This window comes from Puma concolor, chromosome A2 (genome assembly GCF_028749965.1).
Source record: "Puma concolor isolate L17-30 chromosome A2, mPumCon1.1.hap2, whole genome shotgun sequence".
NCBI lineage: Eukaryota > Metazoa > Chordata > Mammalia > Carnivora > Felidae > Puma > Puma concolor.
The window spans coordinates 117530302-118636901 of NC_141668.1; the positions used below are offsets into that span (position 1 = coordinate 117530302).

The 1106600-nt window shown below is 42.7% G+C and overlaps 7 protein-coding genes, 5 long non-coding RNA genes and 1 pseudogene across 31 annotated transcripts; 7 read left to right on the top strand and 6 right to left on the bottom strand.

Moving 5' to 3' along the window:
* Nucleotides 1-30614: 30614 nt before the first annotated feature.
* Nucleotides 30615-233346, bottom strand: SYN2 (synapsin II). Its single transcript, XM_086697399.1, has 13 exons — nt 232766-233346; nt 82425-82482; nt 81038-81129; nt 78687-78843; nt 74316-74405; nt 63225-63287; nt 62698-62840; nt 55310-55384; nt 54743-54845; nt 53283-53432; nt 38341-38401; nt 34045-34264; nt 30615-31535 (listed from the first exon to the last, which is right to left on the bottom strand). The coding sequence occupies exons 1-13, from the start codon at nt 233155-233157 to the stop codon at nt 31400-31402; spliced, it is 1740 nt and encodes a 579-aa protein (XP_086553525.1). The 5' UTR covers nt 233158-233346; the 3' UTR covers nt 30615-31399.
* Nucleotides 65800-76954, top strand: TIMP4 (TIMP metallopeptidase inhibitor 4). Of its 2 annotated transcripts, XR_015248243.1 has the most exons (6): nt 65800-66478; nt 67664-67761; nt 68151-68265; nt 70885-71009; nt 71882-76163; nt 76339-76954. XR_015248243.1 is itself a non-coding variant. In XM_025921573.2 (5 exons), the coding sequence occupies exons 1-5, from the start codon at nt 66340-66342 to the stop codon at nt 72077-72079; spliced, it is 675 nt and encodes a 224-aa protein (XP_025777358.1). In that variant the 5' UTR covers nt 65800-66339; the 3' UTR covers nt 72080-76954. The 2 variants fall into 2 exon arrangements, 1 of the variants encoding a protein (XP_025777358.1); XM_025921573.2 differs by having other exon boundaries at nt 71882-76954.
* Nucleotides 233347-319406: 86060 nt separating the features above from the next.
* Nucleotides 319407-369493, top strand: TAMM41 (TAM41 mitochondrial translocator assembly and maintenance homolog). Of its 7 annotated transcripts, XR_015248245.1 has the most exons (9): nt 319407-319869; nt 322319-322501; nt 325349-325441; nt 333105-333255; nt 346655-346800; nt 356615-356780; nt 358053-358115; nt 361606-361714; nt 369360-369493. XR_015248245.1 is itself a non-coding variant. In XM_086697408.1 (8 exons), exons 1-8 carry the CDS (start codon nt 319681-319683, stop codon nt 369434-369436), a joined length of 1068 nt encoding a protein of 355 aa, XP_086553534.1. In that variant the 5' UTR covers nt 319407-319680; the 3' UTR covers nt 369437-369493. The 7 variants fall into 7 exon arrangements, 6 of the variants coding, with proteins under 6 accessions (XP_086553534.1, XP_086553535.1, XP_086553536.1 ...); XM_086697408.1 differs by lacking the exon at nt 361606-361714; XM_086697409.1 differs by lacking the exon at nt 361606-361714 and having other exon boundaries at nt 319407-319815.
* Nucleotides 369494-377543: 8050 nt separating this feature from the next.
* On the top strand, nt 377544-379110 carry LOC147583474 (uncharacterized). Its single transcript, XR_015243131.1, has 2 exons — nt 377544-377881; nt 378004-379110. It is a non-coding gene; the product is annotated as an uncharacterized LOC147583474 (long non-coding RNA).
* A 38997-nt stretch (nt 379111-418107) lies between these two features.
* Nucleotides 418108-587075, top strand: VGLL4 (vestigial like family member 4). 5 transcript variants are annotated; one of them, XM_086697418.1, is made up of 6 exons: nt 418108-418432; nt 433956-434032; nt 544795-544984; nt 578486-578708; nt 583720-583843; nt 584260-587075. In XM_086697418.1, exons 2-6 carry the CDS (start codon nt 433969-433971, stop codon nt 584529-584531), a joined length of 873 nt encoding a protein of 290 aa, XP_086553544.1. In that variant the 5' UTR covers nt 418108-418432; nt 433956-433968; the 3' UTR covers nt 584532-587075. The 5 variants fall into 5 exon arrangements, with proteins under 5 accessions (XP_086553544.1, XP_086553543.1, XP_025777908.1 ...); XM_086697417.1 differs by lacking the exon at nt 418108-418432 and adding an exon at nt 419338-419508; XM_025922123.2 differs by lacking the exons at nt 418108-418432; nt 433956-434032 and adding an exon at nt 504995-505589.
* On the bottom strand, nt 570789-578491 carry LOC147583475 (uncharacterized). Of its 2 annotated transcripts, XR_015248248.1 has the most exons (4): nt 577303-578491; nt 576937-577103; nt 574100-574393; nt 570789-571014 (listed from the first exon to the last, which is right to left on the bottom strand). It is a non-coding gene; the product is annotated as an uncharacterized LOC147583475 (long non-coding RNA). The 2 variants fall into 2 exon arrangements; XR_015248247.1 differs by lacking the exon at nt 570789-571014 and having other exon boundaries at nt 574057-574393; nt 576937-578491.
* A 921-nt stretch (nt 587076-587996) lies between the features above and the next one.
* Nucleotides 587997-836697, bottom strand: ATG7 (autophagy related 7). Of its 3 annotated transcripts, none has more exons than XM_086697414.1 (19): nt 836567-836697; nt 819937-820109; nt 819122-819176; nt 811183-811300; nt 809230-809307; nt 804731-804847; nt 803199-803348; nt 793264-793352; nt 791525-791646; nt 787711-787801; nt 786859-787003; nt 783427-783585; nt 776222-776416; nt 774345-774548; nt 772073-772188; nt 767383-767458; nt 753331-753411; nt 715654-715776; nt 587997-588119 (listed from the first exon to the last, which is right to left on the bottom strand). In XM_086697414.1, exons 2-19 carry the CDS (start codon nt 820094-820096, stop codon nt 588087-588089), a joined length of 2112 nt encoding a protein of 703 aa, XP_086553540.1. In that variant the 5' UTR covers nt 820097-820109; nt 836567-836697; the 3' UTR covers nt 587997-588086. The 3 variants fall into 3 exon arrangements, with proteins under 3 accessions (XP_086553540.1, XP_025777050.2, XP_086553542.1); XM_025921265.2 differs by having other exon boundaries at nt 819937-820106; nt 836567-836616; XM_086697416.1 differs by lacking the exon at nt 836567-836697 and adding an exon at nt 836049-836530.
* LOC147583476 (pancreatic progenitor cell differentiation and proliferation factor pseudogene) lies at nt 641540-642627 on the bottom strand (annotated as a pseudogene).
* On the top strand, nt 749876-753431 carry LOC147583477 (uncharacterized). Its single transcript, XR_015248249.1, has 2 exons — nt 749876-750007; nt 752933-753431. It is a non-coding gene; the product is annotated as an uncharacterized LOC147583477 (long non-coding RNA).
* A 7374-nt stretch (nt 836698-844071) lies between the features above and the next one.
* Nucleotides 844072-929334, bottom strand: HRH1 (histamine receptor H1). Of its 4 annotated transcripts, XM_086697421.1 has the most exons (3): nt 929249-929322; nt 875433-875549; nt 844072-846993 (listed from the first exon to the last, which is right to left on the bottom strand). In XM_086697421.1, the coding sequence occupies exons 2-3, from the start codon at nt 875476-875478 to the stop codon at nt 845495-845497; spliced, it is 1545 nt and encodes a 514-aa protein (XP_086553547.1). In that variant the 5' UTR covers nt 875479-875549; nt 929249-929322; the 3' UTR covers nt 844072-845494. The 4 variants fall into 4 exon arrangements, with proteins under 4 accessions (XP_086553547.1, XP_086553550.1, XP_086553549.1 ...); XM_086697424.1 differs by lacking the exon at nt 875433-875549 and having other exon boundaries at nt 929249-929334; XM_086697423.1 differs by lacking the exons at nt 875433-875549; nt 929249-929322 and adding an exon at nt 905298-912455.
* Nucleotides 929323-945299, top strand: LOC147583478 (uncharacterized). Of its 3 annotated transcripts, XR_015248251.1 has the most exons (5): nt 929323-929664; nt 936125-936332; nt 937727-937939; nt 942814-943785; nt 944637-945299. It is a non-coding gene; the product is annotated as an uncharacterized LOC147583478 (long non-coding RNA). The 3 variants fall into 3 exon arrangements; XR_015248252.1 differs by lacking the exon at nt 944637-945299 and having other exon boundaries at nt 929346-929664; nt 942814-944219; XR_015248250.1 differs by lacking the exons at nt 942814-943785; nt 944637-945299 and having other exon boundaries at nt 929351-929664; nt 937727-939125.
* An 82206-nt stretch (nt 945300-1027505) lies between these two features.
* SLC6A1 (solute carrier family 6 member 1) lies at nt 1027506-1070660 on the bottom strand. The gene is made up of 16 exons (XM_086697426.1): nt 1070486-1070660; nt 1047972-1048034; nt 1046041-1046370; nt 1045504-1045635; nt 1044627-1044727; nt 1043650-1043759; nt 1041826-1041958; nt 1038872-1039006; nt 1038549-1038652; nt 1038103-1038227; nt 1036621-1036733; nt 1036074-1036205; nt 1034497-1034599; nt 1032800-1032900; nt 1031789-1031956; nt 1027506-1029892 (listed from the first exon to the last, which is right to left on the bottom strand). The coding sequence occupies exons 3-16, from the start codon at nt 1046276-1046278 to the stop codon at nt 1029788-1029790; spliced, it is 1800 nt and encodes a 599-aa protein (XP_086553552.1). The 5' UTR covers nt 1046279-1046370; nt 1047972-1048034; nt 1070486-1070660; the 3' UTR covers nt 1027506-1029787.
* On the top strand, nt 1050244-1051722 carry LOC147583479 (uncharacterized). The gene is made up of 2 exons (XR_015248253.1): nt 1050244-1050382; nt 1051357-1051722. It is a non-coding gene; the product is annotated as an uncharacterized LOC147583479 (long non-coding RNA).
* Nucleotides 1070661-1106600: the final 35940 nt, after the last annotated feature.

Here is a 1106600-nt window from a genome sequence, read left to right on the forward strand (position 1 = left end):
CACTTTGGAAAACTATTTGGCAGTCTCTTATAAAGTTAATACAGTCTTACCATCTGACCTAGAAATTTCACTCTTAAATACTCCTCAAGAAAAATAAAATCATGTCCACACAAAGACTTATAAATGGATGTTTATGGCACTTTCATTTATAATAGTCCCAAACTGTAAACAACTCAAACGTCCATCAAGAGACGAACAGATAAACCAATTGTGATATACATGGACTACCAGTCAGCAATAGGAAGGGATGAACTACTGCTATAGGCAACAAGAATTATTCTCAAAAATAATATGCTGAGCAAAAGAAGTCAGATACAAAAGAGTACCCTCTTTGTGATTTCATTTAAGTGAAATTCTAGCCCAGGTAAAACTAGTGTTTGAAATCAGATCAATGGTTACCTTCAGCCCAGGGCTGGCTGGCTGGTAGAGAAGGACAGGGATTGACTACAAAGGGCACAAGGGGACTTTTGGGGGTGATAGAAATGGTCTATATCCTGATGGGTGGGTGATTACACGGGTATAATCATTTTTTAAAGCTCATCAAACTATGTATGTTTTAAAAATGAGTATATGTTGGGGCTCCTGGGTGGCTCAGTAGGTTAAGCATCCGACTTCAGCTCAGGTCATGATCTCACGGTCCGTGAGTTCGAGCCCCGCATTGGGCTCTGTGCTGACAGCTCAGAGCCTGGAGTCTGCTTTGGATTCTGTGTCTCCCTCTCTCTCTGACCCTCCCCCATTCATGCTCTGTCTCTCTCTGTCTCAAAAAGAAATAAACATTAAAAAAATTTTTTTTTAAACGAGGATATGTTATTGTGTATAAAATATGCCTCAAAGAAGTTTATTTTTTAAAGTTTTTAAAATACAGATTATGGTAACATTCAGTTAATAGGTTGGTTTAATGCAACACAACTTTGCACTAAATGCCAGGGAGGGGATACAAAGTTGAATTAAGACATGGCCTTGTCTCTGTATGCCTTTCTTCAGACAAGTATGTAGATAATTGTTATACATAACAAATTATAATCACATCTTTTTACAGTTTCATACTACCATAAAGGGGCAAGGCTTAGTCTAGCCTTCTAACACCTAAGAATAATGTAGATTCAGCAAGAAGGGGGGGATGGGCTTTCACCATAAAACTTACATACAACCAAGTACAACAAAGCATTAAATATGTTCATTCAAACCCTATTAATTGTACATTTGTAACAATATGCGAAGTACATTTGAGAAATTCTTGTGGGGCGCCTTGGGTGGCTCAGTCTGTTAAGCGTCTGACTTTACCTCAGGTCATGATCTCACGGTTCGAGCCCTGCATTGGGCTCTGTGCTGACAGCTCGGAGCCTGGACCCTGCTTCAGATTCTGTGTCTCCTTCTCTCTCTGACCCTCCCCGATTTGCACTCTGTCTCTCTCTCTCTCTCTCAAAAATAAATAAACATTAATAAATAAATAAATAAATAAATAAAATAAATAAAATAAATAAATAAATAAAAATATTAGAGGTAAGGTATCATTAATAAACAATAAAGAATCAACAAGCATTGCATGCGTTTTTCTTTATCACATTCTTTTATGAAAATAAATTGGCATGATGAAATAAGTGTTGGCTTTGGAGAGAAACCTAATAATAATAATGATAATAATAATAATAATAATAATAATAATAATAGCTAACATCTATGACGGTTTAGCAGGTGCCTGGCAGTGTGCTAAGTTCTTTGCATGACTTCCCTTACTGAATCTTCCCAGTGAATCAACCTGTGAAGTAGGTATTATTATTATTATTATTATTATTACCCATTTACTGGGGAATATGAAAACTGAATCTGAAAATTGGAAAGGTTAAATAACTTTGCTGAAGTGTATACGCTCATAATAGACAAAACTAGGAACTGAGCCCAGTCTACTGATCCTGGAGCTCAACTTCCCAACAATTTTACTGACTCAAATTCCAATTTGGTACTTAGCTATGTGTCCTTTGGCAGGTAACATAGGTCTTTGATCCTCAATTTTCTTATCTATTGGGCAAGAATGATTTATGAAAGGCTCTTAATTAAATGAGATGATTTAAGTTAAATTACTTAGCACAGTATTTGGAAAGGATACAATTAGTACTAGCTTTTCTTTCCTGCTTACTTTAGACTTAATTTATAACATGTATCATATAGGACTATGTGAGTGTCAAATGAGAGAATTATGTAAAAGTCTTTTGCAAATGGTAAAATACTATATAAATTCTATTATTATATTTTAAAAATTTTTAAACATTTTTATATGTTTTATTTTATTTTAGAGAGAGAGAGAAAGCATGAACTGAGGAGAAGGCCAAAGGGAAAGAGAGAGGATCTTAAGCAGGCTCCACGTTGAGTGTGGAGCCCAATGCAAGGTGCAATCTCATGACCCTGGGCCGAAATCAAGAGTTAGATACTCAACCAACTGAGCTACCAGGCACACCTTAAATTTTTTTTTAAATTTTTATATATTTTATTTTATTCTATTATTGTAAACCTACAGAGACATAAATAGAAACTTGGCTTTTTTATTTTTTATTTTATTTATATTTCATTTTTTTTAATGTTTATTTTTTGAGAGAGAGAGAAAGACAGAGTGCAAGCAGGGTAGGAGCAGAGGGAGAGGGAGACACAGAATCTGAAGCAGGCTCCAGGCTCTGAGCTGTCAGCACAGAGCCCAGCGTGGGGCTGGAACTCACAAACTGTGAGATCATGATCTGAGCCGAAGTCGGACGCTCAACCTAGTGAGCCACCCAGGCGCCTCAGCTTTTTTTTTTTTAATTCAGCATGTAAAATTAAAACTCCTAAAACTGCCCTAAAATAGTTTCCAAACCTGGTTACCTAGCAGAGTCACTGGGGGAATGCTGTAAAAACCATATTCCTTTATCACATTCTATCTACACAGAGCTACTTAATTTAAGATCTCTATGTCCCTGGAATCCAGATGATTCTAATGCACCTGTTTTGGGGATGGCTGCCTTTATAAAAACTATGCCATGTTTATCGTTCATTCAGTAAATACTTAATGCATTTCAACTATGTCAGAGCACTGTGTGAGCCCTATGACTAATGATTTATAGTTAGTGATTCCAATTACTCATAATTGGATATCTCTGAAGTATATGATAGCATTCTTTTAGTGTCTTAAATGTTCTAAGATCTGCTTTATTCTTTATCCAGAAAAGTATTTCTTGAGAAAATTCATTTTTTATTGAAATACATAAATTGAATTAAGATAGTGAAATAAATGTGAAACAAATCTATACATTCTTCCTATGCATAACTCTATATAATGACAAAAATATATGTGTGTATAAAGAATAAATAGTAAGAAAGCAAGAAAAAAACTATTGCAGATCAGAACTTTGAGCAATGTGTGAAAAATAGAAGGTTTGACCAAATCTATGGAGAAAAAAATGCAGAGGAAACCATACTCAAAGCATGTATGAGAGACAGTTGCTGAAAAAGCATAAGAAGTTCAGAGTGGTTTCAAGCATTAAATCAGGTTAAATCAGGATTTTCTGTTTTTCTTTTCAAAAGATAAGTTCTTAGTTTCATTGATCTTTTCTATTGCCTTATTGTCTTTTGTCTATTTTATTTATTTCCACTCTGTTCTTTGTTATTACCTTCTTTCTTTTTTTTTTAATTTTTTTTTAACATTTATTTATTTTTGAGAGACAGAGAGAGGAAGATCGTGAGCAGGGGAGGGGGAGAGAGAGATATATATAGAATCTGAAGCAGGCTCCAGGCTCTGAGCTGTTTGTTAGCACAGAACCTGACGCGGGGCTCAAACTCAGCAACTGCGAGACCATGACCTGAGCTGAAGTTGGACGCTCACCCAACTGAGCCATCCGGGCGCCCCACCTTCTTTCTTTTTTTAAGTTAAAAATTTTTTTTAAGTTTAAATTCCAGTTAATTAACATACAGTGTAATATTAGTTTCAGGTGTGCAATATAATATTCAACACTTCCATACAACACCCATGCTCATCACAAGTGCCCTCCTTAATACCCATCACCTATTTAACCCATCACTACCCCCGTCTTCCTTCTGGTAATCATCAGTTTGTTCTCCATGGTTAAGATTCTTTTTCTTGGTTTGTCTCCCTATTTTTTTCTCCTTTGCCCATTTATTTTGTTTGTTAAATTCCACATATGAATGAAATCATATGGTATTCGTCTTTCTCTAACATATTTTGTTTAGTATAATACTCTCTAGCTCCATCCATGTCATTGCAGATGGCAAGATTTCACTCTTTTTATGGCTGAGTAATATTCCATTGTGTGTGTGTGTGTGTGTGTGTGTGTGTGTGTGTGTGTGTGTGTATCTTCTTTATCCATTCATCAGTCAGTGGACACTGGGGATGTTTCCATAATTTGGCTATTGTTGATAATGCTGATATAAACATCAGGGTGTTTGTATTCCTTTGGATTAGTATTTTTGTATTCCTTGGGTAAATACCTAGTAGTGCAGTTGCTGGATCATAGAGTAATTCTTTTTTTAACTTTTTGAGGAATATCCACACTATTTTACAGAGTGGCTATACCAGTGTGCATTCCCACCAACAGTGCAAGAGCGTCCCCCTTTCTCCACATCTTCTCCAACACCTGTTCCTTTTTATGTTGTTGATTTTAGCCATTCTGACAGGTGTGAGGTGATATCTTATTGTAGTTTTGATTTGCATTTCCCTGATGATCAGTGATGTTGAGCATATTTTCATGTGTCTGTTTGCCATCTGCATCTCTTCTTTGAAAAAATGTCTATTCATGTCTTCTGCCCATTTTTTAATTCGATTATTCATTTTTTTGGGTGTTGAGTGTTATAAGTTCTATATATATTGTGGATATTAACCCTTTATCAGATATGTCATTTGCAAATATCTTCTCCCATTCTGTAGGTTACCCTTTAGTTTTGTTGATTGTTTCCTTCACCGTATAGAAGCTTTTTATTTTGATGAAGCCCCAATAGTTTATTTTTGCTTTTTTTCCCTTGCCTCAGGAGACATATCTAGTAGGAAGTTGCTATAGCCTATGTCAAAGAAGCTACTGCCTGTGTTCTCCTCTAGGATTTTATGGTTTCATGTCTCACATTTAGGCCTTTAATCCTTTGAATGTATTGAATTTGGGCACTAGGATAATAAAAGCAGTCCAGTGTGCCAGTAAAAGTCAACCAGGAGAGACAGGAAATCTCCACAGCCAAAACCCAGACCACTATAATATCACATTTGGAAGATGTCTGCCCTCCTTAATTTAGCATCTGATTTAGATAATGGCAAACAGAAAAAGCATTCACAGAAGGATCTCACACACAGTATAAGCATATAAAAAAGAATCACCAAATATTTGAAGGAAATCAATAGCATGATAATAGAAGCATTAAACTCAATAAAGACATTAATTCCTGAGCTAATAGCAGAAGAGTGTGAAATAGCTGGGTGGCATAGTCAGTTGAGCTTCTGACTCTTGATTTCTGCTCAGATCATGATCTCATGGTTTGTGACTTCAAGTCCCACATCAGGCTCTGTGCTGACAGTGTGGAGCCTGCTTGGTATTCTCTCTCTGCCCCTCCCTTGCTCTCTCTCTCTCAAAATAAACAAATAAACTTAAAAAAAGGATGAGTGTGAAATAAATATAGTGACTTTCCATTAATAACGCTGCAGTAAGTTCATACTTCCACATACCTTATCTGCTTCAAATATGCATAAATGACTGCAAAATATAAAAAGCAAAACCTTAAGGGGGCGGTGCCTCAGTCAGTTGAGTGTCTGACTTAGGCTCAGGTCATGATCTCATGGTTTGTGGTTTCAAGCCCTGTGTCCGGCTCTGTGCTGACAGCTCAGAGCCTGAAGCCTGCTTTGGATTCTGTGTCTCCCTCTCTCTCTGTCCCTCCCCTGCTCATGCTCTGTCTCTCTCTCAAAAATAAATAAACATTAAAAAAAAAGCAAAACCTTAAAAGGTTCTTACATTTATGGTCAATTGATTTTCAAAAAAGGTGCCAAAACAATTCAATGGAACAAAGAGTAGTTTTTTCAAGAAATGGTGTTGGATCTAATTGGATACACACATGCAAAAGAATAAAGTTGGACCCTTACCTCATACCATACACAAAACTAATTCAAAATGGATCAAATGTCTAATTGTAAGAACTAAAAATATAAAAGACCTAGAAAAAAATAGTGGTATAAACCTACATGACAACTAAAGCACATGCAACCATAGAAAAATAGATTGGAAATCAACAAAATTAAAACTTTTGTGCTTCAAAAGACAATCAACAGAATGGGAGAGAATTTTTCCACATTTTAATGGCCTAGTATCCAGAATATATAAAGAACTCTTATAATTCAACAATAAAAAGTTAAATTGCCCATTTTAAAAATAAATAAAGAATCTGAATAGACATTTATCCAAAAAAGATACATAAATGGCCAAAAAGCACATGAAAAGATGTTGAAGATGACTAGCCATTAGGAAAATGCAAAATATAACCACAGTGAAATACTACTTCTCACTCACTGGATGGCTGTCATAAAAAAGACCTATTATTACCAACATTGGCAAAGATGTGAAGAGACTGGAACCCTCATACACAGATGATAGGAATATGAAATTGTACAGTTTCTTTGGAAAAAGTCTGGCAGTTTCTCAAAAATACTAAACAGTTACCATAAGAACCAGCAATTCCTCTTTGGGGTATATATCCAAAAGAATTAAAACACATGTCCATGCAAAAGCTGGTACACAAATATTGGTATTTATAGTAGCCCAAATGTGGAGACAACCCAAATGCCCATCACTAATGAATGGATAAATAAAATGTGATATATTCATACAATGGAATATTACTCATCAATTAAGAAATGAAGCATGGATACATGCTACAAGATGTATGAACATTATGCTTAGAGAAAGAAGTCAGTCACAAAAGACCACATCTTGTATGAATCCATTTATATTGAATGTCCAGGATAGACAAATCTATAAAGACAGAAAATAGATTAGCGGTGGCCTAGGGCTGAAGGAGAGGTAGAGAGTGACAATTAATGGTACCTGGTTTCTTTATGAGGTGGTAAGAATGTTCCAAACAGGTATAGAATGGTTGGACAAACCTGTGAATATACTAAATAACACTGACATGGACCTTTCACATGGATGAATTGCTTGGTGTGTGAATTAAATCTCTTAAAATAAAGCTTTCAGTGAATACACATTGTAATCTCTAGGGGAACAATAAAAGAAAAGACAATAATTGAATAAATTCAAGCTAAGAGAAGAGGTAAAATGAAATAATAAAAGTCTCTTAGTTGATCCAAAATAAAGCATAAAATGAGTTTAAAAAGGCAAAGGATATATTGGACGAATTGAAAAAAAAATTGGATGGTAGATTTGAGCCAAATATCCTACAATTACATTAACTGCAAATAGACTAATAACTCCATTTAAAGGGCAGAGATTGTCTACATAAATTAAAGTAATCCAAATATATGTTGTCTGTCTAAATATATGCATCTGTAGTGAAGATATCCACCTTCATTATAGGACACAGAAAGATTGCAGGTAAGGGAAAAGATAGACCAGGCTAATGGAACTGTGTCCCCTTGAATTCATGTGGTGAAGTTCTAACCCTACTACCTCAGAACATGGCTGTATTTGAAAATAGAGACTTACAAGAGGTAATTAAGTTAAAAATGAGGGCATTGGGATTGGCCCTAATCCCATCTGACTGGTGTCCTTATAAGAAGAGGATGTTAGGATTACAAGAGACACTAGGGATGTTCATGCACCGAGAAAAGTCCATGCGAGGGTATAGCAAGAAGGCTGGCATTTGCAAGCCAAGGAGAGTGGTCTCAGGAGACACCAAACCTGCTGATACCTTGATCTTGGACTTTTAGCCTCCAGGCTGTGAAAAAATACATTTCTGTTGTTCAAGCCATTCAGTCTGTGGTATTTTGTTATGGTAGACTTACTAACACACAAACAATGATACAAAAACAGTTGTAGTTGTAATAATTCTAGACAAAGCAGAATTACCAATATTTGTATTAAAAAAACACATAAGTATAAGATACTACAGATATTAAAAAGATGAGATATGTCAATCAGAGAAAGACAAATATCACATGATTTCACTTATATGTGGAATTTAAGAAACAAAACAGATGAACGTATGGGAAGTGGCAGGGGGGAAGAGAAGAGAGGGAAACAAACCACAAGAGACTCTTAACAATAGAGAACAGACTGAGGGGTGATGGAGGGAGGTGTGTGGGAGATGGGCTAGACGGGTGATGGGTACTAAGGAGGGCCCTTGTTGTGATGAGCACTGGGTGTTGTATGTTTAAGTGATGAATCACTCAATTTTATTCTTGAAATCAATATTGCACTTCATGCTAACTAAAATTTAAATTAAAAAAAATTTAAGAAGATGAGATACCATGGAAAACTTTATGCCAAAGTTAAATTGAAATTTTAAGTCAATGGACAATTCCTGGAAAAACACATCCTACCAATACAGACAAAAAAAGACAGAAAATGTGAATTGTCCTCTATCTACTAAGGAAACTGAATTTTAGTTTAAAACTTTCTCATGAGGGGCGCCTGGGTGGCGCAGTCGGTTAAGCGTCCGACTTCAGCCAGGTCACGATCTCGCGGTCCGTGAGTTCGAGCCCCGCGTCGGGCTCTGGGCTGATGGCTCGGAGCCTGGAGCCTGTTTCCGATTCTGTGTCTCCCTCTCTCTCTGCCCCTCCCCCATTCATGCTCTGTCTCTCTCTGTCCCAAAAATAAATAAACGTTGAAAAAAAAAATAAAATAAAATAAAACTTTCTCATGAAGAAAATTCCAGGCTCAGATGGCTTCATCAGTGAATTTTCAAATATTTAAGTAAAAAATAATTACATTAGTCTAAAGAAAAACTTCCCAAATAAAAAAAGTGATCATTTTCTTTTTCTTTTTTTAAAAAAATTTTTTTAAACGTTTATTCATTTTTGAGACAGAGAGAGACAGAGCATGAATGGGGGAAGGTCAGAGAGAGAGGGAGACACAGAATCTGAAACAGGCTCCAGGCTCTGAGCTGTCAGCACAGAGCCCGACGCGGGGCTCAAACTCACGGACCACGAGATCATGACCTGAGTTGAAGTCAGACGCCCAACCGACTGAGCCACCCAGGTGCCCCTAAACATATATGTTATACACATATATGTATTTATAATAGAAAAAAATCATTTATCTAGGAAAAAAATCTAGCAGAAGATGTGGAAGACTCTACACAGAAAACTACAAAACATTACTTAGAGGAACTGAAGAAGACCTAAATAAATAGAAGGATATATCACATTTATGAGTTGGTAGTCTCAATATTGTAAATGTGTCAAGTCTTCCAGTTGATATTATACTAATAAAAATTTCAGAAGGCTTTTTGTGGAAACTGATAAGCTGAAGAATACTAAGATAATTCTGATGAACATTGATATTGGAGCTACTTGACAACACAATTTGCCATAAAAAACAGTAATTCAGACAATATGCTATTTACAAAATGATAGACCATTAAAACATAGTAGGGGGTTCTAAAACAGATCTGCAGAGATTTATGACAAGTTGTCACCATAATTTAGTAGGCTGTCAGTTGTCTTTTCATTTAATGTTACTGAACTGATTTGATATCCATATGGAAAAATAAATAAATCTTGACTCCTATCTCCTACTACATACACTAATCAATTCCAGATGATTTGTAGATCTAAATATAAAAGGAAAAACAATAAAGATTTCAGAACATAGAAGAATACAGAACAATTTATTAAACAGGAACAGAAAGCAATAACAAGAAGGAAAATCTTGATAACTAGGACTTAATTAAAGTTAAGAACCTCTGTTCATCAAGAGGTAGGGTAAGTAAATTGGAGAGGCTAAAGGATTGTAAAGGAGGATTGAAAATAGTCCTTCTTGGTAGACAATATGGATATCTACATGGAAAATCCAAAAATTTGTAAACATACAACTAATGAGTGAATGCTGCAAGATTCCTGGAGAAATCAGCATTTAGAAAAGCCGATAGCATTTCTATGCACCAGTAATAAGTCAATTAGAAAATATAACAAAATAAAGGATATTTATCATAATAACAAAAAACTACAGGCTATCCAGGAATAAATTTAAGAAAGATTACGCAGGATAATTATGTAAAGATAATTTAAAACACTATTAAAGAACATAAAAGAAGTCCTAAATAAATGGAGAGATATAGATCCCATTTATGGACTAAGAGACCCAGTTTGTGAAAATGGAACTTCTCCATGAAATTCATCTATACATTTAATATAATTACAATAAAAATTTCAACAGGGTTAATTTGTCAACCTGACAAACTGATCCTAAAATTCTATGGAAGGACAGAGAGCCAAGAATCACAAAGACAATTTCGAGGAGAATGTGATAAGGGACTTTTCCTATCATGTAGTAAGATTTGTTAATTATAGGAAGATAGTGCAGTATTTGTGCAAGGATAGATGAATAAATTAATGGAACACATCTGAGAAGTCACAAATACACCCAAGCATTGATGTATGATAGAAATATCACTGCAAGTGGATGAGGATTGTTCAAGAAGTGACGCTGGGATCATGGTTGTCCACATAGGAGAGAAATGAAAATATCCCTACATTGCAATACCACAAATATTAATTTCAGGTACACCAAAGGCCCAAATGGTAGTGGCAGATTTATAGAAAGAAATGTAGGAAAGTGTCTGTATGACCTTGAGATAAAGAAAGTTTTCTCAAATAAGACACAGAAAATACAAACCATAGAGAAAAATATTAATAATTTGAGTACATTAAAATTTAAAACTTTTGTGCTTCCTATTTCCTAGGAACAAAAGGAAACTTCCTTAACCTGATAAAGTCCATTTACCATATTTAATCATATGTACTAATTACTATGATGAACATCTCCTAAAAGTTAGAAACAAAACAAGGATGCTCCTTACTCATAATTTTTAACATTTTGTTGGAGGTCCCCACCAATGAAAATATAAAACAGGGGAAGATTTCAGGTATAAATATCAGAAAGGAAGAGACAATATTTGCAAATTATATGATCATTAATCTAGAAGGTCCAAGAGAATCAAGTAAGAAACTATTAAAATTTTCTAATTTCTAATCAATTAGAAAGTTAAGTGGAATAAAATTCACAATAGCAACAACATAACTGGAACAAATCTTCAAGAAATTAGCAAGTTATATATGAAGAAAACTGTAAAGTGTTATTTAAGGAATAAAAGAAGACCCAATTGTATTAATTAATTTATCAGCAAATATTTGTTGAGCACTTGTCAAGTGTCAGGTGCCATCTTAGGCATTGGGGCTATTTATAGCCACAGAGAAAACAAAGGTACTTGTCCTCATGAAACTTCTATTCTAGTAAAGGGGAGACAGATGATAAACAAAATAAAAAGTAACATATAAAATATGTTAGATGGAGACAAGTGCAATGGAGAAAAATAAAGCAGGGGAGGAAGGTAGGGAGTGTTGGGGGGATGCGATTTACAAGAGGGTGGTCAGGGAAGGCCATGCTTAGAAGAACAGCATACACTATGACATGGGAAGTCATATATTTTAGAGATGTCAATTCTCCTGGGAAATGAATATGTAAATGTAGTGCCTTTCCAATCATAATGTCAAAGGCTATTTATTTATTTATTTATTTATTTTTAAAGTTTATTTATTTATCTTGATGGGGGGAGGGGCAGAGAGAGAAAGAGAGAGAATCCTAAGCAGGCTCCCCACTGACAGTGACATGGGTCACTGACAGTGACACTCATGAACCATGAGATCATAACCTAAGCTGAAATCAAAAGTCGGATGCTTAAGCAACTGAGTCACCCTGAAGCCCCTCAAAAGGCTTTAAAAAAATTCCAGTATAGTTAAAATACAGTGTTACACTAGTTTCAGGTGTACAATATAGTGATTCAACAATTCTATGCATTATTCAGTGCTCATCATGATAAGCGTATGCCTTAATCCCCATTACCTATTTCATCCATCCCCACAATCCCCTCTGGTAACCATCAGTTTGTTCTATATATACTTTAGGTGTCTGTTTCTTGGTTTCTCTCTTTTTTTTTTTCTCTTGCTCGTGTGTTTTATTTCTTAAATTCTACATATGAGTGAAATCATATGGTATTTGTCTTTCTCTGACTGATTTCTTTCACTTAGCATTATACGCTCTAGATTCAACCATGTTGTTGTAAATGGCAAGATTTCAGCCTTTTATTTCATCCTTTTATTTCATCCTTTTTATTTCTGGGTAGTATTCCATTGTATATACATACCACATCTCCTCTATCCATTCATCAATCCATGACCACTTGGGCTGCTTCCATAAATTAGCTATCGCAAATAGTACTGCAATAAACAGAGAGGTGTATCAAAAGGCTTTTTAATGGAACTTAACCTAAGTTTCATATAGAACAGAAAGAGTACAAGAGAAAATCATCAAGACAACTCTGAAAAAGGAGAAAAGGCTAGGATTTTCCTAACAATAAAAACATATCATAAAGTTATAGTAATTAAAACTGTGTGATATTGGTCTACAAATAGAAAAAAAAACAGACTAATGGAACAAAACAGAGAATACACAGGAATATGGCATGTTAAATAAGTGTGTGGGAGGAGACCTAATTTCCTGCTTCTTAACTAAAGTCTCTAATTTGTGGTTTTCCATCAATTCTCTTGGTTTTCCCCCAAAAGATAATTTTATCCCTCTTTTCCAATTCCTATGCCTCTAATTGCTTTCACTTATAAAACAGCATTGACTTGTACCTCCAATATCAGGTTAATAATAATGGTGACTGTGGTCATCCTTGTCTTAAACCTGACTTTAGTGGGAATGCCTTTGGGGTATCCCATTAAATAAGATGCTGGTCTGGGGGGCTAAGATACCTCTTCTCTAACTCTATGTTGTCTCTATCTCTCTCTGTCTCTGTCTCTATCTCCATCTCCATATGTACATCTATATCATATATAAAATTAAAAGCAAAGCATAAAATCAGGGTATACATAAATTCATGCTAATGAAATAACATAATTTTTGTATTTTATGATTTTAAGAAAGTATCCGTTGGTTCCTATTTTATTGAGTACTTCTATCAGGACTGGGTTTTTAATTTTGTCAAATGCTTCCATCTACTAATATGATGACTTATTTGTTTGACTTATGATGACTAATGATTTCCTAATATTGAAGCATTCTTGCATTCTGGAATGAGTAAATTATATACATTTATTTTTTCTAAAGTATATTTTCCTAGAACATCAAGTGTCCAAGTCTTTCCCTCTCATTCTCTCACTAATACATAGTAGAGGTATCCAGAAGCTACAGCATGTGACAATAAACTCAGTACAGAAACAGGTGAGAATCCAGTTGTCTTTTTTTTTTTTTTTTTTTTTTTTTTTTTAATTTTAGACTGTGTGTGAGCAGGGCAGAGGGGCAGAGGGAGACACAGAGAATTTTAAGCAGGCTCCACACGGAGTTGGAGTTTAAGCAAGCTCCAACGTGGGGCTTGGTCCCATGACACTGAGATCATGAGCTGAACTGAAATCAAGAGTCAGACACTAAACCACCTGAGTCACCCAGGAACCCCCAGCTGTCTTTTATTAAGCCAGATATTAAAGAGATCTGCAAAAATGTAAAGAAGCCACTCTTCTCAGTAATTTTTCAGATTAGAAAGGAGAACAGAATTTTTATTTTTCCTAAAATTGTTATTTATGTTAACATGCAGTGGGTTTATAATTATTTAAAATTTTAATTACTACACAAATACTGTTTAAGTTGTCAAATTTAATATCAAACATGGTAAACAGTAATAGATACAACCCACATAAATGAAAGTTCTGTATTTTCAGTAATTTTCAGGAGCCCCCCAAATTTGAGAACTGCTATCCTAGCAAGTTATCTATTTAGTATACAATTTCTAATGTACTTGCTTAGAACTGTAGTTTTTAAAATTGCTTCTCTTTTGATGGTTACTCTCCTCTTGCCATTTCTTATGCTGTGTCTTTAGGCTTCCTCTCCTTTTTCAAAATCAGGTTGGCTTTGGATCATTTATATTTGTTAATTTTTTCAGTGAACCAGCTTTAAAAATTTTTTTTAAATGTTTATTTTTGAGAGCAAGAAAGAGAGCTTGTGTGTGCACACGTGGGGGAGGGGCAGAGATAGATGGGAGACACAGAATCCGAAGTAGGCTCCAGGCTCTGAGCTGTCAGCACAGAGACAGAAGCGGGGCTCGAACTTGTGAACTGCAAGATCATGACCTAAGCCGAAATCAGACTTACCCAACTGAGCCACCCAAGTGCCCCACAGGATTCAATTATTTTAAATGTACATTTACCAATTGGATTTTAAATTTCTGTTTTTAAAAAAGCAGTTGTTCCTCCCCTCAGAAAGATTTTATGACTCTCAAAGAAAAAGCAAATGCCTTCATTATGTGCCTCACACCTAGACTGACTGCAGCTAAGTAGAAAACTTACAGGAGGTGAGTTTAGAATAAAGCAAAGGTGGTAAAAGTTCAGGAGACTAAATATAATTCTGGCTATTACCAACCAGAGCCCCTTGCTCTCAGGGCCACTGCTCAGTGTCATTTCATCCCACTAAAGACATATCACACTGGGTTCTGTTGACAGCAGAAATTGCACATACTATTTATCTCCAGCAAGGGCTCCTCCAGCAAGAAGCCTAAATGATTCCTATTCATATATTAACAACATGAAACCCCTATGCCAGCACCTTGTTACTACCCTTTAAATAACACACCATCTATATTTGGAAGAATGCTACCACTCACAGCATAATTCAGAAGAAGCAAAGTGGTTAATTGGTAGGTTTATGTTGTATTTGTTTCATGGCTCTGCTTGCCTGAGTTCTATGTTCTGAGGGTTTGCCAGGTATTTTCTCAGAAACACCCTTCTCTTTTGTGCTCCCCGATATACATGCTTCCAGTAGGCACCTGGCTAGCATTTTACCCATGGGCTGGTGCACATCTACCAAAATCCAACTATGGTTGTTTTGGGTTTTTTCCCATTTCGGCTTCTAGCAGTCATACCCTTACTCACAGTAGAGTGTGGAATCTAATACTCACTTTAATATTATACTTAAATGCAGTATATTTTAAAATGAATCACTTCCTTTCATACAGAGTTGTGCCTTCCTCTCTACCTTCTATCTTATAACCCTGGCGCCTGTGAGGGTTTGTTGGAAAGCAAGAACACCTAGCTCAGGAGCAGGAGTGGGAACACTGGCTTAGCGCCAAGAGGCTCTGGACAATCTCCAGGAGGAAGTTAAGCTTCCTATTGTATTTATCCATGATTATCTGTCACATGGTACCTTTCCTCAGTCCATTTGGATGTAGAACCTGGCATGAAGAATCCTTCTTCCCACAATGCCATTTAAAAGATTATTGGTTTTTAAGAAGTTCCTTTTTCCATGAAAGGAAATATACATGTATTTTGTGATCCTGAAAGATCCCATCCATGGTCTTGGACTTCATCATGAAAGAGAGAGAGACCTGGGAGGAGTGTGAGTGAAAACATGGCAATGTGATACACATTTTTAACGTTCTCTACCCTTCGTCTTTGTAACTTTTCATCAGATTGATCCTGTCACTTAGGGTAAATGTTTTTAATAGCAATGACATTTCAAACAGCCAGCAGCCCTGAGGCTTGAAGTAATTGTGAGGAATAGAGACAGTGCCGAAGAGCCTTGTCCCACTTCCCAAGGCACACTCCATAGAACTCCTCCTGCCTGTCTTCACTGGGCTGGAGGCAGTCGGCTCTTACCCAGAGGTTGACATGAAGTCCCTTTCCTCATTGCTGTCTGAGTACTTTGGCATGAATGGCACATATTCCTATCTGTTGAAGGTTCCTGATGTGTTCATTCCAAGTGGATTTTGATTTGAGCAGCTGCTACTTCTCCTTTTTGAGAATAGTTATAATATTAGCTTATAGCTCAGATTCAGCCAAACAGGAAGTCTAAAATCTTAGATTTGAAGACAGGCTGGATGACAAATCATCAGAGATGCTTTAGACTGGATAGCAGAGTTGGACTAGACAAGTGATAAACTGTTTTTTAGACACTTGGCACTTGTGGAAGGGAAGCAGAGATCACCTTTAGATAAAGGTACAATAGGTCAACTTAGTGGTGTGCCTGACCTACTTGTCCTGATTTAATCAAAATAAGTTTGATCTGTTTTATACATTAACATTTAATGTAAAAAACCTTTTTAAAAAAAGTTTTAATGTTTATTTACTGTTGAGAGAGAGACAGACAGAGCATGAGCTGGTGAGGGGCAGAGCTAGAGAGAGAGAGAATCGGAAGCAGTCTCCAGACTCTGAGCTGTCAGTACAGAGCCTGACGCAGGGCGTGAAACTCACAGACTGAGATTATGACCTGAGCTAAAGTCAGATGCTTAACCAACTAAGCCACCCAGTGCCCCAACGTAAAACCTTTTGAAAATAATAATTATTACAAAAAAATTAAGCATGAAAACTAACAGACTACAAATAATATTTATAGTGTATAAGTTTTCTAAAGAATGCACAGATCCCCCCACCTTCAAGACTTACTCTTCTTGTACCCTAAGAACCCACAATCTTTAAGGGGTCTTCAGGTTATTAAAAGATTGCTTCAGCAGTAACCATTACTTTAAAAAGGTGATTTTGGTGTATGCATTTATCCTAAATTCCAACTAAATTGCCCACAGCAGAATCTGGCCTTATAGAATTGGCTTCTATGTGATGTTTACCTTTTTGCCTTATGGGCATGCTATTTAGCCCCTAAGAAATTATGGTAATAAATTATTGTCCTTTGACTTCACTAGGTCAGGCAATATTGGGTTCCCAAAAGCCTGTATCATCCCATGTTCCTTGTGATAGTAATAAGACCCAAGTCCCTTGTAATTATGTTGTCATGGATGGCTTCATTAGTGAAATGTGAGTGGGGGCTTGATGGGTAAGGAGTATTTGGACATGCAGAAGAGAGTGAGAGAGAGAGAGAACATATCTCTAACCTCATGAGCAGAGGTGAATAGGCAGAAAAGTACAAGTTATATTTGAGGAATAGCGAGAAGATCATTAGTCTTGAGTAGAGGATTTGTGTTGTAGGAAGCTAACACCTAATAGTGAGTTTATTTGCGGAGGGCTTTGATGGCAAGTTGTAGTTTGGCCTTCATGCTCTAGGTAGTGGAGTATGAGTCAGGTATGTGCTTTGATGAAAGTGACTTTGGGCTTTATCTGTCTTACTTTTTCAGAATGGATGGGGAAGGGGATCTGAGAGCAGCCAGAACAGTACAAGGATACAAAGTTAGAGGACTTAAATAAGAGTAATGTTTGCTTTTGAAAACAGCATCAAAGATTCCAAAATCGTGGCCCAGTTAATAAGTTAGAAATTCAGGACTTTTTAGAATGCTCTGATTTTTCATTCCTATATTAGATTTTTTTAATGTTTATTTATTTTGAGAGAGAGAAAGCATGAGCAGGGTAGGGACAGAGAACAAGAAGAGAGAAAAATCCCAAACTGGCTCCGCACTGTCAGTGCAGCACCCGACGTGGGGCTCAATCTCACCAACCGTGAGATCATGACCTGAGCTGAAATCAAGAGTTGGACGCTTACACGACTGAGCCATCCAGGCACCCCTCCTATTAGATTTCATTTATTTATTTTTTAACGTTTATTTATTTTTGAGAGAGAATGTGCATGTGCATGAGCAGGGGAGGTGCAGAGAGAGGGAGACAGAGGATCCGAAGCAGGCTTCATGCTGACAGCAGAGAGTATGGGGCTAGAACTCATGAACTGCAAGATAATGATCTAAGCCGGTCAGATGTTTAACCAACTGAGCCACCCAGGCACCCCTACTCCTATTAGATTTTAGATGGTCCTCACAAAGTTTAGTAGATCTTGTAAAAGGCATTGCTGGGCTGTACTTCTATCCATAAGAAGAGAATCTAACCATACTTTCAGATAAAAATCTACAGAGCCTGCTGATTTCTATGTCATAGATAGTTGCTTGAAAAAAAAAAAAGATTTATTTTCAAGTAGAGTGCTTGAAAGTATTTTATTAAATATTCAAATCAACCTCATTTTTCAATAATACTATTAGTCATTTTATAGGCCATGACTTTTCTGAGAGAAATCAAACTTGAAAGTTTAAGAAGGATTGTCTAGGGAGCCTACAGAGAATATAACAAACTAATGTACAGATTTTTAAATCAAGGAAATACCATTTCCTCTTCCCAATACAGGTTTGATATATCTTTCTATACTATACTTATTTACTTGAATTAGTCTCCTTTAATTTCCAAACCACCTTCCTTCAATATTGCAATAGATAGCTTAAAAAAATAACTTTTTTAAGTATCTCACCTACTCTAGGCAAACTTTGGGGAAGGGTTAGTCTCAATACACTTTTGTTGATATATATCAGTCAGCTTCGTTGTAGAAACAAACAACTCTATAACACCAATTGCTTATAACATAAACATGCTTTTATCACTTACATTATGTGTTGGCAGTCTCAAACTGGTGGTAGTTCTGTTCCACTTTTCTTTCCATTCTAGGACTCAATCTGACCATTTCTGTGGAAGTGGGAGAACAAAATGAATTGGCATTCATGGAGTAAATTCTGTTGGTTTCCATACCATTGGCCAAAATAAATCCCATAACCAAGCCCCATGTCAGTGGGACAAGGGAGATAAATCACTTGGCAATGGATGGGGACATGTCCTCAGTTAAAGAAAGGAGGAGAGTGAATAATTGGGAACAATAATCCAAAATACTCAGAGTCCTCCATGTTGATGACATGCATTCATTCCATAAGTTTTTAGGGTTATCTACAAATGGTCTACTTACCAAATGTAAATAAATAAAAAAGAAAAATTCTAAAATTTGTATGGAACCACAAAAGACCCCGAATAGCCAAGGCAATCTTGAGAAAGAAGAACACTGGAGGCATCACACTCTCTGATTTCAAACTATATTCCAAAGCTATAGTAAGCAAAAGAATATGGTTATTGGGATAAAAACACATAGACAAATGGAACAGAATGGAGAGTCCAGAAATAAACTGACATATATATGTTCAATTACTTTACAACAAAGGAGCCAAGAATATACAATGAGGAAAGGGCAGTCTCTTCAATAAATAGTGTTAAAAAAAACTGGATAGCCACATGCAAAAAAAAAAAAAAAAAAAAAAAAAAAAAAAAAACAGAAATAAAAAAGAAAAGAAAAGAAAGAAGAAAGAGAGAGAGACAGAGAGACTGGACTACTTTCTTACACCATACACAAAACCTAACTCAAAATGGATTAAAGACTTGAATGTAAGACCTGAAACCATAAAACTCCTAGAAGACAGTCAGTAAACTCCTTAACATTGATCTTGGTGATATTTTTTTGGATTTGACACCAAAAGCAAAAGGAACAAAAGCAAAAATAAGCAATTGGGATCACATCAAACTGAAAAGCTTCTGCACAGCAAAGGAAACCATCAACAAAATGAGAGGCAACCTACTGAATGGGAGAAAATATTTGTATATCTTATATCTGATAAGGGCTTAAAAGCCAAAATATATAAAGAATGCATACAACTCAATAGCAAAAACAGTCTGATTAAAAAATGGGCAGAAGATCTGAATAGACATTTTTTTTTTCAAAACAGGCATACAGATAGTCAACAGATACATGAAAACGTACCCAACATCACTTTTGCATCAGGGAAATGCAAATCAAAACCACAAGGAGGTATCACCTCATACCTGTTAGGATGACTATTATCAGAAGGACAACAGATAGTTATATGTTGATGAGGATGTGGAGAAAAGGAAACCCTCATGTACTGTTGGTGGGAATGCAAATTGGCTCAGCCACTGTGGCAAATAGTATGGAGGTACTTTGAAAAACTAAAAATAGAACTACCATATGATCTAGCAATTGCACTTCTGGGTATTTATCTGAAGAAAATGAAAACACTAACTTGACAGGTATACGCACCCCTATGTTCATTGCAGCATTATTTCTAGTAGACAAGATATAGAAGCAACATAAGTATCCACTGATGGATGAATGGATTAAAAAATGTCATATATATACATGACAGAATATTATTCAGCCATAAAAATAACAAAATCTTGCCATTTGTGACAACACAGAGGGACCATGAGGGCATTATGCTGAGTGAAATAAGACGGAGGAAAAAAAAAAACCTTATGATCTTACTTATATGTGGAATCTAAAAAACAAAAACAAAAAACTGAGCTCATAGATACAGAGAACAGACTGGTGGTTGCCAGAGGTGGGGTGGTGGGGGTTGGGCAAAATAGTTGATAGTGTAAAAAGGTACAAACCTCCAGTTATAAAATAAGTTAAGTCATGAGAATGTAATGAACAGCTTGCTGACTGTAGTAAATAATACCATATTGCATATTTGAAAGTTGCTGAGAAAGTAGATCCTAAAAGTTCTCATCACAAGAAAAGAATTTTGTAATTGTGTGGTGATGGATGTTAACTAGACTTCAGGTGGTGATAATTTTGCAATATATATAAATATCAAATCATTATGTTGTCCACCTGAAACTAATATAATGTTATATGTCAATTATACCTCAGCAAAAAAGTATTAAAAAGATTGTGAAAGAAAGAAAGAAAGAAAGAAAAGAAAGAAAGAAAGAAAGAAAAAGAGAGAAAGAAGAAAGCTACTCTCTCCAGTTGTAACAATGTTCTTTGAAAGGGCAGTCTTAGGGAAATATGCTCAATCCATGAACTTAACTTAGTGGCAAATTCTGGCTTCAGAATTCCAAAGATCAGATCTAAAGCCTTGATAAATCTTTTACCTAGTCTCGTGTCTTGAGACTAGTGATGGACCCATTTCTTTACCTTAGAACATAAAAATAGATCCAAACAGTACAAACTTGGAAGAGATACTGTAGAATCCTTAAATCACTTAATAGGAGAGAAACTATAGAAATTTCCTAACATAAAGTTATATTTCACTCACACATACTCAGTCTACTAGGAAATTACAAGTCTAAAAATAGGTACAAAGTCCAGCTGAGGAGGCCATTCTTAATGAAATCCTTGTATTTGTAATTCTTTGGTCCCACCCTAAATTGAGCTTCCTGCAAGTCTAGGGTTCCTTTTGCCTGAATTCATATGCTTCCTATAGTCTGACCTGAACATCTTTGCCCTAGCTCCTGAGAGACTGCTATTTATAAAAAGTTCACAGCTTTAACTCCTGGGCTCAGGCTAACTTCTCCATGTTCCTGAGAATCTTTTCTTCCATAGAAACTACACCTTCAACTCTGTCCTGCAGTATTTGGTCTCCTCTGGAAGAATTTGTTAAGTTTCTCTTATATTTACAACAAGAATAATTCTATACTACAGTCATTTATTCATACAGAAAAAAATAGATCATCATTATACATGAAAGTCTTTGGATATCACCAGGAGTAAGGGTCTGGAGATCAGAGCAGTAAATAGTGACTCCTTTTAGGATCCTTTTTCTAAACCACCAGATTTGTTTGGATCCCCAAGTACTTTATTATTTAACTATTTGTAATGATCTGTTCAATTACCCATCTTCTCCGTTAGGCTGTAAGCTTCATGATGGCAGAACTGTTTTGTTCATTACTATATTTGTAGGACCTGGCAGAATACCAGGGACATAGCAGGTGATCAGTATATACTTGATGATTAACCAACCAATGTTGAATTAATTGCTTAATATCTTAGGTCTTTAGTTTTTTCATCTACAAAACCAGGAGATAAAGTAGATCATCCTCAAAATCTTCACCAGATGGAGCTAATTTGTGTCGTGATTTGTGAGTGTTCTGATGTTTGCAACTTACAATGAAATGCATTAAAAATGTAAGATTGATTGTTGGATGCATAGAGGGGTGGATAGATATGGGATAAAGCAAGCATAATACAATGTGAATTGTGGAATATAGGTAGTGAGTATAAGGGTATTTCCTGTATAATTACTTCAACTATCTGTGTATCTTAAAATTTTCAAAATACAATGTTGGGAAAAATATATGGTTCAGAATAGCCTAAAACATAGACTTTGATAGATGAAAAGTGGAAGAAAATAATTCAACATAAAAAAAATCAACAAGAGTTCAAGATATGAATAGAACAAAGAGATGAAATAAATATATACATTTTAATAAAATTGTGTGAACTTGCAAAACATCTATGTAAGTAGTAGAAACAATAAGTGTATTCTAAGAGTTTAGAGGAGAGACAACAACCACAGACTACTCAGGTGGAAAAAAATGCTTCATGGAGTAGGTGATATTTCTGATGGGTATTGAAGGATATGCATGATTTGGACAAGTAATGAAGAGAAAAAAAGTAATTTTTAAGGAGCTGAAGATCGCCAAAAAACAATAAAGTGAGCATATAGAGGAAGAATGCAAAAACAAGGACAGCTACATCAGCTTAGCTACAACTAAATATGGGGAAGATATGGTGGAAAAACAATAATAATGATAAATAAAATGTGTTAGAATTTTCTTTATATGTGTGCAATACCTGCACATAGCACTTTACATGCATTATCTCATACATATCTACTATTACAACTACAATCATTTCAAGTAATGAAACTAGGATTTAGAGAGGTTTAGTCATTTTGCCCAAGGTCACACATTTAACAAGTGGTAGAACCCCCACTGAAACCAGGTTTGTCTAACCCCAAAGCCCAAATACTTAACCATAGACGTAATGCCTCCCTGCTAAATTGAGGCCAGACTCTAGGTGGGCTTAACTACCAAGATAAAGAATTAGGGTTCCACTCTCTAACTGGAAATCCACTGAAAGATTTTGATAATCACAGATCTTAAAAGAAGTGTACCTTGCAGAAATAGGCAAGAGGTTGAAACCAGGAAGACCAATTAGGAGACTGAAACAATAAGAAGTATGAATAAAGGTCTTACCCCAGAATAATAGCTATGGAGACAGAATAGAGGAAAAGTCTTTAAGAAGAAATAACCTATTGACCGCTCACTGCTTTAGTGTTAAATATTCAAACCCAAAGTGTCTTTAGATCCCAGGAGTTATAGTGTGTTAGCTCAGTGAAACTCCAAAGGCAAATGAGCAGCCCAAATGTCATTCCAGTCTACTCATCAAGCCACTCAGATCTCAGGGTTGGTTTGAAGGTCTTCAGAGTATGGATAAGTCAGGTTTGGTTGAGCCATCTATAGGGCTCCTTTGGACACAGTCTTTCAACTCTCTATCATTACCATTACCATTACCATTAGCTCTAGAGTGGATCCAAGAATCCAAACCTGTTACATCTCATCAGTAATCCAACAGAGCTAATAATGCCCCTTACTCAAGAATAGGATCTAGAACAACCAGGGTTTGTTAGGTGGTCACTGAACTTAACCTGATCCACTGGGATGGCTGTGGCTTTCTGTTGTGAAGGACTTAACTGAAGGGTGGATACTCTTATCAAAAGAGATCTATACGGATATGGAAGTGGATGAAAATGAGAAGGGTGGCATTCCCTGGGGAACATTTATTTACACATGGCATGGGTTCCTTGGAACAGCTCTTTGGTGTTCCCTCCTCCCCTTTCTCTCTCAGGTTATTTGCTTGATAAAGGTGCCAGGCTGGGGAGTATGGACTGTGAAACAAGAGAAAAAAAGATACCTGAAAATATGACCAATGGACGAGCACAAGTGTATGTGTGTGTGTGTGTGTGTGTGTGTGTGTGTGTGTGTGTGTGACTACATCAGTATCCAAGAAAGAAAGCAAGTTCTCAAAAAGTGATAGGGTGTTGAATAGGGAAGTAACATCAGACAGAATCAATAATTGCATTATTTTCCCTACATGTTTACAATCAACAGGCTTTGAAGTCCAAGGAGATTTGTAGAAGGAAGAGTACCTTTCAAGTGGGAGTCCAAAGCTCACTCAGAAATCACATGTAATGAGATAGCTTCATGGGGCTGTTGTGAGAATCTAACAAAAAGATAGAAGACTCAGTGCTTTATAAACTGTAAAGTCCCTTTAAATTGCAAGGTGCTATATAAATTGTAAAATACTATACAAATGTAAGGGATGGTGATTATGAGTATTTGAGGAGAAAAACATTATTCTGAATGTGGTCTGTGCTTGGCTTGAGAATTAGATAGTAATAAGGTTATTTTTAACAAACAATAGAATTTGCCTGTTGAAATGCATCGTCTCTCTGACAAAATCAGGAATCTTGATGAGGCTTGACATTTATTTCAAAGAGAAATAATTCCAAACATATGAGACTCCTTTAATGGGATTAGTTTTCTTCAGAACCAGTTTATAAACTACACAAATTTATCTCATTAATTTATAATTACATTTCATTTTGAACCTTATATGTGATCTACCTTAATCATGAGAGTTGACCCCAAAAGAATTTTAAATGTTTAAAAAAATTTTAACGTTTTATTTCATTTTTTTGAGAGACAGAGCACATGCAGGGAAGGGGCAGAGGGAGAGAATTCAAAGGAGGCTCCAGGCTCTGAGCTGTCAGCAGAGAGCCCAACATGGGGCTCATACTCATGAATCTCGAGATCATGACCTGAGCCAAAGTCAGGAGCTCAACTGACTGAGTCACCCAGGCACCCCTTAAGTGTTTTATTTAAATCAAAATTCACTCCCTAAAACAATGATTCTTAACTATTTTTTTGTGTGTGTTGAGGACCTGCCAAAATGTGCAATATGCAGGACAGTTTGCATGGGAATCTGTATTTTCCCAGGTAATGAACTCCTGATCTTCCAATAATCACAGAAATTCAAATTTGAGGGTTACAGATCTGAGGGGAACCATTTTCTGAGCATAAGCAACAGGATTGTTGGAATAAATGTTTAGTCTCCCAAAGGAATTGTTTGAAGGAAACCACACCACTATAGGAATGATCACATAGTATGAGTGTCTAAAATTTAGCCCATTAGAAGTCATCTGGGGTTTGTGTGGTCATTTCCATAGCTGCAGTGGTTTTGGCTGTGTGTGTGCATGTGCGTGTGTGCGTGTGCATGCTCATTGCTAGTGGGATGGATGCCTAGGGCAGCAGTATTTGCCTCCTCAGGTGTCTTCCCTCAACTCAATATAACCAACTTAATCTTTTTTTTTTTTAATTTTTTTTTTCAACGTTTATTTATTTTTGGGACAGAGAGAGAGCATGAACGGGGGAGGGGCAGAAAGAGAGGGAGACACAGAATCAGAAACAGGCTCCAGGCTCTGAGCCATCAGCCCAGAGCCTGACGCGGGGCTCGAACTCACGGACCGCGAGATCGTGACCTGGCTGAAGTCGGACGCTTAACCGACTGCGCCACCCAGGCGCCCCTAACCAACTTAATCTTAAAAAGACATAGCCCTAGGAAAAGGCATCTAATGGGCTGAAATTGCCCTAGAGGCCCACCTGGTTACAGGAGATGAAGAAAAGCATGACTGACATTTTTTTAGCTGCTTCTGGAGGAGTCCTGGCCAAGGGGGGATTCCACTGGTGTTCTCTTCATGAGGCAGAGGATTTCTTGTGATCCTCTCATACGCCAACCACTGTTAGAACAGACTTTAGATTAATTAATTCATTTAATTATTTTTTTATTCAAGTATAACTAACATACAGTGTTATATTAGTTTCAGATATGCAATATAATAATCCAACAATTGTATATATTTTTCAGTGATCATCAAGATTAGTGTACTCTTAATTTCCTTTATCTATTTCACCCATCCTCTCAGCCACATCCCCTCTGGCAACCACCAGTTTGTTCTCTGTACTTAAGAGTCTGTTTTGAGGCACCTGGGTGGCTCACTAGTTTGATCATCTGACTTCGGCTCAGATCATGATCTCACAGTTTGTGAGTTCCAGCCCCACGCTGGGCTCTGTGCTGACAGCTCAGAGCCTGGAGTCTGCTTCAGATTCTGGGTCTCCCTCTCTCTCTGCTCCTCCCTCCACTTGTGCTCTGTCTCTCTCTTAAAAATAAATAAACATTAAAAAAATTTTTTTAAAAAGCCTGGTTTTTGTTTGTTCCTTTTTCCCCTTCATTTGTTCATTTGTCTTATTTCTTAAATTCCACATATGAGTGAAATCATATGGTATTTGTCTTTCTCTGACTTTTTTTTAAAGTTTTCTTTTGAGAGAGAAAGAGAGAGAGAGAGAATGAATGAGTGGGGGAAGGGCAGAGAGAGAGGAGAGAATCCTGAGCAGGCTCCACACTATCAGCACAGAGTCTCATGCGCAGCTTGAACCCACAAATTGTGAGATCATGACCTGAGCCAATATCAAGAGTTGGATGCTTAACTGACTGAAACACCCAGGCACCCCTTTATGACTCTTATTTCACTTAGCATTATACCCTCTAGGTCCATTCATGTTGTTGCAAATGGCAAGATTTCAATCTTTTTTATGGCTGAGTGATATTCCATAGTATATATAGACCACATCTTCTTTATCCATTCATCTACTGATGGATGCTTGGGTTGCTTCCCTATCTTGGCTATTGTAAATAATGCTGTAATAAACGTAGGGGTGCATATATCTTTTTGAATTAGTGCTTTCATTTTATTTGGGTAAATACCCAGTAGTGGAATTGCTGAATCATATGGTAATTCTATTTTTAATTTTTTGAGGAAACTCTATACTGTTTTCCACCGTGGCTATACCAGTTTGCATTCCCATCAACAGTGCACGAGGTTTCCCTTTTCTCCTCATCCTTGCCGACGTTTATTTCTTGTTTTTGATTTTAGCCATTGTAACAGGTGTGAAGTGGTATTTCACTGTGGTTTTAATTTGCAATCCCCTAATGATTAGCAGTGTTGAGCATCTTTTCATGAGTTTTGGCCATTTGTATATGAAAAATGTCTATTCAGATCCTCTGCCCATTTTTTAAAAATTGGATTCTTTGTGTGTGTGTGTGTGTGTGTGTGTTGAGTTGTGTAAGTTCTTTATATACTTTGAATATTAACCCTTTATAGGATATATCACTTGCAAGTATCTTCTCCCATTCAATAGATTACCTTTCTGTTTTGTTGATGGTTCCCTTTGTTGTGCAGAAGCTTTTTATTTTGGTGCGTCTCACTTGTTTAATTTTGCTTTTGTCTCATTTCCTTTGCCAGAGGAGGCATATCTAGAAAAATGTTTCAGTAGCCAATGTTAGAGAAATTACTGCCTGCTTTCTTCTAGGAATTTTATGGTATCAGCTCTCACATTTCGGCCTTTAATCCATTTTGAGTTTATTTTGTGTACAGTGTAAGAAAGTGGTGCAGGCTCATTCTTTTGCAGGCAGCTGTCCAGTTTTCCCAGCACCATTTCCTGAAGAGACTTAGCTTATTGAATTATTAAAATAATCTCCTCAGATTATAGAAAAGCTATAATCAAAGTCAACTAGCTAACAATTAGCAAAGACACGATTTAAACCCATATTTGATTCCAGGCTCTTCCTGTGGCCCAGCATTGTCTCATCCCATTTCTTTCCTGGCCTCTGAAATGCTTTGTAAGCCTCTTCCTCCCAGGAGGGCTCCTGGAAATGAAACCCATTCATTTATCTCATGATGGACAGTGTCTCTAATGGCCCATCAGGCACCTAGGACTGAGAGTCATTATTGCTGTTACTAACTTTCTTCATGACCTTGGCCAGTTCCTTAAGTTGCCTGGGCTTCAGTTTTCTCATCTGTAAAATGAGAGGACAGAACTAGATGAAATTTCCAGTTGTACAATTCAGTGACTGCATTCTGTGTGCTCACCCCATTTTCCCAGTGGCCATGTCTCCTCATCCTGTGGGCTGCTCACAGCTCACTAGTAAGGTGCCCCGTTCTCTGAACACCCAAGCTACAGGTATGCTCCACTCCCATAACACCTACTACTTGTCCATTTTACTGTTATTTCACTCATATTTTTCATACTCCTTCTGTATCTTATCTGAACTTAACTGAATTCCTCAAATATTTTTATTTAACTTCTATATGGTATTCCAATTTATGAGTAAATCACAATTTATGTTCTAATTCCCCCATGACAGAAAGTTGGTTGTTTCTATTTTGCACAAATGGTGCTGCAGCTAATATGCTTTTACTTGCCTCCTTGAGTACATGTGCAAGAGATTCTCTAGAATGAATGTCTAGAAATTATTGAACTATAGGGTTTGTGCATTAGATATTGCCAAATTGTTCCTCAAAGTGGCAGTACCAACATATGTTCCCACTTGCAGTGTGTAAGAGTTTTGTCTCCCATATCCTCACCAATACCTATCAAGCTTAATTTTTTTCCAAACTAACATTTTGACTGCATTTGTCTTATGACATTGGCCACTTTCTTCTTTATATTTGTATATATGCTACATCCCCTACTGGATGGTAAACTTTATGAGGGCAGAATCTTTGCTTAACTCATTTTTATATTCTTCCTACAAAATGTATTGAGCTTGGTAAGTATACAATAAAGAGTTTTGAACAAATACATAAACAGAATTAATTCATCTTGACCCAAGGATATGGGGAGTTCCATGTGGTAGGGATGAGGTGTTCTATCTCTATTACTCTGGGGTAAAGATGTGGGTAGGGAATCCCCGTCAGCTGCAGAGATGGCTGTAGAGTGGTCACAATTGGCCTGCAGACTGAAGGCTTCAAGATCTATAGTGGACTATCACCAACCCTTAGGTCATTTTTTTAACCATGGTATTCATCAAATATTTATTGATTGTTGCAAGTGGCAAATTTCTTAGTCTCTGGGGCCAGCTTTATTACGTACCAAGAGGGGTGTTTCAAAATGGAACTCCCCCACCTCTGGCCCCACCCCATTACTAAGAGTTGAATAGAATCCATGTGTCCTTTGGACCAGGGTGCTACATGACCTATAGTAAATGCCTCCCCTTTTTGTCACCCTAGCAGTTCCTGGCTGACTCATTTTCTAAATAAGCCACTTGTGGTTTTTGGTCTGACATCACATGTGAAAGAATGAGTAATTTTTTAAGAACCATAACTATATTCAATCAGAATAAGATATATTGTGTGTGTTACTCATGGTTCTAGGACGAGGGGTCAACACTGATAAGTTCTCCAACCTTCTCCCACCCCTCTTCTCCCTGGGGCCAACTGATAGAAGGTAAGGGAAGGAGGAAGGTATGGGTGCAAAGAATTTTTGTGTATATTTCTTATTTTGCTTTCACATTATGTACCATTCAGTAAAACTACATCTTGTTTCCTTTGCCAGGTAAAATAAAAATAATACAGTGATACTGCTACACTATGTGGGTTCAAATCCCAGCTCCACTGCATACCAGCTGGGTGAACTTGAGCAGGTTATTGAATCTGGATGTGCCTCCATTTCTTCATTTGTAAAATAGTAACAATACCCATAATATAGGATTGTTGGAGGGAATAAATGAATTGATATATGCTAAGTACTTAGAATTGTGCCTGAAACTTAGTAAGCACTATGAAAGTGCTGGTACATATTTCTTGGCCTCCATCACAATGTTTCCGCTCATAGCAAGTGCTCAATAAATGCTTTTTGATTAATTAACACATCCTATTAAATATTTTTAGAATCAGGAGGGACATAAGTGACTACAAGTGGCAGACTTTTTGCTGGATATAGAAGTAACCCTGAAGGTCAATTCCCTGGAGTATAGGGAGTTCCCTGACCCCAACTTTTTATTTAGTTTGTTAATAGTTTGTTCCCTAGTTATGTGTGTTGTTGAGGGAGGAGGGCTGCCATGCCCCCACACTCCCAGGGGTCACTCAATGGGAAGTTCTACTTCTTGTTTTTTAAGTGTAAGAAGGTAGCATTCTGGATCCTTGAACTCTGAAATCATGGGCTGAATTAGAAAGGCGACACTAGTGTCAGACAACTTCATCTTCTGCCTTCTCAGCATCTACTGCTTGTGAGGAGGGTTAGCAAGATAGTGGCATTTGGCTGAAAGCTATTTTGCTGAGTTAGGATGGGTATGTGTAGGAAATTATATAGATATCATGTTAATATACTGATTTCCATTTATTAGTGCACATGTTGAGTTTATCTTCACAGTACTTGTGGTCTTCGGGAACCTACTCTTGTTGAAGAAGCCAGAGTGAAGTCCCTCAGAGCCCACCCTCAATCACAGGCCTCTTTCGGATGCCTGGGGCCAGGCCCGTGGGACTCCACTCATCAGAGCAGATGGGTCCAGCCTTGTTGGTACCACCATGTGGGTTTTAGCTGAGGAGCTTGATGGACCAGACAAGTAGGTCTAACTTGACTGCCCCAGGAGCAGGGTGCTATGCATATTAGAAAGGCTAAAAATTCAGTAAAACTGGTGGAAATGCTGAGTTACTGAAGAATGTTCAGTTGTCCTGCAGGAAACATTCACCGGGAGGTGTCAGGAGGCCCAGCGTAAGTGGCATCTAAAGGATAGCCATACTCTCAACCACTTGCAAACAGTCACTCACACATAAGCACATTCACAAACATACTGGCACAAACAGCTTCACTCTCCTGGACTTTTCCCTTCCCTACACTTGCAAGCACACACATATGCCTCACATACACTCTCTCAACCAAAAGGGTGGCCTAGGGGAGACCTCATGGCTGAATCAAATGCTGGTTAATGCTGCTGCTTTTATTACACCAAAGGTCTTAACATTTATTTGGAGATGAACACAAAACTTGGCATACTGCTGTTACAGTGGCATGCATTCTCTACAGTGCAGCTTCAGAGCTCAAGATCACTGCAGCACGCACATAAGAACTGCTCTCCAGAGGAGAGAAAAGGGGCGGGAGTGCTGTAGATCTGTTCTCTCCAGAATCAACAGACTAAAGGTGCTTTACCATGATAGTGGTGGAGGAATGTCTTGTGTTGGGCAGGTGTGTTTCAAACAGTGAACAGGTATGACAAAGGATCCAAGTGTGGGTAAGTGTCTAACACTTAGAGCCAAGAGCATTTTTGGGTAGGTGTATGCTCCCTAAACAGGCAGCACTGACTAAAGCGGGGGGCATGCTTAGCACTGCATCTGAGCTGGGTTAAGCTACCAAGAGTTCTCAGTGAAGGGAATTCTGGTTTCATGAAGAAGAGTAAGACATGATGGCGCTGTCACAATAAGGCCACTAAACTCACAGCGAATGATGACCTGAGAGGAAGCTGTCAGGACTACAGGAAAACAGCTCTATTCTACCTGAAGTCAGGTACCCTTTCCTGGTTAGGCACCTGCCCTGAGACTTTCACATCGTCTTTTCTAAGCTGCACAATATCACTTAGCACAACAGAGCAGAGGAAGGGGCACACACATCAAGGTCATGGGACATCACCACCAAGCATGGCTGACTATTGTCAAATGTCTCAGATGCCTTTCCCGGTGGGCTAGGTGCCCCAGTGTATCTGGAGAGCTAATCTGAAAAGAGGCTGGCAAAGGACTTCCTCAAGCTCCGGATGGTCTCCGCTTTGGCTTCATCCTCATTGGCTGAAGACCGGAAGAAGGAGGACTCAGAGAAGCTGAAGGCATTTGTCAGGGACTGCGACTTGCTTGAAGATAAAAACCAGAGAGAACATGAGAGGGGGTGTTCCCAGTGAGGCAGGGAAGGAGGGTGACATGAGGATACACAACCGAACCCCCACTCCCCCCCGAAAGGAGACCAGGGTGATGGAGGAGAAAGCCAGCAGTGGAGTGTTACCAAGACCCAGGGAGGCCCCTGTGCTATTACCCTCACCTTCAGTGCTGCTAAGACAGGAAAGGATGGGGGCAGCATGGGAGAGAGGAAGAAGGGGGAAAAAGAGAAGGGAGAGAGGGAGAAGGGGAAAAGAGAGAGAAGGGAAAGAAGGAGAAGGAGTGTGACTCATCTGTTCCTTTTATTTAATGCTGAACTAAAGGGCCCACAGGCTACATTTCAGAGTCCCTACTTGGTAAGGACTAATCTAGGAATCTCACACCTTTCCCTTCTAATGAACTATAGCAACTAGGGGACCCTAGACTCTGCACTCTCTTTCCCACCAACTGTCAAGTGGTGAAGTCATCAGAAGACCTGAGTCAAAGTCTTGGATCTGCCCTTCTTGCGCTCTTGTGCTTCTCTGGGACTTGGTTTCTCATTTGTGAGGTCTTTATACTCTGCTTTTTTCTCTCATTCCAAGTAAACTTGGAATAAACAAATGTTTCAATTTATCTGTTCTTAAAATGGACATGACCGCCCTTACGGCCTTCCTTGGAGGAGCCCTGATATGAGGTCTGTGGGGTTCAGGGAACCCAGGGGCAAAAGAGAAACATATCAGGTGGACACATACGTGTATATGTGGATACATATTGGGTTTTCTAATTACAAACCCAAATCACACATTTTAGGGAGGAATTTTTCCCTTGAGAGACTAGAGATTCAGAGAGAAAAACTGTGAAGGCAAGAAGGTCAAGGGGAGACCAAGCCCAGCATTTGAGAAGATATGAGATCTGATGACTCTAGTGGTCTATCATATCTCCTTGACTTTCACTGTGTCTCTATCCTGATGGTTTTTGGCTGCAGAACTCTTCTCCTGGTGTCTTAGAACTCTCAGTCTTTCCTGAAATTTGGGGTGCAGACCCAGAAACTCCCTTCTACAGAGTGTGAGCAGTTTTTCTCCTGCAGTGACTGTAAATAAATGGCCTGTCTTTCATTAGGGTTGGGGGTGAGCCTCCAACATGCTTGCCTCTGGGAGGGGCCCTCTTCTGCATGTACAGCCAGGGGCACCACGTATAAGCCTCCTGTCTGTTGTCAGAGGCTGGCTCTATTCGATATTTCAGCCCAAAGCCAGTGGCAACCCAAAGATCTGCCCTCAGACTGGGGCCAGAGTTGGCTAATGAGAAGGCAGGAGAGATCTTAAAAGTCAGCACGCAGAAAACAATCGTATTGAGGGGAGGTTATGGGGCAGGTGAGATGTGAAATGTGCCACCAGCTAGAGCTGGGGAGCAGGAGTGGGTGATGCCCCTCCAGTCATGAGGGCTGAAAGACCTAGAGAGAGTAGTTATCTGGATGACCTGAGCCCTAATCCTGGCTCTGCTACTAACTGACAAAGTGGTTTTGAAAAAGAAAATTAACCAAATCTCTCTGAGCAGTTTACTCATCTCTACAATGCCTAGACTATCTCTAAGTGCCTCCCTTTCCTCCCTCCCTGAAGATTCCAATCACCTCACTCTGAGAAGCACTGGTGGGTCACTCCCATCCCCACAAGGCTACAGCTGTCTCTGCTGTAGTGATGACAGGGGTCTATTTGGGGACAGTACAGAGAGGTGTCTCTGGTTCTGGGGAAGAGAGTAGAACTGACCACCATCCTCATCCAGATGCTGTCTATCCCAAGTACAGCATTACTGTTTTCTAGGGGCCCTCAGTTCTTCCTCTGAAGCAGGGCAGTGTGGTGAGGGCTTGCAGGGCAGTGTGGTGAGGGCTTCTAGGGAGTGAGGAAGCCCAAGAAGATGGAGTTCCTCGGGGTATCTATCTGGGCCCTCCTCTGACCATAACCAGAAACCAACCTCCTTCTGACAAAGCTGAAGGTAAAAAGTTGAAATGGATTTAACTACTTCCCCCTTTTCCTTCTGGGCAGGCTTGCTGATTGCACACCCTAAACTGTGAGTCAGAGGCAGGAAAGAGGATTTTTTTTTTCTTTTTAATTTTGAAAGAGAGAGAGACACACACACAGAAAAGGAATGGAAAAAAAGAGTGGGAGACAGGATTTAAAAAAAGAGAAACAACAACCCTAAGCTAATATAAGAATAGGAAAGGGGGCAGTAACTCTGCCTTGTTGGTATTCCCCAGGAAGAAAGGGGAGGGTTTGCACTTCTGGCTAGACCTTAGACTTTCACTTCCCTCTTTCCTACCCTCCCCGATCAACCCCAACCATGCCCCCAACCAAAAAAAAAAAAAAACCCAGAACCAAAACCCCAAAAAAGCCCCACAAAAATATCTGTAGAAGGAAGCCTGATTGAAGGTGCTTTCTAGCAGCTCTGAAGCCTAAGTCCTGTGAGGAGGGGCAGGAAGGGGAGAGGGGAAGGAGCTGCTGAGTCGTCTCTTACTTGAGCTGTGGGTGAGGCTGGGGCTTCTGTGGTGGAGCAGCCGGGGGTGGCTGGACCTCTGCCAGGGAGCTGCTGCTGGAGGGTGCATCTCCGTGGGTGGTGGAGGAAGAAGAGGAGGAGGAGGAAGAGGAGGAAGGTGGCAGTGATGGTCCAGGGGGAGGCCGGCGTGGAGGCAGCACCTTGCCTGGGGGTTGCATTCCTTGGGGTTGCCCAGGGCCCCCTAGGTTCAGTACAAGAAAAACTTCATAATTTAACCATATCAAAGGGTTTCCTTATTAGAATCTACATCTTATGGGGTGGGGTTAGTTAATTACCAAAAGGATAAGCTCTATTATGAGAAGCCACCCAGAGGCTCTGAAGGGCTCCAGAGCCAGTCCCTGGCTTCCCCATTCATCCAACCACCACTAGCTCCACCTCAGAGACACAGCCCCTCAGGCACAGAAGTCAGGACAGGGAAGAAACCATGACAGGAGCAGCCCTGGTCAGAGGCAAGCTCTTTTACAGAAATCCTCCCAGACCACAGGGAGCCCAACCCTCCTCTCCAGAGGTTCCTTAGGTATAGGGCAACCCACCCCATGCAGGCCTAGGAAGCCTCGAGTTCCACGCAGCAGACATAGTACAGGGCAGTGGAAAGAGCACAGGGCTGGGCGTCAGAAAAACCAAGACATAGTCTACTAGTGATTCCCTGAGCAAGTCAGCAAACTTCTCTGCACCTTGGTGTTTACAACCATAAAACTATTAAAAAGTAATCCCTAGTCTTAGTTGTCTTTCAGACAGTGTTCAGGTAGTGTTTCAAAGATGTTAATGGACCAGAAAGTTCTTCAAAAAGCATTGTGTGCTTTATGACCATTGATGATCACAGACTTGTGATGGTTTTACCCAGCTGGCCTTTGTCCGGCTCCTGACCTGCACATGTCTGATTGTCACGCCCCACCCCACCAGAGCTTCATTTTAACATTAGCCCATGCACATGACTAGGGTCAATCCTTTGTTTCCATGTGCTTTTTGCCACTTAGTACCATCCTCAGGGGGCTCCACTCCCTCCCAGGTGTATGTGGTGGAAATTTTCCAGAAACCCAAGTCCTATGCTCCCCTGGGGATGTTGTGGGCACCATCTGGCAAAGAGCCCCACCTGCCCCCCAAAGGGTAGGGATACTGTTCTCCCAGCATGAGACAGAAAACCATCTGGTGGCCTGGAGAGAAAAAAAAGGCCATCCTTCCTCTGGGGCTTGTCAGGCAGTAAGTGTGATACCTGAAGCTCAGATTTTGCTAAGGGGGTTCCTGTACTCAAAAGTCAAAAGATGTCCCCATCAGTGCATACTGACTAGTGGAAATGATGAATAATTGGTCGGAGAGATCCAATTTCTCAGTCTCATTCCCAGAGTCCACATTCATGGGCCCGCTGTAAGGAGTGGGCTTCTAGAAACTCAAGAGAAGCTAAGAGTTGTGTTGTAACTTAGTTTCCTAGAAACACCAGAATACCCATACCCTCTAGAGAGGCAGATTTATACATCTACAACACTGTGCACCCATGATCATCAGCCCATCTCCCTACCACATGGCATGGGCTCCACTTTATCAATTACCAGTAAATACCAGGGTTAGTTATACATAAATAAATACATAAAGGAATAAAGAAATGGAGTTTTGCATTGAAAACTTGAAGTTCCAAGTTCAAATCAGATAACCAGTGAAGATGAAGACGAAAGATCAGCATATTCCACGTTAACCAGTTCTGCCTCTTCCAAAGTTTGGCATCGTTTGTATTATAGCTTTTTCTTGTAAAGTACAGCAGGTTGATAGCTCAGCCTCTTGTACCAGGAACCTGAATTCTTTCCCACTTGTACAGAGATGCTTGAATAGCCAGAAACTTTACAACTTAACACTGAAGACAGATATAACTTTTCCTTTATTGCACATTAAGCTGTACAAGAGAGTCACAAAAGAGAGGTACTTAAATCACTCTTCCAGCATTGGCTGAGGTTCTCCCAGCTGGATCGGTACAAAAAAAGGGGACAACATCAGAAAAGAAATGGGTACAAAACACCTGAACAGCAATCCTATACTGTGACACGGATGTCCCCCAGGCCACAGAGTTGTTCCTTAGCATGCTGCCTGAGGGCACATAATAGTCAGGATACGCTGCCTGCTTGCATTTGGCAGTAGGAGCCCTAATCAGTTTCTCCCCCACCTGAGAGACCTTGGCTAAAGCCACCCTGGAGCCTGACTGAATTCAAATGGCAACTTTGTATTTGTGGCTCACAAATGTCACATGAAAAGCACCTAGATGTTCACACTGATAACATGCAGAGAAGCAACACCACTATCAGCTCACTGCTTGGACAAAAAATAATAATAAATAATAAGTAAAAAATAAATAAAAGGTATTCCTCCATTCTGGGAAATGTTGCTTTATTCCTTTCTACCATTTCATCAGATTGGGAGGTATTTAAGGACCTGATTCTTATGCAACCCACCTGGAAGTGCGTAAATGCATATGTGTATATATTTACAACAGATCGACCATCACCACCATCATCTAAGGGAGGGGTCACAGATGAGAACACTCACACTCAGTGCATTTCCCTGTAGCCTCAGAATTTGCCAGCAACCCAAGGAGAAACTGGGGCACGTGCCCCTGGACACATAAATCATACTATCGGCACTATTTATTCCTCCGACCTGGAATCCAGAACAGTAACATGTCAGTATAGAAGTGAGAGGAATGTGAAAGTAGAGCTAGAAGCATTTCTCTAAAATGCAAACTGCTAGCATGATCTCCCACGGACCATCATGCCAGAGGAGACCACTGAGTGCCTGTCCCAACCTGGCTAGGAGATGGCAGGAGGAGGCACTGAAGCCGAGGCCTGCTTTAAATACCTGCCTCATCACTGCCCAGGAACTGTGTGTCAGAGGAAAGAGGGCAAACTGGTAAGGTTTCTTCAAGAGCCATGGCTGTGGAGCCTCTGCCCCAAACACACACAAGCTAAAATTGGAGACAGTTCTTCCCAGGAAAAAGAAAAACCCTCATTCTCTGACTTCTGGAGGGCTCTTGTCAGAGCTGGAAATGAAAGCAGGAGTCCACCTCAGACTTCTGTAGCAGTGTACCCGCTCTGTGAAATGGGACATTTTTTATTTGGTCTCATGATGCCTAGGGAGAGGCCAAGAGCACAGTGGCTGAATTCTTCTCTGACTTTCAGTAGCTTCCTGCATCCTATGTCCAAAATCACTACAGAATCATCTCTGTACATAGGTCAAGCTTTGGGGAATAAAAAGCAGCCTCAGTTTCACAGAAGCGCATAATATGGCCAATTCAGAAACAGCAACAAAGAAGAAACAACTTAGGGGGACTGAGATCAACACACAGAAAATACTCACAAGTTCACTTTGATATTGCACATCAGCGGCCCCATTTTTTTTTTTTTTTGTCTAATCTCATAGCTAATTAGTTAATAATAAAAAAGAAGGTACACTTCGATGTAAAATACAGAACACATTCCTGGAAATAGCTTGTTCTTTATATTTCATGTCATCACTAAAAACACAAGAGCTCTACAGGCACAGCCAGCCTATTCACATAAACTCAAACTGCACCAAATTTTTAGCAAATGGAGAAAAAGGTGGATGCCTTCAGATTCAACGGATGAAGCTATGGAAATTAGACCTTGAAAATCTCTTAAACTTCTATCTATTTACCCTAGTCATGCAGAAAGGAAGCAAAAAGCACAATTCATTGAAGATCCCAAGCACACTCATGGAGGTAAGCAGGGGGTGGGGGGGTGCTTTAATCTGAGTCTGGGGGGGAGAAGGAGAGGAGTTGGGTTTTATTTTTGTGGTCTTTGTTTCTCCCCTGTCCACCCCCCTCAGTTCTATTTCACCCCACATTATGTAATACTTTAAAAAATACTATCAAACCACCCAGAAGATAGAGTCACACTGGACTTGGGAGAGGCACAATTCTTTTGTACACTGTTGACAAACAGCCCTGGAATCACAAGTTATACAGAGAAACATAAGTGAGCATTACAAGCACGAACAGGAACAGGTAAACAACCAGACAGAGGAGCTGACACTGCATAGGAAAACACAGTCCAGTCAGCATTGAAAGAACGCAGAAACGGCACCACTGGGGGGTGGGGGGAGTGTTGCTCCCCTCCCCGCTTTCCTTTCTTTCCTTGTTTGTTTTTGGCTTAAAATTTCTGCTTTGAAAAATGAACTACCAATCACTTTAAGAAGCTTGGACTTGTTTGGGCCCTACTGCAATGCCATTACAGTCGAGAATATACTGTAAACAACCTTGAGGGGCTGGCCGCTGAGGTGGGGTCTTGCTTGAGTCCGGATCCTTAAGTGTTCCACTCTGGAAGACAAAATGCAAAAGAGATAAAAACAAAACTCTGAGCAGATTCCAAAGAGAAACCCTATGGCTCCATGGCATGAGTGTAGTGGGATCTGATGGGATCCATGGGATCTGGCCTAGAGGCTTCTGCTGTTCCAGAAATGCCTCAAGGGAGATCTCAACATCTGGAGTGTTGCTGGGGCACAGGTCTAGGGGGTCTGGGCTTTAGTCCCACACTGGTAGGCAGTGCCCCCCTCCCCCCTTCTCATTTCCCTCCCTTTTAGACGTATTCTGTTCAGAAGCTTTGAATCTTCTAACAGCATCTGGTTTCTTCTCTGGTGGCTGCCTGCTGTCCAGTTTCCCCTCATACTCATGGCCCGGCTTCCTGAAGGAAAGGATCAACACCAAACTCCAGAGGGCGGGTTGCCTTAGGCAATTCCAAGGGTCCTGAGAGCAGGGGCTGGACTAGGTGACTAACCTAGACTTGCTTCACTTCTTCTGTGGAGTTAATTCTGGGGTGGGATCAGCTCTGGGCTGGCTCTGGGGTCAGATCCACTCTTTGGGCTGCACTGGAACCCCCACAGGGAAGGACTTAAAGGGGGGGGCAGTAGTCTGTTTCCCCCCACCCCAGGAACCCTTCTTACCCAGAGGGAAGCAGTAAGATGTTAATGCTAGTAAAAGTGCTCAAGGCCAGGCTGTTTTTCCTTCTCAGATAGCATAATCACATTTTACCCAACAACATGGCTCCACTCCCAAGCTCCCTCTCCTCCCAGCTAGGATTCTGATTATGCCCAGACAGGATCAAATACTCACGTGACTTCAGTTTGTCTTACATTTGAATTAGAGGCAGTGAGGACTTGGAGCTTAAATTCAGTAAAAGGGAAATGGTCTGTAAAACCTAAGGGCTGCCGAGTGTGCTGATGGTGATGTCACAGAGGGAGCTGCAAGGGCAAGGCTGTGAAATGGGCTGAGAATGTCATTAGCATTCTCCCACTTCCTCTTTCAGTGCCCCTCGGCCCTACTCCCACATGAAAACCATCTCTCCTCCTGTTCCTTATTTCCTATGGGCCTCTGATTCTCACCATCAGTCTCTTCTCCTGCCTGTTAAGGCCTGTTTTCAGCTCCACTCAAGGAGAGCCAAAGTGTTACCCTCTCCAGTGTCATGGTCTTTAACAACCTTGCTTAAAACTGTTCTACTCAGAGGATTTGGGGCAGTGGGAGGCAGGGGGCCTTTGAAATGTCCTTAGTGCCACCACATCAGAGGGTGTGTGTTCTATCTACATTCCCCACCCCCTCACAGATCACAGCAATCGCACCAATACTTTCCCTCCCCTTCTTCCAAGCCTTGTCATGGGGTCCATGCTTGTTCTGAGCTCTGGCACCAAAATACCCACACCCAACACACCAGCTAGAGACCACACCATCCAGTCAGCAGCAAGACCCATCAGCTTCTAAGATTCACCACCTTCTTCTAACCAATGCTGGTCAGGCCTGTACCATTTCTTGCTTAGACTACTAGACTCCTAGTACTAGTACTCCTACTACTTTACCACTACCAAAATAGTCTCCTCTCTCTCCAATCTATTCTCTCCATGCCTACCTGCTGTTCTCCTATACTCCTTTCCTAATTGTGTCACTTTACTGCTCTAAATAATTTATAGCTAACGCTGCATATGTGCCAGGTAACATATTGGGAACTTTCATGCAGTATTGCCAAAAACCTCATAAGACCTCTATGAGGTAGATGCTATTATTATCAACATCTCTAATTTTTAAAAATTTTTTTTTTCAACGTTTATTTATTTTTGGGACAGAGAGAGACAGAGCATGAACGGGGGAGGGGCAGAGAGAGAGGGAGACACAGAATCGGAAACAGGCTCCGGGCTCTGAGCCATCAGCCCAGAGCCTGACGCGGGGCTCGAACTCGTGGACGGCAAGATCGTGACCTGGCTGAAGTCGGACGCTTAACCGACTGCGCCACCCAGGCGCCCCACATCTCTAATTTTTAGATGAGGAAATTGAGGCCTAGCTAAGTCATGTAATTTTCACAGAGTCACACAGTAGAGGCTGATGCAGCTGGGCTGTGAGGCCAGGCAGTCTGATGCTCATATTTTCTTCCCATTACCAGCAAGATGACAACCACATCCTTCAGGCTGACATCCAAAACTTGCTTCAGCATGGTTAGAATTGACCTTCCTAGTCTTCTCTTTGCCTCATGCCCTAAACACACCTGTTCCCTCTAGGCCTGACCCCTCACTGTTTATTCTCTAGGGTAGGCCACTCCATTGTTTGTGCTGATTACTTTCCAGGAATGCCTTTTCTCCTGTTCTACCAATCCCATCCAACACATCCTAGAGGTTTAAGTCACTTTCTACCTCACCCATGAAACCTTTCGACTGTGATGTCTTCTCTGAAATCCTGAAACAGCACTTTGGAGACTCATACTACTGAAGAGAGCCTTTGTTTTTATCCTGAAGACTGGGGATGATGCCCCCAAGAAGACAGATGCTTCAGAGAACTATGTGTCTTCATCTTCTCTTGAATTTCCAACAAATACAATGCCCATTGTTTTCAAAGAAAAAGTGGGATATAAGGCCTGGTACAGGAACTATTTATTTAAAAAATTCAAACAGTTGGAATCAGGAATATTTTGGAAAATTCAAGACTATCAAAATTTTACCAACAGCGTCAAGCACAGGGCTGAGTATAATAAGATATCCTTAATAAATGCTTGTTAAATAAATGAACATGCAAACACAGTAACAGTGAAAATCCAAAAAGGACTAGAGTATAAGTATTTAGAAGACAAATGTTAAATCATAGAAGTTAAATTGTATTGAATTTGGTATCAAATCCAGTGAGCAGCTCTGGAAATGCTCAAGTTAGGGAATTAAAATTGAGGCCAGCAGAGGTATCTGCCTGTATATCAGGTACAGAAGATAAAATTAAAACAAGCCTCAAAGAATCAGAAATTGTTTCCATCAAGACCACCTAACCCAGCTGAAGTCAGGGAAACCTTAGGCCCAAGGGTTCTTTCTCACTGTGATCTCTTCTCTCACAACCTGGCTGCCAACTGGAGAAGTCTGGGGCCAGGATACAGTGTCTGGTAATGGGTACACCAGGATAGCAGGATAGCCTTTCTACCTGGGCTTCTCACATGCTCTGACTAGGTTGGGCATCAGCCCCACATCCCAACACACACACACACACACACACACACACACACACACTGCTGCCTAGGTCTCCAGCAGCAAGTCTTTAAGACTGGGCAGCAGAGTGATTGAGGAATTTAGGTTTTTGGGTTGGGAAGACCTTGGGTTCAATCCAAATCTGCCACTAACTAGCTTTGTGACCTTGGGCAAGTTATTTCACTCCTCTGCACCCATCTTTCTTCAAAAGAAGTGAGTCTATCTATCTATCTATCTATCTATCTATCTATCTATCTATAAGCATTTGACCCTGGTAGGTGCTAAGTAAATGCAACAGATGATGGTCATGGTGATGCTGATAAGGAATTTCTTCTGAAACTCTGTCTTACTCCCATGATGGAATATCCCCTGCAGTGCTCTATTCCTAGGCTTTGGAGAACTTTATTTAACTGTGATAACAAAGCCTCCTCTGGGCTCCCTGACAAGCCATCAGTGTTATGCCCTCTAATTGACTGAAAAGGATACTCAGATGAAAAACACCAAATTCATACAGTTTGTGGAACCACTAGACTGTCTCTTGCCAGTTCCCTTTCCCCAAGGCCTCACCTCATACCACTGACTGCTGCCAATCACCTCAGACATTGGTCAAGAATAGCTTAAGATGTTCTCCTCTCAGAGAATTGTTATTTTCAGATAGGGCTATGGAAGACGATATAACAAGAGAGCAGAGCCAGGGCCAATGGGCAAAAGCTCTGGAAAAGTAGACTTTCAGTTACAGGAAGAACTTTATATAGCGAAAACAGTAGAAGAGGCTATCCTGGGAGGTGGGTGTGTTCAGCAGAGGCTAGAGAATTACCTGACAAAGATATTGTAGAGATATTCTTTCACTAAACATGAGATAGATTAGGTGAACACCATGGTTCCTTGTATCCTGACAGTTTATGATTCTGGTGGCAGGGTGTGTTGGGGGGGGAGGGACTTTAAAATCCCATAGATTAAACTCTAATGGTAGAACACCAGACACTGACTGGATGACTTGACACGGGTAATCATACCAATGAAGGCTGGCCCTGGCTCTCCTCAGCCTAAGAAATATAAAAATAAGACACCCAAGGATAAACTGAGCCCAAAAGTTTCACTTCTAAAAGCTTCAGAGAAAGAGCTCCCAGAGGCGGTCCTTTGAGCTGGAGCCTGGGAATATGCTTTGGCCACCCTTGTCTGGCGCCTAGGGAGCTTCTCCCTTCCCTGGCTCCACTGAGGTTGTGGACTGAAGACTTCCCAGGGACTATGTGGGGCAGGACAAGAGTCCCCTAGGACTGTCCCTTACCAGGCTGAGACCCTCTGGCTCCGCCCACAAGCCTTCCATCTGTTGGGGCTGAGGGGTATTCCCGTGGGGTTTGGCTACCATGGGATCTGTCTCCAGTCACCAAGAACTGCCTGGGATGCTTAATTCCACAGAAGTCTGGCCACTCTGGCGTCACTGCCAAAGTCTGGCCTATAGCCAGCCCACAGCAGGAGCTCATGGCCAGACTGAGCTACAGTTTCCCTCAGGAAGTTGAGTTGACTCAAACAGGTAAGAACGTGTAGTCCAGTGCTTGTGCCCAGCTGCACTCAAAAAAGAAGGGGGAATAAATGGCCTTACAGCCCCTTAAGGGGAAAAAACAAACAAACAAACAAAACAAACAAACAACCCTGGGCTTATAGAATGACAAAAAGCTCAGAGGTTGTCCATTTACAATGCCGTTGCCAAAAAATTTTACGCTAGAGAGGCTTCAGAAAGGGAAGTCACAGGTTCACTGCTCTTTGGGCTGATAAGCCCCACAAGAGAGCACTGCAACCAATTCTGGTGCTTCTTTAAGGGTGACACCAGTGGAATTAAAATGGGTACATGGAGCACACAGGATGGTGAAAAGTGTGGAAATGACATCTTTCCTCATGCGACTTTGAGAAAGTTACTTAATCTCTGAGTCTCAGTTTTTTAAATAGGCAGATTAGAAGGACTAAGTGAGGTAACCGTGGAAACACCTAGGACTGAGTAGAAAATCAAAGTTAGTCAAATGTAAATCTGATCAAGGTCAAGGGCTAGCTTGGGTTGCAATGATCTTCCAGGCCTTAGAGGTGTTTAAACAGGGCCAGGACAAACTCTGATCAGAGATACTGTAGAGGACGTCATCAAGTTGAAGCCAGAGGTCTTCTACAGGCTTTTCTGTCTCTGGGATTCCATTAATTCTTTCATGCATTTTTCATTTCTCTAGGTGTCTGAGATAGGAGACAAGCCCTTCTTAGCTGCAGAGTCTTGAGCCCAGCAAGATGCCAGGGCTACTGGGCCTGAGCAGAGGCACAGGCTTTGAGGGCCTTGGCAAGTAGAGGGCTGCTGCTCTCCATCAAAGCTGGTTGGGCTGGTATCCCACTCTGATGAACCCATTGGGCTTTAGTAATCTGAGAAATCAGGGAGACAGGAGAGAGGCAGGTATAGCTCAGAGGCTCCTCTAGGTTGGCTAAGTTTAGCACTTGGTTGTCAGGAAAGCAAGGGTTTCCCTTACACAAGGTCACAAAGGCCCAGCTCTCTCCATTCTTACCTTCCCCTGTGCTCTGGTGGGGACATGAAAAAGGCATAGTGCCTATTATTGTAGACCACTACCTGAACTGTGGATCAGAAGATCCAGCACTCCTGTGTGACTGTGTGACTCTGGAGAAGTCACTTGCATTCTCTTTGCTGATGTATGAAACAGAGATAGAAATACCAGCCCAAACCATTTCACATAGGGTGGTGAGGCTCAAAATAGTGACTGTGCTTTGTAAACTGTACAGTGCTAGGCAAGGCATTGATATATGTGACCATCATTACTATTATTTAAATAATAATAAATATCAATCCAAAGGAATGCAGCTTTAATGAAGCTCTAGAATTTCATGTGTCAATGGAGAAAGTATTGTTGGGTGGCTTCCTTTCACCTGGTGCACAGTGGCTCAGTATGTAGGGGATTCTGGGTTAGGCTATACCATGCCCTCTGTATTATCACTAACTTGTTCCAGTGAGGCCCCTGAAGATGCAGAAAAGTCATTTCAGAAACAGTAAATATTAGCTGTTGAGGTAAATGGACAGGCAATCACAGTCTAGGAGAGAAAGCAAGCCCATGGATGAGGGTTTGTGGGGTTTTGTCAAAGGCACCTTTAACTTGCTACCCTGTGGCTTTCAGCAGACAAGCTGGGAGACAGGAGCTCCTATCTGAGGTCCCAGCAGGACGGAAAGCTGAGGAAGGAAAGACACTGAGTGACTCAACTTTTCAGAGTTGTTGGCCCGAGTCCAGCTGCCCCCACCAAGGAGGAAGGCCTGTGCTTGCTCAGCATATCTGAGACAGGAAATTGGGAAAGGGTCTCAGGGTCTGGCCCCAGGAAAGAGGCCAGGCCAAGCTCCTTGCCGGACACGCCACAGAGCTATTCTGATCAGCTCCCCCAGGCTCTGCTCCCCCGGTCTAAGACCCCAGGGGGAATGAGGCAGCGGGAAGGAATGTGGTTGGGAGGTTGTAGGTTCAGTTAGAGCAAAGGGGACAGCATGTTTTCAGGCACCTTGGGATCTTTCTGAGATCACCCCAGCAGTCACCAGTGCCCACCTTCCTTCCTCGGAAAGGTTATAAAAGGTTCCCAAGGATGAGCTCTTCTTCCTCCTCCTTTCACGAGGGAAATTGCTACTCTGAGGGCAGAGCTCATCTCCTGGATTGGGGCCCTCCCATGATCAGTGATTTCCTAAGGACATAAGAAGTGTCCCACGGGGGCAATCCATGAGACCTATGGAGGCACTGAGGGCCAGGTCACCCGAGGTCAGAATGTCAGCTTCAAGTGATTAAAGATGTCCCTTAAAAGTTAAGACAGCCTGAAAATAGTCAGTTTCCCTTAATAGTCTGCTAAAGGATCTGGTCACTAGTGACTTTATCTGAACCTGCTTCAAATCTCACATTTTCAGCTTATACTCACTGGGGAACTAATTCCCTAAAGCCAGTCCTGCTGTGGGAAGCAGGAAGACCTTTCATTTGTCCTAAATTTACTTCTTCTAAGCTATGTGAGTCCCTCTTAGTCTCATGTTTGGGATCTGAGTTGCGTCCCTTCACTAACTGCATGGCACTTTAGACCCCACTGAAACCCCTTCTCAGTCTTTGTGTCCTTGTACTCAAGAGACTTCATCTTTTTGAGCCTCTGTGGCTAGAAAGACCTGGCTGGAAATGTTTTCAGTATCTCTTTAGTCCAGAGAACCAGTAAAAAGGACTGGTAGAATGTCCCACCAGAGGCCACAGGCTGCAGGTCTGTGGGCCTCAGTCTTTCAGTTCTGAAGTCTCATCACTGCCCTTTCCAGGTCTGTGGCTAGTACACAGCATCTCAGATCTGGAAAGGGATTTTAAGCTACCTGCTCCAACAGCCCTAGCCCCCAGCCCACACTTTCACCATAGCCCTGACATGTACTCATCTTGCCCCTGCAGGAACATCAGCAGTGACGTGGCAGCCACACACACCAGTTCCCAGGGCAGCCATTTCCTCTCCTAGTGTTAGTTTACTCCTGTCTTCCAGCAGGTTTGCCTTTGAGCACCAGGCACCGGAGACCTGAAGGTACTCAGTCATGGGCTCCTTGAGAGTATTGCTATTCAACTGGATCTCCTTTAACATTAAGTCGTTGATTTGCCAAATGCCCCAACCCCCAGATTCTTTCCTCTGAGCACATTCTTAGAGTTAGAGGTTGTCCTTGTTTATACTGTGTCCTTGTTTATACTGTGACTGGAAACCACATTGCAGTTGTGGTCTGATCAGCTCAAGGTAGGGGAAGAGGCTCATTTTCCTTCCGGACACCATATGTGTACTAAATACTTCCAAAGGCTGAGTCTTAGAATCACTTCTCCTGGGTATAACCTGCAAGCCAAAGAGAAAGCCCATTGGTGTTTGAAATCCCTGCATTAGCAATTCAGCCCTTTGACTCCGGAAGACTTTACAGGAAACTTTAAAAAGTGGAAGCAGTGTGGTGGGGTATGAACAAAGATTTGCCACCTGAAGGAGAGCACCAGGATCCCACCTCTGCTGGCGTGACCTGAAGCTTTGTCTACCCGAAGTTCTCTCCTTGGTTCCCAGGAGTCTCAGGAGCAGCATACACCTCTCCAGAGCCCCAGGCTCAGCTCAGATCCCAGAAGACAGACCCCAAGGGTTGGTGAATGTGTGGAGGGGATGCGAGGGCATGGCCTATAGGAAGGTTTCAAAAGTATATAGCCTGGAGGCTTTGGCCATCACTGGCCACCAGGTGTCACTGCCACCTTGAGAACAGTCTCCCAAAAGCACTTCAGAGTCACTGCCCTGGCCAACTCTTAGGGCAGCTCCAAAGCTGGCAGTCCAGCCAGTCTGAGGCCAGGTTGTCATTAGCCAGATAAGGCTTTGCCACTCGCCTCCCTGCCCTCAGCAACATAGCCAGTGCCTTTTACAACCCTGCCCCTATCCCTTCGAACTGGGCACAGCAGCTAGCTTGAGTCCGCTCAAATGACTTTGCTCTTTGTTTTCTATAGTTAGTCTGTCTCAGGCTAGGAGGCTGGCTGACAACAAGGTAAGGTGTGCCCTCTACTCACCTCCCCCTCAGCCTCCTTTAGGTGCTCTTCTAGATTCAAAGAAATGAGAGCTGTAACAGTAGAGCTGCAGACAAGGATAGAGAGGGAGAAAGAGAAAGGTAGATAAATTGTCCTGGTCTTGACCTAGAATACTGGGCAAGAAGCAGCTCTTAGGGCTTGTGACTCAGGCCAGAAGTTCTTTCAGCCTGAGCTGCCAGAGCCATGGAAGAAAGAGGCCAGCAAGAGGGGTCTGATTGTGAGGAATGGAATGTGACTTAGTGACAGCACCTAAGGTCTCAGTATACTGTACAGAGTTCTGGCTGGGACCCAGGTAATGTCCCTTGGCTTATAGCCCTTCCATTTTCACACTACCAAAATCACTCACAGGATCCTGACACCAACTCTAATATGCTTTAAGGGCTGTTAAAGACACTTATTCCATCTGGGAACTCATTCAACAAATATGTACTGCAATACCATATCAAGGGGAGGAGAAGGAGGAGTGGTTTGCCTGGGTAGGAGGAGTATTTTAGTCACTGTCATTTGCATAGAATTGCTATCACATAATGATAATAAAAAGCAGACAGACTTAGTTTTGTTATTGTTAACTTTTCTACTGAGGACTGTCTGTATCTGGCCACATCACTCTCGCCCACTCCTCAGTATACTCATGATGTATTCAGTGGCTACAAATTACCAGCTACTCTGCAGGCCCTAAAGACACAGCAGTGAACAGACCCCTACTCTCCAGATCCTTACATGCTACTGGAAGAGTCAAAGGCATAAACAGATGAGAATGATTTTAGCTGATAGCAAGGGCTACGCAGCAAATTCAAGAAGCGGGGGTGGTAGCCGGTGGTACCTTCGGATTGGATGGTTGAGGCAATTTCAGTTGTACTGTCATGAAGGAGCCAGCCATGCAAAAAAAGGGGAAGAGCATTTCAGAGAGAGGACACAGCTGATGCGATGGCCCCTACCAGTGTGGCTGGGGCACAGTGAAGAAGAGCTAGGATGGTATGAGGGCAAAGAGGCAGGCAGGGGTCTACGTGAGTTGCTTGGGAAAAATTGGAAGGAAGACAAATTTAAGGGGAAAAAAAAGAGTTCTGTTTTGGCCTTGTTATATTTATGATGCCTTCAGACATGCAAATAAAGATGTCAAGCAAGAGTTAAAAATGTGAATCTGGAGTTCAAGGAGCGGTCAGAGCAGGAGATAGATATGGGATGGCTGAGATCGCCAAGGAATGTACACAGACCACATTCTAGGGCACCGACATTTGGTGGTTTAACACAAGTGGAGAAGCCAGCAAAGGAGGTGAGAAGGAGAAATCAATGAGGTAGAATGAAGACCAGGCAAGAACAGGGTCACTGAGGCCTGGAAAGGAAAGTGTTTCAAGAAGGAGGGAGTGTGGGCAACTGCATCAAGGCTACTGAAAAGTCATGCAAGATAAGAAGATGGGAATATCAGAACTCAGTGACTTGGAGTCACTGTGACAAGAGCAATTTCAGTGGGATGGTGGGGTTGGTTATTATTTCATTTTTCTAAATGGCAGATGTTTGTGGGTAGATGTGAAAATCTTCTAGAAAGAAGAAATTGATGATGGAGAAAATAGGGATAACTTGAAAGCCAAAAGGAGGTGGCATCCAGATCACCAGTGAAGGGTGGGCCTTAGAAGCAGATCATGTGGCTAAAGATGCAGATTAACTGGCAGATGTAATAGTGGGAATATGGAAGCAATCTGGTCTGACACTCCATGGGCCTGGAGCCAGGATGACTGAAATGTCTCCTCAATCATAACCAGTGGAAATATGCTATCATCAGGGAGAAATAGGAGGTGGAAATATGACCAGTTCAGTCATGGCTTCCAGCCCAAGTAGCAGCATTTTGCCAAGTGTGACAGACTGGTATTTCTGTCTTTAGGGGGGCTGGGGTCAAGGCACAAGGTTCAGGAGGAAACTAACAGAGAATATAAGAAGGTACCATCTGACCAATAGTGATGACCTCTGTGAATTCAGTCATGATATGAATTTAGAATATGAACATCTTTTGGACAGGAACTATATCTCATTCATCACTGTAGCCCTAAGTCTAATGACTAATTTTAAGCACATATGTTTGGCTAGGCCTGTGCTAGTCAGTGGAAACACAGATGAAAAAGGCATGTCCCTTGCCCACAGGGTCTAAAATATTCAAGAAACATTGGCTAAGCTAATTTAATCATATGTGGAGTAAAGAATTTGGCCTTGCCCAAAGAGAAATCTGGCCTTTGTCCCCCAACTCCTGGGAGGTAAGAAATCTGGCCTTTGTCCCCCTACTTTTGGAAGGAAAATTCTTGGGATTTCCTGAGCAATAGGAGTGTCCCTGTTATTTGTGGTGAGAGCCCCTCAGATCACATTTGATAATATATGCTGATGAGGTGACTCACAGTAGCCCGTGGGGCCACATGGTATTAATTTGACTTTGAGGTATGGTGATACTGGAGACCAAGTTCAAACAGGTGATCAATCAGTCGAGCATAACTGTTACATGAAAACCAATAAAAACTATGAACACCAACTCTCAGATGAGCTTCCCTGATTAGCACCATGTGTACTGTCACATAAGGATGCTGAGAGGTTAATGGGTCCTTAGGACAATGAAAGCTTCATGTTTGGAATCTCCCAGACTCTGCCCTGTGCATTCTTCCTTTGGTTCATTTTTGACCTGTATCCTTTCCTATAATACACCTGTGAGTATAACAGCTTTCAGTAAGTTATGTGAGTCCTTCCAGAGAACTCTTGGGAACTCTGAACTTTCTGTTGGTATCAGGAGTGAAGGCAGTCTTGTGGAAGACTGTACTCTCAGACTTTGCAGTTGGGCTGACTCCAGGTTTCATGTGACTTTAGAATTCAAAGGGATCTAGATATTATCTGATCCAACTTCATTCTGTAAGTGAGGAATTAGAGACCTAGAGATGGGGAAAGACTTACCCAAGGTCACATAATATCAGGATAGAGTAGGATGAACCCCTGAGTGTCCTAACTCCCAGCACAATGTGCTTCCCACAATATCTTAGTGTAGCTTTGAATGTGAGCCTGAGCAGAGAAAAGCTTATCCTTGGGCCAGTCTGGCTTTGCTACAAGGGGATTTTTGTAGGAGCTCCTATATCTAGGAAAGCTCATTCCTTACTATGTTTCTTACCTCCCATTTTTCTTTAGAATATTTAAGTTGCAATATGTAATGTTTGCAGAGTAAGGGGCTTGTACCAAAATAGAACTAATGCTTTTTGTGGGGTGGACAATATTTTTTGGTGATTTCTTTGTTACTGAACTTTTATGCTTCAGATATCATTTCTGTATAATCTAAATTTCATTGCTAGAAGACATGTTAGTGGTTTTTTTGTTCAGTCCTTCATTTTACACATGAAGATGCTGAGACACAGAAACAGAAACAGGACGATATCTATCCCAGATCACTTGGTGAGTCAGTGGCAAGGACAAGGCGCTGAACTTAGGTCTCCTCTTCATTCTAGTCCAAAATGACTTTCCTATAGAAGGCCAAGAGAGTTGTGCACACTCCTATTTATAAAAGGACTTCAGGGATCCTCAAAGAATCCCAGAACAGCCCATTTTTGTTTATCTTGCCTGGGCAGCATGAGCCTGTCCTACTCTGTATAAATTCTTTAAGCTGCAACCAGATGTTCTCTGTATTTCTCAGGAAGGAGGCTACCTGTTACTGTTCCTCCCAGGCAGGGACAAGCAACAATCTGCTGATCCATTAGCTTTACAAAATCATAAAATCTAACCACAGATCTGATATTTTTAAACCAGGAAAGTTTGTTTGTTTGTTTGTTTATTAAAATTTTTTTAAGTTTATTTATTTTTGACAGAGACAGAGTAGGAGCATGAGCTGGGGAGGGGCAGAGAGAGGGAGAGAGACACAGAATCCGAAGCAGGCTCCAGGCTCCAAGCTGTCAGCACAGAGCCTGACGCAGGGCTCGAACTCACAAACTGTGAGATCATGACCTGGGCTGAAGTCATATGCTTAACCGACTAAGCCACTTAGGTGCCCCGAAAGTTTTTTTTTATCACACCAAATTAAGTATAAATTTTAAATAATGGGATTATATCTCTAACAAGCAATTAATCTTTGTTCTGTTAATTACCCTATTGTAATTCTCTAGTGACTAACATTCCTGATGTACAGAAACAGATGCTTGCACCTGCCCAGAGGTTTGACACAGCATGAGCCTGCTACAGAAGGTATGAGACACCCGTAAGAGCTGATATATGATAGCATCCCACTGCAGGTGGCTACTCTCAACTTGGACACCAGAAGTAAATCTATTAGCCCAGAAACTCCCATTTATCCAACATCAGCCAGAATAGAAGTATTTTTACTCAAATTTTCAGAGCTCAAAAGGTATTTAGATCTATCTAATATTATAAGTGGAGAAACTGACATCCAGAGAAAGAATTGACTTACGAATGGTCACACTGTTTTAATTTAGTCATTTCTACAGAAATATTTCTCATACATTACGTTTCTAGCTTTCTTAAACAGCATGTGGAATACTGACTTACAAGTAACTGATTCTTGATGGTTCAGGTCCATTATTTTGAATATCAATCATGCTCCTATGCTATGATTCTGTGATATTCAAATGATAAGAAGAAAATGTGGGGTAATTTGCTTCTATACCAAATAATCCAAGCTGGTTTATCCTGTTTTTCCCTCCCCCACTCCTCTTCTTTCTTACTGAAGTATTTTGAGAATCCAATTACTTGGCTTCTGTTTGCAGTATAATCCCAGTGAGGCACTGATCTTTAGGAAAGGGGGTGATGATATCGAAGCCTAAGGTCGCAGGGAACCCAAGCCCAGAGGCTGCTTACTTACTTAATAATAGCAAGTAACTTGTATTGAACACTTATGATACACTATGTATGCTATATTTTAGGTTCTTTACTTCATTTAATTCTCATAATAACCCTAGGAGAGGGGTGCCATTGTCATCTCTCCTGAGCCACATATAAGTGTCTAAGGTCACAAAGCCAGTAAATAGAGGGTCCAGGATTCAAACTTGGGTAGTTCTCTCTTTAAAGCCCATACTCTGAAATCACTATTCTATTCTACCTGTCTAATTGTCTTAAGTATGATTTTGAAAGAAAGATTTCTGAGTGATTTTCATGTACAAGTAATAAAACTTGAACCCTAGAAAGGGTAGTAATTCCCACCCACCCCCCACTGCCCCAAATCACACAGCTGTTTAGGGGAACAGCTAGACTAGGATTCAGTTCTTAGATTCATTATCTCAAGTTCTTACCACTTCATTATGCAAAAATTCAGTGGGAAGAAAGTTAGGGGATATTTTTGCAAAGTGAGGTATCTCCTAGATGGGACTTAACACCCTCAGTCTTGCCTTTCTTGGCCCATTTTAGAGCCACAGGACCTGAGCCACAAAAGCTTCAGTGTGGATTTCCCACCTGAGGTTTGGATTCTGTCACTGTGAATGTGATTGGTCATGAGTCACACATGATAGTCAACTGAAGAAAGCTGTCTCTCTCCCTTAGAAAGGAAAGCAGATTTCTAGTTTGAGCTTTACCTTGTTACTCTCTTCCAGAATGAGGGAAGAGAATGACCCCCTCTTCTCTCTAGACCAACATATTTCTTTCTTTTTAAAATTTATTTATTTATTTTGAGAGAGAGAAAGACAGTACAGGGGAGGAGTAGAGAGCAAGAAAGGGAGAGAGAGAATCCCAAGCAGTCTCCATGCTGTCAAGCGCACAGCCCAACATGTGGCTCAATCTCATGAATCAAGAGATCATGAGTTGGATGCTTAATGGACTGAGTCACCCAGGCACTGCTAGACCAGCAGATTTCTGATAAACACCCTTCTTTCTCTAGAAATGCAGCAGAGCCCTCATAGACAGTAAACACCTGTTGAGAGGTCAGACCCAGCACCCCCTCAGAGACCCCTCCCATTTAAAAGTGGGAGTATCCCAAGTAAAATGGGCTATGGTTCCCCCAGAGACTTCAAGTTCAGAGAGAAGAGAGCCAATACTCCATTTCTGGACAGTTCTATAGCTGCTATTGCAGACTCCTAATGAGAAACCTCCTCCATCTTGGAGCCACCAAAGTCTAGAGCAGTGGGCTTGGGAATGGTTCTTGGTTCTCCCATGTCTCTTCCTGCTGCTTACCTGTGGCTGCTGGGTGGTTAAGGGTCTCTGAGGGGACAGGACAGGGGTCCTGGACAGCAGCTGGTTCATCTTGCTGATGACCAGTTCGGTGATAAGTTGTCTGTCTTCCACCTGGTGTTCACCAATCAGTGGCATACTACAGTCCATGACCTGGTGGAAGATGTAGCTCAGGTTAGGAAAGAGTCTGGAAACATCAAAGGCCTGGAATAGACTTTTAGAATGAGTAGGATGTAAGGCATCAGAGATAGGTTGGGGATGAAACTGGCATTCTTATCTTGAGCTGGAAGCAAGTTCTTTTGCAGAAATAGACCTGTGTCCCCTTCTCTGGCACCTTTGCCTAAGGTCCTCCCCACCAAACTTTACCCAGGCAAGGGCTCAGTGAGGTTGAAAGATTGGTAGCTGAAGAAGAGAGTATGGCTCTAGGGCTCAGAGGTTTGCAGGCAGGACACATGAAGGTCACTCCCTAACTTCTAGTTAAGAGTAGGCAGTTTTCGTCTCTGAGATTTTTCACCCATGCAGTTTCTGTCTCCACACATATTCTGCCCATTAAACAACTAGATTTCTGCTTTTGCTCATGACCTGGGATTCCTTCCCTTTCACCACCATCCTGATTCTTCCTGTACCTCAATGTCTGGATAAATGTTTTCTTCCTTTAGGAAGAGACTGCCTAACCAGGACCATAGACCCTGTAGTCCAGCTCTCATTTATGATGAGAAAACAGGCCCACCGAGAGAGGGGACGTATGATTATCCAGGACACTACATGCCAAGCAGATCATGGAGTAGATTCTGAAGCTCACTTTGGGGTCCTGACACAAATCCTCTGCAAACACCACCAACTCCTGGCAAGGAGCCTTTCCTGTTCCCAGAAAGATTGGGCAAGAAAGTGTATGAATAATTCGTACTGCTACTCACTTTCCCTTTAATATGGGAAAAGGGAGTCAGCAAAGTTGTGTTAGAGGACCAGGCTGAATAAAGTATCTCTAAGCCTCAGAGAGATGCTAAGAAGAATCTCCTGCATCCAGGAGACCTAAGCTCTAGCCCAGATTGAGACACCAATTCACTCCATGGCCTTGAGCACACGCTCATGGCATTGGGCTTTAGTTTTCTCATCTACAAAATGAGACTGAACCGAATGATTCCCAAGTCCAGCTTTCTAAGACCAAGAATGGTAAATCACTACAGTGTTCCCAGAGGAACAACATTAGACTAGAACTCCAGGAACCCAGACTTGGCATCTCTTACCCTTGATGTGGGTCAGCCTAGCTAGTTGCAAACAACAGCTTCCTACTGGTGAAGATGTTTTGCTATGCACAGCCATTGGACGTATTGTGTGGGAACCATCCCCTGGCCTCAGAGACTAAATGCGGTTTGGGCAGCCCACATAGTTCTCAAGCCAAGAGCGTGGCCTCCAGCTTTGGGGGGTGTCTCTTACTGAGATATTCCTTGGGCCAGACTTACCTCAAAAATGTAGTCTTTCCCATCTTTACCATGTACAGCTTTGACAGCACAGATATCCAGGCCACCAAACATCTCAGAGCAGGTATCCACCCACAGCTTGTACCTGGAGGTGATGGGAAGGTGTTCTGAGTCTGGGATGTTAGCTCATATCAAACCTGCTTGCTACTGCATGCTCTCCCTCCTGTCTCCAGCTCCCCCATTCCACCCCTCTCCTCCTTCCCTCCCTCTACCCCCATCAAGCACATTGCCTTCTGTAGAATGCCCTCTCACTTTGCTCTCCAGATCCCACCCATGTTTCCAGGCTCAAAGCAGGTCTCATATACTCTAGGTGGCCTTCCTTGGCTATTCCAGTACACAGTAACTGCTCCTTTCTTGGAGCTTCTACATAGTGTTCAGTCTTTATCTTCATAATTTAGCATATAACCCAGTCCTGCCTGATCTCATTACCTGGCTACTTTGGCCTTTGTGTTCTATCCTGATTAGAGGCTCCCTTTGGGCAGGAGTCACTTCTTTCACCTCTTCATCTAGGGAAGTTGGGCTGGGGGGTGGACAACTTCTCTCACTCACCTTTCTGACATGGCGATCTGCTCCAGCATTGCAGAGCCAGTGTTTGTCTTCCAGTTCCCTGAGATCGACGTCCTCCTGTAACAAGGTCCCACCAGGATAGGACAGGCAGTGAGCCGTACCAGCAAGATGGGGACATGAAACTTTCCAGAATTTTAGTTCACTGCTGCTTCCCCCACTTGCTTCTTGCCTCAGTAGCCAAGGCACCTTTCTGCTGAGCCTAGAAGCTGGCTACCTCTGCCAAACCCTGCCCTCAGTGTCCTCCTCCTCTCTATAGTCCAGCCCAGACTGCTGTGGCTCCAGGGAGGTTTCCCAGATCTTTTCCATCAGATGAACACTTACTTTCCCGAACCCCTAAAGGACGTTGCCTATACCTCACTTACAATCCTAGATCTACTTTTTACATTAGCTATTTGAGCTAAGTCTTATGTGTACAAGTCTATAAACCACTTGCAGCCTACCCACTTAGTATCTGGGCTGAGTTGGTATATACAGACTGAATTCTATTGATCTTGGGAACACTCTCAGGGTTCCGTGGCTTCCTTACTAGCTCACTTATTTATTCATTCAACAGTTAATTTCTGACAGTCTACAGTATTAACAATGCGACTCTGGGCAAGTCAGTTAACTTCTTCAGGCTTAAGTTGCCTCATCCATCAAATGCAACTGATAGAATCAAGTCACCGACCTGTGACTTCTCTGCTGTGCCCTCTGTACCCTCTCCATCCATGAGCAGGTATTAGAGTCAACTAGTCTTGGACTAAATTGGAGGTAGATGACCTGGTTTCTGTTCTGGATTTGCTCTTAACTGGCTGGGTGACCATGGGCAAGTCACTTCACTTCTCTGAGCCTCTTATCCCTGTATAAACACAGGTTTGTCATGAGGATCAATTGATACCGTTTTAAATGAATTGTGAAACACCAAAAATAGGCCTTCTTAATTATTAGTCCTCACTCATACAGAGTCAAGAGGAAGGGCATTGCCTAGGGGACAGAAAAGCCCTGCTCATACTACTGACAGAGCCATTCATGTGCTGCCCTTGTCACGTGCTACCGTTTGGAGACTGGATGCACGTGGCAGTCTCCACTCAGCAGTTCCCAGGAGTACCTTCTCCAGAGGTGGGGTCTCAGACACAGAGAAATCTAGACATATGGCTACTTTTCAGAGCCCTGAGGCAGCCTAGTTAGTTGACTGATATGGTAATACGAACCCCTCACATTTGTACAGTACTGACTACTTTCCAAGGCTCTTCCTCCACAACCCCCTCACCAGAGCCTCAGTGCAAACCCCTGTTGTGAGTAGGCTGACATCCTCACACCAACTTTACAGACAAGGAGATTAAGACTCAGAAAGGTTAAATGACTTGCTGAAGGTTATGTATCTAGTGAAATTAGACATCAGATAAAAAATCCAAGACTCTTGATTCCCTCATTGTGCTGTGCTCCCCCCATACCCCACGGACTAGTTCAGAAAAAAACAAACAACTAACAGCTGACTGACTTGCAAAATCTGAGTAGAGACACACATAATAAAATCATAATAAAATAAGATCATAATAAAAATAGCACTGTCTTCCTAACACTGGTGGTTTACGGGTGTGTCCCTGTGACCAGGCTGAGCTCAAGGGCAGGGGCAAAGAATAACTCACTTCCAGGTCCCCAGCACAGGGCCACGGTATAAATACTGTCCTGGAAACTGTGAGTAAGTAATAATGTCCCTTACACTTCACACCTTTCTCTAACAATGAGAATACAGGGCATAGATCCATACAGGCTACCTGGGACCTGGGGGAGTGTAAGGAGCACCCAGAAGCCACTCGGTGACAGCTCAACTACCTCTCAGGACTTGAAGGTCATCTGACCTCCACAGACAGATGCACATTATCGCCTACTGAGAATAGAGAGGGAACAGCACCCTCTTTTCACCAAATATGGCTGTCTCTGGATCTCTAGGGTGAGAGCTAAGGGAGAAGGGAAGACTCTTAAACCTTATTGTGGCTATTACCAGGTCAATTCCATCTGAAAGCAAGGGGATAGCTAAAAGCTTGGGGAAGAGGAGCTGCGAGGACCTGAATATTCACCTAAATCACTGCCCCTTGCAAATCAAAAAGTAAGTAAATGTTTTCTAAAGTTTCTTTGGTTGCCCATCCTTCATAAATATTAGAGGATTCTCTTTTCTTATGCTTCAATGAAAATGCTTTTGGAAACCTGAACCTTAAAAAAGTGGCAACTCCTTTTAAAGATCAAGGTACTCTTGCTCCACTGTCATAAACATTTTGTATTTATGTATTTACTTTTAAAAGTAAAGGATAGGAAATCTGCTTTCCTAGGTGCCTACACATATTGATTTTTCTGCTTCTTTTAGCTACTTTTTTTTTTTTTTTTAATTTTTTTTCAACGTTTATTTATTTTTGGGACAGAGAGAGACAGAGCATGAACGGGGGAGGGGCAGAGAGAGAGGGAGACACAGAATCGGAAACAGGCTCCAGGCTCTGAGCCATCAGCCCAGAGCCCGACGCGGGGCTCGAACTCACGGACCGCGAGATCGTGACCTGGCTGAAGTCGGACGCTTAACCGACTGCGCCACTCAGGCGCCCCTTTAGCTACTTTTTATAATGATCTTTTAAATGATCTTGTCTTACATTGTGTACAATTTTAAAACAACCCTAAATTCCTTTCTGAAGCAGTAAGATTTTAAATAAAAAATTATAAACTTTTAAAAAGCAGTAATCTAGTCCAAACAAGTAAAAAAGATTCTGTGCTTCAGTCCTGTACAAGGGCTCTTCCCTGAGTACTTACTGGCTGCCTACTCTGTGCCTGCTGCTACACAAGCTGATGGGGTTGCAGAGATGGTTCCACTGTCCCTCCCCAGGGAGTTCAGAGGAGGGTGACAGGAATTCCTGTGTGTGAAGAGGGCTAAGCTAGAGGTGTGTGCAGCATTATGAGAAGAAGGGGGTGTAGGGAAGGGCTCCTAACTAATTCCAGGGGTGGGGAGTACAAACACTGAAGGGAGATAATGATGGAAGCACAGTGGAAATGGCTGGGCGAGGGAAAGGGAAGCTGCTCAACCTTAAAGTCTGCTCAAGTGCTGAGCGGCAAAGTCAAATCCAGGTTATAATGTTCTTGTCTGTAAAGGAAATACTATGCTATATTTATTAAAAAGTGAGAGGCTAATATTTCCAAAACTGGAATTATAATAAGCTATTTGCATTCTTATGTATATTATAGAAGATCAGGTCATCCTGAAATCTTTTCTTTCTCTAAATTCAAGTGGAGGAAACTTTTAACTTTCCATTCTGGCAAATGGACACAGTCATGTGGAGAAGTCATCTCTTCTCATAACCAATAAGCTTTTAATGCTCTGTAGTGTTTTCAGGGCTATATATTTTTATTAGGAGTGTCTTAACCTTTTCTGAGTTCTGGCAGCCTGGTGAAATCTATGGATTCCTTTCAATGTATAAAAAGGAATCCTTTATGTCTAAAGGAGCTAGAAAAGGAATAGCAAATAAAGCCTAAAAAAAGAGAGAGAGAGAGAGAGAGAGAGAGAGAGAGAGCACAGAAGAAGGGAAATAATAGAGATTAGGGCAGAAATAAATGATACAGAAACAAACAAAAAACAGATCAAATCAATGAAATTAAGAGTTGGTTCTTTGAAAGAATTAATATAATTGATAAACCCCTACCCAGACTTAAAAAGAAAAGAGAAAGCACCCAAATAAATAAAATCATGAATGAAGGAGGGAGAGATCACAACCAACACCACAAAAATACAATTATAAGAGAATATTATGAGAGGCGCCTGGGTGGCTCAATCGGTTAAGTGTCCAACTCTTGATTTTGGCTCAGGGTTCAAGCCCCGCATCAGACTCTGCACTGAGAGCATGGAGCCTACTTTGGATCCTCTCTCTCCCTCTCTTTCTGCCCCTCTCCTGCTCATGCTCTCTCGCTCAAAATAAATAAACTTCAGAAAAAAAAAGTAGAATATTATGAAAAATTATATCCCAACAAACTGGGCAATCTGGAAGAAATGGAAAAATTCCTAGAAACATACAAACTATCAAAACTGAAACAGGAAGAAATAGAAAACTTTAACAGATTCATAATAAAGTTAATCAATAATCAAAAATCTCCTAAGAAACAAAAGCCCAGGGCCAGATGGCTTCCCAGAGGAATTCTACCAGACATTTAAAGAAGAGTTAATACCTAATCTTCTCAAACTATTCCAAAAAATAGAAATGGAAGGAAAACTTCCAAATTCATTCTATGAGGACAGCATTACCTTGATTTCAAAACCAGACAAAGATCCCACTGAAAAGGAGAACTACAAGCCAATATCCCTGATGAATATGGATGCAACAATTCTCAAGAAGATACTAGCAAATCAAATCCAACAGTACATTAAAAGAATTATTCACCACAACCAAGTAGGATTTATTCCCAGGCTGTAGGGCTGGTTCAAAATTCACAAATCAATCAATATGATATGCTACATTAATAAAAGAAAGGATAAGAAACATGTGATCTCTCAATAAATGCAGAAAAAGCACTTGAGAAAATACAGCATCCATTCTTGATTAAAAAAAAAAACAAAACCCTCAACAAAGTACCTCAACATCATAAAAGCCATATAAGAAAGACCTGCAGCTAATATCATCTCAATAGGGAAAAACTGAGAGCTTTTCCTCTATGATCAGGAACAAGACAGGGATGTCCACTCTCACCATTATTATTTAACATAATACTGGAAGTCTTAGCCTCAGCAATCAGATAACAAAAAGAAATAAAAGGCCTCCAAATTGGCAAGAAAGAAGTCAAACTTTCACTATTTGTAGATGACATGATACTCTAGGTAGAAAACCTGACACAGTCCATGAAAAACTTGCTAGAACTAATACATGAATTCAGCAAAGTTGCAGAATATAAAGTCAATGTACAGAAACCTGTTGCATTTCTAAACACCAATAATGAAATAGCAGAAAAAGAAATCAAGGAATTGATCATTGCATCAAAAACAATTATATACCTAGGAATAAACCTAACCAAAGAGGTAAAAGATCTGTACTCTGAAAACTATAGAACACTTACAAAAGAAATTGAAGGTGACAAAAAGAAATGGGAAAAAATTCCATGCTTATGGATTGGAAGAACAAACATTGTTAAAATGTCTATACTGCCCAAAGCAGTCTACACATTTAATGTAATCCCTATCAAAATACCACCAGCATTTTTCACAGAATTAGAATGAACAGTCCTAAAATTTGTATGGAACAACAAAAGACCTCAAATAGCCAAAGCAATCCTGAAAAAGAAAAGCAAAGTTGAAGGCATCATGATTGTGGACTTTAAGCTATATTACAAAGCTGTAGTCATCAAGACAGTAAGTTACTGGCACAAAAACAGACACATAGATCAATGGAACAGAATAGAAAACCCAGAAATGGACCCACAGTTATATGGTTAACTAATCTTCAACAAAGCAGGAAAAAATATCCAATAGAAAAAAGACAGTGTCTTCAACAAAGGGTGCTGGGAAAAATGGATGGCAACACGTAAAAGAATGAAACTGGACCACTTTCTTACAACACACACAAAAATAAATTCAAAATGGATAAAAGATCTAAATCTGAGACAGGAAACCATCAAAATCCCAGAGGAGAACACAGAGAGCAACCTCTTTGACCTTGGCCAGGGCAACTTCTTACTAGACATGTCACCAGAGGCAAGGGAAACAAAAGCAAAAATGAACTTTTGGGACCGCATCAAAATAAAAAGCTTCTGCATGGCAAAGGAAAGAATCAACAACATTAAAAGGCAGGCTGTGGAATGAGAGAAGAAATTTGCAAATGACATATCTAATAAAGGGTTAGTATCCAAAATATATAAAGAACTTAACAAATTCAACATTCAAAAAACAAATAATCCAGTGAAGAAATGGGCAGAAGGCATTAATAGATACTTTTCTAAAGAAGACATCCAGATAGCTAATAGACACATGAAAAGATGCTCAACATCACTCACCATCGGGGAAATACAAATCAAAACCACGATGAGATACCACCTCACACCTGTCAGAATGGCTAAAATGAACAACACAAGGAACAACAAATGTTGCTAAAGATGCAGAGAAAGGGGAAGTCTCTTACATTGTTGGTGGGAATGAAAACTGATGAAGCCATTCTGGAAAAGAGTATGGAAGTTCTTCAAAAAGTTAAAGATAGAACTAACCTATGATCCAGCAACTGAACTTCTAGGTGTTTGCCCAAAGGATACAAAAATGCAGATTTGAAGGGATACATGTACCCCAATGTTTATAGCAACATAAGAGCTCAAATGTCCATCGACTGATGAATAGATAAAGAAGATGTGGTATGTACACACACACACACACACACACACACACACACACACACAGGAATATTACTCAGCCATCAAAAAGAATGAAATCTCAGGGTGCCTGGGTAGCTCAGTTGGTTAAGGGTAAGTGTCTGACTTTGGCTCAGGTCATGATCTCACGGTCCATGAGTTCGAGCCCCACATCAGGCTCTGTGCCAATAGCTCAGAGTCTGGAGCCTGCTTCGGATTCTGTGTCTCTCTCTCTCTCTGCTCCTACCCCATTCATACTGTGTCTCTCTCTCAAAATTAAAATAAAAAAAAGAAAGAATGAAATCTTGCCATTTGCAATGACATGGATGGAGCTAGAGTGTATTATACTAAGAAATAAGTCAATTAGAGAAAGACAAATACCATATAATTTCACTCCTGTGTGAAATTTAGGAAACAACATAGATGAATATATGGGAAGGGGAAAAAAAAAAGAGAGAGGGAGGCAAACCATAAAACACTCTTAACAAAAAAGAACAAATTGAGGGTTGATGGAGAGAGTTGAGTGGGAGATGGGTTATGTGGGTGATGGGTATTAAGGAGGGCACTTGTTATGATGAGTACTGGGTGTTATATGTAAGTGATGAATCACTAAATTCTGCTCCTGAAACCAACACTATACTATATGTTAATGAACTAGAATGTAAACAAAAATCTGGGGAAAAAAACCCCAAAATCTCTGTGATTACCTTTAGTGACAAGGTCACATGTGCTGTTACTACTACTGTAGCCTGTTGTCTTGGTTTATAACTGAGGAGATGCCAAATTTCACTTAGAGGCTAGTGAAAATAAATATTAATTTTATTTCTCATCTTAGTTCATGGGCCCTCCTCTGACATGAAAGGAACTCAGGCTAGGAGTCCCTGACTTGTATGGCACTCTCTTTCTGTTCTCTGCCTTTTGGGCCAGATGAGGTTAAACTGAGAGTTGACTGCTACCTGGAGCCTCAGATTTTCCACTGGGCTGAGGAGAAATTGAAGAGTATGTGCTGAGACCCCAACCCCACTCACATATAAGCCTTGTAGTTGTTGCCTATCTTCTGGACCCGGATGTCATACTTGGCATCAATAAAAGGCTCTGCTGTGGCATAGGTCTGGGTGAGAGCCACCACACTAGCAATGTCCTGGAAGTCGTAGTGGTTTTCCACTTTGACCTAATGTTGAAGCAAGGCAGAGAGGGAGAAAAGGAGACACACAAATGCAGATACTGAGAATCACAAGAACCCTGAGCTAAACCCATCAAGATGTTGCTCATCCAGATGCAAACCTGGATGCCACATCTCCAGAGGAAGCCCTTCCTCTCTAGCTTTCCCTCCTAGAACTCAGGACCCACACTTGCTACAAAGGGCCCAAGGCCCAAGCCTGTACTCTGTTTGTTAGAAAAGGTCTGTTTGGGTAACACTCATGCCTTCAGAGGGGCCAAATCACCTCCTTGGAAAGAATTCAGAGAGAAAGGAGGCAGAACAGTCCATAACCAGGCTCTCTTAAAATTACCCTTCTTGGCCTCAACCCCAAAGTGCAGCAAACCCTGGCCTTACCTTGCCCATGCCTGAGTGAGCATGGCCAATCTTCACCACCACAGGGAATGTAGGCAGTGTCAGCTGAAAGCAGAGGAGAAAGGAATGAACTGGTCAGAGTGTGCCTCACTCTCTGTGGAGTCTTACAAGTATTTTTCTTGGTAATACCCTTGGAAGGGCCCTTTAAAGTACCAGCCCAACCTACTTGGTTGACAAATTAAAAAACTGAGGCCCATAGAGTGACAGTGACTTGCCCCTCTCTGCCACTGAGTACTCTTTACATCTTTAAAATTCATTGCTTCAACCTTCTCTGCATTAGACAAACTCTGGGCAGGACCTGTCCTTAGCCAAAGAGAAGTAAAATAAATAAATAAATAAATAAATAAATAAATAAATAAATAAATAAAAAAATAATCTTTGAAAGGGTGAATTTTGCTGTATGTAAGTTGTATTTTATTTTTTTTTAAATTTTTTTTAACGTTTATTTATCTTTGAGACAGAGAAAGACAGAGCATGAATGGGGGAGGGTCAGAGAGAGGGAGACACAGAATCTGAAACAGGCTCCAGGCTCTGAGCTGTCAGCACAGAGCCCAACGTGGGGCTCGAACTCACGGACCGCGAGATCATGACCTGAGCCGAAGTCAGCCGCTTAACCGACTGAGCCACCCAGGCGCCCCTGTAAGTTGTATTTTAATAAACCTGAATTTGAAAAGAAATGTACCGGGGCTACTGGGTGGCTCAGTTAGTTAAGCGTCCAACTCCAGCTCAGGCCATGATCTCATGGTTCGTGAGTTCAAGCCCCTCATCAGTCTCTCTGCTGTCAGGACAGAGCCCACTTAGGATCATCTGTCCCCCTCTCTCTCTGCCCTTTCCCCAATTGCTCACTCTCTCTCTCAAAACTAAAAAAGTAAACATAAAAAAAAAAAAGAAAGAAATGTATCTTTGTGTTTTTTTAAAAAAATTTTTTAATGTCTATTTATTCTTGAGAGAGAGAGAGAGCACTAGCAGGAGAGAGGCACAAAGAAAGGGAGACACAGAATCTGAAGCAGGCTCCGGGCTCCAAGCTATCAGCACAGAGCCCAACGTGGGGCTCTGACTCACTAACTGGGAGATCCTGACCTGAGCTGACGCTTAACCCTCGGAGCCACCCAGGTGCCCCAAGAACAGTATCTTTGGAATCTTAATGCCCCTTTTGTCATGTACCTTTTAGTACCCTTCCCTCCCCCTTCAAACCTCCAGCTTTCCTGTACTGAACCTGGCTTTTCTCCCTCTCTTTCACACTGTCTGCGCTGCTCACCAACACCCCAAACTCACCACCAAACACAGCTTAGTATGCTAAGGTCTCTTTCTGCCCAGTTTGGAGTTCGGAAGAGAGCTGACATAAGAATTCAACATGTGTATCTTTTGAAAGACATCCTTAAACTCTATCTTGAAGTAGCCATATTTTAACAGAGGGACAACAGAAACTTAAAAGGAGAACTACCCTCCAAAGGCAGGATTTCAAGTGGTTACAAAGTGAGGACGGAGGAAGTACCATGTTGGAGGGCTCCCTGCATATATCAGGAGACTTGCATTCTAGTCCTCTTTGCTATTGGTTTCTGAAAGTCACTTTACCTCACTGAGACTCTGTCTTCACATCTGCCAAATGAAGAGACTGGAGTGGATGCTTTTTGGGGTCCGTCCAATAATAAATACGTCAGGCTCTATCTTGGTCTGGGTGTTATATGAAGAACCAACCTGGTCACCAGATCTCATCTTTCTCAGTCAGACTCAGCTCTCCTTCAATTTACTTCTTTTCAAACATCATTTCCACATCAAAATGAGAAGTCTTCAGAAAAAATTAAAGTTGACTCTGATGAAAAGTCAGATTCCCATGGGAATCCTAAGTGTGACAAGATACTGGGAGTACCTGATCTGAGGATTTCAGGGTTCCTGGATGAGGCCGGTTGAAGCTGGGGCAAAAGGGCCTTGGAAAGATGTAGTTCAAGCCAATTTTATGGAGAAGAAAGCGAGGCCCAGAGAGGCAAAGGCTGCAAAGCTACCTTGTGACACAATCGGAACCCAGCCTCCTACCTTCTAGTCCAGCACTGTGTGGAAACATCCTGCAATAATCTCATGTATCTCTTTCTATTTGGAGACTTGGAGCATTGTGCTCTGTCAAACATAGAGGGCATGGTTCTGGTTGAAGTGACCCCATGTACCTTGCTTGCTTCTTTGTTTTCTAAGCTGCTCCACCTTCTATGACAAGACACAGTCTCTCCAGCGAGTAATGACAGAATATAGCAATCAGTGTGGCCTACGGTCTGGAGAGGACTTTGAGGTCCCAGGTTTGCCCTGAGTGTTGGGATACCCTGCGCTTTGAGCCCCCACCAAGAGCACTGTCCTCAGCCATCTGCAGAGTCTGAGGCTCTGGACATGGGAAAAGGTTTCTAAAAGCACTGGCTGCTTTCTCTGACATCTCGCCCCACCCCCCAGCCGACAGAGCCAAGACACACACACACACACACCCAACTTTCTCTGTCCTATTCCATTACTGTTTGCTGTTGCTTTGGAGCCTCATAAATAGGGCATTGAAAACACTTCCTGCAGCTGAAAGAAGCCCTGAGTAGCTTGTCTCATTCCCAGTGTGCAGCTCAGCAAGGGGTCCGTCCTCTCTGTCACTGTCTCTTTTGCCTGTTGTAATTCCGTCTGCCTCTCTCTGACTCTGCCTGTCTCACTTTCTGTTTGTGCTCTCCTCACCCTTGTTCCTTCAGCTTGAATCACAGCCCCTCTGTCTTTCTGCCCTCATGCATTTGTCTTTGTTGCGCTTTCTGTCTTTCCGCCTTGACACCATCCCCTTTCCCAGTGCCTTCCCTCTACTTCTATAAGGCTTAATTGCTTAGGCAGGGAAATAGAGGCTAAGGGCCTCTCTCCTGGCTTCCCTCTTCATCTTACTGAGCCTGCCAGTCAGGAGGGCTGCGGGTCCTGCAGCCGTGGCTGGCCTACAGCCAAAGGAGGGAGGAGCCCATCCGGGCGGGATTGGCCCTAGGTCCACCTCAAAAAGCCTGGGGCAAGGGGCGCGACGCGTTCTGGATGAACCCTGGAGGGCCTGTTTGGTCCGACAGACCCCACAGGCTCAGCAGGGATTTGCGGTGTCATGCCCCGGAGCCTCCGGACCGCGCCGAGCTGGGCGCTGTTGCTGCGGCTGCTGGCACTGCTGCGGCCGCCAGGGATGAGCGAGGCGTGCAGCTGCGCCCCTGCGCACCCCCAGCAGCACGTCTGCCACTCAGCGCTCGGTGAGTCGCCGGAGGCCTGTGAGGTCCACAGCGGGGGGTGGTTGTGTGGGGTTGGTATGGGGCCAAGCTGCAAACCTGTAGTCTGCAGGGAGAGGGAGGAGATCAAATACTGCACCAGTTGCCTCCTATTGGGGCTGATGGGTGGGGCAGGGCCGGTGCCATAGCAACCTTGCAAGTTGCAAGGAAATGAAAGACAGTCTAAGGGACCCCTATAGCGACCCCCTCACCCCTGCCTACTGAAATTATGGAGTGTCGTTGAAGAACAATGACAAGAGCTATGCAGTGATTATTCTGAACTACTGGATGCAGGGAAGGGGAGCCAGGAGCCAGGGGATTGGGCTTTCATTATAAACATCCACTGTTTCCAAGCCTGTAACTGATGTTGTCTCCAGGCCGCCCCCCAAACCCCAAGACACACCTTTTGCCCTTTTTCTCTTTCCTCTGCCTGGAATGCCCTTCCCCCACACCCTTAAATTCCCGGCAAACTCCCATTTATCCTTCAAGTTCTTACTCAGGTATCTCTCCTCTGAAGACTTTTGGACTCCTTGGTGCTACCACAGTATCTCTTACATTTTTGTGTTCCCACCATGCTGTGCTGTTGTTCTTTGTAAGTGTTCTATACTAGACCAAGAGTCCTGCAGGATAGGTGATGCTTAATCATGTTTACAGACCTAGTACCTAGCGTTGGGCCAGGCACAGAGGAAGAACTTTACAGCCAGTTTTTGATTAATGCCCACATGGCAAGAGACAAACTGTGCAGGGTCAGAACATATTTATTAATTCAATAAACATTTCCTAATGTCAGCTCTGCGTGGGCTCTGTTGAGGCCTCAGGCTACATAGGTAGAAGACTGCAAACTCAAGGGGCATCTTCTCCCTCCTCTACCCTGGTACCTACCTTCAACCCACTGCAATCTGGGCTATGGAAAACTAGACTCTCAAAACTAGCAGGTAAACTCTAAAGATTGTAGGACCCAGCAGGCCTGAGGGGTTTGGAACTTTCGGTAACTGCAGAGGAATTGTTTTTGGGCCCCCACTCTTACACAAAATGGTCCCCCTCACAACCCAATGAGACCTAAACCCAGAATTCCCTTATAAAATTCTCCAGGGGCCTCAGGTCATTCAGATACCAGGTGGACTGCTCCCACAGGTTGCTGAAGGTCCCCTCTCTTCTCTTTTTATGCAGCCATACGGGCCAAAATCTCCAGTGAGAAGGTAGTTCCTGCCAGTGCAGACCCCACTGACACTCAAAAAATGATCCGGTATGAAATCAAACAGATAAAGGTACATGGGGACAGGACAGGGCATTAACCTCCTTGGGCTGCTGGGAGGAGTGGGGTCTGTCTACTGGGAGTTGGGCTGGTAGGTCAGGCAACTGGCTCATTGATCCTGGGGTATTGATGCTGGAGTGGAAGTGGTTGATGTGTTGGGAGCAGGGCCCACAGACCCTCAGTGTCCATCTAGTCCTACAGCTGTCTATCCTGGAGGTATTCTCACTGGAATAAACCAAGGTTTAGATTTTTCTTAAGAGAGAAGCTGGGCTACCAAATTCTGAACTAGACTTTTGCCTAATGTTTTTAGATTGAGAAATGAGAGGTTTTTCCTGTTAAGATATAAAGTATACTCCCTGACCCAATACTGCTTTTTTTTTTTTTTTGGTAATTGCCTTTCAGATGTTTAAAGGGTTTGAGAAAGTCAAGGATGTTCAGTATATCTATACACCTTTTGATTCCTCTCTCTGTGGTGTAAAACTAGAAGCTAACAGCCAGAAGCAATATCTCTTGACTGGTAAGTTAAAGACCAACAAGCAACCCTAACAGTCTCTGTCCTAAGGAAGGCAGCCAAGGAAGAGTCAGGGCTGTCCTTGGGCAGCAAGCTGAGCCAGGTGGCATTTTCTTGGGCATAAAACAGAGTTGTGTTACTAAGAGGCAGCCTCGCAGTTGGGAGGAGCCGTGTTAACCTTCCTTTCAATGCAAGAGTCTTCACTACACTGATCTTGGCTACTGCTTCACTATTTTAAGGACAGACTGCTCTCCCAGCCTAGGGCAGCTGGTTCTATTTTTAAGCAGTTTTAATTGGTATAAGGTTTTTGACACTTTGAGCCAAAAATCTGCCTCTTTGAAACTGCCCTTTGTGGGTTCAGCTATGCCCTCTGCTCTATGATGATCCTTTAGAGGCCGGAGGACCATGGATACAAATACTCTAGCTCCAGGCTTGCTGGCTGTGGTTCCAAGACCCCTTCCTATCCTGGACACCTTCTCAAATGGGATATAGCCTGTCCCTCCTCTAGCACAGGACCGTAAACTGGACACTGCACTACAGGTGATGTCTTGGTTTCACAGAGTAAACGAGGATTGTGCCTGTGCAACCTCACCCCCCAACACACATATGACAGTTATTACAGTAACTTTAGATAGCCATATTGGGTCATGCTCTTGGCTCATAATGTGCCTCTGTGGCTAACTCACATCACAGGCCATATTCTAGGGGTACAGTAAATCACAGGTCTTAACAGGAGCCTTGAATCTAACATGGTTATGAACTCTAGGAACTCGGGCCCAGGCAGGTCTCCATATCCAATTGGTTGGGACATAACAGTCAAGGAACCACTCAAGAATATGACTCCGTAAGTGAATGAATGCAATATTAAATTATGCTGTGAGTTCAAGGAAAATAGGTATTTGTGTGGTTGCAAACAATTAGGGAAGCTAATTGTTGGTGGGACCTAACTTTCCCCTAAAGGATGAAAAATATTTGAAAAGAAGGCAAGGAAAAGAAAAACACAGCAGTTGGGGAGAACAGGAGGACTTTACATTATCTGTCCATCCATTCAGCAATAATGACCACCTACTTGCTGCCAGGCCTTGGGCAGGAGGGCCAAGACTCAGTGATAGGTCACAGTCCCCAAAGAGTTCACAGTCCAGGCTTGGCTCTTGAGAAGTCATAGCCTCTGGAGGCCACACTGGTAGGGGCTCCCCAGATCTAAGGATGTGGAATTGTGTTAATCTGGGGGCCTCTGGATGGGAGAGACAGAGGCAGGGCATGCCACTGAGCCCTTTAGGTCCCAGGACTAGCAGATGAGGCCACCTCATTTCTTCCATGTGCCCTGCCTCTGCCAGGCACTGTGGTGCATCAAGGGGAGGAGACATGCCCTCTTCTCTCAAAAATGTCAGGTCTAACTGAGAGTGGGGATAAAAAAACCCACAAGTCTGCTGAAGAATCATCAGTGGTACCTAAGCTCTTCAGGAGAAAGCAGAAGCTCTTTTGCCTAATGTTGAAAGCCCTTATGATCAGAACACGCCGACCTCTCCAGCTTTGTCTCCTGCCGTGTGTGAGTGACAGTTCCCAGACCCTCATTTCCCCCCAGAGCTGAACTAAACTACTTGCAGTTGCAGAAGGTGTTCTTCTGGGCTGCACCCCGCCACCCTGCACAGTGTAGTCCCAATGTCCAGAAGTCCTTTCCCTTACGTGTCTTGCAAGTGAACTTCTATCCATCCCTTCAAGGCCCCACAGAAGCATCATCTCCTCTGAGACACCTTCCTTGTCCCCATCTCCTTCCACAGACAGAGATAATTATGCTTTGTTTCATTCTTGTACTGTATCTTGTATATAATCACACAGCAGTGTAATTTTTACCTACTTATCTGTCTGCCCTACTGCTTATTAAGCTCCTTGGGGGCAGAGATTCTGTCATATTTATTTCTGTATTTCTAGTACCACGTCATAGTAGTTGCTCAGTGAGTAAATGAATGACTGAAGTTCTAAGAGAGGTGTGAGTGAGCGTGGCCAGAGATGGCTAGGAGGATGAGGTGGTACTGAAAACAGTCTTTGGAAGATAGGAAAAAAGTTTGATAAGTAAAGAGGGGGAATTTTCCTATGGGGAAGGAGAAAGACTCACCAAGAAAAGCTTCAACAGGGCAGGAGATTAGGTTGTGTAGTTATTGGGAAGGGTTGGAAAGAGGAAGGGACCTATTATTTATGGAACCTTCTGTGGACCCAAGCTGTGCTGGGAACTTTACAGATATTCTCTCATTTAATCTTGACGACAAATTATTACTTTCATGTTCCAGCTGAGAAGTTATATGACTTTCTTAAGGTCATAGCTCTAAATGAGAGAAAAGAAGGGGTTTACATCAAACGTCTGACCTTAAAGCCCATGTTTTTCTCTCTGTACCATGCTAAGGAAAAAGTCTTCATCCCACAACTCTCTCTCATACAAACATAGTCTGCTAATATCTTCGATGTAAAAATTATAGAGTTTTTTTTGGTTCTTTCATTGAGTCCCAAGTCAACACTGCCATCAAAAAGCCATTGAAGAGTCTGCAATGACAGTATCTTTGAGGACCTGGGCTCCTGGTCTCCATGAATAGATTCCTCATGCTAGGTTTTCCTCCATTCCCCTTGAAGGTCAGATCCTCAGTGATGGAAAAGTCTTCATCCATCTGTGTAACTACATCGAACCTTGGGAGAACCTGTCCTTTTTGCAGAGAGAAAGTCTGAATCACCACTACCATCTGAACTGTGGCTGCCAAGTAAGGGAATGTCCATTTCCAAGGTCTTTTGGGGACGGGGGGTGGTCTGAGCCTTGCAGTCTCACTCTTCATGTATTCCTTCCTTTGTGTATGCATTTATTCACTTACCATACTATATTTGAAATCTGCCATGGATCAGTCACTGTATGAAGTTGGGGATGGGAAAGCAAGATGGTCCATAGTCCATGATCTCAAAGTACTTACATTTTGGCTAGGAAGGTAGCCATCACATAAAGTTTGAGATAATATAGCTATCATTTAATGAAAGTCTACTTTTGCCAGGCTTTATAATAGTCTATTTATTTAAAATGTTCAATTTAGTCTTTATAACAAATTTATGAAGAATTAAGATTTCCATTTTAAGGTGAAGAAATTAATGCTTTAAGAAGTGAAGTGATTTGCTCAAGGTCAGTGGTAAAGACTGTTAGGCCTGTCTGACTCCAGAAACATCATTAGACAGGAAATGCTGGGGCGCCTGCCTGGGTGGCTCAGTCGGTTAAGCATCCAACTTCAGCTCAGGTCATGACCTCATAGCTCATGAGTTCGAGCCCCGCATTGGGTTCTGTGCTGACAGCTCGGAGCCTGGAGCCTGCTTTGGATTCTGTGTCTCCCTCTCTCTCTGTTTCTCCCCCACTTGTGCTCTCTCTTTCTCTCAAAAATAAAGATTAAAAAAAAAAAAAGCCGGACAGGCAATGCTATATATTAGGAGCATAAGGGATGGGGAGCTCAGGAGGAAGGGGACTAGGGGACTAGGAAAAGCTTTATAAGTCAGGGGCATTTGAGCTGGGCTGTACAGATAATGTAGGAGTCTGAAAGGCAATAATGGAAAAAGGACGCTCTACTCACATTGATGTTATGTGGTATGACCCTAGATTACCACCTGCTATACAGTGCCCTGTACCATCTCCGCCCCCAATGAGTGCCTCTGGACAGACTGGCTGTTGGAACGGAAGCTCTATGGGTACCAGGCCCAGCATTATATCTGCATGAAGCATGTCGATGGCACCTGCAGCTGGTACCAGGGCCGCCTGCCCCTCAGGAAGGAGTTTGTTGACATCATCCAGCCCTAGTATGGGCCAATGACCACCACTTTCCTTCAAGAGTCCTGAAGCCTAAGCCAGTTCTCCTTCCCTGTGGAGCTCTGGCTGTCACCACCTGTCTCATCACTGCCAGCCAATGGGAAGTACCAAGTAGATGATGTGGCTAGTGTTAGGGCAGGGATGGGGCTTGTTACAACTTGTATCCAAACACCATCCCAGAAGATGTCAAAGGCCAGGAAAAGTCACTTGACTTTTCTAGCCTACCTTTAGCCCATCTCCCCTGCTTCCCAAACCCTTTCAGTCTAGCTAAGCTCTGCTACTGAAGTTTTGATTCTGGCTAGTTTGTTTTCTATAGCCAGAACTATCCACTTTTCTCCCTGGGAGAATGTGTTTTCTCTTACTGTAACTGATCTGATAAGGGAGAAATGGTGATTATTATACATATGAGATGATGTGGCCTTGTGATGTACAATACCAGAAGGTGGGCTGACAGAATCAGAAACAAGCTGATTTGGAGGAGTGAAAAGAACAATACACTATGGCTGTATGTCCTCTACTCATGTCCCACTCATCCTAATCCTCTCATATACTTTCATCTGTTTGGGGGAGAGACTTGAGGGGTGCAGAGTCATTCAGGGGGAGACCTGCAGTGGCCTAACCTTCCTCCACATGCTGTAATTCCCCTCTACGTCATTCCTGGCAGAGGATCTGGCCCAGTTAGCATACCTCTGTGGACAAGAATAGACTTAGGTATTACCTCTCCAGGTTAATTATCCTTAATGCCTTCAACTGATGTGCATAAAGCTTCTCCTGTTTCTTTTAGAAAGTCCTTCTCTACTCAATTACTAATGTTTTCATTCCTAATTCAGAATTTTTTTAAGCCAAAAAAAAAAAAAAAAGCCTTTCTCTTGTAGAGATGAAATTCCTCTTTAGCTCTTAACACCTCAGAGAGATCTTAGGAGGTCCTCTCTTGAGGGAAAATTTCAGGATAGAGGACAGGAGAGAAATAACACAAGGGCCCTTGGGGGAAAAAGATGGTAGATGGGGAACATACTTTGCAACTCTTACAACTGTTTTCAGTGATCAGCCCTGCTAGGTGTTATGGCAGGAAAAAGCCAGCTTTGTTCCCTGTCTGCTCCTCAGCTCAGTCCCCTCACCACTGTGTATTAGAGTCCCTGAGAACTCCAAGGCACAGACCCCTTAGGGTTCCTTAGACTGTGCAAGGCTTCCTGGCTTGCCCTGAAAGGGAAAGCCCTTATGCTCATCTCAAGAATTTATTAAGGATGAGGGCTTAAAGTTCCAGAGCCTTGCCCTGGCAAAAATGAAGGAGGTAGTTCTTTTCAAGGCTCAAGGATGCTATTCATCTTTTATGTGTGGTTTGGCCCATGCACAATATGCCAGATAATTCACAGAAATGGTTCAAATGGAGATCCCTTTTGGAGTAGGGAGTGGGAGGGGAAATAAACATGATCTCTGTCCCAGAGTACAATACTGGAATGCTATGGCAGTAAGTCTTCATTGGTGGGTTAAGCAGGATCACCAACAGACCATGCAACCCTGGGGCAGAGGATGTGGGGACAGAGAGAAAGAAGGGAGTTAAACTGGAGCTAGAAGTTGTCATGAAGGACAAACATTAGCAATAGCCTCTGTCCCAGCCAACCAAACCATCTCTCTGCTCCTTCTGATATCCTAGTATGGCCTCAGAGAAGGCATAGTGTTAATCCAGTCTGACTGTAATCTTGAGGAAGCCAAGGGAAGGGCCTGGTGAAAAATAATAGGAACAATACCTTACATCTGAGGAGTGCTTCACACTTTTCCAGAAGGCTATCACTTAAAGAATTTCATTCACATTTTGTAAGTACTATATTAGATATCCTGGTCAGGAATAATTATGTGCATTTAACATTCCGAGTGGGAAACTGACATACAGGGAATCTAACTAGTCCAGTGACCTGTGGCAGGGCCAGAGCTAGAACCCAAAACAGTGGGATCTTCTGATTGCTGATCCATAGGTTTGTTACTTCCTCAGCTTGATAAAATGCCCTTGTTTCTGCTCTTCACTATTCAGTCTCCAATAACCCCTTGGAGACAAGGGGTTATCAGCTAAAATTCAGCTGCTCTAGCCCCACAAAGCAGGTCCACAGTTCAACCCCAACAGAGTGTCTTTTGAAAATGCCGAGGCCCTCTTTTGAGCCCCATAATCACCATGAGGCTAAGCTCAGAATGTAAACAGCAGAGGGACTAGAGTCCCCACTCAATCACCTACCATCTCTTTATGGTTGGGGTAGTATGTCTGCTCAATGAGTGGGAACTTTTCTCCTCCCAATGTCTTGTAGATGGCGACCAGCTGGGCAAACTGCAAAAGAGAAGCAAATGTTTCAGCTTATCTAGACAACTGGAACAGACAAACATCAATCTATATAACAAACACTTATTGAGTATTTGCTCTGTTGGGGGCTTTGTGCAAAACACTCTGAGGATATAAAAGAGGTGCACAATTCTTATTTTTAGGGAACATATGCATTAGTTGGGGAAGGGAGAGAGAATGAAGTAACATTCATTACTGAATGAATTTTATAATTATACAATTTTAATGATATTCAGTCCTCATACCAAATTGATGAACTAGGTATTTTATCCTCTTCATTTTACGTATGAGGCTCAGAGAAAGTAGAAAAGTTGCCTAAAGTCACAGAGCTGCAAAGAGATGAAGCTGGGATTGAAATTTGGGTCTCTAACTCTAAAACACTCCAGAGATGGCAAGTGATAAAGCTGGGTAAGTAACATGGGGCCAAGTCTTGAAAGTTCAAATGCTAGGAAAGGAATGGTAGCTTTTTTCTGCAGGCAGTATGGAGTCATAAGAATTTAAGCAGCAGGTTATGAATAAAGCTGCTCTTTAGGAAGATTTTGATGCTCATGGTATGCAGGATAGACAGACCCAGTCTCTCCAGGACTTCCTATTCATCTAAGAACTCAACTCACTGGACCCTTTACCTATGAGAAACCAGAATAACTCTATGAAGAAGAGGTGAGATACACATACTTACAATGTGAGGTTTGAAAAGCCTTTGGCAAACATCTAGCACCTCCTGGAGCACCTTGCTCCCACAGTTTATAAGGAAGAAACTGAAGCCCAGTGAGGTCACTTGCCCAAAGTCATATAATACTTAAGCTGGATTCATAACCAAGGCTCCTTTATTCCTAATATATAACTCTTCCTACTCTTTCACGTAGCTACCTTTTAGACTCTGCAAAGACCATGCTCTTCCCACAGGAAACACACAGGACTTTTCTGCTCCATCCATTCATACACCCTACCCACACACCTATCCCCAGTGCCCTGGCAGTAGGGGTAATCCAGCATCTTCCTTCTAGTGCTACTAGGTTAGTTTATACTCTAAGCCACTGATACCTGGAACTGCTAGAAGGAAAAGTTGCCAGATCAAACGTGCCTTCCATTTATCAGAGAAAGAAAAGCTAGAACATCTTTCAAAAGCTCAGGTCCTATTCTGTATAAGGGATGTTGGTGTATGAGCTAGTGAGGATGGTGGGGAGGGGGGAGAGGGGAATGAGGGGAGGAGTAAAAGCTCAGAACAGGGTTTTTAGAAAACTGGAGTCTTCTGGTTCTTGTTCTGCCTTGAACTTGCTGGGTGCCCTTGAACAAATGATTTCTCCTTTCCAGGCCTCATTTTCTTCATATATAAAATGAAAGGAATGAATTTGATCAGTTCTTCAAACTTTTTACCATAAAGGAATATCATTTTATTATATTTCCTCCCAAACTCCATCATCAAACTGCAGTTTAAGTGATCATATGTTGTGGTCCTTTTGTTGGCAAAGACAGAATTTTCCTATTATTTTTGAAATGCTGGAAAATGTTGGAATTTCTGGGTCATTCCCCTTTGTGACACGGCTAGTGACTCTGGATCTTGAAGTCCTCCAGGACTGAAACTATGAGTCAGGGACTCTCAGGCCCCCAAGATTTTATTATTGAAAGACACTTCACAGAGTCTCTGGACCAGACATCTCATTTTACACATGAAGAGACTGAGGCTAGAGAAGCAAAGGAAAGCATAGGCCCCCAGATGATACCTGGAGTTGGGACAGCACCCAGGTAGGTCTCTTCCTGCCCAATGCATTCTCCACTGTATACCCTGCTGTCCTTGCCATTCTTTGGTTTGTCAACTTGCTTTGACTGTCAAGACCAACCCCTCAGACTTTTCCTGCCTTCTCTGATTCTCTCCATCACCCCATCTGACCTTTAAGTCCTGTCTACCCACCTTGGCCAGGCTGGACTCCTGTTCTGCCTCTGGATACCTTCCTGAGCTCCCAACGCTCTCCAGCATCGCCAGCAAACTGATGCCAGCTCTGCCTAACAACCTCTGTCCTGCTGCAGCCCACGCATTGGCATGGCACCAAGGCATGTGGGGTTTTATCTTTCCAGCATGTGGGAGAGTTACACAGACACCACAGCGATGCCAGGAAGGCCCACGGCAGAATCCCAGAGTCCTGGGACAGCAAGACTAAAATGGCAGCCAGTTCCCAGGCACTAGTTAGATCCCTGGGAGCTCACCCCACCCTCCTCCACTTTATCTCTGGCAGTCCCTGTCTGCTCAAGGTACTGGGTTTGGCATCTAACCCCTGCCTCCTTGGAAACTTAGATGAAGTCACAAGCACACAGTTACCAATTAAACAAATGTAATATCTGATAAGGGTTATTTCCTCTATGCATAGACAATGGATTTAGGTGCTGGGGTGATGTTGGCAATGAATAGGAAGATAATGTTCATTTTACCACTTCTTCAGAGAATTGGGAAAGATTTTTTGGAAGAAATGAGATTTCAAGATAAGTCTGAATTTAGTAAGTTATCCTTAGCACTTCTGGAAATAAATGCTTTAATTCAACTCTCGTGCTTCTGTCTCTAAAAAACTTAGATAGAGTGATAGGATTTTTAGATAAAATTGCAGCAATATGGGATGGTGGCATTCTGGCTTCTTCTGGAATGCTACCTTCATTGATAGGGCTACTTCTGTTTCCAAAATCCCAGTGTGCCTGCCTTGACCAAGCAGGTCTCTTGACCATAGCAGATATGGTCAGAGACATGGTGATGCAAGGTAGAGCCTTGACAATCCAACTGAAGCCTCACACTGAAAGCGGCCTGAGTTCGCAACGCAATAAAGAAATATAGAAAATATGAACCAAAGTCATCATTTCAGAGGGACCTTCCCTTCACAGTCACCAAATTTGTTCACTCCCATTAACAGGCAAAGAACAATATATAAAATGCCATTAGTGTGGCAGCTGCCTAATGAAAATGAAGGGAGAACTTGGTGTCTGGCCAGGGAGCCTTGCAGTTCTCATGTGATGCCAAAGGCAATGTGCTGGGATTATGAATGGGTGAGAATGTGAACCCTCACCAGATCCCAGATCCCAGGAGGGGCAAAGCCCTAGGCACAGGCTCCCTGATCCTCCCACCCTGGCCTCTGGCATAGTTTTGGAACATAAAGCAGAGGACTAGTTTCTTTAAGGGATCCCAAATACTAGGGGACAGTAACAACCAGGCTGACAAACTGGTGACAGTCACTGCTATTATTCCTACTTTACAGACAAAGAAACCAGGCACAGAGAGGTTTAGTTAGAAGAAAAAAACTAATAATAGCAGAATCACCCTGTGTGGCTAGGAGGCAGCCAAATTCTAACAGGTATTGGAAAGGTAGGGAAGGAAAGGATTAGGGCTTATTTGCAGTAGGGAAGGTTGTGTGACTGAGGAGAAAAGGGGGGTCCCCAGAGAAGAAACTTGAAGGCCTCAAATATGATCTTCTGTGATTAGCAACATATTCAAATCATATAATTCTTTTAGCCTGCTTCTGCAAAACTCTGGGATTCTTAGGTATCTCAATCCAAAGAGAAAGGCTGAATGACTGGTAACCAGGAACCCAACCTGCCCTCCTCAACCACAGCAACTCCCAGATCTTCTGACTCCTCATTCATTGGTCTTTCTCTTACATTGTCAGGTCTCCTGGGTTTGTAAGAGAACAGGAAATATTGTGAATTCAGGTGTGAGGAAGAGGTCAAGAGCAGAGGTGATGGCTCCACCTGTTAAAAAACACCCCCTCCAACTCCCTGGGTGGTGGAGAGGCTTGGGGTCGGAGAACTTCACAGTGTGTGCAGCTTGCACCCTTGGAAAGTCAGTGTGTGATAGCTGAAATGATTTTTGAAAAACAAGAGGAAGAGGATGTGATTAGGGGCAGGTGTTTCCTTCTAAGAGGGCAGGCTGGAGCAGCAGTTATAGGAGCTGGGTCCCCACAGCCTCAGGCCTTTCTAATAGCCCTTCAGAGCCAAGAAACAGGCATTTTTATTGTTGCATCTTATGGCTGAGGGCACAGCCTACCGACTCGTAAAGATTTCTTTATAGAAGCTTTGTGTGGCTTTGTTGTGAGACCAAAGGTCCACTCTGCAGCAAAGGCAGCCCAGCCCATGATGATAATGTTTTATTGTGAGAGCCTACCCTACCCCTTGTCCCATTTGAAGCTCCTCCCATATCCTCACAGCTTTGCCTAATGTGCCTTGATTATCAGTGGTCCCCCCTGGGGGACTGCGAGCTACAGGATCTGGGGAGAAGGGGATCTCACTTACCACCCATGGCTTGTCACAGAAGTTGTAAATGGATTCCAGTGAGTTGATGCTGGGGAGGCCTGCATACTGCATGCCAATAATCAGGTGGCGGAAGTCCTCATTCTCTGCCATGCCAAATGCATGCTGCCGGATAAGCACAAAGTCCGGCCGGAAGGACCTGGTAAAAATGTAGAGGCAAGTTTCCCATCAACCAGCATCTCAGGTCACACATCATCTCGTCTCCTATTTCCAAAGCCCTAGATAGAAAAGGGATATTCAGGACCACCTGGTGTGAGCCCCTCATTTTATTATTATTATTCTTTGATGGACTAGGAAGTGAGGTATTATGGTACTTCTCAGAGGAAATTTAAGGAACAGATGTATGAAGTTCCCTTATTCCTCTGGATTAAGCATTGTCTTTTTCTAAGGTACAAATTCCTCAGGAGGGAAGAAGTACTTTCAGACCCATACACCTTAAATGAACAAGCATATGGGGAAATGTGAGAGCAGAAGTTCCTTGTGGCTTCAGAGTTCGTGCTCCAAGAGGATCCCAGAAGACTCTAAGGACAACATATGTGGCTGACTTCACAACCCTGCCACGGAGATCCCTGATCTCAGTGCCCTCTTCCAACTGCTTAAAGCTAATCAGGCCCCCAGGAGAGTAAGGGTTCAGGCTGACTGAGAACAGATGCCAAGCTTCCCGATGTTATCCTTCCAAAGCGTATGCTAGGGAGGGGTGCAAATATTTCTCGAAGAACTGAGGTTGAGCAATGGCTACAGAGAGCACTAGGAGTACAGAATGTTCCCATGCATGGGAAGGCTTCCTGTGTTTCCCCTCTAGCCAGCAAAGCTCCTTGCCTCAGCTGCTCCATCTTCATGCCCTGACTCCAGAGGAACCCCATCTTTCCAGAGAGTCAGTTCTGTGGCAGCATCCACCCTCAAGGCTCTAGAGCTTGCCAGTTTCATACCGTATGCAGTGACCTACTTGGTTCTCTGCCCAGGCCACCCATACAACCCTGATCTGCAGCTCCAGTACCACCTGGCCTCAAAGACCAGTCTTTTTAATGTGGGGTTGGAAGAAGCCCTCCTCAGTCACGCAAGGGACTTAGCATCAAGTCAGTATGGCATGTGCTAGAGCTGTTCTGACTTCCTTGTGCCCAAGTTCTGGGAAACTGGCTCTGGCCTATATGCCTGAGATCAAAACTTACATATCAGTTATAGGAACTGAGCTGCAGACTTCCTACACAGGCCAGCTCTCAAGTTCCTACACTCGTACCTGGAAGGGCCTGCCTTATTCTTGCCAGATCCCTCCTGACACCCACTATGGACTTTTCTGTCACCACCTGCTTCTGTGCACGCATCCCTATGACTCATTCTACCTGCAGCTGGAGGAGCCCATCGTTTTCTTGAGCTCACTCCCTACCTGAACGGACATCTCTTTTACTGTCCTCCTCAGTCTCCAGGATAGAGGAGTTTACATTTCCCTGTTGTTAAGTTCCCGACACCTGAGTTTTGCCTTCCTTGTCACTGAGCCAGTTCCTGTTGGACACTGGAGACCTCAGTGTCAGGATGCTGCAGATGGAGGTAGGGAAGAGGATAAAGTGAAGATTCTTCCTGGAGCAAGATTCTGAAGTCTAAAAACCTGATGCCATGCTGGACCCCTCGGAAGAATGACACTGTGGGAACCATTTTTCCTAATCTGGAATTCTCATTACCTCCCCTAACAGAATTGTTGTATTAGATTTGATCACATCTATAAGTGATATGATCCAACACACCACCTGGCATGTGAGTGTCCTGTTAACTGCAAATTTTCTTCCATCCACAATGTCCCTTCCAACCTAGACTTTCCTATCAGACTTATGAATTCCCAGGACTAAGGAATATAGAAAGAATACAGGGATGGGGGTTGAAAGAATACAGGGCTAGGGGTTAAGAGAATAGAGAAACACAAGGTTCTGCCAGCAACTCACTGAGTAAATTGAAGAAAATCAATGCAAAATAGAAGGCTGAACTAGATCAGAGGTTTTCAAACCTTTTTTTTAAGCGAAGGAATCCTATTTTCCAGGGAAAATATAAAAGCACAAAATCACACTGGTGGAAGGGGTGCTGGGGTCTAGAACTCCCCTAATAGGACTCTAGTTACGTCTAAATGAGTCTTGAGTCCTTTCTCTACCAATGGACTAAGAGCTCTGCCTTAGTTTTCTCCGCCTTCCTCTACTACTTGTACATAGCACACATCATTAACTTCTGTACAATATACACAGCACTGCCTTCTCAATCCAACACTTGACTTTGAAACCACCTCTGCAAACCAGAGACAATAACTCCGAAGACTGTGACAGTGACCCTGAAGACAGAAAGGAGCTTACCGGACAACCTTTGTGCCATTCCGGAGCACCTGCATATCCACAGCATACGTCCCATCTGCATGGGCCACCAGGTTGAGCTCTGAAAATTCCGCCTGGAAAATAACAGTAGGGGATTAAGAGGGTACATTACATGTTACATGTTTTGTTTTTTTTCAACTATAGTTAAAATTGTAAAAAAAATAAAAATAAAAATAAATAAATAAAAATAACGGTAGGGAAATAAGATCACAATCCTTTGCCAAGTTCTCCCCAGAGCAGCAGCAGCTTTTCCCCTAAACATTTATTCAGTTTTCAAATATTTTCACAAACTGATCTCATCCAGCTCTCATAGCAACTCTGTGAGGCAAGAAGGACAGAGAGAATTCTCCCTATTTACCAAAGAAGCAGTTAAGTGACTTTTCTGGAAAATAAAACTTAGTGTTGGCAGAGACTGGAGCAAAGCTCAGGTGTTCTGACTCCCCTGTGCTGACTTTCTACAGAGCAGGAACACAAACTGAGGCAACATGCCCTCTGTCAGCTTCAACATAAAAACACCAGGTTTTAGTTTAGGCAACCGGGTTTTACTTCTGCTCTGCCCCCATTTAGCTCCATAAGACTTTAAGCAAGTCACTTCACCTCTCGGGGTGGGAGGCGGGGAGGGTTTCTTTCATCTATAAAATGGGAATAATTTGTAATCAACCCTGCCTATCTAACAAGTTGTTTTAAGAACTGAATGCAACAATGCATAGGAGAGTACTCTGTAAATCACAGCACTCTGTGTAAGGAATGACAAGTAACTTCTATTATTACATAGAAAATACATGCATTGTTTCAACTGGACACCCCTTCTCCACCCAAATGGACTTAATTATCTCTATCTATTACAATGCAAAGGGTAGAGGAAGATTAAAAAAAAGGGGGGGGGGTGATTTCAGGACTTTACTACATTACAAACAAGGTGTTCTTTTGAAATTCTCTCTGCAGTGTAGCCTCACACCCAGAATAGGCACCACTGGAGGCTGCACAACTGAATGCCAGATATGTGCCAACCCAGGAAAATCATGCAACCAACAATATGGAGGTATGGCCGGTGTCCCAGGAAGACATTCCCCTAAGGTTTTCCTCAGCCTGAGAACTGTGCACTGCAAGAAGTCCCTAAGAGCCACACTCCTCGCTTCTTTACAGACACCAGCACCATGAAAGAAAGTCAGGAAGTTGAAATGCAGCCTTCATAACCATATCTCATAGGCAGAAAATCCCCAGGGTGAGGGGTGAGGGAAGGAGATGGAGAGCCTAGAATCCAGTGACAGACACTGAACTCTACTCTGACGAACTAGATGGTTCACTGTGGGATGTCAAGAAAGAATAATGATGATGCAGATGTAACTCTGGGCTTCAGGGTGATTACCTGTTCCACTTTGATATCATAATCTCCAAGGACTTTTTTGCCCCGGAAGCACTTGGCCCTGGAAAAAGGGGGAAAAAAAAAAACCCACACAAATTAGTATCATAGAAGTGTTTGAGATCAGGAATTCACGATCATAAAGAAGAGGACCATAGTAGAGAGAACCCCAGAATGAGAGGGTTGGACCCTATAACTCAGCTACTGGATCATCATGAGACAGCCTCAAGCAAACAAACCACTTCCTCTCCTTTATGCTCAGCTTGCCTACACATAAAATAATCCAAAGCACTTTTTCACTCCTAGATTTTGCAATTTTTATGATAACATCCTTGGTCTTTGGGCTACAAAAGAAGTCTAGAAGTAGGGATTCCCCTAATGTTATTCCTCGTAAAGAGCAGGTCAGTCTTACACATATACTTTGCTTATCTTCCTCTATCCCACAAGTCACTCTGATTTTCTACTTGGGCTCTGCCCTTGGAGTTTTTAAAGAAACTGTTATCATTTTACCCCTTCATACCCATACTTCCAAAAAGGATTTGAGGCAATTAATAATTTAAAAGGCAAATATAACCAACAAAATAAGGATTAAAGGACAATCAATGAATGACAGAGTTAATTATACCAGAAAATAAATTTTAAAAGGGAAGAGGCTGAGGAATGCTGCTATAATTGAACACAAAACCTATCTTGTATTTCTGAATTTCAGTCAAGAAAATTAGTCAGGCTGAGTTATATAGTAATTATTATCTTCCTATCTTGTCATGGATCTAGAGGAACGTCATATTAATGCATCAGTGTCTTCAGAGCCCTCATAAGTGGACTGTGTTTATGTTTATATTTCTATCCATTCCTACTTTGCTCTTAACTCCCCATCCTCACCCCCATAAGATTTTCTTATCTGTCCATTTAGGCTACTTCTCCATATGGGAAAAGGGCCTTTCCACAGTATACCTGTTAGCTGGGTTGGTCCCACTTTCCCAGTGCTTGAAATTTCAAATTAGCATATTTCACTGGTGGGTTTCTAGAAGTCCCTCTCCAAAATAAAGGGATAAATTAACATTTATTGGACATCATGTTCCAGGAATTGTATGTACGTTGCTTTCAAGAAGATCTCTCTTAATCCTCATAACAACTTATGAGACAGAAAGGTATTCATTTCTGAGATGAGGAAACCAAGACTCAGAGGAGGAAAATGGCATATTCAAGGTCACATGGCAAGTTAGTGACAGAGCCAGTCAGTATTCACACCCACGTGTGGGTTCAGTGCCCTTGGGACTGTATAGTACTGTCTCCCTCTGCTGATTCATTCTCTCCATCTTCACTCCCACCATTACAAAAACTGACTCGTCATTTGTGCTACATTGCATGTTTTTTCCCTATTTTCCTTCTTCCGCTCAAAAGATGTTGTGAGCACTATTTCCACTACAAATACTTCCTACCCTGGTTCCTGTGAACTACCCAGGACGAGGCCAAGATATTTCCTTTCCTCTCTGGATTCTGGAACAGTCCGTTCCAGGAAGTTATCATTTGTCCTAAGTCCCTGGCCACCCTTAAATTGCTCCCCAGAGGTACTCAGCCATCCTGGAGCTGGATCACTGAAGCCTATCCCCCCAACCTTTGTTCCAATACCTTAGTGAGCTTCATCAGCTTGCTTACAGAACCCTTTTCAACATCCATAGGTCTGTAAGCCCCTCCAGCAAGGGGCCTGTACCCTATCCTGTCTCCTTGGCTACAGTTCCATCTTATTTATGAATTTAAATGATAGTCTATAGTGGCACTATCACTGCTCTGTAGATTTTTGACTCTGGAGATCTTTTCCATGACTATAAAAAGGAGAAATGGAGTAAATGACCCTAGAGGTTCCTTTCTTGTGTTGATGAGGTGTGTCTACCTTGTTATCAGCAATGCTTTTCTGATGCTTCCTTCTATCTTCCTGTCTCAAAATAGCTCTTGTTCTGTGAGGTAAGTCTCAGAGCCATTAACAATAACCTCTCATTCAGTATGATACCTTGCACTTTCAAAGCACATTCCTTGCCTTATTTGTCCCTTACAACTTGGTGAGGCAGCCAGGGCAGATAGTGCTGTCCATCTGACTGATGGAGAAATTGAAACCCAGAGCAGTTAAATAATATGCCCAAACCACAGAAAAGTTCATAGGAGTTAAGCCTAGAACTAAGAGTTTACATCTAGGTGCTTACGTGTCACCAAGTATTTTAATTCACTTGCACTTGCTTATTTTGTGAGTTTTAAACACTGATACTGGAGTATATTTATAGATTCTGGCTGGGTTTATCTGCCACTTCCTGCACCTGCCCAGTGACCAAGTCAGCTAACGATACTGTTTTCATGCCTTCTCCCCAGCCCCACCTCTCCAATGATCTTAATGCTTTTTCCTTAAGGTAATTTGTCCTGTTGAAAATCTTGGTCTGTGTTTCCTGGCTCTGGGTCACTGACCTCTCTTGGCTGAGCCAATCTTATAAAAAAGAAGCTGAGATAGCAAGTGGATGGGGCAGAGACGTTTTCTGGAGAATGAGCACATTCTCCCAGCTCTGGCCCTTGGAAATTTTGGTTCCAGATATTTTTATGAAGAATCTTGCTTGTAACTTACAAGCAAGTGACAGAAGTGACAGAAGTACCTGCTAATATTAAGAGAGCACTGTTAGGAGGCAGTGTGTTAGAATCCAGAGAAGCTGTGAATCACAATGCTCTGAAATCCTAGCCTTAACCTTTCCTGGCTCTGTGACCTTAGGCAAGTGGCTTAAATTAAACAACAACAAAAAAGGTATGTCATGTGGTGAAATCAACCAAAATCTACCTTCAAAAGCACATAAAAGAATAAGATAAAAAATAAGTTTCTCCTTTCCCATTCCTTTTTCATCACACATAATCCTCATTACCAGTTGCAAGGATATCCTTCCAGTGTGGGGAAAATGTGTGTATGTTATCTGCATACATATATGCTTCATACATACATATAGTATCATGCTACATAAACTCTTCTTTTTTGAATCTTGATTTTTATTGCACTTGATAAAACATCTTAGTGATATGCTTTCAGCACATACTGATGGACCTCTTTCTAATAGTTGCAAGAAATTCTATTTGAAAGTCATACAGTAATTTCACCAATATATATTGGTGAGTGTTTAGATTTCCAGTTTGGGGTTATTTTTGACATTATAAACAGTGCTATAATGGCTAACATTTAAGAATATATCCATAGAGGGGCACCTGGGTGGCTCAGCTGGTTAAGCATTTGCCTCTTGATTTTGGCTCAGGTCATGATCTCATGGGTTCCTGAGATTGAGCTCTGCCTCAGGCTCTGTGCTGACAGTGCAGAGCCTGCTTGGAATTCTTTCTCTCCCCTTCCCTTGCTCTGTCTCAAAATAAATAAATAAACATTAAAAAAAAAAGAGAGAATCTATCCATAGGATAAAGAACTTATTTTTCCTAGCTGTACTGAGGTAGAATTGACAAATAAAATTGTATACATTTAGTGTATATCATGATTTAATATATCCATACTTTGTGAATTGGGATTACCACATTACATGTCTATCACCTCACACAGTTACCATTTTGTGTGTGTGGTGAGGACACTTAAGATTTAATCTCTTAGAAAACTTCAAGTACACTATACAATTTTATTAACTATAGTCACCATGTTGTACATTAGAAGGATAAACAATTTATTGCAGAACTGCTGGTGCAAGGAACATACAGAGTTACAGTTTTTACTGACATTGTCACACTGTCCTCCCCACCCTCCCCTGATGCCCCAAGAAAAATACACCATTCTCCTCAGTGTTTGAAAGTTTGGGAAAGTTACTTCACCTCTCTTAGTTCCCTTCCTCCCTCCCTAACCTCATAGTCTCTTGCATAAACAGGGCACAGAGAAGGACTTTCTGACTGGCAATCTTGTCAAATCAACCCAAATTCACCTCCTTGTTCTCAACCCTAAACAGAACCCAAGATGTACATCCTTGAAGCACAGACTAAAAATATCTATGGTGCCTGTGTTGTCAATTTCCCCCTATTGTACATTTTCTTAACAAGCCTAGCAGCTGAGGATCTATGTGAGTTTAATGGCTTGCAGCTTCCTTGATGGGCCAGGCAATGAACCATCTTCCCTTATTGCTAAAATGAGTAGAGCCTTCTAGATTTAACTCTTCTTACTCAAGGCAATGAACACATTCACCAATCTCACCAATTCCTATTCAACTAGGGCTTATGAGGCTGAGGAACACAATTTCAAAACACTTCTCTGCTAAAGCCGCCTCAAAACTTGTTGGCCCAACCTATGCAAGCCCAACTTAAATTCTCCCTGTTTTATGCATGGAATAATGGAGAAAGGTCTCGAAATAGAATGGAGAAAGGTCTAGAAATAGAAGCCAGTTTTGTTGGGTTCAGGCCTAGTTCTACCACTTTTCAGGAGTCTGACTTGACAATAGTTGCCTCTCTGAGCCTTAGTTTCCTCATATATAAAACAGGGCTGATAATAATTGTAATACTCATAGCAAGCATACACTGTGTGCTAGCCACTATTCTAAGTATTTTATTTTATATATTTTACCTCATTTATTAATACCTTACTCACAGGTCATTGTGAAGACTTAATAAAGCCAGATGAGAATAATGGACATGAAAGTGTTTTGGAAACTCTGAAATGCTATGTAAATACAAACTACTATTAGCAAAATGCAACAAATATTTATGTACCAGGTATTACTGCTGTTTTATTATTACCACAGCCAACATGGCCTCTTCCTCTTCTGAACTTTCATCCCATTTATTGTCTGCTTATGATATTTAGCTCACAGCATCATCATCTGATACCACCTTTCAAACTCAGTTGTCTAATAATCTGGGATACCCCTCTCCCACCCTGAGCCTTAGAAAACTGGATTATGCTTGGTGCAAGGACCACCCACAAGTGAGCCCTGGATTTTCCAGAACATTTTGGCATTTTAATAATGATTATGTGCTGTTGTCTGCTTATATGCTCTGAGCTAAGGCCTGTACAAACATAATCATTGTGTCCATAAATTTCCAACTCCTTCACTGAGCTATGTACTTACCTAGGTTCATAATCAGGGCTTGCTTATTAACTGGAGTTAATGTTATGTTAATGTTAGGAGTGATGGTTTTGGCCAGACAAATGGAGAAAACCAGAAGGGGCCACCTTCAGGATTGACTGAACAGAGCCTGTCACTGCAGGCCCAAGTTCCTCCTTTCTTCCTGCATTGCGCATCTGAGAGCACGTGCGCGTCTATTCTTTCTTCCCCACATGAAAATCTGTTCTCAATCTCCAACCACACTGGAACTAAAGGGCCTAAAAACAGCCTTAAGTGTAAATCTTCCCTAGGTGCCTGAGGTTTATATAGGGATCAAAACCCCAATCTAGAATACGAAAACACTAACAAGCATTCTTAGAGCTCTGGAACCAGTCTAGCATTTAGTAAATACCTGGCACTGGTGTGGACACTTATCTTTAACAAGGTGCTTAGTTTCTGGCACTCACTGTCTCACTGGCCTTGTTCTTTCAGCCAAGCATCTCTAGGCATGAAGAAGTTAGAAAGTAAACTGGAAATATTAGAGGATTCCTATTTCCCACCCTACACTCAAAGGGTAAAATTAGGCCTGCTAGTCTTGCAGAGGGTTTATGAGGTCCTGCCGCCACCCACTGGCAAGATGTGTACTGCCACCAACCCCACTAGCCCAGGAATATCCCTCCAGGTGCTCATTTGCTGCCTTGACAAACCATGCCTGAAAATTCACTTTCTTCTAGAAAGTGTGTGTCCATATACCCCAAGCTACATATCTGGCTTTTTGCAATCTCTAGAAAGAAAGGCTACAATTTGTCAATAAATTCAACAACAATTTACTGAGTACCCAATAGTAGGTGCTAGAACTGTAAAAATGCATCAGCAGTTGCCAAGTAGAGAAAGCACAGTCTAGAAAAGGAGAATGATGTCCATTACCAATACAGGCAATTGCTAAGTTCCTTTTCAACTCTTAAGATTTATAACCAGTATTCACATCCCCACCTTTCAATCTTTCTTTAAAAAAATACTTGAAGTGCACAACTAAAACAACAGAAGTTTCATATAACTCAGAAACATGTAGTGAAAAGCAAGTTCCTCTACCTTTACGAAGCTTACAGATTAGTGGAGAACAGAAGCATAAATAAAAGGTATAAATATAAATTTAGGGTATAAGCTATAGCAGGAGTATAAACAAGGCATGTTAGGAACTCAAAGGAGGGAATTCTCTTTGCCTGGAGAAGTCTAGGAGGGCTCTAGAAAGGGAATCTTAAAGTCTTAAAGAATGAGTAGGAATTTGCCACATAAGAAGAAGGAAGCAGAATTGAATGGCTGAGTATAAAGGCACAGAAGCTACGTAAGCACAGAACACTGCGGTGGACCCCCTGACTGCAGGGAAGGACACTGTAAGCTGAGCAGTGAGAGCTGCAGGTACAGAGAAAGGGAAGCATCTAACCAGCAAAGGGTTCAGATGTCAGGCTGAAGAGTCGGGACTTAATGGCTAGTTTACAAAAGTTTTTAAAACTTTTCATTGTGAAAAAACTACCCTCATCAGTTATCAATATTTTGCCCATCATTTTCAACTATCACCCTCACTGTTGAGACTATTGTTTGAGTGTTTTAAAACAAATCCAAAATTTCATACCATTTCTTCTATAACACTTTAAATACTATCTCTGGCGGTGATGCATTTTTTATTGTAGCAAAATATACATAACAAAATTTGCCATTTAAACATTTTTAAGTCTAAAATTCAGTGGTGTTAAATACATTCACAACGTGCAGTCATCATCACTATTTCCAAAATTTTTCGCCATTCCAAATAGAAACTGGAGCCATGAAACAATAACTGCCCATATCCCATCCCCATCTCATCCCTGATAATCTACTTTCTGTCTATGAGTTTGGCTATCCTGGGTAATGACTTTTTAACACTTAATTTAGTATTAATAATTAATAATTTTTAACATCTTTACTGTTAAAATAAATTTTAACATCTTTAAAATTTTCCCAATTGTCTCCAAAAATACTGTCAAAGAGGGGTGCCTGGGTGGCCCAGTCGGTTAAGCATCCAACTTCAACTCAGGTCATGATCTTGTAGTTCGTGGGTTCAAGCCCTGAATTGTGCTCTGTGCTGACAGCTCAGAGCCAGGAGCCTACTTCAGATTCTGTGTCTCCCTCTCTCTGCCCCTCTCCTGCTTGTGCTCTGTTTCTTTCTCTCCCTCAAAAATAAATAAACATTAGAAAAATTTAAAAATACTGTCAAAGATGTTAAGCAGGGAGGTGACATGATCAGTTGTGCCTAAGATCTGAGAAACCACTTATCTGGAATGTGGGAGAGACTGGAGGGAACAAACCAGGGCTTGAGATCATCTGGGAAGCTGGTGCAGTAAGTAGATTTCAGGACTTGCTATCTTACCAGTACACAACCAAACCAATAGCTACTGCACAGCATTCATCTGGCAACTCAATTGATAACTTAATTGATTAGGCCTAGAAACCTAGCACCTGCCTGGAAAATGACAGTTATTTAAGAAGATATTTAAGAAGATATAAGCTAAGAGGATTTAATGAAATGATAGAAAGTGGTATATGATTCCTACTAAAGATGTTCTGGAACAGAGACATAAATCAGACCTAAAATAGTCAGGGTCTTAATATTGGTAAAGGGTTCTTAACTCAAATTTGGACTTGTTTTCTAATTCACAAACCATAAAACCCCATATGTGGAGAAATGTCTGTTACAGATAATTGGTTTAGGAATGAGAAGCAAACAACAGGAATGAGTGAACACTTTTCCGGATAAAAAGTTCTGTGGCTAGTCCTTGATGTTATTAATTCAGTGATTAAATTGTTCTATCAAATGCTCTGCAACAAGGCACTTCTTACATAGAAAGCAAGTTGCATGGTGTCTTAGTTAACATTCATATAAATGATCTGGAAGAGAGTACAAGGGGAAATTGCCAAGTTGCAGATGGCATTCAGCTCTTCCAGGGATTAAAATGCCAAGCTGATTAGGGATAAACTGAAAGAAGATGTGGACGTGGGCAGAAAAGTGGCAGAGGAGTTTTAATGTGACTAAGTGTAAGAAAACACATTCAGGGGAAATGATCTTATCACAGGATCATGAGTGTTCAACTACAATCCAGTAAAGGAACCTGAAATGACAGGGGAGGAAAAAAAAAGACATCAGTCCTGTACAATGTCACAGACAAAACACAAAAAGATCAAGAGTGAAAGATTTTAAAATGTTGGGTATCATCAGAAAGTTTACTGGAAACCCAATACAAAGAGTTTCTTACAGGGGCTCCTGGGTGGCTCAGTCAGTTGAGCATCGGACTTCGGCTCAGGCTATGATCTCACAGTCCATGAGTTTGAGCCCCATGTCAGGCTCTGTGCTGATAGCTCGGACCCTGGAGCCTGCTTCGGATCCCGCGTCTCTCTCTCTCTGCCCCTCCCCTGTTCATGCTCTGTCTGTTTCTGTCTCTCTCTCTTTCAAAAATGAATAAACATTTAAAAAAATTTTTTTAAGTAATAAAGAGTTTCTTACACTCTGACCTCATCTTGTACAAACTATAGGATGTCCATATTTTTGACTCAGCATATTAGGTCCACTTGTCTAAAAACAAATAACATAATGAAAGTAGAAATGGCTCAGGGAAAAAAGAACAAAATGTAAAGGCTCTGATGTTAGGAAAGACTTCAATAAAATCTTCAGTCTGTAAAGGTAAAGATCCAAAGAGGACAGAAGTAATATGAAGGAGGGAAAGAGAACACTGAATGACTACATACGTCATTCATCCCAGATAACCAATTAATCTCATGATACTTCATGCCTTACAGGAATGTCATCGCAATGTTACAGGTTTTATAGGAAAATGAGGCTCAGATAAATTAAGTGACTTGGTTAAAGGTAGTAGTTAGTAGGTGGCAGAGCTGGTAAAATTAAATTTCAGGACCTCTGATGATCAAATTTAGAGACTGTTTACTTTCTCAGATGGGGACTGTGCTCTATTCATTTTTGTATTCCCAATACCTGTCCTACTATTTGGCACATTTGCTCATTGTGAAAGAGTCCTGGGCTTGTAGGTCTCTGAAGATACCTACAGAGTCCATGTCTCTGGAATTTATATATTCGCTTAAGTTGTCTGTGGGACAACTTCAATAGCCTTAGATGGCAGATGAGACCCCTTAAGAAAAACAGCAAAAACTCAAAGCTCTGAAAATGACTAATTTCTAAGTAAACACCCCAGTTTGACTTCAGTTAGGAACACTAAATCACTTTTTCTGAGCAGATTTTCTGAAGATCTCTATTTTGGGGAATAATTAAATGATGCAGTATAACAAGATAAGATTATCGAATACAGAAGAAAAAAAAGAATCCTGTAATTCAGAACACATGATGGGAAGATTAGATGCATTTGTCTATAATTATAGTGGAGCTACAGAACAGAATGCTTTGGAGTCATGGGACAAATTCTCTTTCCATGACTGGCTTATAAAATTAAATCAGGCTGATTTGATTTTGGAGCAAAATGGGTCAGTTATGAAGTTTGCTTTAGAGAAACATCAAGCAAATATAATTTTCAAAAGATACAGATTTATTTTATGCTAGATAAACATGGTTCCTAGCCCTGGCAAAGCCCTAGGTTTAACTCCAGTGGAGGGTCACAAATCATACCCCCCATTACCATCAAAGCTGCACGTTTCCATCCATTTATAGCAGTCAAGATATAAAGGAACATTCTGTATAATCTGACCCCATCCTTCTTTTTCAAATTTATCTCCTACCATTTCCCTCCTGCAAGACAGCTGCAGAGTTGTTGTGTGAATTAGAAAAAAAGCACCCTTTACTCCAGGTGGACACATTCCTGTACCCAGGTACCCTGGACTGGCAAAAAGAAGGTGGGGCTGAGTTTCATCCCTCACTAGTCTCTGCACTCAAATGCACTTGTATGGTGAAAAACCTGCACCAGCATATGTAGGAGCCCTGTCCTACCACCATTCAGACACTGAATGGTACTACTACATCAATCTACCACGCAGACGCTGTTTCCCAGCTACCTCTCATCAAACTACTGCCTCTATGCTTTGGTCTGCTTAGAAATCACCACTTTCTCACAATAGCCAAGATGTGGAAACAACCTAAATGTCTAGTGATGGGCAAATGGATAAAGAAAGTGTGATGTATATGTATAATGGAATATTATTCAGCCTTTAAAAAGGTAGCTCTGTCATTTGCAATGACATGGATGAACCTGGAGGACATTATGCTAAGTAAAATAAGCCAGGTACAGATAAATACTGCATAATGCCACTTACATGTAGAATATAAAATAGCCAAACTTAGAAGCAGAGAGTAGAATGGTGGTTGTCAGGGGCTGGGGAGGCAGCAATTAGATGTTGGTCAAAGATTCCAAAGTTTCAGTTAGGCAAGATGAATGAGTTTTGAGGATCTAAAGTACATCAGGTAACAATTCTGTATTGTATTCTTGAAATTTTCTGGGAGTTCTCACCACAAAATTTACTGTGTTCGTAACACATACACACACCACAAAAGGTAATCTCAAAGGATTTTTATGCATCTATTGAGATCTTATTGTTTTTCTTATTATATTTGCTGCTGTGGTGAATTACATTGATTGATATTGAAATGTTATATGAATTTTGAGTCCCTGGGATGAACCCCATTGGGTCATCATGCATAATCCTTTGTTTTCTTTTTAAAAAATGTTCATTTATTTTTGAGAGAGAGAGAGCACAAGTACAAGTAGGGGAGGGGCAGAGAGAGAGGGAGCCAAAGATCTGAAGCCGGCTCTGCACTGACAGCAGAGATCCCGATGTGGGGCTCAAACTCTCAAACCTTAAGATCATGACCTGAGCTGAAGCTGGACGTTAACCATCCAGGTTAATTGAGCCATCCAGGCGCCCCAAAGCATGATCCTTTTTATATATCATGGGATCATCTAAAATGCTAAAGTGCTATCACTAAAATGTTATTTAGGAATTGTTGAATCTATGTTTATCGGGGATTTTGGTTTGTGAGTTTTCTTTTTTTGTGGTGTTTTTGTCTTGTTTGATGTCAGAGTAATAATGCTGGCTTCACAGAATGAGCTGGGAGTAAGAATGTTTGTGGAACTTGTATTCTCTACCATAAATGTTTAAGAGAATTCACCTGTGAAGCAATCATAGACTTTGTACTTTTCTTCCAGCTTTTGGATCCAGGAACAAGTCTTACTTTATTATACAATGTTCTTTTTGATACCTAATCAGATTCTATTAATAACATGTTACAAAGAATGACTGCATCTAAATTTGTAGGTGGAATGGGATATAAATCCTTTTCTCTTTGCTCTTATCCAAATTATTGTTAAGGCTATTGTAGCCTCAACAAAATTGGATGGAGAGTCTTATATTTTCTTTTCTGGTACAAATTTTATGAATTATCTTTGCACGTATCCTAAAACTTATTAAAGACCATTTGAAAATTAATGTTAAAAAAAAAGGAAGGAAATCACCTCTTCTCATTCTTCAAGGTCCAAAACAAGTTCCTCCTCCCTTATGAAACCTTTCCTGTCCTTCCCTCTGATAGTGGTTTTCCTTTCCTTTGAAAGCTTAGTCTGAAACCCATTCCCTTGTCACTTTAGAGAGACACAGTTTAGTATAACCCACTGATTTTTCATTTATGTGTGCCTCTTCCTACTGTATCAGAGCCTTCTGAGGGTGCAGACTCTTATATTTCCTTCCTACTGCCTCACACACACACCCTCACACTCACCACTGCCTTAAATAAAGCAAAACGGGGAGAGTTAATTTTATGTTGCAACTTGACAAGGCCACAGGGGTCCAGATATTTGCCTAATCATTATTCTGGTGAGGGTGTTTCTGGATGACATTAACATTTGAGTTAGAACTGAGTAAAGCAGATTGCCCTCCCCAATGTAAGTGCACCTAATCCAATCTATTGAAGGCCTGAAGAGAACAAAAAGATGGAGTAAGGAAGAATTCACTCTCTCTCTGACTGTCTTTGAGCTAGGTCTCAGTCTTCGCCTGCCTTTGGACTCAGACTGAAATTTACAACAACTTTCCCGGTGCTTAGGTCTTCAGACTTGGAACTATTCCATCGGCTCTCCTGGGTCTCCAGTTTGCCCACAGATCTTAGAACTTCTCAGTCTCCATAACTGTGTGAGCCAATTCTTTACAATAAATCTCCTTCTCTTTCCCTATCTATCTATCTATCTATCTATCTATCTATCTATCTATCTATCCATCTAATCTATCTATGTCTATGTCTATCTACCTACCTACCTACCTACCTATCTACCTCTCTCTACCTACAGATAAATATATAGAGAAATAATATATATTATCTATTATCTATGTATTATTTACTTATGTTGTCTATGTATAACATAGACAAAGATGTATAGATACAGATATCTATCTCCTCGGACTGCTATAGTAAAATACCATAGACTGGGTGCTTAAACAATACACATTTATTTCTCACAGTTCTAGAGGCTGGGAAGTCTAGATCAAGGTGCCAGTCTACTCAGTAAGATCCTCTTCCTGGCTTGGAAAGACCCATCTTCTTGCTGTGTTCTCACATGGTAGAGAGAGACAGAAAGAGCTCTCTGTTTTCTTTTTATAAAAACACTAATTCTATCATGGGGGCTCCACCCTCATGACCTCATCCAGACCTAACTACCTCCCAAAGGCCCCACCTCCAAATACCATCACATTGGGAGTTAGAACTTCAACACATGAATTTGGCAGTGGGTGGATTGGTGGGTGGAGGTGGGGGGGAACAGGACACACGAACATTCAGCCCCATAACAAAATCCTTAATAAAGACCTGTTGCTTGATTCCTGACAGAGGACACCCACCCGTCTGAGACTCGAGGAATGAGGAACCACAATACATAAAATAGTATCATACAAGAATACACAGTGCTATATGTTCATCCAATGCCAAAAGCAAATAGCCATTTACATCTTTTAGTTGAGGTATATACACCCTGAATCAAAATGAAGAAAGAGTACCTGGGTCACAAAGAAACAACTTATTCAAGCCAACTCAGAAATTTTGCATTTCAATCAATTGCTGAGTGGAACCAGATTAACTTGGGTTTAAGTCGCAGATCCTCAATTTACTACCTGAAATTTACTACCTTTATTTCTCTGTATCTTTATCTATAGGATAAAGATAATACCTATTTCTAAAATTTGTTAGATTTAAATTATTTTAATGTATTCCTCAAATGAGCTACACTTACCACCTCACCTCTCTTGGGCTTTGCACTTGCTGCAGGATATATCCTTCCCCTAGATCTTTGCATGTTCTGCTGCTTCTTACTATTTGAGTCTCAGTTTATACATTACCTTGTTATGTTTTTCCAGACTACCTGAGCTAAGGTAGTCCCCTCCCCTCCCAGTCATTCTATTATCTTCAAAGACATTATATTCATTTAAAAATTTTCTTTGACTATTATCTATCTCCCCAATCAAAATGTAAGTTCCACGATAACAGGGCCCTAGCTGTCATAGTAACTGCTATATCAATCCCATGTCAGCTCTATTATAATGTCTGGTACATATTAGGTGCCCAATAATATTTGCTGAACAAATATAAGTATGTACAGTATCTAGCACAGCACTCAGCCACACATTTTAGGTACCTCTCTTCCCCTTTCTACATAAAAATCCCTGGATTAAACAATGTGCTTGTGTGAGTCCTTTGAAATGCAGAGCATTTCAACCAAATGGATTCTTTGTTTGAATGTTGATCAGGTATTTACAATTAAAGACAGAAATATGGTCATTTACTCTAATATTTGATGAGACCATCCTCTGTCTTATTGTTCTATTCTAGGTACATGTCAGCATACTAGTTATTAAACTGTTATAAGACTTTACTGACATGTGAGACTTTAATAACATACTTCCTCAGCCTTCTGAGAGGGAAATTTTCGCTTAGAGGCTTTTTATTTATGAAGAAACAGAGTCCCAGAAAGGGGTAATACTTGACTAATTCAAGGTCTAACACTTAGTTAGAGGTAGACCATATTCCCTTTCCATTCCACCATGTTGCCCCTCTAGAGCAAGAAAGGCAACTCTCCCCAAATCAAGGAACACTGTAATTGAACAGAGATCTGTAAGTGACATTATAGGATGTGGAAACGGAGGGCTTGAATTGCATTCAAGGTGCTTGTGAGATCAAGTATGATAAAGAATATAAACAGCTCTGCATTACAAAAGCATTAGATAAGTTTTATTTATTTTTATCACTTTACTGATACTTTGATTCTGTTTGTGATAATTGCATCACAGTTCACATAGCAAATTGTTGGAAGGAAATAAGAGTGCTCTCTTCATTCTGGTCCAAGAGAAAATGGTCGTTACCAGCCTACTCACCACCATGGCTCAGTAGAAACATCCTTGTACCTCAAGGCAACAATACTTTGGATTTCCAAATCCAAACCCAGGTGGCACATTCCATTCTACAATTTTCCAACTGGCACCAATTCAGGGGGAGATATTACTCACAGAATAGGCACTAACAACTGAATTTTGGCAGGGTGGGAGAATAACTGGCACTGTCCTGGAAGAGACATGCCACATGTTCCCAGATGCACCCAAGTTTAGCAAAATGGAACCACACATATTCTGAATGGAAAAAATGGACCTTAGATGGTATACTCTCATTTTTTTAGGTTTTTTATTTATTTGAGAGACAGAGAGAGAGAGCGCATGTGTGCGTGTGTGAGTGGGGGTAGGGGCAGAGAAAGAAGGGGAGAGAGAGAGAATCTCAAGCAGGCTCCACACTGTCAGCATGGAGCCCCACGTGAGGCTTGAACTCATGAACCATGAGATCATGACCTGAGGCAAAATCCAGTTGGATGCTTAACTGACTGGGCCACCAGGAGCCCTGGTTTTCTCTTATTTTCACAGGCAAAGAAAGAGAGTAAAAGAGGAAAAATGGTCATCCAAGGTCATGCAGTGGGAATCCTGTGGAAAGCAGCTTTGCTCACTACTATACCACCAGTGCTCAAAAGAACCCTGTGGGAAAGCTCATCTTTTCTCAATCCAATGCTCTTCTCATTACACCAAGTTTAGTATGCAATGAATCTGGAAAGAAGTTCATGCCTTAGTATAGAAGTGCAAAGATATATGGTGGTGTTCTGGCTCTCTTCTCCTCAGTGAATTTGTCCATCATTTCAGCCATCTCTCATGATTCATTGAAATGCTCTTCACATATAACAAGCCCAAAAGACTAGTTTTAAAAATCAACCCAAACTGATTGAAAACCCAGTTCATTTTTTAGTGTTAGATATATTCCTTTGAAAAGGAGTTTGTTACTCAGTGCTATTATAATGAAATATGTTCCATAAACCTTTAAAAACATTTTCATCATTCATTCAACAAAGATTTTTTTAGATTAGGTACCTACTATTTGTCCAACAATATGCAAAGCACTGGGTAGGGGGTAGGTTAAGGAAAGACTATAGACCTCACACAGTTCTAGCACAAAGAATAAATTAGTGTTAACAGCAGTAGAGCAGATTATTTATCAGAGAGTCCAAGTACCAGAATTATATTAACTACAGTAAAATTAATAATAGCTAATATTTATTAACTACAGTAAGCACTAGTTACTATGCTGAATTTACACATCTTATTCAATTAATCCTTATGTCATATAAGGTAGACAAGATCATCTCCTAATCCAACAGATAACTAAGACACAGAGAGATTAATTAATTTGTTCAAGTCATGTAACTATTTGAGTGATGGATTCAGGGTTTGTGGTCATGATTCCAGAGCAGATCTTATTAACCACTTCACACTATTTCTGAAATGTGAAATTATTCAAAAATAATTTTTAAAGAGTATTCATTTTTGAAAATCTCACAATTTACTAACATTTTTCTAAGATATTCACTTTTATGCATGCTTTAAAATTTTTTACTTTTGATTAAATAAAATTTTGTAATAATAACAATTGAGTGTAATAATTTATATTCTTATTTACAAATGGTTTCCTAGAGGGGTGTCTGGCTGGCTCGGTTGGTTCAGCATTTGACTTTGGCTCAGGTCATGATCTCATGATTCGTGGATTTGAGCCCCACGTCAGGCTCTGGGCTGACAGTTCAGAGCCTGGAGCCTGCTTCAGATTCTGTGTCTCCCTCTCTCTGTTCCTCCTATGCTAATGTTCTGTCTCTTTCTCTCTCTCTCTCTCTCTCTCTCAAAATAAATAAACATAATAAAAAATCTTTTTTAAAAATGATTTCCTAGCAAGTATGATTTTTGTGTTTTTTTAAAATGTTTATTTACTTATTTTGATAAACAGGGAGAGGGAGTGTGATAGAGGCAGAGAGAGAGGGGGAAAGAGAATCCCAAGTAGGCTATGCACTGTCAGTGCAGAGCCTGATGTGGAGCTCAATCTCATAAATGGTGAGATCATGACCCAAAATCAAGGGTTAGACACTTAACTGACTGAGCCACCCAGTGCCCCTCAAGTATGATTTCTGTAATAAAAGTATAGCTTTAAAAATAGATACTTATACAAGACAGTAAAGACAACCAACACCTTTAGATACAATTTGGTAATTTTTCTGTAATAATCAACCATTATAACCATTAATTCTCTTCATTTTTCCCAGAGCAGATTTTAAGAGAAGTATCTTTTGTTCATCAGGCTTCTACATAATTTTCCAGCTCTTAAAGATTTCAGTTTCTTTTTAGTTAAGACAGATAAACTTTAAAAATTCCTTTATTTCTTTTATCACACTTTACATGATAAAACATCTGTGCTCTGTGGGGATTTGTTGTTTGATGGACATAGAGATTCAATTTTATAAGATGAAAGGAGATTGGTTGTACAACACTGTGAATATACTTAACGCTACTGAACTAAATGTACACTTAAAAATGGTTAAGATAGTAAATTTTATGTTATGTGTATTTTATCACAATTAAAAATAAAAATTCCTTGTGCTCTTTTAAAGTCAAGATACTTAACCTTCACAGATACTGTCAATTTAGAACAGATAAGGTCTCAAACATTCTACATGGTTTTCTGTTTGTGCTACAGTACAGAAAAAGGAGTGATAAATTCTGATCACAGGGTGAAAGGAAGAAATTTTGCATAGTTTAGAAATTCACCTGAATTACATTTTCTTTATATGTAAATGTGGAGATTTAATCACATGGTTTCTAAAGGCATTTTCAGGTTCTTACAGTATAGGAGTTAAGTAGTAGGATTTTCAATGTGTGATGCAGAAAGGCCATTTCAGGCAGAGACGTGGCTTAAACAAAAGTATTGCAGCATGAAAGTTCAATTCACAAAACCCTGCTAAGTGGTGGTACAGTTACAGTATAATATAGAATACACATATTTCAGAGAGGAAGTGATAGGGCAGTAGGAATAGGCTGAAAGGTAGGATGGAGCCAGTTCCTCGCTTCCTGGTTTGCCAATGACCAAGAGAGGGGCCTCTGAAGACCTGTGAATCCAATAATTTGGAATTTGGGGAATAAAGAAACAGTCACCTTCACAGTACTCTCTTGAAGGGAGATTTCTACGTAAGTGTTGTTTATTTCCCAGGTTCCAGATTCTGTACGTTGGGGATTTTCCTAAGATAGAGCTGAAATCCTGAGGCCAAGAGTAGTCTTCCTCTGTGTCAAAATTTCTGCTATGTGACTATGTTCACTCGAACGGCTTAAAGACTTAATAATCTGGGGCACCTGGATGGCTCAGTCTCGGTTAAGCACCCAACTTTTGATTTCAGCTCAGGCCATGATCTCACAGTTGTGAGATCAAGCCCTACACTGGGCGTGGAGCCTGCTTAAGATTCTCTCTCCCTCTGCTCCTCCCCTGCTTATCCATGCTCTCTCTCTCTCTCTCTCAAAAAAAAAAAAAAAAAAAAAAAGATTAAAGACTTAATTATCATTCATATGTAGGAAGCTTAAAACTAGGTCATCAAATCCAACTTTTACACCAATGTAAAATCTGGTCTACAATGTTCATAACAAGGGATCATCAAAAAATTACTATTTTTCGGTAAAATTAATGTTATATTTTCAGTAATAAAAATTACTATTACTTTTTGTTTTCATTTTCAGACAGTTGATTTTTACACTGAGCCAAAATCTGCCATCTTTAAGTTTGCTATTTGGTTTTGGCTTTGCCCACATAAAACCAGTCTGTTCCTTTCTTGTACGTGTCTGCCTTTCAGGACAGTGAACGGGCCTCCTTAAGACTTCACTTCTTCAAGCTACACCACCGCTATTCTCTCAAATAGCCTCAGCCTAAAGCCTCCTCCAATTTATGTTATCAGGGCATGATGAATAGAACTTAACGAAATTCTTCTGGATTGGTCAGATCAAACCTGAGTTAAGAAGTAAATATTGGAAGTTGGACAAATCTGAGATTTTATTCAGTGTTGTTCTCTCTTGGCAAACTACCACTTAGAGAAAACACGATTTTGGAAGTGATGTCTGTTTAAATTTCTGCCACCACTTTATATCAGACCTTACTGTGAAAAAAATAAACTTAACTAATTATAATCCTCAAACACCTATACACATTTCTCCAAATATAAGTTCATTAATTGTCTAAATAAAGATTTCAAGAATACAGAAATATGTGTTTATTTATTTGTTTATTTATTTGAGAGATCACATGCATGTGCACATACAAGTGGGGGAGGGGCAGAGGGAGAGAGAGAGAATCTTTTTTTTTTTTAATATGAAATTTAGTGTCAAATTGGTTTCCATACAACACCCAGTGCTCATCCCAACAGGTGCCCTCCTCAATACCCCTCACCCACCCTCCCCTCTCTCCCACCCCCCCATCAACCCTCACTTTGTTCTCTGTTTTTAAGAGTCTCTTATGCTTTGGCTCCCTCCCTCTCTTTTTTTTTTTTCCTTCCCTTCCCCCATGGTCTTGTTAAGTTTCTCAGGATCTCCATAAGAGTGAAAACATATGGTATCTGTCTTTGTATGACTTATTTCACTTAGCATAACACTCTCCAGTTCCATCCACATTGCTACAAAAGGCCATATTTCATTCTTTCTCATTGCCACATAGTATTCCATTGTGTATATAAACCACAATTTCTTTATCCATTCATCAGTTAATGGACATTTAGGCTCTTTCCATAATTTGGCTATTGTTGAAAGTGCTGCTATAAACATAGGGGTACAAGTGCCCCTATGCATCAGCACTCCTGTATCCCTTGGGTCAATTCCTAGCAGTGCTATTGCTGGGTCATACGGTAGATCTATTTTTAATTTTTTGAGGAACCCCCACACTGTCTTCCAGAGCGGCTGCACCAGTTTGCATTCCTACCAACAGTGCAAGAGGGTTCCCGTTTGACACAGAAAATCTTAAGCATGCTCCATGCCCAGTGCAGAGATCGACATATGGCTCGATCTCATGATTTAATGACTGTGAGATTATGACCTGAGCCAAAATCAAGAGTGTGATGCTTAACCAACTGAGCCACCCAGGTGCCCTAGTATATAGAAATATTTAAAGAATGACATAACAAATACCTGTTTATCCCCCAATACTAAGCTTTGTCAAATCTTAATATTTTTCTACATTTTCTTCAGATGAAAAAAAAAAAAAGAAATAGAAGTTTCACTGTTGAAACTTCTTGCACATTCCTCTTCAATTTCATTCCCCTACCTCTTCTTCCCAGGGATAACCATTCTGAATTAATGTTTATTATTTCCATATACATATTTATACAATTTTACTACTGTGTGTATTGATAAACTATATGTAGTACTCTTTTGCTTGTTTTGGGGCTTATATAAGTGGTGTTATTCTGTATTTATCTGCCTGTAAGCTGCCTTTTTCCTCTCAATGTTGTAATTTTTATGTGTATTTGTGGCAATGCATAAAACACTGATTCATTTATTTTCATTGTTTGAATATATCTAATTTAACTTTCCTCCCACTGATGCACACTTAAGTTATTCTGAATGTTTGCTATTACAAAGTATGCAGAGTTAATCTTTCTTGTATGGGGTCCCTGGTGCAAATCTTTCCCCTTTAATAGTCTGGCAATTATACATTTTATTTGTATTCATTTGTGTGGTTACCCTTAATTCTTCTTTTAACATGCATACTTTACTTTTCAGGTATAAAATTAATCAGTAGCTCTATTGTCCTCCCAAATTGTAGTGTGCTTTAAGACTGATCACTCCACTTTTCTCTTTATTCCCCTGCCATGTCACTTACTACTATTGCCCAATATTTTAATATCCCTTTTTTTAATACTCCCTAAATTAGTCATCGCTTTTGTTGTTATTCCATACAGTCAAGCTTTTTCTGTTGTTTCGTTTTGTTTTGTTTTAGATTTACTCACATGTTTACCAACTTCTCTGCTCCCTATTGCTATTTTCATGTTACTACTTCCTTTTGGATTCAATTTTCTGCTTCCTGAAGAATATCCATTTTCAGTAGTCTTTTCAGAAATGATCTCTGACATGTAAACTTGATGTCTTTATCTGTCTAAAATTATTTCCACTTGACCCTTATTCTTTTTTTTAATGTTTATTTATTTTTGAGAGAGAGAGAGACGGAGAGGGAGAGAGAGAATGAACAAGAAGGAGTAGAGAGAGAGAGAGACACAGAATCTGAAGCAGGCTCCAGGCTCTGAGCTGTCAGCACAGAGCCCAACATGGGGCTCTAACTCACAGACTGAGAGATCATGATGTGAGCCAAAGTCACACACTTAACCAACTGAGCCACCCAGCTTCCCCTACCCTTATTCTTGAATGAAGTTTTAACTAGGTGGAAAATTCTAGACTGAGTGGGTTTTGTGTCTCTCAGCTTTTGAGATCATTCCTTTGTTTATTTTGTCACTGTTTTCAATTTATGATTTCTAATAGGTTATCTCTTGTCTTTAGCTACTCTTAAGATTTAATTTTTGTCTTTGTAGTTGCACAGTTTCACTAAAATATGTCTAGAAGTGACATTATTTTAATTTATCCTTTGGAATTCAAAGACCTAATTGAGGTTTTTCATCAATTTTGGAAAAATATCAACCATTACTTCTGCATATCGCCCCTTTCCATTTTCTCCATTCTTGCCTTCTAGAACTATTAAACATATATTGGATCTTCTCATTCTATCCTCCTTGTCTCTTTGTTTTCATATTTTTTTCTTCTCTTTGACTCTTTAAGGGGTATCGTGGGTAATTTCTGCCTTAATTTCCAATTCACCAATTTTTTCTTCAGCAGCATCTAATCTCCTATTTAAATAGTACATATTTTTAATTTAGATTACTACATTTTTTGATTTCTGAAAATTCTATTTGTCATATATGCCTTATATTTTAAATTCTTTTTTATCCTTAATAATTTTAAGTATATTAATTTTATAGATCTTTTTATCATCTTGTAGTTTTAGATCTTTTTCATCTTAAGAAAAGTTCATGTTTTCTTTTGCTAAGCACCTTGGGGTATTGTTGGTTGGGCATATTTTTTGTTAATTAATCAACTTGTAGGACATCAGACTACACAGGTAGTATAAATCCAAACTCCACACCCAATTTAAGATAGACCTATGATTTTGAATTCTCAGAAAGAAACTTTTTTTTTATCCAGAGTATAGGCTGAGAATGACAACTTTGTTGTGTCCACATATTGCTGAGGTTTTTTTTCTTTTTTCTTTTAAGTTTATTTATTTTGAGAGAGAGAGAGAGAGGCAGCTGGAGAGGGGCATAGAGAGAACCACAAGCAGGCTCGGTGCTGTCAGCACTGACCCTGACATGGGGCTCAAACTCGCGAACCATGAGATCATGACTTGAGCCAAAACCAAAAGTCAGACGCTTAACCAACTGAGCCACCCAGGCACCCCAATGAGATTTTGTTTTCTATCCACCATTTTACTGAAGGTGTAAGACTCACTTGCAGGTCTCAGCTTTAATGCCTGTCTCATAAAGATTCATCTCCTGTTCTTGTATACATATTAAAATCCAAGTTCCAAGATTACCAAGACAGATATTCCAAGAGGCCTGATGCATCATCGTATAGACTTACTACACATTCTGTCTCCTTTTTGGCCTCCAAAGAGTCCCTTACTTTCTCGCAAACTTAGTTATGTATTTTAAAGAATTTATTATTTTTCATTCAGAACTGTTAGGAGTTTAGTGGGTAGAGGATTTTCAGGTTATTGAGCTCAAATTATTGCTGGACACAGAAGTAAGATTGTTCTCTTTTTCTGAGCGTCAGATAGGAAGCTCAAAAGCATGCTTCAATTCAGCAAACATTTATTGGTCACTTATTGTGATTATTAAGTTTTATGTTCCACCTTGGCTAGGTGCCCCATTATTTGGTTGAATGCTAGTCTAGGTATTGTTGTGAAGGTATTTTGTAGATACAATTAATATTCACAATTGGTTGACTTTAGGTAAAAGAGATTATCCTTGATAATTGTGTGTGGGCCTCATCCAATCAGTTAAAGGTCTTAAAAGCAAAAACTGAGGTTTCTCAGAGAAGGAATTCTGTCCCAAGACTAACGTAGAAATCCTGCCTGATGGCCTAATGGCCTCTCTTAACAGATTTCAGACTTAAGTCTGCAGTATCGATTCTTGCCTGAGTTCCTTAAAATTCCTTAAATTACATTTGAGCCAATTCCTTAGAATAAATCTATGTATCTACATATCTCCTATTGCTTCTGTTTCTCTGGAAAACCCCAGCTGTTACACCTATTATGAATAAGGCCCTATGAGGGACAAAAAGGTAAGACTCAAACCCTGTCCCTGCTGTTACAGAACTTGTAGTCTTGTGGTAGACAGGCTTTTTTCAATGTAGATATTATACTAGTATAAAAGTATTAAAATAGTATAAAATTATTTATTCACCTATCCCATGAATATTTGTTAGGCATCTACTATTAGTGAGATATTGCTAGATGCTAGCAATAGAAAATATAAGGCACATGGGGCGCCTGGGTGGCGCAGTCGATTAAGCGTCCGACTTCAGCCAGGTCACGATCTCGCGGTCCGTGAGTTCGAGCCCTGCGTCGGGCTCTGGGCTGATGGCTCAGAGCCTGGAGCCTGTTTCCAATTCTGTGTCTCCCTCTCTCTCTGCCCCTCCCCCGTTCATGCTCTGTCTCTCTCTGTCCCAAAAATAAATAAACATTGAAAAAAAAAAAAGAAAAGAAAATATAAGGCACAGATATCTCTCTTGCAACATTGTCCAGTGTGGGAGTTAGATACAAATAGATAAAATACAGTGTATAGAGACAGAGGTAGGTATATTCTATTATGGGAATAGCCTAACTCAGATGAAAGGGTCAGGGAAGCCATCCTGAAAAAAGTGATGCCTGTGCCCATCTGAAATTTAAATAGGAGTTAGCCAGGCAAAAGTGAAGTAAAAATTAGGACATGGAATTATAGGCAAATGCACAGCATAAGCAAAGACATGGAAGTGAGAAATAACATGTATGTACAAAGTTGTTGTGCATAAAGTATGAGGCAGGGAATAATGGGAGATGAGGCTATAAAAAGAAAACTACAACAGAGGGAGGTTGTATAAGGTTGGACACTGAGAAAGGCTTCTTAAAGAAGGTGGCATTTAAGCTTGATCTGGAGGGATGAATAATATTTTAACAGGTGAAGATGAGGTGGAAGGGATGAAAACACAGTGGTCTGGGAGAAAACATAGGATGCATGAAGGGGACACTGGAAAATAAGAATACAGAGGTAGATTATGGCCAGACCCAGAGAGCTTTGAATGATTGATGACTCCCAAAGTAGAGGTTTAGATGTATTCCCTCAGGTAGTGGCTAGAGGCCTTTGAAAAACAGAAGCTAGTGAGGAAATTGCGGTTACAAACACCTACCACCTCCAAGGGTTTGGAAGGCCCTGAAAGACACACCTGGCCATGGCATTCGGCTGCCTCTGAAAGACACAGCCAGACTAGCCAAGGGACAGGAAACATCTGTTCCACCATGACCTGCCTGAATCCGCTCTCTCCCTATCCTTCTTGGCACTACAAAAACTGGGAACAGAACAAAGGCTAAGGCAAGCCCCAGCCTGGGTTCTAGAGAAAAACAATAACAAGAGGGGCCAACCTGACTTAGTAGAAGGGAAGAAGAGGTGGACCCTGTCAGATCTCATCAAGCAGAGTAAAATAAAAGACTCATTGTTACTGTTTTCTCCCCTTGGGAAATGAGACTCCAAACATTCAATTGTGGTTAAAAGCACACTGACCTGGAAAAGAAACCTGGGTTCTAGTCCAGATCCTGTCACTAGCTTTCTGTGCAGATTAAGCAAGTTGTTTCGCTTCTCTAGGTCTCTGTTTACCCATTTGTACTGTGGAATAGAACTAGATTAGTGGTTCTCAAACCATGTCCTGTTTAGTCCCCGACTAGCTCTAGGAACCTCTAACCCTATTTCATTGAAGCAGCTCTATTTTCACCAGTTTTATATATAGGGTTGTGCCTAAAGCTTTGCTTAAAAAAAATTCAACTACTTTAAGGTAGGAAGACCTCTGGACGTGAACCTGTAACATTGTTTCTAACTTCAGGGTTCTATGACTGTGTGGTTTCACATTAAGTTGCTGTTAGGGAGTACCCACCTTCAGGACAACTGGGGCTGAGACTGTGTAAGATACTCACAGTGACAGGAAAGTCTGGACAGAGCACAAAGGCAGGTATGAAGATTAGAAAGTATGAAGGCAAGAAGGACAGGCAAATGAACCTGGGAGAAACGTCAAGAATCAAGCAGGCAATTAAAGAGCCAAGTGTAATAGACTCCATAGGCTTTCCCAACACAGGTAAAATCATATAACCTAAAAAGAAACTAAAGAAAAGGTTTCTGGAAAGAACTGTGGAATACGGTCTAAAATTCTGGCTATGTGTTTTCCTGCAAATAATTAAAACCACAAATAACAAGGGTGGCCTTTATGTGCCACAGCATAGCTCTGTAATAAAAAGTATCGCTACAGAGAAAAATCGCTGTACAAGAGGAAAAAGGAGCTGGAGAGGTATCCAGGAAAAGCTTGTTTATTTGTTCAATTATTAAAAACTTACCAAATTTCTGCTAAGGGCCAGAAACTGTACTACGGGGCTGAGATCAGAGAAATGAACAAAGTACTATCTTTGTCCTTAAGGAGTACAAAATTTAGTAACAGAGATAGACACAGAAGCAAAATGAGATGGAAAACTCGTTCAAAAGAGCTGAATATTTGCAGAGAAGGAAAGGCATAGTATAAGGAACAAAGCTGATTTAAAATAGTAGCTAGAAGAGAACTTTCTTATCTGACCAAAGAAGGATATCTGGCACTTAAACAGAAAAGAAGCCTAGGTTCTCTAAGGATCAAAGAAAGGGAAAATAAACAGATCTATTAAAAGAAAATAGTGAAGATAGGAATGAAGGTTAGAATGAAGGTAAGAATAGGAATGAAGGTGCCACTGAAAGGTGGGAGAAAAGAAGATTGTGGAAAGCTACATTGTCCAATAGAGGAGCCACGAGCCCCATATGACTACTGAGCACCTGAAATGTGGCTAATACAAGCTGAGATGTGCTGGGAGGAAAAGTACTCATCAGCTTCAAAGATTTAGTACGATAAAAAGAATGTAAATATCTCTTTAATGATTTTTTTAGACTGATCACATGATGGAATGAGAATATTTCATAAATATTGTGTTAAACAAAATATATTATTAATTTCATCTGTTTCCTTTTTTCTTACTGTGGCTACTAGGAAATTTAAAATTTCATACAAGGCTTACATTTGCAATTCATTTTTTATTTCTATTAGACAGTGCTGTGTTAAACCTTTGCCAAGGTAAATGAATAAGGTGACAGTATATCCCTATAACCAATATCCTTAGGATAAAATATGGACCCCTAAACTTCCTCATATTCTAAACCTAAACATACTTTATATGGTGGCAACAGCATAATGGCTACTTTACAGTCTTGGAGCAGATGAGGTCTATAAAGGAGACGAAAAATGGAAATAGGCATTCTGTTCTGTGTCTAAACTACAGGTGGCTCTTTTCATCACAAGCACACAGGACTTTCAGTAAGTTTTTTCATCTTTCTATGCATGTTTCCTCATCTGTAAAATTGGATAAGACCACTCTTCACTTGTCTGCCTGTGTTTGTATTTTAAATTGTGTTTTCCAAAGTTTCTCATACTATAATATCTCACTTGACCCTTACTATAACCTTTAGAATTAGGCAGGGTGAGGATCATTATCCCCATTTTATAGATGAGTCAGCCAAGGGAAAAAAAAGGTTTATTTGCTCATGAACATAAGACCAAGGCTTTGAACCTGGGACTTCTAACTATAAGGTCACTGCTCTTTCCATTTCTCCATGCTACCTCTTCCTGCACAAACATCACTCATCTGAAATTTCCTATTCTTGCTTTTCATTTAGCTCTTCCTATATACATCCTATCTCCCGTATCAGACTACATTTTTTAAAGCAATATCCATGCCATATTCATCTCCACAGCCACCATATCTTCTAATATCTTCCATGTAGTAGGAGCTCAGAATTAAGGCTGAGTAGAATGTGGCACGGAGGGCCAAGATAGGAAGACCTGGGAATCCCCACTTTCCAACTGGCTCCAGGAAGACTGACTCTTGCCTCTAGGGAAGATGTCACTAACTTCTGGGTAGGATGCTCTATCCCTTCCCAAAAGGGCAAAAGATAGAAAATATATAGACACAAGAGAGAGGATTTAAAACTTGACAACTCTAACTGCAACCTTAAGGCAGAATTTTTAGAAGGTTATATAACAGTTTCTGGCACTACCCACTCATATCATCCAGAGTGTTATTAGTTCCAATATTATTTGGTAGGGTGGGCTGGGATATAGTTAGTTCTCTCTCTCCCAGGGCCTTTATAAACAATGAATGATGAGATATATGAGCCAGCACTGATCAGTACAAAATCCAGAGCAGTATGTCTAAGTAATTTCCAGCATTTCTTTGTAGAATTTGAGATCAGATTTCAACAAAATAGAATATTCCTTTTTTCTAAAGATTGTACCTTGGTAAGGCACAATTTAGAGACTAAATTCATCTATCTCAACATTGAGTCTAAAGCCCCTAGCAAAGCTGTCACTCAATAAATATATGCTGAATGAATGGAATAAATTGCTTTGTAGTTTTCTCTAGGAATAAAGACTGGATCCATTGATTCTGTATTTGGAAGCTTTTGTGAGCAAGGCAAAACCAGGGTGATAGTACATCTTAAGCGAGTCTGTCTACATATCCATGAAGGTGGGAAAGGGACATGTTGTAACTAACTACACCGATTTTATGTAACTTCTAACCAATGTAATCTATAGAAAACTCTTGGGTGACACTGAAATTGTAATGTTTTTTGCTTCCCTCTGAGGTTAAACTATAATCAAGAGTGCCCTAGACTCTAAAGCTTACAGCAACATCTGTAGTCACAAGAGGGAACCTCTCTAGAATGTCTGAGACTTGATTGTGAAGGAGAGAGCTGTTATTTAAAGCCTCCTTCCCTCTTTTTCCACAAAACTTGTAAAGCTCGCTTGGCATCCCAAGGTCCCACAAGACTAGAATAGGGTTGTGAGGATGGTGACTACTAAGGTCAAACCCAGTTCAGTGGCTATTCTGGCCACTCTGAGGAAACAGTTCTCCAGCAAAAACTCATTTGCAGCCAATCATCCACCTGTCACAAAACAAGGGTGAGCTAATAACCACTATTCTCTCAGGTCCTCTATTTTTCCCCTCTGCATTCCTAGCTGCCTGTTCCTTCTCCCAACTGTGTCCCCAATCTCTTCCCCACTTCTCCCACCCTTTCTCTGCTCTCCCTTTCCATACTGCTCTCCCTTTCCATCCTCAAAAAAATCCCTAGTTTCAAGCCTAGACATCTGATTAGGGAGGAGTTTGTCATTTCCTTTTCCCAGGAACTAAGGAAAATCTACAATTTTTTTTCTGTCTGAGGCCTATGGGTTCAGTATTGCTGGCCTGTGATTTATCTAGGCCACTCCAAAAAGCCAGCTCTCCAAAATGAGCTGGCATACATATCCACAAATCAGTCCATCTTTTCTAGGCTGTTGTTAACCCTCTGATCCTAACATAATGACTTATTTAGGGGCCTGACAATCTTGGCTGAGAAATGTCTAGTTAAAATAATAGGCACTCCTCCCAAAGTGAAGTAAAATCTTTAATTCAATTAATCTTTTAAAATTCTTGAATATCTATTCTATGCTAGGAAGAACTGTACTAGGAGATGTACAAGTCCAGATCTTGCTCTGAGGAAGCCAGTAGTAACCCCAATTCATCACAAGTTCACAGAATGTCTGTGAGTGGTATTCTGGGGGAGCAAAATAGTACTTCCACAACATAATCTCTTGCCATAATGTAAAATTAGGGACACAAACATCAAAGATCCTTAGTCAGAAGTCCTCGGGATTTAAGTTTTTTAAGAAGGACCATGAACAGGCTATTACAAATGTAGAATGAATAAAGGATTAAAGAGGTCTTAAACACTAGGAATTCCTGAACCCTGGATGGTTTCATCTGATATATGGCACAAAAATTCACTCATGTTTTTCACAGCCAGTTTTCTAGGAGAGATTTTTGTAAGTAAAGTAGGAAAATAACCTAAGGATATGAAGATTGAAACTTTTTATGCTGCTACTAAGAGCTGGCTGTAAGCTTTAGTCCTCCAAAAGTTGATATACTTCCAGGGCTAGGTTCTAAAGTAGTAACTGTCCATACAGCAGAATTTAAAGGGTGAAAACTGTCCTTTGCTCTCTGAAACGCCATCACACATTCCTTTAGGTCCTAAAGAGCGACAAGGTTGCTCTTTATTGGAACAACTATATTCCTATATTGGAATTAGGCACTCCTGGGTCCAAATTCTGGCTCTACCATTTATCAATTGTTTGACCTTGCACAAGTCATTTACCTGAGTCTACTCCAGAATACAAATCTCCTGTTTCCCAATGGACTATTCTTTCTCCCCAAAAATGCCTTTGTTCAGATGAAAATTAGATGATTCTTTGGAATGACAACAGTGAAATCTTTTCAAGGCAATAAGACATTTCTCCAACAGAAACAGGTTTTGTAATTAGTAAATTAATAAAATAAATTTCATAATTAAGAAAATTGAAGACTGACAGGCAAGTTTCTCAGGAACATAAGTGGACAGACTCTGGGTAACAACAAAGAAAGAGTTCCAGACTAATAAAGGAGTCAAGGATAATAGAAAGTTGTCATGCCAGCTTGGAGCCTGGTGAGTGAACTCTTGCTACCCTCATCTTGCTTGGCATTTGCCTTTATGTAACATTATACCCATCTTATTAAGCTGAGGAGAAGGTGGGTAGGAGAGCGTGCTTGAAGAGGAACTACGTTTCCAAACTTGGTTTCCTTTCCTCCCTCAACATTTTATTATGGGGAATTTCAAACATAGAGCAAAGGTGAGATTTGAAAGAATTTTACAGAGAGCTCACCACCAAATTCTATCATTAGCACTATAATTATACAGTAGTGGGCACCAGGGTGGCTCAGTTGTTAAGCATCTGACTTCAGCTCAGGTCATTATCTCACGGTTTGTGAGTTCAAGTCCCATAGTGGGTGAGCAGGAGTCCAGCTTCAGGTGAGCTCAACCCCCGCTTCGAGTCAACACGAGCCCCACTTTGGGTAAAAACACCAGTCTTGCTTCTCTCTTTTTCTCTCCCTATCTGCCCCTCATGGGATTCTCTCTCTCTCTTTGCTCCCTGCTCACTTATCTCTCAAAAAAAACATTTTACAGTAGGTCCCCCCTTATTTGAGGCAGATACACATTCCAAAACCCTCAGTGGACACCTGAAACCATAGATAGTACTGAATCCTATATGTACTGTTTTTTCCTATACATACGTAATTATGATAAAGTTTAATTTATAAGTTAGGTACAATAAGAGATCAACAAATAATAATAAAACAGAACAATTATAATAATATACTATAATAGAAGTTATGTGAATGTGATCTCTCTCTCAAAATGTCTTATTGTGCTGTACTCACCCTTCTTCTTCTTGTGATGATAAGGGATGACAAAATGCCTATGTGATGAGATGAAGTGAGGTGAATGATGTAGGCACAGTGATAAAGTGTGAGGCTACTATTGACCTAAGGACCATACACCAGGAGGATCATCTACTTCCAGACCATGGCTGACCACAGGTAACTGAAGCTGTGAATATGGGAAAACTACTGTACCATACTTGATTTATGACATATCTGTCCAACTTTCTATACCTCTATCCATCCATTGATCCATCTTATTTTTGATCAATGTCAAAGTAAATTGCAAGCATCAATACACTTCCCCCTAAATACTTCAGAATGCATATCATTAAGTTTAATACTTGATTTTTTTCTTCTTTTGAGATAACATTTACATACAATGAAATGCTCAAATATTAAGTTCAATTGCTGAGTTTTGACAAGAGCACACCCCTATGTAATCAAACTTCTATAAGTATATAGAACATTACTATCACCCCAGACTACTTCCTCATACCCCTTTCCTATCAATCCCCACCACACCTCCAGAAGCCATCACTGATATGACTTTTTCTGTAATAGTTTTGTCTCTTCTAGTTGTTCATATAAATGAAATCATACAGTAAGGCTTTTTCACCAGCATAATCTTTTAAAGATTATTCATGTGCTCTATGCTCAGTAATTTGTTCCTTTTATTACTGAGTAGTATTCCAGTATAGAATGTAAGAATTTGTTTATTTAGTCTCCATGATGGATTCCTGGGGTATTTCTGGTTTGGAGCTATTACAAATAAAGAGCTATGAACATTCTCGTGTGCGTCTTTTTGAGAACATATGTTGGTTTCATTTTTTTATTTTACTGCATGCTGACCCTAGCCACAGGATTGGCCTCTCAAGTTTACACAAAAACTACTGTGGCCCAAGTTCTACTCACTACAGCAAATACATGAAGGAATTAGAGTTCAAGCAAAAGAATGCTAGACCTCTAGTGAGAAGACTTCAGCTCTAACTGAAGCTGTGTGAGCCTACACCTACAATAAATCATTAAACTCTGACAGCCTCAGTGTCCTTATCTGTAAAATGAGATATTATTGGCCATTTTGTTATTAAAAGAATAAAATTAGATGTAAAAGTACTTTGCAAATTGTAAAGTGAAAAGAAATAAGTCAGAATGGTTTCTCACATTGGGATATGTGTACCCTCAGTAAAGTGAAGTAGTATTATGCAACGGGTAATATTTCTTTAAAAGTGGGGAAGGAAGAATTTACACCTTATGCGTAAAACTAAAGAATACACACACACACACACACACACACACACACACACACAGACACACACACACACACACACACACACACACACACACACAAACTAGAATAAATGAATTCAGCAAACTTGAATGATAGGAGATCAACGAGCAACAATCAATTGTATTCTAGCAATTAACAATCTGAAAAGAAAATTAAGAAAACAATTCCATTTATAATAGCAACATAGATAACAAAATACTTAGGAATAAATTTAACCAGGGGAATGAAAGATATGTATAATAAAAACTACAAAACATTGCTAAAAGTAATTAAAGATGATCTAAACAAATGGAAAGAAATAATATTGTTAAGGTGGCCATATTCCCCTAAGTGCTTTATAGATTCAATGCAATCCATACCAAAAGCTTAATAGACTTTTTGCAGAAATGAAAACACTGATCCAAGTATTTATATGCAACTTCAAGGGACTGAAAACAGGTAAAACAATTTTGAAAATGAACACGATTGGAGGACTCACTCACACTCCAACTACTACAAAGTCACAGAAATCAAGATAGTGTGGTCTGGCTTAAGGATAGACATACAGATCAATGGGATAGAATGGAGAGTCCAGAAATAAACCCATATATCTATGGCTAACTGATTTTCAATAATGGTGCCAAGACTAGTCAATGAGGAAAGAATAGTCTTTTCAATAAATGGTGCTGGGACAACTGGATATCCACATGCAAAAGTGGGAATTTGGATGGACACTTACCTCACATTAGATATAAATATTAACTCAAAATGGATCATAGCCTTAAGTATAAGATATAAAACTATAAAACTGTTAAAAGAAAACATAGGAATAAATCTTAATGACTTTGGATTAGGCAATGTTTTTAAGATATACACCAAAAACACAAGTATCCAAAGAAAATATAAATTAGACTTCATAAAGAACTTTTGTGCATCATAGGACACCATTAGGAAATGAAAACACAACTCAAAGAATGGGAGAAAATATTTGCAAATCATATATCTGATAAAGGTATAGTATCCAGAATATATAAAGAACTCTTACAGTTTAACAAAAAGACAAACAACACAATTTTAAAATGGGCAAGGGACCTGAATAGACATTTTTCTAAGAATACATAAAAATAGCCAACAAGCACATGAAAAGATGCTCAACATCATTAGTCATTAGGGGAATGACCATATCAAAACCACAATAAGATACCACTTCACACCCACTAGGATGGCTGTAATAAAAAAATGGATAATAACAAGTGTTGGTGAGCTTGTGGAGAAATGGAAACTCTCATACATTGCTTGTGGTCATGTAAATTGGTGCAGCACTGCAGAAAACAATTTGGTGGTTCCTCAGAAAGTTAAACATAGAATTAACATGACTCAACAACTCCACTCCTTGGTATGTACTCCCAAATTGAAAACAAATGTTCAAACAAATCTTTTACACGAATGTTCATAGCAGCACGATTTCTAATAGGGAAAAGATAGAAACATTCATGTGCTAAATGTCTATCAACTGATGAATAAACAAAATTTAACCATAAAAGGAACAAAGTGCTGACACATACAACAAGAATGAACCTTAAAAACATGCTAAGTGAAAGAAGTCAGACACAAAAGACCACATTCTTTGATTTCATTTATAGTAAATACCCAGAAAAAGCAAATCCATAGAAACAGAAAACAGAATAGTAGTTGTCAGGGCTGTGGGATGGGGAAATGGGGCATGAATGCTTAATGAGTACAGGGTTTCCTTCTGGGTGATGAAAATGTTTTGGAATTAGACACTGGTGATGGTTGCAAAACATTGTGAATGTACTAAATGCCACTTAGTATACTAAGAATAGAATTGCATACTTCAGAACAGTTAAAATGGTGAAATTTATATTATGTTCACTATACCACAATTTTTAAAAAAGAGGGAAGGTAAATATGGCCTGTCTTCTTGAAGCATCATTTTTACTTAATTATTTTTTCTCTTTCTTTTAAAAGTTTTTACCTTAAACGATTATAAATATTATGCAGTATAAAGCAAATTTTACATATATTTAAAAATCAAAACAAGACTTAATATATTTCAAGTTAATGCCAGCAGCTGTTTGGGTTATAATACGTACTCTCTTCTCCACAGGAATGCCTTGGTGAAAAAAAAAAAAAAAAAACACTGCATGAAAATATCAACACACAGGGGCGCCTGGGTGGCGCAGTCGGTTAAGCGTCCGACTTCAGCCAGGTCACGATCTCGCGGTCCGTGAGTTCGAGCCCCGCGTCAGGCTCTGGGCTGATGGCTCCGAGCCTGGAGCCTGTTTCAGATTCTGTGTCTCCCTCTCTCTCTGCCCCTCCCCGGTTCATGCTCTGTCTCTCTCTGTCCCAAAAATAAATAAACGTTGAAAAAAAAAATTTAAAAAAAAAAAAAAAAAAGAAAATATCAACACACAAAACTAGGATGCTGATCTGGGCCACAATCATTCCTAGAGAGTGGAATAGACAGGAGGGTGAAATGCATTTTTAGGATGATAGACAGACAAAGATCACCAGCACTGAGTTTAGAACTTGCACAAAGTCCTCTGCACAAGAAAGCTTGGTCACTCAGAAGAACAGACACCAAATAACCCCTTGATAGTTCCTCCATTCATTTAAGGCCCAACTCAAATCTTACCTACTCTACAAAGCCTTCCCGAATCATTACAATCCATGATCATTCCTCTCCAGACTACCATAGAACTTACTGTTTATACCACCACAGGCACATACCAAATGCTAACTTGATGTGACTTACTTCTTAAAGTATTATATATAAATTTTTTTAAGTGCATTGCGAGATATCCATGGAGGCACTGGAGGCATAGTCAATGAGCTTTCACTTGGAGGCAGGTGAAATGGGTTCATGTTTTAGTCTACCATTCACTAGAGGTGTGCTATGACCCTGGTGGACACATTTCTTCTTCTCCAGCTTTAGAGTCTTCATCTACAAAATCTACCTAATAGTTAACAAGGATTATACAGCTCACTGTGATAACTGAAGAGAATTATGTTCAACATTTTGCAAACCTCTAAATATTATGCAAATGTGAGAGATTCAATGGGTTAACAGCCTTCTAACTTCATTGTAAAAAAATTGAAAGTATGGCCTATATGTCTATATCCTCCATAGGTACAAGCTGTGTCTGAGCACAGGAGAGAGATCCCCAAATAGAGAAATAATTAAAACCATGTCACAATTCAGTTGACAGAGGTAGTTAAACAAATCTGAATACAGGAATAAAATGAATTAACTGAATCTGACTGTGAAGCTGCCAGGAATGCCCTCAAAGACAGTGGCTTTGATCCAAGAAATAGAACAATGGGTAGGGAGATAGCAGATAGTCAACCTGCAGCTTGCACACAGGTACTGTGCTTTCAGATTCCAAGGAGAATGCTGATGTCTCTTCTCATCTAGACTCAAAGCACCTCTGTCAAACCTCCCCTTAAGTTAACACCGCTCTCATGTTTTTCAGCATTGAACACAGTCCTCCTCTTAGAGATTCTATGGAGATAAACCATACCAACAATCACTCAGGTGTCTTACCTAGGAGTTTCTCCCAATGTCCTAAGTATTTTCTAAAAATTTTCATTTCCAGAAGACTAGCTGACACAACAATGATGCCATGCCACAGATTCCATATCACTTTATCAGGCACCGAGAGTCCTTTTCCAAATCACTTAATTGCCTAGGGATCCCAAAATGATTCACCATAGTACACTGACCAAAGATCCTCTTATTCTTCAACATGGAACAGTAGTCAATATCCCCAGAGATAAATGGCCTAATGCAGTGAACTGATGGCTAAGGAGTTCCAGATTTCTCTTCTTTAAATAAAATTCAATTAACTAGGACTATCTGGTAGGCAGGAAGAGTGGGCAATATACTGACACCAAAAGGCAATTCAAAGCTTTTGAGTCAGAAGTCTCAAAAGAAGAGAAAGATCTATAAAGGACGACCTGCTAAAAAATGAAGACTACTTTCTCTGAGCCATCCTATCAAACTGTTCAGGAATTGCCAATTCTGTAAAAGTTCATTTAGGGTTGTCTAAGGATCTGAAGGGGATCTCGGTGTGATGAGATGATGATAATACTGATTATGATGATAATAACAACAACAATGGCAACTAACATTCATTGAGCAGTACAGTGTGCCAGATACTATGCTAAGTATATATATAAACCACAACTCTTCTAGATAAGTACTATAATTACCGACATTTTAAAAGGGAGAAAAAAAAAACACAAGTTTTATTGAAATAACTTGTCTTGGTTATTCAGCTGGTAAATGATAGGAGACAGGATATATTCATATCTGAATTTCTCCCAAGCTTAAGTCCTGAATCTATATACTTTATTGCCTCTGTAAGAGAGCCTAGATATGCAGAGTTTCCTCCTTTCACCCCTGTACCCCAAACCCAGGAGAGGAGATGTCTGTCTAGTTGGGTCTTACTTTCTTCCTTATGGAGGAAACAGGTGGTAGGTAAGAAAAAAATCAAGGAACTTTGGTGATGGAGAGTGTGTTGGGGAAAGAAGGAAAGGAAAGAGCACTTAATAAATGTCAGGCACTTCACAAATTTCTTTTTTATATTAAAGCAAAAATGCCTTTACTGGTTTTCCAATACTACATAAATATTTCAAAAAAAGGAGAAATTAAAAATGTTTCTCAATCTTCCCACAGGCAAGCCCTAATTGGTTGATGAATATGATAATAAATACTCATATTTTTAATTTATGTAATTCTTCATAATTCTGAAGATTAGTATCCTCATTTTAGAGATCAGATAATGAACTCAGAAAGATTAAATACCTAATCCAAGATGACAGAGCTCAAAATCAGAAAGATGTGACTTCAGAGTCCAAGTACTTTCCACTACTGTGCCTTTGGTAGCTGTGTCTCCCGTGCCTTCTTTCTGTTTCTTGCTTTACACTTCTCCATGTCCCCTGACCTCCAATTGTGTTCCTATCCTGAATCCAACTTATTTCAATTTCCTAGAAAATATTCTCCCAAAAATGATTTCTGACAATGGCACTTTCTGGCAAGAGAAAGCAAGAATGAAACATCTTCAACATGGGGGCACTTGGTTGGCTCAGTTGCAAGAGCATCCTCTTGATTTCAGGATTGTAAGTTCAAGCTCCACAATTGGGTGTAGGATTACTAAAAAAAAAAAAAAAAAACTTGAAAAAATCTTCAACACGTGAAGAAATAGATATTTAGGGATGGAATTACAAGCCGTAAGCAAGAATAAACTGCAAACTTCATTGTATCTTTATGACCACATTTTTAAAATATCAGATAGCTCAATATTAGGAACAGGTATTTGAGTTTTTTCTATACAGCTTCCCTTCCTGAAACTTTCCATCTATTTTTTTCCTCTCACCCTTAAGTGAAGGGTCAAGAAAAGCTCTGGAAAAACTGGCTGACAGAACAATTATATCTTAAACACTAACCAAACAAAAAGAAATAAAAAACAAACCAAGAAAAACATATTAAATAATTTATAAAGGATGCAGGCCCCTACTTGGAACACACATTCTAATAATATAGATGTTAGAAAAGAAGTGACTCATTTAGTTTACAGTGGAGTCTGATAACTTAATAATAGATTTTACTTCTGAAGGGGGAAAGGCAGATAAGAAAGAGGGACTCCGTATACAAAAAAAAATTGAACTGGAGTTGAAAATGGCTGTCTTGTGACATTCCTTAAACAAAAACCAGTATATGCTTTAAATCAAAGCCCTCTTTTCACTCCTATCTTCAAACTGAAGCCCAGTTGATCTTAAATGTCTGGTCATTTTCAGAAAAAAGGGCTAATGGTTCATAGAACTGAGGTGATTTTATCATTTTATTAAGAACTGCGATATAGTAAGAAAAACACAGAAGTGAGACACAAGACATCTGGATTACTTTCACTGAAGCAGTGTCACCAACTCATTATTTGGGCAACTCTCTTCAAGAGTTCAACCAGATAATGTCTAAAGCTACTTCCAATAAAAGTTCTCTATAATGTTCCTAAAGAGTTAGTCTTAGTTTCTTAGATTAGAAAAAACATCAGCCTTTCCAAAACTGTGTTCTGTGACATTTATTGGGTTCTGTGGCAGGTCTTCTGTAGGCAAATAATTTTAGGAAATGTTGGGTTAAAACTCATCCCACACTGAACCCTTTCACACTGCTTATGGGCATGCAAACTGGTGCAGCTGCTCTGGAAAATGGTATGGAGGTTCCTGAAAAAATTAAAAGTAGAACTGCCCTATGACCCAGCAATTGCACTAGGCATTTATCCAAAGGATACAGCAGTGCTGATTCGAAGAGGAACATGCACCCCAATGTTTACAGCAGCGCTATTGACAAGAGCCAAAATATGCAAACAGCCCAAATGTCCATCAACGGATGAATGGATAAAGAGTATGTGGCCTATGGGAATGCAAGCTGGTGCAAACACTCTGGAAAATAGTATGGAGGTTACTCAAAAAACTAAAAATAGAACTACCCTATGACCCAGCAATTGCACTACTAGGCATTTATCCACGGGATACAGGTGTGCTGTTCGAAGGGACACATGCACCCCCATGTTTATAGCAGCACTATCGACAATAGCCAAAGTATGGAAAGAGCCCAAATGTCCATCGATGGATGAATGGATAAAGAAGATGTGGCATACATATACAATGAGTATTACTCGGCAATCAAAAAGAATGAAATCTTGCCATTTGCAACAATGTGGATGGAACTAGAGTGTATTATGCTAAGCGAAATAAGTCAGTCAGAGAAAGGCAAATAACCTGATTTCACTCATATGTGGAATTTAAGATACAAAACAGATGAATATAAAGGAAGGGAATCAAAAATAATATAAAAACAGAGATGGAGACAAATCATAAGACACTCAAAAAAAGAGAACAAATTGAGGGTTGCTTGTGGGGTGTTGGATAGGGGGATGGGCTAAACGGGTGATGGGCACTGAGGATTGCACTTGTTGGGATGAGCACTGGATGTTATATGTAAGTGATGAATCACTAAATTCTATTCCTGAAATTATTATTACACTACATGTTAACTAACTTGGATTTAAATTAAAATAAATAAATAATTTTAAATGTATTTTAATAAAAAGAAAACGCATCCTGCACTGAAAGATGAGATATGGTAAGTCATATTGCTCCTCCTTATGTAGGATTCTTTAAAATACAGTACCATATGCCAGAAGCCTCCACTTGAGTCATCTTAAAAGGGAATGACCTCTCTGGATGACCATTAGCAACTGAGCTAAGCAGAGAATTAAATCACCCAGAATGATTACAGTGACATCATTACACAGACAAGCCCTCTGATGGGATTAGTATCTGCTAATCTATTATCTGAGCAGATAGTCAATAAGGGCTGCAACAATAACCATCACTCAAAACTGCAGGTTAAAAAGCTACTCAAGCAGGAAGGAAAACATTAGCATTAGATAGTCCCAGGGTAATAAACTTGCAATTCCAGAGATAAATTTGTCTTGGAAGCTATTGGTGGAATCCATTAATCTCTCTGAAGCCTAACTTCAAGTATTTTTTCCTTTAGTTGGAATACTTCTGCTGGGTACCTGAATGTATAAGGCACATTGTTATGTTAAATATTATGTTTGAACTCTTGAGTAGTATATGAAACAGTAGCATTGGACATTGGAATTAAAAGATTATCTAATCCAAATTGTCTTCACCCTGAAAACACACACACACACACACACACACACACACACACACACACACACCCCTCTATTTAGTTAATGGCAGAATCAAAATCTGAATCTTTCATTTCCTATTCCAGTGCTCATTACTTTATAACAGTAAAAAATAGAAAAGATATTTATGTGAATAATTTTCATAATTTTGCTTTTAAGTCATTAATTAAAAAACTAGAAGATTCATTCTGTACTGTCATTTTATTAAAACTACAAAGAAATTTCAAACTGAATTACACATTTTAGAAAAATATATCATGCTATATGATAGAATAGTGGTCATTGCCCTGAATTACATAATTACTCATTCTTTTATGTATTCATCTAAATATTGCTAAAACTATAGTATAAATCATACACTATACTAGATACTAGGGAATAAACATGAATAAGATTATAATCTCATACTTCTAATACATTATTAGTCAATGATAACATCAGTATTTACTAAGTGTTAGTATGTGCCAGACATTAACCTGCCCTAAAGACTTGTCCGATCCGGTAAATTAGATAAAACATTTACACAAATGTAGTAGGCATAACTCTAAGGTGAACCCAGATTTCCCAGTCTAACCCCAGGATTGTTAAGTATGGTGGATTTTACTCACATGAATAGGTCATTATAAGGCACAGCTGACTTTCATACAGGGAAACTATTTAGGGGGCCCTAACCCAATCACAGATGCCTTTTTAAAGCTGAGACTTTTCTCCAGCTGGTGGCTGAAGGGCAAGTTAGAGATTTGAAGCACAAGAAAGAGGTGGCATTGGTGGGTTAAAGATTGAAAAGGCCACATATTAAGGAATTCAGGCAACCTCTCCCCTGGTTGACAGCTAACAAAAAAATAGGATCTCAGTCCTATAATCACAAGGAACTGAATTCTGCCAGCATCAAGAATGAGATTTCAAGCAGATTTTTCTCCTGCATCCCCAGCAGCACAGCTGACACTTATGATACCCGAAGCAGAGAACACAGCCACACTATGTCAGACTACTGACCTACAGAACTGTGAGCTAACAAATGGGTGTTGTTAAGTAGCAATAGTGAACTGATACAACAAAACATTACCTTGGAATTGTATGTGTATTCTCTAATTTTGGAAGGATGATTTGTACATATGCCTATTAGATCATGCATATTAATTATATTGTTCAAATGTTGCACATCTTTACTGCTTTTTTTTGATGCTTGGCCTTAAAATAAGAAAGACGTATTGAAATCTCCTAGTGACATACTGCATTTGTAAATTTCTCCCTGTGGTTCTATCAGTTTTGCCCTATATATTTCAACTTTTTTTTTAATCTTCTAATTGAGTTAAACCTTTCCTCTTAAAATGCATTTTGTCTCATATTAACCTGGTCACCCAACCTTTTTTGTTTTTCTTTCTAGTTTTGTAGAGGTATTACTGCTACCTCAGCATTCTCAGAGGTTTGGTGTTTGCCTGGTATACCTTTTTGATATTTTTACTCTTATGACCTTATGTTTTGGGTGTGTTTCTAAATTTTAAATTTTAGCATTTTAAAATGCTATTTAAAAATCACTTTTACTTTTTTCCCCCCTCTCTTTTAACTGGTAAATTTTGGCCACTCACATTTACTGGAATGTCTGTTACACTTCAACTCAACTGTGCTTTCCATTTGCCCTGTATTTTTTCTCTTTTCCTGCCCCCTTCTCTTTTAATTTGTTAATTTTCCCAGTCCTGTGCTAATTTAGAAATTATATACATGTTATTTCTTTTCTTTCATTGGTTATTCTTGAAATTATATTGTTTCTCTTAATTATATTTGAAGTTAATTGGTATCATAATCCCCTTCCCAAACAATTCAAGGACCTTAGAAGAGTGCTTCTCAGTTTTAATGTTCATATGAATCACCTGCCGAGTGCTTAAAAAAGCAATTCCAATTCAGTAATTGAGAGTTGAGTGTGGTATTTTGCATTTCTAAACTCCCAACTGATGCAATGCTCCTGAGAAGCAAGGCCTTAGAATACTTCAACCATCTCCCTTTAGACTGACACACTATTGTTGTCTGGGAATTTAATTCTGTCATTTTAAATTCCATAATTATATATTATTATTTTATATACACAGTGTTCATTTAGACCTACAGAGAAAAGTTTCTTAATTTCTTCCCTCACCTTTCCTTCTTACATCTGAGACTTTACCTCTGGGATTATTTTCCTTATTACTAATATTCCTTAAACAAAGCTCTGCTAAATGGTTCACCTTCATTCTTGAAAGACAGTATTAGATTAGTGGAGTAGAGCAGATGCCTGATTTTGAATCCCTGTTCCATCCATTACTAACTGTAGACTATATGAAATTCACATCATTTCTCCGGTCCTCAGTTTTCTCATCTGATAATAACAATACCTACCTCAGAGAGCTGTTGTGAGGATTCATTGGATTAATATAAAGCTCTTATAACTGTATCTGGCACATTGCAAATTCTAAATAAGTGTTAGTAACTACAGTCACATAATTGTAAGTTGTCACTTATTTTCTCTCATCACTTTGGAAATATAATTTTAGTTCCTCTGGCTCCTATTATCATTACTGAGGATCTGTTATCTGTATCAATCAAATAAGCTATGTTATGCTTCAGTAATAAATAATTCCCTAAATCTCTGTGGTTTAACCCAACAGAAGTTTACTTCTTGCTCACACTACATTTTCTACACAAGTTGCACAAGTTTCTGTCCTTCAGGCACTCAGGGACTCAGGTTTTCAAAGGTTCTCAAAGGTTCTATCTTGACACATGCTTCCATAACAGTTTAGACAAGAAAAAGGGAAATGATAAAACCACATACAGGTCTTCCAGGAAAGGACATTCATTTTGTTCACATTTCATTGGCCAAAGAAAGTCACATTCCACACTTCACTGAATAAGGAATACAATCCTACTGCAGGCAAAAAGAAAATGAAATATTTGTAATAGCATTGCTGACTACTGTAAGGTGATCTTTTTATTCTGATTATTTTTAAGATGTTCTCTTTTTAGTATTCTAGTTTCACTACAATGTATTTAGTATAAGGTGGGATTTTTTTGCCCCCTGTATTTAAAAAAATCTTGTATGCTTCCTCTGGAGATTCAGGTTTATCAGCTCACATTCTTACCATTATCTTTTTGGATAATGACTCTCTTTTATTTCTTCATCTCTAGGACAACAGTGTAGATGTATTTCAGACCTTTTAGTTCTATTTTCTATATCACAACTTCACTTTCATATTTTCCATCTACTTGTCTCTCTGTGCTGTATTCTAGGCAATTTCTTTAGGTCAATATTCAAATTTGTTCATTTTCTCTGCAGCTATAATTGAATCTGCTATTCAATCCAATCTATTGAGTTTTTCAATAATTTTTATTTCTAAAAGTTCTAATTTGTTCTTTTCAAGTCTTGCTAATAATTTCATAATTCCTTAAACATGTCTTTCATAAAGATTTTACTTTCTTTACTTGAAACCTCTAATATCTGAAGTCCTTGGGAGTCTGAATCTGCTGTTTGTTATTTCCGATGTAGCTCACTCATGGGTGCCTTGTTTCCTCATAATTTTGGTAATCTTTGCTTGTCAACTCCTATTTGGTTGAACTTAATCTTTGGGCATCCTCAATACCTAAGTTAAGGATGTTATCCTCCAGAAAATCTTTGCATATAAATGCTTTCAGTTGAGGGTTGGATGGAGTATCACATTATCAAATTTGCTGTTTTAGACCACTTTGAGAAACAATCTTAATGCGGTCAGCAGCAAAGTTTCAGGGTCAGAACCACATTTCAGAAGACACAACGCTTGGCCTGTGGATCCCAGTGTTGATATCAGTCAGCTTTTTTCCCAAAGATAATTCAGCTTTTGGATTTGTTTATTGCTTACAGTTCTCATTTCAGTTTGCACTCACTTTATTTTTCCTTATCCTTTTTTTTATATTCATAGAGGGATGGGGGGTAGGGCAATTTGGAGATTTTCCTTCTTTTTGAGGGCCTAAAATGGTCAAAGATAAAATTTTTACTGTAGGTCATCAACAATCTAGTTATCATGGGAAGAATCTTCAAAATATCTATCCCACCATGCTGACAGTTTATTACAGTAAAATTCATCCAGTTTCCATCCCCAAAGGCAGCAAATGTCTTCAACTTCTTTGCCTCTTTCCAGAGATACTCTATGCTTATGTTAGTAATAAAATGTATAATTTTTCCTCTTTTAATGTAAAGGGTAACATATTGTATATACTCTTTGTGCTTTATCTTTTTAAAAAGATATCTTAGAAATTGTTCTGCATCAGTATATAAATAGCTTCATCATATTCCTTATGGCTTCATTTTATTCCATTTTATAAGCCATTTGAAATCTTACCTGATCCCTCAATGCTCTTTATTCCTATAGGACTATGTCTTTATTACACTTCTTCCCCCTATTCTAGCTGTTGTAGTTCAGTATAGCCTCTGTTTCTGCCTAGCTTCTAACAATGCTCTCACTCCATATCCTGAGTTTAAACTTGACAAACATTATGTTCTAGCCTCTACTTCAACTTCTCAAAATATCACGTTAAGTATAAATCCATCTGAGTTCCATGACTTTCTCATTAAAAAAAAAAAAAATCTCAAAGACAGCAATTCTCGGCCATCTACTCAAGGAAGAAGAGGCAATACATCTAAGGAATGATAGTTAATTATACCCCATTATTTCCAAGACTTTGCATTAAGATATGGTAAAGCAATGGTTCAGGGCCTAATCTGAAAAAGGAATAGAGGTTGGGAGCTAAAAATTAGTAATAAATGACAGAAACAAATATTGGTTTGAATTTGGGGCAAGAATGAACTTTATTGCCATTATTTTCTCTTTTCTTCTATTTTCTAATAAACAGTATCTGAAGCATAAACATTTTTAATCTTGAAGACATTTATCATTTATCATTTTTATTTTTATTGCTTATGCTTTTGGTGTCATATCTAAGAAACCACTGTCTAATCCAAGGTCAGAAAGACTAACATCCATAGTTCCTTCTAAGCATCTTATAGTTTCAGCTCTTATACGTAAGCCTATGATCTATACTTAGTTTTTTTATATAGTGTGAGGTAGGAATCCAATTTAATTCTTTTGCATGTAGATATTCAGTTGCTCCAGCACCATTTATTGAAAAGACTTTTTCCCCCATTGAATTGTCTTGGCACCCTTGTTGGAAATGATTGACCAAAGGTGCACCTGGGTGGCTCAGTTGGTTAAACACCAGACTCCTGATTTCAGCTCAGGTAATGATATCACAGTTATTGAGTTTGAGCACCACATCAGACTCTGCTCTGACAGTACAAAGCCTGCTTGGGATTCTCTCTCTCTCTCTCTCTCTCTCTCTCTCTCTCTCTCTCTCAAAAATAAATACATTTTAAAAAAAGAAGAAGAAAATCATTGACCATAGATAAATATGGGTTTATTTCTGGACAATCAATTCTATTTAATTCACCTATATATGTTTGACCCATATGCCAGTACCACACCGTTTTGATTACAATAGTTTTGTAATCACACTTGATCTTAGCCAAAAGACCAAGAAGCATATAGCTTTGAAATCATACTCTGTAGTAACTTTTGAAATTAGGAATTTTGAGTCCTCCAATTGTCCTTTTAAAGATTGTTTTGGTGGGGCGCCTGGGCAGCTCAGTCAATTAAGGATCTGACTTCAGCTCAGGTCATGATTTCATGGTCTGTGAGTTTGAGCCCCACATCAGGCTCTGTGCTGACAGGCTGGAGCCTGGAGCCTGCTTTGGACTCTGTGTCTCTCTTTCTGCCCCTCCCCTGCTCAAGCTCTGTCTCAAAAATAAATATTAAAAAAAAAAGTTAAAGATTGTTTTGGCTATCTGGGTCCCTCGAATTTCCACATCATATTAAAATCAGCTTGTTGGGGAGCCTGAGTGGCTCAGTCCGTTACGTGTCCGACTTCGGCTCAGGTCATGATCTCGTGGTCCGTGAGTTGGAGCCCTGCGTCGGGCTCTGTGCTGACAGCTTGGAGCCTGGAGCCTGTTTCAGATTCTGTGTCTCCCTTTCTCTCTGACCCTCCCCTGTTCGTGCTGTGTCTCTCTCTGTCTCAAAAATAAATAAACGTTAAAAAATTAAAAAATGAAATAAAATAAAATAAAATCAGTTTAATTCATGCAAAGAAAAAAAAATAGGTGGAATTTGGAAATAAACTGCCTCAAATCTGCAGATCAATTTGGAGAGTAATACCATCTTCTGATCCATGAACACATTTCTATTTATTTAGATCTTAAATTTCTTTCAACGTTTTGTACTTCCCAGTGTACAAGTCTTGCACTTTTGTTAAATTTATTCCTGAGTATTTTATTCCTTTTGATACTATTATAAATGGAATTGTTCTCTAAATTTCATTTTCAGATGATTAGTTGTTAGCATCTAGAAATGTAAATGAATTTTTCCTTTACAACCTAGAAGACTTTGATTTCTTTATCTTGCCTAATTGCCTTGGTTAGAATCTACAGTAGAAAGTCGAATAGAAATGGTAACAGTGGACATCCTTGTCACATTTCCAATCTTAGTTTTCATTCACCATTAGTATGATATTAGTCGTGGATTTTTTTGATAGAGGAAGTCCCCTTTGATTCCTAGGTAATTAAATGTTTTTATCATGAAAAGGTGCCAGATTTTGTCAAATGCTTTCTCTGTGTTTATTGAGATGATCATGTGGGTTTTTATTATATTAATATAGTGTATTATACTGATTTTCATGTGTTCAATCAACTGTACATTCCTGGGGTATATCCCACTTGTCCATGATATATAATCCTTTTAATATGGGGGCAAATTCAATTCTCTGTTATTTTATTGAGAATGTTTGCATATATGTTCACAAGGAATATTTTCTTTTTTTAATGTTTTTTTTGAGAGGAGGGAAAGGGAAAGGCAGAGAGAGACTGAGGATTCAAAGCAGGCTCTGTGCTGACAGCAGAGAACACAATGTGGGACTGGAACTCATAAACTGTGAGATCATGACCTGAGCGGGAGTCAGATGCTTAACTGACTGAGCCACTCAGGCGCCTCAAGAAATATTGTTCCATAATTTTCTTTTCTTGTAATGTGTTACCTGGTTTTGGTATCAGGGTAATACTGGCCTCATAGGATGAGTTAGAAAATGTTCCCTTCTCAACCCTCGTGCACTATTGGTGGGAATGCAAATTGGTGCAGCCACTCTGGAAAACAGTGTGGAGGTTCCTCAAAAAATTAAAAATAGACCTACCCTATGACCCAGCAATAGCACTGCTAGGAATTTACCCAAGGGATACAGGAGTACTGAGGCATAGGGGCACTTGTACCCCAATGTTTATAGCAGCACTCTCAACAACAGCCAAATTATGGAAAGAGCCTAAATGTCCATCAACTGATGAATGGATAAAGAAATTGTGGGAGAAGGGAAGATGGCGGCGTAGGAGGACGCTGGGCTCACCGCGCGTCCTGCTGATCACTTAGATTCCACCTACACCTGCCTAAATAACCCAGAAAACCACCAGAGGATTAGCAGAACGGAGTCGCCGGAGCCAAGCGCAGACCAGAGGCCCACGGAAGAGGGTAGGAAGGGCGGCGAGGCGGTGCGCGCTCCACGGACTGGCGGGAGGGAGCCGGGGCGGAGGGGCGGCTCGCCGGCCAAGCAGAGCCCCCGAGTCTGGCTTGCAAAAAGCGGAGGGGCCTGACGGACTGTGTTCCGACAGCAAGCGCGACTTAGCGTCTGGGAGGTCATAAGTTAACAGCTCTGCTCAGAAAGCGGGAAGGCTGGAGTACAAAGGGAAGGAGAGCTGCTGAGCCCCCGGACGACAGAGCTCAGTTTGGTGGGGAACAAAGGCGCTCGCCAGCGCCATCTCCCCCGCCCATCCCCAGCCAAAATCCCAAAGAGAACCAGTTCCTGCCAGGGAACTTGCTCGCTCGGCGCAAACACCCAACTCTGCGCTTCTGCGGAGCCAAACCTCCGGCAGCGGCAGCGGATCTGACTCCCTCCTGCTGCCACAGGGCCCCTCCTGAAGTGGATCACCTAAGGAGAAGCAAGCTAAGCCTGCCCCTCCTGCCCCTGTGCACCTTGCCTACCCACCCCAGCTAAGACGCCAGATCCCCAGCATCACAAGCCTGGCAGTGTGCAAGTAGCCCAGACAGGCCACCCCACCCCACAGTGAATCCCGCCCCTAGGAGAGGGGAAGAGAAGGCACACACCAGTCTGACTGTGGACACAGCAGTGGGCTGGGGGCAGACATCAGGTCTGACTGCGGCTCCACCCACCAACTCCAGTTATACACCACAGCACAGGGGAAGTGCCCTGCAGGTCCTCACCACACCAGGGACTATCCAAAATGACCAAGCGGAAGAATTCCCCTCAGAAGAATCTCCAGGAAATAACAACAGCTAATGAGCTGATCAAAAAGGATTTAAATAATATAACAGAAAGTGAATTTAGAATAATAGTCATAAAATTAATCGCTGGGCTTGAAAACAGTATAGCTGACAGCAGAGAATCTCTTGCTACAGAGATCAAGGGACTAAGGAACAGTCACGAGGAGCTGAAAAACGCTTTAAACGAAATGCATAACAAAATGGAAACCACCACGGCTCGGATTGAAGAGGCAGAGGAGAGAATAGGTGAACTAGAAGATAAAGTTATGGAAAAAGAGGAAGCTGAGAAAAAGAGAGATAAAAAAATCCAGGAGTATGAGGGGAAAATTAGAGAACTAAGTGATACACTAAAAAGAAATAATATACGCATAATTGGTATCCCAGAGGAGGAAGAGAGAGGGAAAGGTGCTGAAGGGGTACTTGAAGAAATAATAGCTGAGAACTTCCCTGAACTGGGGAAGGAAAAAGGCATTGAAATCCAAGAGGCACAGAGAACTCCCTTCACGTAACTTGAATCGATCTTCTGCATGACATATCATAGTGAAACTGGCAAAATACAAGGATAAAGAGAAAATTCTGAAAGCAGCAAGGGGTAAACGTGCCCTCACATATAAAGGGAGACCTATAAGACTCATGACTGATCTCTCTTTTGAAACTTGGCAGGCCAGAAAGAATTGGCACGAGATTTTCAGTGTGCTAGACAGAAAAAATATGCAGCTGAGAATCCTTTATCCAGCAAGTCTGTCATTTAGAATAGAAGGAGAGATAAAGGTCTTCCCAAACAAACAAAAACTGAAAGAATTTGTCACCACTAAACCAGCTCCAAGAGATCCTAAGGGGGACCCTGTGAGACAAAGTACCAGAGACATCACTACAAGCATAAAACATACAGACATCACAATGACTCTAAACCCACATCTTTCTATAATAACACTGAATGTAAATGGATTAAATGCGCCAACCAAAAGACATAGGGTATCAGAATGGATAAAAAAACAAGACCCATCTATTTGCTGTCTACAAGAGACTCATTTTAGACCTGAGGACACCTTTAGATTGAGAGTGAGGGGATGGAGAACTATTTATCATGCTACTGGAAGCCAAAAGAAAGCTGGAGTAGCCATACTTATATCAGACAAACTAGACTTTAAATTAAAGGCTGTAACAAGAGATGAAGAAGGACATTATATAATAGTGACAGGGTCTATCCATCAGGAAGAGCTAACAATTATAAATGTCTATGCGCCGAATACCGGAGCGCCCAAATATATAAAACAATTACTCATAAACATAAGCAACCTTATTGAGAAGAATGTGGTAATTGCAGGGGACTTTAACACCCCACTTACAGAAATGGATAGATCATCTAGACACACGGTCAATAAAGAAACAAGGGCCCTGAATGAGACATTGGATCAGATGGACTTGACAGATATATTTAGAACTCTGCATCCCAAAGCAACAGAATATACTTTCTTCTCGAGTGCACATGGAACATTCTCCAAGATAGATCATATACTGGGTCACAAAACAGCCCTTCATAAGTTTACAAGAATTGAAATCATACCATGCATACTTTCAGGCCACAATGCTATGAAGCTTGAAATCAACCACAGAAAAAAGTCTGGATAACCTCCAAAAGCATGGAGGTTAAAGAACACCCTACTAACGAATGAGTGGGTCAACCAGGCAATTAGAGAAGAAATTAAAAAATATATGGAAACAAACGAAAATGAAAATACAACAATCCAAACGCTTTGGGACGCAGCAAAGGCAGTCCTGAGAGGAAAATACATTGCAATCCAGGCCTATCTCAAGAAACAAGAAAAATCCCAAATACAAAATCTAACAGCACACCTAAAGGAAATAGAAGCAGAACAGCAAAGGCAGCCTAAACCCAGCAGAAGAAGAGAAATAATAAAGATCAGAGCAGAAATAAACAATATAGAATCTAAAAAAACTGTAGAGCAGATAAACGAAACCAAGAGTTGGTTTTTTGAAAAAATAAACAAAATTGACAAACCTCTAGCCAGGCTTCTCAAAAAGAAAAGGGAGATGACCTAAATAGATAAAATCATGAATGAAAATGGAATTATTACAACCAATCCCTCAGAGATACAAACAATTATCAGGGAATACTATGAAAAATTATATGCCAACAAATTGGACAACCTGGAAGAAATGGACAAATTCCTGAACACCCACACTCTTCCAAAACTCAATCAGGAGGAAATAGAAAGCTTGAACAGACCCATAACCAGCGAAGAAATTGAATCGGTTATCAAAAATCTCCCAACAAATAAGAGTCCAGGACCAGATGGCTTCCCAGGGGAGTTCTACCAGACGTTTACAGCAGAGATAATACCTATCCTTCTCAAGCTATTCCAAGAAATAGAAAGGGAAGGAAAACTTCCAGACTCATTCTATGAAGCCAGTATTACTTTGATTCCTAAACCAGACAGAGACCCAGTAAAAAAAGAGAACTACAGGCCAATATCCCTAATGAATATGGATGCAAAAATTCTCAATAAGATACTAGCAAATTGAATTCAACGGCATATAAAAAGAATTATTCACCATGATCAAGTGGGATTCATTCCTGGGATGCAGGGCTGATTCAACATTCGCAAATCAATCAACGTGATACATCACATTAACAAAAAAAAGAAAAACCATATGATCCTGTCAATCGATGCAGAAAAGGCCTTTGACAAAATCCAGCACCCTTTCTTAATAAAAACCCTTGAGAAAGTCGGGATAGAAGGAACATACTTAAAGATCATAAAAGCCATTTATGAAAAGCCCACAGCTAACATCATCCTCAACGGGGAAAAACTGAGAGCTTTTTCCCTGAGATCAGGAACACGACAGGGATGCCCACTCTCACCGCTGTTGTTTAACATAGTGCTGGAAGTTCTAGCATCAGCAATCAGACAACAAAAGGAAATCAAAGGCATCAAAATTGGCAAAGATGAAGTCAAGCTTTCGCTTTTTGCAGATGACATGATATTATACATGGAAAATCCGATAGACTCCACCAAAAGTCTGCTAGAACTGATACATGAATTCAGCAAAGTTGCAGGATACAAAATCAATGTACAGAAATCAGTTGCATTCTTATACACTAACAATGAAGCAACAGAAAGACAAATAAATAAACTGATCCCATTCACAATTGCACCAAGAAGCATAAAATACCTAGGAATAAATCTAACCAAAGATGTAAAGGCTCTGTATGCTGAAAACTATAGAAAGCTTATGAAGGTAATTGAAGAAGATTTAAAGAAATGGAAAGACATTCCCTGCTCATGGATTGGGAGAATAAATATTGTCAAAATGTCAATACTACCCAAAGCTATCTACACATTCAATGCAACCCCAATCAAAATTGCACCAGCATTCTTCTCGAAACTAGAACAAGCAATCCTAAAATTCATATGGAACCACAAAAGGCCCCGAATAGCCAAAGTAATTTTGAAAAAGAAGACCAAAGCAGGAGGCATCACAATCCCAGACTTTAGCCTCTACTACAAAGCTGTCATCATCAAGACAGCATGGTATTGGCACAAAAACAGACACATAGACCAATGGAATAGAATAGAAACCCCAGAACTAGACCCACAAATGTATGGCCAACTCATCTTTGACAAAGCAGGAAAGAACATCCAATGGAAAAAAGACAGTCTCTTTAACAAATGGTGCTGGGAGAACTGGACAGCAACATGCAGAAGGTTGAAACTAGACCACTTTCTCACACCATTCACAAAAATAAACTCAAAATGGATAAAGGACCTGAATGTGAGACAGGAAACCATCAAAACCTTAGAGGAGAAAGCAGGAAAAGACCTCTCTGACCTCAGCCGTAGCAATCTCTTACTCGACACATCCCCAAAGGCAAGGGAATTAAAAGCAAAAGTGAATTACTGGGACCTTATGAAGATAAAAAGCTTCTGCACAGCAAAGGAAACAACCAACAAAACTAAAAGGCAACCAACGGAATGGGAAAAGATATTTGCAAATGACATATCGGACAAAGGGCTAGTATCCAAAATCTATAAAGAGCTCACCAAACTCCACACCCGAAAAGCAAATAACCCAGTGAAGAAATGGGCAGAAAACATGAATAGACACTTCTCTAAAGAAGACATCCGGATGGCCAACAGGCACATGAAAAGATGTTCAGCGTCGCTCCTTATCAGGGAAATACAAATCAAAACCACACTCAGGTATCACCTCACGCCAGTCAGAGTGGCCAAAATGAACAAATCAGGAGACTATAGATGCTGGAGAGGATGTGGAGAAACGGGAACCCTCTTGCACTGTTGGTGGGAATGCAAATTGGTGCAGCTGCTCTGGAAAGCAGTGTGGAGGTTCCTCAGAAAATTAAAAATGGACCTACCCTATGACCCAGCAATAGCACTGCTAGGAATTTATCCAAGGGACACAGGAGTACTGATGCATAGGGGCACTTGTACCCCAATGTTCATAGCAGCACTCTCAACAATAGCCAAATTATGGAAAGAGCCTAAATGTCCATCAACTGATGAATGGACAAAGAAATTGTGGTTTGTATACACAATGGAATACTATGTGGCAATGAGAAAAAATGAAATATGGCCTTTTGTAGCAACGTGGATGGAACTGGAGAGTGTGATGCTAAGTGAAATAAGCCATACAGAGAAAGACAGATACCATATGGTTTCACTCTTATGTGGATCCGGAGAAACTTAACAGGAACCCATGGGGGAGGGGAAGGAAAAAAAAAAAAAAAAAGAGGTTAGAGTGGGAGAGAGCCAAAGCATAAGAGACTGTTGAGAACTGAGAACAAACTAAGGGTTGATGGGGGGTGGGAGGGAGGAGAGGGTGGGTGATGGGTATTGAGGAGGGCACCTTTTGGGATGAGCACTGGGTGTTGTATGGAAACCAATTTGACAATAAATTTCATATATAAATAAAAAAAAAAGAAATTGTGGTTTATGTACACAATGGAGTACTACGTGGCAATGAGCAAGAATGAAATATGGCCCATTGTAGCAACATGGATGGAACTGGAGAGTGTGATGCTAAGTGAAATAAGCCATACAGAGAAAGACAGATACCATATGTTTTCACTCTTATGTGGATCCTGAGAAACTTAACAGAAACGCATGGGGGAGGGGAAGGGGAAAAAAAAAAAAAAAAAGGTTAGAGTGGGAGAGAGCCAAAGCATAAGAGACTCTTAAAAACTGAGAACTGAGGGTTGATGGGGGGTGGGAGGGAGGGGAGGGTGGGTGATGGGTATTGAGGAGGGCATCTTTTGGGATGAGCATTGGGTGTTGTATGGAAACCAATTTGACAATAAACTTCATATATTGAAAAAAAAGAAGAAAATGTTCCCTTCTCTTTCATCTTTTGGAAGAGTCTGTGAAGGATCAATGTTAATTCTTCTTGAAATATCTGCTCGAAATCACCAGTGAAGCCATCTGGTCATGAGCTTTTCTGTATGGGATTATTTTAAAAATTATTAATTCAATTTCTTTTATGGGTCTCTTCAGGTTTTATATTTTTTCTTATTTTCAGCATTTTGTGTCTTTCTAGAAATTTGACATTTTAAGTAGATTATCTAATTTACTGGAGTAAGAAATCATAGTGTTCCCCTAAAATCCTTTTTAATTCTCTAAGACCAATAGTAACTTCCTTTCTTTCATTCTTGGTTTTAGTAATATGAGTCTTATATCTTTTTCTTGATCAGTCTAGCAAAAGATTTGTCAATTTTGTTGAGCTTTTCAAAGAACCAACTTTTGGTTTCATTGATTTTTCTGTATTGTTTTTCTATTCTCTATTTTATTTCTTTCCACTCTAATCTTTACTTTCTTCTTTCTTGCTTTGGAGTTATTATTTTTTTAATGTTTATTTATTTTTGAGAGACAGAGAGACAGATCACAAGCAGGAGAGGGACAGAGAGAGAGGGACAGAGACACAGAATCTGAAGCAGGCTCCAGGCTCTGAGCTGTCAGTACAGAGCCAACTGTGGGACTCAAACTCATGAGCCGTGAGATAATGACCTGAGCTGAAGTTGGATGCTTAACCAACTGAGCCACACAGGTGCCCCCTGCTTTCTTTGGATTTACTTTGCTTTTTTCTAGTTGTTTTTTTTTTTAAGGTCAAGCGTTATCTATTTAAAATCATTCTTTTTTCTTAATATAGTATAGGTATAAATTTCCATCTAAGCATTGCTTTAATCACATCCCATAAATTTTGGTAGGCTGTGGTGTTGTTTTCATTAATCTCAAAGTATGTTCTAATTTTCCCTGTGATTTCTGCTTTAACTCACTGGTTAAGAATGTGTTGTTTAATTTCCATATATTTGTGAATTTCTTAAATTTCCTTTTGTTATTGATTTATAATTGCATTTCATTGCATTTGGAGTATATACTTTGTATGATAAATTCCTTAAAATTTATTGAGACTTGCTTTATGGATTAATGTATGGCCTATTTTGAAGAATGCTCCATGTGCATTTGAGAAGAATGAGCATTCCTCCATTGTTGGGTGAAGTGCTCTATAAATGCCTCTTGGGTCTAGCAGGCTTCTAATGTCATTCTTCTATTTCCTTACTGATCATCTGTTTACATAATATTTCCATTATTCAAAGTGAAGTACTCAAGTTTTCAGCTATTATTATTGAACTGTCAATTTCTTCCTTCAATTATGTCAGTTTTTGCTTTTTTGTGTGTGACTTTGTATATTTAGATGTATGTTTGTAACTGTTATATCTTCCTGATAAGCCTTGCCAATGGATAGATTGACCTTTTATCAATATATACTGTCATTTGTTCTAGTAATAATTTTTGTCTAGTCTGTTTTGCCCAATATTAGTGTAGCCACTCCCACTCTCTTTTGATTATCTGCATGATATATATTTTTCATACTTTTGCTTTTAACCTGTGACTTTAAGTCTATTTTAAATCTATTCATTGCCAGCAATGAATTCCTTCTCTCTACCTCTCCCACTCTCTCTCAATCTGGGAATGTCTTAATTTCTCCTACATTTTTGAATGATAATGTTAGATATAGAATTCTTCATTGAAAGTTTTTGTTTTTTTTTTTTTTTTGTTTTTTTTTGGCATTTTGAATAGGTCATCCCACTGCCTTCTGGCCTCCATCATTTCTGGTGAAAAATAAGTTGTTAATCTCTTCAAGGATCCCCCTATACATGATGAGTCATTCTCTTTTATGCTGTCAAGATTGTCTTCAGGTCTGGCTTTGACAATTTGGTTATGATGACTTAAGTGTAGATCTCTTTTTAATTAGTACGACTTGGAGTTTATTGAGCTTCTTGGGTACTTCATCAAATTTGAGAAGTTTTCTACCATTATTTTGTCAAATAGTCTTTCTGCTTTTTCTCTCTCCTTTTGGGACTCCCATTATGTTTATGTTAGTATGCTTGACAATGATCTACAGGTCTCTCAGGCTCTGTTCATTTTTCTTCTTTTTTCTTCTGTTCTACAGATTATATAATCTCAATAGACCAATCTTCTAGTTCACAGATTGTTTTCTGCCTGCTAAAATCTGCTGTTGAACATCTCTAGTGAAATTTTCATTTCATTTATTGTACTTTTAACTGCAGAATGTCTTTTCTCTCTTTCTCTCTCTCTATATATATATACACACACACACATACATATGTGTGTGTGTGTGTGTGTGTGTGTGTGACATTTTTATGGTTCTATTTTATATATCCTTACATACTTTCTATCTGTTTATTGCTATTCTCTATTTGGGGATACATAATTCTCATATTTTCCTTTAATTCTTTTTTAAAACTGAGGTATAATTGACATATAACATTATATTGGTTTCAGGTATACAACGATGCAACATTTGCATATATTGTGAAAGAATAATCGCAGTAAGTCTAGTTAACATTCACCACCTTATATAATTACAATTTTTTCTTGTGATGGGACCTTTTAAGATCTACTCTCTAAGAAACTTTCAAATATACAATACAATATTCTTAATTATACTCAATATGCTGTACGTTATATCCCCATAAGTTATTTATAAGAAGAAGTGTGTACTTTTTGATTCCCATCAACCACTTCTCCCACCCATCCCTCAACTCTGGCAACTACCAATCTGTTCTCTGGTATCTAAGATTTTGGTTTGTTTTGTTTTTGTATTGTTTAAATTCCACATATAAATAAGATCACATGGGAATAAGTCAAAGAGCTACTGCTGCTGTTTGTTTGTTTAGTGACTTTGCTAGAAAAAGTCTGTATTCTTTGTGTGTAGCTAGTGAGGTCTCTGCTTGGTTAGCTTAGTGGTGTGCTAGTGACTGAACAGAGATTTCCTTAAGTGCCTGGAACCAATAAGTATAGTCTTTCCTAAAGGATCTGTGTGTGTTGGGATAGGACTTCAACACTCAGCCAGGCTGCTTACAACTCTGCTGTAGCCTACAAATCCTGCACATGCACAGAACCCTGCACATGTGCATGCCCTTCTAATTTTAAATAATATGAAGTCCTCTCTAGACATCTCATTCCTCAACTTTTCCTTTTAGGTCTCTGCCACCTAAGGAAGTCATGATGTTAAACAAGAAAAGACTTTTCTCACCAGGCAAGCTTCCAGTCAGGTTAATAAAAATAAGCCTTGCCAATGGAGTATTTCAGGGAACTATCAAACAAATCAAGAATTCTTTGGGGATGGGGCTTTGAAAGAGCTCCATCTTCATTCTCATTGAGATTCAGCCATTTTTCTTGAAAATGCTCTTTGGTTTGCTTCAGACCTTTACTTAATTTCCACAGTTCCGACAACCTACATTGGGACACGTTTTGCCCAAAAGCTCATTGCTTTTTTGAGAGTTTTTTTGCTACTGATTCATAGAGGTGATTACATAGCTTTTATGGAGAGAATTGTCAGGAGTCCTCATTCCATCATTCTCACTGACCTAACTCTGTTTCCTTCTTGACTTAGGCAATTCTTAACTTGATACACTTTTCACTTTTCCTTATTTCTGTTTCCTCAGAATCTCTATCTTCTGGTGCACAGTTTCTTTCCTCAGAATTTAAAGTCACTGTACAATTTTATGAAATATTGCCACATCATTCTCTGACGTATTTTTACACCTGTGATGTTTTATTCCAAAATATGCTCTCCCTGTTATGGCAAATTCTGATTGATCTAGTTCAAATATTAACTCCTCTGTTAGGTCTTCTTTACTCCATCTACTCAACAGCCAAATCAATCACTCCTGCATCTTCCCCTAAAACCCTCTTTACATGCATCTGTTATAGCTAATGTTTAATCTACTCTGTCTGCTTTATTACACTGTGGATTTGGAGGACATAAGATAGAAGGTATAGATGTTACTCATCTTTGTATACCTAAAATTTAACACAGAGAAGAAACTGAGGATATGTTTTTTTGAACTGATTCTCAATAAAGAAGTTATCATCCTGCTGATAGTAAGAACCAACCTCATCAAAGGCAGTGAGCCCTCAGGCATAAGCAGAAGCTGATGATCACAAATGAATTTTTTAATACATATCTAATAGCAAGAGTCTTATAATTAACAGAATAAATAGAAAATCCATGTGCTTTCTTTTTATTCAACTTGGAGAAAATGTCACTTGGAATATTAGTAAAAGTGTCCTTCTGGAGCTCTGGACTGGTTCTTCAGACACCTGGGTTCTTTTCCAAGCCACCCCCTAGCCTACTGTAGGGTTCTGAAGGAACCAAAAAGAATCTGTTTTAATGTGAAAGTGATTAATTTCACCTTTAACTCAAACATGCCCTACCAAAGTTATATTTTTAATAAATCTCTTTCCCTGCAGTATGGAAAAAGAATTATAGGAAGACAAGACTGAAAGCAGAAAAAGTAGATAGGCTAGTCTAAAGACAGTGCTTTGGGGGATATATATAACATAACATGTAAGTGGAGATATCATGCAGAAAATTAAAACTCACAGGAGAGGTCTTATTGGAAATAAACATTTGGAAGTTATAAGACCAAGATGGTCAGAAATCAATGGCAATGGTTGAGAACACCTAAGAAAAGAATTTTCAGAAAGAGAAAACAACTTGGTTCTGAGCTCTGAGGAATCCCTACATTTAGGATCATGTAGAGGGAGAATAGCTATGACAGGGTACTAAAAAAAAGGAGCCATGGAAGTAGGGGAAAGAAGGAGGGAATGGTAGACAGTGCTAAATGCTGCTAGCATAGTAAGTTCAGTGAGAATGGAGAAATGCCCACTGAATTTGTCCAACTGTGGATAATGCTTCTTTGAAAAGAGCCATTTCAGTGCAGTTGAGGGGATGGTTCAGAAGCCAGACTATACTGGGTTGAAGAGTAAATGGAAGATGAAAAAGATATTATGTGTGACAATTGTTGCTTGAAATGTTTTCTTCCCTTGGGCTCTGTGACACTATACTTTCCTGGTTTCCAACCTATCTGGCTACCTATCTAAAGTTGCCTTTGTTCTTAAAAACTGAGAACAAACTGAGGGTTGATGGGGGGTGGGAGGGAGGGGAGGGTGGGTGATGGGTATTGAGGAGGGCACCTTTTGGGATGAGCACTGGGTGTTGTATGGAAACCAATATGACAATAAACTTCATATATTGCAAAAAATTAAAAAAAATAATCCAGAGGGCTAAATAAAAAAAAAAAATTTTTAAACAACAAAAAAATAAAGTTGCCTTTGTTGGGTTATTCTCTACTCACTTTTAAATTTTGAAGTTCTTCAGAATTTAGATAATCTCACTCTGCTCTTACTCCTCTACCTGAGGGCTTTGATTACCACATGTAGGCCAACAACTCCTGTATCTTTGTCTCAGATCACTCCTTTGAGCTGTAGACTTGTATATTTAGTTACCTATTCAACATCTCAAAATTATTCAACATTTCCCTTTCACAATTGTTTTGCTTCTAGTGTTCCAGACTCTGTAAATTATATCATGATTTTCTCAGTTGTTCAATATAGACACGGGGAGTCCTGCTTCACTTTTTTCTCCTCTTGTGTACTACAACCAATCCAATAGCAAGTTCTGTCCATTTATCTTCATGTCTCATTATTAACTGTCTATGGGCAAAGCATCCAAAGGTTCCTTATTTATGTTATCTTTCTTATTAAGGTTCACAAGTACCCAATAGGTTAGATATTACCTCTATTTTGAAACTGAAGCTCAGAGAGATTAAATAACTTACTGTACTAAGGCAAAAAGAAAATGGCAGAGAAGGAGAAATATAATACTAAACATGCCTGATTCAACACTGCTTCTGACCTCCTTCCCCACAACTTCACCTCTCTGAGGTGAAGTTTCCTTGGGAGTAAAATGGACCTAATATTTCCTAACCTTAGGCTATTATAAAGTTTTAAAAATAATAAGGTATATATCCCTAGTATAAGACATAAATTCAATAAATGTTAAGTCCCCTACACTCCTTCGCTCCCTCCTCTATATTGTTTCTGGAGCCATCCCAGTGATAGGATTACGGAGATGAACAAAGATTGTTCCTTGCCTTCAAGAAGCAAATAATTTAAGGGGACAAATGACCACACATAAAATGATGAGATACCAATATGAGACAATAGAGAACTAAGCATTAAATTGCATACAGAGAGACTTTTTTTTTAATTTTTAATATTTATTTTTGAGAGAGATACAGAGCACAAGCAGAGGAGGGGCATAGAGAGATAGGGAGACACAAAATCCAAAGCAGCTCCATGCACTAAGCTGTCAGCACAGAGCCCGATGGAAGGCTGGAACTCATGGACTGCGAGATCATGACTTGAGCAGAAGTCAGACATTTACCTGACTGAGTCACCCAGGTGCCCCAGAGACTTCTTAAAACAGAATTACAGAAAAAGAGAAAGGGCAACTAGGGAGATGGGGATAGGAGTGGGCTTTTGAAAAAGACCTATTAGTACAGTTAGGATATTTAGTGATAATATCAGCGAAGAGGGGCAGGACACTCAGAAAAAAAGGATACTAAGATGGAAAGAATAACATGCCCAGGGTCAGTGATGTGAGCAACCTGATTTCAGCGAAAGATGCTTATTTTTTTCCCACATCAAAGTATTTTTACTACTAAGCTTCCTTGTTACAGTTTAAGTTCCCAATGGAACAAAGAAACATCTGAGCTCATTATTAAGACCAAATGTCCTGGTAGGCAAAACCATCATTAAACTGTCTACCCACCTTCCCAGGGAAGGGGAACAGGACCCAGACTCTGACCCATATGAGATAAAAATAATTCGATGCTGGGGTGTGCTTTGAGAATAATATCACACTGTCAAAATGGGTCTAATGACATCAATCACATTTTCTTAGCTTATATCTCTCAGTTGCAGCTAACACTGACAAATATCACCATTCCTGTGTCTGAAGTTTCCTTTGATAAAAAGCCTACAGAGACCACCAATACTAATATGCCCATTAAGTCTGGTGCTTGGATGAAGAAATTTTTATTCTCCAGAACCTGTTCAGCAGACCAATTTGGTTTCTGCAATGACAAGGAAATGTGATATATAATTTGCTTCCTCATTCAACAGAGCTTCTAGACAATGGCACCATACAATATGAGAGCTGGAAAGAAACTTAACAGTTACCTTGATCTTATTTTACTAATGATGGCACAGAGGCCCAAAGCAGGGAAGTGGTAAGTTCAAGGTCAAAGGGACGCTGCAGGAGAGGAAGGGTTATTAGGATGGCCAACAGAACCTAGAGAAGGAGAGTCATTAGGTCCCCTGCTGAGAAAAGTGATAAAAATGTGGGAAATGGAAAAATATTATAGAGCTATTCTCAGAGCGCCAATAGCTCTTTAATACTGGTCAAGAAATCTAAAATACTGGTCAAGAAATCTAAAAGATGATTTCAAAAATCACCTCAAACCCTGGCCCAATAGTCTCTTCTCTCATCTCCCAAATGTTCCACGTGGCCAATCAATAAATATTGCATTCCAACTATGTAACACATTTTGAAACACTAGAGGATTTAGAACACAATGATATATGAAATGCAGTCCCTTATCCCAAGAAACTTACTGTCTGGCTAAGGACATAATAATCTATGAGAAATGAAATAACCTGAGTGGTGAAGGGATTCCAAGTAAATGGTATATCTACTAAGTGTTCTGAATTCAGATGGGCTTAGAAACAGCTCAACAGGTAGAAATATAGTAAGAAGGCTTCATGAATGAACCAGGTTATGATGAGGACAAGGATTTGGATAGAAGAGAACAAGGTAGAGCGCCTTCAGGCCAGACTGGATCTGAGGACCTAAATTCGTAATCCTCATCACTGATGAAGAAGAGATCTACTTAGCAGAATCACAACAAAAGGTGACATTGGAAGCAACAGCAAACATTAAATAAAGCACAGAATTAACCTCAGTTTGAAGATTCAGTTCAATCAACTACAAAGCTATGTGGCTTTGAGTGTTTTGTAACCTCTTTAGAAATGAGAATAAAAATACCTTCCGCACAGAGTTATTTTAAGAATTATAAGATAACATGGATAAACACCCAGAACAGCACGAGAGATATAATAGGTAAACAATAAGTGGCTGGGTATTTTTGTTGTCGTTAATTCTGCTTTGGTTTTTGTTTGAAAGTAGGTATGTAAAGGGAAATGCCAAGTCAAGAAAATGTTAGAGCTGAAAGCAAATTTCCACTCATGAAGTGGTGGGAATTGGATAAGAAACAGAAGGATTGGTCTAGACCTGTGGTTCTTAAACACTGACCCACAGTTCTGACTGGTTATGAAAATCATCTGGAAAGCTTACTAAAAGAAAAATCAAGGATCTCAACACAGCAGATCTGATTAAAGAAATCTGAGGAAATTGGGAATCTTAATTTTTTTTAAAGTTCTACATGAATTTCTGATGCATAAGAAGACCGATAACTGCTAGACTAAATAATACTTAAGATCCCCTCCAATTCTAAGAATCTCCAATTCCAAGCCAGCAGCGAATTCTAAAAGCCTGAAGTACTATCTTTCCAGGCATTCAAAGATTCAGAAAATTGAGGACTATATGACTACTGTAGCCATACTACATGATCTTCTGAAAAGTCTATTTGATCATGTCACTCTTCGGATTTTTAAAAAATCTCTTCAAGGGGAGCCTGGGTGGCTCAGTAGGTTCAATATCCAGCTTTGGCTCAGGTCATGATCTCAGAGTTCGTGGGTTTGAGCCCCACATAGGGCTCTGTGCTGACAGCTCACAGCCTGGAGACTGCTTCAGATTCTGTGTCTCCCTCTCTCTGCCCCTTCCCAGCTTGTGCTTTCTCTCTTTCAAAATAAATAAACTTTAAAAATAATAAAATAAAAAATGTTTTCAAGTCAAACTCTGCCTGGTTTTTAAGGATCTTCACAACCTTGATCCAGCCTGATAAGTCGCTCCGGCCAAAGTCGAAGAGGTTGTTGCTTGTATTCTCCTCTAGGCTTTTGATGGTTTCCAGGTTCACATTTAGGTCTTTTATGCATTTTGAATTTATTTTGTGCATGGTGTAAGAAAGTGGTCCAATTTTATAATTTTGCATGTTGCTGTCCAGTTTTCCCAATACCATTTGTTGGAGAGACTTTTTTCCATTGGGTATTCTTTCCTGCTTTGTCAAAGATTAATTGACCATATGGTTGGGAATCCATTTTTCTGGGTTTTCAATTCTGTTCCATTGATCTATGTGTCTGTGTTTGTCCCAGTACCATACTATCTTGATAACTACACCTTTGTAATATAGTTTGAAATCCCAAATCCTGATGCCTCCAGTTTTGCTTTTCTTTTTCAGGATTGCTTTGGCTATTCAGTGTTTGTGGTTCTACACAAATTTTAAGATTGTTGCAGCTCTGTGAAAAATGTTGGTAGTATTTTGATACAGATTGCATTAAATCTGTAGATTGCTTTGGGTAGTATAGACATTTTAACAATTCTTCCAATCCATGAGCATAGAATACTTTTCCATTTCTTTGTGTCCTTTGTGATTTATTTCATAAGTGTTCTATAGTTTTCAGAGTGTAGATCTTTTATAACTTTAGTTAGATTTAGTCCTAGGTATCATACTGTTTCTGATGCAATTGTAAATGGGATGAATTTCGTGATTTCTTTTTTGCTACTTCATTATTGGTGTATAGAAATGCAAAAGATTCCTGATTTTAAATCCTATGACTTTGCTGACTTCATGTATTAGTTCTAGTAAGTTTTTGGTGGGTTCTTTCAGGTTTTCTATATAGAGTATCATGTCATCTGCAACTAGTGAAAGTTTGATTTCTTCCTTGCTAATTTGGATCCTTTTCTTTCTTTCTGTTGTCTGACTGCTGAGGCTAGGACTTCTACCATTATGTTAAACAGTAATGGTGAGAGCGGACTTCCTTGCTTTTTCCTGACCATAGGGGGAAAAAAAAACCCACCTTTAAAAAAAAAAAAAGAATTTTCCAGGTGCACCTGGGTGGCTCAGTTGGCTGAACATCCAACTTCAGCTCAGGTCATGATCTCGCACTTCATGGGTCTGAGCCCCGCATCGGGCTCTGTGCTGACAGCTCAGAGCCTGGAGCTGCTTTGGATTCTGTGTCTCCCTCTCTCTCTCTGCCCCTCTCTCTCTGTCTCTATCAAAAATGAATAAACATTAAAAAATAAAAATAAAAATAAAAAAAGAATAAAAAAAAATTTTCCAGAGGCGCCCGAGTGGCTCAGTCAAGTAAGTGTCCGACTTCGGCTCAGGTCATGATTTCGTGGTTCATGAGTTCAAGCCCCGCATTGGGCTCTGTACTGACAGCTGAGAGCTTGAAGTCTGTTCCAGATTCTGTGTCTCCCTTTCTCTATCCCTTGCCTGCTCACCCTCTCTCTCTCTCAAAAATAAATACACATTAAAAAAATGTTTTTAACAAAAAAATAAGAATTTTCCTGGGCAAAAAATAAAGAACAATCTGTAGTAATTTGCCTTAATTACCTTTACTGTGACATTTCCCTCTATCGATGGCTAATACCTGTTCTGTACAATTATTTTGTGAGTTGGCCAAAGTAGTTCTGAACCTCAATTCCAAAAGTTTTAATTAGAAGGCTTGGTATTCATTTTGCTACACCACATATGCCTCACAACTTCCAAGTAATGTCTTAAACACTTCTACATAGCCTGCTGTCTTATATTTATTTGATGGTCAAATCCTCTCTTCCAATAAATACCTGGCAGAAATGTTGAATAAGGGGCAAGATACAGAGGCTAGACCACTGTTGAGTTCCCACTAAGTCTTGAGATTTTGTTATTTTGACAGAATACCTACCATAAATAATACACACAATCCAACTTAAAGACAAAAGAAATTCCACCAAATTAAGTATGGAAAAAAGCCCTGTGGCAAATCAAAAAACCTGCCTTCAAGTCCTGGCTCTTCTGCTTATACTAAAATATAGTAACAGCACATAAGTCACTACCCCCGCCCAGTCACCTTCCCTTATTTTAAAGTAAAGATGATATCACCTGAGCTATGAGGATCAAAACAGACCTTGAATATGAAAGCTTTTTGAAAGGAATAAAGTGTTTCCTCAACAAGCAGAAAGAAGCAAGGAAAATAAAGTTCATTAAGTATCTATTATGTACCAAGTGGTATGTTCGGCACTTATGCATATATTATCTCACTTAATTTTCATAACAACCCTAAGAGGATGTAGGGATAATTTCTGAATAAAGTCATGGAAGTTCAGAGAAGTTAGATATCTTGCCAAGTTCTCATAATTCATAAATAGAACTCAACTTGTTTTGCAAATTTTGGGTTTTTTGCACAGATAAGTGCATAGATTGATAGAAGAATAAATGACTTTTTTTTTTTATTCCAAAGCCAAGTCGTTTTCCTATTACATCATGCTGCTTCTCAAAAAGACTGTAACAATCACACCTCTCCTCCCCATAGTTGGGATAACCAGGTTTGCCTACACAGATCAAAACAGTGTGGGAAACACTAACAGTAAAAGCTATCACATAGGCTATACAATGTCAAATTATTTCTAAGAAAAGATTAAGGCAAGGTTGTTATCTTCTCCTATAGCCCCATGCTCCTTAAATGGGAACAATGTATCAAAAAGTACATATCTCCATGGAATATGCACAGAGACTCTTCCTGTAGTATCAATTTCATGCAACGGTTTTTAAGGTGGATGCTATTTTATCATTTTAAAAAATGTTTATTTATTTTTGAGAGAGAGAGAGAGAGAGAGAGTGAGCCAGGGAGGGGCAGAGAAAGAGGGAGACACAGAATCCAAAGTAGGCTTCAGGCTCTGAGCTGTCAGCACAGAGCCCAATGTGGGGCTTAAACCCACCATCTGTGAGATCATGATGTGAACCGAAGTTGGTTGCTCAACTAACTGAGCCACCTGGGCACTCCAAAGGTGGGTATTTTTAAAATTCTACTTTTTCTGAGTATATACTTGCAGTACATTCAATATAAAAATAAAACTTAAATGAAAGTCCTTTTCTATTTCTCCTCTGAAAATAAACTCGTATAAACAGTTTAGTGTTTATCATTATTCCAGACTTAGGCCTTCTGTCTACTGAGATTATGAGGGGAAGAGACAGAGGAAATAGTTTTAAATTTTCTTTTCCCTAAAAATAATTTAAAGCTCTATGTTGATAGTAAAACAAAAATATATTACAGAATAGAATTTTTTATGTTTACATGAGATTGTCTTAATATAACATTTTAAATGTATCTATTGCTCAACTTGAAGTAAAGTGTTTAAAGCTATACTGTTCCCCTCTCCCACCAAAACCTTAGAGTTCACCTTCCTCTGTCATTATGGGTATCTGTGGGAAGAAAGTTAGAAAAGCACTACCTAGCCAGTCTTTCAGTGGCACAATCAGGACAAAACACAATTTCACTTAGGCCAAGGTACAGTAAGAAGTAAAGCTTCGTTACTAGGCTCTTGGCCAGGAACATCCTGCTAACCCTCCTGTCATCCCAGATGACTCTCCATTCAGGGGCTTCTAGCTCCATTCCTCTTACTTCAGAGTTGTCAGGCCTCACTCAGTTACTTGTAAGTTAACACTCTTATTTTACACCTAAAGATTCTAAGGCACAGAGAAGTAAATTCACAACTCAGGGTCTCACTAGCCAGGAAGTGGCAGAGCCAGGCCTAAACTGGAGCTTCAGACTCTCTATTTAGTATTCTTTCTACTTTATTATGTCAACTCTCTCTTTGGGCTGTTGTAACTTACATGAACTCAGTGTCTGCATTTGGTGCTTCCATGGGACCTTGAATTTGTCCTGTTTCATTTACGTGGTCATAGAGATTATCTAAAACCTGCTGAGTCCTGCCTAGCTATTCAGAGACAAGCTAAGTTTCATCATGATCTTTTTGTGGGTAGGGGGAAGACATGGTAAGACTGACATATTATTTTCGTTTCAGGTATAAAGCATAGTGATTCAACATTTGTATACACTGCAAAATGGTTACCACAATAAGTCTAGTTACATCTGCCATCTTAAAAGTTAACACAATGTTATGACTATATTTTTTTATGATGTACATTATATCCCCATGACTTATTTATTTTGTAACTGGAAGTTTGTACTTCTTAATGCCATTCACCCATTTTTGTCCTCTCCCCAATGGTACCAATGTATTCTCTGTATTTATGAGTCTGGGTTTTGTTTTGTTTCTTGGCTTGCTTGGTTTTTCACATTTCACATATAAGTGAAACCGTATGGTATTTGTCTCCATCTCACTTACTCACTTAGCATAATACCCTCAAGGTCCATCCATGGTGCTGCAAAGGCAAGATTTCATCTTTTTTAAGGCTGAATAGTATTTCATCATATATACATACCACATCTTCTCTACCCATTCATCCATTGATGGATACCTTGGTTGTTTCCATATCTTGGCTGTTGTAAACAATGCTTCAATGAACATATGGATGCATACATCCTTTCAAATTCATGTTTTCATTTTCTTCAGATAGATACCCAGTAGTGAAACTGTTAGATCATAGCTCTATTTTTAATTTTTGAAAAACATCCATATTGCTTTCCAAAGTAGCTGCACCAACTTACATTCCCACCAGTGGTGCAGGAGGATTCCTTTTTTTTTTAAAGTTTATTTTTTTTTTTTAGTGTTTATTCATTTTTGAGAGACAGACAGACAGAAAGAGAAGGAGACACAGAATCTGAAGCAGTCTCCAGGCTGTCAGCACAGAGCCCAACACAGGGCTCGAAACACAATCCCTGAGATCATGACCTGAGCTGAAGTTGGATGCTTAACCAACTGAGCCACACGGGCACCCCAGTTTATTTGATAGACAGAGACACAGAGAGAGAACATGCATGTGTGAGGGGCAGAGAAAGAGGGAGAGAGAGAATCCCAAGCAGGCTCTGCACTGTCAGTGTGGAGCCCAAGGCGGGGCTCCAACTCATGAATTGCGAGATCATGACCATGAATTGTGAGATCGAAATCAAGAGTTGGACACTTAAACGACTGAACCACCCAGATGCCCCCCTTCTTTTTAAGTTTAAGGAGGGTTCCCTTTTCTTCACATCCTTGCCAACATTTTCTATTTCTTATCTCTTTGATAATAGCCATTCTGACAGGTAAAAGGTGATAGCTCACTGTAGTTTTGATTTGCATTTCCCTGATGATTAGTGATGTTGTGGATCTTTTTACATGCTCATTGGCCATCTGTATATCCTCTTTGGAGAGATGTATATTCAGATCCTCTACCCATTTTCTTATTGGATTGTTTGCTTTTGTTTTGCTATTGAGTTTAGTTCTTTATATTTTTGGATATTTAACCCCTTATTGATATATGACTTGCAAATATTTTCTCCCATTTTTTAGGTTGCCTTTTCATTTTTTAGATGATTTCCTTCACTGTGCAGAAGTTTTCTTTTTTTTTTTATTTTTTTTTTTTATTTTTTTTTTTAAATTTTTTTTTTCCAACGTTTATTTATTTTTGGGACAGAGAGAGACAGAGCATGAACGGGCGAGGGGCAGAGAGAGAGGGAGACACAGAATCGGAAACAGGCTCCAGGCTCTGAGCCATCAGCCCAGAGCCCGACGCGGGGCTCGAACTCACGGACCGCGAGATCGTGACCTGGCTGAAGTCGGACGCTTAACCGACTGCGCCACCCAGGCGCCCCTGTGCAGAAGTTTTCTAGTTTGATATAGTCCTAATAATTTTTTTGCTTTTGTTTCCCTTGCCTTTGGAGTCAGATCTAAACCACTACCAGCACCAGCACCAGCACCAGCACCAGCACCAGCACCATGAGACCAATGTCAAGGAGCTTACAACCTATTTTCTTCTGGGAGTCTTATGGTTTCAGGTCTTACAATCAAGTTTTTAATCCATTTTTGAATTGACTTTTGTATATAGTATAAGATTGTAGTCCATTTTCATTCTTTTGCATTTAGTTGTCCAGTTTTTCAACACCATTCTTTGAAGACAAGAGTCCTTACCCTATTTTATATTCTTGCCTCCTTTGTCAGAAGTTAATTGACCACATATACATAGGTTTATTTCTGGGCTCTGTATTTTGTTCCATTGATCTATATGTCTGTTTCTATACCAATATTATACTGCTTTGATTACTATAGTTGCGGAATACATTCTGAAATCAGGGAATATGATACTTTGTTCTTTCTCAAAACTGTTTTGGCTATTTGAGGTCTTTGGGGTTCCATACAAATTTTAGAATTATTTGTTATAGCTCTGTGAGAAATGTCATTAGAACTTTGACAGGGATTGCACTGAATCTGTAGATTGCTTTGGGTAGTATGGAATTTTAATAATAACAATTCTTCTAATCCATGAGCACAGAATATCTTTCCATTTATTGGTGTCTTCTTTCTTTCCTTAATGTTTTATAGTTTTCAGTGTACAGATCTTTCACCTCCTTGGTTAAATTTATTCCTACATATTTTATTCTTTATGTTGCAATTGTAAGTAGGTTTGTTTTCTTGATTTCTCTAATAGTTCATTATTAATGTACAGAAATGCAACAGATTTCAGATTTTTGTATGTTAATTTTATATCCTGAAATTTTACTGAATTCATTTATTAGTTCTAACAGGTTTTTGGTGGAGTCTTTATGGTTTTCTCTATATAGTATCATGTTTCCTTCAATTAGTGACAGTTTTACTTTTTTCAATTTGTACGCCTTTTATCTCTTTATCTTGCCTAATTGCTAGGCTAGGACTCCCAATACTATGTTGAATAAAAGTGGGGATACTGGGTATCCTTGTATTATTTCTGATCTTATGTTGAATAAAAGTGGGGATACTGGGTATCCTTGTATTATTTCTGATCTTAGAGAAAAAGCTTTCAGTGTTTCAATACTGAGTATGATAATAGCTATGTGTTTGTTATTATGACCTTTATTATGTTGAGGTATGTTCCCTCTATACCCACTTTGTTGAGAGTTTTTATCACAAATGGATGTTGAATTTTGTCAATTTTTTCTGACTCTATTGAGATAATCATGTTTTTTATCTTTCATTTTGTTAATGTTGTGTATCACATTGAGTGATTTACAAATGTTGAAACATCCTTGCATCTGTGGAATAAATACCACTTGATCATGGTGTATGACCCTTTTAATGTATTGTTGAACTGCGTTTGCTAATACTTCTTTTTAATGTTTATTTATTTTAACAGAGAGGGAGAGCAATAGTGGGGGAGGAGCAGAGAGAAAATCCCAAGCAGGCTTTGCATTGTCAGTGCAGAGCTGACTGCAGGGCTTGATCTGATGATCCAGGAGATCATGACCTGAGTCAAAACCAAGAGTTGGAAGCTTAACCAACTGAGCCACCCAGGCACCCCAAGTTTGCTAATATTTTCTTGAGGATTTTTGCATCTATGTTCACCAGGGATATTAGCCTGTTTCTTTTCTTTCTTTCTTTCTTTTTTTTTTTTTTTTTTTTTTTTTGGTGGTATCTTTGTCTGATTTTGGTATGAGGGTATTGTCGAGTTTGCAAGCATTCTCTCCTCTTCAATTTTTTGGAAAAGTTTGAGAAGAATAGTATTAAATCTTCTTTGAATGTTTGGTAGAATTCACCAGTGAAGCAGTCTGGTAGTAGAACTTTGTTTGTTGGGAGGTTTTTGATTACTGATTCAATTTCCTTGCTAGTAATCCATCTATCTAGATTTTCATTCAGTCTCGAAAGACTATGTTTTTAGAAATTTTTTTTTCTAGATTGTCCAATTTGTTGGTGCATAATCTGTTCATAGCAGTTTCTTATCTTTTGTATTTTCATGGCATCATTTCTGATTTCATTTATTTGAGCCCTATCTCTCTTTTTTGTGGCAAGTCTAGCTACAGGTCAACTTTTTTTTTTTTTCCCCAAAGAACCAGCTCTTAGTTCCATTGATTTTTTTTTTCTATTGTCTTTTTAGTCTCTATTTCACCTATTTCTGCTCTATTTCTTTCCTTCTGCTAATGTTGGGCTTGTTCTTTTAGATGTAAAGTTTGATAGTTTATTTGAGATTTCTTTTATTTCTTGAGGTAGAACAATTTTGCTATAAACTCCCCTCTTAGAACTGCTTTTACTGCAGCTCATAAATTTTGGTTTTATTTCATTTGTCTCTAGGTATTTTTTAATTTCTCCTTTGGTTTCTTCCATGACTCAGTAGTTGTTCAGAAACATGTTTAATCTCCATGTACTTACAATTTTTCATTTTCTTGTAATTTATTTCTAGTTTCATACCATTGGGATCAATAAAAAATGCTTGATATGATTTCAGTCTTCTTGAATTTACTGAGACTTGTTTTGTGGCCTAACATGTGATCTACCCAGAGAATGTTACATGTGCACTTGAGAAGAATGTGTATTCTGCTGCTTTTGGCTGGAATGTTCTGTATATATCATTATGTCCATCTGGTCTAATGTGTTGTTTAAAGCCAATATCTCCTTATTGATATTGTGTCTGGCTTATCTATCCAGTAATGTAAGTGGGGTTTAAAAATCCCCTATTATTATTGTATCGCTGTCAATTTCTCCCTTTAGGTTAACATTTGCTTCATATTTTGGTGTTCCTATGTTGTGTGTGCAGATATTTATAAATGTTATATCTTCTTGCTGGGTTGACACCTTTATCATTATGCAGTGCCCCTTTTTGTCTTTTACTATAATCTTTGTTTTAGAGTCTATCTTGCCTGATATGAGTATAGCTACACCAGCTTTTTGTTTCCCTTTACGTGGAATATGTTTTTCTATTCCTTCACTTTCAGTCTCTGTGTGTCTTTACTTCTGAAGACAGTCTCTTGGAGGCAGTCTTGTTTTTTGGTTTTTGTTTTTAACCATTCAGCCACTCCATGTCTCTGATTGGGGAATTCAGTCCATTCACATTTAAACTTATTAGTGGTAGGTGTTACATATTGCTATTTTGTTGTTTTCTCGCTGTTTTCAGTCTTCTCTGTTCCTTTGTCTTTGTGATTTGATGACTCCTTAATGTTATGTTTAGATTCCTTTCTCATTTTCTTTTGTGTATGTACCAAAAATTTTTGCTTTGTAGTTATTGTGAGGTTCACATATATCATCATCATGTGTATATAACAGTCTATTTTAAGTTGATGCCAACTTAAATTTGGACACATTTCAAAACTCTAAATTTTACTCCTCTCCAACATTTTATGTTTTTGATGTCACTTCTGCATCTTTTAATGTATCCCTTTGCTAATTAGAAGTTTTAGTTCATTTTACTACTTGTGTTTTTAATCTTAGTAGCTTTCTTAGTAGCACTATCTTTACTGTATATTTACCTTTTTCAGTGAGATTTTTACTTTTGTAAAATGAGTACCATTTCTTTCAGCTTAAAGAAGTCCCTTTAATATTTCTTGTAAGGCCACTTTAGTAGTGATGACCTCTTCATATTTTGCTTGTCTGGAAAACTCTTTATCTCTTTTTAAAATCTGAATGATAATCTTATCAGATAGGGTATTCTTAGTTGGAAGTTTTTTTTTTTTTTCTTTCAGGACTTTGAATAGGTCATACCACTCCCTTCTGGTTTGCAAAGTTTCTGCTAAGAAATCTGCTGATAGCCTTATGGGGTTTCCCTTGTATGAAACTTGCTACTTTTATGATTTTTCTCTTGCTACTTTTATGATTCTCTCTTTAACTTTTGACATTTTATTTACAATATGTCTTGGTGTAGCTCTCTTTGGGTTCATCTTATCTGGAAATCTCTGGGTTTCCTGGACCTGGATATCTGTTTTCTTCCTTAGGTTAGGAAAGTTTTCAGCCATTATTTCTGCAAATAAGTTTTGTGCCCCCTTTTCTCTCTTTTCTCCTTCTAGGACCCCTATAATGCAAATGATATGCCACTTGATATTGTCCCAGAAGTTCCTTAGGTTATCTTCATTGTTTTAAAATTCTTTTTTCTTTGTGCTGCTCTGTCTGGTTGCATTTCATTCTTTATCTTCCAGCTCATGGATCCATTCTTATACTTCATTATATTGTGGAATCACTGTACTATATTTTTTGGTTTAGTTATTGTATTCTTCAGCTCCATGACTTCAGTTTGGTACTTTCTTCTCTTTGGTTTCTCTTTGTTGAAGTTCTCATTGTGTTCATCCATTCTTCTCCTGACTTTGGTTAGCATCTTTATGATTACTTCAAATTCTTTATCAGGTAGATTGATTATCTCCATATCACTAAGGCCTTTTTTTGAGGCTTTGCCTTATTTCTTTATTTGAAACAAATTTCTGTTTCCTCATTTTGCTTGACTCTGTGTTTGTATCTGTATATCAGGTGAAAAAGCTACCTCTATGTCTTGAAGGAGTGGCCTTGTATAGGTGATGATCCTTCTTGTTCAACCTTATCCTCTCTCTTGGTTGTTCCCCAAACCTTTTTGATTATCTAAACTGCCTGATAGGTCCTCATTGTTGAAGGTGTGCCAGGACCAGTCAGTGATCCAAGCAGAGGAATATCATTTAGCACCTAGTTTCAAGCTAACTGTAAGCTAGATCTGAAGGTGTCCCCTGGGCCACGGCTACAAAAACTGGGGCTCTAGACAAATATATAAGCTCCTCCCTGGGAAGTCTCATAGAACTGTAGTGAAGCCAAGGGTATGCAAAAGGATGGTGTCTCCCTGGGAGTGCCTACTTAGCCTCTAGATGTATGGGAAACCTGAAGCCTATTCCTTAGTCTGAAGCTCCAGGCTAAGTAAAGAGGCCTCTTTGACAGGAAAATTGGGGTTGTGTTTCAGTCTGCTGTCTGCGGAATGTCCTGGGAGTGGTGTAGTGCCAATAACTGTCTTCCTGATTGTTATAGTCCCATAGATTTCTGGAACACCAGCACTCTGGGCCACCAGGACCAGGTAATCAAGGGATGTCTCCTGTGTAGGTTGCATGGGATGGCTTTAGTAAGACAGCTGTAGATTACAGTGAGTGGGGCACAATTGCCAGCTTCAGAAAAACAACAGAGCAGGGTGGAAGGGGCATTTGTAGGAAGAGAATGTCTTAACTGCATGCATCTGTTGCCAGCCCCAGCCAGGGGGAAGGAGAGTGTCACAACTGCCTATCCTCACACACTTTTGGTAGGGAGTGGGAGAACTCTATAACCACTTGTACTCACCCAACCCAGCTAGGGAGTGGAGGCATGCTGCAACTGCCCATACTCTCCAGCTTCAGCAAGTGCTGTGACTGGTCACCCCCACACATTCCAACAAGATGGTAAGAGGGTGCCACATCCAAGCTTGCCTGCTTGTGGTAGCAGACTCTTTGGAGAGTGCAAGAATGGCATCTGCCAATCCCTCCATCTCTGGGGAGTTTCAGCTGTCCTGTGTCTCTCCAGTTGATGGCTCCAGATCATCAAGTGAAACTCTCTTGCACATAGTCTAGGGACTTCTCAAACTGCCATTTTTCACTGGGTCTCCAGGCAAGTGAGCCCACATGTGAGCCCTCCAAGAAGGGAATGTCATTTTTCTATAGCACTTCAGGAACCCCAACATAAGCCCTGTTGGTTTTCCAAGTCAGAGGTTCTGGAGGCTCATCTTTTCAGTATAGACCTCAGGGGCTGAGGTCCCCAAAGTGGGGGCAACCCCTCCTACTCCAGGAGAAGTGCCTTTCCAGTGAGACCCTCCCTATTATTTGTCCCCAGACTGGGGATGGGGTTTTGTGTGAGACTTTGTCTCTGCATCTCCTACTCCTCTGTCTCAAAATGATCTTTTTATCCTTTGTTGTAAAAAGCAGTTCATCTAGTTTTCAGATGTTTTTCAGAGGGAAATGATCCATGAGTTCAGGATCTTCCTACCCCACCATCTTGGACTCATTCCTGCCTTTCCTCATAGTCATTTAAAAATAAAAACACAGGGGCATCTGGGTGGATCAGTCAGTTAAGCATCTGACTTTGGCTCTGGTTATGATCTCACCGTTCATGAGTTTAAGTCCTGCATCAGGCTCTGTGCTGACAGCTCAGAGCCTGGAGCCTGCTTCAGATTCTTTGTCTCCCTCTCTCTCTCTCTGCCCTGGGATCCCCGCTCACATTCTATCACTCTCTCTCTCAAAAATAAATAAGCATTAAATTTTTTTTATAAAACAATAACACATTTCATGGAAGTGTTGAATCACTACACTGTACACCTGAAACTAATATTACACTGCATGTTAACTGGAATTTAAATAAAAACAAACAAAAAAAACTGTTGGTGAGAAGAATATAATAAATGTATATTATAAGCAAAAAAAAATGTTTTAAATGACAACACATTTGTAGGAAAATAGCTTAAATCTTTCTGAAGGCCACAGCCAAAGACTTACTCTCTTCATCACCTCTGGATGTAAATCTCTTAAGAAGCTACTGATTTTGTAACTCACAAGGACCAAGGAACCCATCAAAAGAAAAAAAAAATGCTTAGAAGTAAATTTGCTAGTCTTGAAGATATGTGTGTCCCTAGAGGGCAAGTTAGACATCTAGGTAGAAACTGTCTTAAAATGTAGTTAGTCTATTTCCTGGTAATCATAGTCTAGAGTGCTTTAAGGGCTACCTAGTGCCTATTACATTTTCTTACATTACAGATAAGAAAACTAGGCACTAGAAGTGACTACCCAAAATTATAGAGCCCACTGGGAGTAAAGGCAAGACTAAAACCCAGGATGCTTTTTTTTTTTTTTAATGTTTATTTCTTAGAGAGAAACAGAGCATGAGTGGGGGAGGGGCAGAGAGAGAGGGGGACACAGAATCTGAAGCAGGCTCCAGGCTCTGAGCTATCAGCACAGAGCCCGACGCGGGGCTCAAACTCACAGACTGCGAGATCATGACCTGAGCCGAAGCCGGACGCTCAACCCACTGAGCCACCCAGGCACCCCTAAAACCCAGGACTCTTAAATCCAGTCCAGGATATCCCCCTGTACTCCATTCACTCTTAGGTAACAGGGAACTGCTGGGATACTTTGTCTACCTTTCTGAGCCATCTGCCAATCTCCAACTATCTTCCCCTGACTCCCCCTAGACATCTAATGCCCTTAGGTTCCCTAGAGGCTAATATAACACTATTTACCAAGGATTGCTCAAAAGTTAATTATTCCTTCTAGATTGTCATCTGATCCACTGTCCTGACTAAATCTGAATAACTAATTTGCATATCAATTTAATGAATTGTATTTTCCAGATGCAGTGCAATAATTTGTATTATTGCAAAATACAATAATATTTTGAAAGACTCCTCAGAAAAAAACAGATCAGTCTGAAAAACACTAACAAGTATAATTAGAAAAATTAAAAATGTTTAGATGTTACAGGGAAGCAGCTTTCATGTTAACATTATAAAAAATATTCAGAGTGATCACATGGAGTATCTTAAGGTACAGAAATAAGCTCCTGCTCAATGAATGGTTTTAATTTAAACCTGGATGACCTAACAGGGATGCCAAAATAGGATTTCTGAATTACATGAGTGGGAGAAACATGTCTGGACAACAGACTGTCTTCGCATTCTCCTCTTCCCATTCCAACCTGTGAAAAACATTATGTGGCCTCTAAGGAGTTCTTGCTCCCTAGAAGTGGTCACTTTCTACTTGGTAGAGTACTGACACCTTATGAGAGTAAAATTTAGATGTCATGATAATTCTGCCAGGTAGATGGAGAGGTGAGGCTTCTTCAATTCCAGTGGACTCCTGTTTCCAGACAGATTAAAACTAGCAAATGGCTGAGCTCTGCCCCATCCTCACCATAGATCACTGGTGATGAAGGGCCAACAGCAGTCTCTTTATGCTTAGGAAGAATCACTACAGTCCACAGAGATGTAAGTTATAGGGACACAGGAGTTTAGGAACATTCAAGCACTTTGAATATTTTCTGAGTGTTTTCCTAAACCTGAAGGGTTACCAAGTCTAAGGGGGAACTGTGGTAGGAAGGCACAAACATTTCCCTTGTCTTGAGCTCTCCCTCAAGTTTCCCCTTTCCTTACTGCTCCGTTTCCATCAACCTAGGGTAAGAAGCTAAACTCAAACTTTAGTCTGCAAGATTCATTAGCATCAACACCAAGAATGGTAGAACTCTTAATCACAGGCATTCAGGTGAGAAATGGAGCAGACCTATCCAAAAGACATAATTAAGAACAAAAGGAATGGTTAGACATTAAAGATAATTAGATTTTTACCTCAGTATCATCAAGAGCTTTTTATTAATCAAAGTAATCCAGTGGAGTCCCTCAAGGACCAGAAATATGAGAGCTACACAAAACTTTGAGATCAAAAAGTTTAAGTTCTTGGGGCACCTGGGTGGTTCAGTCAGTTAAGGTCCAACTTGGTTTCAGCTCAGGTCATGATCTCACAGTTTGTGGCATCAAAACCCATGCCGGGCTTCACATGCTGACGGTGCAAAGCATGCTCTGAAATAACAAATAAATACTTTTTTTTAAGTTTAAGTACTTTATAAACAAATAAGAAAAATGAAGGAGACAAGTAAAGAGTGACAGCACTAAGTAAGAACTCAGGTTTCTTCTAATACAGTGCCATTCTCCTGTGTATTAAAGGACTAACACAAGGAAAAAAGAAACTACAAGATAATATATCTTATGGGATTTAAAAAGTCCTAGAATTTGGATAATAGCAATGGATGTATCTCCTCTAAAACTTTTTTTTCTCTAAAAGTTTTCATACAAGTTTTTAACCAACTTATTTTTAAATGTCTTCTAACACGGTAATATTTACTTCCTAAGTTAGTCTATTTCACCTTCTGTAAGCACATTAAAAAGATTCCCAATACCATAAAAAGTTAACATACCAGGCTTAAGAATGCTATTATTAGAAAGTCCTTCCAGCAAGGTTGATCCCTGGCTAGTAGCTAGGAACTTAGATTTCAGGAGGGTACCACCATTCCCAGAACTCATAAGAATAGCTCACTATGCCTAAACTATTTATACAGACAATGTGGTTTATGATGAACACCTACTTTCTTTCTAGGGGTGTGGAATTATGGCATGTGGTAAGTAGAGGGTGCCTACATGACCAGCCCCCAGTAAAAACTTTAGGCTCTGAGTGTTTGATAAGCTTCCTTGGTAGACAACATTTTACACTTGTCAAAATACTGCTGCAGGAATTAAATACTTCCTGTATGACTCTACCAAAGAAGACTCTTGGAAACTTGCACCTGGTTTCCTTCAGACTTCACCACATGCATCTTTTCCCTAAGCTGATTTTGTTTAGTATCCCTTCACTATAATAAATCATAGCTCTGAGTATGACTGTACACAGTCCTGAGAATTCTGCTAATTAACGAATCATCAAATCTAGGGATGATCTTAGAGAAACCACTGACACACTGTTTTGACACACATACTGAGCCTTATTCTGTCTTCCTTAGTTTCTACCCATTGGACCTTCCGTTCTACACCTTAGAAAAAAGGCTAAAGTTAATGACAAACCAATAATCATACAAAGAAAGAATGATGTTTTAGAAAAGCTCCCTGGAGGAAATACTACTTGACTTGGCCTTGAAGAAAGGGTGGCATATAGATAGGTGGGAAAAGATATTACAAATCAATCCATTTACTCAGAGCTAGAGATTGGTCTGGGAGGGGGCATGTGTGGTGGCAGAAAGATGGATTGGATGGTTATTGAGAAAAATACCTCTGAGATTCTGATTCTCTAGTTTTCAAGTACTGTTAGAAATCATCAATCCAATTTCAGAATGTTTTCTAATCCCAGAAGTGTACAGAACACATTCTTCAGGTCTATTATAACATGTTGATCATGATCTGAACTGCCTTCTCAAATGTTCTTTCTTTTGCAATTTGCTTTGGTAAAAATAACAAAAAAGTAAATGAAGGGAAGAAACTAAAGGCCCAAATATCTAAAATGAAAACCTAATAATATGAACTAAGCTGAGGAATGTCAAAAAAAAAAAAAAAAAGCAAATCATCTCTCAGCTACCTTTGTACTGTAGAAATGCAAAATATCTGGAACAATAGCTTATTCCCTCAGAAACTAGCAGAAAGTAGTATCACATATTCCATTTTCCTTTCAAGTAGCTCTTTTTGTGATTTGATATTATGGGCATACACCACTGTATTAGAAAAGACAATGATGTGTGCATAAGTAAAGGCAGCTTTCTACTTGTTTATTCAATGAGCACTTATAAAGCATTTATATGCTAAGCACCACCAGGATAACAGTGTAGATTAACCTTTGACCAAACTTTGTTGTTTGCTCTCTAAAAATGCTCTAATTCTAAATCCAGATGTGATAAATTCTCTCATCAGTAAAAATACATTAACAGATGATGCTATTTACTTTCTTCATACTACTTAACAATTAAATTATCTTTCCTCTAGGGGTGCCTGGGTGGCTCAGTCGGTTGAGCATCTGACTCTTGATTTCAGCTCAGGTCATGATCCTAGGGTCATGGGATCAGCCCACTTTGGGCTCTGCACTGGGCATGGAACGTGCTTGGGATTCTCTCTATCTGTCTCTTTCTCACCCTCTCTGCCCCACTTGCACTTCGTCTCTAAAATAAAAAAAAGTAAATTATCTTTCCTGTAAACTATCAGCCTTCAAATTCTTATAGTTGAACACTTCCTTCCACCACAATTAAGGCAGCAAATACCCTGAAAAATTCTACAAAGTTTAATTGAAATCTGTGGCCAGGCTTATTTTTACATGAGTTTTCCTTAGAGTGAATTCATCCCAACTGAGTCCTATCACCACACAATGGCATTACTCCGTTAGCCTCCTTTTTCCTGCCTCTAAAGGCAGCATAGCGCAATAAGAAAAGCACAAACTTTGGAGTGAAACAGGTACGTATTCTACTCCTGGCTCTACAACTAACTAGCTGTGTGACTTGAGCTTGTTCCTAAAAATCCTCATTTATAAAATGGTAATAATAATAATACCTACCTCACAAGATTGTTGTGAGGATTAAATTAATATATATTCTGAAGTATTTAGAGTAGTGCCTGACAAATAGCAACTACTCAAGAAGTGTTGACTATTATTACCACCTGTGTGCTCTTCACAGGCAGTAACTAACTCACTGTTTCAAATTTTCACACATGACCCAGTGTTGCAAATAACAGGCATTACACATGCTTTTCTTAATAAGTAAATAATTTCAAAAGGCATTTAGGGCAAGATTACATTTTTTATGGCTATTATTCCATTGTATATATATTATATATGTGTGTACATATATATGTGTGTGTGTATATATATATGTATATATACATATGTACATATATATTTAAAATATATACACAACTTTATTCATCAGTTGATGGACATTTGGGCTCTTTCCATAATTTCGCTATTATTAATAATGCGGCTATAAACATCAGAGCAAATACCTAGTAAGTAGTGCAACTGCTGGATTGTAGGGTAGTTCTATTTTTAAGTCTCTGACTTTTCCAGAGTGGCTGTACCAGTTTGCATTCCTGGGGTAAAAGGGTTCCCCTTTCTCCATACTGTGTTAAGCAAAATAAGTCAGGCAGACAAAGACAAACACCATACGATCTCACTCATATGTGGAATTTAAGAAACAAAACAAACCAACATGAGGAGGGGGTAGGAAAACCAAGAAAGACACTTACCTATAGAAAAAAAACAGATGGTTACCAGAGGGGAGGTTGATACGAGGATGGATTAAATAGGTATTGGGGATTAAGGAGGGAGTTGTGATGATCACCCAGTGTTGTATATGAGGGTTGAATCACTAAATTCTACACCCAAAACTAATGTTACACTGTATTTTAACTACCTGAAATTTAAATAAAAACTTAAATTAAAAGAAAAGCATTTATGTACTCCTAATGAGATTTCAGAAATGGAAAGCATATCTTTAAATCACTGGCCAAGAGGCACCTAGGTGGCTCAGTTGAGTAAGTGTCAGACTTTGGCTCAGATCATGATCTCATGGCTCACGCAGTTCGAGCCCTGCGCTGGGCTCTGTGCTGACAGTTCAAAGCCTGGAGACTGCTTCAGATTCTTTGTTTTCCTCTCTCTCTCTGCCCCGGGATCCCCTGCATGCATTCTCTCTCTCTGTCTCTCTCTCAAAAATAAACATTAAAAAAAATCACTGGCCAAATATAGAAGAAAATATTGTCTCAGTAATTCTTACTACATAGGAATTTGTTATCAGGGAAAGAGAAAGAATAGAGTATCTTTTCCAACAATGACCCAGAAGATTTAATTTTTAATTAAAAAAAAAACCTGCAAGGCTAAGAAAGAAACTCAGCATCAGCCACAAAAAAAGGGAACTGCATGACATTTCATTCTTCTACTATAATACAGGACATCCTTTCTTAAAAGCCTACACTTATGTTAGGCAGAGAAAAACCCATAGTACCCCAACTAATTTTTCTCCAAACAGAATAAATGTCTCATTATATTATTTAATGTGACAGTTTTCCCTGCTATCTCAATTCTTCTTCAATGGAGAAAATGAAGCTCTATGTTGTGAAAACAACCTGTGTGATGACCTCAAGCTAACTTAGAGATGGAATGATACATAGAGAATCACCACATCTATAAGGACCTAGTCAAGTCACTTCATCAGTCTTTGCCTCAGTTTCTTTATTTATCAAATTGAGAAAATACTGTCTAACCTTCATATTGTTGTGAGGAAAATGAAATAATGATAGTGTGTATTAGGAGGCTATAAAGTATTAAACAGATGTGCAATGTAATTTAAAATTAGTAAAGCTGGGAAGGAAAGAGGCATCTTTTTTTTTCTAAGTTTATTTATTTATTTTGAGAGAGAGAGAAAGCGCAAGTTGAGGAGGGTCAGAAAGAGAGAATCCCAAGCAGTCTCCACATTGGGAGCACAGAGCTCGATGAGAGGCTTGAATTCATTAACCATGAGATCATGACCTGAGCTGAAGTCAGACACTTAATTGAATGAGCCACCCAGGTACCCCAGGAAAGTGGCATCTAACATTTCTTTTGATAACAAGAAAAAAACTCACGGTAAATTACCTTAACAAAAAAGAAGAATTTATTGTAAGTGATATCTCAGAGATCTCAGTGAACTGAGCCTCGTGAGGAACTAGAATAAGAAACTGTAGTCATCAGAAACCAAAGTTTCTCTTTCTTATGCCTGGCTTTTCTTCTTTTCCAAACTAATGTCTCTCAGGCCTAATTTCCAGTTTCCAGGGATTAACCTGACTTGGTTCCATTGTCCACCGTTGGTCCAATCAACTGAGCAGAGGGGACAGGAAGAGTTCTCAGAAATGGAGAACATCATGAGCTGGACAAATACCTCATTTTTTTCCCCTGTGGGAAAATTATAAATACTGTTTAATGTTTTTATTTATTTTTAAGATGAGAGAGACAGAGCATGAGCAGGGGAGGGGCAGAGAGAGAGGGAGACACAGAATCTGAAGCAGGCTCCAGGCTATGAGCTGTCAGCACAGAGCCCGACGCGGGGCTGGAACTCACAGACTTTAAGATCATGACCTGAGCTGAAGTCGGATGCTTAAACGACTGAGCCACCCAGGCACCCCATAAATATTTTTAATATTAAGCCCTGAGGGCAAGAACCTATATACGTTTTTCTTCCAAGTTCAAGGTCACATGCTATGACCAAAGTAACAGGGAGCAGAAGAAATGTAAACATGTTTAAAAGGAAAGTACTTACATAATTAACTTAAGCCTAATGTAACTCTCGTGCATCTTGAGAACCAGAGGAGATGAATTGAGTTTTAAAACTCAGAGCTCTGAGTATTGAGCAATTCCCAGCCTTGCCTTACCTAGCTACCTGTCCTCCTTCCAACACACACGAAATATATTCCCTTCTGTTGAATGGCTTATGTTCTCCAATATGTGTGTCTTTTCATGCCCCTACAGATTTGCACATGCTGCTTCTACTTTTTCATTCAACAAATATTAGTTGAATACCTATGTCCCAAACATTATTCTAGGCACTACACAATCTCTCATGGGTTTTACATTCTAGTAGAGAAAGAGAAAAAATAAATATACAAATATACAAATAATTACTGATACTGATAAGCACTATGAAGGAAATAAGCTTTGCCAAGCATTGATGATGTAAGATTGATTATACAGAGTATAAGACAGGGCTGTTTAACCAAGTCAGGAGAGTGCCTTTCTTCCTATCTCACTTCCTATTCTCAGTCCCTTTTGCTCTTCCCCTTCCTTTTATCCAGCCCCTAAATTTAGAGTTCCTCAGAACCTGGTACTGAATAAGAATGTATATTTTGAGAAGTCTTATTTTAAATCCTGTCCTGTCCATCTAGTTCTCCAATGACCATATCTCCCACAGTTAATAATTTTTATCAGTTTCCTTCAGTGTTTCTTTTTGAAAAAATATACTCATGCACTTACTTCTTAAATAAAATTATACTATACTGTTCTGTACCTTGCTTTTTTCACTTATATCTGAAAGATAAGTTCTCATTCCTTTTTATGGTTCTATTGCATACCATTGGGTGGATGTATCTTAATAAATAAACATCTGGGTTTCCCCCCCCAACCTATCATTATTACAAATAATATGGACTTGGATGTTGATGTCCAACTGAGGGCCAGTCCTGCACAAGGCAGATGCTGGAACTGAGACTTCTATATAAAGCCAAGCTACAAAACAAAATAATAATGACTAATTTGAATAAAAGCAAGTGAAGTCTAAAAGGTAGACAATAATAACAAATAAGATGAAAAGAATAATCAGATTAAGATTGTTGAATTGTTCCAGAGAATAAAGAAATTGATTAATTTAGATTTTAAGTCAACTAAAACTTTATGATTTTAAGAGTATTCACTAAAGGAATACAAATAGAATGTATAACTTCCACACTAGTGGAGAGGGGAAAGCAGGGAGGAAAAAATATTAGCAATGTGGTAATAGGTAGGAAGGAGAAAACAATGAATAGTAAAAGCAGGGTAACGAACAAAATGCAAACAGCAGAAATTAATTCAATGTATCAGTAATATAAAAAATGAAAAATTCCAAGTTAAGAAAAAATTGTCAGATTAATTTTTGATCCATTTATATTCTGTTTACAAGAGATGCATCTAAAATATATAAATGTGGAGGGGTGCCTGGGTGGCTCAGTGGGTTGAGCGTCCAGCTTCAGCTCAGGTCATGGTTTGTGAGTTTGAGCGCTGCACCAGGCTTGCTGATGTCAGTGCAGAGCCTGCTTTGGATCCTCTGTCCCCACCTCCCCCTCTCTCTCTGCCCCTCCCCCGCTCATGCTTTCTCTCTCTCTCAAAAAGAAAACATTAAAAACATATAAATGTGGAAAGTTGAAAGATGGAAAAAATATATCAGAGTACATATCTCACAATTTTATATATCATATAAAGCAGAACCAAAGTCAAAAAGCACTGATAGAGGGATAAAAGCTTATTATATACAATTAATAGCAGCAATCTACCAAGAAGATATAACTACTTGGAAACATGTATGGCCCTAAGTGACAGTTTCCAAATACATGAAGCAAAAGTTGACAGAACTTTTGACAGTAAAGAAAAACTGAAAATTCACAACTGAAGTGGTAGACTTCATCAAACCTCTTTAACTGATAAATCAGGAAGTAAATTATTAAGTCCATGAATACGTGAATAAAAATTAACAAACTTAATCCAAGAAATGGCTTAGATACCAAGAATTATATGCCAAAGAACATATACTCATCCTTATTTAATTTCTTTTTTAACATTTACTTACTTTTGAGAGACAGAGAGAGACAGAGCACAAGTGGGGGTGGGACAGAGAGGGAGACACAGAATTAGAAGCAGGCTCCAGGCTCTGAGCTGTCAGCACAGAGCCTGAATTGGGGCTTGAGCCCATGAACTATGAGATCATGACCTGAGCTGAAGTCGGAGGCTTAACTGACTGAGCCACCCAGGTGCCCCTCCACCTCATTTTTTAAGACAAATATTTTAATCTAGTTTTCCCACTTTATACTAAATCATTAATACAGGTCACAAATTGCATTTATTTGAAGACATGTAGAAAACAATCAAAAGTGTATATAGCTCAGGGCACCTGGGTGACTCAGTCAGTTAAGCATTCGACTTTGGCTCAAGTCATGGTCTCACAGTTAATGAGTTCAGGACCCGCACTGACTTCGGATACTCTGTCCCCCTCTCTCTGCCCCTCCCTCTCTCCCTCATGCACACACATTTTCCCTCTCTTTCAAAAATAAATGAACATTTTTTTAAAAGTGTAAATATCTCTCTATATAGATCATACTAATAAATTTTATTTAGACAAGAATACTTGTGCCACAACAGTTTTAAACTGCATGATTAAAGACTGCAGTATGCCCAAGAGTGGTCACAGATACGTACAGCATGTGAAGGAAAGCTGTACCTCATGGCCAAGCACAATCAAGTTAAAACCCCTGACATACAGCACGTGCCAATAAACTCCTTGAGGTCATGACCAGCACAAAGAAAATCACGACACAGATACTCAGCCAAAGTTCTATAGTTAACACATACTCTTCTTAAACACACATGGAAAATCTATAAAAATTGATTTATTCAAGGTTCTAAACCTCAACAAATATCAAAGTTTCAATCCCTGGCTCCAATGCACTAAATCAGAAATCAATAACAAAAATACTTTTTAAAATTCTGTTGCTGGTTAAAGATGACAAAATGAACATAAATATTTAACTCTGTTATCTCCAGAAATCCAACTATAATTAATATAAAGGGTTGCCTAATTTTTGTTTTTCTTTTTAAGGTATAAACATACAAGTATAAAGAGAAAAGAAGGAATGACAGCCACAAGATTGTGGACAGTGGAAAATGGAAGAAGCAGTAACCGATAGCAGAGTTAAGAAAGCAGAGAAGCATCATGGTTGATATTATGAAATTCCCCAAAGGCCCAGATGCCTGGAAGTGGCATTACAGGTAAAAGCAATCAGATCAATTAAGTATTAAGAAGCAGTTAGGCCTCTGTATCCTCTGCTGCTACACTTAGCTCAGTAACAAATTTCTCCTGACCCCTCTTAATTCAGACAGAAAACTAGAGTTAATTCTCAAGAGAGGTTAAAAAAAAGGATTTTTTGGCATAGGGGTCACTGGGCATGTTTAAAGTTTAGGGATATTTAATTGAAAACAGAGTAGATTAAGTAAAAGTTTACTTTCTCACTGTTGAGAGACCCCAGCCCATGCCATAATGAAATTCCAGAATTCTGGAATTTATGATTATACTCTCCTAGGAAGAGGAGTGAGAGACCCTTCTGAACTATTTAAGAAATAGATTTTTTTGTTTTTAAATTCCAGTTAGTTAACATACAGTGTAATATTAAAGTGTACAATTTAGTGATTCAACACAAATACAACACCAGTGCTCAACACAAGTGCACCCCTTAATACCCATCACCTATCTAAACCATCCCCCACCAAGTTCCTCTCTGGTAACCATCAGTTTGTTCTCTCTAGTTAAGAGTCTGTTTCTTGGTTTTCCTCCTTTCCCCCCATGATCATGTGTTTTATTTCTTAAATTCCACATATGAGTGAAATCATATGGTATTTGTCTTTCTCTGACTTATTTCTCTTAGCATAATACTCTCTAGCTCCATCTACATCATTGCAAATGGCAAGATTTCATTCCTTTTTTAAAAGCAAATATTCCTCTCTCTCTGTGTGTGTGTGTGTGTGTGTGTGTGTGTGTGTGTGTGTGTGTACACATAACACATCTTCTTTATCCATTCACCAGTTGATGGACATTTGGGCTGTTTCCATAATTTGGCTACTGTCAATAATGTTTCTATAAACATCGGGGTGCACATATCCCTTCAAATTAGTATTTTTGTATCCTTTGGGTAAATACTTATAGTGCAATTGCTGGATCATAGGGTGGTTCTATTTTTAACTTTTTAAAGAACCTCCATACTGTTTTCCAGAGTAGCTGCATTAGTTTGCATTCCCACCAACAGTATAAGAGGATTCCCCTTTATCCACACCCTCGCCAGCACCTATTGTTTCTTATATTGTTAAGCTTAGCCATTTTGAGTGGTTTGAGGTCATATCTCATTGTAGTTTTGGTTTGTATTTCCCTGATGATGAGTGATGTTGAGCATTGTTTCATATGTCTGTCAGGCATCTGTATGTCTTCTGGGAAGACATTCATGTGTTCTGTCCATTTATTAATTGGATTATTTGTTTTTTGGGTGTTGAAGTTTTTAACTTCTTTATATATCTTAGATGTTATCTTCTTTATAAGATATGTCATTTGTAAATATCTTCTCCCATTCTGTAGGCTGCCTTTTAGTTTTGTTGATTGTTTCCTTTGCTCTGCAGAAGATTTTTATTTTGATGAAGTCCCAATAGTTTATTTTTGATTTTGTTTTTCTTACCCCAGGAAAAATATCTAGTAAGAAGTTGCCATGGCCCATGTCAAAGAGGTTACTGCCTATGTTCTCCTCCAGGCTTTTAATGGGTTCCTGGTCCACATTGAGGTCTTTCATCCATTTTGATTTTTGTATATGGTGTAAGGAAGTGGTCCAGTTTCATTCTTTTGCATGTTGCTGTCCAGTTGTCCCAATGCCATTTGTTGAAGAGACATTTTCCCATTGTATATTCTTGCCTCCTTTGTTAAAGATGAATTGACTACATAGCTGTGAGTTCATTTCTGGGTTTTCTATTCTCTTCCATTGATCTAGATGTCTATTTTTGTGCCAGTACCATACTGTCTTGATCACAAGAGCTTTGTAATATAACTTGAAGTCTGGAATTGTGATGCCTCCAGCTTTGCTTTTCTTTTTCAAGGTTGCTTTGGCTATTCAGGGTCTTTTGTGGTTCCATACAAATTTTAGGATTGTTTGTTATAACTCTGTGGAAAATGATATTAGATGGGGAACCCTCTTACACTGTTGGTGGGAATGTAAACTGGTGTAGCCATTCTGGAAAACAGTATGGAAGTTCTTGAAAAACTTAAAATATAGAACTACCCTATGATCCAGGAATTCCACTACTAGGTATCTACCCAAAGAATACAAAAATAGAGATTGAACGGGGTATATGCACCCCGATGTTTATAGCAGCATTATCAACAATAGCCAAATTATGGAAAGAGCCAAAGTTTCCATTGACTAATGAATGGATAAAGAAGATACTGTGTGTGTGTATATATATGTATGTATACATACACACACACAACAGAATATTACTCAGCCATCAAAAAGAATGAAATCTTGCCATTTGCAGTGATGTGGATGGAGCTAGAGTGTATTATACTAAGTGAACTAAGTCAGAGAAAAACAAATACTATATGATTTCACTCCTAGGTGGAATTTAGGAAACAAAACAGATGAACATATGGGAAGGGAAAAAAAGAGATTAACAAACCATAAGAGACTCTTAATGATGGAGAACAAACCAAGGGTTGATGGAGGGAGGTGGGTGAAGGATGAGCTAAATGGGTGATGGATATTGTGGAGGGCACCTGTTATGATGAGCATTGGGTGTTATATGTAAATGATGAATCACTAAATTCTACTCCTGAAACCAACATTACACTACATGTTAACTAGCTAGCATTTAAATAAAAATTATAAAAAAGAAAGAAAAGAAAGAAAAGAAAAATGCTGCTGGCATTTTGATAGGGATTGCATTAAATCTGTAGATTGCTTTGGGTAGTATAGACATTTTAACAATATTTGTTCTTCCAATCCATGAGCATGGAGTGTTTTTCCATTTCTTTGTGTCATGAATTTCTTTCATCAGTGTTTTAATAGTTTTCAGGATAATAACTATATGATCTTTTCAATAGACACAGAAAAAACACTTGACAACATACAACATCCATTTATAATAAAAATCCTCCACAAAGTAGGGTTAGAGGAAACATACCTCAACATAATAAAGGCCATTTATTAAAATCTCACAGCTAATATCATCTTCAATGGGGGAAAACTGAGAGCTTTTCCTCTAAGGCCAGGAACAAGACAGAGATGTCCACTCTCAACACTGTTATTTATCATAGTCCTGGAAGTCCTAGCTCTGGCAGTCAGATAATAAAAAGAAATAAAAGGCATTCAAATCAGCACAGAATAAGTCAAACTTTCATTTTTTGCATATGACATGATACTCTATCTGGAAAACCCAAAAGACTCCACCAAAAAATTGTTAGAACTCATACATGAATTTAGTAAAGTTTCAGGATAAAAAAAATCAACATACAGGAATCTATTGCATTTCTATACACCAATAATGAAGCAGCATAAAGAGAAATCAAAGAATCAATTCCATTTACAATTTTACGAAAAACCATAAGATACCTAGGAATAAACCTAACCAAAGATGTAAAAGAAAAATATTTTAACATACTGAAACATCGATCAGGTCTAGCTGGGTCACCCTACAGAGGCCCATAGTAGATAAGCTCGACCAAACCCACAGAGCTTTCAATCAGCCTTTAGTACCCATCTTTAGACTTGAGCAGGTAACTGAGAATAACACACATTTTTGTAGATATTACAAAATGAAACAGAGTCAAACCCCTGAACAGATCAAAAAGCAACCTACAGAAACAGAGACTTTGCAGAGAAGTGAAAGCTTTAAAGGCTATCATTAATATCCTCAGAAAGATAATGGCCCTATGGTAGAAACATAGGATGAAAACAGAATAATCAGAGAAAAACAATGAGTTCTTGTAAGTTAAAAATATATATAGAAGCACAGAAATAAACCCTCACATTTATGATCCAATGATTTTTGATAAGGGTAGAAAGATGAGGCAATAAAGAAGAGTATTTTCCACAAATGGTGGTGGGACAACTGTATATACATGTGTAAAAGGATGAATTTGGACTTCTATTTAATATCATATGCAGAAATTAGCTCAAAATAGATAAAAGGCCTAAATGTAAGAGCAAAATCTTAAGAAGACGACAGTAAATTTTTGTGACCTTGGATTAGACAATAGTTTCTTAGATATGATCTCAAAAGCAAAACCAACAGAAAAAAATTGAACTTCATGAAAATTAAAAACTTTGTGCTTCAAAAGATACCATTAAATAAAATGAAAAGACAACCTACAGAAAAGGAGAAGCATTTTAAAATTATATATCTGATAAGGGTCTAGTATCCACAATAAATAAAGAACTTTTACAACACAATAATAAAAAAATAACCCAAGTAAAAAATTATCAAAAGATCCAAATAGACATTTCTCCTAAGAACATATACAAATAGCAAATATCATATGAAAAAATGTCTAATATCATTAACCATCAGGAAAACATAAATCAAAACCACAATGAGGTACCAATTCATAACCCAATAGGATGACTACGATAAAAAAGAAAAGAACAAGAGTTGGTGAGGATTTGGAGAAATTGGAGCCCTCATACACAGCTAATGGGAGTGCAAAATGCTGCAGTTGCTGTGGATAACAGTTTGGCAGTTCCTCAAATGGTTAAACATACAGTCACCATTTGACCCAGCAATTCCACTACTAGGTATGTTCCCTAGATAAATGAAAAACATATCACACAAAAATTTATACATGAATGTTCATAGCAGCATTGTTTAGAATAGCCAAAAACCCAAATGTCCATCAATTGATGAGATGTCCATCAACTTATAAAAACAATGTGGCATTTCCTTGGAGTGTGACTCCTAATGGGTACAGTTTATTTCTGGAGTGAAGAAAATGTTCTAAAATCAACTGTGGTGATACTTGCACAACTCTTAGATATAATAGAAACCATTAAAGTGTACACTTTACATGGGAAAAATTTTTTAAGAGAAACAAATAATATCACTGAAAGAAAACTCAATAGGAACTTTGGAAGAAAAGTTGAGGAAATTTTCCTAAAAATACAGAAACACTCAGAGATGGAAAACAGAAGACAAAAAAATTAAGAAAATCACCTGACTAGTTCAGAAGTTTTAACATCCAAATAACAGTAGTTCTAGAAAGACAGGCCAGAAAAATATGAGTTGAAAATCAACAATGAAAAAATATAAGAAAGTGTCCCAGAACTGGGCTTGTTTTCTAGACTTAAAGAAATGGCTCCATAGAGCTTAGCATAAATTGATTCTCACTCACCAAGGTTCATCATTGTAAATTTCAGAAGAGCAAGTCAAAGAGAAAATTCTAAAAACTTTCAGAAAAAAGAGTTGATATCAGATAACATACAAAAGATTAGGAAACCAAAGTGGCTTTGAACTTCCTGGGAACAATACTACAATCCAGAAGATAACTGAGCAATGCCTTCAACATTCTAAGGGAAAATAATTTCCAACGTAAAATTCTAAAGCTAGCAAACTATTAAGTGCAAAAGTAGTATATTTTCAGACATGAAAGGTGGAACTTTAAATGTTTCCATAAAAAGAGATATCAAGCTCATGCCAAATATGTTATAATTGAGTTCATCTACATTTTAATTTTAAAAATTTAAAGAAAACTTGAGAAGTGAAGACATGGATACAGATTGTGTTTGTGAAGTTTTTCCAGGAAAGGAACCAAGGACAATGGGAGTATGGGAGTCAAGGAGATTGTTTTTTTTTTTATGCTAAGGGAGCCAGAGCTTGTGATATGTTGATGGGAATGATTTAGGACAGAGGGAGAAACTGATGCTACTTGGAATGCTTGATGAAGCTTCATTTATAGCAGCATAAATCTTCCAAAGAGCTGGGTAGATACCCACTATTTGACAATTTTCTGTCAAATGCACCAATGCAGTCAAATTCTTAGGTTGGATTTGTCTGACTTCACTTAAACCTTACTGTTATAATAGAACTGCAAAGACTATAAAGTGAAACCATCTTGGAGGTAATACTGCTGATAGTGCTTAAAGACCTAAGAGACAATCATTACAGAGGTATTATCTAGGAGAAAATATTGATTTTCTTAGTGTTCTAGGTTCAAGCTATGAATCTGGGTGTGATTCTTGATACTTTTATCACACATGAGGAACTCCAAGCAAAGCCTATCATCTTCAACCTAATACTTAAGCCACACAAATTCTCGAATGTTAGCTCTGGAAAAGACTGAAGCAATGATCTTGCCCAACTCCTCAGTGTGAAGATGAAGAATCTAAAAACCTAAAAGGTATGGTATTTTCCTATGGTTAAAAGATCAGAAATTATGTGTAGAGTGACTTCAGATCAATAATGTTGGGGTAAGGTTTTTTTTTTTTTTAAAAAAACTTTATTGTTTCAAAAGTGAAAATACAAGAAAACATTCATCATGATGAGCACTGAGTAATGTATATAATTGCTGAATCACTATACTGTATACCTGAAACTAATGTAACACTGTATGTTAACTATACTGGAATTAAATTTTTAAAAGAAAGTAAAAAATAAAAATCAGAGGCACAACCAAAACCAGAATTTGGCATTCCAAGTTCAGTTCTCTTAAATTTCCTTCTACCTGGCTTTCATCAATAACACATCAATGATCTACATTTGCTGTCTTATCCCTGAATGCCTGACAATCCTATATTACTATATCAATGGACACTACAGAGATTGTAGTAACTCAGTTGACAAATGGGACCAAACAAAACACCAATGCTTTTGGCATAAGTATAGCCACTTATTTGTGAAAGCCCTACAGAAAGCCCTAGGATATGTGCAAATAGCTAACAATGTCTGCAGCAAAGTCAGCATTTCTGAGAGTAATGTGAAATGAATGTATTTTCCCATATTTTAGTAAAAATGACAGTCTGATTTCAACTTGAAAATACCAGCAACAATGACTCCATGTACAGGAAAAAGAGCCTAGAAAAATGTTCAATTCAGCCCTGTGTACAATGCTCTGCAAGCAAGGAGACAATTTCTGCTGTTACAGAACATTCACATAGTTAGTGAGATGAGAATGACATATATATATATATATACTGACTTTATATCAGGAAATGGCCTTAGAAGTTATGTAATTCTTTCATTTTGCAAGTGGGGATGTTGAGACTAGGAAAAGTAAATGACTAATCAGTGATCCAGCTCATATGAGAACCCTAGTCGTCAGACTTCCTACTTATTGTTCTTACCAATAACAGCTTTAACCACTCACCCATGAGTAATTTTAATATTTAAATCCTTTCACAAAGGATTTAAGAGTGCTTCCCAACATACATACAATAGAGAAAAAAAATAAATTATTGATGGTGTTAAGTCAAGGAATATAGCAGCAGCAGAAATTCATTCACTTCAGTGAGGATGTTTCATACATTTCTACGTCTGTTACATTCTGTATTCATATTGGGATCACTCAACCTCCCAAATGATTTTTTTTTTAAATTTCCAAACATTACAGTTCACTCTTTGTGCTTCTGAGTTCCAAAGATTTTGACAAATGAATAGTGTCATATATCCACAATTACAGTATCACTACCCAACAAAAAATCCCCTATGTTTCACCAATTCAGGTTCCCTCCTCCCCCTTTCCTGGGTAACCACTGATCTTTTTACCTAGTTTTGCCTTTTCCAAAATGTCATATATTTGGAATCATACAGCATGTAGCCCTTTCAATTTGGCTTTTTTCACTTAGCAATATGCTTTTAAGATTCATCCATGGCTTGATAGCTCATTTCTTTTTATCATTAAGTAATATTCATTGTGTGGATTCCTTCATCTGTTGGAGGACATGGTGATTCCTTCTAGTTTCTGGCCACTATAAATAAAATTGCTATAAACATGTGCACATCAGTTTTTGTGCAGGCATATGTTTTCAAATTGGTTGGGTAAATACCTAGAAGTATGAATGCTAGATCTTATAATAAGATTATGTTTAGCTCCATAAGAAACTGCCAAACTGTGTTCCAAAGTGTACACTTCTTATTGTTGAGTCTCGGAGTTCTTTGTATATTTGGATATAAATCCTTTATCAGATACGTGTTTTCCAAATATTTTCCCCCAGTCTGTGGTGTGTTTTTTTTTTTTTTTAATTCTCTTAACAGTGTCTTTCACAGAGCAAGGTTTTAGTTTAATAAGATCCAACTTACCAATTTTTTCTTCTATGGATTGTGCTTCTGGTGCTATAGCTGAAAACTCTGCCAAAACCAAGGTCGCCTGGATTTACTCCTACGTTTTCTTCTAGAAGGTTTATAGCCTTGCATTTAGATTGTGGTCCAAAAAGATTCGTTTTGAATTAATTTTTGTCAATGATGTAAAATCTGTGTCTAGGATTTTTTTGCACAGGGATGTCCAATTTTGCCAGCATTATTTGTTGAAAAGATTATCCTTTTTCTATGTAATTGTCAAATGTCACTTGACTATATTTGTGTGGGTCCATTTCCGAACTCTCTGTTCTGTTCCATTGCTCCATTGCTCCATTTGTCTATTCTTGCACCAGTAGTATACTGCCCTGATCACTGCAGCTTAATAGTAACTCTTGCAACCAGGAAATGTGAATCTTCCAACCTTGTTCTTCCTCCTGTTGATGTTAACTATTCCAAATCTTTTGTCTCTCTACATAAACTTTAGAATCAGTTTGTTGGTATTTAACAAAATAGTTTGCTGGAATTTTTATTGGGATTTCACTGAATCCATAGATCAAGTTGGGAAGGACTGACATCCTAATAATATTGTTTTCCAACCTATGACCATAATACAACTCGCCATTTATTTAGATCTTTTATTTCCTTCATTAGTTTTGGTGGGGGTTTTTTCTATATAAATGTCCTGCACATATTTTGTTAGATTATATGTCAGTTTTTTAGTTTTTTGTAATGGTATTATAAATGGTAGATTTAGCCAATTTCAAATTCCAATTGTTCATTGCTGGTACATAGGAAAACAACTGACTTTATATATTAACTTTGTATCCTGCAACCTTGCTCTATACACTTATCAGTTCCAGGAGTTTTTTGGTCAATTCTTAGTAACATTCTACATAGACAGTCATGTCATCTGTGAACGAAGAGTTTTATCTCTTCGTTTTCAATCTACATACATTTGATTTCCTTTTCTTCTCTTATTGCACCAGCTAAGGTCATTCAGTACTGTGTTGAAAAAGAATGGTGAGAAAGGTCATGTCTGTCTTATTCCCAATCTTAGGGAGAAAGCACACAGTTTTTCATCATTAAGTATGATGTTAGCTGTAGGTTTTTGGTAAGATGTTCTTTATCAGGTTGAGGAAATTCACTTCTATTTTGTCAAAGACTGTTTCAGCATCAAATTTTGGTCATTATTATTCAAATATTTATTCTTTCTTTTGATATTCTAACTACACATATGTTAAATCTGTTGAAATTGCCCCACGATTCTTGGATGTTCTGTTTGTTTTTTTAACTCTTCTCTTCGCATTTCTGCCAGAGAAGTTTCTATTGCCATATCTTCAAGTATGCTGATAACTTCCTTGGCTATGTCCAGTCTATTGATTAGCCCACAAAAGCATTTTTCATTGCTTTTGTGTTAAAAGCATTCTTCATTGCTTTTGTGTTATTTCTCACATTTTTTTTAAATTGAATAACTTTGACATGTAATATTGTGTAAGTTTAAGGTATACAGCATGATTTATACATTGTAACTTAGTTGTGATATAGTGATATTTATCACATTACATAATTAACAGCACAAGATTATTGTCTATATTCATTATATTGTGCATTAAATCTCTATGGTTTATTTCCTACTTGTTACAGGTTTATACCCTTAAGCACCATCACTCTTATTCCGCCCCCCATCCCTAGGTAACCACTATTTTACTCTGTTTTATACAGATTTAACTTTTTTAGATTCTAATATAAGTGGTATCACATAGCACTTACCTTTCTCTAACTTATTTTGCTTAGCATAATGTGCTCAAGGGCCATCCATGTTGTTGCAAATAGAGAAATATCCTCCCCTTTCTCATGGTTGAATATTCCATCGTGTATATATACATCTTTTTTTTAATCTGTTCATCCACTGGTTGACATTTATGTTGTTTCCATATCCTGGCTTTTATAAATAATGCTGTGATAAGCAAGGGAGTGCATATATCTCACTGAAATCCTGTTCTCATTTCCTTTGAAGATATACCCAGAAGTGAAGTTGCAGGATCATAAAGGAGATCTATTTCTAAATTTTTGAGGAACCTCTATATTGTTTTCCTTAGTGTTTAGACCAATTTACATTCCCACTAGCAATGCACAAGGGTTCCCTTTTCTCCACATCCTCTCCAACACTTATTTCTTGTCTTTTTGATACTAACCATTCTGACTGTTGTGATATATTATCTCATTGTGATTTTGATTTACATTTCCTTGATGAATAGAGATGTTGAGCATCTTTTCATGTGTCTATTGGCAATCTGTATATCTTCTTTGGAAACGTCTATTCAGGTCTCTGCCCACTTTTTAATTGGATTGTTTTTTTATTTTAGTGTTGAATTATATAATTTATATATTTTGGATAGTAACCCCTTATCAGATTTGATCAGCAAATATCTTCTATATACTAGGTAGCCTTTTGTGGTTGGACGTTTTAACTTTCAGTATTTTAAACATGTCATTCCACTCTCTACTGGCTTGTAGAGTTTCTGCTGAGAAATCTGCTGATAGCCTAATAGGTGCTCCTTTGCAGGTTACTGTCTTTTCCTTGCTTGGCTGCCTTTAAAATTCTTTATCATATGGCACAAAAACAGACACATAGACCAATGGAATAGAATAGAAACCCTAGAACTAGACCCACAAACGTATGGCCAACTAATCTTTGACAAAGCAGGAAAGAACATCCAATGGAAAAAAGACAGTCTCTTTAACAAATGGTGCTGGGAGAACTGGACAGCAACATGCAGAAGGTTGAAACTAGACCACTTTCTCACACCATTCACAAAAATAAACTCAAAATGGATAAAGGACCTGAATGTGAGACAGGAAACCATCAAAACCCTAGAGGAGAAAGCAGGAAAAGACCTCTCTGACCTCAGCCGAAGCAATCTCTTACTCAACACATCCCCAAAGGCAAGGGAATTAAAAGCAAAAATGAATTACTGGGACCTTATGAAGATAAAAAGCTTCTGCACAGCAAAGGAAACAACCAACAAAACTAAAAGGCAACCAACGGAATGGGAAAAGATATTTGCAAATGACATATCGGACAAAGGGCTAGTATCCAAAATCTATAAAGAGCTCACCAAACTCCACACCTGAAAAACAAATAACCCAGTGAAGAAATGGGCAGAAAACATGAATAGACACTTCTCTAAAGAAGACATCCGGATGGCCAACAGGCACATGAAAAGATGCTCAACGTCGCTCCTTATCAGGGAAATACAAATCAAAACCACACTCCAGATATCACCTCACGCCAGTCAGAGTGGCCAAAATGAACAAATCAGGAGACTATAGATGCTGGAGAGGTTGTGGAAAAACGGGAACCCTCTTGCGCTGTTGGTGGGAATGCAAATTGGTGCAGCCACTCTGGAAAACAGTGTGGAGGTTCCTCAAAAAATTAAAAATAGACCTACCCTATGACCCAGCAATAACACTGCTAGGAATTTACCCAAGGGATACAGGAGTACTGATGCATAGGGGCACTTGTACCCCAATGTTTATGGCAGCACTCTCAACAACAGCCAAATTATGGAAAGAGCCTAAATGTCCATCAAGTGATGAATGGATAAAGAAATTGTGGTTTATATACACAATGGAGTACTACATGGCAATGAGAAAGAACAAAATATGGCCCTTTGTAGCAACGTGGATGGAACTGGAGAGTGTGATGCTAAGTGAAATAAGCCATACAGAGAAAGACAGATACCATATGTTTTCACTCTTACGTGGATCCTGAGAAACTTAACAGGAATCCATGGGTGAGGGGAAGGAAAAAAAGAAAAAAGAGGTTAGAGTGGGAGAGAGCCAAAGCATAAGAGACTCTTGAAAACTGAGAACAAACTGAGGGTTGATGGGGGGTGGGAGGGAGGGGAGGGTGGGTGATGGGTATTGAGGAGGGCACCTTTTAGGATGAGCACTGGGTGTTGTATGGAAACCAATTTGACAATAAATTTCATATATTGAAAAAAAATTCTTTATCATAGACTTTTAACAGTTTTAATATAATATGTATTTGAGATAGTCGTTTTGCACTGAGATAATAAGGTGTTCTATCAGCTTTGTGGACTTGAATAACCAGTTTCTTCTCCAGGTTTGGGAAGTTCTCAGTTATTATTTCTTTAAATAAACTCTCTGTCCCTTCACCCTCCCTTCTCCTTCTGGAATAATCTTTATACTTATGCTGGCTTTTCTAATGGAGTGTAATAACTCTCATGGGCTTTCTTCACTTTTTAAAAATCTTACTTCTCTGTCTTCTCTCCCGTGAATCATTTCTAGATTCCTATCTTTTAGCTTGCTAATTCTCTCTTTCATCTGTTCTATTTCCAATGCATTCGAATGCATTCTTCATGGTATTTTTTGAGTTCTTCAACTCCAGAATTTGTTTAGTTCTTTTTCAGAATTTATTCTCTTTAGTAAAGTACTACTTTTCATTAATTTTATTCCTGAAATCACTGCATTGTCTTTGTAATTTTTCTTGTAACTTGTTGAATTTCTTTATAATAGCTCTTTTGAATTCTTTATCAGTTAGACCACTATATTCCACACCTTTGGATTCAGTGCTGGAAAACTGTCATTTTCTTTTGGTGATACTGTACTACCATGACTTTTCAAAGGGTTAAGGGCCTCTGCCGCCACATCTGAAGTAGCAAACACCTTCCTTATTTAGGGAGGACATTGTTTATTTTAATTCCAACAGTTCAAAAGGTTGGTGATTAGGAGTCTTTCTTTTGCTTTCCAGAAGGTGGTGCTATAGCACAAGTTTTTGGTTTCTCTTACCAGAGCTGATTGGCCACTAAAATTGAAAGCACACCATGTTTTTCAAGTGCCTTCACTTTACTCCTCCTGTGTCATAAAGATTCTGCTGTCCCGCTGCTGAACCTGCCACTGATTCCTCTGCTGCCACAGGTTCCACTGCCAATTCCCTTGCTGCACAGCCTCCTCCAAGGTCCAATCAACCCACTTTCAGGTACACAGATGGGTGGATATCTTGGATGTCCTGGAATGCTGTACAGGTTTTTGGTTTTGTTTTGTTTTTTTGGTTATAAACATCCAATTAGTTGTAAATAAAAAAGAAAAAGGGAATGACTCATACCACGATGCTGATGTCACTTCCATTTCTTTTTCGTTCTTACAGTTTTCATCTCTCTGCCTATGTTATCTTTCACATTGTCTAATTTTTCATATATTCCTTAACCTGTTAATCACTGTTACTTTAAATGTCCTGTCTGATGATTCCAAAATTTGTGCCATTTGAGTCTGTTTTCATGCTTGCTTTCTCTCTTCAAACTGTGTTTTCCTATTCCTTTTAGCATGCCTTGTAATTTTTTGTTGAAAGCCAGACGTGATTTATCAGGAATCAGACCTAGGGTAAATACTCCTTTAGTGTGATGTTTTAGGTTATCCGGCTAAGAGTTTGGCTGTATAATATTTGGCATATCAGTAGGTGCCAGAGTCTTCAAATTCCTCTAGCATCCATTTGTATCTCCCCTGTTGTCATGGTTTCCCTGAGAACTACGCACCCCCTGCCCCCTCCCCCATAGAGTCTGTGTGTTGAAGCTACTTTGGCTGTAATCCAGTTATTCTATCAGAGCCCTATTGGTGTAACAGTAAGATGGGGGGGAAGCATTCTATAATCTTATGATTAAATCTCAGTCTTATGGTGGGCATGTGTCCTTCACAAGCATTTCTCAGCTTCTATCCTCTCTCCTCACTTGAGTTGAGACAGTAAGAGTGGAGACGGGTAGAGTTGAAGAAATGTCCTTTTCCCAGGTAGGATAAGCTCTGGTAAAGTCTTTTCCCCTAAAGAGGAGACCTTTATTATGAAAGCTGTAGGTATATTTTATAACGGTTCCTCTTGTTCTCTTCCTGCCAGAATCAAAACAAGATCCTTCTTGGCTCTTCACAGTGAGGTCCTGGATGTAAAACCCATGATAGTGTGGGTTTCTTTTCTAAGAAGAATCTTAGTCTTCTCTAAGATTACAAACCCAGGAGTTTTTCATTCTCAAACTAGTCCACACTCAGCTTCCAGCAATTCACCAAAATTATCAATTAAGTGCTCCTAACAGTTCATGACTCCAGCAGTTTGCTCCAATAAGCAGATCTCAACTATGATTTTCTAAATTCACCCAACTCTCCATATTTTAGGGTAGCAATCTCAAGTTCTCTGATAAGAAAACTTACTTATTACTGATTTCTTATTGTCCAAGAAGAGTTACTGATTTTCATTTTGTTTCTTGTGTAAGGGTGGAAGTGGTAATTTCTAAGTTCTTTATATGTCAAAACTGATACCCGCTGCTCACATTTTCATCCTTATGGTTTAATCAGTTGCTCTCTTGAACAACCACTTGAGCAACATATTATATGAGATGCAGGTAACCTGGCAGGCAGATTTAGATATGCCTCAGTGTTGGATTTGGCTCTTGGACAAATACTAAGGTTCCCTCGTTCCAACTGGTGGTGATGTGGGGTCACAGTGATATCATTAGGGGATGGTTTTATAAGGTGAGAAAGTAGTTTAAACTAGTATGGAACTGGAATGAGAAGGAACTCTTGGGAATGGCATGTGGTGGGGGAGAGGGATGATAAACACAAGTGTTCTTTTTAGAAACTATTCTCAGCACTGTTATGACACTCCCAACAGAATCTTTGGACTAGGTCAGGGAAAACAAAATTATCAAAGAGATTTCCAGTCCCCATGCTTCTTTCTGGGTTTCTCTCTGCCCATGCCTCTCTCCTTGTTTCAACACTGCCTTTGTATTCCCTTCCTCAGTGCTTTTATCTTGATTTATTCTCTGGGCCCACTTCGAAATGCTAGAGCTTAATTGTTACCAGAAGGGCTAATACTAGAATAAGAGATAATAATAGAGGCAACCTGTCCATCATTTCAAGGAACAGTTTGCATCAGGAGAAAATTTCCTACCACTAGCATATTTAAACAGAGAAGAAACAATTGCTTGTCAGGAAAAGAAGTAAATTACTGTTATCTTACACCACACAAACATACAAAGGTTAATGACTGGAATAACTGACACTCATTCTGGGGAAAAAAATTCTAAGTCTTGATTCCTTTTTTACTCATATATATATATATATATATATATATATATATACACACAGCATAACAACATATCTTAATTTAATGTGTTTGATAATGCAGCTGAGAATCATTCAGAAATCATTTACTATTATTAAAGGGATCATTAATTTGTTGGAAAGAAAATGTATTTATGCTGTCAAGATCTCCAACTTACATCAAACCTATTATTTCAAAAACATGCAAATGGTCTATCAAATAACCTCCAGATGGCCTATTGATATCTACATGTTCTTGTGGATATTATAGATAAGAAATTTAAATAAGTCAAATGCAAACTGGCGCAGCTGCTGTGAAAAACAGTATGGAGGTTACTCAAAAAGTTAAAAATAGAATTACGATATGATCCAGTAATTCCACTACAGGGTATTTACCCAAAGAAAATGAAAACACTAATTTGAAAAGATATATGCATCCCTATGTTTAGTGCAGCATTATTTATAACAGCCAAATTATGGAAACAACCCAAACATCCATCAATAGATGAATGGATAAAGCAGATATATAAATAATGAAATCTTCCCATTTCCAACAACATGGATAGATCTAGAGGGCACAATGCTAAGTGAAATATGTCAATCAGAGAAAGATAAAGACCACATGATTTCACTCATATGTGGAATTTAAGAAACAAAACAAACAGAAAAAAGAGACAAACCAAAAACCAGGCTCTTAACATAGAGAACAGATTGATGGCTATCAGAAGAGAGGAGGGTGAGGGGATGGGTGAAATAGTTGAAGGGGGTTAAAGAGTGCACTTATGAGGAACACTAAGTAAAAAGTCTAAAATTATCGACTTGCTATGTTGCATACCTAAAACTATTATAACACTGTATGTTAACTATACTGGAATTAAAGGTAAAAAAAAAGAAAAAAAGGTCTAAAGAAATTTAAACAGGTGAAGAAATAAATAGGGAAACTGACAAAAAGATAAAGATCAAATTCTAGGCACAGTCACTTGTTAAACAGGATGGGACCTATGGAGTATGTTCTTAAAATACTTTCCTAGGTGATTTTGATGTACGTAGTAGGACACACTTGAGAAGCTACATTCTAAAATTATCAAAATACAGAATATGTTTGAAGTATATTTATATAGTTATTTTTTAGTTTTAGCACTTTTATAGAACCAACTCAATTTATATACTTATTTTAAGTATTTGCATTATATTTTTTCATAAAATCTTCCCTGTTTGTCCTATAGTAACAAGAAATGCAAGCCAAAGGAGTGGATAAAGCAAAACACCAGAGAGAGTAGAAAAGGTCAGTCCCTGTAAAGTAAGAGTAAAAATTAAGTTATTAACAGATAAGATGCTGAGAGAACTGAATCTAAGTCAAAATTAAAGTTATAAATATAAAACCAACTTTCTGAAATCAAGCTGTAACCAAAGAAGTAATAGATTACTCTTACTCAGCCTACAGGCATGTCTAATCCAAGTTTATATTGTACAGGGCTAAAATCAATGCAACATAAAATACTGAAAATAAAGTCCCTCCCTGAACCCTATATTTCTATATTTTTAAGATTGTTCTGGTACTGCTCAGCTTCTGGACTGTATTTGACATTTATTTCAAATATCTTTGTTCATGTTTCACTAGAAAACAGAAGATTTAAAAGTATCACTGTATTTTCACATCTGATATTATCTGCTTAAAACTATCATTTTTTTTTCTGTTAGAATTTAATACACACGCTTCCATACAATTTTTAATATACACAAAGTACAAAACTTTAAGTAAGGGTGACTACCAGAGGGTAAATACTATTGCCACTTAGAGAGAAATTAATAAACCACCCACACTTCTACTTGCCAACATCACTCTAATGAGGAAAGTAAAAGGACTCTGTACTTTAGAACCAGATCATGTTTGGGCTTGAATTTTTCCTCTACTATTTGTTACCATGAGCAATTTATTTAATCTCTATGAGACTTGGTAAACAAGGATAGTTTTTGGCTTTTTTTTTTAAACCCTGTGTCAAAGGGGGTGCCTGGGTGACTCAGTCGGTTAAGCGCCCGACTTCAGCTCACATCATAATCTCACACTCCATGAGTTCGAGCCCCGCTTCGGGCTCTGTACTGACAGCTCAGAGCCTGGAGCCTGCTTCAGATTCTGTGTCTCTCCCTCTCTCTGCCCCTCCCCTGCTCACGCTCTGTGTCTGTCTCAAAAATAAATAAACACTTAAAAAAAAAAACCCTTGTATCAAAGGCTGATTTTCAACGAAACAGGGATGGTTTTGAACATGAAGATAATATCTGTGAAATGCCCTAGCACAAAGATCAGCATAGAGTGGTCAACAAAATTAATATATAAAACTCCCTTCTTTCGTCCTCTCTGCCCACTAATCCTCTTGTTCATTAGTTCAGACCACAAAATATATTCTTTTTTAATCTTTATGTCATAAAATAAAACGAAGATACAGAAAGCCACACCAAAAAATGTATTGCTTAATGAGTTTGATGAGTTGTTAGGAGGTAAACACCCATATATCCACTGTTCAGGTTAAGAAATAGAATTTTGCCTACCAGCAGCTTCCTTGGTACCCTATCACAACCTTAACCTATTCCCCTCCCGTCCCCTCCCCATAAAGTAACCTCTATCCTGAGTTTTTAGTAATCACCTTCTGATGTTTGCACCCCAGTGTACAGTCTTAGACATTATAGAGATGCCCATTTAAAAAAACGGTATATGTCTTCTAAATCCCTTTTAATCCACAGGATTCCCTCCTTCATCTGTTTCTTCCTCTTGTGGTGGATCTGTTGAAGAACATGGAGCCACTGACCCATACATACAATTTTCCACAGGGAAGATCAACATGTTTCTCAGCCCTATGTACTTCCTACAAATTGGCAGCTGGATCCAGAGGCTTGATCAGACTCATGTTAGATGCCTTTATGTTCTTTTATCAGGAGTGCATAATGTCTGCTTGTCTCTTTTTTGTGTGTGATATTAACTGCTGCTGATGTTCAATGTTTAGATACATTTTGCACTAGGAGCTGAAAAATGGAAATACTCTATTTTTGTCATTTTTATGCAAAATTTTATTTCTATATCCCAGCAACCAATAAATAAAAATAAAATCCAAAGAGTAATACCATTTATAATAACATAAAAAAAAAAAGCCACCAAGCACCCATGGATAAAGACAACAAAATATGTGAAAGACTTCCACACTGAAAAACAACAAAATGAAACTGAGGGAGGTTACAGAAGCATCAAATAAATGGTGGGATACATCATGTTTATGAACTAGAAGATTCACAATTACAAAGATGTGTGTGTACGTACACACACACACACACACACACACACACACACACACACACACACACACACCTTCTTTATCCATTCATCAGTCGATGGTCATTTGGGCTCTTTCAATATTTGGCTATTGATCATAGTGCTTCTATAAACTTTGGAGTGCACATGCCCCTTCGAATCAGCACTCTTGTATCCTCTGGATAAATACCTAGTAATGCAATTGCTGTGTCATAGGGTAGTTCTATTTTTAATTTTATGAGGAATCTGCATTCTGTTTCCCAGAGTGGCTGCACCAGTTTGTGTTCCCACCAACAGTATAAGAGGCTTCCCCTTACTCTGCATCCTCGCCAACATCTGTTGTTTCCTGAGTTGTTAATTTTAGCCTTTCTGACAGATGTGAGGTGGTATCTCATTGTGGTTTTGATTTGTATTTCCCTGATGATGACTGATGTCGACCATTTTTTCATGTGTGTGTTAGCCACTGGTATGTCTTCTTTGGAGAAGTATCTGTTCATGTCTTTTGCCCATTTCTTAACTGGATTATTTATTTTTTAGGTGTCGAGTTTGGTAAGTTCTTTATACATTTTGGATGCTAGTCCTTTATCTGATATGTCATTTACAAATATCTTCTCCCATTCTGTAAGTTGTCTTTTAGTTTTGTTTCCTTCACTGTGCAGAAGACTTTTTATCTTGATGAAGTCTCAATAGTTCACTTTTGCTTTTGTTTCCCTTGCCTCCAGAGACCTGTCTAGTAAGAAGTTGCTATGGCTAAAGTCAAAAAGGATGCTGCCTGTGTCTCCTCTAGGATTTTGATGGTTTCCTGTCTCACATTTAGGTGTTTCATCCGTTTTATATTTGTTTTTCTGTATGGTGTTATAAATTGGTCCAGTTTCATTCTTCTACATGTTACTGTCCAGTTTTTCCAGCACCATTTGTTTAAAGTCTTTTTTCCATTGGACATTCTTTCTTGATTTGTCAAAAATGAGTTGACCAAATAGTTTTCTATCCATTTCTGGGTTCTCTAATCTGTTCTATGGATCTATGTGTCTGTTTTTGTGCCAGGACAATACTGTCTTGATGATTACAGATTTGTAGGATAGCTTGAAGTCTGGAAAAGCAGACAAAGACCCCACTGAAAAAGAGAATTACAGACCAACATCCCTAATGAACATGGATGCAGAAATTCTCAACAAGATACTGGCAAATCAAATCCAACAGTACATTAAAAGAATTATTCACCATGATCAAGTGGGATTTATTCCTGGGCTGCGGGGTGGTTCAATATCCACAAATCAATCAATGTGATACACATTAATCAACAAAAGGATAAGAACCATATGATCCTCTCAATAGATGCCAAAAAAGCATTTGACAAAATACAGCATCCGTTTTTGATTAAAAAAAAAAAAAAAAAAACTCAAGAAAGTAGGGATAGAAGGAACATACCACAACATCATAAAGGCCATATATGAAAGACCCACAGCTAGTATCATCCTCATTGGGGAAAAACTGACAGCTTTTCCTCTACAGTAAGGAACATGACAGGGATGTCCTGTCACCATTGTTCAACACAGTACTGGAAGTCCTAGCCTCTGCAATCAGACAACAAAAAGAAATAAAAGACATCCAAACCAGCAAGGAAGAGGTCAAACTTTCATTCTTTGCAGACAACATGATACTCCATGTGGAAAACCTGAAAAACTCCACCAAAAAATTACTAAAATTGATCCATAAATTCTGTAAAGTTGCAGAATATAAAACCAGTGTATAGAAATCTGTTGCATTTCTGTACACCAATAATGAAACAGCAGAAAGAGAAATCAAGAAGTCGATCCCATTTACACTTGTACCAACAACCATAAGATACTTAGGAATAAACCTAACCAAAGAGGTTAAAAGATCTGTATAGTGAAAACTATAGAACACTTATGAAAGAAATTGAAGATGAAAGAAAGAAATAGAAAAATATTCCATGCTCATGGATTGGAAAGACAAATATGGCTAAAATGTCTATACTACGCAAAGCAATCTACACATTCAATGCAATCCCTGTCAAAATAATGCCAGCATTTTTCACAGAGCTAGAACAAACTATTTAAAATTTGTATGGAACAAGAAAACACCTCAAATAGCCAAAGTAATGTTGAAAAAGAAAAGCATGGTAAGAGGAATCACAATTCCAAACTTCAAGCTTTATTACAAAGCTGTAATCATTAAGGCTTTCTTATCTAATATATGTATTTTAGAAGATAAATTTTCTTCTATACTCATTTTTGTTTTATCCCTCAAATACTGTGTAATGTTTTATTATTCAATACTAGATATTTTTAAATTGCATTAACTAGTTTGTGTTTTTAATTTTTCAAAATACATGAAAATTTAAAAATTTTATCTTTTTGTATTTACTTCTAATTTCATTATGTTGTAGTCAAAGATTATTCTTTGTAATATCTATTTTTGAAATTCATTGCTATACTATGACTTGTTCATATTATTTTTGTATAAATGTTCCATGTACACTTGAGGAAAAGGTATATTCTTAAATTGCTAGATATAAAATCTGTATATCCAAAAGGTCAGGCATAATGCTTTAAAATTTTTAATTCTGGGGCCCCTGGGTGGCTCAGTCGGTTAAGCATCCGACTTTAGCTCATGATCTTGTGGTCTGTGAGTTCGAGCCCCGCGTCGGGCTCTGTGCTGACAGCTCACAGCCTGGAGCCTGTTTCAGATTCTGTGTCTCCCTCTTTCTCTGACCCTCCCCCGTACATGCTCTGTCTCTGTCTCAAAAATAAATAAACGTTCAAAAAAATTTGTTTAATTTTTAATTCTGCCTTCTTGACCTGTCAATGTTAAACTTCTCAACAGTAATACAAGATGCTAGAAGAAAGAAGTAATAATTTTCTAAATTTTGGCGAAGAATTATTTTCAACCTACAATTCTATACTCTACTACACTGTAAATCAAATGTATGAGTAGAATAACAAAATTTTTGAACATGCAATTTCTCAGAAGATTCATCTCTTAGGTACCCTTTCTTTAAAAAAAACTCCTAGAAGTTGTGCTCCTGAAGAATTAAAGTAAAGCAAAAAGGAAAAAGTGGGATCTGTCAAACAGTAGCTACTCCCTAAGACAGCAGTAAAAAGAAGCCCCTGAATACAACAGGCCTAGAAAGCAAATATACAGCTTGAAACAGAATGGAGATTTCTGGGAGGGAGATCTCCAGAGAGGGGATGGAAGAAGGGACAATTGGTAGATTTTTCAGATATTGTTAGTACTTGATTGTATTAGACACATCTCTTGCTCCTCATCAGATTCTCTTGGTTTTACTGTCTTGAGCTGCCACCATAGTGATTCTGTGGGGGCTCAGAGTTCCACTCGGGGTGTCTCTGGCTCCTCCCACAACTTCCAGATTCAGAGAAAGTATCACACTATGGATAGTAGAATGTCGCTTCCCCCCAAATTGCCAAAGACACATCTGATGGTACATACAAGAAGGGTGGGGAGAGAGTTTATTCTTCATGGGGAAAATTCACTAGTGGGAAGCAAAAAACATAGGAAAATTAAAAGATAAAATCCCTTTCCCTCTTTCTGGTAGATTATTCTAGCAATTTTCAGTACAGCCCATAAGGAAATGTCCTGAGTGGGTGAGTAATGAAATCTGCCAAACGACCAGCTGTTATCTCTTCATAGCTTGTTGCAAAGCAGTAGCCAGTGAAGTAATGCATCACCTTGCATTTGCTTCCTATTTGTCCTGCCTCACTTCCCTCTACCTTCATCATTCTTGCTGCCCTGACATTGCACCTCCCAGAATTAGCATTTAATGCTTGCTTCAAGCTGTTGTCTAAGGAACATGGAGCAAGTCACAAATATATAATGGATTCTGAGAAACCATGTAAGTTTTTAATTTGTTTGTAAAAATTATTCAAGGAAAAACATCAGAATATTGTTAGCTCCAGGGTGCAGCATGTTGGGGGAGTTGTGTATGGTAAGCATTGTAATCATGGTATATATCATCTAACTCTGCAGAAAACAGTATTTACATAATTATAATAATGTAAACACTAATCACTGATATAAGTACAAACTGTGGAGTAATTAAATTTGGTAGATGGAGAGTAGAGGATGAGTGTGAGAGCTAAAATTCTCTCTACCAGGTAATGAGAAAGAAGGACTCGGAATCCTATTCTTAGCCCTCAAGTAATTCAATGTGTGATCTTGCACAAGTTGCCTAGTTTACCTTTGTCTCAGTCTCTTCACTTGCCAAATGGAAATAATGCCTGTCATGCCTTTTGCAGCAGGGTTGTTGTAAAGGCAAAATGAAACATGTATGGAAGTATACTGAAAAAACAGAAAGAGGCATGAAAAACAGCAGCATGTTCAGAGCAGCATTTTGGGATCAAAGGAAGAAAAGTGGGCTATGAAACCAAATCCCCTACCTACCATTTCTTTGAAAGCTAAACTGAATGGGGCAAAGCTAAGAATTTTAAGAATATTATGACCCTTTGGTATTAAAAAAAAAAAAAAAAAAAAAAACCGGGGCGCCTGTGTCGGTTAGGTGGCTGACTTCGGCTCAGGTCATGATCTCACAGTCTGTGAGTTGGAGCCCCGCGTCAGGCTCTGTGCTGACTGCTCAGAGCCTGGAGCCTGTTTCAGATTCTGTGTCTCCCTCTCTCTCTGACCCTCCCCCGTTCATGCTCTCTCTCTGTCTCAAAAATAAATAAATGTTAAAAAAAAAAGTTCTTTTTAATAAAAAAAAAAACAACCAAAAACTCTTGTCTCTAGTAAGAAGGAAGATATGATCATACCTGGCTTCTACAAGTAATTTTGATTAAAATAACCTAACTTGTTTTCCTGGCTCTAATCTTTCTTCCCACCAATATCTCTATCTAGTTTACCATTCCTAACCTAACTCTTTATCTTGTTATCCACAGATCAGGGACCCAAAAAGGCTCCAGATCCCTCAATTAAGGTTCTATCTTCTCTCCATAAGCCTGTATTAATTTCTCTGGTCCACTCAGATTTGGTTTTTTCCCCTCTTCTAAGAGTCAACTTAATTTTTTTTTTCTTGGAAGTATAACCAATAGTCAACTTTTAATATTAGATTAAATTCTACCTTGTCTTTACAAATCTTGACTCCCTCAGACACCGCATAAATTTGAGAATATCAAACATGTCTATTGCTTCTCCCTAAGTGCTAACCACAGTTCTAATCAGGTGTCAGGTATTTAAAAACAAACAAACCAAACAAACAAAAAAGCCAGAAATGAGTAGAACAGAAGTTCCTTACTTAACCTCTTTAAGCTTCTAGTTTTTCTTCTGTACATGTGAACAATACCTTACTGAGATACTATGAGACTTTTAAAAATAATACACATGAGAACTTTTCTTATTTCTTGAGATAGGCCTGAAATGCAAAGTATTTTCCTCTTACAACTGCCTTCCCCGCATCCCAAAGGGTTTGGATTGTTTTGTTTTCATTTTCATTTGTTTCCATACACTTTTTAATTTCTTCTTTAATTGCCTAGTTGACCCATTCGTTCTTTAGTAAGATGTTCTTTAACCTCAATGCATTTGGAGGTTTTCCAAACTTTTCCCTGTGGTTGATTTCAAGTTTCATAGCATTGTGATCTGAAAGTGTGCATGGTATGATCTCAATTCTTTTATATTTATTAAGGGCTGTTTTATGACCCAGTTTGTGATCTATCTTAGAGAATGTTCCATGTGCACTAAAGAAGAATGTATATTCTGCTTTAGGATGAAAAGTCCTAAATATATCTGTCAAGTCCATCTGGCCCAGTGCAGGGCTGGTTGAATATTCGCAAATCAATCAATGTGATACATCACATTACTAAAAGAAAGGATAAGAACCACATGATCCTGTAAATAGATGCAGAAAAAGCATTTTACAAAATACAGCATCCTTTCCTAATAAAAACCTTCAAGAAAGTTGGGATAGAAGGAACATACTTAAGCATCATAAAAGCCATACATGAAAATCCCACAGCTAATATCATTTTCAATGGGTGGGGGAAAACTGAGAGCTTTTCCCCTGAGATCAGGAACACGACAGATGTCCACTGTCACCCCACTGTTATTTAACATTAGTTTTGGAAGTCCTGGAATCAGCAATCAGACAACAAAATGAAATAAAAGGCATCAAAATTGGCAAAGAAGTCAAACTTTCACTTTTCCCAGGTGACATGAAACTCTACATGGAAAATCTGAAATACTCCCCCAAAAGACTGCTAGAACTGATACATGAATTCAGCAAAAGTCGCAGGGTACAAAATTAATGTACAGAAATTGGTTGCATTTTTATACACCAATAATGAAGCAACAGAAAGAGAAATAAAGAAACTGATCCCACTTACAACTGCACCAAGAACCATAAAATACCTAGGAATAAACCTAACCAAAGATGTAAAAGACCTGTATGCTGAAAACTATAGAAAGCTTATTAAGGAAATTGAAGACAACACAAAGAATGGAAAAACATTCCATGCTCATGGATTGGAAAAATAAATATTGTTAAAATATCAATACTACCCAAAGCAATCTACACGTTCAATGCAAACCCAATCAAAATTGCACTGGCATTCTTCTCAAAGCTAGAACAAACAATTCTAAAATTTGAATGGAACCACAAAAGACCCCAAATAGCCAAAGTATAACTGAAGTAGAAAACCAAAGCAGAAGACAACACAATCCCAGAATTTAGCCTCTACTATAAAGCTGTAATCAACAAGACAGTATGGTATTGGCACAAAAACAGACATATAGACCAAAGGAATAGAACAGAGAACCCAGAATTGGACCTACAAATGTATGGCCAACTAATCTTTGACAAAGCAGGAAATAGTATCCAATGGAAAAAAGACAGTCTCTTTAGCAAGTGGTGCTGGGAGAACTGGACAGCAACATGTAGAAGAATGAAACTAGACCACTTGCTTACAGCATACACAAACATAAGCTCAAAATGGATGAAAGATCTGAATGTGAGACGGGAAACCATCAAAACCCTACAGGAGAAAGCAGGTGACAACCTCTTTGACCTCAGCCACAGCAATTTCTTACTCAACACAATTCCAAAGGCAAGGGAATTAACAGCAAAAATGAACTATTGGGACCTCATCACGATAAAAAGCTTCTGCACACCAAAGGAAACAATTAACAACACTAAAAGACAACATATGGAATGGGACAAGATATTTGCAAATGACCTATCAGATAAAGGGTTAGTATCCAAAGTCTATAAAGAACTCACCAGGGCGCCTGGGTGGCGCAGTCGGTTAAGCGTCCGACTTCAGCCAGGTCACGATCTTGCGGTCCGTGAGTTCGAGCCCCGCGTCGGGCTCTGGGCTGATGGCTCAGAGCCTGGAGCCTGTTTCCGATTCTGTGTCTCCCTCTCTCTCTGCCCCTCCCCTGTTCATGCTCTCTCTCTGTCCCAAAAATAAATAAACGTTGAAAAAAAAAATTAAAAAAAAAAAAAAAGAACTCACCAAACTCCACACCCAAAAAACAAATAATCCAGTGAAGGAATGGGCAGAAGACATGAATAGACACTTTTCCAAAGAAGACATCCAGATGGCCAACTGACACATGAAATGATGCTCAACGCCACTCATCGTCAGGGAAATACAAATCAGAGCCATACCGAGATACCGCCTCACACAGGCCAGAGTGGCTAAAATGAACAAATCAGGAGACTATAGATGCTGCTGAGGATGTGAAGAAATGGGAACCCTCTTGCACTGTTGGTGGGAATGCAAACTGGTGCAGCCACTCTGGAAAACAGTGTGGAGGTTCCTCAAAAAATTAAAAATAGAACTACCCTATGACCCAGCAATAGCACTACTAGAAATTTATCCAAGGGATACAGGAGTCCTGATGCATAGGGGTACACGTACCCCTATGTTTATAGCAGCGCTTTCAACAATAGCCAAATTATGGAAAGAGCGTAAATGTCCATCAACTGATAAATGGATAAAGATGTGGTTCATATATACAATGGAATACTACTTGGCAATGAGAAAGAATAAAATCATGCCATTTGCAGCCATGTGGATGGAACTGGAGGGTATTATGCTAAGTGAAGTAAGTCAGTCAAAGACAGATATCATGTTTTAATTCATATGTGGATCTTGAGAAACTTAATAGAAGACCAAGGGGGAAGGGAAGAGGAAAAAAATAGTTACAGAGAGGGAGGAAGGCAAACCATAAAAGATTCTTAAATACAGAGAACTGAGGATTGATGGCAGGGGGCCGGTGGGAAAGAGGGGAAAGTGGGTGAAGGGCATTGAGGAGAGCACTTGTTGGGATGAGCATTGGGTGTTGTATATAAGCCAATTTGACAATAAATTATATTTTTAAAAAGCCACACAGCGGGGTGCCTGGGTGGCTCAGTCGGTTAAGCATCCACCTTTGGCTCAGGTCATGATCTCACAGTTTGTGGGTTCGAGCCTCACGGTAGGCTCTGTGCTGACAGCTTGGAGCCTGGAGCCTGCTTGATTCTGTGTCTCCTCCTATCTCTGCCCCTCCCCCACTTGTGTTCTGTCTCTCAAAATTAAATAAATGTAAAAAAAAACATTTAAAAAGTCACACAGCTAATTAAATAAACATTAAACAAAAATTTTAAATCATATATATGAGACAGTCTAGCAAAATGTCTAGTGTGTAGGTAGCATTCAATAAATGTTTGCTGAATCTAGATACTAAAATGTGGATAATATTCATCTCATATGATTGGTTTGAGGATTAAATAAGGATGTGTTAACATGCTTTAAAACCAAAACACTAGTCAAAGCCAAAGAATTATCATCATTAAAAAGCACAACATAAAGAAACAGAATGGTAGAGGAAACTAGCAGGGAGCCAACTCAGAAGCAGAGGCCCCATGGGAAATATATGGTGGATTTAATAAGATTTCTGGCCTCTGAAAAGCTTCTCTCTTGGAGAAGCTAAATGAATATCTGAGAGTTTTTGCCTGAAGAGGTGAGATCCTAATACCTCAGGTACATGCAAGTCTTGAAGCAGATGCTTTCGTACAGTGTGATTCAAGAGACAGTCTTTGCAATTAACCCATTTAAGAACTATACCCTCCGGTCCAGAGAAGATCTTTGGTAAGCCATCTCCAAGTGGGATGATGCAAGAACTAGTCTAAGTATTCCATTTCAGAGCTCTAGGACTCACTTAATGTTAAAGAGTAGCTCAAAACTAAGGTAGTCCAGGGATGCCTGAGGGGCTCAGTCGGTTAAGCATCTGACTCTTGATTTCAGCTCAGGTCATGATCTCATGTTTCATTGAGTTCAAGCCCCACATCGGGCTCTGTACTGAAAGTGCAGAGACTGCTTGGGTTTCTCTTTCTCTCTGCCCCTCCTCTGCTCTCTCTCAAAATAAATGAACAAACATTTTAAAGTATTCCATAAAATAAAGGAGGTAGACCATAGGAGCTCTAAGACATTTCAGTTCTGAAATTTGGAGATTCATCTGTATTAAGAAAACTTATTGGGGCAGCAGAATTTGAGAAACAGACCGCCACTACCCAAAACTAGAAGATCAACAGTAGCTTTGGAGGAGAAATTATCAGTCTGTGTCCCTCTGTGAGAGACGTAGAACAATGTAGCAATTCATCTCTCAGCGTAGTGCCCTCTGCTTATAGTCTAATAAAAAAAATATTGTCCACTGAAAGCCACTAATGGAACCTGAATATTTCCCCTTGCCACAGTCCTATGCAATCATCTTAAATTCCTGTTCATCCAGAAAAGCTATAATTTTTTAAACATATTCTGTAGGATTTATTACTTCTTTTATCCTCATAATCTGAACTGCTTTTACTGAGAGGACACTTAAAGAGTCAAAGACAGGTAGGTCTATCATCACATACTAAGCACTGGCCTGCATGTCAGAAGACTTGGATTCTTGTCCAGACTTTTCTAACGACTTGCTAAAATCCCTTGGCAAGGCACTTATCCTTTTGCTATTCTCCCTCTGGGTCTCTGTTCTCTCTCTCTCCCTCTTTTTAAAATGAAGATCTTTTCAAGTCTACAAATGTATGAAATCATTCCAAACTGTAACCATTACTGTCAAAGAATCTACACTAAATGAAGAGAGTAACTTAAGGATCCGCAAGCATTCTGTTTCTTGCAGAGAATTACAATCATTGATAGCCTAAGAACTACTAAGAGCGGTTTGTGATGTGCAGCTCCAGCGCTCACTTGGAGCTCTCCAGGGTGCTGATTTAATCTCTGCCTGGTATCCGCCTTCTACTCTGGACTTAAATTTCCAAATCTATCAACCACACATGCAGAGGTGTGACACAAATATATGCACTGCCCAATGAATATATGAACAAACAAAAGAGAAGAATGCCATAACAGAGAACATAGGACTGCAAAACAAAATGAATTCCAAACCAGTTTTCATTCAACACGTACTAGTCATTTTACAGGAAGTACTGTACCATTTCCTTTACAAACTTGAGGTCATCTATAGCATTCCAGTACCAGATTAGAACCTAAGTCTCTCAACCTTCAATGTAATGTTCTTTCCACAATTCTTCTCTACTTCTCCTTTGATCCCCAATGTTAAACTTCCCAAAGTTATACTAAGCTGATAAGAATTTAGACTGTTTTATAATACACCTAGCACAATGGACTGATATACCCTCCCCCTAAGTGTTCACTGATACTTGTTGAATGAATGATAAAGATGAGACCATAAGCAGGGCCCCTGGGTGGCTCAGTCGGTTAAGCATCCAACTTCAGCTCAGGTCAGGTTTGTGAGTTCGAGCCGCTTTTCAGGCTCTGTGCTGACCTGCTTCAGATTCTGTGTCTTTCTCTCTGCCCCTCCTTACTCTCTCTCTCTCTCTCTCTCTCTCTCTCTCTCTCACACACACACACACACACACACACAAACACTCACTCAGTCTCTAATAAACAAACAAACAAACAAACAAAGATGGGACCATAAGCATCTCCAAACATCAAGTTTCACCATGTCTCACCTGCATATTCATGAAATTCTGATAACCCCATCTTACACAGAACTCAAAAGACTGACACATAAAGCTTCCAGAGTGTAAGTCTGCGTGATTGCAAAATTAATAAAGCAGCTGATACAATGACTAAAAGTAGGCACTACTGTGTTGACTGCTACAATTCCTGTATAGCAATTGTAAACCGAGGCTTGAAATTGGACAATCTTGGATTTGAACCCTAACTATCACTTAGTATGCCCATTACTTGGGCATATTACTTACCTTCCTTAAGTCACGCTTGGGAATATTACTTACCTATGGGCACTTACTATGCCCATTACTTGGGCATATTACTTACCTTTCTTAAGTCACGCTTGACTTATTTATAAAAAAAGGGAAAAATAGTATATGCCCTCATAAGCCTGAGAGGATTAAATTAAATACTGCATTAAAGCATTGTACTGTGTAACTGGAACAATGCCTGGCACACAATTAGTGCTCAATAAAAGTTAGCTATTGCCACCATCTTTATAATAATCACTGAACTCTATAAGTGAGACGGAGACTTTGTATGTTAAAAACCACCTCAAAAGAATTTAAAAAATTTTTGTTAAAAAAAGAATGTAATCTCATACCATCCCCTTGGGAAAGTAAAACACAGGAAATGGTGATTGCCTCATTTTATTTTAAATTTTTAAATGTTTTTTTATTTTTTAGAGAGAGATTGTGCGTGCATGAGCGGGGGAGGGGCAGAGAGAGAGGAAGACACGGCATCTGAAGCAGGCTCCAGACTCTGAGCTGTCAATAGAGCCCAATGTGGGACTCAAACTCGGGAACCATGAGATCATGACCTGAGCCGATGTCAGACGCTTAACAGACTGAGCCACCCAGGCACCCCTTGATTCCCTCATTTTAAAAACTCTTTCAACTGGGGTCACACAAAATGTTCAATCCACTAAAGACAAGTAATGGCTACTTTGCCTATAAGTCAGAGCAAAAGGTTGGAGTACACAAAGTATGTAACTTGTAGAGGGTCTCCCAATCAGGTACCAAAGGGGTGGGGGGAGCTAAAGTATTTTCACTCCAGAGTTATTTGCTAATTTATAATTTATTGAACCACCTTAAATCTGAACAGCTGAGCAAAAAGTATGTTAATAGCTCTCTTCGAATTAAAGAGAAAATTCACATGATGCCTCCCTAACATCTACAACAACCAAGTGAGAAAGACACCAGAACTTTACCTCCTATTTTATAAACGAAAGCAATCTTCACCTTAATAAATCCTCCAGATAATTCTGAATGCACACACTAAAGTTTGAGAACCACTGTCCCTGTCCCTACTCCCCTCCTATCTTCTTTTGCCTCTCTATTCAACTTGGATTCCATGACCTAGTATTTCAAGAACCTAAATTTCCTTTACCTTTCACCCTCTCCACTTGATAAAACCTCAAAACCCCTTGATAAGCTCAATTATCCACCTTCTTCAGGTATACCCCAAGTTGCTGAGGAATGAAAAAAAGAAAAGCAGGGCAGACTGGCACCTCAACAAGGCTTTTAACTGTCAATAAATCATGTGTTTGGTCAAAAGACAGTGGTAATTTTAAATCCTATTTATTCCCTTCAAATAGCACCCCTTCCTTCCTTGTTCTCAGTAGATGACCTAGCCTCCTACTTAACAGAGAAAATAGAATCCACCAGATGGATATATCCTCAACTTCCCACCATCCAATCTACACAACTTTCTGTGTCTTCGTCCATATTCTCCTCCATCCCTTCTGTTAAAATAATAAATCAAGTGGCTCTCCTCTTATCTAAGACCAAAACCACCTGTGAGCTGGACCTAATTCCCTCTTGCTGTTAAAAATAACATTATTGGGGCACCTGGGTGGCTCAGTCAGTTAAGCATCCAACTTTGGCTCAGGTCATGATCTCACACTTCGGGAGTTCGAGCCCCATGTCTGGCTCTGTGCTTACAGCTCAGAGCATGGAGCCTGCTTCAGGTTGTGTGTCTCCTTCCCCCTCTGTGTCTCCCCCACTCACACTCTGTCTCTCTCAAAAATAAACACTAAAAATATTTTTAAAATAATATTATCAATTATTCTTCTCTCTCATTATTTACCTTTTCCTTCAGTTACTTATGGCATATAATCAGTACTTTAGTATATACAATTAAACGCCATGCAGTCATGAAAAAAATGAATAAAGTAGTTCTTTCTGTCCTCATATGGAACAAAATACACCTTCCTGAAGTTCAAACCGATATACCCAACTGCTCATAATGATCCTTTAGATGGATGTGTCATAGGCACTTCAATGTAACATGTCTAAAATAACTCTCATCTCCCCCTAAAATCTCTTCCTTTAGGCTTTCTAGTACTCCTCATCTGATAAACATCACCCGCATCCACCCAAGTGCCCACCCAGAAATCTAGCAGACATATTTTGCTACATCCCTCTCCTTCATCTCCTATCTAATCAATCATCACGTCCTGATAATTGTATCTATTAAATATTTCTTATGTTATTCCACCTCTCTCCATCTCCACTGCCACTATTTTGGTGCAAGCCAATGTCATCTCTCACCTGGGCTCCTGAAATGGCCTTTTAATCATTTCCCAGCATCCACATTTCCCCTCCTCCAATTCAGTCTCCACTAGATTGCAGCCAGAGCAGTCATTTCAAAAAATATTTAATCATGGCTCTCATCTATCAAAACTGTTATAGTTTCTCATTTCTATTAGAATAAAGTACAAAATACTTAGCAAAGCTTTAAGCCTCTGCATGACCTAAACTTTGTTTATTCTCATTTTATACCTCTCTCCCTTCTCTACATTCCAGTAACATGGAAATGCATTTCTTCAAACTATGCTCTTTCCTTTTTAGAAGCTTCACAAATGTTCTTTCTCCTGGAATGTGGTTCTCCTCATTTGCCTAGCAAACTCCTATTCATCCTTCAGGTCTCAGTTGGAATGTAATATCCTCAGTGAAACCTTTTCCAAACCTTCAGATTTGGTCAAGCCAATTTTAACCCTCCCCCCAATTTACCAGACATTCATCCATGTATTCATTCAACAAATATTTACTGAGCACCTAAACTATATCAGTTGCTGTGCTAGGTGCAGAGAATGCAACTGAACAATACTAACAGTCTCTTTCCTGATTAAATATGTTTGCTAGAGGAAAATATAATCATTACACAAATAATTATTAAATTTCAGTTATATAATAAATACCACTGTCAAGAAGTACAGGGTGCTTTGACAATGAATAAATGTCTGGTAAATGGGGAAAGGAAAGAATTCCTTGGACTCCAAAGTCTAATCTTATTTTCCCCACTACACTATACTATAAATTCAACCTTCACTTTATTTCTAACCATAACTGACTTTAACTTTTTTCTTCATGACTCCAGCAGATTCAAATTCTGCATAATTCTCTCTTGTGCTTCTGGGAGGCAGGCCTAAGCTCCCCACCACTCAACATGGCAGTACTCCAACCCCACAAGGACCACAAATCAGCTGACTATGAATACTGTTCTGGGAATGGGGTTTGGGGAACTGTGGGGGGTAAATGACATAAAAAATAGTTAAAACACAATGCATGGCTATGTGCAGAGGCCTATGGAAACAGAAAAGATGGAAAAATTAATTTTGTCTGGGGCAATAACATATGAGAAAGTACTATGTAAAATACAAAAGGTTAGTCAAATGATTGTTATTAGTGGTGGTAATACCGGTAGTGGTCTAAGCAATAGAATCTTTCAAGGACAAAACAAAAAACACAATAAAAATATCTATTCAAATAGAAAAACAGTATGGCCATTTATTTGTTTAACCCAGAAAAGAAAACCTGAAATACATTTCTCTTCATTCATTGTTAGTATCTCATTTTAACTTATTTTACATTTTAACAAAACCCTTATTTGCAGCAAATGACAAATTAATTTATGTATTTTTTATTCACTCTTTTATTGTATCAGAAAAATATTAAATTCTGATAGTTCTAACTTATAATAATATCTCAATCTTAAGCAGTCACTGAGGTTAAAAAAACACACACTAAAATACTAAATGCAGTAAACTCCTTTTAAGTTCATTTTTAGCACAGATTTTGTTACACCACAGGTACAGCCCCCTGGTGGTGGCATAGTGGAATGGCTGGATTGAAAGTTCAGGGACTAAGACTCAAAATAACCACCTGGAAAGCCCAGGCTGGGAACCTCTGGATCATACAATCCTTAAGGCATACAGATTTATAATAATTCCAGCTCTGCAACTTCTTAGCTGAATGACCTGGAGTACATTTAACTTTTGTAATCTTCAATCTCTTCATGCATAAAATAGAAATAACTACAATATCTGATAGAATAATTGTAAGAATTAAATAAAATATGTAAAGAGATTAGCACAGTAGATAGCACACATCTAGTACTCAATAGTTACTATATTATTATTATTATTATTACTCTTTCAGCGCTGAAGTTCTATGAATTCTATAAACCCTATACCAAAAAGCACAATAAAATATAGAAAACCTACATTATAGGTATTGTTCTTATTCCCCACTAGAAGAAATGTGCTGTAGTTCACAATAAGAAATCATGACCAGGTAGAGTTAAGTGAAAAGGGATGCCAATGGCTGGTCTTGAGACCTCAGGGCCTCCACACTAGGTAACCATCACCCAAGATAAAAAGACTCCTATTTTGAGGGATTCTAATGTTTAAATAAATGTCTTTATAAGATTCTAAATATCTCTTATGTATTCCCCTCGTTCTTTCCTATGAAAGTATGGAAAATAGTTGCTTAGAATTATTTTGACCACAGGGCAAAATAATTTTAGAGAGTTACTAAATCGCTTCTGGAACCCTTTACTTTTCCACAAGGATCCTATTTCAAATCTTTCAATATCCTAATTACTTAGATAGTGAAAAAGACAAAATGAAACCTAATATTCCACCAGAAGTATAAAAAAGTTTGACTTACAGAAGAATTCCCATTCTTTTTTGCCTTTGCTCATACTGTTCATGTTCATGCCCTACCTCTCCTCCCCTCATCTGAATCCTATCCATCCTTTAAGGTCGAAATTATACTTTTTATCTGACCCTCTGATTTCATTCCACCATTTGATTTTGTGAGTTGAACAAAAGAGTTATCAATATCAGCATCCTAAGAAAAGAAACTAAAATTCAGAGGTTGAGACTTGGCCAAGGTTACAAATACTATACTATGATTTTATAAATCCATTGAAACATCAGACTTAACTATATGGAGATGCAGTGACAATCTAGTAGTACCAAGAATATCTATACCACATATCTGGATTATTCTGGTGAAAAAATCCAGTTTATCTCAAACATGTATCAAGACAGTAGTAAATCTACCTCTTAATGAGCCCAGTGTACTTATTTTAAAGGGAATAAAATGCTCAGAAAAGCTTAATGTCACTTTTTTAATTAGAACTCTTACATTTGCAACTGTAAACTAGGCAAATACATAATTTACTAATTCACATATTTGAAAAGTCCAGGTTTTGAGTTCAACAGATTTTAGGACGTCAAAACACCTGGTTGCTCTCCATCTGCTGTGGCTTCACTCCCAGGCAGAACTTCTCCTGAGGACCCCAAACTTAGATACTCCCAGGTTCACATCCAGTATAAAAAGAATACATATCTTCTCAAAAAAACTAATCTAAAATCAGAGCCATAGATCTAAACTGAGATTGGTGTCCATCCCTAAGTCAGTATCCATGATCAAAAGAATGTAATACTCTAATTAGCAAAACATGAACCACATGTCCATCCCTGGAGCCAGGGGTAAAGTGGGCTCTGTCCAAATCTCAAAGCCTGAATTCTGGGGAGGAGATGGCTCCTCAGAGTAAAATCTGAGTACTGATGCTAAAAGAAGGGGAAATAGACACTGGGAGGCAAAAACAAAAACAATAGTCTAATATAATCATATAACTAAATAGTGTCATATCTGGGACCAGAACTTGCACTGTGACTCCTAATTCAGTGTTCTTTCTATTATACTATGCTATCATACTATACTATTCTTCCAGGAGGAAGAAACTGTAAAACAGGATCTCAATCAGCTCTGTCTTGAATTATCTAAAGCTTAAAATGTTTTGCTTTGCTTCTTAAAAGCTATTTTCATAAAAAGACAGCTTCACAAAACTCTCCAGGAAATAATTCTGTTCCATATGGAGAGTTTCAGAATCACTTTTCAAGATGATCTTGGCCTTATGATCTACTTCCCATCTACACTTGGCAGGATCAGCCATATAAAATAGTGGGTAACCTATAATGTTGAATATTAGGGGGATCAAAAAGCTCGCAATTCAAACCTCTACCTCACTTATTAATATTTTTTTGAATTCCACCACCAAATTCAATAGGCTTTGGAAGTTCTGTTGAGCTACCAGTTTTCTTAGAAAAATACAGACATTCTAGGAAGAAAAACACCTTTAAATTACCCACTCAGCCAACATTTAATGAATGTAAAGCAAAAAGCTAGGAGGTATTTTGGGTATAAGAATAAGCAAGAAAAACCTTTCCTTTTGAGGAGTTTGCAGTTTGGGAAGAAGACATCTAACATAATTATAACACATTGTGAAAGAATTACGATAAATCTCATATAAAATGATTTTGTCCACAGCACAGCAATCACTTGAGAAGAGAATTGAGTGAGAATCAGTGGACAAGATGGCTCAGAGATGGTGTGGGGTGCATCACAAGACATAACGATGTCACTGAGAAGACAGACAGAAGAGACCAAAGACAAACTTTACCTTCCAAAGGAAAATGGTAAAGTGTGAGAAGAGGAAAACAGAAATTCACCTAATAATTAATTAGCAGATGTTACATGTAAGGATTCCTAGCAGGTAATATGGAAAATTAAAAAATGACAAGATTCCCATCTTCAAGAAACCTACAATATACGTGGGCAAGTAAGAAACAGACAGAAATTGCATAAAAAAGACTGTTTTAAGTGCAATAAAGTTCAAATAGATAAACTGCTATAGAATTTCATATGAGAAAGAGATAAAGAGAAAGAAGAATATCAGGGAGAGGAGAATCTGGGAAAGTGTCATGAAGAAGGTGTGAATATGTAGGAGGTAAGGAATAGGTAAGGATGCTGGAGGAGACAGATGTTGGACGTTAATCCCAAAAGAAAGGTCATATGAGACTTCTGGCCCTCTTTTGACTAATCCATGTTTCACATCTTTAACTAATCTAGTGGGGATGGACCATCACAATTCAGTGCCCAGTCACTCTGGGGGCTGCAAAATTAAGTTCCTCAGGCAATCTACAGAAGAAAAAAAAAGTACATAGCTGACAACAACATGATTGAAGGGTCTTAAAACACAATTTTTAATTTTATTTTTCTGAGCCTTGTTTTTCTGACCTGTAAATTATGGATAAATAACCCTTACCTACATAAAGTTGTTGGAAGACAACATAAAATAACACACTAGAGTGCCTAGAACATGTCTGGTATATAACAGACCTTTTAGTAAATACTGATTCTTCTTACCTTCTGTTTTAATTTCCTAAGGCTGCCATTACCTATCACCATACATGTAGTGGCTTAAAACATCTAAACATCTCTCACAGTTTTGGAGGCTAGAAGTCTGAAATCAAGGTGTTGGCAGGGTTATGTTCCTTCTGAAGGCTATAAGGAAGCCTGGGTTCCTTGCTTCTTCCAGCTTCTAGGGGCTATCAGCAATCTCTGTCTCCATCTTCACATGGCCTTCTTTCTGTTTCTCTCTGTATCCCCTCTTATCCTTGTAAGTACCACCAGTCGTTGGATTTAGAGCCCACCCTAAATCTAGGGTGATTTCATCTCAAGATCCTTAATAATTACATCTGCAAAAACTATTTCCAAAAAAAGGTCACATTCTAAGGTGCTGGGTGGACATGAATCTGAGTGGCCTAATCAACCTACCCAACTTCCCTTCTTCAGATTCATTTGAGTTTGAAAGATTCCCAACATGTTTTGTAACTGTCCAGTTCACAGGAAGACCTTACCTTTTCAGTGCACTCCCACAATATTTCCATGGAATTAAATAACACTATCAACAAATACCTTAAGAAAAACTGGGATTTTAAGAAGGCCTGAGGCAAGTCAACATTTTCAAAAGACCCAAAAATCTGGGCTCCAGTTCTCTCTCTACCGTAGCAACTGTGAGACCTTGGGCAAATTACATCAACTCTTCAAGATTCAATTTCTTGGGGCGCCTGGGTGGCTCAGTCGGTTGAGCATCCGACTTCGGCTCAGGTCATGATCTCACAGTCTGTGAGTTCGAGCCCCACATCAGGCTCTGTGCTGACAGCTCAGAGCCTGGAGCCTGTTTCAGATTCTGTGTCTCCCTCTCTCTCTGAACCTCCCCCGTTCATGCTCTCTCTCTGTCTCAAAAATCAATAAAGATTAAAAAAATTAAAAAAAAAAGATTCAATTTCTTTATCTTTAAATAGGAACGTAAAAAAAAAGGAGGGGAAGAATTAAGATACAAATATAGTATACAAATACTAGTTATTATTTACAAAACTTTCAATGTTTAATTATTTAACAAAATATACTGGTAAGTACCAAGCATCATCTTACACACGATGGTCCATATATAAATAGAGATTATGAAATAATTTACCCCTGAATTATCTGGAAGTTATCATATATGTTTCACAGAATTCAGATGACAATGACAAATGCTACCATGAAGGAGGAAGAAATTGAGCTAAGTCTTAGAGGGCAGGTAGGTTTTAGCTAAAGAAGAACAGAATGAATGCTGGGCAAGAAAATAAAACATGAAGGCCAGATGTAAAAAATTTCAAGGCTAGACACTATGCTTAGACTTGAAGCAGAGCAGCAGCTATGACAGATACCTGAATGAAGAGTGCCATGATGAAAGCAGGGTTTTAGGGAAAAAGGCCTGGCAGCATTTACAGTCTAGATTGGCAGGAGAGAGACTAAAGGCAAGGATATCAACTAAAAGGCTGTGGCCCTAATCCAGAACATGTTCATCTTCACTGGTTGCTAAAATCGTGACTGGCAGCAAGATCTGTAATTTCTGGAAAGCCGCTTACTTCTCAGGCAGTAACTCCAAGCCTTTCCCAGGGATTTTTCCTCTGCTGACCTCACTAAGCCAATCACTGGATTGTAGAGAAGCTTCCACTTCACATCTCATCTCCTCAGGGCAGAAAAGAAGCAAGGAGGACACATAGGCAATCCAATCCAATCCAATGCAAAAACCCTCCCTAAAGCAACACTGATGGGAGGAGTCATCCGTTGGAAGTTACAGCCTCTGCTTAAACACCACCTAAGAAATGCCCATTTCATCAAAGCCACTATCTCTGCAAATGACCAAGGTCAAATATATCATCAGATCCTTGAAGAAACACTTGGCTCCCTTGAGTCCTGGACAGTTCTTCACCTGGGAAGGTTAGAGTTAGCCACTGCTAGAGTAGAAGGAGGAATAACATGATCCTGCAGCTTTTGACAGAGATTCAAACCATGCCCAGTAGTGGCTGGCTGCAGGGAGGCAGGTCTGAGTCAGTCTGTCAGGTGATGAAATCCTCACTCCATCTGCTCTGAAGGAGTTGTCTGCCAAGTTTGATGCCTGAACACATGAGCTCCCACTCCCACACCTACCACTTTCTCCTCTGAAAAGGAGAAACAAAATCTGTTTCAAATCTTCATCTTTTTTCCTCTTCCCAAAGCCCAGCCCTAAGAAATTACCTTTTCAGTTATAGAATATGGAAGAGAATAGAGAAGCACATATTCCTCTAATGACTCCAAATAGGCAAGATGGCTATAATAAAACATACATTAAGCAAAGGCTACCTGACATTTCCATTATTAACACATTAGTTCCTTGCTGGGACTTAATTCTATTCCTCTTTCTTTTCTTTTCTTTCTTTCTTCTCCTCCTTTTTTGAAACATTAGATATATTTTAAAATGTAACATAAATAAGTTATAAAGCCTACTAATAAAAAGAACTCTCATGGACCTACCATTCACTTTAAGGAATAGAATTTGCCAACACCACTAAAGCTCTCTACCACACCCTCTGCCTTACCCTGGCTTCCATCAGAAGTAACCAATCACCATTCTTATCTCCTACTCATCAAAACTAGATTCATTTGCCAATCCAAAGACTTCCTACCTCCTATTTTTCCATTCTAAAGTCTACTTTCACTGCCATTTCTATCTGCAGCTACACACTTGCCATCTCTCATCAAATTCCAATCACCTTTGGCAAGCTGAATGCCCATACAATCCTAATTCATGATGATCAAACTGTTGAGCACTCAGAGAGCCTCTCCTCCTCAAACATGACCACAAATCTCCCAAATCACTAACCAGTATACTTCATACCTAATCACTCCATACATTATTATTATTATCATTGTCATCATCATCACCATCATCTAAGTATACAATGAATATTCCAGACTCTCCCAACACCAGTGCCCACCTTTGCTAGAGGCCTAGAATCTCACTGTACAGCTTGCATGTCATCCACAACTAGACTATTAATTACTCAAGGGCAGGAAACATGTCTTCTTTAAGCCTGAGGCTTAAAGATGGCTTTGATTTAGGCGCTACCTGATATCAAAAAGAGAGTGGCCATACAAAGAAGAAAAACGTTAGTTTCTATCTTCAATGCCTCACCTGATATAACATATCTAGTCTATGATGACACTCATGACAGGTTCAGTTCTGTTACTACATACATAAAGCTAATTTTACAACTCAGGACACACCTTCAAAAAATCCATTGTTTTATTTGGTTCCATCTCAATTTTTTCCTTGCAGCATCAAACATCATTTAAGACAGGATAAGTGCCGAATAACCAAAACAAACAAACAAACAACAACAACAACAACAAAAAAAACCTTTGCCCCTTTGTTTTCTCATCTGCAAGATAGAAGCTTAAATAAGGTAACATATGTAAGGCCTTTAGCAAGGTGGTGGCACATAGCAGTTAGTGGAATAATATGAGGCACCTTCCATTTCTCATTGCATAATATCAGAAGATCTACTAAATATCTCCCAGCTACAAACAAAATGTTAGCAAACCAAACCTAACAATATATAAAAGGGATTATATACCATGACTAAATGAAATTTATCCCAGGAATGCAAGGTTGGTTCAACATATGAGTATCAGTTAATGCAATACACCATATGAATAAAGGACAAAAACCACATGGTCACTTCAATAGGCATAGAAAAGCATTTGACAAAATCTAACACTCTTTCATCGTAAAAACAGTCAGCAATCTAGGAATCAAAGGGAACTTCCTCAACCTCATAAAGGGGATCTATTAAGAAAACAAAAACAAAAAAACCCAAAACACAGTTAACATTATGCTAATGGTGAAAGACTAAAGGCTTTCCCCCAAAGATCAGCAATAAGACAAAGATGTTTGCTCTCTCTACTTTTACTTAGCATTGTACTAGAGATTCCAGCCAAGACAATTAGGCAAGAAAAAGATATAAAAGGCATCCAAATTGGAAAGAAAGAAGAAAAACTATCTCTACTTACAGATGATAGGATCTTATATATACAAAATTCTAAGAAATATATACACACAATTAGATAATTAAATTAATAAGTGAGTTCAGCAAGTTTGCAAGAGGTAATCAATATGCAAAAGTCAGTTGTATTTCTATATATAGTAATAATTCAAAAATGAGATAAAATAAGATTTAGAAAAGAACTCCATTTATAATAGCACCAAAAATACTAAAATTATTGGGAATAAATGTTGAAAAGGAAGTAGAAGACTTATACAATGAAAACTACAAAACAGTTTTGAAAGAAATTTTAAAAAATCAAAATAAATGGAAAGACAACTATGTCCATGAATTGTAAGATTTACTAGATGTCAATAATCTTCAAAGTAATCTATAGATCAATGCAATCTGTATCAAGATTCCAGCTCTTTTTGCAGAAATTGACAAACTGATGCCAAGATCCATCAGGAAATTCAAGGAACCCAGAATAGACAAAAATCTTGGAAAAGAAAGTTGGAGGACTTACACTTTCCAGTTTCAAAACTTACAAAATTACATAATGAAGACAGCATGGTGTTGGTATTGACGTAGATAATGAACCGTTGGAATCTGCTGGATCAATAGAATAGAGCTGAGAATCCAAAAATGGACCCATAACTCTACCATTAATTGATTTTCAACAAGTGTGTCAAAACAATTCAATGGGGGAAACAAGCATTTCCAACAAATGATGCTGGGAAAAACAAATATCCACATGTATAAGAACCCAACACGTAAAAATTAATGCAAAATGATTCAAAACCCCAAATGTGAGAGATACAACTAAAAACTAGAAGAAAACATAGATCATGTAAATATTTGTGACCTTGAAATAAGAAATGGTTTCCTAGATATATGTCAAAAACACAAGAAATAAAAAATAAATTGGACTTCAACAAAATTAAAAACTTCATGCTTTAAAAAACAATATCAAACAACAACGTCAAATAAGGAAGACAAAAAAAGTGAAAAGACAACCCAGTGAATGGGAGAAAATATTAGCAAATCATATCTCTGGTAAGGTACTTTTATATCTATAACATGTAAAGAACTCTAATAACCAAAAACCCAATTAAATCAACCCAATTAACCCAATTAAAAAATGGGAAAGGATTTGAATAGACATTTCTCCAAAAAGCATACAAATAGTCAATAAGCCCATGAAAAGATGATCAGCATTCTTAATCAGTAAGGAAATGTAAGTCAAAATCACACACACTAAGATAGCCATAAAAAAAAAAAAAAAAAAAAAAGATAGTAGGTATCATCAAGGATGTAAAGAAAGTGAAGCCATCAGACATTCCTGGTAGGAATGTAAAATGGTACCAGCCACTTTGGAAAACTGTTTGGAGGTTCTCAAAAAGTTGAAAAGAGTTACTACATGACCCAGCAATTCCACTCTGGAGAAATACCTAAAAGAACTGAAAACATATGTTAATGTAACAATTTGTACATAAACACTCATAACAGTCTTATTCATAATAGCACAGAAGTGTTAAAAACTCAAATGCCCATCAACTGATAAATGGATAAAATATGGTTATCCATACAATGGAATATTGTATAGAAAGGAAAAAAGGAATAAAATCTATAATAAGGAACCAAGTACTAGGGTGCCTGGGAGGCTTAGTCAGTTAAGCGTCCAACTCTTGATTTCAGCTCAAGCCATGTCACACTGCCAGTTTGGAGCCTGCTTGGGATTCTTTTTCTCTCCCCCACGCACCCCTGCCCCACACCTCACCTGCTTACTCTCTCTCTCTCAAATAAATAAATCAACTTTTTTTAAAAAAGGAACTAAGCACTAATAGATGCTGCAATGTGGATAAACCTTGAAAACACTATGTTAAGTGAAAGAAGCTGAACACAGAAGAAAGGGTCACATATTATATAATTCCACACACATAAAATGTCTAGAATAGGCAAATCCACATAAACAAAAAGTAGATTAGCCTGGGGCTAGGGAAAGGGGATATGGGGAACGACTGCCAAAGGGTATAGGGCTTCTTTCTGGAATGATGAAGATGTTCTGGAAGTAGTGCTGATGGTTACACAACCTTGTGAATATACTAAAATCAGTGAATTGTATACTTTAAAAAGGTGATTTTTTTTGAGAGAGGGAGCGAGAGAGTATGAGTGGGGGAGGGAGGACCAAGGGAGAGAGAGAATCTCAAGCAGGTTCCATGCTCAGCAAGGAGCCTAAAGTGGGGATCAATCCTATGACCCTAGGATCATGACCTGAGCTGAAATCAAGAGTCAAACACTCAACTGACTGAGCCACCCAGGTGTCCCAAAGGTGAATTTCATGGTATTAAAATTATATCTCATTTTTTTTAAAAGAAAGCCCTAGCTACATAGCATATCAATCTCCTGCTCTGACTCATACCTGGAAATTATCTAAACTCATCACTAGCCACAACATAATCTGCTTCATTCCCAAAGTGGGGTAAATACTAGAATTGCTTATAACTTATTACTTTGTATACCTTCTACTTCTGATTAAATGTCAATTTTCCAAAACCTCTTTTCTGACCTTGATGCCTTAAATCCTTCCCCTAAGCTTTTCCCCACTCGGCTGTGAAATTTCTATGACTCTAATAGCATAATTATTCTGCCTTCAGAGTCAAGAAGTAGAAAAAAACACGGATTTTCAACTCAGACAAAAATTCAAATCTTCACCACTTTCTAGCTGTATGCAACTTTGGGGAAGTTACTTAACCATCTGCTTATATGTAAAATGGCAACAGCACCTCTCTGAAAGTGTAAGGATTCAAAGAGATAATATATGTTAAGTGCCTAGTCATAGTAACTTTTCAATGTCAGTTCAGTCCTTCTCAGTTTTGTAAAATGGATGAAGCTGACATTGGCCCCACCAAATGGGCAGATACTGTGCCCCAACATGAAATGTGTCCCCAACCGGTGGATCTAGGGACTCATGATATCTAGGGACATGAGGTCTAGGGACATCTCAAGGGCACAAATGAAAAAAATGGAGCAAATGGGTGGGACACCTTCATATGTGTTTAATTTGGAACCTGATTCCCAACCTAATACAATTCACAGGCTCATTACATCAGGTTCTGAGGCTCTCTAGGCAGGGAGACAGGTGTTTGACAGAAGAAAGAAAAGGCACGCTGCTCCAATTACCACAAATGCAATGCATTACAAATAAACACATGTTTCCAGGGGCAGAATGAGGAGATCTGAAAAGCCTGAGCCACAAGACTGACTCTAATTTTTCACACAGGAGGTAAAACTACAATCTTGCCACTTCCACCTCTGATGATGAGTTTAAATGGGAAGGACACCACTGAGTTCATTACAGTGTGGAGACTGGCTGCCCATCAACAGAGCCCCTTTTACTCCCCTAGTCTTTACCCAAGCATTACACATATATCTGATACTCTAAGCCAATTAAGAAGAAGAAATTAGGATAGATCCAAGGCTCTCTCTAATCAAAATCACTTCTTAGTGTGTGAGCTTCGCAATTGCCATAGCTATAAACACTGCTGTGCGGATCAAGGGTCCTGAATCTAAAGGAGCCCAAAATTCATCTAGCAGTGCTAATTCAAATGATATTTACAATTTTTCATTGGTCCTCATCACTATAACTATAATGTTCAAGACCCTTTAAAAAAGGGCCCATTGACCTCTCAACCCATATCATCTAGCATTCCTTTGTTCCCCTTTTCATCATACACATATCTACACCCAGAATACAATATTTCCAAAATAAGTGTCTTTTCATGCCTTCCTGCCTCATTCCTCTTCCTGAAATGCCTTATTCCCCTCAATCTCCTAATTCACCCTGTGAATTTCTATTCTTCCTTTAAATTCAGCTCCGATGCCTCCTCTTTGGTTAATCCTTCCCAATCTAGACAAAATTAAGTATACCCCCTCCATTCCCTCAGGTTCAGAGGATAGCATGAAGGCCTTGTGCATACAAAGAAAATGTTAAAGGTAAAAATTTTGCTCATCCTTGTTGTGCCATTCTTTCACAAAGTTTTCACAAGTAATACTTTCACTTGTAAGAGATCTTTTTAGTGGATTTCAAGAATATATTTGTTATATAATCCTTTGCTTTAACTAAAATCTCAGGAGAAAGGTCAATACATACGCAACAAATAAAACCAGAGTTGCTCTGGTTGTAATAATACAGAGAGGATCCAAAGTATCTCCACTTGAGTCTTCCCACAGTAAGCCCTGAGAATGGTCTGTGGAACCAGTTACCCCAATCCAACACCTTCTTTTTATAAATTATAAAACTTCAATCAGGAGAAGGGATATGTGATATTTAAGGGCATACAATAATTTAGTACTAGGGCCATGTCTCCTGTCAGCTAGCCCTATTACTTGTCATTCTTGTCTTCCTACTCTTGGGGGTAAAAAGCTACATGAAGAAAACTGATGAGAGAGAGAAATAAGAGGTTTAACTAGCCTTAAAAATGCTATGGGAGCTTCTTCCGTCAGCCTGCCAGCTGGAGCAAAAGATATGCCAGTATAATACCTACCTTGAGACAGTCTTAATGACTGGCTGCTAAGAGATTCAGTGGGGAGGCAGAAGAGACTGAGGGACTGGGGCGGGGGAGGGCATAGGGAGGGTTACCTAGTTAGGAGGCTGCTGTTTGCAGGGACAAATAAGTACTAAGTCTCAGAAGGGGGCCCATGTATATTATGGGCTTTCAGGGTCATCAAGAAGGGGGTATTACAGAAGCTTAGCAGGTATTGGTTATGTTGTGTATCTTGACTTGTGTTGTACTTTATACTTTGCAAAACCCAATGAACTATATATTTATTATTTGGCACTTTAATACTTCAATGTTTAAAAAGTTTACCAGGAAAACAGGCCTCTGGAAGAGTTAATAGACTGAAGGCCATAAGGCCCCAGAGCTCCTTTAGCCAAGGACTACACTCTCTGACATCCTTGTATCAACCCCTTCTTCACTGTCATGGTCCCACTACTATAAGCCTCCAGTATCTCATAGATGGACAACCAAAATATGCTCCTAAAGTCTCCAGGCCAACACAAGTTCTTCCTCCTCCATTTCTACACTGTCTCCAGATAAACCTTCCCAAGGAAGGCACTGATTGAATCACTCTCTTGCTCCAAAACCTTCACTATTCCCCACTGACTACATCTCTGAGCTTTGCATTCAAGGTTCTTCTTATCAGATCCCAATCTACTATTCCAGGATCAGCTCATGATTTCTTCTTATCAAATCACTGACTGCATCTGAACATGGCCCACTCTGCCATACTTGTGTTGTTTTATCTTCTTCTTGTTATTTTCATTCAACCCTAGGAAAAGGACTGAGAAAAAAACTAATCATTTGCAAAAGTAGTAAAAAGCTTAAGAAAGTCTATTCACCCCTCAAAATTACCCCCCATCACCCTCCATCCTCCCTCACTATTCCCTTGGGGGAAAATAATACTTTAGAAAGTTCTATTTCATCTTCATATGATAAAGATTGGCAGCAAAATATAAAAAATAAATCTAGCTCCTGGGAAAAAATAAAAGTAACTTTATCTCCCTATTTTTAGTTTCCTACATGAGATGGTGATGATAACAATGATTTTTTTTTTCCACATAGCACTTCAGAGTTTACAAAGCGCTGTCATAAACTACTTAATTTCAATAAAATCTCATGATAACCCTAAAAAGTAGACATTCTCATTGACATTTATACATAATGACACCAAGGCTCAGGTGACCACTAAGATTACTTTCCAATTCTCATATTCCTGGGATTCTCTGAGATAGATAAGGTTTATTTCGACAACTTCCTACTACTCTTCTGAGCATCTCTCACCCCATCTCCACTCCTCCACCACCAGGTGTCTATTCTATATTCCATTCATACGGAGTGTTGCTCTCAGTGTGGTTGTAATCTCCAATATGATGCCTGAGACCACCATAGTCATCCTCCTGTAGGTATTAATAAATTCCTAGAGGACTCCAAGATTAGAAAATCTTTAAGATCCAAAGAACAAATCTTAAATGGTGACATTTTAGGCAATTTAAGAAGAGATGAGAATAATATTTAGAGAAGGAGCTTATCCAGTGCTCCCAAGAAATTCATATTCCTTCAATAATTTTTTGAGGCCTACTATCAGCCAGCATGCTAAAAAGCTGAGGCAAATAATAAAACATAGCCTTTGCCCTAAAAGAACTCACAGCCTAGTATAGACCCCACGTGTAGTACTGATTTTAGCTCAAAGAATCCAACTCTCGACTCCACCATTACAAAAGTTTTTGCCAAGTTAGACGTAATCCCCAGGAAGACATTCTACCCACTGTCATCCATTCCTCCTCATCAACAATAAATGTCCCATTCAAAATCAAAATGTCCCAAGCAAATCAACAAGTAAACTTCCCAAGTCCAGAGAAATTGTTTCACATATTTATAAACAAACATTAGGGAAAACATTCAACTTTACCTGTATTCATAGAAATGCATGTTAAAGCACTCAAATATTGCTTTGGGGTGGCTGGCTGGCTCAGTCAGTTAAGCATCTGACTCTTGATTTCAGGTCATGATCTCACAGTTTCTGAGTTCAAGTCCCTCATGGATTCTCACTCTCCCTCTCTCTTCTGCTCCTCCCCCACTCTCAAAACAAATAAATACACATATTTTTATAAAACACTCAAATATTGCCTTTAATCCTATTAATATTTAAAAAAATAATAATGTGCTGAAAAGTGAGGTAGAAATGGTTGATGGACTACAAACAGGAAAAACTTTTTATAGGAAACAGTATAGTAATATCTATCAAAAGCTACATATTTCATAATTTTTGATCAAGTAGTTCCTTTCCCGAAAATTGAGAATGCCTATAGTCTTACCTGAAAATTGAGAATGCCTATAGTCTTACCTGAAAATTGAGAATGCCTATAGTCTTACTATGCAATAATCATGAAAAATTTGAAGTCAATACAGTTCTCTAATAGAAATATAATTGGATAAATCATGGTACAAGTGCTATGAAAAAAAAATGTAAGTAACAACATGTAAAAATTATAACTGAAAAAACAATATGAAATTATGGCTACATAAAAATCACAATTATGTAAAAAATAAGTTTGCATATAGTCAAATATTGGAAGAGAATGTGGAAAAATGTAGAAGCAGCTTCTCTATTGCTATGGCAAAATTATGAGAGAAATATGTTCTGTTTAAAACTTTCTTTAATCATGCTGACATAACTATAAATCCTACTTTATTACATTGCTTGTTTGACTATCTTTCCAAATAAATTATAAGTTTTGTGAAGATAGGACAATGTCTCTTGTGCTCAGCATTATAGTGCCAGTTCCTACAGAATAATTCATGAAAAAATGAATGAAATAACATGGGAAACTTCATAATAAATACCCTCAAGACGGAGAGGGAAAGGAGACCACTAAAAGTAAGCAAAAGGCTGATCTGTACGTGCCTTTTTTTTTTTTTTTTTTTTTTAAGCTCTATTGATGGGAAAAACCAAACCAACCATTGAAAAATCTCTGGGAAGTCTTTATTTCCTCAAGACCACTGCTGAGATGCTCCCAAAGGTGTGGAAAAAGACAGAGGGTGTTGGTATTCCCAGAATTTGGGAGGAACACATGGAATCAGAAGGGACAGGAGCTTCATATCCTTGCCCTACCCCCAAACCCACTGCCCTTTGACTCTCAGAACTTTGCATATAATTATTGCTGGAATTAAGGGGTAGGATGTAGCAAGAGGGACTGGCTACCTGAAAAAAAGAAGGCAGAAAAAAATAGATCACAAGAACAGTCTCTTTAGTAGGAACTTAAATTTGACACCATCCTAAAATCTGGCTAAGAAATAAATTTCCAGGTACAAAGGAAAATAAGAAGCTTTAAAGGAATTGAGCTCTGGAGTCAAAAATCCCCTTTCCTGACAACTTAAAATCAATCTGAAATATACCAGAAACACCAGAAGGATTCTAAATCATAAAAATATTATAAGCATTAACAAAAACACATAGGGAAAGGAGATTATCTTTAAGTTGTTTTTCAACCAACCTACGCAGCACCTGTCACAGGCCATACAGGCTCTTTCCAGCTTAAGCAATTTTTTTATCCATCCTTAGTGCTTTTAGGCAAAAGTGTCCTAATTGACTAATGGCTCAGAAAGTACTTTAGCTACATAGAGAAAAGAGGCACTGAAGTAAGGAGAAAAAAGCACAGAGAAAGAAGAATCTAGATTTTAGATGTCACTCTACCTATTTCATGTTGTAACTATATACACAAATCACAATCTACCTGAGCTTTGGTTTCATAATCAAAACAGGAAGTTATACCAAATTACATCACAAGGTTAAGGTGCCAATTAAGTGAGATGACACCTGCAAGTCAAAGTACGTAAGAAATTATCAAGTTTTACTTATATGTATGACTTTATTACAGAATCCTAAATTTCCTTCCAGGGTCAAAGTTAAGTTGAGTATATTTTTTTCAACCAAAATGACTGCATAAGTCATCTAGGAGCTAAAGGAAAATCAGCCTAATCCTACTTTGCCAAGTCAACTGACAAATTATTCTTTCAAAGAGAAGACTTTTCATGTGGGCAAGTAGCAATAAGGAAGGACTCTCCTCTGCTCCCAATCTTAGGGCTGGAATTCCACTATTCGTTATTTAGGATTAGAGAAATTGTTCTATTTTCCAACTCCTTCTATGAAAAAGCAAAAACCTGTGAAAAGGAATTGCCAATAACCATTCACAACTTCTAGCTGAGCAAAGATTAACTTAGCCTACTGAAAATTAAAGGCTAGGAGATAGGGATACCGACAATAATCTGGCCTACAATTTCCACGAAACTCCTGACTTCGAGGCGGTTCCAACCACCACTGTGTCCAGCCACTAAAATTTCCTCCAAATTCCTCATTTCAGCTCCTAAAAATCACCAGACTAATTCTTGCACTGAAAAATAAGACCTCCTGTCCCAAATTGTTTCAGAAAAATATGTTTACCTCTGGAATGAGTGCCACCCAAGTCACAGGACATATGTCCATGGACTCAGAATGAAAGGTGTCAACAGGGAGAGAAGGCACAGAAAAGTAAAACAGCAACAACAACCACAACAAAATTCACCACCTCCACAGTTCTTACTATAATCAACAGCCCTGATACTAGGAAAAATATATTTGCTCCCCTAAATTCCTACTCCTAATAACTAGAAAAACTGCCCATGACAATACTTAAGAGGAAATTGAGAATTCTTCATATCAACTCTCAATCCTACCTGTTGCAATAGCTTCAATCCATATATATTTAAATCTGTGTGTTACAGTTTGCTATTTGACCTCACAACAATCCATGAAGAAAGAAGGGCAGGCATTATTACTACAATTTTAAGGATGAAGAAACTGAGATTCAGAAAAGGATAGCAACTTGCTATACCTGAATTCACCCAGACCATCTGACTCCAAATCTCCTATGCTTTACAGAACATTATGATGCTTCTTGAGGTTTTTTGGTTCCCTTCTTTCCAAAAAGTATCAGTCTCAACCTTCCTGTCACCACCTTCCATGGCACTGTTCATTGGCTTTTTGTGTCAGAACCCAGAAGTTTCTGCAAGAGAATTTCAAGGCAGCATTAAAGAGAAATCATTAAGCTTAATATCCTTGGAAAACAAAGATGCCTGTTAAATGGCTGAAAGAACTGATATTCTTGTCCACTTAATATAAGCTTCCAACTAGATTAGCTATCCACCTAGTTCTATGACACCAGCAACTCTGTCTAGGAAGCTAGTAGAAAAATATACAAAATCCAAAGTCAAAGAAGTCTAGTCCTGGGTTCTAGTCCTGACTCTATCACTTCCTGGCTATGTGAGCTTGGCTCATCTCCCCATCTTAATTCCTTCATGCATAAAATGAGGATAACATTAATTATGCCCCACAAATACTATCATGTGGAGGATTAAATGAGACAATGAATGTGATAGCACTCAAAGAACAAAGCTATCTCAAAAATATCTTCCCCCAAGACTTTCAAAACACTAGTAATCAATGTTTTCTAAACTATATGTAACCAACTACTACAACCAAAATGAAGGAATATTCATCTAGGTTTGTCCTATTTTTTCTAAATTATTTTTAGTGTCATGGAAATCTGTCTACAAATAATTTTACTTGACTTGAAGTCTCCTACAAATACTCATATGGTATGCTGTTGTCAAAATCTGCTCATCATGGTGGAACACTTATTGAACATCTCTATGTCCCAGACTATGATTAGATGTTTTCAGTTTATTTCAATAGGTTCTCATAAGAACCCTTTGAGATATATTTTATTTCCTCTTTACAGATGAAGAAACTGAAGTTCAGACAGAATAAGAAATTGCCCAAGGTCAAATGTGTGTCTCTGTCATTGAAGATAAGAAACATCAAGGTGTTCAGGGGCAAGCAATTTGGAACACTGTTCTCTAGTGATTACACAACAAGTTGATTAAAAGCATGGACTCAGAACTAGATTACCTGGGTTCAAACCCTGGATTCACTATGAGCTTTAGTTTCCTCACTTGTAAAATTAAGTTAATAATAATAACCTATTTCATAACCTAGTAAATAAGTTAATAAATCTGTATAGAACAATGCCTGCCTGTCATATACCCAATAGATTATGTATTATGATCATCATTTCTCCCACTCTGCTTACCCAAACTTTCTCTTTTCCCTGCCCTGAAACCTGTACACTAACTAGCTTAAATCTTCTCTACACACACATTACCCATTACTGTTATGCTTTTGCTTTCTTTTCCTGTTAAGTGAAATGCATCTCTCCTTCCTCATTAATCTAAATCTCCCTCAGCCTTCAAAGGCTAGCTCAGACCTACCCCTTATGCGAAACATTTTCTGACTTCCTCAGCCCACAGCAATCTCTTCCTTCATCTGAAAAACCCTTTATGCTGTCAAACAATCTAAACTGTAGAACTCACTTGATTTCTAAAAATCACTTGATTTCTGAAGATAAATGATTTAACCCAAAATCCTAATTTTTGAAATAGAAATTGAAGCTTAAAGACTTAAATTGCCTTTGATGACACAAAAAGTTAACTGGCAGAGTAGACACTTGAATCTGGATATTTTAAAATGTCTTCAATGTTCTTTCTACCATACTCTCCTAATTTTTGTCTTCCTTGAGATTCTGCACAACTTCTCAAGGCTGAAAGCATATATTCTATAATTATCTAAGTATTTAACTGGTTTTGTGGTCTTAATGGCAACTAACACACTGAAGTTAGATGTTTGCTGATTGATTAGCAGATCAATCTTTCATTGGTGCCCTTTTGTCTAATAGGTAAAGCATTAATTAGCACTCAATAGAATTTAAATTCTCACCATCAGGGAATAATAGGGGCTGAAGAGGAAAATATATCCATATGTAACCCTAGAGTTGTGTCATAGGGTCTACCACATCCCACTACATACCATCAAATTTGGAGCCCTGCACCATGAGACTTGGGGCATAGGACACTCCAGCATGTCCCCCCCACATACAGCTCCCTCTCTGGATTATTACTGGAACCTGGAAGTATAAAAGAAACAGTATTCAATTGAGTTTTATTATGAATATTAGGGCCTTTCAAGGATTAGAGTCCGCAACAGAACAAAAGGGACTTCAGTTGCCTCCTACAAAGTCCAAGCCTCTTTTTGCAGATTACCTCAAGCTAAAGTTATTGCATAAAGTTGCTAGGTCTCTTGAACAGAGAAATAAATAAGAGGTATATATCCTGGAAAGTTATTATAGCTGTAATTAGGAGGACTGGAATGGATGAATGGTCCTAGACAGAAGGAGAAAAGAAAGAACTGACTCCAAAATTTGAGAAAGGCTCAAGTAAGCAAAGACATGTTAGTGGCTAGGCTGAAAGAGGGGAAGAAATCAAGAGTACACGGCTATTCTCCCAAGAACAAGCATGGAGTGTTTATGCCCATCAGAAAAGGGTATGTTAGAGAGTGGAAGAGCAGGTTTATCATCAAGGGAGGCTAATAACAATAATTAATGCTTTTATACCATTTTACAATTTATAAAAGTATTTTTGGGGCCCCTGGGTGGTTCAGTCGGTTAAGTGTCCGACTTCGGCTCAGGCCATGATCTTGCAGTTTGTGAGGTTCGAGCCCTGCATCGGGTTTGGTGCTGACAGCTCAGAGCCTGGAGCCTGCTTTGGATTCTGTGTCTCCCTCTCTCTGCTCTGCCCCCACTCATATACTCACACTCACTCTCTCTCTCTCTGTCTCTCAGAAATTTTTTCATAAGTCATTGACTGATACAACAAATAATTATTGAAAACCTTCTTTGTCATACCAAATGCTGGGGATACCAAAATTAAAGTTATAGTCATTGTCTTCAAGGAGATCTCAGTGTTGAAGGTGAGAAGATGAGAAGAGAGACAAGTAAAACCTGATTATAATACAACAAGTTAATTGCTATGAGACAAGCAAGTATATTATGGTTTCTAACACAAATTGAAAGAACTAAGGAAGGAGTAAATCTAGTCTTGACTCTATTAACAGTCAACAACTGAACTGAGTCTTGAAAATTATCCAGGCAAAAACACAGAAGAAGCCTCTCAGGTAGTAGGAGTAGTAAAACATAGGGGCATGGCACATTCCATTAAACCTGAGTAGTTTGTCATGACTATCAAAGTGGGTGCGGGTCAAAGACAGAACTAAAGAGGTAACCAAAGTCAGATCATGAAAAGTTTACTGTGTATGTCAACATTTTTCAGTCACAATGTTGTTTAGTTCTCCAGAATTATCCTTTGGGTAAACCAAAAGAATTTTTTCACTAAGGAGAAAGAAACAAGCATGTTGGGTGGCCCAAGATGAGTATTTCATGCTGAGGGAAGAGAAGAACTTCAGAAAAATGAGCTTCTTGAGAGCTAAGTGTCAATATAATCTATGGAGGAGAACCTCAACCCTTAATTTTATTCTATTTGCCTTTGCTCTGTTCAAAGCTCCCATGGGCTAGATAATATTTTCCAGTATTGTGGGCTGGTATGGCTCTCATTCAGAGCTAAATCTCTAAAGATTTATGATTTGGACTGTTTGAAAATTGGTAATTAAGTTAATTTGTATTTCATACAGCATAAGAGAAAAAGCATTTTAAGAGTTATATTTGGGGTGCCTGGGTGGCTCAGTCGGTTAAGCGTCCGACTTCAGCTCAGGTCATGATCTCACGGTCCGTGAGTTCGAGCCCCACGTTGGGCTCTGTGCTGACAGCTCAGAGCCTGGAGCCTGTTTCGGATTCTGTGTCTCCCTCTCTCTGACCCTCCCCTGTTCATACTCTGTCTCTCCCTGTCTCAAAAATAAACAAAACGTTAAAAAAATATATTAAAAAAAAAGAGTTATATTTGCAGTAAGATGATTTCCAACATAATAAGATATACTCTAATCCTAGAATACTTCTTCCTCACCATTGTTCCCTTCTATCCTTTTTTTCATTCTCTAGATCTCACTCTACTAGGTTCAATTTGGCAAAGATTTACTGAACTCAAACTATGTGTCAGACACTCTGCTGGATGCTAAGGATATAAAAATGAATAATACCCTAAGCCTGCTGCAAAGAACTCTATCACATAAACCAATCATTGTGTTGAGTCCAGTGATAAAGATATCCACATGACTGAAAGAGGGCATGGAGCGGACAGAGATGCCCAATATATTCCAGGAGCTAAGAGAAGGATTTCTGATAAAGGAAATATTCATCTCAGTCTCAAAAGGTGAATATGCGTTTAGTCAAGAAAAGGAAGGAAAGTAGAAGAAAAGCAATTGCAGGAGGAGTGGAAAGCATAAACAAAGGGAAGGAATGTCATAATGTGTATATGGAACTGCAAATAGTTCAATAATCCTGTAAACTGAAGTTTAGGGATGGAAATGGTTAGGAGATTGAAGAAGTAAGCAGGAGTCAAATCACAGGAGGCCATGAACTTTACATATCAGACATGGGATAGGACACGAAATGCATTAAGCAAAGGAGTCAAAGAGTCACATTTGTATTTTTTTTTTCATTTTTTTTTTCAACGTTTATTTATTTTTGGGACAGAGAGAGACAGAGCATGAACGGGGGAGGGGCAGAGAGAGAGGGAGACACAGAATCGGAAACAGGCTCCAGGCTCCGAGCCATCAGCCCAGAGCCTGACGCGGGGCTCGAACTCACGGACCGCGAGATAGTGACCTGGCTGAAGTCGGACGCTTAACCGACTGCGCCACCCAGGTGCCCCACATTTGTATTTTAAATAGCTCATTCAAGCTATTAAGTGGAAATCATGATGAGGCATGCAAAAGTTCTAGGTGAAATTAATGAGAAATTGAAACAGACAACTAATGGTGTCCTCAGTTGAAACAGAGAATATAAGAAGAGCTGGAATAGGAAGGGAAGATAAGGAATTCAATACTGAAACAAATGACCTTGAGTCACCTTTAACCACCCAAATGGAGATGTCCAGCAGGCAACTAAACATACATGTAAAGATCAGGACAATGTTCTGGTCTAAAGGTTGAGATTTGGGAACTGATTGCATTTAGGAAGTAACTGAAATCTTGAGAGTGGATGGACCAGGGAAAATATGTAGAGTGAAAAAGGAAATGGGCAGAAGATGGGGCCCTGAGGAACACCTACATTTAATGAGGTAAGCAAAGGAAAAGACCAAGAAGAGAAGGAACTTTAAAAAGACAGTATGAAAAAAAGATTGCCATATTCAGAAACCAAGGGACTTCCAAATAGAAGATAAACAGTATCAAGCCAATCATTTATTTCAACGTTTATTTATTTTTGGGACAGAGAGAGACAGAGCATGAACGGGGGAGGGGCAGAGAGAGAGGGAGACACAGAATCGGAAACAGTCAAGCCAATCATTTAAAGTATAGACTGACACCTTCCTTTGGATTTAGCAATGAGGTAACCTAGCAAGAACAATTTCAGTATTATGGAAAAGGTAAAAGCTCTCAGTGCAAGGGGGCAAATATAGGATAAGGAAGTGGGAACAAAAGTGAGATTTCTCTTTCATATCTGGAAGAGTGATTAAGAAGGCAAAGAGCAGATTTTGCTTGTTCCTTTCTTTATAAGGATGGACCAACCAGTAGAAAACAAGAGTATGAAAAGAAGGAAATAGAAGGGGTGAAATTTAGAGCAAAGACATGGAGAAGGCTGGAGGAGATGGGGCTTTTTTAAACAATAGACAATATCCTCATGCTCTGAAAATGGGATAAAGAAAATGAGCATTGAGGTAAGAGAGAGAAGCAGAACAAGAGCATTTTAAAGGAACTGTGTAATAATAGCAGAGAATACTGAAACCCAAGTTACGTGTTCAGAAAGAGTGTAATCCAGAATATAGCCAAAGTTTAGGATTGAGAGAGTAGTGACAAATGAGTCTGAAAAGATAAACTGGAGGTTGTAAATAATCCTCACAAGCAACAATGAGTTAGAGAAGAATGTTTAAAAGGAAATTAACTCTAGAAAATCAGTGAATGCTTTTGTTTTAAGAATACTCTGAAATTGGTTAAGCTTTGGGTCAAGTCATGATCTCATGATTCATGTGTTCAAGCCCAGCATCTGGCTCTGTGCTGACAGCTCAGAGCCTGGAGCCTGCTTCAGTTTCTGAGTCTGTCTCTCTCTCTGCCCCTCCCTTGCTCGTGCTCTCTCAAAAATAAGTAAATGTAAAAAAAAATTTTTTTTAAAGAATATTCTGAATGCAATATGAAAGATAGATTGAATAGGAGAAAATAATACAGGAACACCTTTTAAAGCCATTCTATGTTTCTCTCTTCCTTCATTTCTCCCTCTGTGACCACCCTTCCTTAATTAGTCACAAGTGAAACTGCAGCAGAGCTATTTTAGAATTCATTTATTAAATAAAATAAGGATTTATGTGGTCCTGTCCCTAATTGTTAATATAGTTGAGTCAAATGGGTAATGTTTCTTATTTAAAAAAACAAAAAAACAGACTAAATTATGTTTCCTTTCAAAAAATACCAAAGAAAACCTTCAAAAATTCTTGGTATGAACAGACTTCAATCCAAAAAAATTAAGATATTTCTCACCCCTGAAATGTACAAAATAGATAATAAACTGCACAATAAGATCTGGGGAACTCAACAAAAGGACCAAGATAGGTTGGGTACCTGCATGTGGAAACAAAGAAGGATGCAACAATCACTAGTATGGCTCTTTACCCTTTACAAAATGCTTCTCCAAAACCTTGTTTTATTCAATTCTCATGACATCGCTATGAGATATATATGCTATTATTCCATTTTACACATAAGGGAATTTTTGTCTGTATTATTCCAGAACCCAAAATACTGTCTGGCATATAGTGAGTGTCTAATGAAAAATGTGTCAAATAGAGGGAAAGGGGGCTCAGTGAGGTTATGTAACTCTGAGAGGGTCATATGGTTGATGGTGGAGCCAGGTCTCAACCCTAGGTCTTCTGACCCTTAGTCCTGTATGTTCATATTGTTTCATGCTGCTGAAAAGAGAAGTGTAGAGTGACTGAATATAATGACTGAATATAATCATAATCTGCTTTGTAATTTTACATGAACTGATTACAATTTCAGAAATGCCTGCTGTCAAGCAACAAACAAGGCCAGTATACTTCCTCCCATTCATAGGCACGCTGAATGAGCATCTTTAGAGTTCAGAGATCTATGGTATTTGCTCACTTTATTCTTTCTATAGGTCTCCTGCCCTATTCTAGGTTACTTCCTTCTGCTGCATTGAAGTAATGTCTGCAGAATAGAGAAACCTTTTTTATCATCCTCTCCTCTCTCTGGAAAACTATATGTAGCCTTGTGGTATTCAATTGCATCTATGTGGAAAGCTAAAACAAAGAATGACAATGCCATCCAATGAGTATGCAGAAGGTCTTACAAGATTTAGAGGGGCACATATAGCATGAGTGCCATTAAACACTAAAAACAGTATGCAACTCTACATCCTGAGGCCACTACATTTAACCATGCCCTCACTCTCTTTAAGGATATGATCCTGGGGCACCTGGGTGGCTCAGTCGGTTAAATGGCCGACTTCGGCTCAGGTCACGATCTCACGGTCCCTGAGTTTGAGCCCCGCGTCAGGCTCTGTGCTGACAGCTCAGAGCCTGGAGCCTGTTTCAGATTCTGTGTCTCCCTCTCTCTGACCCTCCCACGTTCATGCTCTGTCTCTGTCTCAAAAATAAATAAACGTTAAAAAAAAATTTAAAAAAAAAAGGATATGATTCTGAAAAAGCTGTGTGTATATAAAATTTTTGTAAATTGAGTAACTTCAAAAGCAGTGGGGTGCTTACTATTTAAGTAAATCACTGGATTCTACTCCTGAAATCATTATCGCACTATATGCTAACTCACTCAGGTGTAAATTTAAAAATATATATATATTTTTTTTTTAAATTAATGAATCATGGTAAATCCTTTTGCAAAAGAAACCTTTTTTATAATAAAAAATAATCTAATTTTTTCTGCTGGCAAGTTTGTCTTTTGTGTGTGTGTAGGAATCTGGCAATCTGGGTTCAGATCCTGAAATTTCAGCTTAACAGCTTAACTAATATTGAGCAAGTGATTACTTTTATGTTTGTTTACTCATCTATGAAATATTCTTTCTACTGTTCAGGATCACTGTGAGAATAAAGTAAGACAATGTGTATGTGTATGTTATATAAACTGCTCAGCACAGTGTATATGGCAGGGATCAAGAAATAAAGGCTTTCAGCCAATACTTCAACATACGTATACAAAAGTTCTTAGGTCTATCAGGAAGAAAGAAATTCAACCACATGTCCCCAATTCCCATCTTTGAGGAGGTAAGAAAGAGCTACTGAATGGAGAGTACTCAAAGATGAGCCTTTCATCCAAAGAGATGTTTAGTCATTTATTGACCTATGCCTCTTCTTCCAAAGATTTACAAGCATTATGCCATAGAATAAATTATAAAGTTTTTTTTAAGAAAATAGCACAAAACTGTAACATGGAAATAATATAGTGCTGTAAAGGATCTTAGAGAATGTCTGTTTCAATCCTCTCATTTGACAGATTTTACAAAATCAACCAAGGAGGCAAAATAGTTTACCTAAGGATACACAATGGCACATTTTTAACGGCCTAATCATTTCTACCCACATCTTCATTTCCCAGGACAACCCACCTCTGTGTTCTCATAGCATCGTACACATGCTAATTACCATACTATAATAAATCCTATTTAAATATCTGTCCTCTTTGGGGCACCTGGGTGGCTCAGTCAGTTAAGCATCTGACTTTGGCTCAGGTCATCATTTTATGGTTAGGGAGTTCGAGCCCCGTGTCAGGCTCTGTGTTGACAGCTCAGAGCCTGGAGCCTGCTTCAGATTCTGTGTCTCTCTCTCTCTCTGCCCTTCCCCCCACTCACACTCTGTCTCTGTATCTCTCAAAAATAAATAAACGTTAAAAAAATTTTTTTTAAATGTCTGTCTTCTTCCCTCTTGGACTGGAGGATCCTCATAAACAAGGCCTATGCCCAACTTATCATTATATCTCCAGCATCTGGCTTATGTTAGATGTTCAGCTACACTGAACAGATCCCAGTTAACTGTTTTACCAATTTTAGAGGAAGGTATACAACTCTGGAAAACTTACTGTTTGGGTCTCCACTACTTCTTGCTTAGCAAGATACTGAAAAGGCTAATGTTATTAAAGATCTGAACTTGGTACAGAAAGACAGGAAGCAATCTCAAGTAGAGACGGACACTGGTAAAAATGGGTCCCTGAAAGGAAGGTCATCATTGTACCACAGTCCGACTAACCTTATTATATTTTTGGATTTTGATTACTAGGCCTCTAAGAATCTCCTTCAACCATTTTACAATAACCTTTCCTGAAACAACAATAACACAAATAAGACAGTGAAATTGGTGTGAATATAGCATGATACTCGTGTGGCTCTTTTTAAAGTATTCATTAAAGAATTCCACAAAGAATCTTTAAAACAGACAAAAATAGTATTTTTAAGGAGAAAAAGGATTAATTTGAGGGATCTGCTTAAAGAGTGACTTAAGAGTAGAAAGACCTCTTTAAGGAAGATGCGGTCGCAGCTATAGTGGAGCCCTGGATGCCTTGCTCCTGCTCCTGACTCACCAGTGTTCACTCTTGCCCAGGAACAAGATGATCAGGAAGCCACTCCACAGCCATGGCTTTTAAAAGCACTGGGAAAACACTCAGGAACCAGAGGCAGGAATTCAACAATTCAGAATAACTCTAACCAGCCACAACCCGGTATCTTTGGAGAACGTATGCGCTGACTTGACCAGAGGTACAAAGGAAAAGAATCTCAAAGTGAAAGGACCAGTTCAGTTGCCAAGACTCTGAGAATCACTAAAGGAAAATCTCCTTGTGGTGAAGGTTCTAAGACTTGGAATCATTTTCAGATGAGGATCCACAAGCGACTTACTGATTTTCAGTCCTTCTGGGATTGTTAAACAAATTACCTCCATCAGGATTGAGCCAGGAGTGAAGGTTGAAGTCACCATTGCAGATGCTTAAATCAATCTTTTCAGTAAATTTTATCAGTTATTAAAAAAACAAAAAGAGTAGAAAGAAATTTGAGTTGGAGTCAGATGATGTAAGTTCTAGTCTCCATTCTCTAACTTCTCATTGGTGGGCAAATCATTCCATTTCTCCACAGCTAGATGATCATTCAGGTTCTTTTGAGTTCAAATGCGATAATTATAAAAGGAAAAGTCTCTATCAGTCCTTGAAAGAATCAGGGATGGAAAAAGATAAAAGTTAGAAAGGTAGAAAGATAGCAAAACAGAGGGATAGAGTGGTACTGTGGTATAGTGGGGAGAGATAGCTTAGAAGAGAGACTGAAGTTCTAGATTCTAGTTCTGGTTTTGCCATTTACTAGTTAAATAACCTTGAACAACTCACTGTCCCCTCTTCAGATCAAGATTTCTCCCATTTATAAAGTACCCAGATGATCTTCCAGCTCTAACCATCTAGAATTCTAAGCTATTGCCTACTGCTCTTACGAACAATGAAATTTTATGGAATCAGTGTGTTTTACGTTCACCAGTCAGAAACAGGACACACAGACAAAATATTTAGCAGACAGAAACTTCAAACCGCATTTGAGCTTCCTCCCAAGTTCCAATTCAAATATTTTTCTAGAGCCTCTAACAAGCACTGGTTCAGACTACTATACTTTGAATTCCCCTATTCTTAATAATATGGCCAAAGTTGGACTATAAAAGAATGAAAGTAGGTGCTGCCTAGTAATTCATCAATCCAGTCTTTTCACGGCCTTTGTCTTTTCTACCACTGTACTTTCCTTATACTATCCATTCTCTGGACTGAGCCAAACCTATCTTTTTTTATTCGAATTCTTCAAGGTTCAATTCAAATCTCTATATTTCCATGAAGCATTCCCTTCCCACTTCTAGCCCGCACCCATTTTTCATTCTTTTAAACTTCTATAGTACTACACTGCTATGGTAGAGATTCAATAATATTTGTAAAAAGCTTATTAATACAACATTTCACATAGAGCAGTTACCCAATAAATGACAGTAGTTGGTGTTGTTGCCACACCTTTAGCACTAATTACATACCGTTTAGTTCAGTGTATCTTAAATTTAATGTGCAGGTGAATCACTTAGAGATTTTATTCAAATGCAAATTATGATTCAGTAGGCATGAGGACCTGATAATCTGTAGTTTAATAAGCTCCTGGTTGATGTCAATGCTGTTAATCCAAGGACTGTTATTCTTTGAATACAAGGGGTAGTTTTTAGTAAATTAAAAAAAAAAATGTATGCTTATCTCTCCATCTCGACAGAAAGATCTTAAAAGAGAGATACTATGTCTCCTTTTTCTTAGAATATATACCTTATACAGAGAAGATGCTCCATAAACACCTGTGGATTTACCATATCTGCAGTTTCTAGAACATCTAGATAGTCTCTAGAATGCCTGTGCTACACTGATTTTCAAACCAAACATTGAGAGATGCTAAGATGAAAAATTTCACTTCATCATTGTTATTGAAATCGCTGAAAATGGAGTCAGGAAAATCTGAGAGAAAACTTACCTTTTCACCAGTGAGAGTGTAATATGCAGAAAAAACAACATATCCAAATGGACGTTTGTTCCTTGTTTAAACACAGAGATCATAAGAGTTCAGTGATTTTATTTTATTTATTTATTTTTTTAGAGAGAGAGAGCAAGAGCAGGGGAGGGGCCAGGGAGGGGGAGGGAGAGAGAGAGAGAAAAAAAAAATATCTTAAGCAGGCTCCATGCTCAGCGTGGAACCTGACTCAGGGCTCAACCCCACAACCCTGGGATCATAACCTGTGCTGAAATCAAGAGTTAGATGCCCAACTGACTGAGTCACCCACGTGCTCCTAGAGTTCAATCTTAACTGCACTTCAACCTTAGGCATGAACCTTAAAAGAAAACATGCATTGTCAGGCAATATGTATATATTTTTAAAATATTAACAATAATTACTAATAAGGGATATAATGATCTTGATTTCATTTTTTAGTGAAGCAGATACATTTTTTCAATGATTCTTCACTGTGCAATTAACCTAAAGATCTTTAGCAACCAATGAAAACACAGTTAAATCAAAAGAGACAGAAATATCCTCCCAATTTTCCCAACAACCTAGTCAGTGGCAAAGTCCCCAAATTCCATTGTTCACAATTACACTGGTAAACATTAGAAGTAATCTTAATCTATATTAAAGTTGCTCTGAAGGCTGCCTATTTAAAGCCCTTCTTTTAAATCTCCAATTATTTAAATGCTTGTTAAAACCCTCTTTATTTTAGCATTCTATAATTCAGATGAGACTGATATTCTTAAATTCTACTGGGAAGCTACACTCTGACTTCCTAGTCAAGCATCAGGAAAATAATAGGAGGCACATATGACACCTGCTCACTGAATGGTATCTAGACAGTTTAAACAATAAAACAAATTTACTAAAATTTGCCTTTAGAGCAAAAAGCACCTTGTTAAGGCACTCTGCTTGTCATAAGCAGGCACCTGCTCCCTAACTTACAGAGAACTTCCAATAAAACCATTCAACAATATTTAACTGAGATGTTTTTAACACATTTAGGCATGATATCAGACAAAATCTGCAATCCTGAGAATTGCTATTAAGCACAGAAACAGAGAAGCATCAAATGCTGTCAAGCACTAAACTCAAACTGGGTTTATGAGTTTTAATAAATCAATGTTATTACTTCAGAGAAAATCCGAAAACAGCTGGGAGTCAGCCCAAAGGAAAATGGCTTCTATTACTTCCATCAGAAGTCTAGTCTCCAGGGCAAAGCAAATTCTCTGGTTCATGCCGGGCAGGCAGTCTTCCTAGAGAATAAAATACCCAAGAAGAGTTTCAAATCTCAAGCCACTGAAACAGTTAGTGATAAACACAAATCTACAGCAGCCACATCATACACGTACAAATGAGTGTCTTCCTACCTGCAGGTACCTAACTGGTAATTAAACCCAAAACAAATGCCTTCAACAGGATAGGAGATCAGGACAAGGTACAGGAGTGTCAGATTCTTGCATAAAAAAATGAAGCACCAGTATCATTCCCATTTTTCCCCTCCTTTTCCTGGCCTTTCTTCAAGACTCATCTTTTGTGAAGTTTTCTCCTATAACTCTGGCTCTCCCATTCACTTCATTTATTGAATGCCTGAAACACTAGTCTGAAATAATTCTAGATTCTTTTCTGTTAACCATTTCATGTTTCCATTTTGTCTCCCCAAATGTGAGCTCTCTGTAAGGCCCCTACAGTGCCTACCCTATAGAGGGAGCTAATTATTAATATTGCCAATAATATAATAACAAAATAGTAAGGGAACATAGCATAGTGGAGTGGCACTACTGGAGTCAAACGGGCCTAAGTTCAAATCGTGGGTCTACTATCTGCTGGCTCTATGACTTGGAACACATTATCCATTTTTTGTAAGCCTCAGTTTTGTGGTAAGAATTTAATGAGCTATATATTAGAGCACCTAGTACAGGGTTTGACATATAACATATGTTCAGTAAAGCTTAGTTACCAACCTTTCTCACTTAATAAGCACTTGCTGATTTGAACTAAGAGTAATTACAGGGGGCTCCCTATGGTACCACCATATACTCTTAACTTTCCGCAAACACTCCTGCAAGTACCTTTGTCATTTCCTAACAAAGATCCCTTAAGATTTTTTACTCCACTGTTCTGAGAAAAGGCAACTACGCAAGTCACCCAAATGACTATTCAAAGTAGTCATATTAGGGGCCAGCCGGAGTGCATCTCCACATCTACATCTCACTTCCACCACACCCACGCCAGTACTCCCTCCCTCCAAGTCTCCCAGTGAGAAAATGATAGAGAAAAGCAGTGAAGCAAGCCAAAAGAGGAAATGGAGATAAACAGCTCTGTGGTCCCTCTGTGCCTCACTCTCGAGAGGAAGCACTTGGGTCCAGTCTGTAACCTCAACCCCTGTGAGAACGAGAAAAAAATAAAACCCTTCCCGTATTCCTGGGGCGGGGGCAACCAGGCTCTTGCCTTTCATGTCTTCAAGCCCTTCACCCATCAATTCCACCATCACCACCCACCCCATTCATCCCCTGGGCCAACTTCCTGCTACATAAAATAGAACCTCTTTAAACTGATGTGTCTTAAATGAACCTCATTCAGCTTTTACCAACTAGAGGTAACACTTCCCCCCAGCCTTCACCATTCTAAGTTGAATATCCCTTAAAAAGAAAGAAAGAAAGAAAGAAAGAAAGAAAGAAAGAAAGAAAGAAAGAAAGAAAGAAAGAAAGAAAGAAAGAAAGAAAGAAAGAAAGAAAGAATTCTTGAAGTTGCCGTCTACTGCATTAAGGTAGATCTCTGTTTGTGCCCCTTTAATGATCCAGAATATTTTACCTCAGTCATCTTTCCAGCTGGAAAAGGCCATCACTTCCACAACCCCCTCCCACACACATATTTTTTCCTAAAACAAAAACAAATGAAAAAATCCACAAATCCCCTCCCTGCTGCACAAAATACAAGAATTTTAATATTCTTAAATAGACTTAAGCCATGCTCCATGGGAACAAGTCTCTGTACACCTGGGCTTTCACATGTTTTCCTTGACCAACGTTGATGTCACTACGGATACAAGCCCTCATCCAGCCAGGTGAAATCTATCCCCACCACCCTCTCCCCGCACAACACCGATCTCCACTGCAAATTCACTCCGTGACTCACGATATAGAATTGTTGTTGGCTTTGAATGTTTCACCTGAGCTTTGATGTGTCTAAGCTGAAAGTCGGCTTCCTCTGCACCACCTCCCCTTCGAAAACAAACAAACAAAACTCTATTTTTTAAGATTTTTCCCTGTTGCAGAAAGTAGCTCTTTTTATGTGTCGTGAGGGATTTGAGAGAATCGAGGAAATATTTCACCTCAGGATTCACCTTTCCACCGCGCCCCCCCGCCATACGCACGCTCACCCGCCATCTCCCCACTGCGGGACCATGCAGACCCCCCTTCTCCCGGGTCCGAAACGTTTCCTTGGCGCCCCGGGACCGCCTTCCCCGCGGCCTCCACAGCTGCCCGGCAGGCCCCGGGAGCCCCGAGCGGCGGCGGCGGCGGCCGGGCACCTACCAGTCGGTGTGAGGCTCGTCGACGACCAGCAGCACCTTGGCCTTCCTGGCGGCGGCGGGCGCGGGCGCGGGCGCGTCCACCAGGCCGGCCGAGGCGGCTGTCTGCTTCACGGCTTGGGACAGCGAGCTAAAGAAGCTGCTGCCCACCGACGGCGCCGGGGCCGCCTGTGGCGCGGGTTGCGGCGCAGGAGCCGAGGCCGGCGGCGGCCTCCGCTCGGGGCCCGGCGAGGCGGCCGGGGGCGCCGACGAGGACGAGGCCGAGGCCGCGCCCGGACCGGGGGGCGGCGGCGGCGGCTGCTGGGGCTCGGGCCGCTGCAGGTCGGTCATGTAGCCATTGGGCAGGTTGGCGATGAAGCTGCTGTCCGACAGCCGGCGCCTCAGGAAGTTCATCATCTGGCTTGAGGGGCTGGGGGCGCGCGAGGCGGCGAGGCCGGGCGGCGCGGAGGGCGAGACTGAGGCGGCGACGGCGGCTGGAGCCTGAGGCGGCTGAGGCGGTTGAGGAGGCTGCGGCCGGGTCCGCGGCGCGCTAGCCCAGCAGACAGCCGCGGTGCACTGGGCCGGGCGGGCCGGGCGGCTGGAGGCTCCGCGCCAGGGAGCGGGCGGGGCCTGGGGCGGGGCCACTGCTCGCCCCGCCCCGCGCCGCAGAGCGGGCACCGCCCCCGACTCGCCGCCTGCGCGCCGGGCGCCTAAGCCGCTAGGTCTGGGGTCTTAACCCGTAGGGACGGCCAGGTCTCTCGCAACCTGAGCGGAGCTCTGTGGGGAGAGCGTGGGAACCAGTCATGCTCCCCGAAAACAGGGAAAAGAGGACCGAGACCCCTACCACCTATTTGGCTGGGGATGAAAGAGCCAAGTCCCATCCGATATGGAGACGAAGGAGACTGTTCCCACGCTCTTTGGAGGGAAGAGAGGTGTCAGCCGCCCCACCATGAGGTGAGGAAAAAAGCCAGTCCCGTGACGCTGGCGCGCGTGCACACACACACACACACACACACACACACACTCCCTGTAGTGAGAAAGAAAAGAACCACCTCCTTTGCCAAAGCTAGGAGAAAGGTGCCATCTACTCATCCTCCGGGTGAGGGAGGAAGGAATAATCTGCACCCACTAGCGCACGCGCGCGCGCACACACACGCACACACACACACACACACACACACACACACACACACACACTCCTATGGTGAGAAAAAAAATACCCCTTCCTCAATGCTGGGTGAGAAAGACGTCCCTTCCATCCCAAGGTGACGCAGACATGACCTAGTGGGAAAGCAAAGGGTCATCTCCTCTACTTTGGGGAAATAAGGTAATAGATCCCTCCACCGGGTCTGCGGGGTGCATTTTTGTTGCCTGCACTTTAGGGATGGCTCACTTAAGAGCTCCTACTTCTCGCCCCCTCCCCATGAACCAGAGAAAAGAAGCTATGTGTAAGGCTGGGGATCCCTTGCCTCCAAGTGGGATATCTAAGGGTCCCCCACAACTTCTGTGTTCACCTCTCTGTCAGGCAGGGCTGCAGCCTATGGAGTACCAAGAAGTTTATCTCTTCAAAATCCTTCTATTTGTTTTTTCCAGTTCATTCATTGGCTAGATCTGCCTCCACCTCCGTGAAGAACTCTGATTATCACCTTCCCATGTGCTCTCCCTAAATCTTGTATGACCTCTGGACCTTTGTTTTCACCTCTCATGAGATATACTTAATCCCTGTGTTGTATTGGCATTGGATTGGTGTTGTATTGGAACAGGACACCGCAGATATAGTACTTTATATTCAGGCCACTCTGGGTGATGTGCGACCTCAGGCAGATTAGCCTCTGAACCTCTTTTCTCTATCTGATAAAAAAGATAACACTTTAAAATTTTTTTAATTTGAGTATAGTTGACACACATCATTACATTAGCTTCAGGTGTACAAAATAATGATTCAACAAGTTTATATGTTATGCCATGGGAAGATAACACTTTTCAAAGTTGTTACATACACAGAATAAATGAGATTGTGTATATATAAAGCACCCGGCACACAGTGGGTCTTCTAGTAGTAGTGGCTAGATTCTTATTTGAGCCAGTTCTCAGTATAATAATGCATAATAATGCAGTGGTCTTCCCATCTACCATGTGCCAGGCAGTGGTAAGAGCTGGATAAACCGATATGAATGGGAAGTGACCCCTGTCTGTGGGAAGTTCATGATCTATATGGGACAGAGGAGAGTATGGGGAGGATAAACACAGGAACAATTAACCACAATAAGATGTGAGAAATGCTATAACACTGTTGGGAAAATTTAGGGGCACCAAGGCATGAGGGAAGCATGGCTTCTCAGGGGGCACCTGGGTGGCTCATTTGGTTAAGTGTGGAACTCTGATGCTGGCTCTGATCTCGAGGTTTGTGAGATTGAGCCCCACATTAGGCTCTGCCCTGACAGTGCTGAACTTGCTTGGGATTCTCTCTCTCTTTCTCTCTCAAAATAAATAAATAAACTTAAAAAAATGGCTTTCCCAGACAGAGGAGGTGACATTTGAAGTGGGTCTTGAAGCAGCTGTAAGAGTTTACCAGCAGAGAAATGGGGAAAGCACTCAGAGAAGGTATGGAGGAATGCTAGTTGATGACTCCTCCAAGAAGCCTTCCCTCAATCCTCCAAGGCAGACTAAGTGTTCATTACCTATGCTTGGTTTTGTCATAGCCCCTTAAAAATTATAATGAAATATTCTGGTGACTTGTATGTAAGATTTTCAAGGATAGGATTATGTTTTAGCCATCTTGGACCCCAATATGAAGCACAGTGCTTGGCATGCAGTAAGGACTCAGCTGTTTGAAAGTTGAACTGTAATCTTACCCAATTCAGCTCTTGTGTCTGTTGGAGAATAAAACTGATATGTCACTGATAACTAAATAAATTCAATTTAGGGTATCGCCCTTCCTGGAAGTATTTTTTAGAGTGTCAGATGAATCTTTTACAAAGGTATGAATCTCTAATGATGGGATTTCATATACTGTATCACTTCGATTTTTCAGATGTGTGATTATCTTTTTTTTAATGTTTATTTATTTTTGACAGAGAGAGAGAGAGACAGAGTGCGAGTGAGGAAGGGGCAGAAACAGAAAAGGAGACACAGAATCTGAAGCAGGCTCCAGCCTCCCAGCTGTCAGCACAGAGCCCAACGATGGGGCTTGAACCAATGAACCACGAGATCAAGACCTGAGCCAAAGTCGACGCTCAACCAACTGAGCCACCCAGGCGCCCCCCCTTTTTAAATTGGGTTATCTTTTTTATATTTCACTAAGCAGTTCCCCTTAACCATTAAGGGTGTAGTATATGTATAATATTTTTAAATCAACCAGTTAAAAAACATGTTGTGAGTACCTAATACATACAGGGTATTATGCTAAGCACTCAAAGGTAAACAAGATTCAAGAACGAATAAAACCCAAGTTATGCCCTTAAAAAGACAACTCATAAACATGTGAACACATAACCAGCAATAGCAGGGCAGTCTGTGAATGACAAGAAAGTGGAGCAGGGAGTGAGTGTTAAAAGAGCCAGAGGAAGAAGAGATCTTTGAGGTGTAAGAAGATTTCACAGAGGAAGTACGGCTCAGGCATTGTGAAATGGGTGGAATTTAGATACCCAGGACAGGGTGGAGAAGGCAACCAAGACAGAGAGGACAGGAAAAGCAGAGACAGAGAAGCTGGACTAGGCATGTGATGAAAATGTATTGATCTACTCCTCGAAGGCAAAGACCCCACCTGTGTTATCACTATATCCTTTAAGCCTTGGAATAGCACCTGGCATAAAGTATACCCTTAAATATTTGTAAGGAGGCTCTGAGAGGCTGTACTTGTATGTATGTTCATGTTGTTAGTGTCTATCCAGCTTTCTTTCTAGCTGGCAACCACCTCAAGGTGAGGGATTCTGTCTATGTTCTATGAAGCCTGATATAACACCTAACACACAATTAGTGTAATCTTGGGTGCGAGACCAGAATGTTCCCAAAGAACTACTTAGGTTGAGATTGCTTCATTGAGACAATGTAGGCCCACAAGACCATTGAAACATATTTATTAAATATTCCATGAATTTATTGTTATTTTCTGGTAGGTTTAAATAAGGATATTATTCTTATGGAAAAACAGACTATTTTCTTATAATTGGGAATGTGTGGTCATTAATCAGTTGTATATGAGCAGAAGATTTTGATTAGTTGGCACAACTATAAATCACATCTGCTTCAACCAGTATTCTCCATACTCCTCTGAGTCCTTGCCAAGAAGTGTCTGTGCAGCATGCAAAGACACGTGCTTGTAAGTGGGCTTGGGTTTTTAATGAGCTATAATGAAAATCTTTCCCTTATCCTTACCTGTGGATCCAGATTCCAGGGGCAGGAAGAATACAGCACTTTCAGTCTATCATATGTCCTGTTTTTTCTCTGGAATTGAAGGGGAAGCAGGCCTTGGAAATTCTACAAAATATACAATTCTGACACTATTTAGGCCTTTTCTCCCTATCTCCTTCTGAGACCAAGCGGCCATTCCTAGCTCTAGGCAGAAGGCATTTCTCTCAAAGCAATCAGTGGAAAGGCCTCCCCCACCTTTTTGAATCACTCAATGACCGACTAAGCCAAATGTCAGAATTTCAGAGGTCTCTACTAGTTTTAGAAGCCCAGGACTGTGTAATGCTCTTCCTTGCATAATCTTTATCTTCCCACTGAGTTGTAAACACAGGCACACATCTGGTGACTGCAGATGAAAGAATCCTGCTAAAATCAGGAACGAATTTAAATGCTTTATCGCCTCTCTGATTTCTCTCTTCCCCTGAACAACAATGCAGCAAAGAATGCTCACAGGGAGAAAGGCAGACAGAGCTCAAAAAAAGAGCTTAGGGGCGCCTGGGTGGCGCAGTCGGTTAAGCGTCCGACTTCAGCCAGGTCACGATCTCGCGGTCCATGAGTTCGAGCCCCGCGTCGGGCTCTGGGCTGATGGCTCAGAGCCTGGAGCCTGTTTCCTATTCTGTGTTTCCCTCTCTCTCTGCCCCTCGCCCGTTCATGCTCTGTCTCTCTCTGTCCCAAAAATAAATAAACGTTGAAAAAAAAAATTAAAAAAAAAAAAAAGAGCTTAAAGAAAAAGCTGACACACCAAGCCACCTGACCAAACACTTGTTGTCCAGTGTCCTCTCAAACGAGGGAATTTGCTAGAACATGCCACATTTGGCCCTTGCTCACGTCTCAGGATCAGGGACCCCATTCAGACCCCCTGCCCTAAAGAGATGTAGGAAGAATTTGAAATTCAGAAACTATAGGTCCCATCACTACTTGGCTTTGCAATTTTCAACAAGTTGCTCAGTCTCTGGGCCTCTTATGTAAACAGGGAGGGACAGGTGTGCCTTGGGTCTCTCATGAGATAATATAAGAACACTTTGAAAGTGAAAAGCTTTACCAGAAAAGGCATCAATATTGCTTTCCACATGTATGTTACCTGTCATTTGGAGAACCCAACTGAATTGACTTTGTCACCTTCACTCGGGGGACTTTCGTGACATCAGCCCTGTGGATGCCTTCCTCCTCCACCTGTGGATAGAGAAAAGCTGTGTGCCTGACACTGCATTCTCCATAGGTGGCCATGTCAGCTGGGCCAGTGTGCTGTAATTAGGAATCACACAAATAGAAGTTTAATTCTTAAATCTACCCCACGGTAACTGTGTAACTTTGAACAAATCACTTTCAGCCTCAGTTTTCTCATCTGTAAAAGAATGGTGTGATTATCATAATGACCTGGAAGGGCTACTACCAAGGCTAAATAAGATCAAGTATATGAGTGTACCTTATAAGCTGTAAAGCACTGTGCAAATGTTAGCTATTAATATTCCTGACGCCAGGGGAATCACAGAACTCACCAGAACCACAGCTAAACTACAAAAAAGGACTCTCCCCACACAGACTTATCCTAAAGCCACGCACCCAAGAGATTTCATGAAAAGCATGAGGTGGGTCCTCTGCAGCTACTCCCAGGCTTAATCACACCTGCTAAAATGAATGCAACAATCCCTTCAACTAATGGCTTCTACCTCCCTGGGTGACCTTGAACAATGCACTTCTCTCTCCAGGCTTCCATTTCCTGACCTGGAAAATGAGGGAGAGGGACCTGAGCTGGGTGATCCCCAAGGTCTAGTGTTGTGAGATTCTGTGAGCGGAGCCCCACAGGGGGAAGTAAGCATCTGATGTCACCAGGCTGAGCCAGGCAATACAGGGGCTGAGTCTGGGGAGCAAACACTGAGCATGGCTTTAGGAAGAAAGAGAGAGAAAGAGAGAGAAGTAGAGGCACCCAGGAAACTTCTAAGTCCAAGTCTTTCCCTGACTTCAAGGAGTCGGAGATGGTCCCCTTGCCAAGTCTCCATTTCTCTGACAGTATTGGGGACACAATAATGACTACAACTGATTAGATGCTGACCACATGCCAGAAACTGCTCATGTGTTATCTCATTTAATCTCCCTCGGGGAGGTGTTAAATATCCCGTTTTTGCCATTGAAGCAATTAGACTTCAAAGAGGTTATACCAACTAACATTAAATCTTAGAATTAAAAAATTGTGGAGATGGAAGGCAGGTCTGGTTGTTTGCAAGGCCCATAAGATTCCCCATTAGAATACTCTGGCAGGCCCCTTAGAAAGGTGCCATTCATCAGCAGCTTGCCGAATAAGTACATTTCATTGGAAGCCATGGAAGAAATAATGTGCCCTCCTGGGCTCTCAGCTTCCCTGTCATCTCCCTTTGCCCCAAATCCTGCAGATATAGGAGGCTTGGCATCCTGTATAAACATTCCTGCCCTCAGGAACAAGCTGGCTTCAAGCAGAAAGAATCAAGCTGGTGAAACACCCCTTCCCCCATACACCCTACTCCTACTCCCACCCAGCTTGGACCACAACTCCCCACAGAGCAGCTCTGGCCTCTTGTGGGATGCGGGTGTATTGTTTGTTGCTATGGTGATAGAGGAACATTACTGTCACGCACAGAGGAGCAGCACAGAGTGGGTCTCCCCCGCCTGAGAAACTCAGAGGATTCATCAGAGGTTGTTTTCTAGTAGCTTCCTCACACCACTTCATGGATAAGTGAAAGAGCATCCTTTCCACTTAGCATTCAACCCACCCCAGGGATAACACTGAGCTTTTTGTACTGAGTGGGTGTAGAAGACAACACCCTGTCTCTACTTGGTACAGTTCCTCTTCAAGGAGGCTCCTGCCAGGTAGTAGGAAGAGATATTTACAAGATGCCAGTGAATGAGCTGTTGTGTTTATAATCTTTTGACTACTCTTAGATTGTGAACCAATTAGATTTTTAGTGTCAACCCCCTGTGGGTTTATCCTCTGCCTCAGCTGCTTATTAGCAAAGCAATCTCATGCAATTTATTTAATGAGACTCAATTTATTTATCTGTAAAATGGGGTTAATCACTCTTTGCAGAGTTTCTGAAGAAAATTAAGTGAGATCATGTATGAACAGTGCTCAAAACAATGTCTGGCACATATTCATGACAGCAATTATTTTAAAGAGGGAAATATAATGAAACATATGTTCTGAATTGGAGACAAATATTTGAATCCCTCGTTCACCACTTAATAGCTTAATAGCTATGTAATATTCTGAAGTCAATTTCATTTTGAGTCTCAGTTTCCTCAGGTGTAAAAGGAAGAGGTCAGGAGAGATTCATAGGCTCAAAGTCTATGATATTCTTAAGTGAAGATTTATTTTGAAGGTATGGTTATAATATCTCTGCTTGGAATCTGAGGATTTGTGTGAAAAAGAAAAGAAAAAGACATCCACTTCTTTATTGGTGAAGTGGCATAAATAATCAATGGCTTTCTTTCTTTCTTTCTTTCTTTCATTTATTTATTTATTTATTTATTTTTTGAGAGAGAGAGAGCGCGTGGGACAAAGGGGCAGAGGGAGGGAGAGAGAGAGAAAAAAAAAATCTTAAGCAGGCTCCACACTCAGCACGGAGCCCTATGTAGTATTCGATCCCACCACCCTGGGATCATGTCCTGAGCTGAAATCAAGAGTCAGATGCTTAAACGAATGAGCTACCTAGGTGCCCCAGCATGACTTCTTAATGTAAGTGTCTACACATTGAGAATACATTTCTCCCATCCCCACCCTTGACACCGCATTGTATGAGTTCCTGCACAGCTGTCCCTGGGGAAAGGTTCCTTAGTGCCAGGACCAGCTCTGAGCAGATGGCCCCATTTCTTCTCTCGAAAACAGTCAGCTCCAGGGATCTGAGAAAAACAGAGTCATAGTCCAAGGTCGAATGCTTGACTGTTGTTTTAATGAGTGTGATTCAGCCTGAAAGCCCATCAGCACTTTCTCTTCGTCCCCTCCCCTAAGTCCCAGGGTCTGCAGGACTCTGCCAGGGCTGGAGGCCCTCTGGATAGCTGAAGACACCTGGCTGGCTTGCCTGTCCCTTGTTCCTGATCAGGAGTGGGTCAGTTTTCCTATTTCTTGGTTTTTATCTTCCTACACTGCCAGTGTCAAGAGAATGTCTTTTCTCATCTCCAAAATAGCATCTGGTCCATTTGAAGCAGGCTAGCAGTAGGCTTTCTGCCAGCATTCTCATTTCTTGGAGGATGGAAGGCATTCCCCCATCCAATTATCTAAAAGTCCCTCTGCCTGATGATTCAGCCAACCCCTCCTCCATCAGGAGCCAGTCCTGGGTATCCTAAAGTCACCTTGAACAGATCGATAGTAATGATTGGTTCACACATTGCCTTGAATTCTTACAGCTCTACAAGGTAGGATACATACTCTCACTTAAATAAGGAAACAGAGGCTCCGAGAGGGGAAAAGACTTCTCCAAGGTCACATAGCCTGTCACAAAAGAGCTGATATTGAAACTCTATTTCACAATTTTAAGAGAAAGACTTAAACATTTACTTGCCACTTGCTTTTCCTACAAGCCACAGTGAGCACTTTGGAAAGTGCTGGGGACTAGTGAGCATGGCAGCCAAGGGTTCCAAAAAATTACCCCATATGTCATCTCTATTGTGCTTCCAAGCCTTTGCCCAAGCTGTTCCCTCCACTTGAGACACCCTTCCCCATGCTTTGCAGCATGGTGCAATGGGACAACCACAAGCTTTGCAGAAAGTAGACAGAGCTATTTTGGAATCCTGACAGTACCATTTACAGATTTATGATCTCAGCTAATTTATCTAATATCCCTGAGGTTTTCTTCTTCTGTATAGTAGGACTATCTACCTCATAATGTTGTCATGAGGACTCGAGCTAAAAGGGCCTAGCATGGTGCCTGGTAGTTAGCAGGTGCTCATGACTATAACCAATCCTTCCAAATGCAGTTCAGGCACCACTGCCTCTGTGAAGCCTTCCCTGACTATGCCTCCCTCCTCCATGCCCTAACCCATGATCTCACAGTTGGTGGGATCAAGCCCTGTGTTGAGCTCCGCACCAACAGCATGGAGCCTGCTTGCAATTCTCTCTCTCTTCTCTCTCTGCCCTTCCCTCCCCTCTCTTTCTCTCTCTCTCTGAAAATAAATAAATAAATAAATAAACAAACAAACAAACAAACATTTAAAAATATAGTAAAGTACATAAATAACTCAATTGTAGAACTCAGAAATGGTATTGTAATTATTGGATCATGTTCTGTTTCCTTTATTAAACAGATCTTTCTGGTGGCAGAGATTTCAACTAAATCATCTCTGAATCCAGAATGCTTCATCCAAGGCCTGGCAGGAGGAAGGAAAGGCAGAAGAAAGATGAAAGAATAAAAGGCAGAAGGAAAAGAAAACAAGGCCAAAGACTGCTTATGACACCTGCTCAAAAAACAAAACAAAACAAAACAAAACAAAACACCCCTCAGTATCCAGGCAGACAGGAAAAGCACCTGGTCCTTCCCCAGCCTGTTATGCAAAAGCCTCCCAATTCCCCCATTGACAGAAGCCAACAACAGGATGAGAATATCAATGACTGAATAGGAAGCTTCAGATGAGCCCCACATGGAGAGTGGAGACAGGCAAGTGGTGAGCGCGAAAGCGCAGCTGCAGAAAGGAAAATTCAGTCTGTGCAGGCGCTGGGGATAGACAGCCGCCAGGGCCTGGCAACAGCACCGGCTGTTGAAAGAGCTCCGCCCACCTCCGGAGACAGCGGCTGCATCCCCCGCACCTCCTTGGCCTGGTCTGGCCAGTAATGAAGGCAGCAACCAATCAGTAGGAAGGCGGGAGGCACTCCCAGGTGAAGGCCTGAGCCCTATAGATAGCACTACAGAGCTGGAGCTTGGAGTCCCAAGCCTTGGCCAAAAATACTAGGAAGGAGGAGATGAAGGTCTTCAGTCTCCCTCCTCCCCAGACAGTGCCCTTACCCGCCACCAAATCATCCGAGGGACTTCTAAAAAATCCCATTCTCGGGGCGCCTGGGTGGCGCAGTCGGTTAAGCATCCGACTTCAGCCAGGTCACGATCTCGCGGTCCGTGAGTTCGAGCCCCGCGTCAGGCTCTGGGCTGATGGCTCAGAGCCTGGAGCCTGTTTCCGATTCTGTGTCTCCCTCTCTCTCTGCCCCTCCCCCGTTCATGCTCTGTCTCTGTCCCAAAAATAAATAAAAACGTTGAAAAAAAAATCCCATTCTCATCATATCGTCCTTCCTTTACAAGAGGATAAATGCCACTTGGTAGCCAGGCATTTGTGATTCTCCATGCTGCTTTTTCAGCTCATCTCCTAGCCTTCCTTGAACTGGTCTGCAACCATCTGCAACTGCTTTCTGGGCCCAAAAGAAGGCAAGTTGTCATATGTATGTGCCTTTGCTGATGTTCTTCCCTCTTCTGGTAATGCACTCTGTGCTTTGCTCTGTTGGGTCAGTTTCCCAGAAGCAGACCCTGAAACTAGGATTTGAGTGCAAATAGTTTGTTCAGAGATGATTCCCAGGAAGCCCCAGTGGGAACACGGACAAGTGAGACCAGGAAAGGAAGAAATCAGGGAAAAGCATTATCACTTTGGGTGGCTGGGGCCCAATCCTACTCAGCAACCCTGGTAGATACTGTAAAGCATATCTTGGAGTTATCCCACTCAAGGGGTGAGAAAACTAGGGCAATTATCGGTCAGATCCCATTCAAAACTGGTTGAGTACTGCTCCTGGGAGCATTAGCTCCCCCAGCAGCCTGCCTTCTACAAGAGCCAGGCATATCTCTTCACCAAAGCTAGCATTTAAATAGAGAGTTACAGGTTACTAGTACCACCTGCTACCCTTGTCAAACTAGCTAACTACTTCTTATCTTTCAAGGCCCGACTCAAAAGCCAATACTGCTAATACCAAATTAATTTCACAACCCCTTCTCTGCATTCCCAGAACATGTTGATCTTAACTCTATAGAATATTTATCTAGTGCATTATAGTGAGTTTCTACCTATTATCCCCACTTGACTGTGGACTCCTCTAGGGAAAGGAAATGTGACTTTATTCACTTCTGTGTCCAGAGCTCCTAGCACAGAATGGCACATAAATAGCAGGTGCTCATTAAATATTAATGCTGATTGAGAATGCTAATGAACATTGACAAATTCCAATGCCAGCCCAATAATCCAATTTTCTGGTAGCATACCTGACTCCCTATTGTCTTTTGTGATTTGAGGAGAAAATCATACTACATCTTTAGAAAGTGTAATACTGAATGCTACATCAATTTCCTCAAGGTGAGCAGTTACAGGACACCAAAGAAAAATCCATCTGAAGAGTCTCATCTTGAAGCAACATAAGCTTTAGTTTGCCATCTTTTGCCCTGGGATGGACAGACACCTTACAGTGCATGAAAAGGCATTCAATTCATACAGATTTGTAGTTGTTTATAACACATATAACACCATCAACCTGTTTTAGTATCCATGGCACCCACTCTAGAAGAGCTTAAGGTGTATGGACAGGGCATTCCCTGGGCCAGAACCCTCAGAGGATCTAGGTCTTGCCTGCAAGCTGGCAGCAGGAACTGGAACCCAAATCAAATCAGATATGATGTTTCTCAAGATACCATGAGGCGATACTGCCACCATGGAGATCTTAAATTGTTGCCAAAAGAACATCCAGTTAGAGCACATGGAGGAAAGAACAAATACTTATATAGCAATAAAAAGATAAGTTATCCATCAGTAAAGTTAAAAAGATGTTTTCAAATTCTGTTTGAAAAAAATTAATGTTGGGGTGCCTGGGTGGCTCAGTCGGTTGAGCGTCCGGCTTCGCCTCAGGTCATGAGCTCACCGTTCGTGAGTTTGAGCCCCGCATCGGGTTCTGCTGACAGCTCAGAGCCTGGAGCCTGCTTCAGATCCTGTGTCCCCCTCTCTCTCCGCCCCACCCCTGCTTGTGCTCTTTCTCTGTTTCAAAAATGAATAAACATAAAAAAATTAAAAAAAAGAAAAGAAAATAATGTTACTAAGGGATACCAAAGAACACTTAAAAAAAGCTATGTCTTTTTCTTGGGTAGGAAGACTCAACGTCATAAAGATGTCATTTCTCCCTAAATTTAATGCAATTCCAGTAGAAAAGATACTGACTGACAGGTTTCTTGGGGGAACTAGACAAACCAACTCTGAAATTCATATAGAAAATAATCAAGCAGAGGGGTGCCTGGCTGGCTCACTTAGGAGAGCAGGCGACTCTTGATTTCAGAGTTGTTAGTTTGGGCCCCACATTGGGTATGAGAGATTACTTAAAAATAAAATCTTTGAAAAGAAACAAGCAGAAGCTAGGTGAATTCTGAAAAGGAAGAGAAGAAAGAGAGTGGCCGGCTCTACTACATATTAAAACATGATATTGAGCTGCAGTGATTTAAACAATCAATAGGGGCGCCTGGGTGGCGCAGTCGGTTAAGCGTCCGACTTCAGCCAGGTCACGATCTCGCGGTCCGTGAGTTCGAGCCCCGCGTCGGGCTCTGGGCTGATGGCTCAGAGCCTGGAGCCTGTTTCCGATTCTGTGTCTCCCTCTCTCTCTGCCCCTCCCCCGTTCATGCTCTGTCTCTCTCTGTCCCAAAAAAAAAAAAAAAAGTTGAAAAAAAAAATAAACAATCAATAAATAGATAACTCAGAAATAAAGCTAAATATATCCAGAAATCTAGCATAGGATAAATGTGGCATTTCAAAGCAGTGGGGAACAAGATTACTCAATAAACATTGTTGGAATAACTTGAAACTTATCAAGTTAAATTGGATCCATATCTCACACATTACATCAAAAATTTTTCAGATGGATCAAAGCCAAAACAATAATAGAGGAAAACATAGGGTAATTTGTTTTATAATCTTGGACTAAGGAATAACCTAAGAATGACATATCCCAGTCATAAAATTTTTAAAAATTGATAAATTAGACTGCCAAACATTTCTCCATGGAAAAAACCTTCATATATTCAGAAGGCAAAAAGACAAACTGGGAAAAATACTGGCAATTCATACCAGAGGCATAGAACTAATTCCCTTATAATAAAAGCTTCCACATATCAGTAAGAAAAAAAAAACAATTCTATAGCAAAATAGGTAATAGACATGAAAGAAAGAAAATACAAATGACCTCTAAACCTCATGCATTTTAAACAACAAAAATTCAGCTGAGTAAATTTCAACATCAAATCGGCTTTATTCAATGATTCATGAATCAGGCAGCATCCTATTGAGCAATAGAAAGGAGATCTGCTGAACTGTAGAAAAGGAAAAGTTTTTAAAGTTTTTATTTAAATTCAATTTAGTTAATATACAGTGTAATATTAGTTTTAGGTGTACAATAGAGGGATTCAACACTTCCATACAACACCTGGTGCTCATCACAACAATGCTCTCCTTAATCCCCATTGCCTATTTAACCCACCCCACCCCACCTCCCCTCTGGTAACCATCAGTTTGTTCTCCATAGTTAAGAATCTGTTTCTTGGTTTGCGCCCTCTCCTTTTTTTGTCCCTTTGCCCATTTGTTTTGTCTCTTAAATTCCACATATGAGTGAAATCATATGGTATTTATCTTTCTCTGACCGATTTTTTCACTTAACATAATATTCTCTAGCTCCATCCATGTTGTTGCAAAAGGCAAGATTTCATTCTTTTTAAGGCTGAGTAATATTCCAGTGTATGTGTGTGTGTGTGTGTGTGTGTGTGTGTGTGTGTGTGTGTGTGTATGGCATATATCACACACACACGTGTGTGTATATATATATATATATATACATATATCACATATTCTTTATCCTTTCATCAATCAATGGGCACTTGGGCTGTTTCCATAATCTGGCTATCATAGACAATGCTGCTATAAAGATTAGGGTGCATGTATCCCTCTGAATTAGTATTTTTTTATTCTTTGGGTAAATACCTAGTAGTAAGATTGCTGGATCGTAGGGAAGGTCCTTTTTTTAACCTTTTGAGGAACTCCCATATTGTTTAAGGAACAAAACAATGCTGATGTGGGGTCTAGTACAAGTGACCCCATTTTGGACCTGCTGTCTTCTTTTTAACATGCTTAATAAGATAACTGGGTGATGGGAAAATAACCGTATGGTCTTTTGTATCTCTAAATTTTATACCATTTGCCTGTATATTACCTCGTTTTCAAAAAAATTTCAAGTTAAAAAAACAAACAAAAAGTTATGTTTTAATAATAATCAATATGACCCTGAGTACTAGCTGAAGGGGTAACTATCAGCATCAAAGGAGTACATGGAAAAACAACTAAAGTTGGTAACTAAGGGAGTTAAAAGCAGGGTGGGGGAGCTTAGTGAGGTGACCAATTACACAGTCTTTGGTGTTCAAGCTGCAGATCTACTTTCTGTTAGCTGTGTGACTTCAGCAATTGGCTTCATTCTATGACCCTCAATTTTCTCATCTGTGAAATGGGAACAATTATAGTAATTACCTCTTGGGGTTTTTCTAAGATTCAAAGAAATGATGCATGAAAAATGCTATGACAGGGGCGCCTGGTGGCTTAGTCGGTTAAGAGTCCAACTCTTGATTTCAGCTCAGGTCATGATCTCATGGTTGTGAGATCAAGCGCTGTGTCAGGTTCCATGCTCAACAGAAAGAGTGCAGAAATAAGAAAGTATTAGCAAAGAACGCGTTGTTTCCGGCAAGGTCACCCTCCTGAGGGGAATGAAAGGGGTCATTCCCTTAAAGATTCTTGCCCTCCTTCTCCCTCTGCCTCTGCCTCTTCCCCACTTGTGTGCATGCAGGCATGAGCACACGCATTTTCTCTTTTTCCCAAAAAAGAAAAAGAAAAAAAGAAAAATGCTAGGACATTGTCTGGCATATAGTAAATGCATGAAGGGCACCTTGCATATGCCTGGAAGAGAGTGCGTTTGACAGCTTAGTGGCTGTGCAGGATAAGCACAGGGTTCTAGACCTCTGATTTCCCAAGCTTAACACCTGGGGATCTATTCTGCATTTCGCTGTCACAAAGTCATCCTCTTTTATCTCAGAAGATCTATATGAAACAAATACCTCAAATCCTCTTCTGCTGTTATTCTCTTTCCCAAAGTCTCTGATACCCAGGAATTCCAGATTTCTGTTGATTTGCACAGGGCTCTCTGGCCCTGAATTCTCCTGGAAAATTCCATTAAGGCTCCAAATATACAAATCTATAATTATGGCTCAATTGGGCTCACGTTAAGGGTTCAGTGTACACATTTTGCACTGTGCCATGACTGTTCCACCGCTGGACCTTTCAATGAAACCATCCCACCCACACATCACATTCCTGCCAGACCTTAAAAGCAAGCTATAAATGGTAGTTGATACCTTAAGCAATCCTTCAAGGCCAGTCGATTTCCATTGCTATCTGATCTGCCTACCCAAACAATCTCCCTCTTGGGTCCAAACTCCTGGCTCCGTTCCCAGACTTTGATCCTTGCCTCTGGCCCCTTCTGGGTTTTTGTATCTTGTCTCTCCACTGGACTTTGGATCTTAGAGCTCCTGAACAATTTTAGTTTTGCATAACCATTATAGTAGTTAAGGACTATATGTTGTTCCTCCACTGAGGGGGACTCAGATAAGGCTGGCCCCTAACAGAATTGGTAAGAAGATACAAGTGTTCTTACTAGGAAGATACAAGTGCATTCCGACTCCCATCACAGAGTTCCTGCCCAGGCTTGATGCTGCTTCTCCCCTGGGTACTATTCATAGTGCTTTATTCTCAGTTCACCATCATTGGTACCCTCCAGACACCAGCTGATAAGGTTTAAGAATGAATCTAACTCCCCTTTTATCATGGATTTTCCAAGAAGTTCTGAAAACCTGCAATGCCTCCAAGACCCTGTGGAAAATTTTAATTGCATCTGTATTGCATCCTCTTCCCCAACCTTTTCTTGGGTCCTTTCTCCCAAACTCCATCCACATGGCTGACATGTTTCACATGATTCACTTTCTTGACTACAGTTGATTGGTTCACCTGACGCAGGCCAACCCCACTCTGGGAGGTTTTTTTTTTTTTTTTTTTTTAACAAATAGATTAAAGAATAATTACTGGTCTTGAAGGTAGTGGTAAATGTAGGGCAAAAATGCAAGACCTATTCAAATCCCTTTTTACCACCTGTGCTAGTTCAGGTCTTCTGAAAAGCAGTTAACTGGGATGGGATTAGACATGGAAGAGATTTTTTTCTTTCTTTCTTTTTTTTAATTAAAAAAAGTTTTTTAATGTTTATTTATTTTTGAGAGAGAAAGAGACAGAGAGTGAGTGGGGGAGGGAAAGAGAGAGAGGGAGACACAGAATCCCAAGCAGATTCCAGGCTCCGAGCTGTCAGCACAGAGTCCAATGCAGGGCTGGAACTCACAAGCTGTGAGATCATGACCTGAGCTTAAATCGGACGCCTAACTGACTGAGCCACCCAGATACCCCTTTTAAAATTTTTTTAAAGTTTATTTATTTATTTTGAGAGAGAGCATGAGCTTGAGTTGGGGAGGGGTAGAGAGAGAGGGAGAGAAAGAATCCCAAGCAAGCTCTGCATAATGCAGAGAATGATATGGGGTTCGAACCCCTATGTGGGGTCCTGATACAATCTCACAACAGTGAGATCGTGACCTGAGCCAAAATCAAGAATCAGATGCTTAACTAACAGCCACCTAGGCACCCCATGGAAGAGATTTCTTAAAGAAACACCTGTGAAGTATAAAAGGGAGGGAGCAGGAGTAGGGCAGGGGGAGGCTCAGACTGCAATGCAGGACTGACGCCTATGAAAGGAGAGAGGGAAGGAAGGAAGATTGGTTAGGAAGAGTCTCAGTTCTAAGCACAGTTCTAGGAAAGCTTGGCCAGGCCTATGGGGAGTTGTCAAGCCAAAATTTCCCATTAGAGACATGGACTAGCATTAGCCTGCACCCCCCTCCCCTGCCACCATGCTCATTTATTGGCTGGAAATAGTCTAGGAAAAGCGTGGCCTCAGCAAAATGCTGTTGTGCATCCACAAGAGTGAGTCAGGCTCTTCAGTCAATTCTGCTCTCATGGTAAACCCTCTTGAAGGAGTCTATTACTCCAGTACTCTGAGAAGCAGACACTAAAACAGGATTAAATGCATGCGGATTTTATTGGGTCAATCACAGTAAGAGAAAATGGAAAGGAAGCTAGGAAGGTGGAGAGAATCATTAGACTATAATGCAAGTCTGACTCCAAGTGACAGAGGAAATTAGCTTCCAAGACTACCAACCAGTCCAAGGAAGGTTTGACAGGCTGTTGGGGAGTCCTCAAGCCAAAATCAATCATCAAGGGGTTCTGGTCTTCCCAGGAGAAGCCTGACACACTCAGTTAGTCACTCCCATGGAGCAACCCAAGGAGATCATAACCTCAGGGCAAATAGAAGCAATGAATTTCAGCAGCTTGGACCTTTGGTCAGTGACCTCTCTCGAGTGTCTCAGGCTCATGCTCCTGATCACCTCAAGGAGATCTGAGTGGTGTATTTACATAGCCTCCAGCACCACCATGCAGAGAGAAAGCTGGTTAGCATTAAGAATGACATCAACACTGGGGCGCCTGGGTGGCGCAGTCGGTTAAGCGTCCGACTTCAGCCAGGTCACGATCTCGCGGTCCGTGAGTTCGAGCCCCGCGTCGGGCTCTGGGCTGATAGCTCAGAGCCTGGAGCCTGTTTCCGATTCTGTGTCTCCCTCTCTCTCTGCCCCTCCCCCGTTCATGCTATGTCTCTCTCTGTCCCAAAAAAATAAATAAACGTTGAAAAAAAAAATTAAAAAAAAAAAAAAAAAAAGAATGACATCAACACAACTGAGAAAAGGGATATAAAGATGATCCTGGTACTGAGCCTCTGATGGCACTTCTTCCTGAAATCCAGATTTCCCTGCTTTTTCACATAATTTGGCTGTTCACCTTTTCCGTGGTGAGCCAGTAAGTTCCTCTTTTGGCTTACACTAGTTTCAGTTGGGTTTCTGTCACTTGCAACCAAAAGAATCCTGACTAATACAGACCTATAGTAGACAAACTTAAATGGTGAAATTTCAGCATGGAAGCCAATCTTTAGGGGGAAATGTTTCTGGTGATAGGATTCAAATCAAGCCAACTCACAGGGCCTACAGACAAGGAATGTCCAGACAAATGAGACTGATGTGAGTATGCCCTATAACAATCATCAATTTGAATTGAATTTTATGGATAAATGACTGCTTCTTTACTAAACTATGAATTCTTTAAGGGCAGGAACGTGCATTATATCTCTGATGTCTGAGCATGTGTAGTGGTACCAGGCACAGAAGGCTTAATAAATAATCGTTGGATGAATGAGACAGAGGCCCCTGATTTCAATTAGCTCCTGCTCTAGCAGCAGGGATAGTCATATAAACATTCCAGTACAATAATTAGTATAATAGAATTATATGCAAGGTGCTATGGCATCAAAGAGCAGAGAACATTCAATTCTGCCGTGAGATATCAGGAACTATTTTACAGTGAAGCTGGATTTTAAGGGATAAATAAGACCACCAGTGAGAGAAGGAAGAAAGGTCTTGCTAGGCAGCAGAAAGGGCATCTACACAGAGATGATGACATAAAAGTATGAGAAACTTTTAGAAATAGCAAACAGACTCTAACTACACCATAAGTTCCCATGTCTTAAAAAACAGAGTTGAATTTTTGAGTGAGTATCCACACTTAGAAATGGCCTGGAATATAGTGGGAGCTCAATGCATTGGGTTTTTTTTTTTTAAGTTTTTTTTCCCTCTGCTTTATTAAGGTGTAATTGACATATGACACTGTGTGAGTTTGAGCAACATGTCGATTGGATACACTCATATATTGCAAAATTATTATCATCATAGCATTAGCTAACACCAGCATCACATCACATAATTACCATTTATTTTTTGTGGTGGAACATTTAATAATCTACTCTTTTAGAATTTGCAAGTATGTAGTACAGTATTATTAACTCTATTCGTTATACTGTTCAGTTCATTTTTTAGTGGTATTTCAAAGTGGCTGAAGCATGGTGTTGTACGAAGTATGGCTGGAGGGAAATAAGGCTGACAAGCAAGTTGAAACCAAGTGGTAATAAATAATAATAAAATTAAATTTAAAAATTAACAATATAAAATAATGATAATGATAATAAATAGTAACAACAATAGAAAACACTAATTATGTGACTGATGTGTGCCAGGTTCATGCTAAAAACTTCACATGCGTTAATTATCTCATATTATCTTTTCAACAATCTTATGAAATTGGCACTATTATAATCCCTTTTTTTTATTTTTACCACTGAAAATATTCATGTTCAGAAAGTGGAGTGACTTCACCAAAGTCAAACAGGAAGGATGGGGCAGACCTGGGATTCAAATCCAGCTAATTCCAGAGGGAGAGCCCTTTATCACAATCCTGCCTCCCTTGCCAAGGAGAATTAATTTGATTCTGAGGCAATGGGGAGCCAGTAGAGCCATTTAAGATCTGCATGATGCCCTCAATCTACACTGCATCAATGACCCCTTTCTTTACTTCTCTGGTGTGTAGAGTCTAAGAAGTGGGCTGAGGTATGACCAGAGTGACATGACCACATGGGATAGGAGAAGCTAAATTAAAATCAGGAATGAGATTGGGGGTAGATGCCAGGAAATGGTCTTAAAGCTACCCTTCACCGAAGCATGGAGATCTTATCATTCTCTAGGCCCTGTGTTTAGCACTTTCATTGCATCCTTGTGTCCCGTCCCTCTGTACACCATCCCACCAAACACAAGGCAATTCTGAAGCTCAGAGAAGTGTAGGGTCTTGCCCTGAGGTCGCTTAGCTAGTTAGCAGCAAAGCAAGGATTCTAGCCCAGGTACTTCTGACTCTTGAAGTTAAAAGTACTCATATTTTTTCATAGCAGAAGACTGTTTATCTCCAGTTTTTATTTTAATCAACTCATAGTTCTTTCCCATCATGGCCATGTAACAACAGAGGACAACTATATCCATGGTTTGAGGGATTATGTCAAACCCTAGGTTTCACAAAAACATCTACATAAATGCCTGCTAGTGGTCAGGGCCTTGCCTGCTTTATCAGGCTTTCCTTTTTGATCAGCTGTGTCCATAGGTCTGTCACGTAAGTTTATCACACAGATAGGTCTGTGCCAAGCTGAGCCACAGTCCAAGATAAGCTGCTTTATGAAGGATTTCACCTATGAGATTAATTGAGGAAATTCCCAAACATTAATATCTTTCACTAAGATTCCTCGGAGGAGGAATCACCTTCTTCCCTAAATCTGTGTCATTGGTGAAATATCTCTCATTATCTCTGTTTTAAAATCTGAAGCTCTGTTCTTTAGAGTTATGTTCTGATAAACTTAGGTCTGTAATTGAAAGCTCTCCAGCTTAAAAAAAAATTTGGTAACAACTTGTAAACTAGCTGTCAGAAAATGTGGTAATTGGAGAAAAAATTTGTTTGAAGCATCAGTGCGAACACCATTATGTAAACTGTTTCTCCTGCTTCAGTCAGAGGTGACAAAGGACTCCTCTAGGAAAAGGAATGTGCCAGAGACTTCTCTGGCCAAACAAGAATGCTAAGAAGGACAACTGAGGCTATTCCACTAATTATCCCTAACAGGAGAGGAATGTGAACCACGGAAGCTGATGGGAAGTGAGAAGTCTCTCTAAGGATGCTCAGTGTCAGCCTTATTTAAGCATGTCCTGCATAGATAGGCTCTAGGAGGATTTAATCCTAGAATAGATTCAGGGTGTTTCAAAAATATCATCTACCCAGCAGCCAAATCAATTACCAGTTATGGCCCTTCCTCTCTTGCCCCCACCTGCCAGCAACTCATGTTAAAAGTTGAAGCTGGGAGGGTCACTTGGGTGGCTCAGTTGGTTGACCATCTGACTCCTGATCTCACTCAGGTCATGATCCCAGGGTTGTGGGATCGAGCCCCACATTGGGAATATGGAGCCTGCTTGAGATTCTCCCTCTCTCTTTCTCTCTTTCTCTCTCTCTCTGCTCCTCCCCCCAGCATGCTCACACACAAACTCTATGTCTATCTATCTAATAAAACAAACAAATCATTAAGAAAAAAAAAAAAAAAAGGTGGAGCTCCTGGATGGCTCAGTTGGTTAGGCGTCTGACTTCAGCTCAGATCATGATCTCATGGTTCGTGAGTTCAAGCCCCGCATCGGGCTCTGTGCTCACAACTCAGAGCCTGGAGCCTGCTTTGGAATCTGTGTCTCCCTCTCCTCTGCCCCTCTCCCCCTCATGCTCGCTCTCTCTCTCTCTCTCTCAAAAATAAATAAATATTTTTAAATAATTTTTAAAAAAATATCTAAAGCCAGGTGGAGTGGAAAGCCTTGTTCAGGGTCAGAAAATAAGGAAGTGTCAAATTCAGGGCTTTTTCTCCAAGCTTTTTATAGCTCTGCTCCATATCTATATTGTCTTTATAGGTGATCTTAGTGAGAGAAATCAGATCTGCTTAATGCTATCTTTATTCAAAACAAACATGTATCATTAACCCTAAGAGTTCCCCCTCTTTACATCAGTTCTTCAACAAATTAATTTGAGAGATTTGTCATTCAGGTCCCCAGGCCCCCTGTTTTTCATCTTTTTCCTTATTCCTTTTCTCTTGACCCAAGACTCATCTCAGTCTGCCTCTGTTGCCCCTCTTGGTTCCCTCTCCCCAGTTAAAACATCTCTCAAGGAAGGGGTATGCACACATCCACACTGACATGCTTGAGCAGTTGCATTTTAACAAGGGTATAAGAAAGGCCTAACAGAACGCCTGGGTGGCTCAATCAGTTGAGCATCCGACTCTCAGTTTCTGCTCAGGTCATGATCTCACAGTTTGTGAGTTTGAGCCCCACCTTGGACTCTGCGCTGATAGCATGGGGTTTGCTTGGGATTCTGTCTCCCTCTCTCCCTGCCTCTCTCTCACATGAAAGTAAATAAATAAACATTAAAAAAAAATAATGGCCTAACTTAGAGGAATTAATATTTAATGTTAGAACCTCAGAGACCATCTAATGAGGGAAAGCATATCTTGGAGAAAACAGTCTTCGAGGGCTCTCAAAGTCATACCAATAGGGAACCACTTATATGCATTAGAATCAGATCCATTTCACTAACTTTATAGATTTGGTCAGTTTCAGTAAAAGGCAGTGTGGTGCATCATCAGAAACCACACTGGACCAGGAATTACCTGAACTTTGCTTTCCTCATATGTAAACCTTAGAAGATGTACCTTATATTCTCTTGCTTAACATTCTAGAATTCAGGGGTAGGTTTTTAAGGGTCATAGCTCTGCAAGCAGTCAAACCTGGATGAGGGTCTGTCGCTTACCATCTGAGAGAATTTGACAAGCCAGTGACCCTCACTAAGCCTTATTTTCTCCATCTATAGAATGGGAATTAAAAGTGCCTACCTCAGTACTATGCTAAGTGAAATAAGTCAGATGGAGAAAGACAAATACCGTATGATTTAACTTATATGTGACATTTTTAAAAACAAAACAAACAGTGCTCACTTCAGCACATATACTAAAAACAAAACAAACAAAACAAAATTCACAGTTACAGAGAGTAGCTGGTGATTGCCAGAGGGGAGGGGAGATTAGAGGAGTGAAGGGGATCAAGAGGTACAAACTTCCAGGTATAAAATAAATAAGTCATGGGAATGTAACATACACCATGATGACTATAGTCAATAACACTGTATTGCAAATTTGAAAGTTGCTAAGAAAGGAAATCTTAAAAATTCTTATCATAGGAAAAAAATTTTGTCACTTTGTATGGTGACAGACACAAACTAGACTTATTGTGGTGATCATTTCTCAGTGTATACAAATGTTCACCATTATGTTGGACACCTGCAACTAATAGAATGTTAAATGTCAATTATACTTCAATAAAAATAAAATAAAATAAAATAAATGTATGTATCTCAGGGTGCTGTGAGAAACTCAACAAGCTGTGTGGTGCATGGAAGGGCTCAGTAAGTATTAGCTATGACCATCATTGCTTCGTGTTACAGGATGATCAATTCTACCTCAGCCAGCAGCCTGTAACCAGATAGTTGGCTATTCTTTCAATAAATCTTGGGGATGAGCCTTCCTTTAGTTTTACTGAATTCTCCAACCTAACTTCACAGAGCAATTTATGTCTAAAACAATTACAAGTCTATTGAGAAGGAAAATTATTTCTTTCTTAAACAAATGTAGCTTTAATAATCTAATTTCTCACCCTAGCACTTATGAGTCACTGAAATTAATTGGGTTCAGTATTGAAAGAAGTACATTATCCCCCTTATGTTTTCATCGTCAGCTCCCTAGAAACTATTTTTAAAGAGAAATCACTATGTCACACCTGGTCAGCATTATACCATGATTAGTTCTTAAATTAACAAGGAAGAAAAAAATATCATATTTTATTAAGTCTTTGTGGGAATATTGTTGGATTCTAGCAGCTGAATAGTTTGTACCAATTCAGCATGGATCACGCCCAAGAAACTATTAGACAGAAAAGTATACATTTTATTCATCAAAAGTTAAAGATGTTTATCATATTTTAAAATACCTCCTTACTTACCTGGGCCGCTTACAGCATCATTGATTTCTTTTGTCTCCCCTCTCTTTAATGCACAAGTAAATGCAGGCTCTTTATAAGAAATGTAGATCAGAAAAAAAAAAAAATCCCCAAACGCTTTGCATAACGCCATCTAGTTATGCAAACGAGAAACTTAGAATACATCCTTGATTTTACCACATATCAGAACCTTTGCCTAATCTTGTCAATTCCATCTCCTTCAGAGGAGATGGAACCTCACCATCCCACTGCCAGTAACCTAGGTCAATCCCTCATCCTGTCTGACTTAGATCCTTGCTACTTCAAATGTCATCCTGGACTAGCAGCATTGACATCAATTGAGAACTTGTTGGAAAGGCAGAATTGCAGCTCCTCCGCCAAGACCTACAGAATCGGGATCTGCATTTCACCAAGATCCCTGGTAATTCATATATACTTCAGAGTTTGAAAAGCACTGCACTAGACCAGCTCAGGAGTGGAGGGGTATTCTGCATTTCTTTCCTTTCTTTCTTTCTTTCTTTTTTTTTTTGTTAAGTAGGCGCCATGCCCAACGTGGTACTTGAACTCCTGACCCTGAGATCAAGAGTTGCATGCTCTACTAACTGAGCCAGCCAGGCACCCCAGATTCTACATTTCTAACAAGCTCCCAAGTGATGCCTGATGTGGCTCTTCCACAGACACACTCTGAGAGGCTCCTCATTTGTTTCCCTACCCCCAGCCTGGAAGAATTGGAAGAAGTTCAAATCCTAACTACATTTAGCCAACAAAAGCATCTTTCTAACATGTATTTGATAATGCCACTTCCCTGCTTAAAACCCTTCAGTGGTCATTTGTTTTAGCAGCAGTAGTAATGATAGTAGTAGTTGTTGTTGCTGTTGATTTGGATTTGCATAGTTTGGGAGGGGCAATTTAGTTGATACCCTTCCTAGTTTGGGAAATCTCTTTCTCTCTAACAGTTGGTAGGAGACAAAAGTGCCTCCTAATGTAGAAGCTGAAAAGTGCAGATACAATCTCTGTCTCAGACTTTCTGGCAACTAGAGGACTGGGAACGTGACCTAGATTTGGCCAAGTTGATGTACCCATTTGGGATTTTGAATCTGGAGTTGGTGATGAAAAGAAACAAACACAGAATTGCATCCCCAACACCCAATTTCTAGGGGTGGAAGTGGCAGAGGTATCCAGGGCTGCAGGTGTAGGCTGTGCAACCTGGACTGTCCAATGTCCAGCAGTGAGAGTGGCAGTGTTCCCAACAGTCTGGTTCCAAGGTTGATTTTGCCTGTGATTCTGGCTATATAATTTCCTTCTGTCCTGTCCATTTCCCAATCCTGGATCCCTAGCCTTGCTGGCAATTCAGTGAACTACACCATGTCCTATCCCTACACAACTTCTTTCTTGCTTATACAATCCAGAGTCAGTTTCTGTTGTTTGCAACTAAGACCCCTGATGGTAAGGCTAACCAGTCTTGAAAGTCAAGTCTAAAGTCCTTAAACCAGCCTTCTTTATTTTTCTCTTAATTAAGGTAATGGTATCTGTTGAAACACACTAACTCTCAAATCTCAGTTTAACACAATAGATTATTTCTTGTGTACATGTACTCCAACATATATGTTCCTGATCGATAGGTGGTTCTTTAAGAACCAAGTTCTTTCTACCTTGAGAATCTGCCATCTTCAGCATGGCTTCAAGATGCTAGTCTGCATCAGGCTGGTAGAGTGGAAAATGTAGCAATCTTAAGTGGCTCAGTTGGTTAAGCATCCTACTCTTGATCTCAGCTCCAGTCTTAATCTCAGGGTGGTGAGTTCAAGTTCCACATTGGACTCCATATTGGGCATGAGGCCTACTTTTATTATTTTTTTTTTCAACGTTTATTTTATTTTTGGGACAGAGAGAGACTGAGCATGAACGGGGGAGGAGCAGAGAGAGAGGGAGACAAAGAATCGGAAACAGGCTCCAGGCTCTGAGCCATCAGCCCAGAGCCTGACGCGGGGCTCGAACTCACGGACCGCGAGATCGTGACCTGGCTGAAGTCGGACGCTTAACCGACTGCGCCACCCAGGCGCCCCTTATTATTTTTTTTAATGTTTATTTATTTTTGAGAGAGAAAGAGACAGAGCAGGGGAGGGGCAGAGATACGGGGAGACACTGAATCTGAAGCAGGCTCCAAGATCTGAGCTGTTAGCACAGATCCCAACATGGGCGTGAACCCACGGACTGTGAGATCATGACCAAAGCTGAAGTCAAATGCTTAACCAACTGAGCCATCCAGGCACCCCAACCTACTTTTAAAAAAATGTAGCAATCTTTATCTGTGATTACAATTAGGTATGAGAGCAGGTAGGACAAGACTTTGGGGCTGGTGGCTGGGTGAAGAAGGGTATTAGAAGGTAGGGCAGGATATCAGGAAGCATATGGTAGAAATCCGACTATCTTCATCAAGGGTTCTTGAAGTCACAACAGATTTCTCCTCTAAACCATTTTAAGCTGGCTAAAAGAAAGAAATTTATTATGAGAATAGAGTAACATGTGATGAACACCTATTGTATCTATTGCCCTATTTCCAGTCCCCCTTCCTCTGATGAGTGTTTCTTTGGGGAGCCACTTTTCCCTTCTCAGTCTATGTGATTTGAGTCTAAGTGACTCCAACCCCTGGAACCATATTCGGTCAATTATGCATTCCATCTCCTTGAACATAGTGTTAGCCTCAGAGATGGGCAATGCCAGCCAATGACTCAATGATGAGTCCTTTCTTAGAACTTTTGGGAAAGAGATAGTCTCTGCAAGATGAAAGTCCTGCACTAGTTCTGTGCCTGGGGCTTCTGGCAGCCATCTTTCCACCATGGAAAGAGCTTGCTTGAAGCTGACACTAACACAGAAGAAAGCAGATCAAAGAACAGAGACAGGTTCCAGACAATACTGAACATATTGAATCAAGGTATGCCTGAAGTCAGTGTTATTCTTAGAGCCAATGGATTGATTATTTTCCATTTAAACCAGTAGGAGGCAGATTTCTATCATTTACATCCTAGTCATGACTAACACAAGCAAGAAGTCTAACTGGGGAATCCAGAGAGTCTCTCTCACCTTCTCTTTCTCCACAGCCTCATTCTCCTGTTTCTGTCTTTGTGTCTGCTTCACTCTCTACAGAATTTCTGCCTTTGTGTATACCTAACCATTAATGACTACTCTGTAGCTCCCAAGTTTACATGTCTTCATTTTGAGTGACCAGCAGAGAGTATCAAGCATCTGAAATCCAATTCGTAATTTCTGGGAGAGAGAATCTAAGTGATTCAACCTGGGTCAGGTATCCAATCCTGATCCAATGAGCTGAGGCTCAGGGGCCTTTGGCAATCTACATAACTTTCTTGGACTCAGTTTCTTCATCAGTAAAATGAGGGTAACACCAGAACCTACCTCATACATTTATTGGAGAACTAAATGAGATCACACATGTAAAGTTCTAAGCATAGTACCCAGTGTGTAGTAAATACAGAATAAATGTAAGCTATGAAAATAGTACTTCATTGGTAATGATGATGCTCCTCCTCTTTCCTTGGTGTCCTTAGACTTGTAATGGTAGCATTTGAGGCATTATTTCTTGAATCCTCACTATATGCCCCTTGAGATAGGTATTAGTATTTTTCCTTTTCCATAAATGAGAACATAGGCGTTCAAAGGGGTTAAGTAGGTTGGCAGAGTTCTCAGAGAAAGTAGGGGACAGAACCATAATGTGAACCCACATCTGTTGGATTCTGATCCCCAATTCTTTCTATTGGGCCATACCTAATTCTACAGTGTCAGGATTCACCAATCAATCTCACTGGCTAAACGAAATCCATTACTTTTGTGACTGGAGCCATCAGTCTCACTTCTCAAACAACTGGTACAAGCCTCAGGTCACCTCATGGAACAGAGGGTGATTATAGGGGATTTGAGCACAGGAGTTAAATTCTGGAAAGAAGGAAGGGTCTAGATTTTTAGGAGTTGGCCTTTAGGCTTTGGTCTGAGGGAACTATTGATGCTTGGAGGGAAGTCCTGCTAAAAGATAGCTCTCCCCACTCTCATGGACTGGATTGTCCTCCCCAGATTCATATGTTGAAGCTGTAGCTTCCAATGTGATGATGTTTGGAGATGGGGCCTTTGGGAGATGATTAGGTTTAGATGAAGTCATGAAGGTCCCTCATGATGGGATGAGTTCCTTTATAAAAAGAGACACCAGAGCACTTGCTCTCTCTCCCCATCATGTGAGGACACAGTGATGAGGCTGCCATCTGCAAGCCAGGAAGAGGCTCTCACCAGAACCCAATATCACCCTAATATCAGACTTCCAGCCTCCAGAACTGTGAGAAAATAGATTTCTCTTATTTAAGCTACCTATTCTATGATATTTTGTTATGGCAGCCTGAATTAAGACAGATATTAACTTGTGATAGTTAATTTTATGTGTAAACTTTACTGGGCCATAGGGTATCCAGATATTTGGTTAAATGTTATTTCTAGGTGTGTCTCTGAGGTTATTTCTAAGATTAACATTTGGATAAGTAGAATGAATAAAGCAGATTGTCCCCCCACCCCAGTATGGGGGAGGCCCCATTCAATCCATTGAAATTCTGAATAGATTAAATTTTGAGTGAAAAAGAATTCTTTCCCTCTGCCTGACTGTCTTTGAGTTGGGACAGTGTTCTTCTCCTGCCTTCATACTTGGACATGGACTGGAATTTACACCATTGACTCTCCAGGGTCTCCAGTAGATCTTGGATTTCCAGGCTCCAGGAATGTGAGAAATAAAATTCTGTTATGTAAGCCACCCAGTCTGTGGTATTTTGTTATGGCAAAAGCTAGACATGTAACCAAGTCCAGATAAGTACCCAAGACACATACCTGAGCTATGACACTTACCAAAGTCCAGACCACCTTTGGAAGTTCCTTTTCCCCAGTTTTACTTAAATGTGTGTACAGGGAGGGGTGGGGAGATAAGAGATTTCATAGCAGCATCTCTGAGGCCATCCCTCTATCCCATCTCCATCACAGTGAGCAGGAAAGGCATAATCCAGACCCCAAGGAAACAAGTTTTATGGCCTGAAGTCCATGTGGACAATCTACCCCATGGAAGGCTAGGAAAGAACCAATTAGGGGGTTGGGGGGGGGGAAGAACCAATTACTAGGATGGGATATAGGGCCTCTTCCTCTTCTCTCCATTCATTTGTCACTGTTTTAGTCCAATCCTTCGTCAATGTCTGCCTAGGATTGTTATAATCACCTCTTAATTTGTCTATGCGCCACCTGTCTCTCCTCTCCCATCCATCCTTTACCATGCAGCTGGAAAAATCTTATCTGGTCTTGTCCCTTCATTTCTCTGGGATTAAAAACATGGGCTTTGGAGCCCAACTGCCTGGATTCACATCTCTGCTCTGCTATTTCCAGCTGTGTTGCTTTAGTAAATTACTCAGTTTTATCATCTGTAAAATGGGGTTTGTGGTGTGTTGAATGGTACCCCCCCCCCAAAAAGATATGTATGTCCACATCCTAATCCCTAGAACCTGTGAACACAATCTTATTTGGAAGAAAAAAAAAAGTCTTCATAGATATCGTTAAGTTAAGGATCTTAGGGGATAATCATCCTGGATTACCCAGTGAGCCCTAAATCCAATAACAACTGCCAAAAATCAGTTGGCTATAAAAATAAGGATTTATTTTGAGATTCCCAGTTCTGTTCCATTGATCTTTATGCCTATCCTGTGTAAATCTTTTTTTTTTTTTTAATTTTTTTTTTCAACATTTATTTATTTTTGGGACAGAGAGAGACAGAGCATGAACGGGGGAGGGGCAGAGAGAGAGGGAGACACAGAATCGGAAACAGGCTCCAGGCTCTGAGCCATCAGCCCAGAGCCCGACGCGGGGCTCGAACTCACGGACCGCGAGATCGTGACCTGGCTGAAGTCGGACGCTTAACCGACTGCGCCACCCAGGCGCCCCTGTAAATCATTTTTTAATTGAGATATAACTTACATACCATAGAATCCACCTTTTCAAAGTAAGTAATCCAGGGGTCTTTAGTATATTCATAAAATTATACAATCATCACCACTATCTACAGGCATATCTCAAAGATATTGTGGGTTTGGTTCCACACCAACACATTGAAACAAATATCACAGTAAAGTGAGTCAAATGAATTTGTTGGTTTCCCAGTGCACATAAAAGTTATGTTTACACTATACTATATTCAGTGTGCAATAGCATTATGTCTAAAAAAAATAAAGCACATAACTTTAATTAAAAATACTTTATTGCTAAAAAGTGCTAAGCACTGGGACGCCTGGGTAGCTCAGTTGATTGAGCATCCAACTTCGGCTCAGGTCATGGTCTCCCAGTTTGTGAGTTAGAGCCCTGCATCAGGCTCTGTGCTGACAGCTCAGAGCCTGGAGCCTGCTTCGGATTCTGTGTGTGTCTCTCTCTTTGCTCCTCTCCCACTTGTACTTTGTCTCTCTCTATCTCTCTCTCAAAAATAAACATTAAAAAAAATTTTTTTTTAAGTGCTAAGCATCATCAGGGCTTTCAGCAAATTGTAGTCTTTTTGCTGGTGGAGTGTCTTGCTTTGATGTTGATGGCTGCTGACTGATCAGGGTGGTAGGTGTTGAAGGTTGAGGTGGCTGTAGCAATTTCTTAAAATAAGACAACAATTAAGTTTGTTCCATCAAATGACTCTCCCTTTCATAAATGATTTCTCTGTAGCAGGCAATGCTGTTTGATAGCATTTTATATTCAGAGTAGAACTTCTTTCAAACCCTTCCAGTGCTTTATCAACAAACGTGATGTAACATTCTAAGTCCTTTGTTGTCATTTCAACAAGCTTCACAACATCTTCACCAGGAGTACATTCCATTTCACGAAACCACTTTGCTCATCCATGAGAAGAAATTCCTCACCCATTATTGTTATATCATGAGATGGCAGAATTCAAGTATAATATTAATGAAAAAGTTTGAACTATTGTGAGAAAAACCAAAATATGACACAAGACACAAAGTAAGCAAATGCTGTTGGGAAAATGGCACCAATAGTCTTGCTCTGCACAAAGTCTTGCCACAAACCTTCAATTTGTAAAAAACCCAATAAGGGCAATAAAGTAAAGTGCAATACAATGAGATACACCTGTAATTCTGGAACATTTTCATCATCTGTAAAACCTTTTTGATCCTTTCTTTCCAGACAGGAGTTTTGGGTAATGGATGGGCTTTAAAGACTTTCTCCAGGGGCACCTGGGAGGCTCAGTTGGTTAAGCATCTGACTCTTGATTTTGGCTCAGGTCATGATCTCAGGGTTGTGAGATCCAGTTCTATGTCTGGCTCTGTTCTGGGCATGGAGCCTGCTTAAAATCCACTCTCTTGGGGTGCCAGCATGGCTCAGTTGGTTAAGCATCTTACTCTTTTTTTTTTTAATGTTTTTAAATTAAATTATTTTTGAGAGAGAGGGAGACAGAATGAGAGTGGGGGAGGGACAGAGAGAGAGGGAGACACAGAATCTGAAGCAGGCTCCAGGCTCTGAGCTGTCAGCACAGAGCCCGACACAGGGCTCGGACCCACGAACTGTGAGATCATGACCTGAGCTGAAGTCAGTTGCTTAATTGACTGAGCCACCCAGGCACCCCAAGCATCCGACTCTTGATCTCAGCTCAGGTCATAATCTCAGAGTTCATGAGATGGAGTCTTACGTTGGGCTCTGCACTTTCAGTGCAGAGCCTGCTTGGGATTCTCTTTCTCCTTCTCTCTCTCTGCCCCTCCTGTCTCTCTCTCTCTCTCTCTCTCTCTCTCTCTCTCTCTCTCTCTCTCAAAAATAAATAAATAAACTTAAAAAAATTCTGTCTCCCCTTCTCCTTCTGCCCCTCCCCTGCTCACATGCAGTCTCTCGAAGAAAAAAAAAAACACTTTCTCCAAAGCCTTGCAAGCTTTCTCTGACTAGAACATCAGGATGGAGTTAAATCCTGCTCTACAAGAGCAGCTCTGATGGCAACTGGAATACCAATACCCCAGCTCTGTTCACTTCTTGGGTGGGATAACTCTGAAGATGAGAGTTTTACACTCACTTTACCATTTTTTCCCCAGCAAGATAAGCCCCATTCACCCACAATGATAGCTGGCTTGACAAAACGTGCTCTTTACTGTCTACCTTCCTTTACTGTCTCTCCCCATTCTTCAATCTTTATCTCAGGGTCTGCTTCTGGTCAGATCTAAACTAAGGCAGCCCCCATTCCCAAATCTTTGAAACAGACAACTAATGCCGTCTCAAACGTATGTAAAGTGCTGTGCAAATGAAACTTCCAATTCTTTCTTTCAACCGGATTGCTGCCCATAAACCTCTCATATAGAAATTCTGGAACTGCCACCACTTTGCTGGACAGATCTTGGTACCTCTCTTCCCCAACACACACATTTCCTTACCCAGAGCCCATCTTCAGTCTGTAAGCTTCCTCTAAGGCCCAGGGAAGGTCTACTTCAAAGCAGGAAACTTTCTAGTCATTGCTGGCTGGGCTCCATCCGATAGCCCAGAAGCAGATCAGCACTTTTTATTTCTGTTCATTGTCAATGTCAGGTCCTCTTGGCAGGCAGGATCATGCCCCTGTCTGTCAGTGGTGAGGGCTGTCTGAGCCCTCTGAGAAAAATGGATCACAACTTCCCACAGTATAAAGGGAGAGCAAAAGCAGAATTATGAATGTAGGAATTTGGAGCAAAATGACCCCAGGAGCAATGAGATCTGATTGGAGCCATACTAGAAGGAATCCCCACTGCCCAAAACTCTGTTCCCACAGACCACATTACATGTATGAAACCCCACTGATGAGGGAGCATAGGGCAAGCTGATATCCTGCAAACCACCCTCCTCCCAGGTAGGATACGTGTATATTCCTCAGGCACTCTAGGCTGCCCAAGAACAAAGGAAAGGACAGAAAACAAATGGCTAAACTGATAGAGTCTCCAACAGTTTACAATTATCTCATCAATAGCCTAATCTCCAGGAACTCCCTACTATCTTAATATTGCTTTGCTAGAGGGAAAAACAATCTTAGCCTGCCAATACCTAGGCCTCCAGTAATCTGTAAATCCTCTTTAGCGTAGGAAAATCCCTTTAAAAAACTTTCTCTTGATTTTACCTCCCCCAACTCCACAGTATATAAGCAGTCACTCTGCACAACGCTGTGCAGCTCTTTCTGCCCGTGGGTCCTGTCCCCATGCTTTAATAAGTCACCTTTTTGCACCAAAGACATCTTCAAGAATTCTTTTTTGGCCACCAGCTCCGAATCCCACCATCACCCCAAAACTCCATCCACACCATTAGAGAGTTGTGCCAGATTATGTTTTCCAAAGTCAGTTGCACTAATACATATCTGTCCCACAAGATCTTATAATATGAGATTGGCATTCCTCCTTTGAGAAGTGGGGTCCATGTTACCATCCCTTGAAACTGAGTAGACTTTTGGTACCACCTCAATCAGTGAAATGAAGAAGAAACAACACTAGGTCATAAAAGGTAATATGCATTCTATCTTGTCTCTTTTGGGATACTTGCCCTGGGAACCCAGTTATTAAATTGAGAGGACATTCAGACTGCATGGATAGGCCACAAGTAAATGTGCCAGCTGCCAACCAACACCACCCACCAGATATGTGAGTACCTGTGTCTTCAGATGATTTCTGCCCTAGACTTTGAGTCTTGCAGCTGAGGACCAACACATCATGTAACAGAGTAAAGACTTCTCTCTGCCCTGAGTTCCAGATTCACAGAAATTGTGAGAGATAACAAATGATTATTATTGTATCAAGCCACTAAGTTTTAGTGTTATTTGTTATATAGCAATAGATTACAAATATAGTTTACATTAGAGAACAACCTCTCTAAGTGCAAACACACTCAGATGGGGAAACATATGAAGCTAGGTATAGTCATTCACACATCAGTATGAATCACTCATACTTGGCACCATTCCCCCATCCCTACTGGAAAAGAGGTAAGATTGAAAATCTTAGGAAATGAGAGTTAGCATCAGGATCTAGGAAACTGAAGAAGCCAAAATAGTTATGGGATATTTTGTAGGAAGAAATCTGGACTTAAAGCCAACAGGACTGGGTTGTAGTCCTAATTATGCCCCTTTCTGACAGAATTTTTTCTTGTGTATACAATAGGCTCTGCTACTTATTAGCTATGTGACCCTGAGCACAACCTCAGTTACCTTATTTATAAAGCACCCTAAAATGAGCCTGGGTGGCTCAGTCAGTCAAGCGTCCGACTTCAGCTCAGGTCATGATCTCAAGAGTCCATGAGTTCAAGCCCCGAGTTGGGCTCTGTGCTGACAGCTTAGAGCCTGGAGCCTGCTTCGGATTCTGTGTCTCCCACTCTCTCTGCCCCTCCCCCGCTCATGCTCTGTCTCTCTCTCTCTCTCTCTCTCTGTCAAAAATAAATAAACATTAAAAAATGTTAAAAAAATAAAGCACTCCACAATAATACCTACCTATCTCCCAAGATTGCAACTGACTCTGGAAAACACAATAAGACAATTATTATGAAGGCAAATTGTCCACGTAACTTAAGAAAGCTGCAGGATGTGGTGGATCCAAGTGGGACTCAGAAGATTTGGGTTTTAGTTCAGGCTCCCCCAGTAATTCACTCTGCATCCTTGGCAAAGTCATTCCCTTCTCCGTTGTAGCCTCCACAAAGCTCATGCAAATGTAATACTCACCTCAAGACCCAAGCATCCCTGGTGCGAGGTCTTCAGCTATCAGTGCTAGCAGAGGGTTTCAGTCTCAAAGTCACCAGTCTAGTTACCAATGAAAGGTCAAGGGGCACCTGGGTGGCTCAGTCAGTTGAGCGACCAACTTCGGCTCAGGTCATGATCTCTCAGTTTGTGAGTTCGAGCCCTGTGTGGGGCTCTGTGCTAACAGCTCAGAGCATGGAGCCTTCTTCTGATTCTGTATCTCCCTCTCTTTCTGCCCCTCCCGCCCTCATGTTCTGTCTCTCTCTGTCTCAGAAATAAATAAAAACATTAAAAAAAAAAAAAAAAAAGAAAGGTCAAGGTCAAAGCAAGGTCAAGTCAGGGTCAAGTTAGCAAGGTCCGAAGCCAATTATCAGACGTGTTTAAGGGGGTTCAAAGTGAGTCCCATTGTCTAAATATTCCTTTACAGCTATGAGAGACCAGGGATACAGCTCATAACTGGTAATGGGACCATCTATACCGTTCATGTATATTTATTAGATATATTATTTAATATTATAAATATTAATACATCAATATATTATGTATATAACATATATTATAGATATACAATTTAGGAACTTAGACTTTGGAGCCAAAACACCTGAGTTCCATATCCCAGTTCTCCTACCAACTAGCTATAGCAGTCTTGGGCATTTTAGTTAACCTTTCCATGCCTCAGTTTCCTCATCTGTAAAATGGAGGTGATAATTACAGCACTCTTGGTAGGTTTATTGAGAAGATTCCATGAGCATGGGAAGTAGGAGTTCTTTCACACCTAGGAAGCTATCCTTCAGTGTGGCAATTTTGGCTGATATTCCCCAAGTGAGGAAAATGATGGTTATAGAGACAATTTTAGGAGGCAAATTCACAGGTCCTTTAACTTAAAATCACATGTCCCCACCTTTCAAAAAAAATCACTTTTCAGTGCACTTTTGCACCCTCTTCAAAGCACCCTCTTCAATGCACCCACTTCAATGCACCTTCTGTCTAGACTAAGGGGAAAGTGTCAGTTTGGTGCTATGAAGTCTTTAACACCTCTCTAGTGCTTGCTAATTTTCTAATCTTCCTCTCTAACAATGCAAAGTTCAGGGCCTAGAGCTCAGAGCCTCCCCAGGTTACAGTGTGTAGCTACAATTTAATAACAATTTGCTTTTGTTATGGTTTATTATATTTATTTTTTTATAGTTACTTTCTTTTTTATGGGAGTGATTTATAGTAGTGACTTAAAGTTTTCTTTTAAACTTCACGGGTGCCTGGGTGGCTCAGTCAGTTGAGTGCCTAACTCTTGATTTCAGCTCAGGTCATGATCCCAGTGTCATGGGATCGAGCCCCACATCAGGCTCCATGCTGAGTGTGGAGCCTGCTTAAGATTCTCTTTCTCTCTCCTTCTGCCCCTCCCCCTAATCACACATGTGCATGCACTCTCTCAAAAAATAAAACAATAAAGTTTTCTTTTAAATTTCAAATGTATTTTTTAAAGTAAATCTATTTTTAAATATTAACTATAGTATAGATGGTTCTTGGATATGGAAAATATCATGAAGGTGATACTGAAATGATTGAAGTTTGGAAAACATGGCATTACTCTGCAAAGGGCAGACATGGCGTCTCCAGGAAACTATATGGATCTACTAACAACTAAAGCACATCCTCTAGCCCCAATTTGTGTCCTCACAGTTTCCTGTTCTGTTTCCCAGGACCTCAGGGAGTCATGCTCTCTCCTATCCTTTCAAATGTTGCCAGGATATAAATTGGTACAAACTTGGGATAATTTGGCAAGTACATCCTCTATAAATCAGTGATTCCATTTCTAGGAATTTAATAAAATAACCATAGATGTGCTCAAAGATAGATGGTTGGGGATATTTGTGGCCATATTATTTATGATAGGAAAAAAATGGAAATCATCTAAAGGGCCAACAACAGGGAACCAGCTTAGCAAATTATAGTATCTTTTTTTAATGGACTGATCTAAAAACAGTCATATGACATTCTTACCAATTGCTCTCAAAGGACTTTAGATATGTTAGCTCATTTAATCCTCACTACAATTCTACAGGGTAGATGTTGTATTTATTAGCCCTGTTTTACAGGTGAGGAAACTGAAGCACAGAGATTGTCTTGCCTAAAGTCACACAAGCTAGAAGGTGGCAGAGCTGACAGTTGAACCCAGGCCATCTAGATCCAGGGTCCATGCTCTTACCCACTGTGCTCTGCTCTTTTCATTGAAGCTAATGTTATAGATTAGAATATATTAACATGGAAAAGCATTCCCAAGGTATTAGTAAGTAAAAAAGCAGGCAGAGGGGCTCCTGGGTGGCTCAGTCGGTTGAGCATCTGGCTCTTGATCTTGGCTCAGGTCATGACCTCACAGTCTGTGAGTTGGAGCCCTGCATCAGGCTCTGTGCTGACAGCCCAGAGCCTGCCTGAGACTCTCTCTCCCTCTTTCTCTGCCCCTTCTCTGCTCTTGTTCACTCTCTCTCTCTCTCTCTCTCTCTCAAATAAACATTAAAAAATTGTTTTTAAAAAAAGCAGTCAGGAAAAAAAAGATCTGGAAAAACATACCATTCATCAAAAAAGATTATTTCTGGTTGGTGAGATTATACATTTTTGTTGTTTGGGTTTTTTTTTATATGTGTTTTCCAGGTTTTCTGTTTTGAATGCGTATTACCTTTATAACAGAAATGAAATTTACAAAAAGATGACTTTCTACTGATTTCTGCCATTCCTTGCTGTTTCTAAAAACAAGGCAATTGGTCCTTCATGATGACAATAAAACTGATGATGGTGATGATAATAGCCAATATTTAATGAGCTTTTTGTATGCTAGAGAATTGGTAACCATGGTTTCATTAACTCATCCTAGCCAGGACCACTGTGTCTAGGCTGTGCACTGCACAATTCCAGGGAATAGTACTCATATATCACCTGCATGGTGGACTATGGTCTGAATGGTGCTGCTCGGAGTTATACAACATGGCCACCCTGTCAACAACATTGAGAGGTAGATATTCTGATAATTCCCATTTTGTAGAAGAGGAAATTGAGGCACCAAGAGGCTAATTAACTTCCCCCTTGTAACCCAGCTCCATGAGGGCAACCAGTATTGAAATTCAGGCAGTCTGACTTCAGGTCTATTCTCTTACTTTCAGTTACAGAGGGGAGATACACAGGGCACGATGACGAAGAAGACAAAGTAAAATCTGGACATCTAGACAAAGATTACAGAAACATCAGAGGTATTATGGCAACTTCAAAAGAGCACTGGCCTGTGTGGCAGGACATCCACGTTCTAGTCCCTGCTCTGTCCCCATCTACCTATGTGACTTTAAGTAGGTTCCATTTTTCCCCCTGTGGGCTCAGCTTCCCCATCTGTAAAATGAAGGAATTATACAAGATGATCCTTAAGATCTCTTGCAGTTCCGAGAGTCTACAATTACAGATGGCATCCCAATATGGGCCCAGAATCGTGCCCTCCCACTCAGCATGGACCATTCTCCCTCCTGCTCGCTCAAGGCAGTGTCTCTCAAGCTGACCTACTTTGTGTGTGAGGGAGAGAAGGGCAGAGAGGAGGGTTAAGAGTGGGGTGAATAACCAAAGGTTTGCCCTCCTGCGAGGGTCAGGCTCCTCTCCAGCCAGTGCCCCATCTCACCTGCTTCTGAGGCCTCTCCCCCCTGCTCCACAGAATGCAGCAGGCTGAAAATATCTGACAGGGCGGCGGTGCTGTGTTAATGCACTGCTTTTAGTTTTTAATCATGTTAGTGATTCACCAGGGTGTTTTTCTGACTTTCCAAACGTGCTTTGTTAAAGTCATTATTGCAGGATCATCAGGATGTTTATTAAACAAAAAAGCAAAGTGCAAAACAGTGTGTATAGGGTGAGAAAAATAATTTAAATATACATTTGTGGAGAGAGAACAAAAATGAATAACCAGAAGGAAACCTGAGAGGCTGGTAACCACTTGCCTCCCAGGAGGGAAAACAGGTGGGGATGGAGGTGGGGTGCAGGTAGGAGGGAGGCTTCATGCTGTTTGAATGTGCATATATTATTACCTAGGTAATTTTTTGACAATCAACAAGAGGCATTCCTCCTCTATTCTGAGTCTGCTTTTTCCAAGATATTCCTGGCTGTATTAGTTTGCTAGGCTGCCATAGCAAAGTACCAGAGACCAGGTGCCTTAAACAACAGAAATTTATTTTCTGACACTTCTAAAGGCCAGAAATCCAAGATTGAGTTGTCTGCAAGATTGGTTTCTTCTGAAGCCCCTCCACTTGGCTTGCAGATGGCCACCTTCTCTGTGTGTCCTCACGTGATCTTTCTTCTTTCCTGGGTCTTTGTATCCTAATCTCTTCTTAAAAGGACACCAGTCATATTGGATGACAGCCCACCCTAATGGTCTGATTTTAGCTTAATTACCTCTTTAAAGATTCTATCTCCAAATACAGTCACATTCTGCTGTACTGGAGAGTTAGGACTGCAATAAATGAATTGTGGAGGAAATAATTCAGCCCATAACACTGCCCTGCACCAGTGAACTCACCCCTTCAGATCAGTGGCCCTCTGAGGAACAGGTTTTTACATTCATTTAGAGTACAGGTTTTTACATTCATATAATTTTAATTGAGCATCTCTTGTGAGGGGAACACTGTTTTGGAGTTGGGGATAATATCAAATTGAGTTAGATTTCCTTCTTTCCTGAAGATAAATAGGGAGACAAGAAAGAATGCTAGATCCTGGCTACCTACCTCTTACTAGCTGAGTTAACCTGGACAAGATTTTTAGCCAACAGTTTTACCACGTGTAAAATGCAGGTCCTAATACATACCTCAAAGGGTTGTTGAGAGGACTGAAGGACAAAGGCATGTAAAGTACCTGGCCTAGAGTAAGTGTTTAGGATGTAGCATTTATAGTTTATCTCATCTCCCACCTGACCTGTGGGCTCAGGGAACGGGGCCCACAGCTTTTTCATCTTGTGGTTCTGGAGTGTAGCAGTGGACAGCTGCGAAGTTTCGCTGAAGCAATAGCCCAGACTGATTTGGGAGTCCATATGACCATACCCAAGAGGGACTTTTAGGAATATCTGAGGGGCCACGTTTACAAGCAGTTTAAAAGAAAAAAAGTAATAATGTTAATATGACCTTCTTGGGAACCACAGACTGATGTAAAAATGGGTAATTTTGGGGAGTTTTACTGACACTATCAAGAAAGAAGTGCTCTCTTTTCATCAGGGTTGCTAAACTGGAACTTCTAGTGGTTGCTTTGCCACTGAGAGGGGAAAACATACCTGGGATCCTGGTTACATTTTTAGAGTACCTGGATCCAGCCTTGCCTAAAGCCATTTGCCCTGAACATCTTGGTTATGTGAACCAATAAGCTTTCCTTCCTTCCTTCCTTCCTTCCTTCCTTCCTTCCTTCCTTCCTTTCTTTCTTTCTTTCTTTCTTTCTTTCTTTCTTTCTTTCTTTCTTTCTTTCTTTCTTTCTTTCTCTATTCATTTCCCCTCCTCCACGTCCTGGAAACCACCAGTTTACTCTTTATATTTGAGAGTCTGAGTTTGTTTGTTGTTTTTTAGATTCCACATATAGATGAAATCATATATTTGTCTTTCTCTGTCTGACTTATTTCATTTATCATAATACCCTCTAGGTTCATCCATGTTGTTGCAAATGGCAAGATCTCATTCTTTTTTTATGGTTAAGTAATATTCTATTGTGTATATATACACACATCTTCTTTATCATTCTTCAGTCGATGGTCACTTGAGTTGCTTCTAAGTCTCAGCTATTGTAAATAATACTGTAATAAAGATAGGGGCGCATATATCTTTCTGCATTAGTGATTTCATTTTCTTTGGGTAAATACCGAGCAGTGGAATTACTATTTTTTAAATCTACTTTTTATTTTTTGAGGAAGCTCCATGCTGTGTTCCACAGTGGCTGCACCAATTTATATTCCCAATAACAGTGCATGAAGGTTCCTTTTCTCCACATCCTCACCAACACTTGTTATTTCTTGTCTTTTTGATACTAACTATCCATTCTGATTGGTGTGAGGTGATATCTCGTGGTTTTAATTTGCATTTCCCTGATGATGAGTGATGTTGACTATCTTTTCATGTGTCCATTGACCATATGGATGTTTTCTTTGGAAAAATGTTTACTCAGGTTCTCTATTTTTTCATTGGATTATTTGGGAGTTTTTTTGGTGATGAGTTTTATTAGTTCTTTACATATTTTGGATATTAACCTCTTACTAGATATATCATTTGCAAATATCTCGCCCCATTCAGTAGGTTGACTTTTTGTTTTGTTGATGGTTTCTTTTGCTGTGCAAAAGTTTTTTATTGGGGCACCTGGGTGGCTCAGTCAGTTAAGCATCTGACTTGGGCTCAGGTCATGATCTCATGGTTCATGAGTTCAAGCAAATACTTTTTAAAAAAAATGTTATTTACTTATTTCTGAGAGAGAGAGCGCGCAAGGGGGAAGGGGCAGAGAGGGAGAGAGAGAGAGGGAGACACAGAATCTGAAGCAGGATCCAGGCTCCAGGCTCTGAGCTGTCAGCCCAGAGCCCCACGTGGGCCTTGAACTCATGAACCATGAGATCATGACCCAAGCCAAAGTTGGACGCTTAACTGACTGAGCCACCCAAGCACCCCTAAAAAAATTTTTTTTTAATTTTTTTATTTTGGCGTAGCCCCAATAGTTTATTTTTGCTTCTGTTTCCCTTGCCTGAGGAGACATTTCCATAAATACCTTGCTAAGTCCAATGTCCAAGGGATTACTGCCTGTGTTTTCTTTTAGGAGTTTCATGGTTTCAGTCTCACATTTATGTCTTCAATCCATATTGAGTTAATTTTTGTGTATGGTGTAAAAAAGTGGTCCAGTTTCATTCTTTTGCATATGGCTGTCCAATTTTCCTGGCACCATTTATGGAAAAAACTCTCTTTTCTCCATTGTATATTCTTATCTCCTTTGTTGTAGATGAGTTGGCCATATAGGCAGGGGAAGTTTTCCTTTCTACTTAAGTCAGTTGCAGTTGGGTTTCTGTCACTTACCAAACTGAGGAATTACATGTACAGGATTAGTTCTCAATGACTTCTCTCCTCTTGTAACTCAAATCCTTTGTTCATAGGCTTAGAACTAATCACTACTAAAAATCAGTTCATCAAACAACTTACATGAGGATAGCCCTTTGGAGTTTACAAATTCCTTTCACATATCCAGGTGTGTGTTGTGTGTATGTGTGTGTGTGTGTGTGTAGATAGACATTGGGGATGAAATGAGAAATTGAGAAATGTGTGGTAACTACTCCTGCCAGGTGTATCCACATGCTGATTCTGATTCAGCCAGGACACCTAGCTGCAAGGTGGCTGATTTTGGGCTCTGGGCCAGTGGTACACTGGAGCTGGCTTGTACCAACTAATAGGAAGATTTGTTAAATATCTGGGAATTATCTGCAAAATTTCTGCTGGTTGTTAAACTGTTGGTAGCCTGATGTTGGCCATGGTGAGAGTATTTATTCCATGAATATCACCAAACACTACAAATCAAGGGGGGAAATGTTTGGAGGGTCCATTTACTAGCAAACCACAGGCCCTGCCCTTGGTTCAACAGATCCCAAAGTGGCCAGTAAGAATGACTGCTTAACAACAAAGATACCTATATTCTACTTCATAGTACTTTCTCCTCCATAATCTCATCTGGTCCTTCTAGCAATGCTGTAAAGTAGAAATTATTATTCATATCCTACTCATAAAGAATCCAAGGGCTGTCTTTCTTGTGATCAGGTAGCAGAGCTAAGAAGTGAACTCAGTTCTTTGGACTCCATGCCTAAGGTTGTTTCCCTAACACCCCAGTAGGAGGTGAATGAAATATGGAAACAGGGTATAAACAAGTAATTTGGTCACTGGTATGGAAAAGCTGTTACTACAAAAAGAGCCTTTTAACAATGTATTTCTGAACAGAGGTGGCCAATTAGCAAGGCAGTTGCCCAGGAGTTAGCAATAATACTACATATTTGATCTACTGAGAAAACACAGCATCACTTCTAATAAATTATATACCTCACATTTGTGCAGAAGTTTTTGGTTTACAAAGCCCTTCCATATGTTGCCTCAGTAGATCAAATCCTTTAAAATTTGGGCCCCATGTGGCAGACTGATTAACCCACAGCCCACCACCAACACTCTTCTCCCTTAACTGCTTCCACTAAAAAAGTCTGGAAAAACTAAATAATCACTTTTTAAGTCTCCTTTAGAAACCTACAGTCTTGAGATCTAGTTCTGGCTATTGAGACTTATGCAGAAATCTGCTTTCCTGATGAAAAGAATCGCCTTTCCCTCTTTTTCTTGCCTGAAATAAAGACATGGTATCTGGCTCTGCAACAGCCATATTGGAACCATGAGGTGACAAGACAAAAAGCTAAGCATAGTAGAACAAAAGTATGGGTCCTTGGTGTCATTATTGAGTTGACACCTAGCTGCTACTTCTGAATCTTTTGTTATGTAAGAAAAATAAACCACTGTTATTCAGGTATTCTGTGCTTTTTTTGCAGGGCAAAGTTCCTACTACGACTAGCAATTCTGCTTCTAGAAAATTATCATAAAGATTATCTATAACAGAAAAACTAGAGTCTAACTATCCAACAATAGGTTGGTGAAATAAATGGTGGGGTGGCCATATAATGTATAACATCCAGTTATTGAAAATTGCATTGAAAACAAGGGATTTTTAATCTTGTGTTCTTAAACAGGTACCCTTAAATTATACAGAGACATTTTTGTGTGGATGCATATGTGCATTTTTCCAGGTAAATAATTCTTATCATATTCTCAAAGGTTTCCAAAAACACTTTAAGAATCACTATTACAAATTAATATTTGTAGACATAGAAAGATGCTCATAGTATATTTGAGAAACAGACATTTACAAAATAATTTCTGCAATACTCTTCCAAATGGGAAAAATTACAATTACATTATAAATATAGGTATGTATGGTAGTGAGCTAAAAGCTACAAAATACATCCTTAGGTGTCAAAAAAAATAGCCTTATTTATTTCTTTAAACTGAACTTGTCTTAGGCTCCTAGCCCACATTCCTGCTGATTGTAGAAAACTTAACCTTGCGATTCATAGCAACTCAGACACTTCCTGATTTCAGGTGGGCAGTTCAAGATCCTCCCCATTTCCTGTTCCTTCCTGTTTCTCCACTTCTTCCATGGTCAGATGCCTTGCCCTGGAGTTCAGAGGAGTGGCATCTGGTCTTGTGCTACCCTCTGCTCTTCCCTGGCCTCTGCAGTTATCTTACCTGGTCCTCGTTATCAAGTTCTCGCATCTGCTGCAAACGTCTATAGTTCTTTCCTGGCTGTTGGTTGAAAAGCCTACACACTCCTGGTCTACCTTTTCCCAATTTGTTCTCAGCCTGTTTGGTCCCATTACAGGGGGTCACTGGGGAACTCTTAGATGCTCTCCCTCATCTGAAGGGATGCTTTCGGCCCTGCCATCCCTGTTCAGCAACATCACCCCCTCAAGGTACTAGGTTTGAGATGGAGTGATTTTAATGAACTTACATCCTGGGAAGAGAGGCTCAGGTGCCTTCTGCTTTTTTATTCTCGTGAAACCCATTTAGAATTCCTAATACCCACTTCCAGTCTCAGGTGTGGGCCTGAGTTCTGAGCCCCTCCCCCAAATCCAGGTAATAGGTCAGTTCTGTTTTCATCCGTCCAATGCACCTTTTCTCCTCCAGATAGTCCAACCTATATCTTTTTTTTTTTTTTTTGCACCCTCATTCTTCTTCATTCTGGGGTTTATCCTCCAAACATTCATCTGAGGTTCCCAGGTTTGTTCTTTTATACATAAAGTCAGGCTGTTGCAAATCCAGAGGTAAACATTTTTTTTTTTATTCCTGCCAAAAAACCCTGACTCTTTTGTATCAAAGGTACTTCCACTTCCAAACTTTTGTCTCTACTATAGGTTTTTAAGTCCCCTTAGGATTGGCCAAGAATTTGGCTTTATGTTTTTCTAGAATCCTTATTTTCCCTCATGAGTAATGCCTGGAAAATGATCAAATGCTGGGCACAGAACACAGAACACAAAAGGTACAGGTAGCATGTGTTAGGAGGGAACAACCTCTAATAATTCAAAATAGTTTTCTGCTACATATACTTTGGAAAAGATCTGAAAATATGCAGACTGAGATGTTATTGGTTATGATCTCTGGATGCTAGGAGTGTATTAATGTAACAGTTATGATAGAAGTTACAGAGAATCCAACTAACAGTGGCTTAAAATAACAAGGGTTTATTCTTCTCACAAAAGAAGTCTGGTTGTAGGTGGATGCTAGCATTGTCTCAGCAACACAACATTGTCACGGGGTAGCATCTGTGCGGTTCTCTTGGCCTTTCCCTGTGGTCCCAAGATGGTTGCAACTCACACATTGCATTCCACACTCAAGGAAGAAGGGATGGCACAAACCCCATCTGTTCATCTGAGCTGGAAAAGCAAAGCCTGACACTTTCATCTCATTGGACGGAACTGGGTTGCATGCTACCTCACGTTCAAGGGAGACAGAAAAAAACGGGCGGAGGCAGCGGTGGGGGGGGCGGGGGAGGGGGACGGGGCGGGGCAGGTTGGCGTCAGGTTAGCCAGCCCATGGTGCCTACCACAAAGGATATTTATGTTGTTTCTAATTCGTGCTTCTTTCTGTCTTCCAACTTTTCCACCATTGACAAATGTGTTTATAATGAGTGCTATATTTAAATACAAATAAATAATAGTTAGAAATCAAATACACTGCCTCATTTGTTTCTTAAAAATGTTTATTTATTTTGAGAGAGAGAGAGAGAGAGAGATCGTGAGCATGAGCAGGAGAGGGACCGAGAGAGAGGAGAGTGAGGGAGAATCCCAAGCAGGCTCCACACTGTCAGTGCAGAGCCCAACATAGGGCTTCATCCCATGAATCATGAGACCGTGACCTGAGCCGAAATCAAGAATCAGACACTTAGCCAACTGAACTACCCAGGCACCCCTGCACTGCCTCGTTTGATCCTCCCAACTCCCTGTCCTAGATAATCTTACCCTTGTTTTAAGAGAACATAAAACTCGGAAGTAAAATGACTTTTCCAAGGACGTATAGCAAATTACTCATAACAGTGAACAAAGAATTCAACTACCCAGATTCCAAATACTCTGATTTTTGCTATTAAAGATCAGGAAGTTTAGGGGCACTTGGGTGGTGCAGTCAAACAACTGGCTCTTGATCTCGGCTCAAGTCATGATCTCACGGTTTGTAGGTTCAGACCCGCATTGGGCTCTGTGCTGGTGGTGTGGAGCCTGCTTGGGATTCTGTCTCTCCTTCTTTCTGCCTGTCCCCTACTTGTGTTCGTTTTTTCTCTCTCTCTCTCTCAATAAATAAATAAGTAAATAAGATCAGGGAGTTTACACATGAAACTTCACGGTTACACTAACAAAGAGGCAAGTGAAGATTAATTAAGCACAACACAAAAGCCCAATTTCCCACCTTCCAAGCAACATTTAGTGGGGTTCCCATTAAGCCTATACTGACTTCCCATGCCTCTCTACCTGCATCCTGCCTCTCCTTTCCTCTCTGCTCCCTCCTCATATTCTCTGCCCAACCTTCCCAACTGCCATCCCCAGGAAAGTATCTTCAGCTACATCTGAGTACAATTCCTGATTCTACCCCTTACAACCTATGACACCTTGAGCAATTTATTCAACTCTCTGGGCCCCAAATTCTTCATTTGTTAAATGAAAATAGTATCACTTATCTCACAGGCTAGTTTAGTAATTTTATGGAACAGCATGAGTGAAAGCTTCTCGTGTGGTATCCGATGCTTAGTACATGCTCAATTAATCACAATAATAGTCATTCTTGCCATAATACAGAAGTTCAACAACTTTTGAAATCTCAACTGTGGGTAAGCATGTGCCAAAGTAGAAGGTCATCAACTCTGCTCTTTGTCAACAGAGCAGTTACTTGTATGATGGGCACCCCTCAGGACTTTAAGCAAGTGGATTTAGGAGCAGACTTTGAGAACTCAGTCTTCTAAGTAAAGGAATTTCTTAGTAGCATATAGTTTTGAACACAAATGGTTGAAATCATGGCTTGGACATTTAGAAGCTGTAGGTAGGAGTGCCTGAGTGGCTCAGTTGGTTAAGCGTCTGGCTTCAGCTCAGGTCATGATCTCACGGTTCGTGAATTCGAGCCCCGCAAAGGGCTCTGTGCTGACAGCTCAGAGCCTGGAGCCTGCTTCGGATTCTGGGTCTCCCTCTCACTCTGCACTTCCCCTGTTCATGCTCTATCTCTCTCTGTCTCAAAAAAAAAAATTAAAAAAATAAAAATAAATAAGTTAAAAAAAAAAAAGCTGTATGTCAAGTTACCTAATGTTTCTGTGCCACAGTTTGCTTGGGATAATAGTACTTAATCTTACAGGGTTGTGGTGAGGATTCAGTGGGTTAAAATATATAAAGCACCTAGAAGGGTGCCTGACACTTTGTAGGTGTTACATAACTCTTTGCTATTTATATTATTGTCATATTGTATTGAATAGCTACTATGTGTCCGGGGTGGTGAAGCCAGAATTTACACTCAGCACTGATTCCAAATCAGCACTCCTAACCACTAACCTGCCTTTTAGGGAGGAGGGTTCAGATTAATGGCAGGCGTTTTGTTTTGCTGAATGAAGATGTAAGTTTGAACCCAGAGCTGTTTTGCTTGGACAACAGAGAGACTATAAACTGCCAAGAGGAGTATTTGTTTTCATTGTTAACACTCAACAGCATTCAGCCTCTTCTCTAAATTCCCTTTACCAAATATTTGAGGAATAACATTTTGAAGCAATGCCAAATTATTAGCCTGCCTGAGATAGACATCACTTGTGTTCACCATTATCTGGCCTTGTTTTTCTCTTTCTGAGCACCCAACACAAGTGCACTATTCAGCCGCTTTGCAACTATGCAGGGCTACATGCCTAGTTCCAGACCGCAGGCTATACGCATAGGCCACATATGTCACTTTTAGGCCAAAGCATCTACAAGTAGATGTACATTCTCCTTGGTTTTCTCTCCCCTTGCTATGACAAATGAAGAGGTCTTGTGTTGAGATAAGGGAGCCACAAAACCGAAGTGGCCCGACTCAATGAGTGTTGTCACATGGAGAACACTGCCCTAGGGGGTTGGATGGGGTCTCAGTGAACTTTGACCAACGAAGAAATAAATTTTTCAGAATAGCCCAAAAGTAAAACAACCCAAATGTCCATCAAATGATAAATGGATAAATTAAATTTGGTATATCCATGCAATCAAATATCATTCAGCCATAAAAAGAAATACCGATACATGCAACAAGGTGAAAAAATCCGGAAAACATTATGCTAAGTGAAAAAGCCAGACACAGAAGGCCACATATTGTAGGATTCCATTTATCTGAAATGTCCAAAAGAGGCAAATCCACAAAGAAAATAGATAAGTGGTTGCCAGGGGCTGGGTTGGTAGAGGGAATAAGGAGAGACTGTTAATGTGTACAGTTTCTTCTTACGGTGATAAAATGTTCTAAAATTAGATAAGGGGTCATGGTGGCACAACTCTGTAAATAGACTAAAAGCCTTTAATTGTGAGCTTTAAATGGGTGAATTTTATGATATACAAGTTTTATCTCAATATAGTTGTTAAAAAGAAATTTTGTGGGGCGCCTGGGTGGCGCAGTCGGTTAAGCGTCCGACTTCAGCCAGGTCACGATCTCGCGGTCCGTGAGTTCGAGCCCCGCGTCGGGCTCTGGGCTGATGGCTCAGAGCCTGGAGCCTGTTTCCGATTCTGTGTCTCCCTCTCTCTCTGCCCCTCCCCTGTTCATGCTCTGTCTCTCTCTGTCCCAAAAATAAATAAACGTTGAAAAAAAAAAAAAAATTAAAAAAAAAAAAAAAAAAAAAAGAAATTTTGTTATGTTCAACCACAGAGATTCCATGGCTAATTTGTTACTACTAAAGCATAATCTGGTTAATTTTAAATAAAACACTGCCCAGGGTACCCACATGTCTGTAGTCAGCTTTGGCTGTAGCAAAGTATGAATAAAGTAGTACAGGAACAGAGAGCAGGGGTCAACTAACTCTACCCGGTGGCAAGATTTGAGCTCTGCATTGAATAACAAGTAAAATAGTCCTCTCCTCCCCAAACTAGATGATGGGTAGATGGATAGACAGATAGATGCCTGGTGGGTGGGTGGGTGGATGGATGGATGGTTGGATGGATGAATGGATGGATGTGAGTCACTTATGATAAGATACAGACTCACTGAAAGAAGATATTGAGGAAAAAATATGCAGGCTGTGAGACACATGTCATCAAAGGGTCTTAAATTCCTGCCCAAGATGTTAGGACTGGATCCAATCAGAGGGGTTTTTAACAGATGGTCGGAGTGGGAATATTTGTATTTTAGATCACTCTGGCTCCAGGGAAGACACTGGATTCATGTCAGTGAAACCCTGGGTCGGAAGTTGAGAGCTTGAGTCTGTCGGTCCCATGAACACGTCTTGCTATTGGGCCTTCACACATGCTGGTACCTCTGCTGGGACACTGTCCCCTTGCCTCCTGGCCTGGTAACTCCTGCTCATCCTTCAAGCCTCAGGATCAAAGCCACTTCCTCCAGGAAGCCTGCCCTGGATCCAGAGTCTAGGGTCCCTTAGACTATGTGGGCCTTCCAGCACTTGTCCCAGTTGTAATCAATTACCATTCGTGGGATTACCTGCAGATGGTTTGTCTCCCTCACTGAACTCTAAGCTCCAATGAGCCATGCTTGCCTTGTTCATGGCTGCATCCCCACTGCCTGGCACAGTGTCTGGCCCATCTCTAGTGCTCAATAAATATCGGGTGAATAAACCAGCTGGGCAGGTACATGAACTGGTAGATGAATCTGGAATTCTAACAGCTAGCTTAAAGGTGAACTTTCTTCTTCTTGAAGCAGAAAAAAAGCATGAATTGAACGTCCATGAAAGCAGGGAGTGGTGAAGAGATTGGGCTTTGGAGATAGCCTGGCTTAGGTGTGCCTCAGCTGTGCAACTTAGAGTAAGTCACTTTCCTTCTCTGAAATTCAGTTTCTTTCTCTATAAAATGGAGACAGTATTTGTCTCATTCAATAGAGTGTTCACAAAGCAGCTAGCACTGTGTCACACAATAGTAAACCCTCAATATATGACAATAATAACAAAAATAGAGCTTAATTTTCTCAGTCCTGACAATAGTACTTTGAGGATTATAATTCAGGGTTTCCCAAACTTGCCTGGTTATATAAGAATCACCTGAAGGGAACATGGTATTCATACAGATTCACTGACTCTCACCCTGGACATTCTGATTCAGGGGGACTGATGAGGTAGGGGTGAGGTCTAATGAATCTATATTTTCATCACACACTCCAGGTGACTCTTCTTTTTTTTTTTTTTTTTTTTATTTATATATGAAATTTATTGTCAAATTGGTTTCCATACAACACCCAGTGCTCATCCCAAAACGTGCCCTCCTCAATACCCATCACCCACCCTCTCCTCCCTCCCACCCCCCATCAACCCTCAGTTTGTTCTCAGTTCTCAACAGTCTCTTATGCTTTGGCTCTCTCCCACTCTAACCTCTTTTTTTTTTTTTTTTTTTTCCTTCCCCTCCCCCATGGGTTCCTGTTAAGTTTCTCAGGATCCACATAAGAGTGAAACCATATGGTATCTGTCTTTCTCTGTATGGCTTATTTCACTTAGCATCACACTCTCCAGTTCCATCCACGTTGCTACAAAAGGCCATATTTCATTTTTTCTCATTGCCACGTAGTATTCCATTGTGTATATAAACCACAATTTCTTTATCCATTCATCAGTTGATGGACATTTAGGCTCTTTCCATAATTTGGCTATTGTTGAGAGTGCTGCTATGAACATTGGGGTACAAGTGCCCCTATGCATCAGTACTCCTGTGTCCCTTGGATAAATTCCTAGCAGTGCTATTGCTGGGTCATAGGGTAGGTCTATTTTTAATTTTCTGAGGAACCTCCACACTGCTTTCCAGAGCAGCTGCACCAATTTGCATTCCCTCCAGGTGACTCTTCTGATCAGGTAAGTTGGAGAAACACAATGGGTGCGTATAACCCCTATGTTACAGATGAGGAGAGCGAGACTTACAGGAGTGCTTCTCCCATGCACTTCAGTGCACAGGAGAATCACCTGGGGATTCTGATTCGGTAGTCTGGGGTGAGGCCTGAAGTTCCCAGGTTTTAGCAACCTTGCAAGTGATATCAACACAGCTGGTCTGAGGACCACACCAAGTGGAAGAGACTAGGCTGGAGAGTCAGCTTACCGGTCCTCAGAGAGCTGCATTGGAATTGCTAGAAATGCTCACTCCCAGGGTTCTGCCCCCACAGATTCTGATGCAATTAGTAAGCCTGGGTATTGGAATTTTCTTTTTTTTTTTAACATAAATTCTTTTATGTTTATTTATCATTTTGAGAGAGAGAGAGAGAGAGAGAGAGAGAGTGTGTGTGTGTGCACGTGGGGTAGGGGCAGAGAGAATCCCCAAACAGGCTCCATCCACACTGTCAGCACAGAGCCCGATGTGGGGCTGGAACTCAGGAACTGTAAGATCATGACCTGAGCCAAAATCAAGAGTCAGACGCTTAACCCACTGAGCCACCCAGGAGCCCCAGGCATTGGAATTTTCAGGACCTACCTAGATGATTCTACTGAATAGCAAAGTTTGAGAACCACTGATTTAGGTAAAAATCATAGTTTAAATTCATTGAGCTAATAAGTGGCCAGGGTAGGATGTGATCCCACAGCCAAGCATCTTGTGAAAAGAGTATACAAAATGGCAACTGATACTATTATCACTAATATTATCATTATTTGAGGGGGGGTTCCCAGAAATAGGGCACAAAGAGGTAGCATAGGCAGGGGCCCCAATCTTGAACTTGCAAGCAAGAAGTGGGCCAGGCCAGTAGTGCAAGCAGGGTGTAGTCTAGGAGAGAGACACCTGCTCTTACTCCACCAGCTGTTGGCAGACAAAAGCAGACAAATGTGGATGTAGCCACTTCCCTCTCCCTCTGGCAACCTTCCAAATGGCAAGAGCAGCTGAGGGCTGAACTCACCTCACACCCACACTTACAGTCTTTTGACGATGAAGACAAAAGCCAGGCTGCCCCAGCCCTGAGATGAGAGAGGCATGATTGGACAACCTTGAGAAAATTGTAGCAGCCCCTAACTCAATTTCTTGCTAATTATCCAGGCGAAATGTCTCCAAGGGACAGACGTCCTTGGCCTGATGAACTAGAATACCAGACCACCAGAGACAGACAAACATTCTAACCACAAAATTCATTTGGAAGACTCAAAGCAGAGAAGGATGTCAAAGAAAGCCAGCTATAATTTCAGAAGCCATGAGAGGTACCACCTGACACGAATGATAAAAAGAAAAGCTGTCATTTTCCGATGGCTCACTGTGTGCCGGGCCCCATGCTAAGTATTCTCCGCACGTTATCTCATTTAGTCCTCTCCACCACACTATGAAGTCGGTGCTCTTGGCCCCTCTGAACAAGTAAAGGGATTCAAGTTCACAGGCCGGGAGGTCACACAACTAGTAAGTGGCAGTGCTGGGGTTTGAACTTCATCCCAGCTCCTAGCCACTTTATATTTTCCTTCTCCTTCTTCAGAGCTGAGCTTGCTTCATAGATCACTGCCTGCTTTGGCCTTTACACAAAGAAAGACATATTCTTCCTCCAACTAAGCTGTGTAATAATTATCCCTGCTGAGTTGGGGAGACACAAAGTCCAGCTGTTCTCTGTTCTCTGTATAGAAGGATGTACCCAGAGTCACATCCATCTCTCCAAGAGTTTTTTCTCTAGTGAGGAAAGGGACAGACTTTGAGATGGCTTGAAGGCCCCAAAGAGAGAAACGAATGAATTCAGTACTCAGCTTTGAAGGGCTCCGGCACCAGAGAAAGAGAGATCCTTCAGGAGCCACTAGTCTTTGTTTTTTTATCAGAGCTTTCTACTGTTTTAATATGCCCTGGGGATCTGGAAAGACAAGCCCTCTATTCTAAAGGCTTCATGCAGAAACAATTACAGGTGTGGTCATTTAATTTCCTATCTTAGAAAAAGGAAAGAAAAAAAAAAAGACCAGGTGACTTTCTGAACCAGCTGGCAGGTTTTGGTTCTAAAGAACAGGGTTGTTACTCGTTCTTATTTTGTGCTCTCCACCGCAGGGCACGATATGGTCCTATGTCCTCTACCAAGGTGATTCCCAGGGTACAACATTATCTACCTCCTATCTGATCTCTGAAGCCTGAAAACCCTTTCACTTGAGGACAAAAGGTTTTCTTCCGTAATTAGAGACAAGGCCTTCAGGCAGATAGCCGGGAGAAAAACATGGTGAAGTCTTTCCAACCTGTCCACCAACAAAGACCTAGAATCATCACGAATCCTAAGTCTGCTTTTTAGCAACTCACAACTAAGAATGTTTTAGTAAAAGAAACTAAGCAAAAAGCTGGTAGCAGTCTTCAATTTTAGGCTGTTAGCTAGCTAACAAAATAGTGAGCAAAGACTTTGAATTGCCTTTTTTTTTTTTTTTTAACTTGCAAGCTAATGAGGAAACGTCTTCCCTCAAATTCAGAGCTAGCTAACAAACCAGTGAATAACTGGAATCCTTGGTGGATTTCAAGCTCTTTTGTTGATTCAGATGCATCTTGGTTTGGAAATTCTCCAGCTAGCAAGCATACAAGCAAATAGTTTGGGAGACCATCTTGATTCGTTGGTTTGTTGTTGTTGTTGTTGTTGTTGTTTTAGTCATTCTGGCTACAAAACCTAGATACTAAACTTTCAAGTTCCTCCCTAGTTATAAAGCTTCTTCTCACCAGCTTAGGCTGCAAATTGTCATATAATAGGAATAATAATAGCCAATCTTCATAGAATGCTTATAATTCACCAGAGATAGTTTTACGGGTTTTATATATATTAACTCATTTGCTCCTTGGGACAGTTCTATGAGGTAGGTACTATTTTCATTCCAAATTACATGTGAAGAAACTGGGACACAGGCATTAGGTTTTAACTTCTCTAAAGACACAGACAATAAGAGGCCAAGTCAGGATTTGAATCCAATCCATCCGATTCCAGAGCCCACACTCTTTTAAAAATTTAGTTGTAAATGGGGCACGTGGGTGGCTCAGTCGGTTGAGCGTCCAACTTTGGCGCAGGTCATGATCTCACTGCTCGTGAATTCGAGCCCCGCGTCAGGCTCTGTGCTGACAGCTCAGAGCCTGGAGCCTGCTTCGGATTCTGTGTCTCCCCCTCTGCCCCTCTCATGCTCTCTCTCTCTCTGTCTCTCTCAAAAATAAACATTCAAAAAATTTTAATTGTAAACATTTTATAGAAGGATAACAGAAATTAGGAAAGTGCATGAGTCATAAGTGTACAGCTTCGAGAATTTTCACCAGGTGAATATTGCCTACTACCAAAACCCAGATAAAGAAACAGCCCAGAAGTGCCCTCCAGCTCAGTTTCAGTCCCTAACACCCACCCCAGGGTAACTTCTTTTCCTAGTGCCAACTATCTAACATCCTACCATCTTTGCCCCTTTTTGAACTTTATATAAATCTAGTCGTATAATATGTACCCTTTTGTGTCTAGCCTCATTCATTCCTAATGTTTGAAGAATGTAGTTAATGTAGCTATAATGTAGTTGCCTCTCTATCCCATTCTGTTGGTATATCCTTGGGCCAATGCCACACTGTCTTAATGACTATAAGCTTTATGTTACAACTTCACATCACACTAGTAACATAAAACTCTAGTAGGTAAGACAACATTGTTCTTCAAGATTGCTTTGGCTACTCTTTTTTTTTAACAAATTTTTTTAATGTTTATTTATTTTTGAGAGAGAGAGAGAGCACAATCAGGGGAGGGACAGAGAGAGAGGGAGACACAGAATCCAAAGCAGGCTCCAGGCTCTGAGCTGTCAGCATAGAGCCCGACATGGGGTTCAAACTCACTGACTGTGAGATCATGATCTGAGCTGAAGTCGGACGCTTAACTGACTGAGCCACCCAGGCACCTCTGCTTTGGCTATTCTTAATTCTTTGCCAAGTTTGTCAATCTTCGGCAAAATACCTGTTGGAATTTTTTAAAGTTGAGATTGCACTAAAATTATGAGTAAACGTAGTGAGAATTGTCATGTTTACAATAATGAGTCTTCCTAGTGAAATATCCCTCGGGTTTTTTGTTTGTTTGTTTGTTTGTTTGTTTGCTTAGATCTTCTTTAATTTCCCTCCATAATGTTTTGGGTTTATTTTTTGTTTTTCTTTTTAAATCTTATATATCTTTCATTGAATTTATTCCTAGATAGCTGGTGCCTTTTATGCCGTTATAAATCGATTTTTAAAATTTTCATTTTCAATGTGTTGCTAGAAATAAAATTATTTTTGTATATTGATCTTGTATCCAGTGATCTTGCTAAATTCACTTATTAATTTAATCATTTTGTGTAGATTCTTTTGGATTTTTTAATGTACACAATTATAATATCTAAAAATGATGATGTATTAGTTGCTTCCTTTCCAATAACTATGCTTTCATTCTTTTTTATTAAAAAAAATTTTTTTAATGTTTATTTATTTTTGAGAGAGAGATAGAGCATGAGTGGAGGAGAGGGAAAGAGAGAGGGAGACACAGAATCTGAAGCAGGCACCAGGCTCCGAGCTGTCAGCACAGAGCCTGACGCGGGGCTTGAACTCACAAACCGCAAGATCATGACATGAGCTGGAGTCAGACACTTAACCAACTGAGCCACCCAGGTGCCCCTATGCTTTCATTCTTTATGTGTATTTATTTATCAAGTTAGGAATGCTTTCTGCCCCAAAGAACGGAAAACCTGACCTTTGTGGCATAAACAAATAGGAGGCTGTTTCATTTTGCTTTGTTTTGTATTGTTTTGTTTTGCCTGAGTCAGCTAATGGAGATTATAAATAAATGGCTGCTGCAGCCCCAGCCATCAAAGCCACATTCATGCAGGAAGAAAAAGAAAGGGATCCATGTTTATACCCTGAACACTTTCCCAGATGTCCCGGGAGCAGATTGCCCCTAAAGGCACAGTGACCAGTATTAGGTCACATGCTCATTTCAACTTCAAGGGAGCCTGGGAAAGAGGGGCCATGCAATTATTATAATTGACTTAGCCCGGATCCATAATCTGGGCCAGACACATTGCCTCTTTGAACAAGATGGCAGTTCAGTTACCAAAGAAGAGGGAATGGTATTGGGTAGACAATTAGTAGTGTCTACTATAAGTTAGATAGACTTATCTCTACCATCACAGACTTCTGCCTGCTCTCTCACACACCCACTGAGGATCTCTGAGTCCCCTCTGGACAACACCGTCTTCTGCCACAACTGAAGCGTCTAGGAGGTCAGGCTGCCCTGTAATGTAGCAGACAAGTGGAGTGAACGCTTCTCATCTCCTTTCGTGCTACCCTCTGTTAGAACTGTCGCAGAGTAATGCTGCTCATGCGCAAAACATCATAGACTTTTTAGTAAAACAGAGCAATTACAATCCTCTTCTTTGCAAGGACCTCAACACAAGTGTCTAGATCTGAACCCAGAACCAGTTGAGACCCACCACACTCTACTCATGACCCTATCGGAAGAGCGTAATTTACTAGTGAGTCAAGCTCATTATGTTAGTTGCCTCCTCTCCTTAGGATGAGCTCTTTCCCAGGAAATACTGGTATGCTAGGGAGTCAGGATTTGCATCTGAATACGCACTCAGGCTTGAGCTGGGACTTTGGCTACACACATGAGGAAGCTAAAACCTAGGAAACCATTTGGTTTTGCACACTTTTCAAACTGGATGACAAAGCAGTTTTGAATTTTTTTAGCTAGCTAGTAAGCTGAAAAAGCTGGAGTTTAGACCCAATCCCAGCACTACTTGGCATATTCAATCTGGTTTTTTTTAACTTTTTTAATGTTTATTTTTATTTTTTTGAGAGAGAGAGAGAGAGAGAAAGAGAGAATGAGTGGGGGAGGGGCAGAGAAAGAGAGACACAGAACCCAAAGCAGGTTCTGCTCTGAGCTGTCAGCAGAGCCTGATGTGGGGCTCGAACTCACAAAACATGAGATCATGACCTGAACCAAAGTCAGACACCCAACCACCTGAGCTACCCAGACACCCCAGCAAATTTAATCTTAAGCAATTTCTCTCCTCTCCCTGAGCTTCGGTTTCCACATCTGAAAACCTAAAGGAATCGGACCAGAGGACTCTCATGTTTAGCTCAGCTCAACTCTTTTTGGAGCCCACCCCACGGGAATGTGCTAAAGGAACCTGAATAACCTAGGAGGCGGCCCTAATATTATCCCCATATTAAAGATGAGGCAAACTGTGAGTCACCACAGTAAGGCAACTATCCCTTGATGGCACAGCTAGTAAGCGGCAGATCGGTATTGGAACCCAAGTTGGTCCAACTCCATCCTTACCTCTAGACCACTACAACATGCGACCTCTACCAACACTGGTCCCACACTCCCTGAGCATGGAGCCTCTGGAGTCACTGTGCAAAACCTTGGCTGCAGGAAAGACATTCTTGCTTCTGGGTGAGTTGAAACATCTCCCAGGTGAGGGGGAGGGCTGCCATCCACCTACCCATCCTTCCTTTGCATTGTCTGCCTACATGATTACAATTTTCTGCTAAGCTTTCAGCTTTCATCTGCTTTCCCCTACCATGCGCTTTTTATTTTGTGATTTCAATATAAATGATTTCCTGACAGTTGTCATTCCCTAGCTTGCTCAGCCTGCTATAGAAATCAGACTGCCCAAATCCACCGCTAAGTTGAACAGAGGAAGCATACATACCCTTAGTTCTAAGGATCCAGAACTGAGGTAGCAGGCAGTCTACCACACTTGCCACCTGTGTCATCCACTTAGTGGTGCATCTTGGGGCCTGCCACACAGGAGGCCTGTAAACATATCCACATGTGACTGTTCTCTTCCTGTAGTCTCCATTGGAGGCTATAGATACCTGCCGATAACTCCACCTTGGAAACTTTTTGTGAGAACTTAGGTCGTATTTGTTGACCTGCCTCAGTTTTCCCAAAAGCAATCAACCTTTGGGAGGACAATAAGCAGAAAAGGCAAATGGGAGTATTCAGATTACTGCCCATTCTCTGAAGCAAAGGCAGCCAGGGTCTCAAACTTGAACTCACCGACTGCTGCAGTTTCCTAAGGGAGATTCGCAGAAATGTACGCAATACCCACTCCTTACACTGTTGACTCCTGTTCTAATCAGTTTGGTAGTCCACACAGGAGCAGAAAAACCTCCTTTTGGGGCACCTTGGTGACTCAGTTGATTAAGCATCCAACTTCCGCTTAGGTCATGATCTCACGGCTCATGGGTTCGAGCCCACGTCGGGCTCTGTTGCTGATAGCTCAGACCCTGGAGCGTGCTTCGGATTCTGTGTCTCCCTCTCTCTCTGCCCCTCTCCCACTCACTCTCTGTCTCTCTCAAAAATAAATAAACATTAAAAAATTAATTAAAGGGGTGCCTGGGTGGCGCAGTCGGTTAAGCATCCGACTTCAGCCAGGTCACGATCTCGCGGTCCGTGAGTTCGAGCCCCGCGTCGGGCTCTGGGCTGATGGCTCGGAGCCTGGAGCCTGTTTCCGATTCTGTGTCTCCCTCTCTCTGCCCCTCCCCCGTTCATGCTCTGTCTCTCTCTGTCCCAAAAATAAATAAACGTTGAAAAAAAATTTTTTTTAAAAATTAATTAAAAAAAAGGAAAAAACTCCTTTTGCCCCTTTCACCTGAAGCTCTCAGCCACTGCTTCTGAAAGACTCTTTGGTGAAGAACCATTTTTTCCCTTGATATGTCACAGACTAATAATTTTATAAAATGTAATAAAAGTGAATTATCTAGAAAAAAAATAAGAAGAAATACATCCAAAATAAAAGCCTGAATGTTTTATTATTAGATTCAATAGATTCAATAAATTCAATAGATTCAATTAGATTCAATAGATTCAATAAAATTACTCTGTCAAATTGCGATGAAAAATTTTAAACACTTACTCTCAATTTCTGCTCTTACCTTGTCACAGACCAGTTTCTAGTAGCTTGCAGATGAGCTCTGGTCCATGGACCATGATTGGATAGCACTTTGTCAGATCACAGAGGGCAGATATTGGCACCAGTTCCCTATCCCACAACTGCAGCAGACATTGCTAATTGATCACAACCCTTACTCTTGAACTCAACCCCAGATTCCTTCTCAACACATTCATCTACTCCCCAAACAGATTGGGTGTGCAAAATGAGAACTGTTTGCCATCCCTGTTCTCTTTTTCCAGCCCCATGCTTTCACCCTGGCTCTTCTGACTCTGTGCAGAGCTGCTGTCCTGAGCCGTCTACTCTACCCCTATTTCCCACTATTCAGCATAGGTAGGTCTCCCAAGGGGCCAGAGCCTGCCTGTGGGACACGTGGCCCCAGCAGTGGATTCAGCAGAGGGAAGAGAGAGAAGTGCGATCCTGAAATTTCAAGGATAGGAAAAGTCCGGAGAATTCCTCCCCCATCCCCAGCTAGTTTTATTTATGATCACTTTACACCCCCCTAGCAGCATTTATTAATCATGTGCTTTGAATCTTTTACTAGAGATACCATCTGTAGAGCAATGTATCAGATGTTATTTTAGGCGGTTATTTTTGTTATCTCAATCCATCATACAAGATCACTATGAAACAGCCATTATTATATCCCCATTTTAAGAGTATGAAACTCAGAGATAGAGAGTGATGAAGTCATGCAGCTGTGACAGAGCTTAGATTCAAAGGTCTGAGGTCTGTTTTCAGATTTCCTCTATCTTTTCACCTCCATCCAGACCCTGCTTTGGAGCTGGGGAAGACCAGCTTGAGCTCCTTGTAGAGGTGACACTGTGCAGCCCACGATCTTCCCCAAGTGGTACCACAAGGCATTACAGGCAGCACTTCCCCTCCCCACCCCTAGATGACAGTGGAGGGCAGACCAAGGCAAGCTGCCTTTACCTCAAAGATCACATATTGATGTTTATTGAGGAACCACAATGTCCACTCGTATAGTACGTGAGTGTTGTTAAGGCAGTTGATTAGACATTATTCATCTGCTTCTCTGGTTCCTGGAATCTTGACATTTTAAGGTGGGAGGCTACTGAGTGTCCAGCTCCAAAAAAGTGATGGAATGACTCAGTATTTTATCAAAAGCATTGGCTGGAGAATTCACCCATCTGGCCTCAGCAATCTGGCCTCCTAGACAAATGAGGAAATAAATAAAACAAAATAAGAAAATGGGAATAACAACTGCTACTATTTATTGAGCTCCATATGCTGAGCACTGTGATAAGCATATATATATATATGTATATATATTCCTATATATATATATGTATTCCTGTATATATATATGTATTCCTGTATATATATATGTTTTCCTGTATGTGTGTATATATATATATACATTCCTAAAATCCAAACAACATTCGTTTGCATTCCTTCAGTGAAGGGGAAATTTTTGTACTTTAGTAGAGTGATTTTTCTGAAGATCCTGAAGTCATTTGGTATAGAAACAGATGAATAAGGTGAATGATAGAAGTGAATCATGGCCGTATTTGACCCAAAATGAAGTGGTAACTATGGAATAATATGATCAATTTCTTATGTGTCACAGAAACTAGCTCTTAAGACTGCTGCAGAGGGGGCCCTAGAAGATTCTGAACAGCAGCAGCCCTCCAAAAGAATATTTGTGGTCAAGGTGGCATTCTTTTCCCCTTTTAGAAAAAGCAGAATTTATTTGTTGCCCAAATTGTAAAGGCCATTTCCCTTTACTATAGAAAATAGAAAAGAAAGTCATCTGCAATTTCCTGTCATTGTTTTTGTTGTTTCCAATTTCGTTGTTACTAAAATTATGATGCAATTTTTGTATTAATATATTTTTTGCACATCCCTGATTATTTCCTTAATATAAATTTCTAGTTGTGGAATTTCTACATGAAAGAGTACATCTAGTTTTATTTTTATTTTAAAGTTCATTTATTTTGAGAGAGAGGGAGAGAGAGCACACACACAAGCAGGGGAGGGGCAGAGAGAGAGAGGGAGGGAGGGAATCCCAAGCAGGCTCCGTGCCATCAGCACAGAGCCCGATGGGGGGCTTAAACTCACAAACCTGTGAGATCTTGACCCCAGCTAAAATCCAGAGTTGGACGCTTAACCGACTGAGCCACCCAGGCACCCCAGAGTCTGTATATTTTTAAAACTTTCAAAATTCATTGCCAAGTTGGTAATTGAACAATGTTATTTTGACTATTAATATGATGGAACTTTTTATAGGTTTATTTCTTATTTGTATTTGTCCTTTTGTGAGTTGCCTATTCATAATTTTTGGTTAATTTCACATTGAAATATGTATCTCTTTCTTTTTCTTTTTGTTACACATACTTATGTACTAGGAAAACCCACCCTTTTGGTGTCCTATAGTTCACTTTGCCTAATTTGTCACTTGCCTTTCAATCTTTAATGATTTTTAAATTACATTTTTCTGATGTTTCAATTTTTTCATTTTTGAGATGGGGGCGGGGAGGGGCAGAGAGAGAGGAAGACAGAATCCAAAGCAGGCTCCAGGCTCTGAACTGTCAGCACAGAGCCCGACACAGGCTACATCAGATCTAAATGATATCTGTCTTTGCTTGCATACTCTAAGAGGCTTTTCCTATATGGAGATAAATATTCATTAAGGTGACTGCTTTGCAGGGAACATGTTTTTGGATTTATAAGCACTGGTATATTGTTTTTGAAGTCTCCATGTTTTATAGTCCCACTTTTTAACATATTCATTCAATCTTTTTTTTAAAACCGCTATCAGATCAGCACCTTTACTTGCCAGGCTCTGTGATGACTGTTGGGGCTGCTGTGATGAATGTTTTAGGAGCTTGGAAATCACCCTCACCCCACTGTACTCTGGCCAGAGTCAAACTTGACAACCCAGGAAGCAGCAGGAAGAAGAAAATGGGGTGGCTCTCCTTGGCTTCTTCTCCTTGACATCAGTGTGTCTCTTAGATTCAGTGCTTCCTGGAGCTCCAATCTAGGTCTTTTTTTCTCACTCTCATGAGGTGCCTGGAATATCATCTCCAATGACTGTGGGGGTATGAGGACCTCCATATTACCCTCCCAAGCATCAGAGCTCTATATGCTGTGTTCATCAACACCTGTGGTCCCACGGGGATCTCAGACTCAACATAGCCCAAATAGAGCTCATTACCTTACCGATGAACCTCACCTCCCTCGTTCATCTCAGTTAATGGCCCCACTATGTACCCAAGTGTCAAGCAGGAACCTGGGCCACCCCTCATTCCTAGACTCTCTATCTCCTGTTATCTGATCAATCACCAAATCCTGACAATTCTACCTCCTAACATAGTTCATCTCTGTCCCCTTCTTTCAAACCATGACCTTACTCTAAGCTCTCTCATCTCTCACCCAGGTAACTGGCCCAGCCTCCTAACCAAACTCCAAGCTTCCCATCTGGTGCCCTCCCAACCTGTCTTTCACATAGCAGCCAGAATGATCATTCCAAACAGCAACTCTGGCCATGTCATGTCCTCCTCCAGTTGGTTCTCAACAGCCTCAGGATAAAGTCCATCCCCTTAGCCTCCCCTACCAGACCTCCTCTGATGTGGCCCCTGCCAACCTCTCTAAATTCATCTGTCACATTCTTTGCCTATCCCTCCCTCCTCATTCCAACTACATAAACTGGTCCCAAATCCCTGAATGTACCAAGCAAAAGAAGGCCTCTAGGGCTTTTCAAATGCTATTTCCTCTGCTTGGATCTTTTTCTTCCCACATCTTCCCCCAGTTAACTTCCACTTTTCCACAGGGCTCAGTTTAGATATTAAGTGAAATCCACCCCCATGTCCAATGACTTGATTAAGTACCCCTCCTCTTGGCTCGCACAGTCTCCCTTCTTACTTATCTTAAATACTGTACCACAACTGCCTGTTTACTTGTTTGTCTTCCTGTCTAGACTGGGGCTGAGCAGCATGGGTTATACATTGCACAACTCATCAGACACAATGATGTAAGGAGTGACCCCTGAAGTTATGCAGTGTACATCCTATGGAACTGTATCTGGAAGACCTACATGCGACCTCATGGAGGAGCAGAACTATATGTTGTTTACTCTTGTATGACACATGTGTTCCAAAGATAATTGTTGAATTAATGGATTGATGGATGATGAATGGGTTGATGAAAAGGTGGATGGATATAGAACTTGCTCCTTGGTCTTCGTGTCTCCTGGCCAGTGAAATCCACATCCTCTATTATCCTTGTCATCTCCTATCTGCTCCACTTTCTTCTAACCAATCCACCATATCACCCTGCTTCTAAGCAAGCAAGTACCTTATTTATGGGAGTTAGTTCTTACATTGCCTAAAATCAAGACTCATTTCTCTTTATTGTTGCCCCAGGTCCTAAGAGTCTCCTGAAGGTTTAATCAGGAATGACTGATCACCTAGGTTTAAGTGGGTTTTTGTGTTTGACATTATGAAAAGTTAACCAGACTCTGTGCTGTGCTTCCTACAGCATAGACGATTTAAAGAGGAAACAACTTAAATCTTCCTTCCCCACCTCTCCCCGCCCTCCGTCCTTTTTTTTTTTTTTTTTTTTTTTTTTTTACTGTTTAAGGAGAAATTGCCTTTGGAAAATTACAGAGTTTTTTCCCTGCATCCTTGAAAAGAAAAAAACAAAGAGTTTATGAGAATTATAATCAAGAGACTGTACCTAGGAAACATTTAAAGATGCACTATACAGATATGCAAAGTGAATTAAGCCAGACTCAAAACGCCAGATATCATACAATTCCATGCATATGACATTCTTGCAATGGCAAAACTATAAGGTCAGAAAGCAGAGTAGGAGATGCCAGAGGTTGAGAGTTTGGGAAATTTGGGTGGGGGGTAGGGCTCTTCTATATCTTGATTATGGTGTAGTTACACAACTATATTTGTGACATTTGTCAACACTTAACAGAACTAAACACTACAAAGGTGAATTTTACTGCATGTAAATTATGCTTTAATCTTTTTAACTGAAGAAAGTTGTACCTTTAACAACAATGTAAATGTGAAGAAAACAGAAGGTAATGTATAGTAAATTCAGTTCTATGAGTCTCTACTTTTTACCTCTGGAAATCCACCAAGAATGTCATTCTACCTCATCCTTTTGATTATCCTCTCTCTACCCCTCCCTTTTTTCCAACTAATACAGACTTGGGTTTGCAGTTTGCACTGCCACTTGCCAGCAGATGAATCCTGGATAAATTGCTCAACCTCACTGAGCCTTGGTTTCTGGGTTTCCTTATCCGTAGACTGGGGATAATCATACCTATCTCTCAGGAAGTTTCGGTGGGTACTAAAAAAAAAAAAAAAAAAAGCCAATGTAAGCAAAAGCAGGTACCATGTCCTGGGAAAACCTGTAGTGTAGGTAGAGTGCTGCTGTATCCATCCATCCATCCACCCACCCACCCATCCTCTACTGATCACTTCCAGATGAGAAGGGAAGAATCAGTAAACTCACTTTGTTGAGGATCTACTGGTACTGTGGAAAATACTTTCATGTAAAGTTTCTCACTCAGGGGCACCTGGATGGCTCAGTTGGTTAAGTGTCCAACTTCTGCTCAGGTGAGGATCTCAGAGTTTGTGAGTTTGAGCCTGCATCAGACTCTCCACTGTCAGCGCAGAGCCCACTTCAGACAGATCCTCTGTCCCTCTGTCTCTCTGCCCCTCCCCCGCTCACACACAGGTTTTCTGTCTCTCAAAAATAAATAAACTTTGAAAAAAATATTTTTAAATAATAAAAACAGTAACGTTTCTCACTCAGTTCTCCCAACCCCATGAAGAAATTCAGATTCTGAAACATCAGATTTCACATCCAGGAAAAGGAATCAACGGGATGCAATTTTTTTGAGTCCACTCACTCCTTCAGTGGTACATCTGAAGGCCATCTCAGAAGGATTAGGAGTGTCCATGGAAAAGCTAAGAGGAGTCGTTGCCATAGTTACCCCATGCCCCGCACAATGCAGCTGGACAGGGACTGAGCAAAGTCTTGGGGGTGCAGGTAGGCATTACTCCCGCAGGGCCCCTCTGGGTGCTGTTGAAAGAGGTCCTCATTTCTCACCAGCAAGAGACAGCAGAGCCCTTAAAACAGAGGTACGGTAGCCCACAGACACTGATTCATTTCTCAAATTCTTCTGGTTGCGGGTAAGGGAGAGCATTCACGCTGGTAGAAGCTGGATGGTGAGCAGAGGCTGGCTCAACTCCTGTCCATGTGGTCCCTTCAGGTCCAAACCCACAAATTCTCCGCCTCCTCATGCCCTCTCTGTCCTTCTCCTCTCCTGGCACAGAAAATCATCCTGTAGTTTTGAGGACAAGAAGCCTTGGTCTGAATCCTCAAATTCTTCTCTCAAATGTGCTGAATATGCCCTGAGTTCTTTTCATTCTCTTGAAAGCCTAGGCTTTGGGAACTCAAAAGCCAGAAGCAGCACTCTTTCCTCTGCCAACGCATCCCTTTCCTAGGATAATTTGTCCCAGAATAATCTAGCTTGGTGGTTAGCATCAACCACATCAGCACTGTTACAAGTACAAATTCTCAAACCTTCTGAGGGGGAAGCTCTGGGAGTAGGGCTCAGCAGTGTTTTAACTAGCCCTCCAAGCCATTCTGACACAGGATGTAATTTGAAAACAATTGCTTAGCTGATGGCTGAAGGGTGAGGTAAGGTAGGTTAAGAAAGGGTAGAGTAGTCATATGCTAGGGGTTTACCCAAGGGATACAGGAGTGCTGATGCATAGGGGCACTTGTACCCCAATGTTTATAGCAGCACTTTCAACAATAGCCAAATTATGGAAAGAGCCTAAATGTCCATCAACTGATGGATGGATAAAGAAGTTGTGGTTTATATACACAATGGAATACTATGTGGCAATGAGAAAGAATGAAATATGGCCTTTTGTAGCAATGTGGATGGAACTGGAGAGTGTTATGCTAAGTGAAATAAGTCATACAGAGAAAGACAAGATACCATATGTTTTCACTCTTATGGAGATCCTGAGAAACTTAACAGAAGACCATGGTGGGAGGGGAAGGGGAAAAAATGTTACAGAGAGGGAAGGAGGCAAATCATGAGAGACTCTTAAAAACTGAGAATAAACTTAGGGTTGATGGGAGGTGGGAGGGAGTGGAAAGTAGGTGATGGGCATTGAGGAGGGCACCTGTTGGGATGAGCCCTTGGTGTTGTATGGAAACCAATTTGACAATAAATTTCATATTAAAATAATTAATTAATTAATTTAAAATTTTTTAAATGTTTTATTTATTTTTGAGACAGAGAGAGACAGAGCATGAACGGGGGTGGGTCAGAGAGAGAGGGAGACACAGAATCTGAAACAGGCTCCAGGCTCTGAGCTGTCAGCACAGAGCCCGACGCGGGGCTTGAACCCACGGACCATGAGATCATGACCTGAGCCGAAGTCGGAGGCTTAACCGACAGAGCCACCCAGGCGCCCCAATTAATTAATTAATTAAAAAAAATAAACTCAAAAGAAAAGGGTCAAGGAGGAATTGAAAATACTAATGGCAACCAAAGAAGTTACTGTATGACATAGTGAAAGGGCAGGCCTACGCAGGCTGACTCCATCTTGTTCTGTGTCCTTCACCTTGACCACACCTCCTCCCCTTGAGTAATCCCCCACTCACCTGCCTAACAGGACTCAGACCCTGCCCCAGCCAATCAGCTGAGGCCACAGCCATTACCTCACCAACTGCCCCTAGGCCCCAATAAAACCTTTGTCCTTTTGAAACTCGCTCTCTCTCTCTCTGGTATCTCACCGCTGCGTTGGTGCAGGTAGGGGATTGAGCTCGAGCTAGCTCGAATAAAGGCTCTTTTGCTTTTACATCGGACTCGGCTCCCTGGTGGTCTTTGGGGATCATGAATTCTGGGCATAACAATAGGTTCTCCTCTTCTAATAATAACTAATAATTGTATTTGGGTTTTTTTCTTTTTTTTTATGTTTATTTATTTCTGAGACAGAGAGAGGCAGAGCATGAGTGGGGGAGGGGCAGAGAGAGTGGGAGACACAGAATCGGAAGCAGGCTCCAGGCTCCGAGCTGTGAGCACAGAGCCCGACGCGGGGCTCGAACTCACAAACCGCGAGATCATGACCTGAGCCGAAGTCGGTCACTCAACTGACTGAGCCACCCAGGCGCCCCTAATAATTGTATTTGTAAGGGCAACTGTATTTGACTACTTATGATGTACCATGCACTAAAACAACAGATTTACCTACACTGCTCACAACAACATTGTGATGTAAGCACTATTATAACTTCCATTTGTCAGGTGAGGAAACTGAGGCCTGGAGAAAGGATTAGGAATTTGCCTTTGGTTATACAGGAAGTAGTGGGGACAAGATTGGGGTCTTGTGGGTGGGGGTAGGGAAAACCAGTGAAGGTGGTCAAAAGTACAGACTTCCAATTATAAGATAAATAAGTTCTGGGGATGTCATACACAGCATGGTGACTATAGTTACTAATTCCGTGTATTATATTTGAAAGTTGCAAAGAAAGTAGATTTTTTTTTATATTTATTTTTTTGAGAGAAAGAGACACAGAGAGAGCCCACAAATGGGAGAGAGGGGCAGGGGGAGAGAGAGACGAATCTTAAGCAGGCTCCATGAGCAGCACAGAGTCCGACGCGGGGCTCTATCCCACAACCCTGGGGTCATGACCTGAGCCCAAACCAAGAATCAGAGCCTCAACCAACTGAACCACTAAGGCATCCCAAGAGGGTAGATCTTAAAATCTTTATCACAACAACAAATCTGTAACTGTGTGGTAATGGATGTTAACTAAACTTATTCTGGTAAACACAACACATACGTAGAACATATCATTTACGTTGTACACCTAACACTGCTACAATGTTATATGTCGATTATATCTTAGTAAAGAAAAATTGGGATCTTGTAAATATGACTCAAGAGCTCCATTTTAGCACCAACTTAAAAAAAATTCAAGTTACAGGGGTGCCTGGGTGGCTTAGTTGGTTGAGCATCTGACTCTTGATTTCAGCTCAGGTCATGATCTCTTTGTTGTATCGGGCCCTGCATCAGGCTCTGCGCTGACAGCAGGAGCCTGCTTGGGATTCCCTCTCTCTCCTTCTCTCTCTGCCCCTTCCATGGGTGTGTTTGCTGTCTCTCTCTCAAAATAAATAAATAAATAAATAAATAAATAAATAAATAAATATTTTTAAAAGGGTCATCTGAGGGGCGCCTGGGTGGCGCAGTCGGTTAAGCGTCTGACTTCAGCCAGGTCACGATCTCGCGGTCCGTGAGTTCGAGCCCCGCGTCGGGCTCTGGGCTGATAGCTCAGAGCCTGGAGCCTGTTTCCGATTCTGTGTCTCCCTCTCTCTCTGCCCCTCGCCCGTTCATGCTCTGTCTCTCTCTGTCCCAAAAATAAATAAACGTTGAAAAAAAAAATTTTTTTTTAAAGGGTCATCTGAAATAAATAAATAAATAAATAAATAAAATATTAAAAAGTAATCTGTACATTATAGGTACCATATTGGTAAAATAAAACCTGTAAAACAGTATCTATAAATGCATATATATACTTTACATGAATATATTAGATCTATCAGTAGTTATTTATTCACAAGAGAAAAAACTAGAAGGCTCAGCATCCAAACATTAGCAAGGGTTATCTCTGTGGTGATCTAAATGATTGTAATTTTCCTCTATTTGCTGCTCAGTACTCTCATATAATACCCATAAATTACTTTTGTAATCAGAAAAAGAATTATTTTAAAAATCTGAGGCTTTCTGACTGCAACACCAGAATTCTCTCATAGCAAACTGTCAGTGCTTATTTTAAAAAGCCTTTCTTTTTTCCTAGCTTTTACCAATAAGCCAGTCTTGTTTTTCTGTCACATGTATGACTAACCACTTAGCTCATTCCACATCATCCAAGAAGGAATCAAACCTTCCAACAAGGAGCCTCCTGCAAAGCTGCCAGATGATATCTCTGATTCAGATTTTGCCTGCAATCTTGTTGTTCTAAATAAAGACTAGAAACACACTTTGCCTTTCCCTGGATAATAGTTGAGCTCTAGTTAATTATGGAATGCTCCTCTCTACATTTTTGACTATAAGTACATGAGAGGTAATGTTCCCTCCAGGCTTCTTAAAGGATTATGGAAACACACAGACCTAGGTTCAAATTCTAACTATTTCCATTTCTTACCAACCCCATTGGCCTTGGGCAAAATGCTTAACTCCCCTAGGCTTTAGTTCTGTTCTAAAATTAGAGAAAGTGGGCCACCTGTATGGCTCAGTCAGTTAAGCATCTGACCCTTGATCTCAGCTCAGGTCTTGATCTCAGGGTCTTGAGTTCAAGTTCCACGTTGGGCTCTGCATTGAGCTCCACCTTGAGCTCTGTGTGGGGCATGAAGTCTACTTAAAAAAAAATTAGAGGGGCGCCTGGGTGGCGCAGTCGGTTAAGCGTCCGACTTCAGCCAGGTCACGATCTCGCGTTCCGTGAGTTCGAGCCCCACGTCGGGCTCTGGGCTGATGGCTCAGAGCCTGGAGCCTGTTTCCGATTCTGTGTCTCCCTCTCTCTCTGCCCCTCGCCCGTTCATGCTCTGTCTCTCTCTGTCCCAAAAATAAATAAACGTTGAAAAAAAAATTAAAAAAAAAAATTAGAGACATCTGGGTGGCTCATTCGGTTGAGTGTCCGACTTTGGCTCAGGTCATGATCTCATGGTTTGTGAGTTCGAGCCCCTCGTTGGGCTCTGCACTGACAGCTTGGAGCCCAGAGCCTGCTTTGGATTCTGTGTCTCCCTCTCTCTCTTTCTGCCCCTCTCCAGCTTGTGTTCTCTCTCTCTCTCAAAAATAAACAAACATTTAAAAATTATTTAAAAAAATTAAAGAAAGTAATGAATGGCGTTCAATATTATGAGGAACCAAGAGGAAATAAATGTGAAATTTCCTAAAATGCCTCGCACAGAGTAACCCTCAATCTTAGTTTCCTTCTTTCTGGAAGATTCAGAGTTTGATTCTGCTAATTGCTATTGCAGGGCTGGTTACTTAGCCTTTTTCAGGCTCAGTTTTCTCATCTGTTAATGAGGATAAGACTTCTTTCACCTTTATGCTGAAGCAGTGAACACAGATGTGAGCTGTCCAGATGCCCCTTAAAAGAAGAACTTTTTGTCTCAGCTGACAGCTTCTGAGGGGTTGGCTTCAGGGGGTGTCCTCATCCAAAGATTAATTACAGTGGGGATTGGAGAGTGCGCTCATCTTAGCCCGCTGTGTTGTGGTCCTGGTAGGTCTGGCCAAGGCTCTCTTATGTCTGCATTACAGTTTGACTTCTCCCTCTGCTCAGTCTACCTCCTCCCTTTCCCTGCCACAGCCAGTGATCCCTATTAAATATCCTGCGTGCCAAGTCTTATCTCAGCAACCGCTTACAGAGAATCCAAACTGTGACAGTTGGGATCAGAAGGAATCTCAGAAAACAGGCAATAGATGAGGGGTTTAGACCTAAATCGCTCATCAATGAAGACCCCACCACTAATGGCAGGTGCAGTACAGACAGCCCCCAGCCCAAGGTGATAATAGCCCAATTGTTAAAACATTCACCTGTAGTGAATCGGGATGTCATGTACCACTGGCAACCACAAGCTGGTGTGATCTATCAGGTGTTCAGACGTATGGGCACGTAGTAGCTATGAAGACAATGGGATTGGGTGGGGGAGTACTTTCCTAATGCTGTCATAACAAATTACCACAAACGTGGCATTTTCAAACAACAGAAATAGATTCCTTCACAGTTCTGGAGGCCAAATGCCCAAAATTGAAGGGTTAGCAGGGTTGGTTCCTTCTGGAGGCTCTGAGGGAGAATCCGTTGCATGCCTCTCTCCTCATGGCTGCTGGCAACTCATGGGGGCTTTGCAACTCCAAACTCTACCTCCACCTTCACACTGTACCTCCATCTTCTTCCTTCTGTACCAATGCGTCTCAAATATCCCTCTCCCTTCTCTTAAAATGAGCTATTAGATGTAGGGCATACCCTAAATCCAGGATGATCTCATCTCAAGATCCTTAACTTAATTACATCTGTAAAGACCCTGTTTCCAAGTAAGGCCACATTCTGAGGTTTGGGGTACACATATCTTTTGGGAGTCACACTTCAACCTACTATAGATGGTTATTGCATAACACCATTGATGCCTTTCATAGAGATCATGAGAAGCTGCTGGATCAGTAGGCAATTGAAATCCACCTGTGAAAGCCAAGGGAACTCCTGATACCTTACAGAGGGGCTCTCATCTCCTCCCCCAGGAGGGCAGGAAGCCAAGCACCAGGCCCAAGACCGAATAGAGGCCCAAGTTCCAGGGAAGATTAACTGCTCAGTCAAGGCAGATATGTCAAGCCAAGGTCAGGGCCCAGGTTTGGAAAACATGGGCCCCTGACACTCAGGAAGGGAGTATCTGTTCTAGACCTCCTCTAGAAGCCCCAAGCCAGCATAAGTGGTCCACCCCTTCTTAGTAAGAGCACTCCCCTTGGCTCTTACTTGGAAACCATGGAGAGGCCTCTCTATAACAAGACAACAAGTACCTCCACTTAGGATCTGTCCCCACCTCCCATCCAGGCTACCAGGTCTATAGCTAGGTGACATGGTGGACCAGGTAGGGGAGGAAAAGGGCAACATCTCAAAAGAGCTGTAAGACCTAGCAAGCTTGTATTTCCAAAAGCTAGGGAAACACAGGTAGGATTGGATTCTAAGAATGTTTGATCAAGGGTGCTTATGATCAAGAACATAAGATTGGATTCCAGAGTATTTATTGATTGCCAAGCACTCTCCCCAGATACAGAAATTAACACCCTGGCAGAGAACTCCAGGAGATGGTGCAAATTCGCCCTGTAGATGGTTCCTGAAAGCATGGAAAAAGTGATGGCTCATGCTAAGTGAAGCTCCAATTGCCATGGCTGACCACAGAAGAGAATATTAAAATGCTCAGGGAAATGGATATACTATGACAGACCAAAGCCTTGCCAGAAGATTGTGTTTCATGGGAAGGCCCAGAGGATACATCATTTACCAAGACTTTAAGAATGGGTTGGTGAGGGGGACACTGGCATCACTAATAATTCAGTGATGAATGACTCTCTTCCATAAGCCAGGACTGGCAGTAGGAAGGAAGGGTAAGAACTAGGCTCATTGATAGCAGCAGAGGTAATAGGACCCCAAAATAGAGGCCAGGTGGTGGCATTTAATCGCCAGAAGCCAGGTGGATGCAATTATCACAGTGAACAGCAGGGTCGGAGTGGCAGCCAAGGGGCCTGACCCACAGAGCTGGTTAATAGTGCACAACATCCTTGGGCAAAATAGATGGGCAGCTTGTACAGAGGAGATCAAGGGGGAATGATCTTAGGCTTAGGACAGTTGTCTCAAGAAAAAGCTTGATCCTTTGCCCAGTTCCAGACCTGAGCCAGTTTTTGGTCCTTGAATTTACTGACTGAATGGGAGGCTGGGTCCTCTGGAGGAAGGACCCTTGTAACACCACGGCCTGTATGCACAGTAATGATTCCCAGTCTTTTCCTAAAGGGATCTGCAGCCATTTACTCTGGTAACTGTTCTCTGGGAAAGGTGAATACACAAATATGTTGAGGACTGTTGAACACAGGGCCTGAGCTGACATTGTTAACTGTAGCCCTGAAGCGGCATTCTCCCCGATAGAGTGGGGGCACAGGGGGACAAGAGAATAAATAGAGTCCTGTCTCCAGAAACCAGAACAATGAGTCAGTATGCTTTCAGAAGTCCTTCATGATCTGGTTTCTGCTATCTCTCCAGACTTATCACTCGGTGCTCATTCCACATAACTAAGCTACTCGCACTTCCTCAATACTTCATCTTCTATCCTCATATTTCTTTCAATCTCTGTCTCTGTGTCTCATCTCTCTTCTTTCTCTTCCACAACCCCATTAAATGTCTCCTTCTGTCCTTGTCTCTCTGTTCTTTATCTCTTTTTATGTCCCTCATCAATCAGTCTCTCTCTGTCTCTGTCTCTCTCTGTCTTTCTCAGTCTTTCAGTCTCTCTGTCTCTGTCTCTGTCTGTCTGTCTGTCTGTCTCTCTCTCTCTCTCTCACACACACACACACACACACCAGGCTCTGTACACACTTATTCACTAGTCTCAAATGCTTCTCTCTCCCCCTGCCTTTCTTCTTGCTAACTTCTCTTTGTGCTTCAAACTCTTTTCAAGGATCACCTCTGAGACTCAGGGAAGCTGACTTCCTTATTCTCTCTGTGCTTGCCTCAACCACAACATAAACTAGACTCTGGAATAATTAGGACTCCCCAAATTCATCTGCATATTCAGTGCAATCCTTATCAAAATCTAAGCTGGTTTCTTGGCAGAAATTGAAGAGTTGATCCTAAAATTCATGTAGACATTCAAGGGATCCGGAATAGGCAATGCTATAGTAATCAAGATGGTGGGGTACTAGCCTAAGGATAGACATATAGATCAATGGAATAAAAGTGACTGTCTGGAAATAAATCCTTACCTCTATGGTCATTGATTTGTGACAAGGGTGCTGAAATAATTCAATGAAGAATCTTTTCAACAAATGGTGCTGAAACAACTGGATAGCCACATGCAAAAGAATCGAGTTGAAACCCTACCTCATCATACACAAAAATTAATGCAAAATGGATCAAAGGCATAGATATAGGAGCTTAAACTGTAAAACTCCTAGAAGAAAAACCTTGGATAAAATTTGAAACCCCTTCCCATCATGGAAATCCAAATCGAAACCAAAGTGAGATACCATTTCACACTTGCTAGGATGGCTGGAATCAAAAAGATATAATAAGTATGGCAATTCCTCAAAAAATTAAATAGAATTACCACATGATTTAGCAACTCTACTTCTGGGTGTATGCTCAAGAGCATTGAAAGCAGGGACTCAAACAGATATTTGTACACCCATGTTCACTGCAGCGTTATTCCCAACATCCAAACAATGAGAGGAGGCAACCCAAGTGTCCATTGACAAATGAATGTGGTCCATACATACAATGGAATATTATTCAGTCTTAAAAAAGAAGGAGATTCTGACACATACTACAACATGGATGAACCTTGGACATTATGCTTAAGTGAAATAAGTCAGTTGCAAAAAGATAAATGCCGTATGATTCCACTTATGTGAAGTACCTAGAGTAGTCCAATTCATAGAGATGGAAAATAAGATTGTGGTTTTCAGGGGTTAGGGGAGGAAGGAATGGAGAGTGGGTGTTTAGTGAGTACAGAGTTTCAGTCTGGAATGATGGAAACATTCTGGAGATGGCTGGTGGTGATGGTTGCACAACAATGTGAATGTACATAATGCCACTGAGCTGTGCACTTAAAAATGGTTAAAACGCTAAATTTTATGTTAGGTATATTTTATCACAATAACGAAAAAGAATGTTTAAAGTTGCCTACACTTACCACTGTGTTTTTAAAAAGATAGCAGGTTGATCATCAAAGGTCAAAATCCTATTCAAGACACGTTACTAAGTTTGGAGGCACTGGGGAGGCCCATACACCTCCTTGAACATCATGGCTTCGCTCAAAAATAAGGTGGGGCGCCTGGGTGGCTCAGTCGGTTAAGCGTCGGACTTCGGCTCAGGTCATGATTTCACAGTCCGTGAATTCGAGCCCCACATCGGGCTCTGTGCTGACAGCTCAGAGCCCGGAGCCTGTTTCAGATTCTGTGTCTCCCTCTCTCTCTGACCCTCCCCCCGTTCATGCTCTCTCTCTGTCTCAAAAATAAATAAACGTTAAAAAACTTAAAAAAAAAAAAAAGGTGTGTAAAAAGCACCTGGGTGGCTCAGTCGGTTAAGCATCTGACTTCTGCTCAGGTCACCATCTCGCAGTTCACAAGTTTGAGCTCCGTGTCGGGCTCTGTGCTGACAGCTCAGAGCCTGGAGTCTGCTTTGGATTCTGTGTCTCCTTCACTCTCTGCCCCTTCCCTGCTCACACTCTGTTTCTCTCTCTCTCTCTCTCTCAAAAATAAATAATAAAAACAGTAAAAAAAAAATTTTTTTTTAAATGAGGTGGGTAGGATTAGATCAGTGCTACTATTCTAGCTTAGAGCCTCAGGACCCCTGTGGACTCCAAATGCAATTTAAAATATCCTCTGGTTACACTCAATATTTCAAAATAAAACCTAATAAAATTATTCTTTTACCTTCCGAAAGCCTGCCCAGAGCAATAAAAAACATCAGGCTTCACAGGTTATTAGTTATAATTTTTATAGAGGAGGGAGGGAAGAATTTAAGCTGCTTATGTAACGGCGCTACTGCTGCAGGGGGAGGGGACTGTCACCATGGAAGCTAACTGGAGAAGTATTTCAGAGCCAGCAAAGGGCACAGCAGTTTGAGCTCGGGCCACACCACCTACAGCTGGAGGAGAAGGGAAGGACGTCACACCTGAATGGGCACAGGTACCTATGGCAGACAGAAACATCATCACAGATGAAGTAGTGCCTTCAGGTCCTATGTCAACTGGAGTCAGGCTCAGCAGCTGGGGGAGAAGAGGAACATGGCACCTGTTACAAGGCAGCTGAAAAGACCAGAGACACTGGTCTCTGACCATAGACACTGGTCTCTGACCATAGACACTGACACTCTTGATTCCCTAAATTAGCAGTTCTCAAACTGTAGCTTGCCACAGAATCACCTGGAGGGCTTGTTAAACCAAAAGGTGCTAGGTCCTGCCCACCCCCCACCCCCATATATTGTAACAATAGACATGGGGGGGGGGACCAGAGAATTAACATCTAACAAGGCCTTAGGGAATCCGGAAGCTGCTGGTTTGAGGACCACACTTTCAAAACTACTGCCCTACTGTATCCATCAGGATCCCGTATGCTATGCTATAGTACTAAATAACCCCCCAAATCTCAGGAGTTTAACACCATGAAAGTTTAGTTCTTGCTCATGTCTCAGTGCAGTGTGGCTTGGCTAGCCTTCTCCCCTATCATGCTATGCCAATTTACCTACAGGGAAGAAAGAGTATGGGAAAGTGCATGAGATGCTTTTAAAGGGCAATGCCTAGGTGAGTTTCACATCACTCCTTCTGCCTCCTTCTGCGATTGGCCAGATCTCAATCATAGGACTCCAACCTCACTGAGAAGTGTAATCTTCCTGGGGGCCCAGAAGGAAGAAACAAGTGTGGTAAACACACAACATTATTTCTGCCAACCGACTGTCCATTCCCACTGTTCCTCCCCGCCTTCTTAGGAGCAGATTATTTTTTAATAGAGATATATTTAACATATAACAGTGTTTATTTTTTTAATGTTTATTTATCTTTGAGAGAGAGAGAGAGAGAGACAGAGTGTGAGCAGGGGAGAGGCAGAGAGAGAGGGAGACACAGAATCTGAAGCAGGCTCCAGGCTCCGAGCTGTCAGAACAGAGCCTGATGCAGGGCTCGAACTCACAAACTGTGAGATCATGACCTAAACCAAAGCTGGACGCTTAACCAACTGAGCCACCCAGGCGCCCCACATATAACATTGTTTAAATTTAAGGTGTACGCTTGTTGGTTTGATACATTTATGTATTTTAATATGATTGCCACTGTAGTGATAGCATTTCTATCATGTCACATAATTACCATTTCTTCTTTGTGATTGGAATAATTAATATCTACTTTCTTAGCATGTTTGATGATTATAATACAATATTTTTGTCTTTATTCACTGTATTGTGCATGAAATCTCTAGGACTTATTTACTACTAGGTGCAATTTGTACCCTTAAACACCATCTTTCTTATTCTCCTCCCAACCCTGGTAACCACCATTTTACTCTGTTTTTACAAGTTTGGCTTTGTATATTCCACATATAAGTGATACCATACAGTATTTGTCTTTCTCTGTCTGACTTATATCACTTAGTATAATGTCCTCAAGGTCCATCCATGAATGAACGGCCCTTTCTCATGAATGAATAATGTTCCATTATATGTATACACCACATCTTATTTATCCACTCACCTGTTAACAGGCACTTAAGTTGCTTCCATATTTTGGCTATTGTGAATAATGCTGCAATAAACACAGGAGTGCATATATCTCTTCAATATTCTGTTTTCATTTCCTTTGGATATATACCCAGAAGTGGAGTTGCTGGATCCATACTAGCAGACTTTATTTCTATCCAAGGAATTTACCCCTTCTCCAGGAGGGGGGAAAGCTCCCTCAGCTCTAGGAGATTGTCTATTAGACTAAGATAATCCACCTTGCTCATGATTAATTCAGGTACTTAGACTCAAGCCAATGAGTGCATGTCAGTCTTTTGTCAACTGTTATTGGTCCAGGGGGTTAGCATGTGACCCAATCAGGCTAAAAGGAATAAGGAGGACAGAGAGAGACTTGGAATGAGGAAGCATGCTGCTTCAGTTGACACCCACAACCATCTTGAAACCAAGAAGCCAAGCTAAGAAATAGAATCTAAAACAAGATGAGAAAAGTGGAGCCAGAGCCCTATACTATACCTGAAGCCTACTTTACCTCTGAATTTATTTTAAGCCACTTTGAGGCCAGACCTATTGTGTGTAGCACAAATTAGCCAAATGAACACATCTTTCAAAGCATAAGAGTGGGAACAGAAATGTTTTGTTTGCTAATCCTGTGACCTTACTCTTACCCCAAGGGTTCTACAGATGAAGAAATGGGTTACACTTAATAAATGCATTTTGTGTGGTAGAAATTATTTCAAAAGGTAGATCCCACAGAGTATAGCTATAGCAGATTGCAAACTTTAAGGAGACAGAGACTAGGTCTCTTCTTTTCCCTTTTATAGACTCAGGGTCCAGCCAGTGCTTGGTGCGCACACACACACACACACACACACACACACACACACAAGTGCACGCACACACACACACACACACACACACACACACAGACACACTCATAAAATCTATGTTGAATGAATCCATCATGAGAAACTCATAAAAATGGGTCCTTGGTGGTGAGAAGGTTGGGAAATTATCTAAGCATTGTAAACACAGAAACAATGTAAGGTTTCAGTTAAATAAATGTGTGTAAAATGCCTACCACAGGGTCTGGCATCTAGTAAATAAATGGACATCATCATTTATGTTACTGGAGTTAACTAAGCCATTCCATCTTGAAGGTTCCTTTCAATTCTATGTTATTCCAGGACACGTAGTTCAGTGATGAAAGAATATAGATTTTTAAGGGCACCTGGGTGGCTCAGTAGGTTAAGTATCGATTTTTGATCTCAGCTCAGGTCTTGATCTCAGGGTCATGAGTTCAAGCCCTGCATTGCGCTCTGTACTAGGTGTGAAGCCTACTTACAAGAAAAGAGAGAGAGAGAGAAAGAGAGAGAGAGAATATAGACTTTATTCATAATTTTCTAAAACTAGAACAACCCAATCCAAATTCCATCAGCAGGTGAATGGATAAACGAATTGTGGTCTAGCCATAAAACAATACCAACTGGCAATAAAAAAGAACAAAATTTTCTCTCTCTCTCTCTTTCTCTCTCTCTGTTACACACACACACACACACACACACACACACACACACACACACACATCATGGATGAATCTCAATAGCATTAATGTTAAATGAAAGAAGCCAGAGACAAAAACCTATATTCTATATGATTCCATTACATGGCATTATATAATATTTTTAAAAAGGCAACACTATAAAGACAGAAATCATATCGGTGGTTGACAAGAGCTGGTGATACAAGTAAGAGATAAACTAGAAAGGATCATGGTGGAGCTTTTTGGAGTAGTGATGAAAATATTTGATACATTAGTTATAGTGGTGTTTACACAACTATGTATTTGTCAAAACTCATTGAACAGTATACTTTTGAAAAGGTGACTTTTATTATAATTGAATTGTACCTCAATAAACTTGACTTTTTAAAAAATGTAGCATGTAGATTGTGTAGATTGTACTCATACAGATTCAGTTTCAAATTCTGGCTTCATCACTTGTGGTGTAACCTTAAAGATATTTCCTTAATCTCTGAAGGCCTGAGTTTCATCATCTAAATAATATCAGAGGGGATTTTGTTCCAGTTAAGATGGAATTAGCACACTACCGTCTCTCACCCACTGAATGCAGCTATAAAACCTAAAAATGATGCTTGAAGCAAATATTTGAGGTCTCTGAAAAATAAATAGTAGCAAATTAGGAAAGAAGACTAGAATTTTGATTAAACTAAAAGACAGTTTGCCCCCCCCCCCTTTTTTTTACTCCATTGTCTCCCAGTGTGGACTCAACACAGCCCCAACCTGGAAGAGGACATTTACAAGGACAGATAGAAGTCCTCTAGTTATGGCTCTAGGAGCAGGATAAGGGTGTCACCTGAGGGTTTTTCTTTTCTTTTTTTTTTTTTTTCTCATCTCCTTTGCACTAGTCTCCAAGAAACTGTGTAGCAATAGCAGTGACAGCAGTAGCAACAGGGACTCACAGGAACCTGAAACTCTGAGAGATGTGGGACACTTCCTTTCTGATCAGAAGAGATGTGGTCCTAGAGAGGTAGGGCACACCTACTTATTTTTCTCTTTCTTGACCCCAGATGTGGGTGTACTAATTGAAAGTGAGCAGCAGAACAGGATAGATAAGTCCCCATCTTTCTGGTCTGTGCCAGAAAATATTTTAAGTGATAAAAGAAAGAAACTACTAAAGAAACATGAATAAATGGAGAGACTGACATACAATATTCATGGATTGGAAGACACAACATAGTAAAGAAGTCAATTCTTCCCATATTTATCTATAGATTTAGCATAATTCCAGTACAAATTCCAGTGGTATTTTTGCAAATATAGACAAGCTGATTCTAAAATACAGGGAAAGGCAAAAGAATTAGAATACAAAATAATTTAAAAAAAAAAGAATAAAATTGAATGAATCACACTACCCAATTTTAAGACATTATAAATCTCCACTAATCAAGACAATGTGGTAATAGAGGAGGAACAGACATATAGATTAATGGAACAGAATGGAGAGTCCAGAAATACACCGCATAAACCATAACCAATTGATTTTTCACAAAAGTGCAAAGGCAATTCAACAGAGAAAGAACAATCTTTTTAACAATTATTGCTGGGAAATTTATACATACCTACTTAAGAAAGTAAACCTTGAGTTAAACTGCACAATTTATAGAGAAATTAATTCAAAATGGATAAGATCTAATTGTATAACCTAAAATTCTAAAACATTGAGAACAAAGTATGGAGAAAAAGCTTTTTGGTCTTAGGATTAAGCAGAGTTCTTAGATGTGACACCCAAAATACGGTTTTTAAAAGAAAACATTATCACCTATTGATAAATCAGACTCAATGAAAAGTAAAACTTTTCAAAAGAATAACAAGATTAGTTACAAAGTAGGAGAAAGTATTTGCAAATCACATATCTGACAAAGAACTTGTAACCAGAACATATAAAGAACTTTCAAAACTCAACAGGAAGAAAACAAACAATTCAACAACAATAACAAAATAAGCAAAAGATTTGACCAGACACCTCACTGAGATGGATATAGAAATGGTGGTGAATACCACACAAAAAGATGTTTTGGGGGTGAGGGAACTGTTCTATATCTTAATTGTGGTTAAAATCTATAAATGTGTTACAATTCACAGAGCTATGCATCAACAAAAGGTCAAAAAGCCATGATACTTTTTAAAATAAAAGTAAAAGAAAAAATAACATCATACTACGAGTACTTTCCCCATTGGGCTTTGGTGTTTCATCCATGGAAGTACTAATAAAGAGGTGTGTGGGCATTAGCTGTAGTATTTCTTCTTCAATCATTTCCATCCATGAGGAGGCCCAGGTGATGCCCAAAGTAGTAATATACCAGGCAAAGGGTCACATGCTCAAACCCTGGAGATTTGGAGAGTGGCATCCTAAACAAGAAGATCATTCAAAGAATTTTGTCAGTTTGGAGTCTAAACAAAGAAATCCTCAGAATAAAAGGCATAGATATTCTTGGGCTTTTACAACCACACATTACACCTGTAATTCATGCTTCTTCTTAGTTTCTCTCTTAGGTTACGGCATCCTCTTGTGCCTTCAGGCAAAAGAGGTCTTGATTGGTTTGGGACCATGATATGATTCTCTGGCAGCAAAGGAGTGCTTGGCACCAATGTTTCCAAATTGATGCCATGAAATACTAGTTCCAAAAGATGTTGAGAGAGGAGAGGGGGAAGGGAGAGGAGGAGGGAGGGGGACAAGAGGAAGACATAGTCTGGGAAACTGAAAAGTGCTATGTGCTCTGTTTTTCTTTTAGAGATTCACAATGCATATTGATCTATTAATGCTCTGAGAAATCCCACAGCAAAGAAGTCTATTTGCTTCTATTTAATCCAGTTTCCCAAACTCAGCTGACCATGAATTTTTTTTCAAATAACTCTGAATAATAATAATTCAGTGAAAACCCACTTTGGGACATGCTGCTCTACACCAAATCTAGATTATAGACTTTGGTGGCTAAAGATAGACTTGGTATACAGTGATTAATTCTTTCTCCTCTAACTGGGGTCTTTGCCAACTCAGTTTCTCCCAAAATTTAGGGCCAGTTTTACAAAGAGATAAAGTAGACAGTTGCTGACTTGCTTAAATTTCAGGGACAATAGGTAATAATAATTAATAATAATGGCAAACACATACACAATATCCACTACATATCAGGTAATTTCTTAAGCACTTCATTTTTGTTAACCACTTTAGCTGTTATGACAATCCTGTGAGGTAAGCACAATTACTCCCAGTTAGAAGGATGTGCTATTTGAGCTAGGATTAAGAAATGAGGAAGATTTCAGTGAGAGAGTGAACGAGTGAATGAATGAATGAACAAATCCCTTAGGAAAATGAACAGTTTCTGTTATTTTCATGGTGCAAGAGGAAAAGGATTAGACTTGGATGCTGTATTGGCAGGGCCTGCTATTAGCTCTGTGCCTTCGGGCAAATCACTTCGTTTTCTACACTTCAGTTTATCCATCTGTAAAATTGGAATAATAACCATTCATTTCCCAGGATTTGTTTTAAGAATTAAATAAAATCATGTCCGGAAAAGTGCTTCATGTGAAATGCTAAATGTCATAAAGATGTTAGGTTTAACGATGCTTCTTAATTCCTCTTGTACATTGTCTCTTAAGAATTCAATGAGATGAGGGGCGCCTGGGTGGCTCAGTCGGTTAAGCGTCCGACTTCGGCTCAGGTCATGATCTCGCGGTCCGTGAGTTCGAGCCCCGCGTCAGGCTCTGTGCTGACAGCTCAGAGCCTGGAGCCTGTTTCAGATTCTGTCTCCCTCTCTCTCTGACCCTCCCCCGTTCATGCTCTGTCTCTCCCTGTCTCAAAAATAAATAAACGTTAAAAAAAAAAAAAAGAATTCAATGAGATATTTGAGAGCTTACTCTGTGGCAGGCATTATTCTATGTACTTTCTGGATACCATTCATCCATTTACTGTCCCAACAATCCTATAATGTAGGTGTTATTACTATGGCCATTCTGTAAATGTGGAAATGAAGGCACAGAATGCTTCTCGGTTGTCTTGCCAACCATCACACCGCTGTTAAATCTTAGGGCCAGATTCAAACTCAGGGGGTACATGAGCATCCCTGATGAGAGACTAAAGATAGTAAATGATGTCTTCAGTCTGAGCCAATTATTCTACATCAAAAATCAGCTGAGAATGGACGGATATGACAAGGTGAACTTCCTTTGATGGGCAGAGATCAAGACCCCTCTTCTTCACTTCCATCACCAGACAAATAATAAACGTGTGACTGATCATAAGAAACACAGAGCTTGGATTTTCTCTCCCAAAATATTTTCTGCCCTTTACTTAAACCACTGATTAGACAAAAAACTAAGGTATAAAAATATAGAGATTTCACAAGGCCTTTTAAAAAATGGAATAGGTGAGCCTTGTCCTAGTGAAACCCAACCTGACAAGGTCATTGTTAATGATACAAAACCAACAGCTGGATGATAAATCAGAAAAATGAGGCCCAACATTCAGTCAAATCAAGTGGCATTTATCTGCAGTGTAAAGGGCTCTCTAACATTTGTATTTCATTGGTATGAGAGTTCCAACAGAACCCTAAAGTGATTATATAGAACACCAAGGCTTTTTAAGAGTTTCTAACTTAGCAAGCCATGGTAATTTAAAAGGGAACGGATGAACTGCTAGAAGCGAGGAGCTTTCTGCTGAAGAATACAAATGTGTTCTCTGCTATTGCTTCTGCCTCTTTCTGGGGAAAAGCAAAACGCACACGGGAATGTGATGGAACTTTCCAGCTGGTGGTTTTGCATTATCAGGAAGGAAAGTGTTTGTGAAAATGAAAATTACTGATAATTAGTTGTGAATGCCTGTAAGGGAGAAAAATGGAGAACATTGCAGAATCTTCATTTCTATCAAGGGCTGACCCTCATGGGTGGCAGTGTGAATTGGTACAACCTTCAGAGGGGGTTTTAGCAAGGCGCTGACACTTTGACCCAACAATTCCACTTCCAAGAATCTACTTTATAGTGATATTTGCACATGTACACAAAGGTCCTTGTATGAGGATGTTCACCGTAGCATTGTTTGCACGTTTGAAAAATGGAAATGAACTCTGTCAATATGAAAATGTTTAAACAAACGATGGCATATCCATAGTTTAGAAAAATTTGCTACTAGTAAATGGGATGACATAGATCTATATATTTGACACAGAAAGATGTCCCCAGTATGTTAAGTGAAAAGGGCACATTGCAAAATACTATCTGTCATATGATTCCATTTAAACATGTTTTAAGTGTTGGGGCACCTGGGCAGCTCAGTCGGTTAAGCATCTGACTTCAGCTCAGGTTATGATATCAAGGTTTGTGAGTTTGGAGCCCCGTGTCAGGCCCTGTGCTGACAGCTCAGAGCCTGGAGCCTGCTTTGGATTCTGTGTGTGTCTCTCTCTGCCCCTCCCCCGCTCATGCTCGCGCACTCACTCTCTCCATTAGAAATAAAATAAACATTAGGGGCGCCTGGGTGGCGCAGTCGGTTAAGCGTCCGACTTCAGCCAGGTCACGATCTCGCGGTCCGTGAGTTCGAGGCCCGCATCGGGCTCTGGGCTGATGGCTCAGAGCCTGGAGCCTGTTTCCGATTCTGTGTCTCCCTCTCTCTCTGCCCCACCCCCGTTCATGCTCTGTCTCTCTCTGTCCCAAAAATAAATAAACGTTGAAAAAAAAATTTTAAAAAAGAAATAAAATAAACATTAAAAAACTTTTTTTTTAATGTTTTTAATGTTAACATGTATGTAGAAAAATATCTGGAGGAATATGTACCAGAGATTACCAGTGGCTGTTTCTGAGGGATGGTATACATGTTTTTGTAATGTTTACATTTTTATTTGCAAAGAATGGTGAGGGGGGGAATACAAAACAAAGTTGAATTATTTCCTGGAGGGAAGAACGAAAGAAACACAGCTGGTGGAGATTTATTCACTGTATTTGGGTGAAAGGTTTTAGTGTAATTCTGCAGTGAGTGTGTTTCAGATTCTGACAATCTGGGCAAGGGTGCTGTTTAGTCCGAATGCTATTTAGTCCGGTGCTATTTAGTCCAAAATGGCTGTGCTCGTGCTGGGAGACTGAGACACACTGTGTCTCTCTTCCGCCGCCCTTTTTCTGGTCTCTGGGTTGTACCTCTGGCTATTGCTGCTGCTCCTCAAAACCTTAGCTGACAGATTTCCCTTTTCTCACAGGTCGGCCATTTTAGAAGGCACTAAAACATGGTAGTAAACAGCTTGGCCTTTGGAGTTCCAGAGCCTTGGGTTCAAATCCCAACTTCTCCACTCTCCTAACCTTGTGACTTTGAGAAATTTGCTTCTCCTGTTAGGCTGTCTGTTTCCTCACATGAAAAATGAGTTTAGAGAACCTGCCTACTGGGGTCTTTGGAATGATGAAAAGAGATAAGTATAGAAAGCACTTGGGAATTTATCTTGATGAGCCCGCAGTAATATTTGGAACTGTTAAATCACCATAATGAACACCTGAAACTAATGTAACACGGAATGTTAACTACACCAGAATTAAAATTTTTAAAAAAGAAAGTGCTTGGGAATGATAAGTAAATGAACAAATATTACCTATAATTATTGTCATCATGGCCTATCAGTCTCTTTGTAAAACTTCCTTTCATCTATCTTCTGCCTGATAAAATCCTACCCATTCTTCAAGCCCCCGCTCAGATGCCATCACTGCAAAATCTCCTCTGGTCTCTCCCCACAGAGCCAGAATTGATCAACGCTCCCATATCAGAGGTCTCGCCAGATGCTGGGTGCCTCAGCTTCATTACTGCATGTTACGAGTTCTGGATTTGCTTGTCCCTCCCCTTTATAGACCCTGAGATCCTACAGAGTTTGAATTCACATAATTACTTTTCAAATTAAATTAATCTCATCCTTGCCTCTATCATCCGCCAGGCATCTTTAGTTCCCAGTGAAACTATGGTAACAACATCCTAACTGCTCTCCCTCCCCCTGCTTACCCCGTTCTAATCTGAACTAACATTCAGCCCTGGATTTTAGCTCCCCTTTTGCCACAGGCTATTGTGATCCTAAGCACGTTGCTTTCTCTCTCTAACATGTTAGCTTTCTCATCTGTAATGTGGAGATAGTAACTTCCTGCCATCCGGTAGTAGAGGGGACTCCTTGAAAACTGCATGTGAAAGGCATCAACATTACCTGAGTTCACCTATTACCACTTATGCTTTTTGAAAGGCAATGTATGTCAGGGAAGAAGAAACAAGTATCTAAAAAGTCTATGTCCTGGAAGTTAAAGTACATCCTGAATGGCCCTGTGATTTTTATCAAGTGTCTCTAGTTATACATAAACAGGTGAGCTCTCACCTGGGGTCCTATTTCCTCCAGAAATTGCATTTGATGTGCCCTCTGTGAGCCCAATCCCAGAGGCAAAGGGGCAAAGGCTCTTCATCACCCTTAGAATGAAATACAAACCTCAGAGAACATTGGTGCAGTCCTTACCATGCATGAACACTTTCACTGGATTTGAAAAGAGCTTTAAGGGAGAAAGAAAAAAAAAATCACAGCTAAATCTTAACAGTGATCATCTCTGGATGGTGGAAATGGACGTGATTTTAATTTTATGTGTGATTTCCTAAACCCTCAAAATCTTCAATTTTGGAGCTGGGTAGAGACGATGGTAATACAACATTGTGATGTACTGCCACTGAATTGCACATAAAGTGTACACTTTTACGTTAGTTGTGTGAATTTCACCTCATTAAAAATATTCTTCAAGGGGCGCCTGGGTGGCGCAGTCGGTTAAGCGTCCGACTTCAGCCAGGTCACGATCTCGCGGTCCGTGAGTTCGAGCCCCGCGTCAGGCTCTGGGCTGATGGCTCGGAGCCTGGAGCCTGTTTCCGATTCTGTGTCTCCCTCTCTCTCTGCCCCTCCCCCGTTCATGCTCTGTCTCTCTCTGTCCCAAAAATAAAAAAAAAAATTAAAAAAAAAAATTCTTCAATACATATGCATGATTTTATAGCCATTTATTGAAATGTGTTTGAGATGAGAACGAACACGGATTCTTAAGGCTCAAAAGCAGTTCAAGTAGCTGACACTCTCCCGCACCCGTCTTTCCAAGTCACTTGCCTACGCGGCTAGCCTGCAGCGCGCTCCTCCGACCACCAGGGGTCTCCGCGGAGCCCTCGCGTCCCCACCCGCGGAAGAGCGTCACCTCTTGCGCCTTTGAAGCGCGTGTGCTGCCGAGAGGCGTGGTCGGGTTTGGCAGGTCGGCCGGCCAGACCGCCGACCACCTGGTCCACCCCCCGGCTCTTCTCGGTCCTGGGCTGGGGCTGGCCTGTAGCCCCGAGCCCTCGCCTGTCCCTCCACTTCCCACCCCCGGCTGCAGTCTTCTGCTGCTTCCAACTCCCCACCCTTAACTGCCTGCCCCGGTATCTGCCCCCCCCCCCCCCCCCCCGCCGCCCTCCGCCCTGCTCTGCCCCTCCAAGGGCCGTGTCTCTGAGCCCCGACCCCATGGCGCTTCAGGCGCTGCAGAGCTCGGGGGTGGCCTTCCGCAAGATCCTGTCTCACTTCCCCGAGGAGCTGAGCCTGGCTTTCGCCTACGGCTCCGGGGTGTACCGCCAGGTGGGGCCCAGTTCAGACCAGAAGGTGAGCCTGGCCCCGGGGCAGGCCCCACGTCGGGAATCGGCCTCATCTCACGAGGTGCCTTTTGCCTTGGATCCCTCCAGAGCCCTAGAGCTGCCTCTACTACGAGCACTCCACATATCAGCTAGCAAAGTGCAAACTGTGGGAAAGTGTTCCTGGTATAATGACATCATGAGCTGAATTTTGGAGGATAAGTAGGAGCCCACTTATCTCCGGTCTGGAACAGAAGATGCAGTTATGGGGAGGGGAAAGCTGATGCAGAGGCAAGATGGAAGGAAGGAAATATTTGCCTGGTGCTGGTTCAGCGTACTCAGCCTTGGCAGAACATTGGAGTTTTCCGAGAAACTTTAAAATGCTGATGCCTGGGTTCCACTTGCGGAGATTCTGATTTACTTGGTGTAGGCTCAGACCTGGGCTTCAGATATTTTAAAAAATACCCTGCTGATTCTGATAACGCAGCCAAATTTGAGAGTCACATGTATCGCTGTGGGAAAAAATACAACATGAGCCTCTTGACTTCAGGAAGCTGAAGGGCCAGGGCAGACTCAGGGAAGTTATCAGCAAAAGTTAGTGAGTGACCAGTATATTTACCAATGCTCAGAACATTTAACAAGAGTCTATTTAGGACTAGGAGTTGGCTGAGTGCAACAGGAGTGAGGGTACGTGTTCCTTGTGTTGCAGTTCCCCCCCCGCCCCCCCCCCCCCCCCCGTAAATAAAATGGAAAAAAGTTTGCTTTCAAGGTGGAGACAAGATTCAAGACCTTGCAGAGAAGTGGCAGGCAAATATTTTCATTTAAATGGGGCTGTTAATGACTCTCTCCGCTAAGGCTTTAGAGCTTTTGCTGAATTAACATAAAAGGAAATGGAGTCTAAGTAGAGATGTTGTCTGGTGAACTGGATTTTTACTTGCGGCAGTTCATGCACAGCCTAACAATTCACTCTCTTCTTTAATAAACTAAGGAAAAAGAAGTGTGCAGATTGTGATAGGGCACCTCTTGGATTTGGACACCTAGCTCTAATCTGTCCTTAGGTTAAAGTTTGTTCACTTCCTGTTGGAGCCATCTATGCTGTTGCTTGGGTTTCCTTTTTCCCAACTATACTGTATTTAAGTGATACTTTGCTTTAAATTGACAATATGTGAAAAATTATAGATTGTAGGAAATTCTATAGATTAATATAGGCTAGTTATTTTTTCTAACCTGTATTAACATAATTATACATTTTTAAAAAACATGTCCACCCCAGATCTTCAGTTTCACCAGTGGTTTGTGGATTACATTTTGAAAAACTTAGAGCAGGCCTTAGTCTCCTGATTCAATAGCCACTTCTTCATTTTTGCATGAAGATTTTCCTTTGAGTAGATCTGGAATTTCCTCCAAGAACAGGCCCTTTCTTCCCTTTCCCTCACCCTCATTCCCTACAAGATAACAAGTCTTATAGATTCCCTACCCTCAGTGCCTTACTTAGTATCTTTTTCATTTCTCACTGGGAATTTTGCAATTAACCGCCTGTGTGGTTTCCCGGCCTTTAGTCTACCCTCCAGGGAGCTCTTCTGTAGGAAATTTTTTTAGCCTGGCAACCAGCCTCCGTCTCTGGTCTCATCACCACCCCCTGCTTGTGTTCTATTCCAGCCACATTAAACTCAATGCAGCATCAGGAACATGGCCAGCTCTCATATCTACAAGAATGCTTTCCTTTAACAGGACTCCCTTCCCTTCCCCATCCTTCTAATATTTCCACCAAGCCTGCTTAATTCTTGCACATTCTTCAGGACACAGATTTATCAGAGTCTTGAAGAATATGATTTTATAGCAAGATTTCTGCTTCCTGTTCTGACCCCACTCTAAGTGAAATTAGTACATTTTGCATTCCTCTGTCAAGTTCATTTAGTGATAATTCGTCTCTTCTCCCCAGTAGACTTTTTTTAATCTCTACCCCAGGATCTATCAGAGCTCCTTGTAGGTGCTCAGTGAGTGGTTGGTGAATGGCTAAGAATTAAAATAACTTATTTCCCTTTCTATAATATTTTACAGAGCTTTGTCATACTGTGTTGTTTGATCCGGAAGAAGAGTGGGACACATTTAGATGAAAGGCCAGGTGGCATAAGGTTCATCACAAAGAATTTGTAACCAGACTGTGTCTGCCACTCACTGGCTTTGTGTCCACAGGCATGGAACTTACTCTGTGCCTTGATTTCTTTTTCTCTAAAATTAGGATGATAACAGTACCTATCTTGCAGGATTATTTTGAAGGTAGAATGAATTATGGTGCATATAATTCAAAGTATTTGGAAGAGTACATGTTGGGCAGGACAGTACTGCTGTTACTATGTGTATTGATGAAAACAAGCTCAAACTGGTACCAGAGACTTGCTTACATTTTTGCTGACAGCTTCAGGTCTTCAATTTTATTACTCATAATGGCGTAGAATGTTGGAGCTTTCCGCTCTATTTAGGTGCCTTTCTAGGAATCAAAACTAAAATCGTTCTCTTTTCTTCATTCCCAGAATGCCATGCTGGACTTTGTTTTCACAGTAGATGACCCTGTTGCATGGCATTCAAAGAACCTGAAAAAAAATTGGAATCATTACTCTTTCCTAAAAGTTTTGGGGCCCAAGATTATCACCACTGTACAGAATAACTATGGCGCTGGAGTCTACTATAATCCATTGATCATGTGTGATGGTAGGGTAAGTGACTTCGGACCTTTGTTGTAACTTGGGTGGTTATTAAATTAATATTAGAATACCAGCTGAATATATATGTTCTTGCAATTAGGAACTGTTCGCATTCCTGCTGGGTAAAGGTGGTTGAGAGTAACTGTCTTTAAGTTTTGCCTTTGGCCAGTGGTTCTCAAATTTTAATGAGCATCAGACCCACTAGGGTGCCTCTTGGACACACAGATTGCAGTTCCCCATCTCCAGAGTTTCTGATTCAGTAGGTCTGGGGTAAGGTTTGAGAATTTGTATTTTTCTTTTCTTCTTTTCCTTTTTAAAAAAAAATTTTAATGTTTATTTTTGAGAGAGGGAGTAGGGGAGGGGCAGCGAGAGAGGGAGACAGAGAATCTGAAGCAGGCTCCAGGCTCTGAGCCGTCAGTACAGAGCCCAGTGCGGGGCTCCAACTCATGAACCGCAAGATCATGACCTGAGCCAAAGTCGGAGGCTTAACCGACTGAGCCACCCAGGTGTCCCTGTATTTTTTCCATTGAGATATAGTTATATAGTATTGTGTTAGTTTTAGGTGTACAATGTAATAATTTGATATGTGTGTGTATTGCAGGATGATTACCACAATAAATTTAGCTAACATTCATCACCACACATTTTTTTTTTCTTATGATAAGAACTTTTAAGATTACTGTCTTAATAACGAGGATTTGCATTTCAAACAAACTTCCAAATGATGCTGATGCTGCTGGTCTGGGAAACACTTTGAGAACCGCTAGTTTGGTCAGTGGGAGTAATAGGCAGGCCCATTAAGGATGAGTGTGAAGATTAGTCTTATCTATATGGAGGGACAGATACTCCCAGGAAGAAGTTGGAAGTGAAGAGGGTAATTGGGAGAATGTGGTGCCACATGATAGGAACCTCCTGGTGCCAGCAAGTGGGTGGAATTTGAGGATGCAGATAAGATGCACAGATCCCAGCAGAGTGTTGTCTGACAGCAGGAACCCTGCCAAAGGGTCTTTCACATGAAGGGAGCCAGTCTCTAAGAGAGCTCCCAAGACCTGGGCAGGACCGCAGCCTGAGAGGACCAATGGGGGACTATGTCACATCCCTCCCAGAGATTAGCTGGGCTACTGTTGACATACAGGTTCCACCAGCTATGCCAGTTCTGCTTCATGCTGCTGATTGCTTAGATCAATCCTGCTTTGATGTGCCCATAAATCATCCCTGAGGATCTCCTTGAAGTGCAGATTATGACTCACTTGGTCTGGAATGGAGCCTGAGATTCTGCATTTTTTGACAAGCTCCCAAGTGATGCTGATTCTGCTGGTCAATGGATCACACTTTGAAGGGCAGGAGGTTGGAGTATTGACCTGAGAAGGATTTTGAAGACCTGTCTGATCTTGGCGGGAATGGGCACTATGATTGGTGATGTCTGCATAGCCTCTGGGCTAGATGTATACTTTTCCGGTTGAGGTCTAATCCTGCTCCGCCTGCATTTTGCAGTTGAAAAGATGAAGGTTCAGAGAGTGAACATGGCTTTCATAAGGTCATGCGACTCGTTAGTGACAGTTAGTGACTTTCAGGTCAGTGGTGTTTCCATTACCTCCCAGCTGTTACATGCCTGCAGCAAGAAGGGCTTTTTCTGCAGTATTGCAGCCAGATCGGAGGGGAGATTGTTGCTCGGTACAGCTTTTCACGTCTGCTTCAGTCATGCCAAACGCATAGCTTTGTTCTTTCTCCATAATTAGTATTATGCTGAGCCTATCTCTAATTAGTGGTTTCAAATAATATTACAAGCTCCAGTAACCAAATGTTGGGGCATAATTATATGCTAAAGAGACTGTACTTTTTAATTGAAATTCTTTAGCTACTTTTTAGATATTCGTAGCCTGAGAAGGCTGTTTGGATACTGAAGTTTAGCAAAGTGAGTCTGAAGTTACTCATTGAAGCAAATGGGATTTTGTAACCTGGAACAACTACATTTAGGGTTTGTACAAATTGCTTTTGAAATGAGCTTGGCCATAATTCCATGTGTTTAGCTCTGATAAAGAGGTTTAATTTTTGGAGATGTGGCTTTGTAATTACAAAAGTGTTTGAAATACTCAGTAGCAAAAGGGAAGTTCACCATGTAAAGGAATTTGGTGAAAACTTCTAAAGAAAATGTCTTGTATTCTGTGATGAAATGAATGTTGGAAGCCCAGACTGAAATTCAGGGACCTAGTTTTTACACTGCTACCATGGTTATGCCATTTATTAGGTTTCTTATTTCTCAGATGAGAACCATGAACTATATCTTGGCTTCTCACACTGTCTGTGGTACAGACTCAGTTTTTATTTCCAATCCAGGGAGGACCAATAGGTACTGGACAGCACCTAAGAGCCGTTGTTCCTTTAACATCACAAGAGCCTGAGTAAAGATAGTGGTCACTTCACCTCACATCACTGAGGGGACAGATCAGTCTTGGAAACTAATCCTTTGTGACAGACTTTGTGTTTTCACAAGGTAGATTTAAAAAATTTTTTTTTCAACGCGTTTATTTATTTTGGGGACAGAGAGAGACAGAGCATGAATGGGGGAGGGGCAGAGAGAGAGGGAGACACAGAATCGGAAACAGGCTCCAGGCTCCGAGCCACCAACCCAGAGCCCGACGCGGGGCTCGAACTCACGGACCGCGAGATCGTGACCTGGCTGAAGTCGGACGCTTAACCGACTGCGCCACCCAGGCGCCCCTCACAAGGTAGATTTTAAATGGCTTTGGAAATCTAGGTGCTACTCTGCTCAGAAATTTATTACCTTAGGTTTTGCATTTGCAAAAGTGATAGTATGGTATTTTGCCCTCCTTGATGCCCATTTCTCTTCTTTTCCAGCTTATCAAATATGGGGTCATTAGCACTAGTATTTTGATTGAAGATCTCCTCAACTGGAATAATTTATACATTGCTGGACGACTCCAGAAACCGGTGAGCAAGTGTTTTATTGGCTGCCACAGTTAAGGATGTCTCTCCTCTCTGAACCTAACCCTGCTTTCGTCTTTGTGATTGCATTAAGATGGAACTCCAAGAAACAAAAATGTATTTCAGATTCCTTTAAGTCCTTATAGAATTCAGTGCCAAACAATATCCAGATATTACCCACACTACCCCTGCCCGCTCTCTAAAGATAGTCCAGTTGTCTGAATGGATCAGCCTCAGAGTCAGTACCTATAGATGGCAGTACCTTTGGATGGCAGAAGAGGTGCTCAGTGCCTCAATGGAGCCTCTATCAGCATGACCCAGATCACCATTTCGGAATGTAAGTGCCACAGGGCAGTTTTTGTCCACTGAAGTATCCCATCAGTGCCTGGGACAATGCCTGGCACGCAGTAAGCGTTCAGCAACCATTTGTTGAATAAAGGAATAAACCAGGTAGTCATTCAGAGGGGAGTAGATTCTGATCCACTTTCTTACTCTCCTCAGGCCAGTGGTGAGATCCTGCGATAAGTCCTTCCCTCATTTGGGATTCTACTAGAGGAGGCTATGGGGGGAAGGCTTCCCCCTGGGCATAAGAAAAAAGTGGAAAGGACTTGAACTTTTGACATGTATTTACATATTACATTTCTTCTTTTTTGCTGATATATAGCCTATTTTCCATGAAGGAGTCTTTTCATAGTTTAAGAACTGTGTGACATAGTCACAGTTGCTAATGTCACAGCAAGGAACGGTTTTTGTGCTGTTAGAGAGTCTCAGGCCCCACAACAGGGTACATGGATTGTTCTCAAATGTTTCCCATAAGAGGGACTATGCTGCTCCCTTTTTTGTCATTTACGGCAAAAATTAAAGATTTATACAACCTTAGCTCACTTGGTTGTGCCATAAAAATCTCTCTTGATATACATGGGCAGTCACAATTCTCTTGCCTTGCTTCTGGGCTTAGAATTTAATAGTGCAGCTCATTAGAACATCCAGAACCACTTGATCAGGGCAATAGTTACATGGGTAAGTCTATATATGAAAATTTGTCAAGCTGTTCCCTTTAAACTTGTGCACTTCACTAAAAACATTTAAGTCCAGAAGCAATAGGCATACTGAAATAACTTCATATTTATGTAGATGAATTTCTCATTTCTAAGCTGCATAATTAATAAAGACAATCTAGTAAAGCTGGATAATCAGTAAAATAATTGAACAAATAGATGTAATTGAAAATTTGTGTATGTTAATTTTCTTTCCATTTTTTCTTTTTTAATTTACAAAATGTGTAGCCTGATGGAAGAGTAATGCAAGTGGAATTAGAAGCCTTGGGTCTTATTCATTCATGCCACTTATTAGCTGTTTATGTGAACTTGGGAAACTTATTTGATCTTTTTGAACCTCAGGTAATTTATCTAGGATAAATACAGTGCTTGTCCTGCCTGCCTCACGAAGGCAGTGACGAGTAGAAGCAGAACGGAAATGCTGGAAAGAACATGGGTATTTTAGACTCAGATCTAGGGCTTGGATCCCAGCTCTGACACTCCCCAGCTATGTGACCCTGCACCAATGACTTAATTTCCCTGAGCCTTGGGACATCCTCATCTGTGTATGAGGCTGACAGACACCAACCTTAAAAGGGATTTGAGAAATGCCTAAATCTAAAATGCCTGGCACTGGGCGCCTGGGTGGCTCAGTTGGTTAAGTGTCCAACTTCGGCTCAGGTCATGGTCTTGCAGTTCGTGAGTTTGAGCCCCACTTCAGGCTCTGTGCTGACAGCTCAGAGCCTGGAGCCTGCTTTGGATTCTGTGGGTCCCTCTCTCTCTGCCCCTCCTCCACTTGCACTCTATCTCTCTCTCTTTCAAAAATAAATAAACATTTGTGGGGCGCCTGGGTGGCGCAGTCGGTTAAGCATCCGACTTCAGCCAGGTCACGATCTCGCGGTCCGTGAGTTCGAGCCCCGCGTCGGGCTCTGGGCTGATGGCTCAGAGCCTGGAGCCTGTTTCCGATTCTGTGTCTCCCTCTCTCTCTACCCCTCCCCCATTCATGCTCTGTCTCTCTCTGTCCCAAAAAAAAAATAAAAAAATAAAAAAAAAAAAAAATAAATAAATAAATAAATAAACATTTGTAAAAAAAAAAAAAGAAAGAAAATGTCTGGCACTTAGTAGATATTCAGAAAATGATCTTTACTTTCTCTTTGTCCTTGCCTATCTCAGTTATTTTGAGATAAAGTGAGATACTGAATGTGAAAATGTTGTATTATGCTCTGTACTATGATTTGTGCTTACAATATTTCCATTTTTTTTTTAAATAAGCTTTAGAAAATGAAACACCGTGAAATCTCAGAATTTAAGCCCTGAAATGACCTCAGATTTCATCTAAATGTCACATATCCTGGTAAAATAAAACCAGCAACTCAAGACAAGTAGTAGCTGCTACACCCATCTTGATAAAAATTGCATTTCTCGGGGCGCCTGGGTGGCGCAGTCGGTTAAGCGTCCGACTTCAGCCAGGTCACGATCTCGCGGTCTGTGAGTTCGAGCCCCACATCAGGCTCTGGGCTGATGGCTCAGAGCCTGGAGCCTGTTTCCGATTCTGTGTCTCCCTCTCTCTGCCCCTCCCCCGTTCATGCTCTGTCTCTCTCTGTCCCAAAAATAAATAAACGTTGAAAAAAAAAAATTAAAAAAAAAAAATTGCATTTCTCATCTAACTTGAAAAAGAAAATGTTATCAAGAATGATGACTATTCTTCAGGCTTATTAAGTTTCTAACTCAAGAAAACTAGGCTATCTTAAGAATCACTTGAAAATAACACATGGTAAAAAATAAAATCAAAAATTATAAATGGGCAAATTAACTTTCACCCATTAGCAGCTTCCCTATCACCTAGAAATCACTGCTAACCAGAGAATTCGGTGATAACTATCTTTAAACCAATGATTTTTGCCACTAGGTGGCAGCAAATAGTAATGAAACTTGAACAAATCTGCTAAAAAGAGGGTTGATAGCATTGTGGACAAAAAAAAAAATAATTGAAGATCTTAGAATTGTGAGAATACGAGTGCGAATTCTTTGCTTTTATGTATTTACAAAGAAGTATTTATGTTAAATGATATTGTCTAAAGCTCTAAAATTGTCTTCCATATTGCAAATAGAATTTCTCAGTTCATGTCTTTAAAAGGAATATACAGAGGGTATGTGGGAATTCACTGTACTTTCCAGTCAGTTTTGCTATAACTCTAAAACTGCTATAAAAAATAAATTTTATTAATAATAATAAAAAAAGAAATATAGGAGCGCCTGGGTGGCTGAGTCAGTTGAGTGAATGGCTCTTGATTTCTCCTCAGGTCATGATCCCAGAGTTGTGGGACTGAGCCCAACAACAAGTTCTGTGTTGAGCGTGGAGCCTGCTTAAGATTCTCTCTCTCTCTCTCTCTCTCTCTCTCTCTCTCTCTCTCTCTCTCTCTCTCCCCCTCTCCCCCCTCTCTCCCTCTCTCTCTCCCCCTCTCTCTCTCTCCCCCTCTCTCTCCCCCTCTCCCCCCCCCTCCCTCCCTCTCCCTCTGTCCCTCTCCCCCACTTGTGTGCGTTCTCTCTCTAAAAATATATATATAAAAGAAATAAATATAAAATATAAAAAGATGGACATTTCTGGAAAAAATTGAGTGTAAATTAAAGTTCTATTATACTTTACCATTAACTTACCTTGTAATTGAGGAGATGAACTATTTTTATTTCTAGGGCAGCTTTAAGTTTCCGAGTCATTTCCCAAGTCATATTTGTATGAAATATGAAATTTAAAGTATTTAACAGAATCTTGTGGCCAATCCTTTTTTAGGTCAAAAGAACTCTAAAGTAAAATTAAGTCATTCCCCTAATTTATTTAACCTAAGTCTGGGTTTTTGTATATCTATGTTTAGATAATTTGGCTTGAATTTTTAAGACATTCACATTGACATACAATGTCAATATTTTGCTAGTAATATAGCTTTTTTATAACAAATTATTGACATATAATTCATATATTATACAGTTCATCCACTTAAAGTGTTCAATTCAGTGGTTTTTAGTATATTCACAGTTTTGCAATTATTACCATATTGTAAATTTATTGATTTGCTTTTTGCAGATAGAAAATTCCAAGTAGTATTAAAGATCCCTGAAAGAGAGTTGGAAAACCTGACTTACTGGTTTGGGCTCTGCCCAGTTGTGAGCAAATGTTTGCGTCCCTAGCCTTTGAAATGCAAAATTTGAGTCATTAATATACTTATTCAGACAACTAAGTTTTTTCTCTGTGGTTACTAAAGGAATAAAAAAAATAATAACACCACATTGCTGACCCTGGAAAAGCCCGCAGTCCAACAGGCATATAATAAGGTTTCAACTAGCTCGAATGTTCAGTGTTTCTTCTTAGTCCTCAAGCAGTAACCATTTAGAAAAATTAGTCTTTCTGGTCATTTGGAATGGGAAACTTCTGTGAGAAGTGTCATTTGGTTGAGTGTTTGAACACTAGGTAGGGCTGTGTTCCTTGTGAACTGTAACTTCACTTTTTGCAATTCAAGGACTGTCTCCCTGAGACCGTATTATAGAGGAAACCACATGTGACTCTCTTTTTTTTCTGTTTTGAAAGGTACTCACAAATCTCTCCGAGTTGGGCTTTTGAAAGTCCCTTCAAGCATTGCCCCTTCCTCTTCCCAGTAAAGATTTTTCTCCTTGGCAGTAGTGCTAATGCTATCTGTGTGGTTCAGGTCGGGGCATTCCCAGTAAGATACAAACAGCTATTCACAAATCTGAGGATTTTCTTTTTTTCCCAGGCCTCTCTGGCAGCGTCCCAAGAGTTCGCTGGCTTTTCACTCTGAACCACAAATAACAGTGCTGCTGAGACAAGTTCCTAGGTCACCTTACACTGGAGAGCCAAATCAGCACAGTAGCAGAGTCTTCTGAATTGACATTTTTCCTTTGAGTAAGGATGCTTTTATTTTTACTCTCTTAACCTTAAATAGCAAACAGACTGCTTTTCTACAACCTAAGTAGAACAGCTTTCTTAGAGAACAAGTGTATTGCTTTGAATAGGAACGTTTTCCCCAAAGTTACTCTTTGCATCTGTGATTGGTTAGCATCTCAGAATAACCTCTGTTTTTATTTTCTGTAAAAGCCACCAAAAAGAGAGAGGATGAAGAATTATTGAGCAGGACCTGATGAATGAGGATGACAAATAGGGTTTTGGAAGTAAACCTGTGTCACAGGGTTGTAGAAAGAGCTCTGGATAAATCAGGGACCTACGTCCTCTCTTGGGGTGCTTCTCAAGGGGGAGTCTTTTAACCCTCTGGGTCTCAGCCTCCCCATTAGTAAGATAAGGAGGTTCCCCTTCTAGATCCATGATTCTATATGGAATACAAAGTTCATGAAAGTTACTCAAGGAATAAATATAGGTGTTATTATAGCACCCGAACATAGCTTTTAATCATCTTTTCAAGATAAATTAACCAGCACCAAAAAAAAAAAAAAAAGTTAGCCAGAACAGATCCCTAACTAAATGCATGAGAATAATTCAAAATATTTAGAGCAGGATTTGCCAAGTATAAGGGTGTTACCCTGATTTTTGCCATGGACTCATTATGCAACCTTGGGCAAGTCAGGCTACTGGACTGCACCTTCGTTTTACTTTCTGCAGATGATTGCAATAATGCTAAACTCACCCAAGTGCTGAAAGGCTTAATTAAGGGCTATTAAGTGCTGTAATTACAAGGGAGGAGTTGGTAGTAGTGAATAAAGTGGCTTACCTACCATTTGAGACGTTTGGATGTTATAAATATGCCCTTAGAAAAAAAAGTAGGGACAAAAGGTGAAAGATAGAAGTGAGGTTCTTAAGTTTATAAAATAGTTATGTTTCATAATGCTGTTTTTTACAATTAAAAAAAGAAACTCTATTTTGAGACAGACATCCCTCCTTTATCCTTGCCGTCCAATAAAACTTCAGAGTTTCTCATAGTGTATGTCTTTTATGTGCCATCTTAATTTTTCTCAGAAATCATCTTCCTTTGACAAATAAAAGGCAACTTAAGCCCTATTCTCTAGAATGGGAGAAGATTTGGTGACAGCACCACATTGTGTACGGAAAGCGAATCCATTTTGCTTGTGTGAGAGTCTTTATTAGGGACTTCTAGACCCCTTCCTTGTTTAGAAAATCAGTCCGAAGCAGCCTGATGGTTTATGGATCATGCTGGGAGTGTAAATTGGCACAGCCACTCCGAAGAGCAACTTGGCATTTCTGCTTCTAAGTATGTACTTGAGAGCAGTGGTTCTCAAAATGTGGTTCCTGGACCAGCAGCATTAACATTACTAGGGACTTGTTAGAAACGTACATTTTCAGGCCTGACCCAGGCCCACTGAATCAGAAACTCTGGGGGTGGACCTAATAATATGCATTTTCACAAGCTCTCCCAAGAGATTCTGGTGCTTATTAAAGGTGACATCCCCTCGCCCAGAGAAGCTCTTGAGTCACGCCGCAAGAAAGACCCAGAAGGAAGCTACGGGTCCATATGCAGTATCTCATGATCTAACCAACAACCTTATCAATTTGGTTCTGTTATTAACCCCATTTTATTGATAAGGGATTATGGCCATAGTCACAGAGCTAGTAAGAGGTGGAGCTGGGTCTTGAACACATTTTCTTTCTCCCCCCCCCCCCCATATTCCTTTTTCATTTATTTATTTATTTATTTTTAAAAAGCTGGCCAACCAATATCATCAGTTCCCATACTTTTTAATGTTTTCACACCTGTGAGTACCCCAAACCTGGGCATCCCTGTCCTAGATCCCATCCCCAGCCCCCTGCCATCATAGCCTTGTTGAACACATTTTCTTGACTTTACAGTGCAGTCTTCAAAACAGAGAATCTCAGAACAGACTGGACCAATGTGTAGTTTAATGGACTTGGTGGAAGTCAAAGAGAGCAGCTTCTGGTGGGTGTATTCAGAAGAAAAATCCTTTTTATTGACCAAGTCACTCACTAGTACATGAGATAGTTTGCATTTATCATTTCATTCTATCTTTGAAACAATTCTTTGCTGCGTATTTATCCTCATGTTGTAGATGAGGACTTAAGTTCAGAGAAGTTAAATAATTTGCCCAAATTCACACAGCTAGTAAATCCCTAGACCTGAACCCATACCTATCCCCAAAGCCATCTGCTTCTACTGTCGCTAATTTTCTTTCCTTTTTCCTTAGTGAAGTTCAAAATAAAGCATGAAGTGCTTAGGTTATATATGGATAAGAACAAAGGTGAGTTCTAAATAAAGGAGTTAAACGCCTTTCTCTACCATGAAATTAAGTAAAGAAGACTGAGACTATAAAATTGTAAAATATAAAATTTCCCGAAGGACACGCATTCCTTTTATACTGACTTCTTTTTCAAAACCCATGGAGAGTTTATTCATTTGAGAGAAATTTTTCTTTCTTTTCTTTCTTGTATCTGATATCTTTGGTTTAGCATCAAAAGCAAGCCTCTGGGATTGCTTATTAGAATAGCAATTATTTTGTGTTGGCTGGCCTAATCTTCTAAGATCTTTTGGGCTAAGGGATTGGGACAGCTCCAGTGCATGTGTAAACCCGTAGCTTGAGCAATACTCTACTGCAATTTTTCTTCTGAATGTTCTGAATGTTCTGTTTTTTTGCAGGTGAAAATCATAGCAATGAATGAGAATGTTGCTCTTAGGTCAGCCCTTGATAAAAATCTGAAGAGTGCTGTGACCACGGCTTTCCTCATGCTACCCGAAAGCTTTTCTGAAGAAGACCTCTTTATAGAGATTGCTGGACTGTCTTATTCAGGTTAGTAGATCTGGTGCTCACGTTTTCTGCAAGGAGATTTGTTGTGCAGACCAACATTCCACTCCTCACGCTACACAGGAGGCATGGCACCCTTCGTCCTGGATCCCATCACTTCCCGTGCACGTTCCTGCAGGAACCCCATGATTTGCCTCCAAGGTCTCTCCTTCCCACATCTGTATATAGATCACCCCAGGGTAATCTTGCTGTTGTTGTTACTGTTCATTTTCATTTTGAAACAATTTCAAACTGACAGAAGAGTTTCAATAATGATATAAAAAACTCCCATATACCCTTTCCCCAGATTTGCCAATTTTAATGTTTCACCACACTTGTGTTGTCATTCTCTTTGTACTAGTGGTTTTCTGACTCTAGTGTGCATCAGAATCCCCTGGAAGGCTTGTAAAAACAGACTCCTGGGCCCACCCACACACAGCTACTTTGGTAGGTCTGGGGGATGGAACCTAAGAATTTGTATTTCTGGAAAGTGGATGATGCCATTGTACCTCTATGGATCCCACTCGGAAAACCACTGCTCTCTCTGTATCTGCAAATGCTGTATTATGTTTTTTTTTTCTGAACTATTTGAGAGTAGTTCATTCATATCCTGTCCCCATCAGGCCAAATGCTTCAGTATATGTTTCCCAAGAACAAGGATGTTCTCTTACATAACCACAGTACAGTTACCAAATTCAGGAAGTTTATCACCAATACAGTACTTTTATCAAATTGAGGATCCATAGTCCATATGTTATTGCTGGTCACAGTGATGTCCTTTTTAGTGTTTTTTCCCCCTCAAGTACGTGATCCAGTCAAGGATCACATTTATTAAGATGTCCTCTCTCTTTTATCTTTTAATCTGAAACACTTCCTTAGCCTTTTTTTGTCTTTCATGATATTCACATTTTGAAGTCTCAGACCAGTGATGTTTGTGCCCTGACAAGCAGAGTTTTCTCTCTTCTAAGCAATCCATGGGGAGACATTTGAAGATCATGAATATATTCTGCTTCCCGTCAAACTTTCCTTCCTAGATTAAGCATTCAGTGATGATTCTTGCTTGAACCAGTCTTTACTATGATGGTTACAAAGTGGTGACTTTCCAGCTCCACCTCTCCTTGCACATAAAGGAAAAGCTTTCCCTTCTTCCCCATTCATTACTTTCTTTATCAATCTTAACTTCCTTTCCCTTTCTCCTTAAACCAGTTGTGTTCCTCAGATATGTCAAGGGCCCCCTTCAGAGGGGAAGGGGAAAGCTGAGAAAATAAAGCCCCTGGCCCCTAGCCCCTGACCTGGCCACAACCTGAGGGGAGTCCCCCTTCCTGTTTATTGTAGTAAGGATCTATGTAAAACTTCATTTACAAAGAGTAGTCTGCAACTTTTAAAATAGTTTGAAAACCACTGTCTTAAATAAATGTCTTCTTTCCCAGCTTTTAAGTGTGAGTCAAGGAACTATGCTCAAAACACTGCAAAAGCAGTTTACTCATTTTCTGAATCCCTGTACAGATAAGATTTCATGGAAATCTAATGCTGAAAGAGACCACTAAGGCCTGTTCTTCAGTCTTTTTTTTTCCCCCGAAAGGCAGCTTGCAGGACTACAGCTGCAGTTGCAATACTGGGGAGAAAGGAAGTGACAAAACCTCCGTCTTGGTCGCTTCCAGCTCCACGTGGCAGCAGCCCTGCCTTTCGGCAGAAAGTGGAGGAGCAAAGGCTGGTGCGGCTAAGTACCAGGATGAATGGGCCTGCACGCCACATGTGGGCAAAAGGGGCCCCCATGCTCCCCTGTGAAGATAGATAGACCCAGAGCCTTTTTTGAAGGGCTAACTTGGTGGGAGAGGTGCAGAGCCGATTTCTGCTTTGCCCACATCACTGCCGCTCTTCCATTTTCTCCCCATGATCAACATCAGCAGAGTGTTGGCTGGATTCTAGGAGTTCCTATACATTCTGAGCATTGATTAAAGAAGTTTATCAAATGACATAACTGCCTGCACCTATGAGCAGACTTTAAGTTAGCATTCAAGCTGCAATCAGTCTTCAGCTGACTTTTGCTTTGTCTCCTGGAAGGGCCGTGATTTATACCCTTCTCTTCTCCTGTACTGTGAAACAGGTACTGGGTGTTCAGTGAGTACTTGCTGACTCATAACAGTATCATTCTCTGTTTTTGCTTCTTTTATAATAATTATTATACAGCAGTATAGCAGTGCTATACCAGACACAGATAGGTAGGTGGGTAAGTAGATAGATGAGTAGGTAGGTGGGTCGAGGGGAGGTTAGTTATATAGAAAAGTCGATCATTTATTCCATCATTGAAACCTCACACAACAAGCCTGTTTGTTGAACAGGCTTTTCAGTGTGCCTTCCATGTGACACACACTGCTCCAGGTCCTGGGTATACACTGGTGAGCATGACGTGAGTGAGACTCCTCAAGGAGTTCATGTTCTCTTAGGTAGAGCCAGACAGTAAAGAAGCAGTAAGGTCATTTCAGAGAGTGGTAAGCGCAATGAAGAGAAGAAAATAACTCAAGATGAGGGCCACCGTAACGGTGGATAGTCAGGGAGGACCCTCTAAGGTAGTGATGTCTGAGCTCATATCTAATAGTGGCATGGAGCTTGCCCTGGGCTCCCAGGAGAAGGGCAGAGAGAGAGAGAGAGTGAAAGAGAGCGCGCTTCCTATGAGGCAGGTCCTCACCTTGGTGTGCCTAGCTCCAACTTTCTCAGCTTCCACTTTTTCCCATTTCTTATCTGGTCTCCTCTTGCTCTCTTATCGTTATATTATTTATTGCTTAACCCAGATTTGGATCTGAGAATTTGACCAAGGATCCCACATTACTCATCTCACGGAGGTTGTCTTCTTTTTACTGCAAAATGTAGGACACAACATTTGGCACATGTTCTCCAGAGGGAACTGAATCCAGCTTGGTGCGGTCCCTAGCTTATATGTGAGACACTCTGCAAAGAGCATTCTATTAGTCAGTGGTTAGAACTGAGAACATACTTTTCCATTAGGACAACATTATATGATGGTTGTTCCTAGGCCAGGACACAGCACAATTAATGGTTACGTACTCTATAATATAATGGAATTAAAGTGGAATAGTGAGGCTAGGGAAGGATCTAGGCCCTGCAGGTAGATACCTTTCACAGATATGAGACCTGCCTCAGGCCATGTGTTGAAAGGCAAGCTTTTCCTCTTGCCTTTCCTAGACTTCTGAGAACCTAGTATCCTTGAACTGATTGGATTCTAACCTTTCTGCAAATCACCTAAATCTCCCAAGCCCCCGGAATATTTCAAACTTTAAATTATCCACCAATCTCATTTTTATTTACAGCTTTGACATTTATTTTGCACCGTTTCCATGTGAGAGACAATATGTTGTTCCTAACCTGCGTAGGTCAGCATTTCTCCCTGGAAGGGGGTGGGGATGGGGAGACAGGAAACAGCATCTCTCCATATTATTGGGCAAGTTTCTGCCCGTAGTTACTAGCACAGACAAGAGCTGTCTGTATTACTAGCAGTAATAATAACCCCTTACAATTTTATATAGTATTTAAGGATCACTTTGCCTTGGGGGTCGGTCTTGATGGCTTTGTTGTAAATGATGGTGAGAAAGGAGTAGGTGGAAGATGAGAGCCTGAAAATTGGGAAGGCAAAAGCTTTCTAATCTTACTTCACTTATTCTTAGAAGTCAGCATTTAAGTAAACAGAAAAGGCAAACCAAATGAGCTTTAAAGGGTCACCTTGACCTTTCTCATGTAAGTACAAACTATTAAAATGACTAATTTTACATAATGATCCTGGTTTAACATTTATCAAATGAATCAGCGTCCCATACCTCATGAAGAATTAAAGCTATAATTTCTGCTCTAAGGAACTTCACATTAATAAACATGCAGTCATAGTGAGTCAGTGATAGGCTTAAAAACAACACGTGTGAAAAAAGCAGGGAGTGTGAAAGAACACAGCTTGTTTAGGGAAGAAGGAATAGATAGATGTAACTGAAGTCCGTGGCTCATAGTAGGAGAAAACAGTAGTCATTATCATGTGCCAGGAACGACGCTCAATATTTTTGATTGAATAACTAGTTTAACCTTCACAATAACCTGTTCCTTTGACTGTGTGCTGATTTATTGCCCAATTTTAAGATTAGAAAACTGAGGCCCAAATCTGTCTAAGGTCATTTGTCTGGTAGGTTAGTAGGTAGTGGAGCTAGAATGTTATTTATTTATTTATTTATTATTTATTTATTTATTTATTTATTTATTTATTTAAACTTTTTTTATTTTTGAGACAGAGCATGAATGGGGGAGGGGCAGAGAGAGAGGGAGACACAGAACCGGAAGCAGGCTCTAGGCTCTGAGCCATCAGCCCAGAGCCTGACGCGGGGCTTGAACTCATGGACCGCGAGATCGTGACCTGAGCTGAAGTCAGATGCTTAACCGACTGAGCCACCCAGGCGCCCCTATTTATTTATTTTTTAAATGTTTATTTATCTTGAGAGAAAGAGAGAGTGAGGGAGGGGCAGAGAGAGAGAGAATCCCAAGCAGGCTCCACACTGTCAGTACAGAACCCAACATGGGGCTTGAACTCACAAACCCTGAGATCATGACCTGATCTGAAATCAAGAGTTAGATGCTTAGTAGGGGCACCTGGGTGGCTCAGTCAGTTAGGCATCTGTCTTCAATTCAGGTCATAATCTCACAGTTCCTGAGTTCAAGCCCCATGTCCAGCTCTGTGCTGACAGCTCAGAGCCTGGAGCCTGCTTTGGATTCTGTGTCTCCCTCTCTCTCTCTGCCCCTCCCCTGCTTGTGCTCTGTCTCTCTCTCTCCGTCTCTCAAAAATAACTAAACGTTAAAAAAAAGAGTCAGATGTTTAACTGACTGATCCACCCAGGCTCCCCTGGAGCTACAATTTTAGCCCACACTCTTCACCATTTAACTTCACTGCCTCTCTGGTATTTTGGAGACAAGGTTGTGCCCTGGCCAGGCCAGGCAAGGCATTGAATACAAAGGTAAATGAAAGTGGAATTTGACACCCTGTACACAAGCAGGAGCCACAGGTTTCAGGCATTGCAAGACGGTGGGAGATTCATTGCTGTGGAAAGATCATTTTGCCAGCACTGTGCAGGAGGCAGAGAGACTAAAACAGGAAAAAGTCTTACTCAACAAATAATGATGAGAGTCTCCTATGCCAAGCACTCTTTAAGCTCTGGGAATGAAGGAAGTAATTAAGGCAGGCATTGTCCCTGCCACTGTGGGGCTTTGATTCTGGTTGAAAAGTCAGTCAGCAAACACATGGCAGAACAGGGGAGGGAGGCGAATGTGTACATGTTACATTAGTGTAACCAGGGAAGGCCTCTGGGGGAGATGGGGGATGACATCTGAACTGAGCACCACAGATGAGGACCCATGTGGAGGGCCCCCTCCCACCATGACAGCCATGCAAGCAGACAGCAAGATAGTTAGGACTGTGTTCGCATTTGGCCGGCTGTGCATCCCCAGCCTCTGGGACAATGCCATGGTACATAGTGGGCACCCTGCACATCTCTGTTGGGTGGATGGACAGGGCGTGAATGGTGATGAGGGCTCGAACTAGAGCAGCACCTCAGAGAAACGTACAAATTCAAATTCGTGTCAAGTCCTTAACTTCTTAAATCAAGTATCTTATTTTGTACCTTGCTTTTTTTTTTTTTTTTTGAAACATTGTATTACTTCACCAAAAGCAGAATTAGTGAAGCGTTTAAGAGCTGAGACTCTAGAGTCAGAGGCCTGGGTTCGAATCTCAGCTGCACTCTTAATTTTTTTGTTTTTAGGCAAGTTTCTTAGCACCTTGTGACTCAGTTTCTTCATTTCTAAAGAAGGGTTTTATATGGATTAAATTAAATCACACATGTAAATGTACTTAACACAGTGGTTGGCACACAGTAAATGCTCAGCCATTGTTATCTTAGATACGTGGTGTTTATAGATACTAACACAGCCACTTGAGGTTGTAGACAAAAGAAAGAGAAAGATGGCAGTCAGCCCTGACTTTGAAGACTAGCTTTGTAGAAGTGCTTGAACCTCTCCGAGCCCATTTTCTTTTTGTAAAACAAAAAGAACTGTTCTATAATAAGGTTTTCAATGAGATAATATATATAAAAGTCCCAACATCATACCTCATTGATAGTTGGTTCTCAGAAAATGATTACTGTTATTATTCATTACTGTTATCGTGTATCATTGCTGTCCGCGTAAGTTTTTCTTAAGTTGAGACACCATTATTTGCTCGTTCAGTGGTAGATGGACACTCAGTTTGGCTCCATTTATCATTTTATTAATGACACTGCTGTGAATCACTTTGGAGAAATTACTTTGTAGGGGAAGGGGGCAGAGAGGGCCATGAACTTCCTCGGATATGTTCTCCAAAATGGAATTATATTGTTAGTTATAAGAATTACAAAACTTGTTACATGTTGCCAAATAGTGCTTGTCAAAATTAGGAGGCGTTAGAGTTCACTTACATCAAGTGGATTATTTGGCCCTTTCCTGTCCTTGAGAAGTAAAAAACACCTTTAAGCACTCTTGTGTAAAAGAGAGAATGGGTTTCTTTCAATGCCAGGTTGTCTGAATTCAGGCTCAGCTACTTCTAGGAATAAGACAAAGCAAGGAAGTTGCCAGTTGAGTGATTCTTGGAGGGAAAAAAAAATTAGTAATGGGCGCCAGCCCTGTAAAGTGTGAGTAAACATCCTCATTTCTGGACCCTGGTAAGAGCCAGTGAAGAAACTTTCTCTGGAGTGAGAGTTATTAAGTTTTATTCTATGAAAGTCACACCATCTGAAACCTTGCAAGCAGTGTCACTGGATAACTTGCATATTGGAGATTGACTATTTCAGTAATTTGGAAGCATATTTCTCTCTGCTTGCCAAGCTTGAGCTTTTGCTGAAGCCTCAGTTGGAACTCTTTGCTTAGTCACTTGGTAATTTCTGAGAAAGCAGTACTCCAGAAGGGATATTAATTGTCAATAATAGCTAATGTTTTTGGATTACTTACTGTGTGTCAGATACTGTTCTAAGTGTTTTACATGTATTAACTCATTTAATCCCTGAATCTTATAAACTAGCTACTATTATTGCTTCCATCTTACATTTGAGGTAGTGAAGCCCAGAGAAGCTAAGTAGCTTGTAAGCTTGGATTTAAACAAAAGTGGTCTGGCTCTAGAACCTTTGCTCTTCTACAAAGAATCTGTGGTGGCGGGTGTGATTCCTGGTTCATACGTGGGACAGTCTTCCCCCAGGCCTCAGGGCCCTGGATGTGGCTCCCCACCTCCCTCCCTCCCCCACCCCCACACCCACCTTGTCATCTTTTTCTGCTTGTGTTTTTTCCACAGCACTTCCTGTTGTCTGATACACTCGTTATTTTATTCACTTGTTGGTTTGTCTTTGGTCTCTGTTCCACTACTAGAATGTAAAGGGCAGAAATGTTTGTCTTTTTTGGCTCACTCTACCCCATGCTTATAATGGTACCTGACACATACTAGGTGAATGAACAGATAAATGGCTGTGATACTGGTGCCTTCCTGAACCAATATCGTAAACCCGATTCCTCCCTGTCTCTTTCTACACTCAGCCATTTTGTGTTCACTCAAGTATGAAAAGAAAGGTGATTCAAATTTGTATCACCAAGTGCATCAGCTGTTTATTCTTATCTCATTCTCTTCCACATTATGAGTTAGTTGGATATGGTGCCTTTTCTGCCACCATGGAGATATTTTGGGAGTTGCAATTTAAATGGTGTGTTAGACCGCCTCCTAGACATGCTGTCTTAGTCATCTTAAAATAGGTATTATTTTGTACACATGCAAAAGAATGAAGTTGGACTCCTAACTCATACTATGTAGAAAATTAACTCAAAATGGATCATGGATATAAGAGCTAAATCTATAAAGCTCTTACAGTGACTTTGGGTTAGGTAGTGGTTTCCTAGATAGATACCAAAAGCACAAACAACAACAACAACAAAATAGATAAATGGGAAAAATAGATAAATGGGAGAAGAGATTTACAAATCATGTATCTGATAAGGAACTAGTATAAAGAATTCTTGGAATGCAATAAAAAAACAAGTAACCCAGTATAAAAATGGGCAAAGAATTTGAATAGACATGTTTTCAAAGAAAGTATACAAATAGCAAGCAAGCACATGAAAAGATGCTTGGCATCATTAGTCATTAGAGAAATGCCAGTTAACGCCACAGAAACAGTGCTTCATACAATGGCTATAATCAAAAAGACAAGAACAAGTGTGGATGAAGATGTGGAGAAGTTGAAACTTGCATGCATTGTTGGTGGGATTATAAAATGGTGAAGCTGCTTTGGAAAAACAGTTTGGCCGTTCCTGAAAATATTAAACATAGAGTTACCATATGGCCCAGCAATTCTACTCTTAAGTATCTACCTAAGAGAAATGAGAACACATATCCACACGAAAACTTGTACACAAATGTTCATAGCAGCATTATTCAAAAAAAAAAAAAAAAAATAGCCCAAAAGTAGAAACAACCCAAATGTCCCTCAGCTGAGGAATGGTTAAAAAAATGGGGTATATCTATCCAATGGACCATGATTTAGCCATGAACAGGAATGAGTATTAATACATGGTACAACATGACAAACTTTGAAAACATAACACTAAGTCATAAAAGACCATTTATTGTACAATTCTATTTACATAAAATGTGCAGAATGGGCAAATCTACACATACAGAAAGTAGATTCGTCTTTATCTAGGGCTGGGGTTGGAAGGGTGGAGGGAGACAGAGAATGGCTGCTAATGGGTACAGGGTTTCTTTTAGGGAGGCCAAAATGTTCTAAAATTCAATGTTATATAACCCTCTAATATATTCTAAAAATACTTAAAAAATTGAATTGTATATTTTACATGTGTGAATTGTATGGTATGTGAATTACATCTCAAAAAACGCTGTTAAAAAAAAGAGTATTATTTTGCCATATCAACATCCAATTTGGGCTCCTTTTCTTAAACACTACCACATAAGAAATTCCCCTTCCGTAACCCTCACTGAAATGATCTGTTTTCACAGCACTTGCTGTCTCAAGCAGGGCGTATATCTTTATATCTCTGATGTCTGGCACAGCTTCTGGTACTTACTAGCCACCCAAATATTTATTGAACTGAAATAGCGGCAGTGTTGCAGTTAGTTTAAGAGGGAAAAGTTAGCCAGTTATTATCTTCAAGGACTCAGGGCCTCCTCTGCCCTCTATCCTTTCCCCGTCCCAAATACATTATCACAGCAACAGTACTGTCTACTTTCCTATTTATGAAGCATTCTCTACTGCCTTAACTCACTTAAATCTAAAAAGGACTCTGTGTGGCGCCTGGGTGGCTCATTTGACACTGACACCCAGTGAGTGTCCACCTCTTGATTTCAGCTCAGGTCACGATCCCAGGGTTGTGAGATCAAGCCCTGTGTCAGGCTCTGTGCTAAGCATGGGTCCTGCTTGGGATTCTCTTTCTCTCTCCCCACCACTGCACATGCTTGCACGTTTTCTCTCTCTCTCTCAAATAAAAAAATAAAAATAACCTTGTGAGGTCAGTATGATTGTTATAGCCATTTTACAGAGAAGAAACCGACTCGGAAAGGTTAATCTCCAGTCCCCCTGAGACCCTGCCAGACTTGAGAGCCAGGGCCTTACCACTGTATGCTGTAGCCCCTTACATCCCTACCTTGGTAATAAGGCCCCTGACCACTGGAGGCATGCTAGAATCACAAAGCAGGCTGACTGCAGATGCTTCACAAGTTTCTGGGTTTGTTTCATTTCAAAGTTGAAGAGAAATTATCCTTTTGGTTACCCATTGTTACTAGACTGGCAGTTCTCTGGCTGGAGCGGTCAAGATTTAAACTTCTCAGTCGAGGTATAAAATAAAAGCAGTCGGTTTTTCTCAGTCCCTGTGTTTTGTTGCAAACGTCTCTGGAGGTAAGAAAACTTGATTCTTATGATCAAAGTGCTGGGTCATGCTGTGCCCACGATTTTATTCATGTTGTTCTGAAGAAGCAGGTCATAAGCCCATTCGCTTGCTCTTCGCTGTGGCTGACCTAGTTGTGCTGCACGGCAGCTGGACAAATTCAGTTCAGCAGACATTTACTGATGGTGCCTTCCCTGTGCCAGGCAGCGCACAAGGAGCTGGAGATGCAGGGGTGGAGAAGCCCCAGTCCTTGCTCTCAGAGAGTCCCTAGTATTTTCCAGGTCTTTCCTTTAATCACGACATGCCATTGTTCTTTTGGCGAGGATTTGCATTAGTCGGCTTTTACATTTTAGTAAAATACAGCCACTCTTTCAGAAAGTTACTGTCTAACATACAAGAACACTTCGTGGAATGCACAGAAAGAGAAGAAATGACACAAATGTGTAGAACTCAGCAATGATGCAAACTGATGTTTCACTTCAGAGCCAGCCAGGTAGGATTCAGAGTTGGATGATGTCCTATCCCTTCAAAGATCGATAGAATCCATTTATAGGCTCTAAATAAAAGCATAAGGATTTACACAAAGGAAAGTTAACCCAGCTCCTCCCCATTCACATTTGCCAAGTTAGCACGTCAGCATCCCATGCATCTGTTTAAAAATGCTAGAGGGGCGCCTGGGTGGCTCAGTCGGTTAAGCATCCGACTTTGGCTCAGCTCACGATCTTGCGGTCTGTGAGTTGGAGCCCCGCGTACCGCTCTGTGCTGACAGCTCATAGCCTGGAGCCTGCTTCGGATTCTGTGTCTCCCTCTCTCTCTCTGCCCCTCCCCTGCTTGTGCTCTGTCTTTCTTGCTCTCAAAAATAAATAAAATATAAATTTTTTAAAATAAATAAATAAATAAATAAAAATGCTAGAAGTAATGTGCCAACATTATAGAAGTGAGGGAAATGGAGGAAAATTGCAAAGTAGTGTTAACACTAGTCACCTAAAATATCACTCCCCTGATACTGAGAGGTGGCTGGACCTTTGCACCTCAATCTCTTCATCTATAAAATTGGGAATACTTAGTACCTTCTTTAGAAGGCTTTGCCAGGACTAAACAAAGTAACAGTGCAAAGCACACACATACCACAATAAATGTGTACTTATTAGAGCAAAAATAATATTTTTCTGTAATCTTTTTGTCTTGTTTTCCCTGTTTGTTTTTTACAAAGTTTTCTTGTACTTTTGTGTCTTAGTTTCTTGCTTATTATGTGATCATTTTCCATCTCACTGTGTGTGACTACTGTAATTCTTTAATGGCCATACGCTTCTGTGGTAGGGTGTGGGTGTACCACTGTAATTTATCCATTCCCCTGCTGTTGGACTTTTGGGCTGCTTCCAGTATTTCGGTATTATAAATGGTGTCTCAGTGAACAGTTGTATGTATGTAGCATATTCACTCACTTACTGGGTCATTTCATCTCCGTCCTTGTTGCCCTGATGCTAAATGGGGTATAGAATACTATCTACCTGAGAGGATAGGGATGTGCGGATTGAACGAGGTAATACAGCAAAGCACTTGCAACAGTTCCTGGCCCTACCAGATGCTCAGCGGACATTACCACCTGACCTCTGTTTGGGTCTGTTTCTTTAGGCTCACTCTCCAGAGATGGGGTTGTCTCATTCCCTGCTTTCCGAAGGATTTTACCAGTTTATGAAGTCGATAATATTATATGAAAGGACCGATTTCTCTGCACTCTCTCTGGCAGTCATCCCAAGATGTAACTATGTTAACTCTCTTTCCCTTTAAAATAGTGAAAAAAATAAGTTTGTTCATATTTGGGCAGCCTGTTATGACCAGAACGCATTTCTGCTCACTGCCCTGAACAGATCTGATGTGCCAAGATTAGGTTCCAGAGGCTGTTTCTAAGTCTGTTTTCATGAAGCTTGCAGTCCCCCGCTGCTTTCCATAAAATTGTAGCATAAATTGGTCTTCGGAAGCTTCAAAACCCAGCATATTTTATTCCTTACTGAAGTACGTACTATTGGGTGTCTTTATTTTTTCTAAAACAAAGCAGAAGTTTGCTCTAGGAATACCTGTAGTGGCCCATAAGAATTTCAATGATCCCTCCTCTCCTGTCTCCCCAGAGGAAATAAATTGGCAAGGTTCACCGTATGTTTGGGTTTGCCCAGTTTTTACTTATCCTAGTGTAATTACTCATCATGCCACCTTCACTCTCAGAAGCGACCTGGTTTGGATGATGAATTACACTGTCACCTCTTCCCCAGGAATTTCTCAGCAGCTGGGGTATCTCCCTACACTTGCTACCTCACCATTTACATGGAGGACTTTCTCCCTGTCCAACAAAAGCTTCAGCCACAGTGGAGGCAAAAGCTTCAGCCTCCCAGGTAACTGGGAGGTCCTCACATGTGCCCAGCCTGTTTTGAATGCACATTAGCCCAGTAGGCATTCCCTCAAGTTTTCACATTTTATCATCTCCCTCCCCTCCCCCATCTTGCTGATAATTGTCATAGGCAGGCCAGGGCACTTAAATTTATGTCAGAAGTAGTGTTATCCTTCAGAACTATATATTCTGCAGCTCAATTCATCCTCACATTTACCTCACATGTAGGTAAATGTAACATTCCTCATTCCTCACCGGTTGCAACTTAAAAAATGATACCTGCTTTCAAGAAGTTCATCTTAAACGTAAACCTCTTCTTACTAGAACTTTTAACACTCACTGCTCTTGTGCTCAAATATAAGGTCCTTTTATATTCATCAAGTATCTCAGAGGCACTCATGCAAACGCAGGAAAAAGGTTCAAGCTGAGTAAGCAGTAGCAAGTAGCAATAGCAAGGACGCATCTAAGGAGACACACAACCCCCAGCTCCATGATTGGTCCCAGGCAGAGTTTTGTTCACAGGATGAACCATCATAAGTATAGGACCTTCTACATTGGAAAAACAAAAACAGGGAAGCCTGGGTGGCTCAGTCGGTTGAACATCCAGCTTTGGCTCAGGTCATGATCTCATGGTTCATGAGTTCAAGTCCCGCGTCGGGCTCTGGGCTGATGGCTCAGAGCCTGGAGCCTGCTTCAGATTCTGTGTCTCCCTCTCTCTCTGCCCCTCCCCCACTCATGCTCTATTTCTGTCTCTCTGTCAAAAATAAACATTAAAAATTTAAAAAACAAAAAAACAAATCCGCTTCTCAATGGTGATTACCTTTTGTGCTTAGGTAACCAGCATAAAGGGCTTTATGATTTGGAGGCTCTCTTTTCCCCTAACAAGCATCCGCATTCTTTGGGTAATGTATTCACGGCTTCAAAGAGGAAAAGCAAATGTTTTGAATGTGGGATGCTGCTATCTTGAGCTAGTGCAGGATGAATTTGGGGCTGTAGTTTATAGATTAGGATGTGGACTCTCAAGGAAAAATTTGTTTTTCCATTTGTTTTAACCAGGCGACTTTCGGATGGTGGTTGGAGAGGATAAGACAAAAGTGTTGAATATTGTGAAGCCCAACATAGCCCACTTTCGTGAGCTCTATGGCAGCATACTGCAGGAGAATCCCCAAGTGGTGTATAAAATCCAGCAAGGCAGACTGGAGGTAAACTGTGTGTGGGAAATAATTTACATTGTTCCTAAGGCAAGAGCTATTTTAAGAGGAAGAAGTAAGGGTTAGAACAGTATGACTAGTGTGATAACATTTGCAGTTTAAAAAGTAAGTTTCATATGGAAACATACTCTTCTGTGTATTTGGAATAATGCTAAAAAGTAACACAAGAGACTAGTAATAAGAGGCCACCTTTGGGGAGAGGAACCAGGGCTGACATGGGAGAGGGACCTGTCTTCACCACGTTTATCTTTTTTTGCCATTTGAAATTCTTATTATGCATACTAATTACCAATCAAAAATGAGTGAAAATAAACTCTCAGATTTACCTTCTTTTCGTCCCCAATCCCATTTGTGTCCCCAGATGTAACCTTACTGACAGTTTGGCATATATTCTCCCAGATCTTTTGTGTGCATTTTTGTATTTATTTGTACATATACACCTGTATGAAGAAGTTTGGTCTTTGGTTTTGTTTTATATAAATGGACTCTTACTTACACATACTATTCTGATGCTTATTTTTTCCCCAGTTGTTATGTTTATTATGTCTTGGAACTTTCCTTTTGAAATATCAAATAAAACTTTCAGAGTATCTTTAAAAATTATATTATTAAGTATTTGAAAATAAGTATTAAAGAACTTTTCCTTTGAGGAAAGTGATTTGGATTTAAGGGTTTTTTTTTTTAACTATAAAAAACACAGGTTTTTATTTTATGTTTAGCATAAAGAACACTGTATTTTACCTTTTTTTTTTTTTTTTTAAGAGACAGAGAGGGACAGAGCACAAGCAGGGAAGGGGCAGAGAGAGAGGGAGACTCAGAATCCCAAGCAGGGTTCAGGCTTTGAGCTGTCAGCATAGAGCCCGATGCAGGGTTCAAACCCACGAAAGTGAGATCATGACGTGAGCCAAAGTCAGAAGCTCAACGACTGAACCACCCAGGCACCCCTGCATTTTACTTTTTAAAAAAAAATTTTTTTTAACATTTATTTATTATTGAGAGACAAGGAAAGATAGAGCATGAGCATGGGAGGGGCAGACAGAGGAGGAGACACAGAATCTGAAGCAGGCTCCAGGTTCTGAACTGTCAGCACAGAACCCGACTAGAACTCACAAAGCTGAGATGATGACCTGAGTCGGTTGGATGCTTAACCTACTGAGCCACCCAGGCACCGCCCCCCACCCTGTATTTTACTTTTTTATATATTTATTTTTTAAAAAAAATTTTTTTTTTTTCAACGTTTATTTATTTTTGGGACAGAGAGAGACAGAGCATGAACGGGGGAGGGGCAGAGAGAGAGGGAGACACAGAATCGGAAACAGGCTCCAGGCTCTGAGCCATCAGCCCAGAGCCTGACGCGGGGCTCGAACTCACGGACCGCGAGATCGTGACCTGGCTGAAGTCGGACGCTTAACCGACTGTGCCACCCAGGCGCCCCTTTTTTTTTTTTTTTTAATTTTTTTTTTTTGTATTTTACTTTTTTAATGCTCTTCCTCTTCCAAATAAAAGGGACACCTAATAAGGTTTTTTTTTTAATTTTCACTTTTGTCAACATAATGCATGCATATGGGTTTTTGTTTTTTTTTAAAGTCTACTTATTTATTTTGAGAGAGAGGGAGAGAAAGAATCCCAAGCAGTCTCTGCACTAGCAGCACAGAGCCTGATGCAGGGCTCAAGCTCATGAACCACGATCATGACCTGAGCCGAAACCAAGAGTGGACACTTAAGTGACTGAGCCACCCAGGCACCCAACATGCATGTGGTTTAAAAACCAAGTGGTACCTCACAGTTTATAACGAAAAGTAGCGGTTCCCTCCTGTGCACTTTCCTACTCCTCAGTGCTGCTTCCCAGAGGTGAGGGCTACCCTCTCGCTAGAAGGCCCGATGTTTACCTCCATGTCTCTAAACAATATGATTTGACTGTTATTTCTTGCTTTCCCCTCTTTTATGCTGCATATTTGTCACCCGTCTATGAAAGAAGAGGATTTTTTTCTCTTATGCCACTCCCATCAACGTGCTGACTCACGCATGTGCATACGCACCCCCACCCCCCCACACTTCCCTTGCCACCTCACTTCCTCTTGCTTCACATATAGTTATTTCATAATTTTCGGTTAGGTTAATATTCAATATTTATTATGAGAACTTATTTTTCTTCATTGCTGAAGTATATTACTATGAAACTTCCTTTCCTGAACAAATTTGTTTTTCTTGGAGTTAATAATTGTCTCATTTTCTTCATTTGCTTGGTTTTCTGTGTACCTATCACTAATTCATACCCTCTTATAAATCTTTATAGCTTCTCCCCTTATAGACAAACATCAGGCATTTTCCGTTTCTTGTTTTTCTTGGGGACATTTCTTCCTGGAGCCCTGCATACCCTGTCTTTTCTGGACTGGTTGTTTTCTAGGCTTGCTGCACAGCTCTTCTCCTGGAACATCTTTTCATTATCACCCTGGGGATTTTTTCTGCCTCTCTTCTTTGGTAATTTTTTATTTTCTGCATCTTTTATCTTCCTCTTTCATGGTAACACTTTAATTTTGGTGAATTGTACCTTCTAGTACCTCTCTAACATTGGTTGCGAGGAAGGTAAATTTTTTGAGACTATGTACATCTGGAAATTCTACCCTTGCACTGACTGATGGGGTCCATATCACATTCTAGGTTGGAAATAATTTTCCCGTAGACTTTTTAAGTCGTAACTTCACTTCTTCTAGTTTCTGAGTGTTGTGTTAAAAAGTCCAGCGGCAGGGGTGCCTGGGTGGCTAAGTTGGTTAAGTGTCCAACTCTTGGTTTTAGCTCATGTCGTGATCTCACAGTTCTTGGGATCAAGCCCTGCATCATGTGATTCTTTCTCTCCCTGTCTCTCTGCCCCTCTCCTGTTCATGCACATTTTTTTCTCTCTCTTTCTCTCTCTCTCAAAAATAGATCAATAAACTTAAAAAAAAAGTCCAATGACATTCAGATTGCCTGTCCTTTAGATGTGACCTTTTTAGCTCTTGGACAGTGTTTAGGATCTTTTCCTTTTTTCTAATGTTCTTAAATTTCATGATGGTTTGTCTTTATATATGTGTTTTTCACTATTATTCTGGCATTTCATGAACCTTTTCATCTGGAAATTCACGAGCTCCAGTTCTAGGAAATTTTATTATTTCTATAATAATTTTCTTCATACCCATTTTCTTACTTTGTTCTTCCTGGAATTTCTGTTAACTGGTTGTCAGACCGCCTGGTTTGATCTTTTTTGTCTCTCTTTCCTCTTTCCTGTTTCTTTGGGGATTTTGTTCTGCTTTCCAGAAGGATTTTTCAAATTGATCTTGTAGCACTTCTTTTGAATTTTTAATTTCCTCTGAATGTTCTTTTTTTCTTATAGCATCCTGTTCTTGTTTTACAAATGCATTAGCTTTCCTCAGCCCTTTAGTAGTCTTTATTATAATTTTTGAAGTTCTCTCTTTGTCCCTACGTTGTCTCTGTTTCCCTTAGATACCTTTTTCATTTGATTCACCCTTGTCTGCTGTTAGAAGATTTCCTCAAATGTTTGGATATCCTTTGTGTCCTGTTTTTAAAAAGAGAGGCACTCTCTGAAAATGCAGACTGGAAGTTCTTTGTGATGGACAGGGCTCGTCAGCTATGGGCTTCACTGCAGGATTATGGGGCAAGAGGGACCTGGCTTTTTCTTTAGAGGACCCCAAGTATCGGTATCTGTAGGATTTGTCCAAAGGGACATCATCTACTCCCTGGTTCGGGATCAGGAACGATAACATGCCTACCTGCCAACTTTCAGAAAACTTTTGGGAAACTGAGCAAGGGGAAAGGGCTGGAAATTTTCTTTGACTGTGAATATAAACGTTTCCAAGTTCCTCACTATGGCCTGTGAAAGTCTGCATAATCTAAGTTCTCACTGTTCTCTTCGCCTGGGGAAACTTAAGGGGGTAAGATGAACTACAGTTCCCAGGCTGCATCTGGTCTGAAGCTGTAACTGACACCCACCTGCTCTGTCAGTTACTACCTATTCTAAATTCCCCTCACCCTCATCTGGCATTTGTGCTGGGCTCAACCTGGTGGCCCAGACCTTCATCCCTGAGGGGCCTGAGACCCGGTTACCGTGCCCATCTCAGGCTATGGTTGCTGCCCTTTCCATCTACCAGCAACATTGGGCAAGCGATGCCGAGAGATTGTGCCAGCAGCCCTACCCCTGATGATGAGGATCTGTTACTTCTGCCAGTATGGTGACTCCTTTCAGTGTCTGCTGGCATGGGATCTGAAGGCAGTAGGTGGCGGTCCTAGCTTCAAGTTTAAAGTCCTAAAGTTTTGGAGATGGGAAGCGCACATTTCCCAAGTGGGTCACTGGGAATGTTGGTAGGCAAGGCCGTCTGTTACACGCCTTGGTTCCCAGACCTATGTATTCCACCAGTTGAGAACATAGTACTAGATAGCAGGCATTACTTTAGGATGTGCACTGCACCCCGCATGCTCACAGAGTATCGTCTCCAAGCTGCTGCCTCAGCTGTTCTTCATTGTTCGGCCATAGCATTTTTTACCGGCAGCACTATTGGCATTTTAGGCTGGATGATTCTTTGTGATGTGGGCCCCAAGTTTCCCCTTTTTGAGAACTGCTCTATGAGTCTGGCAGCCTTGGTTCAGTGTTTGGTAGGAAGAGTGGAGCCATGGTCCTGTGTCATTGCTACATCTGTGTACCTCTTGTGCTCTAAAGTGGGTCCCCTAAGTGATGTTACACAGCACAACCATGTTGGGGAAGCAAGTATTCTGTAAGCCCTGGAATGGTGCTGGCTAGGTCCTGCGGGCAGGAAAGGCAAACCCATACTCAATATATGTGTTATTTCCAACTGAGATGAATTGCTGCCCCTTCCCATGTGGAAGGGTTTCAATGTAGTCAGCCTCCACCAAGTGGCTGGTTATTCTCAAGAGATGGTCCTATTTTCAGGATCTCAGTGTTGGCTTCTGTTGCTGTCAGGATAGAGTTTCCAAAGCAGCAGTGGCTAAGTCAGCCTTAGGCCTAGGCAGAGCCTCTATCCCCGTCACCATGGCTACTCCTTTGAGAAGCCAGATACCAGCACTGGGATGACAAAGGCTGTTGAATCAACTGGCTGAGTTTTTCTTTTGGTTATTGTTGGTTCTTTTGTGAAGGATGCTCATGCTGGACATTAACACACAATACAAAGACCCTAACACCTTATGCCCACCTCCAGTAGGTCCATCCACATACCTCTTCTTCCCAGTTTTTTGTCTTCAGTCTTCCAATCTTTTTCCTTTTAGGTGCAACCAACCAACGAACCATTCTTTGGTCCCCATGAGTCTTTGTATATTCTTAACTGGGCCCACTTTTCCATGTTATGTGCATGACCAGGCACACTCCCTGAAGCATACCCATTTGGGAAGATTTTCCCTTAATGTCTTTCAGGGCCATTCCTGAGTGAGGCTGTAATGCATCATTTTTAGTTTGTACATGCCAAGTCAAATCCTCCATGAAGCAAGCTCATCCCTTATCTTCCCCCAAAATCCAATCACAAGGGAACCTCCCTGTAGCCATATGCATGACCCAATGGGAAAGTAGAACGGTATGCACTGGAACAACTGTGCTGTACTCTACGTTGTACAGCTGTACACAGTTGTGCCAATGCACAGTAGATATTATGGGGGCCTAGGCTTCCTGTTTGTGGAGCTCACTACTTCTGGCCTTACTTCTGTCCAATGCTAGTATACCCCTTTCATCTTCAGTGCAATACTGTTGAGCCTGCCTGACCTTAAGACTTGATGGATACAGGAGGTTCCAGCTCGTGATGGGCAGTTCTTGATGCATGGTGACTTGGTGACCCATAGTTAGGAGCTCCATCTCTCCATCTCTCCGTCTTGTATCTAGGAGCTGATTTCAAATGGTGTATGATTCTTCACTGCATATGGCAGGGCCTTGCCCCAGAACCCTAGCAGTCCACATTGTGATCTCCTTGAGGGAGCCTACCACAAGCTTCCTGTGGCTTCTTTTTATACTGAAGATACACTTCGTACTATAGAGTTTACAGGGTTGTGTGGCCCAAGGGGTGGGGCCACTTGCACTGCTGCCTGGATCTTTCGTAGAGCTCTTTTCTGCTCTGAGCCTCACCAACCTGACATCCTTTTATATGACTTGGTAAATGGGTCTGAGCATGACACCCAAGTGTGGAATATGCTACCTCCAAAACCTAGAGGGCCTACCAGGCATCATGCTTCAATCTTAGCAGTGAGAGGTGTGAGATGCAAGAAACTGATCTTAACTTTGGGGAGGATGTCCCAGCATGCTTCACACCACTCGACGCCTAAACACTGATGTGTTTAAACTACTGATGTGGTAGGCTCCTGAAACTTCTACCCTCTGGAGTATGTCTATCTATCAAGGACTCCAGTGTGCTTACCCCTTGTTGTTTATCAGGTAACAGTAGCAACATACCATTGATGTAGTGGACCAGCATGAGATTATACAGAATGTCCAAATAGTCTGGTTTTCTTGGGCTATCTTATGACAGAGGATGGGAGAGTTAACATAGCCCTGAAGCAAACCATAAGAGATACTGTTGTCTGTCTCATGAATGTGAGCTGCTTCTGATCCAACTGCCCAGTAAGAATGGAAAAGAATGCATTCCCCAGGTCTTGGCCCCATCCAGATACCTGCAGTTCTGTTGACTTGCTCTAGCAGACTTACTACATCTACAGGAGATGTAACAGGGACTTCTACTTGGTTGAGTTGTGGTAGTCTACTATAATCTTCCAGAACCCATTTGGCTTTTGTGAGGACCAGACTTAATGGAAATATGGTGGAGACCAATAGGGTTCTCCAAAGAAACAGAGCCAGTCTGTGTGTGTGTGTGTGTGTGTGTGTGTGTGTGTGTGTGTGTGTGTGTGTGGAGAGAGAGAGAGATTGAGATTTTAAGGAATTAAATTGTGGGGTCTGTCAAGTTTGAAATTTACAGGGAAGAGCCAGCAGGCTGGAGACCCGGGAAGAGTAGTTTTAAGTCTGAGGGCTATCTGGAGGCAGAATTCCTTCTTCCTCAGGAGACTTGAGTCTTTCTTCTTAAGGCCTTTGACTGATTAGATGAGGCCCACCTGCATTCTAGAGTGTAATCTGCTTTACTCAGAGTCTACTGACTTAAATGTTAATTATGTTGGACCAAGCAACTGAGCACTATAGCCTAGCCAAGTGACACAAAATTAAACATCACACCCCTGCATCTTTAGGTTTACAGATGGCATTAATCTCTGCCTTTCCTCCTGAAATGTGTTGGGTTTTTTTAGTTACTCTGTTGGATAAGAGGTAAAAATGGCAGCTTCAGAGGCTTCCACTCGCTTCCATATTATGACAGCTCCAGAATGCCATCATGGAATATGCTTTTTAGGACCATTCCTGGTACCTATTAGTAGGATGGGAATTGAGTGGATCTGAAGCAAGCCCTCATCTGATCCTATGGTGGAGCTGTAGAGCTAGATGGCCCTTCCTAGTTATCCCAGCTTGGGGAAGAGAGGCCAGTGGTACCCCTTCATCTTCTCATCTTGGGATCCAATCAGCTCCCTTTGGTTGAGGACAAGTCTGAGAGAGACTGTAAGAGAGGGATCCAGCCGATTTTCCCAGCAGTTAGTGGAATGAGTACCTTGGCTCTTTAGCTCATCTGCTTTTTTAAAATGTCAGTTGTATTGAGATATAATTCACATACCATAAAATTCAGTGGTTTTTAGTGTATTTACAGAGTTGTGCAACTGTCACTACATTTCCATCAGTCCAAAAACATCCTTGTTAGCAGTCCCTAGCTCCCGTTCCCCACAGGCAACCCCTAATCTGTTTTCTGCTTCTATGGATTTGTCTGTTCTGGACACTTCACATAAATGGAAACATACAGTATGTGGTCTTTTCCATATCTGCTTTTAAAATGCAGTTTGACTCTCACAATTTAGCTGAATGCTTTCACTACCATGTTTTAATGGACAATCAAAGAGTAAAGATAATTACACAGAATTTAGCAATTTATTTGAACATGTCACCTAATATTTTGTCTCTTGACACATGCCTATAAGCAAAAATTCCAGTGCATTCTTTTCCTCAAGAGAAAGCAGTAGCAAATACTTTTTTTTTTAATTAAAAAAATGTTTTTATTTATTTTTGACAGAGAGCGAGAGAGAAAGAGCGCATGTGAGCCAGGGAGGGGCAGAGAGAGAGGGAGACACAGAATCCAAAGGAAGGCTCCAGGCTCTGAGTTGTCAGCACAGAGCCTGATGTGGGATTGAACCATGAGATCATGACCTGGGCCCAAGTCGGATGCTTAACCGACTGAGCCACCCAGGTGCCCTGCAAATACTATTTTTTAATTCCTCATATTACTCAAGCCATTTGGCATCTCTGAAATTCCTGAAAGTTTTATAGATAAACCCTTACAGAAATATAAGGTCTTTTTGGCTAATCTCAATTCTTAGCCCCAAAATATGAGTCCATAAACGTTATTTCTAGCAAATCTACAAAAATGTCCACATTTTTTGTCCTTTGTCTAAGCAAAGCTAAACAGTGGTCAAATCCTGTGAATTTAGAACCATCTTAATGATGAATATGAAATATTCAGGTTAAAAAAAAACCTTTACTTTTACTGGAGCCACAAGATAATAGTATTTTCTTCTTATTTGCATTAATTTTATAGAAAACTAGAAAATCCAGGCATTAATACTCAATAAATACTTGTGGAATGAAAAAAGGTGGTTGAATGAGTGAATTCTAATTGTTAAGATGTTAGTCATATCTGGAAAATCTGAATCTAAAATTGAATACATTTGTCTAATTTTTTTCTTATTGTTCTCTTAGTCAAAGTTAAAACCTAAACATTTGTTGAAAGGGTACAAGACAGATTCTTACCTGGAAAATAATGGATGAGCTGTTGAGGGTAGGGTTACTGGTTCTCACCTTGGCAGGCAGGCAATGTTTACATGATTTTGTAAAAACTTAGTTCCATGGAGCAAAGTATATTAAACTGGAGTTAGGGAAGCAAGGTGTGGCCTCGGCTCTGTGGCTAACTTTTGATTCAAAGTAAAGTCTGATGCATAGTTTTGTATGTTTTGTTTCTGTATTTGTCTTTCAACTTGATGTATTTAGAATTCTTGGGAATAGAAACCACTGGTTTCTATTTCTTACCTAATCCTAGGTAAGAAATAATGACAACTAAGTTTTATTGATGCAGGTATACATTCCTTTATTCAACCAATGTTTTTTGACTACCTCCTGTGTGCCGGGAGATTAAAAGTGAATAAGCTTAGTCCTTGTCATCAATTTATTCCTACAGTTTATGAAACCCAGCATGGTAAGTCAAAGTCCCAGAAGGCAGGAGACACAAGGTTAGAGCACCCCTCTCTCCTACTGGCTGTATAATCCTGGATGTGTCACTCAGCGCCCTGCCCCTCTGTTTAAAATGGAGAGAGAGTTTGAGCGCCTGGATTTGCTGAACCTCAGTGAATGTTAACTGTAGCCTCACTTCCTTTAACTGCTGGATTTAAGACAAATAGAAATTTTAAAACTGAGAGTGAGAAATTGATCCTTGAAAGAGGCTTCTATTCTTTTCTCATGTAAAAATGGACTATGATAGGAAAAGAAGTGGCTTTTTTGAAGGAACATAGGATCTGAACTCTTAGGCATTCAGTTTCAGAAAAGGAGTAAGTCTCCTTAGTATGCCGCCCAGGGTATGGGTTCATGTATGTTTGTGTGACTTGAAAACCATATGTCCTTGAATCTTTATAGAATTCAAAGAACTTGCCATAGATATTATCTTTTTTTTTTTCTTAGATAGATAAAAGCCCAGAAGGACAATTCACTCAGCTAATGACATTGCCCAAAACCTTACAGCAACAAATAAATCATGTTATGGACCCTCCTGGAAAAAACAGAGATGTGGAAGAAACTTTATTACAAGTTGCTCATGATCCAGACTGTGGAGAGGTGGTGCGACGAGGTATGTTTATGAATTTGACGTTGAGGAAGTGCTGGCCGTGGGTAAAAAGCAAACTTTGTGACGGTGACATATTCTTTATTCTTTTTTGCTTAATTGAGATCAAGAGACAGATTGTCTCAGGGAAGAAGAAAGCACTAACAATCTGGGGTTTTTCCAAATCTAAATTGTCATTTGTTTGAAGTAGGGTGGCGTAAGTACTTCTGTTTTCAGATTCCTGGGTCCTAAATCACTGTCAAAGGGGGAAACAATGTTTGTTTTGGTTCCAAGAGCGTAACTTCTAGAAGTTATTCCAAAGACTCCTCTGTGTTCTTCACGGTGGTCTGAGAAGGAAGGAGACTGGTGACATTTTTAGTGCTTTTGTAACATCAGGAATACAGCTTTCATCAGCCAACTCCCCTTCGATGTGTCTCTGTGTGTTCACTAGGTTCCCTCTGACGTGGCCCGTAATATGTTCCACATGTTATCCCCAGGGCCTTCCTCATGTTTACCCAAAAATCTTATCTTCGGAGACCCACTTCGTTTTGGAGGTGTTAAAGATAATGTAGAAAGGCAGTCAGTAAAGAAATAGTTAAGATTGAAAACAACACCCTCCCCCACATATCATGTTTTCCTGTTTTACTGAGTACATATTTTATGAGCTCCTCAAGGATGCAGGCTCCTGCGCTAGATGCTCTTGACCGTGACGGTACTGAGCGTTAACTCCAGTGGGCGGACCCACGTACTCTCTCGGGGACCTGCCCCAGGCTGTCAGAGCATGCATTCAGGTTACTATGTACCTATTCTGAAGATGAGTGAGGAGGCATATTGTTTGTTCTTTCCCACTTTAACATGATTCTGGTCGCAGGAGTCCTGTATATGTTTTCAGAATGAAAGCTCTTCTCCTAGGCAGAAACTTTGGGGTTTTTCTTTTAAGTCATTTCAAATCTTGGGGTTGAGAACCAGCAGCCTTAAGCAGATTTAAAGTCATAAAATGACCTCTGAGGGTGACTTAATCCACCCCTATTAATAAAGGTGAGGAGGACCAGGCCCAGAGGGGACATGGCCCCTTGTGCTCACAAGTTGGTGCTCACAAGTTGGTGACATGGCCGGCGGCTCCGGGCTTCTGGCCCTCAATTCTGATACCCTTCCCACTGTCATTCTGTGACACCAGGACAGAGATGGATTTGCTCATTTTATTGGATAACTGGAAAGAACATTTAGTTTTAGGTTTTAAAAGTGTTAAGATGACTAACATCTGGATTTTTTGGCCTCCTTGTTGTTTTTTTCTCACAGGGCTTTCAGCAATTGTGAGACCTTCTAGTATGAAACAGAGCACCAAAGGCATTTTCACTGCCGGTAAGAACTTTGGAAAATCTATGCTTGATGTGCCTCCTGGATTGAGTGGCCTCAGCACTCCTGATTAAAACATAAAGCTTTATCTGCATCCTGCAAGTACTTCTGAAGTGCTGAATTTTGATGGGCATGAACTAGGACATAGCAATGGCGTACAGACAGACAAAACGGAACTGTCATCTGGCCTAGAGAAGTCAAACCATGGGAGGTGATGTTGGAAGCCTTGCTCCCCTCTCAGTTCTCTGAACAACTCCTCATATACAGCTTGTCCCCTGGCTTTTGGATTTCTGAAAGTTGCCTGTGCATATTGTTGCAAAAGCGGCAGTACCTTGCCCTTCCCCCCACTGCCCCTCTCCAGAGACCCATAGTGGGTGCTTTGTCTGCCCTGCCCGTTTTCTCTGTAGTGGGTGCATGCTGCTGCCTCCCTCCGTTTCAGTTCCAGGCATCATCTGTGGACTGCTCGTTCTGGCAGGTTAGATTTTGGCTCTTGCACCCACCCTGCCCCACACACTCACCACTCCCATCCCTTGGTCCTAAGGTAGTTGCTTCGACGAAGTCAGTTGCCTGAGTTTACAGCATATGACTCTGCTATTGTGATTCATAGGTGAGCCACATCATACGCTTTGCTTTCCCTGCACCACTGTCTTTTCCCACGTAGATCATCTTCCATGTCTTGCAAGAGGGATCCCGTCTCCTGACTCTTGTGCCTTTTGTTTTTGCGGTGCCCGCTCTCATTTTGGGGAAGCACGCCATCCAGTCATTTCCTAAGAAAGGATGCAAGGAGGCAACTCTGGAGACCATGTACAACTCGAAATATCTTTAGCTTACCCTCACATGGAATTGACACTTAGGCTGGAGAGAGATAGAAATCATTTTTTAAAGAATTTCAATATTATTATTCCAATTGTCTTCCCACTTGAGGATTGCTATCGAGGCCCAATGCCATCCTGCTTCTCAGTCTTTCATGTGTGTTCTTTCTGGAAGCCGATTAGGTCTTCTCTTGCCCCAGGGCTCTAACATTTCTCAGGGATATACTTTGATAATGAATCTGTTTTTATCTATTTTACTGGGTACTCATTGCCCTTTCATTTTGAAAACTCAGAAAAAAAGAATATAAGAAAATGTTCTTTTATTGTTGCTTTAAGTTCTCATCTGTTTTCTCTCTTCTCTTTCTGGAACTCCTTTTTTTCAGATATTGGACTCCTTTGGTTTTGAAGAGCCCTTTGGTTTTCTTTCATCTGTGTTTTTGTTTTTGTTTTTGTTTTTGTTTTTATCTCTTTATCTTTTTGCTCTGCTTTCTGGGAGATTTTCTCAACTGTAGTTTCCAACCCTTCTATTGAGGTTTTTGTTTGTGCTATTATATGTTTTAATTTCCAGGAGCTCTTTCTGTTTTGTTTTGTTTTGTTTTTTATTCTCTGAATGTACATTTAAAAACATTTTTTCTTAAACATCCTGCTATTGTCTTATGGGCCTAAGCATTTGAACATAGCTTTGGATATTGCTACACTGCCCTCCAGAATGATTGTATCAATCTATAGTCCTACTAGCAGTAAAGGAGAGTTCTCATTCTCCCCCATTTTCTCCAGTACTTGGTATTGTCAAATGATGGACTTTCCTAGTTCAGTCTTTTGTGATGTGACCATCTACTGAGCCTCTCTCATGTGCTAGCCATGCAGGATACAGAAGTGAACACAACACCATCCTGCCTTCAAGGAGTTCATAAAGTAGATGTATAAATTTGCAGTAACAAGGGATAGATGGCACAGAGCTAACCCAGAGAAGCGAGTAATCTTCCAGCCTGATTCTGATCCCTGGGCTGAGATTGCCAGGAAGCTGGTGTGGTCACACCTCTTAACCTCTCACCCCAGCTGCCTGGATACCCAGCACAGCGTTTGGCCTCGAGGACACAGTGTTGCCTTCCTGAATCTTTGGGAAGATTCAGCCAAAAATTCAACAAAGATTTAGTAGCACATGTGCCAAATCTACTCAGCTAAAGATTTTGCTACCACTCAGGAGTGTATAGCTTTGCATTTCCAATTAAGATATTTAATCTATGATCCTGCTGGCTTATCCTAGCAAGGTGAAGATGAGGTGTCTTTGTTTGCTTGGGTGGTTCAGGCTATTAATCTGTGATTTGCATGATTGTAGCTTCTTGGGTGGGGCTGAATGCTTTTTTTTTTATTTTTTTTATTTTGAGCCTCTTGTGCTTTAAAGAAAGATTCATGGATTTTTTTTTAGTTGTGATCATGTTTTAAAATGTTTCTTTTAGAAACTAAATTAAAATTTTTACAGATGAAAGGACAGGATGTCTGAGATTTGCTTCAAAATCAAACATGGTGGAGGGAAGTGGGTAAGGGGTAGATAACACCAGATTGGCCATGAGTTGATATATTGTTGAAGCTGGGTGAAGAAATGAGACATACTGTAATATTCTATTATAGTTTGAATTTTTCTCTAATAAAGCATTTTTCTAAATCCATCATCATCTTGAGCATCAACCTGAAATGAATCTTTGGTCCTCTTTCCACTCATTCTTTCCAGTGGCCAGCAGAGGGCAGTGGGTGACACCTAACAGAAGCCACAGCCCAGTGTTTCCTTGTGGCCGTCCTAGTGCCCAGTGCTGATTCTCCTGAGTGCTCACTGCCTGCTTCCTTTTCCTTTCTAAAGATGCCTTATCGGATTGTGGAAGCCCAGAGTAACAGAATGTATGCAGCCTGCTCTGAGGGTGCAGAAATTGTGCAAAGTGTTGGGCATCCCTTCAAGGTCCATGGGTTTACTGACCTCACACTCTGGCTTCTCTGGTTTTACGGTGGTTTGGGGCTGTGGTGAAGGCAGCCCAGGCCAAGGGCAGGGGTTTATGAGCCCCAGAGACTAGGGTTCATATTCCAACTTAAGTACTGTGCCTTGGGCAAGTTACCTAATTTTTCTGAGTTTTAATTTCTTTTTTATTTTTTTTTTTTTAAATTTTTTTAACGTTTATTTATTTTTGGGACAGAGAGAGACAGAGCATGAACGGGGGAGGGGCAGAGAGAGAGGGAGACACAGAATCGGAAACAGGCTCCAGGCTCTGAGCCATCAGCCCAGAGCCTGACGCGGGGCTCGAACCCATGGACCACGAGATCGTGACCTGGCTGAAGTCGGACACTTAACCGACTGCGCCACCCAGGCGCCCCTCTGAGTTTTAATTTCATAGGGATAATTAAACCTGCCTCACCAGCTTGTGAAAATTACATCGTAGGATATATAAACGCATCCAGCACTGTGCCTGATCTTTCCCTTTTTGCTATTATCACCTAAAAGGTTTCGTGACCCCTCCTTAGAATATGCGTCTTTGCACTGTCATATTCAGATGGCATGAGCCCACCCATTAACCAGGTCTCCAGTGGGAGTAAACTACAAACAAAAGGGCCTGAGTGGCTGGTTTACTGTTTGTCTTCCCTCTCATTTCACATCAAGCTTCTGAACCTCTATGCTTCTGTACGTTGTTCTTTAGAAGTCCTTTTGTTGTGGTCATGGCTGTTGTTCTGCTTGCTGCACTAAGACAAAATCCACCAAGTCCTACCTGTGTTCAGTTTTTCAGCTAGCTGGTGCATCATGTGCAGGTGAGAATCCCAGTGTATTTGATGGAGTTTGTATTCGTTATTAGCCATTCTCATGCCTCCCTTCATAGTCTCCCACTTGGGGGGAGGGGTGAAAAGGAAGGTTCATACTTCCCCCTTAGCTAATGAATACCTTTTATATTGAAATATGCTTAGCTTCAGAGGTACATAGCTAACCAAGGAGCTAAGCTTCGGGTCAGAAGACCTGGACTTGTGTTGCAGTTATTCATTTGTTGCCTTTGTAACCTTGGTATGTTAATTAGCCCTTCTTCCTTGAAATGGAGGGGTTACTAATACCCAGCTCAGTACATGTTCTGAGAGGGTCCAGTATGTACCTAGTAGGTGCTTTATAAACTTGGGTGAGTCTAGATCTAAATTTCACTCTATTCCTAGGAAAGATGGAAGCCAGGCATCTATAACCAGCCCAGAGGATTGCCTTTTCTAACAAAGTGTTCGATAGCACGATTGCCTGTTCTCATGTGGTCTTACTACCTCCAAAGCCAAACACTGTTTTCCCCTTTTAGACTAACTCACCAGCAGCTCAGGAGAAGTGAAAGGCCATTTAGTCTCCTGATACTGGCCTGCTCCTCTTTTCATGGTGGCAGCAGATGGCATCACATCTCAGACTGGTCACAGAAGACCAGCTAAGCAATCTGTCATATTCTTTTTTTTTTTTTTTTTTTTTTTTTTTTTGAGAGAGAGACAGAGCACAAGCAGGGAAGGGGCAGAGAGAGAGAGGGAGACACAGAACCCAAAGCAGGTTGCAGGCTCCAAGCTGTCAGCACAGAGCCTGATGCAGGGCTCGAACTTGTGAACCACAAGATCATGACCTAGGCCGAAGTCAGACGCTTAACCAAGTGAGCCACCCAGGCGCCCCACAATCTGTCATATGCTGATCAGTAGCAGCCTTCCCGTTAACAACCTGCTTCAGTATTCTGGTATGGGAATAAGAGAGAGATGGTGGAATATAGTGATGAGAAGTAAGCAGAAGCCAGTGAAGGGGGGCCTGAAAAGCCAGGCAGAGGAATTCAGAGTTTATTTTGAGGGCAGAGGGAAGCCACTGAAGGATTGTAGCAAGACCTCAATGGCTACAAAGAATAGAGAAGAGAGGGAAAGGAGATAAAGCTATTGCTTGGGAAACTGATTAGCTCTGGTTGCAGCCAGTCAGTGGAGGAGTTAGGCAGTCTGAACTCAGGTCATTGCAGGCAGAGAGGAGAGATGTACACAATATTGAGAGGGCAAGTTACCTGTTCCAGATGATTGGAGGGACATGGGAATTGAAGGAGAGAGAGGAGTCAAACAGAATTCCCAGGTTTCTGGCTTGGAAAGCAATGGATGTTGCTGCCATTCCCAGAGGTGGGGGCAGTCAGGGAGGATGATGAGTTTAATTTCTGAAATCTTGCTTTATTTTTCCCCACCTCACTTCCTGGTCAGTCATAATTGACTCTGGAGACAGATACCTATTTACCTCTCTAGCTTCAAAGGATTCAACTGAATTAACAAAACAGGTTTAGTCTTGTTCCTAAAAAGTTTCTGACATACCTGAGGGGTTCCTTACCAGCCCTTTCCTGGAACACAATAGAATGATCATTGATTATCCTCTGCTTCTGATTTCTTATTACTAAAACACTTCTTCCATTTTTTGGTACCTACATATTAAATAAGAAGAACGTATAATAGTTATGGGTTTTTTTTTCCAGTTTATTATTTAACCCAAGAGTCCTTAAAATAAGTTGTACTTCTGCTTCAAGAGATTTTCTTCGTAGATAAGGTCTATGATTGGAAAATAATTGGAAGACTGGAGCTTGCTGATTTTCCCTCATAAATATCTGAAAAGTAGAATTATGGGAACGGAGAGACCTCTCACAACCTACTCCTGTCTCTGCCTCACATTGCTTCCTGGAGAACTGTGTCTGTCATCAGACCCGTCTTGTTTAAAGTCACATAGGGATTCATGGTCTTACATGTGAGTAACTTTGCTGCAGGTCACATGGAACAAGATAGAAATCAACAGAAGTAAAACCTTAGGAGCCATATGTTGAAGTAGATTTCTGTATGCTTCCAAAACAGATCTGACTTTAGATACTAATCAAAATCCATAATGACTCACTTTAGGTAGATAAGAATCTGTCTAAAGACACGGTATCTAAAGAGATATTCCATCTTTATCCTTTGGAGAAGGAGCAAAGACAATGACGGTGGTTCTAAATGTCTTCCCCCAAGACACATTCTAAATACAGACTTCCTAAATCACCATCCTTTTCTATAGAAAGAAAGCAGAAACCAAAAGTAGACTTAAGGTAAGCCAAGTAGAATTCTGTGGATTGTAAACTGTAAGAGCAGAAACCATAACTGTTATCCATACCAGTATTCCCAACAGCTAGCTCGGTGTCTAGTATTATATAGATGCTCAATAAATACTGGCCCAGTGTATTTCAGTGACCGAATAAATCAAAGATTCGAGGCTTTTGGTAGTAGAAAAAAAATCTCCATATGTACAGAAAATGCATATATCAGAAATTTGGTGAATTTTCACAAAGTGAACACTCATGAACCTAGACCCAGATGAAGAAATAGAACAGAACCATCCCCCAGACGGTGTGCCAGTCAAGGTCACTGTTCCTCCAGTAGTAACTAGTGTTTGACTTCCAATGCCTTGCTTCTGTTGTGCCCATTTTGAACTTTAAGCAAATATGTAGTCTCCTGTGTCTTTCACTCCCCATTATATCAATGAGATTCAACATGGTGGTGGGAGCAGCAATAGTTCATTTATCCTCATTGCCACGAGCCCACTGTATGATTATACCACAGTTTACCCACTCTATGTTAATGGTTTCTTGGGTTGGTTCCACTCTGGGGCCATTATAGGTAGTGCCACTGTGAATGTTTCTGTACCTGCCTTTTGGTGAGCAAACCTGTGCATTTCTCCTAGGTGCATACTTAGGGGTGGAATTACAAGATCATAAAGTATGTGAATGTTCAACTTTGGTAATACTACCTAATAGTTGTCCAAATTACACTCCCACTAACTGAGCTCCTGGAGCTCCTCCTTACTTGATACTATGTCTTTTTCATTTTAGGCACCCTGATAGGTGAGTAGTGGTATCATATTGGAGTTTTAATTTACATTTTTCTGATGGCTAACGAAGCTGGGCATTTGTTCCATGTTTATTTGGATATCCTCTTTTGTGAAGTGCCTATTCTAGTTTTTTTGCTCATTTTTCTACCGAATTGTCTATCTTTTTGTGTTTTTCATTTTTTTTTAACGTTTATTTTTGAGAGAGAGAGAGAGACAGAGACAGAGACAGAGAGACAGAGCATGAGCAGGGGAGGGGCAGAGAGAGAGGGAGACCCAGAATCCAAAGCAGGCTCCAGGCTCTGAGCTGTCAGCACAGAGCGGGGCTCAAATTCACAAGCCGTGAGATCATGACCTGAGCTGAAGTCGGACGCCCAACTGAGTGAGCCACCCAGGTGCCCCTGAATTGTCTACCTTTTCTTACTGAATTCTCTGTAAAGTCTGGATACAGGTCTTTTGTCTGATATGCATAGCGCAAAAGTCTCCCACTTGGTGGTTGTCACTTCACTATCTTGATGGTGTATTTTTTTAAATTTTATTTAAATCCAAGTTAATTGTATATAGTGTAGTAATAGTTTCAGGGGTAGAATTTGGTGATTCATCACTTACATATAACATCCAGTGCTCATCCCAACAAGTGCCCTCCTTAATGCTTATCTCCCATTTAGCCCATGCCCCCACCCACCACCCCTCCAGCAGTCCTCGGTTCTCTGTATTGAAGAGTCTCTTATTGTTTGCCTCCCTCTCTGCTTATATCTTATTTTTCCTTCCTTTCTGTTTTATTTATTAAATTCCACATATGAGTGAAATCATATGATATTTGTCATTCTCTCACTGACTTATCGCTTAGCATAATACACTGTAGTTCCATCCACATTATTGCAAATGGTAAGATTTCATTCTTTTTGATTGCTGAGTAATATTCCATTGTATATATACAGAACAGTAAAAGATGGCTACATGGTGATGCTCATGTACTTTAGGTATTCTTTATCCATCTTCTTTATCCATTCATCAGTCGATGGACTCTTGGGCTCTTTCCATACTTTGGCTATTATCAATAGTGCTGCTATAAACATTGGAGTACATGTGCCCCTTTCAATCAGCACTCCAGTATCCTTTGGGTAAATACCTACTAGTGCAGTTACTGGGTCACAGGGTAACTCTATTTTTAATTTTTTTGATGAGCCTCCATACTGTTTTTCAGAGTGGCTGTACCAGTTTGCATTCCCACCAGCAGTGCAGAAGTATTCCCCTTTCTTCACATGCTCACCAACATCTGTTGCTTCCTGAGTTGTTCATTTTAGCCTTTCTGACAGATGTGGCGTGGTATCTCTTTGTGGTTTTAATTTGTATTTCCCTGATGATGAGAGATGCTGAGGATCTTTCCATGTCTGTTAGCTATCTGGATGACTTCTTTGGAAAAGTGTCTATTCATGTCTTTTGCCCATTTCTTCACTGGGTTATTTATTTTTTGGGTGTTAAGATTGATAAGTTCTTTATAGATTTTGGGTACTAACCATTTATCTTATATGTCATTTGCAAATATCTTCTCCCATTCTGTCAATTGCCTTTTAGTTTGTTGATTGTTTCCTTCACTGTGCAGAAACTTTTCATTTTGTTGACGTCCCAGTTGTTCCTTTTTGCTTTTATTTCCCTTGCTTCCAGAGTCATGTCTAGTAAGAAGTTGCTGTGGCCAAAGTCAAAGAGGTTGTTGCCTATTTTCTCCTCTAGGATTTTCATTGTTTCTTGTCTTACATTTAGGTCTTTCATCCATTTGGGGTTTATTTTTGTGTATGGTGTAAGAAAGTTGTCCATGTTAATTCTTCCGCATGTTGCTGTCCAGTTTTCCTAACACCATTTGCTGAAGAAGCTGTCTTTATTTCCATTTTCTTTCCTGCTTTGTCAAATGTTAGTTGGCCACACATTTATGGGTCCATTTCTGGGTTCTCTATTCTATTCCATTGATCTATGTGTCTCTTTTTGATTACAACTTTGTAATACAGCTTGAAGTCTGGAATTGTGATGCCTCCAGCTTTGCTTTTCTTTTTTAACATTACTTTGGCTATTTGGGGACTTTTCTGGTTCCATACAAATTTTAGAATCATTTGTTCTAGCTCTGTGAGAATGCTGGTGTTATTTTGATAGGGATTATATTGAATGTGTAGATTGCTTTGAGTAGTATTGACATTTTAATAATATTTGTCCTTCCAATCCATGAGCATGGAATATTTTTACATTTCTTTGTGTTTTCTTCAATTTCTTCTATAAGCTTTCTATAATTTTAAGTGTATAGATCCTTTATTCGATGGTATCTTTGGATGAAAAGATGCTCTTAATTTTTTTCAGTCCAGTTTATCAATGTCCTTTATGGGAGCAGCTTTTGTGCCCTGTTTAGGAAATGTTGCTCACTCCCAACCTCATGCACTGTTATTCTTCTACCTGAATTGCAGTTAGAATATTAAGGCCGAAAGAATTCTTTGTTCCAATCTGTTGGTTCTTAACCTTCTGCAAATCCTGGCTCCCTGTGAAAATCTGACAAAAACTGCACACTCTGCACAGAAGTGCACACGTGCACACACACAGCAAACTTTCCTACAGTTTCCTCCTCACTTTCCTACAGACTGACGTTGTTAAAGAACCCTGAACTAGTCCAACCAGTCTTTTTGCAGATGGGAAAGTCAAGGCGCAGAGAGAGTGAGTCACAAACTGTAAGTTTGTGGTCCAGCTGCAACTAGATTTCAGGTCTCTTGACTCCTATTCCAGTGCTCTTTCTAACACAGTTCCCTCCTGCAGTCTTTCTGAGACTCACTCTGTCAGAGCCATCAAAGGGAGAGACCGTTTTCAACGAAGAGAGGTTTCTGTGCAGTAGCAGCAAACCATGGCTACATGGTGACGCTCATGTACTTTAGGTATTTACCTTAAATGTTATGCTCCAAGAAGTCTGTATGTAAGTTTGTGAAGTTGCGCTGGGACTTATCATGGTTGATGCATCTTCCTCTAGCTGTGACTCAATGCCCTGGGGTTGCTATGTTGAACCTTACTGTATGCACCACCTGTGTTCTGTTTAGTGTCTTGATTGGCTCCGGCTGGAATATTAAAAAAAAAGAACCTTACGTAATAAGTTTCCAGTCTCAATGCTCAACTGGGTGAGGTTCACCAAAGTGGTTGCTCCAGGGAGAAAATTAAAAGAGGCGGAGGCAGGGAAAGGAGCTCTGAGTTTCTTGACTACGCTATGTCAGTTTGCAAATAATCAGTAGAAAAGCTGGGCCAGAGTTTATAGAAGTATTCGCTAACAGTTTTCCTGATATGCTGCCTTTTTACCCACCACTGCCTGCAGTAGCTTCTTCGAAGTTTCTGAGTGGACTGGGCAGCTTCCAGGTAATACGCCCAGGTATTTTCAAGAGACCACTCAAACCCCCATAGTAGGAGTCTCCAGAGTTAATCCTGTTACTCATCCACAAAGCTTAAGGTGCACTGCCAGAAGTGTGTGTTTCAGACTTGCAACACACACCACAATTTGTATCTCATGATGAAAAAGACTGTTGGGATCTTTGGGCCACACCCTGAAACACAGACTAAATGATCTCATCCTCAGCACAAAGGAAGTTGAGCCCATAATACCGTCTGCAAATTGGATCCTATTAGATCTGACAGACAAATAGCATCCCATTATTCTATCCCATTTTACTTCTGTCCCATTGGCCCCCAGAGAGCCTCTCCTCCGGTTTCATCAGGTACTTGTGATTAAGTAGGTGGGGAGCTAGAACGTCACATATCTGGATGAGGTGCATCTGTCACATCATTTCAAAAGCGTATACCGAATACCTGCTATGTGCCAGGCACTGTACTAGATGATGGGGATACAGGGACAAATGAGGCATGCTCCCTGTCCTTAAGGAGCTCCCAGTCTAGGCAGAGGGACAGCTCAGTAAACTGACAAGCACCACGCAGTGTGGTAAGTGCTGTACGCGTGGCCAGCACAGGTGCTGTGGGACCAGGAGGACCAGCATCTGAATCGGCCTGGGGGGTCCAGGAAGGCACTTCTGCAGAAGGAATCTGAAAGGGGGATGGAGCAAACAGATGGAGACGGATGGAACTGATACCCGTTCTGGGCAGGCCGGTGGGGTACTCAGTGACACAGTGACAGGGAGCTGGGGGTGGTTGGGATGCAGGCACTGGGAGTCAGAAGGGGGGCTGCGGATGTCCATTTACATGCAGAGTTTTGTCTTTGTTTTCCTTTCTCGTTTTTAAAAGAGCTACTGAAGTCAAAGGCTGACGATAGACTTGATAGGCTTGTAACTCGAAAGATTCACTTATCCCATTAACTCAGGTACCTTTGGCATTCATGTCACTGTGGCAGTAATGCCTAAATCAGAATCTCTCCCCCTTATGTTGACCATGGTGACCCTTAATCATCTTAGGCTCTCAGGGTCTCCTGGGCCCCACCAATCAGCCCATCACTGCTGCCTTCTAAAGACAGGTCTCTGATGAGAATATCATGGAAGCTCTAGCAGAGTATCTGGTCATCAAGCCCCAACTTTCTAACCGTCTCTTCTTTTTGTCTTTTAGGCATGAAGAAAACAGTGGTTTATAGTTCACTAAAACTACACAAAATGTGGAAAGGATGGCTGAGGAAAACATCCTGATTTTGCTTGCTTTTATATGTTATGTGTAGTTGAATAAAGTGATCCTTTTTGACAGAACAGCGTTTGTCACTTTGACCCATTGCTTGAATTTGAAGATACCTTGGTTTGTATAATATTTGATTTTGAAACGTATGTGTTAGATATTTATCCAGGGGGGACCCAAATGCCTTTGAGGACTTACCATGAGAAGAGAAGAATCCTCTTTACATACAAAACCATCTGTGTCCTGCTCACCTAGGAGCTTTAGCTGTGGTCTGCGTTTTGGTACGTGAGAGTCAGTGAACGGAGAAATTATGCGTACGGTTGTGGACATGCAGCCCACAGGTGACAAGCAGGGAAGTGTGGCTACCTCTGTCTCTCAAGTCTCCTCTTCACCTGGCTTTTTCCATTGAGAGCTCACAAGTGTCATGTCAACATTTTCCTAGACCTAGGCTTTTTACATTTCTCTTTGTTCTCCTAGAAGGTGTATGACAGTGACTTGTGGGTGAGGAGCCTGTGACCATCCCTTGCGGAGCCTTCCCTATCGTAACAGGAATGTTTGAGTAATAGGCAACCCCCGCAGAGGGCCTTGAACAACAAACAATACATTAGCTCAAAGAACTGAAAAGCTAACGGTGTGGTGGGCTTCAGGGTTGGTTTGATCCAGCAGGTTGACAGGATCGCTCAGGACTGTTTCTCTCCAACTCTTCTCTCTGCCTTTTGTGGTGTTGGCCTTATGCTGAGGCTGGCTGCCCTCATAGTACTGAGACTGCTGGCAACAACTTCAAGGGCTATATGCTTCCCCATTTGCGTTTGGGGAGACAGAGCGGGTTCCCTTCAAACTTCCTCTTAGAAAAGCAAGAAAACTTTCCAGCAGCTCCCAGCAGGCCTCTGTCTGGTTTCATGGGCCCTGAGTGGGTCACTTGCCCATCCCTGAGCCAGTAAGTACAGAAGCATGGCTGATAAGCTTAGGCCTGAACCACTTGCTCCAACTCAAGAGCCAGCTGTCCCTCAAGCTCATGGACTCTGGGGAAGGTGTGGACGCCTGGACCTTTCCTGATGAGGTGACCCAAATCCTCATTCCTGAAGGAGCTGTGTCCTTATTGGATTGCTGTAGTTAACTCTTGTTAACTTTTACTGTTGAGCATGGCTCCAGGTTTTACGTATTGAACAGTGAGAATTTGATAGTGCTTACTATTCTGCAGAACATTTCTCATGACTCTTATCTTCATAGCAATACTATCAGTAGGCACTATTATCCAACTTATAAATGAGGAAACTGAAGCTCAGGTTAAGTAATTTTCCCAAAGTCACACTGCTAGTTAGATGGGAAAGCCAAGATTTCAAATCCAAACATTTGAATAGTGTGAATCGAGCTCAGTGCTCTTAACCACTGTGCTATTCCACAACTGAGCACACAATAGGTGCTCACTAAAGGGTACTGTTATTGTTGATATTACTTCCATTTGACTGATACCTGTCTTTTGGAGACTCTTTTATTCACTGCCCTGCAAAACTAACCAGTTAACTAAATAAAGCTTAAATAAAGAAATTTCTCTGATTTCTGTCCAGAATTGTTTAAAACACTGTTCCAAAATTTACAGTCATCTAATGAAAGGCCTGATCCCCAAAAGAGTGCTTCCTCACAAATTGAGAGTCATGGCTTCTAGTGATAACATTTCCCTTTATTACCCAGGTGACCTTGGAAAAAGCTTTGGATTTGGTGACCATAGCCTCATGATCAGATTCCAGGTCAGCTGTACCACAAATCAGCCAGGTGACATTGGGCCCTCTCTGAAGGAGTTGATGGTTGAGTGTTCACACTCCGCTCAAAGGTGAGCAGGCTTTGGGAGACTGGAGAAAACATAGTTGGCTAAGACCATAAATACAACAGTATCCAACACTGGTGGGCTGCCTTGGCCCACAATCATATGTCAGAACCCAAGTGACCCCTAGATGAATGTCAAAATGTCCATGTGGTCAGAGATATTCCTTCATACTTTGTCACATAACTTCTTAGTAATTCTGTAGCTCCCTGGGGGGTTGCTGAGGGGTCTCTAGGGCCAGAGTCTTGGATTGCACTACCAGCTCAATCATGAATTCCTTTTAGGTACTATGTGGCCGATGTGTCTTCAAGCCCCATGTCTCCCTCCTGAGCCTTGCCCTTCTGTTGTCCTGGAGCTGGCCGTCACCTTAACAACCAGATACCGCTGCATTAGACTCAGAGAAGATGCTCATTGCTCTAGACACTGTCCTCCCAAAAAGTTACTGAGCTAGTCTAACCCACAGAAATGCCCATTCTCCAAATCCCAACTTGTGGTAAGGAGCAAATGAATTAGTTTTATAGGCACAGGTGGGTATCTGTGAAAGTACTTTTAACAAGTGAAGGATTGAATGGAACAGGGAAAATGACCTGACATTTCTTCAAGGCCTATTCCCTAATTTATGCCTGAGGAAACAGAGGCACAGAGGAGTTAGGCCTTGCATGCCATTTCAAAGCTGGTAGATGACAGCCAGGATTCAAACTGGGCCATCAGTTTGCAGAGTCCTGCCTCTTAATCTCTTTGCTAAACTATCTTTCAATCACTTAGTGTTCATCCAGTCTGAAGAGAAGGACTAAGTGGTGTTCAGCCCGTTGCTTTATGAACAAGTAGGAGTTACCCTGCAGAGAAGGAAAGACTCTCCCGGGCACAGGGAAGTGCTCGTTCAAAAGCCCTGAATGGAGACATCACAATGTGTTTAGGGAACTAAAGCTAGCTCAAGATGAATAAAATGCCACGCAGATACTGTACAAAAGTGAGGCTGGAGAAATAACAGAAGTCAGATCATAAAGGTCTCCTAAGGCCTCTTAGTGTTATTAATCATTATCCCCGGAGCAGTGGAGAGCCAGTGGGGGACTGGAGAGTGGCCAACCTGGATTTGCATTTTATAAAAATCATTTTGTCTGCAACATGAAGAATGGATTAGAAGGGACAAGACCAATCATCCGAATGAGAGATAACGGCAACCTAGAGCAGACTCATTGAGAAGGGACCAAAAGGGACGAATTCAAGTGATGTTCAGGAAGTGGACTCAGTACAACTTGGTGGTTGAATATGAAGAAGGTGCCAGGGTTCTGGCTGGGGCAACTGGGAGAATGGTGTGCTATTTCTCAAACTGGGGATTCAGGAGGAGGTGCAGATTTGGGGTGGCATGAAGACAGTGATAAATTCAGGTCTCGGCATGCTGAGTTTGGAATGTCTGTGGGAGATGTTCAGTAGACAGTTGGCCACACAGGTCAAAAGCTGGAAGTGTAACCAGGAGAGTTGGCAGGTAGTAGATTGTGGGAATGGACGAGATTCCCCTAGGAAGTCTATAGAGTATGAAGAGAAGAGAGCCAAGCTCACAACACTGGGAAACACCAACATGAAACAGGCAGGAAAAGAAAGCTAAGGGGTAATGGACAGGTCAGAAGAACACCAAAAGAACAAGGTGTCGGGTCATACAGGGGACGGTGAGGAAGGATTAAATTGTATTACTGTTCCCCAGAATAATCTGTTTTCCTTCCCTGCAGTTCCCCACCCTATGGGAGGAGTAATTTTCTTCTCTCCAAGGACATCAGTTTGGCCTTATGACTTTTTGTGGCTAATGAAGTGGGAATGGGAGTGATATGTGTCACTTCTGAGCAAAATTTTAAGAGCCAGCCCAGAATTTACCATGTCTCATTTTCCTTCTGCCACAGGACTGGCGGTGTTCCAGATAGAGGCTACTCCATCAGCCTGGGTCCTCATTCAGTTGGGAGGCTCAAAAAAGGTTTCATGCATTCAGTTGATTTCTTAATTTTTGGCATGGGCACCCAGACATAAATGAGGGAAAAATGATTTTTTCAACAAACAGTGCTGGGACAAGTGGATATCCACATCAAGAGAATTAAGTTGAACCCTTACCTCCCACCATGTATGAAAATTATCTCAAATGGATCTAAGCCTGAATATAACAGCTAAAACTATAAAACTCTTAGAATAAAAGATGACTAAATCTTCATAACCTTGGATTAGTCCATGGCTTCTTAGACATGACACCAAAAGCACAAGCAACAACAAAAAAAATTGACGAATGGGATATCATCGAAATTTAAAACTTACGTGCTTCAAAGGACACCATCAAGAAGGTGAAAAGGCAACCCACAGAAAAATGAGAGAAAATATTTGCAAATCATATATTTGACAAGGTACTTGTACCTAGAATATATAGAAACACTTATAATTCAATAATAAAAAGATAAGTAACCATGTTTTAAAATGGGCAGAAGATCTGGATACACATTCCTGCAAAGAAGATACACAAATGGCCAGTAAGCACATGGAAAGATGCTCAACATCAGTCATCAGGAAAATGCAAATTGAATCACAACGAGACACCACTGTATACCCACCAGGGTGGCTATAATCAAAAGATAGAAAATAGCAAGCGTTGATGAAGGTGTGGAGAAATTGCAACCCTCATACATTGCTTGCAGGAATGTGAAATAGCACAGCTGCTGTGGAAAACAGGCTGGCAGTTCTTCAAATGGCTAAACATAGAGTTACCATATGATCCAACAATTCCACTTATAGCTATAGAGCCAAGAGAAATGAAAACATATGCCCACAAAAAACTTGTACAAGAATATGCATAGCACCATTATCCACAATAGCTAAGAAGTGGAAATAACCTAATATCCATCACTGATGAATGAATAAATAAAATATGGCATATCCCACATAATGGAATATTATTCAGCATTAAAAAAAATTGAAGGGGCACTGGGTGGCTCAGTCGGTCATAGGACTTTTGATCTCAGCTCAGGTCATTATCTCAGGGTTCGTGAGGTTGAGCCCCACATCAGGCTCCGAGCTGACAGTGTGAAGCCTGCTTGAGATTCTCTCTCTCTCTCTCTCTCTCTCTCTCTCTCTCTCTCTCTCTCTCTCAAAATAAATAAATAAACATCTAAAAAAAATAATGAAATACTGACAACATCCTACAACATGGATGAACCTTGAAAACATTATGCTACTATAGAGAGACAGAAATTAGATTAATAGTTACCCATGGCTGGAGGTGGGTAATGGAGGGCTTAGGAGTGACAGCTAAGGGATGCAGGGTGCCTTTTTGAAAATGTTTTTGAAAATGTTCTACAAGAGGGGTGCCTGTATGGCTCAGTCAGTTAAGCGTTGACTCGGTTTCAGCTCAGGTCATGATCTCGTGGTTTCATGAGTTCAAGCCCCACATCAGGCTCTGTGCTGGCTGTGCAGAGCCTGCTTGGGATTCTCTCTCTCTCTCCCTCTCTCTCTCTGCCCCTCCTCTACTCATGCTGTCTATGTCTCTCTCAAAATAAATAAATAAACTTAAAAAAAGAAAAAAAACATTTTAGAAAATGTTCTAAAAGTGATTTTGGTGATGGATGGTTGCACAACTGTGAATATACCATAAACCATTGAATTGTACTTAAAATTCAATAGTTTAAATACATTAAATGGTAAATAGAATGGTATGTGAATTATATATCAACCTTCAAAATGAAAGAAGGTTTCATGGAGGAGAAACCCTTTGAGATGGTCTTGAAGGAACGAGAGAAGTTGAGTGGACGGAGAAAGAGCAAGTAAGAACAAGCCTAAAGGCTGGAAAAGTAAGGAGGTGACAAAGAGCAGGTAGTAGGACATTTTTGGGTTTTTTTTTGTTTTTTTTTTGCTTGAGAATTTAGGGTTTTGTCTGAGGGTCTCCCACCAGAGCTGTGTGTCATCTTTTAAGCCAAGCTAGACTTCAGGACAAGGAGACAAATCAAAGGGTATCACATTCCCTTTGTTCCCTCTCCAATGCTATGCCAAAGATAACCTGGATGTTAGCTACACTGCTTACCATCCTCTACCAGAAAATAGGATTCCTCAGCCTGTCCCTGGCCCAGGGTTGCTCTCAGAAAGGTTGTTGGGACCTTTGAATTGAGAATCTACAAACCTCAACGCATGAGGAAGCATGGCTAACAAGACGGGCCACGGTGACATCCACTCTTACCTCATTTGTATGTTGAGTGGCAGGTGGCAGGTTTCTCCCTATTTTCTTTTTTTACAGAAATTGGAGACCCAAGTATCGTTCCTAAAACCTGGAGCGACTTGTACCAGGGAACTTGCAGTGATTACATATTTTCCTCCTTTGTGCAGATAAATAGCCGATCATCTGACAAGAGGCCCACAGACTTCAGGGTCCTTGTGCAAGTATGACACAGAAAAATGTCAGTCTGTTAATACAGCTGCTGTCCTTATGAAGGGCAACCTAACACAGGGTAGAAGTGTGAGGAGGATTCCTCAGGAAACGGGCTCTGAGAAGGGAATCTGCCTGCAGGAGGGGTATGGAAGCATGCTCTCAAGAGTGATACCTGTAAGAAAGTGAGGGCAGAGGCATCTGGGTGGCTCAGTCGGTTAAGTGTCTGACTTTGGCTCAGGTCATGATCTCAACATTTGCGAGTTTAAGACCCACATCTGGATCTCTGCAGTCAGCACAGAGCCTGCTTCATATCCTTTGTCCCCCCCTCTCTCTGCCCCTCCCCAGCTCTCTCTCTCTCTCTTTCTCTCAAAAATAACAAACAGGGGCACCTGAGTGGCTCAGTCAGTTAAGCGTTCCACTCTTGATCTCGGCTCAGGTCATGATCTCACAGTTCATGTGTTTGAGCCCCACGTTGGGCTCTGCATTGACAGTGTGGAGCCTGCTTGGAGTTCTCTTTCCCTCTCTCTCTCTGCCCCTACCTCACTTGTGCTCTCTCTCTCTCTCTCTCTCAAAATAAATAAATAAACTTTAAAAAATTTTAATATAAAAATAAATAAATAATAACTAAACATTAAAAAAAAAAGTGAGGGCAGCAGGATCAGGCAGAGGGACGAGTTGAGCTGGGATGCAGATGTAACAGGGGCCTCAGCCGTTCCTTCAGGAAGCTCTGGAGCTGGGTGGCTTTGCAGGGTGGTCCCAAACTGAGACAAGGCAGTCAGGACTTCTTACTAACGCAACAACAAGTTATTGGATGTGGGGCCTACCCTGATCAAGGCAACTTCCTTTGGCTGGTGGCAAAGCCCACAGAAAGACCCAACTGTGAACTGTCAGCTGGAGGAATGTTTGCTGTGTTTCTGGAGGGAATCTGAATGGTGCTGAAGTCAAAAGGGCCTTCCGGACCTTTTTCAGCTGATAAAACTTCAGAGCCCCCATAATGTAGAAGAAACATTCAAACATTAAATGTTTATATGTTAACACTCTTATATTTTTTTAAGCTGGCTCCACACCCAGCGTGGACCCCAATGTGGGGTTTTAACTCACGACCCTGAGATCAAGACCTGAGCTGAAATCAAGAGTCAGATGCTTTGGATGGAACTGGAGGGTATTATGCTAAGTGAAATAAGTCAGTCAGAGAAAGACAGGTATCATATGATTTCACTCATATGTGGAATTTGAGAAACTTAACATGACCATAGGGGAAGGAAAGGAAAAATAAGATACAAACAGGGAGGGAGGCAAACCATAAGAGAGTCTTAAATACAAAGGACAAACTGAGGGTTGATGAGGGTGGGGGGTTGGGAGGGTGGGGAAAATGGGTGATAGGCATTGAGGAGAGCACTGGTTGGGATGAGCACTGGGTGTTGTATGTAAGTGATGTATCACGGGTATCTACTCCTGAAGCCAAGACTACACCATAGGGTAGCTAACTTGACAATAAATTAAAAAAAAAAAAAAAAGAGTCAGACACTTAATTGACTGAGCCACCCAGATACCCCATTTGTTAACATTTTTCTTGAGCACTTTTTTCTAGAGGTCTCATAGACCTCCTTTCCAATATGGTGGCCACCAAACACATGTAGCCATAGAGCCCTTGAAATATGACTGGTACAAATTGAGGAGTGATGTAAGTATAGAGTATACACCACATTTCAAAGCCTTTGTATGACAAAAGGAATGTAAATGTCTCATTAATAATTTTTTACATTTATTGCATATTGAAATAATTATTTTGAAAACATTAGCCAAAATATATATATATATTTTTTAAATTTTTTTAAGGTTTATTTATTTTTGAGAGAGGGAGACAGTGTGAACGGATGAGGGGCAGAGAGAAAGGGAGACACAGAATCCGAAGCAGGCTCCAGGCTCCGAGCTGTCAGCACAGAGCCCGACACGGGGCTCGAACTCATGAACCGTGAGATCATGACCTGAGCGAAGTCGGACACTTAATTGACTGAGCCACCCACATGCCCCCAAAATACACTTTTAATGCTAATATTAATACCAATTTCACCTGTTCCTTTTTACTTTTTTTTTTAACATGCTACTAAACAGTTGAAAATTAACATGTGTCCCTCCCATTGTATCTCCACTGGGCAGTGCCCTCATGGATGTTTTCTGACAGTCTATATACTGGCTTCTTTCTGCAGTGGGAAGAAGGCTCTTTCTCTCTTCATTTGATGGCTGGTAAGAACTCTATTCATCTCTTCCAGCCACCCATGCCTTGCCCATAGTAAACTCTCACAAAAGCTGGTTCAGGAAAATGATGAAGCAAGAACATCCCATTTTGTTTCACTTTTGTCTTTCAGATGCTGCTATGCAATTTTATCGGATTCTTAGCTTCCTCACAGATGGGAAAGAAGAAAGACGGGGGTGTGTCAAGGGTGTGTGAAAGACAGGGGAGCTTATTAGGAAGTCATGATGTCCTTCAAAGAAAGCAAGTGGGCGAAGATCCCACAATAACAATGGTTACTATTTGTACAGAGACTTAACAGCGACAACCATGTCTCTGAATGATTTTCGCGGGCATTATCTAATTTAATCCTTACAACAGTACTGTGAGATTTGTATTTTCATTACCTTCATCTTACAGGTGAGGGGAACCTGTCTCTCCAAACTCTGGTTTACATTACCTGCCTGACCCTGCGGGATTTGTGTTTTTGACCCCCGTTCCTTGGCCAATTACATGTTCTTTATATTGAAAAACTGTTTGGAACCAAGTGAGTAGGGTTCCAGTCTATGTCTTAGTTCAAAGACCTTGTTGGGACTCTTTAATCAAATGCACTTAAATTGTAACTTTAATACTTATTTAGACCTGATTTGATTCCTGCAATAGAAGATTCCATATAAGTTTTTCTCTTGTAAGCACACTCGAGTTGTTTAACACAACCTTATTATGCATCTTTCTTAACTCAGAGTTAATTTTAAGGTTTCCTTTTTGGGAAGACCAGATGCTGCAAATAATTTGTTTTTTTGTTTTTTTGTTTTTTTGTTTTTGAATTCTGGAGCTATTCCAGAATATGAAGCTAATGGAAGCAGATAACTGTGAATTCACTGGGAGATGACCCATTTCCAATTCTGCAGGTCAGGGAGGGGTTTCAGGTCATCTTTTCACTATTTTCATTAGGAGTACAGTCACAGCTAGCACAAATGCCGCGATGTCAATGGTTTTATTTAACTAGAACAACAAACATATGTTTTCCAGATATTTTTATTCAAGACCAAAAAAGCAAAAGATCTTTTTTCCAACAAAAGAATGAGAATTTTAGAAATGTTTAACTCACTTATAAATGTAAAATACGTTTGTTTTTAAAATATGTACTAACCAGGCTGTTTTCATCAGGTTGGCATGTGAACCTTAAACTATGTGATTATTTTACACGTGATTACACATGTCCATATGATTATGCAGCTAACACTCTTCTCTGTCTCCTTCCTCTTTATTTGCAAGACAGAAGAGAGTGCCTCCTTACTTTCCAATTCCCAAATATTTCCACACAGTATTAACTTCTTAAAAGGAAATACGTAATTTTTCTATGCTTATGGGTATGAAAAGCTTCTTAACTCAGAAAGTCACCACATAGTTGAAAGGGAAAGATGTGGCCTCTCGGGATAGTCTGACCCAGGCTCAAATCCCAACCCTACTGCTTATCAGCTGAGTGGCCCTCCTTTAGCCTCCAAGAAGTTGGGCTTCCTTTTCTGGAAAATGAGATAACTACCTTGCAAGGGTTGGCATGAGTCTCAGATTGACCAACTATGGTAGCATTTTATCTGCTGTAAGATTACAGGCATCTTCCCCAAAGAATCCCACTGATCACGAAGCAGCAAGGTAGAATAGCTCCAAATCTGAAGGACCACAGGAGAAAGAAGGTAACACTGCCTGAGTACCTCCTGCTGTCCTGCACTTCACCTAAGTACATCAATCTCTCTACAATAACCCTGCCAGGTAGGTGTTCATATTCCCATTTGCACTCTGCCCTTCTCACTATGCTTCTTAGATTTAAGTTCAAGTTTCCATTATGCCAGTTACTCTATGGGCTTGAGGACAACATTTATTCTAATGCTCAGTTTCCTTATCTGTAAAACTGCATTAGTATTAATTTTGACCTCACATAGTAGCACCTCAGCCCCTTTAGGGAGACGCCCAAACCCTTCATAGAGTTACATGAGCTCTGAATAAAAAAGCAAAAGCTCCATTGGTTACCTTTAGGATTGAATGGGACAACATGCATAGTAACACATAGCTCACAAGAGGAGCTCAGTAAATAATCATGACATCTGGATCTGAATTAAGTTACCTCCACTAGCATAGTGGCATGATTTTATTTTAAAACTTCTCTGGGGCACCTGGGTGGCTCAGTCGGTTAAGCGTCTGACTCTTTCAGCTCAGGTCATGATCTCACAGTTTGGGAGTTCAAGCCCCGCATCCGACTCCACACTGACAGCCCAGGACCTGCTTGGGATTCTTTCTCTCTCTCCATTTCTGCCCCTCCCCTGCTCTCTCTCTCTCTCTCAAAATAAATAAATAAACTTAAAAAAAAATTCTCGGGGCACCTGGCTGGCTTAGTCAATAGGGCATGAAACTCTTAATTCTCAGGGTTGTGAGTTCAAGCCCCACTTTGGGTGTAGAGATTACTTAAAAATAAAATCTTTTTAAAAAATAAAAAAAGAAATCTCCAGGATGGTGGCAGGGAATATGACAGAAAAGAAGATGGTGAGCAGGATTCTAAAGCCTGCAGGGAATGTAGGGGAGGTCATTTGGAGATAGTAATAAGAAAAGTATTCTGGCTCACCAGTTTGGACCTCAAAGGGCAAGAGGTAAGGTCCAGGGGCAGTCTTGGGAGCCAGGAGATTGCAGGCTCTGCCCTTGGGCCTGTGGTGTGTGGTTGCTTCGTGGAACATGCTCCTGCTTCTGCCCATTGCACAACTAGTCAGCCTGTGCTAGCCTGGCCATCTAGTTACTAGCCGCTCTGGAACTCAATTACTGCTTTTGTTGGCAGGATGGGGAGCCTGCCTAGGTCAGCTTGGTTTGATAGGGAACTTGCCAGGTGCACATTTAAAGGGAAAGAATACTTTCTGATTCCCAGGGAAGAAAAGAAAACAACTGCCTGAGCTGGGATGGTGGCAAGAAGTGGCAGGAGAACTCTCCCTTGCTCTGTTTTGTCCAGGAAGTTTTCCTGTGCATACACAGAACATTCACAGAGTCAGAGGACAAGGGTGCTCAAACCTGTTTTAGGTGGCAGAGCACCTGCAAGGCAGCTTCCTTTGCAGAGGATGATGAAACACTGGCATTTCTGTGCCTCGTTACACAAACGATGACTTAGCTCCAAATACATTGGTGGATTTCGCTTGTAGGTCAGGCTAGAAACACCTGCTTAATTAATTGTGCAGACTGTTAGAGAATAAAATCACAGCCATAAGCGTACTGGCTCACAGGAGGAACAAGCTATTGAGCCACTCAGGGTCCAGTTTCCAAGTGTCTCCACGACATTCATTGCCAATATCCACTTGCCAGTAGGTTTGGATATTCTACTAGTACTTGATAGTAGTCATCAAAGGAAAATGTTGGGAGAAAAAAATTAACAAAGTACTAGTCTTTAGCATTTTTTTTTTTTTTTAAGCAAATCGGAAAGAAAAAAAAGATCACACGTAGGGTACTTTGGAGTCAGAAAGACCTGGGTTTAAATCAAGATTATTAGCTGTGTGACAGTGGGCAAGTTACTTAATCTCTTGGAACTCGCTTGCTTCCTCTTCTTTAAGAAGGAGATAATACCTCCTTGGCAGGATTGTTCTCAAGATTAGCATTCGTGTATGTGAAGTCCCTGGCACAGTGCCAGGCCCACAGTAGGAAGCTTAATATAGGGCAAGTATTGTTAGTGTTAATGGCATCAGAATGCTTCGTCCAGTTGCTAAAACATCATTGTTCCATCAGTGGGGAGAAACTAAGCTGGAAAAGGCCTAGAGACAATTGAGTTGTTTCCCCCCATGCAACAGATGAGGTGACAGAGACTCACAGAGGAGCCCAACGTCACACAGCAAGTGTGCCCTGAGCCAGGCATAGAATCCCAACTCCCAGTGGCCTCCCCGCCATGCTGTACTGTTCTCTTCTGCCAAGCCAGAGCCTTTCTAAAATGCCCCACGTTGTCCCTGGAGGCCACCGGCTGTGGCATGTATTCTCTTCTGGTGGCCAGCCAAGAGGAGACAATGTGCAGTGACTCACCAGGTGAGCCAGTCCTCAGTCCCTAGTTACTGCTCGTGTTAAAGAAAACACTCCTGACGGCCCACATGTTTGTGTTTCTTGTTATGTGTATTCTTCCTGCTGTGGCTTGGCTGTTTGAAGAATTTGTCAAGGTAGGTGCCTTGTCCCCACACAAAGCCGCAGCTCGGGAAGCTGATATGGTGGCCACTTGGAGCAGGGAAGGGCCCAGGTCCTCAGGCTGGGCTGGGCTGAAGTGTGGGGAAAGCTGGCTGCCAGCCTAGGGGCTCCAGAGAGCAGGTCTGGGCAGAGAGAAAGGGACCGGGAGTGGAGGGAGGCGTGTCAGCACTTGTCTGCAAGTCACTGGGGAGAGAGAGAGAGAGAGAGACAGAGGAGAGAGAGAGAGACACCTGGTACAGGAGGAGCCCGAAGCAACACAAAAGAACCCACGTGCACTTTGGGGACCATACCCAGTTTTCACTACCTTGAAGACCCTCTTTATTATTTCAAAGACTGCTTGATGCCTTAAAAGATTTTGGTCGTTTCTCCCCCTCCCCTCCCCTCCTGCTCTTGTGATCCCATCCTGGACACATGCCACTCCTGTCCTCCACCTTCCTGCTCTGAGGCCCAGCTGGGGTGGCTGACCCGCCAATCATGTTCATGAATTTCTATTATGTCACCAGCAGCCAATCACAGTGGCTGATTAGTATGTGATAACCAGTGTTACTACCTTGGGTTGACATAATCCTAGCTGAGAGCAAAGAAGCTTGACAGTTTTTGTCAGCAGGCAGAACTTTGTAAACGACTGTTTGAAAGCCTGCATATTTTTATAAGGCCACTCATAAACCTTCTCCGTGTCTCCACCCCATGCTGACTATTGAGTCATCTGCACACCAGGGTGAAAAACGGATATGCAAAGCCTGCAGCAGACACTGAGAGACCAAGAGAGGCACTTGCTCCTAACTTTGCAGCTCCTGGCTCAGTGTGAGTTCTAGGAGGTGCCCTGAACACACTCTTCTTTACTTAAATTAACTGGAATCAAGCCTTCCTGTCTCAGACCAAATGATGCTTTGCCAAGACTTTGTACCTTATTACCCGAGCTTCTCCTTGCCTGGGCTGTGGGTTCCTTGGGAGGACTGTCACTAGTATAGGCTCTGTATCTCCCCCCTCCCTGACACAGGGCCTGCAGAGAACTCCAGCGACCCAAATGAGTGTCGGGCTTTGGCGCCTGCCTGGCATACTGCCTGGCCTTGTAAGAAACAATGGCTGGTGGGTGGGAAGCAGAGTTCTATTTTCCAGCCCAGCCCATATTGAGGACCTGACTCTTCTTGAAGTCTGAAGACATCCTCTGGCTCAGTTAAAAAATCATACTTCCTTTGCTCCATTTTTATTTTCACCACTAACGGGAGAACTTCTGGATAGTCCGGAGTCTACTTGCTCTCATTCTTCCCTTCGTCTAATCCATGAGGCAATAAACCACAGCCCCCCAGACACATCCGTTCCTCCTCTTTTTAGCAATAAAGTTGTATTAGGACACAGCTAGGCTTATACATTCGGGTATTGTCTGTGGCTGCTTTCATGCCTCAAGAGCAGAGTTGAGAGGTTGTGACAAAGATCATATTTCGGCAAGGCTATGTGCTACTTGGCCCTTTACAGAGTTTGCAAACCTCTTAATTCATCTCACTGGCTGTCCCCAGAGGGATCTCTCAAGCTTCAGATGTGATCATGCCATTCTTCTGCTTCAAAACAAAGACAAACATTTTCAAAACTGACAGAGCATAAGCAGAACTTCTTGGTGTGGCTCTACACAACCCACCCGTGCTACCGTCCATCCCTCCTGTGCACCCTTCACCTCTGCTCTTGCTCGCCTCTGACATCACCAGTCATGCCTTTGTCCACGGTGTGCCTGATGCCTAAAATGACCTTCTACTTTTTCCATATGCCAAACCTCTGAACATCCTCTCTTTTTAAAAAATTTTTTAACATTTATTCATTTCTGAGAGACAGAGTGCAAGCAAGGGAGGGGCAGAGAGAGACAGGGAGACACAGAATCTGAAGCAGGATCCAGGCTCTGAGCTGTCAGCACAGAGCCCAACATGGGGCTCGAACTCATGAACTGTGAGATCATGACCTGAACTGAAATCAGACGCCTAACTGACAGCCACCCAGGCGCCCCCCTCTGAATATCCTTTAACACTAAATTCAAATGTCACCTCCCCTAAGCCCCCTTCCTACATACCAGCAGAATTAATTGCTCCTTCCTCTATGCTCCCACAGCTCTTTGGACAGATGACTGCCATTGTATTGACCAAATGGGATTGTGTGATGTGTTTATGTGTTTGTCTCCACCACTAGGCAGTGAGCTACTAGAGATCGGGGACCTTGTCTCATTGCCTTTCTGCCTCTGACAGGAACGAAGATGAATCATCTAGATGTTACAAGTAAGTCAGAAACAGACCTTTATAAAAGTACCAGGAACCTGACTGTAACGACTTATCTAATGCCATCTCTCATGATTGACTCTCTGGTTTCTTCTCATCTCTGTACTTCCTGGTAGCCGGAATATCATAAGTGCTCAGAAAATGTCTTAATGAGTGAGTTTGTAAGTGTATACAATATATATATATATATATATATATATATATATATATATTTTTTTTTTTTTTTTCCTTCTATTCTAACATCAAAATGCACGAAACATATTGTCACATTCACTTTATCATCAAGTACATTCAGGACTTTTAAAAGTAGTGTACCTCCATCCTGGGCACGTGGGTGGCTCAGTCAGTTAAGCATCTGACTTCGGCTCAGGTCATGAACCCTCACTTGGTGAGCTCGAGCCCCATGTCGGGCTCTGTGCTGACAGCTCAGGGCCTGGAGCCTGCTTCAGATTCTGTGTCTCCCTCTCTCTCTGCCCCTCTCCCACTTGCACTCTGTCTCTCTCTCTCTCTCTCAAAAATAAATAAACCTTAAAAACAAACCTTAAAAAAAAGTAGTCTATCTCCATCCAAAGATATGCAAATGGCCAACAAACACATGAAAAGGTGGTCAACCTCATTAGCTGTTAGGACAATGCAAATTAAAACTACAATGAGGGGCGCCTGGATGGCGCAGTCGGTTAAGCGTCCGACTTCAGCCAGGTCACGATCTTGTGGTCCGTGAGTTCGAGCCCCGCGTCAGGCTCTGGGCTGATGGCTCAGAGCCTGGAGCCTGTTTCCGATTCTGTGTCTCCCTCTCTCTCTGCCCCTCCCCCGTTCATGCTCTGTCTCTCTCTGTCCCAAAAATAAATAAACGTTGAAAAAAAAAAAATTTAAAACTACAATGAGATACCACTTCCCAGCCACCGGAATGACTATAATAAAAAAGATAATAGCAAGTGTTGATGAGGATGTGGAGTAGTTGGAACCGTGTACATTGCTGGTGGGAATGTGACATGGTATGTAGAATGTGGTAGAAAACAGTTTGATAGTTCCATAGTTACCAAGTCACACAGCAATTCCACTCCCAAGCATATCCTCCAGAGGAATGAAAACATGCCTCCACACAAAAACATGCACAGCAATATTCATAGCAGCATTATTTATAATACATTTCATAGCAGCACTGCTTAAAATAGCAAAAATGTATACACAATGAAAATGTCCATTGACTGATGAATGGATAAATAATATGTGGAATATTCCATACCATGAAATATTAGTCAACCTTAAAAACGAATGAAATTCTGATACATGCTACAAGATGTATGAACCTTGAAAACATTATGCTAAGAGAAGCCTGCCACAAAATGTCACGTAGTGTATAAACTGCCCTTGTATAGAATGTCCAGAATGAACAAATCCATAGAGACAGAAAACAGATTAGTGGTGGCCTGGGTTGAGTGCGGATGAGGGTGGGGAGGAGATAAGCAGTAACTGCTAATGGGTAGGGAGTTTCTTTTGGGGGTGATGAAAATGTTACGGAATTAGACAATGGTGATGCTTGTATAGCTCTGTGAACGTACTAACACCATTGAATAGTGCACTTTAAATAGGTTAATTTTATGGTAGTGGATTATACGATGTGGGTGTGGTTGTTTTTTTCAAGTACTCTGCATCAAGTGAGAACTAAAATTGGTGAATTCTATCAATTCAACATGCTGGTTGGGAAATTGTACTATAGTTTTGCAAGATGTTAGTTACCACTGGGAGAAACTGGGTAAGAGGTACATGGGATCTCTCTCTATTATTTCTTACAAGTGCATGTAAATCTACAATGATCTAAAAGTAAAAAATTAGGGGTGCCTGAGTGGCTCAGTCAGTTAAATGTTGGATTCTTGGTTTCAGCTCGGGTCATGATCTCACGGCTCTGAGATCAAGCCCCACATTGGGCTCCACGCTGAGCATGCTTGGGATTCTCCCTCTTTCTCCGCCCTTCCCCCACTCATGCTTTCTCTGTCTCTCAAAATAAACAAATAAATAAACTTAAAAAACAAAACAAAACATATTCTACCTCTTTCCTATTTCTCTCCTCTCCAAATAAGAATTTCCTTAATGCTCCTTAAATGATGTTGCTATGGGATGGCATCTTTTACTTGTTAGGAACCACAGGCCTGGCTCACAGACCCTATGAATTTTTCAAAGTGTTGGAGGCAACAAAAATATTAATTAACTCCAAAAAGTGAAAAGAAAACCTAAAATCATTAATGAATGTTTAAATGGCTACCTAATATAATCTTACATCAAATAGTCAGCTGCAACTCAACTCGTTTATTTCTGTATGCCTGTGTGTGTGTGTGTGTGTGTGTGTGTGTGTGTGTGTATTATATATCCCTAATATTTAATGTGGGATACGAGAAGGATTCAAAACCAGAGGTGACTTGGTTTTGAATCTTGTCTACCTCTTGTAGCTCTGTGGCTCTGGATAAAATTTTAACTTCTTTGAATCTCAATTTCATTTCCTGTAAAAAGAAAATTGTAGTATCTACTCCATAGAGTTGTTGTGAGGGTTAAAATTACATGAATAACCAATTCATGTAAAGGCTCAGTAGAGTACCTGCCCCAATGTAAGAGCTCAATAAACGGTAGTTATGATGATGATGATAATACCACGCATGGCGATGTGTGCGCTGTTGTCCCTGCTGTATATCTGTAGGCGACTGGCCTGGTGGTAAGAACCCTAAGCCCAGGAGGTTCTCAGGCCCACTCGATAATGGGTTTGTATTTAACCAGAGCCAGAGAAAAGGCCTCTATTGTCAGTTGTACTAGAGGATCAATAGGAAGAGGAGAACAAAGGCCTGGTTACATTGGAGGCTCAAACTAATATTATTTTAAATGAAAGCCACAAAAGCTTGTGGGAAAAAACAGGAGGGGTGAGGCCAGCTAAGGTTTGCACCCTGAGGTCGGCGGGCGGTTGACTGAGTCACAAAGCAGTTCATACAAATCGTGATCTGACACTTTAACTGTATTTTCCTTGCTGAAACTCAGGATATGTATTCTAAAAAAGCTATTTTTTAGAAATGTGTGTGATTTGTGTTGTCTTCTATATGAAAAGGTTTGTGTGTGATTAAATCAAATGTGGCTAGACATCTACTTTTTATTGAAAAGTGTCAGATTATGTGACACGGGCACCTGCCTGGCACACGTGAGCTTTAAGGTTGTGTAAGATTGTGTGACCTTTAGGATAACTGTTTGGAGCATCTCTGCAAACATGCGTCAGGGCCTGGCACCTCACTCAGCACCTAGTTTGCAAAAGAGTCTGTGTCGTCTGTACATCCGGTACTGTACCTATAAAATGTAACAAACAACAGCAAAACCCACAGGAAAAAAACAGAGAGATCTGTAATAAATAAAAATCAGTGATTCTCCAAATGTTTTGTCTTAACAATCAAAGATAAGATTAAAACAAGAATGATAATGAAGGTCATCTTCACGTTTCTGGCGCTTTTGATGTGTTGTTTTAGAAAAACAATGTGACAGTAGAAATAGCGCTGATATTCTAGGCAATACAAAGATTAGAAATAAAAAGATCTGGGGGCACCTGGTTGGCTCAGTTGGTTAAGCGTCTGACTCCTGATTTCGGCTCAGGTCATGATCCCAGCGTTGTGGGGATTGAGCCCCATGTCGGGCTCTGTGCTGAGCGTGGAGCCTGCTTAAGATTCTCTCTCTCTCTCTCTCTCTCTCTCTCTCTCTCTCTCTCTCCCCCTCCCTCCCTTCCTCCCTCTCTCTCTCTCTTCCTCTGCCCCTCTCCCCAAATCATGCCTCCCCCACTCAAATAAAAGAAAAAAGAAAATAAATGAAAAGATCTGGGGTGTGGTACAGGTTCTGACCCTTACCTATTATGTGACTTGGCTAAAGTCACAAATAACCCAGGATCACAGAATTGTATTATTATTTTGTATTGTGTTGTTTCACATTTTAGGTCAAAATTAGAGCAGGAAGTAAAAATTCCAGAACAATGAAGGACACCACGGAATGAACTTAATTTACCAATTTTTTTGTGTTCTGTCTTTTCAGAGCTTTAAGAGCTTCAATTCATAGAAGAGAAATCTGTGTCCACATTGGGAGGCAAATGCTCATCAAATAATAGTGCCTGAAGTGCTAGGTAGGGAGGGGTCATGCAGCAAGGGCTGGGCAAGGTGAAAGGCCAGACTCAGGCAACCGGAAACTGCTAGACAGGGAAGGGGTGCAGCAGGGGCACTGGAAAAGTTGAGAGGATCCCCAGAATTCCCAAACACTATGAAGAAAATCAATGCGGAGGCACCTGGATGTTTCAGTCAGTGGAGCATACAGCTGTTGGTCTCAGGGTGATGGGTTCGAGCCCCATGTTGGGTGTAGAGATTACTTAAAGATAAAATCTTTAAAAAAAAAAAAAAGGAAAGAAAATCAATGCTAAAACACAGAGCCAAACAAAATCATCAACCAGGAGATGAATCTATTCCGGGTAAAATGGAAATAATAAAGCCACCTGAAGATGACTTTAAGATGATCATGTCTACAGTCCTCTAAGGGATAGAGGGAGAAACAGCATCTATTATTTGTAAAAGGACAAGACATTAAAAAATAAAAATGGGAAGAAGTGAAAAAGTAGATATGAAAGAGAAGAAAATGCTGAAAATAAAAATAAAACCATTTATAATGAAGTATTAATAAAAAATAGGGGTGCCTGGGTGGCTCAGTTGGTTGAGCATCTGACTTTTGATTTGGGCTCAGGTTGTGATCCCAGGGTTGTGGGATCAAGCCCCACGTTGGGCTCTGCACTGAGTGTGGAGCCTGCTTAAGATTGTCTCCTTCTGCCCCCTCTGCCCTCTCCCCAACTCACATTCTCTCTCTCTCTCTCTCTCTCTCTCTCTCTCTCTCTCAAAAAACAAGCAAACAAAAAGAATAGAAAAGGCAGCTCCTCAATCAGTGGTAGAATACCAGAGGAAATGCTGAGTTGCTTTAAGGACTATAGGTGCCACCAGGGAGGGAGCTCCTTAACATGTTTTGGAATGTTATACTCACTAGCTCTTGGGTTGTCAGATAAGGCAGTAGGTTGGCTTCCTGGCTTTGGGGAGAAAAGTAGGCAATTGCTTGCATTACAGGGAAGAAAACAAGCTTTGTTTGACAAGGAAGTTATTTCCTTAAATTGAAAAGCTTCCTGAGAGGACAGCAACTTACCCATCCAGAATGACTATAATTGCGTGTTCTGGAAATATTATTATTGGATCCGTCATCTTTTTAATTTTTTTATGTTTATTTATTTTTGAGAGAGAGAGAGAGACAGACAGACAGACAGACAGAGAATGAGGAGGGGAGGGGCAGAGAAAGAGGGAGACACAGACTCCAAAACATGCTCCAGACTCTGGGCTGTCAGCACAGAGCCTGATGAGGGCCTCGAACTCATGAACGGTGAGATCATGACCTGAGCTGAAGGCAGACATTTAACCGACTGCAGGCAGCTTGGACTGTGCTATCTCTTGCCCTCCAGATCCTGTTTTTTCCTTCCTGTGCAGATCTTATTCCTACGCAACCTTTACACCTCAGTTAGGTATCAATTCTGTGGAGAAGCAGACTGGGTTGGGGCCTTTGTTGTATGCTCCCATAGTTCTCTGTACGCTGCCTTTAATAAACTCTAGTTGCTTCCTAAATATCTTTCTTCCCAACTACACTCAGACCCTAACCAACTGGGACTATATCATTCTTCTTCTTTTTTTTTTTTTTTAATTTTTTTTTTCAACGTTTATTTATTTTTGGGACAGAGAGAGACAGAGCATGAACGGGGGAGGGTCAGAGAGAGAGGGAGACACAGAATCGGAAACAGGCTCCAGGCTCTGAGCCATCAGCCCAGAGCCTGACGCGGGGCTCGAACTCCCGGACTGCGAGATCGTGACCTGGCTGAAGTCGGACGCTTAACCGACTGTGCCACCCAGGCGCCCCGATTCTTTTTTTTTTTTTTTAATGTTTGTTTATTTTGAGAGAGAGAGAAAGAGCACACCGTGAATGTGAGCAGGGGAAGGGAAGAAAGAGAGACAGGAAGAGAGAACCCCAAGCAGGCTCCATGCGGTCAGCACATGGGATTCAATCTCATGATACCACGAGATCATAACCTGAGCCAAAATCAAGAGCCTGGCGCTTAACTGATTGAGCGACCCAGGAGCCCCAGGACTGTATCATTTTTATTCACTAACATATCCAGAGAACCTACTCAGTGACTAGACATATGAGACACTCTCAGTGAATACATGTTCTCTGCACGAATGATTTGCACACTACCCTTAAGTGGTGACATACCCAGTGATTGAAGGGAAGTGACACAGAATTGCTTCTAAATCGCAGAATCAGAGCAAAGATTAAACGACCCCGTGATTTACTTCTACGTGACTTTTAGACAGAGAGCTCCTGATGGTCTGAAGAATAGGTTAAAAAGCATTGTCATTTTGCTGCCTGTAGCCGGCAGTTAATCAAACCCCAGTGGGGTCCGATTCCCCTGCGGGGAATAAACAAGGTGACATCATGGTGACACACTCCCGAGGGATTGTGCAAGTTGTCAGCTGTGCAAGTTGCTGGTTGGAAGAGGCTGTCCTTGCTGTCTTGGGCCGCTAATCATCTTTGGAAGGCTTATGATTCCGTGGGTCTCCAGAGATAGGTGACAAACTTGTGACCCTCAGGATCCAGCCTGTCCCTCTGGGGTGGTGCCCTCCACTGCACGTGCAGAGACCAGGAGAACAGTGCCTCTGCTCACTGGTTTTCAAACCTGCATACACTCAGGACTTCCCCTCCCTTGAATTTCAATGTAACAGCTTACATCCTTTTAACAAACCTTCGTTGTTTGTCAGACTTTCCCACTTTCTCTCTGTCATTTGATCATGGATCTTATATTCATTGAAGAAAGAATACAGTTTGAAATTGCAGTATTCTGTGACATACTTTATATATACAAACAGACTCAGTTTCCTGATCTGGGCAAGTATTTTAACCTCCTTATGCTTTATTTCTTCTCTGTGAAGTGGAATAGCAATAATGACTTCATAGGATGCATGCCAAGGTTAATTAAATTAATACATATACAGAGCTATAACCATAACCAGCACACAGGTAATCACTAAATGTTTAGCCATTTCTATTACTATTGTTATATTTCATGAAAGGAAATGTGGTCTATTTGAAAGAACATGGGCTCTGACATCCCGAAAATTGGATTTCTATCTTGGATCTATCAGTTACTGGCTGTGTGACTTCAGCGTAGGTATTTAATTTCTTGGAGCCTCGGTTTGGTCATATATAGGATAGTGATTAATACTACCAACCCCCGAAGAGTCTTTGTGAATATGAACCAAGAAACTAGCTGGAAAACGCCCAACGAAGGCCAGGCACAGGGCGGATGCCCAGTAAATGATCGCTCCTGCCTATGACTCTGCATGGAAAATGCATCACTTTCAATACATAATAAATGAGAATTGCATTGACGCTGACCAGTAAGAAGAAGTCAAGGAAGAAGGGAAAGGCAGTGCTGTCAGATACTGCTGGTAGCATCCTACAAATAGTAGCTCTCCAATGACTCTGAAATTAAAACCAATGTCTTTTGAGTATCTCAAGGGCAAGAAAGAGATTTAACATTTACTGAGTACCTCCTTTGTGCCAGGCACTTAAAAAAATTTTTTTTAACATTTATTTATTTTTGAGAGACAGCACAAATGGAGGAGGGACAGAGACAGAGACACAGAATCTGAAACAGGCATCAGGCTCCAAGCTGTCAGCACAGAGCCTGATGCGGGGATGGAACCCACAAACCTCAAGATCATGACCTGAGCCAAAGTTGGGTGTTTAACTGAGCCACCCAGGCACCCCTACTTGGTGCCAGGCACTTTATATAAGTCCATTTGAGCCTCAGAAAGACCTGCGAGGAAGGGATTATCACTCTATTTTGCTAATAATAAGACAGAACGGTTGCTAAGGTCTCAGTGAGTAAGCAGTAAAGCTGGAGTTCTAATCCAGGACCACGTGATACCCAACACAGCCTTCTCCTCCCCCCCATTATAAAATACTAATATAAATATATAATATAAATATAAATATAAAACATCTAATGTCCATCGTAAGGACAGATAGATAGTAGCAAGGAGATGGGCAAGGGAGTGTGTTTTATGCAGGTGGTGAGAACAATGTGGCATATTAGAGAAGCACGAGTGAGCAAATGCTTTACAGGAACGGAGGCATCCGCCCAGGGAAGGTGAGAGAGGAGGAGTCAGGAGAGGTGTATGGGAGGACGGCAGGTCGTGAGGGTCTTTTGCAGCACCAGATCCCTTCACAGTGACAGAAAGGGCACATCATCAAGCAGCCTTACCACGGGCCATTGAGTACACATTGGTCGCAAACACATGGGAAATGGTCCTTGTCTTCAAGTTCAAGCTCAACATTCGCACCTGTTTCCTGAGTGCTCAGAGTGCTGGGGGCTGGTTCTCCTCGTCTCAGTTCATTTTCGCAGCTCCTCCACAAGAATGTGTCCTCTGGCACGGGTGCTTGGACCCCTGTGCAATCCCCTCACAGCCCCTGGTCCCTTAGCCCTTTCACATTCCCTATCCAGGAGCCCACTCTTCCTAGTTTCTGCCTGGAGCCTCAGGATGGAGCAGTGAGTTGCCTTGGAGCCGTAGGTCATGTCAGGGAGGTGCCTGCCAGTTCCAGACTTTCCACAAAACCATGAGAACGCCCCTCTCTGCCTATCTCTGATGTCCACATGTTGTTATGCTTCCTCCTCTCCTCTCTTTCTCTTCCCTCAATCCCTTTCCCAAGGTTTCCTTTTGTTATCCCAACCGAGGCATCTGCCAAGGCCTGGAAGGACAGTGCGGGGGAGGAAGGCAAAGAAAGTGGATCCCAACACCCCACAAGCAGTCAGACTTCCCCAATTGCATCTGGGGCAGACTCATGTGTTAGCAGTTCACCCTGGCGGTCAGTGTGAAGAGCACATTTAAGAAGACTGCCGGGAGAGGGACTCATTAGGGGGCTGTTGCAGCCATCTATGGAAGAAGAGCTGTGGTCATCCGGTTTAGCACTGCCATCTGGATTAGGCGGGATAGTGAGGGAAAGAGACATGAAAAATATTTTGGAAGTTAAAAAAAAAATTGGTAATTGATCGACTGGAGGACGGGTGGGAGAGGGAGGGACTCTGAGTGAAACTCAAGTTTCTAGGTTGGGTGTCTGGGTAGCAGCAGTTAGTCATCGCCTGGGCTGGAGAGACAGCACGTGGAGCAGATGGAAGAGGGTGCTGCAGGATGGCTTTGCACAAGTCAGAGGAGCCTGTAGGACAGACAGATGGAGGGTCCAGCCTGCATTTGATACAAGAGTCCAAGGCCCAGGGTCCCCACCCACCCAGGTAGAATGAGAGTGGGGGCCAACGAAAGAAGCTGGGAGAATAGTAACACACAAGGCTCAGGTAGAGAAAAGGCAGTTCAGAAAACAACCATAGAGACATGCAGGAAATATATGAGGAGAACCTGAGGCTTCCCAGTGTGTTGAGAATAAATCTGAATTCCTTACTGCTGCCCATAGACCCCAGAGAGATCCTGCGCTGTCCACTTACCTCCTTGTCTTTTGCACTCCCTTCCTTGGATCAGACACTTGACCTTCCTCTTTATTTGGATGTGTTAAGTACATTCCTGTTTTAGGTCTGCTCCTTCTGACATTCACCACCTTCTAAGGCAGTCTTAAAAGAATTTTTTTTACTAAGGTGTGATTAACATGTAAAAAGCTTTACAGACTTAGTGTGTACAACTCAGTGAGTTGGGATAAGTGTACATCTGTGACCATTGCCACCATCAAAGCCATAAATATATTCATCACCTCCCGAAGCTCCCTCTGCTTCCCTTTATTATTTTTGTTTGTGGTAAGAGCACCTAACATAAGATCTATCCTCTTACGTCCAGATGGCTAACAGGCACATGAAAAGATGCTCAATATTACTCATCGTCAGGGAAATACAAATCAAAACCATGATGAGATACCACCTCACACCTGTCAGAATGGTTAAAATTAATGACACGGGGAATAACAGATGTTGGTGAGGATGAAGAGAAAGGGGAACCCTCTTGGACTGTTGGTGGGAATGCAAACTGGCGCAGCCACTCTGGAAAACAGTGTAGGGGTTCCTCAAAAAGTTAAAAAATAGAACTACCCTATGACCCAGCAATTGGACTATTAGATATTTACCCAAAGGATGCAAAAATACAGATTCAAACGGGCACATACACCCTGATGTTTATAGAAGCACTATCAATAATAGTCAAACTATGGGAAGAGCCCAAATGTCTATCAACTGTTGAATGGTTAAAGAAGATGTGGTATACATGTACAATGGAATATTATTCAGCCTTCAAAAAGAATGGAACCTTGGCACTTGCAACAATGTGGATGGAACTAGAGTATATTATGCTAAACGAAATAAGTCAGAGAAAGACAAATATGTGATTTCGCTCATATGTGGAATTTAAGAAACAAAACAGATGAACATACAGAAAGGGAAAAAGAGAGAGAGAGGGAAACAAACCATAAAAGAGTTTTAATGATGGAGAACAAAGTCAGAGTATGAAGGAGAGAGGTGGGCAGGGGATGGGTTAAATGGGTGATGGGCATTAAGGAGGGCACCTGTTGTGATGAGCACTGGGTGTTATATGTAAGTGATGAATCATTCAATTCTACTTCTGAAGCCAATATTACACTATATGTTAACTAACTAGAATTTAAATAAATTTTTTAAAGAAAGAAATAGAATATTAATAGTACCTTTGATGCCACTGTGTGCTTTCATTGGCTGCATACTCCTCTTCCCTGTCCAAATGTAAGTGTGCCCTGAAGGCTGTATCATTAGTTTATTTGTTTTTACTTATATACTACAGGTCTGTATATATGCATATTCATGCATATATAAAATCCATAAGCTGTATATTATTTACTTTTACTTAGTTTTGGCCTATATAAAAATTAAATCATTCAGGGAGCATGTGGGTGGCTCAGTCTGTTAAGCGTCTGACTTCAGCGCAGGTCATGATCTCACAATTTGTGAGTTCGAGCCCTGCATTGGTCTTTTTTGCTGTCACCATGGATCCTGCTTCAGATCCTCTGTCCCCACCCCTTCTGTCCCTCTCCCACTCTCTCTCTCTCTCAAAAATAAAAAAATGTTGAAAAAAATGAAATGATTCAGTGGGTACTCTTCAAAATAAAAATCTATCCTCTTAGCAAATTTTAAGTACACGCTATAGTACTGTTAGCTATAGGCACTATGCTGTATGGTAGGTCTCCAGAAATTATTGATCTTGCATAACTGAAAGCTTTGTACTCTCTGACCATCACTTCTGCCATTTCGTCCTCTCCCAGCCCCTGGCAACCACTACTCCAGTCTCTCCTTGTATTAGTTTGATTCTTTTTGATTCCCTATATCAATGGAATTACGCAGTATTTGTCTTCCTACATCTAGCTTATTTCACTTATTATAATGTCCTCCAGGTCCATCCACATTGGCACGAATGGCAGGATTTCCTTCTTTTTAAAGACTGAATAACATTCCATCATTTATATATATCACATTTTCTTTATCCATTCACCTGTCGATAGACATTTAGGTTGCCTCCATATCCTGGCTCCTATGAATAATGTATGGCAGCCATTTTTGACCATCCTAATGCAAATTTTTATTCCTATAGCTTCCTCTTGATTTATTTCCTCTATAGCTCAAAGCACTGTCTGAAATCTTTGCAACATTTACTTGTTCATTTGCCTTTCTCCACATCCTCCACTAAAATAGAAGCTCCATAAGGACAATGAGCTTGTCTGCCATGTCTTAGCACCTACCTGAGTGTCTGGCACCTAGTACACACTCAGTAAATTTCTGCAGAATGAATGAATGGACCAGAAGAGGGTGATGCCACAGGAGCCCAGGACAGTGGTTCTCAATCAGGACTGTTTGCATCCAAGTCACCCACGAAGTTGTAAATGTACAGATGCCCGCCCCCTGTGCTAACCTCATACCCACAGAACTTGAATCCCTGAGCATTGATAAGCATAAAATTCTCCACTTTGATGTACTCCGATGAAAGCCAGGCTTGCGAACCTTTACAGTGAGGAATTTCAAGAAGGATCAACAGTGGCAAAGTCTACAAGGAGTTTCAGTGAGCAAAGGACTGAACAACATTCAGACTTGATGTGCCTTGGGGTTAAGCCAGTCAGTTCAAAGTGTAGAGGAAGCTGCTCAGGAGGAAATGTGCTGATTGCCTTCTAGGACCTACTTACCTATGCTGTCCTGATTGTCCTTTGGGGGATTCATTCTTCACTGTTCTTGACCATGTGGTTTGGTGGGTCTGACCCCACCAGAGTAAGGGCTTGCTGGTCACAGTGATGTGCTGCCTCGTGCAGCATTTGACTCAGGGCTCAACATATGACCAGATCACAGCCAAGTATGTCTAAGAAGATGCTTGCTTTTAGGCTTCTGAGTAAAAGTCTGTTCTGGAAACTCCTAGAAGAGACTCTTCCTCTTCCTCTGGATGTTGTGATATAAGAGTATACAACTCAGACCCGCAGTAGCCATTTTACTACTGCCAAATAGAATGTGGAGCCTGCAGATAAAACAGATCCACAGAGAGAGAGCTGAGGAAGAGTGTAACTGGAGCCTCAGTGACAGGTGGGCTCTCTGGAAACAAGCCCCGTCTGGAGCCAGTTCCCTCTGAACGCTTCAGTTACAAGAGCAAATAAATTCTTCTCATGGGTGAAAAAGAGTCCTGACCAGTACGACTATTATGTCAGCCTGTGCATCTGGTGAGTTGAGAGTGAACTGGGCTTTAGTTTGTTTATGTTCAGACTCGGCAATAGATTTTATTGAAGTAGGATGTCAATCCAAGCCACAAGTCTTTAGTCATCAGAATGATGTGAGTGATCAGGACATCTGTCACAACTGGTCGATATTTTCAGAGGGTTAGAACATAGGTCTAAAAGGGTTGGAAGCCTACTGTGGACTTGATTCTGGAAAGGAGATCTTTTACAACTGCCTCGATACAGAGAAAGCTTTTTAGAAATAGACATTCCCTGAAGTCTTTGTTCACGTGGGCACAAACTGTTGCCAAGATGTTCCAGTATCCAATATGGCCACAGTAGTCTTAAAAGCCAAAGTCAATTTGGGGCCCCTGGGTGGCTTAGTCAGTTAAGCATCTGACTTTGGCTCAGGTTACAATCTCACAGTTCGTGAGTTCAAGCCCCACTTCGGGTGAGCACGAGCTCCACTTTGGGTAAAAACACGAGCCCTGCTTTGGGTGGGCCCCCCTTCTCTCTCTGTCTCTGTGTGCCCCCCGCTCACTTGTGCCTCCTCTCTCTCTCAAAAAAACAAAACAAAACAACCGCAACAACAAAAAACCCAAAGTCAATTCTTGCCATCCTCAGAAACCAAACTTAAACAAGCAGATCCAGCAGATCTCAAGTTACTTTGGGTGTGAATGAATACCCTACCTTGCTTCATATCTCAATGCTGTACATCCGTTTTGGGTTGTGTGTTTATGTGTTTATGCTTTGATTCATAGCACTTCTCATGTTATGGAATTAGTTTGTGTTGAACACAACTGTAAATAGAAAGACATAAATGGCTGAAAGAGAAAAAACTGCCAACAGATCCTGACCAACTGTAGGAACCAATGGACTAGCTAGTCCATTGTCGCTGCATCTTACCTATGTAGGTTGGAGTTATAGAGAATTCAGGGTCCCTCCTGGGGACCCTAGTCATTGTAAAGCAAAGGAAACAAGTTTGGGTGGTCAAGACTCAAGGTATATGAATATAGGATTCTGGTTTCCAGGTGTGTCGTCAAAAGAGTATGAGGTTCAAGTCCTAGTTCAATTGCTTACTGGCTGTGTGACAAGTAAGTTATTTAGCAAATCTGAGCCTCTTTCCTCAATTCTAAGCATGGGTGAAATGAAATTTGCTTCCTAGGGTGTTAAGGGTCAAATGATAATATATGTGTGAAAGTGCCAAGCAGGACCCACCACCACAAGCTCTCATTGTAATATCAAAATAATTGTCATCGGTTCAAATCTCATGCTTTCCACTGTACCATCCAGATGACTCCTCTGATAACTCCCACTGAGAGAACTCTCAAAAAAAATGTCAATCTCTATTTCTTTTCTTTCTCATTTTACTATTGCAAATAAAAGTACAAAAAACTTAACATTACTATGAGACACTCTAATTACTTTAAGGCTGAAGACTTGGGATCTAGTGTTTGATATGTAAATACTGTGTCCCACTAACATTTTTAAACTTTATTGAAGTATCATCTACATCTATTTCAAGTGTATGGCTCAAGGACTTTTGACAAATGCATACACCTATGAAACCAGCAATCAAGATATAAACTATTTCCGCCACTCCAGAAAGATCCCTCATGCCTCTTTGCAGTCATTCCCTCTGGCCTTATCCCTGGTAACCACTGAACTCGTTTCTATCACCATATATTAGATTTGTCTTTCTGAAATTTCATGTAGATGAAATCATACAGTATTTAGTCTTTTATATCTTGGGCTTTCTCAGCATAACGTTTTGGGATTCTTCTATGTTGTTACACGTATTAGTGGTTCATTCTGTTTGTTGCTGAGGAGTATTCCATTGTATGGATATATTACAATTTGTTTTATATTTATTTACCTGTTGCTGGACACTTAACTTGTGTATGGTCTTTGACTATTATAATCAAAGCTGTTCTGACATTGTGTACAAGTCTTTGTAACATTTCATTTCTCGGGTATATATCTGGCTTTAGTTAGAATTGCAGGATCACATGATAAGTGTATGTTTACATTTTTAGATGTTTATAAAAAGGGTTAAACAGCGTATGAGAACTCTAATTGCTTTATATCTTTGCCTGCGCCTGATAATGTTTCAGCCATTCTAGTGGATATAAAGTGGTTAACTCATCGTAGTTTGTTACTCCTTATGGGGCGCCTGGGTGGCTCAGTCAGTTAAGTGCCCGACTCTTGGTTGTGGCTCAGGTCATGATCTCACGGCTCATGAGTTTGAGCCCCAAGTCGGGCTCTGCACCGATAGTGTGGAGCCTGCTTGGGATTCTCTCTCTCTGCCCCTCCCCGACTCTTACGTCTGTGTGTGTGTGTGTGTGTGTGTGTGTGTGTGCGCGCGTGTGTGTCTTTAAAAAAAAAAAGACAAAATTTATATCTGAACCATTTTTTAAGTGTAAAGTTTTGTGGCATTAAGTACATTCATACTGTTGTGCACCATCACCACAATCCATCTTCAGAATACTTTTCATCTTGCAAAAATGAAACTCTTTCCCCATTAAACAATAACTCCCATTCCCTGGCAACCATGATTCTACTTTCGGTCTCTAAGAATTTGACTGCTCTAACTACCTCAAGTAGGTGAAATCATATAGTATCTGTCTCTTTTTTAATGCTTATTTACTTATTTTGAAGGGGGGGAGGGGCAGAGAGAGAGGGAGAGAGAGAATCCCAAGCAGACTCTGCACTGTCAGTGCAGAGCTCAATGGGGCTGAAGTTGGATGCTTAACTGACTGAGCCACCTGAGCACCCTGGTATCTGTATTTTTGTGCTGGTTTATTTCACTTAGCATAGGGTCCTCAGGTTTCATCCACGTAGCATGTGTTAGAATTTCCTTCCTTTTTAAGTCTGATAATATTTCTTTCTATGCATACACCACATTGTGCTTGTCCATTCATCCTCCATGGACACTTAAGTTGCTTCCTTCTATCTTCTGGCTGTTGTGAATATTGCTGCTATAAACATGGGTGTACTAACATCTCTTTAAGACCCTCCTTTCAATTTGGGGGGATATATTACTGAACGTGGGATCTTTGGATCGTATGATCGTTCTATCTTTAATTTTTGGAGGATGGGGCACCTGGGTGGCTCAGTCGGTTGAGCGTCCGACTTCAGCTCAGGTCATGATCTCGCGGTCTGTGAGTTCGAGCCCCACATCGGGGTCTGTGCTGGCAGCTCAGAGCCTGGAGCCTGCTTTCGATTCTGTGTCTCCCTCTCTCTCTGCCCCTCCGCTGCTTGTGCTCTGTCTCTCTCTCTCTGTCAAAAATAAATAAACATTAAAAAAAAAAGTTTTAATTTTTGGAGGAAGCACCATATTGTTTTCCACAGGGGCTGTCCCACCTCACATTCTCACCAACAGTGCACAAGGGGTCCAATTTCTCCACGTTATTTCCAACACTTGTGGTTTTCTGGGGGGGGGGGTTGTTGTTGTTGTTGTTTTTTGGTAGCAGCCATCCTATTGAGTGTGACGTGGTAGTTCACTGTGGTTTTGATTTGCTTCTCCTTAATTATTAGTGATGTTGAACATCTTTTCATGTGTTTATTGGCCATTTATGTATCTTCTTTAGAAAGATACCTATGCAAGTGTCTTGCCCATTTTTAAATTGGATTTTCTAAACTGTCCTTCTCTTAGTAATGTTACTCCATTTTATAGATAATGAAACTCTAGCTCAGAGTGGTGAAGTGACCACGACAGTACTGGTCACAGGCGTTGTTTTTACGTCATCAAAGATAAAGATAAGCAATCATTTGAATATTGGTTGAGCAAATCCTAAGGGCAGTAGAAGTGTGACAGAGGTTAGGGATGTGGGCATGGTTCTGAGAGAAACAGATAAGTAAACAATCTTAATACAGTATGAGAAGCACCATAAACGGGGAAGTACATGAAGCCAGTAAAGTATATTTGGGAAACTGGAAGTGGCATGTGTGGGATAGCTGGGGCACTTGGTGTAAGAAGTGGCTGGCCAGAGAAGAGGCTAGAGAAGGAGGTTGGTTGGAGTTCTTAGTTGCAAACAATAGAATCTACCTAACCTTATTTAAGCAGAAAATAAATTTTTAAGAGTATTAGGTAGTTTGCCTCTCCATGAGGGGCATAGAGGGGGGCTGGGAGGCCAAGGGACCAGGGAAAAAATGCCCAAACCACCTCACAGGAGTTTCACCAAAGACACCACTGCCAACCCCCTTACTGGTATAGTCACTGCTGCTCACTGGCTGCAGTGATATGGACACCCAGACCTCCATAATTGCTGCCCTCCAAAAGCTGATTTCCACTTGTCTTACCCTAAAAGTCTCTGGAGTACCTGGGTCCTCACACAGCCCACATATGAACAAAATCTCATACGTGTCTGATGGATGGAGCCTAAGTACCTCAGATACAACTTGGGAAAAGGAGTCTTTCTGGCTTCTGTCTTCAGTAGTCAGGACTTATAAGGCAGGGAACACTTCAATCCTAGGAAGGGGTTCAAAAAGTAGTGGGCGTGTTCACACACGAAGTTGTACAGGAATGTTCATAGGCATCTTTACTTGTGATAACCCCAAACTGGAAATAGCCCAGCTGTCCCTCAGTGGGGGAATGGTTAAACTGGTACTCATCACTCAGTGGTGAAAGGAAGGGAAAGATTGATACACAAAACAACTTAGGTAGCTCTCTGGAGGATTATGCCAAGGGAAAAAAGCCAGTCTCCAAAAGTGGTACACTGTGTTAGTCCATCTCTAGAACATTTTCTTTATATATTTTTTAATTTTTTAATATGTATTTATTTTTGAGAGAGAGAGAGTGCAAATGAACATGAGTGGGGGAGGGGCAGAGAAAGAGGGGGACAGAAGATCTGATCTGAAGCGGGCTCCATGCTGACAGCAGAGAGCCCAATGTGGGGCTCGAACTACAAACCATGAAATCATGACCTGACCTGAAGTCAGACTTTTAACCGACGTGAGTCACTCAGGCACCCCTTTTCTAGAACATTTTAAAATGACAAAATTTTACTCTCTCTTAAAAAACAAAAACAAAACAAAACGGGTACCTGGGTGGCTCAGTCAGTTGAGCGTCCGACTCTTGGTTTGGGCTCAGATTGTGATCCCCGGGGTCATGGGATTGAGCCTCTCCTTGTGGCTCTGTGCTGAGCATGGAGCCTGCTTGGGATCCTCTCTCTTCTCTCTCTGCCCCTCCCTGCTATCTCTCTCTCTCTCTCTCTCTCAAAAATAAAGAAAGAAACTTAAAAAGTAAATAAAATGGCAAAATTTTAGAAATGGGGAATAGGTTGGCGGTTGCCGAGGGTCTGGGATAGGGGGAGAGGGCACAGTGTGGGGGAGGTAAGTGCGGGGATAAAAGGACCCTCATGGTCATGGAAATATTCTGTGTCTTCACTGTGGAGGTGGATATGTGGATACCTACACATGATAAAATGGTAAAGAATTAAACACACACAAGTGAGTACAGGCAAAAAGTGGGGAGTGAATCAGAGTGGTGGACTGCATCAATGTCAATTTTCTGGTTACGATGTTGTACCGTATAGTTTGCGTTGGAGAAAAACCAGCAAAGGCGCATGAGATCTCTCTGTATTATTTATTTCAATCACATAGGAATCCACAGTTATCACCACAGAAATTTTTAAAAGTGAAAAATCAAATAACACTAGGGACTTCAGACTTTAAGAGCTGTGGGGAACTGTTGAAGGATTTGAAGCAGGAGTGACGCATGGCTTCATTTAGCACCCATGCTCTGTCCAATGGTAGGATAATGTTATCCTGCTTTAAGTTGCAACTGTGACATTTAAAAAATTTTTTCTTAACATTTATTTTTTGAGAGACAGAGAGAGCATGAGCCGGGGAGGGGCAGAGAGATAGATGGAGACACAGAATCCGCTCCAGGCTCTGAGCTGCCAGCACAGAGCCCGATGCAGGGCTCGAACTCACAAGCTGTGAGATCATGACCTGAGCCAAAGTCGGATGCTTAATCAACTGAGCCACCCAGGCGCCCCCAAAACTGTGACATTTTAATTTAAAATAAAATTTAAAAGACTTTTCTTTACTTTTAACCTGGTGTGGTTTCCCAGTGTCCAGAAAGGCAACTGTAGGCCCAATATGCAAGCTCTGGTTCCTTCTGCAACAGAAATAATAAAGATTTGTTCTTTCCTTCCTTCCTCAAGCATTTATTAAGCATCTGCTATGGGTCAGGCTCTGTGCCAGGCACATAGATTCAGCAATGAGTAAGACGGTCCTGCCTTTGAGACACCATGTTGTTAGACTCAGGGAGAAAAGTGGCTCCAACAAGAAAGGGATTTACAGAAAGAAAGAAAGAAAGAAAGAAAGAAAGAAAGAAAGGAGGGAGGGAAGAAAGAAAGAAAGAAAGAAAGAAAGAAAGAAAGAAAGAAAGAAAAGGATTTATTTGAATATCGTGTGAACTGAAGCCAGGGGACAAAGGTCCAGGGACTGTGCAGTGGCCTCACAATGTCACCAACGTCCAGGCTGCTGCTGTGTTTTTTTCCCTGCCATCCTTAGCATGCATCTCCCAGCCTCAAGCTTACCCATGGCTGCAAGCTGGGCAATGCAGCCTGGCTGGTATAAGCAGGAAGGGAGAGCAGCAGACTGCCTGTCAGCCCAATCATCAAGCACCCCCAAAGCCCATCAGCCTCTGTTTGCATCTCATTGACTACTCCTGTTGGCAAGGGAGCTGGGAAATCCACACTTTCTTGTTGGGACAAGGGGAAAATGGAAAATGATTGGTAACTAGCCTTCTCAGGAACTAATTAGAGACAATACAGTGTGACAACCACCTGTGTGTGTAACAGAAATGTGACATAAAGGCTGCAGAGCCACACTTCCAGCCTTGAAGCAATCAGGGAAAGCTGCACAGAGGATGAGACTTTTTGAAGAAATGCCCAGTAGGGGGACTGCACTGCATATACCGAGGCATCAGAGGGCCTGTCACATTTAAGACGGAAAGTAGGGACATATGGGTGGTTCAGTCGGTTGGGCGTCCAACTCTTGATTTCGGCTCTGGTCATGATCTCATGGTTTGTGAGATGGAGCCCCGCATTGGGCTCTGCACTGATAGCGTGGAGCCTGCTTGAGATTCTCTCTCTCTCTCTCTCTCTCTCTCTCTGTCTCTCTCAAAATAAATAAATAAACATTTTTTTAAAAAAGACAGAGAGTGAAGTCTGATGGTGCTAGAGCATAAGGTATTTTCAGGAGTGTTAGGAAAAGAGGCTAGGAAAGTAGCCTGGGACCAGAACAGGAAGAGCCGTGAATGTTGTGCTAAGGAAGTTTGGACTTGGTCCTATAAAGCAGTAGTTTTTAAACTTTAGCTTGTTTCGAGATCACCCGAGGGGCCTTGTTGAAATACCGATTCCTGGGCCACACCACCAGAGTTTCATCAGAGTATGTCTGGGGTGGGGCCTGAGAATTTGCATTTACTTTTCTAACAAATCCCTGTTGATCAGGGGACCCAATGAACCACAGGTATAAACAACAGGAAATGGACAGTTTCTAAGTAGGGGAATGATGTGATCAGGTTTTTTGTTTATTTCTTTGTTTTTTGTGTTTTTTTTTTTTTTTAATGATCATCAGTGAAATTAACCTGGAATGAGTAATTTCCTGCAGAGTGTAAATCTCGCAGACACAACAACTCCCTATGAACACGGCCCTAAAAGGTAGGCAGATGTCCCTAGGGGCCTCACACTGCTCAGCACAGGTGCTTTTAAAAGCAAAGGGTAACATGTTGAGAGGATCTGAGCTCGGTCTGTCTCTGGGACCAACTGGTATGAACTGGGGCAAATATTCCAATTTGAATGTCAGGACACCTATAACAACGAGTATCATTTATGATTGTTACACAATCATCTTGTTTAACACAACTGTCCTGAAAGATAGGCATTATTGTTCCATTTTACAGGTAAGAAAATTAAGGCTCAGATTACAACTTGCTCACAATTCCAAGACTATTAAAGGATTCAGAACCAGAATTTCTTTTCTTTAACTCAAAGCTTATACTCCTTGACTACTTTGCCATGGGATTTCTGAAACTTAGGTTTGCAAATGTATTCTTGGGAATTGATGAGAATTTTGTAAGAGAATTTTTAAAATTTAGTATTCTTGAGGTTAACCTTTAAAACATTGATATAAGCAAATATTGGGTTATTTGGAGGATCCTTCTAGCTGATTGAGCCCCTGCATTTGTGGTTACGTTTGCAATGGCATTATGGCCAAGTAGAATAATTTTAATGGTTCCAGCCAAAGAACCAAAGAACATCAGCAGTCTTCATTAGCAAATGGTGCACCCATGCAAAAAAAAAAAAAAAAAAAATAGCAAATGACCTCAAGATAAGCTATATGAATGAAGTGCTCACAGTGGTTTGAATGGAGAAAAGAGGTAGAATTAAGTCATCAAGTGGCCCATGGTAGTAACAAAATGAGAACACATGAGCCCAGATCAGTCAGTTCCATTTTCACATTACTAACAGCCATTTAGTTTCATAAAACAGCACCATCTGTCATATTAGGTCAATGCTGTTAATTTCAGCATTGGTGATTTTGCAGCATTGCTTGTATTTACCTTGCTAATGTGTTTGTGTTCTCTAGTTGCTTAAGAACTAGCTCCAAGCCTCTAAGGAGTTTATGCTTGGTTTTATGGTGTACATATTTGAGTGACATGAGAGCAAAAATAATGCACATCAACTCTGGGTGTCCAGAATTTTTGTTCTTTATTGGGGTCTGCAAATTATTTAGTATTAAGCCAGGGCTCTAGCTTTCAGTGAACAGAAATGGTCTCTGGTAATATAAGCAGAAACGGAGTTTACCAAGTGGGGTATTGGGTGGCTGAAAACCAGGTGGGACAGACTCAGAACGTGGTAAAAGCCAAAAAGGGTGGGCAGGTCTTCCTTGAGACAGTGGGGCCAAAAGCACCTCTGACTCTCCCAGCAGTGGATTCACCACTTTGCCTGGGCACTACCATTCCAGGACTCGTGACATTGCCACCCACCAAGATCCCCCATGTTCCCCAGGAACATCCAGTTGGCTGAGCCTAGACCCCGCCCTGGCATCTGCTCACCTCCTGGCTGCCAAGGAGGGGCCATGGGGCACCCTTTGACTTCCGTAGTCCCAGCCAACGTAGAATTTCCCCCAAATAGGAGGGACCTCTAGATGCTGGGGAGCCAAAACCTAGTCGATAGCCACAACTCACATTTTCCTATAAAAAAGAGAAAATGGGACCAATTCCAGGGATGTCAGCATTAACTAAGACGACCTCATGAACATCAACTGTAGAGCCCTGCCCACACGTTTGTGGTCACTGCTGAGCACTGTCCAGCGAGTCCCTCCATGATTAAAAGCAGTTCCGAAAGGCCCAGACTCCACCGTGGGTATTTCTGTTTCGTGGCTCTCACCACAGTGGGCAGATCAAAAGGGAGCCACGCAAGGTAACTTAACAAGCCTGAGAAACTTCCCCACGAAAAAAGGTGTTTTTGGGGCGCCTGGGTGGCGCAGTCGGTTAGGCGTCCGACTTCAGCCAGGTCACGATCTCGCGGTCCGTGAGTTCGAGCCCCGCGTCAGGCTCTGGGCTGATGGCTCGGAACCTGGAGCCTGTTTCCGATTCTGTGTCTCCCTCTCTCTCTGCCCGTCCCCCGTTCATGCTCTGTCTCTCTCTGTCCCAAAAATAAATAAAAAAACGTTGAAAAAAAAAAAAAGAAAAAAGGTGTTTTGTTTTTTGTTTTTTTTCACTTACGCCAGCTTCTTCTAATGTTATAAAAACCCGCTGATAAAAGGCTTCTGGCTCAGTTTCTGGAGTATTCAGAAAACAAAGTATTTATTATTGCAGGATTTTAAGGTTCCCATCCTCCTGAGCTAATCACACAACTGGTCGTGCTCTGAGCACCAGGGATGGGAAGTGTTTGCTCAGGTCTCTCTGATGGCGCTTTCTAAAAATGCTTCCCCGGTGGGCACACTTCACATGTGGCTGCAATTAACTGTGAAGTAAACCTGCTGTAAGCGGAAACACTGAGCATTCTATGCTCCATGTTGTGAAACTGTAACCCTTTCTTATTTTGGTTGCAAATACTCCACTTTGAAAGTGTTTCATTTTGGTGGTTGCACAGGAAGTTACTGCTTGCGTGTTGCTTTCCTTGCAAAGATTTCTGCACTAGGAAATAGGTTTGTTTTTCTCCCTCCTTCTCCAGTTACATGAAGGTGTAGGGAAGAAACCAGTTACATGGCTGGCCAACCCCCCCACCTCTCTGACCTCATCCTCTACGCTCTTCTCTGTTCCCACCTACTCCAGCCATACCGGCCTCATGGCTGGTTTTGGAACATGCCAGGTACTTAACTCTTCTGCCTCTGGGCCTTTGCATTTGCTCTGCCCTCACCTGGCACCATCTTCCCCCACACAGACACATAGTTTGCTCCCTCACCTTCCCTCAGGTTTCTGCTCAAGTGCTCCTTTGTATAGAAGTCTCTCTGCTTCTAGTAACTCCAGGGCCTGACTTCCCTGGTACTTTCTCATTTACCCCACCTATCATTCTCTAGGGCAGGTGTACTTCTCTGTTTATGATCTTCTCCTACTAGAATGGCATCTTCATGAGGCACGGACTATTTGCGAACCACCAGTATCCAGCACACACTAGACACTCAATAAACTACGTGTTGAATGAGTGAATGCACGTAATAGTAACCCTTTTTCAACATTTCCTTTTGGATGTTTCAAGGCAACTCATACTACATATGTCCAAAATGGGTCTCTTGATATCTCCTGCCCCTAGTATAAATCTGCTCCTCCCCCAACTTCCCTTGTCAGTTAATGACCACCTTCCACCTTTGCTCAGGCCAAAAGCCAATGAGTCATCCTGGGGGCCTCACTTTCTTTCAACCCCTGTGTGTAACCCACCAGAAAAATTGCCAACTCTACCATGACAGAAATGGCCACTTGAACACCAAGGATCTATGTTCCTTTCCAGTAGTGTGGAACTGTTGACCAGAAGCAGCTGCCTACACGGGGACCACATTTCTTGGCTCCTCATCATTGGGGTGAGGCCATGTGACTGGTTCTCACCATTAGGATTATGTGGGAGTGATCTGTGCATAGGCCCCTTAAGAAGCATGCGTGCCCTCCTGATGGCTCAGAGCCTGGAGCCTGTTTCCGATTCTGTGTCTCCCTCTCTCTCTGCCCCTCCCCCGTTCATGCTCTGTCTCTCTCTGTCCCAAAAATAAAATAAACGTTGAAAAAAAAAAATTAAAAAAAAAAAAAAAAAAAAAAAAAAGAAGCATGCGTGCCCTCTCTGTGCTCTCTTTCTCCATCTGCTGGACGAAGAAGACCCTGCAAAGGATTCTGAGGTCCTAGGGCTACAGAATCATAAGACTGAGAGAGATCCTGGATCCCTGAGTCACAACTTGCAGAACAGCCACTTGTTCTTCTAGAACACTGTTTGGACTTTGTGTAAAAAACCACTCAGCTTTTGGGTCAAATGTTATAATAGCTGACATTGCCTTAACTGATACATCTATCAACAAAATATATCTCAAATTTGTTCACCTGCCTTCCTCAATCTCGTTTCGTTTTGAAACACCATCCCCTTTCATCTGAAAGATTGTGAAAGTCTCCTAACTCATCTCCTTGTTTCTATCTCCCTGCCAGCTAGAGACTGTGTGTTTGTCCCCCTGCAGATTCACATGCTGAAACCTCATCCCCATGTGATCGTGTTAGGAGGTGGGGCTTGTAGGAAGGTGATGAAGTCATGACAGCAGAGTCCTCATGAATGGGTTTAGTGCCCTTATACAAGACCTCGGAGAGCCCCCTTGCCCCTTCTACCATGTGAAGACACAGCAAAAAAATGCCCACCTAAGAACCAGGAAGCTGGTACTCACCAGACACTGAATATTGGACACCTTGATCTTGGACTTCCCAGCCTCCGGAACTGTGAGAAATAAAAGTTTGTTGTTTAAGCTCCCTCATCTATGGTATTTTTGTTATACAACCCAAAAGGACTATTCTCCACATAACCATCAGAAAGGTCTTTTTAGAACTCAAACTTGTATTACCCCTTTCCCTAAACCCCCTCAAATGGCTTCCTTTTGCATTAGAATACGGTCTGAACTCCTTGCTATAGCCTGTCTACTTTTAAGTTAAGTTAACTTATGTGACTTAAATTATGCTTCCTGGCTAGTTGTGTCTCTTTCTGCCTTCTCCTCAACACCTCCCCATTAGAACATAAGCTCCTTCAGGGCAGGACCTTGTCTGTTTCAATGATAGCCACAGCTTTAATACCTAGAATGGTAAGTGGCAAACCGAAGGTGCTTACACAGAAGGAATGGAGGGAGTGAACAGCTTCCTGTTCTTTGGAAAGCTCCCACTCTGGAAGGGGAAAAAAACACCCTTGCCCTTTTTTCCTTCTGTGCAGAAATTGTGTCTATTTTGGACCCAAACCCATTTCCCCCACTGCCAAACAGCACTGGAAAGATTATGGTGCCTCTTCATATATGTAATTCAGAAGAATATTAAACTGTAAACATAATATAATCAAGACATAGTTTGCCCAAGATGACTATTTATTTATATATATCAAATTCTTTCAAAAATAGTTTTGTACATTGTGGTGCCCTAAATACAAACACAGTCTGCTTCCAGGGGATTTCAGCACTATATGCAGTAGAAGCACATTAGACTTGGAACTGGAGCCACTTTCATTGTATCTGTGACTGTTCTAAAGTATACAAATACATTAAAAAATATACGTATATACAAGCAGGGTGCCTGGCTGAATCAGTCAGTAGACTGTACAACTCTTGATCTCGGGGTTGTGAGTTTGAGCCCCATGTTGGCTGGCAAAATTACTTAAAAAATAAAAGCTTAAAGAAATATATACATTAAATATAGATAATATATAAATTATATATATAAATATCTACAACATATAAATAAATACATATGTGTATATGCCCACCTAAGAATATTTATATTCTTATGTATATATTTATATATACACAAGCTCATAGAAATTCATCAGCTCAAGGAGGCTTGACTTGGATTTTAAAGCTGCCTTACATAATCATAGGGTCAAACAGATGAATGAGGAAGTGGAAAAACAGCCACTAAGTAATTTTACTATTTTTAAAAGTACTTAATAATGCTTTAAAACAAATAACCCCGAATCTTTTTTTTTTTCCAGTTAGGGCTTCTTTTTTTCTCCAGTTTTATGGTGGTATAATTGACACACAGCACTGTCTCCCATAATGACTTGACTTACACACACATATTGTGAAATAATTACCACAATATTTAGTTGACATCCATCATCTCATATAGATACAAAAAAAAAAAAAAAAAAGAAAGAGAAAAAATTGTTTTTTTCCCCCCTGTTTTTCTTGTGATGAGAACTCTTAGGATTTACTGTCTTCACAACTTTTAAGTATATACCATATGACCGTGCTAGCAATGGTCATCAAGTCGGGCATCCCTAGTGCTTATCTTATGACTGGAAGTTTGCATCTTTTGGCCCCCTTATTCTGATCATTCCCCAATTCTGTCTCTGGGTATCACAAATATGTTCTCTTTTTCTAGGAGTTTGGTTTCTGTTTCTTTCTTTCTTTCTTTCTTTTTTTAAATTGTTTTCCTTCCTTCCTTCCTTCCTTCCTTCCTTCCTTCCTTCCTTCCTTCCTATTCCACGTATAACTGAGATCACACAGTATTTGCCTATCAGTACTTGTCTTTTTTTTTTAATTTTTAAAATTTATTTTGAGAGAGGCAGAGACAGTGCCAGTGGGGGAGGGGCAGAGAGAGAGGAAGAGAGAGAATCCCAAGCAGGTTCCACACTGTCAGTGCAGAGCCTGATGCGGGACTCGAACTCACAAAACCATGAGATTGTGACCTGAGTTGAAACCAAGAGTCCAATGCTTAACCGACTGAACCACCCAGGCGCCCCTGTCAGTGCTTGTCTTATCAACACCTTTCTAAGTAGGAATGTATAGGAGAGGAGAGAAAGATGGTGGGACTGAGGTTTGAACTCTGGTCTGGCTGATGCTGGTGTCTCAGCAATTATCATGTGCTAAGTGTTTTTCCATCCTTTGACAAACAATGTCAAAAATGATGCTAGAACTTCAGTAAATTTCAGTTCCATATTGTAGCCCATAGGGGATGGCCCACCAAGAGGAGATATTTCCCTTCAGAGGTGAAGTGTTGGTTTACAAGAGTAGATATAATAGTTTACCTAGAGAATCTTGAAAGGGTCTTTTCTGGGAGAACTTAGTGGTATCATTGAAAGGTTGTTGAATCAGAATCAGGACAGCTGGTTCGAATCCTGGCTGTGCACTACTGAGGCAAATGTTGTGTACTCTCTGAAGCCCCATTGTTTCATCTGTAGAATGGGGTCACTAACATCTTCCTCACAGGATCAAATTGCACTAAATGGGAATGCTCAGCAACGTGGCTGGCACGTAGTTGTCATCCAGGAATGTTATCTCCTTCCTTCCTTGTTTACTTTCTCCCTGCCTATATATAGCACATGCTTGTAAGAGTTGAATGCAAAGGAAGAATTGGAGGCAAGAGAGACAAGTCAATCTTGGTTGGAAGAATTTCCCTCCTAGGTGGTGGTGTCCTCCGAGTGATTCTACACTCAGAGGAAAACCACACGCTCATTTCTTTTTTTTTAAGTTTATTTATTTATTTTGAGAGAGAGAGAGAGCACGCAAGTTCGAGAGTCGGGGAGAGGCAAAGAGAGAGGCAGAGGGAGAGAGAGAATCCCAAGCAGGCTTTGCACCACCAGTGCATAGCCCGACGCGGGGTGCGAACTCACGGACCGCAAGATCATTCCCTGAGCCGAAATCAAGAGTCAGACGCTTAACGGAATGAACCACCCAGGAGCCCCAACACATGCTTATTTCTGGTAAGTTCCCTAACTCTCAGACTCTGTCTGAGAGTTAGCTAGTTACCAGTGGTCAGACTCTCGACGACCTTGAATCCAGCATCTACAACAATCTTTTCTCAGGAAAATGGCTTTTATTATCTCCTGCTCCGGCCCACTGGTTTGTCTCTAAGAAAGATGGCAAGCGTCTATTGGCAAGATGAATTGTTTCTACAGTATTTGAAGGAAAATTCCTTGTGTGAGGATAATTCCAATCTTTGGATCAGTTAAGACAGATATCACTCAGAGATCCGAAGTCTGAGCAGTTGTTCTGGCACAAATCTTGTGTTGCTTCAGGGTACTCATTCAGAACCATGCTGTGAAAAGAGCTGACATTCAGAAAAATGCTCACCACTGACTCCTTGACAGGTTTCAAATGGTACCTCCCCGAACCTTGGAACATTGCCCTCACTGAATTCCACAAGCAGTTTGAGGCTCGGGTTACTACCACTCAAAATGGTCCCATCACTGGACTCCATCCAGTTGGGTGAAGGGTAAAATTCATGTTGGGTCATGGTGGTGATGAGGGTCACTTCTGGGCTCGCAGGTGGTTGCAAGAAAAGAAAGAAAGGGAATTCACTGAGTGCTTATTTTGCGCCTGGCCCTGTTAGATGCTTTCATATATATATCTGCCTAGAAATTCTGCAAATGTGTTAACCATTCGTAGCTCTGTTATTTACCACATTCTGATCCTGTGACCATAGCCCCAAAATCTGAGCAGTAGAGGACTTAGCAAGCCAGATCTTGGTTTGAATTCTTACTGCCTTCACTAGAGTGACAGCTCAGTGAGCAATGTTTGTTCCCTGCTGTGTCCCCAGTGCCTGCACATAGTAGGACCTCAATGCTTATTTGCAAAGTTGGGCTGCTTAGCCTTTTTAAACCTTTTGTTTTCTCAACAATCAAAGTAGGAAAAGTAAAACCTACATCATAGGATTGTTTAATTACACTTTTTATTTTGAGATAATTACAGATTTGCATGTAATTGTAAGAGGTAATACAGAGAGATCGTATGTATCCTTTCCCCAAGTGGTAACATCTTGCAAAACTACAATATAATATCACAACCAGAATATTGACCTTGATCAATCTATTGATCTTGTAGGATTTCCCTTCTAGGATTTTTATGTGAATTAAATGCAATTATATAGGCATAATGCTTAGCACAGAACATGCATATTGTAAACATTTAATCATGGTAGCTAATCTCTTCCTGGGAGACAATATGGTGTAGACCATGCTTCTCAAAGGGTGATGTGAATATGAATCATCTGAGGAGTTAGTTGAAATGCAGATTCTAATTCAGTAGGTCTGGTTGGGGTCTAAGAATCTGCATTACCAGCAGGCTCCCAGGGGATGTCTGATGTGGAGTGACAAGCCAACCACGTGGACTCCATAATTAGGTTGCCAGGTTCCATTCTAGTTGTACCGTTATTATCTTTAAGAACTTGAACCAAGTTATTTAACATCTCTATGCTTCAGTTTCTTCATTTGCTTAAATATGGGGATATTTACAGCCCTTACCTCAAAAGGCTGTTGTGGGCAGATAATTGTCTTAAAAGCACTTAGAACAGTGTCCAGATCATAGCCAGTGCTCATTATATGTTAGGTATCATTATTAACTTTATTTATTTATTTGTTTATTTTAATGTTTATTTATTTTTGAGAGAGAGAGAGTGCAAGCAGGGGAGGGGCAGAGAGAGAGAGAGGGAGAAACAGAATCTGAAGCAGGCTCCAGGCTCTGAGCTGTCAGCACAGAGCCCGATGTGGGGCTTGAACTCACGAACCGTGAGATCATGACCTGAGCTGAAGTCGGACACTCAAATGACTGACCCACCCAGGCGGCCCCAGGTATCATTATTACTTTAGATAATTTCTTATTCTGTATTCTTGCACTGAAATAAGATCATTTGAGTTTTCCACTGGTTACTTTGGCCTCTGGAAAAGTAGAAATTTACCTGTTCACACTCTATGAGTAAAGGGAAGTTATGGCTAGAAGGGATTTTTAGAGCTCTTCTAGATCAGAAATGGCAAACATTCCAACACCAGTTCCCATTCCCTGTCCACAGCAGACATCACTAATCAATCTTGACACTCTTCTTTCATTAAACCTCAATTGTGGCTTCAGAGTCCTCCTCAAGAGAGGACTCCAGACAGAGCTGGTGCTCAAGATAACACCTGTTTGCCAAACCTGATCTGATCTAAGCTCTTCATAGATGTGGAGACTTAGACCCATAGGTATAAAATGACTTTCATGGGCTCACACTGTCACCTAGAGAACACAAACCTTCTGAACAAGAACACAGGTCTTCTGTCTCCTCGGTGCTCTTCGTGGAACAATTTGGACCGAAGAGAAGAAAAGAACAGGAGAAATTCATGTGAGCACATTATAAGCAATGGGCCATGGGGTAGTAAAAGACATTCTTCCTCGTTAGGTTAATGCATCGAGAAGAAAAATGAGTCTATCTGCACTATGAGCATTTCAGATTAGCAGCCATTGCTGTTTCCCCAATTCCCCCTTGGAAGTATGACATGGGAGGACAAATTGGAAAATAAATTACTTACTGGTAATTTGGTGTGAAAAACCCCATGTTTTTATAATACTGAGTAATTGGAGAGCCTTCACAAGTCATAAGGAGCACATGGAAAACAAAGACCTTATTCTCATTTAAATGAACTCCTGAGGGTCTTTCAAAGTTGCCTTGGTAAGAGACTTGGTGCTGCCCCCCCTCCACCTGCTAGCAGCTCTGTTATATACCCTGTAGTTCCTACTCTCCCTGCCCTATCCTTTCTCCTGCTGGACCATGCCTGACTTCACGGACTTTCATGGACCCTCATGGACAATGCACTTCAACATAGATTAAATTGATGCCATTTTTTTTTAAAGTTTATTTATTTATTTAGAGACAGAGAGAGAGAGAGAGAGAGAGAGAGAGCAGGGTAGAGGCAGAGAGAGACGAAAAGAGAGATCCCAAGCAGGCTTTGCACTGTCAGCATGGAGCTGGATGGGGGCTCAAACTCATGAACTGCAAGATCATGACCTGAGCTGAAACCAAGAGTTGGACACAACCAACTGAGCCACCTAGGCACCCCAGATTGATGCTGTTTCTATGGATTAGTAGAAAGAAGAATCAGATCGTCTCTGAACAATTTGAACTCTGAAGATATAAAGGGATTCCACTACCAGGGAAGCAAAAGCCAAAAGGACCTATACGGAGTCGAAGTGATAAGGAAGTTCCTTGGTGGAGGGGTGAGAAGGAATTAAACACAGGAGGCAGCACAGAGAAACAGAGGAAGACTGACCAATGACACTGTGGCCTGTTGAAGAAGCAGGATAATGGTCCATAGAGGTTCTTCTGGTTCTTGGCACTTTCTTTTCCTTTTAATTCTTTACTGTTTTAATATAATAATTTCAAACACATACAAGAGTAGACAGAACAGTATAACAACACTCTCCCCTGTACCCATCACTTGGCTCCAGCTAAGATCAACTCAGGGCCGATTTTGTTTCTCCTCAATCTCCACTCACCCACACTCTTGATTATTTTCATTCTCTTTTTTAAAAAAATAAATTTCTAGGGGACACCTGGCTGGCTCAGTCGGTAGAGCATGAGACTCTTGAGCTAGGGGTTGTGAGTTCAAGCCCCATGTTGGGCACAGAGCTTACTGAAAAAAATAGATTTCTGTAGTGTTTATAAAATCCTTGATTTGAAACACATTCTCATTTAGTGGTCAATGTACAACCTATCTTTGTTTTTCAGGTAGCAACTCAGCAATTTTTGTTTTGTTTTTGTTTTTAGAAATTTGTTCAATTTGTTTTTCCTATAGCTCCTTTTTTTTTTTATTATGGTACAATACAGATAACAAATTTTACTATTTTAACCATTTTTAAATGTCTGGTGCAGTAGCATTCACATTGTTGTGCAATCATCATTTAAGTAGTTATTTTTCCTAGTGAACCTGTGTACCCACAGCCCAAAGGTAAGGAACTTGACAATAACCTCCATTTAGGCAATGGTTCGCTCCCACACCTACCATCCAGTCTCTTCCCTAGGTAATTACCATTCTGAATCCTTGGATCATCATCCTCTTACTTCCTTTGTATTAGTTTTATTGCAGGTGTATATATTCCTACAATTCTTTTTCATTTTATTTATAACATTACAAATAGGATATTATGCTGCGTACGATCTTTTGGAACTTACTTTTTTTCACATAATATTGTCCAGATTTATCCCTATTGTTACAGGTCGGTGAAAGTCATTTGTTTAGGGTGTTAATATCCCATTATGTGAATATTCTATGTACCTGACATGTTCCAGGTCCAGTCCACCTATATCTTGACGGCACACCCCCTTTTTCTTAGGATATTGAGTGTGTCCTTCTTCTATACAACTAAAACAGCCAGACTAAAACAACCATGCTTAGATGTTGCCAGAGGGAAGTCACACTAATGCTGATGTAAGGGAAGCAGTGAGATTAATTCGTGGAAAGGTCGAAGACTGGTCACATCCATGAGAAAAGGCCCTCTGTCCTCATGATTTATCTGCAGAGTAAGGTTTGCTCTGAGCAGTGATGGAAATTAAAGAGGCAGCTTTAGGACCTCCACACTGACCCCAAATGGAAATCATTTAGCAGCATACAAATGGCAGGATTGTCATAAAAATCAAATGAGATAATGATATGTGGGAACACTTTGTAAACCCCACAGCCATTTTATAAATGTGCAGTTGCATTATTATTGCTATCATCATTCATTTGCATTCATTCTCTGGGCAAATCATTTTTCTATCCCTGGATGTGAAGGTGGGTGTCTGTTTATAGGGTGCCACAGCAGGACTGGATTTAAGGTAGGAAGAGAGAAGGAGGGAGATGTGAATATTCATCAAATATTTGGCCTAGTCCTTGGTCCCTAGTCCTTGGATGTCCAAGGTAAGCATTATTATCTCTGTTTTACAGATGAGAAAATTGCACTTGATCACATGCCCAAAGTCCTGCAACTAACAGAGGTACAGTTTGGATTCAAATCCAGGTCTTTCCAAATCCAAAGCCCTCTTTCTGTCTTGCCACGCTTCCTGAAATCTGCCCAAGGAGCCCTCACTCTTTTCTCATGCCCTGCCCTAACTTGGCAGGGTGAAAACCTCCTCTTTATGATCTTTTCAGGTTTTTTCCCCCCTACTCTGAGACTACTGATGTACTAACATGGAGTCGAAGTAAAAGTATCCTTGGGAAGACTGGGAGACTTCCCAGCTTAAATCTGTGAATTTTAATCTGGGAACTGGGAAACCTGGGGCAGCCATGCTTCCGAGACTGCCTTGTCACTTGGGCTGTCCATTTGCAGTGGTCCTGTGTGGCCTGGAGGAGAGTGTATTTCACAAGGGGCCATAAGCCCCAGGCTCTGGTACACCTCTATCTGCTTCAGGTAAAACATTTAATCTGGCAGTAGCGAACCGTTAATACCTGTCCTGCTTTCCAACAGGGGCTAAGATCAAATGAGGAAATATGCTGTGAGGTAATAGATGGGAAAACAGTGTGAAAACTAGAGCAGCCCGTCTCCCCCATCAATGTCAGCTGGTATTTGTTTTTACTGTTATCTTCGCCTCTCAGCGGAGCCTTCTCCCAGAGAAAGCCCTATAGTAGGAGCTCCAAATAACGACTAAGGTTTGAAAACAGCCAGGAGGCGAGCAACATGAAGCCATTTAAAGCAAACCAGAGGAAGTCCAGTCTCTGGCTATTTATTTTATGAAGTTAGCGGCTGGATATGTTAAGCAAATGTTTTCTTAATTGTGGCAGTATGAGAAAACAATGGGGCAAGGGCTGCCGGGGACCGGAGTATTAGGCCTCCACCCCTCCTACCCCCCAGCACCAAATCTCTAGAGAATGACAGGAAAAAATTAAAGACAGGGCTTTTCTTTTCGTGGTCACATGTCTACGCTGCTGCTGTAATAAGAACCTGCACCAATTAGAAATGTTTCACCTCCTCCCCTCTGCCCCTCCCCGGGCGCATTTCAGAACAGCCTGGGTTGTGGACTCCAGGAGTTTGCCAAACACAGCAAACACTGCTGTGTGAGCGGCTGGAGGGGGCTCTTTCCACCCCGACCTCCCTCCCTTCCTCCTCTGCTCCCTCCCTTCCACACTGTTTTCATTTACTAGGACTTCCTCCTCCGGGCGAGGGAGGGGGAGGAAAGACGCTGCCGAGCGCCTGGGGCGTGAGTGTGTGTGCGTGCGTGTGTGTGTGTGAAGTGGAGAGTGAGTGGAGGAGTGTAAAATGCTGTAATGGGAGGAAACCGAGCCGCGTCAGAGTGCCCCGGACTGCAGCGGCCGTTCTGATCGCAGTGGCACCTGAGTATACACTTCCCCAAGCAAGTGCGACCTGTACCTGCAGGTACGTGTGGCCGCCGGCCTGTCTGGGCAGTGTGGCTGGGGTGTGTGGGTAACGAGAAAGTGAGGCAGCGGTCCAGGTCCGCGTCCCGGGGACGGGAGTCCCCCGCGTGCGCTGAGGTCTCGCGGGCGAGCCGGGTGTGAGCGCCGACCTCCGGGCGCTGGAGAAGTCGTACACCCTTTCAGGGGCTGCCGCTGGAGGAAGGGGAAGCGTGCGGGTCTGAAGCCGAGCACCGCGTAGGTGCTGCGGGTCTGGCTCAAATACTCTGGCACTTGCTGGCTGTGCGTGGCGGGGAAGGGGCAGCAGACCCAGTGGGTGTGGAGTAAGGCTAGACCGTGGATGTCGGTGTCACCTGTACTGTGTGCACTGGGTGCGTGGGCCCACTGTGTGCGTGTGGGGAACGTGCCTGGCCCAGAGCAGCAGGCACCTGGGCGCCACGAAAGGTTCGTTGGTGCGTGTACACCGAAGGTGAGTTCCCACTGGCTGGGCCTTTCGGGGGTAGAGATATGCGTGAGATGCCGGGTCCTCGCGCCCTCGGGAACTGGCGCCTCCTCCGGGGGCCCAGCGCCGCTCCAGGCCTGCAGCAGGCGTCCCCCGCCCGAGCGCGTCGGCGCCCGCCGGGTAGGTGCGAGAGGCCGCGGGGCGTGCGGCGGGAGGGGGGAGGGGAAACAAGCCTCTCCCTGGCGCGCGGGGCCCCGCCCCCGCTTCCCAGCCGGCTCACCTGGGCTCTGCCGCCCACCTGCTCGGTAGGAGGGGCGTGTCCGGGGGGCGTGTTCTGGCGGGCCAGGCGGAGCCCGGCGGAGCGGGGCTGAGGGCGGGCGGGCGGCGCCTCATTCCAGGGATTCCTCGCGCTTCCGCGCTCGCGTCCGCCGCGGAGTCGGCCTGGCGCGCGCCGCCCGCGTGTGCGTGTGGGCGTGCAGCGGGGGAGTCGGTGCGGGAGCGCGGGCGCGAGCGCGCCTGTGCGTCGGCGCGCCCCCGGAGTGCGCCCCGCGCGCTCGGCGGTCCCGCCTCCACGCCCGCCCCCGCCCCCCCACGGGGCCCGGCCGGCCCGAGGCGGGCGAGCCCAGAGCCGCCCGGCGGTGAGTGCGGGAGAACCGGGCCCGCGAGGGGCCGGCCTGCGGGGGGACTCCCGGGTGGGCTGACTTGGAGCTGCCCTGAGGGCGTCCTCCGGGAGGGAGGAGGCGGCTGGTTCTCGCGGGGCAACTTGAGGCTCCCAGTGGGGAGCCGAAGCTCCAGGGCTCTCAAAGGGAGGTCCGGTTCCTGGAGGGGTCCCGAGAGGAAGGCGTCCTGGGAATGCGAGGCACGGGGCCGGGAAGGGGGCCCGGAGCCCTGTAGACCCTTGGTCCTGGCCAGCGGCACCGGAGGGCTGGGTGTACGACTGCGGGAAGAGGCTGAGGATGGGCCGCTGGGATGGGTCTCGCTTTTCTCTTCCTATATTCCCTGCTCCTCCTCAAAACAAAACGGCACACTCTTCCAGCACCGAGTGCAGGCCTCGCCGAAAAGCAAAGGTCTTTCCTTTTTTTTTTTTTTTTTTTTTGCTTAAAGTCTTCTTTGATTCCTGACACTGAGACATTGAAATGTCTTAGGTTAGGATGACAGTGGTTGTTGGCGCTACTTAGTCTGTGCATTTTATTGACATATATTCGTCTATTTAAGCTAGATAATTAAAAAAAATCGGTTTCACTTTGATCATTGGTGCTGTATGTTTTTGCTGGTTGTATTTCCTTCTCTGTGGTTAATAAGAACCAGCAGCCCGGGGGCGGGGAGTGGAGGCTGCTCTTCTAGTTTTTATCAGCAGCTGGTTGCTCTCTCTGAAAGGTGCTGTCTCTCAGTTTGCAGATTTTACAAATCTGTTTCTAAACCCCAGCCTACCTTGACCATTTGTTTCCTCTGAACGTTCAAAGACAAAACTAAAATGATAGTTTTCCTATTAGTATTCGAAGGTTAGTTTTGCATGCCATTTTAACATACCACACTTTAACTCTTTGCTCTACTCCACCACCTTGAGATGTTCATTGTTTTTCCTCCTTGCTGCGCAGCACTGTGAAGGGTAGCGTGTGTAGTTGAAAGAGCTTTAGGGTCAGTGCCTTAAGGCTGTACTGATGACGCGATCTTGGAACAAGTTTATTATCGTCTCTAAATCTTAATGCCTTAACTTTAATGGGTTTAGAAATACTTTAGAAGTTTGTTGTATACTCAAGACACGATTTTGTGTTTGTTTTCTTCTGTGTGTTTCCTCTTATATCTGGCTGAAAATCATCTCCCCCATAGTTGAAATGATGTAAACCTCTCAAATTGTTATTTAATTTTGGCAAAATATTAATCCCAGGCTGATTTCCCCTGCCACTGGTTTTGTCACACTCTGGGGCAGCTTGCTTTTTGCTTTCCATTTGGAAGGGGAATGCAAACTAATTTTTATGTTGACCAAAACACAATACAATTAAGATAATTCTGTTATAAATAACCATGGACTACATTCCCAAACTGTGAATGTTGTAGTGAAAACAGCTCTTGCTTATTTCTGGAGACATGACTTTAAGTCCAATCTGTGTCACCTAAGTCACCTAAGTTTGTGACCAGAAAAAGTTACCTCTACTTAACCTTTGTATTTGATTCTCCTCTGTAAGAGGGTAATAGTATCGATCCAATACATCACAGAGGTTCAGGAATTACAGGAAATAATATGCTTGAAAAGTAGTTGGTATTATGTTATTTACAAAAGTCTTTGAGGATTTCAGAGAGCTTCTTAACCACAGTGGTTGCCACTTCCCCCAGCTGATTTAGAACTGTGAGTTTACCTGACTAGTTCACTTACAGACTTGATCATTGTGAAACCAAAACTTTTACTTTCAGATGTTCTGTTTTATGAGTTCTGTAATGGGAAATTCCTTTTAACTGCTTATGGAGTCAGCCTTGTTGCCAGCCTCTGATGGTTGCCAGAACAAATCCAGAGGAAGATTTTACTTTGTGTCTTTTCTAGGTTCCTTCCTGGATAGTTTTGCTGTGCAGCTTCTAGTTTGCCTTATTAAAATGATAAGTAAAAGGGACACCTGGGTGGCTCAGTCGGTTAAGCATCCAACTTCGGCTCAGGTCATGATCTCACAGTTCAGGAGCTCGGCCTGTGTCAGGCTCTGTGCTGACAGCTCAGAGCCTGGAGCCTGCAGCCTGCTTTAGGGTTCTATGTTTCCCTCTTTCTCTGCCCCTCCCCCACTCATGCTCTCTTTCTCTTGAAAATAAACAAACGTGGAAAAAAATTAAAAATAAAATGATTTTGACTCACATATTACATTAAAAAATACAAATAACATTAAAAAATTATTCTTAATGTTTATTTTTTGAGAGAGAGTGCGTGTGCACAAGCGGGGGAGGGACAGAGAGGGAGACACAGAATCTGAAGCAGGCTCCAGGCTCTGAGTTGTCAGCACAGAGCCATACGTGGGACTGGAACCCACGAACCACAAGATCATGACCTGAGCGGAAGTCGAAAGCTTAACCCACTGAGCCACCCAGGCACCCCACAAATAACATTTTTAATGAATGGAAATGTATACCTTAATTAACTGCTCTTTGAGAGTAGGGACAGCCATGTGGGGACAAGCACTGCACCAGATCTGGGTTCTGCAGTTGGTTCTTTTGTGTGATTCTGAGCTAAGCCACTTAGCCTCTCCATGTCTCTTTTTGCTCTTCTGCAAAAGGCCAGAATCACACCTGCATTCCTGCCTCATAATGGCCTCAGATGTTCATTTATGAAAGCTCACATAAGACAATGGCTGCAAAAGCACGTGGAAGAAAGCCTCTGAGTAAGACTGGTGATGAAAACAGCCAGATACACAAGCAGCTGACTTCGGCTCAGGTCATGATCTCACAGCTTGTGTGCTAACAGCTCAGAGCCTGCTTGTGATTCTGTGTCTCCCTCTTTCTCTGCCTCTCCTCCCCCCCACCCCCTTCAAAAATACATAAACGTTAAAAAAAAAAATAAGTAAAATAGCTATCTTAAAAGTTGTTTTGCACCTTTGAGTATGACTTAATAAAACAATAGGAGTTGTAAATTCAGGAGGTAAAAGTCACATACATTGGGATTTAATGTGACTAAAATTATGACAGTGTGCAATCTTAACATGTCAAGTCTGGATTTTGGCGTATGTTAGTTAGATAAGCTGTTGCAGAACCTGGTGAAAGGAAGTTTTTTATTTTTGTGTTAAGTTTGTGCAAGTTGTGTTAACTGAAGCTCATTTGTGATTGTTTTAGGGATCCCATCTAAAGGTAATGACATTGATATGTGAGATCCTAATAGACAAGAAAAGGGAATGAATGCTGCCGACAGTCTGTAGCCATTTAGAATATGTCCACGTTAAAATGACGATAGCAACAACAACTGCTTAGCAATTGGGACTGCCGGGGTGCCTGGGTGGCTCAGTTGGTTGAGCTGGTTGAGTATCTGGACTCTTGGTTTCAGCTCAGGTCATGAGCCTTGTGTTGGGTTCAGCACTGTCAGTGAGGAGCCTGCTTGGGATTCTCTCTCTTTTCCTCTTTGTCTGCTCCTGTGCACTTTCACTCTCTCTCAAAGTAAATAAATAAACTTTGAAAGAAAGAAAGAAATTGGACCGCCAAATTTTGATAGTATAAATTGCCAAGGTAGGAAAGGTGGAGTGTAAGTAGGAGGTGCTGAAACCAGAAAAATTCTTGCTACCTGGGATGCAGTATGACAGTTCCTTTGCAAAGGAGGAGAATCTTATGGAATATACTCTGTCTCATACCTCAGGTCCAATAACCAGATACAGCCCATCCTCGAATTTGTGAGTTTATCTACTCACTAAAAGTTATTTGTAACCTCAAATTCAAACTTGCAGCACTGTCTCTGTCATCCATGCACATGCACAGAGTGGTGAAAAATTTGAGTCTCCCCAAGTGTTCATCCCCAGGTGAGGTCAAACAAGGCAAGACTCTGACTTGTTTCAGCTCTCATACTGTACTCTTACTTGTGGTCTCTTTTGTGCCCCATGTTTCTCATTTGGGGGCTTTCTGTTGGTGTTTTTGCTGCTTATAATGGCCCCCAAGCATAGTGCTGAAGTGCTGTCCAGGTTTCCCAAGAGCCAGAAGGCTGTGATGTGCCTTCAGGAAAAATATGTGTGGAAAATGTGTGCATTAGATAAGCTTCCTTCAGGCATGAATTGTAGTGCTGTTGGCCATGAACTCAATGTTAATGAATCGATAATAGATCTCAAATAAGATGTCTTTAAACAGAAACACTCATGAAACAAGATGATGTATTGATCAATTGACAGAAATGTAACCAGCGGCTTGAAGGAACCTAACTTTGTACTTCCCCTAGGAGCAGTGGTTCATGTTCACGAGTTCAGTGTTATTGGACACCTTAGCGAGCGTGACTACTGTGAATAATGAGAAAGCATGTTTACTGATGCTGGTAACTAGAGTGCTTCCTAACGACAGAATGTGTCATGGGTTAGAAGGCTCTATTTAGGCTTTAATAGGCTGAGTTGAGATTTTGGACCAGTGTATATAGTTAGACCTGGGTGTTATGGGAAGTTTGCCAATTTGGACTTTGATGCACATTCACGTTTCTCATTCTTGGGTGTCCTCTCATTCTGAGAGGACAGGCACCTGAGGGCTTGTGAATAGGAAATTCTAAGTATCCAAATAAGAGAAACGGCAAGAACAAGCATATCCAGAGTAAACTAAAAATGATGACGTGTTTCCCTTATTTCATATGCAGTGCTATAGAAGGCTGAGGACTTGGGAATGAAGAGACAGATTCACAAGAGCCTAAACATGAGAAAGAAAAGGATAGTTCAGTTTTATTTGACAGCAGTGTCGAAAAATGGTGGGAATTGGTCATCTGAACGAAATGTCCACACTTGAATTTTCTTATCTTTTCCTGACAACAGTGGTGTTAATGTGGGCCCACCATACAGTTTCTAGGGGACCCTTGAGAGAGATGTGTGAACTTCAGCCAGCAGTGAGAATTTTACCTCAGCATCAGGCAGCCTTGCATAAAAGGAAATATGCTGTAACCTAAGTTTAGTTTTGCAGCATTAGGCTCACATAGCTGGCCCTCAGTGGGCACATGGTCAGCTTTCATACTGCCTGTGCATGGCTGACATTGATACCAAACTGTAGAACAGGAACTGAGGATCTAGTTACTGCACAGTAGCAGTGTTTGTTAGCTTGTGTTGCTGGGTCATCAGGATGACTGAATAGCACATCCCTAACACACCACACCCCTGGGGGAGGGGTAGTTAAGGAGGTCCATAGAGTCAAGACTTGGGTCATTTTAGTATTGGAAGACCAGAGGTGGTTGAGTCAAGCATTCATTTGGGAGTTTCCATCCAGAGTGGTACCTTTTATTCCACCTAAGCTGGCTGGGATTTCATTCCCCTGGGAAACGATCAGAGGTGGTGATAAGCAGTAGGCAGGGCCAAATTGATGGCGCGCACCTGGGATTACTTAATTCCAACATCTCACAAATCCTACTTTGGAGGATGAGAGATGGACGGCTGCCCAACCTACAGACTGTCTCCTTTCACAGGAGGGGCATGATGTCATTCATTATGGGAAGGGTACAGAACTGTCCCAACTAAGCAAGTTTTATAGCTTTCTAGGACACTGGAAGGACTGCCACCAGCTGACTCTTATATTCTGGGGGTTATGCTTGAGGTCGGCAAGCACCTGAAAGCAGCCTAACTAGGGATTTTATGCACATATATTTTCAATTCTCTGGAAGTGGGCATAGAGCATGTAAGTATATTCAGATTTAATACATTTGGCCTTCAGATACATTTTCAGGAGAGGGTATGTGTAGAAGTGAGTTGTATGTAAGCAGAGGGCGGCCACGTCCTGACATTGTACTTAGTATGGAGTATGGATCGAGTATTCATGCCAGGGATATGCCTCGGTAAGGAACGCTGGCCTAGCACAGGATCCATCTGTTCATGCTCTTTCAGTAGTATGACTTTTGAAAGAGTATTTTGAATAAGGGCTGGCCTCTATTTAGTAATGTGGTGTACCATTCAAGGTGGTGAGAAACACAAACAATTAGGTGAACATTTGAAAATACCATTCACTGATCCCTAACCGTTATCCATCGTAACTCAGACAACAGGTTTTCTTGAGCGTGACTGAGTAGAAGCCATCCTTCCTAATACTGAGCCTGTTCTTGGAGCCTGAAGGTTTGAGGGCCTTTGTTTACAGGCCGTGTTGCATTGGCCCCAGGAACCTACGGCTGCAGCTATTGACAGTGTTGCTTTGCTCTACTTTCAGAACATCTTCTGCGAGCATTTTCTCACCTGGCTTGGTTACTATTCGCGTGACTCTGTGTTCAGCTCTGTTCAAAGAAAGTATAATATGGCAGCGTTTTCGCGTTTGCAAGAGGGGAGGATTTGTTTCCCTTTGCTTACTTGAGAAACTGTCAGGTTATTGCCTGATGTATCTCAAGGTGTAGGGAAAGAACATAGACTACAAGTCTTGCCTTGGTTGATGATGGAAGGTTTTTTGGGCGGGGGTGGGGGGAAGGGATGTAACTTAAACTAAAAATAAGTAACTGCTTTTCTTCAAAAAGTCTTTATGAAAATCAGCTTAAGTGGAGTAAAAATAGCATTGGATGGTGAGTCAGGGGACTTGGATTCTAGTCTTAGCTTCTTCTGGAAGTCACTTAGATTCTTGGCACTTTGGGTTTTCATCTGTAGGAGAATATGAATAATCTTGTTTGGCCAAGTTGCAGTGAGAATCCAATGAAGTAATTTACATGAGTGTGCTTTGGAAAAGTGTGTGCCCTACAACCTTAAGATGGTGGTGGCTGTTTGAGGCTGACATATATTTCTCAATTGAATTTACAGGGCATTTTCAGTAACGTTGTATCCTTGAATCCACACGCCAAGTCTGTGACCATATGCAGGAGGCAACATTACTGCTATTCTAAGTGAGGAAACTTGAGCCTGGAGAGGTGAAATGGCCCACACAATTAGTGTTAACTCTGTAGAGCAGAGCCTAGAAGGAAACTGACTGAGTGAAAGTGTTAAAGTAGGGCTCGAACTTAGGTTTTGTGCCACTAAAGTTCTGGCTGTATTGATGTAACAGATGGCAAAGTGTTGAGAAGAAAAAAAAAGGATTACACAAATGAGAGATATTTTCAACAAGAACATAGAGGGATGGTCTGAGAATTGGATGTTAACAGGAAGATTATGTGTTGCAAGAAGCTGGGGTGGGGGGCATCAATTGGACACAGTGTGGAGAAGAAACCGAAGGGGAATGCTCACCTTCTTGATGTGCCCAAAGCCATGCTTGCCCGTGGCTGTCTGGATCTGGTGATAATTTGGTCTGAAATTTCATTTCGGTTATCCTTCCTACTGGACAGACTGCTCATCAGATCGACCACAGTGTGATATTGCTTCAGGGCAGTGAGGTGCCTTTTCCTTTTCTGTAATGTCTGTATATAGTTCTAACGGAAATAGGAGAGACTCAAAGCCTCTAAATTCTTGATGGGCAAAAGGGTCACATACCTCGTGCTGTGGTGTGAGAGTTCATACTTGTAGGCTTGTGCTCCAGTTGTACTTCATTAGCCAAGGCTGGTTTAGATTATCCCAGGAAGTGGCTCTGATTGCAGGGGATAGAGGGATGGAACAGGGCCAACAGGAATTAGAGATACTGAATAGTGTGCATCTGGAAACTGGAGATGCCATCAGTACCCAGGATAGTGCTGTCTTCCTGTTTCTGTTTTTTTTGGGCAAGTGACAGTGTGGCAGGAACATCAGGAGGTTTGAATGTGCTTCTTCCCACCTCTACTGGCTTCCACCCCTAGCCAGGACGGTTGTTTCATGTTCTCATACTCTTTCCTCAATTATACTGTAGTTAGGCCACTGTTCTGGAAGAACCATGGAGTGAGATAGTCCTGGTGCTGTAACTTTCACCTGGGAAATCTCCTTAGAACATTCGCATAACATATCTTGAAATTCTGTTCTTTTGCCTGGAAAAAAAATTTGAATACATCTTGTAATTCTATTTCTTTAATTTTTTTTAAAGTTTATTTATTTTGAAAGAGAGACAGCATGAATGGCGGGAGGGCAGAGAGAGAGGGAGACAGAATCCCAAGCAGGCTCTCTGCTACCAGCACAGAGCTGGACGTGGGGCTCGACCCCACGAAACTGTGAGATTGTGACCTGAGACGAAACCAAGAGTTGGATGCTTAACTGACTGAGCCACCCGTGTGCCCCATAATTCTGTTTCTGAGACAGGTGCTTTTGTCCTCTTGCTGATCAAAAAGGGACAGTTCTTTGTGGACGTCCAAAATAATGGCATTCAAATTTATAGCTGAGCTTGTCATTAGCACTGAATGTCCCTAAAGTTTAGTAGCTTTAGAATTGATACCTCTTATTCTCTAATTCTGCACCTTAAGCTATTTGTAAGAGCGTTATTATTGGCGATAAGGGAGTCCAAAGAAAAGAATATGGGTCAGAAAATACCGTTGCTTAGGGGCGCCTGGGTGGCGCAGTCGGTTAAGCGTCCGACTTCAGCCAGGTCACGATCTCGCGGTCCGTGAGTTCGAGCCCCGCGTCGGGCTCTGGGCTGATGGCTCAGAGCCTGGAGCCTGTTTCCGATTCTGTGTCTCCCGCTCTCTCTGCCCCTCCCCCGTTCATGCTCTGTCTCTCTCTGTCCCAAAAATAAATAAACGTTGAAAAAAAAATTAAAAAAAAAAAAAAAAAAGAAAATACCGTTGCTTGTAAAACGAAACAAAATGTATGTTCTATTCATGATGACTTATGTTCATATTTGTCAAAAATCCCCAATGAAGGTGAATGGATAGACCAGAAGTGGATTGCAGTACAGTAGAATACCTTTACAGGTGCAGTTGAAGTCTTTTTTCAGAACCATCTTCTTCTCACCTTAATGGGGTTACATTTCAGGCCTGAGCATTTCAAGTGATTATATTTTTGCTTATCATGATTTTATAGTGTAAAAACTGTCACAGAAAGGAGGACCTGTTATTGAGATGTACTTAGCTTTATTTTCTAGATGCTGCATAATCTTTGGCAAAAGGGAGCAGATGATTTTTGGTTCATAAAGGATACAGAATAAACCAGGAATTTCTCTCCCGTTTCAAACCATTCAGACTATTCGAGGGCTTTGCACTGACGAAGAATAAATCTCAGCTTTGTCACACCCTGCAGAGTATGCTTGATCTGCCCTTGCCCAGTTCCCTGCCACCACCTCCTGTCCTCTCCCCCTTGTTTCCTGCCCTGAGGTCATTCCCTCCACATCTCCATGCCCAGCGTGGGTCTGTCTTGGGTATTTTGCAAATGCTCTTTGTCTCCTCCCTGCCTGCCGTGCTTCACAAGGCTAATTCCTCTCCTTCAGGTGTCAGCTTTCATCCATCTTAGAGTCATCGCCATGTAAAGTTGTGGTCAGTACCCTTTTTTCAATGCATTTACCATCATTTGCAGTTTATTTAATATGTTTGCAAAAGTTTTGACAAATATTTATACATATAAAGGCCATCCATTTCTCATAACACCTATGAGGGGAGTAATATTAATTCATATCCCCATTTTACAGATGAGGAAACACACACACAGAGGTAAAGTCATTTTCCAGGGATACACAGATAGGAAGTGGCTGAGCCCAATTCAAACTCAGCCAGGTTGGTGTCCAAAGATCCTCCTCTTAAATAACCAATCTGCTAATTTGCCTCTCAGTGTTGTGTGGCCCTCCATCAAATACTGTAATCATTGTTTCCTCCCAGCTCCCCTTACTTTTTACTAACATGTTTTATTGGTTTTTTTTTTTGGGGGGGGGTTGTGGATATTGTACAAGGTGTAAAATTCAGAAGTTTTTTTTCCATAAGTTTTTTTTTTTTTATTTTATTACTGTTATCTTCCACCTTTATTTGCTTAGTTTTTTTTTTTGTGGCTAGATAATGCCTAGTTGCTAGACCTCATCTCCCACCTTTACTGAACCAGCCCCTACTGCCCTTATCTCACACCTGGTTCCTGGAGGAGCCTCCTGACTGATCTGCTTCCAGTGACTTCTCACTTGACTTCATCAAGTCAGACCTTCCCCCCCAGAACTGCTAAATGAAAATCTCATTAACATCAGATCACCAGCTCGCTCAGGGACTAATAGTTGCTGCCTGTTTCCTGCTATGTTCAGTGTGAACCTGGTTGGCTAGCCTTCTGCTTTTTCCTCTGTCCACCCACATCATGTTTACCCTGCTTAGATTCTACTGCTCCTTATCCAAGATTCTCCATTGTGAGAATGTCTCGGGTTTTCATTCTGCCTCTGTGCCTTTCCTGAGACTTTTGATCCAACATGACTGTAACATGTAAGGATAAGACAGAGTCCTTGCACCCAGGACGTATTCCAACGGTGTGATCTGGTAAATAAGAGAAGTCAGAGAGGAGCCTGACAGCCTGAGGGAGAGAAACTAGGGAAGGGAATCTTTGAAGTGGCTTTTAGAGGCACACATATGTGCACACCAACCAAAGAATAGATGTTCGCAAGGTATACGCTTTGAGCCGATGCTCATCTCTTCTTTTATCACACAGTACACATTTTGGTTTTAAATTATATATTGTCTTTTATTATGCTCTTTTAAATTTGTTTGTTATCCTAGTCCCTTAAAAGATTTGTCTGTTATCTTATTCCTTATACTTAATGTTCACAAACAAGAACGTAACTCCTTGAAAGCAGAGATCTTATCTTCTGTTTCTCTTTTCTTCTCTTGAGTACTTCCCTGAACTCAGAATAATTGTGTAATAAAAATTGATTGGTTTCATTAATAAGGTTGCAGCAGATGGCAGGTGCCTTGCAGGTGAACCTTAAACACCTAATCTCTTATCTGCCTACTTTGAACGTTAAGTCGCTTGGAGGTTTGGAATTCATAGTATCTGAATACATTTAAATATGTAATCTCCTAGATGCTAAAATTCTGCATCTACTTCTTTGTGTTATTTGATATTTTTATGCTTTGATATTTTGCTTCTATGCACAACACTTGTAATTTGCATAACTTAAGGCATGTGTTGTTAATGGATATCTATTTGGGTTTAGAATTTTCACATTGCTGGCGGAGAGTCAAGAGTGTGTGATCAGGAAGGCAAGGTCATTCAGAACTTCAATTTCATGGGGAAATTAAGGAATTTGAGTCTAAATTCTGTATTATGGAGTAGAATGCTTATCAGCATTTATGTAATCCAAATAAAAGGCTTTAAGCCCAAATCTTGCCTGAATAGGAAACTGGCTTAGATAAAGATGGTAAGACGGAGTTCTTGGGAGTTCAGCAAACCTTTCTTCTTCTTTGAACAAGTTCAAAAATCCTTACTCTCAGGAGGTGATCTTTTCTATCTTATTACCAAGACGATTATGAATGTGAATGCCATTACATTTTCTTTTGTTGTTTTGATTTTACTCCTCTTCCCTTGTCTCTGAAAAAGAAGAAATGAACTCTGGTTTATGACGTCACTGCTCTTGCAGTGACTGACAGCCCCCATTTCTGGTGTTGATGAGCAATTGATTTATTTTTGTCGACCACTTTCACCTATCCCCTCCTTACCCCACCCTGTAACCAGCAAACTGTTCTCTGTCTCGATTAATTTGTTTTTCTTCTAGATTTCACATATAAGAAACTAAACAGTATTTGTCTTTGTCTCCTCTCACATTTCGAGACCTTCCAAACCCTGTCAGTTTGTCTCTGGTTTTCTCCTGTCCCCACAGCTCCCTTAACAGTGCCCCTCATTACCTTCTGCATAGCTCTTTGATGTTGTTTACCCTGTCTTTAGCTTCCCATTCTGTAGAATGGGACTACATGGTCCTATCAGAATAATTTTCATTGAATATGTAGATGACCAAGTCAGTTCTCTGCTCAGAGGTTGCAGTGGATCCCTAACACGTACACAATCAAACCCAACTTTTGTCAGAGCCCTCGGTCCTTCCATAATGTGGCCCCGATCGAAACTCCCATCCCTGTCTCCTAACTTCCTATTCCCGTTTTATTCTTGTCTTCTAGCTGATTGGGGCAACTTGTTCCTGAATAGATTGTCCTTTTGTTCTTCCATTCTGGAAGAACTTTCCTATCCATTCTTCAGAGGTTCAGCTCGTGGTTCTGTTTTCTCTACAGTCTTTCGGAATTCATCTGTGTTTCTATAGGATTTTGTTTATACCACTGTTGTGGCACTTAGCACACTTTACCTTAATCCATTATTTCCCTAAGTGTTCCCTAAGAGATGTTTCAGGTTAAATGAATGGCCAGTGAAATTTGAGAGATTTCATCTATCCAGAGGTAAATACCCCCACTGCCTGAGCCTCTGCAGGAGGAATGCCTAGCAGTATATTCCAAGCACAGGAAGCTGCTTAATTCGGTTTACTTCAGTGTTTCCTGAACTTATTTCTAGAAAAATTTTTTCTTGTAAAATATGAACATATAGTGCAAAACACTTTAGAAAACACTGCCTTAAACTACTTTCTTGTAGGCACGTCTACTGTACAGATTGAAAGCTCTTTGAAAACAACTACTGGCCTTTGATTTTTTTTTTTTTCCTACCTTGGCAGCACCTAGTAGATAATTTTTTTTTAATGTTTATTTATTTTTGAGAGAAAGCGAGAATGAGCAGGGGAGGGGCAGAGAGAGAGAGGGAGACGGGATCCAAAGTGGGCTCTGTGGGCAGAGAGCCCTACGTGGGGCTCAGGCTCAGAAGCCAACAGTGAGATCATGACCTGAGCTGCTCTTGGACCCTTAACTGACTGAGCCACCCAGGCGTCCCCATAGTTCACGTTTGTTGAATGAAATTACGTTGCCAGTCAAGACTTGATGTTTCTTTGGGGACCTGAAATACGAATATTATAAAGCAAGCTGATCCACCATGTCTTGTAACTGGCACATACCTAGTAGTTACTCAGTAAATGTTGAAGAAGTCTGATTAAATGCTGAGTGTCTTTTTTAATTAATTTATCTTTTTGAGAGAGTGTGGGCATGTGAGCGGGGTAGGAGCAGAGGGAGAGGGAGGGAGAGAATCCCAAGCAGGTGTTCCATTGCTGTCTTTAAAGGGTATAGTTAAGAAGATATTTCTCTCAGTTGAACTAATAGAGTATGTCTGTTTTCCCAGTAATTGTGTATGTGTGCCTGTGTATGCGTGTGTGTGTGTAAGTAATCTGGAAAAGAAAAATTGGGCGAGGTGGCCTGATTTTCTAGGTTTTCCACCCACCATCTTTAAATGTTCTGCAGTCTTTGCTTTTATATGTATGCTGTAATTTAAGAAAACAGAATTAAAAATAAAACCCAGGCTTATTAGAAAACATGGCACTAGATAAATTGGTGATGGGTGGTGGTGATAGTGGGTAGTCACAAAACATATTTAAAATGTTTTTTTAATGTTTATTAATTTTTGAGAAAGAGAGAATGCGAGCAGGGGAGGGTTAGAGAGAGGGAGACACAGAATCTGAAGCAGGCTCTGGGCTCCTAGCCGTCAGCACAGAGCCCAGTGTGGGGCTCGAACTCACGAACCGTGAGATCATGACCTGAGCTGAAGTCAGATGCTTAACTGACTGAGCCACCCAGGCTCCCCAAAACATATTTTAAAATAAAGATACACAGGGGCGCCTGGGTGGCTCAGTCTGTTTGCATCCGACTTCGGCTCAGGTCATGATCTGACGGTCCATGAGTTCGAGCCCCGCGTCGGGCTCTGTGCTGACGGCTCGGAGCCCGGAGCCTGCTTCAGATTCTGTGTTTCCCTCTCCCTCTCTCTCTCTCTGCCTCTCCCGCACTCATGCTCTCGCTCTCTCTCTCTCTCTCTCTCTCTCTCTGTCTCTGTCTCTCTGTCAAAAATAAACATAAAAAAAATTTTAAAGAAAGGTAAACATATTGGGCTTAGAATACTACTTAAGTTAAAATGCCATTTAACTCATTTTAAAATAAAGATTCTTATTGGACTTCAAATACCATTTAACTCACCCCTGGAATTCACAGACCTTTCACTAGTACATTGAGTATATTAAGTGACAAGGCCACAAAGAGTCTCTCAGCTAAGTAGGTGAATGAACAGAATGGTTCGAGCTTAGTCATTTTTGTTAAAACTAATAAACCAACAACCACCACCACCACAACAGAAATCTCAGACTGGTAGTACCACTACGTTCATAGAGTAGCCTTTGTTCCAAAGCTGTTTTTTACTTGGTATGTCTGAATGGGCATGTTTTTATGCACGCACATAAACATTTATAAGCACAAATAACATGGGCATGAATATTCACAATATCCCTTCTTTTAGTTCTAACACTAGCTGTTTCCTGGAATCTGCAAGGTTTAGCTTAGTACACAGAATGGAATTTAACCCTTTCCTCTATTTGTGCCTGAACCAAATCCACTGCATTTCTTCACAGATTGGGAAGATTTTCATCCTCAGGATTGTGATTTGCATTTCATGGGGGAATCATTCTAATTGTTAACTACCAGAATTCTTAAGGAGTCCTTTGAATTCTCTTTAAATTCTATTCTTTGTCTCTCTTTTTTTTTTCCGTCTAGGCTCCAACCAGGAATGGAGACGCCATTGGATGTTTTGTCAAGGGCAGCATCTCTTGTGCATGCTGATGATGAAAAACGTAAGTCATGAACCTGTTTTAAAGCACTTTTTACCCGTGTCCCCTTGTCTCCTGCATTATCATAGACTCACGTGTTTCTCCACACAGTTTGATGGTTATGTGCAGTTAACTTTGGTTGTTCTCAGAAAAACTTAGTATTCTCCTTTTCATTTTCAAGTGCTAGAACATGTAAGTCTTGTAAATGTCATCTTTGGATACCACAGCTCCAAGGGTTAACTCGAGGAAGTCCTGTCCTTCCTCGCTTCCCAGCTCTTGAGTGGAGATGGTCCTTAAGAGACACTTAGGGACTCTGGAAGTTTACATAAATACGTGTTGCTTGACAGACAAATTGACCAGGAGAGAAGTAGAGGTGGAAAAAATCATCCAAGAGCATTTCTGTCATAGGTTGCACGTATGTATGTGATGGAAAATAGTCTTGAAAATTCCATTTGCGTGAGCGAGAAACCGCAAATATTGGGAAAATTCACTAATGTGGTGGGGGACAGGTGAAAGGAAAAAGAACATGACATTGTTCTCCATGAGGTTATTCCACAATGTGTTAAAGTGGTTTTCCTGCTCATCCTAGGGTTTTTAGTAAGTTTTTATTTAAGTTTTTAAATAAGTTCTTTTTCAAAGTTAAAATTGCTTGCCAAACAGTATTTGCAAGGGTGACTGTTTTATGTGGGAACCAAATTTTCTTTTTCTAAGCACTAAAATGCTAAAAACAAAAAAATTTCTAAGGTTGAGCTTTTATACACTCTAAATTCTTTTTTCATTTAATTTTTATTTTTTTATTGAAATCCAAGTTAACATATAGTGTAATAATGGTTTCAGGAGTAGAATTTAGTGATTTGTCACTTATGTATGGTACCCATTGCTCATCCCAACAAGTGCCCTCCTTATTGCCCATCTCCCATTTAGTCCATCCCCCCACTAACATCACTTCAGCAGCCCTGTTTTCTGTATTTAAGATTCTCTTATGGTTTGCCTCCCTGTTTTTATCTTATTTTTCCTTCCTTTCTGTTTTGTTTCTTAAATTCCACACATGAGTGAAATCATATGATATTTGTCTTTCTCTGATGGACTTATTTTGCTTAGCATACATTCTAGTTTCATCCATATTGTTGCAAATGGCAAAATTTATTTCTTTTTGATTGCTGAGTAATATTCCATTATATACACATACATGCACACATACACACTATATCTTCTTTATCCATTCATCAGTTGATGGACATTTGGGCTCTTTCCATACTTTGGTTATTATTGATAGAGCTGCTGTAAACATTGGGGTGTATGTGCCCCTTCAAATCAGCATTTTCGTATTTCTGTATCCTTTGGATAAAAACTAGTATTGCAATTGCTGGGTCATAGGGTAGTTCTATTTTTAATTTTTTGAGGAACCTCCATACTGTTCTTCAGAGTGGCTGCACCAGTTTGCATTCCCACCAATAATGCAAAAGGGTTCCCCTTTCTCCGCATCCTCACCAACATCTGTTGTTTCCTGAGTTGATAATCTTAGCCATTCTGACCAATGTGAGGTGGTGTCTCACTGTGGTTTTGATTTGTATTTTCCTGATAATGAGTGATGTTGAGATCTTTTCATCTGTCTGTTAGTCATCTGGATGTCTTCTTTGGAAAAGTGTCTGTTCATGTCTTTTGCCAATTTCTTCACTGGATTATTTGCTTTTTGGTATTGAGTTTGATAAGTTCTTTAAAGATTTTTAAAAAATATAATGTATTGCCAAATTGGCTAGCATACAGTATACACTATAAATTCTTAAAGATGAACTACTTTCCAATTTAAGTCTTAATGAATAGGCAGACTGGAAAGTGCATATCCTTAAAATGTAAGCTCTGCCTTTTTACTGTCTAGGACTTTTATTTTTCTAAGCCTCAGTTTCCTCATTCCTAACATGAAATAACACTTACAAAGTATTTGTGAGGATTAAATGGGCTATTGTATAGATAGTGCCTATCTTAGCTCTTGGCTCCTGGTGGGGATTGCCATAATCTGTTCACTTTGGGCAGTTTTGTTGGCTTGTGGTCGGGCTTATTCTAGTCCTGTGTATTATCAGTGTGCCTGGGTCTTCCCACCCTCTCCTAACACCAACACTCACACGAGGTTATCTTTAAACTAGTGATTGGATGAGGTAACAATTAGAGGCTTGTTTTTTTTTTTTTTTTTAAACCTCTTGCATAATTTACATTTATTTAGGTTTTGGATTGTTGGGGGGGGGGTGGATATAACTATCCATTGGTGTAGTATAATTATCCCTTCCTAAAGAAATCGAAACTCAGGGATGTTATGTATCATTCCTAGGGACCCTAAGTTAGGGAGAGGCAACTCAGGTTGTGGGCTTTTATCTAAGATTGCTGAAAAGCATGAAAAGCCCCTTTATGTCTCTAAGATTGCAGTACACGTTGCTGACTTGAATAGCTAGTTACAAGGTTCATTAAGTATGAATATAGTTAATTTAGAAGTTTTTATACTTTATTAGACAGTATTACAAAACTTTTTTTAATGTTTATTCATTTTTGAGAGAGAGAGAGAGAGAGAGAGCACGCGCGCGCCCAATAGTGAGTGAGGGAAGGGCAGAGCGAGAGGGAGACACAGAAACTGAAGTAGGCTCTAGGCTATGAGGTGTTAGCATCGAGCCCAAGGCAGGACTTGAACACATGACCTGTGAGATCATGACCTGAGGTGAAGTCGAATGCTTAACCAACTGAGCCACTCAGGTGCCCCTAGATAGTATTTTAAATTTCTGTTGTATAATGCCCGCATTTAGTTAGGATCAGTAAAACAAGATAGTGTTCATACAAATGAAAAATGGAAGTAATGACCTTGAGGCTGCCCTTCGTGTCCTGGATGTAGAGAGTAAAAGTGTCTTCTCTTTTTCTCCTACCTTCTCAGGTTCGATTCTGGAGCCCAGCTTCAGGGTCACTGTGTTCAGGCAGAAGACCTGTATAGTTACCAGTTCAATGAACAAGGGTTGAATTCTTATGTAAAAGGGGCACACATAGATGAACAAGGGACAGCCACTGCCTTTATGGAGCTTATGAACATAGACACTTGCAGCTATAAAATGCATAGAAGGGGGAGACTGGGCATACTTGGTGATAGAAATAGAACGATAATGCCAAGGGAGAGAGGAATTCTTTCTTCCCGTGTTCAACACATCTGTTAATGATTTGCAGAGTAAGGATATATGCATATACAAGGCCAGAATGATTACAGAGTAGCCTTCATTCTGGAATATTCTTCTTTGGACTCTGGCATGATTCTGGAATCCCTCTGGAATGACTTCAGTTTCTCAGGATCATTTTTTACGTTTAAAGAAGAGGGAAAAAGTCCAAAGATGTCTATAGTCATTATTATTAACATCAGGCAACATTTTTGAGAAACTTTTTTGCTATGATGCTCTGTGCATCATCACCCACAGGAGCACAGAGCTCAAAAACCAGGCATTCATTGTATTTTCTATTATCTAGTCATGTAAGTATGTGAAAATTTATTCTATTTATAGGCAAAGTTGAGCATTAAGTTCAGAGTCTTCCAGTAGATTTCTTAAGACCTACTTGGGCTTGTTCAGCCTGAATCAGCTTTCTCTGTCCCAGATTAGTTCTATTTTAGCTTTTGTTGTAAATTGCTCTTACATTTAGCACTCTCCTCAACATTTAAAAAAGTCTTGTGTATGTAATCTGATTTGGGTGTCTTATTACAAACAGAAAAATGTTCTACTACTTGAGATCGGTTTCCCAACTCCTGTAGGTGACCTAAATGATTCTCTTTTCTTTTGCTCATGGAGAACTGAAAACTTAGGCATTTTTGAAGATGTTATTGTTTGAGTATTTTGAAGAGAACAGTACCTATTAGGACTTGGATCTGTAATACCTGATAGCCTTAAGGCTTCATTATGTCTAGTAGCAGAGAATAGAAGAAATATCTCAATGGTACACTGTAGAGCTGAAGTCAATAGTGAAATGGTGGTTTTGTAGTCACACAATAGTCACTTATCTGGATGGCCTAGAAGGAATACATTTACTTAAAATAATCATTCCACCGCTCATGAGACATTGATTTAATCAGCACCCAGGGTAATCCTGGAAGGTACTTAATGAGAATACAACATGAGATTGCCCATTTTTCCCTGTGCTGCAGGAATCTCTTCTTTCAGTCGTAATTAATGCTGGTGCTGGGACGACCCCAACCTTTTTCCAGGCTTATTTTTAGTAGTCAAAATTGAACAAAATTTGAGGATAAGACACATTAGCACTGATATTTAAAACAACACCTTGGTGCGTCTTTTTTTTTTTTTTAATTTATGTATTTTTTTTTAAATGTTTTGCTTTATTTTTGAGAGAGCGAGCGAGCAAGTGAGCAAGCAGGGGAGGAGCAGAGAGATAGGGAGACACAGAATCTGAAACAGGCTCCGGGCTGTCAGCACAGAACCCGATGTGGGGCTCTAACTTATCAACCGTGAGATCATGACCTGAGCCGAAGTCAGACGCTTAACCCACCGAGCTACCCAGGTGCCCCCACTTTGGTGCGTCTTTAACATACTTTACTTTATTGTGATTTTTACAAAATATTTTTGGTAATTTTGTTCATGTGGCTTCTGATGAGAAGATATTGTATCTGCTGACGTCTTCACTTAGAATAAAATAATTTTGAGGGGCACCTGGGTGCTTCAGTTAGTTGAGTGTCTCACCTTGGCTCAGGTCATGATCTTGCTGTTAGTGAGTTCAGGCCCACATTGGGCTTGCTGCTGTCAGGGCGGAGCCTGCTTTCAATCCTCTGTCCCTCTCTCTCTGTCCCTCCCCTGCTTGTGCGTGCTCTCTCTCTCTCATAAAGAAACATTAAACAAATAATTTTAAGAACTGTGAAATTTTGGTTTTGAGGATTTTGGTGGAGGAGATAGCACTTTGGATTCGCTCTGATGAGCATGCATATGATCAGGAAAAATGGGATAAAGTTGGTGTGATTGAAGTGGGGAGAACAGGAACACAAGCCAGTCTTTGTAGGGGTTGCTGCTGCACCCACTTGCTCCTAGAAATTCACGAACTCCTCACTTGGTGAAGTTCACTGCAAGTTGACTGAATGATGAAGTGTAAATTACCATAATCCTTCCAAGTAAAGAATGGCCAGGAATACAAGCTTTTCTTATTAGAGGGGACTGATGCCCCCCCGATACATGGGATATTTTCATGTATATAGGTTGTAGTCTATTTTGCCTTAAAAAGGAAAAAAAGCTTGTCTGATTAATTATAACATGATGATCAGTTGCACTCGTGTCCTGTTTTCACAGGTAAATTTCCTTCCTGCAAGGTCCTGACCAGCCTCTGCATCAGTATAGTAACTGGCTGCTGTGTGCACAGGTTACAGGGGCTTTAGCCACCACTTTGCTTTGAGCATATTGGCTGGATCTGCTCCTGTCTCTTTCTTCCTCTATCCTCTTAGTCTCTTGTTTTTCCTCCCAGCGTCTGTTAGGGTACCTTTCAAACATTTCTGACCATGGCACAGGGTAGAAAAGCATTTATATTGTACTGATATATTGACATAAATGATACAAAAGCTTCATGAAACAGAAATTACCCTGAGTGCATGGAGATGTGCCTGTTCTGTTCTTTATATTCTGCTTTGTTTTTATGAAAGTTGGGTCATGACTCATTAAATAGACTTTAGGATTCACTAATGAATGCACTTGAAAAAACATGATTTGCTTTATATCTCTTTTGTTGGATAAACTTGCTGCTGGCTCCTCCATTTAGGTGCTGGGAAGACTTGACTAACACATGGGTCATGAAAATACAGTGAGCCAGAGGATTCAGACATGCTGGAATATATCGGTGACTAGACAGGAATGACATCATCAGTTCCTTTCAAGAGGACGGGAGGTCTTGGTACACCAGTTGTGAGCAAACGTGACTGTTTAGACACACTTCTTCCATGTTCTCAGGCTATATTGTTCCCACATTGTAGAGTCAGGGCTCAAATTCTGGTTACTCCCCTTTGGTTAAATCTAATTAGCTCCATCTTGTTCCCTAAAGTGTGCTCCTAACTGTACCTTGACACTGTTGAGCCTACCCAATAGGCACTGTTGGAGAGGACACCCATCTGATCATTTGTAGCCCAATTTGATGGTTTTGTTTTATTGCATTAGTTATTTTTATTCTTGGTATCTTAAAACACCTGAGAGGGATACCGCACATTTCCATCCATGACAGTAGCTTACTGTGGCAATGATTCCCAAAGAGAGGAAGAACGGGTGTTTGTAAGCATTCTGAAAATGCCTGACTCGGTGATTCTGATGTTGGGTCCCTCTTCCCAGCTGAGAGTCATTGGTCTAATAATATTCTTTGGGGAATTCTGGATCTGGATCTTTAAGGAGGGGCTAGATCCCCCTAAGTGTCAGGTGCTGTAATTCCTTGGCTATCATGTATCCTTTAACCAAATTAGCCATTTATATTTTGTACCATTTCCTTTGACACTGTCTCTCTCATGTATATGTGCATATATTATATGCATATATTATACATATACATATGTATATGCAGATTATTTTTCCTGAAACACCTGAGAGTAGGTGGTATCATGCCTCTTTACTCCTAAGTAATATGTTTCCTACAAATGAGAATACTGTCTTGCATAATCACAAAATGCTTATCTTTATTAAAATGTTACTTAAATATATAAGTGTAATAGTAGGCATAAAACCTTTATGCATTAGTTCGTGTACAATGTCATAACCAGAATATGAATTTATAATTTAAATATAGCCATAAAAATTAGGCATGATACAGTAGATAGTAATGGGCTACAACTAAAGCCTCTTCCACTAGTATGATACCGCTGCCATGCTGGGGTTGATTCTTCAATGTCAGGGTGCCTGTACTGCTGTGTGTCCTCTGATACAGTTTCCTCCCCACTTTTATCTTTGCACACTCTTGTAAGAAGTTACGTCATTGCACAGATGGTGGTGATGTTTTTCCTAGTGCACATGTTTTAATTTCATATTAGACTTAATTTCTGTCATTTTCTCATTAGACTAGGAAGAAATGCAAACATCTCTGAAATCATGTGCCAGTATACCTGATTGTATCGTAGATGTCTGATTCAGAATATGGTTATGTCAGATTTCTCGTCCCCCAACCCCAGATTTTCTTTTTTTTTAAGTAAGCGCTAGGTCTGGTGTGGGACTTGAACTCATGACTTGGAGAGTAAGAGTCACATGTTTCTACCCAACTGAGCCACCCAGGCGGTCCTCCTTATGTCAGATTTTTAAAAAGATTCTGTTTGAAATAACAACACAAGTAAAAATTGTCACAGACCTCTGAGCTTTGTCTGTGGACCTCAGTTTAATCACTGTATTACCTCGTTTTGTTCTCATGAAAACCTTGTTAAGTAGGTGTTTTAATGAGTCCCATTTTCTAGAGAAGGGAACTGAGGCTTACATACTTTAAGTAATTTGAATACTAATTACAGTACTTGATTATACTAATAAATAAGGATCCTTAAGTGATGTGGCAGTGCTGAGATTTGAAGTCCAGTAGCTGGACTCTGAAGCTTAAGCCCTTAATTTTTCTCTGTATGCCTTCTCAGAGGGAGGGCATTGAAGACTTGACTGCTGAATGATTGAAAGTGTATATATACATACATACATACATACAAAACTTCTGTTTTACTACCTCCAGTAATAAGTTAGCAAAGAGGTTTTTCTTTGGACAATGTTTCCCAACCAGTGAAATAGCATTTCATAAGTATTAAGTAGCTATAATCAGTGAAATATTTAGGATGTGTGGTAGCACGTATTCAGGAACCACAGGAACTGTGCTTTCTCTTGTGTGTCCATGACTCAGATGCCCACTGCCACAGAACTTTTTTTTTTTTTTTAAGTTTACTTATGTATTTTGAGAGAGAGTGAGGGAGCACCGGCATGAATGGGGGAGGATTAGAGAGAGGGACAGAGAGAATCCCAGGTAGGCTCCACGCTGTCAGTGCAGAGCCGTCTGCAGGGCTCCATCTCAAACCATGAGATCATGACCTGAGCCGAAATCAAGAGTCGTACGCTTAACCAGCTGAGCCACCCAGGGGCCCCACAGAACTTCTCTCTATGTGGGACTTTCTTTTCTAGTAAATGTCTTTCAGTTAAGAGGGTCTGATGGCATGGGTGGCCTCACTGAGTAACAGATCCCTTATTGCTAAAGTGTTCAAGCGGAGAAGAGATAACCACTGTTTAGTCATTGTAGAAGAGAGTTGGCAGCGGGTGGGTGGCCACACTCTCTGACCTAAGGTTCTTTGAGTCTGTTAGATCCTAGACTTGATCAAGGCAAGGGTCCTGTTCCGCACCACTTCATATTCCAAGCACGTGCCATTTGTGGCACGTGGTTGGCATTTTATAAACCTCTGTTGGTAGTAAAGTAACTGCTGTAGTAAAAGGCTCGTCTCTAAGGAATTAATTTTTTTAACACTAGCAAAAATGACTCATTACAATGGTCACTATTACTACTAATAATGTACAAACCAAAAGGAGTACTGTATTCCACTTGATAATAATAGTTTGCCAAACATTTTCATCTGATGGTTATAACAAGAACTTTTGCAGTAGGCTGAGTGGGAGGTGTTAGAGAAAAAATTAAGCTTGGAAAAGTTGGATGCCGAATTCAAGATTAAAGTGTAAAAAACCGAAAGAAAACAAAACACTTGCCCTATGTCTCTCCTTTCTGTGCCTTCGTATGCAGTCCCACGCCAGGATTGTCAGAGGTGCAGTTAATAACTGAGTGGCAGCTGTTGCTGGGGTGGGGAGTGCACCATTCTCCAGGGCAGGGAATCACGTGGTCTTGGGGAGCTGCCTCCTCTGACTCCGTGTTCCCAAGCCTTTTGATTTTCAAAATAAGGACTGAATTTACTGCCCTTTCTAAAGGTTGGATTCACTAATAATATGCTTTGTGCTTTCAATTATTTCCCTTTTCTGAACAGTGGCATTGAAAATACCATCTCCCAAAAGTTTATTTTACTTTTAAAAGGTTCATAAAACATAAGGCGGGATAGTATTTATGTGCTAACTTAAGACACTCCAGGTGTGGTCAGCCGCTTTAATCAAAGGTTGCCTCCCAGGGTCAGCACCTGGCATACAGTCAGAAGGGCTGCCCTCCAGAGATAGCTACTACAAATGTCTCTGCTAGTTTTTGTGCTTTTATATCAACTCAAATTAGCATACTACATGTTAGAAATGGATCTCTGCCGGTGAAAATAATGGCTTGTTAATTAGGATAATGGATGTTGGAAATAGATTCTTCCACTGAATAGCTCTTTAGCCACTTGAGGATGGTTTATTATGTTTCTTTTAACCCAATATTTCTCAGTCTTTAGAAATCCACACTTTCCTTTAATACACATGAAAATATAATGAGCTAATTTTAATGTCGGTTGCAATTCAATTTAAAATGTCAGAGTTGAGACTCCTTGGATGAACTACTTATTTTTTCATTTGATGCCCATCTTCCTCAGTGTCCCCTTTGCTTCCCAGCATGTTCCTCCCTCCTGGGGGGTTCTCTCTTTCCCTCTCTGCATCTGGAGAATCGCTGCCCTAATCAGGATCTTCTCCGCACATCCCCCGCACCTGCAGCCATTTGTTGAGTATGTCTTCTAAACTCACCGTTGGGAGTCACTGTCTTCTCTGCCACCCCTGGCTCCTCAGTGCGGGCCTTGAACTCACGAACCTTGAGATCATGACTTGAGCTAAAATCGGACATGTAACTGACTGACCCATTTGGTGCCCTGGGACCTAAGCAATGATTTTTGTGTGTGATCTGGGTATAGTGTACCTGGTACTGCCACCAGCTTTGATCTGGAGTTCTTTGGGGGTGGAGGGAATAGCAGGGGGTGGGAGGGCAGACTGGTGCCAAGTGCACGAAGCTGCCAAGTGTAAGACCTTAGGGAGGAGGGAATCCTGGAGAACACAGCTCTTGACCCCTTTCCAGGAGGCAGCCATCATCTAGCTGCAGTCACTGTCAGAGTTGGCTCCTGAGAGCCAGCTGTGTGCATCTCAGCTGGGACCTCATGTTGGACACTTGTCCTCAGCCACGGTGGGGGTATTTACACCATGGCAAAAGCCACAGATGTGGGCTTTTTTGGTTTTTCCTCCCAACACAGCCACTTGTTACCATTTACTAGCATGCCACTGGCTCCTGGTTTCTGCTTTCACATGGGACTATGGGGCTGGATTTGTCAAATTTTCTGATTGTTTAAGACAAACTGAATCCTGGATTTTTATGTAAAATGTCTAGATTTTTAAAATTTCATGTGAGCCAAACAAGCATTTCCTTGCCAAGATTGTCTTGTAAGTATCTAGTATATGCTTTTTGGTCTAGTTTCAATACTTCTATTAACATAACCTATAATAATAGGTTTTTTATTTTTTTTATTTTTTTATTTTTTATTTATTTATTTTTTTAATAATAGGTTTTTTAAAAAAGCAATTTACTTTAGCTTCTCTCCCTTCTCTCATTGTGGTTGGGAATGACTATAGCAGTTCTTTTCTTTTTTCTTTTTTTTTTGGTAATGTTTATTTTTGAGAGAAACAGAGTGTGAGCGAGGGAGGGGCGGAGAGAGAGGACACACAGAATCTGAAACAGGCTCCAGGCTCTGACCTGTCAGCACAGAGCCAGACACGGGAGTCGAACCCACAAACGGTGAGATCATAACTTGAACCAAAGTCGGATGCTTAACTGACTGAGCCACCCAGGTGCCCCATGACTATGGTAATTCTTTAAGAGCTGAAGAGGTGATATTTAATATTAAACTCTCTCCTAGTATCTATCATTAACTTGATATGGAAATTAATTTGGATTAATTTTTCTTCTTATTTAGATTTTCTGTTGTTTAAGGACAGGCCACATGTTGTCTTCATCTGCTTTTGCTTTCTTTAAAAAAATTTTTTTTTTAATATTTCTTTATTTTTGAGAGACCCACACAGACAGAGTGTGAATGCGGGAGGGGCAGAGAGAGAGGGAGACATGGAATCTGAAGCAGGCTGCAGGCTCTGAGCTGTCAGCACAGAGCCCAACACGGGGCTTGAACTCATCAACCACGAGATCATGACCTGAGCTAAAGTCAGAAACTTAACTGACTGAGCCACCCAGGTGCCCCTGCTTTGCTTTCTTTAAAGATTTATGTTACACACTTATGAAATACTTATTGAATTGATATTTGATGTGGGTGTAATTTGCAGAAGCAATACGTTTGGGTTTTCACTTTTAGGGGAAATAGAGCCAAGTTTGAAATATCAAACTGCTATATCCTTAGTGGTTTTAGATTTATTGTAACTGCCTATTTATTGGATCAAACTCTTGATCCCTTGTAAATGAAATGAATAAATCTTTCCATTTGAAATCTGGAGAAGTTACCATTTCTTTCTCTAGGACTGCCTTTCTCATCAGATTTTATATATGTGTGTGTGTGTTTCTCCCTCTGAAAAATATTAAATGTCGTTTCTTTCATGGAACTTGCCATGTTTAACTGGATTGTAGTCACTTTTTTAATGAACTTGAAAAAGCAGAAATCTGTTTTGTTCAGCAGTAAGCAAGGGTTGAGAAGAGTGATTTTTCTTTTCCTTAGCAAAGTGTTAGTTGGGGTGCTTTGAATAAAAGAGTTTAAATTACAAAGGAATATTTCATTTAGGAACTTTGTAAAACAAACTGGACTTTGGGGATAAAATGTCAGCCTGAATATATGCCTTTAGCTCCCCTCTTACCAAAAATCCTTTAAAATAACAAAATACAGACATTAAAAGAAAATCTGTTATACTGTTAGAAAACCAGAAAATGTACCTACCTTTAGTAGACCAAAAGTTAAGAAGAATTCCTGGAAAATTGGAAACAGATGGGGTTAGATTGACAAAAGGAAATATAAATTAAAAAATCATAACCCAAAACACAGGTGCAAAAGAAAATGGAATTAAAAGCAGAGCTTACGGTGACTAACCTAACTGCTACTGACAGGAAGGGGCCCTAGAGCCAAATTCGAGAAACTACAGTATTCCATTTATAACTGTGACCCTCCGGCTAAGAGCTGAGACCTGTACTGTGAAAAATGTGAATGCTCTCTCTTGGGAGGACTCCTCAGGTGGGTGTAGGGATCTGAGAGAGAAGCAAAGTGGAGCTTAACATTAGGGTGGTCACCCCCAACAAAAAGCAGGGTGGGCAAGACAATGTAAGCCTTCCTTCCCATAGGCAGTGTCCACAAAAATCCTTCCCCACTAGAGGAAACTTTCTTATCTAGGCAGTTTTGTGTATTTGTCTCCCAGCCTATTTTCTTGCTTGTTTCCCACTCATACACCCCAAAGCAAAGCCCGTCACTGGACACCTCTTCTACTCTTACATAGAGCCGAATGGGGACTCTCCCCAAGGAAAGACCTGCCGCTAGCCCTGACATGCATTAGCTACTCTTGTTGATTGACCTCGTCTTTTATTCTGAAGTGTGAATGAATGTCAAAGGGTCATCCAGCATTCATGGAAAATACATAGGATGAAAGAAAGACCCAGAGTAAGCAGAATTTGGGGAATATAGGAGAAGATGAAAACATATTAGTTGGTATTTTCAAAAAGATGTGAGATGTGAGATGGTGAATATGTTAGAAAATAGCCTGGTATGAAAAAAGATTATGCAATAAAGTTCGTGGAAATTTAAACTAGTGTTATTGAACTTAAAAGGTTAAGCACATCTGCTTGAGAATTAGGCAGATGTGATTAAAGACAAATTTGGTAATCTGGAAGATAGGCAACAAAATTTTGTTGAGTATCCAAAATTTTGGAGAATATCACAAGGAAATTAGGAAGTAATAGAGATCTTAAACATCCATCAGATGGAAGTTCTCGTGGGATGAGGCCAAAGAAGTATTGAGAAAATGCATTTATTAGAAAAATAGGAAATTAATGGGCCCAGTGAACAACCAAAATATTGATAGTAATAGTAGTAGTAATAATAGCACCAGAGTAGAAAGAAAATAATTGATCTCTGCTTTTATTTTTGTAAATAAAAATTAGTAAATCTAAACAAAATAAAAAACTGTTTTGTTTTGTTTTTTAAATAGGCCAACAAATGACAAATTCTTTGGTGAATTTGATTAGGGAAATGAGAATATATACAATTACAGAACATTAGAGATGATAAGAGTGGCATAATCATGAGTACAGATAGATGTAACAAAGGGTGAAAAATGTAGGTGAAACGGATGCTTTAATGTGAATCATTGAGAGGTAGATTTGAATTGGTCAATGATTATGGGAAAAATTGAAAAAGTAGTCTGAGATATGAGGCCCAGATGGCTTACTAAGTGAATTTTACCAAATCTTCAAGAAACAAATTTCCCTATTAACACTTTTCTGGTGTGTAGAGAGCACTTTCTGACTCCTTCTGTAAGGGTAATATCACTATGATACCAAAAGGTACAAAGAAGGCACAAAGCGTATGTATATAAGTCAGTTTCACTTATAACATAGACATGAGAATCCTAAATTAAATGTTACAAAAATCAGTCTAGCAGTGTAGTAAAAAAGTAACATATTACGTGTTCAAGTAAGTTGTTCGCATCACCGGAATGCAAGGACAGTTCAGTAACAGGAATCTTATAATGTAATACATTATTTGTATTACCTTAGTAGATTAAAAGAAGAAAAATCTAGGGGCGCCTGGGTGGCGCAGTCGGTTAAGCGTCCGACTTCAGCCAGGTCACGATCTCGCGGTCCGGGAGTTCGAGCCCCGCGTCGGGCTCTGGGCTGATGGCTCAGAGCCTGGAGCCTGTTTCCGATTCTGTGTCTCCCTCTCTCTCTGCCCCTCCCCCGTTCATGCTCTGCCTCTCTCTGTCGCAAAAATAAATAAATGTTGAAAAAAAAAAAAAATTAAAAAAAAAAAAAAAAAAAAAAAGAAGAAAAATCTATATAACATTCATGACAGAAATCCAAAAAGTATTTGATGAAATTCAGTATCAATTTACGACAGAAACTTAGCATGATGTGATTCAAAAGAAATTTTCTTACATTGATAAAAGTTACCTTTTAGAAACCTATAATCAATATGTTTAATGGTAAAACAGTTTAAGTCAGGGGCAGGACAACTCAAATAGCATTGATCTTCAGGTTCTACCTAGTTAATTTTTTTTTCAAGTTTTAATTTTATTTTAGTTCTGTTATAGTTAACATACAGTGTTACATTAGTTTCAAGTGTACAATATAGTGATTCAGCAATTATTTACATTACTCAGTGCTCATCATGGTAAGGGTCCTCTTTAATCCCCATCACGTATTTTACCCATCCTCTCTCCCATCTCCCCTATGGTAACCATCAGTTTGTTCTCTATTAAGAGTCTTTTTTGGTTTGTCTTTTTTTTTTTTTTTCTCCTTTGCTCATTTGTTTCTTAAATTCAATATATGACCAAAATCATATGGGGTCTTTGTCTTATTTCACTTAGCAGTATACTCTCTAGCTCTGTCTATGTTGTTACAAATGGCAGGATTTCATTCTTTATTATGGCTGAATAATGTTCTATCATACATAGAGTGTGTGTGTGTGTGTGTGTGAATTTATGTATATATGTATATACATGCATTCACACACACACACACACACACTGTATCTTCTTTATCCATTTGTCTGTGGAGACTTAGGCAGTTTCCATATTTGGCTATTATAATTAATGATGCATAAATAATGATACATGTATCCCTTTGAATTAGTGTTTTTATTTTTTTTTTATTTTTTTAATGTTTATTTTTGAGAGAGAGACAGAGCATGAGCAGGGGAGGAGCAGAGAAAGAGGGAGACACAGAATCCGAAGCAGGCTCAGGCTTTGGGCTGTCGGCACAGATCCTGATGCAGGGCTCGAACCCACAGATTATGAGAGATCACAACCTGAGCTGAAGTCAGATGCCCAACTGACGGAGCCACCCAGGCGCCCCTGTCTTTTTTTGGTAAATACCCAGTAGTGCAACTACTGGATTATAGGGTAGTTCTATTTTTAACTTTTTGAGGAAGCTTCATACTGTTTTCCACAAATACAGTTTGCATTTCCACCAACAGTGTACGAGGGTTCTTTTTTCTCCACATCCTTGCCAACACTTGTTATTTCTTGTGTTTTTGATTTTAGCCATTCAGACCCATGTGAGGTGATATCTCATTGTAGTTTTGATTTGCATTTCCCTGGTGATGAATGATGTTGAGCATCTTCTCATGTGTCTCTTGATATGGATGTCTTTGGAGAAATGTCTTTTCATGTTTTCTGCCTGTTTTTTAATTGGATTGTTTGTTTTTCTGGTAAGTTTTATATAAGTTCTCTCTATATTTTGGATACTAACTATTGGATATGCTATTTGCAACTATCTTTATCCATTGAGTAGGCTGTCTTTTAGTTTTGTTAATTGTTTCTTTGCTGTGCAGAAGTTTTTAAGTTTGATGTAGTCCCAGTAGTTTATTTTAGCTTTTTTATTTCCCTTGTCTCAGTAATCATATCTGGAAAAATGTTACTACCACTGACGTCAGAGAAATTATTACCTGTGCTCTCTTCTAGGAATTTTATGGTTTCAGGTCTTTACATTTAGGTCTTTAATCCATTTTGAGTTTATTTTTGTGTATGATGTAAGAAAGTCATCTGGCTTCATTCTTTTCAATGTAGCTGTCCAGTTTTCCCAACACTATTTGTTGAAGAGACTTTTTCCCATTGTATATTCTTGCCTCCTTTGTCAAAGATTAATTGACCATATAATTGTGGGTTTATTTCTGGGTTTTCTTTTCTTTCCCATTGATCTCTGTGTCTCTTTTTGTGCCAGTCCCATACTGTTTTGATTACAGCAGTTTTGTAATGTAACTTGAGGTCTGGAATTTTGACACCTCCAGTTTTGTTTTTCTTTTTCAGGATTGCTTGGGCTATTCGGGATCTTTTGTGGTTCCATATAAATTTTAGGATTGTTTGTTCTAGTTCTGGAAAAATGCTGCTGTTATTTTGATAGGGATTGAATTCTAGCTAGTGAATTTTTAAAAACTGATAGGGTTTATAAGTAGTCTATTAGAAAAATCATAATTTCCCTGTGTATTGTAATGGGAATAAACTGCCAGGACTAATAAAAGACTCAAGGTGGCTGGTTATAACAGTAGCATTTAAAAAATCAATTATCTTTGGGGTACCTGAATGGTGACTCTTGATTTTGGCTCAGGTCATGATCTCGCGGTTGTGAGATTGAGCCTGGTGTTGGGCCCTGTGCTAGGTGTGGAGCATGCTAAGATTCTCTCTCTCCCTCTGCTCCTCCCCCGCTTATTTTCTCTTTCTCTCTCTCAAAAAAAAAAAAAATATTAAGAAAAAAAATTAATATTATCCTTACTCACTTGGTAATAACCATTTAGAAATTATCTCTAAAAAAAGTCTCATTCACATATTAACCATAGATATAAAATATTTAGGAAAACACATAACAAGAAACACATAAGACCTATGTGAATAAATCATAAAATTGTTGAATGGCAGAGCACCTGGGTGGCTTAGTCAGTTAAGTGTCTGACTGTTGATATTGGCTCAGGTCATGATCTTGCAGTCATGAGATCAAGCCCTGAGTTGGGCTCCACGCTGGGCATGGGGCCCATTTAAGATTCTCTCTCCCACTCTCTCTGCCCCTCTCCTGCTCATGGTCGCTCTCTTTCAAAATAAATAAACATTAAAAAACAAACAAAAAAGCCCCTGTTAAAAAAAACAAAACAAAAAACTGTTGAGTAGCATAAAGATGATCTGAATGAAAGAAAATACCATATTTTGATTCAATCAAATAAAGATGTCAGTTACATTCATATTCTATGTAATTCTAATCAAATTCAATAATTCAGTATAATGATCAGAATATCAAATGTAATTTTTAACTTGATAAGCCGATTCTAAAGTTTATGTCAAATTTTGTTTTAATTTTTTTTTAAATGTTTATTTATTTTTGAGACAGAGACAGAGCATGAGCAGGGAAGGGTCAGAGAGAGAGGGAGACACAGAATGTGAAGCAGGGTCCGACGCGGGGCTCGAACTCATGAATTGTGAGATCATGACCTGAGCCGAAGTCGGACGCTTAACTGACTGAGCCACCCAAGTGCCCTCAAAATTTTTGAAAAATAAAGGGTGGGGAGGAAAGGGACTTGCTATATCAGGCATTAAAGATCTCCAACATGCATTACTATACAGTGATTAAAATGGGGTAATATTGAAATCAGGATAACTAGAGCACTATTTATTAAATGTTTTAAAAACTACAATCCTATCACTTCTTGGCCTTTTGGCTAAGATCAAGTGTAAAAACTACAATCCATAGCTGGGTGCCTGGGTGGCTTAGTCTGTTAAGCATCCGACTTCAGATGGCTCAGGTCTCACAGTTCGTGGATTTAAGCCCCATGTTGGGCTCTGTGCTGACAGCTCAGAATCTGGAGCCTGCTTTGGATTCTGTGTCTCTCTCTCTCTCCCTGCCCCTCCCCAACTTGTGTGCGTGCTTGCTCACTCGCTCTCTCAAAAATAAACATTACAAACAATAACAAAAAACTACAGTCCATAGCAACAAAAGCATTTTACAATTAAATCAAGTTTTATGGAGTAGATGGAGATAGTGTGCAGGAAGTTGGTTGGAGGCGTGCTGTCAGGATGGTCCCTGTGGGGGAAGGGAACGGCACAGGAGCAGAAGTTGTTGAGCTGTCATGCAGTCACAACAAGGTCCTGCCAGTATCTTTGTTTCAGTCTGTTTTCTGGTGAACCCAGCTTGTAGCAGACCTCTGCTTCCCTATGATGACTTCTGTGCAAACATATGTAGGATTACAGGGATGGACAGGACCTTGGTTATTCTCTTATTCAGTCTTCTTTCTGATGCAGAGGTGCTGTCTGAAATATTCCTGATGTTCGGCTCTCTGTCCTCTGCTTGAATCTAAGAGATGGAGAATTTATAACTTCACTACACCCTCAGTGTTGAACACTGAGGAGTTAGAGCAATTTTATTATTGAGTGAAAATCTACATCCTTGTAACTTTCTTTCCTTAGACACACTTCTCCTAGCTACTCAGAATATCTCTTCCAATCCTTGGAATTGTTCCAGTTTCCATCCTTAGGAAAGTTGAAGAAAGTAGTCACATTTCCTTAAGTCTCTTCTTTAGATTCTATTGAAATGCCTCATTGTCTCACCTATTTACTTTCCTTTCCTTTTTCCTTTTTCCTTTTTCCTTTTTCCTTTTTCCTTTTTCCTTTTTCCTTTCCTTTCCTTTCCGTTTATTTATTTATTTCGCGGAGGGGAAGAGTAGGGAGAGACAATTCCAAGTAGGCTCTGTGTTGTTAGCACGGAGCCTGATGCAGGGCTTAATCTTACCAACCGTGAGATCATGACCTGAGCTGAAGTCAAGTCAGATGCTTACCTGACTGAGCCACCCAGGCGCCCCTCACCTATTTCTTATGTGATCTCCTTTCTTTCTTTTTTTCTGCAGATTTATTGAGGTATAATTGACAAACAAAATTATATATGCTCATGATGTGCAGCATGATGGTTTGATATACATATACAATGTAAATGATTACCACAATCAAACTAATACATTCATCACCTCACATTAGCAAATTTTTTGTGTGTATGTGGAGTGAACGCTTAAGATCTACTCCATCAGCAAATTTCAAGTATAAAATACAGTATTTTTACCTGTAGTCACCATACTGTCCATTAGATCCTCAGAACTTATTTATCTATTAACTGAACGTTTATGCCCTTTAACCAACGTCTCCCCATTTCTCCCACCACCGGCAACCCCTGGTAATTACTTTTCTACTGTCTGTTTCTATGAGTTTGACTTTTTTAGATTTCATGTATAAGAGAGATTGTACAGTATTTGTCTTTGGTTTATTTCAGTTAACATGTCCTCCAGATTCATTCATGTTGTCGCAAATGGCAGGATTTCTTTCTTTGTGAGTGTATGTGTGTGTGTGAATAATACTCCATTGTGTACATATACACACAACATTTTCTTTATGCAGTCATCCATTAATAGGTTCTTTCTGTATCTTAGCTATTTGTGAATAAGGCTGCAATGAACATGGGAATGCACATATCTCCTCCAGATGCCATTTTCATTTCCTTTTTGTATATACCTAGAAGTGGGATTGCTGGATCATACGGTAGCTCTATTTTTAATTTTTTGAGGAAACCCCTTGCTGTTTTCCACAGAGGCCATACCAATTTACATTCCAGGTAACAGTTTTACAAGGGTTTCCTTTTCTCCGTGTCCTTGCCAACATTTGTTATTTTGTCTTTTTGATAATAGTCATCCTAACACATGTGAAGTGATTATTTCGTTGTGGTTTTGATTTGCATTTCCCTGAGGATTCATTGATGTTTAGCACCTTTTCATATATCTGTTGGCTATTTGTATGTTTGTTTTGGAAAAATGTCTATTCAAATCCTTCACCATTTTTTGATCAGGTAATTTGCTTTTTTGCTATTGAGTTGTATGAATTCCTTATGTATTTTGAATATCAACTCCTTATCAGATACATAGTTTGCAAATTTTTTCCCTATTCTGTGGGTTGCCTTTTGATTTTGCTGATTTTTCTTTTGCTGTGCAGAAACTTAGTTTGATGCAGTTCTGTTTATTTTTGCTTTTATTTCTTGTGCTTTTGGTATCATATCCAAAAAATCATTGCTAGAATTAGTATCAAAGATCATACCCCCTGTGTTTTTTTTTAAGGAGTTCTGTGGTTTCAGTTCTTACATTAAGTCTTTAATCCATTTCGAGTTGATTTTTGTATATGGTGTATGGCTTTCTCGAGCCTGTATTCTTGGCACCCCTGTAATAGTTTAGTTGACTATATGTCTGTATGTTTATTTTTGGGTTCTCAATTGTGTTTCATTGGTCTATGTGTCTGTTTTTATGTAGACATAAAAACTTACTATTTTGATTACTATGGCTTTCTAATATAGTTTGAAATCAAGAAGTATGATGCCTGCAGCTTTGTTCTTCTTTCTGAAAATCGCTTTGGCTATTTAGGGTCTTTTATGATTCCATACAAATTTTGAGATTTTTTTTTCTATTTCTGTGAAAAATGCCATTGGAATTTTGATAGAGATTGCATTGAATCTGTAGACTGCTTTGAAGAGTATGAACATTTTAATTATTATTATTATTATTATTTTCAAATTATTTACTTATTTTTAAACTTAACATCCAAATTAGTTAGCATGTAGTACAACAAAGATTTCATTAGATTCCTAATGCCCCTTACCCATTTTGCCCATCCCACCTCCCACAACCCCTCCAGTAACCCTGTTTGTTCTCCATATTTAAGAGTCTCTTCATGTTTTGCCCCCTCCCTGTTTTTATATTATTTTTTGCTTCCCTTCCCTTATGTGCATGTTTTGTATCTTAAATTCCTCATATGAGTGAAGTCATGTGATAATTGTCTTTCTCTAATTTCGCTTAGCATAATACCCTCTAGTTCCATTCACGTAGTTGCAAATGGCAAGATTTCATTCTTTTTGATTGCCGCGTAATACTTGGCAATATTGTGGCGTATATACCACATCTTTATCCATTCATCCAATGATGGACATTTGGGCTCTTTCCATACTTTGGCTATTGTTGATAGTGCTGCTATGAACATTGGGGGGTCCCTTCAAAACAGCATACCTGTATCCCTTGGGTAAATACCTAGTAGTGCAATTCCTAGGTCATAGGGTAGTTCTATTTTTAATTTTTTAAGGAAACTCCACACTGTTTTCCAGAGTGGCTGCCCCAGTTTGCATTCCCACCATCAGTGCCAAAGAGATCCTCTTTCTCCGCATCCTCGCCAACATCTGTTGTTGCCTGAGTTGTTAATGTTAGCCATTCTGACGGGTGTGAGGTGGTGTCTCATTGTGGTTTTGATTTGTACTTATTTCCCCGATGATGAGTGATGTTGAGCATTTTTTCATGTGTCATTTGGCCATCTGGATGTCTTCTTTTGGAAATGGTGGAATCTTTAGGATTTTCCATATAGAGTATCATGTCATCTGCAAAGAGTGAAAGTTTGACTTCCTCCTGGCCAATTTGGATGCCTTTTATTTCTTTGTGTTGTCTGATTGCTAAGGCTAAGACTTCCAGTACTATGTTGAATAACAGTGGTGAGAGTGGACATCCTGTCTTGTTCCTGACCTTAGGAGAACTCCGTTTTTCTCCATTGAGGATGATATTAGCGTTGGGTCTTTCATATATGGCTTTTATGATCATGGCGTATGATGGTTCTCTCCCTACTTTCTTGAGGGTTTTTATCAAGAAAGGATGCTGTATTTTGTCAAATGCTTTCTCTGCATCTATTGAGAGGATCATGTGGTTCTTGTCCTTTGTTTTATTGATGTGATGTATCACATTCATTGTTTTGCAGATATTGAACGAGCCCTGCATCCCAGGTGTAAATCCCACTTGATCATGGTGAATAATTTTTTTAATGTAATGTTGTTGGATTCTGTTGGCTAATATCTTGTTGAGGATTTTTGCATCCATGTTCATCAGGGAAATTGGTGTGTAGTTCTCCTTTTTAGTGGGGTCTTGTCTGGTTTTGGAATCAAGGTAATGCTGGCTTCATACAAAGAGTTTGGAAATTTTCCTTCCATTACTATTTTTTGGAACAGCTTCAAGAGAATAGGTGTTAACTCTTCTTTAAATGCTTGGTAGAATTCCCCTGTAAAGTCATCTGGCTCTGGACCCTTGTTTTTTGGGTGTTATTTATTATTTTAAAAATAAATATTTTTAGATTGTATGTGGGTGGGGGAGAAGGAGAGAGTCTCAGGCAGGTTCCATGTTCAGCGCGGAGCCCTATGTGGGGCTCAGTCCCACAACCCGGGGATCATGACCCAAGCTGAAATCAAGAGTCAGATGCTCAACTGACTGAGTTGCTGGAGGTGCCCCTGGACATTTTAATAATAGTAATTCTTCTAGTCCCTGAGCAGGAGATATCTGTCCATTTTTTTTGTGTGTCATCAATTTCTTTCATTGATATCTTACAGTTTTTTGTGTACAGAACTTTTGCCTCCATGGTTAAATTTCTAAATCCCTTAGCATTATTAATTTTATTCCAAGTTGTCTTTATACTTTTTAGAGGTGGTTCAAACAAGGCCATTGTCATAGTACTACCTTTCCCATACATACTATTAGCTTTTAAGCCATTTTTAGGACCTTTGTTCCAGCTACTGTAACTGAAATACTCTTCTCCTAAATCTGAATTGCTGGCTCCTTCTTTATATTTGGTCCTCAGCATGAATGTCTCCTAGGGCCACAGTATGACTTTCATGAGTCTGAGGCACTTTTGCCTTTGTCGGTGACTTTTTTCATAAAAAAAGTTTCAAAAATTGTGTTTTATGACTGCATTAGTATAAAGATGACTATATTAATATTACTTATTAAAACATTCTGTTCAGCCTAAAATTTCATTGTTCTCTTCTGATTTTGAAACATTTTCATAGGTCCCCCAAAATGTTGTAGGCCCTAGGTACTATGCCTTCCTTAGGGCAATGTCATGCTGTGTTGCATGATCTTATGGTACGTATTGTTTACTGCTGTATTCTTATTGTCTAGAGCAGAGCCAGACTCATGAATAAATGAAGAAAGAAAGATATACTGGGCTCCAGGTGAAGAATTCTGTTCTGACTAAAATGCATGAGAATTGCATGTTCCTAGAATGTTGAAACATTTATTAAATTTTTACTATACAAATAATACCTGCTCAGTGAAGAAAGTGTGATAAATACAGAAAAGTAGGAAGAAAAAACTCATAATCCTACCATCCAGAACATCACAATTACTATTTTGCTGTATTTCTATAATTTTTTCCATGTAATTATTATTTCATGTTATCACTTACTGTTTGTTGGATATACTTAATATCCTTTTAACTTAAGAGATTGTGAACATTTTTAATGTTAGGAAATGTTTTCAAATACTTTAATGGTTGTATAATATACCGTCCAGTGCCTGGGGCACAACAGAGATTCCTTTCATTTTGGTGTTGTCTCATGAGTTTCTTGCTGCTTCTGTTTCCCCTGCCCGAGGAGACATATCCATATGTGTTGTTGAGGCTGATGTCCAAGAGATTATTGCCTATTTTTTTTTTTTAAAGAGTTTCATGGTTTCAAGACTCACATTTAGGTCTTTAATTCATTTTGAATTTATTTTGGTGTGTGGTGTATGAAAGTGGTCCAGTTTGATTCTTTTGCATATATCTGTCCATTTTTCCCAAGGCCACTTGATGAAGAAACTGTCTTATCCTCATTGTATATTCTTGCCTCCTTTGTCATAGATTAATTGACCATATAAACGTGGGTTTATTTCTGGTATTTTTTATCCTGTTTTGTTGATCTGTGTGTTTATTTTTGTACTGGTACCATACTGTTTTGATTATTACAGCATTATAGTATACCTTGAAATCTGGGATTGTGATACTTCATCTTTGTTCTTCTTTCTCAAGATTGCTTTGGCTATTTGAGGTCTTTGGTGGTTCCATTTACATTAAAGGATTATTTATTTGGGTTCTGTGAAAAATACTCTTGGTATTTTGATAGGGATAACACTGAATCTCTAGATTGCTTTGGGTAGTATGGGCATTTTAATAATATTCTTCCAACCCATGAGCGGGGAATATTTTTCAATTTGTTGTATTGTCTTCAATTTCTTTCTCAGTTCTTTATAATTTTCAGAGTATAGCTCTTTCATCTTTTTGATTAGATAAAAATCTTTTGCACAACGAGGGAAACTGTTGACAAAATTAAAAGGCAATCTACTGAATAGGTGAGGATATTGGCAAATGATTTATCCAGTGAGGAGTTAATGTCCCCAAAATATAAAGAACTTACACAGCGCAACACAAAAAATAAATAATATGATTAAAAATGGGCAGAGGACATGAATAGATATTTCAGAGAAGACATGGAGATGACCAACAGGCATATGAAAAGATGCTCAACATCACTAATCATCAGGGAAACACAAATCAAAATTACAATGAGATATCACCCCTCACCAGTCTGAAAGGTTAGTACTGAAAGGACAAGAAATAACAAGTGTTGGCAAGGATGTGGAGGAAGAGGAACTCTCATGCACTCTTGGTGAGAATACAAATTGATACAGCCCTTGTGGAAAACATTATGGAGGTTCTTCAAAAAATTAAAAATAGAACTACCCTATAATCCAGTAATTCCACTTGTGGGTATTTACCTAGAGAAAATGAAAACACACATTTGAAAAAATATATGCACCCATATCTTCATTCTGGCATTATTTACAATGAATAGCTAAGATATGGAAGCAACCTAAGTGTATGTCTAGAGATGAACAGATAAAGAATATGTGGTGTGTATTTATATACATATATGTATACATATACATATACATACAGTGGGATATTAGCCATAAAAAGATAATGAAATCTTGCCATTTGCAACAACATGGATGGACCTAGAGGATATTATGCTAAGTGAAATAAAAGAAAGACAAATACCGTATGATTTCACTTACATGTGGAATCTTAAAAACAAAACAAATGAATAAACAACCCCCACCACAAACAGACTCATAAATGCAGAAAATAAAACTGGTTGCCAGAGTGAAGGCGGGTGGGCAGGTAGATGAAATAGGTTAAGGGGATTAAGAAGTACAAAGTTCTAGTCATAAAATAAGTAAGTCATGGGGATAAAAAGTACAGCATAGGGCATTGAGGAGGGCACTTGTTGGGATGAGCACTGTGTGTTGTATGGAAACCAATTTGACAGTAAGTTATATTAAAAAAAAAAAAAAGATTAGCCAAATACAGCTCAGATGAGCTGAACTCCCTTAATGCTCAAAAGTAAATAAATGGTTGTTACTATATGCAAAAAAAACCAAACAAACCATAAAACAAAAGTACAGCCTAGAGAATATAGTCAGTAATATTATACTAACGTTGTATGGTGACAGATGGTGACTACACTTGATTCACTTACTGTGGTGAGCGTTGAATAATGTATAGAATTGTCAAATCACTATGTTGTGCACCTGAAACAACTATAACATTGTATGTCAACTGTACTTTGGTAATAAAAACTGAAAGAAACCAGATACTCCTTTACTGTTCAATTTTAAAGTTATTTCTGATTTTTCCTGTTTTATGCATGATACTACAATGAACATCTTTTGTTTAAATAACTTTTCATCTCTTTCTCCCCTTTAGGGTTATTTCTTTATGATGAGTTTCCAGACATGAATTACTAGTTCCAAACTTGTGTGTATACTTCTATCATGGCTGTCCTGTAGTCTTTAAAACAAACAAACAAAAAACCAGAGAAAAACTATTCTCTGGTTCTTACTTTTATCACATATAGTTGAATTTTCAGTTAAGTAACTTTTAGATACATGGAATCAACAGCTTGCTATTTTCTATTTTGCATGTTGTTAGTTTATTATTTACAAGTAGGTATAAAATTATTTTTTATTTTTATTAAAAAATTTTTTTAACGTTTATTCATTTTTGAGAGAGAGAGAGAGACAGAGCATGAGTGGGGAAGGGACAGAGAGAGGGAGACACGGAATCTGAAGCAGGCTCCAGGCTCTGAGCTGTCAGCACAGAGCCTCACTCAGGGCTTGAACCCACGAATGTGAAATCATGACCTGAGCTGAAGTTGGACGCTCAACCTACTGAGCTACCCAGGTGCCCCTTGGTATAAAATTATTGAAGGTGGGATTCTGCATTTTCAGCCCAGCACAGAATAGAACTCATGGTAGATACTTAGTTTTGGTTGCTTCGTTGAGGAAAAAAAAGAAGTTTAGAAGGGGAGCTAATTTGGAGGAAAAGATGACAAAACATTATTGATAATGTGAATTTGGAAAGAATAACAGTCGATTCCATGGAAAGATATCCTCTGTGAGGGACAGAAACCCACAGTAGATGTGGGACAGAAGGGAAGTAGGTAGGATAAGGCAGCTGCCATTTACCAAGTACCTATTATAATGGTGCGAGAATTTCCGCATGTAATCCTCAAAGTAATTCCACCTCTCCATCCATTCAACAAACATGTATTGAATGCTTCTGGCATGTCAGATGCCATGCTAAGTAATGACATACAGGTATCATCTGCTTTGGTAGATTGGAACTGTTGTCAGTCATCCTCATAGCCAGTTGGTGGCAGAGATGGGTAGGAAATCAGACTTGACTGTCTTTATAGTGCATATCCTTTCCACTATGCTGTTTTGGTTGTAGGTGAACATTGAATTGACCATTGGGAATTAATCATGCACATTTTATTTAGAGTTATGTTAAGGGACTTGGCATAAGTGCTGTCCATGAGAAAAAAGTGGTATTTACCAAGGCAGCCCATGTCATCCTACTATTCTCCCCACTGCCCGTCTGCAGTCAATCTTAGTATATTATGGGACCCTGTATTTTAGTATAGTCTGCCTTGTTTTCGAATTATTACTGGTCAGTCTGTTTCTCCCACACATTTTTAAAAAATTTTTTAACGCTTATTTATTATTGAGAGACAGACACAGAGCATGAGCAGGGGAGGGGTAGAGAGAGGGGAGACACAGAATCTGAAGTAGGCTCGAGGCTCTGAGCTGTCAGCACAGAACCTGACGCGGTGCTTGAACTCATGGACTGTGAGATCATGATCTGAGCCAAAGTCGGTCACCTAACCAATGGAGCCACCCAGGTGCCCTGTCCCACACATTTTGACCTCCCAAAGTATCTTTGTGTAGTACTTCAAGCAAAATAGTTATTTCATTTAAAATTGAATATTATTTCTCTTAGTAGGAATGAATTTGGTAGTGTGTTGGGATACTTGATTATCATACTGCTGTGAGAAATAGCACATGGTTGTAATAATAGGAAATATTTAAAAATGTGATGGCCTTTCTTAGGAACATCTCTTGGCTCTGATTTTTAAAATATGAATATACTTGTTTTATGAAATATTTACAACATAAACAATTAGGGGGAAGTTATAATGGGCTCTCTTATGGTTTCAGTTGGATTAGGATGATACGTTGAGGGCACAGCTAAACAAAAACCAGTTTAAAAGGAATTCAACATTGTGACCAGGAATGGCATTCCTGCTAGAAGGTAATTAGTATGTAGGTCAGAATAACACTCTCTTATCTCTGGAGTGAAAAATACCATGGAAATAAGAATTTAGCTATGGGTCTGAGGTATATTATTTGGTATGAATCTTTAAGGATTCTGTTCTTGTGAAAAGAGCACTGAGAATAATAGTTTTCATTGAAGCTAGCCCATGAAATTAGTAATTTAAATTGTGAAGCAATACGGCTGTAACATTAAATGAAATTTTAAAAAATAAGATTACTTGTGTGTTCTCTTCTCCTGTTTGTTCACATATATTCTCTTCATTATAGCACTTTTTAAAATTTGCACTCTGCTTTTTAAAAAAATCCAACAACTCAGAGGCACCTGGGTGGCTCAGTCAGTTAAGCGTCTGACTTGAGCTCAGGCCGTGATCTCGTGGTCTGGGAGTTTGAGCCCCGCATCGGACTCTGTGCTGACGGCTCAGAGCCTGGAGCTTGCTTCAGATTATGTGTCTCCCTCTGTCTCTGCCCCTTCTCCCACTCATGCTCTGTCTCTCAAAAATGAACAAACATTAAAAAAAAAATTAAAAAAAAAATCCAACAACTCATATTCATTCTCACTGATTGGGAGTACAAATGAGTAGACTCTCCATACTTAACTTATTTAGTTAATTCTTCCAGGGATTTATCCTAAGACAGTAACCTGAGACTTACACAGTGGTGCTTATTGTGGCGTTGTAAAACTATCAATATTATAAAATATTAAAAACAATGTAAATTCTTAACAAAATTACTCGTATGGTATGACACTAATTGTGCCAAAAATGTGTTTGTGTCACTTAGGAGAAAGCATGTGTCAATTTTAGCTGTAGTAATCCCTTAGTGGTAGAATTATGATTGGTTTATATGTCCTTATTTGATTTTTTTATTGTTTTCAAAAAATTTAATGGGTTAAATGTAAAATTATCAAATGTTTAACCTATTTCATAGTGCTCTTATGGAGTTGGTAGGACATAATTTACTTATTCATCATTCCCTCTTTTATTAAATGGTTTGCTTGTAAATAGTTACTGTAGCTAGTGACTATTTTCTTACTGCATTTTTTTTTTTCTTAGTTGTTTCCTGGCTTCAGGTCCGTTATTTCCTAGTTCCACCAAGATCACTGGGTCAAAGAATATAATTTTTTAAATGTTTTTTATAAAGCTTTCTAAAAAGTTTGTACCAATTTTTTGTGACACAAAATAGTTATATCAATTTCACCTGTACTAGATACTGGCTTGTTTTTTTTTTTTTTTTAATGTTTATTTTCGAGAGAGAAGGAGAGAGAGAGCTTGAGCAGGGGCAGAGAGAGAGAGAGAGAGAGAGAGAGAGAGAGAGAGAGGGGGGGAGGGAGGGAGATAAGACTCCCAGCCAGGCTCCATGCTGTCAGCACACAGCCTGATATGGGGCTCGAACTCACTAGCCGTGAGATCATTACCATTACCTGAGTTGAGATCAAAAGTTGGATGCTTTTTTCTTTTTTTTAATGAATATAATTTATTGTCAAATTGGCTTACAAACAACACCCAGCGCTCATCCCATCAAGTGCCCTCCTCAGTGCCCATCACCCACTTTCCCCTCTCCCCTATTTCCCCATCTCCCAATCCACCCTGAGTTTGTTCTCTGTATTTAAAAGTCTCTTGTGGTTTGCTTCCCTCCCTCTCTGTAACTTAACCAACTGAGCCACTCAAGCACCCTGGGCCTCTTTTTCTTTTTTCAAAGTTTGTGATTCAGTAGACAAAATGTTGTACTTCAATGCCACATTCTTTTGGATTTCATTGATTATTCACTGAGATGAATAATAGCCCAGAATTGTTCTAAAATTAATATTTTATTTTTTTACAGTAGGCTTGATGCCCAGTGCAGAGCCTAATGCAGGGCTTGACTCACGGCCCTGAGATCAAGATCTGAGCTGAGATCAAGAGTCTTAACCAACTGAGCTACCCCGGGCCCCCATCTATTCTTTCTCTTTCTTTCTTTCTTTCTTTCTTTCTTTCTTTCTTTCTTTCTTTCTTTCTTTACTTACTAACTAAAACAATTTTTTAATTGCACAAATCCATGAGGATTTTTGAATTGCTCATAGTTCTTGGTTTTCTGTTTTTTTGGAGATTACATGGGAAGAGTAGCTGTTAAGAGAGAGTGAGAGTAAAGAATACATGTGATAAAATAAATTAGGTTCTCTTGAAGGCAAAGTATATATTTATGGAAGTTAAGCATACATTATTGTATGAGAATAAAATCAAAGGAAAACACCCAAATCAAGTCAGACCTCTGTTACTGACTCCAACATGAACCTAGTTAATTTAGCAATTAGTTTTATTGAGTGGGGGTTTTCAAGCCTATTGAATATAGTATACAAGACTTTTGCTTTAGTTGAAAATTACTAACCGAATGATGTATTTTGCCTAGTCTCTTAAGAAAGGAATCTAAAAATGATTAAGTGTGCCTGTTATTAGATTTTCTGACCTGTTGCATTTTGATGAGACCTGAAAAGGTGAGTTGAAGGAATATGGGATCCTGTTGGATGTGATTACTTAGTAATTGATTGGACCCAATGTCACTTGAATTATGACGTGCCATTAAAGACTGTACTTTTTGAAGTCCTGACTGAGCATGTCATCGCAATTGTATTTCTTAATGCTATGTCTTTTTCCTATTTCTTTCAATTTTCCCCTTCACTTGCCACTTTCCTCTCTCCCCCTTCCTTCATCTGTTTCCTCTTTGTTTTTTTAATTTGGAAAAGTTGTTGAAATCAGAAAATAAATACATAACAGTGTTACCCATGAATGGTAGTCTCTTTCTTTATATCTTGTTGCATGTACCTGTCCTCTTTGCTTTCTTATCCTTGTTTCCTTTCCCTCCTCCTTCAGGTTTCCAAATGTCTGTTCTATCTCACAGTATCCTATAGTGGTCACAAGCACAGGTGTAAAAGGCTAACAGGTTTGGGTGTGAATTTTCAACTCTGCCACTCACAGCCATGTGACATTTGGGGAAATGAATCTGTCTGAACCTCAGTTTTCTCATGTACAAAAGAGCCATAATGACAGTTAATAGTAGCTCGTCTCACAGGATTACTATAGAATTTAAATGAGATGATGCACATTAACTGCTGAACATAGTGCCGGAACAGAGAATGCCCACAGGGACAGGGTGCACACTCTATAGGTGCTGGTCGTCTGGATGGTTGCCCGGGGTCGAGGACACACAGGAGTCATGCTGGGATCCCTCTTCACGTTCATCTGTGGATTCCTTCACATTTCTTCTGTGTCCTGTGTCTCTTGTATTTCTCTTTCCAGACCTACTCTCATATTTTGGAAGAGCTTATCCTGAGGAAGAGTGTGTGGAAGGTTTTGAGATCTTGCAGAAGACACCTTTATTCTACATCTACATTGGATGAGTAGTTTGAGTATAGAGTTCTCAGTTGGAAATTTTCCTCTAGAATTTTGGAGGCAAGCTCCATTGCCTTCTGGCATTGTCTTACTGTTAGGAAATCTGAAGCCATTTTGATTTCTTATGTGTTAATATGTGGCCAGTTTTTTTCTCTGAGGGAATTTTTGGAATTGTCTTTTTGTCCCCAAATGTGGTGAAATTTGGCAGTGCTGTGACTTGCTCTGGGTTTCTTTTGATTCATTTTATTGGAGACTCAGGGAGCTCCTTGTATTTGGAAACTCATTCCTGGGAAAATTTCTGAAGTGATTTTATTGATGATTTTTCTTATCTGCTTTCTTTCTTCTCTCCTTCAGGCAAATTTTTCAGATGTTGGATTTCCTGGACCGTTCTTCTAATCTTTTCACCCTTCTCTTCCTTTCTTCTTTCTTGATTTTTTATTCTACTTTGTGGAAGATTTTTCTTCACTATATTTTCCCATCCTTCTGATTATTTTTAAGACTTCTATCATTATTTTAATTTTCTGGAGCTCTTTTTTAAAAGTCATACTCTCTTTCACCAGTGTTATATTTCTCTGGGGTGATTGATACATGAAAGTGTTTTCCTTCTTGCATAGTCTTTGGGTTGCTTGATTTGCTTTTTTTTTTTTTTTTGGTTTGATTTGGTCTCTTTCTTGCATGTGGGTAGCTTTTCTCAAATATCTGCTTGTCTACTCATGATTAAGTTAAGGGAAGAAATGGCTGAGTTCAGGAACAGGGGGAGGAAAGGCACTCTGAACCCCACTATAGGTGATCTCTTAGGACCATCTGTTGGGGAACGTCCATTGTCAATATTGTGGGTCTTTTTATCTTGAATTGGTCAGTTTATCAGAGCTCCCTAGAGTCCAGAAGCCTGTCTGCCGGCATTCTGGGTACCAGATGAGGATGTATAATCAGTCTGCCATCTTCACTTGGGTAGGGGTTTAAAGTAGCACAGAATCGTGAAGTTCAGTACCCAACTCCACTGATAAGCTGCGTTTTACTTTTGTATTTTTTGAGAGAGAGAGAGAGTGCATGTGTGCGTGTGCGCGTGTGCATGTGCAGGGGAGGGGCAGAGGGAGGGAGAGAGAGAATCTTAAGCTCCATGTTCAGCGCCAAGCTTGATGCAGGCAGGCCCAGTCTCAGGACTGTGAGGTCATCACCTGAGATGAAATGAAGAGTTGGACACTTGACTGACTGAGCCACTCAGGTGCCCCATAAGCTGCATTTTAAAAACAGATAGGCCACACCGCTGACCACCTTAAAGTGTATGGTTCATTGGTGGTTAGTACGCTTACGGAGTAGTGTATTTGTAGTGTTGTGTAACCTGCATTTCTTTTTTTAATTGAAATATATTTGGCATATGACATTGCATAAATACAAGGTGCACAACATGTTGATTTGATGCAGGTGTGTTTTGTAATATGATTGCCACTGTAGCAGTAGTTACTACCTCTATCATGTTACATAATTATCATTTTTTTGTGGCTTGGAATAATTGAAATCCAGTCTCTTAGCAAGTCTGATGATTATAATATACTATCTTTGTCTGTATTCACTATGCTGTGCATTTATTTACTGGTTGCAAGTTTGTACCTTTAAACAACACTTCTGTTCCAGTACCTCCCAGCCCCTGGTAAACATTTTACTCTGTTTTTATGAGTTTGGCCTTTGCAGATTCCTCTTAAAAGTGAAGCCTGCATTTCTTTTTATAGCACTTGTTATTTCCTGGTATTATATCATGTATTTGTCCTTCACTGGAAAGTAAGCTCTGGGAGGGCTGGGAATGTGACTTGTTCATTGCTGAAGCCGTGGCATCTAGAACAGTGCCCCATGTGTGACAGGCTTCCAACAAGTGTTTGTTTGCATGGAGTTGCACTTGGGATGCTTATCTGGGCTTCCTTCCCTTTGCAAACCCCTCTTTCACTGTCCTCTTTTGTAAGTGATTGTGAGGGTGTTTGTTGAAGTGGAAAAACATTGAGCTAATGATGAAATTTGAAGCTAAATATATGTTTTGGAGACCTGTTTTTTTTTTAGCCCTTGCTTTGGCAAGAACTGTGTTGTTTATTTAAGCTTTTTGTATTCCATTTTTCTTAGTGAAACTAATACCTGCCCTGTCTGCTTCGGGTGAGGCTCCCATGAGATGTCTTGTCACAGTGTTAAAAGTGTAAAAAGTATACAGTGCTCTTATTACACAGAAGATTTTAAAATTAGGAACATGAGATATCACCTTGCACCTGACAGAATGGTATTTCTCAAAAAGACAAGAAACAACAAGTGCTGGCAAGGATGTAGAGAAAAGGGAGCCCTGGTGCCCTGTGGATAGGAATGTAAATTGGTGCAGCCACTGCGGAAAACAGGTGGAGGTTTCTCAAAAAAATTAAAATCGAACTACCATATGATCCAGCAGTCCTTTTTGTGTGTGTGTGTGTTTGTTTATTTTTGAGAGAGAGCACATGAGCAGGGGGAGGGCAGAGAGAGAGTGGGACAGAAGATCCGAGGCAGGCTTTGTGCTAACAGCAGCTAGCCTGATGCAGGATTTGAACTCAGGAACCCTGAGGTCATGACCTGAGCGGAAGTCAGACACTTAACCGACTGAGCCACCCAGGTCCCCAGCAATCCTACTTCTGGGTGTTTATCTGAAGGAAACAAAAATAGGATATTGAAGAGATAGATACACTTGCATGTTCATTGGAGCATTATTCACATTAGTTAAGACCTGGAGGCAATCTAAATGTCAATCAGGGGATGAACGGATAAAGAAAATGTGGTGTATTTGTTTACAGTGGAATACTACTCAGCTATAAAAAAAAGAAGGAACTCTTGTCATTTGCAACATATGGATGGACCTTGAGGGCATCCTGCTAAGTGGAATAAGCCAGAGAAAGACAAATGCCATAGGGCCTCACTTATATGTGGAATCTTAAAATGAAGAAGACTCATACATACAGAGAAGAGATTGGTGGTTGCCAGAGGCAGGGAGGGGCATGGTGGGTGAAATGGGTAAAGGGTGTCAAAAGGTACTCATTTCTAGTTATAAAATAAATAAGACATGGGATGTAACCTACAGCATGGTGACTATAGTTAACAATACTGTATTGTGTATTTGAATGTTGCTTAATGTAGATCTTTAAAGTTCTCATCAGAAGAAATTGTAACTATATGTGGTGTTAGATGTTAACTAGACCTATTGTGACAATTTCACAATATATACAATATTGAATCATTACATTGTCCACCTGAAACTAACATAGTTACATCTCAATTATATTTCAGTTAAAAATGAATGAATGAATGAATGAATGAATGTAGTTAGAATCAGGATAACTGAAGATCTCTTTAGAGAAAGCAAAAAAAAAAAAATACAAAACCCTAAAACCCACAATCCCACCTGCAAAAAAAAAAAAAAAAAGAAGAACCGGGGTGCCTGTGTGGGTCAGTCAGTTAAGCTTCCAACTCTTGATCTCAGCTCAGGTTTTTTTTTTTTTTTTTTTTCAATTTTTTTTTTCAACGTTTATTTATTTTTGGGACAGAGAGAGACACAGCATGAACGGGGGAGGGGCAGAGAGAGAGGGAGACACAGAATCGGAAACAGGCTCCAGGCTCTGAGCCATCAGCCCAGAGCCTGACGCGGGGCTTGAACTCATGGACCACGAGATCGTGACCTGGCTGAAGTCGGATGCTTAACCAACTGCGCCACCCAGGCGCCCCGTCAGGTTTTGATCTCATGGTCAGGAGGAGTTCAAGCCCCCGTTGGACTCCATGCTGAGTTGTGAAGCCAACTTAGCAAAACAAAACAAAACAAAAACAAAAAAACCCTTATTTATTTATAACTTAACTTATTTTCAAGCTCTTAACTCTTGAAAGTCAGTATTATTATTTATGGTATACAATTAGCTCTTAGGGGTGCCTGGGGTGGCTGAGCCAGTTGGGCGTCTGACTTCAGCTCAGATCATGATCTCATGGTTTGTGGGTTCGAGCCCTGCGTTGCACTCTGTGCTCACAGCTGGAGCCTGGAGCCTGCTTCAGATTCTGTGTCTCCCTCCCTCCCTCTTTGTCCCTCCCCTGCTCACACTGTCTTGTTCTCTCTCAAAAATAAATAAAAACATTAAAAAAAAAAGAATTAGCCTTTAAGATAATTAGATTTAGTAATATATAAACTGAGTTCATGAGTAAAAGCAGAATCTCTTACATAATGCTTTCTTGGAGGTCAGAGCTTGTGATAGAGGGAATATTATGATAATACAACATTAGAATGGTGATAATACAGTATTTGCAGAAAATACTATGTTTATGTTCTGGATGTTTAAAAAAAAACCTCTCATGTATCCAAATTTGCGTGGCTTACTAGTGACAACTGGCTGAGGAAATAGTACCATGTTGTTTTTGGTATCTTGCTGTAGTATTATTTGTTTTCATCCTCTGGTTAGTTTGGGTTAATCTGAAAATGCACACTTTTTTTTTTTTTTTAAAGATAGGATATAGGTAAATGGGATTCTAAGATTCCTTCTTTCCAAACTAGTAATTATTATTTGGAATTGCCTGTTTAATCATTCTTACTGAAAATATTTGTCAATAAGTGGGGGACTGAGAACCTAAAGGTAGGCATTGTCCCCACAGCTTGTTTTTTGAGGCCTCTGAAGGTAGAGGAGTCAGTTGCTAATGTCTAAAGGTTAAGCATTCTTCTCTATCCCTGCCTTTTCCTATTTCTCCCAAGGTTTTCTCTCTTTTCCTTGGCTGAACCTCAAGTCATGGCTTATTATCTGTCATTGATCCATATGAAGTTCAGTTCTGGTTTATCTGTTTATTACAGTGTATCCCCATTTCCCATCCCATAAACAGCCACCCTGGTGGATTTAATGTAGCTCTCTGTGCCCTGTAGCTTTCTTCTCTTTTTCCCTTTCCCCCTTGGAGTCATTCATTCACTTGTATGTGGAGCACCTGCTCCGTGTTTGTCACTCTTCTGGGCCCTGGAACATAGCCACGAACACTCCAGAAACCCTGCTCTCATGGAGTTACATGGGGCTTTCAACGTTCTTCAATCTGGAATGTTCTGTTTTTCTTTTTTTTTAAAAGTCTTTTTAATTACACTTTCTGATAAATATTTGTCAGTGTTTTGAGAGGAGTAGAAAGAGGGGGTGCACGTGCACATGAGCAGGTGAGGGGCAGAGAGAGAGGGAGAGGGAGAATCCTCAGCAAGCTCTACCCTGTCAGCGTGGAGCCCAATGTGGGGCTCAAACTCACAAACTGTGAGATCATGACCTGAGCTGAAATCAAGAGTGGGATGCCCAACCGACGGAGCCAACGAGGCACCCCTGAGATGCCTCTTTTAATTTCCTCCAATATAAAATAAAAGTATAGTGGCGGTTGGGTGGCTCAGCTGGTTGAACATCCCACTCTCGATTTAGTCTCAGATCGCTATCCCAGAGTTGTGGGATCAAGGCCCACATTGGGGTCCCTGCTGAGAGCCTAGAGCCTGTTTAAGATTCATTCATTCATTCTCTCTCTCTCTCTCTCTCTCTCTCTCCCCCCCCCCGTCTCTCTCCCCCCTCTCTCCCCCTCTCTCTCCCCCTCTCTCTCCCCCCCTCTACCCCCGCCCTCTCTCTCTCTCTCAAATAAAATAAAATAGAAGTGTATCATTAAATAATACATGAGTGTCTTAACTAAGGTTCAGTGGTCTTTGATATTTTTAGCAGTTGCATAGTCTAAATTTTTCTGAGAATTGAACTTGAATTCTTGTAGTTACGAGTGATCCTTCACTGATTGTCTTTTGCTCTGCTTGTACTCGGTTGTACTCAATAAAAACGGATTTCCTTCCTTTGCTGAACAGCAGAGATTTGCTGTGGAACCTGGCCTGGTAGAATAGATGAGGGGGAAGTTGCTGTTCTAAATTCAGTTCTGTGAGTAGCTGGCCCCAAATATTCAGTGTGACGTCTGCCCTTTCTTTTTCAGTCTTTGTCCTTGTCATAGAATTTCTTGTTGTTGGTAACTTCTAAGGTAAATGTTTATGAATGGCTTTTATTTCTCAAAATTGGCTGCCTCAGCCTGCCTGTGGAAAATTTAAAACTGCACAGATGAGAAAACCAGGAGACCCAGTTTCAGTAGCGGCATAGCTTTGAGGGAGTCCATTAACCTCACCTATAAAATGAAGAGCCTGGAGAAAGCTGTTTGAAAGTCTCTCTTGCTGCGCTTAAGAATTTTAGCAAAGTCTCAGCAAGGGAATGATGATGAATAGAGCTCAGGATGCATATGTCATTACCTTACAGAAGTTCAACAGGTGGTGTTCACACAGGTTTTGACTTGCCAACCTGTTCCTGTGCTGGAATACTCATGGGCAATTGTGAAGAATTTGTCAAGGATACTGCTCCAGAGATAGTGAATGTGAGAGAGAATGAAAATGGTTTTTAAAGTAAGAAAATAATAGGAAAGTAGAATTTTGAACAAGAAAAAAGCCCACTAAACCCTAAAGAAAGCATATGCTTTCTTCTTGAGCTATTAAAAAAAAATTAAAAAAATTTTTTTTCATGTTTATTTTTTGAGAGAGAGTGGGGCAGGGACACAGAGGGAGACATAGAATCTGAAGCAGGCTGCAGGCTCCAGGCTCTGAGCTGTCAGCACAGAGCCTGAAGCGGGGCTTGAACCCACAGACTGTGAGATCATGACCTGTGCCCAAGTCAGGCACTCAACTGACTGAGCCACCCAGGCTCCCCTTCTGGAGTCATTTTAATACTGAGAGTACAGTCTTCGAAAATCAGTTTACTGCCTGGTTGTCTGAAAATATCTTTGCATCCTGAATTCTTTTGAAGTTGACCTTCTGTACTTAAATTCTAGTTTTTGTTGTTAAATAGTTTTTGCTTTGCAAAGAAGACTCCTAATTGCCCTCTCTTTGGGATGATGATTTGAAGTTACCGTGAACTTTCAGAAAGTCCAAAAGTGCTTGGTTTCCTGATTCCATTACTCCCTGGCACGATATTTTGTGCCATTGGGAATCTTAAAGAATTTAGAAAGAGGGAGAGGTTGGTAAAAGGGTTCCAACTTTCAGCTATTAGGTGAATAAGGTCTGAGACTGTAATGCAGAACGTGGTGATAACACTGCATTGTCAAATTGAATTTGCTAAGACAACTTAAATGTTCTACGTAAGTAAATAAATGAACAAACAAGTAAGTACAGTGGTGGACATGTTAATTAACTAGATGGGGGAGATCCTCTCATAATGTAGATGTATATTGAGGCACCATGGTATATGCTTAAAATAGTTCATAATTTTATATGTTAGGTATACCTGAGTAAAGCTGAAATAAAAAACAAACAAACAAAAACAAAAGAATTTAGAAAACTTGCCAGGAAAAAAGTCTTCCTTTGCTTTGTAGGAGACAAGCAGATGGCAGAAGGGATTTCGTCTACCTGGCGAGCAAGAGCAGTAGAGATTTCTCAGTTTTGTGACACATTTTAATGACAGGGTAGAGCGGGAAGTGAAAACTGAAATAAGGTTGAAGTTAATAAAAAAAAAATAATTGGACCGTTATCAAGAACTTTGCTAGAATTTTAGCCAAATATCCTATTCTTTTTTTGAAAAAATGCTAGGCATTTTGAAAACCTATTTTTAAGAGGCGTGTGGCTGGGATCCTGAGCTTTGAGCCAGGGTCTGGCTTTGTGCAGTTTTCCCAGTTGAAGTAAAAACAACAACAAAAACAAACAAAAAACCCACAGTGAATTTTTAGATTATATATTCTCAAAATGAGCCCCTTTAGGAAGCATATTGGTACAGAGAATATATTCTCTACCTTTTGCTGCTCCAAGGTGGTCCACGGTGTCACCTGGGGACTGGTCCTCAGAACAGAAGTACTGATGGAGAAGATGCCTTGGGGCCAGATCCCCAGGTGAGTCCTGTGCACTCTCCAATTTGAGAAGCACAGCTCCACACATGGTAAAAACGTTCTCTGTATTTTTATATTTTCTTTCTTTTTTGAGAGGGAGGAGGCTCCATTTTGCTCTCCAGCTCTATTGAGCTACAATTGGCAAATATAATTGTACATATTTAAAGTGTATAATCTTCTTCAGGGCAGGGACTCCTGCTACTTGTCTTCACCCCCCCCCCCCCCCCCCAGCACCGTGTCCTTCACGTGGTTGGGCCTGCTCCTCTATATTCGGTGCCAGACTCCACTCACCTTCCAGTCATTGGGCACCAGAGGCAATGGCCCAGGTCACTATAGAAGTTCTTTTTATATTTATTTTTAGCTGAAAGAGAAAGTGAAATTTTATAGATTTTGACATTATATATAATTTAGAAATGAATATACGTATTTGAGGTATGAATGTTGGAAAGCATTTAATGATGGTTACTTGATTAAGTGGAATTCAGGTAGTAACCATGTGTATGCACCCTGAAAGAGGCCCTGGGATTCAGGTAAATTATCACATGCTCTGTCTCCAGCATTGAAGATGTTTGAAAATGATAGCATTTTCGGAACCTAAGCTTTATTTTAGGTACGAAGAAACTGAGGCCCACACAGTACTTTTCCAAGGCCCTGATATTAGGGATCAGGACAAATCCCCATGTTATACTTCAGTTTTCTTTTTATTGGTCCTTTGTGTTCTGAATGTTTCCTGGAGAATCTAGGGGTTCTGTGTGTGGGGTGCCTCAGAGGCCAAGGGTGTGGGTGGGAGGAGGAAGAATGGTAGGAAGGGGTTCTGGTAGCCTGTCTCCGATCTGAATAGTTTTGCTTTTATCTGGTAAAAGAAATAAAGAGGTTCCTGCTTTTATACGTAATGCGTTCCTGAAAATGTGGTCTTCCTAACAGAAGTCTTACCTTCTGGAAGTGGGATTCTATTTAGTTTTAAAGAAGCGTGCCAGAATTGATATATTCCAAAGAATGTTCTAACCGTTACTCTAGGATAAAAATGTTACAGTGATACTGTCATGACTCAAGACATTTGTTTTTAAGTGTTTGTTTATTATTTTGAGAGAGAGAGGGAGGGAGGGAACACATGAGCAGGGGAGGGGCAGAGAGAGAGGGAGAATCCCAAACAGGTGTGTGCTTTGGAGCCAGATGCAGGCCTCCATCCCAGTAACTGTGAGATCATGAACCTGAGCTAAAACCAAGAGTCAGACAAGTCACCTGACTGAGCCACCTAGGTGCCCTGGTTCAAGATATCTTTGGAGTTGCCTTAGGGAAGAGTTTATGAAATGGATCCAAATAATCACTTTTATTAACATTTAAGCTTTGTTTCAGAATAGCAGTTGTATTACCTATCTTAATTACCTCTTTCATTAACAGTCACTTATTTAAATGACTAGATGTTTCCTAATATTCTAATTACATCTTCAAATAATATTTTCAATCATTTAGGGGCGCCTGGGTGGGTCAGTCGGTTAAGACTCCGACTTCGGCTCAGCTCATGATCTTGCGGTTCGTGGGTTCGAGCCCCCGCATCGGGCTCTGCGCTGACAGCTCGGAGCCTGGAGCCTGCTTTGGCTTCTGTGTCTCTGTCTCTCTCTGCCCCTCCCCCACTTGTGCTCTGTCTCTTCTCTATCAAAAATAAATAAAAAATGTAAAAAAAAAAAATTTTCCATCATTTAAAATAATGTCATTTTGAAAAAAAGACAAAAAAAGATCATTTTGAAAAAAAAGATCTAGAGGAAAAGACCATATTTGTCTCCGAGTTGCATTTTGGAAAACATTTAATTGTTTTTTAATTCCAAGCCATGTGCTAGGTGCCAAGGCTACGAAGATGAATAATATATGGTCCTGACCTTGAGGTGCACACATCACCCAGTGGAGCAGAAAGAGATATTTAAATATGAATCACAATTTAAGGGTGCAACCCTCACTGTGTTAGAGGATAAATGGGAGCCCAGAGAAAGGAGAGAGTATGTCAGCCTGGTTGGTATTTAGTCAGGGACAGGCCACGGGATGTGTGGAAGTGGTTTTATTGGTGGTCTTTGAGTTGAAAGGAGTTTTTAAGGTATGAAAGAAATTCTGGATAAAGGGAACAGTGTGAACCCTGGCATGAAGTCAGTAAAGTGTATGGATACAATTGGAAAAGGGTGAATGGGTAGGGTGACCAGAGCACAGGTGATGAGGCAGAGTTTACCCCACTGGGAGGAAGCTCCATGAGAGCAGGGACATGAGGTACATCCTTGCTACCTGCGAAAGTGCCTGCTATATATCGGGCGGTCAGCATGTGTTTATTGATTTAATGGGAAGACAGTTGCAGTTATGTAATGAAGACCCTTCACTTTCTGCTAAGATGTTTGGATTTTATCTTGTGGTCATTGATGGTTTTTGATGAGAGAACGACATTTTGAGGACTGTTTTCAAAATGTAACTCTGGCAGTGGGACAGAGCTGTCCTTCCACTGTTTGACCTGAAGAGCTTGTCTGCTTCAGTAGCTTGGGGAGGGCCCTTCGGTCTGCTTTTCTGACCAGCTGCTGGTGTTGCTGGTACTGTTGGTGGCCTCACTTTCAGTAGCAAGGGAAGAATGGATTTGATCATTTTAATAAGGAAATTGCATGGTGTATATAGAAATCTGAGAGGGTATATTTTGGATTTAGAAGATGAGAATAAAGCTGTTTTGATGTTTAAAAATCTGTCCTCAGAATACTCTTAAGGTTGGTTTGTTTGCTCATTTTTTTTTTGTTTTTTTCATTTGCTTTTGTTTATATTTTGAAGAAATGCGTTGCTTCCTGTGGCTAAAGGTAGGAATTCAAGGCCTTCATGAAGTATGTCAGAAAGGCTCTTTATTTGTAAGTAGTCTTTGTTAATTGCAGAATGAAGAAAGTGCCATCCAAGTGGTAATGGTATTTAGAGAGTTTAAAAGGAAGTGCCTTTTGACGAAATTATTAATGACCTGGCTTTGATGTTTGGTTGCTTCCCACCGTCTTTTACATTTGTTTCTTTTTCTTTAAATTTTTTTTAATGTTTATTTATTTTTGAAAGAGAGAAACAGAGACAGACAGAGAGCGAGCTGAGGAGGGGCAGAAAGAGAGATGGAGACACAGAATCTGGAGCAGGCTTCAGGCTCCGAGCTGTCTGCACAGAGCCCAACGTGGGTCTCGAACTCATGAACCCCAAGATCATGACCTGAGCTGAAGTCAGACACTTAACTGACTGAGCCACCCAGGCGCCCCTGCATTTGTTTCTGATACAGCAAATATTGTGGCCCTTCTGTGTGCAAAATTTGGTGCACAAAGTCTGTGTGCACTGGTACTATGCAGAAGTTATATAAACTGAATCATATAGGTCCTAAATGATTATATGGTCTAATAGAGAAGTTAAAGCAATCTAAAGCAATCAGATTGATGGTAAATAGTATATATTATAGTATGTGTATATAGAGTATATATATAGATATATAAATAGGCTATGTCACTTTTTATCTTTAGATCAGGTAGAGTGTGACATTATACTGTGACAGATAACATGTTATGTAAATTCAGAGGGAAAGATATCAGGAAACTCACCAGTCTTATGTTGTTCCATATTAGCTATCAAAGTAAGTCCAAGCTGTCTTTCAAAGTTATGCTCCCTTCTCTTTAGCCAATGAGAACAAGTGAAGATTAGAACCTTAGTTTAGGACTCAGTGAATTTGAGAGGCTTCAGGATATAAAGCACATTTGTCGAGGATGCCACTTGAAATAGCAAACTATGGTCCAAAGAGAGTCAAGCTAGAGATGGAAATCTGTGTGCTCTTTCAAGGGATTGTTGCGTGAAGTGATTTAAAATTGTTGAGCGAAAGGCTGTTGAGACAGAAGAAAAAATAAAGGAGGATAGAACTTTGCAAAAGATCAGCATCAAGGTGTGTTGAATGAGAAAGTGCAATCAGGGAAGGAATCAGGCAGGCAGGAGTACCTGCAGAGCAGTGCAGAGAACTTCTCCAAGGAAGGGGAGTTCGTTGTGGCTGCAGAGAAGTTACTAAGAGTGAGAACTAAAGAATGTATTATTAGTGATTTATGAGAACAAACACATTTCTTGAAAATGTGTAAGTACCTCTGCAAAGACGCGAGTGGGAGTGAGTAAAACTAGGTCAGCATTAACATTTTCTAAGTGACTAGCTATTGCAGTGAGTTTATTTGTAAGTTGGGTGTTTCATGGAGTCTTAGAAGCCTATAGGTTTACAGGTCCCTGTAGAGGACCTTTTATAGCTTACAGTCCCCTTGGCCCTGGATTTCCAAGCCTGTTTTCAGCGTTTCAGCAGTAGTTATACCCAAATACACATTAAAATGTTTTATGTGGAGGCCAAAACCCTTAGAGTCCTCCTTGACTGTCTTCCTCTCACGTCTTACAGACTACCCACCAGCAGCAAATTGTGTTGCATCTACCTTCAAATATATCCCCAATCTGACCACTTTTCACCATCATCAGTGCTACCACCCCAGACCTCAGACACCTCTTTGCCTGGATTACTACAGAAACTTCTCAGCTGCTGTCAACTGCTAACTATCCCTTTTCAGTCTGTTCTCAAGGCTGTTGCTACAGTAATCCTTTAAAAATGTGTATCCGAGGTGCCTGGGGCTCAGTTGGTTAAGTGTCTCTCGGACTCTTGATTTCAGCTCAGCTCATCATCTCCCTGTTTGTGGGTTTGAGCCCCATGTTAGGCTCCATGCTGACAGCATGGAGCCTCCTTGGGATCCTCTCTTGGTCCCTACACTGCTCATTCTCTCTCTCAAGGAAAATAAACATAAAAAAAAAAAAGTAAATCATTTTGGGGTGCCTGGGTGGCTCACTCCCTGGGTCATTAGTTCAAACTCCATGTTGGGTGATGGGCATAGAGCTTACTTAAAAAAAAAAAAAAAAGTAAATCAGGGGCACCTGGGTGGCTCAGTTGGTTGGTTGTCTCACTTTGGCTCAGGTCATGATCTCACAGTTCTTGGGTTCAAGCCTGGCGTCGGGCTCTGTGCTGACAGCTCTGAGCCTGGAGCCTGCTTCGGATTCTATGTCTCCCTCTCTCTCTGCCTCTCCCTCACTCGCAGTGTGCCCCTCTTTCTCTCTCAAAAGTAAACATTAAAACAAAATTTTTTTTTAATGTAAATCAGATTATGTCACTCCTCTGTTCAAAAACCTTCTAGTGGCTTTCCCTCTCAAGCTGAGATTCAAGCTGATGTCCTTCTATAACCTCTGAGGCAAGAGGGCCTCCTCACTGCTATGGGAAGTATGTCCTCCCTCACCTCCTGCCTCAGGACCTTTGCACTTGCTGTTCTGTCAGCACAGAATGATCTTCCTTCAGATATCCTCATGGGTTATTGCTTCCTTTCCTTCATATCTTCACTCAAGTGCACCTTCTCAGAGCAACCTTCCTTGTCCCCTGCCTTGTTCCCATCTGTGACTTGACTGCACATTTCTGCTTTATTTTTATCGAACTTGTCTCTCACATACATTAGAATGTATGATCAATGAGACCAGGATTTTTGTCTTGTTTTATGTATTACAGAATCTCCACTGCCTAGAATGGTGCCTGGCATGTGGGAGGCGATCAATAAATATGTGCTGAATGAAGGAATACCATCTCATCTTTCCCCAAACTGGTGGTATTCTGGTGTAGAGTTAGTCAGTCACCTGCATGCATGGACAGGACTTGGTTTTCTTTATAGGAGAGTGATCTGGTAAGGGATCTCCTTCCTCCGCAGCTGCTCAGCCAGCTCCCTCTGCCCACTCAGAAGTTACTCATTCTCTAGGTTGTGGGCCGGCAGTATGGTATAAATTGGCTTTGGCAAAGTTATGGGTGCATGAAGGCATGTTGGGATTTGAATATGGTGAAATTTTTAGAGTAAGTGAAGACATTAAAATTTTTTCATCTTGGTAAGCAACATTTGGAACTGTATTTTGGAACTCATCAAATTTATCAAAAAACTTAACTAGAAACATTAAAGGAAACCCCCTGTAGTCACTACAGAATCTCCAAAAAGTGCTACGTATGTCCTGTAAGAAATGTGGGAAGATGCTGCCTTAGAGGAAAAAGAGAATGAGAATTCACTTTGGCTAATTGAGTGGTCAGTTTTATTTTCTGAGAGAGAATTCTGTGAGTTGTAGGCATTTGGGGCTGGGAGAGTTTCAACCAAGAAAAGGCCCATTTTGGACAAATCTCAAAGGTTAAACATCTATTCTGACTTCTGGTGAGATGTTTAGTTCCAGAACTATAGTCTCTTTGAGGAAATTGTTTCCAATAATAACTCTTGACAAGTCTGCCTCTCTCACCAAAGTCTAGACTAGTGTCTCTTTTATGTGGAAAGCATTTTACCTCTGGGGCATATCAGAAACCCTTGGAATGGCTTTTTACAAATGAGTCTGTGTGTGTGTGTGTGTGTGTGTGTGTGTGTGTGTGTGTGTGTGTGTGTGTGTGTGGATATATGGAGGTATATATATCTTCAGAGATTTTAATGCAATTAACTTCTATGACTCCTAAGAAACAAATGACAGAAAGAAAATAAACCATTAGTAGATATTTAAAAAATGCTACAAGCTTTTTGTCATTTGCTTTTTGCTTATTTGTTAAAAATTGGAAAATATATACAAAACAATAACAAAAACTACCTGAAGTCCTTCCTTCTGCCTATAAGATGATTTACTAGTTTTGGTGTATAGGCTTCAAACATTTTTCTGTGCAAGTGTATACTAAATATAAAAAAATAGAATTATATCTAATATAATATTTATGTATTGTTAGCTAGATATACAATATTTTATTTTATTTTTTATTTTAAATGTTTATTTTTTGAGGGGGGAGAGGCAGAGAGAGAGAGGGAGAGAAAGAATCCCAAGCAGGCTCCATCGAGCTGTCAACACTGAGCCCGAAATGGGGCCTGTACCCACGAACCGTGAGATCATGACCTGAGCTGAAATCAAGAGTCAGACGTTTAACTGAGCCATCCAGGGGCCCCTACATCATCTTTGTAGATGCTTACATTATGTAGATGTTCTGTAATTTATTTTGTTAGTTTATTAGGTTGTTTTCAGTTTTTTTAAATTATAAATAATGTGGTCATGTGTATTTTTGTATATATATGTGTTTCTGTGTTAGGGAGGTTTTTACGGTGGTTTGCTAGTTGTGGGACAGTTATAATAATTTTTCTTCAAATACTAGGACATGTCGCAGTTTTGTTTTGATTTGTGAGTATGTCATATAGGTATTATCACTAAGGTAGAGAATTACTAAGGCAGAGAATCTACGTCTATTTAACTGTATTTAAAAAAATTTTTTTTAATGTTTATTATTAAGAGACAGAGACACACAGAGCATGAGCATGGGAGGGGCAGAGAGAGGGAGAGATACAGAATCTGAAGCAGGTTCCAGGCTCTGAGCTGTCAGCACAGAGCCTGACACAGGGCTTGAACCCACAAACTGCGAGATCATGACCTGAGCCGAAGTCAGACGCTTTAGTGACTGAGCCACCCAGGCTCCCCTGTTTAACTGTATTTTAAAAGAATTGCCTATATTGGAAAAAAAAAATACGTAAAGTTGGGATTGTCTTAGAAAACTGGGATAGATGGTTACCAATTACTGGTATGTTGGTGTGAGCTCATTCCCTGCTTTGTACATAACCCTGGGCTGAGATCATTGATTTTCTTTGTGAGAACCTGGCTTAAAGCATTCAGGAACATCGGAGGAAGGCTGAGTTGTGGTTCTACGTGCACTCTGCTCTGAGTGTTTATGTAAATAGCTGTTCTGTGATTGTCTTCCAAGTAATTGAAAATTAATTATTTATAAGGGGTAACCGACTTAACCAGAGCTTTTAATTAATATTCTGTTTCTCCCAAACAAATAGGAGTGTACTGCGATTGCTTCTTGTAACTACCCTGGGTAGTTTAGCCTGTGTGTGCCTATGTCATTGAGTTTAGATAGTTAGGTATTTTAAATTGACAACAAGTTAAAATGTTTATCTTGGTGAGATAATGGCAATTTAAAGGAGTCTGTTTCCAACTGTGATCATACCATAGTTTTACTTGGCAAAATTCCACAAGCAAATAGAATTTCAATTATCAGGTAATTTACTCTCTGGATTCTTATGCATAGAATTTCTCTGTTTAGACAGCCCCTGCCACCGCCCCCCTCCATTCTAATTTTTCTCAACTACCTTTTGAAGCTTACCTAGTAAATAGTATTCAGTGCTATGTGGTATCTTTATTTTGTTTTTGCATTGTTTTGGTTTATTTCAATTGCTCCTGGAGCAAGGAACATAAAGGAGGGAATTAAGTTACATAATCTAAAACAGAAGAAGGAGAAGAAAGTAGAGACTCAATTGTGTAGAAATATCAGATCATAGGAATAAGTAATCCGTTCTGTTGGCCAGCTGTCTCCTGAAATACCGTGTTCACCTGTATACCATTTTAAAAGAGGGTCAGTAACATGGGGCGCCTGGGTGGCTCAGTCGGTTGAGCATCCAATATCGGCTCAGGTCACGATCTCCCGGTTTGAGCCCTGCGTAAGGCTCTGTGCTGACAGCAGAGCCTGGAGCCTGCTTCGGATTCTGTGTCTCCCTCTCTCTCTGCCCCTCCCCTCCCCTCCCTGCTCACGGTCTGTCTCTCTCTGTCTCTCAATAATAAATAAATGTTAAAAAAAAAAAAGAATTAAAAAAAAAAAAGAGGGTCAGTAACAAACTCCATTCACACGAAAAAGGAAGTGGAATAGAATGATGCAGGGTTTGAACTGAGATAAGAGTAGGGGGGGTGCCTGGGTGACTCAGTCAGTTGAGCATCTAACTCTTGATTTCGACTCAGGTCATGATCTTGTGGTTTGTGGGATCAAGCCCCAGATTGGGCTCTGCACTGACAGCACAGAGCCTGTTTGGGATTCCCTCTCTCTGGCCCTCATCCCACTCGTACTCTCTCTCTCTCTCAAAAACAAACAAACAAACAAAAAACTGAGATAAGAATTGAAGGAACTAGGGATAGAAATAGGAGAGCTGATTTCTAAATGACAGATATTCTTGTTTTAGCTGAGGGAATAGGCTTATCCAGTGTTGTTCCAGTGGGTCTAACTGGGATCTGGGAATTGTAAAATCCTGTAAAATCAATTATAGGAATTGATTTTAGTTCATTGGAAAGAAGGAATGTCTAACAGTAAGAGTTGTCTAGTAATGGAATTACAAGCTCCCAGATGAGATGCTAAGCCTCCAATAGCTGGAGCTGAAGGGGGCCACCATCCACTCATGGGTCTTTTGTGCGGTGATTTCTTCAACTCTAAGGAGGTAGTGAGATACAGATAACCCTCAGAGCCTTTCCAACTCTCAGATGCTTTGTTTGTTTGTTTGTTTGTTTGTTTGTTTATTTATTTATTTATTTATTTATTTTTTAATGTTTATTGTTGAGAGACAGAGAGAGACAGAGCATGAGCATGGGAGGGGCAGAGAGAGAGGGAGACACAGAATCTGAAGCAGGCTCCAGGCTCCAAGCTGTCAGCACAGAGCCTGATGCGGGGCTCAAACTCACAAATCGCAAGACCACGACCTGAGCAGAGGTCTGATGGGACGCCCAACTGACTGAGCCACCCAGGCGCCCCTCAGATGCTTTGGTTTTTATACATTGGTCAATGAAATGCTCAAATCAAATGCTTAGCCATTTAAGTCTACTTCCTGCCATTTAGTTAAAAAGATTTTAAATGCTTTTCTATTGAGACTTCTGATGGCCATGCAGCCACAGCCTGGCTGCATCCTGCTATGACTCATCCCCTTGCCTTACCATGGGTTGCATCTCAGTGCTATAAACATCCTTCTTCAATCAAAAAACTAATAAAAAAAAATCTTTAGTAAGGTACTTGAAGATGTAGATTTACAAAAGATAATGTCTCAGTGTAAAATTTCTATCAGGGCATTAACTTAATTAACAATGAAAAAGTCAGTCCATTTCTAAGACACTGATGGTATAGAGAAAGCACCAACTGAAAGAATGAATGTATAATTTCTGCAATTTATCTAACTGACCTTTTTACCTAAAGGCATGAGAATTCATTTATGAGATATTTATTGCAGCATTGTGTGTAAAAGCAAAAAATATGATGAAGAATAACATTCTTCAGTAGGTATTTTTTTCAATTGTGGGAACAATAGTCAACATGCAACCTACCCTCTTAACGCATTTTTAGGTGCACACAACAGGATTGTTAAGTATAGACACCACATTGTACACCAGAGCTCTGGAACTTCCCTTGTAGAGCTGACGCTGTGTAACTGTTGAACAGTAACTCCCCATTGCCCCCTTCCCCTGGCAACCAACCTTCTACTCTTTCCATGAATTTGACTGCCTTGGATTCCTCATGTAAGGGGAATCATACAGTATTTGTCCTTCTGTGATTGACTTCTCTCACTTAGCTCCAGGTCCATCCATCTCGTTGCATGTGGCAGGATTTCCTCCCTTTTCAAGGCTGAAAAATACCCGTTACATGCATATACCATGTTTTCTTACTGTATTAAAGAAATAGAAGGAGCTCGTATAATAAATGAAAATCCTCTATACATTAAGATGGTTGTAGTCTGAGTAAATTTTTACTCTTTGTAATATCAAGCTATTAATACATTTTTTTTCAAAAGCCTTATAATTTAAAAAAAAATTTTTTTAACCTTTATTTATTTTTGAGACAGAGAGAGACAGAGCATGAATGGGGGAGGGGCAGAGAGAGAGGGAGACACAGAATCGGAAGCAGGCTCCAGGCTCCGAGCCATCAGCCCAGAGCCCGACGTGGGGCTCGAACCCACGGACCGCGAGATCGTGACCTGAGCTGAAGTCGGACGCTTAACCGACTGAGCCACCCAGGCGCCCCAAAAGCCTTATAATTTTTAATGTTTATTTATTTTAGAGAGAGAGAGAGAGTGTGAGCATGCATGAGCAGGGAGGGGCAAAGAGAGAGAGAAAGGGAGACACAGAATCTGAAATAGGCTCCATTCTCTGAGCTCTCAGCACAGAGCCCAATGTGGGGCTCGAACTCTGAACAGCGAGATCATGACCTCAGCCAAAGTTGGATGCTTAATCGACCACCCAGGAGCCACGCAGGTGCCTCTCAGAAGCCTTATATATATTATGGATGATGTACTTTCTGGTAGCTATTAAGATCTCCATATTCAAGGTACATAGGAACTTGGATCATACAGGTTCCTGAGGGTAGGACTTCTTCAATATTCAAGAAGTTTTGTATAGCTGATTGGAGTGATGCATGTTCGGGGTGTCGTGGTAACCTTTTACTACCTGTCTCTGTTGTTCAATTCTAGCTCTGGAGTTCTGGACCCAGGTTCTCAGTTGCCATTACTGCCAGCTCTAAGGAGAAACTATTCATAAAGTTTCACAGTTAAGAGAATTATAGCACACTTTTAGTCTAACTCCTTTGTTTTATAGATGAGTGCCAAGCTTCAGAAAAAGGGGGTGGCTTGTCCAAGACCATGCAGGGAACTAGAAGTAGACTTGAAACCAGAACCCAAGTCTTCAGATTCCTAACTGCGTGCTCTTTTATGATCTCTCTGCAAATGTAGTAGATCGGACTATAGTTGCCTTCCTTCTAGGCATTGGTCTGTCTAGAAGCTGCTCTCCTTTGTGGAGCTATTTAGATGGAATTTATACTTCCAGTATAATGGAAAAAGAAATGGCAAATGTATTCTCTTACATTAATGTTTAGCACAGAGAAATTAAATCCATCATTTCGCTAATGTCAGAAATGATGATAGGGGCATCTGGGTGGCTCAGTCAGTTAAGCCTCTGACTCTTGGTTTCATCTCAGGTCATGATCTCTCGATCCATGGGATCAAGCCCCTCATTGGGCTCTGTGCTGATATATCAGAGCCTGCTTGGGATTCTCTCTGTCCCTCCCCTGCTTGCTCACTCGCCCTCAAAAAAAAAAAAAAAAAAGAGAAAGAAAAAGAAATAATGATATATAAATAGTGCATAATGACAGAGCTGTCCAAATTCTTCAACATAATGCACCAACATAATTTTTTTTTTATGAGGTATTGCTAATTTAATTTTGAAACCTGGGAATTAAGTGGGATGAATTAGTTGTGATTTCCACCTCCTTTTCCTTTTGCTTCTTTCCCAGCTTATTCTGTATCCCAGACTGATATTCAGACACTGTTTTTATTATATCACTGCCTTCCTCTCCCTAAAAGGAACCAATAGCTGTTTTGGACTATTTTATGTTGCTGTACAGAGTCACGTCCTGGCCCTCATCCTCTGGCCCCTTTTATCTTTTCAGGTATATTTTCTGTTGCTTTTCACTACCCCAAACCCTTTGCTTTGGTAAACTCAGTGGCTCATGTCGTTTTTGTAGCCTGAATATTGTTTCCCCTTGCTATTTTGCTTACCCAACTTTTACTTGTCCCTTGTCTAAAACCTCTTAACTACTTTGTGGGACCCTTCATAATCTCTCCTCCTGTAGTTACCAAATAATTCTTATTTTATCAGTTTTGGTTATAAAATGTTTAGAGAAAAAAAGTCAGCCAGTGAAGAAAGTCTTTCCCATCTCAAGTTCCTACTTTTTCTTGGGTAACCACTATTAAGTTTCTTTTGTAGCTATTTGCTTTATGGTCACAAAATGGCTGCCTTATCTCCAGGTATCACATGTGCATTCCATATAGTCAGGAAAGGCAGAAAAAAACAGTATAACGAGCCCAGACTGACCTTTTTATTAGGAAAAGCAAAAACTTTTCTAGAAGCCAAAGCAGACTTATGTTTACGTCTCATTGGTCAGGCCTGTATTCCCTAGCTACTCCTAGCTATGAGAACTCTGGAATATTCAGTTTTCCTAGCTCCTCTAGTGGAGGTAATAAGGGGGAAGGGAGTTGGGAGTGTATTGTGAGTTAGCCATCACATTGTGTCTACCACACGCCAAGTATTATTAACTTTTTAAAAAAATTTATTTATTTCGAGAGAGAAGGAGAGCTTGAGTGGGGAGGGGCAGAGAGGGAGAGAGAGAATCCCACTGTCAGCACAGAGCCCGACGCAGGGCTCAATCCCATGAACTGTGAGATCATGACCTGAGCTGAAATCAAGAATTAGACACTTAAGTGACAGCCACCCAAGTGCCTCCAAAAATTATTATTATTATTATTTTTTAACGTTTATTTTTGAGACAGGGAGAGACAGAGCATGAACGAGGGAGGGTCAGAGAGAGGGAGACACAGAATCTGAAACAGGCTCCAGGCTCTGAGCTGTCAGCACAGAGCCCGACGTGGGGCTCGAACTCACTGACCACGAGATCATGACCTGAGCCGAAGTCGGCCGCTCAACCGACTGAGCCACCCAGGCACCCCCAAAAATTTTTATACTGGATTTTTATAAGTTAACTTTACAACAAGCCACTTTACTACCTTCTCCTATTGTTTTCAATGCTTTTTCCAACATTTCCCGCCCCCTCCCCCCTTTTGGCTTCCCAGTGTATTATTTTAAAATTATGAAAAATTTGCCTTTTCTATTTCAGTTGTTTTTCCATCTGATCAAGAAGCTTTCAGTTCCAAGTAATGGAAAACTGAATCAAATGATTTTAAAAATAAAAGGAACTTATTAATTCACGTAGCTGGAAAGTCCAGAGGTAGGATGGGCTTCAGGGGCAGTGAGATTCAAAGGATCCTGGTGTTACCAGGTTCTGGCTTCATTTACCTGTGATTTTCTTGGGTATGTGGCTTTGTCCAGCAGCATGGCTACATTGTATAAGCCAGAGGAGACTGTCTCTTCCAGTCTCTTAGGCTTCTTTCTAGAAAATCTACAGCAAACGTGCAAATATTGTACTTACCCTTGAACCAACCACTGTGATTTCTTGCAGCCTGTCCTCTGTATACCCAGTGGCGTTTTTATTCACGTCTGTTTCTTTTATTGCTTTTAATGCAGCATCCATTTCCGTCACAGACTACTTTTTTTCTATTTCTTTCCTGAACTCTGCTGGCTATCTTTTCATCTCCCCGTGTTGTCATCCTGTTTCTTAAAAATAGAGCTCTTACTTCAGAGAGGTTATGCCTTTTCTTCTTCTTTTTTTGGTATATATCACAGAGATATATTGGTTCATAACTTTCAAAATTCTGTGCAGCATAATTTCCCTGGTGTGTTTTAACACCTTGTTACGTTTCTTTCCTTCTTTTATCTTGCATCATTTGGTGATGGTTCATTTCTCATTATTACTCAAAAAAATTTTTTGACGTTTATCTATTTTGAGAAAGAGAGAAAAGGTGAGTAGGGGAGGGGAAGAAAGAGACGGAGAGAGAGAATCCCAGCAGGCTCCATACTCAACGTGGAGCACGACTCAGGACTTGATCTCTCACGAGCATGCGATCATGACCTGAGCTAAAATCGGGAGTCAGAAACTTAACTGACTGAGCCACTGAGGCACCCCTCATTCATACCTAGTTTTAAATGGGGCTTGTTCCTTCTGTGATAGCAATTTGCTGAATGTTGGTGATTGGGGAGTGTTTGGGAAAAGTGCTGGTGCTGTTAGCTCGCAGCACTTTGTTATCGGCACTCCATCCTGAGGGTGTTCCTCCTTCCCAGCAGAGCAGGAATTTGGGCTGCCCCACAAAATAGGTATACCCAGGTCCTTCTTACTCAGTGCTTGCATAAACAAACAAGCCAGGTGTATGTTTTCATTTTTGTGAAGACATTCGTGTATGATAGCTTAGCTGTTTTGTCCCACAGCTACTCTGATGAAACAGAACCATGCAGTGGACTGTTTTTGATGCTGTTTGGTGTTCTGTGTTCTTGATCTATTATGGAAGCAGAGCTGAAATGAAAGTTCCATTAAAATAAAGCTTGAGTCTCAGAATGTCAAAGTTTTTTAATTTTAAGAATTCAATATAAATGATTTTTCACCAGCATTTCATATGCCCAGGTCCCCGAAGAGACAGATAACATTTTTTAAACCTATAGCACTAATTGCACAAAAAAATCCTACTGGACTAGAGATATGCTAAAGTGTGCAAGATGAAACTCAGAATTTGAAATTGGGATTGTTTCAGAATTTGAAGAACAGTCTATAGTACAAAGGCAGGAATTTTCATAGTGAATAGAAATCCAGTAGAAGGGAATTTGGCAGGTATTGGGCACCTACTGGTGCTAGCACTGGGTTGTTTCAGATTTTTATTTTATCTTATTTTATTTTATTTAATATGAAATTTATTGTCAAATTGGTTTCCATACAACACCCAGTGCTCATCCCAACAGGTGCCCCCCTCAATGCCCATCACCCACCGTCCCCTCCCTCCCACCCCCCATCAACCCTCAGTTTGTTCTCAGTTTTTAAGAGTCTCCTATGGTTTGGCTCCTTCCCTCTCTTTTTTTTTTTTTTTTTTTCCTTCCCCTCCCCCATGGTCTTCTGTTAAGTTTCTCAGGATCCAGTGAGATAAGTCATACAGAGAAAGACAGATAACATATGTTTTCACTCTTATGTGGATCCTCAGATTTTTTTTTTAATGTTTTAATTTTATTTTTGAGAGAGAGAGAGAGAGCGAGTGGGAAAGGGGCAGAGAGAGGGAGACACAGAATCTGAAGCAGCTCCAGACTCTGAGCTGCTGGCACAGAGCCAGACACGGGGCTCGAACCTACAAACTATGAGATCATGACCTGAGCCGAAGTCAGCCGCTTAGCCAACTGAGCCACCCAGGCACTCCTGGGCTATTTCAGAGTTAATAAGCAAAGAGGTTGACTCTCAGGGAGCTCTTGGTCTGTAGGGAAGATAAAGCCATGCATGATTATAACAGACTGTATTAAATAGCATGTTAGAAGCAGTGGCATCCAAGGAGAATGATTAGTCTTTTTTTAAATATTTATTTTTGAGAGAGAGAGAGAGAGACAGGGTGAGTGGGGGAGCGGCAGAGAGAGAGGGAGACCCAGAATCTGAAGCAGGCTCCAGGCTCTGGGCTGTCAGCACAGAGCCCTATGTGGGGCTCGAACTCACCAATGGTGAGATCAAGACCTGAGCAGAAGTAGGATGCTTAACCGATGGAGCCACCCATAGAAAGATCAGTCTTTTGAGCGTGTTAGCATTCTCCCCATTTTTCAAAGATGGAGAGCCAGATCCAAGGCATTACATAATACATGTGTACTCACACAGCTGTTCTGGGACAGATCCAAGATTGGAACCTGCTTTTGACTAGCTCCTGGCCTCTTAGGATTGCACATTTTAAGTATTTCAATATTTGAAGTTACTTTTGCCCTGAGTAATGCCTGAAAGTTCACTTAATATGCCTCTGGAAATCTCATTGAGCTGTATCAAATATTTTATTTTGTTGATGTCTTAGGAAATACTGTTGGGAACGCTTTGACCCTCAAGCCTTCTTTGAAACTGTGTTCTTGTGAGGGTGCAGACAAATGCCACTCTCTTTATGAAGCCATACCTACGTCTCTTCAGAAATAGGATCTCTCCCCCCTTTGCTTCCTATTGTTTGTCTGTAGTTCTTGTTGTCTGTCTTCAGTTGGAAGCTCTTCAAGGACAGGGACTATACCTTATTTATGTTTGGGCCCCAGTCTCTTCTGGGCCGGTGAAGCGTTGTGAGCATTAACATGGCACTCTGGTGGTATTGTGTATGGATGTCTTGCTTGCCGTTTGTTTAGGGTCCCAAAAACAAGTGAACAGTGCTTGGAGCCAGGAACATTGTACCTGTGCTGGGTGGATTTTTACCTCTACTGTGATCCTGGGCAGGATCACTTTGTACCTGAGGCTTGGAGGGTAGGGGTCAGTTTGTATGGGTAGTCTTGTAGGATGGATGTCTCTAATTCTAGAGCTCAGCAACACTCTTTTATCAACAATAGAAATGCTATATAGTGTCTTCTAGCAACAGCCAAATAGAACTTTTCAGGTCTTCAGAATATTTTCACCTTCATGTACTCGGTGCACATAGTGGGCGTTTAAGTATTTTATAACTGCATATTAGGCAAGTTATTCACACTCTGTTTTGTTGCTTGCTGACTAAATGCATTTACAAGTGAGAATAGAAGGCTTGATTTTTCTTTCATGGAGATGAGTGGGCCACGTGCCAGGTGTTAAAAGAAAGGTCTAGAAAGAGTTCATGTGTTTCTTTTCTCTCTGGCCTTCCCAGTTTATTAAAATGGGCAGCTGGTTCTTTAATTAATCATGATATTCGATCAGTGAACACGCTGCAGTGCTCTTTCATAGGATGATTGGAAGGTTTGATTAAACACGAGAAGGAAAGCGTTTGTTTTTTTTTTTTTCAACGTGTCAGCCTTCCAAAGGAAAATGTATTGGGGTACCTTTCCTTGGTGGTTCCAGGCCAAACTAGAAGTATTTTAGCCTGCTCTTTGGAAGCAGATGTATTTTTAGAGCATCTGTAAATAAAATATGGTCATTTGGTTATTTGTGCGGGAAATGGCACTCAGTGTGCAGGTGCAAAGCTGTGTTTTCTCATGTTTCTCCTTCTCTTTTTAAAACTCGTTTTACTGGGAAAATGGAGAAGAAAGAGCAGGAAGAATCGTTTGTTTTGATGCCATGTAAATTGGCATTAGTGCAACAAGGATCATAATTTTCTTCTTGGCAGCGTGTACCGCAGGGCTGTTAGCACAGATATTCTGTAACAGGAATCCTTGAACAAGTAGAATTTCAAAGAACACTGAGAGCCATTCAAAAGTAATAGGATTATATGTGAAACGTTTAGGGGTGGTTAGGCTGCTTAACCCTCTGGTAACTAGCCTTACCTGGAACTAAAGACAACCAGGAATTTTAGATCTTTTCGTTTTTTAAAAGTTTGTTTATTTGAGAGAGAGAGAGAGAGAGAGAGAGAGAGAGAGAAAGGGAGAGCAAGCATGAGTGGGGGGAGGGGCAGAGGGAGAGGGAGACACAGAATCCGAAGCAGGCTCCGGGCTCGAGCTGTCAGCACAGAGCCCAAACACATGAACTACGAGATCATGACCTGAGATAAAGTCAGCTGCTTAACTCACTGAGCCACCAGGGCGCCCCTAGATCTTTTCATTCTTATTGAGCTGAAAAGCTAGATCTCCTCTAGGTAGTGGTGGCTTGGCTCGCCTTCGTGTTCTCCCCAAGAAATGTAGAACTTTTGGTTACTTTAAGCCCTCTTGCCCTTTGTTACTATTGTTAATTCAAACCACCAGGAAATGATCTAAACAATATCTTCATGTCCATTGTTAGGGTAAAAGTGTGTGTGTGTGTGTGTGTGTGTGTGTGTCCTCTTTTTTTTTTTTTTTGCCCTGGGAAGTATAGCACACACACTCTCTCCACATGCCTTCAAGTCGGAAAAACTTAAGAAAAACCTCCATAAACCCAGCAGCAACAGCCATCTCTAAGTAATAATTACTGCCATTTATTATCCAAAACATGAAATTCTGTCTTGAGATTGCAAATGAACGTGGCAGCCTAAGGTTGGGTATGGATGAAGGGCAAAAGGGAACAGAGGAATTACCCAGAACCTTAGAATTTTAAGGCTGATGCATGCACCATAGAGGTTGAAGGAAGAATGTTGTTTATTGAAGGGGGATGTATGGTGCATTAGAAAGAAGAAATGAGGCTTGGGGAAATATGTAGGTAAGGAAGTACATTTGTGTGAGGTCAGCTGAGTAAATCCGCTCTGGTGTCAGATCCCTGTTTTTTTTTTTTTTTTTTTTTTAACGTTTTTTAATTTATTTTTGAGACAGAGAGAGACAGAGCATGAACGGGGGAGGGTCACAGAGAGAGGAGACACAGAATCTGAAACAGGCTCCAGGCTCTGAGCTTTCAGCACAGAGCCCGACGCGGGGCTCGAACCCACCGACCGCGAGATCGTGACCTGAGCCGAAGTCGGATGCTTAACCGACCAAGCCACCCAGGCGCCCCCAGATCCCTGTTTTTAACGCAGTCTGCAGGAGAAGCTTTTGTTCCATTTAAATAATGGAGAAGTAGTCGCTATGATTTTTAAATATTTGACAGCTTTTAGGGTAAGGTTGCTAAATTTAACTGAACATGCATCAAGGTCATATTTTTAAAGTTAAAAAAGATGTGTGCGGATTCCTTTGGGTGTGCAGATTCCTTTGCAGATCCACAGCTGTCTTAAATTACTTTTCTGTCCTCAGGATGCACAGAAGAGGTATGTGGCAGGGGCATTCCTGGACTCTCAGAAATCCACATAGGTCTAATTAAGCATAAGGAAACTGCTAACCGGCAAAAAGTTGACCTTTGTTCCCGCGTTTTTATAGATGTTTCTGTTTGAAGTTCTTTGGGAGTCGGGAGTGGGCAGGGCAGTCTAATGTCTGAACAGGCTCTGCTTCTCCTCACGGGATACCAAGAAACCTCATCATCTGTGGAAAGAATGGCAGTAATAATTCACTCCATTTGTATGTGCTTTGTAATTCATGCATTGCTGTAATAGCTGTCCTTCCCTGGGTCCTTGGCTGCCCTATGTAATGGGCAAGTGAAGTTTTATCATCCTTCTTTTGCAGATCAGGAAATTGAGGCTGGAAGAAGGAAAATTCTCTAGGGGATAGGAACCTAACTTTTCTGACTGACTCTAGTGCTTTTTTCCTACTGGAATGCCAGTCTGAGATTGCAGAGTGCAAGGGGTAAGCTTATCATGGCTATCAGCTTCCAGTTTTACCTTCTTTCTCCTCTTTTGCCTCCCCATTCCTGGCTTCCTCTGTGGATGGCCCTATTCCCCTACAGCCCTTCCTCCTTGGATTAGCCCTTAATTCCTAGGCCCTCTTCTCCCTTTCCTTAGGGTCTGCCGCCTCCCCCCCCCCCCCCACCCCTCCCTCCAGGGCTGTGGTTTACTCTTCCTGGGTCCACAGTACTCACTGATTCCTCGGGAGGCTGGAATATCGCTAGTCTTCTAAGTCTGGTTAGAAACCTAGTTCTATATTGATCACCTACCAGGTGCCAGACAGTGTATATGGACTGGGGAAACAGTGATAAGATAGATATTAATCAGAGGACCATACCAAAGTGACATTACAGCTGTCTAAGTCCTCTGAAGGGAGATTCATGGTGCTCTGAGTCACTAAAAATTCACCATCACCAGCCTTGACTAGACATACACACTGTGGAAATGCTACTCTGCTCCACCAGTAAATGCCCTGTCTTGTTTCCAGGACCCCTCACACAGTACACACCCTTACCCACGTGAGGATAAGTAGGAAAGCCTGGTGTATGCATTTCAGGTCTCAAAACAGTTGAATATTGGCAGTTTATAAATTTCTGGTTTTATTCTGGCTACTGAACGCCAGTGGTTGAAGAAGGCTGAGAGGGCGGGGGCTCAGTTGTCTCTGACACTGTGTAAAGTCAAATTATGGGGTTCACAGTTCAGCTTCTCCGTGGAAACAAGGTTGAGCTGTGTCTAAAGTTGGCTCACGTCGCCCCCTAGTCCTGTCCAGGAGTAACTCATTGGGATGCCCTTGAACTCTGGAGGGTGTGAATGGCAAGGGGTTTCCTCAGCGTGATGCTCTTTTACTAATTTCAGCTCAGCATCCCCAGTGCAGAACTCCTGAACCTCAGGGGGACGGGCCACATGTGAGAATTATATGGGGAGCTATTTTTATTTTTATTTAAAAAAAAATTTTTTTTTTCAACGTTTTTATTTATTTTTGGGACAGAGAGAGACAGAGCATGAACGGGGGAGGGGCAGAGAGAGAGGGAGACACAGAATCGGAAACAGGCTCCAGGCTCTGAGCCATCAGCCCAGAGCCTGAGGCGGGGCTCGAACTCACGGACCGCGAGATCGTGACCTGGCTGAAGTCGGACGCTTAACCGACTGCGCCACCCAGGCGCCCCGGGGAGCTATTTTTAAACTGTACTGAGCACAGCTGTTTCCTGGGTATAAATTCAAAATACATCTTTCAGGGCCCCACTGTGTCCTTCCCCAGATTTATTAAATCATTAAATCACCTTCCAGATATGGCTTTCAGGGCCTCCTGGGTGATGTGTATCCAGGATTGGAAACTGCTCTTCTGGCCAGTGGATTTCTGGTGGCCCTAAGACTGTAACGCCCTCTCAGATAGAAGCATCAGTGAAAACGTTGAAGGATGGTTGACAGGGCAATGCATGTAAATCCATCTTTGGAAAAATTGAATTGTTTGTGTTGTGAAGAGAATTTGATGGTATTGACTGTTATTTGACTTAATTGAATATTTGCAATCAAAACCTCTTTATTCTACTTGATACTAAATACAGTTGACTGGGTGAAAAAAATACAGTCTGAACCATCTGCTCGCTTTATGAGGACTCTTGTTTTCCCTCACTGGGGTTTTAGGTCACTAATCCAGGGAACTTTAAATGCCTACTCCTGTAGGAGTTTAGGAGTATGTTTAGGCATACCCAACAAGAAATAAGACATGACTTAACTTCAGAGAGCTCACAGTGTTGTGGGGAAGATGTATTTGTTGAAAAATTTTAAGGTACAGTTCTTACAGGTGCGTGTTAATCTTAACATTGCCAATGATTTATTTTTTAGACCCAGTTTTTATTTAGTGGCATTTTGCAAAACTAATGTGAAACTCATCCCTTGCAAGTCAACAATCCTTGTGGACTTAAAAAACTCTCCTTATTTTTAGTAAACGTAAGACCTTCGGTGTAGTGAAAAAGCACAGCTTCAGATCCAGACCTACCACTGTTGTGTGAGTTTGGACAAGGCACTTAGCCTCTCTGATACCTGTTTCCTCATCCTCTAAAACTGTGATAGTACCTAGTAGCATGGTTGTGAGGATTAAAAAAGAAACAAGGTATACGAAAGAAGGTAATGCTGCGCCCTCGACCATGCCCAACATGCAGCATGTGTCCTTTGTCTTCTGTCCCTTCAACTTTAGGGAGAAAATAACCTATTGAGAAAATAGGAAATTGGCCTCTTGAGCTGTACCAGCCGTTGATTGTATGGCTGAGGAGAAAAATTCTAATAATTGTTTGCTTAAACCAGGGTTTTTTGATAATGACATCATTGCCATTTTGGCCTAGCTAATTCTTCGTTGTGGGGGCTGCCCTCTGTATTGTAGCACGTTTGGCAGTGTCCTTGGCCTCCATCTGTTAGGTGCCAGTAAGCGCTCCCAAGTTATGACAACCAGGCATCCGCCCAGTGTCCCCCAGGTGGGGGGCAGCACAACTGCCTGGTTAAGAGGCACTGGCTTAGACTCTTTCCCTCTGTCCGTGTGGTGAATCCTGTCCTTCTGCCTCGTACGAGCATTTAGGAGTTTTACTATCGGGCAGGGAAGTGCAAAGTAAAACCGCAGTGTGGCTGGTCCACACTTAGCAGAGTAGTGGAAATGAAAAGGTGGAAAAGCAAGGATGTGGAGCACCCTAAAGTCCCTACGCTCCAGCAGGTGTATGTATTGGTACGACTGCTGCATTGTCACTGTGTCCAACTACACTTGTGCACCAACATGGTGTGTCAACTATACTCCAGTGGAAAAGATTTAAAAAAATGTAAAGCTGTAAAAAAAATAAAGTGGGAAGACATATATTAATTTGATTTCAGTTCTCACCAGAAACAAACAAACAAAACCCAAGGCAGCCGTATGCTCACCAAAGACATGTGCTAAGAATATTGGTGGCAAACATAATTAGAATAGCCCCCAAATAGAAACTGCCGAGATGCCCATCAACAGTGAACTGGAAGAAGTGTCTTCTCTTAGGGCAACAGAATGCTATACAGCAGTGAAGAGGAATGAGTTTTCAGCCACATATAGACATAAAGGCACCACTCATAAACAAGTTGAGAGAATCCAATCACAGAAGCGTACATGGCACACATAGAAGAGTACATGGTTCTGTTTGTATGAAGTGGTCCAAATAATTTACACTGTTAAAGCTTAGGATAATAATTACCTTATGGAGGTAGTTACTAGAAGGGGGCACAGGCAGGGAAGCATTAAAATTCTCTTTTAAAATGCCTGGTGTGGGATCTGTGTTCTAGACTGGATCCTGACTGGGTGCATGGGTGATTTTGGAGGTGGAAAAATGCTGTGTACTAAAGCACTGTGAAGGCAGATTGAACTGTTAATTGAAGATTGGGTCACATATTGGGACTATCAGTGATTTTAGTCCTTCGTATGTTAAATACCTGGGACTTTTCCTTCATTGGATTTCTTCTCTGATTTTTACCATGGAAAGCAGTTCTAGCCAACTGTGAAGGGATACATCTATGGGTGATTAGGATTTGTGAGAATGTGAATATCAGAATAATATTTTATTTGTGAGGGTCCTTTGGATGGGATTTACTGAACCTACATTGTTTTTAGTAATGAAAACCTCTAAAATAATAAAATGTTACAAGAAAACATTTTTGTTGTTAAGCATATAAGGTACTAGTTGTAAAACTAATGTTATGGTGTTTTGCAAGAGGTTTCTACTTCCTTAAATACTAATTGATTCAATTCCTTCTCCCAGTACTGATTTATTCTGATTTAAGACATAAGTCAAAGATGTGAGCTAAGTTTATCATGGTGATCACTTGGCAATGTATATATATATATGTATATGTGTGTATGTGTGTGCATGTAGAGATATATATATTGATTCACTATGTGGTACACCTGAAACCAATATAGTATATGTCAATTGCACTTCAATATATATATATATATATAAAATATAAAATGTACTTTTAAATACTACTTATATCTTAAATCATGTTAATAAAGCAGATTTCCTATTCAGTCATTTGAGAACAATTGAACTAGTTTTGTTGGTATTTTAATTTTTGCAGAGTTTAGTGACAGTTCAACTGTTTGTTAAAAGATATTTGCTGTGACTTTTAAATAAAATAGGCTCATTGTGTGACTTTTAAATAAAATAGGCTCACTGTGTTTGAAATATAATGTATATCAGATGAGAATGGCCCAAATTGTACAGTTTGCCTTCTCAAAATTATCTTTGCATTTTAAAATTCACCCCTAGAGGGTGCTGTTGTATTGAAAGTTTAAATCTTTGTTTTGAAGAACCATTTTAAAGTTATTTTTAGAGTACTGTACATATATTTGTGTTAAAGTACTACTATATTACAGCAAATAATCTACTAATACTTAATTGAAGTTGAGAGTGTTTTGGGGAGCCTGAACTCTCTCAGTCAATGGAGCGTGCAATGATCTTGGGGTCGTGAATTTGAGCCTCATGTTGGGTATAGAGATTACTTTAAAAATAAAATCTTAAAGTTGAGAGTGTTTTAACTTAGAAATGGCACTATTTTGGGGCGCCTGGGTGGCGCAGTCGGTTGAGCGTCCGACTTCAGCCAGGTCACGATCTCGCGGTCCATGAGTTCGGGCCCCGCGTCGGGCTCTGGGCCGATGGCTCAGAGCCTGGAGCCTGTTTCCGATTCTGTGTCTCCCTCTCTCTCTGCCCCTCCCCCGTTCATGCTCTGTCTCTCTCTGTCCCAAAAATAAATAAACGTTGAAAAAAAAAATTAAAAAAAAAAAAAAAAAAAAAGAAATGGCACTATTTTATTCACAATAAAAGTAAAGACATATAGCTTAATGGTTTTTGCTTTTGTGAAAAATTTGACAAAATACTGTTTATTTTTCATCATTTCACTGTGAGCAGCTCCAAGTTAGAGAAATAAACAATATTTTACTGTATACTTAGGAAGTCTTTCCTTGAAAGGAAATTCAGTGATCTAGGAAGCCTAATAGATATGTAGGTTCACCTCATGGATACTTGAGGCATTTGAAAAGTGTTTTGTTTTGGTATCTCCTTCAGCTCAACAGCTATGTTTTTGAAGACCTACTGTGTGCAAAGCAGCCTTTATAAACTGGTTGGGGAGAGATACATAAATTATCTCATAGTCTCCCTTGTTTTAGAATTAAGCGCAGTATATCTAAAATAAGGTGGAATGATACAGATTAATCTGAGCTAATGGGGTTCTTAGAGAAGTTGGGATTGTAGCTAGGCCTTTAATGAGCCACAGAACTTTGCATTCTAAATAATAGTTAACAGAAAAGGAAGTTTGGTTTCTTAAGTCTTCTTTCTTCACACGCAGTCTAGGTTCATTTAAGACTTTTGATTTTAAGACATTTTAAGACTAGGTTCATTAAGACCTTTGTCTTAGTATTTACTATAATTAGATAAAAAAGGGAAAGTGCCTTGACCAAGGAAGTGTTGTGCAAGCATCAGCATCATCTTTACTCTTGCTGCTGTCGTATTATTTTGAGGAATGTACCCATAAATGGCAGTGGATTCTAGAGATGCTTTGAAATATTTTTAGACAGCCAACTTCTTGTTCAACTGATACATTAAGTCAAGGTATAGTCAAGCTTCCTTTCTTCTTTTGGTTAGGTCTGTTGTGATTGTTATTCATATATCAGGCTACAGTGATTTGAAGAGAATAAATGCTCAGTAAAGAGAATACTTTAAAATAAAAACACTAGCTAAGTATCTAACTTAGAATCCTGGGAAGAAGAGAGCAGTTAAATCCTCTGGAGGAGCCAAATAACGCGGTAGGGTTATTTATATTTCCCAGTGTCTTTGAAGAGATTATTGTTAGACTTAACATTAAAGTATTCCCTTCTCCATACATGTCCCCTGATGCTTATAACAGCATTGTCTACAATAGCCAAATCATGGAAGCAGATTAAGTGTCCGTCGATGGATGAATGGATAAAGATGACGGGGTTGGGGCGCCTGGGTGGCTCAGTCGGTTAAGCGGCCGACTTCGGCTCAGGTCATGATCTTGCGGTCCGTGAGTTCAAGCCCCGCGTCGGGCTCTGTGCTGTCAGCTCGGAGCCTGGAGCCTGCTTCCGATTCTGTGTCTCCCTCTCTCTGACCCTCCCCCGTTCATGCTCTGTCTCTCTCTGTCTCAAAAATAAATAAACGTTAAAAAAATTTTTTTTTAAAAAAAAGATGACGGGGTGTATGTGCACAGTGGAATAAAAGAGGATGTAAACTTGCCATTTGCAACAACGTGGATGAAGCTAGAGAATATTATGCTAAGTGAAGTAAGTCAGTCAGAAAAAGATAAATATCATAGGATTGTGCTCATATGTGAAATTTAAGAAAGAAAACAAATGATTATAGGGAAAAAAAAGAGCGAAAGAGGCAAACCAAGAAACAGACTCTTAACTATACAGAGAACAAACTGATGCTATTAGAGGGGAGTTGGGTGGGGGATGGGTTAGATAGGTGATGGGGGACTAAGGAGGGCACTTGTGATGAGCACTGGGTGTTGTATGAAAGTGTTGAATCACATATTATACACCTGGAACTAATACTACTCTGTATGTTAACTAACTGGAATTTAAATATAAAAACTTAAAAAAATCTAAATGAAAAAAAGTTCCCTTGTCTCTACATGTTCTAACGAGAGCATTTTGTTTTTAAAAAAAGTGTCTGGAGAGTGAATTTGATCTCCCAGCTTTTATTAAGCAGCTCACAGTTTTGGTGATTCTATTCTGAATTGGTAATCCACTCTCTAGCAAATCCAGCGATTTAACCTAGTAACCAGCCTGGGCTGCTGTCACCATTTGGCCATCATTTTCCCACTAAGATGTTGAGATGCTGCCATGGTGAATACTTAGGGAGCGCTTAGTGTATGCTGTGGGGAGCTTTATCCCAAAAACTGAAGTTCCATTTTTTCTCTCCAGAAGCTTAGGGTCTGTTTGGGGAATCGATACTAATACATGAAATAACTAGTAAACAACAGAAGACAGAAAGTATATGCACACATGTCTACGTGTTCTGAAAGTTGAAAGTACAGGGAATTTCTCTTTTTAAAAAAATTTTTTTAATGTTTAGTTATTTTTGAGAAAGAGAGAGAGACTACGAGCAGGGGAAGGGCACAGACAGAGGGAGACACAGAATCCGAAGCAGACTCCAGGCTCCGAGCTGTCAGCACAGAGCCTGACGTGGGGCTCGAACTCACAGAGTGTGAGATCATGACCTGAGCTGAAGTCAGATGCCCACCTGACCGAGCCACCCAGGCACCCCAGTACAGGGAGTTTCTTTTTAGTTTCTTTAGGACATCTTTGAATAAACATCTTAAACGTCTTTGAATCTTACAAAGGTCTCATGTTTGGCATCTTTAGTTGTTAAATCTAAATTAAAAGGGTGTATTGTGGTGTTAAAAAAACAAACAAACATATGATTCACCACTTAGGCCTCACCAGGGCATGTTTTCTCATTATGCACCTGCTTTTTAATAAGTGGGGAACCTGCACCCTCACCTTGATTCTGTATGGAAATATACTCTTTGTAGGTAAATTAGAAATACAGAAAAATGTCAAAAATGCCCATCACTCAAAGACAGGCACTGTTATTTTGATACTCTTTACTGTCTCTTTAAGACATACACTTTTTCTCTATGTATGTGTATATATTCATTAATATAGAAGCAAAATTGGTGTCCAGAATACACACTGCTTTTATATCCTATTTTGATGGTATTCAGTTAACCTATGTAGTACTGTTATACAGTACATAGTATAGCACTTCCTCGTGTCATTCTATTTTTTTTTTCTAATTTTTTTTAACGTTTTATTTATTTTTGAGACAGGGAGAGACAGAGCATGAACAGGGGAGGGTCAGAGAGAGGGAGACACAGAATCTGAAGCAGGCTCCAGGCTCTGAGCTGTCAGCACAGAGCCCGACGCGGGGCTCGAACTCACGGACTGAGAGATCATGACCTGAGCCGAAGTCAACTGCTCAACTGACTGAGCCACCCAGGCGCCCCTCGTGTCATTCTATTTTTGAAGGAATTATAGCCGCATAATATTCTGTCGTTAGTATCCGTAGCTTGATATGATGTCAGACTGCTTTGTAGAAAGGCATTTTCTGTTTATATTTCAATAGCAGTAAATACAAATTCTACTGGCATCTCACCTCACCTGCATGAAATAAGATGCAAAAGTCTTTTTTGTTGAATTAGGCAGATACAAAATCACTTGATTTTTAAAAATGTATTTCTTTATGAATAAGGTTAAATAGTTTTCAAAAATGTATTGGTTATTCATTTCTTTCTTTTGTTCTTTGCTCATTTAAAAAATATTTAGATTCTTTTGTTAACTTGTTTTAAGTGTTCTTTATGGAGTGCCTGGGTCGCTCAGTCGGTTAAGCGTCCGACTTTGGCTCAGGTCATGGTCTCACAGTTCGTGAGTTCAAGCCCTGCGTCGGGCTCTGTGCTGACAGCTCAGAACCTGGATCCTGCTTTGGATTCTGTGTCTCCTTCTTTCTCTGCTCCTCCCCCGCTCATGCTCTGTTTCTCTCTCCTTCAAAAATAAATACAAACATTAAAAAAATTTTTTTTAAATGTTCTTTATTTATGAAAAACATTGATCCTTCATCTACCATGATATATGTTACAAATGTATTCTTCTGTTTTGTTGTTTTACTTCATTTTATGGTTTTCAAATGTACAAAAACCTAATAAACTTTGTATATTCAAATTCTTCAATATTTTCCTCTGTAATCTCTTTCTTTGATTTAAGGTGTTTTTGTTTCAGGCTTAGAAATTGTTTCCCTGTTCCAAATTAGATAGTCTGAACATATTGTTACTGTTTTTTTGTATTAAAAAAAATTTTTTTTAATGTTTATTTATTATTGAGAGAGAGAGACACAGAGCGTGAGCAGGGGAGGGGTAGAGAGAGGGAAGACACAGAATCTGAAGCAGGCTCCAGGCTCTGAGCTGTCAGCACAGAGCCCGATGCAGGGCTCGAACTCAAAAACTGTGAGATTATGACCTGAGCCGGAGTCAGTCGCTCAACCAACTGAGCCACCCAGGCGCCCCTATTCTTACTGTTTTTAAAGTTTTTCAGCAAAAACTTTATTGCATTATCTGTATAGTGCTACTTATTCTGTACCAGGACCACCCCCAAAATGTTCTTTGCTTTATATTTTAAATATCTAACAGATCAAATTTCTTTAGTGTTTAAAAAAAAAAAAAGGTAGACCTTCTTACCTGGCTTTTTTGTGGATAAAACTTACAACCATCTTTCCAGTTTCCTTAAAAACAATTCTGTTGGTACTTCAATTATGAATATATTATTAGCCTGCAGATGAACTTGAGAAGCATTGACATTTTCCAGTATTTGGATTGCAACCTGAAGTGCATTCAGAATCTCGATGAGTGTTCCTCAAATGTCAGAACTTGTGGCACCAAAAGATATCGACAGAATCCAGTTTGGGAAACCTTGTTAGGTAATACAGTGTGTGCTGGGGTGGGCAGTTGGATGGGGAATCTACCTGTGAATCCTACTGTGTAACCTTACTGATTTTATTCAACAAGTGTTCATTGATGGCCTACCATGTGGCAGGTTTATGCTAGACCTTGAAGAAGCGAAGAAGCCATAGTTCTTGCTCTTGAAGTCTAGACGTGGTTAGAAGTATATACCTGGTAAGATGATAGGGGCAGGGAGTGAGGACATGGAAGGAAGGGGGTTCCCATTGGATGAGAGGGGCGTATGCCAAGTCTTAAGAGAAGAATGGGTGTGTTTGCTGGGTAGACAGGCCGGAAAAGTCTTGGACAAAGAGAGAACATATGCATTGAGAAGTGAAACACTGTGGTTTTAAAGTAGGCGATTCAGTGTGCTTCAAGCACGAGGTGAAAGATGTGCGGAGCTGGGCTGAAGGCCGTCGCTGTGGAGGGAGTTCACTGCGCTGCAGTCCGGCCTTTGTAAGTAGCCAGCCATCTGCACAGGGCTTCTCACACCGTCTGGGTGGAAAACTAGGGTTTCCATTTTTTGTTTTTTTTCCTGCCAGGCTTTATTGATACGTTGTAAAATACAACGAAACTCAATAACTAGAAATATGGAAAAAAACAAACCCTCATTTAAAAATTTTTATTAAAAAAATTTTTTTTTAAATGTTTATTTATTTTTGAGACAGAGAGAGACAGAGCATGAAGGGGGAGGGGCAGAGTGAGAGGGAGACACAGAATCCGAAGCAGGCTCCAGGCTCCGAGCTGTCAGCACAGAGCCCGACGCGGGGCTCGAACTCACGGACTGTAAGATCATGACCTGAGCTGAAGTTGGATGCTTAACTGACTGAGCCACCCAGGCGCCCCTAAAAATTTTTTTTAAAGTAATCTCTGTACCCAATGTGGGGCTCGAATTTACAACCCCAAGGTCAAGAGTCGCATGTTCCATCTACTGAATCAACCAGGCGCCCCAGCGCTGATTTTTTAAAATGAAGATTTAAGAGACATAAAATTACTCTGTCAAACTGCTATAAAAATTTGGAAATGTGCACTCTCCATTTCTGTATCTCTCTCTTATGGATAGTAGCATCCATTTCTTGAACCCCTCTGTGGACCACTTGTGAGTAGCACCACACTGGCTTCCTACATGAGTAGGGAAGATGGGTCTGGGTGCTGGGAATTTTGCCACAGATCATTCTGAACACAAATCAAGGTACACTTATGGGACTGTCGTCACAGATGATTGCCACTCAGGCTGAGAGAATCCCATTGTAAGTGACACAGGGTCATTTAGGGGAAGTTACTAAGTACTCCTATCTTTACAACTGTTTTTGTTTAAATCTGGTTAAAGCACTATATTTTATTTTAAGTTTATTTTTGAGAGAGACAGAGACAGCGTGAGTGGGGAGGGGCAGAGAGAGAGGGAGAGAGAATCCCCAGCAGGCTCTGCACTGTGAGAGCATGGTGTGGGGCTCAAACTCAAAAACCATGAGATCATGACTTGAGCCGAACCAAGAGTCGGATGCTTAACCAAATGAGCCACCCAGGAGCCACCTAAAACCACTATATTTTTAAAAAGAAAACCGTCTCAGAAGAAGGGTTTAAAATGAAGTATCTTAAGGGGGGTAATTTTTTTTTCCCCTCAGATAAAAGCAGTGGTTTTCAACCTTGATTGCATATTAGAATCATCCAGGACTCTTCAGAAATGATACAGACCATGGGTCTCACCTCAGATTAGTTTGGGATGCCACCTCAGCACTAGGATTTTTTTAAAGTCCACGTTAATTCTAATATGCAGCCAGCTTTCTCCCATAGGGGACAGGCTAATGACTCATCATGTTTTTTGATTGAGACCTTATGTCAAAGAACAGCACAGTGATTGTACTCTACAACTATCATTTGAATTTGATCTGATGCTTAAAGATATTGAGATTGTTTGAAATGCAATAATCTGTGTATAGTAGATGCTCTAAGAGCTTTTTTTCTGACCCTCCCTGCCAAATGCCATTATTTTAATTATAATTGATAGTATATGTATCTTTTCAGCATAGCTTATTCAGACTCTAGGATATGTAACCTAGTGTTAATAAATACCCTTATAAATTAAAGCTTCATTTTTCTGTTGTCTGCTTCACCTACAGCTCTCCAGTGATGGCAGTAGTATTGGGTGTTGTATGAATCTCCTGATAAGACTTGATTAGAACAACTTGCTGTGTGCATGCCTATTATCCAAAATGCAACTGTCGCTGGATTTTTAACATATAAGCCCTTGAAATTATTTATTCAACTCTTATTTTAGCATATTAAAATTTCAGGTCTTGGTCTACAGTATAACACATTCCTTGATATTTTCTAAGTCTCCAGATAGCATACAATAATATCAACATATGAACACTTCCTTTGGTGAATTATTATTCTATTTGTGGTGCCAAGAGCTAGCTACAGTCTGCAAAGATAAAACTATTTTTCCCCCTATTTGCTGGTGTGCTCTTCATGTGCCAAAGGCTCTGAACGTTCAGTGATTTACTCATTCAGTAAACAGCTTTTGGGTACCTGCTTGTGCTAGATATTGGAGATATGCAAAGTTTAAGGCTCTGGTCCTTCCAGTAAAGAACAGCATAGCAGCATGCTACTAGCCACGATTATACACAGATGGAACAGCTTTCATATGTGCAAAATGAAAATAATTTTATTTTGCCCCACACCCCATCATTTCAAGTAGGCATTTGGTTTTGGGTATATCAGTCTTACTTGCTTAATCGCCCCTCTCTCTCTCTGTTTCTTCTTTCTCTCTCTTTCCCTCCTTGTTTTTTTTTTTTTGTTTTTTTTTGTTTTGAAAAGTTATTAGGGGAAAAAAAAATCTTAAAAGTAGTTCTACCAACTGTTTTGGGGTCATGGGCCAGTCATTTAATCCCTCTGAGCCTCAGTTTCTTCTGCTGTAAAAAGGTGATACCATCCCTGCCCTGTTCATGTGAGTTGTTATGAGGATTATGAGAGAAGTTACATGTTAACATTAACATCAAAATTTGAAACACTGTTAAAGTATAAATGGATATTATAAAACAATTTTGAAAAGAAAGAAAGAAAAAAGGAGCCTTACAAATATGGGTTGAATATATCCCACAGCAAAACCACTGTGGGTTTCTGAACCCCAACAGGAAGGTACAGCAAAGTTAAGTTCCACGGACGTTTGCTTCCATGATGGATTTTTTACTTTTTACTCAGCTCCTGAAAAAGAAACTTCCTGGGTTTTCTTTCTCCTCCTCCGGTTGTGCAGTGGCAAGCCTGCTTCCCGTCAAGAGCAGCTCTGCACGGCCCCTCTGTGCAGGCTCTCCACCTCCTCTTTCTCTTTCTTTCAAACACTTAATACATTTAGAGACTGATCTTGTGCAGAAAATATCCCTGACATTTGAAGAGCTCCAGGGATTCAGTGAGCATGCTCCGTGCTCCCTCCCGCTGGGGAGAGGAAGCTCGTTTACATACGAGTCATACCAAGCATAGCCAGCATGTCAGCGCAGTTAACTTGCAGCGGGCTGTGAGGAAAGCGAGCGTGGCTTTGTCCTAGGAAATGTGCTTCGTGTTTTTCGTTTCCACTCCTTTTTTATTTTGAAGAAAGACTCGTAAAGACTTCAGAAACGGTTTCTAAGTGCTTGATTGAGGATACAAAACATAGACCATCTACAAATAAACCCTTGAAGGGTTTTGTGCGAGTTTGATTTTTTTTGTGCGTGTGTTTTTCCCCCCTCTTTTCTCGTTTTTCTTTTTTTCTTTTTCTTTTCTTTCTTTCTTTCTTTTTTTTTTTTTTTTTTTTTTTTAACTTTTACATACTTTGTTTTGATCATCTGAGGCTGGGCCTCCCGTCTTTGTGAAGTTTAAGAGAAAGCCAGGAGCTACTCAGCAGTAACTGATTTTTGAAACGTACTCTTTTGGGGCGAAAGCAGAGAGCTGGTTTTCTGTGCTAGCCCAATAAATGCTATTTATGAAGATGGATCTGTTGAACTACCAGTACTTGGACAAGATGAACAACAATATCGGCATCCTGTGCTATGAAGGTAGAGGTTCTGTTCTAGAAATTGCTCTTCCATTGCTTTTGTCAAGGCCACTCCTCCTTTAGGGTTCTGAATGCCTTCTGTGTATTTTGTTCTCTTTCTTGGGATTTCAGGGGGCTTTGAAAGGCGAGTGTCTGTTATGTACTATTTTCAATACAAAGTTTGTTGTTCCCTATCTTAGCCTTCAGGGTTATGGTGGGGGAGGGAAGGCGGTGAAATATAAACTGTTAAAAGTTTGCTTTTTGCTTGCAACATATTAACTCTTCAAATTTTTAACTCTTGATTATATGATTATTTTTTATTTCTGTTGCTGTTTTCTTTAGAGGAAGAACTTCCAGGACCCAGTAAAAGTTAAACGTGTTGGGTTTTTTTTTTTCTTTCTTTCTTTCTTTCTTTCTTTCTTTCCCTGCTTTGATACTTATTTTAAACCTACACTGCGGACAGTATTTATACTGTATTGCAGTCAGTGCTTTGGATTTTCATGGAGAGGGGAACGGAAAGTTACAGTGAGTTTTTGTTTTCAGGAGTGATTGTCCCAAACAATGAAGAATTTTTCTGTTCAGTTTAGGGGACTGGAAGGGCACCCATGTCACAAAGCACAGACTGGCTCTTTGTCTGACTTCCCATTTCCTGTACAGCGCTGAGAGAGTTCTGACATTGAAGGATGTTCCCTCCACACTCCAGTCCCTTGTGGAAGTGATTGCACAATGCACAAACCAGAAAGCTAAATTGAAAGAAAGAAAGAAAGAACCTACGCTAAATTCTTATTGTTTATTGCCTCCTGCTAATCCATGAGGTGTTTCCCCACTGGCTTGTAGTGTTTCAAGCTGTCTCTGTTAGTAGGAAGAAGAGAAAAAGTGATTTCTTAATCTGTTGGAACATTATCTACGTGCGATTTGAAAAAGTGGTAATGGCCAGGGTTTGAGTGGCCGGAGAGGCATCTCCGGGGGAATTCAGCTTGGCAGGAGGAGTGTTTTTTGTTGTAACCACATACAAATCGAGGAGGAGACATCTCCTTTCTGATTCAGGACGGGTAGTTTCCATGTTTTCTCTTAATAGTGAACTGAATGTTTCTTTTGAAAAAGAAAACATTGAAGAAACTTGAATTTTTCATGTAAAAATTGCAGGCCTGTTGTCTAATCAATTGAAAACTAACCCTTTCCCCTTCAAGGAAAATAAAATCTCATTCATACTGTTTTTTACTTAACTCTGTGGATAAAGATCTCATACTTAAGAATTTTTTTTAAGGTATATATTTTTAAACTCCTGCTTGTTCCATTAAAGAGATTTTTGGTGAATTGCTTTCTTTGAATCTGCTTCTTTGAGTAGCCTGTTGCTTCTGAAGTCACTCATTTAAAAGGCAGACACTCCTTTAAAATGTTGCTTGTGAAATTAACATACTGTAGTTTTTTAAACTTTTCTTTTTCTCAGTGAACAGGAAATCAAAACTTTTAAGGCAATATCTGTTGGCTTGTCTTTGTCGTTGAGTAATATGATATTTTCAAAACAGAACGTAATGATCAGCCTAAGAGAGGAGTATAGGGATTGTGAGGAAATTGATACCACATTAATTTTTTATATCTCCAGTTGGGGGTAGTGAGGAAAAGCTTATGGAAAACTTGTCCAGGTTGATTTGTTGTTCCATAGTGTGCAATGATACTCGAAAATAGTCTGCTTGCAGCCCCCTGTCTATTTGGGAGGAAGAAACTTTGATTTTGAAAGTTGAGTAGATATGTAGGATGGTTTGCTATAGTCTGTTTGGTTTAAACATCTGCTGCTATTTTCCTTACTACGAAAGTTAACATTATTTTAACACCAAAATAAATACACAGGAAATGAAGAAAAGCACAGCAAAATTTGAGTGGTGTTTATAGTGGGTAGTTTATGCCCTGGTGGTTTTCTTAGTATAAACACTGCACACATCTGCTCTGAACTCAAAGGGTGTTTTTGAAGATGAACATAAATCTCAGATGGGATTTTGTTTTGTTTTTTTTTTTTTTGGTAAGAAAAGTAGGAACCTTTACTATTATTGTAAATCCAGTACTTTGGAAATGTTCGTATTAAACATAGCAGCTCACCAGCATTCCAGGGAAGTTATTTGGAAAATGGAACGTACAGTTGTAGGCAGCATTTGATTTCACTTAGGACACAGGCAAGTTTTCCATCTCTTAAGAATAAGGGACAATTTAATTTTCTGAAGTTTTGGTTTTAAAAATCAAGATGTTGATGGTTGTTCTTATTCTCTAGGTCAGTTATACCATATTCCTGTGTATTGTACTTGGCTCTGCTCTGCTAAATAAACCATGTGTCTGCACTGTCTTTCTTCAGCCTCTGTGGCAGTGTTCCCACAACTAGATCTTTTTTAGCCAATTATCTTGTAGCATACAAGGCCTTTCCAAAATCCCACATGCAAAGCGACTCCAGTGGCTCAGATGTGGACTCTGCTCGGTGACTGCTCTCTGTTCGGTGACTGCTGCTTTCACCTTAGTAGCCTGTAAGCACAATTGAAAAAGAAAATAAAGGAAGAAGGTTTGGGGTGGGGCCCACTGGTAGGAGAAGAAGATTGGCAAAGGACAGAAAGAATCTAATTTCTGGAAACCAATTACCTTCATTGGTAATGGGCAAATTAGCAGAACTCTGCTTGTGTTAATGTGTCTCTTCAAAACCTTTATGGTTTGTTTCCACAACCCTCAATAGTTAACTTATGACCCTATTGAATGTTCAAATTATACCCACGTGAACCCCAATTTTGCCTCTATCTCCGTGAAGAGGTCATAGGCCAACCTCAGCCTTCGTTTTTCCCCTGTGAACTCCTGAGAATAATCCACTAGCAGACTGGAAAGCTTCATGAAGGCAGGACAGTCTTTCTTGGGCACTACTGCATCCTGGAGTCCTGGCACGGTGCCCGATTTGGCTCTCAGTAAGTGGCTGACTCAAAAAATCCATGAAATCTCTCCACTGGTGGTGTAGTCCCTACTGTACAGTTTAGCACTTCATTATAAAAATCTTGTATTCTCTAATTATCTCATAATTGCAGAGCTGTACAGGGCCTCTTAGATCTTAGACATTTGACTTTTTTTTGTTTTTTTTTTTTTCGGCCAAGGAAACGGAAGCCCAGAGAGGTAAGTTGTCCATTCAAGTGTATTCATAAAGTTTGTGGCAGAAATGAGCTGTGGTGGGGATTCAGTGGTTTTGATTAGTCTCTGATTTTTCTACAGCATTCCTGCCTCCAAGATTATTTTACGTCTTGTCTTCTTAATTAATAGCCCCTCTATGATAGGGACTGTGCTTGGTCCTGGGGGTGCTCCCAGCTCCCAGCCACAGGGGTGGCATCTTGGATTACAACACACAGCGAACCTGTCCTGGAGTCCTCATTGCTCTGAAGCCAGTTGCTGGTCTGGGTTTCCAGGCTGTTGTGATGTTCAGGAAAGAGTCATGAGGACTCTGGGTGACCAGCCTTGTTGGAATTTGTGCTTCTTCTGCTCTGGTGCTTAGGTTTGCTTACTTTTTTTCTGACTGTGCAGAGCAGGAGGCCCTGTGTAATGCCACTTTACCAAGAGTGTTTTCCCAAGGGAGCAGGGAACTGGTTAGGCCATTGATTTTTCTCAAGATGGCTGACAGTTATATTTACATAATTACGTGGTGCTGAAAACATAGGTCCTAATAAATGTGCTCATGGTTGGCCGTGGCTTTAAGCTGCTGTTAGTGATACTTTAATTATGGGTTAAGAGCCATTAGTGTGTAATTTGGTAGAAGAATTCTCCCCTTTTAATTTAATAGTGCGATTTATATTGGGAGAAAGTAAGAATAAATTGTATATTGCAATCATCGGAAAGCTTAAGATTCTGAGTTCCTCAGATTTTGAGCTGTTCATTGTTTTAGAACATAATTATCACTTATTTCATCACAGGCTGCACTTAAATTAATTGTCTGGAATCGAAAGGAAAATGCACACAAGAGTTGTGGCCTGAGACTCTGCCAGGGATACGAGGTTAGGTGAGGGATTTCTTTTGTTTTCTGCCTGTCTAACCAGCAGCAGTTTAGTGTCCTTTGTCTAATGAGTTCAGAGGCATCAGGAAAACTTAGAGCATTGGGTACTGTCGAGGTGAAAAGGCCACAGAGAGGAGCCATTTGAACCCCCCTCTGTTCCCCAGGCCTGCGTATCAAGTGACCAGCTCTTGATCCAGAGGTGTATTCCGAAGTAGAACATCTGTAACTATTTTGCTGTGGAAATTGGTTTTACTTTACCATTTTATTTGCAGGAGAGGGTCAGGAGTGAGGAGAGAGAGAGGGAGAGAGTGGGAGAGGAAGAGGGACAGGGAGAGGGGGAAGGGGAGGGGAGGAGACGAGACCCGAAGGAGAAGGCAGAGGAGAGGAAGGCTGAAAGGAGCTTGGTTAGTACAACATGCCCAGGTGAGCCCAAGAGATCTCCTGCGAGAGATCTGGCCAGTTTGTATTTCTTCAAATTACAGTTTGTGAAGGGAAGGTGTGATTATAGCCTCCTTCCTTCTAGCTCTCCGCCCTCGTTTCTCTACTCTCCTCTGGAAGGATTATTTTACTTGGCTGTTTATCTCTTGGAGCCTACACATGGCTTTGTTTTGGAAGGCAGATTTCTCTTCCTTCCTTCCTCCTTCCCTTCCCTATTGTCTGCATGGCCCTCGATTCCTAGCATGTTTGGATTTGTTGCTGTAAAGATTTTTTTTAAACATGCCATAAGATACAAAAAAATCCCCCTCAGCATGTGAGAAGATTCCAGACCTCTCAGTACAGCCTTGTTCTGCTCAATTGTGAGGCTGTTGCAGAAAACTTGATTTTGTCTGAAGAAATTGGATCCAGACTTAGCACTTACCCATGTATACAAATCTATAAAACCAGTCTTACCAGGGATTGTTTCTGGCTAGATTTGTTTTATCTCCTTATCTGAGCATTTATTCAATGACTGTTTATGTTTAGTGGGATCTCTGTAGTGCATACTGAGCTCATTGGAAGTATTTTCTAGTCTTGCTCAGCCATATCAGTTTGTTCTACAAAATAGTCCCTCTCCCTGTTATATTTTTTAATCAACTCATATATCGGCCACCCCCTATGCCCCCCTCCCCCCAAAAACTTCAGCCACGGACACTTAATTTTAAAAGTAGAGTCTGAAAACGATTTTACGTTCTCCATTTGTTCTCTCTTTGCCTTCCTGAATGTTATGTGTTCTGCTAAATTCTAAGGAATTATTTCCTTCAGTTTGCTTTGTTATCTTGCCGCCTTTGCTGCACTTCCCACCACCCCCCCCTTTTAAAAAAAATACTATAGATTGTTTTAGTTTCAGGGTATTATATACAGATTATGTTTAAATCCTAACGATGTGAATTACTACTAGTTGAAAGACTGTTTATTTCCCTTAAGTAAAATAGAAAATCTATTCTTAAAGTTATCTTTAATTTGTGGCCATTTAAATGATCTTTCTGAACTCTTTAGTATTTTACTTGTTTGTTTGCAAAGAAGTCTCTAAACATAACAAACTGAGGTATATTTAGTAAGTGATTGCAGAAAACAGTTCTGTCCTTTTCCCACCCAGTATCCATTCTCTTAAATGTATATGGAATGCCTGTGCTCTGCTGGTATGTATAAGTCTTGGGTTATCTCTCTCTCTCTCTCCCTCTCTCTCTCAACATTTTTTATTATGAAATGTGTTGTATGTACATAAACATGCATAAAACATGTGTAGTTTAAAAAGGAACAACCTTATAATCACTACCATGTCAGGAAATAATCAATCACCTCCCTCAAGTATTCTCTCCCTGTCATATTCCTCTCAGCCCCAAGAGGTCATCACAAAGTTTTGTCTGTTTTGGTTTTTTTTTCTTTTTTTTTTTTGCCCTGTATAATCAGAATTATTTTCTATGTCTTCTTTTGTGTCTTACTTATGAGACTTTTTACAGTGGAGATGTCTTTGTCTTTTCCATATGAAGCCAGCTTATCTTCAGGTGTGGAGAATCTTGGCTGTGGAACATGTGTGGACGCCCCAGCATCCTTCTTGCTCACCTGGTCACTTTTAAACAGAGCTGGTGGACGCTTTGGTCCAAACTTTGTTTTCAGCCAGTGTTTTGTTCACAGTCTTCATCACCTGTCAAAGCCTTCTGTTATCCAGGCTGTAATGGGAAATGGTGCGTTTGAGAAATTCTGCCCAGTTTTGGTGAATGCAGAGTTGGGGGACACTTGAGAAACATACCTTAATTAGGATCTGAACAACGACTTTCGTTCTGCATTAATAAGCAATTTGCTTAAAGGCTGAGACTTGTTACAAGTCAACTTTGTTGCAGTGCCAGATTTTTTTGGATGTTAATCCAGGGACTTTTAGATACACAGAAAAAGCTTGGGTTGTTCCAGTATTCAAACAATACTCTACATTGTAGAGAGATGGCTGTCCGAGGGCAACAAAGATCTGAAACAATAGTCTGCATTATGCACCATCTAAAATTATGAATGAAAAAGAATCATCCATATGTATTGCTCTTGATTTTTATATGTTTTGCATGAAAATAGTTGCCTGTTAATTGTTCTTGGCTAATGATTTGATTTTAATAGAGTGAATTCTAGAATTTAATGATTTGTTGCAGATACGTTCTGCCAAGCAATTTAGCAAAGTTGTTTACACTACCCCAAGTCCAGCTGGACAGAGTAAGCCTGTGCTTCTTCCCTGATAACAGTTAAGGGAGTGATGAGTGCAAATTTCTGGACACTTTTCCCCCTTTGAAAACAAACACACATCTTCCATTATGTGGCAGCACTATTAAAGTGACAAGGGATTAATTTAAAATTTTAATTTAATGTCAACAGCTCTTTCCGGTACCCATTTTCTCCCATTCTTACTATGTGTGTCCTTTTAAACGATTGTTGTTGCTTTTTTTTTTTTTTTTTCTAATGAGCAGCTGATAAACTATTGGCTGACCCCAAAGAGAACTCTTGTTTTATTTTCCTGATGAAAAGCTATGACCTTTTTGCCAATGCATAAAATCACCCGTGAGAGGGCTTTGAGTAGCTTTCTTTAAAGGAATACACAGTAACAGCTATACCAGGCTCTCTAAGTTCTGAGCAGAGGGCACAAGAAATGGAAAATAGTAGTCATTCTCAGGATAAAACCTATAAAAAGTTTTCTAGCACTGCTCTACTGAATTCAGATTTGGGAACAGTTACCACCAGTTTCTGGAGACCAGGATGGGAGCCCTTTTTCTCTGATAGGCTTTACACCATTAAAGGATGGCTGACGTTGGTAGGGGAAGAGGCGGACTAGAATTCTAGAACCAGTAGCAGACATCAAACATCGCTCTTGGTGTCCGATAAATATTATATACATGCTGTATGTACTTCGTTCTGTATTTTGTACGACACAGAGTGGGAAAAGGCCTCTTACAGAGCTGGAAGAACCCTTATATATTCTTTAAGAAGAAACTAGAAGAACCACCACATCGTCCTTTTCCACCTGCAGACTCTTCTGAATCTAACTCCATGTTTCTTTCCTTTCCCTTAGTATCAGCAAAAGGCTAATTTTAATTCTTTGATTGGTGGCTCACTGGTCCCAGCTCTTCTGGCCTCAGGGACTTTATGATCTGTTTCTTTTCTGATTTCCCCCTTCTTCCTCTCCTGGTTCTTTCTCTTCATCATGTGTTTATGCACACAGGTCTCTCCCAACTTCAAAACAAAACCAAACTCATCCCTAAATCTTTTGCCGCCCCCCCCCCCCCCCCCCCCCGCAGCTATTAGACTCTTTTCTTTGCCATCCAGGTTTTTGGAAGAATGTGGTCAACCTATTTCTGGTTCCCTTCTGCCCAGTCTCTCCTCAATCCACTGTTGTCTGATTTCTGTTCCCACAACTCCACCAAAGTTGTTCTGGACAAGGTCACTAAATGATATCCTTCATGGTAGCTTGAGTGGGCACTTTTTAGCCCTTACCTGTTGAACCTTTTAGTACCATTTGGTGTTGATTCCTTCCAAAATCTTAAAATTCTTATATCCCTTGGCTCAAACACTCTTTTGAGTGTTCACTCCATCGGGAGTGAGGTGCTGGCAAGCATATAGTGAGTAACATCAGCAGGGGCTTTCTAGAGCTTCTGGGGTTGGTAGGAGGGTATCAAAGAGTGAGGCAGGCTGATAAACATTCAAAACGAGCAAACTGTGGTTACAACTTGAGAATAGATTGGAAGGGAAGAAGGAGGGAATAAAGAAATAGAGAATGTAAACCTGTTGCAGTGGTCTAGGCAAGAGATGGTAGAAACCCAAACTGTGGTGGTGGTCGTGGAAAAGGAGAGTAGTAGACAAACTAAGACTGTTTAGAGAGGAGACTGACAGGAAGGACATGGTGAGAGATTAGAGCAGGGGAAGATGTTGAGGGTGCCTCCTAGGTTTCCAGCTTGGCCACATGAGTGGAGTGTGCTGCCATTTGCAGAGATGGGAAACCAAGGGAGAGGACTGGGTTCTGGGATGAGGTCATGAGTTTACTTTTGGATACGTTGAGTTTGAAAGACCTTTGAAATTTCAAAGAAGAGCTAAATATTTTAAGGTTGGGTATATAGGTCTAGAGTGATAGGAGTTTGGGGTAGAGAATAAGTGAAGCTCTGGGCAAGAATGGTCACCGAGGAACAAAGAAGACAATCAGAAGTGGAAGAGGTTCTAGGAGCTCTTCTTCTAGTTAGGGCTCCATCAGTTTTCTTTTTATTCCTAAAATAACCCTACAACTAACCCTTGCCTGCAGTACTGTTCCCGTCTAGGCTTTTATTCATTATATTACCAGAATGCCATCCCTTATGTACTGTTCCAGCCTTAATCTTCAAGTATTCCTTCACCCACACCCTATAGTCCAGATACATCAAACTACAGTTGACCATCAAGCAACATGAGGATTAGGGGTGCCTATCTACCCTCCCCCTGCCACCTCCCATGCACTTGAAAACATGCATGTAACTTTTGACTTCTCCAAAACTTGACTACTAATAGCCTACTGTTGACTGGAAGCCTTACTGATACTATAACATAAGCAGTAATTAATGTATATTTTGTATGTTGTGTGCGTTATATACTATATTTTTATAATCAAGTAAGCTAGAGAAAAGGAAATGTTAATAAAAAATCATAAGGAAGAGGAAGTACATGTACAGAACTGTACTGTATTTACTGGAAAAGAAAACCAAAACACGTAAGGGGACCAGAGCACTTCCAACCCACGTTGTTCAAGGGTTAGCTGTATTTCCTTTGGATGAACCATTGCCTCTCTCTGAAATCCCCCCTGCTCTTTGTCTTGGATTTTATTAGTCTCTCAAGTGCGGAGTCTTCTAGAAAGTGACCCTCCTCACCTTTGCCTTTTTAGCTGGGTTTTGTGTTGTGTTTGTGTTTTCATGGCATGCCATGCATGCTTTTGTCAGAGAATTTATCTCTCTTTGTTAAATACTCCTCTGTCTGCCTCACTATAATCTCGGGACAGCTAGAACTTGGTCTTTCACCTCTGTTCTTAGCACCAAGCGCCATGGTGTCTACTTAGGTATGAATCTCCTCCAGTGTCTTTTTGTTAAAGAGAGAAACATTGAGGGGCGCCTGGGTGGCGCAGTCGGTTAAGCGTCCGACTTCAGCCAGGTCACGATCTCGCGGTCCGTGAGTTCGAGCCCCGCGTCAGGCTCTGGGCTGATGGCTCAGAGCCTGGAGCCTGTTTCCGATTCTGTGTCTCCCTCTCTCTCTGCCCCTCCCCCGTTCATGCTCTGTCTCTCTCTGTCCCAAAAAAATAAATAAACGTTGAAAAAATAAAAAAAAAGAGAGAAACATTGAAATTGTGTGATTAACCCAAGGATACTCCATTATTTGGTAACACAAGAGAGTTGGTTAACTCTTAGAATGTCCTTCTTAGAGGAAGGAATGGCAGCTGGGAAAGGAGGGTTGAAAAGGAGAGGGGAAGAAAGAAAACTCTTTGAGGCTCAGTTTCTGTATAGAAACATTGCAAATGGGCTGGTTGGTTGTAAATAACTGCTCCTATTCTTGTTTCCTAGTTTCTGCACTGTGGATAGTCTAGTAGATAACTGATCATTTATGGGAAAATACTTAATGCGTATTGTGTGCTAGGCACTGTTTTATGTGTGGGGGGTATAGCTTTTAAGAAAACAGGTAGTGATATCCCTGGATTTTTGGAGCTCCATTCTGGCAGGGGAGATACCGTGAACAGGTACATAAACAAGATAATTACAGATTATGAATAGGTCATTATTATAGGTTGACGTCTATTAGCTGATTTACTGTTTGGAATAGTTACAGCCATACTTAAAAAAGTGACTGCTCTTATTGTTAAACTTCAAAATATAGATTTGAGTGGATGATTTATTTCCCTCATGATGCTGTGAAGGATTTAAAAGTATTTTGAGGAGGGGTGCCTGGCTAGATCAGTTGGAAGGGTGTGCGACTCTTAATCTTGGGGTTCTGAGTTTGAGCCCCACATGAGGTGTAGAGATTACATTAATTAATTAATTAAATGTATATTGAGGAAACTTTTAGAAAATTTCCTTTGGAATTTTAGAAGTTGGATCTTTTACTTGGCTTTTAAACTATGGTCGGAGAGTCAGACTGCATCACTCCATTTTACGTTGAGAACTAACATTTATTGTACTATTGCGAAATTTTTCGTTAAAAATTTTTTAATATTTATTTATTTTTGAGAGAAAGAGAGAGAGACACGGAATGGGAGCAGGGGGTTAGGGCAGAGAGAGAGAGGGAGACACAGAATCTGAAGCAGGGTCCAGGCTCTGAGCCGTCCGCACAGAGCCTGGCGGGGTGGGGTTTGAACTCACCCTGAAATCATGACCTGAGCTGAAGTCAGGACGCTTAACTAACTGAGCCACCCAGGTGCCCCTCAACTTTTTCTTAAAAAAAAAAAAAAAAAAAAAAGTCAAATTTTTTTGGGTCCTAAGAGGAATAAAATATATTTAGAATTTAAAAAATTCAGTGAATTTCTAAACGGCTCAAGGCATCAATTGTATGTTCTTCTTAAACTTTTCCGATCAGACCTTTAAAGTTCTTGCCCTGAACAGAATAGATCTTCCAACACCCCAGGGGGAATTTTTATTGTGTGCTCTTTATTTTGTGATAAGGGTATTTGGGAAGGGCTGGATAAAATGTAAACCTTGGACTTCACATGTGTAATAGACTACTGGGATGTTCCACCTGTTCAATTTTTGTTTTTGTTTTTATTGACGCATAATTGATTATGGTGAAATCTTAAGGGCATGGCTTATAATGAATTTTTTTCCCCTATAATTACTACCTTTTGGAAGAACCCAGATCAAGATATAGAACATTTCCATTACCCCAGAGTGTTCCTTCATGTTTCCTTGGACAGGCCATACACCTCCCCCAACAAAGAGAACCACTATTTTGACCTTCCCTAGTCCTGCATTAGTTTTGTCTACTTTTGAGCTTCATATAAATAGAATCATTTGATTCCAACTTTTTGTGCTCAACACAGTATTTTTGAGATTCACCCATGTTGTTGTAGGGATCAGTACTTTATTCTTTTGTATTGCTGTGCTATCATGCATTATGTGATTATGTCACAATTTGCTTATCTGTTCTAAGGTTGGTAGACCTTTGCATTGCTTCTAGTTTGAAATTGCTGTAAACATTTTTTTTTTTTTTGTGGTAAAATAAACATACACTAAAATTTGTCATCTTAACCATTATTAGGTGTACAACTCTGGTATGAAATTCATTCACTTTGTGGTACAACCTTGATGTTTTTGTGCAGGCCTTTTTGTGGACATACACACTCCTTTCTTTTGGATAAATACTTATGTGTGGAATTTCTGGGCCATTTGGGTATGTTTAACTTTGTATGTTAACTCTCATCCGTTTTCCAAGTGATCATACTGTCTTACTCTCCTACTAGTGTTGTAGAAGGGTTCCAGGAACTGTACATCCTCACCAGTACTTGGGTTAGCCCGTCTTCCACATTTTAGCTTTGCTGGAGGTTTATGGACAATATTAAGGTGTTTTTCATTGTTAACTTAAAATTCATTACTTGTTTTCCATTGCTGTTTGGTATTATGTGCGAAAAGACATATTCTTAACTTTTGATGGGTTGATCATCTCAGAGGCTGGAATATGTGTATATTTTTTGTCTAATTTCAGACAGAGGTAGTGATTTTGGTATTGTCAAAGGAGGGGTTGTTTTTCCAAATGGGTAAATCCAAGCCATGGAAACCAGCACGCAGCTAGATTGAGGGATGTGAACAAACACCAACGTGGCACAGAGGACTCTTTTTTTGGGAACACTTTTCCTTTAGCGTAGTGTTGCTTTATTTCTTACTTGGTAATGATTCATCCAACCACTGGCCTGTTAAAATAAAGCTCAGGGAATAAGCTCTCTTAGCTCCACGGTTTGATTTATCTTCTGGTTTGTCTACCATTCCCTCTGTAGACAATTTTAATTTCCCCCCAGTTTGGAATGTTCTTCCTGCTCCTTTCCAGCTATGTGAATTCTGTATATCCTTCAGGGTGTAGCTGAGCCTCCCTCTGTGAAACTTTATCTGAAACTTTTTGTTGGCAGGGATTGTACTGTGTGCAACCTTTCAAATCCTCCATGGCTAACAAGATGCCTTGTCTTCTTTCATGTATGACGATGTTTATATCCTCCTCTTTTGAATTTCTGTAGGGTTTATAGCCTGTAATATTCATTTGGCAGTTATATCACCTTGTATTTTGTTATCTTTAATGTAAATAAAGTGTGACATTAAAAGCAAACAAATGTAATAACTTACACATCTAAATAAGTAAGGTGTTCAAACTTGTCTTCACAGTAATTACCTTGGAAAATTACACCTAACATTTAACCTAACATTGTGGTGATCTCATTCCCAGAACATTGTTGGGTTTGTGTTTTTTTTTTGAACTTGCCTTCAAGGTCTGAGGTATATTCTTTGGAATATTTTATATGGTGGTTAGTGACTGTATACGTATGTGTACATGAATGTATATACACATATGTATTATATGTTATATGTGTGTGTGTGTGTATACACACACACACACACACACAGATATATACAAGACACTTCGGATATATATGACACTTGTAGAGTACTTACTGTTGGCCAGGCACAGTTCTGTGTAAGTATGCCTATAAAATGATGAGCTAGTTTTTTTCTGTAATTTCAAAGCCAGTTCCACACGTGGAGTGACAGTTTTAATGAGTGAGTTTTCTTTGGAATAAGTAGGTACACATCATTCTAGAGTGAGTACTTTGAAAATAACAAGACACCTTTGAATGTTTAACAAAAACTTTTAAATTCAATTTCACTGCCATCTAGATAGGAAACCACTACATTTAAAGCGTAAGTTACTTGAGGGAAAGGAGTCTGGCTTCCTTTGTATATTCTCTGCCAGTAGCACTTGTCATTGTTTGTGACCATGGTAGGCACTAAGTAAATGTGTGAAGATCTGAGATCATAGAGCCCCCCTTTTTTTTCTTTTTAAAGTTTATTTATTTATTTTGAGAGAGAGAGTGTGCCTATGAGCGGGAGATGGGCAGAGAGAGAGAGAATCTTAAGCAGGTTCTGTGTTGTTGGCACAGAGCCCGATGTGGGGCTCGATCGCACAAGCTGTGAGACCATGACTTGAGCCAAGATCAAAGAGTTGGATGCTTAACCAACCCAAGGAGCCACCCAGGCACCCCTGTAGAGCCCTTCTTTTATAGGGGGTAGAGATAATTTGACCGTTAAACTGGATAGACTGATAGTTTCTGGCTTTGTCTTTATTCTGTTCAGCTTTGCTCCCTGATTGTATTTCGTGCAGTGAGGCTATTGGTGGCCTTCTAGCAACGTGTTTCACTTTATGAAAGATGTGAATGCCACTTAGTTTATCTGTGAGTTTTTGTAGAATGAGCCTTCCTTTCCCATTAAAGAGGTGGGATAATCACAGCTCATAGCTATCACAGTGGTGTCTAGAGGGAAATGGTGTCTAGGGTGGGAAATACGCATGGCACCTTAAAATATGTTACTACCTTGTTAAGGTTATGAAATCTCCAAATATGCTAGATCTGATGTGTCATGAGGAAACAAAACTTCAAATTCCTTCCTTTCCCAGGGGCTTATCTTCTAAGTAACAAGAGGAGAATGAGAGGACACCTCAGTACTCCTCCACCCATACAGCGACTCCTGTTATTTTGATTTTGTGTCATATGTATGTAGGGTGTTTTTATTTTTTTGCACGTTTTTTTCTTTGTGTTCAGGATTTCCCTACCATGTTTGATTTGCCTCATTTTATTTTTAAAGTTTTTATTTTGAGAGAGAGAGAGAGAGAATGAATGAATATGAATCCCAAGCAGGCTCTGTGCTGTCAGTACAGAGCCCAATGCAGGGCTTGATTTCACTAACAGAACAGTGAGATCATGACCTGAGCTGAAATCAAGTCAAGCCAACCGAGCCCCCCAGGTGCCCGATTTACCTCATTTTAGGTATCGTTGCAGCTGTAGCAGTTGCTTAACTAGCTCTTACAATGCCCAGGGCTCCCTGAGAATCTTGGAAAGATAAAGAGCTACCATATTTACTCACCTCATTGTTGGTTCTGTTTCTGCTATAGGTTTTTAAAGGTGATAGTTATTTTAAAATTTAATATTTTTAAACAAAATTCACCCCTGTAAAGTGTTACAACTCTGTGGTTTTAATATATTCACAGTTGGGCAACCATCACCATGATCTAAGTCAAGAGCATTTTCATCACCTTCCAAAGAAACCTTATACTTGTTAGTGATCACTCTCCACCTCCTTCTCCTTCCAGACCCTGGTAACCCCAAGTCTACCTTCTGTCTCTACAGATCTGCTTATTCTGAACATTCCATATAAATGGAATCATACAATATTATGGTCCTTTGTGACTGAGCATGATGAAAGGTTCACTTATGTTGGAGCATGTATTGGTACTTAATTCCTTTTTATTGCTGAATACAGCCCCATGTATGGGTATACCACATTTTATTTATCCAAGAGATAATATATTTCAAGAACCAGCAACAGCTCCTGCGTAAAGGTTGGGCTGAGCAGTTATACAGACTACAATGCCTTCCTCACTCTTCTTCAGCTATCAAAAAGCAAGAGAAAAATAAGCCATTTTGTTTGCTGATTTGTACCCGCACTCCGGCAAAGATGTCATGGGCCCATCCCAGTGGTATAAGTTCTCTAGAGCAATAGTGTGGTTTATTTTTAGTACCTGAGTGATAATTTCTGCTTACAGGTAAGCTGACAATCTCTGGCTTTGTCTTTATTGCATTTGGCTTCACTCCCCTGTTGACACGGTGCACAGGGCAGTAGCTATTTGTGAAGTTGGTAGACTCCTGGCTCTCGGGTAATTTACACTTTAGATGTGGTGATTTTGTGTAGATACATAAAATTTTATGTATTCGTGTGTGTGTGTGTGTGTGTGTGTGTGTGTGTGTGTGTATGGCAGTGAAATTGGCTTTTTATTTTAGATCTGTAATTTCACGTGGATTATTTATCAATAGATATCTATATCCATACATTATACATAAATTTGAAAATATATACCTACATCTGTATCCATATCTATCTGTATGGATGTAGATAGATAGTTGGTCTTGGACATTTTCAAGCCTGTACTTTGAACCAAATGAACCAAATGTCATTCAACCTACACCAGAATGGGTTGTAAACTAAGTGTTGTGTACTTTTGCTCTCAGTTGTCGTGGGGTCAGAGAAGATAGAATGTCAAATGCTTGTAGGATTTAAAAGAAATGTGCTGCCATAGATGAATGATCCAACACAAATGGCAGCACACGGCTCTCCTGAGCGATACCTTCTGTCCCAAAGTAGCACTGAAAAACAATCTGGGCCAAAAGGAAAAAGCTTCTGGTACTTCTGAAGTTTTGAAAAGAGAAAGAGAAACTTTTGAAGTTAGCATGTGATTTTTTTCTAAATTATTTTATTATTTTATTTCTCATTATTTTTACTTTATTTCTTATATTCTCCAAGTATTTACAGAATGACGTTTTACAAGGCAGATCCACCAGAGAATTTTGATCTCTCCCTCCACTGACACCAGTCAACGCTGAACGGGTCTTCATGCCGTCCTCAATTTACCTGCTCTGACCTCTCAGAGAGTGATCATGGTGGCTTTGTAGCTGGCCTCAATTTAATCATGAGGAGTTAGTTGGGAAAATGTGAGCAGTTTCCCACTGAGCAAGTTATAACAAGTTCCTGGAGTTAAAGTAGAAATTTCTCTTTGCTCCCTTCTCTGTTCCTTTTGTTTTTCTGGGCTTTGAGAAATTGATGAATTGGACCTAGAATCTATTAGGCTTTTATTGAATATCTCAAGGCTTATATTGCACAATTGAAAGCTTTTGGGGGCCTGAGTTCTTTTGTTATGCAAAAGACATATAGGAAATATATGGCAGTATACACATTAAAGAGAATATAAGGCACCAGATGGCATACCCATTTTCTGTGTAAAGAAACTGAGGCACCAGTGAGGGTCACTTAATTGCAGATTCTAGCCTCTAAAGAAGTGAACATAAAAAAAAAAAAAAAATAGAGAAATACATCTTTGTTTGAAAACAGAGGTGAGCTCTTCTAAAGGCTATCTTTAGCGATTTCACCTGCTATTGTTGGCTGGTGGTAATGGGGAGAGCCTAAACTCTATTTCTGAACCCCAGCTCTTCAGTCATTTCTTGATTGAATGCTTGAGCATTAAGATACTCAGCCATCAGTTTTCCCTTCCACCAATCACTGCTCCAATACCCCTTAGGCAGTTGGAAATGTTTGATTGATCATAGTATTGATTGATTGCACTATTGATCAGTTTGGAGACTGGATGGGGCCCAAGAGAAGATACAAGCAAAATGCAGGGAATCTCCTGGGGAACATGCTAAAATTATAGATTTTTAGGGTCCCTGGACAACTTTTTCATGAGGAATGGGGTTGGGCTTAGGAAAATGCATCTTAAATAAGCGTCTCAGGTGGTTCTGATGCAGGTGCTCCAGAGACCACACTTTGAAAAGCATTGTACCAAGTGGAGAATAGGAGTAGCTGAATGAGAAACAATAAGGAAAATTTCCACAGATTGATAAAAATGAATGGGAACTACTTTTGCTCTAACTAGGAGCTCAGTAGATCAAGATCATACTTAACCAAAAGTTAATTTATTCCCAAATTTCCAGTAATGCATTTGTCACATGGAGTCAGTTTCATTTGAGTAGCCATAGAAATATTCATTAGCCACTTACAGAAAATCCTGCTATAAAAATAGAATGTCTCTTTTGTATGACACCTATTTTTAACTCTTTGCTAATACAAGAGCCTTTACTGCTTTTCCTTCATGGATTCCTTCTTCTTTTCCCTTCCAGAAAGTCTACAGTGCCTTGATATTATTCCAGTAGGTAATGTGCTGTCCCAGTGAGGGGACCTGATTATGTGTGGGCTGATGTGGAAGCTAGGATTTGGATATGTAGGAGGTGATGTCACTTTCTCCACCTGGAATTATCACCTCTGTGCTTTCAGCCATGCTTGGGATCCATACTAGGTCTAATGTGAGCATCTTCCATGAATATCCACCCACCTTTGGCAAGAAAGGCAGAAACACTAGCCATTTAAGATGTTTGCAGAACTACCCAGCGCTTAAGTACATGGGCCATCCGGTGTCTGAACAGCCCTGAACGATAGAAAATGTGAGAGTCTTTCAGGCCTTAGTTTTCAATGCGACAGATGGAAACCTCTCAATTACATGAGCTCACATCTGTCTCTCTGATCTGACCGGGTCTGTGCCATAATGTGTTGTGGAATTACTGATTCTGTAATCCTTAGAACGCATGGTTGAAGTGAGATTGACAAAGAGCTAGACCCTAAAGGTTAATGGCACAGAGAGAATGAGGACCCTGGAGAACTAAGAGTGAAATATGAATGTCAGTGGTTGCAACCACTCATCCATCTAATTTGCCAAAAGTTTAATATAGTCTAGGAGGCCCCAAATTACAATGTTTCAGTTTGGTTTTATTTCTTCATTAGTCTAATTCCCATTGACCTCATGTCAAGGCTAAAACAGTTAAGGAGCATTCTAGCATGGGAGCAGTTTTAACAATCATTGTCAACACGGTTTTAAAGAAAATAGGCTGGCAAGACACATGTAGGTTCTGCAGTCTATTAATAGCGTGACATTATATTTCTTTATTTTGTAAAACCATTAAAGCACGGCTTTGGGAAGATGGATGGAATTTCTAAAACGGGCAGAATGTCTATGGTGAATGTCACTGTTGTTTATTTTCCTGGAGTTTGCCACCTAGGTGTATGTGGTGGGCATTTAGCCATGGCTGGGTCCTTGGTGTTCAACACAGGCTGGGCTATCAGGAAACAGGATGGGAAGATAATGGCTCTTAGAAGAGCATTTGTTATAACATTCCCATGCCTTGTAAGAGATAAGAATAAGAGTCAGATTTTGTGTGAGGGGTCTTTTTTTTGTTCCTAAATCTGAAGGCCATAGGTAATGGTAATAATAGATTTGAATGAAAGCACAATCCACAGAATGGAAAAACATTTATACAAATCATATATCTGGTAAGGGGTTTGTATCCAGAACATATGAAGAACTCTTACACCTCAACAATACATGGACAGTAACCCAATTTAAAATTGGACAGGGACACCTAGGTGGCTCAGTCAGTTGAGCGTTCAACTGTGGCTCAGGTCATGATCTCAAAGTTCATGGGTTCAGGTCCCATGTTGGGCTCTGTGCTCACAGCTCAGAGCCTGGAGCCTGCTTTGGATTCTGTGTCTCCCTCTCTCTCTCTCTGTCTCTCCCCCACTCATGCTCTGTCTCTCTTGCTCTCAAAAATAAGTAAACATAATTTTTTTTTAATTGAACAAAGGATTTGAATAGACGTTTCTCCAAAGAAGATATACTAATAGTCAATGAGCAAATGAAAAGAAGCCTCAATATCATTAGTCACTAGGAAAGTGCAAATTGAAACTACAGTGAAATACAACTTCACACCCACTAAGATGGCTAAAATTAAAAAAAAAAAAAAAGACTGTAAGAAGGGCTGATGAGGGTATAAAGAGATTGGAACTCTCATACATTGCTGGTGGGATTGTAAATTTTAGGCACAGCCACTTAGGGAAACAGGTTGGTAGTTCCTCAGAATGTTAAACTTGGGGTTGCCATTTGACCCAGCAATTCCATTCCTGGATATACACCCAAAAGAATGGAAAACACGGCCTCACACTGACATCCATAGCAGCATTATTCATAATAGCCAAACAGTAGGATCAGTGTGAATATCCATCAGCTGATGAATGGATAAGTATGTTGTGTTATAGCCCATACAATGGAGTATTATTTGTCATTAAAAAGTAACACAGTACCCATGCATATTACAACATGGATGTACCTTGAAAACATTATGCTATGTGAAGGAAGCCAGACACAAAAGACTACAATATGATTCTATTTATATGAAATGTCTAGAAGAGATAAATATATAGAGACAGAAAATAGGGTAGTATTGCCAGGGGCTGGAGAGAGGGGGTACAGTGTGGGTACTGACTGCTAATTTTTGGGGGGAAGAACTATTCTAAAATTAGATGGTAGTGATTGTTGGAGTGCCTGGCTGGCCCAGTTGGCAGAGCATGTGATTCGATCTCGGGGTCATAAGTTCAGCCTCCATGTTGGGTGTAGATTACTTAAACATAAAATCTTAAAAAAGATTGTGGTGATTGTGGCATGACCTTAGGCATATACTAAAACACATTGAATTGGACACTCTAAAGGGGTGAATTGTGTAGTATATGAATTATATCTTAATAAAACACCATGATACAGTTTGGAGATTTGAAGGGAAGGCTGTTGTTTGTATTGATACTCCTTTAATTTATTCTTGAAGTTCTGCACATACCATTCGCTTCCATGAAAACATTTTGCAAAGTATTACCAGTTAGGTGATGAGCCTTATTAATGGCACCTAGAGGGCCATCCAGTGAATATTTGAGCACCAGGCTTTGTGTCCAGTGCTCTTCTCAAGGAGCTGACAGCCTAGTGTCAGGCTTTCTTTCTGATCAGTACTAGTCATTATATAAGAAACAAGTTGGCATCATGCATGTTGTAAAGTAAGATAATCTTTAGAAAGTAAGTTGTGGGTGGGGGTGTTTGGTGATGATGAGCAGAATATGGGGATGGAATTCTAGGTGAATCCAGTCAACAAGGGCAGAGGTGCAGATGGCCACGTATATATGGGGGTATGTCACTTTCCAGGTTGAAGGTCATCATTGGCTGCTCCCCATTGCCTGCAAAATACAGTCCAAACTTGCTTGAGCATGGCCCAGTAGAAAAGGCTACTGCAGAATTTCCATGCAGGAGAACTCCAGTGACAGCAGTCTGATTGGAAGTGGAAGGAAGCAGGGCTCATGGTCTTGTCTTGAACTTGTCTGCATAGCAAGCTAACTGCTTGTAATGAGTATTTATTTGAGGGGGGCTTCTAGCCACTAAAGCCTTTAGATAGCCTAAGCCCAAGGTGTCCCCCAGCATCACTGTTAATGGGCCTTTCTCTGCCTGTCTCTTTAATGCACTTTCACTTTGCCATGTATATTCCAGTGGCTGGGTTGCCCATGCTTTTTCCCACCATCCTTCACTGAGTGCTTGTCTGGTCTGCAGGATATTTTTCTCTGACAAACTCCTGCTCATCCTTCAAGACCCAGCCGGAGTACCATCTGCTCCGTTAAACGTCTCTGAATGGCATGTGACCTTGGGCAACTTGATATGCCACCTTTTTGCTTCTGTTTCCTCCTCTGTAAAATGAGACTCAATAAGAATACCTACTTCATAGGTAATTAGAAGGATGAAATGAATTCGTGTATATAAGCTTTGCAACACCAAGTAAATGCTCCTCAGGGTTCCCTATCATCCTGATTATTAACTTTGGGTAGAATAGGTGGCTATCTGTGCTTCCTCTGCACGTACATGCACTTCTGTTACTAACCATAAATTACAGTGTGGGAGGGCCTTGCAAATTCGGTGAAAAGTCTCCAGGATGGTCAAAACTACATAGATAAGGTTGCTCATGTGTTAAAGGAGGTGAAGTAGTGAGTGCACATTTCCCCCATTTTATAGTCATTCCAGGGAGTCTATCTTGGGATGGAGATTAGACTAGATGACTTAGGGTTCTCCTTCTAATGTAAAATCTTTCCTGCCTGACGGAGTCTCTGTGTGTGGAAATACTGTGAATGGGTGGGAAGTCGGGGTCTGGGGAAGGGACAGGATAGGATGAGGGAACTGTAGTGACATCCTAAATCCACCTGACTTTCCTGCCCCTGCTCCCTAGCCCTGTCTGGTTCTAGACCAGCTCTATTCCCCCCCTGTAGACTCCAGCAAGTCTGGATGGCCTTCTGCATGAACACACTGAGTACCCTGCATTAAATTGCTGGGGAAGTGGACCTGCTGCTTCATCCCAGACCTCTCAGAATGAAGATTTGTTTCCTTACACGCATGAAAGCCCAGGGAGAAACTTGGCTTCGGTGTAACTGCATGCTGTTTCAGAAAGCCACCTTTGGCAGCTGCCCTGGAGCCCCATCAACTTTCCTCGTTTTCATTTCTGCAGTGAGGTTTGCCCCTTGATATTTTGGGGAAACCCACCCCTCTACATTCAGGAGGAAACCATTGGAGTTTCTTTTTTACGGAGCGGGGACACAGCAGCTTGAGGAATGTCTGCACCGCGGATCCAGGGGCTCCCGCTGTCAGCTCACCCAGGCTCCTCTGTACCTTTGAAGTGGAGGGCAAGCCTTTCATCTTCCCTCATTTTCACTTAATGACAGCCCAGCCTTTGATCAGCTCAGTTTTCCTCTTTCTTTTGCTTCCTAATGAGTCACTTGGAGGTAAGGAGAGACCTGAAGTGTAGGCCCTGAACCAGCCACAACTTTTATGAGCCCAGTGGTTGTTTGACCTTCATATCTTAAGTAAATACACCAGAGGACTCAGTCCTTCCTGGCCTTTCATTGATAAAATTTGCTCACTGGCTAATGTAAACTTTAAAAGAAAGGTGGAGGGGGGTAGACAGGATGGAGAGAAGTAGAGATGAAATGTAAGTAGCATCCCCTCCCCTAATATTTGAAGTTGTTTAATTTGGGGAACCCCCTTCATGTTCAAACTTGCCTGTAAAACTCTGCATCATGGGAATGCATTGTGTTTGAGAAACACATCAAATTCTGCATGCTAGTGGAATATTTGTTTTCAGATTAACTGTTACAAGTTTTTAGTTTGTATTTAACAGTATCTTTTCTTGGCACTTGATAAGGATACAAAAAGTGCTTGGGCACCTGGGTGGCTCAGTCGGTTGAGTGTCCAATTCTTGATTTTGGCTCAGTTCACGATCTCCTGGTTTGTGGGTTCAAGCCCCATATTGGGATCTGTGCTGACAGTAAGGAGCCTGCTTGGGGTTCTCTTTTCTGTCCCTGTTTCTCTGCCCGTTCCCCACTCCTCTGCTCTCTGAAAATAAATATAAATAAACTTTAAAAAAATTTAAGCAGGAGGACAAAAACCATAATTGTTTAAAAAGACTTCTCTCTCTCTCTCTGCCTCTTTCCCCTGCTCACGTACTCTCTCTAAAGTAAAATAAAGGGGCGCCTGGGTGGCGCAGTCGGTTAAGCGTCCGACTTCAGCCAGGTCACGATCTCGCGGTCCGTGACTTCAGCCAGGTCACGATCTCGCGGTCCGTGACTTCAGCCAGGTCACGATCTCGCGGTCTGTGAGTTCGAGCCCCGCATCAGGCTGTGGGCTGATGGCTCGGAGCCTGGAGCCTGTTTCCGATTCTGTGTCTCCCTCTCTCTCTTTGCCCCTCCCCCGTTCATGCTCTGTCTCTCTCTGTCCCAAAAATAAATAAAAAAAGTTGAAAAAAAAAATTAAAAAAAAAATAAAGTAAAAAATATGTATATAAAAAATAAAGTTTTCCTTGATGTAATACACTTTTTTGCATAAAGATCTTAAGATTTCCAATTAATGTTAAAACCTAGGAAACACATCTGCAATAGTCCCTTCACAAAGCTACTCTCAGATTCGCATAGTCTTTGGTGATGCTGTATGCTATACCATACCTCTGTTTGTAATGTAAAACAAAAATACATTTTGGTATTAAATACTGTTATCGATAGATGAAATTAACTGTTTGCCTCTCCAGTAAATCTGCAATAAATGGTTTAATACTCTCTCGGGCTAGTTAATGTACTTTTAGACTTCAAGTACAATAGTGTTTTAGTTTTTGGTTGGGGAATGCAAACATTTTTCACTCATAGCTTATGTAAACTATAATTACTGAGTAAAATTTTTCCATAAAAGGACTCCAAAATATACTGCATGCTATGAAAAAAAAACTAACATAACTGCATATTAGCTTGACACTAATTTAATGAAGGATGTTATATTATAATTGTTTAGGATTGGTTTATTTCAACATAGGGTGGATTTCATTTGAGTCTGTTTTATTTTTTATTTATTTATTTATTTTTTAATTTTTTTTTAACGTTTATTTATTTTTGGGACAGAGAGAGAGCATGAACGGGGGAGGAGCAGAGAGAGAGGGAGATACAGAATCGGAAGCAGGCTCCAGGCTCTGAGCCATTAGCCCAGAGCCCGACGCGGGGCTCGAACTCACGGACCGCGAGATCGTGACCTGAGCTGAAGTCGGACGCTTAACTGACTGAGCCACCCAGGCGCCCCATTTGAGTCTGTTTTAAATCACTGTTAAGAATTTTTATTTTATAAGTATGTATTATTGAGATACTTGATATTCTTTACAACTCAGATGTTACCCGGGAAACACCTATGAAATGAATTTTTTTTTAATTTTTTTTTTTTTTTTACATTTATTCACTTTTGAGAGACAGAGAGAGACAGAGCACAAGTGGGGGAGGACAGAGAGAGAGGGAGACACAGAATCCGAAGCAGGCTCCAGGCTACGAGCTTCAGCACAGAGTCTGACACAGGGCTCGAACTCACAAACCACGAGATCATGACCTGAGTCATGATGAAACATAAGTAGCATTACTTACATTGGACGCTTAACTGACTGAACCACCCAGGCACCCCTGTGAAATGAGTTTTGATTATTCACAGACAGCTGGAAAATCTTAGCATACTTCCTGCAACTAAAACAATAGATATCTCTATTATTTTATTTAAAGAAAATGAGTTTTGGCATACTGAACTTTTTCTCCAGCAATAAAAAGAATTTCATTAGAATATTAAAAATGTCATAACAAAAATGTGGATGTAGAAAGCTCATTAGCCTTTGTTAGATCACTTTGGAGAACCTAAAATATAGACTCACACTGCTAACTCAATCTTTATTTTTCCTCTTTTTTCTTGATAAGGTAGAAAAAGAGTATCGCTTTCAGCTTTTCCAGTTTGCATGGTTTCTCAGTTTATAAAGATCTTTCCTTAAAGCATCTCTTGGACTTGCCTCTTCACTACCCTCATAGATGTGAACGTTGTTGACCCCACACCTTACACGTGCGTCACTGCCCTACCCCCACGCTCAGGTGTGTCCATCCCAGAAGTCCTAGGCATAGCGCCTGAAGATTTGCCTTTGCCGCGTCAACACTTATGTGGCTCCCTATCAGTTGCTTGTCATAGCTAAACACTCTGTGTTATCTGACCCATCTATCTATTTAGCTTTAACTCTACCACTAGAAGGACTGAGCCCTTCGTAACAGTTAGATTGACCTTGTGCACACGTGCACACATATGACGTCATCCTTGCTCTCTCCATTTACTCCTGCAGCTGTCCCCTCCTGGAATGCCCGTACCCATCATTTCAAGTGTCCAAATCCTACTTATTTTTCAAATCCTTATTCTTAACTGGTACAGCTAAAATTAATGCCTTCCTTTTACAAGATGCCCATAGCTGCTGCTTCTTTTTTTGATGTGCTAGGTTTATCTTCAAATTAATATTTGAACATTTTCTCCATTTTAATTCCTAATATGGGAATTGTTGATAGGTAGAACCCATATAATCAAAAGCGCTTTGTGATCCTCTATTATTATTATTATTATTATTATTATTATTATTAATTTTTAAGTTTATTATCTTGAGAGAGTGAGAAAGAGAGAGCATGGGAGGGGCAGAGATAGAGGGGGAGAGAGAGAATCCTAAGCAGGCTCCACACTGTCAGTGCAGAGCCAGGTGTGGGGCTCGAACTCAAAAACGGTGAGATTGTGACCTCAGCTGAAATCAAGAGTCAGATGCTTAACTGACCGAGCCACCCAACTGCCTCCTACAAGTTACTTTATAAAAGACTATAGCAGTTATAGCAAAAAAAAGTGAGTATAGATAAAACACTGACAGGATGCTTATGCTAGGTGAATCTAGGTATAGGAAGTGGGATATTCATTGTCCATTCAACTTTCAGTAGCTTAACATTTTTTTTTTTTTTGAAATAAAAAGTTGGGAAAAAATTACTCCTGTATTTAACTCTTTCACTAATAAAGTTTACAGAATGTTACTTTGAGTGGCTCATTTTATTACAGTCTTCATGGTTATTAGGCACTTGAATTATGTCCATGCCTGAGTTCTTAATGTTGCTGTCACTCTCTCAGTATCGTGTGCCACTCTCTCAGTATTTGAACTTTGTGTCCTATTTTAATCCTTGGAAAATTCACTCAGTGACTTCTGAAACCAGCATGTTTCATGATAAGTAATACAGTGAGTTAATGCATCTCTGTGGGATAGCAGAATATTTGACTTAGGGTATTTGTTACATCCTAGTACCTGCCTGCTTTAGCTCTGTTGAGGGAGTTTGGAGCTGATAATGAGATTTCATGTTTGGAATAGGTAGGCCTGTATGTGACCATCAACAGTCCGTATGCCAGTTTGTGTAAGAATTTTGTATCGGTTCCTGGGAGCCTGCTCTTACTCCTCAGGGTCTGGACTAGAATATATTGCAGAGAACAAGACTGCCTGTTTATCTTTGGAGACCGTAGCAAACATGGTGATATTGGTCAAAAATCTGTACCTTTTGGGGGCACCTGGGTGGCTTAGTCAGTTAAGCGTCCAACTCTTGATTTCATCTCGGGTTGTAATCTCACGGTTTTGGGGATTGAGGCCGTGTTGGGCTTTGTGCTGACAGCACGGAAGCTGCTTGGGATTTTCTCTCTCTCTCTCTCTCTCTCTCTCTCTCTCTCTCTCTCTGTCTCTGCCCCTCCCCTCCTCCTGCTCCCTCTCTCTCCAAAATAAATAAAGAAACTTAAAAAAGAAATCTGTAGCTCTTGAGTTGGAGGCAGACAGTACTAGAATGTCACTCAGGACAGCCGTGTCAGCTCTACCAGATGGTGTCAGAACAGATATTTTTGGGGCTGGGGGTGGCAGGGTGCCTGTGGGTTGGGTTTTGAAAGTGGAGATGAATATGAATTGGTCCAGAGGAATTCTGAATGCCTCTTAGTGGGGAGAAATGTGCATGAAATCAAGCATACTGAGTTGAGAGTGTGCCTGGGAAGGAAGAGGTGCTATTTTACTGAGCACCAACTATGTGTTAGGCACTGTACCAGGTTTCTTGTTTAATCTTTGAAATAGCTCAGGGTCCATGTGTAGGTTCATACGGGCATTTTCACACATATGGAAACAGTCGTAGGAAGTCAGGTAGCTGCCCCAGGATCATCTGCTGGCTCCTGGTGGGGCAGATTGGGAACGCTCACACACCCATGCTCCTTGACACGGTGTCTCCTGACCTTCTCAGTTAGTTAGTGGAAACTATATGTGCTAACTTGATGAGAAGAGAGGAGTTCTCATGAATAGTGAGAGTGACGTTTGGAGAAGTCTCCTTTTCCCCCACCATCCCATCCTTTAAATGGGTCTGTCAACTGATGGAATTAGACACATAGTATAATACATGGCCTCTTCTGGACTGGAAACCTTCTATAAGTTTTCAGTGCTTCTGACAACAATCTCTCAAGGTAGATGAAGAAATGGGGGTTCACCTCTTGCACTGTTGGGAATGCAAATTGGTGCAGCCACTCTGGAAAACAGTGTAGAGGCTCCTCAGAAAATTAAAAATAGACCTACCCTATGACCCAGCAATAGCACTGCTAGGAATTTACCCAAGGGATACAGGAGTACTGATGCATAGGGGCACTTGTACCCCAATGTTTATAGCAGCACTCTCAACAACAGCCAAATTATGGAAAGAGCCTAAATGTCCATCAACTGATGAATGGATAAAGAAATTGTGGTTTATATACACAATGGAGTACTACGTGGCAATGAGAAAGAATGAAATATGGCCCTTTGTAGCAACGTGGATGGAACTGGAGACTGTGATGCTGAGTGAAATAAGCCATACAGAGAAAGACAGATACCATATGTGTTCACTCTTATGTGGATCCTGAGAAACTTAACAGAAACCCATGGGGGAGGGGAAGGAAAAAAAAAAAGTTAGAGTGGGAGAGAGCCAAAGCATAAGAGACTCTTAAAAACTGAGAACAAACTGAGGGTTGATGGGGGGTTGGAGGGAGGGGAGGGTGGGTGATGGGTATTGAGGAGGGCACCTGTTGGGACGAGCACTAGGTGTTGTATGGAAACCAATTTGACAATAAATTTCATATATTGAAAAAAAAAAAAGAAATGGGGGTTCAAGAGAAGTGAAGAGACATTGCTAAGATCATACCTTTTTCTGATTCCAAAGCCCACTTCTACTGAGTCTCTCTGCACATGGCTAGTGTGGTCAGGGGTACAGACTGGAAGAAGCAAGACACTCGTGGCCCTGTGCTTGATGTTGCAAAGAGAGCTGGGCATGAGTAAACTCTTCTATAGGCAGACTGTGATGAGTCCATTCCAAAGATTATGGGAAATCAGAGGAAGCACAAGTTTAATTTTCCAGTCCCACCTTTCCCTCCCAGAATTGTCTTTTTTTTTTTTTTTTTCCTTCCTTAGTGGTCAGTGACTGATTCTAAGACTTAACCCTCCCAGAGCCCCTGCCCCAGTCAAACCCTCCAGAATTCCCTTCAAGTAAAGAATGTTTTGAAAATGCAGATATTAACATACTATCTTCGATGTTTAACCTGTTGCATTTTAAAGGGCTTAAACAGAGAGTTTCTTTGGGAATTTTTACCTGCTTACATTAACCACTTATGTTTACTATTTTCCCACAGCTTAATTTCTCTATTTTAATGTACGTCCCTCATGAGGCAGTTCAACTGTTGAAGAGGTTAGAACAAGCCTTTAAAAAAGTTTTTTTTAATGTTTATTTATTTTTGAGAGAGAGAGAGAGAGAGAGGGAGGGAGGGAGGGAGGGAGAGGGGCAGAGAGAGCGGGAGACACAATCCGAAGCAGGCTCCATACTCCAAGCTGTCAGCACAGATCCCGACGCAGGGCTTGAACCCACAGACTCACGGGTTTACAAATTTACAAATTCATGACCTGAGGCAAAGTCAGCTGCCTGCACAACCAATGGAGCCACCCGGCTGCTGCAGAGCAAGCCTTTTTTTTGCTTTACTTTGTTCAGCGATTCCTTCTAAGCATGTATGAGCTCTACCATGGAGGAAATTGAGCCTGATTCTAATACCATCTGTAAAAACTTTACTTCCATAATTCTCCTCATTAACAGTAACATGTCACCAAAGTGGATTTTCTGGTAAATACAGTGAAGAATTTCTGCTGTTAAAAATAGGGCCTTTTCCATTAGAAGGGTTCTGTATGCCTGGCACTAAAAGTTTCTTGAGCTGCCTCTGGGGTCATGCGTTGGTGCCAGGACCTCAGATAGGGATTTGTGAGGACACGTGACACATTGTATCGATGTTCTAATATCCAGGCAGACACAGCCCTTCCGGCCTCACCGGTACAGGAAAGCAGGGCTCACACTCTGAAACTCAGCTAGCTTCCTGATTGACTCTGGACTCCCTGCAGAGCCCTAGCCTAGGATTGGAGGACCAAGAGTAGAAGCTGGTGTGGTCGTTGGTCTGGCTCAGGAAACGGAGGACGTGGTCAATTGTTTGATCTTTTTGAGTCCCAATTATGATTTAGAAAGCCAAAACCCAACTTGGAACTGAGATCTGCTGATCTTCCCTAATTATGTCATTGTTAGATAACTGAGTTTTTCTTTGAGCTGAAGTGACATGTATAATAAGACATTAATTTCACTTCTCTTACTTTGTGATAATTTCCCCCAGGTTCCAGTATTGCGTAATCCATGAAGAAGGTACAGTTAACTTGTAAATTGAATTCAGTAGAGCAAATGATAGTGCGTGGGTTTTCTTTCTTTTCTTTTTTTTAACAACAAACACAACAAAATTATTTTAAGTGGTATAAAACTTGTTAAACGAATAGCAACATATGGGTGTGAATATAATAATTTTTAATTGACTTTAATATATCTTAAGCTAGTTAGTACTTTTTGATATTTAGATTAACCTTTCCTAAACATTTTATTGTCTGTTCAGAATGGAGATTGAGAATTCCAGACATTTTACTATTCCCCTGGGGTTCTTTTTTTAACCCATTCTGCTCTAATCCCTATGGAATTACAGATGTTTAAAACCATTAAGGATTGTAGGGGAGCTTGGGTGGCTCAATTGGTTGAGGGTCCCACTCTTGATTTTGGCTCAGGTCATGATCCCAGGTTGGAGGGATTGAGCCCTATGTAGGGCTCCTCACTGAGCATGGAGTCTGCCTAAGATTCTCTTTCTCTCTCCCTCTCCCTCCCTTTCCTCCTTACCCATACTCATGCCTCTCTCTAAAATAAAAATTAAAATAGTAAAGTGAAATAAAATAAAATAATAAAACAAAACCATTAAGAGTTGTGGACATCCTCCACCCTGATATACCAGCCACACTGGCATTGTCTGGGAGCAGGTGCCAGCCAGACTTGCTGAATTGTAATCTGGGTGAACCCCCCACCTGCTCTGCAGGGACTCTCCCCTTTACCTGTCTTCTTCCCACTTCTTTTCCTTAACCTGTAAAGAATCCTGCTCATCTAAAAAGAATATGAAAATGGGGGAATCTGAATGCCTGGCTTATCCTTCCAGTTCTTCTGTGGATCAGCTTTATGACCTAAGCAATTCACTTAATTCTTGACACATTAATCTCCTTAGCTGCAGTTAGGGAATCGTTCTTAACCTTCTTCCGTTATGGGACCGTAGTGAGGAAAAACCGGAATAATCACATTTTTAAATGCTTTAAAAATAAAATATACTTGGCATAAGATACAGGAAACCTCTGACAAAGTGTAACATTTACAGGATTATTTGAAATTCTGATTAGGAAGGCGTATGTATGTTGCAACGCCACATTTTACTATGTTTTGTTAATCCTTAGTTATATTATTAGCAGTCAGTAATATGCTGTAAGGGTTTTTTCTTTCTTTCTTTTTTTTTCTTTTTTCCTCAACAATCTCCTTGTTGCCCTAAAGAAAAGCCCAGAGCCTCTCAAATGATGCTCAGCTGGGGGTCTGCACTCACACGGCCTCCCCCGCCTGGCTGGCTGCATCCGAGTAACCTTTTGCTGAGGTTTGGCCTCCAGATGTGACATGGGGCTCTGCAAGTCTCCAGCTGCGGCTCTGGGCTGCTGAGAGCGGCTGTGGGAAAGGGGGGGCGAGGGGGCGTGGTCACTGCCCTGTAGAATCGCTGGTAATCCTTGCACCGCTGGCAGACGCTACGTCACGTCTTTTATCTCTTCTGGCTCGCCCGGGTTTCATCATGTTGCCTAACAGCCCTCCTTTAAAAAAAGAAAAAAGGGAACCAGAATGGGGAGAGCCACCAGTTGAACTGTGTGAAAGAGGTTGACTTCACTGTCTTCTCTCCAGCTGCTGGTCCCTGAGACAAAGAAGTATTATTTGAAAGAAAATGAATATGCCGCGGCCGCTGCCCTGCACGGTCCTGAGCGTGAGGGGAGAGCAGTTGTTTTATCTGGGTGGCTCTCGCCAGTAGGGTGATGTCAGTCTGCTCCCCCTGGGCTGTGGTCAGACAGGAGACGGTCCCACGTAGCCGAGAGGCTTTTGGTGGGGGGTGGGAACCAAGGTGTGGTTTTTTTTTTTTTTTTTTTTTTTGATTTAGGTTCAAACATGATAAAAGGGATGGGGAAGGGAGTAGAACCTAAAGTCTTAAACACAGCGACGATTTAAATTGTGGAAGAGGGGGCGCCTGGGTGGCGCAGTCGGTTAAGCGTCCGACTTCAGCCAGGTCACGATCTCGCGGTCCGTGAGTTCGAGCCCCGCGTCAGGCTCTGGGCTGATGGCTCGGAGCCTGGAGCCTGTTTCCGATTCTGTGTCTCCCTCTCTCTCTGCCCCTCCCCCGTTCATGCTCTGTCTCTCTCTGTCCCAAAAATAAATAAATAAATAAATAAATAAATAAATAAATAAATAAATAAAACGTTGAAAAAAAAATAAATTGTGGAAGAAAGGTTTTGAGTATGGAAGGCAATACAGATTTTTGTGGAAAACCTGCCCTTTTTAAGGGTAAGGGCAAGATAACTTTTTTTAGTACACTCATACCTTCCCCTTCTCCGTAAACACAAAGACACTGTCATTTCAGCCGTGTGCTGTTTGACTAATCTCCATATAATGATAGTCAATACCATGATTTTCATGAATTCCTCGCGAGGCAGGCCACAGTCTTGAATGCAGTCACAAATCTTTGTGTGGCGATTGGCTCACAGAGCTGGTGAAGCGATGCGGTGACCGGGAGCTGAGGGACCCGGGTTCCAAAGCTGCCTCTGCTTTTCCCTGGAATCCCTTATGGTCACTGAACCAAATTAGTTGTCTCACCTCCATGTTGAAGACCTTGGCCTTCATCATCGCGTTGTATGAGGGTCGAATCTGCATTAGATGATAGTTATTTCCAGTTTCAGCGTACTTAAAGTTTTCTTAGGGTATTTGAATACGTGAGTGAAACTTGAACACTGAGAATTGGAAGTCTCCTTGATTTTTACTCACATCCCCTTCAAGGATGAGGTAAATTAGTTAAGCATACATAGCGGAATCACTTTTTTCTTCTATTGTGTAAGGTGTGTCCTATAAAAGTTGACTATTTCTTCATCGGCAGCTAAAGTATGACTTAACATTGGAAGATAGCCCTTACGTAAAATGGAGGAGACATTTAGAGCAAAAGTTAAGCCATTAAGGTGGTATAATCAAATCACTTTATTTTACAAATGAAGAAACAGGCTAATGAGACCAGTGCTGTTTTGAAGGCCCTCCAGTTTGGTTCCATATTGTATCCAGTCTAAGACCAACCATTATTTCACGTCCCACTAAGAAAGAAACTGTCTCGCTTTTGAAAATATGCTAATTGAATGTAAGACAAACTTTAATCTCAGCTATATTAAAATGTAGCAAGTAAGGAGTCTTAGAATCTGTGCAGGATTCTGAAACTAGGCCACATGTCCCTGGGTCTTGTCCCCATGCCTTGCTTTCCCTCCACCGTATTCTGACTAGAAAGCAGAATTTTCTTCTGATATTTCACCAGAACCATTATATGGCACATCATAAAGCTAAGCGGTTTTCTTTATCTTTCTGTTCAACTCTTTTTTTTTCCCCATTGAAATTAATAGATGCTGATTTTTATGAAATTTTGGGCCAAAAATCTTTGCTCATCTCCAGTTGGAAGACATATTTAAGGAATATTTTTGATCCCTATGTTAGAACTGCTACCAGGACTGAGAACAGCAGTTATGTAATCTTTGCATGTGTTGGGCATTTTCTTAGTAACCCATCCCTATATAAAGAGGCCAAATGCATTTTAAAAACTAAACTTCCTTTGTTACAATCATATATATATATATTTTTAAAGTTGACAATCCTAGTGAGACCAGCTTGAGAAACTTAAAACACTGAGTTCCTTGGATCTCCTTTCTCCTGTTTATTTCTGAAAAAGATACTTTTCTTTTTCAGTTACCAAATCATTGTGAAATTTAGAATATACACTAATTCAAGTGCAAAAAGTCTTTTACACCTCAGATTAAGTTCCTTTTGTTGTGTATTCTTTCCTTCCCTGCATGTGGTCAGAGTCTGTTAGGTCATTTGCTTTTTCACAGCACTTGCCCTCAGCATGCAAGGGGGGCTCACACACGGTCTGATTAAAAGCTGAGCTGGACCTTAATAGAACCCTTGGTGAAGGGTTCCCTTGGTGAATCCAAGTGCCTACCTGACCTGTTTTTGCTTAAATTAATAGTTTTTAAAAAAATTACCCAACTTTAACATTGTAGAGAGCTGTAGCTATAATAACACAAGGTTTATTTTCATTCCAGGAAAAATTAATGGATGCTTGTTCTCACTGAACAGTTCAGTGTGAAAAACTTGAGATAGGAAAGGAACTAATGATACTGGAGTCTTTTGTCATCTACTTATAAATATTTTTTTATTTTTTAGTGGTGAGGGTAACAGCTTTAGTAGAGATATTCACATACCAACACAATTCACCCATTTAGCATATACAGCCCAGTGGTTTTGAGTATATTCACAGATTGTGCAACTTTCACCACAATCCATTTTAGAGCATTTTTTAAAATGTTTATTTATTTATTTTTGAGAGAGAGCGGGCAGGGGGGCAGCGAGAGGGAGACACAGAATCTGAAGCGCAGGCTCCAGGCTCTGAGCTGTCAGCACAGCTGGGTGCGGGACTCGAACCCACGAATCGTGAGATCATAACCTGAGCTGAAGTGGATGCTTAACCCACTGAGCCACCCAGCCCCCGCCTCCCCCCAATCCATGTTACAACATTTTCATCACTCCCAAAAGAGCTTAACCGACTGAGCCTTCCCTGCCCCCCGCCATCCATGTTAGAACATTTTCATCACTCCCAAAAGAAACCCTCCACTCCCTGGCAGTCACTTCCCATTGCTCTTCCTTGCAGCCTCCAGCCCTAATCTATTTTTCGTGTCTTTAATTTGCCTATTCTGGACATTTCATGTAAATGGAATCAGTAGCAGCCCTTTGTGTCTGGCTGCCTTCACTGAACGTACTGTTTTCTAGGTTCATCCATGTTGCAGCATGAATCCGTACTTCATTGCTTTTTATGGCTGAATAATGTTCCATCTTCTGGATAGACATGTTTTCTGTACCCACTTGTCAGTTGGGGGACATTTGGGTTTTTGGCTATTATGAATAATGCTGTGAACATTCATGTATAAGTGTTTATATGAACATACGTTTTAATTTCTCCTGGTTGTATGCCTCCAAGTGAAATTGCTGGGTCATGCGGTAACTCGATGTTTAACCATTTGGGGAACTGCCCAAAATTGTTTTCCATGGCAGTCGCACCATTTTGTGTTCATACCAGCAGTGCACAAAGGTTCCAAATGCCCCACGTTCTTGTCAACACTTGTTCCTTTCTGTCTTCTGATGAGCCCTCCTGGTGTGTGTATAGTGGTGTCTCATTGTGGTTTTTATTTGTGTTTGATTTGTGATGGCTAATGATAGCCATCTTTCTTTGAGGTGATAGATATCTTTCTTTGAGAAATGTCTATTTAGGTCCTTTCCTATTTTTATTTTTTAATTTTTTTAATGTTTATTTATTTTTGAGACATAGAGCATAAGTGGGGGAGGGGCAGAGAGAGAGGGAGACACAGAATCCCAAGCAGGCTTCAGGCTCTGAGCTGTCAGGACAGAGCCTGACGCAGGGCTTGAACTCATCAACTGTGAGATCATGACCCGAGCCAGAGTCGAATGCTCAACTGACTGAGCCACCCTGGTGCCCCATAGATCTTTTCCTATTTTTAAATTGAGTTCTTTTTATTGCTGAGTTCTGAGAGTTTTTTCTTAAAATAATATTCTTAACTAAAACTTTTAATATTCTTTATTCTCACAACTTTGATCTGTAACATATCCTATAACTCTCTCACCTCGGCACCCCATTGCCATGCCTCATTTATTCATTCAGTCAATGTTTACCATCCATTTAGTATGTGGAAGGTATTGTGCTCTGCATTCTTGAGTATATGAAATGAATTAAATGTCTCCTGCTTCAAGGAGCATAAAACAAGGTAGGAAGGGAAGTATCATAGGGATAAATTTCTATGGGTATTCAGAAGAAGAGATGACTTTATTTTTATTTGAGAGAGAGAGGTGTGTGTGTGTGTGTGCGTGCATGCACACACGTGTACACATGAGAGCCAGGGAGGGGCAGAGAGAGAGAGAGAGAGAGAGAGAGAATCTTAAGCAAGGTCCTTGCTCAACATGGGGCCCGACTTGAGGCTTGATCCCACAACCCTAGGATCATGACCTGAGCTGAAATGAAGAGCTGAATGCTCAACCCAAGAGAGATAGCTTTAAGATTGAGGAGTCAAGGAAGACAGTCTGCAGGAGGAGGCATTTTAAGTGGCCTTTGCCTGATACGTAGGATTTAAGTGTAAGAAGAAGATTGGAGGAAGAGGCCCTGGGGTTAGAGAGTGAGGTCTTTGTGCTGTGGTGTCCAGTCTAGTTTATCCTCTAGGGCTGACATTTCAGAGTTCACAAAGGGGGATACTAGGAGCAAAGGCTGGGAGGGTCATGGGACCACTTGTTGGTTATAAATGGAGAAGCAGCCTGCAGGGTATCTCATCAGTGACCTTCAAGTCCCCGCCGTTTGGGGTTACAGTGGGTTGAGCTAGCCAGAACACTGCTGTGGAAGACTGAGTTTACAGAAATGTGTAGGAGCACGGGGGTGGGGGTGAGTAAAATCGGCACAGCCGTGTTTCTGGCTTGGAGACAGACAAGTGCTTTAGAGGACACAGAGGTCTTGGGGCGCCTGGGTGGCTCAGTCAGTTGGGCATCCGACTTCGGCTCAGGTCACGATCTCACAGTCTGTGAGTTCGAGCCCCTCGTCGGGCTCTGGGCTGATGTCTCAGAGCCTGGAGCCTGCTTCCGATTCTGTCTCTCCTTCTCTCTCTGCCCCTCCCCCATTCATGCTCTGTCTCTCTCTGTCTCAAAAATAAATAAAAACGTTAAAAAAAAAATTTAGAGGACACAGAGGTCTGTAGTGAAGAAATTTGTGTGAACTTTGTTTAATCTTGTGGTTTCCAAGTTGAGTTGACTATGGGTTCGCTTTTTAGTTTTTTAAACCTATGGCACCTGAGACACACACTGTGCCTTTTGCTGCCTTGGTTTGGTGTTAAACAAGGAGTAATCGCTTAGTAAATGTTGGCTGGTTCGTACTTGATCCATTACAGGGCTGTGGATCAGAGTTGGGTCGCTAATTCGGAGGGCTGCAGGAGAGTTAGGTGTTAGATAGTCCAGCCCCTTGTTGGAGGCAGGACTTCGAGGGGAAGCGTGTGCCCATATTCTCCCGGTTCTAAATAAAGTGACAGTGTCCTGCCAGTGTCTTGACTCTCAGACTATGTGTTCTCCTCGATTTTACTAAAATTATTTTAACCTTCCTTTGCCACTTATACAATAATAGTAGCAAATCCTACTTTATGATAAAAGGAGTTGGACTAGCGTCCTTGAGTGGGGGCCTAAAAATGAATGAAGGTGTCTCACTGACCAGACCTGTTTCTGCACTTCTAACTGTGGATTCCTTCCCTTATACCCTCAGTTCCTCTGCTGTAAGCCACATGTGGGCCTTGCACAGCATTTACAAGGAGATGTCATTCTGATAGGCCGAGGGCACGGGTTCTTGTTTGCACTAAGCCTGTTAACCCTGGGTAGTTCCCTGCATGTCTGGGCACACAGTTTTCTCTGTCCATTGAGGCAATCCAAGTGTACAAGGCCCCTCCTAGCACTAACAGCATGCATGTCCCCATTGTCTCTAGGGGGTTTGGTATAGTTTCATCACAGCCCCTCAGGGGGAAGAACCACCCGTGGTTCCTCTGTGGGTCCTTTACCCTCCAGGTTAGAAATCCCAGTTTTCAAGGGATTCCTGTAGACTTTCTTCTCTCTGTGTCAGACACCAGCGATTTCGGTCTTAAAGATAAGCGGGGCATTCGTTGGATGAATGTAGACTGCCAACAAACACAAACAAGCTTATGTTAAGATGGAAATTGGGGAGCAGAGTGGGAACGTTGTTCTTACTGCAAGAGTTTTGCTTTTTGCTTAGCAGTGTATTCTAGTGTTGTGATGAGTGACTTTTTTTTGGGGGGGGGGATTTGAATTTGTTGCTGTGGTGGTAGGTTTCCATGGCAACTGCTGTCGTTCCACATCTGGCATCTGATAAAATGGTTCCCAAAGCCCAGGGGTCCACACAGAGCCGGACTACTCCTCCCCACAGAACCTGCCAAGGATGTGGAGAAACACAGGGTGGCGGGCATGGTGGCTCTCTGTGCCATGTTGAGGAGACTTGATTTGCAATTGCTGAGTTCCTGGGGGTTGTCATCAGGGCTGCTCCGAAAGTTAGCTGGGCTACTGACGTTTTACATTGGAAATTCCCCTTCCCTTTCTGTGGAGGAGGAGGGTACAAGAGAGGGGGGTGTATTTGGAAAGAATATTTTCTGATTTATCACAGTATAAATATTAGTTAGCATGGCTTTTTTGTTTGCTTTGTAAAATTTTTTTTTTTTTTAATTTTAGAGAGCGAGCGAGCACAAGTCGGGGGGGAGAGAGGCAGAGGGGAAGAGGGAGAGAGAGAATCTTAAGCAGGCTCCACACTTAGTGCAGAGCCTGATGTGGGGCTCAGTCTCACAACCCTGGGATCATGATCTGAGCCAAAATCAAGAATTGGATGCTCAACCAACCGAGCCACCCAGGCTCCCCTGTTTGCTTGCTCCTTTCAATCAAAAATTCATAAATAGGAAGTAGAGGACAAACAAAATCCTGCTGAATGTCTGAATGTGGCAGGGAAGACTATGGCCTGTTTTTAGCTATTTCTTTAAAATGGAAAGTTCCAGTTTGCTTTGGGGCCAAAATCCCTAAAAGAAATCCTGCCTGGAGGTGTGTTATGGGGTCACTGTATATTTGCTAGTTTATATCTTGCTGACTCAATTGGCAAAAGTTTTATTTTTCCTGGTAAACATTCAGGAGGTTTTTCCCTCACTCCTTTCCCTAACAAAATCATATTTGTCATATGTGTATGAAGCAAATGACTGTTAAGCCTGTGCACACATCTGTGATGATATGAAAATTAGTGGTGGCAAACAAAGGTTTCCTGTCTTAGGTACCACAAGGTTTCAGATGAAGTTGACTTTATCCTAATATTTCTCTCAAATTGTGACCGAGTGGAAACAAAATTGGTCAGGCCTTAGAGACCAATAAGAATAGCACAACAAAAGGGTTATTATTTGTGAAAATCTTAGGTCCCCCCCCTCACCCATATGACTTAGAAAACTTGAAATTTTCTCTTCAAGTAATTATTACTCTTGTTTATAAACATTAGAAGATATAAAACCTTTACTATAATAAAGGGTCATGCTTATTTTAGTTAATAATGAAGCACAGAGTTACTGCCTGCTGCAAAGCCTTTGTAATTACAGGAATGAAAAACACCAAGATTTGGAATCAGGTCACAATGTGATTTCTAATTTGAGTGTTCAGCTTTGAAAATGTGTGAGAACTGCACCTGTGCAGGTCAAATCCTATGCAGGAACTTTGTGCAGATAATAGCCAAAACATATTTAATGTGCCATTTTTAGTGTTCTGTAAGAACGAAATGTTTATTTTTCATTAAACAATGTGTTTTTATTTCTTTTAACTTTTGGGGCAAATATGTGAATTATGAACCTATAAATTTTCCTCATTCTTAAAAAAAAATAACATACCAAAAATGTAATAAAAATGTAACAGGCAAGAAAAGTGAGTTTCTACTCAGGTTCTAATGAAGCCTGTGTTAGGTCATTCTCTTACAGGTACGGGGTTGAAAAGACCTTTATTGTTTTAAATTAACTTTTGAGATGGTTTGTGGTCAATACTTTTACCGTTCTGTTACTTTGTTACTTTTAATTTTAAACCCTACCCTAAAGAGTTATTGAAGAAATGGTCATTATGTGACATGATGGAGGGGTTAGCAATATATAAGTATGTCAAATCAACACATTGTACACCTTAAACTGGCAGTGTTGTATGTCAGTTACATCTCAGTAAAGCTGGGAGAGGGGAATGAGTTATTGTGTAGAAAACCACATTTATGTAAAATGCCTTGTGCTTGGCAGCTAACCTTGCACTCAGGCCGTGTTCTGAGAATGGCAGGCAGCCTGTCATGTGCCAAAACTTTCCACGGGAGTCTTTTTGCAAGGGGTGGGCGGGGAAGCGGGGTGCTGCGGTGGGGCGTTTTTTTCTGCTCATTGATGACGACGACCTCTCTCTTTGCGTAGGTGAAGCTGCTCTCAGGGGAGAACCCAGGATGCAGACCCTCCCTGTGGCATCTGCCCTCACCAGTCACCGCACAGGCCCCCCGCCCATCAGTCCCAGCAAGAGGAAGTTCAGCCTGGAGCAAGGGGACGATGGCCTGGACTGTGAAAACGACCATGCTTCCAAGATGAGTCGCATCTTCAACCCCCATCTGTAAGTTCCCTCTTTCTGAAGCGAGGGTCTTCTGGGGTTGGCTTCTGTGCGTTCTGTGCTGGGGCCATGTTTCTCTGGCAACTTTGTGCCAGCTGTGAAGTGACAGATGAGCGATGCTTACCTGCCAGGCAGGAGATGAACCGATTGTAACCACTTGTGGAGAGGTGACCTCTTCTTTCCTTCCTCCTGACCCTGTGTGTGTGCTCCCGCGGATGTTAGCTTTCTCCTCTGGCATCTTGGGGGTGGTTGACTGAAGACTGCCTTGTCTGGCCTGTACCGATGATGGTTGTTAGGAGAATCAATCTTTGGTGAATGTCTTATGGGCTGGGAAATGGAAGGAAAGGTTAGCGCCTAGACAGGCTTATGTAACATGTTTTGCTTGGGAGTCTAGAATTGTATGTGAAAAAGTACGGTAGTCCCCCCCTCATCTGTGGGGTATATGTTCCAAGACTCCCCGTGGATGCCTGATATGCAGACAGTACCAGACCCTGCATATGCTCTGTTTTTTCCTAGACATACATATCTATGAGCAAGTTTAATTGATAAATTAGGCACAGTAAGAGATTGGTGACAGTCACTAATAATGGAACAGTTATAACCGTAAGCTGTAATAAAAGTTGTGTGAGTGTGCTCTCTCTCTCTCTCAGAATATCTATTGCACAGTACTCACCCTTCTTCTTGTGATGATGTGAGATGCTAAATGAATGAGACGCGGTAAGGTGAATGACGTAGGCATTGGGAGGTCGTGTTAAGCTGCTGTTGACTTCTTGACAGTATATGTATTAATTCTCACCTTGTGTGCTCACGGTAAAAACGTAAGACCTTCCTAAGGTGGGAAAGATGGCTTTTTGTGTTTGTGATAACGTGCTGCTCATCACTTCTGGCATGTGAGCCTGTTGTAGCTGTTTGAGCACCAGTCCTCCGTCAGCCACCATCACTGTTTATGATCATCACATGAGCTGCTTCAACTCTCTGGGCCTCAGTTTCCTGACTTGTAACACAGAGGGGTTGAAATGAAAGTTCTCTGAATGTGTGCAGTGTGACCACATTCACATTAGGAAAACAGCTATGCTTCTGTGCGCCTTGTTGTGGGTTCCTCTTTGCCCTTTCTTCTTACTACGCATGCCCCACAAAGGGGGTCGAATGCTTTTTCACATGTTTTCAGGACTTGGAGACACCAGCCAGCTGCCCGGAGAGTCTGCTCTGGCAACTGTGTAGCTGTTAGGCGTTATCAGAGTGTGGGAGCTTGTCAGAGGGGGAGGTAGGCCTGATTATTAGAAGGCGTAGCTTTGTATATCCAGGTAAAAAGATCCTCCTCTTCCCCCGCCTTCCCTGGGTGTGAATTAATGTTACATAATTATTCAAAATGCTTGGCTTCCCCAGTTCTGATTTCTGAGGATGCTGCTGTTTCTGGCAGGAACATGAGTGCTCAGAGAGTTCCTGTTTTCTCATTGGAGGAGACCTTGGGCAGTGAGAGGTAGCCGATAAGGCCAGCAGCCCTCTGCTGCCTCAGCGCCAGCAGCCCTGGGCATTCCATGCATTCCATCCCGCTTGGACTGTTGTGTTCAGTCATAAGACACACTGACAGAGGTATTTATCCTCAAATAAATCACTGTAGTGTTAGTCAGAGGCTGAGCTGCAGTCTGGAGCCCTGGAATTTGCTACAATCAGGAATCCAGAGACAAGGCACTCACTGCAAAACAATGAGCTCTCCCAGATAGGGAGAGGCTGGTTATTTAGGTCCTGGGTGCTCAACTGTTTGTTCCTTCTTTTGTTACGAGGAATTTCTTCTTCTCCTTTTCCTCTTTCCTAAAACCCAAATAGACATTTGGGGGTTTTTTTTGTTTGTTTTTGTTTTTGTTTTTGGACGGAAAGGGGAAGTGGCCCTGAAACGGTATATATTGTGAGCAAACATGCCTTGGTTTAAATTTCAATTTCTGCCACTTCCTTGGACCGTCACTTAATTTATCTGGGCCCAATATCCTTCTTTGTAAAATGGCAATGATATCAGTTCATGTGAGGGCTGCTGTGAGCTCGAGAACCACCATGTGCAAGGAGTCTGGTGCAGTGCGACACTCAGTTGATAGTAGCTATTACTTTTACTATTAATAAGTCACTTATTCTGATATTGATAACAGCAATAGAGAATAAAAATACTGTTGTGGTGAATTTAATGTCTGAGTGTGTGTGAATTTCAGTCAGAATGTCTTGGGCTTAAATTTCAGCTTCTTTATCTTTCAGTGGAAGTAATGGTAGTTGTTCCCTCACCAGATGGTTGTAAATGTAGCGCGGGGCCAGTGGGGAGCACCCCCTGCCTGAGTCATCAGTAATATTATTATTACAGTGTTAAGGCAGTTAGAAAATGACTTGCTGATTCCTTGGGTCGTTGCACATATGAGCTTGAAGTATAGGTGACTATAAATAATTCATACTATGTTATAATTACATTGAGGACACTACGAATAATTTAAAGTGTAAACAGAATTGCTAGATTTCATGTGCAACTCAACAGTTGATGTCATCATGCAGAGTTTCAGGAATATAGAAATAGCAGCAGCCCCATGGGCCATCCTCCCTAGACTTACGGAAGAAAGGTGGTCAGTGTACGATCAGTTAATTCTGGCCTCTCTGTTCACCTGTGATAATTGTTTGTTTCAGCAATAGTAACAGTGTTTCTGTTTGTATCCTCCAAGAGCCGAATGACAGATTTTGTACACAGATTGGAAAGATGCTGTATCTATTACTTCTTCATGTTGTAGGATATTTACTATTATTGTTTGATTTGGTGAAACATTTTCTCTTGGAGCTATGGCCTGTTCCCTCCTTTTTATTTAATATACCTAAGAAATTTTTTTTATAATAAATTACAAACTGATACCTGTTTGGAAAAGAATGGTCTAGTATATTTATCTCTTTAAGGAGATTACGAAATGATTTTTGCTTTCTGTCTTCTCAGTACGTGTTAATGTTGTGTAGTGAAAATGTGTTTTGTTTACTTTATCACTAAAGAAATCACAGTAATTCTGGGCATGGAGTGTAGTGTTGTTGAAAAACAGTTTTGACAGCTAGTAAGAGCGTTTCAAAGATGCAAGCTTGGCTACATTTCATTACAACCATCATACTGAGATATTTTCCAGTAGAAAGGAGGAGATTAAGTGTCTCTGAGCCAGAGTAGAAAGCTACAGAGAATGACTAAATTTCATCTGATTTGATTCAGGGAATAGGAGGAGAGAGAAGAGAGTTTCCTTAGTCTCTGGAACTTGGAAATTGAGAATTCCTGGGCTCCTATTTTAACCCTTGATACTCATTTGAACTCCTCATTAATTTTCTTGTTGATATGGTGACTCAGAGAAATAAATAAATAGTCTCTTAAATGTTAAGAATATGAATGTCTTATTTGAAAGATACCGCATCTCTTAGAAAGGAAGTGGATTAAGTAAGGTATAGGGGCATGGCTATTGGGATTCCCTTCATGGAAATGCCAAGAAGTAATTTTTTCCAGGATCCTGATATTCAAATGTGATCTGCTAAGGAAGAGCTCCCTTTTCCCTTCTCTCTTACCCATATGGACTCTTGGATTCCTGTTTTATAGCTGTGAATGTGGTGAAAAAAGCACTTTGTTATTTTCTGGCAAACATGATCCTCTTGTAACCTACCTGTGCCAGCCGTGGAGTCAACCATTTCTCCAGGGGACCCTGGTTCCTTTTAGTGGAGAATAGGATTTAGAAGCCACAGTCTGGGTGCTAGGTATTAGTATGGTGTCATTGCCTTTAGATTTGAGTTGTCTAATATCATAGACACCAGCTGCTCATGGCAATTCAAATGTAAAATTAAATAAAAATTAAAATTTCAGTTTTTCTGTTACACTGGCCATATTTCAAACTCAGCAGCCACATGTGGCTAGCTGCTACTATATTGGACAGCCCAGACATAGAATATTTCTACTATCACAGAAAGTTCTTTTGAATAGCACTCTTTCTAGACCCTTTCAGGGGAAACAGCTAGGAAATCATCAGTTATTATTAATACTCCCAATTCTAATCCAATTCCACAGAGTTCTTCCTCCCCCTCCCCCATTCCATATTTGCATCTCCCTTCTTCCCAGCAACACATTTATTTATTGTTCATTCCTATAGTTCACATAAAATAGTTTCAGAATTGCTGTGCCCATACCAATTAGAAAAATAAACCTAGTAAGAGTTAAAGATTTGTTGGCAGTTCTTTTTTTGTTCTGTGCTGAGGGTAAACCAAAATACTTACAACTTGGTAGTCCATTACATACCCTCCCCCGCCCTCCAGTATTGAGTTAACTAAAATGTATAGTTGGACTCACTCATTTCTGTTTGCATTCACCTGTAGATTTTTTTCCACCCTTGTTGATTTCATTTTATTTTTCGACATGTATACCATTAACATACTTCTAAAAGTCAAAGCTATATTAAAAAGTATTTGAAAGTGTGAGGAGCGTCACTCTGTGCCGTCTCCTTCCTTCCTTTTGCTCCTTCCGTAGGGTGTTAATCTTTTTGTGTTTCTTTTGCTAAAGTAAGCAGATAGGTGAATGGTTTCTCAATTTCCCTTCCTTCTCTTACATATAAGGAAACACTTCATGCTCGTTTGAACTCTGGTATTTTCATTCAACCATATCCCGCGGAGGTGTTTTCTTGCCACTTCTGCATCCTTATTTCCAGCCGCATAGCATTCCACTGCCTGCATGTGCCAGAATTCATGTAACCAGTCCCCTCTCTTTTGGGTATTTAGGTAATTTCCAACGTTTTACAATACTGATAATGCTTCAGTAGATAATCTTGTGCATTTTTAAAAAAAATTTTTTTAATGTTGATTTATTTTTGAGAGAGAGGCAGAGTGCGAGTGGGGGAGGGGCAGAGAGAGAGACGGAGACACAGAATCCAAAGCAGGCTCCAGGCTCTGAGCTGTCAGCACAGAGCTGGATGCAGGGCTTGAACTAACAAGCCCTGAGATCATGACCTGAGCTAAAGTCGGATGCTTAACCCACTGAGCCACCCAGGCGCCCCATGATAATCTTGTGCATTTCTAATAGCTTGTGTATCAGTATAGTAAAAATTCTTGAAGGCACACAATTGATGCATTATAACAGCAGGCTAAACTCATATTGGTTTTGAGACTTGTTTTGGGCTGCTTGACCGATAACTTCTGTGCTGAAGAGTACAGTCTAAGATGATTTTTGGATATGAAGCAGTTTTCATCCGTGTGTGTGTATGAAAGTATGTGGTAGGGTTTGTGTGTGTTGAAGGTTTGCTGTTGAACTGTTCAGTCAGTCACCTGTGAGAGGAAGGGAACATTTATTGAGTGCTTACTGTATACTTATCCTATGCTAGACACTTTAACTATATTATCTCACTTAACTCTCGTAATAAATGTGACTCTTTAAGGTGTGTGCATGTGTATAAGAGCTCTGTTACTTACAGAAGCAGAAACTGAGGCTCTGAGAAGATCGTGTGTTCAAAGTAGTGGAGGTGGGATTAACCCTGTTGTGTGTGACACAAAACCAAAGATCCTTTGATTATGCCATAGCTGTTTCTTACCTGAGACAGGGTTACATGCATCTTAAAAGATGGACATCGTATATTTATGACACTTCACCAGTCCAATGTCCAGTATATGGTAGGTACTAAATAATTTCTGTGTTGAATTGAATTAGACCCACTTTCAAGAGACTGCTCTCCGAGCTCATGTTCCAACTGGGGCAGGCATCCTCTTTTGATCAATGCTCCACAGTTGCAAAGTAGTTGCCCCTGGCCTCAGATGGGCCAAAACCCATAAGCTCATGCTGGGATCAAAGCCATGGTCACTAGCCCTGTGCTCTAACCAGCTGAGTTTGCCACAGACCAAGTTAGCAATCCACACTGAGGAAGGGCTAGTGAAAGAAAACAGTGCCTCTCCTCAGGGGTGGCGCTCCTTTGAAATACTGTCCTGGTGTGAAATGTGTCCATTGTTGTTGTCTTTGCTTCTGTGACCACTCTTTTGAAGTTTTTTCTCAAGCCTAATGTAGCCAATTCTGCTTTATCCTTGATTGCGGATCCAGTCTCTGGGCTCCTCTGTTTTCCTCTGCTTCTCCTTTTTCTCTCTTTTCTCCTCGTGCCTAGCTTTCTCCTCCCCTCCACTCCATATTCTTATTCCCTCCCCCACCACCCATGGCCCAAGTTAGTTCACTCTTCCCTCCATAAGCATGAATAGAAAAGAGGGAAAAACTGACAAACTCAAAACCAGTACTTCTGTCAGCTTGAGAAAAAGTTGGAGGCAGCGTTTGATATCAAGTGCTGGTCATAGAATAGAAACCCAGTAAAAAAAAACAACAACAAAAAACAAAACACCTTATTGATTACTAGCTCAAATGGGTTTTGGGGTTTTCCTGTGGACTTTGTTTACTTTTGTGCAATGGAGTTGATTGTGTAAATGGCACCTCAAATGTTCTGGAGTATTTATAGTTTGTGATGTCTGTGCATAAAATGCTCGGCAACGTAATCACACTGTGTTTCTTGTATCTCCTGAGTATGTTTAGTGCCTTTAGTTCCTGTAGTACCTTTAGGATACATATGGATACACTCTACCAAGAGACTATTCCCCAAACTTCATGAAAGTAAAGGAAGCAATTCCTCATTTCATATTAACTCTAGACCCAGAGGAAATGGGAGAGTTAGGGTTATTTTAGTACCTTGACCCTACTGACAACTGGGACTTTGTAAGGTAAACTGGGACTTTGTAAGGTAAAATAATACATATTTATAGACAGCATGTTACAGATGTGTGTGAGTCTTCATAAGCCTTCCAGAGAGGTAAACTTTATCACTGAGCATGGAGAGAGGTCAGCATCGCCAGCGTCCAGAGAATCAGGAGAGCCTTTGCATCAGGGCTTATTAATAACAGTGACTGTTGACTCTTTATTGTGTATCGAGAGCACTGTGCTGAGTGCTTCATGGGCATAATCTCATCCCATCCTCACAGCCCTGTGATGTGGATACTATGATTATCACCACTTACAGATGGTAAAAATGAGGCCCAGAGAGGTTCTGTAACTTGGTCAAGGTTGCACGGCTAGCTAGTAGGTCACAGGGACAGGAATCAAAACCCAGGCTGTCTGATCCTAAAGCCAGTGCTCTAAGTGAGCAGGTTACATTTATATTAATAGGTTGGTTATCCAGCCTCTATGAATCATTTGTCAAAGGACCCTAAAGCCTTATAGTTTTGAACGATCTTCTATTTAAGCACTCTCAAAACACAACTGATAATGCTTTGGGGATGAGAGGTGGAGACATTGCTTCAGCAGGAACCAGGGACCTAAGGTGATGAAGGGCTGTCAGCCCTTAAAACTTCCACGAGGCAAAGCCTCCCAAGCAGTGCTTGCCCCGTCAGAGATGCTGAGCTGCCACTTAGCTTCTGTTGAAGAGGCTGGAAATGGTGTGTCTGTGCAGGTGAGGACCCCTGCAAGAAGAAACAAGCGGGTTGGTTGGTTTATGCCCAGGAAAGTGCTTTTTAAATTGTTTTAATTCTTATTTAAAATTTCTAACCCAATTTTAAGTTAGTGGCGCACAGGCCAATGGTAACCTTAGTCTAACAGATTCACACTGGAGCAGTTTAAAATTGGCTTTAAGTCTACAGAGACACATCCTCCCCCCACCCCCCCCACCCCTGCTCCAGATTTCATAAATCAGAGGCTCTTGAAATAGAATCCCTCAAACTACGTACCCTCTTTTCTCCCACATCCTTCTTGGCGTCATTCAAACTTGGGACATTTTAGCCTTGAAATTCTGTATTTTTCTGTACATCTACACACAGTATTTTGGTATTCCCAAAAGTGTTCTGAGGGATTCAGGAGGCTGTTTTATAGCCTTATTTTAGTTATCCTAAATAACTAACTTAGAAACTGAGATAATGTTAAATAAGATTTTTTAAAAAAAACTCTCCTCTCACGTGCAGCAAATATGTGTATTTACTTTAAAAAAAAATAAATGAGGGAGCCTGGGTCTAATAAATGTTTCACATTAGGGAAGTATAATCTGAGAACTGTTTAGTGTGAGACTGTGCCCCTAACACCATAGCCAGAGCTGTGGGTCAGCCTTAACAGGGATGGAAACGAAGCTGGGTTTTTTTATGGCCGCTCCTGCTCCCGTGTGGCGTTAAAGGCGCATCTGTGAGTTCCATGCAAGTGTTTTGCTAATGAAGTGTGGTACCTTTAAATAAAGGTCACAGGCCTGACCTGTGTTGTGTGGGTTGCTTGTTTGTCAGGCTAGAGGCATTTTCTCATTTTCACAGTTCAGCTGAAAACAAAGACCTCCTTATCCGAGCAGGGAGCTGTGCTTTTAAGAGCTGACATCAGCCTTTTCCCAGCAGGCATCACTTCTGCCTTAAGAGTCTTTGCAGAGAGCTGGAAAGGGAGATACCCATCCTGCTACTGGTGTTCTTCTGCCAAATAACACACAGAGTAAAGAAATGCCAGGAGTGCCAAGAAGTAGAGAAAACAGGGCTATCATCGTTTGCCTTCTGGTCTGCTATGGGGACCTCTGTGGTGCTTGCTTATCTTTGTCACAAAGAATGTAAAAGTGGGAATAGAACCTTGAGAAGGAAGGACTTTTTTCCTAGAGAGGAATTAAAGAACATTAGGGATATATCAGAAAACTTCCATTAGGATGAGTAAAGTCACTTTTTAAAGTGGCACATTAAAATAGAAAAAAGGACTTTTTATTTACAGAGGAAGTCAGAGGCATTTGTTCAGAAGTTGAGGAAAGAAAACAACACAGGATTTGGCTGTTTCTCCCTCCCACTCTGATTCTCTGTGCTCCAAAGCTCTTTTTGGAGTGCCATCGTCTTGAAGATGCTTCTGCCCTGGGAACACAATGGCAGCTATTTTTATACATAGAGGATTAATCTTGATGTTGCTTTATGACCACACAAACCTCTTATTGCCATACAAAGCCAGTTTGTCCAAGTATATGAAGTGCTGTCATTTGAGTAGATTTGACCAAGGACCAGGACCAGAAAGAAGAAAGCTAAGAAACATGGTCTGTGTGTGAGTGCTGATGGTTCTTTTATTTTCCTCTAGGATCTTGCTTATAAACCCACCATTTGCCTGTGCTATATGTAGCTCACACATAGTGAGGTCATTTACAAGCCCAGCATTCTGTGTCTGGTGTCGTTTTTATTTGATAAGTGCCACCACTTGGTCTCTATCTTCTTTGCTAAATCTCTGCATAAAGCATCCCTCTTCCTCCTTCCCTCTCCATTTTGAAAATTCTTCACAAATTGTCTCCAAAGCATAATTAGAGAACTTAATGTTGCAGTAGTGTTCTGAATCTGGCAGTAGCTGGAAACCTTGCCAAACAAGGGATCTGAAGTCTGGATCCAAGCCTTCATGGCCCCAAGAGAGGCAACATGTACTGCAGAAAAGAAGGAAACAAATTTCACCAGCATACTCTCCTCAAAATTATCCTACCTCTTGCCTTCCCTTCCTTGAAGAGATCTAAGAAATGCAGCTAATGCGTCCACATAGAAACCAGCTCCAGAAACTGGCTGAAGGTCGAGTGGAAGAAACAAACCAACTCTTAACTAGGTTGGGTCACTTGAGAAGCAAGTCTGAGAACTGAAACCTCTTTGCCTCCCTAAATTTGTCTCTGTCATTGAGCCCATCAAGGAGTGGTTGTGGGGTTTTCTAACACATCAGGAGTGATTTCCTGCACGTGACTGCTGAAGTAACACTCCTTAGGGAATCAAGGCACCATTGCCCATAGATGGTCTCAGGATACTCTTGCCTCCAGATGCTCTAAGGAAAAAGGTGTTCCCTGGCATAAGTTTGGGAAGTACTTAACCCAGGCTTCTGGGTCTGGTCGTGCATGGTAGCACATTTCAGGCTTTGAGAAGTCCGATGTACAGAAACATCGTTTAGCCCAGGGTTAATCACGTGTGACTGGCCATGGATTCTTTATCCCTTTCTAATGAGACCTATTAGGAATATTCCAGGGAACCTACTTGCCTAACAAAAAGAACATTTTATTTGGTTTCAAAATTCCATTATGAACTTTCAGACTCTCAAAGGTCTGGTGCTGTACTGTTGTACCAACTGTTGCAATGAAATGACTATGTAACTCCTGGATTTGGGACTGTTGGCTGCCATCTTTCCTGCTTGGGGCTCTCTGGGAAGTTCCGTGAGTCCAGAGAAGTTGAGCAAAGCCCGAGGTCCTCCCTCCCTTGAACTTATGTCCCTCATCTTCCATCCCTAGTTCTCTCCTCCCCTTGGGGCTGTTTCTAGGGAGCAGATCATCTCTACTTCCATATCCACTTCCCAGTCCAGTGCCTTGATCTCTGCTAGCAGTTTTTTTTTTTTTTTAATTTTTTTTTTTAACGTTTATTTATTTTTGAGACAGAGAGAGACAGAGCATGAACGGGGGAGGGTCAGAGAGAGGGAGACACAGAATCGGAAGCAGGCTCCAGGCTCCGAGCTTACAGCACAGAGCCCGACGCGGGGCTTGAACTCACGGACCGCAAGATCATGACCTGAGCCGAAGTCGGCCGCTTAACCGACTGAGCCACCCAGGCGCCCCTCTGCTAGCAGTTTTAATGAGACTTCTCTCCCTCATTCACTGGGGACCCACTCATTGCCAGATCTAGAAGGAAACCTGCAATTCCTTATCTTATTGGACTTCCTCTTCCTTGTAAGTCTCTTTTCCCTTGGTTCCCATGGCCCTTTCTTGCTTTCTTTGGTTCCCCTCCTACTTCTGTGCCCACTCCACCAAGGATCTTTCAAAGACTAGGCATTATTGCCATTCTGCAGGGCTGCATCCTTCTTACTGTGCAGATCCTTCTGAAGAAGTCACATGCCAACAACTCAGGGCTTGAATTACCTGCCTCTCCAGGTAGAGGCTTCCCAAATCTTTATGTCTCGCTGAGTCCTACCCTTCACCCCCACCAGAGCCACCTGCCTCCTGGATACTGTGTGTACTCCTCAGGTCAACGATGCTTGGCTGGAATTGATTTTAGTAGCTCCTTTCTTCGACACGTCTGTCCCCTGTCTTCATGATGGAACGGCTGTCTTTCCACTTGGCTTGGAAGTCGCCTCCTCTCTGATGTCGAACCCACTGGTGCACAGCCTGCTGCATCAGTCTACTGATTGTCTAACTGTCGTCCATGTCAGTACTGGCCTGGGCCATAGTTTAGAACCCCATTTCCATGACAGTGCTCTCTTTACTGGTCTTGCCACTTCGGAAGGTTTCTGAAGTCTTACTCTCTTCTTGGAATCTTCCATGACTCCCAGTCAGCTCCAGAAAACACTGAACAGACGTCTGCATTTGGGGGCTTCTGCCCGTGTGCTCCTGCCTTGCTGAGGTGAGCCCATGTGCCTTCTTCACTCCTTCCTGGTACACTTTCCTTGCCTCCCTCTCTTGGCAAATGATGGTTCATTTTGCTTTGCGATGAATATCTCTTTGTATAAAATGATAACATTTTGCTGTGATGGTGTGTCGATCTGTCTGCTCCACTTCCCAGACTGCAGGGCCCTCCAGGGAGGGAGCGGAGTCTTACTCCTGTCGGTTCCATGAACACCCAGCACAATGTCCACTTGCTAGGTGCTAAATAAGTGAATGAAGAACAAGTCACTATGAGAGCACTGTCAAAACTTCCCTTTGGGGAAGATTTTAAGAATTGCTTTCAAATATGTAATAAACTCTGAGTGGTACCACTTACTCTGTTTCCATGTTTTCCTTGTAGGCTCAATGTTTTAGTTCAGGGAACATTCTGGAACAGAGGGAACCCCACCATCACTACCTCCACTGCCTTCCTTTCCCCTACCCTTTGTTTCCCCAAGACAGGAAAGTGCAAATCCCGAGGACCTGGGCCGTTGCAGTTTACAGTCTGAATCACTAGTCCTGCTTGTGATGCTTGTTTTGGATCAAATGATCTTTTCCTGATGTTGACTCTGAGTTAATAAGCCTTCAGAGTTTATTGTGTGAATGAAATGTGGTTTGTGGTTCCCCCCCAACTCCTCTATTTATATTTCTTCTTACGCTTTGTGTTCTGACTCCCGTGTGCACATAAGGTATGTGGGAATGAGAAGTTCACTTCAGCTTGGGTGCACTTCGCAGTTCAGAGGGATGGCCAGACATTTCTTCCGGGTGGAAATCAATCCAAAGAGTAGATCTGTTCTTACTAGAACAGCAAATAAATCTCTGCCTAAGTGTTTACTACTTTTGGTGTTGTTTCCAGTCTACCTAAAAAGTTCTCAAAGCGGAAGTGTTTATTTGGCTATTCTAAAAGATTCATTGTGTTTATTTCAGTTGTGTGCGATAGCTTCGGGCTTGCATCACTAGCAGCCCCATTTCCCTGTGTGTTGGGTTTGAATGATCCTGCATCATTTTGTGTTAGGCTTTTAGCTTTAGAGCAAGTTATATCCACCGATGGAAACAGCTTTCTCTTGGAGCTGTGAATCGTAGATAAAGTTTGGGAATGGAGATCTTGCTGAAAGGGGCTGATGGCTGCATAATGCCCTAGTCGGCACGTATTCCTGAGAGCCTATTTGAAGGATGAGACAAAGTTTATTCGTGGGCGGTAGCTCTGATTTCTTTTTGGCAAGATAAAATCCAAGTTCTTCAGGGTGACTTTCAAGGATTATGGTGATCTGTCCCAAACTCCCTTTTCCCACTTCTCAGTAGAGGGCCTTCTTGGACTATGGATCATTGAAATACTCCTTAACCGTGGTTAAATTTTAAAATAATGTATAGGCAAGCTACACAGAAGGTGGGAAGCAGCTCGTGGGCCATTTGGATTATCCAACCTGCCTCATGACTTTCCTTTTGAGGTGGTATTTGAAGCCAACATTTTCTTTGCCCATGGCATCTTAATGTGTATGGCATCTCTCCATCACACAGCTTCCTTCCCATATCCCTGTGTCAGCTCTTCTGTAAGACCATTCAAGGGTCCCCAACATCCCACTTCGCCTGTACTTGGTTAGATCATTCTAGACATACCATTCAAAGTTGGCGATCATCTGACCTGGCAATCTTCTTTCCCTCCACTGTATCCCACCCCAATTTTTTATTTTGGAAAGAGTTCAGATCTCTAGAAACATTGAACAACTAGTTAAATGAGCACCTTCACTAGATTCACCAGTTGTTAATATTTTGCCAAATTTGCTTTCTCTTTTATATGTGTTTTAACAATGATGTGATCCAATTTACTAATATATTCACATTGACTAATGTCCTTTATAGTTGTGTTCTCTTTAATTCGGGATTCAATTACAAAGTACACTTTGCATTTAATCTAGAATAGATTTTCCCATTTTTGCAGGGTGGGTGGGTGGTGATTGGTGTTTTGGTGGCTAAGGGAAAGGGGGACCTGGACCGGGACAAGTGTCATTGCCTCATGAGGTCTCCCTCGGGATACCAGTTGGACCTCTGGCAGGGAGATGGTTTGTCTGGGAGCCCTGGGAGGGATGCCATTGTACATGATAAATAAAGGCGGTATTAGGATATGTGTGTGGTTGTTACGTGGTGGGAAGTGCAAGTTCAGAAACCGGGGAGGAGGGAAAGGGACAGAAGTCATGGGGAAGGAGGCAGCAAGGGGTCTGGAACACAAGATGGATGAGTACATGGAACAAATTAAAATTTTCATGCCTGGGGGAGCCTGAGTGGCTCAGTTGGTTAAGTGTCTGATTCTTGATCTTGGCTCAGGTCTTGATCCCAGGTCGTGAGTTTGGACCTTGCACTGGGCCCTGCACTGGGTGTGAAGCGTACTTAAAAAAAAAATTCCATGCCTGCTTTCTAAGTTAGCTTAAATCACCTTTTTCATAGATTTTTATTACTGCCCAAAAGGTTCATTTCAATTTCTAGCCCATAATTCCAACAGTTTTACTTAAAAGAAAAAAAATTCTAGTACCTTCACTTAATTCATGGCAAAGATAGAGCATTCTCTGTTCCTTTGTCCCCCAAATCTACAGAACTCCAGCAAAACCACATATATTGCTTCCTGTGTGATCTTACTGACAATTTCTTACTGACAAGTAATTCATTTGAAGCTCAGGTGAAATCTCTTGACTGAAAACTGGTGCCGTGTGTGTGTGTGTGTGTGTGTGTGTGTGTGTGTGTGTGTGTATGTATGTGTGTAGGTGTCTTCTAATTTTCAGCAGCATGTATGGTATCTAATAAAAACAGTCCCGGAATTCTTAAGACTTGATGGCAGTAATTGCTCACTGGTGCTGTGATGGGATGTGGGTGTCTGTGTAGGACCTGGAAAGGTGACTGTGGCGTTACCCTGGTGACTGAGCGGTAAGACCTGGAACTGTTGGCAGTGGTGCCTCCCAGCCAAGCGTCTTGCCCGGTGCTGAGCTCCAGGCAGCAGCTGCCGTGGCTCACAGGAGCTCCATGCTCCTTCCGCCTCCTATTGCCGAGGTCCTGGGACTGCCTCCTTTTTTTCCTTTTCCAGGATTGGTTGTTTAACTCTTCTTTCATTTCCAAGAAATGTAGCACAGTATCCTTCCAGTAAATTCCCCTTCAACTAGCTAGCCTTGTTTTATGTTGCTTATAACCCAAAGAACTTGTTAGCAAATGCAGATCCTTGGGTTGTTTACAGTGTTTTACTGTTATTTGTGCAACTTGTGGGATGATGTGTGTATATACATCCTTGTTCATATGCCATATTTCCCATTTTTCTTGAGATGGAATTTCAGGGTCAGAGGGCACCCATTTCTACTTTGGCTGGTTTATTTTGCCAGCTTGGTCTCTACCAGGTTCACTGATACACATTCCCACTAGTCACTGTGTGCATGTCCTGTCTCCCCTGCATCATCACACAGGTGACTGTTACCATGTATTTAATTTTTGCAAGGTTCATAGGGGAATCATTGTGGTAATTTGCCCTTTTTCCCCCCTCTCTGCTGTTAGGGAACTTGAATGATCTTTTCATATGCTTATTGGCCATTTGGATTTCTTTTGTGACTGTATCTTTGTCCTTTTTTTTTTTTTTTTCTCCATTAGGGCATTCATCTTCTTTCTCTTAATGTGTTAGCACTTTTCACGTAAAGGATCCTTCATCAGATGTGTTAGGAAAATAATTTCCTAATTTGTCGTTTGCTTTTCAACATTAATGTGTTTTTGAAATAGAGATGTTTAAAATTTGGAAGTGGTTGAATCAATCTTTTCTTTAATGGAAAAGGCTTCTAGAGTGTTCTGGAAGGGACTGCAGTGTGTTGGTTAGTACCTTGTAACACATATATCTGTGCTGTTTTGATGGTAGGATCATTGTGTCTGCTAAATACATGTTAGCTGTGAACTGGAGAGAAGCGTATCGTTTGTGTATTACTTCACTAGTTCATTTTACCCAGCATTTCCCAAGTGCCTACTTTGTGGGTGGCATGGGGGATGTGTGTGTGCAGGGAAGGAGTCAGCCCTGGCTAGGGGAGGGGACCTAGCTGTGCCTGAAGAAGTGCCGGGTGGTGGTGTGAGGGCAGGGGCACCGCCTGCCTTTTCCTGACTTGTCTGCTTTCTCCCTCCCTTGCCCCTCAAGGACATCTTTCACCGTCATTCAGCACTGTGAATGGCCAGACTGCTTTCGGTATTTGTTTTAATAGCCTCTTGTTGGGTACCATAAGTAAGCTCTGAAATCAGAAGTTTAAATTCTGTTTTTATTTAACCATTTTACCAGATGTTTCCTGTGGTTTGACAGATGTACCATTTACTCGAAAGTTACACTCCTGAGATTTTGAATGTTATGGACACTGTTGCTATGGACAATGATTCTGTCAGGGCAGGATTTGGAAGACAACTTTCGAATCATTTTTGAGTTGAAGATGTGTGTTTACCCAGAACAGAAATGCCGGTCTTCATAATCCGTTTTTCCTTTCTCTGTTAGCATCCTGATCTCCGGTTTATGAAAGACTGTAAGCTATTAATTAGAGTTTGTTCCAATAAACACTGTTGTGCCTCAGTGGGGATTACTTTCTGAAAGCAGCCGGACTCCGGTACCTCCAGGTTTTGTTTGCAAAACTCACCTGGGTCAAAACGAACTCAGATGGTGGGCAGGAGATGATTCAAAGTGGGTTGAAAATCTGGCTTGATGCCCCTGTTGGTGGGCCCCTTGACGCTGGGGTACTGTCGATGGAGATGGCTGCAGACATGGTAGTTTTTTGCACCCACTGAATGCCCGTGAAGAGAAAAGCAAGTACTGCTGGGGTACCTTTGCCTCCCCCCCTGCCCACAGTCAGCGTTTCTCTGCAGCCCGAGTCCTAACAGAAAAGAGCCTCTGATCCAGGATTCTGCTGGTGGGAGGAAAGCAGAAGGAAGTTGCTTCCTATGAAACACAAGTGAGCCCGAGTTGTGGCTGCAGCGCAGGAAAAATGGGGATTTCTGACATTCCTTCACTGAGGGCCCAGATGCAAGGGGTGCCATGGAGGTGCATGCATGGTGTCGTCAGGGCTGGCTCCCTTCTCCAGCAACCTTCCTCTCCTGTGTTTTGTTTAGCCTTATTTAGAGTTATATAAAAGCCTTATGCTATGGAAGATGGAGAAACAAAGAAAGAGGAAATCGCATGCTATAATTCTGACAGCACATCTATTTGCGCACGAAATGGAACTGTAACGATGCATGTAACGTTTTGGCAAGACCCCCTCTGTAAATAAACCCTCCCAGGAGTTACTAACCTATCCCAGGACCCACAGGAAACTTTTCCTTGCAGTGTGGGGGCAGGCAGGCCCCTTACCTTGCAACTCTCCTCCTAGACGGGGACTCTTATTCTGACAGGCGATCTGCCTACCCACTTTAGTGCCTGGGCCTGCTTGCCAAGTTTGTGAGGCCCAAGGCTTTCTTGTGGGAGGACGCGGGGCTGTCTTCATGCTCTTTGGCAATGATTAAAGTGAGGTTAGTACCAAAAACCCTTTCATTTTATTCCCTTATCCTTGCTTTTTCAAACCAGATGGCAACCCTGTATTTTCAGCTGTAATTAATTTAAACTATGAGGCAGCGAGTCCTGGGAGAGGTAGAGTTGACTGTGCTCAGAAGGGACAGCAGTGATTTTCCTGCTCAGCCCTCTCCCCTCACCAGATGGCACCTCGTCCCAATCAGAGCCGTGTCCCCGGTGCTGCTTCTGAGAGGACCTGGCAGGAGAGAGAGGGCTGTTAATGGGGCTGCTGGGCTGGCCACCGGTGACTCGTGTGAGCTGTAAGGGTTAATGCACACTAGTAATTGTTGCCTTAATGGATTGGAAGTAACCAGGTTCCAGGTGATGGCTGACGTGTTATTGCCAGGCCGGGCTATCATGTGACTGCCTCCAGACAATGGTGCATAGTTTGAGTGGCTGCTGATTCATGGAGTACAGGGTGCTTTTTCTTCCTATTCCCTTCAGCTGCCAGGTTGGCCTCCAAAAGGGGGTATGTTTTAGGTTTAACATTTATTCTTAAAGAAAATTACAAGGGAAATAAAAGCCCTTGGCCACAATTGCAGTCTGGAGGTTTTGACCTCAGCTATTTGACCACTTCCCTCCGTGGAAATTCTCCTTGTGTCCCCTGTCTGTAAGTTGTTCTAGATGCAAGGTCAATTAGTGACCAAGAGATCCTTCACATTTAATAGAAAGTGAGCACTTTGGTTTCATCTCTCAGTAACCCGTCAAATAACTCCACAGAGCGGCCTCCTACCCCCCTACCCTCTTCTCGCCTCCTTGCTCTGAACTGACCACCTGAGAGCTGGGTGTCCAGGTGCTCCCACCTGCCCACACAGGTAGGCACAGCGGGGTTTTCGTTTCATCGTTTGAGAAACACATTTTCAGGGCAGTTGCCGAGGAATTGCAGACTGAAGAAGATTTGTTAACGATAATATATGTGCAAAACACTGTGTAAAACTGTATGCTAATGTTATACAAGTGGTAGTTATTACTATTATTAACATTAGCCATCCTTGGATGACCTGAACTAATTTTTAAAGGCCCACAGTGAGAAATGAGAACCACGAGTATGTAGCTTGTGAGTCTCCCAGAATGCTCACTGGTGATTACAGCATCATTGACTGCGGTCCGTGTGTGTGCCTGAGTTTGCTGACTTTGGTGAGCTGGGTGATGGATGTTCTTTGTTTATTTAATTTTTATGTCAAATATTTACATTATTCATGAGTATTTCTCTCATGGGCCACTTGGGCTGTGTTTACCAAGACTTGCGTTTTTGTTGTTGTTGTGAGCCAAGACCCATCGTTTTGGAAACCTTTTATTTTTCTCTAGTAGAGAGGGACAGACATGTAGATGATTTGTCAAGGCTTGTAAGGACGAACAGTTTCACATAGAATAACCATATGGTCCAGCAAGTCTGCTTACTGGCATGTGCCCCAAGGAAGTGAAAGCAGGGACTCAAACCAGTTTTTGCACATCTTTGTTCATAGCACCATTATTCACATTATTCACCCCCAAGAAGGGGGCGAACAACCCAAACGTCCATCACTGGATGAATAGATACACAAAATATGTGTGCACACAATGGAGTGTTTATTCAGCCTTGAAAAGAGAACACAACTCTGATACACGCTGTAACGTGGATGAACCTTGAAGACCTTCTGCCAAGTGAAGTGTACCAGTCACAAAAGATGAAATCGTATGCAATTCCGTTTATGCTCGGAGGGTGGCTGTCAGGTGAAGGGGGAGGGGAGAATGGGGAGTTCGTGTTTCATGGGGACAGAGTTTCATTTTGGGAAGATGAACATTCTGGAGATGGTGGTGATGGCTGCACAGCAGTGTGAATATTTAAGGCCACTCAGTGGTGTCCTTAAAAATGACTAAAATGGCAAATTTTTTGTGTATTTTACCACAGTAAAAATATATATATATATATATATATATATATATATATATATATATATATATATATATATATCTTCAGTTCACTTGAATAGACAATAATGAATCTATCATGTGTTCCATACTCTGTTGAGATGAGTGGTGTGTAAGGAGGAGGTAAGTGGTTTGGAAGACAGCAGAAGACCAGCCCCCGAGGATTTGATATTTGGTGCCTAATAATAGAGAATCACAGTGTGAGGACTCTGGGGGTGGTGATTTTAATTTAAAGGGCAGGTAGGATTAACCATCACCATTTGGTTTTGAACTCCTCAAGAAAAGGAGAGGGGTGTGTCACTGGGGTATTGGGGGACAGACTCTAGAGGTTCTCCAAAGGGTCTGTAATCATCGACTCAAGATTTTGGGGAAAATGCCATCTCAGTGTTGAACAGAATCATCAAGTTCCCTGAGGTTCCTTTGCCCATTTCTTTTCCGGGTTTCAGGTTTCGGATACGGACGTGATTTTTAATAGCCCAGGGGATGGCTCTTAGACGTTAGTCACGTAAAACAAAGCTAAGCAGACACTTAGAGATAGTTCTGAATTTTATGAAGTTTGCAAATGAGAATATTTGTAAAGCATTGCAACTTTAGGGATGCCTCATGGCTCAGTTGGTTAAGCATCTGACTCTTGCTTCAAGTTCAGATCATGATCTCACGGTTTGTGAATTTGAGTCCCACATCAGGCTCTGTGCTGACAACTCAGAGCCTGCTTGGTATCTCTCTCCCCTCTCTTTCTCCGCCCCTTCCCCACTCATTCTCTCTCTCAAAATAAATAAATAAAACTTTAAAAAAAATAAATGCAACTTTATAACTCATACAAAAATGAGATAGGCCATCTCTGTTGTTTTTTTCAGATCCCTTGGGAACTTTGCTTTAAGAATAGAGATTGATGAGTGATTTCCCTATCAATTGTTAGTATATAATAGCCTTTCCAAGCATATGAGGGTCCTCAAAACAATCTTTAATTCATATCTCGTTCCTATCTTGTAATGTTTAAAAAAAAAAAAAGGCCAATTTTTTCTCTAGTCTTTGAAAGATGGGGTTCCGACCGGACTGCCTGGATGCCCAGAGGGAATTAATGGACTAAATGCCTAGCATTAATGTACTCCATAATTTGCTCTCAGAAGGTCTTTGAGGTTCATTATTACTATTTTAAAGAATATTGGGTAGAACCCTCATTATATTTTATTAGATGAATATTTAATCGGTTTATATATACAATACTTAAATTTTCAAACTTTTTAGTACAGTTACATATAGTAATTTAACTCAGTAATTTTGCCCACAAAGTTTCTGATGTCAGTCAGTCAAGGTAGGTGGGTGGTTTCGAGAGAAAAATTGACTTTCTAATTTTTGTTTAGTGTTGAATAAATGCACCAAATTAGAGGTTATCCTCTAATATCAAGAAGTCACGAGATCACTGGGAGCTGGTGGCCACCGGCGTTGAGTGTGGGAAGGCGGCCTGCGGGTGTGCGTAGGGAAGAGGGAGTAGTGGCAAAACCTATGGTGCGGCAAGGGCGTTGGCCAGTCTGTCTCCGATGTGCAGCACATGTGATGTGAATGTGGAGTAACCCATTTGTAATTCTTGCCAAGGTTCGGTCACAAATATAGCTGAATTTAAAGGGAAAAAAATAGTGGGAGGAATTCAGATGACCACACACCTCCTATGTGACATGGGTCCTGGAGTGACTGTTGGCATCTTGGGTAATGCCGTTAAAAGTGTAGTTCCAGGGGCGCCTGGGTGGCGCAGTCGGTTAAGCGTCCGACTTCAGCCAGGTCACGATCTCGCGGTCCGTGAGTTTGAGCCCCGCGTCAGGCCCTGGGCTGATGGCTCGGAGCCTGGAGCCTGTTTCCGATTCTGTGTCTCCCTCTCTCTCTGCCCCTCCCCCGTTCATGCTCTGTCTCTCTCTGTCCCAAAAATAAATAAAAAACGTTGAAAAAAAAAAAAAAGTGTAGTTCCAGGTGACTGAGGCTGTTGAAATAATCCTGATTTTGAGCGTTCTCTTAACCTTAGTTTTTATTAGACCTCATGTGCTGATGTTTGGTTCAGAAATAGGCTACCATACATTGAAAGGGATGCTCTTTTCCTGCATGCCCTGTGTTAGATCACATCTGGAGTATTAGGTTTAGTTCTGGGCACCACACTCAAAGATGAATGTTAATTTGTAAGGCAGATGGAGGTGGGTGTCAAGATGGTAAGGGGGTCCGGTACAATTTGCAGCAGTTTTTTGCTGAAGAGAAATCTGGGCATGGCAGGGCTGACGGCAGTTTCCAGGGCTTGGAAGAGGAAAGAGGCTCCATTGAATTTTTCCAATGGTTTTCCAGAGGTTCAAACCTTTGACCCAAGAATTGAACTGGAAAGCAGATTTCATTCATTAGGATGAAGAACCTTTCATTGAAGCTCTTCAGTCATTGAGTGAATTGCCTGAAGAGAAAGTAAGTGCTCATCCCCGGAAGTGTTTAAGAAGTAGCCACCCTCCAGTTAGGGAATGAATGAGTCACTGGGGTGAAAGGCACAGCATAGGGAATATAGTCAGTGGTACTGTCAGAGGGTTGCGTGGGGACAGATGGTAGCTACACTCGTGGTGAGGACAGCGTATGTATAGAAGTATTGGATCACTGTTGTCTACCTGAAACTAATGTGACATTGTGCATCGACTACACTTTAACTTAAAAAAAAGGCGTGGTATGGCTATCTTCAGGAGGCCGTGGTTGCTCATTCTGTCCTTTGTTTACAGCCATCTTACCATGAAGCTCTCTTCCTTTGGGTAGGACAATGCACCCAAATCTTTTTGTGAGACAGCTTTATAATATAGTCCAGTGATTTGCTGCAAAATCCAGAGTAAAAACTAAGAGTGAGCCTTCAGAAGAAATTGAATGGAATTACGAAAGGTGGCTTGGTACCAACCTGGAAGAACGGAAGCAGAAATGATGATGGAAGGTGTTTTCAGACCACTTTTTTCTATGGGGTTTGCGGTGGCTGGAGTTGGCTCTCCTGTCACCAGCTTCATGAGCTCCTCTGACTTGTTCAGACCAGTTTGGGCTGGTTTTTCCCTAAGAGTTCATGTGCCCTTTGGTTGGTTGCTCCAGAAGTTCGTTACTGTGTGCCAGGCACTGTTCTGCATACGGGTGATGGACTCTTGGGAACAGCGCACCGTGCACGAAAGTCACTCTGCCTAGTTTGCTTCACTCTAGCTGTGTGCGGAGGGACATTTCTTCTCTCTGGGTCTCAGGTCTGTGGACAGCTAAGAAGTGGGGTGCTTCCGCTCTCCTCCTCCCTGAGGAGGGGAGTGTAAAGCAGCGGGTCCCACACTCTACTTTTCTAGTATAAGTAAGGTGTTGTCTGTGGAGTTTAGAATCAGACTGGGGGGTGGGGGTGGGGGATGGGACACAGCAGGGAGGGCTGAGCATCTGGGTTGACCCCAGTTAAGCCGGGGCTGGCACCGGACAGTCTCGGTGGGCAGATCCCTTTGCCCCCGCTTTCTCCTATCCTTGTCCCAGCTGTCGCAAGCATTCCCTAAATTAGGACAGTGGAGCAAAACGTCACCATATTGATGCCTCTGTTGTTGTGAAGGGAGGTAGATCGTCTTTTCTAGGCTTTGGTCTGTCTCAGACATTACAGCTTAGTTACAGAAGAGGAGACATAATGTTTTCCATCCTGTCTCTGGTACAAGGGCTCCCATTAATACCAAAAATACGATAGTGGGTGTATTTTTTAAAATACCCTTCATTGAGAGAATACATAACAACAAAGCTACTACCAATTTAGTAGCAGTAGGAATTTTAAATTAATTTAAATTTTATTTATCTCAGCTACATCTCCATCCACTTGAAAGCTCTTGAGTGTACACGTGTGGGACACGTGATCCGTTCAGGGGTAAGCAGCGCACACAGATCCCGGTCCCAGCAGTGCTAAGTCCCCGGGGCCCTGGCTCGCAGGTGGAGGCCCACTGTCTTGGTGGCAGTTGTGACCAACATGGGGGGAGGGAGGAGATGCTTTAAAGTCATGTTCTCGGGGTTTTTACCTCTTTTCTCAGACGTTAGTTTTTCCTCTGATCTCAGCTAATGATGGAAAACATGTGTAGACAGTTCCAGTCAAAGAAAACCAGTACCTTATTTACATAGGGTTGAGCTGTTTGGAAATGTGGCTGGAGTCTCTCCGCTATCTGTGAGGGCTCTGTCCTGCCCGCTAACATTTCTGAGAGTCTTGCTTCTCGTGGGTGACAGGTCTGGAAAGCTCTTCCTTTGTGCAGCAGGTCGGGTGTCTGCATGCTGGAGCCGTGCACGGGGTGGGTGGGGTGCCGTGGTGCATCCTGCACTCACTCAGGGCCTGTGTACTCTTACTTTACACATTGTTCTAGCAAACCCACTTAGTGGCTTCCTGGCCCAGCACAAGGAGAAGGGAGAGAGAAGCGCTCCCCGCGGTGGCAGGCACACTTCTCCAGGAGGAAACCGGCACACGGCTTCCAGGAAAGGAAAGAAGTGAGTTCTAGGATGTTTCAGACAGGTTTCTAACTAAAATAGTTAAAAAATGTTTTCTTGCTTATGACTTACATTTTGGTTTTATGTAGAAGCTTTACCTAAGTGGCTGTGATGGGTAAGTGCAACTGCATGGCTCCAGGTGACCTCAGTCAGGCTTCCTGGGTGCCCTGGAGTCCCTCGTGCAGATCTGCATAGTAACTGTGCTTGAGGAAAAGAGAGACCCCCTTTCCCCCGGAGATCCTTCTAGTCCCCTGCAGAAAGAAGGGCAGGAGTTCACAAAATGCTCACTAGGGCTGACCTGCTGGAGGAACAAGAGGGATGTCTGAGGATCTCGAAGGCTCAAGAATATATGGAGATGTTGTTATGCTGATTTAGTGCCTCCCCTTTTTGAGAAGGCTTTGATTGGAAACGCTTGACTCCTTTATACAGAGAGAGTCCACATCAATGGTCTCAGAAATGTCACTTAGATACGTAGTTGTTCTTACACTGTCTGCTGCTTGTGATTCCCCTACACGCCAGCACTAGAGAAATGTGCTATTTCTGAAACCCTTGCAGGCAGTTTCAGCAGAAGAGGCAAGGTTGGCCTCATCTGAGTCCCTGCCCCACCCCCTACCAGCTCTTCCACCTCTGAACGCCAGTTCCCTCCATGCTCCAAGGGAACAGCGGGGGATGACCCAGAGGGCAGGCACAAGCAGTGAATGCAAGCGGGGGACAGTGTACAGCTGGCCCGTGGGCTCGAGGGTTTGGTTATCGATGGGCCCATTGGTGTAGGAATGATGGAAAGATCTGGTGGGTCGTCCATGCCTTCATCTGTCCAAAATGTTACTGAGCCACAAGGTTTTGGATTATAATTTGGCTGATGAGCTTCTTCCCTTGTTTGTGGGGGCAGATGGGGTTGCCTTTTCCTGGCTTCCTCAATTGCTCTTGGAGGTGAAGTCAGGGGGCAGCTTCTTATTGGCAGGTCTGGCCTCACACACACAGTCTCGGCTTGTGCTGTCATTTCTTGGTGCTCATTAAATATGCCTCATAATGACAGGCTTGCATGACAAGGTCCAATGGATCTTATGAACCTATTTGAAAATGAAGATATAAAACATTCGTGGTGTGTGTGTATCATAGATGAAGCAGAAGAAACCATGCCTGTGGAGAATATCTAAAGATGCATAAAGTAATGGCAGGGAAAGGCTGTGGAAGTTGTATTTGTTTCCTAAGAACGCCCTGACAAAGCACCACGAAGTAGGGGGCTTAAACAGCAGAATCGTGTTGTCTCACAGTTCTGGACAGAGGCTACAAAGTCTAAGATCAAGGTGTCAGCAAGGTTGGTTCCTTCTTGAGAGCTGTGACTATGAACCTGCTCTTGCCTCTCTCCTTGCTTCTGGTGGCCTCCAGCGTTCCTTGGCTTGTAGATGGCATTCTCCGTGTATCTTCACGTTGTTTCCCCCCCTTATGGGTTTATCACTTGGTTCAAATTACCCCCTGTGTATAAGGACTCCAGTCGTGTTGGATTAGGGCCCACTCTCATGACCTCATCTTAACTAGATTATCTGCAAAGACTCTTTCCAAGTGACATCACATTTACAGGTCCTGGAGGTTAGGACTTGAGCATCTTTTGGGGGAAGCACAATTCAACCTGTAACAAATTAAAAGCCAAGAAGGTAGAATGACCAATACGTATATGAAAATAGGCTCACCTGCGCTGGCAACTAGAGAAATGCAAGTTAAAACAGCCAGGAGGACTGACTCTGCACCACGAGAATGACAGAGATCCGCAGACTGCCAAAGCTGGATGCCACAGAGGATGCACATTGGTAGGGACGGTGATGTCCAGCTGGCAGAGGCAGGTACAGACAGAATGGATGGCCACATCGTAAAGGGTTTTGGCAACATCTGTGTGAGCACTGCAACCCAGCAGTGTACTTTAGATATCTGCCTGAGAGATCCTGAGAGACCCCCGCACCCAGGCACAAAGGGACATGCAGAGATGGAAACACCATGGGGTTATTTATAATGAGGGAAAACCAGGGATGGTCCAGATGCCTGTCAGTAGAGAAATGGATAAATACATTATGGTGTGTTCCTATGAAGGAATACCACACAGCAGGTAAATTACTAGATCCCTAGGTTGGAACGTGGGGAGAGCCCCAAAGCCACGTGAGGGAGGAAAGCATGACTGCAAAGCAGTATGTACATTGTGATTGATACCATGATGTAAATTTAAAACGTGCTAATGGGGCGCCCAGGGGGCTCAGTCGGTTGAGTGTTCGACTCTTGATTTCAGCTCAGGTCGTGATCTCATTGTTTGTGAGTTCGAGCCGCTCATCAGGCACAGAGCCTGCTTGGGATTCGATTTCTTTTCTTTTCTTTTCTTTTCTTTTCTTTTCTTTTCTTTTCTTTTCTTTTCTTTTCTTCTCTTCTCTTCTCTTCTCTTCTCTTCTCTTCTCTTCTCTTCTCTTCTCTCTTTTCTTTTTTCCTCCCCTCCCGTCCCCTCTCAATAAATAAATAAATAAAACAAATATTTTAAAAAGTGTGCTACATACTGTTTACAGATCTACTCCTATGTGGTGAGAGTTCATAAACACGAATAGGAAGATTGCCCAAATACAGGACAGCGGTGCATCCAGAGCTGAAGAGGGGGAATGAGCCTGGGGGGCGATCACAGAGGAAGGGTTTCAGCTGAGTCTGCCCTGTTCTTCTGTACTGATGGCTGCCAGCGTTTCCTAGAAGAGGAAAGAAAAGGTCTGAAGCAAATACAATATGTAATTTCATTTGTTAGTCTTGGATGGTAGGTTCATAGGTGTTGGTAGTTTTCTCTACCACTCTCCCCCTCGCTTGAGAGGGAAAGATGAAAAGGAAAGGCTTTGGAACCAGTCAAATAGAAATTAGAGTCCTTGTACGGTTCTGGTTTTGCAGCTTTAGATGAACTACTTGACCTCTCTGAACCTGTTTACTCCTCTATAAAATGGGCATGATGATACTTACTGTGTAGCATAGTGAGAGATTGAATAACACATTATGGTCTAGGATATGACCTGGCATGTAGCATTCAATAAGTGATAGTTCACGATAATAAAGATACTGTCTTTATTTGTGACTGCAGGTCACAAATGTCATGCGATAGAGCAAGTGGGGAGTGTGTGGCTTGGTTCTATGTCATCGTTTTCTGAAATCTGAATTATCAGTGGGGGACGCTACCTTTATCGGGGAGTCATGGGGGAAAAGTTACATGGGTGGATAGATGTGGCAACCCTGTAAGTCACCAGTTGTAGTGCCCTTCAGGCACAGGTTGGATTCCCTTGAACTTCTGAGGGTGGCAGGGCTCTGGCTTTTGTCTTGATTGTTAAGTGATGTTGAGGGATGATAGTTGTCGTGTGCAACACATATCTCTCCCTAGAGTTAAAGTCAAAGGCAGTCTCCATCCACTTTCCACTGCTGGCCAGGACATGTTCGTGACCAAAGCAGAGGTCCCAGATTGTTCTCTGTCTTTGGGACACTGTGAATGGCAACATTTCCCAACTTTTCTTGCCTGTGACACGCAGCTCATCAGTTTGCACCCAGGAGGGTGTCTCTGCCTTCCCTCTGTACAGCAGTGCCCTGGCAGTGTCACCGCCCCCTCTGCTTCCTGTCTGTAGTTGGTACTAAGGAGGGACAGGCTTGACCAGGATGCTTGGGGACACATCTGGAAGCATGTCGGGAAGCTGTGGGTTACCCTGCTCACAAGGAGAAAGCAAGAGGGGGTATGTGAGGTTTGGATGCCCTAGAGGAGGATGGGGGGGACAGTAGAAAATGGGGAAGGTATCTTCACTACTGCTTATTCTCCATATTTAAATGCTCCCTGAATTCTCTTTAAGAAAGTCTCTCCTGCTAGGAATTGTCCCTGAAATTTTCTTAATTCCCTTTTCATTTACCACAGATGCTGTTCACTGGACACGCACGTAATGTAGGTACTTAAATAATTCACTTATTCACCGTCTGCTCAGCCCTGCGCAGGGCATTGGGGAGACAGCAGAGCATAGGGGTGCAGGGCCCTCTGGAGCGCCCCGTGGAGCTGGCTGACTGGAGAGCAAGGCCTACAGGACCAGGCCTACAGGGTCTCCCGGCAGCATGGAGCAAGCAGGAGGTGGTGAAGGGCTGTTGTAGCGACCCAGGGGGAGGATGGCTCATGCCCTGCCTCCCCCTCTGTCCTTGGCTAAGTGTTCATCTCTACCATCCTGTTCCTCTTTCCTGCACGACTGAGACGGCACCACCTACACAGTCACAAACCCAGGGGGATCCCAGTAAGTGGAGGCTGTGGGATGCTTTTTGTTTTTGAGAAAATCATTAATTTTAATTCTGGTAAAGCATATTTACCATACAGTGTACCATTCTAGCCATGTTTTTAAAAGTGTAGTGTTATTTTTTTAGTAATCCCTACACCCAGTGTGGGGCTGGAACTCATGACCGTGAGATCAAGAGTCACATGCTCAGGGCACCTGGGTGGCTCAGTCAGTTGAGCATCCGACTGTTGATTTTGTCTCAGATCATGATCCCAGGGTTGTGGGATTGAGCCCCACATCAGGCTCTGTGCTGATCGTGGAGCCTGCCTGAGATATTCATTCTCTCCCTCTCCCTCTCCCTCTCCCTCTCCCTCTCCCTCCCCCTCCCTCTTTCTCCGTCTCTCTCTTCGTCTCTCTCTTCCTCTGGCTTTCTGTCCCTGCCCGTCCCTCGTCCCTCGTTCATGCTTGCTTTCTCACTTGAGTTCTCATTAAAAAAAAAAAAAAAAGTCACATGCCCTTCTGACTGAGCCAGGCAGGCACCCCTTTAGCCATTAAAAAAAAAATTTTTTTTAATGTTTATTTATTTTTGAGAGCCAGAGAGACCGAGCCCGAGCAGGGGAGGGACAGAGAGAGAAGGAGACAGAATTCAAAGCAGGCTTCAGGTTCTGAGCTGTTGGCCCAGAGCCTGACGCGGGGCTTGAACTCATGAACCACAAGAACCTGAGCCAAAGTCGGATGCTTAACCGACAGCCACCCAGGTGCCCCTAGCCATTTTTAAAAAACATTTATTTTTGAGAGAGAGGGAGAACCCGCACACAAGTGGGTGAGGGGCGGAAAGAGAAGGAGGGGAGACAGAGGATCCAAAGTGGGCTCTGTGCTGACTGTCCACTGCAGGGCTGGAACCATGAGATCATGACCTGAGACTGATGCTTAACTGACTGAGCCACTTAGGCACCGCTCCCCCACCCGCCCACCCCCAGCCATTTTTAGTGTTCCATTCAGTGGCATTAAGTATGTTGTCTTGAGGAAGCTTTTTTTAAAACCAAAGCTGCTCTACTGAGCTGATTGTTTGTGCTAGACTGTGAACATTTGTTTGTTCACGAACTGTGAACTGTCCTGTTCGTTCCCAGAGGGCGACCATTCCTGTGAGGAGTGAAATGGGAGCAGGAGCACTATGCTGAGGAGAGGTCTGCATCTTGGCTGCGACCCTCACCCCATGGGCTCCTCCCCCCACCTCACCCCTGCTCCTGGGTCCTTAGGGCTCTGTCTGCACTAAGCCCTCGTGCACCAGTGGAGGCTGCCACAGACCCTCACTTCACCCCCACCAGGACTGGTCTGGTGCCCCACCCTGCAGGGCACTCTGTCACTTCAGGGATGTTCTCTGTGTCACCGGGACCTGGGCCTGGGGTCTGAGTGGGCCCCACCACACCCACCTGGGCCGAGAGACCTGCAGCATGGGGGCCTTTGGGCCCAGAATATTTCCTTGAAAGCAACACCTACAATGTCTTATACACAGATCCCTTCCCCTGCTGGAGGAATTCGGACTCACATTGGTTTATTTAATGGCCGTCAGTAGTTAATGGAATTCAGTCAGGGCCCAAGAATATCAAGTAGTACCTTCCCAAGGGTTTGGTTTCAGGTCCAAGCTCCTGTTTAAGGGCAGGAAAATCCCATTTTAATGAGAATACAAATGGACACGGTGCACTTTCTTCACGTGATTCTTTCACAGTCTCAGTGCTTGGAATCCAGCTTACTTTTCCCCAAGCACAGTAGACACTTCTGATTTCTCAGCTCAGAGAGGGCAGAGGGAGCATGTGGTGTCCATTCCCCGGAACGCTTTGTCCTGGAAAAAAGTGTAATAGGCATCTTCTTTTTTACCACCTCTTTACCCTTGTTCCCCCGCCGACGGACACACACCCACCCGCCTTTCCGTTTTCTCTCCTGAAACAGTTGGCACTGGCAATCCCGCCCCAGGATGAGTGTGGGTTCTCAGGAAGGGGGCCGGGTGCATCGGAGGCAGCAGCCCGGCCGTGGCATCAAGGCACCTGGGAGCCCTTTAGGCTCTGATGGGGCTGCAGTGGGTTTTTCCTGAGCAAACTTTGTCTTTAACTACGACGGGGGCGACTTGGATCTGGCAGGCAGGAAGCATGCGGTTTGTCTGCTGTCCGTGAGAGCACATGATGCTCTGGGAAACAGTGGAGCCTTGGGTATGATTCACTGGAGGAGGGGGAAACATGGAAAACAGTGTCTGTCGTTAAGCTCCGGGAACCAGGAAAGTGAGCTGGAAATGTGAGTAATGTATAATTTTACTAAAATTAAATGCCAGGTACTTTAGACGTTTTCTTTCTGTGTTTTCAGTGTCTTGTCTGATCTGTGATGTCCCACTGTGTCATGTTTGCAGCTGATCAGTTTTCTGGTTAGCTTTCCCAGAGTTCTCGTCTCCTGCTCCCCAGGGCGGTGTGGGTGCAGAGCGGGTTTCGGGGGCACACTTTGTGGATATGGCATTGCGCTGTTAGCCAGATGCCTTTAGACCATTCACTACTGCCTTGGGGCATCCCTTTCCCCTATAACGTGGTTTACTAATCCCCGCGCTTCAGTTGACTGTCCGGAGGCCCGGCTGGGTTGATAAACCTCACTGCGCCTTGTCACTATTGAAGTGCCACTTGGGCATGAGATTCGGATGATCACCGGTGCTATAGTAGGTCTGTGCTGGTGACTCTGACATTGGATGGATGGTCACAGGTACGTACGGCCTGAGCTTCAGGCTGCTTCTTCCCGCCAGCCTGGGCGACTCTTCATCCTTTGGCTCTTTCCCGCATTCTCCCCTGTCTGTGATGTGGCACGTGCTGGCTTCCCCGGGGCTGTAGCTGTCATGTGTGAGCCTGGCCCCTCCCCAGGCCTCTCTGCTGTAGCCAGGTCATGAGCCTGTGAAAAGGCAGGGATGTGCCTTACTTTCTGTGGCCTTCACAGGATAGGGGCTCAGTCAACCTTACTTGATAAAACTGGAGTCTGAATTGGACAGAGGCAGATTCGGACTGGGAAGCTCATCATTCCGTCCGGAGTTTCTGGAGTGTGTTCGGTAGGCTCCAGGAACCTCATTTTGGCGGGCAGGGAGAAGATAGTCTCAGGGAAGCAGTTCACGCACCTTATCAAGCATTACGTCTTATCCAGATTGAGAAGAAAACCTGATACTGAAGAGGAGTATTGTGACAATGTAGTTTTTCCGTAGTCTGATAAATTGTGTGTTTAGCGATAAATTTCCATTTAGGTAAAGTCCAGTTTATCTCGGGTTCGACTGGCTGGAAGTCTGTCCAGCGAAACGGCCTATGCTGTGTGATTATGGCTGTTTGCTCTCATAGCCCCGGAGGCGTTCGTTGGGAAGCCCTGTAATGTCTTCTGAATCATCACAGGAAGATGGAATTGTGGACAGGCTGGTTTCAAAATTAAGGTTTTTTTGTTTGGTTTGGTTTTTGTAATTCTTCGAAAATTGTTGGGGTATATGTGGCATATATGGAACTGTTTGACCAGAACATATTCTCCCGTGATTGCCTTAATAGGCTGAAAATTTATTCTCGAACTGCTTTTAAGTCATTCTATATAGTCAACCCAGAGGATAAGAGGGAGAAAAATCACCCATAAATGAAAAGCTGTGGCTTACACAGTGAATTACTTAGGCTTACAGCTGATGTGTCCCTCCGCGTTCACTGCTCACTTGCCCTGTGCTAGTACGATTATTGGGTCTGTATTCTGTCCAGTCCCTATTTAAACCCCTCCGAGGCATATTGTACTGTGACACATGGTAGATGAGGGCACTGGGCTGAGCGGCTTGCCTGTGAGATGGTGAGTGGAACTAAAGCTTGGGGCTGGAGTTTGCCACGTCTCCTGCGCTTTCCACCTAGCCCCTGATGGCGTACTGATCCCGGCACACAATCCACCTGAAAGGTGTGAGCATACTCGCAAGCGGCCCCTCTGCCCTCACTCCTTCACGATTCTGCCCATCCTTCGTTCCGTGGCCGTGGGGCCTGCCTTTCTTTCCCCCGTCACCCGTGTACGGCTTCCTTTTTGTTCACTCACGGTCCTGACCGTGGGCCTACTATGCTGGGTAGCGTGCCGGGCAGTGAGGGTACAGGATGAGCAGGGCTTGGTGTGGTTCTGGAAGCCCCCGGAGAGGTGGGGCGGGGGCGCAGGTGAAGACGTTGTTAATATTGGTGTGATGAGCTTTTTAGTAAAGGTTTGCTTGGGCACTTGGGGATCCAGAGCACACCTCCTAAAGCTGCAGGCATGGTTAGCAGTGAGTGCTGTGTGTGTGTGTGTGTGTGTGTGTGTGTGTGTGTGTTGGGGGGGCACACACATACACCATTAGCCACAGAAAGTGGCACATCTTACCTGAAGAATGGCAAGTAGACTGTCGGAACTGCAGAGCACAACGCTTGGGGGCGTGAGGATGGGAAGGTGGTCGGCCTTCGGGACTCTGGCGAGAAGGCGGTGCCAAGCTGCTGAAAATTGTAACTAAGGGCGTGATGTGGTCGGATCTGCGTTATACAGAGCTCACGCTGGGATGAAAACAAGCAGGACACCTGCATCAGACGGGCTCAGATTGAGTGTGGGTAGCCTGGGTGTGGTGCCATCCTACGTCACCATGGGGGAAGCAGGGCAAAGGGTATATGGGATCGCCGTGTGTTCATTTCCTACAACTGCCTGTGAGTCTGCAGTGGGAGAAGGCATGCCTGGGTGCATAAAATACTAGCTTACCTTTCATCTGATTCAGGCGGAGAGGTGGGCTGTGACTGTTGATTTCTCTGGGTTTCTCAGTGCACGAGCCCAAGCTTCTCTGCTGTGAAACAGGCTGCCCCCTGAGGCGGATGGTGGCTGTGGACTCTGAGAATAATTTGCATCCCTTAAAGAAAAGTCATTGAAATTACCCACCACATTTCTGGTTAAAAGACTTCTCATTTGTTACAAAAAAAAAAAAAAAAGATTGTCCTGGCAGTAAAGAACATGGTGGACTGTGGGGGCTGAGACCCAAGGCAGAAAGAACCCCAGGAATAAACAGGGGAGGAGGGACCTGGGCTGAGCCCACAATGGTGTTCCTGGTCTTTTATCGGCTGTGCCTTGCCAGTCACCCACGCTGTAGCATTCTCTAACAGATGCAATATAGGATGCTGCCTTTGGACTGGGTCACTCAGGTTGCAGGTGGGGGTGGTGTTTATAGCCCCACCCATGTTCCACACAGCTGAGGGCTTTGGGAGTGTCCGTTGAGGGACTTCCCTCAAGTCCACTCAAGTGGACTGCTGTGGTCGGTATGTTCTGGATGGTAGAGCTGCACGCTCGGAGCCGGGGCAGACGGCACCAGTTCTCAGCCAGTGTGGCACCACAGCCCTGAGTCTCGGTTCTGTCACATGGAAAGAAAGTAGTTGCGGCGCCTCCTTCGTGCTGTGGGGAAGATCCAGAGAGCTAATGCTGCTGGAGTAAGCTTAGAACACGATCCGCCACGTTGGAGGCATCTGGTGACTTTGGATTATGCCGAGTGGCAGATCCTTGTCAAACCAAGCCGGCCTGGAGCACGCAGGCGAGTTCTCCAGGCTCCGAGCAAGCGGAGTTTATTATGGAAGGGCTCTGCAAGCACGTCCCTGAGCAGGGGCAGGGTGCTGAGCCGAGGGGTGGCGTCTTCGCTTGGACGGCCCCACATGGCCGACCTCAGACGCTGGGGCTCTGGCGTCACACCGACCTGGGTGAGCACGGGGGTTCCTCGCCTTACTGGAGCTCTTTGGCCTGAGCCTCGGCAAATGGAGATGACGATGGTGATGAGATATTTCTCCCTAGTGTGGTGAGGAATTAAATAATCAGCATGAGGCGCCCGGCGCAAGGCCGGTCTCCCCTTCGCCATTCAGAGCGTGCCAGGGTTTCCATCCGAGCGCTCATTCCTCTTTTTCAGGAACAAGACTGCCAACGGAGACTGCCGAAAAGACCCCCGGGAGCGCAGCCGCAGCCCCATTGAGCGTGCCGTGGCCCCCACCATGAGCCTTCACGGCAACCACCTGTACACGTCCCTCCCCAGCCTCAGCATGGAGCAGCCCCTGGCGCTGACCAAGAACAGCATGGACGCCAGCAGGCCGGCTGGCATCGCGCCCACGCTGACCCCTGCGGAGCGGCAGCAGGTATGCCTTTGTCCAGGAGGGCTCAGGTTGGCGGCCGGTCGTCGGTCCAGGGGTGTGGGGACTGCGGCCCGGGTGGAGACCACGGGGCAGAGGACCGTGAGGGAGGCGGTGGCCTGTTACAAGGTCACACTGTGACGAAGTTAAATGTCAGGTTGCTTTGCTTTGGGTTGGAATTCTATAAAGTCAGTGGTCAGAGGGGTTATTAGCTCATGCTGGTGAGAAATCTGTGATTGGCAGATAGGAATGTTTTTTATTAAAGGAAAATAAGGAAATTAAATTATTACTTAATAAACACAGTTCGCTTGATTAAAAAACCCAATATTTCAAAAATGGGGCTCCTGGGGAAATACGAAAGGAAGCATTGGCATTGAGGTTTGGAATCCCTGCATGAGCCCATGGTGTTTCTCTCTGAACTGCTAGGGCCTTGTGACCTAATAGGTCCCTCTGTCAGCGTTTGCTTAAGATCGACTGGCAGTGAGTGGAGGAAGGTGCCAGGTCCTGAGGAGATGCTGCGTGCAGCTGGAGGCCCAGGCTCTGCTTCTGGGCTCCCCTCTGCTTTCCTGCAGCCCCCCACCGAAGTGCCTGTCACTGGGCTTCCGGCCGCCCTGCCTGACACAGCTGGCCCAGCATGCCTGGCGCCAGTCTCTGATCTAGTCTGTAGTAACTGCTGTCGGCAGGGCCTTGGCATCAGACGAAGTCATGCCAGTGCCTGTGAATCCAGTAAGGCTGACGAACAGTTGCATTTCCCACGGGGGAGCCAGACATCTGCATCCCGTTTGTTTCGTTCATTCATGTAACAGAACGGGGTAGATACCTACTATGTACGAGGATGCTAGAAGCTGGGCAGGCAAGATAAGGGCACTCATGGTTTTAGCGTAGAGGAGACTGGTTATCAAATAACTATATTAACGTATCTGTAGACAGCCACTTACTGCACACTTACTAGTACTGCCTGTGCCTCGGGCACTCGGCAAAGCTCTGGAGGTACAGAGACACATGAGTGGAATACGTTTCCAGCCCGGAAGGAGCTTGCAGTCTAGTCAGGGGAGTGGGTGCGTGCAAAGAGGATTGCACTCAGAGCCCACAGTAGAGGTGTTTTAGGCATCAGAGAATTTGATTCTAGGAACAGGGAATTCAGCCCTCTGGCTGCAGCCACTGCTGTGGGGAGTCCCTTGGCAAGGTGGGGGTGGGATTCCACTGGGAAGATCAGTCTCTAAGCCCATGGTGGCTTGGGGGAAGAGGCTCCCTGGAGCCCCTGGAGCCATGTCTGCCCAGAACAGCTGTCTCTGAAGCTTTAGTGTTTCTTGGATCATGGGTTTCCATGACTTTGAGGGTCTTCTGGTTGGTTTGGGTCACATTTGCTGTGTGAGAAGTATGCTGCTGGACACAGTGACTTGGCTCTTTTACCGTGGTCTCCCTGACCCTACGGTAAAACGTGCCTGGCTGCCCCCTGCCCCCCAGCAGGAAGGTCCCTAGCCTGTCCGATGTGCCGTGCGGCTGTGGAGCAGGCTTTCTAGGACTGAGAACCTTGAATTCCCACCTGAGTTCTTAGGGGATCCCTGGATGGAGAACAAAGCCATGGCTGTGGGGCAGGCTGACAGCTTTCCTGGGAAGCCTTTGGCTTCCCCGATGTGGTGGCCACACCCCTAAGCTTTCATTTAACGTTGGGGGTGGTGATGAAGCAAAGGTTATCATTCATGTGTGTTTCATTCATGGGGTAACCGCTCAATGAGCTCCCTCCTTTGTCAGTGTGGTGTGGTGTGGCCGGTCACTAGAACCTGAGCTACTGCTCAGACATTACCGAGTTCTGTGCCCAGTACTCTGCTGACCACACAGAGGTGAGCAACACGGTCAGCTCAGAGGCTATTTGCTGGGGTTCTGTTTTATTTGTGAGCGGTCAGGGTGGCTCCTGTGGGGAAGTGAGTTTGCCGTCCCGCAGCTCTGAGCAAGGGAGAGGACTGGGTGGGGGCTTCCTGGAGCAGCGGCACAGCTGTGTGCGGTGGGCAGGCAGGACAGGCGGTGCAGGGCGGCCAGGGGAAGCCTTCCTCTGTTGGGTGGAAAATGTGACTCACATCTCCGGGAACCAGAAAAGGAAAGTTCCCGGAGAGGCATGTCTGGGGAGGCTGCAGAAAATGTCACCCCACTTCGTGTTCTTGTGATGGCGGCTCCGAGGGGATCGTGTGTCCTAAAGGAAGCTCCAGAAGAGACCGCGAGAGTGGCTTTGACAGCAAATGGGGAGATGCAGGCTAAGGTTAAATACTAACCCGGGGGATAGCGTCCATCGGGATGGTTCTCACGTGGTCGGTCTTTTCTCCAGGGCAGCGTCGGTTCCACATGCAGCCAATGTGGGTGGGGAGAGGAGTGAGTGGAGTGTGAGTGACACATTCTCAGCCTGGCCCTGCTGCTGGTTTGCTGTGGAGGCTCCAGCAGTTACTCATTTCGGGCCTTTGGTTTCTCTATCTGGAAAACTAGGGTGTTGGGGGAGGAGTTTGCATCCCGTGAGCTCACAGTCTGTTCCAGGTGGGTGTGTGGCGCTGAAGCACAGCGTGCATTCGGCCAGAGTCGGGGAGATGGGCCTGAGCTCGGAACAGGAGGGTGGTAGTATAGCCTGTCCTGGGAGCCCTCTGCCAGGTGGGTTGGGGGGGGGGGGGGGGGAGGAGGTGAGGCTGCCCCCTGCTGTCCATGTGCACAGCCACCGTGTTCCCTCCATCTCCGGAGGTGCCCTAGAGATGACCTGCTGCCAGGACTGAAGTTAGAATGTCTTCACAGCATCCCCTTGTTCATCGGTGGTTCTGTGTTGCTGGCCCCTGCTAGGCGGCCATATTCTGTCCGGGAGTGGCTGAAATAAAGGCCGCACGTTGACTTTATTCTTCTAGCTTTATTCCAAGCTTCTCTAAATTCATTCTAGGACGCTTTACATTTCTTTGCCTTCTGTGACCACCTCTCCAAAACATGTCCCCACTCTGCGACATTGCGTCAGTCAGGACTCTAGTTCCAAGGAACAAAAACCAGCCTGAGCTGACGTAAGCACAAAAGGAAGGGAGTTTTATTGGGAGGACCCCGGGCCGTCTCCTGGAGCCCAGGGTCATGGGTACAGCAGTTATCAGGAAGGAAGGGCCGGCCCTTGCCTGGGAGAGCTGGTGAGGAAGCCAGGCTCTCCCTCCCCTGGCTCTGCGCCAGCCCGGATCTCTGCTGCTCACCCACCTAGCCAGCTTGGCACAGCCATCCCATGGCTCCTGAGACCAATCTCAGTCTCCTACTGAGTCTCGCTTAGTAGCTGGCCCCGTGCCTGGGTCAGATTTCCAGCTTGGCCTACGGGGCAAGGTCACTTTGGCCACGGCTATCTTAGTCCTGCCTCGTGGAGGTCAGGAGGTGGGGAGAACACGGGCTCAGCATTAAAAAGACCCTTTGGAAGGTGGGCTTCAAGCTGCAGGCTGTCCTCCATGGGAAGCATGACCAGCCCCTGAAGGGCAGGACTCCTCTGTCACCACGGGCTTGGCCCCCAACCCCTCACCTCAGGTGGTCCTCCAACCCCTTTGCAGCTGCTCCTCTTCCTTTCTCACACGTGGAGAAATGGAGGCTATAGAGGGGTGCGGCTACTGCCTGATGAGTGGAGGGCTGGCATTCACCACAGGTCTACTTGGCCTCTCGGCCTTGTTCTCGTGGTGCCATTTTTGCCCATACTGGGATGGGTCACACTCACTCCATCCCCATTGCTGATGTGTTGAGCTAATAAATGAAACTCCCTACTTTTCCTTAATGTGCTGCTGCTAAGCCACATCTTCCCCCATCTTGGATGTGAGTAATTTCATGTTAGATCCAAGCACGTCCTGGCTCATCCTTGTAGGTCCAGATCTTTATCACAGAACGTGTTTTTCACTCCTGTTCATTTCCCATCATGGGAAGGTTTGCTGTGCAAGCTTTTTGTATCTTTATCCTGGCTACTGGTTGAAATCTTTAAAGGGAAGGCCAGGGGTGGACGAGCCCTGATCCCCCTCACATTGACATTGCCCTCCCCCCTGGGCCCTCTGGGTGGCCCTTCAACCAGCTGTCTTCCAGTTGTCTTGCAATTCAGGGCACATCCTTCTCCATCTTGTCTTCTGCACTGTCAGGAGAGGTCTTTCCTGGCTGGAACTTTAGGCAGCTATTTAATTCACAGACCTTCTCTGTCCTGGATACCAGGCCAAGGTCTGGGGATCCAGAAACGCTTCCTGGTCCTTGCTCTCAAGTGTGCCTGGGCTAGAGGAGCCAGGTGCTGGTGTCTTCTGGGTGCACTTAGAAGGGGTGATTGACTTGCTGAACGTGCAGGTGGCCATAAAAGTCTTCACAGAGAGGATAGGTGAATGGGGTTTTAAAGGATGAGCAGAGTTTACCAGGCAGACAGTATTGATGTTCTTGGGGCAGGGGAGAGTATCGGCAGAGCAGAGGGGGTGAGGGGTGGGATACATCCTGTATTTCTGCCTCCATCGTGATTTGTGTGGTCATAGTAGAAACCGACTGGAGCTGTCTCTAGCTTAAGCAGAAACCAGGGGTATGTCGGAAGGGTCCTGGGATGGCTTAGAGCACCCCGAGGGGTACAGGGCACACCGTGAGAGAGGCAGGGACTGGGCTGCTCTGGGGACTTGACTGGAGGGGCTGTGAAGGCTTCTCACATACCCACCGATGCCCCACTCACTGTGAATTTGCTGTGGTTTAGCAGGTTGTCTTCAGTTTTGAAGTCAGAGGCAGCAGACGGGCTGGGCTTCACTTTGTCTCTCATCAGGAAGGGCTGCGGGACACGCTCACGGCAGAGGAGGGGAGGGTGCTGATGAGGGCCTTGCGCGGAGTAGCTGCGTTCCCTGCAGGCAGGATGGGTGCCCGTCCACGGTGGCGGAGGGACATGGAGACACGTCCTCCCTCGCAGCTGCGCCGCGTGTGGAAGGACTGGGGTCCCGGCTGGGGCGAGCAAGCAACGCCGCTCCCTGTCGGCCTGCCAAAGCCGCAGCTGACCCCAGCCTCCTCTTCTCCCCAGAACCGGCCTTCGGTGATCACGTGCGCCTCGGCCAGCACCCGCAACTGTAACCTCTCCCACTGCCCCATCGCGCACAGCGGCTGCGTGGCGGCGGGGCCAGCCAGCTACCGGAGGGCCCCGAGCTGTAAGTCACCCTGTGTGTGGGGCGGGAGGCAGCCGGGCGGGGGCTTGGGCTTCCTTGTTGGGTAGGATTCAAGTGGAGTGTTTGCAGTTCGGCATCGTGCCGTGGATGGAACAACTACCCCATGGAGCTTGTTTTATAGAGGTCAAAAAAGTGTGGGTTGTTTTTGAGCCCACAGGCACCCAGCATTGTGTCTGGCTTGAGTGGGACAGAGGGAAGAAACCTCCAGGATCCCACTGTAGTGGGACAAGATCTACAATTACTTAAGACCACGCACTCTCTGAACTCACACCTAGTCCAGGGTGGCACGTTGTTGCCGTGTTCAGAGAAGCGACCTGCCCAAATGCCCAGCTAGGGCGGGTGGAGACGGGCCCTCTGTCCCCAGAGCCCTGACCGACTGCTGTCCTACCCCCCAACAGCCACCACCACCTGTGACCCCGTGGTGGAGGAGCACTTCCGCAGGAGCCTGGGCAAGAACTACAAGGAGCCCGAGCCGGCGCCCAACTCGGTGTCCATCACGGGCTCCGTGGACGACCACTTTGCCAAAGCCCTGGGTGATACATGGCTTCAGATCAAGGCGGCCAAGGATGGCGCATCCAGCAGCCCCGAGTCAGCCTCACGCAGGGGCCAGCCCTCCAGCCCCTCGGCGCACATGGTCAGCCACAGTCACTCTCCCTCCGTGGTCTCGTGAAGGGAACACACCACCCTTGAACAAGATGTCAATCTGCATGGTTTGCCTGAGCTTTGAACAGTCAGTGCTTAAAACACAGAAAAAAAAAAAAAAAATTTGTGGGGGGGTGGGGTAGGGGGAAGGGTAGGGAAGGGATGGTTTATTCGCAAAAACCATGTCGTTGGGATTTTTGTTCTGTTTTGTACTTGCTTGGTATTCGTACCTGGGGGCCCTCCGACACGAGAGCAGGAGCTGCACGTGGAGCATCCGATGTAGCGTCCTACCTTCCTGCCTCAGTTACCAAAGAGACCTCTGATGCAGGTCCGCTGCCCTGACGGGGGCCAGGACTCCACGGCGCACGCTTTCTCAGTCACAGGCCATGACGTTGGTGACTCAAATGCTTTGTGCTTTTTATTTGCTTCTCGAGACCAGGGTGTGTGTGGCTTAGCTTCCATTGCGTGTTTGGTCCGGCCCGCGCGTGCGTGCGCGCGCGTCTACTTGAAGAGAACAGAGAACTGTCGCGTCTGATTTGCACTATTGGAGGAGGGCTAAAGTTGCCTGCCTGACAACTTTATGTGAGATGCTAGTACTCTGAGGGCAAACTGCTGAAAAACAAAGGGTTTAAGGATGACATTTCTGACCATTTGTGTTTTTTTTGTTTTGTTTTGTTTTGTTTTGTTTTAATTTAGACAAAACAGCTTTGGAAGGGGAAGTCTCATACAGGTTATAGGTCTTTCTCTCTAGATTTCAGGTGCTCGCAACTGGACTGCAGACTCTACCAATCACGGGCATTTTTACCTTTCCTAAACACTGCAGTTTGTTAGACTAGAGCTGAGGTTGGACAATTCTATAGTGCTTTCAACGTGATGCATGTTTTAATGGAGAAAAATAGCTGGTTTCTATTAATTGTATAGATAGTAAACAAGAACCTTAATACTTACTAGCTTCTTTTCAGAATTAGTTTATTTTTGTCAGTTACAGTCCTAGATATACGTACTGCTGGTACAGTTGTACTCTGAGATTTGTGTTTGGTCGTCACACTACTCCTGAGCAGCGCGGGGCCGCCCGGCCCTGGAGACGGGCAGTCGAGTCATTGGTCAGCCGCGGTGCAGGATGCTGGAGTTTTTGCTGCCGGCTGACATTTATTTTTTGCATCCCTGTCTGCTTATTACTAGTGCCCAGGGGAGTTGGGATTTGTGTCTTCCAACTTCCCTCCATGCAGAAACTGTTCCTTTTCAACCCTTTTGGCTGAACAGCAGATTACTGACAATCTGTGATATGGTATTTTGTGTGCTTCCTCGTACGCTGGGGCCAAGGCAGTATACATTCCTCTGACTTTATACAGTTATTACTGCATTTATTATTGTTTGCTATAGTAATAGCTACTAACTAGAAATTAGGCAAAGAAGAAAGCATGACGGACACAGCTGTGGATGTTCAACAGCTGCTCCTCTTTTTTGTGTTAAACGTACATTTCTATCCCCCCACCCCTCCACCGTGCGACATTCCAGCCTCACCCACCAGAGGGCTTAAGAAGATACCTGCCCTGGTGACACAGGCGTGACAGCCTCCCCCCCCCCCCCGTGAGGCACCGTGGACTCGCGGGAGCCCTCCAGGCTGGTTTTCAGTGTAAGAAAAATATAAGTTAGCTGGTTAATTTTGAAAATGGTCACTGGGAAAAAAAGGTCAGCGGATTGGCTCTTGCTGTGGTCACAGGGTGGCCGCAGGTCTTTCAAAAGGCGAAAGAAAAGCCCTTCTCCTCTTGCCCCTGCACACATTTCACTCCCACTTACTGGGCTTCCAGGCTTTCGCGTTCAGGCCCCTATATTTTCTGTAGGAAGAAATCAGTGAGAACACTTTTTTTATATAGGTAACTTTAAGACCATCATTACGCTGTGCGTAAAGAATGTACAGAGAAATTTGTAGGTATTTTTTGAAGAACAATTAATTTGTTAATGATATGTAGCTATTTAATTTTCCCCTTTCCTATTGTAATCATTTTTTTTTTTTTTGGTTTGGAAAAAAAAGTTGATCTTTTTTTTTTTTTTTGTCGTAGATTTGTCTGTAAAAGTGCAGGAACACAGTTATTCTATGAGAACACTGCATCTGCCTTAATAGCCACTAGTTTGTTATTGCTACAGGCTACTGAGCGTTCACAGGAAAACAACCCCACTGCCGGTGGGCTCTGTGAAGAGCAGGCTCCTGGGACAGCCATCTAGTCTGTCCCCAAGCGAGGCCGTTGCTTTGGGAGGAACGGCCCCGGGGCGCTGGCCTATCTGGGATAGGCGGTACCCTGGAGGGGCACCGGCAAGTGGGGAAGCAGAAAACCAAACATTTCACTGGGAAAGGACACACTCCCTGGCCTCGGGAGGAGCACAGTGAGTTCTTCACAGAGCCACGCCGTTGCAGTGAGTTCTGACCGTTCTCTCCATGTTTGTAAATCTGTAATATACCATTCTCTGTGGCCTGTTTTCCTGGAAGAAAAAAAAAAGGTTTGGCAGGCCATCTTTTTTTTTGTACTTAAAAGTAGCCTTAAGAACAATAATAAAGTGCTCTTAAACCACAGGCTGTGTGTGTGACCCGCGGGCCCCGGGGAGGGCTCAATGGCCCTGCACCAACAGATCCCACACGGGCCGGAACACTGCTGACAACCTGGCCTGCAGAATCCCCACTCTTGTAAGAGCCAGCCTCAGACTCCACTCTAGCCTGGGTCCTGGGCCTGAGACAGTAGAGGGCACCCCTGGGTGGGGCAGGCGTCCCCCTCACTTGGCTGCAGGAGAGTGGGCTTGGGTGCCGAGGCCTCCTCTCCGAGGCAGGAGGGGCACCTGCCCAGGCGGCAGTGGCAACTTCTTTCCTCCCCTGAGCAGGGACGGACAGATGCTCTGCCCACACATGAGGACAGGCCAAGCGGCGGAGGAGCCATCTGGGTCGCCGTCTGTCCATAGTGGAGTTCTGGGTTCACTGGGACGAGTGTGGGCCCTTCTGTTCCACATGGAGGTCAGCTCTCCTGCCCTCCCTCTCCAGCAGACCAGGCTGACAGACCTCACAGGCACATCAGCCCTCGCTGGTGCCCATAGGCCCCTCTCGGGTTTGCATCGTGGCCCAGGGACCCTGGTGCTGCCCCCACAGTGGCTGCCGGAAGGAGCTGGTTTCTCATTTCCCCATTGGCTGTGTGTAGGGCTGACTTCTTCCCTGTCCTCATTGCTGCCCCAGCCGGGGCCAAGGTACGAAGGATCCTGGGAGTTTTCACTATCAAACACTTGACCAGAAGAAGAAGAAGAAAAAAGAACTCGTGGAGGGAACCAAGTCCAAGATCAGTGGCAATGCCAAAGCCAAGGTTATTATTTAGCTCAGAACTGGCGGGATCATGAATCAGGAGAAATGGAGAACCCCAGAAGCTCCTGGGCAGTGGAGAGGGGGCCCTGGTCCTCAAGGTATGCAGAGGAGGGGACCAGAAAGATGGGAGGGGCGCAGGGCCCAGAGTCACCTATCCTGGAGGTGGCAGTCGCATTCAGGCAACAGAGAAGTCCTCCACAGGCAGCCAGGGAGAAGCCAGCCACACGAGGGTGGGACGCATCAGACCGTCTCGTCGTCGCTCATGTCCCAGATCTGTGTAGAGAAGGGGAGACGTTCAGTGTTCAGCCGGCCGGTGGTGCCCGCTCTTGTGGGCTCAAACCTGCGCTGGGTGATGACAAGAAGAATGATGGCTCCCACCTGCAGATGACTCACTGCGCGCCTCAAGACACCCTTGGCACTAAGGACAGACACCCTGTTTCTTGTATAGTAAGAGCAAATCCCAGAGAAGGGAGGTCATTTACCTGAGGCCTCACTGCTGAGTGAGTGAACCAGTGGCTAGCCTGGGGGCGGGGGTGCTGAGATTTGAACGGGGAGCGTGAACACCCCTCACCTCCACCGTCCACCGCACAGCAGCCATCCCTGCCCCGACCGGCCCCGCTGCCTTGTTTCTGCAGCACCGACCACCATCCCAAATCACCCTCTCCAACCGCCTCGCTGTGCACTGTCTGCCCTCACTGAGCGCAGGATCTCTGGCTCGTGCGCTTGCTCTGAGGGGGCCCAGCCTGCCTGCGCACACACTTCCCACCGTGGCAGGTTCCCACTCTCCGGCGGCATGTCAGCTGCGGTCCAGGTGCCAAATGCACTACAGATGGCACACGTGGACAAGCACTGACGAGCTGTCTGTCCCTTGTGAGTAAGCTCTCTGCCCACCAGCCCCAGGGGAGACAGCCAGATCCTCCCTCTGTCCCTCCTTGTGTGTCTCTGGTGAACCCCAAACTTCTGGAGCCAACCTTCATGGGGACAGCGGGGCTTCCTCAGCCGTGCTGCTGTGAGACGAGGGAGCAGGCCTGGAGGCCCGTCTAGCTGTCCCCCAGAGGTCTATTTTGCTGCAGCTATCTGCAGGAATCCCTGGGAGGGAGCCCGAGGCCAGCACGGAGGCCCCCCCAGGGCTCCTCACACCCTGGGATCCCTGGGGGGGCTGGTCCCTGAACTTATGCCTCAGACTTTCAAAATTCCTAGAATTGGTTGCAAAAGGCCACCTCAACCCTAGCAGAGCTGAGAAGGAACATCATGTTTACACGAGGCTGGCCCAGGGAGATGGGGAGGCCCGGCCAAGGTAAATATCAACACCAGCTTGGCTTTCAAAGTCAAGGATGTGGAAAATAAATACAGAGAGAAGGAAATTTCCTTTATCCTGAGGTCCCAGTTGCCTGGGCCGAGCGCTGGTGGTGGCTGTGCCTCTCACACCCATCCCCCTTTCTACATACACCCTACTGTCCTGAGATACCAAGATGGGATGTGCAAGCCAAGATCCGGATGCCGGCAGGAGCAGGGACGGGTGGGGAGAAGCTCAGTCTGGGGTCCGGCCACCTGAATGAGGCCAGGCAGGCCCTGCCTTTCTCTGGGTCCAGCTCCCCACCCAGCAGATCCACAGTACGACTTGAAATAGACTCTGGGCCTGGGCCCTCGATGGGATTTGGTGGTGGTGGGGGCCGGGGGTGGCTGCATCTCGAACCAAGGGTGCACTTAGGAGCCCACGTTTGTGATAATCCTCTGGTTCAGACCCCCTGACTGGGAAACCAGCCACCAGAGGGTTCGCTGGTGAGGTTCATCCATTCTTTTCACTCAGTCATTCAATAAACATGTTTGTGGAGCCCCTTCCTGTGCTACAGCTGCATAGACCTGGTGCAAATACTCCCTCCTCCACTCCTCACAATAGCCTGGGAGGTGTGGATGGAAACACATTCAGGGAGGTAAGACGGCTTGCCCTGGATTACACAGACAGCAAGGTGTGGAGCTGGGAGCACAGGCGTGTGGGAAGAAGTATGTGAACAACCGGGGCTGCCCAGGGCAGGCTGCACAGAGGAAGGGGCCGTGGCCTGTGGGCTGTAGCCTGCCAGAGGTGGGAGGGATGCTAACCAGGGCCCGGGAGGTCTCTGTCAACAGGCAGTGCCCTCTGTGAATAGATGGGGTTTCTCATAGGACACTGGGGGGCCAGGCCCAGGGTAGGTCTTTACGGGAAAGCAGGAGCTCCAGGGAGCTTCCATCCACTTTATCACCCGTTTGGTTGCATCTCAGCTATGGGGAAGGGTCCTCAGCACCCAGCCCTGCCTTTGCACACCGTTGGGGGGGGGGGGGCAGGAGAGGTGCAGGCTCTGGCCCTGGCTCCTGGAGCACCCAGGTGGTGCAGGGCATCAAGTGAGGCGTCCAGAGGGCTTATGATGCCAAGACTCCCCAGAGGGGGGGCGGGGGGTAATGGGTTTTACATAACTGCTGGGGGATTTTCCAGGAGTTCCCTGGGCCTGAAGAGGGTTTCTCCACTAGGGTAGCCAGTCCTTTTCCCATCCTCTGGGCTCAGGAAAGCTTAACTGTAAGCTTCTAGAAACTTAAGGCTCCACAACCCATTACGATCTCACTTCTGGGTGGAATCCAAAACTGAATTCAGAGAACCAGAGAGCAGAAGGTTGGTTGCCAGGGGCTGGGGGGAAATGAGATGTGGGGCAAAGGGTACAAACTTTGCGTTATAAGAGGAGTAGGTTCTGGAGGTCCCGCATACAGAGCACGGCAACTACAGCGAAAAATACTATCTACTTGAAACTGGCTGAGGGAATAGATCTTAAGTGTTCTCGACACACACACACACACACACACACCCCACAATAACCATGTGAGGTGATGGCTATGGTAGTTAACTTAATAGTGGCAATCATTTCATAATGTATATGAAATCACCACTTTGTAAAACCTAAATTTATACAATTTGTGTCAGTCACTGCTCGGTAAAGCTGGGGAGGAAAAAACAAACGACAGCGTCCTCTCACTCTAGAATAAGGACTTGAGAGTGGGGGCGCCGGGATCAGTCTGTTCCCCGCTGTGTCCTCAGCCTCCCTCACAGCACCTGGTGTAGAAGGGGCCCTGTGGATGTCCTCTTCAGGATGAATGAAGGTTGTATTAAACTGGCAAAGATTTAAAATGTGTTGATACTCAGTGCTGGCAAGGGAGTGGCAAAACATTTCCAGAAGGAACATAAATTGGTACCATATTTTTTAAAAGAAGAGATCTGGCAATATATAATGTAAAGCTTTAACAACATTCAGGGGCGCCTGGGTGGCTCAGTCGGTTAAGCTCCCGACTCTTGATTTCAGCTCAGGTCACGATACGGTTTGTGGGTTCGAGCCCCGTGTTGGGCTCTGCGCTGTCAGCACAGAGCTTGGGATTCTCTCTCTCCATGTCTCTCTGTCTCAAAATAAACATAAAAAAATAAAAATACACATACTCTAAGGAAGAGATAAATGATCTCCTTTTTGCAGATGATATTCAAGCACACCTAGAAAACCCAAGAAAATAAAAGCTAATATGAATAAAGACAATAAAGTGTTCAGTAAGAGGGCAAGGTATAAAATTACCAACAACAAATTCTAGCCTCCATATATGCAAACAGTATCCAGTTGGCAAAGAGTGAGAGAGAAGAGCCCATTATAAGCGATGCAAGGGATCCAACTCGGAATGAACCTACACGAAATGTCTGAGATCCACATTGAGAAAGCCCTCCCACACAGTCCTGCAGGGGTCCTGCCGAGAGTCTTATGGAAAGGAAACTGAAACGAATGGGGGAAATGTTCCTTGTTTGTGCACAGGGTGATTCAACAGCAATAAACATGTCAACTTCACCCAAGTTCATAGATTTACCACACTTTCAATTTTAAAAAATCAACAGGTATCTTTTCTGGAGCTAGACAAGCTGGTTCTAAGGTTTATGAGGAAAAACAAATAAGCAAGAGTATCTAGGAAAACCTTGGCAAAGACAAGCAACGAGGAGGTTCTGTATGTTCAAACATGTCATAAAGTCTCCAATTTAGAGAAGGTTACATCACCATGGGAACAGACAGATGGGCCAATGGAACAAAATGAGTCCAGAAACAACAGAACAGTATGTCCAAGTACATATGGAAATTTAGTATCTTAATGATAAAGGTCTGGGGAATATGATCTCAAATCACTACCAAAAGATGGACTTTTTAATAGAGGATATGGGGACAACCAGACAGTCATTTGCAAAAAGATAAAACTGGGGCGCCTGGGTGACTCAGTTGGTTAAGCATCTGACCCTTGGTTGCGGCTCAGGTCATGATCTCATGATTCTGCACTGACGGTGTGGAGCCTGATTAGGATTCTCTCTCTGCCTCTCCCCCTGCCCCCGCCTCAAAATATATAAACTTAAAAAAAAGATAAAACTGATTCCATGTCTCATTGTATACCAGAATCTACTACAAATGGGACAGGTCTAAATGTACAACAGCAAAATCATACAAATACTAGAGGTACATGTGGGTAAGCTCCTTTATAACCTGGGAGTGGGGAGCCTATAGCTTAAAATCTTTAAGCAATAAAGCAGATACACTGGATTATGTGAAAACACACGTGTGCAATTATACATAGAAAAATCACTATATGCAAAGTTGAAAAGACAACCAAGTGGGAGAAAACACTGCATAAAGGGCTAATCTCCCTAAAATACAGATAGCTCTTAAAAATCAAGAAGAGAAGGGACGCCTGGGTGGCTTGGTTGGTTAAGTGACTGACTTCAGCCCGGGTCATGATCTTGTGGTCTGTGGGTTCAATCCTCACGTCAGGCTCTGTACTGACAGCTGAGAGCCTGGAGCCTGCTTCAGATTCTGTGTCTCCCTCTCTCACTGCCCCTCCCCTGCTCATGCTGTCTCAAAAATAAAACATTTAAAAAAAATAAAAATAATCAAGATGAGAAAGACCAATAAACTTATTCTTTTTTTTTTTTTTTTTTTTAACGTTATTCATTTTTGAGAGAGACAGAGCTTGAGTGGGGGAGGAGCAGAAAGAGCGGGAGACACAGAATCCGAAGCAGGCTCTGGGCTCTGAGCTCTCAGCACAAAGCTCTATGTGGGACCTCGAACCCATGAACCTTGAGATCATGACCTGAGCTGAAGTTGGCCTGACTGAGCCACCCAGGTGCCCCTTTTTAAAAAATGTTTTTATTATTCATTTTTGAGAGAGACAGAGTGAGAGTGGGGGAGGGGCGGAAAGAGAGGGACATACAGAATTTGAAGCAGGCTCCAGGCTCTGAGATGTCAGCACAGAACCTGAGGCAGGGCTCGAACCCACGAACCGCAAGATCATGACCTGAGCCCAAGTCGATGCTTAACTGACTGGGCCACCCAGGCGCCCCTAAATTGATTCTTTCTTAAGCAAACCAAGGACATTGGCAGGTCACAGAAAAAATGGAAAATAGCCTTTAAACCTAAGAAAAGGGGTTCAACTGCTCAGAATAAGAGAAATGCTAAAATTTCATAGGATACAAAAAATGCTAACCAGAAAGAATATTGAGTCTTCACAAAAATCAAAACTTCTCATCTTTATTCCACTAGAAAGAAAAATATCCATAGTGTATATAAAAAGGACTTGTAACCAGAATATATAAAGAACTCCTACTGCTCAATAGTAGACAGATAACCTGTTTTTTTTTGTTTGTTTTGTTTTGTTCTTATGGGCAAAAGATGTGAATAGACACTTCACAATGAAGGAAATATAATGGCCAGTAAGAACCTGAAGAGGTGCTCAGCATCCTTAGTCCTCAGGGAAATGCAAACCAGAAAGAGGCACCACACTGTACCTTCTAGAACCACCAAAATGAAACTAGGCCAGTAACAACAAAATTGTGTCAGGCTGTGGAGCAACAGGAAGTCTCGCACAGCTGCGGGCAGGGGCAGAAACTGGCAAAACCACTTGGGAGCAAGGTCTGGTGACTTGTACAGTGAAACATCCACACGATGCAGCCACTCCACTCCTATGTACCCCAAAGGCACGAGAACACGTGTCCACAAAAAGACTGCTGCAAGTATGTTCACAGCACAACTGGAATCAACCCAGATGACTCTTGCCAGGCAAACAGAGAAACAAACAGAGGTACATCCATACAGTGGGTACTACTCACCCTCAAAGGAACAAACTACAAATGCACGCAAGCGACGCGTATGCATCTCAGAGTCATTATGTGGAGTCAAAGAAGCCTGGCACAAAAGATCCATATATACCATACGGACCCATGTATCTAAAATTCTCGACGTGGCCAAACTAATTTATGGAGACAGAAAGTAGATGGCCTGTCAGAACTCACCAAACCATGCACTTTAAATGGATGTATTTTATTGTACACAAATTATACACCTTAATAAAGTTGACTTTTTTTTTTTTAAACTACACAGAACGTTTTCTCACCTATCCGATGGGCAAAAATCCCAAAGCTTGGCATTACATTCTGCGAATCTGTGGGAAAACGGCACTCCCCTTCGATGCTGGTGGGACATAAACGGCAAGGCCCCTGTGGAGTATCCAACAGAACTACCTGTCTCAAAGTTTGACTCAGCGGGCTTACTGTTAGGAGTCTGTCCTAAAGATACACCTCCACAAACACACAAGGACATGATTCGTTGCCCCATGGGTTGTTACAGGCAGACTGGAAACAACCCAAGTGACCCTCAGTGGGGAACCAGCTAGCTGAGCCTTTCATTCGCTGCACGTGCCCCTCCCCCCATCAGGGACCAGTGTGGCCCTGAAACACAGCGAGGAAGTTCAACGAAGAGTAGGGTGCCATTTCCAGGATTTACTTAGCAAGAGAAAGACAAATGGGGGAAGAGATGGAAGAGGAAATATGAACAGTTTTATATTCTTTTATTTTTGCAAAAAATAAAAACACAAATGATAAACTGGAAATTCATTTTAATGGCTACTGATGGTGGGGGAATGGACGTGAGGCTGATCTGAGCATACTTTTAAAACCTTTTTTTTCTTAACGTTTATTCATTTTTGAGATGAGCATACCTTTGCACTGGAGCATCAGGTAAGTGTTTCTATATTCAAAATATTAAATCAAGAAGAAAAACAACTGAAAGCACAGCAAGCAGGACAAAACAACAGGTGCACTGGATTTCATCAAAATTTACAAAATGTGTGCTTCAAAGGACATTATTAGGAAAGTGAAAATACAACCCACAGAAATGGGAGAAGATATGTGCAAATCATAGATCTGATAAGGGGCTTGTTTCTAGACCATTTGCAACTCAGTAGCAAAAAGACAACCTAATTTATGAACAGGCAAAGGAGGTGAGTAGACATTTCTCCAAGAAAGACAAATGGCTCAGAAGAACATGAAAGATACTTGAACGTCATTAGGAAAATGCAAATCAGAACCACAAGGAGATGCCACGTCGTACCCACGAGGACGGCTTTCATCGAAAAGTCAGATAATAGGTGCTGGCGAGGATGTGAAGGAACTGGAATCCCCAGACGCTGCTAGGGAAAATGGGACATGGTGCAGCCACTGTGGACAACAGTCTGGCTGTTCGATGGCCCAGCAATTCCACTGGTGGGTATGTACCCAAGAGAACGGAAAACCTATGACCACACAAAAACCTGTACACGAGCCTTCACAGCATTATTCATAATAGTCCCAAAGTAGAAACAACACTGATGGCCACGAACTGACGCGTGGAGGTGTGGTCTGTCAGGACGGTGTAGTACCATCCGGCCAAACGCATGCCTGCGTTCAGTCTTCTCAGGAGCCCGAGTACAGTGCTGCGACCATTTACAAAACAGGCAACTGACCCAGAGGAAATGATGTAACTTGTCAAGGAGGCCAAGCTGGTAAGGGGGAGAACGGAGGCTGTTTCCACTTGATCTCACCACTTCCTTATTGTTAAACACAATTCTTTCTAAAAAAAAACGATGAAGGACAGTCTCTGAACCTGCTTCCTGGACCGACCCTCTGTCATGCTGACACACAATGAGAGGCCCCGCGGCCAACAGCACCCACAGGAACCATGGGGAAACCCAGGGTTCGCGACGGGCCAGGCCAGCCTCCGAACTGTCCCGGCTGCCGGGGTCCCCCCACCTGTCTTCTGGCCCCCCCCCCCGCCGGTCAGGAGGGGAGCCCCAGCTCCTACCCTGAGGACTGTGCTGCTCCTGACTGGCCAAGGGCCTGGCCCCCAGTGGTCACGGCCTGACAGAGTCTCTCTGTCCTCGGCCCCTGGCGGCCCTGCAGCAGGGGGAGGAGCTCTGGCTCTTCAAGCCAGTGTAGGCGTGAGGACAGCGGGGCTGGGGCCACTGCTATGAGTCAGGGGGACCTTCCAACATCGGGACTCATCATGAGAGGCCGGACAGAATGGGTAGCTGGACCGCACATGCCCAAAGGGCCCTAAGGTTTCACTTTTTCGCTCTCTCCAAATGAGACAGGCACATTTTCCTTAAAGCCGTCCATAATCCAATTCCAAACTTGGGTCCCCTTTCTGGACCACACTGCCTGGAGCCTGCCATGAACCAAGGTTTTTCTTTTATAAACACTGTAATTACCCTGTGAATGGCACGATTATATTTGTGTGTGTGTGTTAACAGTGTTCATTTGTTAAATGTAAACATTTAAAATACACTACAGTTTCTGAAACCTGGTTTTGGCATTTCTTTATTTTTTAATGTAAATATGGAAATGTCCAGATCTCTCTGGGCCTCTGAGCAGCCCTGCTCCCCACACCTCCTCTCTGGGATCCTCACAGGTATGTGTATGTGTCTTTCTGTGGGAAGGACAGAGACCAGAGGGGTCTAGGCGGTGGCATTGGCCAGGGACCAGATGAGGACATCAGACTGGGCTTCCCAACAGACTTCCCACCCAGGGTTCTGTCCACTTGGGAAAAAATGAAGCCTCCATCATGTTTCCAAATGCATCACACACATAACCATTCATTCATTCACTCATGTATAATCACCCACCAAAGAACATTCACTGGGTAGGCAGCACTAGGTGAAGGGTGAGGGATGTCCTTCATTTCTTGCCATCCAGGTGGTCAGTACCTTTCTCTAAACTGTGGGAAACCAGTGGAGGGCATAAAGCCCCTTTTCATCTGAGGGACGGGGGTCTGGTTGTCTGTGAGCTCCTTCAGAGTACCTGTGAGGGACCATGGGGACCAGCGGAGGAGGAGGACAGCAGGCATCCAGAAGATAGCACCAAAAAGATTTTGGAGGGCAGCCAGCCAGAGACACATGCCACTGGAGGGCCAAGCCAGGCAGGGCTGCCCAGGACAGGGGACCAATCACAGCCGAGACCGAGAGATAGGACAGGGATTGTAGGGCTCCCAGCAGGTGGTGGACCTGCCCTTGGTCCCTGACATCCTAGGTCAGGTTCATGGACAGGAAGGGAGGGGAGGAGGTGGCCTGGCAGGGGGAGCAAAGAGTGGGGAGGAACAGATGGCAGACTGCAGGCCAGAGTCTGGCAAAACCCCTGTCCCACCCCACCACAGGGGCGTCCTGCAGGTCTTTGCCACAGCCCCCGGGGGAGATACGCTGACAGCCTGAGGAGGGAGGCAGGTTATTTCTGGGGTCACTCTGTAGACTCTGGATGCCCACCAGAGTACAGGATCTGTTGTCCTCAGGTGTCATTGCTCCCTGGTCGCTCCCCCTGGGGTCTCCACAGTCCCTGAGTGCCATTCACAGGGAGAGTGCGATCCATAGTTGTTTCTGTGACACCAGGCCCCATGCCCAGCCCTGTCCACCTCCACAAGCTCACCTCCCAGGACTCCTCACTCAGTGCTTCCAGCCACCTGAGCTCGAGAGCTTCTCCCTTGTGCGGGGTTCTCACACATGCTTCCCTTAGCCATGGAAGATCCTCCCCATGACCACCTTGCCTGGCTGGCTCCTGCCTGCATATGGCTGCTGGTGTCTTCCCTGGTCACCCATCTGAAACAGCCTTCCCTCATTCTCTGGTGCAAACAGCCCATTTGGTTCCTCCGGTGCCCCTACCATAATTTGCCACTACATCCTAGTCTGTGCATCTGCCTGACTCCCTCTGGGAATGTGAACCACCTGAGGGTTGGGCCCAGACTGAGTTCAATGCTGTGCCTCCGGCTCTGGCACAGAGTCTGGCCCCATACACAGCCTTTGAACAGTGATTTGGAACCTTCTGCTCTGTATATGATACTACAGTGGAGAAAGGAAAGAGGGACTTTTGGTGCGAACGTAATACCCAAGAATCAAACAGTAAAGACAAGTGTTCCTCAGTCTAGATGGTTGCTGGGGACTCCAACAAGTCAATCCCTGCCCTCCAAACCCCAAAGGATGGTAGGCAAGGCTGCGGGTAGGGCAAGGAGCCCACGGAGTAAGCAGGCAGCAGAGCCAACTTTCCAAGGGAGGCCCAGGCTCCAGACCACAGAGACCCTTATTGTCCTTCCTGGGCCCCACCATCAGGTCCCAAACCAGGCCAAGGCAATGCACAGTGGTGGCCATTTCTTGCTTCTAGATTCTAAGGGCCCCAGTGCAGGATGCTCTGTATGTAGTAGGAGGGGAGCCTCCCTAGATGGAGGGCCTTTCAGGCTATCCTGTGACCATGCCCAACCCAGGTCTACTCCTGCAGTGCGGGCCTGGGGAGGGCCACCTGAGGTGCCACTGGGTAAAGGACCAGGTTCTGACTTCCCAGTTCCCAGATTCCCACCTGGAGCTCACACCACACCATGGGGACGAGGGCCAACTCAGAAGTGACAGTAAGTCCAGAATGCAAGAGGACAGCCTGTGTGCCCCAGCATCCATGTCTGTACCATGGGATCTGAAAACTTCCAGATCCTTCTGCCTTTCTACTAAGGCAAGGGTAGCTGATGTGAACTGGCTAGGCCTGCTGGTATAAGCAGGTGATGGCCATAAGGGACGAACAAGAGAGAAGAGAAAGGGCAGAGTCTGCACCAGGAAGTGTGGAGGAGATGGCTAGAGCCACCCTGGTGATCGAACACCCACACCCTGCAGGTGCCCTCTAGGTGCCCTGTCTGTCACCAGCACCCAGGGTCCCTTGCTCACACTCCATCTACATACCCTTTTCACCCTCCTTCAGTGGAGATGAAACAATTCCTTCCCCATCCCATCCCCAGGGCTCTGCAATTTTTCTTATACGTGACTGCTCTGGTACCTTCCTTTTTCCAGATGCCTGCTTACTCTTCCAACTTTGGGCCCTAAACATTCACTACCTCCTCCAGCCTAGCCTCTCCTGGGCACCTAATTTGAGAGAGGGATTATGACCGAGCCCTTCTTCTCGTGGAAAACCCAGCCCCAAACTCAGCAGCCTCTCAGATACCAGGCAGCTGAGGGCTGCAGAAGGGAAGAGGCTGGGAGGTAGCTAAAACTCTTGGGGCAACTTCTAGCACAAGAGTCCTCTGGTGGAGACGTCACCAGCCTTCCCCATTTCCACCCCCACTGTTGCCAATGCAGGGCGCCAGTGTGCGCTGCCCTATGACCCATTGCTCCAGGGGGTCCCGAACAAGGTTAAGGTTTTACTAGAAAGAAAAAGTTGTGGCCAAGTCAGCTGGTAAGATGCAAATAATGAGTTATACAAAGCACACTGGTGAGCCAATGGTGAGGGAGGACAAAGGAGAAAGGAAATGTTTCATGCTGGCAGCAGGATGGGGTGCCTCTCCCCCTGCAGTGGGGTGGGAAAGATGCCTCTGTCTGGCTGCACAACTGATCAAAGACACATCGAGAGAGGAGGCGCGGCCCGGGCCTGTGCACACATGCGGCTTGCACGCTACCTTCGAGGGGCCTCTGTCCCCAATCCTCCCCCACGGCTCCCCCAGCAGAGATGCTCTGGGCTGCGAATGACAAGAGGGAGTCTGAAAAAGTGGCCTCCTATTTCAAAACCTAGATCCAGACAAAAAGGCCAACACACCTGGCCCTCACTCAGAAGTGCTGGGGAGGCACTCAGCAGTTCCGAAGTTCGCTGGCCCGGGTACTGAGAAAACACAGCTTACACCTGAAACACCAAGACAGGGGACAGGACGCTCTGGGGAGGGATGCCCGGAAGGTGGTCATCTTGAAGTGCAGGAGGAAAGCAGCAGAGAACAGGCTGCCAAGAGCAGCTAGTAGGCCAGCGGGAGGAAAAAGAGAGAATAAGATCAAGGTTGTGGCTCCCCTCCATCTGGGGAGGCACAGACCTCAGGTGACAATACCCAGTGGGTGGCAGGGAGGCTCTGTGACCATCCACCTGAGGAAGGGCTGATTGTTTCCACCTTTCCACCAGGGGCTGAGTGGGTCTCCAAGGCCAGAACAGAAGGATGCAGAGGGAGAAGGTATGTCTCATGGAGGACAGGAGTCTCAAGCCATTCCTTGGGGCAGAAGAGAGAAACCAGGATCCCTGTCGTCACACCAGGGGAGACTGAGCGGGAGAGCTTGGCCTATGTACAGGATGAGTACTGGGCAGGCAATTAACGTGTTTTCAAGCAAGTTCCAATGATACAAGAAAACTGTCAGAAACGTATACGTTAAAAGAGAAAACAAAACCTTGTGCTCCAATCACTTACACCCATGGTTACAAAAAAACCTAGAAGGAAAAAGCAAAACCGAACAATAACCTCCAAGGGGTGGGGTCATGGGTGCCAATTTTATTCTTTATTTTAGGTTTTTCTCTGACGCTCACATGCCTCTTTTTGGATCAGAAGACGATGTGGTATGGAGCTGGGTGGGGGTGAGGGTGCTGCCACCCCGTGCGGACCCTGGGAGCCAGCGCACCGGCTACGGAAGTGCCCAGCCGCCCACGGGGCAGAGGCATCCCGCTGTTACTTTCTGCTCTCCCTCCCACGAAGTGGCGAGAAGCAAAATAAGAAACCTTGGGCCTGGGTGGAGATGCCGCCATTTTGACCATGGACTCGGGCCCTGGAATTCCCAGCCCCCAGCAGAGGCTGCCCAGTGTCTCCCCATTTGATTAGTCTGGAAATGGGCCTTGGGACCCTGCTATATTTAGTACCCTCCCTCTGGACCTGTCGAGCACCAGTATCTGAGCGCTCTAACGAGTGTTTGTTGCCTAAGGACGAGGGTGCGACTGAGGCCTGAGAGGGGTCAGTCGAGTCCAAGGACCGTGGGGAGCAGCCTGGGTTTTGGGCTCTCAACTCCTCATTACCAAGCGACATTCAAAGGCGAAGGCTCCAAAATAGCAGCGGCAGTCCCAGAGAAGGACTAACAACAGGGTGTGTGTTACGTGCTTCAGCTTCTCTACTTACTTTGGGGAGTAGTGTGGATTTATTTTGGGGACAGAGGGAAGGAAGGGGACGTGTAGGAGAAGGGCAGGCGGGCCCCAGGCTTGTTTGCTTTCTTCTCAGCTTCAAAACACATTTTTCAAATTAGGTGGTAAGAATACAGGGCAATTTCTGTGGCACCAACATACTTTCTTTCAAGATATGATTTATATGTTTGGCCCACATTTTAAATGAAATGGTTATTGAGATAAATGGCCGTGCTGGAGGCTGCAAAATGGTTTCCATTATGTAGTTCTTTTTTTCAGTGCCTTAGAAAACTTTCTGAAAAGTGCCCCCTGTAGAAAGGCGGACACTTTGGCATCTTTGTTCTCTACCTCAAAGGCCTTCTGGGGTCAATACTGGAGAGAGGGAGAAGGGAAAGGAGAAAAGCGGGAGGGCTGAGAGCTCTAGAGTGAGGTGAGAACGGGATATAAACATAGAGACTTCACTTGGTAAGAGAGAATTTTGAAACTTTAAATAATGCAAAGGCGGGTGACCTGGAATATCACGAGAGGGCCCTGATTCAGTCCCTGGCAGACATTCAAGACGATGTTTGGTATCCTTGCACAGAGCCCTGAGGGTGCTGCCTCTGGGCACCACCAGCAGAGATCATGAGATGACACAGACACCGGCCCCCGACCTTATGTATAAAGCTGCAGGAATCAGACGGTGAGACACTGAAGAGAAGAGAGAGAGACACAGAAATAGACCCACACGTATATGGGGTCGACCGACTTTCAACAAAGGTGCCACAGTAATTCACTAAGGAAAAGAGAGTCTTTTCAACAAATGATGCGGGCATAATTAGATATCCATATGGAGAAAAACAAACCTCAATGCTTACTTCAAGCCATGTACAGAAATTAACTTGAAATGAAACATGGAAGTATATGTAAAAGCTCAAAGTATAAGACTTGTAAAAAAAAAAAGAACATAAAAAAATTAATGAGACTCTGGGGCAGGCAAAGAATTCTTAAGATACTACAAGTATGAGCCATAAAAAAATGAATAAACTCGACTTTGTTAAATAATCAGAACTTTTTCGTTCTTAAACACATTAAGAAAATGAAAAGGCAAGCCAAAGATATGGAGAAAATATATGCAGTGCGTGTATCGGAAAAAGGACCTACGTCTGGAAAATATAAAGAATTCTTGCGACCCAATAATGAGGTAAATAACCCCATGGAAACTGTGGCAAAAGGTTTGAAAGAGACGTCACGAAAAGAAGACACACAGATGGCAGGCATCCACTGTCACCAGAGGACTGCCATCAAAACCACAAGCTACCGCCATATACCCAGCCACCCAGCGACAAGGGAAGACCGCCGGGCCCTACGTTCTGACCAGGAGGCAGAGCAACCAGAACTCTCAGATGTTAGTGGCGGCAACAGCAAGCAGTGCAGCTACTTTACAAACCAGTTTGATAGTTTCTTAAGAGATCAAACGTATACTTCCATTTAAACCCAGCAATTCCAGTCCTAGGAAATCGCTTAAAAGAAATGAGGGTACGTTTCCACACAAAGACTTGTATGTAAACACACAATGGAGCTTCATTTACGATGGTCCCAAAGTGGAAAAAATCCAAATACTCATCAGTAAGTGAGTGAAGGAACAATTTGATATATTCATAAAATAGGATACAATTCGGCAGTAAAAAGGGACCAACTACTGAGACACAACAACAGGGATGGATCTCAACAATATGCTGGCCCAAAGAAGCCAGACAAAATAGGACTTAACATGGGATTAAAAAAAATAATCCAAAAAATGTATATGGAACCACAAAAGACCCCAAACAATCAAAGCAATCCTGAGAAAGAAGAACAGAGCTGGAAAGATCAGGCTTCCTGTGTTTGTTTTTTTTTGTTTTTGTTTTGTTTTTAGTTTTATTTATTTAAATAACCTCTACATCCAATGTGGGACTTGACCCTGAGGTCAAGAGCTGAATGCTCTTCTACTGAGCCAGCAGGTGTCCCAACACCATGCTTCCTGACCTCAAATTATATTGCAAATCTATAGTAATTAAACCAGTATGGTACTGGCATAAAAAGAGAGACCTAGACCAACAGAATAGAACTGCGAACCCAGGAATAAACCCCCATTTTTTACAGTCAACTGATTTTTGCCAAGGGTGTCAACAACACTTAGTGGAGAGGGGTGCCTGGGGGGCTCAGTTGGTTGGGCATCCGACTTCAGCTCAGGTCATGATCTCACAGCTCATGAGTCCGAGCCCCACATTGGGCTCTGTGCTGACAGCTAAGCATAGAGCCTGCTTCAGATTCTGTGACTTCATCTCTCTCTCTGCCCCTCCCCAGCTTGGGCGCTCTCTCTCTCTCTCTCTCTCTCTCTCTCTCTCAAAAATAAGTAAACTTAAAAAAAAAAAGAACACTTAGTGGGGAAAGGGAAGTCTCTTCAACAAACAGTGCTGAGAGAACTAGATCATCACATGCAAAACAATGAAGCTGGACCCCTATGTGACACTGCTCACAAAACTTAACTTGAAGTGGATTAAAGACTTAAACACAAGACCTCCCACTGAAAAACTCCTGCAAGAAAACATAGGAAAGAAGCTCCTTGATGCTGGTCTTGGCAATGATTTTTTAAACATTTTTTAATGTTTTTATTTATTTTTGAGAGAGAGAGAGAGAGAGAGAGAGAGAGAGAGAGAGAGAGAGGCAGGCAGAGAGAGAGGGAGACACAGAATCCAAAGCAGGCTCCAGGCTCTGAGCTGTCAGCACAGAGCCTGATGCAGGGCTCAAACCTACAAACCGTGAGATCATGATCTGAGCTGAAGTCAGACGCTTAACCAACTGAGCCACCCAGGCATTCCGGCAATGATTTTTTTTAGACACTACACGAAAAGCACAAAAGTGGCAAAAGCAAAATTCAACAAGTAGAACCAGAAAGCTTCTGCAAGGCAAACCCACCAAAACACAATAACCACCACCACCACCCATAAAATGAAAAGGTAACCTATGGAATGGGAGAAAATGTCTGCAAACCATGTATAAGTTAAGAGGTTAATATCCAAAATACATAAAGAACTCATACAACTCAATAACAAAAAAAGGAAATAAACAATCTGATGACAAAATGGACAGAGCAACTAAGTAGACATTTTTCCAAAGAAAACACCTAAATGGCTAACAGGTCCATGAAAGTGTGTTCAGTATCACTAACCATAAGGTAAATGCAAATTGGAGTGAGATATCACCTCACACCCGTTAGGACAACTGTTGTCAGGAAGGTAAGAGAAGTTTTGGTGAGGATGTAGAGAAAAGGGAACCCTTCTACACTGCTGGTGGGAACTGGTTCAGCCACTATGGAAAACAGTAGGAAGACTCCTTTAAAAATTAAAAATAGGACCACTATATGATCCAGCAATTCCACTCCTGGGTATATATCCAAAGGGCATGAAAACGTGACATCAAAGAGACTGATGCACCCACCCCCATGTTCCCTGTGATATCATTCACAATAGCCAAGCTATGGAAACAATCTAAGTGTCCGTCAACAGATGAATGGATAAAGAAGATGTGTTATATAAACACAATTGAATTATTATTCAGCCATGAGAAAAAGGAAATCCTGCCATTTGTGACAACATGTTTGGTCCTTGAGGGCATTACTCTAAGTGAGATAAATCAGAGAAATACAAACACTGTACGATACCAAGGATATGTGGAATCTAAAAGAGGTGAACTCATAAACAGAGAATAGAATGGTGGTTACCACGAGCTAGGGATGGTGGTGAGAAAATTCGGGAAATGTGGTTTAAGGGTACAAACTGGCCACCAGTAGATGAATAAGTCTAGAGATCTAATGCACAGCAGAGTGATTAGAGTCAACAACACTTTATTATATACATCAAGGCTGCTATGAGACTAGATCTTAATTTTTCCCACCACAGAAAAGAAGTAACTGTAACTTGGTAGAGGGATTAGCCAACACTAACGTGGTAATCTGGCAATCATGCTGCCATATATAAAAGTATCAGATCAACACTGGATACCTTAAACTTACACAAGGTTGTATGTGAATTATGTCTTGACAAAAATAAATTTAAAAAGTAAAAAAGAAAAAGAAAACACAAAATATAGTTCCACTAGTACAGAACCTTGGAAAATACAAATGGAATCTGTAATGATGGAAAGCAGAGCCTTGGTTGTCTGGCGCTGGGTGTGATCTGACTATATAGGGCCTCAGGGAAAGTTTTACCTTTTGGGGTGATAGAAATTGTCCCTATTTTGCTTGTGGTGGTGGTTATACACAGATGTGTAAGTTTGTCAAAGCTCATAGAAATGTACACATTTACATTCATGAATTACACCTCAATAAATCTGATCTTTTAAAAATTCAGCAAAAAAAAATATTCAGCAAAAAAAGAAACATAGCTAAAAGGGAGAGTTCACAGAACAGAAACACGTAATTATAATAGTTTCCAAAAGTATAAAAGAGGAATACTGTCCTTTCTAAAATGGCAGAGGGTGGGCAATCCTAAAGACAGACCCCATTTCTACCCTTTTCTTACCAACACTGGCTCCCAAACATTTTATCTAGAAGTCTCATTTCTAATTGTTTTAGGCAGAACAGAATCATTATGATCCAGGGTTCCCATACTTCTTCAGCTAAATGGTCCTCCTCTCACCCTGCGTCCTGCATGGAACTCCCCTTTGGTCACCAAACAACACCAAATCATGTAGCCCAGGAGCTAAGAGCTTCTCAGACTCTGAAGTCAGACTTCCCGGACTATGTCCCTGCTCTGCCATTTACTTGCTGGCTGTGTGACCTTGGGCAACTTTCTTAATCTCTCCGTGCCTCCATTTTTCTCATCTGAAAAACAAAGCCCAAACTGTATCTTCCTTATGGGGCTGTTGTGACAATTAAAGGGAATACAAAGTGCTCAAATAGTGGCTGACAGGGTAGAGACAGGAGTGTGTACTGTTATTTGTTTCATATCAGTGAGTACACAACTTTACAACCTGAAGAAATGAATCTCTGTTCCTATCATTAATATTTATTGATAAGCTCTTCTAAGTTGTGAGTAATCCATTTCATATATAGCCCAATTAAAGTTTTTCATGCTGAAAATAACACGAAGCTATTTCCTCTTTTCTGTTGTCCCTTCAGGATGAGGGCATCTTAGATGTGATTTCTTCACGCACTCACTCAGGCACAAGAATTAGGAAGTATTGACTCTGCATCATATTAAAACAGAGAGGTCAGATGCCTTGGCCAGGTTCACATAGCTTGTATATAGCAGAGCTGAGGTTCAAACCCAGGTCTTTCTGGTTGCATGCCTTGTGTTCTCTTCTCCACTGCAGCTTCTGGCAAATAGGCCTATTTTGAGGCTCCATGTGGATGTCCTACCAAGAGAACTATTCTTTGAAGGGCAGGCTCTGTGCTGGCCTTCAGAAAGGCCTTCCTCAAGCAGCTGACAGGTTACTGCTGAGGGGCCAGCATCACCCAGCCCATCCCCTAGGCTTTATCACTAACCCTAACACAACCCCCATGCTCTCTATGACAACAGGTCTCTAGAAATCCCAAGACCTTACCTCAGGTTCCCCTGACACTCAGGGATGCCAGAACTGGGCTGCAAGTTTCTCCTAGCTAGGTGGACAATAAAGGCCACCTGAAGTCACACACAATGCCGGCTCTGGCTCTACCATTCCTGGGCTCCTGCCATGTTCAGGGCCACAGCTTGGCTCGGTGGCATGGGGCGTGAAGGAAACAGCACCGGACCTGGGGCAAGGCTCTACCACTTACTAGCTCTGCAATCTCAGGCAAGGTTACTACTTAATCTCTGAGACCTGGCCTCTATCATCGACCTCACAAAGGTCACCAAGGGTAAATAAAATAATGACTGGAAAACACTAACCCTTAGGAAATCACACTGGCGGAATCTGGTCCAACTGTGCAGAGGCTGCGGGAACAAAGAGCAGAGTGGGGAGTAAAAACACGGCTCAGCTACTAACGGCTTCACAACAGACATTTGGTTTGCTTTATAATCTCCCTTTTGCTACATCCAGATCATAGAGGGAAAATGGGGCCTGAGCAGTCAGGAGGAAAAACGGGAGCTCTTTATGGAGGGGTATCCATCCATTCAACCGTGCGTCCATTTAACAAACATTTATGGAACACCTGCTGCGTAGCAGGCACTGTGCGAGGCTCTGGGTGTTCAGTAGTGATGAGGACTGATAAGGAAAGCCCTCACTCTTGGAGGTCCCCACTTGTGTGAAGCCCACATTCTACTGCAGGCAAACAAGAGAGTAACACACCACCAGACCCAAGAAAATGGCTTCAAGACATTTACGGACCATGACGGAAAATAAACACGGAGTGAGAGGTAGAATAACAGAGGAACATCACTATAGACAGGGATTTTGAGTCAGGCCTCTAGGAGGTGACATTTAAGCCAAGATCTGAAAGATGGGAAGGAGTCAGCCCATTAAGGGGCGGAGGGAGGGCGGCTTTTTGGTGGACAGAATAGCAGGTACGAGAGAAGCAGGCAGGAGAGGGCGTGGCTTGCCTCAAGGCTGACAGCAGTTCCTGCAGTCCGGGTGGGAAAAGCCCCAGGCAGACGCATGGCAAATCTGTCATCAGAGAGTCCGTGGTAAAGAGTCTGAGCTTATTCTATACCACTGCAGTGACAGGATCATGGTCAGTGCCAGGAGAAATGGAGAGCAGTGTGCATATCTGAAGTGTATTTTGGAGGGATGATCAACATTTTCATAAATACTTATGATCAGAATCCTAAAATGTCAGAGCTAGAAATGATCTTACATGTGTTTAGTCCCCACTGTTACAGAAGGGGAAACCGAGGCCCAGAGAGGGTACATGGCCTAAGCAAGGTCATAAGCAGAGCTTAGGTCTACCAGGGTGGTCCTTGGCTCTCCTGGGTCAGGACCTTAGGCTCAGGCTAGGTGCACGCCTGTGGAAACAGAGGCGAGAGCGTCCCCTCTCCACAGACTCCCCCTTTTGGAGTGCACTCACACAAAAGTTTACTCTGAAAACAAGGGCAGTGACCTCAAAGGAACACAAACATCCTCCCTAGGTGTGAGTGAAACTCTGCACTTTGCTTGGGAAAAGGAAGTTTTGGCTTTCTTCCTCTGTAGTTCCTGCGAAGGTCCTGGGAAGGCACTGACCTATCCTGAAACCTAGGCTCCCTGGGCAGGACGGAACAAAAGGAGTCCGTGATGATGGTTGCTGCTGATGGAACAGGGCGGGCACGCTTCCTGGAGCCCACAGGGGGAGGGGCTGAGTGGGCCAGCTGAGGGCTACCCTCACTAAGAACAGTCGTTAAAGACGTTTCTTTTGCTACCTAATTTGTCCCAAATGAGCTATTTCAAACCCACTGAAGCCTCTCAGTTCCGCCCCAGTCCTGCTCCCGTGGGCCCTGGGGCAGCCCTTCCAAACTCCCCCTATTGGCTTGGCTGGCCCTAACCTGCTAAGTGGAGAAGGGAAATCTCTTATCTCCACTGGCCAGGTGTGAAGCCCCATCCTGAACCTGTGAATGGAGGCCCAGCCTGAGGCCAGGCCTGACAGTGGTTTGGCAGGGGGCTCTGTCCATCCCATATGGAACTGCTTTTTGCCCCTCTGAAGGTAAGGTAAACTTTGGGGTTCATTTTCAGTGGGGTCAAAAAGCACTGATGTGTCTTACCAGGAGAGTGGGGGTACAAGGCCAGTGGGAGCCCTGGGTCCCGGAGAGTTCCAAAGGGCTCTGGAAGGCATGGCAGAGCACACTCCACTGCTCTCCCAGAAGCCAGAGCCTGTCATCATCCTGGGCTCCCCCAACCTCTGTGCCAAAGAGCCTGGACCTGGATATTTGATAACTGATAGGTCCCAACCCTCCTCTGAGGAAGCCTGGGCCTCAAATTGCCATATCCACCCGAACGGCTGGTCCTCCCGTTGGGTTTACAGCCATCATCTCAGAGGGCCCCCCAGAAAGCCCATGAAGTCCCATCATCTCCTCCCCAAGCCTGTGAAAGGAGGCTTGCTGTGAACCTCCTCTTGTTATGCACATGCTCTTCTACCTGCTCTGGGAGGGGCTGATGCAGGAGACTTTCAGGCTGATACAAGTTGGGGTTCCATGCTAGGGCCATGGGCACTGTGGTAGGTGTTACTAGGGACACAAAAAGGACTAACAGAGGATGCCCCCATCCCAGGCAGCCTTCAGTCTGCCCAGAAAAAGATAAGGCACACCTTGGATAACATTAGACAAGGTTTCTGATAGATGAGCCCAGGGGAGTGGTCCTAGCTAGAGGGAACATAGGGCTGGAAACTAAGCTGAGGCTCTGCATGGGATGGTCTCATTCTAGAACTCGAAGGATGGAACATTCCAGAAGGAATGCCAGCATGGCCAAGAGGGAGGCCTCTAAGCAAGGTATCCAAGGACGAAATCATTCTGCCCTTTACAGAAGGCTTCCTGGAGCAGGTGAAAGTGAATGAGGGTGTGAACTGGTAGGAGAGTTGGACAATACAAGGAAACAAAGACACTGGGTGAGGAGGTTCAGGAAGAGGACTGAAGGCCAGCTGGAATGGAGGCCCCTGTCAGGAAGTAAGGAAAGGATAGGCACAGGAGACTTTTGGGGTAGGAGTCCCAAACTGGGAAAAGCATCTGGGCTGCCAGGTGGCTAAAGCCTGCTGAATCTACAGTGAGGTTGCTTGAGCTGAGCCACTGTGGGATGTGAGGGACACTAAGGAGGTCCCAAGGCAGCCAGGTATGTGATGGGAAGCAGTGACTGGGGCTCCATCCCCCAGGTGCTCCACAACACAGAAGACCGAGCCAGGAGAGAGCAGCTCCCCTCTGTGGGTTGAAGAACACTGGCTTTTGAGAGACGACGATCTACCGGGCATGGCTGGGTCATTCAGGGTGTGACTGCCAGGCTGCTAACAAAGAGTGTGCAGCGGCTCCCTTAAGGACAGGACAGCAAATAGGAACCACAGGGTCCAGTCCCTGCCTGGCAGCACGTAGCCACCCAGCATGAAGGACAGTCATTCAGGAAGGGCTCTGTTGCCTTCCAAATTGCCTGGGCTTTGGGCAGCGGCCTTCTCCTCCTTGAGAGCGCTTAACCCCCAGGGCAACACAGGGCCTCTGTTCCAAGACAAAAAGCATGCTGAGGTGACACCGACCATGCCTTTCTTTACCTTGGCAATCTCATGCCCACACCTAAATATAGATGCTGGTGCAGAACATCTGCCCGCTGCCACAGAATTGGTAAAGTCCGACTTACAACAGAAGGGCACGGTGTTAAGACTCTAGAAGCTTTTCACTACGCGTTGTTAGGATCCCAAGTTCCTTTTTCGTTCAGATTGAACATCCTCAGCTACAGGTGAAGATGGCACGTGGCCTGGCAGCGGGAGACAGCCATGCAAACTGGACAGATATGCAGCTTCTCACCAGGAGGGAGGAAGAGGCATTGAGCCCCAGGGCCCCAGCCTGAGGCTTCCCTCTGGTCAGTACTTTTCCAGCCCAGACCGTTCACAGGTACCATAATTCTAGAGTCTTCCTTTGTGGCTACACATTTCTGATAGTGGGAAACCTGGGCCTGAAGATGCACTGCAAGTTTTTAAAAATTGCCAAAACTTTGAAAGAGCTTAAAGTTATAAGAGCAGAAAAGAAGGGGAGTTCAATTTCTTCATAAACATTTAAAAAAAAAATCCACTTTATAAGCAATTCAGTGCTTCCCGCTTTTAGTTTCTTTCGTTTTTCTCTTTTTATTGTTGATAATCAGCAGGCACTAAGTTCAGAAGGCTGCGCTTTGGTTAACAAAGAACAAACGAACAGCCGTGGCTTCAAGAACTAAAATCCTTAAAGAATCAGTATTCCTTCCCATCTTTTCTCTCTTCTCAGAAAGCAGTTTTTTAATGACAGTTTTCAGTCTTTTCAGAAAAGAGTTTCTGCTTCAATGTATGTCTGTAATGGGTGACTATTTTCACAGAACGGGACTTCTCTCAGTGGCTCCAAACTACCCTGAGAAGGAGGTAAATCAAAGTTCACGCTGGAAACATCAAACCCAAGCAGAAGAATAACACAGAGCAAGATCGTGGATGGTCCTAGCTCTTTAAAATCACACTTAAAAATCACTTTATCTTTCTTAATAAATTATTGCAAGCTGAACTAGGAAAAAAGTCACTCCAGAGAAGGTTTACAATATAAATAACCGCTAAGAGATCATTTTCTTTGTTTTCATTGGCATGTGTCCTGCTAAGTTTAAATGCACATGCACCATGATGATGAAAGGGGCTGGAAGAGTGGGGCTGGGGGAAGAGACTACTCCAGGCAGACCATGCCCCCAGGTGGCACTGGGGAGAGGGGGGCATGAGGTCAGGAACTCCTGGGGTACAGAGCCCTGAGCCCGCACCCTCCCTCTCTGCTCTGCACAAAGGCACCCCTCCAGGCTGTTCCTATCTTGGGGCCCTTCCTCCAGCCCTCCTCTCTCAGGCTGGGGCGTGCTCCTCTTCTCCACCCTCCTGGGAAACCCTCCAGCTTAGCACTTGGGTACCCAGCTGGTAGGCTAGGGGATGGCATACAGACAAACGAATAAAACTCAGGGCCTCTGTCAGAGCCCTTTTACTCTAATGACAACAAAGCTCATTTTTCCAGCTTGCTGGATACTGTGGTAAACACCACTCCTATGTTACCTACGTCCACTGTCACCCTATAGGGAGATGGTGCGATTGGTGACTTGGGGAGAGAGGCCTGTGGTCTCAACCACCTGTTCCATCTCCCTTCTGGGTACCTCTGACTCATCCTTCGAGACCCAGCTCTCTGCCCTCCTCTTCTCTTGGGCGGCCAGCACAGGGCACCTCTGGTTTGCTAACTGCAGATGATGCGCTCCAGGCCAGGGGCTGCGCCTAAGCTTTGTGCCTGCAGAATCTCACTTAGAGCCAGTAACTGCTCAATAAATTATAAACCATGCATAAATCATAAGTCAGCCTCAACAAATGCTTGTGCAATGAAGGAATTAAAGAATAAGCCATATCCTACAAATTCTCTTCTCACCATTTTGAATCTCAAGCACCCTCATGGCAACACTGCCCCCCAACCAGTGTCTGCAGGCCTGCACACTGCCTAGCACCAGAGGCTTAGGGACAGACTCGGCTGTCTGTCGGCATGAAATACAATCTTTTCATTTCTAAGTCTTAACAAGTTGTCACTTTCTAAACAATGCTTCTGGGGAAAATCAAATAATTAGAATTGATGATTAAATTAAAACTGATTGATGGAATTGGATGCCAGCAAAGTGTTTACTTAGAACACTGCTTGGCATACAACAGGCACTCAATAAATGTTAGGTGCTGTTACGACTATTATTATTAGGGCTGTTTTTAGCTCTTTAAGAAGCAAAATGCTATGTAGTCAGGGTGAAAGCTGACACATAGATTTGTACACCATTTATTTGTTCCTTGGGCTTAAGGATGATCACAAAAGGGTGACATTCTTAGTGACATCTGGCAAAGACTTGGTGCAAGGGAGTGGGGTGTCCCTGGGGGTAAGGTGTTTGCCTCCCCAGGCAGGTTTACATAGAGGCTGAGAGGTAAGTAACTGCCAAGCATGAAGTGACAGTGAAGTCCCCTTCTGTCCCCAGGTCCTCCCACCTCTCCAGCTTGTGGCTAGGACAGTAGGTCCCCACCCTCACACTCTTGCTCCCCGCTTCCCCCAGGACCGTAGCATTGGCTGAGGACCATGCACAGTCCCTGCTTCCCCCCTCCCTCCCCCGGGTGCCAGGCCTGGATTGGGACAAGTGGATTTTAGTCTCGACTCTGTAACTTATTAACTGAGACCACTGGGCTGAGGGAGGTGAAGCTGGCTCTACCTTATTACACACTCCTATGGGGAGGGGACAGTCACCTGGTCACCACAGGGAGGAAGGCAGTCCTCATTTTAAAGAATAAAGCAAACGAGTACAGAGAATTGGAGAGAGAAAGATCATGGCTAAATGAAGGTCACCAGCTGAGGGAGGAGTCGGGAAGGCAAAGGAGGGGGCACATTTCATGATGAGGTCCAGGTTGGGTACTGGTTGCAAAGAATTTGGATTTTTCTTGCATTTCTGTTTCAGCTAAAGCAAATCATCACTTCCCACTTCAGCATCCAAGTTTCTCAGAAAACCAACCAAAGGAGTTCTGGAAGCAACTTGTGGGCCAAGGCATAGCCCAGGTCACCATGGCTCTTTACATTCAAAGGGCTGCACTTCCTTCAAAGTTTATCTTAGCGTGTTCAACATGGGCTGGCCACACTCTCAACAGAAGGAAGTGTCTGCAGACACACACCCAGGACTGTTGCTGTGGAGAACGTGTCACCGCTTGCAAGGCCTCACTCGCCCTGTGAGCTGCTCTGACAAACGGATTAATTGTTCAAAGCAGACGGTTTGTTTAGTCATGTCTGCTGAGGTGGGGAGGATGTTGCAATGCCTCTGCACCGGCTCGCTCTGCGTGGGTCATGCAGTCTGCACGCCTGCCTCTAACCCGACACCCTCCAGCCAGAGCGAGAGGCATGGCCACAAATGCCAGTGACGCACCTGCTCCACTGCTTTCAAATTAAAAAGGAATGAGTGTGAGAGAAAGGCTGTAGGCTCCTCCTCTCTCCTCAGTCACTGTGAGGGTAAGAACAGGGCAAAGAGCAGGGGAGAGAACCAGTGCCTGCAGGTGACAATGTCGCAGAGCCATATGTGCCTCAGTGCCCTCAGGGGGAGAAACAAACCCAGGCTGGCTTTTGACTGTCCCAGAACGTGACCCTTGGGCTCTTAACTCCTAGTCCTTCCTTCCACCCCTTTCATGTGCCCTCTTATCTAGCTACACTGGACGGTTCCCGCTGTCACCTGCATGTACCATCCCTTGCTGTCAACCATGCTTTCCAGGCAATATTTTTCTCACCAAAACGTCCCCCCAGGCCCACGTTTGCAACTCCTATCCCTTTTACAGAAAGCCTTCTCCCACCTTTGTTGGCCCCACTGACAACCCGACTGCTTATGTAGTTATGGGAGTTCAACAACATTCTATTTATGACTTCCCTTGTGTCCTTCAATTGTGACCTTACTCTTGTAATGTTGCTTTTAACTTAAAAAAAATTTTTTTTAAAAATTTATTCCTTTTTGAAAGGCAGAGAGAGACAGAGCGTGAATGGGGGAGGGGCAGAGAGAGAGGGAGACACAGAAACAGAAGCAGGCTCCAGGCTCTCAGCTGTCAGCACAGAGCCCGAAACGGGGCTCGAACCCATGAACTGTGAGATCATGACCGAGCCAATGTTGGACGCTTAAGCGACTGAGCCACCCAGGCACCCCAACTTTTAACTTTTGTTAAAAAGAAATAACAGATCTGAAATGGAGTCACCTGTACTAAGCCGCACTTCAGCAAACCAAAACCTATTACCCAACCCAAGGGCAGTTACAACTTTCCCCTAAATGTGACTTTTAATCAGCATGAGGAGGTAATCTGCTGAGAGACCCCTTTGGTTCTCCTTAAGAGGGCATCCTTGCCTGAAACAATGCATTCTTTCCTAATAATTTCCTTTTTTTTCTGTTCCCTCTCTGCCTTTAAGAACCTTTCCTTTGCTGCAATTTAATGCAGTTCCTTTCTATTGCTAGATGGGAGTCTGCCCAATTCATGAATCATTCGATAAAGCCAATCAGATCTTTAAAATGTATTCATTTGCATTTTTGTTACTTTACATTTTCTAGGTATACTTTGCATTGTCCCTCCTATGGACATGATGTTATTAGACTGTGATGTCAGAGACCAGCCTTTCGTACTGTAGTCTTCTTAAGGTCTCTGATGGTGAATGGCACAAAAAAGGTACATGGCCATCTGGCTCGCTAGATATTAGTGATAATAAATGACTGACTCTAAGCCCTCTGAAGGCAGGAGAGAGGATTTATACTTCTGTAAGGTGTGTGCCATTGTGACTTTGATATACCTGGACACTTGAGCAGGGGCTGACACTTGCTGATTAACAACAGCAGCTCAATAGATGCTGGTTGAAATGGACTCAACATTCTTGTGGGCTGAAAACAGGGTTCAGTATAGAAAACCTTCTCTTGTGAAACTAGAATGGCAAACAGAACCTTACTTCATTCATGTGTTTATTTTCTTTGCTGCATAGACTCCCGTGGTCCCCCAAATGCAAAGGTGATAGCAAGTCCACAAGTGAAACAGAAATGACTGCATGAGTGACCTTCAAGCAGCAGGCAAAGTGGGGAAGATTTAATGATTCAAACCAATAGGCATGGAAACAGGATAAATACCAAATCAGGTCCCTGTTGAATTTCTGCATAGATAAGGGTAATAAATCTTAAAGTAGGAAGGTAGTATACTGTTTCCAATGCAGTTAAAGTCTTTTCTAGGATACAAGTTTCTCAAACTTTGATATGTTTGCTTCTCAAAGTCTTTGGGGTCTACACAAATGTGCCTACAAGCACAGGCCTACAATGACTGTGTTCCTTCCCACCCGACCCTGATACACACTGATAAATGTTGTGAGGCATTTGCATAATATGAAAAATAATCCAGTGTCACTGATAACCCAGGAGTTCCCAGGAATGTATATTCTTAACTATAGGAGATAATCATTTGGGGACAGGTAGAGGGGAATGATAGTATCTCAGGAATGCAAAGATAGTTCAACATAAAACAAACAAACAAAAATATATATATAGTATCTTAATATATACCATTCTACTCATTTTTATAAAAGGATAAAAAATTTAAACATCTTAATAGATCAGGAGAAGATAACATTCTCTCACAATTTTAGCAAAACATCAAATCCGTAACAAAGGAAGATTCCTTAATCTAATAAAATCTACAATGAATATCATGAAAATGTTAAAACTTTAGAAGCATTGTCAGTAAAGTCAGGAACAGTTCAAGGAACATTCAAGGAATCTGCTATTAGTACTTTGATTCAACATATTTTGGATTAGCCTTAGCTAATGAAACAAAATAAGAAAAAGCAAGGGTGTATATGAATTGGATAAGAAGAGCCCAAACTATTGTTAACTGAAAAAAGATATGACAGTCTACATGGAAAATCTAAAAGGATTTTCAGAGGCACCCGGGTGGCTCGGTCAATGGAGTGTGCGAGTCTTGATCTCGGGGTAGTGAGTTTGAGCCCCACGTTGGATGTAGAGGTTAGTTACAAATAAAATCTTTAAAAGTTAATAAATAAAAATAAAAGGGTTTTCAGACAAACTATGAAAACTAATGAGGTAAGTCAACAATGTTTTTGGACACATAGGCAATGTACAACAATAGTTCTGCTTATGTATCAATAATAACCAATTTGAAAAATGTAACAGAAGGAATCAGAGGCACTATTGACAATTTCCTTGTTTAGAAGCTGGCAATTTAAGGGGCGCCTGGGTGGCTCAGTCGGTTAAGCGTCCGACTTTGGCTCAGGTCACGATCTTGCGGTCCGTGAGTTCGAACCCCGCGTCGGGCTCTGTGCTGACAGCTCAGAGCCTGGAGCCTGTTTCGGATTCTGTGTCTCCCTCTCTCTCTGACCCTCCCCCATTCATGCTGTCTCTCCCTGTCTCAAAAATAAATAAACATTAAAAAAAAAAAAAAAAGAAGCTAGCAATTTAAAAACAAAGTCAAAATTCTACCATGGCAGGGATTTCTGAGGGAAGGTTACCGCCCAAGGTTACAGAATCTCATACTCTGCCTGTAAATTTGAAAAACAGAGCAGCAATCATCACATCTATATCAGCATAGCATTTTACAGTTTACTGAGTGCAATATTATTGTGTATACTAAGAAATGCACTGATAAAGGAAAGACGAGTTGAGTGGCTGCCAAAAGAAATGGCATTTCTTTTCGGGGTGATGAAAATGTTCTAAAATTGATTGTGGTGATGTTTGCACAAGTCTGTAAAAATACTAAAACCTGTTCAAATGTATACTTCAGGCGGGTAAATTATATGATTGTGAATTATATCTCAATAAAGCTGGTACTAAAAAAACAATAAATAAACCAAAAGACAAAACAAAACAAGAATTTCTCCAGGCAAACACATCTTAGAACTGATAGTAAAATGTCACCCACTTGGTAAATTTTTCCTAAAGGTATAAAACCTTTTTTTTAAAATTCTGCTTTAACCCTGTGAGAACCTTTGGAAATATAGTTAGGTCCCTTTGGGCTTTATTTTATGTTGGAGAAATTGAAATACAGAGCCTCACTTGGTCTGGGAAAGCTTCATGGAGAAAGTTGCTTGCCCTAGAAAGTTTTGGGGAATCTAAAGAAGAAAATAGTTCTGGAGGATAAAAGTAGACTGCTTAATAAAAGAAAGAAACACATGAGTGAGATGATCAGGCTAGAAACTCCCTGAAGGCAAGAATTTTCTTTCCTCTGTGTCCTCAGTACCTAGTCAGAGTCTTGGCCAAAGGAATGATTCAGTGAACATTTAACACATAAACAAATGGATAAATATGGATAAACATCACCACCAACAAAAAGATATATGTATTTTGGTCTTTGTCTGTGGCTCCTGGCCAGAGCTCCTAAAACCTTTGGAATTCTGGGTGACAGGAGCATTTTTTGTTCTAATGAGGTGAGTCTTGGTGGGCTCCTGGATGGCTTCAGGATGGCAGCTGGTCCCCAGAAAGACCCAGTCATGTTAGAAGCCTGGAGCTCTTAACCCCACCTGCCACCCTTGGGGGAGGGGAGAGGAGCTGGAGATTAAGTTATCAATCAATCATGCCTACATGATGAATCCTTCATCAAAATCCCCCGAAGGATGGAGTTTGGAGAGCTTCCGGGTTGAACACAGGGAGGTGGGGAGAAGGTGGCAGAGGACATGGACCCTCCACACCCCTTCTTCCCTCATACCTTGCCTATGGCATCTCTCTTGCCTGGCTGTTCCTGAGTTGTATCTTTTTATAATGAACCGGAAACTGGTAAGTAAACTGTTCTCCTGAGCTCTATGAGTTGCTCTTAGCAAATCACTGAATCTGAGCAGGCGGTAGCGGGAATCCCTCATTTGTAGTCAGGTGAGACAGAGGCTGAGGGAAACCTGGGGACCTACTACGAGCAAGTGCCATCTTTTTTTCAAAATTAATTTTTTTTAATGTCTATTTACTTTTGAGAGAGAGAGAGAGAGAGAGAGAGAGAGAGAGAGAGAGAGAGAGAGAGAGAGAGAAACAGAGTGTGAGCAGGGGAGGGGCAGAGAGAGAGAGGAAGATACAGATCCGAAGCAGGCTCCAGGCTCCGAGCTGTCAGCACAGAGGCCAACCCGGAGCTCGAACCCACAAACCGTGAGATCATGACCTGAGCTGAAGTCGGACGCTGAAGTCGGACGCTGAACCAACCGAGCCACCCAGGTGCCCCGCAAGTGGCATCTTAAGTGGGGGGTGGGGGGGGTGGGGGGGGGGTAGTCCTGTGAGACTGTGAGCTCTTAAACTGTGGGATCTGATACCACCTCCAGGTAGACAGTGTCAGAATCAAATTAAATTGCAGGACATGCAGGCAGTGTCTGTAGAGGACTGGAGAACTGTTTGGTGTGAACATCCATAAATTTGAAGTAGAGACATTCTATGAGTAGGGACAAACAGTTGTGCCTTTCAATGAGTCTAGTCAACCAGCACAGTAACATTTTAGATCCTCAAAATCATCTTGTGAGACAGGTGAATCTGTTTTGTATGTGAGAAAATAAAGGCTACAAAGTTTCTCAGTTCCTGGTCCTTTGATTTAAAAAAGCAAACAAAAAAAAAAAAGGTCTATAACTAGATATTTGTACTGGATACATTAAAGATGCTCAATCAACTAACAAGTGAGTACCTATCAAACACCAGGGCAAGACAGTAAAAAACCCTACCGAGGATTTACTGCAAATCTCTTATGCATAAAGTCAATCACTCAGAGCAAAGAGGAGGGACACTTTCTTCTACTCCTCGGGAAATAGCTAATGTGGGATTTGAGCACATTAAGATAAATGTCCTTAAGTCCCATCCTAAATCCTGAAGCAGCTGGGGACAACACAGAATATGTGGGTTTGTTGCTGTGTCATTTTAAGCATCTGTTCACTGATAAAGAGTTGTGTTCTTACGGCCCCTCACCTGGAAGATGACAGGATAATGGGGGTCCTGCTATAGACTCGGAATGCATGGTATTTATTAATAGCATTAAAAACAGACTATATGTTCATTATTAGAACACTTCTGCTTTCTTGAGAAATGTGTACCAGCTGCCACCATTTTATACAATGACACTTTTCTGTTTCTCTAACATGCCACAGTCAGGGAAACCCCAAATCCCATTTTTCAGCTTTCCAATGCAGATTTCCAGCAGCGGAATGGGCTGCCCTGTCAGTAGCTGGGAGGAAATGCCTGCCTTCATCTTCCGCTCTTCAAATTCAGCTTAACTAAACCACAGTTAACCCAGGGGAGCCAGTTAACTGGGTCAGTCAGCTAACCTGGGGGAGCCTGCCAGACAGACAATCAGAGAGAGGTATGGCACACTGAATTGTGGAGAGGTGTGGGGGTTCCTTTTGATGGGGACACTCAGGTGAGAAAAACAGAGGATGTTTCAGACTGCTTTTGAACAGAGACTTTTACCAACTGTTTTGCCTGTTTTAGCCCGGGGCTGCATACTTGAAATGATAAAAGCAGTTCTTTCAGCTCAATCATAAGAGTTCCCACAGCCAGTGTCAACATGCAGAGCTTAGGGCTACAGAAAACAAAGGGGTGGGGGCCTGGGCCGGGGGCCACCAGGTATTCCAGTTAGCAACAGACAAATGGAAATACAAGATTGTGTGTCTGACCAAGGCCCCCTTCTCCATCCCTTGCCACGGGTTTGGTTGAATTTTCCCCTTCTTGTCCAGTTTTTCCATGTTAGCTGGATTTAGCAACTGTTGTGTTGGCTGAAATCAGAGATTGAGTGTGGTATAATTATTCTAACATCACAAGGTGCAGTTTCATTTCCAGAACCGACATTTTAAAACCGCTGCCAATATTACCAGAGCACTTCCTTTAGAGTATGCAAAAGGAAATCAGTACCAGGGTGATGCAGTAAATCAGGTTTCACCGAAACCCCTGCCCTCCCAAAGGCAAATCAACATTTAGGACTCCCAGAGGACAGGCAGGGCAGATTTCCCCATTACTCTAAATCAAACACTTTGGAGTACTTCACCTCTGCCAAAAGGTAGATTGGGAACGAGTCTTGCATACGGTACAAATTAAAAAGCATTCTCCCCGCTGCTCTCTCTAGGCCTAGGGACAAGCTACATGGATATGCCTTGCATGTAATGGGTCACCAGGATAGAGGGTAAAATCACTGTTGGGTAAGAATTTTTGGAAGATCATTTTAACAGAATTGAACATCCCCTCCCTCCCCCACAGCCCTCCGCAAAGAATGAGGAGGGAAAGGTACTAAGTTTAGTTTACAGGCCAAACATTCACAAACCATTTACAAAACCGTCATCATGATTTCAGGTCGATCCTTACACTTTGGGGATGTTCTCAAGAGGGATGTGCATTGGGTGTTACAAGGACCAGAGGAAGCATTTCCTATATGACACAAAATTACATCACCACATTTACCAGGTACTTTACAAAGTGTGATCACACAATTTCATTAGCCCCTCTGACAAAGCCCTAAGAGGTCTCAATATGTCCATTTTACAGGTGGGAAAACAAGGTGGAGAGAGGAACAGCAAGTGGCTTGAGGCCATATGGCTGGTGGGTGGCTGGCTGGGACTTGAACTCCGCTCTGTTTGATTCTAGATCCAGAGCTGTCTATTAGCTTGTGAAAAGCAGCTTTCAAACACTAAATCAAAGCAGTGCGGATGCTCACCGCCTGCCCACATCTCCCGGCAGCCCTGCCACTGACTGACGTGGCCGTGCTTGAATGCGGACATGTCAGGCTCAGAGGAGAGGACACACAGTGAGCATTCAATAGGCTGGTCTGAAGGTTGAGGTTTGTTTGAATTCGTTATTCAGTCCCTTGGAACTGGCCAGCAAATACTTTTAATATTGGGTGGACCATTTTGACAGAATTTAGTCTAAATTCCATTAATATCATGTCTGTTGCCTTGGGGCATGACTGCTTCTGTTCCAAGCCCCTCCCAGCCCTGTGCAGACACTTCACAGAAGAGGTGTATCGTGGCCTTGCCCACCCCTGCTGATTCACTTGACCGACCTGCAGAGCTGTGAACTGTGTGAGGCTCTTAGCTCCTCTTTGATTAGCAAGCCCTGAGTTTATTCAGGAATTCCTTAGTGTCTCCTAGCACAGGGTCACATTCCAAATTACTGCAAACCCACCTGTAGTTAGGAGAGTAGCCAACACACAAAAGGGTGGCAAGTTCCAAAGATACTCAACTCCCGGCTTTAGGATGTTCGGGTTCCCTGACACTCCACCAAAAAGATTTGCCGTCTCTGCTATGGTTCAATTCTTCATCGGGGAAGGTCTCAAACAGAAGTAGATAAAAGGAAGTGAATGGGCTTGGGAGGCATAAAAGTCTCTTCCTCTCAAGAAGAACCTTGTACTGCTAGGTTAAGGGCTCGTGCTGTGGAGATGGACAGCTGTGCAGGGGAACTCTGGCTTGGCCACTTATTAGCTAATGACCTGGGGGCAAGTCACATAAACTCTGTGCCCCTCAGTGTCCCTTTCTATACAATGAGGATAACAATGGTAGCTACCTCACGTGGTCATGGTGAAGACCAAGGACATAAAGGGTTAGTACAATACCAGTAGCACTCAAACATTTACCTACTCCGTTCCTGTTGTCAGCAGCAAGCAATCTAGAATCATTAAGCACATGGAAAATTCCCCACAAAGCTTCCTGGGAGGGCCATGCAAAGCCGATCCCCTGGCAGGCCCTGGCAGCAGATTAGACAGAGATTGTTTGGGTACGGAGTCTCGAATTAGAGGGTCTCCACTGCCCCTTAGGTGGCTTGCTCCTTCTCACTATCCTGCTACTCTGTGCGCCTTTCCTCCCACCTAGAATGTGTGCCTGTTCTTCTCCCTGACAGCATGCCCATAGTCTCCGGGGTTGAGTCACCACCTCTGTGATGCTGTTCTCAGCCACCCTTTCCCAGGCTGGTGCCAGCCACTCTGATTTCCGTTAGTACTTTGTCAGCACATGGTGTGAACAGAGGCATTCTCGTCCATTCAGCTGTTTCATGGGTTCCTGGCCTTCCCACCTCATCCTTACTAACGGCACTAACTTCTGCTAGTGCTTTACAGATTCCAAGTGCATTACACCTATTGTGTCATGACTGATGGTGTGTCGGGGTGATCCCTCCAACACCTCTGTTAGGCAGACATTTTTACCGTCATCCCCATGTTACAAAAAAGACAACAGTGAACATGATGGTCTATAGCTGTCCATTCCACTATTCTTCCTCTCAAATCCCCACGTGTGGCCTGAAACAATAGCTACCTGGAGTTATGCTAACATGGCAGCCTTCGTGCTAGGAAACGCTCGAGTGTTTGCAGGGTATTAGTCCCCTGGAGAGGACTCGAAGCTGACTGTGCCTCGTTCTCAGAGGTGAGTGAGATGTGAGGCAGAGGAGAGTGAGGGATCCTACCAAATAGCGACTTTTTAAATAGGGAGGAGCCACATCTGAAACACACTGCTGACATCCTGACAAGCCGAGGGCTGGACCCACAGTAGTTTCCAGAACCGTGCTTGTCAGGTCATTGTAATTTCCTCTGTGAGGCAAGAAGGCAGGCTCAGAGGTGCAGTCTTTGCTGAGGTCCTGCTTTCACTATATGTGTGTTATTTGTTTGGGGGCCGTTTCTTCCACTGGGCTTGAGTTCTTCCCGGGCAGGGACATGACTTCCTCACGTCTGTTTCTCCAGCCCATCTGGGATGGTGCCAGGCACAGCAGCCAGGAGTAGTGGCCATAAGGGCTCCTGTTCAGCAGGTACTTCCTGCTGAGTTGTAAGCCAAAATGCTTACGGGGATTGTATCTCTTTAATCCTCGAAAGGTCCCAGTGAGGGAGGTGGATATAGCACCTCCACTTGTTTAGTGAATGAACAAACAAGAGGAAGGCAGTAGATTTCAGACATGCTAGTTCTCTACTAGAATACTGGCAGAAAAGGCATTGTAACCATGGGTGCCCATCATGGTAAAGCAGCATGCTTAGCAGAAAAGAATTGGGCGGGGGTGGGGGGAGGGGGAGCAGCAGAGGTGGTCTGCTCGACGTGGGTTCAAATCCCAGCTCAGCACCTTCTTAGCCGTGTGACTCTGGGTAAGTTTACTGAATTTTGCTGAGCCTCAGTATCTGGGTCTTACTAGATTCTTACGGAAATTAAGTAAGTTTGTGTGCAGGGTCTCAAGCACAGAGCTGCCATTTGGGTATAGCTGTCAGGGACAGCTCAGGGACAGCTGTCAGGGACAGCACAGCCTCAACCTGTATGAATGTGGTCCCCAAACAATATCCATTCTACAATGCCAAATTAAAAGTGTCATTATCTGAGAGTGGGGAAAGCAAGGAGAAAGTGAAGACAACGGGGATAAAAAAACATTGCAGGTTGTACGAAAACTCTAACAGACTTCACCGACAACAAAGAATACCGGGAGCTGGAATGGAAGACGACTGTCGTGCGCTGTATGCCTCCGCACTGACAAAGAGGGCTGGTTGCGATCAACAGAACAAAATCTTGAGTGAGAGTCACTACCCAGATCTGTTCCACCAAGGAAGCACGGGATCTGAAATAATTACCCTCATCTATTTATTTCTTCATCATTAAAACGGGGACTCTTTGTAAAACATGTCTGATTATATTCTGCTTTAAACGCCCCCCCCAAAATGCATGTGCTGTTGAGGGCTAATCTGTAGTTCTTCAGGCTGGCAGGGAAAACCCTGTACGATATGACTTCTGTCTGAGAAGCTTCATCTCCTACATCTCGCTCACGTGAATGCTTTGCTCTGGCCAAATTGATCATCTCACTGACCCAAACCTTTCTTCTGTGGCCTCCCCCTGTGTCTCTTGTGGACTGCTCGGATACTCTGACTACCCAGGTCTTAGATGCTGGTAGACCGGGGCCACTGTGCTGTCTCTTTACCTGTATACGTGTCTTATGCCAACCAGATTAGAAATTCCTGGAGATCAGGGACCAAATCTTAAGATTTGTTTTCCCTAAGGGAACAGCTATTTACCTTGATGGATACGAGGCTTCATCAGACTATTTCGGTACATTCAGAAGAACTCTGAGTACAAGTGTTTTTCAACCTTGGGTGTACATCAGAACTGACTGTGGAGCTTTTCTTTTTCTAAAATTCATATGCTGGGTGCCTAGACTTGGTGATTTCCTTGTGTTACATCTCAGGTAAGATCCATGCATCTTTAGTTTTTAAACCTCCCTCCCTGCATCCCCCCCCCCCGCCCCCACACCCCCAGTGATTCTGATGCATCTTAGAGGTTAGCAATTACTGCTACCTTCACCCCCACCCCCAAAAGGACACACAGACTTCCCTAAGTCCTCATTCGCTCCTGAGGTACAGTAGGAAGTCTCCTGACTTTGGTACAGGTGCCATCTCTGGCACTATACTCTGGACCTCTTCATCTGTAAAATGTGGATATCACCTGCTTCATAGTTTTGCCATGAAGATCAAATGAGACAGTGCAAGTTAAAGCACTTTGTACAGTGTAAAACACAAAATATTACTTCTGCTAATGCTACTGCTTATAATTAGCCCAGATGGGCAATGTGAAATGGGCTTGATGGAGGCAGAGGCTGTTAAGCAGGGTGCTTATTCAGCCTGAAGCAAAGGCAGTGGGGGTCTGAGGTTCCCCAAGACTACCAGACACTTCTCACTGGTACTTACCCTGCCTCTGTGCATTCCCTCATACCAGAGTGATGCTCAATTTATATCTGAGGTTCTCAGCAGGAGTTGGATCCTGACTCTTCTCCGAAAAAAGTATCATTCCCTTTGCACCTGGCCATTCCCCATGACGCTGCCTGCTGTGGCAATAATTAGGAATGACTTCTTCATTTTTAGCTAACTACATGGTGGCAACAAGAGGGAAGGATCTCTCTCACCAGCCACAGTGTGGGGGCATTAGGGGACCAGGAAAAAATGCCTGGCAACCAAATCCCCACTCAGCCTTGAGTGGAAGAAGAGAGGTATTCCTAAATCCTTCCTCACTCCAACACTTTCCTACACAGCTGCTGGGCCAGGCTCACAGCCTTGGAAAACACTTGCAGGTAACCTAGTAAGGCTTCAACTTCCCAAGTGAGACAGATGCTTACTGTAAGATCAAGGCCTAAAACATGAACAAAGATGTAAAACCAAGATACTGTGTCTGTTTAAATGTGTAAATACACATTTTACTTAGTGGTTGACGAAGACAATGGGAGAGAGTATTTACAACTGAAATGCCCCACACTCGTGCTCACTGCAGTGAGAACAGCATGACAGAGTGATCAGAGCGTGTGCACCAGAGCTGAACCCCCACATCTTGAACCCTGGCTCTGCCATTCACTGAGTGTAAGCTCAGGCAAGTCACTTCACCACTTTCTGCCTCAGTTTCCTCATCTGTACAGTGAGGAAGATAACACACCTACTCACATCATATGGCCGTGAGGATTAAGGAGTATGTAAAATTAGTTATCACGAACAAAAAATGAGGATTATAACTGCGCCTGGGTTCCTTATAGGACGCAAGATTGTTGTAAGGCTTTCCTAGCATTAGTATCAGGAAGTTCACTGCTGGAAACATGGAACTTCCCTTCCCCCTTTCTTCTTTCCTCCCTCCCCCCCTTTCCTCCCTCAGTCAGAGCTTCAGAGGTTACAGTATTTTCAAACAATAACAGCATACTGGTCAGAGGATTTACACTCTGGGAAATCTGACAAGATGGAGTTTCAACATTAAAATTTTGGATTAAAAAATGTTTGAGGTTCAATAAGGGAGAGCTCTATGTTTATTCACATAGAGGTTTCTTTTAAAAAAAAAACCTTGATGAAAAATTTTATTAGGCTAGAATTTCAGAGCTGGAAGGGAACTTTGAGATCAACAGGTCTGTTTCCCTCATTTACCAGATGAGAAAACTGGGGTCAAGAAAGATTAAGGTTGTTTCTACTGTTTACCTTACCATCTGAATTCAATACTTCAAGAAATAATTGTTAAAATTTAATAAAAGCTATTCTCTTTTAATTAACTACATTGGCTTTGAGGCTCATATCAAGTTTTTCTCCAGGCAAGCTCCCGATTGTCAGTTTGGGTATGGGCCACTTTGGGAATGCAAAGGCTGTCAAATGTTTATTCTAGAGTCTAACAATTCCCAGATGTCCATCTATATTCCAGGGTCTGGCTGAAGTCTGATGTTACCAAAGAAGAGAGCAGTAACAAAACAGCGACTTGCAGTGAGGCTGTGTCTTCCCTGGGCTTCCCTTACCTAGTGTTCATGTTGGCAAACAGCACTGTTCTAATCCCCCTTTCTAGACTATTCCCCAACCCTCTCTCCCTGACCCTCATCCTCCTTTGTGGATCCCGCACCCCCTGCTCCCGCCACCACTGGTTGTCTAAACCAGAACCAGAGCCCAGAGAGGTACCAGAGTCCTTCCTCTCTCTTACTCACCACCCAACCAATCACCAGCATCTGCAGATTCTACTTTCTCAACTCATCCACGTCTTTCTGGCCTGCTCTTAGCCAAGCCACTCTCCTCCTTGAGCCAGCCTATCATCTGCAATCTGTTCTCCACTCTGTGGCCATCTTTCTGAAGCAGGGATCTTTCTGATCATGTCATCCTGCTCAAAACCCCGTGGTTCTCCCCACAGCTCTAAACATGAAGTTCGTGTACTTGTGTGCCTCAGCAAGCCTCGCACAGCCCGGCCCGTCTGGGCATCAGCCTCCCTGTCTGTCCTTCCCAGCTTTGCTGAGCGGCTCTTATGTCACAGATGGTTTCTCTTCCTCTCTCTCTCATCTCTAGGCCTTTGCATGTGAAGTTTCTGTGGCCTAGAATACTCTTTCTTTCTCTTTGCAGCTCTTTCTAGTCACACCTAAGATGTATCTCTTCCCCTAGAAAACCTCTAGCGAAGCCCCCTATGGCCAGTCACTTCCTTTCTCTGGCTTCTTCTGGGTACTTCCTCTACCTCCCTCTGATTTGGGGGGTCTGTGTCCCCCAGCTAGCCCAGACATCCTTGAGAACAGGGATAGGGTTTTTTTTCCCACTGCCTAAAACTCCTCTATGCTCTGCCTACTTGTTTTCTCACCTACCCCCCACCAGCCCTTGGCAACCACAGATCTTTTCCTGCCTCCATTGTTTTCCCTTTCCAGACTGTCACATAGTGGGAGTCATACCATACGTGGCCTTTTCAGGCTGGCTTCTTTCACTTAGTAATATGCACTGAAGTTTCTTCTGTGTCTTTCCATGGCTTGATGGCTCATTTCTTTTTAGCACTGAATAATATTCCATTGTCTGGATGTATCATAGTTTATTCACCTACTGAAGGACATCTTGGAGCCTCCAAGTTTTGGCAATTACGAATAAAGTTGCTATAAATATATGTGTGCAGATTTTTGTGTGGACTTAAGCTTTCAACTCACTTGGGTAAATACCAAGGAGTAGGATTGCTGGATGGATTCTAAGACTATGTTTAGCTTTGTACGAAACTGTCTCACTGTCTTCCAAAGTGGCTGTACCATTTTGCATTCCCACCAGCAGTGAATGAGGGCTCCTGTTGCTCCGTATCTTTGCCAGCATTTGTTGTTGTCAGTGTTTTGGATTTGGGCCACCTTAACAGGTCTGTAGTGGAGTCTCATCATTGCTTTAATTTGCAATCCCCCAATGACAGATGATATAGAGCATCTTTTCATATGCTGTTCTGCCATCTGTATATCTTCTCTGGTGAGGTGGAAATGCAGATGAGGACTCATCTCGGAATCCCCAGTACTCTGTTGGCACAGAGTGGGTGCTCAACAAATACCAGCTTAGGAATTATGTCGTATGTTAAACACACACACAGACACAGACACACACACACATACACACACCCCAAAGAGAATGTGAGCTGTTTCAAAACACACCTCCCTGCTCCCATGCCTTTATTCTGGCAGTTTCTCACTCCCAGATCTCGCTGCATATGCCACGCACTGTCAGAATGGTTTGGGTTTCCCCAGCCAGCAGTGCTCTGTGCTGGCTTCAAGCCCCCACAATGTTCTTCTGTTCAACCTCTGTTGTCACACACTACATTACCTAAGGAAGACAGTTTCCTCTTTTTTTTTTTTTAATTTTTAAAAGTTTATTTGAGAGAGAGAGAGAGAGAGAGAGAGAGGAGGGGAGGGGCAGAGAGAGAAAGACAGAATCCCAAGCAGGCTCCACACTGTAAGTATGGAGCCTGATGTGGGACTCGAACCCACAAACCATGAGATCATGACCTGAGCCAAAATCAAGAGTTGGACACTTAACCAACTGAGTGACCCAGGTGCCCTGACAGTTTACTATCTCGTCTTTCATTAAGCTATAAGCTGTTGGAGGGGAAGGATTAACCTTATGCACTTAAAAATAATCATTTAAAAATCTATATATGGTAATAAACTGACTTTTTGGGGTGAACAATTCTGAGGTTAAAAAAAATTTTTGTTTTTACATTTATTTCATTTTATTTTTTTTTCAACGTTTATTTATTTTTGGGTCAGAGAGAGACAGAGCATGAACGGGGGAGGGGCAGAGAGAGAGGGAGACACAGAATCGGAAACAGGCTCCAGGCTCTGAGCCATCAGCCCAGAGCCCGACGCAGGGCTCGAACTCACGGACCGCGAGATCGTGACCTGGCTGAAGTCGGATGCTTAACCGACTGCGCCACCCAGGCGCCCCGATTTATTTTATTTTTGATAGAGACAGAGCACAAGTGGGGGAGGGGCAGAGAGAGGGCGACACAGAATAGGAAGCAGGCTCCAGGCTCCGAGCTGTCAGCACAGAGCCTGACGTGGGGCTTGAACTCACAAACCGTGAGATCATGACCTGAGCCAAAGTCGGACGCTTAAACGACTGAGCCACCCAGGCGCCCCAACAATTCTGTGAGTTTTAACACACACATATGTCTATGTAGCCACCACCACTATAATCTTCCTTACTGCCCTTCAATTCCCTTACTGACAGTTACAGGTTTTGTAAGCATACACTTAGACATGTTGATCAGAATTACACGATTTCTCAGTTAAGACATAAACACTCTGAAAAGTGGCAAGTTTTAATATGTGCCTTTTCTTGAATTAAGATTAAAACCCAATTTATATAAAATGCTTCCAGGAACAAAGCGTTTTGAGATCTTGACCAGATACGCCTGGCTGTTTCTCATATCTGGAACATTCTTCGCTCTCCTTGCCATTCTACCCATATGCGCCAGCAACCAGATCAAACTCTCATGGAGGCTTCCCCTTCTCTGAATTTTCCCGGTGGATGCACTTCTTTCTACACTGCCAATTATACACACACTGATTAGTCACAATGCCTGTCCTGTCTTTGCTACAGGATGGCGACCCCACACAGGAACCAAGCCTTTTATGTCTCATTCTCCTGTGGCTAACCATGTGCTATGCCAGGGCTTGATGAACTCACCTGCCCAAAGGTTCTTACAAGTAGAGCAGGCCTAAATGCCCTACTCAATCCACTGTCAACCACAGAAACAGAAATGCAGGGAGCACTGTCTGAGCCTTAGTCATCTTGACAGCTAGTGGCTTACACAACAGAGTCATCATTGAGTTGGCTAATGTATCGTCAGTGCGCTGGGGTGGTGCAGTGTGGGTGACAAGAGTGGGTGGCATTTCCTGGAACAGACAGACACATCTCATGTCTCCCTCTCCCAGTGGGAAAACCACTGAGTTCCTTCTGCTCCGGAAATAAGGCCTAAGCACAAGAAACTTGCTTGTTGACTCAAAAATGGAGGGTAAAATACATATCCCAAACAAAATGCTGTAAATTCCCACCTCTGAAGTTAATTATGTTTCTCTTACCAATCCTGAAATGGGAAGGGAAATATTCTACTTAATAGATGAGAGCGTAGGCCTTAAATTCACCCTGACCAGACTCAAATTTTGACTCTACCACTTTCTCTAGGTATGGCATCCTGACCAGTAACTTCATCTTTTTGAGCCTCACTTTCCCTTTTCTATAAAATGGGCATATTAATACTTTCAAAGAGTAGTTGTCAGGAGTAAATGAGACAGTTCCCATAAAGCACTAAACAAAGTACCTGGGACACAAGAGATGCCCATAAAATAGTACCCACTATTTTTTATTCTTGCTGTTATCTTTCTACCTTTCATAAAGTATTTCAAGTATTAATACCTTATTTGATCTTCATAGTTATCCCGAGATGGGACATTAATCCCAGGCAGAGGCAGAACCAAAACTCAGGGTATGGATGGACTGACTGGTGACCTGGTTTTGTGGTCCCTTTGGCCAGACTGCAGCACCAGGCTCTGGGGCCCTTGACCCTGGGGTGGAACTCAGAGACTGAAACAATCTCTTTTACTTCCAGTACTTGGCCCAAGAAGTAAGAAAGATCTCCAGCCCTCAGAGCTGACTAGGGGGTGGGAGGGAGGGAGCAGGGCTCCAAGAGGCAAGCCAGTTGTGAAGTTAAGGAGACACTCAAGGCCACTGGGTGGGAGAAGCCACAGATGCTGGTAAATTATCCAGGGGAGCTAAGGCTACACATGGCATACTGCCGACCAATTTAACTTATTACACTTGAAGCTATCAATTCTACCCCCAAGCCTAGAAGCTTGAGTGCCAAGAACAGCATGGTCAAAAACACAGGATGAAAAAGAGCAGGATCAATTTTTGCTTCATGTTGAGAATGTGCTGTTTTCAGCATGAAAACCTGGGGAAAGGATGCAAAGAGAGGGTGGCACCCCAAGGCGAGCCTCTCCTGGCTGACAGCACATGTACTGTGTGTGTGTGTGTGTGTGTGTGTGTGTGTGTGTGTGTGGTGGGGGGAGGGGTACCTCACAAGGAGGAAAGAGAGCTCTGGAGACCTGGGGCCAAGACATCCTCAGGGAAGGCCTGAGCAGGCACTCTAGAGTCTGCACCACCCGGGGCAGGGGTGTTGGCCACACATACAGTTGGGGTTACCTCAAATGAGGCTGTCTGGTTCATCAACAGTAACTCTACTGAGCGTTTTGGGTGTTTTTTCCCCCCAACTTGGGGCAGGGGCAAGTCTACAAAGACAAATAAAAGGTAATATTGTAAAATATACATTCAGGTATGAATGTAGGGAATTGTCCTGCCTGAGAGCCATTGGGTATCTATTTCAGACAAGGCGGCTAGTCCCCCAGATCCTGTGGCCTGATGGGCGGGGTGGGTGCCATTCTTGGGCCGGATGAAAGAAAGATGATACTGAGAGGGGGTGAAGATATAGGATTTCAGGCAACTCTGTGTCAAACACGTATCTTCCTTCTGATTTCTGCAGACACCAGCTGGCTGGAGGAGGTGTAAAGACAGGCCCGCAGAAAAGAGGATCTCCCCAGTGGCAGAGGAAAACAGGGGAAGCCAGAGGGAGAAAGTCATTCTGGGTTCAAAGAAATCAACTTCGAAAGCTTCCCTTATAAAAATAGCCATTGGCAAATCCTAGACTATTTATATCACCCGACCAAGATCACTATCAGATCCTGGGCTGAATCACAAGACCCTGTAAGTAATCCTCACAAGTATGGGGCACTGGCTGCCTGATATAATGGGAAGACATCTGAAACACCACCGGAGCAACTGAGTCAGGGAAAATTTGAGTGCTGGCACCAAATGGTACACTTGTGAGTGGATCTCACTTTACAGAAATAGACAGGTTCCTGAAAAGTTGGCTCTAAAATTTATTCAATTAATGGAGTCATATTTTCCTGGTGAATCACATTTTTAAACTGGCGATGGACTGGGGGGAAGGGTGGCCAAACAAATAAAACAATGGTGACCCTAAGACTAAATAAAAACCACACTTCATTCAGCAAACTTTAAAATGGCACTTATTTAAAAGGCCATTATAAATGCTCATAAAATAGAAGCGATTTGTCAGCAAACATATGTCTAGCGCCTGTGATGTACAGGGAATTGCACCAGCATTCAGGGGGGCTAGGAAGACCCCAGTGCCTGCCCCTTGGGAGCTCACAATCAGGAACTTTAAAGTAAATAATACTGAGTATTCATGTTCCACCAGAACCCCCCAGAATGGAGACGAGAGGTGTGCATGAGGGGTTGCCTGGCCCTTTAAGTGCTCTCTGGGCTTGGACCAGCTCGGCCTCACTCCTGCCAGAAGCCAACCGGGCTCGCCTGTAAGTATGCCTTTTCAGACTCTTCATTTATAAGCTAAAAGCTGTTGGCCATGTGGTGCTGAATCAAAACTGCTATTTATTTAACTAAGTTAAAAAAAAATAATGAAAACCCCCCATGATCTGGGTACTTTAATAAAATAAGAAGAGTTAAGGTACTTCAAGCTCTCTAAAAAGTTAAAGGCCTGTACAACCCAAAGAGTTGTTATTTTAAACTTTAAAGGGCATTTGCTCAAGGAATGTTTGTTTGGAAAAAGCCTGCCTCCTACTTTTTATGCTCTTGCACATAGACTACTGGTCACTGGTGACAGGAGTAGATGCCTAATTTATTATTGCTTCCCTCAGTACAGATAATGGCATACTGAGTGTGCTTTGAGCATGAACACATACACTCTGAGAGGGGTGAAACTGTTGTCTGTGAACTAATAACAAGGTTGCCAGCAGATGCATAGAATTGGGGAACATCAGCTCCAAATTTGTTACATCCCTTAGACACTGTATACCTCAGGAACTGGTGACACTGTGGGAGCCCGTCCACAGTTAGTAAGAGTGAAATTCTTTCTCACATTTCTGACTTAGACCTGAAGAGTGCACAAACTGTTAGGAAAAAAGGAGCCATTTTTAAAAAATAAAAACAAATTTTTTGTTTTAATTCCATACTGAAGAACCAAGCTGAGACTGCTATTTATCCTAATACCACTTCTTCCCTTTTTCCTTTTACTAACTCCTCCAAGCTTTTTAATAGCAAGGTAAAGGGCTACCCTCAAGACTACATTTCCCAGCCTGCCTTATACTACAGGTGGTCATGTGACTGCCTGCTGGCCAATGGGATGGGAACAACTTCCAGGTCATGTCCTTTAAAAGAGAAATTATTTACTCTCCCCTTCCCACATTCTAGAGTATAGACCTGGCATTGCCAAGCCAGCTTTGACATCACCCAGAAGGGCTCCTTAACCCTGGATTCCACACCCCCCCCCCCAAGGGGTCCATAAATAGAAATGTTAGTTTGTAAACTTGGATGGGAAGAAAACTATATAACTTTATTTTTACTAGCCTCTATCTGAAACTTAGCATTTCCTTCAGTTAATATGTAGAGAACAAACCATAGTAGTATTTGCCATATCCATGACTGTCACTAACTGAAAATACAGATATGTACATATCACATTAAACTTGTTGTGGATTATCTTGAAAAATCACACACACTCATCAATACTATGAAATTACAGTAGCCATTAGATTTGCCACTAGATCATTACTTGGTGTATTAATAAAGCACAGACTACTTTATCATGAGTTTATTTTTTTATACTTTGACAATTATATTTCAACATAATTAATTGCCATTGTAATTCTATGCATTTTATCTTATACATTTAAAAATATTACTCTGTGAGGTAGTCTGTAGGCTTTATCATAATGCCAAAGGGACTAAAGTCACCAAAAATGTGTTATGAAGTCTTACTAGAGGATGGCAGGGCAAAAGTATTCATGAAACTCAGGTCCATGGATGACCTTGTATAGCAGAGCTACCCTTGAAGTTTTGGACCGCTCCTCTAGGTCAGGGCTGCCCAACAGAACTTTCCGTGATGAGGGAACTGTTCTCTATGTGCTGTTCAATACAACAGCTTCTAGTCAACTGGCTACTAGGTGTTTGAAATGTGGCCAGCGCAACTGAGGAACTGAATTTTAAATTTTATTTAATTGTAATTGTTTAAATGTAAATAGCCACATGTACCTAGTGGCTACCATACTGGACAGCATAGCTCTAGACCGTTATATGAGAGAGAAACAGATTTCTGTCTTGTTTGAACTGCCATATTTTTGGATCTCCCTATTAACAGTACTTTAACCTATACCTTAACTAATACACAAGCCTACCTGGAGTCAATAATATTAATACACCAGGGATAGAAGGTACATTTGTACAGACAAACTCAACACATAAAGGAACTAATTGAAACCAATACTTGTAATAGGAATATTCTAGTTACAAAGCATTCCCATATACATTATTCTGCCTGATACCTATTATCACCCTGTGATTATTAGTGCCCCTATCTTATTCTCAAAGAGGTTAGGTGACTTTGATAGTAGAGCCAGGAGTCAATTCCAGATCTTACCATCACCACACCATGTGCTTTCCAGCATTCTGAATGCTTTGAATGTCAGTCTCACCCCGTAATTTCTGGGGAAATGGAGATTGAATCAATAACCAATGACCAATGATTTAATTAATCATTCCTATATAACGAAGGCACCATAAAAACTCAAAAGGATGAGGTTCAGAGAGCTTCCACATTGGTGAACTAGAACACTCCTTTGTGCCACTGTGCTGGGCCCCAAACTCTAAAAGGACAGAAGCTCCTTTGTTGTTCACCCTATGTATCTCTTCATCTGGCTGTTGATTCGTATACTTTAATATCCTTTGTAAAAATTCAGTAATCTAGTAAGATGGTTTCCTGAGTTCTGTGAGCCATGAGCAAATTAACTGAGCCCAAGGAGGGGGTCATGGGAACTGCTGATTTATAGTCCACTGGTCAGAAGTACAGATAATAACATGGACTTGTGACTGGCACCTGAAGAGGAGGGCAATCCTGTGGGACTAAGCTTTAACCAGTGCAAGCTGACATTAGCTCTGGGTAGATAGTGCCAGAATTGAGTTGAATTGTAGGACACTCAGCTGTGTCAAAGAATTGTGTGGTGTGTGGGGAACCCCCCTCCTCCTGAAATAGGAATTGGGTGCAAAATCTTTAATGTCTATATTGTTACTTCTTGAGTTCATGATTTTTCTCCCTCAGGTTTAAGCTTTAGGTATCTATTTCCCATTTGGTAGATGAGGATTTAGCTATCTTCTACTAAATGCTCCCTCACCCCCGCAATCACAAACTCTTACCTACCCCTCCTTTTATCTTGTCAATATAATTATAATTCCATTTTGATCAGTATCTAAGTGTTATATCAAGGTGAGCCGTAATATGCTAGGATTACTTTTACATTTCTTCTGCAATGTTGTTTTCCCTGGACTTAACAACTGTCTTTTTTGTTTTACTGTGTTCTTAAGTATTTACCCATAATTTAATCCCAAACTTTCTGCCAACTGTCTAAATCTCCTAAATAAATGCTCAGACACATTAGGTATTTAAGCAATTTCACTTTCTTAACAAAATGTGTTGGAGCCTTCCACCTGATCCAATCTGTTTTATTTGCTTTTACTGCTTCAGGTCTGTCATTCTGAGATTTCCCTTCACTATTATTCTGAGGATTCCTCTGACTCTCTCCCTCTTGTGTACCATCCCCCCATTCCCATTTTCCATGTCTTTCTCTTTCTTGGTTTATTCTTGTTTTTCCAGAATTTGTCCTTCAGTGGTTTCCTCAAAAAGAGTGAATAAAATGTAAATTTTTTGAGATCTTGTGTATCTGAAAATATGTTTATTCTAGCTTCATATTCAATTAACAATTTGGCTGGATACAGAATTGTAGATTAGAAATAATTTTCCTTCATGGTTTGAAAGCACTGTTTCATTGGCTTCTGGTTTCCAGGGTAGTTATTGAGAAGTCGAAAACCATTCTGATTTTTGTTTCTTTATATATGACCCTATTTTTTCCTCTCTTTAAGTGGTAGGAATTTTTTTACCCAGTGTTCTGAAATTTCATTATGATGGGCCTTGGTGTTGGGTTATTGCCATTCACTGCTCTGGGCAGTAAGTAGACCCTTCTAATCTAGAATCTCAAGTCTTTTGGGGCACCTGGGTGGCTCAGGGGGTTAAGTGGCCAACTTTGGCTCGGGTCATGATCTCGTGGTTCATGGGTTTGAGTTCTGTGCTGGGCTCTGTGCTGACAGCACTGAATGTTACAATCTTGAGTCTTCCAATTTTGGGAAATTTTCTTTAACTCCTTCTATATTTTTTTCTGATGTGTCTTCTGTTTTTCTTTCTGCAACTTCTGTCATCGGATGTTGGCACTCCTACCCTGATCCACTACTTTGCTTATCTTTTCTCTCCTATTTTTCATTTCTTTGTCCTTTTGTCTTAGTTTCTAGAAGACACTCTGAATTTTATTATTTAACCCTGTTGAATTTTAAAATTACTAAGTATTAAAAAAATTTTAATGTTTTATTTTTGAGAGAGAGAGAGAGGGAGGGAGGGAGAGGGAGAGAGAGATAGAGAACAAGCAGGGGAGGGGCAGACAGAGAAGAAAACAGATCTGAAGCAGGCACCAGGCTCTGAGCTGTCAGCACAGAGGCTTGAACTCGTGAACCACGAAATCATGACCTAAGCTGAAGTCAGATGCTTAAATGACTGAGCCACCCAGGTGCCCCCAAATTATTATATTTTTAATGTCTGAGAGTTCTTTTTCATTATCTGAGTATCACTTTTCATGGCCCTTTGTTGTTTCATGAATTTAATATCTTTGACTCATTGAGAACATAAATAATAGAGAAAATTTTTCGACTATCTAAAATGTTCTTCTCTTGACACAGTATATTTCCTTCAAATTTAGTTTAGTCTCTGTCTTTCAAGTTAGATGCCTGGCAATACTTGGTTTCTGCTCCTATTTAATGAGTTACTCAAAAGCTATTTGAGGTCTACTGTGGATTTCCCTGTATGGTCATCTGGCCGAGCTGTCATGTCACAGAGCTCTTGACATTTTCTCTTCAGGGTGGTCAGATTCCGGAGACAGAGAATCCTCTCTCCTGTCTTGGAGGTAGTTAAGCTTGACGACCTAGCTGTGGTAGCCAGGTGTGGGCAGAAGGTCTGGTCTCTCTGTATTTGATATGTAAACATTTGTTTAATCTCGTGTTTTCAGTGCTGCATACCCTAATTTCAACTCTGCTATGGCCTTGTCCAGAAACTCTGTTTTATTCTCACCAGAAAGTAAAATTTCAGTTTCCTACCTGGAGTTGGGGGTAGGGGTGGGCAGGGGTCCTATTGTGCAGAGCTAGCATGAAAGGCTAGGGATCTAACTGCCTCTTAAGTCAGACTTTCAAACAACCCTGTTTTAAGTCTCATTTTCACATGCATCTACTGTCCCCAACTCCCAAGCCTTCAGGTAGCTCTGTGGAAACAACTGGCTCTCTATTGGCTGGCTTAGAATTTAACTTCCTTGCTGTCCATCTGTCTTAGTTTGGGCTGCTATATCAAAACACCACAGGCTTGGTAATTTAAGCAATAATCATTTATTTTTCATAGTTCTGGAGGCTGAGAAGTCCAAGATCAAAGTGCCTGCAGATTTGATGTCTGGTGACATTCTGCTTCCTAGATCATAGATGACCACCTTCTCACTGTGTCCTCACATGGTGAAAGGGGCAAGGGACCTCTTTGCGGTCTGCTTCATAAGGTTACTAACGCCATCATGACCTAGTCACCTCCCAAAGGCCCCACATCTCCAACTACCATCACATTGGTGATCAGCATTTGAATTTTAGTGGGACACAAGCATTCAGTCTACAGTGCCATTTTTCCAGACTCCAATTTTTTTGTTGCCATTGTTTGCTCTCCTGTTTTTATTATCTTTGAGGGTTTAAAAATAATATCCCTTGGGGTGCCTGGGCGGCTCAGTCAGTTACACATCTGACTCGGCTCAGGTGATGATTTTGCAGTCCTGGTGTTTGAGCCCCATGTTGGGCTCTGTGCTGATTCTGTGTCTCCCTCTCTCTCTCTGCCCCTCCCCTCCTTGCACTCTGTCTCTCTCAAAAATAAATAAACATTAAAAATATTTTTAAATAATAATAATATCCTTTTACTCTCAGGATGTTATAGGAAGGATAAAAAATAAACATGCTTGATTTTTTTTTTTTTTTTTTGAGAGTAACATATTTAGATGGTTCAAGTTTCAGGAGAAAAGATTACATAATGAAGTCTCTCTCCCATCCTTAATGCCCAGCCACTCAAAAGCCCCCCTAGGAAGAAACCAATGTTGCTGATTTCTGGCATATCTCCAGCCTACCTTAATCATTTTAGATTTTACTCTTTATTATCACCCTATTTGTATCATTTTATTCTTTATTTGATAGAGAGAGAAAGAGAGTGAGCAGGGGAGAGAATCTTAAGCAGGCTCCAAGCTCAGTGCAGAGGCCTGACATGGGGCTCGATCCTACAACCCTGGCATCATGACCTGATCTGAAATCAAGAGTCAGATGCTCAACTGACTGAGCCACCCAAGTGCCCCTATTTGTATAATTTTAGACTTTGCTTTATTGCCATAGTTCCTATCACAATGCACTAAGAACTTCTTGAGGAAACAGATTAAAAAACTGAAGGAGCCTAGCTCCATGGGAAGGGTTAAAACAATGATAAGATTTATCTTTTTATCCCTTCTATTTTATGTACACTTTCCCGCCTTGTATGTCCCTGTTCACTGCCTCAGACACCAAGGAGTTTACTACAAAAGTTTCTCCCCAGCTACTATTAAACCAGGTCTATAAGAAGGAATCTGATAAATTGTTTTCATATGAATGACTAATACAGCCTACTCTGCCATTCTTCCCCTGAAGTGGCTGAATTTTCACAGGAGATAAAACTTAAGGCCAAAGATATTAAACTCTAATGGCTGCCATTTTGGGAGTCACCCAGGACAACAGGTCCATTTTGCCAAGATGTGCTGTTACTGGGACTATGCTTACCAGGAAATTGGGTCAAGCCAGAGCAGACTCTCAACACTAGACAATTTTCAAACCAAGCAAATGTCAAAGAAGCTATCTCTTAATACAGTGAGCACCAAAGCTGAAGAGGCTAATTGAAACCTTCATACATTAATAAAGATGAAGCTAAAAAATAGTCATTTCCCATCTAAATAGCAATGTTGGGAAATGTTACTGAATAATAGTTACCTGAAGTAAATTTAAAGTAAAAATTATCCATATATCACACCTTTAAAAATGGGTGTCTAAAAACATGTAACTAAAACCAAGATAGCAAAATGCTACCTTCTATTTCTATGATAAAGTAGATGGTGTCAGTCTCATGTTCCTGCCATCAACAATAAAAACTTGACAAATATATAAAACAACAGTTACCAGGCTCAAAGAGCAACCAACACAGAAACTCCAGCAGGGATTTGATAGACGGGTGAGGCAGAAATGTAAGTTCAATGTCACTAAGATGGCTGAGGTTTGGGGAGCCAGGTGGTAGAAATGGTTGAACATGAGGGACTGAACCCAGAAATCTATATGGAAATTGCTCTTGGCTCCTTGGCTGATTCTCAGGCTACTGAGTGATGGCTGAGACTCGTAAAAGTCTGGGAAGAAAGTATGTGCTGTGAAGCTGAGAACTGTGAGTGAATGGAATTAGGTATTAAACACTATTGGAAAGATGTTGGATTTGGGGCCAAGGCAGAGTAGAAGACATAGGTGAAAGTACCAAGCATTTACTTACAACTCAGAAAAGCCACCCATAAGATTATCAATCATACTGAGCAGTAAGGGGACACGGAAATAGATCTTCCCTAAATAAGGTCTCAAAAGAATCAAACTGGTCTTCTAGTAACTTAGCTGACTGAACAAATTTAAATATTCTATAGAATACTACAACACAATCTGGAGTAAATCTATCATTTACAGTGTTTAGCATATAATAAATATTTACTAAATATTCTCTCCCACCCTGGAAAACTGTAAAAGCCCCAATTATCAAGAGATAAAACAGTGATTAAAAGCAGAGTTGATCCACATATTTGATTTAGCAATGATTTCAAAATAACTTTCAAAAGAAAAAGGACAGAAAAACTGGATGAAAAGATAGATTATTTGAATGCAGGATCTACAAAAATAAAAAAATCCAAAAAACTTTCTACAACTTCCAAAAACAGTATCAGAGATTAAGAACTCACTGGATGGGTTTAACAGTGGACTAGATACAGCAGCAGACAGGATTAGTGAATCAGTAGATAGGTCAATACTATATGCCCAAAATAAAGCACAAAAGAAAAGCAAATAGAAAGTAATATAGATTTGACACATGGTCAGAATGTCTAACAAGCATGTAATAGGACTCTCAGTAGGTAGAAAAAATTTTTGAGAATGGAAAAGAAGACAAATTTGAAAAAATGGCAAATAATGTTCAAAATGTGAGGGCATATCTTCCCCACAGATTGAAGAAGCTCAGGGATCCTCAGGTAAGATAATAAAGAGAGCCTACAAATTGATAAAAAGCAAAGATAAAAAGTAAATCTTAAAAGTAGCCACACACACACACACAAAAAGACACATTGCCTTCCAGGAATCAACAATAAGAATAAATGTTGGGGCATCTGGCTGGTTCAACTGGTTAAGGGGCTGACTCTTGGTTTTGGTTCAGGTCATGGTCTCACAGTTTCATGAGTTCAAGCCCCATGTTGGGCTCTGCTCTGGCAGTACAGTGCCTGCTTGGGGCTCTCTTTCTCCTCTCTCTCGGACCTTACCCCACTTGTAAATAAATAAACCTAAAAAAAATTTTTTTTAAGAATGAATGTTGATGGAGGTTAAAAACACGCTACTAGGGGCACCTGGGAGGCTCAGTTGGTTAAGCATCCAAGTCTTGATTTCAGATCAAGTCATGATCTCATGATTTGTGAGATACAGCCCCGTGTCAGGCTCTGCACTGACACTGCATGTCCTGCTTGGTATTCTCTGTCTCCCTCTCTCTCTGCCCCTCCCCCACTCACATGCATACTCTCTCTCTCTTTCTCTCTCTAAATTAATAATAAACATTAAAAACAAACAAAAATGCTACTAAGCAATGAATGGGTCAACCAAGAAATCAAAGAGGAAATCAAAATTAAATACAGAGACAAATGAAAATGAAAACACAATGGTCCAAAATCTTTGGGATGCAACAAAAGTGGTTCTAAGATGGAAATTTACAGCAATATAGGCCTACCTCAAGAAGCAAGAAAAATCTCACACAAACAACCTAACCTTACACCTAAAAGATTTAGAAAATGAACAAACAAAACCCCAAATCAGTAGGAGAAAGAAAATGATAAAAATTAAAGTAGAAATAAATGAACTAGAACCAAAAAAACCCACAGTAAAACCGATCAATGAAACGAGTCTGGTTCTTTGAAAAGATCAACAAAATTGACAAATCTTTAGCCAGACTCATTGAAAGAGAGAGAGAGAGAGAGAGAGAGAGGGGGGGGGGGGGAAGAGGAGAGGAGAGGAGAGGAGAGGAGAGGAGAGGAGAGGAGAGGAGAGGAGAGGAGAGGAGAAAAGAGAAGAGACGGAGGAGGATGGAGGGGGAGGGGGAAGGAGAGAGAAAGAGAGGACTCAAAATCAGGTATGAAAGAGTAATAAACCAATACCACAGAAATACAAAGGATTATACGAGAATATTATGGAAAATTATAGGCCAATAAACTGGACAACCTAATGGATAAATTCTTAGAAACATGTAACCTCCCAAAATCGAAGCAGGGATTAATAAAAAATTTGAATAGATCGATTACCAGGAATAAAAAAAATCCCAGCAAACAAAAGTCCAGGACCAGGTGGCTTCATAGGTGAATTCTACCAAATCTTTTTTTTTTTTCTTTACTACTTGGAGTTTATTTTAGACTTGGTGCAAGGCACACTATTACAGGGTGTCATGAAGGCTTGAATGTGGCTTGGATAGTAAAGAGTGGGGTTCTCTTAACTTCCTTTTTGGTGTTTTGCTGTTTTGATACAAAAGATACCAACTGCTTCTGCTTGTTGCAGCCTCTAGTCTATGAGGAGGGGAGGGGAAGGGAGAGGAGGGAAGAGGAAGAAAGGGGGGGTAAGGGAGAGGAGGAAAGGGGAGGGGAGGGGAGTGGCTCTGATGAACCTAGGACCTCATGAAGCCTGGTGGCTGGTGGTGGCCACTCAGGATGGGGGCCCGGTGTTGGCTTTGCCAGGCTGGCCATGAGGCTGCTTCTTCATGGCTTCCAGAGCCAAATCACAGGTGACTGTGCCACTGGAGGCCTGGGGAGATTCCAAGTGTTTTAGGGACTCCAATAGCCATAAATAGGAGTGTAGACTTCCCAAAAAAGAAGCCTGCCCACCAGTGACCCAGGTTGGCTTTGGGGAGACCAGGGTGGTGGGGGATGGCATCCCTAGGATACTCTGCACTTCTGTTACTAGAAGTGGAATCCAGGTGGTGCTGGATAATAGTTGTGGGTGGCCATAAATGAGACACTGGAGGGGATGGTTGCCACACTGTTGCTTGTGGGCTGGTGGAAACCTTGGTGGTGACTCCTCAGGGGCCTTGGCCTGTGATCACAGGTGGCAGGGATGAGGATGCCAGGCCATAGAGCCCATTTGCAGAGAAGGCCGCCAAAGGCTGTTCTACGACAGAGGCATGGGCAGAGTTTCTGACAAACATTTTTTTTTTAATGTTTATTTTTGAGAGAGAGAGAGAGAGAAAGAGCGTGATCAGGGGAGGGCAGAGAGAGAGGGAGACATAGAATCTAAAGCAGGCTCCAGGTTCTGAGCTGTCAGCACAAAACCCGACACAGGGCTCGAACCCACAAACCGCGAGGTCATGACCTGACTGAAGTTGGCTGCTTAACTAACTGAGCCACCCAGGCACCCCTCTAACAAACATTTACAGAAGAGTTAATATACCTATTTTTCTGAAACTATTCCAAAAAGCAGAAGAGGAAGGAAAGCTTCCAAATTTATTCTATGAGGCCAGCATTACCCTAATACAAAAGTCAGATGAAAATACTACAAACAAAAAGAGAACTACAGACCAGTATCTCTGATGAACATAGATGCAAACAAAATATTAGCAAACTGACCCAACAATACACTAATACAAATCATTCACCATGATCAAGTGGGTTTTATTGCTTGGATGCAAGAGTGGTTCAATATTTACAAGTCAATCAGTGTGATAAATCACATCAATAAGAGAAAGGATAAAAACAACAGGATCATTTTAATATAGGCAAAAAAAAAAAAGGTGCATTTTATAAAGTATAATACCCATTCATGATAAAAACTCTCAACAAAGTAGGTTTAGAGGGAACAAACCTCAACATAATAAAGGCCATCTATGAAAAATTCACAGCTAACATCCTTACTGGGGCAAAACTGAGGGTTTTTCCCCAAAGCAGGGGACACAAACATGTCCACTCTCACCACTTTTATTTAGCATAGTACTAGAAGTCCTAACCACAGTAATCAGATAAGAAAAAGGAATAAAAGGAATCCAAACTGATAAGGAAGAAGTAAAACTTTCACTATTTGCAGATGACATAGTACTATATATAAAAAGCCCCCAAGACTCCATCAAAAAACTACTAGAATTGATAAATAAATTCAGTAAGGTCTCAGGATAAAAAAATGATATAGAGAAATCCACTGCATTTCTGTACACTAATAATTAAGTATCAGAAAGAGAAATTAAGAAAACAATCTCATTTACAATTTCACCAAAAATGATTAAATACCTGGGAATACACTTAACCAAAGAGTTAAAAGACCTGTACTCTGAAAATTATAAAACACTGATGAAAGAAATTCAAAATGATAGAAACAAATGGAAATATATTCCTTTCACATGGATTGGAAGAACAAATTTAATGTAATTCCTATCAAAATATCAACAGCATTTTTCATAGAACTAGAACAAATAATCCTAAAATTTGCATGGAACCACAAAAGACCCCAAATAACTAAAGCAATTCTTAAAGGAAAAAAAAAAAAAAGAAAAAAGAACAAAACTGGAGGTACCATAATCCTAGATTTCAAGATACACTACAAAGCTGTAATAATCATAAAGTATGTTACTGGCACAAAAATAGATACATAGATCAATGAAAAAGAAATAAACCCACAATTATATGGTCAATTAATCTTTAACAAAGGAGGCAAGAACATGCAATGGGAAAAAGACAGTCCTTTCGACAAATGGTATTGAGAAAACTGGATGGCTACATGCAAAAAAATGAAACTGGACCATTTTATTACACCACACACTAAAAATTAACTCTAAGTGGATTAAGGACCTAAATGTGAGACCTGAAGCCATAAAAATCCTAGAAGAGAGCATAGGCAATAACATCTCCGACATGGAACATAGCAACATTTTTCTAGATATGTCTCCTGAGGCAAGGGAAACAAAAGCAAAAATAAACTGTTGAGACTATATCAAAATTAAAAACTTCTGTGCATCAAAGGAAACAATCAACAAAACTGAAAGGCAACCTACTGAATGGGAGAAGATATTTGCAAATGACATATAAAGGGTTATCATTTAAAATATACAAAGAATTTATATAACTCAACACCAAAAAATAAAATAACCTAATTTAAAAATGGGCAGAAGACATGAACAGACAATGCTCCAAAGAAGACATCCAGATGGCCAACAGACTCACGAAAAGATATTCAACACCACTCACTGTCAGGGAAATGTATATCGAAACCACAATGAGGTTATCACTTCACATCTGTCAGAATGGCTAAAATAAAAAACACAAGAAACAACAAATGTTGGCAAGGATGTAGAGAAAAGGTACCCTCCTGCACTGTTGGTGGGAATGCAAAACTGGTACAGCCACTGTGGAAAACAGTTTGGAGGTTCCTTAAAAAATTAAAAATAGAATTACCATATGATCCAGTAATTCTACTAATGGGTATTTACCCAAAGAATATGAAAACACTAAATCAAAGGGATAAATGCACTCCTATGTTTATAGCAGCATTATTTACAGTCGCCAAATTATGACAGCATTCATCAATAGATGAATGAATAAGAAGATGTGGCACACACACACACGTGCGCGTGCACACAAACACACACAGGAATATTACTCAGCCATAAAAAAGAATGAAGCCTTGCCATTTGCAACAATATGGATGGATCCAGAGGGTATAATGCTAAGTGAAATAAGTCAGAGAAAGACAAATGCCATATGATTTCACTCGTATGTGGAATTTAAGAAACCAAACAAGGAGAAAGACAAACAAAAACAGACTCTATTGAAAACTGATGGTCACCAGAGGGGAAATGGGTGGGGGAATGGATGAAATAGGTGAAGGGGATTAAGAGTACACTTAGTGGAGTGCCTGGGTGGCTCAGTCGGTTAAGCATCCAAACTCTTGATTTCAGCTCAGGTCATGATCTCACGTTTAGTGAGTTCGAGGCCTACATTGGGCTCTGCACTGACATTGCAGAGCCTGCTTGGGATTCTTTCTCTCTCCTTCTCTCTGCCCCTTCCCTACTTATGCACTCTCTTTCTCTCTTAATATAAACTTTAAAAAAAAATTTTTTTAAAGAGCACACTTATCATGATGAGCACTGAGTCATGTCTAGATGTACAGAACTTTTGAATCACTATATTGAGATACCTGAAACTAATAGAATACTATATGTTAACGATACTGGAATTTTTTAAAAAAGTGAAAAAAAAAAAGAATGTTGGCTTCTTAAGAAAAAATACACAAAGTAAAAAATTTTTAAAGTTCTGAAGGAAAAAAAGTCAACCAAAAATTCTATACCCAAGGAGGATGCCCTTTAGAAAGAAATGTGAAGTAAAGATGCTCTCAGAAGAACAAAAAAACAAGTGTTCATTTCTTGTAGAGAATTGCTCTACAAGTAATACTAAAGAATATGATGAATATATGGTGGAATGTTCTTCAGGCTCAAGGGCAAAAGCTCTGATATGGAAGCATACAATTTTAAGAAAGAATCAGTAGCTACAAAATGTAAAAATATAGGTAAATATAAGGACAACTGACCATTAAAACAACAACAACAATAATAATGGTTTGTGCGGTTTATCCCTTACATAGAAATAAAATATATGGCAAGTATAACAAAAAGTTGGTAAGGAGAAAATGGAATACACTGTTTTAAGTTTCTTGCTTACTTGGGCAATGGTGAGGGAAACTGTAATAGATTAATTTGGAAATTTCATGAGCTTGAGCTCCATGTTAGGGGTAGAGTTTACTTAAAAAAAAGAATAAAAAAGAAAAATATTTAAAATAAATAAGTAAAATAAAGGCAAAGAAAAACAAGCAAAGGAGAAAAAAAACAGAGCAGATAAAACAAATGACAAGAGAATTAAACCTAACTAAACCAGTAGTTACATGTAAATGGCATAACCAACCTAATTAAAAGACAAAAACTATTATATTGGACTTTAAGAAACACAGATACAACTACAAAAACCCAGCAATTCACTTTTGATTTTATACCATGCAAATAACAAAAAGAAGTTCTGTTACATCAATATTAGATAAACAGATATTAAAGTAAGAGTTATCACAAAGGAGAACTAGAGACATTTCACAATGATAAAAGGGTCAATGCCACAGAAAGATATCACTACCCTAAACATTTATGCATCAAATAACGTACCTTATAAGTTCTTGAAGAAAAAACAAAGCTGAGAATAAGAAAAAGGTACAGACAAATCTACAGTCACCACCGGAAATTTTAACACACCTCTCACTAACAGAATCAGCAGACAAAAAATCAGCAAGGATACAGAAGATTTGAACACGACTAATCCACTCAATTTAACTGACAAACATAGAATTATATAGGCAACAACTGCAGGATATAGATTCTTTTCAAGTGCACATGGTACATTTACCCAAATAGATTATATTCTTAACCATAGAGTAGATCTCAACAAATGTCAAAGGATTAAAATCATGTTTTCTGACCACTGTGGAAATGAATTAAAGTACGAGAACAGAAAGACAAGAAAAACCTCCAAATGCCTGGAAATTAAGCAACACATGTCTAACTAACCTGCAGGTCCAAGGAGAAGTCACAATATGAACTAGAATTAAGGTCTAAAAGCTAATAGGGCATGTCTAGGGCAATCAGGCAAGAAAAAGAGACTGGAAGATATTAGGTCTGGAAGGGATACTGGGGCAACAGACAAATCCTGTTTTATGATGGAAGGGACTGCAGTCTTAGAAAAGGTCAACTGGCTTGCACAAGGTCTCAAAGACAGTCAAGAAGCAGGGCAGGGACACTAAATGCTGGCTTCCTGATTCCAAATGCAGAAGACTTCTCCCCTTTCCTGTCTTGAGCATGTGCAGAAATCAATACATGATAGTTAAAACACGTGGAATGGTTCTACTTTTAACTAATGCTCATTTCTTTCATGCACCTCAAACTCTGGTCCTTATTTAGATATTTATACGATTACTTCCATGTTATACTCCATTTTGTTGTCTCTTGTTTTCATAGTTGGTCTCTCCATCAATCTACATTTTGCTCATTCATGACAGAGTAGCTGTCTTCAAATTCATCCTTTTCTTCCTTTTTTCTATTGTTACTGCCTCCTCTTATCTCCTAATCAGACCTCTAGCTGTCCCTTTCCAATTCAAGTCTTTCCTGGCTGCCAAAGGCATTTTTCTAACAGTGCTTACCGTGTCTCTTCTCTGCTTAACAGGATTCAATGGGTCCCCCATCATGAGGAATGATGGGTCCCTCATCATGATGAATGAAGTCCATTCAAAATGCTTCTCAGTCTAGTCTCAACCTACCTACCTTACTACCTTTCAACCTTCACCTTTCTGCATCATCCCTACATGCACCCTACTCTCCAGTTACTTAAAAAAGGTAACATCTGTGCCTTTGAACCTGCTATTCTTATTGTTCATCTTCTCTGTTAGCCCTTTTAGATAAAGCTGAAATGGTCCCTCTTCCATGAAGTCTTTCCCTGTCCCCAAACTGGAATCATTTCCCTCTTTGACACTCTATACCCGTCCCTTGTACATATCAAGTGGCCTATATAAGGTGTTAACAATTCTAAATGCATGTGCCTAAAGCCTTTAGCACCAGAATGCAATCTTACTGAAAGCAGGGCTATGATCCCTATTATCTAGTTTGATACTAGAATAAGTGATTGCCCCAGTATCTGGGGTTACAGAGGATGAGACTTTTCTAACATAGACGAAATACAAATCAGCCAACCTGCCATAAATACAGGTGCCTAAAAGGGATGATATGGATGGAAGTCAAATGGTATCACCAGCAGGCCAGGACTGCACCACAGTGGTGTCTGATGATCACAGTGGTACCCACTGCTGAAAGGTCATTTCCTCTCACAGGGTCTGCCCACTTTCTTGAGCACCATAACCAGAGTCTAGTAAGATATGTGTGTGGGTGCGTAGACTGCCTAAGTACAGCTGGGTGGTAAATCAGTGGAGGGCTTCAGTCATTAGGAGCTTCTCCAAAGGAGCTTTTCTTCCCCACAGAGACATTTCAACTTCAGTAGGTCTGTGGTAAAGACCTTTTTTTGGAGGAAAAAAAAAATTCCCAGGTGATTTAATACAGCATTCTCCAAATTAAAACCCTGAGGTAAATCAAAGTGCTGTCTCTCAGAGAAACACCCACTTTCTTGAATCATGAATTTTTTTTAATGTTTAGTTTAGAGAGAGAGAGAGACAGAGTGCTAGTGGGGGAGGGGCAGAAAGAGAGGGAGACACGGAATCTGAAGCAGGCTCCAGGTTCTGATCTGTTTCCACAGAGCCAGATGCCGGGCTCAAACCAACAAACTGTGAGATCATGACTTGAGCCAAAGTCAGACACTTAACCAACTAAGCCACCCAGGCACCCTTGAATCATGAGTTTCTCAAAAAAGGGACAGAACCATTTGTTCTTTGTGTAGATCAATGAAGGATACAGCAATAGTGAGAAAAGGTGAATACTGTGTGCACAAGGAACAAGTGCAAAGATGTTTGTTGGGCCATTGTTTGAATCGAAGGTTGAAAACAACCTAAATGGTTAAAACAGAAGAATGGATATGTTTGCAAATATGTGATCAATAAAATGCTCTGCCCTGGTGAAAATGGCTGAACTGGGGCTACACGCAGCAGTATGGATGAATCTCAAAAACATACTCTTTTCTTAATTTTATTTTTTATTTTTAAAAATTTATATCCAAATTAGTTAGCATATAGTGCAACAATGATTTCAGGAGCAGATTCCTTAATGCCCCTTACCTATTTAGCTCATTCCCCCTCCCACAACCCCTCCCGTAACCCTCAGTTTGTTCTCCATATTTATGAGTCTCTTCTGTTTTGTGCCCCTCCCTGTTTTTATAGTATTTTTGCTTCCCTTCCCTTATGTTCATCTGTTTTGTCTCTTAAAGTCCTCATTTGAGTGAACTCATATGATTTTTGTCTTTCTCTAATTTCACTTAGCATAGTACCCTCTAGTTCCATCCATGTAATTGCAAATAGCAAGATTTCATTCTTTTTGATTGCTGAGTAATACTCCATTGTGTATATATATACCACATCTTCTTTATCCATTCACCCATCGATGGACATTTGGGCTCTTTACATACTTTAGTTATTGTTGATAGTGCTGCTATAAACACAGGGGTGCATGTGTCCCTTCGAAACAGCACACCTGTATCCCGTGGATAAATGCCTAGTAGTGCAATTGCTGGGTCGTAGGGTAGTTCTATTTTTAGTTTTTTGAGGAACCTCCATACTGTTTTCCAGAGTGGCTGCACCAGCTTGCCTTCCCACCAACAATGCAAAAGAGATCCTCCTTCTCCACATCCTCGCCAACATCTGTTGTTGCCTGAGTTGTTAATGTTAGCCATTCTGACAGGTGTAAGGTGGTATCTCATTGTGGTTTTGATTTGTATTTCCCTGATGATGAGTGATGTTGAGCATTTTTTCATGTGTCGGTTGGCCATCTGGAAGTCTTCTTTGGAGAAGTGTCTATTCATGTCTTTTACCCATTTCTTCACTGGATTATTTGTTTTTTGGGTGTTGAGTTTGATAAGTTCTTTATAGATTTTGGATACTAACCCTTTATCTGATATGTAGTTTCAAATATCTTCTCCCATTCTGTTGGTTGTCTTTTAGTTTTGCTGATTGTTTCCTTCACTGTGCAGAAGCTTTTTATTTTGATGAGGTCCCTGTAGTTCATTTTTACTTTTGTTTCTCTTGCCTCTGGAGATGTGTTGAGTAAGAAGTTGCTGTGGCCAAGGTCAAAAAGGTTTTTGCCTGCTTTCTCCTCGAGGATTTTGATGGCTTCCTGTCTTACATTGAGGTCTTTCATACATTTTGAGTTTATTTTTGTGTATGGTGTAAGAAAGTAGTCCAGGTTCATTCTTCTGCATGTCGCTGTCCAGTTTTCCCAGAACCACTTGCTGAAGAGACTGTCTTTATTCCATTTGATATTCTTTCCTGCTTTGTCAAAGATTAGTTGGCCATACGTTTGTGGGTCCATTTCTGGGTTCTCTGTTCTGTTCCATTGATCTGAGTGTCTGTTCTTGTGCCAGTACCATACTGTCTTGATAATTACAGCTTTATAGTATAGATTGAAGTCTGGGATTGTGATGACTCCTGCTTTGGTTTTCTTTTTCAAGATCGCTTTGGCTATTTGGGGTCTTTTCTTGTTCTATACAAATTTTAGGATTATTTGTTTTAGCTCTGTGAAGAATGGTGTTATTTTGATAGGGATTTCATTGAATATGTAGATTGCTTTGGGTAGTATCGACATTTTAACAATATCTGTTCTTCCTATCCAGGAGCATGGGATCTTTTTCCATTTTTTTGTATCTTCTTCAAATTCTTTCATAGGCTTTCTATAGTTTTCAGTGTATAGATTTTTCACCTCTTTGGTTAGATTTATTCCTAGGTATTTGCAATTGTAAATGGGATTGATTCCTTCATTTCTCTTTCTGTTGCTTCACTGTTGGTGTATAGGAATGCAACTGACTTCTGTGCATTAATTTTATATCTTGCCACTTTGCTGAATTCATGGATCAGTTCTAGCAGTTTTTTGGTGGAATCTTTTGGGTTCTCCATATAGCATATCATGTCATCTGTGGAGTGAAAGTTTGACCTCCTCCTGGCCAATTTGGATGCCTGTTATTTCTTTGTTATCTGATTGCTGAGGCTAAGACTTCCAGTACTATGTTGAATAACAGTGGTGAGAGTGGACATCCCTGTCATGTTCCTGGCCTTGAGGGAAAAGCTCTCAGTTTTTCCCCATAGAGGATGATATCAGCATTGGGTCTTTCACATATGGCTTTTATGATCTCAAGGTATGATCCTTCTATTCCTATTTTCTTAAGGGTTTTTTTATCAAGAAAGGATGCTGTATCTTGTCAAATGCTTTCTCTGCATCCATTGAGAGGATCATGTGGTTCTTGTCCTTTCTTTTATTGATGTGATGAATCACATTGATTGTTTTGCGAATATTGAACCAGCAGCCCTGCATCCCAGGTATAAATCCCACTTGGTCATGGTGACTAATTTTTTAAATGTATTGTTGGATCCGGTTGGCTAATATCTTGTTGAGAATTTTCGCATCCATGTTCAGCAGGGAAATGGGTCTATAGTTCTCCTTTTTAGTGGGGTCTCTGGTTTTGGAATCAAGGTAATGCTGGCTTCATAGAAAGAGTTTGGAAGTTTTCCTTCCATTTCTATTTTTTGGAACAGCTTAAAGAAAAGGTGTTAACTCTTCTTTAAATGTTTGGTAGAATTCCCCTGGAAAGCCATCTGGCCCTGGACTCTTGTGTTTTGGCAGATTTTTGATTACTAATTCGATTTCATTACTGGTTATGGGTCTGTTCGAAGTTTCTATTTCTTCCTGTTTCAGTTTTGGTAGTGTATATGTTTCTAGGAATTTGTCCATTTCTTCCAGATTGCCCATTTTATTGGCATATAATTGCTCATAATATTCTCTTATTATTGTTTTCATTTCTGCTGTGCTGGTTGTGATCTCTCCTCTTTCATTCTTGATTTTATTTATTTGGGTCATTTCCTTTTTCTTTTTGATCAAACTGGCTAGTAGTTTATCAATTTTGTTAATTCTTTCAAAGAACCAGCTTCTGGTTTCATTGATCTGTTCTACTGTTTTTTTTGGTTTTGACAGCATTAATTTCTGCTCTAATCTTTATTATTTCCTGTCTTCTGCTGGTTTGGGGTTTTATTTGATGTTCTTTTTCCAGCTCCTTAAGGTGTAAGGTTAGGTTGTGTATCTGAGACCTTTCTTCCTTTAGGAAGGCCTGGATTGCTATATACTTTCCTCTTATGACCGCCTTTGCTGCGACCCAGAGGTTTTGGGTTGTGGTGTTATAATTTTCATTGACTTCCATATAGTTTTTAATTTCCTCTTTAACTGCTTGATTAGCCCATTCATTCTTTAGTAGGATGTTCTTCAGTCTCCAAGTATTTGTTACCTTTCCAAATTTTTTCTTGTGGCTGATTTCGAGTTTCATAGTGTTGTGGTCTGAAAATATGCATGGTATGATCTCGATCTTTTTGTACTTACTTAGGGCTGATTTGTGTCCCAGTATATGGTCTATTCTGGAGAATGTTCCATGTGCACTGGAGAAGAACGTACATTCTGCTGCTTTAGGATGAAATGTTCTGAATATATCTGTTACGTCCATCTGGTCCAATGTGTCATTCAAAGCCACTGTTTCCTTGTTGATTTTTTGATTAGATGATCTGTCCATTGCTGTGAGTGGGGTGTTGAAGTCTCCTACTATTATGGTATTACTATCGATGAGTTTATGTTTGTGACTGATTTATATATTTGGGTGCTCTCACTTGACGCATAGATGTTAACAACTGTTAAGTCTTCTTGGTCTGTAGACCCCTTGATTATGATATAATGCCCTTCTGCATCTCTTGATACAATCTTTATTTTAAAGTCTAGATTGTCTGATATAAGTATGGCTACTTCGGCTTTCTTTTGTTGACCATTAGCATGATAGATGGTTCTCCATCCCCTTATTTTCAATCTGAAGGTGTCTTTAGGTCTAAAGTGGGTCTCTTATTAACAGCATATAGATGGATCTTGTTTTCTTATCCATTCTGTTACCCTATGTCTTTTGATTGTAGCATTGAGTGCATTGACATTTAGAGTGAGTACTGAAAGATATGAATTTATTGCCATTATGATGCCTGTAGAGTTGGAGTTTCTGGTGGTGTTCTCTGGGCCTTTCTAATCTTTTTTGCTTTTGGTGTGTGTGTGTGTGTGTGTGTGTGTGTGTGTGTGTGTGTGTGTGTGTTTTATCTTTTCTCCCCTCAGAGAGAATTTCTTAAAATTTCTTGCAGGGCTGGTTTAGTGGTCACACACTCCTTTAACTTTTGTTTGTCTGGGAAACTTTTTATCTCTCCTTCTATTTTGAATGACAGCCTTGCTGGATAAAGAATTCTTGGCTGCATATTTTTCTGATTCAGCACACTGAATATATCCTGCCACTCCTTTCTGGCCTGCCAAGTTTCTGTGGATAGTCTGCTGCAAACCTGATCTGTCTTCCCTTGTAGGTTAGGGACTTTTTTCCCCTTGCTGCTTTCATGATTCTCTCCTTGCTGAGTATTTTGTGAATTTGACTATGATATGCCTTGTTGATGGCTGGTTTTTGTTGAATCTTATGGGAGTCCTCTGTGCTTCCTGGGTTTTGATATGGGTGTCTTACCCCAGGTTAGGAAAGTTTTCTGCTATGATTTGCTCACATAACCCTTCTACCCCTTTTTCTCTCTCTTCATCTTCTGAGACCCCCTATGATTCTGATGTAGTTCCTTTTTAATGAGTCACTGATTTCTCTAATTCTTAAATCATGCTCTTTGGCTTTAATCTCCCCCCCTTTTTTTTCTGCTTCATTATTCTCTATAAGTTTGTCCTCTATATCGCTGATTCTGCCTCATCCATCCTTGCTGCCACTGCATCCATCCATGATTGCAGCTCAGTTATAGCATTTTTTATTTCATTCTATTTTTTACTTCTTTACCTCTGCAGAAAAGGATTCTACTCTATTTTTGACTCCAGCTAGTATTCTTATTATGTGATTCTAAATTCTGGTTCAGACATCTTGTTGTATCTGTGTTGGCTAAATCCCTGGCTGTCATTTCTTCGTGCTCTTTCTTTTGGGGTGAATTCCTGCTGAATTCTGTGGTTCAGGTTGTGCAGATTGTTGTGTTAAACCTCGAATCAGTTTTCTAGGTGCGTAGGATGGTTTAGTGTTGGTCTGGCTGTATTTCATGGATGCGAGACACACAAAAAACTTCCATGCTGTTCCACCATCTTGGCTCCTCCTCAAAAATATACTCTTGAGTGGAAAAAGATAATAGTGGAAGGATATGTACAACATGACACCCTCTCTATGACGTTTTATGGAAAACAAGGTGATACCTTATCTAGGGAGACATCACACATGCAGTCAGGGTATAAAGGCACACAGAGCAATGATAAGTACTATATTAAGGGTGGGGCTTACGTCTCGGGGAGGGGAGAGGGAAGGCCTGTGATCAGTAAATGGGCCGGGACTTCAATTAAATAGCCCATGTCCTGCTTTGGCTGAGTGTAGTATGTAGGTTTTCATTATACTCACTAAGTCTTTTTTGCATGTCTGAAGTATTTCCTTATTTTTTTTTTTTAAGTTTATTTATTTATTTTGAGAAAGACAGAGTGCATGATTGGGAGACGGGCAGAGAGAATTCCAAGCAGGCCCCGCGTTGTCAGTGCAGAGCCTGTCTTGGGGCTCAAACTCATGAACCGTGAGATCATGACCTGAGCCAAAACCAAGAGGCAGATGCTTAACTGACTGAGCCACCCCGGTGCCCCATGAGGTATTTCTTTTTTCTTTTTTAAAATTTTTGTTTTTAATGTTTATTTATTTTTGACAGAGAGAGAGAGAGAGAGAGAGAGAGAGAGAGAGCGAGCATGAGCAGGGGAGGGGCAGAGAGAGAGGGAGACACAGAATCCGAAGCAGGCTCCAGGCTCTGAGCTGTCAGCACAGAGCCCAACACGGGGCTTGATCTCACGAACCTCAAGATCATGACCTGAGCTGAAGTCAGATGCTTAACCGACTGAGCCACCTAGGCGCCCCTGAAGTATTTCTTTTAAAAAAAAATTTTTTTTTTGTTTTAATGTTTTTATTTATTTTTGAGAGAGAGACAGAGTGTGAGTGGAGGAGGAGCAGAGAGAGAGGGAGACACAGAATCCGAAGCAGGCTCCAGGCTCTGAGCTGTCAGCACAGAGCCTGATGTGGGGCTCAAACTCATGAACTGTGAGATCATGACCTGAGCTGAAGTCAGACGTCTACTGACTGAGCCACCCAGGCGTCCCCTGAAGTCTTTCTTAATAAAGTTAATAGTGAAAAAAAGGTTCTCAAATATTCTATGTAAAGTCTTCAGTGTTAGTATTTTAATACTCTGAGGGCAAAGGATAAAATCCTCACAAGTTTATCAGTCTCTTTCAAGTAAGAGGTGAATTGGGTTCCCTGTGAGACCTTGCATGGACAAAATAACAGTTTTTAGTAAACCGTGCCTTCTTTCTCATCCCCCTCTCCCTCCCTGACCTTTAGGCCACACTGCACTGCACCCTTCCCTTTTGAGAGAAAGTAAGCATCTGCCCAGTGTAATGAGTTTAAGACCTGCCCCGGAGTCCCCAGCCTCTCAGGTGGCTGCAGGGTCATGGAAAGAACCCTGCAGAGATAGCTCAGGGGACGTATGGTTGGTTACCGGCTGTGCCACTCGTCCAAGTCAGTGGACCTCTGCTGGCCTCAGGGGCTTCATTTGTAAAGTGGATAGTTTGGATCTCTCAGGTATATCCCTTCCAGCTCCGAAATCACTGGCACCACAAGCCACATCCAAAAGACTTTCAGTTCTGGTTTTCACCATGAAGAAGCCTAGAGGATCAGGTGCCTCTTGTCCTGAACTCTGGCACTGGGGAGTCTCACTTGTCAGGGTGAGCAAGTTATTTATTAAGAGTGTTGAACAGAAATGCTCTCCCACATGTCTGAGTCACAGCAAAAACAGGAAGCCCACACCTTTGCCTCTGAGGACCGTCCCATTTGCCCACCACCTTCCACCAGCTGTGAAAACGTCTTCATGAAACTCCCACAGAGCCAAAGTCAAAGGGTGCTGTGTGCGGGAGGGGGCCGGATGCTGGGGCAGGAGGCATTCAGGCTGCTGGCCCACAGGAAACCCGCAGCAGACTCCCAACAGAGCAAGGAGGGAACCATCCAAGAAATCTGCACAGAGTGAAGGCACTTCGTAAGTAGTCTTTGCCCCACCCTGGGCATAAATTATTTCATTTATACAGTGATGGCACAACAGTGAAACTGAGCACAGGACATAGGGTTTAAAAAAAAAACAGAAAACATTACAATAGCTTTATTTTTTCCATTAAGATAGAAAATGGAAGCATACAGTACAAATTTAAAAGCTAAGTTTCCTTCCAGTCCTGTCCCCAGCCAACCAATTCCTTTCCCCAGTAGCAATCACTCAATTTCTGGTATATCCCTTAGAGTTCATGCATTGTACAAGCATGTAGACATATAAACACACACACACATACACACATATGGTTCTTAAAAAACACGCTACACATGTCCTATACCTTGGTTTTTGGTAATATCTTTTTTATCTTTTGCAAAGCTTCAAACTTAGAGAAAGCTTGAATCAACACCTTGATCCTATTCACATAAATGTATTGATATTTTCCCACATTTTTCTCTTCATCTATGTTTATTTTTTACCGAATCACTGAAAAGTATACAACAGACATCATGATACTTCTGAATGAACCAGCATGTGTCCTGTAAGAATAAGGGCACCTTCCTGCACACCCATAATGACATCACCATACTCATGAAAATTAACATTAATTCAATACTATCAATCATCTAATATGGAGTCCATATTCCACCTTCCCCAGCTATCTCAAAAGTGAGCCTTGCTTTTCAAATTTAGTACTATATCCAGGAGAGTTTTCTGTACCATTCAAATAGAAACTTCTCAACTTTTGTGACAGGTAAATAATAATAATGGCTAGCATCTATTAAGTGCTTACTGTGTTGGAGGTACTTTTCTAAGATTTTTCTTCTGCCATCTGTGGGTTAATTTTTTTATAATGTCCTAAGTTTGATGCACCATTTCTCTAATTTTCATTCATTTTTGTTATCATAAGAGAACTTAGGTTGGTAAATTTTCCTAAGTATTATATTAGTGTGTCAAAAAATATTTATGTGTAGCATGTTCACATTATTTCTAGATAATCTACCATTTTCATTCTGATTTCCTCACTGACCCAACAGGAGTTTTTAAAACTCCCAGTGGCATTTGATTCTCATGTGTTAATTTTTCTTAATTTGTATTTTTTTAGTTGTATTATAGATGATCAGATTTTTTTTGTGTATGCTACTTCTACTTTTCTGATATGTACTGCGGTTTTCTCAGTGTCCTCCTATATGGCCAATTTCTGTGGAAACTGAAAGAAAAACGGTTTATCAATGAATTAAGGAAGGAAACAGCAGCTTTATGTCTCTACCTCCATATCAAATTTAGCAAGTTAGAATTCAAATATTTTTATATTTTTTGCCTAGGGGTTTGAGATGTTTCATCCTTAAACTTAACACTCTTGTCATGCCGTTGTGCTTATGTCGATCCTCTATGACATATGGCTTCTACTGAATTAAAGAACCTTACCAGTGGCATGGAATTTAAAGGACACTTAAGCCAACCTCCATTTAGTATAGGAATTTCCTTTACACATTCCCCCAAAAGATACTGAAATGGACTTAACTTGAATTATTGCCATGCCAGAGAACTCAACGCACTGCTGATTTTGTGATGCTTATGGCCTCTATCAGACGGTCAAGGATTAAAATCCTCATAAAGTATTAATTGGCTACCACTATGAGGATTGCATTGCTCAATGCACTTTGGGGAACACACAAGAGAAGCATGGGAGATATTACACTAGAGGTGTGGTTCCCAAAGCGTGTGCCTCAGTGCCTCGGGGCACTGCAGTGAATTTGTACCATGGGATGGGATATTTTAAAAATTTCAGGAAAACATGATACACAGTATCTGCCAGGCACTGCAGAAACTACCAAATCAAGGTAGTTTACAGCTTCAACATTTTAGTTTGTGCTATATTCTTTTTGATGATCTCGTATCTTTGCAAAACTGGGTTTTGGGCAGTCGTATTATAAAAGTATTATGTGAAAACATAGAACATGAAAGGAATGGTCAGTGTCCCATCTGATTCCAAGCTTTGGGAAGCTGTGCAGTACCCAACAGGAACCTATAACCTATTAGTAAATAATTGTGTTTATTTCAGAATAAAACAGTGATGTTTTCTTTCCATTTGTGTGCAGTATTTTTTTCAAAGAGCTATTCAACTGTTAGGACAGGACTACTTATTGAGTCCTAAATGCTTCATAAATGAAACCTCCCTCTATTTCTTTTGGCCCAGTGGCTCTGTGAAATAATCCCTGAGACTCTGAGAGCACTGTGAACTGAGAAAGTCTGAGAACTTCTCTGGGAGCTCATAGCTGAGTTTCAGAGACCAGAGCTCAGGACAGTGATGCAATCAGGATGTCAATGGCTGCAGTTGTACACTCTCATAGAATCAGCACACATTTCAGGAGATCAGCCTGAGGGATGTACAGCCAGGCTGCAGCACGGCCTAGGACAGAGTCAAACAAGTGGGACTGGCCGGGCTCCTGCAGGGTGGGCATGCCTGAACCAAAGACAGGAGGAGAGCTTTTACAAGAGCAAAGAAGATTGGGAATCAATATGGCCTGTTCTGGAGACGGTGAGGACAGTGGTCTGGCGGGGGGGGGGGGGGGGGGGGGGGGGGGGGCAAGAGGGGGCTGGAGAAGCAGCTGAAGAGTTTGGAGCTTTGATCAGAGGAAGGTGTTTGGTCACAGCAGTGATCAGTAACAACCAGTGTTTGAGGAAGATTAATCCAAGCGGGGTAGTAGATGGAGGGTGAGAAGGTAGGAAATGATACCACCTGAAATAGCAAAGCACCTATGTAGGACAAGCCTGATAGAATACACAGTAGGTGTTAGGCCCCTCCCTCAGCAGCCACAGTGCACAGGAGTCTACACTGCAAAGTTCCCAAAGCTATAATCCTGAGAACAGGAATCATAGCCCTTGATTGCATGCTTGGAAAATTGCTGTTTTAGGATTCTTTTAACTGGGGCATGCTGGAATTGAGTTTACAGAAATTCCACTTGGAGATCATAGCCTTGCTTCTAGGAAAGTATACAAAAAGAGGGGTTAAACATAGGAGAGAAAAATACTGGATTGAGAGCCAGGATACTTGGAACTCAATGTCATCTTGACCAAAAACTCACCAAAGAGTAGTCCTAGATCTCCACTTCTTCGCTCTTAAAATGAGGGCACTACGATGTGAGACATGAAGAAATCCTAAATTGCCAACAAGGGCTCATTTCTATCTGAGGAATCAGGTCCAATCTTTTTGTATACTGATAAGTAGAGCCAAAATTGCGGTTTTAATATTTCATTCCAATTTGCATGAAGCATTTATACCAACAAAGGGCTCTATATTATTAAAATATCATAATCTGGGCTTCTGTAAACTATTATTACGATAATAGCAGTGAATGTATACAACAGGCCGGAATATTGGCAGAGACTTCCAGGGAACAAAGATCAGCCTCATGTACCAAAGCTGCCCCATGATGACGACTCACAGACAACATTGAAAATATAAATTAAGCAAATGATCTGCTTTGTGTCTTGAGGGAACAAACAAGCTCTGTACAACCTGCATGAAGACAGAGTAGGAGCATCTGAGTATGACAAGGAGAAGACGATGGAAAATCAAGGGAAATCATGGAGAATGACGGACTTAGAACTTGACACAATTACAAACACAAGAAACACCCAGTAAAGGCCACATCAGAAAGGACATTAGGAAAGTCCTATGGGTTTGTGTTTATTTTGTTTTAATTCAAGCAATAACAGCTTTATTTTTCCTAACTTCAGAAGGAATGATAATGCATCCTATGCAATCAGCCTGTAAAGCCCTCCTGATTCTTTATTCAAACTGGGTAGAAGATCAAATGAGACAGTATTTGGGACCCCCTAGGGTGATGGGATTATTGAATATCAGGACTTGGTGATGAGTCACAGAACATGTCTCTGGCTTTTTAAATGGCCCCCGGATATTGCAGTCTCTTTGATAGCCCTGAAATGTCTTTTTAGAGGTACTGGACTAGTGGGGGGCACAAAACCTCAGTAGCCTCCAAAGAAGACCAAGATAAACACGGCCACAGCAGGCCTCTGAACGTAGCTCTGGGTTACAGTTTTTGCTCGGGTAGGGAGGCTGAGGTTGTTTTACAGTGGAACAGGACGGGGAGTGGCAACAGAGGGAGAAGAAAAAAACATTCCCTCATCCTTGGGAAACTTGCAGAATGACTTCCTTCGATGGGTTTGTGCAAGTGAAATCTCCACCTCCCATCCTTGCTTACAGGTCAGCGAACCCATTCACAGATTAGGAAGTGACCCGCAAGCACCCGAGTGAGGACAGGGGCGTGGTGGTGGAAACACTGGGAGAGAATGCTGTATCCTGTTTAACTTGGCCTTGCCAACGCCAAACCCTTTCTCTGTAATGTTTCTTTAAAGAGCAAAAATGTCCCACCTCCAATGGCCTTTCCATTCGTAAAATGGGCTGTTCTCCACATTAACTAAACTACTCTCCCCACTTCAGTTCACCTCTCCTGCATTAATATCATCATCTGCAAGATGGGGAATGAGCCCTAACTTACTCACGTTGTAGGGCCATTGTGCAGAAAATGCCTGGAAATACAACTGTGATGTGTTTGCAAAAGGTAACACGATGCAGTGCAAGTCCTTACAGTGCAAATGAACTGAGTCAATGTCCCCTGAATACGCTCTGCATCTTGCTGTTGGCTGTTCAGTTAAGAGAAAATAAAGGATGAATGTTGGAAATAAAACTAGATAAAGTGTTTTACCTACAGAAGGGCTCTCTCAAGCCTCATTCATGAACAAAGGCAAAACAGAAACTTGGTTAGAATGATGGCCTCTGGGAATGACAACCTGAAGCTTTGGAAAGTTTAGAAACATAGCATTGGTACAAATGCAAAACCTCCACTGAGGCTGCAGGTGCATAAGCCTTGCTGCTCATGTCCTGACAAGGTGCCTTTCCCCCATGGCCTTTAGGAAACTGGCTGTGGGGGCGCCTGGGTGGCTCATTTGGTTAAGCAACTGACTCTTGATTTCAGCTCAGGTCATGATCTCATGGTTTGTGGGTTTAAGCCCTGCATCAGGCTCTGTGTGCTGGGATTTTGTCTTTCCTCCTCTGTCTCTGCCCCTTCCCCACTTGTGAGCATGTGTTCTCTCAAAATAAATGAATAAACATGAAAAGAGAGAGAGAGAGAGAAAAAAAAAGAGGAAACTGACTGTGACCCTTCTGTACTAGAAATAAGTTTTGAGTGGTTTGGTCTGGACACCCCCACTGCCTATCAACCAACAAAACAGGGCTAATATCACCAAGGTTGTGGGGTTGGGGTCTGTGTCACCCTGTGTCCTTGTAGGAGACCACGTGAGAACAAGGGTGCCCAAATCTCCATCCTCTAGGGTTTCTCACTCTATTGTTCCACCCTATCGACCCAAACTTCTCTTGCATTGTCTCCCAACACACCCCTCACACCCCATGCCTGTCTACCTTCGCCTTGTACTCCTCAATTCTGTCACACTTCAAGATGCATGTCAGCTCCTGCCTCCTTCCCCAGATGTTCTAGCCCATGGCCATCTTACTGGAGGTCACCCGACCCTGCACTGTGCGCTGAGGTCACACGTGCACACAAACAACCATAGGGAATCAGGGTTGGATGAGGCCTGTTCCAAACCTACAGGGCACACGGATCTCTTCCACAATCCCTCTGACAAGTGGCCACTGGGGCCCTTTGACTGGTATGAAGTCCATCCCCCATAAATGTGAGTCCTCCACACCCACACACAGTCATGAGGTCGCCTATTCCTTCTGTTCAGCAGCTTCGAGTGTGTGTAATGGAATTTTGAGAAGCATGAGTTCACAGTGCAGAAGCTACTGTTATGCCTCTTCATACTACTGCTTCACCCACGCTGTGCCTGCAAGCGTCCACAACCTCTTCTCCCAAGTGCTGATGTTTTTGTATCTCCCCCACTCAATACTCAGGGAAGCTTTGTAAAAAATGATCTAAGGACTTACACTTGTGCCTGCTGTATTTCAACTTTCTAGGTTCAGCCTCCTGTCTGTCATGAATTCTTTAGGGCTTGATTTTCAGTCTCTTCCAGGTTTAGCATCACCCATGAATCAGCTGCATGTGCCAATTTTGTCCTAATCTAAATCGTGGATAAAAATGTTAAAAAAGACAGTTTTGGGGTGCGTGGGTGGCTCAGTTGGTTAAACATCTGACTTTGGCTCAGGTCTCTGATCTCTGGTTCATGAGTTCGAGCCCTGTGTCGGGCTCTGTGCTGCCAGCTCAGAGTCTGCAGCCTGCTTCTGATTCTGTCTCCTTCTCTCTGTGCCCCTCCCCTCATCATGCTCTATCTCTCTCTCAAAAATAAATAAACATTAAAAAAATTTTAAAAAGACAGTTTTGAGGACTTACTCCTTTTGACATATTACCTTCCCTTTGGGCTGCAAACTGCTTTAGGCAATTCTGTGCATATAATAAGTGCTTACATACATTGTTGAATTATACCAAAATCTACCCCATATTAAAGAATGTTATAATTATATTTTCATGGTAATGATGGAATCGATCTCAATTCTTTCTTGCTGTTCATCTCTCTCTAAGCCTCCTTCTCACTTTCGCCCTCAGAACTCTGGGAACACAATGTAGTCTGCAAAGCCCAAGAAATACACATTATGTCAATAACATGTTCCTTAAATCCTTTTGTGGAGTCTATCCTGATTGGCTACAAAGTCAGTGTGTAGAAAACCCACTGCATTAAAGCAGATAACATCTGTGAATCCTGTGATTTCCTGTTTGGCTCCAATGTCAATATAATAATAGCTTCTTGTATGTATTTTTACTGTAGGATAAACAGACTAAGCTCCATTTTTAAATATAAGGATTTGAGTATGGCAGTACATGCCAAAATGGGGGCTTCTGTGTACCTCCTATAAAATCATCTTCTCATAATACTCCCCAGTACAAACAGTTCACGATGGTCAACATTAACATGCTGAAAGGGGAGTGCGATGGTGATATTCCTCATCAAATGCATGCCTCATTCCTGAGGAAACTGAAAACATAATCAGGGGAAAGATAAACCTACTTTGACAGAAAAGGAAAACAGGAATCTGAGTATGTTGGAAGCTCAATGGGTATCTGATGATTCTAAGAACCACACTCTTGTTCAGCTTAGAAAGTACTATACCTTGAGGTTTGGGCACCAGGAAAACAGGACTAAGGTCCCAGAGCTTCTGTTTCTATTCCTTTTCAGACTCTGGGACAGAGCATAACTGACCAGAAAGAGTGGGGATCTCACCTCCCTGACCATGACCTGGTTGATGGGGCTGGTGGGGGCAGAGGGCACATTAGAATGTTTGTAGGTGGGGGGGACGCCTGGGTGGCTTGGTCGGTTAAGCGTCCGACTTCGGCTCAAGTCATGATCTCACGGTCTGTGAGTTCAAGCCCCGCGTCAGGCTCTGTGCTGACCGCTCAGAGCCTGGAGCCTGTTTCAGATTCTGTGTCTCCCTCTCTCTCTGCCCCTCCCCTGTTCATGCTCTGTCTCTGTCTCAAAAATAAATAAACGTTTAAAAAAAAAAAAAAAGAATGTTTGTAGGTGGGGAGGGCAGAAGAAGCATTTCTAAAATGACCACTACTTTGTTTCTTTTCGGTCACAACAGGCAATAACCAATTTCGAATTCTTAAATGATATTAAATAGAAAATTGGGATTTAAGGGTGGGAGTAGGTGCAGAGAAGACGAGAACCCAATCCAATCTAAAATGATAGAGATTGGAGCAGTAGTTGCCTTTGTGGGGGTACTGACAGGAAGGGGTTCCAAGGCTCTGGAGTACAGGGAATGTTCTGAATCTCAGTCTGGGTAGTATTGATACAGATGTGCAGATCATAAAAATTCATTGAGATGTATACTGAAGATCTGTACACAATTAAGATTTAATTGTATATAAATTACACAATTTTGAATTAAAAAGTTAAAAACAACAATAAAAGGGTTGAAACCACAAACTTGGTAGCCTGGCACTAGCTTGCAGTGCTGGTATGGAAGCGGTGCCCAGCTTTTTATCACCCAGATGTTTATCAGTCAGATGTCGCGAGTCTGGGGAAGCTGATAATTTATGCCACCCATCAAAGTACTTTAATCTTCAACAAACTGAATTCTAGGTCTTGGTGAGGTCTGATACAAGGCCGGGCTGTCCTCTGGAGCCAGAGGAACAGCGTGGATCCACAAGGAAGGAACGGTAACAGTTCCCAGGTACAGCTTTGCAGACCTGCACGAAGAGGGAGTGCTGGGGCCAAGCTACCAGACTAAAAGACACAGGTCTGGGGTAACAGGTACCTTCCTTTGCTCCTAGCTCCCAACTGAGGGACAAGAGGTCACAGGAAACCAAGGGGAAGACATTTGAACCCTAGGGAAGGGTACTGGGTCTGAGAAGCGAGACAGTGAGGCCTTGGGCTCATGAAAGAGCAGGAGACCCAACACCAAAAGACACGGAGCACTGCTGTGCTTCCACAGCTGCTGGTGGCGTGGGGCCAGGGGCGGGCCATTTCCCCTCTCACACAACATCAATATATTGGCATCATGAACTTCCCAGTTCAAAGGCAGGCAGAGCAGGAGAGCAGAGTCTAGAGAATGACTGGAGAGGAGACCTGGGTATCAGCAGAGGGAGAAAAGATTTTCAGGAGGAGGCTCACGTACTCCCACACATGTGGGATGAAGGGCGCTCTGGAGGCTGTCTCAGACACCCACTGCATTAGGATCCTTTGTCACAAAAGCCTCAGGGGCAAGGGAGATGGCACTGACTTACCACCTGTTATGCCCCCAGCCCAGCACTAAGTGTTTTCACAAGTGTCTGCATGTTTACTCCCAACAGCCTGCATGGAGGGCATCTTCACTCCCATTTTACAAATTAGGACACAGCAGCCCATGAAGATGAGATGGCCTGCCCACACTTGTAGCACTGGCCAAAGGTAGAGGCAGGAACCAGAGCCTGAAGGCCAGGGCTTTCTCCACTTTAGCAGGCCCCAAGACAGGATCTGATTCTCTGTTCCCCAAGCTCAACAAAGCTCTGGCCATTTTGGGGCCCTGTGGTATGGACGTTAAGTAGAAGGCCTGACTCAGTGGTTCGTTTTACAATGCAATTGCTGAGACTCTTCACTTCGATCGCAGAGGATAATCATTTGTTAACTTAAATATGACCTTATATAGTATTCTGACAATAGGAGAAATCAGTGAAATAATGACCTCAGTACTTGCTATGTGAAATACAAGAAATGTAGAATTCTAGATTTTTGTGGTTAGTCCCACACACTTTTATTTTGCTGGATATAGGATAGGATATATGTGGAACTGACATCTTACAACAAATAATTAATCTTTACTGAAAAAAAAAGTTTAAGACCTCTAATTTATTCTGTGCTAAAAATATTTAAGAAAATCTACCATTTTAGCCATTTTAAAATGTACAGTTCAATGGCATTAAGTACATTCACACTGTTGTACAACCATCACCACCATCTATCACCAGAACTTTTTCATCTTTCTGGACTGAAACTCTGTCCCCACTAAACACGAACCCCCTTATCTGTTCTCAAGAGTAGCAGCTTGCACAGTACTTTGCCCAGAGCACATGCTTAGGAAATGCTTGTTAAAGAAAAGTGAGATTTATAGTCATATGAGAAGACCAACTATTATATTATATAAATAAAAGAGATTAAAGTGAGTATATTTTTCCATCACTAAAGACTAACAGCATCCATAGCCAAGAAGAATTAAGAGTAATTTATGACTTGTTTACACTTCTGGCATCAACTCTAATCATCTGTTGTGACCAAGACCTCTTGCTCCTTTTAGATGCATTAGCAGGTGGTAGTGAAGTCTAATGAAGGGGGTGGGAAAGACGAGAGGGCTGGCCAGCAAGCACTCGAGGATGGTTGTTGAGCCAACACTCTGTGGACAGGGACTCGGTGCTCTCCTAGACAAGCCTTCTTTGACAGATTTATGTGACTTGGCAGAGACCCTCTGATGGAAATTCACTGAAGAACATGGATCTCAAGTCCTGGTCAGCAAGGCTTTCAGAGGGCTTCTGCGTATAGAAGCAGCATAGGCAGAAGGCAAGTCTCCCCCAGCACCCTTTGGGTAAAATTGGAGAAGCAGAGAAGCACGGATCACAAGGCGTTTTACTGATTCCAAGGTACCACCGAAGCATGCAAAGCCTGAACAAGCAGCCTCCTTGCTTCAGAATGATCCAATCTGGTAAAGGCATACTGCTCTAAGTGGAGAGGGTTGGAGGCAGGCATTTTGCTGGGAACAAGTTAGCTGGATTTTCAAAAACTGACTAAGGGACCAGATATGCATACAGCCACAGCCCCTGGGCCATTGGTTGGCCTCCCTTGTCTTTCTTTGGTTAAAAAAAAAAAAAGAAAGAAAGAAATTTTGCTAGAGAAAAAAAAATGCTCACTTGGACAGTGCTAATGTCTGTGGTTTTTGATTCATCTGACAGTTGTTGTTCAGTAACTTTTCCTTTCCTTCCCGGCGAACGTGCCTTCCCCATAGCTTCATACTCAAAACCCTGGGCTAGGAAGGTGATTCTGAGCTGGCAGATTTGGTCTAGCTGAGAGATGCTCTGTTCCAAGAGAGGGGACGGATAATTATCGGGGCTTTGGAAGTAACTTTATGATGTTTGGATTTTGTGCTGGCACCAGCCTCTGGGTTTTTAAGCACTCTGCTGTCATATGGCACACAGCCTTTCCAAGAAAAACTCTATAAAATGAAAATACTTTATTGCCGCGGCCTTTGACTTTTTGAAAGTCACACAAATACTGTAATCTCTTGCAACATTTAATTTAATTTAAACTCAGTTCACCTAGAGAAAAAATTAGTTCTGAATCTGCCCATTTCACTTCTTAAAAAGCACTAGTCTTCTCTATGGTGTCACTGTTTTGTTTGCTATGTGCCAAACTGTTATTTCACATATGTGAAAAGAAAATTGGCATGAGGTCCCTATGAACTCAACTACTGGCAGAGGCAATGCTGGAGCTTGCCATTGAGAAGATTAGATTCCCAAGAAACTCCTCTAGCACTGTCCAATATCCACAAACTAAAAAAGTGTGTGTGTGTAAATACACATGCACTTACTTGATTTGAAGAAGTGGATTCCTTGCCCCCCGCTCCAGAGTTCAGGTAGGGTAGTATTTCATTAGTGGTTTAAGTTGCACTGAACTTAAATATCTCAGTTGTACAAATAAGTACATAACAAAAATAAATGTGCATTGGTTAATAAGATAAATAGGAAATTGAGAATTTATTTTTATTCAAGTTTCAGCTTGGACAATTTGATTATCTTCCTTATATGCTTACTAAATAGCATGATTCATACTTCCCTTATTGAGTAGATCATGTTCAGTTGGTGAAGGGGAGAGGTAGGAAAAGCACTTTTAAATTTTCATCGAATGTTTTCTTTCACTTTAAAGGTCTTTTGCTGGGCACCACCGTCAGATGAGCAGTTGCCCTCAGTTAAGCATCTGACTTTGGCTCAGGTCATGATCTCATGGCTTGTGGGTTTGAGCCCTGCATTGGGCTCTCTGTTGTCAGCTCAGAGCCCCGTTTCAGATCCTCTGTCTCCCTCTCTCTCTGCCCTTCCCCCTTTCAGACATGTATTCTCTCTTTCAAAATAAACATTAAAAAAATAATAAAAATAAAGGCCTTTTGCTCTTTAAGTCTGCCATTTTGCAGACTGTTTAGCCTTTGCCCTCACAGGTTCAAATGTGGAACTAAACCAAGAGAAAAATGGAGATTTTTATTATCCAGAACTGTGGTTAAGTGGTTTGATACTCTGAGGCAGTAGTCGAAAACTGTGTTCCCTGGAACTCCGGACCCTTAGTCCCTTGTAATAGCGCAGCTACGGTGGCCATGCCATCTTTATTTGTGCCTGTTCCATCTCGTCAGGACCCTGTCCTCGGATCACACTATTCAGGGCTCAAGAATGACTGCAGAGGAGTGCCTGGGTGGCTCAGTCGGTTAAGTGGCCGACTTCAGCTCAGGTCATGATCTCATGGTCTGTGCGTTTGAGCCCCAAGTCAGGCTCTGTGCTGGCAGCTCAGAGCCTGGAGCCTGCTTCGGATTCTGTGTCTCCCTCTCTCTCTGCCCCTCCCCTGCTTGCTCCCTCTCTCTCTCTAAAATAATAAACATTAAAAAAAATTTTTTTAAAAAGGATGACTGCAGATAAAGTTAGGCAATCATTTGAAACTTAGATGGACACTTTTATAACTCAGTCTTACAAAGGTGGAATATTTCTAAAAGAAAGAAGGAGATCCATTTTGGGAAAACACGTAGAGTACATTTTTAGGTTTGGATAATTCAGATTTTCACATTCATTCTCTAAAATAATCATTGTGTTTTTCTTAGTCATTGGTGAACCACCTATGGGGACACATCAAGGTCTCTGATAGGACGGTCAATCACAGACTCCATCTTCCTTACCCTACTCCCAGGGATGACATGTGATCCAGGCTTGGCCAATCGTTTTTTTTTTTTTTTAAGTTTATTTATTTTGAAAGAGAGAGACAGAGAATGAGCTAGTGGGGGAGGGGCAGAGAGAGGGAGAGACAGAATCCCAAGCAGGCCCTGTGCTGCCAGTGCAGAGCCCAATGTGGGGCACATACTCACAAACCTTGAGATCATGACCTGAGCCAGATCAAGAGTGAGACGCTGAACTGACTAAGCCATGCAGGTACCCCTAGGCTTGGCCAATCATATGTGTCATTTCCTTGGCTTGGTAACAATAATTAGTTCACTGGGTGGTGTATGACCCAGGTACAGCCAATCAGAAGTACTGTGATTCCTTGAGACAGGTTTATGAGAGACGGAAGATACATGTTGCCACTGGAGTTGCTCAGCAAAGAAGATCAGAATCTGGGGCTACTAATGGCCATGTTCCCTGCCATAGGGAAAGGCCTAGAAGCCCATCCTCAGAACAAGGTCAAACACAGATAGGCTCAGCTGAGAGGTGAACAGAAAGTGAGTCTTGAGAGGGACTGGGTCCCAGTTCCTAACCCTGAGCCCTGGTTCATGCAGCTCTTCCTTTAGTCCTAATAGCGGTTCCAATAACATTCCAGCTACATAAGCCAAGAAATGTCTTCTTTGCTAAGGTTGGTTAGGATTAGATGTTTGTCACGCTCAAAGAATTCTGAATCATGCAGTGGACCATCTTAACTTGGGAATCACGTTGTTACTAACTTCTTTAGTGATTAATGGCTTTCCAGGTGTGGTGTGAATGCCACTCATCTTTTATGCCAACTTTTTGCTAGTGGCATCCCATAACCATTTATAGGTCATGAAAGAAATGCTGAAATGCCTAGATCAGAGTGGGAAAAAATGTTTGTGTTTAAAAAAGCAGACTTCTATAAATATACTTCTATGCATTCAGCATTTCTTAGCACATGGAGCAAATTTATATTTGTTACTGAATGTATTGATTGATTCAGGAGTTTGTAGCACAAAAATTCTTACCCGCATCTTATTTGATCACTATTGTTCACCCACCTTATGGAAGAAAGAGGCCAAGAACCAGATTGGGGAAGAATAAAAGAAAAGCTTCCATTCATAGAAGTGCTTGATTCTTCCTGTTCATATGTTTAGATTCTGCTTCTTTCCCTAATCCAGAGCTGAAGATCTCAAAGATGCTGGCAGGTACCAACATGCTCCCTTTTAATTACACCACCAAATTGCTGCAATAACTGATTGCCAGTTAAATAATTATAATCAAGTGCCCATTGTGCATAACAATCATTTAATGACTGCCATCCAAAAACACTATAATAAAGAGAGCTTTAATGAAGAAAACTGGAAAAGAGCCAAGGTTTTATGGCGGTTTGCTTAAAGGGAAAGAGAGTCATAATCTGTATTTAAGATTAAAAGAAGCCTTTAATCCAGATGCTCAACATTAAACAAGAGAGTGGAGTCATGTTCTGATCAAAAGTTACTGCATGCATAAAAGAAAGTAATGTAAATGTTCTTTAAAAAAAAAAAAAAGCTCCAGTAAATTATATTAAGTAAGTGTTTGTAACCATTTGCTTTGGAAAAAAAAAAAAAGAAAAAGAAGAAAAACATCTGATTTTCATTTTGGACAATAATACTTAACTAAAATAAAATAAAAGGGAATAGGATTTTATTTGATTTGTATAATATCATTGAAAAGTAAGTGAGTTGCCATTCAAACTACCTGGTATCAGTAATCATTCCCCTTCTACCGACGTTATTTACTTTTTGTCCTCACTTTCCTAGGCCAGACCTGTATCTTCGGGAGCTATAATTATATTCTCACACAAAGACCTAAATTGAAATGGTTTTGATGATCTCAGTGCTAGCAAACAGTAGTTCTCGTCTGAGGGGGGAAAACAAAAAACAAGAAAAAAAATCTCATCACATAAAACTCAGATCTACTACCCCTGCTGATGCATGGAGTATTTGGCTAATAAGTTAAGTTCAGTTCCTAGAACTGCTTTTCTACCAACTGATACGGAGCCTGGCCAATGATAAACACGTTTTGCTAAAATGAATGCTGGGAGCAAATTAAGAGCAACACAGGAAGAAGAAAGGAATGCAAAAATAAAACCAAAAATGGTTCCTAAACGTAAGAGCAGATTGGACTCCAACAGCTTTCCTGGTACCTCAAGGTACAAAGGGGCAGGACCCAACCCTTATTAGGTGCCTACATAAGCACCTAGTCCTCAGGAGGTCATGATGATGTCTTGGGGCTGTGAAAAGGCCCTGAGCACTTGAGGGAAACATATCACCAACTGGGGGATCATTTGTGTCCCAAGGTGAACACAGAGGACAGAATAAGCTACCCTGGAACTCCTGAGATGCCCCAGAAAGCCCAGTTCCTGGCATGCATATGTGTGCGTGTGACGGCGGGGGGCGGGGGGGGGGGGGGGCGGGGACAGAGAGAGAGAAAGAGACAAAGGACCAAGATGAACTGGGGGTAGACGACACAGACAGGTCAGGACAGATTTTCCAAGACCATGCTAGCTTAAAACTGACCTTGGAGAAGGTGCAGGAATTCAGTGAAGACACCAGGACTTTTTCTGACATTTTAAGTTAAGTATATCAACAAATTCTCCTTCCAGAAGTTGGACCTACTTTCTAGTTTGCACTAGAGGCGCCTCTAATTACCTGAACTGTTAAGTGCCAGCATCAGCATCCATTTCATCTAAGACTCTCCTACAGCACTGGCCACAGTGGTTGACACAGTGAAGGCTGCCCTTGGATGTGTGCTCCTAACACAGGTTCTTCACCATCACCAGGACTGACTCTTCTCTGCACCTCAAAGTCACCGCCAAACTCCAGTGTACTTACTGACAGTCTCCCAGCCCCCTTCCAGGAGTTCGGTGCCTGACCATCATGCATTCCTGCTCCCTCTCCTCACTAAAGAGCGGTCAGTATCCGGGGTCTCCCCATTTCAGTTGCTTCCTTTATAAAAAGTGACATCGATAATAAACTCAGTTTATAAGGTTCTTCGTGTGTGTGAGGATTTGATGAGAAAGGCACGGTAAGCCATGTGACTGGCACTGATAAATGTTCAATAAGTAGGAGCTATTATTGACACACATCATTGCCTCTAGGAGAAAACCCCAATTCAAATTTCTCCACCAGGTATAGGACAACATCAATAATTATAAGAACATAACTCATCTTGTTCAGCCGCTCACACCAAACATTCTTGTTCCTACCTTTTCACACCCTGATCCATTCCCCACATAGCAGTCAAGACTTTAAAAAATATGCAAATCACTCCCTGTCACTCTCATGCTTAAAACACAACACTAGCTCCTTCTCATGGCCTATGAGAGCCCCTGTTGCTTGCTCCCTGCCTGTGTCTCCAACCTCACTTTCTACCACTCGCCTCCCACTCCCTGTGTTTTCATCATGCTGGCTATATTTCCTTCGTTTCTTAGGTTGAACAACCTTGTTCCTAGCCTACGTCTTTGTACAGGATGCTTCCCTGCCCACAGGCTCTTCCCCCAGACCCTCACAGGTCTGGCTCCCTTCTCTACTCAGATGCTGCCTTCTCAGAAGAGCCTGTACTCACCTGCTAGAATAAACTGTCCAACTCCTGACCTCTATTTTCTCTTCCTCCATTCCCAAACCAATTCAATTGATCCCAACACTCTGTTTTGTTTTCATCTTTGTGCTCAACATGAGCAGAAAGCACCTTCTGTTTGCTTGTTTACGAAGCTCCATGAAAATAGAGACCTTGCCCTGTGTGTCACAACCACCAGTGCTTCCAAGGGGCCTGACAACAGACACTGAATGAACAAGCTGTACTCCTACACAGGGCCCTGCACACCAGCTGCCACTGACTAGGCACTCAGTAGGCCTCTGCTGAACTGAGCTGCACTGAGTTCAACCAAGTTGCAGACATCCAGGGCAGAGATAAAAACCTCCCGTTGGCTACAGTCTTGCCAAATCAGGTGTGCAAAGGAGAGCTCCTAACTGTGACCTGTGCTTATCAAAGAGCTCATGAAACTTGAAAGGCAATGGACACAAGGGTGAACATGTGTAAAGACACTTAGGGCTCACAAATGTTTCTGGGTTTGACAGAAGGGTGAGGAGACATAGCGTCTCAATTTAAGGTGCATCATAAACAAAGTGGTGAATGAGTATACTGTGCAACAAGGGCTGGGATAACATTTAAAATAAACTCTTGATTAAATATTTATAAATATGCCCAGTCAGGTTCAGATAGCAGTAGAGTGGGATTGGGAGGCAGAATTCACCATTTCTTGAACAATCAACTCTACCATATCACATGGCACTTAGAAGCGACCCTACCTTAAATTCACTCTTGTTTCAAATGTGTCAGTCTTATCCCTTTGACTTCAGGTCAGAAGTTGGACCTTATACTATTCCAGTATCTTAGAGTTCCTAGCCTAATTCTTGGAGAAAGGGCTTTGAGGTTTAGCAGACTCGGAACTGAATCCCACATCTTCCACCAGTTGTAGGACGTTGGGCAAATTATTTATCCTCACTTAGCCTCTTTTAAGTGGTGATGATGATACGCATCCCATAAAGCATTGCTAAGAGAAAGCAATGGCATGATTTTCATAAAAGGCCTACTGATATCTTTAACAGAATCAGGTACTCCGTAATTTACAATTTCTGTCCTGGTAGGTGGTAGGAGTTCAAAAAAAAAAAAAAAAATTGCTAGGTAGCAGCCAAATTGGGATGGAAAGCATGCTAGGAAACAAGTATAGGAAATGTAATGGGAAAAAAAAAGAAACTATCAGTTGGAAGAAATAAAACAAGGGCCAAAGTGCTGTAAAGTTTTATTATTACTCCCCATTTAAGAAGGATCCACTTGGGGCACCTAAGTGGCTCAGTCGGTTAAGCGTCCAACTTCAGCTCAGGTCATGATCTCATGGTTCGTGGGTTTGAGCCCCACATCCGGCTCTGTGCTGACAGCTCAGAGAGCAGAGCCTGCTTCAGATTCCATCTCTCCCTCTTTCTGTGCCCCTACCCTGCTCACACTCTCTCTCCCTCTCAAAAAATGAATAAACATTAAAAAAATAAAAAAGGATCTACCAATATTGGTATTTTGTGGCTTGGTCATGGTGACAAGTGGCAGTCAGAAGCACTGAAGATCAAAAATCACCAGTAAACTACAGAAAGAAAGTAGAGGGAGAGCACGTTCCTGAGAACAGTATTTGCTCTAAATCTATATGGTAGCAGAGAACTTATGGCAGGATTCCAATTAAAAAACCCCTGGGAATTTAACTGTGTCTTGATCTTATCAAGAAACACAAGTCCTCAGGAAAAACTGTGGTATTCAAATCCGTCCATTTGGTATTCCGTGGCTCTCGCACAATGGAGCTGTTGGACCAATCACAAAGGCTAGGATAAGAAGTAAGTCAGAGAAAGCAGTCAGCTGACTGTTTTTAACAAACCTGGGGGCAGGGGGTCAGTTGTTTACAGAAAAAGGACAAGACAAGCCACGTGCTTGGGGTCTATCACACCATTTAGCTCTAGGAAATAAGAGAACTATTAGCAACAGAAAAGAAAGGTAACCTCGAAGGATGTCTGCCACTCAGTTTGCTCAGCCTGCTGCATCATTATCTCCAGGATAACCACACCAGTTTCCTAATTTTTCACAACTTCTCCGTGACTCTCAGGTCATGTGATTTTGGTGGGCTGTCTACCCCATCACCACCAGAGATGGGAACATATCCCAGCTCCGACAAGTGGGAGTTACCCGCCTGCCCCCATCATGGTAACTGGGTCACTAGCAACCGGTGGAACAGGACCTCAGCGCCGATAGGGACAAGACTCTCTTTCCACGGTTGTTGCTAAGCCTGGGGACGTAAGCCAGTGCCATCTTGTTCTCACGAGGCGAGAGCCTGCCCAAGAATGAAGCAGTGCAGAGAAAAGCCAGGCAAGAGAAGGAGATAGGAAGGTCACCATGGACATTTTTTGAACACCTGGATCTAGCAGTTCCTAAAGCTAGAACTACCCATGAATTTTTCAGTTACCTGGACATATGAAACCTCACATTTGCTCAAATTTCTTTGAGTTAGTGTCTAACTTCCAAACCAAAGAGTCAGACTGATACAGAGTTTAATCCTAAAAGAGTTATCTTAAAAAGCAGTCCATAAAGTACTTTTCTGAGTTCTCCTAAAAGAGAGAGAGAGGGAGGGAGAGAAAGAGAATACGTGAAATGCTGGGAAAGCATCTATATTTCTCATACCAGCAATTCCATCAGACCCAATGCATATATGTATGAGATACAAATATACATATACATGAGACAACAGCACTGTGAGATTACTGTAGACAGAAGGAGACCTTCTCTTTATTATGTCCCTGATCTCTCACCTTCACCTCCCCATTAGAGTCAAACAGTCGTTCATTCTTTCAAAATTGTTCTTAGTAAGTGGTGCGCATATGTCAGGTATATGTTAGGTAATGAAAATATAAAGGTAATTAAGACACTGTTCTTATTCTCAAGAAACTAACAATGATGACCCAGTATGCAAAGGTGAGAAGAGACCCAGGGGAGCCTTCTGAAATGATGAAAGGTTGAAGGATGAGCACGCAGTTGCCAGGTAGAGAGAGTAAGTGCCAGGGGACAGGGAGAAGTCCAGGGTGGTGGGGACTGACAAGTCTGAGAGCTGGTCTGGAGTCTGCTGCGCGCGGGAGCTGGCTGTGACTGCCACACCAAGGGTCCAATCTTCTCCCAAGGCAAAGTTTAGCCTCCTAGTCCCTGAGGAACACGCTCAGATCCATGTGACAGAAAGGAAGCCTGGTGGCCGCTGGAAGGTGGACTGGAGGGGACAGGGACTGAAGGCAGGACTCACCGGGGGCCTGTGCTTGTCAATGGGAAGTGGCTGTGAGACTTTGATGGAGGGAAGCCAGACCAGACTAACAGGCAAGTGTCTATAGTTCTAATTCAGAAAACAACGAATACTAATCCCATACAGATGATGAGAATTCTGGTCAAGGTGATTATCTGCATCTTAAATGACAAAGACCAAACAAGAGTAATATAGGGAGATGGTAATAAGTGTCTGTGCTTTCCTCAGACTCTGGGTCTCAGCTCTTTTTCCAAACTAAATTTCATCTACCCTGTGACTCAGCTTCAGGATAGGGCCTCTGCTTCATATCTGCTGGTGGCCCTTGGGTCCTCCTATGCTATGGCACCCCTACACTTTTTGTATACCTGATCACCGACTATACCTCTCTGAACCTCAACTTGCTCATCTGTAAAATGGGAATACTGACATTTGCCTCAGGATAAGGACTGAATGAGACAAATGTCATAGAGTACTGCACAGAGCCTGGCATGTGATAAACACTCAATACATAGAAGCTGCCATACTCCTGCTGAAGATGAAGTATTCAAGTAACAAAGACACAGGGGTGCCTGGGTGGCTCAGTTTGGTTAAGTGTCCCAGGCTCAGGACATGATCTCGCGGTTCTTGAGTTTGAGCCCTGCGTCAGGTTCTCTGCTGTTGTCACGGAGCCTGCTTTGGATCCTCTCTCTCCCTCTCTCTGTGCACCCCCACCCCTCCGCCCCAAACATGTATGCACACATGTGCTCTCTCTCTCTCTCAAATATAAATAAACATTAAAAAAAAAAAAAAAAAAAGGAACACTCACACCTAGCAGCAGCTTTTCACTTCCAGACCTTACAGTTAATAGACTTTTGTGGTAAGAGCAAGGCAGAAGCACTTGGCTGGATAGTTAAAACATGGACTAACTCTGAAGGCCTGTAAGAAATCTAGTCAGGCCGCAGTGGAGGGTGCTGGGCAGAAGGGGAATGAGTGTTCGTTCTTCTGGATGCAGAAATGCAGGGCTCATCCTGTGCTTTGTCAGTGAAAAGCTTGTTCTACTGTTGCCCCTCCGCTAAGAGTATGAGAACGGTGGGGAATGTTTTGTGACTAAAGAAACTGAGGGGACTAATATGTTTCTTGATGACATGGCTTTATCTTATTCCTCACGCCAAATTTACAGAGACATCTTGGGACAGATGTTATAGAATTTCCTACTATCCTCTTCAACCAAACCCTGTGTGGACAAGGCGGGACTTGGCTGCCAATGGGCCTGGCTTAATTGTTCGTGCAAATGAGCAAAGTCAGGAAGAGATGAGATAGCCGTAATGCAAAACCCCAACAAGATTGGGCAGCTGTACATCTTCGACCCACCCACACAGAGCTTTGGGTGCCAGAGAGCAAAGCTGCAGAATTCGCAAACACTAAAAAAAAAAAAAAAAAAAAATATATATATATATATATATATATATATATATATATATATATAATATAAAAAATATATAAAAATATAAAAAATATATAAAATATTAGGTCCCCTTAGGCTAGGGGTTCCAAACCTTCTTTAGACCAAAGATACTTCTGGAGAATTGAAAGACATTGAGCCTCCACCCATATAGCACACATACATACAACCTTTTGTGTACAACCCCTGGGTGTTCAGGAACCATCCTTGCCTTGCCTGCAGGCCCGGGATGGTCCCACAAGAATTAGAGGAACCAGTTCACACGGCTTGGAAGAACGAGGTAGGAGAGTCAAGAGCTCCTCTTCTCAGGACTCAGTTTTCACTGGGAGACAAGGCAGTATCAAACTTGGCAGTGTAGACAGAAAGGAGTGACTATTGTGCATACAGTTCACTGCCATGAATGCCACCTCTTCCCAGGGAGAGGGCTAATGAGTGAGGTTGAAACTCAGGCCAAACATATTCTGTCTGCAGTGTGCCTAACTCTTAGTGGTTGTGGAGCACCTTGGAGTCTTAGTGGTGTCCAATGTGCTAGGTCTATTCAAGTCAAAGAAGATGCTCTGGGGATGTGAGGTGGGGAGGGAGCCAGGCCCTGGGTTCCCCTGGGAAGCAGCAGGGAAGGCTGTTCTCTCTCCCTCAGCTACACCTAGTCCTTCCGTTCTCATTCTTCACTTACGCACAGACAGCAGATTCCTCTGGTGATCTGTACCAAATCCAAATGGTTAAAAATAATTTGCTAAATACCTTCCTAGATGCACTGAAATCCAAGACCTTTTTGAGCCCTGTCCAGCCATCCCTCAAAGGGTGAGCGGGGCTGAAAGTCATGCTCTTTCTTAGCTCAGTCCCTGAGTCAGACTTCTGTCTGTCAATCCTCTGATGTCACAAGTCAAACTGTGCCATTGAAGGCTGAGTAAGCATCTTCAGGAAATAGAAACTCAACTGTAAGAACACAGGTATTTCCAAATACAAAACACCTCTGCCTGGTTTCTAACTCAGCTACTGTATATAAATTTAGTCATGATACTGGGAGGGGAATTTTTTAAAAAACAGAAGTCAAAGGTGAAAAGAATGACAATAATGTACCAGTCACTATCTTAGGCAAGACATGTAAAGTGGTAAACAACACATATAAAGTCTTTGCCCTTATGGGGATCTGAGTGGGGGATGGAGTAGAAGGCAGGAAATCAACACAAATAATTTCAGATAGCGATAAGTGCCATACAGAGAATAAAATAGGACAACGGGATAAACAATGGTTGGGGTACTATCTTTTTTTAAAGGTTAAAGTTTATTTATTTAGAGAGAGACAGAGACATCGTGAGCAGGGGAGGGGCAGAGAGGGAGGGAGAAGAGAGAATCCCAAGTAGGCTCTGTACCATCAGCACAGAGCCCGAATTGGGGCTCGAATCCATGAAACTGTGAGATCTTGACCTGAGCCAAAACTGAGAGTCAGATGGTCAACTCACTGAGCCACCTAGGCAGCCCAGTTGAGGTACTATTTTATATCCATTTTACAGATGGGGAAACTAAGGTAACAGACATCAAGTGAATTGTTCAATGCTTCACGGCTAGCAAGTAGTGAATTTAAACTTAGGTCTGTCTGATTCCAAAGCTGTTCCTAACCACTATCCCATGCTATCTCTTCAGCTTCCAGAGAAACCAAAGAATCTGGAGAATAGATAAAATGACAGACAATCCTTATTTTTTAACTCCCTCCCTTTAGGATATCAGCAAAATTCTGAGATCTATGAACTCACATGTGTGTACTACAGGCTGACATTTTGATGCTAATGCAACTAACGTTTGAGATTTCCTACATGATACTTAACATACTTTAATCCTCAACGCCACCCTCTGAGATGGGAATTACTATCCCCGTATTTGACAAAAGGACACTAAGGCTCAGAGAGTTTAAGTAACCTGTTGAAAATCACAGCGCTTAGGAGTGCAGAAGCTGCAATCCAGGCCTCGTGCCTCTGAGTGCATTGCTTTTTCCATTACACCATGCTGCCTTACAGAAGACTCCCCAAGGAGCTACATTTTTCTCCCAGTGGGAGACAGGGCAGTAACTAACTTGGCAGTGCAGACAGAAAGGAGTGACTGTTTTGCATCTCTGCCAAGCAAGCATTCATGCCCTTTGCAATATGACTTGGACATGATACCCAACCAATCTTTAGCAGCTAAGCATTCTAGAATTTGCTGAAGAATTTTCTCACCTTCTCCATATGGGGTCCAGAATTAAGGGGGAAAAACATATTTATGTCTCATTCAGAATTCAAAAACCAATAAATCCTTCAAGGCTCTGGCAAGTTTCTCTAATCCGCTGTAATCATGTTTCCTTGTATAACAAGTCTTGTGATGTCTGTAGCACTGTCTCGCTATAGTAACGGCAGCCTGAATGTTGGAGTTCTTCTTCTTGTGCCTGGGGGATTATTCCATTTTCCACATTAGGAATAAGCCGCAGACTTTAGGTTCTAAAACAGAGCCAGAAATGCTGACTAGAATCCAGATGCCCGAAATATACTTAGAACTAAATTTTGCTGCCCTCTGTGAAAAACACAAATGAAAAGAAAGTACCAACTTCTAGAATACTGGTCCAGAAAGCAGAGTTATGAATAGAGCCAACATGGCTTCTGCTGCAACAAAGATGCTCCTTAAAGCTACATGAAGACTTTCTAATTATCTCCCCTGCTTTCAGATTTTTTCCCCTGGCTTAACAATTTAAAAAAAATTTTTTTTTTTTATAAAAACCAAACATACTTGGGAAGGAGGATGGACTTGTTACAGACTCATCCTAATAAGTCAGGTTTTCATGTATCTCTAGAACTTTTTGGAGGTTTCCTTTTATATTAAAAAAATTAATGGTTAATTAATTTTAATTAATTTGCTCTATGGCTAAGCAATCACCTCTGATTGTTATTTAAAGAAATAAGTTTATTAAATTCTTTAATAGAAATAAAATGCTCTCATTATACCATTTAACATAAGACTAGGTGTGAAACAGTGTCAATATATGTGTCTCCCTTCAAGTAGTGGCTGTTAATAATAATTATAATAAAGATGATGACGATGATACAAGATCTCTCATTTGTCGCATGCTTCCTATGTGCCAAAAAATGTGTTCAGTGCTTTAAATACATCATCTTGCTTAATCCTAACAGTTCCCCCAAAGAAGTTGTTACTGTTTCCATTTTACAATAAAGGACTAAGTCTCAAGATGCTGCTGCTACTGCCCAAGGTAACACAGCTAGAATTTCAATACAGGGGATGAGACTCCAGAACCTCTTCTGAACAAAAGGTAAAACCCTCTCCCCCACTGCAGAAGAGCCATTGCTTTTAGCTGCTGGCTGTCCTCAAATCTTTCTGCATCAAACTTGATTTTCTTAACTTCTTTTTTGCATTGTTTTTTCACTAGGAGGATACTTCATTAAACAGTGTAATTACAAGTCCATCTGGCGTTCCCAGGTTTTGGAAGGCATACCCCTCAACCGGTGGGAGCAGAAATGTGCAGGTGTTCTAGAAACCAGACTACTATTTGGAAGCATTCAGCCTCTGCTGGTACCAGATAATGCTTTAACAAGAGAGTGCACAGTTAATTAATCAGCAGAGTCAATTAAGGGAAAATTGGTTAGGAAAGCTTTATTGAATATATAGTATTTTTAAAAAAGCATATTATGCCTCTTGTTTTCCAACCTGCTCTGAGTCATTCCTCTTGTGATGGACTCTCAGGTTTGTATCAGACACCTTTAGTTTTGAAAGGCCAGCTCCCTTGGGGTTTCTGGTAACAGCAAACACCTTCTGATGGGGACTGCCTCTTTCCCCCATGCTAACCACGCTCCAGACCCTGCCTCTCTGGCCCAACTTGACTAGCCCCCCAAAAAGCAAGAGACCCAAGCTGGGCTCTCGGTTCTGAATCTGGGACATGAGAGGCAAATCCATGTGGGGTGACTGTAGCTATGAATTAGGAGGCCCTTGAGCTGCCAGCAGCCATGTTTCCTGTCTCACGGAAGAAGCCTGTCTGCAGGGAGAACCCCAGTTCCTGTTACTCCTGAACTGCGGCTTTTCCCAAAGTGTGCCTGATTAACCTTTCTTTCAGTTGTGTGCAATGCTCCAGTATTTCTGTTTGTCTCTGGTAATTCAAGTTGGGTCTATTTCACTTGAAACCAACAGGGTCATGAATAATTCAGAAACGGTACCAGGAATGGGGAGCTGGAAGTGAGCAAGTCTAATGCAGAAAAGCAAGAGATGAGGTGGGAGGTGAGGCCATAAGAAACCCCCCATCTCGGGCAGAAAAATTCCCAATTGCTGCTACAGGCGGTAAAATAATCGGTTTAGTGAGGCCAAAGGTTTAGGGGACTTAGGGAAGCATCAGATTATTGGAGGCACTGTCTACTTCTTACGACCTTTCATAAGGGGCAAGAAAGAGATACTTCAGTGCAAGGTGAAGCAGACGGAAGCAGATAAGGGCGTAGAACTAGTACATAACACCTTAAAGGGAGACCTTATGCTTTCAGTCAGCAATCTGAGTCTTTTTGAACTGCAAAAGCTGATTTTTTGTTGCTGCAAGCTGAAGTTAGCAGTTGTAACAGAAATGGTGGGACTCTGATAAATGGACAGAAATCTATGGGTGGGGTCAGGGCTCTTAACAACTGTGACGGGAAGGCCCTGAACCCAGATGCAAACTGAGGGCAGGGACCCAGCAGAAGTCCTTAAATTGAGTCCCAGAAGGAGAAGTAGAGGCTCATAAACAGCTCTTGAAGGCAGTGGCTTCCAGTCAGAAACAGAAACCATGAGGACTGAGTAGGTTTTAATGGCTGGACCCTTCAAGTTCCTGGGAGATGTCCCCTGGATTCAGATTCCACATCTTGGAACAAGAGCATTGGATAAGATTATCTCTAAAGTGTCTTCTTAGTTTTAATCTTTTGCTTTTTGATGATTAAATACAATATAAAGCTTTATTATTTTCTTAAAACCACCATTCTAAGCATTAAATTTAAAGGCAAATGTGGGGGTAAGAGAGAGGAAGCGCTCGCTTGTGAGTCTTTGCTCAATCACTGTGTAATCTCACACCACAAATTCAACTTCCTCACCTGCAAGTGGGGATTTTATGTACCTGTCTTCACAAGGCACTGAGAAGGGAAACGTGAAAGCCTTGTGACTTCTCTTAAGGGAACAGGCTACAGATATCCTAAACAGGATTAGGGCAAAGCTCTTTCTAAATACAAAGATTAGCTCCAAAATGACTTTGGGGCTTTTCAGCCCCAGTGATGCCATTTCTGACCCCAACCACTGTTCCCCGTAGTTTCCATATGTCTGCAGAGAACGGATTTCCCAATGGACACAGAACTGGCCTGGGAGAAAATGCCAATGCTGACTCATCCCTGGCATTCCTGATTTTTCCTTTTAGTGTCCTATTTCACCTGTTCAGTACTGACTCCTTATTTCCCTGGCTTCATGTTACCCAAAGGTCATACTCAGAGCTATACTTGTAAAATACTGACCCAACCTGATGGATTAGTTTAAAAAAAAAAAATTATTAACGTTTATTCATTTTTGAGAGCACAGAGAGACAGAGCATGAGCAGGGAAGGGGCAGAGAGAGAGAGGGAGACACAGAATCCGAAGCAGGCTCCAGCCTCTTGTGCAGTTAGCACAGAGCCCGATGTGGGGCTCAAACCCAAGAACTGTGAGATCATGACCTGAGCTGAAGTCGGACGCTCAACCAACTGAGCCACCCAGGCGCTCCCTTGATGAATTAGTTTCATCCTCTCTTCCTGGGTGTTCCACTGCATTGCGACTCAAAAGAAATGCCTTACTAATGGGGGTGGTGTATGTATTCTGAATATGATAGTAACAAAAACAATGGGGGACATTGCTGATGCCAGGTGGCTCTCAAAACACACTTCCTTCCAGGCTCATACATGGGGACTGAGTTAGGATTTAGATTAACTGGCACCTTCTCTGGGAAACCTGTCCGCCCTTCCCGGGCATGGACAGCAGCTCTTTCCTTTGTGCTCCAACAGTACTTTCTAAGAATGCTTATTATCTCACTGTATAGAAACTGCTAAAATTTATAGATCTCTGGAAGAAAATTTGTGGAGATAGAAACTTTGACTTATTCATCTTTCTAATGTGTGTCTTGTACAAAGCAGGACTTAATAAATTTTTGTAGGATGAATTAATGAATTAGGTGAATCACTACAGCCTGTTCTCCTCTTGAAGGAAAAATAACCTCAGAAGCCACGCAGTTCGGAGGGAACCTCTGATCCTGAACTGGATCGTGGATGGCAAAGACATACACTTGTGCTTGCCCATGGCAGATGTTACTATTCAGTCATGAACCTTTCTCTCATCACATCTGAACCAGGCCTGCAAACCCTTCTCAACAGTTTTCCAGGCAGCCACCTCCTCTGCTCCAGCTCAGCTGGAGCTGGCTGATTTAGCAAGGCTGATGTAGACTAAAGATACCTGACAATGAGAAGACACATGGCTGACGTACAGTGCTCTGCACCCCAGTAATGAGATGGACAAAGGAATGCTCAAGAAAGCCTACACTGCTCTTTGGAATTCAAGATGCCACCTTAAAACAATGTGAAAAGACCCGGTTAACTCAGAGAGCAAACCAGTTATGAAGCACTGCAACTGTCTACTTTGTAAGTGATTACTGCTGCTGTAAATGAAACATTCTGAGCTGAGACGGCTCATCCCTGGGGAGCTGAGCTGTGTAACCGGTGGTGAGTTAAATCTCCACATGATTTCAGATATGGGAGAGGCAGTATGCTGCAGTGGTTAAGATCACAGATCTCAAAGCACTGTTCCTAACTCACATGGCTACTGGAAGAATTTCATATATTAATATAGGTAAGGTACTTAGAACAGTGTCTAGCACATAAGCACCGTAAGAGTAAGCATCAGCTACTAAATATGCGGCCCAGCTACACTCTGATAAACAACCAGAGAAGTAAGGTTTGGTCTATGTTGGCACTCTTGTTCACATTTCGGTAGTTTCTTTATTAACTGATAGCTACTGCTTTGATAAGAGGCTATTAGAACAAGCATGGAAGGATAACAAATTGTGCTTGCAGTCTCCTTTTTTTCTCCAAAGCCAATTACCCTGACTATTGTCAGATAAGGAGAACAAGGTAGCCCATTACCTCCCTCTTTGCTCTGACTGACAGGAACGAGGAAGTTACATTTCACGTTCAACTTTGGAAGCTTTCCTTAGTTTAAGTTTCCTAAAATGATGGCTTAAAAACAACAACAACAACAACAACAACAACAACAACAACAAAACAACTTTGCTCTTGTCCTTTCTCATTCTAAAGGTTTTTAGGCTTAATTATTTCTTTTTAAATTTTTTTTAACGTTTATTTATTTAAATTTTTTTTTAATCTGTATTTATTTTTGAGAGAGGGACAAAGAGCGCGAGAAGGGGAGGAGCAGAGAGAGAGGGAGACGCAAATTCTGAAGCAGGCTCCAGGTTCTGAGCTGTCAGCACAGAGCCTGATACAGGCCTGAATTCATGAAAGCGAGTTCATGACCTGAGCCAAAGTTGGACGCTTAACCGACTGAGCTACCCAGGCGCCCCAATGTTTATTTATTTTTGAGAGCGAGAGAGACAGAGCATGAGTGGGGGAGGGGCAGAGAGAGAGGGAGACAAAGAATCTGAAGCAGGCTCCAGGCTCTGAGCTGTCAGCACAGAGCCCAGTGAAGGGCGTGAACTCACAGACTGTGAGATCATTACCTGCGCCAAAGTTGGCGGCTTAACCTACAGAGCCACAGAGTTGCCCCTAGGCTTAATTATTTCTATGGTATTGAGCATAACTTTCTTCAATCTTTTTTTTTTTTTTGAATCAGGCAGGATATATATAAATACAAAAACATTTATTTGTCAGATCCTTGGTGAATGTCAGCCAAGACATTTGTCTGAGATGATACATTTTATTTTTATGCAACATGTGCACCATAATAATCTTGGAATATTGGGCAAATCTCATGTAACATTCTGCAGAGACATCAGATAAGGCTTTCATTATGTGGACCCTTCACTATAGTGATCATCGTTAAAAATGTCACCCCCCCCTCCTTACTCTAAGATCATTGCTCTTAGGACAGAAAGGAAAGCTGAAATCAGAGAAGCAAATCAGCTAGGCTGGAGAGAGTAAGATAATCTTGTTGAAACTCCCTTTCTTCTTCATCTTCTATCCTGATTCACAGAATCAAAGAGCTCACGGACTTCAATTGTCTAATGTTTTGGAGGGCACTAAGACCCAAAATGGAGAAGTGACTGGCTTATGGTCACGTAGTATGTTCATGGCTGAGCTGTAAGTAAAACCCAAATCTGAATTCTAGGCTGGTATTCTTTCTAAAATACCAAGATGCCTCTTTAGGCCACTGAAATGGAAAATGAGGAAATTTGTTTTGAGTAGCCAATTTAAATGGAAACCTTTTGAAATGTATTGTTTCATTGTAGCAAAATGGAAAGCTGTTTTGAAAACATCAAGGCAAGAGCTCCATGAAAATCAAAGTTCTCTGGGAAATATCTCTGTTGCAAAAAATTCATTTACTGTTAAGGCATTTAACATGTGTCATTTACTGAGAATTATGGGCCAATTCCAAAACTAGGAAATCAAATCACTTATTCAACCAGTACATCCCTACTGCTGACTTCCTATAAGCCAGGTTCTGAGACTAGACAGACTGTCCTGGTTATTGAGGAGCTCAAGGTCTAGGGCAACTATTCAACACACATGCTACTTCTTAATCTTAGGTATTCACTACAGACACCACTAATTCAATATATGACCATCTTTCCTGCTGAGCCTGAAATTGGCCTCAAAAATCCTTCCCAACACAGCCTTCCATGTGGCCACAAGCAATTGATAAGTGAGGCACACAAATTACATTTATCTGTCATCTCTGGACTAGTATAGTTTTCTATTGGTGTTGCCTTAACTTCTGGGTAGAGATCAATTCTTTCAGGCACTGTAAGAACTCTTGATGATGGCTCACGAAAGATCAATTAGGTCCCAATGAGATGCATTTCTCTTTGACTTGCACTTTGTCTTTCAGACTGGGAAGTGCAGCCTTCAGCCTTCTGCCTTCTGCCGATCATCACCCACAGCTGCCATCTGCTGCTAGACAACCAGACAGAATTGTTGCCCCACTAGCTCCAGACCAGCTGCTTAACACACCCAGTGATTTCACCAACTGAGAAAACAACCAGTTACCCACAAGGCCGTCTAGTATAGTTCTTCCTGCCGGCAAAAGTTTGGGAAAATACACTTCCGGTCTTAGCCCCTCATGGTGGACCCGAAGACAGATGTAGGGCCTCTGTTTTATAAACTTGGCACCCTCCCTCTCCTTTACTAAAGTTGTTTTCATAGGGTTTGATCAAGGGAGAAAAAAGCAGGAAGGTATTTTTTCCTTTTAATGGCTTTTATCATGTCTTGACATGTTTTAATTATTGGCAAGAGACACGCAGAAAGACCTTGTGAAGCCCTGCTTCGTGGAGGTACCTTATTACTCCACACAAGCGGACCTTTCTCAGCAGCAGAGAACAGTGCTGTCTGCAAGGAGACAGGTTGGAAGCTTCCTTGTGTGCCCCAAAGCACATTTCCCTCAAAACGTGCAGACCTCTGGGGTGCTGTACGCTGACCATCTGCAGGTAGTTCACCTCCACTACCCGGACCTCCAGGAGACGAAATACTTTAGAAAAGAATAGAGATGCAGCAGTCACAGAAAAGGGGGACATAAATTAGGATCAAACAAGGAAGAGAATGTCACAAGTCTCTACTCCTTTCCAACACATTTTCATGTCCTAACAGTGACTGTGTTTTGTTGTTGTTGTTATTGTTAGGTGAACATGATGGTAGGTACTGGGTGGAATAAATAAAAAAAGAAAAAATAAGGCTTTTCTTTCCCTGCCCTCAAAGGTTTAAATTTCCTAAGGAAGGCAAAATGTAATAATGATAAACTAAATACCACAGGATTTAAGTATCAGAATCTATCATGCTGTCCCTAAAAAGGTAAAAAACACAGAATTACCATATAACCCAACAATTTTACTCCTACGTGTATAACCAAGAGACATGAAAATGTATGTTCACCTAAAAACTGGTACACAAATGTTCACAGTATAATTGTTCATAACAGCCCCCAAATGGAAACAACCCAGATGCCCATCAAATGAGTGGCTGAACAAAATGTGGTCCATCCATATAATGGAAAATTACCTGACTTAAAAAAGGAATGAAGTATTGACACACAGTACAACATGGATGATCCTTGAAAACATTATGCTAAGTGGAGGAAGCCAGTCACAGAAGACCACACGTTGTAGGATTCCATTTATATGACATGTCCAGAAAGGGCAAATCTATAGACACAAAGTAGATTTGTCATTGCCTAGGGCTGGGGGGTGGGAGTAAGGGAGCATGGAGGAAATGAGGTGAGGACTGACTGCTGAAGAGTACAGGGTTTCTTTTGGGGGGTAATGAAAATATTCTATATAGATCATGGTGACAATTGTACAACTCTGAATATTAAAAAAAATTTTTTAATGTTTTTATTTATTTTTGAGACAGAGAGAGCATGAGCAGGGGAGGGGCAGAGAGAGGGGGCGACACAGAATCTGAAGCAGGCTCCAGGCTCTGAGCTGTCAGCACAGAGCCCGATGTGGGGCTTGAACTCACGGAGTGTGAGATCATGACCTGAGCTGAAGTCGGACACTCAACCGACTGAGCCACCCAGGCGCCCCTACAACTCTGAATATTTTTTAAAAAAACATTGAATTGTTTTTTTGTTTTTTTGTTTTTTTTTAAGGGTGAATTCAAGGCTACAGGAATTACATCTCAATAAAGCTGTTTTAAAAAAAAAAACAATAGTACAGACAATACCACAGAGGCTCAAAGGAGGGATAAAGAATTTCTGGGGTGGGTGGATTGAAAGAGGTATTTAAGTTTTGAGGAGAAATCCTTAACTGGAGGTAGGGCGGATAGATAGGAATGCAGTACAAGCCAAAGGACACAGATGCTCTAGGACTTCGAGTAAACTGGTTTGGTTAAGGTGGGAGACTTCACTGGGGGAATTAAAGACATGAGGCTGAAGATATAGTTGTGGCCAGCATGGGTGAAATCAGAGGGGTGGACAAGAGCCCCTGGTGAGGGCAGAATCCGTTCAGCTCTGTGAGTGCTGCTGGCTTCCAGGTTAACAATGAACAGTATGCTGACAACCTCTCTGTCAGTCTCTCCCACAGCTGTTAGGAGAAATGGAGGCCCCCGGAGTCGGGAACTATGGAGAGGCCACTTCCGCATCTCTTCAAAATGAGTACTGCAGAAGTCAGAATATGTATGCTTCAGGCACCCTACTCGGAGGGAGAGGGTGGTGAACTGGATGTGGGACATCAAAGAGCAGAAGAGGCTCACCGGATGTCTGGAAGCCGCCTGCCAGAAACTGATTACTCTGGACCAGGCTATTTTAGCATCACCATCGTTATGGCTTGGCACATGCAAATCTTACTGGGTAAAGAAAAGGAACGAACTCTGTGAGAAATTTGAGGACTTTACTACTCAAGTCACATTCCACTTAAAAATCAATGACTTATTTCCTGAAAAGTCTCCAAAAGTCAACAAGGCATTTTAAGTACCTTCGGGTTTCAGGTCCAGTAAATGCTAGTTCCTCTTGCATGAAAGAACATTTATGTATACCTCATTTTGTATAATGTGTGGCTCTATATGGTAATTTTTTAGTCACACTACTACATTAGAATTTATACGTAATTATATGTGAGAGAAATAAAGCTGATCTTTCATAAATCACTCTTTTCAATAGGTCAGACTATTGTTCTGTACATTGTGCTATTGATCATTTCAAAACAAACATCTGCAATGTTTCCTGGAAATATAGTTTCCTGGAAGCATGGTCTGAGTCTTATGTATGTTTGTATTCTCTACAGTACTGCTGTCCAATAGAACTTTCTGCAATGATGGAAATGTTTGTATCTGCACTGTCCAAAAGAGGAGCACTGAACACTTGCAGTGTGGATAGTGTGATTTAGGAACTGAAGTTTTAATTTTATTTGTCATTAATTTAATTTACTATTTTTTATTTAACTTTTTTTTTTTTAATGTTTATTCATTTTTGAGAGACAGAGAGAGACAGAATGTGAAACAGGCTCTGGGCTCTGAGCTGTAAGCAGAGCCTGATGTGGGGCTCAAACCCACGAACTGTGAGATCATGACCTGAGGTGAAGTCAGACGCTCAACTGACTAAGCCAACCAGGTGTCCCTATATATATATTTTTTACATGTTTATTTACTTTTGAGAGAGAGATAGAGTACACGAGAGTGGGGGGTAGGGCAGAGAGAGGGGGATAGAGGATCCAAAGTGGGCTCTGTGTTGACAGTAGCAAGCCCACCACGGGGCTCAAACTCACAAACCGTGAGATCGTGACCTGAGCTAAAGTCAGACGCTTAACCAACTGAGCTGTCTGGGCACCCCTAATTGTCATTAACTTAAATTTAAAAAGGCACATATGGCTTGTGGCTGCCATTTTGGACAGTGCAGTCCTATAGGATCCAGAACAATACATTTGTCCCTCATAAGTGTTCAGTAAACATCTGTTCAACTGAAAGAAAATTTGTGCATAAATAAACACATACTGCGCTTCCTCTACATGCCAGGCACTCTGCTAGATGTTGGGTATGAGTGAAACAGTGCCCCTGAATGAGTTAAAACTCATGCAAGTGACAGCAAACTTGACCCTGATTAACTCAAGCCAAACGGGAACTTTTTGGCTCACATGCCTGGAAAGAGCAGGATAATGGTGCTTTCAGGGCAGCTTGGCTAAAGGCTTAGAGGATAACACCATGACCGTCCTTGTCCTCGCCCTCTCCCTCCTCAGTTAGACTCGGCTCTCTTCCATGTGTGGTCTCCAAGCTCAAACTGGCTCTCCACTCCTAATCACTTGAGAGCTGCCCCACCCCCCACCCCCCAGAGCTCACACTGGCAAAGCTCCAAGCCCTGACCCCAGCCTTCTAGCCAAAGTCTCCTTAGATCTCATTGGTAATGACTGGGTCAGATGCCCATTTCTGCACCAATCATCATGGCCAGGGGAAAATGATGTATTGACTGACTTGGGCCACAATTACCTGAGCCAAAGGGGGAGCCAACTCCACCAGAAAAGCACCTACATAGTCTCAGAATAAAACCAAGATGATTATTAGGGAAGAAGAAATTTTGCTAGGCAGCAAACACAAAAGGGACCCATTGTACTCTCTAAAGAGCTCAGAGTCTCCCTAGGGAAATCTTAAAGAAAAATGCTGGTTGGTCAGATCTGCTGGCCAGAGAGTAAAGAAAATACTACCTAAAAGGAAAAGCTCAATGTGCAAGATCCAGGTTTAAATGACAGTAATATTTATTTATACAGAATTTCCTCTGATGTTTACTTTTTCACAGATAACTCCTATAAAATCCTTGTGGAGAGAGTAACATCTATGAAATCTAGAAACTTTTAGGAGGGAGCAGTCAGCTGACCAGGCACTGTTGTCTGCAGACTTCCCTCCTTGCCTCCATCTGGGAGTCCAGATGTCTCCTTCTGTGCCCCCCGTCACTGAGCACACCGAGGGCGTGCTAGACCTTAGAAGTCCTGACATGTGTGGATGCACACAGAGCAGACACACTGTGGCCCACCCAGGGAAGGGACACACAACTGCCAATTCACACAATGCAATGTGAATTGTCTATTTTCATAAGGGCTACTCCAAGAGAGATTATTTGTGGGCAGCATGACTCATGAGAGAGACAAATGAATTCGCCCCACAGAGAAGACAAAGAGCTTGGAACATCACTGAAATGAGAAAAATTAGCCAAAACAGCTGCAGCACTTTAGGGCCTTTTAAATAGCCTCCTTCTGTCTACTTCTCCGCCCCTTTCTAGCTGTTCCCTCTCTCTCATTAAATACTGATGAGGCTTTGCTTTTGTTGGCTCCAAGGGCCAGCCAAAGCTGGGAAATAGTGTTTTTAGCAAGCATATCTTTTTATCCCTCTGAGTTTTCTGGTATTATCTTTTGTGAAGATGATTCTGGATTACTCTGAAACTTCTTGGCTTGTTTCTAGGTGGGAAAAAAGTCAATAAAGCTGTGGACAGGACTTTCTGCACTTCAGGGACATTCAGTGCTCAGGCCCCATGGCAAGAAGGCCCATGACTCTCTATGCTCTCCCCCGGGAATCCTGAGACCTCTCAGCCCCCTCAACATCAAACTGACCACCCTCCTTCCACTGTACAGTGAATCTTCTCATTGCAGTGTGGCTCTCTTTAGGCATGTTGGACAGAGCTGCAGATACTCTATGCTTGGTAAGAAAGGAGGGGCTGTTTGCAATATCCTTTCTGGGTTTTACCAGATCGCTTAGTTCAGCAGTCAGTGGGCCTATCCCTACCAGAATGGAACTGTGCCTGCAGGGCCCGGAGACCGTGCACATTTCATGCACAAGAACTGAGCCTCCCAGGTTTTGCCAGCTGGCACAACATAGGTGCTTATTGAATGCTGGTGAACTGTGGAATATTATTGGAAACTAAGAGATTTACTGTCCACAAAAAAATACTAAACAGAATGGGTCTGAACACTAGTATCTGCAATACTTGCTGTTCTAGAAAAGTGTTCAGCTCTACCCAGTAAACCTCAGTCCTCCAATCTTAACAAGTTCTCAACTCTAAGGTGATTCAACTTTAAAATGCTCTTTACTATGGATCTCAAGCCTGTGTAAGCTAGTCAACTGGTTCTCCAGTCCTCAAGGGCTAACTTCCAAAGGACTCTAGTTGTAGCTCAAACTGGCATGAGATAATTTCCTTTTCAGAATGCCCCTAGTCTTTTCCCTACCATAGTATGCTTGGTGTCTAGTGGGCTTTTTTGTTTCACCTTCTCATTCACTTTTAAATGAAATTTATTGAGATATAATTCACAAAACATACAATTTGCCTGTTTAAAGTATGCAATTCAGTGATTTTAGTATACTTGCAGAGTTGTGCAACCATTATCACAATATAATTCCAGAGCATTTCACCATCCTCAAAAGAAGCCTAGTATCTATGAGCAGTTATCTGATCTTCCCCCAACTCTCCCTCCACCCCTAACTCACCACCAACTGCGCCCACCCCCCGCCCCCAGCTCCTGGCAATTACCAATCTAATTTATGTCTCTGTAGATTTTCCTATTCTGGATATTTTATATAAATTGAATATCATTCTTTTTTTTTTTTTAAAGACCCTTTAGTGTATTTTCTATGTATGAGCTCTCACTCCAGGTGCTGCAATCACAAACTTAAGTAAAATCTACTGTCTGCCTTCCAGTTATCCACAGTCCAACAACAAACATGCTGAGTGCAGAATTCTCAGTGTTTCCTCTTGGGCATAACAGCCACATGCATATTAGCTAGCAGAGGCCCTTTGTACCAGTGGGATATTCAGGCCAAAAGGCTCATCATTTCCCTTTGGGTTCAACTCTATTGGGTAGATGCTACCCAGTGCTCCATCCCATGTGCTGATCAGACCTACAAATGTCTACCTTTACTCCTATTTGATCAAGCACCTATACCTGACCTGCCCTTTTCAAAAGATTCTGTCTTTGGTTAACGACTCAGAAGTCTTGGGTTGTTTTTAAATGCACCCAGCTTGTCTTCTTCTTTACATTAAAATCAAAGGAACAGAGAAAAAAACTGATGGCTGAGGGGGTGGAGGGTTAGGTTAAATAGGTGATGGGGATTAAAGAGCACACTTGTGGTGATGAGCAACAGGTGATGTATGGTAATATTGAATCACTACGTTGTACACCTGAAACTGGTATTACATGTTAACTATACTGGAACACACACACACACACACACACACACACACACACAAATCAAAGGAATATTTTTCTCAGGTTTCTAACAAGGTATTTGGTATTTTCCTATGTGATAATAACTATTTAGCATATCAGAGGGGGGATACACTGATTTCTCTCTGAAGATCTTGAACGTAAGGTTAAGCTTGCAGAATGGAATGAGTAAGAACTCATGTGCCCTGAAGGACTTTAGCCATGTGTGGAAGTTAGTCATCTGAAGAGACTGTAGAAAAGCAGTTGAAGGGATTGGGAATTTCCATCTGCAAAGTGACAAAGGAGGGATCTCAGGAGATATATTAAAAAAAAATACAACCTATGTAAATAACTCTACAAGACTGTTTATCGATAGTAACAGAGTCCATGTGAAGTTTGAAAAAGTCTCAGAATTTGTGAAAAAATTTGTTACTGTCTCTGCGGCTGTCCAGAAATTAGCAAGGTGATCTTACTGGAAAGCAGACCCCTGTAGTACTTGGGGTACCACGGCTCCAATGGGGCAATCATAACATCTTCTGATCACCAACTGTCTCCCCATGTATGTATGGGGAGTGGTAGAATAAATTAAACAGCCTCACTTATACTTCAATCTCTTAGGAGATCAGCTGTTGGGAATTAGACCCAGAGAGCCTTCATGTTCTGGCAAGACCCAGTTTCTGACTTGAAAGGCAGGGCCCATAGACCATGATGATTTACCCAAGCACAAATCTGTAGGACAGAAGTGTGGACAATGTGAGAGCCTGGCCAAACATACAAAGGCCTGCCGTTTAGAGGAGGAAGTCAACCTGCTATACATAGGCCCAACAAATAAAGGCACTACAAAGCAGTAGTTAAGAACACAGCCTCTGGAGCCAAACTACTTGGCTCTGACACTTACTAGCTACGTGAACTTGAATAACTTAGCCTGTATGCACCTCAATTTCCTCATCTATCAAATAATGGGCTTGCGAAAATTAAATGAGATAACCTGAATAAATATTGAGCATGACATCTGGAGCACAGCAAGTCCTCAGAAGTCAGCCATCACATCATCACTGTCCAAAGAAGACAGACCACCCTGTGGGATGGGGAGCCCCCACAGCTCAAGTCAAGGCAGAGATTTGTTAACTGAGGGTCAAATACAAACTTGATGCTGCTGAACTAATTTCAAGCCCAGGACTTCCAATTAGCTCCTATGCCCCCTCAAATTCCTACATACAATTCAAATAAAAAATGCTGTCTCAGTAGCTCATGTGTTGCTCATGTAAAACTGGTTTTTCTCTTTTGGCATTTAACCCACATATACCTTGTGTGCAAAGCAGCTGTTAGTCAATAACAATAAGGAAGAAATGTGGTCCTTGCCTTCAAGAAGCTGAATATCTAACTGAAAAGAGAGGAGCAGAGAACCACAAAGTGATGCAAACATGCATGCTGGATTTAGGCCAACCACATGTTTGGCGCTTAACTTTTTATTAAAGAACCATGACCAAGAGAAGGCTCAGGGAACTCACTCTAGTCTACAAAACATGAGAAGCTTGTTAGTATACTAAACTAAAATCAATCACATTCTCCCTCCCTCTCTCTGTCTCCATCTCTCTTTCTCCCCTTTCCATTCTCTTCAAGCTATAGCATGATGGTTTTGGGACCTTCCAGTCTCAAATTCTCAGGCTCACGTGCTGGCCGACCTATGGCAATAGTCAGTGAAGATGGACAAGCTGCTTCCGTGTTGCAAGTTCACATAGGACTCCTCCACAGGACACTGAAGGCTATTTTTTATTGTACCTACTGCTTGAATGCCCTTGTGTCTCTCATCTGTAAGTTCAGTAAAGAGAAGGAAAGTGGGCTTTCTTCATCACGTAGCACAGGCCAGCTCTCACCTATTTACTAACTGAGGCAGGTTCATCCTATGGCTACTACAAGTAACATCTGTAAGAAAAACTGATCCTTCTTCTCTGAAAACATCCCCCTCCCCCCAACGACAACACTTTTGTGTGTGTGTGTGTGCGTGTGTGTGTGTGTGTGTGTGACATTCCAGCCACAGTTTCCAGGCTTCTTTTACGTTCCACAGGATCTGGTTGCTACATTTTAAGTATTGAACTCTCCTGTAAAATGTCAGGTAGGGGAGAGAGGCCCCTGGGGCTGCCTTGCATTTTGTGGACAAACACCCAGGACCAGGGAACACCAGGAGGCTCCATTCATGCTGGAACACTCACCACTTCACTGATTGCTCTGTTGCCTCAAGAAATTCATAGCACCTTCGGGCAAGAGAACAACAGTGTGGTGTTTATTGAAATCTACATCTGGTAGCAATTTGTCCAACAGCAACCAGCTTTCCCCCCTCCTTTTCTTCAGTCAAATAATCCACAGGGGCCCATAATACCCCACAACCGTTCATTTGTGCGAAGCCTGTATTGTGTCATTTATGTTCCTAATTACAGATCTGGGTTTATCAACAAGTTTCAGCATGGTAAGTAATTTTTGAGACTGCAGAGGAGACTAAAGGCCCATGTCTTGAGGCAGTGACACTGTTACTGACCATCACGGTCTCGACCGAAGGATGAAGCCACACATTGGCCCCTGTCCTCCACTCCCCTGCCCACACTTGGTCAGCAGAGACCACCAGAGCACACCCCTTCCCCACCCTAAGAGGTGTGGCCTCGCCATGGTGTGGGAGCTTGGGAAAAGGGATAGCTGAGTCTTGACCTAGAATTAGAGATTTGTGTACTGTAGAGAAAGTATAATCTGAGAGAAAATCCTTTCTCCCTTTGGGGCTGGTTGTGAAGGAGATTGAACAGTTAGTTTGCTAAGGACTCAATGAATAAAGAGCTCTTTTTTTTTTAATTTATTTATTTACTGAGTAATCTCTAAACCCCACATGGGGCTTGAACCCACGACCCCGATATCAAGAGTTGTGTGCTCCTCCGACTAAACTAGCAAGGTGCCCCAATGAATAAAGAGCTCTTAATGGTACCCGTGATTAGGTGAAAAGATGAGGTAAATTCAGAAAGCAGAGTAAGTCAAGCTTGGGAGCAAATCTGGGGAATGGATTTCAAAATTTACATGAAAAGTCCTTAATTTGAAATTGCTAATAGAAAACTAGAACTGTTTAGTGGGGAGAAGAATACACAGAGGAGCAGTCTTAAGAATAGAATCGACATCTCTCTGTTTGCCCAGCACCCATCCACCCACATCAGCTCCTCAGAGGGGTTCATGCCCCTCTCACCCTAACCACATGGTTCTGAGGGGGCTGCCAATCACCACACCCTGCCTGTGGCCCAAGCTGGCCAATCACGGCAGCCCAACCCTGTCTACTGCCAGTGGTCCAGAGGAGGCATGTGACTCAGGCCTGGTCAATCATATGTGTCCCGGCGTTTTCCTTTTGGAGCCACCAGGGAAGAAGCTCCTAAAGGAAGAATGAGATTTTGGAACTGCCTGAGGCAGTGTTTTTTGCTAAACAAGAAAGAGAACGTGTTTGTAGTGAGAGAAAATGAGGGGACAAAGACGAGCAATAAAGACAAAGATAGTTGTCACATTAAGCCCCTCTATGTAGAATCCCTGGAGCCAAGACTCCATGGCCTAGTTACAAATTTATTTATGTTAAATCCAGTTTGAGCTTTTGGTTTCTGCCATCATAACCAGGGTCTACAGGACTACAAAAGGCTTTTCCCTGAAAATGACTGCTATGATGACCAACTGAGTAAATGCAAGTAAACTCTTTGAAAAATACAAGTGCTGCACAAGGGTCCGATATTGATCGCATGCAATCACCTATGTTATGAAAGGCAGGTGAGCACAAGAAAACACAGCTGACTCAACACCAGGAGAGTGGTTTCTTAAAAACCTTTTCATTCTGGGGACTTCTGAAGACTTATGAAGAGGTACATGGAATGGTATTAATGCCCTCTCGTAGTACCCCTCCCCAGCCCCAATAACCACTGACCTACAGCGCCGTCCAGGAGAGCCGTGGTTTTGACTAACTCTTCCCGGAGCACAGCTAGTTCACTTTGTGCCTTGGTTCTGGGCCTGAGCAGCCCTTTGTCTGAATGGAACTGAAGATCCGGCTTCTGGCAATGGGATAGAATCTTATAGCAAGAAGCCAAATGTCAGGAATTCATGAGTTCAGCCTTGTCAGGCTGTACTTGGCCCCGACACCATAATCTGACATATGCCTCATTCATTCTCAATGATGATAACTTAGCGTGGTCTTTGGATGTATGTTTTGTCATGACAGGTGTCAATGAAAGAAAACCCTATCAGTGTTCAAAGTAAATCAGCTACAAAAGAAGTTTTTTGAATGCTGATACCATCTTTCCTCCATGGACTAAATTAAGGAGACTCCTCTTCTTCAAAAACAAATTATAGTCCTACAGAGAAGTAGTCCCCTGACATACGTAATGTAGGATAAATACAAGGAGGATAATTCAAAGCATGGAACCTAGGTGTCAAGACTTATTCTATCAATATCATTGAATCTTTGGTTGGGAGGGATATAGAAATCTCTAATCCAATTGAATCAAACTTTATTTTTAGTATAGAAGTATGCTCTAAACATAGATCTTTTTGCAAAGACAATTCTAAGAGGCAGCCAGGGTTGAGAACTACCCCTCTTCCCCAGCCAATACCTTTATTTAGTATATGACATGAAGTTCCTTAGGGGAGGTGATAAAGCAAAAAAAAAAAAAAAAAAAAAAAAAAAAAGATTAGGAACACTGACCTAGAGAAATGCTGCATTACAATAACACTCCAATCCACACTCTTTATTACAGCTCCAAACTGGAAGGGCTACAAGTATCCATCTACAGTAGAATAGGTAAACTGCAGCCTATGTAAAGTATACAGTACCATACAGCAATGAAAAGGAGCAAACTTCAGCTGCACACAACATGAGTAACCTTCCTAATGTTGAGCAAAAGAAACAAGACACAAAAGATCATACAGAGCTTATTACTTCCATTTATAAAGTTCAAAGTCAGGCCAAGTGAATTATGTTGCTCATATACCTGACAGAAACTGTCAAGAAAGGCAGGGAAATAACTATCACAGGAGTCGGTAGGGTATTTACCTGGAAGGTTGTGATCCAGGAAGCCAAACATGAGAGGGGTGAAAGGAAATGCTGTATTTTTTTTTTTATCTGTGTGTTAACATGATAGTTATTCTCTTACATTATACATAATGTATAAGATTTCTGGCTTATGTGATAGCTCATGTGAAAACATCAAGATATAAAAGAAAAAAACAGGGGGAAAAATCTCTTGATCTTTGCCATCTGTATTTCCCTAAAGCATTGTTTGGATCAAGCTATTCCTCTGCTCCCAAGTAATAATACAAATTGCCCCAAATGTGCATGGTGCTTTTGGGTTTTCATTTACAGAATCTCATCTGTACCTCAGCCTCAGTGGGAAGGAGAGAGTCAGAAAGCACTTCTCAGAAGAGGCTGGTAGGTGAATTAGAAGGGCCAGCAGAAGTAACAAGCAGACCCCACAGGGGAAGAAACAGAGCTTGACGGGAAGGACTAGGTCCACTCAGTCTGGAGTGGGGAGAGGATGGGGCAGTGGTATGGAAGTACTTGCGACAGAGGTGGAGAGAACATAAGGGGGCACTCTAGAGACACATCTATTCAGCTGTCCTTTTGAGCAGTTCATTTCAGAATAGGTGAGAATGTTCTTTTATTTTTTTTAATATGAAATTTATTGTCAAATTGGTTTCCATACAACACCCAGTGCTCATCCCAACAGGTGCCCCCCTCAATACCCATCACCCACTTTCCCCTCCCTCCCACCCCCCATCAACCCTCAGTTTATTCCCAGTTTTTAAGAGTCTCTTATGGTTTGCCTTCCTCCCTCTTTTTTTTTTCCCCTTCCCCTCCCCCATGGTCTTCTGTTAAGTTTCTCAGGATCTACCTAAGAGTGAAAACATATGGTATCTGTCTTTCTCTGTATGACTTATTTCACTTCTTTTAAAGATCACGATTAACTAAAAACTTGCAATTGAAGTTAATGTGTATTCTTATACCTGGACTAGAATCAAGTAGTTTTCTATAGGTTCTTCTACAACAAAACTATCTATTGTTCATCTCTTTGACACTCAAAATCCATTTAAGCAAATTATTTTAAGGGTTAATGATTGTTTACACTTTAATTCAAGACACTTATGTTCAGAGGTTTAATGGTATATGAAGAAAAAAATTATTTTAAAAACTATGGCAGTTTTTCACTTGGTTCATTTGCATTTAGCTTACAAGAAGTGATGTTTATACTTCTAAGATTTCAGAGCACATTATAATGCCAACTTTGTGGGGGTAGGTATTATATCCCATTTTACACATGAAGCCCAGGCAAGAGGAAGTCAGGAACAAATCCTTACTCTTCAAGACTCAAAACCTGTATTTCCTTCCACAAGAATACTCTGTTTCTAGGCCCATGCCATTAAGGGCTGAAGGGAGTTAGGCTTAATATCATTCCAATCTAGTTTTCATGGTATTAAAGTATAAAGTTTTATTTCCACTGGTCATCACTGAGAGGAAGAGAAAGGGGAAGGAGGGAGCAGAGGATAAATAAACCAATCAGTATTAGAACAATGAAATTTGAAATAGTTATCTCTAAAGAGTTGGTACTAAACTGGTGTTTTTAATTTATTTTTTATTTTTTAATGTTTATTTATCTTTGAGACAGAGAGACAGAGCACAAGTGGGGTTGGGACAGTGACAGAGATGGAGACACAGAATCCAAAGGAGGCTCCAGGCTCCAAGCTGTCAGCACAGAGTCCCAGGTGGGGCTCGAACTCATGAACTGTGAGATCACAACCTGAGCCGAAGTCGGACGCTCAACCAACTGAACCACCCAGGCACCCCAAGAACTGGTGTTTTAAAACATCAATTCAATGCTTAGAACTGGAAGCTTGACAAAGTGTATCATCAGTATTACATGTGTGTGTGTCCTGTATGAAAATGAAATATCTTATAAATCTTTTTTAAAGTAAAGTTTGTTTCCTTCTAATAAAATGCTAAGCAGAACTAGGTATGGCCTAAGATTACAGTAAGGAAAATGCAAGACCTTAAGTTTAGTAGCATAATTAAACACAAACCAACCCACAGCAGTTTACTGTGCTTGCAATTAGAAACTCAATGATTTGTTTGCAACAATAAGATGTAAATATTTCCAGTTTAGCACTGTTTTTTTTTTTTTTTTTTAACCAGATGGTTGAATAAAGACAAATGGGGGCAAGCTCTTAATTTCTCTTTACAATTTAGGAAAAAGAAAAGGCCAGGAAGAAACAAGTTGTTTCTTATCTGCCCCTTTCCCATTGATAAAGTCTGGAGATGGAATCATGAATGAGTACAACCTCATTCCCATGGATTTTAAGATGCCAGTCTGTTCCTAAAGACAGTTCAAGAACAAGAAAGCACAGTGGGGTTGGCTGACCAGGTTCCAGGATGGGACAGTGAAATATATCATGCTATTCAAGAATACAGTTGGAAAGAAACAAAGAGCAAAATTGCTTTTTGAAACTGCTCGGTGTGGAAGCAGAGGCACTCCCTGTAAGGCAGAACGCATCCAGACCTTCCTGTCTGCTCTCAGGCACATAAGCATATTGTAAACCTCGAGATGTAGAGTAACACTGCAAAGTTAAGGTTAACAGTGTCCAGTCAAGGTAGCAAATCAATTCACTTCTCTGAGCTGTAAAATGTAATGTCGACCTCACAAGACTGGTATGGCACCAAAAGTCTAGGTATGAAAGCTCCAGGAAAATTGCAGATAATGTAATCAACATTAGTTGCTAGGTCTCTCTTGGCACTCTTCATCAGGGATCTCGGATGTTCCCATGCCACAGGCCATTCTGGAATGCCTTCTCTCCTTCTCCTCTGCTACACCTGTAGCACCCACCTTTAAGGACCAGTTCAAAATCTAACTCTTGCCAGGAGGCCTCTCTGTATCCTATGCTCCTGAAATCCTGCAGGACTTACCACACCATGTGTCCAGCTCTTCATGCTCACATACTGCCCTGCAGACTCAGTTACTCATCTGTTTACTGCCCTAACTATGCCATGTCAGCTTCCTGAAGGCTTGGCATGTATGTATTCTTTGAATTCCCCCACCACCATGAACTTGATCAGGGGTCACCATTTGTTGATTGACAGAAGCCATGATCCCCCACCACCATGAACTTGACAAAGGGTCAACATTTGTTGATTGACAGAAGCCATGATTAAACATGAAAAATATTGAATTTAAACACAATATACACCTTAGAATCTCTCACATCCCTTTCCTCCTTGCCCTCCTACAGCTAATGGCAAAGCAAGACGGATCAAAACTAAGATTTCAGAACCAAGAGTCAATTTAATTTTACAGTATCAAAACATGGAAGCCCCCCAAATTCAACATAGCAGCTGTTATGTTTGCAAATGAGAAGGGTCAGCTGTGCAAATATAGCCCCTGGAATAACGGTCACAGGGCACACTGCAGTCACATCTCCCTGGGACCCTCTATTGCTGGTGCAGGCAGAAAGTCAGGGCCAGCGGCCTTCTTCCTAACCCCTACTCTCTCTCTCTCTCTCAGACTACATCTTAAAAAATCCCTCCTACCCAACAAAATGTACTACTTTATCTTACTGTTTTTATAATTCAAAGGCATGCATAACTGTCAGCGAGAGCTTCTGACTGGATCAGGCTAAGCAGTATTCCATTCCACTCTTGAGACAACAGAATTCAGAAAAACCAACCTGATAGTTTAGTTGATCAATGTAACCTCATGTCTTAAATGTTTTGTTGCTGTTTGGCTTTACAACATAATGAAAACAGTCTTCACAGTCCCATTTCTACCTCCTCAACAGCCTCAGGCACTGGGTACCCCCACAGGAGGGTGAGAAGGAACCCAGTGCTCTGGGCTGGGTGGCTATGAGGTTGTCTCAATCAGACCAAGATGCCCAGGTGACACCTTGAGATACCTCACCTGGAAGAAGCCTGTCTGGAGTAGTGGGAGTTCTGGGGTGTGCTTCCTAATAGGGTAGCTCTGTCTCCGTATTTAGAAATCAGGATGTTAAGAGCTAAGAGATAAGATCAAGTTTATATACCAAGTGATTGATGTTTAATTTTTATTTCTTTTTAACAACTTTTTAAATATAAACTTACAAACCTGAGGAAAAAAAGCAAACAGTGGTTTAAAAGGTGCTTTTAAAATTTTGTGGACTACTGAAAAAATAGGAATACATACTGGATTTTAGATGCCATGGTGAAATTATCGTTCATTATTCTGTGACAGTAATGGTATTCTGCCGACACAAGAGAATATCTGTATTCTTAGCAGATTCATGCTAAAAATTTAGGGGTGACGTGTCATTGTATGTGGAACTTGCTTTCAGGTGGTTCAGAAAAAGAGAAAATGTGTGAGTGTGTGATGTGTTGGTGTGTAGGTGCTAGGCATAGTGCAAGAAAGGGTGAAATGAACTGAGCAGAGACTAAGGCTTTGAAAACACTGAGGCACAATAAAAATGGGGAAAAAATCACTATCACATCTACACAAACTTCATTTCTACATACAATAAGCTAACATGCTCTGACAGCCCATCACAACAGAAAGTCAACACTACTGTCCTTAGAAGCCAGACAGAAAAGTTAAGGACAAAGAAGCACACCGAGTCCCAGCTATGTGCACTGGGGCTACATGCTTTCTTTTCTCTTGGTCAAACATCTTTATTGAGATATAATTCACATACCATACAATTCACCCACTTAAAGTGGACACAGTGGTTTTAGTATATTCATAGCCGTGCAGCCATCACAATCTAAGATTAGGACATCGCCTCCAGAAAAAAACCCTTACTATACAGTTATTCCTCATTTCTTCCCCAGCCCCTACCCCCATTCCCTGGCAACCTTGAGCCTACTGTCTGCCTCCAGGTTTTTTTAAATTCTGGACATTTCATATAAATGAAATCCTGTAATATGTAGCCTTTGGTGACCAGCTTTTTTCACTTGAGCAGGTTCACCTGTTACAGTATGTGTCAGTAGTTCTTTCCTTTTTATTGCCAGATAATATTCCAGTATTTTCCAGTGTAACACCCACATTTCATTGATCCATTCACTAGATGGACCTCTGGGTTGTTTCTACCTTGGGGCTATTATAAATAAAAAATGTGATCAACAACAGTATACATGTTTTTGTATGAACATATGTTTTCATGTCTCTGGGTTATATACCTTTGGGTGGAATTGCTGAGCCAAATGGTAACGCTGTGCTTAACTTTTTGAGAAACTACAGCACTGTTTACCACAGTGGCTGCACGATTTTACATTCCCACCAGCAACATATGAGGGTTCCAGTTTCTTCACATCCTCGGAAACTCTTTTTATTGTCTGTCTTTTTGATTATAGCCACCTCAGTAGGTATGAAGTGGTATCTCAGTGGTTTTGATTTTCATTTTCTTGATGGCTGACGATACTGGGCATCTTTTCATGTACTTATTGGACATATGTATATCCTTTTTTGAGATATGTCTATTTAAATCTGTTGCCCAATTTTTAATTGGGTTTATGCCTTTTTATTTTTGAGCTATAAGAATTTCTGATATATTCTGGATACCACTTCCTGATATGACTTGCAAAAAAACTATTTAAAGCATAAAGTTTTAAATTTTGATGTACTCCAATTTGTCTTTTCTTTTGTTAGGTACTTTCTTATTTAATGCTCACAGTGGTTGTAAGGAGTAGGAGTTACCGATCCGATTATACAAATGAAGAAAACAAAACGCAATGTAACTAGGTAGATGACCCAAGGTCTCACACAGGGCTGCTGCACATGGCTGTGCCCTGCACAATGTAGATAGTTGAAAGGCAGCAGTCTTGGGACTGGAGCTCCTTGCTGGAGCTGGTATGTGGATTCAGGCCTTCTCACCATGCCAGGGTTCAGGCTACTCATTCACTCTAAGTATTATAATGCAATATGCTTATTTTTAAAGAAAATTCTTGGATATTATGCATTCAACATTCTAAAGATGCTGCCATTACTTAAGGCTTTGGAGTTCATCTCTAAAAGCTATACCAAGAGGCCGGGAGTGGCAGATTTAGGGAACATACTCAATTATGGTGTGGGAAGACTTCAAAAAAAAGCCAAAAGTCCAGGGCATCAAGACTGGACCAATGATGTAAGTTATTAGGCTGGCTTATACCATATTGGATTTATATATTCTGCTATTCACACCAACCAACAATAAAGCATGAGAAATGTAATTTTATGGCTCAAAGTAGATCTAAATCTCAAAAGAACGTAAAACATGTTTTTAGCAATGACAACCCAGATAGGATAGATATCAAAGAATAGTTATAAAATATATAAAAAGTAATCATCTTGATACATTTTAAAACATTCTGACATAAAAATTGGCTATCTTTTTACTTCTTGGCCATACCAGCTAAATTTGAAACAAAACCACTGAATTATTAGAGCTAAAAACAGGATTTCACAAATGGTTCAATCTCTTTATTTTAAGTGGGGAAGCTGATGTACAAAATGTTGAAGTTATTCACCCAAGTACTTGGGAGAACACTAGCAGAACAAGGTCTAAAACTTAAGAAGGATGCAGCAACCATGTTCTATTTCTTACTTAATATTAACTGTTTTAACTCTGCTTTTACCATGTATGATCCTCTTCTCTCTCCTGTAGACCTCCAAGTGGATTATACCATCCAAGACTGCTCTTTGGGAGGGGAGGGATTCTGGCCAAACTTCATTATTTATCCTCCAATTGGATCCTTCCTCAACACCAACTTATCTAAACATCTCAAATCCATGTAGATAACTCTGACAGCAAATAAAAGGGATTCATTTTATAAAGTGAGTTCTGAAGGGATGCTGCCAAGCCTTATTTCAAAAACCAGGCTCCAGTTTCCAATCTAAGAATTAAATGGCTTTCTGCCTGCTGTTTCTGCCTTTCCCCCTCAATTAGGAGAGAAGGCCAAGGCTGTGTCTCGAGGGATTGCTGCATAAGGAAAAATCAAGGCAGGATACAGTCTCAGGATGAGTCAGTGTAGGCTGGAAGTGGGCTTGTAGAAGGCTTTGTGAAAAGAGAACTGGATTCATGAGCAGGCTAGGTCAGTCTGCACAGTGATTTCTCTCCATTGGAAACAGGTCTAAGTGCTGACACGGGGGTTTCCCACAGCTTCTACTGGCCTCCAAAGGCATATTTGTCATCAGAGTCTCTTGATGAAGCTGTACATAAATATCTGATTGTTGTTAAATACAAAACAAAACAAAACAAAACAAAAAATATTCCACAGGAACCAAATCAAAACCATCTGTGAGGGGGAGAGGCCAAAAACTCAGTCTAAGTGTAAAAGGCCCAGCAGAAACACTTGTTAATTGTGTTATTTACTTTGCTGAATAGTAAACTGTCATGCCAATGAAGTCATATCACATGACTATAATGTTTTTCATATGACTTTCCTGCTATGAGAGAAATGGGCACTTTATTTTCTAGAATTCCAAATTCTGTAGTAGATGAGTCAGAATCTGAGTTTTAATTCAGAGTCAACCCTTTGGCTCAGCCTTGTTTATTTCTGTCAGCCTGTTTGTGATTGTACATCTTAAACTTCTTACATTGAAGTTTATTTTTTTAAGAATCATTCATTAATCCTGATTCTGCAGAACATAGTTCTGCTTAGCAAACACTCGATAAACACGCAAATTATCTTAATGAAGTGTTTTAACTGCATTCCTGAAATCATAACTGCATGACACAGCATCACATACTGATGATATAGTCAAGGCAAAGGAAGAAAACATAGCCTAAAATTAATCCGGGAATCACAGAACTTGCAAACCTTCAAAAATGAGAATGAAGTGTTTCAGGAAAATTAGGTTGTGGAATTTTGTTATTTGAATTTCTCAAGTATATAGCTTGCTTTATTAACTGTGTTATGAATCAGTCTTTCTTTGACCAGATTTGAAAATTATTTGGCATTTTCTTTTTTTTTATTTGGCATTTTCCACAGAAGATAAATCACAGCAAATTTTATGAAAAGATGGCTAAGTCATTTGCACGTTTGATTTAGACTGAGCCTTTCTTCAACAAATTCAGCAATTTTAAAAGCATTTGGTAAGCACTTCAACAGCTTCATGACTTAGACATCTTGTGCTTCATCAATTTTAAGGCCATTTCCTTTTGTTCCAACTGGGATAAATAGACAAGGATGAGCAATAGGGACTGGGATCAATCTCTAAGTACCCAAATCCATTTTCAAAAAGGCTCTTGAAAGTAAAGATCAGAACTTTGCATATTTGAAAATAATATATCCAATAAAGGGTTAGTATCCAAAATCTATACAGAGCTTCTCAAACTCAACATCTAAAAAACAAGTAAACCAGTGAAGAAACAGGCAAAAGACATGAACAACACTTTTTAAAGAAGACATCCAAATGGCTAACAGACACATGAAAAGATGTGTCTTTTCAACATCACTCCTTATCAGGGAAATACAAATCAAAACCACGATGAGATACCACTTTACACCTGTCAGAATGGCTAATATCAACAACTCAGGAAATGACAGATATTGGTGAGGATGAGGAGAAAGGGTAACACTTTTGCACTATTGGTGGGAATGCAAACTGGGCAGCCACTCTGGAAGACACTATGGAGGTTCCTCAAAAAACTAAAAATAGAACAACCCTACAACCCAGCAATTGCACTTCTAGGTATTTATCCCAGGGATACAGGTGTGCTGTTTCAAAGGGACACATGCACCCCCATGTTTATAGCAGCACTATCAACAATAGCCAAATTATGGAGAGAGTCCAAATGTCCATCGACTGATGAATGGATAAAGAAGGTGTGGGGAAGGAGAAATAATATAAAAACAGAATGGGAGGCAAACGATAAGAAACTCTTAAATACAGAGAACAAACTGAGGGCTGCTGGAGGGGTGTTGGGTAGGGGGATGGGCTAATTGAGTGATGGGCATTAACGAGGACACTTGTTGGGATGAGCATGGGGTGTTATATATAAGTGATGAGTCACTAAATTTTACTCCTGAAACCATTATTACACTCTATGTTAACTAACCTGGATTTAAATTATATATATACATATATATATGTGTATATACATACACACACACACACACACACACACACACACACACACACACACACATATAGAACAGAACTTCATGCAAAATTCCCTATTTGGATGGCAACATGTTAAGAAGGCAAAAAGCTGAGTGGAGGGCTTTCTTCCATGGAGCTTTCTAATACCTCACGGGTAGAATGTAACTATAATTTGGCAGCTAGATGGGCTACAAAGGACATGGGTCTCTGTCCAAGACCCCTTCATTAGGAAACATAACACTGCAAAAACATTTATGAGGGGGGTATTTTTAACGTTGCAACTCAAGATAAAATTAATATACCACACATATTTCTCATTTAAACATCTTTTTACTGCAGCCCAGTCTTCCTCTTGTTCTCCAAGATCTATCACCATCCTAACTCTAATATCATTCAATCATTTCCACTCATTTATTCCATTACCTCAAAATCACCCCGAAGCAAACTCATTTTGTAAGTCTGATCTGTCTGCCCCTCGCCCCCATCACCACTATCCAGTCCCCACTCTGCACCTTGCACCTCAACCGCTTCTCCAACAGAAAACAAACTGGTGATTTGTCTGTTAATCTCAATCTCAACAGCACTATGATTACACTAGTAACCTAGACTGGCATTCATCTGGGGTTATTTGATGATGGAAGAAAAATGGGTGCAAACAATTGGGTTGCATTAGCCAATCTCACTAAATCTGGGTGAATCTGTCTTGAATGTATCTTCTAATCCATTACTTCTCTGTTCCCTTTGATGAAAAGAAAGGGATTTGTGGTCTCAGGTAGGATCAGCTTTGCACTCTTCCTTCATAAAGGGTCTGTATTTTGGGAGACAGACCACAGATGTTAAAAGGTTAGGAGATTGTTTAATAGCATCAAAACTTTTCTTTCTTTAATGAAAGGAGAATTATCTTGCTACAACATAGATGAGCCTTGAAAACATCAGGCCAAGTTAAAGACAGCAGACACAAAATGCCCCATATCGTTTGATTTCATTTACATGACATGTCCAGAATAGGCAAATCCATGCAGAGAGTACAGTAGGGGTTGCCAGGCCTGGAAGGAAGGGGGAATGAGGAGTGACTGTTGAGTGAGTACGAAGTTTGTTTCTGGGTGATGAAAATGTTCTAAACTTAGTAGTAAGAGTAGCACAACAAGTCTGAATGCACTAAAAACCACTGAACTGTACATTTTTTTAAAAGGTAAAGTTCATGGTATATAAATTACAACTCAATAAAGCAGTTATTTAAAAAAGAACACCTTGGGGCGCCTGGGTGGCTCGGTCAGTTAAGCATCCGACTTCGGCTCAGGTCATGATCTGGAGGTCCGTGAGTTCGAGCCCCGCGTCGGGCTCTGTGCTGACAGCTCAGAGCCTGGAACCTGCTTCAGATTCTGTGTCTCCCTCTCTCTCTCACCCTCCCCCGTTCATGCTCTGTCTCTCTTTGTCTCAAAAATAAATAAACATTAAAAAAAATTTTTTTTAATTTAAAAAAGGACACCTCATCTGATTTCAGATAATTCTGGCTCCAACTGCATGCTCATGATTCTGAGTAACACACTAAAGACTCTTAGCCTCTGAGACCTTTATTCAGCCTAGAATGCCCTCCTCCACTTCCCTTCTCTTTCCCTACTCTTTTTATTTTATTTTATTTTATTTTATTTTACTTTATTTTTATTTTTATTTTATTTTATGTATTTATTTATTTTGGGGAGAACACAGCGGGCAAGGGGCACAGAGAGGGGGACAGAGGATCCAAAGCAGGCTCTGCGCTGACATGCTGACAGCAGTGGGCCCAATGTAGGGCTCAAATCCACCAACCACAAGATCATGACCTGAGCCAAAGTCAGATGTTCAACTGACTGAGCCAGCAGGTGCCCCATCCCTACCCATTTTTATTTTTAAAGATAGCCTACTCATCGTTTAAAATAACTGGTGATGTAACACCAAAATCTATAAAGAACTTATCAAACTCAACACCCAAAAAACAAATAACCCAGTGAAGAAATGGGCAGAAGACATGAATAGACACTTTTCCAAAGAAGACATCCAGATGGCTAACATGAAAAGATGCTCAACATCACTCATCAGCAGGAAAGTACAAATAAAAGCCAACAGGACTCCACCTCATACCTGTCAGAATCGTTAAAAGTAACAACACCAGAAACAACAGGTGTTGACACAGGATGCAGAGAAAGGGGAACCCACTTGTACTGTTGTGGAAAGGCAAACTGGTATAGCTACTCTGGAGAACAGTATGGAGGTTCCTCAAAAAACCAAAAATAGAACTACCCTATGATCCAGCAATTGTACTACTTGGTATTTACCCAAAGGATACAAAAATTCAGATTGAAAGGGGTACATGCACCCCAATGTTTATAGCAGCATTGTCAACAATAGCCAAACTATGGAGAGAACCCAAATGTCCATCGACTGATGAATGGATAAGGAGGTATATATGTGGTACATATATAAAGTAGAATATTAATTAGCCAGCAAAAAGAATGAAATCTTGCCATTTGCAATGACACAGATGGAACTAGAAAGTATTATGCTAAGCAAAATAAGTCACTCAGAGAAAGACAAATACCTTATGATTTCACTCATATGGGGAATTTAAAAAACAAAAGAGGTGAACATATAGGAAGGGGAAAGGAACCACAAGAGACTTAATGATAGATAACAAACTATGAGCTGACAGAGGGAGGTGGGTGGGAAATAGGCTAGATAGGTGATAGGTACTAAGGAGGGCACTTGTTGTGATAAGCACTGGGTGATGTATTTAAGTGGTGAGTCCTGACTTCTACTCCTAAAACTAATATTGCACGGTATGTTAACTAAAATTTAAGTGAAAAAAATTATAAAAAGCCAGATGAGAAAAAAAAAACTAAAAAAAACCCCTAACTGGTGATGGATCTTAACTAGAATTATTGTGGTGATCATTTTGGAATATATACAAATATCAAATCATAACATTGAACACCTGACACTAATATAATGTTGTATGTCAATTATCGCTCAATAAAAAATTAAATTAAAAAATAATTAAATTTTAAAATTTAACTGCAAACTTGTTTCCTTATGTATAAAGCTTTCCTTGGCGTGCTACTCCCCAGGCAGGAGTAACTGCTCTCTGAGCACTTAATATATATAAATGGCTAAAATACTTGTGATGATATTAGAATGCACTATTTACATCTGTTTCTTATATTAGACTATGAGTTCATCTCATTAACTTTTGTATTCAGTTACCAGCACAGGGCTTTGCTATCAAATTTTTTAAAGATGTTCAGTAATTCTTGTCATAAAAAACAGTATTTGTACAAACACATATTTTATAAACAATATATAAAAGTATACAATCATATATAATTATCTGGTTGAATCTTTTGCAATTTGAGTGTTGAGGTATAAAAACAGCCCAAGATGAGAACTGAGCATTCTTGATTGCATTGCTAAAATAAATAAATTGGGATGTTTTCATACAGGATGCAGAATTTTGTATTTTCATTACTCAATACCTGTTAATGCACTGGGAATCAAATATATAAATCAAAACTCTACCTCCACACAGATATGTATATATTTTTTGATATATACGTTTATTTACACATACATATTTTTCACAGTAATGTAAAATAATGTAAGGCAATGAGTTTTCTTGTTATGAGGTCCTCTGCTGAGCACTACCTTAAAACACAGTCCTATTTAGAAGAGTGAAATACATAAAACACTTAATAACAAACATAAAGGAAATAATCCATAGTAATAGTAGTCGACTTGAACACCCCACTTACACTGATGGACAGATGATCCAAACAGGAAGTCAACAAGGTAACAATGGCTTTGAATGACACACTGGACCAGAAGGATCTAACAGACATATTCAGAACATACAATCTTAAAACAGCAGAATATGCATTCTTTTCAAGTGCACATGGACCATTCTCCAGAACAGATCACATATTAGGCCACAAAACAAGTCTCAACAAATTAAAAAAAAAATAGAAGTCATACCATACATCTTTTCTGACCACAATGTTATGAAACCAGAAATCAGTCACAAGAAAGAAATCTGGAAAGAGCATGAACGCATGGCTTTAAATAACATGTTACTAAACAATGAATGGGTCAACCAAGAAATCAAAGAAGAAATTGAAAATTACATGGAAACAAGTAAAAATGAAAACAACAGTCGAAATCTTTGGGATATAGCAAAAGTGGTTCTTTTTTTTTTTATGTTTATTTATTTTTGAGAGACAGAGACACATCATGGACAGGGGAGGGAGACACAGAATTGGAAGCAGGCTCCAGGCTCTGAGCTGTCAGCACAGAGCCTGATGCAGGGCTCAAACCCACAAACCATGAGATCATGACCTGAGCCAAAGTCGGGTGCTTAACCGACTGAGCCACCCAGGCGTCCCCAGCAAAAGTGGTTATAAGAGGGAAGTTTACAGCAATACAGACCTACATCAGGAAGCAAGAAAAATCTCAAATAAACAACCTAAACTAACACCTAAGCTAGAAAAAGAACAAACAAAACCCAAACCCAGCAAAAGGAAGAAAATAATAAAGATTAGAGCAAAAATCAATGATAACGAAACTAAAAAAACAATAGACGAAGTCAATGAAACCAGGAGCTGTTTCTTTGAAAAGATCAACAAAATTGATACATTTCTAGTCAGACTCATTAAAAAGAGGGAGAAAGAGAACCCCATTAAACAAAATCACCAATGAAAGAGGAGAAACAACCACCACACCACAGAAATATAAACAATTGTAAAAGAATATCATGAAAACCTGTATGCCAACAAATTGGACAACTCAGAAGAAACGGATAAATTCCTAGAAACACAGAACCTCCCAAAACGGAAGCAAGAATAAACAGGAAATTTGAACAGACTGATTACCAGCCATTGAAATAGTAATCAAAAACCTCCTAACAAAAAAATACAGGACTTCACAGGTAAATTCTACCCAACATTTAAAGAAGAGTTAATACTTATTCTCAAACTATTCCAAAATATAAAAGAGGAAGGAAAACATCCAAATTCACTCTATGAGGCCAGTATCACCCTGATACCACGACCAGAAAAAGATGCTACGAGAAGAGAATTGCAGCCAAATATCTTTCATGGATATAAATACAAAAATCCCCAACAAAATATTAGAAAACTGAATCCAATACATTAAAAGAAAAAAAATCACACCACAATTAAGTGGGATTTATTCCCAGATGCAAGGGTAGTTCAATATTCACAAAACAATCCACATGATACATCACATCAATAAGAGAAAAGATAAAAACCATATCATCATTTCAATAGATGCAGAAAAAGCATTTGATGAAGTATAACATCCATTCATGATAAAAACAAAAACAAAACCCTCTGCAGAGTAGGTCTAGAGGAAACATATCTCAACCTAATAAAGGTCTCCTATTAAAAGCTCACAGCCAACATCATACTCACTGGTGAAAAAACCAGAGCTTTTCCCTTAAGGTCAGGAACAAGACAAGGATGCCCACTCTCACCACTTTTATTCAACATAGTACTGGAAGTCCTAGCCGCAGCAATTAGACAATGTAAAGAAATAAAGGCATCCAAATTGGTAAAAAAGAAGTAAAACTCTATTTGTAATGAATATGATATTCTATGTAAGAAACCCAAAAGATTCCACAAAAAAAAAAACCTACTAGAACTAATAAATGAGTTCAGTAAAGTTGCAGGACACATAATCAATGTACAGAAATCTGTTGCATTCTTATACACTAATAACACAGCAGCATAAAGAGAAAATAAGAAAACAATCCCATTTAGAATTGCACCCAAAACAATAAAATCTCTAGGAATTAACTTCACCAAGGAGGTGAAAGACTCTGAGAACTATAAAACATTGATGAAAGAAATTCAAGATGATGCAAAGAAGTGGAAAGACATTCCATGCTCATAGGTTGGAAGAACAAATATTGTTAAAATGTCTACACTACACAGAGAAATCTATAGATTTAGTGCAATCCCTTTCAAAATACCAACGTCATTTTTCACAGAACTAGAGCAAACAATCCTAAAATTTATATGAAACCAGAAAAGTTTGCAAATAGCCAAACAATCTTGAAAAGAAAAGCGAAACTGGAGGTACTACAATTCTATATTTCAAGTTCTATTACAAAGTGCTAGTAATTAAAGCAATATGGTACTGGCATAAAAATAGACATGAAGATCAATGGAACAGAACATAAACCCCAGAAATGAACCACTATATGGTCAATTGGTCTTTGACAAAGGAGGCAAGAATATACAACGGGAAAAAGACAGTCTCTTCAACAAATGGTGCCAGGAAAACTGCACAGCTACATGCAAAAGAATGAAACTAGACCACTTTCTTTCATCATACACAAGAATAAACTCAAAATGGATTACAGAACTAAATACAAGACCTGAAACATAAAATCCTTGAACAGAGCATAAACAGTAATCTCTCTAAGATGGGATGTAGCAACATTTTTCTACATATGTCTCTTGGGGCAAAGGAAATAATAGCAAAAATAAACTGTTGAGACTACATCAATATAAAAAGCTACTGCACAGCGAAGGAAACAATCTAGAAAAGTAAAAGACAATCTAATGAATGGAAGGATTCCAAATTCCAAGATAATGATTCCAAATTCCAATACTGGAAGGGTCATTAGCTCAAGAGCATCATTTAAATGGAGAATATCACCTAGAAAATACCTTTGGGCAAAAAACCAACAACAGTGTTTGTCTCTAGGAAGGAAACTGGGTGGTAAGGAACAAGTGTAGAAGATTTCCTTTTCCTGCAAAATAAATTTCATATAAAATACATTATTTAACTATAAAATTTGTATCCTGATTCCAGCTAGCCATCACTATTAAGAAATGCAGGCCTCGGCACACCAGATCTGATTTTTCAAAGAAGTTAGAAATGGGAAAATTCAGATTTTTATGTAAAACTCACAAGTTTTAAATGTTGAGTTTATTCAGGATTTAACACACAGGGCAAGCCAAACAAAACACACCTGCAAGCCATATCTGGCTCACAAGCCAAACAGTCTACCATCTCTAATCAAAAATTTGATGTGTGGCTTATGATTCCAAACCTATAAATATAATTTAATGGAGGAAAACTTGAAAAAGCAATCTCAGGCTTGTGGATGAAACCATGTCCCCTGCTGCCCCACCATCTATTTAGTCACTATTTGCTCTCTTAAACTTCCCCTTCTCTTCCTTCTTTGAAAGGCTATTAATGCAACTCAAATGCAAAACAAGCCAGATTTTATCAAGGAATCTGTCCATTATCCTAGCATCTGCTCTGTTTTAAAAGGTGAGATTTGGGGTCAATTTCAAGTTGCAATTCATCTAGCCAACAAAAGAGAAGTATATGAATTGTTTCTATCTGGGAAGAAATATTCCCCCAGCCAACTAGTCAAACAATTGCATGGTGGAAAAGACCTGTAAGTTACTTTTCCCTTATCATCAGGCAGTACAGTGCTGCTCAAAGGATAATACAGTGGCCATGACCACCATAACATTCTGAACCCTCTGGGAACCAATCACAGTTCTGGGGAAAATCTCAAAGTCTCTTAAAGTTCAGCAAAGATTCCATTCATCTTCTGAGACTGAAGCTGAGAGACTCTGTGTGGGTCTAACTATTGGCTGTAAGTTGGGTACTGTATCTACTGACTGCCCAGAGGATACCATGGCAAGCAGTGCTCAAACTCAGGACCCCCAGATCGAGTCACATGCTCTTCCGACTAAGCCAGCCAGGTACCCCAGAACTGATTTCAGTGTTAAAAGTTGTATTAGAGATGTACTATCTTGCCTCTCGGGTGTGCCTACAACTCTCACCTCAGTCTGCTGAGAGTGTCCAAGGATTGGACTCTGGTAGTTCCACCCTTACTCAAGGCTAGCCCCAGTCTGCCCAACAGCAGCTTTAGTTTGCCACCAGCTAGTCCAGTACTGGGCCTGAATGTCTACTCAGTGACCACTGGGGCCTGTCCCAACAGTGAAGACACACAACCCGGGGCAAGGGTGGGAATGGGGTGGTAATCAATAAATAGGACTATAGGACTAAAGGCCTCTTTGCAAGTGTTCCACTCCTGCAGGACACAGGCACACAAGGTTTTCCTTATGTAGCTTGTGGAAATGCTAAGACAGACCATTTTTCCTAAGAACTTCTTCACAGGAAATTAAGATTTGCAATACATTCTAATTGACAAGCAAAGCATAACTATCTCAGGTTGTGACCGGAGAAGCCATTCATGGTAGGGTTTGGTGGCCTAAGAAGATGCATCCAATCATGAAATAAAAGCCAGGCATATTCTCTCTGAACATGGCCAGAACCCAGTCTTCCCTGTTTTACATTTTGAGCTATGGACATTAGAGCCAACTCTCCAATGGCTACAGGAATGGTGTTCTTCAGAAAGGACCAGAGGTGCCTGAAAATCAGTAAGCTATACTCCCTTTAATTATGTACATTGGGCACCTACTATACAACAATCTGCACACATGAACATACAGCAATTTCAGAAGGTCCATTCTCCTCTGATAACTAGCAGACTTATTTAGTGATGTTTGTTCTAAGGGAAAAAAAATCCTAATTAACCACTTCCTTACTTTTCCATAAATCTGAATATCAAGTAGGTTTCAAACACATCAGTCCTCAGTACAGAAAGCTTGCTTTATTCTTACCTCAGCAGCTTGGGTCTCTTGATGCAGCAATGTGAGACCGGTCAAGTCTTCTAAGAAGGAATGTGAAGAATTAAACACCTTCGCTAGGAAATTAAATCCTTCTCGTTCATATTGATCAAGAACCTGTAAAACATTAAATTTTTTTAAAAAGGGTGTTGTAGGATTTAAAAGCGTATTATAAAATTTTCACTTCTACAAGCACCTATCAAGAATGAAACTAAAACTAGAAATTAAATATGAGGATAATTATGCACTCTGGTGGGCAAACATTGGGAGGGCCTAGTATTTACCATTTCCCCCTTTTTGGAAAGAATGACAATATCATCTTCCAATTCAGATGATAATTTTTCTCAAATAAAATGTAAGTTTCAGGCAAACTTACTAAAAATTCTAGAAAAGCTACGGTTACCTGATTCTAAATTTCACTTCTTAGGAAAAAAAATTACAGGCCAGAGAAGAGCCAAGAAAAAAATTAAAAGGGATAAAGGAAAAGAGGGACCAATTGATGGGAAATGTGATCTACTGGCTAGCCATATGTTTTTAAATAACAGAATAGTTTAAATAGGTAAAGATAAATTTCACCAGGCATGTCACAACAGAGGATATCCAAATGGCCAATAAACATATGAAAAGTTGCTTAACATTACAAGTGATTAGGGAAACGAAAACTAAAACCACAAGGAATTCCTACTTTAAGCCACCAAAATGGCTAAAATTAAAAAGAAGTTACCAAGTACTGGCAAGAATGTAGAACAACCAGGATTTTCACAGGAATGCAAAATGGGAGAGCTACTTTAGAGTCTTTAACACTTACATGCCCTATGATCAAGCAATTATATTCCTAGATATATGTACCAATAACAAAATGTATTCAGGTATGCATCAGAAGACCCAAAGTGTCTACAGTAGCACTATTTATGACAGTCCAAACTAGATCCTACTCAAATGTCCATCAATAGTAGAATGAATGTGGGGCGCCTGGGTGGCGCAGTTGGTTAAGCGTCCGACTTCAGCCAGGTCACGATCTCGCGGTCCGTGAGTTCGAGCCCCGTGTCGGGCTCTGGGCTGATGGCTCAGAGCCTGGAGCCTGTTTCCGATTCTGTGTCTCCCTCTCTCTCTGCCCCTCCCCCGTTCATGCTCTGTCTCTCTCTGTCCCAAAAATAAATTAAAAAAACGTTGAAAAAAAAAAAATAGTAGAATGAATGAACAAACTGGTATATTTATGCAATGGAATACTACTTAGCAATGAAAACAACTATATCTACATGCAACAACAGAGATAACTCTCACAAACATAATGTTAAACAAAAGAAGAGGGAAGCAATATGTACTGTATGGTTACATTTATATATATAAACTTAAAAAAAAAAGAACAGGCAAAAAATGAATCTAAGTCAGGAGAGTGGTTACCCACGGAGGAACTATACATAGAAGGGGCACAAGGAATGCTATTTGTTTCTTTATCTGGATGTTGGTGTACTTTGTAAAAAGCCATCAAGTACCTTTTTGTATATATATTTTTCTTCAATAATAAGATTAAAGGCCCACAATCTTGACAGAACAATATGAGTTCTTAGAAGGAAAAAAAAAATGATTATCATATTTAAAAATTCAAAGATCACAGGAATTGTGAAAATTAGAAAGGAAACAGTAAAGCCGAATATCTCAGAAACTGTGTCAAAACTCAGAGGAAATAAAGAGATGAATGTATCAAAAAGATAGCAGACACTGAAGAGAAATTGGAGAAATCAATTACACATGAATAGAAAGGCTGGAAAAGCAGTAATACTAGAAACAGAAAAATGGGGGAGGGGGGAAGAATAGATATATACCAATCATTATATTTTCACTACCCTAAAAATCCCCTGTGCTCTGCCTAGTCATCTCCCACCCACCCCAGCCTAACAACCACTGACCCTTTTACTGTTTCCATAATGGTGCCTTTTCCAGAGTGTCATACAGTTTGTGGCCCTTTCAAATGGGCTTCTTTCACTTAGTCACATGCATTTAAGGTTCTGCCATGTCTGTGCATGACTCAATAACTCTTTTTTTTTTTTTTTTTTTTTTTTTTTTTTTTTTTTTTTTAGTGGTAAGTAATATTCTTTTGCTGTATGTACCACAGTTTGTTTATCCATTCACCCACTGAAAGACATGTTGGTTGCTTCTAAGCTTTGGCAGTTGTGAACAAAGCTTCCATAATTAATTAATTAGTTAATTAAGTTTACAAATTCATCCACTCAGAAATAAAAATGTATAAACTCTTCGATCCAGCAATTCCACTTCAAAGACCTTTCACACAGATACAGTTGTCCATGGGCAAAAAAAAAAATCAGCGTGTAATCATGCTCACTGAAACACTGCAGCAACAAAAGATGAGAAGCGATGACTCTTTAATAGGGGGCTGATTAACAAAATTATGGTGCATTTACAATCAAGGGCATAGTCTAGATCCATTAAAAGAACAGAGTAGCTCTAGAGTATTGATATAAACCTATTTCCAAGACATACGGATATATTAAAAGCAATGTACAGACCAAGTATCTAGTATTAATGTTTTTGAAATAAAGGTAGAGGAGGAAAGAGGAAGAAAGGGAAATGTGACCTGTGTGTATGCTTGTTCATGCATATAAGATCTCTGGAAGAACACACACATACAACTGGCGTCAAGTAGTTGCCCCTGTAAATTCTTTTATACCACTTGAATTTTTAAAACCAGGGGCATGCGTGACTTATTTAAATAATAGTAAAATCCCTATTTCCCCCCTAATGCTGGGGGAAGGTTGTGCAAGAGGAAGAAGAACTCTAAAGCCTGATGAAGTTGGAGCAAAGAGGGGAGCCCTCCTTCAGCCACAGGAAGCAAAGCAGCTGTAGTGGTGAGTTAGGAGAGTAGGGAACTGGGGGCTGACAAGTTCTGGAGTCTGACAGGAGGCAGCATGGTCATCCGCTGCCAGAGAAGGGGATGAGGTGGACCACAGAGCTTGAGGAGGGTGGTGATGGTCTGGCACAGCTGCGTGGGGAATGTGAGAAAGGAAGTGGAGGCCCCTGCTCAGGACAGAAAATAGAAGTTTGGGGGGGAAATATGGTTAAGGACCTATGTAAGCTTGGGGACAGGATAAAGGTACCACAGACGTCAAGGAAATCAAGGGGCTGCTGAATACCTATGAAAGAAGCCAAGGAAGGTTAACCTAAGACCTGCAGGGAAGAGGTACACAGGGATTACGGAGGAGCAAGGGGTGACCAGAATGCCTCAAGGCACACAAAGCTGAGCCTTTGGCTGATTAGCTCCAGTAAATTAATCTGACCACCCAATGCCTGGATAAAAAGGCACTTGGTAACTGAATCCCTCAGGAATAAAGAGATTGCTTACAAACCAGAATTTATCTTAGGAAAAATGCATGAAAATTAAGTGATCTTTTTCAAAATGATAAATACTGTGTGCTTAGTGATCACTTATTTCTAAACGACTAAGCTCACCAACTAGGTATTTTGTGCCAGGTGTGCAGTAAGGTAAAAGAAGAACAGGTTGGAAAAATGGACAAAAACTTTGAAAAAAAAAACTGGAATAATTCCAGAGACGATACTATGTTGGACCTTAATTAACCTTTCAGATTTCAAGCCCATGTTTCCACAGATAATTCGCAGTGCTACAAATCTGAAAAGCAGAAAAACTAACAGCAAGAGCAGTAGGAGTGAAAGCCTCCCCCATAATCAGGATGTACAGAAAGTTAAATGCTGAAACGTTATTCATAGCTCTGGCTTCAAAAATATGTGGAAAAACTTAATCCTCCGGGGGCATATTTAATCATGCAAGGGTTTTCTAGTATTCCCTTTATGTGCTGGGAAGTTAATCTGTGTTACGAGTATAAGCAGCTTATAAAAGGTACAAGGATATTTTCCCCTACAAACAATTTGACCTTAAAGGGATTTGAAAATGTGTTTTAAATTACCCCCACCCCCAAAAAGATACCATCACAATGAATTTGAGCACTGCAACAAACTACATAAAGCATACTGCACCTTCTAAGTAAGAATACAGGGTCCTGAGAAGTGTACACATTACATTTTGATAGGTTATAAATACTGTAAAGGTGCTGGGGGAATTTGCTAAATAGAGAAATAAAAAAGACTTTTTAAATATACAGATATGGATCCTTCCCTGATAAACATGATTATCCTCACCTAACTGTTTTACAAGGCTAGGTTAACTTTACTGGTGACATGCAGACAACTGGACAAAGATGGTACAATCTTTTTTTAAATTCATTTATTTATTTTGAGATAGAGAGCACGAGTGGGGAGGGGCGGGGGGGGGGGGGGGGAGAGAAATCCTAGGCAGGTTCTGTGCTATCAGCACAGAGCCCAATGCGGGGCTCGAACTCACAAACTGCGAGATCATAACCTGAGCTGAAATCAAGAGTCAGATGCTTCATCAACTGAGCCTCCCAGGCACCCCAAAGATGGTAGAATCTCCTCTTAAGACATGGTTTTAGGAGTATCTGTTCTCTTGCTGAGATTTTCTGTCAACTCTTTACTAGACCAAACCCATACCCCCTAGCTAGGCACTTAAGTTTCTCCAGAACACTCCAATTTGGGACAACTCTAGAGAATGCCTTTCATAGGGTCTAAGATCTGACAACACCATGCAACGATTTACATTTCATGAGAAGAAGAGATTCATGGCTTACAACTCTTGTCTATTCTTTTTTTTTTTTTTTTCAACGTTTATTTATTTTTGGGACAGAGAGAGACAGAGCATGAACGGGGGAGGGGCAGAGAGAGAGGGAGACACAGAATTGGAAACAGGCTCCAGGCTCTGAGCCATCAGCCCAGAGCCTGACGCGGGGCTCGAACTCACAGACTGCGAGATCGTGACCTGGCTGAAGTCGGACGCTTAACCGACTGCGCCACCCAGGCGCCCCAACTCTTGTCTATTCTTAAATAAGGATATGAGGAACTAAGTACCTGACCCCCCAAAAATAGCTTCTGTATTTTTTTAGCTTATGTGTTTTCATGCAGTGTCTGCAAATCACTTATTTAAAGTCTCTGTTGTTTAGAAACTATACTTACTCTAAAAGATTTTAAAATATACATGTGTCCTGGGGTGCCTGAGTGGCTCAGTCAGTTGAGCGTCTGACTTGGGCTCAGGTCATGATCTCACAGTTCATAGGTTCAAGCCCCGCATCTGGCTCTGTGCTGACAGCTCAGAGCCTGCAGTCTGCTTTGGATTCTGTCTCTATCTCTCTTTCTCTCTCTCTCTTAAAAATAAATAAATGTTAAAAAAAAAAAAAAAAAGAATATACATGTGTCCTGATTTCTCAAATACTCAGAGAAAGCTAGCCCAATATTCCAGACAGGGTAATAAAAGAGTATGGCTGGGAGCCACCAAGACTTTTAATTCCCATCCTATGAGAATCCATAAAAGAAGGGTCAAAACACTCCCATCTGAGGTTCAGTCACCCAGTAGTCTGCAGAGGCTTTGCTCCAAGTTGAGGGTAAAACCTTCTGTTTTCCAGTTCTGTTGCTAAGAGGGCCCTTCCAGCGCAGAGAAGCCTCACTTTAGATAATGAGCTGGAAGCATCACTAAATAAGACCAGGAAACCCGCTCATCAGTTTCTGTCTCTTGACGTCTGGGATTCCTGTCATAATAATAAAAAAGAATCAAAGAAGAGGGAAAAAAAGTTCCGGTTTCAGCAGACCTTAAAGCTGCTGTCCCACCCTCACTGCTCCCAGCTCCTTTCTGGTTCCCTCTTGGTGCTACCCACTGAGAGTGACCTCCTGTCTTCCCCATCAAGGGAGATCTTTCACTTCCATCAAAGTTCAGCTCAAGTACTAGCTCCTGCAGCAAGTCTTGCCTGATCAATTCCACTCTCTAGGATCTTTTCTTCCCTTTTATATTCTGACCTCACTCTCCAGGACACACTAAGTTGCCAAAGGGATTGAAGGAAATGCTCTGTTTCACTATCCCTGGTAATCAAGAGTTGATGGCATTTCCAACTATTGGCCACATGTTCAGTAACTTTGTTTCTGTTTCTATATATGTCAGTGATATAGAGCAAATGACGGATGAGAAACAGCTTCATATGGAAACATGTAGCTATCAATCTAACTAAATTTGCTGCTGTTAATTTCCTCTTCCTCTATTGGACACAGGCAGGATTTAGAAGGCCAAACTTCAAAAAAAGAAAGATCTGGGTTCAAGAAATGTAATTGTATTACTGGAATACCAAAAATATAGAACAAGTCTCTATCTCTTTCCTTAAAGTCACTGTATAGTGTACAATCAGGCATCCAAATGCAAAATGGGTGCAACTATAATTTAGAGGATGTGGGAGAGTTCAGGTCAAAACAGCAAATAGTATCAACATCGAGATAACCGATTATGGAATAGAAGTCCCAACACTTTACTATTTTAATTAAACTTCTTATGGCATAACACATAACTGCATTTAAAAAATCAAATATTACAGGGACGCCTGGGTGGCTCAGTCAGTTAAGCAGCCGACTCTTGACTTTTGGCTCAGGTCATAATCTCACATTTCTTGAGTTCAAGCCCCACATCGGGCTCTGCATTGATAGTGAGGAGGCTGCTTGGGATTCTCTCTCTCTCCCTCTCTCTGTTACTCCCCCACCTGTGCTCTTTCTCTCTCTCTCAAAGTAAACAAATAAACTAAAAAAAAAAAAAAATCAAATACTGGAACACTTGACTGTCTCAGTCATTTGAGCGTCTGACTCTTGATTTCAGCTCAGGTCACAAGCCCAGGGTTGTGGGATCAATCCCCGCGTTGGGCTCTGCACTAAGCATGGAGCCTGTTTAAGCTTAAGATTCTTTCTCTCTCTCTGCCCTTCTCCCCTACTCGTGCTCTCTAACATTAAAAAAAAAAAAATTATAAAACCAGATATTATATCTTTTTTTTTTTCCACATACCAAAATCACAATTCTGCTCGAGTCAACTGGGCAGAAGAAACTAATAACTGGGAATTGACACATAACTGGGAGTAATTTGGAAACACTGGGCAAAACACTTCACCTTTTTGAGCCTGTTTGCTCATCTCTAAAATGGGGATGCCACTCCATGCCTGTTTCCCTACGCACTGAGATACAAAAAAGGATTTCATGATGCCAATTACTGACAGAGAATGCTTTATGAAGAGAAACAGAAATGCTATGCATTTATTACTTTAACAATGTCATTATTGCCAAATAAGGCTTGATAAATATAGAAAATATGTGACAGGAAGACACATAGAGATGTCACTGATGATAGCAGAGTAAGGACCTCTATAAATCCTCTCTCCCATAAGAGAAAAGAGAACGGTAACAAAGTCTGGGAAGTCTTTATTCAAGAAAACATCTGAATCTCTGTAAAAACAATGGGCTTTGAGGCTTTTAACATGCTCCATTCCCATCCCCATTCCCCCTCCAGCTCAACTGTAGCCTTGAAGCCTGTAGCCTTCAGAATCACAGTGAAAACCAGCCTGGCAGCCACTGGAGGGGGTAGACTGGGGCTGAAGCTCCTTCAAAGTTTTTTTTACAGAAAGTGGCCACCTGTTTGGCGGTTCCCAAGGACATCCTGCCTGCATGTTGTTTTTATTTGACCTGACTCAGAACTCATGCTGTGTGAAAGCCTTTCTCCCAGGGCTAGTTGTTGAAAAGTATCAGGAACAACTGTTTAACATCCTGATCTCCTGAGATGGTGGATAAGAGTTGCTGCAACAGTAAGCTAACCAAAGAGCTTAAAACAAAAATCTGGGGAATACCATAAGAGACTTTGAAAAGCTCCAACGTATTTTTGGGAATCTAGAAGACCGTGCCCAGGCACAGGATGAGGTATATGCCTGAAGTTGTGCACATGCTCAGGAAAGATCTGAGAAGGCCCTAAGCTCTCACCTCTAGCTGGCCCTGAGTATTTGTGCAAGCAGGAGATGAGAGGTAAGGCAAAGCTCTTAACTGCCTGGCTCAGCAGTGAAGGCACTCCCCAATACATACACAGAGCACCTCAGCAAAGACTGATTTAGCAGTTCCAGGAGGTTAAGAAAAATCTCTCTCTAATCACTAGATGACCACCAAACTAACCAAGGAGAAACTTCATGGTCACACAGGACAAAGAACACCAACTTAATGAAAGTAGTTTAGGAAAGTAACTAACAAACAACAACAGCAGCAGCAAAGAACAACAATAAACCATGGCAGGGGAGAGAATCTGATTTCCAGAGTTAACACATTGTATTATTTAACATGTCCAATTCTCAACAAAAATTACTGGATATGCAAAGAAACTAGACAGTATGTCCCATACACAGAAACCAAAACAAATCAAAAACATTCAACAGAAATCATTCCTGAGGAACTTACTAAACAAAGACTTTAAAACCGCTATTTTAAGTAAATTCAAAGAACTGAAAGAAACCATGTCTAAGTATCTAAAAATAAGCATGAAAATGATGCCTCACCTAAATAGAGAATATCAATAGGGAGAAATTATAAAGAAGAGCCAAAGAGAGGGGCACCTGGTGGCTCAGTCGGTTGAGTGTCCGACTTCAGCTCAGGTCATGATCTCACAGCTCGTGAGTTTGAGCCCCGCGTCGGGCTCTGTGCTGACAGCTCAGAGCCTGGAGCCTGCTTCGGATTCTGTGTCTCCCTCTCTCTCTGCCCCTAACCCACTCACATTCTGTCTCTGTCTCTCTCAAAAATAAATAAACACTACAAAAAAATTTTTAATTAAAAAAAAAAAGAGCCAAAGAGAAATTCTGGAGTTGAAAAATACAACTGAAAAATTCACTAGAGAGAATGAAATCAGTTTCAGGCATGGTAAAGAAAGAATCAGTGAATTTGAAGATAGGTTAATTGAAAGTATCCAGAGGCACCTGTGGCTCAGTAAGTTAAGCATCCAAATCTTGGTTTCAGCTCAGGTCATCATCGTACAGTTCGTGGGACTGAGCCCCGCATCGTGCTCTGCATTCTCAGCACAGAGCCTGCTTGGGATTCTCTCTCTCCCTTTCTCTCTGTCCCTCCCTCCCTCTCTATTTCAAAATAAATAAACTTTTTAAAAAGAAAGTATCCAGTCTGAGGGACAAAGAAAAATGAACAAAACCTCAGAGACCCATATGACATCATCAAGCATACAAACATGTGCCTAAAAGGAGTTCCAGAAGAGAAGAGCAGAAAGAATATTTGAGGAAATAATGGCAAAAAACTTCCCAAATTTGATAAAAAACAGTAATCTACATATCGAAGAATGTATAAACCATGGAAGAATATGTAAATGTAAGTCACCTCCAAGTAGCATAAACTCAAAGAAATCCATATCTAGACACATCATAAACTGTCAAAAGACAAAGAGATGACCTTGCAAATCCAAGAGAGAAATAACCTATCATGTAAAGAGGATCATTAATAGCCAATTTCTCATCAGAACTAAAGGAATCAAAAGTAATGGGATGAAACACTCAAAGTGTTGAAAGCATAGGACTGTCAACCAAAAATTCCATGTCCAGCAAAACTAATCTTCAAAAGTGAAGGAGAAATTAACACATTCCCAGATAAACAAAAACAAGATAAACAAAACACATTCCCAGAAAAACAAAATTCATCACCAGCAAACCTGCCCTGTAAGAAATGCTAAAGTGAGTACTTCAGGTTGAAATGAGAGGTCATTAAATAGTAACTCAGATCCACAAGAAGAAATAAAGAACACAGGTAAAGGAAACTACATAGATAAATATAAAAGACAACAAATGCATTTTTCTTTGTAATTATTTTTTTCTTCTATATGATTTAAAATACAAATAATGCAGGGGCGCCTGGGTAGCTCAGTCAAATGTCTGACTTCGGCTCAGGTCACAATCTCACAGTTTGTGAGTTCAAGCCCCACGTCAGGCTCTGTGCTGACAGCTCACAGCCTGGAGACTGCTTTGGATTCTGTGTCTCCCTCTCTCTCTCTGCCCCTCCCCTTGCTCACACTCTGTCTCTCTCACTCTCTCAAAAATAAATAAATGTTAAAAAATTTTTTTAAACAAAAATGCATAAAAAAATAAAATACAAATGCAAAAAGCAGTAATTATACATCTGTGTTGTCATATAAAGTATAAAGATTTAATCTGTGTGATAGTAAGCCCAAAGGAAGGGGAGGCAAACCAAGGTACAATGGAGCAAAGTTTTTATCTATTATTCAAATTAAGGTGATATTAAACCAAAACACATGGTTATAAGTTAGTATTTTAATTGTAATCTCTGGAGCAGCCACTGAAAGAATAACTAAAAAAAAGTGTGTATGTATATGAGAGAGAGAGAGAGAGAGAACACGGGAGTTAAAATGGCACATTAGAAAAGATCTATTTTGGGGTGCCTGGTCCGTTAAGTGTTTGACCCCTGGTTGCAGCTCAGTTCTTGATCTCAGGGTTGTGAGTTCAAGCCCCTTGTATTGGGCTTCATGCTGGGCATGGAGCATACTTAAAAAGAAAAAAAAGTAAAATGTCTATTTAACACAAAAAAAGGTGGAATACAGAAAAATAGAGGAATTCAGAAAGAAAGAAAAAAAAGGCATAAGACACATAAAAACCAAAGATCAAAATTGCAGACATAAATTCGATTTCATCAGTAATTACATTAAATGTAAATTAATTAAACCCGCCAACTAAAAGGCAGACACGGCAGAATGGATGGATAAAACACAAAACATCATGCAACTATATGCTGTCTATAAGAGATTCATTTTAGATGCAAAGACATGAATAGGTTGAAAGTAAAACAATAGAAAAAATATTCCACACAGTTTCAATTATGCACTATAAATAAGTTTTGAAGATATAATGTACAGTATGGTGATGACAGTTAATAATACCATACTGCATACCTGAAATTTTCTAAGAGGATAGATCTTATATTAAACTTCTCAACACACACACACACACACACACACACACACACACACACACACTCACACACTGGCAACTATGTATAGGTGATGGATATGTTAACTAGCTTAGTTGTGGTAATCATTTCAACACATACACACACAGCAAGTCATACACCTTAAATATGAACAATTTTTATATGTTAATAATATCTCAAAAAAGGTGTTTAAAAAAGAACCCAAAAGACCGTTAACTGGAGAGACTATACTAACATCAAACAAAAGACACTTTAAGACAAAAATTGTTACTAGCAACAAAGAAGGGCATAAAATATGATAAAAGAGTCAATATATTGAGAAGATACAATAATTAAAATCTTATGTTATCTATCAACACAGCCCCAAAATACATTATGCAAAAAACAGACAGGATTGAAGGTAAAAATACACAATTAAACAGTAATAGTTAGAGACTTCAATACTGCACTTTCAATAATGGATATAACTAGAAAGATCACCAAACAAACAGAAGACTTGAACATTATATACCAACTAAATCTGATTAGCGTCTACAGAACACTACATCCAGTAACAGCAGAAAATATATTCTCACAAAGGCTCATGGAACATTCTCCAGGATACACCATGTGTTAACACCATAAAACATGACTCAATAAGTAAAATAAGGTGAAATCATAAAATTATGTTCTCTGATCACAATGGAATGAAATTGGGTATCAATAACAAAAGAAATTTGGGAAACTCACAGATACATGGATATTAAACAACACACCCTTAAAGAAATGGATCAAATAAGAAATCACAAGGGAAATTAAAAAATATTTTGAGATGAATGAAAATTAAAAAAAAATAAGACACGTAACATACCAAAAGTTATAAGATGCACTGAATGCAGTGCTCAGAGGGAAATTTATAGCTATAAATGCCGATATTAAAGAAAAGTGATTTCAAATCAATAACCTAACTTTCCAACCTAAGAACAAAACAAAAAAGCGATGTAAACACAAAGCAAGCATAAAGAAAAAAATACAAATAATTGAGAAGAAATAAAATCTTTTCAGAAGACAAACAAAATTGACAAAACTTTTATCCAGACTGACCAAATACTGAAGGGAGATGATTTAAATTACCATATCATCAATGAGAGAGGGGATATTACTGTCAATCTTACAGAAATAAAAATTATATGGAAATACTGTAAACAACTGTATGCCAATACATTAGATAATCTAGATAAAAATGGAAAATTTTTGACAAAGTCACTAAGTACTGAAATGACAAAAAAAAAAAAAAAAAAGAAAATCCTAATAGACTCACAAAAACTGAAGAGACTGAATTACTAATCACAAACTTCCCACAAAGAAAAGCTCAGAAGTAGAGGGGGATCTGCTGATAAATTTTACCAGACATTTAAAGAATTAACCAATCTTTTACAAATACCCCTGAACAACAGAAAAGGAAGAAACATGCCTCAACTCATTTTGAGACCAGAGTTATCCTAAAAAAATTTTTTTCTAACGTTTATTTATTTTTGAGAAAAGAGAGACAGAGCATGAGTGGGGGAGGAGAGAGAAAGAGAGAGACACAGAATCTGAAACAGGCTCTAGGCTCTGATCTGTCAGAACAGAGCCCAACGCGGGGCTCGAACTCACGGACCGCGAGATCATGACCTGAGCCGAAGTCAGACGCTTAACCGAATGAGCCATCCAGGAGCCCCCTAAAAATTTTTAATGTGTATTTATTTTTGAGAGAGCCAGAGACAGAGAGAGGGAGACAAAGAATGCAAAGCAGGCTCTAGACTCCAAGCTGTCAGCACAGAGCCTGAAGTGGGGCTCAAACCCATGAACTGTGAGATCATGACCTGAGCCAAAATGAACCACCTAGGTGCCCCCAGACCAGTATCATCTTGATACAGAACCAGACAGAGACATCACAATTAAAACCAAAGACCAATGTCCCTTATGAATATAAATGCAAGCATCTTTAACAAAATATTAGCAAACTGGGGTGCCTCGCTGGCTCAGTCAGAAAAGCATGCGACTCTTGATCTTGATTGTGACTTTGAGCCCCACGTTGGGTGTGGGGACTACTTAAATAAATAAAGCTTAAAAAAAATTTTTTTTAATTAGCAAACTGAATCTCCAGAAACATATAAAAAGGATTATAGGGCATGAAAAAGTGAGATTTACCCCTGGAAAGCAAGCCTGGTTCAACATGTGAAAATCAATATAATTCATATTAATAAAGAACAAAAACCACACCATCATCTAAATAGACACAGAAAAAGCATTTAACAAAATCCAACACCCTTTTATATAAATAATAAGCTTGTAATGGAGAATTTCCTCAACTTCCTAAAAGGCATTAATAAGCATCAATATTATACTTAATTGTGAGAGATTGAAAGCTTTCCCACTAACATCAGGAAAAGACAAAGATTCCCACTTTTGCCACTTCTATTCAACACTGTATTGTAAGTTCTAGTCATGGTAATAGGCAAGAAAAAGAAATAAAAGCATCTGTCTAGATTCAATCTGGACTGGAAAGGAAGAAGTAATACTCTATTTTCAGAAGACATGACCTTGTACATGGAAAAGCATAAGGAATCCATAAACACTCTTAGAGCAAATAAGTACATCAAGCACTCCTCCTCTTGAAGAGTTCATTCTACTCTGGTAGGATACAAGAGCCATATACAAAAATCAATTTTATTTCTACACACCAGCCATGAATTATTCAAAGAAGAAATTAAGAAAACAACGCCACTGATAACAGCATTAAAGGAATAAAATATCTAGGAATAAACTTAATAAAATAAGTGTAATACATGTACACTGAAAACTACATTGCAAAAAGTTCTTAATACAAAGATATCCCAAGTTCACCGATTACAAGATGTAATGTTGGTAAGATGGCAATATACCCTAAATTAATCTAACGTTCAGTGTGATCCCAGCTGGCTTTTAGTAGATGGGGACAGATCAGTATCTGATCCTAAAATTCATATGGAAACCTAAGGGACCTAGAATAGCCAAAACAATCTTGAAAAAAGAACAAAGTTGGAGATCTCACATTTCATGATTTCAAAACTTACTAGAAAGATACAATAATCAATACTTGATGGTACCAGCAGAAGGACAGACATATAAATCAATGGAATAGAGTCCAAAACTAAACCTTTCCATTTGTGCCAAGAACAACAAGATAACAGGGGTAGGAAAAATACTTTTTAACAAATAGTACTGGAAAAATTAAGTATCCACTACATGGAAAAGAATAAAGTTTAACCCTTACCACATACAATATACAAAAATTAACTGAAAATGGATTATTGATCCAAATGTAAGCGCTATAACAATTACACTCATAGAAGAAATCACTAAATCCTTATGAGCTTGGGTCCGAAAAGAGTTAGATGTGGCAACAAAATCATATTCAACCCACCTATGCCCTCCCCAAATTAGGATGTCATTAATATTAAAACATATTGTGCTTCAAAGGATACATCAAGAAAGTATCTGCAAATTACATATCTGATGAGGGTTTGATATAAAGAACTCTTATGACATCTCAATTAAAAGGCATAAATAACTTTTTTTTTAATGGACAAAGGGAGTGAATAGACATGTCCCCCCAAAAAGATAAACCAATGTCCAACAAGCACATGAATAGATACTCAACATCACTGGTCATTAGGGAAATGCAAATCAAAACCACACTGAAATACACCACTTCACACCTAGTAAGATAGTTACAATAAAAAAGAGAAAATAACAAATGTTGACAAGAAGATGGAGAACAAAATCCTCCCACACTAATGGGAATTTAAAATGGTACAGCTGTTGTGGAAAACAGTTTGGCAGTTTTATAAAATGTTAAACAGAGTTACCATATGACCCAATAATTATACTCCTAGGTATACAGCCAGGAGAACTGAGAACATATGTTCACGCAAAAGCTTACACACAAATGTTTGTAGCAGCATTATTCATAGGCGCTCCAAATGGAAACAACCCAAATATTCATCAGTTGATGAATGGATAAAAAAAATGTGGTATATCCATATAATGGAATATTTTTTAGCCTTAAAAAGAAATGAAGTGCTGACACATGCTACATTATGGATGAACCTTGAAAGCATTATGCTAAACGAAAGAGGCTCTTTGCAAAAGGTTACATGTATGGTTCCATTTATATGAGATGTCCAGGATAGGAAAATCCATAGAGACAGATAGTAGATAAGTGCTTGCCAGGGTGTCGAGGAGGCTGAAAATGGGTGGAATGACTACTAATGGGTACTGGGATTATGAGGTTGGTTTGGGGGTGATGAAAATACTCTGTAGTTAGTGTGATGGTTGCACAAACTTGTGAATATACTTAAAAACCAAAGAACTGTATACTTTAAATCAAAGTGGTGAATTTTATAATATGTGAATTGTGTTTAATAATAATAAAAAAGATTTATAATGAGCTGTTAGTATGAGGATCCAGTGTAAGGTATCTGTAAAGCAGCTTGAGTAATTAAAAACACTATCTGAAGTGAGGGATGGAGGGGTGGATTGATGGACAGATGGACAGATGCACTTAACCTCTCCCTTACCAATCTGTGGACTACTTCTTAAAAATATGTCGTTTCCAGTTAGAGTTGTTTGGAACTAAGTAAGTACCAAGTCTGGTTTATCATCTTAAAAGATCAATAATACTTCTGAAGATTCTTGTAAAGATAAAGAAATATATATAAATGAGGAGAAAGAGAAGAAAAAGGAAGCTCTCCTTAGAAGGTTTCACAACCTTAAAGAGGATCCCTTTTGTACTGCTGGTGGGAATGCAAACTGGCGCAGCCACTCTGGAAAACAGTATGGAGGTTCCTCAAAAAACTAAAAATAGAACTACCCTACCACCCAGCAATTGCACTACTAGGCAGTTACCCAAGGGATACAGGTGTGCTGTTTCGAAGGGATACATGCACCCTCATGTTTATAGCAGCACTATCGACAATAGCCAAAGTATGGAAAGAGCCCAAATGCCCATCGACGGATGAATGGATAAAGAAGAAGTGGTATATATGTGTGTATGTGTATATACATATGTATATATATATGTATGTATACACACACACACACACACACACACACACACACACACACAATGGAGTATTACTCGGCAATCAAAAAGAATGAAATCTTGCCATTTGCAACTACATGGATGGAACTGTAGAGTATTATGCTAAGTGAAATTAGTCAGTCAGAGAAAGACAAATACCCTATGACTTCACTCATATGAGGACTTTAAGAGACAAAACAGATGAACATAACAGAAGGGAAGCAAAAATAATATAAAAACAGGGAGGGGGACAAAAACATAAGAGACTCTTAAATACACAGAACAAACTGAGGGTTACTGGAGGGGTTGTGGGAGGGGGCATGGGCTAAATGGTAAGGGGCATTAAGGAATCTACTGCTGAAATCATTGTTGCACTATATGCTAAATTAAAAAAAAAAAAGGTTTCATAACCTTCAAGTTTTGGGGAGTGGTAAAAGATCAAAGAACTACTGCAGACCATTTGTGGAAAAGCTAATTTGCCCAACCTCCCTGCCTCCAAAAAAAAAAAAAAAAAAAGCTAACCTGCCACAAACAACTTTCTCTAAATCTAAATCTAAAATAGCTCTCTTTTTATCTCTATCATAAAAGCAATATAAAGTTGTCTCAAATAATTCGACTTTACAAATTTGAATTGCTTAATGACCATGATATTATAATGATCGAAATATTTATAAATGGATGCTCTAACCAACTAATCTACTTTTTAGACTTACACTATTGCATAGTGTAAATCTGAGGAGGGCTTATTTTAAATACAGACAGAAGTCAACAACGAGGCAAACTGGAGAAATGAAAACAAAAAGCCACTCTAAGAATAATTATAGCCCAAGCCACTCAATACATTCATTTGAGTATTTACAGAGCCTGCTCTAGATTACAGGCATCTTGGGGAAATTCTGTATGTTTCTGTATAAAAAATACCATCTTTTATTTTTTCCCAGTTTGTTGTTGTGGTAGTGGTGGTAAGATAAACAAAAACTTTACTATCTTAAATATTAAAAAAAATTTTTTTTACGTTTATTTATGTAGTTTGAGAGTGAGCAGGGGAGGGGCAGAGAGAGGGAGTGAGAAAGAACCCCAAGCAGAGTCTGTGCTGACAGCGTGGAGTCTGATGCGTGAGCTTGAACTCACGAACCATGAACCTGAGCCAAAACCAAGAGTAGGACACTTAACTGAGCCACCCAGGCACCCCATCCTAAATATTTTGAAGTGTGTAGTTCAGTGGCATTAAGTACATTAACAATGTTGCACAACCATCACCACCACCATCCATCTCCAGAATTCTTGTCATCTTGCAAAACCGAAACTCTACACCCATTAAACACTAACTCACCATTCTCCTCCAGCCCCTGGTAATCATTCTACTTCCCGTCTCTGTGAATCTGACTACCCTAAATACCTTATTTAAGTGGAGTCATGCATTGTTTGTCTTTTTGTGACTGACTTAGCACAATGTCCTCAAGGTTCCTCTGTGTTGTAGAGTATATGAGAACTTCCTTCCCTTTGGAGGTTGAATAATATTCCATTATATGTACAGACCACATTCTGTTTATTGATTTTTCTCTAGATGGACACGGGTGTTTCCATGTTTTAGCTATCGTGAATAATGCTGCTACGAACAGAAGCATACAGGGGTACTAACTTTTGTCAAGGAGACAACCAAATATCTACCATAATGTACAACGCATGCAGAACTATTTTTACACTTGTGAGATTCATTCTTTGGTCTCAGGCTTGCTTATACACTAACGCTTTGTTGGTTTGTTTTTATTTTATCGTTTCATTTCTATTTACAAAACCAAGTTAGGGAAAAGGAACTGGACTATCTTACTTACCTGAGTATTAATTAACACTAAAATGTAAAAGGAAGACTTTTCACCCCAACTAAATGCAAGTAACTCACAGAGAAAAAAAAATCCTAAAAAAAATATGTAAGTTAAATGTCTATCTAGGTACAAGTTGTGTTTCTTAAGTAACCTCCTCTCATCCTTCATTATCTAAACAGAAGGAATCAGACAAGAACTATCCCCACCTCTCTATATTCTCATCTGAACACAGAGCTGAAATGCCCACCATCTTAAAAAATATAATTGCTGTTGATAATCCCGTTGTCTTACTACCTTCTCCCCAGTACCCTTAACAGTAAAAAAAAAAAAAAAAAAAATCCTTGAAAAATGTATCTATTTCATCATATGAATGGGGGATAAGGAAAGCAAAGAAAGTATACAAATCTTTACTATAAAATGAAATTTTTAGGGCTATAACTTTTCCTGCTCATTTTTAACCCAAATCATATTTTTTCTTGACTACAACAAACTGAAGATATTCTTTGAAGGATCATTTGGAGGATGCCAAAACATTAACAAATTATACTTGAAACCTTAATATAACAAAGTACAGCTTTCTAAAGTCATTCTTTAAAATAAGTCACAAAGCACAAAAACTATTGAGTCAAGGTTCTCAGACCAGAGCATACATCAGAATCCCCCAAGGGCGTGTTAAAACAGAAAGCTGAGCCACATCCCCAGTTTCTCATTAATTAAGTCTAGGGTGGGGTCAAAAAATTTGCATTTCTAGCTAGTTCCCAAAAGACAGGATGCTGGGGGTCTTAGGACCACGCTTTGAAAACAGCCCCCTTTATTTAAGCGGGACACCTTCTCTTACACTCAACCCGTGAAGAAGCATTTATGTTTCCTTCACTTTAAAAACTCATCTTTAGCTGTTCCTCCTAAAAGAAATAAATTACTGTGTGATATTACTGTTTATTTAGCAGTTTTAGTCAAACACTTTGATAAATTCTGTATGGTAAAAAAAGTTTTTAGTTCCCCTGCACAGAGAGCCAGCTCTCCTTAAGAAAATTATTATCCCAGATGACTTTTGTAATGTGTGAATTTTGGTTCAGTGAGTTTCCTTTAATTTTGGAGCTGAGAATTATACAAGCACACATTTGGCAGGCAACGTCCAATGAGAAAAACTAGGCATTTGATTATATTATTTTATACATTATTCTCTATCTCCATCTGTACGGCCCTTGATGTCACTGCCATAAACTAATAGTGCTTGCCTGGAAATATCCCAGACACAGGTTTGATTTGATTCATGGCATATCTGGGGGAAAACATATTCTTGAATTAACACTTAAAAATCAAATGCTGGGGCGCCTGGGTGGCTCGGTCGGTTAAGCGTCCGACTTCGGCGCAGGTCATGATCTCACGGTCCGTGAGTTCGAGCCCCGCGTCGGGCTCTGTGCTGACAGCTCAGAGCCTGGAGCCTGTTTCAGATTCTGTGTCTCCCTCTCTCTCTGCCCCTCCCCTGTTCATGCTCTGTCTCTCTCTGTCTCAAAAATAAATAAATGTTAAAAAAAAAAAAATCAAATGCTTTGAGTTTAAAATTCAAATTTCCATTTACTCTTAAAACAAACAACAGAAGGTCTGGCAACATTACTCCGAAATTTCCACAAGTCGGTGATCCGTCGGAGTTGGACTCAAGCTGCCCCTCAGAGAGAACCTGAGCTCCAGCGGCCATTGTCCCCCATTTGTTTCCTGTCCTTTTGAAACTAGTTTGCTCCCCTCGTGTGTTTACCAGCCTGCTTTGTAAGCTTGTGTGTTTGGGTGCCTAACATAACAGGGAACACATGGGAGAGTCTCAATTTCAAAAAATATAAATACACTGGCTTACATTAACTACGGTGTAGGTAAGTTCCTTTGGACTCAGCCCCTTAATGGCCTAAGTTACTGGGTTGTGTGATCTACCGGTAGGCTGCCTCTACTCTTGTGTTAGAAACCTTCAGGCTAGGATGAGCATTCTCTTAAAAAGCAGTTTGTCGGGTTGAGACCCTTTTGTGTACGGCTAAAATTAATGTAAATGTAAATTTACATTTGTAAATGTAAATATAAATTTACACTGTAAATTATGGGTAAGAATGAGCAGCAGAATGCTTATTCATTATTTTAACCTTTTTGTTGTGAAATAATACAGATATAAAACATTACAGCTTAAAAAACTGTAGAGTGAGCCCCTATATTACTATCAAGAACAGGAGGGGCACCTGGGTGGCTTGGTCAGTTGAGCATCTGACTTTTGATTTCGGCTCAGGTCCTGATCCCAGGGTCATGGGATCAAGCCCCAAGTCGGGTTCCACACTGAGCGTGAAGCCTGCTTAAGATTCATTCTCTTTCTCTCTCTCTCTCTGTCTCTCTCTCTCCCTCTGTCTCACCCTCTCTCTAAAATAATTTGAAAAAATGTTAAAAAAAAAAAGTTCTTTAAAAAAATAAATACAATAAAAATTCAATACTCTGTTCTTAAGATACACGTTAATTGTGTTTTCTGTGCCCTCTTGGTTGGCCTCACCAGAGGTTTCCCAATTTTATAGATGCTTCTACACTCCTGGCTTTGTTCATCTTCTTTCTATTCTTTTTTTTGGTTTCTGTCTTCTGTTTGTTTGTATTTGTTATGCTTTTTTTGACTTCTTAAGATAAATATTTGCTCATTAATTTTAGGCCTTTTTTTTCTTTTAAGGATACCCATTTTTCTATTAAGTACTCCTTTATCTGCACCCTATACATTTTTACAAGAAATACTTATTCATTTAAAATATTTCTTAATTTCCATTCTATCTTCTTTAATTCATAACTTTTTTAGGCCTATATACTTGAATTTCCAAATAAAGACATGGAGATGATTTTCTAGTCTGTCTCTGATTTCTAGCATAATTACATTGGGATAAAAGTATACATTCTGTATAGTTTCAATCTTTGAAATTTGTGGGACTTGCTCAGTGATCCAGTCTATGGTAAATTCTTGTAAAACATTGTCTTGTGTGCTTGAGAAGAATGTGCTTCACACTTTGGTGCAGTGTGTTCACCAGAATAGATTTCTTAATCATGTTGATCAGATTTTTTAACAACCATCACTAACTTTTTTTTTGTATGCTTCTGTGAGACAACAGAAAAAATATTACATTGGTCTCTGCCCCCAGTCCCCAGCATAGAGCTCCTGAAACCGTTGTAATTTACTCAGTGATAAGAGCATTCTTATCTTCTCTTTTAAATTTCCCATTGTTCTACCTCTCCGTGCTTTACCTTGAACAGTTTCTTCTAACCTATGCTTTCAGTTTATAGATTTGCTCTTTGCTGTGTCTAACTGCCTATAAACCCATTCACTTTGATTTTGTATTTTAGTTGTAGAATTTATTTGATTTTTTTTTTTTTTTTTTTAATGTACAAAGCCACATTTTAGAATTTTCAGTCTCTGCTGAAACTCAAGTTTGGCTTTTCTTTCTTTCAATCCTATAACTGTAGTATTTTATCATCTGCTTCTGGTAAGTCCAATACCTAGAGTCTCTGTGTGTCTATTTCTGTTGCATGTTGCTTCTTCTGGTTCATATGCTTGGTGTCTTCTTTCTTTGTGTGCCTGGTTACCTCTGATTGTGGCTGGATACTGTAATGGAAAAATTATTTGCAGAAGTAATTTGAGGATTAGGATCGTGATATCCTCCTCTACTAAAGATATCATTTCTTTCGACCTGGCACCTATGGGCATTAGCTACAGGCATTCATCTTAATCCAAGTAAACCTTAAAGTTTGTGGGCCACTCAGATAATATGAAACAGAGCTGCAGCCAGTCTGAGAGTTGGTTCACTTCCAATTACCATTACTCCTAAGTGTATCTCTTAGGGGTGTCCAACTCAAAGGGGGGAAGTGGTTTACCAGGTTTCCTAAGCTTGACAAGACCCAGACTATAATTTTTAACCCCGAAAGGACACCAAAGGTGAGCTCAGGCTCTCAGCTTCCTTTTCCTGATCAGCAAATGCCCTTAAGACAAAGGTGGCCCCAATGTTAGGCTCACTCCTCTGTGTCACACACTCTCCCAAATCTCAACTCAATAATTCCTTACAATTTATTAGTTCTTCAATGTTTAAGAAGATTACAAAGGAATGATTTATCTACTTTCTTTAGATGACTTCAGTAAAAGAACTGGTTTGAATTATATGGCTTACCACAAGTTAAACTACTAATCTCCCAACATTCTTTTATGTATCATATCTTTAGCACACGGCCTTACCTTGCCCACACCTGCCCCAAAGTGAAAGTGCTATTGGATTCCTTGAGGAATCATGATCGCTCTCCTCAGTAGCAATTTACTCTTACAGTGCAGAGGAACTATAAAGAACAAAAGTTCAAGTTACAGTTCCTATAATTTGCTCTATGACTATGCACAAAGATTTCTCTGCAAATTGCATGGAAGGTACTTCCACACATGTTAGAAGATTAGATGGAGGCATGTGCAAGAGCTTGAAAAAGCCTACAAAACTGATTCTCTTTTTCTGTCCCACAAGCGAACCATTCATCCATGGCTCTGATTAACTCATCATAGCAGGCCAGTGGTCAACTGACATTTCAGGTCACTCATCAGTGGCTGACAACATTACACAAGACACAGTATTCCAGGTGCAAATAAAGGAATGCTTAGAGTACTATCTATATTTTAAAACAGTTCAGCATACATAGTGTGTACACGTATGATGTGCACCACACACTCTCTCGTTCCTATCTGAGGAACCCAAATCAGGACTGCATAATATACATGTGGCTGGTTCTCATTTGAAAGACTAAGTAGAAGAAATCCAACCTCCCAAATCAGAGTGTATCAACTGTAGCTACCTAAATCTACACTGGAGGGTTTCCCTCATGAGAATAAAAGAGGGGGTGGGGGAATGATTTTTCAGATGGAAGGAACAGTGCTCAGGATATATGGGTTGGTTGGAAACAGAACCTTATGTATACATGTGGATTATAAGAGTCTGGCAGACCAGGCAGCCTACCACTCTTTGCAGGGGCACTCTGGGCCTAAGCTTCCTGTCCTGGGTCTGGACAGTTAACAGAAGCTTCCAACCAAAAGGTTAGACATGTCCTTTAAAAAGGATACATTTATATGTGTCTCTACTGAATAGCTGATGTGAGATACATATGAAAAGGACGAGGTTGGGCTTTTTCAGTCTCCAAGAACAGGCTGAATGACCAACTTTCGCATCTGCTTGCTAACAAATGTTCACATGTGTGGCAAAATGTGGTCTGAGACTTGACTTCATTGTTACAAACCACACGGCAGCAAGATAACCTGTAATTACTGGAAGCTACTGATTTCTACCAACAGGATTAAAATGCAGTTCAGTCTGCAACAACTGTGGTGCATCAAATTTCCCAAATGGATGCTGTTGGGAAATAACCTCAAAGCAGGAATATCGTGCTGATCAAGCTAATGTACAAACTTGCCATCCTAACTTGGACCATCCAACAGAAAGGCTGTTTCTCTTCAGTGGGAAAACCACAGGAAGCTACAGAGACAGCCTTGGGGTGTGGGTTTTGCTGGGCCTGGAAGCCTGCCAGAAATACCATCATTCTGTCTCTTGGCCCCTGGAATGCAGTGATACCCAAGTGTTGTAGGTTTCTTTGTTTTGTTTTTAACTTTTTCCCACTGATTTCCCCCAAACCACCTGGACGCTGTATTTTACTCAAAATGGTATCATTTAAACAGTATCTGTATTCACAGGAATAGATGGGAGGCAACTTCCTTAAGTAAATGCAAAACAGAAGCATTTGTATTTTCAAAAACAGTCCTGTCTTGGATTCTTAGCAGCTGCATGTCCGTACCTTCCAAATGTTTTAAAAAATATTTAAGCCGAAAACTAACCAAAAAGTCTAGTGAACTATGTTTGTCATAAACAATTTTTAAAAAGCATTTAATGTTTATTTTTGAGAGAAAGAGACAGACAGAGCATGAGCGGGGAAGGGGCAGAGAGAGAGGGAGACGCAGAATCTGAAGCAGGCTCCAGGCTCCGAGCTGTCAGCACAGAACCAGACGCGGGGCTCGAACTTTCGAACGATGAGATCGTGCTTAACTGACTGAGCCACCCAGGCGCCCCAGTCATAAACAATTTCTTGAGGAAAAACTTTGAAACTCTCATCCCCATCCCACGCACCTGTGCTGGAGGGCACATAGAAGTTGCCCTAGTCCCCACAATGTTCCTGATATCACAGTAGGAAAATGATACATTCTTCTGGGTGTCGGGATTCTCCTTTAAAAGGACAAGTCCCCCAAGGATAACCAAATGGTTCACCATGGAGCTTAACTAACCAGTCCTAAATACTGCTAAACTTTCTTTCTTTCTTTTTTTAGGTTTATTTATTCAATGGGGTGCCTGAGTGGCTCAATAGGTTAAGCATCCGTCTTTGGCTCAGGTCACAATCTTACAGTTCGAGTTCGAGCCCCACATCAGGCTCAGATGTGTTGATGGCTCAGAGCCTGAAGCCTGCTTTAGACTCTGTGTCTCCCTCTCTCTCTGACCCTCCCCTGCTCATGCTCTGTCTCTGTCTCGTTCTCAAAAATAAGCATTAAAAATTAAAAGAAAATTAAGTTTATTCAAAAGAGAGAGAGCAAGAGAACGCATGAGCAGGGGAGAGGCAAAGAGACAGGGGAGAGAATTCCAAGCAGGCCCCTCACTGTCAGTGTGGGCCCAACACGGGGCTTGATCTCACGAACCATGAGACCAGGCCTGAGCCAAAACCAGGAGCCGGATGCTTAACCAACTGAGTCACCCAGGCACCCCTGCTAAAACTTTTAAATGGAAGCTTCCCCCTCACACTCCCCCAAGGACAGTACATAAGGATTCTGTGAGTGTTAGTCTTGCCACATCACTGTCAGAGAGATGTTTAACATGGTAGGTAAGTGGAACTGAGAGCGCTGGAAATCCTGGACTTCCATGTCATTTCTCCTAGCTTAGTGAACTCTTGACCTGATAGATTGGGTAGCCTTCTTGCTAGCCACTTCCTGGAAAGCTTGAAAAGGACATTGGGAAGACATCCATAACATGTGCCCAAAAAGAGGGAAACACTGCAGCAGTTAACATGATGAAGCCAAGGCAGCTGGCCCTCCCTGTGAGTGTTGCTCTGGCCTCCAACCTCACTCAGAGCCGTGGCAAGGAAAGCCAAGATGCTTGAGGCTAGAGAAAGGCTTCTGAGGAGCAGTGTGGGACAGGGGCAGGAGCATGGACTGCAGGAGGCCTGGTGGTGTCACAGAACTACCATCCTGAGTCCCTTACATCCCTGCCCTCTAAGAACACACAGGTATTCAGAATTCAGAGGGAACATAGCCAAGATGTCTTTCTTAAGGTTCATACCTGCTCCTCTGGAATTGTGGGCCTGACACTGGTCACAGATACCTGCACAGTAACTTCGGCAAATATGAAGATTCGCCTCCTCCCCTAGCACACATTCCTGGGAACATTAAACCTCAGCTTCATTTTGGTTAATAATGAAAACGCTGGATTAAGATTAACTGCCAACTAGAAAAGAAAAGTGAAAAGGAGTGAAAAAGACACAGAATGTAATAACCTACACATTAATATTTGCTCACCTCTTGAGGCCATGCCCTTTCAAAAGAAATGCTCATCCTTTTGGTTTCCTTCCCTTTTCAACCTCTAAGGATAGAAAGACTTTATGGCTATAATTACGAAGTGAGTCCACGTAGGAAAGGAGATGGGAATTGCACCTGATTTCTGCTTTAAAGAACGAACAATTAAACACACTTACAGTACCAATCATATAGGACAGTGGCACACAAGCTCTCGTTTAATCTTCACTGCCCCTAAAAAGGTATCTTAACTTTTTTCCACCCAAGTGAAGCACAGAAAGTTTGAGATACTGGTCATTGGTGACACAGTTAGTGGGTAGCGTCGTCTCTGAAGCCAGTGCTCATTTCTTTCTTTAAGGTTTTTTTAAAAATCTTTAGAGAGCGAGCGAGCATCCAAGCAGGGGAGGGGGCAGAGAGAGAGAGAGCAGCTTCTATGTTTAGCCAGGAGCCTGACACAGGGTTTGATCCCACAACCCTGGGATCGTGAACTGAGCCGAAATCAAGAGTTGGATGCCCAAGCCAGTGCCCTTTCTATGGCACAAACCGTATCAAAAAGTCCTGTTATCTCTCAGCCAGCTCCGAGCTCCCTTGAACTGGTGCGCTCGCTTAATCAGACCCCACAAACTGTCTGAAGCTGTTGCAGTGCTGTTTTTTTTTTCTTTCTAATTTTAAAGTTTTTCTTGCAAACTGCTTGTTCCCTTGATTCACAACATGCAGCTTCAAATTACTTCTAGCCTTTCCAAAAAATCAAACCCACCCTCAAAGGTCAAGAACTCACCACTGCTGAGGCTATTAAGAGGAAAATATTGTGAGATCTGAAGCAATTTCCCCAGAAGAACTTGTCAAATGTCCTGAGTCTGCACGGCAGAGCCGAAGCAAGCACACCGTCTCCCCCAGGGACCCTGGGAGATGGCCCTCTTCTTGGGACTTGCAGTTCTTTTGCACAGAGGGTGCTAGGGTGTCACAGGCCTCATTTTTCAGGTATTAAGTGCCTACTGGAATATTCTCAATAATAGGAAACAGTAAGTGATTAGGCAACAAACGGCAGATGTTAGGAAATACAACTCTTACTCCTCCAGTAGAGCCAAGTGACGCGTGCATGCTTTTGTTTTCTTTGGTACACACGTTACTCTACTGGTAAATCGGTTTGCACTTGTTTATTTTTTAAAGCCTGCTTGCATTATGATTGGAGTCAAGTCTGCCGGGTCAAATTGAACTAACAGAAAATCTAGATACTGGCCCATAAAGAGCAATATTGGGCTCATGTCCCACGTCTGGGATATGTGAGAGGTATTAACACAACAATAAATAACTTGCCTCAATTCACTTTTGTTACCATTTCCCCCTTCAGGGTCCTTCATGAGAGAGCAGATATAAAAGGGAAATGTCAAGTACAACTGAGAACTGGGAGAAACCCAAATTTTCTCTCCCACCTTTATAAATAACATGAAAATATATGCTTTTGCATGGACTTCTATCCCAAGTGGGAGTGCTGACAAAGGTCTTTAAAGTATCCAAATGCTCTACGGAATCCAGAGTCAACTACAAAGACACCAAGGCTGTCTAGAGTCATGAGGACAGGTAAGTTCTGACTACAGGCAATGGGACTATTCAGAACAGTCCTCATGGGAGGAGGGTCAGTTATCCCACATATACTGCCATTCCTCAAGACCCTGCTGGATATACACACATGCAAGTACACGGTTCCTCTGATTTGCAAAAACTCGCTACATCTATTCTCCCACTGAGTGCTTACATTTGGCACACTTGCAGCCGTTTCAGGATCACAGACAAAAGGATCACTAAAATTTTCCCATTTTAGTCGGATGGCTATGAAGTCAAGATGTCAAACTTTGGTGTGCACTTTAATCAGCCACTAGAAATTCTAGAAAAGAGAAGCATGCAGTCTTTTCTTCCTTGTGAAGAAAAAAACAACTTTGGGGCACCTGGGTGGCTCAGTTGGTTAAATGTCCAACTTCGGCTCAGGTCATGATCTCATGGTTCGTGGGTTCGAGCCCCGCGTCGGGCTCTGTGATGACAGCTCAGAGCCTGGAGCCTGCTTCGGATTCTGTGTTTCCCTCTCTCTCTGCCCTTCTCCTGCTTGTACTCTGTCTCTCTCTCTGTCTCTCTGTCTCTCTCTCTCAATAATAAACAAACATTAAAAAAAAAAAACTTAAAGAAAAAAACTTTAATTTCTATGATAAAAACTTATTTAAAACTAGGGAAGGCCAGGGGCACCTGGCTGGCTCAGTTTGCAGAGCACACAACTCTTGATCTCAGGGTCATAAGTTCGAACCCCATGTGCAGTACAGAGTTTACTTAAACACACACACACACACACACCCCAAAACAAAAAACAAACAAAAAAACTAGGGAGGGCCAGACACTCCAGAATTTATCATCACATAAAATATTTTATAAGTTATAATGACAGCAGCTTTAAGAATAGGATGTTCTCAAACAGTTCTTTCCACATCTTCTATGGCAAAAAAGGCTATGGTGGTAAGTACTTTTAGAAATACCTGGACAGGGTATTGGAAGGCTTTTTAGAAAAAATAAAATGGAGACTCTTAAAAATCCTGCAGGAGAGCAAGCAAAACCCTTCAAAGAACTCATTGCCAAAATGTGTCCTTTAATAAAATGTTAGGTCATCTTTGATGAATCCCAAAGGCCCCTTGTTTTAATATCCTCTAAAAATGATCTTCCAATCTAATAACAAATCAGCGAAAGCATCAACTAAAGCAAAGGAGACAGTAAAAGCTGAAAAAGAAGATCAGCTGAATAAATATTCGGAACACTGAAACGTAACATTCAGTGATAGCCACCACTTATGGCATTTATGGCATAAGGGTAAATCACACCTTGGCGCTAACAGGCAAAGGGCATCCTGCTGCTGAGCCCTAGCCACCTGTCTGATTGAGTTCCTGCAGGGCAGAGCTATCTTCTTTCTTCCTTCTCCGGTTCTGCTGTTCATTTGTTCACCTACTGAATCGTTACTTTTTTCTGCCATTCAAAACATCTACCTGATCATTTCCTACCATTTACTAAAAACTAGTTACCCCTTCCAAGGTAGGAACATTTCTTGAGTAAAGATGTTTATATAATTCAAGTATAGCAAGTTATATTGAATCATGTAATGTAAGTTTACTATCTTGTCCAGAAGGACATCATCAGAAACTTCAGAGGCTTTTATTCACCTCTGTGTCCTTCAAAAATGTATCATGAATTAGGAGCTTTCATGTCTGCTCACGTGAACTATTATGCCAAGAGTCATTAAAATAAACTCACATAAATATATATCTGGGTGTTTTTAGTATTCAGTGTAAACAGTTAGTTATATGTTGTATACAACTTGTCCATATACAAGCACATACATCCATAAAAAGCTCCCCAAGTTGATGGCTCCCTTATTTCAAAAACCCAGCAGTAACTACCATGATCCGCCCTGCCCCGCCCCCCCTTTCTTCCAAAGCTACTGAGGGTGGAGAGAGAAGGGAAGATGTCTCATGAATATCATATATAAATATTTTATGAATATAAATGAATGTATGAAGTATGAACATAAATATAAATTATAAAATACACATATATCTTTATACGAAAAAGGAAGGAACGTGAACAGATGATAGTTGGGGCTCTTTGTCCATCAGGAGTCAAATCGGTGCACCACCAGAGATGCGAGAACTCTCAGAGCTCTGAGCAGGGTCAGTATCTTCCCTGTCCTAAACATAGTTGGGCCTGAAGAAATGGTGATCAAGAGACCGCACAATCTCAGAGTCATAAAACAAAATCCAGTGGTAAATGAGCTCCTGAATCTCCCTTTACTACAGCTGAGGAAAATGAGTCCCCAGAGAGAGATGGCAACTTTCCAAAGCCATACAAGAGGTCATGGTGGGGCTACTTGCAACATTCATTCCCCAGCGTCTCACCCAGCACAGCTTGGGAATGGCAGCAAAGAAAAACTCATAGTACAAGGGTGCTTTCCTAGGATCCACAGGCATGTTTCTGGGACTTCATGGAGTCACTGAAATTGTCTGTAAAACTGTGTGTGGCTTTGCATTTTTTATTTTTATTTTTATTTTTTTCCCCAGAGAAGCAGGGTCTACTGCTCTGGTCACTCTGCACAAGGTCCAGGACTCAATGTTAAGAACCACTCTGTCAAGAGATGGGCTTAGGGTGGGGGAGGGGAAAAGAGCCCAAAAGTGAGTGAGATTAATTCCAAACTAATAGGAACCCAGATTTTCAACAATCTGAAGATTATGCTTGGGCCGGGCAGCCAGTGGAACCATGTAAGAACACAGTACTAAACTTTCTGGTCTGGATCATAAAAGGATCCTGTAAGAAAAAAATGTGTTCAAGCAAACTAGGCATGCCTTTGTGACCTCAGGTGACAGGGAGAGGAGTAAGCAGTACAAGCTTTAACTACCAATTAGGATGTCTCAGAAGACCACTGGTCAGAGGTAGCAAGCAAGGCGCAGTTCTCTGGACTCGAGGAGAAGGTTTTGGCAGTACTTGTCATGAGTCATGATGGAAGGTTTCTCAGCTTCTCAAAGCCAGGGCAGCCTTGACCTTCAGTCAGGACTCTCATTGTACCTGCTTGTACAGTGAGCCCAGAGAGGGTTCCACACACCCCGGGTGACCTATTTCAATAACAGGGGTCTTTGTTTTCTCATTTCTGATGTCAACACCAGTCCCAGGAGTGGGCAAAGGCCTTGGTACTTGGTCACAGGGAACTGGATACACGTCAGCCATTGCAATTTCCCTGGGAAACAGAAAATATTTTCCCCACTCTATGGATGAGGAAATTGAAGCAAAGGGAGAAATGTCCAAGGTTTTTCAAGGAGGTGAAGAGCCAAGAGCTCCAAGGTTAGAGCTTGCAGTTACATACTCCATACTGCTTCTGGCTGGATATTCTGTCTCCATTAGGGAACCAAGCAGCTCTGGAGACTGGGAAACACTAGTTGCTAAGCACAAGATGTGGAATACAGCTTATACAACATGACCATGCACATGGAATCCATCACACATTACAACAGAAGACTGGAGGCCTCACTGGGTAAATTAGATAGGGAAAGGGAACCTGGGGGTTACTCATCATTTTCCAAATCAGAGATTTATGTCTCTTTTGGACAGGAGAAGGAAAAGCTGGCTGCAGCCCAGTTTTGAGTAATATTTGCCACTGAGAAGCTGTATGCAAAAATTCCTGGCACAAACTTTGGAGAGCTCTTCCGACTGGGCTCTGGCCAGTCCTTATAAATGACTGAGATTTAAAACCCTATCAAATCAGAGAAGCAGGGAGTATCCTTGATGAAGCACCATAAATCCGTCTCTCGAAAGCTAATTTCAGACATACAATAGGAATGTTCAGAGAGAAAAATTATCTATACATACCTCTATACATAGCAATTGTCTTTCTTAAGTCAAGAAGGGCAGAGATCAATGGCTAACTGTGGTCTGAGTGGCTGGAATATGGTTGATTATCCTGTTTAACCTTAAATATATTTTCTGATTTTTCTATAATTAAAATAGATTGCTGTGGAATAAAGAATAAAATTAAGAAAGGAAAATATAAGAGCTACTAACTTTGAGTGTCAATAGAGAGCCAAAGCTTTTCTCATCTGACTGACTCATTTAACAAAAGAAGTAAAGGAGGTGGACAGAGCAGGGAGCACCTTGCTTGTGGTCACTTAGGCAGCCAGCAAGGGACTCAGAGCCAAGACCCTGGAAATCCCCTGAATGTCTTCCTGGCCTCTACACCACCCTGTTGCAGCTGCTGGACTCCTTAGGCTAGGAAACTCCCTATGATTGGTGCTAGATGAGAAACCATTTTAAATGGAATTGTAAAATTCAAAATGGCAGCCTCAAATGCTAGACCAAGTCCACCAGATTCCAACTCAAGAAGAGCTGAAATTGAAATAGCACTCACAAACAGGACAGTCTGTACGGACTTGGGTGTCCAGTGCTCTGTCACAACTGCTATACTGAACAGCTTCATAAATGTGCCATGTTTTCTTTCTTGTGGCTATTATTCATGCAATCCCCCCCCCGTCTACAATGCCTTCATCTTGTTCTATCTCCCATGTGTTTCTAGAAATTCCCACTCATCCTTTAACATCAACTCAGAAGTCACTTTCTGCAAGACCACCCCGTTCTCTCCTGTTTGAAAAATGAGTAGGAATATGACACCACCACAAGAGGATGTACCTTGACTGCAGAGCATATCATGATATGGTTTATATATCACTGCTGGTTTATAGGTCAGTCTCATCCTCTAGATAGCATTCCTTAAAGGCAGTGGCTATTTTTATCATCTTTGTCCACTGCAGGGACTCAAATGGCAGTTGAATAAAATGAATACCAGCTAACAGCCATACAGCAAAACTTTAACCTCTCTTTGCATATCTATGACTTGTTTTTTTTTTTAATTTTTTTCTTTAACATTTATTTATTATTGAGAGACAGAGAGACACAGAGCATGAGCAGGGGAGGGGTAGAGAGAGGGGGAGACACAGAATCTGAAGTAGGCTCCAGGCTCTAAGCTGTCAGCACAGAGTCCAACGTGGGGCTTGAACTCACAGACCTGAGATCATGACCTGAGCCAAAGTCGGTTGCTTAACCAACTGAACCACCCAGGCACCCCTATGACTTGTCTTTCTATCCTCTAAAGGGTGCATTTGTAGAATCTCAGGCACCAGATTGCTCAGGGACAGTTTTTTTCTTATACAAAGCTTAAATAGCTAAGCTGAATACTGTTATCTCATGCTTTTTAAGTAACAAGGAAATATGATAGAAGAAAGTTAGGATTATATAATACAAAAAAAAAATCGAATGGTTGGCTAGGAGAAAGGCAAAAACAAACAAACAAACAAACAAAAACATATAATTTATTCTATGAGGATACCAGCTAACATGTATTATTCCTACACCCCTATCATTCCTCAAGACCCAGAACACAGATGCACACAAAAGGTTAACAGCAATCACTTTGGGAAGTTTAATCATAACCCATCAACAGAAGAGCCTGTGGCAGAGTAAACACCAAAGTTATTATTAGGGTTGCTAATTGCTAATTAAAATCCCAAGATCAGGTTTCTGGGCACATCTTGCTACATCTGTGCAGTGGGCAAGTCCCAGATGGTATGAAAACAAAGAATGGGGCCTGCTTCTTCCTAAAAGCCTATTCCTGCAGTATCACAAAGGTTGTGGGTGGCAGACTGTGCAATAACCACAAGAATATCCACATGCAGTTGCCTCAGGCACAGCCCTGCTCTGGACTACTGACCCGCGACAAGTTTCTAGTCAACTTCTGGGTCCCAGGAACTGGGCTATGGTTGCATAAAACACCAGAAGGTGCTCAGCTTTCTCCTTATAGGCAAAGAAAATGGTCATAATATTCAACATACTGTCCCCCTTCCTCGAGACAGACCGGAAAGTAGGACAAGGGGACTTTGTGAGCTGAAGGAAAACAGTCTATATCTTGATTGAAACGTGGGTTACATACATGTGTACATTTGTCAAAACCTAAAGAAGTGTTCTCTCTTAAGATTCATGTATTCCACTGTATATAAATTCTACCTAGGAAATAAGAACCACGCACAAAAATCGAACTCTAATTAGTAGGTTTATTTTCTGCAGTAGTATGGGCTAGCAGTTTTGAACTCCCTTTCTATGGGGCCGCCTGGGTGGCTCAGTTGGTTGAGTGTCTGACTCTTGATTTCAGCTCAGGTCATGATCTCAAAGTTTGTGGGATCAAGCCACACATCAGGCTCTGTGCTGACAGTGAGAAGCCTGCTTGGGCTCTTCTATCTCTTTCTCTCTCTCTTCCCACCCCCAACCCCAACCTCCCCTGCTCTCTCTCAGAATAAATAAACATAAACACATTAAAAAAAAAAAAAAAACCAAACAACTACTTTCTATGTATTCCAGACTTGAGCAAGTGAGTAAATACATCCAGGATAATGACAGCCAGGTTTCTCACCATTGGGGAAGGTAGTTACAAATATAGGAAGGGGAAAATTAGCATCACCAAAGGAGATAAAATACATTATGTGCCTCCTGACACAAAGATGTATCATCACATCTTTGGTACCTCTACCAAAAATTCATAACCTGACTCTAATCATAGGGAAACATTAGACAAACCCAAAATGAGAGAAATGCTACAAAATAACTGGCAAAAATATCAAAATATTGAGGTTAAGAAAAACAAAGAAAGGCTAAGGAACTTTTCCAGATTGATATGATAACTAAATTCATGCTCGATCCTGAATTAGATCCTGAATTGGACTGGGAGAAAAAAACAATAAAGAACATTTCTGGTACAAATAACAATATTTGAAATACAGACTGGATTAGATTAGTATTGTGGCAACATTAAACTGCCTGAAACTCCTTTTTCTTAGGAAAATTCACACTGAAGTACAGTGTTTAGTTGGAAAGAACCACAAGGTCTCCAACTTACTCTCAAATTTTCAAGAAAAAGAGAAAGGTGGGGAGGAAGAAGAGAGGAGGGAGGGAGGGTAGTGGGCACATACACGAATGGGGCAAAATAGAAACAATTGGTCAATCTGGGTATAATATAAGGAGGTTCCCTTCACTATTCTTCCAACTTTTCTGTAAGTGTAAAATTATATCAAAATATAAAGTTACCCCCCCACAAAGACCCTAAGCTTCCCCCCAAAATATTTAGGTGAAAGTTCATAATAACTAATTCAATGTATTATGAGAAATTCTTTTAAGAACATTGGTTTTAAAATTCTATTTTTCCCTCTGGTAGCAATCTACAAAACTTGACTCGGTTCTAAATTCCTTTTTAGAACTAAAAACAACTTGTATAGCTTCAAATACGATTTTTTGAAATTCCAGTGGCAGACATCGTCATTTTAGAAAGTCTTATGATATACGGAAATTGGAACGAAAGCGCCTTTTCACTACCCTCTCCCTCCAGATTCTTCAGTAATTTTTCTGTAAGTTTGAACAGTGCCAAGTTAAAACCAAACAAGATAAGAAATGATTTATGTGTAGATGATTCAGCCTTCCCAGTCACAGAGAAGTATATTTTTCCCCACCTCAGGCCTTATAAAAGGTCTATACATGTATATAAACACGGTAATCAACAGAGCATTATTACTCAGCACTGAGAGCTTATTCTATCTCCCCCATCTTTCTGTCTGCATTTGTATTAAATTAAGACACAAGTGAGGCCTTGGTCCTGGAGGGGGAGGGGGGGAAGCAAAAATATCAAAAACTACCACAGGAAAAAATTACTTCATGGATATCAAAGGAGAATTTTTAAAAAGTCATTTTTAGCCCCAAAGAATCTTTCTGAAACAATAACAACTATGATATGACTCAGTATAAAAATATTATGCTAAGTATGCATTAAGAAAAATTCACATGCACAGAGATGAAACTGTAATTGGATTTGTCATTTCAAAGTATTAATGTTGGGTTTGCAGATAATAGAGAATGACATTCTCCTAAGCGAATAAAGAAGTTCGCCAAGTAAGTAAAGGCCGTGTTTCTACTGTAAGGAAATACGTGCGCCAGTGAAGCAACCTTTTCAGCACAAAAGAAATTTAATACCCAGACCACATGAAAAGTGATCGCTATGGGAATAGCACAGCTGTTAAAATCCAAGGCAGTTTGTATTAAATCGTCCAACATGTTTATGTAAAGCAGGACTCTCAGAATGACCACCAAGAAGAATTAAGTTTGCTAACAAAAAAGTGATACCTATATTTAATGTAATGCTTACAATAAGTGTGAAAGAAAAATGCAAAGCGATTCTTTCTCAAAGAAAATAAGGGACCTTGGTTAGCTGGTATGCTTGTGATTCTTCACAAACAGTATCTCCAGGACTAACTCAATTAAGAAAGTCAACAAGAAGGAATCGGAGTGCTTGCATTTCACTTACAAAACCCAATTATCTTTATTTCATTGACTAGTCTAATCTGCATAAAGCCACAGAAAATCTTTGGGCACCTGTGCCAAATGATTTCAGTATGAAAATTAATACTGCCAAGTTATTTTGAGACCAATTAACTGAGCCATTCAAAGAAAACAAAATGTGCTCACTATAAAGCATATAATCTTAAACTTGCATTTCTGAAGACAGAAGTGCATGTAGACATCCTTGAGGCCTTGACTTGAACAGACAGAAGATATCTCAAAGAGATGACAAAAAGAATTAACTTATGAGTAACTAGTGACCAAGTGGTAAGCTTTAAATCTCAACACGGACACTTGGGATGCATAATAATAACACTGCTTAGTTTACTTCATTTTTTATTCTTTTTTAAATTATGGCTCATAATTTAATTTTTTTTAATTTTTTATTTTTTTCATATTTATTTATTTTGAGAGAGAGAGAGAGAAAGAGCACTTGTGCACAAGCAGGGGAGGGAAAGAGAGAGAGAGAGAGAGAGCGAGAGAGAGAGAGAGAGAGAATCCCAAGCAGGCTCCAGTGCTGTCAGTGCAGAGTCCGATACAGGGCTTGAATTCATGAACCATGAGATCATGACCTGAGCTGAAATCACGAGCTGGGTGCTTAACCAAATGAGCCACTCAGGCGCCCCTATTTTTTGAATTTTTTTTTTTACTGTTTATTTATTCTTGAGAGAGAGGCAGAGCATGAGCATGGGAGGGGCACAGAGTAAGGGAGAAACAGAATCCGAAGCAGGCTCCAGGCTCTGAGCTGTCAGCAAAGAACCCGATGTGGGACTCGAACTCGTGAACCGTGAGATCATGACCTGAGCCAAAGTTAGACACTTGACTGACTGAGCCACCCAGGTACCCCAGTTTACTTTTTGAAGAAAAAAACTGCTCTAAATGTTTAAGCAACAAAAATTAACCAAATTTATCAACATTCTCAAATCTGAGTTAAGCTGTTAGAGAACCTGGTTAGGATTGTGCTTCTCATAGGATATGACCCAAGTAAAGTTTTTTTATTTTTACTTTTGTTATTTTTTAATTTATTTTTGAGAGAGGGACAAAGACAAAGTGTGAGTGGGGAAGGGGCAGAGAGAGAAGGAGACACAGAATCCGAAGCAGCCTCCAGGCTCCAAGCTGCAGCACAGAGCCCAATGTGGGGCTCAAACCCATAAACCTTGAGATTATGACCTGAGCTGAAGTTGAACCCTTAACCGACTGAGCCACCCAGGTGCCCCAAAGTTTTTGTTTTTGTTTTTGTTTTTTAAACCTTATCAACTCAGAGTGGAGGGAATTTCCCTAGAATTCAATCCCTTCCATACTGCCAAATGTAGGCTACGTGGCAAAGAAGTCCTGAATTAGAACTGAGAGGCCAGAGTTTGGGATTAACAATCCCAACTCTATTTTGCATAACGCTTGAACATGAAAGACTTGTCAATAAGCTTGGGTTTTAAAAACCCAGGTTATATCACTGAGCATCAGAAGGCTTAGAGGCATACAAAAGAAAATTACCTATAACACACGGTATACAGGCACAGCTAACTTAGACTATCTAGACCTATTAAAAAATGAGATGTGTGGCACCTGGGTGGCTCAGTTGGTTAAGTGTCCAACTTCGGCTCAGGCCATGATCTCGCAGTTTGTGAGTTTGAGCCCCGCGTCGGGCTCCGCTGACAGCTCGGAGCCTGGAGCCTGATTCAGATTCTGTGTCTCCTCCTCTCTCTGCCCCTCCCCTGCTCATGCTCTGTCTCTGTCTCTCAATAATAAATAAACGTTAAAACAATTAAAAAAAAATGAGATGTCATCACTGTAGTTTTGAGATACATCAGCCGTTTCCCATTACAATGGAGGACATACCAGCTCTATTTTTAGAGCCTCTGGAAAGATCAAAGCTGAAGGGGCCCTTTGATGGGCTCCCTATCCAGGCCCCTAATCTCTGTTTATTTTTTGTCATTATGTAGATCTCCAAAAGACACACCACCAGGACTGCCTAGTATCCCCCCCTCATCTGAGTAACACTTAAAAATTGCTCTATGATGGTCCATGCAAAGGAGGAACCTCAGGGGAAGAACAAAACCTACTGAAGTTCATATTCAAGCCGAAAATTAACATGATGCAAGTATCGATACAGAACTGTATTATCTAATTCAGTCTCTCTTTGTACACTATCAATCAAACTTTCTCAAGCTGGTTTCTCTGTGAGAATGAATACAGATAAGCAACACCTAGAAAATCCTTTCCAGTTTTTTAGACCACACCCCTCCCTGCCGAAAAGTTCTCAGTTGGTTTCAGTGCCTCTGGCTGGTACAGTGATGGGCTCAGTTTTAAAACCAAGTCCCTCAAATGCAGAGTGACTTACTTTGGAAGAACAAGCTGTACATTTGTCAAATGCCAGGCTGACAGGAAGGACATTATCAAATCGTGACAGAAATCCCCGGATCTAAAAACAAAACAAAACAATTCACATCAAGCTCAGAACGCCCATACCTGTGAAACGTATTCGTAGTTTCTGACAAGAAGTGGCAAACAATATGGTGGTCCTGATACAGATTACTAGCAAAAATAAAGCTCGGCATAGAGATTTTCCCCTGTACCACAATCAGTTTGAGGAAGAACTGTATCATGTCCTTTATTACATTAGGAGCCGGGGCCTACAACCTTTTCATGTATGTGAGACCTAAAAACACCAAAATACAAAATGAAAGCAGTAAACTGTAAAGTATTGTTGTAAGAAATGTCTTAAAAAATTTAACAGATCAACTAGTTTAATGATGGCTCACCTCTCACATGCAAGTTATAGTGAATATTGGTAAACTTGAGTATCTAGGGTATGATAGTGGGTGGGGTGTCACAGGTGAGAAGGCCTGGGGACTATCCGAGGCAGAGAAGGTGTTAAATATATATCCAGTTATTTGCTTGACTTGAAACAGACAGGGATTAAAAAAAAAAAAAAAAAAAAAAAAATCACCAAATTTATGGGGAAACAGTGCCACCTTGAGCATAAACTTCTAGACTACAACTGGCTGCCATTTTAAAGGATATCCACTATAAGTAACCAGGTTCCACAAACTATGATTTAAGTCATTTATTGAGAACATTATACCTCTCTAGAACTATACTTACACCAAAAGGAGAGTTTTAAACTGTTGTGTATATCATTAACATATTATCACAAAAAACATGAATGGTAAACTCTGAAGTGTCCACAGGACTCAGCATTTATAATAAGACAGACAACATGAATCCTCTCATGAGTTAATTTATTTCATCTTCCCAACTGCCCCCATTTTATGTTGATAAAACTCAGGCTCACAAAGGTGAAGCAACTTGGCTCAGGAAAACAGAAAGTGGCAGAGCTAAGATTCAAAAGTAGGAGTCTTGACTCCAAACGTGGCCCTGACCCTCCCTCCTGCCCCCTACTCTCCTACCTCACCCCCTCCCTCCCTTTCTCTCAGGGTATCACAGGTTTGTTTTCGATATTAGGTCTCAACACAAATCAACAGTGTCACCTGAAAAGAGCAAAAGGACCAAGCCTCACCTTTCCTGCCTTTAGCCACCCTACCCACACTCACCCCAAAAGAAAAATAAACAAAACCTGACAAACTCTTTAAACAAACAGGCTTCCTGCTGCAATGTGATAACTCCACCTTCATGCCCACACTGCACCTGTCTAATTTCATGTTCATACTGGAAAATCGAAATGGCCATGGCAATCTTTCAAATACCCTTAATGATGCAATCCAAGATCAAAAGGCCATTTGGTAGAAATGATAAATTAGACAGCTGAGATTAGTTAGATGGCCTCATTGTGAACCTGTGACAATCTTCTAGTTCTTTCAGTCTCAGGAATGTGGGTGACCATTTCACCATACAGGACTGGAGGCACAATTGGGGTCTTAAGTTTGCTATTCAGGATACCAAAACAGGAGACATGAAACTTCTAGAAAAGACTTTTGAAGTAGGTCATAAATGGGAATGCTGAGATCCTATGAGATCAGCAAGTTACAGGCTTAAAAGAATTCTCATAGTGAGCCTTCTCACACCTCAATTCCTTTTATATTAAATTCACTTAAGGAAAAATGTTATCATATTTTGCATATTTTCCATTAAAGTATTCACTGATACAGCCTATATTACTGCTTCCATATGCGCTTCATGAAAAGATTTTCTTCATTCTTTTTTCTCCTACAACTAATATCTAGTTTTACGTTGTACAAAGAAATATTGGCAATTTTCTCTGCTAAACTGTCTCATGATTGCAGATGGAAGGTGAAAGCTTTGAAGGTAAGAGAGACAGTAGACCAAGCAGGAAGGAAGGCAGGAAAGGAAAAAATAAAAACAAAAAACACAGGTGGTGAGTAACAGAAGAAAAAGAAACCAAAATGAATGGACTGGCCAAGCATGGGCCCACACACTATTGTTTAGCACCCCAGACAGCTCTTTACTAGGAAACTGTGATTCATTTTCTCAGGAAATGAAGTAAAAAAACATCTGTGTATGAGGCCTTTCAAATTCACCAAGTTGGTATCAGAAGGCCCAGGGCTCAATCAATTAGTTTCAGGTAATTTTAAAAAGGAAAACCTTCTCAAACCAATTGCATCAGACTCCTAATGGTTATCTCCACAGGTGAGCTCTCTCCCTTCCATTTAATGCAACATTCTGCCATTGATTAATTTTTCCAATACACAGCTCCAAGATGTGTCACTTTTTATTAATTTTCTACAGCAGAAAATTCCTTATGCTGGCATTCAAGATTCCACCCCCCACCCCACTCATCTGGGACCATCCTGCCTTTCCAGTTAAGTCTTAAATTGAAACTTCTCACTGGCCCCGTATAACTACCAAGCTGAACTTCCAAAGACATTCCTGAGTTCCTGACCTCATCTTAGGCTGAATTCTGTGACTCAGAACTCTTCCTTTTGGAAACAGCTACATAGCCAAGTCTTCATCTTCCTTAAAAGCCACTCAATGCAAACACACCTCTTTCATAAATCCTCAATCTACCTACACCAAGCATAGAGACAATGTTCCATCATCTGGAATCCTTCCTTTTGATATTTACCACTAAATACCTTCCATTAGTTATTAAAAAAACAAAAACAAAAAACAGCATGTTAGTGGGATATAATTCATGTACCATAAAATTTATCTTTTTAAAGTATACAATTCAGAGGCTTTTAGTATATTCATGGAATAATTATCACCAATATCTAATTTCAGAACATTTCCATCACCCCAAAAAGAAACCCTGAACCTATAAACAATTAGTGCCCATTCTTCACTTTCCCCAGGAAACCACTAATCTACTTTCTATTTCTACTGATTTGTCTATTTTGCTTATTTCCTAGAAAGGGATCATCCAAGACTGGCTTCTTGTTCTTAGCATGTTCTCATGCATTTTACATCAAGTATCTGTACGTCATTCCTATTTATCGCCAAATAGTATTCTGTTAAATAGATACACCATATTTTGTCTATCCACTCATCAGTTGAACATTTCTTTTGGGTATCTACAAAATTGGGCAGATACAGTAACTCCAATTATTTTAGGAATTAATGAATCACATGGTAACTATATGTTTAACATTTTAAGGAACTGCCAAACTCTTCCCAAGTGACTGTACCATATTACATTTCTGACTTCAGGGTCAACACTTCATACGGTCTCTTTGAGTACAGCCATCCCAGTGAGTCTGAAGTGGCACCTCATTGAGGTTTGGTCTGCATTTCTGTAAGGACTAATAATGTTGAACATTTTTCCATGTGCTTCTTGACCATGTATATAGCTTCTTTGGAGAAAAGACCATTCAAATTCTTAGCCAAATTTTAAACTGGATTTTTTTATTGTTGAATTTTAAGAGTTTTTTTTTTTTTAATATATTCTGGATAGAAGTTTCTTTTCACATAAGATTTGCAAATATTTTCTCCCCTTCTGTGGGTCGTCTTTTCACTTTCTTGATGGTGTCCTGTGAAGCACAAGACTTTTTATTTTCATGAAGTCCTATTTATTTTTTCTTTGGCTGCTTTGTCTTATGGTGTCATATACAAGAGGCCACTGTCTGACCCAAGGTCATGAGGATTAAGTTTTCTTCCAGTTTTACAGTTTTAGCTGTTATATTTATGTCTATGATCATTTAGAGTTAACTTTTGTACATAAAGGGTCCAAATTCATTCCTCTGCATGTACAAATCCAGTTGTCCCGGCATTTCATTGACAAGACTCTTCTTCCCCAGTTGAATGGTCATCAAATGACCATACGTGTAAAGGTTCATTTCTGGACTCTCAATTCTATTCTGTTGGTCTATAAATCTATCCTTATGAAAGTACAACACTGTCTTGATTATAATAGCTTTGTCATCAGTTTTAAAATTGGGGAAGTGTGAGCCTTCTAATTTTGTTCTTCTTATTCAAGATTATTTTGGCTATTCTGGGTCATTTGTCTTTCTCTGAGTTTTAGAATCAGCTTGTGTGCTACTATTACTTAAAAATATTTTTTTGGGGCGCCTGGGTGGCGCAGTCGGTTAAGCGTCCGACTTCAGCCAGGTCACGATCTCGCGGTCCGTGAGTTCGAGCCCCGCGTCAGGCTCTGGGCTGATGGCTCGGAGCCTGGAGCCTGTTTCCGATTCTGTGTCTCCCTCTCTCTCTGCCCCTCCCCCGTTCATGCTCTGTCTCTCTCTGTCGCAAAAATAAATAAACGTTGAAAAAAAAATATTTTTTTATTTCTCTTGCTTTTAGAGGGCAAGACACAGGTTGAACTATATACATTTGCCCATGGCACAGTGATATGCTTATAAGAGAGACTGCATATTATTATGAAATGAATGACAAAAACACAAAAATCCCAAAGCCTATCAAATTATTCATATCTGAACTATACACAGAAAACAAGTCCCAGACAGACCACAAGAAAAACTCCAACTTAGCACCATTTACATTTTCCAGGCAATTTGAAGCCCTTCCCCATCAACAATGCTTTAAATCCTCAGTATTTAAAAATGCACTGAGCTTCCACAATATGCTCTGCATTCCCTCAAGCTTACAAGAAATGTGTAAAATTTAAAGAGCAGAGGTTGCTACTTAAAATTTTAGCCCCTTCCTTAGACAAGCACAGAAATCGCAGAGAAATCTAAAATCCAGGTACCCTAGGCAAAATCCTTATAAATATTTTCACACCTATTTAAGAGGCCAGTCCTCAATTCACAATCCAAGAAGTTTATAAGGATTTGTCCTTTGCTTAGGCGGAGAAAAACTCACCATCACCTTCCTACTTAGAAGTGTGCCTACTTAGAATGTATAGGAAGCATTATGCTCATTCAGCATTTTTCTGAATTTGCCCGATAAGAAGAATCCCCTGGAACTTGATTCAAAAGGCCTGGGGTAAGGCCTGAGGATCAGTATGCTTAACAAGAGCCCCCAGGTGATTCTCATCAGGCAAGCATATGAAACAGGGGCTTTCGGTGAAACAAGGCTTTCACACCTTCCTGTGGTTTGCTCTAAACACTCAACATCTCCTGTTAGATGTCAGAAAACAGATGGAAGCATTTAGCAAACCTCTCATTCTTTCCATGTTTTCTAAAGATAGCACCACCACACCTCATTTTGCCCACATCCCAAATAATGTTCAAATGAAAAGGCTTTATAAAATGATATTAAAGTCATTTCCCCATCCACATGGGAACTAATAAGTAAGGCCTCCCGACACTGCTCAAGGTAAGTTCTCTAACTTTGGGGACTGCACACAGTTTACTGTCACCTCTTAGTCTATTATTAGTATTTGCTGTCAATCTTTCCTTATGGGGGTGGGGCAGGCATTAAAGAACTATTTTTAAAGATTTAACTCTACCTATAAATAAAAACAATGAGCCCATGACAGAAAACAGAAGAGCAAACAACAACAAAAAATAACCCATACTCCAACAGGATATTTACTCCCATTTTCGTATTTAAACAAAATATTTAAATATTTAACTTCCTTTTAAATCACCTCCTCTGAATACTGAGAGGGGGAAAGTGCTAATTTTACAAACACACATAGGCCTCTCCACCTAGCTTTCAGGCTAGTAAGAGCAATTCCTTAGAGGGGCCAAACCTTGCCTGCTTCCCTGAACATTTTATTTTTTAAGTTTATATTGTTTTTTTCCTCTCAACACAGAAAAGAATAAGGAAAAAATTTAAATGGCCCATATGGTAATGGATCTGTGGATGCCTAGCACTGAGGGTGGGGATATTAACCAAGTAAAGGCGCAAAGCAAATTCTGGGGGTGATTGGGAATGTTCTGTATCTCACTTGGAGTGGTAGTGGTTATATATGAGTGGAGTGTATGCACTCAAAATTCATTAAAATGCACACTTAAATGAGCATACATAAATTATACCTCAAGGGGCGCCTAGGTGGCTCAGTTGGTTGGGCGTCCGACTTCGGCTCAGGTCATGATCTCACAACTCATGAGTTTTAGCCCCAAGTTGGGCTCTGTGCTGACAGCTCAGAGCCTGGAGCCTGCTTAGGATTATGTATGTATGTATGTATGTATGTATGTATGTATGTGTGTGTCTCTCTCTCTGCCCCTCCCCCACTCACACAGTCTGTCTCTCTCAAAAATAATAAACATTAAAAAAATAAATTATACCTCAAAAGGGTAAATTAAAAAAAGAACTGTTTATAATCTTTTTTTTTTTTAATTTTTTTTTCAACGTTTATTTATTTTTGTGACAGAGAGAGACAGAGCATGAACGGGGGAGGGGCAGAGAGAGAGGGAGACACAGAATCGGAAACAGGCTCCAGGCTCTGAGCCATCAGCCCAGAGCCTGACGCGGGGCTCGAACTCCCGGACCGCGAGATCGTGACCTGGCTGAAGTCGGACGCTCAACTGACTGCGCCACCCAGGCGCCCCTTTTTTTTTTTTTTTTAATCTTTTAAGAACTGTTTATAATCTTAACATTTTCAGAACAGTTCAGAAAGGCACAAAGGAAAATTATAAGTCCGTATTGCCCCCCAGTCTCCCATCCTCAAAATAATCTCCAGCTTCAGTTTTCTGCATTGCCTTCTAGGAAAAAAAAAAAAAATCACACACAAACCAGCTCTAAGAGGTATCACTGCTACCCCCTGAATCCTTAAAGGCCCACCTGGGAATGACAGAACCTAGAAGAAACACAATCCACTGTGGCTTCTTGGCTCCCTTAGTTCTCATGGCCCACAGGCCCCAACAAGGGTGAAAGCAGCCTGAGGTGAAATCCCCCAGGTCAAATCCCAGTGAGGCGCTTGGTGGTGTTTGCATTTGGCTGACAGTGCCTAGTGAGCAGGACAGGCTCCCCTCATCAGCAGGAGTAAAAACCCGGCAGGAGATATGCAAAAGCCTCAGAGCAGGGCCTTTAAACTCTCTTTGGCTTCCCTCCTGGGCGGTCCCAGCAGCACAGTGGGTGATCGCAGCCCAAATCATTAGGCACACCTGTGCATGCCTAATTAGCTCCACAGGCGCACAGGCAGAACACATGCTTAGGCTGGAGGTGTGTGCTAGGGACAAGGTGTCAAGGGTCCTTCTGGAAACCGAACTCATGTTGATGGGAGCACAAAACTCAAAGGCATGTTCAAAGAGCAGGATTTGGTCTGTGTTAACTTGACGAGAATTGTGTTTTGTCCCATAGGATGACACCGAGAAGCCATTTATTTTTAATAGACTGAAGCTGTGGTTCTCAAATGCCTAACGTCTCTGGAGACTGTTACTCAGTGGATCTGGAAGAGGGCCGGGAAATGTAATTCTGAAATGGCTTCCAAGGTGACTCTGAGGCACAGCTGGACATGGGAACCCCTGGATTAGGCAGTCTTCCACATAAAGGCCAGCTAATATATATACAGTGTGTGTATGTATGCATGTGTGTGTATATATATATGTATATACATGTATATATATACACATATACATATATGTAGTGTATATATATATACATACATATATTAACATATATATGTATGTATATATATATATATATATATATGGCTAGTCTATACTCAGACCCACTTAGATCTCCTCCAGTCCATTCTCCAGGCAGCAGCCAAATCTTACCATGGTATATCCAGCTCATGACTTTCCACTGCTTTTGGGGTGAGGGTCCAGGCCTTTCAAATGGCCCAGCGGATCCTGACTGCTTCCCCTCAACCTTATTTACTGTGCTTTCCTAGCTCTGTTACTGGCACGCCCGCGGCCCTGCAGGGCCTCAAACTCACCAAGCATCTTTCTCACCCATCTTCTCTGCCTCTCCTGTCCCTCCCCTACAGTGCTTAACCCCTCTCCTTTCTCTCTTCCATGAAAACAGCTGCTCCCTCTCCGCCTTGCAAGCTGTGCGGGAAGGCATGTCCTGGAATAACATGGAAAACAGGAAGAGAGGGAATACCATCCCTGTGCCCTGTGCTCTTGGGTGTTTTTGCACACTTATCTCAATGTACCCTCACAACTTTCTCGGGGAAGTAGCATCACTTGCCCAAGGTTCCACAACCACTAAATGGCAAAGCCAGGATTCGGAGTTCTGTTCCTTCTGGCTCCAAAGCTTGGGGAAGACAGCCGCAGAGCATGGGGGAGGTAAAAAAAAAAAAGGGGGGGGGGGGAAGAAGGAAAAAGAAGGCCATAGGAATTAAAACAAACAAACAAACAGCCCTACAAAACCCAAAAACACAATACCTAGATAGGGGCTATCAGGGCCTGGGTAAATGAAATTATCTTCAGTCGTTTATGCCCCATTGGCTACAAAGTCAGTAGATCAGGAGAAGAAAGGGGCCCCTTCTATTCTGGGCTACCACTGGCAGTGTGTATGCCAAAACTGAGTGAAATCAGCCTGAGCTCCAAGCCCACCTTGCCTCGATGGGGAGCAGGGACCAAACGCCCACAGACAAATAGCCACTCTGAGGAGGCACAGCACAGCCACAACGGAACCTGCTGCCTTGACTTCACACCAGTTTCCGGCAAGCCTGGCAGTACTTCTAGAGCTTGGAGTTTGAATAAATAAAAATGAACTCCAAACTCCAAGAGTTCACTCTTGGATGCTGAAAAGAGTCTTAATCAAAATAAATGTCAAAATGGGGAGTTGAGCAATTGCAAAACCCCAGGCACAGCACAGTCATCTTCATTTCAGACAATGGTGTCGGCGACTCCCAAAGATTCACCTCTCCTTATCAAACTGGAGTCACCGAGGGACAGAAGAACTGAGCTGGAAACGAGCCAGCATCATTCTTAGAAAAATCCTGCAGAATGGAGCTGGCCAGTCTTTGCAACCCTTCCCAACACACTCATTGCTTCCAGAGTTTTATGAAGATTCTTTGTAACTTCCTTTTTAGCAGAGCACAGAAGCTCCCATTTTACCAAATAAAAGCGAAAGAGAAAGATAAAACCAACATTTACAAGTGTCCCTGATGTGCCCGGAACTGTGCTTGATAAATGTGATGTAATCTGTACGTTAATTCCAGGAGTATATTATATAATTATCCCCATTTTTTTAAAAACATTGAAGGGACAATCATGTTTTTAAGTTTATTTATTTTGAGTGAGAGAGAGAGAGACAGAGAGAGACAGAGAGAGCAAGGGAAGGGCAGAGAGAGAGGGGAGAGAGAATCCCAAGCAGGTTCTACACTGTCAGCATAGAGCCCAACACGGGGCTCAAACTCATGAACTGTGAGATCATGACCTGAGCTGAAATCAGGAGTGGGACGCTCAACCAACTGAGCCACCCAGGTGCCCCATGATTATCCCCATTTTACTGGTATAAAATATGAAATTCAGAGAGGATTGGTAACCTGTCCAAGGCCACATAGTAACAAGTGATGAGAGCTGCCTCAAATCCTTTTGTAATAGGAGCTAAAGAATGGATGGATGGAAATGAAATTAAGACGCAAACCCAGGATTCTAATCGGACCTATATGATCATAAAGCCTTTGGGCTGCCTCCCATGTGGGACCTCTCAAACAGGACGGCTTCATCAGGTGAGCAAAACTCATAGGGCACAAATAACATCCTTGAACTCGTAAACTTATGCCCCAGTCCTCTGGGACAAGAGATGCTAAGGCACATCTGAGCTCTGGCACCAAGTGTACTTCATCCCCTCCGTCATGCACCAAGTAAGGCCAATCCCCGTCTCTTCTTCTAGGGCCCCACACAGAAAGCACGGATATTGTCAGACTTTGTACCAGATCCCTCTTTCTATTCAGGGGCCTCCAGCTGGAACCAGGTCCTACCACATCCAAATAGTGTAGGGTATATCCACAACCTTAGAGGACTCCAAAAGCAAAAGGGGATAAACACTGGGTGACCTTGTGCCAGTTACTGAACTTTTGTGAACATCATGGTGCCTGGCACACTGTTTGGAAATCATCTGCTGATGGGAGAGCTGAATGGAAGGGGGTCTGGGAGGATGGATAGGTCACAAACCACAACATCTGATATAGAGAAACACCAGACATTTAGACTGTCCCTTTTTCCTGCCATTCCCATTATCATCAATCGGATGGGTATAGAAACAGCGGGGGAAGGAGACTCCCTTTCTTGGGCTACCTCTCAGGAAATGGGCTTTTATTGCTTATCTTCTTAATCTCTTTCTTCAGCAGTCAGTCCATCCATATCCCCAGAGGCACACTGCAATAAGCATTTCCGAGCAAAGGGAGCTTATTAAAAGCTAAAGGCCTGAGGATTTGTGGGGGCACAGCCTGTGCAGACAGGCCAAATAACTAGCAGCCCAAGGCATAGCTAGCGACCCCAGCTCTCTATCACACTTGTCTCCGAGATTTCCCAGGCCAGGTCTCTCCCAGGGTCCTGCCCTAGTTTGGGCTTTGTTCTGCTTTTCTGAAAGTAATTAAAAGAGAGAATTCAAGAGCCCAAGAGAACCATGGGGTTGGCAAGTCCAAACCCCTAGGAAGGGCATACATATTCACGGTCTTTATTCATCAGTACTTGAGAGCCAAGAGTACATTCACCCAAAGACAAAAAATGTGAACTGCCTGGTCCACAAGTGGGATAAGAGCTGACTGCTATATTAATGACTGTGGTGTTTGGACGACTACTGGGCTGCCACCTTGTTTTTCATTTTCTGACAGAGGTCCAGTCAAATGATCAGCAGCTCCACAGGCTGCCAGTTTCCGTCACTTCCCGGAGACATCAGGAGTGGCCTATACCTTTTTTTAAACTTTTTAATAACTCAGCTACCACCCAGGAGCTAGGAAAAGACAACTTTTTTTTGTTTGTTTGTTTTTAAGATCCCACTTGATGGGAAGCAAAAGGAATAATACTATGCTAAGATCTGCAATGAAAAAGTTTTCTCTACAAAAGAAGCCAGGCTCCAAAGAGGACACTATACTATATTATTTCTTTTACAGAAAGTCCAAAATTAGACAAAGGTGTCCCATGGTGTTAAGAGTCAAGAGATGCTTGCCTGTGTGTAAGAAGGATGCAATAATAATTGGAAGAAGCACAAAGGGGGCTTTGGGGATGCTTGATAACATTTTATTTTGATCTTTGTGCTGGGTACATAAATGGTGCTTACTTTGTGATAATCCAAGCTGTATACTTAATGATTTGTATGAGTTGATGCATTTTATACATCAATAAAATGATGATTTAAATTGCCAAAATCATTGTCTTTACAGACAGAAAGAGTGCTACACTTATTGCTGGCTGCTTGCAGAATCCCGTCCATGTACACTGGGCCAGACACTTTTAAAAAAGAATAAACCCGTAAGCCTATTTTCTTACCTTCAAATGGTTTTCTCATGGTTTTCAAAATCAATCAGAGGTTTTTTTTTTTTTTTCTCCCCCCTCCAGGCTGACTACCACTCCATGTCAGAGCCTAATCAAGCCTTTTCCTGCACTTGGCCAATCTCTGGCTGGGCCAAATTCTGCCTGTGGTCCCACGGGCAGATCAACTAAGTAATCCTCATGCCTCCCCAGTCTGACATGGAGAGCAGAGACACAGAGCCCACAGGCTAAGTTAAGCAACTTTCTCCAGATTACACAATGAGCTGCTGGTGGGGGGCCCTTGTGATTCCTGTCCAAGGGCTATCACTTTTCTACTACAGCTCCTTCCACAGGGGCCAATTAGCACACACTCTCCTTTGGGGAACAAAAAAAGGAGCCCAGGGAACTCACGGGTTGTTCTTTGTATGCAAAGCACACAAAAGGGGTTTACTAAGTTCCTATCCAAGAGGAAATCTGAAGAGTCAGGAAAAGGAGGAGGGAACTGCTGAGTCTGCAGCAGGGCATTGCAACACAGCCCAGTGTTTTTGTGGAAACGATGTTCTCCTAATCAAAACACAGTTGCATAAATGGACTTACTCCACTTAAAAAAAAAAGAAGAAATTTAAAGCCTATAAATAGGAACCACACAACCCTGATTCATTTTAAAGTTCTTTCTCCGCTGTCTTTTTTAGATAGTAGCTAAAAATAAAGGCTTGAAACTTGAAATAATGTAAGCAACTAATCACCCACAAGCACTGGGCTTTTTCCATATATGGCTGGGTTATTCTTCAGCCTTTGAAAAGACCAAATGAAGAGATGGCCAACAACCAAAATAATCCTTCAGACATTTGAAAACGAGGAGAAAGAACTAGAAGAGTCGGTGAATGACAAACAATTGTGAGGCTCAATGGGGGTAAATGACACTGAGAGGGATTAGTTGCCATAGTACTTTAAAAACATGGGCACATGCATTTTGACGCTGGACCCCTTCAATAAAGGGACTGTTTTGCCCTCTGGCCTCAGCACTGAGAAAACTACAACCACCGTGATTTAACATAAAGGACTTAAAGAAGGAAAGAAGTGCAGGGGCATGACTGAAAATTTAATTAAGGCCCTTCTCAGTATGAGATCTACAAAGGAGATGAGGGCACCTCTCAAGGTCAGAAGAAAGGGACTGGAGACATGTGAAGAGGGGAAGTGGGTGGGGATTCGAAGGAGATTCGAGAGCATAAATACAGGGGTCGGCTCTGGAGGGCGGCTTCCTTCTGATGGAGGGTTACTACAGCGTCTTTTGGGTCCTACCCGAAATGTCTCTCTAGAAAGATTAACACATTCATGTCAAATAAATGGCACCTTGTGTGAGGCAGACTGGAAAAGCTGCATTTGCACTGCTTTATGGTTTACAAAGCCTCATAACAGACATAATCCTGGACACGAGGTAAAGCACTTGCTTTTACTGATATGGAAACTGAAGCTCGGGGAGGGTCAGTGACCTAACACAAGGTGTCTGATGGATGTCTTAGTGCAGGAGGGCTGGAGGAGTGACCTGAAGGGAACTCTCCCATCGGGCAGGCCAGGGAAGTTTCACTCACAAAACCTCACGAAGGACACCAGTAGGAGTGCAAGTTTAGGTGTGGGTTTTGGTTCATCCACTGCCTGTGTCTGTGGCTTTGGGCAAATAATGTCCTCTCTTCTGATTCAAATCCTCAAATGGAAAATGACAGGGCTGTCCTAGAGGACAGGAGGCAGGTGGTGGGGAGGCAGGCGGAGACAAATGTGGGCTCAGTGGGCTGCTCTCACCCTCGGCTCTGAGCCTGTCCTCACACCCCAAGACAGGACTGTGGGGTGCCATCACCCCTTCACAGGGGTCAGCCTTCCTCTTACACACTGAAATACACATATGGTGCCTAGAGAAATGACTTCCAAAAAGTGAGATTGGAATACGTCTTCATTCCTCCAAAAAACACAGTAACAAAACTACTGGCGAGGCAACGTGAATTTGAGTTTTCGTTCCACTACTTTTTTTCTCTTTCCCTCTCTATGCGATGGATCTTCTTTCATGATACTTCAGATTCTTTTTCTGAAAAGAAACCCGATTTTTTGACACCTCTAATGGTTTTCCCATGCATACCCAGAAGGCTTTTTATGTAGCTAGGGAGTCAATAATATTAACAAATGACAGCAACAAAAATAGTAAGCACCCTTCACTGAGGGCCTGTGACATGCCAGGGCCACTGATGAGCCCTCTGCAGACCATCTCTGGTCTCTGCAACTACCACGTGAGGTCAGTATGACTGTCTCCATTTTATACATGGGAAAACTGGGGCTCAGACAAGATTAGGGATTTGGCCAAGGAAGGCCGTCTTAATAACTGTAGGGCTGGGATTTAAACTGCCGTCTGGCCAGTTCCGAAGTCTGTTCTTGCTTCTCCATTATGAGACCTTTGGTCAACATGCTAAATGCATCAAAGGCTGGATGCTGCTGCTTGTTCATAAATTCTCCTCACGGCCATCCTACAGAATGGGATACCTTGTAGGTGGTCTTAAAGTGCACCCACTGAAACTCAAGGGCAGCTAGAGGATAAGAAGTGTGGAAAAGTGGCGGGCTGAGCTGATGGTGTGGTCAAGTGACCCCAAATGCATTCCCTCTGAGTGCTGGGACCGGGTCCAGAATTATGCCTTCATTTCCAGATCACTAACCTGGTGAGGCACAAGGCCGAGAGAGGTTGGCGGTTCATTCATGCGGTCATCGCTGCTGCTGGCAATGGCGTAGCCCCTGAGAAAAGAAAAACAATTAGAGCCACTCATTTAACGAAAGTTTATGTTTGACACCTGTGAGGACGATTTGGCCAGGGGGAGAGCTAATGAAAACCTAATTTCTGCTGGAGGGAAAGAGGAAGAAGAGGGGAGAAGAAGAAAAAAAAAGCAGCATGAATTTTTGGAGTCAGAAAGGCCAGAGCTTGTGACCCCAGACAAGCTGCTTAACTTCTCTGTGCTCTGGGTCCATTAACTGCATTAACTATAAAATAGGAACAAGACAGTTATGAGGACTAAATCAGGAATAAGTTGGAAAAACTGCCAAGTGCGATGCTTGGCATATGAGAAGTCGATTAAGGTCAACTCCCTGACTCTGAGAGAGAGTCTTGTCAAAAACCGTGGCACCTTTCTGTACTGAAATTTTGAAATGGAAAACTTTCCCACCTTAATTAACTGAGGTGATATGAATGCTACTGTGAGGCAGAACAGTGAGGGATTATTTGGGAAGGAGAATGAATGCACTCCTTCCCGAACAACAGTGAGATGTTTCCTTACGATACAGAAGACACGCGACATAGGACCTGGTTTTGTCCTACAACCAGGGTGAACGCCGGAGAGAGAGGGGTCGCATCAAGGAATCGTGGAATCGTCTCTCCAAGATTTGGTCCCAGATATGCCCTGTCAGGAGGCGCAACGACACTGAGAAGGCAAGGGTAGCCCAGGGGGATGACGGAGATGAGAGGAAGTAAAAAAAAGCTGTTTATTTTCGCTTAACTCTGTTGCACCCAGACTAGCTACGTATGCCGCCAACACTGTACACAGGTCGTCTTTTTGATTTTGCATAGAAAAAAAAAAAAAAAAACACCCTTGAGTCATGAAATCAATAGAATATTCAAGTTAATTTCTGAGAATTGGAAAAACAAATCTTTTGAAAATTCAATTCTCTCCTGCCTGTGTTACAAACAGTATAGCAGCGTGATTAAAAACAGAGTTTGGAGCCAAACTGGCTGAGTGAAAGGCCCGTTTTACCACTTACCAGCTATGTAAGTTTCAACAATTTAGCCTCCCTGTGCCTCAATTTTCCCATCAAAAACAGGTCAGATAATAGTTCTTTCCTAATAGGTTTGCTATAAGGATTAAATGAGTTACTCCTGCAAAGTGACCGGAACAGTGCCTAGAACAAAGCAAGCACTATATGAGTACCTGACAAATAAAACAAATTACAGTGTATTTGTCAGATAGGCAGGTGTAAACGTCCTTTTGGCTTCAGTCAGCCTTCATTAGCCTACACGTGGCAGCAGAGCCTTAGACAGTTATGGAGAGAATCTTCAAGTGTTTAATCATTTATTTTCTTTTTTGTTTCCTTTCCTTTCCCCCATCCCTTTCTCGTCTTTTCCCTCCTTCCTTCTTTCTTAAAATTACTGATTTGGGGCACCTGGGTGGCTCAGTCGGTTAAGGGTCTGACTTCGGCTCAGGTCATGATCTCATGGTTTATGGTTCAAGCCCCATGTCAGACTCTGTGCTGACAAAGAGCCTGGAACCCACTTCAGATTCTGTGTCCCCCCCCCCCCAACTCTCCCCCACTTGTGCTCTGTCTCTGTCTCTCTCTCTCTCAAAAATAAACCTTAAAACAGTTACTGATTCTATTTTTTTAATTAATCTAATTTTGTCTCACTTCTATTTATTACAAGATGAATCTACTGTTTGTAGGTCATAAAGCAAGGTCTTCTTGCCTGGAGCAGATCATAATTGTGCCAAGTTTTGTATCTTTATACAAAGAATAGCAGAGCCAAGACCTGTGAGAGGAGAGAAGCCCATGAGGTAAACAAGGCATTTGCAAAGGGGAGCTTTCTGCCATAGAGTGATTGCCAACCTCCAAAAGCAGTAGCTATAGGATCAGAGGCTGAAGAGTTATATGTACAGACAAATGGACTGGAAGGAAAAACTAGAGTTTGGGGTCTGACAATAAGGAGAAATTATGGAAAATATGCCAGGCTTTGGGCTGGGAACAAGGTGGGCTACATCCTAGGGAATGAATCAGAAATAGAGAAGCCCTAATTCTAGTTCTAGTACTGCTAATCCATTTTGCCTAGCAGTTTGCCAGAAGGAAATGTAAATCACATCATCTCTGTAATTTTTCATAAAAAATGTCCAGTAGTCATTCAAAAATAACCAAGCAAAACAACAACAACAACAACAACAACAACAACAAGCAGATTCAAGAAACTGAGGTAAATTAAAAACTAACTGGATATGAGGTAATATGAAAGCATCACTTTTAATTTGTCTTTATATGTAAAATAGTAGGGACACTATATCATAAGGTATTATAAAAAGATAAATGCTATGTCTTGGATTTGCTTTAAAATAAGCCAGTGGGAAGAGAAAAAATGTGGATAGCTGTATAGATAAATAATGCCTGGCCATATGTCGGTAACTGTTGAGGCTGGATGGTATGTATATATAATGGCATTTATTATTTTCTGTATGTTTTTTCTTTCATGTATGTTTGAGTTTTCCATAATACAAAGGTTTTGTTTAAAAACAAACAAAAAAAAAAAAAGAAAAGAAAAGAAAAGGAAAAATACCAGGTATTAGAGGAGATAATAGATAACCAAAAGCCAAAAAACAAATAAACAACCCAAAAACCAATAGACAAGAGGAACAGACTTATAGGAGATCCAGATAATGGGGGTATCTGATTAAGGACTTAAAAACACAATTAAGTGTTTTCAAGTAATGAAAAAGATCAAAGTCACAATTTCAGTAGAGATCAGGAAATGTATAAAACAAGATCAAATGGAAATTTTAGAACGGAAACATAAAATAATTAAATTAAAACTCAGGGTTGCCTGGGTGGCTCAGTCAGCTGAGCTTCTGACTTCAGTTCAGGTCATGATTTCATAGCTCGTTGAGTTCGAGCCCTGCGTCAGGCTCCATGCCTGCAGCCTGCTTTGAATTCTGTGTCTCCCTCTCTCTCTGCCCCCCATACCCCCATTCATGCTCTGTCTCTCTCAAAAATAAATAAACAATAAAAAAAAAACAACTCAGTGGATGGCTTGACACATATTAGATACAGAAGAAATAGGAATTAGCAAACTGGAAGCCAAAAGCAAATGGGCAGACTAAAGCAAGGAAAGACAAAGTACTGGAAAATACAGAAAAGGGCATAGGTTAATTCTGATACGTAATCAAAGACTCAAAAGGAAAGAAGACAGAAAGGGGCAGAAGTCATATTTTAAAGAGATAATGGCTGAGAATTTTACACAACAGATGAAAAGCATCAAGCCATGGATTCAAGAAGCACTAGAAAACACAACCAGAATAAATACAGAAGTAGGTATATGATAGTCCAACTTCTGAAAACCAGAGACAATAAGAAAACCTTAAAAGCAACTCAGGGCAGGGAAAGAGGGAGAGAAACAAACTGTATCAAAGGAGCAGCAGTGAGATAAACACCAAACTGCTCAACAACAATAAAAGCAGCCAGAAACACTAGTTTTTTACTCTCAATGTGCTGAAAGAAAATTACCACCAATCTAGAATTCTATACTCAGCACAAATATCTTCTAAGAATGAAGATAAAGACATTCTCAGACTGACAAAAATTGAAATATCTTGTTCATAGCATTCCTGAAGTTAATAATAAAAGGCATTCTTCTGTCAGAAAAGTAATAGCCTTGGCTGGAAGCTCGAAGATGCAAAAGGAAATGAAAAGTAACAAAAAAGGAAAATGTTAGCCAAACATAATGAATACCAACTATATAATAATCTCTCCTGGGGTTTAAAATATATGCATAATTTAAAAAAAATGAGTGTGCAGACACTGCTGTTTGCCTATCCAATACCCTTCTCCATGTCTATCTTACCACAACTTTTTTTGGAGAGGTAATATGCCCAAGCAAAACAATCATATTTGTCAGTCTTCCCTGCAGCAAAGGGTGGCCATGTGACACAGGGGTTAGAATCAATGGGTGAGTCTTCCAGGAAAGCTCTTTAAAAGAGGGGAACCTCAGCTAAGCTGACATGTGTTAACTTTAACACAGAAGCAACACTGGAGGTGAAGCAGTCATCTGGTGACCACAAGGTGACAAGCATAAGGAAAAAAGCTAAGAGTGGCTGAGTGAATGATAAGAAGGAACTTGAGTCCCTGATGGCATAACAAAGCCTGTGTAGCAGCTACAGACTGCCTGCCTCTAGGCTTCTTGCTGCGTAAGCAAAATAAAGTCCCATTTGGCCATATCACTGAAGATGTCACATACAGCCCAGTGCAATTTCTATCACATGGGATTCATGCATTGTCTTACAAAATGTTCACAGTTAAGATTAAAACCTACTAACAGAATAAAAGCATGAAGGTCCCAAAGGCCCCCACCAAAATGTTTATTTTTCCTTATCATCAGTTACCAAATAATTCCAGGAGAGGTCAATTCCAGAAGGATGCAGAGACGTAGCCCCAAAGATCACATGACAAGTTCCCCCCAGGCCAATGAATCAGACCAGGCTTTTCAGTCTTGTGTTTTTGAGGACAGAAAGAACAACACAATGCTCAGAAGAGTCAGGCCAAGAAAAGGCCAAGGGAGACACGAAAGCTTTCTTTGTTTAAATAACCATGTCTAAACAGTAAACTCACCCGTCTGGATGCTGCAAAACAGAAACCATCAATTCCACTGCCAAGGCTCCTGCAATCATGGCCAGTCCTGGACGACTCACAGTGCACTGCTGGTCCAAGGTCCGGTCTCTGGTTGACTACAGAGAAAGAATCATTGATGTGTGCTCAAAGTTCTAGTCCACTCAACTGTCACTGTTTGAAGCATGAAACTCGTCCGTGATAAAGAGATACAACATAACCAGATACTCACTCACTGTGGGCAAAGAACATTCAGCCTCAAATAACATCATCTCTTGTAAGTACCAAGAAAACAAAACACATAACTTAGGTAACTGAGGTAATATGCTAAAAAGGAGTAATAGTTATGAACAAATTAAAGATTAGGGGCCTAACTGCCTCATACATGGAGTTGCACCATATGCTCTTTTAACTGATTCAAATTCAATCCTACTGTGCTTGATAGCTGAGGAACAGAGACATGGAGAGGAATAATTATTTGAATAGCACAAATGATTCTACCCTGCCACTGTAACTGAGCCAATGCCTCAGAGTTCCTGTGAGGCAGGACAATAAATAACATGCCTTTCCTGCAGTCCTCAGTTCCTATGTGCCTCTCACAGTGTGGGCATTGTGTCCCCCTGAATGTGACCCCTGGGCTGAAATACAAATAGTTTTGCTATGACAGGGCTTCAAACACAAATCGTCTTTAGTTGCAACTAAAGAAATTCTGATCTTCCACCTTTAGGCAAATTAAGAGGTTGTTAGGGATAATTTTGAGTCTGAAATTTTCACCTTATGAACAACTTTACTCGACCCATAATCCTACTTGTTGATAATGAGGAAATAATGGGACCAGCTGTATAATACCACTGATGAAGATCATAAAGTCAGCCTTCTTCACATGGAGAATATTTATCTTTTTTTCTTTATACTGGGAGGCCATAAAAACCAGTCATCCAAAAGAGGTAGGAGTTATTCAGGAACAAGTTTTTTGTTTTTGTTTTGTTTTTTTTTTTTTAAATTTTTTTTTTTTTCAACGTTTATTTATTTTTGGGACAGAGAGAGACAGAGCATGAACGGGGGAGGGGCAGAGAGAGAGGGAGACACAGAATCGGAAACAGGCTCCAGGCTCTGAGCCATCAGCCCAGAGCCCGACGCGGGGCTCGAACTCACGGACCGCGAGATCGTGACCTGGCTGAAGTCGGATGCTTAACCGACTGCGCCACCCAGGCACCCCAGGAACAAGTTTTAAAAGAAGGGGAAAATGAAGAGGAGGGTAGAGAGATACCTATGCTTTGCTTCACTGTGAATGATGATCTGTTCTGGTAAGAGACCATTCCTACAGACTGTGCCTTGTGTGGAGGCACTAACACTATAGGTAGAATCTTACATTTGAACAGTGTACTGCTTACTGTTCAGAGCACTTTCACTTTTTTTTTTTCAACGTTTTTTATTTATTTTTGGGACAGAGAGAGACAGAGCATGAACGGGGGAGGGGCAGAGAGAGAGGGAGACACAGAGTCGGAAACAGGCTCCAGGCTCCGAGCCATCAGCCCAGAGCCTGACGCGGGGCTCGAACTCACAGACCGCGAGATTGTGACCTGGCTGAAGTCGGACGCTCAACCGACTGCGCCACCCAGGCGCCCCCAGAGCACTTTCACTTTTGACCCACCTTGCACTATGAGTAGTCAGGGAAAGTATTCTTCCCTCCCTTACTGGGGTTGGCAGATAAAACACAAGATGCCCAGATAAATTTGAACTTCAGATCGACAAGAAATATTTTTTTAGTATGAGCAGGTCTTGAATATTGCATGGGACAAATTTACACTAAAATATTGTTTACCTGAGATTCCAAGTTAACTGGGAAGCCCATATATTTTCACTTGCTAAATCTAACAAGGGGCCCAACCTGATTCTGCAGAAGCAAAGAAAGCGTAAGAGCCTTATTTGGAATCACCCCATGAGGCAGTGTCCAAGTCTTCAGACCCCTTACTTAATGCTCTCTTCAAAGGAGACAGTGCTTCAGGGACCAGTCTATCCTGCAGTTTCCCTGCTAGGCTTTCTACAAAAGTGGTTGGTCACTATGTTTACATTAGTGAACAAGGAACAGCTGTGCACAGTTGACGACGCCAATCAAGGCTCATGGTGGGATAATGTCACCCCCCAAATTGGAGAATTCTTCTCTTTGTTAAAAGACAGTATTTAAATAGTCATAAAAGAAAGTCGGGCCTCTTTGCCCCAGTGGACAAGACAGTTGTAGGAAATATTTGGAAGCACAGAGAAATCCACTTACATCTCCTGGGGCCACCACATCATTGCAGAAATAGCAGCCAAGTTTGTAGCCGGGTATGTTGGCAAAAAGCGATGAGCCCAGGAGGTCGGCAGGTGCCACAAGGTGGCCAGGACACAAGTCCCCAGCTCCTTGCTGCTTAGGTTTCTTCAAGCCGTGTCTCATGACAACAAATGTGTCAAACCCCAAGGCAGCATTGATGACAAGCTGTGGATTTCAAGGAATAAAAGTCTAGAGTTAAGAGACACTTGTATTTTAAGCTGTGGCTAATTTCATACTTGGTCAACTTTCAGAATTTATTTTATAAGTAATTGTGTATGAGTATAATTAGAGTCTTGGAAGCCAATACTAGTAAAAGCTACCCAATACTGAGGATTTATTAAGTGCACACACACACAAAAAACCCTTGACCAGTAATTAACAATAATTATCTCATTTGGTTTCATTTAAAACTCCCAGCACACATTTCCAATTACAGATGAGGATCCTGAAAGTCAGACAGAGCAGTCAGCTCACTAATATGCCCAAGGTCACTTAGCTGGTAAGAGGTAAATGCATCAAACCAAGTCTAGAGAGTTCTCAACCTCATTCTTTCCACCATATGCTATCATCTGACACGCCTACATAGATTTTCTTTTTTTATAACAGCTTCACTGAGATATGATTCACACACTATGCAGATTTTTAAGGACGATTGTTTTCTCATTTGTACTAGAAGAACTTCTCTTACTTATAACTTATTCTCTGAAATTTCTGGTTATAAAGAAAGTTGGAAAATAAAGAAAAACTGTAACAGAAAAAAAAATCACAATCTCATGGCTCAAACACTTATTACTAATAATTTGGGGTATTTCTTCCCATTGTTTTCTCCCTTCTTGCCTCCCCTCCTGACCTCCTCGCCCAGATACAAATGTGTATGTGTTTATATAAACAATTTATATTAAATATATACAATATCATATCTTGCTTATTTAACATAATGTGGTATGTTCCATGTTATTAAAGTTTTTTAAAACACGTTGTGCATGGCTGCGTATTATTCCATCACATTTATGTACTAGGATTTATTTAACCATTCACTACTGTTGGCCCTTGAATGTGTCACTGACCAAAGAGTAAATAAGAGCGTCTTTGTCCTCTTGGACAAAACTTATGTTTAAAAAAAGATTTTTTTGGGGCGCCTGGGTGGCGCAGTCGGTTAAGCGTCCGACTTCAGCCAGGTCACGATCTCGCGGTCCGTGAGTTCGAGCCCCGCGTCAGGCTCTGGGCTGATGGCTCAGAGCCTGGAGCCTGTTTCCGATTCTGTGTCTCCCTCTCTCTCTGCCCCTCCCCCGTTCATGCTCTGTCTCTCTCTGTCCCAAAAATAAATAAACGTTGAAAAAAAAAAAAAAAAAAAAGATTTTTTTTTAAATGTTTATTTATTTTTGAGAGAGAGAGAGAGAGGACAAAGCATGAGCAGGGGAGGGGCAGAGAGAGAGAAGGAGACACAGAATCTGAAGCAGGCTCCAGGCTCTGAGCTGACGAAGGGCTCAAACTCTTGAGCCAGGAGATCATCATGACCTGAGCCAAAGTTGAATGCCCAATCAAGTGAGCCACCCAGGTGGCTTACGTTTTAATGTAAGTAGAATATCCCTTTGAGATACAGTGTCTCAAAAGGTTCCTATGAAAATTAAATAGTAAAGAATAACTATTATACTGGACGGTGGTGTGTGAGGCAAAGACAGCACGTACCAGCGGAAGCCCTTTGGCACCATGTCACTGGGTCACACACAGCACATCTCTCTTCTGGAAGGAAGGCAGACAGAGGACACCTCTCCCTCCAGGGTGATGGTACATTAAGTCACAACCAGAAACAAGAGCCCAGGATCCACACACTCTACCTTTCTTTTGCTCGCAGCAATGACGGCAGGGAGCCAGCGGCTCTCTCTGGTGTCCATCAACAGGAACACGACATCATGGCTTTCGATGAGCTGCTCCAGGTGCTCCACGTCTTTGCGGGCCTGCTCCAAGGTGACGCTGGAAAAGTTCACTGGGTGTCCAGGCATGGGGATGCTCATGTTGAACCCTCTGGCATTCTAGGGAAAAACCCAGATATACGGATGTCTGAAGCAAACACAGGTGGTATCTCAGAGCCTGTGTCTCCCCATAGCTACGAACATGTAAGTGTGGTCAGTTGCAACCAGAAATTTCTCTGTGCACGATCATGCTGCTTGTTCCTTTTGCTACCCGTGCCCTGACCTTCTTCACCTCTACATCCTAGACTATCTTATCCTGTCATCCCCAGGTCTCTGAGCCTGGATGTATATAGCAGCAAGTAGAGACATACGGATCCTAGTTCCAAAGGAGGGAGGCACGTCCATCTGAGCCAAGGAGGACACTGAAGAAAATGGTGCCTTTGACTTTTTCCTATAATCTGAGGCCAGGAACCTCTATCAAAATGCCCTGTGTCTGCCCAAGTCCCCTCTGTCTAGCTGAGTTGTTTCTCCCTACTTCTTCCCAAATTGCCCCCCACCCCGATGATTTTCTTAGTGCATAGCATCTCCAAATAGGATATTATAACAGAAAACATTTGATTTAATAAATTTATATAAGATTAGTATGACTGACTGTGTTAATCTTCTTAGGGGTATATGCATTTTTAAAAAACCTCTCTAAACCAAAAACTGTACTTGCTAACTTACAATCAGAAAATCTACTTAGGAGTGTGCAGATATTTGTTTGAGAGGGAAAGGGACAGGGGCTGAGCTGTAGCAGAGTGTGGTACTGAAGTGAAGCTTCATTCCTTGTCCAAAGAAGTTACCTGGTGGCCTGGGTTCTCCTCAGGGGCTTTAGGACAGCTCTGTAATTTACTATTTGTCCCCTGCTGGCCCCACAGTGTCTTGGCAGATTAACAGTGAGTCACATATGGGTGTCAGTGAAGTCAGGGACATTAACTGTCCACAGAAAAGAAAGTGTTGTAGAGTCACAAACTACATACACCCTTAATCCCCTGCATAGTGCTGGCCACAAGTAGGAGTGTGAAAACATCAACTTTCTCGTTCATTTGCCAAAACCCGTCACCTACTAGAAAAACAGCTCAGGGGGCAGAATAAGTAGGTGCTTTTACAAAGGAAAATTCTATTTTGTGGATTGTAGCTATTTTCTCCTTATCTTAAACTTTGAACCTAATCTCTGGAATTCAAGAAAGTGACAGTGGTAGCAAAGGCAACAATATTTAAAAGAATGAAAAAAAAAACGTTGCAAGCAAAGCAGGAAAAGACACCAAGCAGAAAGGACTTCAGAAAGCGTTCAAAACAAGTCCAATTTGGCAATGAAAACATTACAAAGACAACTATCTGGACCTCATTAAGGAATTCACTCATTAAGTATCATGTATATACTCAATACTGTGGTAAACAATAAGCAAAGACCACAGCAATGTTAATACCTTACTGTTGTATTACAATTGACAAAGCATTTGAGAAGATGGTAGCTTGATCTTGGTATTATTTAGGTACATTAGTGACACCAAAGCATAATTAATCAACGCCAATTTTGACCTTTTCAGTAACACAGATCCACACCCACTTTACTAACCTAAATCGTTCTCTGCTTGCTAAAATTGCAGCCAGCAAGCCTCTGTAGGACTGGCTCTCAGCCCACCATTTGGTCCACACGCCTGAGGCCGGAATTTGGCAAGTTTCAACACAGCAGTTTTCAACCTTGGCTGTGCGTTAGAACCACCCAAAGAGTTTTGAAAATTCCTGATACCCAGGCTTCTCCCCAGACTATCTCAACTGGAATTTCTGAGAGGGGACCCTGCCATCAATATTTTCTCAAACTACCCCCATGATTCATATGTGTAGTCAGGGTGAAGTATGGTTTACAGAAGAGTGTAATACATAGATTTTAAGTGTACAGTTGGCTGTGTTTCAACAAACTGCAGGTGAACCACTGCATATATCTTAAGACACAGGACATTTTCATCACCCCAGAATGTGCTCGTGTGCCCCTTCCCAGTCAATCCCCACTACTCCTCACCGCCACTGGGACAACCATTGATGCAACCACCTTTTAAACCCTAGATTAGTTTTTGCCTATTCTAGAACCTCATATAAATGATATCCTATGGTATACATCTGTTGGTGTTTGGCTTCTTTTGCTCAGCATAATGCTTCTGAGGTGTGCCCATATTGTTAAGTACCAAGAGCATGCTCCTTTGTGCATTGTGAAAATACCTCGATTTGTTTATTCAATCTCTCACTGACAGCTATTTGGGTTATTTCTAAATTTTGGCCATTAGGAACAAAGCTGCTATGGACATTCTTCCATAAGTGTTTTAGGGTATATATGTTTTCGTTTCTTTTAGGTAAACATCCACGAGTGGGATTTCTGGGTAATTAGGTAGGTGTAGCTTCATGAGAACCTGTTAAGCTGATTTACAAAGTGGTTGTTTTAGTAGCAGACTGAGTTCTGGTTGCTCCACAGCCTGACAACATTCAGCCTTGTCAGTCTTTTTTTTTTTTTTTTTTTTTTTTTAATGTTTATTTTTGAGAGAGACACAGAGTGTGAGTGGGGGAGGGGCAGAGAGAACAGGACACACAGAATCCGAGGCAGGCTCCAGGCTCCGAGCTGTCAGCACAGAGACCGATGCGGGGCTTGAACTCACAAACTGTGAGATCATGACCTGAGCCAAAGTCGGACGCTCAACCGACTGAGCCACCCAGGTGCCCCCTGTCAGTCTTTTTAACTTGACCCACTGCAGTGGGTGGATAGTGATAGATCTCCATGGTGTTAACTCATATTTTCCTGAGACTACAAAAGTTGAGCGTTTTTATGTGTGCCCTGGCCATTTATAGATCTTCACTATGAAATCAGTACCTCCACAATCTGTCCCCCTTAAAAAAAGACTTGTCTGTCCTTTTATTACTGAGTGGTAGGGGTTGTTTATGGATTCTGGGGAACAGCTTCTTGCCAAATAGACCTACCCTGTGTATTTTCTGGGTTTTGGCCATCTTTTTCATTCTGTTAATGGCACCTTTTGAGAAGCAGATGTTTTAGGTTGTGTGTGTGTGTGTGTGTGTGTGTGTTTGTGTGTGTGTGTGTGTGTGTTTTATGTTTATTTTGAGAGAGAGGGAAAGAGACAGAATGAGAGAGAGAGAGGCAAAGAAGAGGGAGACAGAGAATCCTAAGTATCTCACAGAATAGAGCCCAACTCAGGGCTTGATCGCATAAACTGTGAGATCATGACCTGAGCCAAAATCAAGAGTCAGATGCTTAACCAACTGAGCCATGCATGTGCCCCTGAAAATTTTAGGTTTTGATGAGATCCACGCTACCCATTTTTCCACTTATGGTCAGTATTTGCTGGGTACTAGATAATCTCTGTTTATCACGAGAGCACTATGCTGCTTTCTGCTGGAAGCTCTGTGGTTTAGCTTTTATGTGTAGTTCTGACCTTACTGGGGTGTCACCTAAGGGCTCAGGGTGTTCAATAAGGGAGCTCCATTCTGGATAGGTGGGTCTCCAATGTCTCATGGCCTTGGGGTAGCTCTGAAGTCTCCATTCCACTCACAACAGATGGTGGTGCTTTTTTGCCCGGCTTTACAGAGTCATGCCCTGAACACACGTGACTTGAACTGGTCAAAGGCTCAAGATGCTCCAGACTCCTCCTCTGCCCAGCTCCTGCATGTCTGATACTCTGTCCTGCATGTTTCAGCCCCCTTAGCTGCTCTGAACTCAGATCTCAGTTTCCTCAGCTCATCAAACCCAAGAACATCTCCTTGGGCTCCTCATGGGCTCTAGCAAAGGCCAGAAAGTACCTCCATGCAATGGGCTGGGACAAACATTCCTTCTTTCCCTTCTGTCTAGGACCATGGCCTTTCACTACTCCACTGCCTGGAGAGAGTCATTTTATATATTTTACCCGGCTGTGTAATTGTTTATGATAGAAGAGCTGGTCCAATACCAGTTACTCATCAGGGTTGTAAACAGATGTCCAGAGTTGGGTTTTAAAACCTCTGGTGTGGTTCCACAATCCTACATTGCCTTGTATTTAAAAAAAAACAAAAACAAAAACGGTAATCTCAAATATTTATTTGATTTTTTAAAGGTTACTTTGTTTCCGACTCAATTAATTCAACCCCGGGATTAGACAGGGTATTTGTAGCAGAGCAGTTCTTTTCACATCTTGTTCACTTAGGACTAGCCTGTGTCTGTAGCCTGGTGTAAGGGGATGAGTAAGTATCTGCTGAATGAAAAAACTACACCAAACTGAACATACAAAGAAAATGCCGTAAGTCTGGGTAATTGTCAGGTGAAATAGTTTCACAAGTACTTTGCAGGAAATTGATGGATTACACTAGTACTTTAATGGATTCTGTACATTATCTATTATTGCTTACAAGGCAGGAAGGATGAAAGTATAAAAACCCTGGCTCCTGGCCTCCAGGACTGAATAACCCAGTAGGGAAAACACAGTAGCACAATGTAAGTGCTGAAGAGGAGGTTCAACCCTGGTAAGCTGATGGTTTCAAGAAAAGGTGAACTTGATCTCAAAGGCCCAGAGTGACCCGGCCCTTGCTTCTGCCCTAGCCCCTTCTCTGTCTTCCTTGACGTTAGTGCTCCCCTTCCTGGTTTTCCTTCAGTTCCACAGAAGCACCATGCTGTCTCCTGCCTCAGGCGTTTGCAGACAGCTCTGCTACCCTTCATCCAGCTGACTCCCATTCACTCATCCTTCAGGACTTAGCTTCCTCAAGGGAGTCTAGCTTAGGTCAGGCTGCCTGGTAAACGCCCTCACAGAAACCGAGCTCCTTTTTCATGCACTTAACAATTACAACTGTTGGGGCGCCTGGGTGGCGCAGTCGGTTAAGCGTCCGACTTCAGCCAGGTCACGATCTCGCGGTCAGTGAGTTCGAGCCCCGCGTCGGGCTCTGGGCTGATGGCTCAGAGCCTGGAGCCTGTTTCCGATTCTGTGTCTCCCTCTCTCTCTGCCCCTCGCCCGTTCATGCTGTCTCTCTCTGTCCCAAAAATAAATAAACGTTGAAAAAAAAAATTAAAAAAAAAAAATTACAACTGTTTACAAAATTAGGTGTTAGGGACCATGTACCCCTCTGGACTATAGAAGCTCCACGGAGAGGAGAGAGAACTTTTCCTGCTTGTGCCCCAGTCCCTAACATACGGAAGGCCTGAAATATTTAATAAGTAACAGAACAGCTGTACAAATAAATAGGGGGGACTGCATTGGGTCACAGACCATTTGCACAAGGAAAAATTTCAGGCAACTAGAAAGTAGCTGAATTCAGATTCAAAGCCAGGTCTGTCTCGGCCCTGAGGGGAGCTCACTCTCCAGTGACAGACTGGATTATTCTTCCCAACTATGCACTGCCTCCCACTAATAGAATGTCTTTGCCCTTTGCCAGATGACTTTGCAGGACCTCCCACTAGAAAGGCAGAGTATTCTGACAAACCCCACTGACTTTGCGCTTGGCCCTGTGACTGGCTTGGGCATATAAATGGAAGATGCTACACTGTGTCACTGGTGAGCTGAGGTTTTAGAGGTATAATAAGTTTTCACCAATCCTTTTACACTCCCACCTTCTACCAGAAGAAGAGCATGACCCAGACTGTTGCTCTGTAAGCCCAGATTTTAAAACAATGACTTACAGAGCAAATTGGAACCTGACTTAAAGCCTGGAGTCCAGCCTAGCCCAGCAGCTAAGCTACAGTCAATCTGCAGACCTGGGAGCCTGAGATAAATGCTTATAATAATAAGGCAGGGAGAGGTTAGGACTGTGTGATATGCAATAATGTGGCAGAAAGCTAACTAATACGCCTCCTCAATTGACAGGGTTGTAACATTTTTATTTCTTTTTGGCCTCTAGCACTTAACTGGATACACAGTGGGCGCTTAATCATTAGTGTTGAATTAAACCCAATAAACCATGCTCCTCAAGATTGCTGGTGAAATGAACAAAACCATCAATGTTGCTTCTTTTCAAGCAAAAGATTCTGAAATAATCTTTTCATATATATTCATATATATGAATATTCATATATATATTCATCATATATGAATATATATATATTCATATATATATTCATTATATATGAATATATATATATTCATATATATATTCATATATAATGAATATAATACTGAGTGATTACACAGAAAAACTTTGAGAAAGTGGGCTATCTTTTAGCTGAGGCCGAGAGCCTCTTGTGGCACTAAGTGGTAGCAGATGCTTCGGAGATATCTAACCTAACTTCTGTCAGACCAACTGATTAAGTGTGCAAGTTGCAGATTCTCTTTTGTGGATGACCTCAAAAAAAAAAAAAAAAAAAATCTTGCCAGATTTTGAATCAAATGAGTTGAATGACTTGTCTCTTATTATCTAGTGTGTTTTTAAAGGGAACAGTCTGATTCAAATACAAGCAGCTCAGGTAGCCACATCATCCTTCTGTGTGGACTTACATCCAATTTAATTTCATAAACCTGTATTCAGTAACTATTGAGTATTTTGGTGATGAAGGAAAAATAACATCCTGTATCTGAGCTATCATAAATCCCTTTCGGGGCACCTGAGTGGCTCAGTTGGTTAAATATCCGACTTCAGCTCAGGTCATGATCTCACAGTTCGAGCCCCACGTCGGGCTCTGTGCTGACAGCTCAGGCCTGGAGCCTGCTTCGGATTCTGTGTCTCCCTCTCTTTCTCTATCCCTCCCCCACTCATGCTCTGTCTCTCAAAAATAAATAAACATTAAAAAAAATTTAAAAAAAAATAAATCCCTTTCAAACAAAGCTGGATATAAATATATGCATACTCCCAAATTCCTCAACTTAAACTCAGGTAATACTTTGCCACTCACAAAAACATTTTCTCACTCTTCATTTCATTTTCACAATAATAAACACGAGTTTTGTTTTGTTTTTTAATCCCCATCTCTGAGATGAGGAGAGGCTTAGCCATATGATGAAGGCCCAGGTAGTAAGTGACAAACATCTGACTCTCTTTTACCAATACCACAGGCCCTCATTCCCCAAGATTAAGCACGGAAAGCTACAGGAGAAAACCTCCAACATTCCCGAATAGCATCAACATACCACTCCAGGGAATATTTTCTGGAGCCGCTCTGCTGCAGCCAGGGCCTTGGGCTTACCACCTGCTAGGCAATCTTCAAATTCATAGAGAGGCTGCCTCACAGGATTGGAGTAGGAGATGTTGGCATTGTCCACAAATGTGATGTGTCTGACACCCCAACCCTGCATGGAAACAAGAGATCATGGTGTGTTTCTGATGAACATTTCACAGGGTGTCTCTCTTGCGACCTATAAAGAGGTTTAGTTTTGGAATAGCTTGGGAATCTCAAAATACAGGAAACTTTAGAAACTGAATTGTGCAAATTCAGTTTTTGATTAACAGAGGGCCAGCTTCCTTTAAAAGACAAAAATAATTATATACCCGGTGCCTAGTTTCCTGCAGTAATGAATCTAAGAAATGTCAGAGTGGGTCTAATAAGTCATTATTTTTGACAGTGGCACCAGAGAAAGAGTTGGAGGTGAGTCCCATGAGAACTGTCTATGTTGCTGTCTTAAAAGAATTAGCGATAAGCCCCCAAATGTACTTGCTTTCCCTTAATGAGTAATTAAATATAAATAACAGCTCACATTAAAACTCACTTAAAGCCTGAATTAATGCCTCAGAAAAATGACTTACAAGTTATTTTCTGTTGTATAACATCGCAGAAGATTTTGTACTACTGAAGACGTAAAGGGCTTGTTAATATTCGGTAATACAGGGGACAATTCTATATTCTCTCAAATAGTTTGCATGATTTCATACACTTTAATTATAATTCCTTTAAAGTATTATAGAACCACACAATTTTAAACTGAGATGGCATCTCTAACATCCTTAGTCCAACTGTTTTGTTTCACAGATACGCAAAGCGTAGACCAGAAATCACTGAAGGTCATAGATCTGGTTAATGGTGGGAAGGGTTGAGATCCTGAGAGTTGCAACCAAATAGAGATGACTGCTTTCTGGAGGGTGGGGTGTAGTGTGTGCATCTCAGCATATCATAAATAGGCACAGTGATCAAAGAGAAGCCCCTGCCATGATTGGCTACAAAGCTAATTCTGCTCTCTCTCTTATTTCAATAGCCTTCCATTAGGGACTCTGAAATTCAATTATACTGACGGTTCCCAGGGGACAGTCAACTAGTACCCAAGATTCATTTTCAGGGTTGAGAATGAAAGGACAGAATCCATCCTTTCAAAAGCACAGTTTTTACATTATTGGTTTTGAAAGCCCACTGGTAAACTCAGATCTACTCATTCAGTTTTGTAAGTGACTTTCATCAGCTAAGCAACCTACTGTGGAGGTGGAATAAAGACAAGGACAACCCAAAAGTCACTTGTGCTTGGTTTGAGGACATTTACTTCTCAAGTGTTTTTACATTCCTTAAAGCAATGCTGAGAGGACTGCAAGGAAGGCAGTCTGGGAACATACTGGGCAGTGGGAAGAAAGCCAAATAAATTACAAACATACTATGGGTTAGCCACATGTGAGTGTGGGTTTGCACTTAACTTTTGGCTTCCTGGGATGCTACACGGTTTAAATGGCTAATCTGTAAAGATTAAAGGAAACGATAATACTCATTGAAGAAAATGATAATACCCAGTGCTGGTGAGGATGTGGAGATGAAAAAACTATTGCACGAGTTGAGAATGTAAACTGATCTAATTTTTCTGGAAAGCAATTTGGCAATATGTGTCTAGAATCTTTCAAATGTTCATATCTTTCAACCTACTTGTAGCAATATATCCTAAGAAAATACTTACAGCAACCTATCCTAGGAAGTAATCTGAAATATGAACAAAAATGCTCCACAACATAATTTATAGTTGTAAAATATTGGAAACATATTAATGCCTACCATTAGGGGAGTGTCTCAGTACATTATATTCATCATAGAAGAAGGCATATTCTAGTCATTAAAAATGCTTTATAAGCATCATTTCTAATGACATGAGAAAGTGTTTACAAGGGTAACAGATAAATTAGCAAGGAGCATTATTATAAATCAAATAAAAATTTTAAATATGTATTTAACAAACATTGAAAGGAAGTAAGTGAAAAAGTGGTAGGAAAATGGGTATCTTCTTTTCCTGCTTCGTAACTTTTATACTTTACAAATTTTCTATAGTGGGTCTCTGCTGACTTTATCATTTTTAAAAATATTAAGAAAACCTAAGCACCTAATTATGGAAGCCAGAAAAAGAATAATAAAATAAATTCCACAAAGAGAGGAAGATTATTAATGAAGATAAAAATAGATGTTAATGAATCTGAAAGCAATACAAAACAAAAACAAAAACTATAGAACTAAAAAATAAATCAAGGACTTAGCCCTCCAAAAAGAATGATACAGTAGACAAGGCTCTCTGGCAAGTCTGAATAAGAGAAAAAAAGAGAAAACATACACATGCAACATTAGGAATGAGGAAAGATTTTTTAAAAGATAGAGTTTTAAAAGATGCTAAGAGAATACCATATGTATTTTGTGTCAATTAATTATAAAATCACATGAATAGAATAAAATTCACAAAGGAAACAAAATTAAAGATTCACCCTCACTAGTAAAAGAAAAGCAAATTAAAAAGTCATATATGCTTCTAAAAGTACAGGCTCGTAAAATGTTTTGGGAAGGTGATTTAGTTTGAAAAAAACCCATATATACGTATTATATATAGTATGTATATATAGTATATATAGTATATAGTATATAATATATATATATTATAGTATATATAGTATATATTGTGTATAGTATATATATATATATGTGTGTATATACTATACATATATATATACACAGTATACACACATATACATATAGCATACACACAATACATCCTCTCTAACATAATAATTCTACTTATAGGGATTTCTGCCTAAACAAATAATCCCATAGATATGTAAAGATCTAAAAATGTTCATTTCAACAGTATCTCAAAAAAATATGCTGAAATCGAAATAAAGTGAGGGCAGAGTCATACAACAAAATACTACATATACCAAATATAGAACATACAGAGAGCCACAATTACTTTTCTATTGAGTTAAGAATAAAAACCTGTTACAGACAGTATGCTATGATCCAATTTTTGCAAATATAAATAAATGACAGCAAAGGTGACAAATGTCCCTCTCTTTATTTGCAAGTGCCTATGAAAACGTCAGGGAAGGACATACTGTGTACTAATCTAGGAAGTCTGCTGAATTCTGGGAAGTGGGACGAGAGGAGGGTGGAGAAAGACCTTCTGTTTCTACTTTGTGATAAAAGTATGAATTCCTTTTATAATAAAAAGATAACCGACAAAAGAAAAAAGAAAGGGAAAGAGGGAGGGAAGAAGGAAGGATGGGAGGGAAAGAGGAGTAGGTAACTCTGGGAGGAGGAAAGCAATCTGGTATATTAAGATAAGAGGAGAAGCCACAGCTTCAGAGGTACCATTTGGCCCCCACAAACTTACCATCAGTGTCCTAGCGACATTACAACCCAAGGTGCCGGCTCCAAGCAGCAGACACTTGACAGACACAACCTTGTCTAAGTCCAGAGTAGGGACCAATCTCCAACACATCAATTTGAGATTTAAATCCACTGATGACTCAGCTAACCTAGAAAACGACAGAATTATTTATCCATTCAGTCACTCATTTATGCCCCAATCTTGTCTTAAAAAGATAGAAAGCATCTGAATAAGAAAATGAGGACCAAATCCTAACTAAGCAAAATGAGATCACAGGGAAAATAAGATGAAGCATGAGGGCAACAGCGAGGAGAAACAGCACAGCACATGTGCCCGTGTGGATCTCCGTAACTGCTACTGACAGGCCACAAATCTGATACCGAGTCCCTAGCAGCCAAAGTGAAAATGGAAGCATGACCACTTGGAGGAGTCACTGGCCCCTCAAAAAAGGGTGCACTTTTATCCCTTAAACACAACACTAATTTCTATGAAATATTTCTTATAACGTCCTTCAATGTAGGCTAATAGGATGAAATTAAAAGGCCACGAATAAGGACTACAAGGTAGCATGTATCTGTAACTAACTAGTTTGAGAGACTCAAATCAAAGCAAGAACAAAATTTATAATGTCTAGAAGACCAGATGAACTGTGTGCCCTTCAGGACCTCCATCAGGTGGTTAATTCTCACAACCACACTTAAATCAAGTCAGGCAGCAAAGAGTGGAGTAACACTCATTGTCAATGTGAATGGTACCCCCTGCACTGATGTGAGCGATGTGGTTGGCCTGACAGAACCTGCTGTGTGTCCTCATTACCAACGGTCCCCTTGGGAGAAAACAGCTTCCAAAATATACCTTTTAGGGTCCATACATTCACTGAGGTTCACCATCCTCGGTCCCATGCCGCCTTTCTGGTTTTTTTCCCATCCGACTGCTTTGGGACAATCTTAAGGCAAATAAAATAGTACGTTTAATGAAGGAGGGACGAATAAAAACATGTAAGTCAAGTGGCAAGATGGCGCACACATTAAGAAGCTTTCAGTTCACTTCTTTCTCAAAGCGGCTCAGGGACCTGAATTTGCATGTACTTGAAGCAGTTGCTCAACACCTTCCTCTACTACCAGGACCCTCGCTGAGAGATCACCAGGGTTTTCCTGCAGAGGGGCTTCTGAAATAGCCCTGGACTCTGGCCTGAGCCGCCTCAACTTCTGCAGTTCCTGGGAGCTGCTCGAAAAAAGACAACCCAACTTGGGATAGGTATAACCCGGTGCAAGGCTCTCTTATCTGCGGAAGACCAGCCAGCATGACTGCAGCACACTTTCTGCTGAGCTTCCCATCAGGATTTGAACCTCTATGTTCAGTGCATCCTTTCCGTTCCTCATCCTTACCACAGCACTCTGCTCTGCCTCTCAACCCTGTCTCTGCGCACCTATCCTGTCCCTTTGTTAAGCTGCCCTCTCCTTTAAGCTCATCCTTATCTAGTCAGTCTTTCCCCTTCCCTGACTTCTCTCTTCTCTACCAACTTCTTTTAATCTCTGCAGTTGGTGCCTCTGAATTTCCAATCCCAGTTCTTGAAGTGTGCTACAGGCAATGCTGTGTAGCAGCATTGGAGGATAAGGATCCTGTGGCTGCTCTATTCTATTATTACAAAATCCTCTTATAAGTCTCACTTTCTTACCTTAATGGTAACCTGACTTCCTTGCCGGCAATCTGCTAATGGGGGGGCCATTCACTCTATTACCCTCTTCACATCTTAGGACCTCTGTTACTCTCCCTTTCTCACCAAGTACCTGAGATTCACAAGAAACCCTCTACTCTGTAACAGGGAATTCACTCAGTCACAATCTACCCTGCCAGCGTCCCCTCCAGTATCTGCCTTAAGTAACAGTCTTTGAAGGAACAGAAACTCCTGGACTTAAAGATGTACAGGACTACTGGGAAGAAGTCTATGTTTCTAATTTGTATTCTGGTGTTCTTTGGCCATTCTCCTACTTTTAGATGGCTGTCAACACTTCTATTTTCCTTTCCTTGGGAACTTTTCCACGTTTGACCTTAGTTTTTAAAAATAGTATTGCTCAATATAATTATGGGACCTAGAAGGTGTAGATTTCCTTGACACAATCTTTCCTTTCTGCGATAGGATGACCAAGGGAAAACCTTGGGGCCAACTATCCTCAAAAGCTACTTGGGCCACAGGATGGCTGGACATATCATTCACAGTGAGGAGCCAGAAAACAAATGTCCCTTCCCATTATAACTCAGGCACTCTGATGCACGCATGTGTGTGTTTTTTTAATATAACAAAAAATTAGAACTGATGTAATAGATTTGAGTTCTTAAAAAAGGTTAAGAGTTCAAAATTCTTTTTTCTGGGGAAGGAGTTCAGACATGCTACTAATTCATATTTTGTCTGCTTTTCTCACTAGTCTTACATTTAATTTCAAAAAAAAAAAATGCATCCCTAACATATAGCCAAAAACTTGAAAAGAACTTCAAACCACACAGTCTAGTTCTGCAATTAATAACCCTGGCCTAAGCTTTCTCCTGTTACAGATAAGAAGTCATGGTACAAATAAAATCTCATTTCAAGTGAAAACATCTCTGTTCTCAAAATGTTACAGCCATTTCTAAGAAAATTAGACATACCTTAAGCTTATTAATAATGAAAAAAATATACTTGATCTATCCTATCTGCCTCTATATAAATCAAATCCATAAGACATGCCCCAAATTAATAGAAAAACGTTTTTTTTAGGGGAAAATTAGGTCTTGTTTTCTCATAAGTGAACAATCAGGAGGAGAACATCAAGGACATGAAATGAAGGATCTCCCACTCTCTGTAGAGTCTGCTGCCTCCTTCTGCCGGCTACCAGAATAATTTTTCTATCAGCAGTGGACAGTGGGCTTGGCTGTACCACGAGGAGCCAAAGATGACAGAGGATATTTAAAACCATACTTCTCATACCAGTGCCATTGCAACTATAGGATGTCTTCGAAATAGCATAAACTACTACTATATCAATACCTTCAGTTCACGTTATGCTATAGAATAACTCTTTACAAAGTTTTATTTAAGGTTTTATTTGTAACTATGAGGGATAATATTAATTTACATGAAAAAAGAAAGAAAACTTGCCTTTCCTAAATTACATAATCTACACTCAGTATCAAGCATAAAAAAATGTAGCAGAGGCATTACTGGATGACAAAAAAACATCTTTTTCAAAAGGAAATGTACAATGTTTCTGGAGTTTGCCAGCTTCACCACGTATCAGCAAGATAATTGGGAATGGGGAGGAAGAATCATCCAATGACTTTATCATAAAAATGGAAACAAAAGTACCTCCTCTGTAGGGTGGCTGGCAAGATTGAGTGAGTGAGTTAGTATGGAAGGCATCTAGTGGCCTGTGGGGCATAGACCAGACACATATTACTTGTTAGTTAACTCACCCATTCCCCTAGAACTATCTACAAATTGCAGTTTAATAACAAAGGTATGGCACCTAAGTTGAGTCCATGGAAGCTATTTTAGAATGTGCCAGAAGAGGGTGCTAAATCAAATGCAACTATCTAAAGACAGCAGGGAAGCAGTGAATTTCTTAGGGCTCTGAACTTACAACTTACAGCCTTCTCCTCTGCTTGACCAAGCCGAGTCCACCCTCAATCTTTCCGAGAAATCTATTTAAGACACTTATCAGTGCTGCGGCAAAGACTCACCGATAAAATGCTGTCAGAGTCAATCCTAAAGCCTTCTGACTTCTGCACTCCAGAAATGACATCTCAGAGAGATGTTACCACTGCCCTCCCTGACACACACACTCTTAAGCACATGACCCCAGACTATAAAGAAAGCAATGTGTCTTGAACAACGCAGATGTGGTGAAAAGCAGATTAAACAACATATGTAAAGGTACCCTGGAAAGCATGAAAGTCAAAGAAATCTGAGGGATCGTTTTGGAGAGTGCTGGGATTGGCGTAAGATAAGAAATTAACATAAATTAGCATTTATTAAATACCTACGCCAGACATTGCATATCTTTTACACAGGACCCAGATTTGCCCTAGGGTATATTCCATGAGGTGGGTATTATCATCTTTATTTTACTCGAAGTTGAGTATGTATTCTATCTTTGTGACATGTATATAAACACATAAACATATGCGTACACACACATCTATAAAATACCTGTGAGCCCAAGTTTCCTAACTTATGATATCTACCACACAGGATCTTACAAAGAATATTAAACACGGAAGGAGAAATGGCACTTTTGCTAACTGGTTTACTATGTGGAGAACAGGATCACACATAACTTTATGTAACAAATAAATCTGTAAGTAACATTCTTCCTCTAAGAAAGGTCAGGAATAAAGATTTTATATGAAACAAAAACTAGGAAGGGAGAAAAAAAAAAATCCTCAAGTCTGGGAAAAAAAAAAAAAAAAAAGACCTGGAGGAAATTTCCTGAGGACAATCTTTGCCTTTGTTGCTTTCTGAATAGCAGAGCAGTGCCCTCTGTTCAAGAGAGGTGTTCCCATGGGCAAAGAGGTAAGAGCTGTACTTTTCTCTACCTTCTGCTGCCATTGTGAAGGGATGAAAGGAAAGTTAAACTTGATGAGGTTTCTAATAAATGATAATTATATGCATTCTCAACGACTGGCAAATTACCTGGGCTAAATGCCATTTCTGGAAGCTTCACTTCGAAGATGATGCTGTGGGCGATGTCTCTCACCCCCTGCATGGTGCGGTCTCGGAAGCAGAGGACTTCAACAGACTGGAAACTGCTACTCCTGATGTCAGGTGCCAGGTTTTAATTAATTCATTTTTTTTTTTTTAAGGAAGGAAAAGAAAGAGCTCTCATAAGAGCTTCAGCAAAACCAGTTGGAGTATTCAAAGCATTGTAATTATGCCTCCCTGACACCCCTGGGGCATGGTTTTAACCTCTGAGAGATTTTGAATGCATACACGTATGCTCTCCTTTGTCCAAATGTTTAGAGGCTGAGCAGTGAGTTGGCTGTGATTGCCTTCTAAGTGAATTTTATATAACAATCATGTTGCAAATAAATAATTCTAACAAATGAATCATCAATGCAGGGGAAAAGAGATTGCAAGATGTTAAAAAGAACCTCTAAGACATACATGGTTTCTTCTGGGCCTCCTTCTCACTCCCTGAACTCATATTCTGTGAAACAGCACCTCAGTCAGTACTAGTTAGGAGGCCTGTGTGCACTCTACAGACTCACCACCTGGATAAGCAAGTGTAACCATTCTCCCTCTGGGGAAAATCTATAATTTAGCTATCTTCATTTGTTTTAAGCACTTTTATGTAACTAAAACAGATACAAAGACAAGTACACAAATCTTAAATATAAAGGAGCTCATCTCATGCCTTCTCCCAGTCACTGCCCACCCCCCCTTCAAGAGTAGCTACTACTCTACTGTCCACGTCCATTCCTGGGTTTTGTCTGGTCTCATCTTTACCTAGAAGGAATCACAGAGTACCTATTCTCCTAGGTCCAGCCTGTTTTACTCAACATTAGGTCATCCGTGTTGATACGTGTATCAGTATTTCACTCAGATTCGCTACAACATCACATTCCATCACAATGAATACACCACAATTTCTTATCCGTTTCATTGTTGAAGGACATCCGGGTTATTTCCGGTGTTTGATTATTAAGAATACTGCCGCTATAAAAATTCTTGCACGTGTGTTTGCTTGTATCTATCTGAGTACACATTTCTGTGCATTATGTACCTGAGAAAGAAATCACTGAGCCACAGATAGTTTTAACTTTGGGGGATGCTGCCAGTTTCCTAGCAGTGTTTGAGGGCTCCAACTGATTCACATCTTTGACAACACTTGGTACTGTCATCTTTTTTAAGTCATTTGGTAGGTATGTAGTAGTATCTCAGCATGGTACCTCATTATCTCTAATACTGAGTAGTATCTCATTATATTTTATGTCCACTGAACAATGATGTTGAGCATCTTTTCAAATGTATACTGACCTCTTAGATACCCTGTTTTCATTATTTTAGGGCTAGGAGAAAAGGAAGATGGTAACAGTAGGATAATCCAATCTGAGAGTGACCCAGACAGGTGGAGGGAGGGGCTGGAGAATTTGGGGACTGGGACCTCTGGGTGATTGCCCCTACTCTGAAATATCTTCACTGCAGTATGGTCAGAATCTGCAGCTCCATAACACACCTACTTAGGGGTTCATCATTGATGGAAATTGGATCATGACTGACTTATGGATTTATTATCTGGTTTCCATGCCAGAAATGAAAACATGCATTTGGAGGAAAAAAGAGAAGATATAGGCAGACACAATGTCCAAAATAGGTAGACTGAGACACACAGACAGACACAGACAGAGACACAGACACACACATGTAAATACCATCGGTGGGCTGCTAGGACCAAAAGATTCCTCAAAGGCCATCCAGGGTGCTGGGCTAAGTTACAGGGATCATATACACCAATCGTTATCTGTGAACAGAAAAGACTTTGTGAGTGAGTCAAGCATTGTGTCGGTTTCACAGTACAGACACTGCTAATACTTCCTCTTGCCTTTATAGGCTGTTCTGCAAAAGCACTAAGAATTAGACACTTGATGAAGGGCTAGAGGGAAGAGAAGAAAGCAAAAGGATCTCACACCAGACCTCAGAACTTCTGGATGGAGGGGCTATAAAATTCTTCTCTGCACCACCCCAATGCCTTGCAGTAGGCCTGGCAGAGTAAAGAAGAAAGATTGCATGGGAAAACAGGGGGTGAGAAGACAATCAACTGTCAAGGCTCACATAGAGACCATCCTCTAATAAAAAGATAAAAATCTGTGAAGATTGCTAATGTTTATGTACTGAGAAAATAAAAGAAGGGCCACTGCCATTATAAGTCTACAGTCAGATGCTCTTGATACTGCTAACATATATTTCTTTCTACTCCTTCCCCCTCCAACTCCCTCAACCCTGACTTCTGCCTGGAAAACTCTATTTAACTTCAAATACCATTTCTTCAGTGAAGACTCCCTTTAGTGGGAACAGTCACTCTGTCCGTTGTGCTTCCATAGCAATTTGTACATTACACATACCATTTTTCATTTTCTCTTCTTCCTTTCAAAAGACAATGAGCATGCAGCACCCAGATCTTAATTTCTAAATACCATCCTCCAATAAAAGGAATCAGGGCTCCTTGAATGCATGGCTAATTCTAGGGCTGGAACAGGGAAAACACAGAGACTGTAGCATCTTGTATACCAGAGAGTAAGGAAGGGGGTGCAGGTGGCATAGTCAGCTAAGTGTCTGACTCTTGAGCTTGACTCATGAGATCAGGTCATGATCTTACAGTTTGTGAGTTCAAGCCCCACATTGGGCTCTGTGCTGATAGCATAGAACCTGCTTGGGATTCTGCCTCTCCCTTTCTCTCCCCCTCCCCAGCTTGTGTGCATGCATGCAGTCTCTCTCTCAAAATAAATAAACTTAAAAAAAAAAAAAAAGTAAGGAAGTGCTCAACAAACAAAAGCATGGGGGCACATCAAGGGGACACAAGAACCAACAGAAACAGCATTCGATGGCCAAGGCTGGAACCATCTGAGCAACAAAATAAATAACGTGGTATTGGATTATAATGCAAAGTATTAAATAAATACCTAGGAGTCCACACTGATACAAATAAATGATGGGATAAACAAATATATGAAGGTGAAGAGACAAGTCTTCCTTACAGAAGATTTCCAAACAATATATACAGATACTGCCTCCTCCAGGAGTAGAGCTTAATCGTTCTCCTCCTTGACAGTGGGCCAGACTTAGTGACCCACTTCCAAAGAAAAAAACAGTAACCACACAATGGAGAAACCTGGCAAAGACTACCTTAACCAAGTGGTCAAGTTTAACATCATCAGGGATGCCATGTGAATAGCAGGTACCCCTGATATGATGTGATGACCAGGGTATTTCACCTTAGTGGCACTCTTTCTCAAAACCCGTAACCCTAATCATACAAAAACATCAGACAAACCAAAATTAAGGGGCATTCTATCAAAATAACTGTCCAATACTCTTTGAAACTGTCAAGGTGATCAAAAACAAGGAAAGCCTGAGAAACTGCTACAGACCAGAAGAGACAAAAGAGCCATGACAACAAAATGCAATGTGGTCTCCAGGAATGGCTCCTGAAACAGAAGGAAGATGTGAGAAAAACGGGTAAAGGCTGAATAACATCTAGAGTTTAGGTAATAGTAACCTACTGCCAGTTTCTCAGTTTTGACAAAGGTACCATGCTAATGTATGGTGGTAACATTACAGAAAACTGAAGCTGGGAGAGGGTATATGGGAACCCTCCCTCTACTGTACTTTCAAATTTTTATAAATCTAAAGTTACTCCAAAATGAAAAGTGTATCTAAAAAAAAGAAGCAGCAAGCATCTAGAGAGCAGGGAGTATCTTTTTCATCTCCCCATGATCAGTTCATATATACACAGCAGATACTCAGTGAATGCATGCTGAATGATGAAAAGATGGATGGATGGATGGATGGAGGGAGGGAGGGAGGGAGGGAGGGAAGGAAAAGGGTGAGTGAGTGAAAGGAGAGAGAAAGTCAGGAAGGGAAGAAAGATAGCTGGGAGAGAACCATAAATCAACCCACAGGTTTCCTTTATGGGTGTATTTTTGAGTTAAATAAAAACACGGCAGAATTTTGGTTATTCTAGATCCAGTTAGTTTTATAAGAATGGGATCAGTCCAAACAATTCCATTTATTTACTGAAATGCTTAATATGTTAAACACAAAGCAGAATCTTAACCCATATTCAGAGAAAGGAAAGAAAGGAAACAAAAGAAGGAAGGAAGGAAGGAAGGCCTCTAAGATCACCATCCAGAGAAAACCAACATTAACACCTTGGTGTGTAACCTCCCATAACTTTACCTTTGAATAAATATATTTTATTAGTATAACTTTTGTATAATTATTTTAGTATATAATTTTTATTGCTAAAGAAAAATTATATCATGCTATACATACTGTTTTATATCTCTTATTCTATTGTGAATTCTCTTCTCTGCCAATAAATATCAGTCTACAATCACTGCCAATAGTGGCTGAAGAGCATTTCATTGTTTTGGTGTACAGTAACTTTTTTCTATTTCCTATTGAAGGACAATTAATTAGCCTTCATCTGTGCTCAGTAAAAATATCTGAAAATGAATTTTACTATTGTCTTATCAGACAATTATTGTATTATTTGAAGGATATTCTGTTTTTGCTACCCTCCCTGTATGAAATGTTCTTACTCCTAACACTAAACATTTTTGCCTAGATCCATTTCATGTCTTTAACGCACACAGAGAGATTCATGTTTAATTCAATGCAGATTCAAATGTATGACCATCATTTCAGGAAATACAGAATATCTTTATTTGAGATTTCCTTTTCCACACGAGATGAAACATCAGCATCCAGGAAGCTTTTACAAATAGAGTTTGCAGAGACTATTCTGAGTACTGTCCCCTACTACACGAGTGGCCTAGGGCAAATGAGTCAAATTCTTCAGGCCTCAGCTTTTAAAATCTGAATCAAAGCATGCACCTATTTCACGGAGAGGTAGTGAGGATTAGAGTGTGATACTGACATGAAACCCCCACCCGTGTAGTGCTGCTAATATTATTATCGGTGCCTTCAAATCCCCAGTCATGAGCCTCGCCTAAGTAATTCTGATGCAGTTGGACCTGTCCACAGACTTACTCTGCAAACCATTACAGAAGGTGGTCTTGTAGACAAAATAAAAAAAGCCTGGGAGGCCATTTTTCATTACCTTGAAAAGTCTGGATTGGCTCTATGTCTTTCCATTCTCTGTAAAATGTGGTCTATGCACCAGCAGAGCATCACCTGGGAATCTGTCAGAAATGCAGAATCTCAGGGGTGCCTGGGTGACTCAGTCAGTTAAGCGTCCAACTTTGGCTCAGGTCATGATCTCACAGTTCATGAGTTCAAGCCGAGTGTCGGACTCTGTGCTGACAGCTCAGAGCCTGGAGCCTACTTCAGATTCTGCGTCTCCCCCTCTCTCTGCCCCTTCCCTGCTCACACTCTGTTTCTTTCTCTCTCTCAAAAATAAATAAACATTTTTTAAAAATGCAGAATCTCAGACTCCCTGTCTCCAGCCTTGCTGGATCGGAATCTGCATTTTAACAAGGACCCAGGTGATCTGCAGTGAGTAGGGAGCACTACTCTGCCCCTCAACCCTCTCCAGCCTTGGTCTTCACATGTGAATGTGCAGGAGAATCACTTGGGAAGCTTTCAAAATTCCTGTTGCCTGGGTCCCATCTCCAGAAGTTCTCATTCATTGGTCTGGCACGTGGCTTGAGCATTAGTTGTTTTATTTAAAAGCTCCCCAGGTGATTCTAAAATACAGCCAAGTTACAAAGATCTCTTGAGAGTCTGTAGCGATTTCTCAAAGTATGGTCCACCACACACACACTCCCTCGGTACCATTACCCACGTGCTTTGTGACCTCCTCTGGTGATTCTTGTGTGCACCATCATTTTGGCACTAGCCACCTCAGGTCTAGGATTGCTTAAAATGGAGTTCATTGCATCCTATATTTTTCCCATGGTAGTTGTGATTATTTGTTAAACCAGGGTATTTTCTTGATTCAAAGGCACCACAGATTATAAAATCCACTCTCAAACTGTACAGAAAAGGAAATGTCACAACATCAAAGATACAAAACAACTGCAAGAAATTCCTGACTTCAGAAAAATTAAAATGTGAAGAAGAAAGCATTTTAGAATGGAGGTCATACAGGACACATTTCACATCTGTTTCTCTTGCTGGCCTCTAAGCTCTGTGAGTGTTGGAGCAAGGTCGTCTATCATATGCATCTTTCCATCCCTGGTGCCTGGCATGGTACCGGCTAGTCAGCAAACTGTGCCAAACAAATGACAGAACCGGCCAGTTTCTCCATGCCCCGCTATATGGAAAGCTCCGTCTCTCATGCCCCATCTTCAGGCAGGGATCCTGGGGGGCGGCCGGAGGGAGGTGATGGCTGAAGCTCACATCGAGGACCATGGTGCAGCATCTCAGCTGGCTCCTTTTCCTCCCCTGTCCTTTCTCAACAGCACAGGTTCTCCCTCCAGTGACATTTTGACCCTGGGATTCTCCTGGGTAAGAATGTGACAGTTTAATCTCACAGGGTTTGCTCTGAGAAGCGAGAGAACTTGAAGAATAATGTTTCCCCACCCAGGGCTCCCTATGAACAAAGAAGCTGTCTGCCTTGAATTCTTCTGGTCCTGTTTGCCACCACCACCACCTGGGACACTTTTGTTGCCTGCTGTCAATCATGACAGAAGGCATCTGCTGGACAAACTACATTTATTGATCATCGCTTCAACTTCAAATTTTTAAAAATTCATCAAAGACATGTACAACTCTATTATCCAGCAAGAAAAGGGGGAGAGGGGAGACACCTGCATTCTACTTCTGTGACATTTCAAGCAGCTTAGAAGAAAATGACCTGATGTGGTGAAAAAAGCTGATGTGGAGGTCAGCAGGCATGCGTCCTAATTCTACAGCTACCTGATTTTCAGCCTTGGGGTGTGAGCAGGCAGGCATACAAGTATAGGGGGAAAACAGACCTTGGAGAAGTGCTTTCCTCACCTATAAAATGGAGACGTTGTATCATTTCATCTCAAAGGATTCCTTCTAGCTTCAGAATTACAGAACTTTAAAGAACATTAAAGAGAAAAAAAATCCTATATAGGTTATAAGACAATATAAATTTCTTAGGTTCAATCTTACTGGGTGTCTAAAGGCTACTTAAGTTTTATTTGGGAAGAATCCAGATAGTACCAATTCAGAGAATACTTTTTGTATAGAGATTCTTGAGTTTCAAACTTTCAAATGTGACTCAATAAACCTGGACTCTTATCCAATGTCCTGAGTCACCTACTCTCATATGACCTCTCTATGCCAGGTTTCTCATCTTTGGAGAACTCCGTCTGGACACAGACACTGGAAACAAGGCAAGCACTTAATGATGTAAACTATAACAGCAATGTAAATAAACTCTATTGTAGTAACTTCACTGACCTCTCTGTTCAGTTCAATCTTACTGTTACATAGTTCTCTACCTTCAGTCTCAAGGTTCTCTTTTCCTAACCCGCAGAGAAAACAAGGGGATAAATTCCAGTTTATCAAATATTTTCTACATTTAGGTGTTATCATCTATAAATGCAGAGTTGGAAGTAAGTGAATTTATTTATTTATTTTGAGGGAGAGAGAGAGAGTGTATGTGTGTGAGCAGGGGAGGGGCAGAGAGAGAGAGAGAGGGAGAGAGAGAATCCCAAGCAGCCTCCACACTCAGCGGAGAGCCCGATGCGGGGCTCAACTTCATGACCATGAGATCACAAATGCAGGATCATGACCTGAGCCTATATCAAGAGTTGGACGTTTAACTGACTGAGCCACCTGGATGCCTCAGAACTAAGTGAATTTAAATTATAGAAGTTAGACTATCATATTAGATACTACAGGTGGGTGCCTAATTTCAAAGAATGAGCATATTTCTGACACTAAATACAAAAGGACATGAGGTAGGAAGGCAATAAGAAAAAAAAAAAAGAAATCTTTTTCTGAGTAGGAAAAAACAGGAATAAGTTTCTTAGAGCAACCTGACCTAAGAGGAGCTACAGGGCTGGAATGAACTGCTAAAGAGAAATCTATCACCCATAAAGGGAGGTCGACGTGGAGATGCTTCAGAGTAACTCTCTTACCCACGTGAGGCATGCATGAGTACAAAAAGCAAGCATCCAGACAGGAAAATGACGGAACACATTTGACATGAGGCTGAACGTCATTTAGTATTTCTTTGATGATTCAAAAGTGATTTCAAAATCTTTAAGTGCTTTCAGAACCAAATCAGGTACCTCAATCATTGTAGGAATTATTAGTCAGCACAATGCTAGGTAGGCCAGCTAAACTGTTTGGGTAAATAGATTTTTTTTGTTTGGTGGTAGCAGCAGTCGGAAATAACCATGGGATAGGAGTTCTGCGTTCTCCAATTGGCTTTGCCACAAAGTCATTCTGTGAAGCTAGGCAAATCACTTCTTTTTATCACACAAATCAGTAGAAAAAAACAAAATGTAATTGGAAAAAAAAAAACTTTGTTTATAAGGCTGACGAAATAAATGCTCCTTTCTACTTGGCTGAGAGCACACAATTCACTGAAGTGGTTCAGTCATGTTCTGGCTATGGTCCACCCAGCTATTTGCTGAAAAAATTCAATGTGAGAAAGAAAAGAGGGTGAAATTGTCAACTTGAGTACCCTGGGCTAGAGAAATTTCCACACTGATCCCATAAAACACACTTCTCTGACAAATGGACATCTATTACTCAAACACTTGATGTAACAGGAAATGCGCAAAGGTGATTACATGTTTTAAAAGTACAGGACAAAAATTCAAGTATCTAATGCACAGCGATGTCACAGACAGCTGCCAAGATGTGGAGTTTGCTAAGTGAAGAAATAGCCCCGCTAATAGCATACCAATTGCTGCTCCTTGGCCATCACTCTTGTCCGAAGATTTTTAAAACCCTAGAATTAAAGGCTAATGTTGTTAAAATTACAAAATGTATCCCAAACATCCAATCTTCAATGACTACTCTGAAGACAGCAGAAGACCCAAGCAAGCTTTCCTAAAAGACTGGCAACAGAACAGTGATATGGGCTGTTTTTGATGGAATCACAAGCAGTGGCTTGAAAGACAACTAATTGTTGGTGATGCAGCGTCACTGTGACCAGTGTGGAATAACATTTCGCTGAGGGAAATAAGAACTTAAACAAGGCCAGTCTTTAACCGATGCAGATGTGTAAAATGTGTAACATCCCAATGCTGGTAAAAGGTGCATGGCTGGCAGGAGGGCAAACTGCAGAGTGTGTGAGTCCCAGTTATAATAAGCAATGGTGAGCCAGAGCTGGCTGGAACAGAAAGGGGAGAGCCAGCTGTTACCAACTCTCCCCATCTCTGCGCTCTGGGACCTCACACTGGTAGCCTGATGCCGGCCACAGCGGGAGTACTGGAACCCCAGGAAGAAGCAAACGCTACACAGTCAGGGTTTTGCCCCACCTGAGAGCTAGCTGTCAAACACTTAGCAGGACACTACCGATGGGACACCTTCAAGTGTCCAAACTCTTTAACCCAGCCATTCTGTATCTAGAAACTCTTCCTTCCCAAGAAATAATTCAAGGTAAGTGGGGGGATGGCAGGAATTTGATGCACAAGGAGACTCCTAATAAGGAAGACGTATGAGAAAACTATAAGTCAAAAATGTCACGTTATCTATCTATCTATCAGAAAGGATGTTGATACAGACTGCGACAGTATTATGCTAAAATCTACAATAAAAGAGAATATAGTATAATCTTAGTCTTTGAAAAACAGGAAAAGATTAGTAGGAGATATACAAAATGCTTACTTAAGAAACAAAAACTTAGGGGCGCCTGGGTGGCGCAGTCGGTTAAGCGTCCGACTTCAGCCAGGTCACGATCTCGCAGTCCCTGAGTTCGAGCCCCGCGTCGGGCTCTGGGCTGATGGCTCAGAGCCTGGAGCCTGTTTCCGATTCTGTGTCTCCCTCTCTCTCTGCCCCTCCCCCGTTCATGCTCTGTCTCTCTCTGTCCCAAAAATAAATAAACGTTGAAAAAAAAAATTAAAAAAAAAAAAAAGAAACAAAAACTTAAAATAATAGTTGAATGGCTTTGTGAGAATTTAAAAGCAGAAAGAGGCAGCTGGAAATTAAAATAACGAATGGAACCATACTTAGTGTAGTTCATTTATCTGACAGTATTCTCAAACTTGGCACACAACATTGTCCAAACTACAGTGATGACCCATTTTGGAGTCCAAATCACTTAGTGGATCACAACTGGTATTTTTCAAAAAGACAGAAAAGAAGAGGATAGAAAATAGAGCGCAAAGCACTGAAGAAAGTATTATTTTGTGAAGGAAAATGCTAATGTAAATGGGGAAAAAATGTACTTAAAGAAAGTATCTTAAGTTCAGGCTAAGGAATAATAAGGACATCAGTTAGAGGTCTCTCTTTTCTCAACTCTGATATGTCTACATGGCTAGTGAAATTATCCTACTTGATTTCACGACTTCATAAAATTCATTAATTTTTTATTTTTAATTTACAATCTCTTATATGGCTGAGATAGCTTACTACATATCTCATTACTTATAAAAGACACTCACAGTACTTTTTGATTCATTCAGAAAAATTTTTATTGAGGACCTAAGACAAGTGCTAGACACTATGGAGATGCAGATACATAAGACACAGTCCTGCCCTTGGGAGCTTACTATCTAGTATGGAACAAAAGTTATTTGACAAGGGAACAGAAAAGTAAATGAAGAACAGGGAATAAATGTAGTGAGATCAGAAAAGGGAAGATCTATGAGAAGGCTTCACTGTGGAGCTAGGATCCCAACAAGGAGAGTTTCTTAAGATCTTCACAGGTAGAGATTTCAGATGACACAATGCAAGGTCAAAGAGAGATATAGAAAAAGTCCTAGGTAGACTTGATTAGTCGGTGGTGGTGGTGGGGTTGTCTAGTTAAAAACAGGAAAACCTGGGGGGCGCTTGGGAGGCTCAGTTGTTTAAGTGTCTGACTTTGGCTCAGGTCATGATCTCACGGTTTGTGAGTTCAAGCCCTGCTTCAAGCTCTCTGCACTGCCAGCGCAGAGCGTACTTTGGATCGTCCATCTTGCTCTCTCTGTTGCCCCCTCTCAAAAATAAAAATAAACATTAAAAAAAACCCAACAACAACAGGAAAACTTGGTTGGAACAATGGTTTATGAGGAAAATAGTGGAAGAATGAGGCAGGAAAGGTGGCTTGGAGCCAGAAGGAAGACACCATTAACTTGTGATCATTGAAAGATAGGGTGGATGTGAGCAGTTTAAAGCAGATTCTTCTATTGTGGTGGTGTGCAAGACGGAAGCAAAAAGACTAACTGTCCAGGAGAGAGGTAAGCAGGGCCTGAAATACGTGGTAACTCTAGAAATAAGTTAAAATATAGATGCAAAATACAGTGCAACAAAAACTGAAATAACTTTATCACTAATAGGGAGTGAGGAACCCAATAGGAGGTGAGCTAGGAAAATGGAGGAGAAAGTGATCTGGGAATGGCAGGGGGTGGGAGAGGGTGAAGACAAAGAAACGTTGTACAACATTCTTTGGAGGGCCAAAGAAATCTGAGTTTGAATTGTGTAGTAGTCTATCATAACATGAACATCAGATTTTTTTTTTAATGGATGATAAAATGAAACTCAGAGTTTCTCTGACCTTTGTCCTTTGGTCTTGGAAGAAATCACCGTAGTGTTTAAGCAGGGAAACCAGCACCACTTTCTCATCATACTTGATTAAGAAGTAAGGTAGCGCTGGGACTCCTTCTGTTTGACAAAGATCATCATATGCACGCTCAAGGGCTTGAATCTAAGAACAGGAAACATTGAGTTATTCTCCAATCACATATCTAATTCTGAGCTAAAAATTAACATAAAAGGTATTTTCAAGCCAGAAGACTGGAAATGACTGAGCATACCCGTTACTCTTTTGCAGCAAATGAACACAGAAGTGCCCCCCAAATAATACCACTTCACCTCTGTGTTAACACTTCCCATGTGCATGGTGGTGTCTTAGGAGCACAAGGAGACATTTTTATGGTGCAGCATGGTGGTTCCCTAAGATGTTAACCACAAAGGTGTACAGAGAGAGCTCCAAACATTATTTAGCTCCTGTAATAACCAAGCACTGAATCCATCACTGATTAATTTTACCCTGAACCTCTCCACAAAATAACAGCATTATTGAGACACACCTCACTTATTATATAATTCACCCACATAAAATACATAATTGCGTTTTAAGCATGTTCACAGGATTATGTAACCATCAACTAATTTTAAAGTTGCCTTTTTTTTTTTTTTTTTTTTTAAGTAATCTCTATACTCAATGTGGGGCTTGAACTCATGACCGTGAGATCAAGAGTCAGATGCTTTTCCAACTGAGCCAACTGGGAGCCCCATCAACATAACGATTTTACAACATGTATGTCGCTCTTAAAAGAAATTCCATATCCATCAGCAGTCAGTCCTCGTGGCGTAATCCTTTTCCTCTACTTACACTTGTTCTTGGGAAACTAGTTCCACAAAACCACAACCTTTGATTTATACTAAACAAAATTACTAATTTTTCATCAATAAGGGTTTCTCCCTGGTGTTAGAATCCATGGTTTAATGACTGACATGCTTCATGAATCCAAATCATCTTGCCACTCAAACCTTGCCTCAATGACAATCAGAATATCTGGTTGAGGGTTTGTGTTGTACTAGTTTGATTATTTTTATTGCCCTCCTTCAGACCACCTCTTTCTTATGGTCTTCCTTAGACCACAAAGACTACCTTTGTGTGTACCATTCCTGATGTAGAAGTTCCACAACTTGGTGTGAGGGTAGTGGAATGTCTTCTATTTGGTTTCAAAGACTCTCTTCCCAAAGTATACTAGTGCCTTGGAATCTTCTACAATGAAAGTGAAAACCACATTTTGGCAAATTCTTGCAGACTTTCAACATGTTCCTATAGCTCCTCTACTGGCTCAGCCTTTCACCAAATGTCACTGAATACCTGGAAAAGTATCTTGGACTACTCCTTTGGAATGATTCTACAAACATTTTATAAATAAGTCTGCTCCTAGTGCCACCTTTGGAGGATTCCACAGTGACCAACTCTTCATTCAGACAACTGCCTGCCTTTAGATAAAGTACTCAAGCTCATTAAGTCCAATTTTACCTGCATTTTGCTTTATTTGTTGATACCTGTTTTGGTGAAAACCTTTGATCCAAGCCCACTGGCCCCTGAATGAGGGGTAGACTCTCTGGAAGGCAGAGAGCAGGGAAGCAAAACCAATAGTAGAAGTGGTACTTCTTTAGATCCTAGAAGAAAGAACATAAGAGGATTATAACCAATGATGAAACTGAAATGCATTCATTGATGTAATTCCCCAACACCACTTAGACACATTGAGGCGCACAACATAGAATCACCTGGTCAGAAAGTCTTATCTCCAACAGAACTCAGGATAGAATACAGAATTTCTGTCTTTCTCCTAAAATATACCCACACACCAAACAATCATATATCATGATAAACATATTTATCATCTACTTGCTAAAGAAAGTGTTGGGGCGCCTCGGTGGCGCAGTCGGTTAAGCGTCCGACTTCAGCCAGGTCACGATCTCGCGGTCCGTGAGTTTGAGCCCCGCGTCGGGCTCTGGGCTGATGGCTCAGAGCCTGGAGCCTGTTTCCGATTCTGTGTCTCCCTCTCTCTCTGCCCCTCCCCTGTTCATGCTCTGTCTCTCTCTGTCCCAAAAATAAATAAACATTGAAAAAAAAAATTAAAAAAAAAAAAAAAAAAAAAAAGAAAGTGTTGACAATTATCATCATCACTGTGTAATACACAAAACCATCCCAAGAGGTAACTATTATCCCATTTTACAGACAGAAAACTGAAGCTTATAGGGGGGGTGAAGGAAAGAACTTCAGCCAAACAAAGATATTGATTAGTGGAGAGGGAAGCAGAATTCCATTTCCAAACTATCAGCTTCCTCCGCAGAACCACACATACTCAACGACCCTTCTGGGGAGGCACAGCCACCAAACGTGGTTATCACTCTTCACAGTCAAATGAATTAGCATGGTATTGAAGAAGCTGTGCCATCCATAACCTATATATGCCTGAGATAATAAAATGCTGCTTTCAGAAATACTTTGTTGGTGAAATTCAGGTCAACAATTATTAGGCACTTGCTATGTACAAGGTAATACATTAGACACTCTGACAATAAGAAGATAAATAAAACCCAGTCCAGCCCTTGGGCAGCTCACTCTCTATACAGGCGGAGATAAAGTGAGTCATGAGTCACAGAAGAGGTTCTAAGAGCAAAGGAGCATCAGCGATATGAGATTACATCTTCAGGGGTATATTTGATGGCTCCCCCACCAGGGGAAGTGAGGCAGGGGCAATGACTCATGAAGCTGTTCTAGATAACTGTTTCCACCCAGGTTGGATGCTTTTGCCCTGAACTCTTGCAGCCTTTGTGGCCTGAATCACTCATATTATGGGATCTCACAGTTATCTCAGTGTCTGACAGCTTCTCCATCAGTCTGTTTATTTGGCTATTCAATGTTTCTTCTTTAATCTTACTAAGAATAAACAATAGATAGTTGTTTGATGACTTTTTGAGACAAAATTCATATACCATAAAATTTACCATGTTAAAATATACACCTGAATGTTTGTCTGGGGGTACTGACAAGGTTGTACCACCATCACTCAATTGCAGAACATTTTCATTGCCCCAAAAAGAAAACTCCAATAGTAGAAACTCCCATTAGTTTATTAATTAGAAATACCCATTCACAGAATTCCCCATTCCCCCTTCTCCCCAACCCCTAGGAACCACTAATCTATTTTCTGTCTCAATGAATTTGACTATTCTGAGATTTTCATATAAATGAAATCATACTAGATAACTTTTTAAATAAATATAAATATATACATAAATGTGTGTCTAGATGAGAAAGCCTAGTCATTATAGATTCCAGTCTCTAATTCTGCCATTAATTGATCAACTGACAACAAATTCCCTTTTGACAACAGCAAAACAAACTACAAAATAGAAATTAATGAAGTGCCTGTTCCTTTGAATCCTAAAAACAGCAGAAAGAAAAGCAAAAGTACCTCCAGAGATTATACTCTCTTCTTTGTATTTAAATGATTTGTCATAACTGATCTTTAGTCAAAGGTTAAACAATTCAAGATGAAGGACTTCATAATTTCTAAGAAGCTTTATCAGATCATCTTCAAAAGTCAAAAGGCTTGAATTTCTTAGAATTCTTTTCAGGATACAAAGGATCTTGATAAAATTAAACACAAAGCCCTTTGTATTTGAAGATTTTAAAAGACAGAGACTTAATTTTTTTTTTTAAGGTAGGCTAAGAATGGTCAGTAAAAAGGGCAACAGGGCCAATACATGCGCTAACTCTAGGAAATGCCTTAAGACTTTAAGAGCTAATGTTATTTTTCTTATTAAATGCAATTTGTCGATTCTACTAACTAGAATTCTTGGTACAGAAAATATATTGATGTTAAAATAACAAACCCAGGGGCGCCTGGGTGGCTCGGTCGGTTAAGCGTCCGACTTCGGCTCAGGTCACGATCTCTCAGTCTGTGAGTTCGAGCCCCGCGTCGGGCTCTGTGCTGACAGCTCGGAGCCTGGAGCCTGTTTCCGATTCTGTGTCTCCCTCTCGCTGACCCTCCCCTGTTCATGCTCTGTCTCTCTCTGTCTCAAAAATAAATAAACGTTAAGAAAAAAAATTAAAAAAAAAAAATAACAAACCCAGAAATCTTTTTTTTTTTTTTTTTAATTTTTTTTTTCAACGTTTATTTATTTTTGGGACAGAGAGAGACAGAGCATGAACAGGGGAGGGGCAGAGAGAGGGAGACACAGAATCTGAAACAGGCTCCAGGCTCTGAGCCATCAGCCCAGAGCCTGACGTGGGGCTCGAACTCATGGACCGCGAGATCGTGACCTGGCTGAAGTCGGACGCTTAACCGACTGCGCCACCCAGGCGCCCCAAACCCAGAAATCTTTAACTAGCACCACTTATCTCTCTCTTAGTGGCAGATCTACATAACTGCTCAAATTTGCAGACAAATTATTAATGCCAAATTGCAGCTAGTAATCTCATGAAGAATTTAAACATTTTTCTATCTCCCCCACTATTACACAGAAAGCATTATAACTCGTTAGGAAATGTGCTCCTTATAGATAGCCAGCCTTTGGCATGACCTTCAGTATGACTTTTATCATTCTCTCCTTTGCCTTGGGCAGCAAATCAGGCAGCATTCAGAAGAAACAGGATTAGTTCATGGGGCAGGAAGAAAGGTAAGACCTATAACTTGGTGAAAGAAAGAGGTTAGTGGAGGAGAGGGGGGAGGGGAGGATGAAGGGGAGGGAAGGGAAGGGAAGGAAAGAGGAAAAGAAGAAAATAAAAAAAGAAAGAAAGGAAGGAAGGAAGGAAGGAAGGAAGGAAGGAAGGAAGGAAGGAAGGAGGAAGATAGATAGATGTGGGGAAGAAGATTAATATTCAAAGCTGATGAAGCTGGTAAAACAGTACACTTAATACACATCAACGTCGATACGTTTATATGCCTTCTCTAGAGAATTTATCCTAAAGAAATACAATGAACAGGAAAAAAAAATCAGTATGGCCAATATTGTTCACTGCAGCATTTTACAAAATAGTGAATATTAGAAACAACCTAGATGTACAAGAACCTATAGAACATACACTTGACAGAATATTATATAGTCAACCTAATTATAAAGGCTAAATTCATTTCATATGTAGATATATAGAGACATACACTCATGTACATACATGTGTACATACACCTGCGTGTATGTGTGTTAAGTGTGTGTGTGTGTGGCTCATATCTCTATCATCAACCCTTTCATTTCCCCATATCACCCATCACCAAGACCAGGTCCTTCCCCCTACTTCCCTAGGCATTAGATGTTACATTTACACAAAATTTTTTTCTTTCTTAAAAAACCACAACTGTTGGGGCACCTGGGTGGCTCAGTCGGTTAAGCGTCCGACTTCCTCTCGGGTCATGATCTCACGGCTGGTGAGTTCAAGCCCCACATCGGGCTCTGTGCTGACAGCTCGGAGCCTGGAGCCTGCTTCTGATTCTGTGTCTCCTTCTCTCTCTGCCCCTCCCCCACTTGTGCTCTGTCTCTATCAAAAATAAATAAATGTAAAAAAAATGTTTTAATTAAAAAAAAAAAAAAAAAACCACAACTGTGTGGACAAACTATGTAGAGCAGTGTGAACTCCTCTAGTCCAGAAGCTGCTGGAGGATAGCCGGGATCCCCAAGATGTCATCTTTTTCTTATGGTGATGGACCCAGCAACTGAGCCCCACAGACTATACTGAATAAAGACTTTAGCAACAAAGAACCACTACTCCCTGAAGCTGATTTTATTGTGTCCTGAATAACAAGACTTGCATCACTGTGTTACATAAACCATGCAGTATGTAAGATCAGTAAGAATGAATTAATTTCGCACCGGTGATAAGTGCCAGCGCCTTCGGGCCACTAATCAAATGAGTGTTTCTTGACCAGATCTGATTTAAATAACACCAGGTAATAGCTTCAGTGAGAAGTACACAGACTGCCCTATTGGCACCCAGGGCTCGGCCAGGGCATCTCAGCAGTCTAAATGTGACCGAGATTCTATTTACTTACTGCAAATGTCAAGAGGAGGAACTTGTTGAGGAGGACAGGGTTTTCGAGGGCAGCGCCCGATTTTACGGCTTCCCAAATCTGCCAGAAGAAAGAGAAGTGTCAAGGCAGGTTCTCAGGCCTCTCTGAGTTTCTCACTCTCAAGACAAGCACAGAGGTGAAGAGCACCAGGGCCCAGCACCACTCATCCCAGGCAATAAAGTGGGTTGTTACCTCACTCTGGCCACTTTGCACGGCCTCTCCACCAGCCACACTCCATGAGGGGCCTGGGGAAACTGAGAGAACGCAGAGTGCTCCTCTCAGTGAGTCTCAGCATCCAAGGAGGCAACCAGGACATTTTCACGCCTTCATTATTTCCTTCAACAAATATTTACTAACTGCCTATTATCTACCAGGCACATCAGGATTACAGAATAAAAGACACAGTCCCTACCCTCAAGAAGCTTTGGGTCCCAGGAGGGAGACAGGCATAATTGTCTGAATGCACCACCAGGTAGGATGTGCTACCTCAAAAAGATGTGGAAATCTTGGGAGGAGCTCCGAACTGGGCTGGGGAGGTGGGAGGGAAAGGAAGCAGGAAGGGGTTCCAGGAAGCGGTGATTTGAACTAGGTATAGGGGATTTCTGGAAGTGCTGTTTGGGATTATCTTGCCCTGAGACAGGAAGGTAAGACAATGAGGAGTTGATGCATACTCAGCAAGTACTGTGGCCAGAAGCAGAAGCTGGCACTGGGCTGCAGCTGTTGATCACAAGATATTTTAGTAGCTAAGATTAGCTGCTATACTTTGTGTTACTAAACAAGACAAACGGTTGCACCCACAGGAGCCACTGGGTGGAAGAGGGAAATTAGCAAAGAGAAGTTCCTGCTTTTGACATGATCACCTTGGAGGAGCTAGACCAGAGAAGAGCAGGCCCCACTTCTGATAAACTGAGAGGGTGGGAACTGCTGGGGAGTGTGGACAGGGGTGAAGGCTGAGCCCCAGCACAAGGGGTGGGATTTCTGTGGGAAGCAATCTGTGATTTTTGATGGTGGATGAGGACCTGACCCAACTCTTTGGAGACAGCCTTTTAAATGTGCAGCCACAGCAGGAGCCCAGGAGCAGTTGAGTGGCAGGCCAAGGACAACCATCATCACCTGGGTCACAAGCTACATGCATCTCGAGGGATGTAAGGGATACCAAAGGCAGAAGACTTCCTTCTCTGACCATGGCACCAACATAAATAAGACTCTTTCGTTTAAGACTAGTGCGAAGACCACTCGATTAAGTGGGTTAGAGGGGATTGGGATAAACTGTCCTACCATTTTAATTCCTCACACTAACTCAGATATGAACAAGTTAAGGGAAAGACACTCCCGGCAGAGAGAACACCATGTCCCAAGGACAGAGGTGAGAACCAAAGTAGGTGGAGTAATTATAAGTGATTTGCTGTGACAGGGTCAGAGAAGGTGAGGGCAAGAGTGACAGGAGAGAAAAGCCACAGAGACCACAGAGGCCAGGCCACAGGTGCCTTGTAAATCAGATGGAATAGTTTATATTTAGCCCGAAGTATACTGGAGAGACTATGCGATCATTTCAGAGAGCATTATAGTGCTCAGGACTGGACTGGAAAGCCAAGGAGCACAAAGAACAGAGAACCCAAGGCCATGCAGACACAGGAATAGAACTCTCAGGGACAGGTCAAGCTGCTTCAAAATGCTAATTAGAGAGCAACAGCAAAGCTTTCACAACTGCCCTGCGATGAAACTCCTGCCTATGCCCAGCTGAGAGCCTGAATATCTTCTCCCTGACTTTCCCGCCAACACAGGAGAGCTGGGGAAATAAACCAAAGCCCACGACTATCTTCAAGTACCGACTATATGCTAGTTTCCATGACAGACGCATGCACCTGATCAGAGACACTGCACCTACCGAGACCACGGAAAACAGAACACATACATCATCTTTTCCCAGCTAACCTCGTCTGCTGCTTGTTCCAAAAGTAGCTTCTTATCTGCGGCCTTGAAAGCCTCGAGTGTGTTGGTGTTAAAGAGCGTTCCAATAGCCGGACAGCAGTGGGCTGGGGTGGGAGCACTCCTGGACACAGGAGAAACATGGTTAGGCAGGCACAGCCAGGACAGCAGTGGGAGACAAAAGACAGTGCTCTGTAGGGCAAAGAGAAGATCAACCACACATTTCTTTGGGAAAAGATGAATATCCTCGCTTAGGAACTAAAAATAGGCACTGCGCGCGCGCACGCACACACACACACACACACACACACACACACACACACACACACACACACAAAGCCTCTATATTCCCTTTACCCTAATCTCTTGGCATGTTGTTCTTCCACTGCCCCTCCTCCAGTATAAGTTGATTTCCTAGTTTTTACTCTTTCCCATCTTTAACCCGAAAGGGAAGCATCATTTATTGAACTTCTACTGTGCCAAGAACTACACAATGTTTGAATTTTCTTAACAGCTTTTTCTTTCAGTTAAAGCTTTAAGTAACTTGCCTAAGGTCACATAAAAATAGGCAGAGCTGGAATCTAAAGCCAGAACTAGCCCACTCCAAGGTACTGGGCTGCCTACTGCCTACTCCCCACTCAAACCCCCCAGGCTTCAAGGCCCTGCTCCAAACCCTCTCTTTCCAGGAGGCCCCTCCCATTTCCTCTGGTAATGGCTGGCACAGGAAACTGAGCATCCCATTTTAGATTGTCGTATACACCTAACTAGAGGACAGCAAGCTCCCTGCAGGCAGGGAACTTGTCTCCTTCTTATGGCTGTCCCCAGACCTCCCCAGCCCAAACAGGTTTCATGCAGAGCTGCTGCTAAGCAAACTCCTGGTGGTCGTCTGAGTCATACAGACAATATGTGTCATACCTGGGCTACCTACCAATCTGTTGTGTCACATGTGTGTCGCACTCTACACTGTCCCCTTATAGTCAAAATCAGGGGAGCAGAAGATGAGTTACTTCTGAATACAAATTCAGGTGTGGAAATATCTGGTCTCTTCTCTGCAATGACTGATTTGTGTTTCAGAGGTTACATACGCCTAATATTGTTGTCAATTACAACTACTGCAGAGAGAATATACATTTTTAATGACTGCGCTGATGGGAGCTGTATGGTTTCGAAGACCTTGTGTCTCTTCACTTGGAGTCTGTGTAAAACTGGGTCCACAAGGGCTGCAAGCAGAAGATCAAAACCTAGAAGAGGTGTGGAGGGGTGCAATGGGGGCAGAGGGCTCTGCCAAATGCTGTCTGTGGGGCTCAAATACCAAGTCCTGGGGAAAAGTAACTTTACATGGTCAGAGCCTTCCCTTGGAGGGTGACAAGTCAGCAAACAGGTTGCTTCTCACAATGCTACTCTAATAAAATATTTTTCAGCCATGTGATAGGAGGACATCAAAGACAGTCTTAAGGAGAAAGAGACATCAAAAAGGGGTGAAACTCAGCCTAGAGGGAGGAGGAAGGAAGCACAGTGGTTGGCACATTAGGCCTTCTACATTCAGACTCGGCTTCAAGAAATTACTGCTGAAACAGAAGGAGCAAACCTCTGAGCTAATCTGATACTAGCACAAGAGGAAGGTACCCTTCTTCCTAAGTGCCCGAATGTCCCAGGTGTGTGAATGCAGTATCAAAGTGTCATCACAAGAATTTGAGCAACTGCCAGCACACCGGCCAGGCTCCTAGAACATCAGTACTCATGCAAGTTAATCAGTGCGGACAACCGAAGTCTCAAAGGGGAAGAACTTTTCATGAGTAAAGCTCTACCAGGGGATGTGGCCAAGGAAATAAATTTAAAGGGTGATAGTGGGAAGGAAAGCCATTCTGCCAATCTCTCCAAGTTCAAGTTCACTTGTTCTGCACAGAAGTGGCTCGGATGAGGAGTGGAAAGAGCCCTGGACTTGGAAACAAGAGAATTTGGTCCAAATCCTGGATCCTAGATACATATTAGTTTAGTTTCCTACAACTCCATTGATATGAAATATCCAGAATAATCAAATCCATACACAGAAAGCAGATTGTGGTTGCCAGGCTAGGGGGAGGGGGCGGGGGACAGGGGTGGGAGAAGGGAAGAAGGGAGAGTAACTGCTAATGGGGTTAGGCTTTCTTTCCAGAATGATGAAAATGTTCTGAAATTGGTGATGGCAGCAGCTCAACCTGGTGAATACACTAAAAACTGCTGAATTACACATTTTAAAAGGGTGAATTTTGTGGTATATAAATTATATCTAAATAAAGCTGCTAGGAGATCAGAATTAGAAATCTTCGCCATATAGTAAAGCCAACAGTGAATTCACAATGATATACAGACTAACCAGGTAAAGAATTGATCTTAGAAAGGCCTCTAGCTTGGGCCTGCTTGGGGATGCTACTTCTAGAAACTTGGCCTTCACTTCACTCAGTCTCACGGTGCTTACTGTGGAAAGTACTGAAGCTGGTTTGCACCTGTTATTTACACCTGGCCAAAGGCAGGCATGTGGCCAGAGCTTCCAGAACACACAGGCAGGGTGGTGGCCAGGAGAGGATAAATCCCCCAAAAGAAAGACAGAGGCTGTTCTTCACACCTGGAGGAACCTTTGCTCCACAGGCACAGCTCTGCATGCCCTAGGAACCTAGGAAGTCATACTCAGCCTGGGGGCATGTGCCAGTATCTCTGCTTTCCCTAATAATCTGTGAGTTTCTGTTTGCAACATTTTCTAACAGAGTCCACCGGTGTCTCTCGACCACCCACACCACATCCCATTTTGACAGCCATGCATTTAGACTGCTTTCAAGATTTCAAGGTATTTGAGCAACTAACACACATCAGACGTGTTAGGGGCTAAGGAGTTAACGGAGACTAAGAGCCTGTGTCCCAGATGATTTTGCCTACGAGTCTTACATTCCTGAACTATTTTTTTAAGTTTTTTTTTTTTTTTTTTTTTTTTAGGGCAAAGGTTATGCCCTAATCATGTCCAACTTGAGGCTTAGAAAATACTTCTTATGACTACAAAGATAAATGTTCCTCAAGGGAAAGCCCAGAGAAACAAAACTTTTTTTAATAAGTCAGTTTCACATTTATGCCGAGAATGTCCACCAAAATCTATTCTTTTCTTTTTAAACAGATATAGAGTACATATGTGCAGCTTGTAGCTGGGCACCATGTTTCCCAGTCTTCCTTATAAGACAGGTAAGCCCTCACGCTCCTACCAATTAACCTAAGTGAAGGGAAGCATGTCTCTACCCGGCAAGGTAAAGTGACAATTCAGTTTTTTGGTTTTTTTTTTTACTTTTTTTTTTAATGTTTATTTATTTTTGAGAGAGAGAGACAGAGACAGAGTGTGAGCAGGGGCAGAGGAGGGGCAGAGAGAGGGAGACACTGAACTCGAAGCGGGCTCCAGGCTCCACGTTGTCAGCACAGAGCCCAACATGGGGCTCAAACTCACGAATTATGAGATCATGAGCTGAGCTGAAATTGGACACTTAACCAACTGAGTCACCCAGGCGCCCCGTCATTTTTCTTTTTTTTTTTTAAGTAGGCTCCACACCCAATGTGAGGCTTGAACTCACGACCCTGAGATCAAGAGTCGCACACTCCACTGAGCCAACGAGATGCCCCTGACAATTCAGTTGCAAGCAAGCCCTCCAGAATGAGGCAGCCATAGTCCAGAACACTGGACTATTAAGTGGGCAAGAAATAAACCTCCTTTGTGTTTGGGCCATTACATTTGTGGGACCGGTTCAGCAGTATACCCTACCCAAAGACAGCAATCTCCAGTGAAAGACAGTTGATGCCTGACAAAATACTACTTCACCACTAACTGAGCCTAATACATGTACGGAGGAGGATCTTACGGTGCTAACTGCTGGCAGAGAGTCCCCATTAGGCTTCCGGGGACTCCAAGGATAAGGGATTGATCTGGGGCTACGTGAAGCTGAGATATGCCTGGCATCTATAAACGAGTACTAGGACTGAGAGCTTTTCAGCTGTGTCTTATTCTTCTCTGCATGCCCAGTGCCTACCACGTTCTATTGTTACAACACAGAGGAAGCAATCAATAAGTATTTCCGAAATAATGATTACCTCTTCACATGTATTATAGCACAGAGCACACTACAATGCAAATATTTGTTTTCTACCTCTATCCAGAGCTCTGTTTCCTAAGTCTTTGTGTTCCTAACACCTACACATCCTGCACTTATGAGACATTCAGTGTCTGATGAATAAATTTATAAAGATTTGCCCTACAAACCAAGCCAATGTACAGCAATAGAAACAAAGGAAGATTAATAATGAAAATAATTTGGATACGAAGAACTCCTTTCTTCTGTGGAGCTCCAAGCACTTTCATTACACTGCCTAGCTGCCTTAGTCTGTTTGGTCTGCTGCAACAAAATGCCACCGACCAGGTGGCTTATTAACAACAGAAATTTATTTCTCATAGTTCTAGAGGCTGGAGGTCAAGATCAAGGTGCCAGCATGGTCAGGTTCTGGTGAAAGCCCTGTTCCAGTCACAGACTGCCCAAGTCTCCCTCAAGGGGTGGAAGGGGCGGGTTAGCTGCCTGGGGGTCTATTATAAGGCACCAATCCCATTCATGAGGGGTCTGCCTCCTGACCTAACCTCCTCCTAAAGGCCCCACCTCCTGATACCATCACCTTGGGCATTAGGTTTTCAACATATGAATTTGGGCAGGGACACAAATACTAACTAAGACCAAAGCACCAATCATCCTAAGACAGAGAGATTCAGAAAATCACAGACTTTTAAAAGCAGAAGGAACATCAGAAGCCAAGCGCTCGAGATGAGGAAACTGAAGAGGAAGAAACTAAAAAGACTTATCCTAGGTAACAGAGTTAATCCAATGTAGATACAGGCCTTCCAGGTCCAGCTCCACCACTGGGGCCCTGTCTCATTCCTGCTCATCCCCGCAAGGGCTCACCACACAGCCTTGCACACTGTGAGTATTCAACAGCACAATGAAAAAATATGACCAAATAGAGCAATTTATGTAAAAGTCATACCTGCACGATCACAGATTTTCTTATCTCCTTCAACCAAAATTTCTGGATCACTCAAGTGTAAGATGTTTGGATTTTGTTATCTGATCAAACCTAACATCTGTGAACAGCTTTTTCTATAGTTGATTGTTCCAAAGGATAAAACTATTAAAATCTTCATTAAAACCAATCTAGTGTCAGAATAAAGGTGGGAGCAAGTCTAGCTTGCAAGGAATGTTAGATTCTCCAGATCACATTAAAACTACACTGTTGATATACTCCCTTGATCATCTTCAGATAATTTAATGCTTGTACTCTGCTGGTTCTTTTCCTTATTATCTTGCAATTGCTTCAAAGGTAAGTTAGTCTCTACCAAAACAAGAGATCGATTACTAGGATTTAATTTGTTCTGACAAGCAATCACAAGGAATTTATTACAGAGCAAGAAACCTCTGAAGAGAACAAGAAACACCAACACATACCTTTTAAAGGTGTAAAGACTAATATATTTTTATCAAGACTGCATTTTATTTATCCTAAGCCATTCTTTCTCCTCAAAGTATGGGGTATTATTTATCTCATATCAAATCTCTGACTTACCTGCTATAGAGGAAAGGGCTAATATCATTTTGGATTTATGTTATGCAATTAAATTTTGCAATTTGATATACAGGAATCAAATGCATTGACTTTTGGAGAGATTTAAAAAATACATTCTAAGGCTAAAATCAACAACATAAACAACAGATGTTGTCAAGGATATGGAGAAAAGGAATCCTCATGCCCTGCTGGTGGGAATGTAAACTGGTACAGCCACTGTGGAAAACAGTATGGAGGGTCCTCAAAAAGTTAAAAATAGAACTACCCTACCATCTACCAATCACACTACTGGGTATTTACCCAAAGAATACAAAAACACTGTTTCAAAGGGATACATGCACCCCTATGTTTACAGCAGCATTATTTACAATAGCCAAATTATGGAAGCAGCCCAAGTGTCCATCAATTGACTTGTGTGTGTGTGTGTGTGTGTGTGTGTGTATAATTGGATATAATGGATAAGGAAGATGTGGTGTGTATATATAATATATATGATGGAATATTATTTAGCCATAAAAAAGAATGAAATCTTGCCATCTGCAATGACATGGATAAAGCTAAAGAGTATAATGGGAGGTGAAATAGAGAAAGACAAATACCATATGACTTCACTCATATGTGGCACTTAAGAAAGAAAATTAATGAGCAAAGGGGATAAAAAAGAGAGACAGAGAGAGAGAGACATCAAGAAACAGACTCTTAGTTATAGAAAACAAACTGATGATTGCCAGAGGGGCAGGGGATAAGGGCATGCGCTAAATAGGTGATGGGGACTGGGGAGTACACTTGGCACGGTGAGCACCAGGTTGACTCACTACATTGTATATCTGAAACTAATACAACACTGTACGCTAACTAACTGGAATTAAAAAAAAAAAAAAAACTTAAAAATCCAAAAATAAATAAACAAATAAATAAAAATAAAAGATATATTCTAGGGATACTTTACTCGGAACACCCTAATCTTTGACTACTGCTACTCTGAAAAGCCAAGCAGTACTTACAAAGACCACTTGGCCTTCCCCACTTCCTGCAACTTGATACTGCTAATGTGGAGAAAGCAAAAAACGTTGACCACTCGGAAGCTTTCCATTCTTCAACCTTTAATTGTCTTATAGCCCCTCAACACGGTTTCTGCTCCACCCTTCTGTGTAAAATTCACTTTGGGAAACAATTCTCAAGAACTGCAAAGGGCCTAATCAACAAATCCAATGACCCTTGCACTGAACTCTGACCTTTCTGTTTCTGATATTGTTGATCATCTCTTTCCTTCCTGAAAGCATACATCTTTGGTTTCTGTAATGCTTTTCTGGTTCTTCCTCTGCGACAGTTCTTGCCTACTCTGCTAGTTCCATGTCTTCCTTTGCAGACTCCCCAGTCAGATCCATTCACTGTTCTGGTCCTTTGTTCTTCTTACACAACAGTCTTCCTCTCTCTTGGCCTCACGACTCCTCTACCTGGATGACTCTTCCTCCTTGACTCCAGTGCCTCCAGGGCATTTCTACCAGATGATGTCATCTCAAACTCAACAGGTTCTAAACCAAGCTTACCTCTTCTTAAAATTGTATCCACTTCCTGGTCTATCTCTGTAGAAGATAATAAAATGCCCCCAGCTACTAAGACTACAACCTCAGAAATATACTTCACTTTTCTCTCATCCCTGCTTCCTAAATTTAGCCACATGTGACCTTGGGCAAGCCACTTTACCTTCTGACCCATTGTTTCCTTGTCTGAAAAAATAGAGATTATTCACATCTGGCAGGTCTGAAAAGGATTATGTATGTGAAAACACCCACATAATTAAGTTAATGAATATCTTTCTTCTCTCCAGCACTCCCTGTGGCCTTCAACCAGGGGAAAAAGACTCTTTGAGGGGATATGTCATATTTCTTTGAGTATTCCCATTATATAATGCCTTACACAGTGGCTTGTATACAGAAGTAGTCTAATAAATATGTTCACTGATGCCCATGGATAGGCATATAAAGGAGTAAGTCAAGAAGTACCAATAAAGGATCACAAAATACTAACTAAAATCAAAAGCAGGTGGGATATTATCTAAATCTCAATTAATCTAGATGATACTTGGACCTAACAGGCTATGATAATTACCTGCTGAAAATAATATATCTGATAGTCCTAAGCATCTAACACTTGTCTCTGTGCTATAATGGGGACAAAAGAATCAAGGACCTGGCCCTGCTCCCGGGGGCTCCCCCAGTTCTCCCTGTGGTTCACCTATGTGCAAAGTTAAGAATGCTCATTCCTCACAAAAAGCAAACACTTTTAGATTTTAAGCAAAAAAAAAAAAAAAAAAAATACTCACATGTCAAAAGCACTGAACTCCAATGTTAAGCGAGCTGGAAGCCCAGCAGAATCACCTGGACAGAAGCATTATCACATTTTCCATTATGAGTCAGTAATAGCAGCATTCATAACTAAAACGTTTGTGAATAATTTTGTTCTTTTTCTTGAGCCCAAACTGCCCTGTGCAATTCTGGTCATCCATACTCAACAGGGACTTAGCAGAAGATGCCACAGCTTTTCTGAATCTCAGAAATTTGTCAAGAATAAAAAAAAAAAAAAAAAAAAAAAAAAAAAAAACAAAGAAAGATTCACTGGGGGAAATGATTTCTAATCTCCTCCCCCAGCAATTCTAAGTAATCAGTATTCATTCTTTGGGTTAATTAACTGGGGTCTCGCTACTCCCTTTCTTTTCCCCACAACAGAGGGAAAGAAGTGAAAATGAACTTGGGTCAAAAGTCAGGAAGTAAAAGGGGGATAAAAGGTGCAGCATAGGGAATACAGTCAACGTCACTGTAATCATGTTGTATGGTGACAGACGGTAGCTACAGTTGTGGTGAGCACAGCATAACGTATAAACTTGTTGAATTGCTATGCTGTAAGCCTGAAACTAACGTAACATTGTGGCTGAACTATACTCAAATAAAAATAAGCAAATAAACAAATTTAAAGAATGAACGAACGAAAGAAATTAAGACAAGAAGTAAAAATAGAAAACAGTGAAGATCATTAATTATACAAGACAAGAGTGTCCCTTTCTAAAGGAAAGCTGACCCTATTCTAGAGGGCAGAGAAGGTGACAGAAGATGATGACATACAGAGTGAACTGTCTCCTACCATTGTAGTAATATCCCTTAATGTCCTTGGGAGCTTCATCCAGACGATATTCATTCAGTTTCCTCTGGGTCAACTCGTGCCAGAATCCAACATCCAAGGCACTGCTAAAGGGAGCAAACTGCAATTTGGAGAGCCCAGGATCCCCCGTAGCTGCTGCCATTATTTCTCGCCTACTAAAAAACAAAACGGAACACAGCAAAATGGCATCAAATGTGGTGAGAAAGAAAAAAAAAAAACATTTATAATAAGGCATAATCAAAACAAACAAAAAATGATGGGAGCTATGCAGGCTACCTGAAGACATAACTGAAAACCACCCTGAGTAATGTGCCCGTGTTGCCAAGTTTAGCCTCCTGGCAACACAACTGATTTTCTAAGTGAAGTCCTTTTTCTAAGGCCTTTCTGGCCTTCACCTCTGTGCATCTTCCTTTCTTGTTCAAGTCGGTCTGACTGGTGTACAAGTGCTACTACTCCTTCTTCGACATAATCATAGTCTCAGAAATTTGTGCCCTCCTGTGTGATCCTGGAGAACTTCACAAGTAAAAAACCCAGGCCCAGCTGGTCAGAAACACAAAGCCCTGTCACAGCTCTGAATGAAAGCACTTGAGCACCCCCCACCTGAGGAGAACAAAGAAGTTTCTGGCCCACCTAACCACAGTACCCGAATTTTTTTTTTTTTTTGACATCTCATCTTTTATCTTTTAAATGCATGGAAACTTTGCATCTTACTCTACTATATATGTATTTTAATATTTCTCCTCCTGAAATCTCCCTCTGACCCCTCCCCCAGCAATCAGGCATGCACACACTATAACTCCCCTACCCCTGCACACACTCTCAGGGATACACCTCCTCCAGCACAACACTAGAGAACTTGATATTTCCAAAAAGCAGAAGTGGGGGAGGTCTCTTCATGTTCCATCCTGTCCATCACTGTCCATCCCTGACAGAGCAATATTTCTACAGCAGAAGGTATGAAGAGTCACACTATGACTATCGTTCACACCTACTGCCTGAGTTTTGAGCCAAGATTATTACCTAGCTTTCAGTTTTCCCAACTTGGCTGATTTTGGAATTAAGATAAATATATATAATTTGTAGTTAAGTTTTGGGGGAGTCAGAAGTTATACATGGATTTGGGGGAGTCAAAAGTTGGCATGGATAGGGATCAGCACCCTGTTCCTCAAGTTGTTCAAGGGCCAACTGTATAAGTGAGTTTAAAGCCAGGACTTACCATCAACTGATGAATGGATAAAGAAGATGTGGTTTATATATACAATGGAATACTACTTGGCAATGAGAAAAAATGAAATGTGGCCATTGCAGCAACGTGGATGGAACTGGAGGGCGTTATGCTAAGTGAAGTCAGTCAGTCAGAGAAAGATAGGTACCTTATGTTTTCACTCATATGTGGATCTTGAGAACCTTAACAGAAGACCATGGGGGAAAGGAAGGGGAAAAAAAAGTTACAGAGAGGGAGGAAGGCAAACCAAAGGAGACTCTTAAATACAGAGAACAAACTGAGGGGAAGGGGAGATGGGGGAAGGGGAGAGGGGAAAGTGGGTGATGGGCATTGAGGAGGGCACTTGTTGGGATGAGCAATGGGTGTTGTAGGGAAGACAATTTGACAATAAATTTAAATAAATAAATAAATAAATAAATAAATAAATAAATAAGGCAGGCAGTCAGGCAAGCAAGCCAGGACTTGGATGTGCTCGCTTTAGCAACACGTATACTAAAGCCAGGACTTGGATTTCTCAGAGACGTCTCAAGTTTGACAAATCCAAACTAAACATTTCTTTTTGCAAAATTCTGCCCCTTTTCCTGCATGTCCTAGTTTACAAAATAGTACCACCTACATCCAAGGTCGAAACCTCAAAGTCATCTTCAATTTTCCTCTCTCTCACATTCAATAAATCACTAATTGCTAGAGGTTCAACCTTAAACGGGCTTCCGGAATGAGACGAAGATGACAGCAACAGCTACTCAGCATTAACCGGGACCAGGCACCACAGCAGGGTGTGCACCTGAATTTACTCCTCCAAAAAGCCCTAGGAAGTGACAGTTCCAATTTTAAAGAGGAAGAAACTGAGGTTGAGAGAGGTAAGAAGTCCACAGAAGGACATACAGGTAGGAAAGTGGAAGAGGGAAGTGGACAAGGACCCAAAGTCCATATTCCAAACATGTGATTTCGTGCTTCCTGTCCAAGTCAGCTTCTCTTCTCTCCGTCCTCCCCGCCACACAACAGGCCCACCATCTCACACCTTGGCTCCTGCAGTAACATGCTCACAGGTCACTGCCTTCTGTCCCTGTCTTCTCCAAACAAGTTGTCACGTTGCCACCAGATCTGATCTGTGCAGGGGCTCCCTTGTTTAAACAAACAAAATCTTACTGGCTTTACTCCACAGAGAGTTTCCCAGTCTTTCACCTTTCCCTAGGAGACCTCTCCCCCTCTCTACCAGGGAAATTCCTCTCATCTACTAAGACTCTTGATGAAGCTCTCATTAATGCCCACAGTCAGTGGGCATCAACGGCCCCCTTCTCTGTAATGACAGATGAAAACTTCCATTACAGGATTTGCCATCATGAATCATACTTACTTTTTTGATCATACCTTTTAAAAAACTTTTTAAATAACAGCAGCAGTAGTAACTGTTCTAATTGAATGTTTATTCTGTGCCAAGCACTAAACATTCTACATATTATCTGATGACAACCCCAAAGTGGTTGCATTGTGCCTACTTTACAGAACAGAAATGGAGACACTGAAATATCAAGTCACTTGCCCAAAGTCACTCAGTTAGGGAGTAGAAGAGCTGAGATTATAACCCAGGTTGACTGGCAGCAAAGCCCCAACTCTCATCACTATAGTGTATCGCCTTGAAAGAAGACATCCCTTCTCAGAGCCTGAATATTACCCATCAGCCCCACATATGCTAAAAACAATAACCATTTTGAAAACCATTTACATACTAACCTCCTCTCCAACAGGGTCAAAAGAAAAAGGTCACGGCCAGAGTAATCGTCCAATATGGAAGGAAATCAACACAGTGCAGACAGTGGTACAAATGGATCTCTGAGATCCTCCACGGGATGGGTCATCAGGTCCCTAAATGCTTTAGTCATCCACAACTTACTCTTAAAGGTTAACAGGAACTCACCATCATCTTGATGACCTACTGAGGTCATCAAGATGGAATTTTACCAGCGCCAGAAACAAAAGAGAAAACTCTTCTGTACAGCACCTCAGTAGCTGAGAAAAAGTGATTCAGGAAGACCACTTAGAAGATAACCGACAGGCATACTAAGACAGTAATCTACATAAAAGGCACATCCTTCAAACATTTTCTGACTTATTTGATCTTTGAGAAATTTCAAACAGAACCCAAGAGCCTATTTCACAAGAGGATGTGGTTGGTATTCAGCTGCTGAACTCCTGCTTGACAGGCTCAGAAAACAGAAGGGTCCTATGCAACAGCAGCAGCAACACGTGATGGGGAATTTGCTGGAAACATCTAAATATGATATGCAAGTATAAATGTATCACTTAGGAACCTATACATCTATGTCATACTGCTATCTTCCTTAAACTGGAAGGGAAGATTTAAGAGAAAATGATCAGAATAGAAATCTGGAGGGAGCAGTAAGTTACAGGTGCAAAGTCATTTATGTGTAACTAACCTATATCCAAACATCACCTGCTTCATGAAAATTAAGGCTTGCCTATATATCCCAAGGTCAGAATTCTAGCTTCTGCTTAGCTTAGAAAGTTAAAATATGACTTTCATCATACCTCAACACTACATACGGACATATTCCAGGAAAGAAACTGACAGAGGCATCAATATAAGTGTGGGTTAACTTTATTTCAGACTATTTCTATCATATCCGGGATGTGAAACCCAGGAGTTACACAAGATGGGATTGTGTCACTTCCACTGAAAGAGGAAAGGATTTGATGAAGATTCAATGCTGTAATGGAAAAGAATCCCAGCAGTAACCAAAACATCCAGCCAAGGTTAAACTGAAATCACAGATGGGTGGTTAAGCAATACACACCCTTTTGGGGCTGTGTCTACCACCCAAAAGTGGTGCAAATTTTAGGCTTTTATGAAAATAAAACTAAGTCACACTCAGCAAATTACATAAGGACAAGCTCAAAAAATACCACTGTCTGAATATTTACCAAAAGTTCCTGTCCAAATGGTCCTAAACCTTGGGTAGTGCTATTCTTCAAAGTCAAATCCCCACAGGAAATGGGTAATAGTGCTTGCCTCCCAAGAAAGAAGCTATGGAGTTGGGAGACAGGGGTGTGGAGAGAGTTATTTTAAACTGTCTGGCCCTATTCCCTATGAATTTTGGGTTCAGACTTCAATGAATTTTGTGTTCAAAATACAATGAATTTTGTGTATGTAGAACAACAATACAGAAATAAATACAATAATTAAAGAAAAAAGTCCTAACCCAATGGCAAGATGGGGAATGAAGGAGACATAAGACTACCAGCACAACTGCTTTGGTTCCAAGAAATAACACCTGAGAGATCTCTGATGCAACAATCATGTCTTATTCATCTTTCTTCAGCACTTACCACACTGCCTAGAATATATTAGGAGCTCAGTAAATGTTGACATGAAATAATAGTTCCCTTCCCCTCAAAAAGGGCCACTACATGGAGGCAATAATGAGACAAATTACAGCAGACTTTACAAATTACTAATAGCCTGAATTGTCCAAATAAGAAACAGATTGGCCGGAGAGATAATGAATTTTCCATTAGTGGAAGTGTTCAAGCATATATTAAGATGATTATTTGCCAAGTCATATTGTACAAAGGTTTACTGTATCAGGCAGTCAGACGAGCCCAGGGTTTGGCAGGCTTTTTCTGACAAGGGCCAGACAGTAAATATTTTAGTCATTTCATGCCAAAACAGTTTCTGTCATAGTTTCTTCTTCTTTTTTACAACTCTTGAAAAACGTACAAACAATCCTTAGCTTATGGACTGTGCGCACACAAACACACACACAAGGTGTGGGTCAGGATCTGACCTGCAGGCTGTAGTTTGCAGACCCTCAGACTAGATGATCTTCCAAACCTGTTATTTGGGTGAAGCAGGTTGCAAGGTTACAGTTGCTGGTCCATGAGAGAAACCTTGTGATGCTGCAAATACATCTTTATGAACTGGAAAACGTAGTCTATACGAACACTCACACATGCATATATCAGCATCAGTAAGCTACCGTGAAGTTCAGTTAATATTTACTGAAGCTCATAACATGCAAGGAGATGGCATTAGTGGCAATGCACATGCAAAACAGGCATGTTACCACACCTCTGATGGTTTCCTTCCTACTTTTTCCTTGACCCCTGATACTGCCTCCCAACTTCTCTTCACTCTTCACCTCTGACTTGATGCTGAAGAAACATCCAGCTGCTTGGTGCCCCTCTAACACACCTGTTGTCCTGCCTCCACAACCCTGAACAAACAGCTCCCTGTGTCTGATAGGCATCCCTGCTCCTGTGACTGGCACTTTTCAAAATCCAGCTCAGAGGTTATTTGCTCCATAAAGCCTTCCCAGAGCTCCCTTTCACTCTCTTTACCCATTGCTTTCTCTTCTCCCTTGGCTTTGGTTAACCACTTCTGTCTCTAAACTACCTCTGGGGCGCCTGGGTGGCGCAGTCGGTTAAGCTCCGACTTCAGCCAGGTCACGATCTCGCGGTCCGTGAGTTCGAGCCCCGCGTCAGGCTCTGGGCTGATGGCTCAGAGCCTGGAGCTTGTTTCCGATTCTGTGTCTCCCTCTCTCTCTGCCCCTCCCCCGTTCATGCTCTGTCTCTCTGTCCCAAAAATAAATAAACGTTGAAAAAAAAAATTTTTTAAAAAATAAACTACCTCTACATTTAGTATTACTGTTCAGCTCTTTGCTGATCTGTCTACCTCCATCAACCTGATTGTAAATTCTACAGGTACAGATCCTGGCTCATATCCCTCTCAATACACCATAATCACTTGCAGAACGGCTCCCAAATGTTACTAAGATGAGTTCTAGAAACCTTTTATGGGTACCTTCCCATAAAAGAAGCAAGAGAAAGAAATAACCCAGGCTTCTATGACTGGAAAGACAAACTCCAAGCTTATTACAATGGAATATGGAGATTAGAGCAAGCAATCATGAAGAACACTTGGAAATATGCCATATGACTTAGAAATAAATCTGTTATCATTTTTTAGGACTAAGATCTTAGTGGATAAGAGATATGCATGTACAAATCAACTGAAATGAAATCTCACCCAACCAAGTATAAAGTTAGTATAGATCTTTCTTCCTGAAAGTATTCCCATAGGTACAGAAGTCAAAGGCCTACATCCACAGTCTCAAAGTATCTCTCCACCAAAAAAAAAAACAAAACAACTATTAATTTCAAAGGAGAGAAAAAGTAACTCTACAGTGACAAAATCTGGCAGACACCATCTTAATGCAGGGATTGAAGTCAACACCAGCAGCAATGGGACACAGATACATATGCTATCTGATAGAATGCAGTGAAAAGCACAAACATCCATACCACTCCGCTGAAAGCAAATGACGTGGGTCTCATTGAGAAGAAACGTTAGGTAAACCCAAACTGGAAAACATTCTACAAAATGACTGAGACTGGCTTACAATCTTCAAAAGTGTCAAGATCTTGGGGCACCTGGGTGGCTCAGTCGGTTAAGCGTCCGACTTCGGCTCAGATCATGATCTCTTGGTTCATGAGTTTGAGCCCATGATGGGCTCTGTGCTGACAGCTCAGAACCTGGAGCCTGCTTCGGATTCTGTGTCTCCCTCTCTCTCTGTCTCTCTCTCTCTCTGCCCCTTCCCTGCTCACATTCTCTCTCTCTCTCTCAAAAATAAATAAACATTAAAAAAAAAAAAAGTGTCAAGGTCAAGAGAAGACTAGGGAATTGTTCCAGAGTAAAAGAGAAAGACACGATGACCGGGGGCAACATGTGATGCTGGCTTGACACTCTGTTTTCATAAAGGGTGCTACTGGGACAAAATCTGCCTGGAATCTCTGGAGAAGGGTATATGAGAGGTCTGTCTTATTCTTGTAAGGTTTCTGCAAATTTGAAACTGTTCCAAAATAAAATATGAAGACAATTTTAGCGCCTGCACACACCCAGCCTATGCTATACTGAGCAGGCAAAACCAATTACGTGAAAGAAGTTAGAATAGTAATTACAGGGTGGGATGGGGCTACTGACTGGAAAGGGGCAGTAAGAAGCCTCCTGGGGAGCTGGAAACATTCCATTTTCCTTGAGCTGGGAGGTGGTTTCAGAGCACATACATATGCAAAAATCCATGAGCTATATATTTACGATTAATGTACTTTACCATATGCATACTATACCTAAACAAAAAAAGTAAAACCGAAAGCCCTATATTCAAGCTATAATGATCCTACACAGAACCTTCCTGTATTCACTTAATAGTTAACAGATGACCTATTTAAAAATCTAGCTTTGGTGAAAAGAAACTCATTGCTCTAAATAAGTATAAAAGAAGTATTTCCATAAATTTTTCTGGCATTTGTTATTAAAGATGCTGAAGACGGAAGTATTTTGGCTTTACTGCTTATGTAATTAATTGGACCGGGAATGCTCCCTGGTGAGTCTGTCCAACTGGTCTCCCTCCAAGGGAGGGTAGGCAAAAGGATTGGATGCAGCAGATATTACAGGGTAGGATTTCTGGAAATGAAGAAGTCAACTGGTAGAAAATGAACAAAAATCACAGTGATGAAACAAACAAACCTGTCTTCAGGGAAACTAAACCCTTGGAGGGACAGCAGAGAAACAGACTAGCCTAACTGTTCTAATAAAAATGCCTTGCTCTGACTTTTCCCTGTATGTTGTTGGGGTTTTGTTTTTTTGTTTGTTTGTTTGTTTGTTGTTTGGGGAGGGCAGGGGAACTTCCAGTCCTTCAGAGAAAGGATGCTAATGTGACAGTGGGGAGCCCGGTCTTCAGAGAGACCCAAGCATGAGTTCCCAATTCCACCTCTCACTGGCTGAGGAGCCCTGGGCGGGTAACTTCATCCCCTGTGCCTTGATTTCCTCATCTGTAAAATAAGGATAATTCCAGCCAACCTGTGAGGTTGTTGGGAGAGCTAAATGAGAAAGGGCGTGATGTGCCTGTTCAGGGGCCTGGCGCAGTCAGCCTAAGTGGTAGTGCCCTCAGATTGTCAACACATGCCCCGTACCTCACATTAGCCAACGCTGCCTGCCTAATGCAGCTGCCCTTCTCCGTGCTCACTGTGAAAACTTTCTCCATCTCAAACGGGCCTTGTGTAAGCCTCACCTCCCTCAAAGGAGCACTGCAGTCACAGCAGAGGTTTAATTAAAATGAAACGGATGGTCTCCTGCTATAGGTCATCAAGGGCAAGTCCAGAGGAACAAGTGCTAAGGGTTAGGAGCACTTTGTGTTCAATTTCTCGCAGGCCACGTGGGGCCATTCACTTAGCAGAAGCGCCAGAACAACCACAATTTGGCCCTGAAGTGCCGTCTCTGGGCCAAAATGGAGCACATAGAGCAGACTTCTGTTCTCATTTTCCCAGCTGCGGGGCTGTGAGCTCTGGCAGTCATTAAAATAAGCACCAAACCACATGGCCAAGTCCTGCTGACAAACAGAGTATGTAAGCTGATGGGTTAAAAAAAAAAAAAAAAAAAAAAAAGGGAGATGGCCAGGAGTGGGGAGGGGGCCTCTTTGGCATACGAAGCCAATGCACATTTTGCCGGCTAATGACGTCCTGCAACTTCACGAGTTTTGGAAATAATGTGCAAGGCTGCCAAAGAGGCAGGTTTACAGGCCCTCCCTTCCAAAAGGAGGGGGGCAAAGTTCCAAACTTCGAAGACAGATTAGGCTTTACTGGAAGATGAAAACTCAGGACTCCGACAGGGGAACCAGCTGGGTTCGGAAGCCTCAATTCCTTTTAAAAATCACATTACAGTCAAGATGCCCCTGGGCCAAACTGAGGTCTCCACAAGACACCGAGTCATCGAAAGTGGCTTTTTTGTGTGTGTGACGGTACTGATAGGTGGCCGCAGCTGATCACATAAGCAGGCAGGATAACTGTTATTATGGACGGGTTGTCTCCCTCACCTCCATGCATGCCACCTTGGTCAATGAGAGAACTGGCAGTCACCTCCACTGTCTTCAAACTGTAACCTTCATTCTCACTGGTTACTCCTGGGAGTTTTTCCTCTGTTTTCCTTCTGCTATAATAACCTTAACCTTCACATACAACGTGCTCTTGTTCAGCCTGTTTTTGAGAATGGACGCACTGGATACCAGTGTCGTGGGGCGTGGCAAGCCCACACGGGAGGGATAGTAAAAGCTGAGAGAGCCTGTGAGAGAGGAGAAAGACAACACAAGGAAGATGGAAACAGCATGCCTACTTCAGAGTCCTTTTTGTTAACTGCACCAATCAACAGTGTCATGTTGCTTCATTCTATGTACAAGGGACAGCCACCTGGATTCACCGGCATCGCTAGAGAGCCCTCATGTCAACCAACAGGTAAAATCTGGCATGGTTTCCTAAAAGCTGGCTGAGTTATGGAGGCTAGCTTCTGAGTAACAGAGGCTCTGTGGTTTCATTTCTGGTGATATCTAAGAAGTCCTGGAAAAGGAAGAGGTGCTGAAAAATTGGGCCAACCCAACACATGTTACCAGATTTCCAAAATATTTGATTTCCAAAGATAAGAATAAGGATGGATTCTACAGCCTAGTGGACAGAGGTTTTGCTCAGGAAAGGTGGCATGTGGGCCATTCCAGACCACATGTCACTTCTGTGCAATTAGAAAACTATACCCCCTCCTGGAGACATTTTACTTCCTTTCCTTAGAAAATTGTTTTAATACATTGATTAGGTTGACCCAAGACATTTTACCTTTGTCTGCCAGAAAATCGTCACTACAAAAGTAAATTCATGATGCCTATGATCCAAACAAAACCCCCTCAGATGTGGCCTCTTGGGCAGCGCACAACCTGCACAACTGTATATGGCAGTCTTGAGTATTAATCCTAAGAGGCCACTATGGTTTAAGAAGGAGTCGTGAGAGTAACTGCATTTCTTCCTTGATCAAAGAAGAACCAGATATAGGATATAGGATATCTGGACCTAGGAAGGCCTCTGAAAAGACCACTCCAAATATCCTGGTAGACAAGATGAAGCTGTCGTAATTGGATTCCAACATAATCAGAGAGACTATGAATCGGTAAAATAATCTTATCTGAAGAATGCTGGTTACGGTATGAACTGGTGTCAATAAGAAAGGAACTAATAGGGGCATCTGGGTGGCTCAGTTGGTTAAACATCCAACTCTTGATCTCAGCTCAGGAAATGATCTCATGGTTTGTGAGATCGAGCCCTGCATTGGGCTCTGTGCTGACAGCATGGAGCCTGCTTGGGATTCCCTCCCAAAAATAAATCTTAATAATAATTAGTATAATAAATACAATTATATGTATAAACAAAAATATACATATATATAAAAGAAAGGGGCTAACTGTGATAAGTCATTGGTTCAGTCTTTGGTCCTAATCTATTTATTTTTATTTATCTACATGAATGAATATTCATCAATATTTACTAAGTGTTTGATGTGTGCTGAACATTGTGTTAGGGGCTTAGAGCAGGGAAAAAGACACATAAACCACATAAACAAATATATTCAAAAAGGTATACTTACTACATTTACCAGTGACTTTGATGATTGATATAGGTTTGCTTATCAATTCTATACATGACACGAAGCAGGAAGGAATAGGCAATATGATGGATAACAAAACTTCACAATACAAAAGATTCTGACCACCTGGAATAACAGGCCTATTTTAACAAGACTAAAAATTTCAGAGATAAATACAGGGTCTTAAATCTCAGTCCAAAAAAACAGCTGGACAACAGTGCAGGCACTGGAGGCAGTATGATAATGGAAGGACACAGCTTCATGAGGCAGAGAGACTGCAATTAAAATCCCACCTCTGAGGGGTGTCTGGGTGGCTCAGTCCGTGAAGCATCCAATTCAGGTCATGATCTCACAGTTTGTGGGGTCAAGCCCCATGTAAGGCTCTGTGCTGACATCTTGGAGCCTGGAGCCTGCTTCAGATTCTGTGTCTCCCTCTCTCTCTCTCAAAAAATGAATAAACATTAAAAAAATAAAAATAAATAAAAATTAAAAAACCCCACATCTGCTACATCTAGCCACACAACCTCAGGCAAGTCATTTAACTTTTCTGAGCCTTCTTCCCCACCTGTAAGATGGGACACTACCTGCTGCACAGAATTATTGTGAGGATTCGATTAGAAAATGCATGTACCTGAGGGGCACCTGGGTGGCTCAGTCAGTTAAGCATCCGACTTTGGCTCAGGTCATGATGTTGTGGTCCATGAATTTGAGCCGCACATCGGGCTCTGGCTGACAGCTCAGCGTATTGTGCCTCCCTCTATCTCTGCCCCTCCCTCACTTGTGCACGAGCTCTCTCTCTCTCAGAATAATAAACACTTAAAAATTTTAAAAAAAGAAAATGCATGTATCTGATACAGAAGTCATTCTAAAATAGGACTGATGTTATCAACAAAACATGTGTGAAAGACATGGGGATTTCCATTTAGTTATCCCTTCAACAAACATTATGTTATGTACAGTTCCCGTGCTGTATTTCAGCATTCAATGGCAAAAGAGATTAAGGTCTCTGCCTTTCAGGACCTAAGTTTTGAGGGTTATACATACCAGGAATCACAGTATAGCAATCTGTGGATAAAGCAAGTACCATATGGTATAGTATAAGTGTTTGTACAGGGTGTTATGGGAGGACGGAGAGGTATCTAAATTGGACTGAAGAAGCAGGGATTTGTATTTTAGCAAAGATCTGTATTTTAGGAATGATACTCCAGTACCAGTGAGCACCAGACAGGGCAAGCGGCTCAGTGGTTGTGCAGGAATACAGGCAAGAAGCAAGAAGAGCCTAAAGTAATGGGAGAAGGTAATGGGAGAAGCAATGGAGGAGAAAATGTGTCAGGAGACATCAAGGAAGGAGAATCTGTAGAACTCTGATGACTGCCTGGGATGGGAGAAGAGGGAAAAGGCCAAGACAACTGCAGTGCTCTGATGTGAATGACTAAATGGAAGAAGGGGAATGAGTCAGAGGAAAGGATGTAGAAAGAAGGGCAGCTTTGGAGAGAAGCTGATGAGATTAATTTTGGACTCACTGAGTCTGAGGCCTGGCCTGCAGGAGAGATCTTAGCTCAACATACAGAACAGGGGTCCTTGGCACATAAGTGGGAGTTGAAGTTGTGGGTGAGAAGAGCACAGAGTATAAGGCAGAACCTTGGAGAAAACTAGCATTTAATGAACAAAAGGGGGGGGTGACCCACAATGGAAGCTGAGGGGGAAATGGCCAGACAGATAACACAAAGGAATATCAGCAATATGAAATGTGCTCAGAATTCAAAAGGTAAGGGAAAACTTTCAGGGGTTGAGGCAACGTGAAGGTCTGAAGACGAGGAAGGGCAATTTTAGAGGACAGGTGGGACAGAAGAAGGATTTTAGCAAATGATGACTTCAGGAAGTCAGCAAACGTGGATGGGGAGAGATGATGTGATGTGATGTGATGTGATGTGATGTGATGTGATGTGATGTGATGTGATGTGATGTGATGTGATGTGATGTGAAGGTGTTTCGTCTTCTCCAGATATTTAAATGAGAAGAGATGGTTAAACAGGAAAGAAACAGAACAATGGAACCTCAGCACAAGTAAAAGAATCAGCCTTAAACACATTTCTTTCACAGAGGTGAAGTGATACAGTCAGCTGGAGACAAGTCAGTAAGTGACAGAAGCTGAGGAGCCTTCATTGATGGCTGCAATTTAGTGAAGTCAAAGTCCAGGTTAGGAGGCTGGGAGAGGAATGGAAATCTGAAAGACAAGGAGAAGATGGGCAAGAGAGCTGTCCAAACACAAGGGGGAGTGTCAAGCAGTGCTGGGAGCCCATAGCGTGACAGTGTCAAGGGCAGGTGTGTCTACAACAAAGACAGGGGGCCTCAGGTCTCCACAAAAAAAGTACAGTCCTGCTCCCTCTGGTCAGACTCCTAGAGAAAAGAGGCCTTCCTTTCTATACTACACACTCAAGGAGAGACTGTCAAACAGGAACAAGTTCAAAGGAAAGTAATCACAACAAAGAAGGTGAGAAAAGCCCAAAGGTGATCATGGTTGGGGTGGGGGTGGGGGGTTGCAGAGGCTGGAATGAGACTGAGCTGTTACCCAGTCTGCCAAGACCACAGAGATGCATACTCCCTACTGGGTAACAAAGCAGCATCTAATTATTCTTCCTTGAATACACAACCAGTCCTTACTTATACTGGAGATAGCTAGAAGGATCAGGAAACAGAAAAAGGAGGAGGAAGGCAGTCCTGAACTTCATTTCCCAAGGGTAAAAGTGGATAAAAGAGGCCATTTGGATTTCCAAATAAAACCTCCGAGGAAGTGAGGGATAACCAATCAAGGGCCACTAATCAAAAGAATTTTGTTATTACTTATGTCCACACACAGGATCCATCCCTCAGCACCCTGTATCCCAATTCACCTTCCTCCTCTCCCCATGTGGTGTTATCCAGCTACCAGTCCAGCACCTCCTTTACCCCTTAAACCCACCCATCTTTCTCCCTTGGCTTAGCCACTGCCTTGGTTCAGGCCTTCCTCCTCCGCTACCTGGACCACAGAACAGTGCCCTGACTGGTCTTCCTGCTGGGTCTGCCCTGTCCAGTGTAGTCACCATGGGAGAGCCTGAGTAATTTAAAACAGATGAGAGCAGGGGCGCCTGGGTGTCTCAGTCGGTTGAGTCCGACTTCAGCTCAGGTCATGATCTCACAGTTCATGGGTTCGAGCCCCGCATCGGGCTCTGTGCTGACAGCTCAGAGCCTGGAGTCCGCTTCGGATTCTGTGTCTCCCCCCTCTCTCGGCCCCTCCCCTGCTGGCTCTCTGTCTCTCTGTCTCTCAAAAATAAATAAATATTTAAAAAATTTAAAATAGATGAGAGCACATCACACCCCTTCTTCAACTTTCACTGCAACTCTCTGACACCACACTTTCAAAATAAAGTGCAAACTTCTTTGCACAGTAATATTAACTGCTACTATTGATCATTTACCATCTAGCAAGTGGGTAACATATACCATTCAATCCTCACAGCAACCCTGGGAGGATGGCTTACAGATAAGGAAACTGAAGTTTAGAAAGGGAGTGACGAGCCCCAGGTAGCAAAACTAGTTCAATGGCAAAGCCAGCATGTAACTTACAGTCCAAATTCTGTGCTCCTAATTATATATCATATATTAGATTATACAACCTTATATTGCCCGCAAGGTCCTTGTGATCTGCCTCCTGCTTACCTTTCCACAGTCACTTCTTAGCCGAGGTGAACGATGCAAGTTACCTACAGCCCTCCTCACTCCCAATGTCTGCAATGTCATCCCACCTCCCATGCCTCTTCACCTGACTAATCTTGCTCATCCTTCAGGCCTTGAGTAAAGCGATGCCTCCTCACAGAAAACTTCTCTGATGCCTCAGCCTGACTTGTGATCACCCTAAGTCCTCCTCTGGCAAATCTCTACAATAGCTGCATTCCACAGTGCTGTTGTCTGTGTCCTTGGCTTAAAAAATAATTAATTCCTCGAGGACAGGGATGGGCATCTTGAACAAGAGCCCGGTACACAACTCCTTTAAGAATTTCACAATCTTGTCACATGAGGGGCAGGGAGGAGTTGGCCAAGAAAAATGGGAGGGGGAAGGGGAGATCTTTTAGGAAGCAGGAGCAGCAGGAGCCAAAGGCTACAAGTGAGATACAACCTGTAAACTGTTTAACGAGACTACAGCGCAGAACTGGGGGATGGAAGTATAATTAGGCAAGATGAGCTTTCGCAAGGCTGGCTTTTTCTTCATTCAAGTGTTAGTTCCAAAGTCACCTCCTCAGAGAAGTCATCCCGGCCAGCTAGCTTTTAAAACAGCTCCCCGGGGGCGCCTGGGTGGCGCAGTCGGTTAAGTGTCCGACTTCAGCCAGGTCACGATCTCGCGGTCCATGAGTTCGAGCCCCGCGTCAGGCTCTGGGCTGGTGGCTCAGAGCCTGGAGCCTGTTTCCGATTCTGTGTCTCCCTCTCTCTCTGCCCCTCCCCCGTTCATGCTCTGTCTCTCTCTGTCCCAAAAATAAATAAAAACGTTGAAAAAAAATTAAAAAAAAAAAAAAAAACAGCTCCCTCTGCTTACCCGCAGGTACTCTCCATCCCATTACCATTTCTTTTTCTTTTTTTGATAGTATCTGAACAGGATACTAACAGGATCTGAAACACCTACCACCCACTAAAAGCTCTGTATTATTGGCAATCACCACAACTGCCACCACCAGGATCAAAAAGTAGGCTCCCTGAAATCGGTCTAATTTTACCCCCTCATCACCTGTACTTACGGTAATGCCTGGCACATCACAAAATTTTTGGTTGTTATGGAGTTTACTACAGGTAAATATATTAAATGTGCTCAGCCTGGAGAAGAAATGGTGTAAAGAGGAAAACAAACCAGCAGCCTTCAAGGATGTGTGGGCAATAAATTGGAAGGGAGATCCGAAGAGTCTGAAGGAGGGACAATGAGCCGAGATGATGGTATAGACTTAAAAGTCAGAGTTAGGGGAAATCCAAAAAAGAATAACCAGATATAGTTTTCTGCCACCAAAGAAATTTAACCAGTGGGCAGGGGTGTCACAGAAGAAATGCAAGTATGCAATGGGAAAGGCAGACTGGGACCCAGAGGTCTGAAGGTCTGGAACTGGCAATCACAGATACACCTGGTTTCATTCACAGAATTAAAAAAAATTTTTTTTAATTAGCATTGAAAAAAACTGTAGTCGTCAGTGTTTAAAAATCAAGAGATTACACGCGTGCAACACAAAAGTTTTGTTTTCACTTCTCCAATTTCATAAATGTTAGTAAATGTTAGTACTGCGCTTGCTTATAAAACTCAACTCAGTAAAAATGTAAGTTTGACTTTTTCTGACATGGAAATTCCTTACACCTACATTTATACTTTACCTGATGGAATAAGCACTAAAGTTTGTAATCCCTGGACCAAACTGAAGAGTCGAAAACTTTAGCTTAGAAAGCCCTGAGAAAGAAGTGACTTCATTTAACACCCTGGCTTCACAAATGACGTTATTATCACTCCCATTTTACAGATGAGGGAAGAGAGGCTCACAAAGAGGTGACATGCCAGAGTCACACAGCAAATCCCGGGCAAAGCCAGGATGAGAACTGGCGTCCTATCTCTGGTGTCCCAACATCGAAGGTTGAGAACCATCCCTGCCAGACGCCAGGAGGAACTGACTTAGAACATCAGGAGGTTTCTAGTCAGAAGACCCCGGGCTGAAACCAGTCCGACGGGACGCGGCAGGAGGAGGGCGAGAGCTGGAGTCAGTGACTCCCTGGAGGAGGGAGGAACCTGAATTCTGCCACGACCCTCGTCCTCACAGCCGAGCTCGCCCCTTCCCGCCAGGCATCCAAAACCCAGCCCGCAGGACCCCACTACTCCCTCCGCAGCGCGGCTCACTTACCGCCACTCAACTTCCGGCAACCACAGCGTCGGCCGCAGCGCGCGCCCCGATGACGCAATTGTCCCCGCCCCGTCCGCCTGCGGTCAGTGGTGCGCATGCGCACACGGAGGCGCGAGCCAACCTGGTAAATGAGCCCCTAGCACCGGCCTGAGTGGGAGGATCTTGAGTTGCCGGGAAGGCGGAGCATCAGCAGGTGGGCGAGGCCCTCTGATAAGGGCTGAGCTTCGGGTGATAAGCCACTTTATTGGCTATGGGAATGCGTCTATGCCTGTCATGCTTTGAAAAAAACTCCTCCGCTTTCTCTCGATTTCAGAGGATGACAGGAATTACGGTCATTTCCATTTTCCAAGAGAGGCGGCATTAAACGTATCCCAGGTGTCAGTGAGGAGGCAAGTGTGAAGACAGATGAGAATTTTCATAGGTAAAAGCCCGTGAAGGTCGCCAGTGATTAACCTGCTCTTTCTTTTTTTTTATTTTTTATTTTTTTAATTTTTTTTTTCAACGTTTATTTATTTTTGGGACAGAGAGAGACAGAGCATGAACGGGGGAGGGGCAGAGAGAGAGGGAGACACAGAATCGGAAACAGGCTCCAGGCTCCGAGCCATCAGCCCAGAGCCTGACGCGGGGCTCGAACTCACAGACCGCGAGATCGTGACCTGGCTGAAGTCGGACGCTTAACCTACTGCGCCACCCAGGCGCCCCTAACCTGCTCTTTCTAAACTAGGCATTATTCTCATAGCTCCCCGCTGTCAGTGGGATAAAGGCAGTCATGCCAAATTATTTATTGAGCATATACTGTGTGCCAAGCATTGGTCAGGTACTGAAGACACAATAATGAGTACAAACTTAATGTGACATATAAGGGCATTCGTTCATAAGGAATGAAAGTGACTCTGATGTGGCTCAAAAGACTCAATAGCAACAGTAATGACTACTATTAACTACTATGTTTCCAGGCTGTCATATCTTCTAATCGCCACAAAGGCCCTGAAACGTATCATATTCTCCCCCATCTTACACATGAACAGAGACTAGGAAAAGTTAAGTGTCTTGCTGAAGGTTAAAGAGCTTTGGGGATAGGATTCTAATGCAAGTGTGTTTGACTCTGCCAAATAAGAAAACAAATCCAGATTTAGTAAGGAGATACTTTATTCGAAAGGATTATTGCAAGGGGGAGGGGGAAAGGGAGGGAAGGGACTATTGCAATAGGGAGCCACTCTGACCTAAAGATCTGCAAGTGTCTTAAGGGCTAGGCAAAAAGGATTTTTCCTTCAAAAGGAAGAATGAAGAAGGCTAGAAAGAACTGGGTGTGGGAAAGTGGGAGGAAATGGTGGCTTGATTGGATAGTAGTAGATCAGAGAATATTTTACCTTGACGTCAGCCTATTCTCTGGAGGGGTCGTATGCTGGCTCAGGCTGAGGGTAAGTCAAAAATCAGGAACCTGAAGGGTATGGGAGAAGCTTAACTAAAGTTGGTTAATAAAGCATTTTGTTTTGATTGATCAGTGGATACAAGTAGCTCAGCTAAACATTTTAAGGCAATGATTAGTTCAGAAGGATTGTCTTGCCTTGTCGCAGGTAAACAAGTATCCATGAGTCTTACCTAAGTCATAAGGGAATGGATATTTCTTTGCCATAAATTCTTTCTGGAGCACAAAAAAAAAGTGGAAGGAGGGTGTTGAAAAGCCATAGCTTCAGGAGTGCAAGGCTCAGGTCAAATTCAACATTGCAAATTCTTTCCCTATAGCAGTCTCCGCTCCTGCCACTGCCTCCTCAGACTGCATGCTTGGGTCACATCAAATTAATTCTGGTGTTTTAAGCACTCTCTGCTCTTTTATATCTCCATCCCTGCAATAGCCTCATACTTCCTCTGTTTTTGTAACCCTTTCTGTCTTCAAAACCCAGTTGATGCACCAAAAAGAATACTTAGGAATAAATTTAACCAAGGAGGTGAAATACATATATTCTGAAAACTATAAGACATTGATGAAAGAAATTGAAGATGACACAAATGGAAAGATGTTCTATGGTCATGGATTGGAAGAATATTGTTAAAATGTCCATACTTCCCAGAGCAATCTACAGATTCATTGCAATTCTTATCAAAATACCAATAGAATTTTTCATAGAACTAGAACAAATACTCCTAAAAGTTGTATGGAACCAAAAAAGACCCCAAATAGCCAAAGCGATCTTGAGAAAGAAGAGTAAAGCTGGAGGTATAATCTCAGATTTCAAGATCTACTACAAAGATGTAGTAATAACAGTATGAGACTGGCAGAAAAATAGATACATCGATCAGTGGAACAGATCAGAGAGCCCAGAAATAAACCCACATTTATATGGTCAATTAATTTACTACAAAGAAGGCAAGAATATACAATGAAGATAAGACAGTCTCTTCAATAAATGGTGCTGGGGAAATGGGACAGCCACATGAAAAAGAATGAACCTGGAGCACTTTCATACACCACAGACAACAATAAACCCAAAATGGATTAAAAACCTAAGTGACCTGAAACCATAAAACCCCTACAAGAAAGCATAGGCAGAAATCCCTTGGACATTGGCCTTAGCAACGTATTTATGGATATGTCTCATCAGGCAAGGGAAACAAAAGCAAAAATAAACTAGTGGGACTACAGCAAAATAAAAAGCTTTTGCACATCATAAATCACCAACAAAACAAAAACAACCTAGTGAATGGGAGAAGGTATTTGCAAATGGTATATCTGATAAGGAATTAATATCCAAAACATATAAAGAATTTATACAACTCAACACACACACACACAATCCCGTTAAAAATTGGGCAGAGGACTTGAGTAGACATTTCTCCAAAGACTTAAAGAAGGCTAACAGACGCATGAAAGGAGGCTCAATGTCCACTAATTATCAGGGAAATGCAAATAAAAACTATAGTAATATCTTACAGTAATATCCCCTCACAGCTGTCAGAATGGCTAGTATGAAAAAAGACAAGAAAAGACAAGAAATAACAAGTGTTGGCAAAGGCATGGAGGAAAGGGAACTTTTGTGCACTGTTGGGAATATAAATTGGTGAAACCACTGTGGAAAACAGAGTGGAGGTCCCTCAAAAAATTAAAAATAGAAATACCATATCATCCAGTAATTCCACTATCGGGTATTTACCCAAAGAAAACAAAAACACTAACTTTAAAAGATATACACACCCCTCTGTTTGCTGCAGCATTATTTACAATAGCCAAGATACAGAAGCAGCCCAAGTGTCAATCAATAGATGAAAAGATAAAGAAGTTATTACACACACACACACACACACACACACACACACACACACACTTTGGAATATTACTCAGCCATAAACAAGGAATGAAATCTTGCTATTTGCAACAACAACGAAGGGCCTATGAAAGACCTATGAAGCTAAGTAAGTCAGATAGAGAAAGTCAAATACTATATTATTTCACTTATATGTGGAACCTAAAAAACAAACCAAATGAACAAACAAAACAGACACATAGATCCATGGAACAGAATAGAGAACCCAGAAATGGACCCACAAATGTGTGGCCAACTAATCATTGACAAAGCAGGAAAGAGTATCCAATGGAAAAAAAGCCTTTTTAGCAAATGGTGCTGGGAAAAACTGGATGGTGACCTGCAGAAGAATGAAACTGGACCACTTTCTTATACCATACAGAAAAATAAATGCAAAGGGGCTGACAGACCTAAATGTTGGACGGGAAACCATCAAAACGCTACAGGAGAAAACAGCAAACTTTTTGACTTTGGCGACAGTAACTTCTTTCTAGACATCTCCGGAGGCAGGAGAAATAAAAAAAAATGAACTACTGGGACCTCATCAAGACAAAAAGATTCTGCACAGTGAAGGAAACAATCAACAACACTAAAAGACAACTGACAGAATGGGAGAAGATATTTGCAAACAACATATCTGATAAAGGGTTAGTACCCAAAATGTATAAAGAACTTACCAAATTCAACACCCAAAAAACAAATAACCCAGTTAAGAAATGGGCAGAATACATGAATAGACTCTTTTCCAAAGAAGACATCCAGTTGGCTAATAGACACATGAAAAGATGTTCAATATCACTCATCATCAGAGAAATACAAATCAGGGCCACAGTGAGATACCACCTCACACCTGTCAGAATGGCTAAAATGAACAACTCAGGAAATAACAGATGTTGGTGAGGATGTGGAGAAAAGGGAACCCTTTTGCACTGCTGGTGGAATCCAAACTGGTGTAGCCACTCTGTAAAACAATATGGAGATTCCTCAAAAAATTAAAAATAGAACTACCCCATGACCCAGCAATTGCACTACTAGGTATTTATCCAAAGGATACAAAAATGCTGATTCAAAGGGACACATGCACCCCAATGTTTATAGCAGTGCTATCAACAATAGCCAAATTATGGAAAGAGCCCAAATGTCCATTAACTGATGAATGGATAAAGATACATATACATAGAGGAGCACCTGGGTGGCTCAGTTGGTTAAGCCTCCGGCTTTGGCTCAGGTCATGATCTCACGGTTTCTGAGTTCAAGCCCCATGTCAGGCTCTGTGCTGACAGCTCAGAGCCTGGAGCCTGTCTTGGATTCTGTGTCTCCCTCTCTCTCTGCCCCACCCCCGCTCACACTCAGTCTCTCTCTCTCTCTTTCTCTCTCTCTCTCAAATAAATAAAAACATTAAAAAAAAGAATGAAATCTTGCCATTTACAACAATGTGGTTGGAACTAAGGGATATTATGCTAAGCAAAATAAGTCAGGCAGAGAAAGACAAATATCATATGTTTTCGCTCATATGTGGAATTTAAGAAATATAGATGAACTTAGGGGAAGGGAAGGAAAAGTAAAATAAGATAAAAAGAGAGAGGCAAACCATAAGAGACTCTTAAATACAGAGAACAAACTGAGGATTGCTGGAGGGGCGGTGGGGGGGGATGGGCTAAATGGGTGATGGGCATTAAGGAGGCACTTGTTGGGATGAGCACTGGGTGTCATATGTAAGTGATGAATCACTGGGTTCTACAGCCAAAACCAATACTACACTGTATGTTAACTAACTTGAATTTAAATAAATAAATTTAAAAAAAGAAACAGACTTATAAATACAGAGACAAACTGGTGGTTGCCAGAAGGGAGGGGGGTGGGGTGGTGGGCAAAATAGGTGAAAGGGATTAAGAGGTACAAAATTCCTGTTGTAAAATAAGTAAATCGTGGAGATGAAAAGTACAGCATAGAGAATACAGTCAGTAATATTATAATCACGTTGTATGGTGACTACACTTACTGTGGTGATCAGTGAGTAATGTATAAAACTGTCAAATCACTACAGGTACACTGCAAACTAATATAACACTGTCAACTATACTTTAATAACATTAATAATAATAATAAACCTGATTGAAAGGTGGGTGAATCTTAGACAAAATGGAAAAAAAGAATACATACCATACAATTCCATTTATGCAAAGTTACAGAATCAGCCAAACTAATCTATAGTGTTTAGAAGTCAGATCACTGGTTGCCTGGAGCATAGAGGGAGCATGAGGAACTTGCTGGGATGATGGAAATGTTCTATATCTTGACTGAAATGGGGATGACATGGGTGTGTACATCTGTCAAGATTCATTGACCTCTACATTATAAATGGGTAAATTTTACTGTATATTTTGAATGTAACAAACTTGATTTAAAAAAAAAACAGTAGGATGACACCCATCCACCTCTAGGCTTCACTCTGTATGAGCCTGGGCTGAGTTAGTTCTTTAAAAGCTTGTTTCCTCTGCTAGACTTCAAGATTCTTATAGTTAACACCTTTTGGAGTTTCAACCCAGCTCACAATGATTCCACTTCTCTAGGAACTGTTGGTCCTTCAGCCATGTTTGTACCACATGTCCCACCTGACCCCCAATCCCCTTCAGAGTTGATTGCAGCAAAGGTAGACATAGGATGATTCTTTAAGCTTTGGACTTTGGAACTGATGCTCATGCCTTGGGGCACCAAGATGATGGAGCATCATGAAAGAGGCCAGACAAGGACACAGAAAAAGGCAGAGAATGTTCTTGGACACAGCAAAGCAATGAGGCCCATGACATTTATTCAAGACCACAGAGATTCAGGTCAATCCACCTTCATCATTTGTCTTGCAGCTCAATGGGAACCATATGCTGCACAGCCTAGGCATTGAAAGCCCAAAACACTGTGGAATGACATATTGGCAAATTAGATCTTAAAAGCATTATTTATTTAAGGAACTTAGAATGCATCTCAGCCAGCAGCCTTTTCACCCTGTATTGACTTAAATCTCCTCTGGAAGGCCCATCTTAAAAAGAGAGACCAGCAATTTTCTGCAAGCCAAGTAGCCAAATGACCAAATCATCAAATGGCCAATCTGCAGACTAATGGCTTTTCTGAATGAACACTTTTATTAACATGACCAGCTTCTACGATTTATAGCAATTTCTATTAGGTGGCATAGTTTCACAAGCTTTTAAAGATTTATGTGATGCAGTAGTTGACCGGTTTTCACATGATCTTAAGAGAATCATTTGAAGGAATTTCTACTTATCAAAAGCTAAGGATGGTTTATTTTCCCTTTGAATATATTTAACTTATGAATACATTAATGAAGAATATGTTTTTGAATGTAGATTTTTCTTGAGTGCATGAATATTATGCCATTTGGTTTATGCTCTTTCTGTCTCCCACTTCCTACTTCTCCTTTTCTGTCTGCCCATTCCTCAGTTTCTTTCTGTGCCTCAGTTTGCCTAGTTGTAAAAATACAGAAGTCTCCCTCATGAGATCCGTGTAAAGGCTAAATTAGATAACAGTGGTAAAGCATGGGGCCTGGCATATGGTATGCACAGTATGTTTTAAAACTACATATGAGTCCCCACCATGTACCAGATGCTCTGCGTGCACCATAAACACTGTATTCAATAATGCATGGGCCTGGCTTTTTGTGTTCTGACAATTTATATTGACCATTTCTTCTTATCAGACTCAGATGCAGGTCTCTTTGACCCAAAGTCAGAGCTTATAACCACTTCTCTTCACTAGTTGCCTCAACCATTCATCAACACGAATAATGGGCACTTAGCCATTTGTCTGTGGGAGGTGATCTTTTTAAAGCTCCTTCATTATGAGGGATCTTGGGGAGCAAGCTGAGGGATCTTGGGGAGCAAATCTCTCACAGGTCTTCTGGGAAAGGCTTTTTGACCTAGAAACAGACCAGCTACAGCTTTCAAAACCAGGATAAAAGTCTCATTAGCTCCCCCAATTTTGACCAAGAAGAGCTTTGGGGGATGCCAAGCAGACAGTGAGGCTTGTTATAAAAAGTTCTTTCCTAAAGACATTTACACATGCGACCAGAAACCAAAGAGCAATCCTGTATCATATCTTATAATATTTGACAGCATGTTTCAATACATCTTCTCAGTCCAAGAGACTCAGAATGGGAGAATTAAATAAATCAAACTCATAACAAGGTAGTTTCAAATATCATATTTTAGGCAGGTAAAAATCTGTCATTTTTAACATCATGCGAACAGGAACACAGGACACAAAATACCAGCTTGTACACGCACTCCATTTGGCTACATACATTACAGTTTAGCATTAAGTTTTAAAATATAAATCACAACCAGATTGCAATGTAAACACCAAAGAAAACTGTACGTTCCATGCCTTTGCTAGTTTTTACTAAAGAGGTGTGAGTATAAAAGAACATGATGACTTTTCTTCAATGAATACAGCAGAACTCACAAATAAAAATGCACACTGTCCCTTCAAAGTATCACCTTCTGCCGCCTCAGGAATATTCTATGCCAGCTTTTCCTTCTCTCAGCATATACTTTTGAGAATTGCCACCACTCTTAGGAATAGTTGTGCGTGCATGTGTGTGTGTGTGTGTGTGTGTGTGTGTGTGTGCACATGCACATACTTAACAGGACAAATTTTTGCCTTTTGGAGAAAACGTGTTACAATGAGCCAGAACCCCACAGGGTTCTCATTCTAACTCTCTCACATTACTAGCTGTGTGATGTTGGGCACTTTATGTCATCTTGCTACATCACAATTTGCTCTTCTAGTAACATCATCCACCTGCTATGGAGTGTCATGGAGCTTAAGGGGGATAAGCCTGGCCCAGCACTCAAGAGATATAGTTTTATTCTCCCCATTCCCCTTTTTTATGCTTTCATTGTGCAACCATTAAAAACACGCCTTTTCTTTTTCTTTTGAAGGCAGATTTTATCATTATTCTGTTAATAGCCAAAAGGAATTTGGGGTTGCAAACAAGGAAATGTACAAGCTGAAAAATTTCCTATCAACTCTAAGATGTGCATGAGTGAGAAATAATAAAGCAGAATTTCCAAGGTGGTTCAGACACTGGTTCTGGAGAAAGCTGTAGGAGAGGCTCAGAGGAGAGGTGTTCTGAGAAGTGACAGTCACAATGGAATAGCTGTCATGCCTATCAAGGTGATCCCTGGAAGGGGACAGCATCTATCTGCATATGTGAGGTCTTTGCACAGTCATATAACTCCATTCCAGGAAGGCTTGAGAGTTCTAATTCTCCAGTAAAACTCTACCTACGTGTCCCTTCAGTTTCCAATTAATTCAAGTCTGAAAGCTTGAATGACAGTGAGAGTCTGAGGCTCCCACATTTCCTGAGGAGCAGGAGAACTCATCCAGGTCTGATTCTCTTGGAAATATCCTGCTTTCTACTCAGAGTACAATCTCTCTGCTGAGCACCAACATGTGCTATTCTGCCAATGGGTCTAAGAACCTTCCAAGCTACCTAGTCCTTAAGACTATTCTTTTGACTCTGGAAAGCCCAGGTGCCTGGCAACTCACAGGCCTCATCCTCCATTTTCTTCAGGGACAGCCTAAGTGTCACTTTGGTTGCATCCCCTTAAGAGCGAATGTGGAGAATTTTCTTGAATGTCTTCTTGAAGTTTTCGTTGCACAAGGGGTAAATGAGGGGGTTCAGTGTGGAGTTGATATAGCCAAGCCAGATGGTGAACATATGCACATGCTCATTGCAACAGCTTTTGCAGAAGGCAATGACCATGAAGAAGATAAAGTAAGGAATCCAGCAAAGGATGAAGGCCGCCATAATAAAACCCAATTGTTTGGCAGCCTTCCGTTCTCGGTTCATGTGCAACCCAGACACGTACTGTCTGGAATGTGAGCGGAGCCTCTTCCAAGTGTACTTGATGTAATCCAGTCCTGTGCTAGACCCACTTCTAGGTTTGCTTTTCCCTGATGCTGACTCTGGGGGCGTGTCTGAGTCTGTCCGGGAAAAGGATTGGCTATCACCTAGGATTTGATCCTCTGATATCTCATTGGCCACACGCATTCTCAGGCTCTGTTCATCTATCTCCAGCTGGCCCTGGCTGTGGTTGATAGCTACATAACTCCTGCCACTCCCCTCTGCCTCAGTCTGCATCTGCACAATGTTAAGTGGAAAGCAGTGGAGTTTGTCCATTTCTCTGTCCTCTTCTTGGCTGAAGACACCTGGGCATTTCATCTCCTCTGAGTCTTGGGATGGTGGTTTCATGACAGGCTCACCACTGGCATCTTTTGATTTCCTTTTCAGAACCTCCCAGGGAGACTCCTTCCCTGGTTTCTTGGCCCCCACCTTGGGGTTCTCTGGCTTCAGCTTAATTTCAGAGAAGGAAGGGAGGGATCCATTGATGAGCTCTCGGTGCTGACAGTGCTGCCGTACAGCCTTGTAGATCTTGGCATAGAACCAGAGCATGAGCAAGGTGGGCAGGTAGAAGTTGATGATGGCGGTCATGATCTTGAACCAGGTGACATCATAGAAGTCTGTTTCGCACTTGTCTTCCCGGTGTCCCGAGGCCGGTGACATAAAGTGATGCCATCCCAGAATTGGAATAACCCACAGGAAGGAGAGAAACCAGGCCCCCAAGATGGTGGCTGATGCTCGGGTCTTGGTACGATACTTAAGATATCGGAGGGGCTGCTGGACAGAGCGATAGCGATCGATGCACAAGATGAAGACACTGAAAATTGATGCGGTGCTGGCCACATAGTCCATGGAAAGCCAAAAGAGGCAGAGAGGGTGGCCCAGGGACCACCTGGACATGAGGAGGTAGAGGATGTTCATGGGCATGACGACAGCTCCCACGATCAGGTCTGCCACAGAGAGGCTGACAATGTACAGGTTCCCCACAGTGTGTAGCTTCCGCTCACTCCGTACAGCGTAGAGGACCAACAGGTTGAGTCCCACGGTGACCAAGGAGATGGCACTCAGGAACACCACCAGGGGCATCAGTTGGGGGTTGGCTATGGTGGTCTTATTCCCCTCGCACATCTTGTCTTCTATGACACAGGAAGAATTGGGAAGGGTCATTGGCACAAGAGCAGCCTCCAGCTGGGGCTCCCTCCCTAGGAAGAAAGACACAAGGATTAAGGCCAGAGCCTTGGAGATCGGTAGAGTCACTTGGTACCATCAAGTTGATCTAAATGGGGTTGTATGCTGTTGGGAGCAGTAGATACAGCCTATGGTCCAAATCCCCTTCCTTCCTTAGTCATTCATTTCTTCACTCATTCAATTACTATTTAGTGAATTCCTGGCATTGTTCTGGGTGTTGGGAATATAGCAGTGAACAAAACAAAAATCTCTGCCCCCATGGAGTTTACATTCTAGCGAGGGAGTTGGGCAAAAGCAATGCAAAGTTTGTGTAGGTCCCATGTGGCATGTGTTCTGGGAAGGTGGGCTGCATTATGACTGGTCTGAGCTGGATACGGCACTCTAGTTCCTCTTTGCCAGTGGCTGGTCTAGGATTGGGCACAAGACACAACTGTGGCCAAGAAAGTAGATGGGGAAGTCTCATGGCAAAGCCAGGGTTCTAGAAATTTCTTTCTGACAAATGATCAAAAGAAAGAAAAGTTTTGCTTCTTGCCCCCTTCTCCCTATAGGAGGTGATGCTTGGGGCTTATGGCAGTCATCTTGGGGCCATCAGGGAAATACCAAAAAAACCACTGTGATGCCAACCCAGAGTCCTATTATTCACTGAGCTGCTGAACTAACCCTGCAATCTTCTTCCTTCATACTGGTTATTAATGGGAAATAATGAAATGTCTTCTTTGCTTAAGTCACTGTTGTGGGAGTTTTTACTTGCAGCCAAAAGCATCTCTAACTGATACGGGGGAGGTTACAAGGGTACCCAAAGCATGGAATAAATCTACACATCCCTTTAGACTAATGGTTCTCAAAAGGGAAGCGAGTTATGTTGTTTGAGAAAGCATATTTTATCTTTTTTTACTTATTTTGTTTTTATATTTGAAAAAAATTTCATTGTATAAACTGTGCAAAGTAATATGTAACAACACTTTCTTTGCTAGTAAGGCTACACTGAAAACACATTGTATACTGTTATTGATGATCCTTAATTGGGGTGGGAGGTGGAAGCAGGGAATTAAAACTTCTGGAAGAGGTTGTGAGATTTTGACATTCATCAAAAAGTAGTATGATTCTGAAGAAAATTTAGAAACCCTAACAGAGTGTAAATATCTCTCAGTAACTTAGCAAAAACAGACTACTGTAACATTAACACAAAGCCAGACAAATTCTTGAGAAGAAAGCTAAATTTGTGTGATATTTTTAAAAATAAAAAGCAAGACCTTAAGGCATTTGATCCTTGTGGAAGGAACCCTTGAGTTACTTTGTTGGAAAAGCATCATCTGGGGCGCCTGGGTGGCGCAGTCGGTTAAGCTTCCGACTTCAGCCAGGTCACGATCTCGCGGTCCGGGAGTTTGAGCCCCGCGTTGGGCTCTGGGCTGATGGCTCAGAGCCTGGAGCCTGTTTCCGATTCTGTGCCTCCCTCTCTCTCTGCCCCTCCCCCGTTCATGCTCTGTCTCTCTCTGTCCCAAAAATAAATAAACGTTGGAAAAGCACCATCTGGGTAGCACCAATTTTGCCCCAGCTCTGCCACTAATACTCAGAGTGGTCTCTCAGCCTGCAATTTCTCACGGGTCAAATGTGAAAGATGGCACAGGTGATCGCTACAGGCTTTTTCCAAGTACCCTGTTTAGAGGCTTGCTTTGGGTACTTTTCTATATTCTCCTCCAGCTCTGAACTGCCCGCCAGAGCAACCCTCCACCTTCTTTGAATGTGCCTCTTCTGAACAGCATCATCTTCTATTGTGCCCCAGTCCTGCTCTCTGCTCCTGTCACTCTCCACTGTCAGCCTGAGAGCCTTCCCCACTCAACCCCGTCCACCCCAGCCATCAGCTCTGTGAGGATAATAACCCCCAAATCCACCGCATCAGCCTGTACCTTTCTCCACTTCTACATCCCAGACCCAGGACCTTGCAGTTTCACCTTCAGTTCTGCCCAAGTTCACACCCCCTGGAATAGTCCGCAGCCACCTCAAGGAGGAAAGAGGCTAAGGAAGTTCATCTCAGATTTTCAGTTTTGATTGGGAGGAAGCAGGAAGCTGTTCCCTAAAACATTCCCACAGCTTGGTATTCTCAAGGTAGCTCCAACCACCCTCTGTTACAGAGATGTTTCTCTTTTCTCCTTGTTACCTTGAGGAAAGTTCTCTCTTATTTCTCTCTCTGCCTCATTGCACACAGAGGGAAACCAAGAATTTCTTTTCACTATGTGTACACTATTTGTCATTCAATAATTGTATTTGACAGAAAATGATTTGTTTTTATATAAAAATCACTACTTTTTACCTTTTGACTAAAAAAGGAAAAAAAATTTTTGAGAGAGAGAGAGAGAGAAAGAGAGAGAGCAGGGAAGGAACAGAGGAAGAGGGAGAGAGAATCCCAAGAAGGCTCCATGTTCAGCGTGGACTCTAATGTGTGGCTTGATCCCACAACCCTGGGACCGTGACCTAAGCCAAAATCAAAAGTCCACCACTTAACTGATGGAGGCACCCAGGCACCCCGAAAAGAAATTAGTGTTGCATATTAAGTGTTTAGGGGTGAAATCTACTGAGGTCTGCAGCTTACTTTGAAATGAATCAAAAAAACAAGTTGGATGGATAGCTGGTTAGAAGAACGGATAAATGAACAGACATATAATCAAGCAAAAAGAGCAAAATGTTAATTTGTAACCTAGGTGGTAGATATATAGGTGTTCACTGTACATTGCTTCCAACTTTTCTATCAATATTTTGAGTGAGAAAATGTTGGGGAAAATTAATATCACATATGTATTTATATAAATAATATATGTAAATATATAAATTTATATATGTATATATAAATTTACACACATAAATTAATATCACATATATATTTATATAAATAATATATATAAATATATATAAATTTATATATATATATTTATCTTCCTATCTCTGTAAGCAGTTTTTTTTTATTTATATATGAAATTTATTGTCAAATTGGTTTCCATACAACACCCAGTGCTCATCCCAAAAGGTGCCCTCCTCAATGCCCATCACCCACCCTCTCCTCCCTCCCACCCCCCATCAACCCTTAGTTTGTTCTCAGTTCTCAACAGTCTCTTATGCTTTGGCTCTCTCCCACTCTAACCTCTTTTTTTTTTTTTTCCTTCCCCTCCCCCATGGGTTCCTGTTAAGTTTCTCAGGATCCACATAAGAGTGAAACCATATGGTATCTGTCTTTCTCTGTATGGCTTATTTCACTTAGCATCACACTCTCCAGTTCCATCCACGTTGCTACAAAAGGCCATATTTCATTTTTTCTCATTGCCATGTAGTATTCCATTGTGTATATAAACCACAATTTCTTTATCCATTCATCAGTTGATGGACATTTAGGCTCTTTCCATAATTTGGCTATTGTTGAGAGTGCTGCAATGAACATTGGGGTACAAGTGCCCCTATGCATCAGTACTCCTGTGTCCCTTGGATAAATTCCTAGCAGTGCTATTGCTGGGTCATAGGGTAGGTCTATTTTTAATTTTCTGAGGAACCTCCACACTGCTTTCCAGAGCGGCTGCACCAATTTGCATTCCCACCAACAGTGCAAGAGGGTTCCCGTTTCTCCACATCCTCTCCAGCATCTATAGTCTCCTGATTTGTTCATTTTGGCCACTCTGACTGGCGTGAGGTGATACCTGAGTGTGGTTTTGATTTGTATTTCCCTGATAAGGAGAGACGCTGAACATCTTTTCATGTGCCTGTTGGCCATCCGGATGTCTTCTTTAGAGAAGTGTCTATTCATGTTTTCTGCCCATTTCTTCACTGGGTTATTTGCTTTTCGGGTGTGGAGTTTGGTGAGCTCTTTATAGATTTTGGATACTAGCCCTTTGTCCGATATGTCATTTGCAAATATCTTTTCCCATTCCGTTGGTTGCCTTTTAGTTTTGTTGGTTGTTTCCTTTGCTGTGCAGAAGCTTTTTATCTTCATAAGGTCCCAGTAATTCACTTTTGCTTTTAATTCCCTTGCCTTTGGGGATGTGTCGAGTAAGAGATTGCTACGGCTGAGGTCAGAGAGGTCTTTTCCTGCTTTCTCCTCTAAGGTTTTGATGGTTTCCTGTCTCACATTCAGGTCCTTTATCCATTTTGAGTTTATTTTTGTGAATGGTGTGAGAAAGTGGTCTAGTTTCAACCTTCTGCATGTTGCTGTCCAGTTCTCCCAGCACCATTTGTTAAAGAGACCGTCTTTTTTCCATTGGATGTTCTTTCCTGCTTTGTCAAAGATTAGTTGGCCATACGTTTGTGGGTCTAGTTCTGGGGTTTCTATTCTATTCCATTGGTCTATGTGTCTGTTTTTGTGCCAATACCATGCTGTCTTGATGATGACAGCTTTGTAGTAGAGGCTAAAGTCTGGGATTGTGATGCCTCCTGCTTTGGTCTTCTTCTTCAAAATTACTTTGGCTATTCGGGGCCTTTTGTGGTTCCATATGAATTTTAGGATTGCTTGTTCTAGTTTTGAGAAGAATACTGGTGCAATTTTGATTGGGATTGCATTGAATATGTAGATAGCTTTGGGTAGTATTGACATTTTGACAATATTTATTCTTCCAATCCATGAGCAGGGAATGTCTTTCCATTTCTTTAAATCTTCTTCAATTACCTTCATAAGCTTTCTATAGTTTTCAGCATACAGATCCTTTACATCTTTGGTTAGATTTATTCCTAGGTATTTTATGCTTCTTGGTGCAATTGTGAATGGGATCAGTTTCTTTATTTGTCTTTCTGTTGCTTCGTTGTTAGTGTATAAGAATGCAACTGATTTCTGTACATTGATTTTGTATCCTGCAACTTTGCTGAATTCATGTATCAGTTCTAGCAGACTTTTGGTGGAGTCTATCGGATTTTCCATGTATAATATCATGTCATCTGCAAAAAGCGAAAGCTTGACTTCATCTTTGCCAATTTTGATGCCTTTGATTTCCTTTTGTTGTCTGATTGCTGATGCTAGAACTTCCAGCACTATGTTAAACAACAGCAGTGAGAGTGGGCATCCCTGTCGTGTTCCTGATCTCAGGGAAAAAGCTCTCAGTTTTTCCCCGTTGAGGATGATGTTAGCTGTGGGCTTTTCATAAATGGCTTTTATGATCTTTAAGTATGTTCCTTCTATCCCGACTTTCTCAAGGGTTTTTATTAAGAAAGGGTGCTGGATTTTGTCAAAGGCCTTTTCTGCATCGATTGACAGGATCATATGGTTTTTCTTTTTTTTGTTAATGTGATGTATCACTTTGATTGATTTGCGAATGTTGAACCAGCCCTGCATCCCAGGAATGAATCCCACTTGATCATGGTGAATAATTCTTTTTATATGCCATTGAATTCGATTTGCTAGTATCTTATTGAGAATTTTTGCATCCATATTCATTAGGGATATTGGCCTGTAGTTCTCTTTTTTTACTGGGTCTCTGTCTGGTTTAGGAATCAAAGTAATACTGGCTTCATAGAATGAGTCTGGAAGTTTTCCTTCCCTTTCTATTTCTTGGAATAGCTTGAGAAGGATAGGTATTATCTCTGCTTTAAACGTCTGGTAGAACTCCCCTGGGAAGCCATCTGGTCCTGGACTCTTATTTGTTGGGAGATTTTTGATAACCGATTCAATTTCTTCGCTGGTTATGGGTCTGTTCAAGCTTTCTATTTCCTCCTGATTGAGTTTTGGAAGAGTGTGGGTGTTCAGGAATTTGTCCATTTCTTCCAGGTTGTCCAATTTGTTGGCATATAATTTTTCATAGTATTCCCTGATAATTGTTTGTATCTCTGAGGGATTGGTTGTAATAATTCCATTTTCATTCATGATTTTATCTATTTGGGTCATCTCCCTTTTCTTTTTGAGAAGCCTGGCTAGAGGTTTGTCAATTTTGTTTATTTTTTCAAAAAACCAACTCTTGGTTTCGTTGATCTGCTCTACAGTTTTTTTAGATTCTATATTGTTTATTTCTGCTCTGATCTTTATTATTTCTCTTCTTCTGCTGGGTTTAGGCTGCCTTTGCTGTTCTGCTTCTATTTCCTTTAGGTGTGCTGTTAGATTTTGTATTTGGGATTTTTCTTGTTTCTTGAGATAGGCCTGGATTGCAATGTATTTTCCTCTCAGGACTGCCTTCGCTGCGTCCCAAAGCGTTTGGATTGTTGTATTTTCATTTTCGTTTGTTTCCATATATTTTTTAATTTCTTCTCTAATTGCCTGGTTGACCCACTCATTCGTTAGTAGGGTGTTCTTTAACCTCCATGCTTTTGGAGGTTTTCCAGACTTTTTTCTGTGGTTGATTTCAAGCTTCATAGCATTGTGGTCTGAAAGTATGCATGGTATGATTTCAATTCTTGTAAACTTATGAAGGGCTGTTTTGTGACCGAGTATATGATCTATCTTGGAGAATGTTCCATGTGCACTCGAGAAGAAAGTATATTCTGTTGCTTTGGGATGCAGAGTTCTAAATATATCTGTCAAGTCCATCTGATCCAATGTCTCATTCAGGGCCCTTGTTTCTTTATTGACCGTGTGTCTAGATGATCTATCCATTTCTGTAAGTGGGGTGTTAAAGTCCTCTGCAATTACCACATTCTTATCAATAAGGTTGCTTATGTTTATGAGTAATTGTTTTATATATTTGGGTGCTCCGGTATTCGGCGCATAGACATTTATAATTGTTAGCTCTTCCTGATGGATAGACCCTGTCACTATTATATAATGTCCTTCTTCATCTCTTGTTACAGCCTTTAGTTTAAAGTCTAGTTTGTCTGATATAAGTATGGCTACTCCAGCTTTCTTTTGGCTTCCAGTAGCATGATAAATAGTTCTCCATCCCCTCACTCTCAATCTAAAGGTGTCCTCAGGTCTAAAATGAGTCTCTTGTAGACAGCAAATAGATGGGTCTTGTTTTTTTATCCATTCTGATACCCTATGTCTTTTGGTTGGTGCATTTAATCCATTTACATTCAGTGTTATTATAGAAAGATGTGGGTTTAGAGTCATTGTGATGTCTGTATGTTTTATGCTTGTAGTGATGTCTCCGGTACTTTGTCTCACAGGGTCCCCCTTAGGATCTCTTGGAGGGCTGGTTTAGTGGTGACAAATTCCTTCAGTTTTTGTTTGTTTGGGAAGACCTTTATCTCACCTTCTATTCTAAATGACAGACTTGCTGGATAAAGGATTCTCGGCTGCATATTTTTTCTGTCTAGCACACTGAAAATCTCGTGCCAATTCTTTCTGGCCTGCCAAGTTTCAAAAGAGAGATCAGTCACGAGTCTTATAGGTCTCCCTTTATATGTGAGGGCACGTTTACCCCTTGCTGCTTTCAGAATTTTCTCTTTATCCTTGTATTTTGCCAGTTTCACTATGATATGTCGTGCAGAAGATCGATTCAAGTTACGTCTGAAGGGAGTTCTCTGTGCCTCTTGGATTTCAATGCCTTTTTCCTTCCCCAGTTCAGGGAAGTTCTCAGCTATTATTTCTTCAAGTACCCCTTCAGCACTTTTCCCTCTCTCTTCCTCCTCTGGGATACCAATTATGCGTATATTATTTCTTTTTAGTGTATCACTTAGTTCTCTAATTTTCCCCTCATACTCCTGGATTTTTTTCTCTCTCTTTTTCTCAGCTTCCTCTTTTTCCATAACTTTATCTTCTAGTTCACCTATTCTCTCCTCTGCCTCTTCAATCCGAGCCGTGGTGGTTTCCATTTTGTTATGCATTTCGTTTAAAGCATTTTTCAGCTCCTCGTGACTGTTCCTTAGTCCCTTGATCTCTGTAGCAAGAGATTCTCTGCTGTCAGCTATACTGTTTTCAAGCCCAGCGATTAATTTTATGACTATTATTCTAAATTCACTTTCTGTTATATTATTTAAATCCTTTTTGATCAGCTCATTAGCTGTTGTTATTTCCTGGAGATTCTTCTGAGGGGAATTCTTCCACTTGGTCATTTTGGATAGTCCCTGGCATGGTGAGGACCTGCAGGGCACTTCCCCTGTGCTGTGGTGTATAACTGGAGTTGTTAGGCGGAGCCGCAGTCAGACCTGATGTCTGCCCCCAGCCCACCGCTGTGTCCACAGTCAGACTTGTGTGTGCCTTCTCTTCCCCTCTCCTAGGGGCGGGATTCACTGTGGGGTGGGGTGGCCTGTCTGGGCTACTTGCACACTGCCAGGCTTGTGATGCTGGGGATCTGGCGTCTTAGCTGGGGTGGGTAGGCAAGGTGCACGGGGGCAGGAGGGGCAGGCTTAGCTTGCTTCTCCTTAGGTGATCCACTTCAGGAGGGGCCCTGTGGCAGCAGGAGGGAGTCAGATCTGCTGCCGCTGCCGGAGGTTTGGCTCCGCAGAAGCGCAGAGTTGGGTGTTTGCGCCGAGCTTCCCTGGCAGGAACTGGTTCTCTTTGGGATTTTGGCTGGGGGATGGGTGGGGGAGATGGCGCTGGCGAGCGCCTTTGTTCCCCACCAAACTGAGCTCTGTCGTCCGGGGGCTCAGCAGCTCTCCTTCCCTTTGTCCTCCAGCCTTCCCGCTTTCTGAGCAGAGCTGTTAACTTATGACCTCCCAGATGCTAAGTCGCGCTTGCTGTCGGAACACAGTCCGTCAGGCCCCTCTGCTTTTTGCAAGCCAGACTCGGGGGCTCTGCTTGGCCGGCGAGCCGCCCCTCCGCCCCGGCTCCCTCCCGCCAGTTCGTGGAGCGCGCACCGCCTCGCCGCCCTTCCTACCCTCTTCCGTGGGCCTCTCGTCTGCGCTTGGCTCCGGCGACTCCTTTCTGCTAACCCTCTGGCGGTTTTCTGGGTTATTTAGGCAGGTGTAGGTGGAATCTAAGTGATCAGCAGGACGCGCGGTGACCCCAGCGTCCTCCTACGCCGCCATCTTCCCTCTAACCCAAGACGTGTGATTATTGTAAACTAGCACAGTTCTTTATCACATATATATATCACAGTTCTATGTCACACACATATATCACAGTTCTATATCACATATATAAAAATATATATAAATTTATATATATATATAAATTTACACACATATAAATTAATATCACATAAATATATTTATATAAATTTAAACACATAAATTAATATCACATATATATTTATATAAATAATATATATAAATATATATAAATTTATATATATTTATCTTCCTATCTCTGTAAGCACAGTTCTTTATCACATGTTCTCCTTTGTAGCTTGGACATGTTATTTTGCTTAGACATAGAAGCCAAAGATAAATGCATATTTGGTAAAGGGATGAGTCAGTGAGTGAGGGGCTGGGTGCTACGAATCATTCAACAGATATCTACTGGTGAAAAGTTCCTTTCGGCTCAGTGATCTGCTTCAGAAGTAAGAAAATCCAGTTTGTTCTCTGAAAACATGGAATTGAGCAGGATTCCTGGAAAGGCAATTGGAGCACCCACCTGCTGAATACAGACCTATTTTGGCACCTGCCTCCCCTGAAGAATGCGGGGTGGGGGTGAGAGTGTCAGGGAAAGAGGAGGAAGCCTGAGGGAACCCTAAAAAGTGGGTCCCACAGGGTGGGCACCCAGAGGGTAGAAGGAACAGCCACATCAACATTGACCTCTTGTCTCACTCAGGGCTGGCTATGTCATTTTCAGGGCCCAGGGCAAAATTAAAACTTAAAAAATTATTAAGAACTTCAAGACGGCAACAGCAGAACATGAAACCGAGATAGGGGCCCTCCTGAGCACAGGGCCTGTGTGGCTGCCTGGGTCACAGGCTCGTATGCCATTCCTGGTCTCCATTCCTCTTACCCAATCCCTGAACATGCCCTACTCGGTGAGATAACTAATGTAAGGTGCTTTCCCTTCCCTCGGACATCTGCATTTTGAAAAACTGATGGTTGAATGGTTTCCTCTCTATAAATGCCAAAGGGACATCAGGCTGAGAGCGGGAAGTATCCGGGGATGCGGATCCTCATTGCACCTAAGGCTACACAGGAGGCCATCCATGCTCCCTTCAGGCTGCCCAGACCCCATCGGGTTCTGAGATGCCCCTCTCTGGGATCAAGGCCAAGCCTACAGAGATGGTGCAGGCTAGAGGGTGTGCTCTGGGGGACAGGGAATAGAGGCTGGAGGAGGCACTGTGGACAGGGCAATTGGGGGAGAAAGGTGGGCACCTGTAGCTTCCTTATAGCGCTATGTCCCTAAAGAAGTGGGTGATGGAAGGAGAAAGTTCTCACTCGGGCTCTGCCACTTGATGGGCTGTACAGAGCTTGGGTCAACAGCCACGTCTCCAATTACCTTCCCTGTAAATTAGGGAAAGCATCATTACCTCCCTGGGCTGTTGGGAGGGTCATTGAGACAGTGGGGTGGGAAAGCTCTGACAATTCCCAGGTGACGAGGACTGGGGGATCAGCAGAAATGAATCCCTTCTCTCTAAGAGGCTTGTGTGCACGAGCAAGCCATTAATTTTGAATTAAGGGAATGGCTCCATTCCAAAACCATTAGCTGCAGTGGGACTTTTTCCAGAAAGATTACAAACAGTGTAATCTAATCAGGCCCATGTGCCAGCAAATAAACAAAGGTAGTCAACGTTCCTTCCACATCCTGGGAATGTTGACGAGAGCAGCTACGATGGTAAGGAGCCAAGCTCTGGGCTTTTCAGATATCAGTTATTAAATGCCTGCCACAAGCACATAGGGAGGGCATGTGATGATCACCAAGGTAGACACGAGGAAACAGCTCAGGATCAGAGAGGCAAGGCAACCTACTCAGGGTCACACAGTTAGGAAGAGACTGGCGATGTCAAGATTCAAACCTTAGTCATTTCTCAACCTTTGTCCTGTTGACATTTTGAGCTGGATAATTCTTTGCTGTGAAGGACTGTCCTGTGCTTTGTTGGATGTTTAGCAGCATCCCTGGCCTCTACTCACTAGATGCCAGTAGCACCCTCTCATCCATTCCCAGTCATGACAGACCAAAATATCTCTAGACATTGCCAGATATCCATTGGGAGGCAAAATGGTCCTTAGTTGAGAACTAACTGAAGAATAAGCACCTCGAACTGCCAAAGAATACAGCTCTCCACTGAAAGCAATGCAATGAATTGCCTTGATATAGTAAGCCCCCCATCATGGGAGGTATGCAAGAAGAGGTGTCCTGGATCTCACTCCAAATTAGAAATACTCCTTTCTCAGTGGCAACTATTTACCTAAGTAGAACTTGCAGATATTGGTTTTAGATAAAAAGAGACCAATAGGTAGGGATCTCTGCTAATAGGAAGGGAAGGCAAGAGGAATTGGTGGGTTTGGAGAGATGCTAAACATTAAATGAGGCTCCCAGTGGCCTCACCTTCCCACTTTTCTAGCCATTTCAGCAATGATGATTCACAGAAGGCATGGAGCTCACTTGGATGGAAGAATTGGCCAGTGGTTAAGAACCTAAACTTTGTAAACCAGCTAATCTCTGCTCTAATCTTGTTTCTGCTCTAATTAGCTGGGCCAGATATCTCACTGCACCAAGTCTCCATTTTCCTCATCTCTAAGATAGGGCGGAAGCACCTAGTACAGTGCCTGACATATAGGACATACTCAACTAATAGTAGCTGTTGTGTTTCCTTCCATTTCTGGGTAACACAATGATCCCAGAGCTGGCCCAGTCTGACTCAGAGGAATCATCTTTGACCTTGTTTTTCACTGTGGCAAAACCTGCCAATGGTCTTCCATAATTATTTCTCCTCTATTTAGTAACAGACTTCTATTTTTTAGCTGAATACACAGCTGCCTGGAGTACAGACTACATTTTCCAGACTCCTTTGTATCTAGGTATGGTCATGTGACTAAGTTCCGATGAAATGGAAACAGAAGTGTAGTTTGCAAATTACAAAAAGCAGCCCTAAAGGGAGGATGTATTCTTTTCTTTGGCCCTTCATTCTTCCAGCTGGCCAGAATGTTGATAGGATGAACAGGGCTTAAGCAGCCTTGTTGGGACCATGAGGAAGAGTCAAAAAACGAGAACATTGAAGCAGCAATTTGGATGGAGCTGAGGTCTCTGATGACTATAAGAGCTGCCAAATAAGTCAGGGCTCTCCACTTCTGGGTAGCATAGGTTTTCCATCACACACAGCCAAACTGAATCTTAACTTATACACTACCCCTGACTTCAAGGAGTTCGTCAATTAACGTGAGAATAAAGACAAAAGATAAATGAACAGTATCAAAAACTTTAAAAAAAAATTTGAAACATTAAAAATTCTAGAATGTAACTGGGACAAAAATGATGACTGAGGTAAGATCAAAGCAGCTGACAGGACAGAGGAAGGAGAAACAGCCACTCTCAAGGTGGAGTATGGATGCCAAGAAGACCACTGGAGAAGGAGTGTTCTGTGAGCTGGGCTTTGAAGGATGAGTAGAAGTTCTCCAGGAGGAAGGCAGAAGAATTTAAGGATGAAGAGAAGAAAGAATGAAAGTACAGAGTTGAGTTCGAGGAATTGGGAGGGAATTGCTGGAATGGCAAGTCTTTACATCTCTATGCCTTTGCTTGTGCTGTTTCCCCCCTCTGGGGCACCATTTGCCTTAAAGCACCCCCTTTGGTGTCCCCACATCGCTTCTAACACTTCCCTTTACATCACCTAGCTTACTATTCTTTCTTTAGCTGATTCTCCCTAACTAAACAGGGAGCACGTCTAGAACATGGAAAGCGTCCACTATTTCTGTTTCTAAAGTGAGACACCGGTCACCATCAAGGGTACGCCTCATCCTTCATGGCGGGGGCAACACCTTTTCACTCACTGCCATTCTCCCATGCTGGCACCAGGCCGGCACATAACAGATCTCAAAAGAAGTTTGTTGGATGGACTCTGGAAAACCACATGGATGAGAGCCAGCAAGAGACACAGGAAGGAGGATCTAACTACAGAAGACATGGGCATATTTTTCATGAGGATATCTAGACCAACACAAATTTGAGGTAAGATTTATGCTAATTGATGAATATTGATACCTTTCATGTAACTTTTCTACTTTTTGCTGGAAACTTTTTTTTTTTAATGTTTTTATTTATTTTTGAAGGAGAGAGAGAGAGAAAGAGACAGAGCATGAGCTGGGGAGGAGCAGAGACAGAGGGAGACACAGATTCCAAAGCAGGCTCCAGGCTCTGAGCTGCCAGTACAGAGCCTGACACGGGCTCAAACTCATGAACTGTGAGATCACGACCTGAGCCGAAGCTGGACGCTCAACCGGCTGAGCCACCCAGGCGCCCCTGGAAACTTTATTATTAGAAATTTCTCTCATGCTAATCCAAAAGATGAGTACAGATTCACACACAAGGATGCTTACTGCAACATCATTTATGATAGCCAGTATGAGGAAATAAATCTAACATTTGGAAATGAAATACATTATGGGATAGCTACAGAATAGAATATCATGCGGTCATTGATAATCACATTTATGGAGCACCATTAGTTATACGGAAAAATGCTTATAATGAAATTAAATTTATAACAGATGTTGTTTGTGCAGGATGATTCTATTATCAGGTTTAGAATGAGGGTGAGTCTCTATTACGTTATGTTAACAATGGTTTCCTCTGGGTGGGAGGTGATGTTGATTATTCCTGGCATTTCCCCAGATATCAACAATGAGAGCATCTTAGTTTTGTAACAGGGAAAAAAGCAGGACCGAACTGTATTCATTTTTCAAAACAAAATAAAATAGAGGTATTCCACTGGAAAAAAATGTTTTCAAAGGAAACTCTTCCACATTCTTAACACAACTTTTATTTTCTTTAGTGAAAAGTGTGAGTTTGGGATTCCTTTCTTGATGGATTCTAAAGTGCCTCACCCACCACTCCCCATTCCCAACTGTTCTACTCGCTGGGAACCCTTGGCGCTGGATGCTTATTTTAGTCAAGTAAGTCTGAATATTAATTTATTTGCTCTAATTACACAAGAGAGGTGCCATGCATGAAGTACCCCGAGTGCAGCAGATTCTCATCGAATCTGGCCAAGGCATAATTTCCATAAAACACCCAGACTTGGGTGTCAATGCTACTGACACATGGTGCAGAAAGCAGACTGCAAATAGCAAAATCCTGTTATGAACTCAGTGCTGCAGGAACATGTCTGACTTCGAATCGAGGGCAGTGCTGGGTTAAGAGTTAGTCTCTGGGTAAGATGCAAGAGGCAGATGAGAGCACCCCTGAAGAGTTTTCTGGGGGTGCAGGCACATATTCAAATGTCTCACAGAGTCGGGGAGGGAAAGTTAATAAGAATGGGGGACTAGGGGCACCTGGGTGGCTCAGTCGGTTAAGCGTCTGACTTCAGCTCAGGTCATGATCTCACGGTCTGTGAGTTCAAGCCCCACGTCGGGCTCTGTCCTGAGAGCTCAGAGCCTGGAGCCTACTTCTGATTGTGTCTCCCTCTCTCTCTGCCCCTTCCCTGTTTGCGCGCTCTCTCTCTCTCTCTCTCTCTCAAAAATAATAAACAATAAAAAATTAAAAAAAAATAAGAACAGGGGACTGTGTGTGGAGCAAGAGGGAGTGGCAGGGACTGGGGCACCCTGGAGGGTATATTCTTTGCTCAGATGCCACCAACTGCTGTAGACCCAGATCTGCCTATTTTTAAAATGAAGCATAAAAGCTGGATTTGTACACGAAATCTTTTAGTTTTAAAATGCCAACTATTCAATTGTTTTATTTGTTTTCTTGAGCACTTGAATGCAGGTCAAGCAAAAACAAATTCTGAGGGCATGACCTGTGTGAGCCCCAAGCTGGAAATGTCAAGCTAGTTCATAGGGAATCCGGAATGCCAAATATAAGATAATGACCCTAGAAATGACCCTGGAATAGACTCCTTGTGGGGGTATTTGCCCAGCTCACCAGCTTCCTTCTCTGAGGACCATCATCCACCTAGGGGTGGGCCCCTGGCAGGGTAAATCTGATCCTTAGACATGTGTTTGGACTAGGGGATGTCCTCTGACCCGGAAGGGCCAAGTCCCATTCTCTCTTCCGGAAGACTGGGACTGGGGTTGTACAGCCAAGAGAGTCTGTTGGTCTCATGAACTGAAGTGACAAGAAAGTGGGGGCCACGGCTGCCACTGAGGAGCGGTGTTGCTCATCTGCAGGCATGCTGAAGTAGAGGAAGGGAGAGAAGAAGGCAGGGGACAAATGAAATGGCTTCAGTGCTGCAATAACTGACCTCTCCATGCACAATAATGAACCTAGACCTTTCCCTCACACCACACACAAAAACTAACTCACACTGACATTAGTCCTAAATGTAACAGCTAAACCTCTTAAAACTATCAGAAGAAATCATAAGAGAAAAGCTTCGAGACCTAGAGTTAGCCGAAGATTTCTTAGATACAACACCAGAGGTACAACCCATACAGAGAAAAATTGCTAAGTTAGACTTCGTCAAAATTTAAAACTCTTATGTTTCAAAAGGCACCACTAAGAAAGGAAAAAGCTACAGAATGGGAGAAAATATTTGTACATCATATATCTGATAGATTGTATGTCTGATGTATCCAGAATATTTGGAGAATTCTTCCAACTCAATAAGACAAATAACCCAATTTAAAAATGGGCAAAGGATCTGAATAGACAGTTCACCGAAGAAGGTACAGGAGTGGTTCAGAAGCTTGTGGAAAGATGCTCCACACCACTGGTCATCAGGGAAATGCAAATCAAAATCACAATGAGACACCACTTCACGTCTACTGGATGACTATACTTTTAAAAGACAGATAATAATGATAAGACTGTGGAGAAATTAGGATCCTCATATACTGCTGGTGGGAATGTAAAATGGTGCATCCACTGTGGAAAAGTCTGGTAGTTTCTCAAACAGTTAAACATAGTTATCATAATAACCAGTGGTTCCACACCAAGATATCTACTCAAGAGATCCACACACAGATTTGCATGTGACTATTTCTAGCATTATTAATAATAGCCGAAAAGTAGAAACAACCCAGATTTTCATCAACTGGTGAATGGATAATCAAAAGACGGTATAGCCATGCAATGGAATGTTAGTTGTCAATTAAAAAAAAAAAAAAACCCAAGTACTGATGCATGCTATAGCAAGGATAAATTGCAAAACCAAAATGCTAACTCCTAAAGAAGGTAGACACAAAAGGCAACACACTGTATGATTCCACTCACGTAAAAAGTCCACAATAGGATATCCATAGAGACAGAAAGTAGATTAGTGGTTGCCTGAAACTGGAGGTGGAAACAGGAAGGAATCTTTGAGAGTCATGGCAATGCCCTAAAATTGAATTCTGATGATGATTGTATAACTCTGGAAATTTACTAACAATAATTGAATTGTATGATTTACTTAGAATGGGTGAATTTCATAGTATGTAAATTATATCTCAAAAAAGTTGATTAAAAAAAATTCAGTAGTTCAAGCAAGGGGCTGTCTAGGTTTCCACATCTCTGTCTGTTTTAAAAACCTATCTTCATACACTAGTATTGCTCCCTAAAAATACCTACCAGGCACTAGGATTTTTTTTAAAGGGGAATAAAGAATGTTAGGCAAATAAGGATGAAACTAAGGTGGATCCTAACAGACCACTAGAGTTGGGCCACGGTTTTGACTCTGAGCTTCCCAGGAGCCAGAAAAAAAGAAGAAAACAAGATCAATTACAAGATTCTAGTGTCGTTTGCACGAAAGCAAAATAGTTGCTTAACAGAAAGACAGCTTTAGCTGGAACTGAGTTTTAGACAAAATAAATCTCGTGGTTTCTTGTGGAAGGGGCACAATGTTACACATAACTTCTTAATCCTTAGAAGTGGAATGGACGTGACTGAGCGACATCACCCGTCTCCTCCTGTGCCTCTGTGATCTTCTCTCATTGATAACTTGGCTTAAGACTTTGGGAGGTTGGACTTGTTTGTCTCTGCTTCCCATGCCCTACCCCTGGTGGGACGGGCTGGGATACTGAAATGAGGCCAGGGATGGGACAATGAAGGATGATTACCACTAAATGGTAAACAGAAGGAGTATAAAAATCTCAGCTCCATTCTCTCTTACTCTCTGGCCTTGAAAAGCAATGAACAAAAAGAAAAGTAAGATTTCAAAGGCTTCCTACATACCAGCATTGGGCTAGGAGGGTTTCCGTGTTGCTTCACTGAATCCTCACACTGACTTTATGATAAAGGGATCATTTTTTTTTCTTCCATTTTAATGGTGTGGAAACAGAGATTTCTGGAGTTTATGGGGCTTGGTGTCCTGCACTAAGGTCCAAAAATGACTGAAGACCAAGTTCGCTAAAGGCCCAAGTGATACCCACCTTCTAGGATATTTGAATGGGCTTCAGACCTCCTGCTCTAGCTCACTCACCTTTTCACTCTAGTAAGAAAGAGAGAAGTGAATAGACACTTATATAAAGATTTTGTGGAATTGGAACTATGAACATCTGTGCTAACATTAGACAAAGACACTGCACACACCACCGGGCCCAGCATACACACACGTATCATTTCAGGACATGATGAATAATGTTTTATTTTTGTTCCAAATCCCTGGAGATTAAGCCTTGAGAAAGGCACTTTCGATGATCAAAGTTATCCAGTCTGTTCTCTTCTTGAGAGAGAGAAAAAAAGAAGTATTTATGATATCGAGGTAAATAAAAGAGCTGGCAGAAGAGAGAGGAGAAGTAGATGAGATGTTTGTAAGAGAGTGCTCCTAGGTAATTGGGAGTTTCTTTAATGTCTGTCTCCTTCAGTCAAGTGACCTCACTGCAGCAGTCATCCCAGGACCACACCTGGGGCTCCTCAGCGCCACCTGCTGGCCAAGCCCCCTACTGGTGCTGGGGCCAGGCTTGTGTCTCGCTAGACTGAGGTATGTGTGTATGGGAGCATTGGTGAGAGTGAACCATTCTGGCTGCTCGTTCCATTCTCATATGCATTCATTTATTCATCCATCCACCCACCCATCCACCTACCCACCCATCCATCCTCCCTTCCTTCCACCGATCCATCCATCCAAAAAATCCTTATTGAGGCATCAGGTACAGAAGTTATTACAGGTAAAGAATAGACACAACCCCAGCCCTCATGAAGCTTATGGCCTATATCAGTGGTTCTCAGCCCTGGGTACCTGGAGACCTCTTAAAACATACTGACACATCTGGTTCAGGGGGGATTGAGTACAGGTACTTTTCCCTATTTTTCTGCCAAATACAATGAAAAACCCTGAACATTATACTTAAAACAAACATAAGACAAGTCTAAAAGGTGGAGAGGCAAAGGCAGACCAGTTAGGAATCCCAAGACCCACAGAATGACACAGTGATGAGTTCCCTGGGCTCTTGTTTGGCCCTATATATCTGAGACTTCAAGCTAAAAAGACAGGAAAGGGGCAGCCTAGCAAAATAGAAAACTTCTAGATGAAAACTGCTCTATTTGCAGCCAAACACCACAGAAAACACCAGAGCCGCGTTCCCATCCTGGCTAGCAGAGGCTGGGTGGAGCCAAGATGTCCCCCCTTGCCAGGCTACAAAGTAACCTGACCTTCCTGCTGGAGTGGTGGTCCTACAGTCCCTCGGAGGGACTTTCATCCTCCTCAGGCGGAGACAGGCCCTGTACCCCATCCCTCCAGAGTCAGTGGAGGCCACGTGCAGAACAGTAAGGAGGCACCTCTACCCCTCCCAGCCAGGGAGTTATTCCTGGAGGCCTGGTAGGGAGCCAGAACTTCCCCTGCCTCAAAAGTAATGAAGAACCCTCCCTCTTCAGATGTCACAGAAGCTGAGCAGGGAACCTGGACTTCTACCCCCACCTGGAAGTAATGAGGCAGTACACCCTCCTCCCACTGCCCCCTGCTTCCCCTGCCAAAGAGGTGTCTCATAAAACAGAAAACTTAATATGATCCAGAGTCTCAAATGCACCCCTAAAATGCATGCATTTTAGTTGAAAATCATTTCTCATATGGAAAACTGGGAAGAGTTCATATCGAATTTTTTTTTAAAGCAATCATGATACCACTGCCAAGATGACAGGGATGCTAGGATGAGCCGACAAACATTTTAAAGTAACCATCATAAAAATGCTTCAATGTGCAAATGGGACCATGCTTGCAACACATGAAAAAATAGAAAATCTGGGCAAAGAAACAGAAGAAGAAGGAAAAAAAAGAACCAAATGGAAATTTTAGAACTGAAAAATCTGGTAACTGAAATAAAAACTCAATGGTTGGGCTCAACATCAGGATGGAGGGAACAGAGGAAAGAATCAGTAATTGGAAGACATAGAAACGACCCAATCTGAACATCAGAAGGAAAACAGTCTAGAAGAAAAAAAAAAAAAAAAAAAAAAAGAACAGAGCCCCAGGGCTTCTGTATAACAAAAGACCTAACATTCATGTAGTCATAGTCCTGGAAGTTGACAAGAAAAAGAGTGGGGATGAAAAGGTACCTGAAGAAATAGTGGCTGAAAACTCCCTACAGTTGGTAAGAGACATAAACCTACAGAATCAAGAAGCTGGGTGAACCTCAAACAGGATAACCCTCTCTCAAAACCCACACCAGGACACACAGTTATTAAACTTTGGAAAACTAAAGGAAAAAGTCTTAAAAGCAGCCAGAGAAAAACACCTTACCATGAGAAAGACAGTAGATTTCTCACCAGAAAATATGGAGATGCAAAGGAAGTGATACAATATTTTCAGATGCCAAAGGAAAAGAAATGTCAACTCAGAATCTCACGCTCGGCGACAATACCCTTACGGAATGACAGGAAATCAATACATTTCCAAAAGAAGAACTTGTATAAGTTCTTCCAAAAGAAGAACTTGTATGCTAAAAACTACAGAATGCTGATGAAAGAAATAAAGGATCTAAATAAATGGGGAGATACGCAGTGCTCACGGATTAGAAGATTCAGCATAGTAAATGTGTCAACTCTCCCCAAATCAATGTACAGATTTAATGGCATTCCTATCCAAATCTCAGCAAGATGCCTTGTAGATACAGAGGAGACCATTCTAAAATTTATAGGGAAAGACAAAGGAACTGGAATAGGTAAAATTATTTTTTAAAAGAAGAATAAAATGGGAGCAATCAGACTACCTGATTTTAAGACGGATTATATAGCTACAATAATCAAGACCATAGCATTGGTGGAGGGGTAGACACAGACCAATGGAACAGAATAGAGAACCAAGAAACACACCTGCACAAATATGCCCAGGAGATTTTTGACACAGGTGCAAAATCAATTTACCTGGAGAAAAGGTGTGTTCAACAGATGGGAGTTAGACCAGTTGGATATCCATAGGCAAAAAAGAAAATGGACCTTCACTCGGAACCTCATACTTCATAAGAAAATGAACCCAGGGGCGCCTGGGTGGCGCAGTCGGTTAAGCGCCCGACTTCAGCCAGGTCGCGATCTCGCGGTCCGTGAGTTCGAGCCCCGCGTCAGGCTCTGGGCTGATGGCTCAGAACCTGGAGCCTGTTTCCGATTCTGTGTCTCCCTCTCTCTCTGCCCCTCCCCCGTTCATGCTCTGTCTCTCTCTGTCCCAAAAATAAATAAACGTTTGAAAAAAAAAAATTTAAAAAAAAAAAATAAAAAAAAAAAAAAAAAAAAAGAAAATGAACCCAAAGTGGTTCACAGACTTAAATGTAAAACATGAAACCATAAACCTTTTAGAAAAATTTATTAGAGGAAATCTTCAAGGTCCAGGGCTAAGCAAAGAGTTCTTAGACTTGACACCAAAAGCGTGACCCATAAAGAGAAAAACTGATGAACTGGATGGATCTCTCCTTCTGTGATTTACCTACTCCCATTATAATCTTTGCTGCATCAATGTGTTTTTTGTACCATCATTTACTTGATGTATATTTTTAACAGATCCACTTTTTTTTTAAAGCTCAAGTTTATTTTACTACCATATATGAAAAGCCGGTCTTCTGTTTTTTTTTGTTTTTGTTTTTTTTTTTTTTGCCATTTACTAGAAGCTTTATATTAAAATAAATAGGATGACAACAAAACAATGTGATTAAATTCTAGCCAGATATTTTGAGGAAGGTTCTTCATTAAAAACAAAAGATGAATACTTGCAATATAAGTATTAAAGATCTACCTGCACTAAACTGAGACTCTCCTGCAGGTAATCAGAAGAAATGAAAACCAACGTGACTCAATATTAATCAACGCCGTGACGGTGTGCAATTTATAGTCACTTCAGGTACCACCTAAAATGTGGCAAGCACTGTTTTAACTCTCATCACACCATCATTACGCTCCTAAATGCCTTTAAGGAAAAGTCCAAATTCTTTAGGCTGCTGGCATGATGTTGTATACTCCAATAATAATGAAACCACTGTCCCCAGACACCCCAAGTTCTTTCAGCCTTCAAGCTCTACACATGTTATTCCCTCCTTGTGGAAGAGGATGTACCTTTAGAATGGGGACCTCATTTTCGTACACTATTCTCTCCTTCGGGGCCTACCTCAGAGCCTGCCTGCAACAACCAGGCGAAGAGGATGAAAAGGAGAAAGAGAGGGATGGAAAGGTCATTAAAGAAGACAGGAAGAAAAGAACAGAAGGGAGGAAGACAGGAAGGAAGAAAAGGATGGAGGAAGGAAGGAAGATGATGAACTTCTCTTTTCAAAGTTTGTTTGTTTGTTTACGTAATCTCTACACCCAATGTGGGGCTTGAACCCATGACCCTGAGATCGAGAGTCACATTCTCTTCTGACTGAGTCAGCCAGGCACCCCTGAACTTTTATTTATCATACAAAACTCATGTTAAAATTTCCTTCCTCTTTGAAGCTTTCCTATATCCTTTAGCCACATGTAAACATTTCTTCCTGCGGATTCCCACAGTATTGTTTCCATAGCTCCATTAAGGCATTTAATGTTCTGTATTCTAATGGATGGATGGATGGATGGATGGATGGATGAGTGAGAGAGGGAGTGAATGAATGAATGAATGAATGAATGAATTCAGGTATCCTTCACTTAGACTTTGATCCTTATAAGGGCAGGGACAATATGATATTCACCTATTATTCCAGTACCTAGCCCATAGGTTCTTTTTTTTTTTTTTTTAATTTTTTTTTTCAACGTTTATTTATTTTTGGGACAGAAAGAGACAGAGCATGAACGGGCGAGGGGCAGAGAGAGAGGGAGACACAGAATCTGAAACAGGCTCCATGCTCTGAGCCATCAGCCCAGAGCCCGACGCGGGGCTCGAACTCACGGAGTGCGAGATCGTGACCTGGCTGAAGTCGGACGCCCAACCGACTGCGCCACCCAGGCGCCCCTTAGCCCATAGGTTCTTAACTGTGGCTGCACACTGGAATCCCACAGGGAGACTTAACAAACCAAAAACCACTAATGTCTGGTTCCCACCCTCACAAATGATTCTGATTTTGATTGGCATGTGGTCTGAGTATCAGGATTTTTGAAAACTCTTCAGATGCAGCCAAGACTATGAACCATTGCCTAATCCAAAGCTGAATGGCAGGAGGAGCTGAGTAAATGATGAATGAGTGAATGGATGAATTCTTTTTAACACATCACAATCCTGACCTAATGTGACCATTTTCAGGGCTTCTTGTTATGCTAATTCATTAATATATTCAGGAACTATTAATTAAGCAATGATGCGGTACCAGGTGTTATGCTAGGCCAAGCTGCTGGAGATGGAAACATGAGTAAGGCTCCCACTTCTCCCCCTGTTCCAATGTGCCTTTGGGAAGGCTGGGGCTGTGTCCTTGTTCATCCAAGAACTTTCTGTCCTGCTGGTTAATTGGTCAGTACCAACAGCAATCATCTCCCCAGTGACTGACTGCAAACCTTACATGTGGCTGCTTCCTTCTGCAAATGTAAGGACAGACTCTATAAATTCCCAGAGAGAAACTTCCTGGAGGGTATGTGTGAGTCAACAGACCAAAAAGAAAGTGGTCCTGTCTAGATGTCTCCAAGCACTGCAGAAGTGACAGGCGAGTCTCTCAGGTGAAACCCTGTCCTACTCAAATAAACTTCCTTCCCGGTGTGTAGTTACACAAAGAAAATCCAAGGCCCTAGGGTAGGGTATTAAAATCTAAACTACCCCACAGTTAAAGGGAATTTCCTTCCCAACTGCTGGCCTCTCGTACTTAGAGCTGCTTTAAGATTTGCACCACAGATTGCTAAAAAGCAAAGATAATGGCCATTTGGGCCACTGCTGCTCTGGTTCAGACGTAGATAATATCTCTGCTCAACTGTTTAACAGCTTCCTAAATAGTCATCCTGATTCTGATCTGGGTCCCCTCAACCCATCCTACACGCAGAAGCCACATAATCTTTCTAAAAACCACACATCCAATCACCTCTTTCTCCCAATGAAACTCTAATGGCTTGCCATGGCTGCCAGGCCACAAATAGGACACACAGGATAACCCCCACCTCCCCATTTGGCAACCCAAATGAAACTGGGCTGTCTTGTGTCCAGTCTATCCATGGTACTACATTCAGAAGAGATTCAAGTCCAACATCCAGGAAGAAAACAGCTGGAAAATAACTTAAACATTTACCAAAGATTCTAAGAGAGGTAAAATCAAAAACAAAAACAAAAACAAAACAAAACAACTCCCACAGCACCTCTTCTCCCATCCATTACCCTACTGTGCCACTTCCTGTGTCAGCTGCTTGCCAGCAAATCTCCCTTTCTCCCCTCAAAAACCGTAGCTTGCATTTGTTCCCTCTTCGCATTTTTTCTATCTTCCACACACCAATCTTTCTGACCTAGCTGAAGGGCACCTTGCACTTCTAATATAAATCCACTTCGCTTTCTTGGTGCCTTGTCTCCTTTGCCCATTACTCCGATCAGCACCACAGAAGCCCCAAAGAGAAGTACTCAAAACCATAGTCTACTCAGGAAACCGAGGGAGAGGGCCAGGCAGTGTGGCGCTTTGCATGTTAAAACCTTTGACCTCACACAGGAGCCTTTTCCAAGGGGACCCAACTTCCCTCTTCGATACTCCACTTTGTCTCCATAGGCCTGGCTCTCGCACACCTTCATACCTTTGCAAATGCTGTTCTCTCTGCCTGGGCTGCCTGTTCCTCTCTTCTCCGCCTGGCAATACACTCAATTAATGCTTTACAACCAGCTCTGATGTCACTTCCTTTAAGGCTGAGTTCTACTAGACGGGGCTCCTTGGCTTCCTTCCCTAGGTTTTTTCTGAACTTTGTACAGACCTCTGTTGTAACCCTGGTCAAGCTGGGTTGTAATACCTTAATTACTGATCAGACTTTTTCATTAGACCGTGGGTGCCAAATTTAAGTCTGAGTCATCTCTGTGCCCTCAGCCCCAAGAACCAGGGAGCTGCTCAAGAAACAGTTACTGAATGCTCTAGAAATATGCTCCAGCTATGAGTGCTACAGAAAAGCATTTCCCTGTGTCCTCCCCTCTGCTCATTAGCCTGGGAGCACTTGTCACAGTGGGGCTTGAGAGGTCTGCCCTGGCACTCACAGGGCTATGCCTGTGTGCCCTCCCTTGTCTGGTCAGCCCACCAAAGGGTAGTCTGTCCCTCTCTCTGACCCTGCCAGGCCTGGTTCTCACCTAGCCAAAAATAAAAGGAGCTAAAGGCAGCCCAGCAATTAGGCATGAGAATGAAATAAAGGCATCCAGACTTGAAGAAGTAAAACCTCTCTGTTTGCAGATGACAAGATCTTACATACACAAAATCCCAAGGATTCTATAAGAAAACGATCAAAGCTAATAAACAATTTTAGGGGGCCTATGTCCTCAATCTGGGATGGGAAGGGCCCTACTGCCACTGGATCCACCTTCCTGTGTCATTTGCCATCACACCTTCCTTTCCATGGCTCTTTGCACCAGCACATGGAGTATCCTGTTCAAGGCTGCCTGCTTTGCCCTCAGGGTGCTGTATCTGGGCAGTGCCTTTGTCTGGAATGTTTCTCTCCCACCATTGCCTTATTTGTAAACCCTAGAAATAAGAGCTACATCTATTGAGGTTAAGTGTTCATCATGTCTAATCTCACAGCAACCCCATCAGGAAGGAACTATCATTATCACCCACATTTTTCATATGAAACTCTGTTCCTGTCCCTTGCCCAGACTCCATGGTTCCATGGCCCAGCTGGGCTTTGAATCCAGGGCTTCCAGACTCCAACATCCAAGTTCCTAACTAAAAATCTGGGAAGATAAGAGAGGACCCATTCCCCTGGATAGATGTGTCTTTTCCCTTCCTAATGCCAAGGCTGGCGTTTAGTGCTGACTCTGCAGCGTGGTCATTTGTCTGGAGCTTTTCTCTTTCCTGTTAGGCAGGAGGTTCCTTGGCAACAGGAGCCATGCCCTCATCAGCTTTATAGCCTCATATGCCAGCACTGCTCAGCACACAGTAGGTACACATATTGTAGGGCATCAGCAAGGATGGAACAATACAGTGGGGGAACAATACACTAAGGAGAACATATGTCTGTTCTTTTTTGCATGTACAGGAGAGATGACATCACTCATATGTGGGGGACGAGGCTAATCTGGCAGGCACACGTTGTGGTGGGGGGAAGGCTGTCCCCTTCCCTGCTGATGCTCCCCGTGCATCCAATCCCCATCCTCTGCAAATCTGCAGAGGACCCACCCTAAAGAGAAGAGCCCATTCTTCGTGGCACAGGATTTGTCCACTCATGTTTGTTTACTGTGTGTCTGGCTCATAGTAGGTGCTTGGTAAATATTTGTTGAATGAATTTGCTGTGTGACTTTCAGCTTCTCTGGACCTCCTCTGTCAAACAAAGGGGTTGCACTAGATCAGATGCTTTCAAACCCCACACCACTTTCCTTGGTAGTTCAACTACTGGTTCTTATATATAAAAAAAAAGTTTATAATCAGATAAAAGCAGATTGCTCTGACTAGTGGGGGAGGAATGGGGGTCCCAGAGCCCTATCTGCTTGACTCTTGCGACCTTCTTTGCCCCAGTATGCCCAGAAATTCCTCAGAGTACAGTTTGATAACAATTGAGCTAGAGGAATTCTAAAAGTCCTTATGGTAGGGGCGCCTGGGTGGCGCAGTCGGTTAAGCGTCCGACTTCAGCCAGGTCACGATCTCGCGGTCTGTGAGTTCGAGCCCCGCGTCGGGCTCTGGGCTGATGGCTCGGAGCTTGGAGCCTGTTTCCGATGCTGTATCTCCCTCTCTCTCTGCCCCTCCCCCGTTCATGCTCTGTTTCTCTCTGTCCCAAAAATAAATAAAAAACGTTGAAAAAAAAATTAAAAAAAAAAAAAAAGAACTACGGTTTAAAAAAATAAATAAATAAAAGTCCTTATGGCTATAAAATTCAGACTTCTCTTGAAGGAACATCTGCATTTTAGAGAGTGGCTCTGAAAATGGAAAACCCTCTCTGACACATTTGGACAACTATCATCGCATGTCTAATGTGCTTGAATGGTGGAATGTGAGGCACCATGATTGGAAGGGAGAGGTGGAGTTGTCTCAGGATGGAGGATGGATTCTTCTCAGTGCCTTGACACCACACTGGTATAGAGGACCACTTGCTCTGCCTGGACATGTATGTAATTTGGCCCTGGCCACACAATGTGTCAGCAGTCAGCAACCTGAACCACTGTACTTTCTTGTCAGCCTCCCATCTTTTTCCTAAATGGGAATCTGCTTCAATCCTACTTTTTTCCACTGATTTTTTTCCCCTCTTTCTGTTTGCCAGAACTCAGTAAAACCTCCACTGATTGTAACAATTTAAATAGAGCAGTAAACTCAGGAAGTTGAACAAATGGATGAATGACAGGCAAATAGCCTTAGATTGTGGTATTTCAGTTAAAATTCCATACAACTCTTGGGCTTTATAATAACATGGGAACCACTTAGCTTCTTATGAAAACAATCACAGACACTAGGAAATAATCATAGTCTTCATAAATGGTTACCAAGAGAACCTTCCTAATCCAGGGAAGTTACAGCTGTGAATATACAGCATGTTTTGGTTCCTTGTCTTGACCCAACTCTGGCTGTCCCTCACCCCCACCCTGACCCTTGCCTCCTGCTGCTTTGTTATTCCCCCAGTTCCTGAGCCCAGGGTGTAGATGTTAAAGAGAGGTGTTAGCTAACTGCCATCAGAACAACTACACAATAATTGGAATAAAGGATTAATGGACAATTTGAAGGAGAAACTGATATAATCATGTTCAGAGTGGCATCACTCAAAGGGTGGAAGCAATCCACCAACAGATGAATGAATAAACACAATGTGGTCTGTGCATATAATGGAATATCATTCAGCCTCAAAAAGGAATGAAATTCTGATACATACTACAACCGAGATGAGCCTAGAGGAAATTGTACTAAGTGAAAAAGCAAGTTACAAAAGACAAACATTGTATGATTCTATCCTCAGGGCAAATCTGTGGAGACAGAAAGTCGAATGATGGTTGCCAAGGCTAGGGAAAGGGGGAATGGGAAGTTAGTGTTTGATGGGTACAGAGGTTTAATTTTGTAAGATGAAAAAGGTTCTAGAGATGGATGGTGGTGATGGCTGCATGATAATGTGAATACACTTAATGTTGCTGAACTATACACATAAAAATGGTGAAAATATAAGTTTTATGTTATGTTCATTTTTCCACAATAAGAAAGAGAAAGACAGAAAGAAAGACAAAGAAAAAGAGAGAAAGAAAGAAAAGAAATGAAAAAAGAAAAGAAAGGAACAAAGAGAGAAAAAGAAATCAAGAAAGAAAGAAAGAAAGAAAGAAAGAAAGAAAGAAAGAAAGAAAGAAAAAGAGAGAAAGAAAGAAAAGAAATGAAAAAAGAAAAGAAAGGAACAAAGAGAGAAAAAGAAAGAAAGAAAGAAAGAAAGAAAGAAAGAAAGGAAAGAAAGAAAGAAAGAAAGAAAGAAAGAAAGAAAGAAAGAAAGAAAGAAAGAAAGAAAAAGGAAGGGAGGGAAGGGAAGGGAAGGGAAGGGAAGGGAAGGGAAGGGAAGGGAAGGGAAGGGAAGGGAAGGGAGAGAAACAGGTCAAACAACTCCTTGCAGCATTCTGGGGTGGGGAGGTGTCTAACATGAAAGGATTTGTCAGTTGAAGGGGATTCTTAGAATCTTCCTGAGAATTCAAGGTAGATTGAATGTGAATGCCTAGTAGATGCCAGTGCACTGACTGAATTATATTTTACATTTTCTTACGAACTCCTATTCGCATGTCCAGATATTCAGGGAGCAGCAACCTCAGTGACTCCTCCATCTGACTTAGTCTCTCCTCTCACAGTACAGTCAAGGAATCAAGGGTTGGCTGTCTCTTTCCCTGTCCTGAGGAAGCAGGATTGTGAAGGACACTGGCTAGGAAAAACGACTATGAGAGGCAGGGAACCCTTCCTGGGTCACTGCTCTGCACTTGTCTGGTCTTTAAGCTCACACAGCCTGGTAAAGGCAGTAGAAAGGTGGGAGAGGCAAACAAGGCTTGTGGGAGGCAGCCCAAGCCTAGAAGGGTAAAAGCAGCACTATTTTCCCGACATAAGACAACAGGAAGCAATTTACTGTCTCCGTCTTGTGTCTCCAGCGCATTTTCACCTGCTACAGGCATGCACAGGAAGGCACTGGGGACTCCACACCTCTCACTGCCTGCTGCTTCCTGGGGCCACGGGAGGCTCTGCTCTGTTGGAGGAAAAACAAGTATGAGCAGGTTCAGCCCCGAGTGCCACAGGTCCCAGCAAGCAGCTACCAGCCTCAGTGATAGTTCTTATAGAGGACAGGATTTTCAGGAGAATCAGGAGGCACTGGACCTCAGACAAGCGACTTTGGCAAAATCACCAAGCACGTCAGGGGTGGAGGTGAAGACTTCACCTGGGGCTCCTTACCCCCAGGTCTGCTTCTTTCCAGGACCACCAACTCACATTTATAGCTCTTACTAGAATCCAGGTGTGGTGCTAGGGGATTATACGCATTGTCTTGTTAAATGGCCAGCACAATGCTAGGAGCTAAGTACTTTTAAAATTTCTTTTCCAGATAAGGAAACCAGGGTTTAGAGAGGTTAAGTAATGGTCACAGGTCACAGAGCTGACAGGAGGCAGAACCTGAATTTTTATCTGATTTTATACAATACCTCCTCACTTCTTACTTTAAAAGCGTTTTTTTTAACGAAAAAAAAAAAAAAAGCAAGCCTGACCAGTCCCTGAACTCTCTGCCTCCTGTGTCTTTGCTCACGCAGTTCCTTTTTGTCGCACCACCATTCTATAAAATGTACTGACCTCCTGACCTGCTGAGATCCTGCCCAACCCAAAGGCCCAGCTCAAGTGCTACCCCTACTGAGGTGCTTTTCTGATTCCTACCACCTGACCCGGTCAGAACCTCTGTCATCTCTCAGCATGACAGCCTTTTGCACACTTCTTTCCTTTTCTTTAGTACATTCTATCTTAATTTTTTGGTCTAAGTAATAATAGTCTAAGGTCAGTTATCACCAGGGAGCACTTGTATTGTGTTGGCCATGCAAAGGACTTACATTTAATATGTAAGCCTCTATTATCATGTCCGTTTTATAGACTTGGAAACTGCTAAGAAGCTCAAGGTCACCCAGTTAGCAAGAAACAAAGCTAGGCATTCATTCAATCAAGTAATCAATCAATATTAAGGGTCTATAATACACTAGACATATACTAGATGTTGGGAAAATAGCAGTAACCAAGTCAGACAAAGTTCCCATCCATTCTGGTGGGCAGAGCCAGTTTATAAAAAAACAAAAAAACAAAACAGTAAATAAATACTACATTAGGCAGTGATAAATGCTCTGAGAAAACAAGAGGGTTATTATGGCTGGGGTCGGTGTGCTATTGTATAAAGGATGGTCAGGGTGATGTGGTGGCACTTGGGCAGAGGCCTAAGGAAGTGAGGGAATGAGTTATGCAAAGGTCTAGAAGAAAGAGCATCACAGGAGGCGGGAACAGCCTGTGCAAAGGCCCTGGGGTGGACACATCTTTCACATGTTTGATAAACACCAAGGATATCAGTATGGCTGGAGCTGAGTGACAGAGGAAGGCAGAGGAGTGGCAGGGATTAGTTCACATGGGGCCTTGCAGATGTGGTAGGTACTTTGGTTTTGACTTTGAGTGAGATGAGAAGCTGCTGGAAGATGGTTCCCAGAACCCATGCTCTTCATTACTATGCCATACGGTCTGATTGTTATCTGAATGAATGCCAAAAGGTACTTGTGGACATTTTCTCATTAAAACCAGCATGATGGCCGCTAGATAGCCTGAAAACAACCCCGATCTAACAGGGATGGCATGACCATCCCTTTGGTTGTCAGGAGAGTCTGTGGCCCCCACAGCACAGGACTGGTGAGGTCCTGTGATGGCCTCAGTGGGTCCTCTAACTGGGCTCGGCAAAGTGTAAACTTGCTAGGCCTGTCCCTGGGGTGGTCTCAGCCCCTCCATGAAATGTGTCCTTCGCTTGAAAGAAGCAGAGAGAAAAAGGTAACTTCTGTAATGACTCACCAGAGAGAAATGAAAATTGTGTCCAGGCTGGAAAACAATCCATGTGAAAGTCACACATTGGCTTCCAGAATATATATATATATACAAAGCTTTTTCTTTTTCCTTCTCATTAGAAGTATGTCAGAGCCTTCTCACATAGACTGCCTCACAGCATGACAGAGACCAAGTCCTGAAATTCCTGCCTTTGTTCCTGCTGCAGTTCTCCCTGAGGCAAAAATACAGTCCTGGGGATGTGGCCAGGCCCCTGCCCCTGAGCCTGACTGGCAAGTTCCATCTGACAGCAGCAGGCACATGCTCTGGTGGTCCTAGGACAATCCTGGTTGCAAATATTCTCCTGAAGGGTACCCCCCTACGAACCAACCATTCCCCAACTCTGGAGGCCACAGGAACCACTGAAGAGCCTGTCAAAAGGCAGGTTTCGGGGAACTGGACCCAGGAGGTCTGGCATGAGGCCCAGAAGCTGCATTTCAAATAAGGAGTCCCGAATGATTCTGATCTGAGACACTGCCCCAAACCATAGGAACAAGGCCAGGAGCTGCATGCATCTAAGCTTACAGGAAGTGGCCCCAGATCCTTTCTCAAGAAGGATGTTTTGGTTCCTGGCAGGGCTGAGAACTCTCCTGGGCAAATCTCAGCAGAGAAGAATCTTGAAAGCCCACTCCTTGCTGAGGTCCATCCCAGTGCTCTGCATTTATTATCCTGACTTGAGCTTCCAACACTGCCCACGGTTTGCTCTTTGGGTCCTGAGGCCCACGCCCTGGGGTCTGGAGCTGCCCTGCCTACGGCCAGAACTGGGGCAGGTGTCAGACCTGCTCTGGTGTGAAAGGTAAAACAAGGTCTCATCCTGATTATGAAATACTATTTCATTTCTCATTGTGCTGAATTGATGTGGCGGCAATAACGTACTCCCCTAGCAGCTGGAAACAAAAGAGCTCAATGGGCAACGTCTGTGATTATTATAATCACTGGAATAGGGGGCCACTAGCTCTAGCGCCTGGCTGGCACCCCCTTCCTCAGGATTTACAACGTTGGCTTGAGAGCTCTGTTTGCTGCTTGCTTTAGGCACCAAATTTGCTAATTAAAAATTTCCCATGGTGCGTTCATTTTTATCTCTGGTCTAAGGAATTCTCCTCCCCAAGCCTTCTCTTTTGTTATTTCTAATCTCTTCACTTGCTTGCTTGATATTTTCTCTTATCCTGCTTTCTTTTTTTCCTCATAGCACCCAGCACTACTGAAATAGATTTAGTTGCTTGCTACTTTATCTTCTATCTCAATCCCCCTAGCAGGTAAGCTCGTTGGGAGCTGACCTTTTATCTTGTTCATCGCTGGATTTTGATGCTTGGCACATAACAGGCACTGCATCAATATTTGCTGAGTGAATGAATAAGTGAATGGATGATGTTATTATACTGAGAGTCCATGGAATTATCTCTAACTCCATGGTGCTCCATTCATTGGATCCAGGGGTCTTTGGGGGACTAAATGAATATACCAAAAATAGGAAGTTTATTTAGTAGTTACTATGTACCAGGTGCATACATTATTAGTGGTTTTGTCCTCAAAGCAGTTTTTCAAAGTAGAGATTATAAACCCCATTTATGAGATGTAAAGCCAAAGACAAAGCCACAGAGCTGGTAAGGGCAGAGGGGGGATTCAAACCCAAGTCATCTAATGCTAAGGTCTTCACTCTACCCATAAAGAGCTGGACTAGATTCTATCTACCTTGTGTTGACATTGGAATAGGATCCAGAGGCAAGCACGACATACCCCTACCCTCCACAAGTCGTGTCTACAGTCTATCTGGGGAGGCAGCAGAGTGACAATGGGCAGGGAATTGGAGTTAGCCTCCCAATCAGAGCTCCATCTCTTACTAGCTGAGCCTCAGGATCTTCCTCTGTAAAATGGAGTTAATAATTACTTCCCTGTAGGGATGTTCCACTGACACAATACACAAAGAGAGTATACTGAACAGAGCTTGGCATGTAGTAGAGACTCAATAGACAACTGGGCTGATTGGCTACCGCTGGAGGGACAAAACTCACATGAAAGTGCTGATCTAGCCCACTGGTTCCCAAACTTGTCTTCACGGAAGATGCCATGGACTGAATGTGTCCCCTCGATTCACATGTTGAAGCCCTAACTCCAATGTGATGGTATTTGGACATGGAGCTTTTAGGAGATAATGAGGTTTAGAGGAGGTTGTGAGAGTAGAGACCCTATGATAGGATTAGTGCCTTTATAAGATGAGGAAAAGACACCAGATGGTCCTCTCTGTGCCATGAGAGGACACAGTGAGAAGGTGGCTGTCTGCAAGCCAGGAAGAAAGCCCTTGCCAAGAGCCTGACCATACTGACACTCTGGTCCTGGGCTTCCTACCCTCCAGAACTGTGAGAAGTAAATGTCTGTTGTTTACTCGCCCAGTCAATGGTACTTTGCTGTGGCAGCCTGAGCTAAGACAGAAGAGATTGTGGAAGTCACAGGGCTAAGAGGCAAACACATAAACTACTGATAGATTTAATTCCACCAAACAGACCAGAAGCAGTTTTATTATCAGATAAGATGTGCCAAGAAAAGAATAAAGAGCCTCTACACAAAAATTACCATCACGGGCACCTGTGTGGCTTAGTTAGTTGAGCGTCCAACTCTTGGTTTTGGCTCAGGTCATGATCCCAGGGTCGTGGGATCAAGCCCCATGTTGGTCTCTACACTGAGCATGGAGCCTGTTTAAGATTCTCTCTCTCTCTTCCTCTGCCTCTCTCCCTTGCTTGTCCTCTCTCTCTCAAAAAAATTACCATCACAAATAAACAATTTCCAAATCTCTTTGCTAAGTACAGTTGACCCTTGCACAACATGGGAGTCACGGGACCAACCCCCGCCCCCCCCCCCCCCGTACAGTCAAAAACCCATGTATAACTTTTGACTCACCCCAAACTTAACTATTAATGGCCTACTATTAGCCGGAAGCCTTACCAATAACATAAACAATCCATCAACACCTATTTTATGTATGTATTAGATACTGTATTCTTATAGTAAGCTAGAGAAAAGAAAACATGAAGAAAACCATAAGGAAGAGAAAATACATTTACAGTCTTATACTGTTAAAAAATCCATATGCGAGTGGACCCATGCAGCTCAAACCTGTGTTGTTCAAGGGTCAACTGTATTTCCTAATTGGGCTTTTTTATTTTCCTATCAACATGAGCAATCCAAGGCAGATGAATGTGCAGGAAGCTGGCATTCTTACAGCTGTGATGGTCTAAATTAGGGCTCTCTTCCAGGAGTGCAGTTTGGTAATTTTTTTTGTACTCAAAGTCTTTAAAATATACATCCTTTTCCTCAGCAATTCTATTTCTGAGAATCTGTCATCCCACAGCATACAAAGAGGTGTTCACCAGAGTTGTTTCTATTATTGGAAAACCAGAAACTATATAAACAACAATCATTATGGGATTGGTTAAATATTGGCTCATGTGAACACTGAGAAAAAAATGCAGCTGTTAATAATGATGTGGCTTTTTCTGTTGATATGGGAAGATGTTCACGGCTGTCAAATTAAGAAGGGCACAAAATAGTGTATAATCATATTATGCAAAATTGGATGAGTGTGTATCCTGGGAGAAAAGTTTCCTGAAAATCCCCAGTTTTACCTTGGTAGGATTTTAAGTGACTTTTTTTTAAGCTTTTGATTTAATAAATAGTATTGTGTCAGGACAAAGTTAAGCAAAAAAAAAAAAAAAGTCAATATAAAATTCATTTAAGGTAAAGTGTTAAGGGAAGAATGGGTACAACAAGAAACAGATGTGAAAAGATTGTGAAGGGAATGTGAAAGTTTGTAATATACACCCTTATACCATTTTATTTTTTAAATATTTTAAAGTGTATTTATTTATTTTGAGAGTGAGAGAGCCTGCGAGCATATGGGGAAAGGGCGGGGGTTGGAGAGAGAGAGAGAGAGAGAAAGAGGGAGAGAGAGAATCCCAAGCAGGCTCCACTCCATCAGCACGGAGCCCAACAGTCATGACCCATGGTTAGAGGGTCAGCTCAAACCCACTAACCATGAGATCATGACCTGAGCTGAAGTTGGACGCTTAATCCACTGAACCACCCAGGCACCCCTGAAATACACAGTTTTAAGTTCTTCTTTGCCCCACTCTTGTATACGCTGTACAATGTGGAAAGACTGTTCTCACCTTTAAACAATAAACTTCTGAATGAGGAAACCTCCCCCTTTTCTCTACCCACTGATCTGGTTTGGGTGGTCCACAAAACCCATCCCTCTTGACAGCTGTCGGGGCACAGGCTAGATAGACCCAGTGGACATGCGGGGATGGCCACCCCTGTCCCCTGGCTCTTGCAGTGGCTCCCTATCTCCTAGCCTCCCAAATGAGGGCAACAGTGTGTGCATATGGAAGGTTCACTTTGCAAAGGTGGTCCTGATCCTTTGTGCATCTTCCTACAACCAATCTGTAAGAGAGGCCTTTTGATTACCACCCCCCTCCATTCTATAGACCAAGAAACCAAGGCTCAGAGAGGTAAAGTCTTGTCTAAGGTCACACAGCCAGTGCGCGGAAAAGCTCAGACTCAAGCCCAGGTCTGTCTGAGTCTTGAACACGTCACTCTAAACCTCTGCCAAGTTCTGACTTGGCCTGGCCTTTGAGGGTCAGCGTGATCTGGCTTCTACCTGCCTTTCCCGGCTCCCCCTCCCACTGCCACTCCCTGCCTACCACCAACTCCTGACCCCCAAACTTCAATACACCCAAGTATCTCATACCTCCATGCCACTGCTCCTGCTGTTCCCCACCTCCAGGAATGCCCTTTCCACTGCAAATCTCCAGAGACTTCCACCCATCCTTCAACTCCCTAACCAAGTGCTCCCCCCATGGGTTCCCTCCATCACAGGACTTCTACCCTGCTGTTATGGTCTGTCCTCCTGTCTGTTCTTTCCTACAAATCTGCGAGGCCCTCGAAGTTACAGACGGTGTTTTCTGCCCCAGGCGCTGGGCATAGGGCTTGGCTCAAGGCAGGCACCTGGGAATTCCCGAGTAGCTTGACAAAAGGCTTAAAAAGTCAGACAGACATAGTTTGAGCTCAGTTCCCTACCATACCAGCCGTGTGACCCTGGACAAGTCACTCTACCTCTCTGAGCCTCAGCTTCTGCGTCTATAAATTGTTGTGAGGACAAAATAACATGATTGTAGGCAAAGAGCTTGACCCAGTGAGCCCTCCTCCACAAATATCAGCTATAATCATGATGATTTCAGTTGAGTAATGTATTTATAAATGAATCTGGCCACAGGTGCAGGGGGAGCCAGGTGGTAGGAGGCGTGGGATCAGGTACTGAAAGAAAGTCCAGGTCAGAGGCCAATTCTGGTATCCAAGGATGGGAGAACAGCCAACCATAAGTGGCAATCCATGTCAAAGGTCAGAGGCTGGGTGTACCCCAGCTTTGCAGCCAGGTGGACCACAGGGACAGGGGATCCAGGACCTGAGTAAAGTCCAACTCCAAGGCGAGAGACCTCTGGCGGCAGCAAAAAGAAGTTTGTGAGCCCAGGATTTGGGGGCAGAACTGCTACCCACAGTGGCCAACATCCACGTGCCAGGGGCTTGCTAAGCGCTTTCCATGCATTATCTGACTTCATCTTCACAGCGACCTATTTGTGTCCCATTTCACAGAGGTAGAAACTGAGGCCCAGCCAGGTTAAGAAACTTGCCCAAAGACACAGCTGGTGAGGGTGGAGTCAGGATTCGAACCCAGGCAGTCTGGTTTCAGAAAACTGCTTCCGGCCCTCCTACCCACATAAGGGGACCCAGGCAGGGCAGAGCCTGTGCGTGGGGGTCCAAGGACCCAGAACGAGGTGATCCCTGTGTCAGGGATTATGTGATCTGAGTCGTTTGTGCACAGTGTGTTCTACCTGGGCTGGGTTGTCCTTCTTCAGCAGAAAGGATTGATCCCTGGAGAGCGGCCAGAGGCAGCTTGGTGAGTGGCGGTGCATACATTTTCCATATCCTCAGACCCACCTACTGAGAGGAAAGGCACCGAGGAGGGTCCTGTGTCACCAGCCAAACTGCTTCCAAATTGCCTTCTTCATTAACTGTACAAATTTGCATCTTAATTAGGCTTAATGGAATACAATTACCAGACCCCAAGTTTCTCTGTCTGATTCCAAGCAAGGATGCCACAGAGGCAGGCCAGAAGCCAAAAACACGGGGCTGAGGAGCGTGTGCCCGGGCTCTCCCTGCGGGAAATCTTGCACCTGGAAGAGGAGGCTCGTGGCAGGCAGGTGGTGTGGGGATGGCAGCTGCCGTGTCCAGGCCCTTGAGGTGAGAAGCTGAGGAGGGCCTGGGCTTTGGAACTGAATGTGGTAGGACACCCAGCGCCACCTCTGACCAGCTGTGGGGCCATGCTTACCTGCCTTCTCTCAGCCTCAGTTTTCTCCTGCATAAAATGGAATGGCGAAAATATTTACCCCTGGGTGGCTTCCAGGATTGAATGAGATCACAGGTATGACAGGCACAGAACCTAGAATCTAGTTTGCTCTCTTTCTCATGCAATCTCTTTGCTCACTCCGGACTCAGGAGGTCATGTGGTGCTGATCCCCGTCTACTCCTCCCAGGAATTAGTGAATATCGCCTTCTATGACCCTCTCCATGCTCTAGCCACACACACCTCTGAGCCCTGGGAAAGATCGAAGCTCCTTCCTGCCTCAAGGGCTTTGAAAGTGCTCTTCCCTCTGCTTGATCATCGGCTCCCGACTCTCTGCTTTGTTAATACTTACTCATGCTTCCAATCTGAACTCAAGGGTCACCTCCTCCAGGAAGCCTTCCCTAGCCCAGACTCGACTCTCCTAATACCATTTATGTGTGGGGGTGTTTCACTAGGGTCTCTCTCTCCCCTACTAGACAATAAGCTCCCTGAGTGTGGGCAACACTTACATCGTGTTCTCTGTTGTTTCTCTAGCTCCTGGCTTAGGGTTTATCACACGGGTCCTGTATTCATATTTAATGTGCACATCTCCCTGAGCCTCAGTGAATGCATCTGTCAAATGAGAATCATAACCCCCTCCCTCACGTCATGTTGTTGTAAACAAATTGGGGGGCACCCAGGTGGCTCAGTCAGTTGAGCGTCCGACTTTGTGTCAGGGCATGATCTCGTGGTTCGTGAGCTTGAGCACCACGTCAGGCTCACTGTCAGTGCAGAGCTAGATTCAGATCCTCTGTCCCCTTCTCTGTCTGCCCCTGGCCCGCTCATGCTCTCTCTCTCTCAAAAATTAAAAAAAAAAAAAACAACTTCAGAAAAACCCCACAATTTTTGGCACACAATAGGTCCCAATGGACCATCACCTCCTGCCCCCATTCCTTTTGATTAAGGAGCAGTCAGAAGCATCTGTATAGCTAGCTCAAAAAGCAGTCTGGTTAGGGGACAGCAGAGGGTACACAGCCTAGAGGCTGGCACCACGCAGGATCAGGGTGTTAAATCTGGAAGGAACCTTAGAAAGGATCTAGTTAATTTGTTCCCAAGGGTTCCTTTTCATCTCCCCATCATGAAATAACTCCATCTACCACACCACTACACATATTAAGGAAAAACCCACACTCTCAGCTTTGAATGACTCAAAGGCATTCTGCTCTCTCTGCCTGGTGCCTGCCCGGTGTGAGGGGAGCCATGTGGAGACACCTTGCTGAGGCAATTCTAGCAAAAAGGAAGGCCCACCGGGGCCTGGGCAGCCAGAAAATGATTTCCTTTAACTTCCCCAAATGTTAACCACAGCCTCTGGAGGCCGGTACAGGGCCAGAGTTAGAGTCGCCATGGGACCACACAAAGGGAAAAGCTCCCTGCTTTCATTTTTCCAAGCTAGACCTGCTTCCTATTGGCAGCTCAGCAGGCCCATGATGAGGCCCGGTTAGGACAGCTTTCTGCCCGGAAGGCTCCTTCTCAGGGGGCAGCGACAGCCTTGGAAACACCTTGAATTTACAGACAGCCCTTGTCCCACAGGGTCTGAGGTTGTGTTGACTTTTCAGCTCGTTTCTTGGAAGGCCCACGTCTGACCTGAGGTCCTTGTGAACCTCTGTAGAGACTTCCTGCCCCGATCCCCACTCTTACGGCATGTCCCGAAGTATCCAGTACTCAGCCACCTCCCCTTGGCTCCTCTCCCGCTTGCCATTCTCTGTCCTTTCTGCCGCCCTGCCCCTCCCACCCCCATCTTCCCGGTTTCATCTCTGCTTTGTTCCAGAGGCATAGTTACTCAGTGTCCATAAAAGCCGGCACCCTTTCACACCCCGGGGCATGTGCACGCGCCGTGTACTTTCCCTGCAGGAGGCCTTCTTCGTTTGAAAACCCAGCAAACTCCTAACAACCAGCAGGCCTTTCCCCAGCATTCCCCAGCAGCTCCAGTGGTCACCAGGGCCTGCGTGTTTCAGCACCTCTCCAACTGGAGACAAGTGGCTTATTTGCACGTCTGCCTCTCCTTCTGCACTGAAGTCTCCTCTGGTAACACGGTATGCTTCCGTGGCCCCTAGCTCCAGCTCAGACAAGGCTGGAAGGAAGGGGTGGGCCTCTGGAGGTTTTTGTCTAAACTGAATGGATTCCCTAAAACTGCCCACATATACAAAGAGGGGAGGAGCATCACCCTGGGGAGAGGCCATCAAAGAGATCTAGTCCCCCCACAAAGGTACAGAACCTCCACCCTAGACCCTGAGTATCTCGATGGAAGGAAACCTGTCTAATTCTTATCTGTATTGCAGAGCCCTGCACAGAGCAGACCCTTAACATAAAATGCTACCAAGTCATGGAATTTCTTGGAGCGAGAGATTTAATCTAACCTTCTCATTTTACAGATGGAAAAGCTGAGCCCCAGAGCAGGGAAATGAGTTACTCATTTATCAGCCAGGGGGAATGCTTAGGGGAAATGCCTTCTCTCTTATGAATTAGGAAGAAGCAATATTAATATTACTTGTCCTTCCATTTATTCCCCATTTTCAAACACCTATTATGTGCAGAGTAAAATTGGGGGTGGGGGGAGATACACAAATGACCGCCACACAGCCCTTTTCTTGGGGAGCTCACAAGCAGCAGGGAGAGAAGATATAGGCATGGTTTATCAAGATACACAGATAGCAAAGAGCCTAGGGGAGGGAGGAATGACTTCATGGTGGCTGGTGTCGGGGGAATGCTCTGGCAAGGCTTTGTGCAGAAGTGGCTTCCAATCTGTGCACAAAAGATAACCCGGGCCCCTCAATGCTGGAACCAGCGCCCATGTCTCTGCTCTATTCCCTACTCAGTCTGAACTGTTTCACCCATAATACAGGGATAATAATATATGTGTAGCAGGGCATGTGGCTGAAATAAGGTCAAGTCCATAAAGCTCTCACCACAGTGTAATTCTCAATTACCATAATTATTGTATGATGATGATCAGAACCTACAACGAAGAGATGCTCAGAGAGAGATAGATGGGTGGGGCTGAACTGGCTCCTCCCCGTGGTTCTTTAAGGCAGACAGGCTGGACTGGGGCCACCCAGTAAGTGGTCACAGCCACATGTGACTAGTGAGTCCTTGAATGTGGTGGGTCCAAACTGAGATGTGCTCTAAGTGTAAAATACACACAGGTTTGAAGACTTAGCCCCACACCCCCAAATGTAAAATATCTGATTCATAATTGTTTATGTTGGTTACATGTTGAAATGATAGTATTTTGGATATTGGGTTAGATAAAATTTACTATGGAAATGAATTGCACCTGTCTCTTTTTACTTTGAAAACTGTGGCTACTAGGATGTTTCCAATTACATTTGCGGCTGGCATCCTATTTCTACTGGGTGGTGCTGAGAGAAGCATATCGTCCCGCTGCAAAGGGCAAGAAATAGAAACGCGAACCTGTTCCATGCCTGCCTGTGTTCTGTGGCTAGAGAGGGTGCAGTGAGGACCGGGGACACGGCATCAACCCTTGGGCTGGCACTCCTTCCACTCACTCTCCGCTCGCTTACTCACTTAGCTCGGTGATGTGCTCGTGGTGGCACTCCCCACCACACCCCAGCTCTCTTAGTTTGTTCTCAGATGAGCCTGTCTTCTCCAGGTCCCCAGCTTCCTCTCTGCCTAATGAGCCCCACTTCTTGGAACCACTGACAAGTGGCACTCTCAATACACAGAGATGGAGGGAGGGATGTACTCGCAGTTGATGACTGTTCTGTGAGAAGTGAACTGAGCTCTAAAGCACTGGCTTTTCAGCCAGCCCCAGGGGTGGGAGAGGAGTTCATCTGAGGGGTCCAACCAGACCACTGATAATTACAGGCTCTAAACACTTACAAAGACCCACCACCCTTCCAGGGCACAGTGTCAGGAATCCTTGATGCCTACTGCAGTGTCACCATCTTCTGTTTGGGGACATCTCCGCCTGGAAGTCTCAGATGTCTGGGACTCGACCCATCTGAGCCATGTCATGACCTGTAGCAAATGCCTCTGGTGTCCTGCCCACACCTCCTTGGTCTACTCTGAGACAGCTGTCTACACCACCAGAGAAAGTTCTCTCTCCACCCACAACAAGGAACAGCATGGAAGTGCTGGAGAGTTAACATCCCAGGAGCGACGCTCAACCAGCTACCAGGGACCATTGTCAGGTGTGGTCCAGAGTCCGTCATCAGTTCCCAGGTGGGCTGAGGCACTGGCGCCCGCAGCAGCGACCCGCGCAACAATACACTTTCATCAGTGCGCCTCCTTGCCTGGCTCACTTCCCACCTGGAACACCTCCTTAAAAAATGGCTTACCCAAATCCTTGCCTCAAGCTCTGCTTTGAGGAGAACCCATACTAAGTCATCATCTTGCCCCTACAAACTACGTCTTGTCCCATGGGTGGCACTGCTCTCCTCTCAGATGCTGCGGCTAGAAAAGGGGGAACCACCTCTGACTTTCACCTCCAGCTCATCGCTGGCATTCCAACCATCTCTGAGTGCTGTCCATTCTGCCTCCTAGAGGTTTCTCAATTCCATCCACTTCTCTGGGTCATTTTGCCACTGTTTCTGGGCTGAGCCACCATTGCCTCTCATCTGGACAGCAGCTCTCGCCTTCTGTATCCCTGCCCTCACTTTTGATCCCGGTGGCCCCTAAATCTGCCCAGGTCTGCCCAGCCCCACCCACATATTTAAATGTCTCCTGGACAATTTCTCTTGGAGATGCAACTCAAACTTGGCATTTCCAAACCTCCTCCCAGGGCACCTACCTCAGGGACTGGGTCCCCCCACCTTGTCAGCCACGCACCTGGAAAGTAGGAAGTTACCTTCAGTAACTTTCTTTCCTCGCCACCCTGTGTCTGTTTTGGAAACTTCTGATACATCCACCCTTCTCACCTTTTGTTTTCCTATCACTGCCTCAGTCCAGGTGGCCCATGTCTCCTCACTGGTCTGTCTGCCTCCAGTCTTGCCCCCCACCCCCCGATCCCTTCTCTATGTTGTTATGAGAGGGATTTTCCTAAGATGTCAATCAGATCATGCCACCATCCTGACTCTTCACTGGCTCCCCATGTCTAAAGTGTGAATTCCACAAAGATCCCTTATAATGTGAGTCCAAACAACCTTCACTCCCACCTTCCACCACAAACTCCATGGCTGCACCCACCCCCAGACTATTTTTACTTTCTTGCTGTAAGGGTGGGCCCAGGGATGGGGATCTCCCTCCTCAGCTCAGTCAGACATTTCAACAGAAAGTCCCCATTCTCCTCTTCTCCATCCCAGAGAATGGCACCACCATCCCCCTGCACACCCAACCCAGAGGCCAGGCAAAACTGGATGTCCAATCCACTGCAGCAGTTATGATAATAATAAGAGATGGGTCTCGCAGTTATTCATACGCTCTTGTCCCTTGGTTCCTTCTTAAAATCCTGGCTGCAGGGCCCTGAGGAATGGGAATAAGATCAGAGGGAGTGAATGTTTAGAGCATGAGGAATTAGAAAGTGAGGAGGGAACAGATGCGGATTTGGGTGGGACTTTGTAGGGAGGGGCAGCGAACAAGCACAGGGCAAGAGGGAGTGCAAGGTGGAGGGGTGTGCAAGAACAGAAAATGTGATGACACACAGGCCCTGCCACAGCTCTCATGACCTCACAGCTTTGCAGAAGGCTGAGCCCACGGCTGCCACATCCCCTGTGCTACAGACAGCGGAGGCTACAGGTAGTGCAAGGGGCACAAGACTGAGGGTGTTGAGGGTAGGTGAGGGCCCAGCAGATAGCTGGATAGCCCAGCCCTCAGCCAGTTAGTGGAATACATGATACCAAAAGGCAAGCAGAGGTGGAGAACAGCATCCCCATTTCCCAGGTCAGGAAGTAAAACTGATCACCTTCAATGACCTGTTGGGAAAAGGCAAGGCAGGGACATTCTACTCATGACCCGATGCTGTAGCATGAGCGACAGTGTGCAGCTGGGAGGAAAGTCTTCAATGAGCTGTCTGTTGTTGTTGTTGTTGTTTTTTAATAATTCAGTGGATGTATGTCACGACCCTACAGCACAACGGCATACTGCAATACTTTTTAAGATGATCTTCAAAAGGCATGCACGGTGATATCTAGTGATTACAACCGTGAAGTCATACTTTCCAGAAATGATGACTAAATTGGGTTGCATTTCCTTACGCATTGTTCACTGAACCCATTGAGTGACCTCTATAAACATCCAAACTAGCACTGAGGTCATTTTCAACATTAATATGCCTCTTCCGGACAGGGCTTATTGTTCAAAACAAAATAACTTATGGAGTATTCTAGAATATGAAAGATGTCATATGGACCCTTTTCTGGGGGATCATTTCAGGGGGAAAAAACCATCCTTGACCATGTATACCAGGCCACACCCCAGGCACTGAGGTTAAGGAGCTGGGCAAAACAGCCAGGACGCCTGTCCTTAGGAGGCTCACAGGCTACAAAGGAAGTCCAACACTAAAGAAGCACTTACAAATGCAAAGAAATGAAGGGAGGATATAGGAACGTATAAAAGGATGTCCTAACCCAGCGCACCTCAAACCTTAATGTGCACGTGAATACACTTGTTAAAATACAGATTCCTCCTGAGTAGGGCTGGGGTTGGGTCTGAAATCCTGCATTTTTAACAAGGTCCCCGGAGATGCTGATGCTGCTGGTCCATGGACCACACTCTGAGGAGCTGAACAGCTGCTTATGATTTGGGATATAATTTCCTATGACGGCATCGTACACAGTTTCCAAAAGCGCAGCATCTCAAATATTTTATACGGGCTTGAAACTCAGCTGCTCCGAAAGGCTCTGAGGGATGACTAGGTTCAAGGCTCCGGCAGGAGCATTGCTGTTATTGAGGAGCAACTGCTAGGTACTGGGAGCATAAACAGACCTATCCCCATCCTGGTGGAGTGAGCAGTTGTACGGGAATAGACAAACATCCAAAACCCATAACACAGGCAAACACAGGGGGAGGAGGACAATGACCAGATTACATTGTGAAAAGATCACTGGCTCAGGGAGGAGAAGAGACTGGAAGGCCGGATTGTATAGTCCCTTCCTTGGGGGCATGGGATTAGGCCTGACAGAGCACTTCAGTCTCTCTCTCTCTGGGTGGCTGTGGATGGCCACGTTCTGCCCCAAGGATGCTGGAAGCAGGGACAGATGATCTGCTCAGAACAGGGCATAAATGAGACACACAGGAAGTAACTGGGAGAGGGAAGGCTTTCAGGGGAGGGGGCGGGGAGCTCTGATGCACTGTGGCTCCTGGTTCCAGCCCTTCCTGAGGCTCTGTTGCAGTCCTGCCCTGATTTCCTTGGGATGCCTCTGTATCCTTATGAGGAGTTCTTTGGTTGAGGTGGCTTCTGTCTCTTGCAGCCCAGAGAGTCCTAGAGAACTCTTGCAGCACCCCTGAACTGAGGCTTTCACAAGAGGGACAGCACTACAAAGGCAAGGGGCAGTGCCCCAGGACTAGAGTCTCCAGATACCTCATAATTTAAGGCATGCCGTCGTGAAGGCGGCTTGGCTCCGATGAATACATGTAGATTCCTGAGGTCCAACAGGGCCACCACCCCAAGCCCTCCATTGAGGTGGAGGGGATTTCTAGCTAACCCATGAGTGCGAAGGTGGGCTGGGGTGTGGGGAGGGGGGAGCAGGGAGGTTGTCAAGGAATCTCATGGCAGATATGCCTAAATATGGTTTGGCTGGAAGCACAAATTGGCTTTGAAGGCCCACAGCTGGCACCGTCCAGTCAACCCATTCAAAGTTGTTTACGTTTTCCCCTCACGTTGGAGGTTCAGGTTTGATTTACAAGGGACTGAGATGAATATGAATCTTTTCAAAAGGAAAACAACCTCTCAGAAAGCTGCGTGTTCCAAGGAGCACTCCCTACCATGTTTTTCTCTTTTTGGTTACAGTCAAGAAGAAGATTGAGGGTCTGAAAGATCCCTCTTAACAAGAAAATGTCTTGGGGCAGCTGGGGGCGTTCAGTCAGTTAAGCGTCTGACTTCTGCTAAGGTCATGATCTCATGGTTTGTGAGGTTGAGCCCCACATCCAGATCTGCGGGCTCTGCAGTGATAGCGCGGAGCCTGCTTGGGATTCTGTCTCTCTCTCCCTCTCTCTTTGACCCCACTTCCACTCACCCTCTCTTTCTCTGTCTCAAAGTAAATAAATAAACTTTAAAAAAAAAAAAGAAAATGTCTTGAAGGAATGTCAAACTGACTTCTCAAAGGTACTGATTGGATGTGTGCTGTTGAGCGGGAAATCCATTTCTTTATCTTGAAAAAGGGAGTCATTCTCCTCCCAAATCCTCCTCCTGACAGGACGGCTTGGGAATTAAATTTGGACATTTGGGCGTCCCCAAGTGTGGTGTGCATATCAATGTTGCTTAGCACACTGATTCTTTTCTCCTTCCTTCCTTTTTTTTTTTTTTTTTTTGGTCTCACACAAAGAAAAGTATTGTTTTAATAGTTATGCATATGTTGTAAGGCATGTTAGGAAAAAAAGCGTATCAAACCTGTAATTTCATGGTTACATTTCTTAAACTAAAAAGTGAGTTGACTTAGAGAGTTATTAGGTAAATATCAGTGCATTGGTATACCAAAAGTTGCGAAATTTGCAGAATACTTGGGAGAAGGGTGAGTAAGCATCCAGCATAGAGTAGGAGCCCCGATGTGATGGCCATCACCAAGCAAGTGCCTATATCATCAATAATCCTTACAACAAGCAGGGTAGGAGATATCGTTCCTATTTTACAGTTGAAAAAGCTGAGGCTTGGGGAAATGAGATGGCTTGTCCAAATGCATAGTATTACACAGGGCCAAAGTTGGGATCTGGCTGTTGGTCCGTTTGCCTCCAGCTCCCATATTCTCTGACTGCACTGTACCACCCTGGACAATATATCACTCTCTATCACTTCTAGGGAAAACAACTGTCATAAAACACCTCATTAATACCATACTTGGGGCATGGCCAATTTTACTCCAACCCGCTAATGTGTGCCACCTGTCTATCTGCATTTGTGCTTGGACAACCCAGTATCAAACCAACAAATTTGAGGACCAGCTCTTCTTTCCACGTAGCTGGCCCACTGCCCTGTCCTCAGGAGCCCTGAGGTGAGCAGACTGGGGCAGCTATTGGGACAGTGTGGGAGACGACTGGGTCTCTTCTCGTTACTGGGGTGGTAAACATTGGGGCTTGAGTGAGGACCAGGGAAGGGGCCCTTCCAGTCTGGTCTGGTCATGTTCACTCGGGGGCCAGGTGGGTGGGTTTCTGGAGCCAGGGTTGCAGAATGACATTTTGCTCAGTGTCCTTTGGGTACTTACGTCCCCCCTTGGGACCTGCAAGGCAGGACTGGGTGTTCCAGGGCCCTGGCTAAATGCCATTTGGATGACACCCTTCTGCCAACATCCATAAGGTTTCCCAGAAACCTCCTGTACCGCTCCAGAAAGGCTCCTGGCTTTCTGCCTACACACAGTCATTCTAGAGACACATGCTTCCTGCCTGTCTCTCCCCTCAATTACCTGGCTTTACACTATTCTCACTCCCCTAGTGGTTGTTTTTCACACAGAAAAAAGTATGTCTGTATGTTTTAAGATGATCATCATAATATCATTCCATGTGAGTAGTTAACTTCTGTCTCAGAAAAACAACAAATTGTTATATGTCATGGACTGCTAAGGTCCTTTGAGAATTGCCAAACTACCCATCCACTGATGCCAAGTGTCTCATTAGTGGCCTGGCTAATATCCACTGAGTGCTAACTATGTCCCAAGCACTATGCTAAGAGCTTCGTATGTATTTGTTTATTTACTTCTTCTTGAGGCAGATAGGTACTATTATCCTCCTAATTTCTCCACAGATGAAGAAAGTGAGTCACAGAAGCCTTCAGTAACTGGAGTATGAATGCAGAGCCATGCTCTTAATCATTGGGCTGGTCTACAACATGAACTTGAGGGTGTCCCCTGGATCCAGAAGGACAGCAGATTTATCTGACAGTAAAGAATCTGGGTTACAGTTACACACGAGCCATGTGACCTTGGACAAAACACCCCACCTCGCTGAGCGCTCTCTGGCATCTGTGCAATGGAAACAAGACCTGCCTGCTCACTCAAAGGGTTTCCGTGAAGGTCAGAAGAGATCACTGATGTGCAAATACTTCGTTTCTGCCGAATGTACGCACGAAGGGACAGAGACGAGTGGACAAGTCCAATGCCACCCCTGCCTTCGGGAAGCATTTAGGATCTTATAGCAGAGGAAAGGCAGAGCAGACACGCATTTTCTTCTGTGGACTTCTGCACACGCTCGGGCGAAATGTCTGAAGCACTGTTGGGGCAGCTACCAGGAATGCACTGTGTGATCGAAATAGGGGACATCCCATCTTTGGGCTTCACCCTTCTTAACCCCAAAATGAGGGCACCTCAGAGGAGATCCCTTTCTGTTTGAATGTCTTCTTATGACTTTGATCTTGTTTCTGAGTTAACATATTTGTGAAACAACAGACACCTCACGTTAGGGGTTCTTGCTGGCAGGAGCAAATAGCAATGATGTGTCAGGTATGAATGGCCTCTTTATATGCAACATCAAGGGGTGGTCACTCCCAAAGTAATATTTAAAGATGCATTTTTGTCTCTCCATAAATATTGTATTCTAATTTGAGATCTTGAGCCTGGATGTTCCTTCTCATCCTAAACTGAGTACTTACTTCCCCTTTGCTCTGACTCCCTAGCCTCCAACATTCACCTTGCAGAATATATTTTCTTTAAAAATGTTTTTAATGTTTATTTTATTTATTTTGAGAGAGAGAGAGGGAAGTACAAGTAGGGGAGGAGCAGAGATAGATGGAGAGAGAGAGAGAGAGAGAGAGCGAGAGAGAGAGAGAGAGAGAGTCCAAAGCAGGCTCCGTGCCATAAACACAGAGCCTAATGTGGGGCTCGAACTCATGAATTGCGAGATCATGACCTGAGCCAAAGTCAAGAGTCCGACGCTTAACCAATTGAGCCACCCAGGCATCTCCAGATTGTAATTTCTTGTCTAAGCTCCTTTGAACTTGAAACTAGTTTAGGGGGAAAACACTAGGGGCACATGGTTCACACTTGGAAGAGGAAGAAAGAGAAGAGGGGACAGGACTACCCAGGACAAGATGACGAGATGTTTCCATCTCTCAGCAATGCTTCCAGCCCTTCTCAAGCCCTTCCTCTGGGCCCTTTGGTCACCTGGAGGTAGGTGGGTGGATCACAGCTATGGAAATCAAAGCAGAGAGGCAGCATGGCTTGTCCATGGACCCCAAACACGCCAACAGTAGACCAATGTTCCTCCCACATTTTTCCCTTCTTCCCAAACCCTGGCACTCTGCAAAGTCCTCCTTCTTGCCCAACATTCATAGGAACAATTGTGGGTCACAATATGTCAGAACATCTGCTCAAGAGGATTCCTGAGAGCTGCTGCTGATCCCCTTACCCCAGGTGGTAGAAGGGGGCTCGAGAAAGATACCTTCCCACAGGAAGGAATCACCTATCACCCCATTCTCCTCTGGGCTCACAAATGTGTTTTGGTCCTGGCTCTGCCATCCTGCCACTGGTTGACTTTGAATAACTCACCATCCTTCTCTGGGCATTGCTTTACTCATCTCTAAAGTCAACAAGCATGCAGCACAGTCTGACAGAAGGGCTGGGAAGGTGCAGATGACTAAGCCAAGAACCTTACTTCCATGCAGAGGAATAGGTCAAGTAGGGGTCACAAGGACTTTCTATGCCTGAAGCTCAGGCACAGACACCAGGGATGGGGGAAACAAGTGAACCAGGGGGACTGTGGAGACCTGGCATCTGCATGTTGCCAGCAAAAAAACACTTTAAAGATACATTTTCAGTTGACTTTCCAAATGGGTAATCCCAATTTCTTAGGGGCTCCCCGCATTTGTGTCACAGGAGACAAGAGACTTTTGGTTTGCTAAGATCATTCTGTTGCCACAAGGAAAAGATATCTTTGTCCTCAGTGGCAAGCAGGGCTCACGGTAATGACCCTGAGGTTGATTCATTCCAGGCCTTTGGGTCCTCCTATCCCCCCTACCCTGAGGTTTGGGAAGAAGCCAGGTCTGGAATTACATAACCCTGAGGGTGAATGGAAGGCTAATAAGCGCATGATCTGGGGTGGCCTCTAGTCAACTAAGCAGGAGAGGAGCTAGGATGGCTCTTGCTGGAACAAGCAGGAAGCCTTCTGGACCTGCAGGGTCAGGAATCCCCCAACATGAGCTCTAGATGGGCCTACTTTACAGATGAAAACACTGAGGCTGAGAGAGGGAGAGTTTCAGACACGAGGGCAAACAGGCTGGGCCCTATTTGGGGCTACATGTGGGATGCCCTTAAACAGCAATGATACTATTACTACTGATATTCTACATTAGTAGACTAATGGGCCCCTTTCAAAGCATGCTCTCTTTTGACTCTTGCCTTTGCTGCTCACAATGACCCAGAGAGAATGGCAGTGCTGGAATTTAGCATTCCAGTTTAGCAGAAGGGGAAACTGAGGTTCAGTGAGGGGGAAGGAAACTGATACATTAAGTACCCCCTATTTGCCAGATGTTTTTGCATTGCTTTGTTCATATATATATATATATATATATATATATATATACACACACACACACACATAAATACATCTGTGCCCAGAGTTAGAAAAAAATGATACTAAAGAAAATAGAGTACAAAATTAAACGGTTGGGACTACACCAAAATAAAAAGCTCATCAACAAAACAAAACAGCAACCTAATGGATGGGAGAAAATATCTACAAATGATATTTCTGATAAGAAGTTAATGTCCGAAGTATATAACTTATACAACTCAATACCCAAAAAAACAAAAAATCTGATTAAAATGGGCAGAAGACATGAACAGACACTTATCCAAAGAAGACATCCAGATGGCCAACAGACACATGAAAAGAAGCTCAACATCACTCATCATCAGAGAAATGAAAATTAAAACCACAATGAGGTATCACTTTACACCTGTCAGAATGGCTAAAATAAAAAACACAAGAAACAACAAGTGCTGGTGAGGATGTGGAGAAAAAGGAACCCTTGTGCACTGTTGGCGGGAATTCATAGTGGTGCAGCCACTGTGGAAAACAGTATGGAGGTTCCTCGAAAAGTTAAAAGTAGAACTACCATATGGTCCAGGAATTCTACTACTGGTTTATTTACCCAAAGAAAACAAAATCACTAATTCGACAGGATCCATGCACCCCTATGTTTATTGCCGCATTATTTACAATAACCAACATAGGGAAGCAACCCAAATGTCCACTGATAGATGAATGGAGAAAGAAGATGTGAGATACACACACACTCAACAGAGTATTACACAGCCATAAAAAAGAATGATATCTTGTCATGAGCAACAACATGGATGGACCTAGACAATATAATGCGAAGTGAAATAACTCACGCAAAGACAAATAATAAATGATTTCACTCATATGTGGAATTTAAGAAACAATACAAAGAAAAAAGACCAAAAAAAACCCACAAAAAACAGACTCTTAAACACAGAGAACAAACTGATGGTTACCAGAGAGGAGGTGGGTGGGGGGAGGGGTAAAACAGGCGAAGGGGATTAAGAGTACACTTATCTTGACAAGCACTGAGAAATGTACAGAACTGCTGAATCATTACATCTGAAATTGTTATAACACTGTGTTAATTGTACTTCAATCAAAAAAGAAAAAAGAAAGGAAAAAACTAAGCCCATTCTCCCAGCCACTGAGATCTTATTCCCAGAAGCACTTCTGTTACTAACATCCTGTGTCTCCTGCACCAAACTATGTGCACAGAAGCATAAGTGTTGACATAAACTCTTTGCTCCTTCCTTCTCCCTCCCTCCTTCCCTTTCTTTCTTTGTTTTAAACAAATGGCCTTTGAAAGGCATTCTATGTCATTTCATATGAATTGGAGTCACTCTTTTCCACAGTTGCAGTGCAAGACATCTATGGCTATACGGTCCTTTATTTAACCAATATCTTATAGGGGGCATTTATGGTTATTTCCAAGCTTTTGCCACTTCAGACTGTCCTCGTACAATCGCTGATTCACCTGGGCGCTAGTCCTCTGTAGGACGGACTTCTGGAAGTGGCATCGCTGAGTCGAAGGATTTGTGCATTTAAAATCTCGTAAGATCCAAAGCGCTCTCCGTAGGCTGCACCCTTTGCACAGTATTAGCAACTTCTGAGGGTGTCTGTTTCTGCACAACCTTGATAACAGGATGTCTTGTCTAACTTTTAAATCTTTGCCATTCTGGTAAGTTGGAGTGATATGATCATAGTTTAATTCACAATCCTTCTAATAAGAGAGGTTGAGCATCATTTTACATGATTAAATGCCTTTTGTAATCCCCCCTTTTCTGTTCATGTTCTTTGACTGTTTTTTTTTCTGTGGGGTTGACCTTTCTCTTATTGGTTGTAAGGACTCCTTATATATTAAGAAAATAAGCTCATGTGTGGGATATATGTTTACAAATATTTTTTTTCCAGGTGACTTGTCTTTTGACTTTGCTTATAGTATTATAATGAAGACATTTAAAATTTTTAGGTGTTGGAATTTACCAAACATTTTTGGTGCATCTTTGTACATTGTACTTAGAAAGGCCATCTCCACCCAATTTGAGCTTATTTTAAAAATCTTTTATCTTCTTCAAATACTGGTATTTATCTTTTTTTTTTCATTTAAGTTTTTGATAAATCTGGAATTAATTCTGGTGAAATGAGTGAGTTGAGGTGCAACTTAGTATTTCCCAGGCAGCTCTCCAACTGTTCCAACACCATTCACTGAGTGACGCGTCTTTTCCCCAGTGATTTGCAGTTCCACCCTACATACACATTACATTCTCCTAAGTATTCAGGTCTACTTCCAGGCTCTTCTGTGTGTCGGGCTGCCTACCTGCTCTGAAGCCAAGCACTTTCATGCATGACCACATTAACCAAAGCACACCTGTGGTGCAGGTGAGGCTACCGGCAGATCTTCTAATCTGTGCTACTTTATTTCCTGTAACTGGTGCTAATGCTCTCTTGACCCTGGGGATGGGGGATCAGAGAGGCCCCAGATCCTGGTCCCCCAAGATAGGGGGACACCCCAGGCATAAAAGTCAGCCTCTTCTTCCCCTCCACCCACTTAGGGGCAATGAATGGTTATCAGCCAGCTCCGAGCTGGATCCCAGCTTTCTCAAGGGAGAAGAAGTTTGCCCTTGGGTAAGTTATCTCACCTCTCGCAGCCTCAGTTTTCTTCTCTGCAAAATGACAATAATAATAATAATGCCTATGTCATGCTTCCAGGATTCGGTAATCTGGTAACGGACAAAAGTGCGATAGTAAAAGCCACAGTTTTGACTACTAAGTGCACCGCCACCATGGCAGAGCTGCTGTCCTTTGTTCTCAGGCCAGCAATGTCCGTCACTTTGATTTATCAGAGCCAAGCTGTGTAGCTTTCTGAAAGCTGGTTAATAAATCTGAAGTTCTGGCTGTGCACACCCCAAGGGTATAGAACTCTCAAGGGAAAGTTCCTTGCAAGATGAAAGGGCCTGACCTTTGGAATGCTAAGCTGACCTTAGAGCTGCAGCACTAAAAAGAACTTAATGTACAGCCCGATCCTGCTTGGCAGGGGTCTAGGGACCCCTTAGGAGCCCCGCAAGGTGGGTAGAAAGAGCAGGAAAACTCTCTCAAGGGAAGGTGGTTGGAGGTCAAGGCTTCCACATAATACCAAACAACCCAGTGAACTGCTCCCTGGGAGTCACACGTGCTCATATCTGGAACTTCCATCTGCTTCCCCTGAGTGCTGTGACCCGGGGAAGTCAGGCTCAGAGCCCAGAAGTTGCCATAAGCAGCATCTCTCAGAATGCCCACATTCCAGAACAAGAAGGACATCCTCCTCCTCCTTCACCCCACATCAGCATGGCACCTCAGGTTTACAAACCACCATCACACTGTTTCCTGTATCATCGGAGCTCCCTAAGCTCTAAGAGCAAAGCACTAATATTATTCCCATTTTCCAGATGAGCAAACGAGGACTCACATTGAGCACACGAGTAGCCCAAAGTCAAGATGATAGGGAGTCACAAAGTTAGAACTCAGGTCTTCTCAGTCTGTAGGCCAGACCACCAGGAGCTCTCGACAAGGGCCAAAGTATCCTGTCTGCCTGGTCACCTGTTTGTTCAATAAACATGCATCCAGGGGCACCTGGGGGGGCTCGGTCAGTTGAGCGTCCCACTCCTGATTTCAGCTCAGGTCGTGATCTCACAGTTTGTAGGTTTGAACCCCGCACTGGGCTCTGTGCTGACAGCGTGGAGCCTGCTTGGGATTTTCTCTCTCTCCCTCTTTCTCTGCTCCTCCTCCATGTGTGCGTGTGCACAAGCACACATTTTATCACAATTTCTTACAAATAAAAAAACATTTTTAAAATGTTTATTCATTTTTTTGAGAGACAGAGACAGAGAGCAAGAGGGGGAGGGGCAGAGAGAGGGAATACGAAGCAGGATCTGGGTTCCGAGCGGTCAGCACAGAGCCGAACCCGAGCCCCACCTGGGGCTCGAACCCACGAACCATGAGATCGTGACCTAAGCTGAAGCTTAACCACTGAGCCGTCCATGCACCTGATAAATAAACATTAAAAATAAATAAATAAACATGCATCCAGCACCAACTTGATATCCAGCGCTGGAGTCAGTGTTGGATGTGCAGAAGCTGAGAAAACACAGTTCTCACTCAAAAGGGCCAAATAAACAAATAACTACTCTGTGACATCAACTGTAATGGGTGTACCAAGTGCTGTGCAGGGGTCAGGAAAGGAGCAATTAGCCTCTATGAATCAGGAGAGGCTTCCCGGAGGAGGCAATTGTGAGACAAAACTTGAATGATGCTTTCATCATCAATGATAAGCAGGAGTTGATTTCTTCCTCGGTGACTGAAAATGCAGGTTTCGGAGCCCCACTCCTCCTCCAGGCAATGCTCTAGACTCCTGCCCTCTCTGGCTGTACTTCAGAATTTCCAGGGATGCTTGGTAAAAATACCCATTCATAAGGCTCACACTCCAGACCCCTCAATCTGACTCTATAGTGCTAGTACCCAGAGGCACTTGAATTTTCTCACAATCCCCCAGGTTTTTGTCTGAGGGTGTATGACTGGGGCCTGCTATCCAATGAGCAGCTATTGGCAGTTTTTCCTTATGAGCATTATTTGTTTTAAGAACAGCTAAAAACAGTGGAAAAATAAAGCCAGAAGCCCCAAGGATGAACCCCATGCCAATTTATCCTACCACAATTAGTCTGATTCTCTCATTCAGGCTTCAAAAACAATATCTGGGTATGTTAGGAAAGTGCTTCCTCCGCTCCCATTAGTAATGCCTGACTTGTCAGCTTCTTATGTCTGTCTGGGAGAAAGGTGGCCCCAGAAACATGAGATGGGGAGGGCAGGCTGGGCTTTGCTGGCAGCTTTTAAGAAAGGGAGCAAAATATCCAGTGATAAAGAGCATGGAGCTAGACCACCTGTGTTCAGATTCTGCCTCTGTTGCTTTTGAGCTGTGTGACTGCAAACAAGTTACTTACCCTCTCTGTCTCAGTTTCTTCATCTATCAAGTAGGAATATAACAATAATCTCTCTCTCATAGGTTGTGTGAAGATGAACTCAGTTCACGTATGTAAACGACTTAGAATTGTGCCTGTCAGACGCAATAAATTTGCCATAGCTAGTTGCTTCCATTATATTAACATGTGACTTGGTCGTAAAAGTTGGGAGGTGAGAGGCTGGCCATAGGCTAAAACTGGGGTGGCTCTTAAACCACCAGGAAGTATCTTCTCTGGCCACCAGTTTTCATTCAGCAAAGTCCTGCTACGCTCATTTACTGTGCTGGGCACCGGAGAAAGAGCAATGAATGAGACACGGGGCCTGCCCTCAAGAGGTGCCAGGCTTCACAAAACATGAGCCAACCATTTCATCATCTGCTTCTCTGAGCGGCAGGGACCCCTCCCGGTAGGGGAACGGGATCCTCGGTGCTTTAAAACAATAGAGCAAGCTTTCCTGCCACCGGCCTTCATCACAAGTTTATTTGCAACGTCCAGCCTAGAACATAGGAAGGGGGCAGGACAAGACAAGGATCCCTAGCAATCAAGTAGAGAAGATCTTCCTTAGCAGTAGTCACCCCCATGCACACACACACACGTGCCCATGCCCCTTGTGGGCCCCTGGGAAAAGCAGGTCCGATCCTGCAGCTGTATTTGCCTAGAACAGAATTTCTCAGCCTCTGCACTGCTGGCACCTTGGGGCAGGAGAATTCTTTGGGGGGCTGCCTGGGCACTCTAAGATGTTTAGCAGCATCCCTGGCCTGTACCTTTGAAAGGTAAGTAGCACCTCTTCCCAACCCTCCCCAGGTCATAACCACCAAAATACCTGTAGGAAAAAAAGCCCAGTGGGGGCAAAATCACTCTCGGCTAAAAACCACTGCTTTAGAATCTGAGCCCCTCTGTCCAAGAGACCCCCCCCCCCATACACACACCCAGTGAGAACACAAACTTGCCTTACTTCTACAAGGAGAGGCCCAAGGGATCTTTACCTCCCAAAGCCAGCACAGTCTAGGCTCGGGTTGGCCTTGGGGATGGTTAAACTTCTGGCTTCCTCAGGCCACAGCCTCAAAAAGGTGGGTCTCAGCTGGGCCTGGACTACATTCAAAATCTTGCAAGTCTAAATTTTTTTTTTTTAACGTTTCTTTTTGAGACAGAGAGAGACAGAGCATGAATGGGGGAGGGTCAGAGAGAGAGGGAGACACAGAATCTGAAATAGGCTCCAGGCTCTGAGCGGTCAGCACAGAGCCTAACGTGGGGCTCGAACTCACGGACCGTGAGATCATGACCTGAGCCGAAGTCTGACGCTTAACCGACTGAGCCACCCAAGTGCCCCTAAAATCTTGCAAGTCTAAAGATGATGAAAGCATCAGATAGGATCAGAGTGGGAAGTGCGTTTTCCTTTTTCCTCAGGTGTCCTCTGTGGTTATTAGAAAGTTTCTGATATAATCACAATCGATATTAGCAAAGAAAAAAAGGAAAAAGTCCCTTCCTGGGGTGACCCAGGAGGGAGTACCCCAGGACACGCGTTGTGGCAGCAAAAGAGAAGACAGACATTGGGGTTAGAAAATCCTGATGCTGTCACTTCCCAGACGTGAGCCCTCAGGCGAGGGACTTCATCTCTCTGAGTATCAGTTTCTACACGTAAATGGGCACGCAGGAACACGTATGACTTTGGGAAGTTGGGAAGACTGAACAAGAAGATGTTCCTGGAAGCATTTCAGGCAATGCTTACCACATAGAAGTTGCTCAGAGCAAGTGAGCTTACACTCCCTCCCTCACCTCCCTTTTACACATAACAACACGGGGGTGCACAGAGAGGAGTAACCTGCCCAAGGTCACACAGCTGGGCTCCATTGCAGATATGCTTTAGGCCATTTCTGAATCCAAGAGGAGGAAGTAACTTTCCTTCTCTGGCATGAGTTGCTTCATTTGTGAAATTGATAGAGGGGAGGGACAGATGGGATATTATCGGGAGGCCTATCTGGCCCTGTGAACTGAGATACCACCGCACACTGTCTAAAGTGGCCGAAACGGCTAAAATTAACAACTCAGGAGACAACAGATGTTGGCGAGAATGTGGAGAATGGGGAATCCTTTTGCACTGTTGGTGGGAATACAAGCTGGTGCAGCCACTCTGGAAAACAGTACGGAGGTTCCTCAAAAATTAAAAATAGAGCTACCCTACGACCCAGCCATTGTACTACCAGGAATTTATCCAAAGGATACAAAAATGCTGATTCAAAGGGGCACTTGCACCCCAATGTTTACAGCAGCGCTATCCGCAATAGCCAAATTGTGGAAACAGCCCAAATCCCAGATGTCCATCGACTGATGAATGGATAAAGAGGATGTGGTATACATACACAATGGAATACTACTCAGTGATGAAAAAGAATGAAATCTTTCCACCTACAACCACATGGATGGAACTAGAGGAGATTATGCTAAGGGAAATAAGTCAGTCAGTGAAAGACAGACATCGCATGATTTCACTCCTATGTGCAATTTGAGAGACTGAACAGATGAACACAGGGAAGGGAAGGAAAAATAAGATACAAACAGAGAGGAAGGAAAAGCATAAGAGACTCTTCAATAGAGAAAACAAACTGAGGGTTCCTGGAGGGAGGTGGTTGGGGGATGGGTTAAATCAGTGATGGGAATTAAGGAGGGCACTTTCTGGGATGCACACTGGGTGTCCTATGTAAGAGATGAATCACCGGGCTCTACTCCTGAAGTCAAGACTACACAGTATATTCACTAACTTGAATATAAATTAAAAAAACAAAAGAGCATTCTATTAATGATAACAACTAACAGCTACCCGGTATTTGTCAGGCACCTTACATACTTTGTATCATAACCTGGGAACAGCAAGTTACAGATGAGGGAACTGAGGCGTCATATACCTGATAACGAGCTAATAATCCAGAAAATATAAAGAACATTTACGAATCAAAGATAAAAAAGCAAATAACCCAAGTAAAAATAAGCAAAGACTCTGAATGGACCTTTCTCCGAAGATCTATAAATGCTCAATAAGGACATGAAAAGATGCTCAACATCATTAGCCGTCAGGGCAATGCAACTCAAAACCACAATGAAATATCACTTCACGCTCACTGGCAAGGCTAAAATAAAAAAGACAAGTAGGTGTTGTGGAGGATGTGGGAGAAATTAAGACCTTCATACATTTCAATGAGACTGTAAAACAGTACAGCCTCTTTGAAAAATAGGCAATTCCTCAAAAAGTTAAGCAAACCCACAGTTACCATATGACACAAATTCCACTCCTACATATACATACATGGAGTGGAATTTGTGCGTGTGTGTGTGTAGCCAAGAGAAATAAAAACATATATCCACATAGAAAACTGTTCCTAGCAAGGGTGCCTGAGTGGCTCTCTCAGTTGAGCGCCTGACTTCGGCTCAGGTCATGATCTCACAGCTCATGGGTTTGAGCCCCATGTCGGGCTCTGTGCTGACAGCTCAGAGCCTGGAGCCTGCTTCAGATTCTGTGTCTCCCTCTCTCTCTGCCCTGTCTCAGCTTGCTTTCTCTCTCTCTCTCTCTCTCTCTCTCTCTCTCTCAAAAATAAATAAAACATTAAAAAAAATTTTTTTAAAAAGTTGTTCATAGCAGCATTATTCATAATAGCTCAACTGTGGAAACAACCCAAATGTTCATCCAATGATGAATGGATACATAAAGTGTGCTCCCTCCATACAATGGATTACTCAGCCACCACAAGGAATGAAATTCTGACCCCGGCCACAATATGAACGGACCTTGAAAACATTATGCTCAATGAAAGAAGCCAACGCCACCAAAGATCGCACATTATATGACTCCACTTACAGGAAATGTCCAGAAGAGGCAAATCCATAGAGACAGAAAGGGGACTGGCAGTTGCCAGGGGCTGTGGGGTGAGCCTGGAAGAGGGAGGAAATGGGGAGTAACAAATGGGTCAGGGCTTTTTTGTGGGGTGATAAAAATGTTTTAAAATTAGATCATGGTGATGGTTGCACATCTCTGTAAACATACCAAAAACCATTGAATTGTGCACTTTAAATGGGTGAATTGTGTGGTCTGTGAAGTATATCGTAACAAAGCTATTCAGAAAGAAAAAGAAACTGAGGTCTAGGGAGGCAAAGAGACTTCCTGAAACACAAGTTGGGGCTCCCACTCTCCAGACGCATGCTCTCTGGCTGACTTTCTGAAAAGAAAAAAAAGGAACCATGTGTGAGCTTCCTACATGCCATAGGCCAGGAACCTTGCATCTATTTTATTTAATCCCGCCAACAACCCTAAGGCATAGGCACTACTAGCCTCAAGTTTCGGAAGAGAACACAGAGGCTCAGAAGTGTGGAGTTACCCACCTGAGGCGCTGTCTTAAGCCAGGTTCCCCAGAAACAGAGCCAGAGGGAAGGATTCATAAGTGAGAGATGTGCCAAGGGAAGGGTCTGAGGAGAAAGCAGAAAGGGGGTGAGGGAGAGGGAGCCGAGCAGGTATCCTGCGTGGGAGTTCTGAAGTGTCTGGCACAGCCCAGGGGTGACCCAGCCAAGGCATGGAAGACGGGCTTCCAGATTCCCACACCCAACAGTCTTTGGTCCAGGGCTGAGGGGATAGGAGTGAAGGTATAAATTCTCAGACACTTCTGGATCTCTGCACTTGTGGACAAAATGGCTCATAGCCCAAGAGCAGCCCTTCAGAGAAGGGTCACGGTGTGTACCTTTGGAGGCAAAAGCACCGTGAGTTGGAGGAAGGTCACAGAGAAACTGTAAAGGACATAGGGTAGAACACCAACATTGTCCACTGCACGCACCTAGCTAGGAAATAAGGACCTGGGATTTGAAACCAGGTCTCTTCCCAAAGCCCATGAACTTGGCACCTTTCTTTAAGAGGGATGTGCCCATAGACGAGGCGGGGGAATGGACCAAACGTATGGCCCACCGGTGTGAGGAGGACAAGCTGGATCCTGAAAGAAAGGAGGACGGTGCCCGGAGGTCACAGTCTGGGTAGGACATGAACCTGAACCCAGGGGAGACAAGAGGAACTAAGTACGCGTGAGGCAGAAGGCTGCGTGACGAAGAATGCTGGCCGGGACAGGCGAACAGCATCTCCTCCCTCCAAGGCCTGGATCTAAATGCAAGCCAGCCCCCTCTTCTTGGCTTCGGGAAGCTCTGGTGTGGGGGTAGAGGGGCTAAAATAACAGAGATGCCTGCAGGAAGCAGATGTGTCTGAAAGAAGCCCCACAGAGGCACTCTTTTGGATACATCTCTTCAGAGGGAGGCTGAATTGCTGCAGGGACAGGCTGACTCCTGTCTCTATCTGTGCCAACTGAGAAGCTTCTGTGTTTAAAGAGAAGCCATAAACAGCTCATAAATCCCAGGTGACTGTGACCTGCTCCACTTACTCGCCCAGCATGAAGGGTCTGCTCTGTGAGCAACTTAGCAGGCAAAGTGAATTGATTCAGTCAAAGATAAATTCTCTACTTCTTCATGCCTGTGATGGACCTGGATGGCACTGTGTTGGGCACTGGGGGTGGAGGGAAAGAAGCAGAGGTGTTAAAATGAATCAGACAAGGTCTCTGCCCTCAAGGAGCTCATCATCAAGTAGAAGAGACAGACACAGCAGGAATCACAACACAGGGTGATAAGTGTCATGGTGAGAGTTAATGATGGGAGCATAGAGGCATAGAGCCCAAAGGAGGGACTACTCCCTCATCCTGGAGGAGCTGGGGATAACTCACAGAGGAGGTAATGTTTGAATTGGGTTTTGAAGGATGAGTAGGAGTTCACCAGGAAAAAAAAAGTGAAGGAAGTGCCATTTCAAAGTTACTCAGCTGATGGAGAGTAGGGCTGGGTTTGTACTTGACCCCATACTGTGCTCTGGAGTATATACCATTACCTTAACACTCCCATTACATTAATCTCCCAAATTGCAACCTTAGTTTTTAAAAAGCACAATAGAAATTATCCCCTTTGGGGCACCTGGGTGGCTCAGTCGGTTAAGCATCTGACTTCGGCTCAGGTCACAATCTCACGGCTTGTGAGTTTGAGCCCCGTGTCGGGCTCTGTGCTTATAGCTCGAGCCTGGAACCTGCTTTGGATTCTGTGTGTGTGTCTCTCTCTGTCCTCCCCCTGCTCACACTGTCTCTCTCTGTCTCTCAAAAAAGGAATAAATGTTAAAAAAAAAAATCAGAGATTATCCCCTTTGGAGTCAGTCTTGTCTGAATCTTGGCTTTAGCCCTCATTAACAGTATGACCTTGGGCCTAGCTAACAGTAAACACTCAATATTCATTAATTTCTATTCTCTCTTTCCTACTTGGTTATATATAGGCTCATCCTGCCCAGGTCCTGAGCCAACTTGAGACACTGGACACCGGAAGGTGTCACCAGCAGGTGGCATCTGGAACTGAAGCCAGAGGCCTGCAATACACAGCTAGCATGGTGGGGTGGGAATCACGGTGCCCATGTACCTCTCTAAACCTTAGACCCCATCACCCCACCATGCTAGCCTAGGAGATGGCTTTCAACAGGCGGTGATGGTGGTGACGTCTGGAGGTATCAGCTGAGGAGCATCTGGAAATGGAGGGCGTGTTCTGAATCATCACCATGATTTGGAGGGCACAACTGGCATTTAGCGGGCAGCAGTGAGTGAGGCCTCATACAGCAAGCACTGTCCTTTGCCCTGCCTACTTTTAAATGTTCCCTGGACTCTGTGTAGGTGGAGACACGTGTTTATAACGATCTAAATCTAGAACGCCTCCTTCCATTTACATACAAACACAAGAATTCATTGCGGGGTTTCAATCTGCTCTGAATCGTCTAATACTGCCCTGATCATGCATCGGGGAAGGTGATGCATTGTTTTGTTTGGAGCTTTACCATGGACTGAGTCACCGGGTGGCATTTGACTTGCTGACTCAACACGCCTGTATCTGCCTACCTTTGTACCCATGCCTTTACCTGATTCTAGATGTGACTGCAGGCATGTGTCTGCTTCAGAAGATCTTTGAGTGTGGGTGTGCCCAAGCATTTATGGAGTGAAACATGTATTAGTATTGCATTATAAATGGCTTTCCTCTTATGTCTCCTTTACCACAAGATTAGTGTATGGCTACTGTTACCACCACCATTTTTAATATTTGTAGGTAGATTGCTCGGTCCATGTATGAACCGCATTTCAGGATGGGAAAGAGGGTATCACGAACTATTAGCAATGAAAGAGAGCACTGGGTCTGAGGGATGCAAACCCACTGGTCTAGTCCATACAACTGGGAATCTTTCCCATTTCCTTGGGATGACAGGTAGTATAGCCTAAGGATAGGAACCAGGGTTTGGGAACCAGAAAGACTTAATTTGAAACCCAGGTTTACTACTCACAAGTTACATGACTTGGGGGAATTTGTATAACCCTGCTGGCTCTTAGCTTCCTTATCTGCAAAACGGGGTAAAATAGCCTTGTCCCCTGGGTTGTAGTGCGGGTTAAGTGAGGCTGACTGTGACAGGGCACACATTAAGTGCTCAGTAACAACAGAAGCTGATTTATCATGATGTTGTCGTTGTCGCCTATCCACAGGATCCTCCCCAGCCGGAACCCTGAGATGTGACCAGGTTTCACGTCTCAACCACACCCGCATCCTGGTATCTCCAGACACTGAGGGAGATCCATATGAACCATGGAATCAAGACACCCCTGCTGGGACCATGTTAGATCTAGGCCTGAATCAGTCCTCACACGCTACTGAATGGTTGCCCTGGGGGGGGGGGGGGAAGCATTCTATTGCCCAAAACTCCTGCCGTTTCCATGCTGGCTTTGAGCTCACCCTCCTCACTCGTCTCACTACCATTGGGGCTCTGGCATGCCCTGAGCTGAGTCTGTAGGATATGGGGACAGCCAGGTGTTGCCTCCCAGCTTCTGGCTCTGGCCTCTGAGCATCCAGGATCAGACAGGGCCCCTCTGCACTAGGCCCATGCCAGCCTCAGAGTGCTGGAGACAGCTGTGTCCTCCCAAGGTTAGGCAGCCTCAGAGCCCTCACCTAGCTCTACACAAGCCAAGTTTACAGTTCATGGCATACAAACTCTGGAGTGGGCCCTGGGAGCTGGCTTTTCTTATCACCATTCCTTTGTGGGTTTCTCTGCTCTTTCACTATCCTCTTCTCTTCTCTTTATCCCTCTCAGTAACCCCAGTTTTCATCTCCTGCTTCCTGGCTTCTGTTCTCAGAGACCCTGGGCAGGTCTTGAACCATGCATGTGGCCATCGGAGGGAAATGATTCTTTCCCCCAAGGCAATGGGAACCAGCAGAGTTGTCAGGGTGGAGATGTCCTCTCCCAGCCTCAGAAGAGCCAGAGCTATCTCTTCACTCCTCCTCTCTTTGGCTGAGTCACAAGGAATTCAGAGAAGGTGATGAATGAAATCTGGTCTTGATGAAGTGTTGTCTGAGAGTCCTGAGATAACACACATGGATTCCTGCTCTGAAGAAGTTCATGGTCTAGCTGGGAGGAGACAGTTACATAACAGATAACTATAGTTAAACGTGGTACATGTTGAGTGTGACATTTGCTCCAGAGGCTATGGGCCTTCTCAAGTGGGAAAGGTCAAGTAATTTTGCCTTGGCAAGGTGGGAAGTCTTCTGAGAAAAGTTAACACTGGAGTGGGTTATTGAAGGATGAGTAGGAGTTTTCTGAGGCCTGAGCCAGACTCTCAAGCCTCACTCCATACTGCTAGCCCTACAACTCTGGCATGGTTAGCTCATGCCTTTCTTCCTGAGTGACAATCTTAGGGGGAAAAGGAGATGGAGGAGGCACTGAGAATGAAACACAACTCTTTATGCCCAGAAAGATCCATATTTAGACTGGATCCTGGTTCAGAGACATTGACTTCTCCAGACTGTTCCCTAAACACAAAAATCAGTATTTCCCAGAGTCCCACAGAGCATGAATTTCTTAGAAAGTCCTGTATGTTACGTGAAAAAGGAGACTCCAAGATCAAATAAAGTTCAGAAACATTAGGTTAAGCAAAGTCAAGCAGATTCTACTGCAGGATTTCTCAGAGCCTTTAAAGTTAAAATAATAAGACAGTAATAATTTGTATTTGTATTTATTAATACAAATATTTACTACCATTAAAATATCATAATTTTAAAGCTTCTCTTTATTTAGTGTTTCCTAATGTACAAGACGGATGCTACACATTATCTCATAAATATTCCTGATAACTTTATGTCATTGGTACTGCCATTATTCCCATTTTGCAGATGAGACTGAATCAACCCAAGAAGTGGTGGAACTGAGATTCAAAGCCAGGTTCTGTCTGAGCTGAAGTCCTCACGTTTTACTGGGCATCGTGAATCCCTAAGAAGGGGATGTGATATGCCGCATTCCCAGACTTATGCGACCATGGAACCTCCTTCTATTGAGGGTTCCACAGAGCGGCTTTGGGAAACACTTTCTCCCTAGTGAGATTCACCGAAGGCAACAGAAGGACTTTGAGGCTGTGTTTCTCTCTCCTCCTCCCCCTTCTCAGCTGGGCCCAGGGGTCCTGAGTCCTCAACTTCCACGTCCACCCCAGGGGCTGGTGTGAGAATTCGGGGGAGTTCCCAGGGGAAGTCGAGAGCCCGGCCAGCAGTTCCTAAACTGTCCAGATCTAAATAGATGACTTCACTGGCCACGTATGACCTGCAGAAGGTTCCAATTTTTATTCTCAGCTAGTTCTAAGTGACTGCTTCAAACTTAGCAGCTGCTTCTGTCTCCTGGAGACTAGATGGGTTACAAACTTGGAATTTGTGCGACATTACCCACTGAGCAAGGCAAAGTATGGGCTGGTGCAGTGTGACCAAACAGGGCCACTGGCCAGACCCAGACCTCATCTTTCTCACTTGGACTCCAACAACACTAGCCTCTGCCCTGATGTCACCAAGCCCTTCTTGCCAGTTCCTCCCTGCTGGCAGAGTGGTCTTTCAACCAGCAGCGTTCATCTTGTTACTCCCTTCCTTGGAACTCCTCAGTGGCTCCCTGGTGCTCTGGTAGAAGTCCAAACCACTTGGTCTGATTTTCAAGGTCCTGGGAGATGCAAGAGACTTTGTAGCCACTGTCCCTTTCTCAAGAGAATACATGGATGAACAAAGAAGCTATAAAAGTGACACGCACAAGGTCTAGGCACCCTGTCCCTGAAGACAAGCCATCTCAGGGAGGGGGGTCAAGTAAGCAGCACCTGCCACATCTCCTGCCCAAATATCTTTTCTTTTGGAGACTGTTGTTAACAAGGAACAGAGAAAGCTTTCCCCTTGCCGAATAAGTAAAAAAGTTGTATTAATATGTCCCACTCGATCCTGCTTGAGACCAGGCAAGAGACTCCAGGGAGGTGGTAAAAGCAGTTCAGACATATCCCCGTTTAGGGCTATCCCAACATTGGGGCGGTGCCCTTGCTAGCCTTCATCTAAGACCAATGACACAGGCCTAATGAAGGTCCTGCACTGCTTGAAGAGCCACGAGCCCACGTTTACTAGGGAGCTGGGAGCAGAGCAGGTGATGTCTGGGTGCTTTTCGGCACTGCGTCACCTCACTCTGTAAGCTGCATATGCGCCACCTTGTTAAAACGCAGAGTCTGATTCTGCAGCTCTGGAGTGGGGCCTGACGTTCTCCATTTCTAACAAACCCCCAACTTATGCAGTTGCTGTTGGTCCTGGGACCACTCCACGAAGTGCATGTTTCTGGAAAATAAATAAAAAAAACTTTCCCGCCCACTGGGTCTCCCAGGGATGCTGAAACTTTCATTGCAATGAAAAGATTCTAGGTTAGACCAAGGGAGTCAATCTCTAATGACCTGCTTAACTCTCTAGGCATGTCCATCTCCGACCACCCCCTGCCCGTGAGCTTGACTTGATGCTTTGGCAAACCCTAACTCCTTCCGGTTTCCTGAACACACAATGCTATTTGGTTGGGATGCTATTTCCCTCTGCTGAGGCTGTACCTTCTGCCTGTGAGCTCATTTCACCTGATTGTGCTAAATTACATCCTGCTTGTCTTTGAAAAATATGCTAGTGCATCCTTAGGCTGAGATAAGTATCACCACCACCCCCCCCGCCCCCCCGCCCCATAACCCCACGGGCATCCTTACAGCTGTAGTCCTTGTGTCCATTTAGACCATAGCACATATCTTCTCACGTGGAGACTGACTGTACACAGGTCTGTCTTCCCCACCATGCTGCAGGTTCCAAAGCCTTGTCCCCCATTATTTCCTCAGAACCTAGCACAGAGCCTGGCACATAGTAGGTATGCAATAAATGTCTGGCACACTGATCTAAAGCTGAGAACATCTCCTCCAAGGAAAGCCTTTAGCAGATTCTATCCATCTTAAAGAGAAAGGGCTTAATTTTATAAACAAAGTGTGTCTACGGGTTGTCTTTTTCTGCTTCCTTCCTTGCTCCTGAGTTGAAAGAAAGGTGTGAAGTGACGAGCACAGTAATGCAGTTTGCTGATGCTCTACCTGGGTCAACTCACTGAGTCCCATGAGGCAGATCCTACGCTCAAATCCCCTTGAACCGGTAAGAAAACTGGGACTCCCAGGGGTCGCTGACCCATCACGCAGTGTGTAAACGGCAGAGCAAGTGGGGATTCCAACACGGCTCTGTACGACTGCAAGCCCTGGGGTCCTCCTCCCGAGTTCCTGCAAAGCTGCAGAGCTCCAAGTGTGCCTTCTGAATAGGGGAGGGGAGCCCTAACAGCGTCCACATGCTGTGGGAAGGCGAGGTGTGGGATGTAGTTCCAGAGGGCTGGGGCATGGAGAAGGGGGAGGAGGACCATTTCCTCGAGACAAGGTGTCCAAAGGGATCTAATTTTTGAAGGACACCTGGATGGGGAGTCTCGGTCTCCAAATGGAGCTGTTCTTGCTGCAAGACAGCAAGCCACTCATTTTTGATATCAATTCAGTGAAACAGTCAGAAGGGTTGTCGGCTTTGACTTGACAGAGATGCTGTGGGGAGGCTGTTTCAAAGGGCAAGACAATGAATGTATTGCCTCTTGAAGGGAGCAGAAGGAACGGCTAGACAAGGGATTCCAGAGTGAGTCACATCCTGGCTCTAGCCTGCTCAAGCCTTGGGGGGCCTGGGAGGTGGCTTCGAGTGGCCCCACAGGTGGTGCCCTGTGTCCCACACTCCCTACAGGAACAAAGCTTCCAATTGAGCCCAGCCAGCCTTTGTCTCCTCCATCACAGCCTGGCTTCCCGCCCCCACTCTGTTCCTCTGAGCCATCACTGCTGTAATGAGCTGGCTGAGGTGGGCCAGAGGGTGAGCAAGGGAATGATGTCCCCTCCCCCCAGACCTCCTCCAGGCCTCTCCTACTCCCCCATCTCTTGGTTTCCATGACAGCATCTGGCAACGAGGCATCTACTTCAAACTGCTGGCAGGGATGCCAGGCAGGAGCCACAGAGACACAGGCCTGGGGGCAACACAGGAGAGGCCTCAGCTGTTGAATGTCTGCTCTATGTGGGTCCAATTGAAGACTTGACATCCAGCACCTTCCTTAGGCCTCACCCCAACCAAGCAAGGAGCCCAGTGTTGTCCCATTTTTCACAGCTAAGGAAACTGAGGCACAGAGAGGGGGAAGGGACATGCTCAGGACCATACAGAGCAGAGCCAGGATTCAAACTCAGACTTCTGTGGGTCCTAAGCCCTGGCCTTTCATCACTATGCCACCCTGACTCTTGGCCAGGGGTCAGTTGTTCAGGCCCGAACCCCATCACTTGCGACAGGCCCTCGGGTGAATCCCTTCACCTCTCTGAGACCCTGCAGAATGGGGCTGTGGAGTTCCATTGCTCTGAGGGGCTGTGAGGACTGAAATAAGTTAGGGCAAGCCCCAGGCTCTTATTTGGATTTCAGTAAAGGGGTCTGTCCCTCCACTTTCAACTTGAAAGGTCCCGACTCCAGGGTGCCTGTCAGAGCAGAATCAGGGCTGCCTGAAGTCCACTGGGAGAAGTCCAACCCAGAGGGGTCCCTTGCATGCTTCCCGCCTCCCATGTTCCTGAAAATAATGGCCATCACTCACCGGGCACCCATTTTGCACCAGGGGCCCCACTAGGGCCCTGCACGCTCATAATGACCCCAGGAGGGAGGGGTGATTATCATCCTTTCGTTATAGATCGGGAAACTCGTCAGCGGCACGCAAGGTAAGCACCTCAGGAGCAGACAGGAGGCAACCTTTGCGTCCGCCTGGGTGACTGGGGGAAAGTATATCAGGAAAGTATACCATTACGCTCAGTTCTACCTTCACAAGAGACCCAGAAGCCCATTGATTCTCTTCGTGTCCACACTGTACCCTGGTCTAGGCCACCACTGGCCCTGCTTGTATGACAGCGTTAGCCTCCCTGGAACTACTCTTCCCTTCCTTCGGTGTATCGTCCACACGGCAGCCAGGTTGGTGCTTTTTACTGCACATTTGATCATGTCACTGGAGGTTCCCAGGGTCTTCTGGACAAAAGCCAGGTCCTCACAGTGGCCAACAGGGCCTTGCGTGTCTGGCCCCATGACTCTGACCTGATCCCCTACACTTGCCCTTGCATACTCTGCTCTAGCTACTCAGGCCTCCTCCCTCTTTCTAGAACATTCCAAACCACTTCCAGCCCAGGGCCCTGCTGTTTCCTCTGCCCACAATGCTTCCTTCTCAGATATAAGCATGCTTCGGGTCCTCACTCGATTCGAATGCCACCCCTCCTACCTATGGAAATGGACATCCCTCAATCTGCTACCCTGCTTATCACTTACTGCTCGTCAACACTGCATTTTATATTCATTTGTTGATTTATGTCTTGCCCGTCCCTCCACTAGAGCATAAGTATTAAGAAGGCAGGACCCTTCATCTCATTCATCCCTTTACCTTAGCACCCAGAACGGTCCTCGACAGTCACTCACGGGTTGTCTGTGGGCTGGCCTGGGGCAAAGTTTCTGGACAACCAGATACTGGCTACCTGAACTAGAAGACTGCCTCTCAAAATGCAGAATGTGAAACATACAAAGCAACCATAGTCGGTAGAAATCAGGGACAAACATCAAAAGCTATGAGATCACAGAAATGACAACACAACAGATATCACGTCACGGGCCAGCAGAAGCCAGGGACAACAGACACATGGGTGAGCAGAATCCAGGAAGCAGACTATAAGCCCCACCTGGGCAGGAATCTTCGTCTGTGGCGTATCCCAAGTGCCTAGAGGAGGGCCTGGTACATAGTAAGTGCTCAGTAAATGTTTATTGAATGAATGAAAGGTGCAGTGGAGCAAAAAGAAGAATTAGTTGGCATAAGCAGGAAGAGCCAAAGCCAAGGAGTAAGCAGCGAGGAGCTCAGGCCCCTCGTTGTCTCCATCCTACAGAAGGGAGCAGAGGACACTACTGTAGAGACAGGATAGGCTAATGAGTCTCCAGTGGATCCAAAAAACATTCCAGCTCTCTGTGGGGCCCAGCAGTATGGTGGTGACCCTGTGTTTTGTCTTTCTCACATCCCGCTATACACAAAAAATAAACCCCATTAACTGAGGTTAAACAGGGTGCATCTCTAGTCCCTATAACCCCAAACAACCTGCTAACAGGGAAGCCTTCCTGAAAGAGTCACCATGGAACCAGCATTCCTAACGCCTTTCTTTTTTTTTTTTTTAAACAGCTGTAGAGACATAGTTTATATACCGTAAGATTCACTTGCTTTAGGATGCATATTTTATCACAATAAAAAAATCCCCAGAATAAAACTCACCTGTTTTAAGTGTACAGTTCAGTGGGAACTTAGGGCTTGAGTGGGCAGGGGAAGCGGGAGGCTGGTGGCACCATACCTCATGGTGACGAGGAAGGATGAGGCGTGTCTGGGGAAGGGCAAGTTGTCCAGTGCGGATGGGGCCAGTGTGCAAACACCCCATGGACAGAACTCTGGCTTGGAGTCTGGAACTAATGTGAGAAGTCTCAGAAAGAGAACGGTCTGCCCAAAGCCAGAGGTGGTGCCCACAGGGGTCACAAGACCTGGGTTCTGGGGCCAACTCTGTCATGGCTCTAGACTGGCTTTGAATCCCAGTTCCTCCACTTTTTGGCTGTGTGATCCTGGGCTCCTCATCACTGACCCAGGGCAACAACAGTCTTGACCTCACGAGGCTATTTAGAGGACCAAATAAAGTGACACATATAAAGTGCTCAGCGCATCATCCAACTCAGAGTAAATGCTCAGTGCGTGCCATTATGACCGGTGCCTCGTGTTAGGTGAGGCCAATAAGATGTGTGAGGGAAATATTACAAAACAACAAGCCCAGAAGACGAGATCCACTCCCAACTGCACTGTTTTCAAAGTAACATTTAGTGCACAAACACAGAGCTCTGTGTCTGGGATGAAAGGGAGTTAAGATGCATTCATCAGGAAAATGCTTGGTTTCCCCTAGCGACCAGGGACGCAGAGGAAGCCCTCAGTGTTCAGAACAGCCATGGTGAGCTTGCCCTTACGGAACTCGGCACTGACGGGAGACCCGGGTGTCCAAATCCCTGTCCCTCACTCAAGCTCTCCGCTCCAATCTGTGGAGCCAAATGTTCCCTTGAGTTTTCTTCCCTACTTGTCTGTTTTTTCTGCTTGTAACAGAGAGAAAACAGTGAAAACTCTGGGTATTAGTGAGGACTCAACACAGGAAACCCAGGGTTTAGCTTTGTGACTTATTCCTGCTACCTTGCCTGGAACTTGCCCCTAGAAAGATATGCTTTCTATATTTATGGATGACACGAATGGAAGAATGCGTCCTGAGGTACCCAGCAAAGAATCAGGATTGCATTACACTGAGCAACTTCTAAAAATGTTTTAGGCAGTTACCTCGAGGGGGTTCATGGCACTAAGGAAAGAGGTCAGAGGATCTCAGTTCAAATGCCAGCTTGGCTACCCTGGCTGTGCAACCTTGGGTGAGTCACTTAGCCTCTCTGAGCCTCCCATAGCATTATGCTTTCCCATTTGAGAACCTTGCATCCCGTTTCACTGTGACTTGTCCAGCATCCGTCTTCTCCACCATCCCTTAAAGGCAATGGGTGTGTCTGTCCACTGCAACATCCCCAGCACACAGTAGGGGCACAATCCCCCCAAACAGACTCCAACTCCTGCTTTTATCTTCCCATACCTCTGCTGCTGGCCCAGGCAGCACTGCCTGTTTGGATCTGGCAAAGACCCCATTTAGCCCCAAGAACTTAATTGAGAACTTCTTCTTTTGCAGGCCTCTGGTCAAAAGACTGATGTCCGCATCTGACCGAGGAATGAACTGCAAGAGTCCTTCTGTTTCTGGCTTGATACAAGAATCCCATGAAGGAAGCAGAGTCCTATGAATGGTTCGATTAAGGGGAGAAGCTACAAACCCTCTATTCCCACAGAACCTGGAGAGATTTGTACTAGGATCCACATACTGGAAGGCACAACAGAAATCGTATCTACAGCCCTATGTGGCAGAGGAAAGCAGGTGTGGGGGAGGAAACAGCTGATCTTCGTGGGCAAGGAGAGTCTTAGAAAAAAGAGAGAGAAAACATAAATTTCCATCTCTGAGGGGTGTGCAGTCTGGAGGTGGAAAGAGACAGATAAACTAGGTATTTATTTTACATGATGCTGAATACACGGCGTCACAGAGGCACCTAAGCCAGTCTGGAGGATCAGGGTATAAATGATGTCCTCAACAGACCCCTTCCTTCTCTGTGCCACCCTCACTGCATCGACTTTTCTTTTGTTTACACAAGACATTTTTTATGCTCCCTACCTACCTCCCAACCTTCAGGACTTTCTGTTACTCTGGTCACACTTTACGATGTGGTCTGACCAGCCTGCTTGCTCTTCCTGGAGAGTGCATCTTTTCACCTCTTGTGCCTTTGCTCATGCTGTTCCCTCTGCCCAAAATGTCCTTCCTCTACACCTCCACCCATTGAAATCCTATGTTTCAAAGCCCTGCTCACATTCATCCATTCTCCCATTCATTCATCCAACAAGTATTTTCTGAGGGCTTCCTATGTCCCTCCCAATGTGATGGGTACCAGGAATCTAATGAGGAACGAGCCACGGGCCATGTCCTTAGGCGCTTACAGCCATGAGTAGACAGAGATGGTTACAGTATGGAGTAATATGCATAGTAGAAGTAAGACCAGGGGGTGCTGTGAGTCCAGAGAAGAATTCAAACCTAGCCTTTAAGTGGAGGGGAAAGGGGTGTTTAGGCAAGGCTTCCCGGAAGAAGAGACTTTTTTTTTTTTTTTTTTTTTTGATAGAGAGACAGAGAGAGAAAGAGATGGGAGGAAGGGGCAGAGGGAGAGGGAGAATCTTAAGCAGGCTCCATGCTCAGCTCGGAGCCAACACGGGGTTTGATCTCACAACCATGAGATCATGACCTGAGCCAAAATCAACAGTTGGACACTTAACTGACTGAACCACCCAGGCACCCCTGGAAGAGGAGACTTCTAATCTGAGTTCCGAAGAATAAGATGCAAAGAGAGAGAGGTGCCTATAAATGCATGTGAACGTATACAATTATGGCCATGATAATGACTGGCATTTACTGAGTGCTGCTAGGAGCCAAGCACTGGGCTAAGCCCACCTGTAGCCCTCTCAGCCCTATGGGAGCTGAGTACTGCTTTCATTCCCATTGTTCAGATGAGGAGTCTGAGGCACAGAGGCATTAAGAGTTTGCTCCTGGGGGCGCCTGGGTGGCTCAGTTGGTTGAGTGTCCGACTGCAGCTCAGGTCATGATCTCACAGCTCATGGGTTCAAGCCCCACATTGGGCTCTTTACTGTCAGCACAGAGCCCACTTCAGATCCTCTGGCTCCCTCTCTCTGCCCATCCCCCCTCATGCGCTCTCTCCCCCCTCTCAAAAATAAATACACACTAAATAAATTTTTTAGAAAAATAACCTGCTCCCGGTCACACAGCTGCCAAGTGGCAGAGCTGGGGATCAAACTCAGCGTGACCCCAGAGCCCATGCTTTTGACTACCACACTGTGCCATCCTACATTGTCAGAGCTATTCTGCCATATCCTCTTTTCACTTAATGATACATTTCCCATGGACATCTTTCCAAGTGATGATACTCGAGTTTCACTCTACCTAATGGCTATAAAGGATGCCATTGGATTTTGAGCAGGTAAGTGACATGATCAGATTTGTGCCTGGCAAAGAGTCTTTGGGGGGACATCAGGGTGCTGTCTGGGGGCAGGGAAGATTAGTAGGGGGTCCTGGGGAGGGAGAGCAAGGCTTAAGCCCAAGCTGGGCCTCCGGGAACATAACAGGGCAGTGGGGGCAGCAACTGTCAATTCTGAAGGAGGGAGGAAATGGGAGAGGGGCCGTGAAGGACCCACTTCTTTACAAGGCCTCTTAGAGACCCAAGCATCTTTTCCCTTGGCCCCCAACCTCAGCCCTGTATGTTTTCATTCTCTCCCAGCACGCTCCAGCTAGCACTTCCAATTAAAAGTGAGCGATCATCAGTTTCAGTTCCTCTGAGATGTGCTGATGTGGTGCCTGTGGAATTCTTAATTCTCTGAATAATCTTTGCCCAGGAGGATTACATCTATTCTACCCCCAAACGCAAGAAGCAAGCAGAAAAACCCACGAGTTTACCCAATGGCAGTGCTTTAATACTGACCCCCAAGTAGTGCCCTGGCCAGACTTCCCACGTTCAACCACCTGTCTGTCCTAATCCATTTGCTCCAAAACAATGTCCCCACCTCCCCACGGCCACCGCCCTCTGGTCCAAGAGATCACCCTGTCTCATCTGGACAACCACAATAGCCTCCTTACTGGTCTCCCCAGTTCCACTCTAGCATAAGTTAGTCAACATCTCAGACCTCAGTTGTTTTTATCTATAACATGGGCACACTAATTCTTATCTCACAGAGATATCTCCCACATGTTTATGAGGGAGTTTGAGAGATGAAATAAGGCAAGTGTTACTCACTCCCTTCTCTGCTTCCCTTAGGAGCCGACCTACCTGCAGGGAGCATGTATCCGACTCTGCTCCCCACTAGGAGGGAGAAGGGGCCCTCTGCAGGGCCCCAGCACCCAGGCAGGCAGGGACACCCGTCGAATTCTGGCCATCAGCGTTAACCCACCCCGCTGCTCCAAGGTCACTCCAATTAGTGCCAATGGTGACATGCTGTCCTCCTGCCGCCAACTCTCAGTTGGGCCTGAAGTCAGGCCAGACAAAGGAGTGCTATTTATCGGCCCTTCTAGCCCCAACAGGAGAGAACAGCGAGAGAAACACTGCCTCCATTCCTAACTTGTCAATGGAGTTTCTCATGGCCTCCGTCAAGCCCAGTGTTGGGTGCTGTGAGAATCAATCAATAAACGACTGACAAATATTGATTGTGCTCCTGCTACAACCATGAAAAGAACCCATCTTTGTTCAGTGTTTCTTACTACTCTAGAAATGCCTAAAAGCAATTTTAGGTGTATGTGAATGCTACAAAGTACCCGGGACATTCGCCATCTCAATGGTGTTCACTGCCACCTGCATGACTGGGGCATGTCCTTGTCTTTACGGCTCTAGCTGTGATCTCACTTTCTTCATCCAATATGTTTTTCAGTGCACACCTACTAGGTGCTTGTGTCAATCAATGGAGTCACTGTAGGTATAGCAGTAAACCAGGCAGATAACATCCTGACATTCCTGGAGCTGGCAGTCTGATGGGGACCTATAAGAAAATCAATGGTGAGGAACTGGATTGGGGTGGGGGTGGGGGGTGGTGACCCAAACAGGGTGGTGAGGGAAGGCCTCTCCAAGGAAGGGATATCTGAGTCCTCAGTGATGAGAAGGCATAGTTACTGCAAGTTTGGGAGAAGAGACTCTCAATAATGCTGTGAGAATTATTATTACTAGTATTATTATTCCCTTTTACAGATAAGAAAACCAAGGCCAGGGGGGTTAAAATGCCTCCTCTGAGGTCAGAGAGGTAACCAGGATGTGAAACCCCAACTATTGGCACTAAACTCACTGCCTCTGAGTTATAGAATTTTTTATTTTTTATTTTTATATGTTTATTTTTTTTTTTTGGTGGGGGGGAGAGCAGGGGAGGGGCAGAGAGAGAAAGAGACCCAGAATCCAAAGCAGGCTCCAGGCTCTGAGCTGTCAGCACAGCCCTATGCGGGCTCAAACCCATGAAATGTGAGATTATGACCTGAGCTGAAGTTGGACACTTAACTATCTGAGCCACCCAGGCGCCCCCTAGCACTTTTTATTTTTATTTTTTAAATATAATTTACTGTCAAGTTAGCTAACATACAGTGTATACAGTGTGCTCTTGGCTTCGGGAATAGATTCCCAAAGCACCCTCAAGGAGCTTCCAGTCTAATCTGAGAACATATCTTCACACAGAAAGCACAATCACACAAGGAGTCAGAAATGGATATATGGAATGAACTCAATTTCAACTTTTAAAACCCAGTGGGGTTTGTTTTGGAACATGACAAAATGATTCCCAATTTCTTAGGGGAAAAGAAATCCATATAATATATTTATTAATTGGTACTTAATAAACATTTATGAGTTGCCAGACTGTGGTAAATCCTTTTTAAATATTAATTCTTTCAAACTTCATGACTTATTCATTAGTCATAGTGATGCTGTAAGTTAATATGGTCACTAACCCCATTCTATACTTGAGAGAATCAAGGGAAAGATGGGGGGGGGGTGATTTGCCCCAGACACACTCTGGAAAGTGGTGGACCCAGAATCGAACCTATATCATCTGGCCCTAGAATCTTTGCTCTTACCCTGCGCTGAATTCTGAGGATCATTTATATGATTTAATGTACATACACAACCACATTTTATCTCTTTCTGTCTCACATGAACTTGCTTTCAAGAGATTGTGATGATCTGATTTAAATGCAGAATTCAGGTTTCCCCCCAGTGTGCTCTGGGGAGCTCATGGGAAGTACTTTAAAGACCTAAGACCATCCTTCCCCAGGGAGGCAGAAACTAGTTCCGCCAGAGGCCCATGTTAGGCCCACTATGGTGGATCCAGTTAGGCAGTTAGGTGCCGTGGACAGAGGAAAGAAAATGAGGCTTCCATCATGGGCTCAGGATCAACAGTCATTGGCAGATGTTCCAGACCACATGTGTGGGCTGGCAATGGACAGTGTTTTGTGCAGGGCAGGGAGAGCGACAGTAGGACAGATGTATTTAATGATGGTTTTCTCCAGGAACACAGAAAAGCCAGCTAGCAAATAAACGAAGGTCTCAGAAAGAATAAGCCGAGTGAAAATTGCCTAGAAAAGTTTAAAAGAGAAAAAGAAGAAGAAGCCAGGGGGAAGCAGACGCCTTTGCCAGCTATTAAAAAGTACAGTACACAGATAATTATCAAAGTGACATGGTACAAGGCTCCCCCGCTCTTCTCCACCTGTGCTGTGCCTGGTTGGCATTTCCCCACCGTTTACTGCCATGATCCTGTCTGATGGTTGGCCGCTAGAATCAGTGGAAAGTCCAACACCAGAATAGACAGCCTGGAAAGAGACCTGCTACTAATGACAGGGTTTCCCGGTCACACACCCTGATGCCCAAGACAGGAAACCGTGCAAACGGCACCCCTGGGAGGTGCCCAGTGCTGCGGCTCTGCCTCTGACCATACAGGGTGCTTTGGTATCTGATACAGGGGGCACACAGGTGAGGAAAGGAAGAAAGATGGAGTAAACAGGATGGGGGCAACGGGTTAAATATGGGAAAGGGAAATTAAGTCAGATCTTTATCTTACACTCAAATTCAAACAGCTTAGAGAAGGCTAACTTAGTGTGAAATATGAAACCATTCAAATAATGACAACCAAAAACCTTGTTTTCCTAATGTGAATAATGGAGATATTAGTAACTACCTTGTAGCATTATTATGGGGATTAAGATATAGGATCCAAATTAGGACAGTGCCTGGGGCTTCTGTGAAAGAGGATTGAGGGAAGAATAGGCAGAGAAGTTTGCCCAAATCTAGCTACCTGCAGTGGGACAGGGGGAGGGGCAGAACCGGTAGGAGGGGTGTGACCCCAGGTCCTAATTGGGGATTCCAAGTAAATGGATATCACAGAGAGGGAAAGCCTCTCCCACCAGCTGGAAGATGAATGGTCCGTGGAGGCAAGTCCCTCCATCTGTGGGCACCAGGGAGTAATAATTCATTGTGAGCACACTATCTGCAGCCACGTCATTTTAGTAGTAGGAAGATGCTCAAGGGGAGCTCACAGGCATCAGACTCTTGCCCTAGGCTGAGCTCTATCCATCCAGGATCCCTGGTTGCAACAACCCTACCCAATGTCCAAGGCTAGGTTCTTCCCACAGCACTCAGGACAGCCGGCTTCAGAGTCCCTGAACCCCTACCTGAGGCAGCCTGAACCTCCCACTGGTAGAAAGTTCCACTTTGGACAGAGGTGAAACCAGCTGTCCTCCCCACCCTTCTCTTCAGCTTCCACCCTCTGGGCCCTCATTGCTGAGTTCACCAAACTCCTCACATGAACACCACCCAGCTTGCACAATCTCTTCTAGAGAACTGAACAAGTGGAAACACTGCCCACCTCGTTTCATGAGGCCAGTGTAACCTTGACACCAAAGCCTGACAAGTAAGCACCAGAAAGGAAAATCACCAGTGGATCTCACGCATGGAAACATGATGCTAAAATCCTCAATAACAGGTGAGCAGAAATAATCCAGCAATAAAGATACTACAGGATGACCCAAGTTGGGTTTATTCCAGAAGTGCAAAAATCACTGTGGATTACCATGTTAACAGGCTGAAAAAGAAAAATCATGTGACTATCTAAGCAGATGTAGAAAAAAAAATATGTCAAAAACTCTACTTCCATTTATGACCGGAGAAGAAGACAAAAACAAAGAAGAAGAAGGAAAAAAAAAATAAACATGTGGCAAAGTGGGAATAGAAAGGAACTTCTTTAATCTGATGAAAATTATCTACCAAAACCCTAGAGTAAACATTATCCTAATTGTCAAATGTGGACAGCTGCTCCATAAGAGTTAAAAAAAAGCAAGATGCCCAGTATTTCCTCTTTAATTCATTCTTATACTGAAGTCTTAAGGACTGTAAGGCAAGAGAAAAGAAAAAGAAAAAAGAAAAACCCTGAAAGGACTGGAAAGGAAGAAAAACTGTTACCTGCACCTCCTACAATTCTATAAACACTTCTTCCAAAAGAATCTACAAATACATCTTTTTAATTAGTAAGAGACATTAGCAAGATTTCTAGATACAAATCAATATACAAGATGCTAACATATTCTCCCAAAATGTAACCAACAGAATATTAACGTAAAAATATACATATATATATTTAATTTATAATAGCATGCAAAATATCAAATAAATAGGACTATATCTAACCAAAGATGTGCAAGACCACCAAGGGAAATTAAGAAACTATACTGTAAGAAATTAAAGCTATCCTAAATAATGAAGAGAGATACCATGTTCATGGAAGACTAAATACTACACCTTCCCATCCCCAATGGAGCAACAGAGAGCTCAGCAGAAAGAGGGAGCAGATCGGAGTGAACTGGGCTTATATTCCACCTCCTAGTTATTAGGGGTCAATGGATATGAAAGCACTTTATAGAGTGCTATGTAACTACAGGGATTCTTATGACCAGCATTATTGCCTCTTACTGGTCTGAGTGTGGGGGGAAAAAGTTCTCCCTCCCAGATAAGGCCAGCCTCTGCTCATCAATTTCTCATTAAGGGCATTGCTGAGTGCTTACTCTGTGCATAACATTTCCTTACTCAGTCCTCACAACAACCTACAAGGTGGGTGCTATATTAACTCCATTTGACAGATGAGAAAGCTGAGGTTCAATCAAGCAACTTGTCATTCATAGATCCATTTATTCATTCATTGGACATTCATGAACCCCTTCTATGCACCAGGAGCTGTGAATACCATGGTGAATGAGACAGACACGGTCCCTGCTCTATCAGAACGGATAGTGGGAAGATAGCCAAAAGTCATACCACAACTAATGAGCTGGCAGAATGAAGATTCAAACTCAGGTCTGCTGAACACCAGAGTCCATGCTTTTAATCACTCCCTGGAGATGCCTTCCTCAATCTCCTCTACTCCATCCTCTCTGTTGTGATGTAAAGATTTCTAACATCCATTCTGCTGGCAGAGGCAAGTTTCAATGGGCCTTGCCATGCAAGCTGCTACACAAATTGAGAGCTGTCAGCTTCGATCCCAGCCCATGTGATCTTCCTGCATTATCACTGGAGAATTACAGCAGGAAAGATGAATGCATAAAAGAGGAGAGGCATCCTGCCCCCCCCACCCCCACAGCATCAGCGGCATTGTTCCCAATGAGTGTGTGCCTGAGTCCTCTGCCATCATTAATGGCAGAAGTGAGTCACTTATAAATAAGATACGGGAGCTTTATTATAATTACATCCCGAGATTCAGAAATGCTCAGCGTCACTGTGAAAGGGAGGGCAGCAGGTGACTGAGGCTTGAATGATCCCTCTGCCAGGTACATCTTTCAGATAAAACGTCTTGGATCAGTAGCAATTACTGCTAAGTCTTGGCCTGAATGCTAATGAGAATTACTTACAATTGCATGTAATTCTTTGCCATTTGTACTATCTGCTTTTTTCCTTCTTTTCTCTGCTTTTCCGTCTTGGTATTAATCCTGAGAACCAGACACTGGGAAATACGATTAAAGACCATTTTGCAGATAAAAAGACTGATGCCCAAGGTCACTCAGTTCAAAGGTCTAGGGCTGGAGTTCTAACCCTGAGGTTTTGTTTGTTTGGTTTTTGTTTGTGTTTGTTTTTGTTTTTGTTTCTTTACCTCACTTTCTGTCTTTAAGGGCAAAAAATTTTGGAACTCTGGATGTGTCCACTCCACTTACCTGGAAGGTACACAAAATATCCCGAGTCAACAAGACAGGCTTGAGTAGTGTGTTCTGTTGAGGCCTTTGCCTTAGTGAGGACAGGGCAGCTGGGGCAGATCTTATGAAGCGAACTTCAAACCGACCCTCTGCCATCCCATAACCACCAAGAGGCTCAGGCTTGGGCCTGAGAAATGTTGTGAAGAGAGGATTTTAAGACAGAAGATAGGAAGGTAGGAAAGATAGGAAGAACCTTTGTCCTGCCCACAGACACTAGAAAATTGCCCCAAACCCATGGCCCACGGAACCAAGCCAGAGAATGAAGTTCAAGCAACTGCTTGAAGCAGTGGGTTTCACCCTAACAGTGACAATTACGGGAACGCTTAGCATTTTCTGAGTTCCTAGTGGAGTGCCAGAAGTTTCAGTAAGTCTGCCCTGAGACATCGGGCTTCAGGCTATTTAAAGCTGGAGACCACACTAAGATTTCTGGGACAAACCACTTACGTCTCCCACTTGACAGATGAGAAAAAGCAAAAGGATTGCACTGGTGAGGCAGCTTGCAGACGGCAGATCCAGGATATAAAGCTGGGCCTGTTTGACTTTAATACTAACACTCATGACAACTAACGTTTAAACAGCACTTTTATGTATAACATGGCACCATGTAAGTACTCGGCGCATCTGAATGCAATTCTCTCAGCAACCCAGTGAGGGAGGTGCTATGAACATTCCTATTCTAGAAATGGGGAAACTGAGGAACAGAGTGGCGTAGCAACTGGCCCAAGGCCACAGAGCTCATAAACAGCACTGGAATTTGAGCCAGCTCCAGGATCCACACTTTTGCAGTGTTTGCTATGCTTCCCTCCTCTTTGTTATGAAAAGGCCACTCTGTTTCCACCAGGCACAACTCCACTGTGAAAAGGAAAGTGCAAACATGGAATTCTGACAGACTCCAACGGCAGGAGGTTCACATACAAGTTCTTCCTTCCTTGGACACTTGAGGGCCAAGAGGGACCACTCCCAGCTCAGGACTGCCCAAACTCCCCCAGGCTGCAGGCGCCTCTTGAGGCTGCTCCAGTCTCCACCCAGCTCTGAAATCACAGACAGGGAGTGCTGGGCCAACTCTTGCCTTAGAAGGATTCTGCATCACACTGGAAAACGGTACCAGGCTTTCCCTCCCCTCTCCACAGATTCTCTCTCCACCAGGGGCAACACCTCTTGATAGAGCCAGGTAGTCTCAGGTGGCCTTGGGCTTATAGGAGGGTCTAGCAAGTCCTGAATCATATTAATGTATTTACATGGGGTTGGCAGGGATTCCTGTGAATGATGACCCACCCAGCAGCAGGTCCCCTCGAGGACATCCATGAGAGAAAAAGGAGAATGGTGCGCAGGCATTAGGGACCCCATTCTTTAACTCTGCTTCTGCCAGCCACAAGAAGGAGGGACCTATCTGCAGCCTGAGTTTCACTGATAATCTGGAAGGAGTCAGGTAAGACTTGTGTTGAAATCCCAATTCTGCCACGGACCAGCTGGGCAACCTCAGGCAAGTCACTTAACCTCTCTGAGCCTCAACAGAGCATCTGTCCAATGAGGTTAGTAGTAATAGTGCCTACCTTGTAAGGTTGCTGTGAGAACTAAATGGGATAATGCATAATGACACTACAGTTGGTGCTCTCTCTTTCCCCCTCTCAGTCCATGCTGGTTCCTGACTGCCAAGAATGGGCATATATCAGATCCCCAACTCCCCTCTCTTTCCTGTTCTGGAAATACACTCCATCTGTGCTCCACTCACAGTGGCCCACCCCTCACCAAAGAAGGAATTCCCCAGCACCTTTCAGCCAGGCTCGGGACAAGCACTCTCTCCTCATGTCAGACTCCAGGTCTGAGGTGGGAGCCCCCTGCCGGAGGACAACGACCCTGCCTGCAGCATCTCTGCACTACCAGCTGCCAGGCAGAGAGGACACCTTAAGGAGATCAAGGCGTTGGAAGGGGTCTTCTGAGGGGGGTGGGAGGTGGGTGTGAGGGGGACAGTCACCCAGGGGGTGAAAGCGACATCCATAAAGAACTGCTGCTCTCCAGTGTCTGCTCCTGACTTCGCTGGCTCCTTCCAGAAAAATCCAGAGCAACTTCCAGAATTTGGTCCCCGCTCACTCTTGCCCTGAAAGAGCAGCCCCTACGCGCTTCGGCCACCAAAATCCACTCCCTAGCAGTAATGGCCACCATTTTTCCAAAGGATCCTCCCCTCGGTACAATGAGGAGGTGGTCCGTCCCTCCTGGGCTTGCTGAAGACCTCTGGCGGTGGTCTCAATGCTTCCCATTGAGGACCCCGATGACGCTGAACCAGGGGCTTCTCCGCGTGTGGTTATGTGGTTTGAGTCAGGCCTCCTGGGGCTCAAAACCCTGGTTCTCTCCTTGACTTGGTCGCCCTCCTTGGCACAACTTTCCCTCTCTAAGCCTCAGTTTTCTCCTCTCTAAAATGGGTGTAGTAACACCCGGTTCCTGGCGTTACAGGGAGAATCCCAACAGGCACCGGATGCCCAGCGCCTGGCACAGATAACGCACTCCACAGACGGGCTGGGACTGCGGTTAGCATCGAACTCAGCGCCAGAGGCAGCTCTGGAAAAGCTGGGGACTCGCCCTCTCCGCCCCAGAACCCGGAGGCAGACGCTCTGGGCGCGCGCCCTGGCGAACCCCGGGGAAGCCACAGGTGTCTGCGCGTCGGGGCGAGGCGCTAGAACGGAGCCGCAGCGAGCCGCGCCGCGGGACCCTCCCCGAGCCGCCGGCGTCCCTAGGGCCCCCAAGCGCGCCCACCCTGCGCCCGCCGGCTCCCAAGGTCCGTGCTGCTCCGCAGGGATGCCCAGACCCCAGCGGCCAGCGCACAGCCTCGCCCCGCCGCTGCGGCCCCGCTGCGGCCCCTGCCCGCGCCCTGCCCGCGCCCTGCCCGCGCTCGGTTCTGACTCACCGGCGCCGGCTCCGGCGAAAGTTTGGTGGCGCGGCGGGCGCGGCGGCCAAGCTGCTCGATGCTCTGCGGCGGCGGCGGCGGCGGCGGGGGCGCGGACTGCGGAGGCGGGGCTCCGGAGGAGGAGACGCGCCGAGGGGGGCCAGCCGGGGAGGGAGGCGGAGACCCGGGCCCGCGGGCCTGCGGCGCCCCCGCCTCTGACTCCGCGCTCCCAGGGCCGCCCCCACGCCGGGAGGGGGCGCGAGGGGGCGCCTGTGGCTCGGTTCGGACACCTTCTCCCGCCTCCTGCCGCGCACCCCGGCCTTGGGCTCCGCGCAGCGTGACAGCTCCTCGGGTTTGGAGAGAAGGGTGACGGAAGGGTCAGAACCCTGGCGAGAACTCCCCACTGCACACACTCACCTGAGGGCGGGCGGAAATAGGTAAGTCCAGACAAAGAAGCAGAGCTAGAAAGTCAGAGAGATGATGTTTGGCAAAGTCAATGACAGACTGAACGACAGACATCTAGTGATGCCCCTACCTCCACTTATTCCTGCTGGAGAGGCCAAAATAGAAACAGATGGACAGAGCCAGACAGATGCAGAAACTGTAAGATTGACAGAGACGCCACCCTAGAGGTTTCATCGCGAACTAGAGAGACACCCCCCCACCAAGGTCTAGAACGCCACACCCCTCATCTATTTCTCCTTAGCCCCTCCAGATGAGCTCAAGTTTCAAAATGAAGATGTTTCCATTGGCATCCTGCACTAGATTGAACCTAGAGTTGGGACCACGGGAGACTGCAAGGGTGGGGGTGTAGGGTGGTTCTTCTACAGGTCCCCCGGAGGCTCTGCCCCGTGACTCTGGGAGCCTGAGAATTCTTACCGGCTGCCTTCAGTTCCAAAACTGGGGAGGAGTGCCAAAGTTTTCTTTCCTCAGTACCGGGAAAACTTTTGAACCTCTAAGCAGTTATGGCCTCAGATCTTATCTCAACACTTCAGAAGAGACACCCAAGTTCAGAGGGAGAGAAGAAAAGAACTGTGTGTTGGGGGGGGGGGCGGTAGGTTGTGGGTTGGGGGCATGGTGGGGGTTTTAGCTTCCTCTGAGTAGAAGGCAATTCCAGTCAGTAGTTGTGGGATCACTTAAAGCTAGTTTGAGACCCAGCTTCACAAGCTGTGTGTGGTATGTTAATGATCCCTCTTTCTGGCCTCAGGGTCCACATGTGCAAAATGAGAGTTAATAAAAACAGCTGTCATAGTGCCATGTACTCTTCTAAGAGCTACAGGTGCTTACTCATTTAATCCTCATGACATCCTGAATAAGTAAGAATTATTATTATTCCTATTTCACAGAGGAGAAAACTGAGGTACAGAGAGGTTAAGTAACATGCTCAAGGTCACACAGCTAGTGTGGAATCCACTCTATGCAACCTGGTTACAAGGTCCAAGGTCACGGTTACTGGGCTGTAATCTTCATCTCCCTGGGACTGCTGGAAAGTCCTATGAGGACATTTACATAAGAGACTTAGCAAGTACTCCATAAATGGTAGTTCATAGACCATTGAGCCCGTCTGCAAGGTAGGGATTAAAGCGTTGATGGTGATGCCCAGAGATAGGAGACTTTGGGTCCAGGATAGCTGACAAGCCATGTTACCACCCTGGGTACCAGTTCTGACCTTCATGAATCAGAGAGACAAGGGACTCCCCCTTTGTTCCTCTAACCAGACTTCTATTCATTAGCATATCCCTCAACCAGAACTCACTCTGAATCCACAGTTAGCCCCCCTCCATTCCCTGGTGAATCTCCAGGGCTGGCGTATTTTACACTCTACCAGACTAATGCCCCTTTAGGAATTGAGTCAGCACTTGGGGTAGCAACTGTTACAAACTCTAAGGGAAATGCAGTCTATCCCCTACAGCTGTGGGGCTGACAGAAGTAAGAGGTTGGGGGGAGCTTGGAAAAGTCTGGGTCCACTTCCATTCCCTCTCCTTTCCGCAATTCAGCAAAAGTCTGCTTACTTGAAATTCCTCTCCAAAGTTTCACTTCCCAGGCTGGTGTTAGGCCTACTAAGCCCATAGTGATCACCACTTTTAGAAACATCAGCATTTTAGAAAGAGCAGGTCAGACATTATTTGAAGCCCCTGGCGGGCAGGGTGTGTGTTGTTTGTTTTGCTGCAGCATTTGGAACTGATAGATCATAACTCAGGCCACATCCTGGGTGTGTGAGATGGAGGTGGGTAACCAATTTACTAATAACATACAGGCAGCAGAAGAAAAATAATAGGAAGCCCTTTCTCATATTTACCATGTGCCAGGCTCTCAGATCATTAGACATAATCTGATATACCTACTCCTCGCAACAATTCTGTGAGGAAGATATTGTTAACTTCCTATTTTGCAGATGAGAAAACTGAGGCACAAATCGGGGAAGAAACTAGTTCAGCATATACAGCTAGCAAGTCATTCCAAGAACGGACAGTTAAGAAGATGCTGAACCAGGTCTGGAACCTAGATCAGTCTGGCTCCATGAGCCTGTTCATACTTCTGTCCTTGGTGGAAGAAAGCTAGAAAAGGGGGACTCGTTGAGCCCCTGAGTAGAGATTAGAGGTATGGATTAAGAAGGGGTAAATGAAAAGTATCTGTTCTACCACTTGTTAGTTCAGTGCTTACTTTGCTTCTCTGAGCCTCAGTGACCTCGTCTGTTACACGAGAATAACAATACTTGTGTCATACCCAGGGTTTTAGTGGTGATTCTTTTGGTTGCAGGTAACATAAACCCAATTATAACCAGGTTCAGCCAAAAAGAGTTCTGAACTGAAAATTTTAAGAAGACATTTTGGATTCAGACCTAGTCCGTGCCAGAAGCTCAAAGGAAGTTGTCATGAATCTGTTTCCCTCTATGTCTTGACTGTTTTCTTTTGTGTCTGTTTTATTAGCAGGCTGAGTCTTTCCACAGGAAAGCAGAAATGGCCAATTAAGCCACCTCAAAGCAAAGAGATCACTACCTTAAAACTTCCAGCAAAAATCCCAGGGTTGACCCCCGTTAGCCTGGATTGGGTCACATGTCCAGCCCTGAACCCATCACAATTGCTCTGATTGGCTAAGCCTGAGTTACATATCTATAGCTAGAGTCAGGGAGTGGGGTCAGCCCCTCCAAAGTTATAAGGACTAGGATTGTGTGGGGGATGGTTCCCTAAAAGCAAATTAGGGTGCTCTTAGCAGGATAATGGGGCATTGGGGCATTGGTGCTGGGCAGCCACAGAACACAGTCATAGAACCCACGTCCCTTGAACTGAAACAAATCCCAGTTAAAGTAACAGCTGAAAAGTGTTATATCGCTCACTAACCAAAGGAGTTTTCTTTGCATTTGCACAGGGACACTAGAAATCACAAAGCCTTTAAGACCCAGAGGAAACGAATGCCACTTATGTTGGACTCCCAGACTGTGCAACAAGCTATGGCCCAGGGGACCTGGGAAGAGTGCTCAGTCTAGCTCCCCACACCCATCACATTATGAACTCAGCCATTTCCTCTGGGGACTCTGCACTCTGGGTGCTGAGAGCTCCAACTGGTCATTTTTCAGATAGCTGCCCAAAGAAGGCAAGATGGCCCTTCTCTTCTTATACTTCCGGTTCAGTTTGTGAGAACAGATGTTAGTTCTTCACGGCCAAGTATCGAGCATGTTATTTAGAGTTATCGCAATTGACCCTTTCAACTTGGCCCAGATGCAGTTCCAGAGTTTCTGGCCTTGGGCAGTTAGTGTGACTTCTCCATTATAAATGTCGTTAGACTGGCACACCGTGAAGCTTATCTATTTAAAGGAAAGTGAGCAAGAATGGCATATGTCAAGCTGGAATAATACCTACCCCTTCCTCCCCCACTTAAGTAAAGCACATAGGTTAGGAGTGCACACTGCTGGTGGAGTGGGAACTGATACAGGCTTCCTGGAGGGCACTTTGGAAGCAAATGTTGAGGACTTTAAAAATGTTCGGTCTAGGGGTGTCTGGGTGACTCGGTTGAGCACCAGCTCTTGATTTCGGTTCAGGTCGTGATCTCATGATTCATGAGTTCGAGCCCCACATCAGGCTCTGCGCTGACAGTGTAGAGTTTGTGTGGGATTCTGTCCCCCTCTCTCTCTGCCTCTCTCTCCCAAAATTAAATAAACATTTAAGACAGTTCAGTCTATGAGTGAAATAAGTCAGTCAGAGAAGGATAGATATATGTTTTCACTCATATGTGGAACTTGAGAAACTTAACAGAAGACCATGGGGGAAGGGGAGGGGGAAAAATAATTACAGAGAGAGAGGGAGGCAAACCACAAGAGACTCTTAAATACAGAGAACAAACTGAGGGTGGATGGGGGGTGGAGAGAGGGGAAGTGGGTGTTGCGCATTGAAGAGGGCATTTGTTGGGATGAGCACTGGGCGTTGTATGTAAGCCAATTTGACAATAAATTATATTAAAAATAAATAAAAAGTTCGGTCTATTTTTCCATACCCTGTTTTTCCTGAGCAAATAATCATTTAGATATCACCAAGATATACATAAAGATGTTCATTGCAGTGTTGCACACAATAGGAGAAGATGGAAAATAATCCAAATATCTAACTATAGGGAACTGGTTACATAAATTATGGTATATCGAAAGAATGGACCATTCTACAACTATTAAGGTAATATTAGAGACTATGGAATTACATGAAAATGGGTTATGCTATGTAAAGTTAAAAGGGCAAGTTACAAAAGACTAGGTATGCATACACTCACTTTGTGAAAAAATATACCTATTTGTGTATAAAAGAAAAAAAACCCTAAAGTAGTTGCATTAGGCATAGTGGGAAGGAGAGGAAAATTGATAGGTGCTTTTGGTGTTTATTTATCTGGATTACCTAATATTTCTTTAGTAAATTTGTATTACTTTGGTAATTAGGGGAAATGCCCAAATAACTGTTATAAAAGGATCTGTGTTTGGTTTCCTTTTAGAAAAGCACTTTCATTCATCGAAAGATCACAAACCAGAAGTGAGATTAAATTGACCTATCTGCCTTTCTCTCTCTGTCTCTCTCTCTGTCTCTGTCTCTCTCTTTCTCTCTCTCTGGCTAGGATGCGTGGAGACGAATGGGGAGCTTAAGCCTGGCAGTGGCAGTAAAGCTGCAAACCAAAAACTGCAGAGACCAAAAACTCTACGTATGGAAAATGTCTGTGAACTCCAATGGACGTTCATATATACTCCAGGAGAACACATATGGCCTAGAAATGGGTTCAGCATAAACTCTTTTTGCCCCTCCAGCCCCATATGACCGCTTCTCCATTTCTCAGCTTCTGTCTCCCCATCTAGTTGCCTAGGAATTGGCAAAGGCCTGGGGGAAGTCACACAGAAGACTGGGCTCACCTCTATGTGTTTCTTTTCATTCTGGGATCTTGATCCTTCAGGTCTTGGCTTCCTGGAGAGCTCTCTGATGCCTTCTAACAGATTTTCGTGTTCTTTTTGACAGTTCTAGCCAGGATTTCGAGTTGTTTATTGAGAGAATTGCTCTCTGCAAGCTAGTTTGTCTTGAGCAGAAACAGAAGTTGGGTCATACGTTATTTAAGTGAAAATGGCTAGTTATGAAATGTATGCACCGTGGGATTCTATTCATATGCAGAACATGTATATGTGTTTAGTCAGAAGAAATACTGGAAGACTGAAAGCTACATACAGCATCTATCTCTGGCTAAGTTTTCATTTTTTAATGTTTAGCTGGTATTTTTCAAAGTTTACACAGTGGACTCTGACCATGTCTAATCTAGGAGTGAGTTTTGAAGTCATTTGTACCCATTTTAAAAATGTGGACACTAAAGCCGAGAACATTTAAATTCATTTCAGTTCAACAATTATTGGAGGCTTACTGTGAGCAGAGAACCATGTTATAGGCCCCTGGGGCATCGAAAGAAATAACACCTAGTCACTTATTCCTCTATCTCAAGCATATCCACATGTGCTTGACTTTGGGATAAGAGAGTGAAGATGACAACAATCTGCCCTCAAGATAATCTAGCTGTGCAGAAAGATATCCGAAGACACCATCCCAGGGATGATGTGGTAAATGCTAAAGCAGTGACGTGGTAGAGACTGTGCTTTGCCTCTTAACAACCATTCTTTCAATATCAAACTACAAGATTGGATTTCCCAGCCTCCCTTGCAGCAAGGTGTGGTCATGTGATTTTATCCATCTTGCACTGTCTATCTCCATACTTCTTTTACATGAAAAAGAAACTTATTTTGCTTATCACCCTGTTATTTTGGATCTTCTCTTTCATACCGATAAACTAATCCTAACTCACACAAGTCCCAAAAATAAAGTGCTATGGGAACAAAGGAGTAAAGGGAGGTTGGAATGCATATTTCTACTCTTGAGCATCAAGGAAGTCAGAGGAGGTGTAAAAGGTGTGAAGAGTTCACCAGTAGGATGGGCACGGATTAAGAAGGAAGAGGATTTCAGGCATACCATGCAGGGAGCATGAGCACCGGGCTGGAAATGGGTAATGGAACGGGCTGGAGATGGGCGCATATGTGTTGGAATCAATCAGCCTGGACTCAAATCCTATCACAACTTTTAGCAAGTCACTTCATTGCTCTATGCCTCAGTTTCCCTGTCTATAATATGAGGATAATAGTGGTATTAACCTCATTGGGTTGTAGAGGAAGTTGGGAGGAGAACATGAGTTAACATGAAAAATGCTAACAGCAATGCCTAGCACATGGTGAGTACTCAGTAAATGTTGGCTGTTATAGGCTTATCTGTAAAACGAGGTAATCAGAGTCTAACCTCATAGGGTGGCCAATGTGTACAATATGGCACAGGGCTTTATACAGAGGACGTGCTCAACTATTTAGCTCTCTTCCTCTTTCCTTCCCTCAAGGAGCTTACAATCAGCATTTGACAAATCTTCACTGAGCCTCTACTGTGTGCCAGGTCCTGGCACAGAAGGTTGCTGATTCCAGGACAAATCAGACCTTATTCCTGACCTCCAGCTGCTTAGTCTCAAGAAGAGGAAAGGAAAATAAAGAGACAAATATAATACAGTGTGAAAAGTACAAAAGTGGTCCAATTTCAGTTCATGAACTCAGGTGAGCAAGAAAGGTAACTTTAGTTTTTATTAGGTGAGCTCAGTCTCTGCTCTGATCGCCCATTTCGGGTAGAAATCCTTAATCTCAGGTAAGTTAGGTTTTTCCTATTTCTCTGGGGATAGTAGGTCAGTTTGAGGACTGCTGCAGGGACATCTGGGGTGCGTCATCACTTATCCACTCTGGCATCTGTTAAGACATCTTTGTTCCTGTCCGAAGAGAGGTCACCACCTGCACAGGGCACTGCTAAGTTATCTCTTGTCCCTAAGTCTCATTTCCTCTCTCAGCTGCTCCTGGGTCCTTCCAAATGCACAGGACCCATTGCTCAGCTCCCATGGCCCCTGGGGTACAGAGAACTCTGCTAGACATTTGAGGTTCTTCAGCCCAGCCAAACACAGCCATTTGTCTGTAAGCATAGGCTTTTCTACGTTCAATTTCTTTGAAGTTATCTGGAGATTCTAGGGCTTTACTCCAAGCTCGGATATGTCCAGAGAAGGGGCAGGTTCAAGTGTCCCTTTCCTCGGGAGCTCTTACCACCCATCTCTCCCTTTGCTGCTGCTCCAGCTCTCTCTCCTACTCTTGTCTGTGTCAACCTTTTATTTTTTTTATTTTATTTTTTTTTAATTTTTTTTTCAACGTTTATTTATTTTTGTGACAGAGAGAGACAGAGCATGAACGGGGGAGGGGCAGAGAGAGAGGGAGACACAGAATCGGAAACAGGCTCCAGGCTCTGAGCCATCAGCCCAGAGCCTGACGCGGGGCTCGAACTCACGGACCGCGAGATCGTGACCTGGCTGAAGTCGGACGCTCAACCGACTGCGCCACCCAGGCGCCCCATGTGTCAACCTTTTAAAAGAAAAAGGTAAGTGATTCAGCCAGCCAAATCCAGTTCATTCAGAAATAGCAGAGGAATTGTAATTCAGGACAAGCGAACTGTAAGGGACCATAAGCAAATCTCCAGAACAAAGGAGGAGAGTGTTCTTTATAAAGGAAAAAATGGAGTTGGGTGGGGGTGTTTTGAACCCAAGTTCATTGGAGGAAAATGAGAGTTTGAAGAAGTGGGGGCCTCTCCTGGGCTACAGGCAAGGGCACCCTCCTTTGCCCATCCAGAGGAAAGCTTTCTTCTTCCTGCTGTGCTACACAAGCTTCTACCATGGCTTCCCTACTTCAATTCTGAGTTAGATTTCCTTAACACATTTTTACATCTGGAAGCTCTTATCTAGTTTCAGGGAGGGGAGCCTTGCTCCTCAATACCCTGCATTTTCCCATATTCATCATGTCATCAGTATACAACAACCTTTTCCTGTTGCTGTCATGATCCTAGACTTTAGAAACTCAAAAGCTAAGAAAAGATTTTGTTTTGTTTTATTTTTTTATTTTTTATTTTATTTTGGCAGAGCCAGAAAAGGGAAGTAGCCTTGAGACAATATCTTAAGATAAGACTTCCGGGTAACAGAAATTAGCAAGAATGAAAAACAACCCAAGGAGCTTCCCCCACGTCCGCCATCAGAACAGCTAAGCTCAAGACAAGTGACAACATCAAGTGTTGGCCAGGATGTGGAGCCCCTGGAACTCTCATACACACCTGGTGGAGATGCAAAATGGTACAGGTACTTTGGAAAACTGCTTGGCAACTTTAATAAACAAAGATCGGCTTGAGGTCCAGAAATTCCACTCATAGGTATGTCTCCGAGAGAAATGAAAACACGTCCACAAAAACTGTACGTAAATCTTAACAGCTTTATTCATAATAGTCCAAGCCGGAGACAACCTAACTATCTACTCAAATAGGAGTTTGAATAAACAGTGTGGTAAATCCATAGGATGGGATACCACACAGTAATCAAAGTGGATGAATGATTGCTGCCCACAACAACACAGAAGAAAAAAATCATTATGTTGAATAAGAGAAACCAAATGCAAAAAAAAAAAAAAAAAAGGTGAATATTATATAATTCTACTTATGTGAAATTCAGTAACTGGCAAAACTAATCTATGGTTTTACAAGTGGTGACCTCTGGGGGAGAAGGGGGGAACAGGACTGTTTTTGACCTAGAAGGGGCAATGGAAGCAGGTGTTAGAACAATTCTACACTTTGATCTTTGGGATGGTGACACAGGTGTATACAAAGGTAAAATTTTTAAGTTTTTAAAAAATGTTTATTTCTTTTTGATAGAGAGACAGAGAGCGAGCATAAGCCGGGGAAGGGCAGAGAGAGAGAGAGGGAGACACAGAAATCTGAAGCAGGCTCCAGGCTCTGAGCTGTCAGCACAGAGCCCGATGGAGGGCTTGAACCCACGAACTATAAGATCATGACCTGAGCCAAAGTCAGATGCTTAACTCACTGAGCCACTCAGGTGCCCTGTTTTTTTAAAAAAAAATTTTAATGTTTATTTATTTTTGAGAGAGAGAGAGAGAGAGATACAGCACAGGCAAGCGTATAGATAAAAATTTCAGTATTTGTACATTTTACTATATGTAAATCATACCTCAGTTTTTAAAATTTCATTTTAGTTAAAAAACACACAGGCTACTATTTCAAAAGTAATATGCTAGCCTCAGCGCTATGAAGAGGTAAGCACATAGCACTCTGTGGGAACCCAGGAGGGGTATTAACTACACTGTGTGTGGGGTGGTTGTGGGGATGCAGAAGTTCCCAAGGAAGCCTTCCTGGGACAAGTGATGGCTCAACTGAACTTCAAAAGATTTGAACTGAAGGTGAAGCAGAAGATGTCAATAAGGGCATTCCAGGCACAAGGAACAGCATGCAAAGGCACTGGGTGAATTCCAAGAGAATTTGACTGGGGTGTGGGTGTGGGGGGGGATGAGCCTGCAGATGCATGCAGCAGTCAGACCTGACTGAGCCTTATAAGCTGAAGGGGGGCTCAAAGAAGGTCCTGAAAAAGTTGTGGTCAGATTTGGACTTTAGAAAAGCTCTCTAAGGAGGAAGGGAGGACAGTGGTATAGAGGGGGTTGCAATAATCCAAGAGCTGGGGCTATGTGGTCTGAGTTCTGGCAGGGGTAAAAGGGATTGGGGTTGAGAGAAGAGCTTCCAGGGGTTGAGGAAAAACGTTTTGGCAACTGGTAATACTGGGGGGAAGGGGAAATAGTTATGGAGACTGTCAGGATTTTGCCTTTCATGCTAGGGTGGAGCCATTTGCTGAGAAAAAGATCAGAGGAGGTAACATCTTTAAGTGTTGTAGTGGTTGGCCTGATGTTGTTTTGCCTGTCCAGCTCCTGTTTCCCCCTTTCTCTTGTGACAGAACCCTGCTTTTCCTGCAAAAACTGAGTTCCTTCCTAACCTCCAGCTGTGCACCTAAAGTGGGGGTGACTCCACTTCTCAGCTGTAGGACATGTGACCCTGACCAGTCAGCATGTTTGAGCTCTCTGGTGGAATGCAGTGATTGGTTCAGGGATTGGCACATGACCCAGATTGATCCAATGAGAGTTAGCCCTGGAAATTTTGCTGGAATTCTTGGGAAACAATCCTGTCTTTTCTCCTGGGGTTGCTGAGCTGGTGAAATGGAAGCCTGGTGATGCTGACAGCCCTCTTTGCCACCAAGAAGGGAAAGCCTGCCTGAGAATAAAGCCAGCACTTGAGTAAACAGAGCCAAAAGAAAGAGAGCCCTTTTCCTGATTATATTGCTTGGACTCCTAGATCCAGTCAAGCCTGAAGACTAACCTATACTTTTCACTTTTGTGAAACAACGGCTTCTCTTCTTGGGGTAATTCTACTTGAGTTGGGCTTTTTGTCACTTTTAGCTGAAAGATTTCACATGACTATAGGCTCCCCTGAAACGCTTAATGTAGGTGTAGAGTTTCTGTTAGGGACGATGTAAAAGTTCTAGAAATGGGTAGTGGTGATGATTGCACAACATTGTATATGTATTTAACGCCACTAAATTGTACACTTAAAAGTGACTAAAATGCTAAATTTTATGTTGTGTATATTTTACCACAATAACTTGTTAAAGAATATATTAGAGAGACAAGCAACCCACTCCCACACAATAGGTAGAGCACCCTTTTGATACATATTAGATCATTCTATTGAAAATCGTCCAAAGGCTTTCTACCCCACTTAAAATGCAGTGCACACATCTCTCTGAGGTCTGCAAGTGTCCCCATCATCTACCCTTGCACCCCTGTGTCCTCATCTGCTGCCCTCCTCCCTGGGCTCACTATCCTTCAGCCACTCTAGTCTCCTTGATGCAGGCAAACACAGCAATCTCTTGTCCTGGGGCCTCTGCACTCGATGGTCCCTCTGCCTGGGACCCTCATCCTCTCTCCCACCCCCCATAATCTTTCCATGGTCACTTCACCATCATTCAGTCTGTACTCAGTTCCCACCCTTTGGAGAAGCCTTCCTTAGATAAAGTAGCGCCCCCCTGCCTATCACTTCACCCTTTATGGTTCTCATGGCTTTCCCAAGTGGTCTTTTTCTTTGTTGGTTTGTTTATTGTCTCTCAGCCTACATTGGAATGTGAGGAGCTGGAAGGCAGGGACTCTATCTTGTTCCTCGCTATGTTCCCAGCACTGAGACCAGTATATGGTCCATAGTATGTGCTTGATAAATGACACTGAATGAACTATTTGCACACGTAAGTTCCTTACAGGCAATTCTGGAATTGAGCCCAGAGAGGGGAGGGAACTTATCAAAAAGGCATCCTACAAATCAATGTCAAAGACCTAGACCCAGAACTCCTGGTTTCACATTCAGTTCATTTTCTATAATTCCCCTCCACCTCTTTCTGCCAAAAGAGTTGTGAGGCTTCAGTCATTTTCCCCTCTGATGCAAGTATCCCAGAACAGAAAGAACAGCGAATAAGAAGCCATAGGACTTGGAGCTGGATCCAGCTCTGCCATCCACACCCCCTCTAGACTGGGTCTCCTTGAGAACAGGGGCATTGCCAACATCTAGTGCACTCATAGTACAGTGGGTGCTTAGATAAGGTTTGCTGAATGAGCATGTGATTGTTTGCATGAAGAAAATGGATGTTAACAAAGGGTAGTGGTTAAGATCTTGTAGTCTGAGCTAGACAGACTTGAATTCAAATCCTGGCTATGCTACTTTCTAGTTGTTGGACACCTGATCTCACATGAAAGAATATACTCTCATCATCTGTGGTAGTTGGGTCTTCAAGATGGGTCCAATGACATTCATCTCCTGGTATTTATGTTTGTGCATAGCCCATATTAAATTAGGGTTGGCCTGCATTGACCCATAGAGTCTTGCAGGAGTGACAGCACGTGACTTCTGAATCTAGATCATAAAAGGTATTGTAGCTTCCTCCTTGGAGTCTTGGATGGTTCACTGGGTAAGCCAGCTACCATGTTATAAGGACACTCAAGGAGTTCTGTGGGAAGGCCCATATGGAGACGAACCAAGGCCCCCACCCACCCACCCCAACAGCCAGCACCAATTTGGGGACATGTGAGTGAGCCACTTGGAACTGGATCCTTTAGCCCCGTCAAGGCTGCAGATGACTAAAGCCTCAGCCTCATGAGGAACCTGGGGATAGAATTGCCCATCCAAGATACTCCTGAATTCTTCATCCACTAAAACCACGAGAGAGAACACATGATTATTGATGTTTCGAGTCACTAAGTGTCGGGGTGATTTATTATGCAGCAATAGGTAACCAATACATCATATTCATCTTTATCACTGACATTTATTGAGAGCTTACAATGTGGTTTTTCTTTTAACTCTCCCAGGAATGCTGTGAGATGGGTACTCTTATCCTTGTTTTACAGACAAAAAAACTGAGGTGTAGGGTGGTGAAGTGTCTCCCTGCAGAGCCCCTGCACTTAAGAACCTGATGGTCAGGCCTGAGAGTCAGAAACTCAAATATGTATGACCCAAGGCAATAGGGCTCTAGGATCCCAGGAGGGAGAGAAGAATTTTGGATTCTGGCTCCTGGTAGTTTCTCATAGTTTAAGAGAACATTCAAAAGCAGCAGACATATCCCCTGCCCTTGAGCACCAGACTGGAGGTCATATGCTTATGAAGGGCATATGGTATTCACTTGCCAAGAAACACACACATGCTTATATGGGATTGATGAAAAATAATAACCCTTCACAAGGGCCTGGCATGTTGCATAAAGCCTTAAACCTACAGAATTCCATGTATTCTCACTCAGCAAATAAGCACGGATTTATGGACTGAATGTTTGTGTCTCCCCTCTCTGAACCAAATTTGTTTGTTGAAACCCTAACCCCTTGGAGGTGGGGCTTTTGGGAGGTAATGTGGGTTAGATGAGGTCTTGACGGTGGGGCCTCATGATGGGATTAGTGGCCTTATAAGAAGAGACACCAAGGAGAACTTTGTCTCTCTCCCTTTCTTTCTCCCTCCCTTCTCTCTCTCCATCTCTCCCTCCCTCCCTCCTTTCTCCTTCTTCTCCTCTTCTTCCTCTTCCTTCCCCTTTTCTCTCTCTTTCTCTTCCTCCCTCTCTGTCCTTCTTTCTATGCACAAACACAGAGAAAAGGCCATGTGAAGACAGCAAGAAGGTGGCTTATCTATATGCCAGGAAGAGAGCTGTCACCAGAACCCGACCATGCTAGCACCCTGATCTCAGACTTCCAGCCTCCAGAATGGTGAGAAAATAAATTTATGTTGTTTAAGCCACCCAGTTCAGGGTATTTCATGGAAGTCTGAGCAGACCAAGACACATGGCAATGTACATTTTACAGATGGGGACAGTGAGGCCCAGAAAAGGTTATATGATTCTCGAAGAGTCACAGAGGCTTTCAGTGGCAGAGTCCAGGTTAAGACTTGGCAATTTGGTGTCTTTACAAATGCAAAGGGCTGATGGGAGGCCACTGGGGGACCCTCTAGGGGAGGTTCCAGGAAGAGGTGAGCATGGAGCCAGGTTCTGAAATGGGGAGGTGGCCTGGTGGAGAGGAAGGGGCATGGAGGGCTAATGGGGTGGGGTGAGCCCCTGGGAGGCTCCTGGGGATGTGAAGGCAAAAAGGGAGCATAGTTGGAATGGAAAGATTGAGCAAGTCTGGGTGTGTGGAAGAGGCTTGGCTGAAGAATTTGAGTGTTAGAATTGCAGCCAAAGGGTTGTGCAGAGTGAGAGATCTTGGAGCTGGGGCCAAGGCCAACCACAGTGCCTACAGCAGGAAGAAGGGCTTATTTTGCTTCTTGGGTGGTTTTAGTATATTCACAATATTTTGCAACCATTGCCACTACCTACCATTACCCCCCAAAATAATTCTATATCTCCTGATTCCCCCTTCCCTCATTCCTTGGCAACCACTAATCCACTTTCTGTCTCTATAGATTTCTGCACTTTCATATATATGGAATCCACTCTACCACATGTTGTCTAATGTGACCATCTTCTTTCACTTAGCATGACGCTTTCAAAGTTTACCTATGCTATAGTGGGACTTCCTTCCTTTTTATGGCTGAATAATATTCTACTGTGTGGATATTCCACATTTTTCTGTATCCTTTCATCAGTTGATGGGCACTGGGTTGTTACTTCTTTGGGGCTGTTATGAATAACGCTGCTATGAACATTCTTGTACAAGTTTTTGCGTGAATATATGTATTTTGTTTTCTTGCATACACATGTGGGAATGGAACTGCTGGGTCATATAGCAATTCTATGCCTAACTTTTGGGGAGCCACCAAGCTGCTTTCCAGAACAGCTGCACTATTTTCCACTCCCATCAGCGATGTTGCAGGGTTCCAAAGTCTCCATAGCCTTGCCAACACTTGTCTTGTTTTTTATATAGCTGTCCTAGTGGGTGTGAAATGATATCTCATTGTGATTTTGATTTGCATTTCCCTAATGACTAACGATATTGAGCATCTTTTCATATGCTTATTAGCCATTTGTATAGCTTCTGTGGAAAAATGTCTATTCAGATACCTTGTCCATGTTTTAGTTGAATTGCTTGCTTTTAAGTAGTGATTTGTGAGAATTCTATATAGAATCTAGATACTAGGGGCGCCTGGGTGGCTCAGTCGGTTAAGCGGCCGACTTCGGCTCAGGTCACGATCTCACACTCCGTGAGTTCGAGCCCCGCGTCGGGCTCTGTGCTGACTGCTCAGAGCCTGGAGCCTGTTTCAGATTCTGTGTCTCCCTCTCTCTCTGACCCTCCCCTGTTCATGCTCTGTCTCTCTCTGTCTCAAAAATAAATAAATGTTAAAAAAAAAAAGAAAAAAATTAAAAAAAAAAAAGAATCTAGATACTAGACCCATATCACATATATGATTTGAAAATATTTCTTCCCATTCTCTGGCGGGGAGGGCTCTTGTGGGGCTGATAGGGACCTTAACCTCAGTGCCAGAACACCAGACACTCTCCCACCATGAAGACAGAAACGGTCTCCCAGACATCTCACCCAAGAGGACATGTTAGCACTTCAGTACCTTTACAAAGTCCAACGTACCAGGGGGACTCAGTGCATAATTCTGAAGATAACATGTTCCCCTCCCTCTTGCGTTCCCCTTCTCAGTGAACAATACCTACAATCATTCAGACTCTCAAGCCAAAAACCAGTGCCCCCTCAGGCTAATCATCTGCCCCTGTAGCGGTCACCTCCTGTCCTTTCTCCTCCTCCCACTCCCTGGTCTAGGCCAGGGTTACCTGAAGGATTTCAACAGCTCCATAATTATATGTAGACCTCCCAGCTTGCTTCTTCCAGTACATTCTCCCTTCCATCAGCACGGGAGCAGAGTGACTTTTCTTAACTGAGAATGCCATCATGGGGCTCCCCTCGCCAACCACCTCTCAATGTCTACTGTCAAGACGGAAGACGCACACGGAAGCAGTGGCATTTGGCTCAGACTGCTCTCTCCACCCTCCTCCTTGAAGTGACTCAGCCAGACTGAACCTTTTCCCAATTTTCCAACTCACCTCGTCTCCACGCTGGGCCGAAATCACTCACTCCGATATAGGAAAGAGTAAAGAGATGGCAGTGGAGAGTTCCAAAATACGTCATGGGTTGGGCAGCAACAGGTCAGGGAGGAGCGGGGGGGGGGGGGGGGGGGGGTGTGTGTGTGAGGAAGAGAAAGGGTGTGGGGGAGGGGAGGGAACCTCACTTACGCATGTGCAGTGACGTGCTTGTCCTTGGACGCACCGGCCCCACCTGGTGCTCATAGGACTCACCTGAACCTCCCGGGTGTGTGAGAGCCTGAGTCAGCCCTAGGTATTGGGAGGCAGATTCCGCCAGCCCACCCAGACCCTCCCAGATTCCTCAAACCCCAACACTGAAAAAACCCCCAGAGATTCCGTGGCCCATCCCTCATCCCTTTGCCTCTATTAAACCCCCCTTCTTCCCACCTCATAACTGGAAATAATGACACCCTCTGGGCTGTTGTGGAGCTCAAACCACGTGTGTGCCTGGAAAGCACCTCCAGACTCTTCGGTTAACTTTTATAACAGATGGGGAAACCGAGGCCCAAAGAGACAGATTGGTAGTTTTTGACCTTGGCTGTGGCTTAGGATCACTAGGAGAACTTGTGCGAAATAAGGATCCCTGGATCTTACTGCCGGTTTCTGGTAGGGGCCCTGTCATCTGTATTTTTTTAACAAGTGACCGCCGAGAACCAGGAGAGCCGCTGACCCCTCTGAGGATACACAGAAAGCTGTGGGAGAGCGAGGGGGCCCCATCTTCTGATGAGATCCGGTTCTCCTCCCAGAATTCTGAGATGTGCCTCCAGCGAGAGGTCACTAGGTCCAGGCTGCGTGTGGCTGGCCACCTTACTTTCCCAGACTGGAAGCCAAAAGCTGGTTTTCCTGCTGCCCTGCTGGAAATACTTCTCCCCGCTGGATTTGGCTATTAAGGATGTTCTGGGGAGAGAAGCCTCTTGGGGTGCAGTCCCTAATGAGCTGGGAAGGGGAAGTCTAGGGAGGGAGGGAAACAGGAAGCTCCATCCTACAGCAAATAGAACTGGAACCAAATTCGAAAGGAGACAATTTGTCTTGGGGCAGGGTGGGGACTGTGGTGAGGAGGGGACTGGCTGGGGCAAGGGCTTCAGCTGTCCATCTCACTCCTTGTCCAGGTGTGTTCCTTACCGGACCTGAACCTCATCCCCACTCAGGTGCAGTTGTCTAACAATACCAATCTAAAACAGGATCATACTACTTCTTTATTTTCTCTCTCTCTTTCCTCCCTCCCTCCCCCACCCTTCCAGGGTCTGGCTTTCTAATTTTGCGCCCCCCCCCCACCCCACCATCTTGAGCTTTTGATCTGAATTGCTCTCCCCACTGAATTGCTTTTCTTCATTTATTATTTGTGTTTTCCGTACTCGCTTGGCAGAGCCACAGCTCTGGTCATGTCCACTCTCAGCCAATGCTGTGTCCACCCCCCACGCAGCAGCAGCTGGACAACCACTCTGACTGTGCTCACTTCAAAATTTGTGACCTTGAACGTCAAGAGAGCCCTTGGTACTGCCTGGCAATTGGGCTGTACCTGTCTATCCATTGGCTCTCCAGCTCTGTTAGACTACCGTTTCACTCCTCCGCTCCCCTACACCCTTAGTGCCTCTCCCCAACCCCCACCGCCCACACTCTCCACTTCCTATTCACTGACAAAATCAAAGCAGTCAGAATGTTCACACACCCACCATGCACTGACCACCCTACCAGTGTCTCCACCCACGTACTCAGGCTTCCTACTTGCTGCCACAGGTGAACTGCCCATGAGCTCGTGTACCTCTTCTTGTGCCCTGGACCCCATCCCCCTTCGTCTGCTCTCTTTTCCCACAGCATCATTTTTAACCTCTTCTGGATCATTCTCATCAGCATACAAACATGTCATTATTTCTCCCATCTTTAAAACAACAACAAAAATCTGGGCAGCTACATGCACAAGAGTGAAACTGAATCACTATCTTACACCGTCTACAAAAATAAACTCAAAATGGACTAAGGGCTTGGGGCGCCTGGGTGGCTCAGTCGGTTAAGTGTCCAACTTTGGCTCAGGTCGTGATCTTGCAGTTTGTGAGTTTGAGCCCCGCACTGGGTTCTGTGCTGACAGCTTGCAGCCTGGAGCCTGCTTCAGATTCTGTGTCTCCCTCTCTCTATCTGCCCCTCCCTCACTCATGCTCTGTCTCTGTCTCTCAGAAATAAATAAACATTAAAAAAATTTTTTTAATGGACTAAGGACTTGAATGTAACACCCAGAACCATGAAATTCCTGCAAGAAAACATATGCAGTAATCTCTTTGACATCAGTCTTAGCAACATTCTTTGGATCTCTCTCCACACATAAGAGAAACAAAAGCAAAAATAAACAAGTGGGACTATACTCAGTGAAATAAGTCAGATGGTGAAAGACAAATACAGTACGCATTCACTTAAATGTGGGATCTAAGAAAGAGAACAAACGAAACAGAACAAACAAAAAACAAAACAAAACAAAACCGGAACAGACTCATAGGCACAGAGAACAAACAGATGGTGGCCAGAGGGTAGGGGGCAGAAGGAGGGGTGAAACGGGTGAAGGGGATTAAGAGGTACAAAATTCTACTTATTAAATAAATAAGTCACAGGGATGTCATGTAGAGCATAGGGAATATAGCCAATAATATTGTAATGACTTTGTATGGTGACAGATGGTAGCTCGGTCTATAATGGTGATCATTTTGTAATATATAATAATATCGAAGCACTGTCTTGTACACTTGAAATGAATATGATATTGTATGTCAATTATAACTCAATAAAAAAAAATCGTGATGCCATCACCATTAAGAAAAAATCTTGACTCCTCTTCCCCCCTAACTACTCCTATGTGTCTCCCTGTTTGGGTTAGTTATTGCTGTGTAGCCATTCACCCCTAACTTAATGCTTTTTGAACAATCACCATTATTTTATTATCTCTCCGTGCTGTGGATTGACAGGGCTCTGCCGGGCAGCTCACCTGTGACATGTGGTAGCTGGGGCTGTAGCCTTCTAGAGGCTCCACTGGGCTGAGATCTTAGAAGGCCTGTGGTTGGTGCCAGCCGCTGGCTGGAGCTTGGTTTGGCCTGTTGAGCACATGGCCATTCTCTTCTCCATGTGGCCTGCCGTGTGGCGTGGGCTTCTTACAGCACGCTGCCTGGGGTCCAGCAGGGCAGAAGCTTCCAGGCCGTCTTAAGGTTTAGGCCTAGAAATGGCACAGCGTGGCTTCTGTCACATTTTGTTGGGTAAAGCCACAGGGACAGCCTAGATCCAGGGGAAGGGACTATACAAGGACTCCAATACCAGGAGACAAGGTCACTGGGGACCTCCAAGTAACAAGCTACCACTCTCCTTTGTGGCAAAACTCCTCAAAGGAAATGTCCATCCTCAGTCCTTCCAATGCCTCCCTCCCCTTATTCATAAACCCATCCCAATCAGGCGGCCACTCCTGCTGCACCACGGGTGCACCTTTAGTGAAGATGGCCAGTGGCCTCCTCATGGCAAAATCCATGCCCAATCCTCAGTTCTGTCTCTTACATGGGTTGGCACAGGTGACTGCTCCCTTCTCTCATTGGATTTCTGGGACCCTGTGCTCTCCCACGCATCCCCCTACCTCACTGGTCTCCCCTTCTCCTTCACTGGTTTTCTTTTCTCCACAGCCTCTTGATGCTGGGATGACAACAAGCTTGGTCCTCGAGGCTCTTCTCTTTGTATCACTGTCTTGTTAACCTCACCCAACGTGAGCACTTTAAATACCATTTATGTGTGTGTGCGTGTGACTCCACGTTTATGTCTGCAGCCTAGACCTCTCTTGAATTTCGACTGCCTGTTTGACATCTCCACTGGATGCCCAGTGCACATCGAAACCTCTCATGTCCAAAACTGAGCTCCTGATTGTGCCCCTCCCCAAATCCTGGCCTGACCCCAACTGTCCCCATTTAGATTGGTGGCCACTGCTTTCTTGCAGTTACTCAGGCCAAAGCTGCCAGCAGCAAAGCTGATTCCTCTCTTCCTCTCACACCCATACCCAAACTGCCATGAGCTCCTGCTGGATTCACCTCAGAAGATACCCACACTCTAACCACCTCTCATCGCTTCTGCTGCCCCCGCTCTGGTGTGAGCCCCTATCCCCTCTTAGCTGGCTGACTTCTCATTGCCCTTTCTTTTTTTTTTTTTTAATGTTTATTTACTTTTTGAAAGAGAGACAGAGACAGAGCGTGAGCAGGGGAGGGGCAGAGAGAGACGGAGACACAGAATCCGAAGCAGGCTCCATGCTCCGAGCTGTCAGCACAGAACCGGACATGGGGCTCGAACCCAAGAACAGTGAGATCATGACCTGAGGTGAAGCTGGATGCTCAACCCACTGACTCACCCAGGCGCCCCTCTCATTGCTCATGCTGCTTTGAGTCCAACCTCCGGTCGTCTACTGATTTAAAAGAGTGGCCCAAAGGATCCTTTTAAAATCTAAGCCAGGTCACATCCCTCCTCTGCTCAACACCCTCCTGTGGCTCTCACATCACTCAGCAAAAACACCAAAGTTCTCACCATCATGAACAAGGCCTTATGTGATCTGGCCACTCTGTGACCTCTGATCCCCTACTCTCCCGTCCACTGACTTTGCTCCAGGTGGTTGGCCTCTGATATTATCCCTCAAACAGAGCGGCACACTCCCACTCAAAACCTTTGCACAGGCCCTCTCCCCCACCTGGGATGCTCTCCCCCTAGGTCCCTGCAGGGCTCCCTTCCTCATCTCATTCCGGTCTTTGCTCAGAGGTCTTTGCTTTTCTCCATGAGTCCTTCCCTCCTCTCCCTGTTTAGAATGGTGTCCCCTCTTTGGCTTTTCCAGTCTCTCTTTCCCTGCTCTTTTCTCTCACCAATAGCTCTTAGCCGTCTAACATACTCCATATAATTTATTCATTTGTTATGTTTATTGTCTGTTTCATGCTGCCAAAATATAAGGGTCACAAAGGGAAGAATCTTTGTCTCTTGTTCACAGATGCGTTCTAATGCCTAGAGTGAAGCCAGGTACAGAGACTGCACTAAAATTCCACTTTTCAATTTTATTATAAGTATCTTGAATCTTTTTGAGCATTTCAAATCCTTTGTGACACAAGGCAGGCTATAGACAAATTTATTCTTGCAGTCATTTACCCATCTAACCGTCCATCCATCCATTCATCCATCCATACAATCTACTGCCCATTCATTCATTCAAGTCTGTATATCTGCTTATCACGATCCATTCACGTCTGTCCATCTGTCTGTCTATCCATTCATCCCATTCAACATATGTCCAAATAATCTTTCAAAAATTTTAAAGCATTTACTTTCGGCCAAGCACAGTGCTGGGCTCTATAGTCAAATCCATGACAATAAGACTCTGACCCCTGAGGTGGCAGTAATCAGATAAATAACTGTTACAGGATGTTTGCATAAGAAAAACTCTTATAACAACAGGGCCTCCAGTCTTACAGTAGAGAATGACACCATAAATGACAGCTGGTGAATTGCTTGGGTGGAGATAGACTGGGGGGAGAAAAGAGGGAGGTTGCTGGCCCTTCTCCTGTCTCTGTTTGATGCTCCCTCTGCCCAGCAAAAGATCAGAGCATTTGGATTCTCCTTCAAGTCTCAGAGCCTCTCAGACTCTCCAAGACTCAGAGCCTCAGTGTCGTCACCTGCAAAATGAGACAGCAGCACCCACCAGACAGAATTAACTAACCCACATAGGAAACTTCTTGTATCAGTGGTACCTAACCCCGACTGCACAATCCAATCCCTCGGGAAGCTGAGGCCCAGGATGCACCTCCAAACAATCAAATCTGAACCTTCTGGAGTGGGGCCCGGGCATCAGCATTTTAATCCTTTGGCAGTGGGGCCCGGGCATTGCTGTTTTTAAGAAGCTTCCAGGGGATTCTAATGTGCAGCCAAGCTTGTGTGCTGCTGGAGCTAGAGCCATTGAATCAATGCCCCTTATCTGTTTAATTGATCTTGAATATTGCAGCTGGAGAAAGGCGGATTTAATTAGAGGAGACGAGACATTTGTGGAGATGCTGATGACAACGTCTGGACACTGTCAAGGCCCTCGCAAGTTGTACAGGTCTTCTTATCTTACTCTTACTCGTTTTGATTTAGCTTATGTCACGGGAGAAACTCATGTGCATAAAGCCAATGTTTGAAAGAGGGAGTTAAAGTCAGAGTTGGAGAGAAACTCTCAAAGGTTGAGACCCAGAGAGAAAAAGAGAAAGAAAGAAAGAGAGAGGGAGGGAGGGAGAGGGATGGAGGCATTTTCTTGAGCTAATTGGTGAAGAATAAGTGGAAAATGGCAAAGAAAAATCTGTGGAAGCAAAACAGCTCTGGCCAGAACAAGAGCAATGAGAGAGTGGGCTGGGCAGCGGCTCCTCTCCTTCCAGAGGAGGTGGGGGTGTGTTTTCATGAGAAGAGAATCGGACCCATGTTACCACCTCATGGTCTTATGGTGACGGAACACTAGTCCAGGTCCCCTGAGAAGCAGACCCCAAGACAAGAGGTGTGCAGAGGACCTTGCGGGGAGCTGCTTGTGAGGAATAATAAAGGGGAGGAGGAACAGAAGGAGACAGAAGAGCCTCACGTCCAAGTGCCAGTCGGACACCCGTGAAAGCTGAGTAGGAAGAGGCCCTGGACTTTTAGTGGCACTGAGAAAGCTGAGGCCAGGCCGATGGAGAGCCCCAGGGCAAAGACTGGCTGACTGTAGGGTCTCCACTGGGAGGGAAGACCAAGGGCAGCCGCTGGAGGCAGTCAGCCAGCTACACTCTTCCTAGCAGGGAGTCCTTTTAAAGTTTTTAAATATTTTTAAAATATTTTTTTAAGATTATTTATTTATTTTGAGAGAGAAAGAAAGAGAATTTCCAGCAGGTTCTGCATTGTCAGTGCAGAGTCAGATGCAGGACTCAAACTCACGAACTGTGAAATCATCTAAGTGGAACCAAGAGTCAGATGCTTAACCGATTCAGCCACCCAGGTGCCCCTTCTCAGGGAGTCTTATAGGGGCAGCTCCACGGCCACCACAGACACTTACAAAGCAGTAGAAACATTCATTCATCCAATCAGTATTACCGAGCTCCTAATAAGCAGAGAGACAGTGAGACTTTGGCAGTGAACAAGGCAGGCATGTCCCTGCTCTCTGGGAGCTTTTACACCACAGCTGGAGAGACAACATTACACAGTGAACTAGTCACAATTAAGGGATGCTAGAAAGGTCTGCAACGGGTGGATGACCATTTGATTTACCAACTAAATCTGGACCCTTCTGTAAGTGAAAGTGAGTGCTGTTAATAACTATGCCTGGACAAGTGTCATAAACTGGGACTATCTTGGGCAAACTGGGATACGTAGTGATCTTGAAATAGAGATGCACCATCTATCCCAGGGAATCAGGGAAGACTTCCTTGACAAAGGGACATTGGAGCTAGGATCTGAAGGATATGTAGGAGTTAACCAGTTGCTTGGGCCTCCAATATATGTTATCAGAGTCTGGTGACCCCTCTTGTATGGTTGGCACACAGGTGTTGGTTGGTCATTTGGTGGTTGATTTCTCACTGTTTTAGTGACTTCCATATTGGGGAATGTCCCCACTGTCTGGAAGAGCACTGCCTGGGATTCTTTTGATGGCATTTTAATGGAAACATAGGACACGTAGAAGAATCTGTCAATGGCTCCCTCTGCCTTTGATTATGTCATTCTAGTCAGAGAATGAGGGAATCTGTTGACATCTGATTATAACCCATTTTTACCTTTTTTGAAACATCAATGAACGTGCTTTCCTCTCATCTCTTTTTTAAATTGTTATAAAATACATAACACAAAATTCGCCATTTCAACCATTTTTAAGTGTACGTTTCAGTGGCATTATGTTCACGCTGTTGTGCAACCATCACCACCATCCATCTCCAGAACTCTTTATCTTCCCCGACTGAAACTCTGTCCCCATTAAACATGAATTCCCCATTCCCCACCCCACAGCCCCTGGCACTCACCATTCTACTTGTTGTCTCTATGAACTTGACTCCTCTAGGGACCTCACAGAGGTGGAATCATACAATATTTGCCCTTTTGTGATTGGCTTATCTCAGTTACCACAGTGTTGTCAACGTCCATCCATATTATAGCATGTGTCAGAATTTCCTTCCTTTTTAAGGCTGAATAATATTTTATTGTATGAATTTACCACATTTTATTTATCCATTCAATGGATATATATTGTTTTCACCTTTTGGCTTTTGTGAATAATGCTGCCATGAACATGTGTATAGAAGCTCTTTAAGTCCTTGTTTTTGATTCATTTGGGTATACTCCCAAAAGTGAAGTTGCTAGATCATATAGTAATTCTCTGTGTAATTTTTTTTTTAATTTTTTTTTTTAACGTTTATTTTATTTTTGGGACAGAGAGAGACAGAGCATGAACGGGGGAGGGGCAGAGAGAGAGGGAGACACAGAATCGGAAACAGGCTCCAGGCTCTGAGCTGTCAGCCCAGAGCCTGACGCGGGGCTCGAACTCACGGACCGCGAGATCGTGACCTGGCTGAAGTCGGACGCTTAACCGACTGCGCCACCCAGGCGCCCCTCTGTGTAATTTTTTGAGGAATTACCTTACTGTTTTCCACAGCATCTGCACTATTTCACATTCCTATTAACAATCTACAAGCATTCCAATTTCTCCACAACCTCTCCAACACTTGTTAATTTCTCCTCTAATCTTTTATGGGGACTTTAAAAAGTTTTTTGAGGTAATTGTAGATTTACATGCAGCTTTAAGAAATACTGTGGAGAGGTCTGTTATACTCTTCCCCGGATTTCTCTCCATGGCAACACCTTTCACAAGGATAGCCTAATATTGATATTGACAGGATGTTGACATTGATACAATCTTCCGACTATTCAGTTTTAGATGCATTCATTAATGTGTGTGTGTGTGTGTGTGTGTGTGTGTGTAGAATTGGTTCTTTGCAAATTTATCCTCCATGTAGATTCATATGACTCTCCCCCCACCATAGTCAAGATACAGAACAGTTCCATCACAAGGATCCACAATATAGATCTTAAAAAACCTTTCATTTTAGAAAAACGAAAGGGGCGCCAGGGTGACTCAGTTGGTTAAGTGACTGACTTCGGCTCAGGTCATGATCTCACGTTTCGTGGGTTCGAGCTCTGCATTGGGCTCTGTGCTGAACACTTGCTCAGAACCTGGAGCCTGCTTCAGATTCTGTTTCTCCTTCTCTCTCTGCCCCTCCCCTGCTCACGCTTTGTCTCACTCCGTTTCTCAAAAATAAATAAATGTTAAAAAAATTTTTTTAAAACTACACACAAGTAGAGAGCATAGTGTAATTGACCCCACATGCCACCAGCCAATTTCAGTAACTCCGAATTTGTGGCAACCCATTTCCTCTGTAGCCTTGCCCACTCCCATATTATTAGGCAGCAAATCCTAGTCTTTTTATGGCTTCAACTGCAAGCATTTCAGAAAATAGCTCTAAGAAACAAAGACATCACTTTTAAGCAGAATCACAACACTACCCTTATGCTCTATCCCCTGCCCCTGACCAACAATAACCCCCAGGAGAGCTTCACAGGGAATTTGTAGATATTGTAGCTTCTCCTTCCCGAAACTACATCTTAGCAAGAGTGCACATCAGCCATGAATAAGTTGCTGAAGGATAACAGACAAGACTAACAAGTTCTTTTGCTCCCAGACCCCCAAACCAATCCATCAGAAGAGACTGTCACTCTACCTTCAAAACAGAATCAACATCCAACCGCATGTCACCACCTCTGCTCCTGTCATTCTGTCCCAGCCTCCACTGTCTCTCACCTGGGCTGATGCAGAGCCTCCTCTCTGCTCTCCCTGCCTCCACCTCTGCCCTGCTACGCCTCATCTCTGCACTGAGCCGGAGGAATCTGTCAAGACAGAAGCCAGAGAGGGCCCCTCCTCTGCTCAGCACCCTCCCAGGGCTCCTCATCTCAAACACCTAGACAATCGCCTCCACCCAGCCTCCTGTTACCTTCTGATTTCATCCACTGCCCTCACTCCGCTCCAGCCAGAGGCCAGTCTGCTGTGGCATAGACGCCCCAGTCACCCTTCCACCGCAGGACCTTTGCTCATGCTCTTCCCTCTAATTGGAATACTCTTTCCCAGATGTCCACTGGAATTTATCCTTTTTAGGTCTCTGCTCTAATGTCATTGTGTAGCTTCTGTTTGCATGCCTGGATCCACTCTCCACCGACTTCCACCCTGCTCCATCTCCTGGGTGCTGACTGTAGGGACTAAATCAACAGAACCTTCACCCACTGGCTTCCACTGTCTTTGGCCTACAGAGGGCACCATGAAAAGCAGCGAGGTCAGGTATTTATTCCCGGGGCTCCCTCCTAGGTGACTGTTGAAGGCTGGTGGTGGCCCTGTCAGGTGCCCTCCCTATATGGTCTCTGCCTTCTGTCATGTGTCCCTCCCCTCCTCCCACTGCTGCTGCCAGCCTCAGGGTCATAGTAGTCTCACTCCACTGTTCCTGGTTTCTCCCCATCCTGCTCACATCATGGTAAATAGTCCCTCCGCTAATTCTCCTCCAATGACCCACTTCGGTGTGCCAGCTGTTCCCTGCTGGGATGCTGACGGATGCAGTAATCTTCTCGGTGAGCTTGTCCCTGGCAGTGCATAAAATTGCACCCTCCCACATGTCCACACCCTCTCTGTATTCTCTGCTTTATGTTCCTCAGCATTTTTCACCATCTACTGTGACACATATTGTACTTCCCTATGTTGTTTATTATATGTTTCCCCCAAGTGGTGCAGCTGTGGTCTGTGGCACAGGGTGTGCACTGCACAGTTCCAGAAGTCACTATTCACACAGACTTCAATGTGATAGGACAATGGCACCTCCTAGAGTTGTGTAGCAGGGTGGCACCATCCCCCATCAGAATAGAAGCTCTGACTTTTTTTTCTCTGCACTATTCTTTTAAATTTTAAAGAATATTTTATTTATTTTTAAGAGAGAGAGAGAGACAAAGTGCAAGCAGGGGAGGGGCAGAGAGGGGGTGGAGGGAGACAAAGAATCTGAAGCAGTCTCCAGGCTCTGAGCTGTCAACACAGAGCCTGATGAGGGGCTTGAACCCACAAACCCTGAGCTCATGACCTGAGCTGAAGCTGGACCTTAACTGACTGAGCCACCCCGGTGCCCTGCTCCACTATTCTATCTCAAGTGCTTAGAACAGTGCTCAGCACAAAGTAGTTCTCACGAAATTGTCATAACGACCGTTAATCTCTTCGACTTCCCATGAGAAGCATAAGTGCAAGGATCCTTACAGGGCAGCATCAGCAGGTCTAGGGGTGTTCCTTGATACAATGGTCCCTTGCAACTGCAAGGCCCTGGAAGTAGGAACCGTGTTTACCTCCTGTACTACCTACTATAGGGTGTCCCCTTGGTGTCCCTCCCAGTTCTTCTGAGAATTTCCCTCAGCCAAATGGGAGCCCCCTTGCTTGCGAGGTCCTGCCTTCCACCCCTGGGAGGGTCTGCGGCCCATGACTGACACAGGTCCAAAATCCTGCCCCCTGGCCTCAAGGTGGGACCAGCTCAGCTACGCACCCTTGAAGGGCCAGAATAAAGCTGGCCTCCCTGCAAAGGTCTCATCCTCACTTAGCTCCCACCCCACATGTACATTAGCATCCCGACTGGGGCTCCCCTTCCCGGGAACCTGCCCTAAGATGTCTGTGTACTCTCCATGCATGGCATACTGTCCAGCACACAGCAGGTGCCCCCTCACTATCATCAGTGAATGAATAGATCACTGTGGGTTGCCTTCCCACCCCTGCCACTCACTACCTGTATAACCTTCGCCAAAGCAGTCCTGACCTTGAGCCTCAGTTTCCCCAAAGGCCAGGTGGGATAATCCCATTCATGGAGATGAATGACCCTGCATGCTGTGAGGGACAAACACTAGAGAGGTGTGGCACACCCTCGCCCTGTCCTGCTTAGCTCTTTCCCCCCTTCCTGAATGTTACATCTTGTCTGGCCAGCTTACTTGTTAGCTCCTGGTGGGGTGGCTTTCTGTTTCCTGGCCTCTTTCCTCCAGGGGACAGGGCTCAGAAGCACTCACTCTGTGGATGCTCTTTGCTTGATTGAAAGTGCTTTGGGAAACAGGAGGAACTTGAGGAAAGACAGCGATTAGAATAGACCATTAGGTATTAATGCCACCCACCATCAGTGCAGCGGCCAGACTGGCTTCCTTTGAGTCTGCTGGGCTGCAGTTAATTAGCTTTTGGATTTCTTAGCTGTGGGGTGTCACTTTAATCATCTGCCACCTGGCCCCAGCTCAGCCCTGGTGGGAGAGAGGCCTCTAGAAGCATGAGCTGAGGAGAAGCCAGATTTGCAGAATGAGAGCCCATCAGGGCTGAAACTGTGCTCCAGTGACTGGACTGCCCACCTGCTTGCCCCATTGGAGGGAACTGAGGCCTGAAGAGGCTGGAACCAACCCTCAGCTTGTGGCAGAGCTGGGATTCACGCTCGGGTTTCCTGTGTTATGATTTGGAGCTTTGTCCATTTCAGAATCCCTCCTTTCATTCCACAGACCCTTCTCCAGCACCTCCTCAGGGTGGGACACTGGGATTTCATGGATGAGGAAACCAGAACTGGTCCTTTCCCTCCTGGGGCTTATACTCCTGTGGCAGCGGGCAAGCAAGCAGATACAGTGATAATGGCATATGGTGACAAGGGCCATGAAGGAGACAAACAGGGCAATGAAAAGGACTACCATGAATTACCCTATACAGGGATGTCAGGGGAATCCTCTCTGAAGAGATGACTTAAATTCCCTAAGATGACAAGAAGTTTCTCTCTCTCTCTTAAATATGTGTGTGTGTGTATAATTTATATTAATACATATATATTTATTTATTTAATTATTTAATTATTTATTTATTTTTGAGAGGGGGGAGGAGGGTCAGAGAGAGAGGAGACAGAATCCCAAGTAGGCTCTGAGCCATCAGCACACAGCCCAATGTGGGGCTTGAGCTCATGAACTGTGAGATCATGACCTGACCAAAACCAAGAGTCGGACGCTTAACTGACTGAGCCACCCAGGTGCCCCAAGAAGTTTCTCTTTATAGATGGCAGCTAATAAAGAAAGATGAAACAACAGCATGAGAATATCAGAATTTTGCCACCGCTTGTAGATTAATGCACCAGGCTTTGAGCGTCAGTGGCCGCAAGCATCACTAAAAGGGAGGCCAGCAGGCACTAAGTGCTTCCAGATGGAAGAACACAGCATTGCCCTGAAATTGCTGGAAAATTGAACCTAAATCTGATCAAGCCCTTAGCTCAGGACTATTCAGTGAAATACATACAAATGCGAGTTACCCAGGTCACATATGTAATTTTAAGTTTTCTAGAAAGTACGCTGAAAAAGAGTAAACAAAAAGAGTGGAATTAATTTTAATAATAGATCTTATTTAGCCCAACATATTATCATTTCAACATATAATCAATACAAAAAATGACCAGTGAACTCTTTTCCATCCTTTTACACACATCTCAACCTGGACAAGCCACATTCAAGTACTCAGCAGCCATGTGTGGCTGGCAGCTACTATCCTGGACACCACAGCTCTGATCAACTACCAGTTCCTAGGAAATTCAGAAGACAGAGGAATGTGTGAGTACCACCACACTGATGCAGTCTGCAAAATCCACAAACTCTGATTTTCTGGAGAACTCTACAGAAAAAGCAATCCAGCTTTTTTTTTTTTTTTTTTTTTTAATTTTTTTTTTTTTTCAACGTTTATTTATTTTTGGGACAGAGAGAGACAGAGCATGAACGGGGGAGAGGCAGAGAGAGAGGGAGACACAGAATCGGAAACAGGCTCCAGGCTCTGAGCCATCAGCCCAGAGCCCGACGCGGGGCTCGAACTCACGGACTGCGAGATCGTGACCTGGCTGAAGTCGGACGCTCAACCGACTGCGCCACCCAGGCGCCCCTTTAAATACATTTTAAAGGGGAAAAGTAATAGAGAGAAAACCCATAAATTACTAGAGTCTTTAGAAACATACATATCTACCAATCACAGTGTGTGAATCTTATCTGATCCTGTTGAAGCAAACAATCTGTAAACAATCTGCAAAATGTTTTATAGTGATTATGAGATAATTGGACATCTGAACACTGAAGATTTGACGCTACTGAGAGTTATTTGTTCTACATGTGATCATGGTATTGTGGTTATTTATTCTTTTAGAGAGTTATTATCTTTTGGGGAGACATACTGAAATATTTATGAAGGCACGTTGAAATAATATGGAATCTGGAATTTGCTTTAGCGTAATATGGGAGGTAACAGAGTAAAGGGTGGGTGGGGTGGAACAAAACAGGAATGATAATGGGGGGTTCCAGGTGAAGGACACATGGGTCTTATTATGCTATTCTGTCTACTTGTGTATATGTCTGACATTTTCCATAAGTAAATTTTTTTTTAATTTTTGATGTTTTTATTTATTTTTGAGAGAGAGAGGAAAAAAAGAGAGAGAGAGAGAGAGAGAGAGAGAGCATGAGCAGGGGAAGGGCAGAGAGAGAAGGAGACAGAGAATCTGAGGCAGGCTCCAGGCTCCAAGTTGTCAGCACAGAGCCCAGTGTGGGGCTCAAACACTTGAACTGCAAGATCATGGCCTGAGCCGAAGTTGGACACTCAACCAACTGAGACACCCAGGCGCACCTATAGTAAAAAAATTTTTAAGGAGGTTGGGATGATATTGGAAAAGGCTGCAGATAGCAGAGGCCACAAAACAACAGATTCCACAGGGTAGGGATGTTTGCCTTATTTATCAGTGTTTCCTAGCATCTCCCATGAAGGTGACACATGGTAGGCACTTAGCACATTTGTCTTTTGCAGTCATTTCTCTCCTTAGGGCTCTTCAGGTATATCCCACTGGAGGTGTACAGTCAAATTACTCTATCTTTAATCATAATTCTTCTCTTTGTGGTTATATCAGCAAAGTTTTTTTTAAGTTGATTTATTTGCGAGAGAGAGAATGAGAGAGAGACCAAGCAGGGGAGGGGCAGAGAGAGAGGGAGAGAGAATGTCAAGCAGGCTCTGCACTGTTAGCACAGAGTCTGACACGGGGCTTGGTCTCATGAAACGTGAGATAATGACCTGAACCCAAACGAAGAGTTGGACGCTTAACTGACTGAGCCACCCAGGTCCCCCAACAATGGTTTTTTCAAGGCTTGTTTTATTTTATTTTTTACTTTTAGTGATTTTTTAAACTTTAATTTTATTTTATAGTCATGTAAAGTAGTTGGATGTTTCCCAAGTCAAATCTACAAAATTAGGCATATCAAAAAAGTCTTACTCCAATCCCTGACAATTTTCTTTTGAGGACTTCCCTCTACCCTTTGGTATAGCTAATAGGAGTGAAGGTCGGGGGGGGGGGAACCTCCTCCTGCCTGGAAGGTTGACCGAGGACCCATCAACAAGCGCATTGATCATATCTCTTTGGAATCTGAAACTCTAACAGAAGGACAAGGACATGAAAGTAGCTGGACTTGGGGCGCCTGGGTGGCGCAGTCGGTTAAGCGTCCGACATCAGCCAGGTCACGATCTCGCGGTCCGTGAGTTTGAGCCCCGCGTCAGGCTCTGGGCTGATGGCTCGGAGCCTGGAGCCTGTTTCCGATTCTGTGTCTCCCTCTCTCTCTGCCCCTCCCCCGTTCATGCTCTGTCTCTCTCTGTCCCAAAAATAAATAAAAAACGTTGAAAAAAAAATTTTTTTAAAAAAAAGAAAGTAGCTGGACTTTACTCATCAGTGGTGGCACACTGACCAGACTGCCCTCACTACAGTCCCACTCCAGAAGTCCTAGCATCCTCGCCTTCTGGCACTGCTTTGGCTCCTGCCTCCATCCCAGCCAAGTTCTCCAGCCTTCTTTTAGTTCTGATCCCCCGATATGAATCCACTAAGTTCCTTTTTCTTATGTTAGCTTGAGTCCCTTTCTGTTGTTTGCATCCTAAGACCCCTAGCTGAAGCACAGATCTCCAGTGAATTCCTTAATCCAAGTTCCTATAAGACATGCCTAGAGTGAGAGCCCAGAACCATCTTGGGGGGTGAAATGAGCTTAGAGAATGCCCTGAATTGGGCAAAGCTACAGAAGCAGATGCGGCAGCCAGGACACCTATGCTGGAGGCTTGGCCGGGTTATTGATGGTCCTCAGGGCCCCCCACCTGGTGATATCAGCCTGGGGGTCTCCAAGCCTGTGTTTAGGATGGTGCTCCCTGAAGCCTTCACCCCATCTCTCGCCAGCGTATACATTTCCATCTATAGCATCACCAGAGCAAGGGCTGTGATTTCCACCGTGGCGCTGCCTTGTTAGCTATTCAGAGGATAGACCTTTGAGGTTGAGGTATTTTTTTGCTGTCTTGAGTCCTCTTGACCCTGCTCCTGGCAGGCTGATTGAAATGCCTGGAGGAGCTAGGCCAGGTGTAGGGTAACATGGAGCAGTGGGAGCTGGAGAGAACTTGAGGGGTTCTGCTGCTAGGTTCTAGCAACTGCCACCATGAAACTCAGGGACCAGATCCCCTTATTTTTCATGAGAAACTAAAAACTAAGAATTTCATGTTAAGTGTTCTTATTTTCAAAATACTCTAAAAACAGATCAATGGGATGAACTCATCCCACAGGCCATCAGCTGGGAACCCCTGGTCTACCACGTACATTGTGTGCTCTCCTCTCTGTGGGGTCATCATCTGCCTGTCTGTCTGCCTCTCCCATAAGTCTATGAGTTTTGAGAAGGTCAACATCATGATTCCCTTGTTTACAGCTGAATCCCACACACCTTGCTCACTCCCTGGCATGCAGCAGAGTTCAGTACGTGCGTGGGTGGTCAGACGGATGGATGGATGGATGGACCAACAGATGGGAGGGAGGCCACACCACTCGTGGAGGATGACAGTGCAAAGATATGAATCAGTACCATAGCAGGCAGAGGGAGGGAGAGAGGGAAGAGAGGTTATCTGGCTTCTCAGCTTGGACGTGGCTGCACCATTAGGCATTATTAGCAAGCTCTTCTGCCCACGTCCACAAGGACCAGACCGGTCCCTTGTCAAAGCTGCCAGATTCTATTCTCGGAAGAGTGCTTCCAGAGCACTCACTCCGCCCTGGGTGAGGGACCTGCTTTCCTGGCTCCACAAAGCTTACTGACTGCCCGTGGTTACTCAGAGCTGAGGGCCTAAAGGTACGGCTCCCGTGCTTTCCCCTGTGCCTGGCCTCCGAGCACTTCTGTGCCCCCAGCCCCAGCAGGGAAGCAGCCTGCCTAGCGCCCTGCTAGTCTCAGGGCATAGAAGTCACGGCTGTCAGGCCAGGATGGGGCAAGGAGGGGGATGTCCCTTGGTCTGCCCCCCCCCCACTTTGCTTCCTTGCTGGCTTCCTATCTGGAGCTTCTCCTCCCCTGCTCCACCGCCCACTTGGCTGTGAGGACACAGAAAGACTCATCAGTTGCTATAACAACACCTACCACCTTCCTCTGCACTTAACCAGGCTATTTAGTCCCTGCCGGATAATGGATCTGCCTGTACAGTGACCGGTCCCCTTTAAACTGGCCAGCCACTGGCCCAGCCTTTGGCCTCAGAGTTGCGTCTGAGGGAATTATTACTACCACTATTAGCAGTGGTGGTGTTGTTTCTGGTTGCCAATTACGGAGTGCTCACTGTGTGCCGTCGTTACAATGAAGCCTTTACAGGCACTATCTCGTTTAATTCCTCAGTGACACTATGAGATGGAGAACATGGTTTTAACTTGTGGCTGAGGGAAAAGCCAGCATGGTCTAATAAGAGCAGGGACCCTGCAACCAGACTGCCTGGTTCGAATCCTGACTGCCAGATGCTACCTGTGTGGGCAAACCACTCCTCTGTGATTCAGTTTCCCCATCTGTAAAACAGAGATATTAAAACTGCCTAGAGTAGTGTCTGTCATGTTGCAAGTGCTTGTCTTGGTTGCCCCAGAAGGGGACCCTGAGATGAGGGACCAGCAGAAATAGTTTGTTTGGCAAGATCGGAGGTAGGCAATAAGGAGTGAGCAGAAAAAGGGGGCACCCAGGAAACTGCTCTGTTAAGTTACCAGTGTGGACAGCTGGAGATGAAACCTGTCTGGAGCCAGTATAGATGCACCCCTTCGAGTTACCCCATCTGAAGAGTGATGGAGTTGGGGCTTAGCCACTAATTGCACCAGCCCTAGGTTGAGGGTTGCTCCTGGGTGGGTGTGAGGTCCCCAGCACTTCTGTCCTACTCTATGGGCTCCACGAAGTCATTCTGGCATCTGGAAAAAGCTTGCAGCCAGCTGATGTGGGTGCCGGCGGTGGGGAGCTGGGCTGGCCATGCACTGACAGCACCTGATGGTATCTGCTACAAGGCTAATAAATACTCGCTGCATAAAGGAACAAAAGAAACTGTGGAAGGCAGAACAGGCTCCCAAAGATGTCAATGGCCTAATCCCAAAGACACGTGACTATGCTATGTTACATGGCAAAAGGACTTTGCAGACGTAGTTAAACATACAGATCTTAAAATAGGGAGACTGTCTGGTGGAACCAATCTAATTACATGAGTTATTAAAAGCAGAGAGCTTTCTAGAGCTGGGGTGAGAAGGAAGCAGCAGAAGGAGCAGCTGGAGAGATCCAAAGCATGGGAGAGACTGGACCAGCCTGAGAAGGAGAGCTGGCAGCCCTTGGGAGCAGAGGCTGGCTCCCAGCAGACATCTGGCAAGGAAACAGGACCTCAGTCTTGCAGCCACACGATCTGAATCCTGCCTACGACCCGCCTCCACTCCAAAGTGGGTTCTTCCCCAGAGCCTCTGGGTAAGGGCCCAGGCTGGCCAACACCTTCACTGTAGCCTTGTGAGACTCCAAGCACAATGCCCAGCTGAGCTCCTTGGACTCCTGAGCTGCAGGCTGTGAGATAATAATTCTGTGTTGTTTTAAGCCACTGAGTTATGGTAATTCATTACATCAGCACTGGGAAATGAATACAGAAACTGAGGCTCAGAATGTGCCAGAAATTTGCTCAATGACACACAGCCAGTAAGTGTGAGAGCTGAAAGGTAAACACAGTATCTTCAATACGCAGGTCCCTGACCTCTAGGTAATGCTGCCTCCTGCTCCTTCCGGGGCAGGAGAAGAGAGGGAACCCCTGAGAATGGCTGTGGAAAGGGAGAGAGTAAGAGCATAGATTCTGAGTTGGACATGTTTGGTTTGAAGTCTGCTCTGTATCTAATTAGCTAGGTCACTTTGGGCAAAATCACATTACTTCTCTAAACCTTGATTTCCTCATCTGTAAAACGTAGGTGATGATAGCACCTCCCTGGTGGAGTGTTCTGTGAAGATTACATGAGATTGTGCTTATGAAGGGTTATTTATGATGCTGGGCACATGGGAAATACTTGGTAAAACTTGCCTACTATGGTCATATATTCAGCATCCATTTTGTGTCAGGTGCCACAATGGTACCCCAAAGCACACAGTCACGCCCTGAGGTAAGTACCATCATGCCCTTTTTGCAGATGAGGCAACAAGGCGTATGGAGATGAAGGGACTTGTCCAAAGTCACACAGGTGGTGTCAGAGCAGGACTTAAACCCAGCTCAGCCAGAGTCCTGGGCCCCGTGTCTCTGTCCATCCCTCCCCAGTAGTCCTGAAGTTTGTGCTGAGGACTTTTACCAGTGAGCCTGGGGAATTAACCAGAACCTTCCTCTCTCTGCCCCGAAGGCAGTCTTGCCAATTCCAGATGCTCAAAGAAAGCTTTCTCCTTCTGGTTTCATTTTGGTGTCTGATCTGATGGCTGTTCCATACCTGGTGCCAGAAAGGGACCCCCCTGGCTTCACTAAACACATACTTACAGGGGTCTTGGCTTTGTCAGACCCTGTCTTGGGCACCAGGACACGTAGCTCTAACAGCCCTGAGCTCAGGACTGAAGAACACCTGATGAGGAAGACAGACGTGTGAATGACTACAGCATAGCATGCCCAGGTTATAAACCAGTTCTGGATAAAACAGGATGACGAAGGTGGTAATAATAATACACTATATTGAGATTGTTTTCACATTTGGCTAGTGAGAAGATAACAGACATTCAAAGAAGAACAAGGGCATTGCATGTTGGTGAGAAGTGATAAAGAGAAAAAATAAGACAGGGAAAGAAGATAGGAATGGTGCAGGAGTAGTGTTAAAATTTAGACTGTTTCTTTAGAAGGCCTCACACAGAAGGTGTGTGAATGAAGTCCTGAAAGAAGTGGCAGAGCTAGGGGTGCCTGGGTGGCTCAGTTGGTTGAACGTCCGACTTCGGCTTGGGTCATGATCTTATGGTTCGTGGGTTCAAGCCCCGTGTCGGGCTCTGTGCTGACAGCTCGGAGCCTAGAGCCTGCTTTGGATTCTGTGTCTCCCTCTCTCTCTGCCCCTCCCCTGTTCATGCTCTGTCTCTCTCTGTCTCTCAAAAATAAATTAAAAAAATTTTTTTAATGTAGTGACTGAGCTAGCTCTAGAGATACCTGAAGAAGAGTTCCCCAGGCAGAGGCAACAGCCAGAGCAAAGGCTCAAGAGTGCCCAGGTGAGTGGAAGAGTACCTGGTATATTCCAGAAATATAGGAGACCAGAGTGGTTGGAACAAAGTAAGGGGGAGAGAATAAGTGAAGTCAGTTCATGTAGGGTCCTAATGGCCATCAAGGACTTCAGTATTTCTCTGTGATAGGGAGCTAGTAGAGGGCTCTGAGCAGAGGAGAGTTAGCAGGAGCAGGTCCTGAAAGAGTTAGCAGGACTCCCGGTGTTGTGTTGAAGATGGGCTGGGAATGGGAGACAATAGCAAAAGCATGAAAAACTTTTCGGATGTCACTGCAGAGTAATCCAGAGGAGAGGAAATGGTGGCCTGAGCCACATGGTAGTGTCAACAAGTGGTTGGATGCTGGAATCAGTGTGGAGTGATCTCAGACATCTATTGCTAGACAAACAAATCAAACTTTAAGATACAGTGTCTTGGGTCACATTTCCCCAGAAGCAGACCTTGAGACAGAAAAGTGGATATAAATAGTTTATCCCAGAAAGCATTGGTAGGGGAGAGGGAAGTGAGATGAGAAAGGGGGAGGAGCCAACAAAGGGTGTGCTACTGAGCAAATTAATTTTTCAGTAACTGAGCCTCAATCCCTCTGGGGAGCTCTGGGAGACAATGTTGAACACACTTCAGTGATCTCAATAGAGAGGCAAGAAGATGGCATGCTTATATATGGACGCCTGCTACTCATTGGTTGATGTCAATTCTTAGAGGGAGGGATTAAGTTCCTGGCACTACAGTACTCTGCCCTGGAGCATGCTAGAGGACTCCTGTGACCAAAAGAAACCTATAGGCAAGAAAACTCAGGTGCTTGGAGTTGGAAGCAGAGTCAGTGTGTACAGCAAGTACACAGAGTATGGCCAGGACATCAGAGTGCCTGTTAGACCAGGTTTGTGAAAACTGTAGTTCTTGCTTTTAAAAAGGAATGGCTATAGAATAGCTCTGAAAGGATAGCTAAGATGCTGGTGACATTGGTTGCCTCTGGGGAGGGAAACTGGGATATTTAGAGTCAAGATGGTGGAGATACTTACCCTTTACCATATAACTTCCTATACACTTTTAATTTTTTATGGTGTTCATTTTAACTTATGAAATTAAAAAAATTAATAATGGGAATTTCACTTTCATCCATAAAAAATGCAATAGCCAGAGGGAAAGAAGGGACACACACAAGTGAAGCATCATGTTCACCCTGATGTTCAGCCTAGAGGTGCTTTCCAGATCACAGTGTAGGATGGTGGCAGAGAGCAGAGTTTGAATTTGCTGAAGTCATTTATATTAGCAGGGCAAAGTACCAGAGGGAAGGGAGTTATGCAGGGGAGGATGATAGGGGGAGAAGTCCATGTGGGAGTTTCTGATAGGTTCTTGGCCAGGGGCTGTGGTGCACATGTACAGGGAGACTCTGCAAGGCCCAGCAGAGAGTAAATGCTGTCACTAACGGCTGAATGAAGACACTGGTGGTCACCTGATGGAGTTCCATAGCAGTCACGGTGGACAGACCACATTGAGTATCTTGGACATTCATTTGACATCTCAGAAAGGCTACACCTTAAGAGTAAAGATCAAGCATTAGGGCTATGCACTAGTACAAAAGACAGAAAAAGATACACCACACAAATGGTAAGCTAAAGAAAGCTGGTGTTATTGTGTAAATATCAGACAAAACTGACTTTAGGACAAGGAGAACTATCAGACTGACCAAATCTGACTCCACGCTGACAGCACGTAGCCTGCTTGGGATTCTCTCTCTCCCTTGCTCTCTGCCCCTTCCCCACAAGTGCGCTCACACGCTTGCTCTCTCTCAAAATAAATAAATAAACTTAAAAAAAAGGAGAAAAATGTCAAATTGATAACCTATCTTTAATTAATACCTCTAAGAAACTAGAGAAAGAGGAGCAAATTGAACTAAAAGTGAGCAAAAGGAAATAAATAATAAGGATTATGGTAGAAATGAATGAGAGAGTACAGAAAAACAATACAGAAAATTAATACAACCAAAAGTTGTTTGTTTGAAAAGATAAACAAAATTGCAAACATTTGACCAGATCACCAGGAACAGAAGAGAGAAGACTCAAATTACTAAAATCAGAAATTAAAGAGGGGACATTATTACCAACCTTACAGAAATAAAAATTATAAAGGGCCAAAGTTACCTTGATACCTAAACCAGGAAAAAGGCATAAGAAAACCACTGACCAACATGCATTGTTATATATGGACAATTATATATAGACAATATCCTTTGTAAATATAGATGCAAAGTCCTCAACAAAATCCTAGTAAACTGAATCTACCAACCTATAGGAATGATTATACACTATGACAAAATCAGATTCATCCCAGAAAAGCAAGGTTAGTTCATCATCCAAAAATCAAGTAATCATATCAATAGAACAATAAACAAAAATCACATGGTAATCTCAATAGTTGTAGAAAAGAGCATTTGACAAAACCCAATATCTTTGCATGATAAAAAAATCTCAACCCACTAGGAACAGAAATATATAACATTCTCAATTTGACGAAAGATATCTATGAAAAAACTACTGCTACTTACTAGTGAAAGACTGAAAGCTTTCTCTCTAAGATAATGAATGAGACAAGGGTATCTATTCTCATCACTTCTATTCACTATTATAATGTAGGTTATAGCCAGGAAAATCAGGCAAGAAAAAGAAAAGTCTCCACATTGGAAAGACAGAAACTGTCTCTATTTTCAGAAGACATAATCATGAATATGGAAAATCCTAAGAAATGAACACCAGAAAGAAGAAGGAGGAGAAGGAGAAGAAGGAGAAGAAGAGGAAGAGGAGAAAGAAGAAGAATTTACAAATAAAGAAAGAAGGGAGAAAGGAAAGAAAGAAGAAAGGAACTATTGTGCTAATAACTGAGTATAGGAAGATTGCAGGGCACAAGATAAATATACAAAAATCAATTCTATTTCTATGTACTAGCAATGCATAATCCAAAAAATGAGATTAAAAAAACAATTCTGAGGCAGAGGCCACCATGGCGGAACAGCATGGAAGTTTTTTTGTGTCTCTCATCCCTGAAATGCAGCCAGATCAACACTAAACCATCTTGCACACCTAGAAAACTGATTTGAAGATTAACACAACAATCTTCACAACCTGAACCACAGAACTCAGCAGGTATGCCATGTGGAGAGGTGAACCGGGGGAGAGAGAAGCCGTGGAGGGCAGGGAGCTGTTTTTGCTTGTGGAGAGAGGACACAGATGGGGGGGGAGAGTATGGGAAAAGCAACCCCCAAAAGGAGCTGGAGAGAAAGTTGAAAAGTGGAAATAGCCATGGGGACTGAACTAAAAAGGGAGAAAGGAGAAAGAAGAGGGTTTAAATTCCACTATGACTCTATAAAGAGGGGGAGTGCAGAGTCTGAAACTCCGCAGCTTGATACCTGGTGGTGCTCTGGTGGGAAGGGCAAATCCCCAAGAGCAGAGTGAGGTCTGGGGATCCTCGGGCCACAGGGGAGAGGCGGTTCCAGCAGACCCTGGAGAACAACCACATTCACTGGTTCTGGAACAAGGACATTAAAGGGGAAGCCTGGCTCCAGATGTGTGTTGTGATTTTCCATAATCCCTGAAACCTGCAGCTGCACAATCTCCTGAACTTTTTCTGGGGCAGGCTGGCACCCAGCCGCAGTCTCTGGACATCAGCAGCAACGTGGTCTCCAGAACATTCTTGGGGGTGGGTGGGCACCTGGCCATTCCTCAGCAAGACTCTCCCCAGAAGGTCTTAGCGGGTGAAAGCTGCCATCCCTCAGAAGCGAGTGGTTGGGAAACACAGCCCCATTTGAGATAAAACTCAGGATGGAGGTGCCACCTGGCATCCTGACAGTTTGGTCACAGACGGTGTAGAAGCAGGGAGTGGAGAGAAGTCAGAGACAAAGGAGGGTTGCTTGATTGCTGGTCAGTGAGAACACAGAGTTCTGATACTAGAGAGCGGGTAGCTGGGTGAGGCCACTTTCACCCCTCCTGCGCATGCGCATACATGCCTACGCGAACCATGTCAATCCACCCAAGGAAGCTAAGCAGCACCATCTAGTGGAGAACAGATCCATCACACTAAACCCCACCCAAATGGGCCAACAGCGCTCTTGACCAACACATGTCTCTGCCTGCTTAGTTTACAGAGTATAAAGTGCTTCATAGCATGACGTCAATGGGAAACCAGATGTAACTTCAGTCATACTTCATTGTGTTCACTGGTCCTTTTATTCAATTTTTTTTCTTTTTCTTTTCTTTTCTTATTCTTGAATACAGAAAGAAAACTCTTTTTATTTTTCATTTTTATTAAAAATATTTTTCTTTAATTTTTTCTACTATATTTTTTAGTTCTGTAAATTTTAAAAATTCTCTTTTACTTTCATCACTACATTTTATTCTATTTTATTGCATTCATTTTTTTCAAATTTTCAAACATTTTCCTTTTTGTTCCTTTTTTTCTTTTCTTATCTTTCCCTTTTTTCTCTAATCTATCAAGCTTCTTTCAACAACCAGACCAAAACATACCTAGGATCCAGCATCCTTTATTTGATTTCTTTGTGTTGTTTTTAATTTTAAATTTTTTAATGTTATGAATTCCCTTTCTTCCTCCAAAATGACTAAATGAAGGAATTCAGCCCAAAAGAAAGAACAGGAAGAAATGACAGCAGGGGCTTAATCAACACAGATACAAGCAAGATGTCTGAACCAGAATTTAGAACCACAATAATAATAATACTAGCTGGGGTTGAAAATAGATTAGAATCTCTTTCTGTGGAGATAAAAGAAGTAAAATCTAGTCATGATGAAATAAAAAATGCTATAACTGAGCTGCAATCTAGAATGAATGCCATGGAGGCAAGGATGGATGAGGCAGAGCAGCGAATCAGTGACATAGAGGACAAGTTTATGGAGAATAATGAAGCAGAAAAAAAGAGGGAAACTAAGGCAAAAGAGCACAAAATGAAAATTAGAGAACTCAGTGACTCATTAAAATGGAATAACATCAGAATCATAGGGATCCCAGAAGATGAAGAGAGAGAAAAAGGGGTAGAAATTTATGTGAGCAAATCATAGTGGAAAACTTTCCTAACCTGGGGAAAGACACAGACATCAAAACCTAGGAAGACCAGAGGACTCCAATTAAATTCAACAAAAATTTACCATCAACATGGCATGTCATAGTCAAATTCACAGGGTACTCAGGCAAGGAGAGAATCATGAAAGCAGCAAGGGGAAAAAAGTCCCTAACCTACAAGGGAAGACAGATCAGGTTTGCAGCAGACTATCCACAGAAACTTGGCAGGCCAGAAAGGAGTGGCAGGATATATTCAGTGTGCTGAATCAGAAAAATATGCAGCCAAGAATTCTTTACCCAGCAAGGCTGTCATTCAAAATAGAAGGAGAGACAAAAAGTTTCACAGACAAACAAAAATTAAAGGAGTTTGTGACCACTAAACAAGTCCTGCAAGAAATTTTAAGGGGGAATCTCTGAGTGGAGAAAAGACAGAAAAACAACAACAACAACAACAACAAAAACAACAAAAACCAAAAGACCAAAATCAACAAAGACTAGAAAGGACCAGAGAACACTACCAGAAACTCTGACTCTACAGGCGACATAATGGCAATAAACTCATATCTTTCAGTACTCACTCTAAATGTCAATGGTCTAAATGCTCCAATCAAGACATACGGTAACAGAATGGATAAGAAAACAAGATCCATCTATATGCTGTTTACAAGAGACCCACTTTAGACCTAAAGACACCTTCAGATTGAAAGTAAAGGGATGGAGAACCATCTATCTTGCTAATGGTCTCCAAAAGAAAGCTGGAGTAGCCATACTTATATCAGACAATCTAGATTTTAAAATAAAGACTATAACAAGAGATAAAAAAAGGGAATTATATCATAATTAAGGGGTCTATCCACCAAGAAGACCTAACAATTATAAACATTTGTGTTCCAAACGTGGAACACCCAAATATAAAAATCAATTAACCACAAATATAAAGAAACTCATTGATACTAATACCATAATAGTAGGGGACTTCAACACCCCACTCACAGCAATGGACAGATTGTCTAAACAGAAAATCAACAAGGAAACAATGGCTTTGAATGACACACTGGACCAGATGGACTTAACAGATATATTCAGAACATTTCATCCTAAAGCAGCAGAATACACATTCTTCTCGAGTGCACATGGAACATTCTCCAGAATAGACCACATGCTGGGACACAAATCAGCCCTCAACAAGTACAAAAAGATCGAGATCATACTGTGCATGTTTTCAGACCACAACGCTATGAAAGTCTAAATTAACCACAAGAAAAAATTTGGAAAGATAACAAATACTTGGAGACTGAACAACATCCTACTAAAGAATGAATGGACTAACCAAGAAATTAAAGAGGGAATTAAAAAGTACATGGAAGCCAATGAAAATGACAACACCACAGCCCAAAACCTTTGGGATGCAGCAAAGGCGAGGATAAGAGGGAAGTACATAGCAATCTGAGCCTTCTAAAGAAGGAAGAAAGATATACAACTTAACCTTACACCTCAAAGAGCTGGAAAAAGAACAGCAAATAAAATCCAAAGCCAGCAGAAGACTGGAAATAATAAAGATTAGAGCAGAAATCAATGCTATCAAAACCAAAAAAAAAAAAAAAAAAAAAAAAAAACCCAAAAAACAAAAAACAAAAAAAACAAAAACAAAAACAAAAAAAACCCAAAACCCAACAGTAGAACAGATCAATGAAACCAGAGGCTGGTTCTTTGAAAGAATTAACAAAATTGATACACCTCTAGCCACTTTGATCAAAAAGAAAAAGGGAAGGACCCAAATAAATAAAATCAAGAATGAAAGAGGAGAGATCACAACCAACGCTGCAGAAATACGAACAATAATAAGAGAATATTCTGAGCAATTATAAGCCACTAAAATGGGCAATCTGGAAGAAATGGACAAATTCCTAGAGACATATAAACTAACAAAACTGAAATAGGAAGAAATAGAAAATTTGAACAGACCCATAACTAGTAAAGAAATCAAATTAGTAATCAAAAATCTCCCAAAAAGCAAGAGTCCAGGGCCGGATGGCTTTCCAAGGAATTCTACCAAACATTTAAAGAAGAGTTAACACCTATGCTTTTGAAGCTGTTCCAAAAAAATAGAAATGGAAGGAAAACTTCCAAACTTTTTCTATGAATCCAGCATTACCTTGATTCCAAAACCAGACAAAGACCCCACTAAAAAGGAGAAGTATAGACCAATTTCCCTGATAAACATGGATGCGAAAATCCTCAAGAAGATATTAGCCAACCTGATCCAACAATACATTAAAAGAATTATTCACCATGACCCAGTGGGATTTATACCTGGGATGCAGGGCTGGTTCAATATCCACAAATCAATAAGTGTGATACATCACATCAATAAAAGAAAGGACAAGAACCACATGATCCTCTCAATAGATGCAGAGAAAGCATTTGACAAAATATAGCTTCCTTTCTTGATAAAAACCCTCAAGAAAGTAGGGATTGAAGGATCATACCTCAAGATCATAAAAGCCATGTATGAAAGTCTCACTGATAACATCATCCTCAACGGGGAAAAGCTAAGAGCTTTCCCCCTAAGGTCAGGAACACGACAGGGATGTCCACTGTTACTCAACATAGTGTTGGCAGTCTTAGCCTCAGCAATCAGACAACACAAAAGAATAAAAGGCATCCAAATTGGCCAGAAGGAAGTCAAACTTTCACTCTTCATAGATGACATGATACTTTATATGGAAAACCCAAAAGATTGAACCAAAAAACTGCTAGAACTGATCCATCATTTCAGAAAAGTTGTAGGATATAAAACCAATGCACAGAAATAGGTTGCACTCTACACCAATAAGGAAGCAACAGTAAGAGAAATGAAGGAATTGATCCCATTTACATTGCACCAAAACCCATAAAATACCTAGGAATAAATCTAATCAAGGAGGTGAAAAATCTATACACTGAAAACTATTTGAAAGAAATTGAAGAAGAAACCAAAAAATGGAAAAATATTCCATGCTCCTGGAATGGAAGAACAAACATTGTTAAAATATCAATACTACCCAGAGCAATCTACATATTCAATACAATCCCTATCAAAATAACACCCGCATTCTTCACAGAGCTAGAAAAAACAATCCTAAAATTTGTATGGAACCTGAAAAGACCCTGGATAACCAAAGCAATCTTGAAAGAGAAAACTGAAGCTGGAGGCATCACACTTCCAGACTTCAAGATGTATCACAAAGCTGTAGTCATCAAGATAGCATGGTACTGGAATAAAAACAGACAGATCAATGGAACAGAATCGAGAACCCAGAAATGGACCCACAAATGTATGGCCAACTAATCTATGACAAAGGAGGAAAGAATACCCAATGGAATAAAGACAGTCTCTTCAGCAAGTGGGGCTGGGAAAACTGGACAGCAACATGCAGAAAAATGAACCTGGACAAATTTCTTACACCAAACACAAAAATAAACTCAAAATGGATGAAAGACCTAAATTTAAGATGGGAAGCCATCGAAATTCTAGAGGAGAAAGCAGGCAGAAACCTCTTTCACCTCAGCCACAGCAACTTCTTACTCAACATATCTCTGGAGGCAAGGGAAACAAAAGAGAAAATGAACTAGTGGGACCTCATCAAAATAAAAAGCTTCTGCACAGCGAAGGAAACACTCAACAAAACTAAAAGGCAACAGACAGAATGGGAGAAGATATTTTCAAATGACATATCAGATAAAGGGTTACTATCCAAAATCTATAAAGAACTTACCAAACTCAACACCCAAACCAAATAATCCAGTGAAGAAATGGGCAAAAGACATGAATAGACACTTCCAAAAAGAAGACATCCAGATGGCAGACACATGAAAAAATGTTCAACATCACTCATAATCAGAGAAATACAAATCAAAACTACAATGAGATGTCACCTCACACCTGTCAGAAAGGCTAACATTAACAACTCAGGCAACGACAGATGTTGGCAAGGATGCAGAGAAAGAGGAACCCTTTTGCATTGCTGGTGAGAATGCAAACTGGTGCAGCCACTTTGGAAAACAGTATGGAGGTTCCTCAAAAAACTGAAAATAGAACTACCCAATGACCCAGCAACTGAAATACTAGGTATTCATCCAAGGGATACAGGTGTGTGAAGGGGCACATGCACCCCAATGTTTATAGCAGCACTGTCAACAATAGCCAAAGTATGGAAAGAGCCCAAATTTCCATTGGTGGATGACTGGATAAGGAAGATGTGGCATACACACACACACACACACACACACACACACACACACACACACACACAATGGAGTATTACTCGGCAATCAAAAAGAATGAAATCTTGCCATTTGCAACTATGTGGATGGAACTAGAGGGTATTATGCTCAGAGAAATTAGTCAGAGAAAGACAAATATCATAGGACTTCACTCATATGAGGACTTTAAGATACAAAACAGATGAACATAAGGGAAGGGAAGCAAAAATAATGTAAAAACAGGGAGGGGGGCAAAACATAAGAGACTCATAAATATGGAGAACAAACAGAGGGTTACTAGAGGGATTGTGGGAGGGGGGATGGGCTAAATTGGTAAGGGGCTTAAGGAATCTACTTCTGAAATCATTGCACCATATGCTAACTAACTTGGATGTAAATTAGACAATAAATAAATTTTTAAAAAAACAAGCAAAACAACAACAATAAAACAATTCCGTTTACAAACAAAAGATGAAAATTCTTAGCAATTTAAACAAAAGAGGTGAGAGACTTTTACACTGAAAACTATAAAGTCCTTTGAAAATAACTAAAAAAAGACCTAACTGAATGGAAGGACATGTGTGTTGAGGCACCTGAGAGGCTCAGTCAGTTAAGTATCCAACTCTTGATCTCGGCTCAGGTCATGATCTCACAGTTCACAGATTTGAGCCCCGCATCAGGCTCTGCGCTAACAGCATGGACCCTGCTTGGGATTCTGTTTCTCCCTCTCTCTGTCCCTTCCCCAGGGGACATCTGTCTCTCTTTCTCAAAATAAATAAACTTAAAAAGACTAGAAAGACTTTTGTGTTCATGGGTAAGACTTAATATTGTTAAGAGGGTAATACTGTCCACATTTATCTACAGATTCAATGCATTCTCTATTAAAATAGTTGTCCCTTTTTTGGCAGAAATTGATAAGCTGATCCTTTTTTTTTGATAAGCTGATCCTAAAATTCATATGGAAATGCAAGAGAGCCAGAATAGCTAAAACAATCTTCAAAATTAACAACAAAGTTGGAGAAATCATACTTCCTAATTTCAAAACTTACTTCAAACCTACAGGAGTCAAGACTATGGTACTAGCATGAGTGTGTGTGTGTGTGTGTGTGTGTGTGTATGTGTGTGTGTGTGTGTGTGTATGTATATGTATATACATATGTATATATATATGGAATAGAATTATATATATATATATATATAATATATCTGGAATAGAGAGTCCAGAAAGAAGCCCCTGCATTTATGACTGGGCTTCTGACAGAGTACCATGACAGAATTATCTTTTCAACAAAAGGTTCTAGGAGAACTGGATATCCACATACAAATTGAATCAGAGATCATACAGTAAGAGCCAAAGCTGCAGAACTCTTGGAGGAAACATAGGTGTTAGTTTTAGCTGGATTAGACAATGGTTTCTTAGGGATGACTGGGTGGCTCAGTCGGTTAAGCGTCTGACTCTTGATTTCAGTTCAGGTCATGATCTCATGGTTCCTGAGATCCTGTCCCAAATTGGGCTGTGGGCTGTTAGTGCCGTTAGAATCCCTGCTTGGGATTCTCTCTCCCTCTCTCTCTCTTCCCCTCCCTCACTCACATGCACACTCTCTCCCAAAATAAATATGTAAACTTAAAAAAAAGATGATAGTTTCTTAGACATGAAAAACATAAGCAAAAAATCAAATTGGACTTCATCAAAATTAAACACTTTTGTGCTTTAAAGGACACCATCAATGAAATGATAAAGGCAACCCATAGAATGAAGAAAATATTTGCAAATCATATCTCTGACAAAGATCTAATGTTCAGAATATATAAAGAACCCTTATAACTCAACAATAAAAAAGACAACCCAATTTAAAAACAAAGGATTTGAAAAGACATTTCTCCAAAGAAGATGTACAAGTGCCAATAAGCACATGAAACTCATATCACTAGTCATTTAGGAAATGCAAATCAAAATCACAACAAGGTACCAGTTCACATCTATGAAGATTTCACATCACACTATGATGACCAGAATGAAAAAAAAAACCAGCAATAACAAGTGTTGGCAAGGATGTAGAGACCCTGTAACCCTTATATACTGCTAATGGGAATGTAAAATGGTATAAGCTGCTGTAGAAAACAGGTTGGCAGTTCCTCCAAAAGTTAAACATAGACTTACTATATGGCCCAACAATATCACCCCCAGGTATATGCCCAGGAGAACTGGAAAACATGTGTTCACACAAAAAATTGTGCACAAATATTCAGAGCAACGTTATGCATAAGAGCCAAACGGTAGGAAGAATCCAAATATCCACCAACTGGTGAATGGATAAATAAATGTGGTCTATCCATACAATGGAATATTATTCAGCCATAAAAAGGAATGGAGATATAAACATGGATGAATATTGAAAACATTATGCCAAGTAAAAGAAGCTAAACTTATAAGGCCATATATTGTATGATTCCATATACATAAAATTTCCAGAATGGGAAAATTCATAGAGTCAGACTGTCAGTAGATTAAGGGTTGCCAGGTGCTGCTGGGGGAGGGGAATTGGGAGTGGCTGCTAATAGGTATAGGGTTCCCTTTTGGGTGATGAAAATGTTCTGGAATTAAATAGTGGAGGTGGTTGCACAACCTTATGAATATATTAAGAACATTGAACTATATACTTTGTTATATAGTTTAATAAAATAATAAAATAAATAGCAATACACACAACATTTGTGTTAGGAGGCTTTTAGCTGCAGGTAACTAGTTTAATCAGTAAGAAAATTTATTGACTCAGGAAGCTTGCAGTCCAGAGGCAGAAGGAGCCCTCTAGATTGAATGCTTCGGTGGCTGAATGTTGGTGTCAAGGACTCAGATTTTTGTACATCTCTCTGCTTGGAAGTCCTCAGTGTCAGATTATTTTTTCAGACTGGTAGTAAGCTATTTCAAGTGACCCCAGGCATCACATCTGGACAAAGAAATGTCCCAAAGCAGCAAAGAGAGCTCATCTTCTTGAGGTTTTTCTCTCAATAAAGAGGAAACTTTTCCCAAAAGCCCTCAACAGTCATGCCCTTACATCTCATGGCCAGAAGTAGCTCATGTGCCCATCCTAAGCCAGTTGCCAAAATCAGGAACAGCATTACTTTCAAACCACTGAGGCCCAGCCTGGATTTTGGGGTGCTGTCAACCTTCTCTGCAGCAACTGGCTGAATGGGGAAGGAATGGATACTAAACAAAGTAAAAACTAGGAAGGAAGGGGGAAATAGATATTGGATGGGAAGCCAATAGTTAAGTTACCTCAACAGATGATTGATTCAACTTTTATAAATTAGATTACCAAGTATTAAAATATTCAGTCAATGAGCTGGAAAGAAGTACATGGACAATGTGAAAGCCAGTGTTCTCCATGGAGACTTAACAAGTAATAGTGCCAACCAAGGATACATCACGACCTCCATCCTCACTGCTAGAGGTTCTTCCTTCTAATAACTGAACATCCCCTAGAAGAGACCTTAGCTACAGAATAGAGAGAACCCCAACCTGGGAACATGTTATGCGTATCACAGCACCAATGAATCAATTTCTAATTATTTCCAAGACAGGATGAGTCGTAGAGTATTTCTTTTCTATTTATAAATAAAAATGAATAATAAAAAAAAGCTTTTCTAAAAACAGGCCAAAGACTTGAACAGATTCTTCACGGAATAATACATTCTAATGGCCAATGAGCACGTGAGAAGGTGACTTCATAAGTCATCAGAAAAATGGCACTTCTAAAATTAACCACGCTGAAACACCAAGTGTTTGTGAGGACAAAAAGCGGGTCCAGATGTCAAACATTGCCAGTGGCAGTATAAATGGTACACCCACTTTGGAGAACAGTTTGTTCGTTTCTTACAAGTTAAACAATATACCCCACAACCCACCCATCCCACTCCTAGTAATTATTCCACGAGAAATGAAAACAAACGCCTTCAGAAAGACTTGTTCAAGAATATTCATAGCAGACTATTCATAAGCCAAAAAGTAGAAACAACCCAAATGGCCATCAACGGGAGAAGAGATAAACAAATTGTGGTGTATTCATACAACGGAATGCCACTTAGAAATGGAAAGGAACGCACAGCTGTCCAACATGGACGGATTCCACAGACATGCTGTTGAATGAAAGAAGTCAGGCCCCCAAAAGTACATACCGTGTGATTCCATGTATATGATCTTTCAAGAACAAGTTCATCTAATTCATGGTGACAGTAATCAAAACAGTGATTGTTGTCTATGGGGGTTAATTGGAAAGGAACATGAAAACACTTTCTGGGGTGATGGGAAAGTTCTATATTCTGAGAATCATGTTGATTACACAGGTGTATACATTTATCCAAATCTGTTTATTGGTATACCCAAGATCTGTGCATTTCAGCGTATGCAAATTTACATTCAATTAAAAGAAGTAAAAAAGGCAAGAGGCAGGAGGGGAGGTGTCTGGGGCCAAATTGAAAGAGGTCAGAATTTGAGCATAAAGAGTTTGCCTCTGGTGTTCCGGGGGCCCTGGGGCCCTGGGTGGTGTCTAAGCAGGGGTGTGTGGCTCAGCCTTTGCTGCGTTCTGGGGACGTGGTCAGTCTCCTGTTACCCTGCTGTACAGCTTTGGTGGCTGAGTCAGCTTAGCTCCTAGGACCTGGGCTTTGCTATCTGCCCATCCTTCCTGAAACACCTTGGAGAGCTTGTCCCTGAAGAGACACTCAGCTGGAGGCAGAGCAGCCCCTGGGCCTCCAGTCCCCAGCCCTGAGTGAGCCAGGAATGACGACTCCCCCCGCCACCCGGGGCCCTCCCCAAACCCAGCTTTCCCGAGCCGAGCAGGACGAGGCTTCTGAGAAATCTCATTTTAAGTGCCAGCTCTAGGATTTATCACCGCTCTGCATGGGCGATGACTCAGTGTGGGGGAGGGGACAGGAGCCATGCTGCTGCCAAGGCGGCCAGGGCTGCTGCTGGGGGAGGAAAAGCTGCCCATCCCTGTGGGGACTTGGGGTTTCCGTTTCCACTCCTGACCTGTCTGCTGTCCAATCTGTCCAGGCAGGATGAAAGGAGCAGAAAGGGCTTGAACTTTGGGGACAGACTGAGTTGGGGTCCTCCTATGTAAACTTAGTTTCTTTTTCTATAAAATGGGGTAGGGATGTTTTAGGGCTTTGGGTGCATGTGATTCATTGAGGAAGTGCCCTGAGGAAAAAACCTGTAAGGGGTGAGGGAAACAGGATAGGGAAGGGGGAGGAGCCAAGGGGGAAAGTGACCCCAGATAAGGTCCAGCCTCAGCCTGGTCCACTGGGGGCTGTGGGGTCAATCACACTCCAAAGTTGTCCATAGCTCCAGATGAGATGGGGAACCAGCGTTTTGCACCCCCTTGCCAGCATCCTACTGACTGTAGGATGCTCTTGGAGGGTTATAACCAACTGGTGAGGCTCCCATCAACCAAGGGCAATTCTCCAGAGAAGGTGGGCAGCTGTGAGCTCTAGGCAGCCAACACTGGCGGGTAGGCTTGCTGGCTTGGTTATGGAGACCTGACTGGGGCCCCAGCAGCACATGTTAAAGAGGCAACATACACATTTGCCCAGGGTTTCTGTGAGTTCACACAATAGGCAGTGAACTGGCACCCAGTACTGTAAATGTGCGTGCCCTTCCTACTGTGAATTCAACACTTTTGAGGACCAGGGTAGGGTGAGAATCCAAAGTCTATGCACCTAAGCAAGAGTAATATCAAAAATACTCAATAGCCAGAAAGTAGCTGGCAGAACATCTGGGTCCTGGAGGTCTCCTTTAGTTTCTGGATCATAGGAAAGTTTGGGGCTCCTGAGGACAGTGGCTGGGGGACTGGTGGGGAGCCAGCCCTTTAGGAAACTGGGGCAGTGGCTACCGATCATCTGGACTTACTGGCAGAGCTTGCCACATCACTCTGGCATGCACTCGGATGATCTTTATGCACACCTCCTGGAGACAGGGGAGCCTCCAGTCCCCTGTCCCCACTCCTCCCCCTGACATTTCTCTATTACGTGCTTCTAAGAAGTTGAGAACTGATCATTGAGCATCATCTGGTCCATTCAACCTAGGACTCTGCTTTTGATGAGGCTTTCCAGAAACAGTGAGTTTAAAATGTTCTTGGGAGGTCTACATTTTCTCTAATAAACTACAGTATGTACATCAAGGGAGCAAAGAACATTGACTTTGGAATCAAACAGACCTGGTTTTGAATCCAGCTCTGCCATTTTCTTGGCTGTGTACTCTTGAGGGAGTTGCCTTACCTCCCTGAGCCTCAGCTTCCCTCTCTGTGGGAATAAAGAAAAAGGCTAAATTAACGTGCCTGCTCCAAATGGTGACTGGGAGGAGTGAGCCTCACCATGCGATGTGCTTAGCACACAGTAAGCCCTTGATAAACGTTTGCAGGTGGATTCATCACCTGCATTAGGGGGTTTACCCCAGTGAACTTCTTGACCCTCTGGGAGGGGACCCTTGTCCTTTCGGTCTCTGGCCCCAATTTCAGGAACCGCCCCACAAAGGCCCAGTTATTTTCCTCCAGCTATTTCTTACACATCCCAGAAGACTCATCTCTTTTATGAGCACCCTCATTGTCCCCTCCATCCGGTCTCCCTTTCCTTGGAAAGATGGTTTGGGCCGAGGTGGCCCCTTTGCCAGTAAACTGCGTCCGTTGTTAGGAATCCTGATAAGATGGTATGAAGAACCACGTGGAATTTGCCATCACACGTGACTTCAAAGGGGTTTGTGGTCAGTGCCTATTTCCTCCCTTTCTTAGAGGAGCTTTTGCAGGAGAGAAGGCACTTACGGATCATAAATGTCAGGGCTCAGACAGCACGATCCCAGCCTGACTTTGAGGTCCAGGAAGGTAGCTAACAAGTGAAGTGTGTCTCTTGATTCAGTCTGGGAGTTCAGACACGGCGAGAGAAATCCAAGTGTGCAGGTGCCTTGCCCTGAGTTCTAGAACTACCACTCACGGGGGGCAGGTGGGGGGGGGGGGGAAACCTGGGCTTGAGTCCTGGCATGGCCAGTCACCAGCTATGTGATCTAGGGCACTTTACCAAACCTCTTTGTGCCTCCGTTGCCACTCCTATAAAAGGGATAATAATAATCAGCATTTTTTTTTCTGAGAGTGGGGGGGGGTCTTCTTCCTTTACACACAGGCATTGTCCCATCTGGTAGTAGCACCTGCTTCTCCTGGAGAGCAGCTCCTGCACTCCCAGGCCCTGTGCTTGGGAAAGGCTGGCCTTCAAATGGAGCAGGTATTTCAGCCCTGGACAAAAAGCACATTCATTCCATCCTTTTGCCCTCTCTGGTTGTTCAGAGATGGACGCTGGACCCCTGAAGGCTCAATGAAACTCAATTCCAGGACTTCTGTTGGAAATGTTGAGAAACAGCTCTCTTTCCATAGGGGTTTCAGAGATCTCTCGGGGGGGCGGGGTTGTACTCAGGGCTGCTCAAGGTCATTTTGCTTCCACGAAAGGAGAACCTGACTGAAAAAAGAGACAACACAAAGCCATAGGATGGAGTGGAAGTTTCCTGAGAACATCCTTTGAACACCTGGATCCAGCTGGACCTGAACATCTCTTCAGAATTTTTAATCACTGTTTCTTTGCTTTGTTTTTTTTTTTTTTTTTTTTTTTTTTTTTTTTTTTTTTGGCTAAAGCCAGTTTGTGTGGGGCTTTCTGTCCTTTGCAACTGAAGATCCCTTCTTCTGTATCATATATACAACAATAATACATCCCTCCTTTGGTTGTTTGAAGACAAGCCATGAGAGGCTCCTAGCACAGTGCCTGACACACAGTAGGCACTCAATAAATGCCCCTTTCTCCAGGGCCTGTTTTCTCATTTGTCAGATGTATCCCAATGCTTCTTAACAGAGGTGGAGACCATAGAGGGGAAATCTGGGCAGTCTGTCAAAGTAAGAGGGGAGCATTCGGGTAGGAAGAACAACATGCCTCCTTCCCAAAATGTTCACATCCTAATCCCCAAAGCCTGTGAATAAGTTACACTATATGGTAAAAGAATTTTAGCACATGTGATTAAATTAAGGATTTTGAGATCCTCCTAGAATATATAGATGGGTCCAACCTGACCAGGCAAGTCCTTAAAAAGAATCCAAGAATCAGGTCAGAGATGCAATGTTGTTGGCTTTGAAGATGGAGAAAGGGGGTCTAAAGCCAAGGAATGTGGCAGCTTCTAAGAAGCTGGAAAAGGTAAAGAAATGGATTCTCCCTAGATCTTACAGAAAGCAACATAGCCTTGCCAACACTTGATTTGAGCCCAGAGAGACCCATGTCAAGCCTCCTAACTTCCAGAACTGTAAGATAATCAATTTATGTTGTTTTTAGCCACGGAGTTTGTGGTAATTTGTTAACAACAGTGACATGAACTCAGACAAGCATTCGCACATTTACGTATTCTTTTCATTCATTCATCATTTGGCAACTATGTATCAGGCCCTGTTAGTAAAATCTATTTCATCCCTGTTTATAATCTACTTGGGGATACAGAAAATTATACTCATTTTGAAAAGCTCTGGAATGCAAAAATTGAAGCTGTAAAATGGGAAATTTAAATGTTGCTATGGGAACACCAAGGGGACACCTGACGCAGCTTGGGGGGCGAGACTGATGGTGCCCAGGGAAGACTTCCTGTAGGAAGTGCCATCTAAGCAGAGACTAGGAAGGGTGAGAAGAATTCACGACGAGAATATGAGCAGTCTTCCCTGGGGAGAGCTAAAAAGTGTATGGTGGTGTATTAGTCAGAGTTCTCAGAAAAACGGAACCAACAGAACATGTAAATATTGACCTAGAGACTTATTTTAAGGAATTGGTTCACACAACTGTGGAAGTGTGTGGTAAATCCAAAATCTGCAGAGTAAACCAGTAGGCTGGATACCCAGGGAAGAGTTGCAGTTTGAGTTCAAAGGCCATCTGCAAGCAGAATTTCTTCTTGCTCAGGGAAAATTAGTCTTTATTCTATTAAAGCCTTCACCTGATTATATGAGGCCCACCTCCCCATTATGGAGGGCATTCTGCTTTACTCAAAGCCCACCCATTTAAATTTTATCTCAACCAAAGTGCCCCTTCACAGAAACTTCCAGAACAATGTCTGACCAGATGTCTGGGCACTGTGGTCCAGCTAAACTGACACATAAAACTGACCGTTATAGGTGGGTACCAGTTTACTTCACAACATACAGACATATGAAAAATCACACTATTTTGTCTCAGCCACTTAAGAGTGTCCCTCTCTTCACACTCATCAGATTTTCAAGCACTTCAGTCTCAACTATGTTTTTTCAGGCTACCCCTTTTTAGGCTCCAACAAAAATCAAGGCTGAGGGCATCCTTGGGGCTTGCTCTGTAGTACATGTGAAGGATACTGTGGCAATTTCTCCCTCTGCTCCCCAAGGCAGCTGTTTGACCCGCTTCTCTGCTCCATCAGCTCCTATTGGCTCCAAAGTTTCCTTTCACCACCAGCCACATGCCTGGCTGTGGAAACATCAGTTTCCATCTTGAGTGAACTTAAGATCTATCTCAAGGCCATCTCCCCAGGCATTCTGCAATGGCAAGGACACTACCTCTCTTCCCTACTTGCAAAAACAACCACCCTAAGAATCCTTCCATTTCCTTTCCTGCCTGTTCCTCCCAGGTCAGAGCTCAGCCCCCACCCCAGGCTCCTACCATAGACTTCCCTCCCTGGCTGAAGTCTGGTGCAGGTGAGGGCCTTTCCAGAGGCCTGGCGAGTTCCATTTAAGGCTCTGAAACTCAAAATCTCCTGGAAGTATCAGACTCCACACTCAGAACTATAAAGGGATTTGGAAGAGAAAGGAGGAATTGATAAAGGCTTGTAACTTTTCTGAATCGCCTGCAGGAGTCAGAATTAGTCACAGATGAGTTCTCCAATGACTTTGCCACACACATGTTAGACAGAAGGACCTGCTGTGCAAAGGGGGCAGGAGGGGAACCACAAGGAGGCAGGGGTGGGCAGAGAGAATAAGGGGAGAGTGGTGAGAGAAGAGGCTGGGATAGTGGGCAGAGGCCAGACCAGAGGGGGGCCTTGTGCCAGATGAGAGGCTTGAAAAGTATCCTGAGGATGGCAGGGAAACATACCTTGAGTGGGAGGCAACACAATCCCATTTGTGTTTTAGAAAGCTCCCTTTGGCGACTGAGCAGAAAGTGTTCTTGATGGGTATTATGGGCTGAATCATGCCCTACTCCCAAATTCATATGCTGAAGTTGGAACCCTAGAAATTCAGAATGTGACTGCATTTGGAGATAGGGCCTTTCAAAGGGCAAAGAAATGAATGAATGAATGAATGAATGAATGAATAAGAGGTAAGTAAGGTAAAATAAGGTCATGTGGATGGGCCCTAACACAAGATGTCTGGTGTTTTTATAAAAAGATGAAATTGGGACAGAAGACAGACAGCGGGAAGATGGCCAGCTGCAAACCGAGGAGAGAAGCCTCAAAAGAAATCAACCCTGCTGACACCCTGATCTTGGATGTCCAGCCTCCAGAACCACGTGAAGACACATTTCTGGTGTTTTAAAGCCAGCCGATCTGTGCTGCTGTTACAGACGGCTGCCCAAGCCAGTGGATACAACATGGCCAAGGCAGCTGCTGTGGCTTTTCAGGCGAGAACTCAGTCTGGGGGTGATGGGCAGATGGCCCCCCAGAAGGGCTCAAAGGCCTGCAGCTGGATGAGGCCTGAGGCCAGACACGTCGACTTCCCAGAGACCTCCCGCTGTATCGAGAAGGGCAGGGCTCGGTGGTGATTCTGTCGCGTCTGGAAAACTGCTCTTGGATCACGTGGCATTGATTTGGCTGCCCTGGGCCTTAAACAGACTTCCTCAAACCCGAAGTTTTTTGTTTTTTTGGGTTTTTTTTTTTTTTCTCCCACTTCTTGGACACAGTGTCATTTTCCAAAGCTTGGTCACACCAAGAAATTTTTATCAAGCAGGATCAGATCATTTTTCTTCCTTTGAGGACATGATCACACCCATGGGTATACTTTGTCAATTGTTTTGTGAAAACTTGGCATTTGGACACTTCTAGTGGTTTTTATTTTGTATAGTTCCAGAAGCAACACGCCCTGACTTTTATATTTTGATATATAAATGTTTATATACTGCAGTTTATATAATTACATATGTTGAGTTATTATTAAAGTACAGGAAAACACATATGTCTTAGGTACATAGCTCGATGAATTTGCACCCTTTTCGATTGTTGTAACTCCCACCCTGATCAAGCTATAGAATATAGCGTCATCCTCTTGTCAACAAGAGGAACAACTTCCCCTTGTTCCTCTGTATTCAGTAACCACCCTCCCCACTCCCTATGTAACTGGCATCACTGAAGTTCTGAACTCTGTATAAGCTCATGTAATCCATAGTCCTTTGTGCCTGGTTTCTTTCATTCAATACCCTTCTAAGATTCATTCACATTGTTGCATTGATTTGTAGCCATTCTTTATTATTATTATTATTATTATTGCTGAATAGTATTCCATTGTATCACTATACCTCTGTGTATCCAGTGTCCGGTGGATGGGTAACAGCCGACTTTATTTTATTTTATTTTATTTTACTTTATTTTATTTTTTTATACTTTAGTTTTTGTTTTGTTTTTATTTACTTTATACCGATATAATTAAATATACAGTAAAATGCTTAAATCTTAATGCATAATCAATTTTGTTTTTCCATGAACATTGCATACCTACTACTTAGAGCAAGGTACAGAACATTGCTTACCCTTCTGAAGGCTCCCATATGCTATCACCCAGTCTGTAAATGACACTTGGTACAAAGTTAAGCATCAGTTGTCCTGTGATGAAGCCCCTTTGCTTGAATCATATTTTTCCTCTTTTTAAAAATTTTTTTAAATGTTTGCTTATTTATTTATTTATTTATTTTATTATTTTATTTTTTAAATTATTTTTATTTATTTATTTTTTTAAACCAATTTGACAATAAATTTCATATATTGAAACAGCCGACTTATTTTAAAGCAAAGCAGACACAGGACATGTTGAAGTTCAGTGAACAGAATTTCAGGGCTGAATGGAAGGAGCCCTTGGGATCATCTCTCTCAACTTATTTTTCACATGAGGCCCAGAGAAGGAAAGTGAGCACCCCGAGGTCCCGACCAGAACTAAGATCCAAACCAAATCTTCCACTTCTCTGGCCAGTCAAGGCTCTTTATTCCTCTCCTATCTGACCATACAGTTTTTAAAAATGTGGAAAAATTAATTCTTTCCTTCCTAAAAGGACACATTCTTTTAGGCATGTCAGTGGCAGGGAAGCGGGGATTTGGTCTGGAGTGTGTGAGAGACCATTTTCTCCTTATAAAGTTTGACGTTTTCCTTGGCAAGAGCTGAAATACTTTCAGGCCTCTGGCACCTGACCTTGTCTATCTGCTTGGCTCTCTCCAGGGTTGCATCTTAGAAAGGGAGGCCGGGAAAAGGGCAAGGGTTTGTGTAATCTGGAGGGCACAGGGCTGGGCAAAGACAGCCTTGGTGTGAAGCTCCAGCCTGGCACTGAGCCTGGGGAAGGTTGAGCAGCAAGACAAGAAGAAGAGAAGGGCCCCAAGTAGGCAACTCTGATTTTCTTTTTTTCAACTCTTCAGGGCCTTGGGAGACCCCCATGAACAGGGCTAGCCTCAAGAGTTGGAGTATCTGGAGCAGACGAGGGAGCCTGGCTTGCTGGACAATCCTGTGTTGGGATCCCTGCTCAGTAAGCCGCGTGACTCTGGGTGAGTCATTTTCCCCTCCGTGGGCCTCAGTTTCTTCATCTGTGAGGTAGGGGAGCCATTCCATTGGGACGGACAGGAGGATCCAATGACCTGACAACAGGAGAAAGCTGATGGGTCAGGTTGAATTCCTTTGTCTTTTCCTACTTGATGGTGGATCAGTCTCCAGGCCACACCAACTAGCTGAGCTGTGAAGTTACTGATGCCCGCCCCCACCCCCCATCCCAGATCCAGGCTCAGCCCGGCAGCTTCCACGGGCATCGCCACAGTTCACATCTGCCTGTCTCCAGGACAAGGAGACAAGCCCAGCACCCATGACGGAAGGACATGCTTCCCATTCTTCGTGGGAAGCAAAGGTAGGTCTTGGGGTTTTCTTGATGGTCAGATGCTGCTCGCCATGTGACTCCCTCTCTCTCAGTTTCTGGTACTTTCACTGTAAAATGGGATTAAATAACTCCCCTGATATTGCAAGATCATCATGAGGATTAAATGAAGCCATGATTGCAAAGCACGTAACACAGAGCCAGGGGATGTGCAGTGGATAAAAGAATGGGGGTGCGATTCAAGCTGGGCTTAAACCCTGTCCCCACCACTTCCTAGCTGTGTGAACCTCGGAAAACCTGCTTAAGTCCTTTGGGCCTCCATTTCCTCATCTGTAAATTGGGGGGATGACTAGAACCCACTTCACACAGTGGTTGAGCAGCACCAATAAGTCACAGATGTGAAACAAATACAGCGATTAAAAGCTGACTGAAGTTCTCGGATGGTAGGACAGACAGCATCTGGGTGGGGTGACAATGGGTTAAGGATTCATCATTCCTTAATCTCCCTGTCTACCAATCATAGCAATATAATTGAGTTGTAATAAGTTATAGCAATATAATTAACTGAATTCTGTACTGCTATGGCAGCCCTTTTTTTATTTTTAAGATTATTCTCTTTTCGACTGTTAAAAACTGAGAACAAACTGAGGGTTGATGGGGGGTGGGAGGGAGGGGAGGGTGGGTGATGGGTATTGAGGAGGGCACCTTTTGGGATGAGCACTGGGTGTTGTATGGAAACCAATTTGACAATAAATTTCATATATTAAAAAAAAAAGATTATTCTCTTTTCTAGAGGGGGAGACAAACAGGCCCAAAAGGGGGTCACTCATGCTTAACCCCGCTTCATTAAACCAAGACTTAATACCTGACCTAACTGCTGTTTCAACACACCCCACCCCCGCCGCCGTCCCCGCAAATGTAACCTTTAACCAGTCAAGATGGAATTACCTGGTCTGCACAAGTGACAACGTCCATCTGATAGATCCTTTCCATTCGCCTTAGGAGGATGACCTTGCCTGAAACAATGCATTTTCTGCTAATAATTCTCTCTGTCCACTCCCCTTCTGCCATTAAAAACCTTTCCTTTTCTAAAGCTTTGGTGAAGCTTCTTTCTTCCTTTTATTTTCTATTTTATATTTATTTACTTATTTTTAATTTTTTAATATTTATTTTTCAGAGGGGGGGGAGGGGCAGAGAGAGAGGGAGACAGAGGATCCAAAGCAGGCTCCTTGTTGACAGTTAGAGAGCCCAACTTGGGGCTCAAACTCATGAAGTCAGACACTTAACTGACTGAGCCACCCAGGCACCCCTCACCCTCCCTTTTGAATGCTTATTTATTTATTTTGAGAGAGAGAGAGAGAGAGAGAGAGAGAGTGCATACGATCAGGGGAGGGACAGAAAGAGAGGGCAAAAGAGAGAGAATCCCAAGCAGGCTCCATGCTGTCAGTGCAGAGTTTGATGCAGGGCTGGAATCCATGAACCCTGAGATCATGGCCTGAGCCAATATCAAGAGTCGGATGCTTAACTGACTGAGTCACCTAGGCGCCCAAGGTGGAACTTCTTTCTACTGATAGATAAGATGCTGTCTGATTCATGAACCATTGAATAAAGCCAATTTCATCTTGAAATGTATTCAGTTGAATCTGTGTTTTAACAGATTTGGTTGGTAGCTGTGGGATCCAAAGTCATCTCCTGATGGCATCTGGGGACAGCAAGACACACAGCCATGGTACCCTGCAAACCCTTTTGAGATTGCTGCTTTTCTCGCCATTTCTGAGGGCCTTGAGTGAACCCCTCTTCGTTCTGAGCTCTCCTCTCTTTGCACTGTACTCCCAATCAAATTGACTTTCCAGTCCAGAAACTTGCTGGCAGACAGTTCAATCTGGAACCCCAGTCCGTGGCCTTTGGTTTGGTCCAAAATTCCTCAGTTCCAGTCCATGGTCCCCATTTTAAGATTGACTTTATGGAGCCAATAAAACCTTTTGGAAAAATTGACCTGATACCTTGCTCACAAGGTTCCAGCAAAACAGTCTTAAAAAAGAGCTTTTAGGGTCAATCACTAGTCTCGCTGCACTTATGTAAATGATCAGGCCCAGTTTAATGCAGACAGATGTTTTACTGTAAATATCTTTTTTAAAATTTGGAGATAGTTATAGGAAGGAAAATTATGTTTGTACCTTTGTAGCTATTAGATTCTAGTACCGTTAATTGTCTGCTGGTTTTGTTACATATCTTTAAGCTGGACTAGATTCTGAATTCTAATTTCTTCAAACATCTGGCTGTGACTCATCAAACTAACGTTTCCAACTTTCTCTCACCCTTCTGATTTGGAATCACTAAGAACAAAGATGGCCCTTGAATCTCCTTGAAGGGGATGTACAAGGTCCTCCTTGCTACCCAGATGGCAGCCACACTTGAGGGGCTTGAGCCTTGAGTCCACATCTCACAGCTGAAGAAGGCTCCACTTGAAGAAGGCTCTGTCCTGTGCAAACACTGGGCATCTCCAAATGCAACTGACCAGAAGAAGTAGCTGATGTGGAGGTAGACTGCCTCCTCTCAAGATGCCAGATAAAGACTACATACTTTAAACATGAAATCCTCTCTTCCTCCCTTTCTCTCCTTTACTCTGGCACAGGCCTGGATGGATAACACCCTCATGCATCTCTCCCAGGCCACTGCTAAGACGGGTAGTCTTTACTTCTTGGACTGCTGGATTTGTCATCAAAACCTCGTCTGTCCATTAACCGTGCCCCTCTTAGCAGGAAGTGGTTTATGCCCCAACAGGGATTGGCTTTGTCTGCTGAAGTTATTGTTCTCCTTGGACCTATGAATGCCTGGATGGCAGGTATTTAACTAGGCAATGCCTCTTAGGTTGTTTAACTGTGTCCCTAATTGCCCACAAACAAACTGACACAGCTGATTGGTCAACTCCCCTGGATTTACACCAACGAGTTAGGAATTACAGGAGGCATTCATAACTCAGGATTCACTTGCTCTGGTAGGGCAATACTTGCCTGATTAGAGGTAAGTGTAAATGAGACCATGATCAGGAATCTCTCCTTAACTCTTGACAGTGTTACAGAATCCACTGTGAAAACAATTGCTGCCCAACAAAAATACTTAGACTCTGGTCAAAGCTGTCTTGTTATCAGCTCGATTACCTTTTAGCTGAGCAAGGAGGTGTCTGTGCTGTGGCCAACACTACCTGCTATACCTGGGTTAACACTTCTGGGGAAGTTGAGACTCAGTTATGTAAGATCACTGAGCAAACCACTTAGCTTAAAAAGGTGATTCCCTCCAATAGGTTTTTCTTTGACTTATTTGATTTTGATTGGTTTGGGTCTTGGGGGCCACAGCTCTGAAGCACAATCCAGACATTGGGAAGTATCCTGCCTATAATAATCATAATAACCTCCCCGGTGCCTGGTATTCTCCCCAAAGATGTAAATGTGTGTTTGCAGCTGCTAACCACCAAGCAAAACAAATCTCCCGAAGGCTGGAATGTGGAGAAAGGAATGAAAAGAACAACTTAAGAATTGTGAACCTAAGGTCATGGCTTGTGAATATCACGAAGATTAAACTGTCATGACAAAACTGTCATGACCCGTGACTACCACGAAAAGGATTAAGAAAAGCTTCTAGAACTACAGAGTAGTAGTTGGCAACGGCACTAAAGCTTTAAGTTTTGACAACCTCTCTCAGTTAAGCTGAGAGTCTGATCCAAAGGGGAAAACTGTTACAAAGGCAGCAAGCTCAAAAGGGAGTCATGGGTGCTAAAACCTGACTCAGCAAACCAAGACTTAATACCTCACCTAACCAGTTTTAAGCCCCCAGAAATGCAAACTTGAACCAGTCATCCTGGAATTATCTGGTCAGCACCAGTGAGGCAATCTGCCAGAAAGATCCCTTCTGCTCCCTTCAGGAGGGCGACCTTCCCCAAAACAATACATTCTTGGGGAATCATTTCCTCTTCTGTCCCCCCTCTCACCTTTCAAGACCTTTCTTTTTTTTTTTAATTTTTTTTTTTAACATTTATTTATTTTTGAGACAGAGAGAGACAGAGCATGAACGGGGGAGGGGCAGAGAGAGAGGGAGACACAGAATCGGAAGCAGGCTCCAGGCTCTGGGCCATCAGCCCAGAGCCTGACATGGGGCTCGAACTCATGGACCGCAAGATCGTGACCTGAGCTGAAGTCGGATGCTCAACCGACTGAGCCACCCAGGCGCCCCTCAAGACCTTTCTTTCTCTAACTGCTTAGCAGAGCTCCTTTCTACTGCTAGCTGGGATGCTGCCTGATACATGAACCACTGAATAAAGCCAATTTGTTCTTTAAATTTACACAGCTGAATTTATGTTTTTTAACAGGGGCAAGGTGGTAATTGGAAAGAATGGGGACATTGGGTTCAGACTGAGTGTTGAATCCTGATTCAGTCACCTACCAGCCACAGGAAACTGGGCAAACGCTTCCCCTCTCTGAACCTTTTTTTCCTCCTCTGCAAAACGGGGGTGAGTATGCCCACCTTGCTGGTTCCCCTGAGGGTGAGATGACACATTTGGGGCCCAAGCCCCCACCCGCCCTCTGGCCCAGGATCAGCTTCCCAGAGGAGGGTTTCCTGCTTGTCTTTGTGTTATAGTTGTCATGGTAGTATAAGTTTAGCTCAAGGGCATCAAGATGACTCCCTGCCATTAACGGAATGTTGGTATTTGTTTATTGTCCTCAGGCTCTCCCCCTGTACCCTCTCCACCTGCCTTCGGCACGCGGACAAGCGGCAAAGAAAGGCACACCCGAAGGTTCCAGGAAACCATCTGGATTCCTGGCTCCTGTGCCTTCCTCTGCCCGTGTGGAAACATGGTTAATGAGGCCTTCTCCAGGGAGAGGCGAAGTGTCTGCGCTTTGATGTCAGACAGATCTGGCATGTGTCTTGTTCATTTTAAACTGCACGCCCTTGCATAAGTGACTTCATTGCTCAGATCGTGTGAAATGGGGATAACAATGGACCTTACCTGGAAGGGCTATTGAGCCACCCTGCCTGCGAGGAGTGAGTGGCATCTTCTCCTGTTGTTGTTGAAGATCAATAAGGGCCTGCTGTATGGTGATCAGAAGGTGAACTCTCCAGGGTGGGCAGAGGCAGGCCTTCTCCTTCACAGCTCTTCATGGGCTCTGGGGAGCATGATAGGACATATACATGTACATTTAGTAATGTCAACCAAGAGCTTGGCACATAGTAGATGCTCTACAAATGGTAATTCCCCCTCCTCTAACCTCTCACAGGTAAACTGGAGGGCCCAGCACTTCTCTGGGTACCATGGTCCTTATCTCCTTCTTCTCAACCCTTTACAACGTCAAAGGGCTGGAAGTCTCCTTCAGCCCCTGGGACAGCCCCTTGGGACCTTGTTCCCACGCAGGGGAGGAAACTCAGCAGGAGGCTCTTAGTAGCTTCATCAACACGGCAGAGCTGGTATGTGGTAGTAACCAAATCCACTCGATCTACTGCCCATCCATCATTCATTCACTCAACATATTCATTTAACACCTATGACGTGTTCTGGGCATAAAGTGGTTAACAGGACACCCTCATCTTGGCCTGTGGAGTGTATAGTCTAGCTAGGAGAGAGGCATGAATAGATAACTGCATAAAAGTTTCTCAGATGCAAGGGGATAAAAGCTATGAATGGGAAGTACAGGGAGTTTCCAGAGTGTATAGGGATGACCCAGCCTCCTCTGAGGGGTCAGAAAAGCCTTCCATGAAGAGGGTCTCAGCCTCGGACCTGCAAGAGTGGAGCCTGAGGCAGGGACTTGGTTTCAAGGGGTTTATTTGTAGTAGGGAAGTGCCCTGGGGAGCAGCAAGGAGGGCGAAGGGTAGTGGGCCAGGGCAGGAGAAAAACCAACATATCAAATTATGTTATCAAGCTCATTACTGGGGCAACTCCTGAGACCACTTGAATAGGGGGCAGAGAGCTTCCTGGCAGTAAGTCTCCAAAGGGAGGGGGGAGATACTCTCTGTAGAAGGCCCAGCCAGCTTCCCCAGTGTCCCATCCATGGGAGGAGCCCGAGGGCAGCTGTCCGGCCCAGCCCAGCCCAGGCTGAATCAGAGTTTTGACCCAGAATAGTCAGGTACAGGAGGTGACATTTTCCATGTAGCTTCAGAGAGTCTGGGGGAGTATGCCAGGTGGAGGGACAGCTCCAAATTCAGCAGCCTGTCAGAGGGGTGGCTCATGTGCCATCGCGCAAGTCCCCAGGATTTCTGCTGGTTCCTCTGAGTCCTAGAAAAGTATTTTCTGGAGCAGTACATCTTCCCAAAGCCCCAGACTCTTTCCAGACACCCATCCAAAGCTACATGTCTCACTGTGTCCAACAGGACACTTTCTCCACCCAGTGCCTCTGCTACTGGTCCAGGTGGGCACAGGGTACACTGGTGAGAAGTAGATTTGTTTCCTTCTCCTCCTCTCTGGACCTCTTGCCTCCTGGACTCTCAAAGACTTTGGAAAGAAGGAATTTCCCGGACAAGCTGTGAATAATAGAGGGCAGCCTGTGCCTGTGGTTTGGGTTGTTAACCTTGAAAATAAAATTGCCAGTTATTTTACCAGCAAAAATGGGTTTATTCGGGAATAAAACAGAAAACTGTGACCCAGGACAAGCAACCTGCAACAAAATCATAGGCAAAACTGCAGAACAGAGAAAGGCTCTTTTATAGAGGAAAGGGGGAGGGCTCGAGAGCTGTTATAAACAAAACATCCATTGGAGTAAACATTGGAGTGCTGAAGTATCATGGCTTTTCATTGGCTGAGTCATGACTGCCACTCATTGGCTGAGCTGTTGCCAAGGGAGGAGGAAAGCCTTTCTTCCTCCTGCTGGGATGGTAGTGTCCACATGCAAGGTCCCTCTCTTCCTGTTGGATCTGCTATTGACAAGGAGTGGTAGGGTGTGAGAGCTCCCCCTGCTGGCCTCCCCACTCCATTCTAAATTTTCTTTCATTAATTTCCACAGGGTCATGGAGGGGTCATTCTTTGATGACCACAGAAGCGCCAAAAAGATGGATCTCAAGCACAACTATCTCTAATGGAACTCAGGAAGTCCGAGGTATTTTCCACCCTTGCCTTGCTCTCCTCCAGCCATCCCATTTGCTAAGCAAATGGCTTCTGGCCAGAGGCCAGTGTGGGGCTGGAGGAAAGATGTCTTCAAGCAAGTGGCAGAGTGACACCTAGTCCCCTCCCAACTGACAGTGGCAGAGCAATGGCCTGGGAGTTAACCCTGCCTAATTCCAGAGTCACTGACTCTTTTGGGCCGTTATTGCAAAAAGACCTAATCCGACCTGAAATGCACAATTGAGGTTCTTTTTGGCGGATGGCAGCAATGGCCAACAATTAGGATCGAGGCACGGTTTGCTGCTTCCCCACAGGCTTGCTACCAGGCTATAATGAAGCAACCAGTGGGTGGAATTCTACGCCCACAATGACATTTATTAAGCAACTATTATGAGCAAATAGGCCCCAAACAGTGCATACAACATATTATTAAGTTCAATAAATCTGAGGCAGACCTAAAAATATTCCAGAGCCACATTCTGTGACTGTTAGAATCCATGTCAAACAACTGGAATCACCCTACACCAATGGCTGGATGAGATCCACAAGGACCAGCCTGGAGTGCCCTCCTGAGGGTTTGCAGGACCCTTCCACCTTGTCCGGGCCAGCGAGGGAGCATCTCTACAAGCTCTACCTTCTGAATCCCATCAATTTCATCAACAAGTGCCTGTTTCTAGCATCCATTAAGCTGACTAACAAGCCACTGATTTCACCTCTGAAAACCCATTTATTTTTAACAGTCATTATGCTAATCAGCAAAACCTCTAGTGTTGATCAACATCAAGGATAAACGAACCTTTTGTGCTAGTGCCTTCTGAAGCCAGTGAGGCCTTCCTGGAGAGGATGCCAGCTGGCCACCCCTGGACTGTGAATTCCAGAATAAGCAATGGACAACTCCCGTGGAATTGTAGCTTGAACAGCATCACAGGCTTATATCACATTATCTTCCTTGAAGTGTTTCATTTAACTTCCAACATAGTGGTGGTAATCTTCCCATAGCCACTGGGCTTCAGTGTCCCCATCTCTAAAATAACTGGTGCCCCATGCCCTTGGCACAAACTCCTCTCTGAAGGCGGAGTCTTGGGGAGGCTGTTCCAAGCTCCCTGTGGACAAGACTGATCATTTTCCAATGCCTTTTTTTTTCATAGATACAAGTGACCTATAACATATTAGTTCCAAATGTACAACATAATGATTCATATATATATATATATATATATATATATATATATATATATATATGAAATGATCACCACAATAAGTCTAGTGAACATCCATCACCATTCATAGTTACAAATTCTTTTCCTGTGGTGAGAATTTTTAAAATTCACTCTCTTAGTAACTTTCAAATATAGAATCAAGTATTAACTATAGTCACCATGCTGTTCATCATACCCCCAAGACGTGCTTATCCTATAAGTGGACGTTTGTACCTTTTGACCCTATGACTCTGTTTTGTTTTCATTTTTATTTTATATTCCACATATAAGGGAGATCATATGGTATTTATCTTTCTCAGTCTGATTTCTTTCATGGAACATAATGCCCTCGAGATCCATCTATGTTGTCACAAATGGCAAGATTTCCTTCCTTTTTATGGCTGACTAGTATTCCATTGTATACATGTGCCACGTTTTCTTTATCCACTTGTCTGTTAATAGACACTGAGGTTGCCTCCGTATCTTGGCTGTTGTAAATAATTCTGCTGTGAACATGGGGGTGTTATAGTTTAGTTTCGAGTTAGGGTTTTCATTTCCTTCAGCTAAATACCCATAAGTGGAACTGCAGGATCATATGCTAATTCTATTTGTAATGTTTTGAGGAACCTTCCTACTTTCCACAGTGGCTGCACCAGTTCACATGCCCACCAACAGCGCCCCAGGGCTTCCTTCTCTGCATATCTTCACCGACACTTGTTATCTCTTGTCATTTGAAAATAGCCATGCTAACAGGTGGGAGGTGATATCTCATTGTGGTTTTGATTTACATTTCCCTGATGACTAGGACATTGAGCACCTTTTCATGCATCTTTTGGCCATCTGTATGACTTCTTTGGAAAAACGTCTGTTCAGATCCCCTGCCAATTTTTTTAAATCACGTTTTTTGTTAATGCCTTTCGTTTTGGCAAACCGGTCCTGCCCCCTAGTTAGGCCTCCTTTTGTGGAGAGATGATACTTGCTCATCCTGAGGCCCCAGTTGTACTATGCTTATCCTGAGGAAAACGTTCCTGTTTTTCACTGGTGGAACCAATCCTTACTTCCATTCTTCCGTTCCACTGATCATCCATTTGTTCCCTACCAACTTTTTGGCTATTTTCCACGTGCCTGTGACTGTGTTAGTGTTCATTTTCTGTCTCCCCAGCTAGAGACCATAAGCTGCACCCCCTGTGCCTAGCACAGTGTTGGCCCTCAGGAAATCCTGAATAAGCGCATAAATGAGTAGCAGAAAAGGAGAAAGAGGTTTGTGGCTGGAGAGATGCCAGCTCTGCCCGTCCCTGAGGTTTCCTTGGCCCCTCATCTTAACACCTCTCCCAGGTCGGTGGTGAGCCTTGAGAGAGGCTGAATGAAGTGCCCAGCTCCCTCCACCACCTGAGTGCTTGGTGGAGCTGTGCCCATCGGCAGATTGCCAGGGCAGAAGGTGCTCGTCCTTGCCTGGCTCATGCGGGAGCAGGTGGCTGTGATTCCGAAAGGCTGAGGCCCAGTGAGTTCTCATGGCTACAGGGAGTCAGAGGAGCAGGAAACAAAGCAGCACAGAGACACAGAGGGTCAGGGCCAACTAATAGGTGTTGAGATCTCACTCCAAGCCAGCCATGCTGGGAGGCCCCTAGGATTTAGTGGTGAACACCAAATCACGCTCCACCCTCACGGAGCTTAGAGTATAGAGCAGGGTCAGCACACGGCAGCCCTCGGGCCCACCCTGACCCACTGCACAGGCTTGTGAGCAAAGTTTCTTTGTAATACTGCTGTGCTCATTCATTTGAGTTGTTTATGGCTGCTTTCACCCAATGGTAGAGCTGGGTTGTGGCACCAACTGTATCTGGCCCACAGAACGTTAACATACTCTCTGGCCCTTTACAGAAAAGCGTGCCAGGTGAGATCATATATGTGACTGAGGGCTCACTTGCCTCCTATGAATAGAGCTGTGATTCCTCCTCCATCCCTGACCCTGACCAGCACCTGCTTAGGCACATGTGCGCACACATGCAGGGTCCCGTGCACTGGTGTGTAACAAGGAAGGATCCACATGTTTCATGGGGGAGGGGATTTACATTTTGTATAACTTGGGGGACCCTGTTTAAGCAAAAGATTTCAAAATTATCAATACAAACGTAGGTACCCATGTGAATATTTATTTGGAATTAAGGAAGAAATCACAACGTCGCAAATTTCTAAAAACCTACAAATACCAGAAACATCACAAAACCTAGGAAAACAACATGTATTAATGGACTTCCTGGTACTTTCTGAAATGTATTTCCTACTTTTTTTTTTTCATTTTTGGCTGTATAACCCCAGATTGGCTCTTCATTTTTGACCGGGTGTCGATGAGAATGGAATTCAATTATGATACTACATGTCTGATGATAAGAAGATGTTTCCGCGCCCATTTCCAAGACTAATTTCCAGCTCTGTCCCTTTCCAACCGTGTTTCTCTTGTTACCCGCATATTTCCAGCATGGTAGGCACCAGGGCACACGCTGATCTTTCTGCACGACCACAGGCCCTACTCCTTCGTGTCATGAACCAAGGCAGGTGGCCTCAGGGCAGCAGCACGATTTCTGGAAGCCATCACTATACCAGCATGGCTGATAATAAACTGTCTCTGGAGGGGAAGGTGAACCACATGCATATACCCCACTGGTCCCAAATTAAAAGTGTCCCCAACTCAACTTGCCCCAAATGCTACCTGTCATGTGACCGAGGGGGTTAGCGAAGAAAGAGCTAGTAGTTTTAACCAACTGTGGTTAGAATGTGTTACTTTTTCTGAATGTCCATCAACTGACAAATAGATAAACCAAATGTGGCACATCCACACAATGGGATATTATCCAGTCATAAAAAGAATGAAGAACAGATACATGCTATAAGATGGATGGACCCTGAATATACTGTGGTACATGAAAGAAGGAAGACACACAAAGACACACATATTGTCTGATTCCATTTAAATGAACTTCCCAGAAGAGGCAAATCTATAGAGTCAGAAAGTAGATGAGTGGTTGCCTGGGGGTTGGAGGCAGGGGAATGGGGAGTGACAGCTAATGGGTACAGAGTTTCTTTTTGGGGTGATGAAAAAGTTCTGGAATAAGATAGTAGTTATGGTTGTACAACTCTGTGAATATGCTAAAAAAAAAACAACCCACCCAGAATTGTACACTTTAAGTGTTTAAGTCTTATGGTATGTGAATTATATCTCAAGCTATTATTTAAAAAATAATATTACAGGGGTACATGGTGGCTCACATTTTAAGCGTCTGACTTTGGCTCAGGCCATGATCTCATGGCTTGTGAGTTCAAGCCTCGTGTCAGGCTCCGTGCTGACGGCTCAGAGCCTGGAGCCTGCTTCGAATTCTGCGTCTCCCTCTCTCTCTACCCCTCCCCCACTTACTCTGTGTCTCTCAAAAATAAATAAACGTTGAAAACAAATTACAAAACATTAAAGAGAACATTACTTTTGCAAATTTTAGAAAAGCATATGACTAGGTAAACACATTGCCAGGGGCCCCTCCTAGGACCTTTTAAGGACCAATGCATCAACATGACAAGTTCTTTGGTGGTATACATATGAATCGGTTATCTACTGGTATACTAGATGTGTGTACACACAGCAAACAGCCACAAAACGTCAGCAGGTGTTATATGTTTACAGGTATCTGTGCATTTATATGTGAATATAAGCATGTTCAGGCATAAGTGTGTGTGCATGTGAGGCTGCTGTGTGTGTACTTTCTCTGAGTGTGAATACATGTGCTACATGCATGCATGGGCATGTTTTGGAAGCTTTTCTGCTTATGTGTCTGTGCAAATGTGAGCTTTCCTAGATAGGTACCAAGCACGGCGGGGTGTAGATGGCATGAGGGCAATGCACGTGACCCTACCTCCCCAAACCCCAATGCCAATGGGATTCTGGAGTCTCTGTGTCCTTGTCTGTCACTTCCAAAGAGGGACAAGGTCACAGGCTTTGGAATTCCGAAGGCTGGATTCAAATACCAGCTCTGCCACCGACTGGCTTGGCAAGTGACTCCAGCTCCAGTTTTCTGATCTGTAAAATGGGAACGCCATCCGCTAGTTTCCTTGGGAGAACCCCACAAGGTAATGCTTGTGAAAGGGCTTTGTAGCAGGCACTGTGCCACAGCTTTGTTCGTTATAAAGACCCTGGGGGAGTGGCTTTCTTTCCCACTCCATGTTCCAAAGGCTTGACCCTTTCCAGACACAGAAACTGGAGGTGGCTTTTAATGTGTTGCCATGGCAACAGCTGCTTGCTGCACTTCTGTCAGCAGTGTGGGCTGGGGCTCTGTCGCCCCCTCATGCCGGCCAGGCTCCCCGGAAGTGCCTTCCTAAGGATGCAGGACAGGGAAGGATGCAGGGAGGTGGCTATCTGCCTTTGGTGCCTTTGCTTCAAACTTGAGCACACCTCAAAACCACCTGGGCAAAATGCACTGTCACAAATGCCCACTCCCGTGCCCTGTCCCAGAAAGTCTGATTCATTGGCTCTAAGGAGCACTGGGCACCTGCATTTTTAATATGCTCCCCAGGAACTGCAGCTGGAGAAACCCTGCACCCTTAGTGCGGGACCCAGGGCAGCCCACGCTGGCTTCCACTGCTGACTCCCACAACAGAGCCGGTCACTTCATTCATTCATTCACTGATTCATCAATTCACTTACCCACTCACCAGTTTACTCCTTCATTCAATTATTCATTCATCCACTCACGCCTAAAAAACCATTCCCTCATTTATCGACTTATTTATTTAAATTTTTTTTTTTTAATGTTTATTTATTTTTGACAGAGACAGAGACAGAATGCGAGTGGGTTAGGGGCAGAGAGAGAGGGAGACGCAGAAGCAGAAGCAGACTCCAGGCTCTGAGCTGTCAGCACACAGCCCGACGCGGGGCTCGAACTCACGAGCTGTGAGATCATGACCTGAGCCAAAGTCGGACGCTCAACCGACTGAGCCACCCAGGTGCCCCGACTTATTTATTTAAACGAACATGTATAAACGTCTTAAGTGCTGGGAGATGGAGAGATAATTAAAGACGCGGTCCCTGCAGCCTGGCAGGAGGTGCTAGGGCAGTGTTTTACAGACTGTAGCGAAATGAATGTAATGGCTTGACTAGCACGTCTTACAACGTGAAACAGAATAGACCGTAATTGAAAATATCAGCGTGCATAGCAGGTAGCAAGGGAAAATGGTGTTTGAGAAACTTTTGCACCCAGCGTGCGTGTGAATGTGGGTATTGGATTTTGATGTGAAATGTATTTTCTGGTGGGGGTGGGGGCTGTGGAAACAAATGCCAACACCGCAGGTGGGGGCCATGGCCAGACGTGCTGGGGGGGCCGGCAGAGCTCAGTCCCTCTGCCAGGATGACACTGGGGAGGTCTCACACAAAAGGTGACGTCTGGGCTGGGTGTTGAACCATGAGCAGGAATTTTTTTTCACTAAAGAAAGAGGAAAAGGATTACAGGTAGAGGGGATAGTGTGCCCCAAAGCACAGAGGCATAGAAAAGCGGAGAGAAGAGCCACACCACCAGGGAGTCCAGAGCATGGAAGGTGTGGCTGGAAATGGTATGAGGTCAGGCTGGATCCCAAAGGGCCGGAATTCCAGGAAAAGCACTTGGGTTTTATTATGATACCATGGGGAACCACTGGAGAGAAGTCACGGAAGTAATGTCATCAGAGTGGCCATTTAGAGAGGCCACGCCGGCCAAGACCTGGGCAGGGAAACCAGAGGGAGACTGGCTATTATGTGGTGAGAGACTGTTGTAACAGGAGCCAGGAGGAGGTCTGTGGTTGGGGCTGGGAGATAAGGATGATGACTGCGCCTGGGAAGGGGGCATTTGGAAGAGTCCACAACGATGCCTGGGTTCCTGATGTGAGAAGCTGGGTGGCTGGGGAGGCCATTGACTCAAATAGGGCCCCTCGATTCTGCTCTTTTTAAGGGTCTCCACCTAACGTTATCACAGGCTCTCTCCCTGGGAAGTCGAGGTAGTTACTCAGCCCTCCAATGAGAGAAGAGGTTCTATAACTTTATAATATTTTCAAATATTACGATAGTAGAAAACAGTAATAGGATTGTGATGTCCATTGCCAGTCTAACTTCCCCTATTCCGAGGATCTGGAGGGTTACACTCTGCCCCACCCCTCCCTCCAGGATGGTTACTGGACTGTATGAGCTTGACTGGGCCAAGGGGTGCCCGGATACCTGGCTAAATATTATTTCTGGGCATGTCTGTGAGGGTGTTTCCAGAAGAGGTTAGCATCTGAATTGACAGACTGCATAAAGATCTCACTCACCAATGCAGGTGGGCATCACCCAATCTGTTAAAGGCTTGACTAGAACAAAAAGGCAGGAGAAGAGAGAATTCTCTCTCTCTCTCTCTCTCTCTCTCTCTCTCTCTCTCTCACTGTTGAGCTGGGACATTGTTCTTCTTCTGCCCTCAGACTGGGACTCCCACCATCAGTTCTTCCAGTTGGCAGGCATCCCGACTCAGACTAGAACGACACCACCACCAGCCCCCCTGGGTCTCCAGCATGCAGACAGCAGACTGTGGGACTTCTCAGCCTCCATAACTGCATGAGCCAATTCCCATAATAAATCTCTTTAGGAATACACACATAGACATAGACATATAATAAATGGAAATATAGACAGAGATATCTCTCTATCCCCTGTTGGTTCTGTTTCTCTGAAAAATCCTAATAAACCCCTGAAGCCAGGCATGAGTCTAATTCTGACCACTGAAACATGAGAGGCAGTGATGTATGTGATTTCTAGTCAGAAGCACCTAGTTGCTATCTGCTGCTGTTCAACTTTTCACCATGCCCTTCCCCTGGCTTGGTGAACCCTGAAGGCTTATGTCAAAGCATCAGCATCATTGATTGGTGGCAGTGAAGTCAGCTGGATCCCTAAGTGAAGGATACCCCAACCCAACCCAGCCAACTCATTTTTGGACATGTACTGTGAGGAAGAAATGTATCTTTGTTGCTTCAAGCTGCTGGGACATGGTGCTATTTCTTACCCAGCCTAACCTAGGCTATTCTGACTGGTATACAAAAGCCACCATTTACTGACCATCTACTATGAGCCAGGCTCTAGCCGTACAGCTAGAAGAGCACTGTTGCCATGTAAGAGTCATGGCGCTCCACTGTCACAAATGTTCTTGGCTTCCTCATTTCTCATTCACAGCGAAAGCCCAATCCCTTCCACTCTGACCCAGAGAGCCCTTCATTTCCCGGTGCCCTGCTTGGACCTCCTCTCCTGACTCCCCTCCCAGCTTACTCCACACCAGTCCTGGCCGCCTTCTTGCTCTTCCTCCAGCACGCCATGCATGCTCCCTGCCCAGGGCCTTTGCCCTTGATATTATTCCTTCTGCCCCGAACACGATGCCCCTGTGTTTCCTTAGGGCCACCTCACCTCCTTTACTCAGATGTCACTTTTTCAGCAAGGTGTTCCTCAGCACCCAACTCCGTCTCTATGTTTGACCCCCTGAACACACATTTCCCACCTGCCTTCTCTGCTTTATAATTTTTTCCTCCTGAACACTTCCCCTGATGTAATGTTTGCCTTATTTCTCTTGTTTGCTGTCTGTCTCCCCACTGGAATAGGGTCTCCCCTAGGGCAGAGATTTTTGTCAGCTTTGATCCCTGCTCAATCCCAGGGGCCCAACATTGAGGAGGCAATTCATTCGAATGTGTGAATACACCAGCTCCTTGAATCTTCCAGTGAGGGATTGTGAGCCCACCCGCAGAGGAGGAAGTAGAGACCCAGCATCAGCTGTAAGTGACCTACCTGGCACACGGGCAACATTGCAGGAGGCCTTTCATCTGCGTCTGAAGCGCCCCACCTAGTCTCACTTCAGGCGGATCCTCTGCCCTGGGTCCCCCCACCTTCGAGGGGCCGGCCGGTTGGCCGGCAGGCTCCCGTTGCGGGCTGGCGCTGCGGGCTGGCGTCTCTGAGTCGGGCAGCAGCGCCACCTGCTGGACACCCGCAGCCATCTGCGCCTCCTCTTGCCACCTGAGGGCCGGGAGGGACGCCCCAAGCTCACACCTGGGCCTAGCCTTGAGGCCCTCAAATGGTTGAAGGATTTGCCTGCAGGGTGTGAACTGAGAAGTTCTACAAGGTCCTTACTTACGGTGTGGTTAAGAGTCCCAGGGCTAGGCACCAACACACCTGGACTCAATTCCTGCCTGGGCCACTTCCTGAGCTGGGCAACCCTGAGCACCCCACACCCCGAGCCTCAGTTGCCTCATCTACAAAATGGGTATAATCACAGTACCTACCCCATAGGGGTGTGGCAAAGATCAAGCCAGGACGCCCAAATTACGGCCTCCTCAGAGAGCCCTTCCCAGGTTACGTCGGTCTGAAAGAGCTCCCCCATCTCTAGCCAAGGCACTCTTCATCCTTTCACGTTGCCTTATTTACTTTTCTTTATAGCACTGTCAAATGACAAAAAGGAAACAATTTAGTAACAGGCTTGATGACCTTTAAGGGAAAACGATCCATCGATTGGGGGAGTTCCGTGTCTCCCAAGCAGGGGAGCAGTGTTCCAGGGGGATTTGGGCCAAGTGTGAGTTTTACGGAACTTTGGAAGGGGCAAGGCAGAAACAGGGCATGACAGACCAGGAGATGTGGGATTTCCTCATAAGGCTGGCACAGTTTTCTGGGGTAAGGCAAGCTAGCTAAAGCTGAGTTGGAGGATTTGATTGGCGTAGGTTAAGCTTCCTTGACAGGTGTTTCCTGTAAGTGCAGCCCAACTGAGATTTATATTTGCCACGTGGGCCAGGCCACCGGGGCAGTCTCCATATTGAGGGTCCCAATATACAAATTGACTTTTTCAGCACACAGCACCATTTGACGTTTTCATATTCCTTGTTTACTATCTGCCCCACAAAATGCCGGGTCTATCGCGGTAGGGGCTTTGCTCACTGCTGTACGGCCAAAGCCTCCAGCACCGCTGGCCACGTCCTAAAAAAACTACCTGTGAGGGCGAAGAACGTGGCGCACGAGGACTGGTACATGCTGAGTGCTCAGGAAATATTACCGTTGTTGTGATTATGAATTCGTGTGTTCATTCGCTCATCTCTTAGTCTATTCATTCACATACGCTTTTTATCGTGGCCAAATACACGGGAAATACAATTTGCCACTTTTACCGTTTTAAAGTGTGCAGTTCTAACGTGTTAAGTCCATTCACAGTGTTGTACAACGGTCACCACCATCCATCTGTAGAACTTTCTCATCTTCCCAAATGGAAACTTTGTCCCCATTAAACACGAGCTCCCCATCCCCCTCCCCCCAGCCCCACCATCCTACTTTCTGTGTCTTGGAACTTGACTCCTCTAGGGACCTCACAGAAGTGGAATCATATGGCATTTATCTTTTTGCCATGTGTATTTCTTGAGCCCCCACTATGTACACAGGGAGTAGCTCTTATAGTGCTAAAGTGAGTATTGAGTGAGATCAATGCAGGTGAAGCACCTAGAACAGGGCCAGTCACAGAGGAAGAGGCCACATAAAATTGGCCGGGTCCCCTGCATGCTCTTCAGGCTGCGGGGACCCTGGGCAGGGAACTGGGACTGCTGCCTCCAGTGCTTCTGTGGCTGCTGTACTCTGCATGGACACCAGGCGGCAGCATCGTGCCATGAAGGAGCCTTTGCTGCCTTGGAGTGGAGCCGCGGGATGCCATGGGGAGCAGGAGCCTGTCTGGGATTCCACCAGCAGCCGGAAGAAATTAAGGAGGTTCTATATCCTTTAGAGTTTGAATCCCGAACAGAAAGCAAAGCTCCGAACAAGGAGGAGGAGGACAGGAAGGGGCAACATGTTGCAGAGGTAAGAGCAGCTGGTTGGCTCTGGATAAACGTGGGATCCAGCCCAGCTCATGTGCTTTTCTGCTGTGTGGCACTGGGTGAGTGTCTTTACCTCTCTGAGCTTGCCCTTCCAAATCTGTAAAATGGGTCTTCTGATAGACTCTCTGCAGGGTTGTCGGGACCCTGAGTGAGTGAAAGGGCATTCTAGAGCTGCTGGCACACAGCAAGTACTCCATGTTTATTGGCATTTATTGGTGTTTACTGACACGGAGGAGAGAGGTCCTCCCTGTGACTGCTACAGAACCAGGAGGTGAGGACAATCTTTATTCCTCCTCATGCTATTGAATAAAGGGTACTCCAATTCCTACTTACCAAGGAGTCACTGCCTGCCAGACCCTAAGCCAGGTGTTGGCAAACTGCGAGAAGTGGGCTCTTCTCCAAACCTACTTCATAGCCTGGAGCCCTGGAATCCTTCTGCCTCCTTCTAAGCCCCAGCTGATTCCAGGAGTTCTTTTGTCTTCCCACTGGGAGTGGCCAGGCAGGGGTTGTTCCGTTTCTATTTCACAGATTCCTCCCCAACCTCGGAAACTAGGTTTTGTTGCCCATAAGAAGTCTGATTTGAGAAGCCAGACACAAAAAGTCACATACTGTTGATTCCATTTATATGCAAGGTCCAGAAAAGGTAAAACCATAGAGACAGAAAGTAGATTAGAGATTGCCTACTTGGGGGGGGGGGGCGGTGGAGGATGGTGAGAAACTGCTTAATGGGGGTTTATCTTGGGGTGAAAATATTTTAGAATCAGATAGAGGTGGTGGTTGCACACCATTATGACTGTACTAAACACCACCGAACTGTTCACTTTAAAATGGTTAATTTTAGGAGCATCTGGGTGGCTCAGTTGGTTAAGCGTCCGACTTTGGCTCAGGTCATGATATCAGGGTTTGTGGGTTCAAGCTCTGTGTCGGGCTCTGTGATGACAGCTCAGATCCCGGAGCCTGCTTCGAATTCTGTGTCTCCCTCTCTCTCTGCCCCTCCCCTGCTCACATTCTGTCTCTCTCTCTGTCAAAAATAAATAAACATTAAAAAAATAAAATAAAATGGTTAATTTTATTCAAAATGGAACTACCCTATAACCCAGCAATTGCACTACTAGGCATTTATCCACGGTATACAGGTGTGCTGTTTCGAAGGGATACATGCACCCCCATGTTTATAGCAGCACTATTGACAATAGCCAAAGTATGGAAAGAGCCCAAATGTCCATCGATGGATGAATGGATAAAGAAGATGTGTTGTATATGTATACAATGGAGTATTACTTGGCAATCAAAAAGAATGAAATCTTGCCATTTGCAACTATGTGGATGAAACTACAAAGTATTATGCTAAGCGAAATTAGAGAAAGACAAATATCATAGGACTTCACTCGTATGAGGACTTTAAGAGACAAAACAGATGAACATAAGGGAAGGGAAGCAAAAATAATATAAAAACAGGGAGGGGGACAAAACAGACTCGAAAATATGGAGAACAAACTGAGGGTTGCTGAAGGGGTTGTGGGAGGGGGGATGGGCTAAACGGGGAAGGGGTATTAAGGAATCTACTCCTGAAATCATTGTTGCACTACATGCTAACTAACTTGGATGCAAATTTTAAAATTAAATAAACTATTAATAAAAGAATAAAATAGTTAATTTTATGTCATATGAATTTTACCTCAATTAAATAAAAAGACGTCTGGTTTAAGAATATGTTATGATTGTTGTGACCACTGAAAAAAAGAGCTGGGGCAGGCACAGAGACCTTCCAAACCTTGATATTGAAGTCTGGAGTTTTTCTCCCTCTAATGATAGAGAAGGGCCAGCATCCATCCATCTGTGTCCACTCACCTTCCAATAGTTCATCTACACAATCATTCACCCACTCACCCACTATTGATTTATTAATTGATCTATCCTTCTAGTATTAATCTACCAATATATCATTCCTTCTCTCCATTCCTCTACTTATCTATTCATCCAACCATCCATCCATCCACTCATTTATGTACTCATCTACCCATCTAGGCAATCAACAAACCATCCATCCATCCATCCATCCATCCATCCATCCACCCATCCACCTATCCATTCATCCATCCATCCATGCAGCAGACCCTTTGACATTGTCTCTGTCCCAGGTACCATTATTTCAGTAATAAGCCACTCCAACCTAGTCTCTATCCTCGAAGTTCCCTAAATCCAATGGAGAAGACACACTTCTAAAGTAATTACAACACAGGATGGTGAATGCTCAATGAGAGAAGCTTAGAAGTTTGTGGAAACCTTCAGCAGTGGACTTCGGGAGTGTTGGGAAGTTTCCTCAAGGAAGCAGTGTATAAGTGTAGCAGTTTTGGTGGGGCGGTGAAGGGAAGGGGCAGGAGGGGAGCTTCTTGCAGAGGGAACTGCATGGTCAAATGCAGAGGTGAGAGAGCATGGCATGAAGGAATGCTCAGGATTGGCTGAGTCTAGCCAGTGAAGTGGGAAGGGCAGTGGCCGGAGAGGATGGAAGGGCCAGACCACAGGAAAGGGGCTTCAGGGTCACGGTAAAGAGTTTGGACATGATGCAGACAGCAGTGGGGAACCTTGGAGAGTTTTGACAACAGAGTGACACGATCAGATCAGACCCACATTTAGACAGACCCCTCTGCGGCAGCGTGGAGGCTGGATTGGAGGGAGTGGGCCTGGAGGAGGCGGTGGGGAAGAGCCATGGTGGTAGTCCCGGCTCCGGACAATGGGGTCTTGGGCTGCTGCGAGGGGCAGGAAGTGAGGGAGAGGGGAGGAGCCCCTTCCAGGGCAGGGGTCCAGGACCTATGGGGGACAGGCTCTGCTCCTGGTGCCCCTGCCCTCCCACCTCTCCCAGCAACCCTTCCCAGGGACTGTTCTTGCACCACGTCTCACTCTACTGCAGCCCTGCGAGGGGACAGGGGTCCCATTGTGCGGACGAGGAGGTGGAGGCTCAGGGTGACTTGCCCGAAGGCAAGCGCCTAGAAAGCAGCCGCACCGAGGCTTGATTGCAAGTCTACCTGGGCCCTGAGCCCCTGCCCTGCAACCTTGACAGCCACTCCGTTCCTCATCTTTTAAAAACAACTGCAGCTCAGCACTATTCACACCCACGTTTCCACACCCGCACTGAGAGGCAGAACAAGATGATGCCCGTAAGGGCCTGGGTCCGTATCCTGCTCCTCTCCTTACTAGGTGAGCTGTGTGAGCTTGGGCAAGTTACTTAGCCTCTCTGTGCCTCTGTGTTTGCGTCTACCAGGAGAGATCATGAAAATGACCACATGGGATACAGGGATGGATCAATGAGTTAACCCGCATAAATGTGGTGTTTTGATAACAACTATCGTTTATGGAGTGTGGGCCATGTGCCAGGCACTGTTCTTACACGAGACACATATTTAGTAATTTTATTCTCTATGACACAGGCCTCACTATTATCCCTATTTTACAGATGGGAAAACTGAGGTCCAGAGAGGTGAATTAAGTTGTCCTCAGCCACACAGCTAGGAAGTAGCAGAGGCAGGATTCAAACCCACACAGGCTGAGCCCCAAAGTCTGTGCTCCTATGGGTGCCCCTCCAGGGGCAGTCATTACATTCAGTAAACGTTGACTGCAATAAATGTTGGGTGTTGGCACGCACCCCCCACCATCCTGTGCATGTCCAGCTGGGCTCACAGGCCTCTGGGAAGCTGGCTCAGGAGACGTGACAACCGCAAGCAGCGTCCTTCCTCCCCTTCGCTCTGTCTGAACAGAAAACCTGAGAAGCCAGTGGCCCAGCAAGTGAGAGAGGGAGCAAGGAGGCCTGGAGACCCAGAGCTCTCTGTGGGCCAAGCCCAGAGCCCCGTTCTCCTGTGTGGTTTGTGTCCACCTCGTCCCCGCCTTCCCCACGGCTCCTCAGAGCGCCAGCAATAATGTCTCTCTCAGGGGGTCCCGGGTTCTGAGATCGGCTGGCCACCCTTCTTCACTGCGGCGAGAAGACCCTAGTATTGCAAGGGACCGGGAGAGAGTTGCAGGGACAGGAGGGTGGCTCCCCGCCTCCACACTCCTGCTCCCTCTGGCACCCGCCCCTGCCCGCTCTGCCCTCCTGGCCAACTTCACTTTCATCAGAAAGGGATTTTAGGGCCGCCTGGATCCTCACTTTAATTAAAAGGAAACGTCCTCCTGGAGTTGTTGGGCCGTTTTTCCTTTTCCTCCTCAGAACATTTGCTCAGCCTCTGAGCCGGAGCCTGGTGCCTGGTTAATTGAAAGTTACAGATGAGCAAGGACATGGCCCTCTTGGGAGGGAGTGAGGAGAGGCACAAGCTGGTGCTGGCTCCCTGCGTTTCCTGTGGGGGGGAGCAGCCGTGCCCCAGGCTTGTGGGCAGGGGTCTGGAGTGTCCCCCCACCCCCGCATCAGGGCAGGCCCCCTCCCAGCCGCTGCAGACCCCATCCGAGCTCCAGATGCCAAACACATCTGACTTCTAAACAACTCATGGGCTCACTTGCTACAGAGAAATAACAAAATAGAGTAAAATGAAGAGCTCAGTCCTCCCGCCAGCTGGAGGTAATCATGGTTAACACCTGAGTGTGAACAACCTTCTGGAACTTTCTGGACACTTTGCATACACAAACGGTTTTATTGCCTTTCCCCCCTTGATTATATAAGTGATAGATGTTTATTGTGAACAGCTTAGAAAAAAGTTTTAAAAGCATAGAAAAAGTTTTAACCATCTACCTATAGGGTCATACCAAGAGACTGTGTATAGAGAAGGAGGGGATAGAAGGTGTGGGCCTAGGTGTGGGCACTGGAGTTGGACAGTTCTGGCCTTGAGGAGGAACTTAATTTCCTGTGCCTCACTGGTCCCATCTATGGAATGGGATACAATACAGCAGTGGCTATCTTCAGGCTGTTATGAGGAGGAATGACGTCATTATGCATCCTGTCCAGTCTGTTCAATAAATTTATCCAGTATGCTACACACAGTCTCAACCCTTGGGGAGGTTTCCTTCCAAGCCTATAATGACACCGCACAACACAGTGTGAATGATACTATGTATACATTATTTTGCATCCTACTTATTTTTACTCATAGCTGAATTTTGGACATTTTTTTAAAAATGACATTTACTTTTCGGGGTACCTGGGTGGCTCAATCGGTTAAGCACCCGACTTCAGCTCAGGTCATGATCTCACAGTTCGTGAGTTCGAGCCCCGCAGCAGGCTCTGTGCCGACAGTTCAGAGCCTGGAGCCTGCTTCAGAGTCCGTGTCTCCCTCTCTCTCTGCCCCTTCCTGCTTATACTCTGTCTCTCTCTCTCTCTCTCAAATATAAAATGAAACATAAGAATTTTTTTAAAAAAACGACATCTACTTCTCTTTTATAACATCATCTTTGATGGCCGATTCATGTTTCGGGGCTCCGGGTGCCACATTTTATACCATATTATTAGCAAACTATATCCAAAAAGATTTTTAAAAATCAATTTATGGGGGCGCCTGGGTGGCGCAGTCAGTTAAGCATTCGACTTCAGCCAGGTCACGATCTCGCGGTCCGGGAGTTCGAGCCCCGTGTCAGGCTCTGGGCTGATGGCTCAGAGCCTGGAGCCTGTTTCCGATTCTGTGTCTCCCTCTCTCTCTGCCCCTCCCCCGTTCATGCTCTGTCTCTCTCTGTCCCAAAAATAAATAAACGTTGAAAAAAAAATTTTTTTTAATCAATTTATGTATCTGTCCAACAGGCATGAGTGTGTTTCTTTTCCTTGCTGATACTGCCATCAATGATTTTTTTAAAGTTTTGTGAATTTAATGGATGAGGAAGATCTCTCTAGTTGCTTTAGTTACTGGGTGAAAAGGGAATATTTTGGAACTTGATGACTATTTGATAGTTGGGAGAGCGAGTTTCTCATCTCTTTGCACATCTGGTTCCTTACCTAGAAATTGAGGATAATAACAGTATCTATCTCATAGGGTTGTTGTTAAGATTAAATGAGATAATACATATAAAGCCTTTAGCGCCCTTCCCAATAAATGCCAAATAACCCTCGGCATGCATTATTACCTTTGTTGCTGTTGTTGCTAAATCCATAGACATGGGCCAGGATCTGTCTTCTGATAGAAAGTACGCTGTGTAATTTTGCATAGGTCTCGTGTCCTCTCTGGTCCTCATGGCTTAATCTGTCAGATGGGGCTAAGAAAGCCTGTCTTGCCTGCCATGGAAAGCTGTTGGAGGTACTGAATGTGGACTTGCCTCTCAGAGATCTGGATACATGTAAGGGTTTACTGCCTCTCTTCTTGCTTGATGGAGTTCAGATTCCAAAGAGATGCATGGGCAGTCCGGGAAGTCTTCTTGGAAAAGGGCACCTAAGCCAAGACTTGAAGGAGGAGATGGAGTTAGCCAGCTGGACGAAAGGAGGAGGGAGCTCCAGGGAGAGCAAACAGCATGTACAAAGGGCAAAGGTAGAAGGGCCTCCGGGGTTGGGGACCTCGGTGTCCCCAGAGTGTGGGGGGATAGTGAAGGGTGAGAGAAGAGACAGGAGCCTCTTCAATGTGACTTGCGAGGAGAGGGTTCCCAGACACCCCAGCCTGCAGAGGTCCATCCAGCCCCCCTCCACGGAGCTGTCTCTGCTCTGCCCTGCATGTAACATCTATTGTTGAATTTGTTTGCATTGGCACCGCATCCTGCCCTGAGAAAACTGGAGCATAAACATCACAGCGGTGTGGGGACTTTCTAAGCTTTTTCTGCAGGCCTCAGCATCCTGGGGGATAAAACAGGAATGATGACAGGCCCCACCTCTTATGGTCTGAGGGAGGATTTGATAGATCTTGTGTGTTAGGGGCTCAGAAAACTGCCTACCAGAGTATGTGGGCCATGAATTGTAGTTATTACTGATTGTTACACGAATATTATTATATGAAGGGAGGTTGGAGACATTGAGGGAGGGGCCCAGGAGAGATGAAGAAAGGGTGTATGGGAGCAATCTCTGGGGGATGTGTCTTATCCAAGAATAATAGCAATAGCTCATTCCTGGGCACTTGCTGGGTGTTGAATGCTGAATTTTACAGACGGTGCCCTGTTTATTTCTCACAGCTTCTCTACCAGTCGGTCCAGATGAAGGAACTGAGACTCAGGGTGAGTCCTGTTTCCCTCAGAGAAGTAGGTGGCAGAACCAAAAGTTGAACCCATGTGGGGTTGGCACGGTGCTATGCAGAAGAGCTCCAAGAATGACAGGAGGAACTTTGGGGCAAATATATGGGTGCAGAGAGGGGATTTGAGAGGAGAGATGTTTCTGGCTGGGTAGAAGGTTCTGGAAGGGGGCTAATAGGAAGAAACACTCATTTGTTCATCCATTCTCCTATTGTTTGGTATGGGTTGGGATGTATACAACTGCAAGTTACAGAAAACCTAAATAACAGAGACCCCAATAGCATGAATAATTATCTTCCATAATAAGAATGCAGGAGGCAGATTTGACCCAATAGCTTAATGATGTCATCAAGCACAGGTGTCCTTTGCTTTTTGTCTTCTTACCTCCTGATCACAAGAGGGCTGCCACATCTTCAAACATCACACTCCTTGCAACTGTTTTCAAAGCAGGAAGCAAGCCAGGAGCTCTCTGTTATCTTTTTCTCAGGGAGGAAACTCTGTCTCCGAAACTCCTTTTCCCTCCTCCTCCCAGATAGAGCCTCACTGCTCATTGAACACACCTGTGCCATGAGCACCCCTGGAGCTATGAGAGACTGGGAAAATGAGCATCTGGCAAAGGTGGATGGGTTTACCATGATTGGCTTAGACCAGTAGTTGCCCCTTAGTGTAATCTGGAGAGCTTTCAGAAAATACTGATGCTTGAATACCCAACTAAACCAGCCCGAATCTTTCCGTGTGAGGCACAGACTGGTGTTTTTAAAAAATCTTCTCAGATGGGGGCTCCTGGGTGGCTCAGGCACGGGAGCATCGGATGCTTGATTTCTGCTCAGGTCATGATCCCGGGGTCATGGATGAATCCCTGTGTCCAGCTCCACACTGAGCATGGAGCCTGCTTAAAGATTCTCCCTCTCCTTCTGCTCCTCTCCCCTGTTTGCTCATGCTGTCTCTCTAAGATACATATACATATCCTCAGATGATTCTGATGTATGGTCAGAGTTGAGAACCACTAGACTAGGCCAGTAGTGGTCTGTTCTCCGTGATGGGACCCATCGCTGCCCAAATACAACTGAGGTCCATCAACATGGAAGAAGGGAGGGAATGGTTATGGGTGCGTAACCCTTATGGTGAGCCCCACACTTGTTCTGGTTAATCAAGATTCACTGAGCACCTACGCCATCCCACCCTGCCCTCAGGAGATCCCAGCCTGGGCAGGAGGAGGTGGGCTGGTCAACGAATGAGAATAATGTGGGTGCTGGATACTACACAGAAGTAGGTGCACAGAAGAGAAGGCGGCTTTCAGCCTTGACATTAGGGCCCTGGGATGCATAATAAGGGGCCCTGGACCACCCAGCTGTGTGTTGGGCAAATGCGGTCCCCTCATCTTTTTCAGTATCCATTTTCCAGAGCAAAAAAAAGACCAAAAAAAAAAAAAAAAAAAAAAAGCCAAAACAAAACAAAAAGCCAAAAAAAGAGCCAAAAAAAAAAAAAAAAAAGAAAACCCACAAAAACCAAAAACCAACAACCAAAAAACTTCCCTCGCCCCTCCGGCTCCTTACACTCCATTGGCCATAATTGCTCCCGTGCCCAGGACTCCACCAATCACTGCCCGGGAGAATAGAATCGCAGAATTGACATAGACCAATGAAGATTTACCTTCTGGAGCAGGGGCAGAGCCCCTCCTCTCCTGTAGACCTAGGCTGCCTGATACCTGAACGAGATCAGGGTTTCATCCTGAGGGAGAAGTGGGGAGTGGCTGTTGCTTCCCCTGCCAGCTGTGTCTTTCACCCTGTCTCCAGAGACCACCTTGGCAGACAGGAAAATGGGCTGTGCAGAAGCCGAGCATCCCCCAAGGAAGGGAGCATCCTATGTGACAGCCAGCGGGTAGCCTCCAGTTGGCTGCCTTGCCTCATTGGCTCCTCGTTATTTTCCCCTTGTGACTTGGCAGACCCTGGAGGCTTAGGAAGCGGAGGATAAATCTACTTTCTCTACCGGGGTATGTGGGGAGCAGGAGGCCTGGCCCAGGTAATTTGGAGCTGAGGCCCCACCAGAAATCTCCCATCGCTACGCTCTGCCCTTGGGGTGCTGGTGTCAGCTCCGAATGGGGTAGGGCTGAGTTAAGAGGCCTGATGCCCCAGTTCAGAGCCATACCTGGTACTTAGCAAGGACTCAATAAATATTCTGTTACATCATTAAAAAAAAAAAAAAAGATATGATTCCAGCCTTTGGGCAAATTAGTGCTCCTCCCCAGGCTTCAGATTCCTCATCTACAAAAATGGGAAAGTAAAGAAAAGGAAAAAAAAAATTGATAGAACAATCTCTGTTCCCACCTCCCACCCCCTTACATGGCTTCCTGCTCCCAGAACAGCAAGCATTATCTGTCACCCCTTCCATCTGTCTCTTTTTTTCTGTTAAGGAAGGAGAGACAGAGTGCCTCTAGAGCCCTGGGCTTTCAAGTGTCACCCCCGACCAGCAGCACAAGCAGCATCTGGGAACTTGTCAGACAAGCAGAGGCCCAGGACCCACCACAGAGCTCAGGAATCGGGAAAATGCCAGGCTAAGTTGCAGAAACACTGATGTTCCCAGGGACGCTGATGCTGTTGGTCTTGGGACCACAATTTGAGAACCACTCAACCCTGGCTGTGTGTTACAATCACTTGGCCTCGTGGCTAAAGATTCTGAGCTAATTGATCCAGGCTGGGCCTGGGCCGGGCTACTGTAAAAGCTCCCATGTGGTTCTAGCAGGAAGCCAGGGTTGAGCACCATTGCTTTAAACGTTTTGGGGGGAGTGTCCTGTCACTTACTTGTTTACTTACATTTAAACATTCATGCATGTGAGCATTCATTTGTGTTCATGTTTGTGTGTTTGTATTTGCTAGTTTGCTCCTGTGCAGAACACGATCGAATGGTATTCCCCATCTAATCTGTCCTCTGGTATTCTCACAGATTCATCCATTTGCCCATTTCAGCCAACACATAGTTATTGAGCCTTTATGATGTGGCGGACATACACTCGGTGCCGGGGAAATAATGCCAAACAAGATGGCCCTTGTCCTCACAAGACTGACAGTCTAGCCGGAGAAGGAGTGTGGAAGAGATGGTACCAACATAGTGTGTATCGTGCACAGCAGGGCAGGTCCGGACACCTCCAGAGCACGGGGTGGGGTGGCTGGCTCAGGGAAGTGTTCCACAGGGAGAAGGTGCCCCGGAGGGCTTTTGAAGTATGAATAGGAGTTTCCAAGGCAGAGCAGAGGGAGCACAGGGCGCAACAGGCGGAGGGCAGGCACTAGCAAAGCCAGAGGGATGAACAACTTAGGTGAGTGTACGGAGGACAAGGGGCGGCCGGATGTGGCTGAGGTTATGAGAGCAGGTCAGACAGGGCCTTGCTGAGCACAGCCAGGAGTTTGAACTTTTCAGCACAGTGGGAAGATCTTGGAGGGTTTTCAGCAGGAGAGTCTCACCACCTGCCTTAAGCTTTAGAAAGAGCTCTGTGGCCGTGGGTGGAGAATGGGTTGGAGGGTGAACACTGGAACACAGAGTCCAGCGAGGAGGCCCCTGCAGCTGCCAGGTGAAGCAGGGCGTGGGCTAGACGGGGGACAGGGAAGACCCGAGGTGAGACGTTTGTGGAGGGGCTAGCCCCAGGTGAACGTCCCACATCGAGGGCTCATGGGGACCTGGAGTGGAGAGCCGGGTGGGGATGGTTGCCGGGAGCAGGGTTCTGGCTGAGGCTGAGAAGAGGCGATTGTGAGCGTCCCAGTTGGCTCTCAAGCCCCAGATGAGGCCAGCTGCAGGCCCCACGTGACCACTATTCGTCTGTTTTGGGGGTTGGCTTCCTCGTTTCAAATAAAGTCTAATGAGGCCATTGTTTTGTTGCAAAGCCTCAGCTTAAAAATAGTCTAGGTGCAAGGGCCAGTTTTTTAAATTAGTGTTTTAATGGGCCAGGACTTGGCCACATGCCCTCAGGGAAATGCCATTCTTGGAACCGGGGGTGAGGACGGAGAATAAAGACTTATCTTCAGGTATCCGGGGTCCCAAGTCCCTTCTCCCACTGCCTCAGCTCAGAAACCATAAGCTGCCGGAAGAATCAGCCCCTCATAGAACGGGCCCCTCATCTCTGTCCAGGTGGGGCCCCCTGCTTGCCCAGCTCCAGGGACGGGGAGCTCACTCACTACCAAGGCAGCTTATTGTATTATAGGATAGTCCTGAATGTGAGAATGTGCTTCCTTCAGTAGAATTGGAGTTTATCTCCTGGGGCCCTCCTCATACCCCAAATACACATGGCTTCAGCCACTCTGGGGTCACAGAACACTGCACCTTCTGCCTTATTTACTTATTCATTCATTTTGTTTTCAAGAAAGTCACTTCATTTTCCTAAGCATCATTTTTTCATCCATCAGACAGGAGTAATCAGACCTATCTTACAGGTTAGCTGGTTAGTTAGCGAGTGTATTGGTAATCAGACCTACCCTACGGGTAAGTTAGCGAGTGTATATTGCAGAATGCTGGATTTCAGCCTTAAGAAACCGAAAGCAGACTTTTGAGCATAGGTCTGTGGCAAACATGCCGGGTCTGGGGACGCAAAGACAAATGACACACAGTCCACTCCTAGTGGACTGTGGGCCAGTGGGCCAGTGGGCCAGTGGGAGAGACCAGTAAGCAAGAGGGGAGAGGAGCACCTGCCAGGGAGCACAGCGGGGGCATCTAGCATAGCCTGGGAGCTGTTGCTCCTGAGAGGCTGCAAGGAGGTGACTTCTCACCCGAGGCCTGAGGGGATTGTTGTCCAGAAGAAGGGGGCAATTCCAGAATGGGCGAGTGTGAGGGGCGAGTGAGTCTGCTCTAAACCAAACCTGTGTGTCCATGGCCGGGCCTGCTGTGCCCCCGCAGGAACCCCCATGCCCACCACCCTGGACTGTTCTCATCAAATGCAGGTGACACCCAGACTCTTCCTTGGTCATCTGCTTAAATAACTTCAGACTTAGAAGTTGCAAAACTTGTGTACGGAGTTTTTATATAGCCTTCACCCAGGTTCCTCAAGGGTTTTCTCCACCGTTTCCTGCTTCATCCTACACACATGCACACATATGGGTATATTATATTAACACTTCTCTCAATCATTTGAGAATAAATTGTACACATGTTATCTGTTTACCCCTGAGTACTTCGGCATGCATTTCCTTAAACAAGGATATTCTCTTACATAACCACAGAGCATCGATCAAAATCAGGAAATTAGCAGTGATACAATATCATTATCTAATCTACATTTCTTATTCAAATTTCACCCATTGTCCCACTAACTCTCTTTCTCGCAAAAGAAAAACACATTTTTTTTTTTCCGATCCAGAATCTAATTCGGGATCCCCTGTTACATTCAGTTGGCATTTCTTAAACTGAAAAAGTCTACCACCTTTGTTTTTTAAGACCTTGACATTTTTCAAGAGCATAGGCCAGTTGTTTTGAAAAATGTCCCTCAGTCTGGGTTCCTGGATTGTTTTAAACAGCGTTTCTGTCTGTGATTGGCCGCCATTTTGCTCCATCAGAAGAGCTTGGGCTGCTAAAAAGCAGGCCATTGCTGGGCCCCAGCCCAGACTTCTTGCATCAGAATGTTTGAAATGGGCCTGGATGTCAGCTTTTGATCTGGCACCCTCCCTGATTCTCTTGTGCACCGCTGGTTTAAAGCTTTCTCCTTCTGGAGACGCAGTTAAGGTTCTCTGTGCTCAAGGCCTCCAGGCCGGTGCTACCTGGCATGGTCCTTGTAAACTCTACTGTGCATGTCTACAGTGGAGCTCCCTGGGCGCCCTGGGTAAGCGCGGATCTTTACATCCAGAAGGGCTGGCACAAGAGGTGGGGCTAATCCCTGAGGCTCCAACAGAAAAGAGTCAGAAGCCCCTGATGTTCCTGCCATGGATTTTTCCTGATCACCCTCTGGCCTTAACTCTACCTGGTCTTAGACCTTTGCTTGGTGTCTCTGCCCAAGGAAGCTACGATGGTGTCCAGCCCCATGACTTGTAGTTAGTTGTGTGGCTCTGGGGAAATTGCTATCCCTGTCTGAGCCTCAGGATACTACTCATCTACAAATGGAAAGAATGACCTGTGCCTTTTTGCATTGTGGCAGTGGGGAGGAAACCACATCCCTTGAGAAAGTGCTGGGCAGGTAGAACATTTGCAGGAAACGTGGCTACCTTTTCTTGTCCCTAAATTTCTGCATTTCGTGGAACTACAGTGGAGAGTATAGTCGGCATGGCCTCCAGCCACAGCACCTTTGAACGTGTCCACAGTCCCCCTGGCAAGCCGCGGTCAGGGACTGAGCATGGTGGAGGTGCTGGTGCCTGGACGATACTCCAGTGGGACTCCTCTAATGACAGCCGCTGACCTGGGGCTCTTCCAGGCCCGGCCAACACCGTCTCCGTGCAGCCCCACTGCCTGAGGCTGTTCCTACCCGGGCCCCCTTTGCTCTCCCTTCTTGCACAGGTGCCGACACGGTGGCCTGAGTGTCCCCACCTGCTCCTGCCCTTCCTCCCCTGTGTCATTCAAAGGCATTTATCCCTGCAAATCTCTTGCACTTCTAATTCTGTCTTGGCGTCTGCTTCTTTTCAGACCTGAATTGACCCAGACCTCAAGGAAAACACCAACAAATCCTCTTGAAAACATCAGGCGAAAGAAACCTCCGGTGATCACGTCGCTGGAGCCCCCGGTTTCTTCTTAGACGGTGTTCTGATATTATTAGAACTCTCCATTGTGCTTGAGCTGCTCACCCATGTACCCGGTAGCATTTTTTTCATACAAGAAGACTTTCCTCCGAGACCATATGCATCGTCCTTAATTGTATGTGCATCATAATGAGACGTTCTTGTCAGTAAACTGTCCTCCTCCACATTAGCAAGCCCATGTGGCTTTGTGATTAAAAAAAATACAGTTTATTATGTATTTGCTATTATAAAAAGTGACGACCGCGTCTGCAGCACAGACTGGAGGTGCCACATACGGGAGGGAAGGCACAGGTACGCAGAGTGAAAATGGGGAAGGGACCCCAAGGCTGGGGCGCTTCATGGGGTGTCCTGAGGTTAAATGAGAACGCGCTTGGGAGGCTGTGGGCACAGGACCTCGTACTTAGCACTCATGATCATCGTCACTGCTGTACGACCACCGGGGTACCAACACCCGATCGGGCGGCATCTCAGGTGGCCCTGCCACAGCTCAGTGAGCCTGAGGGGTGTCCCAGGGAAGGTTCTATGAGGTTCGTGAAAGGAATGGTTTGTGGGGACAGGGAAGGAATACCCCACTGGCACTACTGTGGGGTCTCGGAGAGCCAGTCGTCAGAATGACGTGATCTGTCACGTGGATATGTTCCAGGTGCTGCTCTAAGTACTTGACATGCAGTAAGTCATTAATCCTCACCTCTGTGAGGAAGGTGCAGCTCCCACATTCTCACCTGAGTGAGGGCTTAGACCAGCCCAGAACAGGAAGAGGGGGTGCCTGGAAATGGTTTTTTGATTTTAACTCAACACTCATGTCAAACTATAAAAGAGCTGAAGCTGGAGAAGCCAGGAACTGGAACACAGGCAATCAAGAAGAAGACTTCTTTGGGAGAAGATACCTACACCTACACATCTACACCTGCACCTACACGAATACACCTACACATCTATGTCGACACCTGCGCATCTATACCCACACATCTATACCTATACATCTACGTCTGCATCTGTACCTGAACATCTACACCTACACCAAACGTATACATCTACACCCGCACATCTACATCTGTGTGTTGTGATTTAGCTGCCCAAGATTTAATGTGTACTTTTAACATAGATAATGATGAGGGAGCGTGGGGCAAGCTGAGGACAAAATACAGGCCGGCACACTTACCCCCCCCCCCCCCCCCGCCTCGGTAGGAGCTGTGTGATATTCCTCAGACACTCCTGGCTACCCAAGAACAAAGGAAAGGGGTGTAAGTGTTTGCCATGCCGATGTGGGAAACTAAGGCAAATGGAAAATTAAATTCCCCTACTGCCTACAGTCGATTTGACAAGTCCTTGAGACCATCAGAGTGTCCTCCCTCCAAGAGCTCAGCTGCCTCAAGGATGACACTTTTCAGGGGGCAAAAGAGAACTTTAGCTTAACATGATTCCAACCTTGAGGACTCCGTAAGTCTACTTCTTGTATCTCAACTGCCCCAACATACATGCTGGCAATCACACTCCAAGCTTATGGCCCCTGATATATATCTAAAGGGTCTCACGACTGAGGTTTTATTAAATGGTAATAAATGGTGTTTCCCTAGCAACAGCTAGCCCCTCAAGGTCCTGGAAACCTTGCTTCCAAAATTCCTTAGACACTTACTCTATCCCTGACCTCCTCCCAACCTAAGGGTATATAATCAGTTACTCATCACAACCCCAGTGCAGCTCTTTCTGACCATGGGTCCTGTCCCTGTGCTTTAATAAAACTACCTTTTTGCACCAAACACATCTTCAAGAATTCCTTCTTGGTCGTTAGCTCCGGACTACCCCACCATCACCCCAAAACTTCATCAGATAAGGTATTAATGTTCTCAATGGATTTAAAAAAAACCCCTACCACAAAAATCAGCTACATAAACAACATGTCTATGAACTGTAAATTTACAAAACAAATATAAAAGGCCAGAAAACACATGAAAAAAAGACAAGCGTCAGTGACAGTCAAACACATATAAACACAAATATTCAGATATCTTTGGCTATGAAACTGCAAATGATTTTTGAAAATAACAAAGCCTGCTTTTGGGAAGAGTGTGGGAGGACTGTCACTTCTTAATTTGGGGGGAATGAAAACAGACATGATTTTCCCAGAAGGTAATTTAGCACTAGATATGAATGGGTGGGGGGAGGGGTGAAATAGGTGAAGGGGATTAACAGATACAAACTTCCAATTATAAAATAAATAAGTCACAGGGATGAAAAGTACAGCATAGGGAATATAGTCGATAATACTGTAATACACTGATGCTGAGCATTTCTTAATGTATATAATGGCTGAATTCATATATCGTACACCTGAAATGAATCGAATATTATATTTCAACTATACTTCAATTAAACAGAAAAAAAGAAAGCACGCAGGCCTTAAAAACAGACTTGTGAGTCCTGCGGGTGCAAGTTTTTCTGAAGAAAAAAGAGGATTCCCACAAGTGGGACTTCAAGGCCATGAGCTGTTTTCCTGAGGCTTTCGATTTGCTTGAGCCAGGGCTGCGGCCACCCCACGTAGAGGCTCGTTCCTCAAAGCAACCTGCGTGGCTTTGATTTTAAAGAGGGGAAACACAAAGTCTGCAGCCAAATGTTTGGTGAACTAATGGAGACGCAGACCCCACCTGAGGCCCCGGACCTGCGAGGGTCCCCGGAGAGACCAACGGGGCATCTGGAAGCGATTTCTCCACGTTACAAGGAGCCCAGAGGAAATCACATAATAATCCACCATCAGGGTGAGCCGCATACCCAAAATGCCACATTGCTCTGCTTTTGTCTAGACTGTTATCAGCTCAGTGCTGTCGCCCTGGCTACCTCATGCTAATCAGGAGCTCTAATTAGCAGCCACATCTGATTCATCAAAAGGAGGCCTTGCTTATTAAGCAACAGTTCAGGAGACACATCCTTCAAAACCTGGGGCTATGGGTGGGGAGTGGACGCTGATGAAAGCAGTCTTTCTAGGGGAGCATCTCCGAACCATCGCTGTAACAACACTGGCTATTTTGTGCATGCTCATTGTGGGCCAGGCACTGCCCTCTGTGCTTTCCTTGTTTTAACTCACTTCACGTTACTACAATTTTGTGAGGAAACCGAGGCACAAAGAGATGTAAATAATAAGTTCAGAGTCCCATGGAGAGTGAGTGGCAGAGCCAAAATGCACATCGAAGGCCATCTGATCTCAAAGCCTGTGACCTTGAGGGTTGTTATGCCGCCATTCCCTGTCCGTTCATATTCATTCATTCATTTATTCTCGTGTTCTTTGAGCTCTTACTGTCAGACACTGTTCTGGACATTTAGGACACAGCAGTGAACAGAAAAAAAAAAAAAATCCCTGTCTTCCCGGAGTTTCCTTTAGAGTAGAAGAAGACAGACAAGTTAACAAGTATATGAGTGTTGAGAATAAGAAAAATAAAGCAGGGTTAGGGGACAGAGAGAGACAAGGGAGGATGTTGTTTTAGCTAGCATGGTCAGAGAAGGCTTCTGGGAGGAGGTGACATTTGAGCAGAGACCTGAATGAAGGAAGGAAGACTTAAAGATATTTAAAGGATGAGCAGAGCAGAGCCCCTCCCCCCCATACAGAACCGTGAAAGATTTCTGCCTCTGTGTTCCAAGGCCCTGGGTCTTCGTTTACTCTGCCTCCTCTGTCCCTCTCGCTAAGTCTTTGTCATCTCTCATCTTTGAGCAGGCTTGGGAACATAGCTGGACCAAAGTTCCATGGCTAAGTCATTCTTAGGTTCTCAGCTTAAGTGGCTCCTTCCTCAGGGAGCCATCCTTGTCCTTCCAGGATGAATCAGTCCTTCCAGCCTGCCTCTTTGGTGACCCCACAACTCCCCGAGCATATTCCAGGCACAGGGAATGGCAAGGGCCAAAGTCCTGTGGCAGAAACAAAGTTGCAGGGCTCAAGGGACAGAGATGGCCAAATGCTCTGAATGAAGGGGTGAATGGTCCACACTGAAACTGGAAAGGTAGATAGTGGTCATCAGATCACAGCATTACAGGTCAGAGCAGGGAGGTGGAACATCCTTCCAAATGCAGTAGGAGAAGCTATTGGAGAGTTTCAAGCAAGGAGATGACAGGATTTATAATTTCTGGAGATCACTCTGGCTACAGAGTGCACTTGTAGAGCGAGTGACGGCGAGGAGACGAGGGGCAGGAGACAAGTTGGGAATCTGTTGCGGTGGTCCGGCTGGGCGATGGTGATGATCTGGGCTGAGTGGAGGCAGCATTCCTGATTTCTACCCCTGGGTCTGTCTAACAGTAGCCCCACCCTGGACTGTCCCACCTCGTCCCAGACACCTCTAGTTCCTCTGCCCTCCTTATCACACCACAGCACAAAGGACTTGCACTAGAAACGGACCAAATGGGCACGACTGTTCAGAGACTCGTGTCAGGGAAGGACCTCAGAGGGTTATTTGAAGAGATAGTGGCTTTCTCTGGGGTTGGGGTGGGGGGGGGTCTTTGTCATGTTTGTCTGCCCAGCATCTATTCCCACCTTCTTCCATTAGGGACCCACTTCCCTCCTCCCCCATTCTCAGTTCACATGCTTGGGCACAACTCATCCATCCCCCAGCTCGAGAGGTGGCTGGGGTGACCCAAGCCCACCAGTCAGTCCCTTCCATCACATCATCGGCCACACTGATCGATTAGGAAACAGGCCTGCAATCTAGGCTCAACGGGACTCAGTCCCAGGACTGTGACAGAAGTTTTGGGGATGAGAATCTCACTTCATAGTGTGGTCGCCAATTTGGTAGGATGTTAGCCTGAAGCTTCTGGAAGCCTTTTCTCACTCCCCCATTAGCAACAGGAACAGTCGGAAGGTAAAGCTTGGGCAGAGAAAAGCAGACAGGTGGAGAGATGGATTCTCGATGCCATCCTTTGAGCACCTGGATCCAGCTGTGCCTGAAGCAAGAGCCCCTGGAAATTTTTATGAGTCAACAAATTCTCTTTTATGCCTAAGACAATTTGAGTGTCTGTCAGTTTCCTAAGGAGGTTGTAAAAGCTCTGAGTATTTAAGAAGAGGCCGTGTGGCTTTTCTTTGGATACTTGCTACGTAAAGGGTGGGAGGGGTCCAACAACAATACCTGAGAGTTTCTTGGAAATGCAGAGTCCGGCCTTACCCCAGACCTATGGAATCAGCACCTGCATTTTGACAGGGTCTCCTAGGTGATTTGTATGCACATTGCAGTCCGAGAAACAAGTCCCCAAAAGCAGTCCAAACATCAGTAGAACCGGGTGACCTTTAAGATTCTGCCCGGTCGTGGGCCCTCTGACCTGTTTCTGTCTTCCCTCTGAGCTGATGACAGAGCAGCTGAGGAGGAAGCACCCCTGTGTGGGGGCAGAGGGGGCAGTGCAAAAAAATCACTGTGGCCGTATTTGACCGGTGACGTTCACATTTTGGATTTTCTTTTCTTCTGTTTGTGCTTTAAATGCTTAGGGCTAAGGGATGCAGGGCCAGGAAGGGCATGGAAAGAAGAGTGGGCAGGAGAAGTAGCCAGAGAAAGAATGATGAGAGCAGCTGGGACGCAGCCCTGGGAGGGAAGTGACTTCCTTAATGGAACCCTCCATCTGCTCTCCTGAGGGAGAGACACATTCTTTTTTGTGATGCCCGGAACAAAATCCCGGCTGTTGTTTTTTGGGAGAGCAGACAGAGGGGCCTTCTCCTACCTCCTTCAGAGACAGGGGTGGGGGGAGGAGGGGGAGGTTTGGGGGATGGGGAGGGGAGGCTGGCGGTGTCCTGTGGGCTTGGCAGGTAGTAGGCGCTCACAAACGTTAGCCAAGAGACACAACAATTAAATGCCACACGTGATCCTGGATCAGACAGGAATTGCCATAAAGGGCACTATTGCAGAAATTGGATATGGACTGTAGGTGAAGTAATCGTATTGCAACAGTGTGAAATTTCTCGAACTTGATAAACGTATTGTGATTATGTAAGGGGATGTCCTTTTTCAGAGGAGACATGATCGTGTTTAAAGACAAATAGGGTCCAACTGTCCACAGGCCACTCTCAAACGGCTTAGCAAAATCATCATTGTATGATTCTGATTATGATGTGTGTGTGTGTGTGTGTGTGTGTGTGTGTGTATGAGAGGGAGAGAGAGAGAAAAATTAAGGGAGGCCGTATTATATGCTCTACTTGCTTAAGCTAAAACCACGTTTCCCCAAATCCCCTTCCACGTATGGTTCAGAGTAAGAACTGGTTAGAAGCAACATTTGCCAAGATTTAGAAGGCAGGAGTGGAGCGGGAGCCATCACTTCTCTGAAGGCCTCCAGAGTCAGAGGCTGTGAGAGCTGGAAGTGCTCACGGAAGAGCTGGAGGGAGCTGGCTTATCCTTGCTGTCCCTCGGCCTGGGCCCTGCTGACCAGCGCCATGAGGCTGTCCATCACACATCCAGAGCTAGAAGCTCTGTGGAGGCACTGGCCTTCCCCAGGGCAGTACTTTACCCGCAGGTTCCAGGGAAGAAGGCAAACGCAGGGCCCCTGTGTTCAACGAGCTGGAAAAAAGCCAATAAAGGTACTAGAATATAAGGCTTTTCCTTCCTTCCGTGGTCTTTCTCTTGACCAGTCGTGGTGTTTTAGAATTTGCTACTTTATATCCTTCTAAGTAAAGGAAAATTTAAAATCTAAATCTTCAGCAGACGATCTACTGTTCATCTTTATACTCCGCAAATGCCAGTGGAAGAGCCCATAACTTCCATGTGAAATACAGACTACGTATTTCAGAACTTGTACACACACGTGCATTTCATTCTTTCCAGAACAGGAGAAACTGACACAAAACAGAGGTATTTCGATTTCACTTCCTGAGGTTTTCACATGCTGCCCATACCCCCAACTTCTGCTTTCTGATCAGAGAAAGAATGGGGTGCCGTATCTTTCCCTTCCCTTCCATGCCATCGTTTTCAGGGCGAGCGGTTGGCTCGTATGAGGAAGTGACTCAAGTAAGGAAGCATATGATGGGGTGCTGAGTGTTTCCTAGAACCCTGCTGTCTTCCTTCTGGGTGGGAGGCAGCTTACAGTTTAACAGAGAGTTGTGGCCTCTCAGAGCCCTGCTTACGAGTGATAAAACCTCCCTTATGTAGCTCAGAGTCACTTTTTATTCACTCATTACAGGGTTTTGGGAAGCCCAGCTGTATCTTTCCGGAGTTTTGAGCCCACATCTCTCTCCCTGTTGGGGAAAAAAAGTTTTGTGTGTATGTGTTGCTGTTCCAGTGAACAAGGCTCTTGTATCCGCAACCCAAAGAACTGAAGGTCTGCCATCGTATATCATAGAACCTTTATTATTTTTCCTCTAAATTCTTAGAAACGTACATAACGCCCGTGCTCTAGTTATGACACCATTTATAGACATTTAAAATGCATCTTCATTTATAAATATTTTACATTTGGTCCATAGAACAGATAATTTTTCTAAATAATAGTGTAATTTTTTTTAAAACAGGCTCTGTATATAGTTTGAATATGTATATATTACATATATTTTTTTTATATAGAGATAGATTTACTTGATGTTCTGAGAATAAATCCTTATTGCAAAAAAAGCATATATGATAGTACAATATCTTCTCCCCCAGGGCAAATACTAAAAAAAGGTACACATATTCACAGTTCTCACAGAAATTGTACGACACGGAATATTGTGCTATATAAGTAGGTTTGGATGGAAATCAGTTAGGGGATTTCTTGCCAAACATCTCAATTAGATTTGCTTACAAACATTAAGTACACTGCATTTATCTTGGAAAGACTTGGTCTTAGTTTCACATTGAAGGACAAAGAGAATGTCAGAAGTCTTCCTGCCCTTATTCTAAAGGAATTCACACAGGCTGGGGAGGTGGGACCATGAGACACAGTGAAGGGTTCCTTTCATCCTAAACCCTACAATGTAACAACACGTAAGCATCTTGATCATGGATTCACCAGTTGGCATGTGGGATGCCTTAGCAATGAGACTATTTTACAGATGACCTCAGGAAAAGGTCTGAGATTCCCTACACGTTACCAAGTAAGACCCTATATACCACGCGCGAGGATGAACGTATAGGTGTGTGCCTTTCTACGTGTACACGTACTTTTTGTTTTCTCTACAAGGATGTGCTTAATATTCTGAGGGTCATACCTTATTGCGAGAATTGGTATGCTGGTCACTGTCGGATGAGAATGACAAGAGATTAAAAAACCCACGGTCACAGTTAATTCACCATAATTATTAAGGATTAGTCGTAAAACACGATTTGTGAGCTAACTAGCTAAGGAGCTACGGGGCACAACATACAGTTTGCTACATGGGAACCCATCTTCCTGGCAAATGAGAAACGCTGAGTCACCGGAACTTGCAAGAAAGTGTCTTTGCCAGATTTGCTGTCCACCAGCACCAGCACCACCACCACCACCACCACCACGGAGCCCAGTTCCGGAAAGAAACAAATAGTACTTCTCGACGAAGTAGTTTAATCTTGGAAGCACTTTGGGGGGGGGTGGGGGTGGTCTGGGTTAACACTAGCTCCTCAGTTAGTGGGCTGGGGAGATTTTCCTGGCAGTGAGGGGATTCCCGCTGAGGAATATGAATGAAGAAGGCAGCATTTTGACTAGGGGCGGCAGTGAGGACACAGCAGAAAGGGGAGCCAGAAAGAGAACCGCATCCATTTTGACTCAAGGACAGACGAAACTTCGCCTTGATTTCCTCCGCACCTGATCTGCGTTCCATAAAATGGGGCAGCCTCAGAGAAACTGGGGCTCCTGATTCGGGAATTTCCCCAGAGGGACCTCAGGCCCCCAGAATGGCAATAAAAAAATCAATTGTGCTTGTGGCAGTTTTCCAAGGAGGGAGCGAGGGAGAGCTGGGCCGTCTGGAATGATGGCTGTCGGGCCAGGTGCAATCAGAATGGCCTGGCGGGAAGGGGGCAGGGAAGGACGCTCCACAGATTGCTGGAGATGCAGCTCAGGGAACAAGGATGGAGGTCCTCGGGTGGGGGGGGGGGTTGTTTTGTCCAGCTGCCTCGGGAAGGATAAACAAAAAAATGAAAGTAAGAGCTCCGCAGGCTCCCTGCTTCGTACGAGTGAGCTCTCCCTGGAAATCCCCATTATACGAAATGCCCTTTTCGTGTGTACAGAGCAGCGTTCTGACGGAACCGAACTCCTGCGAAGTCCGAGATAAGAGTCGTGGGTTTCGGCAGTAAGAGAACAGTCAGGAACATGACTAAGAGCCTCGAGGTGTGTGGCCACACCACACCACACTCTCGGGCAGGATGAAAAGGATTTACCACACAGTCACAAAGGCTGATTGCTTGATGCTTATGGGGCCCGATTAAAAAGGTCACCAGCCTACAGGTGCTGGAGCCGTGGGGTATCTCTGCCCCTGGCGGGGCCCACCGGGGGTGTGACTGTCCCCCACCTCCCCTCTCTCTGCATGGTGATGATGTCTGGACTCGCCGTCACTCGAGGTAGGTTGAGACAGACGGTATCTTCAGACAGCAAGCGGTGGTCACGTTCAGCCAGGTCGGGGGGTGAGAGTGTCGGGTCGGGGAGCCGCCAGACGCCCCTAGATGTAGGCCTCTTTGCTGGCTGAGCCGCTGGCCTGGGGCTGCTCCGGGCCGTTCTCGGGGCGGACGATGTCTTCGCTGGGCTGGATCATGACCTGGATGCGCTGCGGGCCCCGGGGAGAATTTGGGCTGTGGGGGGAGGAAGACAGGCTGCTCCCTTCCCCCACCCCCCTTTCAGGTCTGTCCTGCCTGCCTGTTCTGCCTTCAGAGTGCCCCCAGATTCCAGCCTCACCCCCACATCCTCCATAGTCTCCCATGTTTCTACCCGGGCCGAGTGGCATCTGTCACATTTGGGTTATTGTAATAGCTCCCGGCTGGCCCTCTCCCTGCCGCTCCTGCCCTCCCCACCACTTACTCCACTCCAGCCACACTGGCCTCCTCACTGCTCCTCAGGCACGCCAAACATACACCTGCCTCAGGGCCTTTGCACTCGCCCTGTCTGGTACATCCTTCCTCTCAGATAATTAGACAGCTCAATCTCTACCTCCTTAGGTCTTGGCTCAGTGTTACCTTCTCAGCAAGGCCTTGCTCAGCACTCCCTAAAACCCCTTTCTACTTTATTTTTCTCCACAGTACTCATCCTTATCTAACACATTTTTATTTTGTTAATTGTTGGTCTTCCTCTACTAGAATGTAAGCCCCAGGAGGGTGGGATTTTTGCCTATTTTTCTCATGGCAAAATGTGTCTCTAGCACTGATAATACTGTCACATAGTAGGTGTTCAATACGTATTTCCTGAATGGATGTCCCACTACCTTCTCTACACATATTCCCCGAAATCCTGTCCCTTCAGATAATGCACTGTCTTCAGAGATGCCCACCTCTGGGCCTTTGCACACAGGCTGAGCTCCCCTCCTCAAATGCACTGCCTTTGCCTCTCTGCCACTCCAAGACCTGGCCGCCTTTGGGCACTCAGCAGAGGATTATGGAAAATGAAAGCATTGGGCCTGGAGTTGGAAGAAGGGGCTGTAAGCCTCAGCTCCTCTAATGACTTAATGACTTACTGCAAGGGGTGGGGAAGTATTTTATCCCACCTGATCTCAGTTTCTCCATCTGTGAAAGGAGGAGCCTGGCCCAGGGGCTACACACAAACCTCCACCTTGTCCTCCTTAGGCCGCAGACCATAGAGCTCCCTCTTCTGGCTCTGATTGGTCTGGAAGGTCCATCTTGGTAGAAATAAGGTTGAGAACCACTGATCCCAGGCCCTCCACATTCTGATTATCCACCTCTCCTCAGTGAAATCTCAGCGTGCAGTTACTCCATCAATGTCTCTAGCACTTGGGTACTTGCAACATGGCCTTGTTTCACTTGAGAAGTCCATATAATTTAACAAAGAGCTGGTATGGGCCTAGAATGTGCTAGTAGGCCCCTGCTGAGGGCAGCATGCTTTACATTATCTTTCCTCGAGGGTAAGACCATGTTTTGTCTTTATCAAGCCCACAAAAGAGGTCTAGAGTAAGCCCTCAATACATCCGACCCTACCCTTCACCTGTTTCAAACCTTTGAGGCTCCCCTCTGCCCTCAGGATAAAGTCCAAAGTTCTTGTCCTAATTTTCAAAGCCCTTCATGAGCCTGACTTTCTTACATGCCCAACCTCATCTCTTATCATCCCCTCTGCACCCCTCTCTACCATTCAGTCACAGTGCTCTGCCTTCAGTTCACCATATGCAGTTTATACCCCTAGGCCTTTGCAAATGCTTCCTTTCCATCCCCTTCTAAAAACATTCTTTCTGTGCTTCTACTTTTACCGCTGGCTCATCCTTAGGCACCTTCTTAGCTATCTCCTCTTTCAAGAAGCCTTTCTTAACCCTCCCCAGCCCAGGCAGGGCTAACCCACCTCCTTGATTTACCCCAATCATGGTACTTCTAACACCCTATTGTCATTGGATATTGGCCTGTCTGTATCCTAACTAGACTGTGAGCTCCGCAAGGGTAGGGGGCTGTGCCCAGCACAGCAGGGTAAGGGGACTAGCAATCTAAAGGGTGCAGAAGGGGCTTACCTGCTTCAGAGAGCCCTTTAAGGTGAGGAACATGTAGGCCATGTAACCAGGGATGAGGACCATGGAAGACAGAGCCATGAGCCAGCCCACGCCCTGGCCCCACTTGGGGAAAACGTAGTTCCCCATGGTGAGAGGAGTCATCTGCACAGCGCTGAAAATGAACACGCCCTGGGGAGGGTGGAGGAGAGGGGATGGCGCACAGTCAGTCACCCAGATTGGACAATCAAGGCCTCTTTCTAGACCCTGAAGCTGATAGGTCCATTGACCACCTCCTTCGCCGTGAGGTTGACCCTCATAAGGGCCCAGTATCGTGGGAATCCTGCACCCAAGGCCACTGCTGGTACATAAGACATCTTTGTATAGAATATAAAAAGGCACCCACTTCGGGTAGGACCAATAGCCAAAGGTTCCCTCTCTGTGAGAACCAGCAGAAAATGGCAGTCCTTCCGGGAGGACCAGTTTGAAGTTGGTGCCCTCTCTGTGAGGACCCTTCCTCCAAGATAAGCAGCTTGGCAAGCAGAATGAGAACTGGAAATCAGCCTCTGGTCGGCCATCAGCCGAGTGTCTTTGTGCAGGACACATCATACAGAGTGGCCTAGCCCCCACCCCAAGGACTGGGGCAGCCCTCCTAGGCCTGCTCATGCCTCAGCTTCCTCCTGCCTAAGGCAATGAAGGATGCTGAGAATAAGAGGCCTCCCGTGGTTTGAGCTTCAGAATCGGGCCCGCCTGGTTTGAACGCAATACCAACTAGCTGGGTGATGCTGGCAGGCTGAGCCTGGGTCCCTCAGCGGTAAAGCAGGGACAAGAATGCCTATTTTGCCGAGGTTTGTGAGGATGGTGTAACGTACCGCGGTACCATGCAGGGCACAAAGCAGACGCTCAGCAAATGGGAGGCAGTAGTATTATTACGGAATGGGCACCTTTGCTTCCAGAAGTTTCTCTCTGGACCTGAGTGGCCCCAGGGCCTGGTCTGGCCTCACGCTAACAGGGCTGGTCAAGCCTTGTCCTTACCGCTACAATGATTGGGGTGAAGAAGGACCAGCAGAGTTTCCACCAGATGCAGGGCCTGGAGCCAACCATCTCTTGGATGTTGTCATAGAATCGGTTGACACCTGTGACATTTGGAGCAAGAGCAGCAGGGATGAATGAGCTCGAAGCCCCAATCTGCCACTTTCTTGCAGTATGACCACAGGGAAGTCACCTGACCTCTCGGAGCTTCCGCTTCTTTGTCTGTAACAGGGGGCTAATGCTCCCTGGGGTCCTTGCGATCCAAGCATTCAATAACCAAACCCCCCAGCGCGTGGGTTGTATGGGAAAGCCAGGCACCTTCACATGAAAATACCCACCAACAAAAGGATGTGCTCATAAAGATGTCCCCGCCTCTCTCAATGTCCCTCCCACCCAACAGCTAGCCTAGACATTCCTTCAAGGCTCTGCTGGACAGGGCGTTTTCCCCTGATGATCTGATGCTATAAGCAACCGGGGACAGACTGCAAAGAAGAACCTCAAAGCTGGCAGAAAAATCACAGGTGTCATGAAGTTCCCAAGACTGACGTTGGGCATTGCCCGAATTCTAAGCAGAGCCACTGACCAGTGAGGATCTGACAGCGTTAGGCCAGTTGGGAGTGAGGCGGGAGATGACAAGGAGGAGGAGGAGGTGAAGAAGGAACAGTGGCTATCAAGGACTAAGAGGGACCCAGGAAAACGGTTCAAACTCATCTTGCTGTGATAATCAAAGTGCAGGGGAGGATTACTTTGGACTATCACATAGCGGGGTCTGGAAATTTAGGCCATAAAAAAACACACACACACACACATAAAATCACTGTTTACTACATTCTTTGTTCTAAGGTAGTGCATACCTTTAATTATAGCCCCATTTTTGTTACATATTTAACTTCAGAAGTTTTTTTTGTAGTTTGTTTGTTTGTTTTAAGTAGGCTTCATGCCCATTATGGAGCCCAATGTGGGGCTTTGAATTCACGACACTGAGATCAAGACCTGAGCTGAGATCAAGAATCAGACGCCTGACAAACCGAACCACCCAGGAACCCCTGGTTTTACTTTTCTAGATAAAATCTCAAACGCTCTTATTCCAAAATTTATGAAGAAACTTTGGCTCCCATTTCCAACGAATGTATTTAACCCGCCTTTATACCATATCTTCTAAGCATAGAATCTCCTGTGTCAACTTCATCAGATTGTTGTAAGGACTAACGACAGTTGACCTTTGAGCAATGTAGCAGCCAGGGGCGCTGATCCCCCAACATGCAGCCAAAAATCTGCATATAACTTCTGACTCTCCACAAACATAACCACCAATAACTTACTGCTGAGTAGAAGCCTTACCAATAACAGTTGACTAATACACATTTGGTATGTTCTATGCATTATGTACCATGTTTTTACAATGAAGTAAGCTAGAGAAAACAAATGTGATTAAGAAAATCTGAAGGAAGAGAAAATACATTTATAGCACCGTACTATACTGAAAAAAGTATCAGAAAAAACACTGCACTATATTTACATGCAGAATAAGCAGACTGTGCCGTTCCAACCCGGGTTGTTCAAGGGTCAGTTGTAAACTAATGTATAGAAAGGGCTTGGTGTTCAAGTTGTCTTTGTTGAATGATAACTGAAGAAAGGAATGAATGACTGACTGAATGAATGAATGAGGGAGGGCAGGAGGAAGGAGAGTTGACACTCACCATAAAACCAGGAAATGGAGACACATTCGAAGAACACAAGGAAGAGTAGGCTCATGCCGCTGGCAGAGTAGTAATCAAACAGTTTGAAGACATAAATGCCTCCCTAAAAGAGGAAAAGCAGTAAGAGGGGGTCCACTTCCGGCCAGTGCCCAGGACACGCAGTTCACAGACCACATGGCCTTTGCAGTCTGGCCAGGTAAGTGTTAGACGATGCTGCAAGGAGAAGGCTTAAGGGAAGATTGAAAGAAGCATCGAGGGCCTAGTGACTATGAGAGGAGGTGATCACTGCCTCCCTGGGAATTGGGAAGAAAATGTCTGGGGAAGAAAAACATCCCATTCCTGGGAATGCTGGAGGACTGAGAGAGGAGCTGGTCATTAGAGCCAGCTCTCCACAAAGTTAAATCAGTTGTGCCTCTTCCCTGCTTAAAACCTTCCATGGATTACACAAGACATAAATATAACACATCAAAAGTTGAGAGATTAAAATACAATACAATACAATACAATATATTGCAATGCAATGCAGTACAATACAAAGTACAAATGGCTTTGGCCAGCAAGGTCCTGCATGATGTGGTTCTGCACCCCCAACCTCTGTCCCCTCACTCCCTCTGCTCCTCAAATTTACCAAGCCCATGCCCACCTCAGGACCTTAGCACCTGCTATGCTTTATTCCCCCAGCTCAATCTTCCCCTGGCTGTCTCTTCCTTATCATTTGAGTTTCAGTTCAACTGCCACTTCCCCAAAGGGCCCTCTCCTGACTACTCTGTCTGAGGTAGCATCCTTCCCACTCTCACTGGTCATTCCCTGTCCCACTGCCCTTTTTTTGGGGGGGGCACTGAACACTCTCTGAAATGATGTAATTTGTATGTCAGTCTTGCCCACCCAAGTGTAAGCCCCAAGAGAGCAGATACTGTGTCTGTCACGTTAACTGTTGAATCTCCAGTGTCATGCTAGGCCCATGGTGAGTGTTTAACAACTATGGAGGAATAAAGGAATAAATGAACAATATTCTGGGAATGAGCTATATTTGAATCCAGGGGTAGTTTTGCCGATCATAAAGCAGACCCACAGGGCTGAGCTCATGGCTTTAGGGTCATTTATATTTATTGTACAATTCATCAGCTATATGTATGCCTTCTGACTAGACCAGGAGGGCCTTGAATGCAGACAGGAGTGCTCATTAATATCGATAGAAAAAAGCAAAGTGGGAACAAGAAGAAGAGACAGTATTGATGTCAAAGGCTCAACTCCAGCTCGACTCTCCAGTTAATTTTTATGAGTTTTTAAAAACACAGTCCCTGTATCCCTTCCTCCAGGAAGCAGTCCTGGGTGCCCCTGGCTGGGGTAGGGGCTGTATTCTCTAGGTGTGTCTTATCATTTCTAACTCAGTGTGTGTGTTTCCCACCATCCCACCCTAAGGGCGGGGACCCTGTCTGACCCACTGCTGTGTGTACAGGGCTTGGAACAGAGATGGTGCTCAACGAAAAGATGAAGGGTGACACAGTACAAGGCTGGGGTGGAGAGGACCTGGAAGTGGCTGCACCAGAGGCGAGCCACGTGCCCAGTGAGCTCACCTGGGTGATGTTAGAGAGGCCAATCAGGTAGGACACGATGCAGACGGCAGCAATGAAGAGCTCCCTGCGGTTGCGGAGAAGTCTGGGATACTCGTCCACCAGGGCCGTGATAAAGCCCTCCACGGTGCAGAACTTCAAGGGGGTCAAAGGTCAGCCACATGCAGCGGACCCCAGCCCCAACCCACCCAAAGCCTGACTCTCTGGGGCAAGACCCAAGGGGTCCGGCAATGTCGGGATAGCAGGGCTAGGAGGGCCCCAGGATCCAGGCCTGATTCTGCCTCTGCCTCTCTTTGTGACCCTTCCCTCTGGACATCAGTCCAGGGAACTCGCCGGGGTCCTTTCCCTCTGGACATCAGTTTCCCCATCTGGAAAATGGGGAAAGTGGATGAGCTGATCCCTGAAGTCTCATGTGGTGGAACAGGCTAGGGGTCTGAAACTCTTGACCATCTTCCTGGGGGCCTGAGACAATGGCCTCCTCTCCCTGCTTATTCCCAGACCCACAAAGCTGGCTGGGGGCTCTTCAAAGTGCCAGGGAGGCCATCGTCACCTGGCTGTCAATGCCCAGCATCAGCAGCATTGAGAAGAAGAGGATGGCCCAGAGGGGAGAGATGGGCAGCTGGGTCACTGCCTCCGGGTATGCCAGGAATGCCAAGCCAGGGCCTGTGGAGCGAAGGGTAAAAAAGAAAACAAAAAAAAGGTACTGAGCCCCTACAGCATACCCAGCACACTACCCACTTTCTAAGTTTTATTGCATTTCATCTTCAGAGTAACCTTTTGGGTGAGGGTCGTCAGCCCCCCTTTTCCTAGATGAGGATACAGAGTGCGTGTGGGCAGGGGAGGGAGTAGGGTTATGTCTGGAGGCCAGGGTGCCAGTGAGATGAAATGAGGGACTTTGGTGGCTTGACCAGCAGTGGGGACAGTGCGGGTGCAGAGAGATGACCCAATGGAGAGATAGTGAGGAGGTGGAAAGGGCAGGTCCTGGTATTGGCTGGTTTGTGGAGTGAAGGTGAAGGAAGGGTCCAGAATGATGCTGGGGCTGTCCTGGCTCCTGGACGGTGGTACCTTTGGGGAGCACAGGGAAGGAGAAGGCTTAAAGAGATCAATATTGCGTTTGAGCATCTGGGTAGGGAGTAGTCAAGAGATCAGGGGAAACCTTAGAAGGAGAAGGAAAGAAACTGTATCCTCCCTGGGTTTGGCTCAGGAAAGGGGGGTGGCGGCTGGGGAGTCCCAGAGAAATGAGCTGGCCGTTGGAGGGAAGATGACATCAGTGGAGAAAGTTCCTTTCCACATGACCGGCCCAGTTCTCCATGATGGAGAAGATGCCTCCCTGAGCCTCAGGGCCTCTGCTGTGTACACAGTGGGGCCCTCATCTCACTGCTTTCTTGGGTGAGTAGGGAGGTGAGGGTTGCCTGGGGTTCTCCTGGGACCCTGCAGCACTGATGACTGTGTGGTGAACAGAGTGGGTACAGCCTGCTTTGTGAGGACGTGTTTGGCAGTGGGACAAAAGCAAAGATTCAGGCACTTTGTGTCAGGGTGGTGAGCATGTCTGAGTTGGAACAAGGTTTATATCCCAGGGGGCAAGAAAGCGTCTCTCTCCTCCCTGCAAAAGGCAGCATTGTGCTTGGAAGAGCCAGTATGGTCACAGGATTAAGAGCCCAGGCTTCTTGATCGGCTAGGTCGATGCTCAATTCCAATTCCACCACTTTTCTAGCTTGGAGAACGTGGTCCATGAGCCTGTTTCCTCACCTAGTAAATGGGATAACAAAAGCGTCCGCTCCATCGTGTTGGAAAGTTTCAGAGATGCTTTCCAACTAAAATGCTCCGTGCCCTGCCTGGCACATAGTGATGCTCAATGCCAGGGAGCCCACACACCACACTCATCCCTGTCTCCAGGCCTGTGTACTGGCTCTTCCCTCTGCCCGCAGGCTTGTCCCCAGGCTGCTGCTGGTGATGTTGACGATGGCTACAGATGCCGCGCGTTATCCCCTCCCACCCCAGGAGCCCGTGCCCTCCAATGTGCGGCCCGAACCTGAGGCCGCCACATCAGCAATGGACCTCTTGGTGACATGGGCCATGAAGCCCACGATGGAAAAGATGACAAATCCTGCGAACATGCTGGTGCACGAATTGATACAGCAGACAATGATGGAGTCCCTGCAGAGAGGAAAGGGCGGAGTCAGTGAGGGTGGGGCTGGTCAGGAGGCGAGCTAGGAGCAGTGGTTAGGAGGGGTGAGGGATGAGGGGCAGGGGCAGAAAAGGATGCCTGGGAGAAGGGCCACAGGGCAGGTGCCCCCACCCCATCCCAGGGAAGGGGTGGAAGAGGAAGGAGTGGCCACAAAGGAATCGGCTTAGAGAGGAGTGGAGCTGAAAGTAGAGAAAGGCCAGGGGGCGTGGTCTGTACGGGGGAGTGGTCACGTGCAGGCTTGACCTTAGAGAGGCGTGGCCGGGAAGGAAGGGGCTCTTGGGCTCCCGCACCTGTAGACATTGTTGTGGAACGAGTTATAGCTCCCGAGAGCGATCAGGGATCCCAGGCCCAGTCCATAGGAGAAGAAGATCTGGGTTGCCGCATCCAGCCACACCTATAAGTGGATGATCAAGAACTAGTCAAAATTATAATCATTGCCACAGTGCCCCATGGCCTTTTACACGTGGTAACCAGCTCTACCTGGCAACCATATTGGTTTCCATGAGGGATAGAGAGGTACAGGAACTTTTCCTAAAGCTGGTAAACGGTGGCTCAGGACTCAGGTGGGCCCTTCACCCGGCCAGAGGGGCGGGGCCCTGGGGAAGGCACTCACCTCAGAGTCGGACAGCTTGCGGAAGTTGGGCGTGATGTAGAAGAGGATGCCCTCCTTGGCCCCGGGCAGCGTAACTCCACGGAAGAACAGGATGATCAGCATGATGTATGGATAGGTGGCGGAGAAGTAAACCACCTGGGAGAAGAGTTGGCAACGAGGTCGTCACCCCCACTCCAGCGCGCCCATTCTTCCCCTCCCCCCACTTCACCTACATCAGTATCTCCTGTGGCCCTGGGCTTATTTCCAGTTCATCTTCCTCCAGGAAGCCTTCCTGGATTCCTAACTGGCTGTGTTTGCCCACTTTTCTGAAGCCTCTCCTTGGAGTATGAACCAACCAGCTCAGCACCTGGAGTTTCCTTCCCTCAACCTCTCCTTTAATTTTTGACTTTTGTCTAAATTGTTCAAGTACAATATGGTGTCAGGAAAATTTTACACACACACACACACACACACACACACACACACACACACACACACAAAGTTCCCTTCAACAGCTCCTAGAATTTAAGTTACATGAAGGAGAGGGCTTGTCTTGTTCAGTTCTGTTTTCCCAGTGCCTAGAACGGCCCATGGTATATAAGAGACACTCAATAAATGCCTAGTACATAAAAGCATGGGGGTGAACATTTTAATGTTCCTTTTTGAGAATTTGCTTTCCATATATGATCACATTTTCTTACAAAGTGATGCTCAAATTATGTACTTGCATCTTCATTTAACATGTTTAAAATTCAAAAACACAGTACATACTTTATTTGTTTACTAAAAATTGTTTTATTGTCTCTTAAAAATGTGATATTTAATTATGCAAAATAGTCCCTCAGAAGGCTCTACCATCCTTTTTAAAGTTTCCCCTACTGTTATCCATTTATGTGAATTTCACTAACTTTTTTATGCATTTTATATGAATGTCACTAATACAACATTGGACACCCCTATATATAAAACTTTGTGCAGAAAATTATTATACCACTCTTGGGAAAATTTTGTAGAAGTAGAATTAATGACTAAAAAGGGATAAATTTCTCAATGGCTTGTGATCCATATTGCTCAATTACCTTCCAGAAACCGAACTTTGTCCAGCATTTCAGAGCGCACCTTCCCCACAAAGGTGCCAGCACTGAGTATAATCATTAAAAAGTACGTGGGGTTTTTTTTTTGCCAAATTGATAATCAAAAGACTGATGTCATTGTCTGAGATTACACTTCTTTGTCCACTGTTGTGAAAGAGCAGTTTTCAAGTTCAATAACCCTTGTATTTCATAGTTTCATTTCCCTCAATGGATCTGAGATTCTTCAGGGTTAGCAAAGGCAGCCATAATCCACTAGAAACACCACTGTACTCAGAATTAGGAAAAAGGAATTTGAAACACCTGCAGCACCTATAAGCTGTGTGACGTTGGATCAATTTCTCATCCTCTCTGAACCATGCATTTTCTTGTCTGGAAAATGGATACAATCAACCTGCCTACTCAGAGGACATACAACATGCTTAATATATATTGCCTAGGCCTTACACTTTAATCTGTCTTCCATGTTCAGAATGGAGTCAGGTATACACTAGGTGCTTAATAAGTGTTTACTGTTGGATTGGACGACTCACTCAAAAGATAACTGATATCATGGATTGTCTACATAGTATATGGTATATGGTGGCTAGGCATATGCTACATATTCTGCATAGATTATTCTCCTCAGTCTTTATGACAACCCTGAAAGGTACTATTATTGTATCCATTTAACAGATGAGGAGACTGAGGCACAGAGAGGTGAAATAGATTGCCCGAGCACACACAGCTAGGAATCAGGGGCCTGAGATTCAAGCTGAGCTCTATTTCTTCCAGTGCCTTTAGCCCCTACATTCTTCTGTTTCTTAAAATCGGGATGGGAGACCCCTGTGCCCTCCTCCTGACTGCCTAGTCTAAGGACACATTCGAGAGGTTTTGACACTGGATTTGGAACTGAGAAACTGGTAGGTCCAAAGGTCCCACCAGACTGGAATTGGTGAGTTTTTCATCACCTGCACTCATGCCCAAGCATGTTTGTTAAGGTTCTGTTTTGCTTACATCAGCTCAGGTAGTCTGGACCTCCCTGCTCTTGCCTGATTCAGTTCAAATCCCTTCTCTCCCTTACTTGCTATAAGAACTCAGACAGGTCTCTAAGTTCCCTTCAGGCTAGGGCCAGTGACAGGCTGAGCCATCTTCTGACCCTGGACTCCTGGGGTGGGGCTTTAAGGAGAAAGGAATGGGTGTGAGGCCAGTCCCCTTACCCCAACTTGATTGGCAAGCTCCCCAGATGTCCCCAGGATGGACCTCCCCGCCCCTCCAAGCTTGACCTGCTCTGCCCTTGCCAATAATAAAAACAAAACAAGTACAATTCCTCTCGCTAGCTGCTGAGAGCTTTACAAAATCATCACCCCATTTGATTTTCATGACAAACCAACAGATGAGCCCCATTTTTTAAAGAAGGAAATGGAGTTTCAGAGCAGTGACCTAAGGTCACCTAGCCAGGTAAACAGGGAAGTTGGGATCTAAACTCAGGACTGTTCCAGAACAGGGCCTGCGTATTTAACCATTCATTGATCCATTTCTGATGCTCCTCAAAGGCTGGGATGTGGAATATTCATCTCTGGATCACCCTACAAGGGCTGGCTCAGTGGAGATGTGTGGGGACAGTTTGTTCAATGGTCCTTGAGCAAAGTTTACCACGTGTTTTGTCATGGCTCTGTGTAACTGTCTGACTTGCATTGTGGTATGTAATCCTCAGAGCTGCCCAGAAGGTAGGTAGCGTTATTATTCCCATTTTACAGGAAAGGAAACCAAGGCAGAGGGAGATGAAGAGAACTGCTTCACTCCAGGTTCGACGGGATTCCTCGAGGTGCAGACTCCTTGCCCAGAGCAGAAATCCCCTTGTAGATCTGTCCCCTTCTGGTCCCCACTGTGCACAGGCCTTACCTTTCCAGTCCAGCCAACACCCTTCCAGATACAGAAATACACAAGGATCCATGCGATGGCCAGGGTGATGGCCAGAGGCCAGCGGATCTGACCTGGCTTATCTAGCCCGTCTGTCATCTGATGCATATTCCGCCTGGTGGAACAGTGGAGAGAGCAGAAAGTCACGTGGGAGCTGGAGTGACCTGGGGGTACCCAGGGACTGAACACAGATGACATCCTCCACTGGGACTGTGCTGACATCTGTGGTCACTGAGATCCAGGAGCTGGCTGGAGACCGTGGGGTCCATTATACTAATTGGCAGAGAGTGTGCTATTTGCTCAAGGGACCTGCCGGAACCTTAGTCTGGCCGCCTTTATTGCTCACCTGTTTGGCTGCAGTGCCCTCCTAGCTAGACCTGCACCTTCATTTTTGCTCTGTCCCCACTCCCTTCTAGCCCCAGAGACCCTTCTAAGTGGTAAGTCTGATCGTATCACTCGCCTGCTTAAAACCCTACAGTGAATAGCTCTTTACTTCCTCAGCATGAAGCCCAGCCTCCCCAGGCTGACCTTGCAAGGCCCTTCTGGGCTGGCCCTACTTTTCTCTCTAGTCTCAGCACCCCCTGAAGCCCCTCAAACGCTCATCAGCCTGGATGACTCCCATCCCCTCACCTGTGCCTGGCTTGCGCTCACCTGCCTCCAAGCCTTCATGCATTCTCTTCCTCCTGCTGACACCTGTCCTTCCTATGTGGTTTTCATCCTTAGATGTCACTCCTCACCTGGGCTGGTCCAGGTACCAACTTGGGGCACCTCTAGCCTCCCGTGCATCCCCCCCTCTTAGCCTTGCTCATCTGGTGTTACGACTGCCTGTTTGCTTATGTTTGCCATGCCTCTAACCACACTGCACACAGTAAGCACTCAAGAAATGTTTACTGAATAAATGTCTGAACGCAGTCCGGAATGGGTATGTGGCCGATGCTGGAAAGAAGCAGAAGCCAAAGAATCTAATTTTATTTGTAAGGAGACCAACCTAGCCAAGGACACTTCTGCACAAAGACTAGCATCACGTGTTCTGACACCTCCTGAGAACAGTTCCTCCTGGCAGCTTATCTAAGGTGCTGTGGAACCTTTCAGAGTGCTCCCAGACCCTTTCAAGCTACCCAACACAAATGCCTCCTTCATGCCAAAAAGATTTGGATCCCAAGGCCCCTTTTAGTAATCAATATCCCAACACACAATCTATGATGTGCTCTCCTGAAGATACAATCAGCACGGCCTTCAGTATGTACAGTGTGTGTGTGTGTGTGTGTGTGTGTGTGTGTGTGTGTGTGTGTGTATGCATGTGTGCGTGTGTGCATGTGTGCCTTTAGTCCAAACAACTCTGGGTTTCTAAGTAGACTGGACTGGTTTTCAGGATGAGCTGGGATTTTGTTGTCCTCTCCTGGCAATTCTCCCTGTCCTGTGCTGGTTACTCCCTTCCGGGGACTCACTCTTCACCCTTGTCCATTCTGTTCTGTGCCCTGGGAGGCTGGGTGCTATGCCTATATGGCTGGCTCCCTTGTCCTCTGGCTTCTAGCTAGGTTTGACCAATGGCAGGAGCCACTGGTCAGGAGGAGAGAGAAGGCAGGAATTCATTCTCTGTACCGAAGCAATTCATTCTCCCTAGTTTGTAACTAGTGGCCCTTTCCATGGCCCAGCTCTCTAGGAGGGAGAAAGGGACTTCACTCTCCCTCGCTTCCCCCTCAGCCCTGCGCACATCATCAGCTCCCATCACCCTTTTGAGGGCACCTCTGTCTCCTGCTGGCCCTGGCTGATAGGCACCCCCACCACCGATGGCCCCACACTTACTCCCAGAACTCTACCACGGCGCTGGTCATGTTGGTGGTGTTGACGACGCTGTAGTTGGAGAAGCAACGGTCTGTGTTCCAGGGGTTGTCACACTGTTTCCACGGCAGCGTCTGCAAAGGCACAGGGGCACGGACAAACACAATTGAGCCCCCAGGGGATGGCAACAGTGGTCCCAGTGCACCTCGTCCATCCTCACAGTCCCCCGAGCCTCCTCATAGCCATCCATTACCTCGCCTCCCCTCTCCAACAGCTCTCAGGTGCAGGTCTTGTTGAGATCCCCATTTTAGAGATCAGAGAGGGGCAGCAACTTGTTCAAGATTGTACAGCTCCTAAGTGTCAGAGCTGAAACTTGAACCTTGATCATATCCCTCTGAAAACCAGCTTTCTGAGCGGCACCACAATATCTTGTCTGTTCATCTGGGGGCCGCTTCCTAGCTATGTGACCTTGAGTAAGAGATCTCGCCTGTTTGACCCTCTGCACACTGATGTTAACAGTGAACACTTTACGGTACTTGTTCTTTGTGAGGTACAATCCTAAGCCTTTTGCACATATTTACTCCTTAATCCTCACAACAACTCTATGAGGCAGGTTTCCTTTCTACCTTCATTGTATAAATAAGCACTGTGGCTCAGAGAGGTTAAGTTTCTTTCTCGAAGTTGCACAGCTGGTATATCCTGGGGTCAGGATTGGAACCAAGGAAGTCTGGGTCCGTATGAAATGAGCTAACAAAAGCCACCTTAAGAAGGGTGTCAAGAGGAGTAGATGTTAGCCCCCATGAAGCACCTGGCTCAGTGGCTGGCCCAGAGCAGCTGTTGGTTCATGGTGCTACAACTTGCAGGGAGACAGGGACCACTGAACACAAACCACACCCTCCACCCAAGGAACAGCACTGTGAGCAGAAAGGTAGTCCCAGTAGACAGAGAGCAGGCTCTGGGTCTGGCTCCTTCTGGAGGGGGCGGTGCAAGGGTCCACTCACTGTGGTGAAGGAATTGTACAGGTAGTAGATGGCCCAGGAGATGATCACGATGTAGTAGATGTTCAGCCAGAACGACAACACAGCGGCAGCAAGGCCCACACCTGGGAGTGGACAAGGCAGCATGACATTTCATAGAATAATTACATGGGGCGCCTGGGTGGAGCAGGTCATGATCTCACGGTCTGTGAGTTTAACCCCTGCATCAGGCTCTGTGCTGCCGGCTCAGAGCCTGGAGCCTGCTTCGGACTCTGTGTCTCCCTCTCTCTGCCCCTAACCCACTTGCATTCTGTCTCTGTCTCAAAAATAAATAAACATGAAAAAAAATTATAACACTCCAGTGAGTGCCATTCTTATCATTTTCCATGATGCCCACCAGCTCACTGGCCCTTGGAGACAGGTGTTATTGAGGCACTGAGGCTAAGAGAGAGGCAGGAACTTAGCTAAGGTCACACACACCTGGCAAGTGGGGACTTGGGTCTGCGGCCCAGCACTGGCTGGTTGCAGGTGGGGCAGGAGTCTGAGCTTGCCAGACAAGAATGCTTCTCCACATATCTATCTGAGTGTCAGGCACTGAGTAAGGAAGCAAAGAAAATTGCACCAGCCCTGGCTTGGGAAATAAGTTCACAGGACAGCAGGCTGGTGTGTGTGTGTGGGGGGGGGCCTCTGCACTGGGCACTCCTGTCCACCTCCCTCACCCTAGATTATAGTCAGTGCCACCATCTATCACCTGGCTCCTTGTGAGGGCTCCACTCTGCTCAGAAGCGAACCGAGCAGGTCCCCCTCTCCAGTGGGGATGGAAGTGCCGGGAAGGGCCTGGTTTCACCATAGTTCTGTGGGCAGGGGCACCAGCACATGGCCCCCCACTCTGCAGACTTACCCTTGAACATGGGGGCCAGCTTCCACACCCCCAGGCCCCCGATGGATGTGTACTGGCCCAGGGAGCACTCCAGCAGGAAGAGAGGGACCCCCGCAAAGATAAGGGTCAGGAAGTAGGGGATCAGGAAGGCCCCTGTGGGGTTGAGAAGAGAGACGCTCGTGACCCCAAGGCTTTGGAGAAGCCCCGGTCAGAGGGAGCATCACGGCAGGGCGTGTTTGGGTCCCGGCCATGATATCCTTACCCTCTGCCTCAAAAGCAGCACCCACAGCCAAACTGAGGTCCAAGGATGTCCTTTGCTCAGACTATGTCCCCCGTTCTTTGCAAAATGAAGAGGTGAACTTTTTGGTGGTGTTAACAAAGGACACTTGTCCTTCTGGGAATCTTTTGGTTAAGGGACAAGAAACAGGAAATGGGGCCTGTACTCCCTTTGGAGTCTTTAGGGGACCCCTTCCCCTGAGTTTGCCCCAGAAAACGCCCAAGTGTGACACTCTCCAAGGGGTCCAGGCCCGGCTGGGAGGTTGCCAGGCCAGCACCTACCACCTCCGTTTTTGCCGCAGAGATAGGGGAATCTCCAGACGTTGCCCAGGCCGATGGCATAGCCCACACAGGACATGAGGAAGTCGAAGCGGCCCTTCCACGTGTCCCGGTCTGGAAGGTCCGCTGCCTTCTTCTGCACCTTGACCACCAGAGTTTTGGGCTTGTCATTGGCCACAGGGGCCTCGCTGACCTCCGTGGAGATCTGCCCGTCGGCCACCTTGCTGCCATTGGTCGCCATGTCTCGGAGTTTGGACACAGAGGTCCTGGCAGATGGACGTGCGATGTCGGCCCCGGTCCACGCGGACAGCAGTTTTGCGGCTCAAGGTCACCCTGGGAGAAGAGAGAGGTGGGGTGATAGGCACAGAAGGGTGGCAAGATCCTGGAGTTGCCCCAAAATTACAAAAATAAAATAATCCCAAACAACCTAGGAGCTGGAGAAGGCTCTCTCAATAAGCCCTCTTTCTCCTAGAGGAAGGGCAGTACCCTTTGTTTCTAGACTTGTGCGTGGGGATGTGGTGTCTTCATAGCTCCTGAGCTAATGTCAAACCTGCATCTGCGTCACATGCCCTCGTTATGGGTCTTGCTCAGAGAAGAAAACTGAGGAGACCAAATATTCAGACAGAAATATTAAGTGTTCCTTATCTTTGCCTCGTGGGGTACAAGTAGATTTCTCATTCTCTGAGGTCATAGTAACCATGACCAATGTAATGGTGGGGCTTAACCATGGGCTGGAACAGGGAGGTGACCCAGCTACAGGTGGTGAGTGAAGGCGGTACACCCCTTGTGCACCCCAATGTTTATAGCAGTGCTATCAACAATAGCCAAAGTATGAAAAGAGCCCAAATGTCCATCTACGGATAAATGGATAAAGAAGATAAGTGGATAAATAAAGAACACACACAATGGAGTATTACTCGGCAATCAAAAAGAATGAAATCTTGCCATTTGCAACTACGTGGATGGAACTGGAGAGTATTATGCTAAGTGAAATTAGTCAGAGAAAGACAAATACCCTATGACTTCACTCATATGAGGACTTTATGACACAAAACAGATGAACATAAGAGAAGGGAAGCAAAAATAATACAAAAACAGGGAGGGGGACAAAAACATAAGAGACTCTTAAATACACAGAACAAACTGAGGGTTACTGGAGGGGTTGTGGGAGGGGCAGGGGCTAAATGGGTAAGGGGCATTAAGGAATATACTCCTGAAATCATTGTTGCACTATATGCTAACTAACTTGGATGTAAGTTAAAAAATAAATTTAAAAATATATTAAAAAATTGAGTTATGATAATAGTATGTCCCTCATTGGGCAGTGTTCTTTGCTTATTCAATGAGGACCCTGCGCCTGGCAAATGGTGGGAACTTGTTACTATTTTCTCAGCAACCCCAAGCCTGGCCATGCTTCCAAGTTCTTTGTGAAACTCTGTAACGATGCAGATTCCCAGGTCACACGCCAGATGTCCCACATCAGAATCTCAAGAAGATGCATCCTGAATCCATACATTTAACAAATTCTGCAAAAGGAGGTTCTTATGCTGGGAGCCAGTCCCAGCCATCAGTTGAAGAAGGACCACTAGTTTACATGACCTCTCTGACCCAAGATATATCTCACCTACACCCTGCACTCTCCTTACCTCTTTAGTTCCAGAGGCAGCATGGGGTAGAGGACAGTGTATGACTTTGGGCTCGGTCCCGTCCTGGATTCAAATCTCCAGTCTGCCTTTTACAAGCTGAGTGACCCTAAGCACTGTTTTTTATTGCTCTAGCCTCAGTTTCTTCATCTATATAATGGGAGTAATCTTATCTAACCTGTAGAAGGGTGGCAAAACTAAGCTTTAATAGCTGTAAGAGTACTTTTCACCTGACTGGTTTACAGAGAGAACTCCACAAATGGTTGTAATGATTTTGGTTACAGATGTTACCTGATGATTTTCAGTGGTGCGTCAGCTCCAGAGCAGTGCCCTCTGCAGCCCCTGGGTGGGATCCTGAAAAGCAGACATGAGGAGGGACCCTGGTGAGCTGGCAGGCAGTACCTAATGGGCAGCCCTGGAGGGAGAGCGGCAGGGGGGCGGGAAGCCTCTCTCTGAGAGCCCCTGCCGGGTGACCACGTGAGTCCATGCAGTGTGGTGCTGGCCACGGGGCACTGGGAACATGCTGGAAGGGGCCTGCTGCCCTCTCAGGACCTTGCCTTGAGGGCAAGGCAAGGATGTCACTCCATCATTTTATGAGAAGGAAAAGAGAAGGCGACAGAGAGGACGCAGCTCCTCAGGGCCCAAATGGGAGCCAGCGAACTCAGCCGAGATTTTTCTCCATCCTCCAACCAAACATGCAGAAATGTTGTAAAAGACCACCTTAAGAACACGTGAGACGGTACCTTGTTTTATGGAGTGAAAAAAGCAGACCTCAAAATAGTTCATTTAGTATGATCCTAATTTTGCCCACTCCCCATCCCCAAATGTGTTCATTAAAAAAAACCCTCCAAGACCCAAGGGATATATCCTAAGGTATTCACAGTGATTAGTTTATAAGAGTCATTTTTATTTCCTTTTTTGTGTGTGTGTGCTTTTCTGGATTTTTAGAATTATTTCTAAATTTCTGCAAAAAATTACATTTCTAAGTTTCTATAAGACATTTTTAAATTAATAAAATCATGCAGAATAAATGTATGGAATCCCCAGGGCTCACAGGAATGTGTGAAGCACTGGTCTGAGGTCTGAGATGCAGGAGGGGAGCCAAAGCAATGTGCAGCCTCCTCCCTCAGCGCTGCCCCGCTGGGGGGACCCTGGGGGCTGTGCACCCACCTGACGGCCCCTCACGCGCAGTCCTCATTACCAAACACCATTGTCTCTTCCTAGAGTTCACAGAAAACCAGACCACCTTCAGGCCATCGAAACTTTACTGCCAACCCTGTTTCTTGTTCTCAAGGATGACCCACAGCCTTGTCTCAGATGCCCATCTAGCTCCTGACTTGGGCCTGGCGCCATCAGAAGGAACTCCAGACTCAGGTAGGGTGACCTCCCATTGTCAGGGATGGTAGCTCATTCTGTAGTCTACCAGGAAGTCTTGGGATATGCAAGAGAGAGAGCAGCATCAGGAAAAGGGGAGGCTAAAATGGAACCCCTTTTGTGTGTGTGGGGGGGCAGTTAGCCATTCACTATCAAAGCAGTGATGCCCTTTACTGTCCCCATGACCTACCCTTGTGGGCTCCAGCCACCATGTTTGTCCAAAAGGATCCAATCACCTTGGACCAGGGCTGATCACCTGACTCTGGCTAGTCAATCAAAGCTCCTTGCCTGGGAATTTGGCATGAGACTGAGAAAGAAGACCAGCCTCTCCCATCTATCTGCTGAGAAGGAAGGAAATCAGAGGTCCAAAGACGGAGAGAGAGGAGTACCTGCGTGGCTCAGTCGGTTAAGTGTCTGACTCTTGACTTGGGCTCAGGTCATGATCTCACAATTCGTGGGCTCGAGTCCTACGTCAGGCTCTGTACTGACAGTGCAGACCTGCTGGGGATTCTCTCTCTCTCTCTCTGCCCCTCCCCCACCCATTCTCGCTCTAAAAATAAAGAAATAAACTAAAAAAAAAAAAAAGATGGAGAGAGAATCTTGGAAGCATTTGTGTCTGCCATTCCAGGCTTTCTTAAGGCTGGGTTACATACCTGTGTTTAGAGGTTACAAAGAAAGCATCCCCATAGCGGTAACAAATTTCCTGTTTGCTCCCATTGACTCAGAGGATTCCTGCTAAAGTCTTGAATCTCTGCTCCCTTACCACTTGACCAAGTTCTCTGTAGCCTACGGGAACAACAACTTCTGGCCTCCACTCTGGATACATTTGTTGATTATCCACAGAGAGTCAAACCAAACTAAAATTTACGGTGCTGTGCACTGGGGCCTCAGATTGCCCCACACCACTCAGGGAGAGAGACAGACAGAGTGACAGGCAGGCAGGCAGGCAGACAGGTGCCCCTCTGGCCTACTCCCAGGAAGCAGGGGAGATGGCAGGGTGTGTTTAAGGGGGAAACACGGTGTGTATGTCCTTTGAAGAAATCATTCAACATTGACACACAGGAAAGGTGGAAGGTCAGGAGGAAGCAGAGTTCTGGTTCACCGGGCGGTTTATTCCACCACCCTCTCCACAAGTACATTTAGCATCACCTCGTGCAAAGGCCAGAGAGATCAGAGTCCATGGCTACTTGAAGAGCTCAGCATGAGAGAGGCATACATGCTATCTTCAGAATATGAGAAAGATTTAGCCAGATGCCTGTAACTGCCCTCTGAAGAGCCACGTCTCCGCGTGTACAGCCTTCCTTTTAGAAGACGTGCAAAATGTGAAGGTAACAATATAAGGCCACGAACTGATGTAACTGGTGCTTCTTTGGGGATCCCCATGGAGAAGGCCCTCTGGCTTGCAAGGCAGTGGGACAGACGGCCCCGGGGCTACATCAGAGACCTCAGCTCCCCTTCACATTTACTAACACTGGGCAAGTTCCACCCCCTTTTTGATCCTCATCTGTAAAATGGGGCGGTGAAGGGTTACATGAGATCATGCATGTAGAGCAGGGGAAGGAATACCTAGCTCAGAGTGAGTGCTTAGGAAATCTCAGCCCTCATCATCACTGTGATTATTTCTGTATGTGTGCGGATTGTGGTTCCAAATCTAGGTGTCACAGCTTCCCAGAAGGCCATCGTGGTAGTGACGATGGCAATACCACTACTAAGAGCAGCTAGCATTTATTGAGGGCGTATCATCCGGTCCTTCACAGACTTTCAGCATTTTCAGACTGATGGAAATAGTCCTTTTGGCCTCCAGGGGGGAAACTAGCTAATGAAAATGTCAAATCTCCATGCTTTGGGTTCTCTTGTATACCAACTTAGGAGTGGTCTAGCTGATCACCTTGGGCCAGTCGAAGCTGGGAGTGGTACGTTTGTGTGGTCAGTTAATAAAATAAAGAACTGTTCTGTAATAAGTCAAGTCTGGCAAGAAAAAGACAGTCCAAAGCATCCAGTAGATGGCAGGAAAATGATCAAAGGGCCCCTGTTCATTAAAAAGCCTAGGGCCCGATGCTTACAGACAGCACATTCAGAAGCGGCCTCGCTAATACCCCCCAAGAATAGCTTCTTGCCAATTTTCATTCCTGACACCAGCTGGTTAACCTGTCGCTCCCTTTCTCCGAAAAACGGCACATGGAAAGCACAGGCATGTTCAAGTTCACAGCAGAGGAATCTGGCTGTCTTTCTAGAAACGTAATGCTCTCTGAAGCAGGAGCCAACCTTCTAGCCAGTTGCTATTTCCCCTTTCCCGAAACAGGTTCCTGCGCTTTGCCGCCAGGGGCTGCTCAGTGTTGAGATGGCTCTGTGGACCCACCGCCGTGAGACCAGGCATTTCTTCACCAGCCTGTACAGTGCCATTCTGCAGCCCTCCTCCACCTGCCGACGCAATGGGTAATAGGAATGCCTCTCACCACCTCGTGATTTGGGACATTTTTCCAAGGCCCACTTCCAGGGCCTTCTGGATCTTCCCCATCAGGTGACGATATTCCGCAGACCAAGAATCTGGCTACATGTTCCTCCTTAATACTTTCCCATGTTAGCTGAATTCCACCGAAGTTAACATTCTACAGGGCGCTGTTAAGGTGTGACCGCAAGTGACCCATTTTCCACTTTCGCTCACCTACTCATTCACTCCTTCCTTTCTTCAGTAAGTACTTACTCAGCATATGCTGGGTGCTGAAACAGGGATGGGACAATCATTTCTAGCACTTTGCATTTTGAACCGGAGTTTGAATCCGTGAACTAACAGGGACCAGCAGAAAGATTCCATGTTGTAAATGTTTACTAGGGTCTAATGTGTACACGGAGCTGGGCCGGACACTTGGGTTGCAAACATTAACAAGACCAGGTCCTTGACCTTGACAAGGTCACAGCCTAGAAGGAGAAATATCTCTGTCTACAGCCAATCATAATACCTTGTGATACGTGCAGCAAGAGTGTATGAACAAGACACCGTAGGCCTAGAAAGAATGATTTAATTCAACCAGAGAAGGCATCCCAGATGAGGGGACATTGGAACTGGGTTTTGAAGGCTGAATAGGTGTTCATCAGGGTCAGAAAGAGGGAAGGGCATCCCAGGTGGAAAAACAGAAGTAGGGAGGTTTGAAGATAGGAAGGTCAGTTTGTGAAGGACCTTGAAAGCCAGGCTAAGGAACTTAGGGGCCAGTTGCAGGGATGCAACGGGGGTGATAATATGATTAGATTAGTATTAGAGAAGAAGACTCACACAGGGAGGCTCTGGGAAGGAGTTAAAGAAAGAGACTCAAGGCAGCAAAGTGGTGAAAATGTTCCCATGAAAATGTTCCTTCCTTGATGTGCACGTTGAGACCAAGTCCCAAAGCCATCGTTAAAAACAGGGCCAAACCAAGCAGAAAGAATACCTCTGCCAACCCCTGAGTGAGGAAATGCTTTATAAGAAAAAAAATATGTAGTTTGGAAGCTCTAGATCAGAACTGGCAAAATGGGTCAAAGTTGGCCCTTGGGCTTGTTTTATTTGGCCTGAACAAAAATTTTTTTCAGTTCGCATTAGAAGCCAGAAATATGACTCTCTAGGATACATTATTTCAAACAGGGGGAACAGCAAGTGCAAAGGCCCTGAGGCAGGAATAAGCTTGGCATGTTTGAGAGTCAGCATGGAGGCTGGGCTGGCTGCAGTCCAGTACAGGAGGGAACAGAACTAGTCAGAGGCAGGCAAGGGCCAGATCACACAAGGTCTCAGAGACCACAGCAAGGAGTTCACATTTTCTTCTAAACGGGATGGAAGAGAGTAGAGGGTTTAAGTGGTGGGGGAAAACTGACTTACATTTAAAAGTCTCACTCTGCCCAGAAGAGGCTGCAGAGGGGCAGGGGGTGAAGCGGGGGGGGGGGGGGGGGGGCATTAAGAGGCTGAGAGTCCAGGGAGAGAGGACAGTGACTTGAATGGTGGCAGCTAGGGCAGAGGTGGTGGGGAGTTGACCAGGTTTCTCTTTTGGAGGTGGGGCTTACAGGCCTTGCTAGCAGACTGGCTGTCAGCAGCCCCCTGCACAGATGGCAGGCTGGGGGGAGGGGAGTGTGTGGCAGCCGCCTTGGACAATCCTCCCTCTGTCCCACTGCATCAGAGGGACTGGTGGCTGCATGGGGTGGAGACTTGGGCAGAGGCCAAAAGGTCAAGGCCAGTGTCTCAGGGCTGCCATTGTCCAGGTCTGGGGGTGGGCCCAGAACCCACTCAGAGCGAGTGGGGCACCATGAAGAGCCAGGAAGGCAAGGGGGGGGGAGTAGCAGGCCTGGGAGTAGGGGCCCCCGCTCCCTCCCATGACGCTGTGCATACTCCTGCTTTGTCTTGCTCCCATTCTGTAATTACAGAAATTACAGAGGCTTGCTTCATACTGCAATCACTCTACTTGCTTTTATTTCTTTTTGGAACTCTGCGGTTCAAGAAAAAAATTAATATTGGGTTTGGCTTCATTCCAAAGGGAAACATAATGCAGTTTATTCTCTGCTTTGGGGGAAAATGCTGGGCTCAATAGATTTATTGAGCATCTGTTGTGTATCCAGACCCATGCCAGCTCCTATCAAGGGAGAAGAGCCAGCATTTATTGAGCACCTATTGTGTGCCAGGCATTTCACAGGTGTTATATCATCCAGTCCCCATTCCATCTCCATAAACCAAAAGCTATTTCATCCATCTGACAGACAGGGAAACTGAGGCTTGCCAGCCTGGGGCTACTGTAAAGCAGTCTCAGATTGTTCACTGACCCGGGGCATCGTTATCCAGTGTGATTCTCTTTTGGGGCGCCTGGATGGCTCAATCGGTTCTGCGTCCAACTTGGGCTCAGGTCATGATCTCATGGTTTAGATCATGAGTTTGAGCTCCACATTGGTCTCTGTGCTGACAGCTCAGAGCCTGGAGCCTGCTTTGGATTGTGTCTCCCTCGCTCTCTGTCCCTCTCCTCCTCACGTACACTCTCTCTCTCTTTCTCAAAAATAAATAAATATTAAAAAGAAAGAAAGAAAGAAAGAAAGAAAGAAAGAAAGAAAGAACGAACGAACCTTGGGCCCCACTCCAGACCCACAGGATCAGAAGCTGCGTTTTAACAAGGACCCAGTCATTCAGGTGCCCAGGGCAGCTTTGGAAGCTCTAGGTTAGGGATGACCCTGATTCTTCCACAGAGCTTGGTTCAAATCCCTGTATGACCAGGGGCCAGATACGTAAGCGTGCTGGAGTACCAGTTTCCTCATCTGTAAATGTGGACTCCTGTACCTCACAGGATTGTTGTGAAACTCTGAATCAAGATGATGCGTGGAGAGAGGCTGGTGAAAACAGAGGGCCTGGTGCACAGGAAGTGCTCAGTAAATAGCAGCTCGGATCGCTATTCAAAGAGATGAATGGCCGGGGAAGTGCTTTGTAATTGAAAAATGTGGCACAAATACGAGGACCAATTAATAGCTGATCATCATGTGCGGAAGGTCAGAAGGAGGTTGGACGCGTGCAGATGGATGCCGGTGTCGTGGGCAGCCTTTGACACCGACTGCCCTGAAGGCCAGGGAAGGTTCCCCGAAGAAGGTGCTCGGATGGAGAGGGGGCAGCTGGAGAGGGCCTACGAGGCCTCCCCTGAGTCGGGTGGGGGTGGGCAACAAGTGAATCTTTGCCAGGGTGAGAGCTGCAGGCAAAATAGACGACCTCAGGTCTAGACGGCTAGCCCTTTTCCTTGGACCCTCAGCCAGCGAGGTTTAGGGCCTATGCAGCTTCCTTCCTGTTTGAGACTTATTCTCTGCCACACTGGTACACCTGGTCTACCCCAGCAGTCTACAGATGAAGAACAAGGCCCAGAGAAGGCTGGTGGCCGGCCCAAGGTCACACGGGACACAAACGGTATGATTCTTTCAGACCCCCCAGCTCATTACACATTCATACTTAAGAGATGAAAGAAAGCAGATCTGTGCTGGTGCACACTCCTGACTTGCCTCAACATACCCGAGAGGTCATTTACAGACCCGGGTGCATTTCTCAAGAGCATCTATTGAATGCCTACGCCTCACAGCATCCTGTTGTGATTTTCAAGTACGTTACTTATTTTCTCCAAGTGTTTGTTTCCTCTTCAGGAAATGGGGCCAACAGTAACCACTTCACAAAGCGTGAGGACTGGATTAGAATTTTCTAGTGCTGTGCCAGGCCCAGCAAGTGCTAAATACATTGAAGCTACAATGATTACTAGCTCCCATTTCGCAGATGATGGTACCGAGGCTCAGAGAGGTCAAATGACCTGTTCAAGGTCACACAGGATTTAACCCAGGCCCGCTGACTCACAGTCTGGTGGTGTCAGCTCACCTAGCAGGTGCCTCCCAGACAGGGGCTTGTGTGAAATTCTCTGAAGCCTTTATATGTAGCCTTACTACTATTCATGCCTGCCTGCTGGATTCTGAGGAGAAGAGATGTGACTCACATAGATGAGTTTCCCCAGACTCACAGCCCCATGCAGATGAGAAAACCCAGGCTCAAGCCCTTCCCCTCTGTTTGCAGCCTCTGAGAGCCTGCAGGTCCAGTTCTCCGGGGTGCCCTCCAAACCAGAATATAGGAGAAGGCCAGAGAACACACCCCTCCCCTGCCCCAACAACCAGAGTGAGAAAAAAAAATCAGCTTTATAACTGCTAGAGGCTTAACAGACCCATTTAACGGTGGAATAAACTCCAGGAGTTAAGGCTCTCTTTCTTTGGGGTTGCACGAAGCAAAAACAACAAAAACAACTTTTCATTAACAAAGATAGAAAGAAAAAGAGCTCAGAGTGGGGGAAGGAAGTGAGTTAGGCCCTTAGTAACATGCCCAAGGCCTGCTGTAAATGATTTATATGTATTAACTATTGAACCCAGGAAGCTGGGCTCCTGTGTCCACGCTCTTAAACACTCTATTCTGCTGTCTCTAGTGGGATGCTTGTGGAACCCCCACATGCCACCTTTGGGGTGTGTAAGAGTGGCCCATCTCCAGCAAGCAACTCCCTCCAGGGAAAACCCCCACAAGGACAAGGCCTCTTGCTCTTTTTAAGAAACCCAAGAGGCTGCTGAGGTCTGGCTCCGTAAGAGGGTAACGTCCCCACAGTCGTATTGGGCAAACCCGCCAGTATCCCAGGGGCCAACAAGCAACCACATGGGATCCAGGCTGAGCAGCTCTTGCCAGGCCCCAGGGGTCTAATTAGAGTCCTTTGGGGAGGCAGCCAGCCCCAAGGGGCTGTGATCCCCTCCGGGGGTCCCCAGCTCTCCTCCAGCTGCACACATGTGCCCTGTGTGCAGCAGCAAGGAGCTGGCCCTCGGGGCCACGTCTGCAGGGCAAGGAGAGAGCGTGGCTAGCTGGAGACTTTGGAGTCACAGGCCCCTGTGGGAATCCACTCCACACATTACTAGCTGTGTGATCTCTAGCAGTCCCTTCCACTCTCTGTGCCTTGGTTCTCCTCCGAGTGCAAGGAGAGGAGGCAGACAGCGCCTTCCAATGACACTTCTGATCTGCATCCTTATTCTCCTCTCACCCTGCTTATCTAGCTCAATCAGTGGTTTGCTAACATGTGCCCTGGCCCCTAAATGTCTGCAAAGCCCGACGGAGCACCTCCTCTTGTCAAGGCAGTATTCAATCCAATCCTGTCCGCATGGACTGTGTGCCTCTGGGGAGCAGGTCCCACACTGGGTGCAGGGGGACAAAGATACCAGCTGGAGTCTGGCCCTGACCGCCACTGAGCTCTTGGGACGACTGGGGGATGGGCCACAGGTAACCAGCATCCCTGTGATAAGTTCTTCCTCAGCCCAGAGGAGGGATGGCCCCCTCAGCAGGCAACTGGGAGAGGATGGCACTCTGTCCCCCTGACAGATGGGGACAGAAGTGGGGACGTTCTCTTTATAATCACAGCTAGAAAAGCAGGACCGGAATCCTTGCCTTACCCCAAGCCTGGCTGCTGATCTATTCTAGGCAGATAGAACAGGGTGAAGACGCATAATGTATTTTAGGGACAGTGAGGAGCCTGGTATGGCTGGCTAGAAGCTGGGGTTATTCAGGGTGTGTGGCTAGACAGGGGAAAAGCAGCAATAAGGGGTTTCAAATGTAGGAAAAGGGGGTGCACCATGTCCTGTAGTAAGAGCAGTGACCAAACTGAACGTTTATCGAGTGCTTAATATGTTCAGTGCATTTCACAGATGATCATGTTGACCTCTCACTGCACAGATGTGGAAACTGAGGCTCAAAGCAGGAAAGCGCCTTGCCTGTGGTCCCAGATCCAGGAGGCAGCAGTTTGATTCCGGAGCCTCTGCTTCTAACTGCCCTTCCCCACCTTGGATACCCGGGGAAACTTGGGGGTCACCAGAGCCTTTTAAGGTGGGGGGATTTGGTCTGATGACTTGGCCAGAGTCTGGCACCTGGGGAGGGGGGCAGTAGAAGGGCGACGGAGGGTAGCATCTGAGCTGGGTTCACGGTGGGGGTGAAGGCGAAGGCCCTGTCGCTACACATACCTTGACTTCTATCCAGTCTCATCCCCCCAGCGACATTGTCACCTCTGTACGAATGGAACCCAGGTCTTCCACTTGCCCTGTTTCCCCCATAGCACTTCAGTGATAGATGCAAACGTGTTACACTGAGTTCCACCCTCTGTCCCCCTCTATCCCATGTCCCTCTCTGTGACAGGGGATGTTGTTATTATTAAATCCTCAAGAAATGTCTGCGTAGGAGAAGGTGACACTGGTCTCCAAAGCAGCAGTGTGCCAGAGTTCACCAACGGGCCCTCAGGAGGGCAAACAGAAGGTTGATTTCCATGGCGTAAATGCTTCCACTGCAGCCGGTTCAGGGTGCCACCATGAGGTCACATGACCTGGAGGAGACGAATACACCCCAGGAGTGGGCTCTTGAGTGCTTCCTGCAAGGAGAGCCTGGACATAGCCTCCTCGGCTGGCCCTGGAGGGGAGGCCGCCCGCTGCTCCTGCAGGTGCCTGGGGTCCAGGGTCCAGCCCTCCTTGGGTGTTTAGGAGTGGGGAGGGATGCAGAGAGGAGGGCAGGAAGGAGGAGGGGAAAGGAGAGTGAAGAAAACCGGAGCGAGAGGCCAGTACAGAGTGGTGGGAACAGGGCCACAGGAGGAAGACGGGAGGAAAAAAAAGTAAGGACAGCAGAGGGAGGGGAGTCAGGGTGCTGTTCCTGAACCGGACGCTGCACTAGGCTCTACTCTGTGATCTCACTGTAGCCTCCAGAGAACCCAAGGAAAGAGGGGGCCTATATTTCAGCAGGAAGAGCTGGTTGGCAGAGCCTGCGGTCTCCAGTGGTTAAGGAGCTCTGACTGGAACGCAGGCTTCCGGACCTGCCTGACTGGCTTCCTCCATTTGGTTTCACTGGATTCACTGTCGGTGACCATCAGTCAGTGTCCTCAGGAGGGCTCAAGGCACCTACTGGGAAGTACCCTGTGCCAGGCACAAGGGGAGCCCACAGCGGAACAGGTCAAGGTTCTCAGCCTCGGGGCCCTCGCAGTCCTGTTCCCGGCTGTTCCCGGCTGCGGTTTTCCTCCTACCATTCTTGGCTCCTTGCTTGGTGAGGTGGAATTCTGCAGCATTGCACTCCGGGGGCTTCTTCTGAAAAGACCTCCCCCCCCCCCCCCCCCCCCCCGCCCCAGCTCAACCGGTCAGAAAAGATTAATTCAGATCAGGAAATAAGAGTCACATGCTGACCACCTGGCGTTCTTTTACATCACTCCTTGCCTTTTAAGACACACTTGTGAGAAAACCAGGGGGTTAAATAAGCATTCTCTCCTGTGCATGATGTGCTTGAAGGACTCTGAAGGGCATTAGGATAAACGCCCTTAAAAAACTCAGATTTGGGAAAAAAAGAAAACACAGTACTGCAGGGACTGGCTGAACTAAGTGATAATCTGTAATAAGTCACACGCAGACGCGCAGCCTAGATGGAGAGCTGACTCCGCTTCACAGAATGGCACTTCTGGGCATTTCCACAGTTCGTTATCGAGCATCCACACCTGGGGCGCTGTTTCCACTCTGCAGGCTTTCTTGCTTCCATTCTAGAGATGAACACACTGAAGCCCCAAAGATAGACCGTCTGGATCAAGATCATACAAAGTCACAATAAGAACCAGCAGGGATCTCAAACTAATGGCTTGCGGGGCCGAACAGGTCCCCTGTAAGTGTTTGGTTCAGCAGTATCAGAATTTTAAAACTTCAGTTTGCAGGGACTGCGGGGAGGGAGCAGTGATGTGTTTCCCAGTTTACTGTAAGTCCCACCATGATAATTATCTCATTCCTGACCTCTTTACTCATTTCTTTGACCTGCCCAGCCTTCACTGGACCTTGAGTTTGCAATCCTAACATACATGGTGCAATCTAGTCACTCCAGAAAGCTCTTCTCCTAAGCGGTAGAAGGACAAAGTTACTCTTTCCCCTTCCCTAGCGGAGATACGCAAAACTCACTGGGATGGGAGCATCAAAAAGGCACATTCAGTATTGTAATTTTATATTTGGGAAACAACAAATCCTATTGTTCTCTTAATACAAGCTCAGTTGGATTTAAAAAAAAAAATGTTGAGAGACTCTGCTTTAGAATGTTTTGCGAGAATGAGGAGGGTGTGTATTTTCAGAGTTGATTAAGGGTCAGATTCCTGGGTCTCAAATATTTCCCACAAGAGAAAGCTGATTTTATTTTTAAAAGACTCACATGAATGCTCACTTTGGCCAATGCATCTGTTCTTGATTCATGCACTTAGGTTTCTAAAGGAATCTTTACAGTACAGATCTCCCTTTCTTTGTAAAGTGAAAAATCACATGCAGCAAGAAAAACCTACCCACTTGGGAAAACGGGATTTTTATTGAGCGAGTTTTCCGAAGTCCATGGACAATGAAGGAAGTCATGAATAACTTCTGCTGAACAGGTCAAAGGTCTTCAGAGATTGATCTGTCAGCTGTGATAGGGGCAGGCAGAACAGGGTAGTGGTTAAGGGCACTGGCCCTGAGGGCAAGAAAATTTGGGTTTTGAGTCTCAGCTCAGATGCTGTGTGACCCAAGTTAGTCACCCAACCTCTCTCAGACAGAGGTGATGGTATCTACTTTTAGCTACTATGAGGATTAAATGAGCTAATATGTAAAGTGGTTAACACAGAACCTGGTACAGAGTAAATGCTTGCTACCTGGAAGATATAATAAATCACTTGATTAGGGCTAGCATTATTTGTTTTGTTTTGTTTTTGATAGCTGTGGGAAAAAGTCCTGGGCAGAATGCCACCGTTATCTTAACCTATAGGCAATCAATAGAAGAGTGCGGTGCAAACCACTGGGAAGTGCTGATCAAATCAAATTCTCAGAGCAAATTGTTCATTAAACACAACTCCTGAAGTGGACATGTGTACCTTTCCTGCAATTAGCACGTTCATTCCAATCCTGGTTAAATGTCAGCTGTCTTCATTTGTCCACTGAATGAGTCTCCCTGACCCCTCTCCTGCCTGGCCAAGTTGGAGGAGTGGGAATCCAAGGTCTTCGGGCTCATTGCTTCACACCCTGTCACCCAGCCCCAGGATCAGCAGCGAACAAATGACCCTCCCTCTCTGGGTATCCAGAAGCAGGTTGCTTGCTATCCCTGGAGGGGGGGTGGATCTCCTCAGACAGGTTTGCGGAAACAAACAAAATGGTTGCTTGCGTCCAAGTAATCAGGATCCCAGCTCTCACCACTGCTTTTAAAACAGCTAAATGCCTGAATCCAGCACCCTCTTTCTGCTTCCCAAAAGGAGTGGGGTTGTCTGCCAGCTCCATCACATCTTTGCCAGCATGCAAATGATGCACTTTGGGGTTTCTCAGGGTGTTAACCCCATGCTCTCCAATCCCCTATTAGGGGAGTCAATATTTTGCACCAGCTGTGTGAGAGGGAGAAATGACGAGCGTGGGTGAGAGTATTCACTTTCCAAAAGGGTTTACAGCATGGGGTCATTTAGATAGCTGGCAGAGAGAAAAGGCAATTTCCCCCATCGTGGTTTGCACATGGGCTTTTAGGGACAGCACACTGCAGTGAGGTACATCAATCATGCTTTCCAAATGCAAAATATTTATGTATATTTTTGGTGATGGGGGCTGTTCATTTGTTCTACTGATACCCACTAGCCTGGAACGAAGAGCTCTGTTATTTATCACTTTCACACTCGTTTTAGCCAGTTCCACTCTTCCAAATTACAAGCTGATACATGGCTGGGAGCGGGCTCTTCTCCTGGCCTCTCCTCTTTGGTCAATAATTAAAGCTACTGTTGATTGAGCTACGCTCACAAGCAGGGTTTGATGCTCTAACTCCCTTACCTTATTTGGTCTGAGAACAATCCTATGAGCTCAGTCCGTTATTTTGTCTCCGTTTTTGCAGATGAGGACACGGGGACTCAGAGAGGTACGGTGACTTGTCCAGGGTCACGCAGCTAGGAAGCGGCAGGGCGGGGTTTGACTTTGGCTCCAAAGCTGATAGGGGTAGCCACCTTGCCATACTGTTTACCCATTCCTCTTGGGCTGGGATTGTCACCCCTGGCCCATCAGGATCTCTGTGAGCACTCTCTTCAGCAGTCTTCAGAGGGGTTGAGGTGCCCAGAGGGCAGGGTTCAGAGTGGGGTCCATTCTGGTTCCCTGTCCCACCAACCTGTCCGCCCCCTCTGGGTGCCCTCTCCAGGCACTCTCTGGGGCCTAGACTTCCGGCACCAGCCTGAGATTTAAATACCAGCTCCACCTCTCCCCTGGCTGTGTGATTGGGTGAAGAGTCACTTCACCTCTCCTGGCCCTACTTCGTGCCTCCACGAAGGGGAGGTAATTACCCCTCTGTGCGAGGTTGTGGGAGCGATGGAACTAGGCAAGGCGAGTGTCCCCACAGCTGTCCCCACCTACTCAGCCCAAGCCTCCTTCTTGGGGAGCTCAAACCCCAGACACTGTCCCCTCTGCACTCTTGCTCACTCACTCTAACAGGTCCCGAATCAGCATTCAACACACATCACTCTGCCTGTGCAACGCCATTATCTCCCGAGGACACAGGCTCCGTTGTCACGGCAACCAGAGTCCTTCCACCAACTCTATTTAATAATTTCTCAACAGTGGAGCTGGGCTGGCTTGGGGAAGGGGAAAGAGCACTGGGTTAGGGGTTAGAAGTTCTGGGTCCTAGCACCTGCGGCCCTAGGGGTCCTCCTCTCTGGGCCTCAGTTTACCCATCTGTAATGCAAGGGTGTCGGAAATGGGTGGGTTTTGTGACTTTCTCTGGCCTAGAAAAACCTAAAAAACAATTTTCCAGGTCCGGGAAGCAGGAGGCAGGGGTCTGGAGCTACTGGAGATCAGACAGAGGTCTGAATGACATCTTGAGTCCACAGGAAAGAACCAGAAGCTACCTTTGGTGACCAAAGTCTCTCCTTCTGCTGAACTGCCCACCAAAATGTCACTTTTCAGATGCTTATGCAATCTCTGTGACCCTGTGGGTTCAGAGCTGGGGATGCTTAAAAGACACAAGTTTGCCTGCAGCTATCATAGCCCCGACTCTCCCCATTTTACAGATGTGTAAACTGAAGTTCAGAGGGCAAAAATGTTGTCCATGGTCACCCCGCAGGTGGCAAGTCCAGCTGTCCAGGAAGGCTAGGTTGGTGTGCCTAGAGAAGAGAGCCAGTCCGCCTGCCTGTTGGGCCTCATTCAGCACACAGCTGATCGTGCTCTGGCCCCCACACGTGTGGCCTCTGGCTCTCACTGAAGAAGCCTTGTAGACAACAGAAAGCAAGAGGTAAGTACCTACTACGTGTCCCACTATGCTGAGCCCCAGAGACTCCCGAAGACATGGCATTTCTATTTACAGGGAACATACACTTTGACTGTGAGTAGCTCGTCAAAGGCCAGAAACAATACCTGATTTGTCTCCACAACCCAACTAGGACCTGGCATACAGAAGGCGCTCAAAATTTTATCTGGCCCAGTTGTCTGCCCACATCTGCCCCTGAAGGCAACTCATCCAGGCCCCCAGAGGCCTCTGCAAAAATGTCCCAGAGCAGCCACCGACATCCCCGGCTCCAAGGAGCCACTGCGGACCCCACGCTGGGGAGGGGGACCCGTGTAGACAAGCTTTGTGGCTCCTGTCTGGCCCCACAGTTGGGGAGGGGGCCGTTCTGCCTTGGCCCAGGTCCATGGCACCGCTTTTAGGCATGGCCACTGCCAGCCCAGCGGCACTATTAAACTCCTCCGGGGTTGGCATTTTCATTTAATACCCGCGGCATAATTAACAGTGCTGCATCTGCTCTGTCATTAGAGGCATTCACTGCCATTTGGAGAAAGGGCTCTTATCTTCCCCAGTCATTAGTCTCAGGAGGCTATTATGGGGGAAATGGAGGAGGAAGCGGGGTGTGCAGCCACCCTTCCCCTGCCTGGAGAGCTGGCGCCGGGCTTGGGGAGCAGCCCATGGTCCAGTCCAGTCCAAACCTCTTGGCTTTATGGGCTGAGAAAGCAAAGTCCAGAGAGGGGAAGGACCCTACCCTTTGTCCCCTGCAGGCTTGAGGCCTGCCCGGACTGCAAGCCCAAGCCTCAGGGATCCGGCAGACCCAGATCTGAGTCGCAACTCTGCAGCGTGTCAGCAAAGCGAGCCTGGGCAACCACGTGAGCTCCCTAGGCCTCAGTTTCCTTACTGAGGATCCTAGAACACTGCTTGTCAATTGCTCAGCTCAGTGCCTGGATCACAGTCAGAGTTCAAAATCAGGGCTTGTCGGTATCTGATCATTTGCTACCAACCTGTTAAAAATGTATACATTTCAACTCCATCTTCACATAATACTCTTCAGTATGATAACTTCTTCCCTGTTCCCAAAACGACTTTAAAAAACAAAAATCATGGGTGAGACCTCGATCCCAAGCTCCGAAAACATCTGACATGGGAGCAAAGGGGCAAAGGGGTTCATGCAGCAGGGGAGCTGCACCTCAGAATCAAGGGCACAGAAGCCTTTGGCTTTGGTTGCTTGTTTAATATAGCTTACACTCTGCCTCAGTGAGTGAGTCAGAGCCCCTGTCTCTTCTACTATGACCTCCACTCAGGTGCTTTCCAGAGGCAGTGGGCAACAGGAAAAGGTACATGGGGGTCGGCATCAGCAAGGCTTGGGTTGAAACTCTGCTGTGCAAAGCAGGGTAAGTGACTCCACCTCCTTCAGCTTCCAGGTCCTCCTCTGACTGATGGGGACAGTAGCACCTACCCCCCCCCCCCCACCAATCCCTAGCATCCTTCTCACAAACCTCAGATGGCCCAGGACTGGTGCCCAGGGGGCACTCCATACTCAGTGGTTGGGGACTGGCTGGCCACCAGCAAGAGGACGAGTCAAACTGTCAGGTGTCCCTGCCCCCTCCCCAACCCCAGAAGGAAGCTCCCAGAACTTGTGATTTTTCATAATCTCCAGGGTATAAGGTAATGGCCAGAATGAGTGATGGACTCCCTCCCCTTTCCTACCCTCTTGGCTGGGAACGACTCAGAACCACCCAGTCTGCTCCTCCAGTAGGTCCCAGACAACCCAAGGCGCACCTATGAATACTTCCCCACACGCTTCCTGGTTACCAAGGCCCTGAGATCCTTCTAGACAACTTCATGGGGCTCCTGGTTTATTTGTTTCCACCCAAATCCATCTAGAGAAGCATGCTTATGTTCATGCGGGTGTCTGAGAGTAATCAATCATTCCCTCTTCCCCAGCACCACCCCCCCCCCCCAAATCTGGCCACCACTGGGGGCCCCCTAGCCAAATGAGCACACGTCAGACTTCACAAACTCTGGGCATAACTGAGGACATGTTAGCTTCTGGCCAGAGCTCAGAACTGGAACTAAGGCTTAAACGCTGCCAGAGCCCTGTTCTCCCAAACTGCATGGTGATGCCTTCCCACACTATCCTGCAATCAGTCCCCTCTGCTTGGTGTTCTGTCTGTTGCAGATTGGGCTTGCCTGGACTTCTTCTCAAGGGGCAACCTGGTGAATTTGGACTTCGGTTTAGTAGAGGTGAATACCACCAGCTGGGAATCCAGAGGTCAGGGATCAGTGTGTTCAGGGCTTGCTGAGCCTCAGTTTCCCCATCCAAAGGACAGAGACAATAATGGTAATAATAATAATATCTTCACATGGATCTCTTAGGGCTGTTGCAAACTTCAGCGGAAAAAGCACTCGGACTATCAAATTCTACCTATTAAGCGTGTGTGTACTCACATGTGTACAAAGAGACCTCATTGGAGTCAAGGTCATTCTGACTTGGGCTTTACGAGAAAACAAGCTTTAAAAAAATGTCTCTTTTTGTTCGACAGAGGATTCTTCTCCGGGATATCAAGGACCATATTTTCTTCCTCTGGAATACTTCATACAGGATCAAAAGGCAGAACAGCTTCAAGAACATTTTTCTGCAACTGCAAAGTACTCTTCTGATGACCCAGTGTACGATCAGCAGTCAGTTCCAGCAAACTGCAATACCGACACCAAATGTTCACCTCCCGTGGCTGCTGCCCTCTCCATGTACACAACCTCCTTACCAAACAATAAGGCCATGAAAACAACCTGCTGTCAGTGTCTTTCGGGGCGTCTTTGACCTTGAATGTCCCTCTGGCCAGGGCTCAGTCGTCTTGGGAGCTGGCATGCAATGCTGATCCTGCAGACACCATGCAGCTGACAGGTGGGCAGAGTGCTGCAGGTTACCGTCCGAGGCGGCCACTAACTCCTGCATTCTCCGGCCTGTTCTACATGCCAGGATCCCATGCGGCCCCATCCAAGAGGGTCCCAGGTACCCTAATGTGGCCCGTTCCACCTGGCTGCACACCCTGGGCTTTCAGGGAGCCACAGCCAATCCCTCTGCAAGACCTGGCCTCCTTGTAATTTCCAATTTGTGACAAATGTAAAAATAGAAGGCCATTCGATGCAGGCAGCTCGCATCAAATTGGATGCCGCTTTCGTGTCATGTCAGATCACGGTAAACGGAGCTGATGACTTCGTCGGCCACTCTCAATGGCTTCCAGAGCAGTGAGAGGGTGCTGACAAACTGGGAGATACCTAAGAGTTAGCGAAAGGTGGCTGGGTGCACAACACTCAAAACAGCTTTAAATGAATTTGAACTCTAGGTCAGAAATCTGCTGTAAGAAGTAGGGCACTTGCGTCCGACTTCGGCTCAGGTCACGATCTTGCGGTCTGTGAGTTCGAGCCCTGTGTCAGGCTCTGTGCTGACAGCTCAGAGCCTGGAGCCTGCTTCCGATTCTGTGTCTCCCTCTCTCTCTGCCCCTCCCCTGTTCATGCTCTATCTCTCAATGATAAATAAATGTTAAAAAAAAAAAAAAAAAGAAGAAGTATTTAAGAAGCAGGGCACTTGAGTGCGAATCCCAGTTCTGCACCTTAGCAGCTCAGGGACCTTGGGCACAAACTCCTCTCTCCATGCCTCGGCTTCCCCTAAAGAACACCACCGACCCCCACCCCCACTCCCCCAGCTGCAGCAAAGCTCAAAGCTCAATCCTTGGAAAACAAAGCAGGGAAGTGCTTTCTAACTGTGCAGCTCCTTAAATGGGGAGTGTGGTCCTTGCCAAGCGAACCACCCTGGGGGGAGGATGGGGGGGGTGGCTCTTCCGTGGCAGGTATGTCAGCACAGTACGGCAGAGCTTGGGCTCCAGGGTCACCTACTAGCCTAGCAATCCCACAGCAAGGGCCCTCAGCTCTCTTCTTCTCAGTTTCCTCATCTGCAAAGGGACAATTCCGTGTACCCCACAGGGTTTTGTGAAAATTAAATGCAATCGTGTAAGTAAAGCACACAGCACGTTCCCTGGCAGATCATCGACTTGCAATAACTGTTACTTATTATTGTTATTGATGACATTACCATTGGAACAACATTTAGTGTGTTGTTTTGCTTTGTTTTCTGTTTGTGACTGAATCCAAGTCTGTGCTGAAATATCACAGCTTGTGTTCGCACCTATCGTCTATGCCAGGCAGCCCTTATCCCCGCTATTAGCTAGGCTTCCCACTAACTCTCACGCCCCTTCCCCCTGGCTCTGAGGTCTGCAGGTGAGCTCCGAGCAGAGATGCTGGATGTTCACAAAGCTCACAGAGGCACATTGCCTGAGAAGCCCTATTTTGGGGTCTATCTCTGTCCTCCCAGCCGTTTGCCCCTCTCTGCCCCCCTCCACACTCTCTCCCTCCACCTCCCAGCAACCTTCAGAGAATGGGGCAAAAAGGTGACAGAAAGAAGCACAGTGCTGGGCCCATTTGAGGAGCTGGTGCCAAGGAATGCGATGGAGCAGCGGCCCGGCTGGCGTTCTCCTGTTCTCGCTCAGAGGGGCCCTGCTGCTCTTTGCAATTGGAGTCAATTCAAGGTTGTTTTCATCACGGCAGGGACTGTGCTCTGTCCACTGTTCTCTGGGCACAGAGAAGCTCAGGGGACTCTGCACAGGGAAATTGAAGGGGCAGTTCCGATGCGGGATAAACAGGCCAGCTGACACTCACATCTCCGTTTCCTTTCGGGGAACAAGGCGATTGAGGGGGCTCTAATTGGGTTTGGCATTGTAGGTGCAGCTGAGGGACAAGGCTGCTGGGGTGGAAGCTGGGTACACCTGGGGCCAGGTGACAGGGAAGGGCTCGGGCATCCCATCTGCTCCCATGGACGAAGGGGATGGACTTGGGATGCAGGGGGCTAGAGGTGGCGGGCAAGGCTCACTGGTTGGCACTGGGCCTGTCATGCATATGCAGGCTAAGGGAGGAGGGAAAAAGACGTCTCTGAATTCCAGGTGGCTTGGGACATCTCTTTCTCAGCGGCCGAGCTCACAGCCAAGCCTAGGAACAGTGTCTATATGTGATGGCCAGAAGCCACCTGACATTTGTGTTTTATTTAAGCTCTTAGCATATGCTGGGAAGGTAGAGAAGCAGCCACTGCTCAGACAGCAGACCCAGAGGCCTCACCGTCAATCATTAAATCCTCACCATTACCCTTCCACCTCACTCTATAGAGGTGATAACTGAGGCCCAGAGACCCAGCCGTGGAGCAAACTGTTGGCCAGGAAATCAGAGGAGCAGGGTTCAAATCCCTGCCCTGCCTCTTCCTAGCTGGGTGACCTTGGGCAAGTCAGTTCCCTTCTCTGTACTGCAGTTTCCTTACCTCTGCAGTGGGGATTAGAATACTACCTGCTGCACAAGGTTATTAGAGGCCTTATGAGCCGGGCACGCTGGAAGCTTTCAGTACTCCATTCTTTGCTTCCAGTGGGGATGAGAACTTACCCAAGGTCACCTGGCCAGATAATGGCAGCACCCTAGCTTAAGGCCAACTCAGGGCTGGTTCTGGTCTCAGAGTCCATGTTTCATAGCCTCCCTGGCTCCATGACACAGACAGATATCACAGGTCGGTCCACGCCGGGCCCATGATTGCCTTCCATCCATGCAGGCTTTATTCTAAGACACTTGCCGAGTGCCTGCTATGAAGCTGGACCAGGCGTAAACAAATTACAACGTTGGAGTTCCTGATCTCTAGGCATGTGAAATCTGGGAGACAGAGCAATTGTGCTTCTTTTAGCTCTGATGGACTTGCTCTTTCCTCCGTCTTTACCCTCTGAGGTGCTTCCTCCTGGGCCTCCAGATGCCCCTCTCAGCTCTTGGGTGGGCCACTTCTCACCAAATCTCCAGGCTCTGGAAGGGCTGCACACAAGAGAGATGGTCCCTGCTTTCTCTCCACAGCAGCTGCCTCTCTCCTGTTGTGGTTCTTAGGAATCGCCCCACTCTCCAGATGCTCTGCCAGACAAGCCCGGCTGTGTGCCCCTGCCTGGGACTCACTGTTTGTCCTCCAAGCCCTGGCCACTGAGCCAGCCCTTGGCTGGAGAGAGAGAGAGCGCGCTTTCTTTGTTTGCTGCTTGCCTGACAATTTATTTCTGAGACTCAAGAGAGGCTCAGCCATTTTGCCCTGGATGCTCTGGGGGAAAATCCCTCCCACTCCTCCAAGGACTTGCACCTCTAAGGGCAATGTCTCCTCTTCCTCCTTTGCCTGGGGGGAGGGTCTGAGACCGCTCCAACCAGAACCAGAGCAGAGGCTGGGTCAACCCTTCCCTGAGAGAGTGCTCCAGAGAGAGAGAGAGAGAAAGAGAGACAGACAGACAGAGGGTGCAAGTTGCCTGTAGTTCCCACTGATCTCCTTTGTTCTGGAATTTGGGAGTTGGGCAGGCTTTTCAGACTCCCTTATGTATACATTTTCCCCAAAGTTCCCAAAGAGAGAGAAAAATCTGAACAATATCCAGCACCCAACACCCCCTCTCACCAACCACCTCCTCTCTTGCCAAAAACCCACTTTGTGTGTCACAGAAAAATGAAGGTCGACTCCAAAGTCCATGGATTTTGGGGGTGTCACCAAAGCTCAGGGGCCATTTTGCTCAGCGCTTTCCCCCTCCACCCCAGTTCATGGGGGATGAGGTTGGGGTTTCTGGGAGAGGGAGCGATTGCTCCAGACCCATATCAGGAAGAAGAAACAGGGCTGTATCATTTGGCTTTTTAAAACCCAATTTTCTCCTTGGGGTCCATGTCTATTTTGCAAAAAGATTAGCTAAGAGCCTTAGTAGTGAGCTGCCTGGTCTAAGTTCCTCATCTGAAGACCAAGCCAAGCTAGAACAGGGCATCTGTGGGCACCACCCGTGGGGATGGTGGGCACAAAGGGACGGAGCATGGAGACCCTATGGCCATTGCCCTGGGGTAACCGTGGCAGGCAGTTTCCCTTTACCCATCCCCAGAGAATAAATGAGGGATACAAGAAGGTGAAAACAGTTTCCGCGGCGACATGGGGACACTGTCTTCCAGCCCTCTGGGGGACTCCCCTCACCCTACATTGCTCGGAGGAAAGGAGTGGAGAGCGCGGCGCGAGCTCCTGTGCGCTCGGCCCAGGCTGTAGTATGCTTTTTAGCCAACATCTCTTGAGAGCTTGAGCTGCCCCAGGATGGGACGGAGGTGCCCCATGCCCAAGTCGCTCGCCCAGAGCCCTTGGAGAATAAATAAGGCGCACGGCTCTACCTCGGCGCAGCTGACCCCGACACGGAAAAGTGGCGCACGGCCCCCCAAACGCTCTTCGTATTATTCACTCCCGGAGTCCCGCCGTCCCCTAAGGAATGAACGCGGCGCTTCGACGGCTCGAACAGAATCCAGCGCCAGTTAGGGGATCCAAGGGGCCCCACGACCGGGAAGGGGCACGAGACTCTCGCGCCCCTCGCGCGAGTCCCCCTGCCCCCGCGCGTCCCAGAGGCATGGCCCGGGCTCACGTCGGCGGTCGGAGCGGCGTCCCGGGCTCCTCAGCGCGGCCCTGAGGTGAGGCGAGGTGCCGGGGTTGGCATTTGGGTGTCGGCCCCCACCCCGCCCAGCCCGACCTGCCCGGGCCGTCCGGGGCTCTGTGCCCCGCGCCCCGACGCCGGCCGCCCGTTCCTACCTGCGGCCCGGGCTGCGCCGCCCGCAGCGGGCGCCGCGCGGGCAGCTCGGCCGCTCCGGTGCGCTCCGGGCTCGGGCCGCGCTGCGCTCCCGGCTCCTCCGCTCCTCGGCTCCTCCGCTCGGCGCGGCTCGCCCGCAACCTCGCTCGGTCTTCCGAGGGCGGGCGGAGGGACGCGGGGAAGGGGCAGGGCGGGGGAGCGAGGGAGCGAGGGAAGGAGGGCGGGAGCGCGCGCGGGCGGGGGGGGCGGGGCGCTGCTCCGGGAGCCCGCCCAGCCCGGGGAGGGGCGCCGCCCGCCGCCCGCCCCCCGCCCGCCCCCCTCCCGCGCTACCCCCGGCCCGCGCCGCGCGCTCCCCACGCGGCCGCCGCCCCGCGGCCTCCCCGCCGGCAGCTTCTACCGCTGGCCGTCGCCACTCTCTCTGCCTTCCCCTCTTCTGCCCCGTTCTCTCTCCATCCCGCCTTCCAGTTCTCCCCTCTCCTTCTCCCCGTCTCCTTTCCTTCTCTCCCTCCTCCCTCCCTACCTCCCCCTGCCAGCCCACCCCCTCCCGTCTCCCCCCCCCCCCCCCCCCCCCCCCCGCTCTCCCGCCTCCCGCTCCCTTCTCCCCCTCCTCCTCCTCCTCCCATTCCTTCCCTCCTTCTCTTTAGGTCTGTTGGCCTCTTCCCTGCCTTGGCCTGGGGTCCTCAGCCTGCCTGTGTTGGTCTCTGTTTCCCAGTCCCTTTCAACCCGTATTTCCCTCTTGGCTTTTCTCTTTCCAGCCTTACAGTCTGCTTCTGTTGGTCTGTCCTTTTTGTTTTTCTCTGGCACCCACTTCTCTCTGTAGGTCATAAGGCCCGGCCATTGTGGGTGGCGGTGATGGTGGACTCCTACCCCTCCTCTGCTCTCCCCCCAGGGCAGCCTCCCGCGCTGTTAGGAGGGGACCACAACTTCTGACCCAGAGCTCACTAATGCTGTTGGTGTCAGGCTGGGGGCGTGCCTGCGGTAGGCAGGGAGGGGTGGGTTGCTACCAGGAGTTGGTCTTGGAGACACTGGTGGCTATGTGTGTGCAAGGACAGTTGGATAAACAGATGACTAAAAAGGGAAACAGCCTGGAAGAACACCCAAGGGATGGTGGCAGAACCCCCAAGACATCCTACTTCCAGTTTTTGAGGTTTAAGAGATTGTCCCAGAGAAGCCTCTCTCCTAGCCAATCCCAGCCCAATGCCTGAGGACTCCCTCCCTTCCCTTTGCCAAGTCCTGACATCGCCCCCCGCCCTTCACTTTCACAAAGCCTCCTGGGAATGGGGCCACAGCTGCCCTTCCCTCTGGGTCCCTCAAGGACTCATAGAGTGACCTGCTCTTCACCATCCTCTCTCTTTCCCCAGGGCTGGCATTTCCTGATTAACTTGCCATCCTCTACCCTAACTTGCCCCCACTCTGGTCATCCATCCTGGGGTCCCACAACACAGTGCTCCCCAAGGCCACCCTGACTTCTCCTGGTTCTTTCCCCACACTCACTCACAAGAATCCTGATACTTTCCTCTATATCTTCCTTGATATTTTCCATCCATCCCTCCCCTCTTCACTGGCCACTAGCTCCCATATGCTTTTAACCTCCAGTGGTGCTTCAAATAAGTATTTACTGAGCTCCTTCTACTCGCCAAGCATAGTCTTAGGCTCTGGGGACACAGTGGTAGACAAGACAAACCTCAAGATGGTCTTGGTCCAGCATGGGAGATAGGCTTCTGTCCAGTAGTCAAATAAACCCAGAGTGACAAGTTCTGCCAGGAGCATACATTTCAGGGGAATCTCAGGCCAGCTCGGGATGATTGAGGACGGTTTCCTCAAGGAAGTGCCATTTGAACTGAGGGTCAGGGGATGATTAGGAGCTGCCTGGATGGAGATGTGGGGCACAGCTTTGAGCAAGGATATGAGGGTAGCAAAATATGGAAGCTATTTTTGCTTGCCTGAAATTCATTTCTACTTCTTCAGGTAATAGCACCTCAGTTTTGATTTGGGGAACTTCTCTTCCTCCATTCACATTGCTATGGCTAGGTGGGGTTCCCTCCTTCCAGAGGTGGATATGTGGCCCAAGCACAGCCAGAGCACATCACCCTGACCTCAATGGTGGGGGTAAGGGAACATGTGATGTAGGCTGGCTCGATGAGAGCTCTCCCTGAGTTTTGCTAAAACTATTGTCAAACAGAAGCTTGATCTCCATCACAGTTCTTAAGCCTGGAGATGCCAGCAGCCTTTTTTGTCACACCATTTTTGTCAGACCCTACCTGAAAATGAAGCCAGCAGAGACCACGGCAGAGCTGCGAGATGGAGAGTGGACCGAGTCCTAATGAAAAATGTTTGAGTCTCTGAATCTAGCCATGCCTGAAGGCTGTTTAGTTATTTGAAATCCCATTAAATTCCTTTTTTTGTCAATGATTAAAATTTTGAATTCAGTTTATGTTGCTTAAAGCCAAAATTGTCCTGATGAATCAAGAGCTGGATTGAGAAATATGAAACATTACCTATATAAAGGAGTAATCATCACCACTTCCCTCCACCTTTCTTCCTTCATGTCTCCTGGATAACCTCGCTCGCAACTGTCTCTCTTTTTTCTAGATTCCTGATCAGAAGTTAATTCTCCGCTGTTTACATTGCTGTACGTGTTTTGCCTACATACCAAAGCAAAGTCTGGCTGTCAGGTCAGTTTCATAGGCTGCCATCTGATGCTTGAATTATCTTCACGATATTCCCTGCTCCGTCCCCCACCCCCCCCATCCCCATGACTGTCTAGCATCTATCTGCACATCTCCAAGGATGGGAGCTCCTTATTCCACCATGCAGATGGTTTCAAACAACAAACTCTTATCTCAGTGCAGTTCTAAGAACGGTTTCCTGGGCCTTGAGGTTTGGGTAAGAGTCACTACGCCATAAGGCTGAGTTCGGTGTATACAGGACCTCTATGTCCTTCCTACGTCCCCAGTTAAAGCCTTCCAGAGAACTCACAGGCGTCTCCCATGGGCTACAGTGGTGGGTTCCATTAAGCAGTGTTTCCAAAGTGTGGCTTGGCAACCACAGGTGGTAGCTAGGATAATTGTCACTGCAGCAGAATAACCTGAAGGGCAAATGCTCTTCTGTGTCCATCTCCCTGTGACATTCAATTTCTGTCCATGGGTAAGTCTCAGGTTGGTGCTCATCTGTCTTTAACACTTCTCCAAAGTGCTGACCAATCCCATTTTAGCTAAGAGAGAGAGAAGCCCTCAGACTCCAACCTTGGTAGACAGCAGTATCTAGTTAGAACTGAATGCATTGCTCATTTGTCCTTGCATTTCTTTTAATGGAGACCTATTTCTGGCAAGCAATACTGGTCTTCTAGTTATAGCATGATGTACAGTTTCCTTTTGGGATACATTTATTTAATCTAAAAAAGAAAAATATTTAAGTAAATAAAAATAGACACGGTGCACAGATTTCAGAAAACTCTTATAAGTGGTTTGCAAATGACTAAAGTTTGAGTAGCCTAATTTAGAGAAACATTACACCCACGTGTTCATTCATTTAAGGAATGTTTATTAAGCACCTCTGAGTACCAGGCACAGGACCAGAGGAGAGGACCAGACAAAGAGACCATAGAGTTGATAAGAAATTCCATTAGAGAGGGCATGGCCTGAGCATGGAAGGCTTAACCACCACATTAAAGAATTGGACTTGACCTTGGAGGGCACTGAGGAACCAGCGACTGTGCTGGAGCAAAAGAGGAAGGTAAGGTTTAAGAAAGCTGAGACTGGCCAGGTATGCAAGGTGGATGGAAGGGGAGAAGACTGGAAGCCAGGAAACCAGCACGAAGCTGTTATAGCAGTGTAGGTGTGATAGGAGGTAGGCTAGCACCTAGCAGAAATCCCAGCCCACAGTAGACACCCAATAAATGATTGAAACGATCATTGTTAATATTATTGCTGTAGTCCTTGTCCTTCCTTGACGTGAAGTAATTCATGAAGTCAGACTTACAGGGCTTCAGACTGGAACTGGCCCTTGCTTTACCTAGTCTAATCCTTTGATTTTACAAATGGGTACATCAAAGCCCAGAGAGAGGCAGTAACTTGCCTGCCAGCACCTTGCTGTGTGATGGCTGAGCGAGAAAGACGAAGGCTACCTGCTAGTTTCTGGAGCAGCGCTTGCTGTATGGTAAGTACTGACATGTAGGGAAACAAGAGGCCCAGAGAGTCACTGGGCCAAAGTCACACAGCAGGAGAGGAGCAGAGCTGAGATCCCAGTTCAAGCTGGGTCACCTCAAAGCCAGCACTCTGGGCCATCAAGCTCATTAATCTTGCCCCAGGGCTGGGGGGGGGGGGCAGGGATGGAAAGGTTGGGGGGTGCAGTTTCTGTCATCCCAGGGAGCCTCCCATCTGGCCACAGGTGATGCTCGGGGTCAGGATGCTGTCACCAACCCTCTGTGTCACCTTGGGCAAGTCCCTTTCCCTCTCTGAGCCCCAATTTCCTCACCTGTAAATTAAAAAGATGGCACTTCCCTTCTGCCATCCCCAGTCACCAGGCTGCTGGGGGAGGGGCTTGGGGGAAGGCTACGTCCAAGTCTGCTCCCCACTGCCTTTCCCAGGCCTCCTACCCCGAACCCCTGTCTGCTGCTTGTAGCAGACTGTCTCCACGGACAGCAGAATTCCCTCTTCCAGTTTCTCCAAAATTATAGTAAATCTGAGACGCGTCCCTTCCACCTAAGAAAACATCCATTGTGGGGAAACAGAGCTTCGTGGTGTTTTGTTTCCTGAAGGGATGCTGTTATCTTAACCACACCCCCCTCCATGCCAGAAATTCCCCCATTAGCAAGAGAGCCGCAGCTGTAATGTGTGTAATCACTCGAAAAGCCACAATAAACCTCACGGGGGATAATAGGACATAAGATCATTTTGTTATCCTGTCCGTGAGTCACGCTGGGGCAGGTCCCTGACAGCGGCCTGGCTGCGAAATGTTCAAATATTTGTGTGTGTCATACTGTGCTGGGATCTGTGCTCGAACTCTTCAACAGCACGCCATTTCCAAAGAAGCAACTCCCCGAATGGGCATGGGCGGAGAGCAGCCTGTGCTCAGCGGGGCCTGAGCCTGTCCCTGAGGAAGTGGTCCAGTAAACCTCCCTCCACTGTGGATGACGTGCGGGCTTTGCAGCTAAACAGACCGTGGACAAGTGACCTCACTTTCTGGGCCTCAGTTTCCTCATCCGTAAGATGAGACTCATAATGGCATCTACCTGACAACATTGCTAGGAAAAAGCCAGATAATGCTCTGATGCCTGGCAAATGCTCGACATACTTTGATTATTCAGGTGCCATTCATGAGCAATCTCCTTGCTTTCGCCTCCCAGTCGACAAGATCCTAGTCGAGGGCTGAAATAAGTCTCAAATTCCTCAAATCCCCACATGGGTCTTATTCCTGCCTCCCGTTAGGTACTTACACTCTCCCTTTGGTGGATTCAGGGACCATTGTCCCTTGGAGCCCCGCATGCAATAGGGGCTCAGTATTTGTTGACTCATATCGTCTCCCAGGACTCTCGGATTCCTTCCACACTCATTACCTACATTCAGCCATAGGGCTAGTTTCAGTGCCCCTCAAAAGGTTCCCACCTCTGGACCTTTACATATGACATTCTGGCTGCCAGGAATGCTGTTCCCTTATCCTCCTTTCCTGATGGACCCTTCTTTGGTCGGCAGGCTTCAGCTTGGATGCCAGCAGATCAGCCCTTGCCCTTCTGGCTTGGGCCAGTTCCCTCGTGTATTCAGGCTGCATACAGTTGTCCCCTGGACCATGGTTTTGCTTTTGCTTTCCTCTGGGTCAATTACCCAGGGTCAATGACACTTGGGAGGCAGATAAGCTGCCCCCCACTGAGGAATCATCCAAAGGTCAAATAGTAGCCTCACACTGTGTCACAACACCTATGTCATCCACCTCACATCCTCTCATCACATCTATGTAAGGAATTTGGGGGGACAGACTCTATATATCTATAGAGCATTCATATGTGATGCAGGTGTGAGCTCTAGAGTTAGTTACAAAAGGGCTAAAAACCAGATCACCCCTTCCCAGCCGGACGATCTCAGGCAAGCTGCTCAAACTCGCTGCTGTGTCCCTGCTCCTTGGCTGGTGGTCTGGGGTCAGTAAGTCATGACTACCAAGTATCTCGTGCCCAGCCAAGGTAGCAGTTTGTGCAGTGGCAGCCCCAGGAGAGGGCTTTTGTGGCCTTAAAAATCATGGCATCTTTGGGCAGCTTTTGAGATAAGCGTCTGTGAGAAATGGGCACTTCTAAGAGAAAGGAGGGAGAGTCGTTCCCCCACTGCCATTCCCTTGAGTGCCTCTCTGATTCCATTCTTGCCCAGAACTGGTGACCAAAGCCACCAGCAGCCTGATCTTCCCAGCCTCACTCCCTCACCCATAGCAGCCAACCCACCTTACCTGTTGGCTCAGCCAGCAGCCTATATACAGTTTTCAAATTGAGGTATAACATATTCGCCTTAAAATGTCAATAAAATTGTAACAACTTCGTGTAGTGACGGATTGTAATTACACTTAGAGCGAGCGCTTCATAATGTACGTAATCACTATGTTGTACACATCAACATAATATTATAGATAACTAAACTGCAATGAAAAATTTTTTAAAAAATTACGTGTACAGAAAGTACTCACCTTGTGTGGATGGCTCAGTGAAATTTTACATGTGCACACCTTCATGTGCAAGATAGAGCATTTTGAGCTTTCCAGAGATTCCCACTCAATACATCACCCGAAGAAGGAATGACTCTTCTGACTTCTAGCATCATGAATTAGTTCTGATCTTGAACTTCATATAAGTAGAATTGTTTTCTTACGTGTCTGGCTTTTTTCACTCAGTGTCATGTCTGTAAGATTCATCCATTCTATTGGGTGCAGGAATTAATTTATTCTTTATCAGGGCCATGTAGTATTCCATTATATGACTATGCTATGATTTCTTTATGTATTTTCCTATTATGAAGACTTACATTGTTTTCCATTTGGAACAATTATAGATACTGCTCCTGGGAATATTTTATATATGCCCTTATGTGCACATGTGAATGCATTTCTGGTTGGTGGTCTTCTTTTATTTGCTGATAAAATGCCACATATTTTTAAAAATTTTTTAATGTTCATTTATTTGTCAGAGAGAGAGAGAGAGAGCCCCTCAAAAGGGTGCAGGCAAGGGAGGGGCAGAGAGAGAGGGAGACATAGAATCCAAAGCAGGCTCCAGGCTCTGAGCTGTCAGCACAGAGCCCCACATGGGGCTCGTACTCACGAACCGCGAGATCATGACATGAGCTGAAGTCGGGCGCTTAACTGACTGAGCCACCCAGGCACCCCAAAATGCCACATATTTTTAAGCCAAGACTCACTTGCAGATTTGTCTTTCCAGTCTCTGGAATGGGATTACTGGTCATAGGTGTTTAAGTTTGGTAGGTATGTAAGTTTGGTAGCCCACTTAAGAGCTCTTGATCCTTGGTGGAAAGAACCCAGATCTTCCTCTTTTGACAGGAAGGAAGGAACCCTTGAAATGGACTCGTGTCGAAGTTCCCCACCGAGCCTTGGGGAGGCTGAAGATGATGTGTGCAGGGCTCTGCTTTCAAACCCCTGGTGCCAAATGGAGGGTGTACACCAACGTCTTTGACTCAGAAGGTTCAAGGGCTAATTAATTCCTTCATCTGACAGCTATGCTCCTCACCCCATCAAAATATTTAACCATTTGATGTGATTTTTGTCCATGCTGCATTCTATACAATCTCCTTTATTTATATTTGTTAAAAACCAAAAAGTTTTAGATTCCAGCCTTAACTGGGGAGGGGTGGCAAAGACGACGGGTGGATTTATCTCCTTGGCTTCCTTCAGCCTGGCTCCTGGCTGTCACATCAAAAAGAAAGTTTCAGATTAGTGCCACCATGCCTTTAACACCTTGCCAATACTTGCTAATCTCTCTTTTTAACAAAGAGCCAGCTTTAGACTCCCTCCTGCAATGTAGAATTTAATAGCATTGCTCTTTGCTTATTATTGTTATTGTAATTATTTTTAGTTGCTTTCTATTTTGGCAAGGAATATTAGCTTTCCATTTGCAGTGGTGAAATATTTCCTTTTCAATAAATTTACTGTTGTTTAAAGGAGAGTTGCTTTAAAGAGAGATCTGAGTACTGCCCAGATCTGGCAAAATTCCTAAACTGGGGTGTGAATGTTGAAAAAAAAAAAAAAATCAATGTGGCATGTGAATGGCTGAAACTTCAGAAGCCCAGGGGCTCACCTGGATTCCATTTATGGCTCTGAATGTGTGACCTTGGGCAAGTCACAGGAGGTGATTTGCCCAAGAGCACACCTTCTTTAGTGTTAACATTTCCTTTTGATGTGAACAGAAAGATTGGGAGTGAATTGAAGAGGAAGTCACTTTCCATGTTTGTGGGTGTTTAATGCCATACCCAGATACTACCTGGAGCCCCTCCAACCCCCCAGTGGTAGACATCTGACATGAAGGGAGATTCTGCCACAGTGTAGTGCCTCTGAAGCTTTCGTGTGCCCATGAGTTTCCTGACTCCTCAGCTGGGACTGGGCAGTGGTTTGAGGTCCTGTTGGTCCCTGGACCTTCCTGTGGAGGTGCCTCTGCGGGTCAGTAACATGTGAGTGGTGGTTGGGGAGTGGGGATCTCAAGGACCCACATGTCTGATTCAACCAGAACAGATCCACTTTTATTATCTGGGCTTCTACTTAGGATTTTGTTTGATATAATTTTTGCGCAGCTAAAGATAAAAGAAGTCATTGGCTTTAAAATCTTAAATGGCTGTCTGGCTCATTCTATTTAGTTCTTGAGCAAGCTTCCATTCCAAATTCTCTTGGTTGCAGGAGATGGAATCTGAGCTCAAACCACCCAAAATACCAAATGGAATTTACTGGCTTGCACAGCCAAAATGTCAAGGGTATATCCAGTTGGTGTAGCTGGTTCTATTCTGTCTCTCTGTCTCTCTGTTTCTCTGTCTGTATTTGTCTTTCTGTCTCTCCGTCTCTCCTCTCCCTTTCTTAGTCCTCCTTTCTCAGGGCTGGCAGCCTGTCTCCCATGTGTTGACAGTATGGCTCCCAAGAGCTCCAGACAAACATCTCCATTTTCTCATCAGGAAAAACCCTCTTTTTCCCAGCATCCCCAGAAACTTCCTGGAGTTGACATTCGTTTAACTAGCTTGGGCCCATTCCTGAGCCAGCCACTACGGTCAGAGGTGTTTGATGCTCTTTAGGGCTCTAAGCCTGAGTCATAGGTACCCCATCTTCATGGAGCCTCGGCGGAAACAATCCACCTGAACCATGTGCCAGGCACTGTACTGAACCCTGTGCGTGTATGAGCTCATCTAATCCACACAAGACCTATATGCGAGGTTCTCTCCTTGTTGCCTATCACGTAAAGAACACACCTAAAGAATAGAGGCTCCGTGAAGTACTTGCTCACATCACCAGACAGGATTCAAATCCATACACTCTTAGCCATGATCTTGTCAAGGGTGCTATCTATCCGATTTCTGTTTGGACTAAGTTTGGAGAAGTAATCCCCCACTCCCCAAATTGAGGGATTGCAACCAGACCAGAGACAAGGGTTGCCAAACAGGCAAAACCTCTAAATGTCCAAATACCACCTTAAGGAGTTTGAACCCGTGGTTGCCAGGGGTGGAGAGTGCAGGTGGGTGAAGGGAGTCTAAAAGTAAACTTCCAGTTAGCAAGTAACTAGGTCACGGGGGTGAAGTGCACAGCCTGGTGACTATAGTTCATAGTATTGTAACGCATATTTGCAAGTTGCTAAGAAAGTAAATTTTAAACATCCTCATCAAAGAAAAAAGTCCGTAACTACGTGTAGTGACAGATGTTAACTAGATCAATTATGGTGATCGTTTCACAATAAGCACGTATATCAAATCATTACATTGTACCTGAAGCTAATGTAATGCTATATGGCAATTGTACCTCAATCAAAAACAAAACCAAAGCCAAAAACAAAGAAAAAAGTTGAACTTAACTTAGGGAGCCTTGAAGGATGTGACCAGACCTGAGTCTTAGGAAGTTCCTTCTGGGAGATTTACTGCTGGTGACTGAAGTTTTTGTTGGAGTGTATCTGGATCGTTGCTTCCAAGGTGCTCTTTGATTAGGTTCCCCCAGAGGCCCACCCCAAGACAGACTTGAGTGCAAGTGGTCTGTTTGGGAGGCACGGGGAACACAGTAGGGAAGTGGGATGTGGGATTGGGAAAGGAAGGCGGCCGGTATGGAGTGTGTGATCCAGCCCGTCAGCCTGTGGGCAACTGGCGCTCAATTCCAGGGGGAACCTCTAGGAGAGGGTGTAGCACATGAGCCTCAGAATCACCCCACCTGAAAGGAGAGGGCACTGGGGTATCTACATACCAACTCCTGCCAGCCGTTGGTCGAGGGAGCACCTGCTCCAAGGGTGCTAAGTTCCTGGCACCTCTGGACTAGTGAGCATTTGGCGGAACAGTCTTCTAGGGGTCGTGGGGAAGTGCCCAGGCAGAGATGCAGGTGACTGAGTGGGAGGTCAGCCAGACTCCCTAGGAAAGGTCAGGTCCAGGGTTATGGGTCATACGCTGTGTCTCTCCACTGGGGAAGGGGTGGGCTGATGATGCCTGATAGGGGTGAGCACTACCCTGAGTCCATTTGTCTTCTGGAATTTCTGCTTTCCAAGAGTAATGGGCAGCTGGGGTGTAGACATGCGAATCCTGATCTTGGAGAGAGAAGTCGTCAGTTCATTCTAGGTCTTCGTTGTTGGGTTTTTTTTAAGTATTTTTTTAAGTTTATTTATTTATTTTGAGAGAGAGAGGGAGAAGGAGAGAAAGAGAAAATCTCAAGCAGGCTCTGCACTGTCAATGCAGAGCCCAACATGGGGCTTGAACTCATAAACTGTGAGATCATGACCTGAGCCCAAGTCAAGAGTTGGATGCTGACCTGACTGAGCCACCCAGGGAGCCCCCATTCTAGGATTCTGTAGGTGGATGACGTCAGCGGGTCACAGTTTACTCCTCTGTCATGTAGACACAGCCACGACTGCCCAGGAGAGGTGGAAACAGTGTGTGGACTCAGAGCCTGGCACGGAGCAGATGCCCCAACAGGGCCTGTGGCACCCACACATCTCTATCTTAGGAGATCTAGAAGCAGCAAATGCATGCTCTACTTTCATTATCTGCCATCAGAATGGCAGCTAATCACAATATCGGTATTTATGAGAAAAATGGATTCAGCATTTTTATTCCAAACAGAAGCTATTGACATTCCTAGAATAGTCCTGGGAGAGGGAAAACCCATTGCTAAACACTCCTTCAGAAACAATTTGCAATCAGTGGGCCAGGCGTTGGGCCAGCCATGTGGTCCTTTCTGGTCTTCTCTGATAAGAGGAATAAAGGCCTCTGCAGGAGGCCAGGGCTAGGGGCAGGCGGGAGCCAGGAGTGGAGTTGACATCTTAATGGGAGAGAACACAGCAGAGCCCTGGGATTTCAGCTTGTCTGCCCCGGGCTGATGGGGCTGGAGAGATCTTGGCGGGTGCAGAGGGAGGGGGCTGCAAGGGGTTTCTGCAGCCTGCTTCCCCACCCCTGCTTCCTCCCCTCCCTCACTTCCTCCCTAACCCTCCCTCTGCCCTTTTACCTCCCTTGTCTCTCTTCCTCCCTCTCCCTCCTTTCTTTCCTTATTTTGTTCTCCTTCATTTTTCCTCTTAAAAAATATATTAATGACACAATATTTCTGATATGTACTCTTTGTAAACTGTGACAATACTTAAGACCTTTTGATCCGGGCACCTGGGTGACTCAGTCGGTTAAGCATCTGACTGGGGCTCAGGTCATGATCTTGCAGTTTGTGAGTTCGGGCCCCACTTCAGGCTCTGTGCTGCCAGCTGGGAGCCTGGAGCCTACTTTGGATTCTGTCTCCTTCTCTTTCTGCCCCTCCCCCACTTGTGCTCTGTCTCTCTGTGTTTCAAAAATAAACAAATATTAAAAAAAAAAACCTAAGACCTTTTGATCCACTGCTTAATCTTCATTTACTCCTCCCTTCCCAGAGAAAACATGAAGGGTGTACTGCATGTCCTTCCAGACTTTTCCCTTTCCAGTGGCATACATCTATATATACCTAGAAAACATCTAACAATGGTTTTCTGTGCGTGCGCTTATATTCTAAATATAGCATCGTACTCTAGTTATCATTCTGCCACTTGCTTTTTTTAAAAAAGACTTTTCTGTAGAGTAGATCTAGGCTCACAGCAAAATTGAGAAGAAGGTATAGTGGATTCTCACATTCTCCCTGCCCCCACACATGCACAGCCTCCCCTGTTATCAACCAGAGGGTACCCTCCCCAACCTGAGGGTACACGAGTTATAATCCATGAACCTACACTGCCGCATCCAGAGTCCACAGGTTACATCAGGGCTCACTCGGTGTTGTACATTATATGAGTTTCCACAAATGTATAATGACACGTATCCATCATTATAGTATCATACCATATCCATCATTTTCATTGTCCTAAAAATCCCCTGTACTCCGCTTTTTCATCCCTCTCCATTCTCCCAGCCCTGTCAGCCACTGATCTTTTCATTCTCCCCATAGTTTTGCCTTTTCCAGAATGCCATACAGTCAGAATCATATAGTATGTAGCCTTTCCAGAATGGTTTCTTTCACATAGTTTGTGGTTAAGATTCTTCCATGTCTTTCCTCGGCTTGCTAGCTCATTTCTTTTTAGTGCAGAATAACATTCCATTGTCTGGATTTCCCACAGTTTATTTGTCCATTCACTTACTGAAGGCATCTTATATCACACCTTTGGCATTGTATCTAAAAAGTCATTTCTATCCCCAAAGTTATATAGATTTTCTCCTATCTTCTAGGAGTTTTATGGTTTTGCATTTTACATTTGGGTCTATGATCCATTTTGTGTTAATTTTTGTGAGCCACTTACATGATTTCTGTTGGTTGCACATAGGCACAGGTATAGCCAACATGACTGTGGTTTTTTACTTTCATTCAGAGTGGAAGGGAATTAATGAACATAAAGTTACGACGCTTTCCCCATGCAAGTTTACGGATGCCTTGAGTTCTCTGCACCACGGTCTATAGACGAGAAGGAAGGGGCTACCATGGAAGCTGGAAGGGTCCCTTCCATGGGAGTCCCCATGAGGCTCTGGACCCATGCAGCTCTGTCCAGGCTCGGTGGCAGGTGGACAGAGGAGAGAAGATACTTTCTTGTCCCATTTATGCCTTGCCTGGAGCACCTATCCAGCAGCTTGAGAGACACTTGGGTATAGCACCTTGGGCCTAGTCATCAGCAAGGATAGCTAGGGACAGCCTTGCTGGCAATAGCCAGTGTGGCTGCTAGAAAGGAAGAGCACAGTAGACGCTGCAGGTGACTGACGCTGATGGGCTGGTTGGTGAGGATGGGGGAGACGTCATAGGACCTATTGGGTGGGGGGATGTAGAACCAATGAAGTATGAGTTAGGACTGTTTCCAGGGCCACATTTGAATCCATAAGCTGAGGAGCTCAAGGACAACTCAAGGTATAATTCTTTTTTTTTTTTTTTAATTTTTTTTTTCAACGTTTATTTATTTTTTGGGGGACAGAGAGAGACAGAGCATGAACGGGGGAGGGGCAGAGAGAGAGGGAGACACAGAATCGGAAACAGGCTCCAGGCTCCGAGCCATCAGCCCAGAGCCTGACGCGGGGCTCGAACTCACGGACCGCAAGATCGTGACCTGGCTGAAGTCGGACGCTTAACCGACTGCGCCACCCAGGCGCCCCAAGGTATAATTCTTTTTATTTGTAGAATATATGACTCATTTTTTTTCCCAAGACCTATCTATTGTTAGCCCCAATTTACAGATTAGGGCCCAGAGGGACAGAAATTTGTTCAAGGTCACATAAGGTCACTGTTCACTAGAACAGTGGTACTAACCCAAGTCTTGGACTCTTAGTCAAGCCTAGAAGATTGGAAGAGACAAAGCTGAGAAGGAGAAGTAGGGTGAGACCTTGGGGGCCTTGAGCATCAGGCTGAGGCATGAAGATCTTGTCCTGATGGCAACTGGGAGCCAAGGAAGGTTCTTGAGCGGGGGAGTGATTTGGCAACTATGGGAAGATTAACCTGGTGGTGGTGTATGCTGTGGGTTGGATGGGGAGAAAGTGGGTGGAGATTAAGAGGTTATCCAAGGAGAAATGATGACGACATTTTGAGGAGAAGCCCTGAATATAAGTTCCCCACAAAGAACCCTCGACTCTCGACAAAGGATGTCAAAGGAGCAAACTCGGTCACAATGAGTCCTAAAGATATCATCCAGGCCCCAGCCATGCATGAAGCCATCCATGGCATCCAGCCATACCTGAAGTCCCCAGGACTTTTATCTTATGTGACACAATAATCCCTCCTCCCTCAGACAATGTTTAACTTAAGCCAGTATACATTGGGATTCTGTTGCCTGCAACCCAACTTGTCCTGACTGATACACCAGAAGGTTCACCTGGGTTAGGGGTAAGCAATCTATAGTCCATGGGCCAAGTTTGGGCCTACCACCTCTTTCTTATAAATAAAATTTTATTAGAACATAGCCATGCCCATTTGCTTACATACAATCTATGGCTGTTTTGCACTACAAGGGCAGAGTTCAGCTCTTATGACACAGACCCTATGGCCCACAGAACCTTAAATATTTACTATATGGACTTTTTACGAAATGTTTGCCAAGCCCTGCTATGGTCCACAGAACCTTAAATATTTACTATATGGACTTTTACGAAATGTTTGCCAAGCCCTGACCCAGCTCAATCTCTCTCACCTCTTATTAAGGTAGAAACTGGGGCCCAGAGTAGGGCTAACCTAAAATTGGGGCAGGTCCAGAGTCAGAGCTTAGGTTTTCTGACTGCCATCCAGAACCCTTTGAATTGTCTCTCTCGGTCCCTCAGACATTGAAATGTCCATGGGTCCTTCTGAGGATGTTTGATTCATTTGACAGGTGAATCTTTCTCCTAGGCTGAGACAAATACCTTTCTGCAGCTTCCCTGGGATGCTCCTGGGAGTCACAGGGAACCAGGGAAATTGAAATCCATAAATAACCAAGGCTCACATCCCAGCCAGTCCAGCCTGCCTCCTCTAGAGACATGCTAACTGGAGCTGGAGCTGATACGGAGGACAACTGTCCTGTTTGGGACTCTATCTAATTCCCACAGATGCTCTGCTGGCCCTGGGACCCAGGACCAGAGGAAGGCCCAGCTGTAAAATGCTTTTACCATCCTTTGAACAAGATGACACAGGGGTTTAGAGACTCCTCCATCTTAAAGGGACCAAGAGCTGATTCAGGTCATGAGGGGTAGGGACTGAGAGAGTTCATAGGCACAAGGGGTGGGCACCCAGAGAAGGTTTTCTGGAAGAGGCTGTCTAGAGCATTCAAGGACAAATTTTTTAAATGTTCAGGAAATGCTTTGCTACCTCTCTGAACCCTCCCCTTCCCCAGCTCTCTATACTCCAGCTACCTGGGCATAACCCAAACATGCCAAACTTACTCCTACCCCAGGGCCTTTGCACTTATTGATTCCTCAGCCAGAAGTCCCCTGTGTATGCAAAGAATCAAAGATGATGTTGTGTCAGTGAGGAACTCAAAGTAAGAGAAGAAGTGAGCATGGGGAGATAAATTTGGACAAGCAGGCCTGGTACAGTGTTTTGGAGGGACTGGACTTCATCCAGAGGGTGGTGGGGCCCCTAAGCAGTGGTTTAGCAGGAACATGACAAAATCAACCATGGGATTAGAAGACTCATTTCAAGGATGTGTTAGAATAAGGAGGCAGTGCCAAGGGGAGGGGCCTGTCCAGGGGGAGGGTTTCTCCCCTGGAAAGGAGTGGGGTGGAAGAGAAGAAGATGGGGTGTCCTAGACTCTCTGCTCCAGCTCCTTCCCCTAGCATCTACGCTCAGGGTTGCCATCCAGCTACAGTCCCAGGCCAGACCCCTCCAGGCTATGAACTGGGACAGCTTCCTGGAGGAGGTGACCTGGAGCAGCCCTAGCTGCTCACCCAGAAGGGCTGAACAGGGAGATATTAGCACAAGACCCAGTTTTGTTACAAGTGGGCTGTGGAAGCTTGGATAGCTCTCTGTGCCTCAGTTTCCTTACCTGTCAAACAGGGAGAACACTAGCACCTGTCTGTCGGGTTTTGCGAGGAGTAAGGGAGACTGCGCATGTAAAGCACTTAGCACACAGCCTGCCATAGGATCAGCACGGGAGGAGTGGAGACTCTCTCAGCAATTATTAGGGTCTGCTTTGCTTTGGCTGGAGGTCCCTACAGGGGTGGGGGAATGAGCTGGGAAATGGAAAGGGTTGCTGGAGGCTCAGGGGAGTCCGAGTTATCTTGAAGATACCCAAATCCCTTCTATCCTTGGGGACTGCTCAGGGCTGTCCCCTACTGGTCTCCCGTCCCCCAGGGCAGCTCCAAGAGAGCCAGTCCTGGACCAGGAGAGGGACCTTATTCTCTGGAACTGGTAGCTGAGGGCAAAATGCCTGCCTTCCGGTCCTACCAGCATTCCTTTGTAGCCACAGCTCACAGGCCAGGTAGAGACAGCCACCATGTGGAAGGTGACAGATGGCCACAAATGAGGGGTGAATGAACCTGCTAAATCATCAGCTGGGAAATTGAGCATCTCACCTCCCATCTGTGAGAGCCTCTTCCCCGTGGAAGGGAGCATATGTTTAGGTGTGCATGTGGGGGGCGTTCAGCGGACGTATGCACGCACTCAGACAAGCGCTGTGGCTAGGGCGTGCGTGCACACACACGTGTGGGTACACTTGCATGCTTACATACATACACGCTCACATGCATGCTCTCACCTGCATGCGTGCCCAGGCGCTTGCATACACATATGCACACACGCACACGTGCTGACACCCATGCTTGCACACCCACATGCTTACACGCCCCTGAGCCACATTCTTCCCACTACACACACACTCACAGTTGTCCCTTCACCCACAGGCTCTTGTACACACCTCTCACATGCTTTTCACATCTGGAAATGCCAACCTACCCCATCTACACCCAGAGCTCAGGCCCCCCAACAGGTAGATTTGCACCCTTGTATTTTCTCACACAAACCAACACCCATTAAGACGCAAAAGCCCATTTGAACCAGCGTCTCACACATCGGGAATCATGGTGGGGTCGGCTGTCTCTCTGTTCACAGATTTCCTAGCTCTCCCTAAAGGAGAGGTCCGCTTCCCCTCCTGTTGAAGTCGGGCTCGCTCACATGGCCATGAAACAGGGGCGGGAGAGCCACGCGTCATGTCAGGGCAGGAGCGCTGAGAGCCAGCTCGCAGTTCCTCGTGTTTTCTGTGCCCTCTGCTGTGGCAGCCCACGGCAACCCAGGTGGAGGCTGCCCATTTACTCTGGGCTCAGGGTGCAGTTGGCAGGGAGCAGATGACCCGTGAATAACTGGTAGGTGCTGAAAAAGATGCCCCTGCTGCTGTGAACTACGGAGGTCTAGGGGCTTTTGTTACAGCAGTGCAGCACAGTCTTGGCTGACTGAAAACACAGCTACGCACACACTCCTGATGGGCTCACACACACGCACACACACACACGTGCGCGCGCGCATGCACGCTCCCCTGGGCTCACACATTCCCTAGCACACTCCAGGCTGGTCTGATGTGCAGGGACAGGATGCGGAGAGGATGAGACAGGAGCAGGTGTGTGCTTCCATGATAGGGTTGTGGTGGAATTATTTCATTAGAAGAGGCTTTTATGTTATCAAAGGATGCGGCACTCGACCATGCCTGGATGGCGAGGTTTCTGAGGATCAAGGAGCACTTGCTGGGGAGTTGGGAGTTAGGCAACTTGGCTTTGAGCCTCATGTGGCTGTGTGATCTTCTCCGGTCTGGCCCTCTCTGGGGGCAGGAATTGCTTTGAATCCAGGAAGGGGTGTTGGTTGAATCTGAATAACAGTAAGCAGCCCAGCAGTGGCCTTCCCCTGTGCTAAGTACTTACTGTGTGCCCAGCCAAGCCAGTCTTTTTGCAAGTGTCTGCTCATGGATTCCTCACAGCAGAGCTCTGTGATCTCAGGTTTCACCAGATTAAAGTCCCCTTGGCAAACGTGAGCGGGTGGCTGCCAGCGCCCCAGGCCGGGTGTGGGCACAGCTGACTGGAACCTGCAGAAGAAGAAGGCAAGTGTGATCCAGGGAAGGAGTGATATAGGGGTCCCAAGGAGCGAGTGGCCATATCCTGAAGGAGTTTGGGAAGACTTCCTTTGGCAAGGGTGTTTGAGCTGGGCCTCCAGATGCTGGTGAGAGCATGGGCTTCGACAACAAGTCCCAACTCCTTTGCTGCCTGGCTGTGGAATTTTGGGTATAGGACTTACCCTGATCAGGCCTCAATGTCCTCATCTGCAAAATGGGTATAATCATTGCTATACTTATCACTGGGTTGTTGTTGTGAGAATAAAATGAGAAGATGCTCAGGGAAGACCCAGGCACGGCCAGTCTATGTGTCTTTGCTTGAAGGCCCACTTCTGATGCTCCCACCTCCAAGAAGCCTTTCTTGATCTCTTCTTCTTCCAAACTCATGGAGCAGTTTGTACACCTCTTCACATTCTGGCATGACAGAGCTCAATCACTCATGAATTTGTTCTACATTTTATTGAGCGAGAATCTTCACCGTCCCAGGCCTTGGGCTGGGGGCTATGATGTGGAGTTGAATAAGATGAGATTGGTGCCCTCCCGGAAATGTCTCCTCTATTTGCCTGTAGTCAGGCTGAGGCCTGGCGCTGTGCTCTTTTCTTTCCAACTGCCTGGAGTGGTAACTGGCACGTAGATGTGAATCGGGGTCTGGGAGACAGAGGGACAGAGTAGGAAGGGCTCAGGAGTCACGTCCAAGCTCTGCTACTTTCATAGCCTCGGCCAAGTCCCTGCACCTCCCTGAGCCTTAGTTTCTCCATCCGCAAAATGGCAGGGGTAGGGCCTGACCATCTCTAAGTGCTACAGGGCTCTGTCTCTCAAGAGTTGCCAAGCACGAGTCTGTTCTCACACTGGAGTGCTACCAGCAGCCAGGGCCCACGCCCATGCTCACCTCCTCCAGGCCCTGAGTGTGTGCCCTGCCAGGGGAAGTGAGGGAGAGGTTAATGCCAGACCTCTCAGGAGGCGGCCCTTTATTCAGAGTGGCTTAAATTAGCATCTGTGGCCCGATCAGAATCTGAGTATTAATGAGCCATTGAGTCAGAGCCAGTTGTCCAGTGGGCAGTGCTGTTGATGAATTAATCACTTCTGACAGCTTTGAATGCCAACTCTGTGCTCACCCGGAGCAAGCCTGGGGTGGCTGCTGGCTGAGCCACCCAGGGCCAAGGCCGGCCTAGCTGCCCACGGCACCCCCTGCCCTCAGCAGCACGTCAGCAGCTCAGCCTGCATTCTTGCCGTTCCTAATCTGGGACCCGGCCTCTCTCTCCTTTCCATCCATCACTTCTCCCTGTGCCCTAATAAACTCCCATAATATGCTAAATCACTCAGCCTCCCCAGCTGGAATGATGGCCTCTTCCTCTACTGTTGTCCTCCAGTGGAATGAAATAACACTTTCCCGTCTCTTGGGTAACAATGTGCAGAAAATAATATACTCTCAGAAGCGCATTTTCTCCCTAGGAAGACAGGTGTTTTATTTTGATGAATACTTGTATACTATTTTGGGGATTGGAAGTGAGATCCCCGATGGGAATATTGAACAAATGACCAGTTGAGCAATGCAAATTGAGGGCAGAGTGGATTTGCTCTAGCAGGAGAGAGGACTTTTAAAGACTATGTGGTAAGAAGAGAAAGGAAGAGACGTGGGGCACACCTTAAAAGTTGTTCCTTTTGTGTTAGTCTCCTGGAAACGCTCACCGTGACCTTTCGTATCCTTGGGCCTTTGCTCAAGCTGTTCCCTCCTTCTAGAATGCCTAGGCCTCTCTTATTGTTCTGAGAAAACTCCTAATCATGTATCAAAGCCCACTCTAGTTTCTCCAATCAGCCCTTTATGGGTTTCCACTCAGTTCAGGAAAGATGGCCGTACAGGCATTTGCAATCTTTCGCTGAATCTCTTTGTATACATATGTGCCTCCCCTGTAGACTGGCTGGGAGCTCCTTGAGGGCAGAGACCTCATCTTATTCACCACGGTAGCCCCAGGATCAGGCGCAGAGCCTATCATGGAGAGCTACTCAGGGAATGGGGGTGGGGAGGTGAATAGAATTAGTCAAATCCTGTTGAAGATCAAAGGAGGTCCTTAGGGAGAAGTTGAAAACCTCTGCCTCGGGTTTTGGTCATGTGTGTCTCAGAAGTGATAGCCCCATGAGCCCCATGACCCCCATGATGTCAGAGTCCTCTCAGAGCCCTCAGCATAGTCCAGCCCATGGGTGATGGTTGAGAGGGAAAACCAGGGTGCTTGGAGCTGAGTGAGACCTGGTGTCTGGACTCTAGCCCTTCACCTAACATCCTTCTCTCTCTTAGGCTCCACCACTCCCTGGGCTATTGACCAGTTCAGACCCTGCCAAGGAGCCAGGCTCAGTATATGCTGTACATCAGACTGTGGTATGCAGTCAGGGTCAGTGGTAGGACACAGAACCCTAGCTCTGACCTCTTGGGGCTCCACTTTCCACATCTGTGAAATAGACACAGCGATGAGACCTACCTCCTAGAGCTGTTGTGTGGACTAAATAAAATAATGGATAGGAAGCCTCCGGCAATGTGTCTGCCCAGAATTGGGGGAATTCGTCCCTTTCTTCCTTTCTGTTCTGTCTCTTCCTTCCCTCATCCTTTCCCCTTTCAGCTTCAGCTCCTTGTCTTCCTTCTGCTCTCTCTCAAACTTCCCAATGACAATTAAAGGCAGAAAGAGAATGAGAGAGAAAGAGAGGAGAGAGAAAGAAGAGACAATGCCTGATTCAAAGGAGCTAATGCTCTGTTGGGGGGCTTTCCGGCATCTATGGCCCCATCTCTAACCGGCACCCCTAAGGAATGCTTCGTGAGCAGCTGTGAGAGCTTTCTCCTATTGGCTGCTGCCTGAGGCCACCAGCCTGGGGCTGAAGGAGGATGAGAAGGGCTGTGAGGGATGGCCTGGGGCCTCTTGGAAGCAGCACTCTGAGGGAAAACAGCTGTCACAAGACGTGGGATTATCTTCTCTGCGTGGGACTCACTTTCATGTCCATGATCACACTAGCTCCCTGAGGTTGTACTGGCGGGAAGAACACAGGGATGGCAGAGGCAGCTGGGGACACAGCAAAGACCATCAGCTTCCCGCCAGGCCCAGCTGCCTGTCTGCAGGGCCTGCATTCCAGACTCCTCGTGTGGCAGGGGCTTCCAACAGCTTCTCAGTCTTTCTTGCCTCCTGTCTCTCCATAAAGTAAGCAGGCAGGACCAATCTGTGAAAAGGTGCATGGATACTCATGCATTCATTCACTCACTCATTCATTCATTCACATATTACTTTATTCTCTTCTCAAGCCTGTCCCCAGAGGGATCCTGGTGAGTGTTATGTCAGACCGGGCCCCTCCTCTGCTCAGAAGCCACCTTCCTCAGAGTGGAAATAAAAATCCCTGCCATGGCCTGTGAGGCCTTGCATGACCTTGCCTCACAGCCCCATCCCCCGGGAAGCCCACTCCCCGGTCAGGGAACACACATTAACCTCCTGAGGGCTCCTGTCTCCACACTCAGGCAGACTCTTGCCTCAGGGGGTTGTATTTCCCTTCCCTCCACCTAGAACTTGGTTCCCTCCCTTGGATTCCTTCTGCAAATTTTGGCATAAGGCTGTGGTTTCAGGGAAACTTTCTCTGATCGCCTATTTCATTTTGTACTGCTCCCCCAGTATTCCCAATCCCCTGTACTTTATATATAGCTCCTGTATTTTATATATAGTTCCTTTATTTTCCTCCATACACACACACAGAGTTGTCGTCTTTAAAAGCCCTATACATTCCACTTATCTACTTGCTTACTGTCTGTCTTCTTTTCCACGAATTTAAGCAATGTCAGGGCAGGAGTTTTCATTTATTTTGTTCACATACTGGCTGAAAGACCTTGAGAAAGTGATGTAATCCCTATGCCTCAGTTTCCCCATCTGTAAAGTGTAGACGATTATACCTGCAACCTGACAGTGTTGTTTGAAGACTGGAGTCGTGGGTGTGTAAGGGGCAAAGTTCTGTACTGGGTAGTGATACAGACCCATGGACCCAGTAGTGAACTGGACACATGTCACAGGGGGCTCTGTCCTGTTGTGGGGTGAGTGATGATGCATTTCGGGTGATGGTGGTGTGGGTAGTTCCCAATACAAGGCCCTGCACCTCTCCAGCCAAGTGCTTTCTCTTGGTCATGCGGGGCAGGCTGGACATGCTAGAACTTCCTGCTCCTAGAAGCACATGTTGGCCAATGAGGGATGGCAGGTGTAGAATGGATACCCAGCTTCCTGCCCCTCCATAGGATGGCACTTGGCTGTGCTCTATGCTGGGGGGATTGTCTCCAGTTACTCACAGGAGTAACCTACTCAGTAGTGAGTCACTTGTATACTCCTTCCCCTCTCCACCTTCTCCATTCCTCTATCAGTGCTTCCTGGGGTCATCTCCTAAATAAGCTGCTTGCATTCAAATCCTTGTCACAGAGTCTGTTTCTGGGGGGAGTCAACTCAAGACAGGTGGATTTTTGAAGGGGGGAGGTCTTCATGGGGAACATTTGCCATCTTTTCTTTACCAAACTGGCCAGGACTCTCCATCCCAAGAGTTGTCTCCGTGGTTTTCTCAAAAGTGGCCTTGGAACTTGCCTTTGAAGTTCCACCTGTTCCCACAATGGAGCTCCTGGTCAGCACCTGGGCTGCATGAGAGGAAGAGCTACTTAAGGTAGTTGAGGATTTTCTTCCCTCCAACTAGAGTTGCCACAGGTCAAAGAAGAGTATATTTGGTTGAGTCAAAAGGTCACTGGGAGGAAAATGCCTTGTGGGGGAATTCTTCTAGGACATCCTCAGGCCATACATAAAGGGAGAACTGGTCTGAAATAGGTTGGTCCTAAAATACAGGAAGAGTTCAGCTGGCTCCTGTACCAGCTTGTGGACTCAACTGTTCATTCACTCATGTCCTCAGCATACATTTATGGAGACCCCACCCCATGTGTCAGGATCCAGTGATGCAGTGGAAGACAAGACAGATATGGCTCTGGGACAACAAGGCCATTTTAGGGATGTGGTAGCTTCAGACTTTGGGGATCTGTGTTATTGGGAGTCTGGTGGATTTGGTCTCCAGTGAAGGGAGCTGAACTTGCCCTCTGAGGGTCCCTAGCACTGCTTTGGGAAATAGCAGTGATCAGTTAATTTGCACCCATGGTTGGTGGTGCTGGCACCTTCTTGGTCATATTGTAGAGGTCTTTTTATACCCTCTGGCCTTGCAAGTTCTCCCAGTTACCCTTGGAAAGGGGCTTAGAGGTGATTGGCTCATCCCAATAGAGAGAGAAACCAAGTCCTGCCTTCTGTCTTTCCAGGCAGAGCTCATGTGACTTAGAAGAACATCAAAACTGCAGAGAACCAAGCCTTGGGGTGGGGTAATAAAGCCTTCACAGACCAGCTGGTCAGCTGGATTTCTTAGAGAGAATGAGGGGAAAGAAAGGGTGAAAGACCGAGAAAGAGAAATTCTCAAGATGAGAATCATAGAACAGCTTAGAGCCCATGGGCTGGAAATGAGAGGTTCCTGGGGTAATTTATATTCCAAGCTTCATTCCCAAAGCTGGAAACCTCTAGAAAGCACTCTCTGGTTATTTACACACCACCAGGTGAACTGTTTTTCAGGGGGGTGGTATGTATGTCTGTGTGCATTTGCGCGCATGTTGGGAGTGTTGTGGCTGGTCAGGGTAACGACTAAAACCTTTTGGCCTTTGGAGCTGCATAACCAATAGTGGCAAAAGTGAACTTTTACTCAGTGCTTATGGTGTACCTGTGGCCATGCCGAGTGTGTTCCATGCGGGGTTTTCTTAGCCTTCGCAGAAATCCAATGGGACAATGTAACAGGCAGGTCCTGGAGTGAAAGAGAAGGTGCACACACATGGGGAAGTCCAAGAGCATTTCGCAAAAGGTACAGGGAAACCAACAAAAGGTAATGAACCATCTGAGGTCAGCAACTATGGGTCCAAATGGACCAAGGGAAGGAGATGTTACTGGAAAACGATGAGCATGGCCACAGCCCTTGGCAGGGCTGCCTGACAGAAGCTGTGTCTTCAACAGAGGAACGCAGCCAATCTGAAGTGACTCAGCAAGGAGGGAGCCCTGGGGAAAACATCCCACTGTGGGATGGGTAGCATGCCCTTGGACTTGAGTGTACACCCTCTCCTTGCCCTCTCATCTCCTGCCAGGGCCTCCCATTGGCTGAATACACCTGTGTGTCAGAGGACCTGGGAGCTTGATGGTGTAGTCATTATAGGCCAGCCTTCTGGGCCACAGGGCAAGGTGCAAAGGGCTGGAGAGTAGACCTGGAGTGGGGAACAGAACATGTCCAGCTGAGGGAGGTGCTATAATCATCATTCTCACATAGGACTGGCTAAGGGATTTTTTAGGGCCTCGTGCAAAAATGAAAATGCCAATATTCTTGTTAAAAATTATTAAGAACTTCAAAACAGTGATGAGAGAGAATTAAGCCATGTCATCTGCCCATGACAAGCCAACCTTGTTCCCTTGTTTCACATGAGCAAACTGGAGGCAGAGAGATCTGACACCTTATCCAAGATAGTTACACTTAGACTTGGGTCCTGGCTCTGTGCCTTTCTAGGTGTGAGGCTTCAGACAAACTACTTAAGTGGCATACAGGAGTGCCTCAAGACACATTACTACTTCAGAGGCATTGTTAACAAGGAGGGGATAAAATCAGGTTGAGGGGGTTTGTGCCAGGACCATGTCTTTGGGAGCTGTCAAAGGTGATTCCGTATGGGGTTCCTTGAGTCCTGTGCACATCATGGATGCTGAGGTCGGCAGCAACTTTTGAAATAATGTGCTCCCACCCTCAGTTTGCCTCGGAGTTCCTCTAAGCTTCAGAGCACTGATTCCTGAAGTGTTATTGCCTGGAGTTTGGGAAATGATGTGCTGAGCTGGAAAGAGTGCAGGAATGGGAGTCAGGAAAATCGGATTTCACTAGACCGGTGTTGACATTATCTCATTCATCCTTACAATCATCCATCAGAATGACTGCCTTAGCTACATCACATGCTTTACTGAACACTTACCAGGCACATCCAGTGCACAGTTTCTCTAGCATCTAAGTGCTCTTAGCACCCTCACCTAGGGAATCCTGGTCAAAGAGAGTCACTACTGCAGTAGATTCTATCAGTGCTTACCCCCCATCATGCTTACCCACTGCACAGAGCAAGCTGAGAATGCTGGATTTAATACCCATGGAGATAGCTCCCAACCAGTGATGGGTAAGGATTGGATGGGAAAATATCCCAGAGTCCTCATGCTCTGAGTCATGAGGTGACTCTGAGGCATGTTCTATGCTGTCCTCAAGGACTCCCCCTCCTGTGGGGGTTAAGCTCTAGTCACCCATGGGACCTGGCTTGACAGGTCCTCTCTTGGCTTCCATTGATTCTCTCTGTCTCATTTTCTGTCACAGAGAGCCTCTAAGATGGCTCCCATGATCACCAACTCCTGGTATTCACACCCTTATAGCCCTATCAGGGTTTAGTGTGTGTGTGGCCAATAAAATATGCAAAAGTGATGGTATATTGTATCTGAGATTAAGTTATAAAATACACCATGGCTTCTCTCTTGATCTATCTACTCCCCCCCGCCCCACCACATCCCCCATCACTCACTCTGAGGGGTAGCCTGCTTCCATGTCATGGGGCAGCCCTGTGGAGAGACCCACATTGCAAGGAACTGAAAAACCCCTGGCCAGCAGCTGGTGAGGAATCCAGGTCTGCCAACAACCCTGAGAGTGAACTTGGGAGTGAATCTTTCAGCCTCAGTTGAGTCTTCAAATGACCACAGCCCTGGCTGACAGCTTAACTGAAACCTCATGAGAGACTCTGAGCTAGAAGTGCCAAGCTAAACCACTTCCAGATTCCTGACCCTCAGCAACTCTTAGATAATAGGCATTTGTTGTTTCACACTGCTAAGCGTTGGGTTAATTTGTTTTGACAGTAGATAACTAATACACTTTCTCACTTCACTACTGATGTTTCCTATATTCACCTCCCAAACAAACTATTTAAACTTAAATCCTTGTTTCAAGGTGAGCTCCTGGGGAAACTCAGACTCAGACCATTACCCAAAGACACCTATCTGGTAAATGAAAGAGATAGGATTTGAACCCAGAGCACATGGAGTGACTGTCCAAGAGCCCAGTACTGTGTGTGCTGGTCACTCTCAGCTCCAACTTGCAGGTGCCTTGGTTACAGGAATGAGGTCTCAGTTCCCTTGGTGGCCTCAGAACCCAGCTCAGTGCCTCCCATATACTAGATGCTCAGTATATGCTGCTTCATTTCTGCTCCCCCCTCACTGGCTTTTATTCTGGATATTTGGCTGCAGTAAGCATACTTCCCCCTTTGTAGATTGAGATTTCACAAGATAAATTCTGGAGTTAGGCTGCATTCAAATCCTGGCTCTGGAACTCACTGGCAGGGTGACTGTGGGCAAGTCCTTTACCTGTTTTGTGCTTCAGTTTCTTCCTCCATAAAAAGGGGGTAATAATGGTATCTACTTTATAGTGTTGTGGGGAGGAACATGAATGTATGCATATTCTTAGTCAGTGCCCAGAACACGGAAGTGCTGTATAAGTGTTTGCTTTACTAGGACCATGCCATGCCTGTCTCCATTCTTTCTAGTCATACCCATCTGAAGGGCACATAGCTCAGGGAGCCATTACCTGCCATGATTTGAGAGAAGACTTTGAGAGACACGAGAGATGATTTTTGCAATTCCCAGTGCCCCCTATGGACCCTTACCAGACATATAACTCAGAGTGAGCTCTCACCTTAGCCCACAACAGACAGCAAATCTCTTTGGAAGGGGGATGAGGATGGGGAGCATATTCTATGAACTTAATTTTCTTTTTTTTTTTTTTTTTTTTGCCAAGAATGAATCCTGGCTGCCTTCCCAGCAGGTGCTCAGTAAATAAACATCAAAGTATGGATTGGAAAAATGCCAAATGAACATCGATGCCTTGAAAACAAGGGTGCGTTTTACATAAAATAACATCTCCTGTGAACACTCACACAGCAACAGCCCAGAGCACACATATTTCCTGCCCTCTTCTCTCCCCTCTGAACTGGTGACCCCAACTCCTGGCTGGTGTCAGTGTCTCTACTGGAGCCACTGAAGGCACCAAAATTCATATTCACCTCCCACTTTGGGTTAGGAATATTGGCCCATGTATGCCCTGATTATGCTAATTAAGTAGTTTTTTTTTTTTTTTTTTTAAGGAGACAATTATTACCTTCAGTTTGACAGTTTCTAACCCCATTAGCAGTCACGGCTGCCAGCATCATGGTGCTGATTAGTTACCTCGAGTTGCTCAGAGAAAGATAATTATCCTCAGGATGCACCCCCAGCCTCTCCTGCCATGATGGGAGCACTGGGCTCTATGACTTCTACAGTGAGCAGGAATCTAGGGAGATGAAGTCGCAGCCGCTGAGGTGCCAGCTCTGACTCTGGTTTAGGCAAAAGCAATTGCAGTTGGAGGAGACGTCACAGGAGTGAAGATCCAGACAGCTGGGGCTGCTTTCCCTGGTCAGAGGAGCCAGAGCAGCAAGAGGCCGCCTTTCTCCCATCCACACCGCTTTCCATGGTCCTGAATCACTGTGCACGGGAACTCCTGGCTTCTCCGAACTCCTGGCTCCTGGTTCCGGAAAGTCATGGCCACCTATTCCCATAGCTCACATCTTTTCTTTGGTTCTTTAAATTCTTTATCTCTTGATAAACATTTTGTCTCTTTTTATACTGTCACTGAATAATTAGGCCCGTGACTTATTAATAATTCACGGGAGCGATTTCATATACCTTTGACAGTTCCATAACAGTTCTGACAGTTCCATACTTTATTTTTGTCTCTGGGAGGTTGGGACGGGGGCTCTCGTGACCTTAACTGCCTTCTCCAAGGCTCTGCTTTTGAGTAGTGGGTGCACTTGGCGGGGACAAGGATGATGCCTCCCACAAAAGCTGTCTTCCACCTTAGGGAGCCAAGGACAAGGAGCTGACCAATGCCACCAAAGGGCCACTAATGAGGAAGAAGAGGATCTTGAGCACAGGATGAAAGTCTGAACCAGGGTCTCTGGCCCCCATCTATGTCATTCTAGTTATAATCACAACCCCCATTTATAACCATTTTCTCTATGCCAGGTACTGGGGTAAAAGCACTTTGCGTGTAATTCCTTTTCCCTCTGACATCCACTAGAATGTTGGGAGGTAGGAATCATTAGCCCCATTTTACAGATGAGGATACTGAGATTCAAAGATGTCAAGGCCCTTTCTCAAAGCTTGTGAGTGCTGAGTCCAGGATTTGAACTTCAGAGTCTATATGAGTCTCCTCTCCTCTGCCACTTTACCTGGCCTATAAACTGAGTTTATAATCCTTACCCAACGGTTGTGGGGTAAGAGGGGATGATGTCTGTGAAGCACTTGGTGCCAGTCACTAAGTTCCTTTCTTCCTTTTCCTCCTTAATCTACCCCCCTCCCAATACTTCTGACGCCTCACGCCTCTCCCCCCATTCTCCCTGGGGCTGACTATTGCAGACAGATGACCTGTGGGGCTCCTTCTCAGGCTGTGTGCACCTTCAGCCTACTCTGCCTATGGGTAGCTGTGGCTGGATTGTATGAGAGTTCCTAGGCCACAATTGTGGATATTGAGAAAGTGTGCACATTTATGCATGCACATGCACTGTGGGCTAGCACATCTTCATATGTGTACTTGCACATGTGGTGTTCATATGGGTGCAGGACTTGAACACACACACACACGTACGTGTGTGTGTGTGTGTGTGTGTGTGTGTGTGTGTGTGTGTGTGTGAACATGTGTTTATGACCCTGCATATGGACAGACATTTTCCCCTGAGCCATAATACACAGTGCTGGGTGAGACAGAAGGCCAGATGGTGGGAGAATTCCACAGCAGATGAAGGAGGGATTTAGCCTGAGGACAGGCTCCAACGTTTGCAGGGAGGAGAGGAACAAGTGGAGGGTGAGGTCACCCAGGGAACACCCAGACTTCCCTCCAATACCCACACCATTCATGGCCACATGTCACAGTTGCAGAGATCCAACCAATCCATGTAGCAGATGAATAAACCAAGACTCAGAGTGGGCATCGCCCTGTGCAAGGTCATACCATGTGTAGATGGCAGAGTCAGGAAGACCCCAAGCTCCTCAGCCAGGCTCAGACTTTCCTGAACTCTGGATCTGAGGCAAGGACTTGTTTGAGGTGGTTTGTGTGAAAGGTGATGTAAGGCATAGAAATGGGGGAGCAGGAAGACTGTGAAGGGAACGTTAATGCAGGGGTGTATGATCCACGTTGCCGTCGTGGCAACAAGACCTCAAATCTGCCAGAACCTTCTGCAGAGTATATAGAAGTCTTCCAGAATTGTCCATTAGGTTCAGGCCCCCATTTCTCAAGGGTTGCCTGGGACAGGGGTGCTGATTCCCCTTACTTCTGAGCTGCATGTGCATGAGGTCCTAATGAGCTCCATGGACACCACCACATTTAGGCAAAGGCTCTGGCATGTCCTTGAACAAAGTGAGAAGGAGATGGCATAGATAGCCATGACAGAAATCAGAAGGGTCAAGAGCATGTGAGTCAAAATCAGAGGTGTCAGATGTATTCTGGGCACCAAACGCATCTGCCAAATACATCGGCTTTCTTTGGGTAACTCCTTGACAATTCACCTATTTGTGTCCCTGCCCCTGGCAGGATCACTCACTCTGAATAATAATAAGACCCGATAACACTCACTAAGCCTTTGCCGTGTGCCAAGCCCTGTTCTCCTCACTTTACATATAGGAACTCATTTAAACCTCCCAACCACCCTGCGAGGTCAGTGCTATTATTATTGTTTCCATTTTACAGTAGAAAAAATGGAGGCATAGCTAGTAAGTGGCAAAGGTTGGGTACAAACGTGGGTCCAAAGTCTGAGTCTCTAGTTCCATTCCTATGATACCCCAAATTCTAGGTAACCTGATCCCCAGAAGGAGCTCTGAGAGATTTCTATCTCAGCAGCAATGTGGCCAACAGGTAGCTCAGGTCAGTTCCTGGGGAGGGATGAATGTGAGTTTGGGCAGCACCCAGAGAATAGGGGTCCCCTGACCCTCATAGCCTGGGGGTGTCTCTTTTAACCCCTGTAGGACTTGAGTGAGACTGCTCTTTGCAGACTTCTGTAGGCTTTTTCCTCTGCCTCTGGCCGCCCATCCAGGCCTGGGTCTCAGCAGAACCTTGTCTCACATCCTAGAGGTGCAGGCATAAGGGCTGCTGAGAAACAGACACCCAGCTCAAGTGGCCTCTGCAGCTTGCTTTCCAGCCGCTGTGGCATCTGAGTTGCCAGGTCATTGATAGCTGGGAAGCCAGCCAGGCCACAAGTGCCAGCTGATTGCTTCTGAGTGCATGACTTCTTGGAAGCTCAAGGCCTGCTCCTCTCTGCTCACTTGGGCAGGGGTCAAGGCTCACCAAGGGGGCATATGCAGTGGTGGCGGGCAGTACGATGTACTGGGGCACCTGGCTCCCTCCCCAGCTGGGCACCTTGGTGTCCCTCACCCTCCCTAGGATCCCTCTGGACAGCAAAGGGATGGGGATAAACCAGGTTTCCCCACTCGGGGTTATAGAGGATGGAGTAGGGTCATGATCTACATTGGGACCATGCATCCACTAGTCAGTAAGCTGTGTCTCTTGGGCCTGTATATCTTCTTCCCTGCTAGATGCCATTGTCACACAAGCAGGCAAGTGCTTAATGAACATGTAGTGAATAGATTCACATACAATTCCCGATTATTATTATTATTATTATTATTATTATTAATGGCGATCGCTGGCTGAGAGTTGCCTCTGCACGAGGCTCTGTTACAAACATCACCGCATGTGATCTGCAAAGGCCTGGGAGGTGAGCATCTCCATTTTGCAGATTAAGAAATGGACGCTGAGAAAGGTTGAGCCGCTTATCCCCCTTCACACTGCTAGTTGGGACAAAACAGGGATCCTAGTCTGGGTCTGGCTGACTCCCAGGTCTGGCCTCTTAGCCTCTGTTATGCTAAATCAGCACTGCAGCTACTAGCTACTGTTGACAGAGTATTCCCGTGAGCAAGGCCCCAGCAAGGATTTTTGTAGATACTGTCTCATTTAACCTTTGCAACAGCCCATTGAATGGATGAGGAAACAGGCTCAGAAGAAATGAAGCCAGTTGCACGAGACCCCAGGGTTCAGAAATAGGGGAGTTGGGTTCAGAACCCACATCTGGCTGCCCTAAAGCCTATATTATTTTGACTAGCATAGTGTCCCCAGATCCCCCAATAATCCCCACTCCAAATAAAGTCGGGATATGTGGGTGACAAATCCTCCTAGAACATCCAGCATGCACCGTAAACCCGTCCCTGCAGCCCCCATGATCTGTGCTCAGGTTGTTCAAAGCTCTCTCTCCCTGTGCTACCAAGAGGTAGAAAATGGGGTCAAAGTCTCCGGCAGGAGAGGAGTGAATGCAAGATGACAGTCCCGTGGCCGGCGGGCCTGTGGGCAGGAGGGAGTGGAAATGGGTTAGTGTCCAGGGCAGCGCTGACCCACTTTGGGGTTTGTTTCCTCTCTCTAAGCCTTCCTCAGGCCCCTCCTTCTCTGCCCATCCGGACTGGGTGAGCGGGGTTGCCCCCCATCCACAGGGCAACTGGGGACACTAGAAAGATCTTTCCCTCTTTGCCTTTGCCGGGGTAAGCACACGCCTGGCACCCTCAGCATCAAGGAGACCTGCCTGGGAGATTTCAGCATGCCCGTCTGAGCAGGAACAAGGGGCCAGCTTGGCGGGCCCTGGGAATCGTTTGGAGAGTTGTTACAAGTCGGCGGTTTCTAATCTGAACATCCACAAAAAGGACATCCCTCAAAGACAACTGTGAAAGCTGCCGCCATTGATTCAGCACCCACTATGTGCCAAGAACTTGACATATCTTGCAAAGAGTGCTCTCAATGGGTGGAGGGACTGGAGTCATGTTCAACTGCCCCACTCTAGATGAGAAAGGGAGGCTCAGAGAGGTTTAGCCACTTGCCCAGGATCACACAGTAGGTCTGCTGGGATTTAAGCCCAGGGCTTTCTGCTTCCAGAGCCTCCAGCTTTTCCCTCTATCCTATGCTCAGCCTTGCCAGTTCTCTATTCTAGAGCAGTGGTTCCCAGTCACAGAGAAACTTATGAAAAATCCAGAATTCCCTGGGAGATTCTGAACTGCAAGTCAGAGATGGGTCCTGGGAAACTGGATTTTTTTTTAGAAGTTTTGGTGGGATTGGGAGCCCTAATTTAAAGAGATGCCCAATCTGAAAGTGCAAGTTACATTCTAGGTGTGGGTCTTAGTAGCCAGGGACTAAGCGTCTATCCGTCTTTACCTGGGTTGAGTCCCCCTGGATTGGACAACTAGGGAACAAAATGGCAGAGATTCCTAGAATTGGAGGGAATTTGTTCTCTGAGCACCAGGCCTCCTGTGTGCTCTCCGGTTTCAACCCCAGCAGGTGGGGCTCAGATGAGAGCCCCTGCCTGGGGCCCACATACCCGGAACTGCTGTGGGTCAGGGGAAGGCAGCAAAGGAAGATGTGTTTGCAGCTGCTGCCCTGACCTCTGACTGAGGCCCTGCCTGGCCGGCGGACTCAATCCTGGGGCAGGGCTGTTGGGGGAGGCAGTGACGGACCACACGTCAGCTCAATGAAGCACAAGGATCTGGCATGTGGCAGGCCCTCAACACATCACAGCTACAGCCTCCAGTCGCCCAAAGCAGAAATCGACTCATCCTCGATTCTGTTCTCTCCCCCATGGCCCTGCTCTCTGCCCGCCACACCAGACCCAACACTAGGTCCGGCCTACCTGTCTAACCTCTGTGGCACCGTCTGCCCCCACCAGCTGCCAGTTCTTCTGGCCTCCTGTCTGTACTGTGCACACTCTCGTGCCTGGGGATTTGCATTTGCTATTTTCTCTTCCCTGTAATGCCTCCACTCTGCCGGGCTCGCTCCTTCTCCCCTTGAGTGTCACCTTCAGAGGGGCCTTTCCTGAGCACCCCCTCAGGAGCAACCCATCCCTGGCCTTAACATTCACTGTCTTGGGCCCTTGACCCCCTCCTAGCCCACATCATTATCATCATCTTCTTTTTTTATGGTTCAATGTATTAGTATATCTTCTCCACGGGGCAAGAAACATGCATCAAGCTAGTGGTTGGTTCATAGTAGGCGCTCAATACAATTTTATCTAGTGAGTTAATGAATGATTAACAAACAATCTCAAACTTGGGCTTCTGACTAGATGTCTTGGCTCCTGCTCTTGGCTCCCTGCCACTTCTGGGATCTTTTGAAAACAAGACAAAAGGCACTCACATAATCATAGTGAAAAGATGACTTTAACAAAATGTAAAGAAAAATTAGGTGCAGTGAGAACCAGTGTGGTCAGAGTGAGGGACTGGGCAGAGAGGGCTGCTAGGCAGGGCCAGGTTAGGTCCAGGGCTGCCCCCTGCACACGGGATAGGCCACCGTGCCCTGGGCTCCCAGGCAGAACTGACCATGGAGTGGGGGAGGGGGACACAGCTTGTTCACCTCTTTCAGCCACCTGGTGTCATAGCCCCCCCCACCCTCCCTTACTGGTGGCCCTGCTCTTTGTCGCCCAACATCAGAACCTCCTGTGTTTCTTGGCTGGGTCATGAATGATCTTATTTGAGATGAGAAGATCAAGGAGACCATGGAAACATTTCAGGGAGAGAAGAAACCCCAGCTCCACAGGAAAAACAGCATGTGTGTGCTTGCACATGTGTGTGGAGAGTGTTGTGATATGTATGCATGTATGTGCACACGTATGCACGTGCAGGGGGAGTGCACATCTCCCTCAGATGTTCTCAAGTCCCACCCTTGTGTTTAGAGAATCTTCACAGGAAGCTCCTTCCAGCACGATTCTTATCCAAAAACTCCCTCCCCAGCCCTCACCTCCGCTCCACGGTGGCAGAAAATATACCACGTCCTTCTGACCCAGACAGGGTGCTTGTCCCTGGCAAAGGATGATCCCAAGCAGACCCACTGGGGAGGGGAAGGTTCTCTCCCTCCTGTCTCCCGTGTCAGCTGCCTCCTAATCCACCTGCATTCCTTGGAACAGGTCTTGCGGGTTATAAACCACGTCCATGCGTGTTCTGAGTTGCAGAGCCTGAGCATCTGTTCTGACTCCTCAATTGGCAGAGGAGAAAACGGAGGCTGGGCAGGGGAGGGACTCGCCCAAGGTCGTGTAGTCGTCAGGGGCATGCCAGGGACAGAGCCACCTTCTGACTCTCAGTTTGGTGCTTAAGCTAGGACGTGGCCCTGCTTCCGGGAAGGTGACAGTCCAGCACATGCTCATTGACACTCTGTACATCTATAAAACCACCTGCTGTGTGCTCTGGGTGAATAGGGCTACCCTCTCCCCAAGCCAAGACCCTGCCTTCAGGGAGCCCTGGCTGGGAGAGTGGGATGACCATGGGTTTGATGAGCACCCGCGTAAGGGGCTCAGTCTTCCCCATGAGGGTGACTGGGGAAGGGATTGCAAGGCCTTGGGTTGTTCGTGGGCCCGTGTCCTGTGTGCCCTGCATGGGTCAGAGGAGCTGAGACCCAGTGGTCCAGTGGTAAGTGCCTGGCTCTGGGCTCAGCGACTCTCCCTGTGTCGTGGGGTTGAATGAGCTCACTTAAGATGTGTGTGGTAAGTGATGTGTGTGGTGTGTGCGTGGCATGTGTGTGACATGCGTGGGGCAGGTGGAGGGGGAGCCTGCTAGGTCCCCCTTCAGCAGCCGTGAGGAGGCGGAACGAGCGGATGGGGTCTGAGTCTAGGGAATGGGAGAGAGGACGCTGGAGGGAGAGAGAAAAGCTTGCAGAGTCAAACCCACCTTAAGCCAGTGAGACGCTCAGGTGAAGCCCAACAGTTGCCAAGCAACCATTCCACTTGGCAGCCTGACACCTGCACCCCGCCCTCGTGGGCCACCAGCTTTTCCTTCCCTCGCCCGCTAACCAGGGATCTGGTGAGCTCCGGTTCTGATCCCGTCCCCCAGCGCCCCTCAGCGAAACCCATTTGTTGGGCCGACATCTGCCTTTCCAGGAACGGAGCTGCTGGCAAAGCTGGGACTGAGCACGGTGTGTCCTGGGGATGGAGGGTGCTGGGGTTTCAGCTTGGCTACTGCCAAGTCCCAGAGGAGACAGACAAGAAAGGAAGGACGGGGTCAAAAATTCCTTGAGCGCCGCTTCTGTGTCTGACACTCTGGGGGGGGGGGTGCTTGCGACCACTCCCCCACTTAATTTTTACAGGGAAGGCTTGCTTTCATCAAACCCATTCTACGTACAGTAGAGTCTGAGGTTCAGAGAAGCACAGCAGCTCACCTGCAGTCACACAGAGGACAGCGCAGAACTAGGTCCTGAGGTTCTGACTCCCAGGCCCCAGGTGAACTCTGTTCCACCATATTTCTCAGGGCCTCCATATCTGTAAAACGAGATCGTAGGAACAGATGAGATAATAAAAAGATTTATCTTGCACGCCAGCTCTGACCCATTGTTAGACTTGCCCAACCACTCTGTTGAGAATTGTGGGGCTAAGGCTGGGCTCAGTGGAAGAAGCATGGTCCCCGAATGGCACTGGCTGCCCTGCCTCAGGAACCGAGGGGTGACAGTGCATGTGCTGTGTGAGAGCTGACTTTCTGAGTATCCAACCAGCTTGGGTATTTTGGCGCTGGGATCTTAACCTGTAACTGTAGTGGCCTTGGACAAGTCCTTGCACGTCCCCGAGACACGGATCCTCACTAGGCTTGACCTGGGAACAGCTTCCACTGGCGTTTCTGCAAAGGACAAAGCTGGCTGCTCGGCTTCCCTCTGCTTGTACCCTCAGCAATGAGCAGCTGTTGCCTAGCAACAGGGGACGGGTGGGGGGAATTGGAGGGGTC

Excerpts from the sequence above, each read along its gene's own strand:
- TIMP4 (XM_025921573.2), top strand. The coding sequence starts at position 66,340 with ATGCCCCGGAGCCTCCGGACCGCGCCGAGCTGGGCGCTGTTGCTGCGG. Across the intron at positions 66,479-67,663 it reads CGTCTGCCACTCAGCGCTCG|CCATACGGGCCAAAATCTCC; the intron begins GTGAGTCGCCGG and ends CTTTTTATGCAG. Across the intron at positions 68,266-70,884 it reads GAAGCAATATCTCTTGACTG|GTCAGATCCTCAGTGATGGA; the intron begins GTAAGTTAAAGA and ends TTCCCCTTGAAG.
- SYN2 (XM_086697399.1), bottom strand. The coding sequence starts at position 233,157 with ATGATGAACTTCCTGAGGCGCCGGCTGTCGGACAGCAGCTTCATCGCC. Across the intron at positions 81,130-82,424 it reads ATGATATCAAAGTGGAACAG|GCGGAATTTTCAGAGCTCAA; the intron begins GTAATCACCCTG and ends GTTATTTTCCAG. Across the intron at positions 31,536-34,044 it reads CAGCCTCACCCACAGCTCAA|CAAGTCGCAGTCCCTGACAA; the intron begins GTAAGAGACGAC and ends TTTATCTTCAAG.
- TAMM41 (XM_086697408.1), top strand. The coding sequence starts at position 319,681 with ATGGCGCTTCAGGCGCTGCAGAGCTCGGGGGTGGCCTTCCGCAAGATC. Across the intron at positions 319,870-322,318 it reads AATCGGCCTCATCTCACGAG|AATGCCATGCTGGACTTTGT; the intron begins GTGCCTTTTGCC and ends CTTCATTCCCAG. Across the intron at positions 358,116-369,359 it reads CAAAGGCATTTTCACTGCCG|GCATGAAGAAAACAGTGGTT; the intron begins GTAAGAACTTTG and ends TTTGTCTTTTAG.
- VGLL4 (XM_025922123.2), top strand. The coding sequence starts at position 505,508 with ATGCTATTTATGAAGATGGATCTGTTGAACTACCAGTACTTGGACAAG. Across the intron at positions 505,590-544,794 it reads CGGCATCCTGTGCTATGAAG|GTGAAGCTGCTCTCAGGGGA; the intron begins GTAGAGGTTCTG and ends CTCTTTGCGTAG. Across the intron at positions 578,709-583,719 it reads CCCCTGCGGAGCGGCAGCAG|AACCGGCCTTCGGTGATCAC; the intron begins GTATGCCTTTGT and ends TCTTCTCCCCAG.
- ATG7 (XM_086697414.1), bottom strand. The coding sequence starts at position 820,096 with ATGGCAGCAGCTACGGGGGATCCTGGGCTCTCCAAATTGCAGTTTGCT. Across the intron at positions 819,177-819,936 it reads TAAGGGATATTACTACAATG|GTGATTCTGCTGGGCTTCCA; the intron begins GTAGGAGACAGT and ends GCTTCTGTCCAG. Across the intron at positions 715,777-753,330 it reads GTACAGCTTGTTCTTCCAAA|GTTCTTGATCAATATGAACG; the intron begins GTAAGTCACTCT and ends AATGTTTTACAG.
- HRH1 (XM_086697421.1), bottom strand. The coding sequence starts at position 875,478 with ATGCCTGTAGCAGGTGAAAATGCGCTGGAGACACAAGACGGAGACA. Across the intron at positions 846,994-875,432 it reads GGAGACACAAGACGGAGACA|GGAGGGAGCCCCAGCTGGAG; the intron begins GTAAATTGCTTC and ends CTTTCTTCCTAG.
- SLC6A1 (XM_086697426.1), bottom strand. The coding sequence starts at position 1,046,278 with ATGGCGACCAATGGCAGCAAGGTGGCCGACGGGCAGATCTCCACGGAG. Across the intron at positions 1,045,636-1,046,040 it reads CTGCGGCAAAAACGGAGGTG|GGGCCTTCCTGATCCCCTAC; the intron begins GTAGGTGCTGGC and ends TCAACCCCACAG. Across the intron at positions 1,044,728-1,045,503 it reads GCTGGCCCCCATGTTCAAGG|GTGTGGGCCTTGCTGCCGCT; the intron begins GTAAGTCTGCAG and ends GTCCACTCCCAG.